Source organism: Rhinoderma darwinii, chromosome 1, assembly GCF_050947455.1.
Source record: "Rhinoderma darwinii isolate aRhiDar2 chromosome 1, aRhiDar2.hap1, whole genome shotgun sequence".
In the NCBI taxonomy this organism is placed as follows: Eukaryota; Metazoa; Chordata; class Amphibia; order Anura; family Rhinodermatidae; genus Rhinoderma; species Rhinoderma darwinii.
The window spans coordinates 469,225,026-470,378,458 of record NC_134687.1 but is presented as its reverse complement, the minus strand read 5'-3'; the positions used below and the strand labels follow the sequence as shown (position 1 = coordinate 470,378,458).

Sequence of the window (1,153,433 nt, the reverse complement as noted above, 5' to 3'; positions counted from 1 at the left end):
ATCAAAAAGATCAATAAAGGCTTTTGAACAAGTATACAGTCATAGAACGTGGTGAGGATATCATCCTCAATGAATCCTTCTGCAAGTTATTTTTACATTTTGTAACCTGAAAAGACAGTATTTTTTTATTTATTCGTCCAACATTAAATCAAATTTGGCTTTGTTTCATTCCAGAGAGATACAGTCATTAATAAAAAGCCTTGAGGCTGTTTCTAGATCTTTTCACCTATTAATGTCCTAAAACCTATTGAAATGCGGATGCTTGGTTGGCGGGAAGCTTCTTTTTATCCTGCTTATGATTGTCCTTGCTGTTTCCATAGTTAAGCATATGAATGATTGGAGAGCACAAAATGCCATCCTCTTCCCTACTGTACTCTCAAGCTGAATAATGATAGTACATTTAGCTCTGTGTAACTAAAGCCTATAATCCCTTTGTCTGTCTTGAATGCAGATTGGCAACACTAATGATAAGCTATTCTTAGTATGTTCACATTGCTCGTATATCTTTCAAGGTGCTGGAGCTAAATAGCAGTATCAGCTATTAGCAGCTGGAAAGCATATTTCATATTGATCATGGCCTGTACTTAAATCTCTGTAAATCTCCTGCTACTCAAAGCTGCCTGTGTGACTGTAGTGCGCGTGTGTGTGTGTGTGTGTGTGTGTGTGTGTGTGTGTGTGTGTGTGTGTGTGTGTATATATATATATATATTATAATGTATATTGTAATAGTTCAGACTTTTACGGATGTGGCGATACCAAGCTGTAGTCCAGAACCTCGAAGGTAGTGTTTTCTGAAATAGTTCCAGTGCCATGAGCGTCACTAGAAAAACAGCGGGAGCTTAGGGAGTTAAAAAATAAATTGGTGCAGGAAGGAAAGGTTTGTGTTCATGGAGAACTGGACTGTGGGAAAGAAAGGTTAGAAGCTTGAAGAAGCTTTCTAGAATCTGGGGAGAAGGAGGTTGGCGATACAAAGATGTGCTTAGTTAGAGTAGGTATGGAGTGGGATGTAACAAGAGTTAATGGCGGTTTAATAGGGGAGAAGTTAGCAACATTAGTTGAGAGGTGACTAGGAAGAAATGTGGACCTAGAAAAAATAAAGATGTTGGTAATATCAAATACATGCTGATGAATACAAGAAAACGTGAAAATAAAATAAATGAACTGGAGGTTATACTGATGGACGCTTTGCGATGTAGTGGGCATATCAGAAACTTGGCAGGAAGAGAGCCATGACTGGGTAACTAATGCGGAGGGCTACAGGGTGTTTAGAAAGAAAAGAAAATATAAAAAAGGAGAGGAGTTTGCCTCTTTGCAAAATGCAGCCTAAGACCAGTACTAAATGAAAATAATGGGGCAGCTGTAAGAATGTGATGTCTTAGTGGCAATAGCAGTAAATTACTAATTGGAGTTTGTTATAAGTGACCTAACAACTCAAGATGGAACCCTTGTCCATTTCTTCTTGGTTGCTGCTCTCTGAAGAGAATAATTTACCAGAGCTGCCATCACTCCAGTCTTGGTATCCGGTCACCAAGCCAAATCTCAAAGAATTTGCCAGCCAGATTGTCTGATGCATTACTTGTTCTATATTTCCTCTAAGGAATATCCTTGGCTTCCGTTTAGTTATTTTTGAGGAACACCTTGATGGAATCCCCCCGTATCTGGGGTTTAACCCCAGCATGTCACCAGTAAACTGAGCACCTTGCTCTCTGATCATATATAGATACCTCTACCCTCACTTCTCCTCAAATGCATGTCTACATTTTCTTTCTAACGTATATTTCCACTTTGCTCTCCAACCACCATGTTACAAAAAAAATTCCCTACCCATATTCCTTTTTTTTTTTCAGAGCCTCTTTTACAATTGTAGTGTAATGACGGGGGTAGGGAGACAGACAAGTGAGCCCTAATCTACCCACCACTCAGTCCCTGCCTACTTGCAATGACCTGCCCTAGGCGACGGGGTACAACTGGGCGACGGTCCCTACGCTCAATAAGTGCACGACAGACAAACAGACAAGGGTACACAGAGCTAGGGGGAGAAAGGGCAGTTGCCCACGGCAACACCGTGAGCAACAAGAGAAGTGAACAAGCCGAGTCAAACCAGGAGAGTACGAGGTGCCAAACGCAGAGCAGAAGAGTAGTAAACAAGCCGAGTCAAACCAGGAGTGTACGAGGTACCAAACACAGAGCAGGAGAGTAGTCAGCAAGCCGGGGTCAATAAGAAGCAAGGACAATGGTACAAGAAGCTGCAGCAGGGCCAGGAAACCAAAAGAGAAGAATCACAAGCAAAGGAGGAACAGGAAAGGCAGGTATAAATAGACAGAGGGCGGGAGCTAGCTTCGTCTGGCCAGGCTGTGATAGGTTCTCCCACTCCTAAGCCTGCCACCCTGAGTGGTGGAAGATGGAGTCAGTCTCACAGACATAGAAGCAGGTGCAGACTGATTATCTATGGGCGTTAACCCCGAAGCTGTGCCTGGCAGATCCTTTACATGTAGACTGTACTTCACTTCCTCCTGGCAGGGTTTTCTCTTTTTTCACCCAATCAGGTTATTTCTTTATCTTACTCATTTCTTACTGTTCCCCTCCCTGCCCCTCTTTCGTTTATTGCACTTGCCTGTCAACTCAGTTAGAAGGTCACAGTACTGATGCACAATTCTCAATACCTGTAAGGCCTGGTACCAGGGGCGTAGCTAAAGGCTCAGCTTGGGCCCCCCCTACCCCTCCCCAACACCACAAGACCCCTGCCGCGCCTATGGCCAGCCACCTTGCCCATCAGCCCCCCCATTATACTTCCCCTTATACACACCCCCACACAGTATAATGCCCCTCCCCCGTAGCTGCCCCATACAGTATAATGCTCCCCGTAGCTGCCCCCATACAGTATAATGCCCCTCATAGCTGCCCCCACACAGCATATTGCCCCCCATAAAGTATAATGTCCCCATAGCGGCCCCATACAGTATAATGCCTCCATAGCTGCCCCATACAGTATAATGCCCCCATAAATGCCCTCATACAGTATAATGCCACCATAGCAGCCCTATACACTATAATGCCCCTCATAGCTGCCCCCATACATTATAATGCCCCCTTTAGCTGCCCCCACACAGTATAAAGCCCCCATAGCTGTCTCCCTACAGTGTAATGCCCCCGTAGCTGCCACCATATCAGCCCCCGACAGTATAATGCCCCCATAGCAGCCCCAGACAGTATAATGTCCCTCATAGCTGCCACCATATCAGCCCCCCAGAAAGTATAATACCCCTCATAGCTGCCACCATATCAGCCCCCCTCCTTATACAGTATAATTCCTCCATATGTGCATAATAGAAAAATATTAAAGTTACTTACCTATCCCCGTTCCCACGACGGGTGGAGGAGGAGATCCTTCTCCTCCTTTGCCCTGTGTTATGAGTGACTCAGCGCAGACAGGCGCGATGACGTCACTAAATCGTGCCTGTCTGCGCCGAGCCGCTAATAGCTCACGGCCAGTTGCGGATTAAGTAGACCATAGGCCCTGGGCTGTTACCCATAGTTGGGCCCCCCTTCTCCACCGCCGCCCTGTAACTATTGTTAACACTTCCTTTTTGTCCAGACATTAACAAATGGGTGTTGCTACTCCCCTTGTCAAAAGGCTGTGTCCCCACATACTGACAGTCTCCAACCATCGCTGACAGTATCGCACCGTGTAGGGACACATTCTCCTGACAAGGGGAATAGTAACACTTATTTGTCTATCAGTCCTGGACTGCACAAAGACTTTGTGAAATACAAGGATTTCCTATAATAAACATGTCAGTAGAGATGACAGATTGTCTATAAATCTAGTGACTCACAGGTGACAACGTAGTTTTTTTCCTCTTCTCCATCCAGTCCAGACTTCATGACGACTTTTCCCGGCCATGACCCATTTCTGCAGAATTTGCCACTCAGATGTCTTTGGCTCCTCACTTTTCCAACATTTCCACACCTATAAACAAAGATAATATTATCATGGTGCCACACTTTAATGACAGGGATAGGGAAACAGACAAGTGAGCCCTAATCTACCCGCCACTCAGTCCCTGCCTACTTGCAATGACCCGCCCTAGGCGACGGGGTACAACTGGGCGACGGTCCCTACACTCAGTAAGTGCACGACAGACAACCAGACAAGGAAACACAGAACAAAGGGAAACAGGGCAGTTGCCCACGGCAACACCGTGAGCAACAAGAGAAGTAAACGAGCTGAGTCAAACCAGGAGAGTACGAGGTGCCAAACGCAGAGCAGGAGAGTAGTGAACAAGTCGAGTCAAACCAGAAGTGTACGAGGTACCAAACGCAGAGCAGAAGAGTAGTCAGTAAGCCAGGGTCATATGAAGCAGGGTCAAATAGTACAGAAGCGGCAGCAGGGCCAGGAAACCAGCAGAGAAGAATCACAAGCAAAGGAGGAACAGGAAAGGCAGGTATAAATAGACAGAGGGCGGGAGCTAGCTCCGTCTGGCCAGGCTGTGTTAGGCTCTCCCACTCCTAAGCCTGCCATCCTGAGTGGTGGAAGATGGAGTCAGTCTCACAGCATAGAAGCAGGTGCAGACTGATTACCTATGGGCGTGGATACAGAAGCTGTGCCTGGCAGATCCTTAACACACACACTGTGCCCCTAAATATAATAGCACCAAACACTGCGCCCCTGAATAAAATAGTACAAACACTGTGCCCCTAAATATTATAGCACCATAGACTGCGCCCCTGAATATGATTGTGTCAAACACTGTAGATAGCACCACACACAGCCCCCTGTAAATAGCGCTACACAGTCCTCCCCCTCTGTAAATAGCGTCACATAGCCCTCCCCCTCTTGTATATAGTGCTACACAGCAATCCCCCTTAGATATAGTGATACACAGCGCTCCCTTCTATATAGTGCTACACAACAATCCCCCCTTGTATATTGTGCTACACAGCGTCTCCCCCTTGGACCTGCAGCTCTTGTAATTGTTCAGTATAATGTCCCCCGTAGCTGCCCCCACAGTATATTGCCACCCATAGCTGCCCCCACAGTATAATGCCCTTCATAGCTGCCTCTACACAGTATAATGCCTCCATAGCTGCGACACAGTATAATGCCTCCATAGCTGCGACACAGTATAATGCCCCATAGCTATGACACAGTATAATGCCTCCATAGCTGCAACACAGTATAATGCCCCCATAGATGTGACACAGTATAATGCCCCCATAGCTGCTACACAGTATAATGCTTCCATAGCTGCAACACAGTATAATGCCTCCATAGCCGCAACACAGTATAATGTCTCCATAGCTGTTACACAGTATAATGCCCCCATAGCTGTGACACATTATAATGCCCCCATAGCTGTGACACAGTATAATGCCCCCATAGCTGTGACACATTATAATGCCCCCATAGCTGTGATACAGTATAATGCCCCCATAGCTGTGACACAGTATAATGCCTCCATAGCCGCAACACAGTATAATGCCTCCATAGCCGCAACACAGTATAATGCCTCCATAGCTGTGACACATTATAATGCCCCCATAGCTGTGACACAGTATAATGCCTCCATAGCCGCAACACAGTATAATGCCCCATAGCTGCGACACAGTATAATGCCCCCATAGCTGTGACACAGTATAATGCCTCCATAGCTGCAACACAGTATAATGCCCCCATAGCTGTGACACAGTATATTGCCTCCATAGCTGCCTCTACACAGTATAATGTCCCCATAGCTGTGACACAGTATAATGCCCCATAGCTATGACACAGTATAATGCCTCCATAGCTGCCTCTACACAGTATAATGTCCCTCATAGCTGCAACACAGTATGATGCCTCCATAGCTGCAACACAGTATAATGTCTCCATAGCCGCAACACAGTATAATGCCTCCATAGCTGTGACACATTATAATGCCCCCATAGCTGTGACACAGTATAAAGCCTCCATAGCCGCAACACAGTATAATGCCCCATAGCTGCGACACAGTATAATGCCCCCATAGCTGTGACACAGTATAATGCCTCCATAGCTGCAACACAGTATAATGCCCCCATAGCTGTGACACAGTATATTGCCTCCATAGCTGCCTCTACACAGTATAATGTCCCCATAGCTGCGACACAGTATAATGCCCCATAGCTATGACACAGTATAATGCCTCCATAGCTGCCTCTACACAGTATAATGTCCCTCACAGCTGCAACACAGTATGATGCCTCCATAGCTGCAACACAGTATAATGTCTCCATAGCCGCAACACAGTATAATGCCTCCATAGCTGTGACACATTATAATGCCCCCATAGCTGTGACACAGTATAATGCCTCCATAGCCGCAACACAGTATAATGCCCCCATAGATGTGACACAGTATAATGCCCCCATAGCTGTGACAGTATAATGCCCCATAGATGTGACACAGTATAATGCCCCATAGCTGTGACAGTATAATACCCCATAGATGTGACACAGTATAATGCCCCATAGATGTGACACAGTATAATGCCCCGTAGATGTGACACAGTATAATTCCCCATAGCTGTGACACAGTATAATGCCCCCATAGCTGTGACAGTATAATGCCCCCATAGCTGTGACACAGTATAATGCCCCCATAGCTGTGACACAGTATAATGCCCCCATAGCTGTGACACAGTATAATGCCCCCATAGCTGTGACAGTATAATGCCCCATAGATGTGACACAGTATAATGCCCCATAGCTGTGACAGTATAATGCCCCATAGATGTGACACAGTATAATGCCCCATAGATGTGACACAGTATAATGCCCCATAGATGTGACACAGTATAATGTCCCATAGCTGTGACACAGTATAATGCCCCCATAGCTGTGACACAGTATAATGCCTTCATATGTGCGTACCTAATAAATAAAAAAAACATAATTACATACCTATCCCGGTTCCCACGACGGTGGGGGATGCTTCTCCTCCTCTGCACTGACCCATGAGTGACTCCGTGCAGACAGGCGTGATGACGTCACTACATCACGCCTGCCTGCACCGAGCCGCTCACGGCAGAGTGAATGCTGGAGCGAGACGCAGATTCAGTTGGAAGCGGGCAGCGCGGCAGCGCTGCATAGTTTTTTAAGATTGTGTGCGGTTCAGGCCGCGATGGGCCCCCTGGCAGCCTCGGGCCCCGGACGGCCGCCCGAACCGCCCATATTATAATGCGCCATTACGGCACAGTGAATGCTAGAGGAAGGAGCCGTCAGCTCCTTGCTCCAGGATTAAATTCAACTGGATCTGCGTCCTGAGGCCGCAAATACAGTTGGAAGCAGGACCTTGGTGAGTGGTTCGCGACACCCCAGAGGTCTTCACACGACCCCCCAGGGGGAGTGCGACCCACAGTTTGTAATGTATTGTGTCGTGCAGTTTGTGTTTGCGGTGGAGAGAGGAGAGGGGGGCCTAATTTAAAGCCCCCCTCTCCTCTCTCGATCGCAAACACAGACAGTACAATACAACAGACAGTACAATACAACACACATACATTACGGGCCCCCTCTGCAGCTCACCTGCAGTCTTCCATGCTCTTCCGCATCGGCTCTTCCACAGTGGCTGGAACGCCCCCTCTCGTGATGTCACGGTCACATGGTACACTGAGTGTACCATGTGACTGACGCCTAAACAAACCATGCCCGTAACCAGGAAGTGCCGGCATCACGGCACATACAAACTTTGTATTAGCAAACTGTGACCGCTGCGACCCCTATAGCTACGCCACTGCCTGGTACATCAGGCTGCTGGTATGTTCAGTAATTTTCTATTATATTCTCCTTTATGTTTATTTTGTTATATAGTCACTTTGTTCACCTAATTCATTGTTATGACTCCCACAAGTTGTACATTATGACTGGTTCACCTATTAACCTAGCTACCTTTAAAGTAAAGGGTTGTAACTCTCTAGCCAAACTCAGTCAGATTCAGGTTAGATGTCTAAGGCAGATGTTTTATAGCATTAGAAAACACATTTCCATTTTAGCCAGGTTCCGGTTTTGTCCCACTCCTCATACAAGGTCTAGTTCCCGTGATATCCTGATGTGCAGGCCAGTTGGGAACATTGCTTCAGTTTTAAGGGGTGTTGATTAAGCTCCTAATATTTGGTGACCAGGAAGGGGAGGGCCCAAGCTCATCTGCCACAAAAGTCATCATCTCTGCAAGGTGCTCTCGAAAAAAGGTACAGAGTGTGTTCCTAAAGGTGGATAAGAATGGACATCATTTATTTATAATTTAAGTGCAACACCTGCCTGAAAAACCTGGCTTGTGCATAAAGGATTGCCGTAGAATGTTCATCCATCCATGGATTATTAATTTAACTATTTATTTATACCAATAATACCATTTTATTATGCCCTTATATACCCCGCACAGCTTACATATCTTCCCACATTATAAATTGAAATACCTGTATATCTGCATTTCAAAAGCCAAATGGCAGTCCTTATGAGCCTGGCTATGTGCCCAAAACAGGGCCGGTTTTAGACAAAATCTGTCCCTGGGCAAAGTTAAAAGTGGGGCCCCAAATGCTGAATTACTGTATCAATAATGCAGTCAATTCAGAAGGGGGTGTGCAGAGAACTGCATCGCCGATTTCTAGCACGTCGAGGAGTGTTGCAAGCCCCAAAGCATATGCCCCCCCCCCTCTCACACAAAAAAAAAATATCTATATGCATATACCGTTATTAAATCATACCACTATACCAGATGAAGTATTACCTCCGGACGGGGCCTAATCGACTTCATTAGTGGCAGACAGGAAGCCATTGTTAGGCCTCCTGTTGCCATAGTAGCAGTCGCTAGCCTTGCCATCGCATGGCAGGCTGCCGATATGCTACATACCGCTAAGATGCACCGATCACATTGGATCGCTGCATCGAAGGGGTTAATGGCAGGAATCGGAGCTAGCTCCGGTTCCTGCCGATACATCAGTAGGTGTCTGCTGTAACCTACAGCGGACACCCACTGCTGATGACGCCGGCTCAGCTTCTGAGCCGGAAGCTGAGCCGGCACCATCTTGCCAATGGTACCGGAAGCCTTTTAGGCCCCGCCGATGAGCAGGGAATAGGAGGCTTTCGTTGCTGGCAGACCAGGAGGTAAGTATTAGGCCTCCGATCACCATGTACAGTTACGTGGAAATGCGTTAAAACACCAGTTTCCAACACGTAAATGTTGCAGGAAGGGGTTAATATAGTGGTATTACATGGTAATTGTAGGAATGTATTATTTAGGGTTGTATGCAGTATTGCAGACTCAGCTGAGTAGAGGATGTGGCTGCCTTGCTCCCTGCACACCGGCAGCCACATCCTCTGCTCAGCAGTGTCTGCTGCAGTGTACACAACCTCCCCTGCCTGTCCCAGCACTGGGAGAGAACAATTGCCTGACTATTTCTACCGTTAGCAAGTGTTCTATCCCGGCGTAGCGGCACTAGAACAGGCAGGCCAGGATATACAGTTAAGCAGGCTTTGGGATCCTTTCTTCCGAAACAAAGCAAAGTCTCAGCAGTCTCCTCTCCAAAAAAGGAGCTTAGGAACCTTTCTTCCTGAAAAAAAAACAGCAGCCACATCCTCTCCTCAGTCAGCTGAAGTAGGATCTGCAAAAATGGGGAAAATGCAGCGTGCACAACACTCTGAGTCCAACAAAAGCTTCATAATGATTTTTTTGTGTCACCTAGGGTTTACTAACCATATTTAGTTATTATAACCAACCAAGATTTAATTACTAAGATTCAGGAGTTTGGATACTTCTTGGCTCTAAAAACAAATTGGGAGAAATCAACACTTCTCCCTCTTGACAGCTTGGAAGTAAAGATAAATAGAGACATAAGAGTAGTTTATCCAGGTGACAATTTTAAGAATTTGGGTATAAAAATCTCAAATGAGATTAAACAATTTGCAGCATTGAATCTTTACCCATTGATAAGGGAGGTGGAAAGAAAAGTCAAAATTTTGAGTAAACTCCCTATAGCCAGAGCAGATCAAATTATTTTGATAAAATCAGTTTTGGTTCCGAAGCTTTTATGTGTTTTTGTGGTAGCTCCCATTTGGATCCAAGATAAAGAGTTTAAAAAAATTATAACGTTGCTAAACAGTTTAGTTTGGGGAAGGAAGAGAGTTTGCATGAAATAAGAATATCTATGCCTCCCAAGAATATAGGGTGGAGTAGCATTTCCGAATGTTAGAGCGCACTATTTAGCAGCGCAACTCCAGTATATAAAGGAATGAGGATTTTTTACAATGGCTAACTAAAAAAGCTAAGGTTTTGGAATCAAGACAATTAAATTCAATGAACTTGAAGATATTCAAGTGTTACCTCCTCTGAAGTTAAAAGGAATAAGGATGATATTGGATGTTGTGGAGGGGGGTACAATTAAGCCATGGGAAATATTTGTGGAGGAATTTGGTTTATCAGAAAAATAGAGATTTTCATATGCCCAATTGGAACATGCAATTTCTCAGAAAAAAAAAATAAAAGATTTTTAATAAAGACTCTATGAATGTAATTTATAAATTGTTACAAGAACAGGAGATTAGGAAAAAAAACATTATAAACATTATAACATTATAAACATTTAATAGAAAGGAAGGCAGGACAGTTAAAACCTAATGTAGCGCCCATGGCCGCGGGCCGTCGGGTTTACTCACCTCCCGACGCCCGCAGCCATGGATCTGTGAGCGCTGGCCTCCGTCTCCCTCCTAGGAGATGCCAGCGCTCACTTCCGCTCCGTCCAGCTGGGTCCCGTAGGGTGCGCGCGCACACTCGCGCCCGGCCTTAAAGGGCCAGCGCGCGCAATTAGGAAATCGTCATCACTATCAACTGCCACGATTTCCTGGTCTATAAGAAGGCCCCTGGCCTTCTAATCCTTGCCTGAGCGTTGTTAGTCTTTCCCAGTCTCGCAAATGGTCCCTTAGTGTCTCCCGTTCCAGCTGTTACCCGTGCCCTGTTACCGTTCCTGTATTCCGTATTGTTCCTGTGCCTACCCGCGTTCAAGTGTCTTCTGCCACGTCAAGTGCCATCTGCCACGTCAAGTGTCTTCTGCCACGTCAAGTGCCATCTGCCACGTCAAGTGCCATCTGCCACGTCAAGTGTCTTCTGCCACGTCAAGTGCCATCTGCCACGTCAAGTGCCATCTGCCACATCAAGTGTCTACCGCTCATCGGATACTGCCCGCCACGTCTGGCTCCACTTGCCGCACCTGCCTCCACCCGTGCTGAAGCCACAGCCACCGCCCGGACTAATTCAGGTACCCAAGCATTACTGTCTGCCATTTTACTTTTGCATAGACTGTGACCTGGTCAGCTGCCTCCCCGCTACGGCGGAGCAGCCTAGTGGGTCCACAAACCCAGTGTCCGTGACACCTAAAAGTGCTCTTAAGGCTATGTTCACACGCTTACTAAAAAAACGTCTCAAAATACGGAGCTGTTTTCAAGGGAAAACAGCTCCTAATTTTCAGCCATTTTTTTAATCAAACTCATGTTTTCGCTGCGTTTTTTTACGAACGTTTTTGGAGCTGTTTTTCTATAGAGTCAATGAAAAAGGGCTCCAAAAACGGCTCAAGAAGTGACATCCACTTCTTTTTCACGGCCGTTTTTTACGCAGCCGTTTTGAGAAACGGCTGCATAAAAAAAATGGCCCGTCTGAACAGAACGCCGTTTTTCCCATTGAAATCAATGGGCAGATGTTTCGAGAAGTTCTGCTTCCGATTTTTTGTCCGTTTTTGTCTCGAAAAAATGGCCAAAAATAGCCTGTGTGAACATACTCTAACTGGGAGAAAGAGTTGAACGCAATTGGGGAGAGTCAATGGGAAACAGTTTATAAAAACATTAAGAAAATGTCAATTAACCTTAACCACCAGTTGATTCAATTCAACCTAGTTCATAGACTCTATAAGGCTGGATTTACACGAGCGTGTGCGTTTTGCGTGCGTTGCTGGTGCGTGTGTCATGCGTATATGCAGCGTTTCTGCGTTTTTAACGCGCATACGGCATGCGTTTTCCCCGCGCGTTAAAAAAAACAGAGGGGGGCATTATGGAGAGGCCAGCTTACAAAAAGGCACCCTTGCCACACACCTGCTTGCTGTGTGCACATGTTATGAGTCTTTTTCCACCTTGCTGAAAAATTGTGTTCGTTCACACACTTTACTGCCTGTTTGTCTTATAATCCAAATTTATGCCGTCTACGTCGCTGGCCCGTGTGCTGCTAGCGTGGATGATTTCTCAGAGATTTGGCGAACGGCATCCCATGCTACAGGACCAACTGTGTAGAAGAGGGAGGATTTGGGTTCATCCTCTTGTCTTGTGGCCCAACGCACCTCCAAAGGGCACTTTCATAACCTCTATGATGACCTCTGGCGTCACCCAGAGAAATTTCAATCGTTTTGCCGTATGTCTGTGCCCACGTTTGATATGCTGCTTGAGCAGATTCGTACAGGAATCACCTACCAGGACACAAACATGCGGCGCTGCATTTCCCCAGAGAAGCGACTCCTTGTGACCTTGAGGTATGTGTGTTTTCGCATTTGTGCTTACAGGATGCTTTGTGCGTTTCATGTCCTACATAACATGTGTTCTTTGTTGTTTGTGTTTTTGCCGTCATGTAGATTTCTAGCCACAGGCAATAGTTACCATTCTTTACATTTTTAATTTCTTCGGGGAATCACCACCATTTCATGCATTGTGACATCTACCTGTGTCATGCTGTGACAGAGATTAATGGGCATGGTGATGCCTCAGCCCACGCGACAACACTGGCTTAGTATTTCTGAAGATTTTTTGCTTGCCACCCAATTTCCTAATTGTATTGGTGCACTAGACTGGAAGCACATTCGTGTGAAGAAACCCCCCCACTCTGGCTCCAGATACTATAACTACAAGCAGTATTTTTCTATCGTCTTTATGGCCTTGGCCGACAGTAATTATTGTTTTACAATAGTAGACATTGGGTCGGATGGAAGCTCTGCTGATGCACGCATATTTCTCTCATCCAGAAGGGGACAATGGCTTATGACAAATCAACTTGCTGTGCCTGACCCTACCATCCTCCCTGGCTCCAGCGGCCCACCAATCCCATATGTCATCGTTGCAGATGAGGGTTTTTGGCCTGACAAGGCAAGTAATGCGTCCATTTGATATAAGGGGCTTGGATGAGCGTAGGCGCATCTTCAATTACCGCCTATGCATAGCGCGAAGATGTGTTGAATGTGCCTTACCATCATGTCAAACAAGTGGAGGGTCTTTATCACAACAATGCAAATGTCGCCGCAGAATGTGACACGTATCATCCAAGCGTGTGTAGTTCTGCATAACGTTACATAGTTACATAGTTAGTACGGCTGAAAAAAGACACATGTCCATCAAGTTCAACCAAGGGACGGGAAAAGGGAAGGAAACATTTCTACACATAGGAGCTAATATTTTTTTGTTCTAGGAAATTATCTAACCCTTTTTTAAAGCCATCTACTGTCCCTGCTGTGACCAGCTCCTGCGGTAGGCTATTCCATAGATTCACAGTTCTCACGGTAAAGAAGGCTTGTCGCCTCTGCAGCTTGAACCTTTTTTTCTCCAGACGGAGGGAGTGCCCCCTTGTTTTTTGAGGGGGTTTTACAAGGAACAGGATTTCACCATATTTTTTGTATGTGCCATTAATATATTTATATAAGTTAATCATGTCCCCCCTTAGTCGTCTTTTTTCAAGGCTAAATAGGTTTAATTCTTTCAATCTTTCCTCATAACTTAAATTCTCCATGCCCCTAATTAACTTCGTTGCTCTTCTTTGTATTTTCTCCAACTCCAGGGCATCCTTTCTATGAACTGGAGCCCAGAACTGAACTGCATATTCTAGATGAGGCCTCACTAATGCTTTGTAAAGTGGCAATACTACATCCCTGTCCCGTGAGTCCATGCCTCTTTTAATACACGACAATATCCTGCTGGCCTTTGAAGCAGCTGATTGACACTGCATGCTGTTATTGAGTTTATGATTTACAAGTACACCCAGATCCTTCTCAACAAGTGAATCCGCCAGTGTAGCTCCCCCTAGGACATATGTTGCATGTAGGTTGTTGGTACCCAGATGCATAACTTTACATTTATCTACATTAAACTTCATCTGCCAAGTGGACGCCCAAACACTTAGTTTGTTTAAATCTGCCTGCAATTCATGAACATCTTCCATAGACTGAACTATATTACATAGCTTGGTGTCATCTGCAAAAATAGAAATAGTGCTATTAATCCCATCTTCTATATCATTAATAAATAAGTTGAATAATAGTGGTCCCAGCACTGAACCCTGGGGTACACCACTTATTACCGGGGACCATTCAGAGTAGGAATCATTGACCACAACTCTCTGGATACGGTCCTTGAGCCAATTCTCAATCCAATTACAAACTATATTTTCTAAACCTATAGTCCTTAATTTACCCATTAGGCGTCTATGGGGGACAGTGTCAAATGCCTTTGCAAAGTCCAAAAACACTAAATCCACAGCGGCCCCTCTGTCTAGACTTCTGCTCACCTCTTCATAAAAACAGATTAGGTTAGTTTGACAACTTCTGTCCTTAGTAAAACCGTGCTGGCTGTTACTTATAATGCTATTTATTGTCACATAATCCTGTATTTAGTCCCTCAATAGCCCCTCAAACATTTTCCCCACGATGGATGTTAAGCTTACTGGTCTATAATTACCCGGGGAAGACCTAGAGCCCTTTTTGAAAATAGGCACCACATTTGCACTGCGCCAGTCCCTTGGCACTATACCAGTCACTAGAGATTCTCTGAATATTATGAAAAGGGGGACAGAAATAACTGAACTAAGCTCTTTAAGAATTCTAGGTTGTAACCCATCTGGTCCCGGGGCCTTGTGCACATTTATTTTATTTAATTTAGCTTGGACCATATCTACATTCATCCAATTCAGTATATCAACTGATATATTAACACCACTGGCACCGGCTACATCAGCTGCTCTTTCTTCTGTTGTATATACAGAGCTAAAGAACCCATTTAGTAACTCTGCCTTCTCTTGATCCCCTGTGATCAACTCCCCATTACCATTATCTAGGGGTCCTACATGTTCAGACCTTGGCTTTTTAGTATTTATATACTTGAAGAATTTTTTGGGATTTGTTTTACTATCCTTGGCCACCTGCCTTTCATTTTGTATTTTTGCTAATTTTATTACATTTTTACAGATTTGATTAAGCTCATTATATTTTACAAAGGCTACAGCTGTACCCTCAGATTTGTATTTTTTAAATGCCCTTTTTTTGTCGTGTATTGCCCCTTTCACAGAAGGTGTAAGCCATGTGGGGTTTAATTTGAGTCGTTTATACTTGTTACCTATAGGAATAAATTTTGCACTATAATAACTCAAAGTAGATTTGAAAATCTCCCATTTATCATTTGTTCCATTATTTGACATTAGTTCTTCCCAGTCCATATCCTGAATTGCAGTCCTCATCCTGGGGAAATTGGCTTTCTTAAAATTAAATGTTTTTGCCCTCCCAGCCTGCGTTTGTTTTTTACAGTATAGGTAAAATGTAACTATATTATGATCACTGTTACCGAGGTTTTCACGAACATTGACATTCCCAACAAGATCTGCATTATTAGAAATGACCAGATCCAACAGAGCTTCACCTCTAGTCGGGTCTTCCACAAACTGGCCCATAAAATTTTCCTGCAACAGGTTGAGGAAATGTCTCCCCTTTGCAGTTGAAGCTGAACCATGACACCAATTAATATCCCGGAAATTAAAATCTCCCATTATCACTACAGTACCCGCCTGTGCAGCCCGCTCCATCTGTTTATATAGCTGAACTTCCATCTCCTTAGTTATATTGGGGGGTCTATAGATTACACCAAAAGTAATTTTTTCAGTGTTTACCTCCCTTTCTAGTTCCACCCACAAGGTTTCAACCTCCTCACAGTATTCACCCACTATTGTCTCTTTCACACTCGCCTTCATATCATTTCTCACATACAGACATACACCACCACCTTTCCTATTTGTCCTGTCTTTCCGAAAAAGTGTAAAACCCTGTAGATTTACAGCCCAGTCATGTGAAGAGTCCAGCCATGTTTCAGCAACACCAACTATATCTATATTTTCTTCCAGTATCAAGGCCTCCAGCTCCCCCATTTTGCTTGCTAGACTTCTGGCATTTGTGAACATACACTTTAACTTGCCTGTCAGTTTTTCACTTTTATTATCAGAAATGTGATTTGACATTAATTGGGCCTTTTTATTTACACTGATGTTTTGTAACGAAAGGATCTCCTTATCTTGTTGTCTAGTCCTCTCCCCACATTCTGTTTCTCCCCCCACCAATATAGTCTGACCTCTCTCTAACCTGGCTACCCCTTTTTTTTCTACATTGACCTCCCTCCTCAGGCCTAGTTTAAATACTCCGCCACCCCAGCTAGAATTCTCTCCCCCAGCACAGCGGACCCCCTTCCATTTAGGTGCAAATCATCTGCAGAATACAGTTTGTACCCCAATGAAAAGTCAGCCCAGTGCTCTAGGAACCCAAATCCTTCTCCTCTACACCAAGACTTCAGCCATGCATTTAACTCCCTGAGCTCCCGCTGTCTTTCCTGTGATGCGCATGGCACAGGCAGTATTCCTGAGAATACTACTTTGGAGGTCCTTCCCTATACGTTACACGCATACATGATGCCAGTTTTGATGCAGAATATATCCAAACAAATGCAACCACCACCAACATTGTGCCGACAATTCCACTAGGGAGGGCACAAACATCTGGACTCCGAGTGCGCAATAGATTTGCAGAATATTTTGACAGCCCTGCTGGAGCAGTACCATGGCAGCACGATGCCATTTAAAGGGTGGCATAGTTATTAGTATTGTCAAAAAAGGTCCTTAGTGACCCGTGTATTTTCTTTTTTGTTGGGGGCTTGTAGTGTTAGGGACTTGCAATACATGAGGACCCTTGACGTGGGTTACGAGCTTATATCTTTTGGGGTTTCGACTTAGCAGGCAAACAGGTAATTGGATCAGAATAACATTGGCTATACCAATGTTTTCTCATTCAATCACAACTGTCCTTTGTGCGTCAAATATGATAGCACTTCACGGCCACATTTAAATCACTTTTGATTCAAGCCAAACTCCAACAGATGAACTAATACCTCAATGATGTCATGCAACAATGTTGGGCCCTGTAAACCGTGTGGAAATATACAATAACAACCAGATTGGCAAACATTGTGAAAAAGAGGTGTAAATAATAATGCACACACTCATTTGCAAATTGAAAACCTGAGTTTATGTTCTGGCCACACAAAACCCCAAGTACGAACATTTGTAAACAACAATCCCCAATTTGCACCAACAAGATGCTACAATAATAATAAGCAAACTGTAAAGGATCTGCCAGGTACTACGTCTGTGTAGACTCCCGGGATTAATCAGTCGACACCTGAGGCCAGACCTCTTAGACTGACACCGGCTCCCACCAACCAGGGTGGCAGGCTCAGGAGTGGGAGAGCCTATCGCGGCCTGGTCAGTCAGAGTTAGCTCCGCCCCCTGTCCATTTATACCTGCCGTGTTCTCTTCCTTAGTGCTTGTTATTCTTCTTGGATTCCTGGCCCCACTGCTGCCTTGCTCCAGCCTGCTTCTGCCTTGCTTCAGTTCCGCTTATCCTGCTTCGCTTTGCCCCTGGCTTGCTTCCTGCTCCGTGCTCTCGTTGGTATACTCCACTACATCCTGATCCTGACTGACTCATTCACCGCTCCGTTTCCTCGCGGCGTTCCGTGGACTACTGCCCCTTCCCTTGCGTGTTCCCTGTTTGTACTCCCTTGCACTTAGACAGCGTAGGGACCGCCGCCAAGTTGTACCCCGTCGCCTAGGGCGGGTCGTTGCAAGTAGGCAGTGACAGGGCGGTGGGTAGATTAGGGCTCACTTGTTCCCTTCACCTCCTTCCTGCCATTACATAATAACAAGCCCATACCTAGTCTACCATTTCTCCTACGCTGACGCTATCATGGACCCCCTTGAGACCCTGACCCAGCAGATGCAGGGCCTCTCCCTACAGGTCCAGGCCCTGGCTCAGAGGGTCAACCAGGGTGACGCTGCCTTAGTAGTACCCCTCACCTCACCTCTAGAACCCGACCTCAAGTTACCTGACCGGTTCTCAGGGGACCGTAAGACTTTTCTCTCCTTCCGGGAGAGTTGCAGACTTTATTTCCGCCTAAAACCTCACTCCTCAGGTTCCGAGAACCAGCGGGTGGGTATCATTATATCCCAACTCCAGGAGGGGCCCCAAGAGTGGGCCTTCTCCTTGGGTCCTGACGCCCCTGAACTTTCCTCCGTTGATCGTTTTTTCTCTGCCCTCGGACTCATTTACGACGAGACTGACAGGACTGCCTTAGCCGAGAGTCAGCTGGTGACCTTACGTCAGGGTAGGAGACCTGTTGAGGAATACTGTTCTGATTTTAGAAAGTGGTGCGTAGCTTCTCGGTGGAACGACCCGGCCCTAAGGTGCCAGTTTAGGTTAGGATTATCTGACGCCCTGAAGGATCTGCTGGTTAGCTACCCCTCTTCAGACTCCCTAGACCAGGTTATGGCCCTAGCAGTACGACTTGACCGACGTCTTAGGGAATGTCAGCTTGAACGTTTCAATGTGTTCCCCTCTTACTTCCCTGCGATTCCCCCCGAGGTCCCGTCTCCTCGCTCTTCCACGGAGGACTCGGAGGTACCTATGCAACTCGGGGCCTCCATGTCCCCTCGACAATGTAGAGAGTTTCGCAGGAAGAATGGTCTCTGCTTCTATTGTGGGGACGACAAGCATCTACTGAACACCTGTCCCAGGCGCAAGAATAAACAGCCGGAAAACTTCCGCGCCTAAGTGATCATCGGGGAGGTCACTTTGGCGCACAGGTATTTCCCGTTAATATGAAACGCAATAAAATTTTGCTTCCCTTTCAGGTCTCGTTTGCTGGCCGGTCTGCCACTGGCAGTGCCTTCGTGGATTCTGGCTCATCTGCTAATATCATGTCTGTGGAATTTGCTATGTCTCTAAAAATGCCTTTTATTGATTTGCCTTATCCTATCCCGGTAGTGGGTATCGACTCCACTCCTCTTGCTAATGGTTATTTTACTCAGCATACTCCTGTTTTTGAACTCCTTGTTGGCTCCATGCATTTGGAGCAGTGCTCTGTACTGGTGATGCAGGGATTATCGTCCGATCTGGTATTAGGTCTTCCCTGGTTGCAGCTGCATAATCCCACGTTCGATTGGAATACTGGGGATCTCACCAAATGGGGTAGTGAATGCCTGATGTCATGTCTTTCGGTTAACTCTATTTCTCCCCGGGAGGAGGTAAACACGCTTCCTGAGTTTGTTCAGGACTTCGCTGATGTGTTTCCTAAGGAGGCCTCCGAGGTGTTGCCCCCTCATAGAGATTACGATTGCGCCATCGATTTGGTGCCTGGTGCCAAGCTTCCTAAGGGTAGGATATTTAATCTTTCATGTCCTGAACGTGAAGCTATGAGGGAGTATATCCAAGAATGCCTGGCCAAGGGTTTCATTCGCCCCTCGACTTCTCCTGTAGGTGCTGGCTTCTTCTTCGTGGGGAAGAAGGATGGTGGTCTTAGGCCGTGCATTGATTATCGGAACCTGAATAAGGTCACCGTAAGGAACAAGTATCCCCTTCCTTTGATTCAGGATCTTTTAAATCAGGTTTAGGGGGCCCAATGGTTTTCTAAGTTCGATCTACGGGGGGCATATAACCTTATCCGCATCAAAGTGGGGGATGAGTGGAAAACTGCGTTCAACACACCCGAAGGTCATTTCGAATACCTGGTCATGCCCTTTGGGTTGTGTAATGCCCCTGCCGTCTTCCAGAATTTTATTAATGAAATTCTGAGAGATTACCTGGGTAATTTTCTTGTAGTGTACCTTGATGACATACTGGTGTTTTCCAAGGACTGGTCCTCCCACGTGGAGCATGTCAGGAAGGTATTCCAGGTCCTCCGGGAAAATAATCTGTTTGCGAAGACCGAAAAATGTGTGTTTGGGGTACAGGAGATACCATTTTAGGTCAAATCCTCACTCCTCATGAATTCCGCATGGACCCTGCCAAGGTTCAGGCTGTGGCGGAATGGGTCCAACCTGCCTCCCTGAAGGCGCTACAGTGTTTTTTGGGGTTCGCTAACTATTACAGGAGATTTATTGCCAACTTCTCGGTCGTCGCTAAGCCTCTTACGGACCTTACTCGCAAGGGTGCTGATGTCCTCCATTGGCCCCCTGAGGCCGTCCAGGCTTTTGAGACCCTCAAGAAGTGCTTTATCTCGGCCCCCGTGCTGGTTCAGCCCAACCAAAAGGAGCCATTTATTGTGGAGGTTGACGCATCCGAGGTGGGAGTGGGGGCCGTCTTGTCCCAGCTCCCTCACCCATCTCCGCCCCTGTGCTTACTTCTCTAGGAAGTTTTCGCCCACGGAGAGTAACTATGATATTGGCAACCGCAAACTTTTAGCCATTAAATTGGCTTTTGAAGAGTGGCGTCACTTCCTGGAGGGGGCCAGACACCAGGTAACGGTCCTTACTGACCACAAGAATCTGGTTTTCCTAGAATCTGCCCGGAGGCTTAATCCTAGACAAGCTCGTTGGGCACTATTCTTTACCAGATTTAATTTCTTGGTTACCTATAGGGCTGGGTCCAAAAATATTAAGGCTGATGCACTGTCACGTAGTTTCATGGCCAATCCTCCTTCCGAGAAGGATCCTGTTTGTATTTTACCCCCTGGTATAATCGTTTCTGCCACTGATTCTGATTTAGCTTCTGACATCGCGGCTGATCAAGGTTCAGCTCCCGGGAACCTCCCTGGGGACAAACTGTTTGTCCCCCTGCAATACCGGCTAAGGGTACTCAGGGAAAACCATGACTCCGCACTATCTGGTCATCCTGGCATCTTGGGTACCAAACACCTCATTACCAGAAACTATTGGTGGCCTGGGTTGCCTAAAGACGTTAGGGCTTACGTCGCCGCTTGTGAGGTTTGTGCTAGGTCCAAGACCCCTAGGTCCCGACCGGCGGGCTTACTACGTTCCTTGCCCATTCCCCAGAGACCTTGGACCCATATCTCCATGGATTTTATCACCGATTTGCCTCCATCTCAGGGCAAGTCGGTGGTGTGGTTGGTAGTAGACCACTTCAGCAAGATGTGCCACTTTGTGCCCCTTAAGAAACTACCTAACGCCAAGCTTCTTTGTTTGTTAAACACATTCTGCGTCTCCATGGTGCCCCAGTCAATATCGTTTCTGACAGAGGGGTACAATTTGTTTCCTTATTTTGGAGAGCTTTTTGTAAAAAGTTGGAGATTGATCTGTCCTTCTCCTCCGCCTTCCATCCCGAAACTAATGGCCAAACGGAAAGGACTAACCAATCCCTGGAACAATATTTAAGGTGTTTCATCACTGACTGTCAATTTGATTTGGTCTCATTCTTTCCCCTCGCCGAATTTTCCCTGAATAACCGGGTCAGTAACTCGTCAGGGGTCTCCCCGTTTTTCTGTAATTTCGGGTTTAACCCAAGGTTCTCCTCCGTTTCTCCTGGTTGTTCCAATAATCCCGAGGTAGAGGACGTTCATCGGGAACTGTGCACAGTCTGGGCCCAGGTTCAGAAGAACCTAGAAGCGTCCCAGAGCGTACAAAAGATTCAGGCTGATAGTAGACGTTCTGCTAACCCCCGGTTTGTCGTCGGGGATCTGGTCTGGTTGTCGTCCAGGAACTTGCACCTTAAGGTCCCGTCCAGGAAGTTTGCTCCCCGATTTATTGGACCTTATAAGATCATTGAAGTCCTCAACCCTGTATCCTTCCGTCTGGAGCTGCCCCCATCCTTTCGCATACATGACGTCTTCCATGCCTCCCTCCTTAAACGCTGCTCCCCATCCTGGTCCCCCTCGAGGGAACCTCCTGTTCCCGTTCTCACCCCTGAGGGGGTGGAATTCGAGGTGGCCAAGATTATGGACAGTAGGATGATCCAGGGCTCCCTCCAGTACCTGGTCCATTGGAGAGGATACGGGCCGGAGGAGAGGACTTGGGTACCTGCTCGTGATGTTCACGCTGGGGTATTGATCAGGAGGTTCCACCTTCTCTTCCCCACTAAACCGGGTCCTCTTAGTAAGGGTCCGGTGGCCCCTCATAAAAGGGGGAGTACTGTAAAGGATCTGCCAGGTACTACGTCTGTGTATACTCCCGGGATTAATCAGTCGACACCTGAGGCCAGACCTCTTAGACTGACACCGGCTCCCACCAACCAGGGTGGCAGGCTCAGGAGTGGGAGAGCCTATCGCGGCCTGGTCAGTCGGAGTTAGCTCCGCCCCCTGTCCATTTATACCTGCCGTGTTCTCTTCCTCAGTGCTTGTTATTCTTCTTGGATTCCTGGCCCCACTGCTGCCTTGCTCCAGCCTGCTTCTGCCGTGCTTCTGCCTTGCTTCAGTTCCGCTTATCCTGCTTCGCTTTGCCCCTGGCTTGCTTCCTGTTCCGTGCTCTCGTTGGTATACTCCACTACATCCTGATCCTGACTGACTCATTCACCGCTCCGTTTCCTCGCGGCGTTCCGTGGGCTACTGCCCCTTCCCTTGCGTGTTCCCTGTTTGTACTCCCTTGCACTTAGACAGCGTAGGGACCGCCACCAAGTTGTACCCCGTCGCCTAGGGCGGGTCGTTGCAAGTAGGCAGGGACAGGGCGGTGGGTAGATTAGGGCTCACTTGTTCCCTTCACCTCCTTCCTGCCATTACACAAACACTGAAGTATAAAATAACAAACACAACTTCCTTCAACTGGCACTCCTATAAGTCATGGTACTCATGTGGCGGGGATGTGACCACTATGCTGTCCACGGGCCTGCAGAGGATGTTCCTCAACAGCATAGTGGTGCTGATGCTGCGCCTGGTAGCCGTGACTTTGCATAGGAGGAGGATAGGTTTCTGCCGCTCTGCTGTAGGCCGGCAAATGTCGGTCACGGGCCGGCATAGGACCAGGCGAAAAACGTGCAGGCAATGGCCTATACTGATGTTGCCGTGCGCTGGGGGCGTCTGGTTGGGATGGCCCAGGTACATTGTACCCCACAGAAGGCTCAGGTAATCCACACCAATGCTCTATTGCGTAGAACCACTGCCACGGATTGTTGGGAGGTGTGGCATTGTCGATCAGGGAAATTATTGAGGCCTGGATACGCGCCAGCCTATGGTCCGGTACCTTTCGAAGTAAGGGGGCCATGCTGCGGCAAAATAAGTTGTAGCCGTCCTCATCTGCGGAGCGCCGCAGGTATTCCAGGACCCTGGCGTCCACTTGCGCACCTGCAGAAGGCATGTGACTGCGTCTGGCTGCTGCAGGATGTTGTCACACTTCGTCCGGTGTCACATGTTCTTGCACGGACGCTAATGGCGCTGGTTCCCGAGCTGTCGGCTCTGGGGTTAGGGCCAGCAGGGGATTTGCGTTATCTGGCGCTTGGGACTCCTCTTCGGAATCTTGTAGATTGTCGCTGGTTCTAGAATATAAATGTATAATGATTAGAAACTTTTCAACAGGGAACAAACAGCCTCTTTTGAGTACATGACATGTGAACACAGACATTTGTTCAAGCGACAGTAGGATTACTTACGCTTGCATCTCCATAATGTCTTTCAGAAACATGAGCTGCTCGGAGTAGAGGGACTTCATTTTTTTGGAAGCACCATCTCCACTTCGTCCTCTGGCGCCATACTCCCTGCAGAACGGATCCCTGGTGCTCCTCCACCGGGTCTTCACATCATCTACTGTACAAGGAACCAAAAATGAAACGGTCAGTCATTATGTTACACACAGCTATACTTCAAAACATTTTAATTGCGTTACACAGCAACATACATTACACAAGGTGATGATGCAGCGACACAAACGAAACGTTGGCCATTTTGGAAATGTTAGCACAGGGACACACTATTGAATCGGGATGACATTACATCTATAAAGACATGTACTCACCAATTCTCTTACGGTCTCGTGTGGTGCATTTAGCCCATTGGCTGAAGAGCGACTGGGCTATGTGGTCCCATGCCACATCTTTGGCAGTACGGTCGTGGAAGGACTCCGCACGCGTGTCCCACACCTCGGGCCTCTCCTGCACAAGGCAGATCAACCTCTCCACATCTAAAGCTCTAGGCATGCCTGCAGTTCTTTGTGTCCAGCTCTGTATGTGCCAAACACATTCCAAAGCAAGTCCTGGTTTGTGCTTGTTTGGACAAGTTTTCAAAGTAATTTACATACACTTAACAAGTGTTCCGTGAAAAACGCATGTCCCACGGAGGGGCCTCCGTGTGGCATGCGTGATTTTCATTCACCCATTGACTTCAATGGGTGCGTGATGCGCGAAAAACACACAAATATAGGACATGTCGTGAGTTTTATGCAGCGAACACACGCTGCTCAAAAATCACGGTCTGTCTGCACGGCCCCATAGACTTAACGTTCGTGTAAATAAGACCTAAGGAGTAGTCCACATGGTGCGTCGTTGATGCGGTTTTGTTAAGTTTGAAAACCGCATGCGCTTTTTCTCTCTAATGCTGCAGTTCCGTCCTGTTTTTAAAGGAAATTTATGGATGTCGTTTTCACCCGTGTTGAAGTTTGTTAGGTGCTTCTTGTATATAGTTCATTTCAATGTATTGCAGAACGGTTAGCAAAAACGCAAGCAGTCCCGCAACAATTTTGGCAGCGCGGTCATTAACCGCATGCAGTCGGACATTATGAAGATGCGGTCAACCTCACAAAAAAAACATTGTAATATAATAGCAGCAGTCTGTCCATAACAAACATTTCACCATTGACTTCTATTGAAAAATTATTTGCTGCGGTTTAAAAATGCAACATAAACGCACCGTGCGGCCTTACCCTTATACTCACTTGCTGGGTAAAATGTATAAAAAGAAAGATATTTGTCCCAGATGTGGAGAAGGGGTGGATTATATTCATATTCTTTGGAAATGTGTGGTAATTCTTAGGTTCTGGGATGCAATTTTCTGTGAAATCTCTGAATGTCTCGAAGTTGATATTTATTTTTCACCACAGTTGGTGATATTTACTTCCGAGTCATCTCCTAATATGTCAAGGGGAAAAAAATGGTTTAAGAAAACTCCTGTTAGTTGCTAAACTGCAAATTGTAAGAAAGTGGCTCTCAAGGGACTATTTAAGAAGTTAACCCCTTCCCGACATTTGTTGTAAGTATACGTCATGGAAAGCCAGTGCTTCCCGCAAATTGTTGTATACTTACGAGAAAAGCATGGCACCGGCTCAGAACTGGAGTCGGTGCCATCATCCCCAGATGTCAGCTGTATCTTACAGCTGACATCCTGCTGTAACGCCAGGGACTGAAGTTTGCTTCGATCCCCACCATTAACCCCTTAAATGCAGCCGTCAAAAGCGATCGCTGCCTTTAAGGTGTTTGCAGCTCAGACACCCCAGCAATTAAATCGCTGGGGTGTCGGTGCCTATAATGGCAACTGGAGGCCTAATACTGGCCTCCCGGTGTACTCAGCATTGAAAACTTTCAGCCCCCGCTCAGAGGCGGGGCCTGAAACGCTTCCGTTGGTGCCGGCAAGGTGGCACCGGCTCAGGAGATGAGCCGGCGTCATCAGCGGTGGATGTCAGCTGTATGTTACAGCGGACATCTACCTGTAAAGGCAGGAACTGGAGCTAGCTCCGATCCTTGCCATTAACCCCTTAGATGCATCCTTGTGGTAGTTAGCAGATTGGCAGCTGTGCCCTGCAATCGCACAGCTGCCGACTGCTACTATGGCAACAGGAGACCTAACAATGGCCTCCTGTCTGCCACTACGGAAGCCGATTAGGACCCCGCCCGTAGGCGAAACCTAATCGGCTTGCTGTCAGTGAATGACTAACATCTAATACATTGCACTACAAAAATTTAAATAAAATGTGATCAAAAAGTTGCATTTATCCAAAAATGGTATTTCTAAAAATAGCTCATCTTGCAAAACACAAGCCCTCATACAGCTCAGTCGATGAAAAAATTAAAAAGCAATGGCTCACAACATGGCAACAAAAGTAATTTTATTGTGCAAAAAGTTGTAACATAAAAAAGTGCTATAAATTAGGTATTGCCGGAATCATACTGACCCGCAGAATAAAGTGAACATGTAATTTATAACGCATGGTGAACGCTGTATAAAAAAAAAAAACGATGCCAGAATTGCGTTTTTTTGGTCACCTTACCTCAAAAAATAGGATAAAAAGTGATCAAATAGTCGCATGTACCCCAAAATGGTACCAATAATAGCTACAGCTCGTCCCGCAAAAAAAAAACCTCATATCACTACGTCTATGAAAAAATAAAATTAGTTAAGGCTCCAATAAGTCAGGAAATAAAAGTATGCGGTTGTGCAGATCAGAGGGGAACATTTCGTGTGTTTCAAGAGGAGATTTATTGGGGCCCTAAAATTAGAGAACCAGGAAAGGGATGGCCCAAACAGATCTGCTGGAAGCGAGGGTGCCCGCATTATACCAGGACAACACTTTCCCAGCAAAATTCCCCAAACTGCAGAGGTGCGGAGTGTGGACCAAAAGGGGAATAAGTAAAGACACCATTTATCAGTGCGACACCGGCCGATGCAGAAAGGATTGCTTCACAGCGTAACACACCTCTATGGATTATTTTATTGTTTACCCCATTATTATATCACCTTACTATGCCCCTGTACTCCGCAGAGCTTACATATGTCCCCACATTATAAACTGAAATACCAATAGAACTCCAAACAAAACTAGTACCACGAAAAATCTACGCTTTAAAAGCCAAATGGAGCTCCCACCCATCTGAGCCCTACAGTGTGCCAAAACAGCTGTTTACTTCTACATAAATGGCATCGCCATACTTGGGAGAACCCTTTTAACAAATTTTGGGGTGTGTCTCTCCAGTGGCATAAGCTGGGCACGACATATTTGCCACTAAATTCGCATATCTTGGGAAAAATAGAAATTTTTACTTTGCACCATCCGCAGCGCAATCGTTTATCGAAAAGACCTGTGCTGTGAAAATGCCCACTACACCCCTTAATAAATGCCTTGAGGGGTGTAGTTTCTAAAATGGGGTCACTTCTCAGGGGTTTCTTTTATTACTTCACATCAGAGCCCTGCAACTGCGAACCAATACTTTATATGTTACCAAATTAGGCCTCAATTTCGCATGGTTCTCTTTCACTCCTGAGCACTGTCGAATGTCCAGGCAAAAGATTAGTGCCCCATGTAGGGTGATTCTAAAACCGGGAAACACAGCATAACAATTAGAGAGCTGTCTTATGGTGACACAAGCTGGGCACCAAATATTGGCACATTTATGGCAATATCGAGTGCAGTCTAATTTCTGCAAAACACCTGCGGGGTTAACCTGCTCACTACACTCCTCTGTGAATACCTTGAGGGGTGTAGTTTCCAAAATGGGGTCACTTCTGTGGGGGGTTTCCACTGTTTTGGTCCCACAGGGATTTTCCAAATGCTACATAGCGACCATAAACCAATCCAGCAAAATCTGTACTCTGAAAGCCAAATGGTGCTCCTTCCCTTCTGAGCACTGCCGTGTCAAAAAATCCGTTTATGCCCACATATGGGGTATTGCCGTACTCGGGAGAAATTTCTTTACAAATGTTGGGGTTCTTTTTTTCCTTTATTTGTTGAGTAAATGAAAAATTGAGCTAAAGCTACGTCTTATTGAAGAAAAAAGGATTGTTTTTATTTTCACTGCCCAATTCTAATAAATTCTATGAAACACCTGTGGAGTCAAAATGCCCACTACACCCCTAGATGAAATGGGGCCACTTGCTGGGGGTTTCCACTGTTTTGGTCCCTCACAGGCTTTGCAAATGCGACATGGCCTCCGCAAACCATTCCTTCTAAATTTGAGCTCCAAGAGCCAAATGGCGCACTTTCCCTCCTGAGCCCTGCCATGTGTCCAAACAGCCATTTATGACCACATGTGGGGTATGGTTTTACTCGGGAGAAATTGTTTTACAAATCTTGCAGTGCTTTTTCTTTTTTAGTCCTTGTGGAAATGACAAAAAATCTGCTAAAACTACATTTTCTTTGAAAGAATGTAGATTTCCATTTTCACGGCCTACTTGCAATAATTTCTGCAATAAACCTGAGAGTCAAAACGCTCACTATACCGCTAGATAATTTCCTTAAGAGGTGTAGTTTCCCAAATGGGGTCACTTTTGGGGGATTTCCACTGTTTTGGCACCGCAAGAGCTCTTCAAATCTGACATGGGGTCTAAAATATATTCTAATAAAAAGGATGCCCAAAATCCTCTAGGTGCTCCTTTGGCCTGTGCTTCAGTCCAGTAGCACACTAGGGCCACATGTGGGTTATTTCCTAAAACTGCAGAATCTGGGTAATAAATATTGAGTTGCGTTTCTCTGGTAAAACTTTGTTACAAAAAAAATGGATTAAAAATGCATTTCTGCAACAAATTTCACCTCTACTTTGGTTTAATTCATGTGAAACGTCTAAAGGGTTAAGAAACTTTCTAAATGCTGTTTTGAATACTTTGAGGGGTGACGTTTTTTTGTAAAATGGGGTGACTTATTGGGGGTTGCTAATATATAAGGCCCTAAAATCCACTTCATAACTGAACAGGTCCCTGAAAAAATAGCCTTTTGAATTTTTCTTGAAAATGTGAGAAGTTGCAGCTAAAGTTCTAAGCCTTCTAACGTCCTATAAAAATAAAAGGATGTTCAAAAAACTATGCCAATCTAAAGTAGACCTATGGGGTATGTTAATTAGCAACAATATCATGTGGTATAGCTGCCTAACTTACAAGCAGATACATTTAAATTTCGAAAAATGCAAATTTTTGCAATATTTCACAAAATTGTGAAAATTGTGTTTTTCACAATTAAAGACTAAACGTACAGAGCAAATTTTAAAGGTAACATAAAGTCCAATGTGTTACAAGAAAACAATATCAGAATCGCTTGGATAGGTAAAACCATTCCGAAGTTACCACATAAAGTGAAACACGTCAGATTTGAAAAATGAGGCTCTGTCAGGAAGGTCAAAAGTGGGCCAAAGCGGGAAGGGGTTAAAATATGGAAAAACAATGTTGAAAGTATAATGACATATGAGAAGTTATATTATTACAGTATGGGGAATCAGAATAATAATGCATTTAAATGCACACCATTTTTGTAATTTTTCCATAGTATGAAGATGCAAGGGACTCAGTAGGGTGCCTTACAGCCTCCAACACATGGCTCTGCAATCTGCATGGGTCCAAGAGTGGCAACAAATTTGCATTAATCTTCTTCATTTTTAATAATGCTGTTTTAATAGGCTTGGCTTCCATAATGATTTATATACTGTACACCAGAATTCTAATATAATGCATAATTGTAAACCAGGATATATAATCTCAAACCCCCAACCTTTGTCAATGAGCAATGCCGTATCCATCAGAACAAATTACATCATTGCTGTGGTGTCCCAAATTACAACTAGTTAGTAAGATTGACACATGATCTACCAGACACCTATCAATGTACTAATTCAAACGTCAATCATCTCCTGGAACTGGGAATGTCGGGATCCTTTAAGTGCCCAATAGTACTTATCTCCAATTTAAGGCTCTCTAGATTATAAAATACATGACGTACATTAATATAAATTAACCAACAGGTTATATATTGATTTTAATTTCCAGTGAGATGTAACAATTTAAAGTTACACATTTGTATACCATCTAAACTTATTTTCTGCATGACACTACACCACAGAACTGAGAAGTTATCTTTATTCAACCCAGTGAGCAAATAGGATATTAAGTATGTCTCACAGAATCAAAACAACGCCTCTCCACTAGGCCTTCCTAATGTAATGAAATTCATGCACTGCTGAATTGTTATAAATTAAAGATTAGTATATGTTATTTGGTTTAAATTAAAATAAAAAGGTGTAATATGATGGATTCATTTTGGAATTGTGAAGGTAAAATTATGTTAAAATCGAATGTTAACTTTCTGACAGAGTCTGTACCAATACATTATTTTTTTACTTTTCTGCACGTCCATATAGTGAACCCAGAAATGTGCTTAGAAAAAACTGAGGCAAGGGTGTCAAATTTATAAATTAAAAATTATAACTTTTAGATGTACATTGGTATTATTTAATTCAGAACAAGTTTTACATTTCTAAAGATTCAACTTAACCCTTTACACACCTCCTCTCACCGAGGACTCCCCGGGCACAGCGCTACTTTAAGCGCTGTGCTCAGGGAAGCCCTTGATGTTACTGTCCATATATGAACAGTGACTACTCCTGGAGTGGAATCCCCGGCTAAAGTCGGCAACGGAGATTTCGCTCAAGGACTAGCCACTAACGTCACTGTCTATATATGGACAGTACCATCAAGGGCTTCCCCGAGCACAGCGCTTAAAGTAGTGCTGGGCCCGGGGAGACCTTGGCGAGCGGAGGAGCTCCCTCTGCTCCTCCGCTATGAACTAATTCTGAAGCAGGTAGCTGATGGTTCCCTGCTTCAGAATTAGTGACTACTCCTTCAGCGGAATCCCCGTTGCCTATGATCTGGCAGCGAATTCTGCTCCTAGAGGAAACCCTGGAGGTCACTGTCCATATATAGACATTGAGGTCAGCGGCTCCTCCTGGAGTGGAATCCCCGGCCAGAGTCAGCAACGGGGATTCCGCTCAAGGAGCAGCCACTGACGTCACTGTCCATATATGGACAGTGACATCAGGGCTTCCCCCTATGAGCGGAATCCCCAGCCTATTCTCTGGCTGGGGATTACACTCCTAGAGGGAGTCCCAATGGCGTTATCTACAGGGGTGGCACCATCTACATGGACACTCTGGCACTATCTACAGGGGACATTGTGGCGATATGTACATGGGCACTCTCTACATGGGCACAGTGTCACTATGTACAAGGGCAATGGCACTAGGGGCAGCTAAGAGGGCAGTATACTGTATGGAGCAGCTAAGGGGGCATTATTCTGCATGGGGGAATTTGTTTAGGCATTATACTGCATGTGGGAATCTGTATGGGCATTATACTACATGGGTTCATCTAGGGGGCAGTATAGTTCATGTATGGTGGCTGCTAAAGGGCATTATACCTTGTGGGGGCAGCTGTTTGGTATTATACTGTGTGGGAGCATCATACTGTTTGGGCTGAATCGGGTGTGTATGGTGGGGATTGGTTGGGGTTAGAAGCGTGTCTTAAAAGAAGGAGGTCCCTCTTTGTGATACTTGAAAGTTGGGTGGTATGGCAAAAGTACTGCAGCGTAGGAATTATTTAGTAGCTACCACGGTCTTGAGTACATTAGCAGCAAGGGCCTAATGCTGGAACTTCATAAGGTAAGGATAATGTGCACTTATATTGTATCTACAGTGGAGGAAATAAGTATTTGATCCCTTGCTCATTTTGTACGTTTGCCCACTGTCAAAGTCATGAACAGTCTAGAATTTTTAGGCTAGGTTAATTTTACCAGTGAGAGATAGATTATATAAAATAAAAAAAAAAGAAAATCACATAGTCAAAATTATATATATTTATTTGCATTGTGCACAGAGAAATAAGTATTTGATCCCCTACCAACCATTAAGAGTTCAGCCTCCTCCAGACCAGTTACACGCTCCAAATCAACTTGGTGCCTGCATTAAAGACAGCTGTCTTAAATGGTCACCTGTATAAAAGACTCCTGTCCACAAACTCAATTAATCAGTCTGACTCTAACCTCTACAACATGGGCAAGACCAAAGAGCTTTCTAAGGATGTCAGGGACAAGATCATAGACCTGCACAAGGCTGGAATAGGCTACAAAACCATAAGTAAGACGCTGGGTGAGAAGGAGACAACTGTTGGTGCAATAGTAAGAAAATGGAAGACATACAAAATGACTGTCAATCGACATCGATCTGGGGCTCCATGCAAAATCTCACCTCGTGGTGTATCCTTGATCCTGAGGAAGGTGAGAGCTCAGCCGAAAACTACACGGGGGGAACTTGTTAATGATCTCAAGGCAGCTGGGACCCATGCTCAAGAAGGCACATGTACAGGCCCATCTGAAGTTTGCAAATGAACATCTGGATGATTCTGAGAGTGATTGGGAGAAGGTGCTGTGGTCAGATGAGACTAAAATTGAGCTCTTTGGCATTAACTCAACTCGCCGTTTTTGGAGGAAGAGAAATGCTGCCTATGACCCAAAGAACACCGTCCCCACTGTCAAGCATGGAGGTGGAAACATTATGTTTTGGGGGTGCTTCTCTGCTAAGGGCACAGGACTACTTCACCACATCAATGGGAGAATGGATGGAGCCATGTACCGTCAAATCCTGAGTGACAACCTCCTTCCCTCCACCAGGACATTAAAAATGGCTCGTGGCTGGGTCTTCCAGCACGACAATGACCCGAAACATACAGCCAAGGCAACAAAGGAGTGGCTCAAAAATAAACACATTAAGGTCATGGAGTGGCCTAGCCAGTCTCCAGACCTTAATCCCATCGAAAACTTATGGAGGGAGCTGAAGATCCGAGTTGCCAAGCGACAGCCTCGAAATCTTAATGATTTACAGATGATCTGCAAAGAGGAGTGGGCCAAAATTCCATCTAACATGTGTGCAAACCTCATCATCAACTACTAAAAACGTCTGACTGCTGTGCTTGCCAACAAGGGTTTTGCCATCAAGTATTAATTCTTGTTTGCCAAAGGGATCAAATACTTATTTCCCTGTGCACAATGCAAATAAATCTATCTAATTTTGACAATGTGATTTTCTGTTTTTTTTTTAATATAATCTCTCTCTCACTGGTAAAATTAACCTAGCCTAAAAACTCTAGACTGTTCATGTCTTTGACAGTGGACAAGCTTACAAAATCAGCAAGGGATCAAATACTTATTTCCTTCACTGTATGTGTGTGTTAGTGTATGTGTGTGGTTGTGGTGTCTTTATATTGTGTGTGTGTGGGTGTGTAGCTGTTGAAGACATGTCAACTCTCCCAGATTTATTGGGAGTCAGCCTTTTTTTTGCCTCCGTCACCCGATCACTCATCGATATATCGTTTTCACCTGGTTCCCAAGGAGGGAGGCTAAGAATGGAATGCAGAAAACAAAACAGCCTATATCCTTACCGTCCTTGCTCCCGGGTCTTCAGGCTTATTACCTGCAATTGTGAAGATTTTTAGAAACCCATTTCAAACTACAAACCTCTTCTGAAAGCTCCTGCAGGTATTCTCTTTGTATACAGTGAGTCTATTATGGGTTCTGCAGGTCTGTTGAAGGAAAATAAAACAGCAGATGGTATGGTGAACCCACCATGTCCTACAGGATTTATGGTGGCTAGATCAGGGAGCGGATCCTGGGGGATCCTCAGCTGTTCATCCTCCAACCCTTGTACAGTGTCCAGACTACAGCCTGGAGTAAATGGAGCGGTACCTTGAAGAGCTGAGTATGCGTGGATGAGAGAGAGGTGCGGTGGTGACCGCTACAATTACATTTCCTTCCAGTGCAAAAACTAGACAAAGATGCTTGAAGATGCTTGAAGCAGAAAACTGCTGTAAATCAATTTAAAACAAGTGTGATTAAATTTGCTGATAGATTCACCTGTCAGAATGAACTATTGTTTTTTTAATACTACCTCAAATGTGTTGTCTCATAAAGTTGACCCTTGTCCATAAGCAATGGAATGGGCAGGATGTAATACTATACATTCCCTGCAGCAGAAATGTCTGGCCAGACAAGGCTTACCCCAGCAATAGAAGTTGATCCCTAGGGGTTAGGGAGGATGGACACAGCTTCTATCTTAAAAGTATTTTTTTTCTGTATGGAATGCAGGGGCGTTGCTAGGGTCTTAAAAGATCAGGGGTACAAGCACTAAGTCATATATTTACCCCGCCTGAAAAATAAATACATTTTTACATACATATAAGTGATAGCTTATCTATAAGGCTCCTATAGCTACACCACTGGATAGAATTGGAAGCATTGTCTCAGCAGACAGTATTACACATGGTAGACTTAGGGCTCATTCGGACGAGCGTGATTCTCATCCTTGTGCTTGCCGTTGATACAGCACACAGCACACAGACCCATTGATATCAATGGGGCTATTCACACATGCTTGAGTTTCACACAGCCAGTGCCCATTGCGTGATACTCACTGCATGCCCTATATTGGTGCGTTTTCTTGCACCTAGTCGCCCATTGTAGTCAATGGGTGCATGAAAACCACACGGACGCACATCCGTGTGCTGTCCATGATTTACGAAACAATTACACAAAAAAAAAAAAGTATCACACATGATAGGGTTAGATAAATGGCCCCAGCAGAGAGTATTACACATGATAGGCTTAGATAAATGGCCCCAGCAGACAGTATCACACATGATAGGTTTAGATAGATGGCGACAGCAGACAGTATCACACATGATAGGCTTAGATACATGGCCCTAGCAGACAGTATCACCCATGATAGGATTAGATATAGGGCCTAACTCGCTGACATTGCGGCCCCAGCACTTGATCCAGGAAAGGTAATTATAAGAATTGCTTTGCTTATTTATGTGTTACTAAATTTTTTTGTGTTTTATTTTTTACAGGTTCGGTTGTTGGACTACGTCGGATTCGAGGACTACTTCGATTACGGATTTTTTATTCTCAATAATATGGTTAATGAGGGTTGTGTGTTTTTTTTATTTCAATAAAAAAAAATTCTATGTCCTTGTGTTTTTTTAAACTTTATTACTACTGCCTTAGTAATGGCCGATTGACAATGTCCATTACTAAGGCAGGGCTTAATTTTAGCCGGTGAAAAGGCTAACATTAACCCCCATTATTACCCCATTACCCACCGCCACCAGGGGTACCAGGAAGAGTATGATCCGGTACCCGACCATCTGCAGTAATGGATGGTCACCGGGGCGCCTGCAGGCTAATATTACTAGGCTGGGAAAGGCCAGAAACCTTGGTTACTTCCACCCTGGTAATGCTAGGCTGCTGCTGCTGCTGATATGTTGTATCTGGCTGTTTTTTAAAAATGTTTTTCCCATTTAAAAAAATAAATAAATGACGTGGGGTTTCCCCCATTTTTGATAACCAGCCAGATACAACACAGCAGCCTAGCATTACCAGGGTGGGAAGGGCCACTGTTTCTGGCCTTTCTCAGCCTAATAATACCAGACTGCGGCCGCCCCAGTGCCCGACCATCACTACAGGCAATAATGCCAACTTAGTTCCCCACAAAGTTAATGACCCTCTACGCAACCCAACACAGCTATAATGCCCCCTATTGTACTCCTTACTATAGTAGCTGAAGCCTTTAAAATAAAATAAAAATCTGACACTCACCTAACCACGTTCTTACATTGAGTGGAGCAGCTCGGGCATCTTTTGGCCTGAGCCAGGCTGCTAGGAACACAGGTAAACAGGGCCACAGGTGTCTAGGCCAAGGGCAGGTGGCATGATGCAGTGCGCTGGGCTGCCAGCGTCTTTCACTCTCAGCTCCCTGCTCTGCCATAGTTTTCAACTGTATTCTTATCCTGAGGATGCGGATACAGTTCAAAGTGGTGCTGCGACTAGTGGCCCGGTGCAGGCGTTTAGTTTGTCCTATGGTAAAAGCGCCCTGTCTATAAAGGCAGTGTGTAGTGGAATGTGGAAAGCCGCAAATAAAAAGTTTAACTTTAATGTTAAAATCTGATGGAAACTCTTTAACCCCTTAGTGACTAAGGCCTCATTTACACGAGCGTAATATACGCGCGTGCGACACGCGTGCTTTTCACGCGTGTCGTACGCACCTATATTACTCTATGGGGCAGTGCAGACAATGCGTGAATTTTGCGCAGCGCGAGTGCGTTGCGTAAAACTCACGACATGTTCTATAATCGTGCGTTTTTCGCGCATCACGCACCCATTGATGTCAATAGGTGCGTGAAAAACACGCATGACACACGGACGCTCCTGCGTTGCATGCGCGAAATTCACGCATCCCTTGTTATGTCCATGAAAAAGAGTTTATAAAGCTGGACAAAGCAAACAAAAACCAGGAAGTGCTTGCGTTTTCACTGCGAGTGGGCAAGCCTTCTGACTGACACAGTACTTTCCCTCCACTGACATCTGCTGCCATGCCGCGTGGGATTGACGTGGAGCGCCTCATCGCCCTGGTCCAGGGCCATGGTGCGATTTGGGACACTCGCGCAGAGGCGTACCACGACCGCACGGTCAAGGAGGACGCCTGGGAGGAGGTAGCGAGGGAGCTTTTTGGCGAGGAGTGGGAGAGTGGCCGAACTCGGGACCGCAGTCGGTTGGGTGAGTACCATGTTTTTTCCTGCAATGCAATGTCATCCCTATTGAAGAACTGGGGCCCTGTATGTGTCTTCTGCGCATTTGCCCAATGACCTTTTGTGGAGCAGGCGCATCACCGTGTACCATGTCATTGGCAGGGCAGGGCCCCTCATTTTAGTGAGAGGGCACAGTTCTTATGGCGTTATATTTGTTTTTACTCCAACAGTCAAAGACATCAAAACACGGTGGCGGAGCTGCCGGGACCAATTCCACAGAGAAATGGGGGAAAAGGGACGCAGCGGAGATGGCGGGTCGCGTAAGCGCCCCTACATGTACAAAAAACAGTTGATGTTCTTGAAGGACATAATGGAGATGCGCACGTAAGAGATTCTGCTTTTGCATGTGTCTAATGTGTGTTCGCCCATGTCCTGTTTGCCATCGTGTTGTTGTGGGCATTGTTCTATATTCTGTTCTTACGCGATTTTCCCATTATAGAACCACCGACAATTTGGAGGATACGACTGAGGAGACGGACATCGGAGAGTCTCTGCCGGAACCTCCTGCTGCCCATATCCTGCCCCTTAGCCCCGAGCCGACACCCCTGGACCCCGCCCCTGTCCAGCCTGCACGGGCCGTCGCCTCTCCGGTTGAGGAGCGCCCCGTGCGTGCCTCCACTCGCCGGCGCCGTGCTCCACAGGCCTCCGATGCTGAGCAAGTTGATAGCCGGGTCCTTGAATATCTACGCCGAGCCGCGGATGAGGACGGGAATGACTCCTTTGGGCGCAGCATCGTTCCCCTACTCCGGCTGGTCCCCATGGATCGTATGGCCCGTCTGCAAGCGTCGATCATCACCTTGATCGACGCCTCCACACCGCCCCACAATCCAAACCATTGCTTCACCGCCATTGAGCAGTGGCGCGGATTAGCCATGCCGGCCACCACGCCCCAGATGCCAGCAACATTCCATCCAGCCCACACGGCCGCACCCCTATATGCGCCCTATGGCTCCCCACTTCCCTGCCCCAACGTACCACGGACAACATCAGCACCACTATGCTGGCGAGGAACAACCTCCGCAGCTCCAGGTCCAGCATAGTGGTGCTGAAATGCTGGTGTATTCCTCCCCGGGCCACCACTACCAACACCTGTGAGTGTATTGGTGTCGTCATATTTGGGCGGGCAATTTTTTTTGTATGAAGGGATGGCAACTCGTCCTCTCATGTAGATTACACCATGTTGGTGCTTGTTTGTTTATACAATATGTATGTGTATTTTCCTGCCCACACCATGTTTCCGTTGTGTGAATTCCGAACACATTAAAAACATGGCTGTTGATTGTTTCTATTGCGTGTTGTTTTTCTTTTACACCCCTCAACACAATGTTTGCCCCACATTTCTTTTGGCTATACCCTCTCACACTTCTGGCCTTTGGGCCCAATGCATGCACACGTGATATGAGGTTTTAAAAAAATCTCTCGGGGTTTGACATTGTTTGCAAGAGGTGTGAACGTTTGGGTGCTGTCATGGGCCCCCGAAACACACTAAGTACACTTGCAATTGGACTTGCCTAACTTTAGGCCGCCCATCATTCTATCTCCAGAAACCATGTTGCCAAATGTCAAAAGTCCTGCTCAAACCTCGACAGATGTAAGCTCGCAACCCGCGTCAAGGGTCCTCATGTTTTGCGAGTCTCTAACCCAACACGAACACCAAAAACTTCAAAAAACACTAGCCACATGTGACGTGTGTAGTGAAGCCTCCAAACAACAGACAACCCTTCAAAGGTCATCACGCCCCCACGGTGCGGCTCCTTATGGGCACTCGAAATATGCCGCCAAAGTATCCCGCACTCGAAGGCCGGATGAGAGTGATCGGCCGAGAGGAATAACCGGGACAGTGTGGCTGCTGCCTGCATGTGTTAGGATATATTCTGCATCAAAGGTAGCATCATTAATGCGGCAGAAGTTATGCAGAACGACACACTGCATGGACAATTGCATTGTCGTCAGAAAGACACGCCACCTGTTCGACATAATGCCAAAGGCACATTCCACACATCGACGAGCTCGGCCTAGGCGGAGATTGAACATCCGCCGACGGTCATCCAAGCCCCTTCTCGCAAAAGGACGCATTACTTGCCTTGTCAGGGAAAACCCCTCATCCGCCTAGATGACATACGGGATTGGGGGTCCGCTGGAGCCCAGGAGGATGGAAGGTTCCGGCACCGCCAGTCGATTATTCACGAGTCGCTTCCCCATTCTTGATGAACGGAATATGCGGGCATCTGCCGAGCTTCCATACGAGCCGATGTCAACAATAGTGAAACAATAATTAGTGTCTGCCAAGGCTAACAATACCATGGAAAAAAACTGCTTGTAGTTATAGTATTGCGAGCCACTGTGTGGGGGCTTTCTCACACGAATGTGTTTGCCGTCTAGGGCACCAATGCAATTTGGAAATTCACTTGCTCTAAGAAATCCCTCAGAAATACTTAGCCACTGTTCTGTCGTGGGCTGAGGCATGACCGTGGTCTTTAACCTCTGCCACAACACGACACAGGTGGATGTGACAATGAACGAAATGGTGGTGACTCCCAAAAGAAATTCAAAATGTAACGAATGATAACTATTGCCTGTGGCCAGAAATCTAGAAAACAAAGAGAAAGAAAAAGAAAGCCACAACACATGTTAGGGGGGGGCTGATAAAGCAGACAGCGTCATTGACTAAGTAATAGCACATACCTCATGGTCACAAGCAGACGTTCCTCGGCCGAAATGCAGCGTCTCATGTTGGTATTCTTATAGGTGAGACCAGAGCGAATCTGCTCAAGCAGAAGGTCAAATGTGGCCACAGACATGCGGCAGAAGGCTCTAAATTTTTCAGGATGCCGTCGTAAGTCCTCATACAGGCTATGTAAATGGCCTTTCTTCGTACGTTGGGCCACAAGTGGATGAACCCAAATGCGACATCTTACAGGCGTCTGGTGCTGCAGCATGGGTCGACGCTCCCCAAAACGACGTGAGATCATCCAGGCAAGAAGCACACGTGCCAGCGACTGAGAAGGCATAAGTGTGCCGTGCAAAGCCAATTCCAACTTCAATGGAGAAACACACACTGGGGTTTCTGCAGAGGCGGAAATAAGGTGCATAACCGGATTCTCCCAGCAAGCAGGGGTTGGGCCAGCTGGTCTATTTGTAGGCTGGCTTCGCATTAATCCCCTCTGCGTTTTTTACGCGCGTTGCAAACGCTAGTCGTGCGCGCGTTTAAAACGCAACAACGCTGCGTATACGCAGTGCAAACGCAGTTCCAACGCGTGCAATACGCAGCGTTTTTTACGCGCGCAAAACGCACACGCTCGTGTAAATGAGGCCTAAGCCTGTTTTGGCCTTAAGGAACAGGCCATTTTTTTTCAAATCTGACATGTATCACTTGAAGTGGTAATAATTTTGAAATGCTTTTATTTTTTCAAACGATTCTGAGACTGTTTTCTCGTGACACATTGGACTTTAAGTTAGTGGTAAAATTTGGTCGACACATTGAGTGTTTATTTATGAAAAACAACAAAATTTTGAGAAAAATTGCAAAACATTTTTTTTTTTAAATTTGAATGTATTTGCTTGTAAGAGAGATAGTAATACCACACAAAATAGCTACTATTTCACATTTCCCATATGTCTTATTTATGTTTGCATCGTTTTTTGAACGTCCTTTTATTTTTCTAGGACGTTACAAGGCTTAGAACTTTAGCAGCAATTTCTCACATTTCCAAGAAAATGTCAAAAGCCTTATTTTAGAGACTGGTTACGTTCTGAACTGGTTTTGAGGGCCTTATATACTATAAACCTCCTATAGATCACTCCATTTTAAAAACGGAACCCCTCAAAGTATTCAAAACAGCATTTAGAAAGTTTCTTAACCCTTTAGGAATTAAAGCAAATTAAAGGTGAAATTTAGAAATGTCATTTTTTTTGCAGAAAATCAGTATTGATCCATTTTTTTCTGTAGACACAGAAGGTCTTACCAAAGAAACGCAACTCAATATTTATTGCCCAGATTCTGCAGTTTTTAGAAATATCCCACATGTGGCCCTAGCCTGCTACTGGACAGAAACACAGGCCTCAGAAGCAAAGAAGCACCTAGAGGATATTGGGGCCTTATTTTTTATTTAGAATATATTTTAGGCACCATTTCAGTTTTGAAGAGGTCTTGTGGGGCCAAAAAAGAGAAAACACCCCAAAAAATACACAATTTGGCAAACTACACCTCTCAAGGAATATATCAAGGGGTATAGTGGGCATTTTGACCCCACAGGTATTTTGCTGAATTTAGTGTAATTATGCTCTGAAAATTAAAATCTACGTTTTTTCTAATAAAATGTCGTTTTACCACAGATTTTTCAATTTTCAGAATAGATAAAGGAGAAAGGGAACCCAAACATTTGTAAAGCAAACTCTTCTCAGTACGGCAATACCCCATAAGTGGTAATAAACTTCTGTTTGGACCCACGACTGGGCTCAGAAGGGAAGGAACACCATTTGGCATTTGGAGCTCAAATTTTGCTTGACTGTTTTTCGGGTGCCATGTTTCATTTGCAAAGCCCATGAGAGGCTAAAACAGTGTAAACCCCCCAAGAGTGACCTCATTTGGGAAACTACACCCCTCAAGGAATCTATCTAAGGGTGTAGTGAGCATTTAGACCCCACAGGTCTTTTGCAGAATTTATTGGAATTAGGCCGTGAAAATGAAAATCTACATTTTGTTCCACTAAATTGTAGAATGTCTTCATTTTCACAAGGGATACTGGAGAAAAAACACCCCAACATTTGTAAAACAATTTCTCCCGATTATGGCAATATCCTACATGTGGTCATAAACTGCTATTTGGACACCCAGCAAAGCTCTAAAGTGTAGGAGCGCTATTTGGCATGCAGATGTTGCTGTATTGGTTTTTGGCCACCATGTCGCATATGCAAAACCCCTGAGGTACCAGAGTACAGTGGAAGCCCCAAGAAGTGACCCCATTTTGGAAACTACATACCTCAAGGCATTTTTCATTTGCCTGGACATATGACAGGGCCCAGAAGTGAAGAGCGCCATGCGCATTTGAGGTCTATTGTGATGGTGATTTTCACAAGATTGACCAGCAATTGCAGGGCCCTGAAGTCAAATAATAAAACAAACACCCAAGTAGTCACCCCCCATACTGGAAACTACACCCCTTAGGGCATTTTAAGGGGTGTAGTGAGCATTTTGACCCCACAGGTGATTCTACATTAGAAATTAGTGCCCAGCGGATGGTGCAAAGTGAAAATTGCAAAACTGCTCTGTGGCTTGAAAAAACAAGTGGGTTGTAGATCAAGTGGAGTTCCAAAAACCAGATTGATTTACTGTGTTGTGTGTGACAAAGTGGGGGGCCATTGTATGTGATATATGTATTGATTGCTTGCTTGCTACAAAGTTTGCAAAAGTGACATTATTTAAAACCATTTTTCCCTTGCAGTTTCCTTCCTAAGTAGCTGACTAAGGGGGAGGGGTTAGCTGGTACCAGGTGGTATAAATCAGGCCTCACTACTCTGTAGAGCCTGCTCTGTGGCTTGAAAAAACAAGTGGGTTGTAGATCAAGTGGAGTTCCAAAAACCGGATTGATTTACTGTGTTGTGTGTGACAAAGTGGGGGGCCATTGTATGTGATATATGTATTGATTGCTTGCTTGCTACAAAGTTTGCAAAAGTGACATTATTTAAAACCATTTTTCCCTTGCAGTTTCCTTCCTAGGTAGCTGACTAAGGGGGAGGGGTTAGCTGGTACCAGGTTGTATAAATCAGGCCTCAGTACTCTGTAGAGCCTGCTCTGTGGCTTGAAAAAACAAGTGGGTTGTAGATCAAGTGGAGTTCCAAAAACCGGAGTTGAAAAGAGGAGTTAAGCCCCAGTAAGTGCTCTTTTACTTCTTTTTCTTTTTGATTAACAACTGATCGCTGTTTTTTTTGTAACTTGGATAATGGATAGCAAGATTGGAGGTTTTCTTCGGTGCACAGTTTGCCATATGTATGCACGACTGGAGCCGGAGTTCCAGGGTGAATATCTCTGTGGCAGATGTGAGCATGTTGGTCACCTGGAAGCTCGTATTAGAGATCTGGAGGAGCAGAATGCAACACTGAGGAGGATAGACAATTTTGAGCGGAGCTTGCTGCTCACGGAGCATGCAGTTAGTGGGTTACAACTGGAGGGTGAAGACATGTGTGAGCAGGATCAGGTAAGTAGCTGGGTTAATGTAGTTAGGGGCAGTAGAAAGGGGTCAAAGAAAAGGAAGGCCTATCCGGTTTCTGACATTCCAGGCAAAATTGCCAAGTTGGGTGATGATGCGAGGGTGTCAGTCTCAGATATGGCAGCCCTAGTGGATACTGATCTCCCTAACAGCCGGGAGAACAGCCCAGCTAGTAGTCGGCGGGATGGTAATGCAGGTAAGCCAAGGCAATTGATAGTCGTAGGGGATTCTATAATCAGGAAGATGGATAGAATAATTTGTCGCCAAGACCACCTCAACCGAATGGTTTGCTGTCTCCCTGGTGCCAGGGTTCGGCATGTGGTGGAACGGGTGGACAAATTGCTGGGAGGGGCTGGTGATGATCCAGCTGTCGTGGTCCATGTCGGTACCAACGACAGAATAAATGGTAGGTGGAGGAGCCTTAAGAATAATTTGAAAGAACTAGGCTACAAGCTGAAGGGAAGGACCTCCAAAGTAGTATTCTTAGGAATACTGCCTGTGCCATGCGCATCACAGGAAAGACAGCGGGAGCTCAGGGAGTTAAATGCATGGCTGAAGTCTTGGTGTAGAGGAGAAGGATTTGGGTTCCTAGAGCACTGGGCTGACTTTTCATTGGGGTACAAACTGTATTCTGCAGATGATTTGCACCTAAATGGAAGGGGGTCCGCTGTGCTGGGGGAGAGAATTCTAGCTGGGGTGGCGGAGTATTTAAACTAGGGATGAGGAGGGAGGTCAATGTAGAAAAAAAAGGGGTAGTCAGGTTAGAGAGGGGTCAGACTATATTGGTGGGGGGAGAAACAGAATGTGGGGAGAGGACTAGACAACAAGATAAGGAGATCCTTTCGTTACAAAACATCAGTGTAACTAAAAAGGCCCGATTAATGTCAAATCACATTTCTGATAATAAAAGTGAAAAACTGACAGGCAAGTTAAAGTGTATGTTCACAAATGCCAGAAGTCTAGCAAGCAAAATGGGGGAGCTGGAGGCCTTGATACTGGAAGAAAATATAGATATAGTTGGTGTTGCTGAAACATGGCTGGACTCTTCACATGACTGGGCTGTAAATCTACAGGGTTTTACACTTTTTCGGAAAGACAGGACAAATAGGAAAGGCGGTGGTGTATGTCTGTATGTGAGAAGTGATATGAAGGCGCGTCTGAAAGAGACAATAGTGGGTGAATACTGTGAGGAGGTTGAAACCTTGTGGGTGGAACTAGACAGGGAGGTAAACACTGAAAAAATTACTTTTGGTGTAATCTATAGACCCCCCAATATAACTGAGGAGATGGAAGTTCAGCTATATAAACAGATGGAGTGGGCTGCACAGGCGGGTACTGTAGTGATAATGGGAGATTTTAATTTCCGGGATATTAATTGGTGTCATGGTTCAGCTTCAACTGCAAAGGGGAGACATTTCCTCAACCTGTTGCAGGAAAATTTTATGGGCCAGTTTGTGGAAGACCCGACTAGAGGTGAAGCTCTGTTGGATCTGGTCATTTCTAATAATGCAGATCTTGTTGGGAACGTCAATGTTCGTGAAAACCTCAGTAACAGTGATCATAATATAGTTACATTTTACCTATACTGTAAAAAACAAACGCAGGCTGGCAGGGCAAAAACATTTAATTTTAAGAAAGCCAATTTCCCCAGGATGAGGGTGGCAATTCAGGATATGGACTGGGAAGAACTAATGTCAAATAATGGGACAAATGATAAATGGGAGATTTTCAAATCTACTTTGAGTTATTATAGTGCAAAATTTATTCCTACAGGTAACAAGTATAAACGACTAAAATGAAACCCCACATGGCTTACACCTTCTGTGAAAGGGGCAATACATGACAAAAAAAGGGCATTTAAAAAATACAAATCCGAGGGTACAGCTGTAGCCTTTGTAAAATATAAAGAGCTTAATAAAATCTGTAAAAATGTAATAAAATTAGCAAAAATACAAAATGAAAGGCAGGTGGCCAAGGATAGTAAAACAAATCCCAAAAAATTCTTCAAGTATATAAATGCTAAAAAGCCCAGGTCTGAACATGTAGGACCCCTAGATAGTGGTAATGGGGAGTTGGTCACAGGGGATCAAGAGAAGGCAGAGTTACTAAATGGGTTCTTTAGCTCTGTATATACAACAGAAGAAAGAGCAGCTGATGTAGCCGCTGCCGGTGCTGTTAATATATCAGTTGATATACTGAATTGGATGAATGTAGATATGGTCCAAGCTAAATTAAATAATATAAATGTGCACAAGGCCCCGGGACCAGATGGGTTACACCCTAGAGTTCTTAAAGAGCTTAGTTCAGTTATTTCTGTCCCCCTTTTCATAATATTCAGAGAATCTCTAGTGACTGGTATAGTGCCAAGGGACTGGCGCAGCGCAAATGTGGTGCCTATTTTCAAAAAGGGCTCTAGGTCTTCCCCAGGTAATTATAGACCAGTAAGCTTAACATCCATCTTGGGGAAAATGTTTGAGGGGCTATTGAGGGACTATATACAGGATTATGTGACAATAAATAACATTATAAGTGACAGCCAGCACGGTTTTACTAAGGACAGAAGTTGTCAAACTAACCTAATCTGTTTTTATGAAGAGGTGAGCAGAAGTCTAGACAGAGGGGCCGCTGTGGATTTAGTGTTTTTGGACTTTGCAAAGGCATTTGACACTGTCCCCCATAGACGCCTAATGGGTAAATTAAGGACTATAGGTTTAGAAAATATAATTTGTAATTGGATTGAGAATTGGCTCAAGGACCGTATCCAGAGGATTGTGGTCAATGATTCCTTCTCTGAATGGTCACCGGTTATAAGTGGTGTACCCCAGGGTTCCGTGCTCGGACCACTATTATTCAACTTATTTATTAATGATATAGAGGATGGGATTAATAGCACTATTTCTATTTTTGCAGATGACACCAAGCTATGTAATATAGTTCAGACTATGGAAGATGTTCATGAATTGCAGGCAGATTTAAACAAACTAAGTGTTTGGGCGTCCACTTGGCAGATGAAGTTTAATGTAGATAAATGTAAAGTTATGCATCTGGGTACCAACAACCTGCATGCATCATATGTCCTAGGGGGAGCTATACTGGCAGATTCACTTGTTGAGAAGGATCTGGGTGTACTTGTAAATCATAAACTCAATAACAGCATGCAGTGTCAATCAGCTGCTTCAAAGGCCAGCAGGATATTGTCGTGTATTAAAAGAGGCATGGACTCGCGGGACAGGGATGTAATATTACCACTTTACAAAGCATTAGTGAGGCCTCATCTAGAATATGCAGTTCAGTTCTGGGCTCCAGTTCATAGAAAGGATGCCCTGGAGTTGGAAAAAATACAAAGAAGAGCAACGAAGCTAATTAGGGGCATGGAGAATTTAAGCTATGAGGAAAGATTGAAAGTATTAAACCTATTTAGCCTTGAAAAAAGACGACTATGGGGGGACATGATTAACTTATATAAATATATTAATGGCACATACAAAAAATATGGTGAAATCCTGTTCCATGTAAAACCCCCTCAAAAAACAAGGGGGCACTCCCTCCGTCTGGAGAAAAAAAGGTTCAAGCTTCAGGGGCGACAAGGCTTCTTTACAGTGAGAACTGTGAATCTATGGAATAGCCTACCGCAGGAGCTGATCACAGCAGGGACAGTAGATGGCTTTAAAAAAGGGTTAGATAATTTCCTAGAACAAAAAAATATTAGCTCCTATGTGTAGAAATTTTTCCTTCCCTTTTCCCTTCCCTTGGTTGAACTTGATGGACATGTGTCTTTTTTCAGCCGTACTAACTATGTAACTATGTAACTATGTCAATTTAGTGCACAATATGTTGTGCCCAGTTGTGTGCCACTGAATACAAATACCTCAAACTGTTAAGTGGGTTCTCCCGGGTATGGCGATGCCATATAAGTGGACGTAAACTGGTGTTTGGGCACACTGTACGGCTCAGAAGGGAGGGAGTGGCATTTGGCTTTTGGAGCGCAGATTTTGCTTGTTAGTTGTTCTGTTTGGGATTTTGCTGGTATTTCAGTTCATAATGTGGCGGGGGGGGGGGCATATGTAATCTGTGAGGAGTACATCAGGGTATAATAAGAGGGTATAATAATGGGGTAAATAAATAATAACCCGAATATCTGTGGCCTGTGTCGGACTGATAAATGGTGCCCAATCTTATCCGCTTTTGGAACACTCTGCATATTTTGCGTCTCCATATTCTGAGAGCCAGAACTTTTTTCTTTTTTATCCATGTATGAGGGCTTATTTGTTGCGGGACAATCTGTCGTTTTCATTGGTACCATTTTGGGGCACATGTACTTCGAGGTGCCTTAATGCAGGGCGAACCATGACGTACAGTTGCGTCAAGGTGCGTTAAGGGGTTAATGAAAAGCAACAAAATCCTGAAAAGTTCCTAAAAAGAAAATTCAAAGTTAGGGGCTAGGACCAATGTGTGTAATGCTACCACACACCAATGTTTCTTTTTGCTCTCCCTGCCCCTTTAATATTTATTTTAGGAGAGAGGGGTGGTATAACCATCTGACAGTTTTCCCTTCACTAGTTTGTCAACACTGTTGTGATTGTGGATCGGTGGAGCCTTGTGCAGGTTCACATAACCCATAGGAAACAAGAACAGAAATTGCCTTCTCGGGTCTCCTTTTCATGAGCTGTATCAGCTGCTACTAAAGTATGTATGGAAACAAAACATAGGTAAATTGTCATTTATTACATTTGTGTTCAGTCGGTTTATTACACAAAAACATATATTATAAAATACTTTTGATACCTCATTCTCTAGTCTTACTGCCCCATAAGCTTTTTTCAAGAGGCCGGCATTGATTTTTCTTTGAGTAATACAATTTCAGAGAAAGCAGCTCAGCAGCTTCTTAGGATTCCTCTTTCTCAGGAAAATTGAGTTTGATTGTTCAAAAATTAGTCCTATTTATATATGTAGTAAACAAAAACAACGGAAACTAGTAGTGATAAAGCTATGTATCACTAATCTTTTCACTTGCTTTTTTTTTCACATATGGTGTCAGCTGTTTTTCTTGCAATTGCTTATGTAGATTGGGGAATTTAAGGACGAAGCCTCACTTACTCTCTTTAAATTTCATGGTTCTGTACAAATTGCTTTTCTTTTTTTGTTTGTCATCCTGGTCACGTATTTCATCACAGTAATCTCAGTGTTCCTTCTAAAGAACTCTTAAATGATCCACATTCTTTTGTCAGATGTTTCTGTCAGGGATATCTAAAATAAGTTTTCCACATCTTAATTTACTTTTAGTTAGGCTCGTCATAAAATGCAATATAAGAACATAATTTTAATTGTAAGGTCAACATCTTTTATATCTGCTTCTTAAAGTAAAACATTAAATAAATTCATTGCTTTCCCCGTACTATATAAAAGTATCTTGGCAGATTCTACGAAAGGAAACAAAAAATAATAAGGACATATTTTCTACTGGTAGATTTGTTTGTTTTGTGGCTTTTAGAATAAATGATAGAAACCAGAAGACCCAATGAATGGCTAGAAATTTGAAATACTTTCTGATGTCTGGTGAGGGCTTATCTAATTTTTTCTCTTATATAATACTCCTATCCGCCTTTTCTAGTACTAAATATATTGCATAAAAGTAGCAGTTGAAACCCCGTTACAGTGATCAAACATGGGAGAAAAACACCTACACACAGCAAATGGTAAAATACCTGTTCACTGAATTTTCCAGTTTTAACAAATAAAGCTTATTCATTATATAACAAAAGATATAACATTTTCTAATATACTTTCTATATCAACTCCTCACAGTTTTCAAGATTTTTGCCTGTAGTCCATGAATGGGAATCTTTATTATTTATTAGGATGAAAATCTGCCCTGGGCATGTGATGCTCGTTCCTAGACCAGAACTATCCTAACTGTATTGTAACTATAACAAGCTGTGCAACTGTGTGTCCGTCATCTGACCAGGACAGTTTTCATCTTCTGTAGGTAAACAAGGAGTGTCCACATTAAAGAAGACCTCCAGTGGAAACACAAATTCCTATCACTGTGTAAGCATGAGGTATCGGTAGGGCAGGGAGGTTTAATTGCAATGATGACAGTGGCCCAGATATGATGCAAACAGCAGTCCTATTAGGCCAGTGGTCTCTTAAAAGGGAGTAAGCAACTTATCACAGATGAGAGGCACAGACTCTTTCAACTGTATACAAGATAATAATTGCAATGCGGGCAATGATGGCCCATGAACTTTACTTTCACAGCTTACAGCTCCTCCCTGATACATGGTTAGCATCCTCCTTATCTCTGGCCCTTTCTCTCTCAGGCCCTTTTGAATCTGTCTTCCGGGGTGGCTCCCTGGCAACTTCACCCACTGAATCAATCTCTCTGCCTGCAGATAGATTCCCTGGCAGCTCCAATCACATCACTAAGCCCTCTCTAGATTCAGGGTCTCCCCATATAGTTTTGATTGGAGTTTTCCTTTGAATGTTTGTAAGAAGAAATCTTGAAAATGGTGAGCACTTGATACAGAAAGTATATTGGGAAATGCATAACTTTTCATTATATAATGAAAGGAACTGTATTTGTTGAAATCGGAATGCTCCATTTAACTACTTTAAATGTGAAAAGAAAATATAATTTCCCACATACTTGTTTAGTTAAAGAGGACTGGAAATAGGGTACCTGTTTTATTTGAAAAAATTGTTAGCCCCTTAAGAAATAAATGTTTTCTAAATACCTCATTCTAAAAAAAATTTGTAAAAAAATCCTCTGTATAAGCTGTGCGTTCAGTATGCAAATGAACCTACTCTCCGAAGGAGTTGGTTCCGAATTCCTGACCAGATGATCCTGGAATCCGCAGCATATTCACACAACTCCCCACGGCAACATACAGTCTCAGAATGCAAGCTCTTGCTGGCTATCGTGAGATCCCACAACTCTGTCTAAAAGAGCTCTATTTCCTGTATTAATAGAGCAGTTATCGACCCTTTAAAGGGTAACGAAACGTTCAACAAACTCGTGTAAGCTTTCAGCCGCTTTGTTTCTGTTCAGCTTTTCCGGAAAGCCGACGTAATGGAGTACGGGCTCATAGACTTTCTATTGAGTCCATACACCGCTACATCGATTTAGGGAAAAGCCGAACAGAAAGGAAGTGGCTGAGTGCTCATACGAGCGCTTCTGCCGCTTCGTTTTAGCGATTGGTGGGGATCTCAGTGCTCGGACCCTCACCAACCAAAACTTTGTTGAACGTTTAGTTACCCTTTAATGACATATTTAGAAGTAAAATGTCTTAAGGGGCTTATGACAAGAAAGTGTAGGCACGTCAAACTCTGCCTCAAAATTCCAGAAGGGCTTTTGAGGCAGATTTTTTTCTGCCTGCAAAATACTTTGTGTGAACTTACATTTCCTTTTCTTTACCGATTGCCGTATCTCGCAGCCGGTCACATCACGTGAACTCCTTTGAACTCCTCGGTCTTCTCTTCCGTTTGATAAGTGTACAGGCACGTCTTTTGTGACATCACTGTAGACTGGTCAAGGGGGCAGACTTTTTTCTACGTCTCTTCATTCTCTAAGCACACGTGTTAAAAGCTCATCATATTCTCGCAACGTATGCTCAAACCTGAGTACCCACAGCACATGCGTCACTTGCCCTTCCCTCACAGCATCAGCTCAATGCCCTATTGAACATGCGTCTGGCTATAAAGCCCAATCAACATGGAAGGTGGAGTGGGCTGGACGTAGGGGAGGAAGGTCTATTGTGAGTTTCTTCTGCTGGCTAAGATACCAGCCAGCGCAATGCAGCATGGGATTTGTAGTAAGGTAGGAATGACAGGAAACGTCTGTGGACCGGAAGACGGAAGATATGGATGTAAACAAATGGGAGCGTGGACACAGAACCGGGACTTCGCAGCAAAACAATGAAGGGGGGACATTCTCAATGCATAAAAAGCACTAAGAGATCATACATAAAAATTAATTGTATAGTCAGAAAACTCCTTCATATGCATAAAATATGCTTTTTGAAACTTGAAGGACACAATGAGTCCCGGGTCAGGCACAATATATTTGTATCTCTGTTCATATAAATAATACATGTTGTATTTTTTATTATATGTCATAGCTACATCAGATATTGCATACCTTTTCACAGAAAGGGTTAACATTATTTTATAGAAATGTGGTTAATTCCCAGCAGGCAACGTTGACCCTAGATTGCCATTACATTTGTCTTAAGTGCTTCTTATTGTAATCATTACCTCAATCTGCAGAGTAAATTAGGTTGACTGCTCTTTGAAAACTACAGATTGTTTCATTTTTGGTGTCTAGTCAGTTAAGCTAAGATCGATAAACCTGCATGGTATCTTTGCTATCTGGTTGTAGGGAATAACCTCGAAATAAAGTCAATGATAAAATTATATTGCCATTTGTCTGCTAAAATTGAAGACCTCATTTGGTCAACAGTAAATTAATTGACCATTTCATATCTCCTCTGTACTATCTGAACTTCTGTTCCATTGTTGTGTCATGCACTTATATCATACTCTAGAAGGGGTCATTGGGTGTTAAGATATCTGCTGTGAAAACATTCACCAAAACGAAGATTAAATATGATAGACTTTATCCTTAAATACCTTAGAAATGATACTAATACTTTAACAATAGCATACTTTATATTTGTCATTTTACATGTTCTTCTTGAATATATTTCAACAACAGATGTGATACTATTGTTCCTTGTGTTTGAGCCTTCTGTTAGAGGTATATGTTGGAGTATTTCCCAACATATACCTCCGACGTATGCTGCTGCACAGTGGCCTACATCGCCCATATTTTTAAATTGTAAAAAAACGTATGGCGTGCAGTGTGCACATTTTTACTGGATGCTTCTGTATTGAATAGCGTAATCCACTACGCTATTCCATAAAGTAAAAACAGTATGCCGACACAAGAGACACTTTTTCGGCATATGTTAGGATAACCCCTTTACGACGAAGGACGGATATATCCGTCCTATGCAGGAGCTAGTTCGCGCATAAGGACGGATATATTGTGTAAGTACTGCCACTATACTCACGCGATCAGCATCAGTGGCACGGCTGTAATACACAGCCTGGCTCCTGCCCCTACTGCCAGAATTGAAGGGGCTCTCCGATTCCAGCAGTTTAACCCATTAGATGCCGCTGTCAATAGCGACAGCGGCATCTAATGTATTTGACAGAGGGAGCTCCCTCTGTCACCCCATCGGCTCCCCCGCAAAGAAATCGGGGAGCCGTTGGAAACAAGTACATTTTTACTAAAAGGGTTTTTACTGTGCAAACATAGGAAAACATATAAAACCTTTATATAATTGATATCTCCATAATCGTGCCGACCCATAGAATAAAGTTAACATGTTATTTACGCTGCATAGTAAACGGCGTAAATTTATAACGTGAAAATCAATGCTGGAATAGCTGCTTATTTTCAATTCTCTCCTAAAATAAAGCTAATAAAAGTTAATTGATATATTATATGCATCCAAAAATGGTGCAAATGAAAAATAAAACTCGTCCTGCAAAAAACAAGCCCTTATACGGCAATGTCGACGGAATAAAAAAAAAGTTCAGACCCTTGGAATGCGACCGTGAAAAAAATAAAATAGTCCTTGGTCATTGACCACGCAATATGGGTTAATGGTGTCATATGGATATGTTTGGGGTATGCATCTGTAGCTTTTCCAGTGAATACATTGAACATGCACTGCAAGTGCACTGTGAACAGAGCTGAAAACAAACTTAATGCTGACGAACATACAAAAATAATAGTTCTTCAAAGAAACTGTTTTTGTGAGATAGAAAATGACTCAACTGATGCAATGGAAAAAAAACGTATTATCTTTGTTGAGTATTCCTGGATTATGAAGCTTACATTTACAAAACCGTAGCGAGATGTCAAGGCTGTGGGAAATATTTTAGAATTTTAATTAGTTCTGCTTTCTCTATTATTTATAAACACAGTTCACATTTATATTGTATATTTCATTAAAATCATAGAAAAAAGCTGGAGTGTGAATTTGATTAATAAAACATATTTGTCTGTAAATTCTCCTGCTACAATAACACAATCCCATGCATGCTGATATTAAACAATTGGCCAGAAACATAGTTTATGATGATTCCCTCAAAACTGAACAGATCATTATCGATCATATACCATATGACGAACATTGTATGCAAAATTTTAGTAGTGTAAATTCTTAAAGAGCTTGTCCTATAAGGATAACCCATATCCATATACCATATTAGCGCATGCAGATATCTTACAGGGGGGTCCCTTGTTTACTCTAGTTCTGATGGACTCCCACTCTGGTTGCCCATTCATTTGAATGGGTGCTATGTAAAACTACATTTTCCCTGCAGCAGTATGTAGCTACTGTGCAAGCTACAAATATCCAGTTACTAGAAAATCTCCTTCCAAACGACCAAAAATGCATATAAAGCAGATTGTAATAGCAGAGCATACCGACAACTCCCCAGAACGTTACAGAGCTGGAAACCAAGTAAGTATGGATATCCACAGGATGCACCGGATTAGTTTGAATAACATATAGTGATAAGAATCAGAAAACAACTAATTTCTTGTTGTATTCTCTAGGCGACAATTCGAACAAATGTATTACGAATTTGAAATGAATTCTAACATCTTTATTATCATTAATTGTTTAGGATTCTTAAGAATGCACTTATTTTTTTTAAAACTAAATTAAAGTGATACTATCACAATACCTTAACTGCATCTCAGGCAGAAATGTTTAGTTGGCAGCAAAAGATGCAGCGTCAGAAAGGGTGGTCCAGATGCATCTCCTGGTATCGACTGCACATTTCAGTATAAGCTGAAACTAAGATATTGTAATAGTATCACTTTAAATTAAATGGGTACAAAACAATAAAACCATAAACCATAAAACTGTTAATAAGTAGGTTGATAAAGAATTAAGTAGCAGAAGCCAAAATTCTGTCTTAACACCCCCACCACCTTCACCACATTATAAGTGCCCTGTCTCCTACATAAGGAGATCGGCGCTATAATGTAGGTGACAGTAATGCTTTTTATTTAAAAAAAAAAACGATCTGTTTTCACCACTTTATTAGCGATTTTAGATTTATGCTAATGAGTTGCTTAATGCCCAAGTGGGCGTGTTTTTACTTTAGACCAAGTGGGCGTTGTACAGAGCAATGTATGACGCTGACCAATCAGCGTCATACACTTCTCTCCATTCATTTAGGCAGCGCATAGGGACCCTGTTAGATCAGTATGTGCTGTCTTATACGAACACATTAACGATACTGAAGTGTTTAGACAGTGAATAGACATTCCACGGGATGTCTATTCACAATTCCTACACTTCGTTACTGTTTCTGTGGTAGTTACACCACTTGGGCATTAAGCAACTCATTAGCATAAATCTAAAATCGCTAATAAAGTGGTGAAAACAGATCGTTTTTTTAATAAACTGCTGTCACCTACATTATAGTGCCGATCTCCTTATGTAGGAGATAGGGCACTTATAATGTGGTGACAGAGCCTCTTTAAACTACAAATGAGCTTATCCTTACCAGTTATTTTCTACATTGATCCTCTATGAGGTTTAAATGTAAACCAGTATGATCTCAAACCTTCTGAATCAATTTTACGATTTCTATTAGCATTATTTAGGTTGGAGAAACACTAGAAGACATTCTACCTAAAATATATATGTTCTTTAATTAAGAAGAATTCATATCTATGACATTTTTGAAAATGCACAACCTTTTGACATTTGAGAATGCTACACATGCAATTGCATTTTACGTATACATTTTTTTCTGTACAAGGGATGAAACGAGACATTTTTTCATCTATCGCAAAAATTACATTTGGTGGCCTTCCCCAGAAAGTAATACATAAAAATACCTATATGCTAATGTGCGTACATAGAGTTAGTCCTGCCGGGGATGTACAATTTTTTTTTTGGGTGGGGGTTGTGTGGCATTTTATAAAAGGAGGGGGGGCTGTGTGGCACTATATAAAAGGTGGAGGGCTGTGTGGCATTGTATACAAGGGGGTGTCTGTATGGCACTATAAACATGGAAGGGTTGTGTGGCACTATACAGTGGAGAGGGCTGTTTGGCACTATCTAGTACGGGGCTGTATGACACTATATTCAAGGGGGAGGGCTGTGTGGCATTATACAGGGGGGGCTGTGTGGCACTATACAGGGGCAGGGCTGTGTGGCACCAAACAGGGGGAGGGCTCTTTGGCACTAAACAGATGGAGGGCTGTGTGGCACTATACAGGGGGGGCTGTGTGGCACTATCTACTGACAGGACTGTATGTCACTATAAACAATTGGAGGGCTGTGTGGCAGTATCTACTAAGGGGGGCTGAGTGGCACTATACAGGGGAGGGCTGTGTGGCACTATCTACAAAGGGAGATGTGTGGCACTATCTACACGGGGGGCTGGGTGGCACTATCTACTGGCGGGGCTGTATCACACTATATACAAGAGCAGAGCTGTGTGGCACTATCTACTAAGGGGGGGCTGAGTGGCACAATACAGGGGGAGGGCTGTGTGACACTATACAGGGGGAGGGCTGTGTAGCACTCTACAAGGGGGGGTGTGGTGCTATCTACAGGGGGCTGTGTGTGCCACTATCTGCAGATGTCTGTGTGTGTGGCACTATCCACAGGGGGTTCTTTGTGGTGCTATCTACATTAGCACTGAGGCACTATTTACAGGGGGCACATATGGGCATTATTACTGTGTGGGGGCACAAAGGCGGCACGGTTACTGATGGGGCACTTTTATTGTGTCGCGCACTAAGGGATCATTATTACCATCTGGGACACTGTGAATTATGAGTTTGTTTAGAGGATGGGGTATAGGTGGGGAGGATGCTAGAAAAGCGAGAAACTAACATGTCTGTATGTCAAATTCTGCAGAGACAAGTCGTGGTTGGAATAAGTCATCACAGTGGCCTGGGCTGGATGGAGAAAAAAGGAAAGTGAAGGACTAATGAGAGAAAACATCACATGTGAGTCACTGGATATAAATGTGCTGTAATCACTTATATTGTGTGCAGAGCTCCTGTGGATAACTGGCATCTACCATCTCGCTACATGGTGGTTATATTAGTCTTTGTATAGTGGTTATTGTTCAGTAACTGTATGGGGGTATTATTTAGTCACTATATGGTTATGGTGTGGCAGTATCATTCAGTAACTGTATGGGGGTATTATTCAGTCACTATGTGCTTATGGTGTGTCTGTGTTATTCAGTAACAGTATGGGGCTATTATTCAGTCACTATATGGTTATGGTGTGGAGGTATTATTCAGTAACAGTATGGGGGTATTATTCAGTCACTATATGGTTATGGTGTGGCGGTATTATTCAGTAACAGTATGGGGGTATTATTCAGTCACTGTGGATTATGGTGGTGCGGTATTATTCAGTAACAGTTTGGGGGTATTATTCAGTAACAGTATGGGGGTATATTACTCAGTCACTATGTGGTTATGGTATGACATTATTATTCAGTGACAGTATGGGGGTCTTATTCAGTCACTGTGGTTATGGTGTGGCGGTATTATTCAGTAACAGTATTGGGGTATTATTCAGTCACTATGTGGTTAGGCTGAGGCAGTATCATTCTGTAACAGTATGGGTGTATTATTCAGTCACTATGTGGTTAGGGTGTGGCGGTATTATTCAGTAACAGTATGTGGGTATTATTCAGTCACCATGTGGTTATGGAGTGGCGGTATTATTTGGACCTTATTTTGTGTTATTATTGGTAATATTGGTCTTATAAGATTGAGTTCTGTTCAGTAACAGTATGCAGGTAATATTTCATCTGGTATAGTGGCATGATTTAATAACTGTATATGTATATAAATATTTTTTGGGTGTGAGAGTGGGACATATGCTTTAGGGCTCGCAACACTCCTGGACGCGCTAATCAGCAATGCAGTTCTCTGCACACCGCCTTCTGAATTGGTTGCATTGTTGATAGAGTAATTCAGCATTTGGGGCCCCACTTCTAACTTTGCCCATGGCCACACTTTGTCTAAAACCGGCCCTGACTGCTGGATGTCAAGCCTGCTCTCCTCGTCTATGCAGAGTAGGACTTCTGCTAATATAATATCTGTTTTTATAAAAACTTCATTATTGGTTCTTGTTGCTAGTGCCTAAGGCGCCATCCAACACCCAGCACCCGCTCCAGCTATGCTCCACCATAAACAGGCTGCTGTACATACCCATAAATCATGAAAATAGAGCCCATTTCTTTACTTAAACATTTAGTCAAGCAGCTGTTTTCGATTTTCCCACTGAAACACCTTTCCTCCTTAGCAATATAGAAAAGCCAAGAAGTAAGTAAGGTTCATTTTGATTCTAACTATCAAAGGAAAGTGTTTAAAGGAAGTAATGGTTTCCAGACACATAGAAACCCTTCAACGATTTTACTTAAACCTGCATTGCTGGTTGTAAAGCATATGTGTTAAAGAGATAGATTATTTTAATCTCTTTTGTTGCACTGAACCTGAAATAATTCTGTGTTGTGTGTAAGTGTTTTTAAATGGATTTCTACATTAGCCTTATCATTTTCTTGCACATTCCACTACACTGAGTCACAGTGGAACTGCAAAATAATTTATGGCTCATGGAGTGTGTTGTCTTGTAATAGGACTGTCTTACCATAAACAGTTATATTATTTACTTTACAGTTTACTGGGACACTTCACGGGAAGGGATACATTCCTAATTCACAAGCTGTAAAGAGGGAATACATAAAATATCTCAGATACCATGTGTATCTTTTATTAAGTATGAAGTTAACTTCATGTTCTCCTTGGGCAGTTCATAAATATCAATGAGTTTGTTGTGCCAAAATGGGGAAACATTTTTTCCAAACAGGAAACGGTCGCTTTTATCTTTTGACATTTGTGGTCTGAATTGAAATTAGGAGCACTATTACCCTTTCCTGAAGACAAGATCAAGAAAAAGCTGTATGTATGTATCAGGCTCCACTGGGACAGCTCAAATATCAGTTCAGTGGTTCAGATCTAAATGCTAAAAAGACAGGTATTTTACTGTAACTGCAGAGAAAACAGCCATCTGCAGATTCCATCAGAAGGATTCTCAATTGAATGCTTTATACATTTCATTTTACTCCTATCTTGCTGTTCAGATTTAAAAGTAAAATATCTCTGATGAATTTAGTTTAATATTCCAGTTTTAAAGGGCTTCATACCGACAACTGCCAGACAATTCAACAATTTTTAATTTGTAAAACAAATTGCCTCATATTTACACACAATTTATATCTGCTGAACAATAAGGCCACTAACAGTGCATTGAAATTCAAAGACCTCACTAAGCAAATGCAAAAATTGTGACCAATTTAATGCTGCAGACTGCGTAGTGCGTCTCGAGATCTATGTTGGCATCGGTCAGAACCATAGCTAGGCTTTCCTTCATTTGGGCAAAAGTTCAGTTTGATGCCTCCACCCCTGTATCTAAATATTCTGGTCAAGGCAAAGTGGCTTGTAGCCCCCCCCCCCCTTTTATGGCACCCTGCATCAAGGGAAAAATGCAGCAAAAGTCCCCTCTAGCTACACCTCTGCATTGGTAACAAAGTAGCATCCATCAAGGTACCCCTTTTGTATTATGGATTTTGGCCTGGAAAATGACAGACAAGTTATGAGTGCCTGCCTGATCCGTGAATGTCTCTATGTTTGTTCTATTGAGATTATGATTTGTGTCCTTTCATTACCTGTTTACCACTGTCTTCAAAAATGCCCAAATGACAGTTATAAACGTAGAAGTTGAAGTTGTCTATGAAGATTAAAAAGGCATGAAAATACCATTCCTATCTGACTGGCAATCCAGAACTTGCCTCTCCTTTAGACTCAACTATATAAAAATGTTAAACTCATACAACATTTAATATCTAAATAAATATTATATATGATAAATATTGTGAAGAGTAGGCATTATGGGTTTCAAGCAATTATACAGTGCAGACCTGTAAGGGGTATGGGCCTTGCAAATTAGATCTGTACAAGACTGAATCAAAATGAGAACAGGTAACTAGCCTGGAGAAAGTAATAGCCGGAATAATTATACAGTAGGCAAGATAATGCTCTAGAGTGCAAGAAGTGCTACTAGATGGAATCAAATATTGAAATCATTGTAACAGAAGAGTCTACTTGAACAGTGAAACGGCACATTCTTGTCCATTTGCTAGATAATATAGTACAACAGTAGTAACATAAATGTAAGTAAATGCTGAGCAACAATTTCCTTACAAAATATTTTACAATTATAGTCATATGTTTGTTTGTTTTTTCATTTTTTTTTCTCTCAAAGTTTGAAAGTATTAGGCTTTGCTCACATATCCATTAGGGCTCTATTCTGACGTTCTGTCTGAGGTTTCCATCAGAATAGAGCCCTGACTGACACAAACAGAAACCATAGGTTTCCGCTTCCATCACCAAACGGATATGTGAAAGAAGTCTAAAGCATACAATGTAATGTAATTACAGCAATAAAATATTAAACAAGAATTCTATAATATTTTAAATAAGTATAACCAGTCTGATCTGAATAATAGAGAAAACTAAAAGAGAAAAAAAACACAAAGCACGGCGCCACATGGTGCAGATTACCCAAAGGAGATGATAGAGATAAGAAGAGCATTATGCTCACCTTGAGGAGTTGTGCAGGCACAGGCACAACACTGATTTAGAGCATTGACGGTATCCACATGGAAAACTGCAGCCCGGGTCCAAAAATACTGGCAACAAAAAGTGTTTGTTGCCACAAGGTATAGGAAAAGGGTGGGTAGAAAAATTATATATATATATTGATATATATAAAGTGGATATACGTATGTATATATATATATATATATGTATAAATATATATATATATATATATATATATATATATATATACAGTGAAGGAAATAAGTATTTGATCCCTTGCTGATTTTGTAAGTTTGCCCACTGTCAAAGATATGAACAGTCTAGAATTTTTAGGCTAGGTTAATTTTACCAGTGAGAGATAGATTATATATAAAAAAAAAAAACTGAAAATCACATTGTCAAAATTATATATATATATATATATATATATTTGCATTGTGCACAGAGAAATAAGTATTTGATCCCTTTGGCAAACAAGACTTAATACTTGGTGGCAAAACCCTTGTTGGCAAGCACAGCAGTCAGATATTTTTTGTAGTTGATGATGAGGTTTGCACACATGTTAGATGGAATTTTGGCCCACTCCTCTTTGCAGATCATCTGTAAATAATTAAGATTTCGAGGCTGTTGCTTGGTAACTCGGATCTTCAGCTCCCTCCATAAGTTTTCGATGGGATTAAGGTCTGGAGACTGGCTAGGCCACTCCATGACCTTAATGTGCTTCTTTTTGAGGCACTCCTTTGTTGCCTTGGCTGTATGTTTCGGGTCATTGTCGTGCTGGAAGACTCAGCCACGAGCCATTTTTAATGTCCTGGTGGAGGGAAGGAGGTTGTCACTCAGGATTTGACGGTACATGGCTCCATCCATTCTCCCATTGATGCGGTGAAGTAGTCCTGTGCCCTTAGCAGAGAAACACCCCCAAAACAAAATGTTTCCACCTCCATGCTTGACAGTGGGGACGGTGTTCTTTGGGTCATAGGCAGCATTTCTCTTCCTCCAAACACGGCGAGTTGAGTTAATGCCAAAGAGCTCAATTTTAGTCTCATCTGACCACAGCACCTTCTCCCAATCACTCTCAGAATCATCCAGATGTTCATTTGCAAACTTCAGATGGGCCTGTACATGTGCCTTCTTGAGCAGGGGGACCTTACGGGCACTGCAGGATTTTAATCCATTACGGCGTAATGTGTTACCAATTGTTTTCTTGATGACTGTTGTCCCAGCTGCCTTGAGATCATTAACAAGTTCCCCCCATGTAGTTTTCGACTGAGCTCTCACCTTCCTCAGGATCAAGGATACCCCACGAGGTGAGATTTTGCATGGAGCCCCAGATCGATGTCGATTGACAGTCATTTTGTATGTCTTCCATTTTCTTACTATTGCACCAACAGTTGTCTCCTTCTCACCCAGCGTCTTACTTATGGTTTTGTAGCCCATTCCAGCCTTGTGCAGGTCTATGATCTTGTCCTTGACATCCTTAGAAAGCTCTTTGGTCTTGCCCATGTTGTAGAGGTTAGAGTCAGACTGATTAATTGAGTTTGTGGACAGGAGTCTTTTATACAGGTGACCATTTAAGACAGCTGTCTTTAATGCAGGCACCAAGTTGATTTGGAGCATGTAACTGGTCTGGAGGAGGCTGAACTCTTAATGGTTGGTAGGGGATCAAATACTTATTTCTCTGTGCACAATGCATATAAATATATATAATTTTGACTATGTGAGTTTCTTTTTTTTTTTATATATATAATCTATCTCTCACTAGTAAAATTAACCTAGCCTAAAAATTCTAGACTGTTCATGACTTTGACAGTGGGCAAACTTGCAAAATCAGCAAGGGATCAAATACTTATTTCCTTCACTGTGTATATATATATATATATATATATATATATATATGGTCCAAAATGGCGCTGCTAAACAATTGAGTAGTCAAATATATTAATATCGGTAGTTTAATGTAATAGGACTACGCGTTAACAGCGCAGGACCTGAGTCTTCATCAGGCCATACAGTTACAGTATAAAGGACATAAATACACCTGGCCAAATACCACGAACAAGAAAAAAAAGCAAGAGAAAAACCCGCCAAACCGGCAGGTCAGTGATCACCTATGACGTCACAAAGACTCATTACAGAGCAAAACACAAAGAGCAAATACATCAGTTAAAAAAACATAATGGTTATAAACAATGTTGTCAAATCATAAAAAACATAAGTAGCTGTGTCAATTAGTACAAATGACACGATGAGATTTAAGATCAGCAGCAAAGCAAAAACAACAATCACTGTAATAAAAAAATAGATATATATTTATTTTTTTCTACCCACCCTTTTCCTGATCTGAATAATAGTCATGTTTTCTTTATAATAATTCCAAAGACGAAGATATGCTTCACTGCATAGAAAAAACATCTATGCTTTAAATGTGAAATTAATTAAAGATGGGATTTGAAGCATTTAAATAAGTAGAAGAGTGCAGTTATCAATTCCTACAGTCCACTTCAAATATCCTTCTAAGGGCTCATTCACACAAACGTAAATCTCGTCCGTGTGCTGTGCATGGAAATCACGCAAAGCACACCGACCCATTGATTTCAACGGGGCCGTTCACACATGCAGACGTTTTCACGCAGCGAGAGTCCACTGCGTAAAACTCACTGCATGTCCTATATTGGTATGTTTTCACGCACCTACGCGCCCATTGAAGTGAATGGGTGCATGAAACCCACGCACAGCACACGGGTGATTTGCGCATCAATTCCATTAAAGAAAAAAATATTTGCTTTGCCAGTGCGTGAAAAACACGTCACTCGCAAAGCAGAGATGCAATAACGCAACGCACACGGACTTGATTTACTGCCGACAACAATTATAGTTTTGGCATTTAAAATTATGCAATCAGCAGACGAACGAGCGTTTGCTCGTTCATCGGCTGATCATTGCGCTGTTTACACAGGGCAATTATTGGGAACGAGTGTTCTCTGAACGCTCGTTTGCCCAATAATTGGCCGGTGTAAAAGGGCCTTAAGACTGAAGGGATAATCTGGTTCACAGTTATACATGTCCAAATATGTTGGACCAGAGAAAGGTTCTCCAAAGGTAAGGAAAATTAGGGATATAGGGAACAAGGAAATTGTATTTCAACATTTAGAACATCATGGAATAATCAGGTAATTTCCCTTTTTCCTCAATTCAAGCACAACAGGCATGTTTACATGTTATCTAATAAATGTTATGTCTACAAGAAAGTAGTTCCCTGATGTACTACTCATTTATGAATGAGCTGTATATCCATGTACTTGTATATCCATGTACTGTTCAAAGATTGTGTTTAGATTTTGAAATCATGGCCACATAAAGCGTATGTTCACTTTTGTACTCTGCACATACCTTGCAAGAGCTGAATTCACAATTCTGCAAGCTTCCAAGCAGAAATCTCACAGGATACTTTGCGAGCTCATTCTGGGAAGTGTAATCTTTACACTACTTCACAATTCAATCACACTTTACTTCCTGAAAAAGAAATACTTACCGTACCACTGCATTATAGGTGTGCAGTTAAGCATTTAAAGAGGCTCTGTCAACAGATTTTGCAACCCCTATCTCCTATTGCAGCAGATCGGCGCTGCAATGTAGATAAGAGTAAAGTTTTTTTTGTTTTTTTTTAAACGAGCATTTTTGGCCAAGTTATGACCATTTTTATATTTATGCAAATTAGACTTTCTAAAGTACAACTGGGCGTGTTTAAAGTTATGTACAAGTGGGTGTGTATTGTGTATGTACATCTGGGCGTTTTTACTTCTTTTACTAGCTGGGCGTTGTGAATAGAAGTATCATCCACTTCTCTTCACAACGCCCAGCTTCTGGCAGTGCACAGACACACAGCGTGTTCTCGAGAGATCACGCTGTGACGTCACTCACTTCCTGCCCCAGGTCCTGCATCGTGTCGGACGAGCGAGGACACATCGACACCAGAGGCTACAGTTGATTCTGCAGCAGCATCAGCAGGTAAGTAGCTACATCGACTTACCTGCAAATGCCGATGCTGCTGCAGAATCAACTGTAGCCTCTGTCGCCTGGTGCCGATGTGTCCTTGCTCGTCTGACACGATGCAGGACCTGGGGCAGGAAGTGAGTGACGTCACAGTGTGATCTCTCGAGAACACGCTGTGTCTGTGCACTGCCAGAAGCTGGGCGTTGTGAAGAGAAGTGGATGATCCTGATTCGTCAGCATCATACACTTCTATTCACAACGCCCAGCTAGTAAAAGAAGTAAAAACGCCCGGATGTACGTACACAATACACGCCCAGTTGTACTTTTACTTTAAACACGCCCAGTTGTACTTTAGAAAGCCTCATTTGCATAAATATAAAAATGGTCATAACTTGGCCAAAAATGCTCGTTGAAAAAAAACCAAAAAAACGTTACTCTTATCTACATTGCAGCGCCGATCTGCTGCAATAGGAGATAGGGGTTGCAAAATCTGGTGACAGAGCCTCTTTAAGGATGTGACTGTTGATCAGTTTTCAATAGCAACCAGCAGAATTGGGGATGCAGCTCTGGGCTATAATACAAGCTCATTTCTAAGTTATGAGTGGATTTGCCAATGTTTGATGTCAGGTAGCTACTGGTGAACAAAGTTTCAATACTTTGTCATATACAATCACCAGTGGGCCATGGTTCATTAAGAATACTGTATTTGAGGGGGAGTCGATGGCTCAGAGCCCATTGTGATAGTGGGGCCCAAGTTCGGTCCCCCAGTGGTGGCATACCCCGGCTTCAACTGTATCTGCATCTTCAGGGCGCCGTTTAAAATCCAATGCTTGTAATGCCATGAGCGGCTCAGGGCAGACAGGCACGATGTAGTGACATCATCACGCCTGTCTGTGCCGAGCCACACACTGCACAAAGCAGAGAAGCAGAGGGAACTCCTCCTCTCATTGTGGGAATGGACATAGGTGAATATTTGTTTTATTATTTTTTTATTAGGCACCTGATGGCATTAAACTGGGTAAGGAGGGCCACTATGGGGCAATATACTGTATGGGGGCAGCTATGGGGGAATTATACTGTATGAGGGCAGCTATGGGAGCATTATACTGCGTGGGGGGCATTATACTGTATATGAGCAGCTATGGGGGCATTATATTGTATGTGAGCAGATATGGGGGCATTATACAGTATGGGGGCAGCTAAAGGGGCATTATACTGTGTAGGGGCAGCAATAGGGGCACTTTACTGTGGGGAGGGCAGCTGTAGGGGCATTATCAATTTTGGGAGCAGAAATAGGGACATTACAAAAAATAAGCCATCACATCGTGTTGGGGCCTTTAAAGGGTCATTATACTGGGTTGGTGCCCACTCAGACATGTTTTTCCCCCGTGTGCTATACCCCTAGCTATTCATCTGAGGGCCGCTGATGGACGGGTCGGGTTACATGACCCACCATCAGCGGCCATAGTCGGGCCTCTGCGACGCACAGCAGCAGGATACCTTGAGCCTACCCCCTTCTCCGCCCGCACATTTATCGTTGTATTCGATGTTGCAAGCTCTTATTTTTTTAATGGAACTAAATCTAGCTACGAATGATGCTGACATATGTCAGATTAAATATTTTGTGTCATTGTTGCACAATATACTTCAATTTTGTAGTTCTTTGGATTGTATTCTCTGGTTGTGAATAGAATTAATGTTGTTGTTTGTGGTGTTGCAGTGACTTATTTTGCAAATGGGGCTAAATTCTGTAGGAGTAGGTCCAAAACAAAAATCTCGGCCAAAATTGGGTTCCGGCCTCAGAAAGTTTAGGAACCACTGGTGTAGACGTCAAGGTGCTATGTAGAGCCCTTTGGCGAGAGCTATTTTCAGTAATAAATGTAATACTAAAATTGCAAGGAAAGCTTATTTAGGGGACAGATTGACTTTTATGTTCATTGATTTGTTTGTTAGGAATGAAAAGTGTAATTTATGTAAACTGAATTACAAAATTGAATAAATAATTTTAAAAAAGCATAAAAGGTAATTTTATTGTTACCATAAAAATATTATGCAAACTTTTATTTGTGCTTGCTGGGTTTAAGCCTATTAGCATATAAAACCAATATCATCAATGCATGAGGTATGACCTAACAACTGCCTGTGTACTATCAGTACACAGGCGTACTGGCATATAGATATATATGACAGAACATTACAGTAAAAAATCAAAATGAAAAATCCCTTTATGGGTTTAAAAAAAAAGTTAAATTAATGTAAAAAATAAATTATTGTTAAATAAAAAAAAAAAGTTAAAAAATACACAAAAATACTAATTTTTTACAATAAATAAACTTTTTAAAGTATAAGTCCAAAAACATGAAATAATATAGACATATTTGGAATCGCCACAACTGTAACAACCTGAACAACAGATGTATAACATTATTTATGATGATCGGTCTATGGTGTAAAAAAAAAATATTAAAACTGCAGCGGAACTGCTTTTTTTCTGCATTTTCGCCAAAATAAAAATGTACGGTATATAAATTAAACGATAATGTACGAGCACCAAAAAATGGTACCTACATAAAGTACAACTCGTCACGCAAAAAACAAAGTCTCATACAACTACGTCGTATGTGGTGTTATAGGTAAGAGAATCAAAAGTAGGTTACTAGGAGGTAATTTCATAACTCCCTCTGACACAGAAGATACATCTGATTTGCATAGGAAATGCAGATCTTTGGCCATCAAAGGATGTCCACTGTCTGACAAATGTTTAATTGGCTCTTTCCTCACCAAGGTGCGAGATGTGCTGATTAAGGATTTGTCACTAGGGCTGACCAAACATCCTGACCAAACATCTAAAGCTATGCAAATGGTTGCCTGTGGTGTGTCTGTCTGTGGACCAGGAGAAACATGGGAGAATGGCATGGTGTTCAAAGAAAGTATGATACATCAAGGCAAACCCCGTCATAATTTATATTTGTAATGACCCACATAGCTAGTTATGATCAGGGAAAATAGCCCTCATATATATGTCAAATTCAGATCCCTACACTCAGAGGAACTACCTGGGATTGGCTATTGGCTAAAAACATGGGCCTATTATAGTGGTGTTTGATATGCCCTGGTTGGTAAATGTCTGTACAGGTGAATGCAGGTAATATTATATTTCTAGGGGATTCCTGCAAGGACACATGATCACTTTTATGTTTCTCTATAGAAATACAACTGTGTAATGGGAGGAGTACCCTTCATTATCATATGAACAGCCTCCTCTCAGTGACATCACCAGCCAGTGAACTGGAGGGAAAAAACTGGGTTTAAAATGCCATGAGAAGTGAGGGTCAGTGTCAGTCGTTGGGGATCCATATCTCGGTTGGAGTGACTGCCCATATTTTCAGCTGTCCCCACAGCCAGGATATCGCCGCTGTACATCAGTAAGGTTTTGTTCTGTTTCTTTTATCCCTTTTATTTTCATAAACTGTTTGATTGCATTGTAACTGTATGTATATTTTTTATCTTTTATTCTGACAACTATTTTATGTATTGCACTGCACTATTGTGTATTAAATCTGAAATATTTATAAGTCTCTTCCTTGTAGTCTTACAGAACTTAATCTTCCGAAGGTGAGGAACGTTACCTGTATTTTATGTTCAATTTAGATAACCTGTGTTATAGGAACTGGTGTTAAGGGAACATAGAGACGTAGGCCCCTATTGCCTAGATAAGTATAGGTGGTGGTAGCATACTGTGGTATAAATTATTGGGGTGTTGGAAACTACGGGAGTAATTTAGCATAATCCTGTCATCTAGAGTAGGTGGGCGTGGATTTATGAGGTAAATTAATAAACTCAGTAGTGTAGTTCACCCCTGTGACGTGACCTGAGATCGGCGATCGTCACAGATTGGTGGCAGCGGTGGGATAGTGTTATTGTCATTTACACTGTTAAAGACGTTAAGTGTTTTGTTTAAGAAATTAACCTTTACACTTAAGGGCTGGAGTATCTTTGAAAATAATACAACAGTCCACAAGGAAGAACTCAGTGCATACTATTTGTCAGCTAACATACATACGTGCAAAACAGTTTCCCTTCCCCTTCTTGTTTTTTCTTTTCTTTCTTTTATTTTTAAAAACCACTGATAAGATGGCAGAGGTGTATAGAAATAAGAGGAAAGATGAACTGCTAGTCCTCTGTGAGGAGAGAAGGCTGGACGGAATGAACAAAAGTAAAGCGGATCTGATCCAAGCATTGGTGGCAGATGATACACAGCTCCACCATTCCGTGGGACCAGAGCGGGAAACTTCAGCCTCAGAGGAACAGACAGGAGACTCAAGTCAGGAACTGGCTGGGCATGGCAGTACCAGCAGTACCAGGTCTCAAAACGGTATGGAGTCTTCTCTTTCTCTAATCCTCCAGCAGATTGGCAACTGTGATCCGAATATGCGGATGCAACTGGTGATGCAAGAGCGCCAAGCAGAACGAGAAGCTGCACAACGCCAAGCAGAACGAGAAGCTGCACAACGCCAAGCAGAGCGAGAAGCTGCACAACGCCAAGCAGAGTTTGCGGAACGTCAAGCGGAGCGAGAGTATGCAGAACGCCAGGCAGAGCGGGAGTACCAGCTCAAGTTGACCCAAATGCAGCTGCCAAGTGCTTCATCCTCACCTCAGGGTGAGCCCACGGACACAGTAAACCTTAAACCCCGTCTAGAGCGTTTCCCTGTCATGGAGAAAGACGGCGATCTGGATGTTTATCTAAAAGGTTTTGAAAAGGTCTGCCGACAATTCCAACTGCCACCTGCAGACTGGGCTAAGTATCTCACTCCAGGGCTGAAAGGCAAAGCTCTGGAGGTGTTTGCAGCCCTGCCCACAACTATCGATCAAGATTATGAGGCTATTAAAAAGGCCTTAATCCAACGATTTAACCTCACCCCAGAGGTATACAGGAAACGATTTCGGGCTTTGCAGCGCACGGGTACTGACAGTTACTCAGACCTGGCCGATGGACTAAAGAACCACTTCAGGCAGTGGACGCAGGGATTAGCTGTCAACACCTTTGAAGATTTGGAGGATCTGATGATCCTGGACCAGTTTCTCCACACCTGTCCTATGGAAGTACGACAGTTTATTTTGGACCGTGAGCCCAAGACCCTGGATAAAGCTGCCCAGATAGCGGATGTATATGCCGCCAACAGAGCGCCAGAGGCGCGAAAGCCTGCTGTTCCAGGCTGGAAAGGGGGAAAGCCCCCTATTAACACTTTTGCCCCTACTCGCAGATCACCAGGAGGTGTTGCCCCTGCCCCACTTCCCAGGCCTGCTGTTGATAATCGCAGGTGTTTTGGATGCAACCAAGTGGGGCATATCAGCACTGCTTGCCCAGAGAAGAGGAAAACTACCCCTTTGCCCAAACCATCTATTTTGTCCCCAGCAGTTTTGTTTGTGGGTGGGAGGGAGAGGGCATCTTGTGACAATTTACAAGCGGTCACTGTGGGCAAGACGGTTACCATGGGACTGAGGGACACTGGTGCCGAAATGACTCTTGTCCACCCAGAGCTTGTTTCTTCAGAAGACATTATCCCAGGAAAAACTCTAACTGTTTCTGGAGTTGGTGGTCTGATCCCGGCCTTACCCATGGCACGAGTTTACCTGGATTGGGGGGCGGGAAGAGGGATGATGGATGTGGGAGTGACGGATAAAATCCCCACTAATGTGTTACTAGGAACCGATCTGGGACGTTTAGTCTCCAGATATATTTCTTCAGACCTTGAGGAGGACTCTAGCGTACTTGCTGCCCCATGTGTGTCACCGCAGGTAGTATATGATAATAATGAAACTGTCAATACTAAGGAATGTGATGACCCTGTGTCCAGCAATGTTATAGAATTACATAATGTTACTGTGCTTAGGGATAGCCTAGACTCATCTAACAATGCATTGGATATAGACTGTATAACTAGCAATGATGTAGGATGTGGGGATTGTAAAGCGTCAGATAATGATTTGTGTGTAGATTTAGTAGCGGGAAACGTCATAAACATGCATGAAATCCCTGTCACATGCACACACACACCAGTTCACCAAGACGGGGAGAAGGTTGTGTCCATTTCTCCTGTGACGCGCAGTCAGGGTGCCTGTAACACAAACCTGGGTTCTGGGCCCCCTACTGTGTCTGCTGCAGAGGAAGTGGGGACAGCTGACAGCCCGCAGCCAGTGGCAGAAGTTAGTCAGAATGTGTTGCTATCAGCCAGTACAGACGCAGAATGTCAGTTGTTTCAGACGGCCCTACGCACTGACGATAGTCTGCAGAAGCTGCGACAGCTGGCTGATCGGACCCCAGAGGAGGGGGACACTGAAAAAATAACCTGGGACCAGGGGAGACTGTATAGACAAAGTATTTCCACTGACCCCCAGCAGGATGTATTAAAAGACAGGCAACTAGTGGTGCCACGTCAGTTCAGGGAACAACTCCTGCGGGTGGCTCATGAAATACCACTAGCTGGTCACCTAGGGATAAGTAAGACTAAGAGTCGCCTAAAACACAACTTTTACTGGCCTGGCCTGGGGAATGATGTGACAGATTACTGCCGTTCCTGTAATGTGTGCCAAAGGATGGGGAAGTCGGGACCTGTGCACCGGGCCCCCCTTATTCCTTTGCCCATAATTGATGAGCCTTTTCGACGGATTGCTGTGGATCTGGTAGGGCCCTTGGCCATACCCAGCAGTTCTGGAAAGCGCTTTATCCTGACGGTAGTGGATTATGCCACACGTTACCCAGAAGCCATAGCATTATCCTCCATCAGGGCTGATAAGGTAGCAGACGCCCTTCTGACCATATTTTCCCGTGTAGGATTTCCCAGGGAGATGCTCACAGATCAGGGGACCCAGTTTATGTCAAATTTGATGCAGTGCCTCTGTAAGAAAATACAGGTGCAACACCTGGTGGCCAGCCCTTACCATCCTCAGACTAATGGTCTGTGTGAAAGGTTTAACGGGACCCTCAAGCAGATGCTACGAATGCTTGTGGCGTCCCAAGGGCGAGACTGGGAGCGTTATCTCCCGCACCTGCTATTTGCTTACAGAGAGGTACCGCAGGCATCAACCGGTTTCTCACCCTTTGAGCTCCTGTATGGAAGGAGGGTACGGGGACCCCTAGATCTCATGAAAGAAGCATGGGAGGGAGAATTGGTTACACCAGAGGTCTCTGTGATAGATTATGTCTTGAAATTCAGAGAGAGGATGCAGGAACTGACAGGCCTAGTACATGAGAACATGGTGCAGGCACAGGCAAGTCAGAAGAGGTGGTATGATAGGAATGCCCGAGAGAGAGTGTATGCAGTGGGTCAGAAGGTATGGGTACTGGTCCCTATGACCCAAAACAAACTCCAGGCGGCATGGGAAGGCCCATATCCAATTCATCAACGCCTCAACGATGTGGACTACGTAGTCACGATCGATCATGTTCGCAAGAAACACAAAGTTTTTCATGTGAATATGATCAAGGCGCATTATGACCGGGATATGTGCGCTCTGCCAGTCTGCAGTTTGCCAGAGGAGGGAGAAAGTGAAACACTGCTGGATTTAGTGGCTTCCGCAAAGGAGATAGGATCCATTGAAGATGCCGTAGTCAATTCACAGCTGTCTGAGGGTCAGAAGTTCCAGCTGCAGGAGGTACTTAACCCCTTCCTTGCCACTTTTACAGGGAGACCTGGGAGAACTCCGCTAGCAACTCACCATGTAGACACGGGGAATCACCAACCTGTTAGGCAAGCAGCTTATAGAGTTTCCCTAGAAGTAAGGGCTGACATGAAGAAGGAAATAGAGGAAATGTTAGGGCTGGGCGTGATCCAAGAGTCTCAAAGTGCCTGGGCATCACCTGTAGTGCTTGTCCCCAAAAAGGACAAGACAACCCGATTTTGCGTGGACTACAGGAAGTTGAATACCATCACTGTGTTTGATGCGTATCCAATGCCCCGCATAGATGAGCTTTTGGATCAGCTAGCCGGTGCCCGGTACCTAACAATTATGGATTTAAGTCGGGGGTATTGGCAAATCCCTATGTCCGTGGAAGCGCAGGAGAGGTCCGCTTTCATCACCCCCTTTGGACTCTATGAGTCCAAGGTAATGCCCTTTGGTATGAAAAATGCTCCTGCCACATTCCAGCGCTTGGTGAACAAGCTGTTAGAGAAGTTTGAAGGGTTTGCTGTCGCTTACCTGGATGACATTGCTGTATTCAGTCAGACCTGGGAGGATCACCTGACCCACCTGTCACAGGTGCTCAGGCGTATCCAGGATGCAGGACTGACCATCAAGCCTGGAAAGTGTCAAATCGGCATGACCGAAGTGCAGTACCTCGGGCACAAGGTGGGTGGAGGGACACTAAAGCCAGAGCCAGGAAAGGTTGATGCAATTTCTGCCTGGCCCACTCCTAAGACCAAAAAACAGGTTATGTCCTTTTTGGGGACCGCAGGATACTATAGAAAGTTTGTTCCTAACTATAGTTCCCTAGCAAAACCTTTGACAGACCTCACAAAAAAGAAACAGCCTCAAATAGTTAATTGGACTGCCGACTGCGAGAGTTCTCTGTCAGCTTTAAAAGCTGCCCTTGCTAGCTCCCCAGTCTTGCAAAGCCCGGATTTCACTCGTAAGTTTGTGGTGCAGACTGACGCCAGCGCCTATGGGCTAGGCGCAGTGCTCAGCCAGGTAAATCCAGAAGGGCATGAACATCCAATAATGTATTTGAGCAGAAAGCTTCTACCGAGGGAGGTTGCGTATGCCACTGTAGAGAAAGAATGTTTGGCCATTGTATGGGCCTTGCAGAAATTACAGGCATACCTCTATGGGCGCAGATTTACCGTAGTGACCGACCACAACCCACTTAGTTGGTTGCACAGGGTAGCAGGTGATAACGGGAAGCTGCTGAGATGGAGTTTAGCCTTGCAACAATATGATTTCACTATCCAGCACAAAAAGGGCAGTGAGCATGGCAACGCAGATGGGTTATCGCGCCAGGGGGAAGCTGCGGAGATCGGCTTGGGATATTGATGGCTATATCAATGATCCCATGCCATGTCTTAAGGGGGGAGGTGTGGTGTTATAGGTAAGAGAATCAAAAGTAGGTTACTAGGAGGTAATTTCATAACTCCCTCTGACACAGAAGATACATCTGATTTGCATAGGAAATGCAGATCTTTGGCCATCAAAGGATGTCCACTGTCTGACAAATGTTTAATTGGCTCTTTCCTCACCAAGGTGCGAGATGTGCTGATTAAGGATTTGTCACTAGGGCTGACCAAACATCCTGACCAAACATCTAAAGCTATGCAAATGGTTGCCTGTGGTGTGTCTGTCTGTGGACCAGGAGAAACATGGGAGAATGGCATGGTGTTCAAAGAAAGTATGATACATCAAGGCAAACCCCGTCATAATTTATATTTGTAATGACCCACATAGCTAGTTATGATCAGGGAAAATAGCCCTCATATATATGTCAAATTCAGATCCCTACACTCAGAGGAACTACCTGGGATTGGCTATTGGCTAAAAACATGGGCCTATTATAGTGGTGTTTGATATGCCCTGGTTGGTAAATGTCTGTACAGGTGAATGCAGGTAATATTATATTTCTAGGGGATTCCTGCAAGGACACATGATCACTTTTATGTTTCTCTATAGAAATACAACTGTGTAATGGGAGGAGTACCCTTCATTATCATATGAACAGCCTCCTCTCAGTGACATCACCAGCCAGTGAACTGGAGGGAAAAAACTGGGTTTAAAATGCCATGAGAAGTGAGGGTCAGTGTCAGTCGTTGGGGATCCATATCTCGGTTGGAGTGACTGCCCATATTTTCAGCTGTCCCCACAGCCAGGATATCGCCGCTGTACATCAGTAAGGTTTTGTTCTGTTTCTTTTATCCCTTTTATTTTCATAAACTGTTTGATTGCATTGTAACTGTATGTATATTTTTTATCTTTTATTCTGACAACTATTTTATGTATTGCACTGCACTATTGTGTATTAAATCTGAAATATTTATAAGTCTCTTCCTTGTAGTCTTACAGAACTTAATCTTCCGAAGGTGAGGAACGTTACCTGTATTTTATGTTCAATTTAGATAACCTGTGTTATAGGAACTGGTGTTAAGGGAACATAGAGACGTAGGCCCCTATTGCCTAGATAAGTATAGGTGGTGGTAGCATACTGTGGTATAAATTATTGGGGTGTTGGAAACTACGGGAGTAATTTAGCATAATCCTGTCATCTAGAGTAGGTGGGCGTGGATTTATGAGGTAAATTAATAAACTCAGTAGTGTAGTTCACCCCTGTGACGTGACCTGAGATCGGCGATCGTCACATCGTACAAAAAAATAAAAAAGTTATGAGCGTTGGGATGCAAAGAGGGAAATATAAAAAAATGGTTCTGTCCTCAAGACCAAAATCGGCCATCTCCTTAACGGGCTAAAAAGAAGAGGGCCCAATACTGACCCCTGTGGAACTGGTAACTGCAACCCAATCTGAGGATGTACCATTAATAACCACAAACTGTTTTCTACCATTGAGACAGTTGTTGACCGAATACACATATTTTCCCACAGTCCCAGCATTTTTATTTTATATACCAACCTTTTATGCGGCACAGTATCAAACGCCTTTGAAAAGTCTAGATACAGCACATCCACAGCCTTACCCAGGTCCGGTCTAGAACTTGCCTCCTTATAGAAGCATTTGCCTGAATGACTCTATATGGGTCACTGATCCACAAACTTTTGCCTCCATTAAACCAGTCCCCTTTCTGCTCTCACCCCATTGTCTACATCAGTTTTGTGTTTCCTTTTTACTTTTTTTTTGTTATTCACAGCAGTCCTTATGTCTTTTGCATTTGAATTCTGAAATACAGTTCACTACTGAAATAGGAATTTGTGAGTATACAGTTATAATACCACTGGCAGTTGTAACATGCAGAACAAAAAGTCAGAAATAATAATAAAGTAGGTTAATTTCTTGATATTTTTTACTAGTTGCCTTTTCAACAGATAATAACTACAATTACTCTTCAAACAATATCTTTTTTTTTTTATTAACTACCCAATAATCACATGCATTTTGCCACTGTTAAGTGATATATTGAAAAGATATTATAACAAAAAGACTACTAAATAAGAAGGACAGTTATTTGATGTTGCATACATGTACCTCATGACATCTAATGGCTTAGCAGGAGAACTACATCTTCAGAAGAAAAATAAGACAAAACACTATTCTGTAAATTCCATACAAATAACAGTTTCCATATGGATTTATAATGACATAACAGTTTATTGCAGTTATAAAGACAAATTAAGGTGCCATTATTTCTACAAATAGGTTTACATTTTGTCTGAAAAGGCAAGCTTTGGAAACAAGATGACAGGCGCTTTTATGAAAGCCAATAGTCCCAGGCTTGATGTATCAGTGTGTGTAATGTCTGCCTAAAAGTGAAAATTCTATGAATAAAATAATGGGATATCGACTGTATGTGAATAAAGGTTCCTAGAGCTATCCTGGTCTACTCCGATGCAGCAGTATAAAACTCCTGTGTTTGTGTAAATATCGCGAGTTATCAGACTTTGCTAATGCTCCAAAATTTACTCAGATTATAATCTCTCTTTGGTTACAGGGTTATATTCATCACAGAAAGTGATGGCATATCGCTAGGGGATTGTCAGGACCCCCATGCTCCTGAGATTAAAGTGGCCATAGCACTGCTTTAGCATTGAGGCCTCTTCAATGCTTATCCCTGCATAGCGGCAATCCAGGCTACCTGCTCCTCCGGGAACTGCAATACAGCTGCAGGTGGCTGGGAGCGCTGCTGCGCAGAGAAAAACTTAGAAGGAGATGTCGAACTAATGCAATCTCAGGATCAGTGGGAGTCCCTGTATTCGGACCCCTAAGAATTGAAAAGTGATAGCATATGATGGGAATAACCCTTTAATTCTCACCTAAGTTCTCAAGCATATTAGTTACCCATATTCTTTACATGTATCAAACATTTCTACTCTCCATACATAATACCCATTTTCAAAGATTTGATATGCATTCCATTTTTACAAGCTAAAAAGGAAAAAAAACAGGACATACCTGGAATAACTGTCAATAAAATGATAGTCCTGGATACATTTCATTCAGATATGAGTTAATATGGAAGTATATGTTTGAATTTGCTTTCCATTTTTGACAAAATTTTACTCTTCCTTAGTATTAGTTTTATTTAAGGCTTATGTATTGTATGCATTCTGGAATAAAAAAGTAGATAAAAGAAGAAATTTGTACAATTAGTCTGGTGGTTAAGTGTAGTATCGTGATAGCCACGATGGAGGTAGAAAGGTTATAATGAAATTGATATCTTATGTTGGGAAATTTAATAGGTTGAAGAAGTAAGCTTTTTTGTCTTTCATTATCCAATAATGTTATAACATTAACCCTTTCCCGCCGCAGCCATTTTTCAGATTTTCGTTTTCACTTCTTTCTCCCCACCTTCCAAAAGCCATAACATTTTTATTTTTCTGTGAACATAGCCATGGGCTGGATTTTTGCGGGACAAGTTGTAATTTTTCATGGAACCGTTAAATTGTAACATATAATGTACTTGTAAAAAATAACATTTATCTTGTGTCACCAAATTCTGAGAGCCGTAACTTTTTTATTTTTCCATCAATTGAGCAGGAAAGTGGACTGAAGTCCTACGTTTTTCAGAGGAGATATCACCATCTCACAGACTTGACAAAATGCAGGAAATGGTGCGCTTTTTCCGCAGCGAAATGTCTGCTAGTTTTAGCAGAAATGCTGCAGAAATTTTCCTCGCCAATTCCGTTACGTGTCCCTTATAGTAAAATGATCACCAATTGACAATTTGAAGAATGTTTTAATAATAAAATTATTAAAGTAAATGTTACTTCAGAATTGAAGGAAAAATTGACCATTCATCAGATTTCTTTTATGTAGTTATTGTGTTTTGTAATTAATTTTATTTTTTTCTAACGATGCGCTTTGTACTTCCGAGTACTAGCTTTTTAGTTCCTTGGACAGGACAAGACATCCTAATGCCTCATTCACACGAGCGTATCAGATTCACGCGTGTGAAAAACACGCGTAACTCTGGTCCGAGTGTGTTGCGTTATGCATCAGTGTACTTTGCAAGTGGCATGCGTTATTCACGCACTCGCAAAGCACATCTTTTTTTTTTAAATTTTCAATTGAATTGATGCGCAAAACACACACCGCACACGTATGTGCATCCGTGTGCGGTGCGTGGTTTTCACGCAGCCATTGACTTCAATGGGCACGTAGGTGCGTGATAGCACACCAATATAGGACATGCAGTGAGTTTCACGCAACGGACTCTCGCTGCGTGAAAAATCACAATGTAGCCTTATTAAAAATATAATGAAGCATAAAATGCAATTTTGGGCCCTGTTTCAAATAGGGAATTCTTCAGGACAGGATTGTGTAGAAAGTGGTTATTGAACGGTTAAAAAGAAACAATGTATAAAATTCAATGTATGTGGTTTAATTCTTCGAGAGTTCAGATAATACAAAAAATACCCAAAAACTGGTAGTTATTGTTTTCACATAAAAGATGGTACTTAACATAAATGACAATAAATAATAGATTCATCAACATATTACTAGTTATACATTATGCATACATGAATTGTCATGATAACATTGAAAAGAAAAATCCTACAAAATCTACTTTTCACAGTTTAAAATGATATAGGACCAACTTAGTTTATTTATTAATGTAAAATGTATTCAATGTAATGCACAGAAATTTGTCAATAGAGCTACTTCTATGAAAAGCCGCATCACTGATCTACATGTTTTAACTATGGGATTTACATGTGATTTTTGTGTGTTTAATTTTTCTCATTGCAGTCATTAGGCAAAAATACCACAAAAACGTATACACTGGAAAATGCTCCCGACATATATATTAAATGTAGGCTGTGACAGGTGCCTAACAGTGGCATCCATCACCCATAGACTATAATCGTATACGTATAACTGCTACCTCATAAACTCTCATGAACTCTCATGACCCTTTTCATGATGTATCCATTAAATGGATGCCATTATAGCCTATGGGTGACAAATGCTACTATTAGATATCCGTTTAACACATCCATCATCCATAGGCTATAATGGCATTCTTTAATGGATACGTCTGTGATATATGTTAAAAAAAGTATACAATAAATGTATATGTTCTTTTACTGCACTCTGCAAAACGGAATATTGTAGTCTATTACGCTATTCCATACCTTTTTTGTTGTTGTGATATACTGTTATATACCAGCCTGACGGAGGCAAAAAGAACACGCTTTTGGCCTCCATCTGACAATGGAGCCCTATGGACACGTTTAGCGTGTACGTCGGAAAAGCTCCCAACGTACACACAAACCGTAAATAAAAAACGTGACGTGAACAGAGCCTAAAAATAATATTTATTTATAAAGAAGAACCCTCCTATTCCGCAGAACTTTAGGGTATGTTCACACGCAAACGCAAAATAAGTCTGAAATTACGGAGCTGTTTTCAGGTGAAAACAGCTCCTGAATTTCAGACGTTTTTGCAAGTACTCGCGTTTTTCGCAGCGTCTTTTACGGACGTTATTGGAGCTGTTTTTCAATGGAGTCAATGAAAAACGGCTCCAAAAACGTCCCAAGAAGTGACATGCACTTCTTTGACGCGGGCATATTTTTACGTGCCGTCTTTTGACAGCGACGCGTAAAATAACACCTCGTCTGAAGAGAACATTGTAAAACCCATTGCAAGCAATGGGCAGATGTTTGCAGATGTAATGGAGCCGTCTTTTCAGGCATAACTCGAGTCGTAAAACGCCCGAATTACGTCTGAAAATAGGCCATGTGAACATACCCTTACAATTGACGGAAGCAACTAGACATAAAATGTCAAGTTATAAAATGAATTGAGCATCTACTAACAATGAGACGAAAAAAGAGAGGAACCAGCTCAAAAAAGCATATATGTAACAAAATCTGTGGAAAACTTCAACTCAGTGTGTGAATGAGATCTTACAGATTATGGGGACCATAGTCTATTGAAATAAATTTTGGGGCTAAACACAAAGGACCTCATTTATTAAAACTGTCTAAAAGAAAAACTGGCCTCGTTGTCCATAGAAACCAATCACAGCACAGTTTACCTTTTTCTTAGAGCCGGTGTAGTTGCACAGGGGTCAGTAGAAAAGGGACCATTCACCAGCTTAAAAAAAATAAAATAACGGCACTTGGTGCTATCTTCTTTACAATTCACTGGAGAAATTGTCATTTCATTGAAGGAATTGCTAGAGAAGAGCACCTTATTGTCAACAAACTATCTGTTACATAGCAAAGCCCGTATGTTATCTGTGGCCACCCCTGTTGCAGAGTGACTTGTACTTCTAAATCCAATTGATTCCAATAGAGTTAAAGATGAGCCATATGGGAATATTGAATATGTAGATAAATGAATATGATGCTGGGCAACAAGAGAGATGAAAACAGTGAGGCAGAAATACTAAACAGCATGGACTGTTACTGTTATTTTACATATATACTGTTAGTTTTACTATAAATGCACTGATTTTGAAGTTCTTTTAGGTGACGCTGGGTCAGCAAATATTTCAAAGGTCAGTTAGATGTCTATAAGGCTAATCCTCTACATTCACTAGACAAAAGCTGACTCATTATGCTGTGCTCCACTAATGCATCTGGAAATGTATGACCTAAAATATGTCCTCACTAAGGCCTTATTTACACACCTTGTTGCCTTGTTGCGCACCTCCGTACTTGGCGCTGCGGGACGCGATGTCTCGCATCCCCCATAGATGAGAGTCTATGGAGGGATGAGTGATGCGTGAAAAGATAGGACATGTCCTATTTTCCCACGGAGCTTCACACGGTCTGTTAACCCCTTAAGGACACGGCCAATTTTAGCCTTGAGGACAGAGCAATTTTTTTTAAATTTCCCTCTTTGCATCCCGACGCTCATAACGCTTTTATTTTTTGTACGACGTAGTTGTATGAGACTTTGTTTTTTGCGGGACGAGTTGTACTTTATGTACGTACCATTTTTTGGTACAAATACATTATCGTTTAATTTCTATAAATTTTTAATTAGATTAAAATGCAGAAAAAAAGCAGTTGCGCAGCAGTTTTAATATTTTTTTTTTTACACCATACACCGATCATCATAAATAATGTTATACATTTGTTGTACAGGTTGTTATGGTCGTGGCGATACCAAATATGTCTATATTATTTCATGTTTTGGGACTTATATTTTAAAAAGTTTATTTATTATAAAAAAATGTGTGTTTCTGTGTATTTTTTTACTTTTTATTTATTTATTTACCATTATTTTTTTTTTACATTCATTTAACTTTTTTTTTTAATCCCATAAAGGGATTTATCATTTTGATTTTTATTTTGTAACTGTAATGTACTGGCATAGATCTATGGGCACGTAGGTGCGTGATAGCACACCAATATAGGACATGCAGTGAGTTTCACGCAACGGACTCTCGCTGCGTGAAAAATCACAATGTAGCCTTATTAAAAATATAATGAAGCATAAAATGCAATTTTGGGCCCTGTTTCAAATAGGGAATTCTTCAGGACAGGATTGTGTAGAAAGTGGTTATTGAACGGTTAAAAAGAAACAATGTATAAAATTCAATGTATGTGGTTTAATTCTTCGAGAGTTCAGATAATACAAAAAATACCCAAAAACTGGTAGTTATTGTTTTCACATAAAAGATGGTACTTAACATAAATGACAATAAATAATAGATTCATCAACATATTACTAGTTATACATTATGCATACATGAATTGTCATGATAACATTGAAAAGAAAAATCCTACAAAATCTACTTTTCATAGTTTAAAATGATATAGGACCAACTTAGTTTATTTATTAATGTAAAATGTATTCAATGTAATGCACAGAAATTTGTCAATAGAGCTACTTCTATGAAAAGCCGCATCACTGATCTACATGTTTTAACTATGGGATTTACATGTGATTTTTGTGTGTTTAATTTTTCTCATTGCAGTCATTAGGCAAAAATACCACAAAAACGTATACACTGGAAAATGCTCCCGACATATATATTAAATGTAGGCTGTGACAGGTGCCTAACAGTGGCATCCATCACCCATAGACTATAATCGTATACGTATAACTGCTACCTCATAAACTCTCATGAACTCTCATGACCCTTTTCATGATGTATCCATTAAATGGATGCCATTATAGCCTATGGGTGACAAATGCTACTATTAGATATCCGTTTAACACATCCATCATCCATAGGCTATAATGGCATTCTTTAATGGATACGTCTGTGATATATGTTAAAAAAAGTATACAATAAATGTATATGTTCTTTTACTGCACTCTGCAAAACGGAATATTGTAGTCTATTACGCTATTCCATACCTTTTTTGTTGTTGTGATATACTGTTATATACCAGCCTGACGGAGGCAAAAAGAACACGCTTTTGGCCTCCATCTGACAATGGAGCCCTATGGACACGTTTAGCGTGTACGTCGGAAAAGCTCCCAACGTACACACAAACCGTAAATAAAAAACGTGACGTGAACAGAGCCTAAAAATAATATTTATTTATAAAGAAGAACCCTCCTATTCCGCAGAACTTTAGGGTATGTTCACACGCAAACGCAAAATAAGTCTGAAATTACGGAGCTGTTTTCAGGTGAAAACAGCTCCTGAATTTCAGACGTTTTTGCAAGTACTCGCGTTTTTCGCAGCGTCTTTTACGGACGTTATTGGAGCTGTTTTTCAATGGAGTCAATGAAAAACGGCTCCAAAAACGTCCCAAGAAGTGACATGCACTTCTTTGACGCGGGCATATTTTTACGTGCCGTCTTTTGACAGCGACGCGTAAAATAACACCTCGTCTGAAGAGAACATTGTAAAACCCATTGCAAGCAATGGGCAGATGTTTGCAGATGTAATGGAGCCGTCTTTTCAGGCATAACTCGAGTCGTAAAACGCCCGAATTACGTCTGAAAATAGGCCATGTGAACATACCCTTACAATTGACGGAAGCAACTAGACATAAAATGTCAAGTTATAAAATGAATTGAGCATCTACTAACAATGAGACGAAAAAAGAGAGGAACCAGCTCAAAAAAGCATATATGTAACAAAATCTGTGGAAAACTTCAACTCAGTGTGTGAATGAGATCTTACAGATTATGGGGACCATAGTCTATTGAAATAAATTTTGGGGCTAAACACAAAGGACCTCATTTATTAAAACTGTCTAAAAGAAAAACTGGCCTCGTTGTCCATAGAAACCAATCACAGCACAGTTTACCTTTTTCTTAGAGCCGGTGTAGTTGCACAGGGGTCAGTAGAAAAGGGACCATTCACCAGCTTAAAAAAAATAAAATAACGGCACTTGGTGCTATCTTCTTTACAATTCACTGGAGAAATTGTCATTTCATTGAAGGAATTGCTAGAGAAGAGCACCTTATTGTCAACAAACTATCTGTTACATAGCAAAGCCCGTATGTTATCTGTGGCCACCCCTGTTGCAGAGTGACTTGTACTTCTAAATCCAATTGATTCCAATAGAGTTAAAGATGAGCCATATGGGAATATTGAATATGTAGATAAATGAATATGATGCTGGGCAACAAGAGAGATGAAAACAGTGAGGCAGAAATACTAAACAGCATGGACTGTTACTGTTATTTTACATATATACTGTTAGTTTTACTATAAATGCACTGATTTTGAAGTTCTTTTAGGTGACGCTGGGTCAGCAAATATTTCAAAGGTCAGTTAGATGTCTATAAGGCTAATCCTCTACATTCACTAGACAAAAGCTGACTCATTATGCTGTGCTCCACTAATGCATCTGGAAATGTATGACCTAAAATATGTCCTCACTAAGGCCTTATTTACACACCTTGTTGCCTTGTTGCGCACCTCCGTACTTGGCGCTGCGGGACGCGATGTCTCGCATCCCCCATAGATGAGAGTCTATGGAGGGATGAGTGATGCGTGAAAAGATAGGACATGTCCTATTTTCCCACGGAGCTTCACACGGTCTGTTAACCCCTTAAGGACACGGCCAATTTTAGCCTTGAGGACAGAGCAATTTTTTTTAAATTTCCCTCTTTGCATCCCGACGCTCATAACGCTTTTATTTTTTGTACGACGTAGTTGTATGAGACTTTGTTTTTTGCGGGACGAGTTGTACTTTATGTACGTACCATTTTTTGGTACAAATACATTATCGTTTAATTTCTATAAATTTTTAATTAGATTAAAATGCAGAAAAAAAGCAGTTGCGCAGCAGTTTTAATATTTTTTTTTTTACACCATACACCGATCATCATAAATAATGTTATACATTTGTTGTACAGGTTGTTATGGTCGTGGCGATACCAAATATGTCTATATTATTTCATGTTTTGGGACTTATATTTTAAAAAGTTTATTTATTATAAAAAAATGTGTGTTTCTGTGTATTTTTTTACTTTTTATTTATTTATTTACCATTATTTTTTTTTTACATTCATTTAACTTTTTTTTTTAATCCCATAAAGGGATTTATCATTTTGATTTTTATTTTGTAACTGTAATGTACTGGCATAGATCTATATGCCAGTACATTAGCCTGTTACTGATCGTACACAGGCAGTTGTTAGGGCATACCTCAGTATGCCCTAACAACAGGAAATATGTTCAGACAGCCCTGGGGTCCTTCACTGGACCCTGGGCTGTCTGGCCATACGAGTTGTGGGCTTTGATCGCGTCACAGTTATCTTCTGTGACGCGATCAATGTGCAGTCCCCCCTCTTTGAACGCCGCGATCAGCTGTCATCGCGGCGTTCAAAGGGTTAACAGCGGAGAGAAGATGTTTCTCTCCTCTCCGCTGTCAGAGCGGGGCCGTGGCTGTGTATTACAGCCGTTGCCCCGCTCTCGATCGCACACACAGAGACGGCACAGACGGCTGTCACACAGGACGAGTATGCTCGTCCTAATGCGCGAAGTGCTCGCTGCTCAGGACGAGCATACTCGTCCTGTGTCGGCAACCAGTTAAAACAACGGCTGTGTGAACGGCCACATTGAATTACATAAGTCCGTGGGACGGCCGCTGTTTCAACGGCCATCACACGGACGTTTTACACGCTCGTGTAAATAAGGCCTTAACAAGACCAAGAATAAAAAACATATAGTATACAGAATTCATTGCTTTATTTACTTTTAACTGTCAATTGTATCATTTATGTATAGTAGACCAACATTACTAAAAAATACTTAAAGGATATGTACACCTTTTGAAGAGGTTTTTTTTTTGTTTTTTTTTTTACTAAAACAGTGTACTAGAGTGTTTTATGTAACTTTTGTAATCTGTTTATATTAAAAATAACTTTTACTTTTTCAGATACAGCTTCTATGTATCCTGGATAAATAGAAGCTGTATCCTGCGTTGAAACCTGAATCCGTCAGATCAAACCTGAATCCTGTGTGTCTCTGAAACGCAGATGTGATTGATTACAGCTGGATCCTGCGTCTCTGATACGCGGGATTCGCTGTCACCGAAGCCGTCAGTTCCGCTGACCTGACAAATTCAGGTTTCAGAGCAGGATACAGCTTATATGTATCCAGTATACATAGAAGCTGTATCGGAAGAAGTAAAAATAATTTTTAATAAAAACAAATTCCAAAGTTGTACAATACATTGTAATACAGGCTTCAACTAAAGCAGTGTATTTTGGGCATAGGGGGTTGACCTTTGCAATTAGCCTTTCTGAACTGAAGGTTTTTGCTTATCTCAAGAGTTTCAAGGAGTAAATCACTGGAGGATTGGCAGAAGGAAGCTATAATGGTTTAATAGTAAGATAATCTACTCACAATGACAGAAAGAGAGAGCTCAGTGCAGGAAGATTTGCTTCTGAATAGCAATTAAGAAACATGCACATGTAGCATTCACTATCTTCCGAAAGAGACAGTAGCCGCACTGATAAGGCGGAGTGGACTCAGCCAGCTCTGCTGATGATTAAGTGACCTTGTCAGAAAGTTTAGATATTTATTGACGCAGCTGGGATTTTTTTTATTTTCTCAAAAGGAAGACACAGTTGCCTTCCGAAATAATCTGTATGCCAAGGGATTTAAAATATTGAGTTAAAAACTATTTCAATGAATGGTGTTTGTGAATTTTTCATAACATTCACCTAAATGTCTGTGATGTGCATACCTTGTAGAAAATGCTAGCATAATGCTAAACACACAATAAAGGCATTAATGACATATCATATAGTTAGGGCCAGATAATAAGGAAGGCAATCCAATGCCCTATCTGCCTGCACTGCCACAGGTGCGTTGCTAGGCTCCTAATAGATCTGGGGCCACTATTTACTACTACTCACATATGTCACTAGCATATTTGTTACTACCTATGTATGCCAGGCAGGGGTGTTGCTAGGGTCTTAAAAGATCAGGGGCACAAGCCCCGAGAAATATTTACCACCTTCCCTGAAAAAAAACAATGTTTACATACATATCGGAGATAGCATATCTATAAGACTAAGGCTCCTATAGCTACACAACTGGATAGAATTGGATGCATTGTCTCAGCAGACAGTATCACACATTGTAGGGTAAGGCTGGATTCACTCAAGCACATTACGTCCATAATTGACAGACGTATTTTGGCCGCAAGTCCCGGACCGAACACACTGCAGGGAGCCGGGCTCCTAGCATCATACTTATGTACGATGCTAGGAGTCCCTGCCTCGCTGCCGGACAACTGTCCCGTACTGAAAACATGATTACAGTACGGGACAGTTGTCCGGCAATGAGGCAGGGACTCCTAGCATCGTACATAAGTATGATGCTAGGAGCCCGGCTCCCTGCAGTGTGTTCAGTCCGGGACTTGCGTCCGAAATACGTCCGTCAATTACGGACGTAATGTGCTCGTGTGAATCCAGCCTTAGGGTATGTTCGCACCCAGAGTTTTTAGGACCCAGGAAAGGTAAGTATAAGGCCTCATGCACACGATCGTAGCCATGTGCACGGCCGTGATTTGCGGGTTGGCCAGGGGCGGAGTGTCACCCACAAGCCGCCCGCAAATCGCGGGCTGTGCACATGGCCGCGGCCATTTTTTGCTATGAGCCTGGGCCATGCACGGACCATGAAAACCACAGTCGTGTGCATGGCCCCATAGGAATGAATAGGGACGCAATTCTCCCGTGGATTTTCGGAGGAATTGCGGCCTCAAAAGCACGTTAGTGTGCATGGGGCCTAAGAATTGCTTTGCTTTTTTATGTGTTACAAATTTTTTTTGTGTGTTTGTGTTTTTTTACAGGTTTGGATGTTGGACTACTTTCGATTCGAGGACTACTTCGATGACAGCTTTTTTTATTTTCAATAAAATGGTTAATGAGTATTGTGTTTTTTTTTAATTTCAATAAAATATTTTTTCTATGTCCTATTTTTTTAAACTTTATTACTACCGCAATAGTAATGGCCGCTGGCTGATTGACAGCGTCCATTACTAAGGTGGGGCTTAATGTTAGCAGGTAAAACCCTAAGGCTGGATTCACGCGCGCGCAAATATCACTTGCCAGCTCCGTGTGTCATCCGTGTATGATGATTCTAGCCGACGTCAGTCACTGACCAGGGTGCTGAAAGAGTTAACTGATCGGCAGTAACTCTTTCAGCACTCTCGACAGTGAATTCCGATCACCATATCTAGCAACCTGTTAAAAAAAAAAGAGGTTCGTACTTACCGAGAACTTCCCGGCCGTTGCCTTGGTGACGCGTCCTTGGTGACGCGCCCTTGGTGACGCGCCTCTCTTGACATCTGGCCCCACCTCCCTGGATGATGCGGCTGTCCATGTGACCGCTGCAGCCTGTGCTTGGCCTGTGATTGGCTGCAGCTGTCACTTGGACTGAATTGTCATCCCGGGAGGTCAGACTGGAGGAAGAAGCTGGGAGTTATCGGTAAGTTAGAACTTTTTTTTTTTAACACGTTCATGTATATTGTGATCGGAAGTCACTGTCCAGGGTGCTGAAACAGTTTAACTCTTTCAGCACCCTGGACAGTGACTATCTCCTGACGTCGCGTACGGGATATTTTTTTGCCGGGTTCGGCCAAAACGAGTTCGGCCGAACCCGGTGAAGTTCAGTTCGGTTGTCCGGGTTCACTCTTCTCAAAGACACTCTGTTTTGATGTTTGTAAACAGAAAAGCACGTGGTGCTTTTCTGTTTACATTCATCCTTTTGACAGCTGTTGCGCGAATCACGCAGTTCGCACGGAAGTGCTTCCGTGCGACATGCGTGGTTTTCACGCACCCATTGACTTCAATGGGTGCGTGATGCGTTGAAAACGCTGAATCAACGGACATGTCGTGAGTTTTTTGCAACGGACCAACGCAGCGCAAAACTCACGCACATGTCTGCACGGCCCCATAGACTAATATAAGTCTGTGCAACGTGCGTGAAAATCACGCGCGTTGCACGCGCGTATTTCCCGTTCGTCTGAATAAAGCCTAACACTAACCCCCATTTTTACCCCGGTACCCACTGCCACCCGGGAACAGCCGGGTATGATCCAGTACCCTACCATCTGTAGTGATGGAAGGGCACTGGGACGGCCGCAGGCGGCTATTATTAGGCTGGGGAAGCCCAAAAGCAGTGACTCTTCCCACCCTGGCAATGCTATTCTGCTGCTGCTATGTTGTATCTGGCTGCTTATGAAAAATGGGGGGGTCACCACGTAATTTTTTCCCATTATTTATTTAAAAAACAAAAACGACGTGGGATTTTTCATAACTAGCCAGATACAACACTGCAGCCTAGCATTAACAGGTTGGGCATACAAGGCAGAGCTCTTTGGAGCAATGGTGCTCCAAATAGTTTATTTGCATATAAGGAATAAAATGATTATAGCTGCAACGGAGCCACTCAGCTGAATAATGAAAAAAGTGTTATATTCAGGTGAGACTGCGCTATATTACCGTGCTGCTGGTTTGATAGGCACATTTCTGGTGACAGACTCCTTTTAAGGCCGAAACTTGGCCACATCCTTAAAGGGTTAAAGCTAAAATACAGTTCTTGATAACTCAAGGGTGTGAAAGAGTTTTTCATTTAAAATGACCAGAGAAAGGCTCTTACAATGCCAGAATGATATGGAACTGTAAAATGTCAATTTCACAGCCAGCTTAAAGCTTCAGGAGAAAAATGCACAAGTTCAAATTAGCAGACTGCATGGCTGTCGGTTGCAGCTGTCACTCAGAAGTCGGTAAGAGCTTCAGCTCCTTCTTTTATCACAGTTCTACTTTTATTTTATATTAAAGGGCAGTGAACATATTCACAGGTTTGTTTGTTTTTTCAATTACAAATATAATTTCTATTTGCTATGTCTGGGTTGATTTCACTTGTACTTGTACACAGATTGCTCATGATGAATATCTTATAACCTGATCATCATCTGAATATGCAGTTGACGATTTAGTGGCCAACTTCTGGTTGTGATTATATTATTTTTTTCTTCTATTTTTTGTAGATTTATTTATACTTGAGAATTTTGGATACTCTGAATACACTAAAAAGTGAGCCTGTCTAGTTCGTGGATTTGGGAACTGAAGTCCCGTCTCTTACCTCTGTGCCCGATCTTTCACCAGTTTTACAGCATATAATTAGTCATGACCGTTTTTTTTGTTTTTTTTTGTGAAGTGTTTATCTTTATGTGAGGGGCTATATGTGGTCGTATGACTGGGTAGTGTTCTTTTTAGCCTTTCCTGTCAAAAGCTGCGTCGATGGCTGCGTCGAAGACTGCTTGAACAACCCGATATATATAGTCAGATGCAATATGTTTTGGCATCAGCTGTTGTCCTGACGACCAGAGAGAGGAAGCAGTGGGGTTAACATAACTGGGGTGTGTGCATGACCTGCCTAAGTAGGGTCGTATGCTGTTGAACCTTCTTGTTCTCCTTTTTCTCCCCCCAACCCAAGAAAGACATGTGACAACTGAGATTGGATGTGAAAATGGCCACAGCAGCCGTTTATTAATTACAACATTTAGAAAAAATCAATTTAATCCGAAACATTCGGATAAATACGAGGAATTCAACCAAAGAATTCCTCTTCTAATTCACATGACCCAACATGGGTCAGTATCAATAATAATAATAACATTACAGCAGGGGAAGTCCTTGAAGCCATTTTTCCATTTATTTTTTTACCTTGAGTTAGCCATCTGCAACCACCACCAACTATTTACCTCCAGTCATAAACCAGTTCGGATGCACCGCTCACCTCTGCAGATGGCTCCAACCACCAGAAGACCACTACAAAGGAATAACACCCTATGAAGTCTTCCAAATAATATACCTTTCTGGGGGACGCATACCCCCGATGTGACCCCCCCCCCACCAGTTCGTACTGACCAACCTCAAGGACTCCCCCCTCCAACTGCTATGACACCTAGACCTGCTCCTAAAATGAAAAAACAACAGATTACATGCAAATCATAAATACAATTACTAGCGTGAGCTAAATATGCGCCAAGACAAACAATACTCATACAAAACCCAATAGATCAAATAAATTTAAGGGCGGGCGGGGGGGAGCTTATTTGTTTTTGCTGTTGGTCTTCCCGCTGCTTCTGGCTCAATGCCAAAAACAGAGGGAAGAACGTTATACCAACCCTCTACTCCTCCCCTCCCCAACTCCTCCTTGCCCTCCCCTGCACTGACCCCTACTTGACCCACAATTGTTAACACCTTCCCTCCTATAGCGGTCATGGAGGCTTCCCTTTATTTATTTTGGGCTGCAGTCCAGCCTTTCCTTTCTGTCTATAGCTTCCACTCCCCCTACAAACAATTGTTCTATCTAACTACGGACACTGAGAGTGTGAGGACCCAGGCTCTTTTACAATGTATAGAATATTCATAATGATTTGTTCTTATTATATGTATTTCTTAATAGGTCACCTACATAGATTGATATGTTTATATTGTCTATATGTATTATTCACTATTTTTACTATTTTAAGACATTTTAGTTCAATTTACTCATAGGATGTGATGTCACAGTATATCTGCTATAAATTGTGCACTTGTTCTTTGTATTTTATGCTTGAGAAAGACCCTGACAGGGTTGAAACATTGCAAGTCCATGTTTTGGTGAAATAAAGAAAAACTATTTTTCAATTTGGAGTGCTGCAGTCAGTCTTCTTTATATATGGATTTGTGATCTCTTTTAGACTGGTGATATTACCTGCGTGCACTCCCCATTTAAGTTGGGATATCATTGTTCCGTCTTACTCACGGGCGGTGGGCGGATGCAGTGGCATCACTACCACCGGAGGGGGCTCCGGTACTAGCGACAGCCACATTCACTTGTATGTGCGTACTCAGGACGCACATACAAATGAATACTATGAGTGGCGTAATACTATCAGTGCCCCCCACATCAATGAAAAGTTACTATAGTATCTACACGGGCCCCTGTTACTATAGTAACTGTCAGTACTTACCCTCCCTCTCTCCGGAGCGCAGCGGAGGTTCTGACGTCACAGCGCTGTGCACAGTGCATGACGTCACGAGACTATGCGCTGCACACAACATCCCAACACTCAATGGAGTGAGGACCTCCGCTGCGGCAAAAGAGTAGGGTACGTTTAATACCACTGTCTTGCTGAAGCTGATGGGTCGGGATCCGGCTCCTGGGTCCACAGCCAATCAGCTGCTTTGAAGGGTGTGCAGAGCACTACTTCCCCTTGATTCCAGTCACTTTCTCACACTGAATCGCCGACACGGACGTGTCAACGATTCACAGTGTGAGAAAGTGAGGGAAATGAAGGGGAAGCAGCGCTCATATGAGCTCTGCGCCCCCTTCAAACAGCTGATTGGTGGGGGTCCCGGGAGTCGGACCCGAACCCATCAGCAATTAATGGCCTAAACTGAGGATAGGCCATCAATGTTTAGGGACTGGAATACCCCTTTAATGTGTGTTAGGCTTAGATACAGGGCCCAGCAGACTAATCTTATACTGTATAAGATTACTGTCTGCTGGACCCTGTATCTAAGCCTACCTTAGGCTTAGATACAGGGTCCAACAAACAGTATCACACATGCACATGGGCCCTGTATCTAAGGCCCTGTTCACATCACCGCTGCCCCTCCGTTGAGGGGTCCTGTCGGGTTAACCCCTCAACGGAAAGGCAAACAGAAACCTTAGCTTACGTTTGCATCACCATTGATCTCAATGGTGATGGAAACTTTGCTAATGGTTTTCGTTTGTCACCATTGTGAACGGGTTCCGTTGTTTTGGCGGAATCAATAGCGCAGTCGACAATGCAAAACAACGGAATCCTGCCACAGTGATGACAAACGGAAACCATTAGCAATGTTTCCGTCACCAGTGAGATCAATGGTGAGGGAAACGGAAGCGGAGGTTTCAGTTTGCCTATCTGATGAGGGGTTAAACCGACGGAACCCCTCAATGGAAGGGCAGCGGTGATGTGAACTAGCCCTTACAAATCGTTTTTTTTGTGTTTTTTTACATGTTCGATCGTTGGACTACGTCAGATTCGAGGACTACTTCGATGACGGCTTTTTTATTCTCAATAAAATGGTTAATGAGGGTTGTGTGTTTTTTTTTTATCACTATCACCTTACTAATGGCCGCTGACTGATTGACTGCATCCATTACAAGGGCAGGGCTTAGTGTTAGCCGGTGAAAAAGCTAACACTAACCCCATTATTTACCCTGGTATCCACCACCACCAGGGTTGCCAGGAAGAGCCAGGTACGATCCAGTACCCGACCATCTGTAGTGATGGTCGGGCACTGGGGCAGCCGCAGGCCTGTATTATTAGGCTGGGGAAGGCCAAAAAGAGTGCTGCTGCTGCTGCGTTGTATCTGGCTGGTTATGAAAAATGGGGGGGACCCACATATTTTTTTTATAAATAATTGGACAGCACGATGTGGCGTTCCCCCATTTTCATAACCAGCCAGATACAACACAGCAGCAGCAGGCTAGTATTAGCAGGGTGGGGTGGCGGTGGGTACCAGGGTAATAATGGGGGTTAGTATGAGCCTCTGCATGTCTAACATTAAGACCAGCCTTAGTAATGGGCGTTGTCAATCAGCCAGCAGCCATTACTAAGGTGCTAGTAATAAAGTTTAAAAAAATACAAAGACATAGATAAAATATTTTATTGAAAGAAAAATCCCAAACACAATCCATTTCATTGAGAATAAAAAAAATGCAGTTATCGAAGTAGTCCTCGAATCTGAAGTAGTCCAACAGCCGAACTTGTAAAAAAACACAAACACAAAAATAATTAGTAACACTTAAAAAAGGAAAATAATTCTTATACTTATCTTTCCTAGGTCCAGCGCTGGAGCTACAATGTCAGCAAGCTGGGCCCTATATCAAATCTTATCATGTGTGATACTGTCTGCTGAGCCACTGTATCTAATCCTATAATGTGTGATACGGTCTGCTGGGCCCTATATCTAATCCTGTCATTTACAGCGTGATCTCGCGAGATTACACTTACTGTGCTGTAAGTCCCGCACAAACGTTACCGAAGTGTCGGGATTGTGAATAGACATCGCGTCCTGGCTAGAGGTGATGTCTATTAACTCTCAAGACACTTCAGTAACGTTAATGTCTGAGTAAGTGACAGCACATAGTGAACAATGCAGGATCACTATGTGCTGAGTAAATGAATGGAGGGAAGTGTATGACGCTGATTTGTCAGCGTCATACACTTCTCTCCACAACACCCACTTGGTCAAAACGTAAAAACGCGCCCAGTTGGGCATTAAGAAAGTCATTAGTTTAAAGCTAATATAGGTCATAACTCCATCAAAATTGATCGTTTTTCTAAATAAAAAAAACACTGCTGTAATCTACATTACAGTGCCGATCACATTATGTAGAAGATAGGGCACTTATAATGTGGTGACAGAGTCTCTTTAAGCTGCCCATAGTCATTGGCTGACAAAGCATGATGTACATCATCAATAGGAGTGGTGGTGTCATAATATGGACAATAGCACATACAAGGATGTTTTTCAATGCCAGGGTGTTATTCATATAACTAATGAAGATGCGTAACCCTACATGACAATAGTTTTTTTTTGTTTTTTTTACACCAGTGCCATCTATCAACAAGATAATGGGGTGGATTTACTAATACAGAAGAGGCTGGACGCAGCCTGCAAGGCTTAGGAGGGAAGCCTCCATGACGGACCTAGTAGGGAAAGGGTTAACTATGAGGGAGAGGTAGGGGGTGGAGGATGAGAGGAGGGAGGAGTTAGGGGGCCGTTACCAGGCTTCCCGCTGCTTTCGGCATTGAGCCGGAAGCAGCGGGAGGAGTAACACATACCAGTATAAGCTCCTCCGTTGTCCCGCTCTGTGCCATGTCGGAGGCTGACATACTTGCGCGGCTGCGTGCTGCAGCTGTTCACCACGGTCCCGGATGGTTGGAGGAGACCGTAGCGGCACTCACCAGGATCCCGGACGCCGAATCGTCGCCACGTCAGGCACGGCACCCGAGGTCTGTTGCTGAAGGGGACAGGCTCCCCTCCCCCGGCCCCCTTCCTAGCAGTAATATGGCGGCGGGGGGGGGGGAGACGGCAACACCTGCTCCTGCTCAGAGGAGGCAGAGAGCGTCGCCAGGAGCGACGGTGACTCAGGCCGGGTCTACCCGTCGCTCCCGGCGGTCCCGCCCTCCAGAACGCCTCAGCCCTGAGGTCGTCCCGCGGACACGGCGTCGCAGAGGGAGCCCTACAAAGGACACTGCAGGCCAGGCAGCTGGGGGTGCCGCCTCTTCCCAGGCCCTGCGTCCTGGCCGGAATCCCCAGCCGCGATGGGGTCCGGCGGTAATCAGGGAGTCGCAGGCCGGGCTCCCTGTCACCCCTCCCCCATCGGATGCAAGATTTGGAGGACAATCTACGGCCGCCCCGCCTGGTGATGCTCCGGCCAGGGGGCAGGCTTCATCGGGATCATCTAGACGGACGCCTAGAGCTGCAGCGACGACGAGGCAACAGGTCCGGTCGGAAGTCTGGGTCCCAGCGGTCGGGCGGCAGGCTACCGGCCCATCTGTCAGCGCGTCGTCGTCCCCGTGTAGGAGATGTCGGTGGGATGGCCAGTCGTCTGCGAGAGAGGAGCTGGAGGAAGGTGAACTGGACGTTTATCGGCGAGGTCAGGATGGTCCGGCTGACGGGAACACAGCGCCTGTGCAGCCCGGTGAGTGCATAACTCTGTCTTTGTCATATCCTGCGATTTTTATGTCGGGTGTCGGCGGGGGGGCTGCTAGCGTAGCGTCGGCGGCCGGTAGCGGCGCGGTCGGGCGTGACGGCGCGGGCCTCGCGGACTTAGTGGGTTGCTTACGGGAGCTGGTCGTGCGTCTAGATAAGGCGGCGGCTCCAGTAGTTACGGAGGTGTCCCCGGCGGTAGTTTGGGAAGGCCCCCGGGAAGTGGGATCGTTACAGGCGCGGCCTGGGATGGCGGCGAAAGAGGCGGTCGTGGTGTCAGTGCAGACCGAGGCCCAAAAGGAAGGCGATAGGGTGCGTATTGATGATCGTGCTCGTGGGGAGGTGTATGTTTGTTTCGAAGGTCCGTTGGGGGCGCATTTAAAGCAGGAGGTGCGTGAGCGGATATGGAAGGACGAATATGTCGAGATTTTTTCTCTCCTGCCGCTTGCTAAATTCAATTTGGATAAGAGCAAGCGGGACGAGAGTAAGAAGGATGAGGAGGAACGTCGGCGGTATAGGCTTATCCCGCAGACGTTTGTCAATTGGTTGCAGGTGTTTGCCATATTAGCCAGTGTGATAGGGGAAAAGGCGCCGGAAAATTGTTCGGCATTGTTTTGCTATTTTGATGCCATTGGGGAGGCTCATAGGGCGTACGGGGGGCAGGCGTGGCTAAGATTTGACGAGCAATTCCGTCAGTGGAAAGCGGTTCGGCCGGCGATTCAGTGGGACCAGAAGGATATTGCTCTCTGGTTAAGGGTTACGGCTCCGGTTAGGCAGTCCTTTCCCGGGAGCGTCGGCCAGGGAGGCCAGTCCAGTCAGGTCGGGCAAGGCGTCGGAGCAAAGCTGGGATTCTGCTGGCAATTCAACGATGGCCAGTGTAAGTTCGGGGCCACGTGCAAGTTCAAGCACGTGTGTTCAGAGTGTAATGGTGCATCCCACGGGGCTGCAAAATGTATGCGAAAGAAGAGGTCAGGGAACCAGTCCTCCTCGGTTAGTCAAGGGGTTGTCACCTTATCTAAATGAGTATCCGGATAGGGCGGCGGCCAAGTTACTTTACGAAGGGTTTTGTGTTGGTTTTATTATTCCTCCGCCTCCTTATGAGGTCCCGGTTACGCGGAGGAACCTTAAGTCGGCCTATTTACATGCTCAGGTCGTGTCGGAAAAATTGTTTAAAGAGGTTTCGTTGGGTCGCATGGCGGGGCCTTTTGTTGATCCGCCAACAAAAGATTTAGTGGAGTCCCCGTTGGGTATTGTTCCAAAGCGGGAGCCTCGGAAATTTCGTTTGATTCAGCATTTATCGTTTCCCAGGGGTACGTCGGTGAATGACGGGATTGATCACGAGTTGTGCTCCGTAGTGTATACCTCATTTGATAAGGCGGTGGGGTTAGTTCGGGCTGCGGGTCCCGGCGCGCTGTTAGCAAAAACCGACATCGAGGCGGCTTTCAGGTTGTTGCCAGTTCATCCAAAGAGCCAACGGCTGTTGGGTTGTTTTTGGAATGGGGCTTTTTACGTGGATAGGTGCCTTCCGATGAGTGGGTGACAAAGGGAGTAGCTGGGGTCAACTCTTTGATACATTATTTGGACGATTTCTTGTGCGTCGGCCCGGGGGGTTCGCCGGTTTGCGGTAATTTGCTTCATGCACTGCAGAAGGTGGCGGGGGATTTTGGGATCCCTTTGGCGCCAGAAAAGACTGAGGGCCCGGTATCGACTATTTGCTTTTTGGGTATTGAAATTGACTCGGTGGCAATGGAGTGTCGTCTTCCTGCGGATAAGTTGGCTGCTTTGATTCAGGAGGTACGCCGGGCTTGTAGGTTAAAGAAAATTACGCTGGGTGAGCTTCAGTCATTGCTGGGGAAGTTGAATTTCGCTTGCCGGATTATGCCAATGGGGAGGGTATTTGGTAGACGTTTGGCGGCGGCAACGGCGGCGGTGCGTGCGCCACATCATTTTGTGCGGCTCAAGGAGGAACATCGAGTTGATCTGCAGGTATGGGATGACTTCTTGGGCCAGTATAACGGTCGCTCGCTATGGATGGCTCCGGCACAGGATACGAGTGATTTAAATATTTTTACGGATGCGGCTGGGGCGGGCGGTTTTGGAGCGTACGGGGGAGGTCCGTGGTGCGCAGGTCAATGGCCGGCTAGCTGGGTGTCCAGTGGACTCACGCGGAATCTGGCCCTGCTCGAGCTGTTCCCCATCGTGGTTGCGGTGACCATTTGGGGGGACAGGCTCAGGGATAAGAAGGTTCGTTTTTACTGCGACAACATGGGGGTGGTGCTGGCCATTAATAACATCACGGCATCATCTCCGCCGGTAGTTCAGTTGTTGCGACATTTAGTGTTGTTGTGCTTGTCATTGAACGCGTGGGTGGTGGCGGTTCATGTGCCGGGGGTACGGAATTGTATCGCTGATGCTCTTTCTCGCTCGCAGTGGGACCGGTTTCGACAATTGGCACCGGGAGCGGACCGTCTCGGTTTGGCTTGTCCGGAACATCTCTGGGATCTGGTCTCGGTCCCGTAGAACGATTGGTGGAAAGGTCTTTGGCGCGCACAACGTGGAGTGTTTATTCTGCTTGTTGGAGGCAGTGGGAGGAGTGGGTAAGAGAGTTGGGTGACGTCAACACGGATAGAGACAGGTTGGTGGCACTTTTGTACTGGTTAGGGGACGCCTGGGAGGCGGGGTTTTCATTGGCAAAGGTTAATCGTTTCATGTCTGCGGTAGCGTTTGGTTTTAAGTTGCGGGGCTTTCGGGATATATCTAAGAAATTTTTAGTGGGACAGGCTTTGAAGGGTCTGTGCCGAGGTAGGGTCGAGGCGGATTGTAGAAGGCCTGTGTCGTTTTCTCTGCTTAGCTCTTTGGGCGGATCATTAGCATCGGTCTGTCGTTCTTCGGCCGAGATAGAGTTGTTTCGGTTCGCATTTTATTTGGCGTTCTTTGGGGCATTTAGAATTGGTGAGCTGGTGTCGCCTAGTACCAAGCGGGCAGGGGGGTTGAGACTGGGGGAGGTGAGCCTATATGCGGATCGGCTCGAGGTATGGTTGCGCCGGTCAAAAACTGACCAATTGGGAAAGGGAAAGCTGATAGTTTTGTTCGCCCTCCCGGGTTCGACTATGTGCCCGGTCGCTTGCATGCAGGGTTTTGAGCCACGAGGGGGGTCTCCAGAGTTGCCATTGCTATGTCACGAGGATGGGTCATTTTTGTCCAGATTTCAATTTGGAGCTGTATTTAAAAAATGTTTGGCGGCGGTCGGTGTCGTGGCGGGCTCGTATTCATCTCATTCCTTCAGGATTGGCGCAGCAACAGAAGCAGGGCGCTGGGGGTTGGATGATGAAGGGGTGCGGCGCATAGGTCGTTGGGAGTCCAACAGATTTAGGTCTTATGTCCGCCCCCATCTGTTATGAGTCATGTTGTTAGCGGTTGAAAAATGTTTGTGTGTTGGTATCTAACTTTCTTTTCCGTTTCAGATCCGCCTCCGTGTCTGGTGTGGTTGTTGGGCCACTCTTACGTGCATTGGGGGGCTTTGAGGGCGGACGGTCGCCAGTTGCGCATTCCACGGCAGGATGCAGTTTTGCATTGGCTGGGATTTAGAGGTATGTCATGGAGCAGGGTGTTAGCGGAATTCCAGACATATTCCCGGCTGGATAGGGTTCCAGAGGTCTTGGTATTGCACGTGGGTGGGAATGACTTGGGGGTCCGCCCCTTTCGTGAGTTGGTGCGGGATATTAAACATGATATGTTGTGTTTGTGGGTTTCTTATCCCAGGTTGGTGATAGTGTGGTCGGACATTGTCCCAAGGAAACATTGGCGACTGGCTAGGTCAGTGGAAAGAGTCAATAAGGCTTGCATTAAAGTTAATCGGGCGGTGTCCCGTTTTGTAGCCAAAAATGGGGGCATTTGCGTGCGGCACAGGGATTTGGAGTCAGGAGTGGGGAACTACTGGAGGAGTGATGGGGTTCATTTGACCGAGGTTGGGATCGATCTGTGGAGCCTGGCAATAGCAGAGGGAATTGAAAGGGCGGTGGTGGTGTGGCGGAACTCACAGGCTTAAGGTGGTCAAGGCCTGTTTCGCTGTGGCAGGGGGAGTCCTTGAGGTCAGTCAGTACAAAATGGTGGGGGGGTCGCATCGGGGGTATGCGTCCCCCAAAAAAGGTACATGGTTGAAGACTTCATCGGGTGTTATCCCTTTGAAGTGGTCTTCTGGTGGTTGGAGCCATCTGCAGAGGTGAGCGGTGCCTCCGAGCTGGTTTACGGCTGGAGGTAATTGGTTGGTGGTGGTTGCAGATGGCTAACTCGGGGTGTTTAAAAAGGAATATCTAAAATGGCTTCAAGGACTTCCCCTGCTCGGATTAATGTTAACGTTAAATTGTTATTTATGATTCTGACCCATGTTGGGTCATGTGAATTATTAGAAGGAATTCTCTGGTTGGATTCCTAATTAGTTATCCGAATGTTTCGGATTTAAATGGTATTTTATAAAACTGTGAAATTAATGAACGGCTGCTGTGGCCATTTCACATCCAACCTCGGTGTCACATGTCTTTTCTAAAAGGTGGGGGTGGAGGGATAGGAAGGGATAAGTGAAGGTTCACTAACACACGACTCTACTTAGGCAGGTCATGTCTAAGTTTTAGAGAGTGTAAACATACATAAGGAAGTCAGAAGATGTGCCAAATTTATCAAAATGGTGCATACTGTATGATAAATGTGGTGCATCTAGCTAGACGACATGTTAGACACTTTTCCTTATGCCACCTCTTGGTTGGCTTAGATTACACCACTTTTTTGAGCATAAATTTTGGCGTACGGCATCGTATTTTAAGACATGCCCCCTTTCTGCTAGTCTATGACCTTTTTCCAGCTGTGTCTAAAACAGTTAAGAAATGTGGCGCACAGCATGCATGCCAGAAATCTGTCAGATTTTACATTGTAAATCTGCCCTAATGTCTTTCACAAATCAAGGAATGTCTCACAATGGAGCATCTTTGTGATATTACCCTACAGCATGGTCGCCACAGTGCCCAGATTTTCATGCATTTGGACAATTAGTGGAAGAACTTGCCACCATCAGATCATTAAGACCTTTTGTGCTGCCTTACCATCTGCACAGGAATGTATCCAGGGCCAATGTTACCTTACTGACCTCAAGCTTTACATAAAAAGGCAAAAGGTCTTACTAAAGTGACAGGTGGGAAACTGTTAAGGCAGAGCTGTACCCCCACATTTAGATGTCTCTCCAATATGGTCAACAGAAAGATGTAGCTTCTGAAATAGCCTAATCCTAAAGGAACAACCACATTTTGCATCTTACCTCCTGTCTTTACCCCTGCCACAACAGAACTATGTGGAGCCCAGTCATTTTACATTGATGGCTTCTGCTGCTTTACAGATTATAATATGTGGTAGGAAAAGTTACTGCTTCCTGTCAATTGCTATGACATGTCAGGTGCCAGCTAACAGTGTTACAGCTCTTTCCTGTTGTAATACAATAGAGGTGACAATAGAAGGGAATATGGAGCAGTGGTATGCATCGAACTGTACAGAGGCTCTCCCGGAGGATACCACAAGAAACTTAAAGAGGCTCTGTCACCAGATTTTGCAACCCCTATCTGCTATTGCAGCAGATCGGCGCTGCAATGTAGATAAGAGTAACGTTTTTATTTTTAAAAAACGAGCATTTTTGGCCAAGTTATGACCATTTTTGTATTTATGCAAATGAGGCTTGCTAAAGTCCAACTGGGCGTGTTTAAAGTAAAAGTCCAACTGGGCGTGTATTATGTGTGTTACATCGGGGCGTGTTTACTTCTTTTACTAGCTGGGCGTTCTGACGAGAAGTATCATCCACTTCTCTTCAGAACACCCAGCTTCTGGCAGTGCAGACACACAGCGTGTTCTCGAGAGATCACGCTGTGTCGTCACTCACTTCCTGCCCCAGGTCCTGCATCGCGTCGGACGAGCGAGGACACATCGGCACCAGAGGCTACAGTTGATTCTGCAGCAGCATCGGCGTTTGCAGGTAAGTCGATGTAGCTACTTACCTGCAAACGCTGAAGCTGCTGCAGAATCAACTGATCTCTCGAGAACACGCTGTGTGTCTGCACTGCCAGAAGCTGGGTGTTAATGAACAGAAGTGGATGATGCTGATTCGTCAGCATCATACACTCCCATTCCTAACGCCCAGCTAGTAAAAGAAGTAAAAACGCCCCGATGTACACACATAATACACGCCCAGTTGTAATTTTACTGTAAACACGCCCAGTTGTACTTTTGCAAGCCTCATTTGCATAAATACAAAAATGGTCATAACTTGGCCAAAAATGCTCGTTTTTAAAAAAATAAAAACGTTACTCTTATCTCCATTGCAGCGCCGATCTGCTGCAATAGCAGATAGGGGTTGCAAAATCTGGTGACAGAGCCTCTTTAACATGTGTATATGCTCAGGAGTGAGTATAGGAATGTAATTGGGTGAGCACCAGTGTGGGTACCTGGGTAAGTGATTGTGCGCCTGGGTTTGTGTCTGGGTGGGTGTGCATCTAAGTAGGTATCTTGGTTGTCTGAGTGAGCATATGGGTGGGTGCCTTGAATACCTGGGTGTAGCTCTGGGAGGGAAAGTGAGTACATAGATGGGTGGATGTTTGGGTGGATGAGTGAGTGCATGGGTAAGTCTCTTTGTGTGTGATTGCATGGGTGAGTGACTAAGTGAGTCTTCCAAGTGCAATAACTCTACTCCACAGTTTGTGGACTGTATGGCACTATTATTTAGACATTGTCAATGTTGCTATTGGCATTGCTGTTTGGCCAGTATTAATTGAACATTGTTTGGTACTGTTATTTGTGTACTGAATAGCATTATTTTATGCACATTGAAGCTTTTGTTTGAGTGCTTTATGGCATTATTAACCTGAAAATGTTTGACAGTATGATCCGTGAATTTTTTACTACAGTACTTTGTACAGTAAGGATTCATTTAATCTTTGGCTTGGCTTTTTTGCATATGATACTTACCAAATAAAAACAATCAGCATTACAGTAGATAAAATGTATTAATTTCTTGGTTCTCACTCTCACATTTCCCTAATATATTTTCTACACAGAATTTTGTTTTTCAGCATAAGTTATTCTGTATCATAAGAATGTCAATTTTAAGGCATAATGCATAATTGTTGGGAGGAAGCATGTGAGCGTGTGATGTCACACACAACGGGTGTCGCCCCAGCATGCCAGATTGAGTGTCTGTAGGGAATGTGGTGGTCATAGTCTTTGTGGTGGAGGATGTTGGCATTGATCTGTGCTGGGTGTAGATCAGCCTCAGTGATCCTTGTGCCCCTGCAGCTTCAGATGTTTTAATGCTTCTTCCTGTCTCTTGTCGCCTCCTCCTCCCGTTTGCTCGTCTATGCCAGACGATACAGTGATACTCTCTAAAGGTTGGCCAGCTCTATGTTTGTTTGCGCAAACATCCTTGCTGATTACTTTTTTTGGGCTGGAATCACTGCATGACGAATGATGATGTTTATCTGGAAGCATGGGCTATGACCTTTGACGTGTGTTGAACGCTGGCATGTAAATCCTTTCTCTCCACAACCACAACTTGAGGATGGATTTATGCTTTATGTGTCAAAGTTGAAAGTTCCTGAAATTATAAATCCTCCATTCATGGCACTGTGAATACAAGTGGCATATGGAACCTATGAGAAAGAAATCACTGTTTCTTTCTTAAACATTTGAAGGTACTTTATCCTTCATGCGAAAATCAGAGGATTTTTTATACCTAGTCCACAAAATAATTCTATCATTTGTGTAGTTTCTTTACCATAGGATTTGGAAAAATGATCATACTCAGCTGTGGCTAGCTCATGGACTAGGCTTATGCTATATGTGAACACCTTTTCGTTCACCGAGGAGGACATTGCTAGGATACTTAAAGGAGCAAAAGGTGATGTGTCTTTTCTAAGTGTACCTTCAGTGTCGGATGTCAAACGTAATTTGGAAATGGAATCAAAACGTCTTGTGAATGTTAAATTGCATCTTTTAACTTTGGGACAATATTATAAAAATCGCATGATCCCTCGAGGCATGAGATCGCAGTCTAGACCGTCGATGTATATTAATAATGACGAATTTCGGTCTAAATTTGAACAGCTATCCAGTAAATATGCATTGGAAGTAATTTTACTCAATATGGATTTCCTACAAAGAGACTTATCCACTCTAAAAAATAAAATACAGGAATTGGAAGATTCCCTGAAAAAATTGATCTCTGTTGAAGATTTCAATATCTACATGGAAAAATTGCATCTCTCTGTCGATAGGCTGAAAGTTGATACGGAGGAAACAAAAAAGAAAAAGTGGTACCGAGACCAGCTAGACTATAAAACCGGACGTGTCTATGTATGGCTGAATACACATGATTACAGTGGTCCCATGAAAAAAGATTGCAAAAGACGTGAAGTGGATCAATTTTCCAACGAGCCGACACACCATCAGGAACAGATGCCCACCACAGAAAGTTTTTTAGGCGACACCCATGCGCTTATGGCAGAAAAAGGACCAGGGGAGCAGGCACTTGGTTCGACACTTGTGACATGACTGCTAATCCTAATATTGTCAACAGCGATTTCTGCCTTGACATGTTTGGATTACGCAATAAGAGCAATTTCCAGCCACCAGGCATGGAACATCCCATTGAAACCTTTGTGACATTGATTAAAAATTAAATTGAGGCTTTACGTTTAAATTGTCATGATAAAGATTTATTACATCCTAATCTTACACGGACAAAATGTTGGCTATTAATGAATTAGTCCATAACCAAGACCTCACCATCAAGCCCGCTGACAAGGGTGGTGCAGTCGTGGTTATGGATACTACCACTTATATGGAGGCAGCATTCAAACAGCTACATGATGCTAGTGTATACAGGGAATTGTCCTCTGACCCTAAGATTGATTTCAGCAGGAGGATTATAGCTCTAGTGTATCAAGCTTACGATAATGGTCTCATAGATCTTGCCCTTAAGAAGTTCCTTATCATGGAACATCCTAAAACACCTTATTTATACCTATTGCCCAAGATACACAAAAGTTTGATCAAGCCCCCAGGGCAGGGGCAGGGGCAGGGGCAGGGGCTCTCTATTGAACAACATAGCCATCTTTGTTGATAGGACACTTCATGATTTTGCCATCAACACTAGATCATATATTAGGGACATCTCTGACTTCATCACTAAATTATAACAAGTGACACCACCTCAGGGAGCATTTTTAGTCTCGTTCGATGTGGTGTCCCTCTATACCTCCATTCAACACTATAGAGGCATAGAAGCGGTTAGGCGTAGACTTGTTACATATACATATAGTGCACCATGTTGTGAACTGATTATCTCTCTATTAGATTTGATTCTCACTTCAAATTATTTTTCTTTTGACAACAAATTTTATTTGCAGGAGAAAAGTACTGCCATGGGCTCCAACATGGCACCTACCTACGCTAACATTTTTGTGGACATGATTAAGGAGATGTCGATCTATGTATCCCACCATTTTGCTCATGTTTTGAGATGGTGGCGATATATAGATGACATCTTCCACATCTGGACGGATACAGCAGAATCGTTACATGATTTTCATTCTTTTTTGAATCACATAGACCCAGATATTCAGTTCAGTATTACATATTCTAACACCACTATTAAATTTGTGGATGTTTTGGTGGACATTACAGACAATGCATTTCAAACCAGTCTCTACACGAAACAGACTGATCGCAACACGTTACTTAGATTTGACAGTTGCCATCCTAAAAAAATGGTACGGTCTCTTCCACACAGCCAAATACTTAGAGCTACACGTATTGTCGATGATGGAGTCAAACTAGATCAAACATTATATCAGATGGTGGTTAATTTTTCACAAAGATGTTATCCCAGGAAATTATTACGTACATGTAGGGACAAGATTGCATCTTCTTCCAACGCTGGTACCTTCGCTGAAACAAAATCTTCCAAACAACTTGAGCGTATCCCATTTCTTACCACATATAATGATTTAAGTAGAGAGGTGTCGAAAATTGTTAATAAACATTGGGGCATCATACAAAATAGCTACAAACATATTGGGCCATTCAAGAACAAACCTCTTATGTCATACAGATGTCGACAGAATTTACGGGACACATTGGTTAACAACGTAGGTGGGAAAACATGTGCCACAAACCAACAAACATTCCTCAGACCTAGAAAAATGGGAAACTTTTTTGAGCATCCTGTTACCCACAAACAACATAAAATTAAACAATTTCTTACTTGTGATACTGGGTGGGTTATATATGTTCTTTGGTGTCCTTGTTTACTGCTTTATGTGGGTGAAACCACTTGCAAATTTAAAATCCGTTTTAACAACCATATGCACTCCATTCGCAAAAAGAGACGTGATTTGCCAGTGGCAAAACACTTCTGTGATTTAGGGCACTCAGAGAAGGATTTGAAATTTATGATCCTTGAACACATTCCCATTCCTTACAGGGGGGAGATAGACACAAACTTTTACATAAATGTGAACTTAAATGGATACATTTATTGGGTTCCTTACATCCTAGGGGCCTTAATATAGAATTTAATGTGGCAAGATTGAATGAATTAACACATGGCTTTTGCAATGTTGGGTCACCATGCAGTGTCCTCCTTATTGAATGTTTTTATACACGCATGCATGTAATAGCATGCGGTATGTGATACATGTTATACAACAAAAAATGTCATATTTATTGGGACAATCTTGTTGAATAATGTTTTATTTATATAAATTATTGATGTTTTTCAGATAACCATTGGAACATCGTGACCACTCACCATCTCTACATATACCGGGATATAATGATACGCATCCACATCTGCCCGACTAATCCTGCAAGTCCAGTAGTACATAATCAGATGTATATATATATAAAAATTATATAAAAATTGTTTGACCATCTTGATACATTATATGAGTTCCGTTTCTTACCCCAAGGGGTCTACCAATATCATAAATGTAGCACTGTTATGTTGTACAGTGCTCTGTCTCAGATATTAGGTCATCATAATTTAAATATCAGTCCTGGATTGCAGTCTGGCAGATTCAGATGCTAGTTGACACACCTCATTTCTACTTCCTGTATTGCTTACTGTGTGGAACTCACTAACTGGCTTGAGTGTCAATTATTGCTATGCAACTACAGTCTTCATTTATGAGAGCATGCGCAGTAGAAGGGTGAGGACGCTAATGAGCTTGTGGATTCAACAGGCGGAACAGACCTGCCTCTCCTTTCACGAATTTACATACACCAGCCCGAATTGGTGAGTGGTCGGATGTTCTCCACCCACACACATATTGTTGCATTTTCAATTTCATGATAATCATACAGATGCATGTTTTAATAATGTTTTTGTAATTTTGTATTCACTGTTGTCAACACTGGCAACTGATCACTAGAAATCTTTTTAAAAGTGTCGGATTTGAATGTATATCAGTATGATTTTGTTACATATACTGTCCTAATGTTTACTCATTATGTTAATGAGACACTCACTATATATGGTCCACACATTGCTTGTATCACTATGCTTGATAAAGGTCCTATAGCAGGACGGAAACTTTGCAGCTTGTGCTGGCTTAATAAACCACCATTTTTTCACTAACACGGAGTGCTGTGGGATTTTCTTCAATACATATATATATATATATATATATATATATATATATATATATATATATATATATATATATATAAGGCTGTACATTGAAGGCCTGTATCTTCTTTTGGAGAACTATAGTAAAGTAGCAAAACATTCAAGCCTGGTCCATTATACAATTGTATGTTTGGAGCTGTCTTTTTATTATAGGGCTTGGAAAAATAATTATACTGGACTGTGCTTAGTTCATGGACTGGTTGCATGTTGTAGCTATATGAAAGTTTGTGCTGAAGAAGAAAAGAAGGAAAGAAGGATACTTGTCAGATCTTACTAGTATTTTGTTCCTGTATTTTGTTTCTCGCTTTAGTTGATAAATCGCTAAGTGGAGTATATTCTGGCAAAGTCACATACAAATGTGCTGTACGAGACTTGAATACACTAACATCATTTTTTGTATTTCCACTTGCTTAAAACTTGGTATATGTTTCATATGTCAGGTTTATAGGGGGAAGTATTCTCTTGTTTAAAGTACATTCTCGTGACTGCTATATGTATAAACGGTAAATATTTTCTTGATAATATGGCTAATAGAAAAACTAAACTTAATATGAAGGGTAGATTGTAGATGTTTCACTGTCTCCATCAGAAATAACTAGAGTAGAGAAAACAGACAGAGGGAAAATGGAAAAATACCTGAGTAGATCAGGGGCTGTATGGAAGAAATCTACAGAGGGGGATGGTGGTGAGGGGAGAGGTGGGATAGCGAGGTGGAGACGGTTGAAGAGAAGCTCCAGAATGAACATCCATCAATAAAGGATATTGTGACACCCTTCTCTCAAGAGATGTCTGCACATACGGCTGTCCTGCTCCACAGTGACCACCAGGGTGCGCTCACAAGCTCAGTCCAGACTTAAGAAGTCAGAGCGCATGCTTGTTGGAGATTGAGCTAATTGCTCCCAGAGCACCCTGGGCTATAAGAAGGTCCCAGCCCCACCCTCCCACACCTGAGCGTTGTTGTCGTATTCCAAGTCTGTCTTGCAAATGGTCCCCTAGTGTTTCCTGCTCACAGTGTTCCCTGTTCCTGTATCCTGTAACCTGTAGCCTGTTCTAGTGCCGTGCTGAGCTCCAGCCGTGCTCTGCTGTATACCACGCCTGTCCTGCTTCTCCACGCCTGATGTCTACCTGCTGCCTAGTTCCTGCCAAGCCTGCCTTGCTACTGTCCGAGCTGCCACAGGTACCCTATATAAACTATAGACTCTGACCTGCGCCCAGTTGGCCAGCTGCCATACCGCCAAGGCGGTATGGCCCAGTGGGTCCACGAACCCTACGTGACAGTAATATGAGGGTGGATATTGGAATGTTTTGAGGCTGTGAAAGGTATATTGTCACAATTGGGGGGGAATCAAAAGTGATTTGGCCCTAATAAGAACAGATATGAATTGGTTTAGAGTAAGGCTTGATGAGATAGAAACTAGAACTAATACCATAGAAGAAAGCTCACAGGAACTCTCAAAAGATTTAAAAGAGGCCCAGCTTTTGAATAAAAAAAATGTTGGATAAAGTACTTGATCTGGAAAACATCTCAGGATAGTAGGATTGCCTGAAAAACTGGAGGGAGAGGATACTGTGAGGTTTGTTACAGAATGGTTTAAAGAGGTGGTGGGGGAAGAACACCTGTCAGATATGTTCCAGGTGGAACAGGCAATCCCAGGCAACCAGGGCTCCACCCACGGACATTACTGGTAAAACTCCTGTCTGCTTAGGATAAAGAGATTATAATTCAAAAAGTAAGAAAGAATGATTATATAATGGGGCTAAGGTAATGATATTCCAAAACTATGCTGCTGACATATAAAAACAGAGGTCAGGTTTTGGGAGAAAAAAGATTGAGAGCTAAAGGCATAAGTTATTCTTTGGTTTATCCTGCTAAATTACGTGTTATTTATGAAGGTTTCTAATTTTTCTTTGAAAACCCAAGAGATGCCTCAAAATGGATGGAAAATAAATTTAATGACTGATAGGGTAATAGTAAGAAAGGGATGGAATTGATTGCTAGAAGGACTGGGGTTGGCACCCAATAGGGTATGCTTACGTAGAATCTGTTTAAAAACAGATATATGAGGGAGGGGGTTGAGTATTTATTTTTTATTTTTTGGGGGTGTTTTCCCTCCTTTTTGGGTTTTTCCCCCTCTCTTTTTGCTCTCCTCACCCCCCCCCCCCCCCCCATTGATCATCCATCCCTCCCTGGAAATTTTGAGTCATAATGACAGGTATGTATGAGTTGAAACTCTTCTCCTGGAACGTTAGGGGATTAGCTGGTCAAATTAAAAGATTGACGGTATTCAGGCTGATTCTAAATTATCTGCCTGCAGTGGTCTGCCTCCAAGAGACCCATTTAACACGGGAAACAATACATTCTATAGCGAAAGGATGTGTGGGATTGAATTATCATTCATGCTATAGTAGATATGCTAGAAGTGTTACTGTACTTATTCATAAAAAAATTTGATTTGAGGTTATATCAGCCATGGTTGATAGGGAAGGTAGGTATGTTTTTCTATACGGTTCACTAGAAAATAAGAGATGGGTGATAGCGGCGGTTTATATACCACCTCCCTTTAATTCGGAGGTGTTATACAAACTTCGAGAATTCCGGGTTGATAAGGAAGAAGCAATATTACTTATTATTGGTGACTTCAATAATAAAATAGAGGCGAGATTGGATGGAAAAGTAGGGAAGTTCTCTGTAGGCAATAGGAAGTTCCAGGCTCTTTTGGAAGAATTTGGGTGGTTGGATATTTGTAAGGAGAGACATCCGGGGGTGATGGAATATTCATACTATTCTAAAACACATGTAGTATTTTAACGAATAGATTATGGTTTTTGGAAATAGTCGTGCACTGGAAATTATTAAAAAGATTGCGTATGAAACGAAGGGGATCTCAGATCATGCACCTTTAGCAGTAGAATGTGTAGTGGGTAATAACACAGGGGGAAAAATATTTTGATTCAATCCATTTTAGATTCAAGTAATTGTTTCACTGGGTACTATTAAAACTGCGTTAGCTGAGATTCTAACATTTAACCCCTTCCCTCTTTGGCCACTTTTAACCTTCCTGACATGAGCCTTTTTCAAATCTGACATGTTTCACTTTATGTGCTAATAACTTTGGAATGCTTTTACCTATCCAAGCGATTCTGAGATTGTTTTCTCGTGACACATTGGACTTTATGGTACTGGCAAAATGTGCTCGATACATTCAATATTTAATTGTGAAATACACCAAAATGTAGCGAAAAATTTCAAAAATTTGCATTTTTCTAAATTTAAATGTATCTGCAGGTAAGACAGGCATTTATACCACACAAAATGGTTGCTAATTAACATCCCCCATATGTCTACTTTAGATTGGCATCATTTATTGAACATCCTTTTATTCTTCTAGGACGTTACAAGGCTTAGAACTTTAGCTGCAATTTCTCAAATTTTCAAGAAAATTTAAAAAGGCTATAATTTCAGGGGCCAGTTCAGTTGTGAAGTGGCTTTGAGGGCCTTATATTTTAGAAACCCCCAATAAGTCACTACATTTTAAAAACTGCACTCCTCAAAGTATCCAAAACCGCATTTAGAATGTTTCTTAACCCTTCAGACATTTCACAGGAATTAAAGCATTGTAAGGGTGAAATTTACAAATTTCTCTTTTTTTTTTGCAGAAATTCATTTTTTATCCATTTATTTGGTAAAACAGAAGTTTTACAAGAGAAACACAACTCAATATTTATTGCCCAGGTTCTGCAGTTTTTAGAAATATCCCACATGTGGTCCTAGTGTGCTTATGCACTGAAGTACAGGTTTCAGAAGCAAAGGAGCACCTAGTGAAATGTGGGGCTTCCTGTTTATGAGAATATATTTTAGGCACCATGTCAGGTTTGAAGAGTTCTTGTGATGCCAAACACAGTGGAAACCCCCCACAAGTGACCCCATTTTAGAAACTGCACCCCTTGAGGGGTATAGTGAGCATTTGGACCCCACAGGTTTATTGCAGAAATTATTGGAAGTAGGCCGTGAAAATTAAAATCTAAATTTTTTCCAATAAAACGTAGGTTTAGAAAATTGTTTTTCATTCCCACAAGGACTAAAGGAATTATTTATTCCAAATAATATCCAAATATATAAATAACTATCTCAAATAATAGAACAATAGTCAAATGTGAAAAATGTCAGCAGCAAGTGTGAATTATTAAATTAAAAATAATTTAAATTCAGCTTTTTATACTTGGAATAGTATATAGAACTGCAAGCTGTTCACAATATTTGTTCTCTGCTATAAATAATAGCAGGTACATGGATACACAAGCATTGAATGTTTTGACTGATTGCTCTACATGATGCTTTATTTTATCTAAAAATAATAGATAATTGCTAAAATTATGTATGTTAGAATAACACCATTCGTGACAACTGTATATCTATTTTATTTTGTGTGGAACTTAAAGCAGCACTACAGCAATTTTGCAACTCTTGCGTATGTAACAACAGGGGGGTAGGGAAACAGACGGTGAGCCCTAATCTACCCACCACTCAGTCCCTGCCTACTTGCAACGACCCGCCCTAGGCGACGGGGTACAACTGGGCGACGGTCCCTACGCTCAGTAGGTGCACGACAGACAAACAGACAAGGGGACACTAGCAAAGGGAAATGGGGCAGTTGCCCACGGCAACACCGTGAGCAACAAGAGAGGTGAACGAGCCGAGTCAAACCAGGAGTGTACGAGGTACCAAACGCAGAGCAGAAGAGTAGTCAGTAAGCCGGGGTCAGTATGAAGCAAGGTCAAATAGCTAGGAGCTGCAGCAAGGCCACGAAACCACACGAGAAGAATCACAAGCAAAGGAGGAACAGGAAAGGCAGGTATAAATAGACAGAGGGCGGGAGCTAGCTCCGTCTGGCCAGGCTGCGATAGGCTCTCCCACTCCTAAGCCTGCCATCCTGAGTGGTGGAAGATGGAGTCAGTCTCAGAGACATAGACTCAGGTGCAGACGGATTACCCATGGGCGTATACACAGAAGTTGTGCCTGGCAGATCCTTTACAGTATGCCTTGTATACACCTGTTTTTTTGTTTGTTTATGTGCCATAGAGGGATTTTGTGCCATCTTTGTTTCTTCTTCAGCTCTGATATAGTTCCCCTATTGTAGCCTACATTTCCCATGATGCATCTGGCTTTGCAGAGGCAGAGGGGGTGGAGTCTCATCACACTGCACGTCCTAAGTGCAGCAAGTGAAAGATCAGTGATATAGAACTTATTTTTTTCACACTGCAGAGTCTGTGTATCCTATGTGATGCATCTTCAGCATGTCTCCATTGCCTCCTGCTAGTGATAGGTTTCTCCATGTCCGTTTTTACACATGAGGCAGTGAGGAGCAACATCTCATAGAAATACACTGGACTTCCTGCACATAGCCCTTACAGATAGTATTGACAGGCCGTATGAGACAGGGGAGTTTTATAACTCTGTAGCTAATCGTTGTATGGACCTTTCACTGCAGTCCTGATCCCTTAGATATGGGAGAAATATTCTCTTTAGTAGCACTATAGGCATGAAGGAAGATATAGAGGAACAAGGAGCATGGAGCTGGGTGGGGAGAGGAGGGTTCACAGAGCTTGGAGGGATATGATAGGTGATGATGTAATCCTGTAGTTCACAGGAAGTCAGCCACACAGGGGAGAGCGACCTCCTGTCTACACATGAGAGCATAGTGTATTTTGGTGTTCAGACTGAGATTACATGACACAGCTGCCCATAATTAAAGGATTCAAAATACATGGATGCAACTCAGCTATGAGGAAACAAATAACACTGCTAGAATATTGCTGTTTAATTAGCATTATATGTGCAAAAACAAATTTGCCAGAGTGCTTCTTTAAACAAATACAGCTATATTTTGAAATAGTGATGTAAACCAGTCACCTAGTCTCAAAAAGCAATCTTCAGCTATAAGTCCCAGTATCTCATGCCCTCCTTTTCCCTTTCTTCCTTTGGTGGGACACATACATGCATTTTTGGGTGCAGTTTGGATGCATTTTTATTGGAGAGAAAAACAGGAGAAGAGACACATAAGTTCTTCCTTTAGGTCAGAATTACACACAAAGTAGTGATGCAATTTTTGGTGCAGTTTTGTCTCAGTTTTCTTTAGCCAAAGCCAGAAGTGCATCCAAAGGGAAGGACATGTATAAATAAAAGACTGATGCATCTCTTTTCCTTTGTGTCCACTTCTGTGTTTGGCTAAAAAAACAAATATTTTTTTTCACCAAGGTTTCTCAGTTGTGCTGAGAAACTTTGGGTCCTAGAATTCATGTAGATGACTCTTCCTCCGACCAGAAGATCTCAAGCGTCAGAATTCTGGATGTTTGTTTGTTGTCTGAATGTAATGGAACTTGTGACATTTGGACAAGTTCTTCATTAACTCAACCAATTGGGTGACAAACTGCTTACCAGGCTAGAGCTCCATAGAAGAGAGTGTGTTCTTAGATACACAATCAGCAGGCCAATGGTCCAGCAGCTAGCTTGGAAATCTGCTCTACTGAATCGCAAAGAAAATCTGAGGCCAAACTAATGGGCCTGAAGGATTTTAGAAGGTCATCGCTATGAACTCTGTCATTAATATCAACCTGAAGCTGGAAAAGCCAATTCCTAAGAGCTTTAGCCACTTCCAGTGAGGCTGCTATCACCCTGGCCTTGGCTGCACCTGCCATGTAGGAGTGTTTTGAAGCCAGCTTCACCTTTCTATGAATAGGGTCTATGTGATTACAGCCATTTTCCAGATGACCACCGTCAACTCCAATTGCTTTGCTATAGCTACTTTTACTTTAGAAAGGGGTGTCTTACTCCTCTAGATAGATGATTCTCCTCAAAGGGATACAGTAGTTTAAAACATTTGCTGAAAAAAGGCTGCTTGTCTGGTGCCTTCCATTCTAATTCCACTAACTCTTTAAGGGAGTCATCCAAATTGAAAACTTTGGGCCTAGAGGAACCGTTCTGGTCCTCATATGCGACTGTAGAGCTACAATCCTCAGCCATAATAGCATTATTGATCTTGTCCAGAGGAAAAAAAAACTATTTTTGAGAATTCCTCTGCTTTCGATGAGGATAAAATTACCTCATCAATGATCATAAGATCATCTCCTGAGACCATAGAGAACAATGCATACCTTCTTCTATGTCTCCAGCCAGATGAGCCCCGCCACGCAGTATATGATTTGGCACAAACGTCCAAAACCTAAAATGAAAAAATGTTCAGAAGTATATTGTGGAGGTTGTGTCCTTGACCCAGGACATCACATCTACAGAGACTCCCTTCATATGCATCAGGCAACAGATCTCCACAATCATGACAGCTTACATGTCTTCTCCTAGATGTTGTTTTCTGCCATGTGAATTTTTCCTATCAGAGACGCACAACTTTCTGCTGGACATCTGCAATATTAGACTAAAATGTAGTTCCTGGTCTATCAGTAAAAGGAGTGTAATTGCAACAGTACCAACCTTGTTAGCTACTGCAGGAAAGCCACTAGATCTATCCATCTAAAAGAACAGCTGAAAAGGAGTCAAGGAGTAATCACCAGGGTGCACTAAACATCGCCCCTTGGGAGTAGAGAACCAGGTGCCCAAAACAAAACTGTCCTCTCTAAACCAAGAAACTAACTCCCAGCCTACACATAATGGAAATCAGCAGACAGAGGGATATACTTGCAATCATGAAACTACTAAACTGGAAAAATTGGACTCTTGATTCTTTTCTGCATCAAATTGGCAGTGCCAAGAAGGACAATTGCACCTGCTTCAGAAAACAAAATAATGGAAGATATAAACACATACCTACCGATACATGGAGCAGTCTACTCTCAGGAGGGGGAGGGTAAGAAACAGGGAAGGAAAGCAAAATACACAATGGAGGGACAAACAATGGATTGACACGTTGCATTTTATTACATTACGCTGCGGACTTAACCGCATTGAATCAGCCTAAAAATTCATATGTGTAACATGCAGATTTTGATGCATATTTGCATACAGAATTGCTGTGGATTTCACTGTTTGCATTGCAAAATGTGAAATCTGCAGTGATCTTAGGCAAATCTTCATTCAAATCTGTCTATTTATCTAGCTATTATTAACCCCTTGAGGACAGTCCCTGTTTTGGCCTTGAGGACGAAGCCGTTTCTTTCAAATCTGACATGTGTCACTTTATGTGGTAATAACTTGGAAATGCTTTTACCTATCCAAGCGATTCTGAGACTGTTTTCTCATGACATATTGTACTTTATGTCAGTATAAAAATGTGGTCAATAAATTCAATATTTATGTGTGACCAACACCAAAATTAAGAGAAAATTTTAAATCAATTGAAATGTATCTGCTTGTAAGAAAGACGTAATACCACACAAAATAGTTACTATTTTATATGTCCCATATGTCTACTTTATGTTTGCATAATTTTTTGAACATTCTTTTATTTTCTAGGATGTTACAAGGGTTAGAACTTTAGCAGCAATTTCTCATATTTTCAATAAAATTTCAAAAGACTATTTTTTTAGGGACCAGTTCAGTTGTGTAGCGGCTTTGAGGGCCTTATATATAATAAATTGTCACGAAGGTACTGATCACCCACTGGGCCGTACCGCCTTGGCGGTAAGGCAGCTGGCTAACAGGGAGCAGGTGAGAGTCTATAGTTCTATAGGTACCTGTGGCAGCTCAGACAGCAGCAGGGCAGGCTCGGCTGGGACTAGGTAGCAGGTGGACGTCAGGCGAGGTGAAGCAGGTCAGACGTGGATGCAGCACGGCACGACTTTGGCACAGCTCAGTGCTAGACCAGGAATGTATGGATTGCTAGGAACAGGAACTGGAACAGGTATAGGTACAGGGACTGGAACAGGTAACACACTTGGAGGTCATCACATAGACAAACTAGGGAATACAACAACGCTCAGGCATCGAACTAGGGTGCTGGACCCCTCTTATAGTCCAGGGTACTCACGGGTCAAAGTTCATCCACAATGTCCGGTGAGCACGCTGCCCCTTTAAGAGCGGGCACAAGCGTGCACGCGCACCCTATGGGATCCGGCTGAGGTGAGTGGACGTGAGCGCTGGCGTCTCCTGAGGAGGAGGCTGGGGCCAGCGCTTTCCGACTCGTGGCTGCGGCTGTCAGGCGGGGAACGGAGCTGACAGCCCGCAGCCACGGACATTACAGTATCCCCCCTCTTACGCCCTGATTTCTTGGGACCAGAGCATGAGAGAAACTTCTTCAGAAGAGTAGGAGCATTGAGGTTCTCCTCTGGATCCCAAGACCTTTCTTCAGGACAAAACCCCCTCCAAACCACCAAATAAGAGGTCTATCCTCTCACTCTCTTGATGACCAGGATCTCTTGAACCTCAAAGGAGTCAGAAGGGCCGCTGGAGGCAACCACAGGGCTAGGAGTCTTGGTGTAGCGGTTCAGGCCCACCGGCTTCAAGAGGGATACATGGAAGGAGTTGGGGATCTTGAGGGTAGGAGGCAGCCAAAGCTTATAGTCGACAGGGTTGATCTGTTGCAGGATCTTAAAGGGTCCGAGGAACCTGGGAGCAAATTTGCATGATTGCACCCTTAGTCGGATATTCTTGGAAGACAACCAGACCCTTCTCCTTGTGTCAGCCTTCCATTTCATGCGGTCGACTGCCATTAGGATGGAGGATCGAGTCTGCTTCCAGATCTGCAGAAAGTCTCTAAACGTGGAGTCAGCCGCTGGTACTTCGGAAGTATCGGGCACCGAGAGAGGAATTTGTGGGTGCTGGCCGTGGACAATGAAGAATGGTGTATTCCTTGTGGACTCGCTGGTATGATTATTGTATGAGAACTCTGCCCATGGGAGCAACTGCAACCAGTCACCATGTTGCTTGGAAATGAAGTGGCGTAGGTAGTTCTCCAAATTCTGATTAATCCTCTTGACCTGACCATTGGACTGAGGATGGTAGGCTGATGAAAAGTCCAATTTCACACCGAGGAGTCCGCAGAGGGCTCTCCAGAACTTCGAGGTAAACTGAACCCCCCTATCAGACACAATATGCTGCGGCAAGCCGTGCAGGCGAAAGATGTGTTGGATGAACAGCTTGGCCAACTGAGGAGCAGAAGGAAGACCGATCAGATGAAAGAAGTGGGTCATCTTCGAAAATCGATCCACCACCACCCAGATAGCACTGCATCCCGCAGAGAGAGGCAGGTCCGTAACAAAGTCCATAGCTATATGCTGCCAGGGAGCATTGGGCACAGGCAATGGCTGGAGCAGACCAGCAGGTCTGGAATGAGCGGCCTTATTGGCTGCACATACAGAACAGGCAGAAACTAATGTACTTCCGCAGCGTGGGCCACCAGAAAAGATGAGCAATCAGATTCCGGGTCTTACAGGCCACTGCGTGACCTGCCAGTCTAGAGGAGTGTCCCCAGCGGAGGATTCTTCCACGATCAGCCAGGCGCACAAACGTCCTCCCTGGAGGAATGTTCCCAACTTGCAGGGGATTGACAGAGATAATGCAAGATGGATCAATAATATTCTGTGGTGTTTCCAAGGTGTCTTCCGTCTCGAAAGACCTGGACAAGGCATTGGCCCTCACATTCTTGTCGGCCGGGCGATAATGGAGCTCGAACTGAAACCTAGTAAAGAACAGTGACCACCTGGCCTGATGAGGGTTCAGCTGTTGGGCCGTCTGGAGGTAGGTCAGATTCTTGTGGTCTGTAAAAATCAGAATCGGCTGAGCTGCGCCCTCAAATAGATGTCTGCATTCTTCCGGAGCCAATTCGATGGCTAGTAACTCCCGATCCCCAATCGAGTAGTTACGTTCTGCGGAAGAGAAGAGCTTGGAGAAATATCCACATACCCTTGACTTGCCCTTGGGACCTCTCTGGAACAAGAGTGCACCAGCACCGACAGAGGATGCATCCACCTCAAACGAGAACTGCAGAGAGATATCCGGATGATGGAGGATAGAGGCTGACGTGAAGGCACTCTTCAGGCTATTGAATGCGGACTCTGCATTGGGAATCCACACCTTGGCGTTCATACCCTTCTTAGTAAGGTTAGAGAAAGAAGAAGTCAGTGAAGAGAAATTCGGAATAAACTGCCTGTAAAAGTCAGCGAATCCCAGAAAGCGCTGTATGGCCCTCAAGCCTTGAGGACGTGGCCATTCCAGAACAGACTTTACCTTCTCAGCATCCATCTCAAGACCTCGATTTGAGACGATGTAGCCCAGGAAGGGTAGCGCATCTCTGTCAAACACGCACTTCTCCAGCTTGGCGTACAGACGATTCTCCCTTAATCGTAGCAGAACTTGACGGACATGTCTCGGGTGCGTTATAGGATCTGGAGAAAAAATCAAGATGTCATCGAGGTTAACTACTACACAAACATAGAGGAGGTCATGGAAAATGTTATTCACAAACTCCTGGAAGACCGCAGGAGCATTACACAGGCCGAAGGGTATTACTAGATACTCATAGTGTCCATCACGGGTGTTAAATGCAGTCTTCCATTCATCACCCTGGCGAATCCGGACTAGGTTGTAAGCCCCACGCAGGTCTAGTTTAGAAAAAATCATGGCACCACGTATACGATCAAACAGTTCAGAGATCAGTGGCAACGGATATTTAATCTTTACCGTGATCTGGTTGAGACCTCTGTAGTCAATACAAGGACGAAGAGAGCCATCTTTCTTTTTGACAAAGAAGAACCCGGCTCCTGCCGGGAAGGAAGACTTCCGTATGAAGGCCCACTCCAAGTTTTCCTTCACATAGGCGGACATGGACATAGTCTCTGGCAGGGAGAGAGGGTATACCCTACCAGGGGGAAGGGATGCACCAGGAATCAGTTCAATAGGGCAGTCATATGCCCGATGTGGAGGCAATGTCTCCACCTCCCTCTTGCTGAACACGTCCGAAAATGCAGCATAATGACTCGGCAATCCTGCCAATGACCGAGGCAGCGGAGGCTGAGCCGAACTAATCTGCACCAGGCAACGACCTTGACACTCAGGGCCCCATTGGAGAACCTCTCCTGAATTCAAGTCCAGGACTGGGGCATGCAGTCGGAGCCAAGGCAGGCCCAGCAACAGAGGGTTAACAGCTTTGGACAGGACATAGAAAGACGGAAGTTCGGAGTGAAGGGCTTCCACATGGAACCTCAGCGGCTTGGTCACAGGTATAACAGGATCTGGCAGAGGTAGTCCATTCACTGAGGCAACTGTCAACGGGCTCTCCAGAGGGGTAGTGGGCAATTGCAGAAGGTCCACCAGATCTCTGCGGATGAAATTAGCAGCGGATCCAGAGTCCAGATATGCAGAGACCTAATGCGTTTTCTCGCCGGACACTATGGTCACAGGTATGGACAATTTAGATGGAAGTCCATCTTTACCCAAGGTTGTCACTCCTAGCAACTCTAGGTTTTGGGATCTTTGGGGACACAGGCGCACAAGATGGAAATCGAGACCGCAATAAAGACAGAGTCCAGATGTGCGTCTGCGTTGCTTCTTCTGGATGGATAACTTTTGCTGGTCCATTATCACAGACTCTTTAGGAGGATCGACATCTGAGGACTGCAGGGGTTGCTGCAAAGTAGGGACCAGAGTAAGAAGGGCTCCCTCCCGTCGAACCTTTTGGAGGCGTTCCCGGAGGCGTTCCCGGATCCGTATATCAATCCGGGCCAACAGAATGATGAGGTCATCCAGGGTTGACAGCAGATCTTGGGCAGCACGTTCGTCCTTAATTCTGGAAGCCAGTCCATGCCAGAATGCCGCCACCAAAGCCTCATCGTTCCACAACAGTTTTCCCGCCAGGGTGCGGAAGTGGATGGCGTACTCACTCACTGAGGTGTCTCTTTGGCGTAGATGCTGCTACAGATGAGACTCGTCCAGGCTCCTCAAACACCATGCGAAAAGTCCGTAGGAAGGCCTGGAAGTCACGGGTCTCTGGGCCTTATCTCTCCCAGATAGGGTTCGCCCACGCAAGAGCCTTTCCGGTGAGGAGAGAAATGATGAAAGCGACCATTGCGCCATCGGATGAAAATGTCTTACTATACAGGCTGAAGTGGATCTGGCACTGGTTCAAAAATCCACGACAGGTACTTGCTTCTCCAACATAGCGGTCAGAAAGTGGCAAAGAAACACGCGGGTCAACACTACCAAGAGGTGTAGTAGGAGGAACAGCAGCTTGTGCCTCCTGCCGACGTGCAAGGATGTTCAACGCCTGGAGGAGTTGGTCCTGTCGAGACCGGAGGTCCAGCATATCCGCTCGCATCTCCTGTGACGTCATCATGGTCTTGAATCGACAAGCGGGGTCCATGGCCTGAGCGTACTGCCACGAAGGGTCTGTGGACCCACTGGGCCGTACCGCCAAGGCGGTAAGGCAGCTGGTCAACAGGGAGCAGGTGAGAGTCTATAGTTCTATAGGTACCTGTGGCAGCTCAGACAGCAGCAGGGCAGGCTCGGCTGGGACTAGGTAGCAGGTGGACGTCAGGCGAGGTGAAGCAGGTCAAACGTGGATGCAGCACGGCAAGATTTTGGCACAGCTCAGTGCTAGACCAGGAATGTATGGATTGCTAGGAACAGGAACAGGAACAGGAACTGGAACAGGTATAGGTACAGATACTGGAACAGGGACTGGAACAGGTAACACACTAGGAGGCCATCATATATACAAACTAGGGAACACAACAACGCTCAGGCATCGAACTAGGGGGTGGACCCCTCTTATAGTCCTGGGTACTCACGGGTCAAAGTTCATCCACAATGTCCGGTGCGCACGCTGCCCCTACGGGATCCGGCTGAGGTGAGTGGATGCGAGCGCTGGCGCCTCCTGAGGAGGAGGCTGGGGCCTGTGCTTGCCAACTCGTGGCTGCGGCTGTCAGGAGGGGAACGGAGCTGACAGCCTGCAGCCACGGACATTACAGATAGTCCCCATAAATCACCCTATTTTGAAAACTGCTCCCCTCAAAATATCCAAAACAGCATTAGGAAAGTGTTTTAACCCTTTAGGTGTTTCTCAGGAATGAAAGCAAAGTAGAGGGGAAATTTACAAATTTCATTTTTTTTTGCCAAAATTAATTTGTAATATAGTTTTTTTCTGTAACACAGAAGGTTTTACATGAGAAATGCAACTCAATATATATTGCCTAGATATTTTTAAAAATTGCACAATCCCACATGTGGCTCTAGTGTGCTACTGGACTGATACAAAGGCCTCAGAAGCAAAGGAGAACCTAGTGGATTTTGGGGTCTCCTTTTTTTTTATAATATATTTTAGGCACCATGTCAGGTTTGAAGAGGTCTTGTGGTGCCAAAACAGTTAACCCCCACCCCCCATTTTGGAAACGACATCCCTCAAGGAATGTATCTAGGGGTATAGTTAGCATTTTGACCCCACAGTTATTTTGCTAAATGTATCTGAATTAGTCTGTGAAGATCAAAATCAACTTTTTTACCGAAAAAACGTAGACATTTTTAATTTTTACAAGGAATAAAGGAGAAAAAACACCCCAACATTTGTAAAGCAATTTCTCCCGATTACGGCAATACCCCATACCAAATACCTGCAATATCTGTGGACGTAAACTGCTGTTTGGGCAGGCTGCAGGGCTGAGAAGGCAGGGAGCGCCATTTGGCTTTTGGCGTGCAGATTTTGCTTGGTGGTTGTTCTGTTTGGAGTTTTACTGGTATTTCAGTTTATAATGTGGGGGCATATGTAAACTGTGCGGAGTACATCAGGGTATAGGTAAGCTGGACAGAGTACATCAGGGTATATGTAAGATGGGCAGAGTACATCAAGGTATATGTAAGCTGTGCGGAGTACATCAGAGCATAATAAGGTGGTATAGTAATAGGTAAATAAATAATATTTCACAGATGTATGGCCAGTGCCGCACTGATAAATGGTGCCCAATCTTATCCGCTTTTGGAACGCTCTGCACAATTTGCGTCGCCATATTCTGAGAGCCAGAACGGTTTTATTTTTTTCTCCACCGGAGCTGTGTGAGGGCTTATTTGTTGCGGGACAATCTGTAGTTTTCATTGGTACCATTTTGCAGTACATGCAATTTTTGATCACTTTTTATTCCATTTTTTGGCATGCAAGGTGACCAAAAACCATGAATGTTTTTTATTCTTTTTATTTTACAGTGTTCACCGTGGGCTATAAATGACAATATTACTTTATTCTGCGGGTCGGTACAATTACAGCGATAGCATATGTATATAGTTTTTTTTATGTTTTGCAACGTTTGTGCAATAAAATCACTTTTTTTAATAAAATTATTTATTTTTTGTGTCACCATATTCTGAGAGCCATAACTTTTTTCTTTTTTAGTCAAAAAAGCTGTGTAAGGACTTCTTTTTTGTGGGATGTGTTGTAGTTTTTATTGGTAATATTTTGGGGTACATGTGACTTTTTGATATTTTGGGAGGGGTGGTGACCAAAAAATAGTGATTCTGGCATTGTTTTTTACTTTTGTTTTTGCATGTTCACCGTGCGGGAAAAACAATATTATAGTTTTATAGTTTGGGTCGTTACAAACGCGGTGATACCAAATATGTGTACTTATTTAACGAGTTAATTTTTTTCCAATAATGAAGTCTTATTATAGGAGAAAAAGCATTTATGTTTTTGTAACTTCTGTGAAACATTTTTATTACCTTTATTTAAACTTTTTTTTTTGGTCCCATTAGGGGACATGAAGACTTGCAGCGCTGATCGCTGCTAGAATACATTACACTACCTGCGTAGTGTAATGTATTCTAACTGTCATTGTGACATGACAGTCACTCTGGCAGGAAGTCTATGAGGACCAGCCTCATAGGTTTCTGTACATGGCAGCCCGTGCCATGGCAACCATCGTCAGCCCCTGTGATTTCATGTGGGGTCTGCCGATCTGCTTTAAACTCCTTAAATGCGGCGATCGCAATCGACCGCCGCATCAAAGGGGTTAATTGAAAAAATCAGCGGCGAAGAGCCATTGATCGGCAACAGGGAATGCCGGGCAGACACCCTGCACAGTTAACCGCCGCTGCGGTGTAGTGTGTCATTGAACGACGCGTCGTTCAGCTCCAGCAGACCTGCTCAGAAGAGCAGATCTGCATTGCCATCGGACTGCGCGAGAATGGGATCATGTGAGTATGTCAAGTTTTTTTTAGTTTTTTTTAAATGGTGACTGGCAATTTCTATAGTGGGGGCTCCATCTACAGGGGGGGTCGTCTATATGTGGGCCACTATATACAGGGTGGGTTCATATGTGGGGATGTGGGGCACTATCTACAGAGGGTCTATATGTGGGGATGTAGGCCACTATATACAGGGGGGTCTATATGTGGGCCACTATATACAGGGGTGGTCTATATGTGGGCCACTATATACAGGGGTGTCTATATGTGGGGATGTGGGCTACTTTCTACAGGGGGGTCTATATGTGGGGATATGGGCCACTATATACAGGGGGGTCTATATGTGGGCCACTATCTACAGGGGGGTTTATATGTGGGGATGTGGGGCACTATCTACAGGGGGTCTATATGTGGGGCACTATATGCAGGGGGAGCTATATGTGAGACACTATACAGGGGCTGGCTATATGTAGAGCACTATCTATAGGGGAGCTATTTTTTAGGGCACTTTCTATAGGGGTGGGCTATATGTGGGACACTATATACAGGGGTGAGTTACCTGTGGGGCACTAGCTACAGGGTGGCTATATGTAGGGCACTGTCTACAAGGGTGGGCTATATGTGGGACAATATATACAGTGGGAGATATATGTGAGACTATCTACAGAGGTGTAAATACGTACTCACAGGTCAAATCACAAGTCAGGTACCCCCTAACACAGTGTCAAGGTACCTTCAATGCATTGTTATAGTGTGGCATAACTCCAATATAGCATAAGCAAAAATTAGAGGACAAAGGAGTCAAAACGCCACTGATAATATAAATAGATACAAAACGTTATTACATTTAGCATAGAATATTACATGACACAGATTAGAAATATATAATATAAGGATCTAAAATACCTAATGTGGGTAGTATAGAAAAATGATATCACGACGAGTATCTTATGTAGAAAATACAACAGGGAATATATGCCCTAAACATAGAGAAAAGACCAGTATCATGGATGCCTCATAATAGCGTCTTATGTGCAATGTACAGTATTATGTACGTGGAAAGACAACTTTAGGACATAAAAAACACAACGGTGCTAATACCACTAATGATAAATAGTGTAAGAGACACTAAAGTGAGGCATACTCTGAAAAGCTCTTACTCTTACTCTCAAAGAAATTGTACAAGGGAGAAATATCCTGGCATATTTTGTAATGTCCTATTGAATAGGAGTCTGCATAAAGTAACAGATAAATATCCAAGCTTACCCATGGAAAAGAGAAGGGTCAAACAGCCCACACAGTTCAGCCTGATATAATGGCGCCCCAACGCGCGTTTCGCTAGTGTAGCTTCCTCAGGGGGTAATGTAAATGAGTAAAAACCTCATGTTTATATAGTAGGGCAGTTGTAATCACAAGGATAACGATATCCTGATGTGTTCCTCTGATCCAGTATCCGGCGCATGCGCGAGAGTCCGCACTGAGCCGCGAGATCACCGCCGTCTGTCGTCACGCCCGCACCGTGCATGCGTGTCCCCGAGGACGCATGTCCAAGGAGAGAAGACATGCATAGTGCCAGTGCCAAGACGAGAGAAGAGTGGGATGGGGCTCCCAGACTCATCGCCGCAAGCACAACCCCGGGACGGAGGATAACAGCGTGGGTATATGAATTGTTATGATGGTGTAAAGTAATTTTTTACCGAATATATGCCAAAATATATCTCTCATGTGTTGCAAAAAAGGAAAAAGAACATACTCAGTCGCATACAATATGCTCGTGTTGCCTATTAATATAGGAGGTGAAAAAAGTTAAAGTGATAACAATAAAGAAAAAGGAAATAAAGTAAGGTAATGAGAAGATGGCTTGGAAAACCGCACTAATGTGTATGGAGCACCATACAGTAAAAATGAAAACAAAAATGTATGACATTAATAGGAAGATAGGTCAAAATAAAAAATATATATAAAAAACATTGTGAAAGAAGGACATGACAGTCATGTTAGGAGGACGTAAAACAAAATTACGAATTTGAAAACAAACTCAATATTTGATATCAAACCGGGGAAAAATGGCAATATATTTAATGGCAGTAAAGTCCCATATAGTATCTATAAGGACTAGAAATAACAAAAATCTCAAATCCTCTAGGGTCTTTGTTGGTTTTCCTAGATGATCCTTCGATCCCGTCAATCTCTGTGAACACGTCAGAAATAAGTACAGTATGAGTGCCCCAGCAATATCTAAACATGGATGTAAAGCAGGCAGTTTAATAAAAATTCATAAAATTAAAAATTGGAAAGACATTTTGGTGGAGACAGCCCTAAAAAAGGCAGCGAAACTTAAATTCTGATTGAGATCATGTGGCGTCATGGTACCCAATGTGACAATCCACCTGCATGCTTTTTGTGCAAGCATCATGCTATGGCAGGAAGGAGGTGAAGGGAACAAGTGAGCCCTAATCTACCCACCGCCCTGTCCCTGCCTACTTGCAACGACCCGCCCTAGGCGACGGGGTACAACTTGGCGGCGGTCCCTACGCTGACTAAGTGCAAGGGGATACAAACAGGGAAGGGGCAGTAGCCCACGGAACACCGTGAGGAAACGGAGTGGTGAACGAGCCAGTCAGGATCAGGATGTAATGGAGTATACAAACGCAGAGCACGGAGCAGGAAGCAAGCCAGGGGCAGAGCGAAGCAGGATAAGCGGGAATTGAAGCAAGGCAGAAGCACGGCAGAAGCAGGCTGGAGCAAGGCAGCAGTGGGGCCAGGAAACCAAGAAGAATCACAAGCAATGAGGAAGAGAAAACGGCAGGTATAAATGGACAGGGGGCGGAGCTAACTCCGACTGACCATCCCGCGATAGGCTCTCCCACTCCTGAGCCTTCCACCCTGATTGGTGGGAGCCGGTGTCAGTCTAAGAGGTCTGGCCTCAGGTGTCGACTGATTAATCCTGGGAGTATCCACAGACATAGTGCCTGGCAGATCCTTTACAGTACTCCCCCTTTTATGAGAGGCCACCGGACCCTTACTAAGAGGACCCGGTTTAGTGGGGAAGAGAAGGTGGAACCTCCTGACCAATACCCCAGCGTGAACATCTCGAGCAGGTACCCAAGTCCTCTCCTCCGGCCCGTATCCTCTCCAATGGACCAGGTACTGGAGGGAGCCCTGGATCATCCTACTGTCCACAATCTTGGCCACCTCGGATTCCACCCCCTCAGGGGTGAGAACGGGAACAGGAGGTTTCCTCGAGGGGGACCAGGACGGGGAGCAGCGTTTAAGGAGGGAGGCATGAAAGACGTCGTATATGCGAAAGGATGGGGGCAGCTCCAGACGGAAGGATACAGGGCTGAGGACTTCAATGACCTTATAAGGCCCAATAAATCGGGGAGCAAACTTCCTGGACGGGACCTTAAGGCGCAAGTTCCTAGACGACAACCACATCAGATCCCCGACGACAAACCGGGGGTTAGCAGAATGTCTTCTATCAGCCTGAATCTTTTGTACGCTCTGGGACGCCTCTAGGTTCTTCTGAACCTGGGCCCAGACTGTGCACAGTTCCCGATGAACGTCCTCTACCTCGGGATTATTGGAACAACCAGGAGAAACGGAGGAGAACCTACCCGAAATTACAGAAAAACGGGGAGACCCCTGACGAGTTACTGACCCGGTTATTCAGGGAAAATTCGGCGAGGGGAAGGAATGAGACCCAATCAAATTGACAGTCAGAGATGAAACACCTTAAATATTGTTCCAGGGATTGATTAGTCCTTTCCGTTTGGCCATTAGTTTCGGGATGGAAGGTGGAGGAGAAGGACAGATAAATCTCCAACTTTTTACAAAAAGCTCTCCAAAATAAGGAATTGTACCCCTCTGTCAGAAACTATATTGACTTGGGCCCCATGGAGACGCAGAATGTGTTTAACAAACAAAGAAGCTAACGTCTTGGCGTTAGGTAGTTTCTTAAGGGGCACAAAGTGGCACATCTTGCTGAAGCGGTCTACTACCACCCACACCACCGACTTGCCCTGAGATGGAGGCAAATCGGTGATAAAATCCATGGAGATATGGGTCCAAGGTCTCTGGGGAATGGGCAAAGAACGTAGTAAGCCCGCAGGTCGGGACCTAGGGGTCTTGGACCTAGCAAAAACCTCACAAGCGGCGACGTAAGCCCTAACGTCTTTAGGCAACCCAGGCCACCAATAGTTTCTGGTAATGAGGTGTTTGGTACCCAAGATGCCAGGATGACCAGATAGTGCGGAGTCATGGTTTTCCCTGAGTACCCTTAGCCGGTATTGCAGGGGGACAAACAGCTTGTCCCCAGGGAGGTTCCCGGGAGCTGAACCTTGATCAGCCGCAATGTCAGAGGCTAAATCAGAATCAGTGGCAGAAACGATTATACCAGGGGGTAAAATACAAGCAGGATCCTTCTCAGAAGTAGGATTGGCCATGAAACTACGTGACAGTGCATCAGCCTTAATATTTTTGGACCCAGCCCTATAGGTAACCAAGAAGTTAAATCTGGTAAAGAATAGCGCCCATCGAGCTTGTCTAGGATTAAGCCTCCGTGCAGATTCTAGGAAAACCAGATTCTTGTGGTCAGTAAGGACCGTTACCTGGTGTCTGTCCCCCTCCAGGAAGTGATGCCACTCTTCAAAAGCCCATTTAATGGCTAAAAGTGCGCGGTTGCCAATATCATAGTTACTCTCCGTGGGCGAAAACTTCCTAGAGAAGTAAGCACAGGGGCGGAGATGGGTGAGGGAGCTGGTACCCTGGGACAAGACGGCCCCCACTCCCACCTCGGACGCGTCAACCTCCACAATAAATGGCTCCCTTTGGTTGGGCTGAAACAGCACGGGGGCCGAGATAAAGCACTTCTTGAGGGTCTCAAAAGCCTGGACGGCCTCAGGAGGCCAGTGGAGGACATCAGCACCCTTGCGAGTGAGGTCCGTAAGAGGCTTAGTGACGACCGAGAAGTTGGCAATAAATCTCCTGTAATAGTTAGCGAACCCCAAAAAACACTGTAGCGCCTTCAGGGAGGCAGGTTGGACCCATTCCGCCACAGCCTGAACCTTGGCAGGGTCCATGCGGAATTCATGAGGAGTGAGGATTTGACCCAAAAATGGTATCTCCTGTACCCCAAACACACATTTTTCGGTTTTCGCAAACAGATTATTTTCCCGGAGGACCTGGAGGACCTTCCTGACATGCTCCACGTTGGAGGACCAGTCCTTGGAAAACACCAGTATGTCATCAAGGTACACTACAAGAAAATTTCCCAGGTAATCTCTCAGAATTTCATTAATAAAATTCTGGAAGACGGCAGGGGCATTACACAACCCAAAGGGCATGACCAGGTATTCGAAATGACCTTCGGGCGTGTTGAACGCAGTCTTCCACTCATCCCCCTCTTTGATGCGGATAAGGTTATATGCCCCCCGTTGATCGAACTTAGAGAACCATTGGGCCCCCTGAACCTGATTAAAAAGATCCGGAATCAAAGGAAGGGGATACTGGTTCCTTACTGTGACCTTATTCAAGTTCCGATAGTCAATGCACGGCCTAAGACCACCATCCTCCTTCCCCACGAAGAAGAAGCCAGCACCTACAGGAGAAGTCGAGGGGCGAATGAAACCCTTGGCCAGGCATTCTTGGGTATACTCCCTCATAGCTTCACGTTCAGGACATGAAAGATTAAATATCCTACCCTTAGGAAGCTTAGCACCAGGTACCAAATCGATGGCGCAATCGTAATCTCTATGAGGGGGCAACACCTCGGAGGCCTCCTTAGAAAACACATCAGCGAAGTCCTGAACAAACTCAGGTAGCGTGTTTACCTCCTCACGGGGAGAAATAGAGTTAACCGAAAGACATGACGTCAGGCATTCACTACCCCATTTGGTGAGATCCCCAGTATTCCCATCAAACGTGGGATTATGCAGCTGCAACCAGGGAAGACCTAATACCAGATCGGACGATAATCCCTGCATCACCAGTACAGAGCACTGCTCCAAATGCATGGAGCCAACAAGAAGTTCAAAAACAGGAGTATGCTGAGTAAAATAACCATTAGCAAGAGGAGTGGAGTCGATACCCACTACCGGGACAGGATAAGGCAAATCAATAAAAGGCATTTTTAGAGACATAGCAAATTCCACAGACATGATATTAGCAGATGAGCCAGAATCCACGAAGGCACTGCCAGTGGCAGACCGGCCAGCAAACGAGACCTGAAAGGGAAGCAAAATTTTATTGCGTTTCATATTAACGGGAAATACCTGTGCGCCCAAGTGACCTCCCCGATGAGCACTTAGGCGCGGAAGTTTTCCGGCTGCTTATTCTTGCGCCTGGGACAGGTGTTCAGTTGATGCTTGTCATCCCCACAATAGAAGCAGAGACCATTCTTCCTGCGGAACTCTCTACGTTGTCGAGGGGACATGGAGGCCCCGAGTTGCATATGTACCTCCGAGTCTTCCGTGGAAGAGCGAGGAGACGGGACCTCGGGGGGAATCGCAGGGAAGTCAGAGGGGAAAACATTGAAACGTTCAAGCTGACGTTCCCTGAGACGTCGGTCAAGTCGTACTGCTAGGGCCATAACCTGGTCTAGGGAGTCAGAAGAGGGGTAGCTAACAAGCAGATCCTTCAGGGCGTCAGATAATCCTAACCTAAACTGGCACCTTAGGGCCGGGTCGTTCCACCGAGAAGCTACGCACCACTTTCTAAAATCAGAACAGTATTCCTCAACAGGTCTCCTACCCTGACGTAAGGTCACCAGCTGACTCTCGGCTAAGGCAGTCCTGTCAGTCTCGTCGTAAATGAGTCCGAGGGCAGAGAAAAAACGATCAACGGAGGAAAGTTCAGGGGCGTCAGGAGCCAAGGAGAAGGCCCACTCTTGGGGCCCTTCCTGGAGTCGGGATATAATGATACCCACCCGCTGGTTCTCGGAACCTGAGGAGTGAGGTTTTAGACGGAAGTAAAGTCTGCAACTCTCCCGGAAGGAGAGAAAAGTCTTACGGTCCCCTGAGAACCGGTCAGGTAACTTGAGGTCAGGTTCTAGAGGTGAGGTGAGGGGTACTACTATGGCAGCGTCAGACTGGTTGACCCTCTGAGCCAGGGCCTGGACCTGTAGGGAGAGGCCCTGCATCTGCTGGGTCAGGGTCTCAAGGGGGTCCTTGATAGCGTTAGCGTAGGAGAAATGGTAGACTAGGTATGGGCTTGTGATTATGTTATGGCAGGAAGGAGGTGAAGGGAACAAGTGAGCCCTAATCTACCCACCGCCCTGTCCCTGCCTACTTGCAATGACCCGCCCTAGGCGACGGGGTACAACTTGGCGGCGGTCCCTACGCTGACTAAGTGCAAGGGGATACAAACGGGAACAAGCAAGGGAAGGGGCAGTAGCCCACGGAACACCGTGAGGAAACGGAGTGGTGAACGAGCCAGTCAGGATCAGGATGTAATGGAGTATACAAACGCAGAGCACGGAGCAGGAAGCAAGCCAGGGACAGAGCGAAGCAGGATAAGCGGGAATTGAAGCAAGGCAGAAGCACGGCAGAAGCAGGCTGGAGCAAGGCAGCAGTGGGGCCAGGAAACCAAGAAGAATCACAAGCAATGAGGAAGAGAAAACGGCAGGTATAAATGGACAGGGGGCGGAGCTAACTCCGACTGACCAGGCCGCGATAGGCTCTCCCACTCCTGAAAATGCCACCCTGATTGGTGGGAGCCGGTGTCAGTCTAAGAGGTCTGGCCTCAGGTGTCGACTGATTAATCCTGGGAGTATCCACAGACGTAGTGCCTGTTAGATCCTTTACACATCATCTTCACATCTCCACCTCTGACACCGAAATGTATCCTATCTATGCCCCGTACGGAGAAGGTTTTGGGATCACAACCATGGTACAATTTAAAGTGTCTAGGAATTGTTTTCAGGGTTGTTATATCCTCTATATCTTTTGAAGCAGATATGTCCCGTACGTGTTCCCGAACACGAATTCTCAATTGCCTCGAAGTTAGGACTACATAGACCTTGGGACATCCACATGTAGCATAATAGATAAAATGGGTTGTGCTGCAGGAGATATATTGTAGAATTTTAAACGGTCTTTCATTTTTGACTGAATCAAAACATGTTGTACGTAACACATTGGGGCACGCCACACAGTGACCACATGGGAAACAGCCTTGGACGGGACCTCTAGTTGAAAAGGGGTTTTGTTGTTTGGGTTTATAGTGACTTTTAACTAACATATCCTTGAGATTCTTACTTCTCCTCGCCGTCATCTGAGAATTTGGTGGTAGGGCTGCAGTCAGAGCTGGTTCCAATTGCAAGATGGGCCAGTGTTTTTGTAGAATGGTTCTCATTGTTTGCCACTGAATATTATAGGTGGAGATAAACCTAATCTTGCTATTTGCCACATCTTTCTTATTAGTTTTCACAGGATGTAATAATTGTTTTCGTTCCATTTTCTTGGCCCGACTATATCCTTTTTTGATGCATCTCTGACTGTAGCCCCTCTCTCTGAATCGTTCTTTTAAGTCCTGCGCTTGGTTCTCAAATTTGTTATCTGAGGAGCAGATCCGCTTCATCCTCAAAAATTGACCCACCGGGACAGCTTTAACAGTAGAATAAGTGTGTGCTGATGTAGCATGTTGGAGGGAGTTGAACGACGTCTCTTTCCTAAAGACGTCGGTCGGTAGGCTTCCCTCTTCATCTGCCTCAATTGACACATCCAAAAAGTCTACCTTCTGTGTATCAAGGACATATGTAAGCTTTATGTTCCAGGTGTTGATGTTCAATTCCTGCATGAAACTGTTGAGTTGTGTTTCTGTGCCCTGCCAGATAATAAACACGTCATCAATATAACGCAGCCAGCACTGCACATGGTCTGCGGCGTGGGCGCCGTCACCATGCACAACCTGCCTCTCCCAAAATCCAAGAAACAGGTTGGCATATGACGGCGCACACGCCGCCCCCATGGCAGTGCTTTGTTTTTGAACATAAAAAACGTCCTTGAAGACAAACAGATTGTGAGTGAGGATGTACTCCAAGAGCTCAATCACTAGGTCACATAACTGGCTGTCCCGGTAGCTCACTTCCAGGAAGAAGCGGACCGCATTAATCCCGTCCCGATGTCTAATACTCGTGTAGAGAGACTCTACATTCGCTGTGACTAGGAACATATCCGTCTCTAAGGATATTCCATCGATTCTTGTGAGTACCTCAGTAGTATCTCTCACATATGACGGTAGTCATTCTACTAAAGGTTTCAGGTAGAAATCAATGAACCTACATACTGGATCACACAGTCCCACAATCCCTGACACAATCGGTCGACCTGGTGGGTCCGTTATATTTTTATGGATCTTAGGAAGAAGGTAAAAGGTGGGAATTTTTGGGAATTGTACTGTAAGACCATCCAGCACTTTTTTGGGAATAATCCCCTTTTCAAAAGCGGTATTCAGGATATTTTCCAGCTCAGTTGAAAAAGAAATAATTGGGTTGTACGTTAACTTCTGATATGTCTCCTTGTCACGTAACTGACGGAATGCTTCCCTTTCATAAAATTGAATTGGCCAAATCACGATGTTGCCCCCCTTGTCCGCTGCTTTATATACCACATCATCAAATGATTGTAACACTTTCAACGCTGTGCGCTGTGCAGCTGTAAAATTGTCATATTTATTATTAATTGTGATTTGTTTAAAATCCTCCATTACTAATTTAGTGAATATCTCCACTTGTGGGCAGAGGGACAGGGGGGGAAACCTCTTAGATTTGGGAATAATCGCGTTTGGGAACCCACCTTGTTCAGAGGGAATTTGTTCGTGCAGAAGTTCTTCCAAAGCTGACAAAGTTTCTTGTTCCATTGAACTATTCAGACACACATCAATTTCACCCCTACCATGCAATTTTTTCAAAACCAGTTTCCGGGAGACTAGAAAGAGGTCTTTTACCGCTGTGAAAAAATCAAATGGGTTACTTGGGGAGAACGTGAGTCCCTTCCCAAGAATATCGCATTGGGTGTCAGAGAGGATATGTGTCGATAAGTTGATTACCTCCAAGTTCCTGTATTTTTTTCCTCCTAGATAGGGGGATGGAGACTTTCTTTTCGTTGCTTGCCTTTCTCTATTTCTCCGAGGGAGACTCGGATCTTGTCCGTGCGTTATCTCCCCGTTCCATCTATTGTCTATATGCTCATCATTGGAGGCCTGAGAGGATAAAGACCCTGATCTAGATCGTGGTCCTGGGCATAATCTACCACCTCTCCACTTGTATACTCTACCTTGTTGGTAGTCATTATTGTCTCTCTGAAAAATTTTAGTTTTTATTAGACAGATCTCTTTTTTCCCATTTTTTAAAATCCACCTCTAAGTCGGCATTCAATCTATCTAATGCCTCATTTGGAAGATTTTTTGAGGACTATTTGTATCTCTTCTATCTCCTTCTTAATTTTCCCTAAGGATATACTGTTGGACTGAATCAGGAGGTCCATATAGCCTCGTGAACAGGTAGTGGAGAGTTGTTCCCACTTGTCTCTAAAGCTTTCTTCCTCAGTAGGGAAAGAGGGGAATACTTGGACTCTTAAACCTCTTGGGATTAATCCCTTACTTAAATATCTTTCAAGTAAGGCTTTGTACCACCATAATCTTTTCCTCTGTTTAAATAATGATTTAAGCCTACTAGTTAACTCTCTCATATCTTTCCCATTGCAATCTAAAAGAAAATTTAGATCCTCCTTAAAAACATCATTTAATTGCAAGATCCACGACTGGTCTCGCACACGGAAGTCCATATTAGGTCTGGAGCCAGGGGCGTAACTAGGAAAGACTGGTCCCCATAGCAAACTTTTGACTGGGGCCCCCCCTCCCCTGGGTGTCACACAACCCCCCCTTGTAGATAGTGCCTTTTTTTACAGCCCCCCTGTAGATAACACCATACAGCCCCCCTGTAGATAACGCCATACAGCCCCCTCTGTAGATAGCGCCATACAGCCCCCTCTATAGATAACGCCATACAGCCCCCTCTGTAGATAACGCCATACAACCCCTCTGTAGATAACGCCATACAGCCCCCGCTGTAGATAACGCCATACAGCCCCCCTGTAGATAACGCCATACAGCCCCCTCTGTAGATAACGAAATACAGCCCCCCTGTAAATAACGCCACACAGACCCCTCTGTAGATAACGCCATACAGCCCCCTCTGTAGATAACGCCATACAGAGTCCCCTCTGTAGATAATGCCTCCTGGGATGACGCTGTAGACCATGTGACCGCTGCAGCAGTCACATGGGATGAAACGTCATGACAGGAGGCCGGGCTGCGCTAAGAATAGAGGATCGCGTCACCAGGACTACGGCCGGGGTAAGTCGAAACTTTTTTATAAATGTAAAAATTGCCTTTTTTTTCTCATTTGTGATTTTTGCGGCAGAACCGCAGCATTTCCGCAACAGAGGAGCAGCGATTCCACAGAATAAATTGACATGCTGCGGCTTAAAAAGCCACACTGCAAGTCAATTTCTTTTTGCAGCGTGTGGATGAGATTTGTTCAAATCTCATCCACTCTGCTGCGACTGTTATACGCTGCGGATTTTCCACAATAAAATGTGTTGCATAAAATCTGCAGTGTTCATGCCTAGTGTATTCCTACCCTAAGGCCGGATTTACACAAGCGTGTGCTTTTTGCGCGCGCAAAAAACATGGTGTTTTGCGCATGCAAAAGGTCCATAACAGCTCCGTGTGTCAGCAGCGTATGATGCGTGGCTGCGTGATTTTCGCGCAGCCGCCATCATTATGACACTCTGTTTGTATGTTTGTAAACAGAAAAGCACGTGGTGCTTTTCTGTTTTCATTCATAGTTTATACTGCTGCGGAAGTGCTGGGCGTGATTTTCACGCACCCATTGACTTCAATGGGTGTGTGATGCGCGAACATCGCACAAATATAGGACATGTCGTGAGTTTTACGCAGCGGACACACGCTGCGTGAAAATCACTGACAGTCTGCACAGCCCCATTCACTAACATAGGTCCGCGCGAGGCGTGTGAAAATCACGCGCGTTGCACGGATGTATTACACGTTCGTCTGAATAAGCCCTAACAATAAGGCCCAGTTCACTGGGAGCCAGTCGCGGAAAAAAGAAAAAGCAGCACGTCCTTTCTTGCCGCTGTTCCACCTCTGACCTCCCATCGAAATCAATGGGAGGCAGAAAATGCATTTTTCACAGCGTTTTTTGTCTGCTGTCCTCAATCGCTGCGGGCAAAAAAACGCAGCAAAAAAACGCGGCAAGATAGTGCGGGCAGGTCAAAAACTTCCAGGGGGACGCTCGCGAGTGCGCACGCTCGGGAGTTTGCGGGTGCGCGCGATTGGTTCCGCACGCGGGCGTGCGGTGTTTGACGGCCCCCATGATGAGAGGGGGGGCCTGCAGCTCACGACATTCTTTTGGTGAAAAAAACGGGCCCCATTGCAGGGGCCTGTTTTTTTTCTACCAAAGGCAGTTGCCGGGCCCCCCTTTCAATTAGGTTTGGCCGGGCCCCTCACATCAGTACCCCTAATACCCCCCTGATGGCGGCCCTGGGTAGCATGATATAGTGCTGGACGGAGTACCGTTAACAGGCGGTGCCACAGTAGGGGGGCCCAGAAAATTTAGCTGCATGGGGCCCTGAAATTCCTGATGGCGGCCCTGCAGGGGGCTGAGTGTGGCGCAATCTACAGGGGGCTGTGTGTGGCACTATCTTCTAAGCGGGGGCTGTGTGGCTCTATATACAAGGGAGGAGCTCTATGTGGCACTATATACAGTGGGAGCTGTATGGCGCTATATACAGTGGGGGCTTTCTGGCGATATCTACAGGGGGGCTGTATGGCCCCATCTACAAGGGGGAGGTTGGGGACGCTATCTACAAATGGGGTGTGACACTGTCTATAGGCGGGGCTATATAGCACTATCTACAGGGGGGCTGTATGGCACATTCTACAGGGGGCACTATTTATAAGGGGGGCTGCGTGTGGCACCCAGGGGGGCCCCTGTCAAGAGTTTGCTATGGGGCCCAGTCTTTCCTAGTTATGCCCCTGCTTAGTTATATAAATTAGTGAAAAGTTAGTGACAACCTATTCAGCTACCGTTTAGAGTCAGTTCACACGTTGCCTAAATACTGTGGAAAATCAGCAGCAAATACAGTAACAGCAAAGTGGATGAGATAAAATTTATTTCATCCACATGTTGCGTAAATACTGAGCAGAAAAAACACTCAGAAATTGATCTGTGGTGCGGAATTTTATTCTGCAGCATGTCGATTGTATTTGCGTAAACGCTGCTTATTTGTTGCGGGTTTTCCCCCATTGAATTCAATGGGGAGGTAAAACCTGCAACAAATAGCAGTTGTTGCGTTTTTTGCGGTGGGTTCGCAGTGATCCTGCCACAAAAAACGCAATTCAGAAAAAAAAAAAACTCATACTTAGGCCCCATGCACACGACCGTACCCGCAATCACGGCCCGCGATTGAGGGCACGGCCGGCCGCCCACTGCCACTCGCATTTTTGGGCCGTGCTCCCATACAAATTATGGGAGCACGGGCCGCAAAATGCAAAAGAATACTTTTCGGAACATTTCTATGGCACGGACACCCATCCGTAGCGCTACGGAAAGGTGTCCGCTTTCAATGAAAGTGAATGGGTCTCTTTTTGCGGACCGCAATTGAGGTCCGCAAAAATAGAGTTTTTTTGCGGTCATGTGCATGGGGCCTTACCCAGAAGTATGTGTTCCTCCCTCCAGCGCGGCCTCCTGTGATGACGTTTCATCCCATGTGACCGCTGCAGCCACTCACAGGTTGTAGCGGTGGTCACATGGGATGAAACATCATCCCAGGAGGCCAGCCTGGATGACGTCAGAGGGCCGGTCTGCTGGCATGACGCTTCATCCCATGTGATCATTGCAGCCAATTACAGGCTGCAGTGGTCACATGGGATGAAACGTCACCCCAGGAGGCCGGGCTGCAGGACGGCGGAGGGACGCGTCGCCATGGCTACGTAAGTATCAAACTATTTTTTATGTGCAGTTTTCTGCAGCGGACATTCCAGCTGAAAAACTGCACCACAATTTGGTGTGGTATTTCGTCCGGAATTCCCTGCAGCGCACAGGGCAGATACACTGAGTGTTTTTATGCAACGTAACAACCCTGTGTGAACATAGCCTAAAGCAAGCTTTCGTAGCCTCCTGAACAAATAGAGAGAGAGAGAGAGATTATATAAAGACTACATGTGGCTTCTAAATGGCTCTTTAATATAACTTGACTAGCTCTGGAACTCCAGGGCTATTGAAGATTACTGGTGATAAAGTATCCACAATGACATACCACTCAAATAATCCATCCTACGCAATATCACAGCAGTCACAGGGGTAATTTTTGCTCTAGTAAAACAGTATCACCTACTTGATAAATACACCACTTTGTCTTTTAGCTGCTTTGTGCCTTCCAGCAGGGACATGTTGTATATAGACATTGACTTGAGGTTGCTGATGTCATTCTGGTAATGAATTCACACTACAGTATACTGTATAGATGAGAACATACATTCTGTAAAATCACAGCTGCGGATTGATATATAGTTTCCACTTTCTTCCACAGTTTTTAGGACCCACTGCATCACTTAGCGGATTTGTTGCGTATTTTCAAACCGGATTTGAAGGCATAAAATCTCCAGCGGCATATGTTGGAGGCAAGTGGATAAAATTAAGCGTATGTTCACATGCTAAACTAAAACAGGGAAAACAGTCTCTGATTTTCAAAGGTACAAGCGTTTTTTATGCGTTTTTTAATGCGTTTTTTTACGGACATTTTTGGAGCTGTTTTTCTATTGACACAATGAAAAACGGCTCCAAAAACGGCTGAAGAAGTGACATGCAGTTCTTTTTACGGGGTGTTTTTTTACGCGCCGTTTTTTCAAACAGCCGCGTAAAAAAAACGCCTCGTCGGAACGAAACGCTGTTTTCCCATTGAAATTCAGCTTCCATTTTTTCAGTCGTTTTTCAGGGCGTTTATGGTCCGAAAGTTTTCTAAAGAAAATATTTTTTTTGTTGTTCCATTTTGTTTCTTTAAAATAACGAGAATGACAGATTAGACAACTGGTGCAAATACTATATGGCCAAAACTATATAGTTCTACAGTAATTATAGAGTTGAGGGGTTTCAGTCACGCAGCGGCGTAACTAGGAAAGACTGGGCCCCAAAGCAGACTTTTGACAGGGGCACACCCAGGTGCCACACGCAGCCCCCCTTATAGATAGTGCCCCCTGTAGATTGTGCCATACAGCCCCTCTGTAGATATCGCCATAAAGCCCCCCCTGTATATAGCGCAATACAGATCCCCCTGTATATAGTGCCACACAGCCCCCCTTAGTAGATCGTGCCACACAGCCCCCTCCTTAGTAGATAGTGCCACACATAGACCCCTGTAAATTGAGTTACACACAGCCCCCTGTAGATAGAGCCACAGTCCCCCCTTGTAAATAGTGGCATACAGCCCCCCCCATAGTAGATAGTGCCCCACAGCCCCCCCTTAGTAGTGCCACACTTCCCCTTGTATATAGTGCCACACAGCTCCCCCATGTGTATAGTGCCACACAGTTCTCCCTTATGTATAGTGCCACACAGCCCCCCCTTGTATATAGTGCCACACAGCCCCCCAAGTAGTACAAGCCAATGACGCATCCGAAAAAGTTGTATCAGCCAGGAGGATGTCAATCAAACATGGAAAGGTGGGTTTGGAGGCAGGACTATGTGACTCTTCAGGATAGTGGCACCGCCCCATGACCGTTTAATGAGTAATTAGCATATAGTGTGCACCATTTTGAAAGTTGATTTGAAAGATTTTGCTGCATCTGAAAAAAACATACATTTGGAAATATTGTCAGGTCATGTATTACCGCATGGTGACGGTTCAAGGGGTTAAAACTACCAGACAGGATGCCATTAAATACACAATGAATTGAAAACAATTCCATCTGCCCTGCAATTTTGTTATTATAAATATATTCTATAGAATTACAGCTCCAGAACCAAGCTCTGACATATATACAATACCACATAGATGGTTCCAGATCTTTCCAGAACAGTAAATATGGCACTGGGTAAGCTGTGCTGTAGTCTCCACCCAATATGAGGTATTGTGTAAGAGACCATCCCCCTCCAGCAAATTTACACAGGAGGCAGAGGTGACGTCCCTCACAGATGGGTCTTTACAGATTTAGATGGGGGAAAAGGAAAACAACAAAAATTGTCTGGACATTGTTAATTTGATGTAAAGTTTTTAGGAATTTTTTTATTTTGTTTTCGTATTAATCAAGTATTTGCAGAATCTGATAAAAGTGAGATTCTCAAAGTGTTCTGGATTATCAGATGAGTGTGGAGAAGTGTATAACATTTGGTTTTATTTTAGAAGATGAAGACGCCACCTCTTTGAGATGTTCTATCTATATGTGACATGGGTTTCTAATGTAAATTTGTAATAAAGAGATTTTATTATACAGTATGTACAAGACAGGATACGAGGCACCAGGTAAATTACCCAGAAACCACTCTCACCTTCTTGTTCATCTCAAGGAGCAGAGCTGGAGGTGCTCGCTGACGCTTGTAACCTGGCAAAAGGTAAGACGGCCGACATTTACACTGACTCTAGGTACACTTTTGGCATTGCCCACAATTATGGGCCCATTGGTAGTAGGAACTTTATTGGATCATCGGGTAAGCCAATTGAGAGAGCGAGAGAAGACAGACCTGACAACAAGGGTATGTGCAGCCAGGTATCAGTAAATTGGCTTGTCCCTGGATACAATAATGCCACCACTAGGTTTGTAGCAGCCGGCATGATGTGCGCATGGCATGACATAGGTAAAACAGCAAAGGTACCTGTGAAAAGTGCAGCCCGGCCAGATTATCAGTCCCAGCGACTGCAGAACATACAACTACCTGAGGTAGAAGTGTATGACAATGTGCTCGTGTGTGTAGACCTGTTCTCAGGGGGGGCCTGAAGCCCGGCCTGTATCTTCCCCACTGCAGATGTTGTGTGTAAGTGACGGGGGAACAGTGTTATCCCAAGTATTGACCTGATGTTTGTACAATGATAAGATGATAGCAGTTCTCTAGACGTTGTCCCAAAGTTAGTTTGTTTAATAACTGTATTTAAGAAGTGTTGTGGGAATATTAAATACTGAGGTTAAGTTTTATGTAAAGTTCTGGACCAGCCTTAGCATTGGACTATTAGAGTCATGTGTCAGATAAAAGGTACAGAAGTGGAATATTCCCATTCGAAAACATTTTTATTTGTTTATTTTTATTTTTGTTGTGAAAGGGAAATTTTAGAGCAGAGAATTCTGTGCAGTGTATATGTGTATGTATAGATATATATAAAAAGAAGAAGAATCAGTTCGTAAGTTTTAGTTACTGACCAATGTGAACGTTTGATGTAAGATGCAATTTGTTAATGTTTTTCTTCAAATTAATTATTTGATTAAGATCAATTAATGTTTATACAATGAAAAAGCTTGTTCTCCACAGGAAGAGTCCAACTGGGAGCGGAAGGCGTGAGAACCAGATTCTAACAGAATGTGGACGGATAAGGGAAGATGAACCGGTAACACCCAAGGCACTATTGATGGCACTTGCATTGATGGTGTATGACCTCACATATGCCCCAAGACTGCAAGGATCGATTTGGTAAGATCTAATTGGTATGCCCCAGGTTTTACAGCTGATGCTGCTAAATTCTGTTAGAGCTGTTTGATTTGCCTACAGAACAGTCCTGGCAGACCGGTGCCAACCTTATCATACCCGCCTCCCCCGAAGAGAATCGACCTTGAGAGGCCTTCCCAGGTAGAACGAACCAGATTAGAGTAAGAAAAATAGGTTTAAGACACTTGTCAGATAAACATGTGGAGTCTGTGTATGTTTCTGTGAGGTGGAGATGTTCTAGGCAATCAGCTGAGATCAAGGTACAAATCCTGCTGAAAGGGTATCACCAAGTGCAAATTAAAAGTACCCAATAATTACACATCTTCTAGGTGCCCTGTCCATTGTAACAGAGAAGTTGTTTCCTTATATAAAGGTGTTTGATGTCATTTAAGGGCCTGACATTATTGTATGTACTTAGAACAACGTTTATAGTGTATGCGGATGATGTTATCACCAGATTAGTATTTATTTTAACAATTGACAAGAGTTGAGGGTCCCCAGCAAGTGCCAGTAAATATGAACTAAAAGACTTTTAACACGATGAACTCCATCACTGAGATGTGGCAGGCGCAGCCTGAGCCACTACAACGCGTTTATCATGAACTGACGGCAGTGTCACAATTCTAAGCGGCCTCCCAGACAAGTAACTTGCCAGAGGAAGAGAACAGATGCGGAGGGTTTGATAGTCACAATACAACTCCACTAATCCACCTACGTGGGATCTCACCCCAGGCTCACAGCATGAGGTACTATGTACAGCCCGGTGAATTAAACTAAAGGAGACGGTGTCGGACAGATGAGAAGGACCAAACCAAGTCCTGATGACACCAGCAAAGATCAAAGTAAAGACCAAAGACCTGAGTGAATCCGGGTTTCCTGGCCCTGCTGCAGCTTCTTGAACTACTTGTCCCTGCTTCGTATTGACCCTGGCTTACTGACTACTCTTCTGCTCTGTGTTTGGTACCTCGTACACTCCTGGTTTGACTCGGCTTGTTCACTACTCTCCTGCTCTGCGTTTGGCACCTCGTACTCTCCTGGTTTGACTCGGCTCGTTTACTACTCTTGTTGCTCACGGTGTTGCCGTGGGCAACTGCCCCGTTTCCCTTTGTTCTGTGTTTCCTTGTCTGGTTGTCTGTCGTGCACTTACTGAGTGTAGGGACCGTCGCCCAGTTGTACCCTGTCGCCTAGGGCGGGTCGTTGCAAGTAGGCAGGGACTGAGTGGCGGGTAGATTAGGGCTCACTTGCCTGTTTCCCTATCCCTGTCATTACATAATCACAAGCCCATATACCTACTCTACCCTGGTCCCTCACACCACTATGGACCCCCTTGAGACCCTGGTTCAGCAAATGCAGGGTCTCTCCCTACAGGTCCAGGCCCTGGCTCAGAGGGTCAACCAGCCTGATGCTACCATGGTAGTGCCCCTCACCTCACCTCTTGAACCCCACCTCAAGTTGCCTGACCGATTCTCAGGGGACCGGAAGACTTTTCTCTCCTTTCGGGAGAGTTGTAGGCTCTATTTTCGTTTAAAGCCCCACTCCTCAGGTTCTGAGAGCCAGCGGGTGGGTATAATTATGTCCCGGCTCCAGGAAGGGCCCCAAGAATGGGCCTTCTCCTTGGCTCCTGACGCCCCTGAACTTTCCTAGGTTGAATATTTCTTTTCTGCTCTCGGACTCAATTATGACGAGACTGACAGGACTGCCTTTGCCGAGAGTCAGCTGGTGACCTTACGTCAGGGTAAGAGACCTGTTGAGGAGACTCGGAGGTACCTATGCAACTCAGGGCCTCCGTGTCCCCCCAACAACGTAGAGAGTTCCGCAGGAAGAATGGTCTCTGCTTCTATTGTGGGGATGACAAGCATCAAGTGAACACCTGTCCTAGGCGTAAGAATAAGCAGCCGGAAAAATTCTGCGCCTAAGTGATCATCGGGGAGGTCACTTGGGCGCACAGGTATTTCCTGTAAATATGAAACCTAATAAAATCTTGCTTCCCTTTCAGGTCTCTTTTGGTGGTAGGTCTGCTACCGGCAGTGCCTTCGTGGATTCAGGGTCGTCTGCTAATATCATGTCTGTGGAATTTGCTATGTCTCTAGCTATGCCTTTGATTGATTTGCCTAAACCTGTCCCGGTAGTGGGTATCGACTCCACTCCTCTTGCTAATGGTTATTTTACACAGTATACCCCTGTTTTTGAACTCCTTGTTGGCTCCATGCATTTGGAGCAGTGCTCTGTACTGTTGATGCAGGGATTATCGTCCGATTTGGTTTTAGGCCTTCCCTGGTTGCAGTTGCATAATCTCACGTTTGACTGGAATACTGGGGATCTTACCAAATGGGGTAATGAATGCTTGACGTCATGTTCTTCTGTTAATTCTATTTCTCCCCCTGAGGAGGTGAACACGCTACCTGAGTTTGTTCAGGACTTCGCTGATGTTTTCTCTAAGGAGGCCTCCGAAGTGTTACCTCCTCATAGAGAATACGATTGCGCTATCAATTTGGTACCAGGAACTAAGCTCCCTAAGGGTAGGATATTTCATCTCTTTGTCCCGAACGTGAAGCCATGAGAGAGTATATCCAGGAATGCCTGGCCAAGGGTTACATTCGCCCCTCTACTTCTCCGGTAGGTGCTGGCTTCTTCTTCGTAGGGAAGAAGGATGGTGATCTTAGGCCATGCATAGACTACTGTAACTTGAATAAGGTCACTGTAAGGAACCAGTATCCCCTTCCTTTGATTCCTGATCTCTTTAATCAGGTTCAGGGGGCCCAATGGTTCTCTAAGTTTGATCTACGGGGGGCATATAACCTTATCCGCATCAAAGAGGGGGATGAGTGGAAGACTGCGTTTAACACGCCCGAAGGTCATTTCGAATACCTCGTCATGCCCTTTGGGTTGTGTAATGCTCCCGCGGTCTTCCAGAATTTCATAAATTAGATTTTAAGAGATTACCTGGGGGTATTTCTTGTAGTGTACCTTGATGACATACTTGTGTTTTCCAAGGACTGGTCCTCCCACATTGAGCATGTCAGGAAGGTGCTCCAGGTCCTTCGGGAAAACAAACTGTTTGTGAAGACCGAAAAATATGTGTTTGGGGTGCAGGAGATACAATTTTTGGGTCAAATCCTCACTCCTCATGAATTCCGCATGGACCCCGCCAAGGTCCAGGCTGTGGCTGAATGGGTCCAACCTGCCTCCCTGAAGGCGTTACAGTGCTTCTTGGGGTTAGCTAATTATTACAGGAGATTTATTGCTAACTTCTCGATCATCGCTAAGCCTCTTACGGACCTCACTCGCAAGGGTGCTGATCTCCTCCACTGGCCTCCTGAGGCTGTCCAGGCTTTTGAGGCCCTTAAGAAGTGCTTTATCTCGGCCCCCGGTGTTGGTTCAGCCCAACCAAATGGAGCCATTTATCGTGGAGGTTGACGCGTCCGAGGTGGGAGTGGGGGCTGTCTTTTCCCAGGGTCCCTCACCCATCTCCGTCCCTGTGCCTACTTCTCCAGGAAGTTTTCGCCCACTGAGAGTAACTATGATATTGGCAACCGCGAACTCTTAGCCATTAAATGGGCATTTGAAGAGTGGCGCCACTTCCTGGAGGGGGCTAGGCACCAGGTAACGGTCCTTACCGACCACAAGAATCTGGTTTTCCTAGAATCGGCCCGGAGGCTAAACCCGAGACAAGCTCGATGGGCGTTATTTTTTACCAGATTTAATTTTTTTTTGTTACCTATAGGGCTGGGTCTAAAAATATTAAGGCTGATGCACTGTCACGTAGCTTCATGGCCAGCCCTCCTTCGGAGGAAGATCCTGCTTGTATTTTGCCTCCAGGTATAATCATTTCCTCTATTGATTCTGATTTAGTCTCTGAAATTGCTGCTGATCAAGGTTCAGCTCCCGAGAACCTTCCTGAGAACAAGCTGTTTGTTCCCCTGCAATTCCGGCTAAGGGTACTTAGGGAAAATCATGACTCCGCACTATCTGGTCATCCAGGCATCCTGGGTACCAAGCATTTCTTTGCCAGAAACTATTGGTGGCCTGGGTTGCCTAAAGACGTTAAGGCCTACGTCGCCGCTTGTGAGGTTTGTGCTAGGTCCAAGACTCCCAGGTCCCGACCAGCGGGCTTGCTACGTTCTTTGCCCATTCCCCAGAGACCTTGGACCCATATCTCCATGGATTTTATCACCGATTTGCCTCCATCTCAAGGCAAGTCGGTGGTGTGGGTTGTAGTAGACCGCTTCAGTAAGATGTGCCACTTTGTGCCCCTCAAAAAACTACCCAATGCTAAGACGTTAGCTACCTTGTTTGTCAAACACATCCTGCGTCTCCATGGGGTCTCTGTCAATATTGTTTCTGACAGAGGGGTACAATTTGTTTCTTTGTTTTGGAGAGCCTTCTGTAAAAAGTTGGAGATTGATCTGTCCTTCTTTTCTGCCTTCCATCCTGAAACTAATGGCCAAACCGAGAGGACTAATCAGTCTCTAGAACAATATTTAAGGTGTTTTATCTCTGACTGTCAATATGATTGGGTCTCATTCATTCCCCTCGCTGAATTTTCCCTTAATAACCGGGTCAGTAACTCGTCAGGGGTCTTCCTCTTTTTCTGTAATTTTGGGTTTAATCCACGGTTCTCCTCTGTTTCACCTGGTAGTTCCAACAATCCCGAGGTAGAGATCGTTCATCGGGAACTGTGCACAGTCTGGGCCCAGGTTCAGAAGAACCTAGAGGCGTCCCAGAGCATACAAAAAAGTCAGGCAGATAGAAGACGTTCTGCTAACCCCTTGTTTATGGTCGGGGATCTGGTGTGGCTATCGTCAAAGAACTTGCGCCTTAAAGTCCCGTCCAAGAAGTTTTCTCCCCGGTTTATAGGGCCATACAAGGTCATTGAAGTCCTCGATCCTGTCTCCTTCCGACTGGAGTTGCCCCCATCTTTTCGAGTACACGACGTGTTTCATGCCTCCCTCCTTAAACGCTGCACCCCGTCCTTGGCTCCCTCGAGGAAACCTCCTGTCCCCGTTCTCACCCCTGAGGGGGTTGAATTCGAGGTGGCCAAGATTGTGGACAGCAAGATGGTCCAAGGCTCCCTCCAGTACCTGGTCCATTGGAGAGGTTACGGGCCTGAGGAGAGGACTTGGGTACCCGCTCGGGATGTTCACGCTGGGGTATTGGTCAGGAGGTTCCACCTTCGTTTCCCCAATAAACCAGGTCCATCTAGAAAGGGTCCGGTGGCCCCTCATAAAAGGGGGGGTACTGTTAAGGATCTGCCAGGCACAGCTTCAGTATCCACGCCCATAGGTAATCAGTCCGCACCTGCTTCTATGTCTGTGAGACTGACTCCATCTTCCACCACTCAGGATGGCAGGCTTAGGAGTGGGAGAGCCTATCACAGCCTGGCCAGACGGAGCTAGCTCCCGCCCTCTGTCTATTTATACCTGCCTTTCCTGTTCCTCCTTGCTTGTGATTCTTCTCTGTTGGTTTCCTGGCCCTGCTGCAGCTTCTTGAACTACTTGTCCATGCTTCGTATTGACCCTGGCTTGCTGACTACTCTTCTGCTCTGCGTTTGGTACCTCGTATACTCCTGGTTTGACTCGGCTTGTTCACTACTCTCCTGCTCTGCGTTTGGCACCTCGTACTCTCCTGGTTTGACTCGGCTCGTTTACTACTCTTGTTGCTCACGGTGTTGCCGTGGGCAACTGCCCCGTTTCCCTTTGTTCTGTGTTTCCTTGTCTCGTTGTCTGTCGTGCACTTACTGAGTGTAGGGACCGTCACCCAGTTGTACCCCGTCGCCTAGGGCGGGTCGTTGCAAGTAGGCAGGGACTGAGTGGCGGGTAGATTAGGGCTCACTTGCCTGTTTCCTTATCCCTGTCATTACACTTAGATTCTAGTTCTTTTTCTCTTTTCTTCTCCCTCCGATCTTTGATGCATTTCTCCCGTCCACGACCCATTTCTGCAGTTTTCTGCTCAGATGTCTTCAGCTTCTCACTTTTAAAACATTTCTGCACCTATAAACGAAGGTAAAATTCTCAACACCTCTTAATATAATAGCACCATACACTGCACCTCTAACTATAATAGCGCTATACACTGTGTTCCTGATTATAATAGTACCATACACTGTGTCCCACACACACCGTGCCCCCTGTAGATAGTGCTCCCATAGCCCCCTGTAGATAGTGATCCCCATAGAGCCTCTGAAGATAGTGTCCTACATAGATGCCCCTGTAGATAGTGCCCCACAGACAGCCCTTCGTAGATAGTGGCCACATATGGACTCCAGAGCTGTAAGGCAATAGTACTAACCACTGAGCCACCGTGCTGCCCTACATATAGCTTCCCCTATAAATAGTGCTCCACATTTATCCCACCTCTGTAGATAGTGTCCCACATAGAGCCCACCCCTGTAGACAGTGCCCTATATATAGCCCCCCCTGTAGATAGTGCCCCACAGGTAACCCACCCCTGTATATGGTGTTCAACATATAACCCACCCCTATAGATAGTGCCTTATAAATAGTTCCCCCTATAGATAGTGCTCCACATATAGCCCACCCCTGTATATAGTGTCGCACATGTAGCCCACCCCTGTAGATTGTGCCCTACATATAGCTCTCACTAAATATAGTGCTCCACAGCCCTACATATAGACCCCCCCTGTAGATAGAGCCCCCACAGTTGATAATGCCACTAACAGTATTAGTACAAAAAAAAACTTTACATACTTACCCTGATCCTATTCCCGCACCGTCCGGTGGCAATGCAGATCTGCTCTCTTCAGAGCATGTCTGCTAGAGCTAAACGACGCAAGTGGCACGTCATTGAAAGGCACTGATTGGCAGGGCAGAATGACTTGCCCCGTCAATCAGTGCCTTTCAACCACGGAAGCGGCACGATGACATCATCTTGCCACTAGCAAAGTTCAAAGGTGCTGATTGGCGGGGCAAGTAATTTTGCTCCGCCAATCAGTGTCATTGTAAGGCGCTAAATGGTCAGGCACGGAGTGTACATGTCCACTCAGCACTAATGCATGTATTTTTACCTGTGTGCTATAGACGCAGGTACAATTACTGAAAGAGGGGGTGGCTATCGCTCGTACCGGGGCCCCCTCCGCTGCTAGCGACACCACCGAGCATGAGGGGTCCCATGCCGCCCGGTCCATAAATTTTAGAGGCTCAGCGGCGCGGGCCCCGTAGTAGCGTTGCTACCGCTGTAGCAGCCATAATGGTTGCTAGTGGCGCCACTGGGCATTTGGGGGGCGTGTCGGCCAACGGCATGGGCCCCCTCATGTCTCGCGCCCCGTAGCAGCCGCTACGGCTGCTACAGCGGTAGTTACACCACAGCAGTCACACCCATTGCAAACGGCTGTAGAAAATCAATCACATCTACATAGTCAAACTGTTACTCAGTGTAACGTCCAATGGGTTTGTGGATCCACTGGGCTACTCCGCCGTAACGGAGTAGTTACTGGCCAGACAGATGTTACACAGTCACAGGTAGATTATACCTTGGTTGCAGCTGGATACAGTCAGATTGAAGGTATTGGAGGCAGGCTGGTGCCGGATTACTGGAAGCAGGCTGGTGCTGGATTACTGGAAGCAGGCTGGTGCCGGATTACTGGCAGCAGACTGATGCCATATTACTGGGAGCTGCCACAGGATAACGACTGGTCACGGACACAGGATGCAGGATATCGACTGGTCACGAACACAGGATGCAGGATACCGACTGGTCACGGACACAGAATGCAGGATACTGACTGGTCACTGACGCAGGATACAGGACACAGTATATTAGACACAGGATACCGACTGGTCACGTACACAGGATGTAGGATACTGGATACAGGATACCGACTGGTAATGGACACAGGATACACGACACAGGATACTGACTGGTAAAGGACACTGGATACAGGATACCGACTGGTAACTGACACAGGATACGGAACCTTTGCAGCTTCACACTAGGTTAGTAAAACATTGCTCAGTCACAGGGATAATATGCAGAGTTCCATTAAAAGACATGGGTAGGCAGGGTAAAGGCTGGGGACACTATTACAGGTGCGAGCGCTCGCGTTTTAAGAGACTGCCAGAGTGCGCACGTGCACCCTATGGGCAAATCATGCACTTTGCCTGATACACCTCAGATCTCGCCGGCGTCCCGGAGGTGGTGGGCTTGAGTGGGCACAGTCCAGCTGGAGGCTGCGACTGCCAGCAGGTGGGGAAAGTCGGCGGTCAGTGGCCGACGACCCTACATTCAACTTGCCTGGCTCCAGCAACGAGTCCCAATGGCCACGGCTCACAGTTAATATTACACCGGCCACAAGGAACTGCTACGCGACCGGCGGCCATTTATGCCACCTGTTGGCCTATTTAAAGGAGAAACTTCCATGGATCCCTTGCTTACAAATTAAGGTGCATACTTGCCTGGCTAATTATTCCTATGTTATTAACTCTGTTCCTGGATGTTGACTCTAACCGCGGCCTTGTTACTGGATTACGCTTCAGTTTTGTCCTTTCGATTTGTTAGCTGGTTCCTATGGTTCTACTTCTAGTTCCTAGCTTGTCTCCTGACCTTAGGCGTAACTAGGCTAAGAGACTGGGCCCCATAGCAAATTTTTGACTGGGCCCCCGCTCCCCGCAACCAATACCCCCCACCCACACATCCCCCGTCCTCCCGACAATAAACATTTATCATTTCTGTGTGCAATGTAAAAATACAGCTAGGCCACCAAGTATACTCTTATTAGCCTTTAGTTACAGGGTTACGAAAATTGTTACAAACGGTCAAGCACAGATATTATAACATTTGTTGTCACTAATTATCTTATTTCATAATCATAATAGTTATTAAAAAATACTGACCCAAAACCTGTAGATAGTGCCACACAGCCCCCTGTAGATAATGCCACACAGCCCCCTGTAGATAGTGCCACATACCCCCTATTGCATATAGTGCCACACAGCCCCCCTTGTAGATAGTGCAATGCACAATCCCCTTGTAGATAGTGCCACACACAACCCCCTTGTAGATGGTGCCACACACAACCCCCCTGTAAAGGATCTGCCAGATACAGCTTCTGTGTCGACGCCCGTGGGTAATCCGTCTGCACCTGCTCCTATGTCTGTGAGACTGACTCCATCTTCCACCACTCAGGATGGCAGGCTTAGGAGTGGGAGAGCCTATAACAGCCTGGCCAGATGAAGCTAGCTCCCGCCCACTGTCTATTTATACCTGCCTTTCCTGTTCCTCCTTTGCCTGTGATTCTGCTCTGCTTGTTTCCTGGTTCTGCTGCTGCTTGAACTACTGATCCTCTGCTTGTTATTGACCTTGGCTTACTGACCACTCTCCTGCTCAGCGTTTTGTACCTCGTGCACTCATGGTTTGACTCGGCTCGTTCACTACTCTCGTTGCTCACGGTGTCTCCGTGGGCAGCTGCCCCGTTTCCCTAGCTTCTGTGTACCCTTGTCTGTTTGTCTGTCGTGCACTTACTGAGCGTAGGGACCGTCGCCCAGTTGTACCCCGTCGCCTAGGACGGGTCGTTGCAAGTAGGCAGGGACTGAGTGGCGGGTAGATTAGGGCTCACCTGTCTGTCTCCCTACCCCGTCATTACACCCCCTTGTAGATAGTACCACACACTACCCACTTGTAGATAGTGCCACACACAACCCCCTTTGTAGATAGTGCCACACACAACCCCTTGTGGATAGTGCCACATAATCCACTTGTAGATAGTGCCACATAACCCCTTGTAGATAATGCCACATAACCCCCTTGTAGATAGTGCCACATACTCCACTTGTAGATAGTGCCACATACCACCCTTGTAGATAGTATCACAGAGTCCCCTTGAAGATAGTGCCACATACCCCCTTGTAGATAATGCCACATACTCCCCTTACTGATAATGCCACATAACCCCCTTGTAGATAGTGCAACATACCCTCCTTGTAGATAGTGCCACACACAGCCCACCTTGCAGATAGTGCCACACACAAATGCTCTTGTAGATAGTGCCACATACCCCCCTTGTAGATAGTGCCACATACCCCCTTGTATATAGTGCCACATACCCCCCTTGTAGATAGTGCCACATACCCCCCTTGTACATAGTGCCACACAACCCTGGGAGACCCCCTTTGTACATAGTGCCACACGGCCCAGGGAGCCCCCTTGTACATAGTGACACACAGCCCCCCCCCTTGTACATAGTGCCACCCCAAACAAATAAAAAAATATTATACTCACCTACAGCGGCATAGCTAGGAAAGGCTGGGCACCATAGTAAACTTTTGACTGGGTCCCCCATCCCCTCGGTGCCACATACATGCCCCCTTGTAGATAATGCCCCCTGTAGATTGTGCCATACAGCCCCACTGTAGATTGTGGGAGACAGCCCCCACCCCTAGATTTTGCCATAGAGCCACCCCTGTAGATAGTGCTATAGGGCCCCAGTAAATAGTACCATACAGCCCCCTCCACCTCCTTGTAGACAGTGTCCCCCCAAACAAAAAAAACAAAAAAATTATGCTCACCTAGTAGTTCCCGCGACGAATGGAGCTGCTCCACAATGCGGACGGGATCATTGCGTAGGGCGGCGTGATCCAGGAACATCATCAAGCTGGCCTGCGCAAGGATCCTGTCCCTGCGCCTGATAGGCTGCAGACCGAATGGCCTGTAGCCTAGTATATGGCAGAATATGAAGATGCCTACCTGCTCTGCTATAGTGTTCAATAGTATCTGCGTCCTAAGGAGGCAGATACGATTGAAAGTGGCATCGCTACTGCTGTAGCAGCCATTGTGGCTTTTACCATAGCGGCTGCTAGCGGCGCCAGCGGTCATAGAGCCTTGGGCCCGTAGCAGCTGCTATGGCTGCTACAGTGGTAGTTACTCCACTGCTCACCTAGTGTAATGGCAGGAAGGAGGTGAAGGGAAAGTGAGCCCTAATCTACCCACCGCCCTGTCCCTGCCTACTTGCAACGACCCGCCCTAGGCGACGAGGTACAACTGGGCGGCGGTCCCTACGCTGGCTAAGTGCACAGGAAGACAAACAGGGAACACGCAAGGGAAGGGGCAGTAGCCACGGAACGCCACGAGGAAACGGGGCGGCGAACGAACAGTCAGGACCAGGACGAAGTGAGTACACCCGAGCGGACACGGAGACAGAAGCAAGCCAGGGCAAGCAAAGCAGGTCAAGCAGAACTGCAGCAAGGCAGAAGCACGGCAGAAGCAGGCTGGAGCAAGCAGCAGTGGGGCCAGGAATCCAAAAGAATTACAAGCACTGAGGGAGAGCACAGGGCAGGTAATAAAGGGCAGGGGGCGGAGCTAACTCCGAGAGACCAGGCCGCGATAGGCTCTCCCACTCCTGAGCCTGCCACCCTGGTTGGTGGGAGAAGGTGTCAGTCGAACAGGTCTGGCCTCAGGTGTGGATTGATTAATCCCAGGAGTGTAGCTAGATGAAGTACCTGGCAGATCCCTAACAGTACTCCCCCTTTTATGAGGGGCCACCGGACCCTTACTAAGGGGACCCGGTTTAGTGGGGAAGAGGAGGTGGAACCTCCTGATCAATACCCCAGCGTGAACATCACGGGCAGGTACCCAAGTCCTCTCCTCCGGCCCGTATCCTCTCCAATGGACCAGGTACTGGAGGGAGCCCTGGACCATCCTACTGTCCATAATCTTGGCCACCTCGAATTCCACCCCCTCAGGGGTGAGAACGGGAACAGGAGGTATCCTCGAGGGGGACCAGGACGGGGAGCAGCGTTTAAGGAGGGAGGCATGGAAGACGTCATGTATGCGAAAGGATGGGGGGAGCTCCAGACGGAAGGATACAGGGTTGAGGACTTCAATGATCTTATAAGGTCCAATAAATCGGGGAGCAAACTTCCTGGACGGGACCTTAAGGCGCAAGTTCCTGGACGACAACCAGACCAAATCCCCGACGACAAACCGGGGGTTAGCAGAACGTCTACTATCCGCCTGAATCTTTTGTGCGCTCTGGGACGCCTCTAGGTTCTTCTGAACCTGGGCCCAGACAGTGCACAGTTCCCGATGAACCTCCTCTACCTCAGGATTATTGGAACAACCAGGGGAGACGGAGGAGAACCTAGGGTTAAACCCGAAATTACAGAAAAACGGGGAGACCCCTGACGAGTTACTGACCCGGTTATTCAGGGAAAATTCAGCAAGGGGAAGGAATGAGACCCAATCGAATTGACAGTCAGAGATGAAACACCTTAAATATTGTTCCAGGGATTGGTTGGTCCTTTCCGTTTGGCCATTGGTTTCGGGATGGAAGGCGGAGGAGAAGGACAGATCAATCTCCAACTTTTTACAAAAAGCTCTCCAAAATAAGGAAACAAATTGTACCCCTCTGTCAGAAACGATATTGACTGGGGCCCCATGGAGACGCAGGATGTGTTTCACAAACAAAGAAGCTAACGTCTTGGCGTTAGGTAGCTTCTTAAGGGGCACAAAGTGGCACATCTTGCTGAAGCGGTCGACTACCACCCACACCACCGACTTGCCCTGAGATGGAGGCAAATCGGTGATAAAATCCATGGAGATATGGGTCCAAGGTCTCTGGGGAATGGGCAAGGAACGTAGTAGGCCCGCAGGTCGGGACCTAGGGGTTTTGGACCTAGCGCAAACCTCACAAGCGGCGACGTAAGCCCTAACATCTTTAGGCAACCCAGGCCACCAATAGTTTCTGGTAATGAGGTGTTTGGTGCCCAAGATGCCAGGATGACCGGATAGAGCGGAGTCATGGTTTTCCCTGAGTACCCTCAGCCGGTATTGCAGGGGAACAAACAGTTTGTCCCCAGGGACGTTCCCGGGAGCTGCACCCTGATCAGCCGCGATATCAGAAGCTAAATCAGAATCCGTGGCAGAGACGATTATACCAGGGGGTAAAATACAAGTGGGATCCTTCTCGGAAGGAGGATTGGCCATGAAACTACGTGACAGAGCGTCAGCCTTAATATTCTTGGACCCAGCCCTATAGGTAACCAAGAAATTAAATCTGGTAAAGAATAGTGCCCACCGAGCTTGTCTAGGATTAAGCCTCCGGGCCGATTCTAGGAAAACCAGATTCTTGTGATCCGTAAGGACCGTTACCTGGTGTCTGGCCCCCTCCAGGAAGTGCCGCCACTCCTCAAAAGCCCATTTAATGGCTAGAAGTTCGCGGTTGCCAATATCATAGTTACTCTCCGTGGGCGAAAACTTCCTAGAGAAGTAAGCACAGGGGCGGAGATGGGTGAGGGAGCTGGTACCCTGGGACAGGACGGCCCCCACTCCCACCTCGGAAGCGTCAACCTCCACAATAAATGGCTCCTCTTGGTTGGGCTGAATCAGCACGGGGGCCGAGATAAAGCACTTCTTGAGAGTCTCAAAGGCCTGGACGGCCTCAGGGGGCCAATGGAGGACATCGGCACCCTTGCGGGTAAGGTCCGTAAGAGGCTTAGCGACGACCGAGAAGTTGGCAATAAATCTCCTGTAATAGTTGGCGAACCCTAAAAAACACTGTAACGCCTTAAGGGAGGCAGGTTGGACCCATTCCGCCACAGCTTGAACCTTGGCAGGGTCCATGCGGAATTCATGAGGAGTGAGGATTTGCCCTAAAAATGGTATCTCCTGTACCCCAAAGACACATTTTTCAGTCTTAGCAAACAGATTATTCTCCCGAAGGACCTGGAGCACCTTCCTGACATGCTCCACGTGGGAGGACCAGTCCTTGGAAAACACCAGTAAGTCATCAAGGTACACAACAAGAAAATTACCCAGGTACTCTCTCAGGATTTCATTAATAAAATTCTGGAAGACAGCAGGGGCATTACACAACCCAAAGGGCATGACCAGGTATTCGAAATGACCCTCGGGTGTGTTGAACGCAGTTTTCCACTCATCCCCCTCTTTGATGCGGATAAGGTTATATGCCCCCCGTAGATCGAACTTAGAAAACCATTGGGCTCCCTGAACCTGATTAAAAAGATCCGGAATCAAAGGAAGTGGGCACTGGTTCCTTACGGTGACCTTATTCAGGTTACGATAATCAATGCACGGCCTAAGACCACCATCCTTCTTCCCCACGAAGAAGAAGCCAGCACCTACAGGAGAAGTCGAGGGGCGAATGAAACCCTTGGCCAGGCATTCTTGGATATACACCCTCATCGCTTCACGTTCAGGACATGAAAGATTAAATATCCTACCCTTAGGAAGCTTGGCACCAGGCACCAAATCGATAGCGCAATCGTAATCTCTATGGGGGGGCAACACCTCGGAGGCCTCCTTAGAAAACACATCGGCGAAGTCCTGAACAAACTCAGGAAGTGTGTTTACCTCCTCCCGGGGAGAAATAGAGTTAACAGAAAGACATGACATCAGACATTCATGACCCCATTTGGTGAGATCCCCAGTATTCCAATCAAATTTGGGATTATGCAACTGCAACCAGGGAAGGCCTAAAACCAGATCAGACGATAATCCCTGCATCACCAGTACAGAGCACTGCTCCAAATGCATGGAGCCAACCAGGAGTTCAAAAACAGGAGTATGCTGAGTAAAATAACCATTAGCAAGGGGTGTTGAGTCGATTCCTACTACAGGGATAGGATAAGGTAAATCAATACAAGGCATCTTTAGAGACATAGCAAATTCCACAGACATGATATTAGCAGATGAGCCAGAATCCACGAAAGCACTGCCCGTGGCAGACCGGCCAGCAAACGAGACCTGAAAGGGAAGCAAAATTTTATTGCGTTTCACATTAACGGGAAATACCTGTGCGCCCAAGTGACCTCCCCGATGATCACTTAGGCGCGGAAGTTTTCCGGCTTCTTATTCTTGCGCCTGGGACAGGTGTTCAGTAGATGCTTGTCGTCCCCACAGTAGAAGCAGAGACCATTCATTCTGCGAAACTCCCTACGTTGTCGAGGGGACATGGAGGCCCCGAGTTGCATAGGTACCTCCGAGTCCTCCGTGGAGGGGCGAGGAGACGGGACCTCGGGGGGAATCGCAGAAAAGTCAGAGGGGAGCACACTGAAGCGTTCTAGCTGACGTTCCCTGAGACGTCGGTCAAGTCGTACTGCTAGGGCCATAACCTGGTCAAGGGAGTCAGGCGAGGGGTAGCTAACCAGCAGATCCTTCAGGGCGTCAGATAATCCTAACCTAAACTGGCACCTTAGGGCCGGATCGTTCCACTGAGAAGCTACGCACCACTTCCTAAAATCAGAACAGTATTCCTCAACCGGTCTTCTACCCTGACGTAAGGTCACCAGCTGACTCTCGGCTAAAGCAGTCCTGTCAGTCTCGTCGTAAATGAGTCCGAGGGCAGAGAAAAAACGATCAACAGAGGAAAGTTCAGGGGCGTCAGGAGCCAAGGAGAAGGCCCACTCTTGGGGCCCTTCCTGGAGTCGGGATATGATGATACCCACCCGCTGGTTCTCGGAACCTGAGGAGTGGGGCTTTAGGCGGAAATACAGTCTGCAACTCTCCCGGAAGGAGAGAAACGTCTTACGGTCCCCTGAAAACCGGTCAGGTAACTTGAGGTCGGGTTCTAGAGGGGAGGTGAGGGGTACTACTAAAGCAGCGTCACCCTGATTGACCCTTTGGGCCAGGGCCTGGACCTGTAGGGAGAGGCCCTGCATCTGCTGGGTCAGGGTCTCAAGGGGGTCCATGATAGCGTCAGCGTAGGAGAAATGGTAGACTAGGTAAGGGCTTGTAATTATGTAATGGCAGGAAGGAGGTGAAGGGAAAGTGAGCCCTAATCTACCCACCGCCCTGTCCCTGCCTACTTGCAACGACCCGCCCTAGGCGACGAGGTACAACTGGGCGGCGGTCCCTACGCTGGCTAAGTGCACAGGAAGACAAACAGGGAACACGCAAGGGAAGGGGCAGTAGCCACGGAACGCCACGAGGAAACGGGGCGGCGAACGAACAGTCAGGACCAGGACGAAGTGAGTACACCCGAGCGGACACGGAGACAGAAGCAAGCCAGGGCAAGCAAAGCAGGTCAAGCAGAACTGCAGCAAGGCAGAAGCACGGCAGAAGCAGGCTGGAGCAAGCAGCAGTGGGGCCAGGAATCCAAAAGAATTACAAGCACTGAGGGAGAGCACAGGGCAGGTAATAAAGGGCAGGGGGCGGAGCTAACTCCGAGAGACCAGGCCGCGATAGGCTCTCCCACTCCTGAGCCTGCCACCCTGGTTGGTGGGAGAAGGTGTCAGTCGAACAGGTCTGGCCTCAGGTGTGGATTGATTAATCCCAGGAGTGTAGCTAGATGAAGTACCTGGCAGATCCCTAACACCTAGCCCCATTCCCACGACGAGCGGAGCTGCTCTACAACCTCCTCAGCAGCCTCAGACGGGACCCTTGCGTAGGCCGGCGTCATCCAGTGACGTCATTGCGTCGTCCTGCGCAGTGATCCTGTCCCAGCGCCTTATAGGCTGCAGGTCTAACGTGGCCTGTAGCCTAGTAAGCGGCAGAGCAGGGAGCTAGCTCCCTGATCTGAAACAGTATTCAATTGTATCTGCGTCCTAAGGAGATACAATTGAATGTGTCAGTCGCCCGGAGCCCGGGATGCCCAGTGCTAGCGATGCCACGGAATTTTCCTGACTTTGCTACAAGTTCTTTGCTACAGCACATCTGCCGCCAATCAGAGACTATTCTGGGGACCATGACATAGAAATCCAACCAGAAAAGACCCTTGCCGGGGTTAAGGGTGAAGAATGGAGAGATTCCTTAAAATCCACACCCCAGTCTAGCCAGCACTAAAACCTCCCTAGAGGATCCTGCGCTGAAACCTGAATCCGTCAGGTCAGTGGGACTAGTGGCTTCAGTGACAGGTGTCTTGCCTGTCTCTGACACGCAGGATATAACTGTTATTGATCACATCTAAGTTCTCAAAAAGTAAAAAAATAGTTTTAATACAGACAAATTACAAAGTTGCACAAAACACTGTAATACACTGTTTTAGTAAAAAAAAAAGAAATATATAAAAAAAGAATGTCTTTAAAGGTTACCATAGCCTTTAACTTGTTACTCTCATTCCATCACTATGCACTGGCTAGGTGACTAGTAAAAGCAGCTTTATTTGTATCACCAAATTATACATACACTATATGGACAAAAGTATTGGGACACACCTCTTAACTCCTTCCCAACGTATACTTACATCATAGCCGGGTAGGAGAAGTATGGAGTGGGTTAGCCCGCTCTATACAACGCGGGTGTCAGCTTTGTTACAGCCGACAATTCACTGTAACAGCCGGGATCCCGCTCGAGTACGTCCCGCTTGTTTAACCCCATAAATGCCGTAGTCAATAGTGACTGTGGCATCTAAGGCATTAGAAAGAGGGGGAAGACCTCCTCTGACAGTCCGTCGGCCCTCCTCGATACGATCGCGGGGTGGCGATGTTTTGCATGGCAGACTGGGGGCCTAATTAAGACCCATAGGTCTGCCATCTTAGGCACCTATTAAGCCCAGAGGCAGGGCTTAACAAGAGTACAATCAGAGACACGATGTACTGCAATACATTAGTATTGCAGTATATAGTGCAAGCGATCCAACTGTCGCTGGTTCAAGTCCCCTAGTGGGACTAATAAAAAAGAAAAGAAGAGTCACCAGTATCAGTGAGTCCGCAAATCTGGACCATAAAATTACTTGTACTGTGTTTTTACGGTCCGGATTTGCAAACCCTGCACGATCCATATAAATCACAGTCTTGTGCATGGGGCCATATAAAAGAATGGGTCCACAATTTATCCTCAAAACTGCAGATAAGTTATGGGTGGAAAAATACGGTCGTGTGCACGGGGCCTTAAAGTTAAAAGAAAAAATAATAATTTTACCTCTAAAGAATTGTAAAAAAAATAAATAATAAACATAATTGGTATCGCCGTGTCTCTAAAAGTCAGAACTATTATAATATAACATTATTAAACCTGTACGGTAAACATTGGTAAAAAAAAATGAAAGCAACAGAGATGGGATAAACTAGAATGGAGATTGCGAGCCAGGCCCTCTCGTCCAATACCAATATCAGTGTTTGATCTCACAAATGCTCTTCTGGATGAATCAGCAAAAATTTCCACAGACACACTCCGAAATCTTGTATAAATTTCTTCCAGAAGTGTGGAATTGCCTATGGATTTAGAATGGGATGTCATAAAATGCTGCTGTAGGTGTGATGTCTAGGTATCCCCAGGGCCGGCCTTAGGGGTGTGCGACCTGTGCCATTGCACAGGGTGTATCACTCCAGCAGGTGGAAGGGGGTGCTGCGCTGGCTCCCTTCCCCTGCTTGTTTGAGAAGCGCTGGGGCTCGGCGACTCAGCAGCTGCGTTTTTTTTCTCAGTGGCATTGTTACCACTGTAGCAGCCATGGCGGCTGCTAGCAGGGACTCCGGGCATGAGGGCGCCCATGCCGCCCGATGGGCCCCCCCATGGCGATGCCACATTCAACAGTATCTGTGTCCTTAGGACGCAGATACTATTGAACACGAAGTCCTCAAGTGCTCCGTCCAGGAGCAGAATCCCCGGACATGCGGTTTAGGGAGCTACAGTGAAGCTAGTAGATAGAAGAGCAGGGAGGTACCTCCCTGCTCTGCTATCTACTAGCTCCACTGTAGCTCCCTCAAGGAGCGCAATACCCGCGTGTCCGGGGATTCTGCTCCTGGATGGAGAACTTGATGTCTCTGTCCATATATGGACAGTGACATCAGGCGCAACTCCTGAAGCGGAATCACCGTCCACAGCTTTGCCGACGTGGTGACCTGGGATTCCACTCCAGGAGAAGCCCTTGACGTCAGCCTTCTCCCCCTCGAACCCGCACAATCTACAAGGGGGAGGTGGGGAATGTATGGCACTGTCTACAAGGAGGAGGTGGGGATTATGGCAATGTCTGCAGGGAGGCTGTATGGCACAATCTACAGGGGGGGACTATCTCCAAGGGGGTGGAGCTGTGTGTGGCAGCCAGGGGAGAGGGGCATTATACTGTGTGGAGGTTACTAATCAGACATTATACTGTGCAGGGGCACTACAAGGGGCAATATACTGTGTGTGACACTTAGGGGGCATAATAATGTGTGGGCACAATTGAGGGCAAAATACTGTGTCCTTGAAGGGGTTATAATATATTATTACATATTATTATTATACTGTATAGGGGGCACTAAAGGGGCATTATACTGTGTGGGGGCACTATATATGGCATTATACTGTGGGGGGGCATTCAACTATTTTATGGGCATTTTTTTTATGATGGGATGAGTTGCCGGGACGCCATCTATCCTAAGGCCGGCCCTGGGTGTCCCAATACTTTGTCCATATAGTGTGTAAATAAACACCTACACACACTGCTCTGTAAATTTGGAGAAACCTTTCGTGACAGTTGAGATAAACAACCCCTTACATTAGGTCTTTCCGCATTATGTAAAAATGTATTCCATTTTCATTGTAAATAGTATAAAATGTTCATTCTACTTTCCATGTTATGCAATAACAAAAGCCCCATTATAATAAAGTCTTTGGTTTGTTTATAGTATTATAAAAGGAGATGCTTCTCTTTATATATTGTTCTTCTGGCACTTAACCCTGAGCATGGTACAATTATGCATACAGTATTATTTCCATACTATAATGTCCATATTCATTAGGCACTAAATGTACTGTAGAGCAATGGAAATTGCATTGTAAAAAAAAATCAAGGTTGGAACTGCACTGAAGAGACTTATCTATTCATTATGTATTTTACCCGATAATCCTACTGTAACATTCATTTACATGTAGCATTAAAATAATTAAATTATATGCATTTCTCTGCAGATGCCAAAAAGCTTCCATTTATATAATGGCTTGCAAACATAACAACATTATTATATTTATAATATAATGAGGGGAATAAATTGCAGTTTAGAAGTTCATATAAAGGTATTTCATATATTACTTATCCAGACAAGTTCCCTTTTTATAATGCAAGGCACTGGAGGACTCTGAGATTCAAGAAACCACCTTGATCCCAAGAGCGCTGGGTCGTAACTGGCCAACACTTTCTGCTAATTGGAAACTGATTATTCACATCGTTCAGGATGCGGTAAAAATAGTACATTTGCTTACACTTTGCTAATGTTCTGTGTCATAGCTGTCATGTGTGTCACAAAATTGATCCTCATTGAGTGGAATGAGCAGAAGGATGCAGTTGAGCTCTTAATAAGGTTAGCAAATATCACCATTTAAGGACCTGGAAGACCAAGTTTGTTCTGTGCAGGACTATAGATTGTATAAGATCTTAAGCTTGTCTATTCTAACAGTATGCAGGTATCTCTAAGGCTCTGTGCACAATAAATTTTTGGCCTACATTTAACGTATAAGCTGGCAAGAGCTCCCGATGTATACATTAAATGTAGACTGTGATGATGCCTTAACAGTGGCATCCGTCAAAATGGAATTTAATGGTGTATGTTAAACGTACACGTCATAAACTCCCATGATCCTGTTCATGACGTATACGTTAAACAGATACCTATAGGCGATGCATGCCACTATTATAAATCACAAAAGACTATTGAAAAGCCCCTGACATATATGCTAAACGTATACCTGTGACATATGCAACACATCTCCAATAGGCTCAGTATAAGTTTTTTTCAGTATCCTTCTGGATGGCAATGTGTAGTTTACTACGCTATTCCATCCTCCAAAAAAAAGGTTTATCGATGTATACCAGCCTGACGGAGGCCAAAAAGACACATTTTTTTTGGCCTCCGTAGGGGTAATGGAGCAATAGGGACACTTTTAACGTTTTTGTCGGGAGCTTTACAAACATACACGCTGAATGTAGGGGCCAAAACGTGATGTGCACATAGCCTTACTTATTCATTTATCACTTAAGAAACAGATTATAAAAGCAGAATTCATTATTAAATTCTAGGCCAGTACCGTAGCTATTCTTTCCTTCACCAGGACTAAAGGTTTAGTTTACTGCCTGTATCTAAATACCCTGGCCAAGGCAAAGTGGCTTGTTGGCACACTCATGTTACCCAGCACCTGGGGCAAATAGCTCTCCTAGCTTTGTCCCTAGTTATGCTTTAATTTTTGTCCAAAATTAAATACTCTGGCTTTTTCTGTTTTTTTAAATTAGAGGGCATGGACAGAAAAGGGGTAGTGCCTGTCTAGAGTCCAGGAGAGCTAGGACAATACAGCTGAGGCAATACATGCACTTCCAATTGTAAATTTATTTCACTCAGTGGTTTCTTTGATGAGGAAGGATATAATCTATATGCATGTCCCATCTGTTCTAATCCAATATGACCTGTTTTTTTAATTTATTGTAGGTATTCATGATTTCACTCTCCATTTATTGAGCCTAAAACAAATCAGAAATGAATGGGAAACTGATAGCCATTATCAATTATATCCATTATTAAGCATTCCCCATAAACTCCAATGCTAAGGACTCCAAAAAAGGGCAGTGAACCAACTGTTGAGTGACTAATTGAACTAGCTGTATACTTCCATTAGCTATCCATTCTTTTTATCTTAAAACAGGTCTGAAAAATGTAAATGTGTATGAATGCAGGTGTCATTTGCTTAACCAATCCAATATGCACAATTTTTTTTTTGCACCTGGTTATGTAACATCCAAAGAAATTATTGCATGGAGAAGTCCCATTATAATGCACATTAGGAGATTATTTGAAACTTTATTCATACCTAAGTGGAAATGTGAGATTTCTTTGTGAAATTAGTTTATTCTAGTGAGATATAAGCTAGTATTACAGGAGCATAATTTGAATGCATTTCTGTGCCATTATTAGGCTGAAAATCTCGGCCAAACCCTTTTTAGTCTCTACGCTGATCATCATAAATTATGTTATACATTTATTGTACAGGTTGTTGCAGTTGTGGGGATTCCAAATATGTGAATACATATTTTTTCTTAACACTTTTTTTTTCTTTCTTTTACTTTTTTTTTATCTTTATTTTTAGTGTATTGTAATAAGATTTAGGTGTGAACTTATTATACATTTTGAGGTGTTCCATGACTTGGGAGAGGGCTCTGCACTCTCCTTGCATGTTGGGGGCATTACTGTGCAGGCCATTTAATGAGCTGTATATCCTCTGCTCCTGGTTACACACACTGAGGAGACAGGAGCAGAGTATACAGTGCCCACCAAAAGTTCCGGAACACCCTCATAACTATTGAACGGCTCGAGGTCGAGGGTTGAAATTTGGTGGGATTTAATGGTGTCATAAAATCTACTAGTTAACGCCCAAAAAAAAACACCGCCACCCCCTTGGGGGCGGTGGGGTTGGCTGGGGGAAGCAAAATCTTAACAGGCACGGGCATCGAGTGGGGGCTCATTTGAAAGCTATTTTCAATACAAAAACGATGCAGCAAACTATTTTGAGATAGGATTTTTTTTTTCTCTCTGAGATATTTAACAGTAATGTTATCATCTTCATTATTGGCTGCCGCCGATGTTAGCATTACCCAAAATGTACCGCGTGGGTAAAATCCTAAATGTGTGTGGGCGCTTGTGCATGTGTGTGTGAGCTTGGGACTGCTACATCAAGCCACACCAGGGTCACATCAAGGTGACTTTAAATTACAGCCTCGGCAATACAAAGTGGACCTTGTCTACGATTGGGTCTGTATGTGTATATATGTCTCTGTATTTGTATGTGTATATCTGTCTCTGTGCATGTACTGTATGTATGTGTCTTTGTGTATATATGTGCCTGTACGTACGTACGTACGTACGTACGTACGTACGTGCGTGCGTGCGTGCGTGCGTGCGTGTGTGTGTGTGTGTGTGTATTTTCCTGCATGTTTATATATGTGCATTTACATATTTGTATATGTACTCAAGTTGGCCAAAGGGTAGAGTCAACAGAGACTGCTCAAATGGACATAATTATCCATAATTTTCACTTAAATCTGAGCTGCTTCGACATAAAAAAACAATTAAAGGACCAAGCTCATTTTGGCATTCAGGACCAGACCCATTTTTTCAAATCTGACATGTATCACTTTATGTGGTAATAATTTGGGAATACTTTTACCTATCAAAGCGATTCTGAGATTGTTTTCTCGTGAGTTATTGTACTTTATGATAGTGGAAAAATTTGATCGATAAATTCAATATTTATTAGTGAAAAACACCAAAATTTAGTGAAAAATTGCAAACATTTGAATTTTTCTAGATTGAAATGTATCTGCTTGTAAGACAGGCAGTTATACCATACAAAATTGTTGCTAATTAACATCCCCCATATGTCTGCAATAGATTGGCATTGTTTTTTGTACATCCTTTTATTTTTCTAGGATATTACAAGACTTATAACTTTAGTAGCAATTTCTCACATTTTCAAGAAAATTTCAAAAGGCTATTTTTACATGGGCCCGTTCAGGTATGAAGCGGCTTTAAGGGCCTTATATATTAGTAACCACCAATAAGTCACCCCATTTTAAAAACTTCACCCCTCAAAGTATTCAAAACAGCATTTAGAAAGTTTCTTAACCCTTTAGACGTTTCACAGGAAGTAACGTAGAGGAGACATTTTCAAATGTTTTACCAGAGAAATACAACTCAATATTTATTGTCCAGATTCTGCAGTTTTTAGAAATATCTCACATGTGGCCCTAGTGTACTAATGGACCAATGGCGGATTATAATATGGGCGTTTCGGGCGGTCGCCCGGGGCCCGAGGCTGCCAGGGGGCCCATCGCGGCCCGAACCGCACACAAATGTCAAAAACTATGCAGCGCTGCCCGCTTCCAACTGAATCTGCATCCGCAGGACGCAGATTCAGTTGGGTTGAATGCTGGAGCCTCGCTCCAGCATTCACTCTGCCGTGAGCGGCTCGGTGCAGGCAGGCGCGATGTAGTGACGTCATCGCGCCTGTCTGCACGGAGTCACTCACAGCACAGCACAGTGCAGAGGAGGAGAAGCATCGCATCCCCCACCGTCGTGGGAACCGGGATAGGTAAGCAATTATGTTTTCTTTTTTATTAGGTACGCACATATGGGGCATTATACTGTGTCAGCTATGGGGCATTATGCTGTGTCAGCTATGGGGCATTATGCTGTGTCAGCTATGGGGCATTATGCTGTGTCAGCTATGGGGCATTATGCTGTGTCAGCTATGGGGCATTATGCTGTGTCAGCTATGGGGCATTATACTGTGTCACATCTATGGGGCATTATGCTGTGTCAGCTATGGGGCATTATGCTGTGTCAGCTATGGGGCATTATGCTGTGTCAGCTATGGGGCATTATACTGTGTCAGCTATGGGGCATTATACTGTGTCAGCTATGGGGCATTATACTGTGTCAGCTATGGGGCATTATACTGTGTCGCAGCTATGGGGATATTATACTGTGTCGCAGCTATGGGGCATTATACTGTGTCGCAGCTATGGGGCATTATACTGTGTTGCAGCTATGGGGGCATTATACTGTGTCACATCTATGGGGCATTATACTGTGTCACATCTATGGGGCATTATACTGTGGGGGCAGCTATGGGTGGCAATATACTGTGGGGGCAGCTACGGGGGACATTATACTGAGCAATTACAAGAGCTGCAGGTCCAAGGGGGAGACGCTGTGTAGCACAATATACAAGGAGGGATTGTTGTATAGCACTATATAGAAGGGAGCGCTGTGTATCACTATATCTAAGGGGGATTGCTGTGTAGCACTATATACAAGAGGGGGAGGGCTATGTGACGCTATTTACAGAGGGGGAGGACTGTGTAGCGCTATTTACAGGGGGCTGTGTGTGGTGCTATCTACAGTGTTTGGCACAATTATATTCAGGGGCGCAGTCTATGGTGCTATAATATTATGGGGCACAGTGTTTGTACTATTTTATTCAGGGGCGCAGTGTTTGGTGCTATTATATTTAGGGGCACAGTATGTGGCACCATGATAATATTATCTTTGTTTATAGGTGTGGAAATGTTGGAAAAGTGAGGAGCCAAAGACATCTGAGTGGCAAATTCTGCAGAAATGGGTCACGGCCGGGAAAAGTCGTCATGAAGTCTGGACTGGATGGAGAAGAGGAAAAAAACTACGTCGTCACCTGTGAGTCACTAGATTTATAGAGAATCTGTCACCTCTCCTGACATGTTTATTATAGGAAATCCTTGTATTTCACAAAAAGTCTTTCTGCAGTCCAGGACTGATAGACAATTCCCCTTGTCAGGAGGATGTGTCCCTGCACAGTGTGATACTGTCAGTATGTAGGGACACCGCGCTGTGACAAGAGAAATCGTAACACTGTTAATGCTTGCCCCAAAAAGTAGTGTTAAAAATAGTTACGGTGCGGTAGGGCGGCGGTGAGGAAGGGGGGCCCAAGTTTGGGTAACAGCCCAGGGCCCATGGTCTACTTAATCCGCCACTGTAATGGACTGAAGCACAGACCTTAGAAGCAAAGGAGCACCTAGAGGATTTTGGGCCTCCTTTTTATTAGAAAATATTTTAGGCACCATGTCAGGTTTGAAGGGCTCTTGCAGTGCCAAAACAGTGGAAATCCCCCAAAAGTGACTCCATGTGGAAAACTACACCCCTTGAGGAAATTATGTAGGGGTATAGTGAGCATTTTGACCCCGCAGATTTTTTGCAGAAATTATTGAAAGTGGGCCGTGAAAATGAAAATCTACATTCTTTTAAAGAAAATTTAGGTTTAGCTAATTTTTTCTAATTTCCACAAGGACTAAAGGACAAAAAGCAATACATTTGTAAAGCAATTTCTCCAGAGTAAAACAATACCCCACATGTGGTAATAAACAGCTGTTTGGACACACGGCGGAGCTTAGAATGGAAAGAGTGTCATTTGGCTTTTGGAGCTCAAATTTAGCAGGAATGGTTTGCGGAGGCCATGTCACATTTGCAAAGCCCCTGAGGTACCAAAACAGTGAAAACGCCAAAAAAGTGACTCCTTTGAGAAAACTACACCCCTTGAGGAATCCATCTATGGGTGAAGTGAGCATTTTGATCCCACAGGGGTTTCATAGATTTTTTTAGAATTGGGCATTGAAAATAAAAAAAAAATCCTTTTTCTTCAATAAGACGTAGTTTTAGCTCAAAATTTTTCATTTTGTCAACAAATAAAGGAAACAAATAACCGCCAACACTTGTAAAGCAATTTCTCCCGAGTACGGCAATACCCCACACGTGGTCATAAACTGCTGTTTGGGCACACAGTAGGGCTCAGAAGGGTTTTGGAGTTCAGATGTTGCTGCATTTGGTTTCTGGTCGCTATGTCACATTTGAAAAGTCCCTGTGGGACCAAAACAGTGGATCCCCCCCAGTAATGACCCCATTTTGGAAACAACATCACTCAAGGTATTCACCTAGGGGTGTAGTGAGCATGTTAACCCTCAGGTGTTTGCAACATCGATTGGAAACTTATTTCTGCCAGAGTGAAAATGGGATTTTTTCCATAGATATGCCAATATGTGGTGCCCAGCTTGTTCCACCATAACAATACAGCTCTCTAATTATTATGCTGTGTTTCCCATTTTTAGAAACACCCTACATGTGACCCTAATCTTTTGCCTGGACATTCGACAGGGCTCAGGAGTGAAAGAGCACCATGTAAAATTGAGGCCTATTTTGGCGACTTACACAGTATTGGTTCACAATTGCAGAGGCTCTGATGTGAAATAATAAAATAATCCCCTGACAAGTGACCCTATTTTGGAAACTGCACCCCTCAAGGCATTTATTAAGGGGTGTAGTGAGCATTTTAACCCCACAGGTCTTTTCCATAAATGATTGCGCTGCGGAAGGTGCAAATTAAAATTTTTCCCTAGATATGCCAATTCAGTGGCAAGTATGTCGTGCCCAGCTTGTATTACTGGGGACCCACACAACTAAAATTGTTAAAAGGGTTCTCCCGGGTATGGCGATGCCATATATGTGGAAGTAAACAGCTGTTTGGGCACGCTGTAGGGTTCAGAAGGGGGGGGAGCGCCATTTGGCTTTGGGAACGTGGATTTTGCTTGGTAGTAGTTTTGTTTGGAGTCTTACTGGTGTTTCTGTTTATAATGTGGGGCATATGTGAGCTGAACAGAGTACATCAGGGGCATAGTGAGGTGATATAATAATAAGGTAAAAAACATAATAAAATAAACAATAGATGTGTGTTACGCTGTGACACAATCCTTGCTGTGCAGGCCGGTGTCGCACTGATAAATGTCCTTCCTTATCCCCCTTTTGGTCCATACTCCGCACCTTTGCAGTTTGGGGAATTTTGCTGGGAAGTGTTGTCCTGGTATAATACGGGCACCCTCGCTTCTAGCAGATATATTTGGGCCCTCCCCTTCCTGGTTCCCTAATTTTAGTGCCTTGATAATTCGCCTCTTGAAACAGAAGAAATGTTCCCCTCGGGCTGCACAACTGGATATTTTTCTTTCCTGACTTATTGGAGCCTTAACTTGTTTTATTTTTCATAGACGTAGTGGTATGAGGGATGTTTTTTGCGGGACGAGCTGTAGTTATTATTGGTACAATTTTGTGGTACATGCGACTTTTTGATCACTTTTTATCCTCTTTTTGGGAGGCAAGGAGACAAAAAAACAGCAATTCTGGCATAGTTTTTTTTTATACAGTGTTCACCATGCGTTATAAATTACATGTTACCTTTACTCTGCTGGTCAGTACGATTCCGGTGATACCAAATTTATAGCACTTTTTTATGTTTTACAACTTTTTGCACAATAAAATTCCTTTTGTAAAGAGAATGTATTTTTTCTGTCGTCATGTTGTGAGAGCCATAACTTTTTAATTTTTTCGTCGATGGAGCTGTATGAGGGCTTGTTTTTTGTGAGCCGTATTTTAATTTTTGAAAGACAATGTGACCAAAAAAACAGCAATTATGGCCGTATTTTTTAGTTTTTTATTTACGGCGTTCACTGCGCGGGATAAATAACATACTATTTTTATACTTCAGGCCGTTAAGGTCGCAGTGATACCAAATATGTATGGTTTATTATTTTTTTCAATAATAAATTACTTGATAAGGCAAAAAGGGGGAGATTGTGTTTTATTTTATTACTTGAAACTTTTATTGTATTTTTTCCAACTATTATTTGAACTTTTTTTTTTACACTTTTTTTTTACAATTTTCTTTAGTCCCACAAGGGGATTTGAAGATCCAACTTTTTGTTTGATGTTCTAATACATTGCACTACCTATGTAGTGCAATGTATTGGAACTGTCAGTTGTTCACTGGCAGCAAGCCGATCAGGCTCCGCCTCTGTGTGGGGCATAATCGGCTTCCGTAATGGCAGAGAGGAGACCATTGTTAGGGCTCCTGTTGCCAAAGTAGCAGTCGCCAGCCTTGCCATCGCATTGCAGACTGCCGATTGGATCGCTGCATCGGATCAATGGATCGCTGCATCGAAGGGGTTAATGGCAGGAATCGCAGCTAGCTCCGGTTCCTGCCGATAGATCGGGGTGTCCGCTGTAACATACAGTGGACACCCACTGCTGATGACGCCGGCTCAGCTTCTGAGCCGGAAGCTGAGCCGGTGCCATCTTGCCGATGGTACCGAAAGCCTTTTAGGCTCCGCCGCCGAACGGGGCATAGGAGGCTTCCGTTGCTGGCAGACCGGGAGGTAAGTATTGGGCCTCTGATCGCCTTTGCAGCCACTGGCAACCCAGCGATCACGTTGCTGGGGTGGCGGTGGCTAAAAACTCCTCACATGCTGCGATCTCTATTGAACGCAGCATCTGAGGGTTTAATCGGCCGGATCGGATGCTAGCTCCAGTCCTGGCCAATACCTCAGTGTGCCAGCTGTAACATAGAGCTGTCACCCGGTGGTGATGGTGCGGGCTCAGAGCTGAGCCAGCTCCATCTCCTTCACGTACAGTAACGTGGAAAGGCGTTTAGACACCAGTTTTCATCATGTTACTGTATGTGATTGGGCAGGAAGGGGTTAAAGACCAAGGAAATTGTAGCCATATGCCCAATTTGATTATATAGGGCCTACTTGAAAGTATGACGCACAAAGAACTATCAACTGCTACACAATCAATATTCTCAACAATGCTAGGCCCTGACAAAGCACCTACCATCATAGTGGCACAAAGCACTGCGGCCTAAACCTACGATGAATGACCCTCCACAAGATGCGGTCTCTGGTCTACTTAAAGGGGTTGTCTGGGCACGAGGCGGTTTTTCATACTGATGACCTGTCCACAGGATAGGTCATCAGTATATGATCCGTGGGGGTCCGATACCCAAACCCCACACCGATCAGCTGTTCTGGCTGCAATTGGGCACCGGATGGTAGTGCCGGAAGCAGATGGCTCCGGTCACAGTACAGTGGCAGTGCTACAGTAATGCAGCACTGCTCCTATTCAAGTGGACAGGAGCAGAGTTGCAGTACTGCAGCACGACCGCTATACAGTGTATGGCGCCATCTGCTTCCAGCCAGGGGCGTAACTAGGAAAGACTGGGCCCCATAGCAAACTTTTGACTGGGGCCCCCCCTCTGCTGGGAATCACACAACCCCCCCCCCCTTGTAGATAGTGCCTCCCTATAGATTCCACCACACAGCGCGCCCCTATAGATAGCACCATACACAGCCCCCTGCAGATAACGCCATACAGCCCCCCTGTAGATAACGCCATACAGACCCCCTCTGTAGATAACGCCATACAGCCCCCCCTGTAGATAACGCCATACAGCCCCCCCTGTAGATAACGCCATACAGAACCCCTCTGTAGATAACGCCATATAGCCCCCCCCCCCCCAAAAAAAAACGGCCTATAGTTTGTCCTACAAAAGACATGCATCCCCTATCCACAGGACAGGGGATACATGTGTGATCGCTGGCAGCGATAAGGAGAACGGGGGACCGAAAGTCCCCCGAAGTTCTCCATGACTAACCTCGGACTTCCGGCGTCTGCGCAGTTCAATAAAAATGAAAGGAGCGCTAGTCACGCATGCGCACAAGCGCGACCGGCACTCCATTCATTTCTACGGAGCTGCCGACACAGACCCCGGAAGTCTGAGGTTTGTCATGGAGAACTTAGGGGGGACTTTTGGTCCCCTGTTCTCCTCATCCCTGCCAGCGATCACACATGTATCCCCTATCCTGTGGATAGGGGATACATGTCTTATGTAGGAACAACCCCTTCAGTGGCGTCGCGCTGTAGCAGCTATAGCGGCTGCTAGCGGAGCCTGCGGCCATGGGAGGGGGCCGTGCCGGCGGGTGGCACGGGCCCCCTCATGCTGCAGGCTCTGTAGAAGTCGCTACGGCTGCTATAGCGGTAGTTACGCCACTGCGTATAGGTTTGTACGGCGTAAAACTACAGCTCCCAGCATGGCCTGAACAATGGTAAGGATATGCTGGGAGATGCGGTTTCACAAAAAAAATCCTATCACCATCATCTCGCTGCAGATCATACAGTGACTACATTACTGATTAGAGGCAGAATAAACATTTACATTAAGTGACTCACCGGTGACGTCTCAGATTGTAGTTCTTTTCTTCTCCCTCCGGTTCAGACATCTATGATGGATTTCTCCCGGCCATGACCCATTTCTGCAGTTTTCCGTTTAGATGTCTTCAGCTTCTCACTTTTAAAACATTTCTGCTCCTATAAACAAAGTTAAAATTCTCAACACATCTAAATATAACTGTCACAAACACACAACATGCCCCCTGTAGATAGTGACCTACATAGAAGCCCCTATAGATAGTGCCCACATATGGACTCCAGAGCTGCAAGGCAATAGTGCTAACCACTGAGCCACCGTGCTGCCCTACATATAGCTTCCCCTATAGTTAGTGCTCCACGTATAGCCCACCTCTGTATATAGTGTCTCACATATAGCTCCCCCTGTAGACTGTGCACTACATATAGCCACCCTGTTGCTAGTGCCCCACAGGTAACCCACCCCTGTATATAGTGTCCCACATATAGACCCCCCTGTATATAGTGCCCCACAGGTAACCCACCCCTGTATATAGTGTCCCACATATAGACCCCCCTGTATATAGTGGCCCACATATAGACCCCCCTGTATATAGTGGCCCACATATAGACCCCCACCTGTATATAGTGGCCCACATATAGAGCCCCCTGTATATAATGGCCCACATATAGAGCCCCCTGTATATAGTGGCCCCCACCCCCACATATAGACCCCCCTGTATATAATGGCCCACATATAGAGCCCCCTGTATATAATGGCCCACACAACCACATATAGACCCCCCTGTAGCTACTACCCCACATATAGACCCCCCTGTAGCTACTGCCCCACATATAGACCCCCCTGTAGCTACTGCCCCACATATAGACCCCCTATATATAATAGCCCACATAAAGATGATCCCCCCCCCACTATAGATAATGCCATTCACATTTTTATGAGGGGAAAAAAAAAAACTTGACATACTCACATTCGCCGGTTCCCACGCTGTTCACTGGCGATGCAGACATGCTCTCTTCTGAGCATGTCTGCAGGAGCTGAACGAGCGTCCTCCAATGACGCCGATTGGCGGGGCAGAATGACTTGCCCCGCCAATCAGCACCTTCCAAGCATGGAAGCGGCGCGATGATGTCATCGCGCCGCTAGCCAATCAGTGTCATTGTAAGGCACTGGATGGTCAGGCACGGAACATGCCCGGCCATTCAGTGCTAATACATGTATTTGGCTGCCGCTAGCACTGGGGCCCCCTCCGGTGCTAGCGACACCTACAGGCATGAGAGGGCCTGTGTAAGGCTCGGCGTCGCGGGCCCCACAGTAGCGGCGCTACCGCTGTAGTAGCCATAACGGCTGCTAGCGGCGCCACCGGGCCCCCTCAAGCCCCGGGCCCCGTAGCAGCCGCTACTGCTGCTACCGCGGTAGTTACGCCACTGCTTCCAGCACTGAACACTGCATCATATCAGTTGCCCGGAGGCAGCTGGAACAGCTGACCAGTGCGTGGTCCAGTTATCGTACCCTCACCGATCATATACTGATGACCTATCCTGTGATAGAATTTTCTATCATCAGCTACCACTGATACTTAGACAGGTTCCTGTCACAAAGGTATAATGTAGAAGAATATAGTGCAGAATCCCTGTCTGTATACTTATGGTTTCTCAGATTATTTAGGAGAATATAGAGCGAATGATAATCACAATGTCCCCCAGCATGCAGAAATGGTATGGTCTTCAGCTGGTCATGTGATGCTGTGCTGAAGCATCATGGGATTGATAGCAAAGCAGAGAGGAAAAGAAAGCTAGGGAAATCTAAAAATCAAGATGGAGGCTTTTTTAAATCACAGACAAGGCAGCAGTTCATAAAGTAAGTACAGTATACATAAAAATAAGTGTAGGGTGTGGGTTAAGGCAACAATTAAAGACCAACTAAATATCAGATCTGCAAGGGCAAATCAATATTGTAAATATAAACACTACTGTCATGGTTCGGCTTCAACTGCAAAGGGGAGACATTTCCTCAACCTGTTGCAGGAAAATTTTATGTGCCAGTTTGTGGAAGACCCGACTAGAGGTGAAGCTCTGTTGGATCTGGTCATTTCTAATAATGCAGATCTTGTTGGGAACGTCAAAGTTTGTGAAAACCTCGGTAACAGTGATCATAATATAGTTATATTTTACCTATACTGTAAAAAATAGACACAGGCTGGGAGGGCAAAAACACTTAATTTTAAGAAGGCCAATTTCCCCAGGATGAGGGCTGCAATTCAGGATATAGACTGGGAAGAACTAATGTTAAATAATGGGACAAATGATAAATGGGAGATTTTCAAATCTACTTTGGGTAATTATAGTGCAAAATTTATTCCTACAGGTAACACGTATAAACGACTAAAATTAAACCCAACATGGCTTACACCTTCTGTAAAAAGGGCGATACATGACAAAAAAAGGGCATTTAAAAAATACTAATCTGAGGGTACAGCTGTAGCCTTTGTAAAATATAAAGAGCTTAATAAAATCTGTAAAAACATAATAAAATCAGCAAAAATACAAAATGAAAGGCAGGTGGCCAAGGATAGTAAAACAAATCCTAAAAAATTCTTCAAGCATATAAATGCAAAAAAGCCAAGGTCTGCACATGTAGGACCCTTAGATAGTGGTAATGGGGAGTTGGTCACAGGGGATCAAGAGAAGGCAGAGTTACTAAATGCGTTCTTCCGCTCTGTATATACAACAGAAGGAGCAGCTGATGTAGCCGCTGCCAGTGCTGTTAATATATCAGTTGATATACTGAATTGGATGAATGTAGATATGGTGCAAGCTAAATAAAATAAAATAAATGTACACAAGGCCCCGGGACCAGATGGGTTACACCCTAGAGTTCTTAAGGAGCTTAGTTCAGTTATTTCTGTCCCCCTCTTCATAATATTTAGGGATTCTCTCATGACTGGTGTAGTGCCAAGGGACTGGCGCAGGGCAAATGTGGTGCCTATTTTCAAAAAGGGCTCTAGGTCTTCGCCGGGTAATTATAGACCAGTAAGCTTAACATCAATTGTGGGGAAAATGTTTGAGGGGCTATTGAGGGACTATATACAGAATTATGTGACAATAAATAGTATTATAAGTGACAGCCAGCACGGTTTTACAAAGGACAGAAGCTGTCAAACCAACCTGATTTGTTTTTATGAAGAGGTAAGCAGAAGCCTAGACAGAGGGGCCGCTGTGGATGGAGTGTTTTTGGACTTGCAAAGGCATTTGACACTGTTCCCCATAGACGTCTAATGGGTAAATTAAGGACTATAGGTTTAGAAAGTAAAGTTTGTAATTGGACTGAGAATTGGCTCAAGGACCGTATCCAGAGAGTTGTGGTCAATTATTCCTACTCTGAATGGTCCCCAGTTATAAGTGGTGTACCCCAGGGTTCAGTGCTGGGACCACTATTATTCAACTTATTTATTAATGATATAGAGGATGGGATTAATCACACTATTTCTATTTTTGCAGATGACACCAAGCTATGCAATATAGTTCAGACTATGGAAGATGTTTGTGAATTGCAGGCAGATTTAAACAAACTAAGTGTTTGGGCGTCCACTTGGCAAATGAAGTTTAATGTAGATAAATGTAAAGTTATGAACCTGGGTACGAACAACCTGCATGCATCATATGTCCTAGGGGGAGCTACGCTGGGGGAGTCACTTGTTGAGAAGGATCTAGGTGTACTTGTAAATCATAAACTAAATAACAGCATGCAGTGTCAATCAGCTGCTTCAAAGGCCAGCAAAATATTGTCGTGTATCAAAAGAGGCATGGACTCGCGGGACAGGGATTTAATATTACCACTTTACAAAGCATTAGTGAGGCCTCATCTAGAATATGCAGTCCAGTTCTGGGCTCCAGTTCATAGAAAGGATGCCCTGGAGTTGGAAAAAATACAAAGAAGAGCAACAAAGCTAATAAGGGGCATGGAGAATCTAAGTTATGAGGAAAGATTAAAAGAACTAAACCTATTTAGCCTTGAGAAAAGACGACTGAGGGGGGACATGATTAACTTATATAAATATATGAATGGCACATACAAAAAATATGGTGAAATCCTGTTCCATGTAAAACCCCCTCAAAAAACAAGGGGACACTCCCTCGTCTGGAAAAAAAAAGGTTCAACCTGCAGAGGCGACAAGCCTTCTTTACTGTGAGAACGGTGAATTTATGGAATAGCCTACCGCAGGAGCTGATCAAAGCAGGGACAGTAGATGGCTTTAAAAAAGGCTTAGATAATTTCCTAGAACAAAAAAATATTAGCTCCTATGTGTAGAAATTTTTTACTTCCCCTTTCCCATCCCTTGGTTGAACTTGATGGACATGTGTCTTTTTTCAACCGTACAAACTATGTAACTATGTAACTATGTAACTATGTATGTACTCACTAGGTAACAGAACAAATAAGTTGATATCCTCAAACGTTAAAATACTGAAATTGAGAACACGTGTTAACAACATCTCCCCCTCTGGCATGCTACTTACTGACGCAAAAGACAATGCAAAAGAAGTTAAAGGGTAACTAAACATTCAACAAACTTCTGGTATGTTATAGGGACATAAACAACACAAAAGTTTGAACTGCACATTCCAACAAAATGATATAAAATGTGGATGCAGGTGCAAGAACACCTGTGACTGCAAAAATACAGCAGACAAAGAATGGCGACAGCACACTGCGAACACCAATGTAACCTAAACCACTAAATATAAATAAATATGCATTACTGCTAAATCTACTTACAATAGGGAGGTTCTTAGTGCACATTTTGTATCAAAAAGTGTTTGCCCACCTGCCACGACAAGGCGACCTCTGTAAGGTGGGGACCTACTCTGCATATACACCCAGAACTGGGACTAAGCCTACATTTATATCTGGGGATGGTAGGAACCAGGATTAAACTAATTCAAATCACCCAGGGCAGAATGGAAGGAGTGCAAGAACAAAAAATGGAGGCAGTTATAGGGACATGTCAGAAAGTATCGATTGGTGGAGGTCCGAGCACTAAGACCCCTACCAATCGCTAAAATGAAGCGTCAGAAGTGCAGTGAGCACTGAGCCGCTTCATTTCTGTTCGGCTTTTTTCGGAAATCAATGTAGCGGTGTACGGGCTCAATAGAAAGTCTTTGAGCCCGTACACCACTACATCGGCTTTACAGAAAAAGCCGAACAGATACGAAGCGGCTCAGCGCTCAAACTTTTTAACAATTTGTGAGGGTCTCAGTACTCGGACCCCCACCAATCAAAACATCTGACATGTCACTAAGACATGTCAGAAGTTTGTTGAACAATTTGTTACCCTTTAAAGTCCTAAAGGAACTAACAGAACGCTTTCTGTCCTCATTGAACCGTCCCTCCTTATCTACTGCAGGTCAAAGCTCAATTAATTACAGCACAAGAAATATTGAGTGCACTTTATCCATCCCCAATGACATATATGTCCTGGACCAGACAAGCTCCCTGCCTATTATTACAAAAAGTTCTTACCGACCTTACTACCCTATCTAACCAGGTGGTGCATGTCTTTGCTCACAGGTGAGAGCTAAGCTAAATAAGTTTAGGGATCCAGCCCAATTTATAAAAGTTCATGGGGAAACCCCTTTAAGGACATTTATGACATATGCACAGGATATTTTATAAATGTCAGATAGATGCGGCTCCCACCTCTGGGACACACACCTATCTCTAAAACGGGGCCCCCTTAATCCCATTCTAGCTTTTTGTGCTCACATTGACTCCCGGGCACTTCCTGATTACATAGTTGGGACATGGTCGGGAGTTACGGAAACAGCGTAACTCGCTGAGGTACGCTGTTTCCATAACTCCCATAGTAGAATGGCAGTTACAGAAGCAGCGTAGCATGCGAGCTACACTGTTTCCGCAACTGCTATTCAGTTCTATGGAAGTTACGGAAACAGTGTAGCTCAGTGAGTTACACTATTTCCGTAACTACCAACAATGTAAATAGTAAGTGGCCAGTAGGAAGCGTTAGCACAAAAAGCTAGAACGTGGTTTAGGGGGCCCCGTTGGAACCGCATCCATCTGACATTGATGACATATCCTGTGGATTTGTCATAAATGTCCTTCATGGGAAAACCCCTTTAATGGCTGTAATGGCGGGGTAGGGAGACAGACAGGTGAGCCCTAATCTATCCGCTACTCAGTCCCTGCCTACTTGCAACGGCCCGTCCTAAGCGACGGCGTACAACTGGGCAACGGTCCCTACGCTCGCTAAGTGCACGACAGACAAACAGACAAGGGTACACAGAAGCTAAGGGAAATGGGGCTGTTGCCCACGGCAACCCCGTGAGCAACAAGGATAGTGAACGAGTCGAGTCAAACCAGGAGTGGACGAGGTACAAAACGCAGAGCAGGAGAATAGCGAACGAGCCGAGTCAAACCAGGAGTGGACGAGGTACAAAACGCAGCGCAGGAGAATAGTGAACGAGTCGAGTCAAACCAGGAGTGGATGAGGTACAAAACGCAGAGCAGGAGAATAGTCAGTCAAGCCAGGGTCGATATGAAGCAGAAGACAAGTAGTAAGTAGCAGCAGCAGAGTCAGGAAACAGACTGAAACAATCACAGGCAAAGGAGGAGCAGGAAGTGAAGGTATAAATAGACAGAGATCGGGAGCTAGCTCCGTCTGGCCAGGCTGTGATAGGCTCTCCCACTCCTCAGCCTCCCAGGCTGATTGGTGGAAGAAGGGGTCACTCGACCAGACTTAGGAGCAGGTGCAGAGTGAGTAACCACGGGCGTCGACACAGAAGCTTTGTCAGGCAGATCCTTTACAGTACCCCCCCTTTATGAGGGGCCACTGGACCCTTTCTAGGTGGACCTGGCTTATAGGGGAACCGAAGATGGAACCTCCATAGCAATACTGCAGCGTGAACATCCCGGGCGGGTACCCAAGTCCTCTCCTCAGGCCCGTATCCTCTCCAATGGACCAGGTACTGGAGAGAGCCTTGGACCATCCTGCTGTCCACAATCTTGGCCACCTCGAATTCTACCCCTTCAGGGGTGAGAACAGGGACCGGAGGTTTCCTCGAGGGAGCCAAGGATGGGGAGCAGCGTTTCAGGAGGGAGGCATGAAACACGTTGTGTATTCGAAAAGACGGGGGTAACTCCAGTCGGAAGGAGACAGGGTTAAGGACTTCAATGACCTTGTACGGCCCTATATACCTGGGAGCAAATATTTTGGACGGGACCTTAAAGCGCAAATTTCTTGAAAACAGCCACACCAGATCCCCGACCGCAAACCAGGGGTTAGCAGAACGTCTTCTATCTGCCTGGGTTTTTTGTATGCTCTGGGACACCTCTAGGTTCTTCTGAACCTGGGCCCAGACTGTGCACAGTTCCCGATAAACGACATCTACCTCAGGATTGTTGTAACCACCAGGGGAAACGGAGGAGAACCGTAGATTGAACCCAAAATGACAGAAAAAGGGGGAGACCCATGACGAGTTACTGACCCGGTTATTAAGGGAATATTCAGCAAGGGAAATGAAGGAGACCCAATCATATTGACAGTCAGAGATCAAACACCTTAAATATTGTTCTAGAGACTGATTAGTCCCCTCAGTTTGGCCATTAGTTTTAGGATGGAAGGCCGAGGAGAAGGACAGATCAATCTCCAACTTTTTACAGAAGGCTCTCCAAAACAATGAAACAAATTGTACCCCTCTGTCAGAAACAATATTGACAGGAACCCCATGGAGACGCAGGATGTGTTTGATAAACAAGGTAGCTAACGTCTTAGCATTGGGTAGTTTCTTGAGGGGCACAAAGTGGCACATCTTACTGAAGCGGTCCACTACCACCCATACCACCGACTTGCCTTGAGATGGAGGCAGATCGGTGATAAAATCCATGGAGATATGGGTCCAAGGTCTATGGGGAATGGGCAAAGAACATAGTAAGCCCGCTGGTCGGGACCTAGGAGTCTTGGACCTAACACAAATTTCACAAGCGGCGACGTAGGCCTTAACGTCTTTAAGCAACCCAGGCCACCAATAGTCTCTGGCAATGAGGTGCTTGGTACCCAGGATGCCTGGATGGTCAGATAGTGCAGAGTCATGATTTTCCCTGAGTACCTTCAGCCGGAATTGCAGGGGAACAAACAGCTTGTTCTCAGGAAGGTTCCCGGGAGCTTAACCTTGATCAGCCGCAATTTCGGAGACTAAATCAGAATCAACAGAGGAAATGATTATACCTGGGGGCAAAACACAAGCAGGATCTTCCTCCGAAGGAGGGCTGGCCATGTAGCTACGCGACAGTGCATCAGCCTTAATATTTTTAGACCCAGCCCTATAGGTGACCAAAAAGTTGAGTTTAGTAAAAAATAACGCCCATCGAGCTTGTCTCGGGTTTAGCCTCCGGGCAGATTCTAGGAAAACCAGATTCTTGTGTTCGGTAAGGACCGTCACATGGTGCCTAGCTTCCTCCAGGCAGTGGCGCCACTCTTCAAATGCCCATTTAATGGCTAAGAGTTTGCGGTTGCCAATGTCGTAGTTACTCTTAGTGGGAGAGAACTTCCTGGAGAAGTAGGCACAGGGACGGAGATGGGTGAGGGACTTGGTACCCTGGGACAAGACAGCACCCAATCCCACCTCGGAGGCGTCAACCTCCACGATAAATGGCTCCATTTGGTTAGGCTGAATCAGCACTGGGGCCGAGATAAAGCACTTCTAAATTATCTCAAAAGCCTGGACCGCCTCTGGAGGCCAATGGAGGAGATTAGCACCTTTGCGAGTGAGATCCGTAAGAGGCTTAGCGATGACCGAGAAGTTAGCAATAAATCTCCTGTAATAATTAGCAAACCCCAGGAAGCACTGTAACGCCTTCAGGGAGGCAGGTTGGACCGATTCCGCCACAGCCTGAACCTTGGCAGGGTTCATGCGGAATTCATGAGGAGTGAGGATTTGACCCAAAAATGGTATTTCCTGCACCCCAAACACACATTTTTCGGTTTTAGCAAACAGTTTGTTTTCCCGAAGGGCCTGGAGCACCTTCCTGACATGCTCAATGTGGGAGGACCAGTCCTTGGAAAACACTAGGATGTCATCAAGGTACACTACAAGGAATACCCCCAGGTAGTCTCTTAAAATCTCATTTATGAAATTCTGGAAGACCGCGGGAGCATTACACAACCCAAAGGGCATGACGAGGTATTCAAAATGACCTTCGGGCGTGTTAAACGCAGTCTTCCACTCATCCCCCTCTTTGATGCGGATAAGGTTATAAGCCCCTCGTAGATCAAACTTAGAGAACCATTGGGCCCCCTGAACCTGATTGAAGAGATCAGGAATCAAAGGAAGGGGATACTGGTTCCTTACAGTGACCTTATTCAAGTTACAGTAGTCGATGCATGGCCTAAGACCACCATCCTTCTTCCCTACGAAGAAGAAGCCAGCACCTACCGGAGAAGTAGAGGGGCGAATGTTACCCTTGGCCAGGCATTCCTGGATATACTCTCTCATGGCCTCACGTTCGGGACAAGAGAGATTAAATATCCTACCCTTAGGGAGCTTAGCTCCTGGTACCAAATAAATTGCGCAATCGTATTCTCTATGAGGATGTAACGCTTCAGAGGCCTTTTTAGAGAAAACATCAGCAAAGTCCTGAATAAACTCAGGTAGAGTGTTCACCTCCTCAGGGAGAGAAATAAAATTAACAGAAAAACATGATGTCATGCATTCATTACCCCATTTGGTAAGATCCCCAGTATTCCAGTCAAACGTGGGATTATGCAACTGCAACCAGGGAAGGCCTAAAACCAAATCGGACGATAATCCCTGCATAACCAGTACAGAGCACTGCTCCAAATGCATGGAGCCAACAAGGAGTTCAAAAACAGGGGTATGCTGCGTAAAATAACCATTAGCAAGAGGAGTGGAGTCGATACCCACTACCGGAACAGGTTTAGGCAAATCAATCAATGGCATAGCTAGAGACATAGAAAATTCCACAGACATAATGTTAGCAGAAGACCCTGAATCCACGAAGGCACTGCCGGTAGCAGACCTACCAACAAAAGAGACCTGAAAGGGAAGCAAGATCTTATTAGGTTTCATATGTACGGGAATTACCTGTGCGCCCAAGTGACCTCCCCGATGATCACTTAGGCGCGGAAGTTCTTCCGGCTGCTTATTCTTATGCCTAGGACAGTTGTTCATTTGATGCTTGTGCTCCCCACAGTAGAAGCAGAGACCATTCTTCCTGCGGAAGTCTCTACGTTGTTGGGGAGACACGGAGGCCCCGAGTTGCATTGGTTCATCCGAGTTTTCCGTGGAAGAACAAAGCAACGGAATTTCGAGAGCCATCATGGGAGAGCCAGAGGAGAATGCACAAAAACGTTCAAGTCGTCGTTCCCTGAGAAGTCGGTCAAGTCGTACCGCTAAAGCCATAACCTGATCTAGAGAGTCAGAAGAGAGGTAGCTAACTAACAGGTCCTTCAGGGCTTTCGACAAACTCAATCTAAACTGGCACCTCAAGGCAGGGTCATTCCACCGAGAAGCTACACACCACTTCCTAAAGTCCGAACAGTACTCCTCAACGGGTCTCTTACCCTGACGTAAGGTCACCAGCTGACTCTCGGCAAAGGCAGTCTTGTCAGTCTCGTCATATATGAGCCCGAGAGCAGAAAAAAAAAGGTCAACAGAGGAAAGTTCAGGGGCATCGGGAGCCAAGGAGAAGGCCCATTCTTGGGGCCCGTCCTGGAGCCGGGACATAATTATACCCGCTCGCTGGCTCTCGGAACCTGAGGAGTGGGGCTTTAGACAGAAATAGAGCCTAAAACTCTCTCGAAAGGAGAAAAAAGTCTTCCGGTCCCCTGAGAACCGGTCAGGCAACTTGAGGTGGGGTTCAAGAGGTGAGGTGGGGGGCACTACCAGGGTAGCATCTTGCTGGTTGCCGCTCTGAGCCAGGGCCTGGACCTGTAGGGAGAGACCCTGCATTTGCTGAGCCAGGGTCTCAAGGGGGTCCATAGTTGTGACAGAGACCAGGGTAGAAATGGTATATGGGCCTGTGATTATGTAATGGCGGGGTAGGGAGACAGAGAGGTGAGCCCTAAACTACCCGCCACTCAGTCCCTGCCTACTTGCAACGGCCCGTCCTAAGCGACGGCGTACAACTGGGCGACGGTCCCTATGCTCACTAAGTGCACGACAGACAAACAGACAAGGGTACACAGAAGCTAAGGGAAATGGGGCTATTGCCCACGGCAACCCCGTGAGCAACAAGGATAGTGAACGAGCCGAGTCAAACCAGGAGTAGACGAGGTACAAAAGGCAGAGCAGGAGAATAGTGAACGAGCCGAGTCAAACCAGGAGTGGACGAGATACAAAACGCAGAGCAGGAGAATAGTCAGTCAAGCCAGGGTCAATATGAAGCAGAAGACAAGTAGTAAGTAGCAGCAGCAGCAGAGCCAGGAAACAGACTGAAACAATCACAGGCAAAGGAGGAGCAGGAAGTGAAGGTATAAATAGACAGAGGGCAGGAGCTAGCTCCGTCTGGCCAGGCTGTGATAGGCTCTCCCACTCCTCAGCCTCCCAGGCTGATTGATGGAAGAAGGGGTCACTCAACCAGACTTAGGAGCAGGTGCAGAGTGAGTAACCACGGGCGTCGACACAGAAGCTGTGTCAGGCAGATCCTTTACAATGGCACTTTTCTGCTTCCTTTTATATTAGAAATGGAACTAGACAAGGTTGCCCCTTATTCCCTTCCCTCTTTGTGCTTGTTATGAAAACATTAATCCAAATAATTAGAAACCGCCCTAACCTTTAGGGCGTCCCTATGGGAAAATACATCCATACTACTGCTGCTTTGCTGACAATCTAATAGCTTTAATTTCTAATACGGAAGTGGCCTTTTCACATCTTTTGAATATATTTATAGAGTTTTGACCAATTATGAAAATCAGGAGCCCTTAACATCTCAGTGCCCCTTCTTTGATAAAAAAAAATCTAAATATATAATCTAATACCCCATTTAAATGGTCCCCCATTTCATAAATTTCTTTAAAATTCAAATCTCGAACAATTTAAACAAACTGTTTGATTTAAACCCCCCCCCCCCTTATTATCCAATATAAAAAACAACTTGAAACCGTCAAGATACCCATGGTCTTATTGATTGGGCGTAAAAATATTTTTAAGTTGTATATACTACCTAAAATGCTCTTTACGCTACAGATGCTCCCGATACAGGTCAAGGCAGAAATCTCTATTAGGATCAAAAAAATATTGTACAAATTTCTTTGGATGCCAAAATGCTCCATATTATCATACGATATGCTTACTCAGGACAAAGAAAATGGAGGTCTTGCTCTCCCAGACATTGCCTTTTATTACAAGGCTAAACACTTAAGTAGATACTTATCATTAGTCAATAAGGTTTATTCTCCCTGTCATATAAGACCTAAACTATTGAACCTAGCCAAATTCAGGAATATTTACTATGGATGCACAAGCTCAATTATAAAATCCATGCAGTACATAGCCCCATAACCCAGGCAACCATTTTAGAATGGCAAAAGTTTATTAGTAAAGTATGCATTATCCCCAGCCCAGACGCCTCTTCTTCCGCCATGATTTCTACCATATATAGTTTGGTTTAGTCTACAGAATTACATTACGTATTGATACATTTTGCCATTTTCTCCCACCATGTAACAATCTCAACATTAATGCATACAGAATCCCCCTTGCTAATGGAGTTAATTCCCCTAGAAGAAGGCTTCCAACCTATGTTCCTACAAAGTCACGACTTTGAAAACATGTGATTTATTTAAAATGTCTTGCTATAAGAAAAGAGACCTTACAGATTTTAAAGTTGTCATGACACTCAAACATCCTACCCCCAAATCCCACAATAAGACGTACAATATCCTCCTCTCACAACTGAAGGACTCAAAACCAAAATATTTGAGCTCATTGAAAAAAAAAATTGTTAGTGTACCTTCTCTAAATCTGAAATGAATGAAAATCCTCTCTAATTCCCATGGATTTTCCAAATGTATTAAAATCCAGAAGAATTTATTTATATTGTTAACAAGATGGCACAATACTCCATGGAATGTATAGAATTCTTATTTTTAAATTGGAATATGGCTCTGGGATTTAAGAGGGGCTCGTGATAAAGTCACTCATACTCTTGATACTTGGTTTTAACCCCCCACCTGAAGCCAAGAGCCGAGATCCAGCTCTGAAGCTAATCAAAAGAAATGTTTGGAGAGCCGTCCGAGGGATGAGATTTATCAAGTGCAAAGGAGCAGTTACCCATAAAAACTAATCAGGTTGCTGGTTTAATTTTCCAGAAGCGCTATGAAAAATAAGTGCTGAAATCTGATCGATTGATTAATTGATTGATTGATTGATCGATCGATTGATTGATTGATTGTTATGGTCAATTTTGTAGAGATGTCCCAAAACTTTTTTGTGTGATATCACTTTTAACCACTATGCCCACAAAAGTGGAGGTTAACTTTAAGAGCACAATTTTAAAGGTTTTGTCTGCTTCCCTTTTCCAGCAGTGTTGCAGGAAAATGTGTTTTTTTTTGTGCTCTATGAAAATAATCTTAAATGGATTGTTTGCTTTGCACAATCCCCTTTCGTTAGAAGGGTCTCCCACTGATGAGGTGATCACAGGGTGTTTTCCTGCTCACTTTTTATTTTTTTGGATGTGTTTTAAAAATGAGTGCAAAGGTAAATATGGCATTCACTTTTTTTTAATGTGTTTACATGCCATAAATCCAGGGGCAGATTATAATGAGGGCAATCTGGGCAAGTGCCCAGGGCCCGAGGCTGGAAGGGGGCCCTGTTCGTGTAATTTCTCCCGTACCGGCTGTTAAAATTGCAGCCGGTTCAGAGAACCGGAGTGAAGAGGGACCTCTCATCCAATTGTATCCGCGTCCTTAGAATGCGGATACAATTGCTTACTTTAGCGCTGGTGAGACAGGGAAGTATCCGTTCCCTTCCTCCCATTCGGCGCTTTACTAATGACACAGTCGGCGCGATGATGTCATTACGCCGACTGCGCCGTTATGCTGGATGACGACGTCTGGTCTCTGACCACTCCTGCGTGGCTGGAGAAAGGTGCGGGAATGGGACAGGTGAGAATGTTTCGTTTTTTTCTGGGCAGCGTTCGGGGCAATAGGTACAGGGGTGTTATCTACAGGGGGCATTGTAACTGGCGGTATCTACAGGGGACATTATCTACAGAGGGCATTGTAACTGGTGCTATCTACAGGGGACATTATCTACATAGGGCATTGTAACTGGCGCTATATACAGGGGACATTATATACAGCGGGCATTGCAACTGGCGCTATCTACAAGGGACATTGTAACTGGTACTATCTACTTACTATCTACAGGGGTTATTATCTACAGAGGGCATTGTAACTGGCGCCATCTACAAGGGGCATTATCTACAGAGTGCATTGTAACTGGCGCTATCTACAGAGGGCATTATCTAGAGAGGGCATTGTAACTGGCACCATCTACAGGGGGCATTGTGACTCGCGCTATCTACAGGGGGCAATGTGACTGGCACCATCTACAAGGGGCATTATCTACAGAGGGCATTGTAACTGGCACTATCTACAGGGGGCATTGTGACTGGTTCTATCTACAGGGGACATTGTTAGTGTGTGGTGTTTTACTTTACAGTGTTTTACACAATTTCATTCATGGGCACAGTGTATAATACTATTATATCCAGGGGCACAGTATATAGTACTATTATATTCAGGGGCACAGTGTATAGTACTATTATATTCAGGAGTACAATGTATAGTACTATTATATTCAGGGAAATGGTGTATAATACTATAATATTCAGAAACACAGTGTATGGTGCTATTATAATCAGGAGCACAGTGTATAGTACTATTATTTTCAGGGGCACAGTGTATAGTACTATTATATTCTGCAGCACAGTGTATAATACTATTATATTCAGGGGCACAGTGTATAGTACTATTATATTCAGGGGCACAGTGTATGATACTATTATATTCAGGAGTACAATATATAGTACTATTATATTCAGGGACATGGTGTATAATACTATAATATTCAGAAACACAGTGTATGGTGCTATTATAATCAGGGGCACAGTGTATAGTACTATTATTTTCAGGGGCACAGTGTATAGTACTATTATATTCTGCAGCACAGTGTATAATACTATTATATTCAGGGGCACAGTGTATAATACCATTATATTGAGGAGCACAGTGTACAGTACTATTATATTCTGGAGCCCAGTGTATAATACTATTCTATTCAGGAGCACAGTGTATAGTACTTTTATATTCACGGGCACAGTGTATAGTACTATTATATTCAGGAGCACCGTGTATAGTACTATTATAGTCAGCGGTGCAGTGTATAGTACTATTATATTCAGGGCACATTGTATAGTACTATTATATTCAGGAGCACAGTGCATAGTACTGTTATATTCAGGGGCACAGTGTATAGTTCTATTACATTCAGGGCACAGTGTATAATACTATTACATTCAGGGGCACAGTGTATAGTACTATTATATTCAGGGACACAGTGTATTGTACTATTATATTCAGGGGCACAGAGTATAGTACTATTATATTCAGGGGCACAGTGTATGATACTATTATATTTAGAAGCATAGAGTGTGGCATCATGAGAATTTTATCTTCGTTTATAGGTGCTGAAATGTTGGAAAAGTGAGGAGCCGAAGACATCTGAGCTGCAAATTGCAGAAATGGGCCATGCCTGGGAGAAGTCATCATAGGGGTCTCGACCGGATGGAGAAGAAAAGAGAAAAAGAACGAAAAAGAATCACGTAACCTGTGAGTCACGCAATGTAAATGTTTATTCTCCCTGCGACTGATCAGTACTGTAGTAACTGTATGATCTGCAGCGAGATGACGGATGGTAGCATTCTGTTTTGTTAAACAGCAACTCCCAGCATATCCTAACCATTGTTCAGGCTATACTGGGAGCTGTCGTTTTATGTCGTACAAATTTATACAGCAGGGGTTAAACTGAATTTGCAAATGATCTTTGTACTAAACTTTATTTGTTCTGGTGCTGTATATATGTACTGAGCTTGGTTCTGGCACTGTATTTATGTACTGAGCTTTGTTCTGGTGCTGTATATATGTACTAAGCTTGGTTCTGGTGCTTTATTTATATACTGAGCTTTGTTCTGATGCTGTATATATGTATTGAGCTTTGTTCTGGTGCTGTATATATGTACTGGCCTTGGTTCTGGAGTTATATGTACTGAGCTTGGTACTGGTGCTGTATATATGTACTGAGCTTGGTTCTGGAGTTATATATATGTACTGAGCTTCATTCTGGCACTGTATTTATGTACTGAGCTTTGTTCTGGTGCTGTGTATATGTAGTGAGCTTTGTTCTGGCACTGTATATATGTACTGAGCTTTGTTCTGGTGCTGTATATATGTACTGAGCTTGGTTCTGGTGTTGTATATATGTAGTCAGCTTGGTTTTGGCACTGTATTTATGTACTGAGCTTTGTTCTGGTGCTGTGTATATATACTGAGCTTGGTATTGGGGTTGTATATATGTACTGAGCTTGGTTCTGGTGCTGTATATATATGTACTGAGCGTTGTTTTGGAGTTATATATATGTACTGAGCTTAATTCTGGCATTGTATTTATGTACTGAGCTTGGTTCTGGTGCTGTGTATATGCAGTGAGCTTTGTTCTGGCACTGTATTTATGTACTGAGCGTGGTTCTGGTGCTGTATATATGTACTGAGCTTGGTTCTGGTGTTGTATATAAGTAGTGAGCTTGGTTCTGGCACTGTATTTATGTACTGAGCTTGGTTCTGGGGCTGTAAATATGTACTAAGCTTGGTTCTGGGGTTGTATATATGTACTGAGCTTGGTTCTAGTGCTGTATTTATGTACTGAGCTTGCTTCTGGTGCTGTATATACATGTACTGAGCTTGGTTCTGGGGCTGTATATATGTGCTGAGCTTGGTTCTGGGTCTGTATATTTGTACTGAGCTTGGTTCTGGGGCTGTATATGTTTACCTTCTCTTAAGGTAGAAGTAGATGTTAAATCTACTTTTACCTTAAGAGAAGGTAAAATATATACAGTAAAAACTAAACCCCAAAAACCATGAAGGAAGCTCAGTTTTTTACAATTCACCCATTATATGGTACTTTAAATGGTGCCAATAAAAACTACAACTCCTCCCGCAAAAAAATAATCCTTCACACATCACTCCATTGACGTAAAAATAAAAAAAAGTTATAAAGCTCCTGACCACTTTAGTGTCTCAAAGTATTATTTTTCTCTTCTGTATGGCTCATTCTGCTTTTACAGCTAATTTAAAACCGTGCCAGATCTGTGTCCGCCTAAACAGAAATCTGCAAATATATACGGTACAGCATCTTCAATGTTCTGTCTTCAGAGTTAGGAGGGGGGCCCAGACTTGAAAAAGTGCCTGGGGCCCATGGTACCCTTAAGCTCCATGCACATGAATGTGTTTTTGCGGCCGCAATTCACCTGCAAATCTGCGGTCACATTCATTTCTATAGGCCCATGCACACGACCGTGGTTTCCACAGTCCGTGCATTGCATGGACCGCAAAATGATAGGACATGTCTTATTACGGCTGTGTTTTGCGGTCCATGCTCATAGAAATGAATGCATGCCATGTGCACGGCCCACGATTTGTGGGCAGCCCACGGGTGACACTCTGCGGCCGTCCAAGCCGCAAATCACGGCCGTGCACACCACTACGATCGTGTGCATGAGGCCTTAATCCGCCCCTGCATAAATCCTCCACAATGTTTTAAAATGCAAAACTAATAACAAGTGACAATATTTGCTTATATGGAAGAGTTAAAGAAAACTAATATACACTACAAACATTAAGAAGAAATTGCATAGAGTTAAATAATTTTAGATGCTTTCCAGGATAAAAAGAAAAAAAACTTTCACTGGCTAGAACATATTTAATCCTAATGTTAAATTCATATGTGTGCCAATATTGTAACAGGATTGGTTATATCAATGCCGCAGATCCCTTTTTCTATCATATGTATGGAAATCGTTTCAACTGCTGTTTTCTCATTTTTTATTTTGGGTACATGCCACATGAACGATTGCCCGCCTGGAATAAACATTGCCTTCTCATTAGTGACAAAACATCTTAAATTGCTGTTTATTAATCCAGCCCATGTGAACAATTTCAATGACAATTTTTAGCATAGCCACTGGATGGCATTAGTTAGTTGTGAAGATGACTGAATAAATAGATTGTGTTTTAGTATGACCTGTTCCTCTAAGCAATATGTATCTTCAAGTTTTAATTTCACTGTATTAATAAGCGTCTGGTTAGCACCTGGCTCAGAGATACAGTGAACAACAAGTTTAAAATAAGATGCACTTCATGTTCCAAATGATGGATGAAATAGGAAACGTATCAAACAAAATAAATATAAGCTTACCACCTCCGGTATTCCTTGGTTGCATGGTCTGGCTATTGCCGTATAAACAAGACATAAGCACCAAACGTGTTGTGAACATAGCCTTAAATGTCCATAAACCAGTACCACTTTAGGTAAAAGCTGTCGCAATCTATGGGTATGTGGACCCACTAGGCCGCACCGCCGTAGCAGGAAGGCAGCTGGCCAAACAACAGGGAACCCCAGCAATACAAAGTCCCGCACAAGGGTACCTGGATAGTCCAGACAGTGGCCGCAGCTCTGGCACGGATGGAGGTGGGTGTAGCAGGTAACGCCAGAGGTGGCGGATGACAGCAGGTGCCGCTGGTTGCGCCAGACGTGGCAAATCCCTCTGGAGGTGGCAGATGACACAGGACGTAGCGGATGACACAGGTGCAGTAGAAACTACTCTAACTAGTAGGCACAGGAACAAGAACACAGCACGGGAAACAGGAACAGGTAACAGGGCACGGTTAACAACTGGAACAGGAAACACTAAGGGACCATTTGCAAGACAGACTTGGGATATACTAAAAACGCTCAGGCAAGGATCAGACGGGCTGGGGCCTTCTTATAGTCCAGGAAATCATGTGTGTTGATGATGATGATTCTCTTCACGTGCGTGCGCTGGCCCTTTAAGAGCAGGCACGAGCGTGCGCTTGCGCCCTACGGGACACAGCGGACCACAGTGGAAGTGAGCGCTGGCGTCTCCTGGGAAGGAGATGGGGACCAGGGCTCACAGAGCCATGGCTGCAGGCGTCAGGAGGTGAGTAAACCCGACGACCCGCGGCCATGGACGCTACAAAAGCATTCAATATGTATTGCAAAAAGTTTGAAAATTGACAATTCCAGGAACGCACATACATGTTAAGCGCTAGTCCTAGCAAGTCCAGGTCAATTAACAAAATTAATTTCTAGTTATTTATTGTATAAGTATCAATTAATTTTATAACATGTAAGGTGGAGGTTCACTATCATATGATTAAGAACTAGGATTACTTTGAAACACATAAGGATGTTGAGATTTATGTCTGTTTTCAAACTTTTTGCAATAAATATTAATAGTTTCTAACTACATAGGTAGTTCTGGACAAGGTAGCTACAATTCCTTAGTGTATAGTGAGTAGATTATGTTCTCGTGTGGAATGAGGGATAAGTGAGGAGGAAGTTAAAACCCCATTTGTCTGGTGGGTAGGAAGTACAGTAAGGGTGTGCTGCGCTATTCTGTTTATTGAACATTATTTTAAACGTATGAATTTTTTTCTTAGCATAAGTAAATAACGGATGCTGGGAAATAGAATAGAAGATGTGGTAGGAACAGAGCCTGGTGGTGTCCAGTAGAGGAGAAGAGTGACTTTAGATTTGGTATTGTCTAATGATAGGCAGCTGTGATATATGACATTACTATACCCTGTTTTAGATGACATACCTTCCTATTTATCCAAGTGGCTTATCAGACTAAGAAGTCTGGCTGCTTGGTAGTGACGGGCAGTGGAGCAGAGTGTTGTCAGCTCTTCTATCTATTTTATATAGGGGTTCTCCCATAGATATTTTGTTGTCAGCAGGCCTTGTAATTTGTAATTTGTGGTATTTGGGATATTAGGCACCCCAGGCAAAGAGTCTTGATCGCAGGATTTTAGAGCTATGCTATTTTTTGACGGGAAAAAATAATGTTGCATGCAGTGCTATTTGTCCTGTCAAATTTGGAATCTACCACAGAATATCAAATACAGATGTGAACGCAGCCTTAGCCAGATTTGTATCAAAATTGTCGTTCCATGAGCTTTCAAAAAATAAATTATTTTGCTTCATTCAATTTTGAATTCATTCAATTTTGATTTATCTTTATGTCTTGCAAACTAAAGAAATGAAAACATGGTGATTTATACGAATATGTTCATATGTTGCGTTTTCATGGAATTTATGCCACATTTTTTTTGCCTCATATTTTCCTGCAATTTTTACCACAAAAGATACTAACAGCTAGTAGTAAAGAAAACCTGGAGGGTAAATTCACAAAAACTTTTAGTACAACTTTCATTTTGCTATTTTGATGAACTATCATTGCAGGAAAGATGTTAAAGGGTCTATATAACTGTAGATATATCGTCATGATATTCCGGGATATGGCATCAATAGGTGGCCGCTGTGACACCTTTCGATCTCTAACAACAAGTTGGCATTGGTGCTAGAAAAACGTACCCCTTCGATTCCTGTTGGCACTCCTTGTATTGTTTCTGAAGCCGCATTTTAGTCAGTAGCCGACTCTATGGCTTCCGTAAAAAGCAGTGGAAATGTCGGGAGCCAAAGAAGTACAGTGCCTTCCTAATGCCATTAATATTCTGTTCCAGCAAGTGCCAGAAGTCAGACCCTCATGGAGTCATATCCTAGTGATATGCCATCAATGTCTTAAAGGGTTTGTACTGTACTCTGGTTAATTGTAGGAGATCCCTCAGCTCCTCTTCTTTCTCTACTTTCAAACACCCTATGACTGGAAACACACTAAATATTGGTTTCAGATTTTGGTGCAAATTTTTATGCCGTTTTTTTTAAGCCAAAGCCAGTAGGAGACTCAAAAGGTGTAGAAAATATAAAGGAAGAATTTATACTTCTCCTTCCTCCTGGATCCACTTCTGGCTTTGGCTCAAAAACCTGCATAAAAGTCTGCACCAAAATCTTGAACAAAAATTTGATCTGCGTTTCTGGCCTATTAGTTCTGAGTTGATAGGGTGGGGTTCAGGGGCGTAACTAGGAAACACTGGGTCTTATAGCAAAGTTTTGACTGGGCCATTCCCTGGGTGCTACACACAGCCCCCCTTGCAGATAGTGCCCCCTGTAGATTGTGCAATACATCCCCCCTGTAGATCGTGTCACACCCCCCTTGTAGATAGTGGCACCCTTCCCTCCCTGTAGATAGGGCCCCCTCCCCCTTGTAGATTGTGCCATACAGCCCCCTGTAGATAGTGTCCCCCTGTAGATAGTGCCCCCACCTCCCCTTGAAGATAGTGCCATACAGCCCCCTGTAGATAGTGCCCCCTCCTCTCACTTGTAGTGCCATACAGCCCCCCTGTAGACAGTGCCAAAACCTCCCCCTTTGCAAAGTGCCATACACCCCCCCTTGTAGATAGTGCTCCCATCACCCCCTTGTAGATAGTGCAATACAGCCACTCCTTGTAGATAGCGTCCCCCCCCAAACAAATAAAACACAAAAATTATACTCACCTAGGCCCGGCTCTCTCAGAATCCTCAACGCCGACGGGATTCTTGCATAGGCCGGCGTGATCCAGTGTCGTCATCACACCGGTCTGCGCAGCGATCCTGTCCCTGCTCCAGATAGGCTGCAGGCCGATTGTGGCCTGTAGCCTAGTAATTGGCAGAGCAGGGAGTTACCTCTCTGTTCTGCCATAGTGTTTAATAGCATCTGCTTCCTAAGGACGCAGATACTATTGAATGTGGCGTCGCTACCGCTGTAGTAATCATAGCGGCTGCTAGTGGCACCTCCGGGCATGGGGAGGACCGTGCCGCCCGCCGGCACGGGCCCCCTCATGCCGGTGGCCCCATAGCAGCTGCAATGGTTTTTACGGCAGTAGTTATACCACTGGTGGGGTCACTTACTAAGGAGCCTCATCTTTTGACCAAAGTGTAAAGCAGTTACAAAGAGTGTTGCATGCTGTGAAGTGTTGCATGCTCCTGTTCTATCCTTAAAGAGAATCTGTCCTTGATATTATGCTGCGCTCACTGAGGGCAGCATAATGTAGTGAAAAACATGCTGATTCCAGTGGTCTCTCACTCATTTGCTTACGTTAAGACGTTTATAAGAACTTACCTGCAGAACCCAGGCAGCCCTGCCAGTGATGAGTCCGGCATATTTATAAGTTGAGCTAGCTCCGCCCACTATCTATTGAAGGATAGATATTTCCCTATGCACCGTAAAAGGGAGACATCTGCCAATTAGTGGACAGTGGGTGGAGCTAATACACAGACAACCCATTGGTTTGAAGGTGGGTGGACTGTGTAATGCATAATTTCCCCTGCGGTGCCATAGCAGAGAAATTGAACACTTACTGCTACAGTTCCCCACAGGTTATAGCTGATCCCTTTGGATTCCAGCAGGGGGACAGTTAATGATTAGCTTAATACCAATGTTTCCCCTTTCCCATCCCACTTCCCCTTTCCCATCCCTTGGTTGAACTTGATGGACATGTGTCTTTTTTCAACCGTACAAACTATGTAACCAAGAAACCCTTATACAGTGAAGGAAATAAGTATTTGATCCCTTGCTGATTTTGTAAGTTTGCCCACTGTCAAAGACATGAACAGTGTAGAATTTTTAGGCTAGGTTAATTTTACCAGTGAAAGATAGATTATATTTTAAAAAAAACATAAAAACACATTGTCAAAATTATATATATTTATTTGCATTGTGCACAGAGAAATAAGTATTTGATCCCTTTGGCAAACAAGACTTAATACTTGGTGGCAAAACCCTTGTTGGCAAGCACAGTAGTCAGACGTTTTTTGTAGTTGATGATGAGGTTTGCACACATGTTAGATGGGATTTTGGCCCACTCCTCTTTGCAGATCATCTGTAAATCATTAAGATTTCGAGGCTGTCGCTTGGCAACTTGGATCTTCAGCTCCCTCCATAAGTTTTCGATGGGATTAAGGTCTGGAGACTGGCTAGGCCACTCCATGACCTTAATGTGCTTCTTTTTGAGCCACTCCTTTGTTGCCTTGGCTGTATGTTTCGGGTCATTGTCGTGCTGGAAGACCCAGCCACGAGCCATTTTTAATGTCCTGGTGGAGGGAAGGAGGTTGTCACTCAGGATTTGACGGTACATGGCTCCATCCATTCTCCCATTGATGTGGTGAAGTAGTCCTGTGCCCTTAGCAGAGAAACACCCCCAAAACATAATGTTTCCACCTCCATGCTTGACAGTGGGGACGGTGTTCTTTGGAGGAAGAGAAATGCTGCCTATGACCCAAACACGGCGAATAGAGTTAATGCCAAAGAGCTCAATTTTAGTCTCATCTGACCACAGCACCTTCTCCCAATCACTCTCCGAATCATCCAGATGTTCATTTGCAAACTTCAGACGGGCCTGTACATGTGCCTTCTTGAGCAGGGGGACCTTGCGGGCACTGCAGGATTTTAATCCATTACGGCGTAATGTGTTACCAATGGTTTTCTTGGTGACTGTGGTCCCAGCTGCCTTGAGATCATTAACAAGTTCCCCCCGTGTAGTTTTCGGCTGAGCTCTCACCTTCCTCAGGATCAAGGATACCCCACGAGGTGAGATTTTGCATGGAGTCCCAGATCGATGTCGATTGACAGTCATTTTGTATGTCTTCCATTTTCTTACTATTGCACCAACAGTTGTTTCCTTCTCACCCAGCGTCTTACTTATGGTTTTGTAGCCCATTCCAGCCTTCTGCAGGTCTATGATCTTGTCCCTGACATCCTTAGAAAGCTCTTTGGTCTTGCCCATGTTGTAGAGGTTAGAGTCAGACTGATTAATTGAGTCTGTGGACAGGAGTCTTTTATACAGGTGACCATTTAAGACAGCTGTCTTTAATGCAGGCACCAAGTTGATTTGGAGCGTGTAACTGGTCTGGAGGAGGCTGAACTCTTAATGGTTGGTAGGGGATCAAATACTTATTTCTCTGTGCACAATGCAAATAAATATTTATAATTTTGACTATGTGATTTTCTTTTTTTTTAAATATATAATCTATCTCCCACTGGTAAAATTAACCTAGTCTAAAAAAATAGACTGTTCATGTCTTTGACAGTGGGCAAACTTACAAAATCAGCAAGGGATCAAATACTTATTTCCTTCACTGTAACAAGCAGGGATTTTCCACAGCAGACAACCCCTTTAAGTTAAATAACCCCTTTAAATAGATGATGGACTGAAACCTAATAGCACTAAATGAACTATGAGAATATTAGATTTCTGAACATTTTATTACGATAATCAGGAAAACTGGCATCACAAGATCCTATACAAAGTGATTAAAAATAACAGAGGGATTTAATGATAATCCAGCTCAGCCTTTCCTTATGACCCAAAGTCATCTGATGTCTGCTGCCTAATATAAATATGAGGACCTAATTGAAAAGGAGATTTGCATACTAAACTTTAAATCCACCAAGAAAAAATTAGAAGACGTCATAGAAAGATTGTGAAGGAGAACTGTAGTTTGATAAGAAAATCACACATCCTTTTCCAGGTACAATTTTACATCCTTTTAAATGTTCAATTCCAGACTTTTCTTTTCTTCTTCAAAATTGAGGAGATGATCTAATGCAAAAGTAACAATAATATCAATGTATTAAAAAATGTAACATGGGTCAGGCGTGGTCTATAAGTAGAAAAAAAAGAATATGCTTTGTTTTCATAATCAGCGTCTGTCCATGTGATGTGTCTAGTATTGTAGAAAATCCTCATTTTAGTGAATGGGGCTGAGCTGCAATACTAGACATACTACATGAATAGATGTGGTGTGATTTCTAGCAAAACAGCAGATCCTTGTTTTCTAATCCAGAACAGTCCCTTTAGGGGTCAAATGGGGTTGCATAAAAAAAATAAACAAAGGGACCAGTTCATAAGCCTAAAAACGCCATTCCCAACCTATGACAGTATATTATATTTCTTTGTCATTTCTCACATGGGTCCAAGTTGTGATAAAAGGTGTAAAGATTCCCTTAAAAATATCCCCATATAAGGAAGTGGAATTAACAGGTTCCCGACCGCTGGCTCTGTTTTTACGGCCAGCGGTCAGGGTCTCTGAAGTCCGCCGTATAGACTAATTTCGGCGGCACTTCAGAGAATGTGCACGCGCAATCGCGTGCCACAGCCCTGTGCCTTGGCTGTTGCTAACAGCCCAGGGCACTGGGCAGAGTATCAGGGGCCAATCTTTTGGTCCCTGAACATGTGATCGCTGTGAGAAATAATCACAGCGATCACATGCATTTCTATGTAAAATACAGTGTGCATGCGATCAGGGGTGAACCAAGCCCCTCTGCTGCCTGAGGCGAACTATAAAAAGGCGCCCCCCCCCCCCAAAATCTCTCAGAGTTTTCTCATTACTAGCTTTACACAACAAACACGCAATATATACACTTTTTTTAAATAGGAAAACATTTGATGTTTATTTGTTAAAGTGCTGTTTGAAGTATGGAAAATATTTAAAAAAATTATTCTTACTGCCAATCAGTGGAGTGGAAATAGTACAGTCTGCACTGCACTGCCCCATATCTTTCCTTGGCAGTCAGTCTCATTTGCGGCGTCACTCTCTGCAATTACATTCAAGCCAGTCCAGGACGGATCGCGCTTAGCGCTGTTTTGAAGCGGCACGTCCTGGGCTGGTTTCTTTGCTCTACCTGCTGTATTGTTGTGGTCTGCCTGTGCTGGCTTGATGCAAGTGGTGGATTATTATGATCTTAGGCCCTGGGCTGTACACAAGTTATGGGCCCACATCCCACACGTAAGTATCACCTACATGTCAAAGTACATCAGATGCCACTTAGCAGACTGTCTCTTAGCCTGATCATCTGCTGCCACACTCACACTTTTCCACAGCCCCCACCACAGTCATTTACATAGATTGTAAGACCAACATTACAATTAATACCACCATACCGTTTCTGAATAATACCCCCACACCATAACCACATAGTGACTGAATAATACCACCATAGTGTTACTGAATAATACCGCCACTCCATAACCACATAGTGGCTTAATAATACTTCCACACCATGACTGCATATTACCACCACATAGTGTCTTAATAATACCACCATACTGTTACTGAATAATACCCCTATACCGTTACTGAATAATGCCACCACACCATGACCACATAGTGACTGAATAGTACCCCCATACTGTTACTGAATAATACCACCACACCATAACCACATAGTGACTGAATAATACCCCCATACTGTTACTGAATAATACCACCACACCATAACCACATAGTGACTGAATAATACCCCGTACCATTACTGAATAAAAACCACCACACCATAACCACTTAGTGACTGAATAATACCCCCATACTGTTACTGAATAATACTATCACACCATAACCACATAGCGACTGAATAATATCAACATACTGTTACTGAATAATACCACCATACCATAACCACATAGTGACTGAATAATATCCCCATACTGTTACTGAATAATACCGCCACACCATAACCACATAGTGACTGAATAATACCCCCATACTGTTATTGAATAATACCACACCATAACCACAGTGGCTGACTAATACCCCCATACTGTTATTGAATAATACCGCCACACCATAACCGCATAGTGACTGACTAATACCCCCATACTGTTACTGAGTAATACCACCACACCATAACCAAATAGTGACTGAATAATACCATCATACTGTTACTGAATAATATCCCAGATGGTAATAATGCCTACTCTAGGTGCCCCACTCAGTAATAGTACATACCCCCTTTTGTTCCCCTTAAAGGGCCCACATAGTAAGTGCTTCTTTTGTTCCCCTACAGAGTAAGGGGCGTTTTACTGACAGCAGAGGGCTCTACAGGGGGGAATTATCCCCCTCCCATAGAGCCCTCACTAGTTACTATACTGCAAGGTTAGGGGGGTCTGAGCACCTGACTGACTGCTCTAAACGGGGGACAGAATCCTCTCTATAGAGCCCTCTCTGCAGTAAGTCAGATGCTCATACCACCCCCCCCCCCCCTTGCACCCGCCTATCCTTCCATTATATTGACGTAAGGGCTCTATGGGGTGAATTATTCCCCCCATAGAGCCCTTGGCTGTCAGTAAAATGCCCAGACCCCCCTGGCAGTATTCTCCCGGGTAGGCCCGGCCTTAGGCTAGAGGGCGCCCTGTGCAGCAGAATTGCTTCGGCGCCCCCTCCCATATTACATACCTTCCACATAAATAATGCCACCATATACTGTTCACATAAATAACAGTGGTATATCCTGTACGTATAAATAAGGCTGGCATCTACTTTATACATAAATAATACGTCTGTAAAATGTATACATATATAACACCGCCATATACAGTACAAATTAATAATACTGTACATATGAATAATACCCCATATACTGTATATATATATATATATATATATATATATATATATATATATACATACACAAAGAGAAAGCAGCAACACTCACATGGAAATCAATGAACGGGTGCCCAGAAAAATCGTCCCGATCCTCGGACGAAGTGTCAGATATAGCAAAAGAAGATATGCGGCACTCCAATGAAGAAAATGGTGGTTTATTCAATTCCAATACAAAAGCGACGTTTCAATCCTACAATAGGATCTTTATCAAGCATGATGATGCTTGATAAAGATCCTATTGTAGGATTGAAACGTCGCTTTTGTTTTGGAATTGAATAAACCACCATTTTCTTCATTGGAGTGCCGCATATCTTCTTTTGCTATATATACAGGGTGGGCCATTTATATGGATACACCTAAATAAAATGGGAATGGTTGCTGATATTAACTTCCTGTTTGTGGCACATTAGTATAGGGGAGGGGGGAAACTTTTCAAGCTGGGTGTTGACCATGGCGGCCATTTTGAAGTCGGCCATTTTGTATCCAACTTTAGTTTTTTCAATGGGAAGAGGGTCATGTGACACATCAAACTTATCGAGAATTTCACAAGAAAAACAATGGTGTGCTTGGTTTTAACGTTACTTTATTCTTTCATGAGTTATTTACAAGTTTCTGACCACTTATAAAATGTGTTCAAAGTGCTGCCCATTGTGTTGGATTGTCAATGCAACCCTCTTCTCCCACTCTTCACACACTGATAGCAACACCGCAGAAGAAATGCTAGCACAGGCTTCCAGTATCCGTAGTTTCAGTTGCTGCACATCTCGTATCTTCACAGCATAGACAATTGCCTTCAGATGACCCCAAAGATAAAAGTCTAAGGGGGTCAGATCGGGAGACCTAGGGGGCCATTCAACTGGCCCACGATGACCAATCCACTTTCCAGGAAACTGTTCATCTAGGAATGCTCGGACCTGACACCAATAATGTGGTGGTGCACCATCTTGCTGGAAAAACTCAGGGAACGTGCCAGCTTCAGTGGATAAAGAGGGAAACACATCATCATGTAGCAATTTCAGATATCCCGTGGCCTTGAGGTTTCCATTGATGAAGAATGGCCCCACTATCTTTGTACCCCATATACCACACCATACCATAAATTTTTGTGTTCCAACAGTCTTGGAGGGATCTATCCAATGTGGGTTAGTATCATACCAATAGCGGTGGTTTTGTTTGTTAACTTCACCATTCACATAAAAGTTTGCCTCATCACTGAACAAAATGTTCTGTGTAAACTGAGGGTCCTGTTCCAATTTTTGTTTTGCCAATTCTGCAAATTCAGTGCGCCGATCTGGGTCATCCTCGTTGCTGCAGCAGCTGGAGTTTGGAAGGGTGCCATTTGTGAGTAGCTAATATCCGTTGAAGGGATGTTCGACTGATGCCACTCTCCAGTGACATTGCGACGAGTGCTACGCTGTGGGCTCTTGCTGAATGAAGCTAGGACAGCCACTGATGTTTCTTCATTAGTGACAGTTTTCATGCGTCCAGATTTGGGCAAATCCAACACTGAACCAGTTTCACGAAACTTGGCAAGCAGTTTGCAAACTGTAGCATGGGAGATGGGTGGTCTCGTAGGGTGTCTTGCATTGAAATCTGCTGCAATGACTCGGGTACTGCGTTCACCAGACATCAACACAATTTCTATCCGCTCCTCACGTGTTAACCTCTGCGACATGTCAATGGCTGTAAACAAAGAGAAGCTTGTAAATAACTCATGAAAGAATAAAGTAACGTTAAAACCAAGCACACCATTGTTTTTCTTGTGAAATTCTCGATAAGTTTGATGTGTCACATGACCCTCTTCCCATTGAAAAAACATTGGATACAAAATGGCCGACTTCAAAATGGCCGCCATGGTCAACACCGAGCTTGAAAAGTTTTCCCCCTCCCATATACTAATGTGCCACAAACAGGAAGTTAATATCACCAACCATTCCCATTTTATTTAGGTGTATCCATATAAATGGCCCACCCTGTGTGTGTATATATATATATATATATATATATATATAGAAGAAGAAAATTTGCAGCACTCCAACATGAAAAAAGTGGTGGTTTATTCAATCCAAAATAACAGCAACGTTTCAATCCTACAATAGGATCTTTATCAAGCTTGATAAAGATCCTATTGTAGGATTGAAACGTTGCTGTTATTTTGGATTGAATAAACCACCACTTTTTTCATGTTGGAGTGCTGCAAATTTTCTTCTTCTATATATTATTACACGTCCGAGAATCGGGACGTTTTGCTGTGCACCTGGTCGATTATTCTTATGTGAGTGCTGCTGCCTTCTTGTTTGCTATATATATATATATATATATATAATGCTGCCATATATTGTACATATAGAGTCCAACATATGCTGCAAGTATAATTAATCGAATCCCTTTATACTCTACATACATATGACACCGCTATATAATGTACACACATATAATACCACTACATATTGTTTGTATAAAAAATACTGCTATAACTGTAGACATATAGTACCATTATATTCACTGCACACCTGTTATACTGCTATATACTATATTCACATATAATACCGCTATGTACAGCATACACCTATAATATTGCAACATACACTACGCACACAATACTGCTACACAGTCTACACATACAATACCAGTATATACACTATATACTCTACACATCAGTTTTCCCACTATTTGCACAAAAGCACAGCAAAAACAGTTTCTAAATTATTGCTGCAAAACTACAATGTGTGAACGTCCTTACAGTATCATATGTACACGAGAATCATATATATCCACATACACACAGATTATATATACATGTATATATATATATACACACACACATATATATATATATAAAACACACACATTTACACACTCATACTCATATATACACACTCATACATACACTTACCTTCTATGTAGGATCTCTCATGAAGTCTCTTGAAGCAGCAAGGGCTTTACAACATGCCCCATCCCAGGACAGCAGATATAACCAGCTGCAGAAGTAGCTGGTATGTTTGAATAATAGGGGGACACAGCACACGAGAGGAGGGGGCACAGGAGAGGGAAGCAAGGGCACACAGGAGAGGAGAGGGATACAGGAGACACAGAAGACGGACACAGGAGAGAACTAGAAACTGAGCTTCCTCTCTGCAGACGCTGAGGCTGTGAACTCTCCCCTCCCCCTCTTCTCTGTCCCGACTGCTTCAGACGAAAAGGAGAGGGAGGACAAACTCAGCAATTGCACAATGCCCCCAAAATGGGCCGCTACTCTTGGGAAAGTGCTGTGTGCTTGCCTCCAGGCTAAAATGTGCCAGCCAGCCCTGGGCCGTTGGCTCCCTGCCCCACCGTTTTCTCTCGTAGACCACAGCCTGGTTTAGGCCTGTGGTCTACAACAGTCCAAGAGCACGCTATTGACGTCAGCGGCCTAGCGAGATTACGTCACTGCATCATGCCATCTGTGCTGGGCAGCTGAATTCAGCAGAAAGTCAGAACGTCCGGCTGTGGTCACTTGGATAGATTTGTGGGGGGGGGGCGCCTTTCTATAGTTCGCCTCAGGCAGCAAAGGGGCTAGGTTCACCCCTGTATGTATATATGTGTATATATATATATATATATATATATATATATATATATATATATATAATCTGTTATAAGCAAACATATAAAAAAAAATACTTGTTTGTTTAGTTAGTGTTAGCTACATTATGGCGAGGAAGTTGTTTAGCGCTAAGGAGGCATACGCCATGCTGTGGTCAAAGTCTGAGACCGCATCAGAGATGGTGTCAGAAATGGAACCTGTTTTAGGCAGTGACAATGATAGCGTCACTTCAGGTCCCTCTTCAGGGGACGTTATCCCTGACGCAGTTGCAACTGCAGAACATGGAAGCACAGGGCCTAGTAGCGCTGTAGCACGGGATAGCCTGGTCCCTCCAGTTCAGGCTCTCATATGGGCACCTGCTCCATCTTTTGGGCCTACAATCCATGAATTTACTGCCACCCCTGGCATAACCTGTGGACAATGCAGATTTTGCCCAAAAGGATTACTTCCATTTATAAATTCTTTTATTTTCGTTTTCAAAAGAGCAATACAGCATAGCTCAGCGCAAGGCTGCACCCACTTTGGCTCGCAGGCCAACAAATAACAATATATAGGCACTCTAGTCACAGATAAGTATAGCTCCAACCGCTAAAGAACATGAAAACTAAAGGCGCTCTGGTATGCATCCTGGACCCGCAGCCATGCATATATACCTATAGGCGGAGCAGAAAAGCTTTGCAGCGCAACTAAAGAAAAAAGAGGGCAGAAAAGGAAAAGGAAAAAGGGGAAGGAACCAACCTGACCACTAGGACCCACTGAGTTGACTCAAGGCACCAAGCCGGTCTTGTATTCCTCTGAGGATTGAAAGCAAATCCATTCACGCCACGTTTTGAGAAAGGCGGCATGGGATCCTCTCATTGATGCCGTGAGATCCTCCATTCTCATAATCTCCTGAATTTTACCAAACCACATGCCCACCGTTGCACCGGGGCACGATTGTCTCCGCAATGCAGGGACACACGCTCTGGCCGCATTCACCAGATGGCGCACCACTGACCGTCGATAGACCGATAGAGGCATCTCACACAGGTGGAGCAGGAAGAGACCCAGTGTTCTTGGTAGTAGGAAATCTGTAAATTTTGAGGAAATGCGCCACACCTCAGACCAAAAGTCCGTCAGCTTGGGGCAATCCCAAAAAATATGTAAGAGAGTACCCACATGGTCACTACATCTCCAACACAGCGGCGAGACCGCCGGGAACATCACATGCAATCTGGAAGGCACCCTATACCATCGAGACAAAATATTATACCCTGCTTCTTGAAATCTACTAGCCATAGAGGACTTATGTGTCATGTGGAACAGGTGTTCATTATGCTCAGGAAAAAATGTGAGGCCTAAGTCCCGCTCCCAACAAAGCAAGTATGGAGGCGTGGGTAGAGTGGAGGGGGAGATCAGGAGAGCATAGAGCCTAGATAATGCATGTCGGATTGTGTCCGTGCCCGTGCATAATAACTCAAAGGGGGAGTGATCTTGCGCGTACGCCGCTGGCTCAGCTAAGGACACAAGGAAGTGTCTCAATTGGGTGACCTGCCATACAGAAAAAGGGATCAGGTCCAACAAGGACGACAGCTGGGTACTACTCATCCACACCTCATCCTGTAAAAAATGGGCCACACGTCCTCTTCCTGCCTTCAACCAGTGCTGAAAAGGGCCTCCCTCCTGCCCCGGTGGAAATGCAGGATTACCCAAAACCGGAAACATCGGGGATGGAAAGGGGGAGAATTCCTTACGAATGAAAATCCGCGCCGCAACCGCCAGAGTGGGCCCTATTGTCGGGTGGGTCCGTGCTGTCAGAGGGACATGAGTGCCTAACCACGGCAGGGCCTGTAGCGGAACTTCCATAAAGACCTGTTCCATGGACACCCATTCTTTAGTCTCTGCATGTCTGAACCAGTCCAAAATTCGTACCAAGTGGGAGGCCTGATGATAGGACACGAAATCCGGAAGGCCCACACCGCCCTCACACTTCGCATGGAAAAGCATGGATCTGGCAATACGTGCAGGTTTCCCCGCCCAAATGAACTTATGAAGCATAGACAGCAGAGACTGAAAGAAGGGGAGTGGGATGTGTATCGGCAAAGCCTGTAAGACGTACAGGATCCGCGGTAAAATGTTAATTTTAAATATAGCACATCTACCGAACCAGGTAAAGGTACCCGACGTCCACGAGTCCAAGTCCCTTTTTACCCTTTGAAGGAGAGGTGGGAAGTTCACCTCATAGAGGTGAGATAGCACACTCGGGAGCCTGACCCCCAGATACTTGAGTGAATCTCTAGCCCATTTGAAGGAGAACGTCTCCGCCAGGTCGGCCACCAGAGTTTGTGGCAATGATATGTTAAGCGCCTCCGACTTTGAGTAATTGATTTTAAAACTGGACAATGTCGAGTATTCACCCAACTCCGCCATCAGATTAGGCAAGGAAATCCTGGGGGCGGTGATAAATAAAAGAAGGTCATCCGCATAAGCGGCTACCTTGTGGGACCTGCCTCCCAAGTCTACCCCCGCAATATCCAGATTGGAGCGGATGTGGCACAAAAAGGGCTCCAGGCATAAAACAAAAATCAGTGGGGACAAGGGACAGCCTTGCCGCGTTCCATTAGAAATTGCGAATGTAGTGGAGAGGTGGCCATTTACCTTCACCTGTGCTGACGGGGAGGAGTAAAGACCCGAGATCCAGTTCAGCATATGTGCCCCCAACCCTATATGGCGCAAGGTTGCCAACATAAATTCCCAGTTGACTCTGTCGAAGGCCTTTTCCGCATCCGTCGACAGAAAGCAAGTGGGAAGCTCAAAGGTGGCCGCTCGATACATCAAATTGATTGCTCTTGTGGTGTTGTCCCGCGTCTCCCGGGAAGGCATAAAGCCCACCTGGTCCTTATGAATTACATTATGTAGCAACGGGGACAGTCTTTGGGATAGAATCTTCGCGAAGAGCTTAAGATCAACGTTCAACAGCTATATCGGGCGGTAATTCTGACACATGGCAGGGTCCCCACCCTCCTTTGGTATCACCGTGATGTGCGCCCTCAGCGTATCTCGGGGAATGGTGCCCCCCTCTGTGAGTGAGTTGAATGCATTCAGGAAGTGGGTCGAGAGCACGTCTGAACATGTCTTATAGTATTGTAGCGGTAGACCACCTGGGCCCGGTGCCTTCCCGACCGGGGAGTCCTTCAGTGCCCACAACTACTCGTCTAAGGAAATGGGGGCCTCCAAGGCCTCAATCGCCTCCGCTGGAATGCTTTTCATCCCCCGAGGACCGGAGGTACTGCTCAATCTTTCCCAAGCGGCTGCCGCCTCCTGGGGAAGAAGGTGCATGAGGGAGATTATATAACGAGTGTTAGTAAGCATGGAAGGCCTCCGTGATATCATGTGGGAGCTGTAAGTGCCTGTTATGGGAGCCTATAATATGCGGTACATATGTGCTGGAACGTGTCTTCCGAAGTGCCCGCGCTAACGTCCTACTTGGTTTGTTACTAAATTCGTAGAAGTGTCTCCTACACTTAACTATGGTGGCCCTGGCCTTAGAAAGACAGAGCGAACGTACCTGCTCCCTCAGCTGCCCCAACTCCGCCCCTATACCCCTATCCTGTGACACCTTATGGGTCTGTTCTAATCGATGCATCTGGGTCAATAAGTCCCGGAGGTGCGCCGCACGCTCCTTCTTAATTTTGGAACCAATACGTATAAAGGAACCCCGAATCAAACATTTGTGGGCTTCCCAGATACAGAAAGGGTCCTGTAGGAGTGAGTCATTCAGTCGCCATTGCCATGGACGTGGGTGGGCCATTTGACGCGCGAGAGTAAGTGTGATAAGGGCATGGTCCGAGAAAGTGATTTCGTCTATAGAGGCGGACGTGAGGGTGGAGAGGTGAGGATGGCATAAAAAGAAGTAATCCAATCTAGAATATGAGTTATGAGGGGCCGAGAAACACGTGTAGTCTTTGGTTGAGGGATGCATGAGCCTCCACGTGTCAACCAGTTGATGCTCATGATGTAGCCGACGTATGCGACGGTGTTCCGACCGAGGTAGAGAGGAGAGCCCACGGGAGGAATCTAAAGAGGGGTCTAAAGTGACGTTCAAATCCCCCCCAGTATAAGAGTGCCTTCCAGAAAGTCATCTAGGTCTACAAGGACCTTCTCCAAGAAGGCAACCTGACCCGTGTTAGGGAGATAATATGAGGCCAGTGTGTACAGAGTGTTTTCCAGCTTACTCTTCACGAAGAGGTATCGTCCCGCCCCATCCATGCGAGTCTCCACATGTTCCCAGGGAAGAGATCTAGAGATCAAGATGGAGACCCCCCTAGTCTTGGAGTCCGGGGACGCACTATGAAACCCTTTCGGCAAGTGAGTGTCCGTAAGTTTTGGTATGCAGTCAGCCCGAAAGTGGGTCTCCTGCAGAAATGCCTTGCGCGCCCTCTTTGTCCACAGGAGACGGAGAATGGAGGACCTCTTTTCCGGAATGTTCAGACCCTGTGCATTTAAGGAGACAATGGTAAGGTCAGTCATAGTGGACAGGCGGACGTACGAATGAGGGTAAGGACAAAAGACAGGAAAGACAAAAGTTAGAGGAAGAAAACAACACCTGCACCAAAGACCAAAGTGCAGGAGCAAACTGCAACACTAGCCCTCTAAAGTCAGAGTATAATTTCCTACCACTACTCAACGTGGACTATGTCGTTCTCAGAGGAAATCACTCCGACCACGACACAGCCACACGGAACCCTAATGGGGAACGAAGAAAGACAGCGATGTAAGAGACAGTGTCAGTACAATAAACAACTACAAGGTATAATTCGAAAATGGCACAACCCCGGACCAACCGGATTAACTAGCACGGAAACATACCCTCCCCCCGTGGTGCTAAGCAATGAAGCCTAATCAGACTAGAGCATACTCCCCAAACCACAATTTATGTCAGGTGACCCCGGAGGCCACATCAGCAACGACTACAGTCCAGAATGACGGAGAGCCTTGTGAAGAAAAAAGGGGTTTAGTGCAAGTAATGTCCCACACACGAACGTAGAAATCAATCTCTCCGCGGGGATCGTCTCCTCTGAGCTCGTGGTTCGAGCAGTCCTGCCCCGCCATCTCTGCGTGGGGATCGCCGCCCCGGAAGCCGTGAATCAGACGGCTCATCTCCAGGTCGGGGTGGTCGGTGGGGCACGAAATCAGGATAGGGACCACTTCTAGTCGAAAACGGTGCTGGGGGTTCAGTCCAGTCTGGTAACCTCACTGGTGATATATCCAGGAAGCGGAAGGCCTCCTCCAAATCCTCGGGGGACGTGACCGCAAACGACTGCCCTTGTCGGCAAAGGATAATATGGAAGGGGTGACCCCATCTGTATGTAGCTCCAGCGGACTTGGTTGCTTCTAGTAATGGACGGACAAGCCTGCGCATGGAGAGGGTCAGTCGGGAAGCGTCCGGCAGTACAGTGATCTCCGAGCCCTGAAAGGTAACAGCTCCCTTCTCCCACGCTCTCCGAGCAATCTCCTCCTTCTGCTTATAAAAGTGTACCCGACAAATGACGTCTCTGGGACGGTTACCATCTCTGACACGGGGACCCGCCAGCCTATGCACTCTGTCCATCTCAATGGTCATATCGCGTGGGCGATCCAGGAGGTTATTGAAAATGTGTGATACAGCGTCATAGAGGCCATCAGGGGGAACCGATTCTGGTAATCCTCTCAACTTCAGATTATTACGTCGCCCCCTATTTTCGACATCATCCAAATGGAGCGAGAAGTCCCGTAATTGTGACGCTTGGGTGGCCAGGGACTGAGAGAGAACCGATATGTCCACCGTAGATATGGAGTTCTGGCGCTCCAGAGTTTCAACCCTCGCGGTCAGGGCCCGGACCTCCTGTGTAACCATGCTAATGGCCCTGTCATGTTTCTCCTCCAACCGGGACAGGCGTTGATCTAGATCTGATTTGGTGGGCAGCACCTTCACCATTTCCCACAGTTCTGCCAGGGTCCGCTCCATTGACAGCGGGGGGCCCACCAACACACTGGGCAACGGGTCCCCAGTACTCCCTGAGGGGGCAGGTGATCCCCGAAAAATGGCCGGCGTGGCCTGGCTCAGCAGGCCGTCGTGTAGGGGAATTTGCTGTGGAGTGGCAGGGAGAAATGGCGTCTCGGCCGCCCTGCCCGGCGCGGCCACCAGGATCGCCCCCTGTCCTGCCTCTGTCTGCGTGTGTAGCGGGGGAAATTCCTCATTTCTAGTCGGCCTGACTGACTTTCGGCCTTCGGCCACCCACTGACCTTCCTCTGGAGACGACGCCATGCCCACCCCTGAAGCCCGGGAACTGCCACCAGCAGGAGAAGTCTGGTCTGATGAGGAGAGGGGCGGCAAGCTGCCACGCTGCAGTGGGGTCTGAGTGTGGCCTGCAGGTGGAGTGGAGGAGGAACGCGGCGGGATCCCGTCCTTCGTGGAGCAAAGGTATCTGCCGATATCTGAGGAGCCAGCTGGGACGGGAGAGTTTTACGGTGGGGGCCGGTATGTATGCCCTGTCGGGCGATTTTCTGTTCGGCTGGTCCGGAGCTGCAGCAGAACACGTCCTTACTCCGCCATGTCTAAGCCACGCCCCCTACTTCCATTTAGTTATTACCGACGACCTCCTAAATCTGATTGTCCACAAAACCAATATATATGTCGCTCAGTATATAAGGTAGAAACCTTCATCCACCCATGCCAGAGAATTAAATAAAATTAGAATTGAATTTAAAAAAAATTGGTTCTGACCCTAAATATGGGTATTGTAAAAAAGCCCTCCATTAGGTCTTACTGGTCAACAAGACCCGTCCAAGCCACCCCAGTGTATTCTGCAGTAATGCCCAGGTCTCATTATGAAACAATAATGAGGTTTCACCACTTCAATGACAACGCACAGGTCCCCCCAAGTACCGATGCAAACCGTGATCGGTTGTTCAAAATAAGACCGCTAATAAATTCCCTCAATAATTTATTTCTGCAACTTTACACCCCTGAGCAGAATATAAGCGTGGACGAATCCCTACTCAACTTTCATGGAAGGCTTAGCTTTCGCCAATATCTACCTTCCAAAAGGGCAAGATATGGCGTTAAGCTTTATAAACTGTGCGAAAGCGGGTCAGGATATACCACCGCCTTCAGGATTTATGGGGTGTTTCTAATGTTTCAGCAGCATTAGGCCCCCCCAAAAAACAGTATGCTGCTATAAAATGAAGTGCAGAAATACTGGATCGAAAAGGCCAAAAAGCCTCCTTTTATGCCTAGCCCTGGCACATGCCTGCACGGGGAATAAAGCACACATATTTGGTATCTCCATGCACGGGAGAAGTGACAGAATGTGAAAGGAGATTAATTTTGTCCATGGTCCATACTATGTGTAAAAAATACTAGCATAAACTGACACACTCTATTTTGTTCCATCTTACTCAAGAAACTTTTAGAAGAAAACTGGACTTTCTAAAAAATATGATAAACCCCTTGAAGAGAACCTTGTGGGGTCTACTTGTGTGAATGAAGTCTTTTATAGGGTGTTTCTAATGTTTCAGCAGCACTTTCCCCCCCCCCCCCAGAAAACAGTATGCTGCTATAAAATCAAGTGCAGAATTCCTGGACCGAAAATGCCAAAAAGCCTCCTTTTATGCCAAGCCCTGGCACATGCCCGCACCGTCAATAAAGCACATATATTTGGTATCCCCATGCACAGGAGTAGTGGCAGAATATGAAAGGAGATGAATTTTGTCCGTGGTCCATACAGCGTATGAAAAATGCTAGCATAGACTGACGCATTTGGTAAATTCTTGAATTTTTTTCCAATTTTGCCCACTTTAGAGAAAAAAATAAAAATAATGTATACTGACAAATGCTATTAAGCAAAGCCCTATCGGTCCTTTAAAAGAGTGTAAAATTCAAAGATGAACTTTATTCACTTGCAGAGTTATAGTCATCTAAAGAAGCGCATAGCAAAATTGTGACATTTTCTCTGGTCATTTAGCTGTAAAACAACCTAGTCCTTAACCGGTTAACATTATCCTTGTAATACATTCCAGGACTGTCTGTTACTCTGCTTCTCAAAATGAATGATTGTGTCTTATATTTTTCACTTTTCTCATTATAAAAATATGACTAAAATACAACTTCAAAGTCTATTACCAAACAGGCTCCATTCTATTGCTCAGCATGTTCTAAATTACTTCATTATTTTAGATAAGTGTTTAAGGTTAAAGAGAAAATTCAGGTCATTCTCTTGTACATGTTTATTAAAATTATTAATGTTCACTCCCAGAGAAGATCCATTGGTTGACACACATAATATTTCTATTCTCGAACATGTATATAGAGGTTACATGTTTACACCTTCACAGAGAGTAAAATAAAAGGAGGAATCTCCTACTGTGTTCTTTGAGGATTGTAAAGAAGAAAAGTAAGATACATACTAGCCCCGGCAAATAAATACAATGTGAACCATGTATTTTATGAAAGTGTACATGACAGTATATATATATATATATATATATATATATATATATATATATATATATACTGTATATATAGATAGACAGATAGATAGATAGATAGATATATATATACTGTATATATAGATAGACAGATAGATAGATAGATAGATAGATAGATAGATAGATAGATAGATAGATAGATCCACTTGTTTAGGTCGTTGTGGTCATGACCCTGGCGGGCTTGCACCCGTCCACTACTTTAGGACTGTGCGGCTGATATTTTTTGTACTTTTCTATATCTATATATACACACACACATACAGTACTGTGCAGAAGTTTAAGGCAATTTTGGAAAATGCTGCAAAGTAAGAATGCTTTCAAAAATAGAAGTGTTAATATATTTTTTTTATCAATTAACAAAATGAAAGTGAATGAACATAAGGGAAATTGAAATCAAATCAATATTTGATGTGATTACCCTTTGCCTTCAAAACAGCATAATTTCTTCTGGTACAATTGCACACAGTTTTTGAAGGAACTCGACAGGGAGGTTGTTGCAAACATCTTGGAGAACTAACTGCAGATCTTCTGTGGATGTAGGATTTCTCAAATATTTATGTCTTTTCATGTAATCTTAGACAGACTTGATGATCTTGAGATCAGGGCTCTGTTGGGGCCATTATCATATCACCACTTCCAGGGCTCCTTATTCTTCTTTACGCTGAAAATAGTTAATGACATTGGTTGTATGCTTGGGGTTTTGTCTTGCTGCAGAATAAATTTGGGGCCAATCAGACGCCTCCCTGATGGTATTGCATGATGGATAAGTATCTGCCTGTATTTCTCAGCATTGAGGACACCAATAATCCTGACCAAATTCCCAACTCCATTTTCTGAAATGCAGTTTGAAACTTGCAAGGAACCTCCACCATGCGTTACTGTTGCCTGCAGACACTCATTATTGTACTGCTCTCTAAGCCCTTCAGAGAACAAACTGCCTTCTGTTACAGGCAAATATTTCAAATTTTGACTCATCAGTCCCGAGCACAGTAGATGGGTGTACCTGAGTCCCACTGGTATCTGCTAGTTCTGAGCTGATGACACTGCTGGACAAGCAGAATACTTGTTACTTATGTGGCAATATACTATATATATAGGAAGTTACTTTTTCCGCCTTGTCACAAAGACATCCAATAGTATAGTTCAATATATCCTTCAGACTTATGAAATATACAAATAGAAAAAACACAGTCATTTACACTGTCCTGTGAGATAAATTTCCAGGGTTGTCAAATCGTATGCTCCATTTTCCATATAACTTTTTTTTATCTCACATCAGATTGCATATAATTATAGAGCTTTTGGGGTAATTAATCCCCCTACCCATTCTGTTGTCAGGTGTTCATAGAGTCTTGGGGTTCTTAGAAACTTCCTCCAGCGTATTGTGTTCTACTCTTGTGCTGAACTTGCTGGGACGTCCTGGACTTGGCAAGTTGTTTGAAATCTTCTCCTCTTTAAGATGATTTTCTGGACAGTGGAATGATTGATGTCCAATTATTTGGCAAGCTTTTTAAATCCCTAATATTGAAACGGAAAGAGAAAACCTACTTAATACATTGAACGTTCTCAATTTGTATGTGTATATACAGTACTGTGCAAACATTTTAGGCAGTTGTGGAAAAATGTAATAATGTAAGATCGTTTTAAAATATAGAAGTGTTAATAGTTGTTTTTTTTTATCATTTAACAAAATACAAAGTGAATGAACAGAAGAGAAATCTAAATCAATATTTGGTGTGACCATCCTTTGCCTTCAAAACATCATCAATTCTTCTTGGTACACTTGCACAAAATCATAGATTTTGTAAGATTATAGTCAGGTGTATGATTAGAATCACTGGTATAAAACTGGAGTTTCTTAAAACATAAATTTTACTGTTCTTGCCTCTTAAAAATGTATTGCACAATATTTATACATAGACAAACCTTCAACTTATGTTGCAATATGTATAGGAAATTACTTTCTCCTTCTTGTCACAAAGACATTCAATAGTACAGATCAATATACCCCCCAGACTTATGAAATATACAAATAGAAAAGACACAGTCATTCACACTGTCCCTTGAGATACATTTTCTGGGTTGTCAGAGTATGCTTCATTTTAAATATAACTTTTTTTTATCCCACATGTCACCTTGCATATAATTCTAGAGCTTTTGGGGTAATCAACCCCCTGCATTAGTGCAACCGCAGTGTAGTAGCACATTTGTGGCTGAAGGGAGGTGGCCAAGTCCTGTGAAGGAAAGCATCACCTCATTAGGCGTGATGTCAACTCCACACCCCATACATGGGACATCCCCGCGACACGTCGCCAATGCGATGTTAGGGGGGTGTCATATCCATTACAATAAAGGCCAGTGTAGTAGTTCTGACAGAACTGCCCGGTCCCCACTGTATATTTTTGGATTGACTCATCAAGCACCTGTCTTACAGTTATAATTTTATCCCCTTAGTGACCAGCCCATTTTAGGCCCTAATGACCAAGCTATTTTATTCGTTTTTCTATAGTCGCATTCAAAGAGCTATAACTTTTTTATTTTTTCGTCTACATAGCTGTATGAGGACTTGTTTTTTGCAGGATTAGTTGTGCTTTTTAATAGCACCATTTTTGGGTACATATAATTTTTATATTAACTTTTATTAACCTTTTTGGGGGGGATTATAAAAAAAACCTGAAATTCCGCCATTGTTCTATGCGTTTTTAAATTGACGCCGTTCACTATGCGACGTAAATAACATGTTACCTTTATTCTATGGGACGGTACGATTACGGCGATACCACATATGTAGAGGGTTTTTTTATGTTTTACGACTTTTGCACAATAAAAACACTTTTGAACTAAAATTATTTGTTTTTGCATCGTCGCTTTCCAAGAGCCGTAATTTTTTTATTTTTCCATCAATGTAGTGATTTTTTGGGCTTTTTTTCTGCGGGACAAGACGTAGTTTTGAATGGTACTATTTTGGGGTGCATGGGACTTATTGATTCATTTTTATTATGACTTTTTTGGGGGGCAATGGAAAAAAATTGCAATTTCGCCATAGTTTTTTTGCGTTTTTTTTTACGGTGTTCACTTTGCGGTTTAAATTACATATTAACTTTATTAATGGAGTCATTACGGTCGCGGCGATACCACATATGTGTACTTTTTTTTTTTTTTTACACTTTTACTAAATAAAACCACTTTTTATGGAATAAAATGGTTTTATTTATTTTTTTACTGTACTTTTTATTAATAATCTTTATTTCACTTTGATGACTTATTTTATTAGTCCCACTAGGGGACTTTACTGTGCGATCTTCAGATCGCTGATATAATGCTCTGGTATACTTCGTATACCAGAGCATTATTGCTTGTCAGTGTAAATCTGACGGGCAATCTGTTAGGACGTGCCTCCGGCGCGTCCTAACAGTAATATGTCCAGGGCAGACCTGGGGGCTTTTATCAGGCCCCCGGCTGCCATGACACCCCATCGGAGACCCGCGATTGCATTCGCGGGCCGCCGATGGGTGACAGAGGGAGCGCACTCCCTCTGTAAACAAAGTTAAATGCCGCGGTCGCTATTGACGGCGGCATTTAACGGGTTAAACGGCCGCGATCAAAGTAAACTTCGATCGCGGGCGTTGGAGCAGGAGCTCAGCTGTCATCAGACAGCAGAGCCCCGGCACCAGCCTGCACGGGAGACCCGTGCAGGACTTAGACTAGGCTGACGTGAAAAGGCGTCAGCCTAGCCTAAAGCCCATTAGTGACCGACGTAAAAAGGCGTATTAGTGGTCACTAAGGGGTTAAAGAATTGGGGCCGATATCAAACTGATATTGTAATCATGCTCAATTATTAGGTATTTTATGACAATGGCCACACAATAAATAATTATTAACGTGGCCCTTTGTCTAATAAGCTAGGCCTTATAATAAGTAAACAGAAAACTCTTTTTCTGCATTATTAAAACAGGATATTATATCATGTGGCAAAGAATGCAATTATAGACTATCGGCAGATGATTTTATCATATAATGCCAGTGTAGTTAAGCTGTTAAGTGTACGTACTATAGCTCTCTTCACTATTTATGTTAAAGTGTCTACCATTAGAAAGAGGTTGCAAACCAAACTGAAACAAACGGAAATCATAGCTTTCCGTTTACATTACCATTGATTTCAATGGTAATGCATCCATTGCAAATGGTTTCCGTTTGTCACCGTTCTGTGAGGTTTCCTTTGTTTTGATGGAATCAATAGCGCAGTCGACTACGTTATTAATTCTGTCAAAACAACGTGGAAGGGGTCCACGTCTCCTGCCCTGGGAAGATTATCATCCTGCAAATGCTTCTGCATTTTATATTTTAATGTTTTAACAAAAATGAAAGAACTGAGCAACAAGAGTACTCTAGAGCCCATTGTATTTTTTTGCACACTGGACATACAGGGGACAGTGATGGCACACAGGCAACAGAGTGGTGGCATACCAAAGAGACAGTGATGCCAATCAGGGGGACAGTGATGGCATACAGAGGACTGACTGGTGGCATACAGGTGGCAGTGATGGCATATTAGAGACATTTCTTGGTACCAGCACTCCACACATTTTGGAACAGGCAATTTTAAATTAGGAATGACCTTATAAGCGTTTCTGCTCTTGTGCTCTCTGTTGGCCTCTGGGGGCACATGAAAAGGTGAGCTCATTCTATTCACTTGCTGTGGTGGTGTCTGTTGCTGTGGTGCTGCACTTTTGGGGGGACGTGGCCCAAAGCCAAGGTCGCTTGGCCAGGCAGCATGGGTGCTTCCGGGTCTCTGGGTTTCTCCCTCTGCAGGTGCGGTATTGTGGTAGCGGATACAACCATGCAGTGCTGCAACTAATAGAGTAGGTTATCTCTATTGCTAACAATAATGTTAACAATTTGATCAAAATATTTATAGAAATATGTTTTGGCTTAGTAGCTACAGATCAGTGTGTATATTGTGCGGTCCAGGTTTCTTTCTTCATTTTTCAACATATTAGGGGCAGACTTTTCTCGAGCCTGTTGTATTTTCTTACACGACAGGCTTTATCGCTAGTCTTTATATAATGTTTGAATGAATATCAAATATTAATATGTCAACATATAAAAAAAGCCATTTATGAGATGTCCTAGTATTTTACATACAGCACACTCTATATTATAACTACGTTTTAGACAAAATGCTGAAACGGACAGTTTTGAGACGGACATGTTTAAGAGACTAAATCCCAGCAGTATAATGACATGCTGGTGGTTTAGTGCACTGAAATCTAGTAACTAGTTCCCTTTAATGTTTTCCTTTATAGCATCAGTGTAATGCTGATGGCCGCCGACCACCGCCATCCTATCTTTCCTGGCGGCTGCCAATGTCTCTCACTTCTATGCCAACGTCTGCCTCCTCCTGCCCAGGATGCCGGCGTGCGTTACTTCCGGGTCCTTGCTCCCATAGGGTGTGCGAACCACTAAAAGTTTCCCCAGCCTATCCCTGTACACCCTGGGATATATATTCTGTCCTTCCATCTTCCCCAGTGCCTAAGCAATATTGTGTATTTCCAATGTTTGTCTTGCAAATGGTTCCTTAGCTGTATCCTGTATCCTGCATCCCGTATCCCCAATCCCGTTTCCCGTATCCAGTATCTGTGTCTAATTCTAGTGCCTAAGTCGAGTGCCCGAGACGACTTCACCATCTGTGTCCGGCGCCTGTGCCAAGCCGAGTGTCCGAAATGACTGTCCAGTGTCCTAGCCAAGTCCATTGTCCTAGACGACTGCACTACTCCAGTCCGGTGTCCTAGCCAAACTCCATTATCCTGCACAGGCCTGCTTCCCCCTGACTGTCTGGCATATACCCATTTCTGATTTACTTTATCATTACTGACTCTCACAGACTCTGTTGATCTGCAGCTTTTCCGTTACTGCGGAGTAGCCTGCCAGTTGTTACAATCAATTACTGGTCCTGTGCTGTACTGACACGGTATCTACAATGTCTCAAAACTCAGACCAATCACCCAGATATTGATATTGGTCTGAAGTGTGTCTAGGGGTTTTTACACTGGGCAATTATCGGGCAGAAAAGCGTTCATAGAACGCTCGTTGCCGACAATTGACCTGTGTAAATAGGGCAGCATTCAGCAGATGAACGAGCAAACGCTCGATCATCTGCTGGTCGTATTGTTCTAAAAAAGTCAAATATTATCGTTGTCGGCAGCACATCTCCGCTGCTGACATGATAATAACGTATGGGGACGAGCGATCGGATTAAAGACCGATTGTCCACATCCATAGATCCGTGTGACAGGAGCAAACATGCGCCGATCAACGATGTCTCTTTGATCGGTGCTTACTGCACCGGCCAATTATTGGCTGGTGTAATAGGGCCTTTAGTGTATGTGGTAGAGAGATATTTTTCCCCATTCGGGCACCAAGTCCCATGTATAACCTAAGAAAGCATTAGGTAAAAGCTAAATTATTGCCTTGAATGCAGTTTAGAATGTATTGGAATGAAATAATTTGCATATAGGTAGTCTATTGTCATGTACCTGTTAGTTAATTTCTTGTTAATTAATTGTCAACTTACAAATTACCTGTCTAAGCTAGTAATAATAGTTTTACTACTCCAAAATCACAAAAGATTTGAATTTGTTGCATCCTTCTCAATGGAGCAGAAAATGTGCAATAACATAATGGCCAAACATAGGCCAATATCTCAAAGATTGTGACATTTACCAGCTCAGTGTTTGGTAATTAAAGTCCAATATCAAAGAAAGCTTCAAAATCAGGTAAAGACAAAAATATGTACTATATTTTCAGCTAATGTAATAGCTTTCACCACTAATTTGTTGTCTCCATTAAATAAATGACTTTTACAATGATTTGCTTGAGCACCCATAGCATACTAATAATGAAGCTCTGAAAACAGAGGCAGTTTGTTTTTCATTCATCACAGTTACTTCCAGGTTGGAGTTCAGCCAAGTGAACTTTAAATTGTCTCTTCTCCTTTCCTTTCTTTCCTTTTCATTTTCATTAGGCTTAGAAAGGCAATTGTATTTCTCACATATCTTTATATAGCATAAATGTTTGATAAATTCTGCCCTTGAATTCTTGTCTGAGCTTTATTGAAACCCATATAGATCTTGGTGTGAAACTTTATGAGGAAACACTGTAAGAAGAAACATGGAAATCACAAAAGAAGGTTAATGGGTAGCTTGTTCTGACTATAAAATTAAAATAGCTTAAAGCTGTTTTTTAGGTTTGAGTATTGCCTCACAGTAACATCGCTAATAGGATTGAAAGTAGGCCCAAGTCCATCAAGTCCAACCTATATACTACAGTGTTGATCCAGAGAAAGGCAATACAAATCCTGTGAAGTAGTTTCCAAATGCCTCATTTTAAAGAGAAAAAAAGTCAGAATAACTCACAGGTGAAAGACACATTTTATGCCATTGTAGTGCTTTGGGATGGTACTAATCACCATTCTTTATTAGTAGAAATAAAGCAATTAAATGCAGTACTTGCTGATAGACAAAGAGGTTGTCCTAATAGTATGGCGTATGGACATCATAGAGGGCGTCCCCTGTTCGGAACCCCCTCTATTAGCAAGAGCGTAAAGCTGCTGCAAAGAGTTGCTTCCCCTCTGGAGAACTTAGCGCAGCCATGTATTATATGGTTGTCCATTCATTTGAATGCACACCAAATAATACCACATTTCTCTTCAACTGGCTGGAATAAAATCACCTAACCATTCCATGGGTATCCATTAAAATGTTCACCATTGAAACCTTTTTTTTCTTTGTTCCAATGTATTTACAGTAAAGAAAATTAGGAAACTTTGCAAATAGTCTTGATTTGATATATCCTACTATTTTGTGTATACAGCTCCTATGCAGTACTATGTGCACCAGGTTGATGCAGCTTTGGCTCTTTCAATACAGACTACATATAAACCCTATCTGTATTTTGATCCTACACTTATGGTTCCCTCCCTTTGCCCCTATGCTTCCTGATAATCATTTTATGAATACTGTACATATATGTTAGTGTGAAAAAGGAAGGGAACACATATAGAGAAGCTAGAGCCTTATGAAAATGGATGGCATAAGAGAGCATGACAGGAATTGCCAACTGAACTCTGAACTTGCAGGTCCACAAGCAAGAAGGTTTGAAAATAAGAGTACCAATGTATAGTATGACTAAAACCTCTTCAGGTATGCATACATATCTAAAAATCATTTTATCCATGTCGGCTTGGTGATTGGTTTATTTGGACTCTTATTGACATTATTTATTTAGTGAATATTAGTAAATTGGGATTGGTTTATAAAGGTAATTTAATCAATGAATAATTTAGATGAAGTTAACCTAATATGACTCTCTACTATATAGCTTAATGATGAGAGAAAAATGATCTCTATTAAAATGTACCTGTGTACAAAAATGCTTAAAATTAAACCTAATGTCCTGTCTCCGGTCGACGAATTTGTGTAATTTGTAAGGATGTTCAAATGTCAGTTACATTATATATAAAGAAAACAGCTACTCTTTGTGCTGCAAATGTACACACTATATATCCTTTTTATGCTGTCAATACAAATTTATTTACTGCTTGCGGCTTCGGTATATCCATTCGATATAGGAAAAATATGCACATGAATTATGTATAAACCCATGCATTTCTAATAATTGGCAATATATAGATTTATTTTCAAGTCTTGTGAAAAGGCAGTGATAATCCATAAGGGTTATGAAACCTAAAGGCATCTGCTAGTTGTCTTCTGAGATCCATTTTTCTGGTAATAGATGAAGGAAATGAACCTTAAAATGTAGATTGGATTATGCTGAACCTCTGAATTATTTTCATGTGTGCTCATGAATGTGTGCTTTGTGCTTTAGCTAGGTTAGACTATGTTATTTTCATTCAGTGTCTTTATCCCTTGGTATATTCATTAAAGTTTCTATTTCGATTATGTTTGTGACATATTTTTGTCTCAGCTTCCTATTAAACTTCTTTGATTGTTCAACTTTGCAGGATGATTGTCATCTAAGTGCAACAATGTGTTTTAATTATTAATGTACTGTTACCCAGCTCAAAGCCATTGTGCATGCCGTACACACACAGTCTGTTTATACCACCGCTAAAAAGGAGAATATTTTCTATTACAATAGTCTATCAAACTTAAACCGAACAATTACCTTAAAACTACAGATTTGTGAATATTTTTGTATCTTTAAAGGGTAACTAAATGTTCAACAAACTTCTGACATGTCATAGTGACATGTCAAAAGTTTTGATCGCTCTCAGTCTGAGCACTGAGACACACACTGATCGCTAAACCGAAGCGGCAGAATCGCTCGTGTGAGCGCTGAGCCGCCTGCTTTCTGTTTGGGTTTTCTCGGAAAGTCAAGCAGTTGGTGTACGGACTCAATAGAAAGTCTATGAGCCCGTACACTCTTACATCGGCTTTCCAAGAAAAGCCGAACAGAAACAAAGCGGCTCAGCGCTCACACGAGCACTTCTGCCACTTCGTTTTAGCGATTGGTGTGGGTCTCGGTGCTCAGACCCCCAGCGATCAAAACTTCTGACATATCACTATGACATGTCAGAAGTTTGTTGAACGTTTAGTTACCCTTTAAGGTAACTTACAGACAATTTTTCTTTTTTTTTCTAACAGTTGGTTTTTCTTGACATACTGCTTTGAATATTTTTTTTGTATGATTTTAACATAGTCATTTTTATGGTGTCTGCATTTGTATCTGTTAGATTGGCTCAATATAAGACGCTCTTCTAATTTTTTGAATTATCCCTCTTCTGTTAGTATGGAGTCAGACCCATAGGCATATACACTTCACCCATATGGTGGCCAAATAAACACAGGTGTATACTGAGGTTTATTTTTTGCTCTCCAGCTAAAAGAATGAGGGCTCATGTACATGGCAAAGCCATGTGTACGGACCATGAACAGTGGCACGTGGAGTCCCTTAGCCACTGTATGGCCCCTTCGTGATACGTCATATGCAAATGCATGCCACATTTTTTTTTTACACCGAATCCATATAAAATCTGCACATGGAAGAACAGTATGAGCCCATATATTTCCATTTTAGTTGTATCATGGATCCATAACATAACAGTGTGTGTGAGATGTTGTTTTGCCCCGTGTGACTGCTGCAGCCTATAACAGTCTGCAAGGGTCACATGGGGCAAAACGACATCATATTGGGAGGCCACCAGGGGTGCATCACAGCGGCAGTCACATAACAACATTATCATAAGAGGCTGGAAGGGACGCATCTCTACGAGAGACCAGGGGAAATGAGTATGTTTTTTTTTTTTACATTTTAGGGTTGAAATCGCAAAAGCCCCGCTTGCCCTGTTTGGCTCTCTGATGTCTTCTAGGACTGGATCCAACTTGTATACAGTCCTACAAGACATCAGAGAGTCAGACAGGGCAATCGGGGAACCTGAAATTTGCGGTGAATTTATTCGGACTGAATTTCATTGAACAGCGAAATTGATAAAATTGGCCCCGAACCAATTTTAGAAAATCTCTATTATTATTCGCTCATCTGGTATTCCCTTTGGTGCTTTTTGAAACCCTGTGCCATGCACCACTGCCCCAATCCCTGAAATAATGCATCAGTTTTACTGAGATTTTTTATTAAAATAAATAAAACTTGAAGGGGCATTCCCATCTGCGACATTTATGGCATATCCACAGCATATCCACACTCCAGAGAGGAGGAGACAAGATGAAACACTGGTCGCGCATGCGCGTGGATGTCTCCATTGTAGTTTATGGGATATGTAAAATACTCAGCTGTTCTGGTAACAACACAGAGGAGGAACAAATCTTTATTTTCTACTTTTTCTATGTTTATGTTCCACTCCTAGTTTTGGCTGATCAAAATATGCCTGTGCAGAGCTACCTGTTTTGTTGCATGGTCACATTATAATAAGACGGATCTCTATCTATGTCCATATGCAGTAATTATGAAAAGAACATACACAAAAGACATTAAGAAATGAAGAGGTAAAGTGGCATTGAAATGCTCTCTCAGGAACTTTCTATTTGAAACGATCCATTGACTTATGCCATTTAATTTGGTTCACACTTCAAATTAATGGTCAAATTTGTAAAGGTTAGTAACAATCTGCAAAATCTTGATTTTCAATTAAAACAAAATAAATTATACATAGGGACAATGTTACTATTGTGAGTCTAAAATGTGTAAAAAAAAATGCAAATGCCAAAAAAAAATGCCACAATTTGGCACATTTTGGCACAATTCAGTTTAGACTAATTTCATTTTAAAGGTTTGCACCTCACTAGACACTTCTAAAAAGCATGTGGAAGGGGAAAATAACTTACCTGGTTAGAGGCCATGGCTTAAAATGCGCCAAAGTGGACCACACAAACACTAAGCTAACCAACAGTTGGTATGAGGAAGAAAATAGTGTCTATGACAATGTGCACCACTGTGATAAATTTAGCAAATCTTCAGACTGCCTGATCTAAATTTATGCTGTCTAAGGGTGGATTCACACGCGGCAGATTTGGTAGCTAAAATTTCTGCGACTCAAAATCAGTACTTTTCATCTGAATGGGGTTGTTTCTACAGCAGGTCTATGGAATTCTACTAGCCCTATTCACTGATTTCCAGTCACACAAATTTTTGCAACAAATTATCTTGAGTGTGAATCCACCCTAAATCTTAGACAGCTTAGTAAATCTGCCCCATAAAATTGTTTCCATTTGATCTACAGTAGCCTTACAACATTGGGAGCCCATTGTCACATTCAGATAATTAGGTAGTAACCAATAGCTCAATGTTACGACAAAGCTATTCAGTAACACAGAACACTCTTAAGATAGGTCATATAAGTTTTCTTTCAGAAAATATATGGAGTTGTTAGGAAACCAGGGCTATTCAACATTTCATTGACTTTGTGTTGGTTAAAGTGAAAAACGACATCTGCATAATAGTGCAGGCTGCATAATAGAGAGGCATCGATTATCAATTGACATGACTCATACAGCCTGCAAGGTAAAATTGTACGTTAGGTGTTAATCACATCACAGACAGCTGTTCTAATCTTCTCTCTTCTCCGGACCCATATGAGGTACATTATACTGACATTTAAACTGCACTTTAAGTCCAAAATTGCAGCTACCTCAAAAAACTCAACACAAGAAGAGTAGAGATTCATTGTGAATGTCTAGACAATAGTCCAGAATACAACTATTATGTTGTAGTACTTATTCTATTAAAGAGAATCTATAATCAGAAAATGACCCACTATTTTAATCTCGTTATTTTGTTATACACAATAGATAGATGATAGATAGATAGAGATAGATAGATAGATAGATAGATAGATAGATAGATAGATAGATAGATAGATAGATAGATAGATAGATAGATAGATAGGACATAGAAAGATATTGTGCCCGCGGTCACTGACCATCGTCACATCCTACTACCAGCAGCCGCAACCTCAGGACACTCTCTTCATGCCGGCGTCCCCCTCCCTAGAGATATCGGCACACGCGCCTGCAGCTTCCCCACTGAATCCTGTATGGTGCTAGTGCGCTCGTTTCCGGCCTTAAAGGACCAGCGCGCGCACCAGTGCAAAGTTCCCTGACCACTCCCTAATATTTCCTGGACTTTCAAAAGGACATGTGTCTTTCCTAAAGCCTGTGGTCCTGAACCGTTACAGAAAATCCTCTGCTTCTGCGTTCGCTCCCAGCGTTTCTTCTGATATCTTTGAGGTAAAGAAAATCCTGGACTTTAAGAGAGTAGGAGGAAAGAATTTTTATCTGGTGGACTGGAAAGGCTTTGGTCCTGAGGAGAGGTTTTGGGAGCCTGAAGAGAACATTGATGTCCCAGTTCTCATCACGAAGTTCCTCTTATGCTCTGGACCTAAGAACAGGGGCCGTAAGGGGGGTACTGTTGTGCCCGCGGTCGCTGACCACAGGTAACATCCTGCTTACCGGCAGCAGTGACCGCAGGACACTCTTCATGCTGGTGTTTCCCTCCCCAGAGACGTCGGCACACACGGCTTCAGCTTCCCCACTGAATCCTGTAGGGTGCGCGCACACTCATTCCTGGCCTCAAAAGGCCAGCGCATGCACTAGTGCAAAGCTCCCTGGCCAAACCCTAATACTTCTTGGACTTTAAAAAGGGCTCTGACCTTCCTCTTCTTGCCTGAGACTTGTTGTGTCTGCCTATGTTCGTTACTGGAAATGGTTCCTTAGTTGTATCCTGTATCTTGTGTTCCCGTACCCTGTATCCCATATACAGTAATTGTGTTTGTTCCAGTGCAAAGCCAAGTGTCATCTGTGCCAATGGTCATCTGTGCCAAGTGCCATCTGTGCCAAGTGCCATCTGTTCCAAATGCCATCTGTGCCAAGCGTAATCTGTGCCAAGCATCATCAGTGACAAGTGTCTGCTACTCCACGTGTCTACTACTCCACGTGTCTGCTACGCCACGTGTCTGCTACGCCGAGTGTCTGCCAAATCATCTATCCAGGTACACTTGTCCTAGAGACTATTATTGACTATAGTCTGACCAGCTGCTACTCCGCTACGGCAGCGCGGCCTAGTGCACATACCCCACACATCCCATAGCCGTAACAGTCAGGCCATGGATCCCGCTAGTCAACCTAAAAGTTACATAGTTACATAGTTACATAGTTAGTACGGCTGAAAAAAGACACATGTCCATCAAGTCCAACCAAGGGAAGGGAAAAGGGAAGGAAAAATTTCTACACATAGGAGCTAATATTTTTTTGTTCTAGGAAATTATCTAACCCTTTTTTAAAGCCATCTACTGTCCCTGCTGTGACCAGCTCCTGCGGTAGGCTATTCCATAAATTCACCGTTCTTACTGTAAAGAAGCCTTGTCGCCTCTGCAGCTTGAACCTTTTTTTCTCCAGACGGAGGGAGTGCCCCCTTGTTTTTTGAGGGGGTTTTACAAGGAACAGGATATCACCATATTTTTTGTATGTGCCATTAATATATTTATATAAGTTAATCATGTCCCCCCTTAGTCGTCTTTTTTCAAGGCTAAATAGGTTTAATTCTTTCAATCTTTTCTCATAACTTAAATTCTCCATGCCCCTTATTAGCTTCGTTGCTCTTCTTTGTATTTTTTCCAACTCCAGGGCATCCTTTCTATGAACTGGAGCCCAGAACTGAACTGCATATTCTAGATGGGGCCTCACTAATGCTTTGTAAAGTGGCAATATTACATCTCTGTCCCGCGAGTCCATGCCTCTTTTAATACACGACAATATCTTGCTGGCCTTTGAAGCAGCTGATTGACACTGCATGCTGTTATTGAGTTTATGATTTACAAGAACACCCAGATCCTTCTCAACAAGTGAATCCGCCAGTGTAGCTCCCCCTAGGACATATGATGCATGCAGGTTGTTGGTACCCAGATGCATAACTTTACATTTATCTACATTAAACTTCATCTGCCAAGTGGACGCCCAAACACTTAGTTTGTTTAAATCTGCCTGTAATTCATGAACATCTTCCATAGTCTGAACTATATTACATAGCTTGGTGTCATCTGCAAAAATAGAAATAGTGCTATTAATCCCATCCTCTATATCATTAATAAATAAGTTGAATAATAGTGGTCCCAGCACTGAACCCTGGGGTACACCACTTATAACCGGTGACCATTCAGAGAAGGAATCATTGACCACAACTCTCTGGATACGGTCCTTGAGCCAATTCTCAATCCAATTACAAACTATATTTTCTAAACCTATAGTCCGTAATTTACCCATTAGGCGTCTATGGGGGACAGTGTCAAATGCCTTTGCAAAGTCCAAAAACACTAAATCCACAGCGGCCCCTCTGTCTAGACTTCTGCTCACCTCCTCATAAAAACAGATTAGGTTAGTTTGACAACTTCTGTCCTTAGTAAAACCGTGCTGGCTGTCACTTATAATGCTATTTATTGTCACATAATCCTGTATATAGTCCCTCAATAGCCCCTCAAACATTTTCCCCACGATGGATGTTAAGCTTACTGGTCTATAATTACCCGGGGAAGACCTAGAGCCCTTTTTGAAAATAGGCACCACATTTGCCCTGCGCCAGTCCCTTGGCACTATACCAGTCACTAGAGATTCTCTGAATATTATGAAAAGGGGGACAGAAATAACTGAACTAAGCTCTTTAAGAATTCTAGGGTGTAACCCATCTGGTCCCGGAGCCTTGTGCACATTTATTTTATTTAATTTAGCTTGGACCATCTCTACATTCATCCAATTCAGTATATCAGCCGATATATTAACAGCACTGGCACCGGCTACATCAGCTGCTCTTTCTTCAGTTGTATATACAGAGCTAAAGAACCCATTTAGTAACTCTGCCTTCTCTTGATCCCCTGTGATCAACTCCCCATTACCATTATCTAGGGGTCCTACATGTTCAGACCTTGGCTTTTTTGCATTTATATGCTTGAAGAATTTTTTAGGATTTGTTTTACTATCCTTGGCCACCTGCCTTTCATTTTGTATTTTTGCTAATTTTATTACATTTTTACAGATTTTATTAAGCTCTTTATATTTTACAAAGGCTACAGCTGTACCCTCAGATTTGTATTTTTTAAATGCCCTTTTTTTGTCATGTATTGCCCCTTTCACAGAAGGTGTAAGCCATGTGGGGTTTAATTTGAGTCGTTTATACTTATTACCTGTAGGAATAAATTTTGCACTATAATAACTCAAAGTAGATTTGAAAATCTCCCATTTATCATTTGTTCCATTATTTGACATTAGTTCTTCCCAGTCCATATCCTGAATTGCAGCCCTCATCCTGGGGAAATTGGCTTTCTTAAAATTAAATGTTTTTGCCCTCCCAGCCTGCGTTTGTTTTTTACAGTATAGGTAAAATGTAACTATATTGTGATCACTGTTACCGAGGTTTTCACGAACATTGACATTCCCAACAAGATCTGCATTATTAGAAATGACCAGATCCAACAGAGCTTCACCTCTAGTCGGGTCTTCCACAAACTGGCCCATAAAATTTTCCTGCAACAGGTTGAGGAAATGTCTCCCCTTTGCAGTTGAAGCCGAACCATGACACCAATTAATATCCCGGAAATTAAAATCTCCCATTATCACTACAGTACCCGCCTGTGCAGCCCGCTCCATCTGTTTATATAGCTGAACTTCCATCTCCTCAGTTATATTGGGGGGTCTATAGATTACACCAAAAGTAATTTTTTCAGTGTTTACCTCCCTTTCTAGTTCCACCCACAAGGTTTCAACCTCCTCACAGTCTTCACCCACTATTGTCTCTTTCACACTCGCCTTCATATCACTTCTCACATACAGACATACACCACCACCTTTCCTATTTGTCCTGTCTTTACGAAAAAGTGTAAAACCCTGTAGATTTACAGCCCAGTCATGTGAAGAGTCCAGCCATGTTTCAGCAACACCAACTATATCTATATTTTCTTCCAGTATCAAGGCCTCCAGCTCCCCCATTTTACTTGCTAGACTTCTGGCATTTGTGAACATACACTTTAACTTGCCTGTCAGTTTTTCACCTTTATTATCAGAAATGTGATTTGACATTAATCGGTCCTTTTTATTTACACTGATGTTTTGTAACGAAAGGATCTCCTTATCCTGTTGTCTAGTCCTCTCCCCACATTCTGTTTCTCCCCCCACCAATATAGTCTGACCCCTCTCTAACCTGGCTACCCCTTTTTTTTCTACATTGACCTCCCTCCTCAGCCCTAGTTTAAATACTCCGCCACCCCAGCTAGAATTCTCTCCCCCAGCACAGCGGACCCCCTTCCATTTAGGTGCAAATCATCTGCAGAATACAGTTTGTACCCCAATGAAAAGTCAGCCCAGTGCTCTAGGAACCCAAATCCTTCTCCTCTACACCAAGACTTCAGCCATGCATTTAACTCCCTAAGCTCCCGCTGTCTTTCCTGTGATGCGCATGGCACAGGCAGTATTCCTGAGAATACAACCTTGGAGGTCCTTCCCTTCAGCTTGTAGCCTAGTTCTTTAAAATTATTCTTAAGGCTCCTCCACCTACCATTTATTCTGTCGTTGGTACCGACATGGACCACGACAGCTGGATCATCACCAGCCCCTCCCAGCAATTTGTCCACCCGTTCCACCACATGCCGAACCCTGGCACCAGGGAGACAGCAAACCATTCGGTTGAGGTGGTCTTGGCGACAAATAATTCTATCCGTCTTCCTGATTATAGAATCCCCTACGACTATCAATTGTCTTGGCTTACCTGCATTACCATCCCGCCGACTACTAGCTGGGCTGTTCTCCCGGCTGTTAGGGAGATCAGTATCCACTAGGGCTGCCATTTCTGAGACTGACACCCTCGCATCATCACCCAACTTGGCAATTTTGCCTGGAATGTCAGAAACCGGATCGGCCTTCCTTGTCTTTGACCCCTTTCTACTGCCCCTAACTACATTAACCCAGCTACTTACCTGATCCTGCTCACCCATGTCTTCACCCTCCAGTTGTAACCCACTAACTGCATGCTCTGTGAGCAGCAAGCTCCGTTCAAAATTGTCTATCCTCCTCAGTGTTGCATTCTGCTCCTCCAGATCTCTAATACGAGCTTCCAGGTGAACAACATGCTCACATCTGCCACAGAGATATTCACCCTGGAACTCCGGCTCCAGTCGTGCATACATATGGCAAACTGTGCACTGAAGAAAACCTCCAATCTTGCTGTCCATTATCCCAGTTACAAAAAAACAGCGAACAGGTGTTAACCAAAAAGATAAAGAAGTAGAAGAGCACTTACTTGGGCTTTAACTCCTCTTTTGAACTCCGGTTTTTGGAACTCCACTTAATATACAAACCACTTGCTATTCAAGGCACAGAGCAGGCTCTACAGAGTAGTGAGGCCTGATTTATACCACCTGGTAGCAGCTAAGCCCTCCCCCTTACTCAGCTACTCAGGAAACTGCAAAGGAAAAAAAAGGTTACAAATTATGTCACTTTTGCAAACTTTGTAGCAAGCAAGCAATCAATACATATATCACATACAATGGCCCCCCACTTTGTCACACACAACACAGTAAATCAATCCGGTTTTTGGAACTCCACTTAATATACAAACCACTTGCTATTCAAGGCACAGAGCAGGCTCTACAGAGTAGTGAGGCCTGATTTATACCACCTGGTAGCAGCTAAGCCCTCCCCCTTACTCAGCTACTCAGGAAACTGCAAAGGAAAAAAAAGGTTACAAATTATGTCACTTTTGCAAACTTTGTAGCAAGCAAGCAATCAATACATATATCACATACAATGGCCCCCCACTTTGTCACACACAACACAGTAAATCAATCCGGTTTTTGGAACTCCACTTAATATACAAACCACTTGCTATTCAAGGCACAGAGCAGGCTCTACAGAGTAGTGAGGCCTGATTTATACCACCTGGTAGCAGCTAAGCCCTCCCCCTTACTCAGCTACTCAGGAAACTGCAAGGGAAAAAAAAGGTTACAAATTATGTCACTTTTGCAAACTTTGTAGCAAGCAAGCAATCAATACATATATCACATACAATGGCCCCCCACTTTGTCACACACAACACAGTAAATCAATCCGGTTTTTGGAACTCCACTTAATATACAAACCACTTGCTATTCAAGGCACAGAGCGGTCCAAATTATGCAAACAGACATGCATGACCTCCGGGCATGCAGGGATCAACTACTACAGTCAGTAAACTCCGTAATTAACTGTTTGGATTGTCCTACTGTCCCTCCTCTGGCTGCTAACGCTGCTCCACCACCTGATTTTCCTCCTGCCTGTCCTGGGTCTGTCTCGTTGCTTCTACCGCCTCACTACGATGGGGATCCTAAGACCTGTAGAGGTTTCATTTACCAGTGTAAAATTCACTTCAAGATACATGCCCGTCTTTTCCCCTCTGCTAAGGCCAAGGTCGCTTCTATTATTTCTCTCCTATCTGGCAAAACCCTGGCATGGGCAAACCCCATCTTGGAACGGGAGGATCCAAGAGCGCACTTGTGTAATTCGCTGGGAGAAGAGATCTTATCAATTGTTTCAAAAACCTCTTCTGCCTTCTCCTGTTGTACCTCTGGAGGAGCCAATGCAAATAGACAGACTCACTGTAAAGAATTTGCCTGACACAGCTTCTGTGTCGACGCCCGTGGTTAATCAGCCTGCATCTGTTCCTAGGTCTGCTAGAGTGACTCGATCTGCTACCACTCAGGCTGATAGGCTGAGGAGTGGGAGAGCCTATCGCAGCCTGGCCAGACGGTTCTAGCTCCCGCCCTTGGTCTACTTATACCTTCATTTGCTGCTTGTCCTTTGTCTGTGATTCTCTTGCTTCCTGGCTCTGCTCTTTCTGCCTACTTGCACAGCCCGTAATAGGCGACGGCGTACAACTGGGCGACGGTCCGTACACTCAATATGTGCACAACAGACAAAACAAGACAAGGGTACACAGAAGCAAGGGAAGAAGGGCAATTGCCCACGGCAACACCGTGAGCAACAGAGTAGTGGATGAGCCGAGTCAAACAAGGAGTGTACAAGGTAACAAATGCAGAGCAGGAGAATAGTCAGTCAAGCCAGGGTCAATATGAAGCAGAGGTCAATGGTAACTCCCTCGTGAACAGGTATACCCGCTTTACTTGCCTGAAACCAAGGCGATGTCGAAGTATGTCAAGGAGTACCTGGTGAGGGGGTTCATCAGGAAGTCTACTTCACCAGCCGGAGCCAAATTCTTCTTCGTGGAGAAAAAGGATGGGTCACTCCGACCATGCATTGATTACCGTGTGTTAAACCAAGTCACGGTAAAAAGCAAGTTTTCCTTGCTGCTTATCTGTGGCTCTTCAACAGGATTTGTGGAGCCAAGGTTTTCACTAAGCTGGATCTACGCGGGGCCTTTAACCTGATTCATATACGCAAAGGTGACGATCACCCGAGACGGTCACTACGAGTATCTTGTCATGGCCTTTGGACTATGTAACGTTCCAGCGGTGTTCCAAGAGTTTGTTCACAACTTCTTCCGTGATCTTCTGCATGTCTGTATGGTGGTATATCTGGACGACATCTTGATCTACTCACCCAATCGGACGACGCATCGGAAGCATGTACGCCAAGTCTTGTTGTGGCTAAGGGGGAATAAATTATATCCGAAACTGGAGAAGTGTGTATTTGAAAAGAGGTCCTTGCCCTTCCTGGGCTATATTGTCTCCGATCGTGGCCTTAAAATGGATCCGGAAAATGTGAAGTCCGTCATGGGGTGGCCACATCCTCAGAGTCTCCGAGCTATACAGAGATTTCTTGAATTCGCTAATTTTTATCGTCAGTTTATCCCAAATTTCTCGTCCCTTACTGCTCCCATCTAAGCTCTGACCAAAAAAATAGTGAACGCTAAGGACTGAACCCCTGAGGCAGAGTCAGCATTCTCCAACCTCAAGAGTGCCTTCACTTCTGCCTCTGTTCTCCATCATCCTGATGTTACTCAACAGTTTTCCGTGGAGGTTTATGTCTCCTCCATTGGTGCTGGAGCACTCCTGTTTCATACAAATTAAAAAGGTAAGGCAGTATCTTGCGGATTTTTCTCTAAACTCTTCTCTCCTGCTGAGCACAACTAATCCATTGGGGACCGAGAATTGCTCGCTGTCAAGTTGTCCTTGGAAGAATGGAGAAACCTGCTAGAGGGGTCTGCTCATCCTGTCATCATCTACACCGATTACAAGAATCTTATATATCTGCAGCCTGCACAGCGACTGAACCCTCGTCAAGCTGGATAGTCGCTGTTCTTTGCCAGATTTCAATTTCTTCTTCACTTTAAGGTCAATGCCCTGTCTCGGTCATTCGAAACTGAGAACTTGAGAAAAACCTCAACACATTATTCATCCTTCTAGGATTATTGATGTAAACCGTCTGCAGATCAAGGACATTCCTCCTGGAAATATTTTTGTCCGTCCTGCTGACAGGAAAAAAATTCTCCGCTTCTGGGCATTATTCCAAACTGGCCAGGCATTCTGGTGCCCGCAAGACTCAGGACTTTATTGCTCATAATTTTTGTGGCCCTTGCTACCTAGAGATGTCTTGGACTTTGTTTCCTCCTGTGCTAATTGTGCCCTAAACAAGTCTTCTCATTCTAAACCTGCTGGTCTGCTCCAACCTCTACAGGTGCCTGATGCTCCCTGGCAACACATTGCCATGGACTTTATCACTGACCATCCCCCTTCTGCTGGATGTACTATGATCTGGGTAGTAGTGGACAGTTTCTCCAAGATGGCATCATTTGTTCATTTAACGGCCGTTCCATCAGCTCCTCGTCTGGCATATCTGTTCATCCAAAACATCTGTCGTCTACATGGACTACCTCTTTATATTGTTACTGACCAGGGTGTACAGTTCACATCTAAATTCTGGAGAGCCCTGTGTAAGCTTTTAGCTGTGAAGCTGGACTTTTCTTCTGCCTATCACCCACAGTCTAACGGTCAAGTGGAAAGAATCAACCAAATACAAGAGAATTATCTCTGTCATTATGTCTCTGACTAACATGACAATTGGGTACAGCTTCTGCCTAGGGTGGAATTCTCATACAATAACCATACAAGTAAATTTACTGCTTCCTCTCCATTCTATATCATATACAGTCAGCACTCATGAGTTCCTCTTCCGATGTCAACTATATTTCAAGTGTCTGCAGCCAATTCATCATTCGGGACATTTCTTTACATCTGGCAACAAACCAAGGCAGTTGATCGCATGAAATCTTATGCCGATAAGCAGAGAAGGGTACCACCTCAGTTTCTCCCCGGAGTCAAGGTCTGTCTCTCTTCGTGGAACATTTGTCTGAAAATCCCTTCCCACAAATTCTCTCCCAAGTTCCACGGCCCCTTCGAGGTGTTACAACAAATAAACCCTGTGTCCTATAATCTTCGGCAGCCTCCTACTCCTAAAATCCCCAACTCGTTCCATGTGTCTTTCCTAAAGCCTGTGGTCCTGAACCGTTACAGAAAATCTTCTGCTTCTGTGTTCGCTCCCAACATTTCTTCTGACATCTTTGAGGTAAAGAAAATCCTGGACTTTAAGAGAGTAGGAGGAAAGAATTTTTATCTGGTGGACTGGAAAGGCTTTGGTCCTAAGGAGAGGTTTTGGGAGCCTGAAGAGAACATTGATGTCCCAGTTCTCATCACGAAGTTCCTCTTATGCTCTGGACCTAAGAACAGGGGCCGTAAGGGGGGTACTGTTGTGCACGCGGTCGCTGACCACAGGCAACATCCTGCTTACCGGCAGCCGCGACCGCAGGGCACTCTTCATGCTGGTGTTTCCCTCCCCAGAGTCGTCGGCACACACGGCTGCAGCTTCCCCACTTAATCCTGTAGGGTGTGCGCGCACTCATTCCTGGCCTCAAAAAGGCCAGCGCATGCACTAGTGTAAAGTTCCCTGGCCAAGCCCTAATACTTCTTTGACTTTAAAAAGGGCTCTGTCCTTCCTCTCCTTGCCTGGGCGTTGTTGTACCTGCCCATGTTCGTTACTACAAATGGTCCCTTAGTTGTATCCTGTATCCTGTGTTCCTGTATCCTGTAATTGTGTTCCCCGTATCCAGTAGTTGTGTTTGTTCCAGTGCAAAGCCAATTGTCTTCTGTGCCAAGTGTCATCTGTGCCAAATGCTATCTGTGCCAAGTGTCATCTGTGCCAAGCGTCACCTGTGGCAAGTATCTGCTACTCCTCGTGTCTGCTACGCCACGTGTCTGCTACGCCATGTGTCTGCTATGCCGAGTGTCTGCCGAATAATCTATCCAGGTACAATATAGATGAAAGAAATGAAAATGTGGCACTCCCCCGTTTGCAAATCTCCTTAACTTTATTGTGTCACCTTGGCGAGGGTAAAAGCATTACAGGGAGGACAGCTAGTTGTAGGTTACAGCCTGTTTCGCGCTGGAGATCGCGCTTCTTCTGACCTAGTACGTCACTGCTGGAGGCGTTCTTTTAAACTGCCAACAGCTGTAGCGTCCATAGTAACGCATGTAGCAACAGTCTGTAACCTACAACTAGCTGTCCTCCCTGTAATGCTTTTACCCTCGCCAAGGTGACGCAATAAAGTTAAGAAGATTTGCAAATGGGTGAGTGCCGCATTTTCATTTCTTTCATCTATATTATACTACAAGACCGTCTGTTTTTATGCTAAGCACCGCCCGAAGTTTGCTTGAATGAGGAAACCCTGACTCCACTTGCATCTATCTGCCTGTTCCATGCTGTGAAGATTGAGAGTGGTGCCGACTTCCTTCTACTGTGCTTAATCTATCCAGGTACTCTTGTCCTAAAAATTGTTATGGTCTATAGTTTTGCCAGCTGTTGCTCCGCTATGGCAACCCCATAGCCGTGACAATAGATAGATAGATAGATAGATAGATAGATAGATAGATAGATAGATACCATATGAGAAAAAGAAGACTGCAGCACTCTAGCAAGGTCCAGTAACAAAATCTGTGGTATTATTTGCCCATGTTTAAAGCCAAGCAACGTTTCAGTTCCACCATGGAACGTTTTTTTTGCTTTCCATGTTACTACACTGGCTGCTAAGTACTCACAACATACTAACTGTAGCGTCCATAGCCACGGGCCGTCGGGTATACCCACCTCCCGACGCCCGCAGCCATGGATCCGTGAGCGCTGGTCCTTATCTCCTTCCTAGGAGATGCCAGCGCTGACTTCCACTCCGGTCTGCTGTGTCCCGTAGGGTGCGCGCGCACGCTCGTGCCCGCACTTAAAGGGCCAGCGCGGGCACCTGTAGAAAACAATCATCATTATCAACCACATGATTTCCTGGTCTATAAGAAGGCCCCAGCCCTTCTGATTCTTGCCTGAGCGTTGTTAGTATTCCCAAGTCTGTCTTGCAAATGGTCTCTTAGTGTTTCCCATTCCAGCTGTTACCCATGCCCTGTTACCTGTTCCTGTATCCCGTGCTGTGTTCTTGTTCCTGTGCCTACTAGTTGGAGTCGTGTCTACTACACCTGCTGTTGCCTTGCCACGTCTTGTGTCATCTGCCTCGTCCAGAGGGATATGCCACGTCTGGCGCAACCTGTGGCACCTCCTGTCATCCGCCACGTCTGGCGTTACCTGCTGCACCCACCTCCATCTATGCCAGAGCTGCGGCATGGATGGACTATCCAGTTACCCTTGTGAGGGACTTTGTATTTCTGGGGGTCCCTGTTGTTTGGCCAGCTGCCTCCCTGCTATGGCGGTGCGGCCTAGTGGGTCCACATACCCACATACCATGATGGTACGGTCAGGCCATGATCCTAGTTGGTTAACCTGAGACCTTGACGATACAAGCCATGCTGGCCGAGATGGAGGATCTCCAGTCTCGGCAAGACCAACTCCTCCTGTCGTTGAACGCCATTGCTCATCGGTTGCTTGCTCCAACCACAGTCGTCACCGTACCAATTCCTGTTGTTTCTCTTGCTACACTTCCTGTCTGTAACAGTGCCGACCCCCTGTGCTTCTTGCCGCTACCTCCACGCTATGCGGAGAACCGAGGTCTTGCATGGGATTTTTGAATTAGTGCCTGATCCACTTCAGACTACATGCCAGGTCCTTCTCTTTGGATGACGTCAGGATCGCCTTCTTACTGGCAAAGCTCTGGCATGGGCTAATCCTCTGTCGGAACATCAGGGACCAGAGACCCATGACTTGCAGTGCTTCTTACGGACCTTCCGCTCGTTCTTTGGGGAACCTGGGAGAGTTTCTTCGGCTGCTGCATCCTTGCTGACCCTACACCAGGGAGGTCTCTCCGTGGGCGAGTATGCCATTCAATTCCGTATCCTGGCGACTGAGTTAACCTGGAATAACAAGGCTTTGGTGGCCACATTCTGGCAGGGACTGTCTTCGGGGATTAAGGACGAGCTGGCTGCTCGCGATCTGCCATCTACCCTGGACGATCTTATCCTACTCGCCACCCGGGTTGACATGAGGATCCGGGAGCGTTCCCAAGAGGTTCTCTGGGAGAGAGAACTTCCTAGGCTGGATTTTACTTTCCAGCTATCCCTACTATCCTCCTCAGTTGTCCCACCAGTAACTATGTCAAATTGTCTATTCAGGAGAAACAATGCAGACGCACTTCTGGACTTTGTCTGTATTGCGGCCTCGGAGGCCATATTGTGCATCTGTGTCCCCAGAGGCCCCATTGCCTAGGATTGGTTGGAGAGACAACCCTAGGTGGAATGGTACCTAATAAAGCATTCTGTTCCAAGCTGACTATTCCTGCGATCCTAGTATCCGGCGAGAGAACGCATCGGGTTTCTGCCTATCTTGACTCTGGGTCTGCGGCAAACTTCATCCAAAAGAAACTGGTGTATCGTCTTCAAGTTACCCACAGTTACCCTGGAGACATCTTTGGCTGTTGCCTCAGTAAATGGACTGCCTCTGCCTGATCCCATCATTTCTAAAACCAAGCCGTTGAGGCGCCAGGTTGGAGTCCTTCATTCTGAACTGATTTATTTCCTTGTTTTGCCCAAGGCCATCAATCCTGTTCTGCTGGGCCTGCCTTGGCTTTGACTACATGCCCCAGTCCTGGACTGGAATTCTGGAGAGGTTCTCCAATGGGGCTCCAAGTGCCTTGGTCATTGTCGGTTGCAGATCCATCTTGTCCAGCCTCCCCAGCCTCAGTGATTGGCGGGACTGCCCCCCCAGTTTGCTCAGTTTGCAGATGTTTTCAGCAAAAGGGAGGCTGAGGCGCTGCCTCCACATCGGACTTATGACTGCCCCATTGAACTGGTTCCTAATGCCTCTCTCCCCCATGGCCGAGGATATCCTCTCTCCTTGCCAGAGTCTCTATCCATGTCGGCCTATATCAAGGGGAATTTGGAGATGGGTTTCATACGAAAGTCTTCCTCCCCGGCCAGGGCTGGATTCTTCTTCGTTAAAAAAAAAGACGGATCCCTTCGACCCTGCATTGACTACCGTGGTCTCAACCAGATCACGGTCAAGAATAAATACCCGTTGCCACTTATATCCGAGCTTTTTGATCGCATACGAGGAGCCCATATTTTTTCTAAGCTAGACCTGCGGGGGGCTTATAACCTAATCCGGATTCGCCGGGGTGACGAATGGAAGACGGCATTTAACACCCGGAACGGGCACTACGAATACCTTGTGATGCCCTTCTGACTGTGTAGCGCTCCCGCAGTGTTTCAGGAATTAGTGATTTATATCTTCCGAGATCTCCTCTATGTTTGTGTTGTTGTTTATCTCGATGATATTTTGATTTTCTCCCCAGATCGGACGACTCATCGGAGGCATGTCCATCAAGTTCTACTACGATTAAGGGAGAATCGTTTATACGCCAAGCTGGAGAAGTGCGTCTTTGAGAGGAGTTCTCTGCCCTTCCTGGGCTACATCATCTCGGATCAAGGTCTCAAGATGAATCCTGAGAAAGTGGGAGCTGTCCTGGACTTGCCATGTCCTCAAGGCCTAAAGGCCATACAGCGGTTCCTGGGATTCGCCAATTTCTACCTGCAGTTTACTCCAAACTTCTCATCTCTGACGGCTCCCATCTCTACCCTTACCAAGAAGGGTGGGAACGCCAAGGTGTGGACTCCAGAGGCAGAGTGCACATTTATTAGCTACAAGAAAGCCTTCACTTCAGCTTCGATCCTCCATCATCCTGACGTATCTCGGCAGTTCTCATTGGAGGTGGACGCTTCCTCTGTTGGTGCTGGTGCCCTGCTGTTCCAGAGGAGCTCCAATGGAAAGGCAGTAGTATGTGGCTACTACTCAAGACTTTTTTCTTCTGCTGAGCGCAATTACTCTATTGGAGATCGGTAGCTACTGGCCATTAGATTGGCTCTGGAGGAATGGAGACATCTTCTGGAGGGCGCAGCTCACCCCATCCTGATCTATACCGACCACAAGAACCTTACCTACCTTCAGTCCGCTCAACAAAATCCCCGTCAAGCCAGGTGGTCGCTGTACTTTACCTGTTTCCAGTTTGTGCTCCACTACCGTCCCGCTGACAAGAATGTGAGGGCCGATGCCCTGTCCAGATCGTTTGAGACGGAAGACACGGTGGAGTCCCTTCAGACTATCATAGACCCGTCCTGCATTGTCACTGCTAATCCTCTGCAGTTTGGAGACATCCCTCCGGGGAGGACTTTTGTTTGGTTGGCAGACAGGAGAAGAATTCTCCGCTGGGGACACAGTTCTAAACTGGCTGGGCACGCTGGTGCCCATAAAACCCGAGACATGATTACTCGTCACTTCTGGTGGCCCACGCTACCTAAAGATGTTCTGGACTTTGTCTCTTCTTGCACAGTGTGTGCTTCTAACAAAGTTACTCACTCCAAGCCTGCCGGCATGCTTCAACCTCTGCCTGTACCTAATGCCCCCTGGCAGCACATTGCGTTTGACTTTGTCACAGACCTTATCCCCTCAGCAGGATGCAACACTATCTGGGTGGTGGTGGACCGGTTCTCTAAGATGGCACATTTTATCCCACTGACCGGCCTACCTTCTGCTCCTCGACTGGCGATTCTCTTCATTCAACACATCTTTCGCTTGCATGGCTTGCCTCTTCACATTGTGTCCAACCGGTGGGTTCAGTTTACCTCAAAGTTCTTCCATGGGCCGAGTTCTCATACAACAACCACACAAGTGAGTCCACCACTTCCACTCCATTTCACATTGTGTACAGTCAACATCCTAGAATCCCTCTTCCAGTGTCGACTACATCTCAAGTACCCACTGCTGACTGGGGAGTTTCTGCAAATCTGGCAACAGACCCGGTCCTCTATTTTGCTGGCAGTCGATCGCATGAAGCGACAAGCAGATACTAAGAGAAGAGAGCCGCCTCAGTATCTTCCGGGTACCAAAGTCTGGCTATCCTCTCGGAACATTCGTTTGCAGGTGCCTTCATACAAGTTTGCTCCCAGGTTCCTTGGTCCTTTCGAGATTCTGCAACAAATAAACCCTGTTTCCTATAAGCTGCGGCTGCCTCCTACCCTTAGAATCCCCAACTCCTTTCATGTGTCCATCCTGAAACCTGTGGTCCTGAATCGCTACAGCAAGACTTCTAGTTCCACAGTTGCTCCCAGCGGTTCTTGTGATGTGTTTGAGGTGAGGGAGATCCTGGACTGCAAGAGGGTAGGAGGAAGGACTTTCTATTTGGTGGACTAGAGAGGGTTTGGTCCTGAGGAGAGGTCCTGGGAGCTGGAAGAGAACCTCAGTGCTCCTGCTCTCATTAAGAAATTCCTCTCTTGCTCTGGCCCCAAGAAGAGGGGCCGTAAGAGGGGGGATACTGTAGCGTCCATGGCCACGGTCCGTCTGGTTTACTCACTACCCGACACCCGCAGCCATGGATCCGTGAGCGCTGGTCCCCATCTCCTTCCTAGGAGACGCCAGCGCTCACTTCCGCTCCGGTCTGCTGTATCACACTCGTGCCCGCTCTTAAAGGGCCAGCGCGCGCACCTGTAAAACAATCATCAATATCAACCACATGATTTCCTGGTCTATAAGAAGGCCCCAGCCCTTCTGATCCTTGCCTGAGCGTTGTTAGCATTCCCAAGTCTGTCTTGCAAATGGTCCCTTAGTGTTACCCGTTCCAGCTGTTACCCGTGCCCTGTTACCTGTTCCTGTATCCCGTGCTGTGTTCTTGTTCCTGTGCCTACTAGTTGGAGTCGTGTCTACTACACCTACTGTTGCCTTGCCACGTCTTGTGTCATCTGCCTCGTCCAGAGGGATATGCCACGTCTGGCGCAACCTGCGGCAGCTGCTGTCATCTACCACGTCCTGTGTCATCTGCCACGTCCAGAGGGATTCGCCACGTCTGGCGCAACCTGCGGCACCTCCTGTCATCTGCCACGTCTGGCGTTACCTGCTGCACCCACCTTCATCCGTGCCAAAGCTGTGGCCATTGTCTGGACTATCCAGGTACCCTTGTGTGCGACTTTGTATTTCTGAGGTTCCCTGTTGTTTGGCCAGCTGCCTCCCTGCTACGGTGGTGTGGCCTAGTGGGTCCACATACCCACATACCGTGACACTAACACCTGTTTTGCTAAGTTACATTTTTATCCATCATCTCATTATAATCAGATGACTGGAAAACAATGAAGGGTAATACATGTATTGAAATGGAGACAGATAACACAGAATTACACCAGTGATGATAGGGACAGCTGATCTCCAACTTCCTGCACAGTGACCTCTGCACATGTCATAGAGCATGCGCACAACACCCTCCCTTAGAAGTCAATGAATCATTTTCTGCATGAGATTTCTCATGTCCAGGTGCCTACTGCAAAATAAATCTCTGGAACAGCTATGCAGAGCTTAAAATGCTGTTCAGGCAAGACGGCTGCCTACATAATCATGTTAGGAAAATAGAGGGAAAAAAATAATAGAATAAAACAATACAATAAAATACAAAAAAAAAATATTAGAATACAATCAGAAAATGAAAACAAACTAGAAAAACATTTTGTTTTCTTTTCTTTTAACTTTGTACAAATGATCTCTTCCATTTGCCACAGCCCTTTCCATCATCCCTTTTATTTACTAAATGTATAAATCATTTACATAGGTCAAAGAATTGCATTAGAGCTAGACACGGTAATGGAAATACTATAAGGGTATGTTCACATGCAGTGACTAAAAACGTCTGAAAATACGGAGCTGTTTTCAGGCGAAAACAGCTCCTGTTTTTCAGAAGGTTTTTTTAACAACTCGCATTTTTCGTGGCGTTTTTTACGGCCGTTTTTGGAGCTGTTTTTCAATGGATTCAATGAAAAATGCCTCCAAAAATGTCCCAAGAAGTGTCCTGCACGTCTTTTGACGAGCCGTCATTTTACGCGCCGTATTTTGACAGCGACGCGTAAAATAAAGGCTTGTGGGAACAGAACATCGTAATTCCCATTGAAAGAAATGGGCAGATGTTTGTAGGCGTATTAGGGGCGTTTTTTCAGGCGTAATTCGAGGCGTAAAACACCCAAATTACGTCTGAAACCACTGAGTGTGAACATACCCTTAAAGCTTAGGCTAGAATATTTGTGATTCTTACACTGTATGCAGTATATTTTCCAAATGAAATAATTAAAATAAACCTAAGGTTACTCCTTGTAGGTTACTAAAAATAAATATTTTACGCAGTGACCTTAACATATGCGAATGTTAGCACTATAAAAAAAGAGAGATAAGATATGTGCTCAGAATAAATATTTAAAGGGTTTTAATTGACAATCTATCCATTGCAGAGAAGAAGAGCTGTCATTGTTGGTGCAGGTGAGACCAATTAAATTTGGGTTCTTTGAGGTTTTTACTGTAAACTCAGCACAAAACGCAACAACACAAAATCATTAAAGATATTTCTTTACGAGAGAACAAGGAAACTGAAAACAGAGGCAGGGATCTGATGCCACAAAGAATATGTTGAGTAAGTGAAAACTTTTAACCTACTTTACATTTTCCCACTGCTAATATATCTAATTAATTTGGGCAGCTCTAAACTGAAGTATGTTTTCTAGTGAGTAATATTTTAATTATCTGGAAACAGCTATTTTTCTTGGAAAGGGGTATTTTATTACTGAACATAGGTTTGTATTTTCTTGTGCTAAAAAATATATTTTTAAATACGTATTTTTTTCCTTATTGGTGCTAACATTAAAGCATACCTCTAGCTAAAAATAAAAATATAAACTATTATTCTTCAAAGTTAAGTGCTTTGGACTCCAGACCTATGAATGCTGATGCACTTAAAACCAGAAAAGTTTGTTAAACTTGATATATGATATTGAACTGTAGACAGGTCTCCCGGTCTTCTTTCGGAAATATTAACCTGCTTGATTACATCAGCTTGTTCTCTCGGCTCCCCCCCCCCACCCCTCACCTCATGCCCTTGTCACGATCTGAGGTTATGCGGACCCACTAGGCCGGACCGCCTTAGCGGGATAGCAGCTGGCCAACAGTACCAAGTCAATATATAAATAGTCCAAACACAAGGGTACCTATAGTGGTTCAGACAGTAGCAATGCCTAGGCACAGATGGGATCTTTGGCAGCAGACACCAGCTTGGAACCAAAGTGCATCAAAAACACAAGTTAGACAAATCATTTTTTCCATGCAAACTGTCTAATGTTAATAGACAAAAACAAGGAAAAGCTAAAATGCACTTAATAATGAGAGGGAAAAAGTGCCCAATTACTTTAAGAGCTTTTGAAAGGATACAGCTCTGCATCATTCTTCCAATGTGTAAAATAAGGGGGTTATATCCAGAATCTCTTCTGCAGATCAATGTCTATGGTCTGAAGCTCAGTAATTATTTAGTCCAGGGATAATCCCTTGTGCCATTGAACTCAAAGAATTTAGCAAAAACAGGATTGGGATCAAAGGACAAGAGACAATGTCTTAATCCTCCTAAGTGCAAGTCCATCTTAATCTTGCATTTTGTCAGGGAAAATCTCGGCAAATATGCTTTTAAGTTACAGACTACACCAAGTTTAAGCAGTGAAATTCCTAGTGCTCCAAATCAAGTGCAGAAATGTCAATAAACAAAAAGTAAAATGTCATTAACTACATAATGTACTGTATATAAAGCTGCAATAAAATCTTTACATAATTTCAGAGGTAAAAATTATTAAAAAATAAATAAAAATGGTGGCCCCTGACATGAAATAACTATGCTGGGACACCTTCTCTTAGAACTCTGAACTCTGCGTTGAGCTGCACCTTAGGTATTCCTCATGGAAATATATGAATAAATTGACAAGACATCGTCATCTTCCTTGCCGACTGGGTGTGTGCCTACACAGTCTAAGGCCAGGTTCCCTCGTAGCGTAAACGCTGCGGAATTTCAGCAATGGAATTAGGCCTTATTACAAGCGTGTGCGTTTTGCGCACGCAAAAAAACGCAGCATTTTGCATGTGCAAAAGGCACTTGACAGCTCCGTGTGTCATCAGTGTATGATGCGCGGCTGCGTGATTTTCGCGCAGCCGCCATCATAGAGATGAGGCTAGGCGACGTCAGTAAAGAGTCTCAGTCCATGGTGCTGAAAGAGTTAACTGATCGGCAGTAACTCTTTCAGCACCCTGGACAGTGAATTCCGATCACAATATAGAGCAACCTGTAAATAAAAAAAAGACGTTCATACTTACCGAGAACTTCCTGCTTCCTCCAGTCCGGTCTCCCGGCCGTTGCCTTGTTGACGCGTCCCTCTCTTGACATCCGGCCCCACCTCCCTGGATGAGGCGGCAGTCCATGTGACCGCTGCAGCCTGTGCTTGGCCTGTGATTGGCTGCAGCTGTCACTTGGACTGAATTGTCATCCCGGGAGGTCGGACTGGAGGAGAAAGCAGTCGGTAAGTCAGAACTTCTTTTTTTTTTACACGTTCATGTATATTGTGATCGGAAGTCACTGTCCAGGATGCTGAAACAGTTTAACTCTTTCAGCACCCTGGACAGTGACTATCTCCTGACGTCGCGTACCGGAAAAACCGGAAAAACGAACCCGGTGACGTTCGGTTCGGTTGTCCCGGTTCGCTCATCTCTAAGACACTCCATTTGGATGTTTGTAAACAGAAAAGCACGTGGTGCTTTTCTGTTTACATTCAGAGTTTGACAGCTCTTGCGCGAATCACGCAGTTCGCACGGAAGTGCTTCCGTGTGGCATGCGTGGTTTTCACGCACCCATTCACTTCAATGGGTGCGTGATGCGCGAGAAACGAACGATTTTAGAACATGTCGTGAGTTTTACGCAACGCACTCGCGCAGCGCAAAAATCACGGACTGTCTGCACTGTCCCATAGAGTAATATAGGTGCGTACGTCACGCGTGAAAAGCTCGCGCGTCGCACGCGCGTATATTACGCTCGTGTAAATGAGGCCTCATTTGCGGAAATTCTGCAGCATTTACAGTAGCAGCAAAGTGAATGAAATTTGAACAAATCTCATGCCCACGCTGCAGACAAAAATTTGCAGCGAAACCATTCATAAATTAACCCGTGGTGTGGAATTTTCATCCGCAGCATGTCAAATTATGCTGCGGATTCGTTGCTCTTCTGTTGCGGGTTTTCTTCATTGAATTCAGTGGGGATGTAAAACTCATAGCAAATAGTCAAGTGTTATGACTTTCACAATGGAAACGATGCAATTCCGCCACAAAAAAACGCAAATAAGAAAAAAATAAAAGTCTTTTTTTTGTGTAAAATTAATAAAAAATCTTCATACTTACAGTCCGGCCATTCTCATAGCGACGCTTTCTACTGTTGTCTGTCCAGGCCTGCTCTCTGGGATGACATTTCATCCCATGTGACTGCTGCAGCCAATTACCGGCTGCAGCTGTCACATGCACTTCAGCATTCATCCCAAGAGGCCGGACTGCACGGACAACAGAGGGACGCGACGCCACGACAACGGCCTGGGGTAAGTATAGATTTGTATTTTCTTCAAGCACTGGTTTCCCAAGCAGAGATTCCTCCTAAATAACAGCACCACAATTTAGTGCGGTTTTTCAGGTGGAATTCGCTGCAGGTTCGAGGTCGGATATGCTGCGTACTTCTATGCAGCATATCCGACCCGTGGAAGCCCAGCCTGAAGGTATGTTCACACAGGGTGGATATGCTGTGTAAAAGCACACAGCTTATCCGCCCTGGACGCCGCAGGGAATTCCGGCCGAAAAGCCACACCAAATTGTGGTGTAGTTTTTTATGAATGTCCACTGCGGAAAACAGCAGGTTAAAAAAAAAAAGCTCATACTTACTCATAGCCCTGGCGAAGCGACCCTCAGACTTGATACAGCCCGGCCTCCTGTGATTGTCTGCAGCAGTCACATGGGATGAAATGTCATCCCTGGAGGAGGGGCAGGATGCAGAGGCAGTGAGTTCTGGGTAAGTATAATCTTTTTTTTAGTTGCGATTTTTGCAGCGGAATCACAGCTTTTCCGCTGCAAAAAACAAAACATCTGCTATTTGCTGCGGTTTTTACCTCCCCATCGAATTCAATGACAGAAAACCTGCGATCCCGAAGCATAAATTGACATGCTGCGGATTAAATAAATGCACCGCAGGTGAATTTATGAACGTTTTTTCAGCAATTTTTTTAAGCAACGTTGCAATGAAATCTGTTGCGGAAAATCTGCAGCATTAACTCTACATGTGGACTCGGACTTAAACTGTCAGCACTGATTAGATAGTGTCAGACTGTGTAGGGAGACTCCTCTTCGACAATGGGAATGGTAATGCCCAGGGGTGGGAATCAAATTTTTAACAGCAGGTTCCCTGTTTTTCGGACGAAGGCATGTGGGGGGGGGGGGGGCGGCGATGGGTTCACAGTGTTTTGCGGGGTATAGCGCCATTAAAAATGATTCTAATAATAAAATGAAACAATTATGATATTGCAAATACCCCTTGCATTAAAGTGGACTCTAAATAAAGAAATTCCCTGTCCAGAATGTTTTAGTGTGGATTGCCACACTATTTATATAATTACATAAGCGTATAGAACTACCCACACATTATATTAAACTCATCCATTATGTATAGGCCTATATGCACACATTCATTATCCTAAGCGTGCTCAGCCCATTTAGTTAGGCTGTGCACATGAGAAGGGTGGAGTACAGTGCGGCGTGCGCAGTAAGCCACGACAACGCTCCCGGCTAATGCATAGATACGGCGCCAGGAGCAAGTTCATATATACTGCACCAGAACAAAGTTCAGTACATATATACAGCACCAAAACTAAGCTCAGTACAAATATACTCACCAGAACAAAGCTCAGTACATAAATACAACACCAGAACCAAGCTCAGTACATGTATACAACACCAGAACCTAGCTCGGTACATATATACAACACCAGAGCCAAGCTCAGTACATATATACAGCACCAGAACCAAGCTCAGTACATAGATATATATATATATATATATATATTTATATATATATATATATATATATATATATACACACTACCGTTCAAAAGTTTGGGGTCACCCAGACAATTTTGTGTTTTCCATGAAAACTCACACTTATATTTATCAAATGAGTTGCAAAATGACTAGAAAATATAGTCAAGACATTGACAAGGTTAGAAATAATGATTTTTATTTGACATAATAATTTTCTCCTTCAAACTTTGCTTTCGTCAAAGAATGCTCCATTTGCAGCAATTACAGCATTGCAGACCTTTGGCATTCTAGCTGTTAATTTGCTGAGGTAATCGGGAGAAATTTCACCCCATGCTTCCAGAAGACCCTCCCACAAGTTGGATTGGCTTGATGGGCACTTCTTGCGTACCATACGGTCAAGCTGCTCCCACAACAGCTCTATGGGGTTGAGATCTGGTGACTGCGCTGGCCACTCCATTACAGATAGAATACCAGCTGCCTGCTTCTTCCCTAAATAGTTCTTGCATAATTTGGAGGTGTGCTTTGGGTCATTGTCCTGTTGTAGGATGAAATTGGCTCCAATCAAGCGCTGTCCACAGGGTATTGCATGGCGTTGCAAAATGGAGTGATAGCCTTCCTTATTCAAAATCCCTTTTACCTTGTACAAATCTCTCACTTTACCAGCACCAAAGCAACCCCAGACCATCACATTACCTCCACCATGCTTGACAGATGGCGTCAGGCACTCTTCCAGCATCTTTTCAGTTGTTCTGCGTCTCACAAATGTTCTTCTGTGTGATCCAAACACCTCAAACTTCGATTCGTCTGTCCATAACACTTTTTTCCAATCTTCCTCTGTCCAATGTCTGTGTGCTTTTGCCCATATGAATCTTTTCCTTTTATTAGCCAGCCTCAGATATGGCTTTTTCTTTGCCACTCTGCCCTGAAGGCCAGCATCCTGGAGTCGCCTCTTCACTGTAGACGTTGACACTGGCATTTTGCGGGTACTATTTAATGAAGCTGCCAGTTGAGGACCTGTGAGGCGTCTATTTCTCAAACTAGAGACTCTAATGTACTTGTCTTGTTGCTCAGTTGTGCAGCGGGGCCTCCCACTTCTCTTTCTACTCTGGTTAGAGCCTGTTTGTTCTGTCCTCTGAAGGGAGTAGTACACACCGTTGTAGGAAATCTTCAGTTTCTTGGCAATTTCTCGCATGGAATAGCCTTCATTTCTAAGAACAAGAATAGACTGTCGAGTTTCACATGAAAGCTCTCTTTTTCTAGCCATTTGGAGAGTTTCATCGAACCCACAAATGTAATGCTCCAGATTCTCAACTAGCTCAAAGGAATGTCAGTTTTATAGCTCCTCTAAACAGCAAAACTGTTTACAGCGGTGCTAACATAATTGCACAAGGGTTTTCAAGTGTTTTCTAATCATCCATTAGCCTTCTAACACCGTTAGCAAACACAATGTACCATTGGAACACTGGAGTGATGGTTGCTGGAAATGGGCCTCTATACACCTATGTAGATATTGCATTAAAAAACAGACGTTTGCAGCTAGAATAGTCATTTAGCACATTAACAATGTATAGAGTGTATTTCTGAGTAATTTAATGTTATCTTCATTGAAAACAACTGTGCTTTTCTTTCAAAAATCAGGAAATTTCTAAGTGACCCTAAACTTTTGAACCTCATGTTCATGTTTCTAAATTATGCCTAGCAGCTCAGATCAACGTATATACTGTGGATTGTGCGGTCCATGTCTAGTTTCTCACAATGCTGATATTTATATATATGTTTTGAGCTTGGTTGTTCTGATATATATGTACTGAGCTTTGTTCTGGTTCTGTATATATTTACTAAGCTTTGTTGTGGTGCTGTATATATGTACTGAGCTTTGTTCTGGTGCTGTATTTATATGCAGAGCTTAGTTATGGAGTTTTATATATGTTCTGAGCTTGTTCTGGTGTTGTATATATGTACTGAGCTTGGTTCTGGTGCTGTATATATGTACTAAGCTTTGTTGTGGTGCTTTATATATGTACTGAGCTTGGTTCTGGTGCTGTATTTCTATGCAGAGCTTAGTTCTGGAGTTGTATATATGTACTGAGCTTTGTTCTGGTGTTGTATATATGTACTCAGCTTGGTCCTGGTGCTGTATTTATATGCAGAGCTTAGTTCTGGAGTTGTATATATGTTTTAAGCTTCTCTTTGGTGCTGCATAGACAGTGAAGGAAATAAGTATTTGATCCCTTGCTGATTTTGTAAGTTTGCCCACTGTCAAAGACATGAACAGTCTAGAATTTTTAGGCTAGGTTAATGTTACCAGTGAGGGATAGATTATAGAAAAAAAAAAAAAGAAAATCACATTGTCAAAATTATATATATTTATTTGCATTGTGCACAGAGAAATAACTATTTGATCCCTTTGGCAAACAAGACTTAATACTTGGTGGCAAAATCCTTGTTGGCAAGCACAGCAGTCAGACGTTTTTTATAGTTGATGATGAGGTTTGCACACGTGTTAGATGGTATTTTGGCCCACTCCTCTTTGCAGATCATCTGTAAATCATTAAGATTTCGAGGCTGTCGCTTGGCAACTCGGATCTTCTTTTTGAGCCACTCCTTTGTTGCCTTGGCTGTATGTTCCGGGTCATTGTCGTGCTGGAAGACCCAGCCACGAGCCATTTTTAATATCCTGGTGGAGGGTAGGAGGTTGTCACTCAGTATTTGACGGTACATGGCTCCATCCATTCTCCCATTGATGCGGTGAAGTAGACCTGTGCCCTTAGCAGAGAAACACCCCCAAAACATAATGTTTCCACCTCCATGCTTGACAGTGGGGACGGTGTTCTTTGGGTCATAGGCAGCATTTCTCTTCCTCCAAACACGGCGAGTTGAGTTAATGCCAAAGAGCTCAATTTTAGTCTCATCTGACCACAGCACCTTCTCCCAATCACTCTCAGAATCATCCAGATGTTCATTTGCAAACTTCAGACGGGCCTGTACATGTGCCTTCTTGAGCAGGGGGACCTTGCGGGCACTGCAGGATTTTAATCCATTACAGCGTAATGTGTTACCAATGGTTTTCTTGGTGACTGTGGTCCCAGCTGCCTTGAGATCATTAACAAGTTCCCCCCGTGTCGTTTTCGGCTGAGCTCTCACCTTCCTCAGGCTCAAGGATACCCCACGAGGTGAGATTTTGCATGGAGCCCCAGATCGATGTCGATTGACAGTCATTTTGTATGTCTTCCATTTTCTTACTATTGCACCAACAGTTGTCTCCTTCTCACCCAGCGTCTTACTTATGGTTTTGTAGCCCATTCCAGCCTTGTGCAGGTCTATGATCTTGTCCCTGACATCCTTAGAAAGCTCTTTGGTCTTGCCCATGTTGTAGAGGTTAGAGTCAGACTGATTAATTGAGTCTGTGGACAGGAGTCTTTTATACAGGTGACCATTTAAGACAGCTGTCTTTAATGCAGGCACCAAGTTGATTTGGAGCGTGTAACTGGTCTGGAGGAGGCTGAACTCTTAATGGTTGGTAGGGGATCAAATACTTATTTCTCTGTGCACAATGCAAATAAATATATATAATTTTGACAATGTGATTTTCTTTTTTTTTTTTTAGATAATCTATCTCTCACTGGTAAAATTAACCTAGCCTAAAAATTCTAGACTGTTCATGTCTTTGACAGTGGGCAAACTTACAAAATCAGCAAGGGATCAAATGCTTATTTCCTTCACTGTATATGTTTTGAGCTTGGTTGTTATGATGAATATAACTCCAGAACCAAGCTCAGTACATATATACAGCCCCAGAACCAATCTCAGTACATATATATACAGCATGTATAATGTATATATATATATATATATATATATATATATATATATATAAACAGCACCAGAACCAAGCTCAGTACATATATACAGCACCAGTACAAATACAGCTCAGTACAGAGATAATTTGTAAATTTACTTTAACCCCTGCCATATAAGTTTGTACGGCATAAAACTAGAGCTCCCAGTATAGCCAGAACGATGGTAAGGATATGCTGGGAGATGCTATTTCACAAAAAAGAATGATACACACATCATCTCGCTGCAGATCATACAGTGACTACAGTACTGAGCAGCCACCGGGAGAATAAACATTTACATTTAGTGACTCACCAGTGACGACTTCTCAGATTGTAGTCATTCTCTTTACTTTTCCATCTGGTCCAGAACTCTATGATGCCTCCTGGCCATGACCCATTTCTACGGAAATGGGTAAATTTGCTGCTCAGATGTCTTCGAAAGCTCACTTTTTTAACATTTCTGCACCTATAAACGAAGAGCAAATTCTTATGGTACCACACTCTATGTCCCCAAATATATTAGTATCATACACTGTGTCCCCGAATATAATAGTGCTACACACTGTGCCCCTGAATCTAATAGTAACATACACTGTGCCCCTGAATAAAATTGTGTCAAACACTGTAAAGTAATGCACCACACACAGTGCCCCCCTGTAGATAGTGCCCCTTATAGAGCCCTCTGTAGATAGTGCTCACAGTAGAGCCCTCTGTAGATAGTGCTCACAGTAGAGCCCTCTATAGATAGTTCTCCCCATAGAGCCCTCTGTAGGTAGTAGCATTCCCTGTAGGTAGTGCCCCCTATAGTGTTCCCTGCAGACAGGGCCCCCTGTAGCGTTCTCTGTAGATAGTGCCCCCTGTGGCATTCACTGTAACGTTCCCTGTATAGTGCCCCCCTGTAGCGTTCCCTGTATCGTGCCCCCTGTAACGTTCCTTGTATAGTGCCCCCTGTAGATAGGCCCCCCTGTGGCGTTCCCTGTGGATAGAGCCCCCTGTGGCGTTTCCTGTAGATAGAGCCCCCTGTGGCGTTCCCTGTAGATAGAGCCCCCTGTGCCCCTGTGGTGGTCCCTGTAGATACGGCCCCCTGTGGCGTTTCCTGTAGATAGAGCCCCTTGAGGCGTTTCCTGTAGATAGAGCCCCTTGTGGCATTCCCTGTCGATAGAGCCCCCTGTGGCGTTCCCTGTAGATAGAGCCCCTGTGCCCCTGTGGCGGTCCCTGTAGATAGGGCCCCATGTGCCATTCCCTGTAGATGGGGCCCTATCTACAGGCAACGCCACATGGGGCCCTATCTACATGGAACACCACATGGGGGCCTGTAGACCGCCACAGGGGCACAGGGGGCTCTATCTACAGGGAATGCCACAGGGGTCTCTATCTACAGGGAACGCCACATGGGACCCTATGTGGCGTTACCCTGTAGATAAGGCCCCCTGAGCCGTTCCCTGTAGATAAGGGCCCCTATATAGGGGACATACTAAAAAGAATGAAGAAAAAGAATGAAAAATATTAGTAATGGGCGAAAATATAAAAAAAGATATGAGTTTTTTATGATTCAAAAACATGGAATATACAGATTTTCTTTGTAGTTAATGAGAAAATAAAAAAAAATTCCATAGAAAGAGATGTGTAAAAATGTTTACTGTGCTTGATAGGCATGGAATGAACAGGATATAAGTGTAGTTTATAAGGGAATGAACACATCTTTCATAGAAACAGATGCATAATTATTTTCCTGTGCTTAATAGACCTGGAATGAACAGGATATATGTGTAGTTTATAGTGGAATGAACACATATTCCATAAAAACAGATGCATAATTATTTTCCTGTGTTTGATAGACCTGGAATGAACAGGATATATGTGCAGTTTATAGTAGAATATACACATATTCCATAGAAACAGATGCGTAATTATTTTTCTGTGCTTGATAGACCTGGAATGAACAGGATATATGTGTAGTTTATAGTGGAATGAACACATATTCCATAGAAATAAATGCATAATTATTTTCCTGTGTTTGATAGACCTGGAATGAACAGGATATATGTGCAGTTTATAGTAGAATATACACATATTCCATAGAAACAGATGCATAATTATTTTTCTGTGCCTGATAGACCTGGAATGAATAGGATATAAGTGTAGTTTATAAGGGAATGAACACATTCCCTTATAAACTACACATATATCGTGTTCATTCCAGGTCTATAAAGCACAGGACAATTATTACGCATCTGTTTCTATGGAATATTCATTCCACTATAAATTGCACATATATCCTGTTCATTCCAGGTCTATCAAACACAGGAAAATAATTATGCATCTATTTCTATGGAATATGTGTACATTACACTATAAACTGCACAAATATCCTGATGACTGCATCATCACTAAAGCATCATCACTAAAGCGCCGAATGGACGCGGATACAATTAAGTGCAGGGGACCGGACCGGTTCCGGCTTCCCACTTCACCCGGTTCTGCAAACCGGCTGTTATTTTAACAACCGGTTCGGGAGAACCGGGCGAATCGGCCGGATCCCACCCCTGGTAACACCCATAGTTTATTGCAAGTATTTACTAAAACAGACATGTAATACGAGCTAACATGTCCTCTTTAAGTAGAAAACTGCGTGCTTGTGGTGGTTATGAGGTGACCCAAGTATGCAGAATCCATCTACCAATGAAGCTCTAGCTGGACCTTGGGGAAAATAATAGGATTTCAGGTTGCGATTACAATTTAATAAGGAAGTCAATCAGGTGCATTTTTGAGGCATTTATTAAGGCAAGCACCGATCAATGATATAGAGTTCAAAAGACATGCATTTATATGCAACAATAATCATGTGTTTTTCGTAACTTGGATCGCTTTGAGATCGCTTGTCTTTCCTCTTTTCCCCCTGTTTCCTCTGCTAACGACTATATTACTGAGACAAATTATAATTTTTAGGCCATAATAAAAGATTTGATCAACGACAAAAAGAACAAATTCTTGCTGATCATGCAATTGCTGGTCATGGTTATTTCACAATAATTGGAAACATTTGTTCAATACAAAGATTTTTTTGCACAATAATCATCCCATGTAAAAGGCCCTTATGTAATGTCCGTGGCTGCGGGCTGTGAGCTCCGTTCCCACCCTGACAGCCGCAGCCACGAGTCAGCAAGCGCTGGCCCCAGCCTCCTCCTCAGGAGACGCCAGCGCTCGCGTCCACTCACCTCAGCCGGATCCCGTAGGGTGCGCTCACACTCTCGTGCCCGCTCTTAAAGGGGCAGTGCACGCACCGGACCTTGTTGATGAACTTTGACCCATGAGTACGCTGGACTATAAGAGGGGTCCAGCCCCCTAGTTCTATGCCTGAGCATTGTTGTGTTCCCTTATTTGTCTATGTGATGGCCTCCTAGTGTGTTTCCTGTTCCTGCACCTGTTCCAGTTCCTGTTCCTGTACCTGTTCCAGTTCCTGTTTCTTGCATTTCCATACCATCCTGTTCGAGCATTGTCCTGTGCCAAAGTCGTGTAGTGCTGTATCCATGTCTGACCTGCTTCACCTCGCCTGACGTCTACCTGCTGCCTAGTCCAAGCCGAGCCTGCCCTGCTACTGTCTGAGCTGCCACAGGCACCTATACGAACTATAGACATTCACATGCTCCCTGTTGGCCAGCGGCCTTACCGCCACAGACCCTCCGTGACAGTACGCTCAGGCCATGGAACCCGCTCGTCGATTCAAGACTATGACAACGTCTCAAGAGATTCGAGCGGATATGCTAGACCTCTGGTCTCGACAGGACCAACTCCTCCAGGTATTGAACATTCCTGCACGTCGGCAGGGGGCACAAGCTGCTGTTCCTCCTACTACACCTCCTGGCAATGTTGATCCTCAGACTACACTGCTTGGCAGTATTGACCCACCTGTTTCTTTGCCACTTCCTGACCGCTATGATGGAGAAGCAAGTACCTGTCGTGGATTTCTTAATCAATGCCAGATCTACTTCTGCCTGTATGCTAGGACATTTTCGTCTGATGGCGCCAGGGTCGCTTTCATCATTTCTCTCCTCACCGGCAAGGCTCTTGCATGGGCGAACCCTATCTGGGAGAGACAAGGACCAGAGACCTGTGACTTCCAAGCCTTCCTCCGGACTTTTCGCATGGTGTTTGAGGAGCCTGGATGGGTCTCATCTGCAGTGACTTTTTTGATTAACCTGCGCCAAGGAGACACCTCCGTGAGTGAGTACGCCATCCTCTTCCGCACCCTGGCGTGAGAGCTGTTATGGAACAATGAGGCTCTGGTGGCTGTATTCTGGCATGGACTATCTTCTAGAATTAAGGACGAACTTGCCGCCCGGGATCTGCCGTCTTCCCTGGATGACCTCATCCTTCTGTCTGGCCGGATTGATATACGGATCCGAGAACGCCTCCAAGGGGTTCGACGGGAGATAGCCCTTCCTAGTCTGGCCCCTACTTTGCAGCAACCCCTGCTGTCCTCAGATCTCAATCCATCCTAATGGCAGTCGACCGCATGAAACGGAAGGCTGATACAAGGAGAAGAGAACCTCCTCAGTTTCCTCCTGGCACGAAGGTCTGACTGTCTTCTAGGAATATCCGACTAAGGGTGCCATCGTGCAAATTTGCTCCCAGGTTCCTCGGACCCTTTGAGATCCTACAACAGATCAACCCTGTCGCCTATAAGCTTCGGCTGCCTCCTACCCTCAAGATCCCCAACTCCTTCCATGTATCCCTCCTGAAGCCGGTGGTCCTGAACCGCTACACCAAGACTCCTAGCCCTGTGGTTGCCTCCAGCGGCCCTTCAGACACCTTTGAGGTTCAAGAGATCCTGGACACCAAAAAAGTGAGAGGAAAGACCTTTTATTTGGTGGATTGGAGGGGGTTTGGTCGTGAAGAAAGGGCTTGGGAGCCAGAGGAGAACCTCAATGCTCCTGCTCTTTTGAAGAAGTTTCTCTCTCACTCTGGTCCTAAGAAGAGGGGGCGTAAGAGGGGGGATACTGTAATGTTCGTGGCTGCGGGCTGTCAGCTCCGTTCCCCCCTGACAGCCACAGCCACGAGTCGGCAAGCGCTGGCCCCAACCTCCTCCTCAGGATACGCCAGCGCTCGTGTTCACTCACCTCAGCAGGATCCCATAGGGTGAGCGCGCATGCTCGTGCCTGCTCTTAAAGGGGCAGCGCACGCACCACACCTTGTTGATGATATTTCACCCGTGAGTACCCTGGACTATAAGAGGGGTCCAGCTCCCTAGTTCTATGCCTGAGCGTTGTTGTGTTCCCTAGTTTGTCTATGTGATGGCCTCCTAGTGTGTTTCATGTTCCTGCACCTGTTCCAGTTCCTGTTCCTGTACCTGTTCCAGTTCCTGTTCCTGTTCCTTGCATTTCCATACCATCCTGGTCGAGCACTGTGCTGTGCCAAAGTTGTGTCGTGCTGTATCCACATCTGACCTGCTTCACCTCGCCTGACGTCTACCTGCTGCCTAGTCCAAGCCGAGCCTGCCCTGCTGCTGTCTGAGCTGCCACAGGTACCTATACGAACTATAGACTTTCACCTGCTCCCTGTTGGCCAGCTGCCTTACCGCCAAGGCGGTACGGCCCAGTGAATCCACAGACCCTTAGTGACACCTTAAGATGCCCAGTTTTTTTCCTTCCACAAGGTAGATTGAAATTTGCCTAATTTCCATATTTACAGCAAAACATGTTTCATTTCTTATGCAGCATGATGAAATGTTTAAGTCTTGCTTGTCACGAGGCGGGGTGTGGACCCACTGGGCCGTACCGCGTAGCGGGGTAGCAGCTGGCCAACAAGGTACAAAACAATGTCTATAGTTCTGAACGGGTACCTGAGGCAATGTAGACAGTGGCAGGAACACGACTTGGCTTTCACAGCAGTAGACTCCGCGGATGCAGCGGGAAGACACAACTTGGCTTTCACAGCAGGTGACGATAGCACAGGATACAGGGTACAGGCAGCAGGAACGGGTAACACTGGGAACTGGAAAACACTGGGAGACCTTTAGCTAGACAAACTAGGGTATACAATAATGCTCAGGCAAGGAACCAGTGGGCAGAGCCCCTTTTTATAGTCCAGCAGTCATTTGGGCTGATAATTGATAGCTGGACGCGTACTGGCCCTTTAAGGCCGTGCACGCACAGGCGCGCGCGCCCTGCGGGAAACAGCGCGAGGACCTGGAAGAGAGTGCCGGCGTCTGCCACGAGGAGGAGGACGCCGAGCAGAGAGATGTCCATGGCTGGAATCGTCAGGGAGTGAGTTAGAACGGCGACCCCCGGCCATGGACGTAACAGTATCCCCCCTCTTACGCCCCCTCTTCTTGGGACCAGAGCGGGAAAGAAATTTCTTCACGAGGACAGTGGCATCGATGTTCTCCTCTGGCTCCTAAGACCCCTCTTCTGGACCAAATCCCCTCCAATCCACCAAGCAAAATGTCCTGCCTCCTACTTTCTTGGTGGCCAGGATCTCCCTCACTTCGAAAGTTCCGGATGAACCGCCAGGAGCCACTGCGGAACTAGGAGTCCTGGAGTAGCGGTTCAGAACCACGGGTTTTAGCAAGGAGACGTGGAAGGAGTTAGGGATCTTGAGGGTAGGAGGCAGTCGAAGCTTGTACGACACAGGATTGATCTGCAGCAGAATCTCGAAGGGTCCAAGGAACCTGGGAGCAAACTTGCAAGATGGCACCCTCAGCTGGATATTCCTGGAAAACAGCCAGACCTTAGTACCTGGAAGAAACTGGGGAGGTTCTTGTCTTCTAGTGTCTGCCTTTCTCTTCATGCGGTCCACCGCCAGCAGAATAGCAGATCGTGTCTGCTGCCATATTTGCAGAAAGTTCCTGAAAGTAGAATCGGCTGCAGGCACCTTAGACATAGTAGAGTCGGGCAGGGGTATTTGAGGATGTTGGCCGTAGACTATGAAGAACGGGCTGGAGGTGGTGGACTCACTGGTATGGTTATTATAAGAGAACTCCGCCCACGGGAGCAGCTGCACCCAGTCATCATGTCTCCTGGAAACAAAGTGCCATAGGTAGTTCTCCATAATTTGATTAATCCTCTCAACTTGTCCATTGGACTGAGGGTGGTAAGCTGAGAAGAAGTCCAACTTAACCCCGAGTAGGCCGCAGAGTGCTCTCCAGAACTTAGAAGTGAACTGGACCCCTCGATCCGAGACAATATGCAGAGGTAATCCATGCAGACGGAAGATGTGTTGCATGAAGAGATCAGCCAGTCGAGCAGCAGAAGGCAGGCCAGTCAGGGGAACAAAATTAGCCATCTTTGAAAAACTATCCACCACCACCCAGATCACACTGCATCCCGCAGAGAGAGGCAGATCTGTAACAAAATCCATAGCAATATGCCACCAGGGGGCCTCGGGCACAGGCAGTGGTTGGAGCAGACCGGCTCGTTTGGAGTGGGCACCCTTGTTGGCTGCACACACCGTACAGGAGGAGACAAAGTCTATGACGTCTTTGGGCAGCGTGGGCCACCAGAACTGACGGGCAATTAGGTCTCGGGTCTTAGGGGCACCCGCATGTCCTGCCAGCTTGGAACTGTGACCCCAGCGAAGGATTCTTCCTCTGTCTGCCAGCCGTACGAGGAATGTCTTTAAACTGCAGAGGCTTGACAGAGTAGATGCAGGAAGGATCGATAATATTCTGTGGGGACTCCACAGTGTCCTCTGTGTCAAATGACCTGGACAAGGCATCGGCCCTCACATTCCTGTCGGCAGGTCGGTAGTGGAGTTCGAACCGGAACCGCGCAAAAAACAATGACCATCTGGCCTGACGAGGGTTCAGTCGTTGAGCCGTCTGTAGGTAGGTCAAGTTCTTGTGGTCCGTGAAGACCAGGATAGGATGAGCTGCTCCTTCCAGTAGGTGTCTCCACTCCTGCAGAGCCAGCTTGATGGCCAGTAACTCCCGGTCCCCAATCGAGTAGTTGCGCTCTGCAGAAGAAAACAGCTTGGAGTAGTAACCACATACCACCGTCTTGCCTTTCGAACCCCTCTGGAACAATAGAGCACCGGCACCAATAGAGGAGGCGTCCACCTCTAACGAAAATTGCAGGGACACATCAGGATGGTGCAGAATGGAGGCAGACGTGAAGGCTTTCTTTAAGGTTTCAAATGCGATCTCCACCTCTGGAGTCCATACTTTGGCATTCATACCCTTCTTAGTGAGATTGGAGATGGGGGCTGTCAGAGAAGAGAAGTTGGGGACGAACAGTCTGTAGAAGTTGGCGAATCCCAGGAAGCGTTGTATGGCCCTTAAGCCTTGGGGACGTGGCCACGCCAGGACAGCCTTGACCTTTTCAGGGTCCATCTTTAGACCCTGATCAGAGATTATATAGCCCAGGAAGGGTAGAGACTTCTCTTGGAACACACCCTTCTCCAACTTGGCGTAGAGATGATTCTCTCTTAATCTAAGCAAACCTGGCGGACATGGCCCTGATGAGTCACAAGATCTGGGGAAAAAATCAAGATATCATCGAGATACACCACAACACAGACATAGAGGAGGTCACGAAATATGTCATTCACAAATTCTTGAAATACTGCGGGAGCGTTACACAGGCCGAAGGGCATGACCAAATATTCGTAGTGTCCATCACGTGTGTTAAAGGCAGTCTTCCACTCGTCTCCCTGACGGATCTGGATTAGATTGTAGGCCCCCCGCAGGTCAAGCTTGGAAAAAAATTTTGCCCCCCGTATACGATCAAAGAGCTCAGAAATCAACGGCAAGGGGTACCTGTTCTTCACCGTGATCTGATTGAGACCCCGGTAGTCAATGCAGGGTCGAAGGGATCCATCCTTCTTTTTGACAAAGAAAAACCCGGCTCCGGCCGGGGATGAAGACTTTCGTATGAAGCCCCTCTCTAGATTCTCTTTAATGTAGGCCGACATAGATTGGGTCTCTGGCAGGGAGAGTGGGTATACTCTACCGCGAGGAGGAGAAGAGTCAGGAACCAAGTCGATAGGACAGTCATATTCTCGATGTGGTGGCAATATCTCTGCCTCCTTTTTGTCGAAGACATCAGCGAACTGAGAGTAACAAGGAGGTAGCCCTGTCAATGACTGAGGCGAAGAAGGCTGGGATGGATGGACATGACCCAGACAGCGGTCTAGACACTTGGGACCCCACTGAAGAACCTCTCCAGAGTTCCAATTCAGGACTGGGGCATGCAGACGGAGCCAAGGCAAACCCAGCAGCACGGGGTTGACGGCCTTGGACAGGACATACAGAGAGATGAGCTCGGAATGAAGAGCTCCCACCTGGAATCTCAACGGCTTGGTCACAGACAATACTGGGTCAGGCAAAGGCAGTCCATCTACCGAGGCAACGATCAATGGTCTCTACAGCAAAACAGTAGGCAAATGAAGAAGATCCACAAGTTCCTGACAGATGAAATTGGCTGCGGAGCCAGAGTCCAGGTAGGCAGAGACTGGGTGAGGTCTCCCGCCAGTGACAATGGTTACAGGAATAAACAGCTTGGACGAGAATTCTCTATCAAGTGCAGTAGCGCCCAGGGTTGTCTCTCCAACAAATCCCAGGCGTTGGGGTTTCTTAGGCCTCTGGGGACACAGACGCACGACATGGCCAGCGAGGCCGCAATACAGACAGAGTCCAGAGGTGAGCCTGCGCTGTTTTTCCTGATCAGACAGTTTAAGCCGATCCACCGGCATCGGAACCTCTGGCGCAGCAGAAGAACAGGGCAGGAGGGGTTGCTGGAAGTTGGGCGCCAGTCTAGGAAGCCGTCTCTCCTGAAGAATCTCTTGGGATCTCTCTCTGAGCCTTATGTCCACGCGGGTGGCCAGTAGAGTCAGATCATGCAGGGCATCTTGGAGATCTCGAGCAGCCAGTTCGTCTTTGATCTCAGGCGATAGGCCATGCCAGAAGGATGCAACCAAGGCCTCATTGTTCCAGGGCAATTCTCCTGCCAGAGTCCGAAACTGGATGGTGTATTCGCCCACGGAGGCGTCCTCCTGACGCAGGTTAAAAATAGCAGTGGCTGCCGATGAGGCTCGTCCAGGCTCCTCAAATACGGAATGGAACCACCGCACAAACACCAGGAAGTCTCTGGTCATGGGTCCCTGTTGTTCCCAGATTGGATTTGCCCACGCCAGGGCCTTGCTGGCGAGTAGAGATACAATAAAGGCGATCCTGGCTCCGTCCAAAGGAAATGCTTGGGCGTGCAGAGTGAAGTGGATTTGGCATTGGTTCAGGAACCCCCTGCACGAACTTGCATCTCCATGAAACCGAGGTGGCAATGGCAGAGAGAACCAAGAGTCAGAACTGGAGCTGCCAGGAGGTGTAGCAGGAGGGTCTATCTGAGGAGTTTGACTAGGAGCGATGACGGAAGAAACTAGCGCAACAAGATTCTGCGCCATGGAGTCTACTTCCATAATGAGTTGACCCTGTCGCGCTTGCAGATCCTGCAGGTCTGCCTGCATGGCTTGGGAGGATGACAGGCTCTTGACTTGGCCAGCGGGGTCCATAGCCTGAGCGTACTGTCACGAGGCAGGGTGTGGACCCACTGGGCCGCACCGCGTAGCGGGGTAGCAGCTGGCCAACAGGGTACAAAACAATGTCTATAGTTCTGAACGGGTACCTGAGGCAATGTAGACAGTGGCAGGAACACGACTTGGCTTTCACAGCAGGGGACACCGCGGATGCAGCGGGAAGACACGACTTGCTTTAACAGCAGGTGATACCGCGGATGCAGCGGGAAGACACGACTTGGTTTTCACAGCAGGTGACGATAGCACAGGATACAGGGTACAGGCAGCTGGAACGGGTAACACTGGGAACTGGAAAACACTGGGAGACCTTTAGCAAGACAAACTAGGGTATGCAATAACGCTCAGGCAAGGAACCAGTGGGCAGAGCCCCTTTTTATAGTCCAGCAGCCATTTGGGGTGATAATTGATTATTGACAGCTGGACGCGTACTGGCCCTTTAAGGCCGTGCACGCGCGGGCGCGAGCGCCCTGCGGTCAACAGCACGAGGACCCGGAAGAAAGTGCCGGCATCTGCCAGGAGGAGGAGGATGCCGAGCAGAGAGATGTCCACGGCTGGGATCGTCAGGGGGTGAGTTAGAACGGCGACCCCCGGCCATGGACGTAACATTGCTCAATTATTTAATATACGTAAGCAAACAATGTATGGTTAAAGACTAAGTTCAGTAACAATACAACATTTTACTTGTAACAGATACACCATGCCATGTAGCGTGATTGTGGTCACATTCCTGCGTGATGCTTCCTTCTGCTTCTGCTTCCTGTCCGTCAGTCAAATGGCATCCCTTCATGTTTTATTGACCACAGAATCTATTCTCCTAATAGACCTAAAGGAGGTCATACACATTAGATGTATGTTGGTCGAACCCGGCCTACCATCTAATGTGAATGGGACTATCCTCCGACTGCAGGTTTCGGAGGAGAAAGGTGTTGGGCATGTTGAATTTCAACAAGCCGCATCCTTTTGTTTGTTATTAGATGAGTCAAGTCTGATGACAAGTCTGGCAGCGCTTTCTCCCTGAGTCGATAGGAATAGCTGTTGACATTTGGCCGACAGCTATCTAAAATGTGTGGCCAGCCAAACTGTCATAGTCGAGGACAATAATTCAAATAGAGGCCTGGTGGAGAACAGAGTAAAGAGGTTCCACCCATGAAGTCAAAAGCAGGTAAAGGTGAAGGATTCCTTTCCTGGAGTATGTGGCAATGGAATGAAGAGAAGTAGAAAGAAAAGTTGTAATGTGCTTAGAGTTTTGTGAGACTGGTAAAGCAGACATTGTGTGGTGAAATGATACTCTTAGAAATTCAGAATGGCAACATTCCTTGACCACTGAAGGGTATTTTGCACTATTGGTATTTTATTTCCAGTAGTTCTTTTAGGTAATGTGATTTTCAAGTAAAAAGGAGAGGAGATTTTCAACTCATTTAAACAAATATTGGGTTACATGCTAACATACTAAAATCACTTGGATCCATCGCTAGAGGTATCTTAATGTGGGTAGCGTCAATAGAAGGAGCATTTCAGCATAAGAACCTTACTTTGGCATAACAAGTATTTTCCTTTGTAACTAAACAGTTGTCACAGATTTTAGACCAAATCCTTAAGATACATTCTCCTTGTTAAGGCTTGACTCCTGACAATACGTCGACTTGCCAATAGGCCAATTAAAAAGCATAATCAACTGGCCTTTTGAATACAACTGAATACAGACTGAATGCAACCGAATAAGTGGGGGGTGTTTTTAGCATTAAATGGGTTACTCAGCATTAGAATGGCTTCTTCAATGGGTTGTGTTTGGTATTGCAGCTGAGCTCCATTGAAGAGAATTGGGCTGAGCTGCAATACCACACCCAACTTGTGGACAGGTGTGGCACTGTTTTTGGAAGAAAGCAGCCGTGTTTTTCTAATCTTGGACAACCCCCTGTAAAAATTTATTAAACTGGATTTGAAAAGGATAGAACATTAGGCAGATAAAGTGATTGTCACTTCTTTCTTCTGTACTACCTGTAGCGTCCATGGCCATGGGCCATCGAGTTTACTCACCTCCCGACGCCCGCAGCCATGGATCCATGAGTGCTGGTCCCCATCTCCTTCCTAGGAGACGCCAGCGTTCACTTCCGCTCCGGTCTGCTGTATCCCGTAGGGTGCGCGCGCACAAGAGGAAATCATCATCATCATCATCAACTGCCCATGATTTCCTGGTCTATAAGAAGGCCCCAGCCCTTCTGATCCTTGCCTGTGCGTTGTTAGTCATCCCTAGTCTGTCTTGCAAATGGTTCCTTAGTGTTTCCCGCTCCAGTTGTTACCCGTGCCCTGTTACCTGTTCCTGTATCCCATGCTGTTCTTGTTCCTGTTCCTACTAGTGACAGAGTCGTGTCTTCTGCACCTGCTGTCGTTTGCCATGTCCAATGTCTTCTGCCACATCCAGTGTCTTCTGCCATGTCCAGTGTCTTCTGCCACATTGGATACTGCCCTCCACGTCTGGCGCTACATGCTGAACCAACACCCATCCGTACTGAAGCCACAGCCGCTGTCTGGACTAGTTCAGGTAACCAAGTGTTACTACCACTATAGACTTTCGTATAGACTGTGACCTGGTCAGCTGCCTCTCCGCTACGGCGGAGCGGCCTAGTGGGCCCACATACCCTGGGACCTTGACACTACCATACCTTATGTCAAATTTGATGTTTCGGGAAGTTGACCTTAATTAAGTAATTTGTCTTAATATGCTTGTGTTAGCACAGCCAAATATAAAATTATTGTAATTAAACTGATTACCGATCAATGTTAAAAATTTAAAAATAAATATTAATGCTATTGCTTTGATCTGACCCAATGCACTGCATTTGCTTAGCGTTAAAGACACCAAACCCTGTTCCTTTTTAATTCTGCATTTATTTTCTTATGTTGAGCACTTGCAGAGCTACTTAATGTGTGGTTAATAATATAATGGAAAAGCTTTTATGTGGCTCAGAAAACCAGAGAGTTGTTTAATTGCTTGTTTTTGTAATGCAAACAGTGTGGGATTTAATCATTTACATTTTCATATCCCAGAGTTATAAACAACATCAGAATATGAAATTTTCATTCATTTTACATATCATATAAGGTATACATTTTAAAGGATTAACTGAATTTATAGAAATGCAATATTTACAGGTTATTTATGAAGGTTTGAACTGCAGTGCAGTTTTTTTCTTTTCATTGCACACAAGACAGGATTACATGTGGACTCTCACAACATAGCCAAAAGCGAATCCATTGGATTGAATTTAAGCAGTTCAGGACCGGGCTATTTTGAGCCTTCAGGACCAGACACCGTTTAGCCCTTTTTAGCACGTGTTAGTTAAATGGCTATACCTTTTTTATTTGTTGGGCTAGAGAAGTGATTTTTGCGATGTTTTTTCCGTAGACAATGCAGGTTTCTTTTTTTTAATCGTTTTTATACACATCGTTTTTGCTATTTTAGAATTTTTATTCTTAAAGTTTGAAAATACTAGTAAAAAAAATAAGCTTTTTTACTTTTCAGCAATTTTTTTGGGGAAATAACATAGTTTTACACTAAAATAGACTTTTTATTTGTGATCGTCATTGTCTACTGAAAATGTTAATATATTACTTGTCTATATTAGGGTAATTGCATCAGCGCTAGCGTTACAACAATGATTGGCGGGGGGAACGTTTTTTTTTGGGGTGGGTATTTTATGTGTATTTATTATTAATTTTTTTTGCACTTTACTGTACTTTTATTTTTTTATTACTATGGTCTGTCCCTCAAAGGTCAAAAAAGACCTTTAGGGAACTTTATATATTTTTTTTCTTTCTTTTACACCATGCTTTTTCACTGTAACTGGAGCTGCACAGCAGCCCAGTTACAGGGGAAATCAGCCCTCTCATAGTGATGATTGTCACTAATAGGGCTGTGCTGGGTCTAGTTAGACCCAGCAGCAGTCTGTCACTAACGGCACCCAGCGATCATGTAACCAGTCACATGAACACCGGGAGCAATAGACACAGCGGCGCGGCCGCTGCCTCTATTCCTATACACAGCGTTTATTGAGCTGCTTCTATGTTCTCCTCAGGGTCCCCAGCAGTCACGGACAGCCGGAGACCCGACATTCAGCTGCCCGATCGCTCGGGCAGCATGTTAAAACCAGAGTCGTAAAAAGTCTATGGCGCGGGTTTTAAGGACCCTGACCACTGGCCGTAGAAACACACCCAGCGGTCGGGAGCCAGTTAAAGTATCAGCCAAAAAGATTTAACAAATATGGACATTACACTAGATTATAAATACCCATATAGACATTACACTAGATTATAAATACCCATATGGACATTACACTAGATTAGAGATACCCACAAAATATGCTATATATCAACTTTCTCAAGCTGACAGTGCAGAAGATAATTTGTTTCGCACTCCATTGCCATACATTGCAGACATGCATTTCTTATTATTTCCTCTAAGCATAGATTTATCTAGGGGTGGACTGAGAGTGATCTGGAACCAGTGTCGGACTGGAGTACCTTGGGCCCACCACAGGAAATAATTATTGGGCCCCACCCTTCAGCTATATAGAAATAATGTGACTACTCTTGATGTGTAGTAAAACGTGTGTAGTAAAACAAAGACTAATATTACCAGTATATAGTGAACATATACTGGTAGATACCAGCCCTATGCAGGCGCTCTCGCCAATGGCCTCTGCCCCGCGGCTTGAGAGAGGTGCAGCTCAGCACCTGGGCCCACCGGAGGATCCTCCAGTCCTTCGGTGGGCCAGTCCTACACTGCCTGAATCCCAGACACTAAAAGTCATTGGCCTATAACCAACCTCTTTTGTTATCAAACATTTTTTCTTTTTGCAGGTACTGCACTTAAATATAAAGGGTTATTCCCATCACAGAAAGTGATGGAATATCGCTAGAATAGGACATCACTTTCTGATTAGGACTGCCATAGGTTCTGAGATTGAAGGGGCCACAGCACTGCTTTAGTGCTGCATACGCTTCAAAGTTTTTCCCTGCACAACAGCATTCCAGGCCACTGGATGTTCAGGTATTGTAACATGACCCCATTCATATAATACTAGCACTGTGGCCCCTCCATTCTCAGGATTGTGTTGGTTGCAGCAGTTGGATCCCCATCAATCAGAAGACGATGGCATATCCTAGCAATGTGCAACCTGTTTTTGTTATGAGAATAAACTGTCTAAGGAGTCATGGGCCCTCAGGCAATGCTCTAATGCCGAATGGTCAGTCCATCCCTGGTTTGACCTTTGATAAACCTATGCTTGTATCTACACCATTTCCTGCTAAATATCAAACTTATAAACTTTCTTTATTAATGGGAGTGATGAGGCGTGGGAATCATATTTGCCACAGTTTTCTTGGGTGTTGGTCATCAGTATACAAGCTGCTACCGCCTCCTCTCTTCTCCAAACTATGGGACTGATGATAACCATACTTATGCGAGTGGAAGAATGTCGGAGTGAGAGAGGTAATACTTTGTGTGATGCAAAAGATGTCATAACAAGGATTGCCTTAGAAAATGGGTCTCTAGAAATCAAGGACAGAATAACTCAAAAGCTTATAGCACTTTTTGTTCTAAAAAAAAATAACCTAAAGTTGTAAATTGAAATCGACTCACAGTAGTATAGATTGATCTTAAATATTAGTGCAAATTTTTTTTTTTACGTATATTCCTTTCACTAATAATTTTTTAATAATTTAGTGCTGTTTTTTTTTTATAGAAAATCTAAACATAAGTTTTCCAGAAAATAAGTAAAATCCATTTCCTTGCTTAAGTTTAAAGCTGCTGTCCAGGATTAAAAAAAAATGTTTTCAAGTTTTTCAAGTATTTAAAAAAAATAATCCGCTTTTTTTTTCCCATTGGCTGTGTCTAGCATTGCAGTTCAGCTCCATTTAATTGAATGCCACAATGCTGATACTAGATTATGGACAGACGTGGCACTGCTTCTGGAAAAAAGAACAGACTATTATTTCTGATCCTGGACATCTACCATACGATGCCAACGGATGGATAAAATAACTGACAAGGGACATGCATAGTGTAGCCCTGGCGACTGCTAACCGCCGACATCCCTCTCTCCCTGGCGGCCGTGGCAGTCAGTCTGTTCGCTCCCTTCGCAGGTACGTCAGTGCACTCCGCCCCCAGCCTCCTCTCCTGCAATGGGACTGTAAGGTGTGCACGCTCTTGCTGTGTCTTAAAGGGCAAGTGAGCGCAGCAGTAAAAGTATTGCCAGCCTATTCCTGCACACCCAGAGCTTTATAAGTGAGCCTGCTCTCTGCCCCAGTGATTGAGCAACGTTGGACAAACTTTGTGCTATCCTGCAAAGGTTCCCATATCCTGTTTTCCCTGTCCTGTTGCGGCTACCAGTAATCGGGTTCGCGCCTGTGTCCAGTAATCTAGTATTGGCCTGTGTCCAGTAATCCGGTTCCTGCCTGTATCTAGCAATCCGGTTCCTGCCTGTATCCAGTAACCCAGTTCCTGCTTGTATCCAGTAATTCGGTTCCTGCCTCTATCCAGTAATCCAGTTCCTGCCTGTATCCAGTAATCTGGTTCCTGCCTGTATCCAGTAATTTGGTTCCTGCCTGTTACCAGTAATCCGGTTCCTGCCTGTATCAAGTAATCCGGTATCAACCTATGTCCAGTAATCCATCACCAGCCTGTATCCCGTAATCTGGCACCAGTCTGTGACCAGTAATCAAGCACCAGCCTGTGACCAGTAATCTGGCACCAGTCTGCATCCGGTATTCCAGCTACCTGTTGCCTGTCTGTATCCTGCTACCAGCTACCTGCCTGTGGCCTGTTATCTGCTGCCAGCTGCTTCTCTCATCTGTGGAGTAGTCCAGAGGGTCCACAACCCAGTGGATGTTGCATATAGGTTGGGTTATAATTACAATAAATACTTACAAGTGTTTAGACTACTGGAAGATGTGTGCCTGGAAAATAACAATTATAAATAAACAGGTCTGATGTTCTGTACGCCAGATCTGTACAGTGTGAACGGAATCACATCAGCATATGATTGCCCTACAGTGGAGAAAGTGTGCATGCCTTGTCCTTTATAAACAATGCGTTTTAATTATGTATGGGTAATATTCATCACTGTACTGTCCACATGCACAAGAAAAAATCCTAAAGGAATCACTCATTGGAAGTCATTTCAACACTCTGACTAGTAAAAATAAATTAACCTATTGGCTATGACAATTTTTGCATGCTATGCATGTAAAAGCAAGCTTTGTGATAATAAAAAAATAAATAGATAAATGTGCGGATAAATAGAAATTGATTACAGAATTTTAAATTACAGTATCCCACTTAGAACTACTCAAGCGTGAAAAAACTCATTCCAGTTTACAGTTTCTCTCCCTCCTTAAGGGTTGTGGTATTTGTTCACTGAGTGAGATATTTTTCAGTCGATTAATGTGGCAAAAAACTGGATACCACTACGCAAATTAAAAAAAAGTCCAAGGGTTTGACTCAGTCTAAAGGTAGCTATACACATTAGATGTATGTCAGATGAAACCCGCCGATTTTCTTGGGACCAGATGACCATCTGATATGTATCGCAGTGTCCCTACTCTCCCCCAACGACAGATGTCGGGGAGAGAAGGGTCAGCCAAACGATCGTTCGGCCGATTACTATCTGAAATATATGATCAGCTGCACAAGTCATAGTACTGGACTGCAGAAACTCCATGTGCCACCATATGGTGCTCTGTGGTCCATATGTCAGAGATATTTTCCTTAGTAGCAATGCCTCAACTCGATAACTCTGCAATACAGCATCTGATGAAAAATTGCACTTTTTTTCTCTCAGATATGTATGGAAAGCAACATAAAAAACCTCAGTATGAAATTGGAGGTACAGAAGTACAATAGGGCCCTATACAACTCTATGGTAGGATCTATTACGGCTCTGTACAACTCAGAGGTTGTACAAAGCTGTAATATGGCCATGTGCTTGTGGCCTAATGCATTAGTTGATCAATCAGATTGCCAGTAAATTTAGTTAAGCAACGGGGATATTTGTGATTTGTAAATAATGAAACATTCATGTTTGGATGGCATCCCAAGGTACACCCACAATGGAACCCTATTGTTTCACCTATGTAGCATTTTTATCATTGCCAGTGCAGGGAAAATTAATTAACATAGGAAATAAGTTAATTAGAACATGAATTTCTACCCCCCCCCCCCCCAACCCTTCGGATTTCTCAAAATCGAACACAATGGGGAAGATTTACTATTTGTACTGCGCCAGAATTCTAGAATAAGTGGCACGTTCTTTTTGGCACAAATGATTTTAGACAAATTTATCAATAAAATGCCCAAAAAAAAAACAGATGTTTGTGATTCGAACGATAAGAAGGCATATCTTAGCAAGAAAAGGAATGCGCCAAATTGCACCAAAATTTTGGAGTCTAAATTTAAGACAGTATTAGTGAATATGCCCCAATTAGTGTACTCAATATTACCCCTTTGTTTTTACTTGTTTTTATCGATGAGTGCAAGTTATAAATGGCAGTTCTATTTTCTGGTCGACCTTGGAAAAAATTGACTAGCATTGGATTTACATCACAGGAACCTAAAGCCACTAATGAGTAATATTTTAGACCCCTCCCATCATTAAACCAACAGCAAAGTAAATTTTCTTATGACAGCGTAAAAAAATAATTACTAAAACTAAACATCAGTTCCTCAATGACAGTTTGAAGCCCTTGCAAATATTTACTTACTGGATTTTCTTAATGGGATTTACTTCCACTGGATAAAATTCTGTCCATGGTCATGTGATGGACACACATGTGCTGGGATTGGTTTAGTTACAGTATGGGTATGTGCACACGTAAACTGCATTTACGTCTGAAATTACGGAGCTGTTTTCAGGAGAAAACAGCTCTGTCATTTCAGACGTAATTGCTCGCACTTGCATTTTGCGAGTCGTAATTGACGGCCGTAATTCTGAGCTGTTCTTCATTGGAATCAATGAAAAACGGCTCAAATTACATCCAAAGAAGTGTCCTGCACTTCTTTGACGAGGCTGATATTTTACGCGTCGTCGTTTGACAGCTGTCAAACGACGATGCGTAAATTACAGGTCGTCGGCACAGTACGTCGGCAAACCCATTCAAATGAATGGGCAGATGTTTGCCGACGTATTGGAGCCGTATTTTCAGGCGTAAATCGAGGCATAATACGCCTCGTTTGCACCTGAAAATAGGTCGTCTAAACCCAGCCTATGTGTATCAGAGCCGTGTCTTCTAAGGGCATGACCACACGTGGCGGATTTCCTCCGCAACTGTCCGCATCAATGCCGCACAGAATCTGCGTTGCAGATTCTGCTGCGGATCTGCACAAAATGTGCCGAAAATTGATGCGGACTAGCTGCTGCGGACTGCGGGAAAAGTGCTTCCCTTCTCCCTATCAGTGCAGGATAGAGAGAAGGGACAGCACTTTCCCTAGTGAAAGTAAAAGAATTTCATACTTACCGGCCGTTGTCTTGGTGACGCGTCCCTCCTTCGGCATCCAGCCCGACCTCCCTGGATGACGCGCCAGTCCATGTGACCGCTGCAGCCTGTGCTTGGCCTGTGATTGGCTTGCATCCGTCACTTACACTGAAACGTCATCCTGGGAGGCCGGACTGGAGACAGAAGCAGGGAGTTCTCGGTAAGTATGAACTTATATTTTTTTGACAGGTTGCTCTATATTGTGATCGGTAGTCACTGTCCCGGGTGCAGAAACAGTTACTGCCGATCGCTTAACTCTTTCAGCACCCTGGACAGTGACTATTTACAGACGTCTCCTAGCAACGCTCCCGTCATTACGGGAGCCCCATTGACTTCCTCAGTCTGGCTGTAGACCTAGAAATACATAGGTCCAGCCAGAATGAAGAAATGTCATGGTCGTAAAACCAATACGCTCCGCAGCACACATAAGATCTGCGGACTTCATTGCGGAATTTTGACTCTCCATTGAAGTCAATGGAGAAATTCCGCCATGAGTCCGCCACTGCTCCGCAACAGACAGAGCATGCTGCGGACACCAAATTCCGCTCCGCAGCCTATGCTCCGCAGCGGAATTTTACGCCTCGTCTAAACGAACACTGCTAAATTAAAGTGTAAGTCAATGGACAAACGGCTCCGCTGCGGATTAACGCTGCGGAGTGTCCGCAGCGGAATTTAAGTGAAATTCTGCCACGTGTGAACCCGCCCTAACACTCCCGACACCTGTGTGATCGTCACATGACCATGGACATAATTAAATCCACTAGAAGTAAACAATGAATGTTTCTATTAACCCCTTCCCGCCGCAGCCATTTTTCAGATTTTCATTTTAGTTTTTTCCTCCCTACCTTCCAAAAGCCATAACTTTTTAGTTTTCCGTCGATATAGACCTATGAGGGCTTGCTTTTAGCGGGACGAGTTGTAGTTTTTTGTAGAACCATTTATTGTGCCATATAATGTACTAGGAAATGGGGAAAAAATATTTGTGTGGTAGAAAAAAAAAATATAGCGATTCCTCCATTGTTTTTCGCGCTTCGTTTTTACGACATTCACTGTACAATTAAAACAACATGTTAACTTTATTCTGTGGGACAATACGATTACGGCGATACCAAATATATATATTTTTTTCTATATTTTACTACTTTTACAAGTTAAAACCTAAGTGTAAAAAATAAAATTTATTTTGTGCCGCCAAATTCTGAGAGCCATAAGTTTTTTATTTTTCCGTCGATTAAGTGGTATGAGGGCTTATTTTTAGCGGGCTAAGCTGTCGTTTTTAATGATACCATGTTGGGGTACATGCAATGTTTTGATCACTTTTTATTTCATTTTTTGTGGGAGATTAGGTGACCAAAAAATAGACATTCTGGCATTTACAATTTTTTTTTACGGTGTGCACCGTGCGGGTTAAATAATGATATATTGTAATAGTTCAGACTTTTATGGATGCAGCTATACCAAATATGTTTATTTTTTTTTTTTTTTTACTATACTCTAGGTGTAAAATGGGAAAAGGTTTTTTTTTTAACTTTACATTTGAAATTTTTTTTTTACATAAGAAAAACTCTTTATTTTACTAATTTTTACTTTTTTTATTAGTCCCCCTAGGGGACTTCCACCAGCGATCGTTAGATTGCTTGCACTATATACTGCAGTACTAATGTATTGCAGTATACCGTGATTCTGACAGGCTTCTATTAAGACCTGCCAGAGGCAGGGCTCAATAGGAGCACAAAGATGGCGGACCTGGGGGCCTTTATTAGGCACCCAGGCTGCCATAGCAACCATTGCCACCCCACAATTGCATTTCGGGGGGAGCGATGAGCTGTTAGAGGGGGTCGCCCACTTCTTTCTAACGATTTAAATGCCACAGTCGCTATTGACAACGGCATTTAACGAGTTAAACGAGCAGGATGGCGCTCGAGCGCGATGCTGCTAGTTACTCTGAAGTGTCGGCTGTAACATACAGCCCACACCGGCATCGTATGGAGTGGGTTCACTTCGTGAGCCCGTTCCATACTTCCCCTACCCGACTTTGGCGTATGGATATGTCGAATGTCGGGGAGGGGTTAAACAACAAAAAGAAGGGGAGCAATGGCACGAGGCACAGCCATAGCAGACGGCGGCTTGACTGGGGTAGAAGCAGGGATACTTAGGGCTTGTCCACACGCAGCGAAATTGCTTTGTATTTTCTGTCTGGAATTGCAGATGGAAAATACACAGCAAAATACTGTAGCAGCAAAATGGATGAGATTTAACAAATCTCATCCACATGCTGCATAAAATTTCCAACCAGAAATTGCTGAATTTTTCAGAGGAGATATCACTACCTCCCAGCATTGAGAAAAATGCAGCAAAATCCTCACCATTTTCTGCAGTAAAATGGTGCGGTTTTTCCGCAGCAGGATGTCTGCTGTTTTTAATGGAATTGCTGCAGAGATTTTCTGCAGCAATTACATTACGTGTGGACAGTTTAGGAAGGGTTAAGTTTAGGTAAATGGCAGATATTGGCCACCAGGTGGTGTAGGAGAGCACTGCTGGTGTGTGGTTGTTTAAGGCAGAGCAGGGGAAGGGATAGGCAGTTGGTGTGCAGACAGAGAGAAAGTTACCGCCCTCCCTATTATAGGTTTGGTTTGTTTTGTCATGGCAGCTTTAGGCTGAGTTCACACTACCTATTTTCAGACGTAAACGAGGTGTTTTATGCCTCGTTTTACGTCTGAAAATAGGGCTACAATACGTCGGCAAACATCTGCCCATTCATTTGAATGGCTTTGCCGACGTACTGTGCAGACAACCTGTCATTTACGCGTCGTCGTTTGACAGCTGTCAAACGACGACGCGTAAAAATACAGCCTCGTCAAAAGAAGTGCAGGACACTTCTTTCAGACGTAATTTGAGCCGTTTTTCATTGAACTCAATGAAGCACAGCTCAAAATTTACGGCTGTCAGAGAAGCCTTGCAAAATGCGAGGCGGAACATTTCCGTCTGAAACGAGGCAGCTGTTTTCTCCTGAAAACAGTCTGTCTTTTCAGACGTAAAAGCCTGCTACCGTGTGCACATACCCTAAGTGGGAATTGCGGGGAGAAGGGGTCCTTGGAGGCAGAAAATAATAGATAGGTGCACTTAAATAGGTCGTGCATCTGAATTGTTGTGAATATACAAAAAGTGGAGCTCCTGGGGGGATGGAGTCCTCAGGAGCGGTCTTTCATAAAGTGTACTTGGTACCCTTGGGTCAGGTGTGGATGACCAAGGGTAAAGTGATTTACCTCACATAACAAGTGGGGCGAGAATGGAGACTGCCTTCAAGGATCGTTGTCTCTCCCACAAGTTCTAGACAGGCTGGTTTACAAGGGGAGAGCAGGGTAAACGTTTTATTGGAAAATGTTTGTGATATTTACATAATATTTGTGCATATGTTATTAATTATGTTTTTTCTAACATTATTTATGAAAATATTGTTTAACCCCTGAATGACGAGCGACGCATATATCCTTTACAAGCAGGTGTTAGTTCCTGCATAGCGACAGATATATCTGTCGCTCTGATCGCTTGGGCATTACCAGTGTACCCACGCGATTAGCGTCAGGAATCAAAGCGCTCTCCGATTCTGGCAGTTTAACCCATTAGATGCCGCCGTCAATAGCGACAGCGGCATCTAATGTGTTTGACAGAAGGAGGTAGCTCCCTCTGTCACCCCATCGGTGCCCCCGCAAAGGCATGGCCTAATAGATTGCCTGTCAGTTTTACACTGACAGGCAATAATGCTTTGGTATACTAAGTATACCAAAGCATTATATAAGCGATCAGCAGATCGCATGGTGAAGTCCACTAGTGAGCCCCCAAAAAAGTGGTTTTATTTAGTAAAAGTGTAAAAAATAGCTAATAATAACATACACATATATGGTATCGCCGCGATCATAACAACACAAACAATATAGTTAGCACATTAATTAAACCGCCGACTGAACGGCGTAAAAAAAACGCAAAAAAACAAGGGCAAAATTATTTTTTTTCTCCCATTCCCCCCATAAAAAATAAAATAAAAGTTAATCAATAAGTACCATGTACCCCAAATTACTACCAATGAAAACTACACCTTGTCCCACAAAAAACAAGCCCACATATGGCTACATCGACGGAAAAATAAAAAAGTTACGGCTCTTGAAATGAGGCAATGCAAAAACAAGAATTTTTTTTTTTAAAAGAGTTTTTATTTTGCAAACATAGGAAAACATAAAACCTTTACATATTTGATATCCCCGTAATTGTGCCGACCCATAGAATAAAGTTAACATGTTATTTATGCCGCATAGTGAACAGCGTAAATTTATAATGTGAAAAACAATGCTGGAATATCTGTTTATTTTCAATTCTTTCCTTAAATAAAGTTAATGAAAGTTAATCAATATATTATATGTACCCAAAAATGGTGCAATTAAAAAATACAACTCGTCCCACAAAAAACAATCCCTTATACGACTATGTCGACGGAACAAAAAAAAACAGTTAAGACTCTTAGTGAAAGAATGCGACAGTGAAAAACAAAAAATAATCTTTTGTCATTAATGTACAAAAGGGCCTGGTCATTGAGGGGTTAATTAAACGTGACTGCTATGGCCTCTCACCACAACAAGAGTTTGAGTTTTATTACAGTGGGGAATAGGGTGGTGGTCATGATATGCCAAATGACTTCTATTCTTAAAGTCAAAGATCTTGAAAACCATGAGGAATTAATAAAGTAAGTACAGTATAATGAAAAAATTGTATAACTTTTAATGATACAAAAAAACAAAAACATTAAGTTGCTGAATCTGGAAAAACTCTTTAAAGGCCCTTTTACACAGGCCAATTATTGGGCAAACGGTCTTTCATAGAACGCTCATTCCCGATAATTGCCATGTGTGAACAGGGAAGCGATCAGCAGAAGAACGAGCTTGTTTATCTGCTGATTTTATCGTTTTAAAAAAGTAAAATATTAAAATATTAACGTTTTTGGCAGCACATCTCCCGCGAGGCCGACATGATACAAATATATGGCAATGAGCAATCGGAGTAACGAGCGCTTGTCCCCATACTAGCTCCTTGTGAAATGAGCAAACGAGTGCTGATCAACGAGCTGTCTCGATGATCGGCTCTCATTTACATGGTCTAGGACGAGCTGTGTAAGAGGACCTGAGTAACTTGAGTGTAATATTTTACTTAATTCTATCTAAACATGAGCGTGAAACTGCATATATGGCGGTAAAACAAAATTGTAACCAGATAATATACCTATTTATTCTAATTCAGACAGCATCAGGCAGTTGTCTGCGGTGGCACCCGGGTGTGAATAGGACTACATGAACACCTGCACATCTGGTTTGAGGTATGTATTACTTTAGGGGATCTGGTTATGGGGGTCAAGTCTGGGACCTGTATTTAAGGAGTCTGGTCTGGCTCTGCAATACTTGGGGGTCTAAATTTGTTTAGGGGATCTGGGTTTTGTATTTGTTTAGTGGGTCAAGTCCAGAATCTGCATTTGTTTAGGGGACTGTATTAGTTTAGAGGGTCTGAACCCTCTGGTCTGGTATGAGCTTTGTATTTCTTTAGGGGGTCTGGTCTGGGATCTGTATTTAGGAGGGCTGGGGTCTGTGTTAGGCCGGATTCACACGAGCGTGTTCAGTCCGTGATATACGGTCCGTACGTCGGCCGCATTTCCCAGACCGAACACCCTGCAGGGAGCCGGGCTCCTAGCATCATAGTTATCTATGATGCTAGGTGTTACTGCCTCACTGCGGGGCAACTGTCCTGTACTGTAATCATGTTTTCAGTACGGGACAGTTGTCATAGATAACTGTGATGCTAGGAGCCAGGCTCCCTGCAGTGTGTTCGGTCCGGGAAATGCGGCCAACGTACGGACCGTATATCACGGACCAAACACGCTTGTGTGTGGAGTTCCTTAGTCTAGGGGATCTGGGGTCTGTAATTAAGGTGTCTGGTCTTTGGCCTTTACTTGTATAGGTGGTCTAATGCATTTTTTTGAGGAGTGTGGGGGTCTGTATTTCAGGGTGTGTCCTATTGAAATAGGTGGGGCTTAAGGTAAAAACTTTGTGTGGCGTTCTTCATACCACGCTTTTCAGAATCCTCCTAATGTCTCAAATGTTAGCAAGTATAAGATTCTATAGCTGTGTATTTTCTATGAAAAACCTATCTGTGCCTAGAGTGTATTCTATAAACCTGTATACACACAAAACACATTCACATAGAAACACTACCAGTACACATTGTCTATATTACAACTGAGCAAGGTTCAAACAAAATGGCTGCTGCCTTCAGCAGAACAGAGTCAGATATTGATTTCTACACAAAAATTTGTATTACAGGGCCATAAAGTATCATCACTAAATAGAATCACAGCCTCTGCTACTGGTGACAGGCTCTCTTTAAGATGCAATTTTGGTTCTCTGTTCAAACGTATTTGTAATAACTCTGGCGCTAGTTTTAGGTTAGGCTTCTTTCACGCCACCGTTAATATACATTAACCTCTCTTTCGTCAGGGGAAGAGGGGATCGATACATTAAACGGAAAGCAACGGTTCCGTTAGAATTACCATTGATTTCAATGGTAATTCTTTTGTTTCAGTTGCTTTCCGTTTGCCTCGTCTCCGTTCGCTAGGTTTCCATTTTTTTGAACAGAAACAAAAGTTCCGCAGACTGCACTTTTGTTTCCGTTCAAAAAACCGGAAACCTAGCAAACGGAGACAAACGGAAAGCAACTGATACAAAAGAATTACCATTGAAATCAATGGTAATTCTAACGGAACCATTGCTTTCCTTTTAATGTATCGATCCTCTCTTCCTCTGAGGGAAGAGAGGTAAACGTATACTAACGCTAGTGTGAACTTAGCCTTACACCTCCTAACTTTAGATGTCACATCACTTCGAACTTTTGCATTAGATCTTCTAAGACAGAATTCATAGTACAGTTTATAATTTGGGAAGTCTAAGAAAATGACATGCAAATTTCATTCACTGTAGTCTTTCACACCTCATACATTGTGTATTCAAGCAAAACTTTGTATAAACATTTATTCACGGCTCACTATAGCACTTAAGCAACGTAAGCGAATGAAGTACCTTCAACGTGCTATATAGCACTGAGAGGATGCACACTATTGATCCATGGTTCCTGGCAGTGATCTATCACTTGGAAGCCGAGTTAAATCATTGCTGTTGAGAAGAAGAATTACTAATTAGCTGACAACTCCAAATAGCTCTTCAGCTGAATTAATTCTTGCACTTAGATTCCATGTTTTATTAATGTTGTAGTCCAATTTGCAATAAAGTCAGTGCGTAATGAGGGCTTATACATTTAATATTGATTGTAATACCAGCCGGTGACAGTTATATGGTGTTTCGAAGACAATAGAACAAGTCATAAATACAACATATGAAGGAAGGGATGTGTAATAGGTATCATTATTTAAGAAAAAAATTAAAGACTTTAAAGATTATGAAGCTTAACTGGGATGGAAAATATTTCATAGTTGTCATGGAGCTAGATCTGAATATAATACTGTCCTCCTTCCTTTATGGAACTTGTTGTGTCATTTTTCACACCTAGAAATTAATTTTAAATCGAGATGAAAGATATATAATTACTCTAGGACTGTTAGATGTTGTATATGTGCTCCAAAAATTATAGACCTACCTCAAAGAAATATGTGGAGTAGATTAGCCCTATTTACTTCAATGGAGTTGAGCTGCAATACCACATACAACCTATGGACAGGCGTGGCACTGTTTTTGGATGAAAGCAACCATGCTTTTTCTAATCCTGCACAACCTCTTTACAACTGACAACTTGATAAACAGCAAAATGAAAAGCTAATTTATATGGTAAAAGTGTCCAATCTGTAAACTTTTGGGATGAAAAGCATAATGGCTGAAAATGCTGCAAATAGAAGGTAATGTTTGAACGATATATAGAATATAAGGGTTATAAAGTTGCTTTTTGCAAACCAAAAAATGTAGACTTTACAACAACCAAAAATAGCACATGAAGAAATTGTAGCAGACTCGAAATGTAAGGAGTGCAATGGTGACAAACTGACTGAAGGTGGGCGTTAATAGGATAGAAAGTAATGCAGGGACCTTGTGGAACTAATGTGAAAATACTGCAGTGCCCAAACGAACCAAGAGGTAGAGGAAGAGAACAGTGTCTTAGGCTAAGTTCACACTAGTGTTAGTATACATTTACCTCACTTCCATTAGAGCAGGAGAGGCTCGAAAGATTAAACGGAAAGAAACGGTTCAGTTAGAATTACCATTGATTTCAATGGTAATTATTTTGTTTCAGTTGCTTTCCGTTTATCTCCGTTCGCTAGGTTTCCGCTTTTTTTTTACGGAAGCAAAAGTGCAGTCTGCAGAACTTTTGTTTCCATGAAAAAAACGGAAACCTAGCGAATGGAGACAAATGGAAAGCAACTGAAACAAAAGAACTACCATTGAAATCAATGGTAATTCTAAGGCTGGGTTTGTCAGGGATCATTACCATGTATATTGTTTGAAAAATATTATCCTCACACATATGTATATACATTTCAGTTCTTTGTGTAATATACTGATATATATAACAAGTTCTTTGTTCATGTCGGACACACCTATGGAAGACACCGCCCCCTGGAATGCAAGAAGAGTGTACAGAAGAATTTGCAGCTGAGAAACGGTGGCGGCTTGGGCACTCCCACATCCCTGTGGAGGAGGCATGTGTCTCCTTCTGTGTTTCTTTGTTCTGAATAAAAGTTTTTCAGTCTTCCTCCTGGCTGACAGAGGGAAAGATGTCTACCGACATTTGTCTGTGTGGTGTACTTCTTTCCAGGCATGCCTTCAGCTTTCAATTTACAGAGGTGGTTATTCGGTGTGAAATGCGGACCTGACATTTTTGGCGCCCGACGGGGACCTCACTCGAGGAAATATCGAAATCCGGATAACCGGCAATCACAGGGTGAAACAGAGGTCCCGAGATTGCCCACTGATAAGGAATTTGATCACCTCCGCAATAACACGGTAAGCAAATTGATTTTATAAATCTTCGACTTATCTGTGTTAGTGGATGGTCTTGTGGCAATCTGTAGAACCCTTTTGTTGATTTCCTGGATTATCTCAGGCGACAGAGGTGATATTTTCCGCTTTGAGGTTGAAAACCTGTGAGACCTTAGTCGCGCCCGACTAACCATCCTCTGGGTAATTAGGGACTAGATAAAGATTATATAACAGACCGGAGAGCTGCAGACTGCAAATTTTAATATTTCCAGCGAGGCCAGAGAGTCTAAATAAAGATTTTTATATCCTAGCGAGATGTAATAAATACATTGCAGACTAGAGATTATACTATTTCGGCGATACTTAGCGTTGCAGACTGTGAAATTGTAATATTTCCGGCCAGACCAAGAGTTGCAGATCGAAAATTGTTATATAAATTACGTGTATAATACGTGTATAATATAGACTGTTAGAATGGATAGTTTGCGGTCCATATTCAAATCTCCAGGATCGTCCGTTTACGGACAGTCCTATTCGTATGATTTAGTGAAGCGAAGGGAAGGGAAGCAGTATATGAGTAAAATGAAGAAATTGATGGATGTGTGTGGGATCCACAGAGGAGGTAGGCTCCAAGCCGCAGATTGGGCAAAAGGTATTCGTGAGAACAAAGGGAAGTTAGAAGATAGTAAGTTGATGGAAAGTGCTTTACAGGGATTTGCAGAAGAGGAAGTTAGGAATAAGAAAGGTATTGTATGTATTAGAAAACACAGGACCAGCCGACGCCCGGTAATGGCGTCCGTACCTCATGTTGAGTGTGTCCTCATTGTGGGTGGGAAACCCCCCCCCCTCACAGCTGCGCACTGTGTTTCCAATGGGAGAGGCTGCCCCCCCCTGCCCCTGATGTGGCCACGCCCGGCCCAACCAAATCAGTATGAAATAATCGCCTTGTTAATTTTGTCATTTGTAGTGTCTTTTCTATTTTTAGATTCAATTCTAGTGTGCAGGACGCTGTTCACTGATGAAGCAACACGTCATCATAATATAGAGCTGGTGGCCAACAGATTGGACTGTTACAGATTATGTGTTTGATGTTTTGAACGTAGATAATTCCTATACAATGGTACAATGGTGTGATGAATGATTGCAGATACGTTTGTTGTTTTGCTGGCATTGAAAGTGTTAAGATTGTGAGACTAGACGCTGTGAGAAGTGAGTGTGTGACCCCCCTCCCCCCTCCCCCCTGTAGTATGCTGTGTTTGGGAGGAGGAGGGGGGCTGACTGGGTGCAGTCTGCAGGGCTGATGGGACAAAGGGATTTCAATATGCACTGCTAGATATATATCAGTGATGTCAACAAACCTAAATAAATTTCTTCTCTTTGCGCATGCGCTGTTGTTTATAAAAGTTATGATATTTATGTGTTATGATGTGATCAGATTTAATGTGTTTTGATGTTAATTCAGATGTATTAAACTATAGATACTGTGAGACACGGGGTTTTGAAAATGTATACGCCCCCACCGTTCCCTATTTTTATATACAGTTTATTGGTTTGCAGTAATTAATGTTATCAGATATAATATTTTCGGTTTTATTGAATAACTAATTACAATTGTTTTGTTTTTGATTTCACACATGTATTTTCGTCAGGAAAAAGTCATTTTTTTGTTCCAGGCTGTGGTGTATTACAGGGGTTAAACTAGTGCCGCACAGATAGAGTGCCCGACTTTGTTATGTTGAGATGTAGTTTTGAACTCTGCTACATTACTTTCGCAGAGTCCACAAAGGGGGGAATGGTGAAGGGACTGATCAGGTACAATTTTGGTTTGTTTTGAATTAATTAATTTGGTTTCAGGAGATCTAAAAATGTGTATGAGACCCCAATGAGTAATCCAGATTAAAAGTGTATGAGAGTAACCTAAATGTTGAGGTTTTTCTGTGTAGATGGTTCCAGATCTTTCCAGAACGGTGAATATGGCACTGGGTAAGCTGTTCTGTAGTCTCCACCCAATATGAGGTATTGTGTAAAAGATCATCCCCCTCCAGCAAATTTACACAGGAGGCCGACGTGACGTCACCCACACGAGTCTTTATGGATTTAGATGGGGGAGAAGGCAAAACAAAAATTGTCTGGACATTGTTAATTTGATGTAAAGTTTTTAGGAATTTTTTTATTTTTTATTTGTTTTTGTATTAATCAAGTATTTGCAGAACCTGATAAAAGTGAGATTCTCAAAGTGTTCTGGATTATCAGATGAGTGTGGAGAAGTGTATAACATTTGGTTTTATTTTAGAGAATGAAGACGCCACCCCTTTGAGATGTTCTATCTATATGTGACATGGGTTTTTAATGTAAATTTGTAATAAAGAGATTTTATTATACAGTATGTACAAGACAGGATACGAGGCACCAGGTAAATTACCCAGAAACCACTCTCACCTTCTTGTTCATCTCAAGGAGTGGAGCTGGAGGTGCTCGCTGAGACTTGTAACCTGGCGAAAGGTAAGACGGCTGACATTTACACTGACTCTAGGTAAGCTTTTGGCATCGCCCACAATTATGGGCCCATTGGCAGTAGGAACTTTATTGGATCATAGGGTAAGCCAATTGAGAGAGCGAGAGACGACAGACCTGACAACAAGGATATGTGCAGCCAGGTGTCAGTAAATTGGCTTGTCCCTGGATACAATAATGCCACCGCTAGGTGTGTAGCAGCCGGCATGATGTGCGAACGGCATGACATAGGTAAAACAGCAAAGGTGCCTGTGAAAAGTGCAGTCCGGCCAGATTACCCGTCCCAGCGACTGCAGAACATACAACTACCCGAGGTAGAAGTGTATGACAATGTGCTCGTGTGTGTAGACCTGTTCTCAGGGGGGCCTGAAGCCCGGCCGGTATCTTCCCCACTGCAGACGTTGTGCGTAAGGGACGGGGGAACAGTGTTATCCCAAGTATTGAACTGGTGTTTGTACAATGATAAGATGTCAGCAGTTCTCTAGACATTGTCCCAAGGTTAGTTTGTTTAATAACTGTATTTAAGAAGGGTTGTGGGAATATTAAATACTGAGGTTAAGTTTTATGTAAAGTTCTAGACTAGCCTCAGCATTGGACTGTTGGATGTGTCAGATAAAAGGTACAGAAGCGGAATATTCCCATTCGAAAACATTTTTATTTGTTTATTTTTGTTGTTATTATTGTGAAAGGGAAATTTTAGAGCAGAGAATTCTGTGCAGTGTATATGTGTGTATGTATAGATATATATATAAAGAAAAGAGGAATCAGTTTGTAGGTATCAGTTTTAGTTACTGACCAGTGTGAACGTTTAACATAAATCTGTCATTGTTAATGTTTTTCTTCAAGTTAATTATCTGATTAACCCCTTAGCGCATCAGGACGCACCGGTACGTCCTGCATTGAAGTGCTTTAAGCCACAGGGACGTACCGGTGTGTCCTGGCTAAAAACTGTCACCCTGTCAAAGGACAAGGTGACAGAACTGTGCCGTCAACTGTTTATGACAGTTGATTGGCACAGTAAGACGGCAGGGGACCATTCACAGCGGTCTCCTGCCGGCGATCGCTGTGATTGGTCAGTCAAAGCAGACTGACCAATCACAGCTCTATGACGTGTATATGTGATGACGCTGGCTCAGAAGCTGAGCCAGCATTATCACCGCCGGGAATCAGCTGTCCGACGCCCCTCTGCAACGGCCAGGACCGGAGCTAGGCTCCGATCCGGCCGATTAACCCCTTCGATGCATCGATAAACGTGATCGATGCATCGAAGTGGCTTGTAGCCTGTCGGCAACCACGATGGTTGCCACGGGCGCGGGTGTCAGCTGTTTGTCACAGCTGACATCATGCCCTAATGGCCAGGACCGGAGCAAGGCTCCGATCCGGCCAATTAATCCCTTAGATGCAGCTATCGCTGCATCTAAGTGATTAGATCGTACCCTATGGTTGCTAATGACAACCATCGGCACCCGCGGGTGTTCCGATGGTTGCTATGGCAACCATAGCCTAACAATCGCTTCCTAGTACGGAAGCCTATTAGGCCCCGCCGGGAGGCGAAGCCTAATAGGCTTGCTGTCAGTGAATAGCTGACAGCTCTAATACACTGCACTATGTAGGTAGTGCAGTGTATTAGAATAGCGATCAGGGCTTCATGCCTTCAAGTTTCCTAGTGGGACAAAAGAAAAAGTTAAAACAAGTTAATAAAAATTTTGTAAAAAAAGTAAAAAAAAATAAGTTTCATGTTAAAAAACACTAACAGCCTTTTTTCCTATAATAAGTCTTTTATTATAGGAAAAACAAAAAAACATAAAAAAAGTACATATATGTGGTATCCCCGCTTCCGTAACGACCCAAACTATAAAAATATCACGCTATTTTACCCGTACGGTGAACACCGTAAAAAATTAAATAAAAAACTATTCCAGAATCGCTGTTTGTTAGTCACTACCCCTTGCAAAACAGAATAAGAAAAGGGATCTTAAAGTTGCATGTACCCCAAAATAATACCAAAAAAAAACGCAGCCCGTCCCCCAAAAAACAAGCTCTCCCACCGCTTTTTTGACGGAAAAATAAAAAAGTTATCGCTCTCAGAATATGGTGACACCAAAAATAAATTATTTGAAACAAAAGTGATTTTATCGTGCAGACGCTGCAAAACATAAGAAAAACTATATATATATGGTATCACCGTAATCGTACCGACCCGCAGAAAAACGTAAAATTGTCATTCATAGCGCATGGCAAACGCCGTAAAAAAATAAATAATAAAAATCATCAGAATTGCAGGTTTTTGGTCACCTGGCTTGCCAAAAAAATGAAATACAAAGTGATCAAAAAAATCGCATGTACCCCAAAATGGTGCCAATGAGATCTACAGATTGTCCCGCAACAAATAAGCCCTCACCCAGCTCCGGTGGAGAAAAAATAAAGACGTTTTGGCTCTCAGAATATGGCGATGCAAAATGTGCAAAGTGTCCAAAAGCGGATAAGATCGGGCGCCATTTATCAGTGTGACACCGGCCACATATCTGTGGATAATTATTTATTTGCCCCATTATTATACTCTCTTATTATACCCCTGATGTTCTCCGCACAGATTACATATGCCCCCGCATCATAACTGAAGTACCAGCAAAACCCCAAACAAAACAACTAGCGAGCAAAATCCACGCTCCAAAAGCCAAATGGTGCGCCCTGCAGCGTGCCCAAGCAGCAGTGTACGTCCACATATATGGCATCGCCATACCCGGGAGAACCCGCTTAACAGTTTGAGGTATTTGTCTTCAGTGGCACGTACTGGGCACAAAATTATTGTGAACTAAAATGGCACATACCTGTGGAAATTTGCAATTTTCACTTTGCACCATCCACTGAGCATTCATTTCTAATAGAAAAAAAACCAAAACCTGTGTGGTCATAATGCTCACTACACCCGTTAATAAAATGCCTTCAGGGGTGCAGTTTCCAAAATGGGGGTCACTACTTGGGGGTTTGTTTTACTATTTGTCCCCAGAGCCCTGCCGTTGTGGGCTAATGCTGCGAAAATCACCAAAATAGGTCTCACATGCGTCTTTCACTCCTAAGCCCTGTCATATGTCCAGGCAAATGATAAATGCCTTGAGGGGTGTAGTTTACCAAATGGGGTCACTTCTAAGGGTTTTACACTCTACTCTGGTACCTAAGAGCGCTCTGCAAATGCGACATGGCGCCCCTACACCAGTCCAGCAAAATCTGTGCTCTAAAAGCCACATGGCACTCCTTCCATTTTGAGCTCTGCCATGTGCCCAAACAGCAGTTTAGGGCCTCACATTGGGTATTGCCGTACTTGGGAAAAAAATTGTTTTCATTTTCACTGCCTGATTCTAATACAATCTATGAAACACCTGTGGGATCAAAATGCTCAGTACACCCCTAGATGATTACCCTGAAGGGTAAAGTTTCCAAAATGGAGTCACTTCTCAGGGGTTTCTACTGTACGGGTACCTCAGGGGCTCTGCAAATGCGACATGGCGCCCAAAAAACAATCAACCAAAATCGACATGCCAAGTAGCACTCCTGCCATTCTGAGCCCTGCGGTGTATCCAAGCAGCAGTTTATAACCACATATGGGGTATTTCCGTACTCGGGAGAAATTGCTTTACAATTATTGGGGCGCTTTTTCTCCTTTATTCCTTGTGAAAATGAAAAAATTCAACATTTTAGTGGAAAGAATGTAGATTTTCATTTTCACTGCATAATCCCAATAATTCAGCAAAAAAACTGTGGGGTCAAAATGCTCACTATACCGCTAGATAAATTCCATGAGGGGTATAGTTTCCCAAATGGGGTCACTTTTGCCGGGTTTGCACTATTTTGGCCCCTCAGTGGCTTTGCAAATGTGACATGGGGCCGCAAACCATTCCAGCAAAACTTGAGCTCCAAAAGTCAAATGGCGCTCCGTCCTTTCTAACTTCCGCCATGTGTCCAAACAGCAGTTTATTACCACATATGGGCTATTGCTGTGCTCAGAAGAGTTTGCTTTACAAATATTGGGGTGTTTTTTCTCCTTTATCTGTTGTAAAAATGAAAAAATCTGAGCTAAAACGACATTTTATTAGAAAAATTTAGATTTTCAATTTCACGGCATAATTCCCATAGATTCAGCAAAAACCGTGTAGGGTCAAAATGCACACTATACCCCTAGAAAAATTCCTTGAGGGGTGTAGTTTCCAAAATGGGGTCATTTTGGGGAGTTTCCACTGTTATGGTCCCTCCAGGGCTTTGCAAACACGACATGGCACCGAAAAGCATTCCAGCAAAATCTGCGCTCCTAAATCCAAATGGCCCTCGTTCCCTTCTGAGCCCTGCCGTGGGTCCAAACCGCAGTTTATTACCACATATGGGGTATTGCCGTAATCGGGAGACATTGCTTTACAAATGTTGGGGTGCTTTTTCTCCTTTATTCCTAGTAAAATCTAAAACATCGTATGTTTTTTCAGAAAAAAAGTAGATTTTCATTTTCACAGACCAGTTCCAATAAATTTAGCAAAATACCTGTGGGCTAAAAATGCTAACTATACCTCTTTAAAAATTCCTTGAGGGGTGTAGTTTCCAAAATGGGGTCACTTTTGGGGAGTTTCCACTGTTATGGTCCCTCCAGGGCTTTCAAAACACGACATGGCACCGAAAACCATTCCAGCAAAATCTGCGCTCCAAAATCCAAACGGCCCTCGTTCCCTTCTGAGCCCTGCCGTGGGTCCAAAAAGCAGTTTACTACCTCATATGGGGTATTGCCGTAATCGGGAGACATTGCTTTACAAATGTTGGGGTGCTTTTTCTCCTTTATTCCTTGTAAAAATGAAAATATCGTATGTTTTTTCTGAAAAAAAGTAGATTTTCATTTTCACAGACAAGTTCCAATAAATTTAGCAAAAAACCTGTGGGCTAAAAATGCTAACTATATCCCTAGAAAAATTCCTTGAGGGGTGTAGTTTCCAAGATGGGGTCACTTTTGGGGGGTTTCCACTGTTTTGGACCACAAGACCTCTTCAAACCTGACATGGTGCCTAAAATATATTCTAATAAAATAGAGGCCCCAAAATCCACTAGGTGCTCCTTTGCTTCTGAGGCCGGTGTTTCGGTCCTTTACCGCACTAGGACCACATGTGGGATATTTCTAAAAATTGCAGAATCTGGGCAATAAATATTGAGTTGCATTTCTCTGGTAAAACCTTCTGTGGTACAGAAAAAACTGTATTACAAATGAATTTCGTAAAAACAAATTGAAATTTATAAATTTCACCTCTACTTTGCTTTATTTCTTGTGAAATGCCTAAAGGGTTAAAATAATTTCTGAATGCTGTTTTGAATACTTTAAGGTGTGCAGTTTTTAAAATGGGGTGTTTTATAGGGGTTTCTAATATATAAGGCCCTCAAAGCCTCTTCAGAACTGAACTGGTCCCTGAAAAAATAGCCTTTTGAAATTTTCTTGAAAATGCAAGAAATTGCTGCTAAAGTTCTAAGCCTTGTAACGTTCTAGAAAAATAAAAGCACGTTCAAAAAACGATGAAAACATAAAGTAGACATATAGGAAATGTTAACTAGTAACTATTTTGTGTGGTATTACTATCTGTTTTACAAGCAGATACATTACAATTTAGAAAAATGCAGATTTTTGCAAATTTTCTCTAAATTTTGGTGTTTTTTACAAATAAATATTGAATTTAACGTCAAAATTTTTTCAGTATCATAAAGTACAACATGTCACGAGAAAACAATCTCAGAATCGCTTGGATAGGCAAAAGCATTCTGGAGTTATTACCACATAAAGTAACACACATCAGATGTGCAAAAATCGGCTGTGTCCACAAGGCCAAAATAGGCTTAGACCTTAAGGGGTTAAGATCAATTACTGATTAGACTATGAAAAGCTTGTTCTTCACAGGAAGAGTCCAACTGGGAGCGGAAGGCGTGAGAACCAGATACTAACAGAATGTGGACGGATAAAGGAAGGTAAACCAGTAGTGCCCAATGCATTCTTGATAGCACTTGTATTGATGGTGTATGACCTCACATATGCCCCAAGACTGCAAGGATCGATGTGGTAAGATCTAATTGGTATGTCCCAGGCTTTACAGCTGTTGCTGCTAAATTCTGTTAGAGCTGTTTGATTTGCCTACAGAACAGTCCTGGCAGACCGGTGCCAACCTTATCATACCCGCCTCCCACGAAGAGAACCGACCTTGAGAGGCCTTCCCAGGTAGAACGAACCGGATTAGAGTAAGAAAAATTGGTTTGAGACACTTGTCAGATAAACATGTGGAATCTGTGTATATTTCTGTGAGGTGGAGATGTTCTAGGCAATCAGCTGAGATCAAGGTACAAATCCTGCTGAAAGAGTATCACCAAGTGCAAATGAAATGTACCCAGTAATCACACATATTCTAGGTGCCCTGTCCATTGTAACAGAGAAGTTTTTACTTTTATATATATATATATATATATATATATATATATATATATATATATATATATATATATATATATATATATATATATATATAAAAAGGTGTTTGATGTCATTTAAGGGCCTGACATTATTGTATGTACTTAGAACAACGTTTATAATGTATGCGGATGATGTAATCACCAGAATAGTTTTTATTTTAACAATTGACAAGGGTTGGGGGTCCCCAGCAAGTGCCAGTAAATATGAACTAAAAGACTTTTAACATGATGAACTCCATCAATGAGATGCGGCAGGCACAGCCTGAGCCAGTACAACGCGTTTATCATGAACTGACGGCAGTGTCACAATTTTAAGCAGCCGCCCAGACAAGTAACTTGCCAGAGGAAGAGTACAGATGCGGAGGTTTTGTGATAGTCCCAATACAACTCCACTAATCCGCCTACGTGGGATCTCACCCCAGGCTCACAGCATGAGGTTCTATGTACAGCCCGGTGACGTAAACTAAAGGAGACGGTGTCGGACAGATGAGAAGGACCAAACCAAGTCCTGATGACATCAGCAAAGATCAAAGTAAAGACCAAAGACCTGAGTGAATCCGTCAGCAGGATCAAGTGTTTTGATAAGTAAGTGGCTAGGAGGGGGTAATAATAACTCCCCCACTGGACACCAACGTAGTCTGACTCCACATTTGTGTGGGTTACCCTGAGGGTGACAGTCAGTGAAGAGCAGAAGACAGGAGAAGAAGGGGACGATGGTGTACAGGACTGGCTATGAACTGATGGGACCCGAAACCTGAGGGTGATAGCATGAGATTGGTGATAGCATTATGTTATTAGTTGAGGCCCTATTGTTTATAATGTCTGAGGTTTATAATTATAATGTGTGTAAATATGCCACGGTGCTGCAAATTACAATCTGAGGAGTTTTATGTGAAGGTGTGAGGTGAAGGTCACTGTGCTGCCTATGACCTGTCATATCTGCAGGGGTAAAGTCCCATTAGGACAGTAAGTGACAGTGCGACAATTATTACTGTTAATAAAAATGTTGACCGGATTAATTATATATATATTACAACCAGCAGCGGTTTGTAGATTATATCAAGACAACCATCCTATATCCAGAGGAGAATAGGGATAGTTAGGACCACTCCGAAACCTTGGAAGTCCAGGTACAAAGGGGGGTTACTTATAAGGAGTAGCTCGTCTCAAGCTGGTCAAGAAATCCAAAACCCCTACCCGCCTGGTTCGAGTTGTCAGTGGTAGGTTGATAGGCAAGATTCAGGGATAGAGTAATAATATTTTTAGGTGTGACTGTCAGGGATCATTACCATGTATATTGTTTGAAAAATATTATCCTCACACATATGTATATACATTTCAGTTCTTTGTGTAATATACTGATATATATATATAACAAGTTCTTTGTTCATGTCGGACACACCTATGGAAGACACCGCCCCCTGGAAGGCAAGAAGAGTGTACAGAAGAATTTGCAGCTGAGAAACGGTGGGGGCTTGGGCACTCCCACATCCCTGGGGAGGAGGCATGTGTCTCCTTCTGTGTTTCTTTGTTCTGAATAAAAGTTTTTCAGTCTTCCTCCTGGCTGACAGGTCGTCGGCACAGTACGTCGGCAAACCCATTCAAATGAATGGGCAGATGTTTGCCGACGTATTGGAGCCGTATTTTCAGACAGAAATCGAGGCATAATACGCCTCGTTTACGCCTGAAAATAGGTTGTGTGAACCCAGCCTAAGCGTGTGAACATACCCTGAGAATGAAATTTGGAGCTTCTTTTGAGGCTTCTTTTCAGACGTTTTTTGAGGCGTTTTTTTAGGCGTTTTTCATAGTGTTCAATGGAAAATCAGCTCCAAAAAACGCCTCAAGAAGTGACATGCTACTTCTTTGGGTATGTTCACACATACGCATCCGTAACGGCTGAAATCACGGAGCTGTTTTCCGGAGAAAACAGCTCCGCAATTTCAGACATAATGGCAAGTGCAGGCACTTTTCGCTGCGTCCATTACGGACGTAATTGGAGATGTTTTTCCATGGAGTCAAGGGAAAATGGCTCCAATTACGTCTCAAGAAGTGACAGGCACTTCTTTGATGCGGGCGTCTTTTTTACGCGCCGTCTTTTGACAGCGGCGCGTAAAAAAAATGACCGTCGGCACAGAACATCGTGAAGCCCAGTCAAATGAATGGGCAGATGTTTGCTGCCGCTTTGGAGCGGTATTTTCGGACGTAGTTCGAGGTTAAAACGCCCGTAAATAGGGCGTGTGAACATACCCTTTTTATGGATCGTCTTTTTACGCTCAGTTTTTTTACAGCAAAGCCTAAAATAAAGGCTCGTGGGAACAGAATATCGTAATTCCCATTGAAAGCAATGGGCAGATGTTTGTAGGCGTATTAGGGGCGTTTTTTCAGGCGTAATTCGAGGCGTAACACATGTTATGGCGGACTTGTAAAACATACAGCGTCCTCTAAGAACTAATTGCAGCTGCACACATACCTCAAGGTCACAAGCAGTCATTCCTCAGGGGAAATTCAGCGTCGCATATTGGTATTCTGGTAGGTGATTCCAGTTCGAATCTGCGCAAGCAGCAGATCAAAGGTGGACACAGACATGCGGCAAAACGCACACAATATAGTCCTCACATAGTGTATGAAAGTGCCCTTTGGAGGTTCGTTGGGCCACAAGTGGATGAACCCAAATCCGACTTATTCTACGCGGCTGGTGCTGCAGCATGGATCGCCATTCGCCAAAACGACGCAAAATCATCCACGCGAGCAGCACACGTGCCAGCGACGGAGAAGGCATAAATGTGGCTTGCAAGCCAAGACACGTGTCAACAGTTTAAACAAACACTGGGGTTTCAGCAGAGGCTGCAATAAGGCGGACAACCTGTTCACCCAGCAAGCAGGGGTTGGGCCAGCCTGCCTATTTGTAGTCTGGCCTCGCCTTAACTCCCACTGCGTTTTTTACGCGCGTCTTAAACGCAGGTCGCGCGCGCGTTAAAAACGCTGCAACGCAGCGTATACACAAGACAAACGCAATTGCAACGCGCGCAAAACGCACACGCTCGTGTAAACCAGGCCTAAAACCTAGATAGAATTAGTAAATGTGTCCTAATGTGCTTGCTGATTTTTCATTTTTCATTGGAGTGTTTATTTAATTAAGGAAACTTTCGAAACATTAAGGGCCTGTTCATATCAGCGTTCAGGTTTCGTTCATCGTTTCCGTTCAAACTTTCAGTCAGAGGAACTAATGAACGGAAAGCCTAACGGAAACTATCGCTTCCGTTTGCAATACTATTGATTTCATTGGCAATGCTTCCGTTTCAGTTTGTTTCAATTAGTTTCCGTTCTGTAAAGTTTCAGTGTTTCTTTATACGGAAACAATAGCGTAGTCAACTACGCTATTCTTTCTGTGAAAAAAACAAAACTTTATGGAACGGAAAATAACTGAAACAAACTGAAACGGCAGCATTACCATTGAAATCAATGGTAATGCAAACGGATGCGATAGTTACCGTTAGGCTTTTTTTTCCTCGGTTCCTCTGACGGAAAGGTTGAACGGAGCGGATGAACAGAACCCAAACGTTGATCTAAACAGGCCGTTATCTACATTTAACCAGTTAGTGACCGCCCCATATTGTTTTTACCGTGGCCACTAACTGGCTTTATTCAGATGCATAGGCCTTTATACAGCGCTGCATCGGAATAAATAAACAGAGCAGGGAGCCGTTAAATCTTTAATTTTCAAAGGCAACTTAACTGCAACGACACATCATGTGGCCTTACCCTAACTTTTGTCATGTATTAGCTATCATATATTTCTTCATTTAACAAGCAATTTTCAAAGTGATGCCAAAACTGCAGCCATTAATTGAATGCTACAAAGAGTTTAGGCAAGGGCGTAGCTAGGGGGGGGGGTCAGGCAGGGCATGTGCCTCGGGCGCAACTACAAGGGAAGGAAGGGGTCTGCCGACCAGGGGAGTGCCCTCCGGGTCGGTACCCCCATAGATGTTTAGGGCCATGGCCACCCATTGCTGTTAAAATTATTTAAAAGCTGGGGCAGTGCAGGGGACAGGAGCGGGAGCTGTGTAATGTAATGCACGATGTTCTCCTGCACAGGCAGAGCGTGTGTGCTCCGGGCGACTGCTTTATACATCACATGTGACGTCATATAATGCAGCAGGCCATACTCTCTGCCTGTGAGGAGACCACCATTTAAGTGTTCGGCCCCAGCTATTTACCTAGCAGACAGGCAGGGGGGATGGAGGAAGAGAGGGCTCGGGAGGAGCAGTCATACACACAGCTCTGCTTCTGCCTGCAACGTTTGACCGCTGATAACATGAAGATACCTCCATGGAGCTCCCGACTGATAAGTACAGCTGTGTATGTGCAAGTAGGCGGAGCTGTCAGTGTTATGTGTGTGTGTGTGTGGGGGGGGGGTCTTTATAAATCGGTTTTGTGTGGGAGGGGGGACTTGACTGTAAATATTAGGTGTGGGGTGAGGGGATTCTGTATAAATTGTTTTAGTTGGGAGGAAGGATTTGACTGTATGGCCTCATGCACACATCCGTCGGCCATTGAACGGCCGCTAATGACGGTTCCGTGAATCACGGACCGCACACGGATGGCTTCTGTGTGCAGTCCATTGTTTCACGGACCAAATCTATGCAAAGGCCGAGACTGTTCCTTCAAAAACGGGCAGGAGTAGGACCTGCCCTATTTTTGAGAGAACGGCCGCATGGTTCCGTTAAAACAACGGTAGTGTGCATGGCTATCAGTTCAAACAACGGATATGATTGTGACGAAAATAACTGAAGTGGGCATGAGGCCTAAGGCGTCAAACACACATCCGTTGCCATTTATACGGCTGCATATAATGGATCCGCAAAACAAGGACCGCACATAGAACTATATTGCTTGTAAAATGTACAAATGGCTTTATGCTTCAGGTACATTAAAAAAAAAAGAGATAAAAAAAGTTACACCTCATTGATTGGTAGAGAAAGCAAACATGGTGAGTGGGAAGGAGATGTCGGAAAAGAGTTTCGGGGGGCAAACTGTATCTTTGCCCCGGGTGCAGGAGAACCTAGACACGCCTCTGGTTTTGGTGTGGAATTCTGTTTTCTAAAGAAAATTGTGGAAAAATTAGTACCAAAGACAGGGCATTAAAAAGAAAGCACTTTGTCATTGACGTATGGATTAGTAGCCTAGAGAAAGTACTAGAGATTTATCAATAATTGCCAGATTTGTCAGGCTGGAAATGTATTGGGTTCTCAATATAGAAGTCACCCACATGATGGAAAGTCATGGTCTGAATGTTAAAGCTTTCATGATAGATCTCTTCACCACTCTTTCAGCTGCTATATTAGTTATGTTTTCAGAGGCTATATGTACGTTACTTGTAATATAGTAATTATATGATGACATTGGCACAAATTATCAATACGTTTGATCAAATGTCTTTGGTTTTGAAAAACAAACATAAAAAATAGATTATCTGTTAGGGATCTGCCAGGTACTACGTCTAGGTATACTCCTAGGATTAATCAATCCTCACCTGAGGCCAGACCTGTTCGACTGACACCATCTCCCACCAACCAGGGTGGCAGGCTCAGGAGTGGGAGAGCCTATCGCGGCCTGGTCAGTCGGAGTTAGCTCCGCCCCCTGTCCTTTATTACCTGCCGTGTTCTCTTCCTCAGTGCTTGTAATTCTTCTGGATTCCTGGCCTCACTGCTGCTTGCTCCAGCCTGCTTCTGCCTTGCTGCAGTTCCGCTTAACCTGCTTTGCTTTGCCCCTGGCTTGCTTCCTTCTCCGTGCTCACTTTGGTATACTCCACTTCATCCTGGTCCTGACCACTCATTCACCGCTCCGTTTCCTCGCGGCGTTCCGGGGCTGCTGCCCCTTCCCTAGCGTGTTCCCTGTTTGTTCTCCCGTGCACTTAATAGCGTAGGGACCGCCGCCCAGTTGTACCCCATCGCCTAGGGCGGGTCGTTGCAAGTAGGCAGGGACAGGGCGGTGGGTAGATTAGGGCTCACTTTCCCTTCACCTCCTTCCTGCCAATACATAATTACAAGCCCATACCTAGTCTACCATTTCTCCTACGCTGACGCTATCATGGACCCCCTTGAGACCCTGACCCAGCAGATGCAGGGCCTCTCCCTACCGGTCCAGGCCCTGGCCCAGAGGGTCAACCAGGGTGACGCTGCCTTAGTAGTACCCCTCACCTCACCTCTAGAACCCGACCTCCAGTTACCTGACCGGTTATCAGAGGACCGTAAGTCGTTTCTCTCCTTCCGGGACAGTTGCAGACTGTATTTCCGCCTAAAACCCCACTCCTCAGGTTCCGAGAACCAGCGGGTGGGTATCATCATATCCCGACTCCAGGAAGGGCCCCAAGAGTGGGCCTTCTCCTTGGCTCCTGACGCCCCTGAACTTTCCTCTGTTGATCGTTTTTTCTCTGCCCTCGGACTCATTTACGACGAGACTGACAGGACTGCTTTAGCCGAGAGTCAGCTGGTGACCTTACGTCAAGGTAGGAGACCGGTTGATGAATACTGTTCTGATTTTAGAAAGTGGTGCGTAGCTTCTCGGTGGAACGATCCGGCCCTAAGGTGCCAGTTTAGGTTAGGATTATCTGACGCCCTGAAGGATCTGCTGGTTAGCTACCCCTCTTCTGACTCCCTTGACCAGGTTATGGCCCTAGCAGTACGACTTGACCGACGTCTCGGGGAACGTCAGCTTGAACGCTTCAATGTGCTCCCCTCTGACTTTTCTGCGATCCCCCCCGAGGTCCCGTCTCCTCGCCCCTCCACGGAGGACTCGGAGGTACCTATGCAACTCGGGGCCTCTATGTCCCCTCGACAACGTAGGGAGTTTCGCAGAATGAATGGTCTCTGCTTCGACTGTGGGGACGACAAGCATCTACTGAACACCTGTCCCAGGCGCAAGAATAAGAAGCCGGAAAACTTCCGCGCCAAGTGATCATCGGGGAGGTCACTTGGGCGCTCAGGTATTTCCCGTTAATGTGAAACGCAATAAAATTTGCTTCCCTTTCAGGTCTCGTTTGCTGGCCGGTCTGCCACGGGCAGCGCTTTCGTGGATTCTGGCTCATCTGGTAATATCATGTCTGTGGAATTTGCTATGTCTCTAAAGATGCCTTTTATTGATTTACCTTATCCTATCCCTGTAGTAGGTATCGACTCAACTCCCCTTGCTAATGGTTATTTTACTCAGCATACTCCTGTTTTTGAACTCCTGGTTGGCTCCATGCATTTGGAGCAGTGCTCTGTACTGGTGATGCAGGAATTATCGTCTGATCTGGTATTAGGTCTTCCCTGGTTGCAGTTGCATAATCCCACGTTTGATTGGAATACTGGGGATCTCACCAAATGGGGTAGTGAATGTCTTATGTCATGTCTTTCTGTTAACTCTATTTCTCACCGGGAGGAGGTAAACACGCTTCCTGAGTTTGTTCAGGACTTCGCTGATGTGTTTTCTAAGGAGGCCTCCGAGGTGTTGCCCCCCCCATAGAGATTACGATTGCGCCATCGATTTGGTGCCTGGTGCCAAGCTTCCTAAGGGTAGGATATTTAATCTTTCATGTCCTGAACGTGAAGCTATGAGGCTGTATATCCAAGAATGCCTGGCCAAGGGTTTCATTCGCCCCTCGACTTCTCCTGTAGGTGCTGGCTTCTTCTTCGTGGGGTAAAAGGATGGTGGTCTTAGGCCGTGCATTGATTATCGTAACCTGAATAAGGTCACCGTAAGGAACCAGTACCCACTTCCTTTGATTCCGGATCTTTTTAATCAGGTTCAGGGAGCCCAATGGTTTTCTAAGTTCGATCTACGGGGGGCATATAACCTTATCCGCATCAAAGAGGGGGATGAGTGGAAAACTGCGTTCAACACACCCGAGGGTCATTTCGAATACCTGGTCATGCCCTTTGGGTTGTGTAATGCCCCTGCTGTCTTCCAGAATTTTATTAATGAAATCCTGAGAGATTACCTGGGTAATTTTCTTGTTGTGTACCTTGATGACATACTGGTGTTTTCCAAGGACTGGTCCTCCCACGTGGAGCATGTCAGGAAGGTGCTCCAGGTCCTTCGGGAGAATAATCTGTTTGCTAAGACTGAAAAATGTGTCTTTGGGGTACAGGAGATACCATTTTTAGGGCAAATCCTCACTCCTCATGAATTCCGCATGGACCCTGCCAAGGATCAGGCTGTGGCGGAATGGGTCCAACCTGCCTCCCTTAAGGCGTTACAGTGTTTTTTAGGGTTCGCCAACTATTACAGGAGATTTATTGCCAACTTCTCGGTCGTCGCTAAGCCTCTTACGGACCTTACTCGCAAGGGTGCTGATGTCCTCCATTGGCCCCTTGAGGCCGCCCAGGCAAATCGGTGATAAAATCCATGGAGATATGTGTCCAAGGTCTCTCGGGAATGGGCAACGAACGCAGTAAGCCCGCTGTTCGGGACCTGGGAGTCTTGGACCTAGCACAAACCTCACAAGCGGCGACGTAGGCCTTAACGTCTTTAGGCAACCCAGGCCACCAATAACTTCTGGTAATGAGGTGTTTGGTACCCAGGATGCCTGGATGGCCAGATAGTGCGGAGTCATGATTTTCCCTAAGTACCCTTAGCCGGAATTGCAGGGGAACAAACAGCTTGTTCTCAGGAAGGTTCCCGGGAGCTGCACCTTGATCAGCAGCAATATCAGAGACTAAATCAGAATCGATCGAGGAAATGATTATACCTGGAGGCAAAATACAAGCAGGATCTTCCTCCGAAGGAGGGCTGGCCATGAAGCTACGCGACAGTGCATCAGCCTTAATATTTTTAGACCCAGCCCTATAGGTAACCAAAAAATTTAATCTGGTAAAAAATAACGCCCATCGAGCTTGTCTCGGGTTTAGCCTCCGGGCAGATTCGAGGAAAACCAGATTCTTGTGGTCGGTAAGGACCGTTACCTGGTGCCTAGCCCCCTCCAGGAAGTGGCGCCACTCTTCAAATGCCCATTTAATGGCTAAGAGTTTGCGGTTGCCAATATCATAGTTACTTTCAGTTGGCGAAAACATCCTGGAAAAGTAGGCACAGGGGCGGAGATGGGTGAGGGACCTGGTACCCTGGGACAAGACAGCCCCCACTCCCACCTCAGATGCGTCAACTTCCACGATAAATGGCTCCATTTGGTTGGGCTGAACCAGCACCGGGGCCGAGACAAAGCACTTCTTAAGGACTTCAAAAGCCTGGACAGCCTCAGGAGGCCAGTGGAGGAGATCAGCACCTTTTCGAGTGAGGTCCGTAAGGGGCTTAGCGATGACCGAGAAGTTAGCAATAAATCTCCTGTAATAATTAGCGAACCCCAAAAAACACTGTAACGCCTTCAGGGAGGCAGGTTGGACCCATTCCGCCACAGCCTGAACCTTGGCGGGGTCCATGCGTAATTCATGAGGAGTGAGGATTTGACCCAAAAATGGAATCTCCTGTACCCCAAACACACATTTTTCGGTTTTGGCAAACAGTTTGTTTTCCCGAAGGACCTGGAGCACCTTCCAGACATGCTCAATGTGGGAGGACCAGTCCTTGGAAAACACCAGTATGTCATCAAGGTACACTACCAGAAAAATCCCCAGGTAATTTCTCAAAATCTCATTTATGAAATTCTGGAAGACCGCAGGGGCATTACACAACCCAAAGGGCATGACGAGGTATTCGAAATGGCCTTCGGGCGTGTTAAACGCAGTCTTCCACTCATCCCCCTCTTTGATGCGAATAAGGTTATACGCCCCCTGTAGATCCAATTTAGAAAACCATTGGGCCCCTGAACCTGATTAAAGAGATCAGGAATCAAAGGAAGGGGATACTGGTTCCTTACCGTGACCTTATTCAGGCTACGGTAGTCAATGCATGGCCTAAGACCACCATCCTTCTTCCCCACGAAGAAGAAGCCAGCACCTACCGGAGAAGAAGAGGGACGAATGTAACCCTTGGCCAGGGATTCCTGGATATACACTCTCATAGCTTCACGTTCGGGACAAGAAAGATTAAATATCCTACCCTTAGGAAGCTTTGCTCCTGGTACCAATTCGATAGCGCAATCATATTCTCTATGAGGAGGTAACACTTCGGAGGCCTCCCTAGAGAAAACATCAGCGAAGTCCTGAACAAACTCGGGTAGCGTATTCGCCTCCTTAGGGGGAGAAATAGAATTAACAGAAAAACATGACGCACAACATTCATTACCCCATTTGGTTAGCTCCCCAGTATTCCAGTCAAACGTAGGATTATGCAACTGCAACCAGGGAAGACCTAGAACCAAATCGTACGATAATCCCTGCATCAACAGTACAGAGCATTGCTCCAAATGCATGGAGCCAACAAGGAGTTCAAAAACAGGGGTATGCTGTGTAAAATAACCATTAGCAAGAGGAGTGGAGTCGATACCCACTACCGGGACAGGTTTAGGCAAATCAATCAGAGGCATAGCAAGGGACATAGCAAATTCCACAGACATGATATTAGTAGAGGACCCTGAATCCACGAAGGCACTGCCGGTAGCAGACCTACCACCAAAAGAGACCTGAAAGGGAAGCAAGATCTTAGTACGTTTCATATTTACGGGAAATACCTGTGCGCCCAAGTGACCTCCCCGATGATCACTTAGACGCGGAAGTTCTCTGGCTGCAATCTTACGCTTAGGTCAGTTGTTCACTTGATGCTTGTCGTCCCCACAGTAGAAGCAGAGACCATTCTTCCTGCGGAATTCTCTACGTTGTTGGGGGGACACGGAGGCCCCGAGTTGCATAGGTATCTCTGAATCTTTCGGGGAGGAACGAAGCAACGGAGCTTCGGGAGGCATCATGGGGGAGTCGGAGGAGAAAACACATAAACGTTCACGTTGTCGTTCCCTGAGACGTCGGTCAAGTCGTACCGCTAAAGCCATAACCTGGTCTAGGGAGTCAGAAGAGGGATAGCTAACTAGCAGGTCTTTTAGGGCATTCGACAGACCCAATCTAAACTGGCACCTTAAGGCAGGGTCATTCCACCGAGAAGCTACGCACCACTTCCGAAAGTCAGAGCAATACTCCTCAACAGGTCTCTTACCCTGACTTAAGGTCACCAGCTGACTCCCGGCAAAGGCAGTCCTGTCAGTCTCGTCATAAATAAGTCCGAGAGCAGAAAAGAAACAATCAACGGAGGAAAGTTCAGGGGCGTCAGGAGCCAAGGAGAAGGCCCACTCTTGTGGCCCCTCCTGGAGCCGGGACATAATTATACCCACCCGCTGGCTCTCAGAACCTGAGGAATGAGGCTTTAAACGAAAGTAAAGCCTACAACTCTCCCGAAAGGAGAGAAAAGCCCTCCGGTCCCCTGAGAACCGGTCGGGCAACTTGAGGTGGGGTTCAAGAGGTGCGGTGAGGGGAACAACCAGGGTAGCATCAGGCTGGTTGACCCTCTGAGCCATGGCCTGGACCTGTAGGTAGAGACCCTGCATTTGCTGAGCCAGGGTCTCACGGGGATCCATAGTGGTGTCAGGGACCAGGGGTAGACTAGGTATGGGCTTGTGATTATGTAATGGCAGGGGGTAGGGAGACGGAGAAGTGAGCCCTAATCTACCCGCAACTCTGTCCCTGCCTACTTGCAACGACCCACCCTAGGCGACGGGGTACAACTGGGCGGCGGTCCCTGCGCTCAGTAAGTGCACGACAAACACGACAAACATACAAAGGAACACAAGCAAGGAAAAGGGGCCGTTGCCCATGGCAACACTGTGAGCAACCAGAGTGGGAACGAGACGAGTCAAGCCAGGAGTGTGCGAGGTACAAAACGAAAAGCAGAAGAGTAGTCGGTAAGCCAGGGTCTGTATGGAGCAGGATCAAAAATAGCAGGAGCTGTAGCTGGGCCAGGAAACCACAAGGAAAGAATCACAAGCACCGAGGGACAGGAAGTGCAGGCTTAAATAGACCGAGGGCGGGAGCTAGCTGAGTCTGGCCAGGTTACGATAGGCTCTCCCATTCCTAAGCCTGCCATCCTGAATGGTGGAAGCAGGAGTCAGTCTCAGGGATGTATTCTCAGGTGCTGACTGATTAGTTCTGGGAGTTAACCCCGAAGCTGTGCCTGGCAGATCCTTTACAGTACCCTTAAACCCTCAGGGTATGTGCACATGATGAGAGGCTTTTACGTCTGAAAAGACAGACTGTTTTCAGGAGAAAACAGCTGCCTCGTTTCAGACGTAAAAGCTCCTCCTCGTAATATGCGAGGCGTCTTTGACGTTTGTAATCTTGAGCTGCTCTTCATTGACTTCAATGAAGAACGGCTCAAATTACATTGCAAAGAAGTGCCCTGCACTTCTTTGCCGAGGCAGTCATTTTACGCGTCGTCGTTTGACAGCTGTCAAACGACGACGCGTAAATGACAGGTCGTCTGCACAGTACGTCGGCAAACCCATTCAAATGAATGGGCAGATGTTTGCCGACGTATTGTAGCCCTACTTTCAGACGTAAAACGAGGCATAATACGCCTCGTTTACGTCTGAAAATAGGTCGTGTGAACCCAGCCTGTATATAGTGCTCCACATATAGCCCACCCCTGTATATAGTGCTCCACAGATAGCCCACCCCTGTATATAGCCCCCCTGTAGATATAGCCCACCCCTGTATATAGTGTTCCACATATAGCCCACCCCAGTATATAGCCCCCACTGTAGATAGAGCCCCCCCATAGATAATGCCCCCATAGATAAAGCCCCCCTGTAGATAAAGCCACCCCCGTAGATAAAGCCACCCCCCATAAATAATGCCACACACTTTCTTATTATGATTAAAAAAAAAGCGATACAAACTTACCTTAATCCCGTTCCCGCGCTGTCCGACGGCAATGGAGACCTGCTCTCTGCAGCACAGGTCTCCTGGGGTTGAACGAAGCGTCTATGAAAGGCACTTATTTGCAGGGCAGAATTATTTTCCCTGTCAATCAGTGCCTTTCAACAATGCAAGCGGCACAAAGTATAGCACCGCTTCACTCGTAGAAAGACGCTGAATGGCCGGGCACGGAACGTACCCCGCCATTCATTGCTTCTAATTGTACCTGTGTCCTATAGACGCAGGTACAATTATAGCGCAGGAGGGGGTGGCGATGGCTCCCCCCTCTAAGTTGCGCCCAGGGCACATGCCCCGTCTGCCCCCCCTAGCTACACCCCTGCTTTGCTATAACCAATGTTTAACACTTAGGGTATGTTCACACGACAGCGTCCGTAACGGCTGAAATTACGGGGATGTTTTCAGGAGAAAACATCCCCGTAATTTCAGCCGTAACGGCATGTGCAGGCGCTTGAACGCCGTGTCCATTACCCACGTAACTGGTGCTGCTTTTCATTGGAGTCAATGAATAACGGCTCCAATTACGCCCCAAGAAGTGACAGGTCACTTCTTTGACGCAGGCGTTTGTTTACGCGCCGTCATTTGACAGCGGCGCGTAAATATACGCCTCATGTGAACAGACAAACGTCAGCCCATTGCTTTCAATGGTCAGATGTTTGTCAACGCTTTCAAGCCGCATTTTTCGGACGTAATTCGGGGCAAAAACGCCCGAATTACGTCCATAATTAGTGTGTGTGAACATACCCTAAGGGTATAGAACCGATAGAAGAAAGGAAGCAGCAGAAATCTAAATCCCCAGAGGTCCAGGGTAAATCGCACATAAAAGTATGTGTGGACCACTGGGTTGATTTCAGGGTGTGAAACCCTAACAGCATCAGAAAATGCAAATAGAAGACCAAAAGAGAAGGATTGACACTGAAAACTGAGAAAGTAGTAAATGTACAAAAACTTTATTAACAATAATAGCACAATAAAATAGAATCCAAAAAAACCACAGTAAAAACAGGGATTATTGGCTGGTAAGTGGAGTCAGACCATGCAGCTATGTGAGAGGCAGATAAAGTGAGGTGCATGTATGTCCTTTGATTGATATATGTAACTATCCGTTGGATAGTAGTCTGTACAAGCAGCAATACAAAAATATGCATCAGTAAATGTGAAGCATTACAGACTATACAAATGTATACAGATAGTATGGTCAATATAAGACAACAGATATAGCAGCACAAGTACCAATTGACACAATGAGATATCAGGGATCGAAAACATGCAAGCCAAAAAACATGAAAATTTTCCAAAGAATCAATGAAGTCTCACATACCCATGGTGATTGAACAAAGTAGATGCAGCCAAAATCCACCCCAACGCGCGTTTCGGCGCTAATGCCTTCGTCTGGGGGTGGTGTAGGGTTGAGGTCAAGGGTCCTTTATTTGGGTTTGGGCCAATAAGCTGAAAGAACTGCAGCTGTAGCGTGATTACATCTTATGTATTGTTTTACCCTGTGTAATTACAGGTCGCTGTCTCACTGTGGTCGGGATGAGGCAGCCACGTCAGTGCCAGCGACGGAAAACCCAAGCCGGAAACACGCGACCGAGTCAGGAAGGCTCGGTCACGTGGATCAAGCGGAGGCTCGCCGTGGATGACACAGACGGGGGCCGGACCCGGACCACCAATGGGAGAGCGACACAGGGAAACCGAGTGTAATACATGAAATAGGTGAGTGACATAGCGGAGTTATACGTAATGTGACACAGGATGCAGAGTCTGGAATCCCAACAACAGTTGTATGTGTAGATTTAATGAAAGACAATAGAGATGTGATATGGAACAGCAGGTTCATAGTTGATGTATTGACGGATGGGTACTTAGGAAGTGTATGTGTAATACAGAAATGAGTCCTGAAGTTTTAAAAAATCGTATGAAGATATATAACGCGGTGCAAATAAAAAACGCAAACAAAGCCAGTGTGACTAAACCTTGGTCAATATAGATGGAATGGGACATATAAATGAAATTATGACTAAATGACTGGAAAGGGGAAGAGTAAATAAAAACAGATATTGGTGCTCATTGAGTATAGAGCCAAAATAAATAAATAAAATGAGTACTAGAATTGTAAATAGATAGGGAAGTGGGTAGTGCAAATATAGTTCAAGAAATATACAATTAATGTTGATAGTGTGAAAATAGAGAGGAGTGGGCATTGAAAGAGATGATGAAGGTGATAAAGAAATATAATGGGGACGTAGTGCAAAATATTGCCGCAAAATATTGCTAACGCATGTTTACAATTACTATTATGGGGTATGATACATCACAAATGGTAATACAAGAACTTGATAGTTGATTAGGGTGACAAAAATATTAACTTAAGATAAAGAAATATGCATGTGAAAAACCCTGTTTATCAACAAATAAAATCGCATGATTAAATGACAATGTGAATAGTGTCAAGTGATGAAAAATGCATAGAATAGGCTGAGTGAGGTAAGGTACAGGTGAAAAGATATGTAGAAACGAAAATAGTGAGGAAAGTATCTGATGAAATAAAATAAAATAAAGAAGTGAGTAAGTGGAAATGAACATAATAATATTAAGTGAATATAAAATATTAATATAGACTGAAATTAAAAGAATTTTGAATATCATAGTTGTGAAATATCATCCACATAAACTTGAATGTGGTCTACAAAATACACGCATAAGGAATCAATAGTAGACTGCAAAGGCGTTAATGAGATGGCCCACAATAGACATCTTGTACGTCATTGTCAGACAGAGATAGGAAATAACAGTATTAAAGTTGCTTGTCGTCAGGTATATGACCGAGAAGAGAACAAATGCCAATACACAAGAACATTTAGAAAAATGAGCAAAATATTTTATTCAAAATAACATATACATACAAGAATGATAAAAAGAATCCATGAACCAACAGGTTAAAAAGACCAACATGTGACTAATAAGTGATCTGAATCAATGTGAATCCCCTCGACCTTCAATAAAAGATCGGCAGAGTCACGCAAATAGGATGGTAAACACTCAACAAGGGGTTTCAGATGAAAATCAATCCACCTACATGCTTTTTCCATAAGGCCTCCGGTGCCCGAAATAATAGGCCTACCTGGTGGGTTCTTGGCATCCTTGTGAATTTTGGGCAATAAGTACATCGTTGGTATAGTAGGGTCTGATACGAATAAAGACTCACTCAAAGGTTTTGTAATAGTGCCTTTTGCCACAGCATTTTGCAAAATTCCATAGTACTTTGATCTAAAGGAAGACAAGGGGTTGTAAGTAAGCTTTTGATAACACGTTATATTCCTTAGTTGGCGGTTAGCTTCATGAATGTATAATTGGCGGGGCCAAAGTACCACGTTACCCCCCTTATCCGCCGGTTTTATCAAAATATCGTCCCAAGCTTTCATTTTCTTGAGACTTGCTCGCTCGGACCGATTCAGATTGTCATGATCAATGCCACTAGGTATGATACCCCAATCCTTAGAAACAAGTTTGACGAATAGGTCAACTGCTGGACAAATGGACAAAGGGGGAAATTTGGTTGACTTATTCCTAATACATGATGGTATCTTACCTCGGGATGTACTCTCATCTTGATCAAGTAACTCTTCTAAAATACGCAATGTCTCCTTTTCTTGTACTGTCGTAAAGATACTGTCCTCCTCTCTAAAGTACCATTTTTTAAAAATCAGAGATCTGCCGAAGAGTTGCAGATCCTTTACTGCTGAAAAATGATCAAAAGAAGAGGCGGGGGAAAAAGTTAACCCCCTTTCCAAAAGAGACATGTCACTTGATGTGAGTGAGTGTTGAGACAGATTAATTACCTTAAGCTGTGGAGGACCCAAATTGGAAGCCGGAGTAAAAGTGGAATGCACTTGTCTAGAGTTATAATCAGTTTCTCTATTGACTCTTCTTTTTGGATAAACTGAATTAGTATAGTTGACTTTGCGTTTTTGTCTGGTATTGATACGTCCGGGGCCTGTATTGTGTGTAGTTATATCATAGTGATCACTAAGGGATGATGCGGATGAAACAGACGGAGAGCGACTAGTGTTCAAAGAAGGTCCACGGCGGTTCCATCTATACATCCGTTTTTGAGTGAAATCATCGTGATCACGAATCAACTTTTTAGTTTTAATTGATTCGATTTCCTTCTCCCAGATGGTGCATTGTTGTTCCAAATGGATGTTAAAAGTCTCAAGACTTTCCCTAGGCATCTCCGATTTAAAGCGTGACTGAATCAATTCTAGCTCAACATCCATTGTATTAATGGATTTAGTGTTGAGGTCAATGAGCAACTCCATCATCTTACGGGAACAGGCGTTACAATTGTTTTCCCATGAGGATGTGAAGGACTCATCCTCAATGGGAAACGATGGGAACACCTGGACCCTCAAGCCCCTCGGTATAAGATTGTACTGCAAATAATTCTGAAGAAAAGCGCGATTCCACCATATCTTCATTCTTTTGTGCATAAGATTCTTAAAATAATTTTGAGACTCCCTGACATCTCTCTGACTGCCAGCACCTGTGGCCATGGATCCGTCTTTAAAAACATTAGAAATTTGAGAAAGCCAGGATTGTTCCCTGGCCCGAAAATCCATGGTTGGATTGCTGGAAATATCTGTAAAAAACAGAAACAAAGCAAATGATATGACCAAAAAGCACAGCATGGATCCAGAATGGTTCAAAATAAAGTAAGAATGCGGCTGTCAGCAAGCATGTTAAATATGAACCAGATCCAGGGGTGTATACCCATAAGGCATCCAAAACATAATATATGACCGAGAAGAGAACAAATGCCAATACACAAGAACATTTAGAAAAATGAGCAAAATATTTTATTCAAAATAACATATACATACAAGAATGATAAAAAGAATCCATGAACCAACAGGTTAAAAAGACCAAACCGCCATACAATGTATAAGGAAGGTAACGTCTAAAGTTGACGTGTAATAATAACAACCAAGAGATATGATCTAATAATCAGGGTACATACATGCATGAGTATGAAATGAAACATTAATGAAAAAATGCAAGAAAATATATGAACATCAAGCACATACCCATAGATCAACCGGATGGAAGCACGGCGATGTGTCTGCCCCAACGCGCGTTTCGGCGCAACTGCCTTCGTCTGGGGGTAGCGTTTTAAATGATGTGTATGCCACTATATATGGGGATGGACCAGCCGATCGTAGAATAAAAAAGAGGGGGGAGAAGCCCAAGTATAAACATGTAATAATACATGTTTCGCTGCATGTTTACCGGTCGCTTACCTCGTGGTGAATCCGGTGGCCGCACCTACCAGGACCGCCAATCACGAGAGGCCAGGGTCGGATGCACGCCATCGCGTCAGAGGACGCGGTCACGTGGATCCGAAACCCGGCGCATCATGAGGGCGGAACGGAGGCCGGGCACCCCTCTACCAATCAAAAGGAGCGACACAGCGAAAAGGTAAGTAACCCAGGATAGGACAGTGTATACCAACTTGGACGTGAAGCCAAATTATGCAAAACGTCAGAAACAACGTATATTTCAGTATAACGCACATATAAACAGACAAATGTGAATGAAATATAACATTATGACAAAAGACAACTTGAAGAAGCATGAATGCTAAATAACACTGCGGTGAAGAAATGATGAAATAATGTGATCCGTGAAGTGATACTAAATGAATTTTAATGAATCGTGAAGAAGAAGACAAATGCACTGAAAAACAGTGCGTAAGTATTAGAAGCAAGAGAAAATGAATAATAAATAAATTCCTGCGTCAGTAGAGTGATGAATAATGAGTACATACAAAAATACGTGAAGAAAAAGTATATGAATGAAAATGAAAAATATATTAAGTGAGGGAATGTGTGTATGTGTCTGTGTATGTTGTGAAAAAGTAAGTGAAAGTGAGTGGAGTGAATAATGCCCAATGAATGAGCAGTGCAATAGCAGAGAAAAGAGAAGAATAATTGCGTTTATATGTATGTGTTTATAAGCACAAAAATGAGGTAAATAAATATTGAAAAAGTGACAATATAGAATTAAGTTTAATCTAACATCTTTTAATAAAATAGGTTAGAGGTGCACAAAATATTACACTAATGGTTGTATTGACGAAAAAACCAAGATGACACACAAGTGTAGATGAAAATTTGTATGAATAACTAGTCACTACGCATCATGAGTAAACGAAGTCGATGGAGAACTATGCTGGCATCCCAAGGAGTGGAAAACAAGGAATCCAAGTAATAAAAGGAAGAGAATCACATCAAAGATCTAATCTGTAAATGAATAAAGAAATGTTAAAATCATATAAACACATAGGATCCTATATAAAAAGATGAACTCCAACACCACTAAAAGCTGCTGACAGTCAGAGAAACGATGAATATCCAGCGGTCTCATTGAGACCTGCGGGGTACATAGTTTGGAGTCTCCATATCCATTTGCACTCACGTTGCAATAAACATTTTTTGAGATCACCCCCACGCATCCCACGCATCCCACGCATCCCAAGATTAATATGGTCAATGCCCCTGATTTTAAGCATCTTGGAGTTACAGGCATGGTGTGATCGGAAGTGCCTAGGGATTGTCTTGAGCTGCTCGATATTATCAGCCGTTTTCGCAAACTTGAATGTGGTCTACAAAATACACGCATAAGGAATCAATAGTAGACTGCAAAGGCGTTAATGAGATGGCCCACAATAGACATCTTGTACGTCATTGTCAGACAGAGATAGGAAATAACAGTATTAAAGTTGCTTGTCGTCAGGTATGATTGGTGTCCAAATCATGGGGAGGATTCCAGATGAAAAGGACCAGAAAGACCTCAACAGTTAGGGTAAACATATTGGTATACGTCTCATCTGTATAACGAAAGATATAGAAAATTAAGATCATAAAATGATAAAATGCAAATTTAAACACCCAACACCACTAAAATTAGGCGCGCAATCAGAGAAAGGCAAAGAACCCGGCGGTTTCATTGAGGCCTTTAGGCACCATCGTTTGGAGTCTCCAGATCCATTTGCATTCCTTTTGAAGGAGACGTTGCTTTAAGTCTCCACCTCTCATATGAGTATTGATGTGATCAATGCCACATACTTTGAGTAGTTTGGAATCACATGCATGATGGGAGAGAAAGTGTCTGGGAATTGTTTTTAAGGGTATGTTCACACAGCAGCGTCCGTAACGGCTGAAATTACGGGCATGTTTTCAGGAGAAAACATCGCCGTCATTTCAGCCGTAACGGCATGTGCAGGCGCTTGAACGCTGCGTCCATTACGGACGTAATTGGCGCTGCTTTTCATTGGAGTCAATGAATAACGGCTCCAATTACGCCCCAAGAAGTGACAGGTCACTTCTTTGACGCGGACGTCTATTTACGCGCCGTCTTTTGACAGCGGCGCGTAAATATACGCCTCGTGTGAACAGACAAACGTCAGCCCATTGCTTTCAATGGGCAGATGTTTGTCAACGCATTCACGCCGTAATTTCGGATGTAATTCGGGGGTTAATACGCCCGATTTACGTCCGTAATTAGTGTGTGTGAACATACCCTATCTGCAGGTAAAACGATGTGGAAAAAACACAGCGTTTCCGCATAAATAAGAGCAGGAAAAACGGTGCAGATTTCATTGACAGATTTAACAGCATTTTTCTAGAGATTCTGCTGCAGATTTTCTGTTGCAGAAAATCTGCAGCGTATCCTGTGTGTGGGAACGTACCCTTCGATGCAGCGATCAATAGTGACCGTGGCAACTAAGTGGTTAGAAAGAGGGGACGCCCCCTCCAATTGCCCATCAGCCCCCCTCGCCGCAACACGATCACAGGGTGCCAATGCTTGTCATGGCAGGCTGGGGTCTAATGAAGGCCCCCAGGTCTGCCATATTTGTGCTCTTATTAAGCCCTGCCAGGAGCCTGTCAAAATCCCAAAATACTGCAATACATTAGTAATTCAACAATCACTGGTTCAAGTTCCCTAGCGGGACTAATAAAAATAACAAACTGTTAAATAAAGTTTTTTTTGAATGTACAAAAAAAACTATTAAAAGTTCAAAAACAACCTTTTCCCATTTTGTCCCTAAGGCATTGTTAAAAAGAAAAAAACTTTCATAACTATTGCAATATAACGTTATTTAACCCGCACAGTCAATGCTGTAAATAAAGGAAAAAATTAATGCGCTTAAATTGCTGTTTTTGGTCAACTTATTTCCCAAAAAATTGAATAAAAGGTGATGAAAAAGTCTTATGTACCCCAAAATGGTACAAATATAAACTACAGCTCACTCCGCAAAAAATAAAATATCCCTCATAACGCTCAATCGAAGAAAATATAAAAAAGTTATGGCTCTCAGAATGTGGTGACAAAAAAACTTTTTTAAAAAAAAAACTTTTTTTCTTTGTAAAGGTGGTAAGACATAAAAAAACAATATAAATTTGGTATCGCCGTAATTGTATCAACCTGTAGAATAAAGTCAGCATCTATTTTTTACTGCACGATAAACGCCGTAAAAACAAAATCCGAAAAACAATGGCGGAATCGTTGTTTTTTTGCCAATTTCTCACCACAAATATAGTTGTTTTTTTTTCAGTTTTCCAGTACATTATATGATACATTAACCCCTTAAGGACCAATTTTTCCATTTCCACCTTTGCATTCCGGCACTCATAACTTTTACATTTTTTGTCTGACGTAGCTGTATGAGACTTTGCTTTTTACAGGATGAGTTGTAGTTTATGTAGGTACCATTTTTTGGTACATTTACATTATTGTTTAAATTCTATACATTTTTATTTTGTCAAAAATGTAGAAAAAAGCAGTTCCGAATAGTTTTCTTTTTTTTTTTCACACTATACACCGATCATCACAAATAACATTATACATTTATTGTACAGGTTGTTACGGATGTGGCGATACCAAATATATGTATATTTTTGAAAAGTTTATTTATTGTAAAAATTTGTATTTCTGTGTATTTTTTTTACTATTTTTTTTACTTAAAATTACTTTTTTTTTTTTATTAACTTTTTTTTTTTTAAATCCCATAGGGGGATTTTTCATTTAGATTTTTTAACTATTTAAACTATTTAACTATTTATATCTATATGCCAGTACATTAGCCTGTGTACTGATTGTACACAAGCAGTTGTTAGGGCAGACCTCAGTTTGCCCTAACAACAGGAAATATGTTCAGACAGCTCTGGGGTCCTTCAATGGACCCTGGGCTGTCTGCCCATACCAGTTATAGCCATTGATCAAAGGGGCAGCCCCCTTCTCATTTTCCCCTTGAATACCACAATCAGCTTTGATCACGGCATTCAAGGGGTTAACGGCGGAGAGAAGAGGTTTCTCTTCTCTCTGCCGTTAGAACGGGGCTGCGGCTGTGTATGCAGCCGTTACAGCCATTGCCCCACTCATCACAGCGCGCGGACACTGGCTGTCAGACAGGTCGAGAATACGCATCCTAATGCGCCAAGTACCCACCGCTCAGGACGGGTATTCTCGTTCTATGTCGGCAACCAGTTAAATGATGCCATGGAAAACTACAACTTGTCCCGCAAGAAACAGGACTTCATATGGCTATGTCGATAGAAAAATTAAAAAAGTTATGGCTCTTGGAAGGCGGTGAGGATAAAAAGAAAGTAAAAAATAGAAAATTGGCTGTGTAGGGAAGGGGTTAATGACACCTTTTGTTCATTTTTTTTTAAACTGATATTGGACTGAGTTGCAATCCCAGGCCCCTATAGATGTGTACGGCACATTATATAGTAGAAGCATTATTTTTCACTGTGGCCCCTTGAGGCTACATGAACACGTTGTGTATTTTGCTGTGGAAAATACGCAGCAAAACCGCAGGAAACTGCAAGAAATTTGCTGGAAAAAAACGCACCTAAGGCTGGGTTCACACGACCTATTTTCAGACGTAAACGAGGCATATTATGCCTCGTTTTACGTCTGAAAATACGGCTCCAATACGCCGGCAAACATCTGCCCATTCATTTGAATGGGTTTGCCGACGTACTGTGCCGACGACCTGTCATTTACGTGTCTTCGTTTGACAGCTGTCAAACGACGACGCGTAAAAGGACTGCCTCGTCAAAGAAGTGCAGGACACTTCTTTGAAACTTAACTTGAGCCGTTTTTCATTGAATTCAATGAAGAACAGCTCAAATGTTCGGCCGTCAAAGACGCCTCGCATAATGCGAGGAGGAGCTTTTACGTCTGAAACGACGCAGCTGTTTTCTCCTGAAAACAGTCTGTAATTTCAGACGTAAAAGCCAGCTAGCGTGTGCACATACCCTAACATTTTTCGGTGCGACTCGCAGTGTTTTCATGCTCTGGGTTTTGCTGCGTATTTCTACAGACCTAAAGGGATAGAATTCGCAAGCGGAATTTCAAAATAAATTGACATGCCGCGGTTTTGAAAATACGCATTGCAGGTCAATTTACATTCTGAAAAGTACCACAGCGTGGACATGAATTTACCTGGAATCTCATTGTCTATGCTATACTGTATTATGCTGTATTTTTGCCGCACGCAAATATGCGCCGCAAAACCGCACGTAATATGCATCATGTGCATTGACCCTTAGTCTGCAAATCGGTGGCGGGTGTCGGTCATCATACCCCCATCGATCTGATATTGATGACCTATTCTAAGGATGGGAAATCAATATAAAAGTGCCGATAAACCCCTTTAATATGAGAACATCTTTAGAAAAGATCAAGTATAAATAATTTTCAGAAAAACCTTTGCTCAAAGACCTTTTTTGATTTTTTTTTTTTTTTTACTGACACCATATTCTAATATTTGCATATTGAGCTAGCTTGTAAGAAAGCAATATTTTATTTCCTATACATCAATATATCATAAAAATGTATTTAAAACGACCTATTAAAGCACACATTTAATTTGCCAGAGTTGTCTAACCCTTCAGGATAGTAAGTTGAACTAGATAAAAATGTATTTTATCTATCTTTATAAGTATCTATGTAACTGAAAAACCTTCTGGCAAAGTGTCACACGCTTGTTTATCCACAATGATTGGTACCATAAAAATATAGCACAACAAGTTATAAACATTTTCATATTCACATTTTCATCTACTGGAATGTAACTACTATTTGTTTTAGGAGTCGAGATTTATGCATCTTGTGATCAGTACATTCATGGCATTCTTCACCTACGAAATATTGCAAATAATAAAAATGGAGACTTGTATTGGAGGTGATCTATTCTATTCTCATAAACATTGATGTAAGTCCAGTGTTAGATTGGGGTTCCTTGGGCCCACCAGAGCATATGATGACCCATCCTCCATCTATACAGAGCATAAACTTTATTGGTACCATTGCACACACAGGAAATATCATCAATAAGGTCCTATAGGTGATTTTAAATCAACAAATAAGAAATAGACCCGAGTGGCAAGGGATTGGCTCCAAAGTTAGCTCCAAATGAGGTTGTCTTCTCCCGGACCTTTGATGCCCTGTTGTATTAGAGACTCATTATTGTGTTCGAGCCTGGGCCCACCTCTGCTAATATGGTGGGTCAGACCAAACATGTAGCAAGACCGCAGTTTGCTGTGACCTAGATAGCACAGTGTTTCTTAACCCCAGTCCCCATGTACCCCTAACAGGTTATGTTTTGTATTGTACAGGTGATGAAATTATTTTCAATCAGGCTTGGCCACGGAGTAATCTCTAAGGAAAACCGTCAAATCATGACATGTTGGGGGTACTTATGGACTGAAGCGGAGAAACACTGCTACAGCAGACAAGACTAGTAGGCTTCATGCACACTTCCATCACCGTTTTCACGGATCCGTGTGTCCGTTATGGTATCCGTGTGGTTTCCGTGTGTACTCCGTGTCCGTTCCGAGTTTCCGTTGCACCATGCACCATGCTTCTGAGTCTGTCAACATCCATCTTCAGGAATGAATGTGTACTGCAGTCTGTGAACTTTGGCACGCCCTGCCGTTGCTAGGGCAACGGATCCATCAAAAACGGACGGCACACGGTAGCCTTCCATGTGCCGTCCATTTTTTTCACGGACCCATTGACTTCTATGGGCCCCATGGTCACGGCATCACTGACAAAAGTAGGACATGCTTATTTTTGATGGAACGGAACAACGGATCTGTGAAAATAACGGAAGTGTGCATGGGCCCATTGAAATGAATGGGTCAGGATGTTATCAGTGAAAAAAACGGATAGCACCCTGAAGAAAAAAACTGAAGTGGGCATGAGGCCGTAGTGATAGACCGTTGACCAGATATTGATCCACCTGCCGGGGGACTACTATACACTAACTGGCAGTGTGCCACTATTCTGTGACCTTCAATCTCAGAATATTATTGTTCTGTGAATTCTATGAATTCAAGCAGGCCAATGTTTTGAAAACCCAATTGTTACGTGTCATTTGCTATGACCACCAAGTCTCGGTATACGTTAACTATACTTTTGTAAACAAAAGTTGATATACCTAATTTTAAGCATCTATATGTTGTAGACATTGCCCTGAAACCTCAAGTATTGGTTTACGCTTATTATCTGACATGTAATGTCACTGTGCCATGCTTCAAAGACGTCAAATATCCATGTAATAAGTGTGTCATTGTTCTAAGTCCCCCAAAGAGCTTATCCTCAAAAAATACAATATTGAGTATCAGAGACTCCTTAGAGTGTCTCCACAAACTGGACATAGACGAATACACTAGATCAATAAACTCTAGATGAAAAATAGAGTATTGTGGGTCATACAGCCCTACAAGTTATCATAATTGTCATTAAAACTTCAAACCGGCTATAGCACCACTCATTTTCAGAGGAATTTTGTATCAGTTTTTCCAGCTGCAGACATGGAAAGTAAATTTGTGGCAGAAAATAGAACCTGCTTGATCAGTGAGAAATGTATTGAAACTGCTTTGATAAATCCTGGTTATTTTCAGATCCTCAGATGTAATGCCATCCTGCACATTCCTATTAAAAGAGCCTGTTGTATAAATTGTAAATACTCTTCTGATTTATATTGTTTGTGCACTTCTTGATTCGTTTATACAGTTGCTGTGCAGTGCCGTCTACTTAGATATGCAAATATATTTAAATGACTGACATCCTGCTAAACGCCACAATTCTCATTACGACCATTCATTTATGACAAAACCGCTATGCTTTGCCATCACTGAACTCCTAACTAGTTAAGTCATGGAACTTGCACAGATGCTGTCTGAATGTTAAAAATATACAGAACAGCAGGAAATCCGCTGAAATGACAAGAGGCAACATATCGCTGCTTTACAGCCTCCAGAGAGCAGAAGCCTACTAAAATATTCATTTATTAGAATTGACCATAGGTATCTATGCATATCACCCAGAGCATATTGAATTTCTGTGGATTTTCAGGTGAGGTTTTCTAAAGTAAAACAGGCAGTTCTGGAAATGACTCTGTTCTACAGGTTTTTACAGGAAAAGGCAGCTTTGACATCTACCGACTGTCATGTCCGTGGCTGCAGGCCGTCAGGTTCAGTCTCCCCATGACGGCCGCAGCCATGGGTCTGCGAGCGCTGGCCCCAGTCTCCTTCCTCAGGAGACGCCAGCGCTCACTTCCACTCACCTCGGCCGGGTCCCAGACTTTAATGTTTTAATCATCCCATTAGTGCCCTGGACTATAAGGCTGGGTTCACACGTGGCGGAATTTCACTTGAATTCCGCTGCGGACACTCCGCAGCGTTAATCCGCAGCGGAGCCGTTTCTCCATTGACTTCCACTTTAATTTAGAAGTGTTCGTTTAGACGTTGAGTAAAATTCCGCTGCGGAGCATAGGCTGCGGAGCGGAATTTGGTGTCCGCAGCATGCTCTGTCTGTTGCGGAGCAGTGGCGGACTGGTTGCGGACTCATGGCGGAATTTCTCCATTGACTTCAATGGAGATTCTAAATTCTGCAATGAAGTCCGCAGCTGTCATGCACATGTTATGTGTGCTGCGGAGCGTATTGGTTTTACTAATATGACATTTCTTCATTCTGGCTGGACCTATGTATTTCTAGGTCTACAGCCAGACTGAGGAAGTCAATTGGGCTCCCGGAATTACGGGAGCGTTGCTAGGAGACGTCAGTAAATAGTCACTGTCCAGGGTGCGGAAAGAGTTAAGCGATCGGCAGTAACTGTTTCTGCACCCTGGACAGTGACTACCGATCCCAATATACATCAGCCTGTAAAAAAATAGAAGTTCATACTTACCGAGAACTCCCAGCTTCTGTCTCCAGTCCGGCTTCCCAGGATGACGTTTCAGTCTAAGTGACGGCTGCAGCCAATCACAGGCTGCAGCGGTCACATAGACTGCCGCGTCATCCAGGGAGGTAGGGCTGGATGCCGAAAGAGGGACGCGTCACCAAGACAACGGCCGGTAAGTATTTAATGCGTTTACTTTCACTAGGGAAAGTGCTGTCCCTTCTCTCTATCCTGCACTGATAGAGAGAAGGGAAGCACTTTTTCCGCAGTCCGCAGCAGCTAGTCCGCATCAATTTACTGCACATTTTGGGCAGATCCGCAGCCGTAATCCGCAACCCGGATTAGGTGCGGCATTGATGCGGACAGCTGCGGAGGAAATCCGCCACGTCTGGCCGTGCTCTAAGAGTGGTCCAGCTCCTTGCTTCTATGCCTGAGCATTGTTTGTCTAAGCTAATAGTCTCCTAGTGTTTTACAGTTCCAGTGTTCCCTGTTCCTGTATTCCGTATCCTGTTCTAGTGCCGTGCTGAGCTGTAGTCATGCTGTGCTGTATCTATGCCTGTCCTGCTGCTCCACGCCTGACGTCTACCCGCTGCCTAGTCCCAGCCGAGCCTGCCTTGCTACTGTGCGGGCTGCCACAGGTACTTTATACGAACTGTGGACTGTGACCTGCACCCTGTTGGCAAGCTGCCATGCCGCCAAGGCGGTACGGCCCAGTGGGTCCACGAACCCAACGTGACAGTACGTTCAGGCCATGGACCCCGCTGGTCGATCCAAGACCATGACGACGTCACAATGCGGGCAGATATGCTAGACCTCCGGTCTCGACAGGACCAACTTCTCCAGGCCTTAAACATTCTCGCACGTCGGCAGGAGCCACGAGCTGCCATTCCTCCTACTACTCCTCCTGGCAGTACTGTTCCTCAGACTACACCTCCTGGCAGTGTTGATTCTCGTTTTTCTTTGCCACTTCCTGACCGCTATGATGGAGACGCAGGTACCTGCTGTGGATTTTTGAACCAGTGCCAGATCCACTTCAGCCTGTATTCAAGGGCATTTTCGTCTGATGGCGCAAGGGTCGCTTTCATCATCTCTCTTCTTACTGGCAAGGCCTTTGCATGGGCGAACCCTATCTGGGAAAGACAGGGACCAGAGACCCGTGAATTCCAGGGGTTCCTCCAGACATTTCGCACAGTGTTTGAAGAGCCTGAACGAGTCTCCTCTGCAGCGGCTTCCTTGCTGAACATACGCCAAGGAGACATCCCTGTGGGCGAGTACGCTATCCACTTCCGCACCCTGGCGGGAGAACTGTTGTGGAACAATGAGTCCCTGGTGGCTACATTCTGGCATGGCCTGTCTCCTAAAATTAAGGACAAACTTGCCACTCGAGACCTGACATCTACCCTGGGGACCTCATCCTTCTGGCTTCCTGGATTGATAGAAGGCTCCGAGAACGGCTCCAAGAGGTTCGTCGGGAGGTTCGCCTTCCTAGTCCGGTCCCTACCTTGCAGAAACCCCTGCCGTCCTCAGATGCCTTTCCTCCTTAGGAGTCTGTAAGGATGGACCAATGTAAGCTATCTACCCAGGAGAGACAACGCAGACGCACTTCAGGACTTTGTCTCACTTCCACTCACCTCGGCCGGGCCTCGTAGGGTGCGCACGCACGCTTGTGCCCGCTCTTAATGTTTTAATCAGCCCATTAGTGCCCTGAACTATAAGAGGGGTCCAGTCCCCTGAGCATTGTTTGTCATATCCTAGTTTGTCTAAGCTAATGGTCTCCTAGTGTTTTCCAGTTCCAGAGTTCCCTGTTCCTGTATCCTGTATCCCGTGCTATCCTGTTCTAGTGCCGAGCTGCGCTGTAGTCATGCTGTGCTGTATCTACGCCTGTCCTGCTGCTCCACACCTGATGTCTACCCGCTGCCTAGTACCAGCCAAGCCTGCCTTGCTACTGTCCGAGCTGCCACAGGTACCTTATACGAACTGTGGACTGTGACCTGCGCCCTGTTGGCCAGCTGCCATACTGCGCGGTATGGCCCAGTTGGTCCACGAACCCAACGTGACACCAGCTGCTTAAATGGTTGTTTTTTGCAATTACGTAGCCCCCCTGGGTTAAGTTACTTTCGTCAAGGACTATATAAAAAAAATGGCATTCTATATTATAAAAAGAACAACTGTTCTTGTGAAGTGATAACATACTTACTTATTATGTAATGGACTCTGCTGTGTTTGCTGTAATGTTTATTTATCACATAAGGGCTCAGGCATACGGTGATATTACGAGTTGTACGGAGCAGTATAACAGAATCCATAGAAATCTAAAGGGCCGTACAATACCTACGTATGAGTTATGGAGGCACATGGAGGTTTTCCTGCATGAATCCAACAGAAAAAATCATTGTGGTATGTTCCATCAGATGCTGTATTACGGAAAGATTCTCTCATAGAAACATTAACAAATGGAGCACCTATAGGGACTCAGCATGCCGCCATACAGACTCCATTATTACTATGTAGCCTGTCAAAAAAAACTAAAGGTGAGAAAAAAAACATTGGTAAATTAGTCACACATAAGGTGACTAGAAAACATATACACAAGGCTAAGGGTGGACTCACACACACGACAGATTTTGTTGCAGAAATTTCTGCGACTGAAAATCAATTCTATTTATCTAAATAGAACTTGCAAATATCCATGCACCTATCACAGAAACAACCCCATTCAAATGAATGGAATTCATTTTCGGTCGCAGTTCTGTTGCAACAAAATCTGCCACAGGAGAATCCACCCGCTGGGTTCACACTGAGTTTTTTGCAGGAGGAAAATCTGCCTCAAAATTCCATTTGCAATTTTGAGGCAGATTTTGCTCTGCCTGCACGCCGATTTTCACTGTTTTTTCGCCCGCGGCCATTGAGCGCCATGCTGCGAAATGCGCTTTCTCTGCCTCCCATTGATGTCAATGGGGGGTCAGAGGCGTAAATGGGAGTCAATGGGAGGCATTTTCGGACGTTTTTTGGCGCGATTTCCGATGCGGTTTCCGCGACAAAAAACGTGTAAAAAAACTCAGTGTGAACGCCCCCTTAGGCCCTGTTCACACAGAGTTTTTGCAGGCAGAAAAAATCCTTCAAGCATTTTGAGGCAGATTTTGACCTGCATGCACTTTTTTGTCGCGGTAAACGACATGCCACTTTCTTTTTCCCATTAGAAAGCCGCCTGGGAAAAAAAAACACACCTCTGCCTCCCATTGAAATCAATGGGGGGTGATTTCTGCCTTTTTTTTCCGCTGATTCCAACGCAGTTTCAGAGTCAGCTCGAAAGAACTCTGTGTGAACAGGGCCTTATGGTGAACTCACACATAGCGTACTTGCATTGCATTTACGCAGCATAAAAATACACTGTGGAAAACTACAATGTATGCACATGTGAAAAATATTTTGCAACTCATACATTGTTAAGTTTTCCGCAGTGTATGTTTACACTGCAGAAATACAATGCAAGTACGCCACGTATGAGCCACCATAGATGTAAAACTATTTTATGTTGAACGCTCTGATCTGGGGCATATTGTTGTTTTCTTACTATGTTCACACGGAGTGTTTTCAGCCGTATTTTGGGCTGTAAACGTCCCAAAAAACGGCTGAAAAATCGGAAGCAGAACGCCTCCAAACTTCTGCCCATTGACTTCAATGGGAAAAACGGCGTTCTGTTCCGACGGGCCGTTTTTTGTTCCGACGGGCCGTTTTTTTCAAAACGGCCGCGTAAAAAAGATGGTAGCAAAAAAGAAGTGCATGTCACTTCTTCAGCCGTTTTTGGAGCCGTTTTTCATTGACTCTATAGAAAAACAATTGAAAAAACGCCACGAAAATGACGAGTGGATTAAAAAACGTCTGAAAATCAGGAGCTGTTTTCCCTTGAAAACAGCTCCGTATTTTCAGAAGTTTTTGAGTTTGTGTGTGCACATACCCTAAGTCATTAGCCTGTGTACTAAGTTGAAAACCTAGATTAGGATTGTCCTGTAATAATGTGACTAACGAGTTTTTAATACAACAAAAAGTAGTATTCGGCACACAAGTATGAAGCTGAAGAAATCTTGTTATTATTTTAATTATAATGCCAGTGGCTTAGTGTGACGTGTGACGCAAATGACTTTCATCAGGCACTGTAGGAACAATATAAACAATTTTTTGAAAATATATTGCCTTAATATAAATTCAAAATAAATGTCTTGCAGAGTATAAAAATTCTGAACAGAACCATACCATGTGTGCAGACATGTACATATAGTAATATCAGGTATCGACAATTATAAGTAAATAGTTAAACTTTTTAGTGAAGATAAGGGTATGGGGGTATAGGTGGCAGGTGGGCAGCTCCTGTCACGTAGCAACATCAGGGACATGTTTGACAATAATAATATCATGGCGTATGAGATCAGTGGTATAAGATATGGAGGATATAGGAATACGCGGGAACACCCAAAGGCGGCAAGGAGAATTCTGTCCGTAAGAAGACATGAACCTAAGTTCCAAAACAAAATGGTTAGTGGTCTTATACTTGAATTCCCCAAGTCTACTATCTGAATATAGAATAGGTTAAGAAAGATAGAAAATGTATCGGATATATGCTATATGACCCATTCACAGTAATGTTGCTATAGGTTCCATAACCTATATAGAAGTGTAATAATCACATAGAACATATAAGGTATACATACGTTAAGTCAGTCTGCAATGGTGGTAATGGTGTGTTCAGACAATCCTATATGAACTCATTTAGTAAAATACATATATTAAGTAGTCAAAAAATTATATGTATCCGGTTTAGGCAAAAGGAAAAACTTTGCACCAGTATGAATGTGGGTTTTTAATACAGTTCATGTCAGTTCATGCTCATAAAGTTTCAATTGAGGGAAAGCTCATTACAGAAACAAAAATGCAGTAGTTATTTGTGAGCTCAGAGAGTAAATGGTCTTATTCTACTATAAATACATTTACATATGCAAACACTTCGAGCTGGAAACCCATTAACATGGGTGTGTGGAAGGGTAAGTGGCAGTATAGGGTCCCATATGGTACGTACGGCACTATAAGAGCATCATATGGCACCATGTAGGTACTTAGGCCGGATTCACACGAGCGTTGCGTTTTTGCGCGCGCAAACAACGCAGCGTTTTGCGCGCGCAAACACTATTTGACAGCTGCGTGTGTCATCCGTGTCTGATGCGCGGCTGCGTGATTTTCGCGCAGCCGGCATCATAGAGATGAGGCTTGTCGACGCCCGTCACTGTCCAAGGTGCTGAAAGAGCTAAATCTTTCAGCACCCTCGACAGTGAATGCCGAACACAACAGCGAAAAACCTGTAAAAAAAAAAGATAAAGTTCCTACTTACCGAGGACTTCCCGGCCGTTGCCTTGGTGACGCGTCCTTGGTGACGCGCCTCTCTTGACATCGAGCCCCACCTCTTTGGATGACGCGGCAGTCCAAGTGACCGCTGCAGCCTGTGATTGGCTGCAGCCTGTGCTTGGCCTGTGATTGGCTGGAGCTGTCACTTGAACTGAAGTGTCATCCCGGGAGGTCGGACTGCAGGAAGGAGACAGGAGTAATCGGTAAATTAGAACTTCGGTTTTTTTTACAGGTTCATGTATTTTGGGATCGCAAGTCACTGTCCATGGTGCTGAAACAGTTTAACTCTTTCAGCACCATGCACAGTGAATGTCTCCCGACGTCGCGGACCGGAATTTTTTTTGCCGAGTTTGGCCGAACCCGGTGAAGTTAGCTTCGGTTGTCGGGGTTCGCTAATCGCAAAGACACTCCGTTTGGATGTTCGGAAACAGAAAAGCACGTGGTGCTTTTCTGTTTACATTCATCCTTTTGACAGCTGTTGCGCAAACACGCAGTTCGCACGGAAGTGCTTCCGTGCGACATGCGTGGTTTTCACGCACCCATTGACTTCAATGGGTGCGTGATGCGTTGAAAACGCTGAATCAACGGACATGTCGTGAGTTTTTTGCAACGGAGCAACGCTGCGCAAAAAACGCTGCCATGTCTGCACGGCCCCATTGTCTAATATAGCTACGGGCAACGCACGTGAAAATCACGCGCGTTGCACGCGCGTATTTTACGTTCGTCTGAATAAGCCCTTATACTGTATGGCACTATCACTTATATGATTACAGTGAGTTCTATTCATATGGTGATTGTAGGGCACTGTATGGATTCTGTAAGGTCTATTTATCTAAACAATGTATGTACTATTTATCTAGACGCTCTCTGGCAATATTTATGTGAGCTTATTTGAGCATAGGATTATTTGTCCACTTTATGGTAATTTCTTTTGAGCACAGCATAGCATTATAGTTGGAGCAGTATAAGGTAATATTCTTTTGGAGCTAAATTTGGTCATTGCATGGTAGTATTATTCGAGCAGCATACAGCTTTTTTTTAATATATAGTTCTTAAGATGAAGGCTTAGCTTTGAACTTTTTTGACATCGTATTAAGACATTAGAACATTTTATTGGTGGGGCTCCTTGAGCTGGAAAGTCTATTGATGACTTTAATGAAGGGCCCCATCAGTTTACCATACAATTAAGCACAGATCCTACTCCTGTGTCATATTCATAGGACTTCAGGATACCAGGTCTGATTTAAATGTCTTTGTGTCTGCCAAACTGACATAGTGAACAATGTAGCCATCAGTGAATTTCCTTCCATGTGTCTATGCAGGTTAGAAGAAAATCAAATATTCATTCCATAACTCTGCAGAGCAACTAAATGCCACACTATTTCCTACTGGCAGCGCTGTGGGCAAAGAGATTGCTAAATCAACATTTTAGAGCAAGGACACTACAAACTGTTTCATAGATCTGACCTGCAAGTGTAACTCTATCTAAAGGGGTTTTACTAGAATCGACAACTGTTACCTATTGCTGGGGATTCCAATGCTGGGCTCCCCACCAATTGCAAGAATGGGCTTTCCGAACCCCCATATCCTCCTGAATGCACCCCTGTCAGTGAGGAGGAGCTTAAATGGAAGGGTGGTCAGCCATGTGTCCGCCGCTCCGATCAATATGTATGGAACTGATGTAAATAGCCGAGCTCTGTAGTCTGCTGTTTCTGTCATTCTCATAAACTTTGAAAGGTGCAGCACCGCGCATGCGTGACCACCTGCATTCAATGTCTTCCTCACTGTGATCGAGCCTTTAAGGTTTTAAGTTGAGTTATCGATTGTCTATGGGTAGACTTGTGTCATAAGTTAAATGCTGAAGTCAGTGGATCTCGAAGATTGTCACAGGTAGTGTGCTCAATAATTTTCAAACAATTGTAACATTTTTGGACACTACTACTGACTTGAATTTTGTTTTGTTGATGGTGGAAATCTGGAAGGGTGGAAAAATAGCATCGAGTTGTATGCTGAGTTTTAAGTAACGATGGTCCAGAATTGTTATTTCATGGGGAATACAAGGATCTACTGTAACAGACATATCAGTAGATCCAGCAGGTCCTTTTTAAATTCAGTGACTCACATTAAATGTCTTCTCTGATTGCAGGCGGTCTCTATCCTTTTCGTCTCCATCCAGCCCAGATTATTATGACAACCTCTACTGCCGACTGCATCGTTTGCTGCCCAGACATCCTTGGCACCTTGCTTCTATAGCAATTCCCAGGTTCTATAACAACAGAAATAAATTAACACCACAAACCCCACCCCAAATTAATTCAGACCTCAGACCAGACCCCTTAGTTAATCAGACCCTAGAAAGACCCTTAAATATATAAGACCACAGACCAGACCCATTAAATAATCAGACTCCAGACAGACCGCCAAAATTAATTAGATCCTACATCAGACCCCCTTAAATAATCAGACACTAAAATTGATCAGACCCTATATCAGACCCCTAATATAATCAAATCGGAGATCAGACCCCTAAATTAATCAGACCCCATACAGGAGAAAAAAAAATTCAGACCCCATATCAGATGCCTCCAAAATCTCTCCACTCCTCAGGCATCTTTAGTTCCAGGCGCCGACCACTGCCTACTAGTACCTAGAAGCGGTGAGTTATTGCAAATGTGCTCACCAATCTCCGAGCTTAATCTTGGTTTTACAATGCAGTTAGAGAAGTGCATCTGTGTGTCCATCACATGTAAAAAAAAAATGAATTGTTCTCATTCAATGACTACAATGATCTTAAAGGGAATCTGTCACCACCTTTATAGCAACCAAAAAGCACTCTTTGTGATTGATGCTTTATTTTGACCTTAGCAACGTTTCAGCTCATGCAGAACCCTTATCATGAGCTCAAAAGTTATAAAGGTGAAAAAAAGGATCATCCACAAAGAGTGCTGCCTCCATCTACACTTTTTTGTTGATGTTAAGGGACTATGGATTCAGTCTTTGCATCGTACGCATTTACTTGTCCTGCGCTGCTGTTTCTCTACAATTTTACCACCTTCATAGTCACAGAGATGAGCATTTCACATAGGGTTCACACGACCATGTTACGTCCGTAATGGATGGAACGTATTTCGGCCGAAAGTCCCGGACCGAACACAGTGTAGGGAGCCGGGATCCTAGCATCATAGTTATGTACGATGCTAGGAGTCCCTGCCTCGCTGCAGGACAACTGTCCCGTACTGTAATCATGTTTTCAGTACGGGACAGTAGTTCCACAGAGAAGCAGGGACTCCTAGCATCGTACATAACTATGATGCTAGGAGCCCGGCTCCCTGCACTGTGTTCGGTCCGGGACTTCCGGCCGAAATACGTTCCGTCCATTACAGACGTAACATGGTCGTGTGAACCCAGCCTGAGTTTTATGTCTAGCTGTGACATAGTCTTGGTAACACTTACAGTTTAATTGCCGCAGCTGTGAGGAAGGAGTCCTTTATATTCATGCCCTGTTGGTAAATCGCGCCAACCCCCCACACTTAGGCCGTGGATTGACAGTTTTCTCCCTCTTACTGGTGTATAGGGAGAAAACTGTCAATCAGCGGCTGGAGGGTAGGGCTACAGCAGCTCATGAATATCAAGCACTCTTTCCTCACAGCCTGATAAGATGAATATTGAGGACTCCTTCCTCACAGCCCACTGCAACGAATAAAAAATAAAATGTTTTAATAAAAATTTTACAAAAACAATGCCACAGCTAGACATAAGACTCGCATTGATCATATCAGTGACTCTGTAACTACCTAATGCAGCCCTTAGCCCCTTAGGCCATGTTCAGACGTGGCAGAATTTTTCCGCTGAAAATGTTGCTACAAATTCTTTGCGAATTTGCAGCAACGTTTGTATATTTGACAGGTAATTCAGACGTTGCAGATATCACAGCAAATGCTGAAATCCGCAGTGAAATTCAGCTGCTTCTCCGCAACATAATGAGCATGCTGCGGAAGGAAAATTCTGCACCGCAGCCTAATTTTCACACAGTTAGGGCGGATTCAGACTAACGTTGCGTTTTTGCGCGTGCAAAAACCACTTGACAGCTGCGTGTGTCATCCGTGTATGATGCGCGGCTGCGTGATTTTCGCGCAGCTGCCATCATAGAGATGAGGCTAGTCGACGCCCGTCACTGTCCAAGGTGCTGAAAGAGCTAACTGATCGGCAGTAACTCTTTCAGCACCCTCGACAGTGAATGCCGAACACAATATCGAGAAACCTGTTAAAGAAAAAGTTTGTACTTACCGAGAACTTTCCTCCCGGCCGTTGCCTTGGTGACGCGTCCTTGGTGACGCGCCTCTCTTGACATCGGGCCCCACCTCCCTGGATGATGCGGCAGTCCATGTGACCGCTGCAGCCTGTGCTTGGCCTGTGATTGGCTGGAGCTGTCACTTGGACTGAATTGTCATCCCGGGAGGTCAGACTGGAGGAAGAAGCCGGGAGTTATCGGTAAGTCAAAACTTCGTTTTTTTTTACAGGTTCATGTATATTGGGATCGGAAGTCACTGTCCATGGTGCTGAAACAGTTTAACTCTTTCAGCACCCTGGACAGTGACTATCTCCTGACGTCGCGTACCGGAATTTTTTTTGCCGGTTTTGGCCAAAACGAGTTCGGCCAAACCCGGTGAAGTTCGGTTCGGTTGTCCGGGTTCGCTCATCTCAAAGACACTCCGTTTGGATGTTTGGAAACAGAAAAGCACGTGGTGCTTTTCTGTTTACATTCATCCTTTTGACAGCTGGTGCGCTGTTTCAGTCGGTTTGCACGGAAGTGCTTCCGTGCGACCTGCGTGGTTTTCACGCACCCATTGACTTCAATGGGTGCGTGATGCGCGAAATACGCGGAGATATTGAGCATGTCGCGCTTTTTGCGCAGCTGACAAACGCTGCGCAAAAAGCACAGACTGTCTGTACTGCCCCATAGACTTGTATTGGTCTGTGCGTGGCGCGTGAAAACCACGCGGCCCGCACGGACCCAATACACGTTCGTGTGAATCCCCCCTTATTTTCCGCAACGTCTGAACTACGTTTCCTAAAAATGTATAGAAACAAATGTAAAAAACGGCTGCTGCAGAATTCCACTGCGGACTGTCCGCAGCAGAATTCAACAGCAATTCCGCCACATCCGAATGTACCCTTCGGCTGAGTTCACACGTCACGGATTTCACGCAGATTTTTAGCGCAGATTTGACACTTTGCAATGCAAAAGGGTGAGATCTGCGTCAAAACCGCGAGCCATACCCTTTTATTTTTCCGTACATATACCCATATAAGGGCTTGTTTTTTGTGGGACAAATTGTAGATTTAAATTACCCCTTTTATTGTACTATAAAATGTACTGGGAAACTGAGAAAAAATTATTTGTGGTGTGGAATAGAAAAAGAACAGCGATTCCTCCATCGTTTAATGGGTTTTCTTATTTACGGCGTTCACCGTGTGGTAACTTTATTCTTTAGGTCAATACAATTACGGCTATCCCATATTAAGGCCTTATTCACACGAACATGTGCATTTTGCGCGCGCAAAAAACGCTGCGTTTTGCGTGCGTTGCACTTCCGTGTGTCATCAGTATGTGCCATGCTTATGACACGTGGTTTTGAAGTTTAGAAAAATAAATTAAGTGCTTTTATTTTTTCCTTCATTTCTTTATCTACTGTTGCGCGAATCACGCGCGACACACGGAAGTGCTCCCGTGTGCCGTGCGCGATTTTCACGCACCCATCGAATTCAATGGGTGTGTGATGCACGAAAAATGGGCAAGTATAGGACATGTCGTGAGTTTTACGCAGTGGACATACGCTGCGTGAAAATCACGGACTGTCTGAACGCCCCCATTCACTAACATAGGTCCATGCGACGTGCGTGATTTTCACACGCGTATCACGGACGTAATACACGTTCGTGTGAATAAGGCCTTAGTGTAATGTTTTTTTTCCACTGATGTGGAAAAAACATATAAAATGGTATGTGCAGTTCTTACATGCGGTAACACCAGCATTTTTCTATACAAGCAGTTTTAGCTACATTTTCAGAATTATTTCCTTAGGGGGAGTTCACACTAAGTTTTTTAATGTGGAAACCGCGCCGCAAAAGCGCCAAAAAACGGCCGAAAATGCCTCCCATTCATTTTAATGGGAGTCGGAGGCGTTTTTTTGTTCCCGCGAGGGGAAAAACCGGCTCGCGGGAAAAAGAAGGGGCATGCCCTATCATCGGGCGTTTACGCTTCTGACCTCCCATTGACATCAATGGGTGGCAGAGAAAGCGTATTTTGTGGCGTTTTATGCCCGCGGTGCTCAGTGGCCACGGGCGAAAAACTCTGGCGTGCAGGCAGAGGAAAATCTGCCTCAAAATTCCAAACTGAATTTTGAGGCACATTTTCCTCCTGCAAAAAACTCTGTGTGAACTCAGCCTTAAAGCGTACCTGTCTTTTCAGATGACTTTTCAGAATAAGCTGTCATATGCGTGTACATGAAAAATAACACTATTTCTGGCCATTATATGATTTGTATACAGCCTTTTTTTTCCCTTCTGCAGGCTCCATCTCTAAGGGTATGTTCACACGGCCTATTTTCGGCCGTGTTACGGGCCGTAAACGCCCGAAAAACGGCAGAAAAATCGGAAGCAGAACGCCTCCAAACATCTGCCCATTGATTTCAATGGGAAAAACAGAGTTCTGTTCCGACGGGACGTTTTTTTACGCGGCCATTTTTCAAAACGACCGCGTAAAAAACGGCCGCGAAAAAGAAGTGCAGGTCACTTCTTCAGCCGTTTTTGGAGCCGTTTTTCATAGACTCTATTGAAAACAGCTCCAAAAACGGCCGTAAAAAAAAAAAACACAACGAAAACGCAGCGAAAAACGCCAGTTGCTTAAAAAAACGTCTGAAAGTCGGGAGCTCTCTCAGACGTTTTTGAGTTTGCGTATGAACATACTCTAATTCTTAGTTTTCCCTGAGCTAGTGGGTTGGGCCTTACTGCTATCCTTTCTCCCATACAAAGAACACATAGTGAAGAGAACCTCCTTCTGTCCTCTCTTTTTGTAACACACACATAGAAGCAGTAGCAACATGGAGAGCATCATAAAGCAGTAATGATCAGTGTAGCTGGGAATCCAGCAGTGGGGTGAGATAGAACACTTTCCAGAAGTGGCAGCATTGATTGTCTGCCTCTCTCTCTCACTGTGCTCCTGCTCCCTCCTCCTCCTACCCTCTCCATAAACTTTTATGAGCAGCATGTAACCAGATCCCTAAGTGAGCTGATCCAAATCGTCTCTCAAGATGGATTTAGAAGTAAATTCCGAGCGAGTGAAAAGTCCCCTTGACGCATGCACATGATAAGGGTTATTGGGACACCCTGCGGGTGTCAGCCGTCTTTTACAGCGATCGTGCTGTTCCTGGCCATTTAACCCCACAAATGCTGCGGTCAATCGCGACCTCAGCATCTGAGACATTATAGAGCCCCCCCCTCTGACAGCTCATCGGCGCCCCCGCACCGCGATCAGGGGCGCCGGGGGTTTTCATGGCAGCCCGGGGCCCTAATGAAGGCCCCCAGGGCTGCATTTTGTCTGGCTCTATTAAGCCGTGTCTCTGGCACGGCTTAACAGAAGACTGTGAAAATTAAGATACACTGCAATACATCTAACAATCACTGGTTTAAGTCCCCTAGGGGGAGTAGTAAATTATGTTAAAAAAAAAGTTAAATAAAGTTATTAGTGGTGAAAAAGTATATATATATTAAAAGTTCAATAAAAACCCTTTTCCCATTTTTCCTCTAAAGTAATGTAAAAAAAATAAATTGTAACCAATATCGCTGTTTTTTGGTCACTTGTAATAAAAAGTGATCAAAGAGTTGTACGTACCAAAAATGGTACCAATAAAAATTACAGCTTGTCCCGCAAAAAATAAGCCCTCACACCGCTCAATCCAGGGAAAAATAAAAAAGTTTTGGCTCTCAGAATGTGGTGAAACAAAACAATTTTTTTTTAATAAAAAGGATTTTCTTTCTAAAAGGTTTTTTCTTTTTCAAAGTAATAAAGTTAAGTTTGTCGTTTTTACCGCATGGTGAAAGCCATAAAAACGAAAAACAATGTAGGAATCACAGTTTTTTCCAATTTCAGCCCACAAAAAATTTTTTTTCAGCTTCCCAGTACATTATATGGTACTTTAAATGCTGCCATTAGAAACTACAACTCCTCCCGCAAATAATAAGCCCTTACACTGCTCCATTGACAGAAAAACGAAAAAATTCAAAATGGCTCGATCCTTAAGGGGTTGAAAGGGAGGCTAGGGAGAAGGAAAGGAGTGTGAGAAAGTTTCTTATATTCTAATATACTATTGATTTAGGCCTCATTCACACGACAGGGTTTCCCGTCCGGGGGTCGGCCGTTCATAAATCGGCCGGCACCCGGTTGCATTAGGAATAATAGACCCCTAATGGGGCTATTCACACGACCGATTTTTTGACGGCCGGGAAAACCGGCCGTCAAAAAATAGGACATGCTCTATTTTCGGCCGGTCCCATAGAAGTCTATGGGGCCGGGTAATACACGGCCATCACCGGAATGTGTCCCGAGTGATGGCCGGGTTTTCCGTGACTTGCGCTCTATCTCCTCCTCCTCACAGCGCAGAGTGCATGTGAGGAGGAGGAGTTGATGCCATTCGGACGAATGGCTACGCTGTACACTGTGTGGCAGGGTCGGGGTGTACAGCAGGTGGAAGGGAGCGCTGCGCTGGCTCCCTTCCCCTGCTTGTTAAAAGCGCCCTGGCCCGGCGACACCTTCCATGGCGCCGCTAGCAGCTGCTGCGGCTGCTACTACTGTAGCGACGCCACTATAGCAGAGCAGGGAGGTATCTCGCCGCTCTGCTATGTGCTTGCCCCACTTTAGCTCCTTGAAGGAGCGGAATCCCCGTGTTTTCGGGGATTCCGCTCCTGGACAGAGCGCTTGGTGTCTCTGTCCATATCTGGGCAGTGACATCAGGGGAAACTCCTGAAGCGGAATCCCCGAACACATGGAGATTCCCCTTCAGGAGTTGCCGCTGATGTCACTGTCCAGATCTGCCCGGCCCGGAACGGATGCAAAACTTTATGCAAACCGGCCGGGCAAAATGGCCGGGACCCGGTCGTGTGAATCCCGCCTTATGCAAAGTTATTTTGAATTGACTGTGCCTATTTATACAAAAAATGCTTTGGTAATAACAGAAAAAGTCATGCCATAACAGTCCTATATCATTATTATTATTATTATTATTATTATTATTATTATTATTATTATTATTATTATGCCATTATTGTCATCCTCTATATAATATCATCATACAGTATACTAAAGAACACTATGATATGGGGAAAAAAATTATCATAATAATATAGGCCTACAGAATAGGTAAAATGCATGCTTATACTGAAGAACAAATTTGCAGGGTTAGGCCTCATGCACACAAACATATTTTTTTCCTCCCGTAAATACTGGCGTATATACGGATACTTTATCACACGTATTCGACCCGTATTCCACCAGTATTTACGGACCCGTGCCCGTAAATACGGGCCCGTTGTCACCAGTATTCCACCCGTATTTACGTACCCATTTTCTCAGCAAAATTGCACTGCACTAATCGGCAGCCCCTTCTCTCTATCAGTGCTGGATAGAGAGAAGGGGCAGCCATTTCGGGCAGAGTTTGTACGCGGAACGCAGCGATTGTAAGTGAAAGAAGTTTATACGTACCCCGGCCGTCGTCTTGGTGACGCGTCCCTCTTTTGACGTCCAGTCCGACCTCCCTGGATGACGCGGCAGTCCATGTGACCGCTGCAGCCTGTGATTAGCCTGTGATTGGCTGCAGCGGTCACATGAGATGAAACGTCATCCCGGGAGGCCGGACTGGAGGAAGAAGCAGGTAAGTTACCTTTTAATACTATTAATTCCAGCGGTAGTCACTGTCCCAGGTGCTGAAAGAGTTACTGACGATCAGTTAACTCTTTTAGCACCCTGGACAGTGACTATCCCCTGACTTCGCCTAGCAACGCTCCCGTAATTACGGGTGCACACACATAGCCACCCTTAATTACGGGAGCCCCATAGACTTCTATGGGCTTGCCCATGCCGTAATTACGGCCTGAAATAGGACATGTTCCATATCATTCAACAGCACGGGCACCTTTCCGTAAGCAAACGGGAAGGTACCCGTGGCCAATAGAAGTCTATGGGCCCGTAATCACGGGCCATAATTACGGGTGTTTTTACGTTCGTGTGCATGAGGCCTTAGGGTATGTTGACACATGAGTGAAAAACGTCTGAAAATACGGAGCTGTTTTTCAGAAGTTTTTTACGGCCGTTTTTGGAGCTTTTTTCAATAGAGTCTATGAAAAACAGCTCCAAAAACAGTCTATCAGAACAGAAGACCGTTTTTCCCATTGATTTCAATGGGCAGATGTTTGGAGGCCTTCTCCTTCCGATTTTTCTGCTGTTTTTCGGGCGTTTACGGGCCGAAAAACGTCCGAAAACACTCTGTGTGAACATACCCTTAGGGTATGTTCACACGCAGTAGCAAAATACGTCTGAAATTACGGACCTGTTTTCGCCTGAAAACAGCTCCTGATTTTCAGAAGTTTTTTAACAACTCGCGTTTTTCACAGCGTATTTTACGGACGTTATTGGAGCTGTTTTTCAATGGAGTCAATGAAAAACGGCTCCAAAAACATCCCAAGAAGTGACATGCACTTCTTTGACGCGGGCGTCTTTTTACGCGCCGTCTTTTGACAGCTATGCTTAAAATTATACCTTGTCTGCACAGAACATCGTAAGACCCATTGCAAGCAATGGGCAGATGTTTGCCGACGTATTGGAGCCGTCTTTTCAGGCGTAATTCGAGGCGTAAAGTGCCTCCATTACGTCATCGTGTGCACATACCCTTAGGAGAAAACAGCTGCCTCGTTTCAGACGTAAAAGCTCCTCCTCGTAATATGCGAGGCGTCTTTGACGCTCGTAAATCTTGAGCTGCTCTTCATTGACTTCAATGAAGAACGGCTCAAATTACGTTGCAAAGAAGTGTCCTGCACTTCTTTGCCGAGGCAGTCAATTTACGCGTCGTCGTTTGACAGCTGTCAAACGACGACGCGTAAATGACAGGTCGTCTGCACAGTACGTCGGCAAACCCATTCAAATGAATGGGCAGATGTTTGCCGACGTATTGTAGCCCTATTTTCAGACGTAAAACGAGGCATAATACACCTCGTTTACGTCTGAAAATAGGTAGTGTGAACCCAGCCTAAGGCTATGTTCACACGGAGTATTTTGCCAAGTTTTTTGACGCGGAAACTGAGTCGCAAAACTTGGCAAAAACGGCCCTAAAATGCCTCCCATTGATTTCAATGGGAGGCGTCGGCGTCTTTTTCCCGCGAGCAGTAAAGGCAAAGCCCCACGTGGCGGAATTGCTCTGGAATTCCGCTGCGGACACTCCGCAGCGTTAATCCGCAGCGGACCCGTTTCTCCATTGCCTTCCACTTCTTTTTAGTAGGCTTCGTTTAGACGAGGCGGAAAATTCCGCTGCGGAGCATAGGCTGCGGTGCGGAATTTGGTGTCCGCAGCATACAATGGATGTTGCGGACCAGTGGCGGACTGGTTGCGGACTCCGCAATGAAGTCCGCAGATGTCATGTACATGTTATGTGTGCTGCGGATGCGTATTGCTTTTTTAACATGACATTTCTTCATTCTGGCTGGACCTATGTATTTCTAGGTCTACAGCCAGAATGAGGAAGTCAATGGGGCTCCCGTAATTACGGGTGACTATGTGTGTGCACCCGTAATTATGGGAGCGTTGCTAGGCGACGTCAGTAAATAGTCACTGTCCAGGGTGCTGAAAGAGTTAAGCGATCGGCAGTAACTGTTTCAGCACCCTGGACAGTGACTGCCGATCCCAATATACAGCAACATGTAAAAAAAATAGAAGTTCATACTTACCGAGAACTCCCTGCTTCTTTCTCCAGTCCGGCTTCCCATGATGAAGTTTCAGTCTAAGTGACGGCTGCAGCCAATCACAGGCTGCAGCGGTCACATGGACTGCTGCGTCATCCAGGGAGGTCGGGCTGGATGCCGAAAGAGGGACGCGTTACCAAGACAACGGCCGGTAAGTATGAAATTCTTTTACTTTCACTAGGGAAAGTGCTGTCCCTTCTCTCTATCCTGCACTGATAGAGAGAAGGAAAGTACTTTCACCGCAATACGCAGCAGCTAGTCCGCATCAATTTACTGCACATTTTGAGCAGATCCGCCACAGAATCTGCAACGCATTGATGCGGACAGTTGCGGAAGAAAACCGCCACGTGGGGCCATGCCCTAAAACTGCCTCGCGGGAAAAAGAAGCGACATGCCTGATCTTCAGGCGTTTACGCCTCTGACCTCCCATTGACTTCAATGGGAGGCAGAGAAAGCGTATTTCGCGGTGTTTTATGCCCAATGTGGCTCAATGGCCGTGGGCGAAAAACGGCGCGAAAATCGCCGTGAAAATCGGCGTGCAGGGAGAGGAATATCTGCCTCAAACTTCCAAACGGAATTTTGAGGCAGATATTCCTCCTGCAAAATACTCTGTGTGAACATAGCCTAAAATACTATGAAAAACGCCTCAAAAAACGCCTCAAAAGAAGCCTGAAAATAAACCTCTAAAGAAGCTCCAAATTGAAAGAAGCTTCATTTTCAGCTTCAAAAACGCCTGAAAATCAGAGGCTGTTTTCCTTTGAAAACAGCTCCGTATTTTCAGACGTTTTTGAGTTTGCGTGTGAAATTACCCTTATAATTGTTCTGTTATTTATTTAAGCCTTTACGTACGCTGCAATTTTTCACAACATTTTTTAACCGAATTCGAAAAACATGGCTTTTTTAATTTTCTATTAACATAGCCGTATGAGGGCTTGTTTTTTTGCAGGATAAGATGTCTTTTTTTTATAGGCACCAGTTAGAAAACTTCAAGGAAAATGCTAGAAAAATAATTAAATAAATAATTAATAGTAATAATGTAGCTAAGAATAATGTGTGAACTATTATAAGATAAAGTAATTACAGTAAGTAATGTTCTTAAAGAGAAAAATTTTTTTACGATGTCTACAAGATGCTTATTTTACTAAAACATTCAATGTACAGAATTTGTTTATTAAAACATATACCTATAAACATTGACATATAGTAATAATATATAGTGATTTTCTTGTGATTTTCTTGCTACTGCATCGTCTTAACAGTTAATTGACATCCTCAGTTTGAATACAGGACATTGCAGCAGTGGGCACAAACTAGACCATTAATCACAATCAGAGACAGTACAGTATGTAGGTGATCTAGTATGAAGCCTGGATTTGTTTTCACATTTTTTAAACCATCAAAATGGCTTTACAGTATATCATTATGAATTTAATTTATTTTATATTTATATTATGTTATATGAATTTTAAATGCATTGGTTATCACTGGCTATAGTGAATTATGGACCCAAACATCTTTACAATTATTTATTCTTTGTAAATATTACTAATTTATGTTGTTCAATAATACTACATAAACTAGTATTAAAATCGAGAATATTCCAATAGCTGTCTGAACATTGAAAACTTCTTTGTAAACATAATTAGCAAACTTTGATTATATTTCTAATTTCTAATTTAGTAGTATATGGACTTTTTTGGTTGCAAATCTTCTTTTCTGGCTTGGATAACTAAATTTCAGACTTTGAGTTGCGTACAAACAAACTTCTAGTAGTATGGTGGTTTCCAGTGATGGGAGCTTCCCAAATTAGATGTTACTGCTGGCGACACTTCAGACAAAACACAGTTAGGGCATGGACAGAGGTGGCGTCTTTCTGCAGACACTGTCCGCATCAATGCCACACATAATCTGCGTTGCAGATTCTGTTGCGGCTTTGCCTAAAATGTGCAGGAAATTGATGCGGATTAGCCGTTGCGTATTCAGGTGAAGAGTACTTCCTGCTGTCTTTTAAAACATTTAATCTCAGTCTGGCTATAGACCTCGAAACACATCCAGCCAGAATGAAGAAATATCCTGTTTGTAAAACCAATACGCAACGCAACACACATAACATCTGCGGATTTCATTGCGGAATTTTGAATCTCCATTGAAGTCAATGGAGAAATTCCGCAAGAAGTCCACAACAAGTCCGCTACACGTCCGCAACAGCCAGTGTATGCTGCGGACACCAAATTCGGCACCGCAGCCTATGGTCCGCAGCTGAGTTTTCCGTCATGTGTGCACGAACCTAACTAAAAAGGTGTGGAAACCAATGGAGAAAATGTCCGCTGTGGATTTCCGTAGCGGACTGGCTGTAGCGGAATTCCAGAGCAATTCCGCCACGTCTGGCCTTGCCCTTATAAAAAAGTTTCATAAGTGCACTCCAACGACATCCTATACAACCAATGGGAGGTAAGTACCAAGAGTGATCCACTAAGAAGAAACAGCACCACTTGAAATCACTAGGCTTTTACTGTAGTATTGGATCAATAGAGTCATCCAGGGAGTCCTCCAAGGATCCCCTACCCAACATATTACTTAAACATAAATGAAAGTGGCCTATGGATTGGGGTTGTCTAAATGAGACAACCCCTTTGACATATTTTTTTTTTTTTAAATAGCAAATGGTAACTTTTTATATATTTTGTTAGCTTACAATTATACTTATTGCGGATTATTGTACATGAGATTGCAGTTATTTCTATATTGTTTTGTATAACATTATGAGAGTTTTTGGTTCCTACCAAACCAGCACTATATATAGAAAAAGTACTGTGTTCTAGTTCAGCCTATCACATTATAGGTGCCACCGTGTGTATTCATCTTCTTATGTCCAGTTATACTCACCTTAGAAAAGCACTAAAAACAGAACATTCTACTGAAACACCCACAACTCATCAAAATATTAAATCAGCTTCTTCTACATTATGTTTTCCTTTTAACACTGAATTGCTGTCCTGAAAACAGCTCCTCATTATTTTCATGTAACTGCTGGTCTCGAAAGAATGACTGCCTTTATATATGTATTCACAGTGTGCTCTCTGTTGGTCAAATTTGCTTGCAAAGAAACATACAGATTGGCAATAAAGAAATTCTGTGTCATTCCCATGGCCGTGGGCCGTCTATCTCACTCACCTCCTGACGGACGCAGGCATGGATCTGTGAGCGCTGGCCCCCATCTCCTCCTCAGGAGAAGCCAACGCTCACTTCTGCTTATCTCGGCCGGGTCCCGTAGGGTGCGCACGCATGCTCATGACCGCTCTTCTGAGTTAAAGTGTCAAATTAGCCCATGAGCACCCTGGACTATAAGAGGAGCCCAGCCCCTTCCTGCCTTGCCTGAGCTTTGTTGTCGTTACCCTAGTTTGTCTCTGCAAATGGTCTCCTAGTGTCTTCCAGTTCCCAGTGTTTCCCGTTCCTGCTACCTGTAACCTGTATCCCATGTTAAACACCAAAAAGATATCCCCATATGCTATAATAAAACAAGATCAAACGTATCTTAGAAAAAATACAAAATGACTTTATTAAGGACAGACAACACAGTTGATCAAGACGATTTTAAAAAAATATAACCACCCATAAAAACAATGTACAACAGTACACAGAAGACAGTGTTGAATATAAGGCAGGGCAAACAATGGTAGTATAACAATATCAACGACTATAAAGTATGTATACTGATAATAATCACCATAACAAGGGCCTATAGAATGGTCACAAAAATTGTAAAGTCACAGTCATGGAGAGGAAGCTCATTGAGACCTCAAGATACGCATACCAAAAGACCCACCATGCGCCATTCCACTGCCACAACACTGTCAGAACACCCCAACGCGCGTTTCGCACCTGGCTTCGTCAGGGGGTGCTGAAAGAGTGTGATCAGAGGATTTAAATAAGGGGTACACAGCTGAACGGTGTACCACACTTACTTGTCCATAGGATGTTCAGCTGGCGCCTGCACGAGGAGAGGCAGCACCTCAATCACGCAGTGCACGGCGTCCGGAAGTGAGCAGTGCGCAACTGCACAGAGCCCAAGTCCATGTTGCGCCGTGAACTACATGATGAACGGCCCCCCGCCCCGCGCATGCGCACAACAACCACAGACCACCGCATCCATCTTGGAATAGGGCAAGGCAACCGCAATTGCCCATATCCAAGAGATGGAGAGCGGTATGAATACATGAGCGCTATTCACAGTTAGAATATATTTATATATGTTTACTACATTACAAAATAGCAAAGGCATTCTAGATGAGAGTATATTTAGACATCCTGAAATGTACGGAAATAACATAAATCACACATTGGTTCCGATAGATCAAATACAGGCAACAGTATATCATGCAATAATATAGATGAACAAAGTGTACAGAGGGGGACCCAATGCATGCCTAGGAGCCCACTGTGCACACCAGTTAAAGATATTAATGTGAAATATCACCATATATACATATATGACCAAACATCATACCTGATTAGTTAGATGGATAAAAATATATGAATGAAAGAAAAAAGTGTAAAAATAAAAATATAAATATATAAATTGTGACATAAGTGGTTTAAATGCATACATGACAAACAAGTAGATGTATGAAAAAATGCACATTTACAGTACATGTATATAAAGACAAAATAATCCTATATATTACAAATTGTAAACGTGCATGAACACTAATGTGAATATATGGCCATATGCATACACATATGACCAAAAATAAAATAAAAATAGATGTATGTGTATGAATGGACCATATAGGTCACAAAGAAATATATATATGTGAGTGTGAAAGAAAATATATAATATATGATAATAAGAGTGCAATTAGAGCACAAAAGTGAAACATCAAGAAAGATAATTCAAATAATAAAGAAAAAAAAAGAGTGAAAAAGACATATGAATAGAAAAAAGCATATGATAATCAAAAACGTGTTAGAGCAAAACATCCATCAATGTGGTAATGCATCCATGAAATTCCAGGATAAAAAAACAATCCACTCCAAGAATGCCTATATCAGACCATGAACAGAAATGTCGCTACTGATACCTAATGCGATCATCGCATAACCACAGAATCAAAAAGAAGAAAGGTTAAAGAACCAAACATTATATTGCAAATGTAACCTAATAAAGTAAACAACGAAACCACATTAGTATCGAAACATATAAGATGACTTCCATAATGTGCCTTCGATGCACCCATACACCTCAATATAGCCATGCACCTCATGCGCCTCCAATATAACCGATACAGTCCACTCTGAAAAGACAAGCAAGCAAAAGTTAAATAATAAATCCTCCCTACACACAAAATGATAAAACATAACAGAGGTTGGCACCTATTAGAAATTTATAAGAATGGAGCGAAACTAATCATTTCATTAAGCCCCTTAGGAAAAACGGTTTGTAGTTTCACTATCCATTTGCATTCACGTTGGGCAAGGATTCTCTGAATATTACCCCCTCTATTTCCTAGGGAGATCTTATCAATTCCCCTGAAGGTGAGAAGTCTCCAATTACCTTGATGATGGTCACGAAAATGACGAGGTATCGGTTTAAGTTTGCTTAACTTTTCAGGATCGTCAGTTTTCATAGCGCCCTTTATGTCCCTTACATGTTCAAGGATCCTCACACGGAGTTCTCTAGAAGTGAGACCCACATATATCAGTCGACATGGACAAATGGCATAATAAACCACAGCAGTTGAACGACAAGTGATGTTGTGACAGATTTTATATTGTCTTGACCCAGAAGAGTCACTGAAATCTAGAGATCTAGTCATAAGGGAACATGCCCCACAGTCACCACATGGGTATGAACCCCACTTTGGTCCTTTGGAATTGAATATAAAGCCTGAGGTAGGAGCTACATAATGACTCTTAACTAATATATCCCTTAGATTACGTGATCTACGTGAAGTCATAAGGGGATAATCTGATAGCACTACACTCAGATCCATATCAGTATGGAGAATTGGCCAGAACCTCTCAAAAATCGATTTCATTTCTCTCCATTGGGCATGATATCCAGTGATGAACCTTACCTCTTCATTACTGTTCTTTTTCTTAAATTTAGGTATAAGTAGGTCACTTCGTTGCGTATTTTTGGCTCTCATGTATCCTTGCTCAATATCCATAGATTTGTAACCTCTAGCACGAAACCTATTTGAGAGGTCAGCGGCCTGATTCTCAAAGGCTGATTCTGTGGAACATATCCGACGTGCTCTTAAAAATTGTCCCGTTGGAACTGCTCTCAGTGTCTGTGGAGGATGAGATGATTTGGCATAAAGGAAGGAATTGACTGATGTACTTTTCCTGAAAATATCAGTGACAATTGATCCATCTATGTCACTAGTGAGTCTAATGTCAAGAAACTCAACATCAGTGCGACTTATTTTAGAAGTCAAACGGATGTTGAGCTGGTTGACATTCAGATCCTCAAGAAACTTGTCAAGCTTCTCTTTTTCACCATGCCAGAGAAATAGTATGTCGTCGATGAAGCGCATCCATATCAGGACGCCTCCATCATCCGCATCAGGCAACTGAAGATTCTGCTCCCACCGGCCAAGAAAGAGGTTGGCATATGAGGGCGCACAAGTGGCCCCCATTGCCACTCCCCTCTTTTGCAGAAAATATCGATCCTTGAAAAGGAACAGATTGTGATGTAAAACAAAATCCAATAGTACAATCAAAAGATCGATAAGATCGGATTCCAAGTTGGTCCCATTTAGATAAAACCTAGCGGCTTCAATACCATGTTTATGTTCAATAGAGGTATAAAGTGACTCCACGTCGCATGTCACAAAGAAGTCATCATGACCCATGTAAACCCCCTCTAACCTATTCAAGACATCAGTGGAATCACGAATGTACGATGGTAATTCACAAACAAGGGGTTTAAGATAATGGTCAATGAAGCGACACACAGTTTCACATAAACCTCCATTGCCCGAAACTATCGGTCTTCCTGGAGGGTCCACTAGATTTTTGTGGACCTTAGGGAGCAGATACAGGGTTGCTAAAATGGGTTTATCAACAATGAGACCATCAAGTGTGGTTTTAGGTATAATATTGGATTCAAAAGCCTTCAATAGAATTTGATCTAATTGGGTTTTAAAACTACCTAGAGGACATCCATCCAATCTTTGATAACATGACACATCATTGAGCTGTCTAAAGGCTTCTCTCTCGTATTTGTCAACAGGCCACAATACCACATTTCCACCTTTGTCAGCTGGCTTAATAACCACTGATTTCATTCTTTTAAGTTGTTCAAGGGCCTCCCGTTGTGCCCTATTCAAATTATCATGTGTACGATGTGAAGACAATTTACTCAATTCATTGGTAACCAGTCTCACAAAGGTGTCGACTGCGGGACACATGGACAAAGGAGGAAATGTGGTAGAGCGCCCCCTGACTCCCACCGGGAATTTAGGTTCAACAGTTAGTTCTTGTTCTTTTAAAAGCTCATCAAGAGCCCTGAGGGCCTGTTGTTCATCCTTTCCTGTGAAAAGTTGCACATCATATCTAGAAAAGTGCTTTTTGAAAAGCAGTTTCCTAGCAAAAAGGTGTACATCCTTGACAGCCTCAAAGAAATCAAAGTTAGATACTGGAGAGAAGGTCAAACCCATTCCCAACACTTCCAACTGTGCCTGCGTTAATATCTCATTGGACAAATTAATTACCTTTAGTTGATCTTTGCCTGTCTGTTCCTGAGGTTCATCCCTCCATCTAAAGGCTTGTTTCTTTTGTTTTTGCCCATTAGATGTCCAGTGTCTTGCTCCCATCTTGGGCGTTTGCCTAAAAAACGACCAGTTGATGGTCCTTCATTAGAGGATGAGGATGTATAACCCGATCGTGATCTAGATCTTGATCTTGACCTCATAGATTGTTGCCAGTTCCACCTAAAGACACGATCATTTTGGTAATCGGAGAGATCACGCTGAAATTTCTTCATTTTAAATTGTTGGATCTCTTTTTCCCATTTAAGAAATTCACTATCTAATTCCCTTTCAAAGGTGACCATCTCATCTGCCGTCATCTTTGCCTTCAGATCTTGCTGTAGTGGTTCAATTTCACTCTCAAGTACTTCAAGGGTCTGTTTATCACATCCTATCAATAACTCTAACATCGTTCTGGAGCAGACTTTACATGCATCTTCCCACCTCTGTCTGAATAGGTCGTCATCAACTGGAAATGAAGGTGTAATTTTAACTCTCAATCCCCTAGGGATGATATCCTTACTAAGGTAATGCTCCAGAGAAGCCTTGTTCCACCATGTTCTAGTCCGCTTTTCCAATAAGAATTTTAAACGTAACTGAATATCTCTATTCAACGGTGCATAGGTGCCAACCTCTGAATGTATATCACTTTTAAAAACATCTGACAACTGGGTGACCCAATTTTGGTCACGACCACGATAATCCATACCAGGACCTGTATTCACCAAAAAGACAATAATTAAGCCAAAAAAAGAATACCTATAAATTCAAGGTCATATATCAATGAATAAAGTTGCATATATGGGACCCCATGCATAGTAAACACCAAAAAGATATCCCCATATGCTATAATAAAACAAGATCAAACGTATCTTAGAAAAAATACAAAATGACTTTATTAAGGACAGACAACACAGTTGATCAAGACGATTTTAAAAAAATATAACCACCCATAAAAACAATGTACAACAGTACACAGAAGACAGTGTTGAATATAAGGCAGGGCAAACAATGGTAGTATAACAATATCAACGACTATAAAGTATGTATACTGATAATAATCACCATAACAAGGGCCTATAGAATGGTCACAAAAATTGTAAAGTCACAGTCATGGAGAGGAAGCTCATTGAGACCTCAAGATACGCATACCAAAAGACCCACCATGCGCCATTCCACTGCCACAACACTGTCAGAACACCCCAACGCGCGTTTCGCACCTGGCTTCGTCAGGGGGTGCTGAAAGAGTGTGATCAGAGGATTTAAATAAGGGGTACACAGCTGAACGGTGTACCACACTTACTTGTCCATAGGATGTTCAGCTGGCGCCTGCACGAGGAGAGGCAGCACCTCAATCACGCAGTGCACGGCGTCCGGAAGTGAGCAGTGCGCAACTGCACAGAGCCCAAGTCCATGTTGCGCCGTGAACTACATGATGAACGGCCCCCCGCCCCGCGCATGCGCACAACAACCACAGACCACCGCATCCATCTTGGAATAGGGCAAGGCAACCGCAATTGCCCATATCCAAGAGATGGAGAGCGGTATGAATACATGAGCGCTATTCACAGTTAGAATATATTTATATATGTTTACTACATTACAAAATAGCAAAGGCATTCTAGATGAGAGTATATTTAGACATCCTGAAATGTACGGAAATAACATAAATCACACATTGGTTCCGATAGATCAAATACAGGCAACAGTATATCATGCAATAATATAGATGAACAAAGTGTACAGAGGGGGACCCAATGCATGCCTAGGAGCCCACTGTGCACACCAGTTAAAGATATTAATGTGAAATATCACCATATATACATATATGACCAAACATCATACCTGATTAGTTAGATGGATAAAAATATATGAATGAAAGAAAAAAGTGTAAAAATAAAAATATAAATATATAAATTGTGACATAAGTGGTTTAAATGCATACATGACAAACAAGTAGATGTATGAAAAAATGCACATTTACAGTACATGTATATAAAGACAAAATAATCCTATATATTACAAATTGTAAACGTGCATGAACACTAATGTGAATATATGGCCATATGCATACACATATGACCAAAAATAAAATAAAAATAGATGTATGTGTATGAATGGACCATATAGGTCACAAAGAAATATATATATGTGAGTGTGAAAGAAAATATATAATATATGATAATAAGAGTGCAATTAGAGCACAAAAGTGAAACATCAAGAAAGATAATTCAAATAATAAAGAAAAAAAAAGTGAAAAAGACATATGAATAGAAAAAAGCATATGATAATCAAAAACGTGTTAGAGCAAAACATCCATCAATGTGGTAATGCATCCATGAAATTCCAGGATAAAAAAACAATCCACTCCAAGAATGCCTATATCAGACCATGAACAGAAATGTCGCTACTGATACCTAATGCGATCATCGCATAACCACAGAATCAAAAAGAAGAAAGGTTAAAGAACCAAACATTATATTGCAAATGTAACCTAATAAAGTAAACAACGAAACCACATTAGTATCGAAACATATAAGATGACTTCCATAATGTGCCTTCGATGCACCCATACACCTCAATATAGCCATGCACCTCATGCGCCTCCAATATAACCGATACAGTCCACTCTGAAAAGACAAGCAAGCAAAAGTTAAATAATAAATCCTCCCTACACACAAAATGATAAAACATAACAGAGGTTGGCACCTATTAGAAATTTATAAGAATGGAGCGAAACTAATCATTTCATTAAGCCCCTTAGGAAAAACGGTTTGTAGTTTCACTATCCATTTGCATTCACGTTGGGCAAGGATTCTCTGAATATTACCCCCTCTATTTCCTAGGGAGATCTTATCAATTCCCCTGAAGGTGAGAAGTCTCCAATTACCTTGATGATGGTCACGAAAATGACGAGGTATCGGTTTAAGTTTGCTTAACTTTTCAGGATCGTCAGTTTTCATAGCGCCCTTTATGTCCCTTACATGTTCAAGGATCCTCACACGGAGTTCTCTAGAAGTGAGACCCACATATATCAGTCGACATGGACAAATGGCATAATAAACCACAGCAGTTGAACGACAAGTGATGTTGTGACAGATTTTATATTGTCTTGACCCAGAAGAGTCACTGAAATCTAGAGATCTAGTCATAAGGGAACATGCCCCACAGTCACCACATGGGTATGAACCCCACTTTGGTCCTTTGGAATTGAATATAAAGCCTGAGGTAGGAGCTACATAATGACTCTTAACTAATATATCCCTTAGATTACGTGATCTACGTGAAGTCATAAGGGGATAATCTGATAGCACTACACTCAGATCCATATCAGTATGGAGAATTGGCCAGAACCTCTCAAAAATCGATTTCATTTCTCTCCATTGGGCATGATATCCAGTGATGAACCTTACCTCTTCATTACTGTTCTTTTTCTTAAATTTAGGTATAAGTAGGTCACTTCGTTGCGTATTTTTGGCTCTCATGTATCCTTGCTCAATATCCATAGATTTGTAACCTCTAGCACGAAACCTATTTGAGAGGTCAGCGGCCTGATTCTCAAAGGCTGATTCTGTGGAACATATCCGACGTGCTCTTAAAAATTGTCCCGTTGGAACTGCTCTCAGTGTCTGTGGAGGATGAGATGATTTGGCATAAAGGAAGGAATTGACTGATGTACTTTTCCTGAAAATATCAGTGACAATTGATCCATCTATGTCACTAGTGAGTCTAATGTCAAGAAACTCAACATCAGTGCGACTTATTTTAGAAGTCAAACGGATGTTGAGCTGGTTGACATTCAGATCCTCAAGAAACTTGTCAAGCTTCTCTTTTTCACCATGCCAGAGAAATAGTATGTCGTCGATGAAGCGCATCCATATCAGGACGCCTCCATCATCCGCATCAGGCAACTGAAGATTCTGCTCCCACCGGCCAAGAAAGAGGTTGGCATATGAGGGCGCACAAGTGGCCCCCATTGCCACTCCCCTCTTTTGCAGAAAATATCGATCCTTGAAAAGGAACAGATTGTGATGTAAAACAAAATCCAATAGTACAATCAAAAGATCGATAAGATCGGATTCCAAGTTGGTCCCATTTAGATAAAACCTAGCGGCTTCAATACCATGTTTATGTTCAATAGAGGTATAAAGTGACTCCACGTCGCATGTCACAAAGAAGTCATCATGACCCATGTAAACCCCCTCTAACCTATTCAAGACATCAGTGGAATCACGAATGTACGATGGTAATTCACAAACAAGGGGTTTAAGATAATGGTCAATGAAGCGACACACAGTTTCACATAAACCTCCATTGCCCGAAACTATCGGTCTTCCTGGAGGGTCCACTAGATTTTTGTGGACCTTAGGGAGCAGATACAGGGTTGCTAAAATGGGTTTATCAACAATGAGACCATCAAGTGTGGTTTTAGGTATAATATTGGATTCAAAAGCCTTCAATAGAATTTGATCTAATTGGGTTTTAAAACTACCTAGAGGACATCCATCCAATCTTTGATAACATGACACATCATTGAGCTGTCTAAAGGCTTCTCTCTCGTATTTGTCAACAGGCCACAATACCACATTTCCACCTTTGTCAGCTGGCTTAATAACCACTGATTTCATTCTTTTAAGTTGTTCAAGGGCCTCCCGTTGTGCCCTATTCAAATTATCATGTGTACGATGTGAAGACAATTTACTCAATTCATTGGTAACCAGTCTCACAAAGGTGTCGACTGCGGGACACATGGACAAAGGAGGAAATGTGGTAGAGCGCCCCCTGACTCCCACCGGGAATTTAGGTTCAACAGTTAGTTCTTGTTCTTTTAAAAGCTCATCAAGAGCCCTGAGGGCCTGTTGTTCATCCTTTCCTGTGAAAAGTTGCACATCATATCTAGAAAAGTGCTTTTTGAAAAGCAGTTTCCTAGCAAAAAGGTGTACATCCTTGACAGCCTCAAAGAAATCAAAGTTAGATACTGGAGAGAAGGTCAAACCCATTCCCAACACTTCCAACTGTGCCTGCGTTAATATCTCATTGGACAAATTAATTACCTTTAGTTGATCTTTGCCTGTCTGTTCCTGAGGTTCATCCCTCCATCTAAAGGCTTGTTTCTTTTGTTTTTGCCCATTAGATGTCCAGTGTCTTGCTCCCATCTTGGGCGTTTGCCTAAAAAACGACCAGTTGATGGTCCTTCATTAGAGGATGAGGATGTATAACCCGATCGTGATCTAGATCTTGATCTTGACCTCATAGATTGTTGCCAGTTCCACCTAAAGACACGATCATTTTGGTAATCGGAGAGATCACGCTGAAATTTCTTCATTTTAAATTGTTGGATCTCTTTTTCCCATTTAAGAAATTCACTATCTAATTCCCTTTCAAAGGTGACCATCTCATCTGCCGTCATCTTTGCCTTCAGATCTTGCTGTAGTGGTTCAATTTCACTCTCAAGTACTTCAAGGGTCTGTTTATCACATCCTATCAATAACTCTAACATCGTTCTGGAGCAGACTTTACATGCATCTTCCCACCTCTGTCTGAATAGGTCGTCATCAACTGGAAATGAAGGTGTAATTTTAACTCTCAATCCCCTAGGGATGATATCCTTACTAAGGTAATGCTCCAGAGAAGCCTTGTTCCACCATGTTCTAGTCCGCTTTTCCAATAAGAATTTTAAACGTAACTGAATATCTCTATTCAACGGTGCATAGGTGCCAACCTCTGAATGTATATCACTTTTAAAAACATCTGACAACTGGGTGACCCAATTTTGGTCACGACCACGATAATCCATACCAGGACCTGTATTCACCAAAAAGACAATAATTAAGCCAAAAAAAGAATACCTATAAATTCAAGGTCATATATCAATGAATAAAGTTGCATATATGGGACCCCATGCATAGTAAACACCAAAAAGATATCCCCATATGCTATAATAAAACAAGATCAAACGTATCTTAGAAAAAATACAAAATGACTTTATTAAGGACAGACAACACAGTTGATCAAGACGATTTTAAAAAAATATAACCACCCATAAAAACAATGTACAACAGTACACAGAAGACAGTGTTGAATATAAGGCAGGGCAAACAATGGTAGTATAACAATATCAACGACTATAAAGTATGTATACTGATAATAATCACCATAACAAGGGCCTATAGAATGGTCACAAAAATTGTAAAGTCACAGTCATGGAGAGGAAGCTCATTGAGACCTCAAGATACGCATACCAAAAGACCCACCATGCGCCATTCCACTGCCACAACACTGTCAGAACACCCCAACGCGCGTTTCGCACCTGGCTTCGTCAGGGGGTGCTGAAAGAGTGTGATCAGAGGATTTAAATAAGGGGTACACAGCTGAACGGTGTACCACACTTACTTGTCCATAGGATGTTCAGCTGGCGCCTGCACGAGGAGAGGCAGCACCTCAATCACGCAGTGCACGGCGTCCGGAAGTGAGCAGTGCGCAACTGCACAGAGCCCAAGTCCATGTTGCGCCGTGAACTACATGATGAACGGCCCCCCGCCCCGCGCATGCGCACAACAACCACAGACCACCGCATCCATCTTGGAATAGGGCAAGGCAACCGCAATTGCCCATATCCAAGAGATGGAGAGCGGTATGAATACATGAGCGCTATTCACAGTTAGAATATATTTATATATGTTTACTACATTACAAAATAGCAAAGGCATTCTAGATGAGAGTATATTTAGACATCCTGAAATGTACGGAAATAACATAAATCACACATTGGTTCCGATAGATCAAATACAGGCAACAGTATATCATGCAATAATATAGATGAACAAAGTATCCCATGTTATCCTGGTCAAGTGCCGTATTGAGTTGGAGTCATGCTGTGCTGTGTACCACGCCTGTCCTATTGCACCATTCCTGGTGTCCGCCTACTGCCAAAGTCCCTTCCGAACCTGCCTCTCTACTGTCTGAAGCTACCACAGGTACACCTATATGAACTATAGACTTTGACCTGTGTGCTATTGGCCAGCTGCCATACCTGTAAGGTGGTACGGCCCAGTGGGTCCACGTACCCAACATGACAGTAAGTTCAGGTCACGGAGCCCGCTGGTCAATCCAAGACCATGATGACGTCACAAGAGATGCGGGCGGATATGCTAGACCTCTGGTCTTGACAGGACCAACTCCTCCAGGCATTGAACATTATTGCACATCAGCTGGATGTGCAAGCTGCCGTTCCTCCGACTACACCTCCTGGCAGTACAGACCCTCCGACTACACCTCCTGGCAGTGCTGATCCACGATTGTCTTTGCGGCTACCTCACTGCTATGATGGAGACGCGAGGACCTGCCGTGGATTTTTGCACCAGTGCCAGATCCACTTTAGCCTGTATGCAAGGGCATTTTCGACTGATGGCGCAAGGGTCGGTTTCATCGTCTCTCTCCTCACTGGCGGAGCCCTTGCATGGGCGAACCCTATCTGGGAGAGACAAGGACCAGTTTAAGCAGTCTACCCAGGAGAGACAACGTAGACACACTTCAGGACTCTGTTTATATTACGGCCTCGGAGTCCATCTTGTGCATCTGTACCTCCAAAAGCCCCATAGCCTAAGGTTGGTGGAAGAGACAACCCTGGGTAAAGAAGGACTTTTGTCTAAATTGTCCATTCCCGTGACCATAGTGTCCGGCGAAAAAATCTACCGGGTCTCTGCTTATCTGGACTCTGAATCCGCTGCTAATTTCATTCGAAGACACCTGGTGGATCTTCTCCAATTGCCCACAACCCCTCTGGAGAGGCATTTGATGGTTGCATCTGTGAATGGACTACCTCTGCCAGACCTGGTTGTAGCTGTGACCAAGCCACTGAGGCTCCAAGTGGGAGCCCTCCATTCCGAGCTCCTCTCATTCTTTGTCCTGGCTAAAGCCATTAACCCTGTGCTGCTGGGCCTGCCCTGGCTCCGACTACATACCCCAGTCCTGGACTGGAATTCTGGAGAGGTTCTCCAGTGGGGTTCTGAGTGACTCAACCGCTGCCTGGTACAGATTAATTCGGCTCAGCCTCCTCTGCCTCAGTCCTTGGCAAGATTGCCTTGTCATTATTCTGCATTCTCGGATCTCTTCAACAAGAATGAGGTGAAGACGCTGCCTCCACACCAGGCTTATGACTGTCCTATCGAGCTGGTTCCTGGTGCATCCCTTCCCCGTGGTAGAGTATATCCTTTCTCCTTGCCAGAGACTCTGTCCATGCCCGCCTATGTTAAGGAGAACTTGGAGAGGGGCTTCCTCCCCAGCAGGAGCCGGGTTCTTTTTCGTCAAGAAAAAGGATGGTTCTCTGCGTCCTTGCATCGACTACTGGGGTCTCAACCAGATCACTGTAAAAAATAGATATCCGTTGCCATTGATTTCTGAACTGTTTGATCGTATACGAGGAGCCAAGATTTTTTCGAAGCTAGACCTGCGTGGGGCTTACAATCTAATTTGGATTCGCTGGGGTGATGAATGGAAGACGGCATTTAACACCCGTGACGGACACTATGAATATCTAGTAATGCCCTTCGGCCTGTTTAATGCTCCCGCGGTCTTCCAAGAGTTCATTAATGATAGTCTTCCGTGACTTCCTCTATGTTTGTGTTGTGTTTTATCTTGATGACATCTTGATTTTTTCTCCAGATCCAATGACGCATCGGAGACATTTCCATCAAGTTTTGCTGCAGTTAAGGAAGAATTGCTTGTACGAAAAGTTGGAGAAGTGCGAGTTGGAGATGCTCTACCCTTCCTGGGCTACATCATCTTGGATCAAGGCCTCAAGTTGGATCCTGAGAAGGTAAAGGCCGTCCTGGAATGGCCATTCGCTCAAGGCTTGAGGTCCATAGAGTGCTTCCTGGGATTCGCTAATTTATACAGCTAGTTCATTCGAAACTTCTCCTCACTGACATCTCCTATCTCTACCATCACCAAGAAAGGCATGAACGCCAAGGTGTGTACTCTTGAGGCAAAATCCGCATTTAATAGTCTGAAGAGTTCCTTCACGTCAGCCTCTATCCTTCATCATCCAGATGTATCTCGACAGTTCTCGTTGGAGGTGGACGCCTCCTCTGTCGGTACTGGTGCACTCCTGTTCCAGAAAGGTTGCAAGGGCAAGACAATGGTATGTGGCTATTACTCTAAACTCTTCTCTTCCGCAGAACGCAACTACTCGATTGGGGATAGGGAGTTACTGGCCATCAAATTGGCTCTGGAGGAGTGGGGACATCTACTAGAGGGCACAGTTCATCCCATCTTGATATTCATGGACCACGAGAACCTCACCTATCTCTAAACGGCCCAACGACTGAATCCCCGTCAGGCCAGGTGGTCGCTGTTTTTTGCCCAGTTCCAGTTTGAGCTCCACTACCTTCCGGCCGACAAGAATGTGAGGGCCGATGCCTTGTCCAGGTCATTCGAGAAAGAGGACACTATGGAGTCTCCACAGAATATCATTGATCCATCCTGCATCATCTCTGTCAACCCTCTGCAAGTTAGAGACTTTCCCCCGGGTAGGACTTCTGTGCGTCTGGCCTACAGAAGAAGAATCCTCCGCTGGGGACACAGTTCCAAACTGGCAGGTCATGCGGGTGCCCGTAAGACCCGAGCCCTGATTCCTCGTCAGTTCTGCCCAAAGACATCACAGACTTTGTCTCCTCCTGCACGGTGTGCGCAGCAAATAAAGTTGCCCTCTCCAAACTGGCTGGCCTGGCCTGCCTGTGCCCGATGCCCCCTGGCAACATATTGCGGTGGACTTTTTCACGGACCTGCCTCCCTCTGCTGGATGCAGTATGGTCTGGGTGGTGGTGGACCGATTCTCCAAGATGGCTCATTTTGTTCCACTGACCGGCGTACCTTCTGCTTCCCGACTGGCCAATCTCTTCATCCAACACATCTTCAGATTGTGTCAGATCGGGGGGTTCAGTTCATATCAATGTTCTGGAGAGCCCTCTGCTGATAACTCGCTGTGAAGTTGGACTTTTCCTCAGTCTACCAACCCCAGTCCAATGGTCAAGTCAAGAGAATAAATCAGATTATGGAGAACTATCTACGACACTTTATCTCCAGGCAGCATAATGACTGAGTGCAGCTGCTTCCTTGGGCTGAGTTCTCCTGCAACCACACTAGTGAGGCCACCGCCTCCAGCCCATTCTTCATTGTCTATGGCAAAAACCCACGAACACCTCTCCCTGTTTCCACTACATCCCAGGTACCTGCAGCTGACTCTACATTCAGGGACTCTCTCAAATAAGGCAGCAGACCCGATCTTCTATTCTGTTGGTGGTTGACCGCATGAAAAGAAAGGCAGACACAAGAAGACAAGAGCCTCCCCAGTTTCTTCCAGGCACTAAGGTCTGGCTGTCCTCTAAGAATATCCGGCTGAGGGTGCCATCGTATAAGTTTGCTCCCAAGTTCCTCGGACTCTTCGATTTGCCACAAATCAACCCTGTCTCCTGCATACTTCAGCTGCCTCCTACCCTCAAGATCCCCAACTCCTTCCATGTCTCCCTTCTGAAACCTGTGGTTCATCAGATACTTTTGAGGTCAAGGAGATCCTGGACACCAATAGAGTGGGTGGATGAACCTTTTATTTGGTGGATTGGAGGGGGTTTAGTCCTGAAGAGAGGTCCTGGGAGCCAGAGGAGAGCCTCAATGCTCCTACCATTCTGAAGATGTTCCTCTCTCGCTCTGGCCCCAAGAGGAGGGGGCGTAAGAGGGCTGATACTGTCATGCCCATGGCCGTGGGCCATCAGGCTCACTCACCTCCTGATGGCCACAGTCATGGATGTGTGCGCTGGCCCCCATCTCCTCCTCAGGAGACGCCAGCGCTCACCTCCGCTTCTCTCGGCCGGGTCTCATAGGGTGCATGCGCACGCTCGTGCCCGCTCTTAAAGGGTCAGCGTGCGCACCTGAGTTAAAGTGTCAAATTAGCCCATGAGCACCCTGGACTATAAGAGGGGCCCAGCCCCTTCCTGCCTTTCCTGAGCTTTGTTGTCGTTACCCTAGTTTGTCTCTGCAAATGGTTTCCTAGTGTCTTCCAGTTCCCAGTGTTTCCCGTTCCTGCTACCTGTAACCTGTATCCCTTGCTATCCTGGTCAAGTGCCATATTGAGTTGGAGTCGTGCTGTGCTGTGTACCATGCCTCTCCTGTTCCACCACGCCTGGTGTCCGCCTGCTGCCAAAGTCCCTTCCGAACCTGCCTTGCTACTGTCTGAAGCTACCACAGGTACACCTATACGAACTATAGACTTAGACCTGTGTCCTGTTGGCCACCTGCCATACCATTAAGGCGGTATGGCCCAGTGGATCCATCTACCCAACGTGACATTCTGGCAATCTTTTTTTCCTACCTATCTGCAACGCATCCCCTTAAACATAAGTACACACACCTGAGCCCAGGAATGGGATCCATCTTCCATAACTGCTACTGGCTTTATTAGTGGAGACTCCCTGCCCTGTTCTCTCTTAAACCTCTATTTAAATTATTGTCTATGACCACAACAGTTATGAGACCAGACTATGTGGTCATTTAGATCATAAGTGATGTCATTTGATAGACAAATGCGGGCAGGAGGACATAATTTAGGGCAGAAGACCTAAACATAAAAAATACATATCTGTAAGTTTTTGGAGTGTGGTAGAAAACCGGAGTACCTGGAGGAAACCTAAGCAAACACGGGGAGAACATACAAACTCTGTGCAGATGTTGTCGTCGGTTGGACAACATGGGGAGAACATACTTTGCTTTATTATTGACATTAGACTTAATGATGAATATATCTGTACTCTATACTTACAAAGAGCAACAACTGGCACAGGTGTTGCTGGTTTGGGTGGGTTGTATTTCAAAACTCATTAAAGGGTGACTCATTGAATTATAGCGTAGCCACCTATATCTCGTACCGGAGGCACATCTGCATGCAACAAGTTATTGTAATTTGACAAACACTGACAAATTAGGCTCTGTTGACTTCAAGTTTTTGCTTTCCATTGGAGGAATATGTTGAGAGTATTTCCCCAAAGGCTGGCTGTGACGTATGCCACTATATAAGGATCCCATTGTAAAACCAAAAGGTATTGTAAAGGATCTGCCAGGCACAACTTCTGTGTATTCGCCCATAGGTAATCAGTCTGCACCTGAGTCTATGTCTCTGAGACTGACTCCAGCTTCCACCACTCAGGATGGCAGGCTTAGTAGTGGGAGAGCCTATCGCAGCCTGGCCAGACGGAGCTAGCTCCCGCCCTCTGTCTATTTATACCTGTCTTTCCTGTTCCTCCTTTGCTTGTGATTCTTCTTGTGTGGTTTCCTGGCCCAGCTACAGCTTCTGACTATTTGATCCTGCTCCATACTGACCCTGGCTTTCTGACTACTCTCCTGCTCTGCGTTTGGTACCTCGTGCACTCTTGGTTTGACTCGGCTCATTCACCACTCTTGTTGCTCACGGTGTTGCCGTGGGCAACTGCCCCATTTCCCTTTGCTTTGTGTTCCCTTGTCTGTTTGTCTCTTGCACTTACTGAGCGTAGGGACCGCCGCCCAGTTGTACCCCGTCGCCTAGGGCGGGTCGTTGCAAGTAGGCAGGGACAGAGTGGCGGGTAGATTAGGGCTCACTTGTCCGTTTCCCTACCCCCGTCATTACAGGTATATTGTGTGATATACATTTTTTTACTGTATGCCTCTGTAAAGGAAAGCATTGCAAACTACATTTTCCTATACAGTGGGGTGAAAAAAAAGTTTTTCTAATGTATGCCAAACCAGCGTATACTGAAATAGATACTCTATGCCAGGTACAAGGGGCAAAAGTAATACATTTAGCATACACGCTAGGAGATTTCCCGCTGCATACAAGAATTCAGTCATAAAACGAGATGTGAACAGAGACTTAAAGCCAATTTCGTATAAAGTAATATGGACAGAAAATATTTGCTGAACTGAGGTTATAACTGATCATGTACATGACACAAGGCTTTAGGTGTATTCATACAAGGTCTGCAGACATTTCATAGACAGGATAAGTTTGCACCACAAAAGCCATTTATAAGATAGTGAGATGCAAATGGATATCTCTGCTGTTTAATGGCTTATACAAATGCTCATTAGCACTTCTTGGCAGATTTATGTGAACAGATAATCATCCCCATCTTGTGATTTCATCACAAAGACTGTTTGTGTTCAGTGACAGAAGTTTTCCATTTTCATTGCTACATATGCCTCATGGATGGTTAGGAAAACAAACATCTTCCAACATGGCTTAGAACACCGGAATGAATAAACTGAGCCAATTTGTGGGAAAACACATGTGGTTTGACGCGCATTTGTTTTTGTTTTTTGTCACACGGTAATTTATTTTTCTTATAACGGTCTACCTGATTCTAATTTTGGTCTTTAACCCCTTCCCTCTTTGGCCACTTTTGACCTTCCTTACAGTCTCATTTTTGAAATCTGACATGTTTGCTTTTATGTGGTAATAACTTCGGAATGCTTTTACCTATCCAAGCGATTCTGAGACTGTTTTCTCGTGACACATTGGACTTTATGTTACTGGCAAAATTTGCTCTCAGTATTTAATTGTGAAAAACACCAAAATTTAGCGAAAACTTACAAAAATTTGCATTCTTCTAAATTTAAATGTATCTGCTTGTAAGACAGGCAGTTATACCACACAAAATTGTTGCTAATTAACATCCCCCATATGTTTACTTTAGATTTGCATAGTTTTTTGAACATCCTTTTATTTTTTTAGGACGTTACAAGGTTCAGAACTTTAGCAGCAATTTCTCACATTTTCCCAAAAATTTCAAAAGGCTATTTTTACAGGGGCCAGTTCAGTTCTGAAGTGTTTTTGAGGGCCTTATATATTAGAAACCCCAAATAAGTCACCCCATTTTAAAAACGTCACCCCTTAAAGTATTCAAAACAGCATTTAAAGTGTCTTAACCTTTTAGACGTTTCACAGGAATTAAAGCAAAGTAGAGGTGAAATTTACCCCAAAAATTTTTTTTTTCAGAAATTCATTTTTCATTCATTTTTTTTGTAACACAAGGTTTAACCAGAGAAACACAACATTTATTGCCCAGATTCTGCAGTTTTTAGAAATATCCCACATGTGGTCCTAGTGCGCTTATGGACTCAAGCACAGGCCTCAGAATCAAAGGAACACCTAGTGGATTTTGGGGCCTCCTTTTTATTAGAATATATTTTAGGCACCATGTCCGGTTTGAAGAGGTCCCCCAAAAGTGACCCCATTTGGGAAACTACACCCCTCAAGGACATTATCAAGGCGTATAGTGACCATTTTGACCCCACAGGTTTATTGTAGAAATTATTGGAATTAGGCCGTGAAAATTAAAATCTAAATTTTTTCAAAGAAAATGTAGGCTTAGCTAATTTTTCTCATTTCCACAAAGACTAAAGGCGAAAAAGCACCACAACATTTGTAAAGCAATTTTTCCCAAGTAAAACAATACCCCACATGTGGTCATAAATGGCTGTTTGGACACACGGCAGGGCTTAGAAGGGAAAGAGTGCCATTTGGCTTTTGGTGCTCAAAATTAGCAGGAATGGTGTCACGTTGGGTGCGTGGACCCACTGGGCCGTACCGTCTTGACGGTATAGCAGCTGGCCAATAGGGTACAAGTCAAAGTCAATAGTTTGGATAGGTATACCTGTGGTAACTTCAGACAGTAGCGAAGAGGCTCGAATGGGACCTTGGCAGCAGGCAGACACCAGATGTGGTGTAACCAGGAAGGCCTAGAACACAGCACAACCCGACTCCAACTCTAAACGGCACTTGAACCAAGATAGCACAGGATACAGGATACAGTTAGCAGGAATGGAAACTCTGGGAACTGGGAAACACTTAAGGGTCCATTTGCAGAGACGAACGTAGGTAAATGACAACAACGCTCAGGCAATGCAGGAAGGGGCAGGGGCCCTCTTATAGTCCAGGGTGCTCATGGGCTAATTAGGTAGGGGACACAGCAGATAAGAGCCGAAGTGAGCGCTGGCGTCTCCTGAGGAGGAGATGTGGGCCAGCGCTCACAGATCCATGGCCTCGGCCGTCAGGAGGTGAGTGATCCTGACGGCCCGCGGCCATGGGTGTTACAAATGGTTTGCGGAGGCCATGTCACATTTGCTAAGCCCCTGAGGGGACAAAACAGTGGAAACCCCCCACAAGTGACCCCATTTTGGAAACTACACCCATTAAAATTAAGGAAATTATCTAGAGGTATAGTGAGCATTTTGACCCCACAGGTGTTTCATAGAATTTATTAGAATTGGGCAGTGAAAATAAAAATAATCCCTTTTCCTCAATGAGATGTAGCTTTAGCTCAAAATTTTTGATTTTCTCAACAAATAAAGGAAAAAAAGAACCCCAACATTTGTAAATTTGCCATTTCTACAAAGTATAGCAACACCCCATATGTGGTCATAAACGGCTGTTTGGGCACACAGTAGTGCTCAGAAGGAAAGGAGCGCCATTTGGCTTTTGGAGTGCAGATTTTGCTGGATTGGTTTCTGGGCGATATGTCCCTGTGGGACCAAAACAGTGGAATCCCCCCAGAAGTGACCCCATTTTGGAAACTACTCCTCTAAAGGTATTCACCTAGGGGTGTAGTAAGCATGTAAACCCCGCAGGTGTTTTTCAGAAATTAGTGTGCACTCAATGTTGCAGAGTGAAAATGGGATTTTTTTCCATAGATATACCAATATGTGGTGCACAGCTTGTAACAAGACAGCTCTCTAATTATTATGCTGTGTTTCCCGGTTTTAGAATCACTCTATATGTGGCCCTAATCTTTTGCCTGGACATTTGACAGGGCTCAGGAGTGAAAGATTACTATGCGAAATTGAGGCCTAATTTGGCGATTTGCAAAGTATTGGTTCATAATTGCAGGGCTCTGATGTGAAATAATAAAAGAAACCCCTGAGAAGTGACCCCATTTTGGAAACTTCACCCATCAAGGCATTTATTAAGGGGTGTAGTGAGCATTTTCACCCCACAGCTCTTTTCCATAAATATTTGCACTGCAGATGGTGCAATGTAAAAATGACAATTTTTCCCTAGATATGCCAATTCAGTGGCAAATATGTTGTGCCCAGCTTGTGCCACTGGAGTCACACTCCCCAAAAATTGTTAAAAGGGTTCTCCCGGGTATGGAAATGCCATATATGTGGTAGTAAACTGCTGTTTGCGCACGCTGTAGGGTTCGAGGGGATGGATCGCCATTTGGCTTTTGGAGCGTGGATTTTGCCAACAAGGTACAAGTCAAAGTCAATAGTTCGGATAGGTATACCTGTGGTAACTTCAGACAGTAATGAAGAGGCTCGGATGGGACCTTGGCAGCAGGCAGACACCAGGCGTGGTGTAACCAGGAAGGCGTAGTACACAGCACAACACGACTCCAACTCTAAACGGCACTTGAACCAAGATAGCACGGGATACAGGTAGCAGGAACGGGAACACTGGGAACTTGGAAACACTTAACCCCTTTCCACCGCAGCCCTTTTTCAGATTTTCATTTTCGTTTTTCCCTCCCCACCTTCCAAAAGCCATAACTTCTTTATTTTTTCGTCAATATAGTCCTATGAGTGCTTGATTTTTGCGGTACGAGTTGTAGTTTTTCATAGCACCATTTATTTTGCCATATAATGTACTAGGAAACGGGCAAAAAATATTTATGGGGTAGAAAATGAAAAAAACAGCGATTCCTCCAGGTTTTTTTGCGCGCCGTTTTTACGGAATTCACTGTGCAATTAAAACAACATGTTAACTTTATTCTGTGGGTCAATACGATTATGGCGATACCAAATATATATCGTTTTTTCTATATTTGACTACGTTTACAAGTAAAAACCTAAGTGTAAAAAAGAAAATTTATTTTGTGTCGCCAAATTCCGAGAGCCATAACTTTTTTATTTTTCCGTCGATTAAGTGGTATGAGGGTTTATTTTTTGTGAGATAAACTGTCGTTTTTAATAATACCATTTTGGTGTACATGCGACGTTTTGATCACTTTTTATTTAATTGTTTTGTGGGAGATTAGGTGACCAAAAAATTGAGATTCTGGCGTTCACAATTTTTTTTTTATGGCGTTCACCGTGCGGGTTAAATAATGATATATTGTAATAGTTAAGACTTTTACGAACGTGGCGATACCAATTATGTTTATTTATTTATTAATTTTTACTATGCTCTAGGGGGAAAAGGGTTTTTTTTTAACTTTTAATTGAAAAAAACTTTTTTACATAAAAAAAAACTTTATTTAACTCATTTTTACTTTTTTTATTAGTCCCCCTAGGGGACTTCAACCAGCGATTGTTAGATCGCTTGCACTATATACTGTAATACTAATGTATGTACTGCAATACTAATGTATTGCAGTATATCGTGATTAGGTGCACAAAGATGGCGGACCTGGGGGCCTTCATTAGGCCCCCAGGCAGCCATAGCAACCATCACCCCCTCGCGATTGCGTTGCAGGGGGCGCGTTGAGCTGTTAGAGGGGGTTTCCCCCTCTTTCTAACGATTTAAATGCTGCGGTCACTATTGACCGCAGTATTTAACGGGTTAAACTAGCGGGATCCTGCTCGTTACTCTGAAGTGTCGGCTGTAACAAACAGCTGACACCGGCATCGTACATCGTATGGAGCGGGATCACTCCGTGAGCCCGTTCCATACTTCCATGACCCGACTTTGGAGTATGGATACGTCAAATGTCGGGAAGGGGTTAAGGGACCATTTGCAGAGACGAACATAGGTAAATGACAACAACGCTCAGGCAATGCAGGAAGGGGCAGGGTCCCTCTCATAGTCCAGGGTGCTCATGGGCTAATTTGGTAGGGGACACAGCAGAGAGGAGCGGAAGTGAACGCTGGCGTCTCTTAAGGAGGAAATGCAGGCCAGCGTTCACAGATCCATGGCTGCGGCTGTCAGGAGGTGAGTGATCCTGACGGCCCGCGGCCATGTGTGTTATAAATGGTTTGCGGAGGCAATGTCACATTTGCGAAGCCCCTGAGGGGACAAAAACTGTGGAAACCCCCACAAGTGATCCCAATTTGGAAACTACACAGGGGAAAATTAAGGACGTTATCTAGAGGTATAGTGAGCATTTTGACCCACAGGTGTTTCATAGAATATATTAGAATTGGGCAGTGAAAATAAAAACAATCCCTTTTGTTCAATGAGATGTAGCTTTAGCTCAAAATTTTTGATTTTCTCAACAAATAAAGGAAAAAAAGAACCCCAACATTTTGTAGTAGTTTTGTTTGAAGTTTTACTGGTATTTCAGTTTATAATGTGGGGGTACATGTAAGCTGGGCAAAGTACATCAGGGGCATAGTCAGGTGGTATAATAATGCGGTAAAAAAACAATAAAATAATCCATAGCTGTGAAGCAATCCTTTCTGCAGAGGCACTGATAAATATCCTTCCCTATCCCCCTTATGTTACACACTGCACCTTTGCAGTTTGGGGAATTTTTCTGGGAAGAGTTGTCCTGGTATAATACGGGCACCCTCGCTTTCAGCAGATATGTTTGGGCCCTCCCCTTGATGGTTCCCTAATTTTAGGGCTTGATAATTTGCCTCTTGAAACAGAAAATAAATGTTCCCCTCGAGTCTGCACAACTGCATTTCCTGACTTATTGGAGCCTTAACTAATTTTATTTTTTCATAGACGTAGTGGTATGAGGGCTGTTTTTTTTGCGGGACAAGCTGTTGTTTTTATTGGTACCATTTTGGGGTACATGCGACATTTTGATCATTTTTATCCTATTTTTTGGGAGGCCAAGTGACCAAAAAATTGCAATTCTGGTATAGTGTTTTAGTTTTTTTCTATACAACGTCCCCCAGCGATACAAAATTTATAGCACTTTTTTATGATTTACAACTTTTTGCACAATAAAATTACTTTTGTAAAAATAATGTATTTTTGTCGCCAAATTGTGTGAATCATAACGTTTTAATTTTGTCATTGAAGGCGCTGTATGAGGGCATTTTTTTTTGCAAGACGAGCTATAGTTTTTATAGTTATCATTTTTGGATACATACGACTTTTTGATCACTATATTTGTAGGTCAAAGTGAACAAAAAACAGAAATTCTGGTAAAGTTCTTTACGTTGTTTTTTTTACGCCGTTAGCCGCGTGGAATAAATAACATAATATTGTTATGGTTCAGGCCGTTACGGCCGCGGCAATACCAAATATGTATGGTTTATTATTTTTTTCAATAATAAAGGACTTTAAACTTTTCTTATGTTTTAAAAAGTTTTTTTCACTTTTATACTTTTTTTACACTTGTTTTTTAAGTCCCGCTAGGGGACTTGGAGGTCCAACTGTCTGTTTTGTTTTTTTCTAGTACATTGCACTACCTATGTTGTGCAATGTATTAGATCTGTCAGTCATTCACTGACAGCAAGCCGATTAGGCTTCGTCTCCCCGCGATGCCTAATCAGCTACCTTAATGGCAGAGCAGGAGGACATTGTTAGGCCTCCTATTGCCATAGCAGCAGTTGGCAGCCCTTTTCAGGCCATGTCGAAATAGGATATGTTTTACAGTAGAGATAGATACTTTTGTACCTGTTTCCTCCAGCATCTTCACAAGGTTATTGCTGTTATTCTTGGATTGTTTTGTATTTTGTCACACCAAGGTCCATTCACCTCTAGGAGACAGAACGCGTATCCTTCCTGAACGGTATGATGGGTGTGTGGTCACATGGTGTTTAACATTGCATATTATCGTTTGAACAGATAAACTTGGTACCTTCAGGCATTTGAAAATTGCTCCCAAGGATGTACCAGACTAGTTTCTTTTGCAGCAACGCCATCACGCCTGCGCCGAGCAAGACAGAGCATAGACCGGAGGAGCAGAGGGATCTCCTTCACTCATTGTGGGTATGGGGTTAAGGGCGTTTGTATTTTATTATTTTTGTTAGGCACAAAAAAAGGCATTTTACTGCATGTGGAGGACAGCTAGGGGGGCAGTATACTGTGTGGGGGCAGCTATGGGGACATTATACTGTAGGGGGCAGCTCCAAATCTTGATTTTTAATGCATTAAATACACAGTGGCAAGATCCTTTATCTTGACTTTTTCAATGACTTTTCTATGGCTTTTACTGTGTGATATCACGCTGCAGCAAGTTATCAGAGTCAAGATAAACATTGATACATCCGTATAGGGGTATTATATGGTGTGGGGGCAGCTATGGAAGCATTATCGTGTGAGAGCATCTATGGGGGCATTATACTGTGGGGGGCAGTTATGGCGGCACTATGGAGCATTATATTGTGTGAGGACCACTACGTGGTCATTATACTGTGTGGGGGCAACTATAGAGGCATTATACCATGTGGGGGCAGCTACGAGGGCATTATTCTGTGGGGGGGGCAGCTATGGGGACATTATACTGTATGGGGCAGCTCCATATGTAGCCGTCTTTATCTTGATTTTTAACGCATTAAATACACAGTGGCAAGATCCTTTATCTTGACTTTTTCAATGACTTTTCTATGGCTTTTATTATGTGATATCACGCTGCTGCAAGTTATCAGAGTCAAGATAAAGCTTGCTACATCCGTATAGGGGTATTATACGGTGTGGGGGCAGCTTTGAAAGCATTATCCTGTGTGAGAGCACCTATGGGGGCATTATACTGTATGGGGGCATTTATGGCGGCACTATGGAGCATTATATTGTGTAGGGGAAACTATAGAGGCATTATACCATGTGGGGGCAGCTACGAGGGCATTATTCTGTGGGGGCAGCTATAGGGCCATTTTACTGTGTATGTGGCAGCTATGGGGGCATTATACTGTGTGGAGAGGCACTATAGGGGAATTATACTGTGTGGGGAGGCACTATACTGTGAATAGAAGTTACGTAAACAGCGTAGCAGTTATGGAAACAGCCTAGCTTTCCATGCTACATTGTTTTCGTAGCACCCATTCACTTCTATGGAAGTTTACAGAAACAGAGTAGCACAGCAAATTTTGCTGTTTTACATTAGCCTGACCCCACTGGATGCGCCTCTGCAATTGTAAACATGCGTTGGGGGACCCACTGGATTTTGGCCCACTCGGATGTGTTTTTCCCCCTCTGTTCTAAACCCCTAGCTACGCCTGTACGTACACAATTGTGAAAAAGTAGTGGTTTTATTGTTTCTTTAAAATAAATCAATAGCTTTATATAATAAATAACACACTGACTAGAAATTGGCACTGAAAATCAGAGCCGCACCTAACGTATTTCTTGTAGATTGCCAGGAAAGTATACAGTTACGTCGTAGTCGTGTTAGGGAAGTATGGAGCCTGCTCTATACAACGTGGGTGTCAGCTTTATCTTTTAGCCGACACTTCACCGTAACAAACGGGATCGCGCCGGAGCGTGTTCCTGCTCGTTTAACCTATTAAATGCCCCTGTAAATAGCGACCGCGGCATTTAAATCATTAGAAAGAGGGGGCGATCTCCTCTAACAGCTCATTGCCATCCCGTGACAGGATTGCGGGGTACCGATGGTTGCTATGGCAGCCTGGGGGCCTAATAAAGGCCCCTAGGTCTGCCATCTTTGTGCTCCTATTAAGCCCCATTTCTGGCAGGTATTAATAGAAGCCTGTAAGAAAGACGATATACTGAAATACAGTAGTATTGTAGTATGTAGTGCAAGCGACCCAACGATCTAATAATAAAGTAAAAATCCGTTAACTATGTACAAAAAAATTATTAAAAGTTAAAAAAAAATTTTTTCCCATTTTCCTCCTAAAGCATTGTAAATAAATAAGTAAAAAAACATACTGTAATTGGTATCGCCGCGCCCGTAAAAGTCTGAACTATTACAATGTATCATTATTTAACCCGCAAGGTGTATGCCGAAAAAAAAATATACCGCCAGAATCACTGTTTTTGGGCACCTCATCTCCCACAAAAAATTGAATAAAAAGTGATCAAAATGGTACCATTAAAAACTACGGCTTGTCCCGCAACAATTATGCCCTCATGCCGCTCAATCGACGGAAAAATAAAAAAATTATGTCTCTCAGAATTTAGCGACGCAAAATACATTTTATTTTTGAGAGTACGTTCACACGGCTTATTTTCGGCCATTTTTCGGGCTCTAAACGGCCGAAAAACTGCCAAAAAATCGGAAGCAGAACGCCTCCAAACATCTGCCCATTGATTTCAATGGGAAAAACAGCGTTCTGTTCCGATGAGCCATTTTTTTACGCGGCCGTTTTAGAAAACGCCGGTGTAAAAAGACGCCCACGAAAAAGAAGTGCATGTCACTTCTTGAGCCGTTTTTGGAGCCGTTTTTCATTGACTCTATAGAAAAACAGCTCCAAAAACGGCCGCAAAATACGCCCCAAGAACGCGAGTGGCTTAAAAAAACGTCTGAAAATCAGGAGCTGTTTTCTCTTGAAAACAGCTCATTATTTTTAGACGTTTTTGAGTTTGTGTGTGCACATACCCTTAGCCCTTATTCACACAACAGGGTTTCCCGGCCGGGTGACGGCCGTTCATAAATCGTCCGTCACCCGGCTGCATTAGGAACAATAGACCCCTAATGGGGCTATTCACACGACTGATTTTTTGACGGCCTGGGAAACCTGGCCGTCAAAAAATGGGACATGCCCTATTTTCAGCCGTTTACCCGGCCGCCCGGCTCCCTTAGAAGTTTATGGGGCCGGGTAATACACGGCCATCACCGGAATGTGTCCCGAGTGATGGCCATGTATTCCGTCACTCGCGCTCTCTCTCCTCCTCCTCCTCCTCACAGTGCAGAGTGCATGTGAGGAGGAGGATGGTCTTTTTACGCTCCCTGTAGAAGTCGGAATCTCCAATCCCAGGAGAAGTTAGTGACTACACTGTCCATATATGGACACAGCAACGTCACTCACTTCTGAAGTGGAATCCCCGACACCTTGGCCGGGGATTCCGCTACAGGAGAAGTGAGTGACTACGCTGTCCATATATGGACACAGCGACGTCACTCACTTCTGAAGCGGAATCCCCGACACCTTGGTCGGGGATTCCGCTACAGGAGAAGTGAGTGACTACGACGTCCATATATGGACACAGCGACGTCACTCACTTCTGAAGCGGAATCCCCGACACCTTGGCCGGGGATTCCGCTACAGGAGCAGTGGGTGACTACGCTGTCCATATATGGACACAGCGACGTCACTCACTTCTGAAGCGGAATCCCCAACCCCGTGGTCGGGGATTCCGCTACAGGAGAAGTGGGTGACTACGCTGTCCATATATGGACACAGCGACGTCACTCACTTCAGAAGCAGAATCCCCGACCCTATGGCCGGGAATTCCTCTCCAGGAGAAGTCAGTGACTAAACTGTCCATATATGGACATTGAAGTCAGTGACTTCTCCTGGAAGGGGGGGATGGGTGCAACCTACAGGGGGCTGTGTGACATTACCTACAGGGGGCAGGGTGTCATTACCTACAGGGGGCTGGGTGACATGACCTACAGGGGGCAGGGTGGCATTTCCTACAGGGGCAGGGTGGCATTGCCAACAGGGGGCAGGGTGGAATTACCAACAGGGGGCTGTGTGGCATTACCTACAGGGGACTGGGTGACATTACCTACAGGTGGCATTACCTACAGGGGCAGGGTGGCATTACCTACAGGTGGCAGGGTGGCATTGCCAACAGGGGGCTGTGTGGCATTACCTACAGGGGACTGGGTGACATTACCTACAGGGGGCAGGGTGGCATTACCTACAGGGGGCAGGGTGGCATTTCCAACAGGGGGCTGTGTGGCATTACCTACAGGAGACTGGGTGACATTACCTACAGGGGGCAGGGTGGCATTACCTACAGGTGGCAGGGTGGCATTACCTACAGGGGGCAGGGTGGCATTTCCAACAGGGGGCTGTGGCATTACCTACAGGGGACTGGGTAACATTACCTACAGGGGGCAGGGTGGCATTACCTACAGGGGGGCAGGGTGGCATTACCTACAGGGGGCAGGGTGGCATTGCCAACAGGGGGCAGGGTGGAATTGCCAACAGGGGGCTGGGTGGAATTACCAACAGGGGGCTGTGTGGCATTACCAACAGGGGGCTATGTGGCATTACCTACAGGGGGCTGTGTTGGCATTACCTACAGGGGGCTGTGTGGCATTACCTACAGGGGACTTCGTGGCATTACCTACAGGAGACTTGGTGGCATTACATACAGGGGGCTGGGTGGCATTACCAACAGGGGGCTGGGTGGCATTACCTACAGGGTGCTTTGTGGCATTATCTACAGAGGGCTGTGTGTGGCAACAAATTTAAATGAAATTCATCCGATTTTAAAACAGACATGGAAAAAAACGGATGCAAAACGGGTCAAAATCGGCCGTTAAAAATAGCAACACGGCCCGGAACGGAATCGGAACGGATGCAAAACGGATGCAAACCGGCCGGGAAAAAAGGACCAAAACGGCCGATTTTATCGGCCGACACTCAGACCCTGTCGTGTGAATGAGGCGATACAGTTCGTTTTTTCCTTGTAAAAGTAGTAAAATAATAAAAAAACAATATCAATTTGGTATCGTCGTAATTGTATCGACCCGAAGTATAAAGTTAACATGTCATTTTAATTGCATGGTGAATGACGTAAAAACGAAGTGCAAAAAACTGTGGGGGAATTGCTGTTTTTTTTTCATTTTCTACCCCACCAATAATATTTTCCTGTTTCCTAGTAGAATATATGGTACAATAAACGTTGCCATAAAAAAAACTACAACTCAACCTGCAAAAATCAAGCCCTCATAGGACTATATCGACAGAAAAATAAAAAAGTTATGGCTTTTGAAAGGTGGTGGTGGAAAAAATGACAATCTGAAATATGGCTGCGGCGGGAAGGCCTAGTGTTGTTATGTCAATCACTGAACCACGTCTAGGGATGATTGCTTTCATCACATTGAATGTGTTTTGACAATCTTGGAATTGTTTCCTCCACAACTTAGAACTCTTAGAAAAGAGTCAGCCCGACAATACAAGCAGGGGTTTATATGATCACATTTATTTATACAAATATGTATCAGCTATAAAAGTTATAGACAAGATGTGGCAGCTAAAGAAGGCCTCAAATGCTACCGGCACTCATAGTCTGCTGTTTATCTCCAGTTTCATCAAGTTCTGTTCGTCTATGTCCTTTTTTCGATTTACTGGTAGGGTATGCTTCACTGCTAATAGATAAAGTCAGGAGAATGTTACTGCTGCAAAACCAAACGTGCACTTCTCAAGCGGTTAGTCATTTTGAAAAAGCTGCCAGGCAAATAAGAGCCGAGTAAACACACTGAAAGAAACTCGTGATTCTAACTGATAAGATACTTTGAGGGGTGATGGAAACACATCTCATAATAATGAATCACTTTCTATTGATTCTTAATCTTTAATGTCTTGTAGCAGAGCAGTCAACAGACAAAACAGCCTCCTTACAATGATATTGAAATGTATTCTCATCGCCTTTCATTTTTTTTAACACATTTGTGTTCAAAAAGATTTTACTGGGCTGTTATCTTTGATGTCCCTTTTTGGAAAAGGGACACTACCCTACCAAAAATGTCATGTATGGTTTCCATTAATCGCATCTATTATATTATATTATTTTCTTTTAAATTACAGTAATCTTTAAAGAAATGCCCACCTGGCACCTTTAAGAAGCTTTCTCTGTGTGTAGTCATAATACTGAGCAACTATCCCCCTATATAGTAAAAGTTAATGAGTGGCTGACTACCACTATGTTGAACTGGTCCTCACTCTGTTATATAATACTGATTCTTGTCAGCATCCTGCTGGGAAGTGGTATTTTAACCTACATTTATACCAGCACATATCGCCTTTGAGACAATTTTGATTATTATACAGTAGCTCTCAATAAAGCTAGAGATGTGGAAGACGCAGGCGGTATCACTCATCTGTAATTTAAAAAAAAAATTCTACTGATAAAATGTAGAATGGAAAGATTTCCACCTCTTCTGTGTTTTGGACCTACTCCCGGTTTTATACATCCCAATACAAAATACTGTCATGCGAAAGTGTCCTAAGGTTGGATTCACACACCGCAATTAGGTATGTTTTTGTGGCGTTTTTCAGTCTTTTTTCTTAGCCAAAAAACACTGGCCTAGATGCTTAATGTTAGTCAATTGGAAAATATGAAAATGTTCACAGGAATTGAGTTTTGGTGTGTGCCATTTATTTGGGGTTTTTGATCCTGTGGTATTTCTTTCAAAACATAGCTTCCTCTGGGGTGGGGCTTTTGAGGATGATTTTCACCCATAGACATTAATTGTAACAGAAATGGTAACAAAAAACATAACTGCCGAGACATAATGGAGCCCTTAGGGAACACTTCTCACCTTTCTGCTTCTTGAGCACATAGTATTAACTCCGGTCAACAGATTCTCCCAAGTTTCATCTTGTGTTATTTCCCTTTCTATACTGAGCGCACTAGAGAAGAAAAAAGGGGAAGGCCAAGTTCTATTTCTTCAGCGCCTGCCCATCATTAAGTACTCAATAAGGTGGCACCCATGCCGCTGCGGATATTATTTAAAAACATATAAAAATTAAAAACAAACATAAGACCAGTAAAAAAATATTAAAGATAAAAATTGAGGGGAAAAGTTCTCATCAAGTTTGAAAAAAGTTAGCTACGAGAAGAGGTTTTTGAAGATACATTAGATTTACCTGCAGTAGAACTAATCCTAACATTTTTAATGAGGAATATCAGGCACAGTGAAGAGTTTTCGCCAATATTGGAGGCTCACTACAAAGTCATGTCTTGCTGCATTGTAGCTCATTACCAATTTTATGATTACGTGGATTGATTTTTAGTATAGTGTCAAGGGAATTGAAGTGCTACATACACATCTGAGGATAACAATATAATGCAAATGATGAACACTAATGAGATTTTATATTTTAGTTCAAGATATCCCATTGAACAAAAAGAAGTGATGAACATGTTCAATGGGAGGCCTCAGAACATCTTGGAAAATGATGAGTACAGATACAAAGGAAGCTGAAACCCATGGAGCCTGCAAGCCCTTAATCCAACATCGTAATCACATCAAAATAAAACTGACAGTAAATTCATTTTTAATGTAACATATAACGTGATATTTTTCAGTCGTTTTTTCCTTTTCTGTTGTCAAGGGGAGAAAGGTTATAAATCTTTATGAGCCAATGAGAAAAAAAATGGTTATTTGTGTGAATATCCTTTTAACGGCTCAGAGACAGGTGAAATTCTGGCATTTCTCTTCTTTACTGAACTGCTACCACATACAGTTTTGAAGCAGAACCTGTTTACAGAAAAGCGTATTTGCTTGTCATTTATAGGAATATGCATCTGACAGTCACCTGGGGTTGATCTCTAAAACCCTATGGTAATTTGCATATCTCTTCACTATTAAAACACATTCTGAGTTCTTCTGGTTGCCACTGGAAACAGCCTTTCAATTTACATGGAGCTGACAACACAAAGCATGGCACGCTTCACTGAGCACAAACAATTTGCAGATAGCACACGGTTGTCTCTGTTTGAGTTTTAATACAATTGGTTATTAAAAAAATAAAAATCTTCCCAAGTAAAGCAATTAAGGATCAACCATACATTACAATGTGACGGGAGTTATATTGGGGTACTGCTTTCATAAATAGCCTACACAGATCTACACAAACATTGAATGGTTAATAGAATAAAACGATTAAGTAGTCCTTTCATATAATGCAATTTCATACATTGGTAATCATTTAGAAAATGTTATATTGGGGCAGAGTGTTTTAAACCCTTTGTAGAGCAGATACGTTTCGATATTTGCTTAGCCAATTGGCCTTGGTTCTCTTAATTCAGTTGCTAAATTCACAACCAGATCACACTATCTGGCTGTGTTGTCCGGATCCTGAGAGCAATAGAGGGTGCTTAAAGAATCATGGGCCTGAGCCCACTTAAAAGAATTCCTAATATGAATCCTTTAACCCCTTCCCTCTTTAGCCACTTTTGACCTTCCTGACCGAGCCTCATTTTTCAAATCTGACATGTTTCAATTTATGTGGTAATAACGTCGAAATGCTTTCACCTATCCAAGCGATTCTGAGACTTTTTTCTCGTGACACATTGGACTTTAAGATAGTGGTAAAAATTGGTCGATACATTCAGTATTTAATTGTGAAATACACCAAAATATAGTGAAAAATTGCAAAAAAATAGCATTTTTATCAATTTAAATGTATCTGCTTGTAAGACAGGCAGTTATAACACACAAAATTGTTGCTAATTAACATCCTCTATATGTCTACTTTAGTTTGGCATCGTTTTTTGAACATCCTTTTATTTTCTAGGACGTTACAAGGCTTAGAACTTTAGCAGCAATTTCTCACATTTTCAAGACAATTTCAAAAGGCTATTTTTACAGGGGGCAGTTCAGTTCTGAAGTGGCTTTGAGGGCCTTATATATTAGAAACCCCCAAAAAGTCACCCCATTTTAAAAACTGCACCCCTCAAAGTATTCAAAACAGCATTCAGAAAGTGTTTTAACCCTTTAGACGTTTCACAGGAATTAAAGCAATGTAGAGGTGAAATTTACAAATTTCGTGTTTTTTTGCAGAATTTCATTTTGAATCCATTTTTTGTGTAACACAGAAAGTTTCACCAGAAAAACGCAACTCAATATTTATTTCCCAGATTCTGGAGTTTTTAGAAATATCCCACATGTGGCCCTAGCGTGCTTATGGACTGAAGCACCGGCCTCAGAAGCAAAGGAGCACCTAGAGGATTTTGGGGCCTTGTTTTTATTACAATATATTTTAGGCATCATATCAGGTTTGAAGGACTCTTGCGGTGCCAAAACAGTAGAAACCCCCCACAAGTAACCCCATTTTGGAAACTACACCCCTTGAGGAAATTATCTAGGGGTATAGTGAGCATTTTGACCCCACAGGTTTTTTGCAGAAATTATTGGAAGTAGAATGTGAAAATTAAAATCTAAACTTTTCCCAATAAAACGTAGGTTTAGCAAATTTTTTTTCATTCCCACAAGGCCTAAAAGAGAAAAAGCACCAAAACATTTGTAGAGCAGTTTGTCCCGAGTAAAACAGTATCCCACATGTGGTCATAGACTGCTGTTTGGACACACGGCAGGGCTTAGAAGGGAAGGAACGCCATTTGGCTTTTGGAGCTCAAATTTAGCAGGAATGGTTTGTGGAGGCCATGTCGCATTTGCAAAGCCCCTGAGGGGTCAAAACAGTGGAAACCCCCCACAAGTGACCCCATTTTGGAAACTACACCCCTTGAGGAAATTATCTAGGGGTATAGTGAGCATTTTGACCCCACAAGTTTTTTGCAGAAATTATTGGAAGTAGGATGTGAAAATGAAAATCTACATTTTTCCCAATAAAACGTAGGTTTAGCTAATTTTTTTTCATTCCCACAAGGACTAAAGGAGAAAAAGTACCACAACATTTGTAGAGCAGTTTCTCCCGAGTAAAATAGTACCCACATTTGTGGTCAGAAACGGCTGTTTGGACACATGGCAGGTCTCAGAAGGGAAAGAACACCATTTGGAGTTCAAATGTAACTGGAATGGTTTGCGGTGGCCATGTCACATTTGCAAAGCCCCTGAGTGGTCAAAACAGTGGAAACCACCCAAGAGTGACTCCATGTGGGAAACTACACCCCTCAAGGAATTTATCCAGGGGTATAGTGAGCATTTAAAAAAATGTTTCAATTAAAATCCATGGATGTGTGATAAACTTTGAAGCACTCTTTTATGCACAGGCCAGGTTTGTCGGGACAGGTTTCACAATGATAAGTTGTGTCTCATATTCTCCCTCTTTTGTAACACACTTTACACCTTTTTTGGCTCCTTCCCTTTTTACAAGTGGAGGGGATTTCGCCAGGAAAGTGTTGCCCTGGTACAATACGTGGACCATCGCATCTAGAAGTACTGGGGCCCTCCCCTTCCTGGTTCCCAAATACAAGGGCCTTGATAACCGCTTCTTGAAACTGAAGGAATGTAACTGTCCGGCCTGCGCATTGGTATAGCACGTAAGCGTAATACAATGCCATCTGTACCATGTGCACGGCCAGCTTTTTGTACCACGCCTTTGTTTTACGCATGGCACTGAACGGCTTCAGTACTTGATCAGAGAGATCAACACCTCCCATGTACTTATTGTAGCCGAGGATGCAGTCTGGCTTGGGGGTCATTGTGGTGCTACCTCGGACAGGGACAGGGGTGCTGCCACTACCGTGTATTGTGGTCAACATAAGGACGTCCCTCTTGTCCTTATACTTGACCAGCAACAAGTTATCGCTGTGTAGTGCCCTGCTTTCTCCTTTTCTTAGGGGTTGCCCAATCAGATTTTTAGAGAGGCCTCTCTGATTTTTGCGCACGGTGCCGCATGCTACAGTACTTCTGGTGGAGAGGCATTTAAATAGTGGGATGCTGGTATAGAAGTTATCCACGTAAAGGTGATAACCCTGGTCCAGCACTAACTCCCAGGACAGGGGGGCATTCTGGAGTTTCTATCCTGGTGTCCTTCCCTTCATAAACCCGAAACCTGTAGGTGTACCCTGAGCTGCTCTCACACAGCTTGTACATTTTAATTCCATACCTCACCCTCTTGCTTGGCAGGTATTGGCGTAATTTTAGTCTCCCCTTAAAATGTACAAGGGACTCGTCTATTGCTACGTTCTTTTCGGGGGTGTACACTTCCTGAAACTTGGTGCAGAAATAATCAATCATTGGCCTGATTTTGAGTATGTGGGGTCATCACGGGGCGGGCACTGTGCATTATCATTATAATGCAAAAATTTCAGAATAATTTCAAATCGTGCCCGGGTCATTGCCATGCTGTATAATGGGGTGCTGTATAAAATGTCCGCACTCCAGTATTGCCTAATCTCTGTTTTTTTTACTAGGCCCATATGTAGGACAAGGCCCCAAAATTTCATCATCTCCGCTGCCTCTATGGGGGTCCACCTAGCAAATGATGATGTGAGGTTTTGGGCTAAAAATTGTTGGGCATATAAATTTGTTTGGGCCGCCATTACATTAACAAAATCCTCAGTGAATTCCTGAGCTCCCTGTGAAATCTGGAATGTGAGGCTCATAATTATCAGGGGGTGAGTTCCACAGGGTATCACTCATTTGGGGGGTTGCCTCAGCTGATGTCCTGGGGTGTCTTTGCGGGGGTTCCTCATCACTGGATGAGGATGATGAGGTCAAGATGAATGGGGCAATTTCCTCTTCTCCCTCGCTGGCCGATTCAGTGTCAGAGGCCAGGATGGCGTATGCCTTCTCAGCGGAGTAGAGCCTTTGAGATGATTGGGCCATTTTTATTAGGGGGGTATGTAGTGCTTCAACACGTGTAATACTCTTTAGAGAGGTGGTTGTGTATGTTGTGCTTTTACACGTGTAATATGAAATTTATAGGAAAAAAAAAAAGAAGAAAAAGAAGAGAAGAATAAGAAAAATGTAGGAGAAAGAAATTTATTGAACGTTCAATATAGAACTGTAAAAAAATTGAGCTACAACTGTGTCGCTACGCTATCAAAAATTTAGTGAACAAATTTCAGTTAAAAAAAAACTGAATGTATGTCACTAAACGGACGCTGACTATAACACTATAAATTTATACTAACTGTCGCTACGCTATCAAAAATTTAGTGAATGAACTTCAATTTTAAAAAAAACGAATGTCCGTCACTAAACGGACGCTGACTATAAGATGTAAATTTATACTAACTGTCGCTACGCTATCACAAATTTAGTGAATGAACTTCAGTTAAAAAAAAACTGAATGTCCATCACTAAACGGACGCTGACTATAACGCTATAAATTTATACTAAAACTGTCGCTACGCTATCAAAAATTTAGTGAACAAACTAAATGTCCGTCACTAAATGGACACTAACTATAAGAAGTAAATTTATTCAAACTGTATAAAAAAATATATAACTATAACTTCTGCTACATATCTTTTTTACAAAACGGACGTCAGTAAACGTCCGCTACTCTAATGCTACTCTTTTTTTTTTTTACAGTTCTATAAAATCAAGAAAAAAAGGCCAAAAAAAAACCTGCGTAAATTACCACTGAGGCTGATTATTAGGGTATGTGCACACACACTAATTACGTCCGTAATTGACGGACGTATTTCGGCCGCAAGTACCGGACCGAACACAGTGCAGGGAGCCGGGCTCCTAGCATCATAGTTATGTACGATGCTAGGAGCCCCTGCCTCTCCGTGGAACTACTATCCCGTACTGAAAACATGATTACAGTACGGGACAGTTGTCCTGCAGAGAGGCAGGGACTCCTAGCATCGTACATAACTATGATACTAGGAGCCCGGCTCCCTGCACTGAGTTCGGTCAATTACGGACGTAATTAGTGTGTGTGCACATACCCTTAGACTCAGCACTCAGTAGCCGCAGGGCGCACGCAAAAAAAAGGTGCAGTAATAAACAAGGCCAAAAAATAAAAGAACTTGCGGCAAAAAAAATTACCACGGATGCTGATCAGTAATGGCGGTCACTGATCAGCACTCAGTGGCCGCAGGGCGCACACAGGGAGGTGCAAAAATACAAAAAAAAAGAAAGTCCTGTGCCAAAAATTGGCGGTCAGTGATGGCGGTCACTGATCCGCACTCAGCGGACGCAGGACGTAAAAAGGGAAAGAGGGGGAGGGTACAGGGATAAGAAGTTTAGGAAAAAACAAGTGCTGCTGCTGCTAAAAAAAAAAAATCAGCAGCAGCACAGATGATGATGATAACGGTTCACTCTTCTGCAGGAAGCAGTCGGATGAAGACGTCACAGCAGGATCGCAGCACAGAAGGCCTCAGATTCGGTAAGTATGGCTCACAGACGGTCACACCAGCTCTGCTCACCGTTCCTAACTGGAATGAGGTGGGCAGGGCTAGTGGAGGGTGTTTCAAACACCTGCCATGGCTGCGATTGGTCGGTCGGTGCTGACCGACCAACCGTAGCGATCGGGGGGCTGGCATCACCGCCATTTTTTACATGGAACATGGTAGTCATTGGTGCTGTCCTAGACAGCACCAATCACCACCATATTACTGTGCCCTGTGGCACAGTGATTGGCAAAAGCCGCAAACAGCTGCAATTGGCCGGTCTGAATTGACCGGCCAATGGCGGCAATTGCCGATGCGGGGGGAGGCGACACCCCCCTGGGCATTGTGTACAGATGGCCTGCTGTTATGAACAGCAGCCATCTTTACTTTAAAACTTTTATTTTTGACACGGTAACCCCTTCTGCATTTGGTGTATGGGTACGTCAAAATGCGGGAAGTCAATGCTTTCCATGATGTACCCATACGACAAATGTCGGGAAGGGGTTAACGACCCAGCCATTTTTAGTTTTTACGTTTTACTTTTTCACTCCCCGCCTTCCAAGAGCCATAACGTTTCTATTTATCCGTCAAGGGAGTGGTGTGAGGGCTTATTCTTTGCGGGAGGAGCTGTAGCTTCGATTGGCACAATTTAAAGTACCATATAATGTACTGGGAAACGGGAAAAAAAATATGTGTGGGGTGGAATTGGAAAAAAACAAAATTCCTCAATTGTTTTTTGGGTTTTGTTTTTACGGCTTTCACCGTGCGGTAAAAATGACAACTGAACTTTATTCTGCATCTCAATACGATTACAGTGATACCAAATTCATATAGATTTTTTTATATTTTACTACTTTTACAAAGAAAATTGTTCTGTTTCACCACATTCTGAGAGACATAACTGCTTTATTTTTCCGTCAATTGAGCGGTGTGATGGCTTATTGTTTGTGAGACGAGTTGTAGTTTTTATTGGTACTATTTCTTAGTACATACGATTTTTTGATCACTTTCTTTTTTTTTTTCAGCGCTAAGGTGACCGAAAAACAATGATTCGGGTGTTTTAATAATTTTTTTTACACCGTTCACCGTGCAAGTTTAATAATGGTATATTGTAAAAGTTCGGACTTCTACGGACGCGGCGATAACAATTTTTTTATTTTTTTAACTTTTAAAATGTTTGTATTTTTTGTACACTTTTGAAAAATGTATTTAACTTTTTTTTACACATTTTATTAGTCCTCCTAGAGGACTTGAACCAGTGATCGTTAGCAGAGGCAGACAGAAGGTAGACCTGGGGCCTTTACTAGGCCCCCGCACTGCCATGACAACCATCAGCGCCCCCCGATCGTGCTGCAGGCGGGGGGGCGTTGGGCTATCAGAGAGGGCCGCCCCCTCCTCCTAACAGTTTAAATGCTGCGGTCATTATTGACCATGGCATTTAACTATTTAAACAGCCTAGAACAGCGCGATAGCTGTTCCTGGCTGTTAGAGCAGCGTGTCAGCTGTAATACACAGCTGACAGCACGTGAGCCCGCTCCAACCCCTCTACTCCATGACGTGTATTTTCGTCATGGGTCTTTAAGGGGTTAAAGTACAGTAGGCTTTGCATATACAATGTGCGATCAGTTTTGACCCTCCACCAATCACGAGAAGAAAGTGGCCACAATGATTGTTCATACTTCCTATACTAATAGATTGTGTTAAGTTTCCCTCCTCCCCAAGGAGACTATTGGAGGAGGCAGCGATGGGACCTAGCTGATTCCTCCTCTAAAGTCAATGGGGTACCATGCACATTAACTTTGTTAGCACTCATTTTATCACAATTTTTGTGTGCTACAGTTTCTGTTCATACATCAAAAAAATGGCAGTATTCATAAATATCGCTCATATAAAACACCACCATAGTAATTTGAAACTTAGTCTAATGGAACAGTGTTTCTTAATGTTTCTAGGCCAAGGACACCTTACTGAAATAATATGTATCACAGTAATCCCAAGGCTATGCTCATATACTATTCTGCACCTATTGAAAATACCTCATAAAAACAGTGCACAGAGCCTCTAGAGAGTTACCTAGGCAGTACTAAATATACTAAATTTTTGGAAAATACCAACAGTAACTGAGATGCTGCATTTTGGCATTTTAGTAAATTTTGGTCTAAGCCACCATGTTTTAAAGAAAAATATACAAGGAAGCACATATTGTTCTGTAGTTTATTTACTCAATGATTACAGTCAGTATATTTTCATATAAAGACATCTTTTTTTATCCATGTTATTTTCAATACAATGCAGAAAGACGTAAAGAATGATCGCTCTTAGTATAGCACTGCCATCAGGGGTTGGGAATTACCCAGGTGGTGTATATAAAAGTATCTCTTTATTACAGGACGTGTTTCAAAATCAGCATTGATTTCTTCCTCAGGTATGGACGGAAGAAATCATTGCTGATTTTGAAATGCGTTGTCCTGTAATAAAGAGATACTTTTGTATACATCGCCTGGTTAATTCCCAGCTCCTGATGGCAGCGCTATACAAAGAGCGATCATTTTTTACGTCTTTCTGCATTGAATCAACGGTTTCACCGGATCATCGCCAGAAAAGCAGCCATCCTATGCTAACAGCAGAGTTCTGCCTGTTCATGCACAGCTTACTAAGGTGGGTTAAATACACCCACCGTTATTTTACCGTACACCTGTCCTCCTGGTTTCACCCTATTGGAGCGCCTTGTGGCCCCTTGTTTTTATTACATTTTCAATACAAGTCTTACATAGCTGAATGAATAGTAAATACTTTTCTTTTTTCTTTATGCAAAAGGATAAGAAGCTTCAAATCAGCCTTTAGCCAATAATGAAATACTCATGGCTGGGATTCAAAGTCAGTTCTGAAAAGATGTCTGAAAAGCATTAATAGAATATGTACTTTCTTTGTTTGATCAATGTTTTCCTCAGTGCACATAGCATGTATGCTTAGTGAAATGAGCAAAAACTGCATTAGTGTCAACATCATCATAGCTAATCACCAAGGAAATGACTTTATGAATTCTTCTAATTCACTTCTCGCTTCATCCCCGAGTGACAGGATTAGTTCATCTCACAAGCTTAGTTCTGACAATTCTTCCTCCCATGGAGGATTAAAAATATCTGTCATGCTACAAATGTCCAGAGCAGGACTTCAAATTTTGGATACAATGAGAATCCAACACAATGAAATTCTAACCATATAGGGTGAACTTAAAATACTTTTTTGGTAGAAATAGTCGGAAAGAAAGAATAAAACAAATAGTCGCACAAATTTTGTTAGTGTTATGCATGCCTTTACTTTTATTGATTTATTAGGCAAAATATGTACATAGCCTGGACCTATGTGGATAGTGAGTAAGGTGGGGGCCTAGATGGTGTAGCGTCCATCGGGTTTACTCACTTCCCGACGCCCGCAGCCATGGATCATTGAGCGCTGGCTCGCATCTCCTTCCTAGGAGACGCCAGCACTCACTTCCGCTCCTGTCCGCTGTGTCCCATAGGGTGCGTGCGCATGCTCGTGCCCAGTCTTAAAGGGCCAGCGCGCACACATGTGAAACAATCATCATCAACTACACATGATTCCTGGACTATAAGAAGGGTTATTACCCATGCCCTGTTACCCGTATCCTGTATCACGTGCTGTGTTCTCGTTTCTGAGCCTCTTAGTGTTGGAGTCGTGTCCTACGGCACCTGCTTTCGTTTGCCAAGTCCAGTGTCGTTTGCCACGTCCATTGTCTTCTGCCACGTCCAGTGTCGTCTGCCATGTCTTGTACTGTCCGCCACATCTGGCGCAACCTGCTGCACCCACCTCCATCCGTGCTGAAGACACAGTCACTGTCTGAACTAGTTCAGGTACCCGTGTGTTACGAACTGCTATAGACTTTTGTATAGACTGTGACTAGGCAAGCTGCCTCTCCACTACGGCGGAGCGGCCTAGTGGGTCCACATATCCTGTGATTGTGGCAGTACGCTCAGGCCATGGAAACCGCTGGCCACCCCAAGACCGCACTCCAGAAGATACACACGGAGATGCATGACCTACGCACTCGTCAGGATCAACTCCTTGAAGTGGTAAATAGTATCATGGTCCATCTGGATCAACTCACTGTTCCTCCTCCGTTTCCTCCTTCAGAGGCTGTTGCTGTGCCACTGCCCGTTGCTCCCCCTGTTTGTTCTGGATCTACAGTTCCTCTGCCTCTTCCTCCTCGCTATGACAGTGATCCCAGAGCCTGTAGAGGATTTATTAACCAATGCACGGTTCATTTTAGGCTACGGGCTTATCTCTTCCCCTCCGAGGAGGCCAAAGTAGCGTTTATCATCTCCCTCCTCACTGGCAAGGCCCTCGCATGGGCGAACCCAATCTTGGAACAACAAGGACCTGTATCCTAGCCTTGTTCCTGCAGTCCTTTCATGCCGTGTTCGAGGAGCCGGGCCGAACAGCCTCTGACGCAGCCACTGTGTTAACCCTCAAGCAAGACGGTTCCACAGTAGGGGAGTATGCTATCTCCTTCTATACCCTGGCAGCAGAGCTGGCATGGAACAATGAGGCACTGGTGGCCACCTTTTGGCAGGGACTGTCCTCTCACATCAAGGACGAACAGGCGGCCCGCGTCTTTCCTTTTACCTTGGATGCCCTCCTCCTGTTAGCCACTCGGATTGTCATGAGAATCCAGGAGCGCACTCAAGAGGTTCGACAGGAGAGCTGGGGTGACAGACCAGCACCCTCGGTCCAGAGACCACTGTTGCCTTCCCCTAGTGCGCTACCTAAACAACCCATGCAGGTAGACAGAGTTCAGTTGTCTGAACAAGAGAAGCAGCGCAGACGCTCCTCTGGACTATATATGTATTGTGGCCTTAAGTGTCATTTTGTGCGCCAATGCCCACAGAAACCGTGAAAATACAGTCTCCTCATTCAGCACATCTTCCGCTTGCATGGCTTGCCCCTTCACATCGTGTCCAATCGGGGGTTTAAATTTACCTCAAAATTCTGGAGAGCCAACTGAAGTCCAACTTCTAGATGTGAGATTGGACTTTTCCTCAGCCTATCACCCCCAGTCCAATGGGCAAGTCGAGAGGATCAACCAGATCATGGAGAATTATCTCCGCCACTTTATTTACTTGCAGCATGATAACTGGGTACAGCTTCTTCCATGGGCCGAGTTCTCGTATAACAACCACACCGAGTCCACCACTTCCACTCCGTTTTACATTGCGTACAGTCAACATCCTAGAGTCCCTCTTCCTGTGTCGACTACATCTCAGGTACCTGCTGCTGACTCTGCATTTGGGGACTTTCTGCAAATCTGGCAACAGACCCGGTCCTCTATTTTGCTGGCAGTCGATCGCATGAAGCGAAAAACGGATACAAAGAGAAGAGAGCCACCTCAGTATCTTCCAGGTACCAAAGTCTGGCTGTCCTCACGGAATATTAGTTTGAAGGTGCCTTCATACAAGTTTGCTCCCAGGTTCCTCGGTTCTTTTGAGATTCTGCAACAGATAAACCCTGTCTCCTATAAGCTCCGGTTGCCTCCTACCCTCAGAATCCCCAACTCCTTTCATGTGTCCCTCCTGAAACCAGTGGTCCTGAACCGTTACAGTAAGACTTCCAATTCCACAGTTGCTCCCAGCAGTTCTTCTGATGTGTTTAAGGTGAGGGAGATCCTGGACTGCAAAAGGGTAGGGGGAAGAACTTTCTATTTGGTGGACTGGAGAGGGTTTGGTCCTGAGGAGAGGTCCTGGGAGCCGGTAGAGAACTTCAGTGCCCCTGTTCTCATTAAGAAATGTATCTCCCGCTCCGTTCCCAAGAAGGGGGGATACTGTAGCGTCCATGGCCATGGGCCATCGGGTTTACTCACCTCCCGAAGCCCGCAGACATAGATCAGTGAGCACTGGCTCGTATCTCCTTCCTAGGAGACGCCAGCACTCACTTCCACTCCGGTCCGCTGTGTCCGTAGGGAGCGCGTGCACGATTGGTGTGAAACAATCATCATCATTAACTAAACATGATTCCTGGGCTATAAGGAGGGCCCTGCCCTTCTGATCCTTGCCTGAGCATTGTTAGTGTATCCCAAGTCTGTCTTGAAAATGGTCCCTTAGTGTTTTCCCATTCCAGTTGTTACCCATGCCCTGTTACCCGTATCCTGTATCCCGTGCTGAGCCTCTTAGTGTTAGAGTCGTGTCCTACTGCACTTGCTGTCGTTTGCCACGTTCTGTGTCGTTTGCCACGTCCAGTGTCTTCTGCCACGTCCAGTGTCTTCTGCCACGTCCAGTGTCGTCTGCCACGTCTTCTACTGTCAGCCATGTCTGGCGCAACCTGCTACACCTACCTCCATCCGTGCTGAAGCCACAGCCACTGTCTGGACTAGTTCAGGTACCCGTGTGTTACGAAATGCTATAGACTTTTGTATAGCCTGTGACTAGGCCAGCTGCCTCTCCAATACGGCGGAGTGGCCTAGTGTGTCCACATACCCTGTGATCGTGACAAATGGAACACAACCTTTATAGGGATATCACCACAGAGATTAAAGTGTAGCTAAACGTTTGACAAACTTCTGACGTGTCATAGTGACATGTCAGAAGTTTGGATTGGTGGGGGTCCGAGCACTGAGACCCCCACAAATCACTAGAACGAAGCAGCTGAAGTGCTCGTGTGAGCGCTTAGCCGCTTCGTGTCTGTTCTGCTATTTCCAGAAATAAATGTATCTGTGTACAGACTCAATAGAAAGTCTATGAGCCCTTACACCGATACATCGGCTTTCCGGAAAAAGCCGAACAGACATGAAAGACATGAAGCAGCTGTGCGCTCACACGGGCACTTCAGCTGCTTTGTTTTAGAGATTGGTGGGGGTCTCAGTGCTCGGACCCCCATCAATCCAAACTTCTGACATGTCTCTATGACATGTCAGAAGTTTGTCAAATGTTTAGCTACCCTTTAAATAAAGCATAGGTTCTTGCAATCAACTTAACTTTTATTATGCTCGGCGCTAATGGTGCACCATTACAACGGCCAACACGTATATTTATGGCTTCCCACAGGTAGGTACAATACTTGGTGGCAGCTCAGCACATGGATGAAGACTGGCTCGTTGTACTGTGGACAGAGTCAAGGGTATCCCGCAGATACAGGGGTTTGGTCCAGCAATGAATTGCTTGCTGTTCGTGGGTAGGCTTCTGCCACACCCATCCCTGCTCACAAGATTGTGCACACAAGTGTGGGGAAACTCGTACCTCCCACATCTCGCTCCAGGACCTCTGCCACAGGCCCAACGACATCCCATTGCTTTTTCAGTAGCTTTCTCTCTTTAGTACAAAACTCATCCAGATCACTCCTCTCTTCCACCCGACAGTGAATACCCACTGGCAAAAATAGCAGCATTTTTTACATTAGGTCCCAAGCGTGACTAAATGGCATAGCCACGCTACACTTTGCCACTCTCTAGTGGTGCGGCAAATGCAACCAAAATGCCATCCGATGTCATACATCCCAGTAGTTCAGATGCCAGCAAACCAACCATCATACCACCTGTACAATGCTAAATGGTTAAGACTTACGGTGCATACAGCAGCAATACATAATAAAACACAAGTACAGGCCGGATTGCCACATAACATAAGTGGCATACTTTAACACCTTTCGCCCTATGACATAAAGGTTAAAAAAATAATCTTTTTTAAAAGACATACATGCTGTGTCGTAAAATTAGAATGAAAGCTACGCGTTTCGACCCTGAACCAGGGTCTTCCTCAGACTTAAAAAAAGGTCTGAGGAAGACCCTGGTTCAGGGTCAAAACTTGTAGCTTTCATTCTAATTTTATGTCACAGCATGTATGTCTTTTTAAAAATATATATTTTTTCCCTTATTTGATATCTTGTCCCGACTGGGATTTTAGTTGAATTTAATCTACAAGTGCAGGAGCGCCTTCCAACAGGGGTGATCATTTTTTTCTTTTTCAGAATTTGGAACGCTTCCACATCAACTATCGCTGATCATTCAGCCTCCTGTGTTCACTCAGAGGGCTAGCAGACTGCACACATACAGAGTACTGAGGCTCCATTGGTTTAATGATCGAGTTGTGCCGACCATCCAGCACAACTTTAAAAGAGGAGCTCTCTGTATCTTCTTTTTTCTTTTCATATCACTGCCCTATGACATACTACTAGACATACTACTACGTCAAGGTAAGCAGATCCTTCCCGCAAACTGACGTATTAAAGAAATAATACATGACATAAAGAAATGCTATGAAAGTCTGGGCCCTCCACTTCCTGATTGCCACACTATTGAGCTTCCTGCCTGTAGTCTAGTTCCTTTTTGCATTACTCTACAAGCTGTTGCTGCTCATTTGTGCATGAAACTTACATTGTTCCCTGATGTTTGTGACTCGCCCTACAAACTATTGCCACCTTTATGTGTACCGAACCTGGGCTGTTACTGGACTACTCTTGTTATTATCACCCTTCTGCCAGATCGTCTAAGCCACTGAACTTTGGATCTGCTACAGGCCTTGACATTTTCCTTCCAAACAAGAGAATACATACTAATTATACCAGTATGGTATCAGGTGACCTGTTGAAGGAGTTTGTACTACTACGAAATACGATGTCAATTGAATTTCTGTGAGGACCTTTCGAGGGGTTTGGAATCCTTTACAATCAAGGTAAATACCACATAGATTGTTCTTGAATGGATCTTACAGGTCTATGTTTTGACAGCAGTAGCCATATCCACTCCTTGCCAAAAGCTGACTATTAGGAAACGTCCGTCACTTTAAGGTTGTCATGACTTTTAGCCAAGCTTCTGGGTAGCCCTGGTTTGAGATGAAGAGTCAATCTAATTTTTCTGACTGCACCCTGTCTGGAAAAAGAGTGGAGTATTTGAATCTGTTCAGTTTTCTCATTGATGCTTGAGATTCTCTTGTGTATGCATGTTTCTGATCAAGCTCCTGGTTACACCCTGAATCACCTTGACTATTTGGACTCTTTGAATTGGACCTCGGCTTTGTCTTTAGATTGACCATTGATTTGGACATTCTGCTCTTGGCTGGTTTTGACCTCTGCAACTCCTGGTATTTTTATGTTTTGTGATTTGGACTTTTAGTATCTCCTGGTTTTGAACTCTGATTGTTGATTACCGCTTTGGCTTGTCTGGTTATTCGTTCTGGTATTGATTGCACCTCCTGTCCAACACCTTATTCTGTCAAAGCAACCTGGGTTCTATGCAGCCAAATTAAACTTGCCTTGTGGCGGCTCTGGTGAAGACCATGGAGTAGCCTTAGACTCTGCTGACCAGAGTGGTGATGGACTTGAGGTAGCTGATTTACCTGCAATACCTTTTTTTTTTTTTAATTTTCACCGATTATAAAGTATATTGCGTTTCACCCTATAGTGTGCTTGATTATTTTTTTTATATAGCTCTTACTGTTCATGACTTTACAAAAAATGAGTGTGCTAAAATAGTATTCAAGGGAAAGTAGCAAAGAGGTGTCTCACATTGGCAAAAAAAATCTCCCATATGAGGAAGTTATTTCTAATAATGCTCTGCAGAGAGATGAATCAAAAGTAGAGCCCGTTGGACAGCAATAGTTCCATTATGTATTGTATAATGCAAGTGGATCATCTGTTTGTAAACAGAAGTTGAAGTGTAATTGGTTTATCCACTAAGACCAGGAGAGGCCATAGCTGGTTCTTTTCCATTAACTATAAATACAGCATACCTGAACCAAATTTAACTGGATTGCCTTTATCTATCAAATGTACAGTAAGGGTCCTTTTACACTGGCCAATTTGGGCCATTAAAAACTAGCGCCAATCAATGGGACAGATCGTTGATCGGCGCTCGTTTGCTCCTTTCAAAATGGGTTATGATCAGTAATATCTGCATTACCATCATGTCGGCAGCACATCTCCCTTTTAACACAGGGAGATTTGCTGCAGACAATGATAATATAGTGTGTAGCATAAACTATACAATTAGCCGATCAACAAGCGTTTTCTCATTCATCACCTGATCGTTGATCTGTTTACACAGGGCAATGATCGGAAATGAGCCAATTTGTCTGCCAGATCTCTAGTGTTCACCTCCAAAACTCCAAAGTGCTTCCCAATGACTTACACGTGTTATAGGGAATTTGTAGATGAAGTGTCTTAGAGAGTAAATGTATCTACGATACACATTTGTGCCACAATCTTGTAGTGCCCTTTTAATTATGCTAAATAGTAGTTCCACTTTCAGTATTTCAGATTCAATTGTGCCAACCACAAATCAGTTTCCATAAGGCAGTGTAAATCCTATGCACATGCACATACTCGTAGTTCCAGTTCTAAATATAACTAAACAACTTTGTCATCCATACATCAGTGCCTATACAATAGAGTTCTATTAGTGCCCATATAATTAAGAAAAATACATCTTTAGTCGCCATAGTAGTGCCCATACAATTATTGGGACCACAATGCAATGCTCATACAGGAGTGCCATCCATAATAGTAATCAAAAAAGTAATACTAGTCTTAGCAGTGGCTTTATAACAGTGACAATCATAGTAGTGACAATCCAACCACAAATCGATGTCTGTACTGTAATGCCAATCCTAATATTTCCATTAGAATTGTAACAAACAAATATCAGTACACTAGTGCCATAAGAAGTAGTGTTCACACAAAGTAATAGCTACATAGTGCCCAAATTAGTAATGTTTGTACATATTTTCCAACCACATTGCAATCAAAAACACAGCAACACCGGGTTCCTCGACTTCAGTATATTACAAAGATCATGTATACTATGAATAGTAATATAAAACTTAAAGCCACAAATTTTTTTAAATGATTTTGAATTATATATGGCTTAATCTTATGCTTTCTTTTTAGCATTCAACATTTCTTTTACAGTCATATTTTTGCTAATAGGAATGTAAAATCTATTGTTTTTAGTGTTATATATCACTGCTGCTTTTCTTCAGGGTTACAGTAATAAATCCATCTATTTCGAAGTGGATAATAAGTTACTCAGGTCGCTTTTATAAATAATTGTGATGTCTTTATTCAACAGAACATAAAGCATAACTAGAATTTTGTTTAATGGTGCATACAAATTATCTTTCACCATGTCTCATATTCAGTTACCGAAGTGCAATTTCTTTTATAAAAATAGGTGTAATCTTTTAAGGCTGAGATGCAGTACCTTGTTTTTATTAAACAGGGTAAAGCTATTGGTATTTGTAATACAGACAAGGGAAATGTATTACATTTTTCAATTACAACATCTACACATAAAGGCATGAAAAAATCAGAAACAAAGTAGATGTCATATGTTAAGTAACGCAGAAGAATGCCTAGGGCATCATAGAAATACATTCTTGTTTATATCAGTTGTTATATTTTTCTTTTAGTATTCTCCTTCAAGGTAGATGCAGTATGTGCAGCGACCCAGAGTGGGTGCTAGTAACAGATTGGGGTAACTTGGGCCACTAGAGGAAAGTATTTTGAAGGTTAGCTATACAAAACATGTGCATTTCCACGTTTAATTGCATTGTGAACACTGCTGTTATCATTGTGCATGCCGGCTTGGTTAGTAACGGCTAAAAGTTACTTTTGAGTAAAGGAACATTACAAGCAAAATTGATACACTGAGTTTTGCCTAATGCAGAACATGAGGGGGCGGTGAATGCAATAGCGGTATAGCCTAACACGGACCTGTGCATAGAACTATGCACAAACATAATATATTCGCATAAATAAGTGGCAGTATATTGTACTAAAAAAATATATGTTAAATGAAGGTCCCTTTATGGGATAAAATAAAAGGTAACAAAAAATAAAATAAAGTATTGTTAATAAATTGAACAAAAATTACACTAAATACTTTTTTAAGATAAAATACATTTTATTTTAAAAACACATATACACTAACCTAAACCCCACATATTTGGTATCTCTATAACATATATAAATATATGCACCTATTGTAGGTCAGAGATGTACAACATTAAAAAAGGAAAAATCCAAACATTGCGTTCTTTTGTTTGTCCCCCAAAATAAAATTAATAAAAATTATACGCTAAATATATGTACCCCAAAATGTTAAATGTAGAAACTACAACTTCTCCCGCAAAAAAACAAGATCCCGGATTGATACGTTAATGCAAAATTTAAAAAGTTATTAGTTCCAAAATGGCGAGATGAAAGATTCCACATTTTTGTCTGGTCCTGAAGGCCAAAAGTAGCCTGGTCCTGAGAGGGTTAACAGTGTTAAACTGTAGTATATTGACAAATGCGATGCAATTTTATTGTGTAAATAATACTATTGTGCAATGGAATAATGCACATCAAATATTAATACTGTGATTGAAAAAGACTAATATGTTGGAGGTTTAGCAATATCTAAATGCAAATTGGAATTCATTCCTACTAGGGTATATGTGTTAGGGAAATATATACACTGTATTAACTTCACTACATATGAACATAATGCCCCTGTTATAGTGAAGTCTCTACCAAACAATTATTCTAGTTATCCCAAACTATAGGGAATTTATATTTATTTTTAAAGCTGCCTTGCCACAGACATCTTGGGGCATGTTAACCAATAATTTATTTATCTCCTGTTAATTTTATAGTATTAAAAAGAAGTGCTGGGGAATATGTTATCATGACTCTCTACAGTTCCTGTTCTGAATTCATGGAGAGAATGTACAAACTCCATGCAGATGCTGCCCTTAGTCAGTTTTAATAGTGCTAACCAGTGAGACCTCATGGTACAATTGGCAGATTGGAAATTATAAAAGGTCATCCACAGATCTATTTCAGGGTTATTTTGCCCCCTTAACTGCAATTGACAATGTTTGCAATGCTATCAGCCAAAATACTGTCATTTCTCATCTCCTGTAGCTGCAATGTATTGACAAGTGTGCCCCATTGACTCTCTTTTGGGACATTTGGTGCATGAGTGAGGCATAAACTGTTCTATTGTGGAGCAGAGGTGGCCCCTCTACAAATCTTTATTCATCTTCTATTAGAAGTAGTTTTATTAGAAATAATCACATGTAGCTGTCTTCTTTAGGGTAGGAACACACACAACGTAAACACTGCGTACTTTCCGCAATGGATTAATTGCGGAAAATCTGCAGCGTATTACAGTAGCAGCAGTGTGGGTGAGATTTCAACATATCTCGTCCCCACACTGCGGTAAATATCCGCCGAAATGTCCGCACATAAATTGACCTGTGGTGTGGTTACTTCAACCGCAGCATGTCAATTAATTCTGCGGATACGCAACTCTTCTGTTGCAGGTTTACCCATTGAATTCAATGTGGTGCTTAAACCCGCAACAAAGCAGTGTGTTGCGATATTTGCGGCGGAAACACAGGGATGTTTCGCAAAAATCGCAATGACGAAAAAAAATAATATATATATATATACTTACTCAGAGTCCCCTGCTTCTTCTCCAACCCCTCCCTCTTCTCGGCGCGTAGTCCGGCCTCCCTGGATGACGTTGCGGGCCATGTGACCGCTGCAGCCAATCACAGGCTGCAGCGTCACATGGCCTTCAATGTCATCCCAGGAGGCCGGTGTAGCGCCCATGGCCGCGGGCCGTCGGGTTCACTCACCTCCCGACGCCCTCAGCCATGGATCTGTGAGCGCTGGCCTCCGTCTCCCTCCTAGGAGATGCCAGCGCTCACTTCCGCTCCATCTGGCCGGGTCCCGCATGAAAACAATGATCATTAACCCACATGATTTCCTGCTCTATAAGAAGGCCCCAGCCCTTCTGATCCTTGCCTGAGCGTTGTTAGTCTTTCCCTGTCTGTCTCGCAAATGGTCCCTTAGTGTCTCCCGTTCCAGCTGTTACCCGTGCCCTGTTACCGTTCCTGTATTCCGCATTGTTCCTGTGCCTACCCGTGTTCAAGTGCCATCTGCCACGTCAAGTGTCATCTGCCACGTCAAGTGCCATCTGCCACGTCAAGTGCCATCTGCCACGTCAAGTGCCATCTGCCACGTCAAGTGTCTTCTGCCACGTCAAGTGCCATCTGCTCATCGGATACTGCCCGCCACGTCTGGCGCTACTTGCCGCGCCTGCCTCCATCCGTGCTGAAGCCACAGTCACCGTCCGGACTATTTCAGGTACCTAAGCATTGCTGTCTGCCATCTTACTTTCACATAGACTGTGACCTGGTCATCTGCCTCCCCGCTACGGCGGAGCGGCCTAGTGGGTCCACAAACCCAGTGTCCGTGACAGCCAGATTACGCGCCGAGAAGAGGGAGGGGTAAGTATGAACGTTTTTTAATTTATTTTTCCGGCGCCGATTTCTGCTGGAAAAACACACCACAATGTGGTGCCATTTTCTAGACGGCATTCCTTGCGGTGTTTAGGACTGATACATCACGTAGCTTAACGCAGTGTATCTGCACTGAATACGTTGTGTGTGTTCCTAGCCTAAAGGATTCTGCTTTGCTTACCTTACTTTTCATCTTATTAAGTCTGGAAAAATAGTTGCCCCTGTATATTTTTGATATTTTAGTCATCTACATCTTTACATAGCAAAGATAGCATTCATCATGCAAGACATGACTGATGAGGGAACGAGATCTTATTAAAATCCCGCTACATAAAAAGAAACATGCTGTTGATTCCCAAAGGCTATGAACTAAACCTCATAAACTTTCAATTTCATGAAGTGGGAAGGGGCCAAGGCCACACAGCCATCACACAGTGAATTTTCTCTAACACTGTAGATTGATTAATGGGAAATGTCAAGCATTTTCCATTAGGAGTAGAAAAGGCCAAGAGGTTGTTGTCGCTTGTGCATAATTGATCCTGATTTACTTGTGACAAATGCCTCGTACACAGATATTGTCTGAAGGTCTATTCTGTGCTAATATATGTATTTATAAGCTCACTTCTATATCAACTTTTTATTTCATTGTTAGGCTGCCCAATAAAAATATTTACGGGGGTTACATTGGAGAATCATAGGGTCTAGCTCTGAATATTGACCAAGGTAGCAAATTATAGCTTCTTAGGCCAAAAACACAAGGAAGGATTTTTTTTCCTGAATTTGGGAGCTTAATCTCTTCAATATCCTCTAAGACTAAATGTTTAGAATGTAAACGTTAACATAAAGCAACAAATGACCAAGTGGAAAATGGACTGGTAAAAGAGAGGCTGTGTATCCAAACAGCATAAAATTCACAGACATTTATATTAAAGATGCTACCAAAATGTATACTGCAACCAAAATATATTCTATTCAATAGCTACATTGTTAATATACCAGTGTATACCTGTGTAGAGGTTTTGATCAGGAATTGATGGTATCGACCTAGATCACATACCAAAATACCATAGTAACAGGTTTTTTTTATTTTGTTTTTTTATGAATTAAAACCTGATATTATAAAAAAAACAAATTGATGTTTCATTATTGTGAACAAAATCATCTCTAAATAAATATTCAACATTCACTTAACTAACTTACATACTGTAGTTGAAGAAGGTGGAAGCAGAAATTTTTCCCCCAGCAGTGCTTAAAATAAAGGGATCCTAATCTCTCATGTGAGGCAGTTGGCTTTTCTTTCCCTAAGTTTTTTTTTACAATATGTTGTATTGTGACCTGTAACAATAGTTCAAGAAGCAAAGGCCATACTCACTTGATACAAGGGTAGGTTCAAACAACACTTCCCAGGAGGATGCAGACAGGCCACAATTGCTATATAACGGGAGATCCCACAGGTGCAAAATACTGAAACCGTCACTCTGACTCCTACTATTCATTAGGGGGGTGGCTGCTTAGGGTATGTTCACACGTGCACGTCCAATACGGCTGAAATTACGGCGCTGTTTTCTATGGAGTCAATGGAAAACGGATCCAATTACGTCCCAAGTAGTGACATGCACTTCTTTGATGCAAGCATCTTTTTTACGAGCCGTCTTTTGACAGCGGCGCGTAAAAAAATTGACTGTCTGCACAGTACATCGTAAAACACATTCAAATGAATGGGCAGATGGTTGCCGACGTTTTCAAGCAGTATTTTCGGCCGTAATTCCAGGCGTAAAACGCCTGAATTACGTCCGTAAATAGTGTGTGTGAACAAATAAGGCTTCCACAAGTATGCCAGTCGCACGATAACGTGTAGTGCACCATGCTGGCTTACAGCCTATTAGGTATGGCAGTAGTATTCTATCAGGCCCGCTGCCCAGCACATATCAGGTGCGCCACTCTAAGCGCTGACAAACTATTCCCCCCCAGCATTACAAGGCCTGGCTGCATCCTGAAAAAAACATATCAATGATCCCACAGATGCAAAATACTGATAAACATGCACTCTCACACCTACTATTCATGAGGGGGTGGCTGCTTAGTATTATCACTGCACACGAATAAGTCTTCCACAAGTAGCCGTGAGAGTGACTGTTTATCAGTATTTTGCACCTGTGGGATCTCCCGTTATATAGCAATTGTGGCCTGTCTGCATCCTGTTGGGAAGTGTTGTTTGAACCTGCCCTTGTATCAAGTGAGTATGGCCTTTGCTTCTTGTGCTTTTGTAGTAAATATATATCCTTTTTTTTTTTTGTTCTGTAACAATAGTTGACAATAGTTTGACCTGCAGTCAAAAACTAGTATCTATATATCACGAAAATAAATAAGCCTTAAGAGATAAGCTCTGTTCTCCAATTTTTTATCCGGAGCCTTAAAGAGGTATTACGATTTAAAAAAATAAAACGTGTTCATTGCATAATTAAAATGTTATACAATTTTCCAAAATACTTTCTGTATCAATTCCTAACAGCTTTCAAAATCTCTGCTTGCTGTTTAACATGAAGCTTCGCTGTTTTCCTAGTTCCTGATTCTGCTAACACCGATTGACAGCAATATAAGGAACAAAGTGAGATTCAGCCAAACATCAGTTTTGCAATCAATATGTTTGTGATTATACAATTTATAGTCTTATCCTGATGAGTCACAGTTTTAGACATTAGTAATAGGGTATATACACTGCTGTGTCTACAATGGAGGCATACAAAGTACTACCTCTCGAATTACATAATATCTAAAATCTATATCTAGAACATGATCAATAAGTCTGGCATATTTACTAATACTGGTGTACCGCTAAATAGTCTAACAGAATGGAATGACAGTGTAGGTAGCGCTGTATTCGCCAACAGCAAACACGACTATTAAAGGGAATGTGTTGCCAGCAAAACATGTTTTTTTTTTTTTTTGTTAAACAATTAGTGTGTAGGTGATTAAACATTGTTCTAATTTTATTTATTTTTTTCACGAGTCAGGAAATATTATCAATTTATAATATTTCCCAGCACTGGTCACTAGATGGAGCCATTCCCAAAATTGCAGCATTGCATGTGGTAAAGCAACCACATTGCTTTATGCTGCAAAATTGGGTAAAAATCCCTCGCTCTAGTGAGCTCTCAGAATCCCCCCCTCCTTTATCCTGGCTAGTGCCGGGAGAAACGAGGGGTTTGAACGGTCTAACCTCCTACACTGTGTGTCGCCATTTTTTGAGCTAACACACAGTGTAGTAGGTTTACATACAGTAGTAAACACACACTGAAACACGAACATACATAGAAATAACTTACCTGCTCCAGTCGCCGCCGCTCCCTCCGGTCCATCCGCTCCGTCTGCTGCCGCTGCTCCATGTGCACAAGTCCGGAAGCCGCGACCGGAAGTAGTAATCTTACTGCCCGGCCGCAACTTCCGGTCCACAGGAAAATGGCGCCGGACGGCGCGCATTTCAAATTGAACTGTGTGGGAGCGGCGCATGTGCCGTTCCCACACAGCGGCGTACACGATAGTGGATGGAACGGGCCCCGTTTGCAGTCCCTATGGGACTGGAGCTGCCGTATTCCATGTCTGTATGTGTCGTTAATCGACACATACAGAAATGGAAAAAAAAATGGCAGCCCCCATAGGGAAGAAAAAGTGTAAAAATAAAAAAAAGTAACACACAAACACACAAATTAATCCAAACGTTTTTAATAAAGCACTAACATCTTTAACATATTAAAAAAAAATTTTTGGTGACACTGTTCCTTTAAGGTATAGGGCACACATTACTGAACTACATCAAGTTGTTATGACACAGTTCACCATCACTTCTCCTTTGTTTCCTGTAAAAGCCATGCCACCTTGTTTTAGTTGTAAAAAAAAATGGTGAGGAAGCATAATAATTACGGCATTCATGTTGAGCATTTTAAAGAAAATTGCACTGATAAATACGCCAGTATTTTCCAGAATAAGGGCACATTCACACGTGGTGGAATCGCTGTTGAATTCCGCTGCAGGCAGTCCACAGTGGAATTTTGCAGCAGCCGTTTTTTTCATTGGTTTCTATACATTTTTAGGAAACTTAGTTCATACGTTGCAGAAAATAACTGTGTATAATTTAGGCTGCGGTGCAGAGTTTTCCCTCCGCAGCATGATCATTGTGCTGCGGAGAAGTAGCTGAATTTCCCTCCAGATATCAGCCTTTGCAATGCAAAAACTGAAATCTGTGGCAAGTCCGCTGTGATATCTGCAGCGTAATTGCGGCGAATCTGCACCAACATTTGCAGCGTTAAAATTTTGCCACGTGTGAACGTGGCCTAAAAGTGGCATGGGGATAAAGTACTGAAGGATCAAATATTCCGAATGTTAAGATCAATATTAGGAAAACTGTTCCAGACATGTGTATGGTGCAAACTAATGTATAAATAAGCATAGTCAACCTGTAAGATCCCTTATTTAGCTTCAACATCAATTGCAGAGAGAAACATATTTCATTTTTACAAGACATTATGATTTTTTGGAAGCTGCACATTAATCAAAAATGTAATCAGTTTCCTCTCAAATATTTGCACCAAAGCCATATGCATCAATAAAATATTCAGTTCTGTGTAATGGATGAAACACCTGGTTATGCAATTGAAAAAACTCCGATAAATCTTCTGCGTGTGTTTCTATTTTTCTGCTCTTCACTCTGTTGGTTTTTATAATCCCCTTGAGAGGGTTTGATACACATTGAAAGCAGGAGCCAAAAAACACTTCTTTCTGAGAGTTGACACAGCACTGGATCATTCATCCTAAAATATATATGTGTTCATTTTGACCTTTCCAAAAGGCGCGATGCTTGATGGTAAACACTGCTTTTTGAGCAATAAACAGCTTTTCTGCCAAGACATAAAGTGGAGCTGTACAAATAATGGCTGATTCCAGTACTGAAATGTGAATTGGTGCAAGCTAATATAGGGATACAATGATGTATTTCAGCAAATTTTTTAGTTCTCCACTTTCGGACATTCCTATTTCAAACATTTTCCTCTTCTCCTACCTACTTTTTACTTTTTTTTAAAGATTAACAGAGAAAAGGAGCAGCAGCTTTATAACCTCTTGTACCAACTAATGTTTATTCTATTTCTTTTTTTAATTATTTCTCATTACTTACTTAGCACAAACGTATGCCACAGTTCAGTATACAGATTGTCATCACTCCCAAAGGGGCTTCCAATCTGAGGGCTCATGTGCACAGCAATGCCATGTGCACGGACCAACACGCAGACCATGGAGTGCAGTACTGCCCTGTGTACTATGGGCTCATATAATTGTATGGGCTCCATATTTGGCTGTGTGAATGTGGCCTAATTTCCCCATTTCACATGTGCACATCCATGCTAGTGTTAATTAGCATATTTCAGTGTTTTTTGAGTGCGTGGAGGAAACCCACACAAGCTGATGAAGATCAAATCATACATTCTGAAATATCTCACCAACACCTAAAGAATGTTTAAAGAGATACCTTGACATGGTTGGCATTCACATTTTTAACAAATCCTACCTGGCCAAGAAAGGTTTGCTTGCAGCATCCAGAGAGCCAAATTATTCCTACTCCAATATAGCAAATAAAACAATAAAAATTCTCCAAATATTCTATGTATTAACTTGGGACCTCAAAAAAAAAAAATTTGTGTGTAGAGGTAAATATCTTATACATTTTCTAGACTTGTCCCAGCAACGACTGGCTAGTTGTTCTCAATATTTCTATGCAGTGTACCACTGTCATGATCACAGGATATGTGGACCCACTAGGCCGCTCCGCCGTAGCGGAGAGGCAGCTGAACAGGTCCCAGTCTATACAAAAGTTTATAGCAGTTCGTAACACTTGGGTACCTGAACTAGTCCAGACAGTGGCTGTGCCTTCAGCACGGATGGAGGTCAGTGCAGCAGGTAGCGCCAGACATGGTGGGCAGTATCCGATGTGGCAGAAGACACTGGACGTGGCAGAAGACACTGAACGCGGCAGAAGACACTGGACGTGGCAGAAGACACTGGACGTAGCAAACGACAGCAGGTGCAATAGACAAGACTCCAACACTAGTAGGCACAGGAACAAGCACAGCACAGGATACAGGAACAGGTAACAGGGCACGGGTAACAACTGGAACGGGAAACACTAAGGGACCATTTGCAAGACAGACTTGGGATACACTAACAACTCTCAGGCAAGGATCAGACGGGCTGGGGCCTTCTTATAGACCAGGAAATCATGTGGTTGATAATGATGACTGTTTTACAGGTGCGCGCACCCTATGGGACACAGCAGACCGGAGCAGAAGTGAGCGCTGGCGTCACCTAGGAAGGAGATGGGGACCAGAGCTCACGGATCCATGGCTGCGGGCGTCGGAAGGTGAGTAAACCCGACGGCCCGTAGCCATGGACGCTACAACCCCTAGTAAGTACCTCCTAGAGTTTCAATAAAATTTCATCATTACCACCAAAAATGCCCAATTAATAACCTTATACAGTACTCATTACTTCCATTTATTAATCATCATATACAGTGCTAAATTAATGCTGCCTTACAGTGCTCAAATAATACCTCCAAACATTGCTGAATTAATGTCGCTATAGAGTGCTAAAATATACAGTGAAAAAAATAAGTATTTGATCCCTTGCTGATTTTGTAAGTTTGCCCACTGTCAAAGACATGAACAGTCTAGAATTTTGAGGCTAGGTTAATTTTACCAGTGAGAGATAGATTATGTTTAAAAAAAAACAGAAGATCACATTTTCAAAATTATATATATTTATTTGCATTGTGCACAGAGAAATAAGTATTTGATCCCTTTGGCAAACCAGACTTAATACTTGGTGGCAAAACCCTTGTTGGCAAGCACAGCAGTCAGACGTTTTTTGTAGTTGATTATGAGGTTTGCCCACATGTTAGATGGAATTTTGGCCCACTCCTCTTTGCAGATCATCTGTAAATCATTAAGATTTCGAGGCTGTCGCTTGGCAACTCGGATCTTCAGCTAACGCCATAAGTTTTTGATGGGATTAAGGTCTGGAGACTGGCTAGGCCACTCCAGGACCTTAATGTGCTTCTTTTTGAGCCACTCCTTTGTTGCCTTGGCTGTATGTTTCGGGTCATTGTCGTGCTGGAAGACCCAGCCACGAGCCATTTTTAATGTCCTGGTGGAGGGAAGGAAGTTGTCACTCAGGATTTTACGGTACATGGCTCCATCCATTCTCCCATTGATGCGGTGAAGTAGTCCTGTGCCCTTAGCAGAGAAACACCCCCAAAACATAATTTTTCCACCTCCATGCTTGACAGTGGGGACGGTGTTCTTTGGGTCATAGGCAGCATTTCTCTTCCTCCAAACACGGCGAGTTGAGTTAATGCCAAAGAGCTCAATTTTAGTCTCATCTGACCACAGCACCTTCTCCCAATCACTCTCAGAATCATCCAGATGTTCATTTGCAAACTTCAGACGGGCCTGTACATGTGCCTTCTTGAGCAGGGGGACCTTGCGGGCACTGCAGGATTTTAATCCATTACGGCGTAATGTGTTACCAATGGTTTTCTTGGTGACTGTGGTCCCAGCTGCCTTGAGATCATTAACAAGTTCCCCCCGTGTAGTTTTCGGCTGAGCTCTCACCTTCCTCAGGATAAAGGATACCCCACAAGGTCAGATTTTGCATGGAGCCCCAATCGATGTCGATTGACAGTCATTTTTTATGTCTTCCATTTTCTTACTATTGCACCAACAGTTGTGTCCTTATCATCCAGCGTCTTACTTATGGTTTTGTACCCCATTCCAGCCTTGTGCAGGTCTATGATCTTGTCCCTGACATCCTTAGAAAGCTCTTTGGTCTTGCCCATGTTGTAGAGGTTAGAGTCAGACTGATTAATTGAGTCTGTGGACAGGAGTCTTTTATACAGGTGACCATTTAAGACAGCTGTCTTTAATGCAGGCACCAAGTTGATTTGGAGTGTGTAACTGGTCTGGAGGAGGCTGAACTCTTAATGGTTGGTAGGGGATCAAATACTTATTTCTCTGTGCACAATGCAAATAAATATATATAATTTTGACTATGTGATCTTCTGGTTTTTTTTTTTATATAATTTATCTCTCACTGGTAAAATTAACCTAGCCTAAATATTCTACACTGTTCCTGACTTTGACAGTGGGCAAACTTACAAAATCAGCAAGGGATCAAATACTTATTTCCTTCACTGTATATCCCAAGATAGTACCTGATTAATACCCCTTTATATTGGCTAAGGACGCAGCCTAGTTTGGGCCTTAAGGCTCAGAGCCCATTTTTGAAATCTGACATATTTCACTTTATGTGGTAATAACGTCGGAATGCTTTTACCTATCCAAGCGATTCTGAGATTGTTTTCTCGTGACACATTGGGCTTCATGTTCGTGGTGAAATTTGGTCGATATATTCAGTGTTTATTGGTGAAAAATTGCAAAATTTTGAGAAAAGTTTGAAAAAAAAAGCATTTTTCAGAATTTAAATGTATTTTCTTGTAAAACAGATGGTTATACCACCAAAAATAGTTACTAGTTCACATTTCCGATATGTCTACTTTAGATTGGCATCGTTTTTTGAACATTTATTTTATTTTTCTTGGACGTTACAAGGCTTAGAACATAAACAGCAATTTCTCATATTTTTAAGAAAATTTCAAAAGCCTTTTTTTTAAGGTACATGTTTAGTTCTGAAGTGGCTTTGAGGGGCCTATGTATTAGAAACCCTGATAAAACACCCCGTTTTAAAAACTATACCCCTCAAAGTATTCAAAACAGCATTTAGAACGTTTTTTAACCCTTTAGGCATTTCACAAGAATTAATGCAAAGTGGAGGTGAAATTTGCAAATTTCATTTTTCTTGCTGAATTTCAATTTTATTACATTTTTTTTCTGTAACACAGAAGGTTTTACCAGAGAAACACTACTAAATATGTATTGTCCAGATTCTGCAGTTTTTAGAAATGTCCCACTTGTGTCACTAGTATGCTCGTGGACTAAAACACAAGCCCTAGAAGCAAAGAAGCACCTAGTGCATTTTGAGGCCTCTTTTTTATTAGAATATATTTTAGGCAGCATGCCAGGTTTGAAGAGATGTTGAGGTGCCAAAACAGTAGGAATCCCTGAATAGTGAGCCCATTTTGGAAACTACACCCCTCAAGGAATTAATTTATGGTTGTTGTTACCATTTTGACCGCACAGTTTTTTCACAGCACCTATTTGAATTGGGCTGTGAAATTAAAATAATGACATTTTTTCCAATAAGATGTCATTTGTGATCAAAATGTCTTATTTTCACAGGGAACAAAATACCCCATTTTGTTGCCCAATTTGTCCTTAGTGCGGCAATACCCCATTTGTGGTGATAAACTGCCATTTTGGCCCATGAGAGGGCTCAAAATGAAAGGAGCGCTATGTGTTTGTTGGAGTCCAGATTTTGCTGGATTGGTTTTCGGGTGCCATGTCACATTTGCAGAGCCCCAGAGGTATCAAAGCAATGGAAACCCACCAGAAGTGACCCCATTTTGGAAACTATATCCCTCAAGGAATTCAAATATGGTTGTTGTTACAATTTTTACCGCACAGTTTTTTCACAGAACTTATTTGAATTGGGCTGGGAATTTAAACAAAATTTATTTTTTCCAATAATATGTAGTTTTGGCTGAAAATTTCTTATTTTCACAAGAAAAAAAATACCCCATTCTGTTGCGCAATTTGTCCTGAGTGCAACAATGCCCAATTTGTGGTGATAAACTGCTGCCTGGGCCCATGGGAGGGCTCAGAACGAAAGGACCACCATTTGGCCTACTGGGGATTTTCTGGTGCGAAGTCATGTATGCAGAAGCCCCTGAGGTACCAGTACAATTGAAACCCGCAAGAAGTGACCCCGTTTTAAAAACTACACCCTTAAGGCATTCATCTAGAGGTGTAGTGAGCATTTTGACCGGAGACATACAACCCATAAACTGTAATGTGGGTTCTCCCGGGTATGGCAATACCCTCAATGTGGCTTTTATCAGCTGCCTGGGCACACAGCAGGGCTCAGAAGGGAAAGATCCGGTGGGATAAGCTGTGCGGAGTGCATCAGGGTAAGTAAAATTGGGGTAAATTATAAACCAAGGGATGTATGATAAATTTTAAAACACTCTTTCATACAGAGCTCTGTTTTTTCGGGACACGTGTCACATTGGTATATTGTGTCCTCCCTTATCCCCCTTTTATAGCAGACTTTGCACCTCTTTTGACTTTTTCCCTTCTTGCCAGTTTGGGGAACTTCTCCTGGAAAGTTTTGCGCTTGTACGATGCGTGTGGCCTCGCTTCCAGAAGTACTGGGTGCCCCCCTTCTTGTTTGCCCTGCAGAGTCTTAGGGAGGCCTCTCAGGTTTCTTCTAGCAGTGCTGCATGCCGCAGTACTTCTGGAAGCGAGGCAGTTGAAGAGCGGGACGCTGGTATAAAAATTATCCAGGTAGAGGTGGTAACCCTGGTCCAGCAGTGGGTGCACCAACTCCCACACAATTTTTGCATTAACTCCAGTAAGGGGGGGGCATTATGGGGGTTGAATACTGGTGTCCTTCCCTTTATATATCCTAAATTTGTAGGTATACCCTGATGCACTCTCGCACAGCTTATACATCTTCACGCCATACCTTGCCCTCTTACCCGGCAGGTACTGGCGGAATTGAACCCTCCCTTTAAAATCTACCAAGGACTCATCAATAGAAATACACTTCTCGGGGGTGAATGCTTGGGAAAACCGGGCACTGAAATGGTCTAATAGGGTTCTTCATTTATACAAACGGTCAAAACTGGGGTCATCTCGGGGTGGGCACGGCTCATTATCAATATAATGTAAGAAGCGATGTATTGCCTAATTTATTTATTTTTTTAGGTTCCAGTTCAGTTCTGAAGATGCTTTGAGGGGCCCATATATTAGAAACCCCTATCAAACACCCCATTTTAGAAACTAGACCCCTCAAAGTATTCACAACAGCATTTAGAAAGTTTATGAACCCTTTAGGTGTTTCACGGGAATTTAGAGCAAAGTAGAGGTGAAATTGACTTTTTTTTTTTGTCAGAAAATCCATTTTATACCATTTTTTTTTATAACACAAAAGGTTTTACCAGAGAAACGCAACTTAGTACTTATTACCCAGATTCTGCAGTTTTGAGAAATATCCCACATGTGGCCCTAGTGCGGTAATGGACTGAAGCGCCGGCCTCCGAAGCAAAGGCGCACCTAGTGGATTTTGAGGCATCTTTTGTATTAGGCACCATGTCCGGTTTGAAGAGGTCTTGTGGTGCCAAAACAGTGGAAAACCCCCAAAAGTGACCCAATTTTGCAAACTAGACACCTTGAGGAACCCATTGTAGTTTTCTTGGGGTGCATGCGACTTTTTGATCCGTTTTTATTCTATTTTTAGGTGGCGTGGTGACTAAAAAACAGCAATTCTACTATTGTTTTTTATTCTATTTTTTTTACAGCGTTCACCGTGCGCTATAAATGACATATTCACTTTATTCTGCGGGGTGATACGATTACGGCGATACCAGATGTTTATAGTTTTTTTATGTCTTATGGCGTTTGCACAATAAAATAAGTTTTGTAAAAAATCATTCACTTTTTGTGTTGCCTTATTCTAAGAGCCAGAACGATTTTATTTTTCCATCAATAAAGCCGTGCGAGGACTTATTTTTTGCGTAACAAACTGCAGTTTTGATCAGTACCATTTTTAGGTACATGCGACTTTTTGATCTCTTTTTATTCAATTTTTTGGGAGGTGAAGTGACCAAACAATTGTGATTCTGGTACGGTTTATTATTATTTTCTTTTATGGCGCTCACTGTGCGGGATAAATAACGAAATAATTTTGTATTTCAGGCCATTACGGACGTGGCGATACCAATTATGTATAGTTTATTTGTTTGTTTATATATTTTTATTAATAATAAAGGACTGATAAGGGAAAAGGGGGGATTTTTACTTTTACCACTTTTAAAACTTTTATTTTCTTATTTTTACACATCTTTTTTTAACTTTTTTTTAACTTTATTACTTTGTCCCACTAGCGAGCTTGAGGTCAGGAGGCCGGATCGCTATTCTAATACACTGCACTACATCCGTAGTGCAGTGTATCAGAGCTGTCAGCTACTCACTGACAGCAAGCATAGTTGGTCCTGACTTCGTCAGGACCCACTAGGCTTCCGTTGATGGCGTAGCCAGAGTCCATTGTTAGGATTCTGGTTGCCATAGTACCATCGCGGCCCGTTATCGTGGGTCGGCCCGTCGATTGTGGCTTAACCCTTAAGAAGCCGCGGTCGCTAATGAACGCGGCTTCTAAAGGGTTAATCGGCGGGGGACCTCCGCGATGGGTCCCTGCACATTGAGCTGTGATAGTCTGCTGTCTGAAACAGCAGCTGTCACAGCTCATGAACGCGCCCCGCGCGAACGGCGCCGTGTTTACTCCATGACCTACTATTAGGTCACTGAGCGCGAACGCTATAGTTAGCATGACCTAATAGTAGGTCATGGAGCGTTAAGGTGTTCTAATATCCCACAATAATCAATTAATACCCCACAGTGCTCAATTAATGCACCCAAATGGCTAGAAATAATAGTCATACAAATGAATACCCCTATACATTGCTCAATTAATGCCGCACACACCACACACCATATACACTACACGCATAAACCCGTACACTACACACATGTACACATATGATCCAGACAGATAAGAAACACACACATATATACACACACATTACCTAGCTGGGAGGGGAGTGTGCTGCAAGCAGAAAATGTACCACCCAGAAGCTGTTTGAGATAATAGTGGACACAGCAAGAGATGATCTGGCCCTACAGAGGTCAATACCGGCCTCCACTTAAGCTACTAGAGAGTACAGAGAGGTGAAACGGCTTGGAGAAGGGGCTAAGGCGTTCTATGGGTACCTTTATACTGCCCGCAATGATTGGCAACAATATAGAGCACCAAGTGGAATTCATTTAGAAACTGGTTTAGTGATTCCATTTTGATTTTAATGACTGGATGGGGAACTGGTGAGTTTCACCCCTGCTCCTTCTTACACACACACGTCTGCTCTTCTGATTTCTCCACATACAGAAGAAACTGCCACAGTGCTAGCGTCAAGGTGGAAGTGTGGGGTAAAGGGTGGATAATTATTGCTACAGCAAAGTTTCAATTGTGCACAGGTACAGGCATATTGAGAGTAGGTATTTGCTTGTGCTGGTATAGTAATCTTTAACTTGACCCTGATAACTTGATGCAGTGTGATAACTTATCACTTAACACAACAAAACCCGTTAAAAAGTCATTGAAAAAAAAATCAAGAAAAGTTTCTTGCCACAGTGTATTTAACATATCAAGTGTCAAGTTAAAGATTGCTACATCTGTATGTATGTATGTATGTATGTATGTATGTATGTATGTATGTATGTATGTATGTATGTATGTATGTGTGTGTGTGTGTGTGTGTGTGTATAGGTACACCAATGTATACCAGTTAACATTTGTAAATACATCTACACGTGTATATAGGGGTGTACATGTGTACATGTAAATTAGTATACTTGTGGGTATACGTTTTGGTATACAATGCATGGCAGACTAGTCCTAAAGAATAGTGTAGTGTACAATAGTTCACCAATCTTCATAAATGTTTACAAAATAGTTAAAAATGGAAAAACAAATAAACATAAATCTTAACACATATTTAAATTATTTAAATAATCACACAATTTACACATTTTAACCAAATTAACAGTACAGAAATTCATATCATTCATATCAGTCCCTATCCCCAATGGGCTCACAATCTACAGATGTAGTAAACTTTAACTTGACATTTAACGCGTTACATACTGTAATGCAGCAAATTTTTACTTCATGCTTCACACATCACATGCCGTGGAAAATGTTAAATGAAAGTTTGCTGCATCATGGTATGTAACGTGTTAAATGTTAAGTTAAAGTTTGCGACAACTGTCATTTCCCTATCTCAGACACACACACAGACACACTAGGGCCAATGTCATAGGAAGCCAATGAACTTATCAGTATGTTGGTAGAGTGTGGGAGGAAACCTCAGAACCCAAAGGAAACTCAAGGCGAGATCATACAAACTCCATGCAGTTGTTGTCCTTGGTCAGATTCAAACTCGGGACCCCAGTTCTGCAAAGTAACACTACTACAGTAACTGCTGAGGATACATTGATTAACATGTGAACTAAAAGAATATCAGTGCAAAATAATCGGAGAAATAAGTGTTATTACATAGCATCAGTAATGCACTAACTCCAGAGTATAATGTAAAAGAAGTACAATATATACAATAGATACCATGTAATGCTTGTTAATTAGTTTTTTTTACATTCTACTTCATGATGATGGCTTGTATAACTGATACAAGTAATGCTGTTATGCAATTATTTTACAAAACAAGATATGAGGTGCTATTGAAATAACTGTAATATCTCATTTAACAACTTTTTTGATGTTTCGATATCTTGAATTGAAATGTGAATGCTTTTGTAATGAAACAATTCCCTGATTGTATAATGGAAATTTATAATAAATGTGGTTTTGCTGTGACCCACATAGAAACTCCTTGGTTAACACTAGGATTGTGTGGCAATAACATAAAGCAAGAATCATTTTTTAAATAAACCTTTTAAAATTTTAAACCAATAGAACATATTTCCATTACCAAAATCAACTGAATCATTATAGAGCCCCCAGAACCCCAAATTTGTTATTCTGGGAAAGAAAATCATTGATAGCCACATTGTTTCTACTGTGTCACCGGCAGACACAAGGACAGCTAATGCCGATCCAGTGTGACGACCTTGCCAAGCAGTTCTTCACATCTCGATTTCCTGGACCCCTGCGAGTGTATGGAGGAGTGGAATATTGGGTTAAACCAATTTTGGAATTAGGCTTTAAACAATTCTAAAAATCAGTACTTTTAATGCCTTTAGGACCAGCCTATTTTGGGCCATTACTTTTTTTTCTCCATCAATGTAACTGTATGAGGGCTTTTTTTTCTACAAGACAAGCTATATTTTTAACCCCTTAAATTTCAAGCCATTTTTCTTTTTTTTTTTCTTTTTGTTTTTCACTCCCTGTCTTTCAAGAGCCATAACTTTTTTTTTTTGTCTGTCAATGGAGCAGTGTGAAGGTTTATTTTTTTCGGAAGGAGTTGTATTTTCTATTGTTACTATTTAAAGTATCATATAATGTACTGGGAAACTAAAACAAAATTCTTTATTGGTGGAGTTGGAAAAAACCAGCGATTTCGCCATTGTTTTTTGGGATTTAATTTTTACGGCTATCGGTAAAAATTACAATGTAAGTTTATTCTGCTGGTAAATACCATTACAGCGACACCAAATTTATGTATTATTTTTTTTATTGTTTTACTACTTTTACAAAGAACAAAAAAAAAATTGTTAGAATAAAAATTAGTCTTGTGTCGCAATATTCTGAGAGCCATAACTTTAACATTTTTTGTCAATTGAGCGGTGTGAGGGCTTATTTCTTGCGGGACGAGCTGTAATTTTTATTAGTACAATGTTTTGGTACATACAACTTGTTAATCACTATTTATGTAAACTTTTTAAGAGCTAAGGTGACCAAAAACAGCGATTCTGGCAGTAATCTTTTTTTCACAGTGTTAATTCTACGGGTTAAATAATGTTATATTGTAATCGTTTCGAATTTTACGGACGCTGGGTACACTTTTTTCTTATTTTTTACATTAGTTTAGAGGAAAAATTAGAAAAGGGGAGTTTTTTTAATTTTTATTTATTTTTTGTACTAAAAATTTTATTTAGCTATTTTTTAAACATTTTTATTAATTCCTCTAGGGGATTTGAACCAGCGATTGTAAAATGTTTTGCTGTGTATTGTCATTTTCGCTGACTCCTGTTAAGCCCTGCAAGAGGCAAGACACAAAGCCACATTCAGACGTGGCGTAATTGCTGTTGAGTTTCGCTGTGGACAGTCCGCAGTGGAATTCTGCCGCAGCCGTTTTTTACATTTGTTTCTATACATTTTTAGGAAACTTAGTTCAGATGTTGCGGAAAACAACTGTGTGGAAATTAGGCTGCGGTGCAGAATTGTGATTTCTGCAACGTCTGAATTACCTGTCAAATGTGCAAATGTTGGTGCATATTCATTGCGTAATTGCCCCGAATCTGCACCAACATTCTGTCACATGTGAACGTGGCGATAAGCTCCATTCACATCTGCACTAGGGCTCCGTTCTGACGTTCTGTCTGAGCTTTCCGAAAAAAAACTGAGCCCTGACAGTTTGTCTCCGTTTGTCTCCATTGTGCAAGGGTTCAGTCGTTTTGACGGAATCAATACCATAGTCGACTACGCTATTGATTCCAATGGTGATGGAAACGGAAACCTATGGTTTCCGATTGTGTCTGTCATGGCTCCGTTCCGACGGAAAGCTCAGACGGAACGTTGGAGCGGAGCCCTAGTGCAGATGTGAACGAAGCCTTACCAAATATGCAAATGTTGCTGCAGATTCGTTGCATGATTGCCGCGAATTTGTAGCAACATTTGCAGCGGAAAAATTCTGCCACGTCTGAACATGCCCTTAGGGGTATAGTCTGTCTTCTAAAATAGTTATGTGTTTTTAAGTTTTCCAATGTGTAAATTACAGATATTTTTCTGTGAGTGTCATATTTGACAATAAAGCTTCTATTCTATTCTATTTGTCAATTCAGCCAAAGCAGAAACGTAATTTTTATTTGTTTTTTATAAACACTTTTTATTAGACTTTTTTTTAAACATACAATAGATGAAAGCAGCACTAGAGATGTAAGTACATGTTCTAACACGGTCAATTTAACGTGTCTATATATTATATCAAATCTCATGATAAATTAACATAATCACCATATAATAATAAAGCTCAACAATTGCTGCCCCAAATAGCCACCTCAGCTTCTTTTTATCTCACTGTTAGGGCACGTTCAGACGTGGCAGAGTTTTTCCGCTGCAAATGTTGGTGCAGATTTGGGGCAATGAATCTGTAGCCACATTTGCATATTTGACAGGTAATTCAGACGTTGCAGATATCACAGCGGACTTGCCACAGATTTCAGTTTTTGTATTGCAAAGGCTAAAATCCGCAGTGAAATTCCGCTTCTTCTTCGCAATGTAATGAGCATGCTGCGGAGGGAAAATTCTGCACCGCAGCCTATGGTCCGCAGCAGAGTTTTCCGCAATGTCTGAACTAACTTGCCTAAATATGTATAGAAACAAATGTAAAAAACGTCTGCTGCAGAATTCCACTGCGGACTGTCCACAGCGGAATTCCACAGCAATTCCACCACGTCTGAACCTGCCCTAAGGGTAAGCAAGCGAGCATTACTACACACAGAAACTTAACTCAAACAGATATTTTACTTCTCAATATTTTTCTTTGTATTCCACCAGAAAATATAGTACAGTTTATAGTGTTTGTATTTTACAAATACAAGATATACAAGGACTACTGCCAGAAATAATATATTACAAATAGTCTCCCAATGAGTAACCAATCTTGGTGTAGCAGATGGACAACACAATTCTAAGTCATTTTCATTCACCACTGCTGAAATATTTAATAGTACACTAAATGTTCGTATATTTTAACATTATAAAAGCAATCTTTTTTTCAGACAGTTCAGTCAAACATCAGGCATTTACTTCCCCGGCATTTTACTATTTACAATGCACAATCTATCTTTCGACTGCATGTACTATAAACTATAGTCCCCAATTCTACTGAGTTCACGTGTTGGAAATGTTAACCTTGCGGCATTTAAAATCTACCTCCACAGCATTTTGGTAATTTTCTTGGTCCATGTTATTTATGACAAGTGCTTATAAAAGTTAAATATGTGGAACACAGCCTTGAGGAGGCCGCGTCCGGTGTTCACAATATTCAATGTGCTTTCTGGATCTTTTTAACAGCCCTTTCTCTCTTCTTTATTACTTTTTACTCGACATTTGAGCACATTCCACATGTTTTTTTCATTTAATTTATTTAACTCTGGGATCATGCAGTTTTTTTTTTAAACTAAGTGGATTCAATATGGTTAAATCATTCTGCAACTGCTTTCTTGTCAATCGTCTTCTCCTCCATATTTTACTGGGTAGGTCCGTATAATGCTTTAGCCTGACAGTACTGTAAAAATATAGCAGGATACTGGCAGTGCAATGAGGGAATGGTACAAAGTGATCCACAAGTCCATGAATGACATCATGCCTTAAGGCCGGGTTCTCACTCAGCGTAAACACTGCAGAGTTTCCGCAATGGAATTCTGGTCAGAAATTGTCGCAGCATTTAGGCCGAGTTCTCACGTAACGTAAATGCTGCAGAATCTTCGCAACGGAATTCCGTGCGGAAATTCCGCAGCATTTACAGTAGCAGCAAAGTGGATGAGATTAAGAAAATCTCATGCCCATGCTGCGGAAAAAAAAAGCAGCATAAACATTGAAAAATTGACCAGTGGTGCGTAATTTAGTTCCGCAGCATGCCAATTTATGTTGCGTTTTTGTTGATTTTCCGTTTTGGGTTTTCCCCATTGATTTCAATGGGGATGCAAATTCCGCAACAGAAAGACAAGTGTTGCGACTTTTGCAGCATATTCGCAGCGATTACGTTGCAAAAATCGCAACTACGGAAAAACAAAAAAATTATACTTACCCAGAAGGCCATACTTTTTCCTGCAATCCGGCCTCCTGGGATGATGTTTCATCCCATGCGACAGCTGCAGCCAATCACTGGCTGCAGCATCACATGGCCTGCAACGTCATCGTAAGAGACCCGACTACGCTCAGAAAAGAGGGAGGAGGTAAGCATTGACTTTTTTTTTTTTTCAAGCGCTGCTTCCCACAGTGGAAATTCCATCCGAAAAACTGCACGGATGGAATGTACTGCGGTTTGCAGGTCGGACACGCTGTGTGATTTTAAAGTAGCAGCAAAGTGGATGAGATTTAGTAGATCTCAGCCACACGCTGTGGAAAAAACTCTGAAAAGTCGTGTGGAAAGTGTTGTGCGTTGCTACTTTCATTTCCGATCATGTCAATTTATGATGCTGCGGAGCATAAATTCTGCAACAGAGGAGATTTGTTGTGGTTTGTACAGTGTTTGCATATTGGAAACGCAGTGAAAACCATTGAAAATCCGCAGGTGCACATAAAGCTTGACTCTACATCTGCAGGTAAAACCGCTGCGGAAAAAATACTGTGTTTCCACAGCAACATGCGCCGGAAAAACGCACTATTATTTGCATTTTTTTTCTTTTCCGCTGCAGATTTTCTGTTGCAGAAATTTTGTAGCATATCCTTTGTGTGGAAACATACCCTTACTCATTGAATAGCCATCCATATCTCCCTCCCTCCTAGAGCAGCAAAAGTCATGATCATCATTTCTAATACCTGTTTTAAAAGTAAAGTATATTAAAAAGTTTTGGAAATTTGTGCTGTACTTACATTACTGAATTATTGTACAATTTGAACTTAACCTTAAAGAGGATGTGTCACTAGTTTACTAATGCCCAATCTCCTAGCTAATCGAATAGACGCTGTTGCACTGATAATAGTAGTGAAAATTGTGTCCCAAAAAGTTTATTATTTTAAAAGTTAGGAGCTTTTTCTAAATATGCAAATGAGGCTATACTGGACAAGTGGGCATCAACACCAGTGATTCTCCTGAGGTGGAGCTACCTCACAGCCACTGACGCTACCCTATCAGCATGAAGCTGCTTCACACAGTGTAAGAGAAAAAACGGAACCCTGTCACAACGGTGACAAATGGAAACCATTAGCAAAGTTTCCGTCACCATTGAGATAAACGGTGATGCAAACAGAGAGGTAAAGTTTCCGTTTGCCTTTCCGTTTACGGAAACCTCAGACGGAACCCCTCAACGGAAAGCAATGCTGATGTGAACACAGCCTTAGGGTATGTTCACACGCAGTGTTTTCAGATGTAATTCGGGTGTTTTACACCTCGAATTACGCCTGAAAAAACGTGTCAATTACGCCTACAAACATCTGCCCGTTGCTTTCAATGGGTTTTACGATGTTCTGTTCCCACGTGGTGTTATTTTACGCGTTGCTATCAAAAGACGGCACGTAAAAAGACGCCCGCGAAAAAGAAGTGCATGTCACTTCTTGGGACGTTTTTGGAGCCGTTTTTCATTAACTCCATTGAAAAACAGCTCCAATAATGTCCGTAAAATACACCGCGAAAAACGCGAGTAGTTACAAAAACTTCTGAAAATCAGGAGCTGTTTACGCCTGAAAACAGCTCCATATTTTCAGACGTATTTTGCTAAGCCGTGTGAACATTCCCTTACTTGTTCAAAGTTTTGTCTGGTTTGCTTAATCTGATCAGGCATGTTAAAATATGTGGTCTTTTCCTGATCAAGACTGAGGCTATTTGCTCATGCACATGAAATACTTACTAGATTCATGTTATACGGATCGGTTATATGACACCCATACACTGTTATGCTTCTAGACTTAAAAAAAAAAAGGACTCGTAAAAAGAAGTGCATGTCACTTCTTGAGCCATTTTTGGAGCCGTATTTCATTGACTCAATAGAAAAATAGCTACAAAAACGCTGCAAAAAACGCTAGTTGCGTAAAAAAAAACGCTGAAAATCAGGGGCTGTTTTCCCTTTTTACAGATGTTTTTTTGTTAAGCGTGTGAACATAGCCTCATAAGTAGCACAGACAGGGTTTTCAGCAACCGATTGGCAGGATGCAGTTTGTGGCTTGGGAAATGCTTATTACAGTTATTCATTGTATTATATGTATTACGCACATTTACACACATGCTATAGAGAAATATGTGTACATATTTCCATGCCCATGTCAAGTCAGGTTCTTTAAACAAAACTGAAATTCAAAATAAATTTTAAAGTCCATAATTTCCAAATGCAAGAAGTCAAGCACAGTTGTGAAGCCCAATGAAAGCATCAAATCATTTTGAGGAGGAAAAAAGAACACAACTGCAGCTCCATCAAGTGGCAACATGTATTCCAAAACTAGAAAGGGAACATGAAAAGTCATTTAAAGAGAATCAATGACATCTATTTTATATTTACATCTATGTAAAGTACTGTTGTAAATGCAGCCTGGCACGGCAATGCACGGGTCCTGTATGGCAGCACACAGGCTCCATCAGACTCCATGTGTACGGAGATCTTTCTTGCCTAGTAGAAATGCTTCTAGTGGAGAATACGTCTGTACAGATGAAGTCTCCTATCGTATGTCACAATTTGTTTTCTGTCGGATTCATACGTACATCTCTATGAAAGTCATATTATGGCTCCATACAAAAAAACAGCCGTAATACATCCGAATGCACGAGCCCTTACTGTCTGGTACTGATTTTGAGTTGTTGTTTTCTCCATCCATAATTTCCAAAACGCAGTGCATTCTGGTTCCCGAATCTAAAGCGTCTCTAGCTAAAATTACAATCACTCCTTAGACAGCTGCAGGTGTATATTAATGTAAAAGACAATTCACCTAAACGCTAGATGGCCATAATAGGGTTAATAAGGTATAGTACTCGCTTTATATTTATCGCACTCTCTTTGCTGAGAACAAAGCAACGGCCTGAACTTAGAGTAACAAGTAGTTCTCACCTTTTTTCAATGACCATTATAAAAGTGAAGGCTAAAGGGGTTTTCGGGTTTTATATAAATAAAGCTTAGTTTCTGTTCACATCAGCTTCGGGCTTTCGTTCATGGGTTCTGTTGGACATTTCCGTCGGAATAACCGATGAGCCGAACGGAAACCATAGCTTCCGTTTGCATTACCGTTGATTTCAGTGGTAATGCTTCCGTTGCAGTTGGTTTCTGTTTGCTTCCATTCTGTAAGGGTGCCGTTTTTTTCATGGAAACCATAGTGCAGTTGACTATGTGAACATAGCCTAAATTATTGTATAAATAAAAAGTTCTACAAATTTCTAATATACTTTGTGTTTCAGTTCTGTCACACACCTGAAGTAGCAAATGTTGATTCACCAGGTTGCCACGGATTTGGGGAGCGGGGAGAGCAAGCAGAATCCGACCGCAGGTAAGAGCGAGACGACGGCAGACCATGACAAGTCCTTTACTATTGTCAAGATATTTGTTTGCTGTCAGTGAATGAGCGCACTCTTGTTTACATTTACAGGCTGCCATCCGATACAGTGCTAGTCCTGCTCTCATCGAAGAAGTGGATACAATTGTATTTAGACTAGGCCATGATCTGTGAGCTAAACAGCCTCTGTATTCTGGACTGATGCATTGTAGCAAACTTAAAACCATTTGTCCGCATGCTTCCCACTTTTGTTTCGGACACGGGAGATCTTTTGAGTAAGATTGAGAATTTTACAATTGAAGGGATTTTTTGCTTGTTGGACTGGATGTGGAATCATTGTACACTTCGATCCCCCATGATGCTGGTTTTAAGGACGCTGCACACTTTCTACAGAAGCGAGGAGGAGATTGGGCTCATGAAAATGAATTTATCATTGATATGTTGGAATTTGTTTTAAGTTACAATTGCTTCTCTTTTGACGAAAAATCTTATCGTCAGGTACAGGGGACTGCTATGGGGTCCTCCTGTGCACCATTGTATGCATGCTTACAGCTAGAATAGGGGGAGGAGTTTATTGTATACCCGCACGCCCTTTTCAGAAAGTGTGCAGCCAGCTGGTTCAGATACATGGACGATGTCCTCTTATGCTGGAAGGGATCTGTGAAATCTTTACAAACCTTCATTAAAGACCTTAACACTAACAATTTAAATATTTTTCTTACGTTCACTTATAGTGAAACCACCATTAGCTTCCTTGATCTTAATATCTATAGCGAAGCAGATAGACTTATGACAACCATTTCCGTAAACCTACAGCAGGTAATACCCTCCTAGCAGCAAGTAGTCATCATCTCCCTTCCCAAATCAGGGGAATTCCGATAAGCCAATTCCTTTGAATCCGACGGCATTGTTCCAAATTTGATGATTTTAAACGTGAGATTTTAACGTTTAAAAATAGAGGATACTCTAAAATCCTGATTAAAAAGGGATATAATTGAGCTATAAGATGCAATTGGAAGGACTCCCTTGACAGAGTCAAAAAGAATAATAGTGATAATAGGGTACGATTCATTTCCAGGTATGGATCCCACTGGAACTTGTTACGTAATTTAATGACAAAAAATTGCCTTAAGCATAAAAGAGAATATTAGGTTTGAAATTTTATCAATTGCCGCTCTACTATGGTTGTATAATCAATTATTTGTCCATGTGGAAAACAATATATCGGGAAAACCAAGCGAGAACTACAAATGCGTATAAGCGAACATCTCTCAGATATTATAAAGGGTGAAATGAAAAATCCATTGGCAGCACATTTTAAAACTTACCATAAACAATCGCCTACTGGATTCAAATTTATGGGGATTTACCAACTACCAGGAGATAGAAGGGTGGCGTCCTATTACAGAAGGAAACTATGTGGATCTACACAGTGGGCACCTTGAACCCTGGGGGACTTAATAATGAAATAAAATTCAATATGTTCTTATGATTGATTTACCAGTCTCTTTTGCCAAGGTATGCGTGGATTTTCGCTGGGCTGGCTGCATACCAGCATCCCAAGCAATCTCCGCGCACCCCCTGTTAAGTATTCATCTGCTTCTGGCAGGTGGGGAGCGGATCCCATTGTTTCCTATTTCAGGCATTATGTCGGCTCTGTGCCATCCAGGGGCATACATTAGATTTGATGCTCTTCACTTATAGGTCCTCTATAGTGTAATTCCTTTATGATGGGAGAAATCTGCATGTTTGGCAATTATCTGGAGTGTTTTTGGTCTGCTTTTGGCTGGTGGGGACCCGGGCCTACTGCTTTAGGGCAATGGATTTACTCCCTGCCATCCTGAGGCAGACCTTAAATTACTCAGCTCTTATTTATAGGCCTCTTACAGAATATATATCCCCTTTATAATAGGAATGTTCTGCACATTCCCGTTTGATGGAGTCTTGGGTTTGCCTCTGGTTGGTGGGGACCAACTAACTATATCGCTAGTGCAGTGTAAATGAATGGAGAGAAGTGTATGACGCTGATTGGTCACTGATTGGTCAGCGTCATACACTCCTCTGTACAACGCCCACTTGGTCTAACGTAAAAACACGCCCACTTGGGCATTAAGAAACTCATTAGCATAAAGCTAAAAATCGCTCATAAAGTGGTTTAAAATAGATTGTTTTTCAAAATAAAAAGCATTACTGTCACCTACATTACAGCGCCGATCTTATATAGGAGATAGGGCACTTATAATGTGGTGACAGAGCCTCTTTAAGTCCAAAACTGGCCCGATCCTCAAGGGACAAACTGGATACAATTGTATCCACATCTCAGCTCAGAGGAGGGCTAACACCATATAGCTTTGCAGCCTCTGAATGTAAACACGAACATTCTCATTCACTGACAGCAAACAAATTTCTTGAAAATGGGCAGGAATTAAACTTTTTATTTATATAGTGATTAAACCTAAAATAGATAAACCTAACTACATATTAAGGAGCTTGTTTTGTTTTTTTAGCATTTTCATAAAAGTGTACTATTGCCTGAATCTCGGAATCTCTCTATTGGTTGAAGTGATTTGCTGCCGAGAGGAGTCCAAGTTCCCCATGGCTGTGCTCCACGGTGAGGTAAATGAAAGATATTAGGGCAGATTTACTATGCAAATTGAGCCAGAATTTTGCGGTACATGCTGTGCGCCACATTTATTAACTGTTTTAGACACGTTTTGTTTTTTGTTTTGTTTTTTACACATTCGATCAGGGGGCGTAGCTTAGCAAGGAAGGGGCGTGGCTTACAGTGCGACATCGTAGAACAAAAATGTGCCAAAATTTTGGCACAAAAAATTAATAGGTGGTATAAGGAAGAGAAAAGTTTCTTGCATGTCTAGAAAAACGTGCCAAATTTATCATAAAGCATGCACCAATTTGATAAATTTGGTGAATTTTCTGACTGTCTTGTCTAAGTTTTCTTGTCTGAAACTTAGACAGTATTAGTAAATCTGCCCCACTGTGTACATATATATTTTTGGAGTTAAGAGTGCTGTAAGGCCTAATGCACATGATCGTGCAGTATTTACGGTCAGTAAATACTGCACGGACGGGCTTAGGACTGTCATCCGCATTTGCGGGCTGTGCTCCCAGTGTAGGAACATGGTCCGTAAATGCAAAAAATAGGGCATGTTCTATTTTTGGCCGCTCATTACTACAGCCCGGACACTTACCCGTAAATATACGGGAAGGTGTTTGTGGCAGATGGAAATTAATGTGTTAGTATTTTAACTGCAATTACGGATCCGTAATTTGCGGATAAAAACTATGGCCGTGTGCATGAGGCCTAAGGCTGTAACAAAGTGCTGACACCCCTCTAAATCCCTTCTCCTCTTCTTCCCATTGACAGAATAGATGGACTATAAATATTTTTTTATTTTTTATTGTTTTTAAATCTTGCATTTGTTTCCATATGAGGCAGACCATGCAGCTGTTATGGGGCCCATGAGAAAAAAGGGCCTAACTAAGGTTGACCCTACCCCCTTTTCCACGCATTGTGTGAACATGTACAGGGCCAGAGGGTCATGCTGCCCTTCTCTCCTATAAGAGATGGAAAGGGGGTGCAGGGCCATCCTCTCTTTGGATTTTACAGTATGACGGCATGGATTTGAGGGTATAATAAAGACATGAATTAGCCCTCATAGCCACACTAAATTTGGATTTACTAAGCAGTATTAATTATAAAATATATTTTTGCATGCATTAACATAAAACAGAAAAGCAAAGTTAAAAAGGGTCGCACAACAAAGCAGTGGTTACTTTTGCTACTTTAAATAAGTTCAAAGTATTATCATTTGACCACATGGGGGCACTGTTTCCTTGATAAAGTAATGCTTCTTCAGCCTTACAGAAATGAGTACAACTTATATATTTATGTTCACAAAGTTGTATGATTTGTTGAAAACACATTTGTGTTATTGCTGTAAGTAGTTACATTTAATTATGATCCCTGCATTTAATATTCCAGGTTTGTTCATCTCATATGTGTAACATGACCAGCAGCAATGAAGAATTGTTATGTGCATCTATATCTATTCCACTATAGATTCCTGAGCGATTCATCGTATGTCAGTTATAAGGGGCCATATCTGTGACAGAGGGAATGTGTTGCTGTGTATAGTGCAAAAAGCTAAAAAAAAAAAAATCAGGCTTTCTGATTCCAATATTACAGATTAGATATTATTTTTCTTACAAGCAAAAAGCTTTTAAAGGGGTTGTCACATGAGCTATTAGAGCTTTCCTTGTGACCTTTTGGGGCAACCATGTAATACAGTAAGCCCTGGGTTTCTGAAGTTAACCCCACAGCGATCAGCTCAAACTACAACAGCCTCGCTTGTAAAAAGGATTGTCTACATGTTACAGTACACTGCTTGAAGATATATCAACCACATATTCTAGAATATTCATTAGATCTTAATATAAAGTACCTCACAGAATTGTGTATGATTGGTAAGAGAATGGGTCCATATGGACAAATGGTCACTGGTATCACAGGCCTGTTATTCTATACAGTCTTTACAGTCCCTAAAAATTGATGGCCTATCTTCAGGATCCTCAGGCCATCAAAATCTGTTCCCGGGACCCCTTTCAATCAGCTGTTTTGAAGGGGGTGCAGCTTTTGTAAGAGTGCTGCTTCCCCTTTATTTCTTCTTGCTCACTGTGAATCGTCGACACGCATTTAGCGGAGATTCACAAGTATTGCAGCCTTTTCTCCCATTGAAATGAATGGGAGAAAAGGCTGCAATACCTGTGAATCGCCGCTACATCCATGTAGACGATTCACAGTGAGCAAGAAGAAATGAAGGGGAAGCAGCACTCTTACAAAAGCTGCACCCCCTTCAAAACAGCTGATCGGCGGGGGTCCCAGGAGTTGGAGCACAAGCAATCAGCTATTGATGGCCTATTTTGAGGATAGGCCATCAATTTTTAGGAACTAGAAAACACATTTAAATCAATGTACGTCTATGGGGCTGTTCACACGGTCATTTTTTTTGTGACAAGTCCTATTTTTGCTCGTTTTCACAGATCCCTCAATAGGTTCAAGTCTAGGGAAATCGGGTCCCGCACAGATTCAACTCGGCTGTGAAAAATGTCGATTTTCGTGTGGATAAATATCTTCTATATTTTAACCCCTTCCCTCTTTGGCCGCTTTTGACCTTCCTGACAGAGCCTCATTTTTCAAATCTGACATGTTTCACTTTATGTGGTAATAACTCCGGAATGCTTTTACCTATCCAAGTGATTCTGAGATTGTTTTCTCGTGACACATTGGACTTTATGTTACTGGCAAAATTTGCCCGATACATTCAGTATTTAATTGTGAAAAACACCAAAATTTTGCGAAAAATTGCAAAAATTAGCATTTTTCTCAATTTAAATTTATCTGCTTGTAAGACAGGCAGTTATACCACACAAAAATGTTGCTAATTAACATCCCCCATATGTCTACTTTAGATTGGCATCGTTTTTTGAACATCATTTTATTTTTCTAGGACGTTACAAGGCTTAGAACTTTAGCAGCAATTTCTCACATTTTCAAGAAAATTTAAAAATGCTATTTTTACAGGGGCCAGTTCAGTTGTGAAGTGGCTTTGAGGTCCTTAGATATTAGAAACCCCCAATAAGTCACCCCATTTTAAAAACTGCACCCCTCAAAGTATTCAATACAGCATTTAGAAAGTTTCTTAACCCTTTAGACATTGCGCAGGAATTAAGGCAAAGTAGAGGTGAAATTTACAAAGTTCATTATTTTTTTCCAGAAATTCATTTTGAATCCATTTTTTTTGTACCACAGAATGTTTTACCCAAGAAATGCAACTCAATATTTATTGCCCAGGTTCTGGAGTTTTAGGAAATATCCCACATGTGGCCCTAACGTGCTACTGGACTGAAGCACCGGCCTCAGAAGCAAAGGAGCACCTGGTGGATTTTGGGTCTCCTTTTTATTAGAATATATTTTAGGCACCATGTCAGCTTTGAACAGGTCTTGTGGAACTAAATCAGTGGAAACCCCCCAAAAGTGACCCCATTTGGGAAACTACACCCCTCGAGGAATTTATCTAGGGTTGTAGCAAGCATCTTGACCGGCCAGTTTTTTTGCAAAAATTTTTGGAACTAGGCCATGAAAATGAAAATCTACATTTTTTCAAATAAAATGTAGGTTTAGCTAATTTTTTTTCATTTCCAAAAGAACTAAAGCAGAAAAAGCACCACAATATTTGTAGAGCAATTTCTCCCGAGTAAAACAATACCCCACATGTGGTAATAAACGGTTATTTGGACACACGGCAGGGCTTAGAATGGAAAGAGAGCCATATGGCTCTTGGAGCTCAAATTTAGCAGGAATGGTTTGCGGAGGCCATGTCGCATTTGCAAAGCCCCTAGGGGACAAAACAGTGGAAACCCCCAACAAGTGACCCCATTTTGGAAACTATACCCCTCGAGGAACTTATCTAGGGGTGTAGCAAGCATTTTGACCGGCCAGTTTTTTTGCAAACATTTTTGGAACTAGGCCATGAAAATGAAAATCGACATTTTTTCAAATAAAATGTAGGTTTAGCTAATTTTTTTTCATTTCCACAAGGACTAAAGGAGAAAAAGCACCATAAAATTTGTAAAGAAATTTCTCCCGAGTAAAACAATACCCCACATGTGGTAATAAACGGTTGTTTGGACACACGGCAGGGCTTAGAAGGGAAAGAGCGCTATTTGGCTCTTGGAGCTCAAATTTTGCAGGAATGGTTTGCGGAGGCCATGTCACATTTGCAAAGCCCCTAAGGTGACAAAACAGTGGAAACCCCCAACCAGTGACCCCATTTTGGAAACTATACCCCTTGAGGAAATTATCTAGGGGTATAGTGAGCATTTTGACCCCACAGGTTTTTTGCAGACATTTTTGGAAGTAGGCTGTGAAAATGAAAATCTACATTTTTTAAAATAAAATGTAGGTTTAGCTATTTTTTTTTCATTTCCACAAGGACTAAAGGAGAAAAAGCACCATAAAATTAGTAAAGCAACTTCTCCCGAGTAAAACAATACCCCATATGTGGTCATAAACATCTGTTTGGACACACAGTAGGGCTCAGAATGGAACTAGCACCATTTGGATTTTGGATAGTGTCTGGGCGCCATGTCACATTTGCTGAGCCCCTGTAGTACTAGTACAGTGGAAACACCCCAAAGTTTACTCCATTTGGGAAACTGCACCCCCTGAGGAATCATCTAGGTGTATAGTGAAAATTTTGATCCCAAAGGTTTTTTGCTGAATTAATTAGAATTAAGCTATGAAAAATAAAAAAAATTTCCAACAAGATGTAGTTTTAGATCAACATTTTTCATTTTTACAAGGAATAGAGAAGAAAAAGCACCCCAACATTTGTAAAGCAATTTCTCCTGAGTACAGTAACACCCCATATGTGGTTATAAATGGCTGTTTACATATATGGGAGCAAATGGGAGGGGACCTCCAGCTCACCTTAGGGCAGATGAATTTCAAATGCCTGTTGCGCACGGATCCTCGTGTCGGCACACGTTGGTGAAATTGTAGCAGAGAAGTAGTTGAGATCCAGCGCAAAAAATGGAAGGTTATTCAAAGATGTGTTAAAATGGAATCTAGTTCCAATTTTATTTGAAAAATATACATAAAACAGGGAGTCTTAATCCCCCAGCGGGTAAGGTGGATGTAGATGGAAGAAAAATGAATGCGTAGCCTACGCGTTTCAGACGATAGCCTCGTCCTTAGTCATGGCTGAGAATGAAAGGTTTGACAGCTGGGGTTGGGGCTATATCCGATTCTAAACAGGTGAAATTGATTGCGGCTCAAAGCGAAAACCGAGTGGAACGCTAAAATTGTGATTGGACTGATATTACTGTTTGTCAAATATCAAATTTTAAGCCTAAGAATACTGTGGAATAATTTACCACATTGGAATAACTATATGGCAGGTAAGTCATTTATTTATATGTCTATTCTCGACAGGTTGGTAACCATGGACGCGCAAGTAGCCCGGCACGCGACAACGCGATCTGCACAAGGTAAATAATTAATTTATTTGTATACTTGTTCCCAACAGGTGTTTTGGTATCAGTTCCAGTCACAAGAAGGAAATTAATCCTAATAATGAGTAACGATATTTTATTATCTTTAAACCGGAGGTAACTCCTATTGAAAACCCCAGCATGTCAGAAATATTGTATAGGAGTGAAAAAATGATGTGAATACTAAATGGAGAGAAATAATTAAAATGGATAAAAAGTGACAAACATTGATGTATATCTAAATGCCTGTAGTGGGCTGCTGATCATGTGTGCAACTGATCGCTTAACAAAATAACTGTATGTACATGTTTGTGTACAGCACGAGAACTTGGTCATAAATGATGTTGTTATGTTGTTTTTTGAACTGTACAGTGAACGAAAGTATCAACCTGTCGAGAATAGACATATAAATAAATTACTTACCTGCCATATAGTGATTCCAATGTGGTAAATTATTCCACAGTATTCTTAGGCTTAAAATTTGATATTTGACAAACAGTAATATCAGTCCAATCACAATTTTAGCGTTCCACTTGGTTTTCGCTTTGAGCCGCAATCAATTTCACCTGTTTAGAATCGGATATAGCCCCAACCCCAGCTGTCAAACCTTTCATTCTCAGCCATGACTAAGGACGAGGCTATCGTCTGAAACGCGTAGGCTACGCATTCATTTTTCTTCCATCTACATCCACCTTACCCGCTGGGGGATTAAGACTCCCTGTTTTATGTATATTTTTCAAATAAAATTGGAACTATATTCCATTTTAACACATCTTTGAATAACCTTCCATTTTTTGCGCTGGATCTCAACTACTTCTCTGCTACATATATGGGAGCACTCAGAAGAAAAGGAGCGGTATTTATCTTTTGGAGCGTAGATTTTTCTGGAATGGTTCGCGGACGCCATGTTGCATTTGCAAAACCCCTGATGTACCAAACAAAAGTGACCCCGTTTTAGAAACTACACCCCTAAAGGCATTTATCAAGGGGTGTAGTGAGAATTTAGACTCCACAGGTGTTTTTCAGAAATGAAAACGCAGTGGATTGTGCAAAGTGAAAATTGCAATTTTTCCACTGATCTGCCCATTCACCGCACAAGATGTTGTGCCCCTAGAGAATCTTACCCCCATAAATTGTTAAGCGGGTTCTCCCGGGTATGGTAATGCCTTACTTGTGGCCATAAATTGCTGTTTGGGCACGCTGTAGGGCTAAGAAGGAATAGACCGCCATTTTGAGCATGGATTTTGTTTGGTAGTTTTGTTTGAGTTTTGCTGGTATTTCCGTTTATAATGTGGGGGCATATGTAATCTGTGCGGAGTACATCAGGGCATAATAAGAGGGTATAATAATGGGGTAAATAATACAATTATCCATAGATGTGTGTTACGATGTGAAGCGATCCGTTATGCACAGGCCGGTGTCACACTGATAAACGGTTTTCTCTCTCACTCCCCTTCTGTAACGCTCTGCACCTTTTGGGGACATTTTCTCCTTCGTAGTTTGGGAAATATTACTGGGAAAGTTTTGCGCTGGTATAATACGGGCACCCTCGCTTGCAGCAGATGTGCTATGTCCCTTCCCTTTCCTAGTTCCTAAATACTAGGGCCCTGAAACTGAAGGAATGTTCCCCTCCGGCCTGCGCATTGAGATGTTTTTTCATCACCGCATTACTAGTGCCGTAACTTTTTTGTTTTTCAGTTGATTGAGCGGTGTGCGGGCTTGTTTTTTGCGAGACGGGCTGTAGATTTTATTGGTACCATTTCGGAACACATACGACTTTTTGATCACTTTTTATTTCATTTTTTGGTAAAGGAAATTACCAAAAACAAGCAATTCTGGAATAGTTTTTTATTGTTTTTTTTATCGGCATCCACAGTGCGCCCTAAATTACATGTTAGCTTTATTCTGCGGGTCGATACGATTACGGCGATACCAAATTTATATAGTTTTGTTTATGTATTGCAGCTTTTGCACAATAAAATCACTTGTTTTATAAAATCATTTGTTTACTGTGTCGACATATTGTAAGACCCATAACTTTATTATTTTTGCGTGCACAAAGCGGTGTCAGGGATTATTTTTTGCGGCACGGATTGTCGTTTTTTATTAGTACTATTTTGGAGTAAATGTGACTTTCTGATCACTTTTTATAGCATTTTTTGGAAGGAGATGTGACCTAAAAACAAAGATTCTGGCGTTGTTTTTCATGTGGTTTTTTTACGGCGTTCACCGTGCGGGATAAATTACATAATAGTTTTGTAGTTTTGGTCGTTACGGACGCGGCGATACCAATTATGTATAGTTTTTTTTAATTTTTACGGTTTTTCCCATAATAATAGACTTACTATGGGAAAAAGTCAGTTTAGCTTTATTTTTATTTGAAATGTGTGTGTTTTTATTGTTTTACCACATTTTTATTATCTTTTTTTTACTTTTCTGACTTGTCCCACTAGGGGACATGAGGGCCTGATGCCCCGATCGCTACTCTAATACACTGCACTACATACGTAGTGCAGTGTATTAGCGCTGTCAGTTATTCACTGACAGCAAGCCTATGAGGACACGCCGCAGGCTCCCGTACAAGGCAGACTCGGACGCCATTTTCTGGCGTCCGATTGCCACAGCAACCCAGCGATTGCATCACTGGGTTGCCGGTAGGGTGAAAACCTATCAGATGCTGCGCTCTATTGAGCGCAGCATCTGAGGGGTTAATCTGCCGGATCGGAGAATAGCTCCGGTCCTGGCAGTTACAGGAGGGTGCCAGCTGTATAATACAGCTGTCACCCCGTGGTGATGGTGCCGGCTCTGCTTCTGAGCCCGCACCATCACTGCGCCGTACATATACGGCGCTTTGCGGGAAGCACCTCCCGACAGCGCCGTACATGTACGGCGCATGTCGGGAAGGGGTTCACTTCTGTTGTTGTTGTTGTTGTTGTTGTTGTTGTAGTAAAACACTATTCGAAGATACATTTTTTTTACCTCTAGATGTCTATGGAATCCTTTCACGCGTGATTCTATATATGAAAACCTTGTAGGAGAGTGAACTATTTACGGCGCGAGGACTGTTAGTTCTTATCATAGATATAAACTAAAAGAAGATCCATCGTTTAACTATTGAGTAACTCCCAAGGACCAGTGTAGCTTACCCAGTACAATTTATTGACTACTATTATTGAGAAGGATTGAGGATTATTTCTGATCCAAAACAATATGGAAATGTTTAGAACAGAGTAAAATGTAGGAAATAATATAATAAATGCAAATTTTAAGGCTATGTACACCTTTGAAAACCTCTCTGATACGCAAGATCCACCTGTTATCGATCACATCTAAGTTATGAACTTAGATGTGATTGATAGCAGCTCGATCTTGCAAGTCAGAGACACGCAGGACCACTGACACTGAACCTGTCAGTCCTGCTGACGGATTCAGGTCTTGGCGCACAATATAGCTGCTCTGTATACAGAATACAAAGCAGCTGTATCACAAAAAGTACAAATATTTTTAATAAAACGTTTTTAGAAAGTTGCAACAAACCCACTGATACACATTTTTCTTTTTTTTTTTAAAGAAAAACACTGATTCAACAGTATACATGGCCTTTAAGGTCTGTTTTTAATGCATATTTTGATGTTAATGCTTTTATGCACATTTATAGTGTGTGAACGAAATGCATTTATCTACTAAAAGGATTAATGTGCTGCTTATCAACATCCAGGCAAATGTAACTGGTAATTGTAACATTTTCTTTTCTTCCTCTAAAATACTATTACTTTAAGCATAATTATGGATCAGTAATTTAGCTCCATTCTAATCCTCAACATTAGGGAATATACAGTACATACATTTATCTACAGAGGCGTAACTTGAAGTTCCTGGGCTTCAATGCAAAATCTGTCCCAGGGCTCCCCATCAACCATATGTCATTTATAGTACTGGTGTATTTTTATGGAGCCGAGGAAACTTCGGATGGGATTGTTACCTCTGCACCCCCTATAGCTACGACACTGTTTATATATACATTTTAGAATGGATCTATGAGACTTTGGAATCAACTGATTTAAAGAGGCTCTGTCACCAGATTATAAGTGCTCTATCTCCTACCTAATCTGATCGGCGCTGTAATGTAAATAACAATAGTGGTTTATGTTTTGAAAAACGATCATTGCTCAGCGTCATACACTTCTCTTTACAACGCCCACTTGGTAAAAAGTAAAAAAAATGACCAGTTAGTTATTAAGAAACTACCGTGGCCGCAGCTCTGGCACTGATGGGGATGGGTGCAGCAAGTAACGCCAAACGTGGCGGATGACACAGGTGCCGCAGGTTGCGCCAGACGTGGCGAATTCCTCTGGACGTGGCAGGTGACACAGGACATGGCGGATGACACAGATGCCGCAAGTTATGCCAAACGTGGCAAATTCCTCTGGACGTGTCAGATGACACAAGACGTGACACGACTAGTAGGCACGGGAACAAGAACAGCACGGGATCAAGGAACAGGTAACAGGGCACGGGTAACAACTGGAACGGGAAAGACTAAGGGACCATTTGCAAGAAAGACTTGGGATAACTAACAACGCTCAGGCAAGGATCAGAACGGCTGGGGCCTTCTTATAGACCAGGAAATGGGCAGTTGATGATGATGATTTCCACTTGTGCGCTGGCCCTTTAAGGCCGGGCACGAGCGTGCGTGCACACCCTACGGGACACAGCAGACCAGAGCGGAAGTGAGCGCTGGCGTCTCCTAGGAAGGAGATGGAGACCAGCGCTCACGGATCCATGGCTGCGGGCGTTGGGAGGTGAGTAAACCTGGACACTACAGTATCCCCCCTCTTACGCCTCCTCTTCTTGGGGCCAGAGCGAGAGAGGAATTCTTTAATAAGAGCAGGCGCACTGAGGTTGTCTTCTGGTTCCCAGGACCTCTCCTCGGGACCAAATCCTCTCCAGTCCACCAAATAAAAAGTCCATCCTCCTACCCTTTTGCAGTCCAGGATCTCCCTCACCTCAAACACATCAGAAGAACCGCTGGGAGCAACTGTGGAACTAGAAGTCTTGCTGTAGCGGTTCAGGACCACAGGCTTCAGGAGGGACACATGAAAGGAATTGGGGATTCTGAGGGTAGGAGGCAGCCGCAGCTTATAGGAGACAGGGTTTATCTGTTGCAGAATCTCGAAAGGACCAAGGAACCTGGGAGCAAACTTGTATGAAGGCAACCCCAAATAAAATGTTCCAAGAGGACAGCCAGACTTTGGTACCCGGAAGATACTGAGGCGGCTTTCTTCTCTTTGTATCTGCCTTTCGCTTCATGCGATCGACTGCCACTGGAAGGGGGACTGTAAGATGTTGACTGTACACAATGTGTAATGGAGTGGAAGTGGTGGACTCACTTGTGTGGTTGTTGTACGAGAACTCGGCCCATGGAAGAAGCTGTACCCAGTTATCGTGCTGTGAAGAGATGAAGTGGCGGAGATAATTCTCCATGATCTGGTTGATCCTCTCAACTTGCCCATTGGACTGGGGGTGATAGGCTGAGGAAAAGTCCAAACTCACATCCAGGAGTTTACAGAGGGCTCTCCAGAACTTTGAGGTAAACTGAACCACCTGGTCGGACACAATGTGAAGAGGCAAGCCATGCAAGCGAAAGATGTGTTGAATGAAGAGACTCGCCAGTCGGGGAGCAGAAGGTAAGCCGGTCAGCGGGATAAAATGTGCCATCTTAGAGAACCTGTCCACCACCACCCAGACAGTGTTACATCCTGCTGAGGGGGGAAGGTCTGTGACAAAGTCCATTGCAATGTGCTGCCAAGGGGCATTGGGTACTGGCAGAGGTTGAAGCAGGCCGGCCGGCTTGGAGTGAGTAACTTTGTTAGAAGCACACACCGTGCAAGAAGAGACAAAGTCCAGAACATCTTTAGGTAGCGTGGGCCACCAGAAGTGACGAGCAATCAGGTCTCGGGTCTTATGGACACCAGCGTGCCCAGCTAGTTTAGAACTGTGTCCCCAGCGGATAATTCTTCTCCTGTCTGCCAACTGAACAAAAGTCCTCCCCGGAGGGATGTCTATAATCTGCAGAGGATTAGCAGTGACAATGCAGGACGGGTCTATGATAGTCTGAAGGGACTCCATCGTGTCTTCCATCTCAAACGATCTGGACAGGGCATCGGCCCTCACATTCTTGTCAGCGGGACAGTAGTAGAGCAGAAACTGGAAACGGGTGAAGAACAGCGACCACCTGGCTTGAAGAGGATTCAGTCTTTGAGCGGACTGAAGGTAGGTAAGGTTCTTGTGGTCGGTCTAGATCAAGATGGGGTGAGCTGCGCCCTCTAGAAGATGTCTCCACTTCTCCAGAGCAAATTTGATGACCAGTAGCTCCCGATCTCCAATAGAGTAATTGCGCTCAGCAGAAGAAAAAAGTCTTGAGTAGTAGCCACATATTACTGCCTTTCCTTTTGAGCTCCTCTGGAACAGAAGTGCACCTGCACCAATAGAGGAAGCGTCCACCTCCAATGAGAACTGTCGAGATACGTCAGGGTGATGGAGGATCGAATCTGAAGGCTTTCTTGAGGCTAATGAATGCGGACTCTGCCTCGGGAGTCCATACCTTGGCGTTCACACCCTTCTTGGTAAGGGTAGAGATGGGAGCCGTCAGAGATGAAAAGTTTGGAATAAACTGCCGGTAGAAATTGGCGAATCCCAAGAACCGTTGTATGGCCCTTAGGCCCTGAGGACGTGGCCACCCCAGGACAGACTTTAGTTTCTCAGGGTCCATCTTAAGACCTTGATCCGAGATGATGTAGCCCTGGAAGGGCAAAGACTTCTTTTCAAAGACGCACTTCTCCAACTTGGCATATAAGCGATTCTCTCTCAGTCGCAGAAGAAACTACAACACACATATAGAGGAGATCTCGGAAAATATCATTGACGAATTCCTGAAATACTGCGGGAGCATTACATAGTCCGAAGGGCATCACTAGGAATTCGTAGTGCCCATCACGGGTGTTAAATGCCGTCTTCCATTCGTCACCCCAGGTTAGGTTATAAACCCCCCGCAGATCTAGCTTAGAAAAAAATTTGGCTCCTCGTATGCGATCAAACAGCTCGGATATAAGTGGCAATGGGTATTTGATCTTGACCGTGATCTGGTTGAGACCACGGTAGTCAATGCAGGGTCGAAAAGAGCCCCAGCCGTGGAGGAAGATTTTCGAATAAAACCCCTCTCCAAATTCTCCTTGATATAGGCTGACATAGATAAAGTCTCTGGCAAGGAGAGAGGTTATACTCGTCCACGGGGAAGAGAAGCATTAGGAACCAGTTCAATGGGACAGTCATAATTCGGATACGGAGGCAACGTCTCAGCCTCTCGTTTGCAGAAGACATCCGTAAAACTGGCATACTGAGATGGTAGACCGGAGAGTGATTGAGGCAGAGGGGGCATAACAGGACGGACTTGTGACAGGCAATGGCTATAGCATCTGGAACCCCATTGAAGAACTTCTCCGGAACGCCAGTCAAGAACCGGGACGTGTAGGCGGAGCCATGGCAGACCCAGCAGGATAGGATTGATAGCCTTAGGTAGTACCAGGAAGGTTATCTGTTCTGAGTGAAGAGCTCTGACCCGTAGTGTCAACGGCTCCATGATAAGCATAATCGGATCGGGCAATGGTAGACCATTCACAGAGGCAACAGCCAGGGGGCTAGATGAAATTAGCAGCCGCTCCAGTGTCAAGATAGGCTGAGGAAGGATGTGACGTCCTCCGGAGACGATGGCCACAGGAATCGATAATTTGGGAGAGGTTTTAAAGTTTGGAGACGTTCCACCTAAAGTTGCTTCCCCAACCAACCCTAGGTACTGGAGTTTCCCGGTTTCTTTGGGTAATGACCTTTAAGGCCACAATACATACATAGTCCAGAGGAGCGTCTGCGCTGCTTCTCCTGTTCAGATAACCGGACTCTGTCTACATGCATGGGTTCTTCAGGTAGCGCACTAGGAGAAGGCAATAGTGGTCTCTGGACCGAGGGTGCTGGCCTGTGGTTCCGGCTCTCCTGTCGTACCTCTTGAGTGCGCTCACGGATTCTCCTATCAACCCGGGTGGCTAACAGGATGAGGGCATCCAAGGTAGAAGGAATGTCGCGGGCTGCCAGTTCGTCCTTGATGTGAGGGGACAGATCCTGCCAGAAGGTCGCCACCAGTGCCTCATTGTTTCATGCCAGCTCGGCTGTTAGGGTACGGAAGGAAATAGCAAACTCCCCTACTGTGGAGCCCTCTTGCTTGAGGGTCAACAGAGTGGCTGCGGCAGAGGGCTCCTCGAACATGGCACGAAAGGACGCGAGGGCCTTGCCAGCAAGGAGGGAGATAATAAATGCCACTTTGGCCTCCTCAGAGGGGAAGAGATGAGCCCCTAGCCTAAAATGAACCATGCATTGGTTAATAAATACTCTACAAGCTCTGGGATCACCGTCGTAGCGAGGAGGAAGAGGCAGAGGAACTGTGGATCCGGAACAATCAGGAGGATAAATGGGCAGTGGCACAGCAACAGCCTCAGGAGGAAGAACCGGGGGAGGAACAGTGAGTAGATCCAGACAGACCAGGATAGAATTCACAGCCTCAAGGAGTTGATCCTGACATGTGTGTAGGTCATGCATCTCCGTCTGTGTCTTCTGGACTACGGTCATGGGCAGGCCAGCGGGTTCCATGGCCTGAGCGTACTGTCACGGTCACAGGGTATGTGGACCCACTGGGCCGCTCCGCCGTAGCAGAGAGGCAGCTGACCAGGTCACCGTCTATATGAAAGTCAATAGCAGATAGTAATGCTTGGGTACCTGAACTAGTACAGACGGTGGCTGTGGCTTCAGCACGGATGGAGCGTGGTGCATCAAGTAGCGCCAGACGTGGCGGGCAGTATCTGATGTGGCAGAAGACACTGGACGTGGCAGAAGACACTGGACGTGGTAAACGACACTGGACGTGGCAGAAGACACGACGTGGCAGAAGACACTGGACATGGCAAACGACAGCAGACACAACTCCAACACTGGTAGTCACAGGAACAAGAACAGTACGGGATACAGGAACAGGAAACAGAGCACGGGTAACAACAGCAACGGGAAACACTAAGGGACCATTTGCAAGACAGACTGGGAAAAACGAACAACGCTCAGGCCAGGATCAGAAGACCTGGGGCCTTCTTATAGACCAGGAAATCATGACAGTTGAAGATGATGACGATTTCCTTTGTGCGAGCGCTGGCCCTTTAAGACCGGGCACGAGCGTGCGCCGCGCACCCTACGGGACACAGCAGAACGGAACAGAAGTGAGCGCTGGCGTCTCCTAGGAAGGAGATGGGGACAAGCGCTCGCGGATCCATGGCTGCGGGCGTCGAGAGGTGAATAAACCCGTGGCCATGGACGCTACAAGTAGCCACATACTACTGCCTTTCCTTTGGAGCTCCTCTGGAAAAGAAGTGCACCAGCACCAACAGAGGAAGCGTCCACTTCCAGTGAGAACTGCCGAGATACGTCAGGATGATTGAGGATCGAGGCTGAAGTGAAGGCTCTCTTGAGGCTAATAAATGCGGACTCTGCCTCTGGAGTCCACACCTTGGCGTGCACACCCTTCTTGGTAAGGGTAGAGATGTGAGCCGTCAGAGATGAGAAGTTTGGAATAAACTGCCGGTAGAAATTGGTGAATCCCAGGAACCGCTGTATGGCCCTTAGGCCTTGAGGATGTGGCCACTCCAGGACAGCTCTCACTTTCTCAGGATCCATCTTGAGACCTTCATCTGAGATGATGTAGCCCAGTAAGGGCAGAGAACTCCTATCAAAGACGCACTTCTCCAGCTTGGCGTATAAGCGATTCTCCCTTAATCGTAGTAGAACTTGACGAACATGCCTCTGTTGAGTCATCGAATCTGGGGAGAAAATCAAAATATCATCGAGATAAACAACAACACAGACATAGAGGAGATCTCGGAAGATATCATTAACTAACTCCTGAAACACTGCGGGAGCATTACACAGTCCGAAGGGCATAACTAGGTATTCGTAGTGCCCATCCCGGGTGTTAAATGCCGTCTTCCATTTGTCACCCCGGCGAATCCGGACTAGGTTATAAGACCCCCCCCCCCCCCCCCGCAGGTCTAGCTTAGAAAAATTTCTGGCTCCTCGTATGTGATCAAACAGTTCGGATATAAGTGGCAACGGGTATTTGTTCTTGACCGAGATCTGGTTGAGACCACGGTAGTCAATGCAGTGTCGAAGGGATCCGTCCTTCTTTTTAACGAAGAAGAACCCAGCCCCGGCCGGGGAGGAAGACTTTCGTATGAAACCCCTCTCCAAATTCTCCTTGATATAGGCCGACATGGATAGAGACTCTGGCAAGGAGAGAGGATATACTCGGCCACGGGGGAGGGAGGCATTAGGAACCAGTTCAATGGGGCAGTCATAAGTCTGATGTGGAGGCAGCGTTTCAGCCTCCCTTTTGCTGAAAACATCCGTAAACTGAGCAAACTGGGGGGGGGGGGGAGTCCTGCCAATGACTGAGGCAGAGGAGGCTGGACGGGTGGATCTGCAATAGACAACGACCAAGGCACTTGGAGCCCCATTGGAGAACCTGTCCAGAATTCCAGTCCAGGACTGGGGCATGTAGTCGAAGCCAGGGCATGCCCAGCAGAACAGGGTTGATGGCATTGGGCAAAAAAAGGAAAGAAATCAGTTCAGAATGAAGGACTCCAACTTGGAGCTTCAACGGCTTGGTTTTAGAAACAATAGAATCAGGCAGAGGCAGTCCATTCACCGAAGCAACAGCCAAAGATGTCTCCAGGCGAACTGTGGGCAACTGAAGATGATCCACTAGCTCCTTTTGAATGAAGTTTGCCGCAGACCCAGAGTCAAGATAGGCAGAAACCCGATGCGTCCTCTCGCCGGATACTAGGGTAACAGGAATAGTCAGTTTGGAACAGAATGCTCTATTAGGTACCATTCCACCTAAGGTTGTCTCTCGAACCAATCCTAGTCAATGGGGTCTCTCTGGCCTCTGAGGACACAGACGCACAATATGGCCTCCGAGGCCGCAATACAGACAAAGTCCAGTAGTGCGTCTCCGCTGTCTCTCCTGGATAGACAACTTTGCTTGGTTACTCTGCACAAGATCCTCTGGTGGGACGACTGAGGAGGATTGCTGGAAAGAATCCAGCCTAGGAAGTTCTCTCTCCCGGAGAACCTCTTGGGAACGCTCCCGGATGCTCATATAAACTCGGGAGGCGAGTAGAATAAGATCGTCCAGGGTAGATGGCAGATCGCGAGCAGCCAGCTCGTCCTTAATCCCTGAAGACAGTCCCTACCAAAGCCTCGTTGTTTCAGGTCAACTCAGCAGCCAGGATACAGAACAGAATAGCATACTCACCCATGGAGAGGTTTCCCTGGTATAGGGTCAGGAGGGATGCAGCAGCCAAAGAAATTCTCCCAGGTTCCTCAAAGATCGAGCGGAAGGTCCGTAAGAAGCACTGCAAGTCACGGGGCTCTGGTCCCTGATGTTCCCACAGAGGATTAGCCCATGCCAGGGCTTTGCCAGTAAGGAGAGAGATGATGAAGGTGATCCTGATGTCATCCGAAGAGAAGGACCTGGCATGTAGTCTGAAGTGGATCTGACACTGATTCAATAATCCCCTGCAGGACCTCGGATCTCCGTCATAGCGTGGAGGTAGCGGTAGGAAGCACAGGGGATTGGTACTGGTACAGCCAGGAAGTGTAGCCGGAGGAACAGCAGGAATGGGTGCGGTGACGACTGTGGTTGGAGCAAGCAGCCGATGGGCTATGATGTTCACCGACAGGAGGAGTTGTCCTTGTCGTGACTGAAGATCCTCCATCTCAGCCAGCATGGCTTGTGTCGTCAAGGTCTCAGGTTGACCAGAAGGGTCCATAGCCTGAGCGTACTGTCACGTTGCGGGTTTGTGGACCCACTAGGCTGTACCGCCGTAGTGGGGAGGCAGCTGGCCAAACAATAGGGAACCCCTGCAATACAATGTCCCGCACAAGGGTACCTGGATAGTCCAGACAGTGGCTGCAGCTTTGGCACTGATGGGGATGGGTGCAGCAAGTAACGCCAAACGTGGCGGATGACACAGGTGCCACAGGTTGCGCCAGACATGGTGAATTCCTCTGGACGTGGCAGATGACACAGGACGTGGCGGGTGACACAGATGCCGCAGGTTGTGCCAGACGTGGCGAATTCCTCTGGACGTGGCAGATGACACAGGACGTGACACGACTCCGACACTAGTAGGCACGGGAACAAGAACAGCACAGGATACAGGAACAGGTAACAGGGCACGGGTAACAACTGGAACGGGAAACACTAAGCGACCATTTGCAAGACAGGCTTGGGATATACTAACAATGCTCAGGCAAGGATCAGACGGGCTGGGGCCTTCTTATAGACCAGGAAATCATGGGCAGTTGATGATATTGATTTCCTCTTGTGCGCGAGCACGCTCGTGCCCGGCCTTAAAAGGCCAGCAGACCGGAGCGGAATTGAGCGCTGGCGTCTCCTAGGAAGGAGATGGGGACCGGCACTCACGAATCCATGACTGCGGGCGTCGGGAGATGGGTAAACCCAACATGGACGCTACAGCCTTAGGCCAGCGATTCCTAACTGGGGTTCTGTGAGAACCCGCCAGGGGTCCCGCGAGGTTCTGGATTCCCTACCCACCTAGTGAATGACCAGACACTAGCGCCGTCAGGATGCTGTATGCAGCGGCCCATCATACAACATCCTGACGCTGGCAGACATCAGGATGTTAGGTAAGTATATGTTTTTTGTTTTTTTTAGTCTGATATGGGGTCTGATAATATAAGAAAAAAGAGGCATTTTTCATTGTGATCTGGGGTCTAGGTATTTTATTATGAGCACGGACAATGCAGGGGCGTAACTATCACAGTCACATGACGCGTGACCACGCCAAGAGGGTAAGGGGTCTCACCAGCCCTGGACTCCTGTACGAGTACCACTTTTTTTGCAAAACAGAGAGCAATTGCATATCTTTTATAGAAACACTAGGGTGGCAAAGAAAGTGTTTTGGGGACTGTGGATGTTAAAGGGAGCAGTGGCTGTTCTAGAGGTACAGAGGTTGATATGGGGATGCAGACACTGTTATGGGTGCTCCATGGCTGTTATTTGGACACTGGGGCTGTTATGAAGGCCCAGAGACAGCTACTGTATGAGGGCACAGTGTCTGTGGCTGTTATTGTATAGGGGCACAGAAGCTGTTATGGGGACACTGAGGCTGTTAAGAGCAGCAGTGGTTGTTATGGCTGTTTATAACGTTTATGAAATGCATCTAATTTTTTAGTCCAGCCAAATGGTGTTGAGGGATAGAACTTGAAATTTGCACAAAAAAAGCAAGCCTAGGTGTCACACTAAAAAGGAAGCCTCTTTTCCATTTCTTAGGCCAGGACCACACATCTTTTCTTTCCTTTAGATTCACTTCTGGCTTTGGTTAAAAAAAACTGCACCAAAAAACTGTACCACAACTCTGTGTGTGTGAGTTTACCCTAAAGCAAAATGTAGGTGCTAATAGCAAACTATGATTTATAAGTATTACTTGTTTTAGCTTTTTTTTTGGTAAAAATATAATTTTTGAGGGTTCCTACAAAATAAAAAATTTTTTCCAGTGGATCCCCAATGCTGAAAATGTTGGGAAACATTGCTTTAGGTGCATGCATGCAGGTGGGCAAGTTGATTTATTTTAATCTGTTCATTTATGTTATTCATTTCTAGGTTTAGTGCTGCTTTCCCCACCCACAGAATGATTGACATCTTTTCTTGTTTGACTGTAAACAGGGAGAGCTGTCAATCACAGGTTTTTACATGAAAATACTGAATTAAAAACTATATATCTCCTCCTCTACCCTATGCTGCCCTGAGATAGGTTAGCATCGAGACCTAATATAAATCACTCATAAAATAGTACACTTAACAAAGAGATATAATGAATACATTTGTATGGTAAAGGTTAATATCCCTTCTTCAATAAACGTGTCTTCTGGGAGGAAATATTTCAGAATTGACAGATCTACAATGCATGGGCACAAGCACAGATATCTATCTCAAGGAAACACAGATTCTCAAGGCTGAGGCTTTTAATAACCGCAGTTAATGTCGTCCCAATCAGATCAATCTGTATAAAAGGGTTTGATTTAGTGTTTATTCTTTAAGCATTATCTTAATGCTGAGATCACGGCGTCAATCGGATCATTTGCTATTCTCTCACTTTCCAGATTTACAACCCACTGTTTCCATTATTGCTTCAGGCAGCAGTCTGCTCTATTTGAAAGGCTCAAGAAGGTCCAGTAGTGTTCAGCAAAATGTTCTAAAGTTTAAAGGTACAGTTCTCCCGATCTTTACTGTATTTCAGTGTTCTTACTAGTTGTAAAATGATGACCGATTTTTCCATTTTGCATATAATATGAATTAATAGATATTTAATTTCTTGTCACTGCCCTGTTTTTAGAAGATGAAAAACATAAATAATTTAAAATAGGAAAAGATCAATTTATGTTTATTAAGGCTTCGTTCACATCTGCATCAGGGCTCCGTTCCAACGTTCCGTCTGAGCTTTCCGTCGGAACGGAGCCCTGACTGACACAAACTGAAACCATAGGTTTCTGTTTCCATCACCCTTGATTTCAAAGGTGACAGATCCGGTGCCAATGGTTTCTGTTGTGTAAGTATTCCATTGTTTTGACGGGATGAATAGCGTAGTCGACTATGGTATTCATCCCGTCAAAACGACGGTACCCTTGCACAATGGAGACAAACTGAAACCATTGGCACCGGATGCGTCTCCATTGAAATCAAGGGTGATGGAAACTGAAACTTATGGTATCAGTTTGTGTCAGTCAGGGCTTTGTTCCAACGGAAAGCTCAGACGGAACGTCGGAATGGAGCCCTGATGCAGGTGTGAACATAGCCTAATTTTTTTATACAAGTCCTATGTGCAGCTCCTTAAATATTCAAAGCCAGGATTCTAATAACATAGATGGAAATTATTTGTATTAGAAAGCTGCAAAAAGCAGCATCCCCAGTGCTTCATTAATCTTGAAATCTGTGGCAAGAGAGAAAGCTTCTAGGTCTAACACATCCTGATCAACAATGTAATGTGAAAATAATAGAAAGATAACAAAATATATTTAATCTGAGTGCACCTTAGGACATCTTATCTACATAAGAGTAGGTGAGTCACTGACATCCTAGTGCCTATCATTAACCACTTCCCGCCGCAGACTGTTTTTTGTTTTCATTTTTTCATGCCCGCATTCCAAGAGCTGTAACTTTTTTTTCCTTCAAACATATTTGTGTGGCGACTTGTATTTTTTAATGCCACCATTTAATGTACCATATAGTTTACTGAAAAAAGTTGAAAAAACTTTTTGTGGAGTGGAACGGAAAAAACAACAACTATTCCATCATTGCTTTATGGGTTTAGTTTTTATGGTGTTAACCATGTGGTAAAAATGACATCTTAACAAAGTTATGTAACTTTTACTACTTAGATTATATTACTTTTTGATCACTTTTCCAGTTTTTGGGGGCGAGGGGAGGTGACCTAAAAACAGCAATTCTGGAATTTTTTATTAATTTATATTATGGCGTTCACCGGTCAGGATAAATAACGTTATATTTTAATATCATACCGAACGTGGCAATACCGATTATGTTTATTTTTTTTATTGTTTACATTATTTTGTATATAAATATAGCGAAAAGTTTTATTTTTTACTTTTACGCCTGGTTGTTCCCACATAGCGTAAACTCTGCGGAATTTCCGCAACTGAATTCTGTGCGGAAATCCTGCAGCATTTACAGTAGCAGCAAAGATGATGAGAATAAGAAAATCTCATGCCCACGCTGCGGAAAAAACCCTCGCAGCATAAACGTTAATATATTGCCCTGCGGTGTGGAATTTAATTCTGCACCATGTAAATTTATGCCCCGTTTTCGTTGCTTTTCTGTTGCGGGTTTTCTTCATTGAATTCAATGGGGATGCAAAATGCAACAGAAAGCCAAGTGTTGAGATTTTTGTGGCGGATTCGCAGCGATTCCGCAGCAAAAATTGCAACTCAGGAAAAAAAAATATCATACTTACCCAGAACTCTCTTTTTCTTCCTGCAGTTGTGCCTCCTGGGTTGACTTTGCATCCCATGTGACCGCTGCAGCCAATCACAGGCTTCAGCGTCACATTGCCTGCAACGTCATCCAGGAAGGCTGATGTTTTAATGTGTATGGGGCAACCTGACAGTCTACCGGCAGCAGATGGGGGTGAAAGGAGGATTAGGCATATTGGATTTCAACAAGCCCTATCCTTTGTTCCCTTGCAAAATAGATGTAGGAAATGACGTATTCCCCTCTCCCATAGGTATACCGTAACTTTTAGCACTTGGTCCGTAAATCAAAAGCTGTAATATGGGAGCCTCACCTGCCACTTATAATACTGGTTTTCTTATATGGAAGAGGGGCGTTTTGCCCCCTTAAGTATGCAGACCGGGTGTAGCTGCTGCCTCTGCATCGCTCATAGCTACACTTCTGCCCTCTCTGCCTTTGAAATAAACATGTATACTTAACTGTTCTAATATAAATGATTATGGGATGGGTTGGGAGGAACGTGCCTAATCAAATCATTATAAGTAAGATTGTTTGTAGCATTTGTAGCAAAATAAAAAAATGTATTTAAACAAAAGAAACAAAGTACCGTATTTTACCTATTTCTTATTTTGAGCTATTAATAAATTTTCAGGACATCATTTTAAAGTTCTGTGCCTTGTCTGTGCAGCAATGATTTATATAGGTTAACACGTTTTGCGTTTATACATATCACTAATCAAACTACATATGGAATATTGTGTAAAATTTTGGGCACCTGGGTATAAGTGGGACATAACTGAACTTGAGCAGGTGCAGAGGAGGGCGACCAAGGTAATAAAAGGGTTATTCCCATCTCACACTTTTATGGCATAGCCACAGCATATGCTATAAATTTCTGAAAGATGTGGGTCCAAGCTCTGGGACCCACACCTATATCAAGAACGTGGGTCACCCCCGTCCCGTCTGGTGATTCTGGGCAGGGACTTGTTTGAGAGGAGGCCATTATGTTCTATGGGAGTACAAAAACAGCCAAGTTAGTCCTGCACGGCTGTTTCCAAAACTCTCATAGAACATAATAGACAGAGCTGCGCACATGCATTACCACCTCTCCACTTAGTCCCTGCCTGGATTCAGCGGGTAACCCCCGTTCCCGATATAGGTGCAGGTCCGAGAGCTGGGATTCACTTCTATCAGATATTGTTTTGGCTTATCCTGTGGATATTCCATAAATGTCTGAGATGGAAATAACCCTTTAAGGGAATGGATGGATTGCAATTCCAAGATAAGCTATCAAACTTGGGGTTATTCAGCTTAGAAAAAGGACGGCTTATGGTTAACCAAAGCACAATGCAAAAATATATGAATGGACAATACATAGATCTGTCTAATGAACTTTTTATACCTAGGTCTGTAACTATGATGAGAGGGCATCCTCTATGTCTAGAGGAAAGAAGGTTTTATTATCATCATTAATGGGGCTTCTTTACTGTGAGAGCCATTAGACTATGGAACTAGCTGCCACAGGATGCTGCGATCATTTAACAAGTTCAATAGGAGCCTGGATGCCTTTCTTGAAAGATATAATTGTAAAAGTCATGGGCACTAGATTTCTGGAGATGGACGTAGATCCAGGGATTTATTCTGATTGTCATAATTGGAATCAAGACTGAATTTTTCCCCTTATATGAAATAATTGGCATCTGCCTCATATGTGTTTTTATCTTCCCTTGCATCTATACGGTAGGATTAGGTTGGTATGCTGGACTTGATGTACCCGTGTCTTTTTTTCAACCTTTTTCGCAACTTTTTAGCTATGTAGAAAAAAACCTAACTAATTACATAGTTACATAGTTACATAATTTACATAGTTTGTACGGTTGAAAAAAGACACATGTCCATCAAGTTCAACCAAGGGATGGGAAAGGGGAAGTGAAAAATTTCTACACATAGGAGCTAATATTATTTTGTTCTAGGAAATTATCTAAGCCTTTTTTAAAGCTATCTACTGTCCCTGCTGTGACCAGCTCCTGCGGTAGACTATTCCATAGATTCACAGTTCTCACAGTAAAGAAGGCTTGTCGCCTCTGCAGGGTGAACCTTTCTTTTTCCAGACGGAGGGAGTGCCCCCTGGTTTTTTGAGGGGGTTTTACATGGAACAGGATTTCAACATATTTTTTGTATGCGCCATTCATATATTTATATAAGTTAATCATGTCCCCCCTTAGTCGTCTTTTCTCCAGGCTAAATAGGTTTAGTTCTTTTAATCTTTCCTCATAACTTAGATTCTCCATGCCCCTTATTAGCTTCGTTGCTCTTCTTTGTATTTTCTCTAACTCCAGGGCATCCTTTCTATGAACTGGAGCCCAGAACTGGACTGCATATTCTAGATGAGGCCTCACTAATGCTTTGTAAAGTGGTAATATTACATCCCCGTCCCGCGAGTCCATGCCTCTTTTGATACACGACAAAATTTTGCTGGCCTTTGAAGCAGCTGATTGACACTGCATGCTGTTATTTAGTTTATGATTTACAAGTACACCCAGATCCTTCTCAACAAGTGACTCCCCCAGTGTAGCTCCCCCTAGGACATATGATGCATGCAGGTTGTTCGTACCCAGGTGCATAACTTTACATTTATCTACAGCAAACTTCATTTGCCAAGTGGACGCCCAAACACTTAGTATGTTTAAATCTGCCTGCAATTCACAAACATCTCACATAGTCTGAACTATATTGCATAGCTTGGTGTCATCTGCAAAAATAGAAATAGTGCTATTAATCCCATCCTCTATATCATTAATAAATAAGTTGAATAATAGTGGTCCCAGCACTGAACCCTGGGGTACACCACTTATAACTGGGGACCATTCAAAGTAGGAATCATTGACCACAACTCTCTGGATAAGGTCCTTGAGCCAATTCTCAATCCAATTACAAACTATACTTTCTAAACCTATAGTCCTTAATTTACCCATTAGATGTCTATGAGGGATAGTGTCAAATGCCTTTGCAAAGTCCAAAAACACTATATCCACAGCGGCACCTCTGTCTAGGCTTCTGCTTACCTCTTCATAAAAACAAATCAGGTTGGTTTAACAGCTTCTGTCCTTTGTAAAACCGTGCTGGCTGTCACTTATAATACTATTTATTGTCACATAATTCTGTATATAGTCCCTCAATAGCCCCTCAAACATTTTCCCAACAATTGATGTTAAGCTTACTGGATTATAATTACCCGGCGAAGACCTAGAGCCCTTTTTGAAAATAGGCACCACATTTGCCCTGCGCCAGTCCCTTGGCACTATACCAGTCATGAGAGACTCTCTAAATATTATGACGAGGGGGACAGAAATAACTGAACTAAACTCTTTAAGAACTAAGAATTAAGAAAATAAATAACAAGTTGACATGTGTCTTTTTTCAACCGCACTAACTATGTAACTATGTAAGTAAGAAAACAGAAAATATTCAAGGTCTTAAAAGCCTTTTTGCATGACACAATGTTTTATGGTTAGAATTCTCCACTCTTTAACCCCTTTCCGCACCTTGACGTAACTGCAAGTCAAGGTGTGTAGTAACTTTGCGCACCTTGATGTGCAGTTACGTCTGAGCTTTAAAGATTAACCACCGCGCTGTACAGTTTGTCTGCCCTAGTCTCCGGGCAGACTACAAGGGACCAATCGAAGCAGTCCCTTGTCAGAGATCGTTCCGATTGGTTAGACTGTACAGACTTACCAATCGGAGCTTAGAAGTGAAAAAAAAAATCTTCACAGTCTCTGACCTCCTCTGTTGGAGCCAGGAAGTCGCAGAGATCAGAGCCTGAGGTCTGTTGAGAAAGTTTTTTAAATAAACGAATATCCCCCATTAACCCCTTAATTACAATTCTGTAACTGTGACCGCCCCCCCCCCCTTCCTCTCCCAGTCTATAAGGGAGCTTTTTTTTTTTGTTCTTTTTTTTATTTTTATGAAACTCTGAAAAAAGTTTAGTCAGTGTTAGACAGTGTCAATTTAGTCAGTGTTAGGGTATGTGCACACACACTAATTACGTCCGTAATTGACGGACGTATTTCGGCCGCAAGTCCCGGACCGAACACAGTGCAGGGAGCCGGGCTCCTAGCATCATAGTTATGTACGATGCTAGGAGTCCCTGCCTCTCCGTGGAACTACTGTCCCGTACTGAAAACATGATTACAGTACGGGACAGTTGTCCTGCAGCGAGGCAGGGACTCCTAGCATCGTATATAACTATGATGCTAGGAGCCCGGCTCCCTGCACTGGGTTCGGTCCGGGACTTGCGGCCGAAATACGTCCGTCAATTACGGACGTAATTAGTGTGTGTGCACATACCCTTCGGCAGTGTCAATTTAGTCAGTGTTAGGCAGTGTCAATTTAGTCAGATTTAGGCCTTATTCACACGAACATAGTTCACGGCCGTGATACGCGCGTGATTTTCATGCACGGACCTATGTAACTCAATGGGGCCGTTCAGACAGTCCGTGATTTTCACGCAGCGTGTGTCCGCTGCATAAAACTCACAACCTGTCCTATACTTGGGCATATACAATGGGTACGTGAAAATCAGTTGTTAAAGAAACGAAGGGACAAATAAAACCACCTCCTTCATTTCTGTTTATTAACATAAAAACAGAGTGTCATAACGATGTCATATGCGCGAAAATCACGCAGCCACGCACCAACTACTGATGAAACACGGCACTGCAATGGACAAAAAAGCTGCGTTTTTTGTGCACGCAAAAGGCACATGTTCATGTGAATAAGGCCTTAGTCAGTGTCAGTTTAGTCAGTTTTAGTCAGCGTCAATTTAGTTAGTGTCAGCGTCAGACCGTCTGTTAGTCAGCGTCAGACCGCCTGTTAGTCAGCGTCAGTCAATCAGTGTCAGTCCATTAGTGTCAGTCAGCGTCAGTCCGTCAGTCAATCAGCGTCAGTTAGTGTCAGTCCGTTAGCATCAGCCAGTGTGTGATTGTCAGTTAGTCATCGTGTTTTTGTCAGTGTAGTTTAGTCAAAGTTAGTTAGTTTTAGTGTCATAAAATAAAAAAATTAAAAACATATATTACTGTACGTTAGTGTTAGTATATAGTGTTTTATGTATAAAAAAAAAAGACAAAAAAAGTTATATTCTACATTTTTTTGTATACAGCTCTCTATAGTATACAAGTGTACATAAACATTTACTGTATGTAAAAAAAAAATTGGCCTGAAAAACATTTACCACAGAAGAAGTGTATGAGATGTCCGATGCGGACACAGATGCTACAAGTGAAGTAGGGCCCGCTTTTGTTCTCTCCTCCTCCTCAAGTTGCCCCCAACCTCCTACTCCCATCCAAGTCCCGGACATTACTGCTGCTGCAGGGGTCCAAGTCCAGACAGCAGGGCTGTCTGAAATTGAGTTTTTCCAGCTCTTTTTTTCGGACAGCCTTGTGGAATAAATTGTTTAGCAGACAGATCTATTGCTGTCAACCCCAGCACTTTTTCTGTCCCGCCATACAGATGCCATCCCACCGACACAGCAGAAATGCTGCAGTACTGGGGATTGGTCCTGAATATGGGCCTAACAAAGAAGCCATCGGTGTGGGCCTATTGGTCCACAGATATTCCATACCACTGCCCCTTATACTGCACCACAATGCCCAGGGCTCGTTTTGAGGCAATACAAAAGTTCTTACATTTTAATGATAATTCCCTGTGCCCCCCCAGGATGACCCCAATTTCGATATACTCTACAAAATTAGACCCCTTATTTCCCATTTGGCCCAAAAGTTTTCATCGGTATATACCCCCAGAAGAGAAATTGCCATTGACGAGTCCCTGGTGCATTTCAAGGGAAGGGTGAAATTCAGGCAGTATTTGCCCAACAAACGTCCCAGGTATGGCATCAAGATATACAAGTTGTCGGAGTCGGGCTACACACATACTTTTAAAATATACACGAGGGAAGGAACAGTCAGATTGAGCGCCCAAACTGTCCCCCCGTCCTGACCACAACTGGAAAGATTGTCTGGGACCTCCTGCACCCACTCTTTAATCAGGGGTACCACTTGCATATAGACAACTGGTACAAAGAGTGTATCCCTGTTCAAATGCCTGGTGCAGAAAAAAATGGTGGCGTGTGGGGCGGTCTGCAAAAACCAGAGACAGCTCCCAAAAACTATTTTCAGCCAAACCCTGCAGCGTGGGGAGAGCAGGGGGCTCCAAAGCGAAGAAGTCCTATTTTTGAAATTCAGGGACAAGGATGTATTGATGCTAAAATCCATTCATGATGCCACCTGCTCTCTTGTCCCTGTGCGTGGTGCAACACCCACCACTACGTCACGGCCTGTCTGCATCCATGCCTATAACAAATTTATGGGGGCAGTGGACCTTTCTGACCCGATGCTCAAACCGTACTATGCCATGCGGAAATTCAAAATTTGGTATAAAAAACTTGCGGTGTACTTTATCCAAATGGCATTGTACAACTTGTTATTAATTTACAGAATCACTGGTCAGGAGGAAACATATTTGGAATACCAGGAGAAGGTGATCAAATCCCTTCTCTTGGGGAATGTGGCAGAGGTAGGAGAAAGTACTACCTCTGCAAGTAGTGATGTCCAATAGTTCCAGGGCAGCACTTTCCTGGTGAAGTTACGCCCCCAGAAAAGGTGTCGTATCTGTGCCAAAAGAGGCATAAGAAAAGACATGACATACCAGTGCAACACATGTCCCACCCACCCCGGACTGTGTATGAAGGAGTGCTTCCGCATATACAGATGTAGCCATCTTTATCTTGACTTTAATGCATTAAATACACAGTGGCAAGATCCTTTATCTTGACTTTTCCAATGACTTTTCAATGGCTTTTGTTGTGTTATATCACACTGCAGCAAGTTATCAGAATCAAGATAGAGATGGCTACATCTGTACCACAACTCTCTGGATTTCTACATTTTATTTTCATTGGTCCCTTTGAATTTACAATTACCGTCCCTTTCATTTACCATAACCATTTCACCATTTAGAATTTGAACATCCCCCATAACAAAACGAAACATACTCATTATGAGACTCGATTAATACCTAGGATTTGTAATATCGTGTTGCATCTGCACAATTTTTTAGGCCTATGCAAACATGTGCCCAAAAATCATCCAAGTAAAATAAGGCCTCGAAATCGTTGTGGTGTTCCAATACTTTCTGGCCCTGCCATATGTCCAGCAACAGCAGATTAGGGCCAGTTTGGGGGTATATCTAAACTAGCCTAATAAATGTTGAGGTGCTTTTCTTCACTAGCATGCTCTAAGGCTGCTCCTACACTTCTAGGCACTGCCATGTCTCCACACAACATATTTGGACCACTTTGGGGGTATCTCTGAACTCAGTACAAATAGGCCAATAAATGTTGAGGTACTTTTCTTCACTTGCATGCTCTGGACAAACTGTCAATCTGTTCTATAAATGAAGCATTTGTGGAAAAAATTGTAAATGTTTTTTTTACGCCAGATTTCTACAAGTTTCTGCAAATTCCTTGATGGGTGTAGTTTCCAAAATGAGGTAACTTTTGTGGTGTTTGCAACTGTTTTGGTCCCTCCAGGGCATTGCAAATGCGACATGGCACTTAAAACTATTCCAGCAAAATCTGCGCTCCAAAATCCAAATGACGCTCCTTCTCTTCTGAGCCCTGCCATGGGTCCAATCAGCCGTTTATTACCATATAGGGGGTATTATCGTAATCGGTAGAAACTGCTTTACAAATGTTATGGTGTTTTTCTCCTTTATTCTTTGTAAAAATGTCAAATTTGTTTTTCCTGAAACAAAGTAGATTTTTATTTTCACACACTAATTTAAATACATTTAGCAAAAAAGCTGTGGGGTCAAAATGATAACTATACCCCTATAATTTTTTTGAGGGGTGTAGTTTGCAAAATGCTATCACTTTTGGGGAGTTTCCACTGTTTTGGCACCACAAGACCTCTTCAAACCTGACATGGTGCCTAAAATATATTCTAAAAAAAAAAGGAGGCCCCAAAATACACTAGGTGCTTCTTTGCTTGTGAGGCCTCTGTTTCTGTCCATTAGCACACGAGGGCTACATCTGGGATATTTCTAAAAACGTCAGAATATGGGCAATAAATATTGAGTTGCATTTCTCGGGTAAAACCTTCTGCGTTACATAAAAAATTTATTACAAACGAATTTTGGCAAAAAAAAAGAAACAATTTTTAAATTTCACCTCTACTTTGCTTTAAAAAGGCTCTGTCACCAGATTTTCAAACCCCTATCTCCTATTGCAGCAGATCGGCGCTGCAATGTAGATAACAGTAACGTTTTGTTTTTTTCAAAAACAAGCATTTTTGGCCAAGTTATGACCATTTTTATATTTATGCAAATGAGCCTTTCTTATGTACAACTGGGCGTGTTTAAAGTTATGTCCAACTGAGCGTGTATTGTGTGTGTACATCAGGGCGTTTTTACTTGTTTTACTAGCTGGGCGTTGTGAATAGAAGTGTATGATGCTGACGAATCAGCATCATCCACTTCTCTTCGTTACCACCCAGCTTCTGGCAGTGCACAGACACACAGCGTGTCCTCGCGAGATCACGCTGTGACGTCACTCACTTCCTCCCACAGGAACTTCATCGCGTCGGATGAGCGAGGACACGCTGTGTGTCTGTGAACTGCCAGAAGCTGGGTGGTAACGAAGAGAAGTGGATGATGCTGATTCGTCAGCATCATACACTTCTATTCACAACGCCCAGCTAGTAAAACAAGTAAAAACGCCCAGATGTAACGGACACAATATACGCCCAGTTGGGCATAACTTTAAACACGCCCAGTTGTACATAAGAAAGGCTCATTTGCATAAATATAAAAATGGTCATAACTTGGCCAAAAATGCTCGTTTTTGAAAAAAAACAAACTGTTATCTACATTGCAGCGCCGATCTGCTGCAATAGGAGATAGGGGTTTGAAAATCTGGTGGCAGAGCCTCTTTAAAGAGGCTCTGTCACCAGATTATCAAATCCCTATCTCCTATTGAATCTGATCGGCGCTGCAATGTAGATAACAGCAAAGTTTGTTTTGTTTTTTTAATCATTTTTGCCCAAGTTATGAGCACTTTTATATTTATGCAAATGAGCTTTTCAATGGACAAGTGGGCGTGTTTTCTCGTTTTACCAACTGGGCGTATATTGTGTTTTTACCAACTGGGCGTGTATTGTGTTTTTACCAACTGGGCGTTGTGAATAGAAGTGTATGACGCTGACAAATCAGCATCATACACTTCTCATCGTTCCCAGGTCCTTCAACCTTGTCATCGGACAAAGAAGATACATCGGCTCCAGGCATCCAAAAGGTTAATATGCTCGTCTCTAGGGAGTTTGCTATGCTTACCTGCACATGGTGATGCTGCTGCAAATTCAACTGTACTCTGACGCCTGGAGCGGATGTGTCTTCTCTCTTCCCACGCCAAGGTTGAAGGACCTGTGGGTGATGTCAGGCTGTGTCTGCAGTGAAAGAAGCTGGCTGGGAATGATGACGTCACCCACAGGTCCTTCAACCTTGGCGTCGGAAGAGAGAATCTTTTTTGTCCGACGACAAGGTTGAAGGACCTGTGGGTGACGTCACGCTGTGTCTGCCGTGAAAGAAGCTGGGTGGGAACTATGAGAAGTGTATGATGCTGATTTGTCAGCGTCATACACTTCTATTCACAACGCCCAGTTGGTAAAACAAGTAAACACGCCCAGTTGGTAAAAACACAATACACGCCCAGTTGGAAATACGAGAAAACACACCCAGTTGTCCATTGAAAAGCTCATTTGCATAAATATAAAATTGCTCATAACTTGGGCAAAAATGATCGTTTTTCAAAATAAAAAAACGTTACTGTTATCTACATTGCAGCGCCCATCACATGCAATAGGAGATAGGGATTTGATAATCTGGTGACAGAGCCTCTTTAACTCATGTGAAACGCATAAAAGGGTTAAAACACTTTCTGAATGCTGTTTTGAATAACTTGAGGGGTGCAGTTTTCAAAATGGCCTGATTTATAGGTGCTTTCTAATATATAAGGCCCTCAAAGCCACTTCAGAACTGAACTGGTCCCTGAAAAAATAGCCTTTTGAAATTTTCTTGAAATTGTGAGAAATTGCTGCGAAAGTTCTAAGCCTTGTAACGTTCTAGGAAAATAAAACGTTCAAAAAATGATGCAAACATAAAGTCGACATATGAGATATGTGAAAAAGTAACTCTTTTGTGTAGTATTACTATCTGTTTTACAAAAAGATACATTAAAGTTTAGAGAAATGCAAATTTTTCCAAATTTTGGTGTTTGTCACAAATAAATATTGAATTTATCAACCAAATCTTTTCACTGACATAAAGTAAAATATGTCACAAGAAAATAATCTCAGAATCACTTGGATAGGTAATAGCATTCTCAAGTTATTACCACATAAAGTCAAACACATGTCAGATTTGAAAAAATCGGCTTCGTCCTCAAGGCCAAAACAGGCTCAGTCCTGAAGGGATTAAATATACATGAGCAAAAACAAAAATATGATACCACAAGGTTTGCGGATAAAGAAAATCCAGACTAAGGCCTTATTCACACGAACTTGATTTTCACGCGCGTCGTACGGACCTATGTTAATGAATGGGGCCGCTCAGACTGTCAGTGAATTTCACGCAGCGTATGTGCGCTGCATGAAACTCATGACATGTCCTATATTTGGCCGTGTTTCGCGCAGCACGCACCCATTGAAGTCAATGGGTGCGTGCAAATCGCGCATGGCACACGTAAGCACTTCCGGGTGCCGCGCGTGATGTGCGCTACAGTAGGAAAATAAATTAATGAAAACAGAAAAGCACCACGTGCTTTTCTGTTTGTAAACATAAAACCAGAGTGTCATAATGATGCCGGCTGCGCGAAAATCACGCAGCCGCGCACCATATGCTGATACCACACAGACCTTTTGCGTGCGCAAAATGCATCTTTTTTTGCGCGCGCAAAACGGACATGTCCGTGTGAATAAGGCCTAACACCTACCCTGAAACTTGAGTAGTACCAGATACTTCACGGACTGCTCGATAAAACGCAATTATTTTGGTGTATGAGGAACAAAACATAGGGAAAAAAGAATGCAAATTAAGAAGACATAAGAGATTTTGGCGATATATAAACCACTGAATAAGTATAATTTCAAATACAGCAAATTGAAGGATAGTATGAAATAAACTGCACCAACTATTACTTCAAATAAAAAATGTAAAAGACAAACAAAAACAAGTCCATGTGGCAGTCATCAGAACCGAGTCCATATATTAACCCCTTGCGTACCTTCGACGTAATAGTACGTCGCTGGCCGCTTATTCCAGCGTACCTTCGACGTACTATTACGGCGCAGGAATAAACTGTCACTATGTGAAATCACATAGCGACATAACAGCGGCGGCAGCTGTCATTGACAGCTAACCGTCTCTGCTACCGGCCTGGGGACCAATTAGCAGTCCCCAATGCCGGCGATTGCTGTGATTGGTCAGTCTCTGAAGACTGACCAATCACAGCCGTCTGTGACGTCGTCTGCAGGAGAAAGCTTCTGTCACTTTCTCTGATCTCCTCACTTCTGTGAGATACGTGAGGAGATCAGAGAAAGCGGTGTAAAAAGAAAAAAAACACTATTTTTATTAACCCCTTCCCGAAAATGGGCGTATAGTAATGCCCTGAGTATGAAGCGGGCACAGGAGCTGTGCTCGCTCCATCTTCATCGGATGTCGGCTGTAATATACAGCCGACATCCCACTGCAACTACAGCGATCACTGTCCTCTCCGATCGCTGTAGTTTAACCCCTTAAATGCCGCTGTCAATAGCGACAGCGGCATTTAAGTGATTGATACAGAGGGAGGGGGCTCCCTCTGCACCCCATTGCCCCCCCCCCGCGAAAAATCGCGGGGTTCTGATGGTTGCAATGGCAACCAGGAAGCCTAGCAACGGCTTCCTGGTTGCCAGGTACGGGAGCCTATTAGGTCCTGCCCAAGGCAGGACGTAATAGGCTCAACTGTCAGTTGTAAAGTGACAGTTACAATACACTGCACTACATCAGTACATACAGAAGTAGTGCAGTGTATTGTACAGGGGATCAGAAGATCAGATCTTCCAGTCCCCTAGTATGTGTAAAATAAAAAGTGAAAAAAAAGTAAAAAAAAAGTTTTAGATAAATAAATAAATACAAGTTTTACGTAATAAAAACAATAATCGCCTTGTTTCCCTGATCAAGCCCTTTATAATTAGAAAAAAAATGAAAAAAAAGACAAAAACTAGACATAATAGGTATCGCCGCGTTCGTATTGGCCTGACCTAAAAAAATATCATATTATTTATCCCGCACGGTGAACACCGTAAAAAAAATACCATAAAAAACAATGGCAGAATTTCCTTTTTTGGTCACGTTGTTTCCAAAAAAATGGAATAAAAAGTGATCAAAAAGTCGCGCGTAGCCAAACATGGTACCAATAAAAACTACAGTGTGTCACACAAAAAACAAGCCCTCACAAAGCTCCGTCCACAAAAAAGTAAAAAAGTTATGGCTCTCAGGACATGGTGACACTAAAACATTTTATTTAGAAAAAAGTGTTTTTTTTTGTAAAAGTAGTAAAACATATAAAAACTATATAAATTTGGTATTGCCATAATCGTATCAAACCGCAGAATAAAGTAAACATGTTGTTTATGCTGCACAGAGAACGCCGGTAAAAAATTATAAAAAAAATAGTGAAAGAATTTCTGGTATTTGGTCTCCTCACCTCAGAAAAAATGTAATAAAAACTGATCAAATTATCGCATGTACCCCAAAATGATACTAATAAAAACGACAGCTCATTCCATGAAAATCAAGCACTCACATAGCTCGTCAACGGAAAAATAAAAAGTTCTGACTCTTGGAACGCAATAATGCAAAACGACGGCCCAGACTAATTTATATGTGCAGCAGTTCTTCACCTAAAACCCCACGTCATCATTTGCAGCCCCCACTGGTAGACCCTGTAAATGCAGCGAAAATGATGACATTTTGGGGTCTGTGCTACATGTCGGGCTAGTGAAGAAGTCAAAGATTAGTCAATACTGGAGTGCGGATGTTTTGTACAACACCACAGACACCCTTTAGAAGTGCGACTCCTGCACCCAATAATCCGGCCTGTGCATGAAGGATTGGTTGAAAGCGTACGTCACTATCCAGGGATAATTAATTTTATTATTCATTCTCCCCATTATTACATCATCCTATTATGACCTATTGCACTCCACCCAGCTTACATATACCCTGATGTACTCCACATAGCTTACATATACCCTGATGTACTCCGCCCAGCTTACATATACCCTTATGTACTCCGCACAGCTTACATATACCCTGATGTACTCCGCACAGTTTACATATACCCTGATACACTCCGCCCAGCAAACATATACCCTGATGAACTCCGCCCAGCTTACATATACCCTGATGTACTCCACATAGCTTACATATACCCTGATGTACTCCTCACAGCTTACATATGCCCTGATGTACTCCACATAGCTTACATATGCCCTGATGTACTCTGCACAGCTTACATATACCCTGATGTACTCCGCCCAGCTCACATATACCCTGATGTACTCCGCACAGTTTACATATACCCTGATGTACTCCGCCCAGCAAACATATACCCTGATGAACTCCGCCCAGCTTACATATACCCTGATGTACTCCGCCCAGCTTACATATGCCCTGATGTACTCCGCCCAGCTTACATATGCCCTGATGTACTCCGCACAGATTACATATACCCTGATGTACTCCGCCCAGCTTACATATACCCTGATGTTCTCCGCACAGCTTACATATACCCTGATGTTCTCCGCACAGCTTACATATACCCTGATACACTCCGCCCAGCTTACATATGCCCCCACATTATAAACTGAAACACCAGTAAAACACTAAACAAAACTACTACCAAGCAAAATCTGAGCTCCAAAAGCCAAATGGCGCTCCTTCTGGGCCTGGCAGTGTGCCCAAACAGCGGTTTATGACCACATATGGGGTATTACCGTACTCTGGAGAACCGCTTAACAATTTATGGGGCGTATGTCTCCAGTGGTACAAGCTGGGCCCAACGCATTGGGCACTGAAATAGCATATATGTGGAAAATGTCAATTTTCAATCTGCAACATCCACTGTGCACTAATTTCTGCAAAACCTTTGGGGGTCAAAATGCTCACTACACTTCTAGATGAATTCCTTGAGGGGTGTAGTTTCCTAAATGGGGTCACTTCTCGGGAGTTTTCACTGTACCGGTACCTCAGCGCAATGCAACATGGCGTCAAAAACAAATTTTGTAAAATCTCCACTCCAAAAACGAAATTGCACTTTTTCCGTTTAGACCCTCGCCGTATGTCCAAATAGCCGTTTACAACCACATATGGGGTATTTCCGTAATCAGGAGAAATTGTGTAACACATTTTGGGGTGTCTTTTCTCCTGTATTCCTTGTGGAAATGAAAAATTCTGAGCTAAAGCTACAGGTTATTGGGAAAAAGAAAATGTTTTCATTTTCACGGACCAATTCTAATAAAATCTATAAAACACCTGAGGGCTCAAAATGCTCACTACACCTCTAATTTAATTCTTTTAGGGGTATAGTCTCCAAATTGGGATCACATCTTGGGAATTTCTACTGTACTGGTACTTCAGGGACTCTGCAAATGCGACATGGCCCCCAGAAACCAATTCAGCAAAATCTGAGCTGCAAAATCCAAATGGTGCTCCGTCCCTTCTGAGCCCTGCCGTGGGTCCAAACAGCAGTTTATTACCACATAATGGGGTATTACCGTAATCAGGAGAAATTGCTTTACACATATTGAGTGCTTTTTCTCCTTTATTCCTTATAAAAATTAGAAAATTCTGTGTTTTTTCCAAAAAAAAGTCTCTTTTCATCTTCACAGACTAATTCCAATAAATTCAGCAAAAAGCTTGTGGAGTCAAAATGCTAACTATACCACTAGAAAAATTCCTTGAGGGGTATAGTTTCCAAAATGGGGTCACTTTTGGGGGGATTCCACTGTTTAGGTCCCTCCAGGGCGTTGCAAACGTGACACGGCACTGAAAACCATTCCAGTAAAATCAGAGCTCCAAAATCCAAATGGGGGTCCTTCCCTTCTGAGCCCTGCTGTGGGTCCAAACAGCAGTTTATTACCACATATGGGGTATTTCCGTAATCGCGAGAAATTGCTTTACAAATGTTGGGGTGCTTTCTCTCCTTTATTTCTTGCAAAAATTAGAAATTTTTACGTTTTTCCAGAAAAAAAGTAGATTTTCATTTTCACAGACTAACTCCAGAAAATATAGCAAAATACCTGTGGGGTCAAAATGCTAACTATACCCCTAGATAAATTCCCTGAGGGGTGTAGTTTAAAAAATGGGGGTCACTTTTGGGGGTTTCCACTGTTTTGGCACCACAAGACCTCTTCAAACCAGACATGGTGCCTAAAATATATTCTGAAAAAAGGAGGCCCCAAAATCCAAGAGGTGCTCCTTTGCTTCTGAGGCCTGTGTTTCAGTCCATTAGCACGCTAGGGCCACATGTGGGATATTTCTAAAAACTGCAGAATCTGGGCAATAAATATTGAGTTGCGTTTCTCAGGTAAAACCTTCTGTGGTACAGAAGAAAATGTATTACATATGAATTTTGTAAAAAAAAATGAAATTTGAAAATTTCAGCTCTACTTTCCTTCAATTCCTATAAAACGCCTAAAGGGTTGAAACACTTTCTGAATGCTGTTTTGGATACTTTGAGGGGTGCAGTTTTCAAAATGGGGTGTTTTATGGGGGTTTCTAATATATAGGGCACTCAAAACCACTTCAGAACTGAACTTGTCCCTGAAAAAATAGCTTTTTGAAATTTTCTTAAAAATATGAGAAATTGCTGCTAAAGTTCTAAGCCTTGTGAGGTCATAGAAAAATAAAAGGATGTTCAAAAAACGATGCAAACATAAAGTAGACATATGGGACATGTTAATTGGTAACTATTTTGTGTGGTATTACTATCTGTTTTACAAGCAGATACATTTAAAATTGGAAAAATCATAATTTCTTCATATTTTCGCTAAATGTTGGTGTTTTTCACAAATAAGCAATGAATTTATCGACCAAATTTTTGCACTAAACTAAAGTACAATATGTCACGAGAAAACAATCTCAGAATCAATTGGATAGGTAAAAGCATTCCGGAGTTATTACCACATAAAGTGATACATGTCAGATTTGAAAAAATGGGTCTGGTCCTCAAGGCCAAAATGAGCTGGGTACTCAAGAGGTTAATGAGTGCACAGATTTCTTGTTTGCCTCAAGGTTAATCGATAGCAAAGCAGATATGTTCATCCAGCATTTCAGTGAAGTGCTGGAAGAAAATATCTGTTTTTGGTAAAAAAAAAATCAAACTGATTTGAATGATTACAGTGCCAACTAGGTATATAAATGGAAAAGACGAGAGTAGCATTCATCCACTCCTAAGTCCATTATAAAAAATATATATATATGAAAAAAAACAACAGTATGTGAGTTTGAGCTCATCAGAGATGAATTCCTCAGATGAGAAAAATTATATTTCAGATGTGGACATTACAATGTTCCCCCAGGATCTCATTCTATCAAAAATTTGAAAATAAGAAACAGTTAAAAAAAACAGGCCTAGTGGGCAGAATTGTCCCTGCACGACACTCACAGAGTCCAATGAGTTTTTCTTTTTAATCTATCATCTTATAGTCAATCAATTGAGCATATTAAGGACCTATCACTTTGCTTCACATTTTTGTAACCAAGCATTTTAAATTATTTAGAACAATTTTGGATGACTGTCAGACTTAAAAAAAAACACGTCCATTCATCTGTATAGAACGTGCAGAAATCCCTACACCTGCTGCAGAAACAACCCCATTCAGATGAATTTCTTCAACAAAATTCGCCCGCATATGGCTGCACCCTTAGGCCTTGTTCACGCAGTGCAGATTTGTTGCAGATTTTGCAAATATTTTTAAGCCAAAACCAGGAATAGAACATAAACAGAATAAATATAAAAAAGAAAACATTATATGTCTTCTCTCCTGGATCCAATTCTGGTTTTGGCTTATAATAAAATGTATGCCAAATCTGCAGCAAATCTTCACTGTGTGAACAAGACCTTATGGTTCTCTGACTTGCTTGGGCATGTCTCCACGCCCTGCTTGTACAGCTTGTGTTTATAAACTCTTTTTGGGCTGTGTTTATCAGGTGTCTTGTAGTAGTACTTTCATTGGCTGCTTGTTTTATGAGGTCATCAAGGGTTGCTATATCTAACCAGCTAGTTCACTCATTTAGTGCCAACTCTGTCCATTCTCTGCCGCTAGCATTATTTACATTACTATATTGATTGTCGGTGTATTCCCTAGCTAGTTTACGGACCCTGCCTATTGCCTAGCCCCTATTATTATCTGCCTGGTAGTTGTAGTTCTACACCCGAATCCTCACCTTGTCCTGTTACTGACTTGCTCCTGCATTGTCCTTTAATTTCCACGCCTGGTACTCCAGATTCCAACTTATGGTTCTGACATCTGGCTTTGTCTGACCATGCTCCAGTCCTGAGTCCACGTAAGGTGGGGCTTGGGTTAGGTTCGGCCCTTGCAGGTGTGTGTGGCAGCATACGTTGATGTAAAGCAGGAGATTTATTGCAAACTCAAACTACTATGCCAGAGGTCGCAGCACAATTGGTCATAGCCAGAAAAAAAACAGTTCACCTCAATGTCTTAGACATTGCTAGATGCTAGCTGTTGCGGACAGCGCCCCTCCGTGATAAAGGCTATATCCGTAGGTGAGCTCCCTACTGCAAAACGTAAATGTAATAGTGAAACTAGTTTCCTTCACATACAAAATTTTTCTGCCCATTTAAACTGCATCAGAAAACACAGTCTTTGATTAAAATGTAACATGCATTTTTTATGGCATTTTTTGTGGTGTTTTTCATTTGGTGCATGCTTTTTTTTCCTGTCGTTTTCGAAATTCTAAAGAAAATACTATAGGAAAAGCACCTTAATGTCATACCCAGAACATGCTGTGTTTGGGGAAAAAACGCCACTGAGCACAAAATTGCCTGAAAGACACCACAACCCAAATCACAGTTGTATGGAGTGCATTTTATATTAACATTTGGCCACACTAAAAAACATATTAACAAAAACGCTGTTAAAAACGCTACAAAAAAAACCCACACAACAACGCAGCAAAACACTGTGTGTGAATTCAGCCTTAAACCAGGATCACACACGCAGTTTTGTTGGAGTTTTTAGCTCTGTTTTATGTTTTTATTTTTTTGCCAAACACCGGAGTGGACACTAAAGAAAAGAGATGCATCAGTCTTTTCTTTTTACCTTTTTTTCCTTTTGGATCCACTTCTAGCTTTGGCTCCAAAAACTTCACCAAGACTGCATCAAAACTACGTATTCAATCCGACGTTACAAAGGAATGTAATGATGTCACTAGAAGATTGTCTCAAAAAATGCTAAAAAAATAATCAAAATATAGTAAATAAACATTCATAAGAGAAGATTGTTGGTGTAGTCAAAATGGAACAAAACAAATAAAAAACTAAAAAGTGTGCATCTGTTAAGAAAAATCTAACTACTTTATGACACAATACTGTGGTGAATATTACAAATCTGAATATCCGATTCTTACAGTACCTCTGTTTGAGGAGACTAGATGAAGCGTGTATTGGATCGGGAGGCATTCTTGATATATTCTGTAAATGCTAATGCACTTAAATCTCATATGAGAATATGTTATTAGAAACAAAAATGATGTGTAGAAAAGGCAGATCCAGCACTCGAATGTGTAAAAAATGCGATTTTTATTTAGGTCATTTTAAAAACCGGGATAAAACAAAAATCCCGGGACCACGCTTACGCGTTTCAGACCACTGGGGTCCTTGATCATAGCTATGATTAAGCACCCCAATGGTCTGAAACGCGTAAGCGTGGTCCCGGGATTTTTGTTTTATCCCTGTTTTTAAAATGACCTAAATAAAAATCGCATTTTTTACACATTCGAGTGCTGGATCTGCCTTTTCTACACATCATTTTTGTTTCTATAGCCTGCTGTCGACACAGGATTAAGCTCAGGAGGATCTATGAGCACCTACAGCTTTTGGATTTTTTATGCCTACATTGGTATCAATCAAGCTTCACAAAAACGCATTGGAAAAACGCAATCTAGTATGGTGGTTATGAGGTTAGCAAAACTTTTGGTAAAACTTTTTTTCACTTTTCAATATGTTATTAGGTCGGCTGATCCGCTGTGTGTATATATATTAGGGATATATCAACATTATATGTAAGGTTTCAATATATTCATATCAGTATAATATGGATAATATCTCTACTTTGTCACTCTTTTGATTATGTGTTTAAAGGCTATATAAACCTTTGAAAGTGAATTTTTAATAAAAATGTCAGTCAGTGTGTTTTGTGCAACTTTCAAATTGGCTTTTATTTTAAAAAAAATGTCCTTTTTGAAATACAAATGCAATTGCCGGGGCCTACTCGCCCACCAGGTGCTGTACGCTGCCGTCATTGCTATTCCAGGAGCAGAATCCCCGGCCAGAGCATTGCCGGGAATTCCGCTCCTATCGAGAGCCCCTGATATCCCTGTCCTTATATGGACAGGGAAGTCAAGGCTCCTCCTGGACAGGGAATCCCTGGCTAGAGTGTTGCCGACGCCCTGGACAGAGATTCCGCTCTTGGAGAAGCCCCTGCGTTACTATCAATATATGGACAGTGACGTCAGGCGCTCCCTCAGGAAAGGAATCCCCGGCCAGAGCATTGCTGAAGCTCTTGCCGGAGATTCCACTCCTAGAGTGAACCCCTGTCTAAAGGGAGCCCCTGTCCATATATTGTCAGTGATACCGGGGGCTCCTGCAGGAGCGGAATCCCCGGCAAGAGGGTGGCCAACTACAGGGAGTGTGTGTGGCACTATCTACAGGGGGTGTGTGTGGCACTAGCTACAGGGGGCACTGTTGCATTATCTACAGAGGGCACTGTATATATGGGGGCACAAACTGGGGACCTAACTTCTATATGGGGACATAAAGAGAGCCTAACTTTTATATGGGGGCACAAACTGGGGGCCTAACTTCTATATGGGGGCATAAACAGGGCCCATCTTCTATATGGGGGCACAAACTGCTGTTTTCTGCTGTTTTACTGGTGCTGTGAGTTCCCCGCAAAGGGGCCCTCTAAGTCTGTGTCACCCAAGGACCCACATTAACCTGGAGTCGGCCCTGGTTCAGCAAACAATACAGCTGCTCTGTATAGAGAATACAGAACAACAATATCTCAAAAAGTAAAAATAATTTTTAATAAAAAACTAATTTCAAAGTTGCACAAAACACACTGACTGACATTTTCATTTAAAAAAATCACTTTCAAAAGTTTACATGGCCTTTAAAATATTTTATATATAATATTGAACTTTGAACTGCTAATGACGGAGCATTATGCAAAGCATTCTGGTATTATACACTCAACAAGTAGCAAGTGTCACTAAGATCTGCAAATGTTAACATTTTCAAGCACCTACTTTAGCTCCAATCTGTGGCATGTGGGAGGAGAATAAAAGCCAGATTAACCACAGGAAACCTCAAAAATCAGATCAAGTGGTGTGGAATGATTGTGCGATGCCTCCTGTTTGTCGACATGCCAGTTATCACCACTTGTCGCAAACTGAGAGGGACAGAATCCTTGAACTGGGAGACCTTGGTTTTAATGTGCACTTAATACCTCCGGAGGAAGTCAGTGCACATGTGGAATGACCAATTATACTCATCTGTATCAGGTTAACTGATTTTGCTTTTCTGTACAAGGTCATAAAACTGAGGGCTGGACTCAGAAATGATTTAATGGTCACATTCTCAATTTAATGATTTTCCTTTTCTGGCTGTTTTTGAAGTATCCCCTCAGAATCATGATGTTGAGGTCCGTGCTGTGACAGGTTATGTCCCTTATGCCAGGACTACAGCCAGACTTTTTGCAGTGCTACTGATCGATTGTAACTCTTTTGGGGGATAATTTATCAAGATTTCTACGCCAGTTTTCTGGCATAGACTAGTTGCAAAAAGCCTGACAAATTTATTATGATTTACTCTAGAAATATACAGTACTGTGTATCTATATACTGTATATGAACAGAAGAGAAATCGAAATCAAAATTTGGTGTGACCCGCCCCCCCCCCCCTTTGCCTTTAACCCCTTAATGACCAGCCTATTTTAAACATTAATGACCAAGCCATTTTTTACGTTTTTCCATCGTCGCATTCCAAGAGCTATAACCTTTTTACTTTTGCGTCGACATAGCTGTATAAGGTCTTGTTTTTTGCGGGACAAGTTGTATTTTTTAATAGCACCATTTTGAGGTACATATTATTTATTGATTAACTTTTATTAACTTTTTTTTGGGGGGGGGAATAGAAAAAACCCTGAAATGTTGCCACTCTTTTTCACGTCTTAAATCTACGCCGTTTACCGTGTGATATAAATAACACAATAACTTTATTCAGCGGGTTGTTACGATTGCAACGATACCAAATTTGTATAGTTTTTGTATGTTTTATTACTTTTACACAGTAAAAACGCTTTTTTTTCTAAATTATTTGTTTTTGTGTCTCCATATTTGAAGAGTCGTAACATTTTTATTTTTTCCCCGATGCGGTTGAGTGAGGGCTTTTTTTTGCGGGAAGACTTGTAGTTTTTATTGGTACCATTTTGGAGTAGATGCGACTTTTTGATCACTTTTTATCCCATTTTTTTAAAGTCAGGATTCACAGAAAACAGCAATTTTTCCATAGTTTTTTATGAAATTTTTTACGGCGTTCTCCGTGCGGGTTAAATAATGTAATAGATTTATAGTCGGGGTCGTCACGGACACGGCGATACCAAATATGTGTAACTTTTTTACTTTATTTTGTTTTTTTAATAGTAAAGCATTTTGTAAGGGGAAAAGCTGGGTTTTTCATTTTTTTTCACATTTTTTTTTTTATTAACTTGATTAAACTTTTTTTTAACTTTTTTACTAGTCCCACTAGGGGACTTTAATATGCGATTCTCCGATCGCTATTGTAATACACTGCAATACTTTTGTATTGCAGTGTATTACTGCCTGTCCGTTTAAAACGGACAGGCATCTGCTAGGTCATGCCTCCGGCATGATCTAGCAGGCATTCGCTCCAGGCAGACCATGGGGCCTTTATTAGGCCCCCGGCTGCCATTAGAGACGCAGACACTCAGCGATCGTATCGCCGGGTGTCGGTGGGAGAGAGAGGGAGCTCCCTCCCTCTCTTCAAAACCACTCAGATGCGGTGCATGCTATTGTGCACTGCATCTGAAGGGTTAAACGGGTGAGATCGATACGAATATCGATCTCACCCGGAAGAGCAGGGACGCTCCCAGCCCTCAGCTGCCTCTGGCAGCTGAGAGCAGGGAGATTTGACGCTCCCTGCTCTGTTTACTTTATCCTGATGTAGTGCCGTAAAAAGGCATATGCATCAGAATAAAGCCCGTTAGTGGCCGCCGTTAAAAGGCGTATTGGCGGTCACTAACGGGTTAAAACAGCTAGGTACACTTGCACACAGTTTTTAAAGAAACTCGGCAGGGAGGTTGTTCCAAACATCTTGGAGAACTAACCACAGAACTTCTGCGAATGTAGGCTTCCTCAAATCCTTCTGTCTCTTCATGTAATCCAGACAGACTTGATGAAATTGAGATCAGAGTGATGTGGTGGCCATATCATCACTTCTACGGCTCCTTGTTCTTCTTTACGCTGAAGATAGTTCTTAATGACATTGGCTGTATTTCGGGTCGTTGTCCTGCTGCAGAATAAATTTGGAGCCAGTCAGACACATCCCTGATATTTCATGATGGATAAGTATTTCTCAGCATTGAGGACACCATTTTCTGAAATGCAGCCCCAAACTTGCAAGGAACCTCCCCCATGTTTCACTGTTGCCTGCAGACACACATTATTGTACCACTTTCCAGGCCTTTGGCAAACAAACCACCTTTATTAGTCCAGAGCACCTGCTGCCATTTTTCCGCACCCTAGTTCCAATGTTTTCATGCATAGTTGAGTCGCTTGGACTTGTTTCCACATCGAAGGTATGGTTGTTTTGGCCGCAATTCTCCATGAAGACCACTTCTGGCCAGACTTCTCCGAACAGTAGATGGGTGTACCTGGATCCCACTGGTTTCTGCTAGTTCTGTGCTAATGGCACTGCTTGATATCTTCCGATTTCAAATTGTGTTTTTTAACTGCTGAACTAAGTTTCCTTGGCTGACCGCTGCGTCTACGGTCCTCAACTTTGCCCGTTTCTTTGTGCTTCTTCAAAAGAGCTTGAACAGCACATCTTGAAACCCCAGTCTGCTTTGAAATATTTGCCTGACAGCGACCTTGATTATGCAGTTTAACTACCATTCGTCTTGTTTCTGTGCTCAGTCTTGCCATTGTGGACCTGTGACATGAAACTGTCTTCCATAACTTCACCTTTGTAACAATATTTGGCTGTTCCCCACCTCCTACACAGCTGTTTCTGTTACATTTAATGACTGTGTTTCAACCTACATATAAAAATGATGATCATTGTCACCTGTTTGGCTTAATTGGTTAATCATACAACCGACCATAATCCTACAAAGTCTATGACTTTGTGCAAGTTTACCTAGAAGAATTGATGCTGTCTTGAAGGCAAAGGGTGGTCCCACCAAATATTGGTTTAGATTTCTCTTCTGTGCTTTCACTTTGTATTTTGTTAATTGAGAAAAATAACACTAACCCAGTTGTGAAGCATTCTTAAATAAAGAAAGCACCCCGGAGTTTTGGAAATCCTGGTGCAAGCCTTTGGATACCGATTCAGCATCCAGAAGAGTATACAAAACAATTAAGAAATCGCAGCAAGCCAGGCAATGGTGGTGAAATAATAGTGGACTTTATTCACCCATTTTAAACATTTCAGCCCAAAGTACTGGGGCCTTTCTTGAGATTAATAATAATAATAACAACTCATAGTCAGGACTGGAGACAGATTTGTGCTGTAGTTTTTTATAGGAATGTTAATATTTACTGACATCAAGCAAAGATCTTGAAAATAATGTGGCATAAAAACAAAAAGTATAATATAAAGTTGCATAACATTTAAACAGTCCTAAATCCTTATTTACCTACAACAGACCAACCAACCAATTTTTTTTTCTTTTGGCAGCTAATCAGATCACTTCTTTCATTTTCTAATCTGCACTGGAAAATTGAAAGATGGCTGCAATGGGGAGGTGAACTAGTCACCTGTTGTGCTTTTATGCATGAGGTCCTACATGTTATAAAGCTGTGTATATGATCCAATGATGCACATACAGGAAGAGAACAAGATAAGACCACATATTTGCTATGCACCTACAAGGGTAGTAGAGCGGAGTACATGATCTTCTTACTAAGATCTTAATGCAATTAATCTACAAAACCCTTAGGCCGGTTTCACACATGCAAATTTTTCTGCTTTTTTTTGTGCATTTTGTTTTTTTTAGTGCAAGATGTTCATTTAAAATCTGACTGCGCTATTGATTCCATCAAAACAACGGAACCCTGTCACAACAGTGACAAATGTTAACGATTAGCAACGTTTCCGTCACCATTGCCTTTCCGTTGAAGGGTTAACCCGACGGAAACCTCGGACGGAACCCCTAAACGGAAGGGCAACGCTGATGTGAACAGGCCCTAAGGTGTTTTTTCTGCAGTTTTTCGGCATAAGCTTCTCTATTGAACTTCAAAAATGCTAGGAAAAAGGCATGTACAGTACAAAAGGACACACAATACAAAACGCCACCAAAATGCCTGTGAAAATGTTATAAAAAAATAGTTTTTATATGTATTTTTAAATGCAGTTTAAAACACCAGAAATTTCCTGTGCGAACATCTAAAACATGTAATTATTACTTATTACATAATATTTATTTCAATCAGCACAAAAGGATTTGAAACGTTGTATTCTGCATTTATATGGATTGTCCAAACTCATCTATGGGCACTCATATGGATCTGCTCTACACACTGATCTCTATGTACTAAGTGATAACATTATTATTATTAAATAAAATAAGCACTATTTATAAATAACCGTTACCGACGTTCTCACCTACTAGACAATTAAAGATCAAGGAAGAAACTTTTTGTACTAGGATGGAGTGTGGGATTGGCATCAATCATCACAAAGCAAACATTATAGTTTTTGGTACTAAAACAAAAGATACCCATTATAATGAACAAAACAAAAAACAATTTTAACCATTTCATTACTATGAGGTTGTTTTACAACCATGTTAAGCAGAGGAGGAGTTAATTCTGCTTAATTATAAAAAAAAAATTGGCATAATTTGGATCTTACAATCAAAAACATGACTTCAGCATGTAACGTGAACATCTGGTGCGGGGCTGCGGGATTCCAATCCAAACCCTACACTTTAGATACTTCTTTTGATGGAAAAAATATGTTAAATCTCAAATCCAGAGACAGAGTGAGCAGCCTCATGGGATTTAAGGCTTTTTATTTAAGACTTTTCTTGAAAAGAGTGTGCTTCTCTTGCTGCAGAATGCCTGTAATGAAAACCATTGCTCATTATCACACATACTTTTCTAAAACACAGCGCATTTTTCATTGGAATAAAGGGATGGAAAGAAGCCACTGGGATAACTAATGGAAGATGTTATACATTAAAAACAACGCAATGAATTGGCATCAGCTGCAGAATAAAAATGAAGTCCTAACTTATCTGACAAAAATTTGCATAGATAATAAACAATGGCATTGCTTCAGAGGATATGAATAGAGATACAGGGGGCTTTACAAGAAGGCTGCACATTCAGCTTTGAACTATGTTATAAGGTGTGGTGTATAAGTACTGCTAACAAATTATTTTAATCTGAAAAATAGTTGTTTAGACAAATACAAATAGTGAAGTGGATGCCTACAAATACTTTTCTTTTCAAAACAATTTTAATTAAAAAAACATATTTTTTATTTTTACAAATAATTCTCTTAAATACATTTTTATTTAGAACCTCAGTAAAATTTAGAGATGGAGAATGTTGAACTGCAGTTATTCAAACATCATTTACTATAGTAAATATGTCTAGTTATAAGGCATTATCCCCGAGCTAGGCTTATTTGTCCCTGTGATTTCCTGCATGGTATTTTGACTCCTGATCGACACCGCTTGTTTGACTCCTCTTCTGCTTCGTCCACACTGTACCACAGAACTGGCACTGCTACATCCGCATTACTGAACCGTGGCTTGTCTGATTTATTCTCCCCCAACTGTAGTGCATATCTGGTACTGCTACATCACCGTTACTGAACCGTGGCTTGTCTGACTACTCTCCTGCTACTGTACTGCATATCTGGTACTGCTACATCACTGTTAACAACCATGGGCTTATCCAACTACATACCTCCCAACCGTCCCGGTTTCAGCAGGACAGTCCCGGAGGACGGTGTCCCGCTGTCCCTGGAGGCCGGGGGTATGTCCCGCTGTCAAACTAATTCTGAAGCAGAGAAACATCAGCTCCCTGCTTCAGAATTAGTTTAGAGCGGAGGAGCAGAGGGAGCTCCTCCACTCGCCGAGGACTCCGCAGGCACAGCGCTACTCTAAGCGCTTTGCTCGGTGAAGACCTTGATGTTATTGTCCATATGTGGACAGGGACGTCAGTAGCTACTCTTGGAGCGGAATCCTCGGCCAGAGTTGGCAACGGGGATTCTGCTAAAGGAGTAGTCACTGACCATATATGGACAGTACCGTCATGCACAGCGCTTACAGTAGCGCTGTGCCCGGGGAGTCCAAGGTGAGCGGAGGAGCTCCCTCTGCTCCTCCGCTCTGAACTAATTCTGAAGCAGGGAACTGATGGTTCCCTGCTTCAGAATTAGTGGCTACTCCTTGAGCTGAATTCCCATTGCCGATGATCTGGCCAGGGATTCCGGTCCTAGAGGAAACCCCTGAGGTTACTGTCTATATATGGACATTGACATCAGTGGCTCCTCCTGGAGCGGAATCCCCGGCCAGAGTTGGCAACAGGGATTCCGCTGAAGGAGTAGCCACTGATGTCACTGACCATATATTGACAGTGACATCAGGGCTTCCCTCTAGGAGCGTAATCCCAGGAGAATGCTCTGGCTGGGGATTCCACTCCTAGAAGGAGTCCCAATGGCGCTATCTACAGGGGAGGGCTGGCGCTATCTTCATGGGGCTGTGGCACTATCTACATGGACATTGTGGCACAATTTAGGGGCACTATCTACAAGGGACACTGTGGTGCTAGGTACAGGGGCACTATATACATGGACACTGTGTCATTATCTGCAAGGGCACTGGCACTAGGGGCAGCTAAGGGGGCATTATACAGTATTGGTCAGCTAGGGGGGGCATTATGCTGTATGGGGGAATTTGGGCATTATACCGCATGGGGCATCTGTATGGGCATTATACTGCATGGGAGAATATGCGTGGGCAGGGGCGTAGCTAAAGGCTCATGGGCCCCGATGCAAAAGTTCTTATTGGGCCCCCCCGCAAACTTCTCATGGCCGACGGGTCCGCAGCTTTCAGCTGCATCGCTGGGTCTCCTAAGTAACCCAACAATGCAGCACTAGCAGCCAGGGGCGTCACTAAAGACTTAAAATGTCAGGGGAAATAGCCCCAATACATATGTGTCCGCCCCAAAAAATGTGTGTATAGGAGACAGCATATCTATAGCACTACGACCCTATAAACTATGGATAGGATTAGATACAGTGGCTGAGCACACAGTATCACACATGATAGGATTAGATACAGTGGCTGAGCAGACAGTATCACACATGATAGGATTAGATGCAGTGGCCCAGCAGACAGTATCACACATGATAGGATTAGATACAATGACTCAGCAGACAGTATCACACATGATAGGATTAGATACAGTGACTCAGCAGACAGTATCACATATGATAGGATTAGATACACAGCTCAGCAGACAGTATCACACATGATAGGATTAGATACAGTGGCTCAGCAGAGAGTATCACACATGATAGGATTAGAGATAGGGCCCAGCAGACAGTATCACACATGATAGGATTAGATACACAGCTCAGCAGACAGTATCACACATGATCGGATTAGATACACAGCTCAGCAGACAGTATCACACATGATAGGATTAGATACAGTGGCTCAGCAGAGAGTATCACACATGATAGGATTAGATACAGTGGCTGAGCAGACAGTATCACACATGATAGGTTTAGATACAGTGGCTGAGCAGACAGTATCACACATGATAGGATTAGATGCAGTGGCCCAGCAGACAGTATCACACATGATAGGATTAGATACAATGACTCAGCAGACAGTATCACACATGTTAGGATTAGATACAGTGACTCAGCAGACAGTATCACATATGATAGGATTAGATACACAGCTCAGCAGACAGTATCACATATGATAGGATTAGATACACAGCTCAGCAGAAAGTATCACACATGATAGGATTAGAGATAGGGCCCAGCAGACAGTATCACACATGATAGGATTAGATACACAGCTCAGCAGACAGTATCACACATGATCGGATTAGATACACATCTCAGCAGACAGTATCACACATGATAGGATTAGATACAGTGGCTCAGCAGAGAGTATCACACATGATAGGATTAGATACAGTGGCTCAGAAGACAGTATCACACATGATTGGATTAGATACAGGACTCAGCTCGCTGACAATGCGGCTCCAGCGCTGAACCCAGGAAAGGTAAGAATAATAATTTTGCTTCTTTATGTGTTACTGATTATTTTTGCGTGTTTGTGTTTTTTTACAGGTTCGGTTGCTGGACTTCGGATACGAGGACTTCAATGACGGCGTTTTTTTATTCTCAATAAAATTGTTAATGGGGGTTGTGTTTTTTTATTTCAATAAAATATTTTTCTATGTGCTTGTATCTTTTTAAACTTTATTATCACCGCCTTAGTAATGGCCGCTGGCTGATTGACAACCTCCATTACTAAGGCGGGGCTTAATTTTAGCCGGTGCAAAGGCCAACACTAACCCCCATTATTACCCCGGTACCCACCGCCACCAGGGGTACTGGGAAGAGTCGGGTATGAACCAGTACCCGACCATCTGTAGTGACGGTCAGACACCGGGGCGCCGGCAGGCTGGTAGTATTAAGCTGGGGAAGGCCAAAAACAGTGGCACCTCCCACCCTGGTAATGCTGCTGCTGTGTTGTATCTGGCTGGTTATGATAATTGGGGGGGGACCCGACATCGTTCTTTCCAATTATTTTTTTTTTTTTTTTTTTTTATATGACGTGGGGTCCCCCCCATTTTTCATAACCAGCCAGATACAATAAAGCAGCAGCAGCCTAGCATTACCAGGGTGGGAAGGGCCACTGTTTTTGGCCTTTCCCCTCCTGATAATACCAGCCTGCGGCCGCCCCAGTGGCCGACCATCACTACAGATGGTCAAGTACTGGATAGTATCCGGCTCTTCCCAGCACCCCTGGTGGCGGTGGGTACCGGGGTAATAAAGGGGGTTAGTGTTAGCCTCTGCACTAACACTAAGCCCCGCCTTAGCAATGGATGCTGTCAATCAGCCGGTGGCCATTACTAAGGCGGTAGTAATATAGTTTAAAAAAACACAAAGACATAGAAAAAATATTTTATTGAAATAAAAAACACCCACACAACCCTCATTAACCATTTTATTGATAATAAAAAAAATCCGTCATCGAAGTAGTCCTGTAATCCGACGTAGTCCAACGACCGAACCTGTAAGAAAACACACAAAAAAAACAATTAGTAACACATGTGTTAGGCTTAGATACATGGCCCATGTGTGATACTGTCTGTGGGACCCTGTATCTAAGCCTACCACAACGTAGGCTTAGATACAGGGTCCAGCAGACAGTAATCTTATACAGTATAAGATTACTGTGTGCTGGGGCCCTGTATCTAAACCTACAGTGTGGTAGGCTCAAATACAGGGCCCATCAGACAGGATCACACATGGGCCATGTATCTAAGCCTACCATGTGATTGGCTTAGATACAGGGCCCAGCAAACAGGATCACACAATCTGTGATCCTGTCTAATGGGCCCTCTAAGCCTGCTACATCGTAGGCTTAAAGGGGTTGTGCAGTCCTTGATGGCCTATCCTCAGGATAGGCCATCAATAGCTGATGTGTCGGGGTCCGTCTCCCGGGACCCGCCAATCAGCTGTTTTGAAGGGGCCGCAGTACTCGTACAAGAGCTGCTTCCCCTTCATTTCACTACTCGCTCACACTGTGAATCGCCGACACGGATTCACAGTGTGACCGGAATGAAGGGGAAGCAGCTCTCGTACGAGTGCTGCGGCCCCTTCAAAACAGCTGATTGGCAGGTCCCGGGAGTCGGACCCCGCCAGTCAGGGTTACTAATCTTACCTTCCTCTCAGCCACGGCTTAAGTTCTGTCCTCTCGATGTTGTGCGCGGCGCATAGTGCTGTGACGTCATGCGCTGCGCACAGCGCTTGACATCAGGACCTCCGCTGCGATCTGGAACCAGGAAGGTAAGTACAGTCTGTTACTATAGTAACAGGGGCCCGCGGCCCGAGTTACTATAGTAACTTTTTATTGATGTGGTGCGGGGGGCTGTGGGCCCTATAGCTACGCCATTGTGTGTGGGCATTATACTGTATGGGGCATCTGTGTTGGCTTTATACTGTATGGGGGCATTATACTGTATGGTGGCAGCTATGGGGGCATTACACTGTGTGGGAGCAGTTATTTGGTATTATACTGTGTGGGAGGCACTATGGGAGCATGATACTGTGTGGGCTGAATTGGGTGTGTATGGTCGGGGATTGGGTGGGGCTAGAGGCTTGGCTTAAAAGAAAAAAATTCTGTCGTATTGGTTGTCCTTCTTTGTGATTCTTGAAAGTTGGGAGGTATGCAACCATGTTCACACTCCCCACTGGTACTGCATTTGCACGTGTTTGACTCTCTTTTCAGACTTCTGGACAGTCTGACTTCGCTTTTGTTTAATCTCCTATATGCCCTTACTGGCACGTTATAGTGATGTCTGTCATCAGTGAGCCACAGAGGTGCAAGGCAAATTTTCTGGATTTTAGAGCCAAAATCTGTAACAACTCTGAAACTATTGCAATCTATTTATCAGAAGCTGCCGTCCTATGTGACATAGGCACTTTTGTGCTCCCTAAGGTACCAAGGTGTAGATGTCACTGCCACCTTTAAAGGGATTCTCCATTTTAGATTATTCTTACTTGATAGAATGGTCCCTTGACAATAATCTGATAACAAAGTGTCTCCATGCTGGGATCCCCAGCAATAAACTGTAATCTGTGGGGTAGCCTGGTAGTAAAGGGTTAAATTTCCCTGAAGCACCACCACAGGGGAAAATAAAGAGTAACTATCTTTTATTTTATTTTTTAATAATATATAGGTCAGGCAATTTCAGGAAATATTGAAATATATTTTATTAACCAATTCAGCCTCCTTTTATTGTAAAACTGCTCCTGAACGGCTGCCCCATCCTTTCAGTTGCTGGCCGTTGCTAGAGAAAATTCATACTCAGCTAGTCTGCATGAGGGACACATCATGTTGCCTGCTCCTGAAACCTGATGCACACAATGTCTCACGCAGTGCACCAGGCATTTATACAACAGACTGTTTAAGTTTGTAAAGGGGTTTTTACACTGGACGATTATCGACTTCCTATAAAGCTCGTTGCCAATAATTGCCCTGTGTAAACAGGGGAACGATCAGCAGATGGACAAGCAAACGCTCGATCATCTGCTGGTCGTATCGTTTTAAAAAAGTGAAATATTATCATTGTCGGCAGCACATCTCCTTGTGTAAACAGGGAGATGCGCTGCCGACATGATGATAATGTATGAGGACGAGCGATCGGAGTAACGACCGCCCGTCCCCATTCATAGCTCCGTGTGACAGGAGCAAACGAGGGCCGCTTATCGGTCGGTGTAAAAGGGCCTTTACTTACAACCAGCCACGCTGATCTTATGTCCCTTTCAGAAGCTCTCATGAGTAAAGGCCCTTTTACACGGGCCAACTGTCAGGCAAAAAAGCGTTCACAGAAAGCTCGTTCCCGATAATTGCCCTGTGCAGCGATCAGCAGATGAACAAGCAAACGCTCGTTCATTAGCTGATCATATCGTTTAAAATGCTGAAATTATCGTTATCGGCAGCAAATCCCACTGTGTAAACAGGGATACGTGCTGGCGACACGATAGAAATATCCTTGTGAAAGGAGCAAACAAATGCCGATCAACGAGCCTCATTGATCGGCGCTCGTTGCATCGGCCAAAATTGGCAAGTGTAAAAGTAACTGTCATGATCTGTGGGTATGTGGACCCACTAGGTCGCACCGCCTTAGTGGTGTAGCAGCTGGTCAAACAACAGTGTACCAAGTCTCTACAAAGTCTAAGCACAAAGGTACCTGTAATAGTCCAGACAGCAGAAAAACTAGGCTCAGATGGTACTTTGATGGCAGGTAATACAAAACATGGCAGGAGGTACCAGGCGTGGCAGATGACACCAGACGTCATGTATGACCTCAAGCATAGCAGACGGCACAACACAACTCCAACACTAGAGAGGGCACAGGAACAAATACAGTACGGGATACAGGTAGAAGGGCACAGGAACACAGGGAACAGGATACGACTAAGGAACCATTTGCAAGTCTAACATAGCAATACAAACAATGCTCAGGCAAGGAGTGAAAGAGCAGGGCCCTTTTTATAGGCCAGGGTGATCTGGGAGTGATTAGTAAATTCTTTACATGTGCGCGCGATGTCCCTTTAAGGCCGGGAATGCGCTTGCGCGCGCACCCTGGTGGTCACTGCAGGGCAGGACGGCCGCATGTGCTGGCATCTCCGTGGAGGGAAACGTCCATAGGATGAGAGGGGTCTGTGGTCCGCGATCACGGCCGTTACAGTACCTTGAGGGTTGAGCGAGGAAATCCAGCTGAAATCCACTGACAGGAATAGCATGGAAATAAGGTCAGTGTGTCTGGTTGTTAGCAACGCCTTGAAGTTCCTGAACCCTGATGTAAAATCTGTGCCATGGTTCCTTAAACAGCACACGCTCTCAAGTGACAAAAGGCCCTGGGGTTGTTTGCAACCTCTGCACCACCTATAGCTACACCTTAAAAGAGCTGTAATATGTTGCCCTTCTTGATCAACTTTAAAGAGGCTCTGTCACCAGGTTTTGCAACCCCTATCTGCTATTGCAGCAGATAGGCGCTGCAATGTAGATTACAGTAACGTTTTTATTTTATGACCATTTTTGTATTTATGCAAATGAGGCTTGCAAAAGTACAACTGGGCGTGTTGAAAAGTAAAAGTACAACTGGGCGTGTATTATGTGCGTACATCGGGGCGTTTTTACTTATTTTACTAGCTGGGCGTTCTGACGAGAAGTATCATCCACTTCTCTTCAGAACGCCCAGCTTCTGGCAGATCACGCTGTGACGTCACTTCCCCAGGTCCTGCATCGTGTCAGATGAGCGAGGACACATCGGCACCAGAGGCTACAGTTGATTCTGCAGCAGCATCAGCGTTTGCAGGTAAGTAGCTACATCGACTTTACATCGAAGTAAAAACGCCCCAATGTACGCACATAATACACGCCCAGTTGTACTTTTACTTTTCAACACGCCCAGTTGTACTTTTGCAAGCCTCATTTGCATAAATACAAAAATGGTCATAACTTGGCCAAAAATGCTCGTTTTTAAAAAATAAAAACGTTACTGTAATCTACATTGCAGCGCCGATCTGCTGCAATAGCAGATAGGGGTTGTAAAATCTGGTGACAGAGCCTCTTTAAGTTATCTCATTAAATATGTATGTGCCACACCACTCTGATAAGGCTTTAGTTGACACTCCAATAGGGGTGCATTTGTTTAGATAATATCATATAGCAGGTGACAATGTGGTATGTGCTACACCTGTATGATGACAAATTGTAAATTATCTGGTTGTTCCATTTAGTTGAGATGAGTAGTCTGACTCCTTGTTCCCAAAAGAGGAATTATGAGGTTTAAATATGACTAAATAATCAGCTCAGCAATATCCAATAACAATACTTTAAATTTTTAGGGAATTGTTAGGTATAATTATGGGTCAAACGTTTTGTTTCAATATAAATTCATATGCAGGCACTTAATTATAATTGTAATGGAATAAGTGGGCCAATTTAATATATATATATATAACAAAAAAGCAGCAGAACTCACAAAAAAAGCATGTGAGGTCTGGATGCCAAGCAAGTAATCCCGATCCTAGGGATTATATATATATTATATATATATATATATATGTATATATATGTATATGTATATATATATATATACATACATAAAAGACGATCTTGCAGCACTTCAAGTTCAAAGTATAAAACTGTGGTTTATTCAGACAACATCAAAAAGGTGTAACGTTTCAATCCCACACTGGGATCTTTCTCAAGCACGGTGATACAAGACAAGCCATGGTTTATAAAGCATGTGTGTGATTAACATAATCAACTTCATTAAAATATGAAAGTACTTGTGGAAATCACAGGACATGTTAATGATAAGCAAGTGATAAAAAAAATGGTAACCAAATATTCCAAACATCTTGATTTATTCAGTGTCGAATATGAGCGCCACGCACAGAAATACACACACTTTCATGCCTTGGCATGCTATCAATGAGATGAATGGTTGTCTAAGGAATGTTATGCCACGTTGAATGCACTTGGGCACGCAAATCTTCAAGATTGGCTGCTGGCAGCTCCCTTTGCAATTGCCGACCAATGATGTCCCAAATCTGCTCCATGGGAGACAAGTCCGGAGACGCTGAAGGCCATGGTATCACATGTATTCAACACAGGTTGCTTACAGTAGCGTGAGCAACATGCGGCCTGGCGTTGTACTGTTGAAAAACGTTTTCTGGGACACTTTGGAGAAATGGCCATACCACTAGTTCCACGACCAAGTCAATGTAATGCCGAGCTGTTAGTGAAATAAAGACTAGAAGGAGTGAAATAAAGACTAGAAGGGTCCGTCTATAGTACATTATGTGACCCCACACCATAATCCCGGGGGTAGTACCAGTGTGCCCACTTGGTCTCCAGACAATTGTGTCCAAGACAAAAGCAGGACTCATCTCTCTAGAGCATAGACCTCCATTCCAGCCTCCATTGTCGTATTGCTGTGCACCATGATAGCCTTTGAGAACAGTGGCGTGTGGTTAATCGAACAACTGTAGCTGGACGTCTGGCTCGTAGCCCAATGTCGTGCAAACGCTTTCTGATGGTTTGTGTCGACACTGCTTGCCGACGTAGGCTTGAGATGTGATGTCCAATTTCCCTTGCATTACAGAATGCATCACTACGTGCCATTCTTCCAATCAGACAATCCGTGCATGCAGAGGTTTCGCCTGTGCGCACCTATTGCTGTCATTCCCGTTCGTTGTTATTCTCCCAACCTTCGGGACACACAAAGCTGATCATCAGTGCTGACATCCCAGCCTAGGCGCATAGCGATCTGCCGGAGTGATAAACCAAGGTCTCTCAGTTCAAGGATTCTGTCCCTCTCAGTTTGCGACCAGTGGCGATAACTGGTACGTCGCGTAGTCATCCCACACCACTTTTGAGGTTTTATGTAGCTAAATAAACTTTGCTTTCAATCTGGCTTTAATGTCCCTTCCACATGCCACAGATTGGAGCTACGTGCTTGAAAATTTGATAATTTGCAGATCTTAACACCTGCTACTTCCTGGATTTGCAGAATCTTACGGCTTGTCCTTCTTGGACTTGCAATTTCAATGTTGAGTTCTTTTTCTCTGGATCCATGTGATCTGCTGAATTTTTGATGCAGCACTGCTCATGGATCTATTTTGCAGTCCCTCCTCCTTTCCTCTCCTTCTGTGCTATATATTCTATTTAAAGAGGCTCTGTCACCAGATTTTGCAACCCCTAGCTCCTATTGCAGCAGATCGGCGCTGCAATGTAGATAAGAGTAACGTTTTTTATTTTTTTTTAAAACGAGCATTTTTGGCCAAGTTATGACCATTTTTATATTTATGTAAATGAGGCTTTCTAAAGTACAACTGGGCGTGTTTAAAGTTAAAGTACAACTGGGCGTGTATTGTGTATGTACATCTGGGCGTTTTTACTTCTTTTACTAGCTGGGCGTTGTGAATGGAAGTATCATCCACTTCTCTTCACAACGCCCAGCTTCTGGCAGTGCAGACACAAAGCGTGTTCTCGAGAGATCACGCTGTGACGTCACTCACTTCCTGCCCCAGGTCCTGCATCGTGTCGGAAGAGCGAGGACACATCGGCACCAGAGGCTACAGTTGATTCTGCAGCAGCATCAGCGTTTGCAGGTAAGTAGCTACATCGACTTACCTGCAAACGCCGATCCTGCTGCAGAATCAACTGTAGCCTCTGGTGCCGATGTGTCCTCGCTCGTCTGACACGATGCAGGACCAGGGGAAGTGACGTCACAGCGTGATCTGCCAGAAGCTGGGCGTTCTGAAGAGAAGTGGATGATACTTCTCGTCAGAACGCCCAGCTAGTAAAAGAAGTAAAAACGCCCCGATGTACGCACATAATACACGCCCAGTTGTACTTTTACTTTTCAACACACCCAGTTGGACTTTTGCAAGCCTCATTTGCATAAATACAAAAATGGGCATAACTTGGCCAAAAATGCTCGTTTTTTAAAAATAAAAACGTTACTGTAATCTACATTGCAGCGCCGATCTGCTGCAATAGCAGATAGGGGCTGCAAAATCTGGTGACAGAGCCTCTTTAAGTTATCTCATTAAATATGTATGTGCCACATCACTCTGATAAGGCTTTAGTTGACACTCCAATGGGGGTGCATTTGTTTAGATAATATCATATAGCAGGTGACAATGTGGCATGTGCTACACCTGTATGATGACAAATTGTAAATGATCTGGTTGTTCCATTTAGTTGAGATGAGTAGTCTGACTCCTTGTTCCCAAAAGAGGAATTATGAGGTTTAAATATGACTAAATAATCAGCTCAGCAATATCCAATAACAATACTTTAAATTTTTAGGGAATTGTTAGGTCACAAGATTATAATTATGGGGGAAAACGTTTTGTTTCAATATAAATTCATATGCAGGCACTTAATTATAATTGTAATGGAATAAGTGGGCCAATTTAATATATATATATATAACAAAAAAGCAGCAGAACTCACAAAAAAAGCATGTGAGGTCTGGATGCCAAGCAAGTAATCCCGATCTTGCAGCACTTCAAGTTCAAAGTATAAAACTGTGGTTTATTCAGACAACATCAAAAAGGTGTAACGTTTCAATCCCACACTGGGATCTTTCTCAAGCACGGTGATACAAGACAAGCCATGGTTTATAAAGCATGTGTGTGATTAACATAATCAACTTCATTAAAATATGAAAGTACTTGTGGAAATCACAGGACATGTTAATGATAAGCAAGTGATAAAAAAAATGGTAACCAAATATTCCAAACATCTTGATTTATTCAGTGTCGAATATGAGCGCCACGCACAGAAATACACACACTTACATGCCTTGGCATGCTATCAATGAGATGAATGGTTGTCTAAGGAATGTTATGCCACGTTGAATGCACTTGGGCACGCAAATCTTCAAGATTGGCTGCTGGCAGCTCCCTTTGCAATTGCCGACCAATGATGTCCCAAATCTGCTCCATGGGAGACAAGTCCGGAGACGCTGAAGGCCATGGTAGCACATGTATTCGACACAGGTTGCTTACAGTAGCGTGAGCAACATGCGGCCTGGCGTTGTACTGTTGAAAAACGTTTTCTGGGACACTTTGGAGAAATGGCCATACCACTAGTTCCACGACCAAGTCAATGTAATGCCGAGCTGTTAGTGAAATAAAGACTAGAAGGAGTGAAATAAAGACTAGAAGGGTCCGTCTATAGTACATTATGTGACCCCACACCATAATCCCGGGGGTAGTACCAGTGTGCCCACTTGGTCTCGAGACAATTGTGTCCAAGACAAAAGCAGGACTCATCTCTCTAGAGGATAGACCTCCATTCCAGCCTCCATTGTCGTATTGCTGTGCACCATGATAGCCTTTGAGAGCAGTGGCGTGTGGTTAATCGAACAACTGTAGCTGGACGTCTGGCTCGTAGCCCAATGTCGTGCAAACGCTTTCTGATGGTCTGTGTCGACACTGCTTGCCGACGTAGGCTTGAGATGTGATGTCCAATTTCCCTTGCATTACAGAATGCATCACTACGTGCCATTCTTCCAATCAGACAATCCGTCCATGCAGAGGTTTCGCCTGTGCGCACCTATTGCTGTCATTCCCGTTCGTTGTTATTCTCCCAACCTTCGGGACACACAAAGCTGATCATCAGTGCTGACATCCCAGCCTAGGCGCATAGCGATCTGCCGGAGTGATAAACCAAGGTCTCTCAGTTCAAGGATTCTGTCCCTCTCAGTTTGCGACCAGTGGCGATAACTGGTACGTCGCGTAGTCATCCCACACCACTTTTGAGGTTTTATGTAGCTAAATAAACTTTGCTTTCAATCTGGCTTTAATGTCCCTTCCACATGCCACAGATTGGAGCTAGGTGCTTGAAAATTTGATAATTTGCAGATCTTAACACCTGCTACTTCCTGGATTTGCAGAATCTTACAGCTTGTCCTTCTTGGACTTGCAATTTCAATGTTGAGTTCTTTTTCTCTGGATCCATGTGATCTACTGAATTTTTGATGCAGCACTGCTCATGGATCTATTTTGCAGTCCCTCCTCCTTTCCTCTCCTTCTGTGCTATATATTCTATTTAAAGAGGCTCTGTCACCAGATTTTGCAACCCCTATCTCCTATTGCAGCAGATCGGCGCTGCAATGTAGATAAGAGTAACGTTTTTTGTTTTTTTTAAACGAGCATTTTTGGCCAAGTTATGACCATTTTTATATTTATGTAAATGAGGCTTTCTAAAGTACAACTGGGCATGTTTAAAGTTAAAGTACAACTGGGCGTGTATTGTGTATGTACATCTGGGCGTTTTTACTTCTTTTACTAGCTGGGCGTTGTGAATGGAAGTATCATCCACTTCTCTTCACAACGCCCAGCTTCTGGCAGTGCAGACACAAAGCGTGTTCTCGAGAGATCACGCTGTGACGTCACTCACTTCCTGCCCCAGTTCCTGCATCGTGTCGGACGAGCGAGGACACATCTGCACCAGAGGCTACAGTTGATTCTGCAGCAGCATCAGCGTTTGCAGGTAAGTAGCTACATCGACTTACCTGCAAACGCCGATGCTGTTGCAGAATCAACTGTAGCCTCTGGTGCCGATGTGTGCTCGCTCGTCCGACACGATGCAGGACCTGGGGCAGGAAGTGAGTGACGTCACAGCGTGATCTCTCCAGAATACGCTGTGTGTCTGCACTGCCAGAAGCTGGGCGTTGTGAAGAGAAGTGGATGATACTTCTATTCACAACGCCCAGCTAGTAAAAGAAGTAAAAACGCCCAGATGTACATACACAATACACGCCCAGTTGTACTTTAACTTTAAACACGCCCAGTTGTACTTTAGAAAGCCTCATTTACATAAATATAAAAATGGTCATAACTTGGCCAAAAATGCTACTTTTTAAAAAAAAATAAAAAACGTTACTCTTATCTACATTGCAGCGCCGATCTGCTGCAATAGGAGATAGGGGTTGCAAAATCTGGTGGCAGAGCCTCTTTAAATCTTATATCTATATATAGGAGATTAGCGCCGTAGTTCGCGCATGCGCAGAATGTCTGGAACGCAGCTGCCGCTTGTGCACATGCACAGCAGTGATCTTTTGGTCATATGCGTTCCATTTGACCGAACTACCGGTTTGGACGCCATCTTTGAGCATGCGCAGTAGGTGCGCGAGAACGCTGTACTCCTGATGCGTCTGGAGCCGGTAATGTATTATTATCTGCAAGACTATATATATATATATATATATATATATATATATATATATATATATATATATATAATTTAAATAGGCCTCTGCACCTTTCCAAATCAGTACAATTGCTAATTATGTCACTGTACTCAGTTTTTATACATTATGTATTCACATTTATTGCATTTTTTTATTTCAATCAACTGTGAAATTCATGAACTTTAAATAATTGTCTTTTGATATGGGTTGGAATTCATATCTATATATTATTTTTATATAAACTGTACATCAAATATGTTTTTGTGAATTGTATGTACTTCCTATTTATACTTGACACTGTGTGCAGTATGTAGTAGCTTTGAGAAAGGTTCTGTGACGAACTGAAACGTCTCTCACTTGAGATGAATAAATCCACCGTGTTTCATCTTCCTTGAAGTCCTGGTGCCATTACTTCATTCTATGGTCATTGTACTGTATATTCAAGTTGAGGAACTGATTCATCCTCTCGCAATGAGCACATTGCCTATATATAGTCGGTATGAAATCTACTGATTAGGATGCTGGATAAAGTGCTTGGCGTGAGTGTCTATTGGAACACTCGTCTAAATTTCAGTCTAAAATATTTTGAGCCATTGACTGCCACGCCATTAATGGTGCCAAAAAAACCTGGGAGATTGCACGTCTGATAAGCTGTCGCTAGAGAGGACTGGCTTTGCAGCTGTGAATTACAAAAAACTACAGTAGGTAAGGAGCTTATTCTTACACCATTCACACATGTATTGCGTAAGCCTCGGAATTTAGCTGTCATGACATCACATCTTCTGGACGTGGCACTATATCCAGTAATATTATGAAAGGATGGATGCAAAATGGTATGTTGAAACTTTTTGTGTGATGAAAGATTGCAGGTGTGTACGTGATCTTGAACTGTTGATATGAAAGACATAAGAGAATTTTTGCCAGCAATTACATTGTTAACCAGAAAAATTGTGAGAAGTGTAAGACTTCCCCCTTTGGAATGCAGTGACGTAGCGCATGGTGGAGAGAAGTTGTAACTCACATGTGAAATATTTGAAATTAAAGGATTGTAGTTTTGGTCAGTGAGGAAAAAAAACAACTTTTGCTGCTCTGTTGTAGTGTGTCATTTGTGTAAAATCGTTGAGGATTAATAGTTATTCTGTTACCCGTTTGCTCTGGGATTATAGTTGGGAGGTACTGACTGTTTGTAGGTGACAGAAAAGTTGGATATTTGTGAGTAATATCCTGTAGAACCACAAGGGCTTCAATGGTTAAGTCCTGATAATGGAGAATCCAGTTCAATAGGGAAAACTTTGATTGTAGTTTTGAATAATCATTGATACACTTTTAGCACACACTGCCAGCTTGTAATACTGTGTGTAAGGGTCCTTCTGTATGCACCAAAAGATATACCCCGGCAGATGTTTGAAATTAATTTGACCAACTCCTGTTTGATTCAATGCAGGTTCATGAATGTCGATTCTGTTGAAGAATTTGCTCTTGCAATTGTTGATTGGCAGCATTTTGTCTGTTCTTGATGTTCAATACAGTGAGGGATCAGAGGAAAGGAGACCCTACTGCTAGAATGTCTGGAGGAACGAATTTTGATATCGTATTGTTAAGACAGTCTAGGAGATAGACTGGTCTGAGATATATGTCGGCAGACATCGCCAGTTTGCCTGGAGGTGGGGGATTTACCGGAAATCACCCTACTGCTCTCCGACCATGGGGTCAGGAGAAAGTGAGACAAAAATGCGGGACAGCCTTGGGGCATGGGTCCCGGACATCTTTAAAGTAGAATGAGCAAAAGGAGCTGGGGCTTTAATTGTAGAGAATGTTAAAGAGTGATGGGAGTTGGATCTTGTCATGTTGGAAGAATGTGAAGGCAAAATAACACACTGTAAAAAAATTGTTAATGAGGCTGACAGCCGTAAGATGGTTGTGATAAATAGAATGGTTTGTGTAAAGTTGAAACCGGGAGTTAAACTCTGTTAACTAGGCATAAGTTAAAATGACAAAGTACAGTAAGTGCTTACAGGTGGTTACAAGAAAGTTGATGTGAGAGGACAATTTTAATACAGGTGTACATTTTGATAGAGTGAAGAAAACGGAGCAGCCAGGTACATTACAGTGACTAATGTGGGTCAGAACGGGTGGAGTGTAATGTGACATCTGTGTCATGTGTGAGACATATGTGAAATGTAACATGTGTGAAGTTTGAAACTAGTGGCCATAATATAGCAGATCTATATTGTATGTTCTTATTTTTTTAGTGTTTTGTGTATGGGGTTCAAATCAGTTCCTCTCCTCCATGTAAATGAATGTTTCTTATCTCTGCGCATGCGCTGTTGTCTGTAACTACACCAAGTGAGAAAAATATTACAGCCAGCTGGATTTGTCTGCGAAAAGATAAAAGTTACGTTGCATATTTATGTGTTATGATGTGATAAGATTTAATGTTGGAATGTTTTGATGTTAATTCAAATAAATTAAAATACAGATATTGTGAGACACGGGGTCTTGAAAATGTATGTGCCCCTACTGTTCCCTATTCTTATATATAGTTTATTGGTTTGCATTAATTAATATTACCAGATATATTATTTTCTGTTTTATTTAATAAATAATTACAATTGTTATTTTTGTTTTCACACATGCAGGCACGTGCTATAGTGCTGCCTACATGTAATTTTTGAAAATGTATGATGTTTTTCAGGTAAATGGTTGTAAGTTATTTTAAAGATAAAATTTATTTTTGTCAGGAGAAAGTCATTTTTGTTACAGATTATTGTGTATTACAGGGGGCCAAACTAGTGCCCCCCCCCCCCCAGATAGAGTATGTGCCCTTATTATGTTCAGATATGTAGTTTTGAACCCTGCTACATTACTTACGAAAAGTTCAAATAGGAGGGTGTAGTGAGGGGACTGATCAGGTACAATTTTGTGTTGTTTTGTATTTTGTTTTGAATTAATGAATTTGGTTCTAGGAGGTCTACAAAATGTGTATGAGACCCCAATGAGTAATCCAGATTAAATGTGTATGACAGTAACCTACATTTTGAGGTATTTCTGTATAGATGGTTCCAGATCCTTCCAGAACGGCAAATATGGCACTGGGTATGCTGTGCTGTAGTCTCCACGCAATATGAGGAATTGTGTAAGAGACCATCCCCCATCAGCAAATTTACCCAGGAGGCGAGGTGACGTCACCCACAGATGAGTCTTTACAGATTTAGATGGGGGAGAAGGCAAAACCAAAAAAAATTGTCTTAACTTTGTACATTTTATGCCAGATTTCAGTCAAATAATTTGTTTGTTTTTGTATTAATCAGGTGTTTACAGGACCTGGTGGGGTGGGATTTACAAGTGTCCTGGATCATCACATGAATGTGGAAAAATAAAACTCCATCCTTGTTCTATCTATATGTGACATGGGTTTCCAATGTAAATTTGTAATGTAGAGATACTTTCTCATATACAGTATGTAGAAGACAGGATACGAGGCACAAGGTAAATCATCCAGAAACCACTCTCACCTTTTTGCTCATCTCAAGGAGCTGAGCTGGAGGTGCTCGCTGAGGCTTGTAACCTGGCAGAAGGTAAGACGGCCGACATTTACACCGATTCTAGGTACGCTTTCGGCATCGCCCACAATTATGGGCCCATTGGTAGTAGGATCTTTATTGGATCATTGGGTAAGCCAATTGAGAGAGCGAGAGATGACAGACCTGACAACAAGAGAGTATGTGCAGCCAGGTATCAGTAAATTGGCTTGTCCCTGGATACAATAATGCCACCACTAGGTATGTAGCAGCCTGCATGATGTGCGCACGGCATGACATAGGTAAAACAGTAAAGGTACCTGTGAAAAGTGCAGCCTGGCCAGATTACCCGTCCCAGTGACTGCAGAACATACAACTACCCAAGGTGTGTATGAAACGGTGCTCGTATTTTGTAGACCTGTGCTCAGGGTGGCCTGAGGCCCGACCTATATCTTCCCCACTGCAGAACTTGTGTGTAGTGACAGGGGAATAGTGCTTATCCCATGTATTGAACTGGTGTTCGTACAATAAGATGTCAGCAGTTCTCCAGATGTTATTCCAAAGTTAGTTTGTCTAATAACTGTATTCAAGAAGTGTTGTGGGAATATTAACCCGTTAGTGACCGCCAATACTCCTTTTAACGGCGGCCACTAATGGGCTTTATTCTGATGCATACGCCTTTTCACGGCGCTGCATCAGGATAAAGTAAACAGAGCAGGGAGTGTCAAATCTCCCTGCTCTCAGCTGCTAGAGGCAGCTGAGGACTTGGAGCGTCCCTGCTCTGCCGGGTGAGATCGATATTAGTATCGATCTCACCCGTTTAACCCTTCAGATGCGGTGCGCAATAGCGTGCACCGCATCTGAGTGGTTTTGGAGAGAGGGAGGGAGCTCCCTCTCTCTCCCACCGACACCCGGCGATACGATCGCTGAGTGTCTGTGTCTCTAATGGCAGCCGGGGGCCTAATAAAGGCCCCCAGGTCTGCCTGGAGCGGCTGCCTGCTAGATCATGCCGGAGGCATGACCTAGTAGATGCCTGTCCGTTTTAAACGGACAGGCAGTAATACACTGCAATACAAAAGTATTGCAGTGTATTACAATAGCGATCGGAGAATCGCATATTATAGTCCCCTAGTGGGACTAGTAAAAAAGTAAAAAAAAAGTTTCATAAAGTTAATGAAAAAAAAAAATGAAAAACCCAGCTTTTTCCCTTACACAATGCTTTACTATTAAAAAACCAAAATAAAGTAAAAAAGTTACACATATTTGGTATCGCCGCGTCCGTAACATTATTTAACCCGCACGGTGAACGCCGTAAAAAATTTAATAAAAAAACTATGGAAAAATTGCTGTTTTCTGTGAATCCTGACTTTAGAAAAATGTTATAAAAAGTGATCAAAAAGTCGCATCTAGTCAAAAATGGTACCAATAAAAGTTTTCCCGCAAAAAAAAAGCCCTCATACAACTGCATCGGCAAAAAAATGAAAACATTACGGCTCTTCAAATATGGAGACACAAAAACAAATAATTTTGAAAAAAAAAGCGTTTTTACTGTGTAAAAGTAGTAAAACATACAAAAACTATACAAATTTGGTATCGTTGCAATTGTAACAACCCGCTGAATAAAGATATGGTGTTATTTATATCACACGGTAAACGCCGTTGATTTAAGACGCAAAATGATGTGTGACCTCACATATGCCCCAAGACTGCAAGGATCGATTTGGTAAGATCTAATTGGTATGTCCCAGGTTTTACAGCTGTTGCTGGTAAATTCTGTTAGAGCTGTTTGATTTGCCTACAGAACAGTCCTGGCAGACCGATGCCAACCGTTTATACCTGCCTCCCACGAACAGAAGAGATCTTGAGAGAGGTTTTCCCATGCAACACAAATTAGAGTAAGAACAATTGGTTTGCGACATTTGTCAGATAAACATGAGGAATATTGTATGTATTTTTGTGAGTAGGAGCTGTTCCAGGTAATCAGCTCAAAACAAGGTACAAATCTTGCTGAAAAGTGTAACACCAAGTGCAAATACAATGTACTCAGTAACTACACATCTTCTAGGTGCCCTGTCCATTGGGACAGAGAAGTTTTTCTTCTATAAAGGTGTTTGTTTGAGTTAGTTTAAGGGCCTGACATTGTTATTGTATGTACTTAAAACAACTTTTATAGTGTGTGCGGATGATCTTCTCACCAGATTAGTATTTATTTTAACAATTGACAAGGGTTGGGGGTCCCCAGCAAGTGCCAGTAAACATGAACTAAAAGACTTTAACATGATGAACTCCATCACTGAGATGCGGCAGGCGCAGCCTGAGCCAATACAACGCACTTGTCCTGAACTGACGGCAGTGTCACAATTCTAATCAGCCGTGCAGACAAGCAACTTACAGGAGGAAGAGGACAGATGCGGAGTGTTTGTGGTAGTCACAATAAAACTCCACTACTCCGTCTACGTGGGATCTCACCCCAGGCTCACAGTACAGCTCGGTGATGTATACTAAAAGAGACGGTGTGTCTGACAGATGATAAGGACCAAGCCAAGTCCTGATGACATCAGCAAAAGTCACAGTAAAGCAAAGACCTTAAAACTGAGTGAAACCGTTATCAGCATCCAAGTGTTTTAATAAGTAAGTGACCAGAAGGAGGGTAATAATAAATCCACCACTGGACACCACCGTACAGTCTGACACCATAATTGTGTGGGTTACCCTAAGGGCGACAGTCAGTGAAGAGCAGAAGATAGAAGAGGATGATGATGATATACAGGACTTGTCAATGCACTGGTGGGACCCTATACCCAAACCGGACATTGGTGATCGCATTATATTATTAGTTGTAGCCCTATTGCTATATTATTTGAGGTTTATAATCCTAATATATCATTTCTGTAATTTAATATTAGAAAAAGCGGGGTTTGTGAAGGATGGTTTACTTGCTTATATTCTCTGTATGAAATTACATTATGAATTATCAAGCAGGATGCCGAATTACTAACATATGTATTCTCCATTTTGTAATGACCTTTTCTCTATATAATAGACTCAAAGAAATAGCTTATCTTCACGTGTTCATAATATGGCCTTCATGCCCCATTGTAGCGGGTTGGCTGAACGCCCAGACATAAAGTGCAACTATTTCTCATTATTGCAACAAATTCCCCCATGAGAACAAACAACTAACCATTGCCCATTATATGCTTGTCTCCAGGTGTTACCTGATGTCAGAATTTTAATGAAGAATTAGAATTATGTATTTGAAATATTCTTATGGTCTGCTATTGACTGAATAAGAGTTATTGTCACATTGCCTCTGATTGGTTAACCTCAAGTCTACACCCCTCTTGAATGATATTATTGTAATTGAGTTTTGCAATAAACCTCCAGAGGAGTATTTTGAGCATATCAGCAGCGTCTGTGTGTTATTTCTCCTCTCTCGATATATATCGGTATGAAATCTCCTGATTAGGATGCTGGATAAAGTTTCTGGCGTGAGTGTCTGTTGGAACACTCGTCTAAATTTAAGTCTAATATATTTTGAGCCATTGACTTCCACGACAGTTGAAGCTCCGGGGAGTCTTTTGCTCGACATAACCAAAATAAGTTTTTTCTAGTAATAGTTTCAACGTGTTTCTTGCCTTACAGAAATATCAGATATCATTTAACATAAAAGGCAATTTTTTTTATTTACTTCTCCATCTATTGTGTCAATCAATGTAGATATCATTCTTTTTAAAGCATTACTTACATATCTTTATAGCTGTCAGAGATTTTCTGACATAGAGCTGCAAAACATTTCATTGGCAAAGATTTAAAAGATAACATGTTCACTACCTGCAGCCGCCAATAGAGGGAGCTTTGAGTTCAATGTATAAACAGTATGCAGTTAGCTCGCAAGCTCCCTCTAGTGGCGGCTACAGGCAGTTAACACGTTATCTTTTAAATCTTTTAAAACAAATCTCCAACCAAAATTAAGTTACATTAAGAAATTAATCAGCACAACATTTTGAACATATTTAGAGTAATAAAAATGTGGTATTCAAGGGTGAATATTCACTTTAACCCCTTCCCATTATTTGTCGTATGGATACGTCATTGAAAGCCAGTGCTTCCCGCATTTTGCCATATCCATATGACAACTGGTGGACACCGGCTCAGAAGTTGAGTCAGTGTCACCATCCCCGGGTGTCGGCTGATTGTTATAGATGACACCCTGGGGTGATGGCGAGGACCGAATTTTGCTCCGATCCCCACCATTAACTCCTTAAATGCAGCGGTAAAAAGCGATCGCTGCATTTAAGGTGTTTGCAGCTCATCGGCAACCCAGCAATGAAATTGCCGGGATGCCGGCGGCTACAAAGGCAACCAGAGGCCTAACACTGGCCTTCCGGTTTGCCTAGTGCGGAAAACTTTCGGGTCCCGGCGGGGCCTAAAAGGCTTCCGTAGCCGCCGGCAAGATGGCGTCGGCTTAGGAGCTGAGCCAGCGTCATCAGCGGAGGATGTCAGTTGTATGTTTTTAAAATTAAAAAAATAATGGTTCTCAGAGCATTGCGACAGAAAAAAATACATTCTTTTTACAAAAGTAATTTTATTGTGCAAGAACATGGCAACAGAAAAAATACATTATTTTTACAAAAGTAATTTTATTGTGCAAAAAGTTGTAAAACATAAAAAGTGCTATAAATTGAGTATCGCGGGAATCGTACTGACCCGCAGAATAAAGTTAACATGTAATTTATAATGCTTGGTGAACGCTGTATAAATAAAACTAAAAAACTATGCCAGAATTGATGTTTATTGGTCACCTTGCCTCCCAAAAATAGGATAAAAAGTGATCAAATAGCCGCATCTACCCCCAAAATGGTATCAATAATAACCACAGCTAATCCCACAATAAAACAACCCTCATACCACTACGTCTATGAAAAAAATAATTAGTTAAGGCTCCAATAAGTCAGGAAATAAAAATATGCCGTTGTGCCAGCACGAGGGGAACATTTCTTCTGTTTCAAAAACCGATTTATCAAGGCCCTAAAATTAGGGAACCAGTAAGGGTAGGGCCCAAACATATCTGCTGGAAGTGAGGGTGCCTGTATTATAGCAGGACAACACTTCCCAGCAAAATTCCCCAAACTGCAAATGTGCAGAGTGTGGACCAAAAGGGGATAAGGAAGGACATTTATCAGTGCAACGCTGGCCTGAGCAGAAAGGATTGCTTCAGAGCGTAACACACATCTATGGATTATTTTACTGTTTTTTTTACCCATTATACCACCTGACTATGCCCCCAATGTTCTCTGCACAGAAATCATGTACCCCCACATTATAAACTAAAATACCAGTATAACTCCAAACAAAACTACTACCAAGCAAAATCCACGCTCCAAAAGCCAAAAGGCGGTAGCTCCCTTCTGAACTCTACAGCGTGCCCAAACAGCAATTTACTTCCACATACAGTATATGGCATCACCATACCCAGGAGAACCCTTTTTACAAGTTTTGTGGTGTGTGTGTGTCTCCAGTGGCACAAGCTGGGCACAACATATTTGCCACTGAACTGGAATATCTAGAGAAAAATTAAAAATGTTACTTTGAACCATGCACAGTGCAATCATTTATGGAAAGGACCTGTGGGGTGAAAATGCTCATTACACCCCTTAATAAATGCCTTAAGGGGTGTAGTTTCCAAAATTGGATCACTTGTCAGGGGTTTCTTTTCTTATTTCACATCAGAGCCCTGCAATTGTGAACCAATCCTTTGTAAATTGCCAAATTAGGCTTCAATTTCGCTTGGTGCTCTTTCACTCCTGAGCCTGGTCAAATGTCCAGGCAAAAGATTAGGGTCACATGTAGGGTGTTTCTAAAACTGGGAAACACAGCATAATAATTAGAGAGCTGATGTTGTTATGGTGGCACAAGCTGGGCACCAAATATTGGCATGTCTATGCAAAACAATCCGATTTTCACTCTGCAACATCGAGTGCACACTAATTTCTGCAAAACACCTGCGGGGTTAACATGCTCACTACACCCCTAGGTGAATACCTTGAGGGGTGTAGTTTGCAAAATGGGGTCACTTTTGGGGGTTTCCACTGTTTTGGTCCCACAGGGGCTTTGCAAATTCGACATAGCGACCAGAAACCAATCCAGCAAAATCTGCACTCCAAAAGCCAAATGGCGCTCCTTCAATTCTGAGCCCTGCAGTGTGTCCAAACAGCAGTTTATGACCACAAGTTGGGTATTGCCGTACTCTAGAGAAGTTGCTTTACAATGGTGGGGTTCTTTTTTTTTTTTCCTTTATTTCTTGAGAAAATTAAACATTTTGAGCTAAAGCTATATCTGAAGAAAAATTATTTTTTTTATTTTCAATCTATGAAACACCTGTGAGGTCAAAATGCTCACTACACCCCTAGATAAATTCCTCAAGGGGTGTAGTTTCCTAAATGGAGTCACTTTTTGGGGGCGTTTTCACGGTTTTGGTCCATCAGGGGCTTTGCAAATGCGACATGGCCTCCGCAAACCATTCCTGCTAAATTTGAGCTCCAAAAGCCAAATGGCGCTCCTTCCTTTCTGAGCCCTGCTGTGTGTCCAAACAGACGTTTATGACCACATATGGGGTATTGTTTTACTCGGGAGAAATTGCTTTACAAATTTTGCAGTACTTTTCTCTTTTAGTCTTCTAATAATTTCTGCAAAAAAACTGTGGGGTCAAAATGCTCACTATATCCCTAGATAATTTCCTCAAGGGGTGTAGTTTCCAAAATGGGGTCAATTGTTGGGAGTTTCCACTGTTTTGTCCCCTCAATGCTTTGCAAATGCGACATGGCCTCCGCAAACCATTCCTGCTAAATTTGAGCTCCAAAAGCCAAATGGCGCTCTTTCCCTTCTAAGCCCTGCCGCGTGTCCAAACAGCCATTTATGACCACATGTGGGGTACTGTTTTACTCGGGAGAAGTTGCTTTACAAATCTTGCTGTAAAGGATCTGCCAGGCACAGCTTCGGGGTTAACTCCCAGAATTAATCAGTCAGCACCTGAGGCTACATCCCTGAGACTGACTCCTGCTTCCACCACTGTGGCTGGCAGGCTTAGGAGTGGGAGAGCCTATCGTAACCTGGCCAGACTCAGCTAGCTCCCGCCCTCGGTCTATTTAAGCCTGCCCTTCCTGTCCCTCTGTGCTTGTGATTCTTTTCTTGTGGTTTCCTGGCCCAGCTACAGCTCCTGCTATTTTTGATCCTGCTTCATACAGACCCGGGCTTACCGACTACTCTTCTGCTCTTCGTTTTGTACCTCGCACACTCCTGGCTTGACTCGGCTCGTTCACCACTCTGGTTGCTCACGGTGTTGCCGTGGGCAACTGCCCCTTTTCCTTGCTTGTGTTCCTTTGTATGTTTGTCGTGTTTGTCGTGCACTTACTGAGCGCAGGGACCGCCGCCCAGTTGTACCCCATCGCCTAGGGCGGGTCGTTGCAAGTAGGCAGGGACAGAGTGGCGGGTAGATTAGGGCTCACTTGTCTGTCTCCCTACCCCCCGCCATTACACTTGCATTGCTTTTTCTCCTTTGGACCTTGTGGAATTGAGAAAAAATTAGCTAAACCTACATTTTCTTTGAAAAAAATTTAGATTTTCATTTTAACAGCCTACTTCCAATAATTTCTGCAAAAAACCTGTGGGGTCAAAATGATCACTATACTCCTAGATAATTTCCTCAAGGAGTGTAGTTTTCAAAATGGGGTCACTTGTGGGTAGTTTTCACTGTTTTGTCCCCTCAGGGGCTTTGCAAATGCGACATGGCCTCCGCAAACCATTCCTGCTAAATTTGAGCTCCAAAAGCCAAATGCGCTCTTTCCCTTCAAGCCCTGCCGTGGGTCCAAACAGCCATTTATGACCACACGTGGGATATTGTTTTACTCGGGAGAAATTGCTTTACAAATGTTGTGGGGCTTTTTCTCCTTTAGTCCTTGTGGAAATGAGAAAAAATTAGCTAAACCTACATTTTCTTTGAAAAAAATGTAGATTTTCATTTTCACGGCTTACTTCCAATAAGTTCTGCAAAATACCTGTGGGGTCAAAATGTTCACCTTGAGTAGATAATTTACTAAAGGGGTGTAGTTTCCAAAATGGGATCACTTGTGGGGGGTTTCCACTGTTTTGTCCCCTCAGGAGCTTTGCAAATGTGACATGGCCTCCGCAAACCATTCCTGCAAAATTTGAACTCCGAAAGCCAAATCACGCTCCTTCCCTTCTAAGCCCTGCTGTGTGTCCAAACAGCCGTTTATGAACACACGTGGGGTATTCTTTTACTCGGGAGAAATTGCTTTACAAATTTTGCATTACTTTTTCTCCTTTAGCCCTTGTGGAATTCGGAAAAAATAACTAAACCTACATTTTCTTTGAAAAAAATGTCAATTTTCATTTTCATGGCCTACTTCCAATAATTTCTGCAAAAAACCTGTGGGGTCAAAATGCTAACTATACTCCTAGATAATTTCCTTGAGGGTTGTAGTTCCCAAATGGGGTCACTTTTGGGGGATTTCCACTGTTTTGGCACCGCAAGAGCCCTTCAAACCTGACATGGTGCCTAAAATATATCCTAATAAAAAGGAGGCCCCAAAATCCACTAGATGTTCCTTTGCTTCTGAGGCCTGTGCTTCAGTACATAAGCACACTAGGGCCACATATGGGATATTTCTAAAAAAAAACCTGCAGAATCTGGGTAATAAATATTGAATTGTGTATCTCTGGTAAAACATTCTGTGTTGCAAAAAAAAAAATGGATTAAAAAAGAATTTCTGCAACAAAAAAAAAATGACATTTGTAAAATTCACCTCTACATTGCTTTAATTCCTGTGAAACGTCTAAAGGGTTAAAAAAAACATTCTAAATGCTGTTTTGACTACTTTGAGGGTGAAGTTTTTAAAACAGGGTGACTTATTGGGGGTTTCTAACATATAAGGCCCTCAAAGCCACTTCACAACTGAACTGGCTCCTGTAAAAATAGCCTTTTGAAATTTTCTTGAAAATGTGAGAAATTGCTGCTAAAGTTCTAAGCCTTGTAACGTCCTAGAAAAATAAAAGAATGTTTAAAAAATGATGCCAATCTAAAGTAGACGTATGTGGGATGTTAATTAGCAACAATTTTATGAGGTATAACTACCTGTATTTTCTTTAGTTTATGTCTTACAAGCAGATACATTTAAATTTAGAATAATGCTAATTTTTCTCTCCATTTTGGTGTTTTTCACAAATAAATACTGAATGTATCGAGCAAATTTTTCCATTAACATAAAGTCCAATGTGTCTCGAGAAAACAATCTCAGAATCGCTTGGATAGGTAAAAGCATTCCAAAGTTATTACCACATAAATTGACAGGTTGATTTGAAAAATGAGGCTCTGTCAGGAAGGTCAAAAGTGGCCAAAGCAGGAAGGGGTTAAGGATAACTGCTGTGTGTAAATGATAAAAATGATCAGATTAATTTAACTCTTAGGCTGGGTTCACACGACCATGTTACGTCCGTAATGTACGGAACGTATTTCGGCCGGAAGACCCGGACCGAACACACTGCAGGGGGCCGGGCTCCTAGCATCATAGTGATGTACGATGCTAGGAGTCCCTGCCTCGCTGCAGGACAACTGTCCCATACTGTAATCATGATTACAGTACGGGACAGTAGTTCCACGCAAAGGCAGGGACTCCTAGCGTCGTACATCACTATAATGCTAGGAGCCCGGCCCCCTGCAGTGTGTTCGGTCCGGGTCTTCCGGCCGAAATACGTTCCGTACATTACGGACGTAACATGGTCGTGTGAACCCAGCCTTACATTCATAAATGTTTATAGGCCAGATATAAGCCAGAAAAATGTAACCAAAAAGAGCCAGATGATGAGAGGGAGAGAACATAGACACGGCTTTTTATCTTAACTGAACTTTATAATGATAATTGTTATAAATTTCAGTTAAAAATAAATGCCATTTATCTCACTACAACATTGTACTGTCTATGGCTTTGTGAGGGATATGATAAATGGATAATTGCCATCATTACTGCTTTTAACATTTGCTGCTTGATGTGTTCTTTCTTAAGTCGTTTATAATTTATTCTTAGAATAAACTTATTTTGTTTTTTAAAAAAATAAAAATGTTTGTTTTCCTAATATACCCATCGGCTATGCTTTTATGTTCTTGTCCACAACTTTTTGAAACATTCCATATTTTCTTCTACATTCATATCTTAAAGGGAATCTGTCACCAGGTTTATGCTGCCCTATCTATTATTCACTTGTCAGTGTTCAGTAGATTTTGTGAAAATCACCTTTTCTCCTGCAGCCCGTATTCATGAGCTGCGGCTAGCCCCGCCCACTGGCCAGTGGTTGACAGCTTTTTCACTTTACTGCACATAGGAAGAAAGCCGCCAATCAGCGTCAAGTGGGCAGAGCTAGCCGCAACTCGTGAGTACCAAGGATTCCCTCCGTGCTGAGGCTTTAAAGGATTACAGCGGGGTCTACAAAGTGAGTATACCAGAAAGTAAGACATAATCACATTATGGATCCAGAACACTATATCATGGTTACATTGGTTAATGGTAGTAAAAGTTGGTGACCGATTATATTTAACATAAATTCAAAATTTTGCCAGCATCCTGTTACTATACAACAGTGTATTGTGGGTAGATAACAATAACACAGTTACCACTAAGCTATTAGGTCACTGCTGTCTGTTTCCAAATGCAGTCAGCAGAATATTCAATGCAGCTCTATAAACATGAATGGAGAGAAAAACATAAAGTAACTCAAAATCAGAACAAAAACAGTAAAACAAAGTATTTGTAGAGCTACCCAAACGGGGCATTCGGCCTATATGCTAAGAACATTTCTGTATAATGATTAACTATATAAAGATTTAGCCCCCTTTAGACATAAGGGAATTGATTCTACACTCATTTAATTCAATCCAAATTTATCAAAAGTTTGGGATTTGGCAAAACGAATTTGCGGCACGCAAATCATAGCAAAATTCCTGCCATTTTACAGATTAGAAAACAATCACCTGGATTCGAGCTGGCTTCCCCGTAATGCCTTGCAGGCAACCTTCCGAGAATGGACTGCGGTTATCCCTTCCTCTAGCACAGTCACTTATGAGGGGCATAGGTTTGTGATATTACTTATGCTATCTTGGCATTAAAAAGCTCAAAAGGGGTTGTAGAAGACATCAGAGAGTCAGACACAAGCTTTCAAGGCTGTCAGGAAATTTGCGATTCTCCGAGTATTTTTTTGGATCGAATCGGACAGCCGATTCAATCAAATTGGACCCAAAACAAATTTTTAGCAAATGCTCTCATTTCTCATCAATATTTAGGAATGGAAACTTCTTTTAAAATCCAGAAGTTGAAAACCTGTCATAAATCACTCAAGACTTAATCAGCATAACTGATCATAAAAATGCAGGTGCTAGAACACATTATTTAGAACAAAACAAATGCACACAAAACACAGTAAAATGGCAGAAAAAAATGCATGTACCATAAAAAAATAAAATAATATGCTGCCCCTCTTACATAGATTAATATGTATGTATATATATATATATATATATATATATATATACAGGGCCGTTCTTGGGTTGGATGACGCCCTCCACAAACCAAAAATTAACGACATATATAGACAAGCACATACTGGAACATAAAAACTGTGGATACATAGAGTGACATATTTAGACAAACAGGCAAATATATATATATATATATATATATACATATATACACATTCTGGAATATATACATACATAAAGGTAAATATGTATACATACATAGACACATATAAACAGACACACACACACACACACAGGCACATAAATCCACTGATAGAAACATATACACATAAATATATACAAGCAAAAAGACACATTCACATACATACCCATATATACACAGTGCAGATAATATAGTAGATGTTACCTGCAGTCCTATGTAACACCACAGATAACACACAGTGATAACTCTCGAGTACAGATAATGTAGATGTCACCTGCAGTCCTATGTAACACCACAGATAACACACAGTGATAACTCTCTGAGAACAGATAATGGAGTAGATGTTACCTGCAGTCCTATGTAACACCACAGATAACACAGATAATGTAGTAGACCTTACCTGCAGTCCTATGTAACATCACAGATAGCACACAGGATGGGCTGTGGGTGGAGCTTCCTCCTCGGCTCTTGCTGCTCGGCTCTTTTTTCCTCCGTGTGTGTAATGATGAGCAGAGGACAGAGCAGAGGCAGAGCCCAGTGGCGCCCCCTACATGCTGGGAGGGTGCAGCGCTCTGTGCATTTGCACAGGTCACATCCCACTAAGGCTGGCCCTGTATTTATATAAAACTGAAGTATATGTGATTAAAGCAGAAAGCTGAAAATACACTTTAGATAGCTGTCAGTTGAACGATTGTTCGGCTCACAGCCATTCCTCCCAACACCCCCATACAAATGCACACTCAGATCGGTTGAGCGTGCATGTGTTTTTAATAAGGGTATGTTCACACGCTAGCTGTCATTTATGTGTGAAAAGACAGACTGTTTTCAAGAGAAAACAGCTGCCTCGTTTCACACGTAAATGCTCCTCCTCGCACTTTGCGAGCCGTCTGAGACGCTCGTAAATCTTGAGCTGTGCTTCATTGAGTTCAATGAAGAACAGCTCAAATTACGTGGCAAAGAAGTGCCCTGCACTTCTTTGCCGAGGCAGTACATTTACCCGTCGTTGTTTGACAGCTGTCAAACGACGACGCGTAAATTACAGGTCGTCTGCACAATACGCCGGCAAACCCATTCAAATGAATGGGCAGATGTTTGCCGACGTATTGGAGCCCTATTTTCAGACGTAAAACGAGGCATAATACGCCTCGTTTACGTCTGAAAATAGGTCGAGTGAACCCAGCCTAAGGAGAAAGCTGCTGCCAGACTCCCCTGGCAGCGGCTTATATATTAACAAATTAAAGGATCAGGCATGTTGAAATTCAACAAGCCCGACCCTTCTCCCCTCCCAGACATCTGCCGTTGGGGCAGAGTTGGGACGCCGCCATAAACACATTAGATGGTCGTATGGTCTCGCCGAAATTGCCGGGTTTTGGCTGACATACATCTAATGTGTATGGCCAGCTTTAGGCAGAAGGAATGTGGTAGATGACCTCCCACCAGACATGAATATTTGTGAGGTTGCAAATGTTCATAAGCTTTTGTAGAAGCTGACCTGGAACTGCAGGGTGTAATTACTCAAAATACTCATAGAAGCGAAAACAGGTTCCCATTGGGCACTTTTGTTGCCTTAATTAAATACCCACGTACGGCTGAAACATTTAAAAAATCTCCTTGGTTTCTACAAAAACTGCAGTGTTTGAAAACGCAACAAAAATTAGCAATGTGAACTCAGCCTGAGGGTATGTTCAAAAGGCAGCGTCCGTAACGGCTGAAATTACGGTGATGTTTTCAGGAGAAAACATCCCCGTAATTTCAGCCGTAACGGCATGTGCAGGCGCTTGAACGCCGCGTCCATTACGGACGTAATTGGCGCTGCTTTTCATTGGAGTCAATGAATAACGGCTCCAATGATGCCCCAAGAAGTGACAGGTCACTTCTTTGACCCGGGCGTCTATTTACGCGCCGTCTTTTGACAGCGGCGTGTAAATATACGCCTCGTGTGAACAGACAAACGTCAGCCCATTGCTTTCAATGGGCAGATGTTTATCAACGCTTTCAAGCCGCATTTTTCGGACATAATTCGGGGCAAAAATGCCCGAATTACGTCCGTAATTAGTGTGTGTGAACATACCCTTAGGGTCTCATTGAGCAGAAAGTCATTGCTAAAACGATCGCTGATGTTAGCAAGTCATTATTTTTCCCAAAACTTTTTATGTAAAAATAATCAGGTATTTTATTATTTTTCATAACTGTGATCGTTCACGCGTTCGCTTGTCTTTCCACCTCTCATGCTCGTTTACACGAGTGGATGTACTCCCGACAAACAGTCATTTTTAAGTCAGCATAAAAGTTGCGATCATTGACAAACAAGCAATTTATCGCTGATCGTTCGCTCGCTGCACATGATTACACTGAACAATGATTTGGAACGTTTGTTCGATCATATGATCGTTAAGGGTATGTTCACACGTAGTCAACCAAAACGTCTGAAAATCCAGAGCTGTTTTCAAGGGAAAACAGACCCTGCTTTTCAGACGTTTTTTACCAACTCGCATTTTTACCAACTCATTTTTTTACCAACTCGTTTTTGGAGCTGTTTTCATTGGAGTCTATGAGAAAACAGCTCCAAAAACGTCTGAAAGAAGTGTCCTGCACTTCTTTTGACGAGGCTGTATTTTTACGAGTCGTCGTTTGACAGCTGTCAAACGACGACGCGTAAATAACAGGTCGTCTGCACAGTACGTCGGCAAACCCATTCAAATGAATGGGCAGATGTTTGCCGACGTATTGTAGCCATATTTTCAGACGTAAAACGAGGCATAATACGCCTCGTATACGTCTGAAATTTGGCCGTGTGAACATACCCTTAGGCGATAATCGCTCTGTCTAAATATACGCTGGCCATTGAGGTTAAGGTGTAAGTATGACACTCAGCTCGGGCAAATTTTTCATTTACAAGTATTTGACAGATGTTTCTCAGATTATATACAAATAGAGGAATAGTTGTATAAAATAGTTACATTATTATGTGACATTTGCATGTTCACTTTAGACAGCAATGGCCTATTAGAGCTTAGCAGTAATGCTGATCATTAAAGCGCTACATTAATCTCTGACAGTAAAAAGTTAAAGAAATACTTTGTAAATTGACCCTTAAGTGTTAATTATTTTAAGTGACATGTACTTCTTGTTAGAACGTAGTAACTGGGTTGTTTAATGTCACTTTGTGAAAGCAGCCGCTTCGGATAAATTAGAACGTCACAGTGATCTAAAATACACTCCAAGTGCCGACAATATAATAATGAAACTCTGATTGTTATGAATCTTGATAGAACTACGGTGAAAAAGCCGAATGCCATATATCACAGAGCTGTCATTTCTAGCTCTGTGTTTTCAACTGTGTTATAAGAAGCGCTAGGATTTATTCTCAGCATGCTTGAGCAATTCTGCGGTAAAATTATGGTTAAAACACAACTACTTCCATATAAAAGCCATTTTGAAACACTTATAAACATATGTATTTGTATAAGCTGACAACTTGTCTCGGTTGACTGCCAGGTAAACTGTTAATTTTTCTCTAAACATAGTGTACAACTTTTCCTATATGCTTTATGCTGGTCATTCTTTGAGGCATACCTCCTAAGGGCATGGCCCCACGTGGCGTATTTCTTCCATAACTGTCCGCATCAATGCCGCACAGAATCTGCGTTGCAGATTCTGTTGTGGATCTGCCCAAAATGTGCAGTAAATTGATGCGGACTGGCCGTTGCGTATTGAGGTGAAAGTACTTCCCTTCTCTCTATCAGTGCAGGATAGAGAGAAGGGACAGCCCTTTCCCTAGTGAAAGTAAAAGAAATTCATACTTACCGGCCGTTGTCTTGGTGACGTGTCCCTCTTTCGGCATCCAGCCCGACCTCCCTGGATGACTCGGCAGTCTATGTGACCGCTGTAGCCTGTTATTGGCTGCAGCCGCCACTTGGACTGAAACGTCATCCTGAGAGGCTGGACTGGAGGAAGAAGCAGGGAGTTCTCGGTAAGTATGAACTTCTATTTTTTTTACAGGTTGCTGTATATTGTGATCGGAAGTCACTGTCCAGGGTGCTGAAACAGTTACTGCCGATCGCTTAACTCTTGCAGTACCATGGACAGTGACTATTTACTGACGTCGCCTAGCAACGCTCCTGTAATTACGGGTGCACACACGTAGTCACCCGTAATTAGTAATTATGGGTGCACACACGTAGTCACCCGTAATTATGGGTGCACACACGTAGTCACCCATAATTATGGGTGCACACACGTAGTCACCCGTAATTATGGGAGCCCCATTGACTTCCTCAGTCTGGCTGTAGACCTAGAAATACACATAGGTTCAGCCAGAATGAAGAAATGTCATGTTAAAAAACCAATACGCTCCGCAGCACACATAACCATGTACATTACCTCTGCGGACTTCATTGTGGAATTTTGAATCTCCATTGAAGTCAATGGAGAACTTCCGCAATGAGTCCGCAACCAGTCCGCCACAGGTCCGCAACATCCATTGTATGCTGCGGACACCAAATTCCGCACCGCAGCCTATGCTCCGCAGCGGAATTTTCCGCATCGTCTAAACGAATCCTACTAAAAAGAAGTGGAAGGCAATGGAGAAACGGGTCCGCTGCGGATTAACGCTGCGGAGTGTCCGCAGCGGAATTCCAGAGCAATTCCGCCACGTGGGGCCTTGCCCTAACAGTCTCGAATTCCGGCCGGTGTCTCGCTTTCCTGGTCAGCTGGGGGTCTTGCACAGTTTCAACTGTATCTGCGTCCTCAGAAACAGTTGAAACCAGTGCTGTCAGTTCCTTGCTTCAGCATTCACTGTGTGAAGTGGCCGTGAGCCACTCAGCACAGGCAGACGTGATGCAGAGACGTCATCGTTCCTTTTTTTATTAAACCAAAAAGAAAAATTTCGACATAATAATAATATTATATCAAAATATATTTATTTGTACTTTATTACATATCAATAAATACAAGACATACAGAAATAACCCCCCTCCCAAGTATATACTATAGACATATAAAATATAATTAAAATTATGCCAGGTTCACATAGTACAATATCAAAAAATGTATATATAGAAAAATAATTCCTCCCAAAATGGGATCACATCCCAGGTAAAGTGGTAGCTATACCATATGTATACGTAATCAAACTGACAGGTCCCTCAAATCAATGGAGTATAAGCAACCATGCATATGATAAGGGAGACCTAATCAGAAAAAAGCTTTGAAAGGTTAGAAGTGGAACACAATACCTGTGAAAGACATGATACTGGGAGGATAGGACACCTGGACACCAAGCACCTCGACGCGCGTTTCGCAACCGTTGTCAGGAGGTGTAATTACTACTCTGAAGACTCAAGTTTAAATACGGTGTAAGAGGAAAACCAAGGACCAATAGTGTGCAGCAGGCTGCTCACACCCCCTGACGTTCAATCATCAATGTCATGGCACGTATCGCTGCGTGTCAAACACATTAGTGATGCGTGTCAAACAAATCAGGGAAGCATTAAAAGTTATCTAGACCTATGGTGTGTAGCAGGCCACTCACACCCCCTGACATCCAGTCATAAACGTCATGACTCGCATCGCTGCGTGTCAAGCACATCAGCGATGCGTGTCAAAAGCATCAGTGAAACAGAAAAGTTAGCTGGATAAGTCCCGACCAGGGAATAGTGGGTATCACAGTGCACAGAGACAATATTACCAAAAACAGTTAGTAAGTTTAATAAATGAACTGAATCATTTATACTGAATGAGATACTTTCATGTCACAAACACAATTCAACAGGAGCCAAATATCGATCCACATCATCATGTGTGCCATAAATAACATCACAATATATTTACACACTAACAAATATATAAACAAACACCCATATAACCAATATCCAATAAAAAATATATACACATATATAAATAATATACAACAATATATGAGAGCCATACACAAATTACAATTACACATACATTACAAGTAAGAACCCAATCATACGTGAAAGACATATATATATATATACATACATATATATGTGCAATATATATTAGACTAATTAGTTATATGTGATAAATAAGGGATCAAAAAAAGAAAGAGATCCATAATACAAAAAATATTAAATGAAACTAGTGAATATCAAAGCGAAAGCACGTGAAAGTCAGACGAGGGGCGGACAATCAGGGCACCAACCGAGCGGGGGCCCTCCGCTCTGGAAAGTACACCGAGTCCTGACCAACGCAAGACAGACCAAGCCTTCACTAAGAGTACACCGTGAATATATAAAGTGACCAATAATAGTAATAAAATATATATATATATATATATATATATATATATATATATACATATTTGTGTAAATATATGAACATATAAAAAAAAATCAAACATATATAAAAAATATATATATACATATAAAAATTATATAATATACATATAAAAAATCCAATACATATATAAAAATAACAATTGTGCTATTAAATATATTCAGACCAATATCATGGTCAATATAAGAAAGTGAAAATATATATAAAAAAATATATATATATATATAAAAAACCTACTACAAATATATGCATATAGAAAAACATAAACAACAATCAAAATAATTAATCACAAATTATACATAATACATATATGTGCTAATACAAAAATATAAATTGTAGTTTAAAGATGGTAACAGATCTTATACATATACAATGATTCAATAAATACACATTGTTCATGTGGATTCATAATGGCAATTTCATCATCCATAATATCCTTCGTTAGATGGTCGCATGGTTATTTTAATCATCAGAGATACGATTCAGATCAGAAATGGTCACACTGGATCTAATCAGAGTAGAGTCAAAAATATAAAAAGTTAAAAAACATAGAACAATACTTACAAGAAGGATGCAAAACTTTGAGATTCGTTTAGGCCTTTCGGAGACATAGTATCTAAAATAACAATCCATTTAGTCTCCTTCCGCAAAAGGTCCCTAAAGATATCACCCCCACGATTCCCCTGATAGATCCGATCGATCCCCTTTACTTTAAGTAAACTCCAATTCCTATCATGGTGATCCCCGAAATGTCTAGCCAAAGGTTTGCTCCGATCACCAAAACACTCTTCGTGATCCCTGTTCGTTATCCCTTTAATGTCACGAATGTGTTCCATCACGCGCACTTTAAGCTCCCTTGTGGTCATCCCAAAAATCTATATTTAAAATGTCTGAAGACACGAGACCTAGAGAATTACTCTGCAGATTGCGGATGGGGGGACGGGACGGGACGGACAACAGTGACAGTGATAGGAAGCTGTAGGGTAAATCGGTGCAGGAAGGGTTAATACTACACATTTACAAAAAGGGCCCCTTTATATTGCATTATCTGAAAGGGGTGCTGTGCACTGGGGAAGTAGGTGAAGATTTATATATTTGTGGGATGAAGGGCTAAGGATGGGATGTTGAAAAATCAAGGTGCAAGCATGATAAAGTATTGGGGTGCAGGCTCGCACTGACCATACATAAAGGGACTATAGACTAAACATAGAATACTGGGGTGCAGGTAACTTCTGTGTATAGGCAATTTAAGGAGGGGATGCTGGAAAAATATTGCAGTGCGGCTAATCTATTCATATATAGCAAAGAAGGTGAGGGCTAGTGAGTAAAAAGGGGGTACAGTCAGTGTTCCCTATAAATAATGGTAGTGCTGAGTGATGAGAGAATATTGTGATACAAGTCAGTGTTAACTAAACATATATAAAAAACAGTGTGAGCCCCAGTAAATATGGGGGTGCAGATCAGTATTAAGTGGACATAGAGGCAAGTAACATAAAAGATGGGAGTGCTGGTGGGGGAGTTTGTGTAAATATAGGGGTGGGAAGTTCAGTTCTAGCAAGTGAGGGCAAATTTTTAGGGTGCAGGTCAGTATTCTATGTACTTGTACATGGGGAGGCTTGATACGTACAGTAGGAATTTGGTGTAAGGCATTGGTGACTCTTTGGTGAGATGGGGGGGGGGGGTTAATGTGTGGGGACAGTTAAGGAAGAGATCATCCCCGAGCCATTTATAGTACAGAGCGGAGGAGCAGAGGGATCTCCTCCACTCGTTGTGGAAACGAGGCTAGGTATTTCTATTAGAATTTTTTATTAGGCACTATGGGGCATTATACTGTATGGGGCAGCTATAGGGGCATTATACTGTATGGGGCAGCTATGGGGGTATTATACTGTATGGGGGCAGCTAAGGGGGCATTATACATTATGGTGGCAGTTAAAGGAGCATTATACTGTGTGGGGCAGCTATAGGGGCATTATACTATATGGGGCAGCTTTGGGGCATTATACTGTATGGGACAACTATGGAGGAATTATACTGTATGGGACAGCTATGGGGGCATTATACTGTATTGGGGCAGCTATGGGGCATTACACTTTATAGTGGCAGCTAATGGGGTATTATACTGTATGGGGCAGCTGTGGGGGCATTATACAAAAACGTTTGAAAATACGGAGCTGTTTTCAAGGGAAAACAGCACCTGATTTTCAGAAGTTTTTTGAGCAACTTGCATTTTTCGCACCGTTTTTGGAGCTCTTTTCAATAGAGTCTATGAGAAAACAGCTCCAAAAACGTCCCAAGAAGTGTCCTGCACTTCTTTTGACGAGGCTGTAATTTTACGCGTCGTCTTTTGACAGCGACGCATAAAATGACAGGTCGTCGGCACAGTACAAAGCAATGGGCAGATGTTTGCCGACGTATTGGAGCCATCTTTTCAGGCGTAATTCGAGGCATAAAAAGCCTCCATTACGCCTGAAAATAGGTCGTGTGAACCCAGCCGTAGCATGTCACTTCTTGAGGCGTTTTTTGGAGCTGATCTTCCATTGAACACTATGAAAATGCCTCAAAAAACGCCTCAAAAAATGCCTGAAAAGAAGCCTCAAAAGAAGATCCAAATGTCATTTTAAGGGTATGTTCACACTACAGCGTCCGTAACGGCCGAAATTACGGGGCTGTTTTCAGGAGAAAACAGCCCCGTCATTTCAGCCGTAACGGCATGTGCAGGCGCTTGAACGCCGCGTCCATTACGGACGTAATGGGCGCTGCTTTTCATTGAAGTCAATGAATAACGGCTCCAATTAGGTTCCAAGAAGTGACAGGACACTTCTTTGGCACGGGCGTCTATTTATGCGCCGTCTTTTGACAGCGACGCGTAAATATACGCCTCGTGTGAACAGACAAACATCAGCCCATTGCTTTCAATGGGCAGATGTTTGCCAACGCTATTGAGGCGCATTTTCGGACGTAATTCGAGGCGTAAAATGCCCGAATTACGTCTGTAAATAGTGTGTGTGAACATACCCTTAGCTTCAAAAATGCCTGCAAATCAGAGGCTGTTTTCTCTGAAATCAGATCCGTATTTTCAGAAGTTTTTTGTTAAGCGTGTGACCATACCCTAAGGCTGGGTTCACACGACCTATTTTCAGGCGTAAACGAGGCGTATTATGCCTCGATTTACGCCTGAAAATAGGGCTACAATACGTCAGCAAACATCTGCCCATTCATTTGAATGGGTTTGCCGACGTACTGTGCAGACGACCTGTAATAGCTGTCAAACGATGACGCGTAAATTGACTGCCTCGGCAAAGAAGTGCAGGGCACTTCTTTGCAACGTAATTTGAGCCGTTCTTCATTGAAGTCAATGAAGAGCAGCTCAAGATTTATGAGCGTCAAAGACGCCTCGCATAATGCGAGCAGGAGCTTTTACGTCTGAAACGAGGCAGCTGTTTTCTCCTGAAAACAGTCTGTCTTTTCAGGCGTAAAAGCCTCTCATCGTGTGCACATACCCTAACGCCCATTACGTCTGAAATTAGGAGAAAACAGCTCCTGCATTTCAGATGTAATTGCTCGTACTCGCGTTTTGCGAGGCGTCAATTACGGACGTAATTTGGAGCTGTTCTTCGTTGGAATCAATGAAAAACGGCTCCAATTACGTCCCAAGAAGTGTCCTGCACTTCTTTGCCGATGCTGTTATTTTACGCGTCGTCGTTTGACAGCGACGCGTAAAATTACAGGTCGTCGGCACAGTACATCGGCAAACCCATTCAAATGAATGGGCAGATGTTTGCCGACGTATTGGAGCCGTATTTTCAGGCGTAAATCGAGGCATAATACGCCTCGTTTACGCCTGAAAATAGGTTGTGTGAACCCAGCCTTAGGCTATGTTCACACTGAGTTTTTTTGTAGGCGGAATTTCTGCTTCAAAATTCCGTTTGGAAGTTTGAGGCAGATTTCTCCCTGCACGCCGATTTTCGCGGCGTTTTTCGCCCGCGGCCATTGAGAGCCGCGGGCATAAAACGCTGCGAAATACGCTTTCTCTGCCTCCCATTGAAGTCAATGGGAGGTCAGAGGCGGAAACGCCCGAAGATAGGGCATGTCGCTTCTTTCTCCCGCGGGGCGGTTTTACCGCTCGCGGGAGAAACCCCCCCCCCCCCCCCCGCCTCCCATTGAAATCTACGAGAGGCATTTTCGGGCCATTTATGACAAGATTTTTGGAGCGGTTTCCGCGCCAAAAAAACTCTGTGTGAACATAGCCTTAGGCCTCATGCACACGACCGTATTTTTTCCCTCCCGTAAATACTGGCGTAAATACGGGTCCGGTGTCACACGTATTCGACCCGTTTTGCACCAGTATTTATGGACCCATGCCTGTAAATACGGGCCCGGTGTCACCCGTATTCCACCCGTATTTACGGGCACGTATTCTCTGCAAAATTGCACTTCACTAATCGGCAGCCCATTCTCTCTATCAGTGCAGAATAGAGAGAAGGGGCAGCCCTTTCCGAGGTAAAAGTAAAAGAAATTCATACTTACCCGGTCGTTGCCTTGGTGACGCGTCCCTCTCTTGACATCCAGCCCGACATCCCTGGATGACGCGGCAGTCCATGTGACCGCTGCAGCATGTGATTGGCCTGTGATTGGCTGCAGCGGTAACATGGGCTGAAATGTCATCCAGGGATGTCGGGCCGGATGTCGAGAGGGACGCGTCACCAAGGCAACGGCCGGGAGGCCGGACTGGAGGAAGAAGCAGGAAGTTCTTGGTAAGAATGAACGTCTTTTCTTTTTTTTACAGGTTGCTCTATATTGTGATCGGAATTCACTGTCCAGGGTGCTGAAACAGTTACTGCCGATCAGCACCCTGGACAGTGACTACCCACTGACGTCGCCTAGTAACGCTGCCGTAATGACGGGTGCACACACGTAGCCACCCGTCATTACGGGAGCTCCATAGACGTCTATGGGCTGCCCGTGCCATTATTACGGCCTGAAATAGGTCATGTTCTATCTTTTTCAACGGCACGGGCACCTTCCCGTAAGAAAGCGGGAAGGTACCCGTGGCTAATAGAAGTCTATGAGCCCGTTATTATGGGTCATAATTACGACCCGTAATAACGGGAGTTTTTACGGTCGTGTGCATGAGGCCTAAGAGGCTTGGCTTAACAGGAAAAAAAATTGCTGGTTGTCCCTCTCTGTGATATTTGAAAGTTGGGAGGTATGTTCGTGGGTGTCATGGACATTATTACATATATCTACACTTCCTTAAAGAGGCTCTATCACCAGATTATAACAGCAGTGGTTTTTATTTTGAAAAACAATCATTTTTGAGCGAGTTATGAGCAATTTTAGATTTAGTTTCTTAAAGGAACAGTGTCACCACAAAAAAAAATTCATGTCAGTTTTATGTTAATGTTTTATTAAAAACGTTTTTATTTATTTGTGTGTTTGTGTGTTACTTTTTTCTATTTTTTCACTTTTTCTTCCCTATGGGGGCTGCCATTTTTTTTTCCATTTCTGTATGTGTCGATTAACGACACATACAGACATGGAATACGGCAGCCACAGTCCCATAGGGACTGCGAACGGGGCCCGTCCCATCCACTTCTGTGTACGCCGTCTGTGTGGGAACGGCGCATGCGCCGCTCCCACACAGTCCAATTTGAAATGCGCGCCATTTTCCTGTGGACCGGAAGTCGCGGCCGGGCAGTAAGATTACTACTTCCGGTCGCGGCTTTCGGACTTGTGCACTTGGACCAGCGGCAGCAGACGGAGCGGACGGGCCGGAGGGAGCCGCGGCGGCAGGAGCAGGTAAGAGATTTCTATGTATGTTCGTGTTTGTGTGTGTTTACTACTGTATGTAAACCTACTACACTGTGTGTTAGCTAAAAAATTGCGACACACAGTGTAGGAGGTTAGACCGTTCAATCCCCTCGTTTATCCCGGCACTAGCCAGGATAAAGGAGGGGGGGGGATTCTCAGAGCTCACTAGAGCGAGTGCTTTTTTCCCAATTTTGCAACAAAAAGCAATGTGCTTGCTTTACCACATGCAATGCTGCAATTTTGGGAATAGCTCCATCTAGTGACCAGCACTGGAAAATATTATAAATTAGAATCTAATATTTGAAAAAAATAAAAAAAAATTGAACAATGTTTAATCACCTACCCACTAAATGTTTAATTAAAAAAAAAAAAACATGTTTTGCTGGCAACACATTCCCTTTAATGCCCAACTGGGCGTGTTTTTACTTTTGACCAAGTGGGTGTTGTAAAGAAGTGTATGAGGCTGACCAATCAGTGACCAATCAGTGTCCTACACTTCTCATTGTTCCAGCCCAGCTTCTTTCACTGCACAATCTCACTGTGCTGTGGATCATGCTGGGCTGGAACAATGAGAAGTGTATGTCACTGATTGGTCACTGATTGGTCAGCCTCATACACTTCTTTACAACACCCACTTGGTCAAAAGTAAAAACACGCCCAATTGGGCATTAAGAAACTAAATGTAAAATTGCTCATAACTCGCTCAAAAATGATCGTTTTTCAAAATAATAACCACTGCTGTTATCTACATTCCAGCGCCGATCAGATTATGTAGGAGATAGGGCTCTTATAATCTGGTGACAGAGCCTCTTTAAGGCTAGGAAAACACACACAGATTTGATGGAGATTTGATGGACTATAGCGTGTGACTGTGCCGCTGCCATCATCATTGTGAACGCTATTAGATAGTTTTGCCAAACAATGCCCTTTGTAATTGCCAGACCATCCATCAATATCATTTACGTCTCATGATTTGTTGCTCTTACATTCAAAACTTTTAGCATTCCTGAATATTTACAATCGCCATCTAAAGTAGTCTTCACGTGTCGAGACAATATGTAAAGTGGCTGCCCCAGGTGAAAAAAACAGTAGCATATGGCAGCACGGGCATATATGGCAGCTGGTATAAATTTGCTTCTGATCAAACTGTAATGATTTTCTGTGCGAATTTTTTTTACTATTGTAATTGCATGTAACCAAAATTCTGTTCAAATAGGAAGAATACTATTTCTATGGAGATGAGGGAAGGCTTGTAAGAATGTAGTCACATATGGCGTAAAAATCCGCCACAAAATATGCAAAATTTAAATTTACCAGCAGAATTACTTTTGCAGATTTTGTGGTGAATTTGTGCATATTTGTGTTGCGTATTTCAGTGCGGAATTTCGCATTGAAGTCTATGATGAAATTCTGTATCCAAAATCCGCAATACATACAGAAAACACTGCAGAAATTTTTCGCAGTGGAAAAATTCTGCACAGATATTTAAACCATGTATGTCTTGCGTATTTTGTTTCTATTAGTAGGAATACATGGTGTACATTTCTGCAGCGGATTTAATGTTCATGGGTTGTAGAGTGCTGTAATACAGCTGTGTGCATGAGCAATGTGTGCATATTTTTCATTTGTTCACAATTTTTTCATATCTAAAGGTTTTGATATGCAGACACAATATAAAGACGCTATAAAATATTTCAGACATTCATGTTACCACTATGAGCATTTTGATTGTTTAGCATGTTTGTATTTCATTGCTCGCAGAATAAGTACAGTCTATATGAAACATTAACATACATTATAATGGTACCAACATGAAGGAGGATTGGGTAGGGTTTCACGTATTGGAGAATATTTATCAATGCAATGAAGCTAGTTTTCTAGCATAACTGTATTTAAAAGAAAGGTGTCCATTTATCATCTGCCAGGTATTTGGAAATGAGAATAAAGACATGTCACAGAGCATACCTTACTCCTTCGAGGGGCTATCTGATGGACATATATAATAACTCTAAGGGTATGTTCACACACTAGACTAAAAACGTCTGAAAATACGGAGCTGTTTTCAAGGGAAAACAGCTCCTGATTTTTAGACGTTTTTTGTGCCACTCACGATTTTTGCGACGTTTTTCCTCTGCGTTTTTTACTGCCGTTTTTGGTGCTTTTTTCAATAGAGTCCATGTAAAACAGCTCCAAAAACGTCCCAAGAAGTGTCCTGCACTTCTTTTTCGCGGCCGTTTTTTTACACGCAAAAAAATGCCACGAAAAATGCTCCATCGGAACAGAATGCCGTCTTCCCATTGAAATCAATGGGCAGATGTTTGGAGACGTTCTGCTTCCGATTTTTCGGCCGTTTTTCGAGCGTTTACGGCCCTAAAAATGGCCAAAAATAGGTAGTGTAAACATACCCTAGGGCTGGGTTCACACGACCTATTTTCAGGCGTAAACGAGGTGTAATATGCCTCGATTTACGCCTGAAAATACGGCTCCAATACGTCGGCAAACATCTGCCCATTCATTTGAATGGGTTTGCCGACGTACTGTGCCGACGACCTGTAATTTACGCGTCGTCGTTTGACAGCTGCATCCGCAGCACACATAACATGTGCATGACAGCTGCGGACTTCATTGCGGAATTTAGAATCTCCATTGAAGTCAATGGAGAAATTCCGCCATGAGTCCGCAACCAGTCCGCCACTGCTCCGCAACAGACAGAGCATGCTGCGGACACCAAATTCCGCTCCGCAGCCTATGCTCCGCAGCGGAATTTTACGCATCGTCTAAACGAACACTTCTAAATTTAAGTGGAAGTCAATGGAGAAACGGCTCCACTGCGGATTAACGCTGCGGAGTGTCCGCAGCGGAATTCAAGTGAAATTCCGCCACGTGTGAACCCAGCCTTATACAACAATTTTGGGATAGAATAAGAACTTTTACTTTAACACACCTGACTAATTTCGTTCCTAATGATGCCATGTGGGCTATTTTTGGATATCTGGACAAAGGATGTTAAAACTATACATGGGGAGCAGGTAAATTATTGCATATGATAGCGGCAGCGGGTCTAAAATCTATTTTGCACCACCTCTCCAATTGTTTTTGGATAAATTCAAATTTTTTGTTCAAAATAGATTGGACGGAAACCTCAATACGTAAGACGGTGCTCATAGAATCTTTTTTTGACACATGGGGTAGTTTTATCTCTGTTCTTCCGTAACGGATTAGGGAGGCTACCAGAACTAATTTCCAGAACACTGTATGGTACCAGGAAAGGGTATTGATGGGATCACCACCGATGTCATAATAGCAATAACATGATATGTGAATGCCGGAAATACGTGTTTGGAACCTGTTAGGCGGGACCGCAGGTTTCGAATTAATGCACTCTGGGGCATTTATGCCTGTACCTACCGCAAGGGAATAGGGTATACAATATTTGCTGAGTGGCGATGTTTTGGGGAATGTGGGGAGCATGGCTGGCTCTAAGTTCCTCCTAGGAACTTCTGCTTACACTTCAGTAAAGTGATGTTTCATTTTTGATTTGATGTTATTTTATTATTTTCTTCACTATATGATTTATTGTACTGATAGGGGCATTGTTCACTACCTATCTACTGACATGGTAGACGCCTCTATACTTCTGATTTTTGTGCACAGGATTAGATGGATCTTCTGCTATAGTTTCGCTCATTATTATTATTATCACAATGCCCTTGTCGCTTTGATGTTTCTGTTTCATTGTAAAAGAGTTGTTTATGGTGAAAATCACAATAAAAACATTTGGGAAAAAAAAAAAAAAAGAAAGGTGTCCATGTTGAATTCTATATTTATCTACAGATTGGGAATAGATAGAAGTCCCCAAAGGAACGCTATAGTGGCTACCTAATGTTTTTTTTTTCTTTTATTCCTATTTGCTTTCCAAAATGAGAAAATAATTTTCAAATAAATACTACTGCAATAAATAAATTATAAATAAATTATTTTCATGAAGCCAGCTGCCATCGTAATCATATTTTTTGCCTATGGAATAGAATTAGCGGCACTTTGTCCTCTAGTAAAGTGACACATTCCAGTTCTCACAAATCTCCCTACACATCCTGGAAGTTATAACGTCCTATTAGCCGGTCCCTTGTTACCTCATTCTGTATATTTGAAAAGAAGTGTTACTTTATCTTTGTGCAGCTGTATGAATAAGTGAGCGGCTTATAAACTTTTCTATAATTAATTATAATTCTTACTTTAGAAACTGTTAGAGAATTGAGATGATCTTTACAGTCATTAGTTATTGACTATGTGTTATTATTTTTGTTTATAGGGAACATTTGAAGACTAAGAAAAGCCTCCGCCATAGTGGATGGAGTCCTAGTTGTTAAAATTGCATGTTTATTGTGCTGCAAGGGACATCAGGAGGAGGTGCATATAAGCTTCGGAGAAGTATGATCTGCAAGGGGAAATATTATTTATGTAAGGGTATGTTTATACGGCTTATTTTCACCCGTTTTTCGGGGCGGGCTGAAAAAACGGAAGCTAAATGCCTCCAAACATCTGCTCATTGATTTCAATGGGAAAAACGGTGTTTCAATGTGACGGGGCGTTTTTTTATGCGGCCTTTTGAAAAAACGGCGCATAAAAAAACGCCCTGTAAAAAGAAGTGCATGTCACTTCTTGAGCCGTTTTAAGTTGTGTTAATAGAAAAACAGCTCCAAAAACGGCCGCAAAAAAACGCATCAAAATACATTTGATGTTTAGGCTGGGTTCACACGACCTATTTTAAAACAGTCTGTCTTTTCAGACGTAAAAGCCTGCTACCGTGTGCACATACCCTTAAAAAACGGCTGAAAATCAGAGGCTGTTTCCCTTGAAAACAGCTCCATATTTTACAGCTGTTTTTACTTTAGCTTGTTAACATACCATTAGGGTATGTTCATACGGTAAGGGTATGTTCACACGCTAGCTGTAATTTACGGCTGAAATGACAGCCTGTTTTCAGAAGAAAACAGCTGCGTCGTTTCAGCCGTAAATGCTCCACCTCGTAACATACGAGGCGTCTGTGACGCTCGTATATCTTGAGCTGCTCTTCATTGAGTTCAATGAAGAACGGCTCAAATTACGTGGCAAAGAAGTGCCCTGCACTTCTTTGCCGAGGCAGTCAATTTACGCGTCGTCGTTTGACAGCTGTCAAACGACGACGCGTAAATTACAGGTCGTCTGCACAGTACGTCGGCAAACCCATTCAAATGAATGGGCAGATGTTTGCTGACGTATTGTAGCCCCTATTTTCAGGCGTAAAACGAGGCATAATACGCCTCGTTTACGCCTGAAAATAGGTCGTGTGAACCCAGCCTAAGCAAAAAAAAGTCTGAAAATACGGAGCTGTTTTCAGGGGAAAACAGCTCCTGATTTTCAGGCGTTTTTTAATCAAACTCACGTTTTTCTAGGCATTTTTTACGGCCATTTTTGGAGCTGTTTTTCTATAGAGTCAATGAAAAACGGCTCAAGAAGTGACATGCACTTCTTTATTGCGGGCGTTTTTGTCTGCCCTGTCGCAACAGAACGCCATATTTCCCATTGAAATCAATGGACAGATGTTTGGAGGTGTTCTCCCGAAAAACGGACGAAAATAAACCGTGTGAACATACCCTTACTGTTTTCATACTGATTTATAGTTTTTTAATGTTATTTCTCTATTTATATACAAACCACTCCGCTGTCTGACGTGTCACCTAATGGCTTACTTCTAACTGCGTAACCGTCATCTAAGCTCCCATAATGCAATGCTCAATTATGACAGGTAACCAGCAGAATTTATCTTACTGGCTGAACAGACACTAAAATATCATGCAAATAAAAAGCAGCATGAGATAAGTAAATCAATGTATCTACGCAATTGCCACACTTTTTACCCAGATTTAGGACTCATGCAGATGACTCACAGTCCCTACAGTTCCATATTATGGAAAATGGCAAAAAAAAACTGCCGTTTTTCGTTTAGCGTGTGAAAATACCCTAATGGTATGGTCACACGTACCTTTTTCAGGCGTTTGTCTGATAGTAAACGCCTTGAAATACGCCTGGAAAAACACTAGCAAAACGCCTACAAACAGCTTCCAATTGAATTCAATGGGAAATGCACTGTGCTGTTCACATGAGGCGTATTTTTACACTGCTGAATTAAAAAAACGACTCGTAAAAAAAGTAGCATGTCATTTCTTGAGGCGTTTTTGGAGCTGATTTTCCATTGACACTATGGAAATAGCCTAAAAAAAAAGCCTCAAAAGAAGCTTCAAATTAAAAAAAGCTACATTTTCAGCTTCACAACGCCCTGAAATCAGATGCTAGTTTCCCTTGCAAACAGCTCCGTAATTTTCGGCCACTTCTTTTTGTACGTGGGAACATACCCTTAAGGTATGTTCACACGCAGAGTCAAAAAAGGCTGAAAATTACGAAACTGTTTTCAGAGAAAACAGCCTCTGATTTTCAGCCGTTTTTGAAGGCTAAAACTTTTTTTGAGGCGTTTTTGGAGCTGTTTTTCCATTGACACAATGTAAAACAGCTCCAAAAACAGCTCAAGAAGTGACATGCAAAAAAAACGCCCCGTCTGAGCGAAACAACATTTTTCCCATTGAAATCATTGGGCAGATGCTTGTAGACGTTCGCTATCCGTTTTTTCAAAAAAAGAAACACACCAGAGTTGCTATTTTTTGATCACCATACCTACCAAAAAAAATTGAATAAAAAGTGCACCCTAAAATGGTACTACAGTTTTTTCAGCAAAATAATTTCACAGCTCCATCGATGAAAAAAATTATGGGTCTCAGACAGTGTCGGACTAGATTACCTTGGGCCCACCAGAGGAAATACTTCTTGCACCCACCCGTCAGCTATATAGCTCTTAATTGGTTAGTAAAACGTGTGTAGTAACCCAAAGACCAATATTGCCACCACATAGTAAGGGTATGTGCACACGCTAGCTGGCTTTTACGTCTGAAATTACAGACTGTTTTCAGGAGAAAACAGCTGTGTCGTTTCAGACGTAAAAGGTCCTTCTCGCATTATGCGAGGCGTCTTTGACTGCCGAACATTTGAGCTGTTCTTCATTGAATTCAATGAAGAACGGCTCAAATTACGTTTCAAAGAAGTGTCCTGCACTTCTTTGACGAGGCAGTCATTTTACGCGTCGCCATTCAAATGAATGGGCAGATGTTTGCCGACGTATTGTAGCCGTATTTTCAGGCGTAAATCGAGGCATAATACGCCTCGTTTACGCCTGAAAATAGGTCGTGTGAACCCAGCCTCACTGTATAGTGGTAGATACTAGTCCTACACAGGCGCTCTGAAAACCATATAACTTAAAGGAGTTTTTCCATCTTAGACATTTATGGCATATCCACAGGAAATGCCCATAATGTCTGATAGATGTGTGTCCAATCTATGGGACCAGCACCTATATCGAGAACTGGCTGTAAAATCCAGACAGAGACTAGTGGAGAGAGTGTCGCACGTACGCGCGCAGCTCTTTCTACTCTGTTCAATTCGGAGTTACGGAAACAGCCGAGCAAGCGCTGTTTGGAAGTTTCTGTAACAACCATACAACAATAGAGACATGCGCGATCCTCCCTCCACTAGTATCTGCATGGATTCTGCGGACAGTTCAAAATAGGTGTGGGTCCCAGGCCAGCATCTATCAGACATTTTTGCTATTTCCTGTGGATATTCCATAAATGTCTAAGAAGGGAAAACCCCTTTAATACAGAACAGTGAAATCCAATGACTCACCAGTGATGTCTTCTCAGATTGGAGTCGTTCACTTTGAATTTTCCTCTTCATCCGGCCCAGAACACCGTGACGACTTGACCTGCAGTGTTTGCAACACAAACATCTTTGGCCTCTCGCTTTTCTAGCACCATCCCCACCTACTCCCCACCCTCTACACATACCTCACCATTTATAGTGCCCCAGATGGAAATAATTTCCCCTCTTGGTGTCACACACTCTGATACTACCCCCTTTAGGCCCAACACAGTAATAGTGCCACACACAGCCCCCTGGAGATAGTACCCCACAGCCCCCTGTAGATAGTGCCACAGACAGCCCCCTTGTAGAAATTGCCACACAGCCCCCCTTGTAGAAAGTGACACAGAGCCCTCCTTGTAGACAGTGCCACACCCCCCTTGTAGATAGTGCCACACAGCCCCCTGTAGATGGTGCCACAATGCCGCCTGTAGATAGTGTGACGCCCCCTATTGTAGATAATTCAACACCCCCTTGTAGATAGTGCCACTTAAAGAAATAAAAAAGCTTGTGCTCACCTAGCCCTGTTACCGCGAAGAACGGAGCTCCACAGAAGGCCTCTTTAGCCACGTTAGGCCTGCAGCCTATGAGACACTGAGACAGGAACCTTGCGTAGGCCGGCGCGATGCAGTAAAGTCATTGCACTAGCCTGCGCAGAGATCCTGTCCCAGCGTCTTATAGGCTGCAGGCCTAATGTGGCCTGTAGCCTAGTGAATAGCAGAGCAGAGATTTGATTGCTCTCTGTTCTGCAATAGTCTTTAATGGTATTTGCGTCTTGAGGACACAGATACAATTAAATGTGGCAGTCGCCCAGTGACGCCACTGGACCGGACAACTGGCGTCCGCCAGTTGAGGACCTCTGCTCTACATCCTCTGGTAGGACACAGACCTTAAACAGTCTGTGGGCTACAAGAGTAAGCAGCGTGATAGAATCAGCTCGGTGCCTTGGCCCACTGGTGGATCCTCCAGTCCTCTGTTGGGCCAGTCCGACGCTGATCTCAGAATAACGTGACACAAAGAAAGACATTTTTTTTTAGCAATTGAATTTTATTTTGTGGAAGTTGTAAAGCATAAAAAAAAACGATATAAATTTGATATCACTGTAATTATATTGACCCGCAGAACAAAGTTAACATGTAATTTTTATAGCACGGTGAACGGCACAAAAATAAAACCCCAAAAACAATGGAGGAATTGATGTTTTTCTTCATTCCACTCTACATGGAACTTTTTGTTTTCGATTTTCAGTATTTTATATGAAACAATAAATGGTGCCATTAAAAACTACAAATCGTCCCACAAATAACAAGCCCACATACGGCTATGTCTACAGAAAAATTAAAAAGTTAAAGCTCTTGGAATGCAGGGTGGAAAAAAGAAAAAACAAACGATGGCTGCAGCAGGAAAGGGTTAATATGTGATCTGTGGGAGTGAGAGCCACACCAATCATAACAACAAGTGCTGCTTCATACTTGTGATCTCACAATGATGGCATATTCTAGATATATGCTATACAATTTGACTATTTGACTCTAAGGTCAGGTTCCCGCTGGTCGGATACACTGCGTAAAACAATACAGCGTATTAAACAAGAACCACAGGGAATTCCCGAATATCTGCATTAAATTGTGGTGTGAAATCTCCGCTGCAGAAAGCAGTGTTTAAAAAACCCCAAAAAAACCCCTCACACTTACTCCCGGCCGTTGTCATGGCGATGCGTCCGTCAGTTCTGAGTGCAGCCCGGCCCCCTGAGATGATTGGCTGCAGGAGTCACATGGGATGAAACGTCAGGCTGCACTCAGTATACTGCAACCGGGGGGGGGGGGTAAGTATAAGCTTTTTTTTATTAATTTTAAATCAAATACTTTTTTTTCTCATTTGTGCTTTTTGCAGCATTTCCACCGGAAAAGTCGCAATACTTGGCTATTTGTAGCGAGTTTTATATACCCATTGAATTCATTGGAGAAAACCCACAACAGAAAAGCAACGAAAATGCAGCATAAATTGACACGCTGGGATTTACAATCCGCACCGCAGGTTCATTTATGTCAGGTATGGCCACTCATATATTGTTGTTGCTGTTATCTCCTTGTTTCAGCAGATTCCAGCTGACCATTATGAAGAGTCTTCTTCATACCTAAGGTCCACTTTTTCCCTTTGAAATTTTGATTTTGATTTTTTTTTCCAACACCAGGACAATCTATTTATAAACCAGTGCCAACTTCTGAGCTGCATATACTGATCACGATGACAATGGAGAACAGGGTAAACATGACATTTAAATAAAATAAAAAAAACATACCAGTACTTCCGCAGCGTAAATTCTGCCCGAAAAACTGCACTACAATTTGGTGCGACTTTTCTAGCGGAATTTCCTGCGGCTTCCAGTACAGATATGCTGTGTACATTTTCACAGACAGGGGCAGATTAAGGGTACCATGGGCCCCGGGCACTTTTTCAAGTCTGCCCCCCCCCCCCCCACGAACTCTGAAGACAGAACTTTGAAGACGCTGTACCGTATATATTTGCAGATTTCGGTTTAGGCGGCCACAGATCTGGAACGCTTTTGAATTAGCTGTAAAAGCAGAATGAGCCATAGAGAAGAGAAAAAGCTGAATATTTTGAGACACTAAAGTGGTTAGGAGCTTTTTAACTTTTTTTATTTTTGTGTCAATGGAGTGGTGAGTGAAGGAATATTTTTTTGCGGGAGGAGTTGCAGTTTTTATTGGCACCATTTAAAGTACCATATAATGGGTGAATTGGAAAAAACTGAGATTCCTCCATGGTTTTTGGGGTTAGTTTTTACTGTATATATTTAGCTTCTCTTAAGGTAGAAGTAGATTTTAAAATCTACTTTTACCTTAAGAGAATGTAAATATATACAGACCCAGAACCAAGCTCAGCACATATACACAGCCCCAGAACCAAGCTCAGTACATATATACAACACCAGAACCAAGCTCAGTACATATATACAACCCTAGAACCATGCTCAGTACATAATAAATACAGCCCCAGAACCAATCTCAGTACAAACATACAGCCCAAAAACCAAGCTCAGTACATATATATAGCACCAGAACCAAGCTCAACACATATATACAGCAACAGAACCGAGCTCAGTACATATATACAGCACCAGAACCAAGCTCAGTACATATATACAGCAACAGAACTGAGCTCAGTACATATATACAGCAACAGAACTGAGCTCAGTACATATATACCACACCAGAACCAAGCTCAGTACATATATACCACACCAGAACCAAGCTCAGTACATATATCCAGCCCCAGAACCAAGCTCAGCACATATATACAGCCCCAGAACCAAGATCAATACAAATATACAGACCCAGAACCAAGCTAAGTACATATATGCGGCAACAGAACCGAGCTCAGTACATATATACAGCAGCAGAACAAATACAGTTCAGTACAGAGATCATTTGCAAATTCAGTTTAACCCCTGCTGTATAAATTTGTACGACATAAAACAACAGCTCCCAGGATAGCCTGAACAATGGTTAGGTTATGCTGGGAGTTGCTATTTAACATAAAATAATTCTACCATCCGTCATCTCACTGCAGATCATACAGTGACTACAGTAATGATCAGTCACAGGAAGAATAAACATTTACATTGAGTGACTCACAGGTGATGTCTCTGATTCTTTTTCGTTCTTTTTCTCTGTTTTTCTCCATCTGGTCCAGACTTCTTCCGGGCACGGCCCATTTCTTCAGCTCCTCACTTTTCCAACACCCACCTATAAATGAAGATTAAATTTCTCATGATGCCACACTCTATGCTTCTAAATATAATAGTATCATAAACTGTGCCCCTGAATATAATAGTACTATACACTGTACTCCTGAATATAAAAGCACTATACACTGCGCCCCTGAATATAATAGTACTATACGCTGCAAATTAAATGTGTCAAAGACTGTTAAGTAAAACACCACACACACTAACAATGCCCCCTGTAGATAGCGACAGTCACAATGCCCCCTGAAGATAGCGACAGTCACAATGCCCCCTGTAGATAGTGTCAGTTACAATGCCCTCTGTAGAAAATTCCCCCTGTAGATAGCGCCAGTTACAATGCCCTTTTTAGATAATGTCCCCCTGTAGATAGTGCTAGTTACAATGCCCTATGTAGATAACGTCCCCTGTATATTGTGCCAGTTACAATGCCCTAAGTAGATAATGACCCCTGTAGATAGCGCCACTTACAATGTCCTCTGTAGATAATGACCCCTGCATCTTTTACCCCCAACGCTGCCCAGAACAAAAAAAAAACGTACTCACCTGTCCCCGTTCCCGCTACTTCCTCCAGCGCCGCAGGAGTGGTCAGAGACCAGAGGGTGTCATCCAGTGTAATGGCGCAGTCGGCGGGATGACATCATCGCGCCGACTATGTCATTAGTAAAGCACAGAATGGGGGGAAGGGAACAAATAGTTCCCTGTCTCGCCAGCGCAGTAAGCAATTGTATCCGCATCCTAAGGATGCGGATATAATTGGGTGAGAGGTCCCACTTCATTCGGGTTCTCTGAACCAGCTGTAAATTTAACAGCCGGTACGGGAGAACAGGGGCGAACTGGGCCCCCTTCCAGCCTCGGGCCCCGGGCACTTGCCCAGATTGCCCTCATTATAATCGGCCCCTGTACACAGCATATCCGCCCTGTGTACACTTCCCCTTAAAATCCTAATTCCGATGAGTAAAAACAGCTTGTTTTCCCCCTTTGATGCCAGTTTTCATGCCCAGAACAATTTTGGATCAAGTTGTACATAACGTAATTGATGTGAGCCATTTCTGTCTGTGTCTGCAGAGTCAAATAAGTGGCCAAAAGTCATTTAACCCTTTGATGCTCACCTTGATGCCTATTTTTATGCCCAGAACCCTTTTGGACCAGGCTGGACACACCTAAATGTTATGTTTGGAAACTGTAACTGTATGCCTGCAGCGTGAGATCCATGTTCCAGAGTCATTTAACCCTTTGAAACACCATTTACTTATTAAGATTAGTAAATATTAAGCAGTCTGTCGATTCTAATGCCAGGTTTTATAGGCAGAACCACTTTGGACCATGATATATCTTATTTGGGCCATCCATGTCCGTGGGCCTGCAGTGTAGGATACTGTAGGTGATCTAAAGTCATTTAACCCTTTAAATACAACCATGACTTATTCAGTTCAGTAAAAACTGTCCATCTACACACTTTGTTGGCATTTTCTATGGCCAGAACCAGTTTGGTTTAGACTGGCCGCCTCCTCTTTTACTGCTGACTATCCTTATCATGTTTAAATCACACAAATAAAGGTGCCCATCTGCCCTCTTTAGTGCCAGTTTTTATGCCCATAACCACTTTGGGCCAGCCTGCATTAAAATTAGTTTAACATGGGCCATCCCCGCCTACAGTATGAGCCTGCAGCGCGAGATCAGCTTCTCCAATCATTTTGCGTCGCCCATTTTCATGCCCATTTTGTGCCCCTTCTCAATGTTTCCAACTTTGGTCTTCTTAGGGCACCTCACTCAATGTAGTTCATTATTAAGATCCATTTCCATTGTTACTCAACTGGTAAAAGACACATATTTTTCTGGTGAATAAAAAAAACCAATAATATAAGTTCTGAATAAGTTTGCCCCAGTCATCAAGGGGTTAAGGAAAGTTTAGCATTGTGCTCCAGGAAAGCTGGGTCTTTCACTACAGTGCACATTCCGGCGCCTGACCTGATCCGGCAGAGAAGAGGTTAAGCTCCGCTTCCACTGCGATCGCTGAACTGAATGAACACATCCACAAGTACGTGCCGTGTGACCACGCCCAGCAGCCAGGATCGCAATTTGATTGGCTCTTTCGGCCGTCATTCATCAAATCCAGCCCTCTATTCTTTTTACTATGAAATGGGGGAGAGTTGGTGGGTTTGGGAACAGGAGATGAGGACCAGAGCGGGGAGGGAGGTGCTGCGGGGGCCACCAGCATCTTCTAGCAGAACAGCCCATTGCGATGGGGAATACAGAAAGTTGTGACTCTTGGGGAGCTGCGATCATCTCCAACAATCTACAAGTATTATCAGCACCCAGGATCTGTGCTCCAGCTCGGTGCATGTGGGCATAGGGTGGTAGGATCGTTGCTGCAAGCTCTGGAGTAGACATGATCTGCACCCAGGACAGATGGATCTCCTGCCCGCTGTGATGTGATGCTCAGCTCTGCTTCTTCAGCACATACCTGTGAACTTGATCACTGAGAGCCTGGAACAGTTTCTTGATGCACCTCCCATGGTCACTACTAGCCTGGGAGCCCCATCTTCCATGTGATCTGCATGCTGGGAGCAGCTATGGGCACGCTGGGATTGTATAAGTGGACCTTGTACCAGAGCCTGGCCACTCTTGTCACTCTCATGCTTGGGATGCTGTTTTGCAGAGGTAAGCCCATGCCCAGTGATGCCTGCCTTCCTCTATTATCTGCTCTCTACCCCTGGATTTATCTGGTATATATGACCTGTGCAAACTATAAATGCCAGGCAGATAGATGATGCCACTAGATCACATGTGCTTCTTATTACTTGTTAAAGGGCACAAATGCACGGACTGTCATGCTTTATTGTTCTTATTGTATCAGCAGTGGATTACATGGAAGTGATACCCTGTATTGACCACAGTGTATTAAATCTCTGCCGCCCAGATTGCCATTCTATCACATAATAAAGTAGTTCTGAAGATGCATTTAATAGAAGTCCCTGTGAACATATAATAGATAGATAGATAGATATTTAATATATATTCTGTTATTTATTTTTCATATTGACAGTGTAACTACTGTATAGCTGTTTTGTATATAGATGTAAACTATTACTTTTCACAACACATAAATATAAATAAAACACAAAGGAACAACTTCTCTAAGAGCCAACTTGTTTCCTAATGATGGTGGGTAAGTACAAGTGTGATTTCTGAGATTGGGACTTGCTTTAGTGGTAGGAGATCATCAGGGAATCATATGATGTTTGACAAGTGGCATCTTTTGATCTTGGCAGAGCCTAATCTGTTCCTTGTCTTTCTTGAGAATTGCTCCTGTTGGCAAGCCTTGGTGGGTTCCTATGACCTCAGGGGATTACAGATAAGAGAGTGCTTATTGTTGAGCATGTTTAAATCCCCTGCCAGCCTTTTTTCCCATGGCACTTGAAGACACCATTTCTCCAAGTTTAAATCCTGAGGGTACTCGGAGACACCATTTTGTCACATTCCTGTCCCAAATATATTTTCTGGTATTAAAGCAGCTATTTAGAATATAGCTTAAAGAACCAATTGTGTCAATGTGTCAGTTCAATTCAAGATCCTTCATGTGAGAGCTCATTTGCCAATAAATATGCGTCCACACTCAGTATAGTCGACATTGATTTGTAGAGACATCCTCAACTTGCCAGAAGACCCTGCTCTACAGGAAATCAGATCATTTTGTAATCCATCAAAACCATTGAATACCAGTACAAGCAAACTAATATGGTACAATATCTACTCAATTGACCTAAATAGATTAAAACTCCACTGTGTGTATTTCATGTGGAACTGATGGATGTATTTATACATTTACATTGTAAATATGAAGCATTACGCTTTTACATCCTTGACTCAAGACCACTTTACAGTCTTCAAGAGTCAACTGCACCTAGATTATTAAAGACTATGTACAGAATGAGGATCAGATAGAAGCGGAATAGTTGAGTAGGTGTCCCAGTGATCCATCATGTGGAGGTTCCTGTCCCCCGGCTGGGACATACCTTTACATGTAATGCAGCTGAACGCCACCTTGGTGCTTTTCATTGCAGCATCATGTATTGGAACATTGTATTTCTTTTGTGCTGGAGAGTTTGAGTGTGATGTAGAGATCTGTAAGATCTATGGCAGTCTCCCGCTCTTTATTGTATTAACTCCAGATTTTCTTTCAACTTCATTGGGTTATAGCAGGGATCATGAGCCCAGATCATGTCCAGTAGTTTGGTCTCCTTATTAGTCACACAAATTAATTGTGCCCCTTTAAATTCTAAGCTGCAGTTGTTATAGGTTTTACTTTATTAGCATTGTTCTATAAGGTAATGCATAGCAAATAATTTATTCTCTCATTGTATTGTACGAGAATATATTACGTTTATCAGGTACAGTAAATCAATAGTTCTTCTCGATGATAAACTGTCTCCACATCGTCTTTTCTGATATATGCTAATTTTAATTCATATTTTATCTAAAACTGACACTGGGGACATAACAGTTACAGATTATCAGCACTATTACCATTAGATCATGTAAGGTAAAGACAGTCAAATGAGGAACGTATGCTAATATAAATTGGTTAGTATGATTAATACAGATGCAGCTAAGCTGAGTTTGCCAGTCGTAGTAGTACCGAGTTTGTCATTTGGCACAACTCACGGTGATACCCCCATTTATTATCTGTGGCTTTACATAGAATTTCAGACAAAACGACTATATAATTGTTATACGCATCCACAGAGCATTCCATGACAAGCTCAGCTCTGCTACATCTGTATTTTTTCTCCCATCATATAGCACTTATAGCTGTAGTATTAAATATGTTATGTGTATATGTTCCTTATTAGCATCATACGGTAGAGGTAGAGTAAACACTATATAATCTATATTTCAGTGATTTTATCTTGCTTACTACAAATTAATTATGCGACCCAAGAAGGTGCCAAGGCCAATATAGAGAGAAAGCTTAGCTCAGAGCAAGGTATGTCGGATCTGGCTTTCAAGATCCCTTAATATTTGATAAGATTTCACTGAGAAACAATTGAGCATTGTGAACGCATCTCGCTCTGCCGGAATTAAGATCGGCTTTAGCTCAGTTCTACTGTATAGAAGCCGGTGCTTGTGCCAGAACCTACCAACACCAACAGCGGCTGCTGAGAGTTCCCGATTATGGCTCATTGAGATAAAAGGGTAAGATATTAATCTCCTGCGGGGAGCAGGGAACGCTGTCTGCATCAGGCAGTGTGGTTTTATACTTCACAGGCTCTTCTGAAAGGCCCTGCAAACTTATTACAATGTCAGCCTGCTTGAGTTCCAAGAGAGCTTTAATTGAGTGATCCCGACCCCCCTCGTCTGGCTTGCAATCCCTCCTTGGGTTTTGTCTCTTCAACTGTAGGATTAAAGATTTTAGGCCTCTTTTACATGGGTTTTTGTCTGACGTTTTAAACTGCATGAAAAAAAACGCACGGAAAAAACGGCAGTAATTTTTATATGTAACGTGCATTTTTTTTCCCCATAGAGAAGTCGATGGGAGAAATGCCAGAAAAAATGGCATTTCTAGAGCATTCTGCATTTTTAAAAGAATATCACGGACTCTAAAAATGCTACAAAACGCCACAATGAAAATGCTGTTATGTAGACTTTCTCATTTTTTACTATAGACATTAAAGTAACATCTGGCCGCAGCGTTTTTTAGTGAAAAAATGTGTAATAAACCATTGTGAAAACCCCACCAAAAAAACTCAAGTAAACACTGTGAATAAATCCAGTTTAGGGCTGTGTTCACATGTGCGTTGGAGGCTCAGTTCGTAGCCTCCGTTGCAGATTCTGTCAAAAATCACGACAAAATAGCGCAGAATGCAGCACTATTTTGTCCTGTCACATGACCGACACTAACCCGACTGAACCGATTAAAGTCAATGGTTTCCGTCGGGCGTCGTTGGTGTCTGTCATGTGACGGGTCTGGGGCTTCCGTTATTTTTGTTTTTCTATTCCTATGACAGAACAGAAAAAAACGGAAACCGAGTCTAAGAAAAATGTAGTTCATACAAGTAATGAACGAGGTAAATTCCAGAAACGATTTCTTTTTATTAGACGTGCAGTATCAACACAAACTTTTCTGACTTTACTATGTGCCCTTGCATTACATTATGCTCGCTACTTGTCCCAGGACGTGTTTTATTTATGATCTTGCCATCTCTTATATTCTGTGGGGCCCATTCTGCCTTGTCTGTTTATTTTCCTCTCAAAGAGAAAAACAGAAGAGTTTCACATAATCACTTTAATAAAACATTATGCTGTCTCTTCTGATGGTACCAGCTCAGGATTTGGATTATTAATACTTGACTAAATATAATGCCAATACACGGGATATTGTTGCACCGGAAAGAAATCTTCCAGACATAATTCCCTGCCCTAACAAAGCTTACAATCTATTTGACCCATTGCAAGCAAAGGAATACACATACGCTATATGGACAAAAGTATTCGGACACATTATTCATTGAATTCAGGTGTTTTATTCAGTCCCATTGCCACAAGTGTATAAAATAAAGCACCTAGTCATGCTGCCTGCCTTTACAAACATTACATCACCAAGCACCATGCCAAGTGTCAGATGAAGTGGTGTAAAGCGTTTTGCCACTGAAATCTGGAGCAGTGGAAACGTGTTCTGTGGAGTGACAAATCATGCTTCTCTATCTGGCAGTCTGATGGACAAGTCTGGGTTTGGAAAATGCCAGGAGAACGCTACCTGCCTGACTGCATTGTGCCAACTGTAAAGTTTGGTGCAGGAGGGATAATGCTATGGGGTTAATTTTCAGGGGTTGACCTAGGCCCCTTTGCTCCAGTGTAGGGAACTCTTAAAGGGGTTTTTCTCTTTCTGACAACTCATGACCTATCCACTAGGTCATCAGTATATGATCGGTGCGTGTCCGACACCCGGACCCCGTACCTATCTGCCACTCCGGCTACCTCCGGGCGCAGGACGATGTTGACGGTAGCAGATGGCTCCGGTCAAATAATAGCGGCCGAACTGCAGAATTTCAGCTCTGCTCCTATTCAAGTGAAACCGAGCCTAAGACTGTGACTGTGCCCCAGTGCACAAAGCAAGGTCCATAAAGACATGGTTGGATGAGTTTGGTGTGGAAGAACTTGACTGGCTTTGCACAGAGCCCTGACCTCAACTCCATCAAACTCCTTTGGGATGAACTAAAATGAAGATTGCGAGCCAGGCCCTCTCATCCAACATCTGTGTCTGACCTCACAAATGCTCATCTGGATGAATAACAATACATTCCCACAGACACCCTCCAAAATCTTGTAGAAAACCTTCCGAAAAGAGTAGTAGCTGTTTTAGATGCAAAGGGGGAAGCAACTCTGTATTAATACCTATGGATTTAGAATGGGATGTCATAAAAGCTCCTGTAGGTGTAATGTGTAGGTGTCCCATTACTTTTGTCCATATACTGTAGTTCAGCAAACGTACTCAAAATGCAGTTAATTTCTTGGAAATGTTAACCAAACAGCCTTTGTTGTCTATTCATGCTAAGCAATAATGTGTTTATCTATTGTAGGGAAAAAATAGTTTGATACCTTTTCATAATTTGAAATTTGGCACTGCACATGGTTGCTATCACTCAATAGTGGCTTGTAAATGACAATCTGCAGATAGTATTCTATGTGAATAATGTAAAGGTTCCTTACAAAGTGATCTGAGACTGTGCAGAATTGCACAGATGCAAGCAAAAAAAATAAATTCAATATATTCATTGATTTGTGTTAATTAATGATCATTCCAATATAAAAAGAATCCGATTTTTAGCCAAAAATGCAAAAAATTGCAGTTTTTATGGCCAGCAGTGATAAGCTGATCATAGATAGCGCATTCTAGACCACCATGGAGAAGGTTGTCAATGTACCACTCATCACCAGCAACTGGCACACTGAGCACCCAAGAGAAAGGTGTACAATGACCTTCAGCTTTCAGGTCCAGAATGTCCGGGAGGCTAACATTACTGAGCAGTAAGATGGGGATGCTGAATACCTCCTTTTATGCCATATACTAGATACTAACAGTGAGAGAATGAATGATTTCCAATGACCACCAGGGATTAGGACACAACTAAGCCACTGGACCACCAGGGATCAGGTGCTGAATGGACCAGTCATCACCAGAATGCAAGAGACAAGTGCAGTATTTTATACTGATCTTCTGCTTCCAGGTATTGAATATTCCACTTACCATTAGGTACTGGGAGGCTAACACTGCTGAGCAGTAAAATATGGATACTGAGTGTTTCCTTTTCTGTCATGCACCAGATATTGACAGCCATAGAATGAATGCTGAGTTTTCCACTAACCACTCTGCAATATGAGACTTCTAATGTTATTGAGCCACCATAGTTTATCACACCACTGGACTAGCAGAAATCATCAGCTTACTGGACCACCAAACACCGTCAGGAACTTGAGCCACCAGGGATCAGGCTGAACATACCATTGGCTATAAGAATATTCCACTGACTACCCAGGCCTTGAAGCTATCCTCAGCAGTCTGATTTACTTACTAGACATGCACACACTATGTCCGATTTACTAGGTAAGCCAATTGACCTATTAGTATGGTTTTGTAGTACCTGGGAGAAATCCACATAGACACTGAGAACGTGCACGGTTTAGTATCAAATATTCTATATATATATATATACTGTAAGGCTAGACATACTTCCCTATATGTAAAAGTTTGCGGGATAATTTTATTTTGGTGAGAGAATGCAAATCACAAGATGAAGCATAACCACAACTCCAGCCTTGCCTGTATCTGAAAATCCATCTTTCTAGCAGCAGATTGCACCTATGGTTGGAAGGATTATGTCTAGGATGTTTTCATCTGTTTCATATGAATTTGTCTAGAAACACGACTAGGATTTATTGACACGCACAATCCTGCTCCAGCTAATATTCAAGCGTGTTTAGAAACGCGAGAGCTCTTTTTCACTTCCATCTTGAAGGAAGCTCTTAATTGGACAAGTGAAGCCTCTTGGATTGGCGCTGTATCTGTCCTCTACTTTATATCTGTCTGCTGCTGTCACTTGAACAAGTCTTCTTTGCTGATTTCGATATTTTCCTGCGTCTGATCAGCTTGTGTTACCAGCGAGGCGGCAATGGGTTTCATTCAGTAAATTGCAACACCTATATATCATCTCTTAACAGAAACGGCTATTAATAATATTTCTTCTCAATTATCAACTACATTTTATGCAATATTTCACTGGATAGAATTGATTTTATTGTATCTTGTTTAGTTTTCCTCATATAGCATCAACCTACCCTTCTTTAGGAAATGGTATTGAAGAAATGTACTCAAGGAAATTCACTTTGACCTGTGAGCCTACATTCAATCTCAATGGTTTACACAATTTCATGAAACTTTCTTTTTCTGTACATAGTGTAATGCAACTACTGTATATAGAAGCATGCAGTTATGGGAAAACGACATTATATGTTTTTCTGTACAAAATTTATTCTAAAATGTATCCTAAAATGGCATCTAATCTTTATCTAAGTTACCTGAGCTCATACTCAGCTTATAAAGATCAAGTTACAAACTATGCTGTATGGGCTGGCCGTGTATAGCAAAACACATGCTGCCCATACCGTGCCAGTCCCCTATATTCAATATATACAGGAACCAGGAACCTTAAAACTTAAATAGTATTGTAGTCATTTTCTAAAATCATGAATTCCCACATATTCAGTTTTGGGTCCATTCTAATAGTCCTTTTAACAATGGGGTCCTACAACAGACTACCCCTTTATTTTTAAGATTCAGTAACCATTAAAAGGACATCTATCTACATCAGTGTCAGTGTAGTTATGATAACTGAAGTTGGGGCTGGAGAAAAGTCTGGGCCTTGATATGGAATGTATTGGTATGAGCTAGGGTAGTGTTTATGTTGTTTTCTGTCAGGGAGCTAACGTATGTCCGTCAAGTTTAAAGGCTATTTACAATTTTGAAGCAATTTTTTTTAAATAAATCACGTTTTTATTTCATTTTGAATTAAGGACATGCAGGACCAGCGTTCATGAACTTAGATGTGATCGGGAACAGCTGGATCCTGCATGTCAGAGACATGCCGCTGACCTGATGGATTCGGCTTTGACCGTAAGGCCTTATTTACACGAACGTGTTTAACGTCTGTGATACGCGCGTGAAAATCACACGCGTCGCACGGACCTATGTTAGTCAATGGGGCCGTTCAGACATTCCATGATTTTCACGCAGCGTGTGTGCGCTGCGTAAAACTCACGACATGTCCTGTACTTGGCCGTTTTTCGCGCATCATGCACCCACTGAAGTCAATGGGTGCGTGAAAATCATGCGCAGCACACGGAAGCACGTTCGTGTAAATAAGGCCTAAGATACAGCTTCTATGTGTCCAGGATACATAGAAGCTGTAACTCCAAAAAGTTACAATTTCTGTTAATAAAAATCAATCCAAAAGTTAAAAATAAAATAAAACATTGATTTATTTAAAAAATAAAAAAAATGGCTTCAAAAGTGTACATAGTTTTTAACCAAGGGAAGGAAAAAGATGTAGATGAAGGGAATGGGTATGGCTAAACTTTAAAACGTTATTTACTTCTATTGATCCAAAGAAAAAGCCCCATAAGACATGAAGCAGTCTGACGTAAAAATCTGATCCCAAGTGGCAATCTGACTGGATCATCATTCAAACAAGAATTCTACACATTGACATCGGAGCTGATATTTTTTAATTCTAGGAAATTCTCTAAGCCTTTTTTAAAGCCATCTACTGTCCCTGCTGCGACCAGCTCCTGCGGTAGGCTATTCCATAGATTCACAGTTCTCACAGTAAAGAAGCCTTGTCGCCTCTGCAGATTAAACCTTTTTTCTCCAGACGGAGGGAGTGCCCTCTTGTCTTCTGAAGGGATTTTACAAGGAACAGGTTTTCACCATATTTTTTGTACAGGTCATTTATATATTTATACAAATTAATGATGTCCCCCCTTAGACATCTATTGTCAAGGCTAAATAGGTTTAATTGTTTTAATCTTTCCTCATAACCTCAATCAGTTAAGTTGCTCTTTTTTGTTTTTTAACTCCAGAGCATAATTTCTATGAACTGGAGCCCAGACCTGAACTTCATATTCTAGACTAGGCTGCACTAATGCTTTGTAAAGTGGTAATATTATATCCCTGTCCCGTGAGTCCATTCCTCTATTAATACACGACAATATCTTGCTGGCCTTAGAAGCAGCTGATTGACATTGCATGCTGAAATTTAGTCTATGATCTACAAGTACACCCAGATCCTTCTCATCAAGTGACTCTCCCAGTTTTATTCTCCTTAGTACATATGATGCATGGTATACTAACTATAATGACCTATTGAGTAATACATAAATACTGGACTCTAGTGAACTTTGTCGGAATTTATGCCCATTCATTCAGAAGAGCCTTGGTGAGGTCAGACACTGATGTTGGATGAGAGGGCATGGCTTGCAAACTTAGTTCTAGTTCATCCCAAAGGTGTTCGATGGGGTTAAGGTCAGGGCTCTGTGCGGGCCAGTCAAGTTCTTCCACACCAAACTCACCCAACCATGTCTTTATGGACCATGATTTGTGCACTGAGGCACAGTCATGCTGGAATAAAATAGAGCCTTCCCAAAACTGTTCCCACAATGTTTTGGTGCAGATGTGGCAGTTTTCACAGGATAGGTCATCAGTACATGATCAGTGGGGGTTCGACACCCGGACCCTGCATCGATCAGCTGTTTCGGCTGCCTCTGGTACCAGAAGTTTTGCAGTGGTCGGTGCCAGAAGCCGATAGCTCCGACTACTGTATAGCGGCTGTGCTGCAGTACTGCAACTCTGCTCCTATTCACTTAAATAGGAGCAGAGCTGCAGTAACCCAGGATAGCCGCTATACACCGACCACTGCAAAACTTCCGGTGCCGAAGGCAGCCTGAAGAGCTGATCGGTGCGGGGTCTGTGTGTCGGACCCTCACCGATCATACACTGATGACCTATCCTGTGGATAGGTCATCTGTATGAAGAACCGCCCCATGCCCAGACATCCCCTTTATTGTACTTTCCGATTACTGCATGTGTGCATCAAATATGTGTACAAAAGATAGAAAGTACATTTCACTAATACAAAACAGTATGGCAAAATGCATTTATACAAGATCTTCCACCTAAAATAACAAAAATAAGTATTCCTTTGACATCAAGGAAAATCTGCCTACCTATAGATTGATATGGGTGCGGTATCACTGCTTGGCAGATTTGCCATTCAGAAGTCTGGGAAACCAGGATGACATTATTGTGGATGCCTAATAAGGGTGAGTTCACACTGAGTTTTTTGCAGGAGGAAAATCTGCCTCAAACTTTTGAGACAGATTTTCCTCTGCCTGCATGCCGATTTTCGCGGCCATTGAGCGTCGCGGGCATAAAACGCCGCGAAATACGCTTTCTATGCCTCCCATTGATGTCAATGGGAGGTCAGAGGCGTAAGCGCTCACAGATAGGGCATGCCCCTTTTCCCCGCGAGCAGGTTTTTCCGTTCGCGGGAAAAAAACGCCTCCTCCTCCCATTGAAATCAATGGGAGGCATTTTCGGCAGTTTTTGTCGCGTTTTGCGGCGCGGTTTCCGCGTAAAAAAACTCAATGTAAACTCCCCCTTAATGGTAGACATATCGGTTGTCATCCACCTATACCAAATGCCAATAAAACAAAATAAAATTTGAAGGAGAATTGACTAATATTTAATATATTCATTTATTTATGTGAGGTGGGCATGCTGCTCTCCCTCCTTTATTCATACATGAGAATGCATAACATACGTCATGACCACTGATTTTCCATCATTAATTCAGTAAACTTGGTATATAATTTGTATGATTGGTTGTAAAGGTTTATATTATAAGCAGCAAATAAAATTCAATGTCACTTTGCTTTGGTGACGCATCCTTGGTAATGGAGAAGTTGTAGTGTTGCACATTTTGTAGATTTGCTAATTTAATAAATGCCTGAATAACTTATAAAACGAGTGAATGCATTTGTGTGCAGATATTTGAAAGTACATTCATACATATAGGTTGGAACATATGGTGGGTTCACCACTCCAGATATCATGCAGGTAGTGAGGTCATTGATCCCGATACCTGGATGTCTCTGCTGTTCAGATGAGCAGTGGTGCAGATGTTGGATCAGCATAATAATCAGCTAATCCAAGGCCCCTATCTCTGGACAGCAGTGACTTTATTGTAAAGAGAAAACTGAATTTAAATAGTACTGATATAATAATATAGTGTTTCATCTGTGATGACCTAATATATCATTGTTAGACCTCATGCACATGAGACATGACCATATGATGGCTCTGTACAAGTTCCAAATTATATGGATCTGTATCACAGCACTAACAGAAATCTATAGGTTCTTTGTATGCCTTCATTTTCATACAGAGGTATAGTATACAGTTTTTTTCTCATAGATGTATATGGAACATCGTGGCATCTTCCATCAGAAGCATAGCTTTTAGAGGAGAATACTTCCGTAATATGGTGGCGTACAGAGACACCACATGGCAGCACAAAGTGTCCTTACAGGTCCGTAAAACATACCCATAGGGACTCTGTGTGCCACCATACGGGCACTGTTCACATGGCTTATCCTTGTGCATGATACCCTAATGGAATCACTTCCACTGCAAGTTGAAGCAATTTAAACACAGCAAGGCAGGCAAGAGAAGTTCCATCTCTCTGGAGCTGTCCATATGGAATCCTGAATTGAATCCAGAAAAAGGATGTCTGCAGTATTTTCATGGACCCTTAGAATTCTGGTTTCAAAATGTGGTAGATTTAACTGAATGAAAGGGGTTGTTCAGGACTGGCTGTTCTACATCACTAGCAGCCTCGTCCAACTCATGTGAATGCACCATTGCCTTGTACTCTCCCCTGGTCTGCGCGGTGCGGCGAGTACACCTTGCTACACGGTACGTGCCCAAATAGTACAAGGCAATGGCGCATCTGAGAAAGTTGGAGGAAACTGGTAGTGATGTATAACAGCCAAGGGGATGTCAATCAAGCATGGAAAGGTGGGTTTGGAGGCAGGACTATGTGACTCTTCAGGATAGCGGCACCGCCCCATGACCCTTTAATGAGTAATTAGCATATAGTGTGCGCCGTTTTTAAAGTTGATTTTAGAGATTTTGCATCATCTGAAAAAAACATACAGGGGAATATTTGGTAATATTGTCAGGTCATGTATCACTGCATAGTGGTGGTTTAAGGGGTTAACACTACGTGACAGGTTCCCATTAAGAATACAATGAATTGAAAACAATTCCATCCACCCTGCAATTTAGTAATTATAAATATATCCTATATAATTACAGCTCCAGAACAATAGAACCATACACTGTGTCCCACACAAACACACACAGTGCCCCCTGTAGATAGTGCCCCCTGTAGATAGTGCCCCCCATAGAGCCCCTTGTAGATAGTGCCCCCTATAGAAAGTGCCCCTCCTAAAGCCCCATGTAGACAGTGCCTCACATAGAGCCCCCTGTAGACAGTTCCCCACATAGAAAAAAGCAAGAACCAAGGTGAAGGACCCCAATAGTTGGTGGGCACAATACAATTAGCCCTGTTTTCCAACTATCATTGAACAAAATAACAAAGTCTTTATTAAATTTGCAACAAGGAACAGACTACACAAAGGTTAAAAGTTAAGGTCCATTGCTGACAAGGATCAGCATAGTGCAAGGTATGAGGACTCTATCATGGGAATATAGAGTGCCAACGGCTGCAGAACGCAACACTCAACCCACAGTTAAATTCTAAAGAGTCAGCAGGACATGTATTAAAATTCAGGTAGAAGCCCCACATAGAGCCCTCTGTAGACAGTGTCCCACATAGAGCCCCTGTAGACAGTAACCCACATACATAGTGCCCCTATAGACAGTGACCCACATACATAGTGCCCCTATAGAGCCCCATATAGATAGTGCCCCCCATAGAGCCCCATGTAGACAGTGCCCCACATAGAGCCCCCTGTAGACAGTACCCCACATAGAGCCCCTGTAGTCAGTGACCCACATAAATAGTGCCCCCTATACATAGTGCCTCCATACAGCCCTTTGTAGATAGTGATCTACATTGATTCCCCTGTAGATAGTAGCCCTCATAGATTCCCCTGTAGATAGTAGCCCCTGTAGATAGTGACCCACATACAGCCCCCTAGAGATAGTGCCTCACATTTAGCCCCCTGTAGATAGTGTCCCACATATAGCCCCCCTGTAGATAGTGTCCCACATATAGCCCCCTGTAGATAGTGCCCCACCTATACCCCCTGTAGATAGTGCTCCACAAATAGCCCCCCTGTAGATAGTACCCCTCAAATAGCCCCCCTAGATAGTCCCCCACATATAGCCCCTTTGTAGATAGTGCCCTAGATATAGCCCCCTGTAGACAGTGCCCCACATAAAGCCCCTGTAGACAGTGACCCACATATAGCACCATGTAGATAGTGCCCTACATAGATTCCCCTGTAGATAGTGGCCCCCATAGAGCACCACGATCATAGTGCTCTACATAGATTCCCTGTAGATAGTAGCCCCCATAGATCCACCTGTAGATAGTAGCCCCTGTAGATAGTGACCCACATACAGCCCTCTATAGATAGTGCCCCCCATATAGCCCCCTGGAGATAGTGCCCCACATATAGCCCCCTGTAGATAGTGCTCCACAAATAGCTCCCTGTAGATAGTGCCCCACATAGAGCCCCCTGTAGACAGTGCCCCACATAGAGTCCCCTGTAGACAGTGCCCCACATAAAGCCCCTGTAGACAGTGACCCACATATATCCCCCCTGTAGATAGTGCCCCACATATAGCCCCCCAAGATAGTCCCCCCACATATAGCCCCTTTGTAGATAGTGCCCCATATTTAGCCCCCTGTAGATAGTGCCCCACATAGAGCCCCCTGTAGAGAGTGCACCATAGAGCCCCCTGTAGAGAGTGCCCCACATAGAGCCCCCTGTAGAGAGTGCCCCACATAGAGCCCCCTGTAGACAGTGCCCCACATAAAGCCCCTGTAGACAGTGACCCATATATATCCCCCCTGTAGATAGTGCTCCCCATAGAGCACCATGTAGATAGTGCCCTACATAGATTCCCCTGTAGATAGTGGCCCCCATAGAGCACCACGATCATAGTGCTCTACATAGATTACCTGTAGATAGTAGCCCCCATAGATCCACCTGTAGATAGTAGCCCCTGTAGATAGTGACCCACATACAGCCCTCTATAGATAGTGCCCCCCATATAGCCCCTTGGAGATAGTGCCCCACATATAGCCCCCTGTAGATAGTGCTCCACAAATAGCCCCCCTGTAGATAGTACCCCTCAAATAGCCCCCTAGATAGTCCCCCACATATAGCCCCTTTGTAGATAGTGCTCTAGATATAGCCCCCTGTAGACAGTGCCCCACATAAAGCCCCTGTAGACAGTGACCCACATATAGCCCCCCTGTAGATAGTGCCCCCTATAGAGCACCATGTAGATAGTGCCCTACATAGATTCCCCTGTAGATAGTGGCCCCCATAGAGCACCACGATCATAGTGCTCTACATAGATTCCCTGTAGATAGTAGCCCCCATAGATCCACCTGTAGATAGTAGCCCCTGTAGATAGTGACCCACATACAGCCCTCTATAGATAGTGCCCCCCATATAGCCCCCTGGAGATAGTGCCCCACATATAGCCCCCTGTAGATAGTTCTCCACAAATAGCTCCCTGTAGATAGTGCCCCACATAGAGCCCCCTGTAGACAGTGCCCCACATAGAGTCCCCTGTAGACAGTGCCCCACATAAAGCCCCTGTAGACAGTGACGCACATATATCCCCCCTGTAGATAGTGCCCCACATATAGCCCCCCAAGATAGTCCCCCCACATATAGCCCCTTTGTAGATAGTGCCCCACATTTAGCCCCCTGTAGCTAGTGCCCCACATAGAGCCCCCTGTAGAGAGTGCACCACATAGAGCCCCCTGTAGAGAGTGCCCCACATAGAGCCCCCTGTAGAGAGTGCCCCACATAGAGCCCCCTGTAGACAGTACCCCACATAAAGCCCCTGTAGACAGTGACCCATATATATCTGCCCTGTAGATAGTGCTCCCCATAGAGCACCATGTAGATAGTGCCCTACATAGATTCCCCTGTAGATAGTGGCCCCCATAGAGCACCACGATCATAGTGCTCTACATAGATTCCCTGTAGATAGTAGCCCCCATAGATCTACCTGTAGATAGTAGCCCCTGTAGATAGTGACCCACATACAGCCCTCTATAGATAGTGCCCCCATATAGCCCCCTGGAGATAATGCCCCACATATAGCCCCCTGTAGATAGTGCTCCACAAATAGCTCCCTGTAGATAGTGCCCCACATAGAGCCCCCTGTAGACAGTGCCCCACATAGAGTCCCCTGTAGACAGTGCCCCACATAAAGCCCCTGTAGACAGTGACGCACATATATCCCCCCTGTAGATAGTGCCCCACATATAGCCCCCCAAGATAGTCCCCCCACATATAGCCCCTTTGTAGATAGTGCCCCACATTTAGCCCCCTGTAGCTAGTGCCCCACATAGAGTCCCCTGTAGACAGTGCCCCACATAAAGCCCCTGTAGACAGTGACGCACATATATCCCCCCTGTAGATAGTGCCCCACATATAGCTCCCTGTAGATAGTGCCCCACATATAGCCCCCTGTAGATAGTGCCCAACATATAGCCCTCTGTAAACAGTGCCCCAGATAGTGCCCCACATATAGCCCCCCTAGATAGCGCCCCACATATAGCCCCTTTGTAGATAGTGCTCCACATATAGCCCCCCTGTAGATAGTGTCCCACATATAGCCGCTCACACTTTTAAGAACGTCCTCTTGCAATGCAGGTCTGCTGGGGCTGAAAGACACAAGCGGTGTGATGATGTCATTGTGCCGCTTGCATCATTAAAAGCCGCTGAATGTTAGGGCAAGGCATTCTGCCCTGGCAATCAGCGCCTTTCAATGACTCAAGCAGTGCAACGTACCCTGCCATTCAGCACTTTTGCAGCGCTTATGCATGTAATTGTATCGGTGTCCTATAGACGCAGGTACAAATATAGTGCAGGAGGGGGTGGCGGCAGCTGGTTTTAGTGGCGCCGCCACCCCCTCAGGGAGGCAGCATGCCGCCACCTGAGGTGAGAAGCTCATCTCTCCTCATGGACCTGATCCTCCCTATTTAGCAGCAAGTATCTTTTATGACCCTAGTAGTGTAAACCAATGAAGAAGAGGGGAAGCTTTTGGAAGATTTACAAAACTGACCAGCAGCTTTGTATATTTGATATAGGAGGTTCATGTTAAAGGGGCTGTCCACTCTGGACAATAACTTTTTGTTATATAGGTCCCCTGACTATCAGCTGATCACAGGGTATCCTGCTGCTGGAACCACCATCGTTCGACTGTAATCTGCAGGGGAACCTTGCAACAAGTGTCCAATTCTCCCTGAAAATTTGAGCTAAATGTACAGTATTACTTTTCTATGAAAAATCGGAATCGGTGTGGATATTTTCTATGTAATTGTAACAATAAGGTTAACTTCTTACCACACAGAGATACCAACCTCTTAATGTTCATGTCAGCACCTGCTTGTTCACGGACAAAAGTTTAGCACATCCAGAAATTGCTATGGTCACAGGACATAACACCAGACTGGAGAGTGGAGACCCTTTTCTTCACAAGAACTAGTGCCTCAGCTGTGAAATTTGTTTTGGCATCACGTCCACATTATACAAATTTAACACGCAGAATAAATAAGCACGGTGCTGAAGATAATATGGTATTGACTTCTTGGGCTGTGTTAATTTCAATTGATCATCACAGCATGGAGAACTTATGCACAATGTGACAGACCGCCTAACATCGGCAGAATCAGCGCTTCCAAGTAATACTACTTTGTTAACTCAGAGGGGGGGTTCTCTTAGGGACTAGATTTATCTAAATTCCTGGATAGATTATTGGATCTATGATTTTATAATTCCCACAAATAACTTAGGAATGCCAGTAGGGCTTCACTTGCTATCCATTATCTCTCTGGAATCATCACTCTTTGGTATTGTTTTGAATCATAGCACACATCCTACTCTAGTATAATAAGGTTGCCTCATGATTATTCATTGCACTGAGAAAGTTCTCATTCTTGGTTACACAAAAAAGGTTCAGTATTTTCCTGTAAATTGCAGTAGCTGAGATATCTGTTATCTAAGGAATTAAATTTAAAGCTAAATTGCTAGTCTTAAGGCTCTTATACACGGGCCAATTATAGGGCAAACGAGCGTTCACCGAATGCAAACGCTCGTTCATTGGCTGATCGCATTGTCTAGGCAGTCGAAAATATTATCGTTGTTGGCAGCACATCTCCCTGTGTAAACATGGAAACGTGCTGCCCACATGATAGAAATGTATAGGGACGTAGTAACGAACGCCTCAGCGCTGATCAGCGCTCCTTTACACGGCCCACGGGCCATGTAAGAGGACCCTTAGTGTCTTTCAGTGATTTCACTTGCTATCTAGTTATTGGCGGCTGCAGCAGGGTGCCCAGCCAATACAGCAGGGTGCCCAATACTGATACTAATTCTATAGAAACATTTAGCAGATGAAACTTCAAGGGGAGAAGTAAGAATATGCTGAACAAAAAAAAAACGTGTGTACAGGCAGACATGATGTGATGTGATTCTGGCACTGCATCTCCTATTATAGGTATATCCAGAACTCCCTTAGGTTTAAACCTTGTTTGGGTGGGCTCTCATATTGTATATGTTAATGTTCTGTTTAAATTTGCACATGCATGTCTTTGTTTATTCATATATTTATTTTATAAATAAATAATGAGGGGGCTCAAAGACAGCCCGCCATATAATAAGACACCAATATTACAAATGCCACATGGTAGGTAGGGTCCCTGTTACAGATTATGCATTGAGGTCCAAGAGTTTCAAGTTACACCTCTGTATTACTTCTCTTACATGTGCACCATATTTAAATTGCTGCTGTATAAATAAGGGGCAACATATGTGTCAGTGTCAAGGCCCCTTTATATGCACAAATCTGTATATGGTTTTTGACAGCCGACAGTTCACGAGACAAAGAAAATTTTTTTTTATATTAAATCCCAAGGTAAATAGTTTCTATAGGTGTCTATTAACAGTGCGGATGCCAGAGTTTCCCCATAAACAGTGCAAATACCAAAAAGCCCCCCCCCCCCAACTTTTAAGATGTGAGAGTCCCCATGTACAGTACAGTACAGTACAGCTGACAGATACATATAAAATAACAGGGTACCGGAGCGGTCTATGAGGAAGGGATATGTGACCACTTGTGTCTTTTTCCTACTCTTGCAGTATCCTATGGCCGGATCGCTCTGCTCCCACAGACAAGACTCAATTCTACGATAAGAAAATATTAGTACTGTTATCGGAATATGTAACTGGATAAGGAATGACCTTATTTCAGCTCAGTATGGCTGATGATAAATCCCACTCAAATATCAATCACTCCCTCGGATCTGGGGTGTGGGATTCCATTGGATTTAACTTTACCGAAGACCCCTCTACATATACATCTCTCATACGTACCAATATTATTTTCTAATATTAACATTTATAAATTTATATACAATGCTTTTAAGGAGTCATCTTAACTGAAGATATTTTAATTCAATTGCGGTGTTGGAGGTTTTAGAGTGCTTCTCCACACATAAAAGACTTTTGTTCAGTGGTCTCATTGGAGCATATTCCTTCTCCCCAGCCTAAAATGACTGGTTACAGTGCTACAGAATTTATTTAAATACAATGTGAAATATTTTAGGTTTCATTTATTCTGGGGAAGTTCTGCCTGTATATTTAGACAAGTGCTTTATATGCTAATGTGTTTTCATAGCTTTGATAAATATGTATTAATCACTGCATTTCCCTCCAATTTTGTTTTAAAAGGATTTGGACATTTCTTTTCATTTTTACAGTTCCAAATTAGCGTTTTGTAGCAATCTTAGTACAGGAATCTATGGGATAGAAGAGACATAAGCAGACATATTCTTCCGTAGATAGGGGAGAATATTTTTGTATATACGGAGGTGTGAAAGGGTTTAGACGGACAGATTAGGAGATAGTGACATAGCCCTAGATACGTCTTGGATAATTATAGCTCTACCAGTTACTTGTTCTCCTGCTTTCTCGCTACTAAATAGAAGTGAAAGATAGCCACATATAACTAGTTAGAGCAATTCAGGGAAAGCAGTACTGTGAGGCTTATCACGCTAGTGGGACTACCAGGTTTCACTGGAAAAAAATGAATAAATGTACTTTGTCCATTCAAACAAGATTGTGACAATACAACGTGCGCAAGAACAAGATTTACGCATATATATATCGATATATATGTGTTGTAATTTGTTCCACAATATTTTATAACCATGTATTAAAGGTTTTAACCATACAATACCATTTTTTTCTTCTTGGATTCGGATGATAGTAAAAAACCTCTATATGCCTCCGTATGAAATTGGTACAGTAAAAGCCAGGGACGGCTGTCGCTACCAGGAGCATTATACTGTGGTGGTCAGCTATGGGGGGCATTACACTGTGTGGGGGGCAGCTATAGGGGGACAGCTATGGGGGGCATTATACTTTGTGGTGGCATTATACTGTGGGGGCAGCTATGGGAAACATTATACTGTGGGGGCATTCATGGGGTCTGTCGGGCAAGGCAGCTGGGAATAGGCATGCACATATATGGACAGTGATGTCAGTAGGAGAGAAGGAGTCCCAGGCAGAGCGCTAGAAGCAGCTCTGCTCCGGGACTCCGTCTCTGGGAAAGCCCCTGACATCACTGACCATATATGGACAGTGTTGTCAGGAGCAGAGCAGTGTCCCAGGCAGTGGCACAGCTATAATGGTCGCAACTGCGACCGCGCCCCTAAGCCTGGGGGTCCGGAGGGGCCGCCCGTTGCCACACAGCGCTGACCGCAATCGTCCCGCTTCCAACTGAATCTGCGCCTGCAGGACGCAAATTCAGTATGGTTCAATGCCGGAGCCTTGCTTAAAGTAGCGCAGTGCCCGGGGAGTCCTCAGCGAGTGGAGGAGCTCCCTCTGCTCCTCCACTTTGAACTAATTGTGAAGTAGAGAGCTAATGGTTCCCTGCTTCATAATTAGTGGCTACTCCTTGAGCGGAATCCCCGTTGCTGATGATCTGGCCGGGGATTCTGCTCCTAGAGGAAACCCCTGAGGTCACTGTCCATATATGGACATTGACATCAGGGGCTCCTCCTGGAGCGTAATCCCTGGCCAGAGTCGGCAACGGGGATTCCTCTGAAGGAGTAGACACTGAGTCACTGTCCATATATGGACAGTAATGTCAAGGGCTTCCCCGAGCACATCGCTTGAAGAAGCGCTGTGCCCGGGGAGTCCTTGGCGAGCGGAGGAGCTCCCTCTGCTCTGAACTAATTGTAAAGTAGGGATCTTATGGTTCCCTGCTTCAGAATTAGTGGCTATTCCTTGAGCGGAATCCCCGTTGCCGATGATCTGGCTGGGGATTCTGCTCCCAGAGGAAACCCCTGAGGTCACTGTCCATATATGGACATTGATGTCAGGGGCTCCTCCTGGAGCGGAATCCCCAGCCAGAGTGGGCAACGGGGGATCCGCTCAAGGAGTAGCCACTGACGTCACTGTCCATATATGGACAGTGACATCAGGTCTTCCCTCTAGGAGTGGAATCCCCGGCCTATGCTGTGGCTGGGGATTCCGCTCCTAGAGGGAGTCCCAATGGCGCTATCTACTGGGGGGGTGGCGCTATCTTCAAGGGGTTGTGGCACTATTTACATGGACTCTGTGGCGCTATGTACATGGGCACTATCTACATGGGCACTGGCGCTAGGGGAAGCTAAGGGTCTTTATACTGTATGGGGCAGATATGGGGGCATTATGCTGTATGGGGGAATTTGTTTAGGCATTATACTACATTTTGGCATCTGTATGGGCATTATACTGCATGGGCGAATCTGTGTGGGCATTAAACTGCATGGTAGCATCTGTGTGGGCATTATACTGTATGGGGGCAAGAGCCGGCCTTAGGATAGATGTCACACCGTGCAAAATGATCTTTCGGCGCCCCACCCCCAAAAATGCCCCATAAAAAAATGATAATGCCAGTTTAGTGCCCCCATACAGTATAATTGTAAAGGATCTGCCAGGCACAACTTCTGTGTATACGCCCATAGGTAATCAGTCTGCACCTGAGTCTATGTCTCTGAGACTGACTCCATCTTCCACCACTCAGGATGGCAGGCTTAGGAGTGGGAGAGCCTATCGCAGCCTGGCCAGACGGAGCTAGCTCCCGCCCTCTGTCTATTTATACCTGCTTTTCCTGTTCCTCCTTTGCTTGTGATTCTTCTCGTGTGGTTTCCTGGCCCAGCTACAGCTTCTAACTATTTGATCCTGCTCCATACTGACCCTGGTTTACTGACTACTCTCCTGCTCTGCGTTTGGTACCTCGTGCACTCCTGGTTTGACTCGGCTCGTCCACCACTCTTGTTGCTCACGGTGTTGCCGTGGGCAACTGCCCCTTTCCCTTTGCTTTGTGTTCCCTTGTCTGTTTGTCTCGTGCACTTACTGAGCGTAGCGACCGCCGCCCAGTTGTACCCCGTCGCCTGGGCGGGTCGTTGCAAGTAGGCAGGGACAGAGTGGCGGGTAGATTAGGGCTCACTTGTCCGTTTCCCTACCCCCGTCATTACAATAATAATATTTAATAATATAATATATTACAACCCCTTCAAGGACACAGTATTTTGTCCTCTAATTGTGCCCACAGTATTATGCCCACTGTAGTACACCTACACAGAATAATGTCCACTTAGTGGCTCCCACACAGTATAGTGCCCCCTGTAAATTTTGCCATATAGCCGCTCTGTAGACAGTGCCATAATCCCCCACCTCCTCCTTGCAGATTGTGCCATACAGCCCCACCCCCCTTCCCCCTTGTAGACAGTGCCATACAGTCCCCCACCTCCCCCTTGTAGACAGTGCCCCCAAACAAAAACAAAAATTCTACTCACCTAGGCCCTGTTCCCACGACGAACTGAGTTGCTCCACACCGGGATCCTTGCGTAGGCCGGCGTGATCCTGTAGCCTAGTACAGAGTTTCCCAACTTTTTCGGACTCGAGGCAGCAGTGGAAAAATAAAATTTCCTCAGGGCACCCCTACCAAAAATTGTTTCGAGAAAGACAGAAAATGTCTAAAAACAAGCACTACACACGTAGGGTATGTTCACACACACGTGTTTTGTAAGGCAACAAAAATCTGCCTCAAAATTCCTTCCGGAATTTTGAAGCATATTTTGTATTTACAGCGTTGATTGTCCTTTTTTTTTTTTTGCGTTTTTTCTTAACCCGTTGAAGCAAATGCAAAAGACGGAGGAAAAAAAGCTCCAAACGGGCGCCGCAGGTATTTTGTGCCGCCTATTCATTTCATTTGGAGGTCAGAGGCGGAAACCACTTGAAGACCATCAGCTCCCCACTCACAGTAAAATGACCATCAGCACGCCACTCATGGTAAAATGACCATCAGCCCACCACTCACAGTAAAATGACCATCAGCCCCCCTTTCACAGTAAAATGACCATCAGCCCACCACTCACAGATTCCCCATGTAGGTAGTGCCACACAGCCCTTGTAGGTAGTGCCACACAGCCCCTTATAGGTAGCGCCACACAGCCCCTTGTAGGTAGCGCCTCACAGCCCCTCGTAGGTAGCGCCACACAGCCCCATTTTAGGTAGTGCAACACAGCCCCATTTTAGGTAGCGCAATACAGCCCCCTTGTAGGTATCACCACACAGCCCCCTTGTAGGTAGCGCCACACTGCCCCCTTGTAGATAGCACCACGCAGCCTCCTTGTAGATAGCGCCACACAGCCACCTTGTAGATAGCGCCACCCAGCCCCCTTGTAGATAGCGCCACACAGCCCCTTGTAGATAGCGCCACACAGCCCCCTTGTAGATAGCGCCACACAGCCCCCTTGTAGAGAGCACCACACAGCCCCCAGTAGAGAGCGTCACACAGCCCCCTGTAGAGAGTGCCACACAGCCCCCTGTTAGGGAATGCCACACAGCCCCCTGGTAGGGAGTGCCACACAACCCCCAGGTAGGGACACACAGCCCACAGCCCCCTTGTTGATAGTTCCACACAGCCCCTTTGTAGGTAGTGCCACACAGACCCCTTTTAGGTAGTGCCACACATCCCACAGCCCCCTTGTAGATAGCACCCCCCTTCCTGTAGATAGTACCAATGTAGCTCCCTGAAGGAGCGGAATCCCTGTGTGGCCAGGGATTCAGCTCCTGGAGTGCTCTGCTTGATTTCTCTGTCCATATATGGACAGTGACATCAGGGGAAACGCCTGAAGCGGAATCCCTGTCCACAGTGTTGCCGACGCTGTGACCAGGGATTCCACTCCAGGCGTTTCCCCTGATGTCACTGTCCATATATGGACAGAGACATCAAGCGGAGCGGTCCAGGAGCGGAATCCCCGGCCACACAGGGATTCAGCTCATTCAGGGAGCTACAGTGGCGCTAGTAGATAGCAGAGCAGGGAGATACTTCCCTGCTCTGCTATATTGCCGTCGCTACCACTGTAGCAGCCGCAACAGCTGCTAGCGGCGCCACCGCCCTCAGGCCCGGTGTTGCCGCTAGCAGCTAAGTTAAGAAGCGCCTGAGCGGAAAGGCGACTGCTGAAGTCACAGGGCCCGGGCGCTTCTGAAACATGCTGGGGAATTGGAGCCAGTGCTGTGCCCCCTTCCACCTGCTGGAGCGATGCGCTCTGTGCGAAGGCACAGGTCGCACACCCCAAAGGCCGACTCTGATGGGGGCATCTGTGTTGGCTTTATACTTTATGGGTGCATCTATGTGGCAGTATACTGGTTGGTGGCAGCTATTGGGGCATTATACTGTGTGGTGGCAGCTAGAGGGCATTGTACTGTGTGGGGGCAGCTATTTGGTATTATACTGCGTGAGAGGCACTATGGGAGCATTATACTGTGTGAGCTGAATCTGGGGGTATGGGCGGGATTGGGTGGGATTAGAGGCGTGGCTTAAAATAAAAAAATATTGTGCACGTGCAGCATCGGTTGTCCCTCTTTGTGATACTTGAAAGTTGGGGGGTATGTGTAAAGGCTGCACAGAATTTTGTTTTTTCTACAGTAAATGAAACAGTTTTTCTTTAATAATTACCACTTCATGCATTCTCAATATTTCTCAATTTTTCTGAAAATGTAAAGAGCATAAAATGTATAAGGTTGGAATCTCACAATTTAAAGCAAACTACTGACAAATTTTTCACAGATTACTGAAATGTCAGAGCAATTTGCTTTTTCAAGTACAGATATTAATGCAGATTCTGAAGTGGCAAAGAGCATCCCGCAATCTGCCAGCTACCATATTTATCAATGATAAGTTTGAACACATCCTGAAAATAGTTCATATGTAACATTTCATGCAGTTAGGATAACTGTTTGGACAACTCCTCAGAATGAAGCCACAAAGGTGATAAAATGATTGATATGGATGTCCGCACTCATTTCCACTGTAGAAATATGAATGAGTGCCCCTTTATGATGTCTGTATTTTCTAACAGGGCATATGGACAATCCTTTTAAGCTTTCTAAATTTGGTTTATTTGCTTATTTTTACAAAATTTGGTTACTATGTTTTGTGCAACTGTTCCTCATACAAAACATAGGGGTTTTATGTTTAACTTTTATGTCCACGTTCTCTATGGAGCAATTGCCACATATGCTCGTCCTTTTTCTGTTAAAATGAATAGGAGATACACAAAATCTGCTCGCTCTGCCTTTTCTATTTCTCACATAAATTTTTATGTGTGGGTAACAGCATACCTTGCTGATCCTGAGAATGAGGGGTACTGATCCACATTATCTGACCATTCTTTAGGAATATTTATATATTTGTTTATACACATTACAAATTCCTCAAAAAAGTTCTGTCTCTAGATGTGTTAATAGATTTCACTGTACACAGCATGCCCAAGGAGTTGATTTATACAGAACTATGTTAGGTTAGCTCAATGTTAGCAGGCACAAACTCTTTTGTAGACCTAAAAGTGTTTTTAGAATTCTTAGTCTAGTTTGAACACTGTTAAGTAATGTAAATACACAATGTCCGCAGGAGGAATACTTCCATGATCATACGGAGATTATCTAGACCAAGAAGGCCTTAGAACAGGGCTTCTCAGCCATTTTCTACTTAGTTAAAGGGGTTGTCCAGGATTAGAAAAACATGGCTGCTTTTTTTCCAAAAACAGTGCCACATCTGTCCACAGGTTGTGTGTGGTCTTCAGTTCAGCCCCACTCACTTCAATGGAGCTGAGCTGCAATGCCAGACACAACGCCATACGAGTATGGCGCTGTTTCTGCAAGGAAGCAGCCATGTTTTTCTAATCCCCAAAAATAAAAATGTATTTTAATTTATCTCTTGTTCTTTTTATTCCTGAACCCAGTAAAGATAGATATTTAGACATACAGGCAAATATACATACACACATCTGGAATATATACATACAGGTAAATATATAGACGTACAGACACATATACACACACACACCGGCAGATAAATACACAGACAGGAACATATGCAAATAGATAAAAGGCACATATATACAAGCATAAAGACACATTCACAAATAGACCCATATATACGCACACAGGCACATATGTACACAGCTCAGATAATGTAGTAGATGTTACCTGCAGTTCTATGTAACAACACAGATAACACAGTGATAACTCTGAGTACAGATAATGTAGTAGATGTTACCTACAGTTCTATGTAACACCACAGATAACACAGTGATAACTCTCTGAGTACAGATAATGTAGTAGTGTTGCCTGCAGTCCTATGTAACATCACAGATAACACAGTGATAACTCTCTGAGTACAGATTATGTAGCAGATGTTACCTGCAGTCCTACGTAACACCACAGATAACACAGTGATAACTCTCTGAGTACAGATAATGTAGTAGTGTTGCCTGCAGTCCTATGTAAGACCACAGATAATGTAGATGTTACCTGCAGTCCTATGTAACACCACAGATAACACAGTGATAAATTTCAGAGTACAGATAATGTAGTAGCTGTTGCCTGCAGTCCTATGTAACATCACAGATAACACAGTGATAACTCTCTGAGTACAGATAAAACGATTATAAACAAATGTCTCACAGGGACAGGTAGCTGGTTGGGTACAAACCACATTGGTGTACAGTACCCCCACAGTGTCATGAAATAGCAAACTCACTGATAGCATAGCATATATATGAGAAAGAAAGAGTCATAAGCTATATATAAAGTACAAAATACAATTTTATTTGATATAATTGACATAAATGATTTTAATAAAAAACATGGCGAGGTTTCTAAAAAGAAGAGATATGCCTGTGGGTCACATTTGGAGAGTATATACGACCATGGGTACATTAGTATAATAGACAATGAATGACACGAGAGCATACAGGCATATATTGCTCAAATGCACCGTTAACAATTTAACCAGCACTGCTGATATTAAAGGGAAAAAGGACAGCGTAAAGTCTATATCAAAAGTAAATGTGCCGTATGAGGAAATCCCTACTACTGGTACAAAGTGCCATTCAATCTAAAAAGTCCAAGGACTTATAGTAATAGCTGCACTCAATGTGCAAAGTATACACCATATGCACGGCTACTACTCCGGAATCACCGGATAGAGCCAGGAAGCATACACTCACCCATGGTTGAAAGAAAGTAAGATCGTGATCCACAGACAGTGAAAGGCCAGCCCAACGCGCGTTTCGCTGTATCAGCTTCCTCAGGGGGTCTGATCTAACCTATATCCTGTCCACCCTTTTATATTGTCCCACGGCCCGGATCGCAGAAGAGAGGAGGGATAGAAGAGAAGTTCCGGGTGTCAGTCCACATCAGAGGTCCACGGCGCATGCGCGGGATTGTTGCATGGACCACGAGAACTCGGTCACCAGTCATCACGCCCCGACTGCGCACGCGCGTCTCCAAAGACGCGTCTCCATGGAGATCGCGCAAACGCAGAGGGGCGTATAGAGGAGAGGGGACCGAGTCGCGCGTCCAGCATCCCTGCTCATGCGCAACCCCAAAGATGTGGTCTGTGTTTGAGTAAGCAGATCTATCTTTAGATGGATGGCACCTGTCCCCAGAAAAAAACCCCCGAGATGAACCTGGAGCGGCACAATCAAGGGATTGACTATAGACATCATGGTAAATATTTAATCATTAGATGATATACATATACTTTAAAACGAAGAGAGTACTAACAAAGACTCAATATGTGTATGCTGTTGCGTAAAAGGAGAACAAATAATATAGATTAAATGGTGAAGAATATATATGTATTAAATAATAAATAATTACAATATAATATTACAATATAAGACCGAGACTAATGCTCGGATATAAAAATATCAAAAGTGTGTAAAGAAAAAAGGGGGGGGGGGAGGAAGGGAAAAGAGGAAAGTTAGAAGGAAAAGGTAAAGGGGGAGGGGGGGGGAAAGGGGAGGGGGGAGGGGGGGGGAGGGGGAATAAGAGGTGGTGAACAAAGATGCACAAAAAAGATGAAATCAATCCATAGGAAATCTGTTAATAACTTGTGCTGATAAAATATATATATAACAGTACACAAATTGTATTGATTAGTGCAGTGAAAAAGTGCTGAACCGTATAAAATATATAATCACAAAAATGTTTGTAGATAAAATTATATATACACCGAAATTTACCAAGGGTCTCAGAAAAGGGGGAAATGACGAAAAGTAGATAACATCCCAGCCATCTTACTTTACAATATCGTAGAAATATAATGTTGGGACATATTATTCATTTCATATTCAAGTAACTGTTGTTCATCCGTTGAATAGTCATGTTTCAAATTGTTCCAGTATGGATCGTGGTCATCAAACACGAGAAGATCCTCATAAAAGAACTACGACCGGATCTAAATCTAGAGGTGGGAACAAAAGGTTAGTAACATTTTCCAGGTGGATCAGGTATATACTAACGCATAAAATCGCCTAAAAAACGCAAAAGATTGCAGTGAATAGGTATATTCTATAAAAAGGGAGAAAAGCTCAAATTTTCATTTAGACCAGATGGGGTCATAGTACCGAGGGTAATAATCCATCTGCACTCTTTTTGTGCAAGGATTTTGATCGCATTACCCCCTCTGACACCACAATGTACCGTGTCTATACCTCGCACCAGAAACGTTTTAGGATCGCATCTATGATGTAGTTTAAAGTGTTTAGGTATCGTCTTTAGTAATGACACATCACTGATTTGTTCTGCAGCCCGGATATCCCTCACATGCTCACGGACACGAATCCTGAGTTGTCTGGAAGTAAGGCCGATGTATACTTTAGAACAGCCACATGTTGCGTAGTACACAACATGGGTCGTACTGCATGATATGTAATGCAGGATATTGAATTGGCGTCCGTTTTTGACAGAAGTAAAGGAATTTGTCCTTATTATGTTGGCGCATGCCACACACTTGCCGCAGGGGTAGCAGCCTTGAATCGGGCCTCGTGAGGAAAAGGGGTTGAGTTGTAAGGGTACGTAATGACTTTTAACAAGTATGTCTCTCAGGTTTCTATTTCTTCTGGCCGTCATCTGGGGATTACTTTGTAGAGCCCTAGAGATAACAGGTTCTGTATGCAAAATCGGCCAATGTTTTTCTAAAATTGATCTCATTGTTTGCCACTGGTTGTTAAAAGTGGAGATAAATCTAATTTTGTTATCCGTCTGATCTTTCTTTTTTATACCGATCGGATGTAAGAGAGTCTTCCGTTCTGTTTTTTTGGCTCGATTATACCCCTGTTTGATACTCCTTTGACTGTATCCCCTGGCTTGGAATCTTTCTTTCAGATCTTGTGCTTGTTTTTCGAATTTTTCCTCAGAGGAGCAGATCCGCTTCATTCTCAGGAACTGACCAACTGGGACAGCCATTGTAGTAGAATGTGGGTGCGCTGAAGTGGCATGTAGGAAGGAATTAACTGATGTCTCCTTCCTATACACATCTGTCTGTAGAAGTCCCCCTCTGGCTGTCTCAATAGTCACATCTAAGAAATCTATCTTGTGTTTATCAGAAATATATGTTAGTTTGATGTTCAATGCATTCTCATTCAACCCTTGCATAAAATCAGTCAGGGCTTTTTCAGTACCTTGCCAAATGAGAAATACATCATCTATGTACCGTAGCCAGCACTGCACATGGTCAGCGGCATGGGCGCCGCCACCCTGCAGAACCTGTCTCTCCCAGAAGCCGAGGAACAGGTTCGCATATGACGGAGCGCATGCCGCGCCCATCGCAGTGCCTTGCCTCTGCACATAGAAGGTATCTTTAAACACAAATAGATTGTGAGTAAGAATATACTCTAATAGTTCAATGATCAGATTTTGTGTCTGGCTGTCCCAGTTGCTCATCCCCAAGAAAAAACGGGCCGCATTCACCCCATCGTGATGTCTGATATTTGTGTATAGCGACTCAACGTCAGCCGTTACTAGCAACATGTCCTGCTCCAGAGCAATCCCATCGATTCTCGTGAGCATATCAGTCGTATCTTTAATATACGAAGGTAATATTTCAACCAAAGGCTTTAAATAAAAATCAATGAATTTGCAAGTTGGGTCACATAGGCCCCCAATCCCTGAGATGATGGGCCTCCCCGGTGGTTCCAATGGGTTTTTGTGCACCTTTGGTAACAGGTAGAGGGTAGGGATTTTGGGGTACTGGACCATAAGACCGTCAGCTACTTTTTTTGGGATGATCCCCTTTTCCAAGGCTCTATCCAAAATTTTACTCAGTACACCAGAGAAAGTGTCAATAGGATTATATGCAAGTTTCTCGTATGTCTGTCGATCTTTTAATTGGCGGAAAGCCTCTCTTTCATATAGGTTCATCGGCCAAATAACAATGTTCCCCCCCTTGTCTGCTGGTTTATATACCACGTCCTTGTAGGACTGTAGTTCTTTTAATGCCGACCTTTGATTTGCTGTAAGATTATCGTATCGTTTGTTAATAGATATTTGTTGGAAATCTTCCATCACTAATTTAGTGAAGATTTCCACTTGCGGACAAAGAGACATGGGGGGGAACCTTGTTGACCTAGGAAGTATGGATGTTGGGAACCCACCTTGTTGCGGAGAGGTTTGCTCTTGTAATAATTCCTCAAGGGCCAATAAGGTTTCCTTCTCCAGAGTGGTGTTCAAACCCAAGTCCATATCTCCCCTACTATGTAGTTTTCTCAGAACCAGCTTCCGTGAAAATAAATGAAGGTCTTTCAGAGCTGTAAAATAATCAAATGAGTTGCTTGGTGAAAAGGATAATCCTTTGTTCAAAATATCGCATTGTGTGTCAGAGAGGGTATATTTAGATAGATTTATTACCTCCAAATTTTTGGGCTTTTTTCCCCGTTCATAAGGAGATGGGGTCTTGCGTTTAGCAGCCTGTCTCTCTCTGTTCCTTCTCGGGAATATGGGATCTGGCCTGTTCAATGCTGACTCTCCAGTCCACCTATTTCCTGTTTGTTCATTAGAGGTCTGAGAGGACATGGACCCCGATCTAGAGCGGGGCCCAACACGTGGGTTCCCTCGTCGCCATTTGTACACCCTCCCCTGTTGGAAATCGGTAATATCTCTCTGGAACTTTTTAGTTTTAATCGAACAAATCTCTTGTTCCCATTTTTGGAAGTCTTTATCTAGATCAATGTTAAGTTGATCTAGTGCTTCACTAGAGAGATCTTTTTTGAGGGAGGTCTGTAAGTCTTCGATTTCTTTTTCAATCCCCACCAGGGTAGTTGTATTTGATTGGATCAGAAGATCCATAAACCCACGTGAACATGTGGTGGCCAGTGATTCCCATTTATCCTTAAAGACTCCCTCATCTGTGGGAAAAGATGGGAACACTTGGATTCTAAGACCTCTTGGAACAAGGCCCTTACTTAAATATCTGTCAAGAAAGGCCTTATTCCACCAGATCCTGGTCCTATGTTTGAGCAGTTCTTTCAGTTTGTTAGTTTGTTCCCTCATATCCCTACCACTGTTATCTAAGAGCGTGTTAAAATCTTCTTTAAAAACCTCATTTAGTTGCGAGATCCAAGACTGGTCTCGCAAACGGAAGTCCATGTTAGGCCTGGAGCCAGAGGCTGTGAAAAACACAGAAAATACGATTATAAACAAATGTCTCACAGGGACAGGTAGCTGGTTGGGTACAAACCACATTGGTGTACAGTACCCCCACAGTGTCATGAAATAGCAAACTCACTGATAGCATAGCATATATATGAGAAAGAAAGAGTCATAAGCTATATATAAAGTACAAAATACAATTTTATTTGATATAATTGACATAAATGATTTTAATAAAAAACATGGCGAGGTTTCTAAAAAGAAGAGATATGCCTGTGGGTCATATTTGGAGAGTATATACGACCATGGGTACATTAGTATAATAGACAATGAATGACACGAGAGCATACAGGCATATATTGCTCAAATGCACCGTTAACAATTTAACCAGCACTGCTGATATTAAAGGGAAAAAGGACAGCGTAAAGTCTATATCAAAAGTAAATGTGCCGTATGAGGAAATCCCTACTACTGGTACAAAGTGCCATTCAATCTAAAAAGTCCAAGGACTTATAGTAATAGCTGCACTCAATGTGCAAAGTATACACCATATGCACGGCTACTACTCCGGAATCACCGGATAGAGCCAGGAAGCATACACTCACCCATGGTTGAAAGAAAGTAAGATCGTGATCCACAGACAGTGAAAGGCCACCCCAACGCGCGTTTCGCTGTATCAGCTTCCTCAGGGGGTCTGATCTAACCTATATCCTGTCCACCCTTTTATATTGTCCCACGGCCCGGATCGCAGAAGAGAGGAGGGATAGAAGAGAAGTTCCGGGTGTCAGTCCACATCAGAGGTCCACGGCGCATGCGCGGGATTGTTGCATGGACCACGAGAACTCGGTCACCAGTCATCACGCCCCGACTGCGCACGCGCGTCTCCAAAGACGCGTCTCCATGGAGATCGCGCAAACGCAGAGGGGCGTATAGAGGAGAGGGGACCGAGTCGCGCGTCCAGCATCCCTGCTCATGCGCAACCCCAAAGATGTGGTCTGTGTTTGAGTAAGCAGATCTATCTTTAGATGGATGGCACCTGTCCCCAGAAAAAACCCCCCGAGATGAACCTGCTTACTCAAACACAGACCACATCTTTGGGGTTGCGCATGAGCAGGGATGCTGGACGCGCGACTCGGTCCCCTCTCCTCTATACGCCCCTCTGCGTTTGCGCGATCTCCATGGAGACGCGTCTTTGGAGACGCGCGTGCGCAGTCGGGGCGTGATGACTGGTGACCGAGTTCTCGTGGTCCATGCAACAATCCCGCGCATGCGCCGTGGACCTCTGATGTGGACTGACACCCGGAACTTCTCTTCTATCCCTCCTCTCTTCTGCGATCCGGGCCATGGGACAATATAAAAGGGTGGACAGGATATAGGTTAGATCAGACCCCCTGAGGAAGCTGATACAGCGAAACGCGCGTTGGGGTGGCCTTTCACTGTCTGTGGATCACGATCTTACTTTCTTTCAACCATGGGTGAGTGTATGCTTCCTGGCTCTATCCGGTGATTCCGGAGTAGTAGCCGTGCATATGGTGTATACTTTGCACATTGAGTGCAGCTATTACTATAAGTCCTTGGACTTTTTAGATTGAATGGCACTTTGTACCAGTAGTAGGGATTTCCTCATACGGCACATTTACTTTTGATATAGACTTTACGCTGTCCTTTTTCCCTTTAATATCAGCAGTGCTGGTTAAATTGTTAACGGTGCATTTGAGCAATATATGCCTGTATGCTCTCGTGTCATTCATTGTCTATTATACTAATGTACCCATGGTCGTATATACTCTCCAAATGTGACCCACAGGCATATCTCTTCTTTTTAGAAACCTCGCCATGTTTTTTATTAAAATCATTTATGTCAATTATATCAAATAAAATTGTATTTTGTACTTTATATATAGCTTATGACTCTTTCTTTCTCATATATATGCTATGCTATCAGTGAGTTTGCTATTTCATGACACTGTGGGGGTACTGTACACCAATGTGGTTTGTACCCAACCAGCTACCTGTCCCTGTGAGACATTTGTTTATAATCGTATTTTCTGTGTTTTTCACAGCCTCTGGCTCCAGGCCTAACATGGACTTCCGTTTGCGAGACCAGTCTTGGATCTCGCAACTAAATGAGGTTTTTAAAGAAGATTTTAACACGCTCTTAGATAACAGTGGTAGGGATATGAGGGAACAAACTAACAAACTGAAAGAACTGCTCAAACATAGGACCAGGATCTGGTGGAATAAGGCCTTTCTTGACAGATATTTAAGTAAGGGCCTTGTTCCAAGAGGTCTTAGAATCCAAGTGTTCCCATCTTTTCCCACAGATGAGGGAGTCTTTAAGGATAAATGGGAATCACTGGCCACCACATGTTCACGTGGGTTTATGGATCTTCTGATCCAATCAAATACAACTACCCTGGTGGGGATTGAAAAAGAAATCGAAGACTTACAGACCTCCCTCAAAAAAGATCTCTCTAGTGAAGCACTAGATCAACTTAACATTGATCTAGATAAAGACTTCCAAAAATGGGAACAAGAGATTTGTTCGATTAAAACTAAAAAGTTCCAGAGAGATATTACCGATTTCCAACAGGGGAGGGTGTACAAATGGCGACGAGGGAACCCACGTGTTGGGCCCCGCTCTAGATCGGGGTCCATGTCCTCTCAGACCTCGGATGAACAAACAGGAAATAGGTGGACTGGAGAGTCAGCATTGAACAGGCCAGATCCCATATTCCCGAGTAGGAACAGAGAGAGACAGGCTGCTAAACGCAAGACCCCATCTCCTTATGAACGGGGAAAAAAGCCCAAAAATTTGGAGGTAATAAATCTATCTAAATATACCCTCTCTGACACACAATGCGATATTTTGAACAAAGGATTATCCTTTTCACCAAGCAACTCATTTGATTATTTTACAGCTCTGAAAGACCTTCATTTATTTTCACGGAAGCTGGTTCTGAGAAAACTACATAGTAGGGGAGATATGGACTTGGGTTTGAACACCACTCTGGAGAAGGAAACCTTATTGGCCCTTGAGGAATTATTACAAGAGCAAACCTCTCCGCAACAAGGTGGGTTCCCAACATCCATACTTCCTAGGTCAACAAGGTTCCCCCCCATGTCTCTTTGTCCGCAAGTGGAAATCTTCACTAAATTAGTGATGGAAGATTTCCAACAAATATCTATTAACAAACGATACGATAATCTTACAGCAAATCAAAGGTCGGCATTAAAAGAACTACAGTCCTACAAGGACGTGGTATATAAACCAGCAGACAAGGGGGGGAACATTGTTATTTGGCCGATGAACCTATATGAAAGAGAGGCTTTCCGCCAATTAAAAGATCGACAGACATACGAGAAACTTGCATATAATCCTATTGACACTTTCTCTGGTGTACTGAGTAAAATTTTGGATAGAGCCTTGGAAAAGGGGATCATCCCAAAAAAAGTAGCTGACGGTCTTATGGTCCAGTACCCCAAAATCCCTACCCTCTACCTGTTACCAAAGGTGCACAAAAACCCATTGGAACCACCGGGGAGGCCCATCATCTCAGGGATTGGGGGCCTATGTGACCCAACTTGCAAATTCATTGATTTTTATTTAAAGCCTTTGGTTGAAATATTACCTTCGTATATTAAAGATACGACTGATATGCTCACGAGAATCGATGGGATTGCTCTGGAGCAGGACATGTTGCTAGTAACGGCTGACGTTGAGTCGCTATACACAAATATCAGACATCACGATGGGGTGAATGCGGCCCGTTTTTTCTTGGGGATGAGCAACTGGGACAGCCAGACACAAAATCTGATCATTGAACTATTAGAGTATATTCTTACTCACAATCTATTTGTGTTTAAAGATACCTTCTATGTGCAGAGGCAAGGCACTGCGATGGGCGCGGCATGCGCTCCGTCATATGCGAACCTGTTCCTCGGCTTCTGGGAGAGACAGGTTCTGCAGGGTGGCGGCGCCCATGCCGCTGACCATGTGCAGTGCTGGCTACGGTACATAGATGATGTATTTCTCATTTGGCAAGGTACTGAAAAAGCCCTGACTGATTTTATGCAAGGGTTGAATGAGAATGCATTGAACATCAAACTAACATATATTTCTGATAAACACAAGATAGATTTCTTAGATGTGACTATTGAGACAGCCAGAGGGGGACTTCTACAGACAGATGTGTATAGGAAGGAGACATCAGTTAATTCCTTCCTACATGCCACTTCAGCGCACCCACATTCTACTACAATGGCTGTCCCAGTTGGTCAGTTCCTGAGAATGAAGCGGATCTGCTCCTCTGAGGAAAAATTCGAAAAACAAGCACAAGATCTGAAAGAAAGATTCCAAGCCAGGGGATACAGTCAAAGGAGTATCAAACAGGGGTATAATCGAGCCAAAAAAACAGAACGGAAGACTCTCTTACATCCGATCGGTATAAAAAAGAAAGATCAGACGGATAACAAAATTAGATTTATCTCCACTTTTAACAACCAGTGGCAAACAATGAGATCAATTTTAGAAAAACATTGGCCGATTTTGCATACAGAACCTGTTATCTCTAGGGCTCTACAAAGTAATCCCCAGATGACGGCCAGAAGAAATAGAAACCTGAGAGACATACTTGTTAAAAGTCATTACGTACCCTTACAACTCAACCCCTTTTCCTCACGAGGCCCGATTCAAGGCTGCTACCCCTGCGGCAAGTGTGTGGCATGCGCCAACATAATAAGGACAAATTCCTTTACTTCTGTCAAAAACGGACGCCAATTCAATATCCTGCATTACATATCATGCAGTACGACCCATGTTGTGTACTACGCAACATGTGGCTGTTCTAAAGTATACATCGGCCTTACTTCCAGACAACTCAGGATTCGTGTCCGTGAGCATGTGAGGGATATCCGGGCTGCAGAACAAATCAGTGATGTGTCATTACTAAAGACGATACCTAAACACTTTAAACTACATCATAGATGCGATCCTAAAACGTTTCTGGTGCGAGGTATAGACACGGTACATTGTGGTGTCAGAGGGGGTAATGCGATCAAAATCCTTGCACAAAAAGAGTGCAGATGGATTATTACCCTCGGTACTATGACCCCATCTGGTCTAAATGAAAATTTGAGCTTTTCTCCCTTTTTATAGAATATACCTATTCACTGCAATCTTTTGCGTTTTTTAGGCGATTTTATGCGTTAGTATATACCTGATCCACCTGGAAAATGTTACTAACCTTTTGTTCCCACCTCTAGATTTAGATCCGGTCGTAGTTCTTTTATGAGGATCTTCTCGTGTTTGATGACCACGATCCATACTGGAACAATTTGAAACATGACTATTCAACGGATGAACAACAGTTACTTGAATATGAAATGAATAATATGTCCCAACATTATATTTCTACGATATTGTAAAGTAAGATGGCTGGGATGTTATCTACTTTTCGTCATTTCCCCCTTTTCTGAGACCCTTGGTAAATTTCGGTGTATATATAATTTTATCTACAAACATTTTTGTGATTATATATTTTATACGGTTCAGCACTTTTTCACTGCACTAATCAATACAATTTGTGTACTGTTATATATATATTTTATCAGCACAAGTTATTAACAGATTTCCTATGGATTGATTTCATCTTTTTTGTGCATCTTTGTTCACCACCTCTTATTCCCCCTCCCCCCCCCTCCCCCCTCCCCTTTCCCCCCCCCTCCCCCTTTACCTTTTCCTTCTAACTTTCCTCTTTTCCCTTCCTCCCCCCCCCATTTTTTCTTTACACACTTTTGATATTTTTATATCCGAGCATTAGTCTCGGTCTTATATTGTAATATTATATTGTAATTATTTATTATTTAATACATATATATTCTTCACCATTTAATCTATATTATTTGTTCTCCTTTTACGCAACAGCATACACATATTGAGTCTTTGTTAGTACTCTCTTCGTTTTAAAGTATATGTATATCATCTAATGATTAAATATTTACCATGATGTCTATAGTCAATCCCTTGATTGTGCCGCTCCAGGTTCATCTCGGGGGGTTTTTTCTGGGGACAGGTGCCATCCATCTAAAGATAGATCTGCTTACTCAAACACAGACCACATCTTTGGGGTTGCGCATGAGCAGGGATGCTGGACGCGCGACTCGGTCCCCTCTCCTCTATACGCCCCTCTGCGTTTGCGCGATCTCCATGGAGACGCGTCTTTGGAGACGCGCGTGCGCAGTCGGGGCGTGATGACTGGTGACCGAGTTCTCGTGGTCCATGCAACAATCCCGCGCATGCGCCGTGGACCTCTGATGTGGACTGACACCCGGAACTTCTCTTCTATCCCTCCTCTCTTCTGCGATCCGGGCCGTGGGACAATATAAAAGGGTGGACAGGATATAGGTTAGATCAGACCCCCTGAGGAAGCTGATACAGCGAAACGCGCGTTGGGGTGGCCTTTCACTGTCTGTGGATCACGATCTTACTTTCTTTCAACCATGGGTGAGTGTATGCTTCCTGGCTCTATCCGGTGATTCCGGAGTAGTAGCCGTGCATATGGTGTATACTTTGCACATTGAGTGCAGCTATTACTATAAGTCCTTGGACTTTTTAGATTGAATGGCACTTTGTACCAGTAGTAGGGATTTCCTCATACGGCACATTTACTTTTGATATAGACTTTACGCTGTCCTTTTTCCCTTTAATATCAGCAGTGCTGGTTAAATTGTTAACGGTGCATTTGAGCAATATATGCCTGTATGCTCTCGTGTCATTCATTGTCTATTATACTAATGTACCCATGGTCGTATATACTCTCCAAATGTGACCCACAGGCATATCTCTTCTTTTTAGAAACCTCGCCATGTTTTTTATTAAAATCATTTATGTCAATTATATCAAATAAAATTGTATTTTGTACTTTATATATAGCTTATGACTCTTTCTTTCTCATATATATGCTGAGTAAAGATAAAGTAGTAGATGTAAGAGACAAACACATGCAGAGACACAGACAGACAGAGACACACACACACACACACACACACGCACACACACACACACACACACACACTGTAAGATATACACATACACATACACACACACTGTATACACACTACACACACACACACACACACACACACACACACACACAGACACTCACCATGTCTCCTTGCTGACAGCATCACAGGTCAGGATGGGCTGTGGGCGGAGCTTCCTCTCTGCTTCTCAGCGTGTGTAACAGCAGAGCACAGAGTAGAGGCAGAGCTGGAAGGCTGCAGCACGGGAGTGGACCTGTCCACTGACCTGAGTCATCTGACCTCATGTCACTGACGTGAGGTCAGGGAACATGTAAGGTGACTGGACTGGTCCACTCCCTGGCCTTCACAGACCCCAGTCAGAACGCTGTAATTTCCTGGCTCTTCCTAAAGCTGCTGAAGGTGTCCGACATACGGGGCGCCTATCAGCAGCGATCAGCTGCTCTTCGGCGCCCCCCTTCCCTACCACCTAGTTGCGCCCGGGGCACAAGCCCCGCCTGCCCCCCTCTAGCTACGCCCCTGCTGTATAGTAGGGCTGGGCGATTAATCAAATTAATTAGATTAATTTGCCCTCAAGGACTTTCACGATTCAGTTTTTTAACAAAAAAGTTGAATCCATTCTTTAGTGGCGCCGTCACACCGTGCTGCAGGATAAAGCTCCGCCCCGCAAAGCATCGGCAACCTCTGGCTGGGGACTCAGCTCCTAGTGGCATCCACAGCGGCGATATCTACTTTGATGAAGGGGGGTGCGATCTACATGTGGGAGTGCGATCTACAAGGGAGAGATGGTGTTGCTGCAATGTACAAGGGGAGGTGGGGGTGCAATCTACATGTGAGGTTGTGATCTACAAGGGAGTGGAGTGCGATCTACATGTGGGGGTGCTATCTACATGTGGGGGTGCTATCTACAAGGGAGGAGGGGTGCTGCGATCTACATGGGGGTGGTGGGTGCTATCTGCAAGGGGGTGTGGCACTATCTAAACGGGCACTCTGGCACTATATTGGGGTGGTACTATGTGAGCACTAACTATATGTGGCACTGACTATATGTGGGCACTATGTCACTATATGTGGGCACTATGTCACTATATGTGGGCACTATCTACAGGGATATTGTGTCATTATCTTTATGGGCACTGTGGCACTATGTGGGCACTATCCTCATCGGCACTGTGGTGTGTTCAGGGGATTGGGACCAAAAAATCCTAAAAAATGAAATTCATATTTTTTTGGGATAGAGCAGAGAGGGATGTTAGCGCACCCAGTGCATCATTGATTATAGATTCTGTTAACCTGTTCCCTGCCCGGGAACACAGAAGTTAGAAGTATAACTCAATTAGATAGACATTTTTCCAAATGTATTTCTGAATAAAAAAAAGTATTTGCAGAGGTTAAAAGTTGTGAAGTTACGTACAATTATAATAGTAATGTATGTTAAAAAGTTATCTATATAAAGAAAATTATTTATTAAATTATCTCTTGGTATTATGAATACAGTTGCTAGTGATACAAATGCCGTTCACTTAATTGATAAATTAACTGCCTGAATAGAACGATTTAAAATTGAATTTAATAGTAGAATATATATAAAATATGGCTCATATAGCCCAATTCCAACATATGTTCAGGCTCAGACAAAGTGGTCAGGGGTAGGAGAAAGTGAAACTCTCCTCTTATAATATAAAGCCCTGATGTAACTTGCTGAGAAAAATGAATGATTCCAGCCCACCGGGCTCACAGCATGTGATCAAAGTGAAGGAAGTCAGTCCTGTTGTAAGACTGCTCTTAGAAAACACTCCGATCACTGCTGCAGTAATTGTAACAACCCTACGCGTTTCAGTGTCACTGATAGACGTGACACATCATCAGGGATTGTGTGAATAGATTAGATGCCGGTTTAAGCACAGTTTCGTGCTACAATAGTTTCACCCGGCTCGTGCACGACTCTGGTACAAATGGCCGCACACGAGCCGGCGATACCGGGAGCATATGAAGGGCTAGAGCCCTCCCCCTGCACCGACGAGGCTGTCAACTCCCCACCAATCACAAGCAGACACGTCACAGCAGTGACGTATCGGGACCGTGGCGAGCCTCCTGACAGCCCAGCCAATCAGGCTGAGGTATAACGACAAAGCGTCTAGTAACCATGGAGACCTACAGCGGACCCCAAATAGACTGCGGGACAAGGCATAAACATGGTAAAGATGCCAAGGGAAATAATATAGCGATGATCAACAGACCATCCTATATATTAAATGAACCAAACTAATAAAAGTGCAAAGACTGGCCATAAAGTACAGTTAAAGCCCCTATTGGTAGTACCTATTATCCCAAGGTGTGATGTTAGTAGAAAATCGCAATTGGGATCCTGTGGTAGTGTAAATAAAGGTCACCAATCGTTGAAGATATAAAATGTATAGAGAAACCGGGTACTCCATTGAGCCAGATAGCAAATATATTATCAGTCAACAATGAGTAAGATGTTTTTAGAAAAAACGCGCATAGGACCCCTGCAACAGTATGAACAAGGGTCAAACAAAGTTCATTGTACAAAGACACGATTAATGTTGATGGAGAAAAGCAAAGTATAAGGGTCGGGACAGATAAACCATACAAGGAGACGGATATATGCCAAGTGCAATGTCACATCTAATACACACATGGTACAGCTTTTAAATTGACGCTCACAAAAAGCATGCGTAGGAGATCTGCTCATTCAGGCCAGCGGGACTCATGGTTTGCATACGAAAGATCCACTGCGCCTCCTTCTGTAAGATCTTTTTATCATGGTCACCGCCTCTCGGCAGGGGTTTGACATGCTCAATCCTTTGAAATTTTAGTACCAGGGAATCACCGTGATGACATTCCCATACATGCCGCGACACCGAGGTATCTTCCTTTCTCCTTATATCCCCAATGTGGTCCCTGATCCTTCTTCTGAATTCTCTCTTAGTTTTACCTATATACTGTAATTGGCACCCACACGTGATCAGATAGACTACACCTTTGGTCTTACAGTTAATATAGGATCTGTTGTCGAAGACCCTGCCAGTCTTGGTACTTTTGAAGTTCTTACTGCAAAGAATCGAGTCGCATGCCTTACATGAGCCACATCTATAACTACCATTAAACCCCCTGTCCAACCAGGTATTAGGTTTATTCAGTGTGCTCATGTGGCTATGTACCAGACGATCTTTTATATTGCGCCGTCTTTTGTACGTTATAAAGGGAGAGTCCCCTACCAGATTCCCGACATCAGGGTCAGCTTGCAAGATGCCCCAGTATCTCTGCAGGATTTCTCTAATCTCCCTATTGGCAGAATCATAAGTACCAATAATATATATAGTGTCGTCATCCTTCATACGTGATTTAGGGTTAAGAAGATCATTTCGGTTACAACCAAGTGCATTCTGATAGTCTTGTTTGAGAACATGTTTCGGATACCCTCTCCGTTTGAACCTATCCTCCAATTCTCTCGCTGATATTTTATAGTCCGATATTGTGGAACAATTTCGTCTCGCCCTTAGGAACTGGCCTTTGGGTATTCCACGTTTAAGGTCAACCGGATGGCAACTTTCCCATCTGAGGAGACTATTCGTGGCAGTTTTCTTGCGGAACATATTGGTTTGAATATTTCCAGATGGTGTTTTGGAGATCATAATATCAAGGAACGTGATCTTACTGTCATTGATCTCACACGTAAAAAATAGACCCAGATTGTTCACATTTAGAATCGCCACGAATTCTTCAAATTGTGCCTTCGTACCTTTCCAGAGAATCAAAATATCGTCTATGAATCTCAGCCATAGCAAAATGCACGATGTCCATTTTTCCATTTCTTCATTAAAGACAAATTCTTGCTCCCACCAGCCCAGGTAAAGATTGGCATATGTGGGAGCACAAGGGCTTCCCATGGCCACAGCCCTGAGCTGATGGTACATTTTTTGGTCAAACATAAAAAAATTATGCTCTAGAATAAATCTGAGCAATATTCCAATGAACTCATTATGAGTCTGAAACTGTGTGCCCTTACCCTTCAAGAAATATTCAATAGCTAGACACCCCTGGTCATGAGGAATCGAGCTATAAAGGGCTTCCACATCAAGTGATGCCAACAAAACGTCCTGGTCACAACGTATGCCTTCCAATTTGCGCAAGACATCCATCGTGTCCCTTACATAGGAGGGAAGGGACACTACGAACGGTCTAAGGATCTGATCGATATAGACACTCGCATTTTGGGACAAGCTGTCAATTCCTGAAACAATTGGCCTGCCTTTCAGCGGCTTGGTCCCTTTGTGTATTTTTGGGAGGCAATAAAAGGTGGCCGTCTGAGGGAAACCGGGCAGCATAAATGCCATCTCATTCTCACTAATTAGGCTAAGGCATTTGGCCGAACTCAGAATGCATTTCAATTGGTTCTTAAAGATAATGGAGGGATCGGATTCCAATATTCTATAACATCGACGGTCATTTAATATCTGGTGGCACATCTTGCTGTATCCCGTGCGGTCCATTACCACAATATTACCGCCCTTGTCAGAGGGCTTAATTATGATAGTGTCATCACCTTCGAGTGATTGTAGACCGCCCATTTCGTCTTGTGTCGTATTAAAACCAAAAAACCTGGAATGATCCAGCAATCTAAGTTGGTCCTCAACCACTTTAATGAAAATGTCTATCGGGGTATTGTCATTCAGGGGAGCAAATCTCGTGGAGGGTACCCTAAGATCGGTGAATGGACCCTTCCCCTCCTCCCTGTGACTCTCTTCCCATAAGCCCTCCAATAACCTGAGGTTAGGTAGATCCTCTTCCATTATCCCCAATTCAGCACATTGTCGTTGGTCATGCGTCTTAAAGAACTTCTTCCATTTAAGTTTTCGTGCAAACAGGTTAAGATCTTTAACCCATTCGAGCAAATCAAATCTATTGGTAGGGACGAATGACAGCCCCTTACTAAGGATACCCAGTTCCTCCACAGATAACGTACGGGAGGACAGATTAATCACCTGGGAATCATCCCTAGAAACAGGTGGTCCTGATCTTAGACCTCCCTTCTGTCCCTCAGGAGGTAATCTGAAATGGGGTGGCTCTTGGATAAAAAACCACCCCGATTAACTGCTTTACCTCTGCCTCTCCCTCTTTGGTTTCCACGGTTCGGATATCTGCCTGACTCCATCCCCCCCCCCCCCCCGTTGTCGTCTGGGGTGGCTTCTAAAGTGTTCTGAGTCAGACATTTCTTGCTCAGAGGAGGACACATCCGTGTCCAATTCATGGGAAGCACCAGTTCTTATGCTGTAGTCAAATACTTTCCCCTCTTTAAAATCGAGAGTATCTCGCACGAACTGAAAGTGTTTTCTTTCCTTAATATTGCTAATAAACTTTTCTACTGTTTGCTGTAATACAGTCTCTTTTCTCTCAAAGTCTTGATTACTAGAAAATTTATGTACCAAATTAATTCCATCTTTCAATTCCTGTGTGCTCCTGACTAAGCAGTTTTTTTCCTCCTCAAGCAAAATTCCCATGAATCTCAAAGAGGATTCAATCGACTCCTTCTCCCATTTTTTGAGAAAATCAGGTGATCTAATTCTCGCTGCAGGAGTCAATTAAATTCTCAACCCTCTTGGGACGATCTGATTTTTGATATACGTTTCCAACGTTTGAACCTCCCACCATGATCTAAGATGATCTTTATAAGCTTTCGTGAGTTGACGGAAGGATGCCGTAATGCTAAAGCTCTGGGTGGACGACACAATTTCATTCTCAGAGAATACCTCCTTGGCATCATGAACCCATTTGTCCATGTCAATGTCCCCTGTCAAAAATCCTGCCATCTCCACTTAATTGAAGTATAAGTAGTATAATGAATACAGTTGCTAGTGATACAAATGCTGTTCACTTAATTGATAAATTAACTGCCTGAATAGAACGATTTAAAATTGAATTTAATAGTAGAATATATATAAAATATGGCTCATATAGCCCAATTCCAACATATGTTCAGGCTCAGACAAAGTGGTCAGGGGTAGGAGAAAGTGAAACTCTCCTCTTATAATATAAAGCCCTGATGTAACTTGCTGAGAAAAATGAATGATTCCAGCCCACCGGGCTCACAGCATGTGATCAAAGTGAAGGAAGTCAGTCCTGTTGTAAGACTGCTCTTAGAAAACACTCCGATCACTGCTGCAGTAATTGTAACAACCCTACGCGTTTCAGTGTCACTGATAGACGTGACACATCATCAGGGATTGTGTGAATAGATTAGATGCCGGTTTAAGCACAGTTTCGTGCTACAATAGTTTCACCTGGCTCGTGCACGACTCCGGTACAAATGGCCACACACGAGCCGGCGATACCGGGAGCATATGAAGGGCTAGAGCCCTCCCCCTGCACCGACGAGGCTGTCAACTCTCCACCAATCACAAGCAGACACGTCACAGCAGTGACGTATCGGGACCGTGGCGAGCCTCCTGACAGCCCAGCCAATCAGGCTGAGGTATTTCCCTTGGCATCTTTACCATGTTTATGCCTTGTCCCGCAGTCTATTTGGGGTCCGCTGTAGGTCTCCATGGTTACTAGACGCTTTGTCATTATGCCTCAGCCTGATTGGCTGGGCTGTCAGGAGGCTCGCCACGGTCCCGATACGTCACTGCTGTGACGTGTCTGCTTGTGATTGGTGGGGAGTTGACAGGCTCGTGTGCGGCCATTTGTACCAGAGTCGTGCACGAGCCGGGTGAAACTATTGTAGCACGAAAACTGTGCTTAAACCGGCATCTAATCTATTCACACAATCCCTGATGATGTGTCACGTCTATCAGTGACACTGAAACGCGTAGGGTCGTTACAATTACTGCAGCAGTGATCGGAGTGTTTTCTAAGAGCAGTCTTACAACAGGACTGACTTCCTTCACTTTGATCACATGCTGTGAGCCCGGTGGGCTGGAATCATTCATTTTTCTCAGCAAGTTACATCAGGGCTTTATATTATAAGAGGAGAGTTTCACTTTCTCCTACCCCTGACCACTTTGTCTGAGCCTGAACATATGTTGGAATTGGGCTATATGAGCCATATTTTATATATATTCTACTATTAAATTCAATTTTAAATCGTTCTATTCAGGCAGTTAATTTATCAATTAAGTGAACGGCATTTGTATCACTAGCAACTGTATTCATTATACTACTTATACTTCAATTAAGTGGAGATGGCAGGATTTTTGACAGGGGACATTGACATGGACAAATGGGTTCATGATGCCAAGGAGGTATTCTCTGAGAATGAAATTGTGTCGTCCACCCAGAGCTTTAGCATTACGGCATCCTTCCGTCAACTCACGAAAGCTTATAAAGATCATCTTAGATCATGGTGGGAGGTTCAAACGTTGGAAACGTATATCAAAAATCAGATCGTCCCAAGAGGGTTGAGAATTTAATTGACTCCTGCAGCGAGAATTAGATCACCTGATTTTCTCAAAAAATGGGAGAAGGAGTCGATTGAATCCTCTTTGAGATTCATGGGAATTTTGCTTGAGGAGGAAAAAAACTGCTTAGTCAGGAGCACACAGGAATTGAAAGATGGAATTAATTTGGTACATACATTTTCTAGTAATCAAGACTTTGAGAGAAAAGAGACTGTATTACAGCAAACAGTAGAAAAGTTTATTAGCAATATTAAGGAAAGAAAACACTTTCAGTTCGTGCGAGATACTCTCGATTTTAAAGAGGGGAAAGTATTTGACTACAGCATAAGAACTGGTGCGTCCCATGAATTGGACACGGATGTGTCCTCCTCTGAGCAAGAAATGTCTGACTCAGAACACTTTAGAAGCCACCCCAGACGACAACGGGGGGGATGGAGTCATGCAGATATCCGAACCGTGGAAACCAAAGAGGGAGAGGCAGAGGTAAAGCAGTTAATCGGGGTGGTTTTTTATCCAAGAGCCACCCCATTTCAGATTACCTCCTGAGGGACAGAAGGGAGGTCTAAGATCAGGACCACCTGTTTCTAGGGATGATTCCCAGGTGATTAATCTGTCCTCCCGTACGTTATCTGTGGAGGAACTGGGTATCCTTAGTAAGGGGCTGTCATTCGTCCCTACCAATAGATTTGATTTGTTCGAATGGGTTAAAGATCTTAACCTGTTTGCACGAAAACTTAAATGGAAGAAGTTCTTTAAGATGCATGACCAACGACAATGTGCTGAATTGGGGATAATGGAAGAGGATCTACCTAACCTCAGGTTATTGGAGGGCTTATGGGAAGAGAGTCACAGGCAGGAGGGGAAGGGTCCCTTCACCGATCTTAGGGTACCCTCCACGAGATTTGCTCCCCTGAATGACAATACCCCGATAGACATTTTCATTAAAGTGGTTCAGGACCAACTTAGATTGCTGGATCATTCCAGGTTTTTTGGTTTTAATACGACACAAGATGAAATGGGTGGTCTACAATCACTCGAAGGTGATGACACTATCATAATTAAGCCCTCTGACAAGGGCGGTAATATTGTGGTAATGGACCGCACGGGATACAGCAAGATGTGCCACCAGATATTAAATGACCGTCGATGTTATAGAATATTGGAATCCGATCCCTCCATTATCTTTAAGAACCAATTGAAATGCATTCTGAGTTCGGCCAAATGCCTTAGCCTAATTAGTGAGAATGAGATGGCATTTATGCTGCCCGGTTTCCCTCAGACGGCCACCTTTTATTGCCTCCCAAAAATACACAAAGGGACCAAGCCGCTGAAAGGCAGGCCAATTGTGTCAGGAATTGACAGCTTGTCCCAAAATGCGAGTGTCTATATCGATCAGATCCTTAGACCGTTCGTAGTGTCCCTCCCCTCCTATGTAAGGGACACGATGGATGTCTTGCGCAAATTGGAAGGCATATGTTGTGACCAGGACGTTTTGTTGGCATCACTTGATGTGGAAGCCCTTTATAGCTCGATTCCTCATGACCAGGGGTGTCTAGCTATTGAATATTTCTTGAAGGGTAAGGGCACACAGTTTCAGACTCATAATGAGTTCATTGGAATATTGCTCAGATTTATTCTAGAGCATAATTTTTTTATGTTTGACCAAAAAATGTACCATCAGCTCAGGGCTGTGGCCATGGGAAGCCCTTGTGCTCCCACAAATGCCAATCTTTACCTGGGCTGGTGGGAGCAAGAATTTGTCTTTAATGAAGAAATGGAAAAATGGACATCGTGAATTTTGCTATGGCTGAGATTCATAGACGATATTTGGATTCTCTGGAAAGGTACGAAGGCACAATTTGAGGAATTCGTGGCGATTCTAAATGTGAACAATATGGGTCTATTTTTTACGTGTGAGATCAATGACAGTAAGATCACGTTCCTTGATATTATGATCTCCAAAACACCATCTGGAAATATTCAAACCAATATGTTCCGCAAGAAAACTGCCACGAATAGTCTCCTCAGATGGGAAAGTTGCCATCCGGTTAACCTTAAACGTGGAATACCCAAAGGCCAGTTCCTAAGGGCGAGACGAAATTGTTCCATAATATCGGACTATAAAATATCAGCGAGAGAATTGGAGGATAGGTTCAAACAGAGAGGGTATCTGAAACATGTTCTCAAACAAGCCTATCAGAATGCTCTTGGTTGTAACCGAAATGATCTTCTTAACCCTAAATCACGTATGAAGGATGACGACACTATACGTATTATTGGTACTTATGATTCTGCCAATAGGGAGATTAGAGAAATCCTGCAGAGATACTGGGGCATCTTGCAAGCTGACCCTGATGTCGGGAATCTGGTAGGGGACTCTCCCTTTATAACGTACAAAAGAGGGCGCAATATAAAAGATCGTCTGGTACATAGCCACATGAGCACACTGAATAAACCTAATACCTGGTTGGACAGGGGGTTTAATGGTAGTTATAGATGTGGCTCATGTAAGGCATGCGACTCGATTCTTTGCAGTAAGAACTTCAAAAGTACCAAGACTGGCAGGGTCTTCGACAACAGATCCTATATTAACTGTAAGACCAAAGGTGTAGTCTATCTGATCACGTGTGGGTGCCAATTACAGTATATAGGTAAAACTAAGAGAGAATTCAGAAGAAGGATCAGGGACCACATTGGGGATATAAGGAGAAAGGAATATACCTCGGTGTCGCGGCATGTATGGGAATGTCATCACGGTGATTCCCTGGTACTAAAATTTCAAGGGATTGAGCATGTCAAACCCCTGGCGAGAGGCGGTGACCATGATAAAAAGATCTTACAGAAGGAGGCGCAGTGGATCTTTCGTATGCAAACCATGAGTTCCGCTGGCCTGAATGAGCAGATCTCCTACGCATGCTTTTTGTGAGCGTCAATTTAAAAGCTGTACCATGTGTGTATTAGATGTGACATTGCACTTGCCATATATCCGTCTCCTTGTATGGTTTATCTGTCCCGACCCTTATACTTTGCTTTTCTCCATCAACATTAATCGTGTCTTTGTACAATGAACTTTGTTTGACCCTTGTTCATACTGTTGCAGGGGTCCTATGCGCGTTTTTTCTAAAAACATCTTACTCATTGTTGACTGATAATATATTTGCTATCTGGCATAATGTAGTACCCGGTTTCTCTATACATTTTATATCTTCAACGATTGGTGACCTTTATTTACACTACCACAGGATCCCAATTGCGATTTTCTACTAACATCACACCTTGGGATAATAGGTACTACCAATAGGGGCTTTAACTGTACTTTATGGCCAGTCTTTGCACTTTTATTAGTTTGGTTCGTTTAATATATAGGATGGTCTGTTGATCATCGCTATATTATTTCCCTTGGCATCTTTACCATGTTTATGCCTTGTCCCGCAGTCTATTTGGGGTCCGCTGTAGGTCTCCATGGTTACTAGACGCTTTGTCGTTATACCTCAGCCTGATTGGCTGGGCTGTCAGGAGGCTCGCCACGGTCCCGATACGTCACTGCTGTGACGTGTCTGCTTGTGATTGGTGGGGAGTTGACAGCCTCGTCGGTGCAGGGGGAGGGCTCTAGCCCTTCATATGCTCCCGGTATCGCCGGCTCGTGTGCGGCCATTTGTACCAGAGTCGTGCACGAGCCGGGTGAAACTATTGTAGCACGAAACTGTGCTTAAACCGGCATCTAATCTATTCACACAATCACAGATGATGTGTCACGTCTATCAGTGACACTGAAACGCGTAGGGTTGTTACTATTACTGCAGCAGTGATCGGAGTGTTTTCTAAGAGCAGTCTTACAACAGGACTGACTTCCTCCACTTTGATCACATGCTGTGAGCCCGGTGGGCTGGAATCATTCATTTTTCTCAGCAAGTTACATCAGGGCTTTATATTATAAGAGGAGAGTTTCACTTTCTCCTACCCCTGACCACTTTGTCTGAGCCTGAACATATGTTGGAATTGGGCTATATGAGCCATATTTTATATATATTCTACTATTAAATTCAATTTTAAATCGTTCTATTCAGGCAGTTAATTTATCTCTTGGTATTACTGTTAAATAAAACAGAAAGAAATAAGAAAATCGAGATTCAAATCGAAAATCGCCTAAAGTGTTGAAAAAAAAAAATCTAGATTTTATTTTTGGGCAAAATCGTCCAGCCCTACTGTATAGTAGACTACGCTATTCTATACAGATGCATACAGGAAAAAACATATACTACATAGTATCCTTTTTTTTTTTTTTTACTGTGGAAGTCTACTAGCGACAGATGCCACTGTAGGCCTATATGGGGGCATACGTTGCAGCCTTCCTTCAGAGGTATACATCCTTCAGATGTATATCTCCGACTTAGGGCTGTAGCGTGATGTGAACAGAGCCTAATTTATGTCTTATGTCCATGAACAGAGCCTAATTTATGTCCATGACAGATTATATCAGAAGTAGTAGTTTCTGCATATATAAGGACTTTATCAGGATAATTTTTGTAATTATTGTTTTGTTGGCTGTGCTTACACTTATCTTCCACCACACAAGATTTTTACAAGTTTGCATTGTGAAAAATCTGTTCTTGTGATCACCATGTATGTCATTCATTGTTCTCATTGATATTCCGATGACCTGGATATTTCTGTCAGTTGTGTTGCATGTTTGGCAATGTATATATTTCATATTACAGGTTTTTTTTCCTCCATTGCCTTCATTATTTTATTCTAGTTTGTAAACTTATCAGTACTTATCTTTAGGGAACGTTCAGACGTGGCGGAATTGCTGTTGAATTCCGCTGCGGACAGTCCGCAGTGTAATTCTGCAGATGTTTTTTACATTTGTTTCTATACCTTTTAGGTAACTTAGTTTAGACGTTGCGGAAACTAACAGAGCGGAATTTAGGCTGCAGTGCAGAATTTTCATTCCGCAGCATGCATGGCTGCCAGCGGAGAAGCAGCAGGTTTTCACTGCAGATTTCAGCCTTTGCAATGCAAAGGCTGAAATCTGCGGCATGTCCGCTGTGATATCCCTAACGTCTGAATTACCTATCAAATATGAAAATGTTGCTGTAAATTCGCAACGAATCTGCAGCAACATTTTCAGCGGAAAAATTCCGCCACGTCTGGACATGCCCTTACAAGGCAAGGGTTGACTTACCATATGTGCGGCCTGTGCAGCTGCACTAGGGTCCATTAGGTAAGGCCAGTCAACTGACAATCTTAAAAGGACAATAATAGTGTTTTCTACTGTCTATTACATTGCATGTGATGGACTGAGTAAATTAATTTCATGGCTCGCATTTACTGATAGAAAGAAAAAAGGAGATGCTCAACGATGAGATATTGTAGAACAAGGAGCCCATACACTGTTCCTGCATGAGGACCCTCTCCTGTCTGTGTCTGCGCCTGCTCCAACGTCAATGTGTGCTGTCGAAATACACCTATTTTTTGTGTTTCTGTGGATAGAAGATAGGCATAATCTCCAAGGGGAAAACCCAAAAACTTTTGTTTACCAAAGAACCTGGATAACACTAAGGGCAAGTTCACACGGATTATTTTGTGTGGCGGGTCCCACCGCAGTATTGTTCATGCCGACAACAGGAAGGTTCGGGCGGAATCTGCCCAAAGATCAAGCAGGACGCTTTTTTTCCCCACTAGCTGAAATAATCAGCTAGCGGGAAAATGAAGCATCCAACTCCCATTGAAATGAATAGGAGGCAGGATTTTGTGGCGGATTCCACCTCAAAATTCCTCCGTGTGACCATACCCTAAGGCCTTATACACACGAACGTAAAAACACCCATAATTACATGCCGTAATTACGGCCCGTAATTACGGGCCCATAGACTTCTATTGGCCACGGGTACATTTCTGTTTGCTTACAGGAAGGTGCCCGGGCCATTGAAAAATATGGAACATGTCCTATTTCAGGCCGTAATTACGACACGGGCAGGCCCATAGAAGTCTATGGGGCTCCCGTAATTATGGGTGGCTACGTGTGTGCACCCGTAATTACGGGAGCATTGCTAGGCGACATCAGGGGATAGTCACTGTCCTGGGTGCTGAAAGAGTTAACTGATTGGCAGTAACTCTTTCAGCACCCGGGACAGTGACTACCGCTGGAGTTAATAGCATTAAAAGTTTACTTACCAACTTCTTCCTCCAGTCCGGCCTCCCGGGATGATGTTTCATTCCATGTGACCGCTGCAGCCAATCACAGGCTAATCACAGGCTGCAGCGGTCACATGGATTGCCGCGTCATCCAGGGAGGTCGGACTGGACGTCAAAAGAGGGACGCGTCACCAAGACAACGGCCGGGGTACGTATGAACTTATTTTACTTACAATCGCTGCGTTCCGCTGCGAAAACTCTGTCCGAAATGGCTGCCCCTTCTCTCTATCCACCACTCTATCCGTAAATATGGGTGGAATACTGGTGACAACGGGCCCGTAAATACTGGTTAAATACGGGTCGAATACGTGTGACAAAGTACCCGTATTTACGCCAGTATTTACAGGAGGAAAAAAATACGTTCGTGTACAATTGTTTTCAGAGAACATTATAATTAGAAAAGCAAGCTATATATAAATGTACACATTAGGTATAGAGACCACAAGTTCTGCAAGCATGATATTAAATGTAATTGGGTCCTTGTTGTCAGTCCCATGGAGACTTGGGATAAAGGACTTTGTGACTTTTACTGCGCTACTGTTTTCATTTCCAGTAAAATAACAGTGGAATAATTGGAAGAAATTCACTACTGAGCAGAAAATAGGTCATCACTTGCATGTCAGCACTGAACAGAACAAGGTGTGAACAGGACAAGTGGAAATACATTGGGTTTATTATCTTTGATTCCATTTACAAAATATGTGACAAGATAGATGAAGTAACAAATTGGCATCATATCAATATATCTGTCAGTACATTGTAATTCGGACAGCCTGTAGTCAACAGATATCAAACACATTCTCTTTTCTACCTTTCTCTCTATTCTCTGGTTTACACATCCATATGTTAAGAAATCTTGGAAAAAAATCTAATAGATAAGGTACTTGATCTTTCAGCAAAATTTCATCCTTTAGGGCTTATTCAGACGAACATGATATACGTCCGTGCAGCGCGCGTCATTTTCACGCACGTTGCACGGACCTATATTAGTCTATGGGGCCGTGCAGACAGTCCGTGATTTTTACGCAGCATGAGTCCGCTGCGTAAAACTCACGACATGTCCGTTCTTTGTGCGTATTTCGCGCATCACGCACCCATTGAAGTCAATGGGTGTGTGAAAATCACGCGCACCTCACGGAAGCTTCCGTGGGAAGCGCGTGATTCGCGCAACAGCTGTCAAACTATGAATGTAAACAGAAAAGCACCACGTGCTTTTCTGTTTACAAACATCCAAACGCAGTGTCATAATGCTGGCGGCTGCGCGAAAATCACACAGCCGCGCATCATACAGGGCTGACACACGGAGATGTTAAGTACCTTTTGCGCGCGCAAAACGCTGCATTTTTTGCGCGCACAAAATGCACACGCTCGTGTGAATCCGGCCTTAGGGTATGTTCACACGCAGTGTTTTCAGGCACTTATCGGGGCGTAAATGCCTCGAAGAACGCCTAAAAATACAGAAGCTGAACGCCTACAAACATCTGCCCATTGATTTAAATGGAAAAAAACGATGCATGTCACTTCTTGAGCCGTTCTTGGAGCCGTTTTTCAATGTGTCAATAGAAAAACAGCTCCAAAGACGGCTCCAAAAAATGCATCAAAAAAGTTTGATGCTTTAAAAACAGCTGAAAATCAGAGGCTGTTTCTCTTGAAAACAGCTCCGTATATTAGAGCCATTTTTACTTTAGCGTGTGAACATACCCTAAGGCCCCATGCACACGACCATATTTTTGTCCACCCGTAAATACGGGTCCTTGGTCACACGTATTCGACCCGTATTTAAATACGGGTCCGGTGTCACCAGTATTCCACCCGTATTTACGGGTGCGTTTTTGGCTGCAAAATTGCACTGCACTAATCGGCAGCCCTTCTCTCTATCAGTGCAGGATAGAGAGAAAGGACAGCCCTTTCTGTAATAAAAGTAAAAGAAATTCATACTTACCCGGCCGTTGTCTTGGTGACGCGTCCCTCTCTTGACATCCAGTCCGACCTCCCTGGATGACGCGGCAGTCCATGTGACCGCTGCAGCCAGTGATTGGCCTGTGATTGGCTGCAGCCGTCACATGGGCTGTAACGTCATCCCAGGAGGCCGGACTGGAGGAAGAAGCAGGGAGTTCTGGGTAAGTATGAACGTCTTTTTTTTTTTTACAGCTTTATCTATATTGTGATCGGAAGTCACTGTCCAGGGTGCTGAAACAGTCACTGCCGATCGTTTAACTCTTTCAGCACCATGGACAGTGACTATTTACTGACGTCGCCTAGCAACGCTCCCGTAATTACGGGTGCACACACGTTGTCACCCGTAATTACAGGAGCCCCATAGACTTCTATGGGCTGTCCGTGCCATAATTACGGCCTGAAATAGGACATGTTCTATCTTTTTCAACGGCACGGGCATCTTCCCGTAAGCATACGGGGAGGTACTCGTGGCCAATAGAAGTCTATGGGCCCATAATTACGGGCCGTAATTAAGGGCCGTAATTACGGGAGTTTTTACGGTCGTGTGCATGGGGCCTTACTGTTTTCATACCGATTCATAGTTTTTTATTGTTATTTCTCTATTTATATACAAACCACTCAGGCTGTCCGACTTCTAAGGGTATGTTCACACACTTAGCAAAAAACGTCTGAAAATACGGAGCTATTTTCAAAGGAAAAGAGCGCCTGATTTTCAGACGTTTTTTAATCAAACTCGCAACGTTTTTTACGGCTGTTTTTGGAGCTGTTTTTCTACGGCCCAAGAAGTGACAGGCACTTCTTTTTCGGCGGGCGTCTCTTTACGTGCCGTTTTTGGAAAACGTTAAAAAACGCCCCGTCGGAACAGAACGCCGTATTTCCCATTGAAATCAATGGGCAGATGTTTGTAGGCTTTCTGCTTCCATTTTTATTTTCTCAGTTATTTTTCGAGGCGTAAACGCCCCGATATAAGAGCACGTTCACACGTGGCGGAATTGCTGTGGAATTCCGCTGCAGACAGTCCGCACTGGAAATCCGCAGCAGACAGTCTGTCCATTGATTTCCACACCTTTTTAGTTGTCTTCGTGCAGACGTTGCGGACAACTCCGCTGCGGACCATAGGCTGCGGTGCGGTATTTGGTGTCCGCAGCATACACTGGCTGTTGCGGACTTGATGCGTACTTGTGGCGGAATTTCTCCATTGACTTCAATGGAGTTGCAAAATTACGCAATGAAATCCGCACATGTTATGTGTGTTGCGTTGCGGATTGCTTTTGCGAACAGGATATTTCATCATTCTGGCTGGACCTATGTGTTTCGAGGTCTATAGCCAGACTGAGATGGAATGTTTTAAAAGAGAGCAGGAAGTACTCTTCACCTGAATCCGCAACGACTAATCCGCAGCAATTTACTTCACATTTTAGGCAAAGGCGCAACGGAATCTGCAACGCAGATTATGTGCGGCATTGATGCGAACAGTGTCTGCAGAATTCCGCCACGTCTGAACATGCCCTAACTGTGTAACCGTCATCTAAGCCCCCATAATGCAATGCTCAATTATGACAGGTAACCAGCAGAATTTATCTTACTGGCTGAACAGACACTAAAATATCATGCAAATAAAAAGCAGCATGAGATTAGTAAAGCAATGTATCTACGCAATTGCCACACTTTTTACACCGATTTAGGACTCATGCAGATGACTCACAGTCCCTACAGTTCCATATTATGGAAAATGGCAAAAAAAAAAAAAAAAAAAAAACAAAATAAACATTTTATAGCACAGATTCCGCATGAATTCGTTAGAAAAAAAAAGCCATATGGAGGTACAGAATGGGTCCACATATTTTTGACGGTACTGTATTACATACTGCTTCATGAATCTATGACAATGCCAAGAGGACCTGTGAGCTTTCCTATTTTTTCACGGACCCTTCACACGCTCCATTTAAACAACGGTTGTGTGAACGGCCCCATTGAAATTCATGAGTCCATGTGACGGCCGTTGTTTTAACGGATGTCACAAGGGCATGATTCATGCTCGTCTGAATGGGCCCTAAGTTTTAAACTTCTGAAGCAGCCATATGGGGGGCAGTTATATTCATTAATTTCATTGCAATTTCACAAGACCAACATCCCTCATTTTGAACTATAGCATAAATTGATCAAACCTTATGATGTCTTATGATGTCTGACCTATGATGCTGTGGAGATGCAGAATACAGACAGACCGCTCCGTGCAACCTCAACCCCACACACAACCTTGTATGGATATTTTTGCAGTGTAATAAACTGTACAGGACTCTAACATCAGTTTGTTCTCTTTTCAACTTTGAAATTGACTTTTATTAAAAACGTATTTACCTTTTAAGATACAGCTTCTACATATCCTGTATACATAGAAGCTGTATCATTCCTTCTAAGCTGAACTGACGGCTTTGGCAGAGAGCGTGTCCTGCGTGTCTCTGATCACATCTAAGTAATGAACTTTGATATTATCTTGATTAGCTGGATTCCGCATGTCAAAGACACACAGGACCCACTCTCAGCCAAAGCCGTCAGTTCAGCTTAGACAGAATGATACAGCTTCTATGTATACAGGCTATGTAGAAGCTGTATCTTAAAAGGTAAATACATTTCATTTTTAATAAAAGTTATTTTAAAATTTGCTTGAAAACACATAAAACATTGATTTATTAAAACAAAAATTCCTTTCAAAGGTGTATATAGCCTCTAAAAATACTTACTTCTATTTTGTTGTATCCATTTCTTGTTTTCGCTAGAAAAGATGCTTAAAAATGACACCTGGCACTTAAACACCATTATGATGAAAATCCACATTTTCTTATATATGATTTGGAAATAAATTGTATAATGACGAAAAGGGTGGGAACCAGTGTCTTTCTGAATCAATATAGAAAATATATTAAGGCAGATCTATTGAGTTCATGATCAAAGGGAGAATTTGGGTAAAATAAAATCAGAACTTTTCCTCCAAAAGACTGACTCTTGGAGTCTATTTAAAAGCCATTACAATATGTAATATTCTCAGGGTTGTTATTCGGTGGCATTCTATGAGGGATATATATACAACCTACATACTATACACCTGCTAATGACATAGTCTGAATCAGGGCGACTATCTACAATGTTCTACATTATTAAAAAATACAATGCTGAGAAATCTAAAGGTTACCAATGAATTAGTATATTGAATGGCTTTGTGTAGTACATATATATTTTGTTCCGGCAACAGTTCCTTTGATAAGGCCGCATGAAAGTCCATTCCTTATCTCTATATTCATATATACAGCCGGTCCTGTTTTGTTCAGGCAATAGACTGCGGGCAGTGCATGTTCAAATACTGCACCATACGCGATGCTGTGTGTATGAAGCAGAAACTCTCTACAAGTGACCTCTTTAATAGCTTTGTCATGTCTTTGATGAAAGCATTTGATGTTGCAATGTATTGATATGTACAGTTTTCAAGCACAAAATAGGAAATTAGATGAGCTCACATTTTAATGTTTTTCAATATATAATTTATCCATCACATATTTACTAAAAAGAATTACTTTATTCTTAATATTATTATTATTATTAATAATAATATTATTATTATTATTATTATTATATAATTAAGAATTACTCCCTTTAAGAAGTGGATACCAACAACAGAGGGCCCAATATCCAAAAACATTTTATGGGCCCCTAGTTTTTTAACTGCTAATTTGTAGACATAATATTCATGCCTCTCCAGGAAATCCCTCACCAGTGTGCCAGCCCACCAGTAATTGTGATAAAACATGGATGATAATGTCCGTAGTTCCTTACATGTGATGCAATAGACAGTAGTGATCACTTTTTTTATGGTACTTGTGGGCACCTTTGCCCACTGGACCCCAGATTGCACATATGATATGCCCACTGTTATTTTTACATGTTTTCACTATTAAAATTTTTATTTATTTATTACAAATATTACAAAAAGTTACATAAAAAAGAACAAATATTCTTGTGTACAAAGCCCTCCATCATCTAAAGTGCGGGTGTTTTAGGGAGAATATAGATTAGGCAAGGATAGAGAGAGAGAAAAATATATAAATTAAGATTTATTTTTTTATTGCTTTCAAAATTTTGGAGGTCATGTCTTCCAATAAAGCATCCATAGGTCCCATATCTGCCTACATGTATTAAAATGACCCTACTTTTTTTTATACCACCATTGGTCATAAAGCATTATCTTATTTGACCATAAAAAGTTGTTCAGAAATATCTTCCTTATTCCCTCTGTTTTCGTTTTGACTGGTTAAACCGCCCAAAATACCAAATTGTATGTAGTCTTCAAGATCACCACCGTATGTGAGATATCTGTTTCTTCCATTTTACATGTTGCACATTTAGATGATGAAATATGTCCCAACAATTTAAATCCCTTATATGTATAATATAATCTGTTATAAAACATGATGAGACCTTATGAGAGACTTTTTACAGAGAATGTGAAGCGTTTGCCTAAATATTATTCCAAAAACCCATATTTATTTCCCTTCTAAATGTACCTTAATACATATATAACTCATTATTTGCAAATAAATTTTAGATACTATCAAAAATGTTTTTTCTATTTTCAATTGGTATATATCTATAGTGATCTCTCACTATGTCGTATTTCTCACATTTATCAAAATCCTTAAAGGGTTTAAATAAATTATTACAAAAAGTGGCAGGGCTAGGAGGGATGCATTAAAAAAAAAAAAGCCATTACTTGCCCCACAGATCCCCGGCGTTCCAGCTCCAGTTCTCCCCACATTGACATGGCTGCAGTGATGATGTGCTCAGTGGGTACATGGCACAGGATCGCTGAGGCCAGTGATTGGCTGCAGCGATCACATGGGTATAAAGGGACGTCATCGATGCAGCCGTATCAATAAACAGTGGTGGGGAGGACCAGAGAAGCTGTGCTGGAAAGCCGGAGATCCGTAAGATGAGTAATGATTTTTTTTTTTATTATTGTATCCCTCCTACCCCTGACACTTTTTGGGATAATTCGGAAAACCCCTTCAAGTTTTCCTTCCTGAAGAAATTCAGATATATACAGAAACCCTTTTTCTACCCAATGTATTAAAAAAATTAGTTGTGCACCCTCAATGTCTAGATCCTCCTTTAGGGTATATTAACACACGTCAGATTTTTTGCAGATATTTTTTTGACTAAAAATCTGTTCCATACATATGGAATTCTAGAAGCCCCATTTATATGAATGGGACAGTCGCACAAATTTCTGCAACAAATCTGCTCTGTGTCAATACATCTTCAGTCTCTCTCAAACCTTGGTCAACAATTCCATAATGGGGAAATTCTTAACAACGTTATATCTACCATTAGTTCCCTTCTATTCATGATTAAGAACGCATAGTCTCCCCAATCTACCAGGTGATAATGTATGGAAATACTATGCCTCCATATATTTCAGGTCTGGCCAAGTAGATCTGCTTCATCCTCACTTATTTTTCCAAATAAATTGGTTAATCTATTTTTCTATTGTTTTAAACCAACTATTACCCGGCTCAAAAAAATAAAATTAATTGGAGCTATTTTTTCTGACATCGTTGATGGAAGTCTTTTTCAGATTGTGTTACCTTCCGTTTTAGTTTTTCATCAGTGGTTGTATATTCAGTACAGTTCATGATATTTTCGCTACTTCTCCCTTTAGAATTGCAAATGGTCTGGTTATGGAGATGCAAGGCTAGAGTAAATTCATGTTGGCAGATACAGATTCTTGCAAGAACTTTCAGCAGAGTTGGTTGCTCTTTGCAGGTCCATAGTACACAGGCTGCTATAAATGGCATCATACATTCTGCTGAGGGCAACAATGGGGAATATGAATTCCCTGCTGCATTACATGTTTTTTTATGGGAATGCCCCTATTTTCATATGGAAAAAATATGATAAGATTAGATTAAGAAATTCCTCTTGCCACAATAAACATGATATATTTCATCCACCAAAAATAGATTATAGGTTGGACATGATGGACCTGTGTCTTTTATCAACTATGTAAGTATGAAACAAGCAGGTAACCTTTTGAATTTTTGGGAAACAAATTTGCTTAAAGACAACTTATTAATTAATGTAATTAGTTGATGTAATTATCAAGAATAAATATTATTTTTATATAAGTTGAATTCCTCTTTAAAATATTATTTTTTTATTAAACGCAATAAATTTTTTTAAAAAACATTCATCCCCCAAAAAAAATTTCTGACAAGTCCTTTGTGAAGAGAACTTGTTCCCATTAGAGATCGTTTGGCCTGCGTGGTTAATGAATGATTAATGCCTCGCAGTGCACCACATGTCAAGGATATGTTTTACACATTATAGATTTTTTTTGCATTCTGTCTGAAACTCAATCAACCCTCGATTATAAAGAGGTCAGCGGCAGATAACGGCTGCAGTAATTTTTTAGTTGTTTAATGGAGAGAAATGCAACACATATTTGTTTATTTGCGTATTTATTTCCTATTTATTTTGTTGTTTTCTGAGGTCAACTATAGTTAAAATCTCTTCCTAGGGCATGTTCACACAGATTTTTTTGCAGGTGGAAAAATCAGCATATTTTGTCCTGCCTGCACTTTTTTTGACGCATTTTTTGTGTCGTTTTTCGCCCCCACAGCCATTGAGCGCTGTGGACATAAAAAGCTGCAAAAAACGCTTTCTCTACCTCCCATTGATTTCAATGGGAGGTCAGAGACGTAAACGTGGGAAGAAAGAGCATGTTGCTTCTTTTTCCCGTGGAACAAAACGCCTCTGTCTCCCATTGAAATCGAAGGGAGGCGATTTTGGCCAATTCTTGGTGCGGGTTCCGACGTGGTTTCCGCATCCAAAACAGCACCAAAAAACTCTGTGTGTTCTGTGCCTTAAAGTTGTTGTCCACAACTGGATAACTGATTGCCTATCCACCGAATAGGTCATCAGTACATGATCTGTGGGGGTCCGACACCCGGACCCTGCACTGTTAAGCTGCTCCGTCTGCCTCCGAGCACCGGACGTACGTGCCGGAAGCAGTTGGCTCCGGCCACTGAATATAGGCCGAGCTGCAGTTCAAGTGAATAGAAGCAGAGCTGCAGTTCGGCTATGTACGGAGCCAACTGCTTCCAGCTCCATACATCGCATAATGGGCCATATCATCCGGTGCCTGGAGGCAGCCAGAGCGGCTTGAAGATGCGGGGTCTGGCTGCCGCACCGATATTATACTGATGACCTATCCGGTGGATAGGTCATCAGTTGTTCAATAGTGGACAACCCCTTTAAAGAGTAACATAACATGTATGATTTGTTTTAGGGATCACACGAGAAGCAATGTTTCTAGGGAAGAATACCTCCATAATACATCATGCAGTAGTGCAAGGCACAACTTTTTTTTTCGATGGAAATTTGTGATAAAAAAATCTATTTGTGCCCCCATATTAAATGGTAGGCACACAGTAACGTATAGGAGTATAGCAGGCTATGGGTGCTGTAAAACACGGATCTATAATACAACCATGTGCATGAGGCCTAAGGTGATTATTTAATGAAAGACAGTGTCTACCCAAATATATTTCTCTCTGGGTGCATTTCACACCTGTAGGTTTTTTGCCTTTTTAACAGATGATTTGACCTTTCTTTACTGTATAGTCCAATATGGTGAAGAAACATGGCAGCAAACTAGCCATATTTTATCTGCAATATGTGACCAAGGCTTAAAAAGTTTTAGTTGTTTGGCTTTGTCATCTCTTTTCTTTGTTCTATTCTAAGCTTTGTACCGTGACCTCGTCATGTGGCTGATAATAGTAACAGATCTGGTGCTGTACAGATACAGTACCTTAATCTATTAGATGAAGCGGCCATGTGACATGATGACGTGGCTTCTGTACTGTGCTTTGCTCCATACCATGTATACAGGATTAAGAAGAATTTTTCTGCTGGTAGCAGTCTCCTGTAAATATATTGTCTTTAATTCCTACCAACTGCTGGGGTCGTCTTTCCCTTTAAGTATACCATGTATACAAAAGCAGCCCCAGACCTTTAAGATGACGTGGCCATCTGACAAGATCATGTGGCTGCTATACGGTGCTGTGCTCCACACAATATATGAGATGGGGGGCGCATAAACGGGCTGAGCCACAGCTATGTTTTACTTTTTGAGATACAGCTGCTCTGTATTCTCTAAACAGACCAGCTGTATCTAGCTGTTTCCGTCCTGGAATGATGGGTTCAAACAGGATCCACCTGCAATCTATCACATCTAAGGTCATAACTTAGATGTGATAGTTTACCAGTGGATCCTGTGCGTCAGAGACACGCAGGACCCGCTGTCACTGAAGCCGTCAGGTCCGCGGGATTGACGGATTCAGGTAATAGTGAATGATACAGCTGCTCTGTATAGAGAATACAGAGCAGCTGTATTTTAAAAAGTAAAAATAATTTTTAATAAAAAGTATTTATAAAGCTGCACCAAACACACTTACTAACCTTTTTATTAAAAAAATTATAATTTGCCTTTCAAAGGTGAACATAGCCTTTAAATATAAAATTTGCTAATTGTGTACAGATGTGTGCACCCCATAACCTTTCTTGAATTGCATCAATTGATCTCGCACCATCCAGTAAATAAAACTATATGTTAACATATATCTTTTTTTAAATATGGGAGTCTATGGGCAATGGATGGTATCTGTCAGACGCATCCATCACAGCCATCCAGTAAAAAACACATACGATAAATTTATACTTTTTTTTAACATATAAGTCTATCAACAGATGACAAATGGTATCTGTCGGAGCCATTCTTTGGACGTATACTTTTTTTTTCAAAATGTCTGTTTCACGTGTTTTGAAAACATTTTTTGCCATTCATCTCAGGATATGTTAGGTTTAGAAATAAGTTAAGGGAGTACACATTTGTAACTATACATTTTCTAATGTTATGAGTAGAAATTCTCCATTTAGAAGCAAGAACTATCTGAACTGTAGGGTAGGGGGCAATTCCAAATTCCTAGTCCCTGATCTGCAGGACCATTGATCAGAATTCAGGCACTGTCTTTGGCATTTGACTTCAGGTTAATGTTGTCTTGTTCAGTCTTTAGCCTGTGTCTGCAGTGCAGGCTGCTGAAAATACATGCTGACAGCTCCTGCAGGGGATGGACATTGTACATAAAATTCCTGCAGCCCTGTAGAGTATTGTCAGATCACTACTGCATGTAAAGTGAGTGTTTCCATAATTTTTTAAGTTGTTCTTAGCCAGAAGTTCACTGCCATCAAAGTAAAAAATGTGTTTCCCATTCATTTTCCATTCATTTCTCTTTAAGTTCTACACTTTCTTGTTTGGTAAAAACTAGTGGCATATGCATGCGTAATTAGGAAAATTTCTGACATGTCAAATTTGCAAATAATTTATTCCAATTATAGACTGCTGGCACGTAACAAGATGAAAGTAACAAATGCTATAGTCACTGGAGACATTAATGACCAGAAATATTTCACTATATTTATTCTGTTACCACCTAAAACAATTGTAAAGTGCAGGCAGGGCCGGCCTTAGGATAGATGGCACCCTGTGCGAAATTATCTTTCGGCGCCCCCACCCCACCATAAAAAGAATGGCCCATAAAAAAGTATAATGCCCTCCACAGTATAATGCCCTATATAGTGCCCCCACACAGTATAATGTCCCTTTAGTTCCCCCCATACAGTATAATAATAATAATAATAATAATATTTAATAATATAATGTATTCTAACCCCTTCAAAGACACAGTATTTTGTCCTCTAATTGTGACCGCACAGTATTATGCCCCCTAAGTGCCACACACAGTATATTGCTCCCTGCAGTACCCATACACAGTATAATGTCCACTTAGTGGCCCCCACACAGTATAATTCCCCCCTCCCCTGGCTTCCACACACAGCCCCCCTTGTAGATAGTGCCCCCCTGTAGATTGTGCCATACAGCCTTCCTGTAGGCAGTGCCATATTTCCCCACCTCCTCCTTGTAGATTGTGCCGTCAGCCCCCCACCTCCTCTTGTAGACTGTGCCATACATCCCCCAACTCCCCCTTGTAGACAGTGCCATACATCCCCCACCTCCCCCTTGTAGATCATGCCATACAGCCCCCCACCCCCCTCATGTAGACAATGCCATAAAGCCCCAGACCTCCCCCTTGTAGACAGTGCCATACAGCCCCCCACCTCCCCCTTGTAGACAGTGCGATACATCCCCCAACTCCCCCTTGTAGACAGTGCCATACAGCCCCCCACCTCCCCCTTGTAGACAATGCCCCCAAACAAAAAACATTTTACTCACCTAGGCCCCGTTCCCAAGATGAACTGAGCTGTTCCACAACGGGATCCTTGCGTAGGCCGGCGTGATCCTGTAGCCTAGTACAGAGTTTCCCAACCTTTTCAGACTTGAGGCAACACTGTAAAAATAAAATTTCCTCAGGGCACCCCTACCAAAAATTGTTTAGAGGAAGACGGAAAACGGCTAAAAACAGGTACTACACTCTTAGGGTATGTTCACACAGCGTTTTTTTGTAAGGCCTTTTTTTTGCGTTGTTTTTAAGTTGATGAACCTAATGCAAAAGACGCAGGCAAAGAAGCGTCAAACAGGCGCCACAGGTATTGTCCGCTTCCTATTAATTTCAATTGGAGGTCAGATGTGGAAACCACTTGAAGACCATCAGCCCCCCACTCACAATAAAATGACCATCAGCCGGCCACTCACAGTAAAATGACCATCAGCCCGCCATGCACAGTAAAATGACCATAAGCCCGCCACTCACAGTAAAATGACCATGAGCCCGCCACTTGCAGTAAAATGACCATCAGCACGCCACACACAGCCCCCTGTAGGTAGTGCCACACAGCCCCCTGTAGTTAGTGCCACACAGCCCCCTGTAAGTAGTGCCACACAGCCCCCTGTAGGTAGTGCCACACAGCCCCCTGTAGGTAGCGCCACACAGCCCCCTTTTAGGTAGTGCCACACAGCCCCTTGTAGGTAGTGCCACACAGCCCCCTGGTAGGTAGCGCCACACAGCCCCCTGGTAAGTAGCGTCACACAGCCCCTTGTAGGTAGCGCCACACAGCCCCTGTAGATAGTGCCACACAGCCCCCTTGTAGGTAGTGCCACACAGCCCCCTTGTAGGTAGTGCCACACAGTCCCCTTGTAGGTAGTGCCACACAGCCCCCTGTAGATAGTGCCACACAGCCCCTTGTAGGTAGTGCCACACAGCCCCCTGTAGGTAGTGCCACAAAGCCCCTTTGTAGGTAGTGCCACACAGCACCCTGTAGGTAGTGCCACAGAGCATCCTGTAGGTAGTGCCATACATCCCCCTGGTAGGTAGTGCCACACAGCCCCCTGGTAGGTAGTGCCACACAGCCCCCTGGTAGGTAGTGCCACACAGCTCCCTTGTAGGTAGTGCCACACAGCCCCCTTGTAGATAGCACCCCCACCCCTTCCTGTAGATAGCGCCACTGTAGCTCCCTGAAGGAGCGTAATCCCCCCGTTTCTGGAGCGCTCCGCTTCATATCTCTTTCCATATATGGACATTGACATCAGGGACAACTCCTGGAGCGGAATTCCCGTCCACAGCGTTGCCGACGCTGTTACCGGGGATTCCATTCCAGGAGAATCCCCTGTCGTCTGTGTCCATTTATGGACAGAGATATCAAGCGGAGTGCTCCAGGAGCGGAATCCCCGGCCCCGGGGGAATAGTTGGTAAGTGAAAGGGAAAAATAAATTTTGACCCTAAAAGCCCTAAAGCAAAATGGTGTATAGGGAACAGGGTGTACAAAAAAAAACACAAAACTATTTATGACAGTATGTGATTAGGATGAGTATACAGTTTGTTACTATATGTGGCTTCAATATATATATAAATAATTGCTCACTCAAGTTTAAATGAACACATCATTCTGTAATTACTGTATTAATGCTTAGGGGTTAATGACTACTGGACATTACTAGACAAATCCTTAAAACATACTATATATTTTGAGTTGACTGTATATTCAGTTGTGGCTGTTTAGAAACATTTCTGTGAACACAGTCTATTCCGGCACAGATCGTTGAACTGCGGCTGTAATATCTATTAAAACAAAGACATGGGTCACTTATTTGTAACATTTTACTCTCCTCTGGCATCATGTCAACTAATAGCAACCGTCGCCTCTGATGCTTTACGTCTTTTGTAGTTGGTTAGGTTTCAAAATTCTTAAGCTAAGATCTCTCCTGGGAAGCAGCGCTGCGGGCACTTTCTGAACTTATGTGTTCAAGTCCTTTATGGAATTTGCTAAAATCAAATCATTTGCAGTTACAGAAACCCTGTGCATTTACAAGAAGTATGACCTGGCATTTCCATTTCAAACGATCTTCTGCCTCCCTGGAATATTAACACTGACACGAGTAAAAAAGACAAAGCTAATGTGTATTTCTTGATTAGATCCTAATTATGCAAATGGTATATTTCACCACCTCTGCTAAACTGATTTCTTCAGAAGCAAATCGGTAGCATTCATTGACTAATTCTAACACAGTTGACATTGATCCTCATTGTGAAAATGAGCGTGTAGTATTGATAGGCGGAAATAATCAATAAGGGTCTCTATGCTTCTGTATATGAATATAAAATATTAGGAACAGAGCTAAATAATGAACATTGTAGTTTCTGAGATATATAGCTCTACGCTTGTAACCATATACTCATTTTATAACATAAATTCGAGGTACGAAACATGGTGTATTATTGTTGTGAAAAAATATAATATCATTAGCAAAGACTGCACTTGAAAACTATACAAGTAAAAAGTGACTTATAGAAAGATATTCTCTAGAATAGGGGCACGTCTCATAAGACGCCATAATGGGCCTGTATTCCATGGCATGAAATGAGTGTTGGTGTCAGAGAAGAGAAAGCAGGCAATGACTAGAGTGCAGCTTCAGAGAAGCCTACTGTTCTACCCTGATAAAAAGTTGACAAGGTGGGTTCTCTTTTACATGATATGTGACAACGATTTTTTTTATGTCTCCTTGTCATAGCAATGGCATGGTTCTTTTGGTTGTGAGTTTTAATAAAGGGTTAATGTGGCTTTATATTAATAGTAGAAGTATGATGATCCTCTCATGTGGCTGGAAGATGTAGGGGAGTGGTAAAAGGGGCACTCTGTGTATCAAGGGTTAGCCATTTGTAATCCCCTGCTGCAGTTAATAATATCTCTCTCCATTTAAACATTGGGTGGCATCAGAGGCATAGCTTGAAGCTCCTGGCATCTGATATAATATGTGTTCCATGACCCACAACTGTCAAATACCTCTTAGAGTGTCCGGGACAACTGCAAACTTTTTTTTCACCACCAGTTTGTATGCCCCTCGGTGGCATATAACAATACCCAACTTACCCGAATAAAATAACATACAGTAGGTGTAGGAACCAGAAAATAATTGTGGTTAGCACAAACATTTTATTTAATTTCATAAGAATTATTATAATAGCTTTGCAAAAGGATTTTTTTTTTCTAATAGGCCAGAGCTGAAGTTCGTGAGACCTACCATCTGAATGTTGGTCCATTTAGGCTGAACGTTGGTCACAAGACTAAATGGATGTCTTAGCTTCTTAATGACCACCTTATATACCCACCTTGGTCTGAAGAGAAATATCTTGCTTCATAATGGAATGGTATTTTTGTCATATACATTTAACTTGTAACCCATCTAACTGGTCACTTTACTTTTATAGCACCAAAGCTTAAATGCCTGTGATAAAATGACATTAAAACTGAAGTGCTGTAAACTTTTAATGTTATGAGTGCAGCTCTTAAATGTTTTCAGTTATCCACTACGGTTTCAATGACAGACACATAAAATCAGAAGGTCTTACTGAAAATGCACATAATTACAAGGTGACAATGGTTTCCCATTGTAACTCAAACAATGTAGAGTTCTATGCAGGACAAAGCATTGAAGGAGACATGAAGAAGTGGTCACTGAGCGTTTAGGACATTATTGTGGTCTTGATAACACCGATGGAGACTTTTTAGCTTTTTTATAATAACTTAGCAGGAGAAGTATAAACTTTGTTTTGGACAATAGCATAAGTCAACAGGTATAAGTCTTTTGGACATATTTATAAAAAATAATTGAGACATATGCTAACAGAATGACAGTTTACTATACGTTTATGAGAAGCTCATTCATAGGTTTCAGCCAATATGGCTGCACTTTCTATTGTCAATTTAGCCAAAATTGCCACCTTAGCATAACTGAAAAAATGCCAATATCTCTGTAAGTAAATACAACTTACGTTAATTACCAAACTTTCGCTTCTGATGTACTAATATATGGCAATTTGTTATGTTTTGGGTAGAAATCCTCTACAATGGAAACCTAAAAAGTTGTCTCGACTGCAGAAATTTTTCTTATTTAAAAAAAAAATAAAAATAAATAATCAAACATTTAAATAAAAATAAAAGCAAACCCAATCTTATGAAGTCTGACTCTGGCCTTTGCTGCTCAAAACTGGTCCTTCTGACATGTACATTAATTCACACATCATTTGATCATGTTACAAGTATGACCTTTACCTGTGGCAATATATTTTTTTTTACACATCCATTGATATTGTATGATGGGAAACTAGGAACATATTTAGTTCTAACTGTAAATTGGTAAGATGCCTCTTGTCTAGTTTTAGCTCATTTCTAAAAAAAAATATATATATATATATATATTTCAGAAAACCCATTTAAAGGGAACCTGTCACATTTTAAATGCTGCCCTATATGCAGGCAGAATGTTATAGAGCAGGAGGAGCTAAGAGGATTGATATATAGTTTTGTGAGTAAAGATTCAGGATATCCTGTAGTTCATTTAAATCCCTGTTCCTGTGAGCTGTAGAGTCCAGTGGGCGTTCTCAACCATTGATTGACAGCCTTCCCTGCATTGGTGTACATACAGGAATAGCTGCGAATCATTGGACCACTGGACTCTTAAATGGTCACTAACCTTTCAACAAACTTTGCATAAATCAATAGTACAAGCGAAAATAAGAAACTTTGTAATAAGAAACTTTGTAATATATCTTATTAGGGAAAAAATCCTCTTTTGCCTCTTATCAGCTACTTCTCACCAGCCTCCTGTACTTACTATTCACTCTCAATTTACTGCTAAACTCTGTTTTGGAAGACTGAGACAAATTATCAACTAACTGAGTGATCAAGTTACATGCTGCTGTATGATGTCCTCCATGTTGCTGCTGTTTTAGTAGGTTTGTTGTAAAAGAGATTGTGGAGCTGTATGTTCTCTTCTTTATGTATGCTGTGTATGGGAAACATGATAGCAGTTAGGCTCCATCCACTAGCTCAGGAAAATTAAGAATTAGAGAGAGAGCCTGCAGAATGGAATACAGCTCTAAAAAGATGCCATATAAAAGTCATATAATGGCCAGAAATAGTGTTATTCCTCATGTATGTAATGGCTGCCACTGCGGTTCTGTACTTACCTGATCCCAATTTAACCCCTTAAGGACGCAGCCTAGTTTGGGCCTTAAGGCTCAGAGCCCATTTTTCAAATCTGACATATTTCACTTTATGTGGTAATAACGTCGGAATGCTTAAACCTATCCAAGCGATTCTGAGATTGTTTTCTCGTGACACTTTGGGCTTCATGTTCGTGGTAAAATTTGGTCGATATATTCAGTCTTTATTTGTGAAAAATTGCAAAATTTAGAGAAAATTTACAAAAAATAGCATTTTTCAGAATTTAAATGTATCTGCTTGAAAAACAGACGGTTATACCACCCAAAATAGTGACTAGTTCACATTTCCCATATGTCTACTTTAGATTGGCATCGTTTTTTGAACATTATTTTATTTTTCTTGGACGTTACAAGGCGTAGAACATAAACAGCAATTTCTCATATTCTTAAGAAAATTTCAAAAGCCTTTTTTTGAAGGTACCAGTTCAGTTCTGAAGTGGATTTGAGGGGCCTATGTATTAGAAACCCCCATAAAACACCCCATTTTAAAAACTAGACCCCTCAAAGTATTCAAAACAGCATATAGAAAGTTTTTTAACCCTTCAGGCATTTCACAGGAATTAAAGCAAAGTGGAAATGAAATTTGCAAATTTCATTTTTTCTGCTGAATTTCAATTTTATTAAAAAAAATTCTGTAACAGAGAAATACTACTAAATATGTATTGTCCAGATTCTGCAGTTTTTAGAAATGTCCCACATGTGGCCCTACTGCGCTCGTGGACTAAAACACAAGCCTTAGAAGCAAAGAAGCACCTAGTGCATTTTGAGGCCTCTTTTTTATTAGAATATATTTTAGGCAGCATGCCAGGTTTGAAGAGGTGTTGAGGTATCAAAACAATGGAAACCCACCAGAAGTGACCCCATTTTGGAAATTATACCCCTCAATGAATTCATTTATGGTTTTTGTTATCATTTTGACCGCACAGTTTTTTCACAGCACCTATTTGAATTGGGCTGTGAAATGAAAAAAAATGATATTTTTTCCAATAAGATGTCATTTTTGATCAAAATTTCTTATTTTCACAGGGAACAACATACCCCATTTTGTTGCCCAATTTGTCCTTAGTGCGGCAATACCCCATTTGTGGTGATAAACTGCCGTTTGGGCCCATTGGAGGGCTCAGAAGGAAAGGAGCGCTATGTGTTTGTTGGAGTCCAGATTTTGCTGGATTGGTTTTCGGGTGCCATGTCGCATTTGCAGAGCCCCAGAGGTATCAAAGCAATGGAAACCCACCAGAAGTGACCCCATTTTGGAAACTACACCCCTCAAGGAATTCATTTATGGTTTTTGTTATCATTTTGACCGAACAGTTTTTTCACAGCACCTATTTGAATTGGGCTGTGAAATGAAAACAATGATATTTTTTCCAATAAGATGTCATTTTTTATCAAAATTTCTTATTTTCACAAGGAACAACATACCCCATTTTGTTGCCCAATTTGTCCTTAGTGCGGCAATACCCCATTTGTGGTGATAAACTGCCGTTTGGGCCCATGGGAGGGCTCAGAAGGAAAGGACCACCATTTGGCCTACTGGAGCTTTTCTGGTGCTAAGTCATGTATGCAGAAGCCCCTGAGGTACCAGTACAGTTGAAACCCCCGAGAAGTGACCCCATTTTAAAAACTACACCCCTTAAGACATTCATCTAGAGGTGTAGTGAGCATTTTGACCCCACAGGTACTGTGTAAAAGATAATGCGCAGCAGATGGTGCAGTGTGAGATTTGCAATTTTATATATATATATGCCATTTCAGTGTCCAATATATTGTGCCCAGCATGCGCCACCGGAGATATACACCCCTTAAATTGTAATGTGGGTTCTCCTGGGTACGGCAATACCCTACATGTGGCTGTTATCAGCTGCCTGGGCATACGGCAGGGCTCAGAAGCGAAAGATGAGGGGGGTAAGCTGTGCGGAGTGCATCAGGGTAAATTAAAAGTCAAGGGATGTATGATACATTTTAAAACAATCTTTTATACAGAGCCCTGGTTTTTCGGGACACGTGTCACATTGGTATATTGTGTTCTTCCTTATCCCCTCTTATAGCAGACTCTGCACCTCTTTTGACTCTTTCCCTTTCCACCGGTTTGGGGAACTTCTCCTGGAAAGTGTTGCCCTGGTACGATGCGTGTGGCCTCGCTTCCAGAAGTACTGGGTGCCCCCCCTTCCCGGTCCCTAAAGATTAGATCTTGAAATTCCAGGAAAGTTCCCCTCTGGCCTGCACATCGACGTAGCACGTACGCATTGTACAAAGCCATCTGTATGATGTGCCCGGCCAGCTTCTTATACCACACCGCATGGCGCTGTAGGGCTTCAGGACTTGATTTGACAAGTCCATCCCTCCCATGTACCTATTGTAGTCCAGGATGCAGTCTGGTTTGGGGGTGGCCTTTCCTTCATATATCCTAAACCTGTAGGTATACATGCGGAATTGAACCCTCCCTTTAAAATGTACCAGGGACTCATCAATAGAAATACACTTCTCGGGGGTGTATGCTTGGGAAAACCGGGCACTGAAACGGTCTAATAGGGGTCTCCGTTTATACAAAAGGTCAAAACTGGGGTCATCTCGGGGTGGGCACGGCTCATTATCAGTATAATGTAAGAAGCGAAGTATTGCCTCATTTATTTATTTTTTTAGGTTCCAGTTCAGTTCTGAAGTTGCTTTGAGGGGCCCATATATTAGAAACCCCTATCAAACACCCCATTTTAGAAACTAGACCCCTCAAAGTATTCACAACAGCATTTAGAAAGTTTATGAACCCTTTAGGTGTTTCACAGAAATTTAGAGCAAAGTAGAGGTGAAATTAACTTTTTTTTTTTTTGGTCAGAAAATCCTCTTTATACCATTTTTTTTATAACACAAAAGGATTTATCAGAGAAACGCAACTTAATACTTATTGCCCAGATTCTGCAGTTTTGAGAAATATCCCACATGTGGCCCTCGGGCGGTAATGGACTGAAGCACCGGCCTCCGAAACAAAGGAGCACCTAGTGGATTTTGAGGCCTCTTTTTTATTAGGCACCATGTCCGGTTTGAAGAGGTCTTGTGGTGCCAAAACAGTGGAAACCCCCCAAAAGTGACCCCAATTTGGAAACTAAACCCCTTCAGGAATTCATTGCAGTTTTCATGGGGTGCATGAGGCTTTTTGATCAGTTTTTATTCTATTTTTAGGTGGCGTGGTGACTAAAAAACAGCAATTCTACTATTGTTTTTTTATTAAATTTTTTTTACAGCGTTCACCGTGCGCTATAAATAACATATTCACTTTATTCTGCGGGGCGATACGATTACAGCGATACCCTATGTTTATAGTTTTTTTTTTATGTCTTATGGCGTTTGCACAATAAAATACGTTTTGTAAAAAATCATTCACTTTGTGTTACCTTATTCTAAGAGCCAGAACGTTTTTAATTTTCAATCAATAAAGCCGTGCGAGGACTTATTTTTTGCGTAACGAACTCTAGTTTCGATCAGTACCATTTTTCGGTACATGCGACTTTTTGATCTCTTTTTATTCAATTTTTTGGGAGGTGAAGTGACCAAACAATTGTGATTGTGGTACGGTTTATTATTTTATTTTTTTACGGCGTTCACCGTGCGGGATAAATAACGAAATAATTTTGTAGTTCAGGCCGTTATGGACGCGGCGATACCAATTATGTATAGTTTATTTGTTTGTTTATATATTTTTATTAATAATAAATGACTGATAAGGTAAAAAGGGGGATTTTTACTTTTAATACTTTTATTTTCTTATTTTTACACAACTTTTTTGTAACTTTTTTTTTACTTTATTATTTTGTCCCACTAGGGGACTTGAGGGCAGGAGGCCCTGATCGCTATTCTAATACACTGCACTACATGCGTAGTGCAGTGTATTAGAACTGTCAGCTACTCACTGACAGCAAGCATAGTGGGTACTGACGTTGTCAGGACCCACTAGGCTTCCGTCTATGGCATAGCCGGACGCCATTGTTTGGTGTCCGGTTGCCATAGTCACCATCGCCGGCCGCTATCGTGTAGCAGGCCGGCGATGGCGTATTAACCCCTAAGAAGCCGCGATCGCTATTGAACGCGGCTTCTGAGGGGTTAATCGGCGGGGGAGCTCCGCGATCGGTCCCGGCACATTGAGCAGTGATAGCCTGCTGTCGGAAACAGCAGCTATCACAGCTCATGAACGCGCCCCGCGCGAACGGCGCCGTGTTTACTCCATGACATACTATTATGTCATGGAGAGCGAACGATGCACTTACCATGACATAATAGTATGTCCTGGAGCGTTAAGGGGTTAATCTCCCTCCTGGCCGGCACCACTCCTCTCCCCCAATGTAAGTGTTTGGCGGCCTCTCACTCCACCGACTATCTGCTCTGAGTCTTGGTATGCTTGTATGCTGACTCACACTTTCTCTGGGTATAAAGGGTCCCCCCTTCCTGTTCATCCTAGCTTGTCTAGTGATCATCTGCTGTATATCGTTTTTCCTGTGTTTGAACTCTGCCTGTACCATTTGACCATCCTTACCTGCTACCTGCCTTGAACTTTTTCTAGTGACCCATGACGAACCTTTGCGCCTGCCCTGACCTTTTGCTATTCCTCACTTTAGAGAAAAAAAGCACACAATGGCTCAACATAGGGCATCATCTCATTGAAGTTGGAGAAAAACGAAAATGAAAGTAGTACACATACCTAGTGGCATCATGCTAGGAGAATGACAACCTAGTCATCCAGAAATTATATATATGTGTGTAATTGTCACGATCCAGGGGTATGTGGACCCACTAGGCCCCTCCGCCGTAGCGGAGTGGCAGCTGACCAATTCGCAGTCTATGCAAAGTCTATACAAAGTCCGTAGCACAAGGGTACCTGAGATAGTCCAGAAGGTAGCAAAGGCTTTGGCATGGATGGGACTTGACGTGGTGGATGATACCAGGTGTGGCAGATGGCACCAGATGTGGTGTAACAGCAGACGTGGCAGGTGACACCAGACGTGGTGTAAAACAGCAGGCATGGCAATGACACAACACGACTTCAACACTAGAAAGACGGGGCAAACACAGCATGGGATACAGGTAGCAGGGTACGGGAACACTGGGAACAGGACACGACTAAGGGACCATTTGCAAGACTAACATAGGAAATAAAAACAATGCTCAGGCAAGGAGTGAAAGGGCAGGGCCCTTTTTATAGTCCAGGGTGATCTGGGAAATAATTAATTAATTACATATGCGCGCTGGCCCTTTAAGCTGGGAACGAGTGCGCGCGCGCTTCCCAGCGGACATTACAGTACAGATAGGCCGGGATGCGCTGACATCTCCAAGAAAGGAGACGTCGGCAACAGGAGAGAGGTCTGCGGTCGGGGCCGTCAGCAGGTAAGGAGAGGTGGCGGTCCGCGACCGTGGCCATTACAGTAATCCAAATGATGATTCAGGAGACTGCTAGCCATGGGTCTTTCTGGGTGAAGAACTTGTCCCAGCAAGAGAGATATGCGATATCGGATGCTAAGGTGCACTAAGAAGTTCTGTGTAGAAGATAGCGAAAACTGACACGTTAGGACGATCTGTTCTCCTGACGGTCATTAACCCCCAGGCGCACCCTGTCTTAGCACACAAGGACGTACAGTTACTTCGCAGTTCCCGATGCACACTCTCGGCGACATTGTGCGCCGGGAAACGGGACAACGGGCATTCCACTGTTGCCAATCAGCGGCTCATTTCCGCAGATTTTGGCAATTAACCTCTTAAATGCCGTGATCGATTGCAATCGCCGCATTTTAGGAGTTTCTAGCACATCGGCAGACCTCACAATGAAATTGCGAGGTTTGCCGATGGCTTCCTGTCTGAGTGACAGGAAGTCACTGTGTCGTTCCTGTTGCACACTGTCGGTGACAGTGTGCATCCGGAACCGGGAGGTCCGCTGTCCACGACAGCTGACATTCCACTGTTGCCGATCAGCGGCTCATCACTGCTGATTTTGGTAATTAACCGCTTAAATGCGGCGATCGATTGCGATCGCCGCATATAGGGGGTTTGTGGCACATCGGCAGCCCCCATGCAATTGTGGGGGTTTCTGATGCTTGTGATGGCATCCTAAGGCCAGGCTACGGCCTCCGGATCTGCATGTATGGAAGCCTATGAGGACCAGCCTCTGGCTGGTCCTCGTATACTTGCTGTCAGAGTGACTGTGACGTAACACTGACAGTTGGAATACATTACATTACCTAGGTAGTGTAATGTATTCTAGCAGTGATCAGAGCTGCAGCTAAAAAAGAAAGTGTAAAAAGTAAAAAAAACAGTTACAAAAAAGTTAATAAAAATGTTTTACAAAAGTGTAAAAAGAAAAGATTTATTTTTTCCTATAATAAGTCTTTTATTATAGGATAAAAACGAAAACGTTAAACAGTACACATATTTGGTATCACCGCGTTTGTAACGACCCAAACTATAAAACTATAATGTTATTTTTACCGCACAGTGAACACCGCAAAAAATAAACGAAAAACAATGCCAGAATCCCTATTTTTTGGTCACCACCCCTGCCAAAATATACAGGGTTGGCCATTTATATGGATACACCTAAATAAAATGGGAATGGTTGGTGATATTAACTTCCTGTTTGTGGCACATTAGTATCCGGGAGGGGGGAAACTTTTCAAGCTGGGTGTTGACCATGGTGGCTATTTTGAAGTTGGCCATTTTGTATCCAACTTTAGTTTTTTCAATGGGAAGAGGGTCATGTGACACATCAAACTTATCGAGAATTTCACAAGAAAAACAATGGTGTGCTTGGTTTTAACGTTACTTTATTCTTTCATGAGTTATTTACAAGTTTCTGACCACTTATAAAATGTGTTCAAAGTGCTGCCCATTGTGTTGGATTGTCAATGCAACCCTCTTCTCCCACTCTTCACACACTGATAGCAACAGCACAGAAGAAATGCTAGCACAGGCTTCCAGTATCCGTAGTTTCAGTTGCTGCACAACTCGTATCTTCACAGCATAGACAATTGCCTTCAGATGACCCCAAAGATAAAAGTCTAAGGGGGTCAGATCTGGAGGCATTTCACACCGCAAAGAATTTTATTTTCGGTTTCCCAGTAGATTATATGGTACTTTAAATCATGTCATTAGAAACTACAACTCTTCCTGCAAAAATAATCCTCCATACCACTCTATTGATGGAAAAATAAAAAAGTTATGGCGTTTTGAAGGCGGGGAGTTAAAAACTAAAATGAAAAAGCAAAAAATTATCAGTCCTGCAAAGGTTAATTAATTTCTAATAAAAACAATTATTACCACATGTGGGGTATTATCATATTTGGGAGAGATTGCGTAACAAATTTTGGGCGACTTTTTCTCAAAAATGTTCATATTCATTTTCACGGTGCCTAGAAAAATTCCTTGAGGGGTGTAGTTTCCGAAATGAGGTCACTTTTGTGGTGTTTCCACTGTTTTGGTCCCTCCAGGGCGTTGCAAACACGACATGGCACTGAAAACCAATCCAGCAAAATCTGCGCTCCAAAATCCAAATGGCGCTCCTTCCCTTCTGAGCCCTGCTGTGGGTCCAAACAGCAGTTTATTACCACATATGAGGTATTTCCGCAATCGAGAGAAGATGCTTTACAAATGTTGGGGTGCATTTTCTTCTTTATTCCCCAAAATCCTGTAGGCGCTTTTTTGCTTCTGAGGCCGGTGTTTCAGTCCATTAGGACACTAGGGCCACATGTGGGATATTTCTAAAAACTGCAGTATCTGGGCAATAAATATTGAGTTGTGTTTCTCTGGTAAAACCTTCTGTGTTACAGGAAAAAAAAGGATTACTAATGAATTTTGGCAAAAAAAAATTAAATTAGTACATTCCCCTCTACTTTGCTTTATTTCCTGTGAAACGCCTAAAGGGTTAAGAAACTTTCTGAATGCTGTTTTGAATACTTTGAGGAGTGCAGTTTTTAAAATGGGGTGATTTATTGGGGGATTATAATATATAAGGCTCTCAAAACCACTTCAGAACTAAACTGGTCCCTGTAAAAATAGCCTTTTGAAATTTTCTTGAAAACGTGAGAAATTGCTGCTAAAGTTCTAAAACTTATAATGTCCTAGAAAAATAAAAGGATGTGAAAAAACGATGCAAACATAAAGTAGACATATGGGAAATGTTAACTAGTGACTATTTTGTGTCGTATTACAGTCTGTTTTACAAGCAGATCCATTTACATTTAGAAAAATGCAAATTTTTGCATATTTTCTCAACATTTTGGTGTTTTTCCACTAATAAATATTGAATTTATCAACCAAATTTTTCCACTAACATTAAGTACAATATGTCACGAGAAAACTCTCTCGTAATTGCTTGTATAGGTAAAAGCATTCCCAAGTTATTACCACATAAAGTGACACATGTCAGATTTGAAAAAATCGACTGTGCCACAAGGCCAAAACAGGCTGTGTCCTAAAGGGGTTAAGAAGATCCTCTTGAGTAATGCAAAAAGTTCACCTTTTATTGGTATCGTGTTTCAGAGCCGGACCGGCTCTTTCATCAGGCGATTTTGCATAATAAAATAGCAGTGGTCAAAGTGGCATTATATAAGCATAAAAGGGTAAATTTTCGCTATCTTGCACTTGTTGTCTTGCATTATTAGTGCACCTTAGCATCCGATATCAGATATCTTTTCTATTTCCGACTCCCCATACTGTCTATCGAGTTTGCACTATGCCCGTTGGCCATTACCAAGGGAGACTACTCTGGGGGTAGCGACTTGTGGTTCCCCTGCAGTGAAGTTTAGATCACTGTATAGGGCTTAAAGGAGGAAAACCAGGGGTTCCCTAGACTCTGCTCCCAGGTTTAGCCCTATGTCAAATCCCTTGGTGACAAAGTGGATTCACACCACCCTCTGATATGACGTTCCACCTGCATTTTTCTGCTTTCCAAATTTTTGTTTTTACCTTCTATTCCGCCTGTTTTTAGAGGCCCCACTATTTTGTGTTCTCTCCAAAGTGAGGGGAAGTGTCACTAATATGCAAATCAGTACAATGTAGACTTCCTGCCCTCACTTCCAAGCATGCCTTACGGCTCCATCCCTGGCGCACATTATTAATATTAACAAAGCAGACAAAGAGACACAAGCAGCTACTGTAAGGATTACATGAGAGAGCAATACTAAGAAGAGAACTTACATGTGTCCCAGGAGCCATAAAACTGGATGTTTGCAGAGTCAGGCTATGAGTACAGGGAGCTTTAGAAGAGAGATACCCCTCCCCCACTTCCTGCAGTCCGTCTCCTGTGCTCCGTAAAGACGGAATCTGTATGACAAGCGGAAGTGAATAGCAGATTACAGGAAGGGAGACACCTAGTGGCAGTAACGTCATACAGACATTGCAAGAATAAAACAAAAAACATTTTTGAATACACTAAATTGCAAAGTTGCTAGATATCAAGTACACTATTAGGTTAGCTCAAGTTGTATGAAAAGTTAGTGTCCATTTAAATATGGCAGCTCTCCAACAGCATGGATTTTGAAGTAGAGGCAAGACCAGCAGAAGAGAGATAATCTTCCTGCCAGAAGGTTTCTTTAAGCATGTGCTTTTAACACAATTTAAAACTTTCTATTAAACATATAGGAATAGTCATGAAGTAGGCACATATTGTTATTTGTTACAAAATAAGCTAATAAATGAATCATTGAATTTCATAAAGGACTTGTAGGGTCTCATGGACTGAAACGATCTACATGAAAACAAACTTAATATCATTTTTATTGTGTATTATGTGAGTTTAGGGTGATTTGCAGTTGTCATTTTCTCCAGGAACAGGGAAGGCATAGCATAAATATTTAATGGCACACAAGATTTATAGCAAGTTGTAAATTAGCGTATTGCCAAATGATCAGGAACACAGTGATGTTTAATAGCAATAACAGTGTTCTGCATTCGACTCTTGAATAGACAAACAGGCACCTTAGTATAATGCAGGAAAAGCAGAACTAGAATATCTCCCTTCTTTGTAGTAGTTTACCAATTTTAGACAGTATTCAATAACCTTGAGTCTATATGTATGTCGTAAGGAAAATGTGACACTAGCTTACTCATTTCAAGCCAGCCATCTTTGTTACTACTTCTTGACACAATTGAATCGTATTGTACTTGGCTTTTTGCTTTGCTACATGCTGATAAAATACAAGAAAAATGTTGGTCTAATAAAGCAGCATTGTACTTTTATATCTCATCGTGTACAGTAACCATCATTGTGTTACATTCTATTAAAGGCTATATACACCTTTGAAAATAATTTATTTTTATTTTTTTTACAAAAAATATGTATCATTGCCTTTTAAGCATATATTAGATGGGTTGTTGTACGGGCAATATCCTCACATAAGAGGGACCTGGCTAAACAACGTACAGTCTTGGAGGCTGAACTGGTTGCAGCGGAGGAGCAATATCTCAAGACTAGGGACTCCTCGGCCTTTCCTACCTTCTCAGCAAAGCAACGTCAATATACCATTTTATTGACCGAGCTCACCAGGAAGAAAACATTATACTTCCAACAAATGGTTTTTGAGCAGGGAGATAAGAATGGTCTTTTGCTGGCCTACTTGGCTAGAGCGGACACCGCCCCAAACCCTGTATTCAAAATCACGTCATGTACTGGAGTACCTGTTAGTGACCCCCTGGCCATCAATGACATCTTTGCTAAATTTTACTCCGACTTATACTCCTCAAAAATCTCCAATAATCCACCTGACCTAGAGACATACTTAGACACTATGGCGTTCCCCAATCTGGATAGAAATTATGTTCATATTCTGGAGGCTGACCTCACTATGGAGGAAATTACTGAGGCTATTAGCTCCTTTCCGAACAGGAAAACACCAGGTCCAGATGGTCTGTCCTTAGAGTGGTATAAATTGCATGTTCAGCTGATTGCATCTCATTTTCTTGACCTTTTTCAATCCTTCAATGGTCATAATACCCTCCCCCATCTATGAGAGGGGCCCTTATAGTGCCCTTACAGTGCTGAACCCCCAAGCCCCGTAAATATCCTAAAGACTGTGGCTCATACCGGCCTATTTCACTCCTTAATTGTGATATTAAAATATTAGCCAAAATACTGCCGATGCGTCTGCAAAAAATTATTTTTCATCTTATTCATCTAGCCCAATCTGGTTTCATGCCGGGAAGGGCACAGATGTTAACCTTCGAAGGCTATTCACTAATATATCATCTACTGCAGGGTCAAGTCGCTCCAGAATTGTTGCCTCTTTGGATCTTTAGAAGGCATTTGACTCGTTTAGAGGGGTCTTATATGTGGTCTGTACTAGGTAAATTTGGAATTGGACCCAGCTTTATCCGATGGGTGCAGTTATTATACTCCCAAGCTATGGCAAGTGTTAAACCAATTGTCACATTTCCCCATCATTCACATTAGCCCGAGGGACTAGACAAGGTTGCCCACTATCTCCCTCCCTGTTTGCACTGGCCATTGAACCATACGCACTTGCTATGATGTAAAGGGTTTTGAGATGGGTGGAAGGGAGGAACGTGTCTTTCTCTATATGGATGATACACTTTTATTCCTCAATGATCCGGGTCCATCTTTGCGGGCAATATTATCTCTATTTGATTTATTTACGTCCTTCTCTGGCCTTCGTGTGAATTGGTCAAAATCTTTAGTAATGGCGTAGACGCTGTGGTTAGAAAGAGTGCACTTCCCTCTCCACTACAATGGGCAGATAAAACTACTTATCTAGGAATAGACTTTGATAGATGAAAACACCCCTCACAGTTACAGGTAGCATTAATTTGTTTAAAATGAAGTCACTACCTAGATTTTTGGACCTCTTTCGCAAATTCTCCAGTATCTTAGATCTTTAATTTGGGCAGGAGGTACTCCTAGAATTGCTCTAGGCAAACTAAAATTACCCAATGAGCGGGGTGGGCTGGCCCTCCCGAATTTATATCTCTACTTCCTTGCTAGCCAACTGGTATACGTTTGGTAGTGGTTCACTTATAGACACTTTAATCCCTGTACTGATCTGGAAACTTCCTTTCTCGGCTCCTATAAAGCTCTGGTGAACTCTATTTATAGACAGGCCCTGCCCACGGGACACACGCTTACATTCCCATTGCAGACTACTCTGAAGGTCTGGCAGAGATCTTCATTGCTCTTTGACTCAGAAGAGGTGTCCTGGACAGCTAGGACACCACTCTGGTATAACCCGCTTCTGCCGCAGTTATGAGGACTCCCTATGTTTAATGAGTGGGCAACCCTGGGTATATTGACCTTGGAGGATGTGGTAGTGAAAGATAAAGTAGCTACTTTTACACAACTTTGGTCCAAACAACAGATCTTGACACATCTCAGGTTCTGTTACTTCCAGCTTAGACACGCCCTCTGGTCGCAATTTGCAGGATATAATATTAGACTCTGTACATCTCCAGTGGTGTATTGGGTGACACAGGAGATGTTGGCTAAACCATTGTCCATACTTTATAAACAGCTATTAACGGTATCTTCCAATAAACTTGATAGAGCCCTGGATCGATGGTCTCAGACTCTTTCCTCCATATCTACAGACGATCATGAGGAAATGCTATCTGCTCTAACAGGTCCCTTGATATCTACAAGAGACCGACTTATTCAATTAAAATTTTTCCACAAAATTTACTACACACCTTCCAAGTTGTATAGAATGGGACGCATACCTACTCCTGTTTGCCCACGCTGCCAAGGTGCTGAGGGCTCTTTTCTACATATGTTATGGGAATGTCCTATTATTAGTAATTTTTTGGCTGAGGTAATGCAATTTCTTGAAACTAAAGTATGACTCCCTTGTATACTTGAACCCAGAACTCTTATTATTTTTAGAAGAAATTATACCTACAATCGCTGTTATATCTCTCATGATACTCCTAATATTTTAATGCTAAAAAACTATACTCCTTCATTGGAACCATCCCAAAGTTCTTACATTGTCAGCATGGATTACATTGCTTAATTATACCTTGCCACATTTTAAACTCACTTATGAAGCAGGTGGATGCCCTGATAAATTTCTGAAAGTGTGGAGCTCATGGATAGCCAACCCTAATAACTCAACATTGTTCGGGTTGATTGGGCCTGCACTTTGCTGACGTCCCTCTCTGGTCCGCATCCCTCCACTAAACTTCTCCCTTGACTGGTCCTCACCAGATTGTACTTTACATTTTTCTCTGATAAGGAAAGGCTGTTTGTTTAGGTTTTGTTTTTGTTTCCTAATGTATTTACGTATTGATATGCGAACAAATGTATCCGTATGTTTTTGTTAATAATTGGCCTTGTACACTTGGTACTGCTGTATTGTTTGCTGTATACAACATGATTTTGTACTTTTCTATTTTGTACCACTGTTTGCTTTGAGGTCTTAACCCCTTAATGACCACCAATACGCCTTTTCACGGCGGTCACTAAGGAGCCTTAGGCTAGGCCGCCGCCTTTTCACGGCGACCCGGTCTAAGCCCTGCACGAGTGTCCCGTGCAGGCTGGAGCCGGGGCTCGGCTGTCTGATGACAGCCAGGCTCCTGCTCCAGCGGCCATGATCGAAGTTTACTTCGATTGTGGCCGTTTAACCCGTTAAATGCTGCAGTCAATACCGAACGCGGCATTTAAATCATTTGCAGAGGGAGGGGGCTCCCTCTGTCACCCATTGGCGGCCCGCGAATGCAATCGCGGGTCTCCGATGGGGTGTCATGGCAGCCGCGGGCCTGATAAAACCCCCAGGTCTGCCCTGGGCATATGCCTATTAGGACGTCCTAATCAGATTTACACGGGCAGGCAATAATGCTCTGGTATACAAAGTATACCAAAGCATTATAGCAGAGATCTACAGATCGCATAGTGAAGTCCCCAAGTGGGACTAAAAAAATAAGTAATAAATGTGAAATAAAAATTATTAATAAAAATTATAATAAAAAAATATATAAATATATATTTTTCCATTACAAAGTGGTTTTATTTAGTGATTTAAACTGCAAGGTGAATACCGTTAAAAAAAAAACGCAAAAAACAATGGTGAAATTGCTACTTTTTTCCATTGCCCCCTAAAAAAGTCATAATAAAAGTTAATCAATAAGTCCCACGTACCCCAAAACAGTACCAATCAAAACTACATCTTGTCCCGCAAAAAACAAGCCCTCATGTAACTACATTGACGGAAAAATTAAAAAATGATCGTTCTTGGAAAGTGACGATGCAAAAATAAATAATTTTAGTTCAAAAGTGTTTTTATTGTGCAAAAGCAGTAAAACATAAAAAACCTCTACATATGTGGTATCGTCGTAATAGTACCGACCCATAAAATAAAGGTAACATGTTATTTACGTCGCACAGTGAACGGCGTCAATTTAAAACGCATCGAACAATGGCGGAATTTCAGGTTTTTTTTCTATTCCCCCCAAAAAAAAGTTAATAAAAGTTAATCGAAAAATGATATCTACCCCGAAATGGTGCCATTAAAAAGTACAACTAATCCTGCAAAAAACAAGTCCTCATACAGCTATGTCAATGGAAGAATAAAAAGTTATAGTTCATTGAATATATTGGTGTCAAAACTATAGTTACCCCCAAAATACTACTATGCAGATAGTGCTGTTAAAATAATAGTGTCAGATAATAGCCCCAATAATATTAGTGCCCCAGACAGTAATGTAATTCCCCGGATGGTAATAGTGTCCAACTTGGTGCCCCACAAAGTAAATGTCCGTCCTTTTGTACTCCACACAATAATAGTACCCCTTTTGTGCCCCATACAGTAACAGTGCTCCTTTAAGATCCACAGTCATTGCGCCCACAGTAACAGTGCACCCCCACAAAAATACTCCTCTTTGTGCCCCCTACACAGCAATAATGCATCATTTGTGCTCCACACAAAGATAATGATCCCCTTTGTACCCGCCACACAACAATAATGTTCCCTTTTGTGCCCCACCCACAGTAATAGTGACCCCGAAAATAATTTAAACTGATGCTCGTCTAACTTCTCACGACAAGTGGCGCGGCCGAAAACCTTTTCCGGACTGTGCTGGCAGCAGCCCGCTGCAGTCAGCACGATGTAATGACTTTGTCACATTTTCAATAGCATCCACTTTCTGAGAATATGGATACAGTTAAAAGCAGTGCAGCTGTATCGTCTGACCTTTAGTTAACCCGTTAGTGACCGGCCCATCGTGTTTCTACGTCGGTCACTAACGGGCCTTATTCCGATGCCATAGACTTTTTACGTCGCGGCATCGGAATAAGTAAACAGAGCAGGGAACTGTCAGATCTCCCTGCTCTCAGCTGCTAGAGGCAGCTGAGGGCTGGGAGCGTCCCTGCTCTGCCGTGTGAGATCGATATTAGTATCGATCTCACACGTTTAACCACTCAGATGCGGTGCTCAATAGCGTGCACCGCATCTGAGTAGTTTTGGAGAGAGGGAGGGAGCTCCCTCTCTCTCCCACCGACACCCGGCGATACGATCGCCGAGTGTTTGTGTCTCTAATGGCAGCCGGGGGTCTAATAAAGGCCCCCAGGTCTGCCTGGAGTGAATGCCTGCTAGATCATGCCGCAGGCATGACCTAGTAGATGCCTGTCCGTGTTAAACGGACAGGCAGTAAGGGCATGACCACACATGGCGGAATTCCTCCGCAACTGTCCGCATCAATGCCGCACAGAATCTGCGTTGCAGATTCTGCAGCGGATCTGCACAAAATGTGCAGAAAATTGATGCGGACTGGCCGCTGCGGACTGCAGGAAAAGTGCTTCTCTTCTCCCTATTCAGTGCAGGATAGAGAGAAGGGACAGCACTTTCCCTAGTGAAAGGAAACGATTTTCATACTTACCGGCCGTTGTCTTGGTGACGCGTCCCTCTTTCGGCATCCAGCCCGACCTCCCTGGATGACGCGCCAGTCCATGTGACCGCTGCAGCCTGTGCTTTGCCTGTGATTGGCTGCAGCCGTCACTTACACTGAAACGTCATCCTGGGAGGCCGGACTGGAGACAGACGCAGGGAGTTCTCGGTAAGTATGAACTTATATGTTTTTTTACAGATACATGTATATTGGGATCGGTAGTCACTGTCCCGGGTGCAGAAACAGTTACTGCCGATCGCTTAACTCTTTCAGCACCCTGGACAGTGACTATTTACAGACGTCTCCTAGCAACGCTCCCGTCATTACGGGAGCCCCATTGACTTCCTCAGTCTGGCTGTAGACCTAGAAATACATAGGTCCAGCCAGAATGAAGAAATGTCAAGTTAAAAAAGCAAGACGTATCCGCAGCACACATGACATGTGCATGACAGCTGCGGACTTCATTGCGGAACTTTGAATCTCCATTGAAGTCAATGGAGAAATTCCGCCATGAGTCCGCCACTGCTCCGCAACAGACAGAGCATGCTGCGGACACCAAATTCCGCTCCGCAGCCTATGCTCCGCAGCGGAATTGTACGCATCGTGTAAACGAACACTGCTAATTTAAAGTGAAAGTCAATGGAGAAACGGCTCCGCTGCGGATTAACGCTGCGGAGTGTCCGCAGCGGAATTTAAGTGAAATTCCGCTATGTGTGAACCCGCCCTAATACACTGCAATACAAAAGTATTGCAGTGTATTACAATAGCGATCGCAGAATCGCATATTATAGTCCCCTAGTGGGACTAGTAAAAAAGTGAAAAAAAAGTTTAATAAAGTTAATTTAAAAAAAAATTTGGAAAAATAATGAAAAACCCAGCTTTTCCCCTTACAAAATGATTTACTATAAAAAAAAAAAAATAAAGTTAAAAAGTTACACATATTTGGTATTGCCGCGTCCGTAACGACCCCGACTATAAATCTATTACATTATTTAACCCACACGGTGAACGCCGTAAAAAAATTAACAAAAAACTATGGAAAAATTGCTGTTTTCTGTGAATACTGACTTTAAAAAAATGTAATAAAAAGTGATCAAAAAGTCGCATCTACTCCAAAATGGTACCAATAAAAACTACAAGTTGTCCCGCAAAAAAAAAGCCCTCATACAACCGCATCGGCGAAAAAATTAAAACGTTACGGCTCTTCAAATATGGAGACACAAAAACAAATAATTTAGAAAAAAAAGTGTTTTTCCTGTGTAAAAGTAGTAAAACATACAAAAACTATACAAATTTGGTATCGTTGCAATTGTAACAACCCGCTGAATAAAGTTATTGTGTTATTTATACCACACGGTAAAGATTTAGGATGCAAAAAAGAGTGGCGAAATTTCAGATTTTTTTCTATTCCCCCCCAAAAAAAAGTTAATAAAAGTTAATCAATAAATAATATGTACCTAAAAATGGTGCTATTAAAAAATACAACTTGTCCCGCAAAAAACAAGACCTTATACAGCTATGTCGACGCAAAAATAAAAAGGTTATAGCTCTTGGAATGCGACGATTGAAAAACTTAAAAAATAGCTTGGTCATTAAGGTCCAAAATAGGCTGGTCATTAAGGGGTTAAAGTGGCCCTAGATAAACAGTATTATTGTATAACTAGACAGGTTTATTATTCAGGACTGCAGAAAAATGGAGTGCAACTACTTTGAAAGTTACAATGGTGGCCTAATTGGTTGTTACTTAGCTCTCCTGGAAACAAACATGACTAAGGCTGGATTTACACGAGCGTGTGCGTTTTGCAAAAGGCACTTAACAGCTCCGTGTGTCATCACCATATGATGCGCGGCTGCGTGATTTTCATTATGACACTCTGTTTGTATGTTTGTAAACAGAAAAGCATGTGGTGCCTTTCTGTTTTCAATCATACTTTTTACTGCTGTTGTGCGAATCACGCGCGTCACACGGAAGTGCTTCGTGAAAATCACGGACTGTCTGCACGGCCCCATAGACTAACATAGGTCCGTGCGAGGCGCATGAAAATCACGCGCGTTGCACGGACGTATTACACGTTCGTGTAAATAAGCCCTAAGAAATAGCTGAATGAAAGTGTTAATAAGGCAGCAAATCAGTGACCTATTTACTAGCCATTTTTTTTTACTTTAGATGGAAATGCTCCTCAAGGACACACTAGCACTGTCCCCATGCACACACCAGAGTCTGGAAAATACACAGTTATAGTATGGCCCCATAGACTTCTATGGATGGCATATCACACCCTTCGATACAACTAGAAACTTGTACGGCTGTGTGCAAGAGGCCTTAGGGTATGCGCACATGTACCTTTCTTTGCAATGTAACTTTCATTGCAATGTGGTAAACAGCTGCAGTAGCCAAAAAAGCAAATAAAATGGTGTGTGAATGTACCCTTAGGGTATGTCCACGCAAGTCGGATTTGCTGCAGAAAATTCCACATCAAATAGTGCTGATTTGGGTGTGGATTTTGTAGCGGATTTCACAGCCAAGACTGAAAAGTAAAGACTATACTCACCTCCCCTGGTGCTCCCATAGCACTGCATGTGTTTCATCACATCTGAACTCTGCAGCTTGTCATTGGCGGTAGTGGTCACATGTCGACACGACACATCATTACTGGAGGTTGGGTATACAAAGACTAGCCGGTAGACCAGTCAATTCAATAGGGAAAATCTTCAATAAATCCTTGGTCTTTCCGCAGCAGAAATTGACATGCTGCAGATTTAAAAATCCGCATTGCAGGTAAATTTTTCAGCAGGAATTTTTTTGCAGTGTGTGGATGAGATTTGTTCAAATCTCATCCATTTTGCTGATACTGCGGATTTTACTTCCGCAAATCCAGAGGGAAATTCCGCTGCAATTTTGCTACGTGTCAATGTAGCCTTACAGTGCTAAACATTCTAAACAAAAAATAAATTTCAAGACAAATTAAAATATATCAGAAGATGCAAATGTACTTATGAGACCACATGATAGTACTTTGAGATGAATCAAAGTATTTCCAGTTCAGACAATCAAAAGTTATTTCCTACTGTCCGTAACAGTAATGCTTCACAGCAGGACCCGAATTACCTTTTGTGCATATGAACTGATGTAGAATGAGGGAATTAAGCATCTTATTGTAATTTCCAATAATTTGACATGACCTGTCAGGCACGTGGGTGGAAACTTAATTACCTCTTATGTTACAGATTAGCCTTTGCAAGTTATCACTGATATTGCTGGCAGGCTTGTACAAGAAGTCTCGCTTATCGACTGCCAGCATGTTCCCGGAAAGGTGTCATTTTCAAATATTTCATCGCCTCCAGCCTGATTCAGTGTTCTATCTGCCCTTTGTGTACCCCCCACATTGCTCATACAATTCTGTAAAGTCATGGATGAAAACACGTACTCCTGTGGCAAGTTAGAATAAAAGATGATTACTGAGTTTATTATTTTTTTTAAGAACATGCTTACATGTACTTGAAGCCATGTACTGCAAAAAAATGCCATGTTTTTGCCACAATTGGCAGCTGTAGTTCACCTAAAAAAGCAGTTCTTGAATTATCTTTTAACCCATGGACTCCTCTGTAGATTTAAATACGTGTTTCTCTATCTATTCTCCTGCTATATATAAAATTAGGCAGGTATCATGCCTTGTCAGTACAACAGTGTACCTGGACTCTCCATTGGTGCCAGCCCAGGGAACCGTCACCTCCTCTGCAAAACTGTCTGGATTATGTGCAACTTAGACCATGTCACGGTTCTGGGGTATGTGAACCCACTAGGTCACTCCGCTGTAGCGGAGTAGCAGCTGGCCAAACAACAGTCAATGATAGTCTTTAGGACACGAGTATCTGGATAGAAGATTTGGCAGACAATTGGCGTGGCAAACACTTGGCGTAGCAGATACTTGGCGTAGCAGACACTTGGCACAGATGACACAAGGCACAGATGACACTTGGGACAGATTATACTTGGCAAAGATGATACTTGGCACAGATGATGAACTCGACGCCGACAATAGGTTTCACACTGGAACAAACACAATTAGTGGAGACAGGATACGGGAACACAGGATACAGGATACAACTAAGGGACCATTTGCAATAATGAACATGGACAGACACAACAATGCTCAGGCAAGGAGGAAGAGGGCAGAGTCCTTTTTAAAGTCGAGGGTGCATAGGGATTGGTTAGGGAGAATTACAATGGTGCATGCCGCGTGTGCTGGTGTCTCCGTGGAGGGAGACGCTGGCAAGATGAGAGTGTCGCAGCTGCCGGTACAACAGTACCCCACTTATGCCCATGTTCTTAGGTCCAGAGCGTAAGAGGTACCTCTTGATAAGAGTTGGGGCATGAATGTTCTCTTCAGGCTCCCAAGACCTCTCCTCGGGACCAAACCCTTTCAAGTCCACCAGATAGAATGTCCTCGCTCCTACCCTCTTGTATTCCAGGATTTCCTTTCCCTCAAAGAGGTCAGAAGAACCGCTGGGAGCTACTGCAGAACCATGGGATTTTCTGTAACGGTTCAGGACCAGTCTTTAGGGGAGATACATGGAGTGAGTTGGGGATTTTGAAAGTAGGAGGCTTCCGAACCTTATAGGACACAGGGTTTATTTGTTGTAACACCTCTAAGTGGCCGAGGAGCCTGAGAGAGAATTTGTGGGAAGGGATCTTCAAACGAATGTTCCTTGAATACAGACAGACCTTGACTCCGGGGCGGAAACTGAGGAGGAACCCTTCTCTTCCTATCGGCCTATCCTTTCATTGGATCAACTGCCTGAAGAATCGCAGACTTGGTTTGCTGCCAGATGTGAAGAAAAGTCCCGAGGGACGAATTGGCTGCGGGCACTTGAGACATAGTTGGCACAGGAAGTGGAACTCGTGGATGCTGACTGTATACAATGAAGAACAGAGAGGAAGCAGTAGACCCACTCGTATGGTTATTGTATAAGAATTCCACCCAAGACAGGAGCTGTACCCAATTGTCATGTTGGACAGAAACAAACTGACTGAGATAATTCTCTAGTATTTGGTTGATCCTTTCCACTTGACCGATAGACTGTGGTTGATAGGCAGAAGAAAAGTCCAGCTTCACATCTAAAAGATTACATAGGATTCTCCAGAATTTAGACATGAACTGTACACCCTGGTAAGGCACAATGTGGAGCGGTTGTCCGTGTAGAAGAGAAATGTGCTGAATGAACAGGTCTGCCAGATGAGGAACTCAGGGAAGGCCCGTTATAGGAACGAAATGTGCCATCTTGGAAAAACGGTCCACCACTACCCAGATTGTAGTAAATCCAGCAGAGGGGGTAAGATCAGTGATAAAGTCCATGGCGAGGCAGACACTTGGCACAGATGACACTTGGCACAGATGACACTTGGTATGGCAGAAGACACTAGGCGTGGCAGATGACACATGGCACAGCGGATGAACTCGACTCCAACACTAGACTTCGCTCAGGAACAAACGCAATTACTGGATACAGGATACAGGATACGGAAATACAGGATACAGGGACACAGGATACAACTAAGGGACCATTTGCAATAATGAATATGGATAGACCCAACAACGCTCAGGCAATGAGGAAGAGGGCAGAGTACGCCTTTACAGTCCAGGGTGAGCTGGGGATTGGGTAGGGAAGAATTTACTCTAAGGCCGGGGACAAGCGCTCGCGTGCACCCTAGAGGCAATAGCAGAACAATGCAGCCGCATGTGCTGGTGTCTCCTGGGAGGGAGACGCTGAATGTCCTGCGGTGCGGCTGCCGGTGAGTACAACATGCCGGCGATCAATGACGCAGGCACAACAGTCCAAGACATCTCTAGGTAGTTTAGGGCCACCAATAATGATGAGCAATAAAGTCCCGAGTCTTGCAGGCACCAGAATGCCCGGCCTATTTGGAATTATGCCCCCAGCTGAGAATTTTTTTCCTGTCAACAGGGCAGACAAAAATCTTTCCAGTAGGAATGTCCTTGATCTGTAGAGGGTTTACGGCAATAATCCTGGAAGTAATAATGTGTTGAGAGTTTTTATCGGTGTCATCAGTCTCAAATGACCAAGACAGAGCATCGGCCTTATTATTTTTGTCCGCAGGGCGGAAGAGAAGAAGAAATCGAAATCTGGCGAAGAACAGCGACCATCTGGCCTGACGAGTATTCAGTGGCTGTGCAGATATGTAAGACTTTTGTGATCGATGAAGATGATAATGATGGAATGAGCAGCCCCCTCTAGCAGGTGTATTTACTCTTCCAAGGCCAACATGACAGCGAGTAATTCTCGGTCCCCAATGGAGTAGTTGCGCTCAGAAGGAGAAAAGAGTTTGGAGAAGAATCCGCAAGATACTGCCTTACCTTTGGAATTTTTTTGAAACACAAGTGCTCCAGCCCCAATGGAAGGGGCATCAACCTCCTGTAATGTCTATGGCCGCGGACCGTCGTTCTGACAGCCGCGGCCATGGACGTGTGAGTTCTCGGCGGCATCTCCCTCCTGAGAGACGCCGGCACTCACTTCCTGGTTCAGTGACTAAAGGGCCAGTACGCATCCAATTGCAGTGAATCTGCAATTAACCCAGAATGCTGCTGGACTATGAAAAGGGCTTTGCCCTCTTGATCATTGCCTGAGCATTGTTGTGTTACCTTAGTTTGTCTTCAAAATGTTCTCCTAATGTTTTCCAGTTCCGAGTGTTTCCCGTTCCTGCTGCCTGTACCCTGTATCATGTGCTACCGTGCCTCTGTGCCATCTAGAGTTGAAGTTGAGTTGTGTCTTCCGCTGCATCTACTGTGTTACACCCACCGGGTGCCTGCCTGCAGCCAGAGCCTCATCTTAAGCCTGAATCAACTCTACTGTCTACATTGCCACAGTTACCCTTTCTGGACTATAGACATTGTATTGTATCTGGTTGGCCAGCTGCCTTTCCGCTACGTGGAACGGCCCAGTGGGTCCACACCCCGTAATCATAAGAGTACACTCAGGCCATGGACCCCGCTGGTCAATTCAAGGATCTGTCACCCTCCCAAGCCATGCAGGCGGACCTGCAGGATCTGCAAGCACGACAGGTTCAACTTCTTGTGGCAATAGTGTAACGTTCGTGGTCGCTGACCACAAACTCCTTCCGTCCAGTCGATGCCCTTCTCTCAAGAGATGTCTGCACATATGGCCGTCCTGCTCCACAGTGACGACCAGGGTGCGCTCACGAGCTCAGTCCAGACTTGAGAAGCCAGAACGCACGCATGTTGGTAGTTGAGATGATTGCTTCAGAGTACCCTGGGCTATAAGAAGGTCCCAGCCCCATCCTCCCACACCTGAGCTTTGTTGTGTATTCCTAGTCTGTCTATGTGATGGCCTCTTAGTGTGTTACCTGTACCTGTACCTTTTCCTGTGCCTGTTCCAGTTCCTGTTCCTAGCATTACAGACCCTCCTGGTCAAGCACTGTGCTGTGCCAAAGTCGTGTCATGCTGTATCCGCGTCTGACCTGCTTCACCTCACCTGACGCCTGCCTGCTGCCTAGTCCCAGCCGAGCCTGCCCTGCTACTGTCTGAGCTGCCACAGGTACCTATACGAACTATAGACTTTCACCTGCGCCCTGTTGGCCAGCTGCCTTACCGCCAAGGTGGTACGGCCCAGTGGGTCCACAGACCCTTCGTGACAAGTAGATTCCATGGAACAGCCGCTTGGGGCGCTAGCTGCTTTATTCTCTGCTCCTGTTCAAGTTCCTGTGATTGAACCTCCTGCTACACTTCCTGGCAGCTTCGGTTCTGATCCTCGGTTCTCGCTGCCACTGCCACCTAGTTTCCATGGAGACGCAAGTGCGTGCAGGGGATTTCTTAACCAGTGTCATATCCACTTCACCCTGCACGCCAGAGCATTTCCTTCAGACAGAGCCAGGATTGCCTTCATTATCTCCTTACTTGCCGACAAGGCCCTCCCGTGGGCGAACCCAATCTGGGAACGACAGGGACTCGAGACCCAAGACCACCAAGCGTTCGTGCAGTTATTCTGTACGGTGTTTGAGGAACCTGGACGAGTCTCGTCGGTAGCCACTGCTATGCTGAACCTTCGCCAGGGGGACGCCTCTGTGGGAGAGTGCACCATCCAGTTCCGAGCTCTGGCAGGAGAACTGTCCTGGAACAATGAGGCGTTGGTAGCTCCCTTCTGGCATGGCCTATCACCCGAGATCAAGGACGATCCCCTTGCTGCCCGGGATCTACCATCTACCTTGGACAACCTGATTCTACTTGACACTCGAGTGGACATAAGGCTCAAGAAAAGATCTCAAGAAGTTTGACAAGAGAGACAGCTTCCTAGACTGGCGCCCAACTTCCAGGAACCCCTCTTGCCTTCTTCTACTGCTCCACCCGAGGTCCCTATGCAGGTGAACCGGCTTAAACTGTCAGTCCAGGAGAAGCAGCGTAGGCGCACCTCTGGACTCTGTCTATATTGCGGTCTCGCTGGCCATGTCGTGCGTCTGTGTCCCCAGAAGCCAAAAAACCCCAACGCCTAGGACTGGTTGGGGAGACAACCCTGGGCGATACAGCATTTAATAGAGAACTCTCCTCCAAACTGTTCATTCCTGTGACCATCGTCGCAGGCGAGAGGCCCCATCCGGTCTCTGCCTACCTGGACTCTGACTCTGCAGCCAATTTCATCTGCCAAGACCTTGAGAACCTGCTTCATTTGCCCACTATTCTGCTGGAAAGGCCGTTGACCGTTGTCTCGGTAAATGGACTGCCGCTGCCTGATCCAATTTTGTCCGTGACCAAGCCGTTGAGGCTTCAAGTTGGAGCTCCTCACTCCGAGCTCATCTCTCTGTTTGTCTTGCCCAAGTCCATCAACCCCGTGCTGCTGGGTTTGCCTTGGCTCTGTCTACACTCCCAAGTCCTGGATTGTAATTCTGGGGAGGTTCTCCAGTGGGGTCCCAAGTGTCTCAACTGCTGTCTGGGGGATATCCATCTGCTTCAGCCTCCTACGCATCAGTCATTGGCAGGGTTGCCTCCTTGTTACTCTCAGTTCGCAGATGTCTTTGACAAGAAGGAAGCAGAGACGTTGCTTCCACATCGAGCGTATGATTGTCCTATCGACTTTATTCCTGATTCGTCCCCTCCTCATGGTAGAGTATACCCTCTCTCCTTACCGGAGACCCAGTCTATGTCGACCTACATTAAGGAGAATCTTGAGAGGGGCTTCATACGTAAAATCCTCAGCCCTGGCCGGAGCCGGGTTTTTCTTTGTCAAGAAAAATGATGGATCCCTCCGATCCTGCATTGACTACCGGGGCCTCAACCAGATCATGGTAAAGAACAGATACCCATTGCCTTTGATCTCGGAACTGTTTGATCGCATATGGGGGGCAAAATTGTTTTTCTAAACTGGACCTGCGGGGGGGCCTACAATCTAATCCGGATTCATCAGGGTGACGAGTGGAAAACTGCATTTAATACACGTGATGGGCACTACGAATACCTGGTTATGCCCTTGGCCTATGTACCGTCCACGCAGTGTTTCAAGAATTTGTCAATTACATTTTTCGTGATCTCCTCTATGTCTGTGTTGTAATGTATCTCGATGACATTTTGATTTTTTTCCCCCAGATCCAGTAACTCATCAGAGACATGTCCGCCAGGTTTCGCTTAGTTTAAGGGAGAATCATCTTTATGTCAAGCTGGAGAAGTGCGTGTTTGAAAGAAAGTCTCTACCCTTCTTGGGCTATATCATCAGATGGACCCTGAGAAGATAAAGGCTGTCCTGGAATGGCCACGCACTCAAGGCTTAAGGGCCATACAACGCTTCCTGGGATTCGCCAACTTCTACCGGCTGTTCATTCCCAACTTCTCTTCTTTGACAGCTCCCATCTCTACTCTCACCAAAAAGGGCATGAATGCCAAGGAGTGGACTCCAGAAGCGGAACCGCGTTCAAAACCTTAAAAAAAGGTTACCCTTTCTGGACTATAGACTTTGTATTGTACTTGGTTGGCCAGCTGCCTTTTCACTATGCGGTACGGCCCAGTGGGTCCACTCCCCACATCGTGAGACCTCCATGGAAATCTGTTGAGTCACATCAAGATGACAAAGAACAGAGGCAGAAGTGAAGGCGCTCTTGAGGTTGGAGAATGCTGACTTTGCTTCAGGGGTCCAGTCCTTAGCGTTCAATCCCTTTTTGGTAAGAGATGAAATGGGAGCAGTATGGGACGAGAAATTTGGGATGAACTGACGATAAAAATTAGCGATTACAAGAAATCTCTACGTACAGCTCGGAGACCTTGAGGGCGTGGCCACTCCAAGATGGACTTCACCTTTTCCGGATCAACTTTAAGGCCACAATCAGAGACAATATAGCCCAGGAAGGGCAAGGACCTCTTTTCAAATACGCACTTCTCCAGTTTTGCTTATAATTTATTCCCCCTTAGCTGCAACAAGACTTGGAGTACATGCTTCCGATGCGTCGTCAGATCAGGTGAGTCGATTAAGATGTCGTCCAGATACATCACCACGCAAACATACAGAAGATCACGGAAGATGTCGTTCACATATTCTTGGAATACTGCTGGAGCATTTCACAGTCCAAAGGGAATTACGAGATACTCGTAGTGACCATCTAAATGTTAAATGCGGTTTTCCATTCGTCACCCTTGCGTATACGGATCAGGTTATAAGCCCCGCATAGATCCAGCTTAGTGAAAAACTTGGCTCCACGAATCCTGTCGAAGAGCTCAGAGATAAGTAGCATGGGGTACTTGTTTTTGACCGGGATTTGGTTTAAAGCATTGTAATCAATGCACGGTCGGGATGACACATCCTTTTTCTCCACAAAGAAGAATCCGGCTTTGGCTGGTGAAGTGAACTTCCTGATGAACCCCCTCACCAGGTTCTCCTTGACATACTCTGACATGGCCTGGGTTTCAGGCAAGGAGAGAGTGTAGACCCATCCATGAGGGAGTGAGGCTTTTCGGGAGCAACTTGATAGGACAGTCATAAGGACGATGAGGAGGAAGGACCTCTGCCTCCTTCTTGCTGAAGATATCACTGTGACATACTGTGGAGGCAATCCAGAGAGTGACTGAGGCAGTGGAGAAATAATGGGACAAACCGTTGCAGGCAGCGGTGCAGACATCGTGGTCGCCACTGACTGGAGGACTTCTCTGGAATTCCACTCAAGGACTGGAGCTTGTTGGCGAAGCCATGGCAATCCCTGCAGGATCGGGTTAATAACTTTGGACAGGACATAGAAAGCTATCAGCTCTGAATGGAGGAATGCTATCTATAGTCTCAGTGGTTTGGTGATAGGCAGGATAGGGTCAGGCAGAGATTGTCCATCTACAGAAGCGACGACCAGAGGTTTCTCCAGAGGATCTGTGGTCAAGTGGAGACAATCACCTAAGTCCTGCTGAATAAAATTTGCAGCTGCTTCAGAATCCAGATAAGCGGGGACAGAGTGCGAAGCTTCACCGGAGAAGATGGTCACAGGAATAGAAAGTCTGAGAGAGTATTTAGACGTTGACGTCGATCCACCTAGGGTTGTCTCTCCTATCAACCCTAGGTGCTGGAGTTTCCCGGCTTCTGTGGGCATTGCCGCACAAAATGACCCGTTTGACCACAGTACAGACACAAACCAGTAGATCGTCTTCACTGCAGCTCCTGGTCGGACAGTGTGAGTCTATCCACTTGCATATGCTCCTCCTGGGGTACAAGAGGAGACGGAAGAAGGGGTCTCTGAAAACTAGGTGCCAGTCGAAAATACCTCTTCTCCCGGCAAATATCCTGGGTACATTCTTGGATCCTTATATCGATCCGGGTAGCTAGGAGTATCAAGGCATCCAAGGTGAATGGGAGCTCACGAGCCGCCAGCTCATCCTTTGTATGAGAGGCTATGCCTCCCTGCCAGAAAGTTGCCACCAATGCCTCGTTATTCCAAGCCAGCTCCGCTGGCAATGTACAGAAATGGATGGCATACTCCCCTACAGTGGATACCCATTGGGTGAGAGTCAGCAATGAGGCAGATGACGTGCGGCCCGGTTCCTCAAAAACTCTACGAGAAGTCTCAAGGAACAGGTGCAAATTAGAGGACTCCGGACCCTCTCGGTCCCAGATGGGATACGCCCATTCCAGGGCCTTGCGAGAGAGGAGAGAAACAATAAAGGCGACCTTGTCCTCGTCAGGGAGGAAGTGATGAGCACTTAGCTTGAAATTAATCTTGCATTGATTTATGAAGCCTCTACAGGTCTTAGCAACCCTGTGGTAGCGAGGAGGTAGGGGCAGTGAAATTTCGGACCCAGAGCAGGCTGTTGGGTTGGCAGGAGGTGGAGTAGAAGAATCAACCACGCTTAGAAGATCCAAACGGTCAACAATGGGGTTAACAGCATGTAGGAGCTGATCCTGTCGTGCACGGAGATCACGCATGTCAGCTTACATTGACTGAGCCACCGATTTTTGATGACCAGTGGGGTCCATGGCCTGAGTGTACTGTCACGGTTCTGAGGTATGTGTACCCACTAGGCCGTTCTGCCGAAGCGGAGTAACAGGTAACCAAACAACAGTCAATGATAGTCTTTAGGACACGAATACTTGGATAAAAGATATGGCAGACACTTGTCGTGGCAGACACTTGGCACAGATGATACTTGGCACAGATGATACTTGGCACAGATGATACTCGGCACAGATGATGAACTCAACTCCGACACTAGACTTCGCACTGGAACAAACACAATTACTGGATACGGGATACAGGATACAACTAAGGGACCATTTGCAATAACATGGACAGACACAAGAACGCTCAGGCAAGGAGGAAGAGGGCAGAGTCATTTTTAAAGTCCAGGGTGCATAGGGATTGGTTAGGGAAAATTACACTGGTGCGCGCACAGGCCCTTCAAGGCAGGGAACGAGCGCGCTCACCCAACCTACAGGAATCAGTAGAGAGCTGCAGCCTCGTGTGCTGGTGTCTCCGGGATGGGAGACGCCAGCAAGATGAAAGTGTCTTGCGGCTGCCGGTGAGTAGGACGTGCCGGCGGTCAGTAACCGCGAGCACAACAGACCACAATCATGTGCAGGTTGGCATACAGGATATCAACAGTACTACAACTACATGAGACAGGGGCAGACATACATTATGTGCAACCAATAGTAACAATTAAGTGGTTTGACAGAGGGAGGGGGCTCCCTCTGTCACACATCGGCGATCTGCAAACGCAATCGTGGGTTGTCATGGCAGCCAGGGCCCTAACCAATGCCACAAGGCCTGCCATGGCCGTATGCCTAATAGGTTTCCTGTCAGGTTTACACTGACAGGCAATAATGCTTTCATATACTGAGTATACCAAAGCATTATAGAAGCAATCGAAACATTGCATTGTGAATTCCCCTAGTGGGACTTCACATATATTTGGTATTCCAGCGAACGCAACTATCTGAACAGTAATGTTCACATGTTATTTAAATTGTATGGTGAACGCTATACACATTTTTTTTGTAGCAAAATTATAGCAATAAAAACGACATCTCGTCCCGTGAAAAACAAGCTCACACCGACGGAAAAATAAAGGTTATAGAACACCCATTTAGAACATTTTTATACGTGTAAAATAGAACAGCTTTCGTTGAACTACAACGCTCAATGTGCTCTATATTCGTCTGATCATAAATGCGGCTGTAATTCAATAGCAGCTTAAGAACCTCGGCTTGCCTGTAGACGGTCATCACTTTATTTCCTTTCTTGTATTATTACTTTCTCACCTCCTAGCAGCAGCCATTATTGTAAATCCATCATTCTTCGTGCATCATTGTCCTCCACAGTGGGAAATACCGTAACTACGTACACATTTTTTTTTAATCTTCTATTATATCTCTGGCTCTTAATTAGATCATGAATTGCATGGAGCAGATTCATTTTGACGGTATTGTTAAAGTATGAATACTGTGACATGCTTTGTTACAAACTCTTATATTCATCATTTAGCATGGTGGATTAAGACATGCTTTTGACTCTGATTTCTGAGATAATTACAGTGGCAACGAGAAGTTTCAATTCATGTCACTTTTTTGTATTAAATTAATAAAACTTCCATCATCAATATTATGTCACAAAACATATTGTACATTTAAAAACAACCCACATTACAGTACGAGTAAGTTATTTTTTTAATGCATTTTCAAGTAAGTTTTATGGCTGCATAGTATTTATGGAATAGGGGATCATTGCCTGTAACCTGAGGCTTGACTAAACATATTTACTTTCATTGCTCCAATGTCAAAAGGCTATAAAGTCGGTATATCTACTTAAAACACTGTATTATAATATTGTGGAAGATGAGTATGACTTTATTTCTAAGCACAGGGCTAATATCTTCCTGAGGAATGGCTGTATAATCCATGGTATAAATATTGTTATAAAATTATATATAAAAGAGAAGAGGTGTCTTTCAGTATAATGGTGTGGATGATAACTAAAAGTGGTGGCATAACGGAGGCATAGTTATGTACTTAGGCGACAACAACAGCACCGTATTTTTCGGACTGTTAGGCCAGTTTCACACGAACATGTGCAAACTCGAAAATAAAAAACTACAGTTTTTCACCCGTGCAGGTCCCGTTTTCACAGATCCCTTATAGACTTGAGTCTATCAAGGGATCCGTGAAAACTAAAGAAAATAAGACATGTTCTATTTTTTAACGGACCCTTGACATGGTCCGTTGTTTTAACGGCCGACACACGGACGTATACTACGGTCGTCTGGAATCGGCCTTAGAGGCATTTTGTTCTAAAAACTGAGCTGTAATCTTCTTGTGCGTCTAATAGTTTGAATGCAGGCTAGTGCCAGTGTATAAAGAAGCAGGAGACTGAGCTTTGTGATTCAAAGGTCTTTGCAGTGCAGTGTTATGAAAGCAGTATGTCCTGTGGTGTATGTAAAGAATCTGTGTGTTATCTAACCACTGGACAGTCACATCTTACACACAGAATTCTGTTCAGTGAGCAAATAACACAGACATTTGTACACACAGCACAGTAAATCTATGCAGGTACTGATCTGCAAGGACCTCCCAGCCTCGCCTGCTCCTCCTATGAAGCAGCATCAACACTCAAGCAGTGAACTGAGCAGATTTGTAACCAGGGGTGGGATCTGGCCGGTTCGCCCTGGTTCTCCCGAACTGGTTGTTAAAATTACAGCCGGCTCACAGAACCAGGTGAAGCCGGTCCCCTGCACTCAATTGTATCCACATCCTTAAGACGCGGATGCAATTGAGTAGCCTAGCGCTGCCCTGGCGAGGCACAGGATGCCTCAACATTTGGCGCTTTAGTGATGGGAACAGTAACTACAGGGGACTATATAGGGAACATTAACTACAGGGGACTATATAGGAAACAGTAACTACAGGGGACTATATAGGGAACAGTAACTACAGGGGACTATATAGGGAACAGTAACTACAGGGGACTATATAGGAAACAGTAACTACAGGGGACTATAAAGGGAGCAGTAACTACAGGGGACTATATAGGGAACAGTAACTACAGGGGACAATATATGGAACAGTAACTACAGGGGACTATATAGGGAACAGTAATTACAGGGGATTATATAGGAAACAACAGGGGACTATATAGGAAACAGTAACTACAGGGGACTATATAGGGAACAGTAACTACAGGGGACTATATAGGGAACAGTAACTACAGGGGACTATAAAGGGAGCAGTAACTACAGGGGACTATATATGGAACAGTAACTACAGGGGACAATATATGGAACAGTAACTACAGGGGACTATATAGGGAACAGTATATACAGGGGATTATATAGGAAACACTAACTGCGGGGGACTATATAGGGGGCACTAACTACAGGGGACTATATAGGGGACACTAACTACAGGTGACTATATAGGGGCCACTAGCGACATGGAACTATATAGGGCCCTTATCTACAGGGAACGCATCAGGGGGCCCTATCTACAGGGAACGCCACAGGGGACCTATCTACAAGGAATGCCACAGGGGGCTCTATCTACAGGTAATGCCACAAGGGGCTCTATCTACAGGGAACGCCACATGGGGCTCTATCTACAGGGAACGCCACAGGGGGCTCTATCTACAGGGAACCCCACTGGGGGCCCTATCTACAGGGAACACCACAGGGGGCCCTATCTACAGGGAACGCCACAGGGGGCTCTATCTACAGGGAACGCCACAGGGGGCTCTATCTACAGGGAATGCCACAGGGAGCTCTATCTACAGGAAACGCCACAGGGGGCTCTATCTACAGGGAACGCCACAGGGGGTTCTATCTACAGGGAACGCCACAGGGGGTTCTATCTACAGGGAACGCCACAGGGGGCACTATCTACAAGGGGCACTATACAGTAAATGCTACAGGGGGCACTAGAGTGAATGCCACAGGGGGCACCATCCACAGGGAATGCTACAAAGGGCCCTGTCTGTAGGGAACGCTACAGGGGGCACTATCTACAGGGAACGCTACTACCTCCAGAAGGCTCTGTGGGGACCACTATCTATAGGGGGCTCTATGAGGGGCACTATCTACAGGGGGCACTTTGTGTGTTGCATTACTTTACAGTGTTTGACACGATTTTATTAATGGGCACAGTGTATGGTACTATTATAATCAGGGACACAGTGTATGGTACTATTATATTCAGAGGCACAGTGTATGGTACTATTATATTCAGGGGAACAATGTGTAGCACTATTATATTCGGGGGCAGAGTGTACTATTATATTTAGGGGCATAGAGTGTAGAAATGGTGAAAAAGTGAGCATCCGAAGACATCTCAGCACCAAATTGACCCATTTCCGCAGAAATGGGTCATGGCCGGGAGGCATCATAGCGAGCTGGACCAGATGGAAAAGAAAAGAGAAAAAGAACGACTAGAATCTGAGAAGTCGTCACCGGTGAGTCACTAAATATAAATGTTTATTCTCCCTGTACTGTAGTCACTGTATGATATGCAGTGAGATGTGTGTATCATTCTTTTTTGTGAAACAGCTACTCCCAGCATATCCTTACCATCGTTATGGCTATACTGGGAGCTGTAGTTTTATGCCGTACAAACTTATATGGCAGGGGCTAAAATAAATTAGCAAATTATCTCTGTACTGAGCTGTATTTGTACTGGTGCTGTATATATGCACTGAGCTTGGTTTTGGAGTTATATTCATCATAACAACCAAGCTCAATACATATATACAGCACCAAAGAAAAGCTCAGAACATATATACAACTCCAGCACCAAGCTCCGCATATAAATACAGCACCAGAACCAAGCTCAGTACATTTATACAGCACCACAACAAAGCTTAGTACATAAATACAGCATCAGAACCAAGCTCAGTACATATATACAACATTAGAACCAAGCTCGATACATATATACAGCACCAGAACAAAGCTCAGTACATAAATACAGCCCCAGAACCAAGCTCAATACATATTGTAAACAATCAGTGGGTAATGTAGTTGATGGCAGATATGTGTCATTGAGGCTTCTTGTCTCAGTAATGTAAGTAACTGGAGTTTGGGTCCTGGTTTTATGGGTGACTGAATACGTAAGAAGGTCGCTCCATACTCCATGCCTGGTGTTGTCTACCTAACCCTGGAGTTCAGGTGTGTACAGAGAGACTAATAAAGAAGACTGCCAGAGAGCAGTTTGGAGTGTTTGGTGTTGTAGAAAGACCAGACTGGGAGTGTAAAGCCTGAATTTACCAGGGTGCAAAGAGCAAGCACATTTGGACTGAACCTACAAAGCTTGGTGAAAAGCACTGAACTTGAGTTGTATGTTATCCTGAAACTAAGGACCTTTTATTTTCTATATTTCCTGATAATGCAAGCCTGTTTAATTACGGTCTGTGACTGTGCACAATAAACTCTGGACAACTGTACATGTAAATCTGCCAGTTTCTGCCTGATTGTTTGGCTACAAGACTGACTGACCAGTTTTACAATATATACAGTACCAGAACAAAGCTCAGTACATATACACAGCACAGTACATTAATATAACAACCAAGCTCAAAACATATATATATATATATATATATATATATACATACAGTATATATATATATATATATATATATATATATATATATGTACTGAGCTTTGTTCTGGTTCTGTATGTATGTTTTGAGCTTTTTTCTGGTGCTGTATTTATGTACTGAGCTTTGTTCTAGTGCTGAATATATGTACTGAGCTTGGTTCTGGTGTTGTATTTAAGTACTGAGCTTGGTTCTGGTGCTGTATATATGTGTTGAGCTTTGTTCTGGTGCTGTATTTATGTACTGAGCTTTGTTCTGGTGCTGTATTTATGTACTGAGATTTGTTCTGGTGCTGTATATATGTACTGCGCTTTGTTCTGGTGCTGTATATATGTACTGAACTTTGTTCTGGTGTTGTATTTATGTACTGAGCTTTGTTATGGTGCTCTATATATGTACTGAGCTTGGTTCTGGTGCTGTATATATGTTCTGAGCTTTGTTCTGGTGTTGAATTTATATAATGAGCTCGGTTCTGGTTCTGTATATATGTGTTGAGCTTTGTTCTGGTGCTGTATTTATGTACTGAGCTTTGTTCTGGTGCTGTATATATGTACTGCGCTTTGTTCTGGTGCTGTATATATGTACTGAGCTTGGTTCTGGTGTGGTATTTATGTACTAAGCTTGGTTCTGGTGTTGTATATATGTACTGAGTTTGGTTCTGCTGTTGTGTGTGTATATATGTACTGAGCTTGGTCCTGGCACCATATCTGTGCATTAGCTGCCAGATCCATCGTGGCTTACTGTGCATGCCACACTGTCCTCCACTCTTCTCATGTGCACAGCCTAACTAAATGGGCTGTGCACGGTTAGGATATTGAATGTGTGCATATAGGTCTATACATAATGGGTGAGTTTAATATAATGTGTGGGTAGGTGTGTACGCTTATGTAATTATATACATAGTGTGGCAATCCACACTAAAACATTCTGGACAGGGAATTTCTTTATTTAGAGACCACTTTAATATAGGGGGTATTTGGAATATCGTAAATGTTTTACTTTATTATTAGAATCATTTTCACTGACGCAAAAACACTGTGACCCCCCACGTGGGGCGTATGTCTTTGTCCGCAAACAGGGAACCTGTTGTTAAAAATTTGAATCCCACCCCTGTTTATAACCAATAACCCCTGCCTCTCCACACATCTGAGGTCTGGTGAGTTCAGGAGAGGGTTAGGGCACTATAGCTGCCAATATATTGTATCAATGTGGCTGGCATTGTATTGGGGTACTATGGCTGGCATTGTGGTTGGGTACTATATTTATACCATATTCACCTGAATATTACCCATAGGAAATTTCTTTTATGACTAAAATTATGAAAAATACTGTAATTTTGATTCAATTTATTGTCAGCAGGAATAGGAGTAAGTTAGACAAGTGGGGGCCTTCTGTCCACTGAAATCAATAGGTTTCCCTCTTTTATTATGAGGAGCAGTGAAAATATCAATGTCAGGCATATATCAGAGTTTGCTCAGGCCTATGAGGTATGTCCATTTAAGGAGGCTATACATATCCCACCAACATATTTGGTAAATGAATCAATGGATATATATACACCGTGTTCCAAATTATTATGCACATTGGATTTAAGTGTCATAAACATTTAATTATTAGTATTTCAATTGAACTCATGGATGGTATTGTGTTTTAGGGCTCTTTGGATCATTGTAATCAATCTCAGTCACCTGTGATAATTACTTGTCTAGGTGTGCCCAATCATAGGAAAACCCATACTTAAGAAGGATGTTCCACATTATTAAGCAGGCCACAGTTTTCAAGCAATATGGGAAAGAAAAAGGATCTCTCTGCTGCCGAAAAGCGTGAAATAGTGCAATACCTTGGACAAGGTATGAAAACATTGGATATTTCAAGAAAACTTAAGCGTGATCATCGTACTGTGAAAAGATTTGTGGCTGATTCAGAGCACAGATGGGTTCGTTCAGATAAAGACATAATGGGGAAGGTTTCTGCCAGACAAATTAATAGGATTAGGAGAGCAGCTGCTAAAGTGCCATTGCAAAGCAGAAAACAGGTATTTGAAGCCGCTGGTGCCTCTGGAGTCCCGCGAACCTCAAGGTGTAGGATCCTCCAGGGGTTTGCAAGTGTGCATAAAGCTATTATTCGGCCACCCCTAAAAAATTCTCACAAGCAGAAACGGTTGCAGTGGGCTCAGAAATACATGAAGACTAATTTTCAAACCGTGTTCTTTACTGATGAGTGCCGTGCAACCCTGGATGGTCCAGATGGATGGAGTAGTGGATGGTTGGTGAATGGCCACCATGTCCCAACAAGGCTGCGACGTCAGCAAGGAGGTGGCGGAGTCATGTTTTGGGCTGGAATCATGGGGAGAGAGCTGGTAGGCCCCTTTAGTGTCCCTGATGGTGTGAAAATTACCTCTGCAAAGTACGTAGAGTTTATGACTGACCACTTTCTTCCATAGTACAAAAAGAAGAACCGTGCCTTCCGTAGCAAAATTATCTTCATGCATGACAATGCACCATCTCATGCTGCAAAGAATACCTCTGTGTCATTGGCTGCTATGGGCATAAAAGGAGAGAAACTCATGGTGTGCCCCCATGTTCCCCTGACCTCAACCCTATTGAGAACCTTTGGAGCATCCTCAAGCAAAATATCTATGAGGGGGGGAGGCAGTTCACATCAAAACAGACGCTCTGGGAGGCTATTCTGACATCCTGCAAAGATATTCAAGCAGAAACTGTCCAAATACTCACAAACTCAATGGATGCAAGAATTGTGAAGGTGATATCAAAGAAGGGGTCCTATGTTAACATGTAACTTGGCCTGTTAACTTTTTTTTGATTGAAAGAGCTTTTGATTTCGGTAAATATGACCTCCTGATGCTGCAAATTCAACAAATGACCATTTTAGTTCTCTTTACAACCTTTAAAATGTTTTGATCTCTGTTGTGCATAATAATTTGAAACAGTGCATTTTTACTTCTAAAAAAAAATCTGTTATCATTAGGAGATTTGTTCAATAAAATTCGCATTATACTCCCAACGGTTGATGGCTTGAAGATTATACTGACTGTCATTTGCATCGACTTTTTAGGAAAGTCAGCGAAAAATAACATTTGCATAATAAATTGGAATGCGGTGTATATGGGTAGGCAGGCAGTCTCCTAAAATGTACCTTTATTCCCTTGGGAGATTAGTGTCAGGAGGGGGCAGAGATGTCCAGAAGTGACTTATCGACTTCTCCTTATTGAATTAAACATGCAAGCTCAGACAATGTGTACATGCTTGTGGGATGTTAGGATAGACACCAAAGCCCCTGTTTTTGGTGGTATTAGTGATAGTTACTACCCCTGAACACACATCAATATAATGATATGTCAGAATGTATTAAAACTAGAAGACCCCTTTAAGAAAAGTTATTTTCTGTAATGCCACTGTAGTAATCAGTAGTTTGCTTTTCGCAAATCCTAAATTTCTGGTTTGGTATACAATTTATATTAGCTGTGCACTATATTTTATTATTATGGATATTCATTAGGTTCTTTATAGAAAGTCATCGCATACATTTATTTTTAGAAAAATCTAATTAACAAAGCAGAGAGCTGGGGAATAGCATGACTGACCTGCTGACAGTCTGCTTTCCCTCTTCTCCATTGTCACAAGGTTAGTGCATCTGAGACATTTTAGTTTATCTGGTTCCTAGATACTGTATACACTGAGTAACAGCTGTAGATTTTTAAAGTGAACTAATATTTCAGGTCACTGCACTATAAGAAATGTCCTTATATATGCCTCCACTAGGTCCACATCACAGGCTACTTTTGGAGCATACATCAGGGAATTCTCCTGTCATAAAGTCCTGACATATGCGCTGTATATTATAAGGTGCCATATGTCATCCATAGGCCACTATACAAAAAAATGCATACTTCACGGACTAGAAGACTGCCCTTTCCTATAAAGTAAAACAAAAAAGTTATACAAACATACACCTGTCCAGCTGATTAAAAAAAGAGACTCTAAATGCTGAAGGTGCCCACCGAATGTGGTGTGAACACAGCCTTACTTGAATTCCTTGATCCCTTAACATTTAGGATTGATTCGGGTAATAGATGAGAGCAGTAGCAGGGAAATCAAAGTCCTTGCAGCTGTTATCCATTTATTACTTACTTATTTGATGTATTCACAGAGTTTAGATGATTGTCACAATGTACAGACCCTCTGCTCTTCTTATTTAGTGAATACATGTGTGCACACATCTTTTAAATGAATCGCTCCAACCTGTATAGATAGTGATTCAGGTATTAAATGTATAAATTAGTGAATTTAGCATGATGCAATCCCATAATACATTGGTTTAAGGAGCACCAGAGGTTTAGCTTCATTGACTGTCAGCAACTATAGCCCTAGCAACCACTCTATTTCAGATTATTCAGGCTTTAGATCAAGGCCAAAACGGCACTGATCTCCGGGGAGAAAAGTGGGGGCAGGGGCGTAACTAGGAAAGACTGGGCCCCATAGCAAACTTTTGACTGGGCCAACCCCCGACCTCCCGGCAATGAACATTTATCAGTTCTGTGTGCAATGTAAAATACAGCTAGGCCGCCAAGTCTACTCTTAATAACCTTTTGTTACAGGGTTACGAAAATTGTAACGGACAGTTAAGCACGGATATTATATCATTTGTTATCACTTAATTACGTTATTTCATAATCTTAATAGTTACTAAAAAAAAATTACCCGAAACTTAAAGCATCGGGACACTCCCCTGTACATAATGCCACACAGCCTTCTGTATATAGTGCCACACATCCTTCTGTAGATAGTGCCACATACCCCCTTGTAGATAGTGCCACATACCCCTTCCTCTTGCAGATAGTTCCACATATCCCCCCCTTGTAGATAGTGCCACATACCCCCCCTTGTAGATAGTGCCACACACAACCATCCTTGTAGATAGTGCCACACAGCCTCTCGAGCCCCCCTTGTAGATAGTGCCCCACCAAACAAATAAAAAAAACTTATATTCACCTAGCCCCATTTCTGTGAAGAACGGAGCTGCTCCACAGCCTCCTAAGCAGCCTATGAGACGGGAGCCTCGCGTAGGCTGGCGTGATGCAATGACGTCATTGTGCCGGCCTGCGCAAGAATTCTGTTCCAGCGTCTTATAGGTTGCAGGCCTGTAGCATCCCTCCCTGCTCCGCAATAGTATTCAATTGTATCTGCCTAAGGATGCAGATACAATTGAATGTGGCAGTCACCCAGCTCCCCGAATGCCCGGTGCTAGCAAGGCCACCAGGCATGAAGGAGCCCGTGCCGCCCGACCCATAATGTTATGTGCGGGGCTGGGCTGCATGGGCCCCCTCATGCCGTGGGCCCCGTAGCAGCCACTATGGCTGCTATATTGGTGGTTACGCCACTGGACAGGAGTGTAGCTATAAAGGGTGCAGAGGTAGCAGTTGCTGTTTTTTTCTGCAGCATGTGTATGAAAATCCTTCCAACTATTATAACTGGTTAACTTTGTCAATCGCCAACTAAACCGCTGGCCTCTTCTCGCATAATCAGAATAAATGGTTATATCAGAATTCCTTTTAGTCTTATTCCTCAGATACTGTGAAGTTTAGTTTTTAAATCAAACTGACCTACAGTGTAGTCTGACAGTAGCTATACTCGCCCCTACAAATACTAAACAAATGCGAAACACTAAGTTCAACAGAACCTCACTCAACTTAAGGCCTTATCCATATGAACGTTAATTACGTCCATGTGACAGCCGTTAAAACATCGGCCGTCACACAGACCTATGTAATTCAATGGGGCCGTCCACATGGCCGTTGTTTCAACGGACCGTGTGAAGGGTCAGTTAAAAAACAGGACATTTCCTATCTTTTTGTGCTTCACACATCCCTTCATAGACTATAGTCTATGAGGGATGCGTGACAACGTGTCCCGCAGGGGTGCAGAACGGATGCACCTCGGATGTGAAAAAAGGAAGTTTTTCATGTTCGAGGTTTCATACGCTCATGTGAATCTAACCTAACTGTGAATTTTGAAGTCAGCCTTGTGCTTTCTCTTCCTTAGAAAATATCAAAGAATAGTATTACCTGATCGCCTTTAATGTGTATAGATCTCTGACCAGTTGTAATTGTGTTAACTTAGATTACTATTTCACAGTGCCTTAGGTTTTATCTATACAAAATGTAATAAGTTTAAACACAATTCTTCTGTTTCACATACTGTGCAGTAATGGACAGGAGTTGACTGTGACCCATTGAACGGTCCATCAGATGTTTGCTTTCATTGTCAACATTCTTAGTAAAAAAGCAGTTGTAAATGGACATGGACAACAGCAATATTTTTATTTATACTTTTTAAAAAGTTTTTCTGACCCTAAGAATAAAAGCCAACCGTCTCCAAATTACTAAAACAAATTGTAATTTACTCACTGTACATATTGTAGTAGTCTACCACATCTTGTTCACATTTCTAGGATGATGTCGTGTTATACATGGACACGTGACCACAGGAGCTAATCTGTAGTGACAGTGGTGGCGTGCCATATATATGGACACCACCACTGCAGAAATCAGTAGGCTGCCACAGTCACGTTTCCATGTACAATGTTTTATCAATCTGCCGATGTAAACAAGATGTGGCAGGGTCCTTGGTACGGGCGGCACAGAAATAACGCAGAATTAAAAATTATAAGTAGGTCAGTTTGTACTTAAAGTCCTTTGGAGTTTGGAGCTTATTGTTAGGGGTCATAAAGTTTCCTTTAAAGGCTGTGTAAACCTTTGAAAGTGATATTTTTTTAAAATAAAAATGTCAGTGTGTTTGGTGCAACTTTCAAATTAGTTTTTATTAGCTGCTCTGTATCCTGTATACAGAACAGCAGTATCATTCGTAGAATCCTGTACCTGTCAGGTCCGTGGGACTGACGGGTTCAGTGAAAGCGGGTCAGACACGCAGGATCCACTTGTTATCCATCACCTCTACGTTCATAACTTAGAAGTGGTAGATTACGGGTGGATCCTGCGTGTCAGAGACATGCAGGCCCTGCTGACACTAAACCTGTCAGTCCCGCGGACCTGACTGATTCTGGTCTTAGCGAATGATACAGCTGCTCTGTATACAGGAAACAGAGCAGCTGTATCTCATAAATTAAAAATAATTTTTAATGAAAACTAATTTGAAAGTTGCACCAAACACACTGACTGACATTTTTATATATATATATATATATATATATATATATATAAACACTTTTGAAATTGTACATAGCCTTTAAATGTTCCCACAAAATAGGCATGCTCTTATTAATGTTCACAGCCAAAAAGTGTAGTAGTGGCACCATAAATGGTTTATACATCATATTACAATAAATAACATCATTTTATTTAAATGCAGTAACCTTATCCACAGGAGGAGAAGACCTAAGTACCTGTTTTGCATGTGTTGAAATGGTTGATGATCATTTATAGTTTTATTATTTAATTCAATATTTCATTTGAGCATTTGGCTGTTCAGTTAGCCATCTTGTCTTTGACATCTTATTTGTTTGCACTTCTGTTGCCTCTTAAGGTAATATTACACGGCCCGACGTGGGCCGTGTAAACGAGCGCCGATCAACAAGACAGCTCGTTGATAAAATCTCCGTTTACACAGGGAGATGCGCTTTCCGACAACAATAATAGTTTTGACATTTAAAACGATGCAATCAGCCGATGAACAAGCGTTTGCTCATTCATCTGCTGATCGTTGCCCTGTTTACACATTGAACGCTCGTTTGCCTGATAATTGGCCCGTGTAGAAGGGCCTTTATTTAATGACTATCCCTTTAACTTCTATCTACTATGCGATTGCTGGAGCTTCTCTCTATTCCAAGTATACAAGTGTGCACCGTCTCAGCGTACTGCTCCGTGCATCGCCTCATGCAAACCTCTCAGTCAAGGGTGAGCTGAACTATAAACTTTTTCTTTTTCAAGTATGCATACTATGACGGCTCCAGTTTCATGCTCCACCAACTAGTAACTGATTTATTTATTTATTTATTCACTTTGGACTATGCATTTGTTTGTGTATGTACACATTCATATTACGTTTATTGTTTTTTTCTTTCTTTAGATACATTTTTTTACTGCATACATCAAGCTTTCAATATGACCACAAATTATTTGTTTGACCAAATGAATAATACAAATACCTATGCATTCATGCGTCTTTTGGGTATTCTGGAGCGTCTGCACAAAGTTACTGAATTGTTTTTAAAAATGGTTGCGTAAAAAGCTTCCCGTGGCAACGGATTGCCAATTTTCCCATTGAAATCAATGGGCAGATGTTTGGAGCCATTCAGCCCCCTCATTTTTAGCCATTATTCGGGGGGCTTAGGACCTAGAAAACGGCTGAAAATAGCCCGTATGAAGTTAGGCCCTATTCACACGACATGGTTCCCGGCCTCAGTAGGAACAATAGACCCCAAATGGGGCTATTCACATGACCGATTTGTTGACGGCCCAGGAAACTGGGCCGACAAAAAAATGGGACATGCCCTATTTTCGGCCGTTCTCCCAGAAGTCTATGGGGCCGGGTAACACACGGCCATCACTCTAATGTGTTCCGAGTAACGGCCGTGTCTTCCGTCGCTCGCTCTCTCCTTCTCCTCACAGTGCGAAGTGCATGTGAGGAGGAGGAGGAGGGTATTTTTTTGCTCCCTGTAGGAGCGGAATCCCCAATCCCCGGCCACAGCTTTGGCAACGCTGTGGACGGGGATTGGGGATTCTGCTCCACTGTCCATATATGGACACAGTGACGTCAAGGACTTCTGAAGCGGAATCCCCGACGCTGTGGCCGGTGTTTCCGTTCTAGGAGAAGTCCCTGACTTCACTGTCCATATATGGACACAGTGACGTCAGGGACTTCTGAAGCGGAATCCCAGGTGCTGTGGCCGGTGTTTCCGCTCCAGGAAGAGTCCCTGACTTCACTGTCCATATATGGACAGTGAAGTCAGGGACTTCTCCTGGAATGGTGGCGCTATCTACAGAAAGGTAGGGGGGTGCCATCTATGGGGGGGTGCTGTGTAGAATTACCTACAGGGGACTGTGTGGCATTACCTACAGGGGGCTGTGTGGCATTACCTACAGGGGGCTGTGTGGCATTACCTACAGGGGGCTGTGTGGCATTACCTACAGGGGGCTTTGTGGCATTACCTACAGGGGGCTGTGTGGCATTGCCTATGGGGGGCCGTGTGGTATTATCTATGGGGGGCTGTGTGGCACTACCTACTGGGGGCTGTGTGGCATTACCTACAGGGAGGCTGTGTGGCACTACCTACAGGGAGGCTGTGTGGCACTACCTACAGGGGGCTGTGTGGCACTACCTACAGGGGGCTATGTCGCATTACCTACAGGGGGCTGTGTGGCACTACTTACCCTAGGGGGACTGTGGGGCACTACCTACAAGGGGGCCTGTGTGGCACTACCTACAGGGGGGCTGTGGCAGTATCTACAGAGAGAAGTGTGTGGCAGTATCTACAGAGAGAAGTGTGTGGCATTATCTACAGAGGGAAGTGTGTGGCGAAAAATTTACAAATGAAATTCACCAGTTATTAAAACAGACAGGGAAAAAAACGGATGCAAAACGGGTCAAAATCGGCCGTTAAAAACGGAAACACGGCCCGGAATAGAAACGGAATGGATGCAAAACGGCTGAGAAAAACTTACCAAAACGGCCATTTTTATCATCCGACACTCGGACCCTGTCGTGTGAATAGAGCCTTACCCTCAGGTTCTATTCAAAGACATGGAGAAACTTGAGAGCAATCAATTGAAGGTGTGATCGGACGCCACCATACTTCAAAACTACGTAGACAAACAAATGATTCCAAGAGGACTCAAAATAAAAAAGTTACCTACCACCTTGTATGAAGACACTTTCATGGATGAATGGAATGCAATTCTATCCCAATATTTACATAGTTACATAGTTAGTATGGCTGAAAAAAGACACATGTCCATCAAGTTCAACCAAGGGACGGGAAAAGGGAAGGAAAAATTTCTACACATAGGAGCTAATATTTTTTTGTTCTAGGAAATTATCTAACCCTTTTTTAAAGCCATCTACTGTCCCTGCTGTGACCAGCTCCTGCGGTAGGCTATTCCATAGATTCACAGTTCTCACGGTAAAGAAGGCTTGTCGCCTCTGCAGCTTGAACCTTTTTTTCTCCAGACGGAGGGAGTGTCCCCTTGTTTTTTGAGGGGGTTTTACAAGGAACAGGATTTCACCATATTTTTTGTATGTGCCATTAATATATTTATATAAGTTAATCATGTCCCCCCTTATTCGTCTTTTTTCAAGGCTAAATAGGTTTAATTCTTTCAGTCTTTCCTCATAACTTAAATTCTCCATGCCCCTAATTAGCTTCGTTGCTCTTCTTTGTATTTTTTCAAACTCCAGGGCATCCTTTCTATGAACTGGAGCCCAGAACTGAACTGCATATTCTAGATGAGGCCTCACTAATGCTTTTTAAAGTGGCAATATTACATCCCTGTCCCGTGAGTCCATGCCTCTTTTAATACACGACAATATCCTGCTGGCCTTTGAAGCAGCTGATTGACATTGCATGCTGTTATTGAGTTTATGATTTACAAGTACACCCAGATCCTTCTCAACAAGTGAATCCGCCAGTGTAGCTCCCCCTAGGACATATGATGCATGCAGGTTGTTGGTACCCAGATGCATAACTTTACATTTATCTACAGGGTGGGCCATTTATATGGATACACCTAAATAAAATGGGAATGGTTGGTGATATTAACTTCCTGTTTGTGGCACATTAGCATATGGGAGGGGGGAAACTTTTCAAGCTGGGTGTTGACCATGGCAGCCATTTTGAAGTTGGCCATTTTGTATCCAACTTTAGTTTTTTCAATGGGAAGAGGGTCATGTGACACATCAAACTTATCGAGAATTTCACAAGAAAAACAATGGTGTGCTTAGTTTTAACGTTACTTTATTCTTTCATGAGTTATTTACAAGTTATGGGTGACATTATGGTTGTCAGGTCCGAGCATTCCTAGATGAACAGTTTCCTGGAAAGTGGATTGGTCGTCATGGGCCAGTTGAATGCCCCCCTAGGTCTCCCGATCTGACCCCCTTAGACTTTTATCTTTGGGGTCATCTGAAGGCAATTGTCTATGCTGTGAAGATACGAGATGTGCAGCAACTGAAACTACGGATACTGGAAGCCTGTGCTAGCATTTCTTCTCTGGTGTTGCTATCAGTGTGTGAAGAGTGGGAGAAGAGGATTGCATTGACAATCCAACACAATGGGCAGCTCTTTGAACACATTTTATAAGTGGTCAGAAACTTGTAAATAACTCATGAAAGAATAAAGTAACGTTAAAACCAAGCACACCATTGTTTTTCTTGTGAAATTCTCGATAAGTTTGATGTGTCACATGACCCTCTTCCCATTGAAAAAACTAAAGTTGGATACAAAATGGCCGACTTCAAAATGGCCGCCATGGTCAACACCCAGCTTGAAACGTTTCCCCCCTCCCATATACTAATGTGCCACAAACAGGAAGTTAATATCACCAACCATTCCCATTTTATTTAGGTGTATCCATATAAATGGCCCACCCTGTACATTAAACTTCATCTGCCAAGTGGACGCCCAAACACTTAGTTTGTTTAAATCTGCCTGCAATTCATGAACATCTTCCATAGTCTGAACTATATTACATAGCTTGGTGTCATCTGCAAAATTAGAAATAGTGCTATTAATCCCATCTTCTATATCATTAATAAATAAGTTGAATAATAGTGGTCCCAGCACTGAACCCTGGGGTGCACCACTTATTACCGGGGACCATTCAGAGTAGGAATCATTGACCACAACTCTCTGTATACGGTCCTTGAGCCAATTCTCAATCCAATTACAAACTATATTTTCTAAACCTATAGTCCTTAATTTACCCATTAAGCGCCTATGGGGGACAGTGTCAAATGCCTTTGCAAAGTCTAAAAACACTAAATCCACAGCGGCCCCTCTGTCTAGACTTCTGCTCACCTCTTCATAAAAACAGATTAGGTTAGTTTGACAACTTCTGTCCTTAGTAAAACCGTGCTGGCTGTCACTTATAATGCTATTTATTGTCACATAATCCTGTATATAGTTCCTCAATAGCCCCTCAAACATTTTCCCCACGATGGATGTTAAGCTCACTGGTCTATAATTACCCGGGGAAGACCTAGAGCCCTTTTTGAAAATCGGCACCACATTTGCGCTGCGCCAGTCCCTTGGCACTATGCCAGTCACTAGAGATTCTCTGAATATTATGAAAAGGGGGACAGAAATAACTGAACTAAGCTCTTTAAGAATTCTAGGGTGTAACCCATCTGGTCCCGGGGCCTTGTGCACATTTATTTTATTTAATTTAGCTTGGACCATATCTACATTCATCCAATTCAGTATATCAACTGATATATTAACAGCACTGGCACCGGCTACATCAGCTGCTCTTTCTTCTGTTGTATATACAGAGCTAAAGAACCCATTTAGTAACTCTGCCTTCTCTTGATCCCCTGTGATCAAATCCCCATTACCATTATCTAGGGGTCCCACATGTTCAGACCTTGGCTTTTTAGCATTTATATACTTGAAGAATTTTTTGGGATTTGTTTTACTATCCTTGGCCACCTGCCTTTCATTTTATATTTTTGCTAATTTTATTACCTTTTTACAGATTTTATTAAGATCTTTATATTTTACAAAGGCTGCAGATTTGTATTTTTTAAATGCCCTTTTTTTTCGTGTATTGCCCCTTTCACAGAAGGTGTAAGCCATGTAGGGTTTAATTTGAGTCGTTTATACTTGTTACCTATAGGAATAAATTTTGCACTATAATAACTCAAAGTAGATTTGAAAATCTCCCATTTATCATTTGTTCCATTATTTGACATTAGTTCTTCCCAGTCCATATCCTGAATTGCAGCCCTCATCCTGGGGAAATTGGCTTTCTTAAAATTAAATGTTTTTGCCCTCCCAGCCTGCGTTTGTTTTTTACAGTATAGGTAAAATGTAACTATATTATGATCACTGTTACCGAGGTTTTCACGAACATTGACATTCCCAACAAGATCTGCATTATTAGAAATGACCAGATCCAACAGAGCTTCACCTCTAGTCGGGTCTTCCACAAACTGGCCCATAAAATTTTCCTGCAACAGGTTGAGGAAATGTCTCCCCTTTGCAGTTGAAGCTGAACCATGACACCAATTAATATCCCGGAAATTAAAATCTCCCATTATCACTACAGTACCCGCCTGTGCAGCCCGCTCCATCTGTTTATATAGCTGAACTTCCATCTCCTCAGTTATATTGGGGGGTCTATAGATTACACCAAAAGTTATTTTTTCAGTGTTTACCTCCCTTTCTAGTTCCACCCACAAGGTTTCAACCTCCTCACAGTATTCACCCACTATTGTCTCTTTCACACTCGCCTTCATATCATTTCTCACATACAGACATACACCACCACCTTTCCTATGTGTCCTGTCTTTCCGAAAAAGTGTAAAACCCTGTAGATTTACAGCCCAGTCATGTGAAGAGTCCAGCCACGTTTCAGCAACACCAACTATATCTATATTTTCTTCCAGTATCAAGGCCTCCTGCTCCCCAATTTTGCTTGCTAGACTTCTGGCATTTGTGAACATACACTTTAACTTGCCTGTCAGTTTTTCACTTTTATTATCAGAAATGTGATTTGACATTAATTGGGCCTTTTTATTTACACTGATGTTTTGTAACGAAAGGATCTCCTTATCTTGTTGTCTAGTCCTCTCCCCACATTCTGTTTCTCCCCCCACCAATATAGTCTGACCCCTCTCTAACCTGGCTACCCCTTTTTTTTCTACATTGACCTCCCTCCTCAGCCCTAGTTTAAATACTCCACCACCCCACCTAGAATTCTCTCCCCCAGCACAGCGGACCCCCTTCCATTTAGGTGCAAATCATCTGCAGAATACAGTTTGTACCCCAATGAAAAGTCAGCCCAGTGCTCTATGAACCCAAATCCTTCTCCTCTACACCAAGACTTCAGCCATGCATTTAACTCCCTGAGCTCCCGCTGTCTTTCCTGTGATGCGCATGGCACAGGCAGTATTCCTGAGAATACTACTTTGGAGGTCCTTCCCTTCAGCTTCTAGCCTAGTTCTTTAAAATTATTCTTAAGGCTCCTCCACCTACCATTTATTCTGTCGTTGGTACCGACATGGACCACAACAGCTGGATCATCACCAGCCCCTCCCAGCAATTTGTCCACCCGTTCCACCACATGCCGAACCCTGGCACCAGGGAGACAGCAAACCATTCGGTTGAGGTGGTCTTGGCGACAAATTATTCTATCCGTCTTCCTGATTATAGAATCCCCTACGACAATCAATTGTCTTCGCTTACCTGCATTACCATCCCGGCTGTTAGGGAGATCAGTATCCACTAGGGCTGCCATTTCTGAGACTGACACCCTCGCATCATCACCCAACTTGGCAATTTTGCCTGGAATGTCAGAAACCGGATCGGCCTTCCTTTTCTTTGACCCCTTTCTACTGCCCCTAACTACATTAACCCAGCTACTTACCTGATCCTGCTCACCCATGTCTTCACCCTCCAGTTCTAACCCACTAACTGCATGCTCCGTGAGCAGCAAGCTCAGCTCAAGATTGTCTATCCTCCTCAGTGTTGCATTTTGCTCCTCCAGATCTCTAATACGAGCTTCCAGGTGACCAACATGCTCACATCTGCCACAGAGATATTCACACTGGAACTCCGGCTCCAGTCGTGCATTAATGTGTCTGATCATCAAACATGAAGAAATCAGATTGTCTAACATACAAACACAGTTACAAGAACTCAAAATGTAATTACAAGAACAGACTCCTAACTCTGAGTATGCAAATTAAAATACCAAATTACAAACAAACTTGAAAAAACTACTATGAGACGCAGTGTATGGATCCCTTTGCTTTGAATTAAGTATGGGGGTTGGTATGAGATACGACTATCTCCTTATTCTTTTTCTTTGCCAGTTATCTGGATAGTTGTAGCAACCTTTTGTCATGTGCAGTAACTTTTGCCAAATGCCACCGATTCTCGTGGAGTCGTGAGCTGGTCTCTTCGGTTTCTTTTGCAGATCAGGTTCTGTACTAATTGGCGGTATATATATCTATATATGTGTACTTTATATTTATAATGGTTATTTCCCTGTCGGTGAATTTTTGTATCTATTGAGATGTCAATATTATATGCTATGTAAACACACCTGTGGGATCATTGTTATTGTGAATTACTGATATCGTTGGGGCATGAGAGTCGCATGATGACTCGCACTTGGATATTTAAGAGAATGTATTTAGACACATCGTTAGGCTTGAGAATGACCCTGCACATATAATGGGTCGAAACGTTGCCATCTGTTGCTTGATGTTTGACGAATAAAGAGAAACCTTATTTTGTAATTTTTTTTTTGGAGATGTTTGCAGTTGTCTGACCAATGGTAAGAGGATTGCATTAGATCGGATGTGTTTTTGTCGGATGGCACGGATGTCGTGACACCGTCCTATTTTTCGGAACCTGTGCTGCTTCCCTTCATTTTAGTTACTGTTAGGCATCCGTCACCTATAGACTATTATGACATTCATTTAACGAATACATTAGGAAAACTATTGAAAGCTATTGACGTTTGCGTTCAACAGATGTCTGTGACGTTTGCGATACTCCCATGTTAAAAAAAATGTATACTGCGCAGTATATATTTTTTTGCAGGATCCCATTGTATGGAATAGCGTTCTCTACTACGCTATTCCATGCATCAAAATATAAGGTATATCGACATATACCAGACCAACGGGAGCCAAAAGTACACTCTTTTTGCCTCCGTCGGGCTAATAGACCGCTATGGACACGTATTTCTCGTGTACATCGGGAACTGTCCTGGCTTACATGTTAAAAGTAGGGCAAAAAACGTAATGTGAACAAGGAACTATGCAAATTTAATTCATTATGCAGAGAGCAAACATGCAAAGCAAAGTGGTGTCATCCATGAACAAAGACTGGAGTTTGATTTACTGGTGTTGTTGCACTCATAACATGTTTTATATAAGTAAAGCCTTGTTAATCTCACATTCTCAAAGGTTCTAAAAACGAATTGAAATTTGTAGTTTTAGAGACACACATACATGTAGCACACATTCTACATATCGAGAGAATTCAAAATAGGGTTGTCTTTAAAATGCTATTTCTTTTATTATGTTGTAGTGCTATTTGTATTGTGCTTTTTTTTGTTTTTGTAAACTTATAGATGATAACTGCTGAAAAAATTATATTCAAAAACTGATGCAATGAATGACGTTTGTGTTATGCCTACTGTAGCTGACCGCCGGCATTCCCGTCTTACCGGCAGCCGCAACCGCAGGACTATGCATCCCCGCCGGTGTCTCCCTTGCCAGCGCTCTGCTCTCTGCCTACTCCTCCCCCGGAATGTGCCCGTAGGGTGCGCGTGCTAGTGCATGTTCTGAAAGGGCCAGTGCGCACACCAGTAAAAGTGTCCTCAGCCTAACCCTGGATACCCTCGACAATTTAAGGAACCCTGCCGACTAACCCAGTGCCTGAGCAATGTTGTTAATAACCCAGTGTTAGTCTGGGAAGGTTCCGTATCTTGTTTCCTGAAACCAGTGTCCGTGACTATTCTGAGTCCAGTGTCCGTGACCAGTCCTACATCCTGAGTCCAGTGTCTGTGACCAGTGTCTAGCTTCCAGTAATCCAGCACCAGCCTGCTTCCAGCTATCCGGCACCAGCCTGCTTCCAGCTATCCAGCACTAGCCTGCTTCCAGCTATCCAGCACTAGCCTGATTCCAGCTATCCAGCACTAGCCTGCTTCCAGCTATCCAGCACTAGCCTGCTTCCAGCTATCCAGCACTAGCCTGCTTTCAGCTGTGCGGCACTAGCCTGCTTCCAGTAATCCGGCACCAGCCTGCTTCCAGTAATCCAACACCAGCCTGCTTCCAGTAATCGGGCACCAGCCTGCTTCCAGTAATCGGGCACCAGCCTGCTTCCAGTAATCCGGCACCAGCCTGCTTCCAGTAATCCGGCACCAGCCTGCTTCCAGTACTCCGGCACCAGCCTGCTTCCAGTAATCCGGCACCAGCCTGCTTCCAGTAATCTGGCACCAGCCTGTTTCCAGAATTCCGGCACCAGCCTGTAGTAATCAGGCACCAGCCTGTAAGTATGGGAGCATGGACCGTAAAATGCAAAAGAATGGACATGTTCCATAATTTTCGGAACATTTCTACGACACGGACACCCATCCGTAGCGATACGGAAAGGTGTCCGCGACCAATAGAACTCAATGGGTCCGTAATTGCGGACCGTATTACGGTCCGCAATTAGGGACAATTTTTATGGTTGTGTGCATGGGGCCTTTAGTAGACGTTACAGTTAGTTATCAACTATTCTAGGTTTTTTTCATTCCATTTTACATTGACTGCAATGTAAAAAAAAAAAAAACAGATTTAAAGATGTCGTTTTTTACGTAACCAATGGACTTCATGTGTTTTTTTTAATACTAAAGTCAATGGGACGATGAATGGCAAAAACTGAGGCACTGAATGACAATGGATATTTTATATATCTGTTTTTATAACAATATACCGTTCTTTTGTCTTCAATGTAAAAAAGATTGATTGGAAAAGTTCTGACACAATAGTGCCACAAAAGATGAATGGGGACAGAGCAGGTGGGCTTGGGGAGAATATGACTAGGAGGTTGGAGTAGTGTTTAAAGAGGACCTGTCACCAGCTCAGTAAAAGCCCAATTTCCAACCTCATGTCATAGGTGCTGTCACACTGATGATGTTAGCGTAATTTGTATGCCAATCCATTTTTTACTTTCCGAGTTATTAGCCATTTTATTATTATGTTAGTTGGGCTATACTAGCCAAAGGGGCGGTAACGCTGGGGTTTCATTGGGGGCGGTGTCTGTGTTGGCTGTATGATGCTGTTCTATCAGCGTCATACAGCTTCTCCCCTTCCCTGAACAGTGTTATTTAAACTTCTATCACAACATCCCGATTTCGCTTAGAAGATCATTCAGGAGAGAATAGAAAGGAGCCATCAGAAAAAACAGTCTGACGGATTTGACTGTGAACAGCATTCTGCAGACTGCTATGTACTAGACTGCACGCATGCTGCAGAAGCTGAACGGAGCAAATGTTTTAATAAAATCAAATTGCAAAAGTGTTATTTGTTAACCCATAATACATCCAATGCATTAAAAATACCATGTAAAATAAAAGCTTTATAAATATACCACAGTTTGTTTTATTTGTGCGATCATATTTATGTTACACCCCTGTCCCTTCTGTGTCTACTTGCATTAGTACACAAGAGCAGGACAGTGCTTTACAATATAGGTCTTGATGATAAACCGATTTGCTTTGCTGCCAGTTCTTTGCTGGAATGCAGATGTGCTAGACAACAGGAATTGAATTTGTCTTCTTGTTTGCCATTACTGTATAATTAAATTTTGCTTTTCGCTGGCATACTGACCCACAGTCCGTGATTTTGTTAATTACATTTTCTCAAAGATGCAACAATATGCAAAGTGTAAGAAATCATTGCTAATAAATGTTTGCAGAGAACCGATCTGAAAGCCAAGGGACGACAATCAGTTATGTAGACCTGTTTGAATTGCAAATAGAGTGTTATTCTGGTTTTATAACCTTTTGTGGAACATGTTTTAACCTTTTTGCTTTTCTAGTGATGACACACAAAGCTCTGGCTACAGATGGACCCAATCTGGCTCTTGAGTTGACCTGGTGTGGCTAGTTTTGGATAGTTGTGAACCAGTTTGGATAGTTGATAGTTGGAGAACCAGATTTTTAGAGGATTATGCATGTGTAGAAGTGGGACAAACTGATTTTTCTTTGTGAAGGTTCATCCGTCTCTAGATTCCAATATTTGTATAACAACCAATTGAACTGTAACAATATTATGTAAACATGTTTATGTATTTGACTGTGGATTTACTTAATAATAAAAAACTTCTCATCTCATGATACTCCTACCCACTAGATGAACACTATTAGCAGGGCAAACTAGTGTCAAAAAGAAGACAATAATGACATTAAATACGTATATATTGACAGTTCAGACAACTATGTCAAACTATTGGTAGATAAAGTCTAAAATTGATGCGTGGTGGTCAAATTGTCCTCTCACTATCATGCTGTGAAACCCATCAATTTATAGATTGTGCCTTGTTATGAAGCCAATACTTACATTATCTGTCTCTAACTTCTTGCTGTGCCAATAAAATAAACGTTGTCTTAACCATTTCCTTGTTTGTATAATACACTATCCCTATTCTGTTGTTGTTGTTTTTTGTAGCTATATTTCTTTCAACTCAAATTCTAAGTATTCTTAAAGAACTTCTCTCATTTTTGTAAGTGTAATTTAAGCGTGTCCCCCTGCTGACTGGGTTAACTTGTAGCCTGTTTTGAAAGTCTCGCACTCCCTTTGAGACAGGCAGAACAATTCCATTTTATTAGATCCCAAACTTATCAGATATTAATGCCACTTTTATGAACTTCTCAAGGATCATGTCCTTCTGCACAAGAGAGCTTTGTTCTGGAGCAGAGCTTAGCTACGGGGCTTTTTTCCCTTATCTCTTTGGCTTCTGTGACAGTTTCAAGCTAAAAATTATCAGTGCTGATGGATACCTCTTGATACATGCTCAGGCCTTGTTGCGATGGCAATCACAAACGATATTCTTATTGCTTCATACTGTTTCTGTAATAGACCAGACAAACCTGACATTTGCGCAAAAAATACAGCACAAGTCTTAAATCCTACTGAGCAGAGATCCAAAGGCCATTAAGGAGTCCTGGGGTGGTCTTATATCTAATGTTAACAAGAATAATATTTTCAGGCTTTGCAGTGTGCATCTTTTCCACTGTAACCTTATTCTTGTTATAAAGCACATTTGTCCTAATCTACTAGCCTAGATTTTTCCTATCGTTAATTTTTTTTTCTTCACAAACTGTGCTAATTATCTCTTTCATTACCTTGCTATACGGATAAAGAACGGCCAAAGCAAATGCTAGACAAGAATGAAGGGACATGAAAATATAAACTCAATAAATTAAAGTTGTACAGGAAGAATACTTATCAGCTATTTTTAATGGGAAAAAAACACTTTACTAAAAGGCTCTGCTTCTTTTTCAAGTAGGCTTTCAAATTCTTCTAGGTAGATTTGAAATTATCCCCTCCAAGGAAGTATGGAATTACAATTTTTATTTTCTTTCATTCTATGTTCATTAATTATGGCATTTTCTTTTATCTCTTAAAATGTGTTCACTTACTGTTAATTGTGAACATGAGAAAATGAGACCTGAAAGCATTTTAAAATCTCAGTAACGAAAGTCCTCCCAGCTAAAACTGCAGTTTCAAAACATAACGTTTCCACCAGATCTGTCTAAAGTAAAAATTTAGTGAAAGTAAAAGTGTCAAAAATGACAGTGGGAGATTTTACCAACTAACTAACTAACTAACTAACTAACTAACTAACTAACTAACTAACTAACTAACTAACTAACTAACTAACTAACTAACGCTATGTACACCTTTGAAATCGTGTTGTTTTTTTTTTAAATAAAATTTGTGTGTTTTGTGCAACTTTCTAAATACATTTTATTTAAAATAATTGTTACTTTTTGAGATACAACTGCTTTATATACTGTATACAGAGCATCAGTATCGTGCGCTAAGACCTAAATCCGTCAGGTCTGTGGGTCTGACGGGTTCAGTGTCGGCGGGTCCTGCGTGTCTCTGACATGCAGAATCCATCTGTTATTGATCACATCTAAGTTATGAACTTAGATTTGATCGGTAACAACTCAATCCTGCTGGTCAGAGACACGCAGGACCCGCTGACACTGAACCCGTCAGTGCCGCTGACCTGACGGATACAAATTTCAGAGCTAGATACAGCTGCTCTGTATTCAAAGAGTAAACATAATTTTTAATAAAAAGTATTTGGAAAGTTACACAAAACACACACGCCATTTTTTATTTTTAAACCAAAACGATTTTTTAAGGTGTACATTGCCTTTAAGGCATCCTCTGATTTTTTTTCAATCAAATAAAGAATATAAAGATTGTTTGGTAATTAAAATTCTTGGCAGAGATTTTGCAAAAAAGTTTTAGGGTTTTAGCAAATACACATTAACTTTCTGTATAATGAAAATAAATATAATTTTCCAATATGCTTTCTATATTCATTTGTTTTTTTACGATCTCAGTTCGCTGTCATTCAATAGCAAAAAAACAAATTCAAAGGCACTGCTTTATCTAGTGCTGATAACTCTATGGGTCACCAGAGTCATAGTGGTCAACTCCTTACCAATTATGTAATGATCTTAGCAATAGGCCAACACAGTTTGACATGAAAAACCCTTTTGGGAATTTAACAAGGTTTCCACGCTAGTTTTCTGGCGTAGAAAAGTCTCAAACAGCCTAAAAGTCGCAACAACTTTGACTTTTGTACTGTTTCTGCTGCTCTTGTCACTTTTAAAAAAAGTGGGCTTTGCTTAGCGGAATGGGAGCGGTCACCCGTGGCCTGCTGCATTTACTATCATGCAGTGGTGCATGGATAGACGAAAATGTGACAAAGTTATTAGGAGGCATGATGATATCAAATATCTTTTGGGACTTATATTAAAGAGACTCTGTCACCACATTATAAGTGCTCTATCTCCTACATAAGGAGATGGACGCTATAATGTAGGTGACAGCAGTGCTTTTTATTTAGAAAAACTATCTATTTTTCACCACGTTAGGAGCGATTTTAGCTTTATGCTAATTACTTTCTTAATGCGCAACTGGGTCGTGTTTTTACTTTAGACCAAGTGGGCATTGTACAGAGGAGTTTATGACGCTGACCAATCAGTGACCAATCAGCATCATACACTTCTCTCCATTCATTTACTCAGCGCATAGGGATCCTGTTAGATCAGTATGTGCTATCTTATACTGACACATTAACGCTACTGAAGTATTTAGACAGTGAATAGACATTCCTTCCAGCCAGGACGGGATGTCTATTCACAATCCCGTCACTTCGGTAACGTTTCTGTGGTACTTACAGCAGAGCAAGCGTAATCTCGCTGTAACCTGTCATTTACAGCATGATCTCGCGAGATTACGCTTGATCTGTTGTAAGTACCACAGAAACGTTAACGAAGTGTCGGGATTGTGAATAGACATTCCGTCCTGGCTGGAAGGAATGTCTATTCACTGTCTAAACACTTCAGTAACGTTAATATGTCAGTATAAGACAGCACATACTGATCTAGCAGGATCCCTATGCGCTGAGTAAATGAATGGAGAGAAGTGTATGACACTGATTAGTCACTGATTGGTCAGCGTCATACACTCCTCCGTACAACGCCCACTTGGTCTAAAGTAAAAACACAACCAGTTGGGCATTAAGAAAGTAATTAGCATAAAGCTAAAATCGCTTCTAACGTGGTAAAAATAGATTGTTTTTCTAAATAAAAAACACTGCTGTCATCTACATTATAGCGCCCATCTCATGTTGTAGGAGATAGGGCACTTATAATGTGGTGACAGAGCCTCTTTAATACTAGAAAAAGTACCAGGCGTTGCCCGGGTATGACGTGTTTGTCTGTCTGTTTGCGTGTTCATTGGATTTGTTCCAAGGGTGCCCAGGAGGCCAATCCATGCCCTCGTATTTTCATGGTTTACAGGGAAATCACTTTTTATTTCAATTTTAACTTCCTAATTACCTAACAACAGCTAAAGTGGTAGGAAATGGAGTCATAAGACTGTGACACAGCCTGTTGATTAACAACATTGTTACCAGTTAGCAATAGACTATGGTTAGATCATAATTGAAAACAGCATCATGCATAAAAGCCCACTCATTAGCACGCTGAACATCAGCTTGCTTTCTGGTCTGGGTTCTGGCAGGAGTCTGTGCATTCTTGAGCCACCTGTCTGATCTGTTGCTGAGAGCCCGAGTTTGCTGAGGAGTTTCAGCAGCTCAAGTAGCAGCATGATGCATTTGATCAGCATGCAATTGGGCAAGATGAGTCTCAGCAGCTAGTAATGCAGCTTTCCTCCTGGCCATCAGTAATCTGATTGGTTGCTATGGGTAACCGCTCCCCTGTACCTTCCCATCTGGGATTATCTTGTAAAGTGCACTACCTGCTACTGCCAGATAAAAACATCTTTACTATAAAAGCGAATGTCTGTATTTGATCGTGATCATGTGATAATAGCTGATAATAGAGAACAACGGCAAGGTTGAGACATCCACAAAAACCTTCCTGAACACCAGATGTACCTATCTGCCAAATTTGGGGTCAAATGGTGTTTGAATGCCTAGAGAGGACAGACGAACAGACATTCACTCATATAATATAGAATAGCAGAGTTGCCCGGCTTCACAGTGGTCCATTTGTTTGTAGTTTGTGTGTGTGGTTAAAAATGGAATTTCCTACTGATATGAAGCCAACAAATCTAATAAAGTCCAAGTGCAGGGTTCCTCATTGGAGGCAGGACTGTTCTGAAAGGGGTTCAATTTATGAAAATGCTGAAATCCACGGGCTTGTTTCTGTTGAGAGATTTCAGCAGCTCGGGCAGCAGCCATGCGCTTTGCCACAGGAGTCTTTCCTCTAAGTGCAGGGTTCCTTGTTGGGGGCATGACTGCTATGAAAGGGTTTCAATTTATGAGAATGTTCAAATCCAGTATAGGTACAGTTCGTTTACAGCAAGTAACACATCAAGTAAAGAAAAATGGCTTGGTTGTTATGGAAACCTGGTGTAAAACTGTGTGTATGTGAGTGAGGCTTAGAGTAAAGGACCTGCGAGCTTCTATTGGCTAATCATCTGATGTGATATGAAGGTCCTTGATGTGGAAGCCAATGGTGCCATATTTGCTTTTGTGAATATGTCGAACGGTAGGTCCCAGCAAGCTGAAACCCTGGTCTAAACCTTCGGAGAGCGTGATTTACTCATGTGCTAGATTTGTATAGATTGGTTCAGTCATGTGACTGTGCATAAAGAACATATAACATACAAAAGAAGTTAGTTTATATATATATATATATATATATATATATATAGAGAGAGAGAGAGAGAGAGAGAGAGAGATAGTTTATTTATTGTAAAGAAATGTGCATTTTTTTACAGATGTTTTTTCTTTTAACATAACTTTTTTCTTATTTTTTTTAAAGTATAATGTACTAACATATATATATTTGCCCCTGCATTAACCTGTGTACAGATAGCACACAGTACTTGATACCTAAGTATGCCTTAAAACTAGGAAATATGGGCAGACAGACCAAGGAGCCTTCAATGGACCCTGGGCTGTCTGCCCATACAATTTTCCTGACCACCCAAAAGTTGAAAGAGAGTACATTTTATTAACAAATTTTATTAAGCTACGTGTAGCACAAAAAAGACCACATATAACAGTTTAAAATTATCACTGCCAAGGACCGAAGTTATAGTGAAGGCAACCAGCTGGAGGAGCCAGCAAGGTACTAGACAGCCAGGAATGAATGCCGGCTGACAGTCAGTCAGGAGGCAGCGTGCCACACTTAAAGTAGGGCAATAGATTCGGTTAGGCAGGAATTAAAAACACTTAGAGGGGGGCTCTAAGTGTTTTTAATTCCTGCCTAACCGAATCTATTGCCCTACTTTAAGTGTGGCACGCTGCCTCCTGACTGACTGTCAGCCGGCATTCATTTCTGACTGTTTAATACCTTGCTGGCTCCTCCAGCTGGTTGCCTTCACTATAACTTCGGTCCTTGGCAGTGATAATTTTAAACTGTTATATGTGGTCTTTTTTGTGCTACACGTAGCTTAATAAAATTTGTTAATAAAATTTACTCTCTTTCAACTTTTGGGTGGTCAGGAAAATGGTTCTGTCTGCCTGCAGGCATTCCCTCTATTGACTTTATGTAATGTACCTGCTGACTACCCAGGGTCAAAATCTGTTTTTTTGTCTGCCCATACAAGGTATATGCCTTGATCGTGTCAAAGCGATACCCTGTGACACGTTCAAAGGGGGTCCTCTCATCACTCTTTCCCTTTGAATTCCATGATCAGCATTGATCGCTTAATTCAAAAGGTTAATAATGGAGATCAGAGTTTTCTCTGATCTTTGCCATTAGAGCAGGACTGTCACTGTGTATGACAGCCGTTGTCCCGCTCCTGATCGCACGGGCACATTTGCGGTGCCGGCGTGATCAGCAGGACGAGTATGCTTGCCCTGATGCGGCAATGTCCAGCTGATCATGATGAGCATACTCGTCATGCGTCAGCAACTACTTAATGTGCAAACCATGTCATTATAAAATGCATTTCTCCTATTCCATGCTTAATGGCATTGAAAAATGAAACTTGTAATGGAAACTTTTCACAAAGCTAAAGGAAGTTGGACTTTATTATAAAGAAAATCTAGTGCACAATGATTTCCAATAAGTGTTGTAATAATTTTTAATTTTTTTTTTGGTTTAATCTTAAATTTACTATGAACCTTGCAAATTGAAAATAATTGACCTGATGGAATTAGATCTGTCACAGAAACCTCCAGCCAGCTCTATCTGTAAAATATGAATCTAGACTTTAAAGGCCGCCGCAGATTTGTCATGCATAGTTCTATGAAATGTAGCTGTACAGAAATATCAGATTTCCTCGGCTTCTGTAAAATAGGCTTTTTCTTGCAGTTATCTCAAAATGGTAAACAAAGCAGCTCTATAATCTTCAGTTTTTTCAGGTATTTGCCCAGTGTTTGAAATGACAAACCGCTTGTAATCAGATAAAACCTGAATTATAGCATTTCAGAGGACATCTGTAACACTATGCGTGAAAATGACAGATAGAGCACCTTTAATTAAAAATAACAATCTTCCAACATTAACAGAGATTATACTTCATCCATTTTTTTAATAACACTGTACATCAGCCTCACATCCAGACACCGAACTACTTCTCCGAGAAAACCAAACAAAGATCTGGAGCTTCAGTTGCCATGAGCCAGTAATTGCAGATTATGAAAAGTAATTTTCTGCACATCCGTATGCAAGTGGGGAATTTCCTGCCATTAAGGCCTTACAGAGGATTAGATTAAGCAAGAGTGCTCAGTTAATAATTTTATTGCGCACCAAAACTAGTGGCCCTCCAGTCTGAGGACCATGGACATTGCTAGGGTCTTAAAAGATCAGGGACACAAGCCCCAAGACATATGTTTGCCCCCTGAAAAAAAAATTATATATATTATTCGGAGACAGCATATTAATAAGACTACGGCCCCTATAGCTAATCCCCTGTATATAGTGCTACACACACACACCACTGTAGATAGTTCTACACACATACACACACACACACACACACACACACACACACACACACCCTGTGCATAGTGCTACACACACTCCCTGTATATGGTGATACACACACACACACACACACACACACACACACACACACACACACACACCCTGTAGATAGTGCTACATACACACCCCCTGTATATAGTGCATACCCCCTGTAGAATGTGCCACACAGCCTCCCTTTTTAGATAGACCCACACACTCCCCCTTTGTAAATAGTGGCACATACTCCCCCATTTGTATATAGTGCCACACTGCCCCTTTGTATATAGTGCAACACTCCCCCTTTGTATATAGTGCTGCAGAGTTCCCCCTTTATAGATAGTCCCACACACGCCCCCTGTAGATAGTGTCACACAGCCCCCTTGTACATTGTGCCACACAGCTCCCCTTATAGATAGTGCCACAAAGCCCCCCTTGTAGATAGTGCCACACAGCTCTCCTTGTAGATAGTGCCACACCCCCCTTGTAGATAGTGGCACACACCCTCCTTGTAGATAGTGCCACACATCCCCCTGTAAATAGTGCCCCAGCAGACAAATTAAAAAAACCTTATACTCACCTAGCCCCGTTCCCACAACTAATGGAGCTGCAGAGTCTGTCTCCTCAGTCCTAAAGCCCATGAGAAGCCAAGACGGGGCCCTTGCGTAGGCCAGCGTGATCCAGTGAGGTAATCTCGCTGGCCAGTCTAGGGATTCTGTCTCGGCATCCAATAGGCTGCATGTTTAACGTGGCCTGTAGCCTAGTGAATCGCAGAGCAGGGAGCTCAGCTGATAGCTCCCTGCTCCGCCATAGAATTTAATTTTATCTGCATCCTGAGGACACAGATAAAATTGAATGTGGCAGTCAGAAGGGGATCCGGTTCGCCGGGCCAAAAATGTGGGACCCCGGTGCTAGCGACGCCACTGCTGAGGACCTGGAGATTAATTAGTGGTTGCAGATGAACTGACTAAGTAGTATCTCATGGATACCCTAACATCAAAATATAGTGACAAGTACCCTTGAAGAGTATAATTCAGTCAGTTCTTCACAGATGTGCTTCCCAGGTTGCCTTTGCTTAAATCTGGTTAAGGACTTAAATTTCTCACAAAACAAATTCAATACAATATTGCAACATGTTCGTTAAACCCTTGACAGGCCGCAATACACATCACAACCAATTGGTGGTCACACATAGACACATAGGGGCAGAATTCTTAACATTTTCCCGCTGCAATAATTTTTCGGTTTTTCATTTTTTTTTTCTTCCCCATCTTTCAAAAGCCATAACTTTTTTACATTTTTTCCATTGATATAGCAGTATGATGGCTTGATTTTTGCAAGCAAAGTGTAGTTTTCCATGGCAATATTTTTGTACCATATAATGTACTGGGAAACTGGAAAATGTCTTTGTGGGGTGGAATGGGAAAAAAAACAGATTCCTCTTTTATTTTTAGGCTTTGTTTTTATGGCGTTCACCGTGCAACAAAAACGAGATGTTAAAGTTATTCTGTGGGTCAATATGATTACAGCAACACCAAATATATATAGTTTTTTTTAAATGTTTTACTACTTTTGCAAGGAAATTGTTAAAATGTAAATTTGTTTTGCGTCGCCATATACTGAGAGCCATAACTTGTTTATTTTTCCGTCGATTGGTTTGAGAGCTTGTTTTTGCAAGATAAGCTGTAATTTTTATTGGTGCCATTTTGGGGTACATAAGACTTTTTAATAACGTTTTGTTCCATTTTTTTGTGCAAGACGAGGTGACCAAAAAACAGCAATTCTGGCATTCTTTTTTTTTTATGTTGTTCACCGTGCGGGATAAATAATAATGTTATATTGTAATAGTTCGGACTTTCACGAATATATGTCTCTAAGATAGTTAGGTAGTACTAATAACCAGTATGCCAGACATCAAAAGCAACCAACAGGGATTTTTACCCAGTTTTTCTAGCATTCTTAAAAGAGGAATTCTGCTTAAGACACATCGGACAATCTCTTTAATTACAAAACACACTGTAGGCAGAGCATGTAAAACTGCATTACTGCACCCAGATCAGGTAACAGGAAAGCGGTGGATTAACCCTGTGGGGTCTTTAATGGTGGACTAATTGGATGTCATCTATTATTTCAGAAATTGTTTTTATTGATGGTGATTAGTTATGGCTGTTTTGGCATGTTTTTGATAACATGAAAGAAGCCCTTGAACAGGGCAATGTTGACACACCACTTTTCCATACTAATGTTAAATGGGAAAGGTCACAGCAATAATATGTTTATTACATAAATTATAGGACACGTAAAAGGGTTGTCCCATCTGAAAAAACCCTTCTTAGATTGAAGCTTCCTCAGCAATTAACAAATTTCTTCTTTTCTTATCCCACTATTTTGTTACTTAAGGCCCATGTACATAGGCCAATGGTCGGGCAAAGGAGCGTTTATACAAACTCTCTTTCCTGATCATTGCCCTGTGTAAACAAGGCAAACACTCGTTTATCGGCTGATCAGCTCGTTTATGCGGCCAATAAAATGGATTCTAGTAGGTATCACATCTCCCTGGTGAAACAGGGGATGTCCTGCAGACATGATAAAAATTTATGGGGACAAACGATCGTACTTACGATCGCTCATCCCCATACGTAACCGATCCCTGCTCCTTGTGAACCAGTTCTGATCGACGAGCTGTCTTGTCGATCAACGCTAGTTTTCTTAGACCATATCAGCAGGGCTGATTCTAGCTTTTCTGCTGCTTGAGGCGAAAATTTAAATGGCTCCTGCAAATCTTGATTGACATCCCCCTGGCTCTTCTACATCACTAGCAGCCTCCTCCAACTCTTGCGGATGTGCAGTTGCCTTGTACTCCCCTGGCATGCGCGGTGCATGCCCAAGTAGTACAAGGCAATGGCGCATCCGAGAAAGGGGGAGGAGGCTGCTAGTAAAGTATAACAGCCAGGGGGATGTCAATCATGCATGGAAAGGTGGGTTTGGAGGCAGGACCATGTGACTCTTCAAGATAGTGGCACCGCCCCATGACCCTTTAATGAGTAATTAGCATATAGTGTGCACCGTTTTAAAAGTGGGTTTTATAGATTTTGCTGCATCTGAAATAACATACAGGGGAATGTTTGGAAATATTGTCAGGCCATGTATTACTGCATGGTGGAGGTTCAAGGGGTTAAAACTACCTGACAGGATCCCATTAAATATACAATGAATTGAAAACAATTCCATCTGCCCTGCAATTTTGTTATTATAAATATATCCTATATAATTACAGCTTGAGAACCAAGCTCATACGTATATACTGTACCAGAACCAAGCTCAATACATATATGCAGCACCAGAACACAGCTTAGCACATATATACAGCACCAGAAACATACACAGTACATATATACATCACCAGAACCAAGCTCAGTACATAAATATAGCATGAAAACCAAGCATAGTACATAATTACAGTACCAGAACCAAGCTTAGTACACAAATACAGTACCAGAACAAAGCTCAGTACATAAATACAAGACCAGAACACTGCTCGGTACATATATACAATACTAGAACCAAGCTCTCTACATATATACAGAACTAGAACCAAGCTCATAATATAAATACAACACCAGAACCAAGCTCAGTACATGAAAACAGCACCAGCACAAATACAACTCAATTTAGTGCAATCCCTGCCGTATTGGTTTGTACGGTGTAAAACGACAGCTCCCAGCATGGCCCGAACAATGGTAAGGACATTCTGGGAGTTGCTGTTTCCCCGAAAAAAAATCATACCACCCATCATCTCACTGAAGATCATACAGTGACTACAGTTCTGATTAGTGGTAGTATACATATTTACATTAAATGACTCACAGGTGACATCTCAGATTCTAGCTGTTCTTTTTTCTTCTCCATCCGGTCCAGACCTCTATGATGACTTCTTCTGGCAGTTTTCCACTCAGATGTCTTCAGCTACTCACTTTTCAAATATTTCTGCACCTATAAACGAAGGTAAAATTCTCATGGTGCCACACACTACACCCCTAAATATAATAGCACCTCTAATAATAGCACCATACACTGTGTCCCTGATTATAATAGCACCATACACTGTGTCGCACAAACACACACACACATAAACACACAGTACCGCCTGTAGATAGTGCCCTCATAGAGCCCCCTGTAGATAGTGCCCACTATAGAGCCTGCCTCCTGCACATAGTGCCCCTCATTGAGCCCCCTGAAGATAGTGCCCCCATAGAGCCCCCTGTAGATAGTGCCCTACATAGATCCCCCTGCAGATAGTGACCCCCATAGAGCCCCATGTAGATAGTGCCCTACATAGATCCTCTGTAGATAGTGGCCCCGATAGTTCCCACAGTAGATAGTAGCCCCTGTAGATAGTGTCCCACATGTAGCCCCCTGTAGATAGTGCCCCACATATAGCCCACTGTAGATTGTGCCCCACATATAGCTCCCCTGTAGATAGTGTCCCAGATATAGCCCACTGTAGATAGTGCCCTACATAGAGCCCCCTCTGTGGATAGTGACCCACAAATAGCTCCACTGAAAATAGTGTCCCACATATAGCTCCCCATGTAGATAGTGCACCACATGTAGCCCTCCTTGTAAATAGTGCCCCACATATAGCAGCCCTGTAGATAGTACCCTACATATAGCCCCCTGTAGATAGTGCCCCACATATATCCCCCCTGTAGATATCGCAACACATATAGCCCCCCTGTAGATAGTACCCCCTGTAGATAGAGCCCCCCTGTAGAAAATGGCGCTCACACGTAAGAAAAAAAAAAACTTTGCATACTTACCTGATCCCGTTCCCACGCTGTCCTCTTGCAATGCAGGCCTGCTCTCATCTGAGTAGGTCTGCTGGGGCTGAAGGACTCATGTCGCTTGCGTCGTTAAAAGTCACTGAATGACAGGGCAAGTCCTTTTGCCCTGCCAATCAGCACCTTTCAACGATGCAAGTGGTGTGATGACGTCATTGCACCGATTGGGTCATTGAAAGGCGCTGATTGACAGGGCAAGTCATTCCGCTCCAATTATAGTGCAGGGATGGGTGGCGGCAACTGGTTTCAGTGTCGCCGCCGCCCCCTCAGAGAGGCAGCAGTTCGCTGCTTGAGGTGAGATGCTCATCTCGCCTCATGGACTGTGCGGCCCTGCCTATCAAGCAGTGTAAAAGAACCATTAAGGATACAAATAGCTGTCCAGTGTGAGGACCCTGCAAAATATATCATTACAACTCAGCTTCCTGGACCCTCATGAGTGTATTGTTGGGATTTACTTAAAGAGGCTCTGTCACCAGATTTTGCAACCCCTATCTCCTATTGCAGCAGATCGGCACTGCAATGGAGATAAGAGTAACGTTTTTTGTTTTTTTAAACGAGCATTTTTGGCCAAGTTATGACCATTTTTATATTTATGTAAATGAGGCTTTCTAAAGTACAACTGGGCGTGTATAAAGTAAAAGTACAACTGGGCGTTACATTTTTACTTCTTTTACTAGCTGGCCGTTGTGTATAGAAGTATCATCCACTTCTCTTCTCAACGCCCAGCTTCTGGCAGTGTACAGACACAGCGTGTTCTCGAGAGATCACGCTGTGACGTCACTCACTTCCTGGCCCAGGTCCTGCATCGTGTCGGACGAGCGAGGACACATCGGCACCAGAGGCTACAGTTGATTCTGCAGCAGCATCAACGTTTGCAGGTAAGTAGCTACATCGACTTACCTGCAAACGTCGATGCTGCTGCAGAATCAAATGTAGCCTCTGGTGCCGATGTGTCCTCGCTGGTCTGACACGATGCAGGACCTGGGGCAGGAAGTGAGTGACGTCACAGCGTGATCTCTCAAGAACATGCTGTGTGTCGGCACTGCCAGAAGCTGGGCGTTGTGAAGGGAAGTGGATGATACTTCTATACACAACGCCCAACTAGTAAAATAAGTAAAAACGCCCAGATGTACATACACAATACACGCCCAGTTGTACTTTTACTTTAAACACGCCCAGTTGTACTTTAGAAAGCCTCATTTACATGAATATAAAAATGGTCATAACTTGGCCAAAAATGCTCGTTTTAAAAAAAAAAAACACGTTACTCTTATCTCCATTGCAGTGCCGATCTGCTGCAATAGAGGATAGGGGTTGCAAAATCTGGTGACAGAGCCTCTTTAAGTTAATTTTTAAAGCGTAACCCTGGCCAAAAATGTAAAATTCTCAGGGCTCTTGAATCCACATATTCTGAAATAGTGTGAAGCCTTTCTGTTAAAAGCGCAGCTGTTTTCTATACAGGGAAGGGTTTGTCATTTTCAAGATCTTGATGAAGGGGTGTTTCATTTCCTGGTGCCAAGAGCTGGACCTTGCTACCCCTTCTCCTATTTCACTACCAATCACAATGTGAGTAGCTTATGATTGGCACACCTCAGAGACAGTGAATGGTTAAATTGTGACATCACTGTTGTAGGGTTCGAGAAGTGCTGTAGTGGAGCGTCTCCTATGGTTGAATATGCACAATGCAACACAGGTCTTAGAGAAACTTTACTTACACATAAGTAAGAAAACATTTTAAGATTTCACAAACAAAAAATTTCACTTTTATTTTGTACTTTGTGGCACTTATCCTAGTATCTAAATATAGTCTCTGGAAATTGTATTTTATTTAAATGTAATAACAATATACATTTTGTCAGCATTTTTTTTAAATTGCTAATGCAATGTTACTATCACGTAGGGTTTGTGGACCCACTAGGCCGTACCACCTTGGCGGTATGGCAGCTGGCCAGCAGGAAACAGTCTATAGTTCGTATAGGGCACCTGTGGCAGCTCGGACAGTAGCAAGGCAGGCTTGGCTGGGACTAGGCAACGGGTAGACGTCAGGCGTGGAGTAGCAGGATAGGCCTGGAATACAGCACAGCACGGCTACAGCACGGCACTTGACCAGGATGGCACGGGATACAGGATACAGGAAACACTGGGAACTGGAAAACACTGGGAGACCTTTGCATAGATAAACTAGGATACGACAAACAACGCTTAGGCAACGAAGCAAGGGGCTGGGCCCCTTTTATAGTCCAGGGCACTCATGGGCTGATTAAACATGAAAGTCCTACTTGACCCGGCCCAGGTGAGTGGAAGTGAGCGCTGGCGTCTCCTGAGGAGTAGACTGGGGACAGCGCTCGCAGACCCAGGGCTGCGGCCATCAGGAGGAGCGTGAACCTGACGGCCCGCAGCCACGGACATGACAGTTACATTTAATAAGGAAGAAAAAGAGGCAAAAGTCTGAACATGTGACCATAGGCAGTTGAAAGTCTGTCTATAAAATGTATATCATTCATGCTTGGTACTGTATCATTTCTGAATGTCAGTAAGGTATTGAATGTTTGTCTTCTTGGAAGGCTAATACTTGACTATGCACAGGCACACATTCACCAGCCCTGCTCCATGTTGTTATGTAGGTATAATTTTTCTATTTGGTGCTACCCATGAGTTTCTAAATTGTGTGGGGTCAGCCATTCAACACTCCATTACAATTTGTTAATTTGTTAATGTGACCAAATAGCCCGGCAGGAATTGTTGTATTCAACCTGTAACCCCATTTACCAACACATCTGCTAATAAGGAAAACAATTTAGATAACATTTTTTACTAGGAGGTCATACTTGGGAACACATATGGTATAGTATGAGAACAGCATGATTTGCCAGCAGTGTCAACTGCACTGTCTTGGGTCCCTGATCCTATGATTCCATCTTATAGTAATACATGGTATTGTCACAATAGTATTAAGGTAGTAAAAGGCAAGCAGGAATTCTGAACAATTTTAATATAGTGCAGAAGTAACTTTAAACAAAAATAATAAAATTAGCAATTTTTAATATATATTTATAGTGCAAAACAACAAATACTTAAAATAAGTCATTTACTGTAGATATATTTGATATTGGACAATCATCTTGAAAAAATTTTTGGACCTTGGGCGTCTTTAAAATCAGATATTATTGTCATATATCTTCTTAGAGGGACACTCCATCCAAAACGAAAGTTTTCTATGTGTTGTATTAAGGAATCACGTGTTAGTCTCCTGCCTGTTATTTTTTTCTATCACTATATACGACACTGGGGCCGTTGCATATCAAAACATTGCATCTACCCCAAAAACTACAGCTTATCCCACAAAAAATAAGCCCTCATACCAATTAATCGGCGGAAAAATAAAAAAGTGATGGCTCTCGGAATTTGGCGACATAAATTACATTTTTTACACTTAGTTTTTTACTTGTAAAAGTAGTAAAATATAGAAAAACTATAAATATTTCATAATGCCGTAATCGTATTGACCCACAGAACAAAGTTAACATGTTGTTGTAATTGCACAGTGAATTCCGTAAAAAGGTAGTGCAAAAAACAATGGAGGAATCGCTGTTTTTTTCATTTCCTACCCCACAAATAATTTTTTTCCCATTCCCTAGTACATTATATGGCACAATAAATGTCGCTACGAAAAACTACAACTTCTCCCGCAAATATCAAACCCTCATAGGACTATATCGATGGAAAAATATAGAAGTTATGGCTTTTGTAATGTGAGGAGGAAAAAAATAAAATTAAAATCTGAAAGTTGTTTACGACGCGAAGTGGTTAAAGACCAATAAAAACCAGATGCAAGTGTGAACAGAGCCTAACGGTAACTAAATATAGCAAATATAATAACAACTCTGTGAGACAAGATGTAGCTCCAAACAAGTGGCAAGAATATAAGTAAATTATGTAACGTGTGTGTTGCAGTAATCATTATTCTTTTCGGATTCTATTATTTTTATATTTCTAACTTTCAGGTCAACATCTTTCTACATAAATAATCTTTTTTATATGCTGACATTATAATATCATTTCTAGCTTGCTGTTTTTCTGAAATATCATGCATTGAGAAAAGACAGAGCATATTAGCTTCAGCATCTGCAGAGGGAAGGGCAATCTTTATATACAGAGGTCGTTGGTGCATGTAGTAAATATCTTCCAGACAGTTGGATACTAGTAATGTTACAGGAATTCATTTGAATTGAGGTGCACTGCTAATTCAGGAAAAAATATCACTGTCACTTTTCTTAGTACATTCATAGTTTAGGGGAATGAACTTGAGGCATGAGAAGGAACAAATACAAGAAGAGCGGACATGCTTACAGACTTCAGATATCTGATAAACAGAGAGATATGAACTTTCAGAGGATGAAAATCAGTCTATATGAATGCTCTCGTCTATTTAGAGTCATATTATTTTCTAGTTAAACATTTGCTGACATTTTTCCAGGACTTGTGTTTAATTCTTTTTTTTTTTTTTTTACAATATGGAAATGTAAATTCTTTACTTTTTTATGTGTATTGAAATAGCCAAGTATCATCAATTCATTCTTCCTTAACAAAAAAACTGCTGAGGGAATGTGAGCAATAACCCTGTGTGGGTATATTCATCTGTTAATTGACTAGGATTCCATCCGCTACAAACTTTCCGATATAATAACTGCTCATGTGCAATGTCCCATGTTGTGCCAAGAAAAAGATATAGTATCTGTTTTAGTTGCTTCAATTTCTGGAACATGATCAGCTAACGTGGAAGGACACCTTCTTTCTTGTTACACATGTCCGGGGCCATCTTTCGATTCATAGAAACATTTCTGCATCTGTTGCAATGTCATAATATTAGGATCAATATTTATATATGGCTACAAGTTTTCAATGGATGTCAATTGGTGTGATTCTTTTCCCCCCACAAATTACAGATCAGATTTTTTCTTGTTTGTCCTCACAGCTTGGCCCTCATTGCTAAAGTGGCTGTATCAACATATATAAAATATTTTTTTTAGTCAAATGAACTTTAAAATAACATCCAGTTTTTTTGAACCAGAAATAGTGTATAACCTTCTGCCATCTGCAATTTGCAAGAATGAGGACATCTCCTAATAGGGTTAAAAGGATAAAAAAGAAATTGTAAAGCGCAAGACTGGGCCAGTATGGCTATGTTCACATGGCAGACTTTTCTTGTGAAAAAGTCTGACGTGAAATTGACCAAGAAACCATGGCAGAAATCTGAGGCTGAACCTCGGATTTCTGTCCAGCTTTTGCAATAAAAATGACCACGATTCTGCACGCAGATTAGCCCCATTTAATGAAGTAGGGCAGACCCTACTTCACAAATGCAGGCCCATATTTACAGTCCATATTGCCCTAAGCACTGAGATTGAATCCACCCATGTTTCATTAATAGATGTCATGTGTGAATGTAATTACATCAATTTTTTGGGCGTATGTGTCTCTCACCACTTTTACCAACGTAAATGTTTGTTGTTTGTGTTGGGTAAAAGCACATGGTCTTCCAATTGCATCAACTGTTACCCATTTACTAAATATTCTGCCAAAAAACATCCAAATTACAGAATTAACTGCTTCCCGACCGCCCACTGTATATTCACGTCGGCACTTGCTGGGCTCTGTGCAGTGCCGACGTGAATTCACAGTGGGTGTTAAAAGCACGATCCGGGTGTCTAAGAGTAGCGCTGACACCCGGATCGCGCTGTTATCACCTGCCTCTGGTCCCATGTGATCGCAGGGAAAGTGTGTTGTAGCAACAAACTGGAAAGTTTGTTGCTATAACAAACTGGAAAGTTTGTTGCTACAACAAACTTTCCCGGGGACCGATTGCGGGTGCTGCAGTCGGTTATAAGACAGAACCGGGGGCCATACTACAGCCCCCGGGTCTGCCATGCACGACAGCCTATGAGAACCAGCCGGAGGCAGGTCCTCATAAGCTTCCTGTCAGTGTAAGGGTAGATACAGACGGACATTGCGTTTTTGCGCGCGCAAACAACGCAGCGTTTTGCGCGCGCAAAAACCATTTGACAGCTGCGTGTGTCATCCGTGTATGATGCGCGGCTGCGTGATTTTCGCCCAGCCGCCATCATAGAGATGAGGCTAGTCGACGCCCGTCACTGTCCAAGGTGCTGAAAGAGCTAACTAATCGGCAATAACACTTTCAGCACCCTCGACAGTGAATGCCGAACACAATATACAGCAACCTGTTAAAAAAAAAGAAAAAGTTCGTACTTACCGAGAACTTCCCGGCCATTGCCTTGGTGACGCGTCCTTGGTGACGCGCCTCTCTTGACATCGGGCCCCACCTCCCTGGATGACGCGGCAGTCCATGTGACCGCTGCAGCCTGTGCTTGGCCTGTGATTGGCTGGAGCTGTCACTTGGACTGCATTGTCATCCCGGGAGGTCAGACTGGAGGAAGAAGCCGGGAGTTATCGGTAAGTCAGAACTTCGTTTTTTTTTACAGGTTCATGTTTATTGGGATCGGTAGTCACTGTTCATGGTGCTGAAACAGTTTAACTCTTTCAGCACCCTGGACAGTGACTATCTCCGGACGTCGCGTACCGGAAATTTTTTTGCCGGGTTCGGCCAAAACGAGTTCGGCCGAACCCGGTGAAGTTCGGTTCGATTGTCCGGGTTCGCTCATCTCAAAGACACTCCATTTGGATGTTTGGAAACAGAAAAGCACGTGGTGCTTTTCTGGTTACATTCATCCTTTTGACAGCTGGTGCGCTGTATCAGTCGGTTCGCACGGAAGTGCTTCCGTGCGACCTGCGTGTTTTTCAAGCACCCATTGACTTCAATGGGTGCGTGATGCGCGAAATACGCGGAGATATTGAACCTGTCGCGCTTTTTGCGCAGCTGACAAACGCTGCGCAAAAAGCACGGACTGTCTGTACTGCCCCATAGACTTGTATTGGTCTGTGCGTGGCCCGCACGGACCGAATACACGCTCGTGTGAATCCCCCCTAACTCTCAGCGTCACACTGACAGTTTATAATACATTACACTACCTAGTATGTAGTGTAATGTATTATAGCAGCGATCAGTGCTGCCAGTCTTCAAGTAAAAAGTAAAAAGTAAAAAATAAAGTAATAAAAATGTTTTATAAAAGTGTAAAAACAAGTTATAAAAGTTACAAAAACAAAAAATGCTTTTTTTCCTATAATAAGTCTTTTATTATAGGAAAAAAATGAAAATGTTAAAAAAAAGTACACATATTTGGTATCACCACGTTCGTAACGACCCAAACTATAAAACTATAATATTATTTTTCCCGCACGGTGAACACCGCAAAAAAAATAATTAAAAAACAATGTCAGAATCACTATTTTTTGGTCATCAACCCTCCCAAAATATAGAATAAAAAGTGATCAAAAAGTCGCATGTACCCCAAAATAATACCAATAAAAACTACAACCCATCCCGCAAAAAACAAGCGCATACACCGCTTTTTTGACCGAAAAATAAAAAATGATGGCTCTCAGAATATGGTGACACAAAAAATAAATAATTTTATAGAAAAGTGATTTTATTGCGCAATCGCCACAAAACATAAAAAAACTCTATACATCTGGTATCGCCGTAATCGTATCGACCCGCAGAATAAAGTAAAATGTCATTTATACCGCTTGGTGAACACTGTAAAAAAAAATATACAAAAAAAACAATTGTCAGAATTTATGTTTCTTTGTCACTTTGCTTGCCAAAAAAATCTAATAAAAAGTGATTAAAAAAAATCACATGTACCCTAAAATGGTACCAATGAAAAGTACAGATTGTCCCGCAACAAATAAGCCCTCGCACAGCTCCGTTGGAGAAAAAAATAAAACAGTTCTGGCTCTCAGAATATGGCGATGCAAAATGTGCAGAGTGTTCCAAAAGCAGATGAGATCGGGCGACCATTTATCAGTGCGTCACCGGCCACATATCAGTGGATTATTATTTATGTACCCCATTATTATACCCTCTTATTATGTCCTGATGTTCTCCGCACAGGTTACATATACCACCACATTATAAATTGAAATACCAGCAAAACCCCAAACAGAACAGTTACCAAGCAAAATCTGCGCTCCAAAAGCCAAATGGCGTTCCCTCCCTTCTGAGCCCCACAGCGTGCCCAAGCACCAGCTTACGTCCACATATATGATATTTTATATCCGGGAGAACCTGCTCAACATTGTATGAGGTATTTGTCTTCAGTGGCACAAACTGGGCACAACGTATTGTGCATTAAAATGGCATATCAGTGGAAAATTTTAATTTTCAATTTGCACCATCCGCTGCACATTAACGCCTTCGCGCACCACGACTTAATAGCATGTCGTGGTGCGAGGGGTTATATATGGAGCGGGCTCATGCGCTGCGCCCGCTCCATATTCTGCAGGTGTCAGCTGTGTATTACAGCTGACACCCGGGACTAACGGACAGGAACAGCGATCGCGCTGTTACAGGAGCCTGTAAAATGACATTATACTGCAATACATTAGTATTGCAGTGTATTGTACCAGCGACCTAATGATCGCTCGTTCCAGTCCCCTAAAGGGACTTTTGGGAGGTTTCCACTGTTTTGGTACCTCAGGAGCTTTGCATATGCGACATGAAACCTGAAAACCATTCCAGCTAAATTTGAGCTCCAAAAGCCAAATATTGTTCCTTCCCTTCTGAGTCCTGCCGTGGGTCTAAACAGCCGTTTATTACCACATATGGTGTATTGCTGAAATCAGGACAAATTGCTTTAGAAATTTTGGGGGGATTTTTCTACTTTATTCATTGTAAAAATTAAACATTTCTATGTTTTTTCAGAAAAAAGTAGATTTTCATTTTCACGGCCTAATTCCACTAAATTCAGCAAAAAAACTGTGGGGTCAAAATGCTAACTATACCTCTAGAAAAATTCCTTGAGGGGTGTAGTCTTCAAGATGGGGTCAGTTTTGGGGGGATTCCACTGTTTTGCTCCCTCCAGGGCGTTGCAAATTGGACATGGCACTGAAAAACAATCCAGCAAAATCTGCGCTTCAAAATCCAAATGGCGCTCCTTCCCTTCTGAGCTCTGCCGTGGGTCCAAACAGCAGTTTAGTACCACATATGGGGTATTGGCGTAATCGGGAGAAGTAGCTTTACAAGTTTTGGGGTGCTTTTTAATCTTTATTCCTTGCAAATATTTTTTTTTTAAATATTTTTTCAGAAAAAAAGTAGATTTTCACTTTCACAGACATACTCCAATAAATATAGCAAAAAACCTGTGGGTTTAAGATGCTAACTATACCCCTAGATAAATTCCTTGAGGTGTGTAGTTTCCAAAACCGTCTCACTTTTGTGGGATTTCCACTGTTTTGGCACCACAAGACCTCTTCAAACCTGACATGGTGCCTAAAATATATTCTCAAAAAAGGAGGCCCCAAAATCCACTAGGTGCTCCTTTGCTTCTGAGGCCGGTGTTTCAGTAAATTAGCGCACTAGGGCCACATGTGGGATATTTCTAAAAACTGCAGAATCTGGGCAATAAATATTGAGTTGCATTTCTCGGGTAAAACCTTCTGTGTTACAGAATTTTTTTTATTACAAATGAATTTCAGCAAAAAAAAGAAAATTTGTCAATTTCACCTGTACTTTGCTTTAATTCCTGTGAAGCGCCTAAAGGGTTAAGAAACTTTCTGAATGCGGTTTTGAATACTTTGAGGGGTGCAGTTTTTAATATGGGGTGATTTATGGGGTCTATCTAGTACATAAGGCCCTCAAAGCCACTTCAGAACTGAACAGGGCCCCTGTAAAAATAGCCTTTTGAAATTTTCTTGAAAATGTGAGAAATTGCTGCTAAAGTTCTAAGCCTTGTAACGTCCTAGAAAAATAAAATAATGTTCAAAAAACAATGCAAATATAAAGTAGACATATGGAATATGTAAAATAGTAACTATTTTGTGTGGTATTACTATCTGTTTTACAAGCAGATACATTTAAAATGAGAAAAATCATAATTTTTGCAAATTTTCTCTAAATTTTGGTGTTTTTCACAAATAAGCAATGAATTTATTGATCACATTTTTCCACTAACCTAAAGTACAATATGTCACGAGAAAACAATCTCAGAATCGCTTGGATAGGCAAAAGCATTCCAGAGTTATTAACACATAAATTGACACATGTCAGATTTGAGAAAATGGGGCTGGTCATGAAGGTCAAAATGAGCTCGGTCTTGAAAGGGTTAATAAAAATTTAAATATCACCATAAATTGCTAATATAATACCAATATTCAGTACTCAAATAATACCTCCAAATAAAGCTGGAATAAAGAATTATAAAGTGCCCAAATATTTAATGGCATACAATGCTCAGATAATACTGCCAAACAGTGCTGAAATAACCACTATACAAAGCCTAAATAATACCAGCAATGTCCAAATAAAACTGCCATAAGTGACTACAGGCGCACACACACAGATTCTCATGCTCACTACATACAGGCAATCAGGTATACTCATGCTCACTAAATGCATGCACATGCTCACTCACGTGAACATACACGTCTGCACTTATACTCACACTCGCTACACATAGGTAGAACACTCATTACCCAGAGGCACTCACAGAGGCACCAACACCTATTCACACTCGCAGGCATGCAAACACATACCACATACAATCAGGAAAACATACATTTGCACACCTACTACATATATACACAAATGTATGCATTTTTACTTTAAACACTTCCTACATACATGTGTGCGTACATGCTCACTACCTACAGACACATAGAAACATTTAGTTAATTTTGCACACACATATTTACTCTCACACATAGACACATAATGGGTATATACTTCTAATGGAGGAGGGGAGTAGTGCAGGTAGCAGTAGGAGTAGTAATAAGTGTAGCCTAGTCTGGTGTCCCCTTCCTCTTGCTGCCCACACTACTCCTCCTGCTACCTGCTCTCCTCCATTAGAGGCACTGTAGGTGTGGGATGTGTAGTACTATTGCCCAGCGGTCTTAGTTTCCATATACTTTAAACATAGAAGAAATCAGTATTACTGCACAGTCATTGTCTCGACTTATCAAAAACCAATCTGCTGTTAACAAGTTCATGACCAAATACCTGGAGGCAGTGGCTGCACAAAAAAAAATTGTTTTACTTATTATGTTGCCCCCTAAACTCTGCCACCCTTAGGCACTCGTCCACGTTGCAAATACAGCCCTGCAGGTACATGGTCAAGTGGCCAACTGGGCCTGCATTATGAGCTGCACATGTGGGTAGGGGATAGGGGTAAAGTGAAATGTGGAGAATGTACTTTAAATAAGAATTCTTCTGAAACTTCTGCATTGGACACTAAAAAAGCTTGTCCTGTCCCTGTCTACAGTGAATGCCAATCCACTTCTGCGGGCTTAGTGATACTCCAGCCTTCATAAATGTGTCCTATGTACAAAATAATAGAAAAAACGGGAGCGCTAAAAAAAAGAAATGTAACTAAAAATCACTTTTCCCATCTCCAGTTTACTGTACCATGGATGTTAAAATAATTTTTTAATGGTTTGAATGTAACAATTCCAATGTAATATTATAACTGTATTAAGTATATGTAATCCATATGAACATGTATTTGTGTGTACATAAGAGGCATGCATATAAGAATGTATACGCGTGTCATTGCTTTGATTTTCTAAAATGAAAGAAAAAAACTGTAAAGGATAATGTACACTGTGATGTAGGAAACCATTTGTGAAAGAATCCGCACTGCATGAAACACAGACACCTCCGGTCTACATTCTCAGCGGCACTCATTTGTGATTTAAAACCCTTTCAACGTCCTTCTACTGATATTCTAAGCTGAAGCGATCATCATAGTGGGATAAGGAATTAGGTAAAACCCTTTTTGTTAAGCAAGATCTAAGAATGGAATCCATATCCCTTGTTCTTAAAGATCTTGCAGAGCTATTCAGACAATGGTATTAAATCCATCCTCCCCCTTTGTGGGTTCATCTGCTATGTGATTTAGAGAGAATAAGTACAAGCAAATGAAATCAGGACCTGGAAAACTTGTTAAGCTTTGTGAGACCGCACAAATACACGTTCTCTATAAAATGTTTGCCATTTTAAATGCAGAATAACTCTTATCTACAGTTCAATGCTATTTACAAGAAAACCATTAAAAAAGGGTTCAAGAAATCACAGTATGAAGTTAATGCTTAATATCAATGGCAACCCTAGGCAAGGAATAGAGTGTCCTAAAGGGGGAATCCTCACAACCCCCATCAGCTACACTTCCCTACATGTCAAAAGCTGATTTTATGCTGAATTTATTGTATTTAGTTTCTCCCTCAATCTTCACAGTATTACTAAGGAGAAATTCAAGTTTAAGATGAATAATCTCTAACATTAAAGTTCAATCTCATTTAACCATTCGTAAAGGGTAAGTCATACCTGCAAGAAATCGGACACTTTGATCTACGGCCACCGCTGGTTTCCAGAGTAAAGGGTCTTTATACAATACCTAAATACCTTGTGAACTGCTCCGAGATTTCTGCAACTCAAAATGTGACACAACGTTCATAACAAAAGTGCATTTAAATCAATAGCATTATATGAATACGATGGCAGATTTCCATATGTATCATAAATTAGTCAATATAGGAGAGATAGATTTGTCAGTAAAAGAAAATAGAGCGCTTACAATCTGGTCGAAGATCTTATAAGTCAAGAGATGATTTCTGAATTGTATTATGATCCTACATAAGGACCGCAATGTAAATTGCATCCAAATGTAAAAACTGTATATATGAGGGTGAGTCAAAAATTATCCGCACTCCGGTTATATTGAAATACATTCTGTTGGCCGCACTGTCTTATCAGCTCTTTCCGTACGAGGTCACGGTCTCCCCAGTCACTGCTGTGCAAGTTTGAACATGTTACGTCTGTTTATTTGTGACTGTGGTGCAAGAAACAATGACTGCCCCACTAGTGTTTTGCACGAAAGAAGAGCAGCGTGCAGTGATTCGTTTTTTGTGGTCTGAGGGTCTGTCCAGTGCCCATATCGAAGATTTTTACAACAGTATTGAGAAAGTGTTTTGTCGCGAAGAAGTGTGTATGAATCGATAGAGAAGTTCAAGGAAGGTCGTACAAGTGTCAGCTATGACGGACGCCGGTCCACGTCGGATGACAACATTGAGCGTGCACGTGAACTGCTCCTATTGGATAGACTATCACCTATTTGGTCAAGACAGCAGTGCATTCCTGGCTCGCAGCTCAGCCTAAAACATTCTTTACAATGCAAGTAGCGGGAAAAAAGCCACACTCACCCGGTCTGACATAGAAAATTCTTTAATGCTTGTAAAAGAGTGTGGGGGGGGGGGGGAAGATGAAGACAGTGTCAGGCCTGACACTGTCTTCGTCTCCCCCCCCCCCCCTACACCTTTTTTTACAAGGATTAAAGAATTTTCTACGTCAGATCGGATGAGTGCTGCTTTTTTCCTCTACTTGCATTGTGCTATATATGGTCTTAACCATGAAGCCCAGCACCTCCTAAGACTTATACCGCAGCCCCTGTTGCGCCTCCGTGGGCAGTGTACTGACGAATGTCTGGAGGACTGTTGGTTACAGCAGTGCTGACTGATTTTCTTGTACTTAAAACATTTTTTAATGTGGGAATATGAAAGTTTGTTGACAGATGGACAAAGTGTACTGAAAAGTAGGGAGATTATGTCAAAAAATTATGTATTTGTCTTTTCTGATAGTTAAATGACGAATAAATTATACAGCCAGAGTTTGGAAAATTTTTGACTCCCCCTCGAACATTTTTATGTTAATAAGATTGTTTTACTTATTGTTAATTTCTTCAAACACTTTAAGAAATGTTTGATAAAGACTTTGCTTGAGCAGATATCCATCATTGCCTCCAGAGCTAGCACATGCTTCCTACATTATGCCAACTATGGTAAAATTGTAATACAAATGTAGCTATATCCAATTAATTCTGTAGTCAGAAAAGCGGAATATAAACAATCTAATTTAAGGATTTTCTATTGCAAAAATGCACGCTGCCCGGTAAAACTAGGACAAATTATCCAGCGTAAGCAGCAATTTGTTTGAGAGTTTTTTGGCCAAAGAGCTTATGTTATATAACATTGTAACAGTTTTTTATGAATATAAGCTTAGCTAATACTTTAGATATTTTTTCTAACATAAATAAATAAATCTCCATGACTTAGTTCCCATATCTATCCCATGTTATTGCTTGTAAATTGTAACATTTAATTAAGATATTTTTTTTTACATACAGAGGAAAATGTTTGCCTTTATCAATGGAAAAAAATTACCGATGATAAAAGACAAGAGTCTGACTTTTGGGCATCTCTACTTAAGAGATCCTAAGGAACATTCAACTACTATTGGTTAACTCATTTCTAGGGAAAATGTGTTTTTTTTTTGTTGCTTACTCTAGTAATGGACAGGGATTGCTTGCCCTCTACAGGGATATTCAATTTGAAATGAGTCGTGGATTTTAAAGAATCTGAGCTTGTAGTAATATTAAATTGATAGATATAAAACATAAGTCATGCTTTTGTATTCTAAAAGGGATCAAAGAAGTCCATGGTGTCTCATAGAAAACAGTAGACAGGAACAATTCAGAGCATAGATATATGTCTTGAGTCCCTAAGGCTAGCCCCTTGGGAGTCCCTAAAGTATGCCCACAGAAGTCAGAGGACCTGAAAAGAATATGTATTATTTCTTTCTATGGCCATTATGTCCTCCATATATGATATGATATAGCGTGTCAGACCATTTGGCAATAAAACGTGAAGCTAGGGTCCCCCATAATATTGCCAATCTGATAATCATGCATTACACCACTTTCTTTATAGAATTTTTTGTTTTTGTTTTCTGCTTTCAAAATGAAATTGGACAGTAAATTAATATTTCTGCAAAAGGAAAACATATTGCATAATAGTAGAAGATTTCACTTATAAATTTAATCTAATTGGCTTGTGTCTTTTTTTTCTTTGTATTATCCACAATTTAACACCTTTTTGTTTCTCTCTACTGGTATAATTACTTTCTTGTATATTCATGGGAAAATAAGTAAAGACTAAACCATGTCGAATGTTAACAGAGTAAAAGGACAAAGGCCTGTTTCTGATTTAGTGATCCATGCTCTAATTCAGCAGTCTTCAAACTATTTAAGGGACAGAAAACTGTGCCTGACTTTGAATCTCACAGTCATTTTGCTCACTCCACAGGGAAGCTTTTGTGATCTGAGGCTGTTATAGGTCTTGGAGTATCAAAGATACATATAAAGTATTCTCTAGTGCAGGTTTTAGACCTGATGTGAACTCTGAGCAAAATATTCTTGTAGGAGCGAATAAAGATATTATTTTATTGTATAAACAACATATAAACATTTATGCAAATGTTAATATCACACCAAATATCACATTCAATTTTTTGAATGAAGTGACTTTATTATGTGAGAGATATAGTTATTAATAAATATATTAATTTGTGCCAATAATCCCTTAATCCCTTACCGCATTTGGACATACTATTGCGTCCTGTCTCCAAACTGCAAGAGGACATAATGATACATCCTGGTGATCGGCTGGTGACAGAAGCTGTGCCCGTGATATTACCGCGAAAGCCCATGGTATCGGCAGGAAACAGAGAAACCTCTTATTCTGGCCACTTAACCCTTTAGATGCCATATAACATCTAAGGAGTTTGACAGCGGTAAGGGGCTCCCTTTGTCAACCCATGGGCGTTCCATGATGAAGCAGAGGCATGTTCCTAAAACTATTTTATTTCTTACAAATAGTACACAATAGAAAAGTTTGATATCTGGTATCGCCACAATCGTAATGACCCGTAAAATACAGTTAACGTATTATTTATATATACAAGGTAAATCTTTAAAAAGATGTAGTATTTGATCTTTGTTTTCCATTCCCCCCCCCCCCAAAATATTTTTTTATAAAAGGTAATAAATTATTTATATGTACATGAGCATATCACTAGGATATACCATGACCTTCTGGTGCTTTAGGACAGGGAGTTGACAAAGATTTATTTTTCTATCCACAAATTGGGGCCATATTGTTTTGTGGCATTGTCAAGTTTTCATTTCTCCAAGCCTAAACATAGCTAATGTTTTCTTCATTGCCAACGTGAGGGAAGGAAAGTGACAATTTGTATTGGCACAAAAGATAATTTATTTCATCCCTATCTTCCAGCTAGCGAAGGTTTTTAGTAGATTTAGTCAGAGGCGTGCAGTAGGCCATGTTAGAAAAAAATAATGGTCACCAGAGTACCATGTAGTAACATCTCATTTTCACACTGAAGCCAATACCATGAGGTTTCTTTCCTTAATATTTTGCTGATGATGGAAGTTTTACGAGTCTGAACCATGTGCACAGCATTATACAAAAAGAAAAGCCAATGGAATTGCACACATATTCTTTGTTCTCGCAGCTTCTCGTGATTAGCATAACTGTTGCCTTAGAGAATATGTTTTCATTCAGTACAGCCCCTGTGTGGTAGTCAACGATTTAATTACTCTATGCAGGAATTGGGTTTCTTTTAAAGAGTTTCACAACTTTATCATTTAATGGCTCTCTATCCCCTGCTGAGGCTATGCTCCAAGTTGTCAAAGCATTTGCAGAGGGTGTATGGGTCAATGCTTTCCAATAGGCAGACAAAACTCCTGAAGACATTGGTTTCAAAGTCTTGATTTTCTTCAAGTTGGGCAACGGGGAAAAATGGAACTGAAAGGCCAAGGTCAATGTTTGTTCGGAGGAACACAGAGGGGAATTCTTTAAAGCATTTGTCGCAGTTACACATTGGTGTGTCATTTGTTGGATGTAGTCATCAAAAAGAACTATTATTTTATGTGTGAATTACAGGTGGATTTCTGAACATGCTTTACTAATTGAAAGAAAAAGTGACTAGTAACTATTAGTTTCTAATAGTTTTAGGGTTCCTTGTTAAGTATGTCACACTCACAGAAAAAAATATGTTCGTTTTAGATACCTTTTCTGTGTATTATAGAATTTAACTTTTATAGGATTCACACATTATATATGTATGTATATATATATATATATATATATATATATACATATATATATATATACACATATACATATATATATATATATATATATATATATATATATATATATATATATATATATATATATATATATATATGCATATATATAAAACTTGCTATAATGGAGGAATGTAATGCATTCAATACTACTATTACTACTGCTATACTAACTAGATACTAACTACTAACACTTATATTGACAGGAATAATAGCAACTACTGTTAATGATATGAATGATAATCCTTTAAAAAAATGTAAGGAAAATTCTGCTACTTTCAAATACATATGATTTAGTTACTATTGCACTATTATTTTTTGGGTGTTAAACTATTCCTATTGAATTTATAACTGTTTTGCATGGTCCATTTAATAACATTATAGCATTCTACCATATGCCGTCTATATTTTGCATAGAGAATTTACAGCAATTGCATTTGATTATACAGTCAAATTCCTTTATTCATCATTTTCTAAAGATTTAACAGACATAAAAAAATGCCTAGAAGTAGATTTTAGTTTAACAGGCAGAAATTTTCAGCTCCCAAGTGCAAAAGTAAAACCACCTTAAGTATCAGATGAATTTGAAATATTAGAGGAGATTGGGTGTAGGGCTTATCCACTTGGCCGTATTATAGATCTGTGTTGCACAAATTCACAATAGGGCACCAATACAAATCTATGGACCCATGCTGTGCCTCTATGTGCTTCAGATTTCATATGTGGCACTTACCTTCACATGCCGTATTACAAAAGTGCCCTATGGTGGGCTGAAAGTGCCGTATGATCCAAACAGTTTGCATGATTGTCGAATCCAACTCCTCACAATTTCCACAGATACAAGATATTAGTGGAATTTTACTGCAAATGTATTTTTTAAAGAGAATATGACAAAAAAATTATCTGAGTCAATTAGTCACGGCTGGTGCAAATATATACTATATATATTTATCATAAAAGTTTTATAGTGTATATCTTTAAAAAACATCATAAATTAATTCACCTGTTGTGCCATGCCAAGCGCAAGCTTATCATCTTTTCTGTAGATGATGGTAATGGTTATTGCATGGTTCATTAATGCCAGCTGTCAGAAACATAAGATGTGATAAGTAGCGCGTGGGACGCAACTAATTAAGAGTATTTACTTTGAAGCCCTCATTCAATTGAAGTGGTAAATCATTTTTCATTTAGTAATGTATATGAGGCTATTAACTTAACATTAGTGACTTCAGTATGAGTTATGTGATCAAGGGGAGAGTATTTGATGAATTAACTGTTTAGATAGGATCAAGTACATGGTGACGTTCTGACTTGTACTATTACAAGAAATCAATAAAGACTAAAGTATACTAGTATAATAGTCAATGGTATGCATTGCAATATTCATATTTCCTACTATGCAATCATTTACTTAACATCAAAAGAATACGGTATATTATCCAGAGCTGTTTTGAGTATGGGTGGGAACTCCAACAACTCAATATATTTCCACAAATTTCTATTGTACAATGTATACAGCATATATATATATATATATATATATATATATATATATATATATATATATATACATACATACACTACCATTCAAAAGTTTGGGGTCACCCAGACAATTTTGTGTTTTCCATGAAAACTCACACTTATATTTATCAAATGAGTTGCAAAATGACTAGAAAATATAGTCAAGACATTGACAAGGTTAGAAATAATGATTTTTATTTGAAATAATAATTTTCTCCTTCAAACTTTGCTTTTCGTCAAAGAATGCTCCATTTGCAGCAATTACAGCATTGCAGACCTTTGGCATTCTAGCTGTTAATTTGCTGAGGTAATCGGGAGAAATTTCACCCCATGCTTCCAGAAGCCCCTCCCACAAGTTGGATTGACTTGATGGGCACTTCTTGCGTACCATACGGTCAAGCTGCTCCCACAACAGCTCTATGGGGTTGAGATCTGGTGACTGCGCTGGCCACTCCATTACAGATAGAATACCAGCTGCCTGCTTCTTCCCTAAATAGTTCTTGCATAATTTGGAGGTGTGCTTTGGGTCCTGTTGTAGGATGAAATTGGCTCCAATCAAGCGCTGTCCACAGGGTATGGCATGGCGTTGCAAAATGGAGTGATAGCCTTCCTTATTCAAAATCCCTTTTACCTTGTACAAATCTCCCACTTTACCAGCACCAAAACAACCCCAGACCATCACATTACCTCCACCATGCTTGACAGATGGCGTCAGGCACTCTTCCAGCATCTTTTCAGTTGTTCTGCATCTCGCAAATGTTCTTCTGTGTGATCCAACCACCTCACACTTCGATTCGTCTGTCCATAACACTTTTTTCCAATCTTCCTCTGTCCAATGTCTGTGTGCTTTTGCCCATATTAATATTTTCCTTTTATTAGCCAGTCTCAGATATGGCTTTTTCTTTGCCACTCTGCCCTGAAGGCCAGCATCCCGGAGTCGCCTCTTCACTGTAGACGTTGACACTGGCGTTTTACGGGTACTATTTAATGAAGCTGCCAGTTGAGGACCTGTGAGGCGTCTATTTCTCAACTAGAGACTCTAATGTACTTGTCTTGTTGCTCAGTTGTGCAGCGGGGCCTCCCACTTCTCTTTCTACTTTGAAGGGAGTAGTACACACCGTTGTAGGAAATCTTCAGTTTCTTGGCAATTTCTCGCATGGAATAGCCTTCATTTCTAAGAACAAGAATAGACTGTCGAGTTTCACATCAAAGCTCTCTTTTTCTAGCCATTTTGAGAGTTTAATCGAACCCACAAATGTAATGCTCCGGATTCTCAACTAGCTCAAAGAAAGGTCAGTTTTATAGCTCCTCTAAACAGCAAACTGTTTACAGCGGTGCTAACATAATTGCACAAGGGTTTTCAAGTGTTTTGTAATCATCCATTAGCCTTCTAACACAGTTTGCAAACACAATGTACCATTAGAACACTGGAGTGATGGTTGCTGGAAATGGGCCTCTATACACCTATGTAGATATTGCATTAAAAAACAGATGTTTGCAGCTAGAATAGTCATTTACCACATTAACAATGTATAGAGCGTATTTCTGATTAATTTAATGTTATCTTCATTGAAAAAAACTGTGCTTTTCTTTAAAAAATAAGGAAATTTCTAAGTGACCCTAAACTTTTGAACGGTAGTGTATATGTATATATATATATATATATATATATATATATATATATATGTAATTATGTTTGTAATTTGCAATTATAAAGCTATCTAATTTATATATAACTGTCTTATAATTACAAATTAAAGGAGTATTCCCATCTTAGACTTTTAGGTTGTATTCACAGGATATGCCATACATGTCTTATAGGTGGGGCTCTTGCTGATTCAAAGTGGCCATTAGCCAATGGAAATCAATGGAAGGGTGTGAGGCTCTTTCCATAACTCCCAAAGACTTCAATTGAGAGATCTGTACAATGGTAAAACTGCAGTCACCAGACCCCCATTTGGAGGCCTCTGAGATGGGACTCCCACCTGTCAGGCATTTATGGCATATTTTGTGACTATTTCATAAATGCTTTAGATGGGGATATTTATTTAAAATACTAATAACCTCAAATGCTTGGGTACACCAAGGTACTCGATTATGGAAAATGACCAAACCACAGTAGTAGTAGTAGGGCCCATGAGATCTCAAGCAAAGTGCCTGAAATCTTCCAACCCTGCACTTGAAGTCTAGTGCTCCCCACTATCTAGTTTCTACTGGTAATAATGATCATTTATGTGGGAAACAGAGCGGCTTCTTATGCGTTCTAATTTGTCTTTATCTCTGGATAGGTAAGACCATTTGACAATTTCCTGGCAAGTCAGCATCTCAATTTTATTTTCAACGCCAAATTATGAAGAAGTTTGGACCAAGATGTTACTTAAAATGTGGGCAGCCCTTATTATGACCCTATTTAATATTTTTCCAACAGAACACAGTTTTTTGTGTTTTTTTTTGCTTTATGTAAATAAACCTTAATCAACATTCTGTATTTTTCAAATGTACTTTACGTTTCAATTTCTCACAAGTTTCAAGTTTTCTCCTTGCTGTCAATTAATGAAAACATAATTATTTACATCCAGAAGTTGAAAACCAGCCCTGATCACATCCAACTGACACATGTATGTGGCTCAATACAAAGGAGAGCTCTGATACACATGCACCAATGTCAGTTGAATGTGATCAAGACAAGTTTTCAGCCCCCAGAATGTCAATATGAAGTTTTTCATTCACTAGCAGCAAGCAGAGATCTCGAAATGGTGAAGAAATAAAAAAGAAGTATATAGTATATAATAAAGTATATTTAGTTTACCAACTTGGGATTCAAAATAAGAGGAACTGCCAGACCCCCTGACCTTCCTCTAAACAAACAATAATTTTAACGATAGGGTCCTTGTCATTAAAAGATAACTTTGATATTTATATAAAACTTATTTAACAATATTGTACAGCATTAAACATGTTACAGCCCCAACTATTAGGGCTAATTAGAGGAGAGACAGTAAGGCCCCATGCACACAACTGTGCCCCTAATCGTGGCCCACGATTGTGGGTACGGCCATCTGCTTACGGTCGCCCACATTTTCGGGCCATGCCCCCATACAAAGTATGGGAGCACGGCCCTTAAAACACGAAAAAAAATACATGCTCCATAATTCCCGGCACAGTCCTACAGCACGGACACCCATACGTGTCAGCGGCCAATAGAACTGAATGGGTCCGTAAAACCGCAGACCGCGTTACGGTCCGTGGTTTTATGGTCGTGTGCATGGGGCCTAAACAAGGAAGTTTTTTTTTCTCTCTTGTCCCTTGATGTATGTTCATGTGGCTGATAATTCATGTGTTGGGTTCCAAATAGATCACCCCAGACTTTTTCTTCCCATTTAGTGGTGAATAAAGGGTGCAAATAGTAGTGGTGGGTCTTTCCCTAACACATCCTACCACTTTTTTCCTCCACGCAGAGCACCCGCACCAAAGGGGCGACCCCACACTGTCCCTTCACAAACCCTATTAAACCCTAGTAACTAAAATTCCACCACTATTTTCACAATTTAGTGCTGTCTAGGGTTACATATAAAAGTAAGCGAAACCTGCCGCATTTCTATCACCATTTACAGCGACTTCCTCAGCGGACACATAAGATAAGACAGTACAGATGATGTGAATCATAGAGGTAGCATGGTGCGTATGGTGCCCTGAAGACGTACGGCATCCTCCCTGTATGTTTAAACTGGCGCTATTTTATTCAAATGTATATTAGAAAGTTCAACAATGTTTCATTATACAATAATTCATTTTCTTTATGTAAATCCCATTTAACCCCTTCCTGACGTATGACATATACTTACGTCATGGTCGGGTAGGGGAAGTATGAAGCGGGCTCACAGGCTGAGCCCGCTCCATACAAAGCGGGTGTCAGCTGTATATTACAGCCGACACTTCACTGTAATGAGCGGGATCGCGCACTCGTTTAACCCTTCAAACACTTCAGTCAATAGCGACTGCAGCATTTAAATTATTAGAAAGAAGAGGACAACCCCCTCTAAAAGTCCATGGCCCCCTCACGATGCGATCGTGGGGTGCCGATTGTTGTCATGGCAGCCTGGGGGCCTAATGAAGGCCCCCAGGTCTGCCATCTTTCTGCTCCTATTAAGTCCTGGGAATCACTGATTTTTTTACTTTCTACTTTACAAATAAGTTTTTTCCCTGTTTCAAGTACATTATATGGTACAATAAATGGTGCCAAGAAAAACTACAACTAGTCCCGCAAAAATCAAGCCCTCATAGGACTATATAGACGAAAAAAATAAAAAAGTTATGGCTTTTGAAAGGTGGGGAGGAAAAAATGTAAATGTGAAAAATGGCTCCGGCAGCAAGGGGTTAATTTAGAACCTCTGCTTGTTGTGTATGTTGAAGTCAGAAGTAGTACCAAGTAAGTAGAAAAAACAAATTGTTGAAAAGTCAAACTCTTTGAACATTGTATCCCCTTCATGTCATCACAATGTTGATGCTACTCGTTAAGGGGTTAAAGATTTCAATTACTCTTGAATTAGGATGTGAACAAACTTCAAAGAAACAATCTAGTTTCCAATGCTTCTATGGTATGGCTAGCTCATTTTCGAAACAGATTAATTCCTTCAGGTGACAAACACTTTGAACGCAGCATTGCTCTAAGTGAAATCATTCAATAATAACGCGTACGGAGCCGAGTCTTCATCACTCCAGCTCTTTTGATTTAATGTTCCAGGCTAATCCATCTTTTATATAGGCAAAGCTTCATAAGGCTGGGGTGTTAATTTTATATTCTATAGTCAGACTCTGTGTATTCGCTTCATGAATTATATTACTGGTATCAATGTTTCCTTTGTTATACAAATGTTCAAATGTTAGCTCCTCTCTCTTAGAACATTTAGGTTTACATTCTAAAAAATCTAAGCACTTGTTTTTTATGTTTTTATAAACCACAATTTCTACTGTTACATAGTTAGTGACTTTGGAAAAAAAAGTCCATCAAGCTAATACTTTTTTATCAACAAACTAGTTAATCCAGATGAATGCAAAAAACACCAAACATAGACAAATATGCCATAAAGTGGAAATGGGGGGATAAAAAAGTATTAGCTTGATGGACTTTTTTTTTCAAAGTCACTAACTATGTAACAGTAGAAATTGTGGTTTATAAAAACATTTAACTGGAAATCGGAGAGATCTCTGAATCAACATCTACATTCATACCAGTAAGGCCCCCTGCACATGACCGTGCCCGTAAGCACGGTCCGTGATTACAGGCTCTGAGAGCCACCCGCATTTGCGGGCCGTGCTCCCATATAAGGTATGTCCCTTCTTTTGCAGAGCCTTTCTACGGCACGGACACCTTCCTGTAAATATACGTGAAGGTGTCCGTGGGCAATAGAAGTGAATGGGTCCGTAATTACGGATGAATTCTACGGTCGTGTGCATGGGGCCCTGTATATAACCCTGTATATTGTGTTTCTCAAGACAGACTAACCCTTCTATTTCCAGAAATTCATAGACTGGGTCTTATTTTATATATCATATTAAAACAGGGAATGACACAAAATATTGACATATACTCTATCTAATTCTTTGTTAGATGGTTTGTAAACAGATTTTAGTCCTACAATATGCTCCAAAGACACTTCCACCTGTGCCGAGTATTTACTCGGAGGGCACCATGTCAGTGACATGCGTTACTGTAAAATTACAAAAACACCATTGATCTTTATATAGAAAGTTCAATTATTTTTGGCTAATGGAGCTTAAAGAGCACATTTCTGGTTTGTAATAGTTTATACAAGACACTGTAGGCTTATGCTATCTATAAAATAAAGAATCTCGTGGCATGTAGAATGGATATGATGGACAATTTTTTAGCATTGTTAAAACCCACTGTGGCCATTTGCAACTTTTCACCCTGTACCCTGGTGTACAGTGGTTCATAAAACCCTTTATTTAATGATTTAAAAGGGAGAGGATACTGGGCAATAGACACAAGGAACTGTAGACTACCGCAGTTTGGCAGCATATTTTGCACTGACGTTATCTATTTGTGGTATGAACAGTAGAAGAAGCACAGCTGCTTTCAGACACAAGTATCCTACTTCCCATCATTTAATCAGGCTGTCTATCTACATCAAAGATGATCAGAGTTCATGTGAAGACCGGTAATGAACCCCATATTCAGAAGATTTAAGCTCTAGGTAGCTGTCTTTTGTCTGCTGGGTCTGGCCTATCTCCTACTGTCAACCCCTCCACTGGGAGTTGAACAAAAGACATTTATCGAGCAATATATTGAAAATGTTTCATCTTTCACTACAAGCTGGAGTTGGAGTCACCTCAATACTCTTCATGTTATACCTACTCCACCTATTCTTACAAGAACTGTTCTTCTTATAACATCACAGCCTCTGGTGCTGACTCCTGAAAGTGTCCCACAGGAAAGCGCCTTATATAACTTTCCATCCTATGTATATTTAATTTTATAGAACAAAATGAGCGAATGGTGGGTCAAGTAGAATACCATTTTCTGCTGACTGACTGTGTCTTTTCATTACATGAGCGAGCGTGACAAACGCTGACTGAAGGCAGACATCTGTGGAGAAGTTGATCTGGTGTGTTGCATTTTTTTCAGTCGTTGACGGGTACAGTCCTTGGAAAGTCATTCATGCCAAACGACAGATCTGAGTCCAATCAATAGAAGCCCAGACTGGTCCACAGATCACGGCAGAGATCGATCGGCGATTTGTCATTTTAACTTATGACGTTGTGTTCCAGAATGACAAATTTCATAGACCAACTGTAAGCTACAAGTCATTCAGAAAAACTAATTCTGTAAGTCGTGTATGGCCAGCTGAAAAGCTGAGGATCAGGTGTGTTAGTATAGCCTCCTTCCCTGACGATCACCCTACTGACATTATTCATTTCCTGGATCATATCCTTTAAACATCTCTTAATACTATTTTCAGTCATGTCATTTTACTCCCTCTCTCTCCTGGGCAGATAGCTACTTAGTTCTGCTGTGATCATTGAACGCTGGTTATTGAGCACTGATGGATAGTATGGCCTCCAAGTTACAATTGCTCTCGGGTGGATACTCAGGAGCTGTGTGAACTGAACCGCTCTGTACTTCTATTAACAGCTTCATCAAATGTTTATTGTCTTTATTAACTTCATGTCTGTCACCTTAATTGAATGCCTTTAAGTATTATTTTTCTTATAAGAATATATAGAATATGCAATTTTAGAAATATTCTCATTCACTTCTTATAGTTAAATACGGCATAATTCACAGTCAAATGACAAGCAGAAAGTAGCTGTATTTTGCTTTTCATTTAAAAAAAAAAACTATTTCAACTACCCATGCATTCTAGAAACACGGTCCCTTTTTTTCTTTTTTTTCTGAGAGATTTATGAGTTGTACTTGCCCTTGCCAGGCTCTTATCTTGGAGGACCACACATCTCATGGGCTTCTGTCACATGTTTCAAAATTGGACTTAGCTAAAACAAGTTCATTTTAGCTTTATACCCAATGTGCTAGCACGTACATGTATAGTATATTGCAGTACAGAAGACTGGGTTGTTTGCAGTGTGTTGAAAGATTTTATTCTCCCAGGATTATTGTTGCAATGTTTTGGCTTTGATCAGTAAGGCTTTAGTAGTATTTCCAAATCTACAATACTGTTTCTCAGTTGTTCCTGTGATGTCTGAAAGCTACTAACTCATTAGGGCACATTCAGACGTGGCAGAATTGCTGTTGACAGTCCGCAGTGGAATTCTGCAGCAGCCGTTTTTTACATTTGTTTCTATACATTTTTAGGAAACTTAGTTCAGACGTTGCAGAAAATAACTGTGCGGAATTTAGGCTGCGGTGCAGAATTTTCCCTCCGCAACATGCACTTTCTGTTGTGGAGAAGAAGCGGAATTTCACTGCAGATTTCAGTCTTTGCAATACAAAAACTGAAATCTGTGGCAAGTCCGCTGTGATATCTGCAACGTCTGAATTACCTGTCAAATATGCAAATGTTGGTGAAGATTTGTTGTGTAATTGCCCCAAACCTACACCAACATCTGCAGCGGAAAAATTCTGCCACGTCTGGACATGGCCTAACCGTGTCTTCAGCTGTAATTTAAAGATTTTTTACACGGGCCAGTGATCAGGAAAACCAGCATTCTTATGAACGCTCATTCCCAATTAGGGCCTTCTGTAAACAGGGCAACGATCAGCCGATGCACGAGCAAATGCTCTTTCATCGGCTGATCGCATCGTTTATGCGCCCAATAGAATGATCGGTAGTCGGCTGTACATCTCCTATGTATGAACAGGGAGATGTGCTGCCGGCATGATAGAAATGTATGAGCACGAACGATCACAATAATGATCGCTCGTCCCAAATTCAAAATCGGTCATTGCTCCGAGCGCCGATTAACGAGCTGTCCCATTGATCAGCACTCGGCCGATAACGGGCTGTGTAAAAGAACCCTAAGACTTATGTTATTCCTAGTGTATACTGGGATAAGTTTTGCGAACATTACAGAAATGAGAAAAGAGGTTGTGCTAGGAATATCAATTACAAATTTAGAAATACAATCAGAGGTGTCCAGAATAGGGGTGTGAATTCCTTTGGCATTGACAGCTTTGGGAATTATATATGTTTATTTTTATATAAATGTTGCTTAAATATTGTACAATAGAAAGTTGTGCAACTTTGTAATGCATTTCTTATTTCTGTTGCTCTCTAAATGTGGTTATTGAATGGAAACATTCAGAGGCTAATACTTTTGCCCCAAATTGTATATATATTTTTTAAACTTACTCTTGTAAGCCACAGGCTGTTTTAAGCCTGTGGCTTACTAGACTACAGGAAAATGATGAGGACGTCACCTTGACCTCCTGGCACAGGGCATTTTTTTACATGGTCTGCAGAGCACTCTTGTAGCACTGGTATCTACCACTGTATGGTCACTGTATGGTGGTAATTTTAATCTTTGTATAGTGATTTTCATTCAGTACCAGTATGGTGGCATTATTTAGTCACTATGTGGTATTATTATATGGTCATGGTGTGGAGGTATTGTTTGTCCCTAGTATAATGACATCATTGGTAATGTCGGCTTTTGTATACTGGGTTTTGTTCAGTAGCAGTATTTTAAACTTGTATAGTTGATAATGGTATTTTTTGGTAACTTTATGATTGTATGAATTAGAGGTGTAACATCATACAAAGAATATTTTCTTATGGCTATGTTGATATGAGAGCAGCACAAAGGGGTGGGGGGATGCAATACTTGCCATAGGACTCTAGTTACGCCCCTGGATTTCTCAGATATATTTGGGGATTCAGATTTTAGAGATCTAATTTAAAAATATCGGGGCTATTGCAAAGTCTGAAGGATGGACTTGAAATATGTCATCCCATGTAAGCAGTACTTAATTTAAGGAAGCTAAAAAAGCTATGCCTGCTCTTGCAAATAGCAGAATGATTAGATAGAAGGAAGAAGTAGGGGTATTGGATGAATAGAGGCGTTTTCTGAGAAGTCTCATGTATATAGTACACAGTGACACAAGTCTTTTATATAAAGGAGCTATTGTTAAGTCTCATGTAGGTTCTTAAGGAGGAACATTGTTGATGTAATGGCAGTGGCCGCTGACCGCCAGCATCCCCCTCTTATCGGCAGCTACGACCGCAGGACTGTGCATCCCTGCTGGCGTCTCCCTTCCCAGGGACACCGGCTTACTCTGCTCTTGGCCTCCTCTCCCGGACCGTCCCATAGGGTCACTTATAAGGACCAGGGTGTGCAGGGATAGGCTGGAGACAATTTTACTGGTGTGCACGCTAGCCCTTTAAGGACTGGCACGAGCACGCACGTCAGAAAAAATGTCCCCAGCCTATCCCTGCACACTCTGGTCCTTATAAGTGACCCTATCCCTTTCCCCAGTGCCTTGGCAAAGTTGGACAAACCTAGCGTTATCCTGCGAAGGGTCCGTATCCTGTATTACGAGTCTGTTACCTATTGGTATCCTGTATCCTGAGTCTATTACCTGTCAGTATCCCGTGCCCTCTGGGTGTTTCCAGCAATCTGGCACTAGCGTGCTTCCAGTAATCTGGCACCAGTGTGCTCCCAGTAATCCGGCACCAGCATGCTTCCAGTAATCCGGCACCAGCCTGCTTCCAGTAATCCTGTTCCTGTCTACTTCCAACGTACCACCTGCCTGTCTCTGCCTAGCTTCTGTTTGTTCAGCAGCTACTCCGCCAGGATCACCTCAAGAGGTAGCGACCTGGCAGTCTCTCTGCAGCGAAGATGAGATCCCTGTAGAGGGGTTAAAGGGTGAAGAGCGGGGAGTCTGCTTAGACAATGCCCTTAGAGGTGGCCCTACGCAAATCCAGCGGAGTAGCCCAGTGGGTCGACAAACCTGCTGGTCGTTACACAAGAGCCATAATATTTTTATTTTTCTGTCAATAGAGTGTGTGAGTGCTTATTTTTATTGGAGGAGTTGTAGTTTCTATTGGCACCCTTTAAAGTACCAAATAATGTACTGGGAAACTGAAAATAAAATTCTTTGCGTGCTGAAATTGGAAAAAACTGTGATTCCTCCATTGTTTTTTTGGGTTTTGTTTTTACGGCTTTCACCGTGCGGTAAAAATAAACTTAACTTTATTCCTCGGCTCAATAGAATTACAGGGATACCAAATTTATATAGGTTTTTTTATATTTTACTACTTTTACAAAGAAAAAACAATTTGTTAAAAAAAAATAGTTTCACCACATTCTGAGAGCCATAACTTTTTTATTTTTTTATTTGATTGAGAAATGTGAGGGCTTATTTTTTGCAGGATGAGCTGTAGTTTTTATTGGTACCATTTTTTGGTACATCCAACTTTTTTAACACATTTTATTAAACATTTTTTAAAGCTAAGGTGACCAAAAAACAGTGACTTTGGCGTATTAAATTTTTTTTTCACTGTGCAAGTTAAATAAGGGTATATTGTAATAGTTCGGACTTTTACAGACGCAGCGATACCAATTTTGTTTATTTTTTACATTACTTTAGAGGGAAAATGGGAAAAGGGTTTTTTTTAAAAAAAAAAAATTTCCACTAATAATAGGTTTATTTAACTTTTTACTTAAACCAGCGATCTAACAATACACTGCAATACTAATGTATTGCAGTATATTGTCATTTTTACAGGCTTCTGTTATGCCCTGCCACAGGCTGACACCCGCAGCGTATGGAGCGAGCTCAGCGCGTGAGCCCGCTCCATACATCACCCCCCGCACCACGATGTGCTATTACGTCGTGGTGCGCCAAGGGGTTAATAGTGACCTATATCCTTCAAGCTCCATAGTGCCAAACAGTGGCCAGAGTGTGTGTCATGGTGCCTGGGGATATTCTTTCACAGGGCCAGTGGAGGGTGGTGTGAACCCACCTTGTCACCAAGGTATTTGGCATGGGGCTAAACCGGGGAGCAGAGTCTAAGGGTACCCCTGATATTTACCCTTTAACCCTTGTACAGGGATCTGGACTTCCTTGCAGGGAAACCTCAGGTTTCTACCACCAGAGTAGTCACCCATTCTGACAGCCCTCGTAACAGGTGTAGAGCTAGTAAGGGTCTAGTAAAGCAATAAGTCGGGGCAGGCAGCAAGACTCATTACGAATCACAAATCAAATGGTCTGGGCATGTTGCAGAGGTTAACCATGGGTCACTTAACAAAAAGATAAGAGCAAGCGGCAGGCAAGGATGGTCAAAGGTACAGACTGAGGTCAAGACACAGGAATCCAATAAACAAGATAGCAGGGGGACTCTAGGAACACTGGTACCACTAGAAGAACCAAATTGCTCTGGCAATGAGCATAGAAAGGGAAGGACCTTTTATACACAAGGAAAGGCTGAGAAATAATTTTGGGGCCTAGAGGAGAGTGCGGTGGTGTGGGAGGCCGCAAAAAGAGGAGCATCGCTGGCCAGGACGCTGATAGGATGTAAGTACAGCGCTGGGAACAGCGGGGCTTCACTGTGTGTCAGATTTTGTGAAATACACTGTAAACATAGTGCCATATGGTGCCCTCATATTGTTAATTGCTTCAGTTTTTACATTGTTATAAAAAAAAATGATACATTTTTATATTGATTCATAATTTTGTTGGAAATGTATTTTCATAGCAAGATGTACCAGCATTGCACATTCAGGGTCATCACTATGGAATACTGCAGTTTTTTAATTGGGAAGTAGCTGTATTGTAAAACATCAGCTATTGACTATATTGTGAACGTCTGCGTATATTAGTGCAATGTCTATTATGTACCGAAGCTTACAAGCAATGCTGCTACATGTAAATAATTATTATTTATGGGGTCAATTGAATGTTTGTGATTCACAAGCACATCTAGTGCTAAAATGGCTCCACAAAAATATCCAAGTGATCTTTTCCATTTATTGAAGCCTACACAATGCTGAGTGGAATTACTACTTTAAATGATGTTGCCAAAATGCGTTGTATGAATGAGTGCTTGCTGGGAAGGCCATCATTTTGAGAGGCTTGCTTATTTGCAGGTGAAAAGAAAACCTGGTTTTCATTTTGAACAAATATTAGGTTTGAAAACCTCCTACTGCTACGAACCCAGTTGGAAGAAAAAAAATCAGATGGAACAAAATGTGGTTTCTGTGTCTGGTTTATGTTTTTTAGCCTGTCTAACTCTTATTCCAAGGTGAAAAAAATCATGGAATTACATAAAATAGTTGTTTTCACTTACCACTGCTGGAGACTAGAGAAGTCTCGAGAATCCAAGAATCACATTCAGGAACACAGTTCATGTTTTTTAATACAACTACTACCAATAGTAATTAGCATTATTACCAGCACATAAAATGAAAAGTAGTATTATTAAATGTACACATAGACAAAGCAATAGATGAACAGATAGATAGACATACAGTGAAGGAAATAAGTATTTGATCCCTTGCTGATTTTGTAAGTTTGCCCACTGTCAAATACAGGAACCGTCTAGAATTTTTAGGCTAGGTTAATTTTACCAGTGAGAGATAGATTATATAAAAAAAAAACTGAAAATCACATTGTCAAAATTATATATATTTATTTGCATTGTGCACAATAAGTATTTGATCCCTTTGGCAAACAAGACTTAATACTTGGTGGCAAAACCCTTGTTGGCAAGCACAGCAGTCAGACGTTTTTTGTAGTTGATGATGAGGTTTGCACACATGTTAGATGGAATTTTGGCCCACTCCTCTTTGCAGATCATCTGTAAATCATTAAGATTTCGAGGCTGTCGCTTGGCAACTCGGATCTTCAACTCCCTGCATAAGTTTTCGATGGGATTAAGGTTTGGAGACTGGCTAGGCCACTCCATGACCTTAATGGTCTTCTTTTTGAGCCACTCCTTTGTTGCCTTGGCTGTATGTTTTGGGTCATTGTCGTGCTGGAAGACCCAGCCATGAGCCATTTTTAATGTCCTGGTGGAGGGAAGGAGGTTGTCACTCAGGATTTGACGGTACATGGCTCCATCCATTCTCCCATTGATGCGGTGAAGTAGTCCTGTGCCCTTAGCAGAGAAACACCCCCAAAACATAATGTTTCCACCTCCATGCTTGACAGTGGGGACGGTGTTCTTTGGGCCATAGGCAGCATTTCTCTTCCTCCAAACACGGCGAGTTGAGTTAATGCCAAAGAGCTAAATTTTAGTCTCATCTGACCACAGCACCTTCTCCCAATCACTCTCAGAATCATCCAGATGTTCATTTGCAAACTTCAGACGGGCCTGTACATGTGCCTTCTTGAGCAGGGGGACCTTGCGGGCACTGCAGGATTTTAATCCATTACGGCGTAATGTGTTACCAATGGTTTTCTTGGTGACTGTGGTCCCAGCTGCCTTGAGATCATTAACAAGTTCCCCCCGTGTAGTTTTCGGCTGAGCTCTCACCCTCCTCAGGATCAAGGATACCCCACGAGGTGAGATTTTGCATGGAGCCCCAGATTGATGTCGATTGACAGTCATTTTGCATGTCTTCCAATTTCTTACTATTGCACCAACAGTTGTCTCCTTCTCACCCAGCGTCTTACTTATGGTTTTGTAGCCTATTCCAGCCTTGTGCAGGTCTATGATCTTGTCCCTGACATCCTTAGAAAGCTCTTTGGTCGTGCCCATGTTGTAGAGATTAGAGTCAGACTGATTAATTGAGTCTGTGGACAGGAGTCTTTTATACAGGTGACCATGTAAGACCGCTGTATTTAATGCAGGCACCAAGTTGATTTGGAGCGTGTAACTGGTCTGGAGGAGGCTGAACTCTTAATGGTTGGTAGGGGATCAAATACTTATTTCTCTGTGCACAATTCAAATAAATATATATAATTTTGACTATGTGATTTTCTTTTTATATATATATAATCTATCTCTCACTGGTAAAATTAACCTAGCCTAAAAATTCTAGACTGTTCATGACTTTGACAGTGGGCAAACTTACAAAATCAGCAAGGGATCAAATACTTATTTCCTTCACTGTATGTGTAGTCTGCTGCCTTCCTTCCTTCCTACCTGTCAGTCTCTTTTCTTTTCTTCTCCACCTGACACAGACAGTTATGGTGACCTTTTCTGATGACTGCAGAGTTACCTGCCCAGACCTCTTTCCTATGCGCTTCTGCAGCCATTTCCAGTCTCTATAGCAACACAAAAATTCAGACACCAAACGCCCTAAATTGTTCCATAGCACAGACTAGATCGCTAAGTTATTTCAGACCCCAGACCAGACTCCTAAATTATTCCAGATTGCAGATCAGACCCCTAAGTAAATTCAGACCCCAGCTCCATACATTAACTCAGACCAAAAATCTGTGACACCAGAACAGACCCTAGAACACATACATACCCAGACCTTCTAAATTATTAGTCACCAAACCAGACCACCCTAAACAAATACAGGCCCCAGACCATACCCCCTTAATACAGACCCCGGACGAGACCCTTAAATGAAGACCCCCAGAACTGACCACCTAAACTAATACAGACCCCAAGCCTGACCCCTTAAACTAATACAGGCCTCAGGCTAATAAAGACCCCAGACTTGACACCCTAAATACAGACCCCTAAACTAATACAGACCCCAGACCAGGCCCCCTAAATACAGACCCCAGATCAGACCCCATATATTTACACATAGCAGCTCATGCGCTTTTATATGAAGTCTTGCTGCTCTACTTTCTTGTTTCAGGACCTGCCCACATGGTCATCTGACCTTATGTCTGCCTGTCCTTTTGCAGACACAAAGCAGCTTTGCCGCAATCTATGCCGCAAAAAAATGGGACAAGACTGCAACATGCTTTTACTCTTTGGGCAGGCATGGGCACCCCGGGAGCTTTGGGCCCAGGCGGCCCCTTTAAACGCCCCTATGGTGATCAGCCGAATGGCAGGTGTTCCTAAACATAAGACAGGGACAACTTTGCTTAGCCACTGGCGTAAACCACTTCCAGCATCTCCTGTTACTGATAAGTACATAATTCTGTACAAACCACACAAGGAAATCAAGATTCTCTTTTTCATGACCCATTCTGTAGTTGACCAGGGCAGATTTAGCAGATTAGGAATTTCACAAACTGACTTGAGGCAAAGGTTAAAGCCTATGAGTTTTTTACGTTTGAAGTCAATGAGTTATTTTGTACAATTTATACTACTACCAATGTTTGTCCATGGAGATTGCATTGCTGTGTGCTTGATTTTATGCACCTGTTTGCAACGGGTGTGGATGAAACACCTGAACTCAATAATTAGGAGGGTATCTACATACTTTTGGCCATATGGTGTATGTTACTCTGTTATAATACACAATTTCAGAAACACCCATATAGCAATTGGCTATACAGTAATTTGCCAATATGATATTGTATGCATATATTACATAAATTGACTGATAACCTAAAAACAGCTGTGCATTTGCCAGTTTGGAAACCTTCAAGGGTGTCTCTTACTGCTACTTCTCATCATAGAATACAATAATATTTTTAGGCAGTTCTAATACCGCCACTACTACTACTCATTGCATACCAATTTAAAGTTCTCACATTAAATTTAAGGGGAGCTATATAACTCCAGCTGCCTTGAGATCATTAACAAGTTCCCCCCGTGTAGTTTTCGGCTGAGCTCTCACCTTCCTCAGGATCAAGGATACCCCACGAGGTGAGATTTTGCATGGAGCCCCCGATCGATGTCGATTGACAATCATTTTGTATGTCTTCCATTTTCTTACTATTGCACCAACAGTTATCTCCTTCTCACCCAGCGTCTTACTTATGGTTTTGTAGCCCATTCCAGCCTTGTGCAGGTCTATGATCTTGTCCCTGACATCCTTAGAAAGCTCTTTGGTCTTGCCCATGTTGTAGAGGTTAGAGTCAGACTGATTAATTGAGTCTGTGGACAGGAGTCTTTTATACAGGTGACCATGTAAGACAGCTGTCTTTAATGCAGGCACCAAGTTGATTTGGAGCGTGTAACTGGTCTGGAGGAGGCTGAACTCTTAATGGTTGGTAGGGGATCAAATACTTATTTCTCTGTGCACAATGCAAATAAATATATATAATTTTGACAATGTGATTTTATGGTTTTTTTTTTTATATAATCTATCTCTCACTGGTAAAATTAACCTAGCCTAAAAATTCTAGACTGTTACAAAATCAGCAAGGGATCAAATACTTATTTCCTTCACTGTACATATAATAGATAGATAGATGATATGAGACGGACAGACAACAGACAGATATGAGATAGAAAGGCATGAGATAGATAGATAGATAGATAGATAGATAGATAGATAGATAGATAGATAGATAGATAGATAGATAGATAGATAGATAGATAGATAGATAGATAGATAGATAGATAGATAGATAGATAATGAGATAGATAGATAGATAGATAGATAGATAGATAGATAGATAGATAGATAGATAGATAGATAGATAGATAGATAGATAGATAGATAGATAGATAGATAGATAGATAGATAGATAGATATGAGATAGATAGATAGATAGATATGAGATAGATAGAAATTTAATATTTAATGCCATGTTTCCCCAGAGATTATAGCCGATTACTGGGGTCTCAGCTTATTTTCAAGGGACCATTCTAACCAGTAGGAATTGTCCAAAGCAGAGAACCCCTTAAAGTCCAGATTCACACACACACGCAGTGTATTTTTTGCTATGTTTTTATCAGCATTTTTTCAGCCCACTTTCACAACAAAAAGTACTGGAACCAGATGTTTTCTATTAGTCTATATACAGTACATATGAATATCTATACACACATATTGTTTTGGTTTGTGGCTTTTTTTACATTATTGTAGTCAGTGACTTTTTTTTTTCTTTTAAATAGCATGCTCTGGGGTTTTTCTCCATACACTTCAGTAATCTTTTCAATATACCGAAAAAGCGCCTTAAAATGTGTAAAATACATCATGTACAGACATTATTTAAAATGCAATGCAACTAAAAATACCAGTAAAAACACCATAAAAACAGTTTACAACTTTAAAAAACTGCAGGCACTTTGTAGGCCTAAATTTACTTTAGATATGGCAATGTTATAACATTGTAAAAAGTTGTAAAACTGTAAAAACTCTAAAGTAATTTGCAATTAATGTTACATTTTTACATTATCCGTTATAGCCAATTGGTTCACTTACTATATTTTATAAACTGGAAAATAATTTGCTTTCACGCTGGATAGTGAACACTGGTCTTTATCTATTGCAGATACCATACAGTTGGTTGTATTGCTTCCAAATAGTATTTGTCATATCTGTTCACAGTGATGTAATAGCCGTACTGAATTGACATGGTTTCATTGATACCTCCTTAACAGGACAGGCAGCTTTGATTCTTTGCTTGCCTTCCCTAGGGAGACGTTGCTGGTTTGGACCACACATAATGTAGACCGTGCACAGGTGCATGTCTGAATCACCGGTCATGTTACACAGAAATAACGGATGTGGTTTAAGGTTCGGAGCCACTTTCAATAGCACCTTTGAGATCACACAAGAGATTGTGATCTCTGCCAAAAACACAACAAAGACCAGAATTGTTGCGCTCTTTACATGGATGGTCAAGGGATATTATATCTAAAGATCACAGCTGTAACCTTATTTTACTTTTCCCCGTTATGCTTTTAAAACAATTCATGTGTGTGGTTATTTATGTCGTTAAGCCCATATTCGCTCTGCTATGCTAACTTGCAGATTAACCCTTTCATTTTTCCCAGTATCTATCTATCTATCTATCTATCTATCTATCTATCTATCTATCTATCTATCTATCTATCTATCTATCTATCTATCTATCTATCTATCTATCTATCTATCTATCTATCTATCTAATATCTATCTATCTATCTATCTATCTATCTATCTATCTATCTATCTATCTATCTATCTATCTATCTATGAATTCAATTCAATTCAATTCAGAGAAGCTTTATTGGCAGGACCAAATACATATTAGCATTGCCAAAGCAAGTAAGAAGTAAGGGAATGAGGGATAGGGACTGAGGGATTGGGGGATAGGGACACATCTAGGGTCGGGGTTATACAAGTCCATGGCATATCATGTCTCTCTGTCTATGGCATGCAGTAACATATTGTGCCGCTGTGCCCACTGTGGTTTCCTCTTCACCCAGCAGGATGTAGAGTTTCTCTTCCTCTTCCATGGAGCTGAAGTCCGGTAAGAGATCAGAGAGTTTCCTGAAGTGAGTGTCCCTCACTGCTGAGTATTTGGAGCAGTGTAGCAGGAAGTGGGCCTCATCCTCCACGGCCTCCTGGTCGCACTGTTGGCACAGTCGGCTCTCCCTGGGCTTGTAGGTCTGTCTGTGGCGCCCGGATTCGATGAGCAGGTTGTGGGCGCTCAGTCTGTAGCGGCTCAGGATCTGTCTGTCTCTGGGGTTTGGCAGTTTCTCCAGATATGGCGCCAGTTTATATTCCCGCTGTAGACTCCGGTATATTGTCAGTTTCTGGGATGTCTTTATGTCGTTCCTCCAGTCACTGATATACTCCTCTTGGCCTTTGTTTATTGTCTCCTTGATTTCAGCTTTTGTGAGGCCGCGCTGAGTGACATTTTCTTCAGGCCGGGTCAGGGTGGGATGTTCTGGGGGGCCTGGTTTACCTGGGACCCCTTGGTGTAGCAGGGCTTTATCGTGATAGGAACTTTGCCTATCTATCTATCTATCTATCTATCTAATATCTATCTATCTATCTATCTATCTATCTATCTATCTATCTATCTATCTATCTATCTATCTATCTATCATCTATCTATCTATCTATCTATCTATCTATCTATCTATCTATCTATCTATCTATCTATCTATCTATCTATCTATCTATCTATCTATCTATCTATCTATCTATCTATCTATCTATCTATCTATCTATCTTCTATCTATATATCTCATATCTATCTATCATCTATCTATCTATCTATCTATCTATCTATCTATCTATCTATCTATCTATCTATCTATCTATCTATCTATCTATCTATCTATCTATCTATCTATCTATCTATCTATCTATCTATCTATCTATCTATCTATCTATCTCATATCTATCTCATATCTATCTATCTATCTATCTATCTATCTATCTATCTATCTATCTATCTATCTATCTATCTATCTATCTATCTATCTATCTATCTATCTATCTATCTCTCTCTCTCTCTCTCTCTCTCTCTATCTATCTATCTATCTATTCTATCTAATCTATCTATCTATCTATCTATCTATCTATCTATCTATCTATCTATCTATCTATCTATCTATCTATCTATCTATCTAACATCTATCTATCTATCTATCTATCTATCTATCTATCTATCTATCTATCTATCTATCTATCTATCTATCTATCTATCTATCTATCTACAACCTATTCATCTGTTCTGGTATTAGAAACCCATTAATTTGTTAGAATTGACTTGTAAAATTGAAAAACAACACAAGGAACGTTTTGAAGAGATATAACAACTACTCTAGAGGTCTCCTGGGTCATAATGTGCTCGGCTATGGCATATCCTGTGAATATATAGATGGGACTACACTTTTAATAGTAATATATTGATATTGGTAAGTTTTGACACACCTATTTATAGACGAGTTTTTTTTTTGTTTTTTTTCTCAAGTTTTCACATTTTAGATTAATAGCCATGTAAACTATCTCATATTTAAGATTCTTCAAAGTAGCCACCCTTTCTTGATAACAGCTTTGCACACACTTGGCATTTACTTTTCCAGATTCATTCATTTTCAACAGTCTTAAAGGATTTCCCATGTATGACAAGCACTTGTTGGCTGCTTTTCCCTTTCGCTTTGTTCCATCTCAAACAATCTCTGCCGGATTTAAAAATGTTCCCCATATCCTATAGAAATCAGATCAATGTGTCACTCTATGGCTGTATTATTAGTTCATAATGGTAACTCTGAGATAAGATAGTACAGTAGACTTTTCTATAATCCTTTGCAAAAACTCATGATACATAGTGATATAGTGGTAAGTTGTACTAAATCTCCATTCTGCTACAGATGTGTATGAGCACTTCTATGGTTAACGCTACTTTTTGGATACAGCTGGGCACAATTTCCATTGAAGCACATTTCCATAAAGATATTGTATATATTGCTTTTGTCTATAAATAAATGAAGTAATGTGCATAGTCCATTCAATGTGACAAATATGCAATAATATATGTTGTGGGCGCTAGGGTCTTATATATTAAATTAGGCATACCAGGTTTGTCCTGATTTTTTTTCCACAGGTGCCCTGGCTGAACTGTGTTTTGAGATAATGAATGCCCATGCTGCCAGGAATAACTAAATGGGTGTCTTAGCAAAAACTGGATATAGAGGAAACTTATTGGAGAGTGGTGGAGAAAGTATGACAGAAATATGTTTCTCCTGTCATAATTTCTCATTCTAATTAGCTATGAAAACATTCTATTTTTGACCATATAATCCATTTTTAAATGTAGCTGTCGGGTCATTTCAAAGGAAACAATTTCTCAATTTCTGAACCTTTATTGTGTTGATCTGATTATTTTCTGTAGTCTTTTTTAAATCAAACAACTGTTTATTGAAAATACACAATATACATCTGTCATCTGCTATAAATCCACTTTCAGCAGAGAAATAAAATTTACATTACACATATCATCTTTTCATATAAATTCTGTGTATACATTACATATGTCCCATATGGTTCTTTAATAACATCCCCACCCCCCAACCTTAACTCCCTTCCACACCCCTTCCCTCCCTGCGCGTCCATGTCTCTATCCCTTGATATATCTCACTCCACTTTTATTGACCTCCCAATCCATAGTATTGTGCCCATTTACCCCATTGCTTATCATATTTATGAATCGCTCCACGTTTCATATATATTCTTCGCTCCAAAGCCACCGTATAAGTAACATAACACACTAGTTCAGAAACCTCCGGGGGATCCCCCTGCAGCCAGTATTTAGCAATCAATTTTCTTGCGTGATATAGTACTTTTTTAATGGATAGCAATTCAGCCCTATCTTCTTCCACCCCTCCCATGCAGCCCAACAGGTATATCTTAGGATCCAGTGGGAATTCCCTGCCATATATCCGAGACACCATTTCTTTAATCTCTCCCCAGTATCCGTGCAACCTTGGACAACTCCAGAACATGTGTTTCAGATCTGCCCCATCCAATAAACATCTTTGACATTCCATTGTAGATCTAAGCCGCATTTGCCAGAGCACCTTAGGTGTTCTATACACTCTGTGTAGGAGAAAAAGCTGCGACCTCCTATGTGCCACACTAAGGGAGAGGACTTTCGGTGACTCTAATATTTCCCCCCACTCGTCCTCTGTCAATGTCCCCACATCTCTTTCCCATTTTGTTTTAACTTCTGCCATCGGATCTCCTAGAAATTTGAGAAGCAGCGTGCCATATACTAGAGATATAAGCCCTTTTGTGTCTCTTGCCCCCAGTATCTGTTCCACCACTCCCATACTGGAACAACCCATATCCAGCACCCTTGCCTGTGCTTGTGCCGCATGCCGCAGTTGAAGGTATTGATAAAATAACCTATGGGGGAGGCCAAACTCTTCCTGAAGCTGTCAGAAAGGTTTAAAAATTCCCTCATCATATAGCTGACTCACCAGTCGAACTCCATTTTGGTCCCACTCCTGAAATCCCTCCAGTGTGCTAACCTCCCCAAGGTATGGATTGTTCCAGATGGGCATGTAATTAGAGCACCCCGTAACTCCCAGTAAGTCCTTACATTCCCACCAAACCTTATGAAGCAATAACAAGGTAGGTTTTCCTCTCGCCTCCCTCTTCAATTTATGGGATTCCAAGGCCTCTAGCATACTCATGCGTTGCCCCATGTAGAATAGCAGCTTCCCCCTGGAATCCCAATCCTCTCTATCTTTCCATCCTGCAAAGTGCTGCAACTGCGCCGCCAAGTAATAAACCCACGCATTTGGGATAGCCAACCCACCTTGCTCCTTTGGTAACTGCAATTTTTCCATTTTAATTCGAGGAATCCCCCTTTTCCACACCAAGTCCCTGAACAGGTTATGAATCCTCCTGAACCAATACTTAGGTAACCACATTGGAGCGTTGTGTATCACATAAAGGATTTGGGGCATTAAAATCATTTTAATTAAGTTCGCCCGTCCCAGTGCTGAGAGCGGTAACTTCAACCAAATTTTTGATCTATCTTGGATCTTTTCCAATAGGGGCTTCACATTTAGGGCAACAAAGTCCTGCACCTTTGCCGAAACTGTAATCCCCAGGTACTTAAATTCCTTCACACAGGGTATATTCACCCCTCTCACAACCACCGGCAGACTCAAAGGGGTAAGCGGCAGTAGCACTGACTTACTCCAGTTGATTCTCAACCCCGAGAATTTACCAAAGGTTTCCAGCACATTCATAACTGCCGGCAACCACCGATCTAGTCCCCTTAAAAATAACAAAACATCATCCGCATATAAGGCTATACGCTCCTCCAAGTCCCCATATCTAAATCCTTCAATATCCGGATGCTGTCTCACAACGTTCGCTAAGGGCTCAATTGCTAAAGCAAATAACAACGGGGATAACGGGCATCCCTGACGCGTCCCCCTTTCCAGAGCAAAGATCTCAAACATCCTTCCATTAGCTCGAATTCTTGCCATTGGCTGTTTGTATAACAGTCGTACCCAGGTAATAAAGTTGTTCCCAAACCCCATGCGTTTCATCACCGCCCACATATATCCCCACTCTCAAAAGCTTTAGCGGCATCTAGGGATAACACTGCTCTAGACCGAGCATCCTCAGTATCTGCCTGAATATTCAGGAACAGCCTTCTCAGATTAACTGCCGTAGATTTTGATGGCATAAACCCTGACTGGTCTGGGCCAACAATGGTGGTCACTACTTTCGTTAGCCTATTGGCAAGAATTTTTGCAAGAATTTTAACATCTGAGGTCAACAGTGAGATTGGCCGATAAGATTCAGGCATAGTCTTGTCTTTCCCCTCCTTAGGAATAACTACTATGGCAGCCTCAGACATTGACCGGGGCAGACACCCCCTCTCAAAACCATCCTGAAACACTGTCAATAACTCTGGCAGAAGTACATCACCGCAGGTTTTATACAGCTCCACTGGTATGCCATCCAGCCCTGGCGCCTTTTCATTTGCCATTGAACTCACCGCTTGTTGTATTTCCTCCAGAGCCAGTGGTGCCTCCAGCCCCTCCCTATCTTCTGCCTTCAGCGTGGCCCACGTCATACCCTCTAAATAGTCTGCCAATAGCGCTCCCGTATAGTCAACTTTAGAGCTATATAGTTCAGTATAGTAAGATTTCAACACCTTCAGCACAGTTCCTGTGTCTTTAGCCACCCCCCCTTTCCCGTCCTGTAAGCAATGAACAAACGCACTATCTTGTGCAGGCCTAGCTATAGTGGCCAACAATCTACCTGTCATTTCCCCCTCCTCATAATATTTCTGTTGCATAAAAAGTCGTTTATTAGCCGCCTGTTCCATCACATGGTCCCTCAATAGTTTCTGGGCATTCTTCCACTGAGCAAGCGTATCTGCCGTGCAGTGTGTAACATGACTCTCTTCTGTTAGTGTTACCCTATTTGACAATTCCACACCCATTTGTTTAGTCCTATTCTTAATGGCCGTAATCTCTCGTATATATACCCCTCTAATATATGCCTTCATCGCATCCCACAAGACGTCGACAGGCACCGTGCCAGAATTAAATTCAAAATACTCCTGCAGACTCGAGGCTATTTTTTCCCCCCCTACCAATTGAATCCAGAACGGATTTAACCGCCAATGCATTCTAAGTCCTCCCTCCTGAGGACCGGTGTTGACTTTCATTAGCATTGGAGAGTGATCTGACAGCGATCGCGGCAAGTATTCCACCTCTTCAACACACACAACTCCCAGACTATTACTAAATATCAAATCCAGCCTGGACAGTGATCCATATGTAGAAGAGACACAGGAATATTGCACAGTAGATGGCCATTTAGCTCGCCACACATCCGTAAACCCCACCTCCGTCATATATTTTCCAAACGATGTCATCCCGGCTTCCATTCCCCCTCCATTCCCCAGGAATTTATCACGCGCCTTATCCATTATATTGTTAAAGTCCCCCATTAGTATAGTGGGGACCATCGGCCAGCCAGCCAATTTCTCGAACACTTCCCGTATGGGGACCACAGAGTATGGGGGAGGCACATACAGTATCACTATAATACATTCCCAGTTAAAAAGTTTACAATGTACCCCTACGTATCTACCTTCCCGATCACTGAATGAGTCCAGGCAACTAAACGGTAGGCTCCGATGTACCAAGAGACTAACCCCTCTTGAGTACGTGGAATGAAAGGAGTGGAAACTGTGCCTAATCCAGGCTCTATGCGCCTGATGGGCCGTATCTTTGGTCAGGTGAGTCTCTTGCAATCCCATCACCCCAGCAGACTGTCTTTTCAATGAATCAAAAATAGCCCTGCGTTTTGTAGCCTCCCCCATACCCCTGACATTCCAGGACATAAAATTTACCCTTCCCCCCATCTAATCAAGACTTGGATTTGACATTGAGATATACCATATAATACAACACCCTTCTGAATACGGCACGCTTTAACCTCCCACCCCCCCGCAACACATCCCCTTCCCCCCTGTTATATCCCTCAACTCCCCACCTTGCCATAAACTTACCCTCCTAAGAGGGCCAGGGCAGGCGAACAATTCGCCCTTATCGAGACATTTCAGCACCTTATTCACAGTGTATAAATACATGTAAAATATTCTATGCATTGTACTTCAGAAGCTCCGATTCTCCCGCCACCAGAATACAGTATACATATTATCTTCACATTTCAAGTAATCATATCACGGTCAACCTTCCAGTATTCCCCCCCTTCCTTCCCTATTTCTAAAACAAAAGGATTTTAACTCCTCTCCAACAATCCAGCGTTTCAACGTATACCCGCATTTCTTTCTCCTCTCCCCCCATCAGCAACAGTCCCATCAGGAACCTTCAGGTGCGCACAGCAACTTCTTCCCTCTCCTGACGAAGACAATCCTCATGGCTGTCCAGCCATCTGAGCACATCCTTTGGGTTTTAAAAAAATTGGACAGTCCCCAGTGCCACCACCCGCAGCTTCGCTGGATATAACATGGAGTATTGGACTCGAAGATTCCTCAGCCGTTTTTTTATATCTAGGAACTGCAGTCGTCGCTTCTGTATCTCAGCTGAGAAATCTGGATAAAAGGAGATTTTCGCCCCGTTCACACTAATATCTTGGCGTTCCCGGGCTTTCCTAAGAATCAGATCTCGGTCTTTGTAATGAAGCAATTTCACCAAAACTGGCCTGGGCGGTCTTCCAGGTGGGCCAGGTCGAGTGGGAACTCTATGTGCTCTTTCCACTGCAAACAATGGCGTCAAGGATTCTTTGCCAAACACTTCTAGCAACCATTTTTCAAAATAAGAATCTGGATGGGCCCCTTCCACTTTCTCCGGGATCCCCACCATCCTCACATTATTTCGGCGCAACCGATTCTCCAAGTCATCCGTTTTGGACAAAAGGTAATTTACATCCACAGCCGTTGCATTCACATCTCTCCGCATGGGCAGCATTCTGTCTTCCAGCTCACTGACCCGACCCTCCACCGCCGTTGTACGTTCAGACACTTTCTGCAGGTCATGTCGTATAATAGAAATGTCCTCTTTGATCCCCCCCACCTGGCAAGTAAGCTTGGCTAGAGTAGAATTGCACTGGCTTACCGCCAAAAAAAACGTCTGCCAAGGTGGGTCCAGGTACTGCCTTGTCATGTATGCCTCCTTCCGATCCGTCTGCATGGTTATCCGACACCCCTTCTCCATTTTCCTCCTCATCCGACTCCATCTGCGTCCTCAGTGGCTCAAACCGGGACCCAGAGCCTGAACCCTCCGCCATCCTCTCCCTACTGCTCATCTGCCCTCTGATTACAGCAGGCTTCGTAGGTGTGTGCCGGGCAAAGCGCTCTAACCTCGCTGCTGCCGCCCCTTTCACATCTCTGCGCTCCGTGAAGGAGCCCGCGTCGGCGCCATCTTGCTTCTTCAGCTCCTCGTCCTCTGCCGCCTTTGACTTCCGAGATCGGGTCATTATGAATGCCGGTTTTGTTCCGAAATATTGTCCCCGGGTTCTCCACCACTTCTCCTCTCGTGTTAAGTGGTTCACCGTGCAAATTAACAACTGCAGGATATAGTTTAAGGATAATGGCAGCGGGAGCTCCGGATCCTGCTTCTTCTCACATGCGCTGCTAGGCCACGCCCTTATTTTCTGTAGTCTAATAAATGAATCTGTCAATATCACTGGACTCTAAGAAGACAAGCCTGTGCTATGGCCTCAGCGTTTCAATAAAACAAATCTAAATTCATTTTCATGAGAATCTGCAAATGTATGCAGATTTTCGGCTAATGTATCTTCCACTAACCTTTATATTAGAGAACAGGGCATTTTATAAGTGTCAGAATGAATGAAAATAATATGCAAGCTGCATTGCAAACATTAACTGTAGAAGTATAATTGCATCTGCATAAAAAACATAAATTACATGCGGCAGAATTCATTATAGCAAATTAATCCAGAATATGTAATTTTCCCGTTATTTCTGCTCAATAGCTATACAGTCTGGTCATTTCAAATTAACAGAAACTCAGAAGTGGTTACCATTTTTTTTTAATTAATAAATACATACACAATACATGACAGGTGCTACAAGGAAAAGGAATATGTATATCACTTCTGTTCAAAATGTACATCGAGCATTCTCCTTAACAAAGTGGAAAATGTCACTGCAGCCACATACTCCTAACCCTTCATTGTAAGTCTTAATTATTGCCATCAAATGTAATTATTTTGGGATTTAAAAAAAAATTAACAAATATTTATTTTGGGTAATAGGAATTACCCTCTATAGCAGTGTTTTCCAGCTGGCAGAAAGCTTTACATCAAATGCAGGGAATGGTGAGTTCAATGTGTTTATTCGAAGATGCTTGGTGTGGAGTGGACAAGACATTCCATAATTCTGTGTCATTTCATGATTTCTCGGACCTCCCATATAACTGATCATGCACATTGCGGTAAATTTGGCCCAATGTTATGTTATTTTGTCCCTGTTAGTAATATTAATTTCCTGTTAATTTTCCCTAGAACATATAGTTTATTTCTCAATGAGTCTTTTACCCATTAGGGATATATTTGTTTCCGATGTAACCGTAACCGTTGATGTTTGATTCGTTAATGAATTAATGTTATGTTATACAGTAAAATAGAAACAATAATGTAGTTAGTATTTTCTCAAGTCTATTCTACCTTATGGAAGTCCAATCCAGGAGCCTGAATTAATCTCATACGTGTGTGCTGCCGAAGGACACCATTAAATAACATTCTTACAACGTTTCCTTCTTTAGTAAATCCCTTGTAATGGGATTAAACATATATGGTTCCTTTAAACTCTTCAGTGGAAGGGAAATTTCTTACACTACAAAATAATAAGGCCACATTAAGACGTGGCAGAATTTTTCCGCTGCAAATGTTTAGTGCAGATTTGGGGCAATTACGTAACGAATCTGCACCAAAATTTGCATATTTGACAGGTAATTCAGACGTTGCAGATATCACAGTGGACTTGCCACAGATTTCAGTTTTTGCATTGCAAAGGCTGAAATCCGCAGTGAAATTCCGCTGCTTCTCCATAATGTAATGAGCATGCTGAGGAGGAAAAATTCTGCACCGCAGCCTAAATTCCGCACAGTTATTTTCCACAACATCTGAACTAAGTTTCCTAAAAATGTATAGAAACAAATGTAAAAAATGGCTGCTGCAGAATTCCACTGCGGACTGTCCGCAGCGGAATTCAACAGAAATTCCGCCACGTCTGAACGTGGACTAAAGAAGCCTAAAATCAGCTCTGCCAAATAAGCAGGTAATCTTTGTTATACTTTTTAATGTACTTTGCTTCAATTGTAACCTATTCCAGTCCTACATACAGTTATAAAAAACAAAAACGTGAAGCGGTTTTATTTCTAGGTCAAAGAGTATGAAGTTAGTGGGTACAGTAGATAAGGGTTAATGTGTATTTCCAGTTTTGTAAAATTTCTGACATTTAATAAAGGCGTGTCCAAAGTTTATATCACTGGGAATTCATAAGCTGTGCTCCCAGAGACTGCTAGAATGAATAGGCCCTGTCACAGTTTGTGGGTATGTGGACCCACTAGGCCACACCGCCGTAGCAGGGAGGCAGCTGGCTATACAACAGAGCACCCCAGTAATAAAAAGTCCCGCACAAGGGTACCTGGATAGTCCAGACAGTGGCCGCAGCTCTGGCACGGATGGAGATGGGTGCAGCAGGTAACGCCAGATATGGCGGATAACAGCAGGTGCCGCAGGTTGCGCCAGACATAGCGAATCCCTCTGGACGTGGCAGATGACACAGGACGTGGCAGACAACAGCAGGTGCAGTAGACACAACTTCAACTAGTAGGCACAGGAACTAGAACACAGCACAGGATACAGGAACAGTTAACTGGGCACGGGTAACAACTGGAACGGGAAACACTAAGGGACCATTTGCAAGACAGACTTGGGATATGCTAACAACACTCAGGCAAGGATCAGAAGGGCTGGGGCCTTCCTATAGTCCAGGAAATCATATGTGTTGATGATGATGATTTTCTTCATCCTACGGCACACAGTGGACCGGACCGGAAGTGAGTGCTGGCGTCTCCTGGGAAGGAGATGTGGACCAGCGCTCACAGATCCATGGCTGCGGGCGTCAGGAGGTGAGTAGACCCGACGGCCCACGGCCATGGACACTACAGGCCCTGTCATTCTTACCAGCACTGAGCCGATTTGAGCTTAGAGATCACAAGTGTTTGCATCCACGCCACAGCTTCAACGTATCCTCTATACATAGAAGCTGCATCTTTCGCTTTAAGTCAAATTCATCACTTAAGTGAACTGGTCCTGTGATCAACTTAGATATAATCCTTTTTATTGTGATTCTGTGTGCTAGAGACACACAAGACCAGCTTTCAACCGAGTCATCATTTCACTTCACTGACTCATAGTGAACGATGCAACTTCTATGTATAGAGGAAACATAGAAGCTGTATCAGAAAGAATAAAGAAAAGTTTGAATAAAAGTCAATTGAAAAAACGTTTCTAATCACCTAAAGCATAGATTAAAAAAGAAAAAGAAAAAAACAACCTGCATAGGTGTACATAGCCTTTAAATCTGACCTTTCAGGTGACATCTGAATAAGCTATCATATGTGTGTACATGAATAATAGCACTATTTCTGGCCATTATATGTCTGTAACCTGCATTTTTTTAGCAGTTTCTCAATCTGCAGGCTTTATCTCTAATCCTCAGTTTTCTCTGAGCTAGTTGGTGGAGTGTAACTGCTCCCATGTCTACTACACATTGCACACATAGAGAAAAAAGATCCTGCTCCCCTATTACTTTGTAGCACACCCTCAGAAACAGCAGCAATATGGAGGAGATTATAAGCAGTGTAGCTGTGAGTCCAGCACTGGGGTGAGATAAAACACTTACCAGAAGCTGCCTCTCTCTCACTCTGCTCCTGTTCCCTCCTCCACTCTCCATAGACTTCTGTGGGCAACTATTTATTGATCCTTCAGTGAGCTGATAGTCCGTCTCATCTTGAGGAGATGGATTTAGCAGTAAATTTAGAGTGAGTGATCAGTTAGAAAGGGAGTAGGAGCCTAATATTTCTCTATTGGTTATGCAAAGATTGTTGAAAGTTAGTGACCACTTAAATTGTCTCTGAACGTGAAAGTTAACTTTAAGTCCTTTGTTATATGAATGCTCAAACATAGTAACTTGTAGTAGAGCTGTGGAAACAAATCCTATATTATGTATGGATCATGCACCATTTGTGTGTCAATTTAAAATGGTCATTTGTGGACATCAAAGAAACATCGCCAATTTTACACCACACTGAACAAAGAAAGAAGCTAAATATTCCTATTAAAACACAGGGCTAAAATGTATAGAAAACAATTGTTCCTTGTTTCTTACAAAATTACGTAGCTTAGTTCAAGGTAAAACACCTCTTTTGCTGTCTAAAATGCCTTAAATCTCACAAAAGGTCCAAATGATGTTCACATAATTTAAAACACTGAATTTGTACTTGGGTTCTTATATACATGAAAAATATATATAAAATAAATAATAAATTATAATGGCTTTCCTTAAACTATTTTTATTAAGTCAAGCACTTTCCTGTTTTAAATAGTACTGTCTATAAGGGCTCTATGACAGGTTGAAATGAAGTTCAGCAGGGAGGGGGCACTTGTTAGGGGCATGCTACCACTGCTTCTCAGGATAGAGTAATCTCAGTAGTGTCATAAAATATGCAAATAATATTTATTATACAGACTTCAAATAATCATGCCATTAGGGTTTCAAAATTATAGTGCCATGCTAAGCACATCAGAACGAAATACAATATTGCCGATCATAAGATAGATAGATAGATAGATAGATAGATAGATAGATAGATAGATAGATAGATAGATAGATAGATAGATTACATTTTACATGTATATATTAGGTTAATGTACAATACACCATTCATGACTATATATAGATAATTATTTTAAAGATATTTTTTATTCAATGTAGATTCAGTTTTTTATATTGAAGAGGAAGAAAACTAACCGGCAGTGCACGATCCCTCAGTAGGACGCAGTCGTATCAGTAAGCAACAGATGGTGCTCTGTGGCAAAAAGAGGTAGAATCTTGGAATGCACATAGGAAGAAAAAGATCCACAGCACTCACCATTCAGTAAAATTTCTTCTTTTATTAGCAAAAGCCAGTAATTGGTTAGGAAGCAATAGCCTATGGTTATTTCGTGTTTTCCCATGCTTTGTCAAGACCTCTGCGTTACAACAGACCCCGTCCCCTTACAGTACTATGCAAAAGTTTTAGGCAGTTCTGGAAAAATGCTGCAAAGTAAGACTGCTTTCAAAAATAGAAGTGTTAATAGTTTTTGTTTTTTTTATCAATTATCAAAATACAAAGTGAATGAACAGAAGAGAAATCTAAATCAAATCAATACTTGGTGTGGCCACCCTTTTCCTTCAAAACAGCTTAATTTTTTGTAGGCATTCTTGCACAAAGTCATGGATGTTGTAGAATTATAGTCAGGTGTATGATTAACCGATTATACCAAACAGTTCAGACTAATCATCATTTTCATATGTAGGTTGAAACACAGTCATTAACTGTAACAAAAACAGCTGTATAGGAGGCTTAAAACTGGGTGAGGAACAGCCAAACTCTGCTACAAAGGTGAGGTTGTGGAACGTCATGTCACAGTTCCACCATGGCAAGACTGAGCACAGCAACAAGACGCAAGGTAGTTCTACTGGATCAACAAGGTCTCTCCCAGGCAAAGATTTCAAAGATTTCTCCTTTGAAGAAGTACAAAGAAACGGGCAACGATGTGGACCTTAGACACAGTGGTCGGCCAAGGAAACTTAGTGCAGCAGATTATGGACAAATCATGCTTACTTCCCTTTGAAATCCGAAGATGACCAGCAGTGCCATCAGCTTAGAACTGGCAGAAACCAGTGGAACACAGGTACACCCATCTATTGTTCGAAGAAGTCTGGCCAGAAGTGGTCTAAATGCACCCAAAAGCCATTCCTTTGACGTGGAAACAAGGTCACGTTGCTCAACTATGCACGAAAACATAGGAACCGGGGTGCAGAAAATGGCAGCAGGTGCTCTGGACTGATGAGTCAAAATGTGAAATATTTGGCTGTAACAGAAGGCAATTTCTTCGCCGAAGGGCTGTAGAGCGGTACAATAATGTGTGTCTGCAGGCAACAGTGAAGAATGGTGGATGTTCCTTGCAAGTTTGGAGCTGCATTTCAGCAAATTGAGTTGGAGATTTGGTCAGAACTAATGGTATACTCAATGCTGAGAAATACAGGCAGAAACATATCCATCCTGCGTATCCATCATGCAATACCAACAGGGAGGTGTTTGATTGGCTCAAAATTTATTCTGCAGCAGGACAACGGCCCCAAACATACAGCCAATGTCATTAAAAAAACATCTTCAGTGTAAAGAAGAACAAGGAGCCCAGGTAGTGGTGATATGGCCCCCACAGTGCACTGATCTCAACATCATCGAGTCTGTCTGGGATTACATGAAGACACAGAATGATTTGAGGAAGCCTTCATCCGCAGAAGATCTATGTTAGTTCTCCAAGATGTTTGGAACAACCTCCCTGCCGAGTTCTTTCAAAAACTGTGTGCAAGTGTACCTAGAATAATTGATGCTGTTTTGAAGGCAAAGGGTGGACTCAACAAATATTGATTTTATCTAGATTTCTCTTCTCTTCATTCACTTTGCATTTTGTTAATTGATTTTAAAAAAACTATTACACTTATGGTTTTGAAAGCATTCTTACTTTGCAGCATTTTTCCACAACTACCTAAAATGTTTGCACAGTACTGTATATACAAACAGGGCAATTTTAATCAAAACATAACAATGTTAATACATACATCTACAACATGTTATATCTAGACAAGGTCTACACAGTTATAATTATATACGACACGTTAAGGTTACATTTTAAGTTAGAAATGCACTTAAGTCTTTACAGTCATTTAGACCTAATAAACCTAGGGCTTTTGACCAGTAAAATAAATTCTGCTTCTTTTTGAAGCAGCAGATTATGTTTGTTACCCTCTGTAACATGTTGTGTAATACATCAGAGACCAGCAAAGCACATGCCTCTGGGGTTACCACCATAATAAGTAAGCATATGCTCAATCAAGCGTCGAGAGCCTTTTCCCGTGGTCAATGATTGCACATTGTCATGTTCATGGGCACGGGCCGTCAGGTTCACTCACCTCCTGACAGCCGCAGCCATGGGTCTGCGAGCGCCGGCCCCAGTCTCATCCTCAGGAGACACCAGCGCTCACTTCCGCTCACCTCGTCCGGGTCCCATAGGGTGCGCGCGCACACTCGTGCCCGATCTTAAATGGGCATCGTGCACACCGGACTTTAATGTATAATTAGCCCATGAGTACCCTTGACTATAAGAAGGGCCCAGCCCCTTCCTCCCATGCCTGAGCGTTGTTGTCGTACCCAAAGTTTGTCTACCCGATGTAAAAGAGATTACAGGGACACATGACGACATACACAACAAACTTTGTTCTTCAGGTAATAAAAATACCCACCTCCACTGTCAAGCCCCCCGGTTTGAGGTTCCTTGAACGTTTTAATTGGCTACAAAATCTACAGTGTCCACACGGGTAGTTTCCTCTTGGAATGAAATCACCTAACCAATTCTTTTGAGTGGCCTTTTGCACAAAACATCCCTTTACAAGTATGTCCCTTAAGTTGGTACAGCGTCTAAATCAGACAATAGTTTTTTTTTAACCGAAACCTCAGAGAGCAATGGCTCATTCTCAACCAAATACAAGTTTTGTTTTTTTTTATAATTGCTGAACGTGTCACATTGCCTATTGGGCCATGTCAAAACCAGAAGACAAATCATCAGTCTTTCTTTTTATTTTTATTACCATTTTTCCCTAACAATTTTTCTCTATTTTGACACCTCACTTTTTCCCAAGCAGTATATAATACAGCATCCAGTTAGCCCCTAGTATTCAATCCCTCATATAGCTCCTCTGCTTATAACTCAAATAGAATGTGATCGCTATTTATTCTTCTGCCTCAAAAATTGTCCATAAGGTAAGGCGTCTTTAGCATGAAATGGATGATGGCTATCAAATCTGCTAATAAAAGAAGACCTTTTACTGAATAGTGAGTGCCGTAGATCTTTTTCTTCCTAAGTGCATTACATTTTTTATGATATTATATTTTATTTAATAGCACAAGTACTGCTGTCCTATGGAATCCATGCTGGAGTTCTCCACATTTTAGGAGGCAATAGAGGCACTAGAATCCGCCTTTTTGGCAACTATGAGCAATTCTCACAGGATCTTGTATTGAAATTCCAGAGTTCTTCTCACCTCTAGAGAGTGCCAATGTCAAGAAGACACTGCAGACTCCTTGACTAGAAGCACTTTCCAGGATTCTCTGCCTGCTCATTCCAGACATGAGTGTATTGAGCATATAGGAGGTGAAACTCCTATGAGAGCTACTTAGTGTTACAGTCTTAAATGGACAAGAAGTGCAAAAATATATCCACAATGGGAAAATATCAAAAAACAACTCCCATATCCTAATGTTTGGTCTCACTTAGGAGCGCTCTATGGAGCCACAGGAACTATGTGTGCCACCATACAATGCTCATCCGGATCTAAATTTACGGAGCTATTCTGCCCTAGAAGCAGTCTCTATACACACGGCATCTGCTGGGGCATGCTACGATTTAATTTATGTCTAATTCGTATTGAATCCAACAGAAAAAAACTCTAATGAAATTGGTGAAATATGAAAGAACAGTAAGGCCTCATGCACTATAAGTGCCCTATTACTAATTTTATTATAGAAACCACAATGCTCTGCATGCCAAGAAATTGACATGCCAAGCAAAGAAGAAGCCATTTGAATCTAAATGCTACTTTGAACTAAATAACTTTTCAAACCTCCAACAAATAATTGGTGGTTTAAAAGATTGTACATTTGGTAGTCATTTTGTTCAGGACGATCCTCGGAGCCAGCAGTGGAAAACTCCTCTTAGTCCTGTGGGAAGTGGCATCGTTGCTTAGTGCCGGCAATAAGCAATGCTTATTGTAAATTTATATATACTAAAAGTGGCACCCATAAAAATGATTAATTATCGCTGAAGATCACACCGGTAAATTGTTATTGTTTCGATTATACCTGATTTTCATTTTTCAATTGTTTTGACCATCTCTATGAATGAGCGTATAATGTATTATAAAATTAGCGTTTAGCAAATCTGTATACATAGTGGCTCATATGCTGTAGCTCCTCTTGTACCCTAATGGTTTGTCCTACAATGGTTTAAAATCCTATGGAGACAGGTGTGCATGTCTACAGATGTATGAAATGTATTCCTTGATATTTCCATACACTGAGAGTTTACAGATTGAAAGAAGCTCTTGATATAGTTGGAAGGCAGTATCTAACCGGTAGTTACTTATCAAATATCACAATATGGTTTATTCTCTGTAATATAGATTCTATTCCAGGGATTGATCAGTATTGCCATAGTAGATAAATATCCAGCATGCTCTTGTGTTGTTATCCTAAAAAGACATTTGATTCCAGATCGTAGCTGGTTATGCATTTCACTGCACTGACATGTCAGTCTGGTGAAGCTGAGTCTATCAGACATGACCTCCCTGTCAGTATTGATAAGGTGAACGATTCCTGTGACCTTCACAGACCTTTCCAGCTGAGAAACTGCTATACACATCTTTAAGGTCAACAAATGATTGAGAGAAAAACCATAAGTTGGAAATGAGACAGTTCTGGAACTACGTAATAATGAGTATAATGAGAATAATTTTACATGTAGTAAAATACAGAATATGTTCGTGGTCCAACAAGTAGTCAACTTTTGATTTACAACTACATTCTCACTTACATTGCTTACCTTGCTCTCTAACCTCACAGCAAGGAAGCTCGCTCCCGGTTCCTTCTTTTATTTGAAATGAATGAGAGGCTTTTTTGAGATAAGAGATTAAGGAGAAGTTGCCAGGATCTCTTTCTTGATTTAATTGGAGGATATTAGTCTTAACAACAGCTTATGTGTTTGATCCCTCTGTCACCATTAGTTTACTCAGAACCAGATACACTCATTTATATCACTTTTAATAGAATATATAGTGTTAATTTTCAATGTTGTCAAGGTCAAGAGATATTTATTTGTTATATATTTAAAATAGTCTCTAGGGCATGGGCAACTAGACGCAAGAAATCAATTAGGCCTCTGTGCGTGCCGAAAAATCTGAGCAGCTTGTCTGCTTAGCAGAACAGCATGGGGGACAGGCTGATCAGCCGCCATTCATTCCCAGGAAAGTGCTCTGTAGTTGATAGTAATTAATTACTCTGGAGGGAATCACCGAAAGCAGAGATAATAGAGAGAGATGGAAAAGTAGAAAGCAAGTGGGAGGAGAAGAGGCCGATCTAGTAAATGCTGCCTGATACATTGCTAATGAATGCCGCTGCCAAACAGAACATCATCCCACCAATGTCTATAAATAATCCTGCGAGCACCGAGCAAGTTATGAAATATGATGGTAGAAATTTATAATCCAGGAGACATTTACACCTTTGCTTTAAAAAGGAAGCCGTCATGTAGTGGAGTCTATAAAATATATCACAGAGAAATATATGTGTCAGGATTCTATATATATTTTATGGTGGGCAGCACTTTGTGCGTGTGAATATATTAATTGTAAATGAACCATGGTAATTTGTCTTTTCCTCTTTGAAGTATTGATGTGTTTGGAATAACAGGCATAGGAAACAGATAAGCATGAAGGGGTCACATAATGATACCTGGACATAAGGAAATGTTATATAAATTGTATTTATTTCTTAACATTTTCTTGCCCTTTTGCTATGTATTGAGATCTTCTGTATAAATAAATTCCCTTCTGAGGCCATTTTTATTTATACATTTTTCCATCATTTCACTTGATAATTCTGTAAAATAGTTTGATCAGTAAGAAGACACACTTTGGTACTGTAGCTACAGCATGCTACATCATTGCACATGGCATTGCCACCTGCATAGACCCTGTACTGCGACACAAAAAGTCCCTATAGGTCTGTATGGTCATTGTAGAGGAGAATACCCGTGTAATACTACAAGTGTTCAAGCATGCTACAATTTTTTTTTCTTGCAAATTCCGTAAGAATCTGCAATAAAAACCTTTCTGTTCCTCTATATAAAATCAGAGGAAGGTGAAATTACAGTGTGAGCCAGATCCGGTATAAACCCCGTAGTACGGATCGGTATAACAGATCCTTAAAGGTGTTATTCGGGATTTTAAAATTGATGGCCGATTCTTAGGGTAGGCCATCAATATTAGATCGGTGGGGGTCAGACTATCGGCACCTCTGCTGATCAGCTGTTTAAAGGGGCTGCGGCACTGCTGCAATTCCTTGCACAGCCACAACTAATGTAAGGGTGGGTGATAGTACGAACAAAAATTAAACCCATGTACGAGCGCTGCAGCCCCTTCAAACCGATGATCAGCACGGGTGCCGAGAGTCTGACTGCAACTAATCTAATATTGATAGCCTATTCTAAGGATAGGCAATACATTTTAAAATCCCGGATAACCCCTTTAATATGGCAATATGCATTAGGCCTGATAAGAGGAGAAAAGTGGCTATCCTGGGAAATCAAAGGCAGCAATGACTGTACCATTATCTATTGCATAGGCAGACACATTCATGCCTGTATACTACTAACCTTTAGCAGTACCTTGAAAAGGATTACATTCATTTAAATACCTGGATCTAGAATTCTTGTTCAGGACAAAAAGCAAAAATCAACTACAGGGATATATGACGAGTCATGGGGTTTCTGCACTTGAAGTTAGTTGAAGGTAGAGCAAAAACACTCTCGTCTTGTCTGAGGACGAGCGACGTTATCTACAATGTGCAAGACGGTTCTGCAAGGCATAATGCCCAAGCAAAATACAAAGGAATGTCATAGAATAAAACCGCTGCTATGGGAAGGAAATTGTATATGGTTATTCCTATAATAGCTTTTACCTGGAGCAAAAACTGAGATACCCTTTTAGAGGTGGCTCTGAACAGGTCACATGGCACATTCCACTCATTTATCTAATAAAGGGTTTTGTTACTGTTTCTAGAATTGGTGTTCCCCTTCTTTTAATTTGAAACAAATGGCAATATGTACACTAGTAAGTACAAATTAAAATGGATTTTCAGGATGTCACCTTATTGATATATTTTTTTGCATCATCATAGGAGTGCTAGTTATTAAAAAAAAAAATAATTCTCACTGGAGTTTGGTTGCCGATAATTTATAAAAATGTTGTCTTTGCTGGTATGGTCAAGTTTGAATGAGAAAAGCTGCCATTTAAAGCATGGGGAAGTACAAAGCAGCAACTTCAGCCTCTGATAAGATTGGAATGGATTCCAGCCTCAGACTCCAATTAGAAAATTCAACTAAACGGAAGTTACTGATTAAAAGGGTGTGCAATGATAAAAAAAAAAACACCAAAATGGAAGACTAGACTACCTTAGAGAAGTGACTTAGATAAAATGTGCTTATGTAATGTCAAAAATATTTTAGGATATAAAATTTAAACAAAGCCATAAATGTCTGATAGGTGCGGAGAATGAATGGAGAGGTGGCCATTTCTATGGGAATTGCAGAAACAGCCAAACACGATTGCATACCTGTTTGGTGGCTTACGTGACTCCCATATAAATGATTGGAGAGAGCCGTGGCGATTACCTCTCCATCCACTCTCTCCTTGGATATCCCCTGGATATGCCATAAATGGCTATGATGGGAATTTTCCATTTAAGAAATAAGGGAATTATGTATTCTGCTAAAAATGTAAAAACATAAAAATAAAAACGAATGTCCACATAGGGACCAAATGCCCTTTTGCCATACGGTTGAAGTACATAAAGCTATAGTTTGTTGTTGTTATTATTAAAAAGGTTGTGCCATCTGGAATAAAACTCCATGAATACAATGAAACTCAATAAAGTTCCATGCAGTCACTCATTCATGAATAGGTGACCATGTAAAACGTGGTAAGATCATGTCTTCCAGAGCGGGAGCCATTCTTTGTAAGGGCTCTCATTCTAGCTCAAAAGAGGGAGGTCCATAGTGAGGAACATCATCTATGATCTACATATACCCCAATAGGGAACATGGAAATGGGTTGGCCAGATGAGACAATCCTTTTTAAGATTAAGAACCTTCATGTTTCAAACTATTATGTACACCGGGTCATTTACTAATACATATTTGTGTCGGAATATTGCTAGAATTTGGTATACGTATTCTAAATAGTAAAAAATATTTAGACCCATAAAACAAATATAAATATAAATCCCTGCAGTTCTGTAGTCATTTATGTTGGAGAGAATTTACTGAGGTTAGCCTTTTCTTTAATTTCTTGTCTTCTCACATGTTTTGATATTATTATCATATTATTTTTATTTTTTTGCAGTGGCACAGTCTAGAGGGGCTCAAGAAAACTTCGAAAGGTTTTCAGCACCGTCAACATATCTACCTGTAAATTATCGAATTTATTCTGCGGACACTGCCTTCCTTTTGAAGGAGAACAGTCATGATTTTATGAGAAATTCGAGCTTGCAATCACGGGTTGAATCCTTCTTTGTTCACAAATCTCGTAGAACTCCTGTCTTGAATGCCAGTTATGGGCCTTTTTCAGCAGAAAGAGAAATTCCAGAAGATCTTCTGCTGTCACCTCCTATCTTTGCATCCAATAAGTTTACTTTTAACTGGAAACTCAAAACATATGTAATCACTGAAAAGGTATATCCCAACAAACCCAAAGTGCAAGTTTTATTCCATATTACAGGTAGAGACTGGGATGATTATAGTTCCACAGAAAGACTTCCTTGCCTAAGGTTATTTGCCTTTCGGGAAACCAGAGAAGCAAAAGGGAGTTGCAGATTACAAGGGATATCAGGACTATGTATGGCAGAACTGGAATTTCAGCCCACTTGGTTCACTTCACTGCCTGTAGTAACAGGTCGCAAGAGAAACCCAGAGCAGTCTGAGGGCATTCCTGTGGAACTTTACTATAGCATTCATTCAGAGGAAGAGAAAAATGAGTGTACATCGGAAGAAGCTAGAAAAGGAAATGCAATCCGTCCAGGCAGAGACCAAGGGGAGGACTCAGTTTCTCAGTTACAGAGGATTGCAACTATAACATTGTATCGTAATCCAGAAAATTCCCAACTTACTGAACTCAGGTTGGACAGCAATGTTGCTCTCTGGTTGCCATCAAAGCCTGCCAGGCAAGGAGAAGTTTTACATATATATGTCACTGTGGCGAATAATTCAACACTGGATCAGTTCACATTGAGGTACAGTGCAGTATTTTTATTATGTTTTTTTAATATCCAATGCATAAAAGTCACATGATATGGTTAAAGGCATGTATGAGATCAGAGAAGGTTTGTTTTTTTTATTCTTTTTTGTGCAGAAACAGTCCATGAGCTGTGTCTGGTATTGAGACATGTATGAGATTAAGGTACAATGTCGGAAATGGCCCACGGACCAGAGTGCCACTGTTTTTCTTTTTCTTTTTTAACAGCTTTTTTCGAATCTTGTACAACCTCATTAATGACTAATGGTATCACGTGGTATACATGTTATGCCTAAGCTCAGATGGACTAAATCCCTAAACTAGTGTGGTCGCATAGACAATAAGATCATTTAAATAGATGTTAATATTTCAGCGCTCTTCTTAGTGCCCTATTCTAGTCTCATTATTAGATATTTTTGATAAAAACAGAAAAAGAATGATAGCTACAGCCCCCCTTCCTATAATGCATGAAAGTGAAATCCATGAAAATATCCATTATGAAATCATTTATAAGCGTGATACCTATATGTATACTGTTTTAGCTATAATTATGTCTCATCAGCGACAACACCTTTCAGATTAGAGATGATTGTCGTGGGTCCTGCACCCAGGGACCCCCAGCAAACAGCTGATTTTGTGAGTGAAGCTGTGGCTAGCCTAATATCCCCCGCTGTGCCACCTAGAAGGAAAATAAAGGATTTTATGAATGCTCATCAATTTAAGACAAGTCCACCGGAGCGGAACCGTATTAGCTCATAAAGGGGGACAACCCATTTAATAAAGTATGAAAGAACTTCACTCAAGAGGGCAATGCTAACCTAAGAACATACGGTATATTGGGGCTACAGTGCACATATTCAGTGACAAACACTTTTTAGGAACAGGCGCACACATTTTCCAGGAGAGAAATTTTCCATTCTAAGAGTAATTCGCATGGAAGCTAGAGACAATTTTTTTTTTTTTTAATTCTGTGCTGGCATCAGAAGTACAAAACTTTCTCCAGGATGTGTCTTTTTTGTACTGCACCTGTTCCGACCTCCATTTTATCTATAAAACGTGATGCCATATGCCCGCTGTCTGGTATTGAGAGAAGTTCATTAATTTGCTTATCCTCTCCTATAAAATATTGTATTAATGGAAAAACCATAATTGTACGACATATTTGTATTATAATACTAGCATTCGGAACACTGCCAAATACCCCATTTAATTAGGTGGTAGTAATTTGACTTTTTGCTGTAAGAGAAAATCTTATTAACGTCTTAAAGTCTTAATGAGATTCCTTTACATAACTTGTAAGTTCTGAGAAATGTAAATAGGGTGTATCTTCTGCAGAGTATAAATCTAATGGGAACTGCATTAGTTAAAATGATTTCTCATTCTCTTTTGCAAAATGTGTCCCATAGGATTAGTGCAGTTAAAGTGTTTATAACTCAGAGCATTGAGAATTAGACTAATGGGCAATGATTTGGAGCAAATGAGACCTTAGAGATGTAAAACATTCATACAGTTCACCAATACTAAAAACTATTATATTTACATCATTGCATGAGTGCATGTGTACGGAAGGGGAAATATCAAAACTGACTGGAATACTTTGCAGTTACTTATTTTGCAGTCTACAATGATAGAGAATAGATTTCTTACAAAATCATTATCACTGTATTATTATACAGTTTTTATAGTCGAAGTTGTTGATTCAATGATTGTTAATCATTTTATTGTTACTGCATGGATGCATCAGGGTTTTTTCTTTTTACACGTATACCCCTTGCTGCCAGAAGCATTTTTTGTTTTTTCATTTGTGTTTTTTCCTCCCCACCTTTCAAATGCCATAACTTTTTTATTTTTACGTTAATATGCCCGTATAAGGGCTCGTTAATTGCGGACAAGTTGTCGTTTTTGTACGGTAAAAATGACATGTTAACTTTATTCTGCAGGTTAATACGATTACGGCAATACTAAATCTATGTGTATTTTATGTTTTACTACTTTGGAAAGAAAAAAACGAATAAAAAAAAAAATGTTTTGTGTCTCTATTTTCTGAGAGCCATAACGTTATTATTTTTCTGTTGATTGAGCGGTGTGAGAGCTTGTTTTTTTGCGGGGTGAGCTGTAGTTTTTTTGCCGCCATTTCAGGGTACATTACATTTTTTGATCACTTTTTATGACATATTTTGTCGGTAACATGGTGACCAAAAGACTACAACTCTGGCGTTTTTTTATGGCATTCACCGTGCAGTTTAAATAATGTTATATTGTAATGGTTCAGACTTTTACGGGCACTGCGATACCAATTATGTTTATTTTAAAGTTTTTACATTATTTTTGGGGGAAAAGTAATATATGTTTTTTTTTACTCTTTTTATTAGTCCCCCTAGGGAACTTGAACTAATGATAATTGGATTGCAGTATATTGTATTTTTTACGGGTTTCTATTAAGATCTTCCTCTGGCAAAGTTTAAAGACTACTGTATGTACAGATTTAAATGGATTTTTTTAATTAATTGAATCAATGTGTTTTTATGTTTTTATTCACTTTTTAATTAGAAAAGTGAATAAAAACACAAAACACATTGATTTGAAAAATGCAAAAGTGTACATAGCCTTTAATAGGAGCACAAAGATGGCAGACCTGGGGACCTTCATTTGACTGCCATGACAACCATCGCCATTGCAGGGGGTCAATGGGCTGTCGGAGGGGGCCCCTCTTGGCTTAGATTCCATGGTTGCTATTGACTGCGGTGTCTTTAAGTGTCCAGATTCAGAGTTATCTCCGATCCCGGCCAATGCAGTGAGGTGTCTGCTGTAACATATAGCCCTTAAGCTTGCTTCATACACACCCTTTCCCAGCTATGACGTATCCCTTCGTCAATGTCGAGAAGGGATTAATTGTACTTCTTGCATCCCCCCACCACAGAGAAGCTAATTACAACCATTGAGGGCTCGTGCACACTGCCGTATTACAGAGTTTTGTTGCGCTATTGACCAATATTATACATTTATGTGCATGACATGTTCTTCTAGGAAAGAATATGCTGCTTCATGGAAGTTTCTTACGATGGCACAAAGTGTGTCTAAAGGTCTGTAATACGGAGGCCATGACTCGATATCTTATCACAATAAGTGTTAACCAGAACTTTTATGGCTTCATAGCAAAGTATGGAAAGGGTCGGCAACTGACTTGTCCATAGTTGACAATGGATTGAACTGCAATAGCATAACCAAAATTCAATTACATTTGAGCAGCGAGCACGTAATGTGTAGTGATGCCACATTGCGGGTCTTCAATTGCAGGTTTTTGCATGTAGTAGGGTTTTTTGAGGGTCACAATTTTACCAGAAAAAACTGGCGTAAACTATATCAACCAATAGGTGGTATAAGGAAGGGAAAAATGTATATGTCTAGCTAGATGTGCCAAAGTTATCATACAGGATGCACCACTTTCACAAAATTGGTGCATCTTCTGAGTGCCGTATCTAAATCTAAGACAGTGTTAGTAAATCTGCCCTATATGTTCTGGACTGGACAGGGGCAGAACCTCTAATAAATATGCGTAAGCAAATATTTTGATATACACTGTAAAGACACACATAAAATTTAGGAGGATCACAAAGGTTTGGAATATCATTCCTAAAGGGCTGCTATACAGGTTTAAAATAGCCTGAAATACACATAGTCACCATGTAGAAGAAAAACCAACGCATCAAACTTTGAATTTTCTCGCGGTTATAAACATTTTCTTTATTCCATCATCACGATCCAGTGTATTGGCTTTTCTTCTACCTGGTTTATAGGTCTGTTTTTACTGAATATATCCAGGTAGTGCTAATGAAGACATTGGATTTCACAGAAAATACTCATAGTCAGGGGCGTTGTAAGCACCGGGCATTCGGGCTCTTACCCCATATTTTTTTGCAGGTGCCCCAGATCTCAATCAAGGGCCTCTTTCAACTTTAAAGTTGAAAACTGCAGAAGAATTCGGGAGCTATTTGCTCCATGCCCCGCCGTTCAACTTTGTAGGGCACAGCTTGGCACCACTAGCTACATCAAGTAAAATCTGCCTGAAGTGCACAAGGTATATCTGGCAGTGTGTTTGTACAGACAGAAGATGGAACGGAAGGTTAGTAAAATCAGCACAGCCTCTGCGTGAGCAGAGCTACATATCCTCTCATCAGGCGCTGGACTGTGCTGAGGAGTGCAGATTAGAATTAATCCTTCAGGAGTCCTGAGCTATCCTGTGTACACTTTAGCTCTCATCCGCCAGCCTTTGGGAGTTTACCATAGACTCTGTCTGTCAACCCTCCGCCTGTGACCATATTACAGGAGTCTGTAAGTTAAGTACGGACTAAGCACTGCACCTTTCTTTCTTTTTCTCCTTGGCTCTTGCTTCCCCTCTCCCTCACTACTCTTGATGCCTGCGAAAAGGCAGTGACTCTGCACAAATAAATAATGTAATAATCAAGAGTTGCAAAGCTCCTTATGTGAGGAGGACCCTGTAGATTTTATGTATAGCATACATTTTCTTTGAAGCGACCTATTCTGGTTTAGGAAAAGCACTCCACACCAACCATTTCTCACACACAATCACATCTCAGAACCTTAACATGCAATGGTGCAAACAAATTTTCACTAAAGGCCTAAGATTGTTCACAGCATCCTGCACTTTTTAAGACGATGTGTGGTAATAATAAAAACAAATAGCGTTCTGTGCATTCCATCCCCCTATTCTCATATCAAGAGAGCAGATACTGTACATTTACTTCAAGGGGTTTCTCCACAGAGTCATAAATTATCACCTATCCACAGGATAGGTGATAATTTTCTGATCGCTGAGGGCCCCACCACTGGGACTCCCACCGAACGTGAGAACAGGAGTTCCGAACCCCCTGTTCCTTCTCACTGTACCCTCAATAGTGCGGAGGAACTTGATTGGAGCAGCAGTCGAGCATGTGCCTGCTGCTCCATTCATTGTCTATGAGAATGATGGAAACAACCGAGTGCTGTACTAAACTGTTTTCGTCATTCCAAAAGACTTTAAATAGAGCGACAGCGTGCATTCTCGACCGCCGCTTTATTCAATGTCCTCACTGCAGTCGAGCAGTGAGTAGAAACGGGAGGTTCGGGACTCCCATTCTACGAAAGGTAGGGTCCCAGCGGTTGGGCCCCCAGCTGTCAGAAATTATTACCTATCTTGTGGATAGGTTATAATTTATCTTTCTGGGAAAACCCCTTTAAGACAGACATTTACCCCTTTGCTTAACAATTTCTAAAGCTGTACATATCATTAAAGTATAGAATAGTTGAAAAATAACTATTGTAGGTATTTATCGGTCTGGGGTCTAAAAAATTTTGTGTTGCTAAAGAGGCTGGGGATGGCTACAGAAGCGAGGAACCAAAAATGTCTCAACAGGAAACTCATTAGTAGAAGACGTCATTGTGGTCCGGGCTGGATGGAGAAGAAAGGGGAAGAGAACGTCTACAATCAGGGTAGAGTTCACCTGTGAGTCACTAAATATAACTGTATTGTAATCACTTATATAGTCTGCAGAGAACCTGTGTAGTACTGATATCTACCACTATATGTTGAGGGGAGATGTGTGCCTCTGGGCTTGTGCCCCTGATCTTTTAAGATCCTAGCAACGCCCCTGCTCATATTTGTCACACTTTATACTAAAACGTGTATCAAAATGTTACCACTGGCAGCGGCTCTCAGGTGCTAGAGAAATAGAGAGGGTAATGCGGTATAGTTAGCAGAGTCCATACTCATAGCTAGAAGAATTCAGCTCCATCATTAGATGTACTGTAGATTAGAGCATAAACACATCCACAGCCTCGTCTATTTCTCTTCTAGCCGCTCTCAGGATTAATATCCTGACGCATATTGGCCTATATGTATAAAAACTACTGCAGGCTATCAACCTATCAAATTTATTTTGTGTAGTTTAAGTCAGAGAATGAATCAAGTGGTAGTATAGAAGGAAAAGGGAAATGGGAGGAAACCTCCAGCTCACCGATCTGACACTCCTGTGTTGGTAATCGCCCGGGTCAGCCGCGACGGCACACGGCAGCAATAGCAGAAAAAAACAGAAATGATCCAGCGATAATGATATCAAAAATGGGAAAAAACTAGGTTTCCGCTTTATTGAGATGCAAGCTGTCAGAGCTTGGAATGGAACATCAGGAGGAAAAACCAAAGTGGTGATGCGGCAATAGATTAGCCTACGCGTTTCAAGCACTTAGGCTGTGCTCTTAGTCATGGCTGTATCGAGTGAGCTCTTGCAAGCTGAGAGTGAATAAATACCTAAGAAATTGGAGGTTGGACCTAGGACGTAACCACTCTTCCAGGTGTGATAATTGCATATCAGGAAGTAAATCCTCCGTAGCGAAAAAATAGAAAATGTATAGTAACTTGGTTTTATATAACGATGTCATCAATATATAATGATAGAATAACCACCAGATAAAGATAAGGAAAATATAAAGTATATATAGCTTTGTACAAATCATATAAAATCGCTGGGATTCATTATAGGATCACATCACTGAAGCTTGCTGAGCGGCACCCGACACATATCCAATCATGGAAAACATGTGAAAAGAGAAGAGAAAACCATGGAAAAATGTAACGAATATATACATTTAGCATAAGGAAAAACAACAACTGTATACAAACAAATAACATGTATAAACACATGAGAAAAAAAACATACATATGTTAAATAAAGTTACGATAATAGAAAAAGTACCTCCGGAAAATGCCTGATACTTGGAATGACAAATATATTTACGGCATATTAATTCTTATTATGGGGAATATATAATGATAATGATGATAATATACATAAATAAATACAAATAAATAAATGTTAATATAGCCCCATAAACTAAAGAAATCGGAGAAAATATTTCTATGTTAAATCAAATGAAACAAAAAAGAAAAAATTGATGTGTAAATAATGATCAATGCATAATGATTATGAATAAATGTATGTAAACTCCTGTAATATATATAAACAAATTTTATTTAGGATAAAAAAAGGGAGCTAAATCTCAATGTGGAAAACCTTGTATACGCAATTAGAAACATAAAAACGAAAAATCTTGGTGTGAAAATATCAAAATGAAGCCGACATTGGTAAGCAAATAGATGAAAGTATATATATATATATATATATATATATATATATATATATATATAAATATATGTTTAAGATTGGAAAAGCTGAAGTATATTGTCTGAGTTGATGCCTGTACATGAAGATATCAATATATCAATTAAATCTAGGATCTAATGAGAGAGTACATGGAAACTAACCGCGGTGTTACAATGCTGTGGAACTTGGCTATAACGTAGTAGATAAGTGCATGAATGCATAATAGTGTTGTATTATAGAAATATTGGACCCTTGAGGTAAAAAGGATATTTTGTTATGTGAGTCGAGTGTATATCAGAAATAAATGCCAGCTAATAGATGAAATATACTATAGAAGAGGGAAATTCACTATTATCAAAAATATGATATATTAATGTATTAGTTAGAAGTTATAAGACAGATACATAATGGAGACTAATCTGTCATAAAGGGAACTAGTGTGTAAATATTAATAATGGAACATTAGTTCCTTACGGAGATTGAGACCATTTGGGAATCTGGTGTTCAAATGGTAAATCCAAAAGGCTTCCCTTGTCAATAGTCTATGTTTCAGATCCCCTCCTCTAATAGTTTTGATCATTTTTTCTATACCATAAATTTTGAGAGAATTAATATTTCTGTTGTGGCAAGTGATGAAATGTTTGCTAACATTTGAAATGTTAACGGTAGCTGGATTTCTGATATAGCTCAGATGTTCAAGGATTCTGATCTTTAGTTTCCTTGTGGTACATCCCACATATTTTAGTTTACATTGTGAGCATTCCACTATGTAGACCACATGATCACTATTACAATTCATATGAGTTTTAATTGAAAAGTTGGTCGTGTCATGGGAGTCAGAAAAAGTTTTTGTAGTTTTACTGACCGTGCACACCTTGCAAGGTTGGGACCCACATTTGTAGTAACCTTTATAATGCAACCATGTTGGAGACTTAGCTTTTGATGGTAAACAGGAGGGGGAAAGAATATTCCCCAAAGTGGGTGCCCGACGAGAGACTACTCTAAAACCATTTGCTAAGATGGATTCTAGTTTGGGATCTTCAAATAAAATAGGAATATATCGATGAACCATTGCGCGAATTTCAGAAAACTGATTGCTGTATTGCAATACAAGCGTAGGTTTAGATGTATTTTTTGATGTCGAAATATCCCTACTTGTTTTATCCTTCTCAAGGGAGAGTAAGTCATTCCTATCCTTTTGATTCACAATTGCTCGAGCCCGATCTAGTGTCCATTTTTTGTAACCTCTGTTTGTTAGTTTGTTATATATTTTTTGTTGTTCCAATAAAAAACCCTGTTTGTTGGTGCAATTCCTCTTTGCCCTAGTCAGTTCTCCTACAGGAATAGACGAGATAGTGTGCCTAGGGTGACTGCTGGTAGCATGAAGGATTGTGTTGCCTGAAATTGGTTTATGGAAAATCTCCGTTTGTATGCCCTTATCTGCAGACCCCATAAGTGTTAAATCCAGAAAGTGAATAGTGGAGGAATGGTGAGTGTATGTAAATCTGAGATTAAATCCATTCAAATTGAGAAATTCCAAAAAACCAGGTATGGCAGATACATCTCCCTCCCAGATGATCAGGAGGTCATCAATGTATCTGCCATACCAATGTATAGAATGAAAAAAAGGATTGCTGGCAGAAAAAATGGTGATTTCCTCCCACCAAGCCATAACCAAATTGGCAATGGAGGGGGAGAACTTAGCACCCATTGAGACTCCACTGTTTTGCAAGAAAAACATGCCCTCATAAATGAAGAAGTTGTGTGTTAGCAAAAACAGTAAAACATCTGACATGAAGACCTGTAATGTCTCTTCATATGCACTATATTTGGATGTATGATGTTGTAGTGCTTGAATTGCTATATGATGTGGTATAGAGGTATATAATGCCACAACATCACAACTTAACCAGGAGAACTTGGGCTCCCAGGGTTTTTTGTCAAAGATGTGTAACACATCCTTGGTATCTCTGAGATGTCCAGGGGTCCTTTGAACTAGGGGCTGTAACAAGTAATCGAGCCACTCAGAGAGTTTTTCTGTGAGTGACCCGATACCCGAAACAATAGGGCGCATGGGTGGCGGAATAATGCCCTTGTGGGTCTTGGGTAAGGCATACAAAATCGGAGTAGTAGGGCTCTTAATAAAAAGATAGTCATATTGTTTTTTAGTTATGATGCCATTCCCTAGACCTTTGTCAAGCAATTTGATAAGACGTTGTTGAAAGATAGTAGTAGGGTTGGAATCTAATTTGATATAAGTATCTGTATCATTTAGCATTTCTGCTATCTGTTTAGTATATATACAACGATCCATGATGGTGATAGTTCCCCCTTTATCTGATTTGCGAATAACAATATCAGTATTATTTTTTAAGCATTTTATTGCATCTTTTTGATCTTGTGTAAGATTGTGCTGTAATTTTGTTTTATGACTGTTATCAGCAATTTTATGTAATTCTCGCTCCATAATAGACTGGAATCTTTCCATGGAGTCAGTTCTAGACTGAGTAGGATAATACAAAGGGTTAGATAATGGAAATTTGCTAGCTGAGATATCAGAAGGCAATACATTTTGTTCTGCAAGATCAACTAAGTCAGATAGAGCAGCTTGTTCATAAAACATAAGTGAACGGAAAATGTTAGTGTCACATGGATGAATATCTGGAGTGACAGGAAAATTTTCCGTAAGTGTATTAGTGTCTATAGAGAAGTGCCTCTTAATGGTCAAGTTGCGTATAAATTTGTTAATATCTAACAAAGTATGAAAAACATCAAAATCTTTATTAGGAGCAAAATTAAGACCAAGAGAAAGCACTTCAATCTGAGTAGGAGAAAGAGGCGTTTGGGACAGATTGATAACATCCATAGACTCATTCAAAGTCTCTGATTGCGTAGTCGACGTGGCAGTATGGTATCCGTTGTTTCTATGTTTCCTGCCCCCCCTGCGCCCGCGTTTTTTGGGGGGCCACGTCTGACTGGAAAGGAGTGTCTATACGAGCCAGCTTCTTGCGGTAAATCAAAGTCAGATGTCCCCTCGCCTCCATCCGTTGTTTCTGGCTCAGTTGAGCTAAAACTGACTCTACGTTGGCTTGTTTGTCGTTGTCTATGTCTTCTACGATCTTTAAGGATGGATTTGGATTTGTTTGAGAAAACATCTCTTCTGGTCCAGTTGAACACTTCACCTTTAGCGTAATCCTCTGTATCTCTGAGGAACTTGCTTTTTTTTGTATCCATGATAGATTGTTCTAACTGATCAATATATTTGTGTGTTCTGGATTCCAGGATAGAGAAATCAGGTGAGCTGGATAGTTTATTGGTTTCCTCCTTCAACCTTTGGATGTCCAGATTAAGTTCCGCCAATTTGGTCTCTTCTTGTTGGGTAATGAGACCCATTAATTTGAGAGAGCATTCTGATAGGGTGATATTCCATGCTTCTGTGAATTCCGTTGAATATTGGAACGTAGGAATTTTACGTAGACGTAATCCCCGTGGCACCATATTCTTAGAGATATAATTCCTAAGTGTAGTTAGGTCCCACCAGACACGTGCTTCTTGGGCTAAAAGTTTCTCTAGTTCCCTGAATTGGCTGTGTAACATAGAGTCTGGGTTCTGAATGTGACTAGAATCTCCAAACACCGCTGCTGCTCTTTCAGCTCTGGATTTGCTATAATCCTGTGTCATTTTGAATGACAGATATACACCAAGATGATCGTGTTAAAAATCAGTAAATAACTGGTTGATATTACTGATAATAAGTTTTCTCAATGGGAATCTATTCAATATATATGTCCCATGTTGCCATAAATCACCACCTTGTCGCCAATACTGCAATGGCACTAGTAACCAAAAAATTCCAAGAATGTCCGCAGAAATGGCTATACAGAAAGGCTGGTGTGCACGGAGGCTAAAGCCGTATACATAAGTAGTAGTATAGAAGGAAAAGGGAAATGGGAGGAAACCTCCAGCTCACCGATCTGACACTCCTGTGTTGGTAATCGCCCGGGTCAGCCGCGACGGCACACGGCAGCAATAGCAGAAAAAAACAGAAATGATCCAGCGATAATGATATCAAAAATGGGAAAAAACTAGGTTTCCGCTTTATTGAGATGCAAGCTGTCAGAGCTTGGAATGGAACATCAGGAGGAAAAACCAAAGTGGTGATGCGGCAATAGATTAGCCTACGCGTTTCAAGCACTTAGGCTGTGCTCTTAGTCATGGCTGTATCGAGTGAGCTCTTGCAAGCTGAGAGTGAATAAATACCTAAGAAATTGGAGGTTGGACCTAGGACGTAACCACTCTTCCAGGTGTGATAATTGCATATCAGGAAGTAAATCCTCCGTAGCGAAAAAATAGAAAATGTATAGTAACTTGGTTTTATATAACGATGTCATCAATATATAATGATAGAATAACCACCAGATAAAGATAAGGAAAATATAAAGTATATATAGCTTTGTACAAATCATATAAAATCGCTGGGATTCATTATAGGATCACATCACTGAAGCTTGCTGAGCGGCACCCGACACATATCCAATCATGGAAAACATGTGAAAAGAGAAGAGAAAACCATGGAAAAATGTAACGAATATATACATTTAGCATAAGGAAAAACAACAACTGTATACAAACAAATAACATGTATAAACACATGAGAAAAAAAACATACATATGTTAAATAAAGTTACGATAATAGAAAAAGTACCTCCGGAAAATGCCTGATACTTGGAATGACAAATATATTTACGGCATATTAATTCTTATTATGGGGAATATATAATGATAATGATGATAATATACATAAATAAATACAAATAAATAAATGTTAATATAGCCCCATAAACTAAAGAAATCGGAGAAAATATTTCTATGTTAAATCAAATGAAACAAAAAAGAAAAAATTGATGTGTAAATAATGATCAATGCATAATGATTATGAATAAATGTATGTAAACTCCTGTAATATATATAAACAAATTTTATTTAGGATAAAAAAAGGGAGCTAAATCTCAATGTGGAAAACCTTGTATACGCAATTAGAAACATAAAAACGAAAAATCTTGGTGTGAAAATATCAAAATGAAGCCGACATTGGTAAGCAAATAGATGAAAGTATATATATATATATATATATATATATATATATATATATAAATATATGTTTAAGATTGGAAAAGCTGAAGTATATTGTCTGAGTTGATGCCTGTACATGAAGATATCAATATATCAATTAAATCTAGGATCTAATGAGAGAGTACATGGAAACTAACCGCGGTGTTACAATGCTGTGGAACTTGGCTATAACGTAGTAGATAAGTGCATGAATGCATAATAGTGTTGTATTATAGAAATATTGGACCCTTGAGGTAAAAAGGATATTTTGTTATGTGAGTCGAGTGTATATCAGAAATAAATGCCAGCTAATAGATGAAATATACTATAGAAGAGGGAAATTCACTATTATCAAAAATATGATATATTAATGTATTAGTTAGAAGTTATAAGACAGATACATAATGGAGACTAATCTGTCATAAAGGGAACTAGTGTGTAAATATTAATAATGGAACATTAGTTCCTTACGGAGATTGAGACCATTTGGGAATCTGGTGTTCAAATGGTAAATCCAAAAGGCTTCCCTTGTCAATAGTCTATGTTTCAGATCCCCTCCTCTAATAGTTTTGATCATTTTTTCTATACCATAAATTTTGAGAGAATTAATATTTCTGTTGTGGCAAGTGATGAAATGTTTGCTAACATTTGAAATGTTAACGATAGCTGGATTTCTGATATAGCTCAGATGTTCAAGGATTCTGATCTTTAGTTTCCTTGTGGTACATCCCACATATTTTAGTTTACATTGTGAGCATTCCACTATGTAGACCACATGATCACTATTACAATTCATATGAGTTTTAATTGAAAAGTTGGTCGTGTCATGGGAGTCAGAAAAAGTTTTTGTAGTTTTACTGACCGTGCACACCTTGCAAGGGTGGGACCCACATTTGTAGTAACCTTTATAATGCAACCATGTTGGAGACTTAGCTTTTGATGGTAAACAGGAGGGGGAAAGAATATTCCCCAAAGTGGGTGCCCGACGAGAGACTACTCTAAAACCATTTGCTAAGATGGATTCTAGTTTGGGATCTTCAAATAAAATAGGAATATATCGATGAACCATTGCGCGAATTTCAGAAAACTGATTGCTGTATTGCAATACAAGCGTAGGTTTAGATGTATTTTTTGATGTCGAAATATCCCTACTTGTTTTATCCTTCTCAAGGGAGAGTAAGTCATTCCTATCCTTTTGATTCACAATTGCTCGAGCCCGATCTAGTGTCCATTTTTTGTAACCTCTGTTTGTTAGTTTGTTATATATTTTTTGTTGTTCCAATAAAAAACCCTGTTTGTTGGTGCAATTCCTCTTTGCCCTAGTCAGTTCTCCTACAGGAATAGACGAGATAGTGTGCCTAGGGTGACTGCTGGTAGCATGAAGGATTGTGTTGCCTGAAATTGGTTTATGGAAAATCTCCGTTTGTATGCCCTTATCTGCAGACCCCATAAGTGTTAAATCCAGAAAGTGAATAGTGGAGGAATGGTGAGTGTATGTAAATCTGAGATTAAATCCATTCAAATTGAGAAATTCCAAAAAACCAGGTATGACAGATACATCTCCCTCCCAGATGATCAGGAGGTCATCAATGTATCTGCCATACCAATGTATAGAATGAAAAAAAGGATTGCTGGCAGAAAAAATGGTGATTTCCTCCCACCAAGCCATAACCAAATTGGCAATGGAGGGGGAGAACTTAGCACCCATTGAGACTCCACTGTTTTGCAAGAAAAACATGCCCTCATAAATGAAGAAGTTGTGTGTTAGCAAAAACAGTAAAACATCTGACATGAAGACCTGTAATGTCTCTTCATATGCACTATATTTGGATGTATGATGTTGTAGTGCTTGAATTGCTATATGATGTGGTATAGAGGTATATAATGCCACAACATCACAACTTAACCAGGAGAACTTGGGCTCCCAGGGTTTTTTTTAAAACTCATATGAATTGTAATAGTGATCATGTGGTCTACATAGTGGAATGCTCACAATGTAAACTAAAATATGTGGGATGTACCACAAGGAAACTAAAGATCAGAATCCTTGAACATCTGAGCTATATCAGAAATCCAGCTATCGTTAACATTTCAAATGTTAGCAAACATTCCATCACTTGCCACAACAGAAATATTAATTCTCTCAAAATTTATGGTATAGAAAAAATGATCAAAACTATTAGAGGAGGGGATCTGAAACATAGACTATTGACAAGGGAAGCCTTTTGGATTTACCATTTGAACACCAGATTCCCAAATGGTCTCAATCTCCGTAAGGAACTAATGTTCCATTATTAATATTTACACACTAGTTCCCTTTATGACAGATTAGTCTCCATTATGTATCTGTCTTATAACTTCTAACTAATACATTAATATATCATATTTTTGATAATAGTGAATTTCCCTCTTCTATAGTATATTTCATCTATTAGCTGGCATTTATTTCTGATATACACTCGACTCACATAACAAAATATCCTTTTTACCTCAAGGGTCCAATATTTCTATAATACAACACTATTATGCATTCATGCACTTATCTACTACGTTATAGCCAAGTTCCACAGCATTGTAACACCGCGGTTAGTTTCCATGTACTCTCTCATTAGATCCTAGATTTAATTGATATATTGATATCTTCATGTACAGGCATCAACTCAGACAATATACTTCAGCTTTTCCAATCTTAAACATATATTTATATATATATATATATATATATATATATATATATATATATATATATATATATACTTTCATCTATTTGCTTACCAATGTCGGCTTCATTTTGATATTTTCACACCAAGATTTTTCGTTTTTATGTTTCTAATTGCGTATACAAGGTTTTCCACATTGAGATTTAGCTCCCTTTTTTTATCCTAAATAAAATTTGTTTATATATATTACAGGAGTTTACATACATTTATTCATAATCATTATGCATTGATCATTATTTACACATCAATTTTTTCTTTTTTGTTTCATTTGATTTAACATAGAAATATTTTCTCCGATTTCTTTAGTTTATGGGGCTATATTAACATTTATTTATTTGTATTTATTTATGTATATTATCATCATTATCATTATATATTCCCCATAATAAGAATTAATATGCCGTAAATATATTTGTCATTCCAAGTATCAGGCATTTTCCGGAGGTACTTTTTCTATTATCGTAACTTTATTTAACATATGTATGTTTTTTTTCTCATGTGTTTATACATGTTATTTGTTTGTATACAGTTGTTGTTTTTCCTTATGCTAAATGTATATATTCGTTACATTTTTCCATGGTTTTCTCTTCTCTTTTCACATGTTTTCCATGATTGGATATGTGTCGGGTGCCGCTCAGCAAGCTTCAGTGATGTGATCCTATAATGAATCCCAGCGATTTTATATGATTTGTACAAAGCTATATATACTTTATATTTTCCTTATCTTTATCTGGTGGTTATTCTATCATTATATATTGATGACATCGTTATATAAAACCAAGTTACTATACATTTTCTATTTTTTCGCTACGGAGGATTTACTTCCTGATATGCAATTATCACACCTGGAAGAGTGGTTACGTCCTAGGTCCAACCTCCAATTTCTTAGGTATTTATTCACTCTCAGCTTGCAAGAGCTCACTCGATACAGCCATGACTAAGAGCACAGCCTAAGTGCTTGAAACGCGTAGGCTAATCTATTGCCGCATCACCACTTTGGTTTTTCCTCCTGATGTTCCATTCCAAGCTCTGACAGCTTGCATCTCAATAAAGCGGAAACCTAGTTTTTTCCCATTTTTGATATCATTATCGCTGGATCATTTCTGTTTTTTTCTGCTATTGCTGCCGTGTGCCGTCGCGGCTGACCCGGGCGATTACCAACACAGGAGTGTCAGATCGGTGAGCTGGAGGTTTCCTCCCATTTCCCTTTTCCTTCTATACTACTACTTATGTATACGGCTTTAGCCTCCGTGCACACCAGCCTTTCTGTATAGCCATTTCTGCGGACATTCTTGGAATTTTTTGGTTACTAGTGCCATTGCAGTATTGGCGACAAGGTGGTGATTTATGGCAACATGGGACATATATATTGAATAGATTCCCATTGAGAAAACTTATTATCAGTAATATCAACCAGTTATTTACTGATTTTTAACACGATCATCTTGGTGTATATCTGTCATTCAAAATGACACAGGATTATAGCAAATCCAGAGCTGAAAGAGCAGCAGCGGTGTTTGGAGATTCTAGTCACATTCAGAACCCAGACTCTATGTTACACAGCCAATTCAGGGAACTAGAGAAACTTTTAGCCCAAGAAGCACGTGTCTGGTGGGACCTAACTACACTTAGGAATTATATCTCTAAGAATATGGTGCCACGGGGATTACGTCTACGTAAAATTCCTACGTTCCAATATTCAACGGAATTCACAGAAGCATGGAATATCACCCTATCAGAATGCTCTCTCAAATTAATGGGTCTCATTACCCAACAAGAAGAGACCAAATTGGCGGAACTTAATCTGGACATCCAAAGGTTGAAGGAGGAAACCAATAAACTATCCAGCTCACCTGATTTCTCTATCCTGGAATCCAGAACACACAAATATATTGATCAGTTAGAACAATCTATCATGGATACAAAAAAAAGCAAGTTCCTCAGAGATACAGAGGATTACGCTAAAGGTGAAGTGTTCAACTGGACCAGAAGAGATGTTTTCTCAAACAAATCCAAATCCATCCTTAAAGATCGTAGAAGACATAGACAACGACAAACAAGCCAACGTAGAGTCAGTTTTAGCTCAACTGAGCCAGAAACAACGGATGGAGGCGAGGGGACATCTGACTTTGATTTACCGCAAGAAGCTGGCTCGTATAGACACTCCTTTCCAGTCAGACGTGGCCCCCCAAAAAACGCGGGCGCAGGGGGGGCAGGAAACATAGAAACAACGGATACCATACTGCCACGTCGACTACGCAATCAGAGACTTTGAATGAGTCTATGGATGTTATCAATCTGTCCCAAACGCCTCTTTCTCCTACTCAGATTGAAGTGCTTTCTCTTGGTCTTAATTTTGCTCCTAATAAAGATTTTGATGTTTTTCATACTTTGTTAGATATTAACAAATTTATACGCAACTTGACCATTAAGAGGCACTTCTCTATAGACACTAATACACTTACGGAAAATTTTCCTGTCACTCCAGATATTCATCCATGTGACACTAACATTTTCCGTTCACTTATGTTTTATGAACAAGCTGCTCTATCTGACTTAGTTGATCTTGCAGAACAAAATGTATTGCCTTCTGATATCTCAGCTAGCAAATTTCCATTATCTAACCCTTTGTATTATCCTACTCAGTCTAGAACTGACTCCATGGAAAGATTCCAGTCTATTATGGAGCGAGAATTACATAAAATTGCTGATAACAGTCATAAAACAAAATTACAGCACAATCTTACACAAGATCAAAAAGATGCAATAAAATGCTTAAAAAATAATACTGATATTGTTATTCGCAAATCAGATAAAGGGGGAACTATCACCATCATGGATCGTTGTATATATACTAAACAGATAGCAGAAATGCTAAATGATACAGATACTTATATCAAATTAGATTCCAACCCTACTACTATCTTTCAACAACGTCTTATCAAATTGCTTGACAAAGGTCTAGGGAATGGCATCATAACTAAAAAACAATATGACTATCTTTTTATTAAGAGCCCTACTACTCCGATTTTGTATGCCTTACCCAAGACCCACAAGGGCATTATTCCGCCACCCATGCGCCCTATTGTTTCGGGTATCGGGTCACTCACAGAAAAACTCTCTGAGTGGCTCGATTACTTGTTACAGCCCCTAGTTCAAAGGACCCCTGGACATCTCAGAGATACCAAGGATGTGTTACACATCTTTGACAAAAAACCCTGGGAGCCCAAGTTCTCCTGGTTAAGTTGTGATGTTGTGGCATTATATACCTCTATACCACATCATATAGCAATTCAAGCACTACAACATCATACATCCAAATATAGTGCATATGAAGAGACATTACAGGTCTTCATGTCAGATGTTTTACTGTTTTTGCTAACACACAACTTCTTCATTTATGAGGGCATGTTTTTCTTGCAAAACAGTGGAGTCTCAATGGGTGCTAAGTTCTCCCCCTCCATTGCCAATTTGGTTATGGCTTGGTGGGAGGAAATCACCATTTTTTCTGCCAGCAATCCTTTTTTTCATTCTATACATTGGTATGGCAGATACATTGATGACCTCCTGATCATCTGGGAGGGAGATGTATCTGTCATACCTGGTTTTTTGGAATTTCTCAATTTGAATGGATTTAATCTCAGATTTACATACACTCACCATTCCTCCACTATTCACTTTCTGGATTTAACACTTATGGGGTCTGCAGATAAGGGCATACAAACGGAGATTTTCCATAAACCAATTTCAGGCAACACAATCCTTCATGCTACCAGCAGTCACCCTAGGCACACTATCTCGTCTATTCCTGTAGGAGAACTGACTAGGGCAAAGAGGAATTGCACCAACAAACAGGGTTTTTTATTGGAACAACAAAAAATATATAACAAACTAACAAACAGAGGTTACAAAAAATGGACACTAGATCGGGCTCGAGCAATTGTGAATCAAAAGGATAGGAATGACTTACTCTCCCTTGAGAAGGATAAAACAAGTAGGGATATTTCGACATCAAAAAATACATCTAAACCTACGCTTGTATTGCAATACAGCAATCAGTTTTCTGAAATTCGCGCAATGGTTCATCGATATATTCCTATTTTATTTGAAGATCCCAAACTAGAATCCATCTTAGCAAATGGTTTTAGAGTAGTCTCTCGTCGGGCACCCACTTTGGGGAATATTCTTTCCCCCTCCTGTTTACCATCAAAAGCTAAGTCTCCAACATGGTTGCATTATAAAGGTTACTACAAATGTGGGTCCCACCCTTGCAAGGTGTGCACGGTCAGTAAAACTACAAAAACTTTTTCTGACTCCCATGACACGACCAACTTTTCAATTAAAACTCATATGAATTGTAATAGTGATCATGTGGTCTACATAGTGGAATGCTCACAATGTAAACTAAAATATGTGGGATGTACCACAAGGAAACTAAAGATCAGAATCCTTGAACATCTGAGCTATATCAGAAATCCAGCTATCGTTAACATTTCAAATGTTAGCAAACATTTCATCACTTGCCACAACAGAAATATTAATTCTCTCAAAATTTATGGTATAGAAAAAATGATCAAAACTATTAGAGGAGGGGATCTGAAACATAGACTATTGACAAGGGAAGCCTTTTGGATTTACCATTTGAACACCAGATTCCCAAATGGTCTCAATCTCCGTAAGGAACTAATGTTCCATTATTAATATTTACACACTAGTTCCCTTTATGACAGATTAGTCTCCATTATGTATCTGTCTTATAACTTCTAACTAATACATTAATATATCATATTTTTGATAATAGTGAATTTCCCTCTTCTATAGTATATTTCATCTATTAGCTGGCATTTATTTCTGATATACACTCGACTCACATAACAAAATATCCTTTTTACCTCAAGGGTCCAATATTTCTATAATACAACACTATTATGCATTCATGCACTTATCTACTACGTTATAGCCAAGTTCCACAGCATTGTAACACCGCGGTTAGTTTCCATGTACTCTCTCATTAGATCCTAGATTTAATTGATATATTGATATCTTCATGTACAGGCATCAACTCAGACAATATACTTCAGCTTTTCCAATCTTAAACATATATTTATATATATATATATATATATATATATATATATATATACTTTCATCTATTTGCTTACCAATGTCGGCTTCATTTTGATATTTTCACACCAAGATTTTTCGTTTTTATGTTTCTAATTGCGTATACAAGGTTTTCCACATTGAGATTTAGCTCCCTTTTTTTATCCTAAATAAAATTTGTTTATATATATTACAGGAGTTTACATACATTTATTCATAATCATTATGCATTGATCATTATTTACACATCAATTTTTTCTTTTTTGTTTCATTTGATTTAACATAGAAATATTTTCTCCGATTTCTTTAGTTTATGGGGCTATATTAACATTTATTTATTTGTATTTATTTATGTATATTATCATCATTATCATTATATATTCCCCATAATAAGAATTAATATGCCGTAAATATATTTGTCATTCCAAGTATCAGGCATTTTCCGGAGGTACTTTTTCTATTATCGTAACTTTATTTAACATATGTATGTTTTTTTTCTCATGTGTTTATACATGTTATTTGTTTGTATACAGTTGTTGTTTTTCCTTATGCTAAATGTATATATTCGTTACATTTTTCCATGGTTTTCTCTTCTCTTTTCACATGTTTTCCATGATTGGATATGTGTCGGGTGCCGCTCAGCAAGCTTCAGTGATGTGATCCTATAATGAATCCCAGCGATTTTATATGATTTGTACAAAGCTATATATACTTTATATTTTCCTTATCTTTATCTGGTGGTTATTCTATCATTATATATTGATGACATCGTTATATAAAACCAAGTTACTATACATTTTCTATTTTTTCGCTACGGAGGATTTACTTCCTGATATGCAATTATCACACCTGGAAGAGTGGTTACGTCCTAGGTCCAACCTCCAATTTCTTAGGTATTTATTCACTCTCAGCTTGCAAGAGCTCACTCGATACAGCCATGACTAAGAGCACAGCCTAAGTGCTTGAAACGCGTAGGCTAATCTATTGCCGCATCACCACTTTGGTTTTTCCTCCTGATGTTCCATTCCAAGCTCTGACAGCTTGCATCTCAATAAAGCGGAAACCTAGTTTTTTCCCATTTTTGATATCATTATCGCTGGATCATTTCTGTTTTTTTCTCAATGAATCAAGTGGTCTGATTGATTGCTATTGGCAAAAAAAAATTCTGCGCTATGTTTTATGCATGAGCCTCATTATACAATGCAATTCCATTAATTCGGCATGTTTCCTGCACAGAACAGCATGACAATATTTAAATTTACACTAAAACAAAAGGATTGATTTAAAAAAAACAATGATGGTAATTTTTTTTTTAGTACATTTGGTACATTTTTCTGCGACCTTTGAATAATCCATAATATCTGTCTAGAACCCATCATGTCCTATTACTTTCCGAGAAAATGAATTTTAGTGTCATTTAACAGCAATACGTTTTTACGTTTTATTTACGTTTTTAACAAGCATTGGACAAGAGATGTGAAAATCTTTTTAAAATCTTCTTGTAACTGATTTCTCTGCGGACTAATTTTTTTTATTATGCAGCTCTAATTCCCAACAAAAGACAATTTAGGCAGAAATACGGATCCATATTACAACATTTTATCCTCAATCGACAAGGAGAACTTTCGTAGATTCGTCATTTCCAACTAGAACCCCTGGAACTTTGAGAAAACATCCCAAAACTTCTGCTTGCTCTTTTTTACAAATCTGTAAAAATGATTCTTACTCTTTTAAAAACATTACTCTAGGTTTTGTTAGTTACATGACTTGTTCACAACATGACACTTTGCAATGTGGAGCACATACAGTTCACAGCTAGAATGGGCAAGAGAAAATTGTAAGCACAAATCCAGAGTAGAACCTATATAGAGGCCTATTATATCTCAGAGAAAAGCATAGATTTTTTTTTTTAATAAACCTTTTTTCGCCTTACATATTTATATGGTAATTTTCACCTCACACCTTGTGCTTGATGGCTTGCTTTTTAATATGTAAATTATAGTATATATTCACCATTATATTGAAATTTTGCAACCTAGCAACCTGTGAGTTCTCAATACATTCAATGTGCAGAGAAAGCGCACATCCAAATTAGCTTTTCAAGGCGCCATTTGTTTGTTTTGAGCTTTATAATTTCAAAAAAGGAATATTTGAAAAGTGTTTGCAAAAAGCCAACTGTGCTATCTAAATTATGCATATAAATTCGGTACTTTATATTTAATGCAAAAATGCTAAAGGAATGAATTTGCTGTATGGACTGTTTTTTTTTCTAATAGTAACTGAATAAAAAAAAGTTAATTATATTTACCAGTTTTTGGAGTAATTTCTCCCCTCAATGCTAAGAATAATATTGCTATATTGAGCAATGAATGTTAAGCAATCATATATGAATATATTTTAACCAGCTGTTCCCGCTGAGTTTGATAATATATACAGTATAACAATCTAGTGTGTTGTGACATAAGCACATTAATATAACGGGAAATAGCTGTGTTGCACATTGTAATAACTGTGAAGAAGATTATTATTTTTTTCTTTGACAGGGTCAATTTTATTCAATTGTATGTGCTTAGCATGGAAAATATAGCTAACGGCAATTTAATTGATACATATCAATTTTACCATGTTAATGACATGCATGTCACAACAGCCTTTCCATATTTTAAGGGCTTCTGTAAAGGATCTGCCAGGCACAGCTTCGGGGTTAACTCCCATAATTAATCAGTCAGCACCTGAATCTACATCCCTGAGACTGACTCCAGCTTCCACCACTCAGGCTGGCAGGCTTAGGAGTGGGAGAGCCTATCGCAACCTGGCCAGACTCAGCTAGCTCCCTCCCTCGGTCTATTTAAGCCTGCCCTTCCTGTCCCTCGGTGCTTGTGATTCTTTTCGTGTGGTTTCCTGGCCCAGCTACAGCTCCTTCTATTTTGATCCTGCTCCATACAGACCCTGGCTTACTGACTACTCTTCTGCTCTTCGTTTGGTACCTCGCACACTCCTGGCTTGACTCGGCTCGTTCACCACTCTGGTTGCTCACGGTGTTGCCGTGGGCAACTGCCCCTTTCCCTTGCTTGTATTCCCTTGTATATTTGTCGTGTTTATCGTGCACTTACTGAGCGCAGGGACCGCCGCCCAGTTGTACCCCATCGCCTAGGGCGGGTCGTTGCAAGTAGGCAGGGACAGAGTGGCGGGTAGACTAGGGCTCACTTGTCCGTTTCCCTACCCCCCGTCATTACATAATCACAAGCCCATACCTAGTCTACCCTGGTCCCTGACACCACTATGGACCCCCGTGAGACCCTGGCTCAGCAAATGCAGGGTCTCTCCCTACAGGTCCAGGCCCTGGCTCAGAGGGTCAACCAGCCTGATGCTACCTTGGTAGTTCCCCTCACCTCACCTCTTGAACCCCACCTCAAGTTGCCCGACCGGTTCTCAGGGGACCGGAGGGCTTTTCTCTCCTTTCGGGAGAGTTGTAGGCTTTACTTTCGTTTAAAGCCTCATTCCTCAGGTTCTGAGAGCCAGCGGGTGGGTATAATTATGTCCCGGCTCCAGGAAGGGCCCCAAGAGTGGGCCTTCTCCTTGGCTCCTGACGCCCCTGAACTTTCCTCCGTTGATTGTTTCTTTTCTGCTCTCGGACTTATTTATGACGAGACTGACAGGACTGCCTTTGCCGAGAGTCAGCTGGTGACCTTACGTCAGGGTAAGAGACCTGTTGAGGAGTATTGTTCTGACTGTAGGAAGTGGTGCGTAGCTTCTCAGTGGAATGACCCTGCCTTAAGGTGCCAGTTTAGGTTGGGTCTGTCGAATGCCCTGAAAGACCTGCTAGTTAGCTATCCCTCTTCTGACTCCCTAGACCAGGTTATGGCTTTAGCGGTACGACTTGACCGACGTCTCAGGGAACGACAACGTGAACGTTTATGTGTTTTCTCCTCCGACTCCCCCATGATGCCTCCCGAAGTTCCGTTGCTTCGTTCCTCCCCAAAAGACTCAGAGATACCTATGCAATTCGGGGCCTCCGTGTCCCCCCAACAACGTAGAGAATTCCGCAGGAAGAATGGTCTCTGCTTCTACTGTGGGGATGACAAGCATCAAGTGAACAACTGTCCTAAGCGTAAGAATGCAGCCAGAGAACTTCCGCGCCTAAGTGATCATCGGGGAGGTCACTTGGATGCACAGGTATTTCCCGTAAATAGGAAACGTACTAAGATCTTGCTTCCCTTTCAGGACTCTTTTGGTGGTAGGTCTGCTACCGGCAGTGCCTTCGTGGATTCAGGGTCCTCTACTAATATCATGTCTGTGGAATTTGCTATGTCTCTTGCTATGCCTCTGATTGATTTGCCTAAACCTGTCCCGGTAGTGGGTATCGACTCCACTCCTCTTGCTAATGGTTATTTTACACAGCATACCCCTGTTTTTGAACTCCTTGTTGGCTCTATGCATTTGGAGCAGTGCTCTGTACTGTTGATGCAGGGATTATCGTACGATTTGGTTCTAGGCCTTCCCTGGTTGCAGTTGCATAATCCCACGTTTGACTGGAATACTGGGGAGCTAACCAAATGGGGTAATGAATGTTTTACGTCATGTTTTTCTGTTAATTCTATTTCTCCCCCTGAGGAGGCGAACACGCTACCCGAGTTTGTTCAGGACTTCGCTGATGTTTTCTCTAAGGAGGCCTCCGAAGTGTTACCTCCTCATAGAGAATACGATTGCGCTATCGAATTGGTACCAGGAGCTAAGCTTCCTAAGGGTAGGATATTTAATCTTTCTTGTCCCGAACGTGAAGCCATGAGAGAGTATATCCAGGAATGCCTGGCCAAGGGTTACATTCGTCCCTCTACTTCTCCGGTAGGTGCTGGATTCTTCTTCGTAGGGAAGAAGGATGGTGGTCTTAGGCCATGCATTGACTACCGTAGCCTGAATAAGGTCACGGTAAGGAACCAGTATCCCCTTCCTTTGATTCCTGATCTCTTCAATCATGTTCAGGGGGCCCAATGGTTCTCTAAGTTGGATCTACGGGGGGCGTATAACCTTATCCGCATCAAAGAGGGGGATGAGTGGAAGACTGCGTTTAACACGCCCGAAGGCCATTTCGAATACCTCGTCATGCCCTTTGGGTTGTGTAATGCCCCTGCGGTCTTCCAGAATTTCATAAATGAGATTTTGCAAAATTACCTGGGGATATTTCTTGTAGTGTACCTTGATGACAAACTGGTGTTTTCCAAGGACTGGTCCTCCCACATTGACCATGTCAGGAAGGTGCTCCAGGTCCTTCGGGAAAACAAACTGTTTGCCAAAACCGAAAAATGTGTGTTTGGGGTACAGGAAATACCATTTTTGGGTCAAATCCTCACTCCTCATGAATTCCGCATGGACCCCGCCAAGGTTCAGGCTGTGGCGGAATGGGTCCAACCTGCCTCCCTGAAGGCGTTACAGTTTTTTTTGGGGTTCGATAATTATTACAGGAGATTTATTGCTAACTTCTCGGTCATCGCTAAGCCTCTTACGGACCTCACTCGCAAAGGAGCTGATCTCCTCCACTGGCCTCCTAAGGCTGTCCAGGCTTTTGAGGTCCTTAAGAAGTGCTTTATCTCGGCCCTGGTGCTGGTTCAGCCCAACCAAATGGAGCCATTTATCGTGGAAGTTGACGCATCTGAGGTGGGAGTGGGGGCTGTCTTGTCCCAGGGTACCAGGTCCCTCACCCATCTCCGCCCCTGTGCCTACTTCTCCAGGAAGTTTTCGCCAACTGAGAGTAACTATGATATTGGCAACCGCGAACTCTTAGCCATTAAATTGGCATTTGAAGAGTGGCGCCACTTCCTGGAGGGGGCTAGGCACCAGGTAACGGTCCTTACCGACCACAAGAATCTGGTTTTCCTAGAATCTGCCCGGAGGCTAAACCCGAGACAAGCTCGATGGGCGTTATTTTTTACCAGATTAGGTAAAAAAGATCAGGTTACCTATAGGTCTGGGTCTAAAAATATTAAGGCTGATGCACTGTCGCGTAGCTTCATGGCCAGCCCTCCGTCGGAGGAAGATCCTGCTTGTGTTTTGCCTCCAGGTATAATCATTACCTCGATTGATTCTGATTTAGTCTCTGAAATTGCTGCTGATCAAGGTTCAGCTCCCGGGAACCTTCCTGAGAACAAGCTGTTTGTTCCCCTGCAATTCCGGCTAAGGGTACTTAGGGAAAATCATGACTCCGCACTATCTGGTCATCCAGGCATCCTGGGTACCAAACACCTCATTACTAGAAACTATTGGTGGCCGGGGTTGCCTAAAGACGTTAAGGCCTACGTCGCCGCTTGTGAGGTTTGTGCTAGGTCCAAGACTCCCAGGTCCCGACCAGCAGGCTTACTGCGTTCGTTGCCCATTCCCCAGAGACCTTGGACACATATCTCTATGGATTTTATCACCGATTTGCCTCCATCCCAAGGCAAGTTGGTGGTGTGGGTGGTAGTAGACCGCTTCAGTAAGATGTGCCACTTTGTGCCCCTCAAGAAACTACCCAACGCCAAGACGTTGGCTACCTTGTTTGTCAAACACATCCTGCGTCTCCATGGGGTCCCTGTCAATATTGTTTCGGACAGAGGGGTGCAATTTGTTTCATTGTTTTGGAGAGCCTTCTGTATGAAGTTGGAGATTGATCTGTCCTTCTCCTCTGCCTTCCATCCTGAAACCAATGGCCAAACTGAGAGGACTAATCAATCTCTAGAACAATATTTAAGGTGTTTTGTCTCTGACTGTCAATATGATTGGGTCTCATTCATTCCCCTCGCCGAATTTTCCCTTAATAACCGGGTCAGTAACTCGTCAGGGGTCTCCCCCTTTTTCTGTAATTTTGGGTTTAATCCACGGTTCTCCTCCGTTTCACCTGGTAGTTCCAACAATCCCGAGGTAGAGGTCGTTCATCGGGAACTGTGCACAGTCTGGGCCCAGGTTCAGAAGAACCTAGAGGCGTCCCAGAGCGTACAAAAAACTCAGGCTGATAGAAAACGTTCTGCTAACCCCCTGTTTATGGTCGGGGATCTGGTGTGGTTGTCGTCTAGGAACTTGCGTCTCAAGGTTCCGTCCAAGAAGTTTGCTCCCCGGTTTATTGGGCCGTATAAGGTCATTGAGGTCCTCAATCCTGTGTCCTTCCGGCTGGAGTTACCCCCGTCTTTTCGTATACACGACGTGTTTCATGCCTCCCTCCTTAAACGCTGCTCCCCGTCCTTGGCTCCATCGAGGAGACCTCCTGTTCCCGTCCTCACCCCTGAGGGGGTGGAATTCGAGGTGGCCAAGATTGTGGACAGCAAGATGGTCCAAGGCTCCCTCCAGTACCTGGTCCATTGGAGAGGATACGGGCCCGAGGAGAGGACTTGGGTACCCGCCCGGGATGTTCACGCTGGGGTATTGGTGAGGAGGTTCCACCTGCGTTTCCCCAGTAAGCCAGGTCCACTTAGAAAGGGTCCGGTGGCCCCTCATAAAAGGGGGGGTACTGTAAAGGATCTGCCAGGCACAGCTTCGGGGTTAACTCCCATAATTAATCAGTCAGCACCTGAATCTACATCCCTGAGACTGACTCCAGCTTCCACCACTCAGGCTGGCAGGCTTAGGAGTGGGAGAGCCTATCGCAACCTGGCCAGACTCAGCTAGCTCCCGCCCTCGGTCTATATAAGCCTGCCCTTCCTGTCCCTCGGTGCTTGTGATTCTTTTCGTGTGGTTTCCTGGCCCAGCTACAGCTCCTTCTATTTTGATCCTGCTCCATACAGACCCTGGCTTACTGACTACTCTTCTGCTCTTCGTTTGGTACCTCACACACTCCTGGCTTGACTCGGCTCGTTCACCACTCTGGTTGCTCACGGTGTTGCCGTGGGCAACTGCCCCTTTCCCTTGCTTATATTCCCTTGTATGTTTGTCGTGTTTGTCGTGCACTTACTGAGCGCAGGGACCGCCGCCCAGTTGTACCCCGTCGCCTAGGGCGGGTCGTTGCAAGTAGGCAGGGACAGAGTGGCGGGTAGACTAGGGCTCACTTGTCCGTTTCCCTACCCCCCGTCATTACAGCTTCATATAGAGGATCGGGGATGACTCAGTAACCTAAGCCCCTGGGGCTTAAGGTCATGGACTGCTTAACAACCTGTATTATGGACTACTTAGCAACCTGATATTATTTTTTGCTGGCACTGTCAGTGGTCCTGCGAGTCTCTGACTTGCAGGATCGAGCTGTTACCAATCACATCTAAGTTCATAACTTAGATATGATCGCTAACAGATGTATGAAGGTTACAAAGCATCTGTATCTCAAAAAGTAAAAAATATGTTTAATAAAAAGTATTTAGAAAGTTGCATCAAACACACAGACATTTTTATTTTAAAAAAAGACAAAAAAACTATTTTAAAGGTGGAAATAGCCTGATGTTAAGCAGTAGTATACCATGCACACCAGACAATTTTTATTCCTTAACGTTTTTTGCAAACCTATACAAAGGAGAACAGAAGATTTAAAGAAAAAGTCTCAGCTGAACATGAACCAGTAATAAATCAGGAGTCCATTGTACAAATTGTAGCTAAAACTTGTAGCTTCATGGACAACAATAATAACAATGCAAGAAAAATATACAGGAATTTTATCTGATATCTGCAACCATACATGTAGGTTTTTTAATTAAAGATTTGGGGTTGTATCCCTTATCCTAGAAAAGAAGCGGAGTAGTAAATCAGAAATTCCCAAATTATAGTTTCTGTATTGGACATCTGTTAAACACTCATACAACTTTTTTTTTTTTTATTTATTTTTTTAAAAAGCTGAAGTAAATAGTTGGTACTTAGAGTTAGAAGATGAGAGAACCTTTTTGTGGACCATGGAAAAGTAACATGACAGAGTTAGGCTATGTCTTCATGTGTGTCATAAATTCTGTTCATAATGGAAGCAATGTCACAGTGCCGTATCCGTCTAACCGGTGATCCAAACTGTGCAGATGGACCCCATTGCCTTATAATAGAGTACATCAGGGTTCTGTTGAGGTTTCCATCATTTTGATGGCAAGAATAGTGTTGCATGATGCCCTGGTGCCGTCGATATAAACACCTAACAGCAGGGTGAACAGCCTTAAGTCTAAAAGCCATTTATGTTACGAATATTTAGAATATTGTGACTATCTTAGAAAGTAGATATAAGTTTTACTCAGTAGAAAAAAAATTGTTTTATGGGTATTATTAATGTGTTAAGTCTGGTAATAGTAAATAGTGAAAGATAGAAGTTAGATGCTGATAATACTAACTGGTGCTTGTTGTAGGTTATGCATAGTTGAGTATCTGTGTGTAAAAACAACAGTTTATCACGGAATTTACAGTAGCTTAGAAAACATAGAAAAACAATGAACATAATAACACCTTTTCACAAAGTATTTATTTTTAACTGGAATTTAAGATTTCCAGTGTGGGTATGTAAAAATGGTTATAGCCGTTACTTTATGTTTTGCGGGTCTCAAAGGCTTTGACAGGCACTGTTAACATTTACTGTCCATAGGGACTATCCTATGGACCCCCAATGTCTACTGCCAAGGAAATAAGGGTGCGACAGTACATATTTAATGCTATTGTAAAATTAATTTGCTACATTAACTTATTTAAAAAAAAAATTAAATTACTATAAAAATTACATATCTATAATGCAGGTCGGCAAACAGGAAGTGGTGTAGAAAACTTGGATTTTCAAGAATCACCCCCTGACTGGAAATCCTCAGTATTCCAAGATGTTCTACCAGTCCAACAGTGGGCATCTCTGAGTGACACGTAGCACATGTAATTGGTCAATCTTGTTTTTTTTTCAGAGCGCAGACAGTGTGAGAATAACGTGAGGTAATCCCAGGCCATTATCACATAAATAATGACTAGCATTTTTCTGCAGTTATTCCAGGCACAGATTGGGTGAGCTGAATTCCAGTCACAAGATGAGCATGTTAGAATGCTAAGGTTATAAACAATCATTTTGTAAGGATTTGACTCCAGAAACTCTTGCAGCTCAGACAATAGCTCTTCTCGTTAAGCTATTGGTTCTGATGAGGGGCTCTTGATTCTGGCTGAAAGCACCAGGCACCAGCGGACGCTACCTAATCTGAAGACTGTGGCAAGCAGGAAGAGCAAGGGCCAGACTAATATGGGAAGCCAAAAGGGTTAGGGTATGTTCACACGCAGTGACCAAAAACGTCTGAAAATACAGAGCTGTTTTCAGGCGAAAACAGCTCCTGATTTTCAGAAGTTTTTGCAGCAACTCGCGTTTTTCGCTGCGTTTTTTACGGCCGTTTTTAGAGCTGTTTTTCAATGGAGTCAATGAAAAACGCCTCCAAAAACGTCCCAAGAAGTATCCTGCACTTCTTTTGACGAGCCGTCATTTTACACGCCGTATTTTTACAGCAACGCGTAAAATAGAGGCTCGTGGGAACAGAACATCGTAAATCCCATTGCAAGCAATGGGCAGATGTTTGTAGGCGTAATGGAGCCGTTTTTTCAGGCGTAATTCGAGGCGTAAAACGCCTATATCTAAATATATCTATATAATATATCTTTGCAGTGGTGTGAGCTCCATTTTTCTGATACAGAGCTCCAAATCTCCTCCATAGTCATAAATTGAAAACATAATGCAAAGGCTAACTGCGGCCGCCACTAGAAGGAGCTAACTGCATACTGTTTTACATTGAACTCAATAATACTCAATATCCACTTAAAGCTTTTTTTGAGGTAGGAATTCACGTAGGGTTTCCTCAGAAGTCGAAGAAAATTTCAGGGGTTTGCCAGCGATAATAAGGTTGTGACTCACTACTAGTTCTTCTGTCTACAAACCATGCTGCTGATGAAACACATTAGCTCAGTTCTGGGCATAATGCTCAAAAATGCCATTGCTTAAATTCCTTAGAAACAAATAGTGGTAAATGCATTAGCTTCCAATATCTCAATATAGGACTCACACATTATTTGGCCATTATAACTAATCCAACGCCTTTAGGTTTGTTTATTTGACAAGCAGAAGTGCTCATTTTGATCCAAATTCTGAAATTTTTGCAGAAATGCATTAATTTAGTCTTAGATGAGCTATAATTGCTCTAAATAACCATAATTATTTCATATGGCACTTCAAAACCATCAAACTATATCAACATTTCTAAGGATCAGTAAATAGTTTTATACAATTTTAAATAAGAAATTGTAAAGGAAATAGAAAATAAATTCCAGCTCTTACTTAAATTATGAGTTTAAGAAGGGACATGAAAGAGGGTGCATTGCACGACATCCCGAATACATTGCTTGATATGTTTCATATCTTTCTCTGTTCTGTTCTGTTCTACCATGACCTGTACATTGTTGTCTCACAGCGGTCCTTTACTTGAGAGACCAAAGCTATTTTTAATACTTTATACCAAAGAATGTAGGCTAAGTTTTAAGGGTATTTGTAATATGAAAATAAAAGTGGGGTCGTAATCCTTTGTCCTACTTCATTTTATTTTTTAACAGTGGGTGTTTGCACATTACCCTTTATATGGTTTCATACTTTTTCCAAAGGTTTGCCACTTGCCCTGAATTTATTTTAAAATTCCCCCCCAAATTGTTAGATTCTAGAGCATGTGTATATTTCCCGGTATATACTGAGCATACAATTTAGTAAAAAATGCTATTAACTGCAAGAAGAGAATATTAGATGTACGTATAATAAAAAAAAATTGTTTTGTTTCTGTAGTGAAACCAACAGTAGCACACAAATTAATAATTATGGTGGGGGTGGGGGGGGGGGTTCTGTTAGAACCCTAAAAAGAATTCAGACCCCTTTATCAAACCCCAAACTGAATGCAGACTAGGACCCCAACATGCATTCAGACACCGGACCTCAAAATTTATTCAGACTCCAGACCAGACACCAAAATAATTTCAGCCCCCAGGATTAAAGGTGTATTCCACTTTAACCAAATAAATGTTATTCCTTGTATAAGTGATACCATTTTTCAATACACTTACTGTATCTGTTCCTCACGGTTTTCAAGATCTCTGTTTGCAGTGAATCAATAGCAACTTTCATGGTTTAAACCCAGGGATAAAAATCTGTCCAGGTCATGTGATGGGCACACAGGTGCGTGGCTTTCTTCTAACGAGCCGTGCTTCTATTTGTCCATCACATTACCAGGGCAAAGTAAACAATGATGGTTACTATTGCAAGCAGAGATCTTAAAATCCAGAGGCATTGATACAGAAAATATATTTTAAAATTGTATAACTTTTATTTTTACAAAGGATTATTAATATATGTTGAAACCAGAATACTGTACCCGTTAACCCCTTTACCCACCTGGATGTAACTGCACTTCCTAGTGCAGGGGCTGAAGAATGAAGCTGGTTCATGTGCTGAGCCCGCTTCATACGCTGCGGGTGTCAGCTATGAATTACCCCTGACATCTCGCACTAACGGCCACAAACAGAGATCGCTCTGAACCTGGCCGTGTAACCACTTAGATGCCCTGGTCAATAGCGACCACGGCATCTAAGCCATTAAAAAAGGAGAGCGGCCCCTTCCGACCACCCATCGGCCCCACCGCAGCGCGATTGTGGGGTGCCGATAGTTGTCACGGTAGCCCGGTGGCCTAATGAATGCCCGCAGGTCTGCCTTCTTTCTTCTCCTGTTAAGCGTTGCCTCTGGCAGGGCTTTACAGGAGCCTGTAAAAAGGACAATGCACTGCGATATATTACTATCACTGACGATCGTTGGTTCAAATCCCCTAGGGGAGCTAGTAAAAAAAATGTAAAAATAGTTACAGTTTTTAGTAGTGTACAAAATATTAAAAAAAATTTTTAAAAGTAAAAAAAAAACATGTTACGTTTTTCCTCTAAAGTATTGTAAAAAAAATGAAATAAAAATAAACAGAATTGGTGTTGGTACCGCGTCCCTAAAAGTCCAAACTATTAGGCTGGGTTCACACGACCTATTTTCAGACGTAAATGAGGCGTTATAAGCCTCGATTTACATCTGAAAATAAGGCTCCAATACGTCGGCAAACATCTGCCCATTCATTTGAATGGGTTTGCCGACGTACTGTGCCGACGACCTGTCATTTACGCGTCGCTGTCAAACGACGACGCATAAAAAAAGACGGCTCGTCAAAAGAAGTGCAGGACACTTCTTTAGACGTAATTTGAGCCGTTTTTCATTGATTCCAATGAAGAACAGCTCCAAATTACTGCCGTAATTGACGCCTCACAAAAAGCGAGTACATGCATTTACGTCTGAAATTACGGAGCTGTTTTCTCCTGAAAACAGCTCCGTAATTTCAGATGTAAATGCAGTTATTGTGTGCACATACCCTTACAATATAACATTATTTAACTCGCATGGTGAACGCCGTTAAAAAATGAAACCACCAGAATCGCTGTTTTTTTGTCACCTTAGCGCTAATAAAAGTGATCAAAAAGTTGTATGTATCAAAAAAAATGGAACCAATAAAAACTACAACTTGTCCGGAAAAAAAATAAGCCCTCTCACTTCTCAATCAACGAAAAAAAAGAAAAAATATCTTCAATAGTAGAACAAACGTTGCGGCACTCACCTTTTCTTTATTCAGCGATCATGGCCAGCAAGATGTTGAATAAGCCTTAGGCATCATTTACACGAGCGTAATATACGTGCGTGCGACGCGCGTGCTTTTCACGCGTGTCATACGCACCTATAGCAGGCTGTGGGGCAATGCAGACAGCGCGTGGATTTTGCGCAGCTCGAGTACGTTGCGTAAAACTCACGACATGTCCTTTCTTTGTGTGCTGTTCACGCATCACGCACCCATTGAAGTCAATGGGTGCGTGAAAACCATGCATGCCGCACGGAAGCACTTCCATGCGAACTGCGTGATTCGCGCAACAGCTGTCAAACTCTGAATGTAAACAGAAAAGCACCACGTGCTTTTCTGTTTACAAACATCCAAACAGTGTCATAGGCTGATGACACACGCAGCTGTTAAGTGCCTTTTGCGCACGCAAAACGCCGCATTTTTTGCGTGCGCAAAACGCACACGCTCGTGTAAATGAGGCCTAAGGCCGTTTTGCACTTTGTCAAGGCTAGAAATTAAAAAATTACGGCTCTCAGAATGTGGTGACACAAAACAATTTTATTTTTAATACATAGTTGTTGTTTTTTTTTAAAGTAGTAAAACATATAAATTTGATATCACCGTAATCGTACTGAGCCGCAAAATAAAGTTAAGTTGTCATTTTTACTCCATGATGGAAGCCGTAAAAACAAAACCCCAATAACTATGGAGGAATCACAGTTTTTCCAATTCAACCCACAAAGATTTTTTTTTCACTTTCTCAGTACATTATATGGTACTTTAAATAATGGCAATAGAAACTACAACTCCTCCCAAGAAAAAAATAACCCATCAAACCACTCTATTGGCGGAAAAATAAAAAAACTATGGCTCTTGGAAGGTGGGGAGTGAAAAACGAAAGCGAAAAAAATAAAATAATGGCTTAGTCCTGAAAGGATTAAAGGCAGTCAGTAGATTAGGGGCACATTCACACGTGGCGGAATTGCTGTTGAATTCCGCTGCGGACAGTCTGTAGTGGAATTCTGCAGCAGCCGTTTTTTACATTTTTTCTATACATTTTTAGGAAACTTAGTTCAGACGTTGCAGAAAATAACTGTGTGGAATTTAGGCTGCGGCGCAGAATTTTCCTTCCGCAGCATGCTCATTACATTGCGGAGAAGAAGCGGCATTTCACTGCGGATTTCAGGCTTTGCAATGCAAAAACTGAAATCTGTGGCAAGTCTGCTGTGATATCTGCAACGTCTGAATTACCTGTCAAATATGCAAATGTTGCTGCAGATTCGTTGAATAATTGCCCCAAATCTGCACCAACATTTGCAGCAGAACAATTTCGCCACGTCTGAACATGGCCTTACAGGGAACAACAGGAGATATATAAGAAAGAATGCTTGCTCCCGATAATTGCGACGATTGTGACACGCTCGTTCATCGGCTGATTGTATTGTAATAAATTACCAAAATACTATCGTTGGCAGCAGCACATCTCCCCGTGTAAACAGGGAGACATGCTGCCGACATGATAGAAATGTATGGGGATGAGTGATCGGAGTAATGAGCGCTCATCCCCATACTAGCTCCTCGTGAAAGGGGCAAACGAGAGCCGATCAACGAGCTATCTCGTTGATCGGTGATTGTTTACATAGCCCACGTCGGGCCGTCTAAAAGTACCTGAGGGTTTGTTCACACGCACGATCGAAAATGGCTGAAAATTACGGAGCTGTTTTCTGATAAAACAGCCGCTGATTTTCAGAAGTTTTTGCTGAAAACGTTTTTTCTAGACGTTTTTGGAGCTGTTTTTCCATTGACATAATAAAAAACAGCTCCAAAAACGATTCCTTCTTTCTCCGGGGCGTTTTTTTACGTGCTGTTTTTCAAAATGGCCGTGTAAAATAATGCCCTGTCTGAACGAAACGCCGTTTTTCCCATTGAATTCAATGGGCAGATGTTTGTAGGTGTTTAGCCACCGTTTTTTCAGGCGTATTTCAAGGCGTTTACGCCCTGAAATATGCCTGAAAAAATAAAGTGTGTCTACATACCCTAAGGCTACCAACCAGTTCTGGGACAAGCAGTGATCAGGTATGTTAACATGGATGAAGCTTGGCATTATCATTTCGAAGGGGGTTGTCCAGAAGCTCAAGAGTATCTAGCATTAAATGTGAATACAGTCACACAATAGTTAAAACGGAAACCTTTTGTATAGAATAGCTATGGTGACAGAGCATACTATGGAAATGATATCTTAGGTAACCAATATCTTTATCATTTCACAGTGATCTTAATTTATTGATGTAGGCACATGCACAACCTTTCAACTATAGACAGAAATTCAACATATTCCCTTTTTCCATTACTGTCTACTGAAAATTGCAATGTCTGGTATTCTCAGTATATATCGATTTATTATAAGGCATTTAAAATTGTTCAAGTGATTAGATTTACTACATTTCCTTTTTACAGTTAACCATTTTTATAAGTAAGTGTAGAATTTGGATCTGGCTTTCAGCCATACTAGGTTATAAATGCCTGTAGTCTATTATCAATGGGACTGTGGTTTCCTTGTGATTGTGAAGTATCTTAGCAGCACTCTGACAACAAAATACCAATGTGTGATTCATTAGTACAATCTATTTAATTGAGAAGGGGTCTACTTATTAATCAAGTGCTTCATTCAATTTAATATTCTCCTTTCAAAGAATTAGTTGCACGCCACATGGTTCCTAATCAGAAAAAAAATCTGCCTGTCTTGCATTTGAGCAAAGTTTTAGAAGCAGAATATTTTTTTAGGTTAATTTTCTTACTATATGCATTCAAAGTGTTTTAAGGTTTAAGTGAATGAAGCTTGAAAGAAAATGTGTACAACTTTCTAATATACTTTATGTTTTAATCCCTCATTAGTTTAGCTCATAGATCTAAGACTAGACTGGATACAAGTCAAGAATATAAATAAAGAACTGTGGTCAAAATGGCACCTAAAATACTATAAATGGTTCTTCAAAAGAACAAGGCATTACAGCTACGTTAAGGTCAAAATAAAAAGAAAAAAGTTTTGGCTTTAAGGCCCACATCCCATAGCATTTGGGCATTCCATCGGAGGTCTACGTCGGGAGGACTCTCGACGTAGACCTCCGACAGATGGCCAAAACGTGGGACATGGCATACAGTGGGATATGTCGCCCCGGGGACTCCTAAAATCACTGTCCACCTATGGCTCCTATGTTAAAAAAAAGTATATGGCGCAGTAAACTGTTTTTGCATGATCCCTAAGGATGAAATAGCATAGTCTACTATGCTATTCCATCATTAAAAAAAAAAAAGTATACGATGTATACTAGCCGACGGAGGCCTATAAAGGACTCTTTTGTCCTCTGTCGGGCTGATGGAGTCCTATAGATTCATTTATTGAGATAAACGTAGTTCATAAACGCTATGTGAAGAAAGCCTTAGAACGCAGAGACAAAAATGAGAAAAAAATATTTTGCTCTTAAAACTAAAATGTACTTTATTTTTAGGACTGATGCATATGAGCATGTTACATCTTCATGCATGAGCTGTTTGTTTAGAGTTTGTTTACACATTGTGGTCATTACTGTGACGTGAATAGACTCTTAGAGCTAAAGATGCGGCCAGATCCTGTCCTGTGAGGTCAGCAAAGGCTTTCTTAAAGTCTTGTTTGAGAAAGGCATTCCTGACCTGAAAGACAAGATCTGAACCTATCTTTGATTCTACATACATGGCTCATGCATGGAGCCATAATACACTTGTATGCATGAGCCCTCAGGGACAGTTCGCATTTTGATGCATTTTTTTCTTTTTTTTCTAAGCAGTCATTTAGGGCCGAATGTAGGAATAAATTCAAAGGAGAGGAAGTAAATTTCAGTTATACTTCTCCACTCTTGTGGCAAAAAAAAATCTGTATGGATGAAGTGCATCAAAATGAAAAGTGTCAACTGGGCCCTAAGGAGTTAAACCTGCAAGCAATTCCGTACAGGTGAAAGTACCGCTGCCGATAATGAGTAATTTAGAGCCCCTGCTCAGCGAGCTGAAGTTATAGATAAGACAGAGCAATTTGCCTTATATTAGTGTCTCAAGTTAGTCCAGATATTGCAGTTATCTCTATATAAGATGCGTATGAATAGATTATGTAAATTAGGATATCTCAAGTCATTGGTCTTCTGTTATTCCACATAAGCATCTACAAAAGATCCTAATGGCATAAGTAATAGAGCAACAGCACTCCACATACAAAAATGCATTGCTTTTAGGTAATTTTCTGTGGATATGTTAAAATTAGTCATTTCCAAAATTAGGACCCATATAGCTGATAAAACAGGTATTTTGTGCTGCAGTCTGGGAAAACACTTGGAGAAAAAACTTCTATACTGCACATAGAAAGGAAATGGAAATGTTTTAAAATATATCAATAAACATCTTTAAAATGATGAAATAGCTGTGTATGTAAAGACAGCGAAACGTAATAATTGTCAGATAATACAATATATTGAATGATCAGAAGGTCACAGCAAGGTATGTAAAGCTTGCATGTACGTGTAGAGAATCTGAGATGAAAAGAGCAAATAAACATCTAACATAAAATGTATTACTATCCTCTTAGTATTTTAATCAAAGGGGTCCTTGCTTTTAGTCCTTATGGCCCTTTCAAAATTTGCCACACAGAGGTGTAGCTAGGGGTTTAGCACAGGGGACGAAACACATCTGAGTGGGCCCCAACCCAATGGGCCCCCCAACACATGTTTGAAACTGCAGGGGCGCATTAGTCAGGGTCAGGCTTACGTAAACAGCGTAGTTTGCTGTCCTACTCTGTTTATGTAAACTTCCAAAGAAGTGAAAGGGTGTAACGGAAACAAGCTACACTGTTTCCAAAACTTCCATTTACAGTATAGTGCCTCCACACACAGTATAATGCCCACACAGCTGCCTCACACACATTATAATGCGCCTATAGTGCCCCACACAGTATAATGCCCCCATAGCTGCCCCACCCACAGTATTATGCCCCCATAATGGCCCCACACAGTATAATGCCCCTATAGTGATTTCCCACACAGTATAATGGCCCTATAGTTGCCCCCACACAGTATAATGCTCCCATTCCTGTCCCCACACAGTTTAATCCCATGATGACGTCACTGCATCGGGACTGTCTGCGCCTAGCCGCTCACAGCTGACGTTACGTAGTGAATGGTGGAACAGGGCGCTGACGGCTTCCTGCTCCATCATTGGATTCAATTGTATGTGTGTCCTGAAGATGCAGATACAGTTGAAACTGGGATATACCCCCGACCCAGCCTTCCCCTGGGCCCTACCATCACAGTGGGTCTGGGGCCACCACCCCATCTGTCCCCCACTAGCTATGCCTCTGATGCCACATCTACCCAGCTTCTACCCAACTGCCCAACCCTACTCTTCTCTTTAGGGAACGGCGAGACGTGGCAGAGTTTTTCCGCTGCAAATGTTGGTGCAGATTTGGGGCAATTACGCAACGAATCTGCACCAACATTTGCATATTTGACAGGTAATTCAGACGTTGCAGATATCACAGCGGACTTGCCACAGATTTCAGTTTTTGCATTGTAAAGGCTGAAATCTGCAGTGAAATTCAGCTTCTTCTCCGCAACAGACAGTGCATGCTGAGGAGGGAAAATTCCGCACCGCAGCCTATGGTCCGCAGCGGAGTTTTCCGCAACGTCTGAACTAACTTGCCTAAAAATGTATTGAAACAACTGTAAAAAACAGCCGCTGGAGAATTCCACTGCGGACTGTCCGCAGCGGAATTCCACAGCAATTCCGCCATGTCTGGCCGTGCTCTAACAGTAATTCATACCTGGACAGTATGCTACCTATAAGAAAAATGTAGTTCAAACTAAAATAGTTTATGGTTTCTGTTCACCTGTGACAGTGTTTTTGCACATATATAATGTGATCTAAACGTTTCTATCTATACTTTTGACCTCTCATTCCAAATACTTGCCATCTCTTTGTACACATCATGTTATCTCAGAGCATACGGCACAAGCAGTGTAAGTCTATGTGAAACTTGGCTACAATCTTCATGCTTTCATTTGGAATATATCCTGTCATAATTAATATGGTATGAGTTTGCTGCCTGGGGAAGTTAAAAGGACACTCCAGGGAAGAAAAAAAATGAAGCTTAATGAAAGAGCTCTGCCAAAGTTTGTCCACGCAAATGAAGAACATATGTTCCTGAGAGCTGTCTTGACAAATTCTGAGTTCTTTGTTCTCTGACCTTCCGTCTGTTATCTGCTTTTTGACACAAGTGGAAAATATGTCAGTCCAGTCTTTTAGTACACATAAAGTCTAATTTTATGGTGTTCAACATTTACTGATTTAAGATGATTAGAATCACTAATATATAGTCAATGTAATTAAGAATTCCTTCCGCGATGATACCTACCATATCCGATTTAAAGAACAATAAGTGTTTGGATGTATTAGTATGGATATATTGGTTACTCAGTTATACAAAAGAGGCCTTGGGATGCTTTGTCTTCTATTCAACACTTAAATGAGACCATCTCAGTAGAGCTGTAACCTAGGGGCTCCATAGTAAAACTTGTAATGAGGCCCCTCTCCATCAGGACATTCAAGGCCCCTCTTCTTAGTCTCCCAGTGATCTGCATTATTTTCTCATTTTCGTCTTCCATCATTCATTTATCACTGCACCTCATGTCTAAGTGGAGAGGGCTCCCTTAGTTGCTGGGATGGACGCTCTATGCGCTAACCTGGTAGTTACAGCCATTCATAGTAGAGTTATTTGATTAGAAGCACAATGGATTTGTGAGTCTTTTACATTGTTGCCTGTTCTCTAAATATTATTTCTTGCAAAATTTCAGTCAGTGAAAGAGGGACATTTAAACTCTAAGCAAAGAACAACCTTGTTTATGGAACCAATACTGCCACGGTCATATTTTGTCCATATAATGTCATATCCATGTTCTCATGTGACATTAACGACTTACCACATTGTCCTTGGGCTGTCACTGTGTACGTATCTGTGCAAGCCCTGAAGGCTCTAAGAATGCATAGATACTATACGTTGCATGCTTAACCCCTTCAGGACCAAGCTCATTTTGGCCTTCAGGACCAGACCCATTTTTTCAAATCTGACATATTTCACTTTATGTGGTAATAACTCCGGAACGCTTTTACCTATCAAAGTGATTCTGAGATTGTTTTCTCGTGACACATTGGACTTTATGATAGTGGAAAAATGTGGTCGATAAATTCAATATTTACCAGTGAAAAACACCAAAATTTGGTGAAAAATTGCAAAAATTTGCATTTTTCTAAATGTAAATGTATCTGCTTGTAAGACAGGCAGTTATACCACACAAAATTGTTGCTAATTAACATCCCCCATATGTCTACTTTAGATTGGCATCGTTTTTTGAACATCCTTTTATTGTTCTATGACATCACAAGGCTTAGAACTTTAGCAGCAATTTCTCACATTTTCAAGAAAATTTCAAAAGGCTATTTTTACAGGGGCCAGTTCAGTTGTGAAGCGGCTTTTAGGGCCTTATATATTAGAAACCGCCAAAAAGTCACCCCATTTTAAAATCTTCACCCCTCAAAGTATTCAAAACAGCATTTAGAAAGTTTCTTAACCCTTTAAACGTTTCACAGGAATTAAAGCAACGTAGAGGTGAAATTTTCAAATTTCATTTTTTTTTGCAGAAATTCATTTTTATTCTATTTTTTTTGTAACACAGAAGTTTTTACCAGAGAAACGCAACTCAATATTTATTGCCCAGATTCTGCAGTTTTTAGAAATATCCCACATGTGGCCCTAGTGTGGTAATGGACTGAAGCACCGGCCTCAGAAGCAAAGGAGCACCCAGTGGATTTTGGGCCTCCTTTTTATTAGAAAATATTTTAGGCTCCATGTCAGGTTTCAAGGGCTCTTTCGGTGCCAAAACAGTGGAAATCCACCAAAAGTGACCCCATTTTGGAAACTACACCCCTTGAGGAAATTATCTAGGGGTATAGTGAGCATTTTGACCCCGCAGGTTTTTTGCAGAAATTATTGGAAGTAGGCCGTGAAAATAAAAATCGTCATTCTTTCAAAGATTATGTAGGTTTAGCTAATTTTTTCTAATTTCCACGAGGACTAAAGGAGAAAAAGCACCACAACATTTGTAAAGCAATTTCTCCCGAGTAAAACAATACCTCACATGTGGTAATAAACGGATGTTTGGACACACGGCGGAGCTTAGAAGGGAAAGAGCGCCATTTGGCTTTTGGAGCTCAAATTTAGCAGGAATGGTTTGCGGCGGCCATGTCGCATTTGCAAAGCCCCTGAGGGACCAAAACAGTGAAAACACCAAAAAAGTGACTCCATTGAGAAAACTACACCCCTTGAGGAATCCATCTAGGGGTGTAGTGAGCATTTTGCCCCCACAGGTGTTTCATAGATTTTATTAGAATTGGGCAGTGAAAATAAAAAAAATCCTTTTTCTTCAATAAGACGTAGCTTTAGCTCCAAATTTTTAATTTTCTCAACAAATAAAGGAAAAAAAGAACCCCAACGCTTGTAAAGCAACTTCTCTGGAGTACGGCAATACCCCACACGTGGTCGTAAAATGCTGTTTGGGCACACGGCAGGGCTCAGAAGGGAAGGAGCGCCATTTGCTTTTGGTGTACAGATTTTGCTGCATTTGGTTTCTGGTCGCTATGTTGCATTTGCAAAGTCCATGTGGGACCAAAACAGTGGATCCCCCCCAGAAGTGACCCCATTTTGGAAACAACACCCTCAAGGTATTCACCTAGGGGTGTAGTGAGCATGTTAACCCCACAGGTGTTTTGCAGAAATTCGTGTGCACACGATGTGGGAGAATGAAAATGGGAATTTTTCCTTAGATACGCCAATATGTGGTGCCCAGCTTGTGCCACCATAACAAGACAGCTCTCAATTATTATGCGGTGTTTCCCTGTTTTAGAATCACCCTACATGTGGCCCTAATCTTTTGCCTGGACATTCGACAGGGCTCAGGAGTGAAAGAGTACCATGTAAAATTGAGGCCTAATTTGGCGACTTATAAAGTATTGGTTCACAATTGCAGAGGCTTTGATGTGAAATAATAAAAGAAACCCCTGAGAAGTGACCCCATTTTGGAAACTGCACCCCTCAAGGCATTTATTAAGAGGTGTAGTGAGCATTTTCACCCCACGTATCTTTTCCATAAATGATTGCGCTGCGGAAGGTACAAATTAAATAGTTTCCCTAGATATGCCAATTCAGTGTCAAATGTCATGCCTAGCTTGTGCCACTTTTTTTTTTATATACACCGTTCACCGTACGTTATAAACTACATGTTACCTTTATTCTGCGGGTCAGTACGATTCCGGCGATACCAAATTTATAGAACTTTTTTATAACTTTTTGCACAATAAAATTACTTTTGGAAAGAGAATGTATTTTTTCTGTCGCCAAGTTGTGAGAGCCATAACTTTTACATTTTCTCATCGATGGAGCTGTGTGAGGGCTTGTTTTTTTTTGCGAGGTGAGGTATAGATTTTATCGGTACCATTTTTGGATACATGCGACTTTTTGATCACTTTTTATTTCAATTTTTGGAAGACAGTGACCAAAAAAACAGTAATTATGGCAGTGTTTTTGAGGTTTTTTTTTACGGCGTTCACTGCGCTGGATAAATAACATAATAATTTTATAGTTCAGGTCGTTACGGTCGCAGCGATACCAAATATGTATGGCTTTATTATTTTTTTCAATAATAAATGACTTATAAGGGAAAAAGGGCGATTGTGTTTTGTGTTATTATTTGAAACTTTTATTGTATGTTTTCCAACTTTTATTTTTACTTTTTTTACACTTTTTTTTACACTTTTCTTTAGTCCCACTAGGGGACTTGAATGTCCAACTATTTGTTTGATGTTCTAATACATTGCACTACCTATGTAGTGCAATGTATTGGAACTGTCAGTTGTTCACTGACAGCAAGCCGATCAGGCTCCGCCTCTGGGCGGGGCCTAATCAGCTTACGTAATGGCAGACAGGAGTCCATTGTTAGGGCTCCTGTTGCCATGGTAGCAGTCGCCAGCCTTGCCATCGCATGGCAAGGCTGCCGATTTTCTACAAACCTCTAGGATGCAGCGATCACAATGGATCGCTGCATCGAAGGGGTTAATGCCAGGAATCGGAGCTAGCTCCGGTTCCTGGCGATAGATCGGGGTGTCCGCTGTAACATACAGCGGACACCCACTGCTGATGACGCCGGCTCAGCTTCTGAGCCGGAAGCTGAGCCGGCGCCATCTTGCCGATGTTACCGGAAGCCTCCTGGGCCCCGCCGACGACGGGGCATAAGAGGATTCCGTTACAGGCTGATCGGGAGGTAAGCATTAGCCCTCCGATCGCCTTTGCAGCCACCGGCAACCCAGCGATCACGTTGCTGGGGTGCCGGTGGCTATAAACTCCTCACATGCTGCGATCTCTATTGAACGCAGCATGTGAGGGGTTAATCGGTCCGATCGGAGGCTAGCTCCGGTCCTGGCCGATACCTTAGGGTGCCAGCTGTAACATACAGCTGTCACCCGGTGGTGATGTCGCTGGCTCAGCTCCTGAGCCAGCTTCATCTCCATGACGTATATTTACGTGAAAATGCGGTAAGCCACCGATTTTAATGACGTATATATACGTGATCCGGCGGGAAGGGGTTAATCATGTGATAATGTCATGTGTCCACATGAACCTTACATTAAACCCTTAACCCCTTAAGGACGCAGCCTAGTTTTGGCCTTAAGGCTCAGAGCCCATTTTTCAAATCTGACATATTTCACTTTATGTGGTAATAACGTCGGAATGCTTAAACCTACCCAAGCGATTCTGAGATTGTTTTCTCGTGACACATTGGACTTCATGTTCGTGGTAAAATTTGGTCGATATATTCAGTGTTTATTGGTGAAAAATTGCAAAATGTAGAGAAAATTTTGAAAAAATTGCATTTTCAGAATTTAAATGCATCTGCTTGTAAAACAGACGGTTATACCACCCAAAATAGTTACTAGTTCACATTTCCCATATGTCTACTTTAGATTGGCATCGTTTTTTGAACATTCTTTTATTTTTCTTGGACGTTACAAGGCTTAGAACATAAACAGCAATTTCTCATATTTTTAAGAAAATTTCAAAAGCCTTTTTTTTTAGGTACCTCTTGAGTTCTGAAGTGGCTTTGTGGGGCCTATGTATTAGAAACCCTGATAAAACACCCCATTTTAAAAACTAGACCCCTCAAAGTATTCAAAACAGCAGTTAGAAAGTTTTTTAACCCTTCAGGCATTTCACAGGAATTAAAGCAAAGTGGAGGTGAAATTTGCAAATTTCATTTTTCTTGCTGAATTTCAATTTTATTCATTTTTTTTTCTGTAACACAGAAGGTTTTACCAGAGAAACACTACTAAATATGTATTGTCCAGATTCTGCAGTTTTTAGAAATGTCCCACATGTGGCCCTACTGCGCTCGTGGACTAAAACACAAGCCCTAGACGCAAAGAAGCACCTAGTGCATTTTGAGTCCTCTTTTTTATTAGAATATATTTTAGGCAGCATGCCAGGTTTGAAGAGGTGTTGAGGTGTCAAAACAGTAGGAATCCCCCAATAGTGACCCCATTTTGGAAACTACACCCCTCAAGGAATTCATTTAGGGTTGTTGTTACCATTTTGACCGCACAGTTTTTTCACAGCACGTATTTGAATTGGGCTCTGAAATGAAAAAAATGTAATTTTTTCCAATAAAATGTCATTTGTGATCAAAATTTCTTATTTTCACAGGGAACAAAATACCCCATTTTGTTGCCCAATTTGTCCTTAGTGTGGCAATACCCCATTTATGGTGATAAACTGCCGTTTGGGCCCATGGGAGGGCTCAGAAGGAAAGGAGCGCTATATGTTTGTTGGAGTCCAGATTTTGTTGGATTGGTTTTCGGGTGCCATGTCGCATTTGTAGAGCCTCAGAGGTATCAAAGCAATGGAAACCCACCAAAAGTGACCCCATTTTGGAAACTACACCCCTCAAGGAATTCATTTATGGTTGTTGTTAGCATTTTGACCACACAGTTTTTTCACAGCACCTATTTCAATTGGGCTGTGACATTAAAAAAATGAAATTTTTTCCAATAAGATGTAATTTTTTACCAAAATTTCTTATTTTCACAGGGAACAAAATACTCAATTTTGTTGCCCAATTTCTCCTGAGTGCATCAATACCCCATTTGTGGCAATAAACTGCCGTTTGGGCCCATGGGAGGCCTCAGAAGGGAAGGAGCGCTGTGTGTTCTTTGGAGTACAGATTTTGCTGGTTTGGTTTTCGGGTGCCATGTCGCATTTGCAGAGCCCCAGAGGTATCAAAGCAATGGAAACCCACCAGAAGTGACGCCATTTTGGAAACTACACCCCTCAAAGAATTCATTTATGGGTAACGTGACCATTTAGACTCCATAGTTTCTTCACAGAACTTATTTGAATTGGGCTGGGAATTAAAAAAAAATATATTTTTTCCAATAATATGTCATTTTAGCTCAAAAATTCTTATTTTCACAAGAAATAAAATACTCCATTTTGTTGCCCAATTTGTCCTGAGTGCGGCAATACCCCAGTTGTGGTGATAAACTGCCGTTTGGGCCCATGGGAGGGCTCAGAAGGAAAGGAGCGCTGTGTGTTCTTTGGAGTACAGATTTTGCTGGATTGGTTTTCGGATGCCATGTCGCATTTGCAGAGCCCCAGAGGTATCAAAGCAATAGAAACCCACCACAAATGGGTGTTGTGACCATTTTGACCCCATAGTTTTTTCACAGAACTTATTTGAATTGGGCTGGGAATGAAAACAAAATTATTTTTTTCAAATAATATGTAGTTTTGGCTGAAAATTTCTTATTTTCACAAGAAACAAAATACCCCATTCTGTTGCGCAATTTGTTCTGAGTGCCGCAATACCCCATTTGTTGTGATAAACTGCCGTTTGGGCCCATGGGAGGGCTCAGAAGGAAAGGACCACCATTTGGCCTACTGGGGATTTTCTAGTGCGAAGTCATGTATGCAGAAGCCCCTGAGGTACCAGTACAGTTGAAACCCGCAAGAAGTGACCCCGTTTTAAAAACTACACCCTTAAGGCATTCATCTAGAGGTGTAGTGAGCATTTTGACCGGAGACCTACACCCCATAAACTGTAATGTGGGTTCTCCCGGGTATGGCAATACCCTACATGTGGCTGTTATCAGCTGCCTGGACACACAGCAGGGCTCAGAGGGGAAAGACGAGGGGGGATAAGCTGTGCGGAGTGCATCAGGGTAAGTAAAATTGGGGTAAATTATAAACCAAGGGATGTATGATAAATTTTAAAACACTTTCATACAGAGCTCTGGTTATTCGGGACACGTGTCACATTGATATATTGTGTCATCCCTTATAGCAGACTTTGCACCTCTTTTGACTTTTTCCCTTCTTGCCAGTTTGGGGAACTTCTCCTGGAAAGTGTTGCCCTGGTACGATGCGTGTGGGCTCGCTTCCAGAAGTACTGGGTGCCCCCCCTTCTTGGTCCCTAAAGATTAGGTTCTTGATAATCACCCATGTACCTATTGTAGTCCAGGATGCAGTCTGGTTTGGGGGTGGCCTTTCCTTCATATATCCTAAACCTGTAGGTATACCCTGATGCACTCTCACAGCTTATACATCTTCACGCCATACCTTGCCCTCTTACCCGGCAGGTACTCGCGGAATTGAACCCTCCCTTTGAAATGTACCAGGGACTCATCAATAGAAATACACTTCTCGGGGGTGTATGCTTGGGAAAACCGGGCACTGGAACGGTCTAATAGGGGTCTCCGTTTATACAAACGGTCAAAACTGGGGTCATCTCGGGGTGGGCACGGCTCATTATCAGTATAATGTAAGAAGCGAAGTATTGCCTCATTTATTTATTTTTTTAGGGTCCAGTTCAGGTCTGAAGTTGCTTTGAGGGGCCCATATATTAGAAACCCCTATCAAATACCCCATTTTAGAAACTAGACCCCTCAAAGTATTCACAACAGCATTTAGAAAGTTTATGAACCCTTTAGGTGTTTCACAAAAATTTAGAGCAAAGTAGAGGTGAAATGTACATTTTTTTTTTGTCAGAAAATCCTCTTTATACCATTTTTTTTATAACACAAAAGGATTTATCAGTGAAACACAACTTAATACGTATTGCCCAGATTCTGCAGTTTTGAGAAATATCCCACATGTGGCCCTTGTGCAGTAATGGACTGAAGCGCCTGCCTCCGAAGCAAAGGAGCACTTAGTGGATTTTGAAGCCTCTTTTTTATTAGGCACCATGTCCGGTTTGAAGAGGTCTTGTGGTGCCAAAACATTGGGAACCCCCCAAAAGTGACCCCAATTTGGAAACTAGACCCCTTGAGGAATCCATTGTAGTTTTCTTGGGGTGCATGCGGCTTTTTGATCAGTTTTTATTCTATTTTTAGGTGGCGTGGTGACTAAAAAACAGCAATTGTACGATTGTTTTTTCTTTCTTTTTTTTTTACAGCGTTCACCGTGCGCTATAAATGACATATTCACTTTATTCTGCGGGGCGATACGATTACGGCGATACCAGATGTTTATAGTTTTTTTTTATGTCTTATGGCGTTTGCACAATAAAATACGTTTTGTAAACAATCATTCACTTTTTGTGTTACCTTATTCTAAGAGCCAGAACTTTTTTATTTTTCAATCAATAAAGCCGTGCGAGGACTTATTTTTTGCGTAACGAACTGTAGTTTCGATCAGTACCATTTTTAGGTACATGCGACTTTTTGATCTCTTTTTATTCCATTTTTTGGGAGGTGAAGTGACCAAAGAATTGTGATTGTGGTTCGGTTTATTATTATTTTATTTTACGGCGTTCACCGTGCGGGATAAATAATGAAATAATTTTGTAGTTCAGGCCGTTACGGACGCGGCGATACCAATTATGTATAGTTTATTTGTTTGTCTATATAGGACTGATAAGGGAAAAAGGGGGATTTTTACTTTTAATACTTTTAAATCTTTTATTTTCTTATTTTTACACATCTTTTTTTAACTTTTTTTTTACTTTATTACTTTGTCCCACTAGGGGACATGAGGGCAGGAGGCCCTGATCGCTATTCTAATACACTGCACTACATGCGTAGTGCAGTGTATTAGAACTGTCAGCTACTCACTGACAGCAAGCATAGTGGGTCCTGACGTTGTCAGGACCCACTAGGCTTCCGTAGATGGCATAGCCGGACGCCATTGTTTGGTGTCCGGTTGCCATAGTCACCATCGCCGGCCGCTATCGCGTAGCAGGCCGGCGATGGCAGCTTAACCCCTAAAAAGCCGCGATCTCTATAGAACGCGGCTTTTAAGGGGTTAATCAGCGGGGACACAGCGATCGGTCCCCGCTGTAGGAGCTGTGACAGCTGCTGAACAAGACAGCAGCGTCACAGCTCCTGTATGTGTCGGGAGGACGGCCGAAACGGCCGTTACTCCCGAGACGTACTATTACGGCATGGAGCGCGAACGATACAGCTGCCATGACGTAATAGTACGTCAAGGAGTGGGAAGGGGTTAAGGACACAGCCTGTTTTGGCCTTAAGGACATAGCCAATTTTTTCTAATCTGACGTGTCACTTTATGTGGAAATAACTTAGGAATACTTTTATGTATCCAAGCTATTTTGAGATTGTTTTCTCAGGACACAAAGTATTTTCTGTTAGTGGTAAAATTTGGTCGATGTATTCAGTGTTTATTTGTGAAAAACACCAAAATTTTCAAAAATTAGCATTTTTCTAAATTTGAATGTATTTGCTTGTAAGACAAACCATTATCCCACACAAAATAGATACTAGTTCACATTTCCCATATGTCTACTATATGTTGGCATCGTTTTTTGAACGTTCTTTTATTTTTCCAGGACGTTACAAGGCTTAGAACTTTAGCAGCAATTTCTCACATTTTCAAGAAAATTTCAGAAGGCTATTTTTTCATGGACCAGTTCAGTTCTGAAATGGCTTTGAGGGCCTTATATATTAGAAAGTCCCCATAAATCACCCCATTTTAATAACTAGACCCCTCAAAGTATTCAAAACAGCATTCAGAAAGTTTCTTAACCCTTTAGGCGTTTCACAGGAATTAAAGCAAAGTAGAGGTGAAATTTGCAATTTTCATTTTTTTTGCCAAAATTCATTGGTAATACAAAAGTTTTACCAGAGAAACGCAACTCAATATTTATTTACCAGATTCTGCAGTTTTTAGAAATAACCAACATGTGGCTATAGTGTCCTAATGTACTAAAGCACAGGCCTCAGAAGTAAAGGAGCACCTAGAGGATTTTGGAGTATATTATAGGCCCCATGTCAGGTTTGAAGAGGTATTGTGGTGCCAAAACAGTGGAAACCCCCCAAAAGTGACCCCATTTTGTAAACTACACCCCTCAAGAAATTTATCTAGTGGTATAGTTAGCATTTTGACCAGACTGTTTTTTTTGCTAAACTAATTGAAATTAGTCTGTAAAAATTAAAATAGACTTTTTTTTCTGAAAAAACATAGACATTTTTAATTTTTTCAAGGAATAAAAAAAGAAAAAGCACCCCAACATTTGTAAAGCATCTTCTCCCGATTACGGCAATGCCCAATATGTGGTAATAAACTGCTGTTTGGACCCACGGCAGGGCTCACAAGGGAAGGAGCACCATTTGGATTTTGGAGCGCAGATTTTGCTGGAATAGTTTTCAGTGCCATGTCGTGTTTGTAATGCCCTGGAGGGACTAAAACAGTGGAAACCCCCAAAAGTTACCCCATTTTGGAAACTACACCCCGCAAGCAAACTCTTCTGAGCACACCAATACCCTATATGTGGTGGTAAACTGCTGTTTGGACACACGGTAGAGCTTAGAAAGGAAGGAGCGCCATTTGACTTTTGGAGCTCAATTTATGCTGGAATGGTTTTCAGCACCATGTCCCATTTGCAAAGCCCCTGAGGAGCCAAAACAGTGCAAACCCCGCAAAAGTGACCCCAAATTTTGAAAGTACACTCCTCATGGAATTTATCTATTGGTATAGTGAGCATTTTGACCCCACTGTTTTTTTGCTGAATTTATTGAAATTAGGCAGTAAAAATTAAAATCTACATTCTTTCCACTAAAACGTTGACTTTTTTTTAATTTTCACAAGGAATAAAGGAGAAAAAGCACCACAACAATTGTAAAGCAATTTCTCCCGAGTATATCAATACTCCATATGTGGTAATAAACTGCTGTTTGGACACACACCAGGGCTCAGAATGGCAAGAATGCTACTTGGCATGCAGATTTTGCTTGATTTGGTTTTTGGCCGACATGTCGCATTTGCAGAGCCCCTGAGGTACCAGTACAGTAGAAACCCCTGAGAAGTGACTCCATTTGGAAAATACACCCCTCAGGGCATTCATCTGTGGGTGTAGTGAGCATTTTGATCCCACAGGTGTTTCATAGATTGTATTAGAATTAGGCAGTGAAAATTAAAAATATTTTTTTTCCCAAAAATTTTAGTTTTGCTCCCAATTTTTTATTTTCACAAGGGGTAATGGGAGAAAAAACAACACACAATTTGTTACCCAATTTATCCATAGTATGGCAATACCCCTATGTGTGGCTCTAAACTGCTGTGTGGGCACATGGCAGAGCTCAAAATGGAAGGATCGCCATTTGGCTTTTAGATCCCAAATTTTGCTGGACTGGTGTACAGGCGCCATGTTGCATTTGCAGAGCTCCGTTCGGTACCAGAGTAGAGTGGAAAATCCTGAGAAGTGACCCCGTTTTGTAAACTACACCCCTCAAGGCATTTATCATTTGCCTGGACATATGACAGAGCCTAGGAGTGAAAGAGCAAATGCGCATGTGAGGCCTATTTTGGTCATTTTCGCAGCATTGGCCCTCAATTGCAGGGCTTTGGCGTCAAATAGTAAAACAAACCCCCATTTTGGAAACTGCACCCCTCAAGGCATTTTTTAAGGAGTATAGTGAGCATTTTGACCCCACAGGGTTTTGTTTTTTTTATTAGAAATTAACCCTCAGTGGATGGTGCAAAGTGAAAATTGCAATTTTTCACAGGTATATTTCATTTTAGTGCACAATATCTTGTGCCCAGTTTGTGCCACTGAAGACAAATACCTCAAACTGTTAAGCGGGTCCTCCCGGGTATTGGCGATGCCATATCTGTGGACGTAAACTGCTGTTTGGGCACGCCGTAGGGTTCAGAAGGGAGGGAGCGCCACTTGGCTTTTGGAGTGCAGATTTTGCTCTGTAGTTGTTCTGTTTGGGGTTTTACGGGTCTTTCAGTTTATAATGTGGGGGCATATGTAAGCTATGCAGAGTACATCAGGGCATAATAATAGGGTATAACAAAGCGGTAAATAAATAATAATCCACAGATGTGTGGCCAGTGTCGTAGTGATAAATAAAAAATCTTTTGGAACGCTCTGCACATTTTGCATCACAAAGCCAGAACTTTGTTATTTTTTCTTCACCGGAGCTATGTGAGGGATTATTTGTTGCGGACCAATCCGTAGGTTTCATTGGTACCATTTTGCGGTACATGCAATTTTTGATCACTTTTTATTTCATTTTTTGGCAAGCAAGGTGACCAAAAACCAGCAATTCTGCCAATGTTTTTTATTCTTTTTTTTTTACGATGTTCATCATGTGCTTACTTTATTCTGCGGGTCGATACGATTACGGCGATACCAAATATATATCTTTTTTTATGCTTTGCAGCTGTTTGCACAATAAAATCACTTTTGTTTCAAATTTATTTTTTGTGTTGCCGTATTCTGAGAGCCATAACATTTTTGTTTTTCTGTCAAAGAAGCTGTGTAAGGGCTTGTTTTTGCGGGATGGGCTGTAGTTTTTAATAGTATAATTTTGGGGTACATGCAACTTTTAGATCACTTTTTTTATTCTGTTTTGGGAGGGGTAGTGACTAAAACGGTTATTGTTTTTTTAACGTGAAACTTATGTTTTTTACTTTTTAACTTTTCTATTAACTTTTTTTTTGTCCCACTAGGAGACTAAGGGTATGTGCACACGATAACGACCATTACGGCTGAAATTACAGAGCTGTTTTCAGGAGAAAACAGCTCCGTCATTTCAGACGTAATTGCTCGTACTCGCATTCTGCGAGGCGTCTTTGACGGCCGTAATTTGGAGCTGTTCTTCATTGAAAAATGGCTCAAATTACGTCCAAAGAAGTGTCCTGCACTTCTTTGATTAGGCAGTAATTTTACGCGTCATCTTTTGACAGCGACGCGTAAAATGACAGGTCGTCGGCACAGTACGTTGGCAAACCCATTCAAATGAATGGGCAGATGTTTGCCGACGTATTGGAGCCGTATTTTCAGCCGTAAATCGAGGCATAATACGCCTCGTTTACTCCTGAAAATAGGTTGTGTGAACCCAGCCTAAGGCATGAAACCCTGATCGCTATTCTAATACAGTGCACTACCTACATAGTGCAGTGTATTAGAACTGTCAGCTATTCACTGACAGCAAGCCTATTAGGCTTCACCTCCCGGCGGGGCCTAATACGCTTCCATACTAGGAGGACATTTTTAGACCTGCGGTTGCCATAGCAACCATCAGCACCCGGGTGCCGATGGCTGCCATTAGCAACCGTTGGGTGCGATCTAACCACCTAGATGCAGCGATCGCTTTTGATCGCTGCATCTAAGGGGTTAATCTGCCGGATCAGAGCCTAGCTCCGGTCCTGGCCGTTAGAGCAGGATGTCAGCTTTGACAAACAGCTGACATCTGCGGCCATGGCAACTATCAGGGCTGCCGACAGGCTAGATACCACTTAGATGCAGCGATCCTATAATAAAGATGATGGGAATGACACCTTTTATTACAGTACTGGCTGGCATATGGACTTTAACAACGAGAAAAATAATATAATTTATTTTCTTGCCATTTTTTGTTTTTATTTTTATTATCTATTTATGCAAATAAGGTCATATCAGCCATACCAGAGACTACCCCAAAAGGAAGAGGCACCCATCTGTAGACGGCATTGTTTCAGGGTTCTTGTCACTCATCAGTATAGAGCAATGTACTGGTTGGCTAATTGAGATGCCTTACATGGAGCTCAAGGGGGGAGGGACTGTCTCTCATTGAAGAGATCCAGTGAATGCATGGAAACTTATTTGAAGGCAATGCTTCATGGGAAAGGAGTATGCAAATTATCTCATATCAGACAAACCAGATACTCCTCCAAAAGTAGGAGAGACCTGTCTGTTTCAGTGGTCTTATCATTAAAGAGCAGGGTTTGTTAAATTAGATACATTAGATGCAGCTTAGGGGGATACTGGCTCTCATTGAATAGACCCAGTGGGTGTATAGAAACGTATTGTCTATTTTTGAGATCCAAAATGGTTTTGTCTCTCTGACCTTTCCCAGTGTCAGTGACAATATTTATATTGCTTCAATTGGGCTGCGAGACAAATTCACATTGTAAGACCTATTATAACTGCATTATATGGTCTTAACATTGAATTTTAATGTACCAAATGATTACTGGTTACTACTATTGTCAAGTAAAATCTTTAAAGTCATGTCTACATAAATCCTCCACGGCTGCAGAGAATACACAGATTAATAAGAGTCGTTTATACCATACTTGCAAAGGTTGTCTCGGAGTTAAACATTTGCTGCTGTGTGTTTCCCTTTAGATTTTGCAAATAGCATTACTACATTTCAACTAAGTATCGTGTTATATATCAAAGCCATCAAATTGTTTCACATATATAGATATATATAAGATATATAGACTATATATAAAAATAAACAATTGCTTTCCTTTGTTATTAACTATACTAAATTTATAATTCTGGATTAATCTGAATTGACAAATGATATCCCTACATAAATCAATGTTGTTGTCGAAACTATTATGTTCCTCTGATTATTTCTTATAGAAAGCTGCTTACTATTTATTTCCAGCCATACACGTCAGCATCCCTATTTGTTTTGTGATTTTGTGATTTCATTTCTCCTCCAGTCCATTTCCAGGGCTCCTGTATAGTTTCCATTACACAAATATCAATATTGTCTTTGATCTCTTAAGAACACGTAGCCAGCAGTGATAAACTACCATTTTATTACTTTCATTTTTCCTTGTTGCATCTGTCGGGCTGAAAGCTTTTCTTATGGTTGTCTTTTAGAACAAACTCTAAAAATCTTCTCTTCTTTAACCACTTCACAGCCAAAAGTGTTCCTCTCCATAATACGAAAATTAGGTTTAACATATTTTAGCAATTAGGTTTGTCTTATAAACCAAGTAAATCCAATTTTGGCCATGTTCCAATAATAGGGTTTCCTATTACATATGTATATGAAATATTTATTGAATATGCCATAAATGTCTGATTATTGTGTCTGAATGCTAGGACATACACAACTCCCAAGGATCAGGGTGCCCTATCCGTGTTCCCAGAGGAGAGGTGGCAACATAAGTGTGGTCACTTTCCAATAAAGTGTATGGGAAATACATAAACAGTAAGAGAGCATGGCTGTCTACATAATATATACCTCCAATCTACATAATATATACCTCCAATCTACATAATATATACCTCCAATCTACATAATATATACCTCCAATCTACATAATATATACCTCCAATCATTATATTACCCATTTGTGGGACATTTTAAGCCCTGCCATGGATCCACCCAGGAACAACCACAAATGGTTAGAGTATGCAATGGTTAGAGCATGTTATTGGTTTCAAACTGAGCCACGAGAGACCAAGTCAAACTAAAAGAGCAGTGTGTTGAGTGTGTGGCTTAGGAGTTGCATAAACTTATAGAAATAGTAGTTCTGGAACACCAGTATATATCAGGGATCAGCAGGAAGCTGGGGCTGAGAATATTTATTTTTAAATTCAGTGGTGTGGACAAAAACATGGTGTTGAAATTATATATTGATACAAAAGACAATGGGGGATATAAGAAAACCCAGAACCCCTAGTTATGTTCCTGAGTACTGAGAATGATTTTTTTTTAGAGACAATCTCTGTAACATAAGCTGCTTTGGTAAGATTAAGCTAGACTTTTAAGTAGCTTTTATCAATTTTGTAATATATTATTTTACAAGGGTCATCTTGATGGATCTTAATGGTTGTCATCAAAAGTCGTCAAACGATGGATCCTTCTCTTGGCAGAGACTGTAAATTTCTGTTGGAATAGGAGAGTGGCTATTGGTTAATCACTCTCGTTCCTATACCATGTGCTCAGTATTTAGTCTATTATAGTAGGTGGAAAAATGGCTGCACCAGCGCATTTACATGCCAATAAGTATTGTCTTCAGAAATGGTATATTTATTTTACAAAAATATTCTCTAATAACTTCAATGGGTCCACCAGGTTCTATATACTGTCTATTGTCAGTATAGAATAAATTGAAATGACCAACGCACATTTTAGTAAAAACACAACACAAATTTATCTTGTAGAAAGTGATTCCCTCCCATATGTTGCACAGGCAGCTGTAGCATTGCTTCATACTTGTCTGTAACCATTTATCACTTTGTGTAACGTTTCATTCTTCTAATACCCCAATTCAATTTATTTTGAATTAATCACCAATTGTCTGACATAATGAGTTTACAGCATCCAGTCACTCGATTGAAAAGCCAACTAAGTACGATATGTATTTAATGTAGTCATATAATATTATTTAAAATAAAACAATACACAGAAATGAGCTGGAAAACTCGCCTCCAGTTAGTGGCTGGCAGTCTGCCATGCATGCCTCTGCTGTCTGAACTCTAATGTTATGCTGCTTTATTGAAAACTCATTTCTCTGGGTTTTCTAAACAATAAGAAAATAACTTTTCATTTTTTCTCAATCTGTATCCAATAAGGACTGGTGGAATGGTGGCAAAGTATCATTTTTATTAAATTAAACATGTTTTTGCCTTGACATCCTGACACTGCATTAACTTATATTTGCCTTATATACTAAGGTACATTTAATACATTGTTTTATTAAGCAAATAAAACAGTATCAAAAGCCAAAAGGTATAAAACAAAATGCACGTGAAATGCATATATTCCCTATGCATGACAAACATAGTAAATAAAAAAGTCCTTAAATTATACACACAATATATATATATATATATATATATATATATATATATATATATATACAATACCTTGCAAAAGTATTTACCCCCTTGGTGTTTTTCCTGTTCTGGTGCATTACAACCTTGAATTCAAATGGATTTCTGGGCAGTTTGTACCATTTGAATGACATAACATGTATCCTACTACTTTTTTTTCTTTGTAAATTCTCTATTTTAATTTATGAATTTAGAAGGGGGGAAAGAAGGGGATACAGAAAGGAAGAGGGAGCGGGATAAGGGTAGATGGGATAAGGGTAGAATCATTTACAAACAAAAACATAAAACAATCGTCTCTGTTGAAGTATACATGATGAAATGTAATCAGGAATACATCTAATATGACACAAACAATAATTTAGACCAAAAAAACAGAACTGTAATGTGCATTTAGTATTTATACCCTGAAAGACAAATTCTTTGCGAAAATTACATATGCAAGTTTTTGGGTGTTTGTCTCTATTAGATTAGGACATCCAGACCCAGGGGTTTTTCTCCTTTATTTGAGGCAAAACTTCTCTAAATCCTTCAAGTTAGATGGGTTGTGTTGGTGTGCAGCAATCTCCAAGGCATGAGCAGTATTCTCATCTGGATTGCGGTCTGGGCTTTGACTAGGCCATTCCAAGACAATCCCCTTAAACCACTCCAGTGTAGCTTTAGCAGTATTTTTAGGGTCATTATCCTGCTAGAAGTTAAATCTCCATTCCAGTCTCCAATCTCTGACTGACTGAAACAAGTTTTCCTCAAGAATTGCCCTGTATTTACTTTTATCCATCTTTCCTTTACTACTGACCAGTTATCCAGTCCCTGCCGATGATAAGCATCCGCACCTCACGATGCTGCCATGCTTGTATCTCCGCTGTGGATCTTTGGAGATCCTTCAGTGTTATTATTGGTGTCTTTTGTTAATATCTGATTAATGCCCTCCTTGCCCAGTTTGTGAGTTTTGGGGGGCGACTTCTCTTCTCAGGTTTGTAGTTGTGCCATATTTTTTCCATTTTGTTATCATGGATTATTGGCACTCTGTGGGATGTTTAGTGTGGGATATTTTTTTATAACCCAACCCTGATCTATACTTCTCCACAACTTTGTCTCTGACTTGTTTGGAGAGCTCCTTGGTCTTCGTGTTGCTTGCTTAGTGATTTGCAGACCCCGGGGGCCTTTCAGAACAGGTGTATTTATACTGACATCATGTGACAGGTCACGTGACACATTGATTACACACAGGGTGACCTTATTCATCTAATTATGTGACTTCTGAAGTTAATTGGTTTGACAAGACCTTATTTATGGGTTTCATAGCAAAGAGGGTGAATACATATGCACTTATAACTTTTCAGGTTTTTTTTTTTCGTTTTTTTTAAACAAGGTATTTTTTTTTCATTCCTCTGTAACAATTTGGACTATTTTGTTAGGTCCATTACATAAACGAAAAAATTTGAAATTCCAAAAACACCAAGGGATTAAATACTTTTTCAAAACACTGTCATTTGAGGTAGAGAATATAAAAAAATGAGAAGGGGCCTAATAGATCAAAATGAGCCTCCAATTATTATACTACACTCTTTCCATGACTCTTGTGCCAATTACCCCTTGTTTTCTAAAAATGTAGTTCCAATGGAGAGGGGAATCCTACATTTGTTCTTGCAACCCACTAGCAAATTGGTTCAGACCAAAAAAGTAGGTTAAAAAAAACCCTTAATTAAAGCAAAAGCCTGCAGTGTGAACATACGGTGTAAAAAGTCATTATAGTATGGACTATATTCATTTTGTTCTTGAGGCTTACTTTACTGGATTTAAACCTTAAATAGAAATTAAAGCTATGGCAATAACAGGTTATGGAGTAGCTTACTATTACGCTCCACCTTCGAGCCACTTTACATATAGGGAATTGCTTGTAATGTGAATGTTTCTCACAACGATGCAGTTGCCTAATATAAAATCTATGTGGCTTTAAGGTGGATCTCCACTTTAAAGGGGTTTTCCACTACTGATGACCTATCCACCGGATAAGTCATCAGTACATGATCGGTGCGTGCACACCAGCCAGACCCCACATCGATCGGCTGCCTCCAGGCACCGGACGTCAATGCCGGAAGCAGATGGCTCCGGTCACGGAATGGCGGCCGAGCTATTCAAGTGAAAAGGAGCAGAGCTGCAGTTCCGCAGCACGGCCGCTATGCAGTGTACTGAGCCAACTGCTTCCAGCTCCATACACTGCATAGTGTGCAATGACATCCAGTGCCCGCAAGCAGCCGGAGCAGCTGATCGGTGCAGGTTCCGGGTGTCGGACAGGCACCGATCGTATACTAATGACCTATCCGGAGGATAGGTCATCAGTTGTCCGGAAGTGGAAAATCCCTTTAAATTGCAAAATCTTAATATAATAATATTATTGGGAGCAGTTTCTTTAGGAGGATTTCAATAACACCAGGCCAGGTTTACACAGGGTAGTTTTGATTTAATTTCACAAGATTAATTTGCACTCTGTAGGCCACAGTATGGTGCCTCAATGTCATGCCATATAGTGCCTGCTCTGAACATTGCTTCTAGGGAAAGATACCTTCATAATATTATTCTTACTCCGTATGAATCTGTGAGAAAAGACCTTTGTACACACAGAGGTACAGTATTAGCCCAGAGAAGTCTATGAGCGATGTATTATGAATCTGTACAACTTTTGCTTATGGGACAGACATTGTAAAATCATAGCCATCTTGCAACTTTAATATTTCCTCATAAGGAAAAAAGTTGTGCTTCAATTGCAAGAATTCAGACACCACGACCATGACCAAAGGTCACGGTGGAGTCCTAGCCCTATACTTCTCTTTTGTTTTGGCTGACAAATCCAAAAATTGCTTTCAAATCTGCATCAAATTATCTGGACTATTAACAGACTACTTGATGCTGGTTATGTCAGGTAGTGGCCTACAGGCTGTCATAAAACAGAGAGATTAGCCTATTAAGTATTTGCCTAATATATTACAATATTACTTTGCTTGCATCCATTCAGAACCACTATAGCACAAAAAATGTTTGCACACATCATGCTAACTCACCAGCAATATTCTAGCAGTGTTCTTTATCTTTTCCCAGCTTAGTTGCATCTATACATTTTGAACCCTTTTATTATGGGCAGCTCTATCATGTCATCTCAATATGAACACCAAACAGACCATGCTCTTATGTGTAGAGCAGGAGGTCATTCTCCCCTGTGTAGATTACTTCATGTGAACTACAGGATTACATAATCACCTATCAAATCTCTCCTGGCAACTCTGTGACCCCTTGTAATGTCCGTGGCTGCGGGCTGTCAACTCCAATCTCCCCTGACAGCCTCAGCCACGAGTCGGTGAGCGCTGGCCCCAGCCTCCTCCTCAGGAGACGCCAGCACTCGCGTCCACTCACCTCAGCCGAATCCCGTAGGATGCGCGCGCACGCTCGTGCCCGCCCTTAAAAGGGCAGCGCGCCCCAGACTTCTGATGAACTTGAACCTGTGAGTACCCTGGACTATAAGAGGGCTCCAGTCCCCTGCTTCTATGCCTGATCATTGTTGATGTTTCCTAAGCTTGTCTATATGATGGCCTCCTAGTGTTTTCCTGTTCCTGCTCCTGTTCCCTGCATTCCATACTATCCTGGTCGAGCACTGTGCTGTGCCAAAGTCGTGTCATGCTGTATCCCACGTCTGACCTGCGTCACCTCGCCTGATGGCTACTTGCTGCCTAGTCCCAGGTGAGCATGCCCTCCGTCTGTCCGAGCTGCCACAGGTACCTATACAAACTATAGACATTGACCTGCGCCCTGTTGGCCAGCCGCCTTACCGACCAAAGCGGTATGGCCCAGTGGGTCCACAGATCCTTCGTGACAACCCTGTTCTCCCCACCCAGCTCCACCCTCCTTGTTTCTCTGTATGTCCCCCCCATACATATAGCGATGCTAAAGAGATTATTTCTTCCCTATCTAAGGGAGCAGGAGTGCAGTGATATAATAGGTTACTCCATACAACGATTAGCTGCAGAATTATAAAACTCCCCTGACACACACTAACTGTCTGTACTAAGGCCTTATTCACACGGACGTGTCCATTTTGCGCGCAAAAAAAAATGCTGCGTTTTGCGCGCGCAAAAGGTCTGCGTGGCATCAGCATATTGTGCGTGGCTGCGTGATTTTCGGGCAGGCGGCATCATTATCACACTCTGATTTTATGTTTACAAACAGAAAAGTACAAGGTGCTTTTCTGTTTTCATTAATTTATTTTACTACTGTAGCGCGCATCACACGCGGCACCCAGAAGTACTTCCGTGTGCCGTGCGCGATTTGCACGCACCCATTGACTTCAATGGGTGCGTGTTGTGTGAAAGTCTGAACGGCCCAATTCACTAACATAGGTACGTGCGACGCACGTGAAAATCACGCGCGTATCACGGACGTATAAACACGTTCGTGTGAATAAGGCCTAACTGTGTGTTTTGAGTTCAGTGTATTTCTGTGAGATGCAGATTCTCACTGCTCTCCTCTGTATCCTGCTTGCAAGGAGAAACCTATCACAAGCAGGAGGCAGGGGAGACAGGCTACATTGAGACTCTGCAGTGTGAGTTATTGTACAGGAGTTCTATGTCAATGATCTATCACTTGCTGCACTTAGATACGACTTAGAGCAGAGCAGTGTGGTGAAACTCTGCCCCTCTGCTTCTGCAAAACCGAGGCAATATCTGAATTGTAGTCTGAATTAGGGAAACATATCAGAGGGGAAGAAGGAACCTAGATGGCAGACAACCCATAAATGACATATTAACTAAAACATGTATATATAAGGCATACACAAGAGCCTCTACATTACTCTTAAATAATACCCTATGCTGCCCTATATAGGCAGCAAAAAAAATACAAAAATCTGGAGTTCTTGTTTAACACAGTTGGTAGAAATATCTGCCTGGAAAAGAACGCTTAAAAGACCGCGGTCAGATACTAAAGCCGTGCTGTTAGAGTAAAGTTCTAGCAGACACAGGGTGGCTTGAAAACTTGCACGAAAAATGATGTGCTAATCTGCCCTGTTTCACTATACACCTCTGAAGAAAGGTCCTATAGAAACAAAGGATGCAGAAACACATTTGGTGTTTAATCTTGTCTTAGGCTGGATTCACACGACCATGTTACGTCCGTAATGGACGGAACGTATTTCGGCCGGAATTCCCGAACCGAACACATTGCAGGGAGCCAGGCTCCTAGCATCATAGTTATGTACGATGATAGGAGTCCCTGCCTCGCTGCAGGACAACTGTCCCGTACTGAAAACATGATTACAGTACGGGACAGTTGTCCGGCAGCGAGGCAGGGACTCCTAGCGTCGTACATAACTATGATGCTAGGAGCCCGGCTACCTGCACTGTGTTCGGTCCGGGATTAGCGGCCGAAATACGTTCCGTCCATTACGGACGTAACATGGTCGTGTGAATCCAGCCTCAGTGTGAATTCACACTCTTGTTTTAGTAGCTAATTCTCTGTCACGTGTGAATGCTATAGGTGCTATAGGTGCTGTGCTGTTATCTGAGTGTGAATGCACACTACTTCTGTGCTGGTGCTCAATTCAGAGTGAATGCACACTGTGTCTTATGTGCTGCTTTGTCGCGATTGAGTGTGAATGCACAGTGTCTTAGGTGCTGCTTTGTCGCTATTGAGTGTGAATGCACACTGTGTCTGAGGTGTTGCTTTGTCTCTATTGAGTGTGAATGCACACTGTGTCTTAGGTGTTGCTTTGTCTCTATTGAGTGTGATTGCACAGTGTCTTAAGTGTTGCTTTGTCGCTATTGAGTGTGAATGCACACTGTGTCTTATGTGTTGCTTTGTCTCTATTGAGTGTGAATGCACACTGTGTCTTAGGTGTTGATTTGTCACTATTGAGTGTGAATGCACACTGTGTCTGAGGTGTTGCTTTGTCACTATTGAGTGTGTATGCACTCTGTGTCTTAGGTATTGCTTTGTCGCTATTGAGTGTGTATGCACACTGTGTCTTAGGTGTTGCTTTGTCTCTATTGAGTGTGAATGCACACTGTGTCTTAGGTGTTGCTTTGTCTCTATTGACTGTGAATGCACACTGTGTCTTAGGTGTTGCTTTGTCGCTATTGAGTGTGAATGCACACTGTGTCTTAGGTGTTGCTTTGTCGCCTTTGAGTGTGATTGCACAGTGTCTTAAGTGTTGCTTTGTCACTATTGAGTGTGAATGCACACTGTGTCTTATGTGTTGCTTTGTCTCTATTGAGTGTGAATGCACACTGTGTCTTATGTGTTGCTTTGTCTCTATTGAGTGTGAATGCACAGTGTCTTATGTGTTGCTTTGTCTCTATTGAGTGTGAATGCACACTGTGTCTTAGGTGTTGCTTTGTCACTATTGAGTGTGTATGCACACTGTGTCTGAGGTGTTGCTTTGTCACTATTGAGTGTGAATGTACACTGTGTCTGAGGTGTTGCTTTGTCGCTATTGAGTGTGTATGCACACTCTACTAGGTATCCAATCTCAATTCAGTGTGAATGCACACTTTGCTATTAGTCCAGGTAGGGAAAGTTTATATATTTTTAGCTAGGATCAGATGGTATTACTACAATAGTTGATCTTTATGTGAATATTACTCCCCATTGATACCCTTATCTAGCTTTCACCTACCTGGTTAGCCTGGTTTCTTTAGGATTATATTGGCTAGTCTAGCCCAAATTTGAAAGAATTTAATATTAAAATTGTCTTTTAAGCATTCTTTTCCACTGGGATTTTTCTATTTTCAGTCATTTGAACGCAAAATGTCTAACTTTATATCTTCATAAATTTAACACAGTTGGGATTTATAGGTAAATAATTGAAAGGATCTTTTTGTATAAACCTTCTTGTATCTATTTTTTTATAAAGCTTGATTGCATTGCATTGTACAAGCCTGCAGATGATGTGCTTTCTAGCAGCATCGAAAAGTCAAATGTTATCTACCAACTTTGACTTTCCTTTTAAAAAACCCATGTTATTTATAATAATGGGAGCACAAAGCTGTCTTTTTTGATTACCGGAGATGCCACATATTCCAGTTTGAATGACAAATCTGGTCAGCTTAAGCTAGATGGTTCTATCACCAATAAATGACACATCTGATAATGCTGGTAGACAGGTTTCAACGTCAAAACAAAAAAGGTTTCCAATCACTCTTCCGAGAGAGGAAGAAAAAAATCTCAAATGGATTTTAATGATATTTACCTTAAAAGGATATTCTTATTTAATGAAATAATTTCTCTGCCCGGAATACGTCTACCTGATCCATTTTCTGCTTTTCGGCATTTGATCGTTTAACATCTGTGTTGCTGCAGGCTTTATAGTAAAGTGCCAATTAGCCTTAGTACATAAGCATGGTGAATCCTTATTAAACTTAGTTTTCTGTCTCTGCTTTTTGGCATGGTGCCGTGAAATAGTCCTACAGCTGGTGCGACTTTTGTCCCATGATTACCTTACAGACTAATAACAAGTAACAAGAACTTATCTTGCTGATGGTAATATGCTGGCTCTATTTTTTGTCACATCATTTATTTTCCCCAAACAGTGGCCCTGCAGTCCTCACTGCTACTTAAAACCATACTCACTATGCATAAGATTAATTTGCAGATGGGTATAATATATGACTTAATTGATTTTACTCTGTTTTTATCATACGCAAAATACATAAGCAAGAAATTGGAGCAGATTTATCATTACTGTCTTAGGGTACTATTACATGGCCCAACATGGACCGTGTAAACAAGTGCCAATCAACCAGAAAGCTCGTTGATCGGCACTCGCTTGCTGCTTTCACACGTACAAATTATTGGTTATGTGTGGGGACGAGCGCTGATCGTTGCCCTGATTACACAGAGCAATAATCGGAAATGATCGTTCATAAGAACACTCGTTTACCGATCATTGGCCCATGTAATAGGGCCTTTAGACATAGACGGCTGAAAACTAGACCATACAGGCAGAAGATGTGCCAAATTTATCACAGTGGTACATGTGGTATGATTAATTTGGCACATCTTGCTAGACATTTTAGACACTTTTCACTTTCTTACATCACCTCTTGATTGGCTCCCTCTAAACCAATATTCTGTGCTAAGATTTTGGTGCAATTTTGGCGCACTTCAGTGCATTTCAAGCCTTGCCCACTTTTCACCACTTTTCTAGACACTATTCAAAACGGTCTAGTGAAGCGCAAAAAGTGTCTGTCACCAATTTTTGGGCACAAATTGAGCATTTAGCTAAGGAAATTTACCCCATTGTCTGTTCTACTAAATGTTATTAAAAGATATCAAAACCTAAAGTAAGCAGGTTATAAAATGAGCTCTGAATAATATTCACCAATGTATACATGAATGTTTTGGAGGTCCTCAGAACTGGAGGATGGGGAGTTGGGGATGTCCTTCAAAAGTCAGGAGCCAAAGATATTGATGTAGCAAATTCTGCAGAGGCAAGTTGTAGCCGGAAGTACAAGTCATTTGGATCACATGGAAAAGGATAACCACAATCAGAGAAGACATTGCGTGCAAATCATTGGATTTACCTAAAGTGTTATTATTCTACTACTTTATGATGCCATTATTTGGTCTCACACTGTAAGGTTACTATATGATAATAGTTTGCTGGAGGAGGGATAAAACGATGGGGTTGTTTTTCAGGGGTTGCCCTAGGCTCCTTAGTTCCAGTGAAGGGAAATCGTAATTCTTCAGGACACCAAGATATTTTGGACAATTGTATGCTTCCAACTTTGTGAGAACAGTTTGGGGTAGGCCCTTTTCTCTTTCAGAATGACTGTACCCAATTGCACAAAGCAAGGTCCATTAGGGCATGGTGGGGTGATTTAGGTATGGAAAAACATTAATGGACCACTTAGAGCCCTGAACTGAACCCCCTCTAACACCTTTGGAATGAACTAGAACGGAGATTGCGAGCCAGGCCCTCTTGTCCAATATCATTGTCCCTGCTCACAAATGTTCTTCTGGACGAACAGACAAAAATTACCACAGCCACACTCCAAAATCTTGTAGAAAGCCTTTCCATAAGAGTGGAAGCTGTTTTATCTGCAAAGGCGTGGACCAATTCCATATGGAATGGAATGTTCTTAAAGCTCCTGTAGGTGTAACATGTAGGTGTCCCACTACTTTTGTCTATATAGTGTACATGTATTTATGAAACGATGCTGTGACTTACATCCCTTGCTTCTGTCTGCAGCAACTGCAACTTGTTATAGTGCCCATACTGATTACTAAAATCTCAAACATATTCTTCAGGGGGCCTAAGTTAGTAACTTAAGGGATGAGAGGAAGGCTGTTCCTGACTCCAGTGAAACTGAATTTTCAGAAGCTAAAACTTTACAGCCGTTGGCTGGGTGATGCAATATTTCTCTCTTTTACTGACAATGTTTAAGGCAAAAATGTAATGTATGCAGAGAGGAGCTGTAAGTGTCACTTAAATGAACCAGAGCAAAGGTGATTTACATAAAACATTAACTGGTCATTGATTTTAGAGATGTGTGAATTTCCTGAGATTCGTTTCGGGGCCGTTTCTATTGAATCTGCTGTCTAATTCGATGCGGTCTTAATACATTTTCCGCAATTTGCAGGTTCCCCCAATTGCACTCTTTAACTATTTGATGTCTTCTAGAACTGTATCCAAGTTGAATACAGTCCTAGGAGACATCAAAGAGTCAAACAGGGCATTCGGGGCACTTGCGATTCCACCCCTAAAAAAAAAATGATGGCCTTCTGAGATGACATATTTTTGTTCCATGTGACCTCTGCAGCCTGTGATTGTCACATGGAACAAAATTATGTCATCTCAGGAGGCCAACAGGGACGTGTCGCTACGGTAGACCAGGTGCGCATGGTATTTATTTTTAAACTCTTCTTCTCCCCTCTTCCAATCTGTAAAATGGCGATTTGTGTGCCGCAAATCCCAAATATTTTGGAATTTGTTGACACCAAAACCTTTGGGAAATTTGGACCACATTTGATTAGTTTGCTTATTTCTACTGATAATACACTATGTAAATAAGGCTCTATACAAACCCCATTTTTCCTGACAGACATATAGACAACTGTATTAAATATAAATATATATATATATATATATATATATATATATATATATATATATATATATATGTGTATATATATAGTCGTCCAATAAGAGACAGCACTCCAAGTAGTAGTGAAAAAAATGGCTTTTATTAGCCCTTGTGCGACGTTTCGGCTCTTTACATTGAGCCTTTCTCAAGCATACAGATAGTGTAAAAACAAGTGCTATATATGGAGACCACACAATTGGTCTCATTAGGCAAGTGATTAACATAAAGTTTAAATAAAGACCAAAATACAATCATATTTTGTCAATAAAAAACATAAGGGTACAAACACTTAGCAATAGATACATGATAGTCCTCAAATCAATCAGGGCCATCCAGTGTTTAAGGCAGAAAAAATGCTAATTAGTGTACATATAATAATAAAAATGCAGGTGCAAACAATACAACACGATTAAAAACATGTGCCTTGTGTTTACCTTGGTCCCATGCGATCGGGTATATTTCCGGCGCCTAAGAAGTGAACGGCGATTGTCTATGACAGGACAATGTCTCGCTTGAGCGCTATTTCGCGCATGCGCAAAGCCACTCCTGAAGCAAGCGGCGCCCATCTTTGTACAGACATCCTAGTCAATAAAGCAGAGATTGCTTTGAACTATGCACACATATTCAAAAAAGCTATGAACAGCGTAAGAGGGATTTTAAACATACGAATAAGACCTTAGTTCACAATCTAATGGAAAATGACAAATATGTCACCCGGCCTTAATTACAACTTATTCAATGATAACATATATGTCAGTAAACAAGAATTGAATATCCAAGTATTAAGCGCTAATACCGCGCATATATATGAAAAAATATAGATTATGAGGACAAAAATGGCCATTCTAGTAAAAAAATATAAAAAAGACATATAATGTCAACATGATTAGTAGCCATCGTATATTCCATTATAATAATAAGGCCCCTGAAAAAATAGGAACAGGAGCATAATGTTATTCTAAAACAAAAAACGCTGTATAAACGCACTGTGTGTACATAGTCAAAAAGCAATATTGAACCAAATTTTAAATTGAATAGATTTTAATATAAAAAGATTTCTTTATTCATATAATGTTGCTTTATACAATTTTGTAGGCTAATGCCATAAATACATAAAAAATATTATAAAAATAATTCGGTTCCCCGAAATTATGGATCCAAGGCAAAACACAGGCAATACTTGACATTCTCTGTATCAATGATCTGAAAGAAAAAGAAATATGGTTTACAAATATCAATAATTTTTACACTAGTTCATGTACAAAGAGACTTATAAACAACGCATCCCCCCTGTGGGCAAGCAAATCCCTAGACTACACCGTATGTAATGAAGTCAACATTGAGACCACTAGGTTTCAATGTTTGTAATCTCTCAATCCATTGAAATTCTTTATATTTAAGAGATTTAATAAGATTTCCTCCTCTACGTAGTGGAGGTACATGATCTATCAAATAGACTCGTATGTCTCTTTCCGTGTGTCCAGCTTCCATGTAATGCTTTTGTCCTCATAATCTATATTTTTTCATATATATGCGCGGTATTAGCGCTTAATACTTGGATATTCAATTCTTGTTTACTGACATACATGTTATCATTGAATAAGTTGTAATTAAGGCCGGGTGACATATTTGTCATTTTCCATTAGATTGTGAACTAAGGTCTTATTCGTATGTTTAAAATCCCTCTTACGCTGTTCATAGCGTTTTTGAATATGTGTGCATAGTTCTTTTTTTTCACTTTTTTACTAGTCCCACTAGGGGACTATAATATGCGATTCTGCGATCGCATTTATAATACACTGCAATACTTCCGTATTGCAGTGTATTACTGCCTGTCCGTTTAACACGGACAGGCATCTGCTAGGTCATGCCTGCGGCATGATCTAGCAGGCATTCACTCCAGGCAGACCTGGGGGCCTTTATTAGACCCCCGGATGCCATTAGAGACACAGAGACTCGGCGATCGTATCGCCGGGTGTCAGTGGGAGGGAGAGGGAGCTACCTCCCTCTCTCCAAAACCACTCAGATGCGGTGCATGCTATTGTGCACCGCATCTGAGGGGTTAAACGGGTGAGATCGATACTAATATCGATCTCACACGGCAGAGAAGACGCCCCCAGCCCTCAGCTGCCTCTGGCAGCTGAGAGCTGGGAGATTTGACAGCTCCCTGCTCTGTTTACTTATTCCGATGCCGCGACGTAAAAAGTCTATGGCATCGGAATAAGGCCCGTTAGTGACCGACGTAGAAACACGATGGGCCGGTCACTAACGGGTTAAACTGGAAACCAGTCAAGCTCCTGTCACAGAGGGGTAGGAACATCCCAAAAAAAATCTGTTGATCGGCTGCACCTGGTCTGTTAATTAACTGCACCTGGGCCATGTTTGCTGCCGGAGCTATAAGCTGAGTGACTACAAGCGAGGTTTTCCTGAGTGGAGCGAGTGTACAGCAAAGTGTGAGTTTGCAGATAAGTGCATAGTTAACCCGTTCCCTCCGCAGCCATTTTTCGTATTTTCACTTTTGTTTTTTCCTCCCCACATTCCAAAAGCCATAACTCTTTTATTTTCCCACCAATATTGCCGTATGAGGGCTTGTTTTTTGCGGGACGAGTTGTAGATTTCCACAGCACCATTTTTTGTACCATATAATGTAGTGGGAAATGAGAAAAAATATATATGTGGGGGGGAATTGGAAAAAAAACAGCGATTCCTCAACAATTTGGGTGATTTTTTTTTTACGCCGTTCACCATATGGTAAAAACGGCACGTTAACTTTATTTTGCGGGTCAATACAATTACAGCGATACCAAATTTATATAGTTTTCTTTATGTTTTACTACTTTTACAAGGAAAAAAATGATTGTTAAAAATAAAATTTGAGTTTTGTCGCCACATTCTGAGAGCCATAACGTTTTTATTTTCTGTCGATTTAGCCGTGTGAGGGCTTATTTTTTGTGGGGCAAGCTGCAGTTTATATGGTACCATTTTGGGGTACGTTAGACATTTTGATCACTTTTTATTTCATTTTTTGTGGGAGAAGAAGGGACCAAAAAACAGCAACTCTGATGTTTTGAATTTTTTATTTTTTACGGAGGTCACCGTGCAGACTAAATAATGATATATTGTAATAGTTCAGACTTTTATGGATGCGTTAATACCAGTTATGTTAGCTTTTTATTTTTTTTTACGTTGTGCTTGAGGGAAAATGGGAAAAGGGGGGTTATTTTGAGCTTTTAATTTTTAAAACATTTTTTATTTCTTAAAAAAACGTTATTTTACTGTTTTTTACTCTTTTTACTTGTCCCCCTAGGGAACTTTAACCAGCAATCGTTAGATCGCTTGCACGATATACTATATACTGCAATACTAATGTATTGCAGTACATAGTGATTCTGACAGTCTCCTGTGAGGCAGGGCTTCATAGGAGTACAAAGATGGCGGACATGGGGGACTTTGTCAGGCCCCCAGGCTGCCGTGCCAACCAATGGCTCCCCCCGATCTCACCACGGGGGGGACCGTTGGGATGTTACAGGGGGTCGCCCCCCTGTTTTTATTCATTTAAATGCCGAGATTCCTATTGAACGTGGCATTTAACGGGTTAAACAAGCGGGATCATGCTCGAACGGGATCCCACTCATTACCCGGAAGTGTCGGCTGTAACACACAGTCGACACACTCGTTCTATGGAGCGGTCTCAGCCCGTGAGACCGCTCCATATTCCCCCACCCGGCATGCGCTGTATATATACGGCGGATATCGGGAAGGGGTTAAACAAGGGGACATAGTTTAACTAAAGGACATAGGAAAATAAGTTTTGATAAATTTTCTTTGTGCATTTTTCTTTATTCTGTACTACTAAAAAATTATATTCTGACTATACTGTTTATCCCCATTTAAAAATGTGCTACCAGCCGTTTGAGGGTGAATATCTCTGCACTAGATGCACGCATGTTGTGTATTTGGAAGCCCAGGTACTGGATCTAAATATGCAGCTAGCAACACTTAGGAGCATTGCAAACCTGGAGAGGAGTTTAGAGCTCACTGAGCAAACACTGGCTGGGGCCAGTGAGATGGATGTGGGTGGAGGCGGCTCAGGATCCAGAGATTAGTAGCTGGGTAACACTAAGAGGTATGGGTAGGGGAAAAAGTGCCAGGGAGGCTAGTCCTGAACTGGCACAATCTAGTAAATATGCCTGTTTGGCTGATATTAGGGATGCAAGTCCAGAGCCTGCATCACTGCAGCCGGGCGTTGCTCCTAGCAACCAGGACAAGGACTGCTTTAGGAAGGATGGAAGTAGGAGTGCAGGAAAGGTCAGACAGATACATTAGGCGGACAGATAGGGTCATCTATTGCCGCGACCGTGAATGCCGGGACCTCTAAGGTAGTGTTTTCAGAAATACTACCATTGCCACGAGCGTCACTAGAAAGACAACGGGAGATTAGGGAGTTAAATAAGTGGCTTAGAAATTGGTGCAGGAAGGGTTTGGGTTCATGGAAAACTGGGCTGACTTCTCTGTCGACTACAGGCTCTATGGTAGGGACGGGCAGCATCTAAATGGGGAGGGTGCAGCTGTGCAGGGGGAAAGAATGGTTAGACGGCTGGAGGAGCTTTAAACTAGGATCTGGGGGAGGGAGGGTGGGGATACACAAGCGGGGTTAGATAGAGTACATAGGGAGTGGGATAAAGAAGGGGATAATTGGGATTTAGTGGGGCTATTAAGGTTAGAGGTTAGCAAGCCGAGTAGGGAGGTGACTAGGCATAAATACGGACCTAAGAATATTAAAGGTGTCGGTAAGATTACATGTATGCTGGCGAATGCAAGAAGTCTTGCAAGTAAAATGGATCAGTTGGAGATTCAAATGACCGACATGGATTATGATGTAGTGGGCATAACAGAAACCTGGCTGGATGAGAGCCGTGACTGGGTAACAAAAGAAGACATTGGGGGAGACTGTTAAATTGCCGAAATCAGCGGCGATGAGCCGCTGATCGGCAACACTGGAGAGTGTCAGCTGTCGGGGACAGCTGATCTCCAAGTTCCCGATGCACACTGTCGCCGACAGTGTGCATCGGGAACGGCACAGTGACTTTCTGTCACTCTGACAGGAAGCCTATCAGGACCAGCCGAAGGTTGGTCCTGATGGGCTTCTGTCCATGGCAGACCCGGAAGCCATTGTTTGGCTTCCGTTTGCCATACTAACTATCGGCAGACCCACCCGATCGCCGAATTTAAGGGGTTAATGCGCCTAAATCAGCGGCAAAGGACCGCTGGCCGGCAAGAGGGGAGTGTCAGCTGTCGGCGACAGCTGACCTCCTGGTTCCCGGTGCACACTGTCGCCGACAGTGTGCACCGGGATTAACTCAGTAACTGTACGTCCTCGTGCGGGAAGTAACTTCCTGCAACGACGTACAGTTACGTCCTGGTGCGGATAGGGGTTAAACATGTACTTTTCCTCTGTGTTTACTGATGAGATGGCAGTACCAGATATTCAGGTGGACAGTGATAAAGGATCCCCACCCAATATTACCTGCTTAACACGGGAGGAAGTACAGCTACATCTGAGCGAATTAAATATCGATAAATCCCCTGCCCCAGGCAGCATTCATCCACGAGTATTAACCCCTTAAGGACTGAGCCTGTTTTGGCCTTAAGGACACAGCCTATTTTTTCAAATCTGACATGTGTCACTTTATGTGGTAATAACTCCGGAATGCTTTTACCTATCCAAGCGATTCTGAGATTGTTTTCTCGTGACACATTGGACTTTATGTTACTGGCAAAATTTGCTCGATACATTAAGTATTTAATTGTGAAAAACACCAAAATTTAGCGAAAAATTGCAAAAATTAGCATTTTTCTAAATTTATATGTATCTGCTTGTAAGACAGATAGTAATACCACACAAAATTGTTGCTAATTAACATCACCCATATGTCTACTTTAGATTGGCATCGTTTTTTTAACATTCTTTTATTTTTCTATGACATCACAAGGCTTAGAACTTTAGCAGCAATTTCTCACATTTTCAAGAAAATGTCAAAAGGCTATTTTTACAGGGGCCAGTTCAGTTGTGAAGTGGATTTTAGGGCCATATATATTAGAAACCCTCGATAAGTCACCCCATTTTAAAAACTTCACCCCTCAAAGTATTCAAAACAGCATTTAGAAAGTTTCTTAACCCTTTAGATGTTTCACAGGAATTAAGGCAAAGTAGATGTGAAATGTTCAAATTTCTTTTTTTTTTTGCAGAAATTCATTTTTCATCAATTTTTTTTGTGACAAAGAAAGTTTTACCAGAGAAACGCAACTCAATATCTATTGCCCAGATTCTGCAGGTTTTAGAAATACACCACATGTGGCCCTAGTGCACTTATTGACTGAAGCACAGGCCTCAGAAACAAAGGAGCACCTAGAGGATTTTGGGGCCTCCTTTTTATTAGAAAATATTTTAGGCACCATGTCGGGTCTGAAAGGCTCTTGCGGCGCCAAAACAGTGGAAATCCCCCAAAAGTGATCCCATTTTGGAAACTATACCCCTTGAGGAAATTATCTAGGGGTATAGTTAGCATTTTGACCCCGCAGTTTTTTTGCAGAAATTACTGGAAGTAGGCCGTGAAAATGAAAATCTACATTCTTTCAAAGAAAATGTAGGTTTAGCTAATTTTTTCTAATTTCCACAAGGACTAAAAGGAGAAAATGCACCACTACTTTTGTAAAGCAATTTCTCCCGAGTAAAACAATACCCCGCATGTGGTCATAAACGGCTGTTTGGACACACGGCGGAGCTTAGAAGGGAAAGAGCGGCATTTGTATTTTGGAGCTCAAATTTAGCAGGAATGGTTTGCGGAGACCACGTCGCATTTGCAAAGCCCCTAAGGGACCAAAACAGTGAAAACACCAAAAAAGTGACTCCATTTAGGAAACTACACCCCTGGAAGAATCCATCTAGGGGTGTAGTGAGCATTTTGAATCCACAGGGGTTTCATAGATTTATTAGAATTGGGCAGTGAAGATAAAAAAAAACATTTTTTTCCAATAAGATGTAGCTTTAGCTCAACATTTTTCATTTTCTCAACAAATAAAGGAATAAAAGAACCCCAACATTTGTAAAGCAACTTCTCTAGAGTACGGCAATACCCAATTTGTGGTCATAAACGGCTGTTTGGGCACACGGCAAGGATCAGAAGAGAAGGAGTGCCATTTGGCTTTTGGAGCACAGATTTTGCTGGATTGGTTTCTTGACACCATGTCACTTTTGCAAAGCTCCTAAGGTGCCAGTACAGTGGAAACTCCCCAAAAGTGACTCGATTCACGAAACTACACCCCTTGAGGAATTCATCTAGGGGTGTAGTGAGCATTTTGACCCCACAGGTGTTTCATAGATTTTATTAGAATTGGGCAGTGAAAATAAAAAAAAATCCTTTTTCTTCAATAAGTTTTAGCTGAAAATGTTTCATATTCTCAACAAATAAATGAAAAAAAGCACCCCAACACTTGTAAAGCAACTTCTCCTGTGTACGGAAATACCACATATGTGGTCATAAACTGCTGTTTGGGCACAGAGTAGGGCTCAGAAGGGAAGGAGCGCCATTTGGCTTTTGGAGTACAGATTTTGCTGGATTGGTTTCTGGGCGCTATGTCGCATTTGCAAAGTCCCTGTGGGACCAAAACAGTGGAAACCCCCCAGAAGTTACCCCATTTTGGAAACTACACCCCTCAAAGTATTCACTTAGGGGTGTAGTGAGCATATTAACACCACAGGTGATTGGCAGAAATTGGTGTGCACTCGATGTTGCAGAGTGAAAATGTTTTTTCAATAGATATGCCAATATGTGGCGCCCAACTTGTGCCACTGGAGACACACACCCCAAAAATTGTTAAAAGGGTTCTCCCGGGTATGGCGATGCCATATATGTGGAAGTAAACTGCTGTTTGGGCACACTGTAGGGTTCAGAAGGGAGGTAGCGCCATTTGACTTTTGGAGCGTGGATTTTGCTTGTAGTAGTTTTGTTTTGAGTCTTACTGGTGTTTCCGTTTATAATGTGGGGGTAAATGTAAGGCGGGCGGAATATATAAGGGGCATAGTCAGGTGGTATAGTGGGGTAAAAAAAAACAATAAAATAATCCATAGATGTGTGTTATGCTGGGGAGCAATCCTTTCTGCACAGGCCAGTGTCGCACTAATAAATGGTCTTTACTTATTCCCCTTTTGGTCCACACTCCGCACCTTTGAAGTTTGGGGAATATTGCTGGGAAAGTGTTGTCCTGGTATAATACGGGCGCCCTCACTTCCAGCAGATATGTTTGGGCCCTCCCCTTCCTGGTTCCCTAATTTTAGGGGCCTTGATAATTTGCCACTTGAAACAGAAGAAATGTTCCCCTCGGGCCGGCACAACTGCATATTTTTATTTCCTGGCTTATTGGTGCCTTGACTAATTTTATTTTTTCATAGATGTAGTGGTATGACGGCTGTGTTGTTGTGGGACAAGCTGTAGTGTTTATTGGTACCATTTTGGGGTACATGCGACTTTTTGATCACTTGTTATCCTTTTTTTTTTGGGAGGCCAGGTGACCAAAAAACAGCAATTCTCGCATATTTTTTTATACAGCGTTCACCACGCATTATAAATTACATGTTAGCTTTATTCTGCGGGTCAGTCCGATTCCGGTGATACCTAATTTATAGCACTTTTTATATTTTACAACTTTTTGCACAATAAAATAACTTTTGTAAAGAGAATGGATTTTTTCTGTCGCCAAGTTGTGAGAGCCATAATGGTTTTAAATTTTTCGTCGACGGAGCTGTATGAGGGCTTGTTTTTAGCGAGATGAGTTATAGTTTTTATAGGTACCATTTTTAGGTACATGCGACTTTTTGATCACTTTTTATTTCAATTTTTGGAAGACAAAGTGACCAAAAAATAGCAATTATGTCAGTATTTTTTCGTTATTTTTTTTACGGCGTTCACTGTGCGGAATAAATAACATAATATTTTTATAGTTCAGGTCGTTACGGTCGCAGCGATACCAAATATGTATGGCTTTATTATTTTTTTCAATAATAAATGACTTGATAAGGGAAAAAGGGCAATTGTGTTTTGTGTTATTATTTGAAACTTTTATTGTATTTTTTACAACTTTTATTTTTACTTTTTTTACACTTTTTTTTTACAGTTTTCTTTAGTCCCACTAGGGGACTTGAAGGTCCAACTGTTTGTTTGATGTTCTAATACATTGCACTACCTATGTAGTGCAATGTATTAGAACTGTCAGTTGTTCACTGACAGCAAGCCGATCAGGCTCTGCCTCCAGGCGGGGCCTAATCGGCTAACGTAATGGTAGATAGTAAGCCATTGTTAGGCATCCTGTTGCCATAGTAGCAGTCGCCAGCCTTGCCATCGCATGGCAAGGCTGCCGATTGCATACAAACCACTTTGATGCAGCGATTGCATTGAATCGCTGCATTGAAGGGGTTAATGGCAGGAATCGGAGCTAGCTCTGGTTCCTGCCGATAGATCGGGGTGTCCGCTGTAACATACAGCGGACACCCACTGCTGATGACGCCGGCTCAGCTTCTGAGCCGGAAGCTGAGGCGGCGCCATCTTGCCGATGGTACCGGAAGCCTCCTGGGCCCCGCCGACGACGGGGCATAGGAGGATTCCGTTACAGGCTGATCGGGAGGTAAGCATTAGCCCTCCGATCGCCTTTGCAGCCACCGGCAACCCAGCGATCACGTTGCTGGGGCGCCGGTGGCTATAAACTCCTCACATGCTGCGATCTCTATTGAACGCAGCATGTGAGGGGTTAATCGGTCGGATCGGAGGCTAGCTCCGGTCCTGGCCGATACCTCAGGGTGCCAGCTGTAACATACAGCTGTCACCCGGCGGTGATGTCGCTGGCTCAGCTCCTGAGCCAGCTTCATCTCCATGACGTACAGTTACGTGGAGATGCGCGAAAAGGCCATCTCCCATGACGTAACTGTACGTGAAATGGCGCGAAGGCATTAAGGGAATTAAGCTCAGTATTTGACAGACCATTGTATCTGATCTTCTTAGACTCTCTTGTAACAGGATCAGTGCCACAGGATTGGAGGACGGCTGATGTTGTACCAATATTTAAGAAGGGTAAAAAGGTGGAACCGAGTAACTACTGTCCAGTAAGTTTGACATCTGTGGTATGTAAAGTATTTGAGGGTATTCTAAGAGATGAACTACAAAAGTATATAGCAGAGAAAAGTCTAATTACTGATCACCAGCATGGATTCATGAAAAACAGGTCGTGCCTAACCAACATGCTCGGTTTCTATGAGGAGGTAAGTGCAAATCTGGTCATGCGGCTGATGTGATTTATTTGGATTTTGCAAAAGCTTTTAGTACTGTTCCACACAACAGTCTTGCTCTGAAGCTACAGACACAGGGACTGGGGGAACGTGTATGCAAGTGGGTAAAGAATTAGTTAAGGGACAGAAAACAAAGAGTTGTTATAAATGGAACTTACTGAAAATGGGTTGAAGTCAGCAGCGGGGTACCACAAGGATCGGTGTTAGGCCCAATTCTTTTTAATCCCTTTATTAATGACCTTGTGGATGGGATTGATAGCATGGTGTCAGCTTTTGCTGACGATACAAAACTTTGTAGGATACTTAAAACTCAGCTTGACTTTAAAATATTACAGAAAGACCTAGATAAACTGGCAGCATGGGCAGAAACATGGCAGATGAAATTTATGTTGATAAATGTAAAGTAATGTTCTTAGGATGCAATAATAGCATTAATTCATAAATATTAAATGGAATAAAACTGGGGATAACGTTACAAGAGAAGGATCTGAGTATTCTGTCAGGCAGCAGCTGCAAAAGCAAATACGATTTTGGGTTGTATAAAAAGAGAGATAAAAACCCGGGATTCAAATGTAATATTACCACTCTATAAATCCTTTGTAAGGCCACATCTAAAATATGGAATTCAGTTTTGGGCTCCACATTGTAAAAAGGACATATGAGAACTGGAGAGGGTTCAAAGGTGGACGACTAGATTATTAAATGGCATGGGAGGTGTCAATGAAAGGCTAGAAAAATTGAGCTTGTTCAACTTGGAAAAAAGACGTCTTATTAATATGTATAAGTATATGTGTAGTCAATACAGAGAACTAGCACATTATCTGTTCCTTCCAAGGACTCTACAAAGGACAAGGGGACATCCATTGCGTGTGGAAGAAAGACGTTTCAGACCTCAATATAGAAAAGGGTTCTTCACAGTTAGAGTAGTCAAGCTATGGAATGCCCTTCCCCAAGAGATGGCAGATACTATGTCAGCATTTAAAAAAAGGGTAGATGCCTATTTATTGACGAATGGCATTGAGGGTTATAATTAGTCAAGCCATGAATGACAGGTAATTTATTGAAGGTAATTTACATAAGGTTGAACCTGATGGACCTGTGTCTTTTTTCAACCTATATAACTATGTAACTATTACATGTGACTTAAAATACTATTTTCAGATTAATAATAGAAATAATAGTAACCTTTATTTACACATATGCAGTTAACTTACAAAATGACAGTGGAAATAAATGAACGCCTGCTCGTGAGAGCTTTTTGGCTTTGGTGCACCGTGGCATGGGTGTGACTGCAGCTTCTCTGTCCCCTATAGCTCTGCCACTCCCCTGTCTAAGGCTCATCCAGGTGCTCTTATGTCGGGTATTTGTTTTGAAATGCTGTATTTGATATTTTAATTTAATTTTTTTTACATTTTATTTATTTGACTCCTAGCCACATTAATTTATAGAAATCTACTCTCTGAACAATTGCTTTGGGTTGGCATAAATTTCTTATCAGACAATTTATTTGATAAGGTATCTTAATATTTCAAAGGGAGAGTGGAAGGGTTGACTTTTCATTTAGATTAATTTATGTCTCTTTGAGAACAAACACATATCACAGAACTTTAGCTGTCAAAACTTCTGTCCAGCAAGAACAACAAGTAATGGTTTAACTCTTTCACTAACAGGTGATCACTCGGTGTTATCAATAATGTAGTTTGCTTAAGAGCGGGGTGTAAATGTGTGTAAAGGGGGTTTTACACAGGACGATTATTGGGCAGACGATAATTGCCCTGTGCAAACAGGGGAACGATCAGCAGATGACCGAGCAAACGCTCGGTCATCTGCTGATTGGATCGTTTTAAAAAAGTAAAAGATTATCGTTGTCGGCAGCACATCTCCCTGTGTAAACACTGAGACTTGCTGCCGAGATGATAATAATGTATGGGGACAAGCGATCCGAGTAACGACCGTTCATCCATCCATAGCTCCGTGTGACAGGAGCAAAGGAGCGCCGATCAATGATGTCTCGTTGATCGGCACTCGTTGCACCAGCTGCTTATCGGCCGATGTAAAAGGGCCTTAAGTCTTCTATGTGTAGTAAACTTGTAACTTATCTGCCTACAGAAAATCACTTTTCTAACTGGAATTGTGCATGGTTAAAAAATAATAAATATTTTAAATAAATTAAAACTGTATATTTAGATTGATTTTACTGTGAGTGATAATGTCACCTTTATATTTTATTATCAAAGTGACAGAGGTGGCCGCCACAATATTGATTGGGACTTTGGCAGTAATTGACAACAAACTGTCACTTTCCTAGCATTGACAATTACTAACATAGTGGCAGCTTGTCATCAGCTGTTGAGAAATTACTGTAAGAGTGACAACCAATATGGTGGCAGATCCTCGTCTGATTTTTTTTGAAAATTTGCAGCCACAATAGAATAGAAAACGTTCAATGTCTCACTAAGTGCTGTGCTCATTTTACTCGATTTAATAGTATACAGCCATTTTTTACGTTTGAGTAGATAAAAGGCAAAAAACCACGGCGCCACTTGGTGTGGATCAAAGAAGGTGGATGTGAGACAAAGGAGGATAATAAATGCTCACCGTATAGTTATGAAAGTTGAGTTTGATGGGTTCCACAAAGTAGCTGCTGCCAGATCCGGGCCGGTTACCGAGGTGACTGCTTGGGTATAACGAATGTACGGAGGAAAAAATGGATCTATAATGGCGCCGCTGTGTGGTGAAGACAGGATGAATCCAGATGTCGGGTGATAATAAAATAATGGTATTTATTGCTATGCAACGCGTTTCAACGCCGAACTGGCGTCTTCGTCAGGCATGTGGAATACAGAAGAAAAGGGGACACGTATATATACACACAAAGGGGGTCATCTGATTGGAGCCCATTCAGACAGGGCAAAAAAACCGCCAAAAATTCAAGAAGGTCAAAGTTCAAAGGTGCAATACATTAAAATAACAATTCATAGTGATTACACAGTAAAAACACAGTAAGAACAATAGGAAAGGTAAAAAGTGTGTTGTCCCTGTAGGGAACTATCAGTTTATTCATGAAATAAAAAGTATATGTATATATCGGGTGCTACAAACATTATCGGGTGATGAAAAAATTATATGTGTGGGACGGCAATGTTTTGTTGTTGCAAGGTAAGCTGATAATGTCAGAGGGGAATAAATGATGATCAAGTACTGAATGTTTTGTTTTAGGTGGTTTGTTTATTTATTTATTACTTTGATTTCAATCGTGGGATTAGAATGTGAGAAGTTACGTGTGCGGAGTGGGTTTGTTATTGGTTGTCAGGGAGACCACCTACGCTACGGTGGCCGATGCGGTCCAACAGGAGATGGAACGCACGGTGAAGCGCAAAACGCCAGGGAAAGCCGGTCTCATGCAGCAAGAACAATAGGACGGGAGAGGAGGATGTGTTGCCGAGAAGGGATCGTAAGATATTGAAAGTAATGTGAGTAAAGAAATCTAATGCTTATAATGGCACAGTCTGACAGTGGTTTGTTTCAATGTTTATTAATAATTGATTTTAATAATTAGAAGGGGTTTACGTCTCTTGGGACAGATGGAGGGTTATGGGGGGGGGGGGAGGGGGTTGTGAAGTGGGCATAAAAAGAGTGTTCATGGGGGCAATGTTTGAAAGGGTGGTTTCTTGCCTGGATGGACAATGCATACCGTATGTATTGTGTGTTAATATTAATATTGACTCTTATGGTTGCTGAAAAGGGCGGAAGCCCTGACAGCATAAATTGCATAAAAGAGTGTTCATGGGGGCAATGTTTGAAAGGGTGGTTTCTTGCCTGGATGGACAATGCATACCGTATATATTGTGTATTAATATTAATATTGACTCTTATGGTTGCTGAGAAGGGCGGAAGCCCTAACAGCATAAATTGCAGTTTAGGGCATGAAGGTGGGTGTTGGTTGGAAATACGGCAACAAATTGTGTCTGCCGGGTCACCTAGTGACATACTTGGATAGTTGTACTGTATCGTATTTTTGGAGAACTTCAAGGTATCCCGAGGTATGTCTGAGGGATGTTTGAGAGTTAGTCTAAAGATGACTCTGTGATGTCGTTTAGACCAAATGGGTGTAGTGTGTTCATTTTAAAAATCCAGAAATTTTCCCTTTGTTTTAATTTGTTAAATCTGTTTGGCACGTCGGGGTGAATGTGTTCAATGGGTGTTACTGTAATTTTATTGGCTTTGCATTCGTGTGTCTGAGAAAAATGTCGAGATACACTATGTTTGAGGTACCCAGTGTTAATATTGAAACGGTGATTATTGATTCGGGTTCTTAAGCATTGGGTGGTTCTACCAATATACTGTAGATGGCACGGGCATTCTAAGAGGTAGATGACATATGAGCTGCCGCAGTTAAGGAGTGTTTGAATTGTGAATGTCTCGTTAGTGACAGTGGAAGTGTAGTTGTATTTTTTGTGACTTATGGAGTTACAGCAAAGGCAACGTGAATGTCCACATTTGAAAGAGCCTTTGAGGTTAGAAAGAAAGTTTGTATGTGTTGTCAGATGTTTCTTTGTTCTGCTTGGAGCAAGTATATTTTTGAGGGTTAGGGAGCGTCTGAATGTAATATTAGGTTTGTCTGATAGTGTGTCTTTCAAGTGAGGGTCATTTTTTAGGATGTGCCAATGTTTGGAGAGAATGTTTCTGATCATTTTGTTGCCTCTATTGTAGGTAGTGATGAAGTTGATGTTGGAGTTACTAGGGCCAGACTTGGGTTTCACCGTGGGTGGGTTTAGACAGGAATTTTGTGTGAGTTCAGAGGCCTTGGATTTAGCACCTTTTATAAGATTTATTGGAAAGTATTTGTCTTTGAATCTTTTTTCTAGGATTGCGCATTCTTTGTTGAAATCTGTGTCTGTGCTGCAGTTCTTCCTAATTCTCCTAAATTGGCCAAAAGGGATGTTTTTGAGCCAGGGGCGGTGGTGGGCGCTTCTGAAATCGATATAGCTATTGACGTCTACTAGTTTAAAGTGTGTGCTTGTCGTGAATTTGTTGATATCATTGTCGTACTTGATGGTGAGATCCAGAAAATCTATGGAGGTCGGGGAAAAGGTGTGAGTGAATGATAGGTCGTAGTTATTGTTGTTTAGGGTTCCCATGAAGCGAGCGGCTTCTTCTTCAGTGCCTTTCCATATTATAAACAGGTCGTCAATGTACCGTTTGTAAAGCAATATGTTGTTTTTATAGGGGTGTTCACCGTTTATGTGTATTTTTTCGAAAGATCCCATGTAGAGATTGGCGTAGGAGGGGGCAAAACGGGTGCCCATAGCACAGCCTTTGATCTGGTGGTAAAAATTATTGTTAAAGCTAAAGATGTTGTGTCTGAGGATGAAATCGATGCAGTTGGTTAGAAAATCTAACTGGGATTCGGGGATTGTGTTGGTGGATGAGAGGAAAGAATGGGCTACTTCAATGCCTTTATTGTGAGGAATGTTACTATACAATGTGGTAACGTCTGCTGTTAAAAAATTGATTGGGGATGTTGAACGGTCAAAATTTAGGTTATTTAGTTCTCTAATTAGTTGTGTGGAATCTCTGAGGTAGGATGGTAGGGTTGAGACAAATGGTTGGAGATGAAGGTCAATGAAGTGTGAAAGGTTGCTTGTGAGGGAGTCTATTCCCGAGATGATAGGGCGTCCGGGCGGATCGATTAATGATTTGTGGATTTTAGGAAGGTGGTATATGAAGGGCATGTTCGGGAATGGGACAGTTAGAAAACGTTTCTCTTTTTTATTTATCAGTCCCGATTTAGCAGCTGACTCAATGAGGTCTTTATATTTTTGTGTATAAAGAGATAGTGGGTTGGTGGTGAGTTTTCTGTAAAAAGTGATGTCGTTTAGGATTCTTGTGGTCTCTTCAAAATACTTCAATTCCTGGTGTTGTCCACCGGAGTTCTTTGGTTGGAAAGTCGTCTCCTGCACTGGCAGCCGCTACTTTGGATCTACCACATCTCTAATTTACCCCTTGGAACACCATACAAGCGTTTGGGACCTACAAACCACGATGCTGGAATTTACCAACGAAAGGAACTTACTTCGCGAACGGCTCATCCGTGAAACCATTGGGATTGACACCCTGCCAGGACACTCTCACATAGTGAGTAACAATTCATCACTTGAAGAAACTCAAAGGATGACTGACTTATACATATCGTTGGAAGACCTCTTAAAAAAGGAGGCCCTGCAGAACATCGATTGTCAGTTTTTATCATTATATATGTCTTGTAACATCACCCCTAGAGGACTAAGGTTACTTATCACTAACCCTTACCCCACAGACCTCACTTTCAGCACTGACTGGAAGTCTTTCATAGACAAATGCCATCTAGGTTTCCTAGAAAGGTTGCATGCCAAACGCACCATGCTTAGTAATGCCCTCCTCTCCGATATCCTCACGATCAAGGAGCAACTATCACAATTCACTGATCATTGTGATTTCTCCAAATTGGAGGAATCCACCAGCAGGAGACTCATCACTTATGAAAGAGATCTCATCTCAAAAAAAGTGAAAAAATTAAAAAGAGATCAGGCTGATTATGCCCTCAATCCTGCAGGTGACTGGAAATCCAGCACCATACCTATCCCTTACAAAGATATCACTGTACCCGACCATACTCATACCCAAAATAGGAACTATTTGGGCAAATCCAATACTGCAACCCCACAGAATAGAGTCATGACCTATAGTAGGTCCTTCAGGAACAACTCCAAATCCAGACCCACCAACCAAACAGATGAAACTGCACCACATAACAAACAAGGACATTCCCTAGAGACTCCCCTAGTCCCAAAGTCCCTTTGTCACCGCATCATTCCAGTCCCCACCCTGAACCCCACCCTATTACCCTCTCACCCTTCCTCACTTAGACCGTTCAGCCCCAAGGTCCCTATGAATGCCTTTAAATCTTCTGACCTAGCCATACATTTATCTAGACTACCCTCTACTTCTGAACCTATGGAAGTCCCCCCACCCCCCACCGTCCAGTCCCCCTTATCTCTGACCAATGACTCCACAGACAACTTAGATGAGGACGACGGCCACAATCTCTCATCCCTACTCCAACTATCAGTACACAACACCCCCTTTTTTACCAATCCGACCTCACCTGAGGACCTTTTCCGCAGCCCACCAGAGGACCATAACACTTCCCAGGGATTCACAAACCCCAATTTAGACCTGGCCACATCTGCTCTTGATTTTACATACGCAACAACGTCTTTTTTAGGACTCCCCTCTCAGTTGGTCAGACCGCCACTAACTCCCACCGTAGTGAGCAAAGACGTTCTGATCCCATACATCACAAGTCCCAAAGCCCAAACCATCACTCATTTTTTCCCAAGAATTCAAAAAATTTCGACCAAAAGAAAATTAGACATAGACCTAGAGGACGGAGAGGAGGCAGAAAACAGACCAAATCAACATCCATCACTCAACAAAAAGAGGAATCTGGTCCAACAATAAAATTGTTCAACTTATCAGTACACATCCTAAACAGTTCTGAACACAGCCTTTTGAATAGGGGCCTCTCGTTCTGCCCCACAGCACCAATTGACAGCTTTGAACTTTTTATGGACCTCAACAGGTTCGTAAGAAAACTTACACTCACCAGACATTTCGCTATGACCAAATACACCACTAAACCAGACCCAACAATTGAATTACCTACAGACCCTCCTACACCCTCAGCTATCCCAGTGGAAGTCCACCCCAAATCCAACTTTTACCCGACCCACCATCAGGGCCCAATGATTGAAACGTTCTCGTCCCTGGTCAGTAATGATTTTAGAACACTAGAACTTCCATCTCAGTATATTGACAATCTAACGAACCACGAGAGAAGAGCCATGAGAAATCTCCAAAAAAACCAAGAAGTCATTATTCGTCCAGCTGACAAAGGGGGGGGAATAGTCATCCAGGACCGACACAAGTATTTTGAAGAGACCACAAGAATCCTAAACGACATCACTTTTTACAGAAAACTCACCACCAACCCACTATCTCTTTATACACAAAAATATAAAGACCTCATTGAGTCAGCTGCTAAATCGGGACTGATAAATAAAAAAGAGAAACGTTTTCTAACTGTCCCATTCCCGAACATGCCCTTCATATACCACCTTCCTAAAATCCACAAATCATTAATCGATCCGCCCGGACGCCCTATCATCTCGGGAATAGACTCCCTCACAAGCAACCTTTCACACTTCATTGACCTTCATCTCCAACCATTTGTCTCAACCCTACCATCCTACCTCAGAGATTCCACACAACTAATTAGAGAACTAAATAACCTAAATTTTGACCGTTCAACATCCCCAATCAATTTTTTAACAGCAGACGTTACCACATTGTATAGTAACATTCCTCACAATAAAGGCATTGAAGTAGCCCATTCTTTCCTCTCATCCACCAACACAATCCCCGAATCCCAGTTAGATTTTCTAACCAACTGCATCGATTTCATCCTCAGACACAACATCTTTAGCTTTAACAATAATTTTTACCACCAGATCAAAGGCTGTGCTATGGGCACCCGTTTTGCCCCCTCCTACGCCAATCTCTACATGGGATCTTTCGAAAAAATACACATAAACGGTGAACACCCCTATAAAAACAACATATTGCTTTACAAACGGTACATTGACGACCTGTTTATAATATGGAAAGGCACTGAAGAAGAAGCCGCTCGCTTCATGGGAACCCTAAACAACAATAACTACGACCTATCATTCACTCACACCTTTTCCCCGACCTCCATAGATTTTCTGGATCTCACCATCAAGTACGACAATGATATCAACAAATTCACGACAAGCACACACTTTAAACTAGTAGACGTCAATAGCTATATCGATTTCAGAAGCGCCCACCACCGCCCCTGGCTCAAAAACATCCCTTTTGGCCAATTTAGGAGAATTAGGAAGAACTGCAGCACAGACACAGATTTCAACAAAGAATGCGCAATCCTAGAAAAAAGATTCAAAGACAAATACTTTCCAATAAATCTTATAAAAGGTGCTAAATCCAAGGCCTCTGAACTCACACAAAATTCCTGTCTAAACCCACCCACGGTGAAACCCAAGTCTGGCCCTAGTAACTCCAACATCAACTTCATCACTACCTACAATAGAGGCAACAAAATGATCAGAAACATTCTCTCCAAACATTGGCACATCCTAAAAAATGACCCTCACTTGAAAGACACACTATCAGACAAACCTAATATTACATTCAGACGCTCCCTAACCCTCAAAAATATACTTGCTCCAAGCAGAACAAAGAAACATCTGACAACACATACAAACTTTCTTTCTAACCTCAAAGGCTCTTTCAAATGTGGACATTCACGTTGCCTTTGCTGTAACTCCATAAGTCACAAAAAATACAACTACACTTCCACTGTCACTAACGAGACATTCACAATTCAAACACTCCTTAACTGCGGCAGCTCATATGTCATCTACCTCTTAGAATGCCCGTGCCATCTACAGTATATTGGTAGAACCACCCAATGCTTAAGAACCCGAATCAATAATCACCGTTTCAATATTAACACTGGGTACCTCAAACATAGTGTATCTCGACATTTTTCTCAGACACACGAATGCAAAGCCAATAAAATTACAGTAACACCCATTGAACACATTCACCCCGACGTGCCAAACAGATTTAACAAATTAAAACAAAGGGAAAATTTCTGGATTTTTAAAATGAACACACTACACCCATTTGGTCTAAACGACATCACAGAGTCATCTTTAGACTAACTCTCAAACATCCCTCAGACATACCTCGGGATACCTTGAAGTTCTCCAAAAATACGATACAGTACAACTATCCAAGTATGTCACTAGGTGACCCGGCAGACACAATTTGTTGCCGTATTTCCAACCAACACCCACCTTCATGCCCTAAACTGCAATTTATGCTGTTAGGGCTTCCGCCCTTCTCAGCAACCATAAGAGTCAATATTAATATTAATACACAATATATACGGTATGCATTGTCCATCCAGGCAAGAAACCACCCTTTCAAACATTGCCCCCATGAACACTCTTTTATGCAATTTATGCTGTCAGGGCTTCCGCCCTTTTCAGCAACCATAAGAGTCAATATTAATATTAACACACAATACATACGGTATGCATTGTCCATCCAGGCAAGAAACCACCCTTTCAAACATTGCCCCCATGAACACTCTTTTTATGCCCACTTCACAACCCCCTCCCCCCCCCCCCCCATAACCCTCCATCTGTCCCAAGAGACGTAAACCCCTTCTAATTATTAAAATCAATTATTAATAAACATTGAAACAAACCACTGTCAGACTGTGCCATTATAAGCATTAGATTTCTTTACTCACATTACTTTCAATATCTTACGATCCCTTCTCGGCAACACATCCTCCTCTCCCGTCCTATTGTTCTTGCTGCATGAGACCGGCTTTCCCTGGCGTTTTGCGCTTCACCGTGCGTTCCATCTCCTGTTGGACCGCATCGGCCACCGTAGCGTAGGTGGTCTCCCTGACAACCAATAACAAACCCACTCCGCACACGTAACTTCTCACATTCTAATCCCACGATTGAAATCAAAGTAATAAATAAATAAACAAACCACCTAAAACAAAACATTCAGTACTTGATCATCATTTATTCCCCTCTGACATTATCAGCTTACCTTGCAACAACAAAACATTGCCGTCCCACACATATAATTTTTTCATCACCCGATAATGTTTGTAGCACCCGATATATACATATACTTTTTATTTCATGAATAAACTGATAGTTCCCTACAGGGACAACACACTTTTTACCTTTCCTATTGTTCTTACTGTGTTTTTACTGTGTAATCACTATGAATTGTTATTTTAATGTATTGCACCTTTGAACTTTGACCTTCTTGAATTTTTGGCGTTTTTTTTGCCCTGTCTGAATGGGCTCCAATCAGATGACCCCCTTTGTGTGTATATATACGTGTCCCCTTTTCTTCTGTATTCCACATGCCTGACGAAGACGCCAGTTCGGCGTTGAAACGCGTTGCATAGCAATAAATACCATTATTTTATTATCACCCGACATCTGGATTCATCCTGTCTTCACCACACAGCGGCGCCATTATAGATCCATTTTTTCCTCCGTACATTCGTTACGTTTGAGTAGAAATTATCTCATGGGGTACGTCCAGAGTTTTTCTGCCGTGGATTTTACCACACACCTGCAGTGCATCCGTGGATTTGGCCTCAGAGTTTGCAGCGTAATTGCCACAGAATTTGATCTGCTGTAAAGTATACCTAATTCCTATTATTATTTTTTTTTACATGTGATGATGAAAAGTCGACCGTTTTTATCAGTAAGTTCTCCGAAGTAATGTTGTTGGCACTTCCATTAACTTACATGGGACTGTAGGGCAAGAGTGGCACTGGGGTTCTGGGAAAAAACACATATATTGTTCTTATCTCATACAATCCCTTTACAGTTATCTGCTTATTTACTCTAATTTTGTAAGGTAAAAGAAAGTGCAGAATTTTTTTAATGATCCATGTTTGTAAATTGTAACACAGCGGTCACCTATATTAAAATCACCAACTCCCACATATGGTAGTGTTAAAAATAAAGGCACCATGGCCAGTAATAATCCCTCACAGTTATGCTAATATACGGCACTGCAGGTATCCAAGGTTTCATAGATGCCTTTTTGTCCTGTGTCCTGTTAAAGGGAATGTATTACTTATATTTGATTGTAGATTTTTTTTGTACATGATTATTGGGGCAACAATCTTGCCTTCTAACAGTATTTATAGATAAGCTTTACAGCAGCCACATGCACCTTAGGAAACAATAGTCTGGAGATTCCCCATTGACTTTTATGGGAGAGCGTTTTAGGCATACTATGAGACCTGCGCAGAGGTCATTGTACAGGAAGGGATAGTAGGGGAGCTGTGTCCATCACCTATTGTCAATGGTGGCTCCTGTGTTATCTATATAGAGCTGTTACCTTGTACTGTAATCCTGCCTGGGAAGATAATGAGATGGATGCTGAGAAGTGATCTCTACAGAACAGGAAGTGTCAGTCTATTGTGAGGCTCAGTTGCCAGAGTGAAAACTGCAAGGATTGTTGTTCTTTTTTATAGATAACAACATAGAAAATAAATAAAATAATCACCAAAAATTATTTTGACATATGTTTAACATATAAACAATAGGTCATTTTCTGATAACATATTCCCTTTAGGAGCTAAAAATGTTTTTGTGTATAATATTTGTAGGGTTGCCTAAATGCCCAATAATACAATTTCATAACTTAATTCTCTATATTTAGACATCTGGCATACGGAAGCAGATATAGATAGATAGATAGATAGATAGATAGATAGATAGATAGATAGATAGATAGATAGATAGATAGATAGATAGATAGATAGATAGATAGATGACTGCCTTGATTCCATTTTCAAAAAATGCCACTGACCCAAAAAAATTACAAAAAAGAAAAAAACACAGCCAAAAAAAACGCCATGTTTGTGGTGCGTTCTATTGACAAACTTCTGACATGTCATAGTGACATGTCAGAAGTTTTGATTACTGGGGGTCCGAGCACTGAGACCCCCACGATCCCTAAAACGAAGCGACAGAAACGCTCAGGTGAGCGCTGAGCTGCTCTGGTTTCTCATGGGCTTTCCTCAGAAACCCGATGTAGCGGTGTACGGATTCAATAAAAAGTCTATAAGCTCGTACACCACTACACCGGCTTTCCGAAACAAGCCGATCAGAAACTGACTCAGGGCTCACCCAAGCGCTTCTGCCGCTTCATTTTAGCGATCGGTGGGGGTCTCAGTTCTCGAACTCCCAGCGATCAAAACTTCTGACATGTCACTATGACATGTCAGAAGTTTGTTGAAAGTTTAGTTACGCTTTAACATCTGTCCGCAACTATTTTTCCAGCAATAAATTGCAGGAAAAATGCCACAGGAAAACGTGCCGTTCTTCCTAAAAATACTGCGTGTAAAGCCACCCTCAGGGTATATTCACACAGGGTGGATACACTGTGTAAAAATGCACAGTGTCTCCGCCCTGGTCGACACTGGGAATTCCGACCGAGGAAAACGACATGTTAAAAAAAATAAGTTTCATACTTACCTGTAGCCATGGCGGCGCGTCCCTCTGCCATCCTGCAGCCCAATCTGCTGGGATAGCGTTTCATCCCATGTGACCGCCTCAGCCTGTGATTGTCTGTAGAGGTCATATGGGATGAAACTTTGTCCCAGGAGGCCGGCTTGGACAAAGTAGCATTCTGGGTAAGTATAAGATTTTTTATTTTTTCTGAGCTTTGATTTTTGCTTCGGAATCTTAGCATTTCCACCGCAAAAATCATAAACATTTGCTATTTGCTGTGGGTTTTACCTCCCCATTGAATTCAATGGAGTTAACGCCCAACAAAAAAGCAGTGATTACGCAAATACAATTGACATGCTGCGGATTAAAAAATCACACTGCAGCTAAATTTCTGAGCATTTTTTCCACTTATCATTTATGTAGCTTGTGGAAGACTTACAATGCATAAAATCTGCAGTATTTAATCTATGTGTGAACTTACCCTTAGGCCCTGTTCACACAGAGCTTTTTGCAGGTGTAAAAATCTGCAGATGCCGCGTTTGTCGCAGAGTTTTTCACTGCATTTTTCGGCAGCGGAAATTGAGCACCGCGGGCAAAAAACGCAGCGAAAAACGCTTTCTCCGTCTTCCATTGATGTGAATGGGAGGTCAGAGATGGAAACGCCTAAAAAAAAAAGGCATGTCGCTTTTCTTTCCAGCGAAAAATCAATGGGATGCGATTTCGGACGTTTTTTGCCACGGTTTCCAACACGGTTTCCGCGTCAAAAACCTTGGCAAATAAACTCTGTGTGAACAGGGCCTAACATGGGATTTTGTGTGGACAGAGAAATTGGCAGATGATTCAGCCTCTGCTGGAATAACCTGGCTTAGTGCAGCACTAAATTTGATTTTACATGATATGCACCTGCTAACCAATAGTTAGAATGTTGTTGTTTTTTTTTTTTTCATTTTCAAGGGTTTGGATTTCATATTTTAGGACATAGTGAAAAACATGCTGCTCCATGTGCTTGTCTTCTATTTGTGCCTGGTAATTCCACACCTTCACACTTGTTGCTCCAGAATTCTGCTTGAAATTGTCCCATAAACAATGTATTATGTGTTTGGACACTTTTTTCACCTCACTAGACAGTTTTTAAAAGTATCTGGGAATATGGACGCGGCTAAATCGAGTCATATAAATGGGCCAGGTTTAATAATGGCATGCACCATTCTTTTGGTGAAAAATATTGATGTAAAGTACGTCAGTCAAGAGGTGGCATAAGGAAGAGAAAAGTGTCTAACATGTCCAGCAAGATTCAGCAAATGTATCATACAGTATGCGCCCATGTGATTTGGCATAGTTTCTGCCAGTCTGGTCTAGTTTTAGCCTGTCTAACCTTAAGACAGTAATAATAAATCTCCCCCAAAGTGTAAAAACACTTTGCATATTATGAATCAGTTTTTCATCCTATTTTACTGTAGCAATAAAACAACTAACCCTTTTGACATTTTTACCATTTTTATACATCATGGAGTCAAGAAGCGTTCATCTGAGAATTCTATTAGTAATGCACATTTTTCAGTTGGCATTCAGCTTTTCTAGAACGCAGCTTTGCCTAGTGAAGTGAGATCTCGTTCTTAAAGAGGTTGTCTCAGAAAGACAAACGTTGTCCGTGTGCCCTATCAGGGTATATCAACCTCATAGAGAGGGGTACAAGCCAAAGACCGTGGATGAAGCAATCACGTGTGCAATTCATGTGAAAAAATAGCTCTGACCTCACTTAGACAATTCTCTGTAATGTTAACATGGGAAGCCCTACGTCTACATTTATAAAAATGGTACTTGAAAAAAATTAATATATTATTTCGTTGATTAAGTTTTTATGCAGTTTTAGCTGATTTTACGAGAAAGAGGCCAAACCTTTTAAGCCGTTCATACAAACAAACAGTTATTTTTCAGTCCTCATATCCTCCTATTAGGGGGCAATAGCTAGTGCTTTCCTATTATGGGAAAATGGAATGCATATAGCAACCCGTATTGTTCAGCATGTTGGGAGACTTTATTTTTTTATTAAGTAATATTAAGTGCTTTCAAAGAATATGTCAGTTTTTTAACACTATCTTCAATTTACATATATATATACAGTGAAGGAAATAAGTATTTGATCCCTTGCTGATTTTGTAAGTTTGGCCACTGTCAAAGACATGAACAGTCTAGAATTTTTAGGCTAGGTTTATTTTACCAGTGAGAGATAGATTATATAAAAAAAAAAAAACAGAAAATCACATTCTCAAAATTATATATATTTATTTGCATTGTGCACAGAGAAATAAGTATTTGATCCCTTTGGCAAACAAGTCTTAATACTTGGTGGCAAAACCCTTGTTGGCAAGCACAGCAGTCAGACGTTTTTGTAGTTGATGATGAGGTTTGCACACGTGTTAGATGGAATTTTGGCCCACTCCTCTTTGCAGATCATCTGTAAATCATTAAGATTTCGAGGCTGTCGCTTGGCAACTCGGGTCTTCAGCTCCCTCCACAAGTTTTCGATGGGATTAAGGTCTGGAGACTGGCTAGGCCACTCCATGACCTTAATGTGCTTCTTTTTGAGCCACTCCTTTGTTGCCTTGGCTGTATGTTCCGGGTCATTGTCATGCTGGAAGACCCAGCCACGAGCCATTTTTAATGTCCTGGTGGAGGGAAGGAGGTTGTCACTCAGGATTTGACGCTACATGGCTCCATCCATTCTCCCATTGATGTGGTGAAGTAGTCCTGTGCCCTTAGCAGAGAAACACTCCCAAAAGATAATGTTTCCACCTCCATGCTTGACAGTGGGGATGGTGTTCTTTGGGTCATAGGCAGCATTTCTCTTCCTCCAAACACGGCGAGTTGAGTTAATGCCAAAGAGCTCAATTTTAGTCTCATCTGACCACAGCACCTTCTCCCAATCACTCTCAGAATCATCCAGATGTTCATTTGCAAACTTCAGACGGGCCTGTACATGTGCCTTCTTGAGCAGGGGGGCCTTGCGGGCACTGCAGGATTTTAATCCATTACGGCGTAATGTGTTACCAATGGTTTTCTTGGTGACTGTGGTCCCAGCTGCCTTGAGATCATTAAGAAGTTCCCCCCGTGTAGTTTTAGGCTGAGCTTTCACCTTCCTCAGGATCAAGGATACCCCACGAGGTGAGATTTTGCATGGAGCCCCAGATCGATGTCGATTGACAGTCATTTTGTATGTCTTCCATTTTCTTACTATTGCACCAACAGTTGTCTCCTTCTCACCCAGCGTCTTACTTATGGTTTTGTAGCCCATTCCAGCCTTGTGCAGGTCTATGATCTTGTCCCTGACATCCTTAGAAAGCTCTTTGGTCTTGCCCATGTTGTATAGGTTAGAGTCAGACTGATTAATTGAGTCTGTGGACAGGAGTCTTTTATACAGGTGACCATTTAAGACAGCTGTCTTTAATGCAGGCACCAAGTTGATTTGGAGCGTGTAACTGGTCTGGAGGAGGCTGAACTCTTAATGGTTGGTAGGGGATCAAATACTTATTTCTCTGTGCACAATGCAAATAAATATATATAATTTTGACTGATTTTCTTTATTTTTTTTTATATAATCTATCTCTCACTGGTAAAATTAACCTAGCCTAAAAATTCTAGACTGTTCATGACTTTGACAGTGGGCAAATTTACAAAATCAGCAAGGGATCAAATACTTATTTCCTTCACTGTATATATATATATATATATATATATATATATATATATATATATATATATATATATATATATAAGCTACATTGATGGTTGAGTAACTTTGTAGATACATCTGGCACTACTTACTCTTATTCCAGAGCTGCATTCGAAATTCTACTGGCTTCAGAGCCGAACTCTCCCAGCATTCCTTGGCCTAATTCCTGCATGGATTTCTTTTTGTGATATGCATTCTGGATTTTGCCCTCTTTTCATCAGACATTGTAGAGTGATCTGATATAGAAATAACTAACTGTCCCGCTACTTTATAGGAGCTCAGCTAAAGTGTAAAGGGTTAATAAAACAATACAATTTAATTAAAAAGTTATGTGTTTAAAAAAATAAGGGGAAAAAGCTTTAAAACAAGCAAGCAAGAGAGCACACTGATAGCAAAACTGCCTGCATCAATGTTCTTCTGATCAGTAGACATGAGCATCAGCACTCCAGCTGCAGTTACTAAAGCATGTAACCATTGCTGACTTTTTAGATGTAACCAATAGTTCATATATTATTTTTACTAGTGATCATTTCCTGGTAATGCAGTAGATAATTGTTTATTCAGGTTTCATAACACAAGTGATAAGTTAATTTGCTAAAGGCATGTTTTGTGCCTGATCTATACAGAAATGTGAAATTTACTATCTAAAATTGATTGCTTTAAGACTTCAAAGGGCGCAAATATTTGAGTCTGAAGCAACATAAAAAAGAGAAGTAATGCGGCAGTTGATTTTATATTCAGGTTTGTATTGTTCATGTACAGTTCCGGAAAAGCTGTTAAAAAAAAGCCCTATAGTTTGTCTGAATATATTACTGTATATGTGGACTGAACATTTAATTGTACAGTAGTATAATTATTATTAGCCTCGTCCCAAAATTAACAATAATCATCTATCCACAGGATATGTTTTTTTTTCTGATCACTGGGGAGGGGGGGCGCACAGCTGGGACCCCCACCTTTGCACTTCACCCCCCGCAGTGAGGAGGAGCTTAAATGGAGCGGTGGTCGGGCATTTGCCCACCACTCGATTCAATGTCTATGGGAAATACAGAAACAGCTAAGCACTGTACTCTGCTTTTTCCGTCATTCCCATTAACTTTGAATGGAGCGTTCCCCTCACTGCGGTCTAAGGGATTTAACGGCCAGAATCAAAGGTTTCTCTGCTCCTGGCCATTACATCAGGACCCCGGCTGCCAATCAACTCCGGGCTCAGGCAGTTGATCACACAGACACAGCTTCTGTACCCATGCGATCACCATGACGTACATGTACATCATTTAGCGTTAAGGGGATAATATTATTATTACAGCATTGCTTACTTTATAGTTATTATGCATATTAGCTTTCTGAAGTTAGATTGTGAGTTATATGTTCTATAGTGGATGTTTTGTTTTTTTAAAAAGTACTTTAGTTAATTTTTTTTATTTTTTTGTTTAAAAAAGACTTTCTTTCCATTTTTAATTTCAGAAGGCAATAAACAAAAACACTCCCCAAATAATAACGTTTTCAAATTATCCATTTTAAGTTGAACTCTTTTATAGAATAATTACTGTAGTAAAATCTTGCTACTTTTCTTCTATCATTTCTTCCTAGACTAGACTAAATCTAGACTAATTTAAATCAAGTGTTGTCTAATGAAGAAAATCCTTTTCCATATGCCCTATTAGTGCTTATGAACATCATAGAGGACCCCAATTTATGACCCAGACCAGATAGTGGCTCCCGCTCTGGCAGATCTGGTTTATCCTTGTATTACATGGTCGCCTAGTAATGTATGGCCAAACAACAACTTTAATCTCTTAACTTAAAGCTTTTTTCTTTCTGTGATTCTACCATAGTCATAAGATATCACACTCTTTAGAGCAGCCATACAACCTGAACCTTGAACCACTGTAGCTGCACATCTTTTAGAAACTGAAGATACATATTATGGTTATTGTATCCTATGAATTTGCAAGAGATGATGAATCCCAAGGAACAAAAATAAAGCCATGTGTCTGCAGTTCATCTTTCGTTTCCATCATATCTGAGACAGTCCTGCCACCAGAAGATCATCTGTTGATGTTTAGGTCTATAGAGGCAGGAAGGGGAGACTCAGTCAATGTCAGATTATCGTCAGGTAACAATTTCAGTTGTCCAAAAGAATCTATCAAAAACATTGTTTTCCAAAAATTCGTAAGCTAGAAGTTTTCGATTGAGTACAAAGACATGAATACTATTTCCCTATACTGGTAAATGCTGATGGATCAGATGACGTAATTGCATAAAATGGGTAAATCCCAAGTGCTGAATGTGAACATTGTTCTTTCTTATTTGCGTCTCACATGGTTACTATACCCTGGTGAATGATCATTTTCTTTTACTGTAAATATAACTTAAAATAAATTAGGCTTAGTTATCTTTAAACAATGAGCCGTTCCATCTGCCAATATCATTATGAGATGCAGAAATGAAATATTCTGGTATTCATTAGCAGAATCCCTGAAACAGAATTACATGGGCGATTGGTTCAATGCAGTTGGTTTTCTCAGCAAAATTATTTAACATTTTAAAAAATCCTTTTTAGAACGTGAGGGCATTAACATACAAAGGCACAATAAAAAAAAAAAAAGACAGAATCCAAGCCGTCTGGGGTGATGTACTTGAGAACATTTAATAGTGAGTTTATCATGTTCAAAATCAAGTGATTCATGCTTCTCTATATCCAACGTCCAAGAACAGTGGGTGCAGATTTATCATTCTTCAAGCACCACATCTACCCCAAAAAAGTGCTTAGCAATTTATTGCTGAACAGGCCATAATTACACATTAGGGCAGGTATACACACCACCTCCCAGCAGGACGCAGACAAAACACAAAGCTGCATAGAGGGAGATCACACAGGTGCAATATACTGATGAACACCCACTCACAAGCCTACTATTCATGAGGGGGGTGCCTGGTTAGTATTATCATTGCACACAAATGTAGCTTTTATAAGTGTCAGTCACATGGTTACATGTAGTGCAGCATGCTGGCATACGCCTATTAGTCACGCCCATAATATTAGACAAGGTGGGCTGCGCAGCACCTTCCAATATACTGACATACCATTCTCCCCAGCACTATAACTGGCTGCATCCTGAAAAGGTATCCATGTGCAATCTCCTGTGCAATCTCCTGTGTATTCTCCCTCTATGTAGCTTTTATAAGAGTGTCAGTCACATAGGTGCATGTAGTGCACAATGCTGGCATGCAGCCTATTAGTCACCCCCATAATATCGGACAAGGCGGGCTGCCCGGGCACCTTCCAATATACTGACATACCATTCTCCCCAGCACTAGACCTGGCTGCATCCTGAAAAGATATCCATGTGTAATCTCCTGTGTATTCTCCCTCTATGTAGCTCTTATAAGAATGTCAGTCACACGGTTACATGTAGTGCACCATGCTGGCTTACAGCCTATTAGTCTCGCCCATAATATTAGACAAGGCGGGCTGCCCAGCACCTTCCAATATACTGACAAATCACTCTCCCCCAGCACTAGACCTGGCTGCATCCTGAAAAGATATCCATGTGTAATCTCCTGTGTATTCTCCCTCTATGTAGCTTTTATAAGAATGTCAGTCACACGGTTACATGTAGTGCACCATGCTGGCATACAGCCTATTAGTCACGCCCATAATATTAGACAAGACGGGCTGCCCTGCACCTTCCAATATACTGACATACCATTCTCCCCAGCACTAGACCTGGCTGCATCCTGAAAAGATATCCATGTGTAATCTCCTGTGTATTCTCCCTCTATGTAGCTCTTATAAGAATGTCAGTCACACGGTTACATGTAGTGCACCATGCTGGCTTACAGCCTATTAGTCTCGCCCATAATATTAGACAAGGCGGGCTGCCCAGCACCTTCCAATATACTGACAAATCACTCTCCCCCAGCACTAGACCTGGCTGCATCCTGAAAAGATATCCATGTGTAATCTCCTGTGTATTCTCCCTCTATGTAGCTTTTATAAGAATGTCAGTCACATGGGTGCATGTAGTGCACAATGCTGGCATGCAGCCTATTAGTCACCCCCATAATATCGGACAAGGCGGGCTGCCCGGGCACCTTCCAATATACTGACATACCATTCTCCCCAGCACTAGACCTGGCTGCATCCTGAAAAGATATCCATGTGTAATCTCCTGTGTATTCTCCCTCTATGTAGCTCTTATAAGAATGTCAGTCACACGGTTACATGTAGTGCACCATGCTGGCTTACAGCCTATTAGTCTCGCCCATAATATTAGACAAGGCGGGCTGCCCAGCACCTTCCAATATACTGACAAATCACTCTCCCCCAGCACTAGACCTGGCTGCATCCTGAAAAGATATCCATGTGTAATCTCCTGTGTATTCTCCCTCTATGTAGCTTTTATAAGAATGTCAGTCACACGGTTACATGTAGTGCACCATGCTGGCATACAGCCTATTAGTCACGCCCATAATATTAGACAAGACGGGCTGCCCTGCACCTTCCAATATACTGACATACCATTCTCCCCCAGCACTAGACCTGGCTGCATCCTGAAAAGATATCCATGTGTAATCTCCTGTGTATTCTCCCTCTATGTAGCTTTTATAAGTGTGTCAGTCACATGGTTACATGTAGTGCACCATGCTGGCATACAGCCTATTAGTCACCCCCATTATATTAGACAAGGCGGGCTGCCCAGCATCTTCCAATATACTGACATACCATTCTCCCCCAGCTCTAGACCTGGCTGCATCCTGAAAAGATATCCATGTGTAATCTCCTGTGTATTCTCCCACTATGTAGCTTTTATAAGAATGTCAGTCACACGGTTACATGTAGTGCACCATGCTGGCATACAGCCTATTAGTCACGCCCATAATATTAGACAAGGCGGGCTGCCCAGCACCTTCCAATATACTGACAAACCATTCTCCCCCAGCACTAGACCTGGCTGCATCCTGAAAAGATATCCATGTGTAATCTCCTGTGTATTCTCCCTCTATGTAGCTTTTATAAGAATGTCAGTCACATGGTTACATGTAGTGCACCATGCTGGCATACAGCCTATTAGTCACGCCCATAATATTAGACAAGACGGGCTGCCCAGCACCTTCCAATATACTGACAAATCACTCTCCCCCAGCACTAGACCTGGCTGCATCCTGAAAAGATATCCATGTGTAATCTCCTGTGTATTCTCCCTCTATGTAGCTTTTATAAGAATGTCTGTCATATGGTTACATATAATGCACCATGCTGGTATACAGCCTATTAGTCACGCTCATAATATTAGACAAGGCGGGCTGCCCAGCACCTTCCAATATACTGACATACCATTCTCCCCCAGCACTAGACCTGGCTGCATCCTGAAAAGATATCCATGTGTAATCTCCTGTGTATTCTCCCTCTATGTAGCTTTTATAAGAGTGTCAGTCACATAGGTGCATGTAGTGCACAATACTGGCATACAGCCTATTAGTCACACCCATAATATTAGACAAGGCGGGCTGCCCAGCACCTTCCAATATATTGACAAACCATTCTCCCCCAGCACTAGACCTGGCTGCATCCTGAAAAGATATCCATGTGTAATCTCCTGTGTATTCTCCCACTATGTAGCTTTTATAAGAATGTCAGTCACACGGTTACATGTAGTGCACCATGCTGGCTTACAGCCTATTAGTCACGCCCATAATATTAGACAAGACGGGCTGCCCAGCACCTTCCAATATACTGACAAACCATTCTCCCCCAGCACTAGACCTGGCTGCATCCTGAAAAGATATCCATGTGTAATCTCCTGTGTATTCTCCCTCTATGTAGCTTTTATAAGAATGTCAGTCACATGGGTGCATGTAGTGCACCATGCTGGCATACAGCCTATTAGTCACGCCCATAATATTAGACAAGGCGGGCTGCCCAGCACCTTCCAATATACTGACAAACCATTCTCCCCCAGCACTAGACCTGGCTGCATCCTGAAAAGATATCCATGTGTAATCTCCTGTGTATTCTCCCTCTATGTAGCTTTTATAAGAATGTCAGTCACATGGTTACATGTAGTGCACCATGCTGGCATACAGCCTATTAGTCACGCCCATAATATTAGACAAGACGGGCTGCCCAGCACCTTCCAATATACTGACAAATCACTCTCCCCCAGCACTAGACCTGGCTGCATCCTGAAAAGATATCCATGTGTAATCTCCTGTGTATTCTCCCTCTATGTAGCTTTTATAAGAATGTCTGTCATATGGTTACATATAATGCACCATGCTGGTATACAGCCTATTAGTCACGCTCATAATATTAGACAAGGCGGGCTGCCCAGCACCTTCCAATATGCTGACTAACCTTTCTCTCCCAGCTCTAGACCTGGCTGCATCCTGAAAAGATATCCATTATACGCGATAAATATCAGTGATAATGAAGCATTGGTTAATATTTTGGCCAAAATACGCAAGCTCGCAACCCACGTCAAGGGTCCCGATGCAAAGGTTCTTCTTGGCCCCCCCAAACTTCTCATGGCCGACGGCCCGCAGCTTTCAGCTGCATTGCTGGATCTCCTAAGTGGCCCAACTATGCAGCACTAGCAGCCTAGGGCGTTACTAAGGTCTTAAAATGTGTGTGTGTGTGTGTGTGTGTGTGTGTGTGTGTGTATATATATATATATATATATATATATATATATATATAAAAGACAGCATATCTATAGCACTACGACCCTATAGTTATGGATAGGATTAGATACATTGGCTCAGCAGACAGTATCACACATGATAGGCTTATATATAGGGCCAGGCTCACTGACATTGCAGCTCCAGAGCTGGACCCAGGAAAGATAAGTATAAGATTTGTTTTGCTTTTTTATGTGTTACTAATTATTTTTGTGTGTTTGTGTTTTTTTTACAAGTTCGGTTGTCGGACTTCTTCGGATTCGAGGACTACTTTGATAACGGCAGTTTTTTTATTGAAAATAAAATGGATAACCAAGATTGTGTGGAATTTTTATTTCAATAAAATATTTTTGTAATTTTATTAAACTTTATTACTACTGCCTTAGTAATGGCCTCTGTCTGATTGACAACATCCATTACTAAGGTGGGCTTAGTGTTAGACATGAAGAGGATAACACAAACCCCCATTATTACCCCGCTACCTATTGCCACCATGGGTACCGGGAAGAGTCGGGTACGATCGAGTACCCGTCCTTCTGTAGTGATGGAGGAGCACTGGCGCTGCCGCAGGCTGGTATTACTAGGCTGGAAAAGCCCAAAAACTGTGGCCTTTCCCACTCTGGTAATGCTAGTCTGCTGCTGCTATGTTGTATCTGGCTGGTTATAAAAATGGGGGAACCCCACATCGTTATTTCCAATTATTATATATATTTTTTTAATTACTTGAGGTCCCCCCATTTTTCATAACCAGCAAGATACAAGACAGCAGCAGGCTAACATTACCAGGGTGGGAAGGGCCACAGTTTTTGGCCTTTCCCAGCTTAATACCAGCCTACGGCCGCCCCGGTTCCCCAATATCACGACAAATGGGCGGGTACTGGATCGTACCTGGCTCTTCCCAGGACCCCTGGTGGGTACCAGGGTAATAATGGGGGTTTGTGTTAGCCTTTTCACCAGCTAACACTAAGCCCGGCCTTAGCAATGGACGCTGTCAATCAGTCAGCGGCCATTACTAAGGCGGTAGCATTAAAGTTTAAAAAAAATACAAAGACATAGAAAAAATAGGTTTATTGAAATAAAAAACCCCATCACAACCCTCGTTAAACATTTTATTGATAATAAAAAAAACGCTATCGAAGTAGTCCTCGAATCCAACATAGTCCAACGACCGAACCTTTAAAAATACACAAACACAAAAAAAAACCATTAGTAAGGACCTGTTCACAACACCGCTGCCCTTCCATTGAGGGGTTACATCGGAGGTTTCCGTCGGTAACCCCTCAACAAAACCTCAGCTTCCGTTTCCCTCACCATTGATCTCAATGGTGACAGAAATATTGCTAAAGGTTTCCATTTGTCACCGTTGTGACAGGGTTCCATTGTTTTGCATTGTCGACTGCGCTATTGATTCCGCCAAAACAACGGAACCCGTTAAAAACGTTGACAAACGGAAACCATTAGCAAAGTTTCCGTCAGCATTGAAATAAATGGTGATGCAAACGGAAGCTAAGGTTTCAGTTTGCCTTTCCGTTGAGGGGTTAACGCAAGGGAAATCCTCAACGGAAGGGCAACGCTGATGTGAACAGGGCCTTAGAAACAGGGCCAATGTGCATGTGTGATACTGTTTGTTGGACGCTGTATCTAAGCCTAAGGTAGGCTTAGATACAGGATCCAGCGGAGAGTAATCTTATACAGCATAAGATTACTGTCTGCTGGGGCCCTGTATCTAAGCCTACCCTAGGCTTAAAGGGGTTGTCCAGTCCCTAAACATTGATGGCCTATCCTCAGGATAGGCCATCAATATCTGATGAGTCGGGGTCCGACTCCCGGGACCCCCGCCAAAAAACTGTTTTGAAGGCGGTGCAGCGCTTGTACAAGCGCTGCTTCCCCTTCATTTCCCTTACTTGTTCACACTGTGAATCGCTGACACGTCCGTATAATACCCAAATTCCCCCATACAGCATAATGCCCCCCTAGCTGCCCAATACAGTATAATGCCCCCTTAGATGCACTTAGTGCCAGTGCTCTTGCAGATAGTGACACACTGCCCATGTATATAGTGCCCATGTACCTAGCGCCACAGTGTCCTCTGTAGATAGTGCCCCTATATATTGCCACAATGTCGATGTAGATAGTGCCATAGCCCCATGAAGATAGCACCAGCCCCCCCCCTATGGATAGCGCCATTGGGAATCCCTCTAGGAGCGGAATCCGCAGCCATAGCATAGGCCTGGGATTCCGCTGCTAGAGGGAAGCCCTGATGTCACTGTCCATATATGGACAGTGACATCAGTGGCTACTCCTTGAGCAGAATCCCCATTGCTGACTCTGGCCGGGGATTCCGCTTCAGGAGGATCCACTGACGTCAATGTCCATATATAGACAGTGACCTCAGGGGTTTCCTCCAAGAGCGGAATCCCCAGCCAGATCATCGGCAAAGGGGATTCCGCTCAAGGATTAGCCACTAATTCTGAAGCAGGGAATCATCAGCTCCCTGCTTCAGAATTAGTTAGGAGCGGAGGAGCAGAGGGAGCTTCTCTGCTTGTTGAGGACTCCGCAGGCACAGCGCTACTGTAACCGCTGTGCTGGGTGAAACCCTTGACAGTACTGTTCATATATGACCAGTGACGTCAATGGCTATTCCTTGAATGGAATCCCCGTTGCCGACTCTGGCCAGGGATTCCGCTCCAAGAGTAGTCACTGTCCACATATGGACAGGAACATCAAGGGCTTCCCTGAGCACAGTTCTTGCAGTAACGCTGTGCCTGCGGAGTCCTCGGCGAGCGGACGAGCACCCTCTGCTCCTCCGCTCTGGACTAATTCTGAAGGAGAGAGCTGATGGTACCCTGCTTCAGAATTAGTTTGACAGCGGGACATACCCCCGGCCGCCCAGAACAGCAGGACACTGCCCGGAATCCAGGACTATCCCACTGAATCCTAGACGGTTGGGATGAATGCATGCACCCATGTGACAGAGATTCTTATAGAAGCTATATCTGTGTGCAATGATAATACTAAGCAGCCACCCCCCTCATGAATAGTTGGCGTGTGAGTGGTTTTTCATCAGTAAATTGCACCTGTGTGATCTCCCTCTATGTAGCATTGTGGTTTGTCTGCGTCCTGCTGGGAGGTGGTGTGTATACCTGCCCTCATGAGTAATTATGGCCTATTCAGTGATTTTAAATTGATATAGATCTTTTTCAGTGATTTGTTAGCAATTTATTGGATGAATAATGCACCATGTTAAAAACTTCAACAGAAAAATCGACTAGTACTGTGTTTAGTGCATAGCATTCCTCCTGGTGTAAACTATTTAATCACTTCTTCATGGAACATAAAAAGTCCAGCACACAGCTATAAATAAGCTCAATGTTTACTGTAAAAACTGACAACTCAAAGATTTTGGATTGTTTACATTCATCTCCAGATTTTTCAAAAGTGCAGAACAATATATTTATGCTCAGAAACTATATTTTTGTACATACCGTAAAATTCCTTAACCACTTCCTGACCAGGCCCATTTTCAAGTTTTAGCCATGTGCCAATTTAAAAGCAAGTTGTTCTTCTATTACTCTTCCAAGCTACATGTACACCGTGTTCCAAATTATTATGCACATTGGATTTAAGTGTCATAAACATTTAATTATTAGTTTTTCAATTAAACTCATGGATGGTATTGTGTCTTAGGGCTCTTTGGATCATTGTAATCAATCTCAGACACCTGTGATAATTAGTTTGTCAGGTGTGCCAAATCAAAGGAAAGCTACTTAAGAAGGACGTTCCACATTATTAAGCAGGTCACAGGTTTCAAGCAATATGGGAAAGAAAAAGGATCTCTCTGCTGCCGAAAAGTGTGAAATAGTGCAATACCTTGGACAAGGTATGAAAACATTGGATATTTCAAGAAATAGTGTGATCATAGTACTGTGAAAAGATTTGTGGCTGATCCAGAGCACAGACGGGTTCGTTCAGATAAAGGCATAATGAGGAAGGTTTCTGCCAGACAAATTAATAGGATTAGGAGAGCAGCTGCTAAAACGCCATTGCAAAAGAGCAAACAGGTATATGAAGCCGCTGGTGCCTTTGGAGTCCCGCAAACCTCAAGGTGTAGGATCTTCCAGAGGTTTGTAAGTGTGCATAAAGCTATTATTCGGCCACCCCTAAACAATGATCACAAGCAGAAACGGTTGCAGTGGGCTCAGAAATACATGAACACTAATTTTCAAACCGTGTTGTTTACTGATGAGTGCCGTGCAACTCTGGATGGTCCAGATGGATGGAGTAGTGGATGGTTGGTAAATGGCCACCATGTCCCATCAAGGCTGCGACGTCAGCAAGGAGGTGGCGGAGTCATGTTTTGGGCTGGAATCATGGGGAGAGAGCTGGTAGGCCCCTTTAGGGTCCCTGACGGTGTGAAAATTACCTCTGCAAAGTACGTAGAGTTTTTGACTGACCACTTTCTTCTGTGGTACAAAAAGAAGAACCGTGCCTTCCGTAGCAAAATTATCTTCATGCATGACAATGCACCATCTCATGCTGCAAAGAATACCTCTGTGTCATTGGCTGCTATGGGCATAAAAGGATAGAAACTTATGGTGTGGCCCCCATGTTCCCCTGACCTAAACCCTATTGAGAACCTTTGGAGCATCCTCAAGCAAAATATGTATGAGGGTGGGAGGCAGTTCACATCAAAACAGAAGCTCTGGGAGGCTATTCTGACATCCTGCAAAGATATTCAAGCAGAAACTGTCCAAACACTCACAAATTCAATGGATGCAAGAATTGTGAAGGAGATATGAAAGAAGGGGTTCTATGTTAACATGTAACTTGGCCTGTTAAGTTTTTTTTGATTGAAAGAGCTTTTGATTTCTGTAAATATGACCTCCTGATGCTGCAAATTCAACAAATTACCATTTTAGTTCTCTTTACAACCTTTAAAATGTTTTGATCTCTGTTGTGCATAATAATGTGAAACAGTGCATTTTGAGTTTTTTACTTCTAAAAAAAAAATCTGTTATCATTAGGAGATTTGTTCAATAAAATTTGCATTATACTCCAACGGTTGATGGCTTGAAGATTATACTGACTGTCATTTGCATCGACTATTTAGGAAAATCAGCGAAAAATAACATTTGCATAATAATTTCGAACGCGGTGTATTTGATCTTGTTTTTCTCAAAACATATTGAGCTTCCATAGTGTGTAAAAAAAAGAATCAATATATTTAACTTTTTTTTAAAAATATGGAAGGAAAAATGGAAAAAGATGTGAATATGTGATATTTTTTTACATCTGGTGCATTCCACTGGATAATCACACCTGAATACATATTTGGCAACTTCTGATGACTTCTGGGATACCAAATATGTGTGTATTTCTTACACGCTGGGCGCAGGGCAGAGCTTAAAATCAATGGTGCGCAAACTGGCTTTTAGGGCGGATTTACACAAACATGTAATACGTCCGTGCAACGCGCGTTCTTTTCATGCGCATCGCACGGACCTATGCTAGACTATGGGGCAGTGCAGACTGTCAGTGAGTTTTGCGCAGAGTGAGTCCGCTGCGTAAAACTCATGACAGGTCCTATATTTCTGCATTTTTCGCGCATCATGCACCCATTGAAGTCAATGGGTACGTGAAAATCACGCATGCCACACGGAGGCACCTCCGTGGGACGTGCGTGATTCGCGCAACAGTAGGCAAACTATGATTACAAACAGAAAAGCACCACGTGCTTTTCTGTTTACAAACATACAAACAGAGTGTCATAATGATGGCGGCTGCGCGAAAAGCACGCAGCCGCGCACCATATGATCATGACACACGGAGCTGTTAAGTGCCTTTTGCGCACGCAAAACGCAGTGTTTTTTGCTCGCGCAAAACACACACGCACGTGTAAATCCGCCCTTAGAGAGAAAATTTTCCAAAGCTGGTTTGCTGACACCATACGACCATTACAGATGTGAAGCGCCAATAGAACGTTAAAGGGGTTGTCCAGTCAAAAAATTGATAGCCTATCCATCAATATCTGATGGGTCGGGGTCCGATTCCCGTCACCCCCGCCGATCATCTGCTTTGAAGGGGCTGCAGCGCTTGTACGAGCGTGACTTCCCCTTCTTTTCCATTACTGTTCACACTGAATCGCAGACACACTTGTAGGGCGGTTTACAGTATTAGAGCCTTCTCCCATTGAAGAGAACAGACTGTAATAGTGTGTCCGCGATTCACAGTGTGAGCAGTAAAGGAAATGAAGGGGAAGCAGCACTCATACGAGTGCTGCAGTCAGTTCAAAACAGATTATTGGTGGGACGTCCGGAAGTCGGGCCCCAACCGATCAGATATTGATCGCCCATCCTGAATATAGGCCATCACTTTTTGGGAACTGGAAAGCCCCTTCAACACCACCTAACTCTTTTATGGAAATTAGAACCCCTCAAGGTATTCATTTAACGACATATCAAAGATTTGAAAATCTGCTGTAAAATGTCTGCAGCATGTAGATGAGATTTGTAAAATCTCATCTACTTGCCTTGCTCTGCAGACTTTAATTGCTCAAATCCGCATGAAAAATCTGCGTGAATCCGCCAGATGCAACGTCACCCTAAGGCTCGGGCTATATGGTGGCTTTGGCCACGACATAGGTCGCACAGGCAAAGATTGCTATGTTCCATAGCCTACACTGGAAGTAATGAAAGTCAATGTGGTCGTGTTGTGGCCTGCAAGTAACTGCGAAACGACAGCTTGGATTTCTTGCAGCTGCCATGTTGCGGCACATTGACTTTTAGTACTTGCAATGTAGGCTACGAGACATAGCGATCTTTCCCCCGACATTCTGTGGCACGGCCAAAGTCGTCATGTAACTAGATAGACAGACAGATAAATATATTTATTTAAAAAAATATCTTTATTGAATAAAGAAAAAAATAAGTCTGTGTGTGTGTGTGTTTTTTTTTACATTACATTATTCAAGATACAAGATACAACTGGTGATCACTGTGACAGGCTGTCACGGCGATCACCTGACCAGAGACCACACTGAGTGGTCTCTGGCTGAAGCTCCGTGATACAGCTGTCTCTAGACAGCTGTATCATGGAGTTCGTTACCATCGGCATGCAAGCGCCACTGGGAGGGGCAATGTGATCGTTGTGACAGATAGTCACAACAATCACATGACCGGAGACCACGCAGAGATGTCTCCGGTTGAAGCTCCGTGATACAGCTGTCTAGAGACAGCTGTATCACACAGCTAAATGCTGCCGGGGAGCGGCAAACCTGCTAACTCTGCAGAACTTTCTGTATCGTGCACTGAGACCTGTATCCATCAGGTTAGCGGGGCGAACAGGTTCAGTGACAGCAGATCCACGCAGGATCCACTTGTCATCGATCACATATAAGTTATGCCGCTCACCTGACGGATACAGGTTTTAGCGCTAGATACAGCTACTGTGTATACAGAATTCAAAGCAGCTGTGTCTCAAAAAGTAAAAATATATTTTTTTAAAAGTTTCTAGAAAGTTGCACAAAAGAGACTGATAGAAAATTTTATAAAAAAAACCCCAAAAAAACAACAATTTCAAAGTTGTACACAGCTTTTAAATCTATCAGTAAAGCGACCCTCCAGCCAAATAATTATTGGGCCTCGCGTTCCTGTGTTCCGGCTCCCCGCTTTCCGGTATCCAAAATGGCTGCTGCTGTCTCAGTCTGTTCTCAGGTGAACCAGCGCTGATAACATCAGCACTGCTGGACACAGTGCCAGCTCAGGGGCCGATGTCATCATTGCTCGTACACCAGAGGGCAGTGGAGAGGGTCGGAAAAATATCTCAGAGTTTCAAAAAAGATCTCCATTGGAAAGTCTGAGACAGCGGTGGCTATTTTGGATACTGAACATTGGGGGACCGGAACGCAGGATCGGAGGCCGCATCTTTGAAGTAGGTTGACTATACATTTGCAATATATAGTCAATTTTTTATTTATTTTTTGGCTGGTGGATCGCTTTAATGGGATCTGGTGGATGCCAGACTATTAGACATTTTAGGTTAATGGATTTTCAAAGAAAAGTACTCAAAATGTATTTGTAAGGGTGAATACTGTATAACATGTTAATACAAAATATGATACAATAACTTTGTATGTTAATCAATTAATTTCCTAATTGGTTATCTGTACTCAGCCTTTTGCTTCTAACATTCCAAATGACACTGCAAAACTGTGCTATTGTTATGGAAATGCAAGTGGAGCGATACCTCATGGCTGCTGGAGTCTGCCAGGAAAGATGCAACCTAAAATCGGTAACCACTCTCATCGACAGTGTCTAAGGCTACTCGAAGGTGTTCGCCAGAGCCGACCGCAAGGTGGGATGGACTTTGCTGCTTAGAACCCAGGTTGTCTTGACAGAGTGTAATTTTGGATAAGAGGTGCAATTCAGCCAAACCTGAGCTGGAAACCAGACAGCCAATAGGTTAATTGAAAGTCCAAAAACGGAGTAGAGGTAATCAGACAAGCAACGGTCAAAACCAGTCGGGAGCGGATAATCAGAATCAGTAAGCAGAGTGTTAACGAGAGACAAGCCGAGGTCAGTATACACGAGGTCCAGAAAACATAAGTGCAGGAGCAGTCAGGAGCTTGATCAGAAACCAGGAGATAGGAAAATTCACAAGCAAAGACAGGTGGGAAAAGACAGGTATAAATACAACACCACAGCTGATTAGCAGAAGGACAGAGCAGAGAGATAGGCTCAAAGCAAAAGAAGAACCGCCCAGAAGCTAGATGTCATAGCGACCGTAAGGGAACTGGTGTTTTCCTTACAGCTATAAAGTGCTGGATTATACATTTTTTGGGGATTCAATTTATTTCACTGTACATGTTTTATTTATCATCATTCATTCATTATTTACTGTGGCCGTTTATTTAAAGTCCAAGACTAAAGGTCTTATCAATGCTCTCTTACGGTCAGGGGACATCATGTTGTGCCCCAGAGCTCTATATCATGCTTTGCTGTATACGTTTATTACATTACACATCTTTTTGTACCGATATTTTTTAAAAAAAAATATTAACCTGGATGATGTACAATTTAGAAATTTCACATTTTTAACAATCTACTCACTGCGATGGTTAATACGTTCTAAAACTGGGGAGAAGTAGAAGATGGAGTTAAAATTTTACTCTAATTTATGCGCATCTGAATAGCGTTGTGTAGCCCAAGACTTCATCAGCTTTCCAAAGTGTTGATCAGAGGAAAGCAAAATAACTGGTCATTTTTGCTCCTTTTTCTATAAACCCTCCTAAATATTCAGCTGAGGGGGAATATGACACATTTTGCATTCCAACAAAATGATACAACAACGTGTATGCAGGTGCAAGAACACTTGTGACTGCAAATATACAACAGACAAAAAATGGCGACAGCACACTGCGAAAACGAATGTAACCTAAACCACTAAATATAAATAAATATGTACTACTTCTAAATCTACTTACAATAGGGAAGTTCTTAGTGCACATTCTGATCGAAAAGTGTTTGCCCACCCGCCACGACAAGGCGACCTCCATAGGTGGGGACCTACTTTGCACATACATATATATTTTATATATATATATATATATATATATATATATATATATATATATACACACAGAGATTTCAGCCATAGCATTAATACCACTTGCCTAATATTGTGTAGGTTCCCCTCATGCCGTTAAAACAGCTCTAATCTATCAAGTCATGGACTCCACATGACCTCTGAAGTTGTCCTGGGTATTTGGCACCTAGATGTTTGCAGCAGATCCTTTTTGTCCTGTAGCACTATATTAGACCCCTAATACAACAGTTCTCCAAAGGTCCGGCAGGAGACAACCCCATTTGGAGAAGACTTTGGAGCTAATCATTTGATACTATAGTTTATTTCTTATGAGTGGATTTACAAATAAGGCTCCCTTCACATTATGAAAAGTGAAAAAAGTTTACCAAAAGTTTTGCTCACCTCATATCCTTCATTTTAAATTGCGTTTTTCCAATGCGTTTTGTGAAGCAATGTAGGCATAAAAAATCCAGAAAGCTGTAGGTGCTCGTAGATCCTCCTGAGCTTGATCCTGTGTCGACAGCAGGTTGTAGAAACAAAAGTAATGTGTAGAGAAGGCAGATTCAGCACTCAAATATAAAAAATTCGATTTTTATTAGGTCATTTAAAAAAAAATTGGGATAAAACAATAATCCCGGGACCACGCTTACGCGTTTCAGACCACTGGGGTCCTTAATCATCCCTTCACATTATGTTTGATTTTTACGTTTGGCGTATACACCAACAAAACCTTCCAGGGAAAACACCAAACATATCCGTAGTGCTCTAGTCACCCAAAAAGATTGCCAATTTGGCCTCCTTCATGCTGGTATATGTCAGTATACAATTTTTATTTTTTTTTGCTGTATAGAAGAGTGTAATTGACTTCACTTTTCTATACAGAGGCATGCCGCAAAAAAAACATGGTATACGTTTTTCTATTATAGGAGTCTATGGGCGATGTATGCTACTATATCCGTGACATACATCAGAGTTTTCCGTCAAAGGTATACGTCGGTTATGTCCTGGGTGTGTATTGATAACAACAAACATAATGATGCCATTACAAGGACAAGGACATGTTCTATATAGATATTCTTTCTGCTGTAAAAGAGCTATTTTACATAATATTCCCAAAAAAGCATTGTCTTAAAGGGGTTCTCTGGCTTGGACAATACCTACTTCTTAGATGGGTCCTCTGGCAATGAGTGGATCACTCCCAGGGATCAGCTGTAATCTGTGGGAAACCTGACAGTAAGTGTTCAATTTCCCTGCAGCGCCATCACAGGAGGAATTAAGAAATTAAAAATTACACAGGGCACATTCTCATCAATGTCCTGCAGGGCAGGACATGTTCTCCACAGTGAGAACTCTGCTTTCCACTGAGGCCAAAATTTGAGGATCCCAAAATTTGAGGATCTCTAACAGAGGGCCCCCTTTCTATTAATCCAAAAATTCCCTAAAATTGGTTATATGAATATTTCTAAACTGATCAAACCCTTAAAAGCCTCTTTACCTTTTGCTCTCCACAAGGAGAATGAGTACTCTTCATGAGGCAAAACACATCTGGCACAAACAAATGAACTATGACATTTAAGCCCAAGATGATTTTTCAGTGACTAAAATATGGAAATTGATACACATAAAACAGAATAGTCTTCATACAGAGAGAAAATAAATAAGTGTTTTTTATTGTTATTTTATTTAATAAGTCTTTTATTTTTTTAACCTTTTTTTTTTTTGAAAAAGGGAGAATAACCTATAAGGACCCAGGGTAACATATAACAAAATGATCCTGCTCTAGTAATGTGTGGAGTCATGTTTTCCTTCACACACTCATCATAAACACTTGGGTACACAATATCTTAATATTTACAGAAAAGGGGACATTTATGTTCCAATTTCTCTTTTATTAAGTTTACTTAAGAAATTCTGCATTTTCTACAGCCAGCACCAAAATAATCAACTCAAAATATGTTTATATTCACCGTTTCATCTATTTATTCATCATTTCTTACCTCTTTTCCTCCACCTGGCACCCAACTAGACAGTGAATTGTAACTTAAAACTTACTTAAAGACATTTGAAACAAATGTGTTTTCCACTGTTTTCAATTTCAGCTGCTTATCAGCATTCAGGCTCTGGCATTTTAGCGGCTTTGGATTTAATAAACAAAGAGGATAAGAGCATGCTGCCAGTGGGAATATAATATTATTGTGAAGAATGGTATCCCACTGTTAGATATGCAGTGGTGAGAATATTGATTTCTCCTACGTGGGCTGTAGGTACAAGGCTTCTTTTTCAGACAGTTCCTTCACATGGAATAAATTCTTGCTTTATGTCCGATTTTACAGCAATAAAAATGGGATCTGGAGCGAGTCTGTCTGTTCTTCCCTTAATTCAATTGAAATGCAGGCAGTGACCTCATTCACTGACCTGAAACATTCATTTTTCAATTCCCACTCAGGTTTTATACAGCTCCACTAACAATTATTATTATTATGATAATGTATTTATCTTGACAACGTCTGATTTGTGTCTCCTTTATTTCCATGAAATGTTACAATTCGTTGTAAAATATAATTTTATCAAGGTTAATCTAAAGGGCATTTGTATTCATTATACTGTTTAATGTGCCCAATCTTTAGATGAGTGATGTCAATCAAGAGAAATAACTCTCTTGACAAGTAAGAAAAATTGACATAAAATGATCGATTTTCTTGTACAAATACAATTTAACCGTCCTAAAGTGAATTTGTATTTTTACCCTGGGATTAAAAGGGTTGTCTGGTTTAGGAAATCCATTTTCAAATACCCTATTATGTAATTCTGTGTTAATAGTAGGGGATCCCCCATTCAAAATTGCCATCTATCAGCCGGAGTCAAGATCAGCTACAAAGAGCATCTCTCTCTCTGATATACTTGTCGGTATGTTACACAGACAGGCAATTGGTTTCAATAGGCTCCATGTAATGCTTCATTTCCCCTGTGGGGGCACTATAACTGTGATGTGTATACCTTTAGGGGTGTTGTGGAGTCAGTGAGGCTGGTTGGCTGCTGTATCATACACAGCATACTGTATATTTACCTACTGCCCTCGATCAGACTAAACCACCAAATTTATTAAAGGTGTTTGCCATTTTTTGGCACATATTGTTGCAAATATATGGCAGCTGTGAAGTGGCATAATTAAGATATAATTGTCATTGAAGATATCTGACAAGTTTCACTAAATTTACCATTGTATGATATCTATTAGTTACCCCAATAACACTATGTTAAAGGAAGAAATTTTACCGCTGAATGCCCCCCAACTGAGCTTTAATGCTGAGGGCCTTAAGAAGGTGAGTTGCGGAGCCAAGGAGCTAATTGTCCTTCCCCTCAAATGTCCGATCGAGGGCAGTAGGTTACCATACAGTACTCTATGTGTCATACGACAGCCAACAAGCCTCAATGACGTCACTACTCTTTTAAGGGTGTATTCACATATCACAATCATATTGCAGTTTTTACATGATTTTCCTTAACATTGTGGCAAAAACTGCGACGTGACAACGACATGTAAATAACCCTAAAAGAAAGGTCAGAAATAGGAAGGTATCGGAAAGCGGGGGCAGTCAGTCGGTACTATTACACCAACGAGCATAATGATCCTCTTGTTTAAAGAGCTCTGTGCCAATAACACATTGTTTTTGTAGCGTAAATACTGAAGATTATTCCGTAACATGCTTCGTTGCGGAAATCCGCAGCATAATACAGCAGCACCAGAGTGGATAAGTTTTGAACAAATCTCATCAATACGCTGCGTAAATGATAAATGGAAAAACCTCTCAGAAATTGACCTGCAGTGCGGTTTTTAATCTGCAGCATGTCAATTGTATTAGCGTAATCGCTGCTTTTTTGTTGCAGGTTTTCCCGATTGAATTGAATGGGGAGTTAAAATTTCAACAAATAGCAGATGTTGCGATTTTTGTAGCAGAAGAGCTTCGATTCTGCCGCAAAAATCGCAAGTAGGAAAAAAAAAATTAGATGATGTTTCATCGCATGCAGTGGTGGATTAAGTAGACCATAGGCCCTGGGCTGTTCCACAAACTTGGGCCCCCCTTTCCCACCGCCGCGCTGCCGTGTCTATAGTGAACATCACCTTTCTGTGCGAGCATTGACAAATGGTTGTTACGATTCCCCTTGTCAAAGGGCTGTGTCCCTACATACTGACAGTCTCCAATCATCGCTGCAGTATCACACTGTTCAGGGACACTTACTCCTGGCAATGAGAATGGTAACACGCATTTGTCTATTAGTCCTGGGTACACAAAGATATGTAGAATACAAGATCCCCTATAGATCCAGTGACTCACAAGTGGTCTTCTCTGATGGGAGTCGTTCTCTTTTTCTTCTCCATCTGAAACAGACTGTTATGGCAGCTTCTCCTGATGAGACATCTTTGCTCCTCGCTTTTGCAGCCATTTGCAGCCTCTATAGAAACACAAAAATTCAGATACCAAGGCCCAGGACCATACATTAAAGGAGTTGTCCGGGCGCAGACCGGTTTTTATACTGATTACCTATCCATGTGCCCGGACAACCCATTTTACTCAGACTAATAAATTTGGACCCCAGACTAGATAATAGAATACATACAGACCCCAGACCTTCTAAACTATTGCGGTCCCCAGACCAGACCGCCCTAAACAAATACAGACCCCAGAACAAGCACCCTAAATAAGTATAGACCTCAGACCAGTCCTCTAAATACAGACCCCAGACCTGACCCCCCCTACACTAATAATGACCCCAGACCTGACTCCCTTAATACAGACCACATACCAGACCTCCTAAACTAATACAGACCCCTAAACTAATACAGACCCTAGACCAGGCCCCCTAAATACAGCCCCCATAAACTAATACAGACCCAGACCCCCAAATAAAGACCCCCTAAATACATACCCCAAACCAATACAGACCCCTAATACAGACCCCAGACCTGACCCCCTACACTAATAATGATCCCCAGACCTGACTCCCTTAATACAGACCCCAGACCAGACCCCCTAATCTAATACAGACCCCAGACCAGACCCCTAAATAAAGACCCCTAAACTAATACAGACCCTGGAACAGGCCCCCTAAATACAGACCCCAGACGTCAAACTAACACAGACCCCCTAAATACAGACCCCAGACCCCATAAACTACCACAGACCCTTAAATATACAGACCCTAAACCCCATAAACTGATACAGACCTCAGACACCCTAAATACGGACCCCAGACCCCTTAAACCAAATTCAGACACCAAACCTCCTAAATACAGACTAGACCCCCTAAATACAGTCCCCAAACCAGGACCCCTAAATACAGACCCCCCCCCTTAAACAAATCCATCCCCTGATACTTACATAACAGCTCACCTCAGTCTTCTCTGTGGAGTCTTGCTGCTGCTCATGGACCTGTGATCATGTGACCAGCAGGTCTCTAAACAGTAGTAAGAACTTCAGAGATGAGGTCATGTGACCTTACGTCTAAAGGTCCTTTTGCAGTACATATACAATGCTGTTTTGTCGCGGCAAAACACCCTATGATGATCCGCCATTGATCGCATGTGATCACAGGCTGCAGCCAATCACAGGCTGCAGTGGTCAAATGGGATGAAATGTCATCCCAGGGCTGCAGAACGTCAGGAAGTCGGAGGGACGCGTCGCCATGGTAAGTATATAAGTATAGCCGTTTGTTTTTTTATTGCAGGATTTCAGCAGCTGATGTTTCGGCTGAAAAACTGCACCACGATTTGGTGCTGTTTTTCGGCAGGAATTCCCTGTGGGCAAGAGGGCGGATATGCTGTGTACCTATACGCAGCGTATCTGCTCTGTGTAAACTTACCCTGAGAGTATGTTCAGACGGCCTGTTTTCTGGCCGTAAATGCCCGAAAAACGGCCGAAATATCGGAAGCAGATCGCCTCCAAACATCTGCCCATTGATTTCAATGGGAAAAACGGCGTTCTGTTCCGACGGGCCTTTTTTTTAAGCGGCCGTTTTGAAAAAGAAGTGCAAGTCACTTCTTGGGACGTTTTTGGAGCCATTTTTTCATAGACTCTATAGAAAACAGCTACAAAAACGGCCGTAAAAACGCAGCGAAAATTGCGAGTTGCTCAAAAAACGTCTGAAAATAAGGAGCTGTTTTCCCTTGAAAACAGCTCCGTATTTTCAGAAGTTTTATCAGTTTGCGTGTGAACATAGCCTAATAGTAATAAAATAAGAGAACAAATAGATTTTAAGCCCATCATGAATTTGGACCTTGACACATTGAAAGCCAAGAATATTGGATGAAAATTTTGTTCATGGGATTCTAAATGTTTTCGCTTTTATTTAATAAAATTATCTCGACTTAATCTGTATCTAAATTTCTTTATACATAACTGGAAAATCTACTGTTTTTCATTAGAATAATAACTAATAGGATTAGTTAGGGATTATTTTCAAAATAATAACATAACTAATGAGTAACACAGAGATAAGTTTATACATACTTCTGTCAGCTAAATATTCATCATATAGTCATTGCAACATTTAACAGTCTCTAGATCTGTTTGCTATCAGTAAATTGGAAGAGTCTTGTTTAGATCCAGTGGTTAAACCCTCCTGAATACCCATTACTTCCCAAGCAGACAGTTTGCTACAAATATATCCAGTCTTGGCCATCTTCTTTAACCCCATTCCACATCACTAGGGGGTGGCGAGGGTTCCGGAGATGTACGTGCGCTATCTACAGCTGTAAGTATTTTAGCCTGAGCTACTAGACTGTCAGACATGTCAGTTGTTTTATTTTGCATTGTACTTACTGCAAAAACAAAAAAGGTAACATAGCCGTAGTCAAGCCACGCAATTTTCCATTTTCTATCTTAGGCTGTCCTGATAATAAAATAAATCTAGGTGGTGAACCTTATTAGTTTTTTTGGATTATGTTGTTGACAAGTGACAACCTCAACTTCTACATTTGTAACCAATTCATTCTTTATAACTCCCATATAATAAAATGGCAGTAGTACTTGCAATATTTGGCACTGCTATTTTCTAAGTTGTCATTTTCCTGTGAAGAAGAAATAGGGGAGGAAACCTCCAGCTCACCAGTTATATGCGTCTCCTGACTCTCTGCTCGGATTCCCGCTACGGCTGGCGGTATGTAATAGAAAAAACAAGGGAAGTAATCCAGCGCTGAGTCCAGTTGTGGGTTAAAAAGGAAGCGTTGTTCCCATCTTTATTGAAGTAATATTATAAAAATCGTAGGGAGACGCAGTCCCAGAAAAATTGTGAGTAGGCAGTATGCCCCAGCCAATTGTCATTTTCCTGTCTCTCTTATAATTCTGTCTTATTAACAGCATTGGCACTGAGACCTATTTTAATCGGCCAAACTGGTAAAATACTAGCCAAATGGCAACTCTGCATCTTTCTGATGGCCAGATGAGGTCAGTAATGAATTTTTAATGGATTGAAGATAGCAAGTTTCTTACCCAAGAAAGATCATTACTCGGTAACATCAGAGTACTCAAGATTAATGTTAAATCTTTTTTGTTTAAAAGCTCTCTTTAGAAATACAAAGCCTTTATGGTAGACGACATTCTCGCTCACACTTCCTTGTATGACTCTCATCATTGAGATAGGCAGGGATCAATGCCTCTTGAAATTTCAGTGCAGCATATTAGCTACAAGGCATCTAAGAGTTTATGCTATTAAAGACAATTCCATTACATTGTGAAGCGTGTTGCTTACCTTAGATCTTATCTGGCTCAGTGTCAACTTCTGTTTTCTATTATAGCTGTAGGAGTATGCTCAATGGAGTGGTTTGGAGAGACTCTAAGCAACTCACATGCTATAATTCTTCGATCGGTACTAACCAGCTGATCCAAGTTAAATAGCACCCAAGTGACAAATTTCGTGACTATTATGAGTGTGTAATGTTTATCTATGCTCCAGGCACAACGTTAACAGGTAGTAAATCCAGACAGATTAAATATACCACTGTGAGTTATTCTTAGTCTGGAAATACATCCGTCTCTCAGTGTCCATCATAAACCTTTTTTTCCGTTTCCCTTAGTCTGATGTTCTCGCTTTGTTTTCTCATTTATCTACCTTCCTTTTTATCAGCTCCATTAATTATCATTTTGGTTTATTATTTTCGCTTATTCATCTAATTGTCAAATTACTGCAATAAAGAGCTTTAGCGTCGCTTTGTTATACGTCAGAAATTGCATGCAAGCCTGCAATGGTAAAATTACTGTTCTATGGGTACTTAGGTAGCAAGGTTCATGTGAAAGTATAAAATATTTGTTCTTCTAACCTTATTACATTGCAAAAAAAGACACCTTGTGTAATGAGATAAGCTTGCTGTGTGTGGACTGTTTACATTGCAACCTACACTAGTGATCCTGGCTATGCTGCTGCTCTTAGCTTATATGAAAAACTACACTCAATAAACTATTATTTCATCATAGGAGTGTTTAAAAAAAAAAAAAAAAAAGCAATAAACTGTATTCTTATTGAGTACGGGCACAGGGCAGGCCTTAGGTTATGTTGCACTGTGTGCGTAATTTTCTTTTGGCACCACCTCCCTCCCCATATGATTGCGTTGAAGGGTGCGGAAGGGCAAAGAGAGAGAGTTCCCTCCCTCTGACAAGCTCCTTAAATGCCACTATTGATCCCAGCATCTAAGGGGTTAAACAGCAGGGAGTCAGCAGTTTCTCTGATCCCTGCCATTAGAGGAGGTTCCCACTGTCAATCACAGATACTGTGCCCATTTGATCATCCTGACGTAAATGTACTTCATGGAGCCTCTAGGTTAGGCGAACCATGGCGAACATTTAGATGAGGATAAGTTAAGGGGCTAAGATATGTACTGTGCAGTTCAATATAAACATACAAGTGATATTGTGTCATTTCTAGAATGCACAATAGTATGGCTCTATATTATAGTCATGCAGTTACCATGTAATACCACTATAAAGGGGCCAAATAATATTGCCACATTATGACCACATATTACCACCTCATAGGGACTGAATAATACCACCATAATGTTACTGAATAATACCACCACACCATGACCACGTATTACCACCTCATATTGGCTAAATAATACAACTATAGTGTTACTGAATAAGAAGCCATACCATGACCACACAATACCAGCTTATAGTAACTGTATAATACCACCACACTGTCACTGAATAAAACCTCCACACTATGACCACATATTACCAACTCATTACCACATTGTGACTGAATAATACCACTATACTGTTATTGAATAAAAAACACTATATAAAGACAAATATTACAAACATACAGTGGCCATATAGTGGTAGATACCAGTTATACACAGGTTCTCTGCAGACCATACAAGTAATTACAGAACAGATAAATTCAAGGACTCACAGGTGACATCTTCTCTAACTAGAGTGTACTTTCCCTCTTCTTCACAATTCCACCCAGACTGCCACTACGACCTCCCAGACACGACTCCTCTCTGCAGCCCAGACATCTTTGGCTCTGCACTTTTTAAGCCTTTTTCGACCTATTTGTCACCTTCTAAAAAAAATTCCCATCGTGCCTCCCCTTTAACAGTACCATCTTGCTGCTTCCCCATTACTGTGTCTGCTGCTGAAATTATTGTACCTTCTGTTTAGTAAAATGCCCCCAAATACTGTACTTCAGAAATAATAGTGTCATAACTATGGTTACCCCAAAAATCATAGAAAGTGCACCTGACGGTAATAGTTCCCCACACAGTAATGTGCCTGTCTTTGTGCCCCACACAATAATAGTCATCCCTAGGTGGCCTCAATATATTAATAGTGCCCCTATTTGTCTTCCCACTTGGTAATAGTGACCCTTAGTTCCCCTTCATAGTAATAATGCTTTCTTACTGTTTCTACACAGTAATAGTGCCCTTATTTGTGCCCCCTTAATGCTTCCACTTAGCAAAAGTGCCCCCTATTTATTAAAACTGCCCCCGAGTGCCCTCTACACAGTAATAATGCCCCCTACTTAGTAAAAGTGCCTTCTTAGTGCCCTCTACAAATTAATAGTGCCCCTTAATGACCCCCACTTAGTAATAGAGGCTCTTAAGTAAACCTCTACGAAGTATTAAAACGAATAACCCACAACTTTAATCCAATCCTCTGCTCTGCTCATTTATGGTAATCCCGCAGCAGCCAGCATTTAACAGTGCAGGTCAGGGTAAGAGAGCATGGCACCAAGAGGCACGGGTGGTGCAACGTAATGCAAGAGAGGACTTGGTGCTCAGCCTGGAAAAGCGGCGTCCCGCGTGAGGGAGGGGAGTTGCAGCCCGAAAAAAGGGACGATCAGTGGAGGAGTCAGAGGGGAGCACAGGTAGAGCAGCAATGCACAGCAGCCTACACAGAACAGTCTGTCAGAAAAAGTAACTGGCGCTTGTCCATTATTCTCCCCTACAGTCTGCTCTCTGACACTGCTGTACTGCAGCATGTAAATAAGTAGTGCACCCTTTGCTTCACACACCCCAAAGGCCGGCTTTGTACAGACAGTACTGGATTTACACCTCAGGAGCTTCTAGACACAACCTGTTTGGCGGCCCAGGTTCCAACCATCAAGTAGGCCACACCTATAGTCAAGTTTGGCTTAAAATTTTTTGTCTACGCTTACAAAATAAAGCAGAACATTGGAATGTGCTTCTTACAACAACTAGCACTCTCTGCAGCCTTCCTCTTTTCCCTCTGTGGGTGTCCTCCTCCTACTCCCACAGCAACGGGAGTGCCTAATTAACATAAACATATACTTTATTTGCATATGAATACATGCCATTCACATAGTGTCATGAACAAATACATTGTAAACAGTGAGGTCCCTGTTCTTCCCAAACCTCTGTGCCTACCTACTTGTACGACCCAACCTAAACGACGGCACACAACTGGGCGGCGTTCCCTATACTGGTACAAGTGAAACTGACAAACAGATAAGACAGAGACAGTACAAAATAACAAAGGGTAACCTGGGAAGTACACGGAGGGAGAGGCAGGGCAATAGCGCCGCGGACAAGTCGGGTGCAAAAGGGGGAGTCAGGCAGGCAGGGTCAAACCTGGAAAGTGCGGAAAAAACAAAAGTCAGAAGGTAAAGAAAAGTCAGGAGTCCAGCCAGGGTCAGGGGTCACAAGAAGTCAAAAAGCCGCTCAGGGGAGTCTGAAACAAGGGAAAGCACCAGGCAAGGAAACTCTAGTTACAGACATAGGCCAACTATCCCTGGCTAAACTAAATAAGGAGAGGGTGGGAGCTCAGGAAAATCAGCCAGGCTTTGATTGGCCTGACGCTCCTGAGCTCCTATTGGCTGCAAACTGCCTCAGTCTGCCAGGCCGGGCGACGCTAGCGCGAGTAACTCTCGATGTCCTGGAGACCGAGGGAGCCGCAGGCAGAGAGTACGTGACACATAGCCTCTTCTTTCTTGATTAAATTCTGTTAGTTCTCTATATTTTTTTCCAGGGCATTCATTTTGTCTCCCTCTCCTCCTGACCTGTCCTGGGTTTATTGTACATAAAAAAAAATGATTTTGGATAGAGGCAATGCTTAGAATTTTAAGAAAGACTCTTAGTCATCTCAGTCCATTCCCCCTATTAAGGTAAACCCCACTTCTTTTGACACCAGACAAACGTAAAGAAAATCAGGGTGTGAAAGACCCCTACTTATTTGCCAGATTTCTACAACACCATTGTAGACTGATAAATGTTTCTATTCTGTTTGGCTTTTCTTACAATAATTTCTAGGTTTAGTGTCTCTTCAAGTGTGTTTTTCACTGCTTTATAGGTATAGTAACATCAAACAGCAATCACGTTTGATATCACACAGTGGCCATGAAGTCTTTGGAACTTTGTTTTCGTTTTCTTGTTATATGAATAAGCTATGCTTCATTACCATTCTAAATTTTAGCACAACTTAGAGAGACAGCAATATTCTCTCAGAACTTTATGCATTGATGTATGTTTTGTGACAATTGTATTGGCATACTGTATTTCCAAAGTTGAGGTTGTTTCTTCACTGCTAGAAACTCCAACTGGTAGAGTGTTATAGGGTGCAACAAGAATCCAAATATGGCTCTTGCAGAATGAAACAGTCCTACATTTATCAGATACTTTGGACACAATTCTATTGTATAAAAACCTAATCTATGAAGATGCACATTTTTGGAGCAAATGTACAAAGGTTCATTAAAAAAAATATGCAGACAGTTACTATTATGTCATTTCTAGTGTTTACTGTACCATATTTACTGTCTTTAAATTGTACACACTAGAAATCTGAAATTCCCTTTATTATTTGGATTTAGATATTATTTAAACATCGAGGACAGGAGTCCCCAAAGCATACATTTAAATCGCTCTCCCTCCTTGTTTTGGTTAACACCTTAACAACAGGGATGCTTTATATTGCTTTACCACCCTCCATTTCCAACCAATAGAGCAGAGGAGGTCAGCATGACCGTTGGACCGGTTCCCTTCTATCTTTATTTTTACTAATGTTCCAGTTGAGAGAGCCCTGTTCAAACACCATGCATGGGAAAGAGCAGCTGGTTCTTCATTGCTCTCTATGTGCCATATAGCAACCTCAGAGGCTAATGGTATGGTGCATACACTCATTGTCCACATCATAATAACTGCTGAATTTAATATTAACACTTTTATACAGGGAGGTGCATAAGTAGGTATACAGTTTAAATAATATTTTATAGAATAACAAAACAATTAAGTACAATCTCTTATATGCTCAAATTGGCGGCCCTCATTATTTACACATTGCTGTAATCTAGTTTTTACACTCACACTTTGGCACAAAGTTCTTTATTGGCATTAATTTCTTGGCATGCTTCTTTTATGAACTGAATCATGTTATCAACTGTGCGTGGGTTTCTTCAATATACCTTATTTTTATAACTCCTCAAAAGAAAAATGTCCATCGGTGTAAAGTCTGGTGATTGTGGTGGCCATTCAACCAGGCCTCGTCTACCTATCCACCTATTGGGTAATTTTTAATCATGATAATTACGCACCACTAAAGCATAATGAGGAGGGCTCCATCTTGCTGAAAATAGAAGTCTTCATATTCATGCTCTAACTACAACTGTCGTATTACATTTTCTTGGAGCATGTTAAGGTAAGGGTCTCATTCAACCGTTGTATTGTAGAACATAGGTCCAATTACCCATTTACATGAAAGGGTCACCCAAACTGTAACCACAAGTTGATTCAACTGTTCTTCAATTGATGCAAGAGGATTTTCTGTTGAGAAATAAACACAGTTGTGCCTCTTAACAGCACCTGAAAGTTTGAAGTTGGCTTCATCAGACCAAGTTATGTTTCCAATAATGACGTCTCCTTGTGTTTCTTCATTCAAAATTGCCTCACAAAATTGTAATTATACTGTTTGAAAAATCTACCCTGTATACCTACTTAAGCACCCGCCTGTATATAGAGGTTATATTTATTTAAAAGAAAATTGGACTGAAAAGAATTTGGTGACAACCATGTTCAAATATTTCTTTTGGAAACAAATTGCATGATCACTCCATTGATAGTCATTGCAATGTCCATCTCGATACAAAATAACATGGAAGATTTGTTGCAGAAATTTCTGTGACGGAAGATCAGTTTCATTTAACTGAATGGGGTTGATCCAAGCAGACATTTTGCAACAAATTTTCAGTATGTGAATATACTCTCACTGCTTTACTATGAGACTATACAAATAGTAAAGTGTTTCAAGCATAGGTGCACTATCTTCTAAAATCTTAAGATAGCATCAGTAGGGTGAATCTCCTTAATTCTAGCAATCAGCAAAAGTCCTAGTACCCAGACACTTCCAATGCTTCTGACATGTGCACCAAAGTGCACATATGCTTTACCAATATTTTTTGTATATTTCTTGGCATACCGCTTTTAAATTGCATGAGCTGAACCATTAGGTGATATCTGAAAGTATATGAGGGAAATTGGACACCTGAAAATGTGACAGAATGTGCCTAGAACAGTTTTTAGCTCTTTGCCTTGTTTGTTCCAAATATCTGTGGGGCCCTCCAGTTTTAATAAGTGTTATGATACTGTATCTGATGGGGTATAGCTTCTTTTGCATGTGTTTAATAGTTGATTTTCTAAAAGTTTGTATTTTCAATATTGGTTATTGTTTCAAATAATATATTATTTAATAGCCGGTCAGCAAAATAAGTACAGTTGAGGGTATGATATAGAGGAGAAGGAGTGCTATGAGTTGTTTTTACATATATATTTAACTATATTGCCATTTAGAATCACCATTAATTATTGACACTGTTTTGACAGAATGAGATAAACAATATGCAAATTTAGAATATTTATTCAGTGTATCTTGTGGTGGTTACAGTATTTCTGAGTGGGCAATTGTAAAGAAGTACCTAATCATGGAAGGTATTCTATATATGTTTAGTACAGCTAGCTCTTCTCACTTGCCATAAATACTTTGTGAGTGAGTTGGTAAATCTGTATTCATTATGCACCGTCCAGGAAGGCCTAAAGGACCTACAATACATAATCTCTGAACAGCATAATAATATAGAAACAGGTGGACTCTGTTTATTTCGGACAAATGCCATGATCAAGCGCGTTTTTTTGTGATGGCTTCTTAGGCCTGTGAATTCTGTCAACTGTGTTGCCCTGTGTAAATTTTGCTCTTCATCAGAAAATCCTGAAGGTGAATGTCCACCCGTCAGTTTGTGACCGAAAGCTTAAGCACAGTTGAGTTATGCTACAGGACAAGGACCCGAAGCACACAAGCAAGTCCACTTCTGAATGGCTCAAAAGCAACAAAATTTTGTTTTTGGAGTGACCGACTCAAACTCCTGACTTGAATCCAATTGAGATGCTGTGACAAAACCTTAAACGGGCAGTTCATGTCGAAAACCCTTCAATGTAGCTGAATTAAAACAATTCCTCAAAGAAGAGAGGGACAAAATTCCTCCACAGTGATGTAAAAGACTTATCGCAAGTTATCGCAAATGCTTGATTGCAGTTGTTATTGACAAGGGTGGCACAATCAGTTGTTAGATTTAAGGGGGTAATAATTACTTTTTGACATTGGTTATATAGGTTTTAAATAAATCTTTATCCTCAATAAATGGAATTATCATTCAAAAGCTGCAATTTTTCTTTACCCGTGTTGTCTTTATCTTATATTAACCCCTTAGTGTCTAAGCCTGTTTTGGCCTTAAAGAGGCTCTGTCATCAGATTTTGCAACCGCTATCTCCTATTGCAGCAGATCGGTGCTGCAATGTAGATATGAGTAACGTTGTTTTTTTTTAAAAACAAGCATTTTTGGCCAAGTTATGACCATTTTTATATTTATGCAAATGAGGCTTTCTAAAGTTCAACTGGGCGTGTTTAAAGTTATGTACAAGTGGGCGTGTATTGTGTATGTACATCTGGGCGTTTTTACTTCTTTTACTAGCTGGGCATTGTGAATGGAAGTCGATGCAGGTCCTGCATCGTGTCGGACGAGCGAGGACACATCGGCACCAGAGGCTACAGTTGATTCAGCAGCAGCATCAGCGTTTGCAGGTAAGTAGCTACATCGACTTACCTGCAAACGCCGATGCTGCTGCAGAATCAAATGTAGCTTCTGGTGCCGATGTGTCCTCGCTCGTCCGACACGATGCAGGACCTGGGGAAGTGACGTCACAGCGTGATCTCTCGAGAACACGCTGTGTCTGTGCACTGCCAGAAGCTGGGTGTTAACGAAGAGCAGTGGATGATGCTGATTCGTCAGCATCATAGACTTCCATTCACAATGCCCAGCTAGTAAAAGAAGTAAAAACGCCCAGATGTACATACACAATACACACCCACTTGTACATAACTTTAAACACGCCCAGTTGAACTTTAGAAAGCCTCATTTGCATAAATATAAAAATGGTCATAACTTGGCCAAAAATGCTTGTTTTAAAAAAAAAAACAAAAAAAACGTTACTCTTATCTACATTGCAGCACCGATCTGCTGCAATAGGAGATAGGGGTTGCAAAATCTGGTGACAGAGCCTCTTTAAGGACCAGACCATTTTTTTCAAATCTTACATATATTAATTGAAGTGGTAATAACTCTGGAATGCTTTTATTTTTTCAAGCGCTTCTGAGATTGTTTTCTCGTGACTCATTGGACTTTAAGTTAGTGGTAAAATTTGGTCGACACATTCAGTGTTTATTTATGAAAAACACCAAAATTCAGAGAAAAAAATGCAAAAATTAGCATTTTTTTAAATTTTTTTTTTTTTTACATAGTTACATAGTTACATAGTTTGTACGGTTGAAAAAAGACACCTGTCCATCAAGTTCAACCAAGGGATGGGAAAGGGGAAGTGGGATGGGAAAGGGGAATTAAAAAATTTCTACACATAGCAGTTAATATTTTTTTGTTCTAGGAAATTATCTAAGCCTTTTTTAAAGCCATCTACTGTCCCTGCTGCGACCAGCTCCTGCGGTAGGCTATTCCATAGATTCACAGTTCTCACAGTAAAGAAGGCTTGTCGCCTCTGCAGGTTGAACCTTTTTTTCTCCAGACGGAGGGAGTGCCCCCTTGTTTTTTGAGGGGGTTTTACATGGAACAGGATTTCACCATATTTTTTGTATGTGCCATTAATATATTTATATAAGTTAATCATGTCCCCCCTTAGTCGTCTTTTCTCAAGGCTAAATAGGTTTAGTTCTTTTAATCTTTCCTCATAACTTAGATTCTCCATGCCCCTTATTAGCTTCGTTGCTCTTCTTTGTATTTTTTCCAACTCCAGGGCATCCTTTCTATGAACTGGAGCCCAGAACTGGACTGCGTATTCTAGATGAGGCCTCACTAATGCTTTGTAAAGTGGTAATATTACATCCCTGTCCCGCGAGTCCATGCCTCTTTTGATACACGACAATATTTTGCTGGCCTTTGAAGCAGCTGATTGACACTGCATGCTGAAATTTAGTTTATGATTTACAAGTACACCCAGATCCTTCTCAACAATTGACTCCGCCAGTGTAGCTCCCCCTAGGACATATGATGCTTGCAGGTTTTTCGTACCCAGATGCATAACTTTACATTTATCTACATTAAACTTAATTTGCCAAGTGGACGCCCAAACACTTAGTTTGTTTAAATCTGCCTGCAATTCACAAACATCTTCCATAGTCTGAACTATATTGCATAGCTTGGTGTCATCTGCAAAAATAGAAATAGTGCTATTAATCCCATCCTCTATATCATTAATAAATAAGTTGAATAATAGTGGTCCCAGCACTGAACCCTGGGGTACACCACTTATAACTGGGGACCATTCAGAGTAGGAATCATTGACCACAACTCTCTGGATACGGTCCTTGAGCCAATTCTCAATCCAATTGCAAACTATACTTTCTAAACCTATAGTCCTTAATTTACCCATTAGATGTCTATGAGGGACAGTGTCAAATGCCTTTGCAAAGTCCAAAAACACTATATCCACAGCGGCCCCTCTGTCTAGGCTTCTGCTTACCTCTTCATAAAAACAAATCAGGTTGGTTTGACAGCTTCTGTCCTTTGTAAAACCATGCTGGCTGTCACTTATAATACTATTTATTGTCACATAATTCTGTATATAGTCCCTCAATAGCCCCTCAAACATTTTCCCCACAATTGATGTTAAGCTTACTGGTCTATAATTACCCGGCGAAGACCTAGAGCCCTTTTTTAAAATAGGCACCACATTTGCCCTGCGCCAGTCCCTTGGCACTATACCACTCATGAGAGACTCTCTAAATATTATGAAGAGGGGGACAGAAATAACTGAACTAAGCTCTTTAAGAACTCTAGGGTGTAACCCATCTGGTCCCGGGGCCTTGTGTACATTTATTTTATTTAATTTAGCTTGGACCATATCTACATTCATCCAATTCAGTATATCAACTGATATATTAACAGCACCGGCAGCGGCTACATCAGCTGCTCCTTCTTCAGTTGTATATACAGAGCGGAAGAACCCATTTAGTAACTCTGCCTTCTCTTGATCCCCTGTGACCAACTCCCCATTACCACTATCTAAGGGTCCTACATGTTCAGACCTGGGCTTTTTTGCATTTATATGCTTGAAGAATTTTTTAGGATTTGTTTTACTATCCTTGGCCACCTGCCTTTCATTTTGTATTTTTGCTGATTTTATTACATTTTTACAGATTTTATTAAGCTCTTTATATTTTACAAAGGCTGCAGATGTACCCTCAGATTTGTATTTTTTAAATGCCCTTTTTTTGTCATGTATTGCCCCTTTCACAGAAGGTGTAAGCCATGTGGGGTTTAATTTTAGTCGTTTATACTTGTTACCTGCAGGAATACATTTTGCACTATAATTACCCAAAGTAGATTTGAAAATCTCCCATTTATCATTTGCCCCATTATTTGACATTAGTTCTTCCCAGTCTATATCCTGAATTGCCGCCCTCATCCTGGGGAAAATGGCTTTCTTAAAATTAAATGTTTTTGCCCTCCCAGCCTGCGTTTATTTTTTACAGTATAGGTAAAATATAACTATATTATGATCACTGTTACCAAGTTTTTCACGAACATTGACATTCCCAACAAGCTCTGCATTATTAGAAATGACCAGATCCAACAGAGCTTCACCTCTAGTCGGGTCTTCCACAAACTGGCACATAAAATTTTCCTGCAACAGGTTGAGGAAATGTCTCCCCTTTGCAGTTGAAGCCGAACCATGACACCAATTAAGATCCTGATAATTAAAATCTCCCATTATCACAACAGTACCCGCCTGTGCAGCCCGCTCCATTTGTTTATATATTTGACCTTCTATCTCTTCAGTTATATTGGGGGGTCTATAGATTACACCAAAAGTAATTTTTTTCAGTGTTTACCTCCCTTTCTAGTTCCACCCACAAGGTTTCAACCTCCTCACAGTATTCACCCACTATTGTCTCTTTCACACTCGCCTTCATCATCATTTCTCACATACAGACATACACCACCACCTTTCCTATTTGTCCTGTCTTTCCGAAAAAGTGTAAAACCCTGTAGATTTACAGCCCAGTCATGTGAAGAGTCCAGCCATGTTTCAGCAACACCAACTATATCTATATTTTCTTCCAGTATCAAGGCCTCCAGCTCCCCCATTTTGCTTGCTAGACTTCTGGCATTTGTGAACATACACTTTAACTTGCCTTTAAATGTTTCACTTTCACTATCAGAAATGTGATTATTTGACATTTGGGCCTTTTTATTTTCGCTGCTGTTTTGTAACGAAAGGATCTCCTTATCTTGTTGCCTAGTCCTCTCCCCACCGTCTGTTTCTCCCCCCACCAATATAGTCGGACCCCTCTCTAACCTAACTACCCCTTTATTTGCCTCCCTCCTCAGCCCTAGTTTAAACACTCCGCCACCCCAGCTAGAATTCTCTCCCCCAGCACAGTGGACCCCCTTCCATTTAGGTGCAAATCATCTGCAGAATATAGTTTGTACCCCAATGAAAAGTCAGCCCAGTGCTCTAGGAACCCAAATCCTTCTCCTCTACACCAAGACTTAAGCCATGCATTTAACTCCCTGCGCTCCCGCTGTCTTTCCTGTGATGCGCATGGCACAGGCAGTATTCCTGAGAATACAACCAATGTATCTGCTTGTAAGACAGATAGTAATACCACACAAAATAGTTACTATCTCACATTTCCCATATGTCTACTTTATGTTTGCATTGTTTTTTGAACGTCATTTTATTTTTCTAGGGCGTTACAAGTCTTAGAACTTTAGCAGCAATTTCTCATATTTCCAAGAAAATTTCAAAAACCTTATTTTAGGGACCGGTTCCGTTCTGAACTGGTTTTGAGGGCCTTATATACTATAAACCCACTATAAATCACCACATTTTAAAAACTGAACCCCTCATAGTATTCAAAACAGCATTTAGAAAGTTTCTTAACCCTTTAGGCGTTTCACAAGAATTAAAGCAAATTAAAGGTGAAATTTACAAATGTCATTTTTTTGCAGAAAATCAGTTTTGATCCATTTTTTTCTGTAACACAGAAGGTTTTACCAGACAAACGCAACTCAATATTTATTGCCGAGATTCTGCAGGTTTTAGAAATATCCCACATGTTGCCCTAGAGTGCTACTCGACGGAAACACCCGCCTCCGAATCAACAGAGCATCTAGTGGATTTTTGGGCCTTATTTTTATTAGAATATATTTTAGGTGCCATGTCAGGTTTGAATAGATATAGATCAGCAGCACAGGACCAAAGACTAGGTTGGGTGCACGCCTCTTGGTTCACAGTCCAAATGACCCTTCAATATATGCAGAAGAAAGTGAGGCAGCACTACCAAATATGTGAAAATATTGATCCTTTTATTCCACGTGCGACGTTTCAGCTCAGTGTGAGCCTTTCTCAAGCATAACAGTGTGACATAAAAAGCACATATATATGCAGATCACAATTATAAATCCAATTACAGACATTTCATAAAATAGTGATAAAACTATAAAACTAACACACACAAAATTGTGTCAATAGGATCCCTTATGGATATACTCATATATACATGGGTATATACACTACCGTTAAAAAGTTTGAGGTCACCCAGACAATTTTGTGTTTTCAATGAAAACTCACACTTATATCTATCAAATGAGTTGCAAAATGACTAGAAAATATAATCAAGACATTGACAAGGTTAGAAATAATGATTTTTATTTGAAATAATAATTTTCTCCTTCAAACTTTGCTTTCGTCAAAGAATGCTCCATTTGCAGCAATTACAGCATTGCAGACCTTTGGCATTCTAGCTGTTAATTTGCTGAGGTAATCGGGAGAAATTTCACCCCATTCTTCCAGAAGCCCCTCCCACAAGTTGGATTGGCTTGATGGGCACCTCTTGCGTACCATACGGTCAAGCTGCTCCCACAACAGATCTATGGGGTTGAGATCTGGTTACTACGCTGGCCACTCCATTACAGATAGAATACCAGCTGCCTGCTTCTTCCCTAAATAGTTCTTGGATAATTTGGAGGTGTGCTTTGGGTCTTTGTCCTGTTGTAGGATGAAATTGGCTCCAATCAAGCGCTCTCCACAGGGTATGGCATGGCGTTGCAAAATGGAGTGATAGCCTTCCTTATTCAAAATCCTTTTTACCTTGTACAAATCTCCCACTTTACCAGAACCAAAGCAACCCCAGACCATCACATTACCTCCACCATGCTTGACAGATGGCGTCAGGCACTCTTTCAGCATCTTTTCAGTTGTTCTGCGTCTCACAAATGTTCTTCTGTGTGATCCAAACACCTCAAACTTCGATTCGTCTGTCCATAACACTTTTTTCCAATCTTCCTCTGTCCAATGTCTGTGTGCTTTTGCCCATATTAATCGTTTCCTTTTATTAGCCAGTCTCAGATATGGCTTGTTCTTTGCCACTCTGCCCTGAAGGCCAGCATCCCGGAGTCGCCTTTTCACTGTAGACGTTGACACTGGCGTTTTGCGGGTACTATTTAATGAAGCTGCCAGTTGAGGACCTGTGAGGCGTCTATTTCTCAAACTAGAGACTCTAATGTACTTGTCTTGTTGCTCAGTTGTGCAGCGGGGCCTCCCACTTCTCTTTCTACTCTGGTTAGAGCCTGTGTATGCTGTCCTCTGAAGGGAGTAGTACACACCGTTGTTGGAAATCTTCAGTTTCTTGGCAATTTCTCGCATGGAATAGCCTTCATTTCTAAGAACAAGAATAGACTGTCAAGTTTCACATGAAAGCTCTCTTTTTCTAGCCATTTTGGGAGTTTAATCGAACCCACAAATGTAATGCTCCAGATTCTCAACTAGCTCAAAGGAATGTCAGTTTTATAGCTCCTCTAAAAAGCAAAACTGTTTACAGCGGTGCCAACATAATTGCACAAGGGTTTTCAAGTGTTTTCTAATCATCCATTAGCCTTCTAACACAGTTAGCAAACACAATGTACTATTAGAACACTGGAGTGATGGTTGCTAGAAATGGGCCTCTATACAACTATGTAGATATTGCATTAAAAACCAGACGTTTGCAGCTAGAATAGTCATTTAGTACATTAACAATGTATAGAGTGTATTTCTGATTAATTTAATGTTATCTTCATTGAAAAAACTGTGCTTTTCTTTCAAAAATAAGGACATTTCTAAGTGACCCTAAACTTTTGAACGGTAGTGTACATATCAAATAGTACGTGTAAAAAGTGTAATCATCATGTTATATTAATAAGGCCAATCAGTAGGGTTGGTAACATATCTGTGAGAACATGTGTATAGTATCACAACAGGTGTATTTATCAAACATTAAAAACATCCTAACCTCGCTGGATCGGCTGTTGGCATCCCACACTGTCCACTGCGAATGTCCATAGACTACGTGATATCCAGTTTCACTAGCAATATGAATCGCCATCTTGGAGGAGGGCACCGCTGTTTTCTCGTACCTCGTATCCATCCCACAGTATCATTACTCGACTAGTAAATAACATTGTATAGTTATAGCCAACCTTATAGGTATCTAGTGAAATACTAGCAATGTCAAATACATAAAAAATAATTTTACATACAACCATACACCCAGTTAATCATATGTACATATAACTCATCCCCATAGCAGTAAAAGTCAGATCCTATCATAAACTCTTATTATAGGAAAATATAGTGTGGGAATTAATCTTAATATTATTCTAACATTGTATCAAGTAAATACATATGTATAATCTATATGTGTGTGTATAAGACCACATTATCATGAAAGGGAGAGGATAATATGTATTTCGAATAATGCGAGAATGGAATATGATATGATTTTACGGATATAATAGAAAAAAATTTAAAAAAAAAGAAATGAGAGAACTAGCCAAACATTTCAGGGGTAGTGTACATGAGTGTTCAGATGATCCCAGAGGTGAAACTTGAGAACATTATTCTCTAAAAGAGAAAAAAGAGCATATTTTTAGGAATAATATATCAACAACATATCAAATATAATCATATTATCAAATATTTATACGAAAATAGATATACATATTTACTCAATAGTCAAGCTGTTATGGTTTTCCGACAAATAGGGGGAAGAAAGGGTCAAAGAAATCATTGTGAAATTCCGAGCAAGTGTTCATATCAGAGCACAGCTATGGGTAATCTAGAGAAACTAGGGAAGATCTTAAAATCCACATTAAGACCACTAGGGGATAGGGTATCTAATCTAAAGATCCATTCAAGCTCTAAGCGTTTTAATTTTGAGATCCTATCACCGCCGCGTCTATGGCGGGGTACAGGGTCCACGATGAACAATTTAAAGTCGTTTTCACCGTGGTTCTTTTCTATAAAATGCTTGGGCAAAGGTAAATCAATCTTTTTAGTACGGATTGTTAATTTGTGGTTATTAATACGTTTTCTACATTCCAGGGTGGTTTCACCTACATACAATAATTTGCAGGGACATTGTATGACATAGACCACATGGTCTGATTTACATGTTAAATGATGTTTAATTTTATATATAGTGCCTTTTATCGGGTGAACAAAGACCTCACCCGTAACCATATTTTTACAGTTATTACACCCCAAACAACCCGATTTTCTAGGTGCTAAAAAAGATTGGTGGCTATTAACCGATGACCGCACATCCGCATGGACCAGACGATCCCTAAGATTTTTTTGTCCCACGATAGGCCATATGTGGTGGAGCAACAAATTCTGGAATCTTGTCATAGGTACTCCTCAAAATCCCCCATTCTTTTTTGATAATTTTTGCAATTTCATTTCTTTTGTGGGAGTATGTAGATGCTAGTGCTAATCTGTAGGATATAGTCTGTTTTTTTTCTTCAAAAGAACTTGTCTAGAGATCTCATCTACATTCTATCTTTTATTATCCAATAATTTTTTGGGATACCCACGATTTTTTCATTTTTGGGACATGTCTCTCAACCTAATTTCCAATGTGGGAGGATCCTGTACAATCCTTTTTACCCTCAACATCTGGCTAAAAGGGAGAGAGGCAATCATTGGATGAGTATGACAACTTTCAAATCTCAACAAATTATTGCGGTTTCTTGGTTTACTATACAGATCAGTGCATAATTCATTGTCTTTTCTAAAGACTCTCGTGTCAAGAAACTGTAATGATGTTACTGAAGATTCCATGGTGAATTTAATGTCGCTATCCATTTAATTCAGAAACGAAAAGAAACACTCTAGCTCCTCCTGGGAGCCCATCCAAACGACAAAGATGTAGTCTATGTATCTCCACCACCTCAGGACCCTAGTGAAGTGGGGAGACACATAGACAGTGCCTTCCTCTAGAGCCGCCATAAGCATGTTCGCAAATGTGGGCGCCACATTTGATCCCATGGCAGTTCCCCTCCTTTGGGCATAAAAAGTGTCACCATGCAGAAAGTAATTTTTAGTTAGAATAATTTCCAATAAACACATCAAAAAGCGAATGCATTCATGGGTATAATCTGAATTCTGTAGCGCATCAGATACTATACGTAGACCTCTGGTATGATTGATTGTGGTGTATAGACTGCACACATCGAAACGAGTATGCAGTCACCATCCAACTCAATCTCATCCAGTTTGGTCAGGAAATCTGTTGTGTCTTGAATATAGGACTTAGCAGATGTTGCAAAGTCTCTCAACATTTTATCCAGAAAAATTGCTATAGGGGAGAAAATTGAACCACAATCAGATATAATAGGACTACCCGGAGGGTCAACCATCGACTTGTGGATCGACTTGAACCACTGGGTACCGCACCGCCATAAAATAATGTTCTCAAGTTTCACCTCTGGGATCGGCTGAAGACGCATGTACACTGTCCCTGAAATGTTTGGCTGGTTCTCTCATTTCTTTTTTACAAAAATATTTCTATTATATCCTTAAAATCATATCATATTCCATTCTCTCATTATTCGAAATCCATCTGTGATTTATATTATCCTCTCCCCTTCATGATAATGTGGTCCTGTACACACATATACGTTATAGATTATACATATGTATTTACTTGATACAATGTTAGAATAATATTAAGATTAATTCCCACACTATATTTTCCTATAATAGGAGTTTATGATAGGATCTGACATTTCCTGCTATGGGGATGAGTTATATGTACATATGATTAACTGGGTCTATGGTCGTACGTAAAATTATTTTTTATGTATTTGACATTGCTAGTATTTCACTAGATACCTATAAGGTTGGCTATAACTATACAATGTTATTTACTAGTCGAGTAATGATAGTGTGGGATGGATACGAGGTACGAGAAAACAGCGGTGCCTTCTTCCAAGATGGCGATTCATATTGCTAATGAGAATCACGCATGCGCGAATGGACATTATACGTCGTAACACACATTAAACTTAAACTGGATATGACGTAGTCTATGGACATGCGCAGCGGACAGTGTGGGACGCCAACAGCAGATCCAGCGAGGTTAGGATGTTTTTAATGTTTGATAAATACACCTGTTGTGATACTATACACATGTTGTCACAGATATGTTACCAACCCTATTGATTGGCCTTATTAATATAACATACTTATACACGTACTAATTGATATGTATATCCCCATGTATATATGCGTATATCCATAAGGGATCCTATTGAAACAATTTTGCGTGTGTTAGTTTAATAGTTTTATCACTATTTTATGAAATGTCTGTAATTGGATTTATAATTGTGATCTGCATATATATGTGCTTTTTATGTCACACTGTTATGCTTGAGAAAGGCTCACACTGAGCTGAAACGTCGCACGTGGAATAAAAGGATCATTTTTTTCACATATTTAGTAGTGCTGCCTCACTTTCTTCTGCCTATGTCAGGTTTGAAGAGGTCTTGTGGGGCCAAAACAAAGAAAACACCCAAAAAGACACCATTTCGCAAACTACACCACTCAAGGAATAAATCAAGGGGTATAGTGGGCATTTTGACCCCACAGGTATTTTGCTGAATTTAGTGTAATTAGGCTCTGAAAATTAAAATCTAAATTTTCACAATAGATAAAGGAGAAAAAGAACCCCAACATTTGTAAAGCAAACTCTTCTAAGTACGGCAATACCCCATATGTGGTAATAAACTGCTGTTTGGACCCACGGCAGGGCTCAGAATGGAAGGAGCGCCATTTGGCTTTTGGAGCTCAAATTTTGCTTAATTGTTTTTCAGGTGCCATGTTTCATTTGCAAAGCCCATGAGAGGCCAAAACTAAAGGAATCTATGTAGGGGTATAGTGAGCATTTAGACCCCACAGGTCTTTTGCAGAATTTATTGAAATTAGGCTATGAAAATAAAAATCTACATTTTGTTCCACTAAATTGTAGAATGTCTTCATTTATACAAGGGATACTGGAGAAAAAGCACCCCAATATTTGTAAAGCAATTTCTCCCGATTACGGCAATACTCCACATGTGGTCATAAACTGCTGTTTGGACACACGGCAGGGCTCAGAATGGCAGCAGCGCTATTTGGCATGCAGATTTTGCTGTATTGGTTTTTGGCCACCATGTCGCATATGCAAAACCCCTAAGGTACCAGAGTACAGTGGCAGTCCCAAGAAGTGACCCCATTTTGGAAACTACACCCCTCAAGGCATTTATCATTTGCCTGGACAAGACTGGGCTCAGAAGTGAAGAGCACCATGCGCATTTGAGGTCTATTTTGGTGATTTTCACAGCATTGGCCCACAATTGCAGGGCCCTGAAGTCAAATAGTAAAACAAACCCCCAAGTAGTGACCCCCATATTGGAAACTACACCCCTTAGGGCATTTTAAGGGGTGTAGTGAACATTTTGACCCCAGAGGTGATTCTACATTAGAAATTAGTGCCCAGCGGATGGTGCAAAGTGAAAATTGCAATTTTCCACTGATATGATAATTTAGTGCACTATATGTTGTGCCAAGTATGTGCCACTGAAGACAAATATCTCAAACTGTTAAGCCAGTTCTCCCGGGTATGGCGATGCCATATATGTGGACGTAAACTGCTTTTTGGGCACGCTGCAGGGTTCAGAAGGGAGGGAGTGACATTTGGCTTTTGGAGCGCAGATTTTGCTTGGCAGTTGTTCTGTTTGGGGTTTTGTTGGTATTTCAGTTTATGATGTGGGGGCATATGTAATCTGTGCGGGGTACATCAGGGCAGAGGCGTAGCTAGGTTCTCCAGCACCCGGGGCAATGATTCAGTTTGCCCCCCCAACCTCTTTCCCGACATCTCCTACCCCCTCGCCATGTTTGTTTTCCCTACCAATCAATGACGTGTCATTTCTTTTCCGCGTTTTTTTATGTAACTCAAGCATAAAAACATTTGTACATTTTACAAGCAATATAGCTCTATACACAACCAGAACCCAGCTCATTACATATATACAGCACCAGAACAAAACTCATTACATATATACAGCACCAGAACAAAGCTCAGTACATAAATACAGCATCAGAACCAAGCTCAATACATATATACATCCCCAGAACCAAGCTCAGTACATATATACAGCTTCAGCACCAAGCTCTGTAGCTATATACAGCACCAGAACAAAGCTCATTACATATATGCAGCACCAGAACACAGCTCATTACATATATACAGCCCCAGAACAAAGCTCTTTACATATATACAGCACCAGAACAAAGCTCAGTACATATATACAGCTCCAGAACCAAGATCATTACATATATACAGCACCAGAACAAAGCTTAAATACAGAAATACAGCTCCAGAACCAAGCTCAGTACGTAAATACAGCCCCAGAACCAAGCTCAGTACATATATATATAGTACCATAACCAAGCTCAGTACATATATACAGCACCAGAACCCAGCTCATTACATATATACAACACCAGCACAAATACAACTCAATTTAGTGCAACCCCTGCCGTATAGGTTTGCACTAAATTGTTTACAGCTCCCAGCATGGCCCAAACAATGGTAAGGATTTGCTGGAAGTTGCTGTGTAAAAAAAAAAAAAATTATATCATAATCATACCACCCATCATCTCGCTGCAGATTATAGAGTTACTACAGTACTGATTAGAGGCAGAATAAACATTTACATTAAAGAGACTGTCACCACATTATAAGTGCCCTATCTCCTACATAAGGAGATGGGCGCTGTAATGTAGGTGACAGCAGTGCTTTTTATTTAGAAAAACAATCTATTTTTACCACGTTATTAGCGATTTTAGCTTTATGCTAATTAGTTTCTTAATGCCTAACTGGGTGTGTTTTTACTTTAGACCAAGTGGGCGTTGTACTGAGGAGTGTATGACGCTGACCAATCAGCGTCATACACTTCTCTCCATTAATTTCCTCAGCGCAGAGATCCTGCTAGATCAGTATGTGCTGTTTTATACTGACACATTAACGTTACTGAAGTGTCTTGACAGTGAATAGACATTCCTTCCAGCCAGGACGGGATGTCTAGTCACAATCCTGACAATTCAGTAATGTTTGTGTGGGATTTACAGCAGAGCAAGCATAATCTCGCTGTAATCTGTCATTTACAGCGTGATCTCGCGAGATTACGCTTGCTCTGCTATAAGTCCCACACAAACATTGCCTAAGTGTCAGGATTGTGAATAGACATCCCGTCCTGGCTGGAAGGAATGTCTAGTCACTGTCAAGACACTTCAGTAAAGTTAATGTGTCAGTATTACAGCCGTTACAGCAGGATGTCAGCTGTAACATATAGCTGATATTCTTCAGGCTGATGGCGCAGGCTCAGCTTCTAAGCCCGCCGCCATCTTTCATCTGCGGCTGGAAGCATTTTATGCCCCGCCATTGTTAGACCTCCTGTTGCCGACAGCCGATCGGCTAGCGTGGCTTCCCGGCTCTTTTAGCCCCGTAACCATGCTGTAATACTGTGATTGGTCAGTCACTACTGACTGACCAATCACAGTGATCGCTGGCGGTGCCGCGATTGTTCCCCCGACGAGTCACAGTGACTATCGGCTGTCTATGACACTTGATGTCACTGTTCTGTCACCATGTATTTTGACATGGTGACAGAAAAGCACCATGACGTAACTGTACTTCATGGTGCCTTAATGCAGTGCCAACCATGACGTACAGTTGCGTCAAGGTGCGTTAAGGGGTTCAAATTAGTTGTTGTGACAAATTATAAAAATATGGTATGGGGCAAGTACATTTTAAAAGCACTGTAGTTAAAAAAGCACATTTTATGTACCTTTTACATGAGGCGATTATCGTGTATATCGACTAAAAGTTTGCAATTATTGGCTAGTGTAAACATGTGCAAGAAATTGCACAATCAGCAAGAAATTGCTCATTGATCAAATCTTTTATAAAGACCTAAGAATGTTCGCTTTTTAGAGGTACCTCTCCTCATGTAAACAGGCATCTACTATTCGTTAGCAAACAAGAGAGGAGTTTTGGAACTGTTGGCCGAGGCATGGTGAATGCTCAAAGGAGCAAATGTAGGTGATCTCAAAAGTGCTTGAAATTCCTAAAAAAAAACATACAATTATTGTTACATCTAAATGCATGTCTTTCTAGCGTTAATGACTTGCTATATGATCGATTGGCAGACTTTTTTATTATCTATCTTTATGTGTAAAAGGACCCTTACTTGCACCAGTATAGGACACAATATGTTTCTTACTCACTGCCAGTCCTTTACTTAGAAGCATATGAATTCTTTCTTTCCTTTTTTTTCTTAATAGAGTAGAGCCAAGACGTTATGATGAGATTAAGGCATTAAAGGCATTAGAACAAAACAAAACCTTTTGGTTTGAGTGCAATTTTGTTTAAAGTACTGCTTCAAACCCAACCAGGCAGCTCAAGCCTATAAATCTGAGACAAAATAGAAACCGTCTGTAGAGGAGCAGATGGAAAATACCAGCTGTGACACATCCAGAGCTATTCTTCCAGTTTAAGACTTTTGCAAAGTAAAGCAATTCCTGTTCTGAACAGCAGAACCTCATCACCCCTTAAACATAAGCATGGGGCATCCAGCATTTCGGGAGACATGGACTGCATTTTATGTCACACAAGCAATAACCTAATCTGTAAATTTTAAATAAACTGTGAACCAATACATTTTTAGCAACTTCTAGGAAGGATTAGGCTTCTCGGAGTATTAGGGTATGTGCACACGGTGAGAGGCTTTTACGGCTGAAATGACAGACTGTTTTCAGGAGAAAACAGCTGCCTCGTTTCAGCCGTAAATGCTCCTCCTCGAATTTTGCGAGGCTTCTCTGACAGCCGTATATTTTGAGCTGCTCTTCATTAACTTCAATGAAGAACGGCTCAAATTACGTCTGAAAGAAGTGCCCTGCACTTCTTTTGACGAGGCTGTATTTTTACGCGTCGTCGTTTGACAGCCGTCAAACGACGATTCGTAAATGACAAGTTGTCTGCACAGTACGTCGGCAAACCCATTCAAATGAATGGGCAGATGTTTGCCGACGTATTGTAGCCCTATTTTCAGATGTAAAACGAGGCATAATACGCCTCATTTACGTCTGAAAATAGGTCGTGTGAACCCAGCTTGAGGAAGAGATTCGATATAATCATAAGTTCCGGCAGTATATACAATAATATGATTATTTTTTGTACATTTTTTTGTTAATTAGACAACTTTTTGTATCTTTGTGTATTCTGAATTAAGTTTCCAAAATATAAAGCTTGCTGCTGTCTGCTAACATAATGATGTTTGAAAATTGCGTAATAAACTCAGGCTATTACATCCATCAGCCAGTACTGGGATGGAGAATTTAGATGGTGAATCTGTACTGAATCTCATAAGCCTAAAGAGTCCGGTAGACTGTACCCATCATGTGGGCCACACATTAATTTCATAGGTTTGCGTTACTGGTGTTCTTATTTTTATCTTTAATCTCCATTCTTAAACCTCATATATATTTAAGTAAGGTCCTGCCTGTTTTCCTGCAAGACGCCTGTGCAGAAAAACATGGTAGTGCGATCTTAAAAACGTCAGGGAAATATCACGTAGCATCCTCTGCAGCTTTCCCCTCGTCCCTCCCAGGTTGTCCTCCCGGTCCCATAGTTCTTCAGGTGTATAATTAACACGTATGTATAGCTAAAGGCTATTTACACCTTTGAAAATAAATTATTTGTTTTAATAAATAAATGTTTTATATGTTTTTAAACAGCTTTTAAATAAACTTGTGTTCATTTTTTTTTTACTTTTTATGATACAGCTTCTTTGTATCCTGTTTACATAAAAGATGTATCGTTCTGTCTCAGCCGATTCCGTAAGTTCAGCTGAACTGACATCTTGGCTGAGATCTGGGTCTGCGTGTCTCTGACACACAAGATCCATCTAATATCGATCACATCTAAGTTATGAACTTAAAGGGGCTTAAATGAAAGGCTATGTACATCTTTAAAAAATGTTTTTAAATAAATCAATGTTTTATGTGTTTTTAAACAACTTTTAAATTGACTTTTTTTCATAAATGTTTTGATTTTTTAGGATACAGCTGTTATGTATCCTGTACACATTTACAAACGCTTTATCGTTCTGTCTCAGCAGATTCTGTAAATTCAAATTCAACAGCCACTTAAACACACTATAATGTTACTGCAGTGTCATGACAATGAATATACATTATCTCCAGCCAGGATGTCATGTCTATTCAGAATCCTGACCACTTCTCTGCACTTCTCTGTGATTTACAGCACAGCGAGATCTCGCTGCAGTAAATTACAGTTTACAGCGTAATCTCGCGAAACTACGCCTGCTGTACTGTAAATCACACAGACGCTACAGAAGTGGTCAGGATTCCCAATACACATCACTTCCTGGCTGGAGGTAATGTATATTCATTGTCATGACACTGCAGTAAAGTTATAGTGTGTTTATGTGGCTGCACATAGCGATATAGCTCTATCGCTATGTGCTGTATAAATGAATGGAGAGAAGTGTATGACGCTGATTGGTCAGCGTCATACACTCCTCTGTACAACGGCCACTTGGTCATATGGTAAAACATAGTTTTTCTAAATAAAAAACACTGCTGTAATCTACATTACAGCGCCGATCACATCATGTACAATATAGGCCACTTATAATGTGGTGACAGAGCCTCTTTAACTTAGACACGCAGAAACCTCTTTCATACAAAACGTCAGTTCAGTTGAACTTACAGAATCTGCTGAGACAGTACGATAAAACTTCTATGTGTACAGGATACATAAAAGCTGTATCCTAAAAAATCAAAACATTTATGAAAAAAAAGTCAATTTAAAAGTTGTTTAAAAACACATAAAAAATAATAGTTTAAAGATGTACATAGCCTTTAATTTTTCTATAAATATACAATACTAAGATGTGTATTCATATGTAAATTTCCACAATAGCATATATTCTGGCCTCAGGGCCAAAAATAGACACATACTGTAGCGTCCATGGCAGCGGACCGCCGTTCCACGGCATGAACACCAGCACTCACTTATGCTCCGCTCGGCACTTTCCCGTAGGGTGCGTGAGCACCCTCGTGCCTGGCCTTAAAAGGACAGCGTGCACACATGAATTATATTTTAAATTAGCCCCAATCACTCTGGACTGTTTAAGGGTCCCCACCCCTTCACTCCCTGCCTGAGCATTGTTAGTAATTCCCATGTTAGTCTTTGCAAATGGTTCCTCAGTGTTATCCTGTTCCCAGTGTTCCCGTGCTCTGCTACCTGTATCCCATGCCGTGCGTTGTTCCTGAGCCTGTCTAGTGTTGGAGTCGGGTCCTGCGGCACCTACTGCCGTCTGCCACATCTGGCGCAACCTTCCGCCCCTACTGTCATCCGCCACGTCTGGCGCAACTTGTAACACCTGCTGTCATCCGCCATGTCTGGCGAAATCTACCACATCCAGCCCCATTCGTGCTAAATCCTCTGCCAATGTCTGGACTATTTAAGTACCCTTGTGCTGGACTTTGTATCGATTGGGTGCTCCGTTGTGTGGCCAGCTGCCTCCCCGCTACGGCGGTGTGGATCCACATACCCACAGACCGTGACACATACCTAATATGCCTTTAGGTGAGTCCAGTCCTGTGGTAAATTAACAGACCTCTATTACCCTGTACAGTGTAAAATTTACTTTAGTGAACCTATACTTATAGAATTATTATCAGAATTGCTCAGTTAAACACTTCGCTAATAGAGCAGAGAATCTGTGGGTAAATCAAATTCCCAAAATACACTAGTTTGTTCATTGCTTTAAAATATATGATGAGGTTCTTGTAAAGACTTGAATTATGCCCAAAAATATATTGGGGAATTGTTTTTTATGCATTTCCTTAATACAGAAGTGAAGTGTTGGATCACCAATAACTGACAAATCAACAGTGCATTTAATAACAAATATCGGCACAAACTCAGTAAAAGCTTGTATAATTTATAGTATTTTCCTAACATGAATATTTATAAATGGTTATTTTAAAGGGGATTTCCTCCAAAGAAATAAAAAATGCTAATATATCAACAAATCAGAAGTTAGAATAGTTATAGCAGTTTTTTTGTTATTTTTTATTCAGTTGCTTCAGCCATTTTTGAAAAATTGACAACAGGAAGGGCTGTCAATTTTTAATTTGCTTTCTAAAAACCATCCACAAAGCCATTTTGTCAGCCTGTTCTATCAATAATACAACAACACTTTTCCCTCCATTGCTAAGAAGCAAATTCAAAAGGGACAACCAATATGGCTGCACTTCCTGTTGTCATTCAAGACAAATTTCAGGTCACAACAAAACTTCAATACCAAACTTAGGCTACTGTTCTAAATTCTGATTTACTAATATATTGCCATTTTTATATTTTAGAAAAGTACCACATACTAAAATATAGCCTTTCATTTCCAAATTGAAAGATCTCAGTGCACATCTAATAAAACTACTTTACCAGTGCCCACGTCTCACCAATTTTTTAATCAATTGGTTTAACTGAATCATAAAGCAGAAATAACTACAGTACAAAAAATTAGGAGCAGGTCTGAAACCACTTCACTGATTGAGGTGGCACGGGATCAAATCTAATATAGCCATTCTGCTTCTAAAAATGGACTGACGTTTTCTTTATATCACCTAATGCATCTGGGTGTGCAGGTAACTTACATTAAGTCCTGTGTGTCCGACATTATTCTATAGTTATGGTGTATGCATTTTTAAATGGTTCTATAAAGAATCTACAGTATAAAGTAAAATAGCATTCTGACATTTCATGAAAGAAGCCATAGATCTGCAAATATTTCAAAATTGTACTCATCAAGGTATAATCCTGTACTGCCCCAGAAAACATGGACCTAGGACATTTGTTTCTAAAAAAAAAAGTTCTGAGCAAGGGATATTCTTAACCCCTTAAAGACTAAGCCTGTTTTTGCCTTATGGACCAGACCAATTTTTTCCAAATCTGACATGTTTTTATGTGGTAATAACTTTGGAATGATTTATTTTTTCAAGCGATTCTGAGATTGTTTTGTCGTAACACATTGTACTTTAAGTTAGTGGTAAAATTTGGTCAATACATTCAGTGTTTATTTGGTAAAAACACCAAAATTTTGAGAACATTTGCAAAAATTTTTATTTTTATCAATTTTAATGTATGTGCTTGCAAGACAGATAGTAATACCACACAAAATACCTGTACAGCAGATGGTGCAAAGTGAAAATTGCAATATTCCACTGACATGCCAATATGTTGTGCCCAGTTTGTGCCACTGAAGACAAATATCTCATAAACTGTTAAGTGGGTTCTTCCGGGTATGGCGATGCCATATATTTGGACGTAAACCACTGTTTTTGCACTCTGTAGGGTTCAGAAGGGAGGGAGTGTCATTTTTGGTTTTTGGAGCGTGGATTTAGCTTGGTAGTTGTTCTGTTTGGGGTTTTGCTGGTATTTCAGTTTATAATATGGGGGCATATGTAAGCTGTGCGGAGTACATCAGGATATATGTAAACTGGGCGGAGTACATCAGGGTATATGTAAGCTGGGCGGAGTACATCAGGATATATGTAAACTGTGCTAAGTACATCAGGGTATATGTAAGCTGGGCGGAGTACATCAGGGTATATGTAAGCTGGGCGGAGTACATCAGGGTATATGTAAGCTCTGCTGAGTACATCAGGGCATAATAAGGTGGTATAATGATGAGGTAAATAAATAATTATCCACAGATGTGTGGCCAGTGTCTCACTGATAAATGGTGCCCAAACATATCCGCATTTTTGTGTCACCATATTCAGAGAGCCATAACTTTTTTATTTTTGCGTCGACAAGGTTGTGTAAGGGTTTGTTTTTTTGCAGGACGGGTTGTAGTTTTTATTGGTACTATTTTGGGGTAGATGCGACTTTATCACACTTTTTTTCTATTTTATTTTCAGTGTCCACCGTGCTGGAGAAATAACATTAAAGTTTTACAGTTTGGGTCGTTACGTACGCGGTGATACCATATATGTGCACTTTTTTTAACGTTTTGATTTTTTTCCTATAATAAATGACTTGTTATAGGAAAAAAAGCAGTTTTAATTTTTTTAACATATAACTTTTATTTTTAAACTTTTGTACAACATTTTTATAACTGTTTAAAGTGTTTTGTTTTTTTGTCCCACTAGGAGACTTGAAGGCCTGCACCTTTGATCTTTATTCAAATACATCACACTACCCATGTAGTGCAATGCATTGGAGCTGTCAGTTATTCACTTACTGCAAGCCTATTAGGCTCCGCCTCCGGGCGGGGCCTAATGGGCTTTCGTACGTGGCAGACCAGGAGGACACTGTTGGCCTCTGGTTACCATAGCAATGATCAGCACCCCCGCGACCACATCGCGGCGATGCCGACCGGCTAGAAACCACTGAGATGCCGTCGTTAAAGGCATGGATAAGAGCTAGCTCCCGTACCCTGCCATTACAGCAGGATGTCAGCTGTAACATACAGCTGACAACGATAGCTGATGGTGCAGGCTCAGTTTCTGAGCCCTCCACCATCTTCCGTTTGTGGCTGCAAACCTTTTAGGCCCTGCCTCCGGGCCGATAGGTGGGTATGGGCTCAGGAGCTGAGCCCTCTCCTTATGTATTAAGTATATTAAAGCTGACACCCTACGCTAACTTTTGGGATCTGAGATAACTTCAAACACGGCCGTTTATCCACTTAAATGCCGCCGTTAATAGTGACCACAGCATCTAAGCCGATATCCAGGTGCCGATGGGTTGTCATGGCAGCCGAGGACCTATTGAAGGCCACATTTTTTCCTGTAAAATGTAAATAATAAAAAAATAAACATAATTAGTATTGATGTGTTCATAACAACTTGAACTAGTAAAATATACAATGATTTATCCTGCTCAGTGAAAAAAATAATTTATCCCGCCGTAAGAAAAATAAATCCTCAAACAGCTCTATCGAAGCAAAAATGAAAAAGTTATTGGTTTTTGTTTTGCAATATTTTTTTTTTTTTGTAAAAGTGGTAAAACATAAAGAAGCGATATTAATTTCATATCCCTGTAATCATACTGACCCACAGAATGAGGGTAACTAATTTTTGTCGCAGCTGATTGACATTGCATGCTGTTATTTCGTTTATGATCTACAAGTACACCCAGATCCTTCTCAACAAGGGACTCCCCCAGTGTAGCTCCCCCTAGGACTTATGATGCATGCAGATTGTTGGTACCCAGATGCATAACTTTACATTTATCTACATTAAACCTTGCCAAGTGGATGCCCAAACACTTAGTGTGTTCAAATCAGCTTTCAATTTATGAACATCTTCCATAGACTGAACAATATTACATAGCTTGGTGTCATCTGCAAAAATAGAAATAGTGCTATTAATCCCATCTTCTATATCATTAATAAATAAGTTGAATAATAGTGGTCCCAGCACTGAACCCTGTGGTACATCACTTATAACCGGGGACCATTCAGAGTAGGAATCATTGACCACAACTCTCTGGATATGGACCTTGAGGCAATTCTCAATCCAATTACAAACTATACTTTCTAAACCTATAGTCCTTAATTTACCCATTAGAGGTCTATGACGGACAGTGTCAAATGCCTTTGCAAAGTCCAAAAACACAGCGGCGCCTCTGTCTAGACTTCTGCTCACCTCTTCATAAAAACAAATCAGGTTGGTTTAACAACTTCTGTCCTTAGTAAAACCGTTCTGGCTGTCACTTATAATACTATTTTTTGTCACATAATCCTGCATATAGTCCCTCAATAGCCCGTCAAACATTTTCCCCACAATGGATGTTAAGCTTACTGGTCTATAATTACCCGGGGAAGACCTAGAGCCCTTTTTGAAAATAGGCACCATATTTGCCCTGTGCCAGTCCCTTGGCACTATACCAGTCACTAGAGAATCTCTAAATATTATGAAGAGGGGGACAGAAATAACTGAACTAAGCTCTCTAAGAACTCTAAGTTGTAACCCATCTGGTCTCGGGGCAGGCTCTAACTGGTGTGATGAAAAAGCTGTGCTGTTTGCTTTGTGCAAAGTGTAGATGTTTCAGCCAAGCCTGCTCCTCCCCACCTCGTCCTCATGTTGGTTCACTGAAACTTTGAGTGAGAAACTGTAGCTGAATCCCCCTCCTCCCAATGCTGCATTAATATTGTCTTGGGCTTTTGGGCTGTAAATGAGCTATGAGCCCCCACACCACATAAAAGATAAATGTTGGCCAAACCCGCTGATTTCTGCATAATCGGCCGGCCATCTAACATGTATGGGGGTGTCCCAACTTTCCCCCGACGGCAGGTGTCGAGAAAATGAAGAGTTGGCCATGTTGGATTTCATAATCTGTTCCTCATCCCTAATAAAAATTATAAAAATAGATTAACATTTATAACACATGACAGGCTTAGTTGCAGCACCTCAGAAGTATACTGTGCTTGCCTATGTTTTATAATGAAATTCAGCACTGTGGGACTCACACATAATTTTCCTCTTTAAAGCACTAATCTATGAATAAGAGTTTACCTTTAAATCAGGGCTGGGGAACCTTTTTTCTGCCATGGGCCATTTGTATATTTATAACATCTTTCGCGGGCGATGCAAAATTATCAACTTAAAAATTAGCCTGCTATTTTTTTGTCAAACATTTATTTAACTCACCCCTAATGTGATGGCTGGAACTACTTCTCTTTGGTGAAGCTTGTGATGTTAGCCGGTGTGAGCGCAATTTAGCAACCCACTACGCCTTGAGTTCCATCCAGCTCCAAATTAGCTTTTAAAAATCAATTTATGAATACGAGCAGCTCGGAGAAGCAAATACACACAGACACGTTACTGTATGGAAATACTTCTAGTTTATTCCTATCAGCAGCGGATATTTATAGTCGGACAACAACAAATGAGTCAGAAAGTTTAGATGTACGCACTACTGCCTTAACCCCTTAACGCTCAGTGACGTACTATTACGTCATGGAAAGCGCCCTGTTCGCGCTCCATGACGGAATAGTACGTCACGGGAGTAACGGCCGTTTCGGCCGTCCTCCCGACACATACAGGAGCTGTGACAGCTGCTGTCTCGTTCAGCAGCTGTCACAGCTCCTACAGCGGGGACCGATCGCTGTGTCCCCGCTGATTAACCCCTGAAAAGCCGTGTTCAATAGTGATCACGGCTTTTTAGGGGTTAAGCTGCCATCGCCGGCCTGCTACACGATAGCGGCCGGCAATGGTGACTATGGCAACCGGACACCAAACAATGGCGTCCGGCTATGCCATAGACGGAAGCCTAGTGGGTCCTGACAACGTCAGGACCCACTATGCTTGCTGTCAGTGAGTAGCTGACAGTTCCAATACACTGCACTACGCATGTAGTGCAGTGTATTAGAATAGCAATCAGGGCCTCCAGCCCTCAAGTCCCCTAGTGGGACAAAGTAAAAAAGTGAAAAAAAAGTGAAAAAAAGATGTGTAAAAATAAGAAAATAAAAGATTTAAAAGTATTAAAAGTAAAAATCCCCCCTTTTCCCTTATCAGTCATTTATTATTAATAAAAATATATAAACAAACAAATAAACTATACATAATTGGTATCGCCGCGTCCGTAACGGGCTGAACTACAAAATTATTTTGTTATTTATCCCGCGCGGTGAACGCCGTAAAAGCAAATAATAATAAACCGAACCACAATCACAATTGTTTGGTCACTTCACCTCGCAAAAAATGGAATAAAAAGAGATCAAAAAGTCGCAAGTACCTAAAAATGGTATTGATGAAAACTACAGTTCGTTACGCAAAAAATAAGTCCTCGCACGGCTTTATTGATGGAAAAATAAAAACGTTCTGGCTCTTAGAATAAGGTAACACAAAAAGTGAATGATTTTTTACAAAACGTATTTTATTGTGCAAACGCCATAAGACATAAAAAAACTATAAACATCTGGTATCGCCGTAATCGTATCGCCCCGCAGAATAAAGTTAATATGTCATTTATAGCACACGGTGAACGCTGTAAAAAAAATTGCTGTTTTTTAGTCACCGCGCCACTTAAAAATAGAATAAAAACTGATCAAAAAGTCGCATGCACCCCAAGAAAACTACAATGTATTCCTCAAGGGGTCTAGTTTCCAAAATGCTGTCACTTTTGGGGGTTTTCCACTGTTTTGGCACCACAAGACCTCTTCAAACCGGACATGGTGCCTAATAAAAAGGAGGGCTCAAAATCCACTAGGTGCTTATTTGCTTCGGAGGCCGGTGCTTAAGTCCATTACCGCACTAGAGCCACATGTGGGATATTTCTCAAAACTGCAGAATCTGGGCAATAAGTATTACGTTGCATTTCTCTGGTAAAACCTTTTGTGTTATAAAAAAAAGTGGTGTAAAAAGGATTTTCTGACAAAAAAAAAAGTAGATTTCACCTCTACTTTGCTCTAAATTCCTGTGAAACACCTAAAGGGTTCATAAACTTTCTAAATGCTGTTGTGAATGCTTTGAGGGGTCTATTTTCTAAAATGGGGTGTTTGATGGGGGTTTCTAATATATGGGCCCCTCAAAGCAACTTCAGAACTGAACTGGAAAATAAAAAAATAAATAAATGAGGCAATACTTCGCTTCTTACATTATACTGATAATGAGCCGTGCCCACCCCGAGATGACCCCAGTTTTGACCGTTTGTATAAATGGAGACCCCTATTAGACCGTTTCAGTGCCCGGTTTTCCCAAGTCTACACCACCGAGACGTGTATTTCTATTGATGAGTCCTTGGTACATTTTAAAGGGAGGGTTCAATTCCGCCAGTACCTGCCGGTTAAGAGGGCAAGGTATGGCGTAAAGATGTATAAGCTGTGCGAGAGTGCAGCAGGGTATACCTACAGATTTAGGATATATGAAGGGAAGGACACCAGTATTCAGCCCCCAGAATGCCCCCCCCCCTTACTGGGAGTAAATGCAAAAATTGTGTGGGATTTGGTGCACCCACTGCTGGACCAGGTTTACCACCTCTACCTGGATAATTTTTATACCAGCGTCCCACTCTTCAACTGCCTCGCTTCCAGAAGTCCTGCGGCATGCAGCACTGCTAGAAGAAATCTGAGAGGCCTCCCTAAGACTCTGCAGGGCAAACGCTCAGAAGGGGTGAGAGCAGGGCACAATCCAGCAGCAACATATTGTGTGTCAAGTACAAGGACAAGAGAGATGTCACACCAGTACCCATGTACCTGTACGAGGTACTAGTACGGAGACCCCCAAACCAGACGGCATCCTGGGCTACAATAGGTACATGGGAGGGGTGGACTTGTCAGATAAAGTCCTGAAGCCCTACAGCGCCATGCGGTGTGGTATAAGAAGCTGGCCGGGCACATCATACGGATGGCATTGTACAATGCATACGTGCTACATCGATGTACAGGCCAGACGGGAACTTTCCTGGAATTTCAAGAGATGGTTATCAAGAAACTAATTTTTATGGACCAAGAAGGGGGGGGCACCCAGTACTTCTGGAGGCGAGGCCACTCGCATCGTACCAGGGCAACACTTTCCTGGAGAAGTTCCCCAAACTGGCAAGAAAGGAAAAAGTCAAAAGAGGTACAAAGTCTGCTATAGGAGGGGGATAAGAGAGGACACAATATATCAATGTGACACGTGTCCCGAAAAACTGAGGCTCCGTATGAAAGAGTACTTCAAAATGTATCATACATCCCATGATTTTTAATCTACCCCAGTTTTACTTACCCTGATGCACTCCGCACAGCTTATCCCCCCTCGTCTTTCCCCTCTTAGCCCTGCTGCGTGCCCAGGCAGTTGATTACAGCCACATGTAGGGTATTGACGTACCCGTGAGAACCCACATTACAGTTCATGGGGTGTATGTCTCCGGTCAAAATGCTCACTACACCTCTAGATGAATGCCTCAAGGGTGTAGTTTTTAAAACGGGGTCACTTCTTGGGGGTTTCAACTGTACTGGTACCTCAGGGGCTTCTGCATACATGACTTTGCACCAAAAAATCCCCAGTAGGCCAAATGGTGGGCCCTCCCATGGGCCCAAACGGCAGTTTATCACCACAAATGGGAAACTGCCGCACTCAGGACAAATTGGGCAACAGAATGGGGTATTTTATTTCTTGTGAAAATTAGAAATTTTCAGCCAAAACTACATATTATTGGAAAAAATAATTTTGTTTTAATTCCCAGCCCAATTCAAATAAGTTCTGTGAAAAAAGTGTGGGGTCAAAATGGTCACAACACCCATAAATGAATTCCTTGAGGGGTGTAGTTTCCAAAATGGGGTCACTTCTGGAGGGTTTCCATTGCTTTGATACCTCTGGGGCTCTGCAAATGCGACATGGCACCCGAAAACCAATCCAGCAAAATCTGGACTCCAACAAACACATAGCACTCCTTTGCTTCTGAGCCCTCCCATGGGCCCAAATCGCAGTTTATCACCACAAATGGGGTATTTCCGCACCAAGGACAAATTGTGCAACAAAATGGGGTATTTTGTTCCCTGTGAAAATAAGACATTTTGATAAAAAATGCCATCTTATTTGAAAAAATGTCATTTTTTTTATTTCACAAACCAATTCAAATAGGTGCTGTGAAAAAACTGTGTGGTCAAAATGATAACCACAACCATAAATTAATTTCTTGAGGGGTGTAGTTTCCAAAATGGGGTCACTTCTGGTGGGTTTCCATTGCTTTGGTACCTCTGGGGCTCTGCAAATGCGACATGGCACACGAAAGCCAATCCAGCAAAATCTGGACTCCAAAGAACAAATAGCGCTCCTTTCTTTCTGAGCCCTCCCATGGGCCCAAACGGCAGTTTATCACCACAAATGGGGTATTGCTGCACTCAGGACAAATTGGGCAACAAAATTGAGTATTTTATTTCTTGTGAAAATAAGAAATTTTGAGCTAAAACTACATGGTATTGGAAAAAAAATTTTTTTTAAACATTTCCAGCCCAATTCAAATAAGTTCTGTGAAGAAACTATGGGGTCTAAATAGTCACATTACCCATAAATGAATTGTTTGAAGGGTGTAGTTTCCAAAATGGGGTCACTTCTGGTGGGTTTCCATTGCTTTGATACCTCTGGGACTCTGCAAATGCGACATGGCACCCGAAAACCAATCCTGCAAAATCTGGACTCCAACAAACACATAGCGCTCCTTTTCTTCTGAGCCCTCCCATGGGCCCAAACGGCAGTTTATCGCCGCAAATAGGGTATTGCCGCACTCAGGACAAATTGGGCAACAAAATGGGGTATTTTGTTCCCTGTGAAAATAGGAAATTTTGATCATAAATTACATCATATTGGAAAAAAATGCTTCTTTGCTTCTGGGGCTTGTGTTTCAGTCCACGAGCGCACTAAAGGCCACATGTGGGACATTTCTAAAAACTGCAGAATCTGGACAATACATATTTAGTAGTGTTTCTCTGGTAAAACCTTCCGTGTTAGACAAAAAAAATGTAATAAAATTGAAATTCAGCAAGAAAAATGAAATTCCTGTGAAATGCCTGAAGGGTTAAAAAACTTTCTAAATGCTGTTTTGAATACTTTGAGGGGTCTAGTTTTTAAAATGGGGTGTTTTATCAGGGTTTATAATACATAGGCCCCTCAAAGCCACTTCAGAACTGAAGAGGTACCTTAAAAAAAGGCTTTTGAAATTTTCTTATAAAAAAGAGAAATTACTGTTTATGTTCTAAGCCTTGTAACGTCCAAGAAAAATAAAATAATGTTAAAAAAACGATGCCAATCTAAAGTAGACATATGGGAAATGTGAACTAGTAACTATTTTGGGTAGTATAACCGTCTGTTTTACAAGCAGATGCATTTAAATTCTGAAAAATGCTATTTTTTATAAAGTTTCCCTAAATTTTGCAAATTTTCACCAATAAACACTGAATATATCGTCCAAATTTTACCACTAACATAAAGCCCAATGTGTCACGAGAAAACAATCTTAGAATCGCTTGGATAGGTTTAAGCATTCCGATGTTATTACCACATAAAGTGAAATATGTCAGATTTGAAAAATGGGCTCTGAGCCTTAAGGCCAAAACAAGGCTGCGTCCTTAAGGGGTTAAAGTCTCAGAGCATCTCCCTTCTAATATAACTAACTTGTACAAGAATATAAGGATATGAGTATATAAGGTATACAGTAGGTATAAAACACTTTGGAAAATAAATTTTATTTCACATTTCCCACCTTTTGTGATTTTATAGGTCTGGTAATCATTACCTACCTAATTTCACAACAACCTGTCACTTCTTTCCAGAGACCTCGCTGTGAAAGTTCTCCGTATCTTATAAAACACATAACAATTAAAACAAGTCGTAATGACAAAGACAATCATAATACATATTCGTGGTTGGAATAAGTAGCTTAATACTGAACTGGCAGTCGGTGAAAAACCTGTAAATATATCATACCAGTGATGAGCCTAAATGTTGCAGCATTTTCCTACTTATAACAGCGTTCATTTTGACTGTTTGTAGTGTAACATTATGTCTCCTAACCATCTATTTTACCTCTTCTGCGTCTTTTAGAACTTTATTCAATTCATCTAAAGGAAGACTAATATTAGGTGTTGGCAATGGGTCCGGTACCCATACTGTGCTTACAATCTCATCCAAATCCGGGACAAATACAATAGTCTGGTTCTTCCATTCTATATGACTAACATTAAATATACATCCGGAAAAGGGTACCTGTAATAAAAAAAGGTTTTAGTGTGTTGGGGTCACCCCAGTGGCGTAACTACCGCTATAGCTGCCGTAGCGGCTGCTACGGGGCCCGCGGCATGAGGGGCCCCGTGTCGCCCACCGGCACGGGCCCCCACCATGGCCGGAGGCTCCGCTAGCTGCCGCTATGGCTGCTACAGCGTGACGCCTCTTAACACTACGGCAGAGCAGGGAGGTATCTCCCCGCTCTGCCATTAACCGGGTTGTTCCTACATAAGACATGTATCCCCTATCCACAGGATAGGGGATACATGTGTGATCGCTGGCAGCGATAGGGAGAACGGGGGACCGAAAGTCCCCTGAAGTTCTCCCTCACAAACCTCGGAGTTCCGGGGTCTGTGTCGGCAGCTCCGTAGAAATGAATGGAGCGCCGGTCGCGCTTGTGCGCATGCGTGACCAGCGCTCCTTTCATTTTTATTGACCTGCACAGACTCCGGAAGTCAGAGGTTAGTCATGGAGAACTTCGGGGGACTTTCGGTCCCCCATTCTCCTTATCAGTTCCAGCGATCACACATGTATCCCCTATCCTGTGGATAGGGGATACATGTCTTTTGTAGGACACACTACAGGTCGGATTTTTTTGGGGGTTGGGGCTGCATGGCGTTACCTACAGGGGGGGCTGTATAGCGTTACCTACAGGGGGGTCTGTATGGCGTTACCTACAGGGGGGCCTGTATAGCGTTACCTACAGGGGGCTGTATGGCGTTATCTACAGGGGGGCTGTATGGCGTTATCTACAGGGGGGCTGTATGGCGTTATCTACAGGGGGGGCTGTAAAAAAGGCATTATCTACAAGGGGGGGTTGTGTGACACCCAGGGGAGTCAAAAGTTTGCTATGGGGCCCAGTCTTTCCTAGTTACGCCCCTGGGTCACCCGTAACCATACATACACTCTATGGTTTTATCTCTATATACAAGAATGTTCCTGTAAGATGGGGGAGGTATTCCCACAAGCATATTTGCCACCCTCTCATCTCACTCCCTGTGCCTTCTCTGCAAGCTTCGTATGGGAACCAAGGTCAAAGATAACTGACTAAGAAACATACGAAATGATGATGTTGCTACATAGTCGCTCGACTATTTGGTACGTTTTAAAAATAATTGCTAGCAGCAGTAAGTTGTTCCGATTTATTTAAAGGGGTTTTCCCATCAGAGATATTTATGACAGATATGTCATAAGTGTCAGATAGGTGCGGGTCCCACCTCTGGGCCCCCTAAACCCTGTTTTACCTCTCTGTGTTCCGCCTGATCTTTGACCATGAAGAAGAAAACAGTGTAGCTCGCTGAGCTACGCTGTTTCCGTAACTTCCATAGTTGTGAATGGCAGTTATAGAAGCAGCGTAGCATGCGAGTTGCGCTGTTTCCGTAACTAACATTCAGTTTTATGGGGCTTACAAAAACAGCGTAGCTCGGTGAGCTACGCTGATTTTTTCTTCATGGTCGAAAATCACAAGCTTCAGCCACAACACAAAGAGGTGATAGATCTGGGACCCAGATCTATCTGACATTTATGACATATCCTGTGGATATATCATAAATGTCCTACATGGGAAACCCCCTTTAAGTCACCTGACCTCACTTCATGCGTTTAGGACAGGTCCTATGTCTACACTACAGCTAAATTTCTACATTTAGGCCTCAGATAAGTTTCTAAATTTTAGGCGGCCCGGGAATGGTCAGGTGACTCAGGTCAGGTGACCGGACTAGTCCACTCTCGGGCCAGAATGCACCGACCTCACGTAGACCGCCACTGTACTTGGCTCCGTCCGCCCTCCTTCTGCTCCTAAATGTGAGTGAGTAGGGCGGATGGAGCCAAGCACCGAATGACGCGGCAGCGCGGTCTGAGTGAGGTCTTGCCAGACCATATGATCTTGCGGGCCTTATATGGCCCGCGGGCCAGACGTTCCCCACCCCTGCTTTAAATAATGCAGTATTAAGTTGCCAAATAATACCACTATACAAGGAGCAAATATTATTACCATACATATTACCAACATACTGTCACTGAACAAAACCCGGTATACCTAGCTCAACATTACCAATAATAACACTATATAAAAGCTAAATAATACAGCAAAACCATGATCACACATTACCACCACATAGGGACTGAATAATACCACCATACTGTTACTAAATAAAAAAAACTATAAAAAGACCAATATTACTAGTATATGGTGACCATATAGTGGTAGATATCAGTTCTACACAGGAGCTCTGCAGAACATATAAGTGAATACCGTACTGTTTACATTCAATGACTCACAGGTGACGTCTTCTCTTATTTGAGTTGTTCAGGTTCCATTTTCTTCTTCAACTGCCCAAGTCCGCCATGATAATTTTTACCAGCCACGACCTGTCCCTGCAGAATTTTACACACAGGCATCTTTTGGCTTCTTGCTTTTCCAGCACCCTCAGCACCTATTCGCCAGCTCTACACAGACTCCCCATCAATAGTGCTCCAGTAATTGTATACCCCCTTTTGTGCCCCCTATAGGCCCTACACAGTATGTGCAGCTTGTAGCGCCCTTTTATCCTTCACTCACTTATAATGCCGCCTATTATGGCCCCAATCAGTTATAATGCCCAATTTTATCCCCCCAGAGTAATATTTCCCCTTGAATGCCGCCACTCAGTACTAATACCCCTTTTATGCCCCACTCAGTCATAAAGCCCCTTTTATGCCACCACTCAGTAATAATGCCCTTTTTATGACCCCACCCAGTAAAATAACCCTTTTATGACCCCACTCAGTAATAATGCCCTTTTTATGACCCCATTCAGTAATAATGACCTTTTTATGACCCCACTCAGTCTTTGTATGCCTCCCCAGTGCTCCTCATATTAATAACGCACATTTTGTGCTTCTGAAAAAAAAGTTAACTCACTTAACCCTGTTTGAGCATACCCATGACAAGTTGGGACTCTGTGTGTCCAGCAGCCAGTGCAGGCTGCAAGATATAGTGACACCATCGCACCGCATGTGTCAGGCCGCTGATGTCATCAGCAAGTTCCCCGTGACTTGTAGGCCACAGGTCTAAACCAGCCTGTGGCCTGTGAGAGGAAATTGCGAGGAAGAGAGCCAATGGCTCTCTGCTCTGACATCTCCAGCTCTGTTCTGGCACATTGCAGTAGAGTATAGGGCCCCGGATCTGTGGGCCCCCCCAGAACCTTGGGCCCCAGGTGGCCGCCCTTTTAGTAATCCGCCACTGCCTCCTCCTTACCTAGTATTTACTATATTACTCTACAAGGGTTTTTTTTTAGGTGACTAAGTCGATTTTTGAACATATACAGAGAGCCTGAAGGCAAGGATACTGCTAGAAGTCTAGGAACAGGACCAGCCTTAGGGGTGTGTGACCTGTATGGCCTGCTTTAATGTACAGGGCGCCATCAACTCTGCAGTTCCACTAGGCAGCCTGGCTGCATAAGATAGGAACACCACCATTGATAAGCTTGATAGCCACCCTGTGGTGCTCAGAGCAGCACTGTCATTGCTAACAAGGGGAAGGATTGATAACTACTAGTCATGGGCACTGTGAACAGCACAGGCCATAATTACCCCTGTCATAACATTGCCTCTCTTTTTTACCACCAACTAACATAAACCTATTAACTTTTATGGCCGCATCCTCAGTCGCTGCCTCCTCCTCCTGCTGCCAAAAACTTACCTGTCCCCGGCCTTCTTGCTCATGGCCAACGCACACCTACCCACCAGTCCACCTTGCTTGTGGCCTCCCCCGCTGCCACTCTTCTCCAGCTCCTCTGTTTGCAACTATGGAGCAATTAGGTTGGTTAGTTAGTAGTTAGTTTCCATTTTGGATTGCCATTGCCGACTCTGCCCAAAATTTGACTACGTCTTGTCTTCCACCTGCTCTGACCTTCTGCCTGTGTCTCGTTACGTCTGAACTCTGCTGCCATGACCTCTGGCTCGTCTTACCGTGAGTGTTATAGCCATGCATAAGTCGCTGATAGTGTACAGTTCAGTAACAATTCTATTTGTTTTTTCTTATCTATGCTTACATGTTGACGAGTACCCACCAAGAGTTCACAAAATGAATATTGATATTTCACATGGAAGAAAAGAAAAATATGCTCCAAATAACTGAATGAGCTGCTGTATCCTCAGCAATGATCACTTGTTAACAATTCTATTTATAGAACTGCATTATACAGGGAAGAAGGTCAAGCATTTTAGCCCTTGTGCTGTTTTGAGGGCATCCATGTAAATACCTAGTAATTTGCATTGTTTTACATACAGTGCTGTTCACCAAAGGCTATCCAAATGATTCTGTATGCTTGGAGCAAATAGTTAATATGTATGTGGCTGGTCGAGTGCAGTCAGAGAAGCACTGTTTATGTCAAGATCGTCTCAACATATCCCAGGAGATATACTTTAGTTTAATGCACATGATGCTCATTTATATAGAATATTTATTATTTTGAATGCCTTTTATTCCAACATATTACATGATAGGCATACTGAACACCATCGTAAATGAGTTGAAAGGCAAAGACTTCACTGAAAAATGAATATTTTCCGTGCATAGTAATTAAACCAATAATAATTACAGATAAATAGATAGATGGATGGATGGATAGATAGATAGATAGATAGATAGATAGATAGATAGATAGATAGATAGATAGATAGATAGATAGATAGATAGATAGATAGATAGATAGATAGATAGATAGATAGATAGATAGATAGATAGATATGAGATAGATAGATAGATAGATAGATAGATAGATAGATAGATAGATAGATAGATAGATAGATAGATAGATAGATAGATAGATAGATAGATAGATAGATAGATATGAGATAGATAGATAGATAGATAGATAGATAGATAGATAGATAGATAGATAGATAGATAGATAGATAGATAGATAGATAGATAGATAGATACATAGATACATAGATACATAGATAGATAGATAGATATTGCGCCAAATATATTCTGCAGCGTTTTAAAATCAGGGATAGCATTTAAAATAGAAAATGAAACATTGACAAGTATACAAATATCTGTCAATAAATCAAAAAGGAAAGATAACCTTTTAATATAAAGAGGGTTCATATCCTTCTGATAAATGTGTATAATAATGTGAAATAGTTATGCAACCAAATAATCATATTCATTTTTTTAGACGTTCCAAAATATTTTCGAAAACTGTCATTGATTTTTATTTTTTTGCGTATAAAGCTTCATGATACTAAAGCATCAGACAATTAATTATCCACATAATTGTTTTTTTTTCTGTGATACATATTGAAGTAGAAGAAATTGTTACAAATAATTGACTTCTAGAATAAATGTATTTATTTTTTTTTTTCAAACAGGGCCAAGGTAAAGAAAGGAGTCAACATTCTAAATGTGAAGATTAGTGACGCAAGACAGTGGGATGTTAAGCAAGAGCTAGGCAATGGTGGCAAACATTCTACCACAACAGTTACGTGTCAGAGAATTGGACCTAATACTCGTAATAGGTATGTTACTTATCCTCAATTGTACAATTACTGAGGCTTAGGACCCATTCACACGAACGTGAATCTTGTCCGTGTTCTGTGCATGGAAATTACGCACAGCACACGGGCCCATTGATTTCTATGGGGTCGTTCACACATGCAGAAATTTTCACGCAGCGAGAGTCCACTGCGTGAAACTCACTACATGTCCTATATTGGTGCATTTTCACGAACCTACGCACCCATTGAAGTCGATGGGTGCGTGAAAACTACTCATAGCACACAGATGCACATCTGTGTGCTGTGCGTGATTTGCACATTAATTCCATTTTTTTTTTAAAAAGTGCTTTGCGAGTGCGTGAAAAACACATGTCACTCGCAAAACACACTGATGCATTACGCAACGGATACGGACCAGATTTACACGCGTTCTTTTTACACGTGTAAATCTGTCACGCTCGTGTGAATGTAGCCTTAAAGTAAATGTTTACCCCTGAACATCAATTTCTTTTAAAAAAAATTGTCTACAGTATATAGGTCCAAAATAGTGTGCTGGTATTAGATTTGTTTGGGGATAGACTGGGAGGGGGAGTCTTATCAATTTTTTAATCTTTACCTCAAAATGCCCCTCACAGGGGCATTTGAGCAGTTAATCCCTAGGTTGCGTCCCAGTAGTAGTTTCAACAAATAACAACTGCTAAAGGCTTGAGATGTTTTTTTTTTTGAAGCGTGGTACAATAATCGATAACCAGAAGCGTAGCTGTAGAAATACAAGGTCAGGGCTGGCGAAGTTCAATGATTATGATGACAGATACAGTTCAGGGCAGGCAGCAATCGCAAGGCAGGGGCAGAAAATACAAAATCGCAAACTACAAACACCTACCCAAATGGACAGGATCCAGTGGCATAACTACTGCTGTAGCAGCCGCCATGGCTGTTACAGTGGTAGCGACGCCACATTTAATAGTATCTGCGTCCTTTGGACGCAAATACTAGTCAACGCTATAACAGAGTAGGGAGGTATCTCCCTGCTCTGCCATAGGCTACACATACCTCCCAACCGTCTGGGCGGTGTCCCAGGCGGCCGGGGGTACGTCCTGCTGTCAACTGTATCTGCATTCTTGGGATGCAGATACAGTTGAACTCAATTCTGAAGCATGGAAGCATCAGCTCCCTGCTTCAGAATTAGTTCAGAGCGGAACTGAGAGAGCTCCACTGCTCGCCGAGGACTACTTACGCACAGCCTACTTTAAATGCTGTGCTTGGGGAAGCCCTGATGTCACTGTCCATATATGGACAGTGACGTCAGTGGCTACTCCTAGAGCAGAATCCCCTGTACCGATGATATGGCTGGGGATTCCGCTCCTAGATTAAACCCCTGAGCTCACTGTCCATATATGGGCTTTAATGTCAGGGGCTCCTCCTGGAGCAGAATCCCAGGCCAGAGTCGGCATCGGGGATTCCGCTCAAGGAGTAGCTATTGACGTCACTGTCCATATATGGACAGTGACATCAGGGCTTCCCTCTGGGAGCCGAATCTCTGGCCTATGCTCTGGCTGGGGATTACGCTCCTAGAGGGAGTCCCAATGGCGCTATCTATGGGGGGGACGCTATCATCAAGGGGTGTGTGGCACTATCTACATAGACATTGTGGCACTATATAGGGGCACTATCTACATTGGCACTGTGTCGCTATCTACAAGGGCAGTGGCACTGGGTGTAGCTAGGGGGCATTATACCCTATGGGGGCATTATGCTGTATGGGGCAGCTTTGGGGGCATTTAGCTGTATGTGGCAGCTATGAGGCATTATACTGTATGGGGGCAGCTATGGGGGCATATTATAGTATGGGGCAGCTATGGGGGCATTATGCTGCATGGGGGCAGCTATTGAGCATTATGCTGTATGGGGGAATTTGTTTCGGCATTATACTGCATGGGGGCATCTGTGTGTGCATTATACTGTATGGGGGCATCTGTGGCCATTATACTGTTTGGGGCATCTGTGTGGGCATTGTACTTAATGGGGGGCATCTATGTTGGCATTATACTATCTGGGTGCATCTATGGGGGCATCATACTATATGGTAGCAGCCAGAGGGCATTATACGGTGTGGGGGCAGCTATTTCGCATTATACTGTATGGGGGGCACTATGGGAGCATGATACTGTGTGGGCTGAACTGGGTGTGTATGGGCGGGGATTGGGTGGGATTAGAGGCGTGGCTTAAAATAAAAAAAATTGCTGCAACGTGCTGCGCTTCATCAGTTGTCTTTCTTTGTGATATTTGAAAGTATAGCACAGTCTACAGGGAGGGCTGTATAGCGCTGTATGGGGAAACTGTATAGCCCTCTCTACAGGGGGCACTGTATATCACCGTCTACAGGGGGGCTGTATAACGCTGTCTACGGGGGGGCTGTATAGCACTGTCTACAGGAGGGGGCTGCATGGCACTATTTACAGGGGGGCATTATCTACAAGGGCGGGCTGTGTGGCACCCAGGGGAGAGAGGCCGAGTCAAAAGTTTGCTATGGGGCCCAGTGTTCCCTAGTTACGCCCCTGAGAGGTTTCAAACGACCTTGTTGCAGGATGTGGCAGTTCTGAGCATGTTTTTTCTTTACAGCAGTTGGAGCTGTGTGTCTGATACAGAGATTTAAATCCCTTCACAGACAAAGTGGAAAATTATCAAATTATAGCTACAGTATGCCATAAACCCCTCTGGTCCCTTTAGTAAGACTGCAAGTAGCCAGAATTGTATCATATAACACATGCTCTATGTAGGGGATTTGGAGTTATGTATGAAAAAAACAGCTCTGATCACTATAATGACAATCTATTCTAAATCCATAGGCATTAATATGGAGTTGGTCCCTCCTTTGCAGCTAAAACAGCTTCCACTCTTCTGGGAAGACTTTCTACAACATTTTGGAGTGTGTCTGTGGGAATTCTTTCCCATTCATAAAGAATTTGTGAGGTCAGGCACTGATGTTGAACGAGAGGGCCTGGCTTGCAATCTTCATTCTAAATCATCCAAAAGGTGTTCGATGGAGTTGAAGACAGGGCACTGTGGGGGCCAGTCAAGTTCTTCCACACAAAACTCACCCAACCATGTCTTTATGGACTTTGCTTTCTTCACTGGGGCACAGTCATGCGGGAACAGAAAAGGGCCTTTCCCAAACTTCTCACAAAGTAGGAATCATACAATTGTCCAAAATGTCTTGGTATGCTGAAGAATTAAGATTTCCCTTGACAAGAACTAAGGGGCCTAGGCTAACCCCTGAAAAACAACCCCACAGCATCATCTCTCCTCCACTAAACTTTACAGTTGGTAACTTTCTCCTGGTATTCACCAAACCCAGACTCGTCCATCAGACTGCCAGAGAAACGTGATTCATCACTCCACAGAACACGTTTCCACTGTCCAGAATCCAATGGTGGCATGCTTTACAACACTCCACCTGATGCTTGGCATTGTGTTTGGTGACGTAAGGCTTGCATGCAGATGCTTGGTCATGGAAACTCATGCCATGAAGCTCCCGGCACACAGTTTTTGTGCTGATCTTAATCCCAAAGGAGGTTTGGAACTCTATTGGACTTTTAGGATTTGAAGGTGTTCAGGCCGCACTAGATCTTCGTACGGGTGCATGCGTAGGGGCCCAACCCGTATAGTATAAGAAAAGGTACAATGCACACCAGAAGTCGTTATCCAAAGATAGTTTTTTAATATCAGTAATTATGCCTGTAAAGGATCTGCCAGGCACTTCTGTGTATACGCCCATGGGTAATCAGTCTGCACCTGGTTCTATGTCTCTGAGACTGACTCCATCTTCCACCACTCAGGATGGCAGGCTTAGGAGTGGGAGAGCCTATCTCAGCCTGGCCAGACGGAGCTAGTTCCGCCCTCTGTCTATTTATACCTGCCTTTCCTGTTCCTCCTTTGCTTGTGATTCTTCTCGTGTGGTTTCCTGGCCTTGCTGCAGCTCCTAGCTATTTGACCTTGCTTCATACTGACCCCGGCTTTCTGACTACTCTCCTGCTCTGCGTTTGGTACCTCGTACATTCCTGGTTTGACTCGGCTCGTTCACCTCTCTTGTTGCTCACGGTGTTGCCGTGGGCAACTGCCCCATTTCCCTTTGCTTGTGTCCCCTTGTCCGTTTGTCTGTCGTGCACCTACTGAGCGTAGGGACCGTCGCCCAGTTGTACCCCGTCGCCTAGGGCGGGTCGTTGCAAGTAGGCAGGGACTGAGTGGTGGGTAGATTAGGGCTCACTGTCTGCTTCCCTACCCCCCTGTCGTTACATAATCACAAGCCCGCCACTTCCTGGAGGGGGCTAGGCACCAGGTAACGGTCCTTACCGACCACAAGAATCTGGTTTTCCTAGAATCGGCCCGGAGGCTAAACCCGAGACCAGCTCGATTGGCGCTATTTTTTACCAGATTCAACTTTTGGTTACCTATAGGGCTGGGTCTAAAAATATTAAGGCCGATGCACTGTCGCGTAGCTTCATGGCCAGTCCTCCTTCGGAGGAAGATCCTGCTTGTATTTTGCCTCCTGGTATAGTCGTTTCTTCTATTGATTCTGATTTAGTCTCTGAAATTGCGGCTGATCAAGGTTCAGCTCCCGGGAACCTTCCTGAGAACAAGCTGTTTGTTCCCCTGCAACTCCGGCTAAGGGTACTTAGGGAAAATCATGACTCCGCACTATCTGGTCATCCAGGCATCCTGGGTACCAAACACCTCATTGCCAGAAACTATTGGTGGCCTGGGTTGCCTAAAGACGTTAAGGCCTACGTCGCCGCTTGTGAGGTTTGTGCCAGGTCCAAGACTCCCAGGTCCCGACCAGCGGGCTTACTACGTTCTTTGCCCATTCCCCAGAGACCTTGGACCCATATCTCCATGGATTTTATCAACGATTTGCCTCCATCTCAAGGCAAGTCGGTGGTGTGGGTGGTAGTAGACCGCTTCAGTAAGATGTGCCACTTTGTGCCCCTCAAGAAACGACCCAATGCTAAGACGTTAGCTACCTTGTTTGTCAAACACATCCTGCGTCTCCATGGGGTCCCTGTCAATATTGTTTCGGACAGAGGGGTACAATTTGTTTCATTGTTTTGGAGAGCCTTCTGTAAAAAGTTGGAGATTGATCTGTCCTTGATCTGTTCTGCTAACCCCTTGTTTATGGTCGGGGATCTGGTGTGGTTATCATCTAAGAACTTGCGCCTTAAGGTCCCGTCCAAGAAGTTTGCTCCCCGGTTTATAGGGCCGTATAAGGTCATTGAAGTCCTCAATCCTGTCTCCTTCCGACTGGAGTTGCCCCCATCTTTTCGTATACACGAGGTGTTTCATGCCTCCCTCCTTAAACGCTGCTCCCCGTCCTGGGCTCCCTCGAGGAAACCTCCTGTTCCCGTTCTCACCCCTGAGGGGGTGGAATTCGAGGTGGCCAAGATTGTGGACAGCAAGATGGTCCAAGGCTCCCTCCAGTACCTGGTCCATTGGAGAGGATACAGGCTTGAGGAGAGGACTTGGGTACCTGCCCGGGATGTTCACGCTGGGTTATTGGTCAGGAAGTTCCACCTTCGTTTCCCCAATAAACCAGGTCCACTTAGAAGGGGTCCGGTGGCCCCTCATAAAAGGGGGGGGTACTGTAAAGGATCTGCCAGGCACTTCTGTGTATACGCCCATGGGTAATCAGTCTGCACCTGGTTCTATGTCTCTGAGACTGACTCCATCTTCCACCACTCAGGATGGCAGGCTTAGGAGTGGGAGAGCCTATCGCAGCCTGGCCAGACGGAGCTAGTTCCGCCCTCTGTCTATTTATACCTGCCTTTCCTGTTCCTCCTTTGCTTGTGATTCTTCTCGTGTGGTTTCCTGGCCTTGCTGCAGCTCCTAGCTATTTGACCTTGCTTCATACTGACCCCGGCTTTCTGACTACTGTCCTGCTCTGCGTTTGGTACCTTGTACATTCCTGGTTTGACTCGGCTCGTTCACCTCTCTTGTTGCTCACTGTGTTGCCGTGGGCAACTGCCCCATTTCCCTTTGCTTGTGTCCCCTTGTCCGTTTGTCTGTCGTGCACCTACTGAGCGTAGGGACCGTCGCCCAGTTGTACCCTGTCGCCTAGGGCGGGTCGTTGCAAGTAGGCAGGGACTGAGTGGTGGGTAGATTAGGGCTCACTGTCTGTTTCCCTACCCCCCTGTCGTTACAATGCCAGTATAAGTGCGACTTTTCGGTCACGTCTCTGACCTTCATCAGGCACTGTAATATCCTGGGTCCTGCGTAATGGCGCTTAGTGTAAAGCGCCTCCACATGCGGCAAGCCCCCATACACTAAGCGCCATTACGCAGGACCCAGGATATTACAGTGCCTGATGAAGGTCAGAGACGTGACCGAAACGTCGCACTTATACTGGCATAATTAGTAATAATAAAAATCTATCTTTGGATAACGACTTCTGGTGTGCATTGTACCTTTTCTTATACTATTGGACTTTTAGGCACTATGCACCTTAGCATTTGGCGACCCTGCTCTTTAATTTTACTTAGTTGCTGTGGTTCCTAAACACTTAAAACTTTGTGTAATAATACTACTCACAGTTGATTTTGGAATATCTAGGAGGAAAGTAATGTCCCGAGCTGACTTGTTGCAATGGTGGCATCCTATTACAGTACCACGCTGGAATTCAGTGACCTCTCTAGAACGATCCATTCTTTCACAAATGTTTGTAATGGCAGACTGCATGGTTAGGTGCTTGACTTTATACCAGAAAATGAAAAGTATGATCCAGCAGTTCATGAAGGAATCTTGACATTATTGTAGAAACATTAAAGAGGCTCTGTCACCACATTATAAGTGGCCTATCTCCTATATAAGGAGATTGGCGCTGTAATGTAGGTGACAGCAGTGCTTTTTATTTAGAAAAACAATCTATTTTAAACCAATTTATGAGCGATTTTTAGCTTTATGCTAATGAGTTTCTTAATGCCCAAGTGGGTGTCTTTTACTTTAGACCAAGTGGGCATTGTACAGAGGAGTGTATGACGCTGACCAATCAGCGTCATGCACTTTTCTCCATTCATTTACACTGCACTAAAGATATAGTTATATCGTTATGTGCAGCTACATACACAAACACTAACATTACTGCAGTGTCCTGATAATGAATATACATCACTACCAGCCAGGACGTGATGTGTATTCAGAATCCTGACACGTCTGTAGCGTCTCTGTGAGATTTACAGCAATGCAAATGTAATCTCGCGAGATTACGATGTAACCTATCATTTCAAACGAGATTACGCTTGCTTTGCTGGAATCTCACAGAAAAGATTGTATCCCCCTCCTTCCTCCAAAGCATCTCAGCTATTTGCATACTGCCACTCCCCTCTATGTTCACAGGATCATTCCCTGCTCTAATTCCAGGCAGTTCCCTCCCTGCACACTGTCTTACACAGTAATAATCATCATTATCCTTTGTATGAAGGCAGGGACTTCTCCTGGAGCGGAATCCCAGGCCACATCGTCGGCTGCTGAGGCCGGGGATTCCGCTGTAGGAACAGTCCCTGACTTCACTGTCCATATATGGACAGTGAAGTCAGGGACTTCTCCTGGAGAGGAATCTCCGGCCGCTGTGTCCAGGGATTCAGTTTCAGGAGTAGGGGACCGCTCCTGGAAAAGTCATGGACTTCTCCTGGCGCGTAATCCCCGGCCACAGTTTCGGCAACGGATTAGGGATTCCGCTCCTCCTTCAGTGCGGGTGCTCCAAGAGTGAAGAAAGAGGAGGCGTGGACGACGAGACAGGAGGAGGAGGGGGCGTGTACTATGATTGATGACACTCCGTGTCTTTGCTCAGCCAGCACTTTCTGCTGTGTAAAGACACGGCGCGTCATCAACTACATCTACAGGCGGCGGGACTAGAGGAGGCGGAGCTCTTAAGAGCTCATGAAACATCCACCCGGCTCACTGTCTGTAAATGTAGTTGATGACGCGCCGTGCCTTTCTCAGCCGGAAGTGCTGGCTGAACAAAGACACGGTACCTCACAGGAAATAAAAAATGTACCCTGGGTGCGGTCACGTGACGGCAGATCGGAACACGGCAACGCTGGCACAGGTAAGCAGACACTATATTAGAAATGTTATTAAATATGACTAATTAAGTTAAAATTTAAATAAAATGTATTCCCGGACAACCACTTTAATGATAAAAGGTAGAGATTTAGTTTAAATATACAATTTTTAATTGCTTATATCATAACTGCTAAACGTAAAGCCTGGTATAAAGAATGCATGTTTGCAGTTAGCATTCGATCTGCTAGAAAGCAGCAACCCAATAATATTTAATATTAGCAATAAAATTAATTGACTTCTGTACATACATCTTCACATTGCCAACTTTTATAGTCTTTTAGCTGTATCTATATATTTCTTTCTATGCAACTTGGGGCAAAATTATTTAATTCATAATTCTATTTTACACTTTAATTTTATCTGCTTTATTAACCCCATTGAATCCTCAAAAACATTCATTTATTTCACCTGATAATACTTTTAAAGATCTCCTATAGTATATTTTTTTCCATCTTTAATGTAGATTTATAAAAAAAAAGAAGCAAAAAACACAACAAAACATAGCGATAAGGGAAATCGATTTTACACTAATCAAATTCGTTGTGAATTTTAAAAAACATTTGCATTTTCACGAATCCGATACTTTTGGAATTCGTCTCTCACGAATCACTCAAAATGGTGGCCACCATTTTAGGCCTCATGCACAGGACCATATTTTTGCGGCCGCAATTTACCCGCATTTGCCATGCGCAAAAACTCAGGACAAGTAATTTTATGGTGCGGATTTGCGGATTTACCAATACCTGAGAATTGTTGTAGAACTGTGAATCCGGATGACATATGGATCCGCAACGGATCTGTGGTTTTGCGTACTGCAAAACCAATGTGGTCGTGTGCATGAGGCCTAAAAGATCAGAAGAAAACTAGGAGACAGAGAAAAAGAATCACATGACCTCGGGTGGCAGCCCAACGGGCTTTCCCATAATGCTTTCAGGCAACCCTCTCTCTAGCACAGCCAATCGTAAGGATATAGATGTGAGTCACTGATCAGTCATAGCCACTATAAAGAGCTCAACTAGGAAATTCTGCTGCACTGTGTTTCATAGAGCGGAGAAGAGAATAGATAGTTAGATTTACAATAATTTGATAGAGATAGATTTTAGACAGAAATAGGAGTCAGTCAGTGTCAGTGTCAGTGTAGTTACGCCACTGCTCGGAGTTGTTTAGTTGCCCAGTCTAAATCTCTGTGGCTAATAGGTAGTCTGTAAGTGGGTGATGCTGCCCCTTTAAATTGAACTGTCTGCCCAGTGCAGACTCCATGTTTGTTGTTACCTGCGTTCTGTGTTCCCCCCTGTGTGAGGTGATGTTTACACCTATGTGTTAACAGTTGCATGCCTGCCATGTTATGTGCAGCCACTAGGGGTCACTGCAGTATGAGGGAGATAGAAGCTGCAGGATGGAGGTCCTCCCTACAAGAGAGGGACTGTGGGGGAACAAGGAGGTTACCTTGTTGGTAGAAGCAGATGCCCAGGAGGAATTAGAAAGCGGTGTCCATGTTGGAGTATGCCCCAAAAGAGAGAAGTGGGGAGATGTCTGTTGCTTGTACTCCTGCATTATTTAGAAGAGACCTCTCAATGGGTGCTTAATGTAAAGCAAGTGCAATTATTTTGAGCGGTCCTTAAAGAGACGGTACCCGATTCAAAGACTTGGACTTAGAACTGTGTGAGCGTGTCACTTTGTGGCCTGTTACCGTTCTCTGAGTGTTGTGTGAATAGTACACGATGTGCACATTGCACGTGCGCAGCTGAGGGAGTCGGGATCTGTGAAGGTAGTGGTGTAGCAGCCACCATGACCAACGGAGGATCAGAGAATTCCTCCAAAGTGACTGGTGCAACGTAGGTGTAGCAGGGCAGGCTATGGGTAAAGGGTAGCCCCTCAGCGACCCGTAGCGGCACGGTGGGAACAGGCTGCGGAGCCAGCAGTCACTTTGGCGCAGCCCGAATTGGTTAAAACTCCTGCAAAGTGGAGAGCCCAATCCCGTTTTAGGACCGCTCGTGTTGTTTGCCACTTGTTTAAATAAAACCCATTTAAACTGCTGCCCTCTGTGATTATTGAAGAACCACCCCTTACAAGTCTTTAGGGCAATACTGCATGACAGTATCTGAACTGAATTCTCTTTAACCAGTTCAGGACTGGGCTATTTTGAGCCTTCAGGACCAGACACTGTTTAGCCCTTTTTAGCACGTGTAAGTTAAAGGAACAGTGTCGCCACAAAATTTTTTTTTATATCAGTTTGATGTTAGTGTTTTATTAAAAACGTTTGTATTTATTTTTGTGTTTGTGTGTTACTTTTTTTTATTTTTACACTTTTTCTTCCCTATGGGGGCTGCCATTTTTTTTTCCTTTTCTGTATGTGTCGATTAACGACACATACAGACATGGAATACGGCAGCTCCAGTCCCATAGGGACTGCGAACGGGGCCCGTTCCATCCACTATGGTGTACGCCGTCTGTGTGGGAACGGCGCATCCGCCGCTCCCACACAGTCCAATTTGAAATGCGCGCCGTCCGGCGCCATTTTCCTGTGGACCGGAAGTCGCGGCCTGACAGTAAGATTACTACTTCCGGTCGCGGCTTCCGGACTTGTGCACATGGAGCAGCGGCAGAGGACGGTCCGGAGGGAGCGGCGGCGACTGGAGCAGGTAAGTGATTTCTATGTATGTTCGTGTTTTACTGTGTATTTACTAGTGTATGTTAACCTACTACACTGTGTGTTAGCTCAAAAAATGGCGACACACAGTGTAGGAGGTTAGACCGTTCAATCCCCTCGTTTCTCCCGGCACTAGCCAGGATAAAGGAGGGGGGGATTCTAAGAGCTCACTAGAGCGAGGGATTTTTTCCCAATTTTGCAGCATAAAGCAATGTGGTTGCTTTACCACATACAATGATGCAATTTTGGGAATTGCTCCATCTAGTGACCAGCAATGGGAAATATTATAAATTGAATCCAATTTATACTCGTGAAAAAAATAAAAAACATTAGAACAATGTTTAATCACCCACACACTAATTGTTTAACTAAAAAAAAAAATACATTTTTTGCTAACAACACATTCCCTTTAAGTGGCTATAACTTTTTTATTTGTTGTGCTAACGACGTGATTTTTGCGATGTTTTTTCTGTAGACAATGCAGGTTTCTTTTTTTTATCGTTTTTATACACATCCTTTTTGCTATTTTAGAATTTTTATTCTTAAAGTTTGAAAATAATAGTAAAAAAATAAGCTTTTTTACGTTTCAGCTATTTTTTTTGGTGATAACATAGTTTTACCCTAAAATAGACCTTTTAGTTGTGATCGTCATTGTCTACCGTAAATATATTACATGTCTATATTAGGGTAACTGGCTCAGCGCTAGCGTTACAACAATGATTGGCGGGGGGACGTTTTTTTTTGGGGTGGGTATTTTATGTGTATTTATTATTAATTTTTTTTTGCACTTTACTTTACTATTTTTTTATTACTATGGTCTGTCCCTCAAAGGTCAAAAAAGACCTTTGGGGAACTTTATATACTTTTTTTTCTTTCTTTTACACCATCTTTTTCCACTGTAACTGGAGCTGCACCGCAGCCCCAGTTACACGGCAAATCAACCCTCTCATAGTGACGATTGTCACTAATAGGGCTGTGCTGGGTCTAGTTAGACCCAGCAGCAGTCTGACACTAACAGCACCCGGCAATCATGTGACCAGTCACATGAACACCGGGACCAATAGAGACAGCGGCGCGGCCACTGCCTCTATTCCGATACACAGCGTTCATTGAGCGCTGTGTACAAGTCATCAGAGAAGACAGAAGCAGCGAAAGCTGCTTCTATCCTCTCCTCAGGGTCCCCGGCAGTCACTGACAGCCGGAGACCCAACATTCAGCTGCCCGATCGCTCGGCCAGCAAGTTAAAGCCCGAGCCGTAAAAAGTCGGGAACCAGTTAAGTCCCAAAAGTTGTCCAGTCTAAATCTGTGCAATCTCTAAATCTCATTCTCATTGTTTTGACAATTCCCCTATTTTCAGTCTTTATAAGTGCCTTCTACTATGAGACCCATAAAGCAAAACTACCCACAATGATGTCATAATCTGCCTGTAATTAACTAATTATATTCTGCACTTTGTTAAAAAAATAAATGCTGTTGTTTACTTCATAATTACCATATGATTCTATTACCCCTAAAACCCTCACATCTTTAAGTATATAGTATTTGTAATGGAAATATTGTATTTTATAGTGTATATAATCTATTTTCAATATTTAGCCTTTTACAATAGGCTTACCAGGCCCCAGTAGGTATTGAAATAACGTAGAGGGGTGAACAAAGACCGCACTGTATTCGAGCATGCCCTGTATAAGGATATCAGGTTTTATTACTACTGTAATTCTGTTTTAAAGGAAGAAATCTGATTCCTATAATAGAGTGAAAGCTAATATAATCCACAATTTAGAATACTTCAGGGAAACAGAATAGTATTTTAAGTATAGAATGCCCACAACTCTATAGAAGTAATGGGTTTGCTCATAGACATAACAATTAATGATATAAAGTGTTCCCTTTAAGAAATCATTTTACTGTTTTAAAAATAATTTTCTATACATAAAAATGAAAAGTATTTTATTTTGTATACAGTTACATTGTTTCATGGCTCTTAATTTTATTACTTCTTACTAAAAAATCACGATTACTGGAGCACTTGTATATTTCCGGCGTATACACTCAAGAGCTGATTTTCATACTGAAAGCATAGCTCCAGGAGATAAAATGTAATGTTCTCCACTTTTTCCGTAACAGATACAGAACAGTACAATCACAACTCCATTTACATAATGTCTAATTAACCCATGAAAAATGGTAAGCACTGATTATGCAAATGAGAACTAATGTCCTAATTACCATCAACTGCATTAGCCTATGTAAATGGTTCTGTTATTTTTATTAAGTAAAGTCGGGATTGTGTTTCATGTTGTTTTATTTATTGAATTAGGGAAGGATTAGTCCAGCCAGGATAGTCTAAATACAGTGCCCTAAGCCCACAGTAAATTTGCCTTGATCACAAACATACTGCTCAGTTTATGTTTCAGCTAATTAGTTAATACTAATTAAATTTGTTTTTGTTTTTCTTTTAAACACGTCTCCCACTGGGGCGTATTCATTTGATATGACAGAGAGAAAAAAATGTATTTCATAATTATAAACCTTAGACTTGCTTGACAGAAAAACACATCGGTACAATGGCTTGTAGTGCTCAAAAAGTTTATATGAATATTCTGTAAAAATAACTCAGTCATTATTTTATTTATTCACAGTGTTTGTTTTACTCTATTAAAGTGTGATTTAACTTTTCTAACATTACATTTTACTTTAATCTTTTAAAGGTAAAACTGATACACCGGTGCAGGGCTTGAGGGGGCGGAGCATGACACAGGGATCTAAAGAGGGAAACCCTGTCTCATGCACCTCCCTCTCAAGCTTTAAAGAGGCTCTGTCACTACATTATAAGTGGCCTATCTTGTACATAATTTGATCGGCGCTGTAATGTAGATTATAGCAGTGTTTTTTATTTAGAAAAACAATATTTTTTTAGTTATGACCTATATTAGCTTTATGCTAATGAGTTTCTTAATGGACAACTGGGCGTGTTTTACTTTTTGACCAAGTGGGCGTTATACAGAGGAGTGTATGACGCTGACCAATCAGCGTCATACACCTCTCCATTCATTTACACAGCATATAGTGATCTTACTAGATCACTATGTGCAGCCACATACACACACTTTAACGTTACTCAAGTTTCCTGACAGTGAATATACATTACCTCCAGCCAGGACGTGATGTCTATTCACAATCCTGACACTTCACTAATGTTTGTGTGAGATTTACAGCAAGGCAAGTGATATCTCGCGAGATTACGCTGTAAACTGTAATTTAAAACGAGATTACGCTTGCCTTGCTGTAAATCTCACACAAACGTTAGCGAAGTGTCAGGATTGTGAATAGACATCGCGTCCTGGCTGGTAGTGATGTATATTCACTGTCAGGACACTTCAGTAACGTTAATATGCGAGTAAGTGACTGCACATAGGGATCTAGCTAGATCGCTATGCGCTGTGTAAATGAATGGGGAGAAGTGTATGATGCTGATTGGTCAGCATCATACACTTCTCTCCACAACGCTCACTTGGTCAAAAAGCAGAACATGCCCAGTTGTCCATTAAGAAACTCATTAGCATAAAGCCAAAATAGGTCATAACTCCGTAAAAAATGATCGTTTTTCTAAATAAAAACACTGCTGTAATCTACATTACAGTGCCGATCTCATTATGCACAATATAGGCCACTTATAATGTGGTGACAGAGCCTCTTTAAGTATAGCACATGGTATTCTTTAAAACATAGTTTACAAAATGAGGTTAATAAACTAGTATGTTTATTGGAAGCATTTGTATGTTTTGAATGTGGGAAAAAAATGTTATTAAGGTACTCTTTTACTGAGACCCAGAAATTCTCAGTAGGTTTTCGTCCTGATTGGTATCTAAGGACTAAAAAATATCATAGTCGCAGCCATTGACATAATTACATAATAAAAATAGCCAGGGTCAGTTTTAGGGGGTGGCAAACTTGGCAATTGCCCATGGCCATGAGTTCCTGGAGGACACCTAGGAGCAACTTGAATTTACCACTGCCTCCCAAACAGCTCTGATACGTCAAGGCATGGACTCCACAAGACCTCTGAAGGTGTCCTGGTGTATTTGGCACCAAAACATTAACATCAGATCCTTTAAGTTCTGTAAGTTGTGAGGTGGTGCTTCCATGAATCGTTCATGCTTGAGAAAGGTACTGTTGTACTGAAACATTGCACGGGTGATTAAAGGTGTCTGTTTTTTGGAAATGCTGCCTCCCTGTCTATTATTCGACTTCCATGAATCAGACTTGTTTTCCAGCACATCCCACAAATTCTCAATCAGATTGAGATGTGGAGAATTTAGAGGCCAATTCAACACTTTGAACTTCTTGCCATGTTCCTCAAAACATTCCTTAACAATTTTTGCAGCGTAGCCGGGCGATTATCCTGCTGAAAGAGGGCACCGCCATTAAGGAAAACCATTAACATGAAAGGGTGTACTTGGTCCGCAACAATATTCAGATAGGTGGTACATTTCACAATAACCTTTACATGAATTCCAGGATCCAGCAGAACATTGCCCAGAGCATCACACTGCCTCCACCTGCTTACCTTCTTTCCATAGTGCTTTCTGGTGCCATCTCTTTCCCAGGTAAGTGATGTACACGCACCCGGCATGCGCATGATGTAAAAGAAAACGTGATTCGTCATACCAGGCCACCTTCTTACATTTTTAGCACCTTGTTCTACAGTAGCTTTTGTGGGTTGGGACCAGAGGGCCAAGCCTTCTCTGCCCATGTGCATTTACAAGCCTTGTGCGCCTATGACCCTGTTGCTGGTTCACCGATTGTCCCTCCTTGGACCACTTTTGTGGGTACTAACCAATGCATATCAGGAACACCCCACAAGACCTGCCGTTTTGGAGATGCTCTGACACAGTCGTCACAATTTGGTCCTTGTCAAAGTCAATCAGATCCTTACGCTTGCCCATTTTTCTGTTTCCAACACATCAACTCCAACAACTGAATGTTCACTTGCTGCATAATATATCCCACCCCTCGGCAGGTGACATTGTAATGAGATAATCAATGTTATTCACTTCAACTTTTAAATTGTTTTATTGTTATGGCTGAACGGTGTATAGTATATGAAGGATACAAGCCTGTTATAAGTTCTGTTATGTTATTTGGATTTTAGAATCAGCTAGAGAACAGTTCAGTTAGCTAATTTCTTTTGTGAATACATCTAAAGCAATCTACTTAATGTTGTTCCCCAGCTTTAACCCCTTCCCGACATTTGACGTATCCATACGCCAAAAACGGGTAGGGGAAGTATGGAGCGGACTGAACCCGCTCCATACGATGCCGGTGTCGGCTATTTGTTACAGCCGACACTTCAGAGTAATGAGTGGCATCGCGCTCAAGCACGATCCCGCTCGTTTAACTCGTTAAATGCTGCGGTCAATAGCGACCGCAGCATTTAAATCGTTAGAAAGAGGGGGGTGACCCCCTCTAATAGCTCATCGCGCCCCCCGGAACGCAATCGCGGGGAGCGGGGTAATGGTTGCTATGGCTGCCTGGGGGCCTAATGAAGTCCCCCAGGTCCTCCATCTTTGTGCACCTATTAAGCATTGCCTTCGGCAGGGCTTAATAAATGCCTGTCAGAATCACGATATACTGTATGTATATCGTGCAAAAGCGATCTAACGATCACTGGTTGAAGTCCACTAGGGGGACTAATAAAAAAAGTAAAAATGAGTTAAATCAAGGTTTTTTTTTGTGTAAAAAGAATAAATATATAAAAAGTTCAAAAAACCCCCCTTTTCCCATTTCCCCCCTAGAGCCTAGTAAAAAAATAAATAAATAAACATAATTGGTATCGCTGCGTCCGTAAAAGTCTGAACTATTACAATATATCATTATTTAACCCGCACGGTGAACGCCGTAAGAAAAAATACATTTGTAAACGACAGAATCTCTATTTTTTGGTCACCTAATCTCCCACAAAAAATAAAAGTGACCAAACCGTCGCATTTACACCAAAATGGTATTATTAGAAACTACAGCTTATCCCGCAAAAAATAAGCCCTCATACCACTTAATCGACGGAAAAATAAAAAAGTTATGGCTCTTGGAATTCGGCGACACAAAATAAATGTTCTTTTTTACACTTAGGTTTTTACTTGTAAAAGTTAACATGTTGTTTTAATTGCACAGTGAATTCCGTAAAAACGGCGCGCAAAAAAACATGGAGGAATCCCTGTTTTTTTTAATTTTCTACCCCACAAATAATTTTTTTCCCGTTTCCTAGTACATTATATGGCAAAATAAATGGTGCTACGAAAAACTACAACTCGTCCCGCAAAAATCAAGCCCTCATAGGACTATATCGACGGAAAAATAAAGACGTTATGGCTTTTGGAAGGTGGAGAGGAAAAAACTAAGATGAAAATCTGAAAAAGGGCTGCGGCGGGAAGGGGTTAAAACTTTAGTTGAATTTCATGACCTCAAAGAGATAATGTCTTAAATCCTGCTTTTATTAACTTTTTTTTTTTTTAAGAAATCGCTGTCACTTCTTGTTAAACTTTGTATACTTACAGGCATAGGCCAAAAAGCACCAATATCAAGTTCTATATTTTCTTGTTTAATTGCTTCCATATGTTATGAGCTAAGACATTCTGAATTTTAACAGAACCAGTCTGTCTGCCCCAAAGTACTAATTCAATCTCTTTGTTAAGTTATCTCAGTTTGGAGAGCACTTTCATGTAAGTGCTTATTAAAAAAAAAAAAAAACACAAGATCTGAGCTGAGTTTTACACAGTCTGTTTGGCAGCTAATTTCTAGGCGTCATGAAATACAATTTGTGTCTACTTAAAATAACAGAGAAATTGTACATTCACTCCATGTTCATGTAGATCAAACAAAGTAGAATATGAATTGTTGGGATTTTGAATATAAATAATGTATTTCTGAACATTAAACATATCCAAGTCTCAGAAATATTCTGTTGTGGACTCTACACATTGATTTTATATTGATTATAAGAAAAACTGATAGACATATAATTAAAAATAAAAATTTATATCTAACTTACTGACGGTATTTTGGTGTATTTTATCAGCATTTTCATAAGCATACCTATACCATTGTCCAGCTGTAGATGTATATTAGATGTAGTACAGCCATTAATAATGTACCATATGTTACTTGCATATTTTGGCTCTTATTTTCTTCTTACTACTGCTGTTTGAAAATACAAAGTTGTTGCCTATTATTTTCTGAGTGGGTGGTGTCTTCCTGGTGTGGTCCAAAAGTTATCCTGTGCACCCTATGCTGATTAGATGTCTTTGCCCTGCTGCTCCATCTCCCCTCTTACAGTTCGAATACACTCTGAGGGAGAGATACTGCAGCTGAATCCCCCTCCTCCCACAATCTCCATGTTTTCTATTTGATATGTTACTGTAAATAGATTTTTTTGGTGAGTGAACAGGTTTCTGTACCTTATTTAGAAAGACTATACACAGGGAAAGAGGAACTACTGGCTGCTAGATGATGAGGAAAATGACACTTTCGCCTAATAGGATATGTTACCGAGTTATATATACTTACATATACTACTGAATTGAATAAATAAATAGTTCAAGATAAGTACATTTTAACGAAGCCTACTCAGTAGATGGTGTGCTCTAAGTACTAGCTGAAATATTCAATTCACTTTAAGCAGCAGGAAATAAAGCTCTACCACATTTAAGGTTTGCTATGAAATGCATTGGAAATCTAGATTTGTTTATCCGTAGTGACAGATGGATGGGCTGCAGGTTTGGAGACCTGTTACTGAATAGCCCAGTTCCAAGTCCTGAAAATAGAAACACTTTTTAGAACTAGCAGCTGTCCTTCATGATTTAGAAGGTGTAATGTTGAGCCAAGCATGGTTGTGTTAGCAGACAGATTGTTACAAATAGGGGGCACCATGCAATAGAAGAGCTACCCTTAGGGAAATAAAACAAAATAGGAACTAAACTTTACAGTGTCTTGGTATTTTTATCTTGAAGCATGCCCAAGGGTTATGAAGCATTCTGCATGCTTTTCATGTCCATAGACACAGACGGTCTCCGGTAAGCACTAAATGTGCCCGCTTACTAAGCTATGATATATTGTACTGTCATTGTTAAGTAAACATTTTCTTTGTAATTTTACATGACATTTGGTAGATTTCATTGAAAAAAAAATTATATATTTTTTACTTTGTTAGTTGTGGGGATACACTTATTAAAAGTATTTCTATCAAGATGGACAGTGATTGTGGATGTGGAACCTTTGCATAGACCAGACTGATGGTTGGTTTTTGGCTGGTTGGTTGGTAAGGCAGTTAGAAAAAGTTTAAAGGGGTTTTTCGGTCATGGGGTGTTTTTTTTAAACTGATGACCTATCCACAGGATAGGTCATCGGTATATGATCACTGGGGTATATGATCACTGGGGGTCCGCCACCCGGACTCCGCACCGATCAGCTATTCCGGCTGCCTACGGCATCGGGAGTTAAACACTGTTTGGAGCTGGAAGCAGAAGGCTCCGTACACTGTATAGAGGCCGTACTGGGTTACTGCAGCTCGGCTCTTATTTACTTGAATAGGAGCAGAGCTGCAGTGCTGCAGCACGGCCGCTATACAGTGGTCAGAGCCTTCTGCTTCTGGCTTTGAACACTGTATAAATCCCGGTGACGGAGGCAGCCGGAACAGCTGATTGGTGTGGGTTCTGGGTGTCGGACCCCCCATTGATAATATATGAAAAACCGCCTCATAACCAGAAAACCTCTTTAATTGTTTGGAAAATTCACAGTATGTATCTCTAGCGCTAAGTCAAAATAAACAAGACTGTTCTGCATAAAAAGCGCTAAGAGCATATTTAGGAAAATTAAATATAAAATGAAGTTAAATATTGTTTTTAGTATACAACTCCATCTGTGCCTCCATGGTAACAAACTACAAACAAACTCTGTGTATTGTGTGATCATGCAGTCATGTGTAACTCCATTCTCTCTGCCACCTCTTCTTGCTATGCTAACATTACAAATAAATCACAGAAAATAGGATCAAATTCAGGCCAAACCTACTGATAGAAGGCCAGGGGCAGGTTAAAAACCAATTCCCAGCAGCATTCACGCAAGCCACAATGCTATATGGGGGAGGTAACACAGGTGCAAAATACTGATGAGCAACCACTCACACACCTACTATTCAAAGTACATAGTGTTAAAATTCCACAAGATAAGGCTTCCAGTCACACAGTTACTTGTAATGCACCATGCTGGCTTACAGCCTTACAGTCACGCCCATACTATTAGATTAGATGGGGTGCCCAGCACCTTCTCAATATACCTCACAAAGTATTGACACCGTATTCTCCCCCAACATCATTCACAAGGACAAACTGCATCTTGCAAAAATGACAAACATGACGTGTTGGTTGATATTTTGGGCAAAATATGCAAGCTCACAACCCACATTAAGGGTCTCTTTGTTCTACCCTACAGATAGTAGGTGGAAAATGTAAGGCAGTGCAATTCACATTCAAGTAAACATACGTAAGTGCTTATTTACAACAATTGGTGTGTAGAAAATGACAACTTTGGTTATGTTGTCCTTTTTTTGTTGCATAACATTTGTAAAGCATGTGTGACATTTTCTACACAAAAAAAAAAAAACTGCCCGCAAACTATTCACAGGCCTGACCAGACGTACTGTTATGTTTATCACCCAAGAAGTGAATCCTTGAGCTGCAATCAGTTATGCACAGGCTAAACTGAGGTGCGGAGTGTATGGAATCTGTGTTCATCATTGCTGCAAGGAAGTTTGGATATTCCCAGTCACATTCCCAGGTCATGGTCCTCAGAGTCACCGATTGGTAATAGACACGCTGCTAGGGACATCAAGCACAGGGTCAAAGTCAAACTCAGGAAAGGAGCCAATGGTCATCACCAGGAGAGCGGTCAGGATATGACAGGTCAGAGGACCAGACAATGACAGATGAGGGGTTAAAAGTAGGAGGTAGAACTACAACCTTTACGTGGCCGGCAGCTAGGAGCATAAAAGTCGTGACTGCTAGCATGGCATCATTGCTGGCTTGGGAAGAGGTGAGTTACATGTACATGGTATTAGCGTTTTTCTAAAGGATGAAATTACATGGATGGGAAATTTAATTTGCTTTGTAAGGTTTCTGTCGACTCCCGAAATTTACATAGGTCATTACAACATTTTGTGGGGAAATTTAGAACACATCTCCTAAACAATGCAATATTTTTAGAAATGTTCCCTATTATGGTTTATGTGCTGTATGCACCAAAAGTTAGTTATCAGAGAAACAACTCTCAAAGCTAAGAATTTCATTTCGTTTTGCTAGTCACTGGGTAGAAAAAATGAAGGTGGCAATGTCACTTATTAGCTTGTGTGTTGGGTGTAATAGGACATTAGCTCACCTTCACACATGGTGGTTGCCGCGTGATGCACGGTGAAGAATTTATATATGTGTTCCTTTATTTCTACCATACTACTCTTGCCTCTTTAAAACCAATCTGAGCCTTAGGAATTTTGCTTGAAGTAAAGTTTTTGTATATTTCATGTTATTATTTTATATATTTGACTATTTTGCAACAGCAAGTAAAAATAATTCTCCCTCCTTTCTATAACGTGAACAATTCCATATGTTGTCTTGATAAAATGAATACATGTTCCTACACAACAGTGCCTGTTTTACAAGGCTTATTGAAGTGCACAGCAGTAAGCCACATATTCTATTAGGATCACAGATACAATTATTTGCACTTAATTAATAGGAATTCTGTTATGTTGTGGGAATTTTCGTTTTTATGTTTCACAGTATTGGTTTTATACTAGACCAACATGCACTTAGATTTCCGAGACCTTTAATCATCTAAGTGTCTGCAAAATGTTTAGACTTATGATAGACGGAGATTATGGTCTTTTTAGGACATGGCATGATGAGAGATATACAAAGCTAGAATTCATTAATTGAGCATTGACTGGCTGTTGTAGGGGCAGCTGTCCACAATGCAACGTGTTACATGGATGAGGGAGCAAATATATGCCAACAACTTCTGTGTGTTTTTCTAATGGCTTCAGTACAGTATGATGCTTCTTCGAAAAGGCCACTCTTTGTATGAGAATATTTTGTTCAGTTGAAAAAAAGAGAAGCTGATTTTTCTGTGAGTTAGGAAAAGGCCATTTCGGTTCCCTGCTAGACAGATGGTCTAGAGACACAAGCCTTTGGGCATCTTTAAGTATAGAAGCTGTGGGGATAAACTGCCAAACCCAGATACGGGAATCCATCTGTCACCATTGCAACCTCGGAATCTTTGACGTTCAGCAGTGTTTACTTGAAGGGCAGCAGATCACAAATTGTGCTTACACAGTGGATGAAATTATGAGGATGTAGACATAATTAACAGCCTGTTTAGTTTGTTTCTTTATCAGTTCCATATGGTGTTACAGCCAGAGCATCGTTACAATCTAGATATCGTACCTTCGATATATCCAGGAATCAAGTGCTTACAGCAGCCTTGTACCCATTGCTCTGTACCAATTTTCATCTCTGATCTTGCTCATTAAAATATCTTCTTATAGTTTTATGCTGGCACGGTGTAACGGTGCATGTAATCTTGGTTTTAACTTGTAGATCACGATTTATAAAATGAGCTAATGTGTTGTTTGCCGGGGCTTCTATGTAACTCTTTTTTTTTAAAATAAAGTCTGCAAACTATTATTAAGCAAAATATCAATTGTTATATAATACGCTTACATTTCAGATGAATAATTGAATTGAATAGTGCACATTATGCCTTTGGACCTTAAACATTGTTCCAAAAAGTCAACCTTTAACATCAGTCTTACCAGCAGGTATTATAGTTATTATGTAACTTCTACAAATACATCCAAAAACATGGTAAGAATAGTGACTAAAACTTGCATCCAATGCAATTGTATAAAGCCTCATGAAAACTAGACCATTCCCGTTTATTGAAGTGAATGGACGGAACTATAGTACCAGGTACAGGCGCCTGTATGGATAAGCTGATGAGCCTGTATAAACAATGAAGGGGCTCCAATGTTTGCTGGCGCATTGCAGCTCCTTTATTCTGCTGACTGGTCGGAATCCTGGAGTATAACCACCATCTTTCAAATGTGGATGGCCTATCCTAAGAATAAGCCATCATTATTTAACTCACGAAAACTCCCTTTAATTGATAAATTCAGCCCTTCTAAATCTCCATATAAACACAGAAGATGGAATTCTATTTTCCATTTCGCTACAAAAACGATATTCATGGAGGAATCACTATGACAGCCCTTTTTAAATAAACACATATATTAGATTCTTTAATGACACTAACCTAGTGCTATATGCAAAGCAGGATACTCCTCTAAGCTAAAAACTTTTATCAGGTGACAATCACATGCCAGTATACTGTAGCTACCATTCATTTCACTAACTTTTAGGAATTCATAGAAATTGTGCTTTTCTGATTTCTTCACAACCTGTATTCTATGAAGTAGGCACCACCGCCTCTAAGGTTCTGTATAGTTTACACTCACTGTAAATCTGATCCTTAACCCCTTAAGGACACGGCCAATTTTAGCCTTGAGGACAGAGCAATTTTTTTTACATTTCCCTCTTTGCATCCCGACGCTCATAACGCTTTTATTTTTTGTACGACATACTTGTATGAGACTTTGTTTTTTGCGGGACGAGTTGTACTTTATGTACGTACCATTTTTTGGTACAAATACATTATCGTTTAATTTCTATAAATTTTTAATTAGATTAAAATGAAGAAAAAAAGCAGTTGCGCAGCAGTTTTAATATTATTTTTTTTACACCATACACCGATCATCATAAATAATGGTATACATTTGTTGTACACGTTGTTACGGTTGTGGCGATACCAAATATGTCTATATTATTTCATGTTTTTGGACTTATATTTTAAAAAGTTTATTTATTATAAAAAATGTCTGTTTCTGTGTACTTTTTTTACTTTTTATTTATTTATTTACCATTATTTTTTTTTTTACATTCATTTAACTTTTTTTGTTAATCCCATAAAGGGATTTATCATTTTGATTTTTATTTTGTAACTGCAATGTACTGGCATAGATCTATATGCCAGTACATTAGCCTGTTACTGATCGTACACAGGCAGTTGTTAGGACATACCTCAGTATACCCTAACAACAGGAAATATGTTCAGACAGCCCTGGGGTCCTTCACTGGACCCTGGGCTGTCTGGCCATACGAGTTGTGGGCTTTGATCGCGTCACAGTTATATTCTGTGACGCGATCAATGTGCAGTCCCCTCTCTTTGAACGCCGCGATCAGCTGTCATCGCGGCGTTCAAAGGGTTAACAGCGGAGAGAAGATGTTTCTCTCCTCTCCGCTGTCAGAGCGGGGCCGTGGCTGTGTATTACAGCCGTTGCCCCGCTCTCGATCGCACACACAGAGACGGCAGAGACGGCTGTCACACAGGACGAGTATGCTCGTCCTAATGCGCGAAGTGCTCGCCGCTCAGGACGAGCATACTCGTCCTGTGTCGGCAACCAGTTAAAAAGAAAAGTCCCTCAATTCTTAAAAAAGTTTGGGTTAAAAGTGAGTAAGCAAAAAGGGCAGGTCATTAATATGAAACCTTTTCTGGTTAGCCAAGCTGCAGGGTACATGGATATATGTGATGGAGCAATGTCCTAAATACATATCATTCTTGAATTGTAATAACTTCTTTTATGACTGTTTGAGGAACGTGCCTTTCAGAAACGGACTAGTTTTAAGAGTTCATTTTTAGTCCATCGGTAACCAAGTCCAACGATACTGATATCTCCTTACAAAATGCTCCTTTCTATATCTTTATGACACTCCGCAGGCCGACCCATCTGGTTCAACAAGAGTCACTTTGAACTCATTTTCTGTAAGACCTTCAAAAATGTATGTTTTTCTTGGCCAAATCCTGACATTTTATTTTGTATGTTTATTAAATGAGATACTTGTTTCAACCATCCTACCTTGGCAGTGCCACTGAACGCTTGACATCTTGTAATTCCATGAAGGATTTTCTTGTTGCTTTATGTCTAATTCTTTGCAAATCTTTTGCAGTTAATTTGCACAACTTCTTAACAATCCAGCTACTAGTCAGTTGTCATGTCTTAGTAATTTGGCAATTTTAAGTGTTACATCCTTCTTACATACACTACCGTTCAAAAGTTTGGGGTCACCCAGACAATTTTGTGTTTTCCATGAAAACTCACACTTATATTTATCAAATGAGTTGCAAAATGACTAAAAAATAGTCAAGACATTGACAAGGTTAGAAATAATGATTTTTATTTCAAATAATAATTTTCTCCTTCAAACTTTGCTTTCGTCAAAGAATGCTCCATTTGCAGCAATTACAGCATTGCAGACCTTTGGCATTCTAGCTGTTAATTTGCTGAGGTAATCGGGAGAAATTTCACCCCATGCTTCTAGAAGCCCCTCCCACAAGTTGGATTGGCTTGATGGGCACTTCTTGCGTACCATACGGTCAAGCTGCTCCCACAACAGCTCTATGGGGTTGAGATCTGGTGACTGCGCTGGCCACTCCATTACAGATAGAATACCAGCTGCCTGCTTCTTCCCTAAATAGTTGTTGCATAATTTGGAGGTGTGCTTTGAGTCATTGTCCTGTTGTAGGATGAAATTGGCTCCAATCAAGCGCTGTCCACAGGGTATGGCATGGCGTTGCAAAATGGAGTGATAGCCTTCCTTATTCAAAATCCCTTTTACCTCGTACAAATCTCCCACTTTACCAGCACCAAAGCAACCCCAGACCATCACATTACCTCCACCATGCTTGACAGATGGCGTCAGGCACTCTTCCAGCATCTTTTCAGTTGTTCTGCGTCTCACAAATATTCTTCTGTGTGATCCAAACACCTCAAGCTTCGATTCGTCTGTCCATAACACTTTTTTCCAATCTTCCTCTGTCCAATGTCTGTGTGCTTTTGCCCATATTAATCTTTTCCTTTTATTAGCCAGTCTCAGATATGGCTTTTTCTTTGCCACTCTGCCCTGAATTCCAGCATCCTGGAGTCGCCTCTTCACTGTAGACGTTGACACTGGCGTTTTGCGGGTACTATTTAATGAAGCTGCCAGTTGAGGACCTGTGAGGCGTCTATTTCTCAAACTAGAGACTCTAATGTTCTTGTCTTGTTGCTCAGTTGTGCAGCGGGGCCTCCCACTTCTCTTTCTACTCTGGTTAGAGCCTTTTGTGCTGTCCTCTGAAGGGAGTAGTACACACCGTTGTAGGAAATCTTCAGTTTCTTGGCAATTTCTCGCATGGAATAGCCTTCATTTCTAAGAACAAGAATAGACTGCCAAGTTTCACATGAAAGCTCTCTTTTTCTAGCCATTTTGAGAGTTTAATCAAACCCACAAATGTAATTCTCCAGATTCTCAACTAGCTCAAAGGAAGGTCAGTTTTATAGCTCCTCTAAACAGCAAAACTGTTTACAGCGGTGCTAACATAATTGCACAAGTGTTTTCTAATCATCCATTAGCCTTCTAACACAGTTAGCAAACACAATGTACCATTAGAACACTGGAGTGATGGTTGCTGGAAATGGGCCTCTATACATCTATGTAGATATTGCATTAAAAACCAGACGTTTGCAGCTAGAATAGTCATTTAGCAAATTAACAATGTATAGAGTGTATTTGTGATTAATTTAATGTTATCTCCAATAAAAAAAACTGTGCTTTTCTTTCAAAAATAAGGAAATTTCTAAGTGACCCTAAACTTTTGAACGGTAGTGTATATTTAATACATTTACTCTAACTTCAGTTTAATTATTTTCTGGCTGATGGGAATATTCTGTACCTGTGAAAGTACATACACTTATTTAGAAATAAAGGTAATTTACAAAATCGTTAGTTCAGTGGAGGATAAGAGTTCTAACTCTGCACCATGTATTGCCCTGGCAAAGTACACATTTGGAAGAAATATACCAACTAATCGTACTCATTTCCCTGTCTCTTGTAGCTACATATTAATAGACAGGATTATGTCTTCTAATGTATCTAATTCACTTGGTATGATTGTCTTTCTGCAATATAATTGCATGCTATATTGTTTTGTCTATGTGCTTTGTATACTGTATTACCTGTAAATCTCCACTATGTTAAGCAAAGGTTCCCAACCTCTTGTGGATCACAAGCCACTTTTTATAGACAAGAAATGTCCTATTAAAAAATAACCAATTGCTATGATTTTGACCGTAGTACCATGTGCACAATAGTATCTGCAGATGGCAACAGCTGGAGAGCCACACACAGAGAACACAAAAGCAGAGCCACTGGTCAGGGGATGTAAGGTATCACAGAATATAATGGCACTATCTTAAAAATAATTATATAAGGCAAAATATTGATTCAATTTTCATTTCTATAAGTGTATATATACATTTTATGTCCATAACTGCCAACCCTCCTTATTGAAAAGTAGGTTTTCTACATTATTTAAACAAAAAAAAAAGAATACCACAATTGTAAAGGTCATTCCATTAAATCATAATCTCAGCACATGGGAACCCATGCTAGACAATAAAGTAATAAATCTTCCTTAAATGCTATTATAACGACCGATAGTCAATACAGCCAAAAATACAAAAAATACTTTATTTAGACTCAGATAGTTGTACAAACCATTTTTAAAAACACCCATAAAAACCCATAATGTACAAAACTGTACACAAATAGGACAATGTATTAACGTAACGCAGGGCATACATGGTGGTAAAAATAAATCACATTTACTAAATATCATATATTACCTATCACATATACAGTGCCCACCAAAAGTTCCGGAACACCCTCATAACTTTTCAATGGCTCGAGGTAGAGGGTTGAAATTTGGTGGGATTTAATGGGGTGGGCGGGAGCAGCAAAATCTTAAATGGCACGGAGTGTCAAGTGGGAGCTCATTTGAAAGCTCTTTTCAATACAAAAATGATGTTGCAAACGATTTTGAGATAGGATTTTTTGTTGCTGAGATATTTAACGTTACAGTTATCATCTTCATTATCAGCTACCGCCGGTGTTAGCATTACCAAAAATGTACCGCGCGGGTATAATGCTAAATGTGTGTGGACACGTGTGCTTGTGTGTGTGAGCTTGGGAATGTCACATCAAGGAGACTTTAAATTACGTATTATTAGAATCGGCCTCGGCGATACAAAATGGATCTTGTCTACGATTGTAACACGATTTCATGCGTACACATTTTGGTAGTCGCTTCTGAATTCAATTTTTGTACTTTTCTATTGTCATATCACAAAATGCATTTGACTGAAACGGAAAGGATCACTTTATTGATGATGAGAGGGTATGGCGAAAAAAAAAATAAGATCATATCGAGAAGTAGCGGCTTTATTCAATGCCACTTTTCCTAACCGTGATCCAATTTCATTGTCAACTGTTAAAAGAACTGTTCATCGTTTTGAAATAACCGGTTTAATTAAAGACGCACCAAGATCCGGAAGACCCAAACATGCCAGTAATGATGAAAAAGCTTTAGATGTTCTGCTTACTGTACATGATAATCCTCATACATCTGTCTCGAGTGGAGCACAACAAACAACTACCGAAATGTGTACACATGAAATCATGTTACAATTGTTGACAATCCTATCTCAAAATCGTTTGCAGCATCGTTTTTGTATTGAAAAGAGCTTTCCAATGAGCCCCCACTTGACCCCCCGTGCCATTTAAGATTTTGCTAGCCCCCGCCCACCCCACCGCCCCAAGGGGGTGAGGTTGTTTTTTATTGCGTAAATTATTCGATATTACGACCCCATTAAATACCACCAAATTTCAACCCTCTACCATGAGCCGTTCAAAAGTTATGAGGGTGTCCCGGAATTTTGGCGGGCACTGTATATCTAAATAGGACAAAACATTTTATATACGTAAAACCAAGATAACCAATTACCAATATCTTTACCATGTCATGCAAAGACAAATCCTGACCCACCATAAGCCATAGTAACTGCCTATACAAAGAGGCTTATGGTGGGTGAGGTTTTGTTTTTGCATGACATGGTAAAGATATTGGTAATTGGTTATCTTGGTTTTACGTAAGTAATTTTCTTGTCCTATTTAAATATATATGTGATAGGTAACATAAGATATTTAGTGAATGTGATTTATTTTTATCCCCATGTATGCCCTGCCTTATGTGAATACATTGTCCTATTTGTGTACAGTTTTGTACATTATTTGTTTTTATGGGTGTTTTTAAAAATGGTTTTTACAACTATCTGTGTCTAAATAAAGTATTTTTGTATTTTTGGCTATATTGACTATCGGTCGTTTCTACATTATTTGATTGTCTCCTACTTCCAGTTGTCAGTATGGCCAGAGCATGCACGATCCTGTTTCACACAACGTATAGCATAACAGATGTTTTATAAAAACCTGTATTAGTGAGCAGAGGATTTCTTCATGCTGCCTTTTAGATTTGTACTGTGTGGCCGGATGCCGCCTGTGTGAGAACAAATTACGGGGAAGCTGCAGTATAGTTGTGAGAAAGCATCCTGATTTACTATTCCTGTGGGAAGAAGCGTCTTAGATCTGTATGTGCATCTAGAAGTCAGATAATACTTTAAAGCCCACCATGAAGTGGCTCTCCTTTTATTGTCTTTCCACTCCCTTGTATTCTGGTTTCCTCGTTGTATGTGGTTATTGGTACTGTTTCTCATTATAGGTTGCATTCCTAGTGAATTACATCCAGCAGCTTTCATTCCGGCTTGTTGCTGCTTTACAGCTTTCAATTCTAGTTGATGGTATTAATAAGGCCCCTAAAATCACAGTCAGCCAGGTACATATTTTTTTGGTTGTTTAAAAAATGAAATAATGTTAAAAAAATACTGCAAAACTTGAACAATTCTCATTGGTTTTTCTAGGGCAACTATCCGTTGCAAATCTCGAACCTGGCAAATAGATAAAGATGGGTGAATATTTAAATTTTTCATTTTTTTTCAGCAGATGAATCATCCTTTTTATCTATCATATCCAACAGCAAATATCTAACTCATGTTTATTTACTTGAAGAATGAGCAGCTGTTGTCTTCTTTACTGTTTTGTTTTTTTATAAAATTTGAGTCAAAGCGAGGAAGGGGCAAGACTTAAAACGGAATGTCTACCTCTTATCACCATGTTTCTGGGTTGATTAATTTTAGATTGTACCTTTATTGGAATCTGAGCTAAACTTTTCTGATACAAAGCTCCAAATCCCCAGTATAGCTATAGAGTTAAGATACAATTTTGGTAGCTGCCACTAGAGGGAGCTTAGAAGCTTAGTGCATACTGTTTTATTATTGAGTTCATTGTATAACAGTATGCAGTAAGCCCCTATGCTCCCCCTAGTGGTGGCTGAAGACAGCCAGAATGTCAACATTTTATGATATAGAGCTCTGTATCAGGAAAACTCAGCTCTATAAAGATATATTATAAAAATTATTCAGCACAGAATTTTGGACCTATTGAGAGAATAAAAAAATCAAAACAATTTCCAAGGGTGGAAATTCATTTTAAGACTTAAGTGGTAATGTTTCTGTAATATCTATTGAATGCTTTTGCACTACCAAATTCAATGTATGACCATAAGTTTATAGCCTTGGGTTAGTATGACTAATATAATTTTCTCCTGAACATATATGATTTATTTTCTTCCTGAGTCAGTCAGTTAAAGGTGAATTCACACACTGAGGAATTGCTGCTTAGGATGAAACACACACTAAAATGTGCATCAAAATCCCCATGTAACACATGCAGATTTCGATGCATATTTGCCTGCAAATCCACAATGGAAAAAGTCTGCAGTGTGAAACATATTTCAGGAAGTGCTTGCAGAGGAGAGAAATGGACAAGAACAATTGCTGCCCCATGGAAAGCGCAGGGATGCAACACAAACATTCATATGCATGAAAACGGATGTTTTTTGCAAACACAAATCGGGCACAATTGTGTGAATAATGCCTAAGGGTGCAGTCACACATGGCATATTTGCCTTGTATTTTTTTTTTGCTGCAGAAAACAATTTATGCCTATGTGTAAAATATTCAGACAGATTTTTCTAGTTTTTGCATGCGGAATATTTTTCCTATAGGCATACATTGTACGCTACGTATGACTGCACCCTTAGGCTGGATTCACATGAGCATGTTACGTCCGTAATGGACGGAATGTATTTCGGCCGCAAGTCCCGGACCGAACACACTGCAGGGAGCCGGGCTCCTAGCATCATATTTATGTACGACGCTAGGAGTCCCTGCCTCGCTGCCGGACAACTGTATGGGACAGAAGTTCCACGGAGAGGCAGGAACTCCTAGCATCGTACATAACTATGATGCTAGTAGCCCGGCTCCCTGCAGTGTGTTCGGTCCGGGACTTACGGCCGAAATATGTTCCGTCCATTACGGACGTAACATGGCCGTGTGAATCCAGCCTTATGCTTCTGATCTGTTGTAATTGGGTCCAAAAAGTAGCTTAAGTTCAGCAGATATTTCTAGTAGATACAATGCTCATATTTAGTCATCGAGTTGCAAAAACGTTATAGAAATACATAGTCTCTGCTCTCTACTACTTTCTTAATCCTGGTTTTAATAGTACTACAATTGCACATAACAAGGTTCGATAAAGATGGTGTTTTCCCGTTTTTACCGACTATAACCTTTACTTCCCTCGGCTCTTAGATTCATAACAGAGTTTTTCTTACGGCTAAATTCACACTGAGACGCTGATAGATAATCTAAACGAAGACATATAGATGCTAAATGAGTGACACATTCTTGCTCTCTCATACATATAGAAAGGTAAGAGCAGATACAACGCATGCTGTTTTCTACTGCTGAGGCAGCAAGCTTCATTAGCATGGAGAAGTTCTCTGACCCTGGAAATAAAATAATGATCCTGGTATAAATTGGAAGTCCTGGTGAGTACAAGTGTCTGTTTGTGCTTCTCATCAAGATAAACTGCTTCCTCATCAGCAATGAGAACACTGCTGCGCTCATGAACAAACCGGACAATTCAGACACTTTCCCATAGGAATGACTCAAACCACTATCATGTCGTGTGTTCCACGCAGCCGGCAAGGTAGTGGATGGTAATTCGCGGCTTTCTTGGACTGACGTGTATAAAATCTGTGCTCTTTACAGCAAAATGTTATGTTATTCAAAGAGAACTAATTATTCTGTTATCTAAAAAAGATTAAGGAATTTACAGGAATAAAATAATGTTCAGATAACTGCGATGTTTGTGCTTTTTTTGAAATGTTAAAAACATGAAAATTTAGAAAAGTTCCTGAGTTTTCCCTCTTCTGTCAAGTTGTAGAAATTCTATTTAGTCATTTATTTCTTCTATCTGTTTCTCTGATGGTTGAGTGAGACAGATGATCATCATTATTTCATCTTCCATAGAAATTATCATTCTTCTTTCATAGTCCTGAACAGAAACTCCATCTAGTTACGCAGCGATAGAGTAAATCCCTCTGTCCCATGTAAATCCCATATTTTAAACTCAGATGCCTGGGTAAGGTGCATTGCTGCTGCTGACTAATAATAATAATAATAATAATAATAATAATAATAATAATATTAATAATACTACTATTATAATAATAATAATAAATGATAAATTATTAAAACAAATGTATGTTAATGAGTTAAAGGAGTAGAGGATCCTGCCTGCAAGATCTTACAATCTAATAGGGAAGGGGCACAATCGCAAGTGCTACATTTTGCCCAATAAAACCCCTTGTATGTACAGTGGTGTATAGATAGAGCTTAAAGAAACAGTCACTCAGCTGGTAACTGATGCTGCAGAGTTAAAGGCTATGGACACCTTCGAGATCTGTATTGAAATGCATTTATTTGGGGATAAAAACAACTTTTGTAATTGACTTTTATTTTTATCAAATTAACGATTTCACTTCTGCATCTTCTCTGTATCGCAGTACATAGATGCTCCAGAAAGCCGTTCTGAGTGGATCCACTTTGACTTAATCAGAACTGAACTTACAAAATCGCTCAGGAACTCACAGGACCAGCGCACTGACGGATTCAACTCAGAGCGGCTTTCTGCAGCTTCTATGTACTGTGATACATAGAAGCAGCTGCAGAAGTGAAACAGTTTATTTTTTTTAAAATAAAAGTCAAATATACAAGTTGGTTTTATCCCAAAATAAATGCATTTCATTTAGAAAAAAAAAAACCCAAAGTGGTTCATAACCTTTAAACATAGCATATTTACCAATATATGTATATTACTAAATTCTATAAATAATATCCATATACCTGTCTTGACTGCAAGATCAGGCTGATCTTGGCCTTCAGACTTTCTTCAAAAGCCTACTCAGCTTCCATTGTTTTATAATCCCAGTCTGGATTCTTTGCCTCCATATATGCAGCAATAGTAACATGCATGAAAGGAAAGCACAATAATTTGGCCTGCAATGTGTCCTGGGCTACGTGACAAAATAACAATTGCAATACTTGTCCAAAATATCACAATACTTGTGGTCGGAAAATAAACAAAATCTGACAGGACTAGAATGTTGCCCTGGTTTAGGAAAATAAACTGTGTTCTGGAATATGATCCATGATAAGTGTGGTACACTTTAGACCGCAGGGCGCCATCTGGGCAGTACAGGTGGTGCTGAAGTAAGGAGCCCTGGCTAATTAATCGGGCCTACACTTACATGTCTGCTGCTCTCTGCCACTGTATTGGACTCAGTTACACTAATACTAAATTAAAAATTATTCTTCTAGGCCCAAATTACCCCCCCCCCTCTATAAACCCATTAAATGCATTATGTAGGTTTAAAAAGTCACTTCAAGTTCATATTATTCCCTCTAGTGTTCCTCTCACCGGGGGCCCACAGATTACAAAATCTTTACAATCTACACTTCATAATTATTCTGCGACCCCCCCCCACCTTCTGCAAAACATCCTTTTCAGTTGTACATTATAGGCTACCAGCTGAAGGATGGGAGATGTGTGATATAGCCGAGAAGACTTTGACCATTTTAATGTATGGCTCACATTTTTCAATTGGCAGCCCTGTTAGACGTAGGAAGACAACCTGACTCAACAACATGCCCTCTGTTTCGAAAAAAAACCAGCATGGGCGTTTTGTTATCATATAGAAGTCCATGCCTGGATCTCTAGCACTATTTACAGAGTATGGGGAATGTGTGCTTGGTAGAAACTCATTTCCTTCACATATAATATATTGCCTAGCGCACAGAGAAAATACAGTGCATTGTTGAAATATATTCTATAGCCCTGTTGTTTCTGTTTTGTTAGATGTTGCATTGGAATTGAAAACCAACGTATCAAAAATACATTCAGGAGCCCTATGACTTTAACTTGTGAAAGGATGATGGATAGCGATATGTACAAACTGCTCTGGCTCAATGGCCCACATCATTAGGCGGCATGTGTGCTTAGAGAATCTTATGTTTTGTGCTACACAAATTATTTCCAGTTTGATTGTATTGGCCGAAGGGTCTTACTGGGTTAAAAAAGTATTCCGATCGTTTTAAAAAAAAAAAAAAAAATTGATCTACCTGCCTGAAAAATGAAAATCGTTTCATATTCTACAATCTGTCACATGTTATGTTATGACATATAATGGACTAATTAGTTGTCCTACCAAGCGCAGACACAAGGTGGCTCGGGCTTGCTGCATTTACTCCAATTATGGTCTAGGTATGAGATAATATTTCCTTGACTTCTGCTGTTGTTCAATGACCGAAAGAAAGTTGGAGCAGATTTTAAGATGATGCAGTTATTATACTCTTTGTTAGATTTCATTGTCTGTACATTAGTTGCCATGATCTACAGCTGGAGCAGGGCTGAATTTTCAGTTTAACTATTTCCTGTGTGTAGTGTGATAGCATAGAGCTAGGATAAGTCTAATGTAAAAATAAAGATAGCACATTCTGATATCTTTCCGAATTGTGCTCAATGAGAAACTCGGCAATGCTGCAATGACAAATGCCAATCTGCTACAGTTTTATTGTATCTGAACACATTAAATAGTACAGCAGATAAATTTATGTAAATGTGCAAGATCAGGTAGAACGCCAAATTACTGTAGATGTATTTGCTTAGTCTACTGCAAAGCCTTGAAAATATTAAACCTGGTACACAGGTTCTGTCCTCAGGAACACACGGACTGTTACATGGGCATGTTATTTGTGCACTGTATAACAGCATTATTTTTTGGTAGCATGTCAGCGTTATTTATACTATTTAATTGTTTTATTATATTTATACAGTGCCAGCATATGCCACAGCGCTGTACAGAGATTGTCATCACTCGCATCGGTCCCCGTTCTCATTTGGGCTCACAATCAAAATTGTGATACGAAGGTTTATTGAAAAAAAATATTTCAATACTTTTGCCTCCATTTGTTCTATACATTAGTACTGGACTCCACCATTGTGACTCTAATAACTTCTCTTAATAAAGTCGCTATGGGAAAACCACGTCAATGACCAGTACAGATGTTTATTTACATTTTCAACTCTAAACCTTTATACTTCTCCCCATTATGCGCCATAGTTACATAGTAAGTTTGGAAAAAGACGTACAGTATAACTACTTTTACATGGGCCAATTATCGGGCAAACAAGCGTTCATACGAACACTCTTTCCCGATCATCGCTCTGTGCAAATGCCCCTTCATTGGCTGATCGCATCGTTTATGTAGCATTAAATATGATCGTTGGCGCCAACACATCTCCCTGTATAGGATTTTCTGTTGACATGATGGAAATGTATGGGGATGAACGATCGAAGTAACGAGCGCTTGTCTCCACACATAATAAATCATTGAGCAAATGAGCGCCGATCAATCAGCTGTCTTGTTGATCGACGCTCGTTTTCACGGCCCATATCGGGCCTTCGATTTCAAGCTATTATCCTAAAGTTTTAATGCAAAGATAGGCAAAACAACCAGATCAGTTAATTGTCCTCATTTTATGTGAAGAAAAGCGAATATATTTATGTAACTATATCCTAACACCATTTATGTGACTACAATAGATAATTTAAAGAGGCTCTGTCACCAGATTCTCAAATCCGTATATCCTATTGCATGTGATCGGCGCTGCAATGTAGATAACAGTAACGTTTTGTTTTTTTAAAAACGTTCATTTTCGGCCAAGTTATGAGCTATTTTATATATATGCAAATGATGTTTGAAATGGACAACTGGGCGTTTTTTTTTTCATTATGTCCAACTGGGCGTGTATTGTGTTTTTAACTGGGCGTGTTTACGTGTATGACGCTGACCAATCAGTGACCAGTCAGCATCATACACTCATCTCCATTGATTTACACAGCAGCGATGTGCAGCCACATAAACAGAGCCTAACGTTAATCAAGTGTCCTGATAATGAATACACATGATCATCCAGTTTTCCTTGCTAGAAATCTCACAGAAAAGAGTCAGAAGTGTCAGGATTCTGAATACACATGACGTCCAGGCTGGATTTCATGTGTATTCATTATCGGGACACTTGATTAACGTTAATCTCTGTTTATGTGGCTGCACATCGCTGCTGTGTAAATTAATGGAGAGGAGTGTATGACGCTGACTGGTCACTGATTGGTCAGCGTCATACACGTAAACACGCCCAGTTAAAAACACAATACACGCCCAGTTGGACATAACGAAAAAAAAACGCCCAATTGCCCATTTCAAACCTCATTTGCATATATATAAAATAGCTCATAACTTGGCCAAAAATGAACGTTTTTTAAAAAAAACACGTTACTGTTATCTACATTGCAGCGCCGATCGCATGCAATAGGAGATAGGGATTTGAGAATCTGGTGACAGAGCCTCTTTATTGTACTATTGTAATATTTATTTTAAAAAAAATTGCATAATAAAAAAATTTAATTCGTACTATATCTGTAGCTTCATTGTTCTACTCAGATAAAAGCATCAGATATACTATAAGCTTTCTGACTTATACCTATTAAAAATGGAGGTGATAGACATTAAAATGCTAAGTGGACTCTTTAATATATCAGGGCTTCCTTAATTATTCATAAATCTCACTCAAAGTCACTACAATGTATAAAGACATTTCTAGCTAAACCTAAATGTAAAATAGATAGAATAGATTTTTTCTAGAAAACATATTAGTATATACAGTAGAGATGGGAATGTTTGTGAACCTCATTACTCATGTATATAAGATACAGGATGTGCCTATTATGAATACTATATTTTTTAAGCTTGGGTCAATGCCAACAAGCACTGGTCTAGTCTAGTAACCAGACTGTTTAGAAACATTCTCCTGCACATAGTTGTACAAGGAAAAAGTGGGTTAATACCTGTTCTGAAACACATTCATAAGATCATCTAATGAACAAAATGGTGCGTAAACAGATTTTCATCTCCTAAAAGCAGGAACATCTGCTGGAGTCATGAACAGATGAGTTCAGCACTGGGGCATTGAGCAGCTGGGATATTCCATGTCACCGGTCATTGACGCTGTAGTCAATGGGTATATATCAGCCAGACGAAAAAAGGCCATTAACAATACTCTGCACACAATGAAAAGAGGTTGTGGCCTGCTTTATGTATACTGAGCCTAAGAGCAAACATTTAGTTACAAGCTAAAGCTGGTTCTCAAGAATGTTCCCATGGCAGATTCGATAGTTAGACATTTGGGGGGCAAACAATTAGGCAAGAATTTCCTCTTATTGCAATAACTGCTAATATGTGTAAATCCAAATCTAATATCTGGATAAATTTCAGTTCATTAAAATATTTAGCATTTTAACTCTTAATGTGCCAATGTAATTAGTCCATGACTATAACATCCAACATATTAATAAAATTTTGCCTTATAATAAATGTAACAGTTTTTTTTTTTTTGTTCATTCCTGTTGGCGATATAATTGAATTTACTTTATATTGCCAAATTGTCCTCAAAGTAATCTGCAGACCTGGTACAATATAACTGGAATCAGCAGATGACTGTGTAAGGGATCATTGCCAGCTGCACTAATAAGGTTTATGTGATCTGACCTCAAAAAGTAAATAGGACCTATTAAAATGTAGAAAAAATGTCATGGCCCAAATGTGATGTGAAGCATGAAGTGAATATGAGCAAATGTAATTATTCTACATGAAAAAAGCATGGTCAACGATAGTTATCGATACCCCCGACCAAAGTATGGAATATTATCAGGGGCATAGCAATAGAAAGTGTAAAGGTAGCAGTCAAACTCAAAGGCCCCTCTGCCACGTAAGAAGACACTCATTTTACAAATGGCACATAGTAGGTGGGGGACCCTGTTAAAGATTTTGCTTTGGGGCCCAGGAGCTTTAAGTTCCACTTCTGAACATCATAGTTCATTGAACTACCAAAAGATAACGTTTCTATCTAAAGTAGAGCTACTTTTGATGTACAGCACTTCTGTTCTGGAAGACCACAGGGTTATTTATGACTTTAGACTAGTTGTCTCATGGAACTATGTTACCTGTATTCTGCAGGCATCACCTTTAGGTAGTGCAAAGGGATTTGGTTTCCATTCAGTCCTACAGGCTTTTTATCAGAAAGAATACCTGCTTCCGGAGGGAGAGATTCATATATTAATAGTATATTAGAGAATTTCTTTATTCCCCAATTACAGCGAGACCTTCATAATACAGAAGCAATGAATGGCTACCACTTGGAGTGACCAACATGTCCTGGTGGATGGGCAGGGCAAATGTGTGGCCACTGGCAGATTCCCCCGGTGATTCCTGACAGTTTCAGCTGTCGGTCCTCTGACAAACAGCACAGAATAGGGGTTGACAAACTGAAGCAACCCCTTTAATGACATTATTCACTTCTATAACACATCATCCAAATAGCAGGAAGGTTAACCCTTACTTAGGATAGCGGAGGGTGGCTTGCAGATTGTACCTTTGACCCCCTGTAGCCAATTATGCATCCAGAATAGCCAACATAGAGCGTATATACATCCTAGTAGATTATGCTGTATTAACTTAAAGTGACTCCAAATCAGAGCTTCACTTTAATTCTAGTTGTTTTGGAACTTATGGCATTTTGGAATTTATTTAGTAAAACTAGAAAACATGCAGAAAGCAGAAGTAGCACCTGATATCAGTGTGGAATATATCTGTTGCGCTTTTTCGTAAGTAAAGAGGATGAAGCAAGGATTGAGTCCAAAAAGCATTATTTTATGTCAGAAAGAGGCGATTATTAGGGTTTTTGTGACCATGCAGCGCTGGGAAATGTCTCTCCAGCTAAGTAAATTATTTGTAAAACAAGGTAAACAAGATATACTGTAGCATTTACACTGTATCTCGTGTGCCAAAGGCTTGAATGTAGTTACTGTCTGTTGCAGATATTAGTGGGAAACTCCCACTGTTCATCTTCAATGTTCCTATAAATTGGTATTTATTAAAGAAATCTAACATCAAAAGAAAGGATCTATATGAATTCCACAACTTTAGTAACCTAATGTTATGCCTAAAAGGAGTCTATGAGTCATCTCTTTTATGTCTGGTGTTGATTCTTATATAAATGTTCACAAAGTATTTATTCATGGAATGTTTTCTATATACCCTCTTACTGGATTTTCAGTGGTTTATATAGAGTTGAGGGGGGGGGGGGCATTTTATACTACTTAACTCTTTTCCCTTTCCCAACATACTTAATTATGTTAACTTTTTATATTCTAACCAGAATTTTCCCCATGAAAGCAGTAACAAAAATCGGAGAATTAATCATTTTGGTGGTATAACTACTTATTTGTGCCCATAAACAGTACCACTCACAGTACCGCCAAAAATAGCCAGCCGTAGTGGTGCCTATATAGTGCCATCCACAAATGTCCCATATAGTGGTAGTCACTATTTCCCCTTACACAGGCAGCCAGCAACTGCATTGCCGAGGCAACCAGCATGCGTCAAAGTCGTAAAGAGCTAGGGTTTTGTGTTGCCACAGCATTCGAATACAGCTCACTTTACAGAGACTTATTTAAATACGGCAAGGACTTCCTTACTCTTGCCTAGACATCAGTTGCTCTTCTAGTCACTGCCTCTAGCCCCTTATATTATCTGTCACCCTGGATTTTTCCTCTTGTGTTAACCTTGTTAGTCACCTACTTCATTGTCTCTCCAGTTTTGACCCCTGACCTGACGTTACTTCATCCGGTTTCGGCATTCCTGTTTGATCTTCCAATTCTGACCCACGACTCTGTCTGACTGCTCTCTTGTGCCTACATTGCTGATGTGTCCTTTACCAATCAGTGACTACTCAAAAAACCACAACCTGGAGATTCGACTGGTAAAGCCCAAACTTCCTTACGGAGGTCCCTGGTGCAGAATGGGAGTATCCCTTAGAATCTGCACCTCAGCCAGCGTCAGACCGATTGCAGTTCCAAGGTTTCACTTTCCAAGGTACCCCAACGTAACAGCTAGCCGCAGTGTTTATTCTTCTAATAAGGGGATGGACAATAATTTGCCCCCAATTTGGCCCTCTCATAGGTACATTTGAGCATCCAGTCAGCAGCCACTAACCTTATAGCACATGAGGTCAGCATAGGACGAAGAACTTCCAGCTGTAACTGATCAAGTCTATTGACATGTATTATACTTAGATAATGTACAGAGGGTTATATACTATATAGCAAGCTGTATGTATTATATCATTTACTTTTGTAAAGGAAATATTTCCAACCAACTCTTTACAATTTTCCCAATGTGATAAATCATTTCCTGAAACATATTTTGTACTTCTAGGACTAAAAATTGTCTGCTGTAGCCTGGGAATGTTGTGTATTGATGGAGTTTTCCTGTGTTATACGTTAAACACAATCCGAAAATTGTTATAACCTCACAGGTCTTTAGCAGGCAATGAATCTTGAAACCTTTGAGCATCACAGAATTGGACCATTTGTTTGTTGTATGTATCTCTAATACTGTCCATTTTCTTTCCTCAAACAAGGTCAAACTTTGCAGTAAAGGGGCCATATGTTTTCCATCAAGTGGATGTAGAAGAAAGCTTAGCATTATTTTGCTTTATGAGTATGATTCTCAATTTATCTTTTTGATTTTTTTGTCTTTTCATTCAAGCCTCAGTTACATTTTTTTTCAACTCAGACAGAATCAAGGCTGTTATAGCAGCACGTGACTATTACTTCTCCTCTATCTGCAGGCGACAATATGGCACCCCTTGTGTTTCATTAATCTCTTGCTGACAACTAAACAATGACTGAATTTAAGATTGGTAGAAATCTACATGAACTCTTTACACTTTCTTTCAACCATTTTTCTCTCATTGCAGTATCTCATATCAAAATTCGGATGTAGTTTTTCTAAAGGTAGTGGACAATTAGACTCAATAGGGATTACAGCTGCGTTTGTATTGAAAGAAAGCAATGTATTTGGATATTGAGCTGTGTTTTGTCTTTTGCTGCTTGGAGTCAAATGTCAGGCAATAGACATTAATGTGTTTTCAAAAGAGTGAAGAATTTATTTATATTTATATTCCATCATCATTGAATTAAGGTATAATCCCTTGATTAAATATTGTGGCTAATAAAGTCAGGATACACAGTCAATAGCACAAACACCATATGCTATCATCACGGGCCAAACTTGATTTCAATGGTGACGGATCCGATGCAAATGGTTTCCGTTTGTCACCGTTGTGTAAGGGTACCGTTGTTTTGACGGAATGAATAGCGCAGTCGACTACGGTATTGATTCCGTCAAAACGATGGAACCCTTACACAACGGTGACAAACGGAAAACATTTGCATCGGATCCATCACCATTGAAATTAATGGTGATGTAAACGGAAACCAATGGTTTCCGTTTGTTTTGGTTTGGATTCCGTTCTTGGGTTACCCATGAACAGAGTCCCGACGCAGATGTGAACGAAGCCTAAGCCATAACTTTTATTTACTTTTCTGTCAATGTAGCTATATGAGGGCTTGTTTTTAGCAGAATTTTAACAGAAAATATAATGTATTGCATAACTTTTAACATTTTTGGAAGGGTCAATGAATAAGGCAGCATTTCTTTCTTTTTTTTTTTTTTTTGCTACTTTTTTTACAGTGTTTAGCGTGCAGTGTAAATTACATGTTTACTTCATTCTGTGGGTCGTTACGATTACGGCAATACCACATTTATATAGGTTTTTTTGTGTTACTACTTTTTCACATTAATAACACTTTTTTTTAAAAAAGTTGTTTGTTTTTGTGTTGCTGCAATTCAAGAGCCATACATTTTTTATGTTTCAGTCGAGAAAGCTTTATGAGGGCTTATTTTTTGCAAGATGAGTTGTAGTTTTCATTGGTACCATTTTGGGGTACGTTGAACTTTTTTAAATTATCCTTTTATTGCTTTTGTTGGGAGGGAGGGTGAGAAGAAAACAGTAATTCTGACATTTTTTTCCCTTTCTTTTTATTAAGATGTTCCCCTTGTGTGATAATTTTATAGTATGAGTATATGTGTTAATTTTATAGTAAAGGTTGTTACGGTTGCGGTAGTACACATTGTTTTTTTATACTTTATATTTTTTAACAGAAGAGGGTTCTTTTTTTTTGTTTTGTTTTGTTTTTTTACATTCGGTTTTTTTTCTGTAGACTAACTTTTTCCACAATTTTGTTTTAGTCCTTTAATCGCTTACATAATACACTGCAATACTTCTCAAGTGCAGTATATTATGTCTGTCAACGTTATACTGACAGGCTTCCCACTAGGCCCTGAATCAGGGAGGGCCTAATAGGCTCAAGTGCATGGCAGACCTGGGGGCCTTTTTTTGGCCTCCAGCTGACATGGCAAACCATTGGCACAGAGGGCACCGATGGGCTTGAAGAGGAAGCTTCCTCACACTGTAAAACCATTCAGGTGCCGTGGCCTCTCTTGACCATGACATCTAAGGAGTTAAATGGCCGGGATCAGTGTTGTCCTTGATCCCGAATATTGCAGCAGCATGTCAGCGGTCTGGCATGGTCGTCCCTGTGTCATACATTTACATATACATAAATACCGCCAACTCTGTAAATATACAGTGTGATGAAGTAAGTGGTTAAACACCACTTTAATAGTTATAGAAAAGATAAAATATATTTAAAAAGGTGAGCACATTGTTTAATAAATTGCACTTTTATTTTTTGCAATTACTGTTTTGCAGTCAGCAAGGAATGCTGGAAGATTTCAACTTTAAATCCTGCAGAATTGTAAATGCAGCTCTGACCAGTGAATAAAGGATTTGGCCACTTTAAATTTGCTTCATTTTTTATTAATTAACTTGCGTGACCCATATCATTATATGCAGAAAACCCCATCTGTTAGCCAAATCTAGTACTCCGATAAGGCTAGCATAGGTACCATATAGGTCCATATTGGCTGGAAACGCGTAAGAGCTATAAGTACGTCTGGTACTAATCTTTGATATACAAATAAAAGAACAGGTTTTACCATGAGGAAGTTCTGGATTTTTTCCTTTGTCGGTTACCACTAACATACTTCATGTTATTTCTCAAGGCTATTTTTTGGTCGGAACATCAATTTTACTGTATTTTTCTAAAGATGGAATCAAATTAAAGAATTGTTTCTGGGTCCGGTGCAGTGGTATTCTTCAGTGGATAATATTATGTACTCGGTAGTGTGGGAACCCAGAACCACATTGCACAGCTAACTTCACTTATGGGGCTGAGGGTTGTTTTTATACAGTTTTGCAGTTCATATATATATGCTCTTAAATATTCTGCATTTAAGTAGGATTGTTTGCTATTAGGAATAAACTTTCTTCGTATGTTATGATTCATATAAATCTTCGTCTGTTCTGATGCATTTGATATTTTTTCCTTTATGGATTTTACAATTTGAGCTTAGTGTTTGCATTCCAGGTATGACAACTACCTGAACATATTTGAGTTTCCTGGAGCTGAAAGTGGGAAATTGGAAACTTTGTGCCATTGCCACTATGTTCAAACCAATGAGGTCACAGATTGTAAAAATCACAGAGTCTTGGTCTGCAAATTGGGACTGAATAAGTCAGTGGGAGATTACTCAGCCAGTATAAGGAGGCTGATCACTTAACTTGTTGTTGTATATTTCGTTCCTGTTTCAATCTTAACAGGCGACTCAGTGACCCGTTGATATAATATGATTTTATGGATTAATTTACCAGGCGGTCTATCTTGCTATTTCAGCTTCCCTGGGGCAGTGAGAATTATTGAGGTGAGTCCAAACCTACATTAGTTGCAACAACTAAAATGTCTGGATTAGTTTAAGAAAAAAAATCTTGAGATGAGGACGGAGGAGCAGTGGAGGGCAAAAAAACCTGATTTCTTTGAATGTTCAGTGCTGAATGTGCATTTGGTAAATAAGTTAATACTTGTGTATTCAGTGTATCATCTCCAAAGCAAAATCACATTTTTCGGATTAAACTCTGTTGCTCTGCCTCTCCAGATCATGTTTTAGTATTTCAGGATTAGTTCAAATGGAAATTTAAATTTTCTTACATTTAGACCTTTTAACCTACTCTTTGCTGTAGGGCTATTAAATGGCTAATCTAAATGAAGGAAAATACAGTACCTTAAAATAAAATATTATATATGATATTACTAGAGCTTGACTTTATTTATGAAATCAATAATATTAAATTACGCAGATTATTATGACTTCTATCAATTCAATGGTTACTCAAATCTAGAACCCATTAGGTCTTGGGGTTTCTGTACCTAAAGGGGATAGGGGTTGAGCCAACTTGACAACCTTTTATATAAAAAAAAGAAAGCCACGCTGACCATCTGATCCAGCTGCTATAACCCTCAACAATAGACTTATATAGAACGTAACTGTGGGCTTCCCCGCATTTCACAGCAGCTGCATGGAAAATGTAATATTACACAATACACCGCGTTCCAAATTATTATGCAAATGTTATTTTTCGCTGATTTTCCTAAATAGTCGATGCAAATGACAGTCAGTATAATCTTCAAGCCATCAACCGTTGGAGTATAATGCAAATTTTATTGAACAAATCTCCTAATGATAACAGATTTTTTTTAGAAGTAAAAAACTCAAAATGCACTGTTTCACATTATTATGCACAACAGAGATCAAAACATTTTAAAGGTTGTAAAGAGAACTAAAATGGTAATTTGTTGAATTTGCAGCATCAGGAGGTCATATTTACAGAAATCAAAAGCTCTTTCAATCAACAAAAACTTAACAGGCCAAGTTACATGTTAACATAGGACCCCTTCTTTGATATCACCTTCACAATTCTTGCATCCATTGAATTTGTGAGTGTTTGGACAGTTTCTGCTTGAATATCTTTGCAGGATGTCAGAATAGCCTCCCAGAGCTTCTGTTTTGATGTGAACTGCCTCCCACCCTCATAGATATTTTGCTTGAGGATGCCCCAAAGGTTCTCAATAGGGTTGAGGTCAGGGGAACATGGGGGCCACACCATGAGTTTCTCTCCTTTTATGCCCATAGCAGCCAATGACACAGAGGTATTCTTTGCAGCATGAGATGGTGCATTGTCATGCATGAAGATAATTTTGCTATGGAAGGCACGGTTCTTCTTTTTGTACCACGGAAGAAAGTGGTCAGTCATAAACTCTACGTACTTTTCAGAGGTCATTTTCACACCGTCAGGGACCCTAAAGGGGCCTACCAGCTCTCTCCCCATGATTCCAGCCCAAATCATGACTCCGCCACCTCCTTGCTGATGTCGCAGCCTTGTTGGGACATGGTGGCCATTCACCAACCATCCACTACTCCATCCATCTGGACCATCCAGGGTTACATGGCACTCATCAGTAAACAACACGGTTTAAAAATTAGTCTTCATGTATTTCTGAGCCCACTGCAACCGTTTCTGCTTGTGAGCATTGTTTAGGGGTGGCCGAATAATAGCTTTATGCACACTTGCAAACCTCTGGAGAATCCTACACCTTGAGGTTTGCGGGACTCCAGAGGCACCAGCGGCTTCAAATACCTGTTTGCTGCTTTGCAATGGCATTTTAGCAGCTGCTCTCCTAATCCTATTAATTTGTCTGGCAGAAACCTTCCTCATTATGCCTTTATCTGAACGAACCGGTCTGTGCTCTGAATCAGCCACAAATCTTTTCACAGTACGATGATCACGCTTAAGTTTTCTTGAAATATCCAATATTTTCATACCTTGTCCTCAAGGTATTGTACTATGTCACGCTTTTCGGCAGCAGAGAGACCCTTTTTCTTTCCCATATTGCTTGAAACCTGTTGCCTGCTTAATAATGTGATACGTCTTTCTTAAGTAGTTTTCCTTTGATTGTGCACACCTGGCAAACTAATTATCACAGGTGTCTGAGATTGATTACACTGATCCAAAGAGCCCTAAGACACAATACCATCCATGAGTTTAATTGAAAAACTAATAATTTAATGTTTATGACATTTAAATCCAATGTGCATAATAATTTGGAACACGGTGTAGACATTTAATTGAATAGGTGATCATGCAATAAATGGTCACAAAAATTCTACCAGAGCAGGAGACACTTTTTTTTACTTTGTGGCGGAAAAAAATATTCCTGTTTTCTAAATTTAGCATAATATCTTCTTAGTAGCAGGATTTTTTTTAGAAGGTAAGACCCTTTTCTTGGCAGATGAGAGAAACCATTTATAGCAGAAGCCCCCTTTCTCAAGCAAGGGAACCCCCGAAACTTTGCACCAGGCGTAGCAAGACACCAATCTTTCCTCCACGTTAAGTCTCTGCAAACAAACCATAAAAACACCGGGAGGAATCTATCCAGATACTTTATGGACTTGAACACACTGGGTGATATTTATATTTATTCTCAGCATGTGATCAATATGAAACTAACTTTTTTATAAAAAGGAATACATTCTGCATTGAGAAAAAACGCAATTGTACGTTCTTATTTTCTATATAAAGAGACCCGTAATGCGGACAGCCGTCTTCCCTCTACTCCCTTTGGCCGTAACTGCAGACCTCTGACTTATTGCCAGCGTCTCCTCCCCGGAGATGCCAGCACATACAGCCACACTGCAGGTATCATCTGCCACATCTGGTAGCATCTGCCACGACTGGTGTCGTCTGCTACGTCTGGTATCATCTGCCATGTCTGGTACCATCTTCCAATTTAAGTATCATCTGTGCCACGAACACTCTGTGCCAAAGCGTTACCAACACCTCGTGTCTGTCTGGACTCTTGCAGGCACTCTTGTGCTAAAGACTTTTGCATAGACTGTTGTTGGCCAGCTGCCTAGTGGGTCCACATACCCCAGGACCGTGACAGTACGATCAGGCCGTGGAGCCTATTGGCCAACCCAAGTCCGCCGTACAAGTTATGCAAACAGACATGCGTGACCTTCGGGAACGTCAGGATTAACTATTATGGGTGGTTATCTCCATCCTAAGTAGTTTGGATCATCTTCCTGCACCTCCCATGGCTGTTCCTGCTGCTCCACCACCTGCTATTCCTCCTGCCTACCTTGGTCCTGCAATTTCATTATCTCTAACTCCTCACTATGACAGGGATTCCAAGACCTGCAGAGGGTTCATCAATCAGTGTACCATCCATTTCAGGTTATGTGCTCACCTCTTTCCCTCTGAGGCCAAAGTTGCGTTCATTATTTCCCTCCTCTCCGGAAAAGCCCTGGCATGGGCAAACCCCATCTTGGAACGAGAGGCTCCATAATTTTCTGATTTGTCGCTATTCCTAGAGACTATTCGTGTGGCGAAATTGCAGTTTTTTTTCTATTCCCCCCCCCCAAGAAAAAGTTAATAAAAGTTAATCAATAAATTCTATGTACCCCAAAATTGAGCTATTAAAAATTACAACTTGTCCCACAAAAAAACAAGACCTTAAACAGCTATGTCGACGCAAAAATAAAAAGTTATAGCTCTTTGAATGAGACGATGGAAAAACGTAAAAAATGGCTTGGTCATTAAAGTCTAAAATAGGCTGGTCATTAAGGGGTTAAATGATAAAACCAATATTTTTATGTGGGGATTTTAAATTCTTCAAACATATATATTGTAATCAGATATTGAAAACCTGAAAACACAGGCTGGGGAACGATGGAGGGTCATGTCACTCATATAATGGTAACAGAGAAAAAAAAGAAACAAAAATAAAAACGGATTCCCTAAGTGGACAAATATGGTAATAATAATTAGTCTGAGACCAGATGTGGCGGATATTGAAACTAATTTTCTAGGGATTTCAAGAATGCCATTGAAACCGGAAATCAAAACAATTTCCACAACATAATGAGTATGCTACGGATTTAAAGATTTGCAGAATACCATGAAGGAATGAAATTGGTTGCCACATTGCTTATGTAAGCTCTATTGTTCAAACTTACACCTATAGGTATCAGAGGATCCAGGGTGTGCCAAGAAAAGATTCCCCACACCATTACTCCACCTTCACCATCCTGAACTGTTAACACCTGGCAGGAAGGATGCATCGATTCATGTTGCTTGTGCCGAATTCTGACTCTCCCAGCAGCACGATGAAATACAAATCTGAATTCATATACCCAGACAATGTTTTTCTACTGCTTAGTGATCCAATGTTAGCGCTCTTTTACCCACGGAGACTTTCACTTCAGTTTCCATTAGACCACAATGGCACTCAAACTGGTAGTCTGCTGTTATAGCTTATCCGTGCTAAGAAACGATGAGTTGTGTGTTTGGACACGTTAGCACCAGCGTTGTATTCGGCTTCAATTTGCTTGGCTGTGCACCGCCTGCTCATCAGAACGATTCTTGACACCCTCCTCTAACCCCTTTCATCGATAAGCTGTTTAAGTCCACAAGATTTCCTTTCACTGGATGTTTTTCCTCGATCACATCATTTTCGGTATACTCCAGGGTCACATGTCTAATTTACATACAGGGTAGCTTCAAGCATGAAACGACAGCTTTTTCTAATATAGTGGCCATTCAGTGTATGTATAATATTTAATATGCAACCAGGCGGAGAATGAATGGAGTGGTGGCCATGGCTCTCTCCAATCTGTTCTATGGGAGTCACAAATACAGCCGTGCAACCGTGCAATAGGTGCGGGTCCCAGATTTGGGGCCCGATTCTATTAGACATTTATGGCATATTCAGTGGATATGCTATATACTATGTCTTAGATAGAAATAACACTTTAATTACTTGCCTGTAGTATCTTTAATGAGTCTGTACCAGCTGAACACGTCGTAAGTAAGTCTAAGTACAGCTTTGCTTTTTCTGATAAATCTCCTCATTCCAGAAAAACCTTGGAAACATTGCTAAAATTTTGTTGTTCAAAATCAAGACCAGATTCCATAAAATACATTATTTATTCTGTGTTGAGAAATCGCTGACATATCTGTCAACAATGATACAGCTCATCCATCACGAGTGTAATTTAATAAAATGATGCCTTTTCTTTAAGTTTGTGACATAGCATTCGCTCTTCCCGGACAATGCTCATTACACCTACCTTGTTTTAGCCAGACCTCAATATTTTCGCACTGCCACATTATGAATCTCAGCCAAATAAATAGAAGATCTAGCTCATCCATCACCGCTTTAAATCCATGCCTTACAGGGAATAGAATTCAGCATGCACAATGGTTCTAACAAGCCCTTCTAAACCTCATTGGGGAAAGGGTATGACTCTACCAGTAACGGAAAATAGAATCTGTCAACTTCTGCCTATGTCATCCTCTAGCCTTTGCCTTCCCCTAAGCCTCACTGTACTCCATCTCTTGCTAGTAAAACTTGTGGAAGTCGGCCTTTTAACTCGTTCATTCATTTGACCCAAATGTCTATTAAAAGAGTAATTTTTCACTGACAAATTCTATCAATTGTCCTAATTCTACCTTTCTGCTCATCTTCTGCTCTGGTACAGAAACACCTTCAGGTCTTAATGTCTGTGTCTGGTTTCCTAATCTGATAATAACTGGTATTCCATAAGCTATCCATAACATTTCATTTGTCTGCTGTTCCTTCGGCATAAGGGAAAGTAACGGCATGTTCCAGCACCTGTTAGTAATTAAAATGATATGGAGAACATCAGTATGAGGAGTCAGATTAATTATGGGAGGGGAAACAGCATGTAAAAACCTGGGGGTTCTAAACACATGTGTAAAAATAAAATATAACCTTTATTATAATTTTCTTTTAAACAACACATTTCACGTGGAATAAACAATAAAAGTTTTATTTGATTTTGTAGGGATGCAGCATTTATTATTTTATTATTTGTAAAGGATTTTTTATGACAAATTTAATTCACACAGATTAAGCTATAGTTTCCCCAAATGTATGTTTAATGCAACACGTGATAGGTATCGTTGTGGTCATTTTCTTTTAAAATTGATTTCATTAAGATAACTTTCTGAATCCTGCATTTATAACACGAAGAAATTGAGGTTTTGCATTGGTTTTAATAAACACTTCCCTAGCTACAGTATTTTTCATATTGTAGGTAACTGCAGGTATTATTTATGCCTGAAATTTACTTTCCCTACCCTAAAAAAAAATTACTGACTTGATGGACTCTCAAACACAAAAAAGAAAAAAAAGGGGCATTACTATATATCCATAGGACATTATGCTGCAGTTATATGCCCTGTGTAAAAGTGAGTACAATAACACATAATATACAACGTAAAGAAATTAGATCATGATTTCCATAATGACAACAGATGACACCAAGCTATGTAGTAATGTTCAGTCTATGGAAGATGTTTGTGAATTGCAAGCGGATTTGGACACACTAAGTGTTTGAGCGTCCAGTTGGCAAATTAAGTTTAATGTAGATAAATGTAAAGTTATGCACCTGGGTACGAACAATCTGCATGCATCATATGTCCTAGGGAAAGCTGCACTGGCGGATTCACTTGTTGAGAAGGATCTGGGTGTACTTGTAAATCATAAACTAAATAACAGCATGCAATGTCAATCAGCTGCTTCAAAGGCCAGCAGGATATTGTCGTGTATTAAAAGAGGCATGGACTCGCGGGACAGGGATGTAATATTGCCACTTTACAAAGCATTAGTGAGGCTTCATCTAGAATATGCAGTCCAGTTCTGGGCTCCAGTTCATAGAAAGGATGCCCTGGAGTTGGAAAAAATACAAAGAAGAGCAACGAAGCTAATAAGGGGCATGGAGAATTTAAGTTATGAGGAAAGATTAAAAGAACTAAACCTATTTAGCTTTGAAAAAAGACGACTAAGGGGGGACACGATTAACTTATATAAATATATTAATGGCACATACAAAAAATATGGTGAAATCCTGTTCCATGTAAAACCCCCTCAAAAAACAAGGGGGCACTCCCTCCGACTGGAGAAAAAAAGATTCAACCTGCAGAGGCGACAAGCCTTCTTTACTGTGAGAACGGTGAATCTATGGAATAGTCTACCGCAGGAGCTGGTCACAGCAGGGACAGTAGATAGCTTTAAAAAAGGCTTAGATAATTTCCTAGAACAAAAAAATATTAGCTCCTATGTGTAGAAATTTTTACCTTCCCTTTTCCCATCTCTTGGTTGAACTTGATGGACATGTGTCTTTTTTCAACCATACTAACTATGTAACTATGTAACATAAGCTAAACATTGAAATCCGAGATTTAATAGAAAAAATATGTAATATTTATATAGCATTAGGAAAGGCAAATATGAGATAAATGCTTTGTGTTGGTGAATTCTAATGATTTAAACTGTGCTACAAGGTTGGAGTAAAGCGAAGGCATAAGGACTAAATGCCCCAAGTACTTTCACCCTCTGGGGGGCTCTACTACCTTCTTGTCAGTCTGATTCTTGGCTTGAAAACCCAGGACCTGAGTTATAGCTTTGTTATTTGAGCATTGTGGTGGCAGTAATATTTAGGTATTACATAGCATTTATTTGGGCACTGCATTGTATTGCTACAGTATTTGTGCACTTTATGGTAGTTCTTGAAAGTCCGTTGCTTCAACTGTGCTATGTGTCATCATTTAATATATTTTAACTATTGATTTTATATTTTACCTCTAAAATGTTTTGTTTTACCTACTATAGTCTCCCTTTAAAACACAGAGTGTTTTGCACAAGTGCCTCCACAGTCTTTGATGTGCCCCTGGAGGGCCAGGACCTGCTTTAGTTACACCTAATGGAGAGGGAAATTGGTTCTGTCATTGACTCGTTCATATTCTTTTTTAAATTAAAATTAATATTGTTTAAAATATATTTTTAAAAATACATACCTCCAATCCAAAAACTTGACTGTGCATCGGACCTGAGGCTACAACTGCCTTCAACTTCGGACACACGCGGAAGCAACTTTCTTTTAGCCATATCAGCTCTCATGGGGAAATGTATTCCATTAAGAATTTTTCTGTTATTTACAAATGTGTCGGAAAAAGCCGGCGGGGTTTCAGAGTCACGCTGAGCACGATTCATCTATGAAAGAAATGTTATTGCAAGAGGCTGGTATTGATAACGCATGCTGCGCTTGGAAACAAAAACACCACAAACCAAAACACAGTTGTGTTGTAGTTTGTTTTATATTTTACTATAAACTTTAATGTGGCATTTAAAAATGCTGCAAAAATGCCATTAAAAAACACAGCAAAATGCTTCCTTTAGAATGCTATGACCTCCCCCTATACTTTACACTGCCGATCTGCTTGTTCAATGTGTCTACTGTGTAAAAGCCTAAGATTACCACAAGGTCACCAGGAAGTCATCAGGAGTACTGCTTTCTATTACAGCAAGTATGAAATTATTATAAACTACAGGCACAAGGCAATATAGTCTCTCTGCGCTGTATTAAACATTAGAAATTACATATAATTTGGCAGTGGCACCAAGAATGTAATTTTGGGAAGTGTTTTATGAACACATCAAACAGCGTATTTGGGATTTCTTTTTTTTTTTTTTCGCATGCGACTTGATTGGTAATTATGTCAATGGAGATAAGCCAGAAAACATCTGTTGAGGACGATAATGCCGGTGTGGTTCTGCTCTTGCAATTTGTACAGAACTGCAGTTGACTTGTTCCTATATGAATATTCCATTATTCTACAATAGAGGGCTACCTCTACAGCAATAAAGTCCTGATTTCCTCTTTAGTCTAAGTCCCTGTAGGCATATAAAGTGCTGTAAAAGCTACAGAAGCCTTCTATTTAGCTAAGTTAATTAAAATTACTTGGATGTTTTCAGCCTTTTGGACTCAGGCATTCTCTCTTTTTCCCTTCATTGCGCATATTTTTAATGGTATTTAAGGATCATGTAGAGACTGTTGCTCATAGATGGTCATTATGTTGTCTATGTAAATAATTTATACATTGAAAATTCTATATTTTAAAATCTCCCTTTCACTACTATTCCTGCATCTATACATACATACATACATAGATACATACATACATACATACATACACACATACATACATACATACATACATACATACATACATACATACATACAACCTATATAATAAGCAATCCCTTATCGTATTTACTACTGCTGTACATGTAGGTTGTTTATAACCTGTACAATAGAAAGAGAAGGGGGACATGTCATTCTCTATAGTAGTACTGGACCTTTAGGGCTCATTTAGATGAGAGTGATTCTCGTCCGTGTGCTGTGCATTGAAATAATGCACAGCACACGGACCCATTGATTTCAAGGGGGCTATTCACACATGCGTGAGTTTTCACGCAGCGAGTGTCCATTGCGTGAAACTCACTGCATATCCTATATTGGTGCGTTTTCCCCCCACCTAGTCGCTCATTGAAGTCAATGGGTGCGTGAAAACCACGGACAGCACACGGACGCACATCCGTCTGCTGTCCGTGTTTCACGAATCGAGTACATAAATAAAGAGAAGTGCTTGCAAGTACGTGAAAAACACATACCACACACAAAGCACACTGATGCAAAAATGCTATGCACATGGACAGATTTACGAGCGTTTTTTGTGTGCGTAAATCTTTCACGCTACTGTGAATGTAGCCTTAGCTCTCTACCAGTACTAATATAATTCTATCCTGCTGAGAGATCCTGGGTACATGGACATGAGGCAATTGTATCTAGTGCTAGAAGAATCACTGAACCGTTATATGTTAAATCAAACTACAATTTTTTTTATATATTTTTTTTATAGTATAGCAGTGAGTGTTAAATCATTATTACATTTTGGAACACATTACCACAGTTGTAAATAATGATTTAACACTCACTACTATATTATAAAAAAAAAATAGAATACTAGAAGTAGTAATGGTGACCGAGATGTAAAAGTTCTCATACATGTACCTTCAAAATACTTTTTGCCCAGGGTTATAAAAAAAAAGCTGCTTTCTGCCAAAAATAGCTCCACAACTGTCTGTGGGTTCACAGATTTTGCACTTTCAAAAAATTGCCTAATTGTTTTCCATGTCAATAGATTTTTTGTAAAAGTACGGCTACATTTACATGAGCGTATTACATTCACGTGTGGAAAAAAACGCGTGGATATGGTCCGTCTGTGTTGCGTTTGCATCTGTGCCTTGCGAGTGGCATGCGTTATTCACGCACTTGCAAAGCACATCTTTTTTTTTTAAATGATTTTTCATGCAGTGAGTTCCACTCAGTGGACTCTCGCTGCGTGAAAACTCGCGCATGTGTGAATAGCCCCATTGAAATCAATGGGTCCGCGTGCTGCGCGTGATTTCCATGCGCAGCACACGGACGTTATTCACGTTAGTGTGAATGGGCCTTTAGGTTTCATTTTCTTTTTTGATTTTCTATTTTTCCTTTGCATTTATCTGACCTTGAACCTTTGGAGATAACTTTAACTAAAATTAAAATGAGACTCGATATTATGAAAATGTTCTGTCAGCATATTGTCTAGAAAAACTTAACCTGCTTTCATTTTGAAGTAATGGGCTACATTTAGAAAAATTTTCCTTTTTACCACAGATTTTTATTTGCAAAAATTAGGCAGTTCAATTGTTGTGCGCCAAATCGTGTATTTTCCATATTCACTTTACAGAAATCCTTCTAAAGCAGATAATTGCTTTAATCTGTAGTAGTAGATAAATAGAGTAACCTGCTCTGTAAGTGTTGTTTTTATTTGCAGTAATAGAATTCCTGGGTTGGCAGCAGGTATTTACAATCTGGTCTGGTCAGAACTTGTCTTAGTATATAGAGAAATACAAAAAAAGGGGGAAAGACCCGTGCCTGATAGTGTAATAGTTTATTTGATTATCTACAAAAAGAGTCAGTACTTAGGCACCATGCACATGACTGTAGAATTTGTCTGTAATTCCGGACCATAATTATGGTGCGCAATTACAGGCCAATTCACTTCTATTGAACATGGACACCTTCCTGTATATTTGCGGGAAGCTGTCCGGACCGTAGAAAGCTGCCGCAAAAGATAGGACATGTCCTATCTTCTGCTTTTTATGATTCGTGCTCCCATACCGCTTGCATGAGGCCTTAGTACTTACAAAATCCCATATGGGAAAAACAGCTTGTCTGATACTCCTGGACCTCACTGGTTCACCTTCTCCTCTGGGTGTGGTGGAGATAGAAGGAGATCCAAAGTTTCTACACTCCCATATGGAAGAAAAAAACAGCTTGTCTGGTTCTCCTGGACCTCGCTGGTTCACCTTCTCCTCTGGGTGTGGTGGAGATTACCAGAAAGAAAGAAATTGGGATTTTTTTCTGGTAATCTCACAGCCAAATCCTCACTTCAACGCGCGGAATGAAAGATCACTTTGATTCCATTTAACCCCTTAGATGCTGTGGTAAATAGCGACCGCACATTACCCACCACCCCTGCGACATGATCACGCGATTCAGATGGTTGTCATGACTCCCTGGGGGCCTAATGAAGGCCGCTAGGGCTGCCCTCTTTGGAAAAATTGTAAAGTTATAGCTTTTGGAAGGCCGGACGCAAAAAATAGAAAATGAAAAAAACTAAATTGGGGTTAACAGTCTGTTGAGCTTCTTTGTTCATTTTTAATAAACTTTTGAACACCTATGAAGGGGTGACTTTGATTTTTCTGGCTTTTTCCATGACCCCTTCAAACAGGTGGTCGGTAGGGATGCCAAGAGTTGGACCCCCACCGATCTAATAATGATGGCCTATCCTAAAGATAGGCCATCAATTTAAAAAAACTCGCATAACCTCTTAACCCCTTAGTGACCAGCCTATTTTAGGCCTTAATGACCAAGCAAGTTTTTTTGTTTTTCCATCATCGCATTCAAAGAGCTATAACTTTTTTATTTTTTCATCGACATAGCTAGATGAGGACTTATTTTTTGTGCGATTAGTTGTATGTTTTGATGGCACCATTTTGGGGTACATAGAATTTTTGGATGAACTTTTATTAACTTTTTTTAAGGGGGGACAGCAATTATGCCATTGTTCTATGCGTTTTAAATTTACGCCTTTCACCATGCTGTGTAAATAACATGTTACCATAATTCTATGGGTCGGTATGATTATGGCGATACCACACATGTATAGGTTTTTTATATATTACTACTTTCGCACAATAAGAACACTTTTGTAATAAAATTATTTTCCCGTCAATGTAGTGATATGAGGGCTTGTTTTTTGCAAGACGTGACGTAGTTTTCATTGGTGCTTTTTTGGGGTACATGGAACTTATTGATTAACTTTTATTACTTTATTAGGGGGCGATGGAAAAAAAATAGGAATTCCGCCATTGTTTTTTTGTTTTTTTTACGGGGTTCAACTTGCGGTTTAAATTACTTTATTTTTTGAGTCATTTTGATCATGGTAATACTATGTGTGTGTATTTTTATTTCTTTTTTTACACTTTTACTGTGTGTTTTGATTGCAGATATAATGCTTTGGTATACTTGGTATACCAGAGCATTATTGCCTGTCAGTATAAAACTGACAGGCAATCTATTAGGCCATACTTCTGGCACGATCTAATAGGCATATAGCCAGGGCAGGCCTAGGGCCCTTTGTTACGCCCCCGGATGCTATGGCACCCCATCGGAGGCCCGTGATCGCATTTGCGGGCCGCCGATGTGTGACAGAGGAAGCCTCCTCCCTCTGTAAACCACTAAAATGCTGCGGTCGCTAGTGAAGGGGTTAAACGGCGTAAAGAAGGAAACTTTGATCGCTACCAGTAGAGTAGGAGCCTGGCTGTCATCAGTCAGCTGAGCACCCGGTCCAGCCTGCAGGCACCCGGTCCAGCTAATCGGCGGCCTAGCCAAAGGCCCTTTAGTGCCCGCTGGGAAAAGGCGTATTGATGGTCACTAAGGAGTTAAAGAGTCTTCATATTGAAGGGTGAAAGGTGAAGTCGGAATAGTGGAAAAAACAAAAAACACAACATGGGTGGGCTCTGTTAACAATATATAGCTACAAATTAATTAACCCCTTAATGACCAGCCTATTTTAAACCTTAATGACCAAGCCATTTTTTACGTTTTTCCATCGTCGCATTCCAAGTTCTATAACCTTTTTATTTTTGCGTCGACATAGCTGTATAAGGTCTTGTTTTTTGCAGGACAAGTTGTATTTTTTAATAGCACCATTTTGGGGGACATATTATTTATTGATTAACTTTTATTAACTTTTTTTTGTGGGGGAATAGAAAAAAACCTGAAATTTCGGCACACTTTTTCGCATCTTAAATCTACGCCGTTTACCGTGTGATATAAATAACACAATAACTTTATTCAGTGGGTTGTTACGATTGCAACGATACCAAATTTGTATTGTTTTTGTATGTTTTACTACTTTTACACAGTAAAAACGCTTTTTTTTCAAAATTATTTGTTTTTGTGTCTCCATATTTGAAGAGCCGTAAAGTTTTTATTTTTTCACCGATGCGGTTGTATGAGGGCTTTTGTTTTGTGGGAAGACTTGTAGTTTTTATTGGTACCATTTTGGAGTAGATGCGACTTTTTGATCACTTTTTATCACATTTTTTTTAAGTCAGGATTCACAGAAAACAGCAATTTTTTTTAAATTAACTTTATTAAACTTTTTTTTTACTTTTTTTACTAGTCCCACTAGGGGATTTTAATATGCGATTCTCCGATCGCTATTATAATACACTGCAATACTTTTGTATTGCAGTGTATTACTGCCTGTCCGTTTAAAACGGACAGGCATCTGCTAGGTCATGCCTCCGGCATGATCTAGCAGGCATTCACTACAGGCAGACCTGGGGGCCTTTATTAGGCCCCCGGCTGCCATCGGAGACACAGATACTCGGCGATCGTATCGACGGGTGTCGGTGGGAGAGAGAGGGAGCTCCCTCCCTCTCTCCAAAACCACTCAGATGCGGTGCTCGTTATTGAGCACCGCATCTAAGGGGTTAAACGGGTGAGATCGATACTTATATCGATCTCACACGGCAGAGCAGGGACGCCCTCAGCTACCTCAGGCAGCCGAGAGCAGGGAGATTTGACGGCTCCCTGCTCTGTTTACTTTATTCTGATGCAGTGCCGTAAAAAGGCTATTGCATCGGAATAAGGCCCGTTAGTGGCCGCCGTGAAAAGGCGTATTGGCGGTCACTAACTGGTTAAAATTAAAGCAAAATGTGAATATTCTTCAGTAAGTTATCATTGTGTAAAAACATTTTTAGAAAGTTATCACGTACAACCACTATGATATGGAATACTCATAAGGCTTCCTCCACACATACGTTTTTTTTCTGGCATTTCAAACTGCATCAAAAAATTATTCTAAAAATGGCAGGATTATTCAAATGTAACCAGCATTTTTTTAGGGAGATTTATTGGCTTTTTTGGCGAAGTTCTTAATTTAGTGTAATTTTGTACATGCTTTTTTTCTTAATTTTTTTAAAGTCCTTTAAAGAAGCCTATGGGGAAAAAACTGTAAAAAAAACAAAAACGCCACACCCAGAGCACTGATCACAAAATTGGCACAAACAAAATTTCAGTCTATGTAGTGCGTTTCATATTTTACTTTGTAACATCTGGTTGCACAAAAAAGAGCACCAAAAAACTCCAATAAAAATGCCATAAAAATGTTACCAAAAACGCATAAAAATAATACAAATTTCTGGTGTAAAGCCAGCCTTAGGCCCCACGCACACGACCATAGATTTAGTCCGCAATTACGGACCCATTCATTTATATTGACCATGGACACCTTCCCGTATATTTACGGGAAGGTGTCCGGGCCGTAGAAAGCTTCCGCAAAAGATAGGACATGTCCTATCTTTTGCTTTTTACGGACCGTACTCCCATACTTTATATGGAAGCACGGGCCGAAAATGCTGGTGGCTATCCGCGGCCGCCAGTGGCTGGCTGTGCCTGTAATCGTGGACTGATTATGGGTACGGCCGTGTGCATGAGGCCTTAAGGGGACACAGTAACCGAGCCAAATATAACAAAAGATAATTCAATATACAGAATAAATATTCACAACCACATGGCTGAATTAGATACACATAGGACTTGATAATGATAGACCACATATATTAACAATATGAAAGTATGCACATAAATGATGTATAAAGAAATGGGGAGGCTAGTTGAATCATTCGACTTTGACAGGGCTATAGTGGAAAAAGTTTTGTAGAACATTGTCGATGGATATGCTCAATATGAAGATTTGCTTAAATTAAAGCTAAATTCTTATTATCATCAGTAGAGCTTTGTTTATTATTTCTGTAGCACCATCATATTCCGCAGTGCTGTACAAAGGTCCCAATTGGGGCTCACAATCTAAGCCCTATCAGCATGTTTTTTGGGCTGGGAGAGGAAACCCACGCAAACACAGGGAGTTGTACAAACTCCATTCAGATGTTGTCCTTGGTTGGATTTGAACCCCAGCGCAGCAAGGCAACAAGGCTAACCATCAAGACACCGTGCTGCCCGTTTTTGCTTGCGTAACTTCAGCTCTAAACATTCTTTAGTGTTGAGAAGTCAGCATGTTTCGTAAATCTTCTTTTTATTTAGAAGATCTAACTTTTACAACCAACTTTTTCTATATTTGCACTTTTTGAGTGTCACAATGATAATATCCATGTTTCTGCACATCACTTGCCTCATGCTAGCAAGCTGCCTTGTCTGCTTTCCAAAAAAGCTCTTCCTGCAAGACACTTGTGATTTTGCTCACGTCTTCTGCATTTGTCTTCTTGAGATATTGAGGACACATCACTCTACCGTGGCCTGACAGGAGGACAGCAGCACCTGAGCTGCAACTGATGACCAGTATTGCAAGATGAGCAACGTTTTATCTGTAAGCACAAACAGGGGTTATTTAAAGGATACAGTCAAGTCACAAGGTTAAACCTCTCTCGAGCTACAAAGCAAATCTACAAGTTAGTTGTAACATTTTTATACCTTTTATCTTATGAACATTTTACTTTAAATGTAATTAGTAATTGTTTGGCAAGAACTTTTTACACTGCAGATACCAGATGAACTATATTATCATAACCTAACCAATAATGTTCTGTTTCTTTAATAAAATATTGCTAAAATATTTTTATTTATTTATTTAGAAAAAAAAACGGGGGGGGGGGGGAACCGCATCTCTCTGACATTTATGACACATCCTGTGGATATGTCATAAATGTCCCTCAGGGGAAAATCCCTTTAGATTAATAATATAAATTGTTTGAAGATCTATTTAGAAATATATCAGTACTTCTTAGATTAGGGTTTATACACAGGCCAAAGCCATGTGCATGGAGTCTGTATGTTGGCACACAGAGTCCCTATGGCTCTATATTACGGACCTGTAGGCACAAACTATGGCGCAATATGGTGACTCTTTACGGCACCATATTCTCCGTAATAAATTTTTCCAAATTAATCTATGCGCAAAAAAAGTTTGTATTCCTCTGCAGTATGGGTCAATAGCAGTCGTTGGGTGCCATAGTACAGATCATGTCTATTAGCCCTTAGTGTAAGTCTGGAATTTATCCTACAACATTCTCATCTATTTTGTTTGTATGCCATTAAATAGAAGACTAAACTTATATAAAATATATTTCTACCCAACCTTGAAGAACAATTCTAGTCGCTAGTGTGTACTGGGACCATGTATCAAGACTCCTACCTGATGTACTCCTCAATCTTTATTACTATTATTCAAAATCACTGGAAAGTGTTAGTAAATTCTACCTGATGAATTTAAAGCTGACAATAGAAATTTAAAAAAGCGAACAGAGTTTACCAAACAGGATTGTTAATAATATGGAAACTTTCCGATAGATGTTATCGGCAGATTTATGTGGTCAAACTATGGAATGAGGCTCAAAATTTGTGTCTGGATAGAGTTAACATAAAAGAGAAAGAGCCGCAGCACGCCGAAGTAAAATAGAATTGTGTTTATTAAGCCCACAGAATGTATGCAACGTTTCAACCCCACAGGGTCTTTGTCAAGCCTTGACAAAGACCCTTTGGGGTGGAAACATTGCATACATTCTGTGGGGTGAATAAAGTTACAATTTTACTTTATTTCGGAGTTCTGCGGTTCTTTCTCTTTTATGGGGAGGTTGGACATGGACCTATTGACTTCTGTGCACCCATCTACAACTTTTAACAAATATTGCTGCTGTGCTGCTGTTTGCATACATTGGATGGAGTTAACATTCACTTCTCATATATAAATACCTCTCTCCCTAACAGTAGATATGAAAATGAACCATTACCATTAGAGTATCTCTAAAAGACAGCTCGACACAATTGTGCAGATTTACTATTTGTGTCTAAGATTTAAACCAAGCAGTCAGAAGATTCACCATGTTCACTAAACTACACCCCTTTAATTAGACCATGCCCCATTATCCTACTAGACCACACTCCTTTTATTCTCATTTTGAATAGTAAATCTGCTCAAAAGTATTTAGATGTACATGTAGAGCAAAATAATCTATGTAAAAATGAACAAAAGTTCTTTAGGTAATATTAAAATTCACCAACTTTGCTGATAGCCAGATATGTTTTCTCATAATTCTATTGGTGTTATTCAGTACATTTTCATCGATATCCCTAAGACGTCCTCAGCTGTTGCTGATATTTCTGGCATGTGAACAGACCATTGGAAGCCCATTTCAAAGAATGACTTAGTTTAACTTAGATCTCTGCCACTACCGTCTGACCACCCCGAGTATTTTGCCCTTCTGTAGGAACTCAATAGAGCTTTAGTCTGTGATGAAATTTCAACTATTATGCTGATTCCTCCTTCATTTTTACAGCTCAGCTCAATGTTCAGTCTGCTTGTGAAGTGTCTGCATTAAATTGGTAGTCCAACCAAATACTCCCAGCCCAGAAGTCGGCCCATTATTACCTTTGATTTGAGGAATCCCTTTAGCTCCTTTGTGCTCTTACTGTTGAGTGCTGAAAGAGAAGGAGTTGCAAAAGACACATTGTGAAGAAAGACTCTAGCTGTCATATAAGCATTTGAAATTATTTTTTTGAAAGTAAAATAATGGAATGTATCACTTTATCCTTAGTTATTTCCCCTGATGTTCTTTTTTTGTGTCATTAAAATATCCTGTTCTTCTGCATTTGTCTACGACATGTGGCATCAGCCTATAAGGAATTGTACTTATATACTTAAAAAGCCGAGTGTATAGTTCCTTCTGTTTAAGGTTTCATACAGTAAGAAGAAAATCTGTCATGTTCAGGCTGGAATTTAGTACATTAGCTTCACTTCAATCTGTTGGTATATTTTACAACAGAAAGAGCATTTATAGGTCATAGTTTCAAATTCTGTCTAAATCTATGTGCAACCAGATTGAAGTTTCCTTTTAAAGGGGCAATAGATCCATGTTTGATCTTAGGCTGTGTTCTGTTGATCAAACAATAAAGAATGTAATTTAATATGTCAATGTAAATATGTCCTGAGATGTAATAAAATTTTGGTATCATGAAAGACAAATCACCTTGCCCAAGAACTAATTGAGTATGGATATCCATTAAGATCTCTTCTCTATTTCACTGTCTAATTTTCATGACTAAAGGGAATATATTCACTGATGAGGACACCTGTTATCATATAAAAAGCCACAGCACCAATTTTATTAATCAAACTGTTACAAAACAGATAAATATTTTACATTTATAAAGATAAATAACATATAAAAAAATATTATCCATACAATTGAAGTGTAATATTAACCTGAGCAATATTTAACCCTGAATATCAACCTATTGTGTCAGGAAGGGTCCTTAGGCATAGTCAACCGATTCTTTCTGCACTACATAATATTCTCAAATGCTCACCACCATTACACTTAGTGCCGAACCAAGTGCACTGAAAATTTGTCAAAACCTGGGCATTAAAATTCTCCACACATCTGGGGTCCCAGCTGGCCAAGATCCGAAATTTAGCTGTACCCGCATTAATTTCTGGTTACTCTGCTCTTTGAAACATTCTGTACCTCCTAGGACCTTTACCTGCCAAATCCGGCACCTTCACACAAACCCATGACACACTGTGTGGCTAACTTATGGGAAGGCAGGTTATAACTTCTTCCTCTAATGTCTGATTCACACGAGTGCTGCGCAGTTTTTCACGTCTGAGGTGCATCCGTGCTCAGCGCTGTGGGACGCGATGTCACGCATCCCCCATAGCTGAGAGTCTATGGAAGGATGCGTGAAAAGATAGGACATGTCCTCTTTTCGCACGGACACTTCAAGCGGCCCGTTGAAACAACGGCTGTGTGAACTGCCACAATGTATTACATAGGTCCGTGGGACGGCCGTTGTTTCAACGGCCGTCCCAAGGACGTTTAACATGTTCATGTGAATCAGGCCTTAGGTATCTAGGCTGGAAGAGGCATTTCCATAAAGCTGTCTAATCCCTTCCTTTTGTGTCCCCTCCCCAGCTAGGCATCTCACTAACCATTAGCTCATCTATAAACCATCTCTATTGGCTATTGCCCACAAATTCTTTTTTAATCCTCCTAACATTAACTTTCTTCAAAAACCTGATGCTCATGATTAAGCTGCCCTACGTTGTTTGTCTGCGACCCGCTACATGGCTCTTATTTCCTTTCACCACTTTTGCAGCAGTCAACTCTTTATTAGTTTTAGATGTAAGCTTAGTGTTTTAGTTATTATTCCTCCAAATTGTGGATTATATCAAAATTATCTTAAAGACCAATGGCTGCCGTGTAAAGGTAAGACTGTGGGAAAAATTAATGGTCAGAGATGTAGCTGAAATGCACCTGGGAATGGAAATAACTGTCTTTCATTTGATGAATCTTGACATTAGAGACATCAGAGATTCGACTCATGCAGAATGGATGAAACTTGTCCTAAAATGGCCTCTAAGTAAGTGTTCCGCTGTCTCTTTCCACTTAAATTTAATTTTCATTAATTTTAAATAAACTATTTAGCATCATTACACCAAAAGCCTTCTCAATTAATGCTCTAATAGCCAAAAGCATTACTGAAAATCAAAGTTAATAATAATTCGGCAGTGTCTTTCCCAATATTATATTCCACCTTTTCCGTATTTGCTAGAATACTGTAATTGTTTTGTATTGTCATTTTTTACAAGAATAGGGACTTATATTTATTGGAAGCTGTTGCTTACCAGCAGCTCAGGTAACACATTGTGACTACAATCTCTGTGCATAAGTTTTGTGGTCACATTTCTGGGAAATCCTGTTGCCTTCAAAATGAATTAGGTGGAGATAGTACTGCCTCTGTGTCCTTACCTGTGTGGTGAATTTCATTAATTTACACAAAATTAAGCAACTTCCCAAAAAAACATGTCTGCTGAAAAAATGTAAGGGTATGTGCACACGATGTGAGGCATTTACGTGTGAAAAGACAGACTGTTTTCAAGAGAAAACAGCTGCCTCGTTTCACACGTAAATGCTCCTCCTCGTAATATACGAGGCGTCTGTGACGCTCGTAAATCTTGAGTTGCTCTTCATTGAGTTCAATGAAGAACGGCTCAAATTATGTTGCAAAGAAGTGCCCTGCACTTCTTTGCCGAGGCAGTCAATTTACGCGTCGTCGTTTGACAGCTGTCAAACGACGACGCGTGAATGACAGGTTGTCTGCACAGTACGTCGGCAAACCCATTCAAATGAATGTTTGCCGACGTATTGTAGCCCTATTTTCAGGCGTAAAACGAGGCATAATACGCCTCGTTTACGTCTGAAAATAGGTCGTGTGAACCCAGCCTAAAGGTGAATATTTCAGAAAATAAGTGGAGTATACTAGAAATGACTACATTGTTTAACAACATTCTGACTGGTAGGGAGTGGACTATGTCTTTAACTTTGTATGCAGATTAATGCAATATACAACCAGGTTTATGGTAATATGTTATTTTTTTGCACAAAGCTACAAGGTGTTAGTTCTGGATTTCCATCCTATCATTTTGCCTGGGTGTAAAACACCAAGTAGCGCGCATTAATCCAGACAGCATGCAGATGAAAAATCCATTATTAGATGTTGATATTCTCTCAATTATTGATCAAAATGACTAGACAGACATTAATTCACTGTCTGCGATGAGTGAACTGTCGAGCTGGTGCCCTGCTGTTCTATCCTGTATGTTTAGAGCCCCGTGGGCTTCACTGTGGAGGTGGCTTATGATACTGTAGTTGTCCTATATTACGGTATGTTATTGAAGAGCTAAGACCATTTTGTTAGCTCCAAACCATGAACTCTACCTTTAAGTTATTTATAGCAGACTTGTGTAAAAGCTGATGTCCACCGTAAATGTTCAATACCCTATAGATGTCAGGAACAGAAGCAGGGACTTGAGAAAGATGGTCTATAGTCCTATTAAAAGGGTTGTCTGAGATTAGGAAAAGGGGACTCCTTTTTTCTAAAAGCTTCACCACTCTTGTTCATGAACTGTATAATATTGCAACTCAAGTGAATGGCGCTGACGTGCAATACCAGACAAGCAAAAAACGAGCGCTGTTTCTTAAAAATACACCCACATTTTTTTTTGTATCTCAGATAACCTATTTGAGAATGCACCCTTTTTTGGTTTTCTAGGTCATAAGTTGCGACATAGGAACAAAAAAAAGTAGAACCGCACCCCTATTATTGCCATGAGTACACCTCCTGCTAGTTTGTGATTTTCAGTTTTTTTGTGGCATAGGTTTGGTTGTTAAGCATATAATGCATTATCAGAACTACTTCATTTACCATGTGGTTGTCAGGCTGGTGTTTCCATATACCTCTGCCCATGGACTTCATACTAAAAGCTGTTGTTCGGGCAGTTTTTTAATAAATCAAATTGAATTTCATTCCTAGGTCCCACATTCTGTGTTTATTCATTTGATAATATCTTTGATAATAAATCTATAGGATTTGGGTTTTGTATCTGAAAAAGTAAAAATAATAATTATTAAAACTTTTTAGAAAGTTGCACCAAATACACTAATAGACATTTTTATTAAAAAAAACAACAACTATTTCAAAGGTGTACATAGCCTTTAAAGGGAATGTGTCGCTAGAATTTTTTTTTTTTTTTTTTTTGAGTGATTACACATTGTTTTAATTTTTTACATTTTTTCACAAGTCAGGAAATATTAGAAATTAGATTCTAATTTATAACATTTCCATGTGCTGGGCACTAGAGGGAGCACTTCCCAAAATTGCAGCATGGTCAATGTGGTAAAGCAACCTCATTGCTTTATGCTGCAAATTTGGGGTAGACACACTCACTCTAGTGTCCTCATACAATCCCCCCTCCCTTATCCTGGCTAGTGCCAGGAGAAGGTTGAATCTTCAAACCTCCTACACTGGAGGATTAGATACAGTGCTAAGCAGACAGTATAACACTAACATACACGAACATAATACACACATCACATACACAAACATAACTTACCTGCTCCTGCCACCGCTGCCGCCTCCTCTCCTATTCCTTGCGCCTTCGCATATGGCCGGAAGTCGTCATCTTACTGTCCGGCAGCGGCTTCCGGTCCACGTGAAAATGGCGCCGGATTTTGCTCTGCTAACAAGCTTCTTTTTGGTCTGTGTGGGAGCGGCGCATGCGCCGTTCCCACACAGACGGCGTACGCTGCAGTGAATGGAACGGCTCCCATTTTCATTCTCTATGGGGATGTATGTGCCGTATTCCATCTCTGTATGTGTCGTTAATCGACACATACAGAGATGAAAAAAAAAATGGCAGCCCCCATAGAGAAGTAAAAATAACAAAAAAGTTAAAAGTAGAACACACGAACACTAATAAATACATTTTATTTTTTATCATACTAAAATCAATATGATAAAAAAAAATAAAAAATTCATGACACCTTCCCTTTACGTTTCTGGTCAAACCTGGTACAGGACTAAGTAAAGGTGATTTTAAAAATACTGGTATTTTTTCACCATTATTTGACTACTGAACAGTTTTGCAGTTTATCTGTCTAATACTTTTATTAAACAGTCCTGTCCTCTAGCATATATAACTAGTGACATCTAGCTTTCAATACAATATCGAGTTTGTACATAATCTATTTTGGAACTGGCAGAAGACCAATTGATCCTTGAGATGTGGAACTTGTTTTGCTTTCGCTCAAGGGCTTGCAGCAAAATTTCTTGTTTAGTGCCTCATCTAACATCAGAAGTTGCACTTTCTTTGTTTTATATATATTGATCTAATCATAGGCCAGTGGTCATTGTGTTGTGTAATAAAAATGGATCTTGGAATCTATTTTATCCCAGTGGCCATAAATTATTTAATTTTCCAATTTTCGTTTTGTGATAGACTTCTCACCCATGTTTTATGTAAGCTAGGCTTTTCTGCTGAGACAAGAAATAACACTCTGGGATGGATTTTTTTTTATAATTTACCAAGTCTAACGAAAAGTTCAGAGAGATGTATGAACTTGGAAGGTATAACAGGGCTATTCAGAAACAACAGTCTAACACCAACTCTATGCAAATTACCATTAACACCAACATAATAATAAAGACACATTTTCAAGCTATGAAAGTGCTATTACAGTCTTGCCTATGATTATGTAAATGAACACTAATTGCTGCATTACCTATGCTGCATATTATTAAATTATTTTTAAATTACATTTTATCATCTTTCAATATGTTCCACAATACATGAAAATCAAATTGCTTGTGAAACATTATTACCTATGTGCCACGGCTGATATCCCACAGGTTACAGTAGCTAAATTCTTAGGTATTTTGAACATAACAGTCATATTGTTATTACAGGAAAAATACTAAAATAACGATGGCTTTCTGGTAGAAATTGTTATCCTGTGTTATTTTGTTGATACATTACAGAAGGAAGGTTAGACTGTTTCAAGTAATATGGTTACAGAAATGTTGTAGAGAGAGACTATTTGGGTAGGTGGACAAAACTAAAGTCTTTATGCAATTCTAATGGCTTCAGTAGCTCTTGAGACCATTAATGATAAGCTATCTTTTTAGAACTTAAAAAGGACCTGTCACTAGGTCAGGGCCACCTTCATGGCAGTACTAGTGGTACTGCCGTATGGGACCCGGATGCAAATGTAATAAGAAGGGGCCGGGCGGCAGGCAGGCCCAGTGGCGTAGCGAGAGAGGTCGCAGTATTCTCAAATGCGGCAGGGCCCCAAAGCCATTGGAAAACCGGAAACCTGCCGGAATGGTGACGAACGGAAACCATTAGCGATGTTTCCGTCACCATTGAGATCAATGGTCACTGAAACGGAAGCTGTGCTTTCACTTTTACTTTCCGTTGCGGGATTCACCCGACGGAAACCTCCGACGGAACCCCAGACCGGAAATGAACGGTGATGTGAACAGGCCCTAACGGCGGTTCAGCACAGACACGCACAATGCAGTGATGTAATCGCGCCACTCTGCACCGAGCCACTCATAGCACAGACTTGAGAAGGATAGGGATCTCCTCCACTCGTCATGAGATTGGGGCTAGGTGAGTATTAATTTTTATTTATTTTTGTTAGGCACTATGGGGACATTCTACTGTGTTGGGTGCAGCTAAGGGGGCATTATAATGGATGGGGAATCTATAGGACAATTTACTGTATGGGGGCAGCTATGGGGGCATTATACTGCATGGGAAGCTATGGGGGCAGCTATGTGCCATCATACTGTGTAGGGATAGCTATGGGGCATTACACTGTATGGGAGGCACTATGGGGCATTATACTGTATAGGGGCAGCTATGGGGCATTATATGTATGGGGCACTATGGGGCGTTATACTGTGGGAGAGGCACTATGGGGACATTATAATGTATGGGGGCAGCTATGAATCACTATACTGTGTGGGGGCAGCTATGAGGGCATTATACTGTATGGGGGCAGCTATGGGGGCATTATACTGTGTTGAAGGCACTATAGGGAATTACACTTTATGGGGCACTATGGGGAATTATATTGTGTGAGGAGGCCCTGGAGCGACATTATACTGTGTGTGTGTGTGTGTGTGTGTGTGTGTGTGTGTGTGTATATATATATATATATATATATATATGGAACTGTTCATGCAGCAGTGCTCTGTTTCTATAATGTGTGTACTGTAGAGCTGTGTGCATACCTACTGTGTGTGTAGCAGTGCTGTGTGTGTTTAATGTGTGTGCTGCACAGCTGTGTGTGTACAATGTCATGGTGAGAATTATTTTTTTTTCACTTTTTTCTGCTGTCTAAAGCTATGTGCGTCCTATAGTCAGGTGCATCTTATATTTAGAAAAATATGGTAATTATGTTATATTTGCTGACATTAGTGCAGCCAGAGAAAGGCCTATGCAGCATACCGTATGATTACTTCTGTCAAAACAAACTCCCCTGTTGCGCCTCACTAACAACTAGGGGGCGCCTCACTAACAACTACTGGGCGCCTCACAGTTTGAGAAGCACTGAACTAGGGAGTCCAGTGCAGCTGCCTTATTTACGAATAGAGGTTCAAGACTTTAGTCTCTAGGCTATCAGGGCCAGTGACAAGTGATGTACCTTTTGTGCCTGCACGGGTTGCACCCACAAGGCCAGCCCTGTACCTAGAAATGCTTTTTGGATATATTTTTAGTTCATATAATTCCAAAATATTATGCAGCAATGTGCAAGAATATCTATAGCCAATTCCTATATAAATGGGATTCCAGGCTCCCGGTGTTTTTGGGCCAAGGAACACATATGGAGACTATCAATTATACTTATGTAGTATTTTTGGAATCCAGGACCCTAGTACGGTCCAGAAAATCTATTGCACCATCATGTGGCCCCAAACTGACTTCATGTTATGTTCTAGGACCACTTTATGATTTCTAAGCCTACAAACGTGTAAAATGTCTTAAGCCTACAAAGGTGTAAAATGTAATACTTCATTTCATAACTATCAAACAGTGGCTTCTTTAGTTGGTTGTAAAATGTTTATTCTCAAATTCTGCTGATGGATAAAAAGGGTTTGAGAAAGAAAAGTGATATCTTTTCAAAGGTAACAGAGCCAAACCTTATGTTTTGTGTTTATCAAGTGTAACATTAACCAAAATGTTTCTGTTAAGAGCTGAAATCAATTTGTATTCAAAAGTATAAAGATATTTTATTGTATGAATTATTTCAGTTGACTTGATATACTCTGAAGTGGTATATTATTTTTCTCAGGTGCAGTATAAAGCCACAATTTTTCAATGATAAGTATTGATGTAATTTGTATGCCTGAGGAAACAAAGAATTCCAGGACTGAAAATATAATGATGACATGAATTTGCATTTATTATAGCTGAATAGGGGTGGTCATATGCATGGCTTGTTTTCTTTTTCATGTATCTAAGGTCTGAATTCGTAAAATTGTTAGCAATCTGCCACACCTATCGTCTTAGTTTCTGTATCTGAGGACTTAAAGGCTTATAGAAAATGAAAAAAAAAAAAAGAAAAACCGACCGGCACTCCTCGTCAGGGCACAAACTCTCTCTTGTATATGAAGCTCTCAATAAGGTTTTGCTCACCAACTCATTTGTTTTGTGTATCGTGTCTCAGACTCACTGTGTCTTACAGTGTGCAGGCTTACGGAGTAGTCATCGGATAACAGCCCCACGTTTTTTTCCGTTGTCCAAGGAATCGTAGTTGAGTCAAGAAAAAAGGACTCCTTTAGTGGCGCTAAAGTATGGTATGGTATTTTTCCCATAAGTATCACTTCTCCAGGGGTATTTTGGATATTTTTATTGTTTTCGAACTGCATTCTGCAATCCATCAACCAGTAATTGAAGATGGATTGCCTTGACTGCATAGAAAAAAAGGAAACGGTAGGCAGCACTTAGTTAAAGAGGCTCTGTCACCACATTATAAGTGCCCTATCTCCTACATAATGTGATCGGTGCTGTAATGTAGATAACAGCAGTGTTTTTTATTTAGAAAAACTATCAACATTTGTATGGGACTTAATGAAAGCAAGTGTGATCTCGCGAGATCACGCTGTAAATTACAGCACAGCGTGATCTCGATGTGCTGTGTGAGTAAGTGACACACAAACATTACCGAAGTGTCTATTCACTCTCAAGACACTTCGGTAAAGTTAATGTGTGAGTAAGTGACAGCACATGGTGATCTCGCAAGATCACTATGTGCTGAGTACATGAATGGAGAGAAGTTTATGACGCTGATTGGTCAGCATCATACACTTCTCTTTACAACGCCCACTTGGTCAAAAGCGAAAAAACGCACAGTTGAGCATTAAGAAAGTCATTAGGATAAATCTAAAATAGGTCATAACTTGGTCAAAATTGATCATTTTTCTAAATAAAAAAACACTGTTGTAATCTACATTACAGCGCCGATCACATTATGTAAAAGATAGGGCACTTATAATGTGGTGACAGAGCCTCTTTAACCCCTTAAGGACGCAGCCTAGTTTTGGCCTTAAAGAGGCTCTGTCACCACATTATAAGTGCCCTATCTCCTATATAAGGAGATCGGCGCTGTAATGTAGGTGACAGTAATGCTTTTTATTTAAAAAAACTATCTATTTTCACAACGTTAGGAGCGATTTTGGTTTATGCTAATGAGCTTTCTTAATGCCCAAGTGGGCGTATATTTTTACTTTCGACCAAGTGGGCGTTGTACAGAGGAGTGCATGACGCTGACCAATCGGCATCATGCACTCCTCTCCATTCATTTACACTGCACTAGCGATATAGATATATCACTATGTGCAGCTACATACACAAACCCTAACATTACTGTAGTGTCCTGATAATGAATACACATGACCATCCAGCCTGGACGTCACGTGTATTCAGAATCCTGACACTTCTGACTCTTTTCTGTGAGATTTACAGCAACGGATACGAAATCTCGTTTACCTCGTAATCTCGCGAGATTTCGTATCCGTTGCTGGAATCTCACAGAAAAGATTCAGAAGTATTGGTCAGCGTCATACACTCCTCTGTACAATGCCCACTTGGTCGAAAGTAAAAATACGCCCACTTGGGCATTAAGAAAGCTCATTAGCAGCATAAACCAAAATCGCTCCTAACGTTGTGAAACTAGATCGTTTTTTTAAATAAAAAGCATTACGGTCACCTACATTACAGCGCCAATCTCCTTATATAGGAAACAGGGCACTTATAATGTGGTGACAGAGCCTCTTTAAGGCTCAGAGCCCATTTTTAAATCTGACATATTTCATTTTATGTGGTAATAACGTCGGAATGCTTAAACCTACCCAAGCGATTCTGAGATTGTTTTCTCGTGACACATTGGGCTTCATGTTCGTGGTAAAATTTGGTCGATATATTCAGTGTTTATTGGTGAAAATTTGCAAAATTTAGAGAAAATTTTGAAAAAATTGCATTTTTCAGAATTTAAATGCATCTGCTTGTAAAACAGATGGTTATACCACCCAAAATAGTTACTAGTTCACATTTCCCATATGTCTACTTTGGATTGGCATCGTTTTTTGAACATTCTTTTATTTTTCTTCGACGTTACAAGGCTTAGAACATAAACAGCAATTTCTCATATTTTTAAGAAAATTTCAAAAACCTTTTTTTTAAGGTACCTCTTGAGTTCTGAAGTGGCTTTGAGGGGCCTATGTATTAGAAACCCTGATAAAACACCCCATTTAAAAAACTAGACCCCTCAAAGTATTCAATTCAGCATTTAGAAAGTTTTTTAACCCTTCAGGCATTTCACAGGAATTAAAGCAAAGTGGAGGTGAAATTTGCAAATTTCATTTTTCCTGCTGAATTTCAATTTTATTAATTTTTTTTCTGTAACACAGAAGGTTTTACCAGAGAAACACTACTAAATATGTATTGTCCAGATTCTACAGTTTTTAGAAATGTCCCACATGTGTCTCTAGTGCGCTCGTGGACTAAAACACAAGCCCTAGAAGCAAAGAAGCACCTAGTGTATTTTGAGTCCTCTTTTTTTATTAGAATATATTTTAGGCAGCATGCCAGGTTTGAAGAGGTGTTGAGGTGCCAAAACAGTAGGAATACCCCAATAGTGACCCCATTTTGGAAACTTCACCCCTCAAGGAATTCATTTATGGTTGTTGTTACCATTTTGATCGCACAGTTTTTTCACAGCACGTATTTGAATTGGGCTGTGAAATGAAAAAAATGTCATTTTTTCCAATAAAATGTCATTTGTGATCAAAATTTCTTATTTTCACAGGGAACAAAATACCCCATTTTGTTGCCCAATTTGTCCTTAGTGTGGCAATACCCCATTTGTGGTGATAAACTGCCGTTTGGGCTCATGGGAGGGCTCAGAAGGAAAGGAGCGCTATGTGTTTGTTGGAGTCCAGATTTTGCTGGATTGGTTTTCGGGTGCCATGTCGCATTTGCAGAGCCTCAGAGGTATCAAAGCAATAGAAACCAACCACAAATGACCCCATTTTGGAAACTACACCCCTCAATGAATTTATTTATAGGTGTTGTGACCATTTTTACCCCATAGTTTTTTCACAGAACTTATTTGCATTGGGCAGGGAATGAAAACAAAATTATTTTTTTCAAATAATATGTAGTTTTGGCTGAAAATTTCTTATTTTCACAAGAAACAAAATACCCCATTCTGTTGCGCAATTTGTTCTGAGTGCCGCAATACCACATTTGTGGTGATAAACTGCCGTTTGGGCCCATGGGAGGGCTCAGAAGGAAAGGACCACCATTTGGCCTACTGGGGATTTTCTAGTGCGAAGTCATGTATGCAGAAGCACCTGAGGTACCAGTACAGTTGAAACCCGCAAGAAGCGACCCCGTTTTAAAAACTACACCCTTAAGGCATTCATCTAGAGGTGTAGTGAGCATTTTGACCGGAGACCTACACCCGATAAACTGTAATGTGGGTTCTCCCGGGTATGGCAATACCCTACATGTGGCTGTTATCAGCTGCATGGGCACACAGCAGGGCTCAGAGGGGAAATACGAGGGGGGATAAGCTGTGCGGAGTGCATCAGGGTAAGTAAAATTTGGGTAAATTATAAACCAAGGGATGTATGATAAATTTTAAAACACTCTTTCATACAGAGCTCTGGTTATTCGGGACACGTGTCACATTGATATATTGTGTCATCCCTTATAGCCCTCTTATAGCAGACTTTGCACCTCTTTTGACTTTTTCCCTTCTTGCCAGTTTGGGGAACTTCTCCCTGAAAGTGTTGCCACCCTGGTACGATGCGTGTGGCCTCGCTTCCAGAAGTACTGGGTGCCCCCCCTTCTTGGTCCCTAAAGATTAGGTTCTTGATAATCACCTCTTGAAATTCCAGGAAAGTTCCCGTCTGGCCTGCACATCGACGTAGCACGTACGCATTGTACAAAGCCATCTGTATGATGTGCCCGGCCAGCTTCTTATACCACACCGCATGGCGCTGTAGGGCTTCAGAATTTGATCTGACAAGTCCATCCCTCCCATGTACCTATTGTAGTCCAGGATGCAGTCTGGTTTGGGGGTGGCCTTTCCTTCATATATCCTAAATCTGTAGGTATACCCTGATGCACTCTCACACAGCTTATACATCTTCACGCCATACCTTGCCCTCTTACCCGGCAGTACTCGCGGAATTGAATCCTCCCTTTAAAATGTACCAGGGACTCATCAATAGAAATACACTTCTTGGGGGTGAATGCTTGGGAAAACCGGGCACTGAAACGGTCTAATAGGTGTCTCCGTTAATACAAACGGTCAAAACTGGCGTCATCTTGGAGTGGGCACGGCTCATGATCAGTATAATGTAAGAAGCGAAGTATTGCCTCATTTATTTATTTTTTTAGGTTACAGTTCAGTTCTGAAGTTGCTTTGAGGGGCCCATATATTAGAAACCCCTATCAAACACCCCATTTTAGAAACTAGACCCCTCAAAGTATTCACAACAGCATTTAGAAAGTTTATGAACCCTTTAGGTGTTTCACAGAAATTTAGAGCAAAGTAGAGGTGAAGTTTACATTTTTTTTTTGTCAGAAAATCCTCTTTATACCATTTTTTTTACAACACAAAAGAATTTATCAGAGAAACGCAACTTAATACGTATTGCCCAGATTCTGCAGTTTAGAGAAATATCCCACATGTGGCCCTCGGGCGGTAATGGACGGAAGCATCGGCCTCAAAAGCAAAGGAGCACCTAGTGGATTATGAGGCCTCTTTTTTATTAGGCACCATGTCCGGTTTGAAGAGGTCTTGTGGTGCCAAAACATTGGAAACCCCCCAAAAGTGACCCCAATTTGGAAACTAGACCCCTTGAGGAATCCATTGTAGTTTTCTTGGGGTGCATGCGGCTTTTTGATCAGTTTTTATTCTATTTTTAGGTGGCGTGGTGACTAAAAAACAGCAATTCTACTATTGGTTTTTTATTCTATTTATTTTACAGCGTTCACCGTGCGCTATAAATGACATATTAACTTTATTCTGCGGGGCGATACGATTACGGCGATACCAGATGTTTATAGTTTTTTTTATGTCTTATGGCATTTGCACAATAAAATACGTTTTGTAAAATATCATTCACTTTTTGTGTTACCTTATTCTAAGAGCCAGAACTTTTTTATTTTTCAATCAATAAAGACGTGCGAGGACTTATTTTTTGCGTAACGAACTGTAGTTTCGATCAGTATCATTTTTCGGTACATACGACTTTTTGATCTGTTTTTATTCCATTTTTTATGAGGTGAAGTGACCAAACAATTGTGATTGTGGTACGGTTTATTATTATTTTCTTTTACGGCGTTCACCGTGCGGGATAAATAACAAAATAATTTTATAGTTCAGGCCGTTACGGACACGGCGATACCAATGATGTATAGTTTATTTGTTTGTTTATATATTTTTATTAATAATAAATGACTGATAAGGGAAAAAGGGGGATTTTTACTTTTAATACTTTTAAAACTTTTATTTTCTTATTTTTACACAACTTTTTGTAACTTTTTTCTTACTTTATTACCTTGTCCCACTAGGGGACTTGAGGGCAGGAGGCCCTGATCACTATTCTAATACACTGCACTACATGCGTAGTGCAGTGTATTAGAACTGTCAGCTACTCACTGACAGCAAGCATAGTGGGTCCTGACGTTGTCAGGACCCACTAGGCTTCCGTCTATGGCATAGCCGGACGTCATTGTTTGGTGTCCGGTTGCCATAGTCACCATCGCCGGCCGCTATCGTGTAGCAGGCCGGCGATGGCAGCTTAACCCCTAAAAAGCCGCGATCTCTATAGAACGTGGCTTTTAAGGGGTTAATCAGCGGGGACACAGCGATCGGTCCCCGCCGTAGGAGCTGTGACAGCTGCTGTACGAGACAGCAGCTGTCACAACTCCTGTATGTGTCGGGAGGACGGCCGAAACGGCCGTTACTCCCGAGACGTACTATTAGGTCATGGAGCGCGAACGCTATAGTTACCATTACCTAATAGTACGTCCAGGAGCGGGAAGGGGTTAAGGTGTAGATGAATCACCAATTAGCTGAATACTGGAATAAACCACTGGTGATTCATCTACACCTTAACTGAGTGCTGCCTATCATTCAAATTTTTTCTGTACTATTAGGGAGGCTGGGACCATGCCCCTGGTTTGGCGTGCACCACTATTCTACCAGGTAACATAAGGAGTGCTGTTCTTATCTCTGCTTCTACTTGCCTTGACTACATAGACAGACATGAAAGCTAAAATGTTGGATGGTGCTGAGTGTTGGAGAGCTTTGCCTTCTAGTAAGAGGGTTTTGTATTTAATTTTCAAGATCGTTAAACAGTGTAGCGATAAAAAAAAGACACATAAAGGGAATTTACTGATTACTATAAAACACTATATGCAGCCCCTTCACATGACTCTTGCACACTGTTTTTGAAGGAACTCGGCAGGGTGGTTGTTTCAAACATCTTGGAGAACTAACCACAGATCTTCTATGTATGTAGGCTTCCTCAAATCCTTATGTTTCTTCATGTAGTCCAAGACAGATTCAATGATGTGGAGATTAGGGCCCAGTGGGAGCCTAATCATCACTTCCAGGGCTCCTTGTTCTCCTTTATGCTAAAGATAGTTCTTAATGACATTGGCTGTATGTTTGGGGTCATTGTCCTGCTGCAGAATAAATTTGGAGCCAATTAGACACCACTCCGATTGTATTGCACGATGGATTAGTATCTGCCTGTATTTCTTAGCATTGAGTACACCATTAATCCTGACCAAATCCACAACTCCATTTGCTGAAATGTAGCCCCAAACTTGCAAGGAACCTCCACCATGCTTCACTGTTGCCTGCAGACACTCATTAATGTGCCTCTAAGCCCTTCGGGAAAACAAACTGCCTTCTGTTACAGCCAAATATTTCAAATTTTGACTCATCATTCCAGAGAACCTTTTGCCATTTTTCAGCACCCCAGTTCCTATGTTTTCGCTTGGCCTTGTTTCCATGTCGAAGGTATGACTTTTTGGCTGCAGTTCTTCCATGAAGACCAGACTTCTCAAAACAGTAGATGGGTGTACCTGGGTCCCACTAGTTTCTGTATCATGTGTCTTTGATCTGCTGTACTAAGCTTCCTTGGCCGACCACTCAGTTTACGGTCCTTAATGTTGCCTGTTTCTTTGTGCGTCTTCAAAAGAGCTTAAATAGCACATCTTGAAACATCAATCTGCTTTGAAATCTTTGCCTGGGAGAGACATTGCTTATGCAGTATAACTACCTTGTGTTTTGTTGCTGTTGTCAGTTTTGCCATGGTGGACCTGTAACATGAAACTGTTTTCCACAACCTTACCTTTGTAGCAGAGTTTGGCTGTTCGTCAACCAGTTATGAGTCTCCTACACAGATGTTTCTGTTACAGGTACTGTTTCAACATGCATATGAAAAACATGATCATTATCACCTGTTTGGTATAATTGGTTAATCATATACCTGACTATAATCCTACAAAATCCATGACTTTGTGCAAGAAGAATTGATGCTGTTTTGAAGGCAATGGGTGGTCACACCAAATATTAATTTAATTGAGATTTCTCTTCTGTTCACTTCTATTTTTTAAAGCCTTCTAACTTTGCAGCATTTTTCCACAACTGCCTAAAGCTTTTGCACAGTACTGTATACATGCATGCAGACCCATATATACCCCCCACAGGCATATATATATATATATATATATATATATATATATACCCACAGGCACATATATACAGACACAGGCACACAAAAACACACACAGAGGCACACAGGCATACATATATATATATATATATATATATATATATACACACAGGCACACACACACGCGCGCGTGCGCGCACACACACACACAGTGTGTGTATATGTATATATATATATATATATATATATATATATATACACACAGAGGCATAGATACACATACTGATACATATATAGACACACAGACACAAAGTCACACATATACACCCACAGAGATACATATACACACACATACTGAAACATATACATATACAAACATAGACATATACAGAGAAACAATATACAAGAAGATTCTCCAATAGTTACCAATCTGCTCCCTTGCTGCACAGGCTCAGGCTACTCACGGGGGTGGGCTATGCATGGAGCCTCCTTCTCTCCTCTTGCTGCCCCAGCTCCTGTCTCCTCCTTGTGGGTAACCAGGAGCAGAGGATATAGAGCTGATCAAATGACCTGCCCAGTGGCGCCCCCTACATGCAAGAAGGGTGCAGCGCCCCATGCATTTGCACAGGTTGCACACCCCTAAGGCTGGCCCTGGAGCAGGAGAAGTGTCCTAGAGGATGAATATAGTTGAGCGGCGTCATCAGCATAAAGGTGGTACTGGAAACAACATCTTCTGATAATCTGCTTAATTGAAATTGTGTAAAGAAAAACAGAAGGGTGACCAAGGCAGAACTGAGGGGAAACAAGTAAATCCAGCAAGAGGGCACCATGTTATTGTTCCTGGAGCTAAAAGAGATGTACTAGGATCATGTGCTGAAAACTGTGCTTTGCAATTTTACCTTTCAATGGTTTAGAAATGTTAATCAATTTACTGTATGGTATGTCATTTATTCTTAAAAAAAAAAAGTTGGTCAAATTCCAGAAAATCTCGTAAGGTGGGTTCGATGCCATTATAAAACGATGCAAGCACTTCAGTTTGTAGTTTATTTATACTATTTACGTAGGGATAAATAAGGCGTCCTAGCCGAAATTTCTATGTGTTGATTTATTTTACTGTTTCGTAAACATAGTATAATGTCAATATATTATATATTATATAACACTGTGCCTATAATTTATGTACTTTATACTATACTTCTACATACTTCTTTATGTAGTATATACTTTATATATGTACTTGTTTAACCCCTTAATGACCAGCCTATTTTAAACCTTAATGACCAAGACATTTTTTACGTTTTTCCATCGTCGCATTCCAAAAGCTATAACTTTTTTATTTTTGCGTCGACATAGCTGTATAAGTTCTTGTTTTTTGCGGGACAAGTTGTATTTTTTAATAGCACCATTTTGAGGTACATATTATTTATTGATTAACTTTTATTAACTTTTATTTGGGGGGAAATATAAAAAAAACTGAAATTTTGCCACGCTTTTTCGCGTCTTAAATCTACGCCGTTTACCATGTGATATAAATAACACAATAACTTTATTCAGCGGATTGTTGCGATTGCAACGATACCAAATTTGTACCGTTTTTGTATGTTTTACTACTTTTACGCAGTAAAAACGCTTTTTTTAAAAAATTATTTGTTTTTGTGTCTCCATATTTGAAGAGCCGTAACGTTTTTATTTTTTCGCCGATGCAGTTGTATGAGGGCTTTTTTTTTGCGGGAAGACTTGTAGTTTTTATTGGTACCATTTTGGAGTAGATGCGACTTTTTGATCACTTTTTATCACATTTTTTTTAAGTCAGGACTCACAGAAAACAGCAATTTTTCCATAGTTTTTTATTAAATTTTTTACGGCGTTCACCGTGCGCGTTAAATAATGTTATAGATTTATAGTCGGGGTCGTTACGGACGCGGCGATACCAAATATGTGTAACTTTTTTATTTTATTTTGGTTTTATAATAGTAAAGCATTTTGTAAGGGGAAAAGGTGGGTTTTTCATTTTTTTCCACATTTTTTTTAAAATTAACTTTATTAAAAAAAAATTTAACTTTTTTACTAGTCCCACTAGGGGACTTTAATATGCGATTCTCCGATCGCTATTATAATACACTGCAAAACTTTTGTATTGCAGTGTATTACTGCCTGTCCGTTTAAAACGGACAGGCATCTGCTAGGTCATGCCTCCGGCATGATCTAGCAGGCATTCGCTCCAGGCATACCTGGGGGCCTTTATTAGGCCCCCGGCTGCCATTGGAGACACAGACACTAGGCGATCGTATCGCCGGGTGTCGGTGGGGGAGAGAGGGAGCTCCCTTCCTCTCTCCAAAACCACTCAGATGCGGTGCACGCTATTGCGCACCGCATCTGAAGGGTTAAACGGGTGAGATTGATACTTATATCGATCTCACACGGCAGAGCAGGGACGCCCCCAGCCCTCAGCTACCTCTGGCAGCTGAGAGCAGGGAGATTTGACAGCTTCCTGCTCTGTTTACTTTATCCTGATGCAGTGCCGTAAAAAGGCACATGCATCAGAATAAAGGCCGTTAGTGGCCGCCGTTAAAAGGCGTATTGGCGGTCACTAACGGGTTGTATGTATGTACACCTTTGAAAATAATATATAATTATAATTTGATATAATGTGTATCAGTGTGATTGGTGCAACTTTGAAATTACATTTCATTAAAAATTATCTTTACTTTTTCAGATACAGCTGCTTTGTATCTGTATACAGAGCAGCTGTATCTTGCGCTGAGACCTGAATCTGTCAGGTCAGCAGGACTGATGGGTTCAGCTATTAACTTCGATGTGATCGATAACAGCTTGATCCTGCATGTTAGAGACACGCAAGACCCGCTGTCGCTGAACCCGTTAGTGCCGCTGATCTGACGGATACCGGTTTCAGCGCAAGATACAGGTGCCCTGTATACAGGATATAAAGCAGCTGTATCTTTTAAAGTAAAAATAATTTTTAATAAAATGTAATTACAAAGTTGCACTAATCACACTGAAAAACATTTTTATTAAAAAAAAAATAATTGTCAAATGTGTACATAGTCTTTAAGAGTAGAAAAAAGTTCAGCTTTATTTTTCTGGAAGCATTAACACTCTTGTCTTTTGGCTGTGTCTGGTATTACAGCTCAGACCCAATTAAGTGAGCTGCAATACTAAACACAGTCCATGAAAAAGAGTGGCGCTGTAATCTTAAACAATCCATTTAATCTGTACAATAATATGTAAGGCACGCCTCTAATCCCACCCAATCCCCACCCATAAACATCTGGTTCAGCCCACACTGTTTCATGCTTCCATAGTGCCTCCCACACAGTATAATACCAAATAGCTGCTCCCACAGATTATAATCACCCCATAGCTGCCACCATACAGTATAATGCCCCATAGATGCACCCATATCGTATAAAGCCAACACAGATGCCCCCATACAGTATAATGCCCACACAAATGCCCCCATAGAGTATAATGCCCACACAGATTCTCCCGCTTAAAGTAGCGCTGTGCCCGGGGAGTCCTCGGCGAGCAGAGGAGCTCCCTCTGCTCCTCCGCTCTGAACTAATTCTGAAGCAGGAAGCTGATGGTTACCTGCTTCAGAATTCGGTTCAACTGTATATGCGTCCTGAGGACGCAGATACAGTTGACAGCGGGACATACCACCGGCGTCCCTGGACAGCGGACACCGCCCGGAATCCGGGACTGTCCCGCTGAATCAGGGACAGTTGGGAGGTATGGGTACTGCCTAGTGTAAGCATGAGATCAGTGGCAGGAGCACGGCTGTTATACACAGCCAAGCCCCTGCCACAACTGCCAGGATCAGAGATAACTCCGATCCAGGCAGTTTAATCCCTTGGATGCCGTGGTCAAAAGCAACTAAGCACCGGCATTTAAGGTGTTTGACTAAGGGAGGAGGCTACCTCTGTCAGCCGATCGGTGCCCTGCTGCGCAATCGTGGGGCACCAATTGGTTACCATTGCACCAGGGGGCCTAACAATGACCCCCAGGTCTTCCATCGGTATTTGCCTATTGGCCTAATAGCCTACTGCCTGTTGGTCTATTAGGCTGCCTGTCAGTGATACACTTACAGACAAAAATGCTTTGGAATACTAACTATTCCAAAGCATTATACGAGCGATCAGAGGATCGTTGCATCACGTCCCCTAGTGGGACAAATAAAAAATTCAATTGAGTTTAATATAAAAAATCCCATCCAAAATAAATAAACCCCTATTTTCATTAAAAATAATTGTATTTTTTTTACTAAAGATTTCAACTTAAAAAAAATACTTATTAGGTACCAAAGCAATTGTAATGACCCGTAGAATAAAGATAACTTATTATTTATACTGCACAGTGCAAAAAAGAAGATGGTGAATTTGCTGTTTTTATTCATTCCCCCCCCAAAAAAAATTATAACCATGAGTCAATAAATTATATGTACACCAAAATAATACCCATAAAAACTATGCATAAAAACTATATAATCAATAAATTATATATGTGCCTCAAAATGGTGCCATTGAAAAATACAACTCGTCCTGCAAAAAGCAAACACTCATAAAGCTATGGCTTTTGGAATCCGAGGTTGATAAATGGTTTAGTCATCAGCCCCTTCAGGATGCAGCTATTTTTGGCCTTTAGGACATTTGAAATGTTTTTCATTACTGCGTTCTGGGAGCCATATCTTAGACGTATGATTGTTGTTGTTTGCGGGCCGAGTTGTATTTTTTAATGGTACTATTGTGCGGTACTTATAATGTATTTAAAAACTTTCAATATTTTTGGGGAGGAAGAATGGAAAAAAAAATAGCTATTCCGCCATGGTCTTTTTTGTTACGTCTTTACAGCATTCGCCGTTTGGTAAAAATGACATGTTAACTTACCAAATTTATGTCTTTTTTTATGTTTTACTACTTTTGCACGAAAAAAATCCCTTATTTTTTAATAATTTTTTTTTTTTGTCACCACATGCTGGAGAGCCATAACTGTATGAGGGTATGTTTTTTGCAGGATGATTTGTATTTTTTAATGGCACCATTTGGGGTACAAATGTTAAAATTATTAAAAATGTTTTAACTTTATTTTGGGGGATGGCAAATAAACATTAATTCTGGCATTGTTTTAATTTTTTTCTTATGCCGTTCACTTTGCAGCATACATAACATTTTAAATTCATTTTATAAGTCGGTAAAATTACGGTGATACCAAATATATATAATTTTTTATGTTTTACTACTTTTGCACAGTAAAAGCACTTTTTATGAAAAATAATTGTTTTTACATCGCCGCATTCCAAAAGCCATAACGTTTTTATTTTTTTGTCAATGTGGCTTTATGAGGGCTTGTTTTTTTTGCGGGACGGCTCATATTTTTTAATGACGCTATTTTGGGGAACATAGTACTTATTGATTAACTTTTATTATTTTGAAGGGAGGAAATGAAAAAAAAAAAAAAGCAATTCCACCGTTGTTTTTTGCATTTTTGTTACTTCTTTCACCCTGCGGCATAAATGGCTTGTTAACTTATTTATACAGGTTTTTACACTTGTGTTTATACCATATGCGGATAGAATTTATTTTTAACAGTTTTGCACACCCTATGGGGGGACAGAGTGAATCCCCTACCTCTGTCTAACCACTAAGAGCTCATTTAGACAAACGATTTTTACGTGTGGGTGCTGTCCATGTGTAGAACGCACAGCCCCCTTTATAGCTAATGGACCAATTCAGATGTAATTTTGATTTCACGGACCATCTGTCCGTGATGAAAAAATTGCAGCATGCTCTATCTTTGTTCGTTTTTCAAGCAGGAATAGCTCATAGAAGTCAATGGGTCCGTGTAAGAAACAGTCTCCACGTGGATGGCATTTATTCCGTTTTCACTAATAGTTGCCTGGAGACACTTGAGAAGTGAAACCACGCAGTAGAGCCTGTGTGGTCCTGAATATGAGACATGGTAAGAACCATGGGTGTCTGGGTTGCGATAATTAAGGACATTCAGTTTTTTTCACGGACGTGAAAAACGGATGGCACACTGATGCCATTTAGATGGAAAAAACTGACACACTTAAGGCAATCACAGAAAAAAGACTCATCAGTTTTTCACGGGCTGAATTTGTCTGATTAATCCTTTAGATACCGTGGTTCAAAGGGTTAAGGGATTAAATGGCCTGGATCAGAGTATATTACAGCTGGCACCAGCTGCAGTGACAGCTCCATTGTGCCCTCACCATTCACTGTACATATTACGTGCTACTGCAGAAGGAACATTGCAAATAGGATGTAATAATACGTCCAAATACGGGAAGGAGTTAGCATTTTGTTATTACATACTGGTAGGTTAATTGGCCTGCTATGAAATAGTTCCTAGTGTGCATGTGTGTGTTAGGGCATGGCCAGACGTGGCGGAATTGCTCTGGAATTCCGCTGCGGACACTACGCAGCGGAAATCCGCAGCGAACCCGTTTCTCCATTGCCTTCCACAGCTTTTTAGTAGGGTTCGTTTACACGTTGCGGACAATTCCGCTGCGGAGCATAGGCTGGGGTTCGGAATTTGGTGTCCGCAACATACAATGGTTGTTGCGGACGTGTGGCGGACTGGTTGCGGACTCATTGCGGAATTTCTCCATTGACTTCAATGGAGATTCAAAATTCCGCAATGAGGTCCGCAGATGTTATGTAGATGTTATGTGTGCTGCGGAGCGTATTGGTTTTTTAACATGACATTTCTTCATTCTGGCTGGACCTATGTATTTCTAGGTCTACAGCTAGACTGAGGAAGTCAATGAGGCTCCAGTAATTACGGGAGCGTTGCTAGGCGACGTCAGTAAATAGTCACTGTCCAGGGTGCTGAAAGAGTTAAGCGATCGGCAGTAACTGTTTCAGCACCCTGGACAGTGACTACCGATCACAATATACATCAACCTGTAAAAAAAATAGAAGTTCATACTTACCGAGAACTCCCTGCTTCTTCCTCCAGTCCGGCTTCCCAGGATGACGTTTCAGTCTAAGTGACGGCTGCAGCCAATCACAAGCTGCAGTGGTCACATGGACTGCCGCGTCATCCAGGGAGGTCGGCCTGGATGCCAAAAGAGGGACGCGTCACCAAGACAACGGCCGGGTAAGTATGAAATTCTTTTACTTTCACTAGGGAAAGTGCTGTCCCTTCTCTCTATCCTGCACTGATAGAGAGAAGGGAAGTACTTTCAGCTCAATACGCAACGGCTAGTCCGCATCAATTTACTGCACATTTTAGGCAGAGCCGCAACAGAATCTGCAACGCAGATTCTGTGCGGCATTGATGCGGACAGTTGCAGAAGAAATCCGCCGCGCTGCAGAATAAGTTGGTGCTATATAAACAACAAGAAATAAATACAATTATGACCATTTGCTCTGTCATGAATTAATAAAGAATTTTATAATAATGGTAACAGAGGACATACTGTATATAAGTTGGTTTTCTAAAATGAATCAGCCTCTTTAACATAGACCTTTCCCTGTCCTTCCCCGTTTCAAGAACTGTAAGGATGTGCAGTAATTTTTAAGATATTCAGACGTTGACAGCTGTATCTCAATTTTCTGTTCATATCCAACACCCCATATAGTGAATACAACTCCCTCTGTAAGTGTATTGTAAGTTATTCCCAGCAGACGGATCTGTCTGTTCTCTGCAACATTAGTCTCTGAGACAAGATCAATATGTTTGATGCAAGGGTAAGAGTGCATGCAAGGGCTGCTATAATACCAAGAGAGTCTCCATGACAAAAAGAAAACTAGATGACATGACAGGACCCTCGACCCTTATTGTTGACTTCTAGTAGTAAGACATTGTTCGTTTTTTTGTTTTATTTAATTCTAAAGGAAAATAGTACTGCTATTTGTACTGCAGTGGGTTCAACACCTGTGTACAGATGTAGCCATCTTTATCTTGACTTTTAACGCATTAAATACACAGTGTCAGGAAACTTTAACTCGACTTTTTCAATGACTTTTTAATGGCTTTTGTTGTGTGATATCAAAGTTATCATAGTCAAGATAAACTTGGCTACATCTGTACATTGTGTGACTTGGTTGAGGAATGATCCTGTAGAAATAATGTGGACAAAATAATAATCTTGGTAGAAGGAGATCTCAAGGACACTAAATTTCCAAGTTGGAGACAACTGACTTCTGTGCTAAACTAATAAATGGGATGAAAATTCTGCCCCCAGTAGAAGCAAATTGTTTATTCAGGAAACGTTCATTTAAACTGATCTTGCCATCAATCTTATGAAATTCTAAGAGTAGGATCCCTAATTCAGGACCTTAAGTAGCCGGATCAGAGAGCGGCTACTAACAGCGTGTCCCAATCTGGAGATCCTAGCATGCCCATGCATTGCACGAACAGCTTATTGATTTCAGTGGGTAACATGTAATGCTTTATTACTTCTATGGTGGCAGTGAAGGGCATTTAGCCACTTCCTGACACATTTTCCTATGGATTACAGCTGATCAATGATGGTGACACTTCTTACAAAAAAGCTTGTCCAAAGAAGACAACCCCTTTAAACTAAACTTTGTCATCAGTATAGTGCCAAGTATTGTACTGTGACTGCTACTATACTTAGCTCCTACCACTCTGGAAAACATAGCACATCCATACATTACATGGACCGCTCATTGATTTCATGGGCATCATGTAATTCTTTATTTCTTCAGCGGTGGCTCTGAATGGGGATTTAAATCCTTTAAACAAAACGCTTGTATCTGTATTATGGTGTCAGTCATCGTACTCTTGACTGCTACTACATATAGATCATTTTTCCATGTGCTTTACAACTTGATCTATTGACTTCAGATTTTGCACCAACCTGCCTTAATTTCGCCTTGGTCTTATCCCATGTTTGACATTTTATTGGTGACCCTATGTCTGTATTCTGTTGCCTATTTTTTACAAAAAATCTTGCCTTCCTATTCCATACGAGAAGCTTTACAGAAATGCCTTTCCTAAAGAGAAACACAATACAGTAAATAAGAATCATTAGTGCAACCAAGTATTTCCTAGAGACGGCTATCATTGGGAGAGGAGACCACAAGAAAAACAATACTTATGGACATGTTTAACGTGATGTGAACAGGGCCTAAGGCTTCATTACAAAACCTACAATCTACCTCAAAGAAAAACTGTTACAACGTTATGGGGCTCCTTAATTACAAGTAGACAACCTATAGGAAAACAAAGGGAGCAGGACGGCCAAAAATAGCCAAATAGAAAGTCTTTATTACATATATGTTAAATACAATACATAGTAACAAAAAAAGCTCTTAAAAAGAGGACCATATGCAGAGAGATATACAGAGTGGGTAAGATGGTCGAATACCCCGTGGCATACAGAACAACCATCTGCAATCCACCAAAAATCACTATAAAGCCCACACAGTCAATGAACCAGGCAGAATAAGGGGATAATACCAGTTATAACTGACGAAGCCGATCTTTTGGGCAAAACACACGTCAATGTTTTCTTGCCTAACTTACACCGCCGCTATCACTTTCCACCATGTCAGGGGATCTTTTAAGTATCTCTCTACTTGTCTCCCCATTACTTGACTGGTTATAACGCTTATTAGCTACTATCCATGCTGGCGAGAGCCTTTAATCGAAGGCCTTGTTCACACGCTCAAAAAAAAAACAGCGTGTAAACATGTCAAATATGCTAGCATTTTTGTAAAGCACTTTTTAAACTACAGGCGTTTTTTGGCACGTTTTTGTCGTGTTTTTTGTGTGCGCTCACTGCACGTTTTTTAGTGCATAATTAAGACTACCATTGACTATAGGAATTAGGTGCATTTTGGGGCGTTATACACGCCAAAGAATTTACCTTTTTTAACGTGACGCATTTTTTAAACACGCACACATAAAAAAAGTGTAATATTTTTTGGGGGGGTTTTAAAAAAGCGTCAAATACATGCCATGTGAACAGGGCCTAATACTTACCTTATGCCCAGTAACCTATTCACATTTTCACATATAATACAAGGTCTTTTCATGTATTAGACATTCATATATACATCATTGTTTTTGTATAATTATTCTCACACGTTCGATGTGTAATCTCTCCTTCCTACCCATTACATCCTGTGCAGAATTATTTATGGATATGTTATTATCCCCTTATTCTGCCTGGTTAATGGACTGTGTGGGTTTTATAGTGATTTTTGGTGGATTGTAGGTGGTTGTTCTGTATACCACTGAGTATTCTTCTCTGTGTATCTCTCTGTATATGATCCACTTTTTAGCAGCTGTTTTTGTTACTATGTATTGTATTTAACATATATGTAATAAAGATTTTCTACTCTGCTATTTTTGGGCATCTTGCTCCCTTTCTTTGCATATAGGTTGTCTCATAGGGCTCCATTAAACTGACAGAGGCCAAAAGAGTGCCCTCTTGGTCTCTGTAGGCCCTATATATGCCGGTATACCTTTTTCTTGAAGAATGGATTAGCATAGTAGACTACGCTATTCCATCTTGCCGCATTCCACAAAAATCTGTATACTGCACGGTATATTTTTTAAAAATGGGAGTCTATGGGTGAGGTATGCCACTGTACGGCATACATCATCCGTATCTGTTTAACGTATAAGTCTTGGGCTTTCCAATAGCCTTTCATGATTTATCCAATAAACGGATGCCATTATAGTCGATGGGTAAAAGATCCGTTATACGAATACCTAATATTGCCATCCGTTACCCATAGACCATGTTATCCATTTAACGGATACATCATAAACTCTTATGACCCCGGTTCACAACATTCGTTTAATGAATACCATTAAAGTTTATGGTGGCGAATGTCACTGTTAGGCATTCACCACAGTCTACATTTAATGTATACGTCGGGAGCTATTTTTCCAATGCACTGTAGACATTAAATGTAGTCAAAAAACATGATGTGAACATAGCCGTAGATGAAAATAGTGTTTAAGATTTTTTGGGGATTTTTATTGTGCTCACATCTGTCAAAAACGGCCTTTAAAGTTATCCTCATGTCTTGATGCCGGAGATCAACCTTTATCAAAAGGATAAATGTAAATGGTTAAAACATCCAGTCATATGAGTGACAGTAGAGTCAAGTCTGAGGACTTCTCTGCTCTCCTACGAAACATATATATTAGTTTCTTGTAGCCGGCACAAGTGTTATAAACACTATATTAATTTATAATCTATAATAACACCAACGTATTGTAATGATGGGAGTAAGGAAACAGACAAGTGAGCCCTAATCTACCCGCCACTCAGTCCCTGCCTACTTGCAACAACCCGCCCTAGGCGACGGGGTACAACTGGGCGACGGTCCCTACGCTCAATAAGTGCCCGACAGACAAACAGACAAGGGTACATAGAAGCAAGGGAAAAGGGGCAGTTGCCCACGGCAACACCGTGAGCAACAAGAGTGGTGAACGAGCCGAGTCAAACCAGGAGTGTACGAGGTACCAAACGCAGAGCAGGAGAGTAGTGAACAAGCCGAGTCAAACCAGGAGTGTACGAGGTACCAAACGCAGAGTAGGAGAGTTGTCAGTAAGCCAGGGTCAATATGAAGCAGGGACAAATGGTTAAAGAAGCTGCAGCAGGGCCAGGAAACAAAACAAGAATCACAAGCAAGGAGAAACAGGAAAGGCAGGTATAAATAGACAGAGGGCGGGAGCTAGCTCCTTCTGGCCAGGCTGTGATAGGCTCTCCCACTCCTAAGCCTGCCATCCTGAGTGGTGGAAGATGGAGTCAGTCTCACAGACATAGAAGCAGGTGCAGACTGATTACCTATGGGCGTGGATACAGAAGCTGTGCCTGGCAGACCCTTAACAGTACCCCCCCCCTTTTATGAGGGGCCACCGGACCCTTTCTAGATGGACCTGGTTTATTGGGGAAACTAAGATGGAACCTCCAATACCCCAGCGTGAACATCCCGGGAGGGTACCCAAGTCCTCTCCTCAGGCCCGTATCCTCTCCAATGGACCAGGTACTGGAGGGAGCCTTGGACCATCTTGCTGTCCACAATCTTGGCCACCTCGAATTCTACCCCCTTAGGGGTGAGAACGGGGACAGGAGGTTTCCTCGAGGGAGCCAAGGACGTGGAGCAGCGTTTAAGGAGGGAGGCATGAAACACGTCGTGTACTCAAAAGGATGGGGGCAACTCCAGTCGGAAGGAGACAGGATTGTACGGCCCTATAAACCGGGGAGCAAACTTCTTGGACGGGACTTTAAGGCGCAAGTTCTTAGACGATAGCCACACCAGATCCCCGACCATAAACAAGTGGTTAGCAGAACGGCTTCTATCTGCCTGAGTTTTTTGTATACTCTGGGACGCCTCTAGGTTCTTCTGAACCTGGACCCAGACTGTGCACAGTTCCCGATGAACGACCTCTACCTCGGGATTGTTGGAACTACCAGGTGAAACGGAGGAGAACCGTGGATTAAACCCAAAATTACAGAAAAAGGGGGAGACCCCTGACGAGTTACTGACCCGGTTATTAAGGGAAAATTCGGCGAGGGGAATGAATGAGACCCAATCATATTGACAGTCAGAGATAAAACACCTTAGATATTGTTCTAGAGACTGATTAGTCCTCTCGGTTTGGCCATTAGTTTCAGGATGGAAGGCAGAGGAGAAGGACAGATCAATCTCCAACTTTTTACAGAAGGCTCTCCAAAACAAAGAAACAAATTGTACCCCTCTGTCAGAAACAATATTGACAGGGACCCCATGGAGACGCAGGATGTGTTTGACAAACAAGGTAGCTAACGTCTTAGCATTGGGTAGTTTTTTGAGGGGCACAAAGTGGCACATCTTACTGAAGCGGTCTACTACAACCCACACCACCGACTTGCCTTGAGATGGAGGCAAATCGGTGATAAAATCCATGGAGATATGGGTCCAAGCTCTATGGGGAATGGGCAAAGAACGTAGTAAGCCCGCTGGTCGGGACCTGGGAGTCTTGGACCTAGCACAAACCTCACAAGCGGCGACGTAGGCCTTAACGTCTTTAGGCAACCCAGGCCACCAATAGTTTCTGGCAATGAGGTGCTTGGTACCCAGGATGCCTGGATGACCAGATAGTGCGGAGTCATGATTTTCCCTAAGTACCCTTAGCCGGAATTGCAGGGGAACAAACAGCTTGTTCTCAGGAAGGTTCCTGGGAGCTGAACCTTGATCAGCTGCAATTTCAGAGACTAAATCAGAATCAATAGAGGAAATGATTATACCTGGAGGCAAAATACAAGCAGGATCTTCCTCCGAAGGAGGCCTGGCCATGAAGCTACGCGACAGTGCATCAGCCTTAATATTTTTAGACCCAGCCCTATAGGTAACCAAAAAATTGAATCTGGTAAAAAATAACGCCCATCGAGCTTGTCTCGGGTTTAGCCTCCAGGCAGATTCTAGGAAAACCAGATTGTTGTGGTCGGTAAGGACCGTTACCTGGTGCCTAGCCCGCTCCAGGAAGTGGTGCCACTCTTCAAATGCCCATTTAATGGCTAAGAGTTCGCGGTTGCCAATATCATAGTTACTCTCAGTGGGCGAAAACTTCCTGGAGAAGTAGGCACAGGGACGGAGATGGGTGAGGGACCTGGTACCCTAGGACAAGACAGCCCCCACTCCCACCTCGGACGCGTCAACCTCCACGATAAATGGCTCCGTTTGGTTGGGCTGAACCAACACCGGGGCCGAGATAAAGCACTTCTTAAGGACCTCAAAAGCCTGGACAGCCTCAGGAGGCCAGCGGAGGAGATCAGCACCCTTGCGAGTGAGGTCCGTAAGAGGCTTAGCGATGACCGAGAAGTTAGCAATAAATCTCCTGTAATAATTAGCGAACCCCAAGAAGCACTGTAACGCCTTCAGGGAGGCAGGTTGGACCCATTCCGCCACAGCCTGGACCTTGGCGGGGTCCATGCGGAATTCATGAGGAGTGAGGATTTGACCCAAAAATGGTATCTCCTGCACCCCAAACACACATTTTTCGGTCTTCGCAAACAGTTTGTTTTCCCGAAGGACTTGGAGCACCTTCCTGACATGCTCAATGTGGGAGGACCAGTCCTTGGAAAACACAAGTATGTCATCAAGGCACACTACAAGAAATACCCCCAGGTAATCTCTTAAAATCTCATTTAACAAATTCTGGAAGACCGCGGGAGCATTACACAACCCAAAGGGCATGACGAGGTATTCGAAATGACCTTCGGGCGTGTTAAACGCAGTCTTCCACTCATCCCCCTCTTTGATGCAGATAAGGTTATACGCCCCCCCGTAGATCAAACTTAGAGAACCATTGGGCCCCCTGAACCTGATTAAAGAGGTCAGGAATCAAAGGAAGGGGATACTGGTTCCTTACAGTGACCTTATTCAAGTTACGGTAGTCAATGCATGGCCTAAGACCACAATCCTTCTTCCCTACGAAGAAGAAGCCAGCACCTACCGGAGACGTAGAGGGGCGAATGTAACCCTTGGCCAGGCATTCCTGGATATACTCTCTCATGGCTTCACGTTCGGGACAAGAGAGATTAAATATCCTACCCTTTAAGAGCTTGGCTCCTGGTACCAAATCGATAGTGCAATCGTATTCTCTATGAGGAGGTAACACTTCGGAGGCCTCCTTAGAGAAAACATCAGCGAAGTCCTGAACAAACTCAGGTAGCGTGTTCACCTCCTCAGGGGGAGAAATAGAATTAACAGAAAAACATAACGTCAAGCATTCATTACCCCATTTGGTAAGATCCCCAGTATTCCAGTCAAACGTGGGATTATGCAATTGCAACCAGGGAAGGCCTAAAACCAAATCGGACGATAATCCCTGCATAAACAGTACAGAGCACTGCTCCAAATGCATGGAACCAACAAGGAGTTCAAAAACAGGGGTATGCTGTGTAAAATAACCATTAGCAAGAGGAGTGGAGTCGATACCCACTACCGGGACAGGTTTAGGCAAATCAATCAAAGGCATAGCTAGAGACATAGCAAATTCCACAGACATGATATTAGCAGACGACACTGAATCCATGAAGGCACTGCCGGTAGCAGACCTACCACCAAAAGAGACCTGAAAGGGAAGCAAGATTTTATTACGTTTCATATTTACGGGAAATACCTGTGCGCCCAAGTGACCTCCCCGATGATCACTTAGGCGCGGAAGTTTTCCGGCTGCTTATTCTTACGCCTAGGACAGGTGTTCACTTGATGCTTGTCATCCCCACAATAGAAGCAGAGACCATTCTTCCTGCGGAACTCTCTACGTTGTTGGGGGGACACGGAGGCCCCGAGTTGCATAGGTACCTCTGAGTCTTCCGTGGAAGAACGAAGCAATGGAACCTCGGGAGGCATCATGGGGGAGTCAGAGGAAAAAACACAAAAACGTTCACGTTGTCGTTCCCTGAGACGTCGGTCAAGTCGTACCGCTAAAGCCATAACCTGGTCTAGGGAGTCAGAAGAGGGATAGCTAACTAGCAGGTCTTTCAGGGCGTTCGACAGACCCAACCTAAACTGGCACCTTAAGGCAGGGTCATTCCACCGAGACGCTACGCACCACTTCCTAAAGTCAGAGCAATACTCCTCAACAGGTCTCTTACCCTGACGTAAGGTCACCAGCTGACTCTCGGCAAAGGCAGTCCTGTCAGTCTCGTCATAAATGAGTCTGAGAGCAGAAAATAAAAGATCAACGGAGGAAAGTTCAGGGGAGTCAGGAGCCAAGGAGAAGGCCCATTCTCGGGGCCCTTCCTGGAGCCGGGACATAATTATACCCACCCGCTGGCTCTCAGAACCTGAGGAGTGGGGCTTTAAACGAAAATAGAGCCTACAACTCTCCCGAAAGGAGAGAAAAGTCTTCCGGTCCCCTGAGAACCGGTCAAGCAACTTGAGGTGGGGTTCAAGAGGTGAGGTGAGGGGCACTACCATGGTAGCATCAGGCTGGTTGACCCTCTGAGCCAGGGCCTGGACCTGTAGGGAGAGACCCTGCATTTGCTGAACCAGGGTCTCAAGGGGGTCCATAGTAGTGTGAGGGACCAGGGTAGAGTAGGTATATGGGCTTGTGATTATGTAATGATGGGGGTAAGGAAACAGACAAGTGAGCCCTAATCTACCCGCCACTCAGTCCCTGCCTACTTGCAACGACCCGCCCTAGGCGACGGGGTACAACTGGGCGACGGTCCCTACGCTCAATAAGTGCCCGACAGACAAACAGACAAGGGTACATAGAAGCAAGGGAAAAGGGGCAGTTGCCCACGGCAACACCGTGAGCAACAAGAGTGGTGAACGAGCCGAGTCAAACCAGGAGTGTACGAGGTACCAAACGCAGAGCAGGAGAGTAGTGAACAAGCCGAGTCAAACCAGGAGTGTACGAGGTACCAAACGCAGAGTAGGAGAGTTGTCAGTAAGCCAGGGTCAATATGAAGCAGGGACAAATGGTTAAAGAAGCTGCAGCAGGGCCAGGAAACAAAACAAGAATCACAAGCAAGGAGAAACAGGAAAGGCAGGTATAAATAGACAGAGGGCGGGAGCTAGCTCCTTCTGGCCAGGCTGTGATAGGCTCTCCCACTCCTAAGCCTGCCATCCTGAGTGGTGGAAGATGGAGTCAGTCTCACAGACATAGAAGCAGGTGCAGACTGATTATCTATGGGCGTGGATACAGAAGCTGTGCCTGGCAGATCCTTAACACGTATATTGAGTTATGCTATAATTTTACCTCTGTTTATATTCTGGTACTAATTTGTACTCATCTACTTGTTATACATCACTATGTTAATTTCACCAAGATTATACCCAAAAACTTTTTGCTGGTCATAAAAATATACTGTTTTCCAGAGGTTTAGCTAGGTTCTCCTGCACCCGGGGCAAAGATTAAGTTTGGCACCCCCCCCCCCCTTAACCTTTTTCTTCACATGTCCTTCCCCATCAATGGGGTGTAATTTTTTTCACATTATTTTTACGTACTGTACCTTGAGCATAAAACCATTTGTACATTTTACAAGCAATGTAGTTGTATATGGTAGTTCACCTAACAATAATTGAAAATACACTAAATTAAAGAGGTCAGTGCCTGACTAAAACAGACTGTATAACTGAGGCTAATAAGACTATATGGTGACATGGTGACATAATGAACAGCCTCTTCTTGAAGATAGTGGCAACCCCCTTGTAGATAGTGCCACACACACACCCCCTTGTAGATACTGCCACACAGCCCACCATTGTAGATAGTGCCACACAGCCCCCCTGTAGATATTGCCACACTCTCCCCCATGTAGATAGTGCCACACATTGACATCAGGAGCTCCCTCTAGAAGCTGAATACGCGGCTAGAGCGTCGGCAGAGCTCTGGCCGGGGAATCTGCTCTAGAAGCAGTCCCTGAAATCCCTATCCATATATGGACAGGGATGTCAGGGGCTCCCTCTAGGAGCGGAATACCCAGCCAGAGCATTGGCAATGCTCTGGCCAGGGATTCCGCTCAAGGAGAAGCCCCTGATGTCCCTGTCCATAAATGGACAGGGAGGACATCAGGGGCTCACTCTAGGAGCAGAGTACCCGGCCAGAGCATCGGCAACTCTCAGGCCAGGGCTCCCTCTAGAAGCGGAATATCTGGCCAGAGTGTCGGCAATGCTCTGACCAGGGATTGCGCTCCAGGAGGAGCCCTTGACGTCACTGTCCATATATGGACAGGGACATCAGGGGCTCCCTCTAGAAGAGGAATACCCAGCCGGAACGTCTGCAACTCTCTGGCCGGGGATTCCGCTCCAGGAGGATCACGTGATGTCGCTGTCCATATATATTTGGACAGGGAGGTCACGGGCTCCCTCTAGGAGCGGAAAACTCGGCCAGATCATCACCAATTCTCTGGCCGCGGGTTTCCGCTCCATGAGGAGTGAATGACAGAGCAGGGAGTGGATAGTTTCCTGCACTGCCATAATATTCAATTGTATCTGCATCTTCAGGACGCAGATACAATTTATTATGGCAGTTGCCGGGGCACGTCCGGGATAGTAATTTGCCGGGACTGTCTCCGTAAATTCGGGACAGTTCCAACAAATTCAGGACTGTTGGCATCTATGCCCGTGCCGCCCGGCCTGGCGCCCCCCCTTCCCTCCTAGTTGCGCCCTCAGCACATGCCGCTTCTGCTCCCCCCTAGCTATGCCCCTGCTGTTTTCCATTCCCTTAAAATAAAAATTGTGTTTCCGGGACCCAGATTATATTTTAATTTAAATAGTATACAACATACTAATATATGTGCACAGTGCTCGAGACATTGGGCGATGCAGTCATGTGACTTTTTCACTTGACTGTATTGTAAAGTGTGGGTTTTTAGGAGTAGCAGACAGTGGCACCTGTCATAGAGAATGTATATTATATGCACAGTACTAAGAACATTTTTGTGTGATGTTAAATATACCCTTCTTGCCTTACTTCAATTTGTTATTTTCACACAGTCACCTTATTTCTTTTCTGTATAAAGCTTTTCATTCATTCAGGTTATGGCATATTTAGTAGTTATAAATCAAACTCTGGTTGTCTAAAAATCCTAAATGTTTTCTAAACACATATATCTGATTTTCACTTGGTACTTCTAGATATCCTTTAATAGACTATAGAGTTTGCATTTCAACCTGCTATGTATTGTTATGATAATATGTATGTACAGGGTACCTATTCATTCTAGTCTATATGTATTTTAATGGTAATACTTACGCTACCGTTCAAAAGTTTAGGGTCACTTAGAAATTTCCATATTTTCTAAAGAAAAGCACAGTTTTTTTCAATGAAGATAACATTAAATTAATCAGAAATACACTCTATGCATTGTTAATGTGCTAAATGACTATTCTAGCTGCAAACGTCTGGTTTTTAATGCAATATCTACATAGGTGTATAGAGGCCCATTTCCAGCAACCATCACTCCAGTGTTCTAATGGTACATTGTGTTGGCTAACTGTGTTAGAAGGCAAATGGATGATTAGAGAACACTTGAAAACCCTTGTGCAATTATGTTAGAACCGCTGTAAACAGTTTTGCTGTTTAGAGGAGCTATAAAACGGACCTTCCTTTGAGCTAGTTGAGAATCTGGAGCATTACATTTGTGGGTTCGATTAAACTCTCAAAATGGCTAGAAAAAGAGAGCTTTCATGTGAAACTCGACAGTCTATTCTTGTTCTTAGAAATTAAGGCTATTCCATGCGAGAAATTACCAAGAAACTGAAGATTTCCTACAACGGTGTGTACTACTCCCTTCAGAGGACAGCACACACAGGCTCTAACCAGAGCAGAAAGAGAAGTGGGATGCCCCGCTGCACAACTGAGCAACAAGACAAGTACATTAGAGTCTCTAGTTTGAGAAATAGACGCCTCACAGGTCCTCAACTGGCAGCTTCATTAAATAGTACCCGCAAAACGCCAGTGTCAACGTCTACAGTGAAGAGGCGACTCCGGGATGCTGGCCTTCAGGGCAGAGCGGCAAAGAAAAAGCCGTATCTGAGACTGGCTATAAAAGGAAAAGATTAATATGGGCAAAAGCACACAGACATTGGACAGAGGAAGATTGGAAAAAAGTGTTATGGACAGACGAATCAAAGTTTGAGGTGTTTGGATCACACAGAAGAACATTTGTGAGACGCAGAACAACTGAAAAGATGCTGGAAGAGTGCCTGACGCCATCTGCCAAGCATGGTGGAGGTAATGTGATGGTCTGGGGTTGCTTTGGTGCTGGTAAAGTGTGAGATTTGTACAAGGTAAAAGGGATTTTTAATAAGGAAGACTATCACTCCATTTTGCAACGCCATGCCATACCCCGTGGACAGCGCTTGATTGGTGCCAATTTCATCCTACAACAGGACAATGACCCAAAGCACACCTCCAAATTATGCAAGAACTATTTAGGGAAGAAGCAGGCAGCTGGTATTCTGTTTGTAATGGAGTGGCCAGCGCAGTCACCAGATCTCAACCCCATAGAGCTGTTGTGGGAGCAGCTTGACCGTATGGTACGCAAGAAGTGCCCATCAAGCCAATCCAACTTGTGGGAGGGCCTTCTGGAAGCATGAGGTGAAATTTCTCCCGATTACCTCAGCAAATTAACAGCTAGAATGCCAAAGTTCTGCAATGCTGTAATTACTGCAAATGGAGCATTCTTTGATGAAAGCAAAGTTTGAAGGAGAAAATTATTATTTGAAATAAAAATCATTATTTCTAACCTTGTCAATGTCTTGACTATATTTTCTAGTCATTTTGCAACTCATTTGATAAATATAAGCGTGAGTTTTCATGGAAAACACAAAATTGTCTGGGTGACCCCAAACTTTTGAACGGTAGTGTATGTACTAAACATTTTGCAATACAGTGTATTTTAAATGTATTTTGTTAACATTTTCATGTTTTCATTTTTCTTACTTTTATTTTAATACACTATCTTGTCACCCAAAACAATCTAAAATACAAGTAGTCATTAAAGATAACTTTTCACTGCACTTCAGTTATTATTATTATTATTATTATTATTAGTATTATTATTATGCTTTATAATTTACTCTAAAGGCTGACTATAAATATATGGTAACTATACAGGTATGATTTATTTATTTTTTACAATAAAGCAAGAGTGGGGTTGTCTGCCAGGTGATTACCCCTGGGCAAAATAGCTGAACAGGAAAAATTCTTCCTGTCTGTTTTAACGCAACATCAGACGTTGGGTGAAGTGTCTGGCGTTCGCAATAGACAATTTGGCCAGAAAAAAAGTTCTGCTTTATGGCCTGAACAGCCCCACTCTTTTCCATGGGTTGTATATAAGGATTATATATTTTGATAAAATATATATATTCAAAACTGGATATTTCTTGGAGAGCGCTCCTTGATAAGAAGAAAAGGCAGATAGGTACTGATAAGCTGATTTATTGTGCAACACAGGATGGGCAACGCGTTTCAACGCAGAACATGCGTCTTCGTCAGGCCGAGAAATAAGTATCTATTTCTCGGCCTGACGAAGACGCATGTTCTGCGTTGAAACGCGTTGCCCATGCTGTGTTGCACAATAAATCAGCTTATCAGTACCTATCTGCCTTTTCTTCTTATCAAGGAGCGCTCTCCAAAAAATATCCAGTTTTTAATATATATATTTTATCGAAATATATAATCCTTACCTTCCTGCGGCTCAATCCCATTGATGCCGGTACCTGGATACGGAAAGCTGCAACCTGGCTACATTTAACGGCCTTTCACACTAAGCTGTACCTGCCAGTACTAGCTTTTATGGTGAGCCTAATCACTTACCTTTACTATTCATTACCCTATCTTTTAAAGTTTATCTTGCACCATGTGGTGCTGTGTATATTTTTCTCTCTTCAGACATCATGGGTTGTATATGGTATTGTAAGTCAGCTTCATTCATTTGAATGGGACCAAGCTGCAATGCCAAATACAGCCTATGGACAAGAGTGGCACCCCACCTGGCAAAACTTTTTTCTACACTTGTGTCTTCATGTTGTTTTTCCAAACATTACCAGTTTAAATCTTATTTTTAGGTATCATTTCCATTAGTGTGACTTGTGCAAAATGCAATTGAGCATGAGGCTTCTAAAGTTGATAAGATAATTCTATCTAAGTGTTTCTAGCTCCTGCTTATCACCCTCTCATCAGCTCTTACATGTCAGCGACATGCGTCGGCAAGATGTATTTGTTCTGTAAATTGTCTAATTAGTTGGAATTCCTTGTTCTTGTAAAGTATTACTACCAAGTGCTGATCGTCCATCTATTGAAATATTCTTTGTAATGGTTGTAATGCACTTTGTTAATGCTTGTCGTGTCTTTACTTTATGTGACACAGTAATGTCTCGGCAAAATAAATAGATCAGTGATTAGGAATACTGGAGACTCTAGTTTATTTGCTCGTGGTAGCAATTCTTGAACTAGCAGTCACTTTGTCTTATTTTGCTAAAAGCATCATAAACTGAAATGGGGAAGGTTACTGACTAAATATTATGTTCCAATAGTACTGTGTAGAAATTAATTTACTATATAAAAATGATCGTAGTGGTAAATAGTATACTTGTGATAATGGATCTTGGCTGAGCAATATATAGAATGAGCGTTTAACATGAAATATCGTTAACATCGTGTGCTTCTTAGTGAGAAAGCGAGAACACAAGATATTATAGGGATGATTGGTTTTGTGGGGAATATCCTTCATAATTACTGAAGCACAGGACATCACAAATAGAACATGCAGTATCAAAGACACATTTGACACATCACTGGACATTGCAGAGGAGTCAGTTGTTTACAAATCATGGAATCACTGAACATAAATAGTCTCAGTATGTTTCAGGATTTGTATTATATTAAAGAGGTTTTACCCCGGAAACTCACTCCATAAGACCCGGTTCACACAGAGTTTTTTGACAAGTTTTTTGACGCGGGAACCGCATCAGAAAAAGTGACAAAAAACAGCCGAAAATGTCTCCCATTGATTTCAATGGGAGGCGGAGGCATTTTTTTCCCGCGAATGGAAAAACCGACTTGCGGAAGTAGGAAGCGGCATGCCCTATCTTTGGGCGTTTACGTCTCTGACCTCCCATTGACATCAATGGGAGGCAGAGAAAGTGTTTTTCGCAGCGTTTTTTGCAGCGTTTTTGCCCGCGTTGCTCACTGGTCGCGGGCGAAAAACGATGCGGAGAAAACGCGGCAAACTGCGTCCTGGCAGATCAAAATCTGCCTCAAAATTTCAGATGGAATTTTGAGGCAGAATTTTCTGCCTGCAAAAAACTCTGTGTGAACAGGGCCTAATAGATCAATGAGGATCTTAATGCTGGAAAACTTGGTTGATCCTGAGAGTGAATGTGAATACTCACCCCAGGTCAATTCCTGCTTGGAATATTTACGCAGCGTGTGGATGAGATTAGTTAAATCTAACCCACTCTGCTGCTACTGTTTTATGCTGCGTATTTTCCATCCGCAATTCTGGACGGAAAATATGCAGCAATTCTAGACAAGCCCTTTATATACCAGTGGTTGCCTATGTGCAATTCCATATTAGTGGGAGCTACAGAAACCCATTGTTTGGGTCAAAAATCAACCATATATAACAAGGTGTTAAACAGTTCTGATAAAATAGGCTAGAAAATCTCTTAGCAATTAATTAGTCCTTAACAATCTTTTTGCTCTCAGCCCCCATTTTGACTACAGTTCTTCCTTAAATAAGTTTTTTTTATTACAGCCATCCATGTAATACTAATTTCCCCACAGAAGTTATGTATTTCATCAACTATAATCCACTTCAGAAAACCGATCTACTGTATCCCTAGATAATATCCCACCGGTCTCCATCGAGAGCCTCAACGTTTTCTATTATTGCCACTAGATATGTCCACCAGCGGTATCTTTTTGGTGATCGTGCATGTGCAGTCCTACTGGCCTGTCGTGTTTCCCATCTTCTAGTGAACATGAATATCTTCATGCCCATCCTGCTGTACAAAACCACATAACAATTAATAGAAGGCATGTGCAGAAGCCTGTAAGGGCATGGCCAGACGTGGAGGAATTGCTCTGGAATTCCACTGCGGCCAGTCCGCTGCGGAAATCCGCAGCGGACATTTTCTCCATTGGTTTCCACACCTTTTTAGTTAGGTTCGTGCACACGTTGCGAAAAACTCCGCTGCGGACCATAGGCTGCGGTGTGGAATTTGGTGTCCGCAGCATACACTGGCTGTTGCGGACGTGTAGCTGACTTGTTGCAGACTCATAGCGGAATTTCTCCATTGACTTCAATGGAGATTCAAAATTCCGCAATGAAATCCGCAGATGTTACGGTTATGTTGTTGACCTATGTATTTCTAGGTCTATAGCCAGACTGAGATGAAATATTTTAAAAGACAGCAGGAAGTATTCTTCACCTGAATACGCAACGGCTAATCCGCATCAATTTCCTCCACATTTTAGGCAAAGCCGCAACAGAATCTGCAACGCAGATTATGTGCGGCATTGATGCGGACAGTGTCGGCAGAAATACGCCACGTCTGGCCATGCCCTAACTGTCCTGCTCATGAGCAATCGGAAACCTTGTACCTTGTCTCCAAGTACATGCAAACACAAATGATTCTGGAACAGGCACAAGGCAATTTGCGGTCCTCAAGCATGTGATCTAACTTCACTGTCTAGCAATCACAAGGGGGCACTGTCTACCAGTCACCTGGAGGCGGACTGTAAGCCCACCCACAAAACGTAAAATTGCATAGAGCATACCTGGTGGTAAAGAATATGAAAGCAAGGCAAAGTGATTTCATTTTAAGAGAAAAACTAGTGTAAAAGAATTCTATCATTTATAACTAATACTAGCATTTCCAAGAAAACGTATGTAAAGATATAACTTTTTTAAGAACAAGCACAAGCTCAGATGTCTATAGCCTTCAAAACTGGAAATCCTTTGGATAGAAGAATATGGCTTCAGATACCCCTTTAAACCCACCTTATTTGTCCCTTCCAAGCTATAAGGGCAAAGCCCCACGTGGCGGAATTGCTCTGGAATTCCGCTGCGGACACTCCGCAGCGTTAATCCGCAGCGGACCCGTTTCTCCATTGCCTTCCGCTGCTTTTTAGTAGGGTTCGTTTAGACGATGCGGAAAATTCCGCTGCGGAGCATAGGCTGCGGTGCGGAATTTGGTGTCCGCAGCATACAATGGATGTTGCGGACGCGTGGCGGACTGGTTGCGGACTCATTGCGGAAGTTCTCCATTGACTTCAATGGAGATTCTAAATTCCGCAATGAAGTCCGCAGATGTCATGTACATGTTATGTGTGCTGCGGAGCGTATTTGTTTTACTAATATGACATTTCTTCATTCTGGCTGGACCTATGTATTTCTAGGTCTACAGCCAGACTGAGGAAGTCAATGGGGCTCCTGTAATTACGGGTGACTACGTGTGTGCACCCATAATTATGGGTGACTACGTGTGTGCACCCATAATTACGGGTGACTACGTGTGTGCACCCGTAATTACGGGTGACTACGTGTGTGCACCCGTAATTATGGGAGCGTTGCTAGGCGACGTCAGTAAATAGTCACTGTCCAGGGTGCTGAAAGAGTTAAGCGATCGGCAGTAACTGTTTCTGCACCCTGGACAGTGACTACCGATCACAATATACATCAACCTGTAAAAAAAATAGAAGTTCATACTTACCGAGAACTCCCTGCTTCTGTCTCCAGTCCGGCTTCCCAGGATGACATTTCAGTCTAAGTGACGGCTGCAGCCAATCACAGGCTGCAGCGGTCACATGGACTGCCACTTCATCCAGGGAGGTCGGGCTGGGTGTCGAAAGTGGGACGCGTCACCAAGACAACGGCCGGTAAGTATGACATTCTTTTACTTTCACTAGGGAAAGTGCTGTCCCTTCTCTCTATCCTGCACTGATAGAGAGAAGGGAAGTACTTTCACCTCAATATGCAACGGCCAGTCCGCATCAATTTACTGCACATTTTGGGCAGATCCGCAACAGAATCTGCAACGCAGATTCTGTGCGGCATTGATGCGGACAGTTGCGGAAGAAATACGCCACGTGGGGCCATGCCCTAAAGGTTTTGCACACTTTTAAAACAGCGGCATTTTAGTCCTTTTCTACATGTAATCAATATATGTCAATTAACCCTCACTCTGCTATTCCCAAGTCATGGTACAAGCCCCAACATCTTGTCCTCCAAATGCACTCAATGTTTTTTCTGTAAATCCATTACTGAGGTTTTTTATTTTCTTTTTCCTTTTTTCTATAAACCATATAAACCACCCTATAAATTTTGCACATAGTCTTATTTTCATTACTGTTAACATAAAATCTATATCTTGTTTGATACATTTCTTAATATATTATGCTAGCTTGGCTGTTGACAATGACTTTGAATAATGACCACAGGTTATGTTTTGCAGTATGCCATATACATAATTGATGGCATTTTTGAGAGTTGATACATAATAAGTACAGTTAAAAACAAAGCAGTTCAATCCCTCTATTTAAGTATTTGGTAGGACTCTTCCATCATTTAAACAAGCTAGGTCTATCAGTTTATATGGTCACTGGAGAGTACATAGCTTCATAATGAGAAAAATAAAATCCTATTTATTGTCTTCGGTAATTGCAAAACGTAATTATATTTGCATTAGTGAGAACCTAGCATCAATACTATTGGACAACAATAATAATAACATAGCTGGCCTGCCTATCTAGCACATATGATAATCATTTCTCCGACTATATATCACCCTCATATGGCTATATAAAATGAAAAATGCAAACAAAAACATCATGCCAGTATGTTGCAATATAGTATCATGTATAATGTCCCTTTTAAATTCAAGAAGTATACTTTGCTGACACAGTGAAGGACATAAAGTATTTCAATTTTACTTTTTACTTGTAGTATAATGGAAAGTTATGCACTCATTTTAATATACTTTCCGTATCAATTCCTTGTGGTTTTCAAGATCTCTGCTTGCAGTCATTCAATAGGAACCTTTATTGCTTGCGTACAGTGGATATGAATCTGTCCAGATCATGTGTTAGACCCACACAGGTGTACGGCTCATTACTAGGAACAGCTCTGATATTTGTACTGTAACTTCCCGTCCCTCTAACTTTAGCTGTTATTGCCGGGGAAGTCACATCTTATTATACATTTCAGCCACTGCTGGAGAAATGCAGAATTACATGCCAGTGATTCAAATTAATGGCTGATCATGTAATTAATGGATGGGCAGGGCTGGCCTTAGGATAGATGGCGCCCTGTGTGAAATTTTCTTTTGCCGCTCTACCCATCACAAAAAATATGACCCCACATAGTATATTGCCCCACACACCATATAATACCCCTTTAATGCCCCCAACATAGTATAATGTCCCCCGAGTGTCCCCACAAAGTATAAATAATTCCTTGGAGGCCCGGGGAGTGAGTGTCGGTTGGTTTTCACTCACCATGGGCGCTCCTTCTCTGCTTCAGCACCGGAGCAGAGAAGAACCGCCCAGGCCGGAAGGCAGCTGCAGAGTCGCCCGGCCGGTTTTAGACAAAGTGTGGCACTGGGCAAAGTAGGCCCCCAAATGCTGAATTTTTGTATCAATAATGCAGTCAATTCAGAAGGGGGTGAGTAGAGAACTGCATCGCTGATTTCTACTGCGTCTAGGAGTGTTGCAAGCCCCAAAGCATATGTCCCCCATCACACAAATGTATATGTATATACTATTACTGAATAATACCACTCCACATCATGAACGCATAGTTACTGAATAACTATGTCCATACTGATACTGAATTTATCCCCGTACTGTTACTGAATAATACCCCCACACGGTTACTGAATAATGCCGCCCCACCATAACCACATAGTGGCTGTATAATACAAGCATACTGTTAGTGAATAAGGCCGCCACACCATAACCACACAGTGACTGAATAATACCCCCATACTGTTACTGAATTAAAAAAACGAAACAAAGACCAAAAGACCAATATTACCACTATATATTGACCATATAGTGGTAGATGGCAGTTATACACACGAGCTCTGCAGATAGTGACTCACAGGTGATGTTTTCTCTGATTAGTGTTGTTCACTTTCCCTTTTTTCCTCCATCCGGCCCAGACCACTAGGATGATTTATTCCGTCTCTGCAGAATTTGACACACAGACATGTTGGTTACTCGCTTTTCCAGCATCCTCCCCACCTATATCCCATCCTCTAAACAAACTCGTAATCCACAGTGCCCCAGATGGTAATAATGATCCCTCAGTGCTCAACACAAAAGTGCCCCATCAGTAACCCTGTCCCCTTTGTACCCCCACAGTAATAATGCCCCTTTTTTGCCCCGTCGATAGTGCCACTTTGTCCCCTGTAGATAGCGTCACACACACAGCACCCTTCTTGTAGATAGTACCACGCAGTCCCCCTCTTGTAGATAGTGCCACACAGCCCCCCTTGTAGATAGTGCCACATTCCCCATGTAGATAGTGGCAGACAGCCCCAGTAGATCGTGCCATACAGCCCCCCTAGATAGTACCAAACAGCCGGCCCCATGTAGTGCCAAACAGCCCTCCCCCTGTATAGTGCCACACAGCCCACCCCCTGTATAGTGCCACACAGTCAAACCCCTCCCCCTATATAGTGCCACAAAGCCCCCCCTGTATAGTGCCACACACCCCCCTTGTCGAAAGTGCCACACAGAAATTCCCGCCACCCCCGTTTTAGATACACAGTCCCCTCCATGTAGATAGTGCCAAACAGCAATTCCCCCCACCCCTGTTTTAGATACACAGCCCCCCCCCCCTTGTGGACAGTGCCACACAGCAATTCCCTCACCCCTGTTTTAGATACACAGCCCTCCCCCAAAAAATGTTTTACTTACCCAGCCTCGTTCCCGAGCTCCGCTCTATGGCCTCCAGACATGCGCAGACCAGCTTGATGCAGTCACGTCATCACGCCAGCCTGCATAGGGACTCAGTGTCTTACGTGTCTAACGTGGCCTGCAGCCTATACTATTCAATTGTATCTGCGTCCTGAGGATGCAAATACAAGTGAATGTGGCAGTCGCTAGCACTGAGACCTCCAGCGATCAGCTGCAATCTGGCAGTAAATCTGGTAGTAAAGGCTTATTCACACGAACATGTGTCAAATTGGCCCTGAAAAACTTCAGTTTTTCACACCAGATTTCCATCCGTGTGAGTCCCATTTCCATGGATCTCTCATAGACTTGAGCCTATTATGGATCTATGAAAACGGACAAAAACAGGACATGTTAAAACAACGGCCGTTTGAATAGTACATCAATTTTTAATGGAGCCGTGTGACGACCGTTAAAAACACAGCTCTCACACGGACGATTTTCAAGTTCGTGTGAATAAGCCTTAAGTGCTCAATTTCCCTGCAGCGCCACCACAGTGGAAATTAAGCATTGCACAGTGTACATTCATATCAATGTGTTGTCTGTGAAATGGAGGTCAGGACAAGTCCTCCAGAGCAAGAGATGTCCACTCTGGCCAAGAGATCAGGACCCCCAATTTTTACTCAGTATTCCCTAATAGTGTGTATGAGAATGGATTTTGTAGACTGGACCACACCTTTAAGACTGTCCATAAAAAAATCAGACCAGTTGGCAGTTCAGCTCATGCATCAACGGACAGATTTCTAATTAAAGATGAAGTCATTCTTCTGCAGATCCTTTAAGCAGGTTTATCATATCCCACACTTACTAGATGGTCTAGTTACTGGTTTATATACATCTCATAAAAATGATCACATATCGTTTAAACAGGAGACAATTTTTTCTATGAATATTTTCACTTGTAAATAAAATAGCTAATCTGATTTAATACGCCAGTGCATTAAAGATCGCTCTAGAATTTGGTAAACAACTAATTGGAACCACAATTTGTATCCGCACTAAGGGGTAGGCAATATAAGGTTTTATGTAATTGTGGTTTAGAGGGCAATACATCCAGTTCTTGTTTGTTCCTTGTTTGTTTGTTCCCCTTATTGTTACTAAAAGAATTGTGTCTATCTGTATTCTGCGGCCACACGTTGACGTTAGCAATTTATCTGTGCTTGGCAAGTAAAAATAATAATGACGGCATCTCACTTTTTAAGGTACATTCTTGTAGAGCTCACAGGGGAGAAACAAATCTCTAAACACAGTTTCTGCGCTTCAGAGAGCGCACAATGTATATAATGGAAGTGAGAGCTACTAAAATCATTACATGAATGCCAGTGAAATACATAGTACTGTGCTCCTAACCGCTGCTATTGTCAGATCTCTGAAGCCACTATGATCTTTCATATGTGTATATTCATCAAGTGCCTGATACTTATTATGTTAATTTTACCCTAAAATTTAAATAAGCCAAAAATGTATGAAGTTTCTAACTATATTAAATTTCCTTTACTGTCCGATGGTCCAGAATGCCAAATAGTGTCAGAAGAAGCAAAAAGTAGCTCTAGAGATTTTATCAGTGTCAGGACTGAGTATAAATAGAAATCAGAAAAAGGACAGCACACCATGCTAAGCAGCCGGTCAATGGGGCAAAGCTGCTAACTGGTTGGGATATGATCCCATTAAGTACACACAACAAAAATAAAGCAGCACTCACTGGTATATTATATTCTTTGGGATCTTTATTCAACCATCCATGCAATGTTTTGGCTGTATAAACCTTTCTCATACATACTTGAGAGCCAAAACAAATCCTGGTATAATACATTATATAGCCCGAGATGAACAAACTAATTTTTACGCAAATCAAAGTCGGTCCGAATTTCTGCACATTTCAAAACTTTTAGTGTTCGTCCCGTGAAAATCACGACATAATGGAGGTCGGCACAAAGCCCCACCCACCAGTTTGCAGATTAGAAAAAACATTACATGACCTCGGAGGGGCTTCTCCATAATTCATTGCGGTTATGTATCCATCACTAAAGACTATAATGGTATCGGTTTAAGGAATACACCATGAACTCTCATCACCCCAGTTCATGACGTATCTAACCATTACAGCTTATGGTGATGGATGCCACTGTTAGGGCATTAGTCAAAGCCTACGTTTAATGTATATGTCAGGAGATTTTCCCAGCGTATATGTCAAACATAGGCCTTTTAAAGTCATGTGAACTATGCTGGCTTGGCGTTAAAAAGCTTGAAAGGAGTTGGATTAAATATCCAGTTTTAGAAAAGCACCATAAGTTTTCAGGGCAATCGCGAAAAATTTATTTGGAGCGAATCTAATTGGACCTAAACAAAGGGGGAAAAAACAACACAAGCGCACATAGTGCATGAAATTATATAGGAAAAAAGCCACAGATAGGTGATCAGTTCTGCTGACCTGGTTGGTTGTGCTAGGAGCACAACATCCTTGAAAGCGTGTTTTAAAATATTGCTGCAGCCTGGGATCCAAAGGGTCCAATGGTAAATGGTAGTTAAGAAGTTTGAGGAAAAAACTTATTTTCCCTGGCGCTGCTAAATGGTAAAACCAGGGGCATAACTAGGAAAGACTGGGTCCCATAGCAAACTTTGGACTGGGGCCCCCCTCCGCTGGGTATCACACAACACCCCCCCTTGAGACAGTGCCTCCCTATAGATTCCACCACACAGCACGCCCCTATAGATAGCGCCATACACAGCCCCCTGTAGATAGCGCCATACACAGCCCCCTGTAGATAATGCCTTACAGCCCCCCTGTAGATAACATCTTACAGCCCCAAATCTCCCCTGTAGATAACGCCATACAGCCCCACTGTAGATAACGCCATACAGCCCCCCCTGTAAATAACGTCTTACAGCCCCAAATCCCCCCTGTAGATAACGCCATACAAACCCCACCTGTAGATAACGCCATACAGACACCCCCTGTAGATAACGCCATACAGACACCCCTGTAGATAACCACATACAGACCCCCCCTGTAGATAACTCCATACAGACCCCCCCCGTAGATAACGCCATACAGAACCCCCCCTGTAGATAACACCATACAGAACCCCCCCTTGTAGATAACGCCATACAGAACCCCCCCTGTAGATAACGCCATACAGAACCCCCCTGTAGATAACGCCATACAGAACCCCCTGTAGATAACGCCATACAGAACCCCCCCTGTAGATAATCCCATACAGAACCACCGCCTGTAGATAACAGCATACAGAACCCCCCCTGTAGATAACGCCATACAGAACCCCCCCTGTAGATAACGCCATACAGACCCCCCTGTAGATAACGCCATACAGACCTCCCCTGTAGATAACTCCATACAGACCTCCCCAGTAGATAACTCCATACAGACCCTCTATAGACAACGCCATACAGACCCCCCTGTAGATAACGCCATAAAGACCCCCCTGTAGATAACGCCATACAGACCCCCCTATAGATAACACCATACAACCCCCCCCTGTAGATAACGCCATACAGACCCCCCTGTAGATAACACCATACAGAACCACCCCCTGTAGATAATGCCATACAGACCCCCCTCCCCAAAAAAAACAGCCTATAGTTTGTCCTACAAGAGACATGCATCCCCTATCCACAGGATAGGGGATACATGTGTGATCCCTGGCAGCGATAAGGAGAACGGGGGACCGAGAGTCCCCCAAGTTGTCCATGACAAACCTCGGACTTCCGGCGTCTGCGCAGTTCAATAAAAATGAAAGGACCGCTGGTCACGCATTCGCACAAGCGCGACCGGTGCGCAAGTCATTTCTATGGAGCTACAGACAGACCCCAGAAGTCCGAGGTTTGTCATGGAGAACTTCGGGGGACTTTCGGTCCCCTGTTCTCCTTATCGCTGGGCGTCCCAGTGATCACACATGTATCCCCTATCCTGTGGATAGGGGATGCATGTCTTTTGTAGGAACAACCCCTTCAGTGGCGTCGCGCTGTAGCAGCCATAGCAGCTGCTAGCGGAGCCTCCGGCCATGGGGGGGCGCCCGTGCCGGCGGGTGGCACGGGCCCCCTCATGCTGCGGACCCCGTAGCAGCCACTACGGCTGCTACAGCGGTAGTTACGCCACTGGGTAAAACCCTTCTTGAGTAGTGAGGATTTAAAACAGGAGTTTGTAGTGGTGATTGGATGAGTCATACAGAGGTGATTGGATGAGTCATGTAGAGGTGATTGGATGAGTCATGCAGAGGTGTTTGGATGAGTCATGGATGAGTCATGCAGAGGTGTTTGGATGAGTCATGGATGAGTCATGCAGAGGTGTTTAGATGAGTCATGGATGAGTCATGCAGAGGTGTTTGGATGAGTCATGTAGAGGTGATTGCATGAGTCATGCAGAGGTGTTTGGATGAGTCATGGATGAGTCATGTAGAGGTGTTAGGATGAGTCATAGATGAGTCATGTAGAGGTGATTGGATGAGTCATGTAGAGATGTTTGGATTAGTCATGGATGAGTCATGTAGAGGTGTTAGGATGAGTCATGGATGAGTCATGCAGAGGTGTTTGGATGAGTCATGGATGAGTCATGTAGAGGTGATTGGATGAGTCATGCAGAGATGTTTGGATTAGTCATGGATGAGTCATGCAGAGGTGTTTGGATGAGTCATGGATGAGTCATGTAGAGGTGTTAGGATGAGTCATGGATGAGTCATGTAGAGGTGATTGGATGAGTCATGCAGAAGTGTTTGGATTAGTCATGGATGAGTCATGCAGAAGTGTTTGGATTAGTCATGGATGAGTCATGCAGAAGTGTTTGGATTAGTCATGGATGAGTCATGCAGAGGTGTTTGGATGAGTCATGGATGAGTCATGTAGAGGTGTTAGGATGAGTCATGGATGAGTCATGTAGAGGTGATTGGATGAGTCATGCAGAGGTGTTTGGATGAGTCATGGATGAGTCATGCAGAGGTGTTTGGGTCTAATTGGACGTCCAATTCAACCGAATCGGAAACAAAATAATTTTTTTGAAAATTTGCTTATTTTTAATTATAGCGTTATCTTTATATAAACTATTTGTTACTTTACATAACTTCATATTTTGACAAATTAAAGGGGTTGCATCAGACTTGGGCAGTGTCTGGTATGGCAGATCAAATCCATTCATTTGAACAGAGCTAGTCTTTAACCCCTTCCCACCGCAGCCATTTTTCAGATTTTCATTTAAATTTTTTCCTCCCCACCTTCCAAAAGTCATAACTTTTGAATTTTTTCGTGGAAATAGCCATATGAGAGCTTGATTTTTGCGGGATAAGTTTTAGTTTTTCATGAAACCATTAATTGTACCATAAAATGTACTAAGAAACGATAAAAAAAAATTATTTGTGCGGTAGAAAATAAAAAAAAAGCGATTCCTCCATTGTTTTTTGCGCTTACTTTTTACGGCATTTACCTTGCAATTAAAGCAACATATTAACTTTATTTTGTGGGTCAATACGATATTTTGTGTTGCCAAATTCTGAGAGCCATAAAAAATTTATTTTTCCGTTTATTAAGCGGCATGAGGGCATATTTTTTGCGGGACAAGCTGTAGTTTTTAATGGTACAATTTTGGGTTACTTGCAAGGTTTTGATCACTTTTTCTTAAATTTTTTGGTGGGAGATGAAGTAACCAAAAATAGAGATTCTGGCGGTTTACTTTTTTTTGGGGCGTACACAGTGTGGGTGAAATAATGATATATTGTAATAGTTCAGACTTTTATGGACGCGGCAATGCCAATTATGTTTATTTATTTTACAATGCTTTAGAGAGTAAATGGGAAACTTTTTTTTTTTTAAACTTAATATTATTTTTTTGTACATAAAAAAAAACTTAATTTAACAGATTTTTACTTTTTTCTATTAGTCCCCCTATGGAACTTGAACCAGTGATCGTTGGACGCTTGCAGTATATACTACAATACTAATGTACAGCAGTATATCGTCTTCCTGACAGGCTTCTATTAAGCCCTGCCAGCAGACACCCTCTTTGTATGGAGGGGGCACAGCCCGTGAGCCCACCCTATACTTCCCCTACCTTGCTATGACGTAACTGTATGTCATTTGTCGGGAAGGGGTTAAAACTAGACCTATCCCATGGAAAACAAGAGGGTTGCTGTGTCTGGAAAAAGCATTTTTGTAAAGTCTCAAACAACTCTTTTATGAATAGTTATTGATTAATTATTGTACCAAATCCCGAATTGTGAGAGCTCTGATCAATTTATTTTATTTACATTTTGGTATAAAATGTCACCAGCTATGCATGGTAAGGTTTAGGGTCAGTTCACACAGTTTTTTGGTGCAGATTTTGATGCGGAAATCGTGTCGGAATCAGTGCCAAAAAACGGGAGGCTGAGACGTTTTTTTCCCCTGGGCTGTTTACAGCGGTTCCACCTCTGACCTCCCATTGAAATCAATCAGAGGCAGAAAAAGCGTTTTTCACTGCATTTTTTTGCCCGCTGTCCTCAATGGCCACAGGCGAAAAATGCAGCGAAAGCCGTGGCAAAAAAGCACAAGCAGGTCAAAATTCCTGAAGGAATTTTGGGGCAGATTTTTTTCGCCTGCAAAATACTCAGTGTAAACTAGGCCATATAGTTCAATGACAGCTGGAAAGACACAGAATACCCATGCTTGGTATGCCATGACGGATGTCCCCGCTTCACTATGCACATTTTTGTTTCCTTCTATTAAGTACTTTGGAACTCTATCGGAAAAGACGTTTCATCTCTAAGTGCAGATGATTATTCTTCCATGTGTTTGCACAACACAGCGAACGTAACATGGTGATCCTTTTCCATATTTAACACCTGTAGAAATGTAAGCGTTCAATCATAGACAGAATGCATGCATCAAGCTGTTTATGGCAGGCTGAGAAAATATCTGCTTTTCCAGAGACTGTGAATCAAGGAAACGGCAGCATTTTGAAAGCCAAAAAGCACATTGCTAGCAGCTCAGATGCCAAGGGGAACATCAATCGTCTGATGTCCGCAAGAAGATTATAGAATTTGGAGTGATTTGTATTAACTTCTGCTTCAATCCAACCTGCTTCATGGCTTCAGAACACTACAATTTATTTTCTTTTAAGGGTTGGTATATAGCATCAAGAACTTAAGTTTTATGGACTTCAAAAGATTCGACATGTACGCTTAACCAGCCAAATACGCGAAGCTCGGGAGCGGCTGGGCTGCTGACAATTTTATTTATAGCATGGGGAAGTCTTGGACAAGAATCACACTTCAAGGAATTAAAATCTATAGGATCTGGCGCTTGTTTATGAGATATTTAGGAAATATCAAGAAAACTTAAATGAGCCAATAGGATAATAACTCCACTCTTTCTAATTATGAGGGTTTTAGACGTCACTATGGCTTTTTGTGACTATGTTTTGTAAAGTATATCCAGTAATTCATATTTCTGACTGATAGGCTGAATACAAATGTTTACTTTTAATGAGGTCAAGGAAATCTGAACGTGAGATAAATAAGGAAACTCTGCTGTCATATGAAGATGAATTGCTACATATGTATCTGCAACTTCTTAGAAGTTCCCATCTGTAGCTACAAAAAAGCCATAAGAACCTCACTGATAAAAATACAAAAAAAAATATCTTACAGTGTTTACTGTAAATGTATAGAATATATGAAGAGTGTTATATCACAATAAGTGTAAAGCAGTTATTATACATTATATGCAAATTTAAGAATTGCTCCAACTGCATGCACAAGGTATAAAAAAAGAGAAGAGGACATCTGTGGGGTAATGAACAGAGTACAGCCTACAGATTGAGAGGCTGCAGGAAAACCAAATGTAATTTGAGTTCCTGTGACTTCCCTGTTCTGGATAACTCCTGTGTGAAATTAATGTAATTCTCTAATATTTTAATCTATATTCAATCAACTGGAGGTACAATTTAAAGAGGCTCTGTCAGTAGTTTAATACTTCCCTATCTCATATCTAATCTAATAAACGATTTGTTGTAGATAATTACTGTTTTTTAAAAAAATGTTTATTAGTGACAAAGTTCTGATCATTTTTACATTTATGCTAATTTCTAAATTAGCTGTGATGTCACTTACTCCCGCAGTTCCTTCACCGGGAAAATGACCAGACATTTCCTCCAGCTGTGCCAGGTCTGCTGCTGAGGAGGATAATCGCCCTGGCACGGCTGGACCCGATGTCTGGTCATTCTACCGTCGCTCCGGTGAAGGAACTGCGGGAGTAAGTGACGTCACAGCGTGATCTCGCGAGATCATGCTGTGCTGTGAATAAAGCTGGGCCTGTATGAAGAGAATTGTATGACGCTGATTGGTCAACGTCATACACTTTTCTTTACAATGCCCACTTGGAGAAAATTGGGCATTTAGAAAAAAAATTCATAAATGTAAAAATAATCAAAACTTTGTCAATAATAAACGTTTTAAAAAACAAAAAAGTAATTACCTACAACAAAGCGTTTATTAGTTTAGGTAGGAGGTAGAGAAGTATAAGTCTTACGGGGAACCTGTCAGCATTTTTGAGCCCGTAAAACTGCTAAAAGCGCTATATACAGGGAGGGGGGTGCAGCGTAACAATACATGTGTTGTCAGTCATGCAAGTTGCAGGAGACCGCTAGAGCTGCAACTTCCATGACCATCAACACAGGTTTTATTATTTATTTATGTATATATGTATATAGCGCTGTCAGCTATTTTGAGGGCTCAAAACTGCTGACAGATTCCCTTTAAAGGGGATGTCCAAATGCACAATCCACATTATTAGAATGAGAGCGCTCACTTGATGTGTTATTGCATACACCCGTTCAAATGAATGGCGTACTTCATGAATACCCCAGATTCATAAGTATAAGTCCACAGCATTCTTTGATAGCTCCAAACGGCAAATAATTTTTTGCGCCATTTCAGTTATTAGAAAAGTGGACCTGTCCTAACACTACATCCAGTGATATATATATATATATATATATATATATATATATATATATAAATATACTATGTGGACTCCATAGGCATGCCTACAGTTATGTCAATGTATTACATGATTTTAAAACTTGATCTTGGACTTGGAAACAGCCAAAGTTTGCTCAATTGCATAAATGTTTTTAAGTTTGGATAGTTTTGTATTCTTTTCATTCTGTTTTACATGGATTTATGTTACTATGTAGCCAGCCTTTGGAGAAAAAAACTAGGTGTGAAAAACACAAAAAACAAGTGCAAAATATCTCTTCTGCAGATGGAAGAAAACTGTCCTTCTTGTGCCACCTATAGGTGCCTACCCCGTAAGTAAATGTCCAAGCCTTACCAGCTGGACTTTTGCTAGGAGATTCCATACCTTCCGAGAGTTTCTTAAATAAATGGAATTCAATTTTAAAGATACAAACATAACATAGAACATAACACGTGTGTCAACATATCCACACATTAATAATTGACTTTAGACGAATATACAAAAGTATACCAATGCAAGCAAATATTAGCAAAACACAGTGCAGACCTTACTGTGAGCACACTTATGAGTATTATGTTTGTCTTATTATTTAGCACACTGCAAAGTAAATGAAAAAATGTATCCAAACTATTCTGACTAAGGGCAGGGAAAGGGAAATAAGTAGTACAAGGTATTTTATTTTAACCCCTTAAGGACACGGACAATTTTGGTCTTGAGGACCAAACAATTTTTTTAATATTTCCCTCGTTGCATCCTGGCACTTATAACTTTTTTTTGTCCAATGTAGCTGTATGAGACTTTGTATTTTGCGGGACGAGTTGTACTTTATGTAGGTACCATTTTTTTGGTACAATTACATTATCGTTTAACCCCTTAAGGACGCAGCCTTGTTTTGGCCTTAAGGCTCAGAGCCCATTTTTCAAATGTGACATATTTCACTTTATGTGGTAATAACTTCGGAATGCTTAAACTTATCCAAGCGATTCTGAGATTGTTTTCTCCTGACACATTGGGCTTTATGTTAGTGGTAAAATATGTTCAATATATTCAGTGTTTATTTGTGGAAAAACTGCAAAATTTAGAGAAAATGTTGAAAAAATTGAATTTTTCTGAATTTAAATGCATCTGCTTGTAAAACAGATGCATATACCACCAAAAATAGTTACTAGTTCACATTTCCAATATGTCTACTTTAGATCGGCATCATTTTTTGAACATAATTTTATTTTTCTTGTACGTTACAAGGCTTAGAACATAAACAGCAATTTCTCATATTTTTAAGAAAATTTTGAAAGCCTTTTTTTTAAGGTACCTGTTCAGTTCTGAAGTGGCTTTGAGGGGCTTATGTATTAGAAACCCCCATAAAACACCCCATTTTAGAAACTAGACCCCTCAAAGTATTCAAAACAGCATTTAGAACGGTTTTTTTAACCCTTTAGGCATTTCACAGGAATTAAAGAAAAGTGGAGGTGAAATTTGCAAATTTCATTTTTCTTGCTGAATTTCAATTTTATCCCATTTTTTTCTGTAACACAGAAGGTTTTACCAGAGAAACACTACTAAATATGTATTGTCCAGATTCTGCCATTTTTAGAAATGTCCCACATGTGGCTCTAGTGTGCTCGTGGACTAAAACACAAGCCCCAGAAGCAAAGAAGCACCTAGTGCATTTTGGGGCCTCTTTTTTATTAGAATATATTTTAGGCAGCATGCCAGATTTGAAGAGGTGATGAGGTGCCAAAACAGTAGGAATACCCTAAAAGTGACATTTTGGAAACTACACCCCTCAAGTAATTCATGTATGGTTGTTGTTACCATTTTGACCTCACAGTTTTTTCACAGCACGTATTTGAATTGGGCTGTGAAATTTAAAAAATGTCATTTTTTCCAATAAGATGTAATTTTTGTTCAAAATTTCTTATTTTCGCAAGAAATAAAATACCCCATTTTGTTGCCCAATTTGTCCTGAGTGCGGCAATACCCCATTTGTGGTGATAAACTGCAGTTTTGGCTAATGGGAGGTATCAGAAGGAAAGGAGCGCTATGTGTTCTTTGGAGTCCAGATTTTGCTGGATTGGTTTTCGGGTGCCATGTCGCATTTGCAGAGCCCCAGAGGTATCAAAGCAATGAAAACCCACCAGAAGTGACCCCATTTTGGAAACTACACCCATCAAGGAATTAATTTATAGGTGTTGTGACCATTTAGACGCCACAGTTTTTTCACAGAACTTATTTGAATTAGGCTGTGAATTTAAAAAAAAATAATTTTTTCCAATAATCTGTAGTTTTGGCTCAAAATTTCTTATTTTCACAAGAAATAAAAACCCCCATTTTGTTGCCCAATTTGTTCTGAGTGAGGCAATACCCCATTTGTGGTGATAAACTACCGTTTGGGCCCATGGGACGGCTCAGAACGACTGCAGCGCTATGTATTCTTTGGAGTCCAGATTTTGATGGATTGGTTTTCGGGTGTCATGTCGCATTTGCAGAGCCCAAGAAGTATCAAAGCAATGGAAACCCACCAGAAGTGATCCCATTTTGGAAACTACACCCCTTAAGGCATTCATCTAGAGATGAAGTGAGCATTTTGATCCCACAGGTATTGTCAAAAAGGTAATGCGCAGCAGATGGTTACATAGTTACATAGTTACATAGTTTGTACGGTTGAAAAAAGACACATGTCCATCAAGTTCAACCAAGGGATGGGAAAGGGGAAGTGGGATGGGAAAGGGGAAGTAAACAATTTCTACACATAGGAGCTAATATTTTTTTGTTCTAGGAAATTATCTAAGCCTTTTTTAAAGCCATCTACTGTCCCTGCTGTGACCAGCTCCTGCGGTAGGCTATTCCATAAACTCACCGTTCTCACAGTAAAGAAGGCTTGTCGCCTCTGCAGGTTGAACCTTTCTTTTTCCAGACGGAGGGAGTGCCCCCTTGTTTTTTGGTGCAGTGTGAAATTTGCAATTTTCTATATATGTTTTCCATTTAAGTGTCCAATATATTGTGCCCAGCATGCGCCACCGGAGATATATACCCTATAAATTGTAATGTGGGTTCTCCTGGGTACGGCAATAACCTACATGTGGCTGTTATCTGCTGCCTGGGCACACGGCAGGGCTTAGAAGGGAAGGACCACCATTTGGCATACTGGAGCTTTTCTGGTGCTAAGTCGTGTATGCAGAAGCCCCTGAGGTACCAGTACAGTTGAAACAACCAAGAAGTGACCCCATTTTAAAATCTATACCCCTTAAAGCATTCATCTAGCGGTGTGTAATGGATTTGCCTGACACAGCTTCTTTGTCGACGCCCGTGGTTAATCAGCCTGCATCTGTGCCTAGGTCTGTTAGAGTGACTCGATCTGCTACCACTCAGGCTGGGAGGCTGAGGAGTGGGAGAACCTATCACAGCCTGGCCAGACGGAGCTAGCTTCCGCCCTCTGTCTATTTATACCTTCATTTCCTGCTCCTCCTTTGCCTGTGATTCTTTCCTGTTTCCTGGCTCTGCTGCTCCTGCTATGATTATTGACCTTGCTTCATTTTGACCCTTGCTTTACTGACTACGCTCCTGCTCTGCGTTTGGTACCTCGTACACTCCTGGTTTGCTCATGGTGTTGCCGTGGGCAACTGCCCCATTTCCCTTAGCTTCTGTGTACCCTTGTCTGTTTGTCTGTCATACACATATTGAGCGTAGGGACCGTCGCCCAGTTGTACGCCGTCGCCTAGGACTGGCCGTGCAAGTAGGCAGGGACTGAGTGGCGGGTAGATTATTGTTCACATGTCTGTCTCCCTACCCCGTCATTACACGGTGTAGTAAGCAATTTGATCCCACAGGTATTGTGTAAAAGTTAATGTGCAGCAGATGGTGCAGAGTGAGATTTGCAATTTGCTTTACATATATGCCATTTCAGTGTCCAATATATTGTGCCCAGCATGCGCCACCGGAGATATACACCCCATAAACTGTAATGTGGGTTCTCCTGGGTACGGCAATGCCCTACAAGTGGCTGTTATCTGCTGCCTGAGCACACAGCAGGGCTCAGAAGGGAAAGATGAGGAGGATAAGCTGTGCGTAGTGCGTCAGGGTAGATTAAAAATCGAAGGGATCTATGATACATTTTAAAACACTCTATCATACAGAGCTCTGGTTTTTCGGGACACGTGTCACATTGATATATTTTGTCCTTACTTATCCCCCTCTTATAGCAGACTTTGCACCTCTTTTGACTTTTTCCCTTCTTGCCAGTTTGGGGAACTTCTCCTGGAAAGTGTTGCCCTGGTACGATGCGTGTTGCCTCGCTTCCAGAAGTACTGGGTGTCCCCCCTTCTTGGTCCCTAAAGATTAGGTTCTTGATAATCACCTCTTGAAATTCCAGGAAAGCTCCCCTCTGGCCTGTACTTCGACGTAGCACGTACGCATTGTACAATGCATCTGTATGATGTGCATGGCCAGCTTCTTATACCAAACCCTCGATTTCCGCATGGTCCTGTAGGGCTTCAGGACTTGATCTGACAAGTCCACCTCTCCCATGTACCTATTGTACTCCAGGATGCAGTCTGGTTTGGGGGTCTCTCTACTGGTACCTCGTACAGGTACATGGGTACTGGTGTGACATCTCTCTTGTACTTGACACACAATATATTGCTGCTAGAATGTGCCCTACTCTCACCCCTTCTGAGTGTTTGCCCAAGCAGAGTCTTAGGAAGGCCTCTCAGATTTCTTCTAGCAGTGCCGCATGCCGCAGGACTTATGGAAACGAGGCACTTGAAGAGTGGGACGCTGGTATAAAAATTATCCAGGTAGAGGTGGTAACCCTGGCTCAGCAATGGGTGCACCAAATCCCACACAAATTTTGCATTAACTCCCAGTAAGGGGGGCATTCTGGGGGCTGAATACTGGTGTCCTTCCCTTCATATATCCTAAATTTGTAAGTATACCCTGATGCACTCTCGCACAGCTTATACATCATCACACCATACCTTGTCCTCTTACTTGGCAGGTACTGGTGGAATTGAAGCCTCCCTTTAAAATGTACCAAGGACTCATCAATAGAAATACACTTCTCGGGGGGTGTATGCCTGGGCAAATCGGGCACTGAAATGCCCTAATAGTGGTCTTCGTTTATACAAACGGTCAAAACTGGGGTCATCTCGGGGTGGGCAATGCTCATTATCAGTATAATGTAAGAAGCGAAGTATTGCCTAATTTATTTTTTTTAGGGTTCAGTTCTGAAGTTGCTTTGAGGGGCCTATATATTAGACACCCCCATCAACCACCCCATTTTAGATACTAGACCCCTCAAAGTATTCACAACAGCATTTAGAAAGTTTATTAACCCTTTAGGTGTTTCACAGGAGTTTAGAGCAAAGTAGAGGTGAAATTGACATATTTCTTTTTTTTTTGTCAGAAAATCCTTTTTATTTAATTAATTTCTCTGTAAAACAGAAGGTTTTACCAGAGAAACGCAACTTAATACTTATTGCCCAGGTTCTTCAGTTTTGAGAAATATCCCACATGTGGACCTAGTGCGGTAATGGACTGAAGCAGCGGCCTCCGAAGCAAAGGACCGCCTAGAGGATTATGAGACCTCCTTTTTTATCAGGCACCATGTCCGGTTTGAAGAGGTCTTGTGCCAAAACAGTGGAAACCCCCCAAAAGTGACCCTATTTTGGAAATTAGACCCCTTGGGGATTTCATTGTAGTTTTCTTGGGGTGCATGTGGCTTTTTGATCAGTTTTTATTCTATTTTTAAGTGGCGTGGTGACTAAACAACAGCATTTCTACTATTGCTTTTTATTCTATTTTTTTTACAGAGTTCACCGTGCGCTATAAATGACATATTCACTTTATTCTGCGGGGCGATACGATTACGGCGATACCATATGTTTATAGCTTTTTTTTATGTCTTATGGCGTTTGCACAATAAAATACTTTTTGTAAAAAATCATTAACTTTTTGTGTTACTTTATTCTAAGAGCCAGAACTTTTTTTTTTTTTTCCATCAAGAAAGCCGAATGAGGGCTTGTTTTTTGCGTAACGAACTGTAGTTTTGATCAGTACCATTTTTAGGTACATGCGACTTTTTTATCTCTTTTTAACCTTTTTTTTGGGAGGTGAAGTGACAAAAAAATTGTGATTCTGATTATGGTTCATTGTTATTTTTTTTTATGGCGTTCACCGCGCGGGATAAATAATAAAATAATTTTGTAGTTCGGGCCGTTACGGACGTGGCGATACCAATTATGTATAGTTAGTTTGTTTATTTATCTATTTTTATGAATAATAAAAGCCTGCTAAGGGAAAAAGGGGAATTTTTACTTTTCATACTTTTAAAACTTTTATTTTCTTATTTTTACACAACTTTTTTTACTTTTTTTTACTTTATTACTTTGTCCCACTAGGGAACTTGAGGGCAGGAGGCCCTGATCGCTATTCTAATACACTGTATTACATGCGTAGAATAGTGTATTAGAGCTGTCAGCTACTCACTGACAGCAAGCATAGTGGCTCCTGACTTTGCCATTGTTAGGCGTCCGGTTGCCATAGCCACCATCGCCGGCCGCTAACGTGTAGCAGGCTGTCGATGGTGTTTTAACCCCTAAAAAGCCACAATCGCTATGCAATGCGGCTTAATCAGCGATCGGTCCCCGCTGTAGGCGCTGCGGCAACTGTTGTATGAGACAGCAGCTGTCACAGCTCCTGCATGTGTCGGCAAGACGGCCGAAATGTTCGTTACTCCCGTGACGTACTATTAGGTCACGGAGCGCGAACGGTACAGCTACCATGACCTAATAGTACGTCCAGGAGCGGGAAGGGGTTAATTTCTATAAATTTTTATTTTGGCAAAAACGTAGAAAAAAAAGCAGTTCCGCTGCAGTTTTCTTAATTTTTTTACACCATACACCGATCATAAATAACATTATACATTTATTGTACAGGTTGTTATAGACGTGGCGACACCAAATATGCGTATGTTATTTCATGTTTTGGGACTTATATTTTGAAAAGTTTATTTATTGTAAAAAATGTGTATGAATAAATTTGTCTATCTGCTACACGGCGACTTTGTCCACGCACGACAAAGGTCAACCAGCCAAAGATCGCTATGTCCCGTAGCCTACATTGCATGTAATAAAGGTCAATGTGGTTGTGTCACATCGCGCAAGTTGCCACGACATGCCATGGGACATAGCGATCTTTGGTCAGACGACTTGTACACAGAGTATTTTGCAGGCAGAAAACAATCTGCCTCAAAATTCCTGAAAGAATTTTGAGGCAGATTTTGACCTGTCTGCACTTTTTTGCCGTGTTTTTCACCTGAGGCCATTGAGGAACGCTGGCATAAAACGCTTTTACTGCCTCCCGGCCGTCCAGGAAAAAAAACCAATTTTGGCTATATATTGGTGCTGATTCCAACGCGGTTTCCACATCAAAATCAGCACTAAAAAACTCTGTGAATTGGGCCTTAGAGTGAATTAGGCCTTAAATCTGGCAGATTCACTGCAAATTTTACCTGCGGATTTGCGCAGGCAAAGTCTGCAGCAGATTACAGTACAAGGCAAGTAAATGCTGCAGACATTTTACACGGCAGATTTTCTAATCTTTGATATGTTGTTAAATTAATACCTTGGGGTCTGCTTTCCATAAAATTTTTGAGGTGTCAAAGGGGTTTTCCAGTCCACAAGAATTGATGGACTATCCTCAGGATAAGGCCCTGTTCACACGATAGGTTTCCCGGCCGTGTGATGGCCGTTCAAAAAACGTCCGTCACACGGCCGCAGTTGGAACAATAGACCCCGAATGGGGCTATTCACACGACGGAATTCATGTCCTGTGTCGGCAACCACTTACTGTTTGATAACCAAACCAAAGCCTCATGCACACGAACGTAAAAACGCCCGTAATTACGGGCCGTAATTTCGGGCCCATAGACTTCTATTGGCCCCGGGTACCTCCCCATATGCTTACGGGAAGCTGCCCGTGCTGTTGAAAAGTATAGAACATGTTCTATTTCAGGCCGTAATAACGGCACGGGCAGGCCTATAGAAGTCTATGGGGCTCCCGTAATTTCGGGTGTCTACGTGTGTGCACCCGTAATTACGGGAGCGTTGCTAGGCAACGTCAGGGGATAGTCACTGTCCAGGGTGCTGAAAGAGTTAACTGATCGGCAGTAACTCTTTCAGCACCCGGGACAGTGACTACCGATCACACTATAGACCAACCTGTAAAAAAAAAAAAAGACGTTCACACTTACCCAGAACTCCCTGCTTCTTCCTGCAGTCTGGCCTCCTGGGATGACGTTACAGCCCATGTGACCGCTTCAGCCAGGGGCGTAACTAGGAAAGACTGGGCCCCATAGCAAACTTTTGACTGGGGCCCCCCCTCCCCTGGGTGTCACACAACCCCCCCCCTTGTAGATAGTGCCTTTTTTACAGCCCCCCCTGTAGATAACGCCATACAGTCCCCCCTGTAGATAACGCCATACAGCGCCCCCTGTAGATAACGCCATACAGCCCCCCTGTAGACTGTATGGCGTTATCTACAGAGGGGGACTGTATGGCGTTATCTACAGGGGGGGGCTGTATGGCGTTATCTACAGGGGGGGTTTTATGGCGTTATCTACAGGGGGGACTGTATGGCGTTCCCTACAGGGGGGGGGCTGTGTGCCGTTATCTACAGGGGGTTTGTATGGCATTATCTACAAAGGGGGCTGTATGGCGCTATCTACAGAGGGGGCTGTATGGCGTTATCTACAGGGGGGGTCTGTATGGCGTTATCTACAGGGGGGACTGTATGGCGTTCCCTACAGGGGGGCTGTGTGGCGTTATCTACAGGGGGGCTGTGTGGCGTTATCTACAGGGGGACTGTATGGCATTATCTACAGGGGACTGTATGGCGTTATCTACAGGGGGACTGTATGGCGTTATCTACAGAGGGGGCTGTATGGCGCTAACGCCATACAGCCCCCACTGTAGAGAACGCCATACAGCCCCCCCTGTAGGGAATGCCATACAGCCCCCCTGTAGGGAACGCCATACAGCCCCCCCTGTAGGGAACGCCATACAGCCCCCCCCTGTAGGGAACGCCATACAGCGCCCCCCTGCAGGGAACGCCACACAGCCCCCCCTGCAGGGAACGCCATACAGCCCCCCCCTGCAGGGAACCCCATACAGCGCCCCCCCCCTGCAGGGAACGCCATACAGCGCCCCTCCCCTGTAGGCAACGCCATACAGTGCCCCCCCCCCTGTAGGGAACACCATACAGCGCCCCCCTGTAGGATAGGCCATACAGCGCCCCCCCCTGTAGGATAGGCCATACAGCGCCCCCCCCTGTAGGGAACGCCATACAGCGCCCACCCCCCTGTAGGGAACGCCATACAGCGCCCCCCCTGTAGGGAACGCCATACAGCGCCCCCCCCCCTTGTAGGGAACGCCATACAGCCCCCCCCCCCCAAAATGCGACCTATAGTGTGTCCTACAAATAACATGCATTGCCTATCCACAGGATAGGGGATACATGTGTGATCGCTGGCAGCGATAGGGAGAACGGGGGACTGAAAGTCCCCCAAGTTCTCCATTACTAACCTCTGACTTCCGGCGTCTGTGTCGGCAGCTCAATAAAAATGAAAGGAGCACTGGTCACGCATGCGCACAAGCGCGACCGGCGCTCCATTCATTTCTACGGAGCTGCTGACACAGACCCCGGAAGTCCGAGGTTTGTGATGGAGAACTTCAGGGGATTTTCAGTCCCCCGTTCTCCCCATCGCTGCCAGCGATCACACATGTATCCCCTGTCCTGTGGATAGGGGATACATGTCTTTTGTTTAATGGCAGAGCGGGGAGATACCTCCCTGCTCTGCCGTAGTGTTCAGTGGCGTCCCGCTGTAGCAGCCATAGCAGCTGCTAGCGGAGCCTGCGGCCATGGTGGGGGCCCGTGCCGGCGGGCCCCGTAGCAGTCGCTACCGCTGCTACGGCGGTAGTTACGCCACTGGCTGCAGCCAATCACAGGCTGCAACGATCACATAGACTGACACGTCATCCAGGGAGGTCGGGCTGGATGTCGAAAGAGGGACGCGTCACCAAGACAACGGCTGGGTAAGTATGAATTTCTTTTTACTTTTACTGTGGAAAGGGCTGTCCCGCCTCTCTATCCTGCACTGATAGAGAGAAGGGGCTGCCGATTAGTGCAGTGCCATTTTGCAGCGAATACGTGCCCATATATACGGGTGGAATACTGGTGACACCAGACCCGTATTTACGTGCACGGGTCCGTAAATACTGGTGCAATACGGGTCGAATACGTGTGACCAAGGACCAGTATTTACGTGAGTATTTACAGGAGGAAAAAAATACGTTCGTGTGCATGGGGCCTAAGTACTGGAATAAAAATCTGAGTCAGTCCAGCACCTTAAGTGGGGATATGTAACGCGCATCATTAATATACTTTCTATAGCTAAAAGTATGTAGACACCCCTCCTAATTATTGAGTTCAGGTGTTTCAACCACAACCAATGCAAACAGATGCATAGAATCAAGCACACAGCCTTGCAATATCCATAGACAAACATTGGAGGCATCTAAGGCAACAACATACTGGAGTTGCCCAAATACTAGGGCTGGGCGATTTTGCAAAAAAATTAAATCTAGATTTTTTTCAACACAATTTTCGATTTTAATCTTGAATTTTCTTATCTTTTTCTGTTTATTTAACAGTAATACCAAGAGATATTTTAATAAATTATTTTCTTTATATAAATAATTTTTTAACATATATTGTTATAATGATTGTAAATAACTTCACAACTTTTAACCTCTGCAAATACTTTTTTCTATCAGAAATAAGATTGGAAAAACGTCTATCTAATTGATTACAACTTCTGTTAACCTGTTCCCTGGCAGTTGCTGACTCTTTAGCCAGGGATTCAGCTCCTAGTAGCAGCTACAGTGGCGCTATCTACAACGTGGGAGGGGGGGGGGGCGTCGTGGTGCAAACTACAAGAGGGGGTGGTGGTGCGATCTATAAGGAGGGTTGATCTGCAAGGGACGGTGGGGGTGGGAACTGCAAGGGAGGTTGGTGGTGCCATCTGCAAGGGGGTGGTGATGCGATCTGCAAGGGGGGGTGCGATCTGCAAGGGGTTGGTGGTGGTGCGATCTGCAAGAGGGGTGCTATCTACAGCGGGGCGGTATCTACAGAGTGGTGTGGCTATATATTAGGAGTCCCTTCTTCCCCACAGAACTGCTGTTCCATACTGTATCATTTAGTTCAGTACAGAACTTCAGTTCCATGGGGAAGCGGAGACACAACGTGACGCAGCTTGTCAGACAGGGCAGACCAGGCAGTGATGAGGCAGTAGGGTGGAGCTTCCTCTTGCAGCACAGCGCCACTAAAGAATCGATTCAACGATTCTGTTAAAAGCTTTTTGTAAATTTAAACGTTGCACTAATACGGGCTAATAAACCTTCACTTGATTTTCACTGGATTTTCATTGGAGTGCTGCAACATAAAAATATACATATAGAAATATATATGCACATATATATATATATATATATATATATATATATATATATATATATAGATGTAGTTGAAGCATCTATATGGTTGAAGCATATATATATATTATGGTTGAAGCATCTGGCCTCAATTTATCTGCCAGGAACTATTTGACTCTCCTTCTGGTCATTAGATCACAAGTGCTGACTACTATATGTGGAGCTCTTACAAGCTTCTGCCAAACTGTATCAAGTGTATCAAGAGCACATACCAACTGACATACTATTTGAGATATAGTAATGCATTGTCACAAAGGGTCTGTGGACCCACTGGGCCGTACCACCTTGGCGGTAAGGCAGCTGGCCAACAGGGCACAGGTCAATGTCTGTAGTTCGTACAGGTACCTGTGACAGCTCGAACAGCAGCAGGGCAGGCTCGGCTGGGACTAGGCAGCAGGTAGAAGTCCGGCGAGGTGAAGCAGGTCAGACGTGGGATACAGCACGACACGACTTTGGCACAGCACAGTGCTAGACCAGGATAGTATGGAATGCAGGGAACGGGAACAGGATCAGGAACAGGAAAACACTAGGAGGCCATCACATAGACAAACTTAGGAAACATCAACAACGCTCAGGCATAGAAGCAGGGGACTGGATCCCTCTTATAGTCCAGGGTACTCACGGGTTCAAGTTTAACAGCCCCTTTAAGAGCGAGGAACGAGCATGCGCGCGTACCCTACGGGATCCGGCAGAGGTGAGTGGACGCGAGCGCTGGCATCTCCTGAGGAGGAGGCTGGGGCCAGCGCTCGCCTACTCGTGGCTGCGGCTGTCAGGAGGAGATTGGAGCATGTAATACTTATAAAATGAATGAGCAGAAAATATTCAGTGGGTAGAAAATTACAAATAAAACATTTCATACAGATAGTATTGCTTATGTGAGGAGTCCAATGAAAAAGTTTGTAAACATGTTCTATTATTTCTGTTTTCTAGGAGCAACAATCTGTTTATGGAGGTCGTTCAAATGAACTTTGAGATCACCAGTTTCAGCAGCCTGTCTGGTACACAACCTATTTCATGGCAGTTGGAGTATCTTGGAAAAGTGACAACTGACATAGTCCTATCTGAAGTCTACATTAGCCAAAAAGATATTTTGGGAATAGTTCCCCTCTCTATGGTAAGAACATGTCAGTACATTGTACACTGCACTGACTGTGATATAAAATGTACTTCGTATCAGCAGTGGGCTAAAATAGTTTGTCCACTACAGACAAGTGGATATTTTCAAAAGGGGGATAGACAGATAGATAGATAGATAGATAGATAGATAGATAGATAGATAGATAGATTCTATGTACATATGTGAGATACATATATATATAAATATATATATATATATATATATATATATATATATATATATATATGTGTGTGTGTGTGTGTGTTATACAATGCAGATGGGTATATGTACAAATTTGCATTGTAGGTGTAACTTGAAGCTCCTAGGCCTCAATTCAAAATCTGTAACACGACCCTAAAATTGCAACATTTTTATAGTACTGGTCTCCTCAAATGGGGCATAGAGACCATTTGGGCCTCTCAGGCTCCAGGGTCTAAGTGTGACCATAACTTCTGCAACTCTTCTAGTTGTGCCCATGTAGAGTATGATATAATTTTCCTAAAACATCTATACTTTAGTATAATAGGGAGATCAGGTGGCACCAGTTGGCTCCTGAGCCAGGATTGACCTAGCTCCAGTCCAGTATATGATATTATGTGTCCATTATATTCTACAAGTTAGTCCTTTGTGGAAAAAAAAACTTTCTGAATCACTGCAGTAGGGTGAAGTACATGACACTGTCGACAGGAACGAATCATATAATTATTTTTCTCCAAACTGGAAGGAGTCAGCATTTCCTCAAAATAATTTGATACATTTTCCTATGTGAAACTCTTCAAAACCTCAATTTCAACCCTTCTTCTAGCAAATTAGGATTCAGAGACCCTCTTAAGACGAAAGCTGATGTCCTGCAGTATCTGACATTGCTCTCACACATCCAATACCTTCCACTACTGTTAAATTCAGTTCATTTGTATCCATTAGTTGAGCTATGACATCCCTCCAGCTATTCTTTGCTGCACATAACAAAATACAAGAGAATCAATTATCTGCCAGTACATTACAGTTGGTTGCAGATTCATCTCTAAAGGGTGGTTTTGGGAGTTATATGGTTTATGGTATTTAGGGCCTTGAAAATAATCTAACAGGATAAAATTGTATAAAAGTCCTTTCATTAATCCCCCATGTTCCATTCCTATTTTATGAGCCACAAAACCATTGTGTCTGACAACATTTTGCTACAACTACAAGACTAGGAAAGAAAAAGAAAGTCATCTCAGCACTTTCCTTGTGAATGCCATCTCGGAATCTGGAGAGATTTCCCCTAAATACTGCATTAATATTTAACATGATAATTTATGTCATTAACGTAATATACATTGTGCACATATTAAGGCATTCTCAATTGCAATTAAAATATATTTTGCCGGGGAAGTTATGCAGCTCTAGAAACATTAAGATAACATCTGTGCTCCGTTCATTGGCTGGGGCCACCATGATACCTGGAGGGGGCCACAGTGCTGAATAGAATCCCTATGGTCTACAGATAGCCCTCAGAGGTTGTGGTTCTACATAAATATGAGTGGAGTGGTGGCAGGGCTTGGCTTTAGCATTGCCCCCCTCCTCTAGTATCGTATACTATCCTATTGCATAATATTTTCATATGAAGTTTTACAAGCACAAATAACTTTTCATTATGACACTGTCTTATTTTGGATGTATTAAAGTTTTGCCCAAAATGAGTTGACTCAAGACATTTTGGGGCAGAGTGTTTCTGTTAAATGCTTTCCATTTTTGGGAGTAATAAAACATGATGGTTGCTATCACTTTTTTTTATTTTTTTATTTGAAACAGTGATTTCCAAGCAGGGTTCCTTGGAACCTGGTCAGGTTTTCCCCTGGAATACTACAGCAGCAAGTGCTCTAACTTTTACAGTGATGGCAAACTAGGCCTGCTCATAGTTGTAGACCATGGGCACAGGCAAAGCAGTCAACAGATCACAGCCAAACATTAACCCCTTCCCTATTTAGCCACTTTTGACCTTCCTGACAGAGCCTCATTTTTTCAATCTGACATGTTTCACTTTATGTTGTACTAACTTCAGAATGATTTAACCTATCCAAGCGATTCTGAGATTGTTTTCTCGTGACACATTGGACTTTATGTTTCTGGCAAAATTAGCTCGATACATTCAGTATTTAAATGTGAAAAACACCAAAATTTAGCGAAAAATTGCAAAAATTTGAATTTTTCTAAATTTAAATGTATCTGCTTGTGACAGGCAGTTACACCACACAAAGTAGTCGCTAATTAACATCCCCATATGTCTACATTAGATTGGTATAGTTTTTTGAACAGCTTTTTATTTTTCTATGACGTTACAAGGCTTAGAACTTTAGCAGCAATTTCTCACATTTTCAAGAAAATTTCAAAAGGCTATTTTTACAGTTGTGAAGTGGCTTTTAGGGCCTTATATATTAGAAACCTCCAAAAAGTCACCGCATTTTAAAAACTCCACCCCTCAAAGTATTCAAAATAGCATTTAGAACGTTTCTTAACCCTTTAAACGTTTCACATGTAGAGGTGAAATTTACAAATTTCATTTTTTGTTGTTGCAGAAATTCATTTTTAGTCCATTTTTTTTGTAACACAAAGTTTTACCAGAGAAACGCAACTCAATATTTATTACCCAGGTTCTGCAGTTTTAGGAAATATCCCACATGTGGTCCTAGTTTGCTTATGAACTGAAACACAGACCTCAGAATTAAATGAGCACCTAGTGGATTTTGGACACTCCTTTTTATTAGAATATATTTTAGGCACCATGTCAGCTTTGAATAGCTTTTGTGGTATCAAAACAGTGGAAACCCCCCAAAAGTGACTCCATTTGGGAAACTACACCCCTCGAGGAATTTATTTAGGGGTATAGTAAGCATAGTAAGCATTTTGACCGGACAGTTTTTTTGCAGAAATTTTTTGGAAGTAGGACATGAAAATGAAATTCTACATTCTTTCAAATAAAATGTAGGTTTAGCTAATTTTTTTTAATTTCCAAAAGGACTAAATTAGAAAAATCACCACAATATTTGTAGAGCAATTTCTCTCGAGTAAAACAATGCCCCACATGTGGTCATAAATGGCTGTTTGGACACACGGCAGGGCTTGGAAGGGAAAGAGCGCTATTTGGCTTTTGGAGCTCAAATTTAGCAGGAGTGGTTTTCGGAGGCCATGTCGCATTTGCAAAGCCCCTGAGGGACCAAAACAGTGTAAACCCCCCCACAAGTAGCCCCATTTTGGAAACTGCACCCCTTGAGGAATTTATCTAGGGGTATAGTGAGCATTTTTACACTGCAGGTTTTTTGCAGAAATTATTGGAAGTAGGCCGTGAAAATGAAAATCTACATTCTTTAAAAGAAAATGTAGGTTTAGCTAATTTTTTGTCATTTCCTCAAGGACTAAAGGAGAAAAAGCCCTGCAAAATTTGTAAAGCAATTTCTCCCGAGTAAAACAGTACCCCACATGTGGTAATAACCGGCTGTTTGGACACACGGCAGGGCTTAGAAGGGAAAGAGCGCTATTTGGCTTTTGGAGCTCAAATTTAGCAGGAATGGTTTGCGGAAGCCAGCACGCATTTGCAGAGCCCCTGAGGGGACAAAACAATGCAAACGCCAAAATAGTGACCCCATTTTGGAAACTACACCCCTTGAAGAATTTATTAGAATTGGGCAGTGAAATTAAAAACAATCCTTTTTCTTCAATAAGATGTAGCTTTAATTCAAACATTTTCATTTTCTAAAGGAAAAATAGAACCACAACATTTGTAAAGCAACTTGTCTGGAGTACGGCAATAACCAATATGTTGTCAAAAAACTGCTGTTTGGGCACATGGCAAGGAACAGAAGAGAAGGAGCGGCATTTGGCTTTTGGAGCACAGATTTTGCTGGATTGGTTTCTTGGCACCATGTCGCTTTTGCAAAGCCCCTAAGGTACCAGTACAGTTGAAACTACCCAAAAGTGACTCCATTTGTGATGCTACACCCCTTGAGGAATTAATCAGGGGATGTAGTGAGCATTTTTACCTCACAGTTGTTTCATATATTTTATTTGAATTGGGCAGCAAAAATACAAATTACATTTTTTTTCCAATAAGATGTTGCTTTAGCGCAAAATTTTTAATTTTCTCCAAAAATAAAGCAGAAAAAGAACCCCAACATTTGTTAAGCAATTTCTCCCGAGTACAGCAATACCCCATATGTGGTTATAAACTAATTTTATGTGCATACGGCAGGGCTCAGAAGGGAAGGAGCACAATTTAGCTTTCAGAGTACAGATTTTGCTGGATTGGTTTCTGGTCGCTATGTCGCATTTGCAAAACCCCTGTGGGACCAAAACAGTGGAAATCCCCCAAAAGTGACCCCCACTTTGGAAACTACACCCCTCAAGGTATTCACCTAGTGGTGTAATGAGCATGTTAACCCTGCAGGTGTTTTGCATAAATTAGTGTGCACTCGATTTTTCCATAGATATGCCAATATGTGGTGCCCAGCTAGTGCCCCCATAACAAGACAGCTCTCTAATTATTATGCTGTGTTTCCCGGTTTTAGAATCACCCTACATGGGGCACTAATCTTTTGCCTGGACATTTGACAGGGCTCAGGATTGAGAGAGTACCATGAAAAATTGAGGCCTAATTTGGTGATTTACACAGAATTGGTTCACAATTGCAGAGGCTCAGATGGGAAATAATAAAAGAAACCCCCCAGAAATGACCCCATTCTAGAAACTACACCCCTCAAGGCATTTATTAAGGGGTGTAGTGAGCATTTTCACCCAACAGGTCTTTTCCATAAATAAATGTACTGCGTATGGTGCAAAGTAAAAATTAAAATGTTTCCCCAGAATTGCCAATTCAGTGGCAAGTTTGTCGTGCCCAGCTTATGCCACTGGAGACACATCCAAAAAATTGTTAAAAGGGTGCCATATATGTGGAAGTAAACTGCTGTTTGGGCACACTGTAGGGCTCAGATGGGTGGGAGTGCCATTTGGCTTTTGAAGCGTAGATTTTGCTTGGTAGTAGTTTTGTTTGAGTATTACTGCTGTTTCCGTTTATAATGTGGGGGCACATGTAGGCTTGGCACTGGCTTTCCATGTCGTATACTTATGACAAATGTCGGGAAGGGGTTAAAAAACATTATTAAATTATATATTACTCTACACCAAGTTTCTTTGAGGTAGGAATGGGAACAAGGATTCCCCAGGTGTAAAAACATTGGTTCCCTCATGGTCGTAAGGCTGGGATTCTCTACCGTAGGAGCTTCAGAACAGAAGTTCTACATCATGGTGTCTCATAGTCCTTCATATCTATCAAGTCTTGATGTGAACTTTGATTCTGCTCATGGAAATTGTCTTTGCAAATCTTTCTTATGGAACAGCAGGATGTTTGTTGCTTAGTATAATTGGCTGTATCAAGTGTCTGTTTTACTGGGAGATTCATTGCATGACCTTTCCAAGGTTGACTTTTGTACTTCTTCTCCCTCCTGTATTCTGCTTACCACACAGGATTGCAGTCTGTGATCCCCAGTGCATATCGTCCTTGTTTAATTACACTTTTGTTAAGATGGATTCATTGTTAAATCTGCAGTGGCTTTATTAGGAGCCTGTTTACTTCCACCATATGGTAACTGCTCCTTGGTAGAGTGGAGACAAGTTCTGCTACGCTGTGTGCCATATTGTCACGGTGCATGCAAATATTCAGCAAATAATTACTCTATTTAAAGGAGCATTCACTCAGCCATTAACATATGCTGACAAGTTTTGGTCTTATTCCTCCATTTCACCATGCAAGGTGACCTATTGGTTTAGGTTAAAATGATTTAACGTTTACGACTGTTTCTTTATCTTAATTACTGACACACATATTTGTAATTACAGTTTACAGTATACCGTAAAACATTTATAGTTTACAATCCTGATTTTCCTAATTGTCCCAATCTCAAAAAACATGGCAACCGTAACATGATTTAGACCAGGGGTCTCAAACTCGGCCGGGTAAGTGGGCCGCATATAGAAAAAATGTGAAGTGGTCGGGCCGCATTACTTTCAAATTTGCTACAATACAAAATTATTGTTAATCAATTAGTTATTTGAACGACTATAACACTATATTACTAGAATAATAATACTACATTACTATAATAATAGCGCTAGGTTTAAAATTTGAGATATTTCTCCACGTGCTTATTTCAACAATCCAGCTTTCCAGTTTAAGTGTCGCTAAATGCAGTCCGGCGGCTCAGTTAGCACACATGTCAAGATTGGGCAGCCCCTTTTTAGATAGTGCCGCAGTGCCCTCTGTGGATGCTGCCGCAGTGCCCTCTGTGGATGCTGCCACAGTGCCCTCTGTGGATGCTGCCGCATTGCCCTCTGTGGATTCTGCTGCAGTGCCCTCTGTGGATAATGCCACACACCCCTAGATAAGGCCACAGTGCCCTCTGTACATAAGGCCACAGTGCCCTCTGTAGATAAGGCCACAGTGCCCTCTGTAGATAAGGCCACAGTGCCCTCTGTAGATAAGGCCACAGTGCCCTCTGTAGAAAAGGCCACAGTGCCCTCTGTAGATAAGGCCACAGTGCCCTCTGTAGATAAGGCCACAGTGCCCTCTGTAGATAAGGCCACAGTGCCCTCTGTAGATAAGGCCACAGTGCCCTCTGTAGATAAGGCCACAGTGACCTCTGTAGATAAGGCCACAGTGCCCTCTGTAGATAATGCCAGTGTCCTCTTCAGATACTGTCACACACCCACTTGTAGATAACGCCACAGTGCCCTCTGTAGAGGCTGCCACAGTGCCCTCTGTAGAGGCTGCCCCAGTGCCCTCTGTAGAGGCTGCCCCAGTGCCCTCTGTAGAGGCTGCCCCAGTGCCCTCTGTAGAGGCTGCCCCAGTGATGTCAGGGGCTTGCCCAGAGCTGGAGTCCCAGGCAGAGCGCTAGTGGGCTCTTCCTGGGACTCCAGCTGTGCTGCTGACATCACTGGGACTCCTGCTCTGGGGAAGCCCCTGACATCATTGTCGATGTATGGACAGCGATGTCAGAGGCTTCCCCAGAGTCCCGGAGCAGAGCCGATACTAGCGCTCTGCCTGGGACTCCGCTCTGGGGAAGACCCTGACACAATGTCCATATATGGGCAGATATGTCAGGGAATTCCGCAGCGTCCCGGAGCAGAGCCTATACTAGCGCTCTGCCCAGGACTCCGCTATGGGGAAGACCCTGACACACTGTCCACATATGGGCAGCGATGTCAGGGAATTCCACAGAGTCCCGGAGCAGAGCCTGTACTAGCGCTCTGCCCGGGACTCCGGCTCTGGGGAAGCCCCAGACATCGCTGTTCATATGTGGACAGCGATGTCAGGGAATTCCACAGAGTCCAGGAGCAGAGCCGACACCAGCGCTCTGCTCCGCTCTGGGCAAGACCCTGACACACTGTCCATATATGGGCAGCGATGTCAGGGAATTCCACAGAGTCCCGGAGCAGAGCCGACACCAGCGCTCTGCTCGGGACTCCGGCTCTGGGGAAGCCCCAGACATCGCTGTTCATATGTGGACAGCGATGTCAGGGAATTCCAGAGTCTCGGAGCAGAGGCGATACTAGCGGCTCTGTGTCCCGCGGGCCGCAGATGACAGCCCCAGGGGCCGCATGCGGCCCGCGGGCCGCGTGCTTGAGACCCCTGATTTAGACAAACTAGAGCAGGGGTCGGCACGCTGTTGATCGCTGATGATTGTCGAGTAGATTGCAGCACAAGTTAAGTTGGTACTGCAGAATAAAGTTTATCCTGCAGTACTGACTCAACATTGTCCGGGTTGCCGTGGAGCTGTATGTGTCAACACACGACGCTACAGCAAAGAAGCTTGGGAAGGGAGTGGGCTCCCCCGCTGTAGCATCAGTGAGAATCTACCAGCTCTGTAGAAACCTGCTGAAATTGTTGTGGAACAGATGTTAGGTGAGTATTTGTTTTTTTATCTTTGTTATACTTAATTTAAAGGGCATTCTAGGAAAGCACTATTATTATTATTAGAGGCACTCTAGGGAGCACTATTATTAATAGGGTATTATGGGAGGTTTGTTACTAATAGGGGCACTCTGGGCTAGCATTATTACTATTGGAGGCCACTATTACTAATGAGGTTTTCTGGGGAAGCATTATTACCATTGGGGGCAGTCTTAGCTATAATTATTATAATTATTGGGCCCACTATTATTTATGGGGGCACTCTGGGCTAGCACTATTACTAATGGGGGCACTATGAGAGAGAAAACTATTACTAATAGGGGCACTCTGCTTTTCACAATTATATTAGGAAGCACTTCTGGAGCACTATTACTGAGGGGCACTATCCACTTATTTTTTGGGCCACTTAGTGAGCATTATAACTGTCAAGGGCACTATCAACTTCACACAGTGATTTTTGAGGGCACTGTAGTAGGCACAATCTGTGTGGTACTTGTATTTTAAAGAGCACTATCTATATGTCACTATTATCTCTGTAGTACAGTATTTGGGGCCACTGGGCAGCACAGTATCAGAAGTAGCAGCAAGTATACAAACTGTTGGGGCATCACGTTGGAAGGTTGTATTGTGAGCAGTTTTACATTGTTATGCCTGGGAGATCATTGACGTCAGGAACAACTTAACTGTCCCCTGATCAAGTATTGCTCTTCTAATATTAAGGCTACATGACAACTTTGGATTCAAAACAGGTCACATGATCAAAGATTACTATATCACCCTGCTTGCATGACAGTGATGAACTACTTGCAACTATCGTGCGCAGTCGCGGCAACCTGCGGGTCACAATGCGGCCACATTCACTTTCATTACTGCGATGCAGGCAGGGTGGCACAGCGCTCTTCGGTCGTGCGACCTGTGATGCAGCCGGCGTATACCTCTAGTCTAAATGTACTGCACTTGAGAGAACTGAGTAAAGTGTTGGATTGTAGAGTTTCAGGTATAAAAAGTAAATGAAAGATTCAGTTTCAGTGTATTCATTCTCTTTACGCTGCAGTGATGCACAGAATTAGTGGGGAAATACATTAGTCTGCAGAGTACTGCTCTGGACCTTTAGCATGACCGATTTCAATATGAAATTAATATGTCTGCTGTGACGGATTCTTTTTAATAATCCAGCATTATTACCATAAAATAGGGTTTTTAATATCTTCTATGCCGAGATATTATCACTTATCTGGCCAAAAGTAAAACTGCCTGGTTCTGATGACATCATGACCTTTTCTCATTTCTGTCAGTGCTTCTATCGAGACCCAATCAAGTACATAGATAACCCCGCATATACAAAACAGCCACTATTCAAGCCAGAAAGGATGTAGATATTAGAATTTCCACACATGGTGTCCATGACAAGACAATGCCACACCTGACACATGTACACTACTGGGCACTTTTTGTTTCTTTTCTGGTAGGTCTCCATTACAATTTATAAAAAGTACTGACACTAGTTTTTTTCACTGTTAACCTGTCAGAGTCTCTACAGAGCTCCTCCCTTTTTCTCTACAGAGCTCCTCCCTCATTTTCTAATTAATAACAATGACAGCAATTTGTAACAAAAGAAACCCTTTGGTGGTACCTAATAATAATATATCTGAGAAACTTTGATGTCAGCATATTCTCTTCTGATCTATTTTTGCGGCAGTTCTCAAATTTTCATCAATATGCAAACATGCAAAAATATTTGGAACAATTCAAGCCATTTAGGATGTAGATATTGATGTAAACAGTCATTTGAATCCATCTAAGCTTTCCATTATAATACTGTATCTAATAGAAAACAGAAGGAACCATGTTATCGTCAGAATCTCTCATTACAGCAACTATAATTATTGGGCCTGTATATTCAGTGGATCATATCTAGAGATGAGCGAATTCCCCGAATTTCATTTTGGGGCCAATTCTATCGAATCATCTGGAATTCTATCGATTTGGTCAAAATAAATTTCCCGTGAATCTAAAGTGCTCTGATTGCCCTATTGTCTTTTAGGACTGTATCTAAGTTAGATAAAGTCCTAGAAGATGTCAAAAAGTCAACAGGGCAATCAGGGCACTTGTGATTCCACCCCTAAAATAAAAAAAATATCATACTCCCCTGGTCTCTCTTAACGAAGCGTCCCTGGCTGACGGCATCCTGAGATGACATCGTTTTTTCCCATGTGACCAATGAAGCCTGTGATTGGCTGCAGCGGTCACATGGGACAAAACAATGTCATCTCAGGAGACTGGCAGGGATGCTTTGCTACGGGAGACTAGATGAGTATGCTATTTTTTAATTTCCTCTTCTCTCCCCTTAAGGGGGCTGCCAGTTTGCCGATTTGTGCACCACGAACACCAAAACTTTCGGATTTGACAGAAGTCAAAACTTTTGGTGAATTCGGATCGAATTTCAGTAGTTTAGAATCGATTTGCTCATCTCTAATCATATCTTAGCATATAAATAAGATATATTAATATGTTTTTGCATTTTCTAATATACACTAAAGTACTGGGAATTCTAACATAAAGTTACTGTTGAATGATTACAAGCATGAATGATTCTGTAACAGAGCAGGGAAGCGTATGGAAAATCAAATTCCCCATAGATGCCCTAAAGCACTGTCAGCAGTAGACACGCAGCGTTTATCGTAGCCTATGCATGGGGTGAGCAGAAATGTTGTTGCAGCGTACCTTTTAGTATTTTATAGCATCCTCCCTACTCACACCAATAAGAGAATCCCGGCTGCCAGAGATGATACCTGTATCGACACATTTATAATTTTGCTGATGGCTTTATTGGCACAAACGGTACCATTTGCCCATGACATGCCCTAAATTTACAAAAATGTTGCATAGATGTATATGTCTTACTGCCCTCCAGAAAACTTTTATACCATCTACAACTAGTTTGACCACCAGTATACTAAAAAGCTGATCTATGAAACCAGGTTTCTTTTGTAGGTAGGGTATTTGGGGACGTCATGAATTGCCTATGTTTCGAAAAGTGGAAAACAGCATTTTGTCCCCGAGTTCTGCTTCTTTTTTGCATTTTTCTATACACACCTCATTACTAAGAGGTAAACAGATAGATACATTCAGAACATTGCTAAATGTTATTGACAACCACTCTGTATCCTTAGCATCCAGCTGTTATAAACTAATTGCTAGATATCCCGGCTTTGTCACAGGTCTGTCTTTGATCTGGTAACTCAAGAACCAATAAGTGTGCGCAGAACTCCTGTGATTTTCATTAGCTATAAACAGCTGACTCAGAGGACACAGCCACCTTCACTCTATGTTAGCCAACATAATAACTCATACACTGCAGGAAATCTCATAGGATTCATCACAGCTAAATATTTTTTTTTTCTTCATAAAATTGCAGTTTTTATTTGGCTTTAGTTGTGTGTTGCTATTTCAGATCTTAAAAATACTCTAATTTCTCTATACCAGATCCTATTTAGCTTAACTTTAAATTAGAGTGTGTTCTCAGTAAACCTGAAGGTTCCTGTAGATATGAGTATTTGCCTATTTAATCCCTTTATCAGCAGCAACAGCGTTAAGTTCTCAGGGGCTTATGAACACATGACTTGTGCCATGGTGGCATCACAGCGCACAGATAACTCTAATAATTGCAAATCATTAATGGCATCACAATGTGTCCATCGTGGTTGTATGTGATGCATGTTAAAGCCAGCAACAACTTGCTGCAGGACTGCAAGTACCTAAAATAATAAGCAAGAATGTAGTCGTTGCCAATAATTATCTTAATACATGAAAATAAATTTAAAATTACATGGCAACTGTTGCCTATACGTATTGTGTGTAATACAAAAATTGTGAGTGTGACCAAATAGTATCTAATTTACTAAAAATAAAACGGGACGTTTTTTGTTTATTATTAGAATAATAATACAATATTCACAATTCTAAACCTTCAGTTATGATCATTCACACTCACTAATAATATGCATACTCATTACATGCACACATACTGTATGCGCACGATAACTTCATCCATACATAAATACTCAGTCTTACTACAGTCATTCAGTTTATCAACACACTAACTATATATACTTTTAGTTTATACGCAGAGTGGGTAATTTATCAGCTGGCATAGAAAAGTCACAAAATGGCCAAAAAGTCGATATTTTTATGCCAGGAAACTGCCGTAAATTATAGTGGAAATCTACGCCAGCTCCTAGCCAGCGTAGATTTTACTCTATAGGGTGTAGCAAGGTAGAGGACCGTGCTGGGCCTACTACCTTGCCACCCCCCTGACTAGACTACCCCTTCCATTGGACAGTTAAATTAAAAAAAATTATACTCACCTCAGCACTCCTCTTCTCTTCTCCATCTCCCTGATCACTCCAGCGCTGCTCATACAAGGACCTGACGTTGTATGAAACCCAGCACTGATGACGTTGAAATGCTGCATCACATATTAAGGGCCTGAAGCTGCCCGGCGTCATATCCTTGAATGAGCAGCGCTTCACTGATGAGGAAATGTTTGGCGCATGGCCGCTTGACAAAGGCTGTATTGAGCAGGATAAACGTTGCACCTTTTTCACTGATGGGTGAATAAACTTCTGTTATTTTTTGACCTGTGTACCTCTTTCTCTTTATTTGTATACCATTGGGGATTTACAAGTCGGATCCCTGGAGGCCTGCACCCGAATACCCTGGAGGTTATTGTTCTACTGTGCTTCCCATATATCTTTCTTTTGGCGCATGACTGCAGTCATTGGGCCGCATTTGTGGCGCACGCAAGGCTGAGAGATGCAGCACATTTATTAAGAGACTATTGTCTCATAATAAATGTGTTAGAGTTTTCTCCAACTTTTCAGTCTATTAAGACTGGTGGATAAAACGCGAATCTTAATAAATTCCCCCCATAGTTACTTCATGCATACGTATATACAGTTTGTATTGTGACATGTTCATACATGTAGTGTATGCGCACATTCACTACATACTGTATAGACATGTTCAGAACAGAAATTTAAAATGTGCCACTGATCCGCCAAGAAACACCCACAAAACACCCCAAAACATATCTGAATAAGCCCCACTCCTTTTGAAGTCCATTTCATACGACAATCCTATGCAAAATGGGATAGTGAGAATGTATGCAACTACCTGTATACAATGCATCACAGTGCCCAACACAAAGCCTTGCTGTCAAATGAAATCTGAAAGAAAAGATTGTATTTCTAGTTTCTAAATTAACCCCAAATATACTGATCAGCTTAACTGACGTTGTCTTGCTGTTTACATTCTGGATTTATTCATGCAGTGCATATTTTAACATAGCGTTTCATAACAGTCCACCAGTATCATCTGTCATGGACAGCCCAGAATGCTTGGAACAGATAGTGGCTTGCTCCGGCATGTATGAGTATACAGTATCACTCAAATGGAGTCGTTTGGACGCATCAGGGCTTATGCAGTGTTTTGGGCCAAGGAAATACAGTTATGTATAATATGCAAGGCATACTGTAAAATGCTTGCTTACTGTATACTCTGTCAACACATGTTTTAGCTTACAGAGAAAAAAATCTTACTAGACAAGCTGTCTTTACAGACTTTGGCAGGTAGACATTAGCCATCAAAATAATAATCAAATGGACTTAGGTAAGGCTAGTGTACAAAGTATGTTCCAAAAGCATGTCCAAACACTACATAGGAAAGTACGCTCTTGAGTTCTTTGAGAGTAACAGGGAGTTGTCTGCAATAACAGAAGCTGACAAGATAATGTGGCACTTTGGCAAATAGCAGCGGTAGACGATAAAAGCTAATATTACAAGCTAGTCATTTCTCCACTAAACTGAAATGTGTCATTTTGGTCCAAAAAAAGCTTTCAAGGTGCGTGATAACGTGTTAATTATTATAACTCCTTCACTGCTTCACTATACAAAAAGTTGTATATGCCTCTAATCATGTTTGCTGAACCCAACCCATTTCATGACAGAAAGGTACATTAAATCTGCTTCGGAACATTTCGAGTTTATGTGGGAGCCATTATATTATCACTGATATTAAATGGAGTATTGTGAAGACAGTTACATTGATTATTTTGATGACTAATACTGAATGATAACATTGGAAATATTTAATATATCAGAAAATCTTTCCAGCGCTACAAAGGTGCATGATCATGGACACTAAAGACACACCATAAATATATATTTCACCATTTCTTTAGTCTCACATGGTTTTTACTTATTGTTCCAAAGACATACGGTAGAAGAAGAACATTTTGACGAAAGTATCACAACAGATAAGTGAACAAAAGAGCAAGTGAATAACCTATTCGTGTTCAAGAAGCCTTGGTTGGTGACATAAGTCAACAAAGACTGGCAAAACTTGTGCAGAAAAGTAGTAACAACAAATTCACAAATAACAAAACAGTTTAGAAGTTCTGAGTTGAAGAACAACTTCAAACACATATTTCAAGAAATTTCTATTGAATTCTAGCGAATGAGAAACAACAACCGAAAACACAGTTTGCCACCTGAACAGCATAACGCGTAGCTGCCGTGGACACCACCACTGGACTAGAAAACCATTGCCTTATCTAAAAAAAAAAGACAAGATTATTTCCCTACATTGTCATGACATGGTCAGAATTTGTCGCAATCCACACAAAACCATGGACTCAACATGTGCAAAGTCCACTATGCGGGTTAGGGTGGAGTTTTCATTGTGTAGAGAATATTTACGTGGCACATTCTATGTTCCCAATAACCCTACTCCATTCTCTAAATGCTGTTATGTATTTGTACATTGTTATCGAACCTGAGCGCCCCTAGAGGAAAACACTGTTATCTGACTACTGTTGGATCTTCAATGCTCCGAGTCATAAAGTTCAGATTGTCTCCCAATAGTTTTAGGTCCATGCATATGAATTTATTTGGCTTTAAATACAATCCCATGATCTCAATCCAGCTTTACTATGAAGGTGAATGGGCTTCGTGTAGGATGTAGTTGCTGCCATTAAATCGCCGAGACCTGTACTATGCTTTACAATCAGAATTCTAAAACACGACTGAGCATCAGGGCCGAGATGAGGGGTAGGTGGAGAAGGCAGGGTGGAATTTCTGGATTTAAATTTCTTTACCAATCTGTGTATGAATGAATGAGAACACTAGGGATTGATAAGGAAAGTAACAACAGGGGACTATAAAAATAAAAATGATTGTCCACCCCCCAACATTCATACTAAACTTCAAAGACTGAGGTTAGGCACCTTTTTAAACTACCGCCTTGGGTACTAAAAGAGGTGTTCCCGCCTCTGCTTTACATTACAGAGGAATGGATCCAAATCAAATTGAATATAGCTGTCCTAAAGGTAGAAGCGGCCCTCCCTGGTAAGCATCATAATAAATGAGCAGGTAATATAAAAGGAATACTGAAAAGAACTCAGTATTGTCTTAAGAAATAAAGCCTCTTTCACACAAGCGTATTGCTCATCAGTATTACATACGTATTGTTTGGTGCGTAATACAATGTTTATGTTATGGGGCTCTTCACAAGGGCGTATGAAATATGTAGCATGTATTACTTTGATCTGTTTTGCAGATGAAAAACATACATTGAAGTCTATAGAGAATGTTTAATATACAGAAGCATTTGTATGTTATCTGAATTTCCTGTCTATTACACCCCATCCAATACTAATGACAAACTGATACAGTACTATATAATCCATAATGAGGTCATATTAGGGTGCAGTCACATGCGGCAGATTTTGTTGCAGTAATATATGCGACTGAATGTCAGTTCCATTCATCTGAATGCAACTCCATGTGCTTGCTGCAGAAATATCTTCATTCAGATGAATGGAACAGATGTTTAGTCGAAGAAATTTCTACAAAAAAAATCCAGCATGTGTGACTGCACCCCTAGGCTACATGCACACGTTGCATATGTTGCTGCGGAAAATAAGCATCAAAACCACAGCAATACGCTGGAAATTAACATGAAAGAAAGACACCTAAATGTGCATTTTTCGATGCGTTTTTCGGTGCGGTTTTTAAGTTTTGATGCATTTTTCGTCACATTTTCATGCTGCGGGTTTTGGTGCGACTTTCCACAGCACTAGGGAGATACAATTCGCAAGCGGAAACGCAAGATAAATTGACATGCTGCGGATTTTAAAATCCGTACCGTTGGCCAATTTACGTGCGGCAAAATACTGCAGCGTGTACATGAGATTTCCTGGAATCTCATTGACTATGCTGGTACTGAATTACGCTGCGGTTTTGCTGCGCGCAAATACGCTCAGCAAAACTGCACGTAATACGTATCGTGTGCATTGACCTTAAGGGTATGTTCACACGGGTTATTCTTGCCCAAAAATGGCCTGGAAGTCGGAAGCAGAACGCCTCCAAACATCTGCCCATTGATTTCAATGGGAAAAACGGCGTTCTGTTCCGACGGATGCGTTAAAAACGCCCGAGAAAAAGAAGTGCATGTCACTTCTTGAGCCATTTGTGGAGCCGTTTTTCATTGACTCTATAGAAAGCAGCTCCAAAAACGGCCGTAAAAAAACGCTGCGAAAAACGCTAGTTAATTAAAAAAGTCTGAAAATCAGGAGCCGTTTTCCCTTGAAAACAGCTCCGTATTTTCAGACTTTTTTTATGAAGCGTGTGAGCCTAACAGATCCACATTACATATGTATACAAGCAGGCTCCTCTAAAACTGGCCTAATTCTAATATCTATTTTTATTTGCCACGTGATAAAGATTTCTTGTTCAGCATATTCTTTACTGTCAACTCTAAGACGGTAAAGAACGTGAATTACTAGAGATTTTTTAACTTGTATTATCAAAAAGGTAAGTTCTGTAATAAACGGCAGCATTAGTCATCATGGTAAGCTTTCATTTTGTCAGCCAGAGAACTTGTAGTAATATCCGGCATCCCTTTGCTTTTCTGTAATAATTTGTTCACACTTCTTTTGATATCTTTAACCTTTGAAATACTGCAACAGGATGTGTCGGCTGCTCCTGACTTTTAATGCTGCCAGTAATACTTCTAGGCAGGACATTCTTTTTTCCCGTAAATTAAATGTCACAACTTTAAATAATAAAATGTAATGTTTTATCTCACTCAATAAAGTTTTCACCTATAATCATTCTAAAGAATGTTCACTTCCTGACATTAGTAGCAGTAAAATCCACCCCATTATTAAACATTTAAAGCAGCTTCACTTTTATTACTGATAAAAATAATGGCAGGAAAACCGGAGACATGTAAAATCCTGAAGAAAATAGTAAGACATTAGGACAACCAACAGGAGAAAGGCTGGTTTTCTCTTGTAACACGCAAGGGCATCCATACCATAGAGGCAGACCATGCAGCTCCTATGGGCCCCTTAAAGAGAGGGAGTCCAGGCCTGGTTGGTCCCATTCCTTTTACTGCTGGGTGGCAAGAACCTGGGCAGGACTTCCCTCTCGAGAGGAAATGCCTTGTGAGCAAGCCCAGGGGTGGAAAAGTGGCCTAAGATTCATGAAAAGAGCGTAAACAAACATCAGGCTTTTCTATCTTCGGTTGGAAAGTCGGGAACCATAATGGGGGCTTAGGTTGATATTTGCTATGACATCTATCTCTTCTATGTACAGCACTGGTAACATGTAATACATTTAACTCCACATTTTACCTGGTAAACTGGGCAACATGCTTAGTAGTCGCGCATGCGCACTGCTGCTCCATTCATTGTCTGTGTGACTACCGGAGATAGCCAAGAACAGTGCTTTAGCTATCTCTGGCAGTGCCATAGAGAATGAATGGAACAGCAGGGCTCATGCTCGACCTGCCGCTCCATTTATTCGGAGGAATGGGACCCCCTTTCTCATGATCGGTGGGGGTCCCAGCGGTCGGACCCACACCGATCAGTATGTTATCACCTATCCTGCGGTTATGGGATAACATTTAAACTTGCGATGACCTTTTGCTATATTTTATAGTATATTAGAATTCAGTGATGTCAAGGAGAAGGTCAGTCTATGACAAACACTCCTTTACTTTCATGAAAGTCATTATAGCTGTTACCATTAACAGATATAAATAATATAATTGATATGGTATATCTCAAAATTTATGAAAGGTTAGTACTTGAAGTTTCTTTTGAAGACCCAAACTTTTTGTCAAGGTAAAAACTACTACTGATTCATCTTGTGTGTATGTTTTGACGTATATAAGCACACGTACCGTGAACAGTATAGATACATTCTTGCCACCCCTGCGTCTCTACGGTATGTTCAGTTATTTTATGTTTTTTTCATTGATATGAGTAGACCAAGGAGATCTCACATGCAGTGATTTATGTAGAGGATAGGCTCCTGAAAAACAAAAAAATGAGTCTACTTTCAGGTGCTGCTTTACATTACCACACTCCTAACCACCCACAAAGTAGGTCCATGGGGTTTTATCCCATTTTTATGACTCATAGGGGCCAGATGAACCTGGAATGGGACAATTCTCTCAAGAAGTCACAAAGCAGCCACATGGTCTGCCTATATGATACATAAATAAATGCAGATATGCTTCTAACTGCCTAACTGAGCGGTCAGATTTCACAATGCACTCAGCAAAACACATATCGGGGTAAATCAAGGCTAACAGCTCACCTGGAATAGTCGGAACAAACTGGAAAAAGAGCCATTTAAGAAAACATCATTAAACATGGATATTGAATATATTTGTGTACATAGGCCAAGCAAGTGGATTCTGTGTTAAACTTACAAGGATTATAGTGATATGGAGTAACATTTTAAGCTCCCTTTCAGGATATCCGAGGTTTCATTTGTGTTAATATTATAGGCACCATCTCTTCAGCTCACTTGCTAGTTTAGACTATGCTACTCAAAGGAGCCCATGTGAGTAGAATTCTCTTTATTACATCTCCTCAAAGTGGTGCTTGTATTGATATGGCTTGTGAAGAAGCTAGAACTGAAGTGTTGATAATAGCCATTTCTGAAATTTCAAGGGCAATTTCATCTGCTGGCAAGTGGCCCAGTTTTGCAAATCATTTGACCCTTTACTCGTATCGGTATTAACATCTCACCAGCATCTAATGAATGAACATTAGCAAAATCACCTGGCACGTCAACTTGGCCACCACTAAATCTCCCTGCTTCCCAAAACACATCATCTTGATTATATAGACTGTAGCTAAGCCTGACGGTACAACATGCCTGCTATCTATTACCTAAACAAATACATTCCTAGCATCATTTATTTTGTATCTGTCGTACACGTTATTATCGCCCCATACCTTAATTAGTACATTAAACTTAACATTTTCCTTTTGGAACAGCCAAGCTCTTTGCCGTTAAACGAAGACTTCAATTACCTTACTTGTAATGGAAAAAGTGTAATTAACATTGTCTCGAGGCTAATTTTTATTTATGCTGCAATCCTTCAAAGATTATACAGCTTTGCCTTCCTTGTCATCGTCTTTAGCTTGTTTGCACTTTCAAATGCATCTAATTAATTCAGGCTGTGTTACGGTAGTTAGCTGGGAGTAAATATGAATTATGAAATCATTTCAGTTTGTCTGCGCTACATATTCCCCGGCAATGCTGCAGGAAAGTTCTTAATGTTACACAGTCTAAATAACAAGTGGATACCGAGAAAGGAAACTGAAAACGAGTGTTCTGTTCTTGCTTGGCTCTGATTTGATTCTAGAGGGGAAACATGATTATTCCTGCACTACATGCCAGATTCAGGTTTCGACACACACATGCCAAATGAAAGGAAATAGAACGAAGCCCAGAAGAACGAAGACTACAAAGAATATACTGATATCCATATAAACCTACTGTCTAATGGTTTGATATGCAATGCATTTTATTAGGGTCAGTGATGGTTATATTATCATTATCTCTTAGATAAGTTTTTCCAGAATTAGACTGAAACAGAATGCTTTGATACATAGTGACCATTGTTCTTCCCAGACACCACTATGGTTCATATAATTGCAATCACTGAAAGTTTTAAAAACTTTTTTATTAGTTTCTTATTGATTTAGCTATCCATTGAGAACAAATTTACATTGTTCTTAGTACCATAAGTTGTCATTGGGTTTTTGATCACTTAAACTTATGGATGACATAAAAGGGTGCAATGGATGACACTAGTTGTCATTACACTCTGCAATTATTTTTTTATATTTTTCATTGGCAATCTCAAAATATTTGCACCGGAACAACAAATCGCAACTGATTATTTTTGTGATACAGAAGTGCCAAACAAAGTTGCATTGAAATCAAAAGATCTGTTGTGACATCCAGAGGCATATCTATAGGTGGTACCGAGGCAACACTCACACCCAGGTCCTTGTTTCTGAGAGGGCGCAAAAGCCCCTCGGCCGCATAAGAACACCATAGTATAATAATCAGCACATGGTAGGTTGGGGTTTGTTATAGATTCTGCATTGGTGCCAGGCTGGGACCATCAAGTTACACATCTGGTAATATCAATTTCCATATGCATAGCTAGCCTTATCTTCAATTTTGTTAGCCCTTTATCTAAGTTCCAAGGGTGGCCAAGTACAGAGCGTTTTGTTGGTCGTCTTCCTCCCCCTACTGGCACAAGCATCCCGTTCACATGCAACACATCCACCCATCCAATCCATTTTTTGTCATAAAAATCATAGATCAAAAATCTTATAGGTGCAATGACAGCCTTAGTAAGTCTCAATTGAATAGGAACTGAGTAGATTGACTTCTAAAATGAAATTTTTACTGTCTTTCTACATAGAGAAATATCATAGTTTTAAAAGCCGGAGGATACTGAGTCAACATGGAAACATTCTGGAAATAGTAATAAAAAAATAGCAATACTTGCTTTCCCTCATAGTGGATTTCATTCTTCTTAATATTGCTGCTCTCCAAAACCAAGAATGCACATGCTCCAGGGTTCTCCACTTTATATATATCTTGATTCAAAGAACAAAAAAATAAAAGAAATGCAATTCTGGTGCCAATTCTTGAGGTGACCATAATCTTCTGTTGTTTCTTTATTTTAGTCAAATATAAAATTCAAATAAAAATATTGAAGATACTTTGAAAATAATGATAAACTCTAGAAAGAGAAAGAGATTATATTTGCTTAGAGATTATTCAAAGCTGACACATACTTTATAATGTATCATTCTCTTGTTATGTTTTTTATGATTACTCCTTTACCCGTATTACTGTATTAGGCCTCATTCACACGACAGGTTTTCCCGGCCGGGTGCCGGCCGTTCATAAATCGGCCGGCACCCGGCTGCATTAGGAATAATAGACCCCTAATGGGGCTATTCACACGACCGATTTTTTTGACGGCCGGGAAAACCAGCCGTCAAAAAATAGGACATGCTCTATTTTCGGCCGGGTACCCGGCCGCCCGGCTCCCATAGAAGTCTATGGGGCCGGGTAATACACGGCCATCACCGGAATGTGTCCCGAGTGATGGCCGGGTTTTCCGTGGCTTGCGCTCTATCTCCTCCTCCTCACAGCGCAGAGTGCATGTGAGGAGGAGGAGTTGATGCCATTCGGACGAATGGCTGTGCGCTGTACACTGTGTGGCAGGGCCGGGGTGTACAGCAGGTGGAGGGAGCACTGCGCTGGCTCCCTTCCCCTGCTTGTTAAAAGCGCCCTGGCCCGGCGACACCTTCCATGGCGCCGCTAGCAGCTGCTGCTGCTGCGGCTGCTACTACTGTAGCGACGCCACTATAGCAGAGCAGGGAGGTATCTCCCCGCTCTGCTATGTGCTAGCCCCACTTTAGCTCCTTGAAGGAGCGGAATCCCCGTGCTTTCGGGGATTCCGCTCCTGGACAGAGCGCTTGATGTCTCTGTCCATATCTGGGCAGTGACATCAGGGGAAACTCCTGAAGCGGAATCCCCGAACACATGGCGATTCCCCTTCAGGAGTTGCCGCTGATGTCACTGTCCAGATCTGCCCGGCCCCAAACGGATGCAAAACTTTATGCAAACCGGATTTTACCGTCTGATACTCGGGCTCGGGCGTGACCCGGTCGTGTGAATCCCGCCTTAATCTTGATCAGGCATTCATGAGATTCACACCTTATGCTACAGTAACATCCATTCTATGTTTAATCATAATTCACCTTATAAAAGCCCAATACAGAATATGATTCATTCTATTTAAAATCTGACCTGGGATTCTACGTGTACATATAGACTCTGTATTAGCTTAGTAGTGTAGCATATCAGGTAACTATACTGTATGAGTACTGAATGTTGTATAGTGACCTACTGAACTATATACTGACTAATCATTTCTATAAACTGTTGTGGGATTATTTTTCTTTTTGCAAACTAATTTTATTAAAGTTTTAGCCAATTAAACAAAGAATCAAATACTCCGTGACCGTAAGTAAGACAAAGGGCTAGGGGAAAATGGGGGGCTGTGAGATGTGAATTTGGGCTAAGGAATCACAACAGGCAAAGCACAGAACCTAACCTTGGGTAGAAGCTTCCTTTTTGTCCAACCTAAAGCAGTGATTTTTTTTTTGATTTTTTTTCCAAATCTTACATGTGTTACTTTATGTGGTATTAACGTTGGAATGCTTTTACCTATCCAATCGATTCTGAGATTGTTTTCTCGTGAAATTTTGTAGATAATTTTGGTATTTATTTCTGAAAAACACCACAATTTAGAAAAAATTAGCAAAAATTAGCATTTTTCTAAATTTAAACGTATCTGCTTGTAAAACAGATAGTAATACCACACAAAATAGTTACTAGTTAACATTTCCCATATGTCTACTTTATGTTTGCATCGTTTTTTGAACGTCCTTTTATTTTTCTAGGATGTTACAAGGCTTAGAACTTTAGCAGCAATTTCTCATATTTTAAAGAAAATTTCAAAAGGCTATTTTTTCAGGGACCTGTTCAGTCTGAGGTGGCTTTGAGCCACATTTTGGAAACCCCCCTCAAGGAATTTTTCTAGGGGTATAGTGAGAATATAGACTCCACGGGTCTTTTGCAGAATTTATTAGAATTAGGCGGAGAAAATTAATATCACAATTTTTTTCCACTAAAATGTTGAATTTTCTCATTTTCACAAGGGATAAAGGAGAAATAAACAACCAATTTTTATAAAGCAATTTCTCCCGAGTACGGAAATACCCTACATGGGGTCATGCATTTTTTTTCATTAGAAATGAATTAACCCTTTCAGGACTGATCCATTTTTTGCTTTCTTATTTTCGTTTTTCACTACCCGCCTTCCAAGAGCCATAACTTTTTTCTTTTTTCGTCAGTAGAGTGATGTGAGGACTTATTTCTTGCGGGAGGAATTGTAGTTTCTATTGATACCATTTAAAGTGCCATAAAAAGTACTGGGAAACTGAAATAAAATAGGAAAATATAGTAATATCGTAAAAAAATCTGATTCAATTTTTTGGGGTTTTAGTTTTTACAGCTTTCGCCGTGCAGTAAAAACGAAAACTACAGCGATTTTGGCGGTTTAAATTATTTTAGTTTTTTACGGTGTTCACCGTGCGAGTTAAATAATGGCATATTGTAATAGTTCGGCCTTTTACGGACGTAGCGATATCAATTCTGTTTATTTTTTTACATTACTTTTGAAGAAAAATGGGAAAAGGTTTTGTTTGTAACTTTTTTTTCTTTCTCACTACTAATAACTTGAATTCTTCTACACATTTTATTAGTCCCCTTAGGGGACTTGTACTAGTGATCATTGGATCGCGGGTACAATATGCTGCGATACTAATGTATTGCAGTATATTGTTATTTTTACAGGCTTCTGTAACCGAACGATCGCTGTTCCTGTCCCTTAGTCCTGGGTGTCAGCTCTAATACACAGCCGACGCCCGCAGCGTATGGAGCATGCTCAGCACGTGAGCCCGCTCCATACATCACCCCCGCACCATGACGTGCTATTAAGTCATAGTGCTCAAACGGGTTAATGCACAGCGGATGGTGTGAATATTACAATTTTGCACTGATGTGCCATTTTAGTGCATAATATGTTGTGCCCAGTTTGTGCCACTGAAGACAAATACCTCATAAAACGTTAAGTGGGTTCTCCCGGGTATGGGGATGCCATATATGTGGGCGCAAACTGCTGTTTGGGGACACTGCAAGGCTCAGAAGGGAGGGACGCCATTTTGCCTTTGGAGCGCAGATTTTGCTTGGTAGTTTTTCTGTTTTGGGTTTCGCTGGTATTTCAGTTTATAATGTGGGGGCATATGTAAGCTGTGCGGAGAACATCAGGGGTATGATAAGAGGGTATAATAATGCGGTAAATACATAATAATTCATACATGTGGCCGGTGTCGCACTGAAAATGGTGTCTGATGTTACCCGCTTTTAGAACGCTCTGCACATTTTGCATCGCCATATTCCTGGGAGCCAGAACTTCTTTATTTTTTCACCACCGGAGCTGCGTGAGGGCTTATTTGTTGCAGGACAATCTGTACTTTTCATTGGTACCATTTTGGGGTACATGTGATTTTTTTGATCACTTTTTATTACATGTTTTTGCAAGCCGGGTGACCAAAAACAAGCAATTCTGACAATGTTTTTTAGTTTATTTTTTGCGGCGTTCACCGTGCACTATAAATGACCATTATATTTTATTCTGCGGGTCGGTACGATTACTGCGATACCATATGTTTATAGGTTTTTTTTATGCTTTGCAGCGTTTGCGCAATAAAATCACTTTTTTATAAAATCATTTATTTTCTGTCACCATATTCTGAGAGCCGTAACTTTTTTATTTTTCAGTCAAAAAAGCTGTGTAAGAGCTTGTTTTTTGCGGGACGGGTTGTAGTTTTTATCGGTACATGCGACTTTTTGATCACTTTTTATTCTCTATTTTGGGAGGGGTGGTGACCAAAAAATAGCGATTCTGGTGTAGTTTTTTATTGATTTTTTTCACGGTGTTCACCGTGCGGGAAAAATAACATTATAGTTTTATAGCTGGGGTCGTTACGAACGCGGTGATACCAGATATGTGTACTTTTTTTAACGTGTTAATTTTTTTCCTATAATGAAAGTCTTATTATAGGAAAAAAATGAAGTGTTTGTTTATATCACTTATAACTTTTATTTTTACACTTTTTTTTAAAACATTTTTATTCTTTTTTTTACTTTTTTCACTTGTCCCACTAGGGGACACTTAGACCTGCAGCTCTGATCGCTGCTGGAACACATTACACTACACACGTAGTGTAATGTACTCCAACTGTCATTGTGACGTAACTGTCACACTGACAGGAAGCATCGGAGGACCGGCCGGAGGCTGCTCCTCCGAGGCTTCCATACATGGCAACCCGGAGGTCATTATCTGACCTCCGATTTCCACGACAAGCATCGGTAGCCCCCACGATCACTTCGTGGGGGCTGCCGATGTGCTTCAAACCACTTAAATGCGGCGACGGCAATCCGTCGCCGCATTTATGGGGTTAATTGCCAAAATCAGCGGCGATTGTCCGCTGACCAGCAAGGCTGGAGTGTCAGCTGTCGGGGACAGCTGACCTCCCGGTTCCCGGACACTGTCCGTTAGGACAGTGTGCGCCGGGAACTACTCCGCAATAGTACGTCCTGATGCGGGAAATAACCCCTCTGCAGGACGTACTATTGCGGCGCAGCGCGGGAAGAGGTTAAAAAGCCAGTGAGCAAAAGCTGCACTGTCCCTGAAGGAGATCCAGCAGTTCTAAAAACTATTGACGCGATCGTGATTATTTGCTACCAAGTTCTTCAATCGCGTCATGTTATTGACATCAGGAGAGAAATTTGTGGATAAAATTTTGACTAGTGTCGGAAATGTGAACATTAATATCCTATTCTAAGCTCTCATGCACACGGCAGTATTATGGATCCGCAATGTAGGCATCTGTAAAATGGCAGCTATAGTCTGCTATAGGCCCATACTATATGTCAGTGTACTTCTGATAATAAGTGTGGCTCGCTTCATCGTATGCTATATTATGAAAAAGTAAAACTTATTGTGTTATATTCCATAAAGGAAGGGGCGCTCTACCGCAGAGTTGGATACATCATATTGTATGTACACTATCAAAAGTTGAAGACATTATTAACTGAACTGGTTATAGGTACTGTAGGTATATATGTCTGTTCTATAGCCTACACATATACAACATTATACGCTTCCAAATCAAACATTGGATTTTATCATAATGCATCTATACAACATGGCTCTACTGTTCAACATTGTTATTCTATGGAGTATCTATGTCAAAAAGCTTAGCTTGGGTCCGTACAACCACAAAATTCTAAATTATGGGTGACAAATATGTTAGCAGGTTATGGGGACATGTCTCATGTTCACATTGTTAAGGAGCAGGCACGGCTTGAATTATTGCACAAAAAATATTTGGAACATTGGTAGAAATGGAATATTATTTGCGCACCAAACAAGAATGCTGGCAAAAATACATTGATAAATGTGCCCCATTTTATAGAAAAAGATATCATATGATCCATACAGGATTGTTTTTCATTGATTTAATTATGACATTTGTAAAAGGAAAACATTTTAAAAGTCAATAAAAATAAATAATTAATATTGGACAAATATACAATATGTAATACATTGACAATGGTATGGCCCCATGCACACGACCGTAGTTTCCATCTGTAACTACAGATGAAATTGCGGACCCTTTCATTTCTATTGGCTACGGACACCTTTCCGTATATTTACAGATGTGTATTTGTGCCGTAGAAATGATCCGCAAAATATAGAACATGTGCTATTCTCATCCACAATTGCAGCACAGACTCGCCCATAGAAATCTATGGGCGCTTTCACAATTGCGGACGGCTACGAATGTGTATTCGTAGCCGTCGGATCCATATTTGTGGACAGTAAAAACCCTTACGGTCATGTCCATGAGGCCTAAAGGAGTATTCCAGTTTCAGCAAATAAATGTTATTTTTTGTTTAATGAAAAGTTTTTCCAGTATCCTATCTGTTTTAATTGCCCATGACTTTTAAGATCCCTGCTTTATGTCATTCAATGGGGTCATTTATTCATTGTTTACTCTCCTTTGAGCAAAATCTGCTCTGATCATGTGATCGGGTGACTGGCTTATTACAACTATAAATACAACTATATATTACAACTATAAATACAACTATATATTACAACTATAAATACAACTATATATTACAACTATAAATACAACTATATATTACAACTATAAATATACGGTACTGTGACTGTAATCGGTCCAGCACAAGTGGGTCCATCACATAACCAGGGCACATTCATAAAGTGATTTATAATGTTGTCGATTTAACTTTTTAAAGGGCAAATTGCACTACAGTTGTGTCTGAATTCTGAGAGACTTTTAAGTAATGTTGAAAAATGCTCCGGTAGGCCAACATTTACATTACTATAGAACTGGATAATAAAAAAAGAAAAACTTGTTTTTTTAAGACTTCCAAGTGTTTTATTCTAAATTACAGGGAAAAAAAAGATCTGGAGAACTACGTATATAACTTTTTTCTTTTGATATATTTTTTTCTCTTGGCAGAAGCAAGAGTTTTAATATTAACTGATAATGTAATTGAATTTTAGTAGTACAGGCAATATTATACTCTACATCAAAGCACTGGTTAGTTTGAATCTATTTTTTCTATGCATTTATATTAACTGTGTGTACTTCAAAGACGCCATGTCATGAGCCAGGCTTCTGAAATTGCAGACAGCTTAAGGCCACAGTTTCCTGATTTCAAGCCTATCTTATTTGGCTGTCCTTATGCTAACTATAAATAAAAAGTCATAATTCAGAAGAATATCCAATAAATTGAACAAATACTGGACAAATATGGGCTGTTGCAATTCAGCAAGGAAAGGCCACTAATGAAACATGGATAATGTTAATTCAAGGGTCATGAGAATGTTCTAAGAAGGTGCTGAAGAGGCTAAGTGATCTGAATGATATCATTATATTACTGCCTTATTATCAACTCAATTTAATCCTTCAATATGTGATTTTTTAATTCTGTTGCTCACTGAATATAATACCTAAGATATGATATTTTATAAAAAATTATTGTGTATTGCTTGTTTCCAGGGCGTAACTAGGAAAGTCTGGGCCACATAACAAACTTTTGACTGCCACCCCCAGGTGCCACATGCAGCCCCTCTTATAGATAGTGCCCCCTGTAGATTGTGCCATACAGCCCCCTGTAGACAGTGCTATACAGCCACCCCTGTAGACAGTGTCATACCCCACTTGTAGATAGCGCCCCCACCTCCCCCTTGTAGATGGTGCCATACAGCACCCTGTAGATAGTGCCATACAGCCCCCTCCCTTGTAAATAGTGCCACACAGCCCCCCTTAGTAGATAGAGCAACGCAGCCCCCCTTATTAGATAGTGCCACACACAGACCCCTGTAGATTGCACCACACATAGCCCCTGTAGATAGCACCACGGCCATCCCCCTTGTAAATAGTGCCATACAGCCCCCTAGCAGATAGTACCACACAGCCCCCCTTAGTAGTGCCACACAGCCCACCTTGGTAGTTCCACACAGCCCTTTGTATATAGTGCCACACAGCTCCCCCTTGTGTATAGTGCCCCACAGCCCCTTCTGTATAGTGCCACACAGCCCCCCTTGTATATTGTGCCACACAGCCCCCCTAGTATATTGTGCCACCCTGCTCCCCCTTATATATAGATCCACCCCGCTCCCCCACTTGTATAAAGTGCCACCCTGCTCCCCCTTGTATATAGTGCCAACCTGCTCGCCCTGCTTGTATATAGTGCCACCCTGCTCCCCCTTGTATATAGTACCACCCTGCTCCCCACCTTGAATATAGTGCCACTCTGCTCCCCCCCTTGTGTATAGTGTCCACCCTGATTCCCCTTGTATATAGTGCCACCCTGCTCCCCCCCTTGTATGTAGTGCCACACAGTCGTCCCCCCCCAAAAAAAATATATTGTACTTACCTTGCCCCGTTCTTGAGACGGACGGAGCGCTGCACAGGCTCCGGTGAGGACACATGTGCAGACCAGCATGATGCAGTGACGTTATCACGCTGGCCTGCGCAGGGGGTCTTCCCATCACCTTATAGGTTACAGGCCTAAAGTGGCCTGCAGCCTCAGGGCCGATTCTAGCTTTTCTGCTGCCTGAGGTGAAAATTGAAATGGTGCCCCCCAGATTTTGATTGACATCCCCCTGGCTGTTTTACATTACTACCAGCCTCCTCAAACTTTTGCGGATGCGCCGTTGCCTTGTACTCCCCTGGCATCCGCCATGTAGTGATGAAGCCGTGCAGAGTACACCTCGCTGCATGGTGCGTTCCTAAGTAGTATAAGGCAATGGTGCATCCGAGAAAGTTGTATCAACCAGGGGGATGTCAATCAAACATTGAAAGGTGGATTTGGAGGCAGGACTATGTGACTCTTCAGGATAGCGGCACCGCCCCATGACCCTTTAATGAGTAATTAGCATATAATGTGTGCCGTTTTCAAAAGTTGATTTTATAGATTTTGCTTCATCTGAAAAAAACATACGTTTGGAAATATTGTCAGCTCATGTATTACTGCATGGTGGCGGTTGAAGGGGTTAAAACTACTAAACAAGTTCCCATTAAATATACAATGAATACAATACAAGGGAAAACAATTCCTTCTGACCTGCAACTTTGTTATTATAAATATATCCTATATAATTACAGTATCAGATCCAAGCTCTGACATATACGGCTCCTGAACCAAGCTGAATACATATATACAGCACCAGAACTAAGCTGAATACATATATACAGCACAAGAACAATGCTCAGTACATATATACAACACTAGAACCAAGCTGACATATATACAGTACCAGAACAAAGCTCAATACATATATACAATACCAGAACAAAGCTCAGTACATAAATACAGCCCCAGAACCAAGCTCAGTACATATATACAGCTCTCTTACCAAGCTCAGTACATATATACAGCTCCAAAACCAAGCTCAGTACATATATACAGCACCAGAACAAAGCTCATACATATATACAGCCCCAGAACCAAGCTCAGTACATATATACAGCCCCAGAACCAAGTACATATATATAGCACCAGAACAAATACAGCTCAATTTAGTGCAACCCCTGCCGTATAGGTTTGTACGGCGTAAAACTACAGCTCCCAGCATGGCCCGAACAATGGTAAGGATATGCTGGGAGATACTGTTTCACAAAAAAAAAAGAATCATATCATAATCAAACCACCCATCATCTCGCTGCAGATCATACAGTGACTACATTACTGATTAGAGGCAGAATAAACATTTACATTAAGTGACTCACCGGTGACATCTCAGATTCTAGTTCTTTTTCTCTTTTCTTCCCCATCCGGTCCAGACCTCTATGATGACTTCTCCCGGCCACAACCCATTTCTGCAGTTTTCCGCTCAGATGTCTTCAGCTCCTCACTTTTAAAACATTTCTGCACCTATAAACGAAGATACAATTCTCAAAACCCCTAAATATAATAGCACCATACACTGCACCTCTAATTATAACAGCACCATACACTGTTTCCCTGATTATAATAGTACCATACACTGTGTCCCACACACACACACACACACACACACACACACACACACACACACACACACACACACCGTGCCCCCTCTAGACAGTGCCCCCATAGGCCCCCTGTAGATAGTGACCCCCATGGAGCCTCTGTAGATAGTGCCCTACATAGAAGCCCCTGTAGATGGTGCCCACATATGGACTCCAGATCTGCAAGGCAATAGTGCTAACCACTGAGCCACCGTGCTGCCCTACATATAGCTCCGCCTATAGATAGTGCTCCACATACACCCCACCGCTGTAGATAGTGCATCACATATAGCTCCCCTGTATATAGTGTCCCATATATAGTCCACCCCTGTAGACTGCCCTACATATAGCCGCACTGTAGATAGTGCCCCACAGGTAACCCACCCCTGTATATAGTGTCCCAAAACAATGGGAGGGTTCCTCCAGCTCACCTTATTATGTAGATATATGGAATCGTTCACGCACGGATCCTCGTGTCGGCACACGTACAAGCATAGAAAAAAGCAAAAATTGGATCCAGCGTTGAGTCCTTTTGATCTGTTTAAAATAGGAAACTTCTTCCAAGTTTTATTGACAAGAGGATAAAAACAAGTGCGGTGAAATAAAATTATTTCCAGAGTACAAATAGAGGGATAATAAAGCAGTGTGAGCGGTGCCTACGCGTTTCTGACGCTGACTGCGTCCTTAGTCATGGCTAAGGACGCAGTCAGCGTCAGAAACGCGTAGGCACCGCTCACACTGCTTTATTATCCCTCTATTTGTACTCTGGAAATAATTTTATTTCACCGCACTTGTTTTTATCCTCTTGTCAATAAAACTTGGAAGAAGTTTCCTATTTTAAACAGACCAAAAGGACTCAACGCTGGATCCAATTTTTGCTTTTTTCTATATAGTGTCCCACATATAGCCCACCCATGTAGATAGTGGCCTACAAATAGCTCCTCCTATAGATAGTGCTCCACATATAGCCCACCCATGTATATAGTGTCCCACATATAGCCCACCTCTGTAGATAGTGCTCTGCATATAGCTCCCCATGTATATAGTGCTCCACATCCCCACATATAGACCCCCCTGTAGATAGAGCCCCCCCTGTAGATAATGCCACTCACAGTTTTATTAGAAAAAAAAACACTTTACATACTCACATGATCCTGTTCCCGCGCTGTCCGGTGGCAATGCAGGCCTGCTCTCTTCTGAGCAGGTCTTCTGGGGCTGAACGACATCATCGCGCCGCTAGTATTGTTGAAAGGCACTGATTCGCAGGGTAGAATGACTTGCCCTGCCGATCAGCGCCTTTCAACAACGGAAACGTCATCGCGTTGCTAGCGTCGTTAAAAGGCGCTGATTGGCGGGAAAATACATTTTGCCCTGCCAATGAGCGTCATTGTAAGGCACTGAATGGTCAGGCACGGAACATTCCCGGCCATTCAGCGCTAATGCATGTATTTGTATCTGCGTGCTATAGACGCAGGTACAATTAGTGCAGGAGGGTGTGGCGACGGCTGGTTTGAGTGGTGCCGCCGCCCCCTCAGAGAGTCAGCAGCTGCCTATAATATTAATTTGTATGTACGTCCAGAGGACGCAGATACAAGTGAATGTGTCTGTCGCTAGCACCGGGGCCCCCTCATGCCCGGTGCTAGCCAGGCCACCGGGCATGAGGAGGCCCGTGCCGTCTGGCCCATAAATGTTAGAGGCCCGGCGGCACAGGCCCCATAGTGGTATCGCTACCGCTGTATGGGGAAGATCATGTCGGTGGACTGCACGTGCCCCCTCACGCTGTGGGCCCCGTAGCAGCCGCTACGGCTGATACAGCGGTAGTTAAGCCACTGCTTGTTTCATAATCCACAGGTGTCACTACCTTGGTTAGTTTTTGGGTGAAAGAATAGAAAACTGTAGCCCAGTTTCTAAAAATATTTGCCAAAAACATTTCCACAGATGCTCTGTCTTAGACTGCCTGTCTATGCACTAATACTACTAACACATTGGTGACTACACCTATATAAATGCCTAATGGTTCCTGTTCAGTTGTAAAGTGTGACATGCAAGTGTTCAATTCTGTATTTATGATTTTAGAGACAAAAAATCAAACATGACTGATCACTTTTTTGGTTGGTCATTGACCGAATTAGTCATACAATTTGTATGGCCAGCTTTAAGACAAGAGGGCAGATTTACTATGGTGTCTGGGTCTACAAATTGTTGAAAATTAGCCAAATTAGCGCAGTTGGGTGCAATTTTGATATTTGCACCTCAGTAGAAACTTTTTTAGAAATATTCCAAGGAAAGGGTGCGTGGCTTAGCGGAAAATAGGGTATTGCTTGCTGGAAAGTGGCATGGCTTAAAATGTGACAACATACACCAAAAATGAACTAAAAAACGTGCACAAAATTCTGACGCAAAATAAGCAAAATTAAAAGTGATATAAGGAAGAGAGAAGTGTTTAGCAGGTCATGCAAGTTGCACCAAAATGATCATACAGCGTGAACCACTGTGATAAATTTGGCGGCTTTTGTTCATGCCAGGTCTTTGGTTACTCTGTTTACCTATTAGAAAACATTAGTAAATGTGGGCTGACGTGTTTTCCTGTTTGAAGATTGAAGATGTGTCCATTATATCAGGACACTAATATTCAGTTGAAATACTGAACGGTCTGTCTAAATATTAATTATGGGATATAATGTATTTACAAAGGCTTTCTCTTATTGTACCCAACATGGTACGTGACTGATAATTAACCATTTAATGCAATTGAGAATATAAACACACTAAAATATAATGGTAAACTTGATAGATGTAATACAATGTAAGTCTACCAAGAGATTTGTCACTACATAACCAAATTATACCTAAGGCCATAAACGCTGGCGGGTTCTGTTTAGTAGCTGTCATTTTACTTCCTCATCCAGACCAAGTTCATGTTAAATTAGTACCTAAATTAGTCCCACTTGAATGCTTTGCAGCTTACAACTGAATGGCAATTGTCTACAACCCAGTGCTAAGAATTAATTTGCTTATTCCTTGGAGTAACATAAGCTGCACTATAAGGAGCATCCATGGTTTTGTTTAGAATAATGTCACTCGTACGCGGTATTAGTTTTATCAGCTAGCTGAAAAGTGGGACAAATCTCCTTTGTAGTGTCTAAATGTTGAGTGTAGGGGGTATGCATACATTAAATCTTCATACTCATTAGCAACTTGTAGAGTTAACCCTGTTTCCACGTGTTATTATTCTCAGCCTCAGCCGTGGTTAGTTAAACAGTACATTAAAGCATTAAGGAAGCTAGAGTAAAAACATTTGTTTATACAATGGACAAAGCATTAGATATAAAAAAAACGTACAAAATAGACATAAAATAGACATAAAAAAAGGTTTCATTTTAATAAATAAATGGCTAAAATAAAAAATTGCAATAAATACCACAGCAATCTTGTAGAATAATAGATGCAGAGAAATGTTATTTATGATAATGTTTTATTAACAATGCAGAACAGCATAATTGTAAAACAGCACTTATCGGACGGCAGCAAATATATTCTTATATTATTAGGTTTATTATGTTGGCCTGTAGTTACTGCCAAGCTGGGTGAGGAATAGCATTGCATGTATGTCGCAGATGATAATATACTGTTTGTTTTGACAATGCCTAAAGCTAAAATAGCTCTTTCTCCCAGACATAAAACATTGAAATATTTTGTATTCATTTTGCTTATACCCTTCAATGTTTTAAGCACTCACTGAAATCATATCTGTTTAGCATAAGTACCATAAGGTTATATTCACACATGGCAGATTTGTTGCAGAAATTTCTGCATCTGAAAATCTGTTCCATACATGTAAAAGGCGTATTCAGACTTTTTTGGCTCGGTTTTTCTGCGTCAAAAACAGCGCCAAAAAGCTCAGTGTGAACATATCCTAACTGTCTAGAAATGACCAGAAATGCACTCAAAGCCTTTACCAGAAGAAAATCCAATCTTAGAATTATATCCTGTGTACAATTGTGATTACATTACGTTTATATTACAGTAGTGACATAAATAGTTTTAAAATATAATTTCCTTAAATGTAGTATAGATCGTGTTTGTACTTCATGTATGAAGGTGGATGGATCGATATTTTACAATTGGGAAATTATTATCATTGTATGTATATGGCATACCTACCATAGAGAAGGTTCATGGAGAGTGGGAGCAGTCTGAGTTGAGTCTATCGCGCAAGTGTTTGGAGTGTTTTTGCTTTCTATAGGCTGTGTAACATTAGCAAACAAGGAATAAGTGAACCACAGGGGTTAGATCATTCTTTTTCCCCTCAAAATATGGAAAAGAATAGTTAGGAAAGATCAGACTATCCTGAATGGGTGGGGGAAGGGGGCAGGGCCAGCCCTAGGATAGATGGCGCCCTGTGCGAAATGATCTTTTGGCGCCCCACCCATCATTAAAAAAAAAATGCCCCATAAAAAAATTATAATGCCCCTTTAGTGCCCCCATACAGCATAATAATAATAATAATATTTAATAATATATTACAACCCCTTCAAGGACACAGTATTTTGTCCTCTAATTGTGCCCACAGTATTATGCCATCTGTAGTACCCCTACACAGTATAATGTCCGCTTAGTGGCCCCCACACAGTATAGTGCCCCCCTGTAGATTTTTCCATATAGCCTCCCTGTAGACAGTGCCATAATCCCCCACCTCCTTTTTGTAGATCGTGCCATACAGCCCCCCAACACGCCCTTGTAGACAGTGCCATACAGCCCCCCACCTCCCCCTTGTAGACAGTGCCCCCAAACAAAAACAAAAATTGTACTCACTTAGGCCTCGTTCCCATGACGAACTGAGCTGCTCCACAGCGTGATACTGTAGCCTAGTACAGAGTTTCCCAACCTTTTCGGACTCGAGGCAGCACTGGAAGAATACAATTTCCTCAGGGCACCCCTACCGAAATTGTTTCTAGAAAGACAGAAAATGGCTAAGAACAAGCTCTACACTCGTAGGGTACGTTCACACACGTTTTTTTGTAAGGCAAAAAATATCTGCCTCAAAATTCCTTCAGGAACTGATAGCGTTGTTTGACCTTTTTTTTGTGTTTTTTCTTAAGCCGTTGAAGCAAATGCAAAAGACGCAAGAACAAAACCTCCAGCCCACCACTCACAGTAGAATGACCATCAGCCCACCACTCACAGATTCCCCCTGTAGGTAGCGCCACACAGCCCCTTGTGGGGAGCGCCACACAGCCTGTTGTGGGTAGCGCCACCCAGCCCCCTTGTGGGTAGCACCACACAGCCCCTTGTAGGTAGTACCACACAGCCCCCTTGTAGGTAGCGCCAGACAGCCCCCTTGTAGGTAGCGCCACACAGCCCCCTTGTAGATAGCGCCACACAGCCCCCTGTAAAGAGCGCCACACAGCCCCCTGTAGAGTACGCCACACAGCCCCCTGTAGGGAGTGCCGCAAAGCCCCCTGGTAGGGAGTGCCGCACAGTGCCCTGATATGGAGTGCCGCACAGCCCCCTGGTAGGGAGTTCCGCACAGCCTCCTGGTAGGGAGTGCCGCACAGCCCCCTGGTAGGGAGTGCCGCACAGCCCCCTGGTAGGGAGTGCCACACAGCCCACAGCCCAGTGGTAGGGAGTGCCACACAGCCCCCTGGTTGGTAGTGGCACACAGCCCACAGCCCCCTGGTTGGTAGTGCCACACAGCCTACAGCCCCCTGGTTGGTAGTGCCACACAGCCCCCTGGTAGGTAGTGCCACACTGCCCACAGCCCCCTTCTAGGTAGTGCAAGGACTACGAAATGACCCTGATAGCTGGTGGGCAATAGACATACAAAAAAAGGACAACTGTGCAGGAGCACACAAAATACCCAGCTTTCCCAGCTATCAAATAAATGTGTGGAAATAAACTAAGATATAACTTTTATTTAGTCTAGCTAAAAGGATTAATCCTTTAATAATTTAATTTCATTTTTTTCTGTTGCAGAAATTCATTTTTAATCAAATTTTTTTTGTAACACAAAGTTTTACCAGAGAAACACAACTCAATATTTATTGCCCAGATTCTGCAGTTTTAGGAAATATCCCACATGTGGCCCTAGTGTGCTTATGGACTGAAGCATAGGCCTCAGAAGCAAAGGAGCACCTACAGGATTTTGGGCCTCCTTTTTATTATTATATATTTTAGGCACCATGTAAGGTTTGAAGAGGTTTTTGCGGTGCCAAAACACTGGAAATCCCCCAAAAGTGACCCCATTTGGGAAACTACGTCCTTTAAGGAAATTATCTAGGGAGCATTTTGACCATACAGGTTTTTTGCAGAAATTATTGGAAGTAGGCCGTGAAAATGGAAATCTACATTCTTTCAAAGAAAATGTAGGTTTAGCTCATTTTTTCTCATTTCCACAAGGACTACAGAAAAAAAAGCACTACAACATTTGTAAAGCAATTTCTCCCGAGTAAAACAGTACCCCACATGTGGTAATAAACGGCTGTTTGGACACACAGCAGGGCTTAAAAGGGAAAGCGCGCCATTTGGCATTTAAAGCTCAAATTTAGCAGGAATGGTTTGCGGAGGCCATGTCACATTTGCAAAGCCCCTGACTCCATTTAGGAAACTACACCCCTTGAGGAATTAATCTAGGGGTGTAGTGAGCATTTTGACCTCACAGGTGTTTCATAGAATTTATTAGAATTGGGCAGTGAAAATAAAAACAATCCTTTTTCTTCAATAAGACGTAGCTTTAGCGCAAAATTTTTCATTTTCTCAAAAAATAAAGGAGAAAAATAACCCCAACATTTGTAAAGCAATTTCTCCTTAGTACGGCAATACCCCATATGTGGTCATAAACTAATTTTTGGGCACACGGCAGGGCTCAGAAGGGAAGGAGCGCCATTTGGCTTTTGGAGTGCAGATTTTGCTGGATTGGTTTCTGGTTGCTATGTAGCATTTGCAAAACCCCTGTGGGACCAAAACAGTGGAAACCCCCCAGAAGTGACCCCATTTTGGAAACTACACCCGTCAAGATATTCACCTAGGGGTGTAGTGAGCATGTTAACTTCACAGGCGTTTTGCAGAAATTAGTGTGCACTCGATGTTGCAGAGTGAAAATGGGATTTTTTCCATAGATATGCCAATATGTGGTGCCCAGCTTGTGCCACCATAAGACAGCTCTCTAATTATTATGCTGTGTTTCCCGGTTTTAGAATCATCCTACATGGGGCACTAATCTTTTGCCTGGACATCCGACAGGGCTCAGGAGTGAACGAGTACCATGCGCAATTAAGGCCTAATTTGACAACATATAAAGTGTTGGTTCACAATTGCAAGGCTCTGATATGAAGTAATAAAAGAAACCTCTGAGAAGTGACCCCATTTTGGAAATCACCCCTCAAGGCATTTATTAAGGGTTGTAGTGAGCATTTTCACCCCATCGGTCTTTTCCATAAATTATTGCGCTGCGGATGGTGCAAAGTACAAATTTAAATTTTTCCCCAGATATGACAATTCAGTGGCAAATATGTCGTGCCCAGCTTATGCCACTGGAGAGACACACCCCAAAAATTGTTAAAAGGGTTGTTCCGGGTATGGCGGTGCCATATATGTGGAAGTAAACTGCTGTTTGGGCTCAGATGGGTGGGAGCGCCATTTGGCTTTTGAAGCGCAGATTTTGCTTGGTAGTTGTTTTTTTTAGAGTTTTACTGGTATTTCAGTTTATAATGTGGGGGACATCTCTGCGGAGTACATCAGGGGCATAGTCAGGTGGTATAATAATGGGATAAACAATAAAATAATCCATAGATGTGTGTTATGCTGTGGAGCAATCCTTTCTGCACAGGCAGGTGTCGCACTGATAAATGGTGTCTTTACTTATCCCCCTTTTGGTCCACACTTCCCACCAAAATTCCCCAAACTGCAAAGGTGCAAAGTGTTGTCCTGGTATAATACGGGCACCCTCACTTCTTGCAGATATGTTTTGGCCCTCTCTTTCCTGGTTCCCTCATTTTAGGGCCCCGATAAATCGCCTCTTGAAACAGACAAAATGTTCCCCTCTGATCTGCACAACCGCATACTTTTATTTCCTGACTTATTGGAGCCTTAACTAATTTTATTTTTTAATAGACGTAGTGGTATGAGGGCTGTTTTGTTGTGGGACAAGCTGTAGTTATTATTGGTAACATTTTGGGGTACATGCAACTTTTTGATCACTTTTTATCCTATTTTTTGAGAGGGAAGATGACCAAAAAACAGCAATTCTGGCATTGTTTTTTAGTTTTATTTTTATACAGCGTTTGCCATGCGTTATAAATTACATGTTACCTTCATTCTGTGGGTCAGTACGATTCCGGCTATACCTAATTTATAGCACTTTTTTATGTTTTACAACTTTTTGCACAATAAAATTACTTTTGTATCAAGAATGTATTTTTTCTGTCGCCATGTTGTGAGAACCATTACTTTTTAATTTTTTAGTCGACAAAGCTGTATGAGGGCTTGTTTTTTGAGACACGTGCTATAGTTTTTGTAGGTACCATTTTTGGATACATGCGACTTTTCGATTACTTTTTATTTCAATTTTTGTAGGGCAAGTGACCAAAAAACAGAAATTCGGCCATTATTTGCTAGGTTTTTTTTACGCCGTTCACCGCGTGGAGTGCATAACATAATATTTTTATATTTTAGGCCGTTACAGTCGCGGTGATACCAAATATGTATGGTTTATTTATTTTTTCCAATAATAAAGGACTTGATAAGGGAAAAAGGGCGATTATTTTATTACTTGAAACGTATATTTTTTTCACATTTTTTTCACTTTTTGTACACTTTTTTTTACACTTTTCTTTGGTTCCACTAGGGGACTTTAAGGTCCAATGGTCAGATTTATTTTCTAATACATTGCACTACCTATGTAGTGCAATGTATCAGATCTGTCAGTCATTCACTGACAGCAAGCCGATTAGGCTTCGCTTCTGGGCGAGGCCTAATCGGCTTCCGTAATGGCTGACAGTAGGCCATTGTTAGGTCTCCTGTTGACATAGTAGCAGTCGGCTGCCGTGCGATTGCAGGGCACAGCTGCCGATCTGCTAACAACCACAAAGACGCAGCGATCGCATCGGATCGCTCTATCTAAGGGGTTAATGGCAGGGATCGGAGCTAGCTCCGATTTCTGGCGTTACAGCTGGATGTCAGCTGGAACATACAGCTGACATCCACCGTTGATGACGCTAGCTCATGTCCTGAGCCTTCGCCATCTTGCCGTAGGCTACGAAAGCCTTTCGGGCCCCGCCTCTGGGCGGGGGCTGAATGTTTTCCATACTAGGCACACCGGGAGGCCATTATTAGCCCTCCGATTGCCATTGCAGCCACCGAAATCCCGGCAATTTCATTGCTGGGGTGTCGATGAGCTTAAATGCACCGATTACATTTGACGGCTTCATTTAAGGGGTTAATGGCGGGGATCGATTCTAAATTCGGTCCCCGACATTACAGCAGGATGTCAGCTGTAAGATACAGCTGACATCCGGGGATGATGGCACCGACTCAGCTTCTGAGCCGGTGCCATGCCTTTGTCGTAAGTATACGACATTTTGTGGGATGCACTGGCTTTCCATGACGTATTCTTACGACAAATGTCGGGAAGGGGTTAATATCTGTCGAATAACCAACTATGGACCTTGTCGTCCTAAAATTTAAGGTCTTGTCATGTTAACTCTAGTGATGTTTTTGGTTTTATGTCTTTGTCTTATGTCTATTATGTTGTGGATTTGTCCCAGATTTTTATTGTGGATTTCAACCTTTGCAAAAAAGTGAATTTGACAGCAAATCCACAGCACAATCTGTGGTGAAATCCACATTTAACACAAATTCACCAGATTTGAACATTCTCTTATATTATTCACTTGATGCTGGCGATTTTTTTCTTTTGAATGTCTACTCCCTCTTACCCGTAAATATTCATAGATAAAGGTATACAAATACACGTGTAGTTTACCACCATAAATGTAAATATTTGCTTATACTTAGTGCTGTTTTGGAAACCGTAACAGTAGGTAGTTGCTTTCAGTAAAGATAAGCAAATTTCCTGAAATTTGTTTTGGGTCCCATTCAATCTATATGGTACGGAGAAATTTGCAGTGAATCGTGATTGCTTAGATTCTCCTGACAACTTAAGTCTGAATGTCTGATGTCTTCTAGGTCTGTATCCAGCCCCTTTAATGCCAAGTTAGCATTAGTGATGTCATCCACTCATACCACTTCTGATTGGCTGTGCTAGAGGACAGGATAATCGCAGTGCATTTTGGGAAGGCTGTCTGCAAGTCATTTTGGGGAAGTCTTCCTGAGGTCACGTGATCCTTTTTCTAACCTGTAAAATGGCGGCTGGCGCTTACCTGCGGACACTATTTTGGCGCAACTCATGTGCCATGAGCCCCAAAAGTTTTGGATTTCACAGAATCCAAAACTTTTGGGAAATTCGGATGAAATTAGATTCATGTAGAATTGATTCACTCATATCTAGGTGTCAGCTAACATTTCTACTGTATAAAAATCTGTTAACATCGTTCGAGGTTCCTTTTTGAGCCCCCTTCACAGATTCTTTTAGATTTTATGGACAGAATAGCTATGCATGCAGCGCTGTTTTTCCCGTCAAAATGACAGACACTACAATTACAAATCAATAGGGTCTATTGGGTGCTGGTGGTATCCATTGTACGATAGATCTGGCACTGTGTCGTGGTTCTGTTATAAATGGAAACCACAATGGAGATGTGAATAGAACCTTATTTAATGGGATTTTTTTTTTATGCATGAAAACCTGCATTTGAGAAAGTATTGATGGTACATCTCACAATAAACTTCCAGCATAAAGTATGTGGTTGGAAAGTTAACAGTAATTAAAATTAAACATACCTGGTATAAACATAAGGTATAAAAAGAAAATAATATAAGAGCAGACTAGATGGACGATGCGGTCTTTTAGCCATCAATCTTCTATGTTTCTATTAAAATTGTTCTTGATGACATATTTACACTATGTTAAAAAAAAATAATTGCCTTTCATAGAACACTACAAAATTGAAATATCCATTATTGGATTGTGTATCCCCACTTGAACTTTTTTAATGGAACTTTTGAAATGTAATGAAAGGTGAAGTGGAATAAAATGAAAATGCTTTTACCTTGATGAAACTTCGGACTCTAGGATCACAAAGCAAATAAAAATTGTACATTTTGTCAAAGTATTTGCTATTTCACAATAAAATGTCTGGAAAACGGAAATATCCATGAGAGAATCACATATCCCTAACTAAACCAGTCTAGTGGAATGAGAAGTGCCTCAGATGGGAAAATAATACAGTACAAATACAGTAGTCTTTGGTTTGATGAAAATATTTTGCTAGAGTTGACCTTAGAAATTCCAGTTCTTCTCATTTTGTAAATATAGTTTTATCTAAAAAAAAACAAACATGCCTGACATTTGGACAATAGAATTTATTATAATAGCTATTTTTTTACAAAATGTTTAGAACAATGTCATTGTCACAAATAGATAAAACAGTAATATTACTGAATTCACATCAGATATTCTAAGGGGAGTATAACGTTAGGACAGCAATGGTGCATTAGTTAAACCTATAACCTAGAATCACATATTCGGCTGAACTATTTTTGAAAGGCTTTTATTTCCATGTGGAGAAAGATACAAAAAAATGTTTAAAACATAAAAATAAATGTGCATGATTCTAACATTGTTCTATTGATTTACCTGGTGTTTTTCTCCCGTCTTCATTCCTTTCTCTCTTCCCAAGATGTGTAATTTTATTCCTTGTCATATTTCTGTTAACTATATAAATTGAGGTATAAGATGAGCAGTGCAGACAGGACGGCCTTAAGAGGTGATGAACATTGTAAAGGTCCCATGAGTGTGATTGACGTATTAGATTCTAATAGTTTTAAGGAGTTAGGTTGATGAGGAAGACAGTTGTGGAAATACAGATGTGTCCATCCTTATCTTTGCTTAACTTTGGTTGAGGTCTCCAGTTACAAATTAAATACAATATTGTGACATGCTAGCAAAACCCTTGACAGGTTGCAAAACCACATCACAACCACTGGGTGGCCAAACATAGACACATAGAGAATAGACATCTCGTGACAGAGGATCGCAAAATGTTGTTTTTTTTCAAAGCTGGTCATCTCCCCCCACTTATCTCAGGATAGGTTGAGATAAGGGGAAAGGTAAGGAAAGGTGCATCAGTAGGAGAGAAAAAGAGCCAGGGAGAGAGATTTTTATGAGGAACGCAGTAGTTTACCTGGTTAGTTGCATGAAAGGATGTGGGGATACTACAGGTAAAGTATTTGAGTCATGGCCATATAGGGTAGCTGGTTTAAAGTACCATGTAACACCGACCTACTAGTAATAAGATGTTCTTAGGAGACTTGTTTTATGTGGTTGCCAGGAAGAACTTAAAGAATCCACATTATGTGATTGGTCTAGAACAATATTGGTGCTGATGGACATACTGGACTTGGGTTGCTAGAGACTGATGAATACTGATGAATACAACAAATCCTCCTTCATCTTCTCTCAAAAGGGAAATAACCTCAAATATAGAACATATAATACCCATTGTATGCACTTAACTTTAGTTTTTTCTTTTTTGATTTATTTGTAGGATACAGAGATTTTGAATACTGCTATCCTCACAGGAAAGACAGTGGCGGTTCCAGTGAAGGTTGTTTCACTCGAAGAAAATGGGTCTGTAACAGATATTTCTGAACTAGTGGAATGCAAGTCTTCAGATGAGGATGTGGTAAAAGTAAGTGGTTCGAATGTAGCTTTTATAATTCACGTTAAAAGATGTCTGTCTGTGATAACAGAACAGTTGTTTTGAAACAATCGAATCTGGTTCCAGACAAAAAGTTTATTGGACACATTTGAAAACTTCTCGAAACTTTTTTTTTGTAATAATATCATATACAAAGAACGTGTAACTCATTCATCAGACTAAATTTTATATTGATTGACAATGCAAATCCTATATTGTAGTGACATTTGCAACCTGTCACGATCTGTGGGGCTGCACCGCCATAGCAGAGTAGCAGCTGACCAAACAACAGAGTACAAAGTCTATATGAAGTCCAAGCACAAGGGTACCTGCAATAGTCCAGACAGTAGCAGCGGCTAGGCACAGATGGTACTTTGTACAGGTGATGCAAAACGTGTCAGGAGATACCAGGGGTAGCAGATGAAACCCGACGTGGTGTAAGACAGCAGGCATAGCAGACGGCACAACACTACTCCAACACTAGAAAGGGAACAGGATACAGATAGCAGGAACGGGAACACTGGGAACAGGATACGACTAAGGGACCATTTGCAAGACTAACATAGGAATACAAATAACACTCAGGCAAGGAGTGAAAAGGCAGGGCCCTTTTATAGTCCAGGGTGATCTGGGGATAATTCGTTAATTCTTTACATGTGTGGTCGCTGGCCCTTTAAGGCCGGGAACGAGCTTGCTCGCGCGCCCACACTAATGGTCACTGCGGGGCAGTTCGGCCGCATGTGCTGGTGTCTCCGGGGAGGGAGACCTCGACAGGATGAGAGGGGCCTGCGGTTGCGGCCGTCAGCAGCTAAGGGGAGGCGGCAGTCCGCGACTGCGGCCGTTATAGTACCATCTAAACTACTTTCATGAGAGAATGATTCCAGTTGTAGGGAAAATTCAGAGTAAGGCCTCATTCACACTTAAATGTTTAATCAGTATTTTGGATCAGTATTTGTAAACCAAAACCAGTAGTGGCTCCATAACACAGAAGAGTTACAAGTCTTTCCGTTATACCTCTTCTCTGTGCTGGTTCCACTCCTGGCTTTGGCTTCCAAATACTGATGCAAAATACTGATGCAAAATACTGACCAAAATACTGCTGTGTGAATTAGGTCTTAACCAGCTATCAGTATAATTATTCACAACGTTTCCAACAACATTTTCCTCAGTGATTGTTTAATATCAAAATATTACCTAATGTACAATAAAAATGTAATGGAAATGAACCACTGTCCTACACATAAAAATTTCAACAGAGCAAAAGCACATGAAACAGCAACTACAAAAATTTCATCTGGCTTGGTTTATGAGCCACAAAGGAAATTGTTTTTACGACCTGGATGTAAAGAATCAATGTTCCCACTGAATGACTGCAAGCAGAGATCTTAGTACGAAAGGTATATAGGAAATTTGTATAACTTTTCATGATTCACTAAATAAGCTTTATTTTCTAATATCGTAACACCCCTTTAGCCACGTTATACCATAGTGCATTTTCTTTTCCTGAACTCAACGCAGAAAGCTGTGCTCAGGTAATAAAGGGATTGCTTTGCGTGTCATGGACCATATATAAATTCTTACTATTTAGCACCTTACTTGTTGGCTAAGCCATTTTCTGTCTTATCAAAGACAGCACAAACATGATAGAGACAACAGCACTGCTTGGAATATGGTTGGCACATTAGTTGGCGCTTATTTTGCCTCATAAACCACTTATCCTACCCAGGTATCACTATAATCCCTTACTTTAGAGATGTGCTGACCCAGCCAAGTATTGATAAAAAAATATATACAAGTTTCTATTCCAATAATGTTAGATTAGAATGTATACTAGATTCTTTCTGAGTGGATTATTGAATTCATCTTCCTGATGGCTCTGAATCCATCTGCATCTGCATCGATCTTCTATACTCGATTTTTTTTCTCATAAATTACGTTATTAACATTATGGTTAGACCTATAAATATACTACTTTCTGGGGGACCTCCGAAGATTATATGATCTTCAGCAAAGCATTTATTTCAGGTAGATTATTCATAGATTTAGAAAGTCTGCATGATAAATATTCGAGCGCTGCCCATTACATCCTTGTCTCAGGGCACAAAGGTTGTTTGTAATAAACTCAATGCATTTGATGCAGCTCCAGTCTTCCAATCGTATGATTAAAAAGAGGTTGAAATATAATACCACTTGTAGAAAATCAAATGACCCCGTGAAGGTCAGTCAAGAAGGGTAAGTGAAAAAATGCACTTTAATGAAGTGAGGAAGTAAAGCAAAAATGTATTATCAGGAACCGTGGATTTAGGCTTCGGTATCGTACCCCTCGTTTTATGTGCGTATTCATAATATTGAGATTTATTTCTTTACTGCTCCCCAGAACAGTGTACATGACAGTTTAAGAATAGAATAGATGGTGGCATTGTTTCTACCTTTTCCATCTTTTGCTCCATATAAATGAAATATCTTCACTAACTGTTAACTCAAAACTATATTTGCTTAATTATGTTGCTTCGAGAAATCTATACGCTACGTGCAGATTCATTTTCTCCTTCTGTATAACTCAATGGTTGAGTGTGCTTTTGTTTCTTGATAAGCCTTCATCACTTTAATCATTAGGGCTGTATTTATCTATAGGCACAGTGGACGGTGCCTATAGGAAGCCCTGGGGAATGGGTTTCTGTATTTATATGTAAATTATGGGTATTTATATGTTAAGTCAGTACGTTCTCGGTGGGACTTAAAGGAAAACAACGAGGGAGAAAAGAGTGGTAGGCTAAAGAGGCTTCTAAATATTTTGAAAGGTACACCATAATGTTCTGCTTTATTTTGTACTGGCAGACACAAAATTTAGAGCCATACACAACTTCAGGTGTAGCCTAGTACATGGATATAAGGGCTCCTTTATATGGACAGATCAACTATAATGATGTCGATCGGCGCTCGTTTCTCCATTTATCTCCATTTTCTCAATTTTCTCCAACGATCATCGCTATATGTTAATAAGATCATTCATCCCCATTCGTCAGGAGCATATCTCTTGTTTACACAGGGAGATATGCTGCCGACAAACGATCATTATCATAGAAGCATAAAAGATCCGATCAGCTGACGAACGAGTGTTTGCTTGTTTGTCGATTGATTGCCGCCATGTGTACACAAGCGGATGATCGGGGACGAGCATTTGTATGAGCGCTCATTCGACCCTATTATCGGCCTGTGTGAAAGAACCTTAAGGCACCAGACAATCTGTGCCTATGGCTCTGGAGATGAAAATCTGGTACTGTCCATAATGGCATCATGTATTAGATTTTGTCAAAAATCAGTAAAGGACTGATCTTTGTGTCCTTTCTACAGGTTATTCTAAGGGTGGGTTCACACAGAGTTTTTTGCAGGAGGAAAATCTGCCTCAAAATTCCGTTTGGAATTTTAAGGCAGATTTTCCTCTGCCTTCATGCCGATTTTCGCTGTGTTTTTCGCCTGCGGCCATTGAGCGCTGCGGGCATATAACGCAGCGAAATACGCTTTCTCTGCCTCCCATTGATGTCAATGGGAGGTCAGAGGCGTAAACGTCCGAAGATAGGGCATGTCACTTCTTTTTCCCGCGAGCGGAAAAACCGCCTCCCTTTGAAATCAATGGGAGGCATTTTCTGACGTTTTTTGGTGTGTTTTGCGGCACGGTTTCCGCGTCAAAAAACTTGTTAAAAAACTCCCCCTAAAGGTACTTTTACACGGCTGAACTGGGCCGTGTAAACGAGCGCCGACCAACGAGACATCTTGTTGATCGGCGCTCGTTTTTTCCTGTCACAAGGAGCTAGTATGGGGACGAGCGCTCATTACTACGATTGCTCATCTCCATACATTTCTATCATGTCGGCAGCACGTCTCCCTGTTTACACAGGCAGATGTGCTGCCGACAACGATAATATTTTCAGCATTTAAAACGATACGATCAGCTGATGAATGAGCATTTTCTCGTTCATCGGCTGATCGTTGCCATGTTTACACAGGGCAGTTATCGGGAACGATAATTGGCCAGTGTAAAAGGGCCTTTACCCTCTTATTGCAGACCTGATGTTTGAACAGTCTTTCAGTAACTAACATTATTTTTAGATTAAAGGCCAATGCGCCTATAGAGTTCTATTGGCCAGATATATGCCAAAGAGGGTGTTCCTTTGACACACATTTGGTTGGTATGCTTATTAATACAAGTGAATCCCACAAAGAAAACGTATACAGTATACGTTTTTCATAATGGGAGTCAATGGCATTCACATGCAACTGTGTATATGTTTGCAGACACCCTTTGAATGTTCACGCTAAATGTATAGCCCGGAATGAGCCGGAATTATGTCCAAAATTAGATCTGCTCTGGAGGGTACACAAGCTGGCTGACTAAGCAGCATAATAATATGGTATCTGTCATCTTTTTTTAAAAATGAATACAAATATTAAGTGCAAACTAAAAGCCTTCAATACAGATATAGTAATTTAACATTAAAGTCACACATGTACCTGTAGGGCAGAAACATAGTGCCACTTATCCGAATACCAACCATATGGGCTGATCTGGTGATAACTGCGCCCTAGGGTGTAGTTCTACTGTTTTGTTATAAAATACTTTACAGCTTAAACATTTGGTATAAAAACACCGCACTCATGACATCTGGACCACTGCGATTCATTGAAGTTATGTTGTGTCACACCCCGTCATATCGCAGTACTATGTTTCTATAAAAATCCTACTATTTCCTATACTACTGCGCTATGTGACACAGCCATATATTTAATGATTCTTCAAAAATCCCAAGGTAAATTCCGTTGAAATCAATCTCAGCTTCATTCTGCATGACAGAGAACAGATGAGAAAGATAAATGTCACTCATTCCTAACATCTCAATCTCCCCATGAATGTGCTGCCATAAAGCAAATGCAGTGCAGTGTGTTGTAAAATGTATGTAATTTTACAGTATGATTTCTCAACAGTCCCATGATAAATTAGGAAATGCTTTATTCCTACAGAATGGCATTGGTGGGCATGACTGATTTCCATTTTATTATTTATGACACATTTTATACTAATTATTTTTTACATGTTGCCAGATATACCAAACAGAAAAAAAGTTGTATTGTACTTAGGCCTATTATATGACTAATTTTATTCATTTATTTAGCGGAGTGTCTATCAAGTTTTCAGTCGCATTCTTCTTTGTTTTGCCTGTAACCAATAAGACAAAGCTCTGTTTTGAGAAATGTATTAGAAAAAGCTTTAACAAAAAAGACCATTTATCTCTATAGTATCTAATGATGTCTGTATAAAATACCAATGTAAGTCTTATAGGCCAATATCTACCGTATTTTTAGAACTATAAGGGTATGTTCACACGCTTAGCAAAAAACGTCTGAAAATACGGAGCTGTTTTCAAGGAAAAGCAGCTACTGATTTTTAGATGATTTTAAAGCCACTCGCGTTTTACGCGGCATTTTTTACGGCCGTTTTTGGAGCTGTTTTTCTAGAGCCAATGAAAAACTTCTCCAAAAACGGCTCAAAAAGTGACCTGATTTTTTTTTATCACTTGTTACCTCATTCCTTTTTTTTTTTTTACATTGTGCTTGGGGAAAAATGGGAAGAGGTTTTTTTTTTAACTTTTAATATTTTTTTACACTCTTGAAAGATTATCAACCATTTTTTTTTACAAATTTTATTAGTTCCCTAGGGGACTTGAACCAGCGATCATTAGATCGCTGGTAGAATACACTGCAATACATGGATGAGTTACAGAAACAGCACACGTCTCCCAAGTTTCAATCAATAAGTTCTTTTATTGGTCAAACATCCAGACATTGGTAAAAAAATGGCAACGTTTCGACCCGTGACAAGTGACAAGTTTCTCGAGAAAGACCCTCCACTTGTCACGGGTCGAAACGTTGCCATTTTTTTACTGGATGTTTGACCAATAAAAGAACTTATTGATTGAAACTTGGGAGACGTGTGCTGCTGTTCACCATGCTTTTTCTGAAGATTACATTACGTCAGACTGGGTTTGTCTGATCTTACAGCGTGACACCGCTCCTGATAACGGGATTTGTGCTGCTTCAAATATTGCATTTTTTGGATTATATCCTGTGGATATGTCATACATGTCCTTCATGGAAAAATTCTATAAATACCGGGGTCGCTATTGACCGCAGCATTTAACTAGTTAAATAGGCAGGAACAGAGCCATTGTTGCTCCTGGCTGTTAGGGCAGTGTGCAGTGTGTGGAGCGGGATCAGCGTGTGAGCCCGCTCCAAACATCATCCCCTCCCCGCTCCATGATGTGCCGGCACATCATGTGTCGTGAAGGGGTTAAGTAAGAAGCGGTCAGGGGCCCGGCGCCGCCGGGTCTCTTGACTGATGACTATAAGACGCAGGAAATTTTTAGTAAGATTTATTCTTGCTAAAAACTGCGTCTTATAGTCCGAAAAATACGGTATATAACTATTTTGGTGCATGTCTGTAAGAAGGCGGTTGTATCTTTCTGGTCAGTTGCGTAATTTAAAGGTAGTGGGCCCCAATGCAGAATCTGTAACAGGGTCCACACCTACTGTCTTATGTGGCAGTGGGGCCTATGGGCTTCCTTTGGCATCAGGACTTGGCTCAGCTACCTCTGCACCCCCTTTAAATACGTCTATATTACTAGTCTTTCTGTAGATAGGTGAACCATATTTAAGACAAGTCTCCAGTCCCTTAATGGGTTTGTGCTTAGACATAGCCTTATATACAATCTGAGCACACAGATTTGCAGTGTAAAGCATGGGGGCAGACAAAGCAGCAGTTTTATCATATTCTGCAACACAGGGCAAAGTCTGAACTTTTTCTGTATTAATCGTCTGTGTCACGATCCACAGCAAAAAACACATTTTGGCCGCAACGTGTGAACCCAGATTAACTTTTTTCGAATCCACACCTGTTTCAATTAAAACAAGAAATGCACAAACTGCACCATATGAACAAGGCCTTATAGTCAGAAATGTTTAGCAATTTCACAGGTTAGCAGGACGTGTTTACATTATTAAAACATGATACATTTAGATTGAATTTACATTCACCCTTTAAATTATTGCCATTTATTATACTAAATTATTATAGTAATGTTTCTCAGTGACACTTGTCATACAGTATGAAAGGTCCCACAGCCAAAATGACCTTTATCTACTTGAAAAAATAACAATACTCGGCACTTATTTATCCCAATTGCTCTTTTTTATTATGGCAGTAAATAAAACATAATGATCAAACTTTGGCTCTTGCTCTACTACGTGGCCAATTTTACCTTTTTAGTTGGAAATTCTCTTTAAGTAACACATTTTTGTAGGCATATCGCTGCCATTTTCCTACATTTTGCGGGATTGCATTCAGTGATAATAAATTATGCTTTTTCATCCCCCGGTATAATGACAAATTTGAACATACCTGTACAATCTACAGTTTATTTTGACTGTGTTATTACACAGTGTAGCTGACCCTTATTATGATGCAGATTTTGTGATTCAGGGGCACGAAAACACTATTTTTGCACAATAGATTTTATTGACTTGACAATTACGTTATAAGAAGATGGTATGCAAATAGATTTCTTGGCTTTATAACAGTTATAGATTTTTTTTACTGTACCAAAATAGCTGACAACATTGGCAAGTTAAATCTTTGCATTGCTGTTGGTAAATAAATTGAGGATTAGGTAGAAAGAATTTCGCTTTAGTTTGTATCAATACTCCAACTATGTAGTAAGATGTATTACACACTTAAAACATTTTTTTTATATAAAGCTTATATTAGAGGCTCCCTATGGACTTGTTTGCAATGTAAATAGATTTGACAAATGAGCCATTTTAGCAGTGAATGACAGTGATGGATAGAACTTTGGAAGTTCCAGAATATGTGACATATTTCAATTGGCGTATTTGCTTGGTGACACAGGAAAGCTGTCATGTTGTCACAGACTAGTTTGTGTTCTCAAAGTTAACATCTTGTTAGTTACAGTACAGCACGTATCTGCTGTTCAAGCACAATATGTACTCACATGGCAACTTAATGCCTATATTATTTAAACTCCTTTGCAACAGTTCCATATAAATTGACAAAATTGACAACATAAAAGAAAATTGGTTGAACACTTCTAATATATAAGCATGCAATTAATATGTAAGTTATATTTGGATATATGAATTTAAATTGACCATATACTTGACATTTCAGTCATGTCTGTGCAATGCATGTTCACTGCTCTACTGTATCATGCAGAAAATGAAAGAAAGACATATTTGTAATACAAGATATCACATAAAAGAAAAAAAAAATTGTTTGCAACACAAAGTAGAGTTAAAGGTAATGGAACCTTGGGTGCATTATTAAAATTAAAATGTATGTATTTTGGGATGCTATTGACTTTTGTAATATACTTTATGTAAACATGTTGCTGCGTCTCAGCGTTGCAGCTTGTATGTATCCTTTATACATAGAAGCCGTAGAACGCCGTTTTCAGTGAGCTGGACTGATGGTTCGGCTTACAGTCGCTCCTTTGTGGCTCTGACATCTCATCTAAGCCTAATAATCATAAAATCAAAGTTGATATTACGTTTATTACACAAGTGAGTATTTTCACAAAATACATATATTTCATTTAACAAAAGTAAAACAAACAAACCAAAAAAAAAAAAAAAGATTTCCATAGTCTGTAAGGTCAGGATAACATAAGCATTTTTGAACAGTTTTTAGCTCAGTTAAAAAAATAAATAAAGGAAAAGTATAAAGAAAAGACTGATGCCTCTTCCTTCTTTTGTGGCACCTCCTGTATTTGGCTGAAGAAAAAAAAACCTGCACCAAAAACTGCATCAAAACTGTGTAAGTGATCCTGGCCTTAAGGCATTCTGAGTTAATTTGTAGGGATAGGCTACAAAGAGCTTCTCATGTTCTGGAGGACCCAGCAATTCCATTTGGAATAAATCGGCCCTGCTCCCAGTGGATCCGTTAGTAGATTATTTGCCGTCTAATTTAACTATGGTGCCAGTCACGGCACAGTTTAAATATCTGGGGGTACAGATCACACGTAGAGTCACAGATTTTATTCCTTTGAACATCTTGCCACTTCTCTGAAAATTTAAAATGAAGACTGAGGCCTGGGGTAAACTGCCATTGGGGTTGGTGGGCAGAGTTCGTTTGCTAAAGATGATATTAATGCCACAACTGCTTTACGTACTGCATAACTCCCCAGTCTGGCTTCCAAACTCTTTGTTCTGCAGAAATAATTAAATATTCAGGGGGTTTATATGGGGAAGGGGAACTCCTAGGATTAAGTTGGAAACATTGCAGTTGCCTACTGATGTGGGAGGCCTGGCAGTTCCTAATCCTCAAACATACATTTTGGCGTCACAATTGCAGCATATTAGAGGTTGGGGGGTTTCGGAGCATGGGGGTTCTAGTGGTGCAATAATAACGCATCTATTAGGACATGGTTCATTGTTTTCGTTGCTGGAAGTGCACCGCTTCAGACTCCCGCCCTATCCTATGCTGACTGTTTCTTTGATACATAGGGTTTGATGGAAGACTTGGGACTTACAGGGCATCACGGGGGACACTCGGTTCACACCTTTATGGTGCAACGTAAGGTTATGGGAGTTATATAAACTAAGGGGGTTTGAACAGTGGGACTGTCTTGGGGTCAAATATATTTCGCAAATATATAAGGATGGTGTACTAAAATCTTTTCAACAATTACAGGAGGAATTTACTTTGCCTAATACTTTCTTTTATCAGTACCTGTGTAATGTTGGGGTAGGGAGACAGACAGGTGAGCCCTAATCTACCCGCCACTCAGTCCCTGCCTACTTGCACGGCCCGTCCTAGGCGACGGCGTACAACTGGGCGACGGTCCCTACGCTCAATAAGTGCACGACAGACAAACAGACAAGGGTACACAGAAGCTAAGGGAAATGGGGCAGTTGCCCACAGCAACACCGTGAGCAACAAGAATAGCGAACGAGCCGAGTCAAACCAGGAGTGTACGAGGTACCAAACGCAGAGCAGGAGAATAGTCAGTAAAGCCAGGGTCAATTTGAAGCAGAGGTCAGTAGTACTAGCAGGAACAGCAGAGCCAGGAAACCAGACAGAATCACAGGCCAAGGAAGAACAGGAAATGAAGGTATAAATAGACCGAGGGCGGGAGCTAGCTCCGTCTGGCCAGGCTGTGATAGGTTCTCCCACTCCTCAGCCTACCAGCCTGAGTGGTAGCAGATCGAGTCACTCTATCAGACCTAGGAGCAGATGCAGACTGATTAACCACGGGCGTCGACACAGAAGCTGTGTCTGGCAGATCCTTTACAGCCTGCAGTTGAGGCATGCATTGACAGCGCAATATGGAGAATCCCCGCCAGAGGTACAGGCATCCCTGGTTTTAAATGTGCTGGAGAATACGAGAAGTACGAAAGGTGTCATTTCATTCTTATATGGCCAACTGTTGGGATATTTGTTCAAATGCCCTTTAGATCAGGTGAGAGAAAAATGGTCTCGAGATGTGGGGACTATATCTGAGGATGCTTGGAAAAGTATTTCTGGCAGATGTCCCACTGATTTCACTTAACGTGGCACACCGCAGGTCTCAGTTATTCTTACTTCATAGAGTCTATCGTACTCTGGTGCTCTTGAAAAAAATGGGTCTTCGAACTTATGTGGGGTGTCCAAGATATACAGAGGAACAGGCGGATCTTATCCATATGATGTGGGGATGTACCATTTTGCAACAGTATTGGGAAGAGTTAAGAGGATTTTGTTTTGGTGGATAGGGTATTTGGTATATGGGTGCCACGTGAGCCGATAGTTGGAGTTCTGGGTTATGTGGAGGATCTTGCAGTCACTACTTTCCAAAGATTGGCGATCCAAAAAGCATTGTATCAGGCACATAAGTTGATAGCTATGAGATGGTTGGACTCATTTACACCCGCATATAGGGAATTGGTTAATCATATGAATGGTATTATACCGTTGGAGAGGGCAGTATACCTCAAACGTGGTGCGCTTAAAAAGTTTGAGGGTCAATGGACAACGTGGTTATCAGTGATGGGTCCATCAGGTTATTGGATTAGAATTATTAATATTTGGTACAGATTTGGAGGGTGGACTGTACGTAGGCAGGGAGGTGAGGGGAGGCTCGTTGTGATTCAGTAGTTTACTACAGTGCATAGTGCTCTTTGCAAATGGGTGGGATGTGTTAGAGGAGCGTTTGGGTGGGGGGATGTTATTGTCTCATATGTTAAATGTCTGTATATTCAGAATTTTTTTTTCAATAAAAACTATTTGATTTAAATAACAAACAGGAGAAAAGTAACTGAGCCAAACTGGCTTGTAACAGTAGAAGTGATCTTTGTGATAACCTTTTTTATTTCTGGGTTGTGACCTGATCTTGTTTTTCTTGTGCTGGCAGTTACGATAGGATGCCAGCACCATTAATCTAGTAGATAGTCTGTCTCTAATTACAATGTTTTACCCTCATTCACTGAATGTTATAGAATATCACGTAAGAGACTTGATGTATAGGAATGATAATGCTACAAATAATACACTGCTCACAACAATCCAACAAGCTTTTTATTTTATACAAACTCTTCTAAGCTCAGCAATAGCCATAAAATAAATGGTCTTATGAATCTCTGTATTACTATTAGTTGTTGCAATGAAAGTGTTATCGCTGTGTTCTGGCCTCTGCCTTCCTTTGTGTGTCTGGATGTAATTGCTTGTCTCATACAACCGTTGATGAGAATAGCAGAGGTTGGCAGACACTGTACAATAGCCTAAGCGACTGAAATGTTTCCCTTGTGCACGCTAAAGGACTGAGCGTATCCTGAGTGACTCTTCTCCTTCCAGAACACAGGGAAAAATTTAACTGGCTTCAATTTACCTTCTGTTGCAAATATACATAACTTTTCAGAAGGCGTGAACTCTACAGCATATAGCATAAAAGATGTAGTGTATTCAAAACTGAAGAATTCAGATCTAAATGTATAATATTAAACAAAGTTAACCAGTACTATTAAGCTCCTAGCATTAATAACACATTCATAGCTCAGAAGAAACTGGCATTTATGTTGCAAATAACTAATATGGTTTTGCCACCCAAATTACAAATTCAAGCTGTCAGTTTTTCAATATATAATCAAAGTGGCTAAAAGGTGGCTCGGGGGCATAAGCATTTCCTTTGCTTCTTTCATGTGGCTCCTGTCTACCCAATGCATTGACCAATTGTCAAGGATGCAAAATTCAGAGAGATTCCTGGCACTGTCCCAGAATGCATCACATCTTTGACTCTTTATGCTTGACTTACCTTCTTCTTTTGGCAAATTTTGGCTAGATCATGGCCATGGATTACAAAAGGGTAAATATTTCAGGTGTTCCCCTATGGTGAAAACCTAAGATTGGCAATCACTTATCTTATGTGTTCATGTGAAAGGACATTAATTAAAAAGGATTTCCCATCTCACAAAGTGATGGCAAGACTGCTGACTATCGGAAACAACACTGATCCAGAGCATTAAGGGGCCGTAGCACTAGTGTAGTGCCGCATCCTCTTCAAAGTTTTTCCCTGCGTAGCGGCACTCCCGGTCACCAGCTGTGCAGGAAACTGGATTGTGGGCCCATTCATTTGAGAATACAACTCAAAGATATGAGTATGAAAGGACATGTTAGGCCCTGTTCACACTGAGTCTTTTCCAGGCGTAATTTTGAGGCAGATTTTGATCTGCCTGCATGCCATTTGTCGCGTTTTTCGCTGCGTTTTTTGCCCACGGCTATTGAGCGCAGCGGGCAAAGACGCCACAAAATACACTTTCTCTGCCTCCCATTGATGTTAATGGGAGGTCAGAGATGTAAACGCTCAAAGATAGGGCATGTCGCTTGATTTTCCTGCGAGACGTTTTTTTGGCCGTTTTCCGACGCGGTTTCAGGGTCGAAAAATGTGTCAATCTCTGTGTGAACAGGGCCTTAAGAAAAGATTAGTAAAAATAACCTCCACTGCTGTAAAGATCAAGACTCACGCATCAAACAAAGAAGTTGCTGGTGTTCGCAGAACAATGGACTGACTACCCCAGAGCCCAGACCTCAACATCATTGAATGTGTTTGGGATTATATCGATTGTCAGAAGCAGAAGACGCACCCAACTGTTCGGACTGACCTTTGAAGGGGTTTACAAGAAGATGGTAAAATATCCCTGAAAATGACTTTGGAAAACTGAAAGCAAGTCAACCAGAACGAATGGAAGCTGTAAAAAAAGCAAATGGTCGAAATTAGAAAATATATTTAGTTGTGGCGATTTCTGGGTAATCTATTTCTTTTTACCTGAAGTTAAAGAATGGCTGCTCTGACATCTGCACATATATACAGTATGTACTAGTATAAATACACCGATCAGCCGTAACATTAAAACCACAGACAGGTGAAGTGAATAACATGGATTATCTTGTTACAATGTGCTTGTCATGGGGATGTATATATTAGGCAGCAAGTAAACAGTCAGTAATTTTTTTTAAAAATACTTTTTATTGAAACTGTTTTTTCCCATTAGAGAAAAAGCAAATAACACCAGTAAAACAAATCAGGCTCACAGGCCTGTAAACAATAATAATAATATGCCCAAGATTACCGAGTATCAGCTATAGATCAGGTTGTTAAAGTGGTTGTCCACTACTGAACAACTGATGACCTATCCACCGGATAGGTCATCAGTATATCATTAGTGCGGGCTTGACACCCGTCCCATTAAACCGCCTCGGCTGCCACCATCCACCGGATGTTATGGTCCAATATGCAATGTACGGAGCAGGAAGCAGTTGGCTCCGTACGTAGCCTAGCGGCTGTGCTGCCGAACTGCAGCTCTGCTCCTATTCACTTGAGTAGAGGTAATATGCATAATTTTGAGTCTCTCTATAATTAGTTTGTAATTTTGTCATTTCTTTGTAATTTCTTTGCATACCAAGTTCTATCCTTATTTAGATTTATCCGTGACCTCTGGATGATTGAGCTGCCGAGATAAACTTCTAAATAAAGATCTAGGCCCTCTTTAGAAACAAAGTGTTTTACTTGAGAGCACTATAGGAATTGGTGTAAGCCCAGATGATATTTAACCCCTTAGTGTCTAAGCCTATTTTGGCCTTCAGGACCAGCCCCATTTTTGCAAATCTGACATGTGTCACTTTATGTGGTAATAACTCCAGAATGCTTTTACCTATCCAAGCGATTCTGGGATTGTTTTCTCGTGACATGTTGTACTTTATGATACTGAAAAAATTTTGTCATTAAATTCAATATTTATTTGTAAGAAACGCCAAGATTTAGAGAAAATTAGCAAAAATTAGCATTTTTCTAAATTTTAATGTATTTACTTGTAAAACAGATAGTAATACCACACAAAATACATACTAGTTTATATTTCCCATATGTCTACTTTATGTTTGCGTCATTTTTTGAACATTCTTTTATTTTTCTAGGACGTTACAAGGCTTAGAACTTTAGCAGCAATTTCTCACATTTTCAAGAAAATTTCAAAAGGCTATTTTTTCAGGGACCAGTTCAGTTCTGAAGTGGCTTTGAGGGCCTTATATATTAGAAAGTCACCATAAATCACCCCATTTTGAAAACTGCACCCATCAAAGTATTCAAAACAGCATTCACAAAGTATTTTAGCCGTTTAGGCGTTTCACAGGAATTAAAGCAAAGTAGAGGTGAAATTTACAAATTTCATTTTTTTTCTTCAAAAATTCATTTGTAATAAATTTTTTCTGTACCACAGAAGGTTTTACCCAAGAAATGCAACTCAATATTTATTGCCCAGATCCTGCAGTTTTTAGAAATACCCCACATGTGGCCCTAGCGCGGTAATGGACTGAAACACAGGCCTCAGAAGCAAAGGAGCACCTAGTGGATTTTGGGCCTCTATTTTATTAGAATATATTTTAGGTACCATGTCAGGTGTGAGGAGGCCTTGTGCTGCCAAAACAGTGGAAACACCCCAAAAGTGACCCCATTTTGGAAACTATACCCCTCAAGGAATTTATCTATGGGTATAGTTAGCATTTTGAACCCACAGTTTTTTTGCTAAATTTATTTGAATTAGTATGTGAAGGTGAAAATCTACTTTTTTTGTGAAAAAATTAGGAAATTTTAAATTTTTACAAGGAATAAAGTAGAAAAAACACCCCAACATATGTAAAGCAATGTCTTCCGATTATAGCAATACCCCATATGTGGTAATAAATTGCTGTTTGGACCCACAGCAGGCCTCAGAAGAGAAGGAGCACCATTTGGATTTTGGATTTCTGATTTTGCTGGAATAGTTTTCAGTGCCGTGTCGCGTTTGCAATGCACTGGAGGGAAGAAAACCGTGGAAACCCCCCAATAGTGACCCCATTTTGGAAACTATACCCCTCAAGGAATTTATCTATGGGTATAGTTAGCATTTTGAACCCACAGTTTTTTTGCTAAATTTATTTGAATTAGTATGTGAAGATGAAAATCTACTTTTTTTCTGAAAAAAGGTAGCCATTTTTAATTTTTACAGGGAATAAAGGAGAAAAAGCGCCCCAACATTTATAAAACAATTTCTCCTGATTACGTAAATACCCCATATGTGGTAATAAACTACTGTTTGGACCCACACCGGGGCTTAGAAGGGAAGGAGCGCTATTTGGCTTTTGGAGCTCAAATTTAGCTGGAGTGTTTTTGGGTGTCATGTCGAATTTGCAAAGCCCCTGAGAGACCGAAACAGTGGAAGCCCCCCAAAAGTAACCCCATTTGGGAAACTACACCACTTAAGGAATCTATCTAGGGGTATAGTGAGCATTTAGGCCCCACACGTCTTTTGCAGAATTTATTAGAATTAGGCCGTGAAAATTAATATCAACATTATTTCCACTAAAATGTTGAATTTTTTCAATTTCACAAAGGATAAACGAGAAAATGCACCCCAACGTTTGTAAAGCAATTTCTCCCGAGTACGGCTATACCCCACATGTGGTCATAAATGTTTTTTCATTAGAAAGTAATTAACCCTTTACGAACTGATTCATGTTTTGCTTTTTAGTTTTTCCTCCCCGCATTCCAAGAGCCACTACTTTTTTATTTTTCTGTCAATAGAGCGGTGTGGGGGCTTATTTTTTGCGGGACGAGCTGTCGTTTTTATTGGTACCATTTTTTGGTACGATGCCATATCGGTGGACATAAACGGCTGTTTGGGCACGCTGTAGGGCTCAGAAGGGAGGGACGCCATTTGTCTTTTGGAGCGCATATTTTGCTTGGTAGTAGCTCTGGCGTTTTGCTGGTATTTCAGTTTATAATGTTGGGGCACATGTAGGCTGAGCAGAGTACATCAGGGGTATAATAAGAGGGTATAATAATGGGGTAAATAAATAATAACCCACAGATATGTGGCCAGTGTCGCACTGATAAATGGTGCCCGATCTTATCCACTTTTGGAACACTCTGTAAATTTTGCATCGCCATAATCTGGGAGCCGGAACTTTTTTTATTTTTTCACCACCGGAGCCGTGTGAGGGCTTATTTGTTGCGGGACAATCTGTAATTTTCATTGGTACCATTTTGGGGTACATGCGATTTTGTTGATCACTTTTTATTCAATTTTTCGGCAAGCCAGGTGACCAAAAACCATCAATTCTGACAATGATTTTTATTTATTTTTGACGGCGTTTACCCTGGGCTATAAATGACTATTATACTTTATTCTGCGGGTCGGTACGATTACGGCGATACCATATGTATATAGGGTTTTTTATGTTTTGCAGCGTTTGAGCAATAAAATAACTTATTTAGAAAATAAATGTATTTTCTGTGTCACCATATTCTGAGAGCCATAACTTTTTTATTTTTCAGTCAAAAAAGCTGTGTAAGGGCTTGTTTTTTGCGGGACGGGTTGTAGTTTGTATGGGTACTATTTTGGCGTACATGCGACTTTTTGATCACTTTTTATTACATATTTTGTGAGGGGTGGTGACCAAAAAATAGTGATTCTTGCATTGTTTTTCGGTTTTTTTTTTTGCGTGGTTCACTGTGCGGGAAAAATAATATTATAGTTTTATAGTTGGGGTCGTTACGAACGCGGTGATACCAAATATGTGTACTTTTTTTTTACGTGTTCATTTTTTTTCCTATAATGAAAGACTTATTATAGGAAAAAAAGCAGTTCTTGTTTATGTCACTTATAACTTTTATTTTTACACTTTTTTTAAAACATTTTTATTCTTTTTTTTACTTTTTTCACTTGTCCCACTAGGGGACACTTAGACTTGCAGCTCTGATCGCTGCTGGAATACATTACACTACACACGTAGTGTAATGCATTTCAACTGTCATTGTGACGTGACAGTCACACTGACAGGAAGCCTACGACGACCACCCTCGGGGTGGTCCTCATAGGCTTCTGTACATGGCAACCCGGAAGCCATTGTCTGGCGTCCGGTTGCCATGGGTACGATCGCCAGCCCCCGTGATTTCACATGGGGGCTGCCGATCGGCGCTAAAGACCTTAATTGTGGCGTTCAAAATCGAGCGCCGCAATTAAGGGGTTAACTGCCGATATCAGCGGCGACAGGCCGCTGATCGGCAACGGGGAGAGCAGGGCTGACACCCTGCACAGTTAACCGCCGCTGCGGTGTAGCGCCGCGCGGCGGTTAACTGTCAAAGCACTGCCGTAACTGTACGTCAAGGTGCGCGAACTTACTGCTCACCATGACGTACAGTTACGTCATGGTGCGTTAAGGGGTTAATTGACAATTCCTCTATTGGTTCCCTGTCATGCAACAAATGGGCTATTGTCTGAATACCTTTTTTAGACATTATATAAACAGTTTATCGTCCCTACCTGGTTGCAATTCTGGGTAATCCCATAGACTGAGATGTTTTGAAATCTGGACAGAGAACCCATATTTTTTCCTTACAGCTTTCCAAGACATTATTGGGTCTCATAATAACACTAAAAGTAGAGAAGTACATTTGGTATGTTGTAGAGCTACTAAATTCTATGGAGAACAATACTGCTTCCAGTGCATATGCCGAGTGATAACTGGTTATATGAACCCTGACAATGTAATGTCTAAGGAGACATGCTAGATTATAGCCCCTTATATTAAGTGGATTCACCTCTCCCTCCAACGTGGTCGCCATCAATTGTCCATATCGTATAAAAGGATCCCTCCTCCATATATAGTATGATATAGCTCTGTTCAAAGTGGAGACATCGGGACATCGGAATGTTTCCACAGTAGGGGGATTGTTTGAAGTTGGTACATAAATTTAGATACACTCATCATTTTAACCAAATTACATCTACCATCTAGAGATAATGGTAAATTGTACTAATGTTGTACTAATGTTGTAAGTCCTTTAGTATCTCATCAATTAGTGGGGGGTAGTTTTATCTATAAAGAGATTATGGATCCGCTCCTGTTTTTATCCCCAGGTGTGTTATATTCGATGATTGTGTAAACATTCCTAAGGAAACACCCTGTTTGTCGTGTTAACACTAGATTTTGTCAGGTATAATAGTTCACATTTATATATATTTATTTTAATGCCTGAATAAACAAAATTTATTGAGTAAGTCGACCAATTTTGACGATTGTTTCTTGGGTTTGGCCATAAAGAACGTCAAAATGTCATTTGCAAATAGTGCTGTTTGCTCTGGTTTTTGTTACATACTTACATACAGTAGTTACATAGTTAGTACAGCTGCAAAAGACACATGTCCATCAAGTTCAACCAAAAAATTTCTACACATAGGAGCTAATATTTTTTTGTTCTAGGAAATTATCTAACCCTTTTTTAAAGCCATCTACTGTCCCTGCTGTGACCAGCTCTTGCAGTAGACTATTCCATAGATTCACAATTCTCACAGTAAAGAAGTCTTGTCGCCTCTGCAGGTTGAACCTTTTTTTCTCCAGACGGAGGGAATGCCCCCTTGTTTTTTGAGTGGGTTTTACATGGAACAGGATTTCACCATATTTTTTGTATGTGCCATTAATATATTTATATAAGTTAATCATGTCCCCCCTTAGTCGTCTTTTTTCAAGGCTAAATAGGTTTAATTCTTTTAATCTTTCCTCGTAACTTAGATTCTCCATGCCCCTTATTAGCTTCGTGGCTCTTCTTTGTATTTTTTCTAACTTCAGGGCATCCTTTCTATGAACTGGAGCCCAGAACTGAACAGCATACTGTAGATGAGGCCTCACTAATGCTTTGTAAAGTGGTAATATTACATAGCTGTCCCATGCCTCTTTTAATACACGACAATATCTTGCTGGCCTTTGAAGCAGCTGATTGACATTGCATGCTGTTATATAGTTTATGATTTACAAGTACACCCAGATCTTCTCAACAATTGACTCCCCCAGTGTAGCTCCCCCTAGGACATATGTTCGTACCAAGATGCATAACTTTACATTTTTTATCTACATTAAACTTCATTTGCCAACAGGATGCCAAAACACTTAGTTTGTTTAAATCCGCTTGCAATTCACGAACATCTTCCATAGACTGAACTATATTACATAGCTTGGTGTCATCTGCAAAAATAAAAATAGTGCTATTAATCCCATCCTCTATATCATTAATAAATAAGTTGAATAATAGTGGTCCCAGCAATTATAACCGGGGACCATTCAGAGTAGGATTCATTGACCACATCTCTCTGGATACGGTCCTTGAGCCAATTCTCAATCCAATTACAAACTATATTTTCTAAACCTATAATTTACCCATTAGATGTCTATGAGGGACACTGTCAAATGCCTTTGCAAAGTCCAAAAACACTATATCCACAGCGGCCCCTCTGTCTAGGCTTCTGCTCACCTCTTCATAAAAACAGATCAGGTTAGTTTGACAAATTCTGTCCTTAGTAAAACCGTTCTGGCTGTCACTTATAATACAATTTTTTTTGTCATATAATCCTGTATATAGTCCCTCAATAGCCCCTCAAAAATTTTCCCTATGATGGATGTTAAGCTTACAGGTCTATAATTACCCGGGGAAGACCTAGAGCCCTTTTTGAAAATAAGCACCACATTTGCCCTGCGCTAGTCCCTTGGCACTATACCAGTCACTAGAGAATCTCTGAATATTATTAAAAGGGGGACAGAAATAACTTAACTAAGCTCTTTAAGAACTCTAGGGTGTAACCCATCTGGTCTTGGGGCCTTGTGCACATTTATTTTATTTAATTTAGCTTGGACCATATCTACAGGGTGGGCCATTTATATGGCTACACCTAAATAAGATGGGAATGGTTGGTGTTATTAACTTCCTGTTTGTGGCACATTAGTCAATGGGAGGGGGGAAACTTTTCAAGCTGGGTGTTGACTATGGCGGCCATTTTGAAGTCGGCCATTTTATATCCAACTTTAGTTTTTTCAATGGGAAGAGGGTCAAGAATAAAGTAACGTTAAAACCAAGCACACCATTGTTTTTCTTGTGAAATTCTCGATAAGTTTGATGTCTCACATGACCCTCTTCCCATTGAAAAAACTAAAGTTGTATACAAAATGGTCAACACCCAGCTTGAAAAGTTTCCCCCCTCCCATATACTAATGTGCCACAAACAGGAAGTTAATATCACCAACCATTCCCATTTTATTTAGGTGTATCCATATAAATGTCCCACCCTGTACAATCATCCAATTCAGTACATCAACTGATATATTAACAGCACTGGCACCGGCAACATCAGCTGCTCTTTCTTCTGTTGTATATACAGAGCTGAAGAACCCATTTAGTAACTCTGCCTTCTCTTGATCCCCTGTGACCAACTCCCCATTACCACTATCTAGGGGTCCTACATGTTCAGACCTTGGCTTTTTTGCATTTATATACTTGAAGAATTTTTTGGGATTTGTTTTACTATCCTTGGCCACCTGCCTTTCATTTTGTATTTTTTCTAATTTTATTTCATTGTTACAGATTTTATTACGCTCTTTACAGATGTACCCTCAAATTTGTATTTTTTAAATGCCCTTTTTTTGTCATGTATTGCCCTTTTTACAGAAGGTGTAAGCCATGTGGGGTTTCATTTTAGTCGTTTATACTTCTTACCTATAGGAATAAATTTTTCACTATAATTACCCAAAGTAGTTTGAAAATCTCCCAATTATCATTTGTCCCATTATTTAACATTAGTTCTTCCCAGTCTATATCCTGAATTGCAGCCCTCATCCTGAGGAAATTGGCTTTCTTAAAATTAAGTGTTTTTGCCCTCCCAGCCTGTGTTTGTTTTTTACAGTTATGTAAAATATAACTATATTATGATCACTGTTACCAAAGTTTTCACAAACATTGACATTCCCAACAAGCTCTGCATTATTAGAAATGACCAGATCCAACAGAGCTTCACCTCTAGTCGGGTCTGCCACAAACTTGCCCACAAAATTTTCCTGCAAAAGGTTGAGGAAATGTCTCCCCTTTGCAGTTGAAGCCGAACCATGACACCAATTAATATCCCAGTAATTAAAATCTCCTATTATCACTACAGTACCCACCTGTGCAGCCCGCTCCATCTGTTTATATATTTGACCTTCCATCTCCTCAGTTATATTGGGGGGTCTATAGATTACACCAAAAGTAATTTTTTCAGTGTTTACCTCCCTTTGTAATTTCACCCACAAGGTTTCCATCTCCTCACAATCTTCACCCACTAGTGTCTCTTTCACACTCGCCTTCATATCATTTCTCACATACAGACATACTCCACCGCCTTTCCTATTTGTCCTGTCTTTCCGAAAAGTGTAAAACCCTCTAGATTTACAGCCCAGTCATGTGAAGAGTCTAGCCATGTTTCAGCAACACCCACTATATCTATATGTTCCTCCAGTACCAAGGCCTCCAGCTCCCCCATTTTGCTTGCTAGACTTCTGGCATTTGTGAACATATGCTTTAACTTGCCTTTCAGTTTTTCACTTTTATTATCAGAAATGTGATTATTTGACATTATTTGGGCATTTCTATTTTCATTGCTGTTTTGTAACTAAAGGATCTCCTTATCCTGTTGTCTAGTCCTCTCCCCACAGTCTGTTTCTCCACCTACCAATATAGTCTGACCCCTCTCTAACCTGACTACCCCTTTATTTTCTAGATTGACCTCCCTCCTCAGCCCTAGATTAAATACTCCACCACACCAGCTAGAATTCTCTCCCCCAGCACAGCAGACCCCCTTCCATTTAGGTGCAAATCATCTGTAGAATACAGTTTGCACCCCAATGAAAAGTCAGCTCAGTGTTCTAGGAACCCAAAGCCTTCTCCTCTACACCAAGACTTAAGCCATGCATTTAACTCCCTGAGCTCCCGCTGTCTTTCCTGCTGTCTTTCTTTTGTTAAATTGAGATTTCTTTAAAAGTCTTTGGTGCTGATAACAAAAGGGACAGGAGTTCTAATGAAATATTGAACAATAATGGGGATAATGGACATCCCTATAGTGTCCCATTTTGGAGTGCAAAAGGAGTAAGGCTGTGTTCACATCAGCGTTGTCTTTCCGTTGAGGGGTTCCGTCAGAGGTTTCCATCGGGGGAACCCCTCAACGGAAAGGCAAACGGAAACCTTAGCTTCTGTTTGCATCACCATTGATCTCATTGTGACAGGATTCCGTTGTTTTAGATGGAATCAATAACACAGTCGACTGTGCTCTTGATTCCATCAAAACAACGGAACCCTGTCTCAACGGTGACAAACGGAAACCATTAGCAAAGTTTCCATCACCATTGAAATCAATGGTGATACAAACGGAAACTAAGGTTTCTGTTTGCCTTTCTGTTGAGGGGTTCCCCCGACGGAAACCTCTGATGGAACCCCTCAACGGAAAGACAACGCTGATGTGAACAGGCCCTAAAATGAAAACTAATATGTAAACATGTGTTTTTGGTGCTAAGTACAGTTAATGTATGAAATTACTGAAAAGGCACTTTATACACCCCTTTCCAATATCTTTCAAATGCTAAGTACTGCTGAACAGCCATGAACACATTCTGATTGTGCTTTGGTTAGATGTTTGGCAACTAGAGATGAGCAAATGTCCCAAAATTAGTTTCAGGTCCCATTCAGTCCAACCAGCTGCCAGATTCGATTTGGTTCGAATAAATTTGCTGCGACTCAAAAGTGCCACGATTGCCTTGAAAGTCATGTATGACACTGAAGTGGTAACAAACAGCCTGTTTAAAACAACACTGCGCTTTCCGATTTTAAAACTAAAAGTCCTTTTTGGTGGCAGATGCCTGCCGTTGTTTGTACACACACTGTAGTAGGGGAAGAAGCAATGGCTTTTTAGCAGGTGGTACAAAATCAGTATCACTTTTTGAGGCACAGCAACAGGTTTGGTGTTATTTAAAATAAAAAATAAAAATTATATATATATATGTGTGCTATATATATATATATATATATATATATATATATATTTATTTATATATATATGTATATATATATATATATATATATATATATATATATATATATATATAAATCCATCGTCCAGCAGCACCAGGTAGGTAGGTATTATGAATGGAAAGTAGGGGAAATGAGAGGGGGAAGGGACAAGTATGTGGTCTATTAATAAATAACTTTTATTAGTATATTAAAATAAAACGAATTGGATTAAGATGCCTGTGGTGCAAAAGGGTATGTGTGAAGGACCCCCAACTTCACATACCATATGGGCCGATTGGATAGCATACCAATATATGTACTACTGCAAAGAAAATTGCTGTCTATATAGGTAACCTGCCTGTGATGTATAGGGACATGAAGTAGTTGTACCTATGTGGTGTCACACTGTATTGTTTTAAACAGAATATAGATATTCTAAAATGGGGCTGATGTAAGTAATGTCCGGAGCCTTATGTCTACTGCAGTAAAGCCCAAGCAGGATGACTGGGACGTCGCTGCAGAGAAATTGTGCTGTATAAACTGTATTGAACAGTGTGCTAGTAACTGCGGACTCTGACTGAGTCAGCAAAGTGTGAGCACAGCTGACTCTACCTGGCTAGTGGTAGAGAGCGAGACAACCCTACGGGGAATCCCAGAGGGCCGTCCCCTGACCGTGTAAGCCACCTCGGAGACTTCCATGACGGTAGGCAGGAGGACGAAGCAGAGGGGGAACGTCCCGTCTGGGAAAAGGCAGCCGTGCGGTCAGTGAGCGCGGAGTCTCGCCCAGCTGTCTGAGCGAGGCACCGCGAGCTATCGTGCAACTCTCGTGGGATATCGCTAGTGTACTAGCAATGCAGCTGACAGCTCCGTACGGAGGCAGATTCAACAGTATGTGAGTAAGGATTGCAGATTACACATGAGGGGTCAATAAGTTGCACCCAGGTAATATTACTTAATATAAGACCACACACTTGTCCCTCCCCCTCTCCTTTCCCCTACTTTCTACTCATCTATGTGTTGTACACCATTGTGGTCTATCTGTCACACTACAACTGTGCGATAGGTGATCATCTATTTATTTCCCAGGTATTATGAATGGGTGCATGCCTCAGGAATCCGACCAAAGTTCCAAATTCAATCCATATGTATACAAAAATAGGCAGCACTCCAATTAAAAGTAAAAAAAAATAGTTTCCTTTATTCGCCTGGTACGACGTTTCGGCTCTGACACTGGACGAAACTATTTTTTTCACTTTTAATTGTAGTGCTGCCTATTTTTGGATACATATACATGTATATATATTTATTATCTACTACTTCCTCCGCCACGACTACTTGGGCCAGTGACAGTGTACCTGATCATCCTGGAAAGTGAAGAAGCAATGGCTTTTTACTCTATTTATAATGTAAGAATTGTATAGCCGCAGCAGCACTCACAGCAATGGCTGCCTGCCTAACTAACACACTGACAATGACTGACTGACTCCTATCTCTCTCTAAAATATCTATATCAAATTATTGTAAATCTAACTATTTATTCTCTTCTCCTCACTGTGAAATCCACTCACTGACTTTAATCCACTATCTATGTGCTTTCTGTGTTTTACTACTATCTCTCACTCTCTGTCTGACGTACACTCTCTCTTATCTGTATCCCCACAAAGCAGCAGCGTTTCCTGGTTGGGCTGTTTATAGTGGCTATGACCCATTTGATTGTCATCCACTGAGTCATCAGTTAATCACACCTATACCCCTCATGATCGGCGGTGTTAGATGGAGGGCTGCCTGTAAAGAATTATTGGGAAGCCTGCTGTGCCACCGCACAAGGTCATGTGATCCTTCTTCTGTGTCTTCTTGTCTTTTTCTCATCTTTAAAATGGTGGCTGCCATTTTCAGTGATTTGTCGAAAAAAAAATCCCAAAAGTGTCGGATTTGCTGTAATACGAAACTTTTAGGAAATTTTGTAACCAAGTCAATTCGCATAGAATCGATTTTCTCATCTCTATTGCTAACCTGTTAGCCATTATCTTGGACATAGTTTGATTTCCAGGTTAATGCATAAAATAGGTCTGTATGAGCAACCTACCTAACCATTTTTGCAGACCAATTACACCCCTTCATGGCAACTGTATTCCCTAATGGCAGTGGTCTCTTTCAGCAGAATAATGTGCCTTGCCACAATGAAAAAATAGATTATTGTGCTGATTAAAGGGGATTAAGGTGCTGATCTGGCCTCCAAATTCACCATATCTCAATCTGATCGCATATCTGCAGTATGTGCTAGATAAACAAGTTCGATCCATGGAGGCACCACCTCTCAACTTACAGGATTTAAAGGATTTGCTGCTAAAGTCTCTTGGTGCTAAATACCACAGTAAACCTTCAGGGGTCTTATGGAGTCCGTGCCTTGAAGGGTCAGAGCTGTTTTAACGGCACGGGAGGGGACCTACACAATATTAGGCAGGTGGTTTTAATGTTACGACTGATAGGTAAATATATATTCATATATATATATATAGATTTATACAAAGCCCAGCAGCACTGGCAGCATGTGGGTGCTAGCTCTGAGGTTCCAAATACACAGAAATAGAAAAAAAGAGCAGCAACTCCAAGGATTCAGGTGAAAAAAATGGGTACTTTATTGCCCGTGCAACGTTTCAGCTCCATCCACTAGAGTCTTTCTCAAGCTTGAAAAAGGCTCTAGTTGACGGAGCTGAAACGTTGCACGGGCAATAAAGTACCCATTTTTCTCACCTGAATCCTTGGAGTTGCTGCTAATTTTTTCGATTTCTTTATATATCTTTTTTTATATAGAGACATTAACTGGTATACATATTTATCTCATATCATTGCAAAGAAAATGTGGACAAAGGTTTCTGAAGTACTGAATTTAAGCTGGAATTATGTTCAGATTTTTACTCCGAGACGAGCAGGCCTTGAAAAATAATTTGAGGTCAAGGATTAGTCCTCCTGAAGTCTACTTAATGCATACAGTTGTAGTTTAGGTCTTTTATGTACAAGCAATGGGAACAAAGAACTCCCACAGAGATCCAACTGGCTCAGGGATTGTTCTCACCAATCATTAAAGTGAAATTAAATCACACATGACCTACATCTCCATCAGCTACATTCCCGTTCAAGTTAATAAAACAATATGCTGCATCCATAATATGACAGAAAAAACATGTGGTGACCTTGTTCGCATACCACTACTTTATTCAGGACCTATTCCCGGGTGGCTGGCAGTGTTTCTCTTGTTACTGGTGAATGTAGATCAATGGAATATCCTGTACGAGCTGTTACTAGAGATTACATACTGGTTGGTTTGTTTATTCTTGTTAAATCTAGTTTATAAAATGGCTTTGGAATCGGTTCAATTTCCTGCAAATATTTTTTTAATCTTTTGCTCTTTAACATTTAATGGAAAGCAAAGGCAGGAAAAAACGGTACAAGAGTTTTGAAATCTGCCAATTTGTCTGTTTTATGGTATTGTCCCTCCTTGTGGAAGCCTTTATAAAACAGATTTAAGGCTTCATAAAAAACATAGAGAAATACATTAATGGACAATCGATTCTAAGGAGCAGGCAGGAGAGGAGCTATAGCTAATGTACGGCAATTTGTGTCCATCCTTGCATAAAATACTGATCTTGCTTGCTGGGTCTGAAAAATGCATTAGGGATATTTAAACGAAATAATCTTTTACTTTCAAACACCCTCTCCTACTTGAAATGACCACACTCTCACTCAGGCTTCTGTTCACACTATTCTGCTCAATATAATTTGCAAAACTTCTAAGCGGTGCAGCTTAAAGGGGTTATCCCATCATCAAGAATGCCCCTAAACCATCTAGTAATGCAAAATTAAAGAACTTTGTAAAATCCAGTTTTTAAAAAATATGTTTATTTTTGACATTTCGAATTTACTGGCCTGTAAAAGAGCCACCTTGTGTCCGGTGCGCATATAACCGTGAACGTGCTTCTAGTGATGCCTATCATGTGGGCTACCCATGCACAGTTTATTCCAAATTTGCTGTCGGATCCTCTGTAAACAGCATAAGGATCCTTTATTCAGTATATTGGCTATCTCCCTCGCTCTCATACTGAAAACTGAGCATGCCCAGGAGCAGAGCGGCATGAGAGTAGCGGGGGGAGCGGAGACCTGGTCAATGCATCATGGGAAGTGTAATCTTAAGCAGCTGAGCTGTGGTCTGGTGTGGCATCAACTCTCCCGCTACATCGCTACTTCGGCACGGAGAGGGAATGGGAAACGGGGAGACAAAAAAATATATAAAAATGGACTAAAACCGGAATAAAGACGTAGACTAGTGTTTATTTTTAATTTAATAAGCTAGTGGAGGATTTTCATATGAAAAGCCATGGTGGCCCAACCCCTTTACACGTATTATATAGTATTTATTCATTGATAGAAATTAAGTGATATTGTGTATAATATATTGCAATGTGTTACATTGGGTACGTAGACCCACTGGGCTGTACCGCCTTGACGGTATAGTAGCTGGCCAACAGGACGCAGGTCACAGTCTATAGTTCGTATAGTGTACCTGTGGCAGCTCAGACAGTAGCGAGACAAGCTCAGCTGGGACTAGGCAGCAGGTAGACGTCAGGCGTGGTGTAGCAGGACAGGCGTGGTATACAGCACAGCACAACTTCAGCTCAGCACGGCACTTAACCAGGATAGCACGGGATACAGGATACAGGTACAGGAACGGGGAACACTGAGAACTGTGAAACACTAGGAGACCATTTGCTTAGACAAACTTTAGGTACGATAACAATGCTCAGCATGGGAGGAAGGGGCTGAGCCCTTCTTATAGTCCAGTACTTTTATAGACAAGTATTTCTTCACAGATAACGGAGGAGGCGTTTTTTTTTTTTTTACTGTTTCAAATTATACAGGTTTGCGATCTTTAGATCTCTACATTTTTTTTTAATTAAAAACTGTATCAGTCTGATGTTTTGCATCAGTCAATTGATAAACTAAGGCAGTTGTTTTTTTCCCTTAAAATGTCACAATTAGATGGATGTTTGAACGCAATTCTTATTGTCCTGCATATATTGTATCTATATTACCTTGTGCTTTTGTGCATGTATGGTAGTATATTGTATATAAGCAAAAATAAGAATAGCTATACTAATATGATTAGTATAACATGTAATTTATAGATGTAAAACTGATTTGGGTCAGTATGCAAAAGGAAACTATATGAACTATAAAACTTTACATAAAGATAACATAAATATATCTGAATCTACATCACAATTTCCACCACATACTGTTCATGAGTGTTTTATATTCAAGAGTTTTTTTATTGAAAATTACATCCACAATAGGTCCATAACTCAGCATTCCATTTTCTTTAGTGATCAAACCCCTAAAATACTGGTCAGACATAGTCCTCTTCATGGAGACCAAGTAAAATTGTGCATTAAATATACTACAGGGTGGACAATTTATCAGACATCCACTCATTGTGGACCTGGCCCTGATAGCCCAATGGCAACCTTCAATCCCTGGTAATCTAGTGCATAATGTCAAATTCTTGGTCATTTACCTATTCTCCCAAGGACGCCAACATGTTATATCTTGTTCGTTCCTAACAGAACCTGCTACCTCCTCCACAAAAAGGACGCTAGTATAATCAGCTTATCAGCCTACTATGATTTTCACACAGCTTTATCTTCAAAATGTCTGAGCCATAAATCGGATCTCCAACAACGATCACGAACAATAATTAAAAGCTGTGCCTGTGGGCATGGAGGGTGTGTGATGGCATACAAAGTCCCTTAGGCTCTGTGCTACGGAGCCATAAGTTGTCTGTGTGCTACAAATGGTGCTGTAATACAAAGTTACTCTCCCCTGGAAGCAATGAAGAGAATAGCTTTGTATGGCGTCCGATGGAGCATTCCACAATTATTTGTGTTGCAATCACACCAAATTTGATAGAAAAATAACCCTGTATGTGTTTATATAAAATCAGAGAAATTCAGAGGTACAACAAGGCCCCATAGAAGTCTATCATATGCATGAGGCCTTATATCCTGGTCAAGTTATTGACAATGAACATTCAAATTCCTTTATTTATTGTATTTGTTTTCAAATTTGGTTGGTAATTGTTATGCAATCATTACGTGTATTTGGGGCTTGTTAATATTTTACTATAAACCACATTGAAGATATTAGGGGTCACAAGTCTGGAAAGAAGAATAGTGAGGGCTGTGTTGCACAACACTGAGAACACAGCCATCACTACTGAACAATGCTAGGTTTCACCTGGCGTTGTTCACCACCACTTTTTTTCTTAGAATTTTTTTTTTCAATATTTAGTAAATCAGGAACACTTGTGCAAAAGAAACAGTTGTTTTTGTTAGTAAAAGTTGAGGGGCACCTTCGTACATATGGGGTTCATGTTTTATTATGTGAGATGACAGGCGGGACTGCAGTGATACATAACCCAAGTTGGATGCTTGCTATCAGTCACTAACAGGCATTGTTTGTATTGTTAGGAATACCCATTTCATATATGTGACAACTGATTTATTCTTAAATAATCTGTTTATGTTTTATATAAAAATTAGTTATGTCTATGACTGTATTTTGCTAGGCTCTGTTCACATCTGCATTTGGCACTTCTGTAGGGGTTCATTCGATGTATCCCTCAACATACAGCGCTATTCTTGTCATCAAAAAGACAGGACCCCTAGGGACCCCTTCTGTCGGGTGCCATTTGGATCCGTTGCGATCCCAAAACCTGCAGATGTTTCCTAAATCGATGCACTATACTTTTTGAAGTACAGGGTCACTTCTACCCGTCCGACAGAGTAAGAGTTACATTTGTTGTCTCCTTTTTATCTGTCGAAGCTCTGGCTTGGGCATCACCACTTTGGGAAGGTAATGACCCAGTGATATCGATATTCCTGTCCATTTTCAAAAAGGTGTTTGATAAACCTGGGCGAGCTACCTTAGCTGGTCATCTTTGCTTTGGATATGCCAAGAAAATACTTCCATAGGCCAACACACCATGTATATGAATGAAAAACACTTGTGATGGACACTTCGAGTACCTGGTGATGCCGTTTGGACTCAGTAATGCTCCAGTTATGTTCCAAGAATTCATAAATTATATATATTGAGACCCTCACTATGTTTGTGTGGTGGTATACTTGGATGACATCTTACTTTTCTCTCCTGATATTTGCTCTTATTGCGAACATGTTTGCACTGTTCTTCAGTGACTCCAGGAAAACTATCTATACGCTAAACTAGAAAAATGCATTTTCTAACTAAATAGTCGGATCTTCCTTGATAGAATTTCTGACCAAGGCCTACTGATGGATCCTGAAAAGCTGTCTGCCATATTTAAATGGCCATGTCCAGAGGGTCCTAAAACCATTCAGTGTTTCCTAGGATTTGGTAATTATTATTGCCAATTTATAATAACATTTCATACCAAATAAGAAATTGGGCTTCAGAGGCTGAGTCTGCTTTCTTTTCAGCCACAGTTCTCCACTGGTTTCCAAGTCTTTCCTTGTGACCCGTACCTCTCTCTGCAACCGGGCCCCTAAACCCTGTTCTACCATTCTGTGTTCCAGCTGCCACTTTTGATTTCCGACCATGTAAGTAGAAAACAACATAGCCTGCTGAATGGCAGATACGGAAGCAGCGTAGTATGCTAGGTACACTGTTTTTGTAACTGCCATTCACTTCTATAGGAGATTTATACTTATATGGTCGTAAATCACAAGTGGCAGCGGGAACACAGAAAGATACGGGTTTAGTGGGCCCCGTTCTAGAGATAGGTGCAGGTCCCAGAGGTGGGACCTGCTCCATCTGACATTTATGACATATCCTGTGGATATGCCATGAATGTCCTAAAGGGGGAAAACCTCTTTAACCCCTTCCTGACATTTGTCGTATGGATCAGGACCTGAGCCGGCATCATCAGTGGTGGATGTCAGCTGTATGTTACAGCTGACATCCACCTGTAATGGCAGGAACCGGACCTAGCTCCGATTCCTGCCATTAACCCCTTAGATGCAGCGATCGAAAGCGATCGCTGCATTTAAAGGGTTTGCAGCCTATCGGCACCCCAGCAATGAAATTGCCGGGGTTCCGGTGGCTGCAAAGGCAACCGGAGGCCAAGCACTAGCCTCCCAATATGCCTAGTACGGAAGCCTTTCAGGCCCCACCCAGGGACGTGGCTTAAAAGGCTTCCTTAGCCGCCGGCAAGATGACAGCGGCACAGGAGCTGAGCCGGCGTCATCAGCCGTAGATGTCAGCTGTATGTTACAGCTGACATCCACCTGTAACTGCAGGAACCAGAGCTAGCTCAGATTCTTGCCATTAACCCCTTAGATGCACCCCAATCGCTGCATCCTAGAGGTTGGTAGCAGATCAGCAGCCATGCAATCGCAGGGCTGCCGACTGCTGCTATGGCAACAGGAGGCCTAACAATGGCCTCCTGCTCTGCCATTATGGAAGCTGATCAGGCCCCACCCAGAGGCAATGCCTAATCGGCTTGCTGTCAGTGAATGACTGACAAATTGAATACATTGCACTACATAGGTAGTGCAATGTATTAGAAAAAAAATCTGACAGTTGGACCTTCAAGTCCCATAGTGGGACTAAAGAAAAGTGCAAAAAAAGTGAAAAAAAGTTGTAAAAAATATAATAAAAGTTTTAAGTAATAAAATAAAGCACAATCGCCCTTTTTCCCTTATCAAGTCCTTTATTATTGAAAAATAAATAAACCATACATATTTGGTATCGCTGCGTCCGTAATGGCCTGAACTATAAAATATTATGTTATTTATTCTACGCGGTGAACGGTGTAAAAAAAACAACATAAACAACTATGCCAGAATTTCTGTTTTTTGGTGACTTTACCCTACAAAAATTGGAATATAAAATGATCAAGAATTCGCATGTATGCAAATACAGTACCTATAAAAATTCATCTCGCAAAAAACAAGCCCTCATTCAGCTCCGTCTACGAAAAATGTAAAAGTTATGGTTCTCACAACATGGCGACAGAAAAAATACATTCTTTTTACAAAATAAATTTTATTGTGCAAAAAGTTGTAAAACATAAAAAAGTGCTATAAATTAGGTATTGCCGGAATCGGACTGTCTTGCAGAATAAAGTTAACATGTAATTTATAACGGATGGTGAACGCTGTATATATATATAAAAAAAAAAAAACCTCTGCCAGAATTGCATATTTTTTTGGGTCACCTTGCCTCCCAAAAAAATAGCATAAAAAGTGATCAAAAAGTCACATGTACCCCAAAATGGTACAAATAATAACTAAAGCTCGTCCCGGAAAAAACAGCCCTCATACCACTACATTTATGAAAAAGTAAAATTAGTTAAGGCTCCAATAAGTCAGGAAATAAAAAATATGCAGTTGTTCAGGCCCGAGGGGACCATTTCTCCTGTTTCAAGAGGCGGTTTATCAAGGCCCTAAAATTAGGGAACCAGGAAGGGTAGGGCCCAAACATATCTGCTGGAAGTGAGGGTGCCCGTATTATACCAGAACAACACTTCCCAGCAAAATTCCCCAAACTGCAAAGGTGCGGAGTGTGGACCAAAAGAGGGATATGAAAGGACACCATTTATCAGTGCGACACTGGCCTGTGCATAAAGGATTGCTTCACAGCGTAACACACATCTATGGATTATTTTATTGTTGCTTTTTTCACCACATTTTTATACCACCTGACTATGCCCCTGATGTGCTTTGCCCAGCTTACATATACCCCCACATTATAAACTGAAATACCAGTAAAACTCCAAACAAAACTACTACCAAGAAAAATCCACGCTCCAAAAGCCAAATGGCGTTCCCTCCCTTCTGAACCCTACAGTGTGCCCAAACAGCTAATTACTTCCACATATATGGCATCGCCATACCCAGGAGAACCCTTTTAACAATTTTTGGGGTGTATGTCTCCAGTGGCACAAGCTGGGCACAACATATTTGCTACTGAAATGACATATCTAGGGAAAAATTTCAGTTTTTACTTTGCACCATCCGCAGCGCAATCATTCACGGTAAAGACCTGTGGGGTGAAAATGCTCACTACACCCCTTAACAAATGCCTTGAGGGGTGCAGTTACCAAAATGGGGTCACTTTTCAGGGGTTTCGTTTATTATTTCACATTAGAGCCTCTGCAATTGTGAACCAATAGTTTGTAAATCGCCAAATTAGGCCTCAACATTGCATGGTGCTTTCACTCCTGAGCCCTGTCAAATGTCTAGGCAAAACATTAGGGGGTGATTCTAAAACTGTGAAACACAGCATAATAATTAGAGAGCTGTCTTGTTATGGTGGCACAAGCTGGGCACCACATATTGGCATATTTATGAAAAAATCTAATTTTTACTCTGCAGCATCGAGTGCACACTGATTTTTGCTAAATACCTGCAGGGTTAACATGCTCACTACATGCCTAAGTGAATACCTTGAGAAGTGTAGTTTCCAAAATGGGGTCACTTTTGTGGAGTTTCCACTGTTTTGGTCAAACAGGGGCTTTAGAAATGCGACATAGCGCCCAGAAACCAATCCAGCAAAATCTGCACTTCAAAAGCCAATTGGCGCTCCTTCCCTTCTGAGCCCAACTGTGTGCCCAAACAGCAGTTTATGACCACACATGGGGTATTGCCGTACTCGGGAGAAATTGCTTTACAAATTTTGGGGTTCTTTTTTTTCCTTTCTTTGTTGTGAAAAATAAAAATTTTGAGCTAAAGCTACGTCTTATTGAAGAAAAAGTATTGTTTTTACTTTCACTGCCCAATTCTAATAAAATCTATGAAACATCTGTGGGGTCAAAATGCTCACTACACCCCTAGATTAATTCCTCAACGGGTGTAGTTTCCTAAATGGAGTCACTTTTTGGGCATTTTCACTGTTTTGGTCCCTCGGTGGCTTTGCAAATTCGAAACATGGCCTCCGCAAATGATTCCTGCTAAATTTGAGCTCCAAAAGCCAAATGGCGCACTTTCCTTTCTAAGCCCTGCTGTGTGTCGAAACAGCCGTTTATGACCACATGTGGGGTATTGTTTTACTTGGGAGAAATTTCTTTACACATTTTGTCATGCTTTTTCTCCTTTAGTCCTTGTGCAAATGAGAAAAAAAATAGCTAAACCTACATTTTCTTTGAGAAAAATGTAGATTTTCATTTTCACGGCCTACTTCCAATAATCTCTGCAAAAAACCTGTGGGATAAAAATGCTCACTATACCCCTAGATAATTTCCTCAAGGGGTGTAGCTTCCAAAATGGGGTCACTTGTGGGGGGTTTCCTCTGTTTTGTCCCCACAGGGGCTTTGCAAATGCGACATGGCCTCCGCAAATCACTCCTGCTAAATTTGAGCTCCAAAAGCCGAATAGTGCATCTTTCCCTTCTAAGCCCTGCCGTGTGTCCAAACAGCCGTTTATGACCACATGTGGGGTATTGTTTTACTCGGGAGACATTGCTTTACAAATGTTGTGGTACTTTTTCTTAGTCCTTGTGGAAATGAGAAAAAATTAACTAAGCCTACATTTTCTTTGAAAAAATGTCAATTTTAAATTTCAAGGCCTACTTCCAATAATTTCTGCTATAAACCTGTGGGGTCAAAATGCTCACTATACCCCTAGATAATTTCCTTGAGGGGTGTATTTTCCCAAATAGGGTCACTTTTGGGGAATTTCCACTGTTTTGGCACCGCAAGAGCCCTTCAAACCTGACATGGTGCCTAAAATATATTCTATTAAAAAGGAGGCCCAAAATCCACTAGGCACTCCTTTATGTCTGAGGGCTGTGCTTCAGTCCGTAAGCACACTAGGGACACATGTGGGATATTTCCTAAAACTGCAGAACCTGGGCAATAAATATTGAGTTGCGTTTCTCTGGTAAAACTTTCTGTGTTACAAAAAAATGGATTAAAAATTTATTTCCGCCAAAAAAAAATTAGGGTTAAGAAACTTTCTAAATGCTGTTTTGAATACTTTGAGGGGAGCAGTTTTTAAAATGGGGTGTCTTATTGGGGGTTTCTAATATATAAGGCCCTCAAAGCCATTTCACCATTGAACTGGCCCCTGTAAAAATAGCCTTTTGAAATTTTCTTGAAAATGGGAGAAATTGCTGCTAAAGTTCTAAGCCTAGAAAAATAAAAGGATGTTCAAAAAATAACGCCAATCTAAATTAGTGTGGGGGATGTTAATTAGCAACAATTTTGTGTCGTATAACTGCCTGTCTTACAAGCAGATACATTTAAATTTAGAAAAATGCTACAAATTTTTGCAATCTTTCGCTAAATTTTGGTGTCTTTCACAATTAAATACTGAATGTATCGAGCAAATTTTGCCAGTGACATAAAGTCCAATGTGTCACAAGAAAACAATCTCAGAATCGCTTGGGTAGGTAAAAGCATTCCAAAGTTATTACCACATAAAGTGAAACATGTCAGATTTGAAAAATGAGGCTCTGTCAGGAAGGTCAAAAATTATCAAAGCGGGAAGGGGTTAAGGGAAAAATTTTATCCTGTGGTTTATTTTAAAAGCATTTTCACCTGCAGAAAAGGATTACAGCATTGGTAATCATGAACTTCTTGCCATCAAACTAGTTCTTGAGGAGTGGAGATGCCTGCTGGAGGGTGCTTGTCATCCTGTGACGATTTACACAGACCACAAGTACTATCTTTACCTACAGACTGCACATCGGCGAAATCTTCATAATTCACGTTGGGCTTGGTTTGGCTCCAGGTTTGACTTCTACTTTTTGACTTTGCTGATCATTTGATCCTGGAGACCAAGCCCCTCAGCCACAGTAAACCTAGTCAAGTAATTTCTGCAGCCACTGTCTTGCTCAAAGTTGTTCCTCCAGGGAAAATGTTTGTTCCTCTGAAGCTCAGTAAATAGATTTTTTTCTTAGGGTCATTGCTTGAAGCTAGCTGGCCATTCTGGAGTACGGAATACTTCAGACTTTATTTTTCGCCACTACTGGTGGCCCTCCTCTGCACGAGTCATAAAAGACTTTATGGCAGCCTGCTCCACTTGTGCTCAAAATAAAGGCTCTTATCAATGACCTGCTGGTTTGCTCCACCCATTATCTATTTCTAAGGCACCCTGAACTCATATTTCTATAGGGTTAAGCACCAATGTGCAGAATTCTTCATGTTGCATGGTTGCTTGGGTAGTGCTGGATTAAATTTCCAAAATGACTCACTTTATACCCTTATCTGGCCTTTTTTTGCAACAGTGTTGTCCTCTCTATTTGTCAAGCATATTTTCTGTCTACATGGTCTCCCGAAGCACATTGTTTCTGATAGAGGGGTTAAAATTACCTCTAAATTCTGGCAAGCTCTCTGCAACATTCTGGGAGTCAATCTGCATTTCTTCTCTGCCTACCACCCTTAGTCCAAACTGATTAATCCAATTCTAGAATATTTTCTCAAAAACATTGTTTCTTCTTTGCAGGATAAGGCTATGTTCACATGGAGTATTTTGGGGGAGGAATATCTGCCTCAAAATTCCGTTTGGAACTTTGAGGCAGATATTCCTCTCCCTGCACGCCGATTTTCGCGGCGATTATCGCGCCGTTTTTCGCCCGCGGCCATTGAGCGCCGCGGGCATAAAACAGCGAGAAATACGCTTTCTCCTGCCTCCCATTGAAGTCAATGGGAGGTCAGAGGCGGAAGCGCTCGAAGATAGGGCATGTCGCTTCTTTTTCCCGCGAGGCAGTTTTACTGCTCGCGGGAAAAAGACGCCGACGCCTCCCATTGAAATCAATGGGAGGCGTTCTCGGGCCGTTTTTGCCGAGTTTTGCAACGCGGTTTCCGCATCAAAAAACTCGGCAAAATACCCCGTGTGAACATAGCCTAACTGTGAGGATCTTTATTCGTGAGCAGAGTTTTCCTACAACAATCTTACCAAAGAATCCACTTAATCTTACCTTTTTTCTATTGTATATGGTCAGCATCCTAAAGTGCCTCTTCCATATTCAGTTCCCTCTGTAGTTCCTGCAGCCAATGACTGTCATTCAGTTTTTTTTTTTAAATATGGCAGAAGCAAAAACGAAAGTCTAAAAGAGGTCTAAACCGCAATTCCCAACTGGGGATAAAGTCTGTTTGTCTTCTAAGTATATCCGCCTTACAAACAAACTCCCTGATTTTTGGGTTTTTATACTGTTTTCAATCAAATGAATCCAGCTTCCTACAAACTTTGCATTCCAGTATTCATGCAAACTCCAAATTCCTTTCATGTTTCTCTTCTCAAGCCTTTGGTACTCAACCGCTACTCCAAAAAATCTCCTAGTCATCCAGTTACCCCACCTGGTCCTGATTCAGATTTTGAAGTTAAGGGGATTCTTGATGCCAAAAGATCTAGAGGTAAACATTACTATCTTGTTGACTGGAAGAAATTTGGTCCTGAGTAGAGGTCTTTGGAGCCTCAGGGAAATATCCATGCTCCTTCTCTAGTCCAAATATTTTATCTATAATTTCCTCACAACCCTAAAAAGAGGGAGCATAAAGAGGGGGGTACTGTCACAGCACGGTTCTTGAGCCACCTGTTTGGGAGACAGCTCTCTCCCGCTGCTGTCTAGTTCAGGCTCCCTATTCTCAGCGGCCTGCTTACCGCTGCCGCTGCTCTCCTGCTGTATCCTCTGCTGTGCTCATGCATGTGATGAATCCTAATTCTTAATAGGTTAGCATGCTCTAAATCTTCTGCTTCTCTAGCCAATGATGAGTCTTCTCTGGCTAATTTAGGACCCTGCCCCCATTACTTAGTGCTTGAGCAATTATGTTTTTTTGCTATCAGTACTCAGTTAGTTGCATTCTATATCTTCCATTGGTTTTTGATCCCGCTTTTCCTTTGACCACATGTTTTATCTGCTACCCAGCCCTGACCTTTTGCTCACGTGACTTCGACTTCTGACTACTATCGTTGTCATACATCCTGGTGACGTTTCTTCGGTTTCGTCAGCTGTTGCTTACTGAGACTAATCCGGGGGTAGCGACCAGGGAATTCCCCGCAACAAAGTCCAGATCCCTGTACAGGGGTTAAAGGATGAAAACCATTGGGTTTTTTAGACTCTGCTCCTGGGTTTAGCCCAAAGCCAAATCTGTGGCAACTCATTGGGTCCACTTTCGCTATTACAGGTGTGTAACAGAGACATTATTTAAGTCATTCAATGAACCACTTGAAGTAATAACACCTTTCTTTTATCAGATCTTAAATACAATATAGATAAAGCCTATGGCCAGCTTTACAGTCCACATCTTAAATCAGCATTCACTATAGAAACGTCGCTCAAAGTGAATACAGTTAAGTAGAAATAATCGTAAAGTTCAAGTTGCAGCAGCAATGTAGAAATTCAGTATCCCACTCAATACCATCCGACTAGGATTGCCTAGGCTGCATTTCTGGAGAATGCCCTGCTGTTTAGGACTGGGTCATCATTGGCGCTGAAGCTCTATCTCCAGACCTCAGCTCTTCTCACATCTTCTAAGGCTGCCCAGTTATTACAATGGAAGGTAGTGTCGTTGTGGGCAGAGTGCTTCCTATATACAGTCTACCTCTCTTTATACTCATTTAACAGCTGTGAGGATGGTTTTTGCCCTGTATTCCTCGCACAGACACACTCCACAGGTATAGGATTGACCACAGTATCTTCCATACGCAGCACAATCAGCTAAATATTGAAGAATTATAGTCATGTGTAAATCCTACCTAAGGCTATGTTTTTGGACAAATGAGAGGTACACTCTAAATATTTTCAATATATTTTTCGGAGGTATTGTGTAAGATTATGACTGGTGAGAAGGACACATGGTTGTCTGGGACTGGGGGTTGTGCCGAAAACAGCATATGTGTCAATGGACACGAAATGGGGGGGAACAGACCCTGATAAAAAGAGCTCCATACCATTTATACCCTTAATGTAGCCCCAATGCTGAATTATAAGACATGTGAGATAGTCTGACCTAGTTCTAGGGAATCAACCTTCTCTATTCAGCCTTATTCAACTAATTTAAGGGGGCCTGATGAAGGAGGCCCTCTCCTTTAGCGCAACATACCCTTCAAAGGCATAGCAGGGACTTGTTAGAAACATACTGTACAACCCCTTTTATTCTGTTAAAAATCTGAAAGAATATTTCCTTGGAAGAAACAAGCAGCATTGACATGTTTCCAAATCTTGCATCTTCTAAGTGTAACTCAGTGACGCAGTAACTTTGTAACGCTGAGAGCACTTTTATATTGTCTGCAACATTTTGGCCAGAAGTTACACCACTCTGCATTCTAAAGATAAACCTGTCTCGCATTTACGATATGATAAATGTCATACTGCTTTGCATTAAGACATATTCCCTGGGCGATAAGCAAATAAAAAAAAAAGCTACGTATTTTTAGTATCAATTTTCAGAAATATTTGAACAAAAGAACAGCTTTTATATCTCACTGCAGTGTTTTGTTCTAGAGGTGAAGCTTTTGTCAGAAAGTTGTGATAATGGCCTGTCCACTTCTAATGCTGCTTCTTTGCTCTGCTGCAAGGTAGAGCTCATAAGAAATTCTGCAGAGAAATGCTGGAAGTGTCAGTGTTTGCATAACATACCAGGAGCCCCATAAATAATGTGCAAGCTTGTAGGCACACCTCAGGATCAGCCTGCTGACACGGGAAGCAATGCAATTGCGTTTCCACTGGTGCTTTCACTGCTCGAGAGACTTTCATTAAAATGTTGCACTTTGTATTGTGCTGCTGTCTTTCAGAGGACTGCATTAACACCTTATTTTATATTCGTCATCTACAGAGTGCATTGGTGAATATCAACCACTACAGATTCTATGGTCACACTTTTTCTGGCTGTAAAATAAAAATAAACATAAAATAGGCCACCTAGGAGAGAGGTAATTAGAAATCGTTGGTTTCTACTATTGGAAACAAATGAAAATAGCATAAGAATAGAAATGTACAGGAAGATGGGAGACTAATACTTTTCACATTAATTCTATTCAGTGCACAGTGAATTGATATTGTGTATTGCTGCAGTTATAAGAAATAATCTAAGTATTGAAAATGTTAGTCAGCATATAATGTCGCTGATCATGTTAGATTATATGCTCTTAAACAGAACATGTGAAAAGGTCTATCAGTTTTCAACGACAATATAAATTAATCAGCTGCTACGTAGTTATGTAGTTTACCATTTAACAGGTTCTAACAGGGCTTAGCCCCTTTCCCCCGAACATTATCAATTGTCCTCTGATGTCTTTACAGTCAATTAAACATCATATCAACAATGCTGTTCCTGTTGCTGCCCCCATTAGCCCCCCATTACTTCACTGGCTAAATTGCACCGTGCCCTCAAATACTGGCCTCTTAAAATAGAAATATTTGTGTCAACTATAGGTGCCCCAAAAATAATAGTGCCAGACAGATAGTACCCTAAAAACAATAGTGCCAAATAGATAGTGACCAAATGAGTATTAGTGCTCCAGACAGTAAAGTGCCCCACACTGTAAAAGTGACCCTCTTAGTGAACCACAGAGTAATAGTGCCCCCTTTAAGGGCCGACAAATAATAATGCCCCCCTTTGTGCCCCCTACACAGTAATAATACCCAGTTTGTGCCCCACACAGTTAATGGCCCCCTATCTAAAACCTACATTGGATAAAGTTGAAAGTGAAGCTGCTGCCAGGAGGCCCGGCTGTCAGGAGGTTCGATGAATGTGCACTATTGGCCCTGGGTTCTAACGCTTCCGCTAATAGTTCCCATTTAACTGAGCAATATATTTGCTAAAAGCTTGTAATACTTCTGTTGAATGTGATCCCCAAGCTGAGACTTGGGAAACTATATGGAATTGGTATGTTTTTACTGTATATATTATAATTATTATTATTTCTAAATACTCGAGATCCACTACATATATTTTCATTTCAAGGTTTGCAGCGCATCTAGTAAATCTTGTGTAAACAAATATACCATATTTAAGAGAACATTAGTACATTAATCACTCTTAGAGAAGATTCACACATAATGGTCCTGTTGCAGAAATTTTTGAGACTAAAATTGTCTATATATATATATCCCATAAGTGCAGAAACAATCCCATTTAGATGTACGGAAGGGATTTCTGCAATAGAAATTACTGCAATATATCTACCAACATACCGTTAATGCTCTTTTAACCCCTTAGTGACCACCAACACGCCTTTTCATGGCAGCCACCAAGGGGCCTTAGGCTAGGCTGTAGTGTTTTCACAGCGGCCCAGTTTAAGTCCTGCACAGGTGTCCTGTGAAGGCTGGAGCCGGGCCTCGGCCGTCTAATGACAGCCGGGCTCCTGCTCCAATGGCCGTAATCGAAGTTTACTTGGATCTCGGCCTTTTAACCCGTTAATGCCGCGATCAATAGCGACTGCGGCATTTAACTTGTTTACAGAGGGAGGGATCTCTCTCACCCATTGGTGGGCCTGCAATTGTGGGCGTCCTATAGGGTGCTATGGCAGCCGGGGGCCTGATAAAAGCCCCCAGGTCTGCCCTGGGCATATGCCTATTATGGCACGACCTAATAGATTGCCTGTCAGTTTTACACTGACAAGCAATAATGCTCTGGCATACTAAGTATACCAAAGCATTATAGCAGCGATCTAAAGATCGCATATTAAAGTCCCCTAGCGGGACTAAAAAAATAAGTAATAAATGTGAAATAAAAATCATTAATAAAAATTAGTAAAAAAATAAAACCATTTTTTTCCCATAAAAAGTGAATTTATTTAGTAAAAGTGTGAAAAATAAATAAAAGTAAAGATATATGGAATTGCCGCGACCATAATGACCCAAACAATAAAGTTAATATGTAATTTAAACCACGAGGTGAATACCGTAAAAAAAACAACACAAAAAACTATGGCAAAATCGCTATTTTTTTCCATTGCCCCCCAAAAAAGTCATAATAAAAGTTAATCAATAAATCCCATGTACCCCAAAACAGTACCAATCAAAACTCTGTCTTGTCCCGCAAAAAACAAGCCCTCATAACACTATATTGACAGAAAAATTAAAAAATTACGGCTCTATGAATGCGATGATGCAAAAACAAATAATTTTAGTTCAAAAGTGTTTTTATTGTGCAAAATTCGTAAAACATAAAAGACCTCTACATATGTGGTATTGTCATAATCGTACCGACCCATAGAATAAAGGTAATGTGTTATTTATGCAGCACAGTGAACGGCATGAATTTAAAACGCATAGAACAATGTCGGAATTTCAGGTTTTTTTTCTATTCCCCCCCCCCCAAAAAAAAGTTAATCAATAAATGATATGTACCCAAAATGGAGCCATTAAAAAGTGCAACTAATCCCACAAAAAACACATCCTCATACAGCTATGTTGACAGAAAAATAAAAAAGTTATAGCTCTTTGAATGCGACTATAGAAAAACGAAAACAATAGCTTGGTCATTAGGGCCGAAAATAGGCTGGTCACTAAGGGGTTAACTGATTATTGATTGGTAAAGTATCAGAACCCATTTAAAACGAATGTTCTATGAGTTAACACGCAGATTTTGTCTCAGATTAGTTCATGCTTCATATCAGCTGCTTTACTAAGTGTATTTTGCATTATACTCTTTAGAAGGCCTACGTGTATTCATTTTGTTTTCTCGAGCTCTGCTTGTCTTGTACAACTCCAAGACTTAAATCTGCTTCTCTCATTCTCTTACAACATTTGCACAGGGCTTAGTTTCCGTCTTTCACAACACCAAATGTCTTCAGTCAGAGGCATAACTTGAAGCTCCTTATTAAAAAATCTCACACCACCAACCAGGTGCCATTTATAATACTGATAAACAAATGTGCCAATGGCAAAAGAATAAGCCCTTGTTTCCCAGGTACCTTACATATATTTGTGAATATCATAAAACATAACTTTTAATTATATTAGAGAGCAAACATGGCCATAAACCATAAGGCCCTATACCCCTGATGATGCCACTGTTGTGGTGCAACATTTCGGGGGGGCTATGAGAATTTCTTATTTTAAACAAATCAATGCGGTCTAATGTATAGTGTCCTCACGTAAGGACTGCAGCCGCTGCTTGGCTCTCATCATAGCCAGACATTGGTTATTTTTTAGCTCTGCATAGACTCTGTGGAGAGAACCGCTACACTGTGTAGCTCTGACACTTGACCTACTGTGTGGCTTTGATATATCATATAGACTTTACAATAAGAGTGATACAATGTCAAATTGACACCATATATATAATCTTGGCCCAATAGTCCGCATTGACCGGTTTGTTTGCTCTCTAATATAATTAAAGGTTACGTCTTATGATATTCACAAATATATGTTAGGTACCTGGGAAACAAGGGCTTATTCTTTTGCCATTAGCAATTGGGTTTATTGTTTATAAATTTAGCCCACCAGCTACCTGGGTCCATTATTTGTTCATGCATTTATAATGCCTCCAGGCTCCCTCGTGTACAAAAGTTAGGTACATCTGCTACTTCTGCACCCCCTGTAGCTATTCCCCAGTCTCCAGGGATAAAAAAAATGCACCTTTTTAAGCCATCAATCAATATCTTTTGATTCTAGCTCCAGACTTTTTACGCTAATAGACTAGGATATTTTCTTTCTATTCGTATAACCTCTACTATCCGTTTTCTTTTCTTGTTTTGTGCTGTTTATGTGTCACATGTGGTAATTGATAGCCATACTTAGTGTGTATATCTGTAACCTGGTTTGTGAGGATGTTCTTACACTATTTGCAGTTTGTGGCTTCAATAAACTGTGAGGCAGTTCTCCAGCTTTCATGTATGTTGTGTTAGTTTCTCATTGGTTCTATGAGGCTTCTAAATGCTCATTTATAGTTCTCCCACATTAAAAAAAAATATAAGAGTCAATTGTAGTCAGAATTTTAGATAAAGTTGCTTCTGTATCAGTGGTGGGCAGCTGGCTTGTATACTGTATACAGCTACAGTATACAGCTACATGCATACACTATGTCACACTGGGAAAACTGATCCCACGTTACCCAATTGCCAAAGAGAGATGGCCATACTAGGACAGTCACGGGAGCTACATAAACAGCTGAGCGCACTCACTGGGTTGTTTCCATATCTTTCATAGACTATGGAGAGTAATGGTATATAAGGAGCAACCTCTCCAATGCAAATGAGGGACATAAGACACTGAATGTAATGTGTGAACCTCAGATGAAGTCAGGGCTGCATCTAGGTCCCCTATGATGTGGTATATTGATCGCTACAGTTCGGTACTATTTATATGAATAGCTCTACCTATAGTTTCATCACATATATATATATATAGATATATATATATATATATTGTAATGAAGGGGGTAAGGAAACAGACAAGTGAGCCCTAATCTACCCGCCACTCAGTCCCTGCCTACTTGCAACGACCCGCCCTAGGCGACGGGGTACAACTGGGCGACGGTCCCTACGCTCAATAAGTGCACGACAGACAAACAGACAAGGGTACACAGAAGCAAGGGAAAAGGGGCAGTTGCCCATGGCAACACCGTGAGCAACAAGAGCGGTGAACGAGCCGAGTCAAACCAGGAGTATACGAGGTACCAAATGTAGAGCAGGAGAGTAGTGAACAAGCCGAGTCAAACCAGGAGTGTACGAGGTACCAAACGCAGAGCAGGAGAGTAGTCAGTAAGCCAGGGTCAATATGAAGCAGGGTCAAATGGTACAAGAAGCTGCAGCAGGGCCAGGAAACAAAACGAGAAGAATCACAAGCAAGGAGGAACAGGAAAGGCAGGTATAAATAGACAGAGGGCGGGAGCTAGCTCCGTCTGGCTAGGCTGTGATAGGCTCTCCCACTCCTAAGCCTGCCATCCTGAGTGGTGGAAGATGGAGTCAGTCTCACAGACATAGAAGCAGGTGCAGACTGATTACCTATGGGCGTGGATACAGAAGCTGTGCCTGGCAGATCCTTAACATATATATATATATATATATATATATATATATATATATATATATATATATATACAGTGCCTCGAAGTTCAGACACCAAGAAATAAACGAATGAAAAGCAGTTTGCGAGTAGGTTCTTATGCTGTGTTATATAAAAAATGTTCCCTCATACAAGGAATATTGTATTGTAACTGCTTATTAAGGACGACTGACACCATGGCAATTGTGCTGTACGAAAGTTATTATTTTGAATAGTTGGAACAACACTCAACCCTGTATTATAAATGAATATAGAACAGACTATAGACATACATATCACCAGAGCTTGCTTATTACTGTCAGTCCTCTGAATGTTGCTTTCTTCTTTAGGTTTCAGAGAGATGTGACTATGTTTTTGTCAACGGCAAGGAAATGAAGGGCAAAGTTGATGTGATGGTGAACTTCACATACCAGTATCTGAGCGCACCTCTGCTGATTACTATCTGGGTTCCTCGACTGCCTCTCCAGATAGATATCTCTGACACTGAACTCAGTCAAATCAAAGGATGGCGAGTGCCCATTATTTCCAACAGGAGGTTGGTTGGTCTTGTTTCATAAGATTCTATTATCAAATCAGAAGATGGAAATGTTACATTTATAATACATGTGCATGAACATTTCTTGATGTAAACCAGTATGAAAATGAAGAACACTATAACAAATAGTGTTAGTATCCTAGAAGTTTATTGGAGATAAAAGATATTCAGAAATACTCAGTAGATAATTTTTCTCAGCACAAAATTATGGATACAATTTTACCCTTTCAGACCAACTAGAGACAGCGATGACGATGATGAAGATGAGCGCAAAGGACGAGGTTGTTCCCTTCAGTATCAACATGCAATGGTCCGAGTTCTCACACAGTTTGTGGCAGAAGAACCCACACCCTTCGGACAGCTTGTTTCCTTACTGGGCTCAGATTGGCAGGTTGATGTGACAGACTTAGTGAAAGATTTCATGAAATTGGAAGAGCCTCATGTTGCAAAGCTCCAAGATGGAAGACTTCTCATGGGAAAGGAGGTTGGAATGACCACTATACAAGTATGTAAAATATGAATTACTATGCCTTGAATAAAGTAAAAATGTATTTAATACCGCATTGATTGCACCTGACAGGTGCCGGATTTTTAGATTTTCTGGATTATCAGACAGTTCAAAAAGGTACAAAAGTAAGGGAAGAGAACATTCAAGAAGATGGTGCAAAATAATATGTTAAATGTTAAATAAAATCTGCGGCCATAACTTTGTTTTTTTTTAACAAAAAAAAATCCTAACTGATTCCACTTTATATTGCAGCTCTGTGCTATTAAGGGTTTGCTTACAATACATTTTGCCAGGAAATTCTCCCAATCTACATTTTGCACATATAGCCCTGACTATGGCAAACATACACCACAAACGAGTACCAGATTATCAGACTTTCTGGAATATTGTATGTCACTTGAGTGTAGTATATATGAAGTAAAATCCTTACTAAACTGTAGGTTTCAATTATTATTATTAGTATTATTATTATTATTATTATTGTTAATAATAATAAATAGCAATGTATTACGATAAAATTAATTGATCTCATAGCATGTCCAGATTTGTGGTATTTATGTACTTCTCCATAAATCCATGTATATATATATATATATATATATATATATATATATGTATATATATATCTATCCCAATCCAAAAAAAGAGGCAGCACTTCGGTAGTATGGAAAAATCCAAAATTTAATCACCCAACATACAGGCAATGTTTCACCTTCCCATTGAAGGCATTTTCAAGCTTGAAAATGCCTTCAATGGGAAGGTGAAACATTGCCTGTATGTTGGGAGAATAAATTTTGGATTTTTCTATACTACTGGAGTGCTGCCTCTTTTTTTGGATTGTGGTTTGATCCTTGCTTTAGGTCTTTTGTCAAGATTCCTCTGAGGATAACACCCACAACTTTATGCTACAGTGCAGCTCCTATATCTCGTTTGTTCCTCTATCTATCTATCTATCTATCTATCTATCTATCTATCTATCTATCTATCTATCTATCTCTCTCTCTCTCTCTCTCTCTCTCTCTATCTATCTATCTATCTTCTGTCACATGGCTCCAGAATGTAAATTTTTATTATAAACTCTCTAAGTATACTTTACTGTATTAGTCATTTAAAACTATGCAATGTTACACTAAATGTATGTAAATTATTGTCACAAATGTTTAGTGCATATTATCAGCTGTGATATATTTTGCATGACCGTTCAGCACTAAAGCAGTTAAGTCTTTCTCCTTATCTTTTATGACTCTATAATAAGACAGAGCAATAGGAAATTATTTTTTATTTTGTTTATTTGAGCTCAGTGGAGAATAGTCTATAAATAATGGATATGCTTGCTTATTATTAAATCAGTCTCTTTGTGTGGTGAAGGTGATGTCCCCTCTCTCCGATTCCATCCTGGCAGAAAAGACTGTGACAGTGCTGGATGACAAAGTGACAATTACAGACCTAGGAGTGCAGCTTGTCTCCGGACTGTCACTCTACCTTCATTCCAGCACAGCAAATAACAAGGCTGTTGTAGTTACCTCTATGGCACAGGAGCTACTGCATACTCCAAAACAGGTAGGGTGCTTAAGGCTATCCATTGGTGTCTAATTGTACTCCGATTATTAAATCAGTCCTTAAAATTATCTTTACTGTACTGTGAAATTCTTTGTTAAACTCACAAAAATCAGCTTTAGTAAGATGCACTGCAGTGTACATTTCAACATATTTAAATACAGCCAAAAAGCCACTAGGAAATTACTATACAAACACATTGTAGAAATACTTGTTTGTTTGTTTTTTTATACTAAAGGGGAGATTAAAATTAGAAGTAATACTGACGCCCATGCAGTTATAGCCCTGGTGATGAATGTGGCTTGGGGAAATTACAATGGCAGGTCAGTCCTCACAGTTTTCCACCACTTTTATGATAAGTAGCGGAGATTGATATTAAATAAGTCACGCTTGATGCATTTCAGAAGCCCCGCCCCATTTTCCAGAGCCAATCACATGGCTTCAATACCATATTTTTCAATGTATTTACACCACAATGTGTCATCGTTTTAAAGATACACATTTTAGGACACCGATTACTGCATTCACCTAAATACAACATAAAACATTAAAATTAACTGTTATACATTGTAAATTTAATTGTAAATCAATTGGTAAAGTTAAAGCATCTAAAGGCAATAGTTTTTGTCCATATAAATGTATAGTTTAGTCTAAAAAATGGATTGTAAATACATAAAGAGGACAAAACCCACCAAAACAGGGTAACTACAAGGGTATAATTTTTCCCATAATACAATATTATGCTTTATTTGTGCATCAATAGATATATTTACAGGTCTTTTACATGGAACTTCAAGGCATAATTCCTCTTTAACCAAGGCTGGGCAATATGGCCTAAAATTAAAATCTCAATTTTAATCTTGCATTTTTTTTCTTTTTTGCTAAACAAGCTAAAAGAATACCAACACAATTTGTTTTTAACATTAGGGAGTCACAGAATGGTGACCTTTAATACATAGGTCCATAAAACTTAGCTTTTAATTAATAGCCCAAAATGGCCACAACAAAGTAGAAAAAGCAAACACAATAAAAAAAAATGCGCTATTATCCTCCTAATGTGCCCCTACCTAGTAAGAGCACCCACCTTGAAAAGAGTGAGTCAGACCTCCGTCTGTTTACTAGTCACTGAGCATGTGCACATAGCATCCGGGTGTGTGCCACATGGCCCTTTAGGTGATGGACACTTGATTGTTTGTGAGCCTCAACCATTATCACGTACTATGTACTGCTCTATTGTGGCATTCTCCCTCTCTATCCATCACCAACAACGTGTCCTGCTATCCCCACCACACCTTTCTGCCTGTCCTGCTGTGGCCTCCCCTGAGCCCAATATTAGCCTGTCCCACAGGGGTGTGACTAATGTTGGTTTCGCAATTCTGACCAAAATCTAGATCGTGCTTAATTGAAATAGCAAATTAATTGAATGAATTTAATTATTAGTTCAGCTCTATTTCTAACAATATTACACAGTTCAAATCTACAAAAAAAGTTGAAAAACTTTTCAAATACTTTTCTTTATTATTTTTGCATCAATTTTGAATTATTTTACGTTGATTTCTAACAGTTTATTACAGTACAATTGTCTTCTGAGTTCCCACAGTGGACAGTTTTTTGGTAACAGGAGACCAGTAGAAGTTTGAATTTTGCTTTAGACGTAAATAGAGAAGAAAACATGATCAGTGGAAGATTAATGAAACAATATTCAATATATTATATAGATTTCACTGAGCATGGTTGTCAATTCTTGAAAAGCAGTTTTCTTTTAACATACATTTGCGTTTCTTAGGTTTGTTTGCAAAATTGTGATGAATATAATACAATCTGATACAGTGTTTTTTCTATGCCAGTGTATTATTGTGATATGAAGGAATAGCAATATGCACAAGATGCTTTTGTTTGGGCTGAGACTGCAGGAACTCTAATTAGAACATTGATTTGTTTCCATATCTACATTCTTAACTTTGTGTTCATAAGAAACCTTTCATCTGTAGTAATGATTTTGTTAGAGACCTTTCCGTTCTTCTTTTGTTTTACTGCTTCATTTAGTCTTATTGACTAAATATAAGAATTAAAAATTTCTTCGAGCATTTACAATCATCATCATTGTCTCATCATCATTTCATGAGATTCTTTGTTAGTGAAGTGAAGACATACAAACAATAGAGTCTAAACAGATAAGAATCATTCTATTATCCCAACTTGATCTTCCCTCTGGATATGAGTGCGATGTATTACTTATAAAGAATGAGTGGGGCAAAGGTCTACAATAACAAAAGCAGCTGATATCATACGAGGCTTCCAATTTCACAGATGTTCAAATCTGCACTAAGAATTTATCATAGGGGCAGAAAATGGAATTCAATGCTGTGACAGCTCTGTTACATGATGGAAAATAATGGCACCCGACAGACCTCTATTGGGTTCGTCGACTTTCCGTCGTGGTGTCCGTCCTTTTACCAAAACAAATAGCACGTCATGTGAACAGAGCCTCAGACTTATATACAAATCATCTAGTTATAAATTTAACCCATTAGTGACCGCCAATACGCCTTTTCATGGCAGCCACTCACAGGCTTTATTCTGATGCACACACCTTTTCACGGCGCTGCATCGAAATAAAGCAGCTCTGCCGGGAGCAGTAAAAGCTCCCTGCTCTCAGCTACCAGAGGCAGTTGAAGGCTTGCAGCAGCGCTGCTTCAGCTGCTGCTAAATGGAGAGCCCCGCATCTAAGTGGTTTTGGAGGGAGGGAGCACCCTCTCTCACCTCACCGGCACCCTGTGATACGATCGCAGGGTGCTGATTGCTTCTATGGCAGCCTGGGTCCTAACAAAGGACCCCAGGTCTGCCTCTAGTTAATGCCTGCTAACAGATGCCTGTCAGTTTTACACGGACAGGCAATAATACACTGCAAAACAGGAGTATTGCAGGGTATTATAAAAGTGATCAAATGATCGCATAGGGAAGTCCCCTAGTGGGAGTGGGACGAAAAAAAAAGTTTCAAAATATTTAATGAAGTTAATAATAAATAAATAACCCGAAGTAAAAAAATAAATTAAAAACCCACTTTTTCCTCTTATATAATGCTTTTTTTATGACAAAACAAAAAAGTAAAAAAGTTACACATATTTGGTATTGCCTCGTCCATAACTATCCAAAACTATAAAGGTTTTATGTTATTGAACCCACTCGGTGAACTCCGTAAAAAATAAAATGAAAAACAATGGCAGAATTGCTGTTTTCTGTTTATCCTGCCTTCAAAAAAATTTGATAAAAAGTGCTTAAAAAGTCGCATGTACTCCAACATGGTACCGATAGAAGCTACAAGTCGTCCCGCAAAAAAAAAAGCCCTCATACAGTTGCACTGGAAAATAAAAAAGTTATTGCTCTTCAAATATGGAGGCACAAAATGAAACAATCTTGAAAAAATTGTGTTTTACTGTGTAAGGCCTCATTTACACGAGCGTAATATACGCGCGTGTGACGCGTGTGCTTTTCACGCGTGTCGTACGCACCTATATTACTCTATGGGGCAGTGCAGACAATGCGTGAATTTTGCGCAGCGCGCGTGTGCGTTGCGTAAAACTCACGACATGTTCTATAATCGTGCGTTTTTCGCGCATCACGCACCCGTTGAAGTCAATGGGTGCGTGAAAACCACGCATGCCGCACGGAAGCACTTCCGTGCGAACTGCGTGATTCGCGCAAGAGCTGTCAAACTGAATGTAAACAGAAAAGCACCACGTGCTTTTCTGTTTACAAACATCCAAATGGAGTGTCAGAATTTAGAGATGAGCGAACCGAACTTCACCGGGTTCGGCCGAACGCGTTTTGACCAAACCCGGCAAAAAATATTCCTGTACGCGACGTCAGGAGACAGTCACTGTCCAGGGTGCTGAAAGAGTTAAACTGTTTCAGCACCCTGGACAGTGACTTCCGATCACAATATACATGAACGTGTAAAAAAAAAAGGAAGTTCTGACTTACTGATAACTCCCGGCTTCTTCCTCCAGTCTGACCTCCCGGGATGACAATTCAGTCCAAGTGACAGCTGCAGCCAATCACAGGCCAAGCACAGGCTGCAGCCAATCACAGGCTGCAGCGGTCACATGGACTGCCGCGTCATCCAGGGAGGTGGGGCCGGATGTCAAGAGAGGGACGCGTCACCAAGGCAACGGCCGGGAGACCAGACTGGAGGAAGCAGGAAGTTCTTGGTAAGTATGAACGTCTTTTTTTTTATTCACAGGTTGCTGTATATTGTGATCGGAATTGACTGTCGAGGGTGCTGAAAGAGTTACTGCCGATCAGTTAACTCTTTCAGCACCCTGGACAGTGATTGACGTCTACTAGCCTCATCTCTATGATGGCGGCTGCACGAAAATCACGCAGCCGCGCATCATACACTGATGACACACGGAGCTGTCAAGTGCCTTTTGCGCAAAACACACACGCCTGTGTAAATGAGGCCTAATAGTAGTAAAACATAAGAAAACTATATAAATTTGGTATCATCGCAATCGTAATGACCCGCTGAAAAAAGTTACGGTGATATTTATAACACACGGTAAACGGTGTAAATTTAAAGAGTAAACAAAATAGAGGGGCAAATTGCTGTTTTTTTTCCTATTACCCCCAAAAAAAGTTAATAAAACTTAATTAATAAATGATATGTACCCCAAAATGGTGCTATTAAAAAACACAACTTGTCCCGCAAAAAAAAGTCCTTATACAGCTATATCAATGAAAATATAAAAAAGTAATAGCTCTTTGAATGTGATGATTGAAAAACATGACAAAATAGCTTGGTCATTAAGGCCTAAAATAGGCTGATCACTAAATGGTTAAATTGATTTTTTTTTTGTGTATGTTTTTTTTGCTTGGAACCATCAACTGGTATCTAGAGAAGATTATTTGCATATTCCATATCTGATTTTAAGTATGTTATTATGTATTGTTGGTATTTACATTTATTTTGTAGGTATGTCATTTTACTTGGAGGAAATTTCTTTATTTTTGTGGGCACCCCATTTTTACTTTATTTAGTGGTGTTCAGTCTTATTTATTGAATTGTGCAATCGTATGAAAAAAAACAAAACAAGGGTAACGTCTTATGCTGTGCTTGGTAAAGGATGGCTATAATAATAGCCAGGGCCGGACTGGGAATAAAATATCCACCCTCGCTAACAAATGAGAGCAGCCCACACATGTATTTAGTAAGTACATAGAAATTCACATATTCAGAAGAGTACCAGAGTATCTCTGCACGTGTTCTCTGGACATGATACTATTCTCTAGACACTACAATTGGTGATGGTCCATTATGTGTGGTGTATTGTGAGCCCTCAGCAGTGAGGAATGACTCTGTAATCAGGTACCACAGGTCGTGTCTCCAGCCTATGGACAATCAGATGAGTCAGAGGTACAGTCCACGAGACATAACGTGTCCTCATTGTCCAGTCTCCAAAGGAGGTCATCCGGAGGCGCCACCATTACTCAGCTAGAGTTCAGACCAACAAACCATGCAGATCCAGTTATCTCCCCCCCTGTGTCCTCATCCCGGCTGTGGCAGACAATAGACGGGCAATACACATAATAGTACAAAAGACACAACTCACATACAGACAGTAGAACTACAAACTAAAGTCATTATAATGATGGTGACTAGAAACTGCCAAGATGTTCCTTCCCCCTGAGGGGTATATAAGGGCTTGTCCTGGGGAGGATGGGAGTTCTAGATTTAGACCTTCAGGAGAGCTGAAGCTGAGGCCAGCGCTCTGAGGATGTTCCTGTGATTACCTGATTTTGTGGACTGTGTGCTGTTCCTGCATTGAGGGCTACTTGTTCTGTCATACAATAAACCCTGTTGGAGTTGCCCTGTCGTCACTGGCTCTGTTGATCGTGTATTAACTTAACGAACCCCATGACAACTGGTGTCCAGAAGTGGGATCAACAGAGTGCAGGAGAGATGGACAGAGGTCTGCACACCAGGATGTCTATCATGAGGAGAGCAATTGTGGTTTGCCAGGAGGCAATGGACTGTCTCGGACCAAAGTCTACAGAAGACATTGAACGCTGGGCTTGGGATCGGGTTCTGACTATGGCAAGGAAGGAACAAGTTCTTGTGCGAGCTAGGGAGTTGCAGCAGGAGACTATGGATGTTCTGGGATGTTTGGCCTCCAAGGATGATAAATTCTGGGACTGGAACTGGAATAGGTGTCTGGCAACAGTCGAGCGAGAGGTGCCGCAAACATGGTGTGTACGGCCAGCACAGTGTTATAAGGATTGTGCTGCTGCTCCAGGCTCTGATCGCTACAGATCTCCATAGAAAACTCCAGTGTGTCCAGAGGTGAGTGATGTGGAGTGTGGGGGCAGCATATCCGATAAGACATGGGAGCACCAGGAAGAGGGAAAACATTCTGAACTTAATTCAGGACCGGAAGGAATGCATACAGAGGATGTCTATATATCTACAGAAACAAATTCTGTGGAGGATGAAAATACAGGAGCTGTAACTAGCGCTGGTGTGGATGATGAAGACACAGGAGATATAACTAGCACTGGACCTCCTGAAACCTTTAGAACTGAGATCACCAGTGCCAGTTCTGAAAGCCCAACTGAGGTTAAGGCACACGAAACAGACCCACTAGTGAGCAATGATGTTTGTGCTTCTCCTGGCGATGTGTTTCCTGCATTCCCTTCACCCCAGGATTTCCAAGAGGTTGAGGAACCCAACTCTATTGTTACCTTGAGGTCTGATTTGTCTTTGTCCAATGATGTTGTGGATGTTACAGTCAGTATGGACTCTTCAGGCACACAGTGTTCCAAGATGGTTGAGGATGACACGAGAGTGTCAGCGAGTTCTAAGGTGGAAGAAGGAGTGTTGGAGGAGCAGGTCTGTGAAGGACAACAAGACACTGGTCCCAACAGCAGTGATGACCTTCATGTTAGTGAGACTTCAGACCCTTTACAAATATGGCCATGGCCTTTGTTTTCTCAAACCGATTGGACTTCTATCTCCCCATCTTCTGCCACCAGCTTCTCTGGACTCACTACAATTCTGAATAGTGACTGTATTTTCTCATATAATCTTTGCCTGGGTGATGGGTCAGATAGTAGGCCAGAATTACCCAATATATTGTGGTGTGATGCAGTGGGGAGGAAAGTGTCTGGATGGACCATGCAGAGTCTGCAGAAACCTGTAAACTGGATAAAAGGTCCCAAGAAACCCCTTGACCCCAGAGACTCCATCTCACGGCCTGGACTATCCTGAAAGCCACTGGATCAGCTCTTCCAAAACGAACAGATGACATTGAACTTTTGTAGAAATGTCTTGAACTTTGTGATGGTGTTTCCAGACATTGCTCTTTGCCCCGGATGTACATGTGCATTGGACTTTCTTTACAGCCTGTGGACTCTTCTTATTGAACTGTAATAAGTGGCTTATGAGTGAGGTGGCCAGCGGCCTGTAGGCCACGTGGCCAGCTCACTTATTATATGAGGGGAGAGGTTGTGATGGTGCATTATGTGTGGTTTATTGTGAGCCATCAGCAGTGCGGAATGACTCTGTAATCAGGTACCACAGGTCGTGTCTCCAGCCTATGGACAATCAGATGAGTCTGAGGTACAGTCCACGAGACATAAAGTGTCCTCATTGTCCACAGGGGGTCATCAGGAGGCACCACCATTACTCAGCTAGAGTGCAGACCAGCAAACCAAGCAGATCCAATTATCTCCCCCCCCCCCCCTGTGTCCTCATCCCGGCTGTGGCAGACAATAGATGGGCAATACACATAATAGTACAAAAGACACAACTCACATACAGACAGTAGAACTACAAACTAAAGTCATTATAATGATGGTGACTAGAAACTGCCAAGATGTTCCTCCCCCCCTGAGGGGTTATTTAAGGGCTTGTCCTGGGGAGGATGGGAGTTCTGGATTTAGACCTTCAGGAGGGCTGGAGCTGAGGCCAGCACTCTGAGGATGTTCCTGTGATTACCTAATTTTGTGGACTGTGTGCTGTTCCTGCATTGAGGGCTACTTGTTCTGTAAGCAATGGATACAATAAATCCTGTTGGAGTTGCCCTGTCATCACTGGCTCTGTTGATTGTGTATTAACTTAACGAACCCCATGACAGTGATGCCCACTAATTCCCTTAAAGGGCTTATGTGGGGACTGAAAAGTATTAGCAGAGTATTCACTGCAGTATGTGAGTACACTCGCTAATACATTCATGCTAATATACATTCCGGTCCCCTGTCACGCTGATTATGATATTTTTATAGATTTTTATAGCACTGTTTAAGCAGTAGCAGCAGTACAGCGATTACATAGAATACAGCGGGGCTGGTCAAGTGACGAAGAGTCGTATCGTCATCAAACAAGGCTGTGCAACTAGACTTCCAATCCCCAATCTCATAATCAGTGCGACAGGAGACCGGATTGTATATTAGCGAGTGTACACACATTCTGCAGTGAATACACTGCTAATACTTTTTGGTACTCGAAAAACCCCTTTAAGCCAAATAGTATTTTAACCACAATCTATTAGCTGGTTAGAGTAAAAAATTATACCTCTACTATTCCGAATCTAAGAATGTACCCGCCACTGATCACTAGCACAAAGGGGAACAAACTTTCTTATGGTATGTTCTAGCCTACAGGGTTCTCAGAGTCTGCACTCGACATCTGCTCTATGACATTTGAGAAGTTGTTTGAATGATAACTGTAGCTCCAGAGCTACAGTTCTTACTGTTTATTAGATGACATGTAACGGGCTGCACTCATTATTATCCATGTCTCACAATTATTGGTGGATTGGTACCGCAGTCAGGGATTATATAGACAGCCATGAATGAGGTGGTCTATGACTAGCACCCCCTGTCATCAAATTAGTAGTTGGAAATCATGGAGAAATACTGTTCATACACAGGGGACCTCTGTTGTTGATGTCTGGCCTCGGGTAAACTACTGTAACTACAAGAATGTATCAGTCAGGTACCTTACTGTGACCTTACAACTGTGTTTTTGTCAGGTAAGAAACTGTGACATCACAAGTTGGCTTCAGGCAGGTAAACCAATTAGGGTATGTTCACACGCACTGTTTTCAGACGTAATTCGGGCATTTTACACCTCAAATTACGCCTGAAATATGGCTCCATTACGCCTACAAACATGTGGCCATTGATTTCAATGGGTTTTACAATGTTCTGCTCCCACGAGGTGTCATTTTACGCTTTGCTGTCAAAAGATGGCGCGTAAAAAGACGCCTGCGTCAAAGAAGTGCATGTCACTTCTTGGGACGTTTTGGAGCCGTTTTTCATTGAATTCATTGAAAAACAGCTCCAATAACGTCCGTAAAATATGCCGCGAATAACGCGAGTTGTTAAAAAATTTCTAAAAATCAGGAGCTGTTTTCAGGAGAAAACAGCTCCGTAATTTCAGACGTATTTTGCTACTGCGTGTGAACATACCCTTATTGTGATATCACAAGTTTTAGTTAGTGTAAGGTAAGACTGCTGTGATTTTTACAACTGTGTTTCTGTCAGGAGAGTGACTGTGACATCACAAGTGGATTTTAGTCAAGCAAGCTGCTGTGACATTCTAAGGGTAAGGCCACACTGTGCGGTCACGTTGCGTTTATGTTGTGTTTTTAAACTGTAGCAAGTCATTATTCAATAGAAGTCAATGGTGAAACGTTTGTTATGGACGGACTGCTGCTATTATATTACAATGTGTTCTTTGTGCGGTTGATCGCACCTTCATAATGTCCGACCGCATGCGGTTAATAACCGCACTGCCAAAGTAGTTGCTGATCTGCTTGCGTTTTTACTAACAGTTCTGCAATGCATCGTAATGAACTATATACAGGAAGCACCTAACAAACTTCAACACGGGTGAAAACTATGTCCATCAATTATTTCCTTTAAAAACGCAACAGAACGGCAGCATTACAGAGACAAAAAACGCATGCAGTTGACCGCATGTGGTTTTCAAACGCAACAAAACCGCGTCAATGACGCACGTGTGGCCTTACCATTAGAATCTCTCAACAAAACCGCAACAAAACCGTGTCAGCGACGCACCGTGTGGCCTTACCCTAAGGGCGGGTTCACACATGGCGGAATTGCACTTAAATTCCGCTGCGGACACTCCGCAGCGTTAATCCGCAGCGGAGCCGTTTCTACATTGACTTTCACTTTAATTTAGCAGTGTTCGTTTACACGATGCGTACAATTCCGCTGCGGAGCATAGGCTGCGGAGCGGAATTTGGTGTCCGCAGCATGCTCTGTCTGTTGCGGAGCAGTGGCGGACTCATGGCGGAATTTCTCCATTGACTTCAATGGAGATTCAAAGTTCCGCAATGAAGTCCGCAGCTGTCATGCACATGTCATGTGTGCTGCGGATGCGTCTTGCTTTTTTTACTTGACATTTCTTCATTCTGGCTGGACCTATGTATTTCTAGGTCTACAGCCAGACTGAGGAAGTCAATGGGGCTCCCGTAATGACGGGAGCGTTGCTAGGAGACGTCAGTAAATAGTCACTGTCCAGGGTGCTGAAAGAGTTAAGCGATCGGCAGTAACTGTTTCTGCACCCGGGACAGTGACTACCGATCCCAATATACATGTATCTGTAAAAAAAAATGAAGTTCGTACTTACCGAGAACTCCCTGTTTCTGTCTCCAGTCCGGCCTCCCAGGATGACGTTTCAGTGTAAGTGACGGCTGCAGCCAATCACAGGCCAAGCACAGGCTGCAGCGGTCACATGGACTGGCGCGTCATCCAGGGAGGTCGGGCTGGATGCCGAAGGAGGGACGCGTCATAAAGACAACGGGCGGTAAGTATGAATTTCTTTTACTTTCACTAGGGAAAGTGCTGTCCCTTCTCTCTATCCTGCACTGATAGGGAGAAGGGAAGCACTTTTCCCGCAGTCCGCAGCAGCTAGTCCGCATCAATTTTCTGCACATTTTGTGCAGATCCGCAGCCGTAATCCGCAACCCGGATTAGGTGCGGCATTGATGCGGACAGTTGCGGAGGAATTCCGCCATGTGTGGTCATGCCCTAACTGTGTTTCTGTGATGTAAGCTATTCTGAGATCACAAGTGGGTTTCAGTCATGGAACTCTTGTCACATCACAACTTTCAGTCAGGTAAGCTGCTGTGACATCACGACTAATTTCAGTCAAGCAAGCTCAGGGGTGGGAATATCTTATGTATGCAATTCATTCCAAACAAAATGATCAGTTGGAAATCAAGGAGACCATACAGTATAGTGTTCTTGCACAGGGGCCCTCTGCTGTTGGTCTGCCTGTGTTATTAACCATGTGTGACCGGACCTCTGGAATAAATAACTAGATTTATGCATGCTTTACAAATATGTTGAAGTATTTTTATCTATGACTACTGCCGCTCTTGTCCTATATCACAATGTCAGGAGACAGAAAATATTGAAATGAAGGAGAAGTCTCTAACCTTACCAGGTGTTTATAAGGGTGAAAATTTCCCTTTCTTAAAGGAAAGGTGTCGTGATTTTTTTTTAAATAAATTTATGTGTTTTTATTTAATAAAATATTATATTGATTTTATGTATTTTTTCACACACAATGTTTTTTTTTATTAACACTTTCTTACTTTACTGGGGGCTGCCATGTTTTATTTCATCTGTGTATGTGCCTCTTAACGACACATACACAGATGGAATACGGCATCTACAATGCATAGGACATAATGAACGGCTCTTGTTCATTGTATCCTCTGCTTCTGCCGTCTCGCTCTGTACTGCGCAGTCGCAGTTCAGAGCAAACCAGCATAGAAGCTGGTTTGTAGGGGGAAAGCCAGCGCCATTTTGAAGACCGGACGCACTGCAGGTAAGGTGTGTGTATCTGTCTCTCTCTCGCGGCCCCCCTCGGGCCCCCCCCCCGCGCCCCACTCTGTGTGTGTGTGTAGCAGAGCTGTGTGTGTGTGTGTGTGTGTGTGTGTGTGTGTGTGTATAGCACAGCTGTGTGTATGTGTGTGTGTGTAGCAGAGCTGTGTGTGTGTGTGTAGCAGAGCTGTGTGTGCGCCCATGCAGCAGAGCTGTGTGTAGTGTGTACATGTACACACACACACACACGCACACACACACACATACCCCCAAACATGCAACTGCGCCACACACAACCACCACCAGTGTGGGGCGGGGTTGTGTGCAGGGTGCTTGTGGGGGGGTTGTGTGATGGTTTGCGTGGGCATGCGTGTGTGGGGGGGTGCATTTAGGGTACTGTTGGGGTGGTGTCTGTGGGGGGGTTGTGTGATGGTTTGCATCTACGTTTTTTTCACGTGATTTCTTACGCATTTTGTGTACACTTTTTGGCGCACAATTAGGACTCCCATTGACTGTTGGGAACGTTTGGCACGTTTTACATGCAAAGGAATTGACTCGACACTTCATTATTTATGCAACACGTTTTTTTTTTAAATGCATGTGTAAAAAGCGCGTTGTATGTACTAACAGCGCGCTTTACCAATTATGTAATTGAAAAGAGTAATCAAGCTTTTTTTATGCGGTTTTTGTCACATAAAATGCGCAAAAAAATGCGTCAAATACACGCCGTGTGAACATGTCAACTGAAAAGTCATTCACCACAGGTGCTTCCCTCTTGACTTTCATCATTCTTAGCCATTTGGTGTGTCCTATAGCTTCCACGAGCTACATTGTTAAAAGCTCTCCCAAAATGGGAGCCGGACAATGCATAGCAATTTGAAGACACCTTTTCTTTGCTTGTAGCCAAAAATAGGGAGGGGGGTGAGATTCCCTCCCACAATTACGGCAGCTGTGAGTCAGGTTGCTTTCCCTTATTCACCTTGCTGTAATTCTGGGAAGTGCTCCCTCTGGTGGCCAACATAGGAAAACATGTCAAATTCTTATTTAATTTTTAATACTTCCCGCCGTGTGGAAAAAAAATAAAAATACAGCAAAAAACCGTAAAAATATAATAAAAATAAGTAACTTACTTAAAAAAATGTACATTTGCGACACATTCCCTTTAACCCCTTGACGCCTTTTCACGTGAGCCTAGTCTAAGTCCTGCACGGGTCTCCCGTGCAGGCTGGAGCCGGGGCTCAGCTGTCTGATGAGCTGGGCTCCTGCTCCAACGCCCGCGATCAAAGTTTACTTAGATCGCGGCCGTTTAACCAATTAAATGCCGCCATCAATAGCGACCGCGGCATTTAACTTTGTTTACAGAGGGAGTGCGCTCCCTCTGTCACCCATCGGCGGCCCGCGAATGCAATCGCGGGTCTCCGATGGGGTGTCATGGCAGCCGGGGGCTTGATAAAAGCCCCCAGGTCTGCCCTGGACATATGCCGGAGGCACGTCCTAATAGATTGCCTGTCAGGTTTACACTGACAGGCAATAATGCTCTGGTATACGAAGTATACCAAAGCATTATAGCAGCGATCTGAAGATCGCACAGTAAAGTCCCCTAGTGGGACTAGTGAAATAAATAATAAATGTGAAATAAAGATTAATAATAAAAGTTACAGTAAAAAAATAAATAAAACCATTTTTTTCCATAAAAAGTGGTTTTATTTAGTAAAAGTGTAAAAAATAAAAATACACATATATGGTATCGCCGCGACCGTAATGACTCCATTAATAAAGTTAATATGTAATTTAAACCGCAAGGTGAATACCGTAAAAAAAAAACGCAAAAAACAATAGCGAAATTGCAATTTTTTTCCATTGCCCCCCAAAAAAGTCATAATAAAAATGAATCAATAAGTCCCATGCACCCCAAAACAGTACCAATCAAAACTATGTCTCATCCCGCAGAAAACAAGCCCAAAAAATCACTACATTGATGGAAAAATAAAAAAGTTACGGCTCTTGGAATGCAACGATGCAAAAACAAATAATTTTAGTTCAAAAGTGTTTTTATTGTGCAAAAGTCGTAAAACATAAAAAACCTCTACATATGTGGTATCGCCGTAATCGTACCGACCCATAGAATAAAGGTAACATGTTATTTACGGCGCATAGTGAACGGCGTCAATTTAAAAACGCATAGAACAATGGCGGAATTTCAGTATTTTTTTATAATCCCCCCCAAAAAAGTTAATAAAAGTTAATTAAAAAAATTCTATGTACCCTAAAATGGTGCTATTAAAAAGTACAACTAATCCCGCAAAATACATATAGCTATGTAGACTAAAAAATAAAAAAGTTATAGCTCTTTGAATGCGACTATAGAAAAACGAATAAAATAGCTTGGTCATTAGGGCCTAAAATGGGCTGGTCACTAAGGGGTTAAACTGAAGGCATCATATGCTGTAGCAGCAGAAATTGTGCAGATAGTTTAAGCAGTCAGTTCAGAAATCATGGCCAGGAACTCAGAGGCTTCTTTTTATCCCTGACAGATTTATGTCCCTTTATCTCTACCTTGAGCCTATTTATTTGTTTTTTCACAAAAGACCAGCCCTCCTACAGTTACTTATGATAGATTGTAATAACTTGAATTAAAGTTCAAAGATACATTCTGAAATTCTTTTGATATTTACAAACAATATGCATGTTTTCTGTCGTTTTCGGTATGCTGAAAACTATGGTAATGTAAGCGAGGAAGAAGTGTGAAATGGTCACATGATTACCTTCCATCTCGAAAAACGGCTTTGTAAAGAAAGGTGCCATTCACCCGGGTTGGGTTAACATAAAGCTGCATTTCTCCAATTATGTTTAGCCTACTGCAGACATTGCAGGAGAGCCAGCCACATTGTGAATGGCGTGTCAAGGGGCATCAGTTACCTTAGGCTAATGTAATATGACCTGTTTAATATGATTCCAAAATGGAATTTAGAGTAATCGTCATCAAATTGGTAACACAGAAACATGCCTAGGGTAGCACAGAAATACAAGTATTTTTATTTTATAAACCTCTTTTAACTAAGCCAATTTTGACCTTATGGACAAATAGAATTTTGATGACATGATTTACTATATTTAGCAAAACAGTCAGTTCTTGAAGTTAGGCCTTATTCACACTAGGGTGTCCAATTTTCCATGTGTCATCCGTTTTTCTGATTTATGTTTCTCCTCTGCAAGCACTTCCGGGTTTGACTTTTTTTTTCTCAGCATTTCGTTAGCAACTGATGCGTGAAAAACGGACAGCACACGGATGTGTTATGCAATTTGATGGAAATGGAGGCGATTCACACATCTGTGTTTTTTCATACACCCATAGACTTTAATGGGCGAGTCGGATGCGCAGAAAAGGACCCGAACAGTGAGTTTTATGCAATGGACAATCGCTCCGTGAAAAAACACGGATCTGTGAATAGCCCCATTAGGTTGCATTGGTCAGTGTGCTGTCTGTTATTTAACCCCTTAATGACCAGCCTATTTTAAACCTTAATGACCAAGCCATTTTTTACGTTTTTCCATCGTCGCATTCCAAGAGCTATAACCTTTTTATTTTTGCGTGGACATAGCTGTATAAGGTCTTGTTTTTTGCGGGATAAGTTGTATTTTTTAATAGCACCATTTTGGGGTACATATTATTTATTGATTAACTTTTATTAACTTTTTTTCGGGGGGAAATAGAAAAAAACCTGAAATTTCGCCACACTTTTTTGCGTCTTAAATCTACGCCGTTTATCGTGTGATATAAATAACACAATAACTTTATTCAGCGGGTTGTTACGATTGCAACGATACCAAATTTGTATAGTTTTTTTTGTTTTACTACTTTTACACAGTAAAAACGCTTTTTTTTCAAAATTATTTGTTTTTGTGTCTCCATATTTGAAGAGCCGTAACGTTTTTATTTTTTCGCCGATGCGGTTGTATGAGGGCTTTTTTTTGCGGGAAGACTTGTAGTTTTTATTGGTACCTTTTTGGAGTAGATGCGACTTTTTGATCACTTTTTATCAAATTTTTTTTAAGGCAGGATTCACAGAAAACAGCAATTTTTCCATCGTTTTTTATTAAATTTTTTAAGGCATTCACCGTGCGGGTTAAATAATGTAATAGATTTATAGTCGGGGTCGTTACGGACGCGGCGATACCAAATATGTGTAACTTTTTTACTTTATTTTTTTTTTTTAATAGTGAAGCATTTTGTAAGGGGAAAAGCTGGGTTTTCCATTTTTTTTCAATTTTTTTTTTAAATTAACTTTATTAAACTTTTTTTTTACTTTTTTACTAGTCCCACTAGGGGACTTTAATATGCGATTCTCCGATCGCTATTATAATACACTGCAATACTTTTGTATTCCAGTGTATTACTGACTGTCCGTTTAAAACGGACAGGCATCTGCTAGGTCATGCCTCCGGCATAACCTAGCAGGCATTCGCTCCAGGCAGACCTGGGGGCCTTTATTAGGCCCCTGGCTGCCATTGGAGACACACACACTCGGCGATCGTATCCAGTGGCGGATTAAGTTTACCATGGGCCCTGGGCTGTTGATACAACTTGGGCCCCCCTCACACAGAGTTCACAGCAGCACAGAATCTGCACGCGCCTCTCCTGAAATACTCTGTGCTGCTTTGAACTCTGCTCTTACCATTACGTGGTGACTTGCCAATCATGTGAAGGTGTTATTGAGGACAGGAGTGGAGGAGAGGTAACAGACTGAGTGCTACGTAATGGTAAGAGCAGAGTTTACAGCAGCACTGAATCTGCACGCTCATTTCCTGAAATACTCTGTGCTGCCTTAAACTCTGTGGACAGGTCAGGATCCTGTTTCTTTTAAATGCTGCACTGTAGCGCAGCCTTATATAGTGGATTGAGCGGGTTCGCCAGCAGCATTTAAAAGAAACAGGATCCTGACCTGTCCACAGAGTTTAAGGCAGCACAGAGTATTTCAGGAGAGGAGCGTGTGATTGGCTGCAGCGGCGACATGGATGAAACGTCATCGCTGGAGGCCGGACAGGAGGAATGTAAGTATGAACGTATTTTTATTTATTTTTTATTACATTAAAATGTTATTTTCCGCGCGCCGAGCATGGTACTGTCAAGGTTGCTGAAAGAGTTAGTGCAGCCCATTAACTCTATCAGCACCCTGGACAGTACCATGCTCGGTGCACGGAAATTACAGGTTCGGTCCGAACTAGTTCAGTCCGAATTGAACTTTTTCGTGAAATTCGGCGAACTAGCCGAACCAAACTTTTCATAAGTTCGCTCATCTCTAGTCATAATGATGGCGGCTGCGCGAAAATCTCACAGCCGCGCATCATACACTGATGACACACGCAGCTGTTAAGTGCCTTTTGCGCACGGAAAACGCTGCAGTTTTTGCGTGAGCAAAACGCACACGCTCGTGTAAATGAGGCCTAAAGGGTAAGTCAATTTTTAACAAACTTCTAACATGTCATAGTGACATGTCAGAACTTTTGATGGGTGGGGGTCCGGGTGCTGAGACTAAGCGGCAGAAGCGCTCATGTGAGCGAAGAGCCACTTCATTTCTGTTTGGCTTTTTCCGGAAAGCCAAAGTAGCGGTGTACGGGCTCATTGACTTTCTATGAGCCCGTACATAAGCTGCTCAGCTTTCCGGAAACAGAAACCAAGTGGCTCAGTTCTCACACGAGTGCTTCCGCCGCTTAGTTTTAGTGATCAGAGGGAGTCGGCGAGAGACACTGCTTCCGTAACCATCATTCAGTTTTATGGGACTTACGGATGGTGGATATGTCATACATTTTTCTTATGGGAAAACTGAGGGCTGTATGGGGGGATTATATTGCAAGGGGAGGTGAGTTTGTCTGACTTCTGGGGGCTCTATAGGGAGGTCTGAGTGTCTGATTCTGACATCTCTGTGGGGGGGGGGTAGCCCCCCCCCATAGAGCCCGTCTCTCAGACCCCCCTATACAGCCCCCAGAAGTCAGACAATTTGACTTACCCTTGTAATATATTAGTAACTAGTGAGGGCTCTTTGATAAGGGGGGATTATACTAAATGGGGGGGGTCTAACCATCTAAGTGATTCCAGAGGACTCCATGAAGGGGGAATAACCCCCATCCCCCATAGAGCCCTCAGTATTTCAGTATTTATTATACAGCAGGGGGGGTTGAGCGTGTAACTCACTGCTGAGTGTCTATGGAGGGAAATTATTGTCCCCCATAGAGTCCTCTGCAGTGAGTTACACGCTCAGCCCCCCCTGCTGTATAATAAATACTGAAATACTGAGGGCTCTATGGGGGATGGGGGGTTATTCCCCCCCTTCATGGAGTCCTCTGGAGTCACTTAGATGTAAATGAAGATGGAGACGAACATGAACACTAACCTCCTCGTCGCTCGACCACTGCCCTTCTCGTCTGTTCCTCACTGGCGGTACGTGAAGCGTCAGAGGGGCGTGTTCTACCACGACTAGCAGACGCACATCTGCTAGTCCCATCCAGACGTTGATATCCATCCCCGTTCTCATCAGCAATGCGCTGCCCTCTGTTGCAGTCCGCCCGCCCCTCCCTCTCAACGGCCATTAGCGGCGCTTCTTCTGAACGGCCATTAGCGTCGCTTCTTCTGAACGGCCATTAGTGAGTCCTTAAGCGATTTAAAATGATGTGCGTTTCGGGTTGCGATGGGCCCCCTGGGAGCCTTGGGCCCTGGGCGGCCGCCCGAAACGCCCATATTATAATCCGCCACTGATCGTATCGCCGGGTGTCAGTGGGAGAGAGAGGGAGGGAGCTCCCTCTCTCCAAAACCACTCAGATGCGGTGCACGCTATTGTGCACCGCATCCGAGGGGTTAAACGGGTGAGATCGATACTTATATCGATCTCACACGGCAGAGCAGGGACGCTCCCAGCCCTCAGCTGCCTCTGGCAGCTGAGAGCAGGGAGATTTGACGCTCCCTGCTCTGTTTACTTTATCCTGATGCAGTGCCGTAAAAAGGCATATGCATCAGAATAAAGCCCGTTAGTGGCCGCCGTTAAAAGGCGTATTGGCGGTCACTAACGGGTTAAACGGATAGCACATGGAAGTGAAATACGTTCATGCGAATAAGGCCTTAATGTGTTGGAGGAAGGAAAAAGTGTAAGGATATGAGTGACTTTGACAAGAGCCAAATTGTGATGACTAGACAACTGTCTCAAAGCATCTCCAAAACGGAAGGTCTTTTGGGGTGTTCCCAGTGGTCCAAGGGAGGACAACCCGTGAACTGGCGACAGGGTCATTTGCGCTTAAGTCTTTATTGATGGCGTGGGGAGCAAAGACTTGCCTATCTCGTCCAATCCTGCAGAAGATCTACTACAGCACAAGTTGCTGAAATACTTCATCCTGGCTATGATAGAAAGGTGTCATAATACAAAGGGCATTGCGGTCGGTCAGACTGCCTGCAATGGACACGTCAGCATTGGAACTGGACAGTGGAGCAACGGAAGAAGGTGGCCTGGCCTGATCAATCACGTTTTCTTTTACATCATGTGAACAGTCTGGTGCGTGTGTGTCGTTTATTTGGGGAAGAGATGGCACCAGTTTGCAGTATGGAAAGTAGACACCAGTGCAGACAGTGTGATGCTCCAGACAATGTTCTGCTAGGAAACCATGGGCCTTGATATTTATATGTATGTTACTGTGACACGTACCATCTACCACAGGTCTTGTGAGTCCATTACTTGGTGGGTCAGAGTTGGCAGCACAAGGTGGACCTACGCAATATGAGGCTGGTTTAATGTTATTATTTTGTGTGTGTATGTGTGTGTGTGCATATATATATATATATATATATATATATATATATATATATATATATAGAGAGAGAGAGAGAGAGACACACACACTTTACATACACTTATTTCATACTTGACAACTTTTAAAAGGGACATCAGGAGGTTTATGGAAAGCGGCGTATAATACAGTGTGCTGCATATAATTTTTTACCTTGTGCCTTGCCCATTTATAAGTGACACACCCCTAACCTATGGCAATTGAATCACAAATAGTGCATATCACCATCACCATCATCACACCCGAAAAGGAATACTGGCCTTTACACCAGATCCCCTAAACAAATACAGACCCCTTAACCACTTCCTGACCAGGAGCTTTACCCCACTTCCAGACCAGGCCCATTTTCAAGTTTTAGCCATGTGCCAATTTAAAAGCAAATTGTTCTTCTCTTACTCTTCCAATCTACATGTTTTTGGTCTTGTTTTTTTCAGAACTTATTGGGCTTCCATATTGTGTAAAAAATAATAGATATATTTAACTGTTAAAAAAAATATGGAAGAAAAAATGGAAAATAAAGTTGAAAAAAATGTGAATGTGTGATTTTAGGTAATTTTTTTAAACATCTGGTGCATGCCACTGGGTAAACACGCCTGAATACATATTTGGCAACCTCTATCGACTTCAACAATACCAAATATGTGTGCATTTCTTACACGCTGGGCGCAAGGTGGCGCTTACATAGAATGGTGCGCAAACTGGCTCTTAGAGAAAAAATTTCCAAAGTTGGTTCGCTGACACCATACGACCATTACAGATGTTGTGGCGTTCCCAGTCCACAAAGACTGATTGCCTATCCTCAGGCCTCAGGCGAAAAACACGGCAAAAAATTTCAGGCAGGTCTGCCTGCAAAATACTCCATGTACAGGTTGTCCAACCAAAGATCGTGATCCCATAGCCTACAACGCAAGTAATGAAAGTCAATGTGGTCGCGTTGCGACCTGCAAGTAAGGCTGGGTTCACACGACATATTTTCAGATGTAAACGAGGCGTTTTAAGCCTCGATTTACGTTTGAAAATACGGCTCAAATACGTCGGCAAACATCTGCCCATTCATTTGAATGGGTTTGCCGACGTACTGTGCCGACGACCTGTCATTTACGCGTCGCTGTCAAACGACGACGCGTAAAAAAGACGGCTCGTCAAAAGAAGTGCAGGACACTTCTTCAGACGTAATTTGAGCCGTTTTTCATTGATTCCAATGAAGAACAGCTTCAAATTACGGCCGTAATTGACGCCTCGCAAAACGCGAGTACATGCAATTACGTCTGAAATTACGGAGCTGTTTTCTCCCAATTTTGATCCAATTTTGGAAACTACACCCCTCAATTAATTCATTTATGGTTGTTGTTATTATTTTGACCCCACAGTTTTTTCACAGCACGTATTTAAATTGGGCTGTGAAATTAACAAAATGAAATTTTTCCCAATAAGATGTAATTTTTGATAAAAATTTCTTATTTTCACAGGGAAAAAATACCCCATTTTTTTGCCCAATTTATCCTGAGTGCGGCAATACCCTATTTGTGGTGATAAACTGCCGTTTGGGACCATGGGTGGGCTTAGAAGGAAAGGAGTGCTATGTGTTTTTTGAAAGTCCAGATTTTGCTGGATTGGTTCTCGGGTGCCATGTCGCATTTGCAGAGCCCCAGAGGTATCAATGCAATGGAAACCCACCAGAAGTCACCCCATTTTGGAAACTACACCCCTCAAGGATTTCATTTATCGGTGTTGTGACAATTTAGACCCCACAGTTTTTTCACAGAATTTATTTGAATTGGGCTGTGAATAATATTTTTTTTCCAATAATATGTAGTTTTGCCTCAAAATGTCTTATTTTCACAACGAATAAAATACCCCATTTTGCTGCCCAATTTGTCCTGAGTGTGGCAATACCCCATTTGTGGTGATAAACTGCCGTTTGGGACCATGGGAGGGCTCAGAAGGAAAGGACCACCATTTGGCCTACTGGGGATTTTCTGGTGCTAAGTCATGTATGCAGAAGCCCCTGGGGTATCAGTACAGTTGAAACCCCCGAGAAGTGAGCCCATTTTCAAAACTAAACCCCTTAAGGCATTCATCTAGAGGTGTAGTGGGCATTTTAACCCCACAGGTACTGTGTAAAAGATAATGCGCAGCAGATGGTGCAGAGTGAGATTTGCAATTTTCTATACATATATGCCAATTCATTGTCCGATATATTGTGCCGAGCATGTGCCACCGGAGACATACACCCCATAAACACTAATGTGGGTTCTCCCGGGTATGGCAATACCCTACAAGTGGTTGTCAACAGCTGCCTGGGCACACGGCAGGGCTCAGAAGGGAAAGATGAGGGGGATAAGCTGTGCGGAGTGCATCAGGGTAAGTAAAACTGGGGTAGATTAAAAATCAAGGGATATATCATACATTTTAAAATACTTTCATACAGAGCCCTGGTTTTTCGGGACATGTGTCACATTGATCATATTGTATCCTTCCTTATCCCCCCCCCCCCCTTATAGCAGACTTTGCACCTCTTTGACTTTTTCCCTTCTTGCCAGTTTGGGGAACTTCTCCTGGAAAGTGTTGCCCTCGTACGATGCATCTGGCCTCGTTTTCAGAAGAACTGGGTGCCCCCTCTTCTTGGTCCCTAAAGATTAGGTTCTTGATAACCACCTCTTTAAATTCCAGGAAAGTTCACCTCTGGCCTGCACATCGACGTAGTACATACGCATTGCACAATACCATCTGTATGATGTGCACGGCCAGTTTCTTATACCACACCCTCAATTTCCGCATGGAATTGTAGGGCTTCAGGACTTGATCTGACAAGTCCACCCCTACCATGTACCTATTGTAGTCCAGGATGCAGTCTGGTTTGGGGGTCTCTGTACTGGTACCTCGTACTGGTACATGGATACTGGTGTGGCCATGTATTGTGGTCAATACAAGGACATCTCTCTTGTCCTTGTACTTGACACACAATATGTTGCTGCTAGAATGTGCCCTGCTCTCACCCCTTCTGAGTGTTTGCCCAAGCAGAGTATTAGGGAGGCCTCTCAGATTTCTTCTAGCAGTGCCACATGCCGCAGTACTTCTGGAAGCGAGGCACTTGAAGAGTGGGACGCTGGTATAAAAATTATCCAGGTAGAGGCGGTAACCCTGGTCCAGCAGTGGGTGCACCAAATCCCACACAATTTTTGCATTAACTCCCAGTAAGGGGGAGGGGCATTCTGGGGGCTGAATACTGCTATCCGTCCTTTCATATATCCTAAATTTGTACGTATACCCTAATGCACTCTCGCACAGCTTATACATCTTCACGCCATACCTTGCCCTCTTACTCGGCAGGTACTGGCGGAATTGAAGCCTCCCTTTAAAATGTACCAGGGACTCATCAACAGAAATACACTTCTCAGGGGTGTATGCTTGGGCAAACCGGGCACTGAAATGGTCTAATAGGGGTCTCAGTTTATACAAACGGTCAAAACTGGGGTAATCTCGGGGTGGGCACTGCTCATTATCAGTATAATGTAAGACGCAAAGTATTGCCTCATAACGCATCCTGAACATGGCCATACGGTACATCGGGTGTGGTATAAGATGTCCGTGCTCCAGTAGGTCCAAATGGACGGCTTTTTCAGAAGCCCCATTTTCAAGTGAAGTCGCCAGAACTTGCCCAACTCTGTTGCATCTACAGGGGTCCACCTGTGGGATTGGGCATAAAATGATGTGGGGTTCTTAGTAATATACTGTTGGGCATATAAATTTGACTGGGAAACCATAAGCTCTATAAAGTCATCAGTGAAGAAGAACTTGAAAAAGTCAATTTCACTGAGCTCTGCCGTATTAAATTTGATCCCCGGGCTGCCCGTGTACTCAGGGATTTGGGGCTCATAAATGTCTGGTGTGGGGGTCCAAATGGGGTCACGTCACTCTGGGGTTTCAACTGCGGAGGGGTCACTTCGCTTGGGGGTTTCAACTGCGGCGGGGTCATTTTGCTCAGGTGTTTCAACTGTAGTCTCCTAGGGTGTTCCTGTTCTTCATCACTGGATGAGGAGGTGGATAAATAAAACGGAGTCTCACCATCCGACGAGTCTGTGTCGGAGGCAAGAAATTAATATGCCTCTTCGGCAGTAAATGTCCGTTGGGACATGTTTGTTTGCTTCCCTAACTAGAAGCAATAGGCTGCTATCTAAACCAGCTAAAAAAATTGGTGTTTTTATAGAACGAGTGGGCTTCCCTGAGACTAAACCTAACTAAGGCGAGGGTTCCTAACACTAAACCTAACTAGATTTTATTTGAACTTCCCTGAGACTAAATCTAACTACGGTGACTATTCTCTGACACTAAACCTAACTAGATTATTCCGAGCTTCCCTGACACTAAACCTAACTACGGTGACGGGTGCCTGAAACTAAACCTAACTAGATTATTCCGAGCTTCCCTGACGCTAAACCTAACTACGGTGATGGACCCGTAATGCTAGATCTTACTATGTTGACGGATTCCTGACGATAAATTCCCTAAAGATAAACCTAACTATGCTTTTTGATGGTTCCCTGACACTAACTAACTCTAATACTAAACTAACCAGTTAAATTGTCTAAACAAACAAATTTTATTTATTTTTTTACATTTTTATATATTTTTTTGTTTTATATATTTTATAAAGAAAAAAAAGAAAAAAATAATCCCCAAGGACCAAGACATTGGTCCTGAAGACTAAGAAGTGGTCAGTGATAGGAGATCACTGACCAAAAAGGTGGGGGAAACACAAGGAGGAAGGGTACAGGAGTGGGTAGTGGATGGGGGAGGTGGGAAGCAGAAATAAGCAAAAAAAAGTTTTATTTTTTTTACTTTTTTTGCACTTTGCTCTTCTCTCTCTATTCTCATAACCGCTCTGAATGCCTCGCTATCTCCAACAAAGGCGTTCAGGGCGGTTGCAGCAGGATGTGATGTCGGGGAGAGGAAGTGAAGAGACCGATCACTGCTATTGGACAGTTATTCACTGACTGACCAATAGCGGCGATCGAGGAGGCGGGACCATCACGACAGGTCCCGGCGTATTGAGCTGTGATAGCCTGCTGTCCGAAACAGCAGCTGTCACAGCTCGTGAACGCGCCGGCGAAAAATAGCGATGCATTTTCCCCGTGACGTACTATTCCGTCACTGAGCGCGAACGGTGCGGTCAGCATGACGGAATGGTACGTCACTGAGCGTGAAGGGGTTAAAGGGGTTTTATGACATATCCACTAGGATATCCACAGGATATGTCATAAATGTCAGATAGATGCGGGTCCACCTCTTGGACCCGCACCTATCTCTAGAACAGGGCCCCGACATAGTAGTGAATGGCAGTTACATAACTACCATTCAATTCTATGGGACTTAAAGAAACGGTGTAGCTCACGACTATACAAACTTTTTTATGGTCAGATTTCATCTGATTCAGCTACAACACAGAGCGGCAGAACGGGGTTTAGGGGGCCCCATTCTGGAGATAGGTGCGGGTCCCTGAGATGATGGGACTTCCATCTATTTGACATTTATGACATATCCCGTGGATATGTCATAAATGTCTCTCATGGGAAAACCCCTTATAGCAAAGAAAGACCTCAAGAAAAAAACGTGAAAAAGGAGCACATGGGGAAGGGGATTATAAATGAAGAGAAGCACAGGGGGAAGGGGATTATAAATGAAGAAGAGCACAGGGGGAGGGGATTATAAGTAAAGAGGGGCACAGAGGGAAGGGGATTATAAGTAAAGAGGGGCACAGAGGGAAGGGGATTATAAGTGAAGAGGAGCACAGGGGGAAGGGGATTATAAATGAAGAGGAGCACAGGTGGAAAACCCCTTATAGCAAAGACAGACCTGAAGAAAAAAAATTGAGAAAGGAGCACAGGGGGAAGGGGATTATAAATGAGGAGGAGCACAGGGGGAAGGGGATTATAAATGAGGAGGAGCACAGAGGGAATGGGATTATAAATGAAGAGAAGCACAGGACGAAGGGGATTATAAATGAAGAGGAGCACAGGTGGAAAACCCCTTATAGCAAAGACAGACCTCAAGAAAAAAAAGTGAAAAAGGAGCACAGGGGGAAGGGGATTATAAGTGAAGAGGAGCACGGGGAAGGGGATTATAAATGAGGAGGATCACAGGGGGAAGGGGATTATAAATGAAGAGAAGCACAGGGGGAAGGGGATTATAAATGAAGAGAAGCACAGGGGGAAGGGGATAATAAATGAAGAGGGGCACAGGGGAAGGGGATTATAAATGAAGAGGAGCACAGGTGGAAGGGGATTATAAGTGAAGAGGAGCACAGGGGGAAGGGGATTATAAGTGAAGAGGAGCACAGAGGGAAGGGGATTATAAATGAAGAGGAGCACAGGGGAGGTTTATTAAGGTAGCAGCACACCTTTCAGCTGCTGTTGAGTGGAAGGAGCCTTGGTAGCAGTTCTTACCTGCCATGCTGCCACCTCTGAGATGCTGCCGGCTGCTGTCTAAGGCGAGATGCTTGTCTCGCTTCATGGTAGGTGTGGCCCTGCCATAAAGGAGTTGTACAGGATTGAAAAAAAACATGTCTGCTTTCTTCCAAAAACAGTGTCACACCCGTCCCTTTACTTCAACGGAGCTAAATTGTATACCAGAAATAATCCATTGACAGGTGTGATGCGATTTCTTGAAGAAAGCCGAGATATACAACTGCTTTAAACCAGTCAGTTATCACATTGCACAAAAAAATGCAGCCCCTAAATTGTTCACACAGAGTTTACTGCAGGCAGAAAAAATCTGCCTCAGAATTCGTTTAGGCTGGGTTCACACGACCTATTTTCAGGCGTAAACGAGGCGTATTATGCCTCGTTTTACGCCTGAAAATAGGGCTACAATACGTCGGCAAACATCTGCCCATTCATTTGAATGGGTTTGCCGATGTACTGTGCAGACAACCTGTAATTTACCCGTCGTCGTATGACAGCTGTCAAATGACGACGCGTAAAATGACTGCCTCGTCAAAGAAGTGCAGGACACTTCTTTGGACGTTTTTGGAGCCGTTTTCTCATAGACTCCAATGAAAACAGCTCCAAAAACGGACGTATAAAACGCTGCGAAAAACGCCGCGAAAAACGCGAGTTGCTCAAAAAACGTCTGAAAATCAGGGGCTGTTTTCCCTTGAAAACAGCTCCGTATTTTCAGACGTTTTTGGTCACTACGTGTGCACATACCCTAATGCATGTGGAGATGTATATTTATCTGTGCTATTTTTATATGGTTTTATTAGTTGGTCTTGCTAACCACTATGTTACCTGTTATTAAAAAATAGAGCCCTGCATATAAATGTTTTAAAACATTTTGACATTATTTGCCAATTCCTCAAAAGTATTCCCAATTAAAAATTTCAAATGGTTAAAAGTGAAGATAAATGGTTGTAGAGATTTACTGCAGTGTCCTTCAGCGAGCTGCTTCTGCAAAATCCTGCAAACCACGTCGATAAATTTAGTCCGGTTCCTGACAAGGTTCTCCAATTACTATCAACAGATCAAGATGGATTGGAGACAGCTTATCTAAAGAGGGAAAAAGAAATCCTGCCCTCGTCCTGATCACTTATAGGAAGGACTGACAGATAATGGTGTTTGTTAATTACTAAACAGCTACATCTCATTTTACTTGATTGGAAATAACATTGTCGGATTTTATTTCAGGCAGTTACCTTTAGAAAGCAACCGCTTACGGCTTGTCCAGTCAATAGAGGATACCGATTGTTTCATTGTAACTAAGAAGTTGATATTTGAGGAATCGTGGGGTTGGCCATGTGTTGTTATTTAGCAGCAGATATGGACTACTACATAGACCTTGATACAACAAATCACATGCAAAACCATCTAAACATGTCTTTAGATAAGTAGCGGCACTTCCATATAAGTAATACAGAAAACTGCATAGCTCAAAAAATAGATAAATAACTACATATGAATAAACTGTAAATACTTAATAAATGTAATTTAAAAAATATTACAGATAACCTTATAGTTCACTATAGAATAAAATGAAATGCTTGAGTAAGCTAAAACTAAATGTATTTTTTATTTTTATCTTGTTACCAATATGACATTCTAGGTAAATGTTGAGGGCTTAGAAAGTGGAGCTCCACATTTGTGCCCATCTTAAAAGGGTTTTACCATCATAAACATTTATGGCATATCAATAGGATATGACATAAATGTCTGATCGGTGGCAGCACAACCACTGTTGATGAGAACCTGTGTGCCCGATCCACCACTCCTGTGAAGAGGTTGTATGATAACTCCATTATATCTTTCATTGTAGTGAATGTAAGAAACAAACAGCTGAATTGTCTAATATAATAATATTAATGGAAATACTCTTATTAAAAGTGGGAGTATTTAAGTTCCCTGACACTTCAGTGCAGAAGAAGAACTGCAAAAAATGGCCAATTTCAGTTAATCAGAAATGTAATTTCCTCACACTGACTGTCGACATTCGTTCCAGAAATAAGACCTCACACACACTGTAATGCGGTGTACATGGGCAAGCGTGGCAATATCGAGAGTGCACCACAAGTCCATATTATGGACTCGTAGGCGCCTCGTGTGCCACGTTGTGGTGCCTCTCTGAGAAACTGTATACGCTTTTCTAGACGCAATACAGTATTTCTAGGGTAGAATACCAGAAGACCCCTGTAATAAGGCATGGATTTAAGCATGCCACAGTTTTGTTTCTCATGGATTCTCGCAGAATCTTTGAGTAAAGTATACTAACCTGCACTTTATGTGGTTATGATTATAAATTAGGTCAGGGATTGGCAATTACGGATTACATTTAGAGAGTTACTGTATTATAGGGTAATATGGAAGATTAGGGATAGTTTAAGAATTATAAATTATGTATACATAAAGTTTATAAGTATATACGTAGATACTTGAACTTTCATGTATATTTTGCTAGGATTATGCAAATAATTGAATTTGAACATAGCAGCGGGATTGTATAAAAGTTTGGTGGCTAAATAATAATTTTGCATAGATCTCTACTTTGGGTGTGTTCACAGCAGCGTCACCCTTCCATTCATGGGTACTGTCAGACTTTTCCGTCAGAGGAACCCATGAACGAATAGGCAAGTGGAAACGATAGTTTACGTTTGCATTACCATTGATTTCAACGGAGAACGGAGACAAACGGAAACAATTTGCAATGGAAGCATTACCATTGAAATCAATGGTAATGCAAACGGAAGCTATGGTTTCCATTCGCCTTTTCCGGTCATGGGTTCCTCCGATGAAAAGATCTGATGGAACCCATGAATGGAAACCAATGCTGATGTGAACACGCCCTTACTGGAAAGATATAGTTTTTGTTTAAAAAAAATAACTTTTTTACTTTGTATAGTTCATGCTTTCATAACATTTGCATGAAAAACTCAGCTGTTGCATACTGGCAGTTTTGACAGTTTTGTATACACATGTGCGTGAATTTAGACTTCTGAAGTATGTATGAACTCCTGATTTTGTTTTTGTTTTTTCATAAGAGTTGTGCCTGAGTAAATGTTTTAATCGAAAACATCAATTTTAAAGCAATTATTTTCTCAAAATCCGTGTCTTTTGACAAATCTTTAAATAGTTGAAATAGTTTAGAGAAAATAGCTGGATACCCCCTATATCCTGGCCTCATACGTTTTACTTAGAATACTGGCCAACTACAATCTACCTCTTCTTCATTGTGTTCTTTAATTTTCCTTGGAATTGTAAAATAATTAATTGGAAATGTAGTATTGACAAGACCACTTTATAAATGTGTTAATTATTTTGACAAGAAGGGTTTGTTTTAATTACATATTATACCCGAACTGATATTGACTCCTAATACTCTAACTGAATGGATAATGTATCAATGCTTAAATGTCAATAGTGCACAGTGACAAATGGAGATAAATCTTGAGATAAATGTACTAAATGTATAGCAGTCTCAGAGCCAGCAATATGCTGGATAAAGATAGAAAGAAAACTGTTTGATGCTAAGCATTATGTGAACTTTTAAACTATATATATATGTATATATATATATATATATATATATATATATATACATACATATACTGTATATACGTTGTGTAGGTCCCCCTCGTGCCGCCAAGACAGCTCTGACTTGTCGAGGCATGGACTCCACAAGACCTCTGAAGGTGTCCTGTGGTATCTAGCACCAAGACGTTAGCAGCAGTTCCTTTAAGTCCCGCAAGGGGGGGGCTCCATGGATCGGACTTGTTTTTCCAGCACATCCCACAAATGTTCCATTGGATTAAGATCTGGAGACTTTGGAGTCCAAGTCAACACTTTGATCTCTTTGTCATGTTTCCCAAACCATTCCAGAACAATTTTTGCATAGTGACAGGGTGCATTATCCTGCTGAAAGGGACCAATGCCATTAGGGAATACTTTTGCTATGAAAGGGTGTAACAATGTTTAGGTAGATAGTACATGTCAAAATAACATCCACATGGATGCCAGGACGCAAGTTTGAACATTGTTCAGAGCATCACACTCCCTCTGCCAGCTTGCCTTCTTCCGATAGTGGCATCTCTTTCCTAGGTAAGTGAGGCACATGAACCCGGCCATCCATATAATGTACAAGAAAACATGATTCATCAGACCAGGCTACCTTCTCCTATTGCTCCATGGTCCAGTTCTAATTCTCACGTGCCTATTGTGGGCACTTCTGGCAGTGGACAGGGATCAGCATCGGAAGTCTCACTAGTCTGCAGCTATGCAGCGCCAAAGAAAACAAGCTCTGATGCACTGTATTCTGACACCTTTCATAGCCAAATCCATGATTTATTTTTTTTTAAAAGAGCTTCCAGTAATGTAAAATAATAAAAGAAGTAACACTCACCTTATCAATCCCCTGCCTCTCCTGCACCACTGCTTACCAGGTTCCCCACCCACCGATCTCTGTTCTCTCTGCTCCAGCAATGACGTGTCAATCACTGGCTGTAGCGGTGACATGACGACGTGTCGACACCACTGAGGTTACATGTCATGTCAACACTTTATCTCTGGAGCAGGAAGTACAGAGACCGATGGGGAACATGGGAGGCAGTGGAACAGGAGCGGCAGGGGATTGATAAGGTGAGTATTACTTCTTTTGCTATTTTACACCATTGGAAGCTATTTCATACAAATTAATGGGGTTGAACAATCTCTTTAACTTTTTCAGCAATTTGTGCTGCAGTAGCACAAATTGCCTCTGATTGGACCAGAAGGCTGACCTTCACTCCTCACACGCATCAATGAGCCTTAGGCGCTTATGACCCTGAGATTGGTTCACTGATTGTCCTTCCATATACCACTTTTGGTAGGTACTTACCACTGCATACCAGCCACAAGAACCGCCATTTTGGAGATGCTCTGAAACAGTCGTCTAGCTTTAATAATTTGGCCTTTGTCAATAGCTCAGATCCTTACGGTTGCCCATTTTTACTGCTTCAAACACAGCAACTTCAAGAACTGACTGTTCACCTTCTGCCTAATATATCCCACGCCTTGATACGTGCAATCGTTACAAGATAATAGCCAATGTTATTCATTTCATCTGTCAGTGGTTTTAATGTTATGGCTGAATGATATATCTATATCTATATATATATATATATATATATATATATCTAAAACAATGAATGCACATATATATATTTATATATATATATATATATATATATATATATATACAAACACTATCGTTCAAAAGTTTGGGGTCAACCAGACAATTTTGTGTTTTCAAATGAGTTGCAAAATGACTAGAAAATATACTCAAGACATTGACAAGGTTAGAAATAATGATTTTTATTTCAAATAATAATTTTCTCCTTCAAACTTTGCTTTCTAGCTGTAAATTTGCTGAGGTAATCGGGAGAAATTTCACCCCATGCTTCCAGAAGCCCCTCCCACAAGTTGGATTGGCTTGATGGGCACTTCTTGCGTACCATACTGTCAAGCATACGGTCCCACAACAGCTCTATGGGGTTTAGGTCTGGTGACTGCGCTGGCCACTCCATTACAGATAGAATACCAGCTGCCTGCTTCTTCCCTAAATAGTTCTTGCATAATTTGGAGGTGTGCTTTGGGTCATTGTCCTGTTGTAGGATGAAATTGGCTCCAATCAAGCACTGTCCACAGGGTATGGCATGGCGTTGCAAAATGGAGTGATAGCCTTCCTTATTCAAAATCCCTTTTACCATGTACAAATCTCCCACTTTACCAGCACCAAAGCAACCCCAGACCATCACATTACCTCCACCATGCTTGACAGATGGCGTCAGGCACTCTTCCAGCATCTTTTCAGTTGTTCTGCGTCTCACAAATGTTCTTCTGTGTGATCTAAACACCTCAAACTTCGATTCGTCTGTCCATAACACTTTATTCCAATCTTCCTCTGTCCAATGTCTGTGTGCTTTTGCCCATATTAATCTTTTCCTTTTATTAGCCAGTCTCAGATATGGCTTTTTCTTTGCCACTCTGACCTGAAGGCCAGCATCCCGGAGTCGCCTCTTCACTGTAGACATTGACACTGGCGTTTTGCGGGTACTATTTGATGAAGCTGCCAGTTGAGGACCTGTGAGGTGTCTATTTCTCAAACTAGAAACTCTAATGTACTTGTCTTGTTGCTTAGTTGTGCAGCGGGGCCTCCCACTTCTTCTCTTTCTACTCTGGTTAGAGCCTGTGTGTGCTGTCCTCTGAAGGGAGTAGTACACACCGTTGTATTGTAGGAAATCTTCAGTTTCTTGGCAATTTCTCGCATGGATTAGCCTTCATTTCTAAGAACAAGAATAGACTGTCGAGTTTCACATGAAAGCTCTCTTTTTCTAGCCATTTTGAGAGTTTAATCGAACCCACAAATGTAATGCTCCAGATTCTCAACTAGCTCAAAGGAAGGTCAGTTTTATAGCTCCTCTAAACAGCAAAACTGTTTACAGCGGTGCTAACATAATTGCACAAGGGTTTTCAAGTGTTTTCTAATCATCCATTAGCCTTCTAACACAGTTAGCAAACACAATGTACTATTAGAACACTGGAGTGATGGTTGCTGGAAATGAGCCTCTATACACCTATGTAGATATTGCATTAAAAACCAGACGTTTGCAGCTAGAATAGTCATTTAGCACATTAACAATGTATAGAGTGTATTTCTGATTAATTTAACGTTATCTTCATTGAAAAAAACTGTGCTTTTCTTTAAAAAATAAGGAAATTTTTAAGTGACCCTAAACTTTTGAACGGTAGGGTGTATGTATATATATATATATATATATATATATATATATATATATATATATATACATTGTAATCAGCATTTATGCATAAATATGAAATATGAAGTTAGAGCCTATTTTTATCAATTGCCCCAACTGCATTTTCCATTTGGAAACCAGAGAAAACTAGAGGCCATATACCAGCTCTATTGAGCTGCAAAGACTTATTCAAATATTGATGAGCCTAAAAAAATGAAATGGTTATACCCAACTGGAAGTAGATAGCACATGGACCCTCTAAGTGCATCTGATTGGAAAAGAGGACTTGGATGCATTCCAGTGCATATCACATACCAATACTTGCACCTTTGAATTACTGAGGATAGAACCCTTTCATTGGTTACATTGGTGATTAACGGGATCTGCTTTAGGGCTTGTCCACACGTAACGATTTTGCGGACAGAAAGTACGCAGCAGAATACAGTAGCAGCAAAGGGGGTGAGATTTAACAAATCTCATCCACATGCTGCGTAAAATTTCCAACCAGAAATTCACCTCCGGTGAGAATTTTTCGTACCGCAGGATGTCAATTCCTGCTGCGGAAAGTGGACTGAATTGCTGCGTTTTTCAGAGGAGATATCACCATCTCCCACCATTGAAAGAACGCAGAAAAATTTGCACCATTTTCTGCAGTAAAAAAACACATGAAATGGTGCGGTTTTTACGCAGCGGAATTTCTGCTAGTTTCTGCGGAATTGCTGCAGAAATTTTCTGCAGCAATTCCATTACGTCTGGACAAGCCCATAAGTAGACACTTACACACAACAAGATCAAGCAGCCTAAGGCCTTATTCACACGAACGTGTATTACGTCCGTGATACGCGCGTGAAAATCACACGGACCTATGTTAGTGAATGGCGTCATTCACACAGTCCATGATTTTCACGCAGCGTATGTCCACTGCGTAAAACTCACGACATGTCCTATACTTGGCCATTTTTCGCGCATCACGCACCCATTGAAGTCAAATCGTGCATGGCACATGGAAGCACTTCTGTGTGACGCGCCTGATTCGCGCAAAAGTAGATAAAGAAATTAAGGAAAAAATAAAAGCACTTCCTTCATTTATTTTTCAAAACTTCTAAACCGCGTGTCATAAGCATGGCATATGCGTGAAAATCATTCAGCCATGCAGCACATACTGATGACACACGCAACTGCAACGCGCAAAAAACACAGCATTTTTTGCGCGCGCAAAACGCACACTTTCGTGTGAATAAGGCCTAAGGCTGGATTCACACGAGCATGTTCCGTCTGTAAAGGACGCAACGTATTTCGGCCGCAAGTCCCGGACCAAACACACTGCAGGGAGACGGGCTCCTAGCATCATAGTTATGTACGACGCTAGGAGTCCCTGCCTCTCCGTGGAACTACTGTCCCATACTGAAAACATGATTACAGTACGGGACAGTTGTCCTGCAGCGAGGCAGGGACTCCTAGCATCGTACATAAGTATGATGCTAGGAGCCCAGCTCCCTGCAGTGTGTCCGGTCCGGGACTTCCAGCCAAAATACTTTCCGTCCTTTACGGACCGAACATGGTCGTGTGAATCCAGCCTAATAACTAATACAAACTGCAGTTATCTTGAGATCTATTTTTACAGTCTGGAGCTTGTTTTCCAGAAAATATTTTATTGTTTTTAATTTTCCCTGGATTTAAGTGCGCCCTTTTCACATTCTGTGCTCCAAGAACAAAATCCATACCATAAAATTTGCTAGATAAAAAGAAAGTAAATGTGCTGATATGTCTTGGCTTATTAAAGTTCTAATATGGTATTTATGAGTTCATAGGTGTATGAAACGTGATATTAAAGTCCATGTAAATATGTAACATTTAGGCATCTCTGTGAGTGCTATACTGTAGTTTGGAAGTTCTGCAATGTACAATTTCATATCTGGACAGATCGCTCAGATAGCGAAACTGTTTCTTCTATTAGGCTACATGCACACGTTGTGTATTTTGCTGCGTGTTTTCACACGCAGCAAAACCGCAGGAAAGTGCAAGAAATTTGCAGGAAAAAAACTTACCTGAAGGTGCTTTTATTGATGTGTTTTTCGGTGCAGTTTTTAATTAAGTTTTGCTGCATATTTCTGTAGAACTACAGGAATAGAATTTGCAAGCGGAATCACGAGATAAATTGACATGCTGCGGTTTCGAAAGTACGCAACGCGGGTCAATTTACGTCTCGAAAAATAGTGCAGCGTGGACATGAGATTCCCTGGGATCGCATTGTCTATGCTGGTACTGTATTATGCTGCGGTTTTGCCACATGCAAATAAGCGCGCCAAAACCGCACGTAATACGCATCGTGTGCATTGACCCTTATAGTTTTGATATGTTTGTTTTTTAAGATTAATGATAAATTGCTGAGGCCAGGAGTATGATTGAAGAAGAATATAACAACTCCAGGTGTAAAGGATCTGCCAGGCACAGCTTCGGGGTTAACTCCCATAATTAATCAGTCAGCACCTGAATCTACATCCCTGAGACTGACTCCAGCTTCCACCACTCAGGCTGGCAGGCTTAGGAGTGGGAGAGCCTATCGCAACCTGGCCAGACTCAGCTAGCTCCCGCCCTCGGTCCATTTAAGCCTGCCCTTCCTGTCCCTCGGTGCTTGTGATTCTTTTCGTGTGGTTTCCTGGCCCAGCTACAGCTCCTTCTATTTTGATCCTGCTCCATACAGACCCTGGCTTACTGACTACTCTTCTGCTCTTCGTTTGGTACCTCGCACACTCCTGGCTTGACTCGGCTCGTTCACCACTCTGGTTGCTCACGGTGTTGCCGTGAGCAACTGCCCCTTTCCCTTTCTTGTATTCCCTTGTATGTTTGTCGTGTTTGTCGTGCACTTACTGAGCGCAGGGACCGCCGCCCAGTTGTACCCCGTCGCCTAGGGCGGGTCGTTGCAAGTAGGCAGAGACAGAGTGGCGGGTAGACTAGGGCTCACTTGTCCGTTTCCCTACCCCCCGTCATTACACCAGGGTTCTTCCCCCAAGAGATCTGACACCAATTCTACCTAGATATTTAATGTAGCAGCAGGGATTTTGGTAAACTAAGCGGCGTGTTCAACTTTTATAGAAGCTGTAGTGGCTGTTGTTTCTATTGTCACTTTATGTCAGCTGATGTAGCCGATGCCAGTGCTGTTAATATATCAGTTGATATACTGAATTGGATGAATGTAGAGATGGTCCAAGCTAAATTAAATAAAATAAATGTGCACAAGGCCCCGGGACCAGATGGGTTACACCCTAGAATTCTTAAAGAGCTTAGTTCAGTTATTTCTGTCCCCCTTTTCATAATATTCAGAGAATCTCTAGTGACTGGTATAGTGCCAAGGGACTGGCGCAGCGCAAATGTGGTGCCTAATTTCAAAAAGGGCTCTAGGTCTTCCCCAGGTAATTATAGACCAGTAAGCTTAACATCCATCGTGGGGAAAATGTTTGAGGGGCTATTGAGGGACTATATACAGGATTATGTGACAATAAATAGCATTATAAGTGACAGCCAGCACGGTTTTACTAAGGACAGAAGTTGTCAAACTAACCTAATCTGTTTTTATGAAGAGGTGAGCAGAAGTCTAGACAGAGGGGCCGCTGTGGATTTAGTGTTTTTGGACTTTGCAAAGGCATTTGACACTGTCCCCCATAGACGCCTAATGGGTAACTTACGGACTATAGGTTTAGAAAATATAGTTTGTAATTGGATTGAGAATTGGCTCAAGGACCGTATCCAGAGAGTTGTGCTCAATGATTCCTTCTCTGAATGGTCACCGGTTATAAGTGGAGTACCCCAGGGTTCAGTGCTGGGACCACTATTATTCAACTTATTTATTAATGATATAGAGGATGGGATTAATAGCACTATTTCTATTTTTGCAGATGACACCAAGCTATGTAATATAGTTCAGTCTATGGAAGATGTTCATGAATTGCAGGCAGATTTAAACAAACTAAGTGTTTGGGCGTCCACTTGGCAGATGAAGTTTAATGTATATAAATGTAAAGTTATGCATCTGGGTACCAACAACCTGCATGCATCATATGTCCTAGGGGGAGCTACACTGGCGGATTCACTTGTTGAGAAGGATCTGGGTGTACTTGTAAATCATAAACTCAATAACAGCATGCAGTGTCAATCAGCTGCTTCAAAGGCCAGCAGGATATTGTCGTGTATTAAAAGAGGCATGGACTCGCGGGACAGGGATGTAATATTACCACTTTACAAAGCATTAGTGAGGCCTCATCTAGAATATGCAGTTCAGTTCTGGGCTCCAGTTCATAGAAAGGATGCCCTGGAGTTGGAAAAAATACAAAGAAGAGCAACGAAGCTAATTAGGGGCATGGAGAATTTAAGTTATGAGGAAAGATTGAAAGAATTAAACCTATTTAGCCTTGAAAAAAGACGACTAAGGGGGGACATGATTAACTTATATAAATATATTAATGGCACATACAAAAAATATGATGAAATCCTGTTCCTTGTAAAACCCCCTCAAAAAACAAGGGGGCACTCCCTCCGTCTGGGGAAAAAAAGGTTCAAGCTGCAGAGGCGACAAGCCTTCTTTACAGTGAGAACTGTGAATCTATGGAATAGCCTACCGCAGGAGCTGGTCACAGCAGGGACAGTAGATGGCTTTAAAAAAGGGTTAGATAATTTCCTAGAACAAAAAAATATTAGCTCCTATGTGTAGAAATTTTTCCTTCCCTTTTCCCTTCCCTTGGTTGAACTTGATGGACATGTGTCTTTTTTCAGCCGTACTAACTATGTAACTATGTAACTATGTAATGTACACCTTTCCACTGACATTGCTTCCTAAATGTAATATTAAGACACTTTCCAATTAGTCTTCCTTCTGCAGGAGGAGAAAGGGGGTTTACACACTCCTCAACATCAGTGCCTGACAGCACAAGGCATTAGAGAACCCTCATGGGCTATAGGAGAAAGCAGTACAGGAGTGAAGCGGTGCTGATACTTCAGAGCTAGTGAAGGCAGCATCATCCTGGAGTCACAGATTTAACATGTATTACCCACATGAGAAGAGCCTGAAACTAGCAGTAGGTTGAAAACTATATAGGAGGGGGGGGGGGGGGTCTGGCAATAAATGTACGGAGATTGTGGCCTGAAACCTTGTGCAACTTTTTTTTAACTCAAGGTCACCAATACCAATAATATAATATATAAAAGTATTTGGCAAATGTGTCCATAGCCTTTAAAACAAGCAGGTAGAACTACAAAATGGCCTCACAGATTAAAAAAAAACCCTCAAGGAAACAGAATAACTCAAGGGCTTGTATTTACTGGTGATTTTTTAAATTAGGTTTTCCTGCAAAGGTTTCTTTAAAGTTCATGACATCTAAATATATTTTAAAATAATCAAGGCTTATACGAGGAGTCTCTATATGTCTTTAATAAATTTCAGAGGGTGCTTAACTAATAGCAGCAGTGCATTTAAAATGATTCTTAACTGTCTAGTGGCTATAATATGAATGCAAAAAGGCATTATGCATTATGGCTCTCGTGAATTGGTCTTACTGAAATGTCAATGTGCTAGTTATACAAGTTTGTTACTATTTTCGGTATATGTAATAAGAATGTGGGTTTTCATATTTATTCAACGCTTTTTCATTTGTTTTTTGTTTTTTTAGGAAGCAGTGGTCAGTGTCTGGATACAGTTCAGTGATGGCTTAGTGACTCCTCTTGATATCTATGATCCTAAAGAGTTCACAATCTCTGCAACATCATTGGATGAGTCCATTGTCTCCACTCACCAGAGCAGTCCACTAAAGTGGCCAATTGTAATAGCAGAAGGTGAAGGACAAGGTCCTTTGGTGAAAATAGACTTTATGATCTCCGAGGCTTGCCAAAAATCAAAGAGAAAAAGCATTCTTGCCGTGGGAAATGGCTATATCAAAGTAAAGTTTGGGCAAAATGATGCAATTTCTCCAGGTGGAGCTGAATATGATGAGGAAGAAATAGAAAACCACACCAGTGACCGTAGGCAAAAAGTGGCAGACCCAGATCATTATGGTAATGATGGAAGATTTGATGGTTCTCTTCTAGAACGTGATAAAAGTGCCATAAGAAAAGGAAGCACCACAGAGAGATCTGTGATAAATGGCAGAATGGATGGCAATAAACATTCTGAAGACAGTCCTCTGCAAAATATCCCAATAGATTTTACCAATTTCCCTGGCCAAATGGACTTACCAAAAAGCAATGGAGAGATAGAGGATAATGATCTCATAAATGCCCCTAGGGGACTGAGCGATCTTGAGATAGGAATGTACGCTTTGCTTGGTGTTTTCTGTCTTGCTATATTAGTCTTTCTAATAAACTGTGCAACATTTGCCCTCAAATACAGGCACAAACAGCTGCCAATAGAAGGCCAAGCTAATATGACTCACTCTCATGACTGGGTATGGCTAGGTAATGAAACAGAGTTATTGGAGAGCACACCAGATGTATCCCCACAGCAAGATGAACATACTACTATCATAGATAGAGGAATTACCTTAGAAGAGAGTCATCATCTTTTTAATGGTAACTCTCAGAAGAATGTGCAAAGTCAAACTCATGGGCCAACAGAAGAAACAGAAAAAGCAATGAAAAACAAAAAAAATGATCCTCTACATTCCCCAACTTCAAAAAGAAAGCGAGTAAAATTTACTACATTTACCACTATCCCAGCTGATGACAGTTGCCCAACAGTCAACTCATTGTTGGCAGCCAATGAGGATGATATTAAGTGGGTGTGCCAAGATATTGACTTGGGAGAATCTAAGGACCTCAGAAACTATATGCAAAAGCTCAAAGATACAATATAATTTGTGTAGGGGGGGGGGGGGGGAGAAATGGCCCATATTTTGATGCCTTTGGATTTATGTTATGATGAGAAGGTTATGACACAAACTGAAAAAGACAAAATAGATGCCAAAATGAGTTTAGTTTACTAAGAAATCCCACATTAGGACAAGTTGGACTGATTTTAAAACCTGAACAACTCAGCAAACGAATGTCAAATGTACAGTGAAAATCTTGAGAGAACAAAGTAAAAATCACAAATAAAGTGGACATACCAAAAATGGTTTGTAAAAAAACGTTAAACTTAGCAAAAAAAAAAAAAAAATAGTTTTATATTTCTAAGAAATTGTAACTACAGGATGGGAAGTAACATAATATTTTCAGAAAACCAGTAAAAAAATAAGTCTAATGCTTGTTCCATTTTCTGTAAATATGTAAAAATTTAGGGAAGTGGGGGACACAGTTTTGTGTTGCCCACATTTTCAGAAAGTTACATTATATAGTAATTATCAATTAATTACATTGCACATTTAGATGCTCATCATTACTCTTCCCAAGTTCACTTATTAGGTCATTTTATGGCCTCTTACTGGAGTGGATTTAGCCCCAATATGAAGAAAATCGTGTTATGCATTCTACTTTGTTAATTGTTACAGTGTGAAATTCTGATAAAAAAATTGTAGAAACTGTAATGTTCATGTGGCAAGTCAAAAATCAATGCAAATCTTAGTTTCTCTGATGTATTCTTTTAATAACAGATTTGTTTTTTTTAAAGATAATATGTTTTCTTGATTCATTTCTCCTATAGTTATTAACTGTGTAATATTTGATCCAAGGGAGACTTGCCTCAGACACCGTAGGAAATGCATCTGTCTACTTGACGGTTGCTTGATTTTGTTGTGTGCATCTTGTTGTTAAAACATTTGAAAATGTATATACAGTATATACACACAAAGTTGCTTTTCTGGAAATGCTCATTATTTTTACCTATGGTGGTTTAGGGCTCATGCACACGGCACATGTATTCCATGGAGTTCCTCATTACGGACCCTTGTGCTCTATATGGTGCCGCATTGATTATAGAGAAAATATCTGCGTAATATGCCATCTGATGGAGCATGCCATGTATAAAATCTAATGTACACAGAGGTACAGTATTGGCCCATAGAATTCTACAAAGTATTATGAATTTGTATGACACAGTCCATAATATGGTCTTGTGCATGAAGCTTTGGACTGTGCTTCATCCACAAATCTTACTGGGTTGTACATTCATACAGCAGCTGATAAGAATAATCCCAATTTCTACATGTCAGCAATGATCATAATCCAGTATTTTATGAGGACCGTAGTTACATTTTGTAGAAATGCAATCTACAGGGTGGGCCATTTAATGGATACACCTAAATAAAATGGGAATGGTTGGTGATATTAACTTCCTGTTTGTGGCACATTAGTATATGGGAGGGGGGAAACTTTTCAAGCTGGGTGTTGACCATGGTGGCCATTTTGAAGTCGGCCATTTTGTATCCAACTTTAGTTTATTCAATGGGAAGAGGGTCATGTGACACATCAAACTTATCGAGAATTTCACAAGAAAAACAATGGTGTGCTTGATTTTAACGTTACTTTATTCTTTCATGAGTTATTTACAAGTTTCTGACCACTTATAAAATGTGTTCAAAGTGCTGCCCATTGTTTTGGATTGTCAATGCAACCCTCTTCTCTCACTCTTCACACACTGATAGCAACACCGCAGAAGAAATGCCTCCCGATCTGACCCCCTTAGACTTTTATCTTTGGGGTCATCTGAAGGCAATTGTCTATGCTTTGAAGATACGAGATGTGCAGCAACTGAAACTACGGATACTGGAAGCCTGTGCTAGCATTTCTTCTGCGGTGTTGCTATCAGTGTGTGAAGAGTGGGAGAAGAGGGTTGCATTGACAATCCAACACAATGGGCAGCACTTTAAACACATTTTATAAGTGGTCAGAAACTTGTAAATAACTCATGAAAGAATAAAGTAACGTTAAAACCAAGCACACCATTGTTTTTCTTGTGAAATTATCGATAAGTTTGATGTGTCACATGACCCTCTTTCCATTGAAAAAACTAAAGTTGGATACAAAATGGCCGACTTAAAAATGGCCACCATGGTCAACACCCAGCTTGAAAAGTTTCCCCCCTCCCATATACTAATGTGCCACAAACAGGAAGTTAATATCATCAACCATTCCCATTTTATTTAGGTGTATCCATATAAATGGCCCACCCTGTACTTTAACATCAGAGGAAGTTTTAGAGATCTGTTAAATGCAATATCATGCCCAAACACAAAATCTTACACTATGTATACAAACCATTAAAAGCAAGTTGTATACTTGATTTACAAGGCATTGGGATAAATTAGTAATACATATTATATATAGCGGTGAGGGAAAGGGAGTTTGTCTGCTGGTGCTAAAATGTTAATATTATCAGTTGCAGCACATGAATTGTGAAGCACCTTTCAGTGAAATCAATATCCAGTGGGATGTATCTATTCTGTACTGGGGTACCAGAATAGTGAAGTTGAGTTGCACTACAGCACAAACCATGGCCTTTCTAAAAATACAATACAGAATGTCCACCGTTTTGCAAAAGAAAAGTTTTTGGTTATTCTCAAAATCCATAATCTTGGCTTGGATAACCTAGAGGACCTGTGAAGCTGCAAACCCCATTGTACTAGAGGGTATCAAGGCATACTAATGACTTGTAGTTGGATACCAGCAAGATAGCCGCCTTCCTCCGTTCCATGGGATTAACAGGTGCAGGTTCCCCCAATGCCTGGATAAAAGTGGGGCAAATCCCAGTGTTATAGAACATACAATGGAAATTAGATCAGAAATCAAAATCGGTATCAGCTAACATAGATGAGAATGATAACATCAAATGCATAAAATGTATTGTAGACTGGAAGAATGTAATATTTATTTATATATATATATATACATATATAATGATACAAAATTGTGATTAAATACTTCATGTCATTAAAGTTGCCTTGTTTCCTCCTGTCTTACAACTACTAAAAGTGTGATCTGTATATTTATCTCAGATCATTAAAAGGGTCGTCCCAGAATCAACAATTATCCCCGATCTACAGGATAGGTGATCATTCTCTGATCGCTGGGGTCCCACCACTGGGACCTCTTCCGATCGCAAAAGCAGATTTTACTAACTAGCGAGTTCTCTCTACAGACACATAGACAGCTTGTAATTCCGTGTTTGGGTAAGTTATTCAATTTATTTAAACTGTATCGCTCTATATATCTGTCTAGGTCAGACCTCAGAACAGGAGAGCAGACCTACTGTATCCCTATAGGATTTGGCTAGGACTGAACTGGGGGGGGGGGGCAGAGTCTAAGAGATACTGTAATCTTTACATGCCCTTCCCAAGGATATGGACTTTGTGCAGGGAATCCCTAGGTCACCTCCACGGAGTAGTCTCCAGTAGCAACCGGTGATGGCTTGAAGATGGTATTTCCAAAGCAAAATACCATGCTGTTATTTACATTATAAATAATAGCATGGCAGTACAAATCTGAGGTCAGGGCTGGCAGAGGTCATGCAACTCGATAGGACAGATATAGGTCAGGGTAGGCCACGATCCAAAGGCAGAGTCTAAACAGTCTGGTTCAAATCCAAAACAGCACAAAATACCTTCACAAATAGATAGGATGCAAAGAAGGTGTGACCACAGGCTGAGTACTGACTAGCTGGCAAAGGCCTGTCCATTTAAGATGTAGCAGAGCTTCTGTGATGCTGTGGGGAGGACGGAGGCGCTTAGACAAATAGAGGTATGTGCAGTGGCCGGTATCCTGTTGTAATAGCTATCTGTTTCTGCATCTGACATCACCAGTAAAGAGCTGCGGGTATTCAAGTTTCCTCCTACTCTGCCCCCTATGGATGGATGTAGTTTACAGGCTGTCATTGAAGAAAGCTGTCAAAAAGCATAGAGCACTATTTTTTTTACTCTAGATTAGAAACTTTTTTTAAACAATGCTTTTTAACCAGATTTTTTTCAGATGACTTTTCAGAATAAGCTGACATATGTGTGTAGATGAGGAATAGCACTGTTTGTGGCCATTTTATAACTTTTAGCCTGCATCTTGTAGCAGTTTTCCATTCTGTAGGCTCTACCTCTAATTCTCAGTTTTCGCTGAGCTCGTGGGAGGAAACCTGTCTCCTATACACAGCACACATAAATAAGGGAACATCCTGCTCTCTTATCTCTATTTATCACTATATAGAAGCATCAGCAGCATGGAGGACCTCATACAGCAGTAATTAACAGTGTAGCTGTCAATTCAGCACTGGGGTGAGAAAGAACACTTACTAGAGGCTGCAGCATCGTCTCTGTGTGTTTCCCTGCCTCCCTCTCTCACTCTGCTTCTTCTCCCCCTCCTCCATTCTTTCTCCATGGACTTTTATGTGCAGCTATAACCTGTTCCCTTAGGGTATGTTCACACGGCCTATTTACGGACGTAAATCGGGCGTTTTTGCCCCGAATTACGCCCGAAAATAGCGCCTCAATAGCGCTGACAAACATCTGCCCATTGAAAGCAATGGGCAGACATTTGTCTGTTCACACGAGCCGTATATTTACGCGCCGCTGTCAAAAGACGGCGCGTAAATAGACGCCCGCGTCAAAGAAGTGACCTGTCACTTCTTTGGCCGTAATTAGAGCCATTATTCATTGACTCCAATGAATAGCAGCGCTAATTACGCCCGTAATGGACGCGGCGTTCAAGCGCCTGCACATGCCGGTACGGCTGAAATTACGGGGATGTTTTCAGGCTGAAACATCCCCGTAATTTCAGCTGTAACGGACGCCCTCGTTTGAACATACCCTTAGTGAGCTGATAGTCAGTCTAGTCTTGAGGAGACAAATTTAGAACTAAATTTAGACTGAGTGAACAATTAGAAGGTAATTGATGAAGAGAGGAGGAGACTTGGAGCCTGATAAGTGGAGAAAGAGTCTTTTTGCTCTAATATGATATTTTATGAAGTTTCTTATATTCACTTGTACTATTGATTTATGCAAAGTTTCTTAAAAAGTTCGTGATTCACTGGAGGTACATTTTAAAATTACTGTTTGAGTTATTTAACTAGTTTCTGACCGCCCTCGGTAATTATACAGTTAAAGTTTGAGGTCCTTAAAACCCACGCCATAGTAAATCTACGTCGCGGGCTTTAGCTGGCTGTCCGTGCGAATGGGCAGCTAAATGTCGGTTAGCCTGCAGTCAGTTACTGTCTTACATTCTCCTATAAAAAATTTCCACAATAATCGCAAGAAGTTCAGGAAAGCAGCCCCAAACTGTGATGCTCCCGCCACCATGCTTCACAAGTGGGATGAGGTTTTGGTGTTGGTTTGCATTTGTGCTAAAAAGTTACACTTTTGTCTCATCTGTACATTTTCCCAGAAGCATTGTGGAAAATCCAGGAGGTCCTGGGCAAATTTGAGACGGGCAGCAATGTTTGTTTTTTGTGGACAGCAGCAACTTCCTTCCATTAATACTAATCTCATTCAGTTTATTTAATAATGGACACAGAAACAGAGATTTTTGCAGTTTGTAGTTGTCACGATGCGGGGTGTGGACCCACTGGGCTGTACCACATAGCGGGAAGGCAGCTGGCCAACCAGGTACAATACAATGTCTATAGTCCAGAAAGGGTACCTGTGGCAATGTAGACAGTAGCGGTGATTCAAGCTTGAGATGAGGCTCCGGCAGCAGGCAGACACCCGGTGGGTGTAACACAGTAGATGCAGCGGAAGACACAACTCGACTTCAACTCTAGACGGCACAGAGGAACGGTAGCACAGGATACAGGGTACAGGCAGCAGGTACGGGTAACACTGGGAACTGGAAAACACTAGGAGACCATTTGCAAGTCATACTAAGGTAACACAACAACACTCAGGCAATGATCAAGAGGGCAGAGCCCTTTTTATAGTCCAGCAGCATTCTTGGCTAATTGCAGATTCACTGCAACTGGACGCGTACTGGCCCTTTAAAGCCGTGCGCTGGAGACAGTCTCTGAACCAGGAAGTGAGTGCCGGCATCTCTCAGGAGGGAGATGCCGCCGAGAGCTCACACGTCCATGGCCGCGGCCGTCAGAGGGTAAGTCAGAACGAAGGTCCGCGGCCATAGACTTACAGTAGTCATCAGTAGGTCGTTTGCTGTTATCCTTGTTTTTTTTCTCACTTCTTTCAGGATTGCCCATTGTGCTCTTGGATTAATCTTAACAGGATGCCTACTCCTAGGGAAAGTAACAACAATCCTGATTTTTTTCCCACAATTTGTCTAACCATGTAATTGATGTACACCCAGGTCTTTAGCAATGCTTTTGTAGCCTTTTCCAGCTTCATGCATCTTTATAAGACATCTTCTGAAGATTTTCTGAAAATGATTTGCCTCAATGTTGTTCACAATAATTAATCTTTCTTGAGAAGTACACATTTGTTAGTAACCAGGCTTTGTGTGCCTTTAGTTGAAGTACCCACATTTCCAATATCATCTCTTTACTTTTTCTTGCAACTGTACGTGTTTAAAAATTAAGTTTGTCATTTAAAAATGTGTTACAGTATCGGTCTTGCTTACACAGGTACACAAGACGACTGTATTTTCTTAAAGAACTCAATTCTCTCACCATAATGCTAGGGCTACATCATAGAGCAACTTTTTTGTCAAACATTTTAATGTCACATGCTGAACAACAGTGCAAGCCTTTTATACTTGTTTATACCTGCACTGCTCCCTCTTTATTGTCCATGTGACACTACATATATACTACAAAATTAATTTGCTATAATGAATCTTTTTTTTATTTTTTTGCAGAAATAATAGATAAAACAACCATATGCTGGGAATGTAGTGTGCTAGCTGTGTCATGCTGTACAAGTGTCTGATAGTCCTCTGTTGTTTTTTTTTTACGCTTCCATAACATGTCATTGTTCATTTTTTCATGATTACACTAATATGCACAATTTTTCACAAAACAGATGTAATTTAATCATCTGCCATTAATTTCTAAATATTGCTCAATGCGTACAGAAGAAGATAGATTATACTAACTGTCACTCTATCTCCACACATTTTTTATTCAAATGCATTGGGCATGTGTTAAACACCATGCATTCAGAATCATACACACTATGCATTAGCATTACCTGTCTGATTCTCAAAAATATATCCCTTCTGAAGAAATGCAGGAGCACACATGAAACACAAGAGAATGAAAGGCATTTGTTCTATTAAGATAAGTCTAATTTCTCTGCTTGCATTACATGAGGCTTCACAATTCCCTGTGCTTGATATACTCCTCTTCTGCTATTTTCCTCTTTCTCTGGTCATGGATTCCATAGAGATAGACAATTACAGATAAGTACTTGCTATATTATTACTGAATCAATCAATCAATCAATCAATCAATCAATAAATCAATCAATCACCTTGTTAGACTTACTGTATGTAAGGTACACCAACACGAAGTTACTATGTAATTTTTTTTTAGCTGGAGCTAAATGTAAACAATGAACATAGTTTCTTGTGATATCAATTATTATACATCAAGTGGCACTTGAAATAACAGGCCTTTAAATAGCAACATGTGCCATACACGTGGTCAATCATCGCAGTGGGTACTTATCTGGCCAATATTCCAAATTGGCCTTTTACATGGTGCAGACATAAAACACACTGTTAGCAGTTAAAGGCCAAGCGCTCTTCTGTGATATTAGAATCCTATATAAATAATGTGTGGAAGATTTATTTTGGCAGCATTTCAAACCATATTGTTTGTTCTGGTTTACTGGAGACAGATGGAAGGATAATTCGACCTGCTAAATCTTGATTTAACATAATAGAAAATAAAGAAAAAAATTATCAAAACACTAAAGAAGAAGTCTTGGATTTTCATCGTCATATCCTTGCTATAATAGAAATCATGGTATGACTTCTTGCTGAGCTTTCTTAATTTTTTTTTACGAGAACAATTACCTGTAAAGGAATATGTGGCACATAAAATTGCAAAATGCCTCCTCTGTGCATGTCACTTGAATACCCGCCTGATGATGTAATTTGTATAATTCTGCTGATCTATTTAGGGGCCCTCTGCTTATAGTGATGACACTGTATTTATTCTGGTGGGCCGATATATGCCGTCACCAACAATAGGAGAAATACATATACTGTAGGCAAAGACAAGCTTTGTCCCGATATAATGTAGGCCAAGGAAGTATCAGGCCAATGTAAAGGGTAGTCATGCAAAGATGGAATGAAGACCAAGATAATGGTAAAACAAAGTCTATATACTCAGACTGGTGTTACTCTCACACATGGCCACAGCCAGTGGCGTAACTACCGCCATAGCAGCCGTAGCGACTGCTACGGGGCCCGCGGCATGAGGGGGCCCGTGTCGCCCGCCGGTACGGGCCCCCACCATGGCCGCAGGCTCCGCTGGCAGCCGCTATGGCTGCTACAGCGGGACGCCACTGAACACTACGGCAGAGCAGGGAGGTATCTCCCCGCTCTGCCATTAAACAAAAGACATGTATCCCCTATCCACAGGATAGGGGATACATGTGTGATCGCTGGCAGCGATAGGGAGAACGGGGGACTGAAAGTCCCCTGAAGTTCTCCACCTCAGACTTCCGGGGTCTGTGTCGGCAGCTCCGTAGAAATGAATGGAGCGCCGGTCGCGCTTGTGCGCATGCGTGACCAGCGCTCCTTTCATTTTTATTGAGCTGCCGACACAGACGCCGGAAGTCAGAGGTTAGTTATGGAGAACTTCAGGGGACTTTCGGTCCCCCGTTCTCCCTATCAATGCCGGCGATCACACATGTATCCCCAATCCTGTGGATAGGGGATTCATGTTATTTGTAGGACACACTATAGGTCGCATTTTTTTTTTGGGGGGGGGGGCGCTGTATGGCGTTCCCTACAGGGGGGTGGGGGCGCTGTATGGCGCTCCCTGCATGGGGGGGCTGTATGGCGTTCCCTGCAGGGGGGGCGCTGTATGGCATTCCCTGCAGTGGGGGCGCTGTATGGCGTTCCCTGCAAGGGGGGGGCGCTGTATGGTGTTCCCTGCAGGGGGGGGGCGCTGTATGGCGTCATCTACAGGGGGGACTGTATGGCGTTCCCTACAGTGGGGGCTGTATGGCATTCCCTACATGGGGGGGGCTGTATGGCGTTCTCTACAGGGGGGGCTGTATGGCGTTCTCTACAGTGGGGGCTGTATGGCGTTAGCGCCATACAGCCCCCTCTGTAGAGAACGCCATACAGTCCCCCTGTAGATAACGCCATACAGTCCCCCTGTAGATAACGCCACACAGTCCCCCTGTAGATAACGCCACACAGTCCCCCCTGTAGATGACGCCACACAGTCCCCCCTGTAGATGACGCCACACAGTCCCCCCTGTAGATAACGCCACACAGTCCCCCCTGTAGATAACGCCACACAGTCCCCACTGTAGATAATGCCACAGTCCCCCCTGTAGATAACGCCACACAGTCCCCCCTGTAGATAACGCCATACAGTCCCCCCTGTAGATAACGCCATACAGTCCCCCTCTGTAGATAACGCCATACAGCCCCCCCTATAGATAACACCATACAGCCCCCTGTAGATAACGCCATACAGTCCCCCCTGTAGATAACGCCATACAGTCCCTTTCTGTAGATAACGCCTTACAGTCCCCTCTGTAGATATCTACAAAGGGGGCTGTATGGTGTTATCTACAGGGGGGGACTGTATGGCGTTATCTACAGGGGGGCTGTATGGTGTTATCTACAGGGGGGGCTGTATGGCGTATCTACAGGGGGGGCTGTATGGCGTTATCTACATGGGGGGCTGTAAAAAGGGCACTATCTACAAGGGGGGGGTTGTGTGACACCCAGGGGAGGGGGGGCCCCAGTCAAAAGTTTGCTATGGGGCCCAGTCTTTCCTAGTTACACCCCTGGCCACAGCAACAGAAATACAACACTTCTCAGCAAAACAAACCAGGGGCACAGTTCTAAAACTTGTCACAACTTGGTTCAGGCAGGCAATGATGACTGGCTTACCACTTAGGACAGAGTCTCGGGCACTCCTCCCTGATACAGGGGTACGTCCTCATTATATTTCAGGCCAACCAAGGCTGTCTATTTTATACACACGTGGAGACTCCTGCCTGTCACCCCCCAGTGCTCCTGTACCCACTACGGCTCAGGGACCTTATAAATGTTAAGCACCACCACCAATTATTGGCTATACCTGCAAATGTAAATAATACAGTGAGAACAAATATGGGACATCTATCGCACAACATATATCTTCCTCCTGGATAATACTTCTGAGAAAGATAACGGTTTAGCACATCACATATGGTATAATATAATGTGACAGAACAAAACAGAGGTACACCATAATCTGCAAATGTAAATACAGCACAATTTAAAGCCCCTTTGACTGGTGGGGATTATCCCCATATTCTTGCACTCCATGGACTGACAAATTGTCTGAATCAGTTGCAGTGGTACTCAGTACCAATAAGGTCAGAGAGAACAGTCATATCAGTAGACATTTGTTTACACTTACCTCCCTATTCTCCTTGAAGGAGTCTTCCTCAAGGTCTCCCATGGTATCATGCTCCAGATCTGCCACTTGAACTCCTTTCATCGAAGAGTTGTTGACATTCCCAGGTTCCCATTTCACTAGATGTTTTTTTCTCGATCAAATTATTCTTGGTATACTTTTAACAGCATTGCACAAAAGAAATCCCACAAGGTTGTACGTTTTTGAAATACTCGTCCCGGCTATTCTAACACCAATGACCGTGCCTCGTTTGAAGTCACTCAGATCGCTGAATTTTCCAATTCTAATGTGGATTCACACTGAAACTGATCAACAGAAAACGTACTTACTTGATTTTATGACGCGCTCCTTGTGTCTAATTTCCATTCACTGAAGCTCCGATGGTGAAAGGGCAGGTGCTTCTAATAAAATGTACATCCTTACTATTTTTCATAAATTGCTGTTCTTCCCTTAAGATGATTGACCCAGTGGAGAGAAACTACACAGTGGACAATGTTCTGTCATGCATCCACCGGCACATGACTTACTAGTTTTCCCTATGAATTCTCTGACTGGGCTTTGTAATGACTGACATTCAGACTGGATTCACACACAGCGCACTGCTGCAATTGAATGCATTTTTTTGTGGTGTTTTTAATGGGGGGTTTTTAATGCATTTTTCAGTGTGGCCAGATGTTACAGTAAAGTTTATAGTGAAATCTAAAATACACTACAGATGTAGCAATCCTTATCTTGACTGATAACTTGTTGCAATGCGATATGACTTAAGCCATTGAAAACCATTGAAAAAGTCAAGTTAAAGTTTCTTGCTACTGTGCATTTAATGTGTTTAAAGTCAAGTCGAGAATTGCTACATCTGTTCAAAGAACTGCGTTTTGCTGTGTGGCATTTTTGTTGCTTTTTTTATGGTCAGTGGCATTTTGCAGTGATTGTAGTGTTTTTTTCTGTCGTGTTACCCATAGGCATCTCTATAAGACTTAAAAAACGCCACTAAGGCCCCATGTAATTACGGGCCCATTAATTTCTATGGTCGACGGACACCTTCCCGTATGTCTACGGGAGGGTTTCCGTGCCGTAGAAACCTGCCGAAAAAAATAGGACATTCTATTTTTTCATTTTATGGACCGTGCTCCTAGAATTTATAATGGAAGCACGGCTCGTAAAAATGGCCGGCTGTCCGCGGCCAACCGTGCCCGTAATTACAACTATATATTGCAACTCCATACTCAAAATGTTGGATTTAGGGTATGTTCACACGACCTATTTTCAGGCGTAATTCTGTCGTTTTACTCCTCGAATTACGCATGAAAAGACGGCTCCATTACGCCAGCAAACATCTGCCCATTGCTTGCAATGGGTTTTACGATGTTCTGTTCAGACGAGGTGTAATTTTACGCGTCGCTGTCAAAAGACGGTGCGTAAAAAGACGCCTGCGTCAAAGAAGTGCATGTCACTTCTTTGGACGTTTTTGGAGCCGTTTTTCATTGACTCCATTGAAAAACAGCTTCAATTACGTCCGTAATGGACGCCGCGAAAAACGTGTGCACTTGGAAAAACTTCTGAAATTCAGGAGCTGTTTTCGCCTGAAAACAGCTCTGTAATTTCAGCCGTATTTTGCATTTGCGTGTGAACATACTCTTACTGAACGAGCTGGTCAACAATTACTTAAGAAATCACAGCCCCAAAGCAGGGACCATGTGTTTGGAGATGAGGCACTGGAAGACCATTATAAATGCATACCACTTGCTAAGACCTTTCAATAATTAATAATGTTATCTTGTTTATATTTATATGAAACTGTTATTCTATAACCAGATTAGCGTCATACAAACCACCATTGTTCAATGTTGTGTGGGCTATTTGTGCTTCTATGCAAGACATATGTTCTAATACAGTCTGTGTAAGCTTTGATAAACTGAAATAGACTTGAAGGCAAACAGAAATAGAATCATATGGACTATTTCTGGAAATCATCCATAAAAGCAAAGAATCAGAAAAGTTAAATGGTACAAAGTATTGTGAAAGTAAATTTTTTTTTTTTTATCAGCTAGAAATATACATTTCTTTTAACACACAAAGGACAAAAATATGGTTCCTGCCAAGCAGAAGAAAAGAAATGTTTCTCCAGTATTATAGGTGTCCAGGATATGGAGACAGAAGCCTATGAATAATAAGGCATTTTTATCAGACAAATAGAGCTGATGGGTTTGGATGCAACCAGGACAATATAATCATGGGTTCTGTATGAATTTGCTAGTTTACGCAAGTTCATTCTCTAGTTAGACAACTTTCTATAACTTAACATAACACTATTTTTCGCTAGAAATGGTTAATGTGTGATTTCTTATAGAACTTTCTATAACTGTGAATCCCCCACTAGGTCAGGACCCTTTCTTAACTGCATTTACAATTCTTCTGGTTGCTATAGGATACAGTCACCAAGCTTGTTGACAGACGCATCCCTAACAACTTAGCTGAGCTTCTAGAATGCATTGAAGTTTTCTTTTTCTTATGTTAAATTATAATACAGTGCCTGATTTAATCCCTTCTCCCCGCAGCCAATTTTTGTTTTTTCATTTTCCTTCTCTCTTCCCCGCCTTCCAAAAGCCATAACTTTTATATTTTTCCGTCAACATATAACCTGTAACTTTTTGACATTTTCGGTGATTGATCGGTATGTGGGTTGTTTTTTTGTGGGGCGAGCTGTAGTTTTTATTGGTATCATTTTGGGGTACGTGCAACTTTTTAGAACTTTTTATAAAAAAATTTTTTAAGGGAGCTAAGGTGACCAAAAAACAGCAATGCTGGCGTTTTTCTTAATTGTAATTTTTTTTTTACAGCATTCACCATGCAGGTTAAATAATGTTATATTACAATAGTTTGAACTTTTAGGCTGGGTTCACACGTGGCGGAATTTCACTTAAATTCCGCTGCGGACACTCCGCAGCGTTAATCCGCAGCGGAGCCGTTTCTCCATTGACTTCCACTTTAATTTAGCAGTGTTCGTTTAGACGATGCGTAAAATTCCGCTGCGGAGCATAGGCTGCGGAGCGGAATTTGGTGTCCGCAGCATGCTCTGTCTGTTGCGGAGCAGTGGCGGACTGGTTGCGGACTCATGGCGGAATTTCTCCATTGACTTCAATGGAGATTCTAATTTCCGCAATGAAGTCCGCAGCTGTCATGCACATGTTATGTGTGCTGCGGATGCGTTTTGCTTTTTTAACTTGACATTTCTTCATTCTGGCTGGACCTATGTATTTCTAGGTCTACAGCCAGACTGAGGAAGTCAATGGGGCTCCCGTAATGACGGGAGCGTTGCTAGGAGACGTCAGTAAATAGTCACTGTCCAGGGTGCTGAAAGAGTTTTGCGATCGGCAGTAACTGTTTCTGCACCCGGGACAGTGACTACCGATCCCAATATACAGCTACCTGTAAAAAAAATTGAAGTTCATACTTACCGAGAACTCCCTGCTTCTGTCTCCAGTCCGGCCTCCCAGGATGACGTTTCAGTCTAAGTGACGGCTGCAGCCAATCACAGGCCAATAACAGGCTGCAGCGGTCGAATGGACTGCCGCGTCATCCAGGGAGGTCGGGCTGGATGCCGAAGGAGGGACGCGTCACCAAGACAACGGCCGGTAAGTATGAATTTCTTTGACTTTCACAAGGGAAAGTGCTGTCCCTTCTCTCTATCCTGCACTGATAGGGAGAAGGGAAGTACTTTTACCGCAGTCCGCAGCAGCTAGTCCGCATCAATTTACTGCACATTTTGTGCAGATCCGCAGCAGAATCTGCAACGCAGATTCTGTGCGGCATTGATGCGGACAGTTGCGGAGGAAATCCGCCACGTGGGGGCATGCCCTTACAGATATGGCAATACTAGTTATGATAATTTTTATTTTTTTAACATTTCTTTAGGGGAAAAAATTGGGATATTTGAATATTTTTTTTTTTTATATATACATACAAACTTTATTTAACTGCATTTAACTTTTTTTTATATTAGTCCCCATAGGGGACCTGTACCAGCAATCGCTCACATGATATACTACAATTATAATGTCATTTTTGCAGGCTCTTATTAAGCCCTGCCTCTTCCCTGACATCCCTTCCAAGAATGCAAATAATTGGAACAAGCCCTGTGCGGACACAAAGAGAAAGGAATGCTGGGAGATGTCAGCTTTGATAAATAGAGTTATGTATATAGCTCTGCGCTATAATACAGTCTGTAAAGGGGGTTTTTACACTGTACGATTACTGAGTTCATATAACGCTCGTTGCCAATAATTGCCCTGTGTAAACAGGGCAGCGATCAGCAGATGAACGAGAAAACGCTCGATCATCTGCTGGTCGTATCGTTTTAAAATAGTGAAATATCGAAGTAACGACCGCTCGTCCCCATCCATAGCTCCATGTGACAGGAGCAAAACAGAGCCGCTTATCGGCCGGTGTAAAAGGGCCTTTACTGTGTATAAAATAAGTAATTACATTTTTTCCTTTTTTTATGTAAATTAATTCTTTATGTAAACTGTAAAATGGTGTTCAGAGGGGGATATAGCCTTTGTCACATAGGGTGCGTGGACCCACTGGGTGGTACCGCCTTTACGGTATGGCAGCTGACCAACAGGACACAGGTCAAAGGCTATAGTTCGTATAGGTGTACCTGTGGTAGCTTCAGAAAGTAGCAAGGTAGGCTCGGATGGGACTTTGGCAGCAGGCAGACACCAGGCGTGGTGTAAAAAGACATGCGTGGTACACAGCACAACGCGACTCCAACTCAATACGGCACTTGACCAGGATAGAACGGGATAAAGGTTACGTGTAGCCGGAACGGGAAACACTGGGAACTGGAAGACACTAGGAGACCATTTGCAGAAACAAACTAGGGTAAGGACAACAAAGCTCAGGCAAGGCAGAAAGGGGCAGAGCCCTTCTTATAGTCCAGGATCATGGGCTAATTAATTAACAGATTCAGGTGCGCGCGCTGGCCCTTTAAGACCGGGCACGAGCGCGCGCACCCTACGAGACACAGCAGAGTGAAGCGGAAGTGAGCACTGGCATCTCCTGAGGAGTAGATGCGGGCCAGCGCTCACAGGACCATGGCTGCGGCCGTCAGGATGTGAGTAAACCTGACGGTCCGCGGCTATGGATGTTACAGCCTTTAAATAATAGTTAAATAAATGAATGGAGCAAAGGTAATTCTACTGTTAATGAAAGTATTTTATTATATTATATTAGTAAAGCAGAAATATGTGCATCTAAATCTATTTGACAGACAGTAACTTTTTCCTAACACAAGCCTAAGAATCAGAAATGCCACAGAGCAGTGAACTGTGAACACCCAGTCTCCTTTGGGACATAAAGAGACAGGAGCGCTAATTGAAACGGTCAATGTCCTAAGATCCATGTTATGTTCCTACTGATTTTACAGTAACTATGCAAGAAAGTTACAATTTCAGGGTTGAACTGGACATCTTTGATATTAACGATATCCTTTTGCTATCATATAGATGGTAGAAGATGCACATAAAAGAACACCTAACAATACGGTTGCTACAATTTTACTATACATTAGCAAATACTGCACCGTTCACCATGTGTAATGCAAATAAACTGTTTTGCTGTTTCTAAATGTCTACTTTACTAAACGGTGCATTTCTTTAACATTTTTTTAATTGTTTTTTAAAGATTAAAGGGATTGCGTCACCACAGACATTAATGGCATATCCATAAATGTCTAAAAGATGTGGGTCCCACGCACTTATCTCCCGAAAGGGGGTACTCCAATCTACTTTTTGCAGCCGTATCAGGGGGAGAAAAGGTACACAACAGGATTGGAATCCGGAAATAGCCGAGCTTGCTGAGCTACTCTGTTTCTGTTACTTCTATAAAATTGAATGGATAGATATGGAAACAGCTTAGCACAGCAACGAATACAGCATAGCTCACTGGGTTGCACTGTTTCCGCAACTCCCATTCTCTTCTATGGGAGTGAAAGAAATAGTGTAGCTCAGCAGGCTCCAAGGTAGAACGGGAGTTTGGGGACCTCCCAGAGGTGGGTCCTGCATCTATCAGACATTTAGAGCACATCTTGTGGATATGAGGTAGACATCCACATAAATAGGCACTCAACCTCGAGATAATCTTGAATACAAATGTATCTTTATTAAAGAAAATGACCATACATTAAAAACACTAACAAAGAATACGTGGCAAATGATCCGTCAAAGCCCTCCTCACAAAAAGTGGTGTGCCCACAATATATATTGAAAAATACAGGAACAATATAACAAATACAAGATTAAAATGACATATTCCATTTATCCAAGGAACTAGCAGGTAAAGTGTAAAGTGCAATGAAATGAACAGGATCAAAAAGACCCAAGGTGAGTATGCACACAAAACTGAAATAACGTGTAAAAAAAATCCAAAATATGAAGTAGCAAAGCATACCCACACTTACATGTCATACAGGGGAGAAATATTAGAACACCAAATGGAGGGGAGAAACTCTCTACACGTATCGCAGTATAACTAATTACAAGTGAATGAAATCATCTGAAACAAAGAAATTAAACTTAACTCTACCTATGCAGTAGGGAGGTTCGGTATCTCTGAAACCATTGTGCGCCTGCGTGAAAACCAGCATCATCATGCACCTGTGCTCCAAGCTTATCGGTTCGGTTAAAAAATACAAATGTACTTGTAAGGGCATAAGCGTCATCATGCGCATGCGTCCTCAAATATTAGGATGTTCACTTCCGTGCTAACAACCAAGATAATATATATGTGTAAATAATAAACAGATTATGCCAGCAAAATATCAAGAAACATACATGGTTTCTAAATTGATAATATGTACATCTATGTAATCAGAAAAAAAATGTACAATAAGGTGATGACAGTGCATATAATAAATAAACTATACATACATGCATAAATATGTTAGTCAAATCCTATAGAGACATATATACAGTAAAGAGATGGTGATAACATATATAAAATACTATAAAAAAGCAAGGCAAAAAATAATGATATAAGAATACAAATGAGTACTTATAAATTAAATGTGCGGTTTGTACAAAGTACAAACTTAAACATATGTATGTCATATAACAAAAATTAATAACAAGAATTCTTAAAAATTATTATTAAAAAGTATTTGTTGTAAGCAAATGCGCACCACAAATTTAGTACCATATTTCAGAAAACCAAGATAACCATCCCCAAATATAATATCTGAAAAATGGGACTATAAAGAGGATTGGGTTAATTCCAATACATAAAACCCCCCTAAAAAAACTACATAGGGAAGGACACAACTATACAAACGGAATAACAATTTCTCTACATCCGTCACATCTACATAACAAAAAGAAAGAAGCAATGAGAAAAAATATTAATTTTGATCACATCAATATCTATAAGAGTACACCTAATAATGGATATATACACTCAACCAATGTAATAAACATTAGGTGTATAATATTAGGTGAAAAATGAAGACAAATATTTTTTCAGCAGCTGATCCAATTGGTTTCTGTTTGATCCATATATAAAACACCAGAGACAAGGTAAATCCCTGCTCGTCTCTATAGATGAATCACAGTGAATAACATTTAATTATCACCACAAAGCCTTCCGAAAGATCATGAAGAAGATAGCAAATTTCAAATAGAAATTTGGATCCAGTATATTCTCTACAAGCTGGTCTAATATGTTTCTGTATGATCCAAGGACGAGCAGCTGTAAAGTAAATGAGTCCAATCCGACTCTATGGACAAATACCATGCCAGGATATTTCGTTATCGCAAAAAAGTCTTGTGAAGAACTGCATACAGGTAAGCAAATCATTCATTTAGAATGGTATACCACATTAGAAAGCCAAAATCACTGGACTAAGCATGGGGGTTGCAACCACGTATACAAATCTGAAAGTAAAATAAAAAAAGAAATAAACAAAGAGCCATTACAATCTTGCTCCATCAAGGACAGAATTGGCGAGAGGAGGTCAGCAGTCATTTAACGTTAAAGGGACAAATTTGGACAGGGCCCTCTCAGCTAATGTATCTACTCTAAACTTGTGTGTTGCATTATTTTTATTTATGTACCACATATGTTTCTATGTAAAGTGTCTCAGAAGATGATGAAACTATATAAATAAATAGTACAGATAATACCAAACTGTAAAAAAATGCAATCTTTATCAAATGTTTATCTTCGATTATCTTGTCAAGTACCTGCATTTATAACCTTCAATACTTAACTTTCCAATGCAGATCCAGATTTCAAGTGAGTCATCCAACGCAGTGAAAAAATTGCAGCAAAATGCCAAGTGTGAATATGTCCAATTGATTCATCTAAAAAAAAAGATTACTGAATATATTGGGGGGGGGGGGGTGCATAAGTAGCTATACAGTTTAAATAATAGGTAATATAAAAATAATAATAATAATTATAGGTATACATTTCAAATAGTATTTTATAGAATAACAAAACAATGAAGTACAAAATCGTATATGCTTAAATTGGCGGCCCTCACTGTTATGGAATTGCTAGGAGAGCGATTTCCCAAAGGCTGCTGGAGATTGCTGGGAGAAAGCATGCATATAAATCTGCAACCTCAAATCCACCACAACTTTGATCAACAGAGTCTAAGGCTACTCTATGGTATTCGCCAAAGCCCACCGCACGGCGGGATGGTTTTCCTGCATAGAACCCAGGTTGTTTTAGCAGAGTTCAATGTTGGATAAGAGGTGCAGTCCAGGCAAACTTAAACAGGAAACCAGGCAGCCAGAGGTTAAACAGAAAGTCTAAATCAACAAGCAAGTGGATACCAGGTAAAGCAGAGGGCTAAGTCAGCCGGGAACAGATAATCCAAATCAGCAAAGAAGGGGTTAATGAAAGACATGCTGAGGTCAGTATTCCAAGAAGTCCAAAAGTCAGAGGTATGGGGTTTAGTCAGAAGCTTGATCAAGACACCAGAAGACTAGGAAAATCACAAGAAAAGACTGAGTGAGAATGACAGGTATAAATACTAAACCAAATCTGATAGGCAGAAAGATAGAGAAAAGAGATATACAAAGTACAGTGAAATTTGCAACATGTAATACTAAAGGGGTTATATACTTACTACAGTGTCCCTGTCGGCAGTAATTTTTAGGACGTACAGCTCGCAAATTAAAAACTCGAATAGCAGAACACTGTAATAACATCAGAAAAGGCAAGATGGACCATAGTGTGTCAGCACACTACTGTAAATTCCATCATAAAGATCCCAAGGACACTAAATTCTTTGCTATTGAGACAATTGATGCTCATCTTTTTAATATAACCCCCCCCCCCCCTCCAAATATTAAGCAAGAAAGTTTTGGGATATATCAATTAAAAACGCTTCAATTCAGACTTCAAATTGAAGTGTTTTTTATAAAAATTATATAATGTTTTTTTTTTGTTTTTTTGTTTATGCAAGTACTTATTAATATTGGTGAGATATCATGGTATGTGTCTGATGGATATTCTGGTCCATATGGGTAGTTCTATGTTATGAAAATAATTATGCAAAAACTACCCTATGTATAGTATTACTAAGAGACTCGTTCACACATAGCAATTTGACCAAGGGATCTTGTCTCAGCAGAACTCAATTGTTCTGATTAGCTGCAGCTCACTGAAGCTCTGGAGGGTTTAGAGATTGGCCTCAGATCAGACTAAGTGGAAAAATAGAGATAGAGAATATAAAACAACTGATAAAATATAAATAAAAATCAATATAATGGATATGGGATATGTGAAATCTAACCAATTATAAAGGTGTTGAATAGGCTTGTTTAGCATATGTTGTTCTTTTTCTACTTTTTAAAGAGAATATGTATTTAAATAAAAAGTATAATATGTAGAAGTGTATATATATGTACACGATTATGATGATAAGATCAGATTATCTCTATATATTGAAGAGATCATTGGTTGTATATGTATTTATAACCATTTTTTATATGTATGTAAATTTATATGAATTGAAATGTTTTGTGTCTATATAAACTTGTCAATTAGACACGTGACACATGCCCCAGAGGAAGCCGAAAGAAATTTTAAAGATTTTTACTTACCTTGATGCTTTTATTTCTTGTTACTTCTGTGTGTATGGATTAAACTTGGCGTGGAGCAATCTTTTTTCAGCGGGTGTTGCACTATGTGTCTTCCTTTTTCCATCTATTAGAGACATAAGATCCTTTACCTACCAGGAGTTCTTTGAACGTCGAGAGACGATACGGAGCTCTGTGGGAGTACAGGGATAAGAATTACCATCCACACCCTCATTGGATTGCGGACTGTCCACTGCATTTTTCTGAGAGAGAGTGTCCATACTGAACGATATTGGTCTGTTACCAGTGCCGTCTGAGTGGTAAACCTAACTGTACTTTATATATGACGTTTAGAGTATTTGTTAGATCATTCCCAATTTAGTTTTACCTGCTCCGGTCTGAGAGATATATTGTGGGTATTTGAGCCAGGAGAAACTACCATTATATTTTTAGAGAAAAGAGATAGGCTCAAGGAAAAAACAGAATCGCCCAGAAGCCAGAACAGTAGTCATGGAGATCATTAAAGGAATAGGCGTTACCTAACACTCATTATTTACACATTGCTGTAATCTAGTTTTTACACTAACACTTTGTCACAAAGTTCTTTATTGGCATTAATTTCTTGGCATGCTTCTTTTATGAACTAAATCATGTTATCAACCGTACGTGGTTTTCTTCAATATACCTTATCTTTATAACTCCCCAAAAGAAAGATTCCATCGGGGTAGAGTCTGGTGATCATGGTGGCCATTCAACCGGGCCTCATCCACCTATCCACCCATTGGGTCATTTTTCATCAAGAAAATTACGCACCGCTAAAGCATAATGAGGAGGGCTCCATCTTCCTGAAAATAGAAGTATTCATTTTCATGCTCCAACTACAACTGTGGTATTACATTTTCTTGGAGCATGTTAAGGTACAGGTCTGAGGTAACCGTTGTATTGTAGAACATAGGTCCAATTACCCCTGCACATTAAAGGGCTGCCAAAACTGTAACCCCAAGTTGATTCAACTGTTCTTCAATTGATGCAAGAGGATTTTCTGTTGAGTAATAAACACAGTTGAAGTTGGCTTCATCGGACCAAGTTATGTTTCTAATAATGCTGTCTCCTTGTGTTTCTTCATTCAAAATTACCTCACAAAATTGTAATTATACTGTTTGAAAAATCTCCCCCTGTATACCTACTTATGCACCCGCCTGTATATACATTAATCGACCATAACATTAAAACTCCTTACAGATGAAGTGAATAACATTGATTATCTTGTTACAATGGCATATGTCAAGGGCTGGGATTAGAGATGAGCGAACCGGGACAACCGAACCCGGTTTCGGTCCGAACTTCCGGAAAAGTTCGGTTCGCAGCGAATTCGAACACTTCACCGGGTTGATTAAAAATAAAATAAAAAGCATTTCATACGTACCCGGTCGTTGTCTTGGTGACGAGTCCCTCTTCTTCCTCCAGTCCGACCTTTTCTGACGCGGCAGCCTGTGATTGGCTGCAGAGGCCTCTGCAGCCTGTGATTGGCTGCAGAGGCCGCGGCAGCCTGTGATTGGCTGCAGCGCTCACATGGGCTGCATCGTCATCAAGGAATGTCGGGCCGGATGTCGAGAGGGACGCGTCACCAAGGCAACGGCCAGGAGACCGGACTGGAGGAAGCAGGGAGTTCCCGGTAAGTATGAACGTCTTTTTTTTTACAGGTACTGTGATCGGTAGTCACTGTCCAGGGTACTGAAACAGTTACTGCCGATCAGTTAACTCTTTCAGCACCCTGGACAGTGACTATTTAGGGTATGTGCACACACACTAATTACGTCCGTAATTGACGGACGTATTTCGGCCGCAAGTGCCGGACCGAACACAGTGCAGGGAGCCGGGCTCCTAGCATCATAGTTATGTACGATGCTAGGAGTCCCTGCCTCTCTGCAGGACAACTGTCCCGTACTGTCATCATGTTTTCAGTACGGGACAGTAGTTCCACGGAGAGGCAGGGACTCCTAGCATCGTACATAAGTATGATGCTAGGAGCCCGGCTCCCTGCACTGTGTTCGGTCCGGTACTTGCGGCCGAAATACGTCCGTCAATTACGGACGTAATTAGTGTGTGTGCGCATACCCTTACTGACGTCGCCTAGCAACGCTGCCGTAATGACGGGTGCACACATGTAGCCACCCGTCATTACGGGGCCTCATGCACACGACCATAAAAACACCCGTTATCACGGGTCGTAATTACGATCCGAAATAGCGGGCCCATAGACTTCTGTTAGCCACGGGTACCTTCCCGTTTTCTCACGGGAAGGTGCCCGTGCCGTTAAAAAGATAGAACATGTTCTATTTTTTTATTTTACGGGCCGTGCTCCTAATTACGACTCGTAATTACGAGCACGGCCGGCCACGGGCAGCCGGACGCTTTTGCGAACCGTGCTGTCATTATAATTATAGCAGCACGGCCCGTAAAATAGAAAAATAGAACATGTTCTATTTTTTTAACGGCACGGGCACCTTCCCGTGAGAAAACGGAAAGGTACCCGTGGGTAACAGAAGTCTATGAGCCCGTTATTGCGGGTCGTAATTACGACCCGCAATAACGGGTGTTTTTACGGTCGTGTGCATAATGGGAGCACGGCTCGGAAAAGCGAACGGCTGCCCGTGCTCATCTCCTGAAATACTCTGTGCTGCCTTAAACTCTGTGGACAGGTCAGGATCCTGTTTCTTTTAAATGCTGCTAGGGAACCCACTCGATCCACTATATAAGGCTACGCTACAGTGCAGCATTTAAAAGAAACAGGATCCTGACCTGTCCACAGAGTTTAAGGCAGCACAGAGTATTTCAGGAGATGAGCGTGCAGATTCAGTGCTGCTGTGAACTCTGCTCTTACCATTACGTAGCTCTCAGTCTGTTACCTCTCCTCCACTCCTGTCCTCAAGAACACCTTCACATGATTGGCAAGTCACCACGTAATGGTAAGAGCAGAGTTCACAGCAGCACAGAGTATTTCAGGAGATGAGCGTGCGGATCTTGTGCGTGGCGGTATCCAACCGCCACCAGGGGTGCTGGGAAGAGCTTGGTACAATCCAGTATCCGACCATCTGTTGTGATGGTCGGGTACTGGGGCGGCCGTAGGCTGGTATTATGAGGCTGGGAAGGGCCAAAATCAGTGGACCTTCCCACCCTTGTAATGCTAGGCTGCTGCTGCTGTGTTGTATCGGGCTGGTTATAAAAATGGGGGGGACCCCCACGTCGTTTTTTTTTTTTGAATTTAACAAATTTAGCAATAGACGGGTCCCCCACATTTTTAATAACCAGCCATATACAAGGCCGCAGCAGTCTGGCATTACATGGGTGGGAAGGGCCACTGGTTTTGTCCATTCCCCCACTTTTATAACCAGCCAGATACAACACAGCAGCAGCCTAGCATTACAAGGGTGGGAAGGTCCACTGTTTTTGGCCCTTCCCAGCCTCATAATACCAGCCTGCGGCCGCCCCAGAGCCCGACCATCACAACAGATGGTCGGGTACTGGATCGTACCTGGCTCTTCCCGGCACCCCTGGTGGTGGTGGGTACCGGGGTAATAATGGTGGTTAGTGTTAGCCTCTGCACCGGCTAACACTAAGCCTCGCCTTAGTAATGGATGTTGTCACTCAGACAGCGGCCATTACTAAAGTGGTAGTAATAAAATTTGAAAAGAAAAAGACAAAGATATAGATAAAATATTTTATTGAAATAAAGCACCCCCAACACAACCCTCATTAACCATTTTATTGTAGAAAAAAAACGTAATCTAAGTAGTCCTCGAAACCAACGTAGTCCAAACACCAAACCTGTAAAAAAAAAAAAATAATTAAATAAAACATGTCGTAGGCTTAGATTCAGTTTAATGTGTGATACTGACTGTTATACCATGTATAGAAGCCTGCCGTGAAGTTGACTTAGATACAGGGCGCCAGCAGACAGTATCATACATGGCCATACAGACATATATACAAACAAACATACATGCAAACATACATACATATATACAAACATACATACAAGCATGCACATATATACATGCAAATATACATACATGCAAACATACACACATATATACATGCAAACTATCATACATACATACATACATGCATACACACACACATGAAAACATACATACATACAAACAAACATGCAAAGATACATACATACATACATATATACAAGCATGCACAAATATACATGCAAACATAAATACATGCAAACATAATTACATACATGCACATATATATAAACATACATGCAAACATACATGCAAAAATAAAAACATGCAAACAAACATACATGCACATATATACATACATACATGACAACATACATACAAAGATACATGACAACATACATACATACACACATGCAAACATACACACATGCAAACATACACACATGCAAACATATATACATGCAAATATACATACAAACATGCACATGTATACATACATGCCAACATACATGCAAACATACATGCACATATATACATACATGACAACATACATACATACATGCAAATCTACATACACACATGCACATATATACATACATGCCAACATACATGCACATATATACATACATGACAACATACATACATACATACATACATACATGACAACATACATACATGCCAACATACATACATACATACATAAATGCAAACATACATACATATATATATATATATACACACATGCAAATATACATACAAACATGCATACATGCAAACATACATTCATGCAAACACACATACATGCAAACATACATACATACATTCATGCAAACATACAAATATACATACACACATGCACATATATACATACATACATACATACATGACAACATACATACATGACAACATACATTCAAAAATACATACATGCAAACATACACACATGCAAACATACATACATGCAAATATATACATGCAAATATACATACAAACATGCACATATATACATACATGCCAACATACATGCAAACATACATGCACATATATACGTACATACACACATGACAACATACATACATGCCAACATACATACATACATACATACATACATACATACATACATGCCAAAAAAAAATAATAATACGTTCAGCCTGTGATTGGCTGCAGCGGCGAAAGGGATGAAACGTCATCGCTGGAGGCCGGACAGGAGGAAAGTAAGTACGAACGTAGAATTTTTATTTTTTTATTACATTTAAATTGTATTTTCCGCGCGCCGAGCATGTACTGTCAAGGTTGCTGAAAGAGTTAGTGCAGCCCATTAACTCTATCAGCACCCCGGACAGTAGCATGCTCGGCGCACGGAAGTGACAGGTTCGGTCCGAACTAGTTCGGTCCGAACCGAACTTTTTTGTGAAATTCGGCGAACTAGCCAAACCGAACTTTTGATAAGTTCGCTCATCTCTAGCTGGGATGCAGATGTGCCTATCTTTAAGTTTTCTTGAATTGTGTTAAAATATACGATTTGTTGTTATACCAATTCAATACAATTTCATGCCATCCGGTAAAAAAAAACATACGTTAAACTTTTAAAAGTTTTTTTTTAACATGGGAGTCCACAGGTGACTAATGGCCGATGGATGCCATCCGTCGGAAGTATATGATTTTTTTTACATGTTTGTTTAACATCTCGCACCATACATCTAGGGATGTAGGGTTTAGAAATAAGTTGGGGAAGGATACTTCTGTATATAAGGCAGCATCTGAAAAATCAATTCTTTAAATTTATGTGTTGGGAGCAGGAAATATGGGCAAGTATAAGGATCTGAGCGAATTTCACAAGGACTGAATTGTGATGGCTAAAAGACTGGGTTAGGCCCTATTCACATGACAGGGACACTCGGCCG

General features: G+C 42.1%; 1 protein-coding gene across 1 annotated transcript; it reads left to right on the top strand.

Annotated features, from left to right (window-relative positions):
* The first annotated feature begins 513,241 nt into the window (after window positions 1–513,241).
* Window positions 513,242–1,126,881, top strand: TMEM132C (transmembrane protein 132C). Its single transcript, XM_075833447.1, has 9 exons — window positions 513,242–513,723; window positions 706,218–707,103; window positions 867,150–867,296; window positions 995,455–995,638; window positions 1,038,867–1,039,010; window positions 1,084,783–1,084,988; window positions 1,085,220–1,085,493; window positions 1,086,865–1,087,056; window positions 1,125,691–1,126,881. The coding sequence occupies exons 1-9, from the start codon at window positions 513,621–513,623 to the stop codon at window positions 1,126,867–1,126,869; spliced, it is 3,315 nt and encodes a 1,104-aa protein (XP_075689562.1). The 5' UTR covers window positions 513,242–513,620; the 3' UTR covers window positions 1,126,870–1,126,881.
* The last annotated feature ends 26,552 nt before the right edge of the window (window positions 1,126,882–1,153,433 follow it).

Excerpts from the sequence above, each read along its gene's own strand:
- TMEM132C (XM_075833447.1), top strand. The coding sequence starts at position 513,621 with ATGCTGGGAGCAGCTATGGGCACGCTGGGATTGTATAAGTGGACCTTG. Across the intron at positions 707,104-867,149 it reads CTGGATCAGTTCACATTGAG|GGCCAAGGTAAAGAAAGGAG; the intron begins GTACAGTGCAGT and ends TTTTTCAAACAG. Across the intron at positions 867,297-995,454 it reads GGACCTAATACTCGTAATAG|GAGCAACAATCTGTTTATGG; the intron begins GTATGTTACTTA and ends TCTGTTTTCTAG.